Consider the following 1,153,433-nt stretch of genomic DNA (forward strand, 5'->3'; position numbering starts at 1 on the left):
TGCTTGAATAATGTAGCGTTGTCAGGTAGTATCGATTGTTACTGATGCTAGATAATAAAGGAAGTAATGATGGAATTCTGCTTGGATACTTACTGAAGAAATTAGTTTTCGACCCTTACCGCAATTCACAGCTAAGTTCCGCTTCGTAAACTACCACACTAGAATCCAGAAATGTAATTATTGTGACTACCACAGTAAACGTTCAAATTTGGCAACAACGCAATATGGCGTTCTGCGCAAGTTTCTTCTCAAAATCTATTTCCTTATATGTAAATTAATATTTAAATAAAATGTGAAACATAACACGAAAAACGGTCAAACAATATATCTATTTCATAATAAGATCGTTACTTTAAAGTACTTTATAGATACAAATAAACATTTCACGAAACTGAGCACTTCAAGTAAGATCTAACAGCAAGTGCCATCTTGTGTGTTCATTATAAAACGAATCAAATATTTTATTTTATTTGTTATCTTTTTCGATATCAGAAAACACAAACAAATGAACCAGTGTCTTGTGTTGTAGCTGAAACATTATTCTATCTCATAATACGATATTTATAATATGTAACGTTTCATTGCACAGTAATTAAGAGAATGAGCCAAAATATGTGTTGACTTCCGGATGGTGATCCACCTTAATACGGCTCTTGTCTTAATAAACAGCAACGCCCGTTCATCTTCAAACCAAGGCAGGCAGGTAGCGAACGTTAACGGAGAGGCGGCTCTTAACTATTAGAAATTAACATCACTCAAGACAGAAATTTTCTCTCTTATAATATGGATTACTCTACTTATAGCGTTAAGAAGACAAATCTTTTAACAAATACAAAATACACATTTGTGTGAAAATTCAGAGTATATTTCTGTAAAATCGCACTGGATGATACTTCAATCTAAAATGTCCTTATACAACTCTCATAAAGAAGTTTAAAAGAAACCTCAGTGTGTTTGTTCTGAAATAAAACTTCAAAATGTAATTTAATATAAACATTTATTTAATACGTAAATACACAAACGACGAAAAAGAAAAAGATAAATACATGAATCTTAAAACTAAAAACGAATGTCTGGAATTGGAATAGTTAACTAAGAAACTCCCTAAATTCTTTAAATAATAAAATTCTTAAACCCTCCAAAGACAATAACACCCATGTTTTTATGTACATTTTTTGAACAATAATTTTATACATTTTTTTCTTTTTCTTCTTTGAAAACATCACATCACATTTCTTTGTATTTGTTCTCGACAAGTTATCACGAATCTTAACAGATATGTGAACTCCTTAGTTTTACATATCATCCGATTCATAACCAGGTGATGTGGGTGAATAAGTAGGTGAAGTTGGTGAGTAACTGGATACACCTGGAGAATATGTAGGGCTTGTGGGGCTGTATTTGGGAGATGTAGGCGTATACGTAGGAGACGTAGGACTGTATTTTGTACTTGTAGGTGAATACTGAGGGCTACTAGGTGAGTACTGAGGACTGCTAGGACTGTATGTAGGAGAAGTGGGACTATACTTCGGAGAGGTTGGTGAATATCTTGGTGAAGAAGGTGAATGCTGAGGACTGCTTGGGGAGTAAGATGGTGAAGTTGGTGAGTAAGTCGGGGATGTTGGAGAATATTTAGGTGACGTTGGTGTGTACTGTGGTGACCCAGAATACGATGGTGACGTAGGCGAATAACTTGGGCTTGTCGGACTGTATTTGGGACTGCTTGGGGAATAACTGGGACTGGCTGGTGAATACTGTGGTGAACTTGGTGAATATGACGGACTGGTTGGTGAATAACTTGGCGACGCCGGCGTGTAGTTGGGAGAGCTTGGTGAGTAGCTTGGAGAAGTAGGAGAATAGCTAGGACTTGTAGGCGAATAGCTTGGACTAGTTGGAGAGTAACTAGGACTTGTTGGAGAATAACTTGGACTTGTTGGTGAATAGCTAGGACTTGTTGGTGAATAACTTGGGCTCGTCGGCGAGTAGCTAGGACTTGTCGGGGAATAGCTAGGACTCGTAGGTGAGTAACTTGGACTCGTTGGAGAATAGCTAGGACTTGTAGGTGAGTAGCTTGGACTTGTCGGCGAATAACTTGGGCTCGTCGGTGAGTAGCTAGGACTTGTTGGTGAATAACTTGGACTCGTCGGTGAATAACTTGGGCTTGTCGGCGAATAATTAGGACTCGTTGGCGAGTAGCTAGGACTAGTTGGTGAATAGTTTGGACTGGCAGGTGTCATGCTCGGACTTGTTGGAGCATATGCTGGACTTGATGGCGAGTAACTCGGTGACATTCCTGGCGCAGGACTTGGAATGTAAGGACTCATCGCTGGTCCTGGTGACGTAGGACTGCCTGGCTGTGGTGACCATGCTGGAGAGTATCCTGGCGAAAGGCCACTGGCGTCACTTGATCCTGATGGTGAAAATCCTGGACCTCCTGGAGTCATGCCACTACCTAACCCTATAATAATAAAATTTAGTATAAATTTGCTATCGCAAATAAACTCTAAAAGTGACAATCAAAATGTATTTAGTTTATGTACTATAGGTAATGAAGTCCGATATGCTCTGGGAAGGAAATTACAAATTAAAAAAAAAAAAAAAAAAAAAAAATCTTAACTGGCGATGTTGCAAGAAAGAAATTATTTCCAATAGGATACGCGAAACAAATTAGCTTTTCATAAATTAGAAATGAATGGTGATGGGTCTGTATCAAATTGCTTTCCTGTTGAATCACTATCAACAATTTATTGCGATTAACAACCAATATTTAAAAGGGTTACCGAATTAATTAACTAGCTAAATGATTAATACGATTATCGTTTTTAGACATGTGTCATGTTTAATACTTCATTTGAGTCTCCATTAGCCTAAGCAGTCATAGCACTCTTTCGGACCTTCTAGTTTGCATTTACGTATCTGCACAGGTCAAATACACACATTATTGTTTAAGGTATACGAAAGTATACTACTACTAATACGACACCTGGTCTTCTATCTATTCATATTACAGGGTCGCTAAGGAAACAGTAAATTCACTCAAAGGCGGTATTATGTGTAAGCTAAAACTATAGTTGGAGGTCCCACCCTTTTTGGAAGCTCCGTAACTGGATGTACAGTCTTGTTCAGAAAATCTTGGCTACCCATCTTACTTTAAGAAGTCATACTTTGGTTACAATACGTAGTAAATTCTGATACATTAGTTCTAAATAAAGATCTTAATCGGTCTTAGAAAATCAACACTTGTTTGATAATATTCTAAATGTGGGTTAGAGTACAGGCTTTTTTTTTTTAAAAAAAAAAAACAAGATTGTACATTTCCGAAGATGATAAAAAGAAAACACAACTGCGGCAACAGTGTTCTGTGTTGTGTAGGCTCCCATGATGTAAGTAATGAGGGAGCTAGTCTGCTCTATAAAATATCAATAGTTTGATTAGGTAAAAATACACATTTTATTGTACGTAAATATCTTTTGCCACCTCTTAGGTCCATAAATTACCATATGGTGTATATTTATCCGAAAACAGCGACAACTTGTCATCGACAAACGACAGCTGGACATATAAAGGGCCCCACTATCTTCAATAGCCCAGGGCTTCATCAAACCTAAATTCAGCTCTGTATCCACTAGATATTTATGAAGAAGTTACTAATATACCAGGCGTAACAGAAGTTCGAAGCCATAGATAATTTTCGTTGTGAATCAAGATACGAAAAACAGTGACAGGAGAAAATTTCAAAGGAATATGTGGTTTTAAATGTGAAACAGTGGATTTTTTTTTTTTTTTTTTTAACTGCACCAGCCACTGGTAATAGTTCCTCGGATCCATTCCCCAACATTCTGTATTGTGAGTGTGATAAGGGCGCAAGAGAACAGACTTCTGAACTGGAAACGTTGCTTTTTAATTTAACATAGAGCGCATTCCCAGTGTGGAGCCCAAATGGCTTTGAAAACCACCTCCAACAATTATCCTCTTTCCATTTCTTCGTATCTTTTACTTATAACGGAGATGACCCATGACCCCGGTCTTCTGTTACACCCAGACCCCGGTGCAGGTATATAGGGTTGCCAGATTGAATTGAACGCAAACCCGGACACGGCATTCGTGAAAATGGGGACACAAATTTAAAAATGAAAATGTATTTCTTTGTTGAATGTTATTACCATCATTGCTTCTAAAAGCGCAGGCTAAACAAGCATTCAATAGGACAAAAGGACTGCTAACATCAACGAATGTGTCTGTGGACGTTTGGAAACGATTTATTAAGACTCTGGTATGGAGCGTGGTGCTTTACGGATCAGAGACCTGGACATTGAGAAAAGGTGAAATATCCAAGGTGGAAGCATTTGAAATGTTGAGTTGGTGCATATCATGGATCGAAAGGAAAAGGAATGAAGACGTACTAAATGAAGCTAATGAAGGACGACAGATCATGAAGATAAAAGAAAAAAGAAGAAACAGCATGCCTGGCCATCTTATTCAGCAGTCCGATTGGAGGCAAAGCAAGAAGGAAAACCAGGAAGAGGAAGACCAAGAATAGAATAGCTAGACGCAGTTACAAAGAGACCTTGTCAAAGTATAAACCAGCTCTCCCAAGGAAGAGAAGTTTTAAAACTTCCATGTTGCCCACCAATCTATGGTTGAGAAGAGAAAGATGATTTCTAACACGAAACCACTATAACTTGCTATTAACTCTATTATTACTACTGACCAAACGTATAGTGTACTACACTAACACAAAACATTACTGATTATAAACGTTTACTATTCTTTTTATTTTTAAGATCTTCGAAATTGAAGAAGATTGCTGTTTTCAACAGATTTGTGGAAATCCTGGAAAGTAATTTTCAAGCTTCGGCTAACAGAAACTCTGTTGGCATTCTGCTTCTATCATCTGATCATAACGCTCGGAACTCAAAACAATTCTTCGACTATGAATTACGTGACTTATATAGACACAATATGCTGCATTATTTTGACCAAGTTTAGTGAATCTGCTTTCTCTTGAAACGTTCTCCGTAACTTATAACAATTATTACTATCTTTCCTATCAAGTGTTGAACACATTTAAAAACTGATTCATTTCAGAAATTAGTTCCACTCCCGTGGAAACGAAGTGTAAGTTTCATCCCGAACAATGTCAAATCGTTAAAGAATGTGCTGCCACGCGATAAGTGCAACAATAAAAAGAATTTAAACCAACTTATTGTTACAATAAGAATATGAATCTTGTAAACACTGAACACGATAACAATAACGAAATATAACATACATTGTATCGTAATTCCGGCATAAGTAATTAATTGTGGGTAACTTAATATTTAGACTCGTCGATTAATATTTAGTCCATTGGTCCGTAAACTGTATTATGTACTTCAGGCCCGGGCATTCCGAGCAGTGCCAGGAAATCTGGTGACCCTAGGCACATATACGAGGGTCTCATATTATTTATTTTTAACGTTATTGACATAGTAACATTTTTTTAACGAATGGATCAATATATGTCGTGATTCTTTAACACAGGGAAAACATCAGAACATATCTTTAACACAGGGAGAACATATGTTTTGGAAGCTATCGAAAACCATATTCCAACTGGGTCACAGCTTTAACTAACTGATACAGAAAAGAGTTGAGTTGAGTTGATTTTGAGTTTAACGTCCCGTTCAGCAGCGAGGCTACATGAGACGTGGACCTACTGATTAACGTGGAATCCGAACCACATGAGCTCCCACCGGGAATCGAACCCGGGCCTCCCACGCCAAAGGCGCGTACGCTAACCGCTTAGCCACGCAGGAGCTCTGGTACAGAAAAGATACGGAGCAGATGTCTACTTCTTATTCCTAGAGATATGCGACCAAAAGTATCACACATTCGGTATATAACGTGAACAGCAAATGTAAAAACTAGTGTTATCCACAGATTTTTCAGGAAACTAAAATCTGCAATGTAAACAAGTATTTAGCGAATACTGAGTTTCATAATAGTTTTTTCGACCTATTTGGGAATAGGAGTACATATAAGCTTTCAGTAATTCCCGCGTATTTGCTGATAGAGAACTGAAAGACCTATGAAATCTCCTGTTTTCAATTTTGGATAAGGTAAGTTTTGCACTCAATAAAATCAACCGTTAGAAGTACACTTGACCACATGCCTTTCGACAACACATTATTGTAACGTATATATGTATTCTAAAATCCAAAGATATACTTTCTTTTTCCAATCATTTCTTTCAGAAATTAGTGTCCACTGAGCAAAAGAACGATACACAAAAAAGAATAATAGAATCTCATAAAAACTAAGTCAGATAAGTGATATGTTAATGAACTCAACACATTTTACACTCTGCTAAGGTTCTATGTAAAACATGTAATGTGAAAGATCTTTTGTACCTGGTGACCAGACGCTGCCATAAGCAGGCGTTGATCCTTGTGCCCATGGGGTCATCTGTGGACTCATGCTAGATGGAGTGCCAGCGCTTCCAAAGAACATGCCTGCGCCCATCATACCAGCACCAATATTCATCGGGATTTCAATGCCGTGCTTACATTTCTCAGCATCCAGTAATAAATCGAAACAACCTGAAAAGTACGAACATAAGACATTGAAATATATCTCAATTAATTTAGTACATATCTAATTAGTATCTATCATTGTATTTAAAACCTTAGATTCTTCATTATTTGTTTCAAAATGAGAATATCAATCAATAAAAAACACACTTTATTTTCATATTTATGACAATTTGGTACTTATCTTCGAGCCTCTGTTGAATTCAATATAAATTTTTTCTTACTTTTAACAACACGATCAAGTTTAATTGCAAAAAACCTACTTCTGGACTTTCAAAAATTTGATTTCGGGGATGGGAATCACACTAGTTTTATGCAAATGGATTGTTAGGGGACTCTACACTAATATTAAGGATTAGCACTAAAAGTTAGTAATATATTTCATTATCTCTATTACCCAACATTTATTTGGCAAAACAGAAAGCATATAAGGTTTATTCTTTTATTGACAAACGCATACCTCAGAATTATATTTCATTCAACCAATGACAATATAAAAATAAATCAACTATGTTACACATGAAATTTTATTTCCTACTGTAAAGTTTTGAAAAATCTTAACAGTACTTGACTGAATATAAGAGATTAGCTTTTATCTTGAAATAAGTGTGATTTCGTCCATTATAAACTGTACGACATGGTGGTTCAAAAACTGAGTTTTCTCATAGAACTACTAGCACATTTGCAATTGTCTTAAAATTAGTCTACAAATTCATTTCATCGAAAGAAATAAAGCAATACTTTCAATACTCCGTATTTTATATAGATATTCAAATTTTTGCTTTTCTAAAATATTTCTCCACTGAAACTACTCAACAGCTTAATCTATTTAATACTGATAATTCTATTACCTGTTCCCATTCGAGCTAACTGTCCCATAATAATGTTTTCAGACACTCCTCTCATGGGATCTACTTCAGCATGAGATGCAGCATCCATCAACACGTCCACAGTTTCTTCGAAGGAGCATCTGTAACAAATATACATGGTTACTACCAACAAATGTAATTTACTCACTATAATTCGAGAAATACTGGGAATATGGAAGATATGATTTTTGCTTTACGTCTTTATGCAAGAACAAGGTTATGAAGAACTGGATCTATTATTAAAGTGGAACTTGAATCACTACTCGAATTTGTATCCGAGCGAAGCGACCTCTCTAATCGTGAGGAACTTTTCATTTCTATACTGTATACAAAAACAAAAATGACCATGACACTCAATTCTAAAAATAATGCCTTAGTTGAAATAATAAAATAAGGCTAGTTCACTTAGATAATTACTTTTGCTATGTTCCCTTATTAAAACTAGAAAAAAAACATATTAACAAGAATATACACGATTTATTTTCTAATACTAAATTTGTTTAAAAGACATGTAATTTAAAAGCAACAGTTACGCTGTCATAAGTTACAACAGCCGTATCGGATGTTCCAAATACTTGACAGTTATACAGGAACTACGATATAGCATATCGCTGTTTTCTATGCCAGGACCGTGAATACAACATTCATGATGAAGTTACAGGGATAGAAACTCTTTTTTGGTTACTTCAGCTTGCTATCCAGTCATGGGTAGAACAGTGTGAAGTTTCTCAAAACTTAATAACTATGAACACCATTAAGAACTGGGATAAAATTTTATGTGGAAAAAAGAGTTCTTGAGAGAAAACATGTAGTACGCACGATATTAGTTCAGAAACAAAGGATCTACAGAAACAGTGCCTCCAAGGACTCAAATAACAGTTCATAATGCTACCTAGCAGGCTTTGACTACATTCACATTCGTTTGTAATTCGTATAAAATCTTAATGAAATTAAAACTCAACATTTCTATGTATATATTCAGCAAAATGAAATAAATAAAATTCCTAAACGTCGTTAACGAAAATCTGTGAAACAAAGATTTATAAAATTGAAAGTAAAAAATCTTCGGCTAGATCGGTCTCCGGCTTACAATGCCTATGAGCTAACCACTATGCTACCCAATCCGCTTCCTGACTGGCCGAAGATTTTCCCACTTGAGGTTTGTACTCAGTCCGAATGCATAGATTCAGATGAAAAGCAAGCACTTTGTGTCTTTTTATATACAGGGGTCTGTTACCTGTTACAATTACCTTCCTATATTGAACAATTGTGTGACTTCGTTCTTTTTAAAAAATGTAATCTAACTCTAAATTCTCTATCAGGGATCGAACACAGGACCACGCAAACCGAAAAGACGCATGTTAGCTACTCGGCCACGAAGAGGCACATTTTTGACAAGGAACCTGTGCGTGTTCTGTTATTAAAGCTAATAAAATATACAAACTAGAACATATAAACGATTTCTTCTTTAAAAACGACGAAAGAATCATAGTTCTTGTCTTACGTGTTAGAGTCTTACGACTTAATTTAATGGATCATATAAAAATTAAATACAGTGCCATTTTTTTTTTTTTAAATGATCTCACCGCATATTACTGCCTTAAATAATTATTATGTCACTGAATTAGGGAATCTATTTCGACACGATGTAATAGCCTTATCAAGAGAATATTTTCAAGTCTACAAGTCATTTGCACAATTATCATAATTCTTTACAAGAATTCCCAAAATGACCAAGTGGTAAAATCAACCTACCTCATAAGAGCTCCAGTATCCTGCCTGTTGATACCGTGACGTGTGATAGCCATAAGATGGCCCTTTGCAGTCATTACGTCACACAACAAGGCCAAATGTCGGTAGTTCACGTACAAACCGTAGAAACTCAACACAGCGTTCATTTCCTTTTCCACAGATTTTCGCACAGCCTCAATTCCCAGTACCTGGAGAAGAACGAAGAATCAATACATGTTCCAACATTTACATAAACAATTGTTTTCGACTCGTTACTGCCAAAGCAATAAGCTTGGAGTCTCTAAATACAACAATGAAAATCGGAAATACTGGTTAAGAATTCTGATTTCTCAATATTTTATGAAACGAAAATCAACAGGGCACATCTTCAGATTACCAGGAGTATTACTTTCTTCTGAATTAATGAAAATGAATGACATGAAATCTTTGAGTTTTATATCTCACGATTATGCCGGCTAAGTTAAATGAGACTGTGATGATGAGAAATGAATGAAATGGTGGAATGAACAAAGTGGGAGGAAACGGAAGAATCCCGAGAAAAACCCACGCAGATGGTGTTTCTTCACCATAAAGTTCATTTGGAGCGAGCTGGGATCGAACCAAGGGTTCATTGCACCAGAGGTGAACGCTCTACCACTGAGCCATCGCGGCCCCATCTGAATTACTGAATAAAAAAGGAAATTATATTACTCTTTTAAAGGACTATTCACAATTTTACGCTACAGAAGTCACAAACCTTAACTTACAAAGGAAATTACTACCTTCCTATCTTTAATTTGTCTGCAGCTACGTGTTACATTAAATATTAGAAGTATTTGAAATATCTTTAAAAAGAATTTGCAAAATAATGAATCTCACACTAAAAAACACTAATTTCTTCATTATTTTGAGATGCTGTATGCGCCTTACGCTTACTACTAAAACTTACCGAGAAAATTTCGCAAATGTCGTTGGAGAATGTTCGCACAGGATCAACATCTCTTTCACTAAGTACTTTCATTAAACTGGTACCGTCAGTTTCCAACAACCATTCAGCAATGGACTTGAATTCTCCTGTTTCTGTTATCACAATCCTCTTCTTCGAGTCAGTTTGAGGTAAATGCATATACACTTTGCTGATAGCTTCAATACCCTAAAAAGGAGAAAAAACAACAATTAATATCCAATAAACTATTTTTTAAAAAGTTCCAAAGTAACTACATGGACAAATCTTCCTCACACAAAGAGGAAGTTTAGTATAAGCTGACTAAATACTAGGCACTCAGTATAAGATAAAACGAATAAGTATCAGGCATTATCTCTGTATCTTGATAATTTAGAATTTATATGATATCGATCCTGTTTGGAATCTTTCTGAACAACATTTCTCCTAGTTACATTTCATTTCTAATATAATTATCTCCGAGATATTCCTGAAAATTTTTCAGAAGATAATGTTTCCTTCAAATTTTCTAGGAATATCTCGATAATTAGGAAGCAAATGCAACTAGGAGAAATATTACTGTTACATTACATAAATTTTAACAAGGGTGAGCGCTCGCTATTTATTTATGTGATACGAATACCACAGCGCCCGTCGGCAAATATTAGCATAAGGTGTATTCTTAATTGCATTACTAAAATCTTTGTTTTACGTTCCACGGTTATGCCGGCTAGGCTAAAGCACACGGTGAGAATGAATGAAATGGTGAAATGAAGAAAATGGGAGAAGACGGGAGAACTCTGAGAAAATCCACGAGCATGACGTCTGTGCACCACAAAGCTCACTTAGCGCGAGTTGGGATAGATTCCAAGGACCTCATGCAGGTCTACCACTGAGCCACCGCGATCCCCTATTTACATTACTAAATTACACTAATGAACAATATCTAAGAATAAACTTGTAGACTTAACAGCATCTTATGTTATTAAGAGTGCTTTAGATTTTATTCCTTTTCGGTTTACGTTCAAAGAAACTTCCATGAGTCCAAATTCACCCAAATCAACAGAGGCATTAATATATTTTTGTTTTCTACAATTAATGAAGAAAGATAGATTATAGATTTAGCTGGGCGCTAAAGCAGACTATCGCTGTATTTGTAGTTTAATCCAATGGTTCTCAAATTATTATTTTTTATATCTCACTATTCTACCCTTAAGGCTAGAGACGATAATGAAGTGAAGGGTGAAAGGACAATTCGTAACAACTATGCTTCGATAGGGATTCAAACCCGCAACTGAAATCTTACTGTCGGTCGGCAATACCTTAAACTATGTCAGCTGGCACGAAAACTAAAAGAGAAGTGTGAAAGATGACAATTCAATTTCCAGAATGCCCATGATGGCAGTGGATCACACAGACATTTCCATGTGTTCTGATATGTTCGATCATGAATTCGTCTGGAATGCAGAACAGCTGACAGCTTTCGCGGAGTAGCAAAGGAGTGTATTCGGTGCACTGTTGGCGTAAAAAGAGTAACAGAAATTTGGAGTATCGTTGTGTTTGAATGTTCCTAGTCCAGAAATTCATTCCATTCCGCAATTTGATCAACCTCATTGCCCTGGGAGCACACTACAAGCTCTAGAAGCGTTTCTGCCAGTAGCACAATATTTTAGTACATTCCCGGCGGGAGCTCATATGGTTCGGATTCCACGTTAATCAGTAGGTCCACGTCTCACATAGCCTCGCTGATGAAAGGGACGCTAAACTAAAATCAACTCAATATTTTAGTACAGAGTGTCATTTCACAAGGAAACTACTTTGAACGTGACAGAAGAAAACGAAAGAAAGACAGAAAAGTATTTTTACAGCCCGTTACAGATTTTACTCTCACAGCTCGTGCACTACCACCGCCTCACGAATTAAGTACTTAACTGAGAAACCATCTTACCTGTAAAGTCATGTCAGAAAGCATGTTCGCTTCAATGCATCGCAAGAACATATCGTCTTCCATTTTATCCACTTGTTCCTCTTCGTCTTGGAACTTGCTATCATCGCTGTTCATGATTCGAATTCGTAGCACCAACTTCTCCGCGTTATCATCATTAAATATACAGTTGAGATCATCACCAAAGCCAGCGTTGATTTTTTCTGCGATATGTTCCATAGTTAACTTCTTATCTAGAAAATACAGAAAGAATATGAACTGGTATTAACATTTTATACTCAATCAGATTTAAAGTAATTTTTAAAGTGACTGAACAATTAAGAAGTTTACTTTTAAAATGAACTAAAATCTTAAGATTAATATCCTATAATCATAATCTACCGGCTCAACACGATGAGTAAAGGAATTTTATTTCCTTAAAAAGTTCTGTTAAAAACTCTCTACTTTTATACAGAAATACGTAACTTAGATTTTTAGAGCACAATCTTGTTATTTACTTAGTGTGACTGAGGGAGGTGGGAAGAAAATTAAGATTGGATTAATCAAAAATTAAATATGGATCCTTGGATTTCGGAAGTACAAGCGAACATACGTATTTTAAATACTATCGTTCAACTCATTATAAGCAAAATGCAATACACTTCATTCTCACAACGTGAACTTAACATTCTGTCCTCTTTATTGAAAAGACAATACAACAAATTATTCACATCACAAACAGAATAGCATTTAAATTATGCTATAATCACTATTTGCTAAATCTACGATGAACACAAAAACAAAACTTACCTGTCATTCTCTTACGATCCAATTCGATACGTAGAAGCCAAGGGGATATACGTGAAGGATCAAAATCAGGCATTTCGTAATACACATTTACGAATTCTTGATCCTCTGATATCACAGTATTCTGTGGGTCAGGGTCGTAATAAATGGCTGTGTTTGCAGTCACCTGTGGATAAAACATAAAAAAGAACCATTACTCGTTTTTACAGACAATGCCACAATTAACTTTGACGCTAAATAGAAATGGCAGTTTTAATTTAAGGTCCCATGTTTCTACTGAATAGAAATGTTAAAGGAGTGAGATAAGAAATATATCCAAAATATGACGAAAGAATTGGCAGAATGACAAGAGTTTTAAAAAAAAGACCGACCACCATGCTATACTCGCGATCCAGAACTCATATTACTGGTACTAAACCAGGGAACTTTACACGAAAAGTGTGCGCATTCTACTACTGAGTCACTGTGCTATCGTTTAAGCTAGATAGGGGAACAAATACTATATGAATATAAAGCAAATATAACCGATGAAATAAACAATTTGGCGAGTGGGCATATTTTGTACTTAAAGAAATTTTAATAATCACCTCTATCGTTTAAAAGAAATTATATTTTCAACTCTGTTGAGTGACTTTCTTTCATATTTCCCGACTGGACATTTCAAAGATAAGATAGCTTCCTCCTCTCATTTAGTCGGGGAGCACCTTCATGGCGAAGCGGTCAACGTATGCCCCGACGGAAGCTCATGTGGTTTGCATTCAAGTTATGTCCACGTCTCGTATAGCCTCGCTACTGAACGGAATGTTAAACTCAAAATCAACACAACTCAACTCACTTAATCGGAAACCCTCTTCTTGTTTATCCTAACTACTGTAAACTGTATCTCTCCTTGTAATGAGGGACTGTTTATTGTCATTCTTGTTTCTGCCGGTAACTAGCTATTAAACTTACATCAGCGATGATCAAATGGCGGTCTGCAAATATGTTTCATCCGGCTCACGAATAAAAATGAAAACGTGCGTGATTTGTTCCTTTTTATGAACTCCCTGTGTAACATCATAATATATCTGAATCAAGACTTCACTTTTAACTCTGGAAATACTTTGTTTAACCTTTTGGTTACCAAGCCCGAACAGATGGAGAACCGACAATGACATAGATCGTTGGCCAGGGATTGAACCAGGGACCCCATGCACCAGAGGTAAGCGCCCTGCCCCCCGATGGGGAGGTGGTGGTAAGAGTGAGCATGAAGTATTCAGGATCCACGAAGGGACACGCCAGGTAAATAAGATTGGAAACCACTATCTATTCATTATAACGAATTTTATGTCTTACTTGTTAGTTGTGACTGAACTTTTTAATTCTTAAAATAGAAAGCTTATTTAAATATTCACTAAATTTAGAATAAGATGCATTCAAGTACCTATCGCGTAAAATAACTATCACGTACCTTTCTAAGAGTCGTGTGTTCCAACCTACACAGAACATTTTTGGCTTTCTCCGCATCTCTTGCTGCTACTCCTGTCAAGAACACTGTGAGAGAAGGCGCCTTGGGCCGTTTACTGATGTTGATAATTTCCTGTAACAAACACAAAACAATCACAAATCACATATATTAAAATAATCTTACACGAGAAATCATCTTCTTAAGATCAAACTCTCAAGTAATTCGGGATTAAAAATAAAAAACGGCATCAGTATAGCCTTTACAATGAAAAGTAAGTAATGCAACGGAATTCAAATGAGATTAACTAACTTCACTACACTTTATTGAAAATTTAGACGCACTTACATTCAGTGAACATATTGCTACGGTTGCAAATAAATAAATAAATAAAAATAAAAATAAAAAATCTATGCGAATGTTGTACAGATTTACAGAAATTCAAAACTTAATTCCTCCTGTAGTGAAATTCTGTTCGCCTGGCTTGTCCTACACATCTTTCCACGTAAGATCCTGTTCGCAACTTCTTTTCATTCACTGTTCCGTCATAGAATTAGTTACGTACGTCAAGTAATGAAACTATTATGAGACCAGGCAATATAGCTTCGTACACTACTCGTCGCAAAAAAACTGATATTTTGTTTCTATATAAAATAGCAAATGAATTATTAAAATGTCGATCTCTACTTCCCACAATTTCAGAGTATCCATTCCTACAACACAAAATACGAATCCACTCTATGTTCCGAAACCTAGACTCGCAATAGCCTAAAGGTCACTCATGTAAAGGTTTCCAATGATTTAAATGGACTTTCCAACAACCTTAGTTATCTTTACCTCTGAAAGAAGTTTCCGAACAGCATTATGCAAAATAAAGTTGTAAATATTGTTATGTAAATATTTGTTAATATTTTTCTTGATATTCTGTTATTTTTAGCATTACTGTTGTTACATATTTCTTGTTGATTTTTCTTTTCTGTTACATATTTCGGTGCAAAATGCCCAACGTGCTGTATCTGAACTACACATATATATATAAATAAAGTGATTAAAGTATAATTCCTTCCCTAAGTATAATGAAAAACTTGTCTAATATTTCACCTGCGGCTGCTAGAATTTAGGACAAGGCCCAATAGATGTGAAAACGTTTTCATCCCATTGAAGTAAAATTAGAAAAAGACATATATTTCTGAAAGTGGATGACGAATGAGTGAGTGGTAGTAGAATGCGTAACATCGTTTTTATTTCGAGATCGTTGATTTAAATCTTCCTTAATAAATCCTAAATAAAATTTTAGATTACAGTTTATCAGGTTTAATTTAAATTTTCCTGATCGTACTTAGTTTGAATACAGTGCTGTCCATTTGGTCAAATTACAGAAACATACCACAAAGATCCACTTTTGAAAGGCACATTTAATAATATATGAACAAATAAATTAATTAATAAAAAAAGTAAACTTAGGATACTAACTTACGGCAGCCTTTGGAAATTTTATCCTTTATAAGATTTTTTGACTTTTTCGTCTATACTTTAATATTGAGGGTGGCACAAAAATCTACACACTTAAAAAATGTCATGGAAAGAACCTACGCATACAAACAAACGTAAATTTTCTAAGATGTAAAAAAGAAAAACAGTTGTTTCGTATGTTAATTAGTATCTGTTTACATGATGTTAACCAGAAACAAAGTATAATTTTTCGGTTGGAAACTTGTTCTAAATTAATGTATCTGCTTACGTTTAATCCACCACTACATACGGCTGTATGTAATTTGCGAGTCTAATTTGAATGGAACTGTTACAGATGCACTATGTTCTGCGCAACATCCAGTCAAAATGATTTTGCATGATCACAATTACAAAGTGTATATTTCTTGTCTGTTTTATGGGTTATTGGAAGTGTAAGGTGACTTCTGCGTGACTCTGCATTTGCATCTACTTATTCTTACCTTCAACCTTGGCACACCAAGGGTTACGTTCTTTGATGATACACCAGCAAAATGGAAAGTGTTCAATGTCATCTGGGTGGCTGGTTCACCAAGTGACTGAGCAGCAAGGGCACCCACCATTTCACCAGGCTGGCACTACAACAAAAAAACAAGAATATAAGTAGTTTGTACAATATATACTACAGAAATTCATCTGTGGCTATTAATAATTTTAGTTTCAATGCTTATACAGTTAAACTCTGTCAACGATCTGGTTCCCTGACACAATAAGAAGTCATTGTACAGTCTGCAGCAAAAAATCTGCAACATGAGCGCGTAAGTTTATCGTGAAACTACGCCTAAGAGCGCAGGGAATCAACATAATGTCTAAGTGGCACGAATCACGCCATGAGAAACCTCAGCGTCCTTCCCTGCACACTTATTTTGGAACAAAAGACTTCGTCGTTTTACAATAAACTTACATGCTCATGTTGCAGGTCTTTTGCTGCGGACTGTACCTTACATAAGAGAAAAATTAGGAAGATATATATAAACTGTTTTGAAAATTGGTTTCTTGAAAGTTTTCAAAAACCTACTTCGTTTTTTTTCTAAAAACAGAAAAACAGTTTTTTGTACCCACCACTACTATTAATTGACAGTGAAAGTGAATATTTACGCAGCTGCAATTATCCAAATTTCATGTTGATTCAGAGCTAGTACAACAATACATGTTGATTCAAAGCAAGTAGAACAACACTGATGGAATAGAACCAAATAATCTGGCCGCTGGACTGGCGTATATAAAGCGTCAGTTCTTCAGTAACAAAGAATTATTAAACTGCTGGTGTCGCTGAAAGCGGCATTGGTAAGGAACCGATTATTCAAGGGATTGAGCTTTGTGTCCCACCAGTACAGAGGCCATTTTTTTCTGTACTCAGTTCCTGTACATGTGATATCTTTAACCTTAAATTTCAATCTATCCGTCCACTATAGCGCTTTAATTTTCAGTTTAACACATTCTTTTCAACCAAAAAAGAAAGAAGGTGGCCATTCACTTCGCGTTCTACTGGCTTAGTGACCTCGTTCCACTTTTGAGCAATACCCAAGAGAAGCTCATTACGAGGAACAGAAATACTTACAAACAATTCCTTACACCAAGCTACACAAGAGTGTTCAAAATACGAGACACATTCCGAATATAAGTTTCGTCCCATTTTTTCACAGGGAAGCTGTACTACGATGTGAAAAAATACATTACCGCAACAAAAACCAATCTTTCCTGAAGTCGTGACGGAAGGAGTGAGTGCAGAGGAACAATAATGAATGCTCAGAGTGGTGGTGAAGGACAGTGAAGCAACAGACCGGTGTGCCCGAGTTCAGTCAAGTGCAAACCAATATGACAGAAAGAAATGTGCTACAAACTTAAGTCACATATGGAAATCCGTGCTGTTGTGCGCTATGAATGGGCGCGTGGATTGGTGTTTCAGATATTCATCGATGCCTACAGATCATCTATAGAATCAACGAACGTTGGTAATCAATGCTCAATTAAGGAAGGCAGAGTACGCCACCTCCACGGCTGCAACAAACATCGACAGAAAACAGCAAATCTTATTAGTCAACAGGCGCGAGCTCAAGCTTACATATTGGAAAGTGTCGGCAAAATGGGTCCCGAGACCTCACCCTGATCACAAGACTGATTGTATAAAGCTTGATATATATATATATATAACACTTTCGGAATATCCTTCGTAATATGAATCATAATGCACTTAGCTTAGAAGCTAGAATAATTTTTAACTGTTATTTATATTTTTAAATGGAAAATGCAGCTGGAACTAAATAGAAAGATAGAAGCATGTGATATTTACTTAAATCTTACCTGTGCTTGTTGGAAACGGGATTCGATTTCACCAATCAACCATTCGAACGCTTCTGCTGATAATCTGGAATCATCTGAAACGGCTTTTGTACATAACGTGGCACGAACCAAGCACTGGAACAACAGCGTAGCGTTCTCATTTGCTTGCTTACTTAAATGATCATCTCCAGCCACGATGACACATTTTCGAAGCAAATCTTTCACACCTAGGGATTGAAAGGAAGGAAAGAAATTTAATATAAGTTATATACAGTATTGATTAAAAATTACTTTCTAGTAATACTGTGAATAGAGATGCATAAAAGCATTGGGAGGGAGGGAGAAAGTATATGGAGACTTTTCTTATCAAACATCGGCTGAGGTATTTGTAAGTTCTAGCTTCGAGCTGGTGATTTTAAACTGACTGACTGATTGATCGCAAAGTTAAGCTATACAACCGAACTTAATACTACCCACGCTATTACTTCCTAAAAGTTAAACAAATTATTTTCCAGAAAAACACTAAAACCACATATCTGTTTTGGTACAAAAGTATGCTTTCATTAACCACAGCTTTCGGAAACACTTTATTTGAAGAACTACAGTTTGGTTTGCCGAATTTAAGATACGCACCGTCATTTTAGCCGTTGTTAGTTTAAAAAATTACATTAAATGAAATGTTTGAGTTTAACGTCCCACCACTATGCCCGTCAGGCTAAGGGAGACTATGATTAAGGCAAGTGAATGATAATGGAAGAATTAGTGGAAGAAAATTGTGGGAGGAAAGGGAAACCCACGGACATGATGTCCACCATACTTGGCCGGGGATCGAACCAGGGATTCCCCACACACCAGAGGTAAGTTGGTAGAACGGTAGTAATTATACATAGGAATACTGAAAAGAGTCTGTTATTCTTTATTATGTTATAATTACACAATTCAGTGCCCACTTCAGAGCCTATCCGCTCTATATTTCTGACACTAATTAATATTAAACTTCAGAACTCAAATGGTTCATCGCAACCATCATCTATCATTAAGCTTTCCTTATGATTACTGCTATCAAATCCAGCTGCTTCGTGGTTAGGCGCTTAGCATACGCGCCTTTGGCGTGGGAGACCCGGTTCAATTCCTGGCGAGAGCTCATGTAGTTCGGATTTCACATTAATAAATAGGTCCACGTCTTATATAGCCTTGCTGCTGAACGGGATGTTAAACTCAAAATCAACTCAGCTCAATTGTTACCAAATCCGCCAGTCTGCTTTGTGTTATCATCTTACCTTCTGAGAATACTATTGTTACTATTAATACTTACAACAATAATCCATCTAGTCCACTTAAACCCATTAACATATTTATGTTAAATTATTGATTGCAAATAATTGCCTTTTCATCATTACTGTCAAAGGATGAGAACAGTGGGCATTCGGACAAAGGGAATTGTGTCAATGACAAATTGTACGGAAAAATGAAGTACGAACGAGGAATAAAAGCAAAAAATAGAAACCACACACAAAAAAAGTGAAAAAATTTACAACACAAACTGGTTACGACAGTTATATAACAGAAGTGTGACACATGTTGTGAATAATAATACTAATGATAAATAAATAACATTAATTTTAGAAAATCATATTATTTGATGGTGTTAAAAACTGTTTTTATGTCGAATTCAAGACCTTAGTGACAGACTGAAATGAACGGAGCCTCTTTACATTTGCGGCACGTGAATTGTCGAGTCGGTAATGGCAGAAATGGTCTTATAGTAAAAACAACATGTTCAAATATAAATAATCTATATTCAACTTATTTTTACAGAAACTATTTGCTCACCAACAGAAGACTATTACAGGCAACTTATATACTAGACTACGATATATCACACAAAATATCAATTACCTTGTATCACTCGCAGCGGGCTAAGATCTGTAGGTGCTCTTTTGTTGATATGGAAGATCTTCTGAACATTCCATATCATTCTCTGAAGGTTGCATGGCAATACAACACTTGTTTCGCCAGTTGGGAAGATCTGCAAAGGATTTTGAATTGTTACTACAGTTTTATTATTTCAATTTTCAGTACATAAGAAACGGAGGCAAATTCCAACTCAAATAACAAACAGTGCACAATTATGACTGGCTACTTTCTTCCATGCGTTCTCTTCAACATCAGTTACATTATTGACAGGTACACTTAGAGACAATGCTGCAAAACAAAATTCGAAACTTTTTCCCAATCATGCCCGTATCATCTTCAGAAATAATAAATAAATTGATTTTCTTGTAAAGCTATTTTCAAGCTATTGGAATTAGCATTATTCAGAGCGGGGAGAAAATATATTACATGAAATCTGATTCATTATGGTAACTATTTCCCTCACATCTGTTAATGCAACAACACATATTCTCTATATTAATTCAAGAAGAAATGATAAGTAATTCGGCTATAGCGTATATCACAATTAATTCACACTTCTAAATCTCCCAGAGTTCAAAGTTGCTGCACAACTCTCCAAGTTCTTGACAATGTCACCAATACCGTGTATGGCAAAATCTTTTCTTGATTGAACTATTTGTCATCATTAGCTTGGAACACACAAAACGTTTCCAGTACGTCTTTTTATATTTCTTTCTGCAAAGCATCTGTTTCTGTAATTTGAAATTATGCTTACACAAGAAAGAAAAAAAAAATATACTTAATCTCAATTTCTAAAGGCAAGTTATAGAAGACCCGAATTTCAAGAAAATATTAACTCTATTTAAAAGCAGTATTTAAACAAGTACCAGTACAACGTGTACACCACGTGAGAAGGTTTGGTTTGTATGGTGTGATACTTTCTTAATATTCGAACCAGATTTCTATCATTTCCGGTTTTAGTAGTAGAGAAACTAGAGTGGAGACGGAATATATTTTTGAGACGCTTAATCGATTGCACGAAACCGCTTATCGCTATCTATTACTGCTTTTGGTCTACAGTCATTTCTACCACTTCTGCAGTTTGAATATACCCGTCCAACAACGAAAACAATTCTTAACTTGCAACCCTCTGCATCCTGGCTTAAATGGATGGATGATCCACCAATTGCTATTGAGATTTTTTTGTCTCTTGGACGAACATACACGGTAAATATATAAAGAAATTTAGGTACACCGAACGTCTTAATACAAAACCGATTCTTTCACTTATGTACGATTTCTAAGTCTGTGAGGATTTAACATGGATACAAAGAATCTTATAATAAATAAAATTTCACAAAAGTAAACAGTGTACCTGTCTTAGTGCTTCCCTATCCTTAACTAACTGTTCCCATTCTTTCTCCAGTTCAGATATCACATCACCACTGCCCATCAGTTCTCGTAAAATGTCTTCTGTAAATACACGCCGAAGATACCTAAAAGTACAATTACATAAGTAATTAAGCTTTCCTTCATTTAAAAAGCACACTAGTTACTTCATACATTTTTTTTTTTATGTAACAGGAAAAAGGGGCTACAAGAATTTCGACTTAACAAGTATTGTATTATACAGTGTGTTAAAAAATATGTAACAATTTAAAGAACAGATTCCTCACAACAAAATAAGACCTGCTCAAAAGTGGATAGTTTCGGTGTTAGAGGGTGCCGAAAACGTTAAACAAGTGAGCTTTAAAAGTTTATAGCTTCACTACTATGGGACCTATCGTAGGTTGGGTCAAGACTTCACTGAGGAACTGGTATACGAACTATCCAAATATCCATGTTTGAGAACACTCCGGTACTTGCACACAAATTTTTAGAAAGGTAGGTGGACAGTGATTAAGTACTCCCAAACAGCCTCTCTAAAAATGATTGTGCAAGTACCAGAAGTTCTGAAAGACGGACAGTTTACATACTAGATCCTCAGTGATGTCTTGACCCAACTACGATCGGTCCTATGGCAGTGGAACTATGAACCTTTAAAGTTCATTTGTTTCACGTCTTGGGCACCCTATAACTAGGAAACTATGCATTTCCAACCAAAGGACGATATGAACTTTTTTTTTCTTACTTTGATGAGGAATCTATTCCCAAAATAATGTGATAAAATTTGTAACACCCTGTATAGGATGGATCAAACAAACACCCTTGCAACTTTTCATCTGGTTTAAAAATTATACGAAGCAAACCCCGGCAGAGAAACTAATCGACATACTCTGCAATACCATCAGTTTAACGGTGTTGCCAACCCAATATATAGTTGCATTTCTATACAATATAGAATTTTAAACTACACAAATGGCTTGTACAAATAGAATTTACCGGTGTTGACTTACCTTTCATTTGTTGGATCAAACTTGAACTTCTTCTCGAACACTCTGTTTGAAAGTTTAAGCGTGGGTAAGCTCTGGAATTCTACAGTTTCTCCGCACAAACCGTCCTCTCCGTACCTCAACTGAATCAATTGTCCTACTGAGTTTCTCACTGTACCGTCGTAATTTACCATTACAGATTCCATAGCTTTGATCAAACGTCTCTGAATATATCCTGTAACATCAACAATCAGCGATTAATAATAATAATAATAATAATAATAATAGCTTTCTGTGGTTTTAATACCGTTACATCAACTACATTCTTTCCTTCCCTCTTTTTCCTTACACTTTTTTTATACATACTTTTTAGCAGTCAGCTAAGAACTGAAGTACCGGTTACAAAGCATATTTAATACTTTGAAGCTTAATTAAAATTTCTAATGTTCTACATCTTAACACGAAAATAATAGACTGATCGTGAGGAACACTCGACTGCTACGTGAGATATCCGAATGCATTGATTTGTAAAAAATATAACAAGTTACTAATGCACTTAATACACTAAACTGTTTCAGTACATTTGTCACCTTCGTCAGTAGCTATGGAACACTTTTATTTAATTTAATTTTATTATTATTGTTCCACTTTTCAGAATATCACTTTGCACTTTTTTCGTGTGTCCAATTAAAAAATGATGTGCTTTAAAAAATCTTGTCAGTTTAAATCCCTTTAACTGAAACAAATTCTTCTCTTGAATGATATACAACTCTAAACACTTTACATTTGGATACAATAATGATTATATTCTTTTATAAATTACATGAATATGCATTAAATCATATCCCTAAATAAGCACCACATGCATCAATTACTTCAACAGATACCTTCGTCTTAGCTCAGAAATCTTTCGATCAGTTTTTGCGGAAGCTTTCTACTCTTCCCTATCCTAAGACAGACTTTTCATTTCGATGTACTTTTTCTTCCTTACACAGACACCATCTGGCACATTTTCTTAAGATTAACCAACACTCAACTGTACTGTACCAAGGGAATCCTACAAGGGTTAATATATTCTTAGTATAATTTACTGCTAATTTTAGTTTCTTGTATGGAAATACGACTAACTTGAATAAAATGAATATATATACATTTTTAGTCCAATCCTTTCATTATTGCCTAGCTGCCAAAGCCAACATGATTGGTTGCCGATACTATACTAGGAATACAAGAATTCTTTTAGGATTCCTAAGGCGCATTATAGCTGGGCGTAAATTACGCATTAATTAGTTTATATTAAGTAATAATCCTACCTGTTAGGCTTCTAAATCACCACTGAAAAAAATGTAACAGGTGATACTTTTACTTGCCGCTCGCAGTATCACTAATTTAAATAAATCTATTTTAACAGAAAATGACACAATACTAAAGAATAAAGGTTTGAGACATTATTTGTTTCTTATAATTTACGTCTCTCTCTCTCTGATGTCATCATCAAGGAACTTAGAAAGGATCAGGTCAGGAAATTTTGGGAGCTACACGAAAATTTTTGGAACAATAAGATTAGAAAAAAAATCATTCTAATCATAAGGAAATAATGGTATTGAGAACAATATAAATCAACACATAGCACTAATTCAATACTTGCCTGTTTCTGCAGTTTTCACAGCAGTATCGATAAGACCTTCTCGACCTCCCATAGCGTGAAAGAAAAATTCTGAGGGTGTCAAGCCGGCCAAATATGAGTTCTCTACGAAACCTCTGGACTCAGGACCGTAGTCATCTTTGATAAAATGGGGGAGTGTCCTCTTTCGGAAACCAAATGGAATTCGTTTTCCTTCTACGTTCTGTTGACCTACGCAGGCAATAACCTAGCGGAAGGATACAATATACATTAATACCAAACGAAATAAATAGACACTTACTACACAAATAAATATTTATCACAGAGAAAGACATAAGACGTTAGTAAAAATACAAAAGCTACGTTAAAATGAGTTTAGTTTCACATTTGAGGTAAGTGCTCTACCACTGAGCCACCGTGCCGTTCTCCTCTTCCAGTTTCAATAGATAGATATCGCGAAAATTGGAATCTATCCTTGGGGCGCTGAATAAATACCAAAAATATTGCTCACTCTTTCTTATCAGTTTTGTTCTTTGGAAATCGCAATTTTAAAAGTGGAATTAAATTAAGAACTACTCACAAAGCAACTAACTCACAACAGCAAAAATCGTAACTGAAATGAAATTAATTATTTGAGTTTTACGCTCCACAGTTACGCCAACTAGGTTAAAAAAGACGGTGATGATGAGAAATGAATGCAACGGTAGAATGAATAAAATGGGAGGAAACTGGAGAACCACGATCCCCCCCCCCCCCACAGTTGTTTGTCCACTGTAAAGTCCACTTGGCGCGAATTGGGATCGAACCAGGAACCTCAAACGCCAGAGATGAACGCTCTACCACTGAGCCACCGCGGTCCAAAAATAGCAATTCTACCACCATAACATAAGCGAGGACCCACTCTGTGCTCCAATTCTTGTATACAAGAACTAGTACACTACGCGAGATGTTATCTCGCAGCGATAAAAATTCCAATTTTCACCGATGTCACTGCTCTCAAAGCTTCCCCACTGTACCTGATTTATTCACTGTGAAATCAATAACAGCTAAAAGCAACGTAATTATGCCATACCTCTTAAATTCATACTACCCGCCTGCTTAGAAATTCCGAATTACCTGTTTCACTCTAATACGTCGAAAATTTGCCCTCCATCCCCCCTGCCCCCCCCCAAAAAAAAACTGAATTTATTTTAAACTAATATTATGATTTAAAAAATACTATTTTTGTCTGACTCCTTGAAAATCATAATTTCCTAACCCAGTTGTTCCCAGCCTCTTTTAACTAGCAATATGCTGTACTGAACGTCCATATCGCAACATATTTATATGATCTTTTTTATTAGTACTCAAACTACAATAAAGTAAGACTATAAATTTTTATAAAGTAGTGACTACGTAATAGAGTCTTTTTTCCGCCGCTGGAGGCGTTAAATGATACATTCTGCCTCAAAGCTGATTCTAACTAGTTACAAAATGCTTCATGACTTTTAAATTCTAAAATTTCCCGTTACACCGATTGGGAATCGCTTTCCTAGTGATTAAAACAATTTATTGAAATTTAATTGATAAACATGTACACAATGTATTGAATATCCATTTGAAATGTACAGTTTAAAAAACTTCCTTAACGTTATTCCTATAGAATATTGACAAACTAGTCTAACGATTGATTCAGTATTTATTAACCCAACTTATTGCTAATTGTCTTCCCTCATATGACTTTTTCTTTTGTTACACAATACAAGCCGAGTAGAAATTAATTACCTGAGAAATATTGATGTTGGAACCTTTAGAACCTGACACCACCATAGCCTTTAAGTTATTGTACTCTGTTAAGGATTTCTTGGCAGAACCTCCAGTTTTGTCTCGAGCATCGTTCAAGATGCGGTTTACCTGTAACACAAGAATATAATTTTAAGTACTTTATACACCTTATTACCACTGATAAAATATGTTTTCCTTGTCCCACACAATGCATAAATTACTAAAAAGGTACTCTAGGGATAAATAATACTAATAATAATAATAAAATAGAGTGTATCCCCACGGAAATCGAATGGGGGTATACGGTTTGTTGCTTGATTTGGATACAAAACCTATGCGCGCTACCGCCTCGGTTATGCTCTCATCCACTCAAAAGCCTATAACAAATATTTAACTCTTCTCCAAAACACGAAAGAAAATAACATCTTTAGGTGAATTAATGGAGGTTGTATCACCTTCCTGATTTTTATCTCGCTGATTCTCTATCAAATATTTCAGGCATCACGAAGTAAGCAAAAGGGCACATTTTGAAATACACTTAACTGCTTTCGAAATAGTACAGATAATAATTACACTATGGCACTATTGTCCGTCTAGAGTGGTATTACTGAATTTTGAAAATTGACAGTACTTCATAGAACATTTCACACACCTTATGCGTTTCACAGCAATATATCGAAAGAGGGACTTGACTAAAGTTCAAGGTCCCTTGCTTAGCCGCAAGACTATATGAGGCGCGGTTGAACAGTTTTATGCATATTCTGATTCACCACGGGAACCCTTAAGCACAACAGGCATAGTACTAATCTATTCAGGAACCACTTATATTACATCGAATAACTTACAACTCACAACAATGCCTTTGTTCCAGATCTTTACACATGAAATAAAATAACCACCATTCTGGCTAACATTTACAGTTACGAACTAAAAATTACACAACGCAAACTGAAGTTTACCGTTCCTTTTTAGTATCGAACCTAAATGAGACGGGGCCTACATTTACAATGGGATCCGAACTACATAATTTAGGTTTGTATTAGGGACAAGCAAGCCCATCTGGAATCGAAACCGGAACCACGCGCACAAAGAGCAAATACCCTAACCACTTTGCCACGAACGGGCACATTCGACTAGTTCTAACGTCTAATAAATATCTTTTGAATAAATATTTATTACTATTAACTTTACCGGTCATGTTATGACAATTTGCGAATAGTCATATTACGCTAAGAGAAACTATATTTCACACACTGTACATTTATATACGTTGCAGTCTATACTGTAAAACCAGGGTTCCAAATCGAGAATCTGCTCAAAAAGTGATCAACCTACGTCTGACACTGTGCTCTGTGTGAAAAATGATTAATATCGAAAACTTACCTGGTTCTCGAAAGTCTGCCTCAATGTGTTACCAGGCGTAGGTTCAAGCTCCATGTTATGAGCTTTCTGAATAACTTCTATCACGTCTTCTTTGGCTTTCTTAATGGCTCTCTGGATTTCTGTGTACGTCTGAGGATCGGCAATGGTGTCACCAATACCGATGGAGTGACCTGGTTCAACAAGAGGATTGTTACTCACAATGCGGATAACACACAATAAACATTACTTTTTGAGTACTGCAATGAAGTATATGCAACTAGAAGTTTAAAGAATGTTATATATAATGCATTACCTACCAAAAAATAGTAAAACCAATTACAACACTTAAGAAGTATATTGTTAGTGCTTCAACAGATAGGGAGAATTTTCCCCTTTCTAATCTGATGGGACATTTCGGAGAAAGCTCAGTGTATACTTTCAGTGTTGCGATTATATCGCGACTATTTTCTGGTGTATGTTCCGTACTTACGTCTGAGAGATCTAACACATGTTATATTATTCTGCATACTTATATGTAAAAATATCTAACGTAAATAATACACATATTATAATATTTCTTTCAAGTATATCATGCAAACAACATGTATATTGGTATCATATCATAATGAATCGTTATCTAAGGAGGTACACTTCAATCAATTTTGATAATAGCAAAGTTGACAGTGTAAAATACTTCCTTACTTTAAATTATTCCAGTGGAGTATTGTGCAAAGATAACACAGACTCGAACTGGTTTCCTGGCGAAACTTAAAACCTATGTTACTTGTTTTCAAGATACCGTCCTGTAAGTTATGCGATTAATATTGAGGACACCAGTCACAACAACTTCTCTGTTTAAGATATGAACGTTTTCCAAATATACTAACAGCCATATCAGCATGCTTTAATGACATGGCAATGGAATCTAGCAACACCATATCATTAGTTACAAAAACAGAAAAAATTGTGATTACCTTCCAGAAGCAGCCAGTTGTTTACTACCGTCTGGATATTACCATAGAAGCGACCACACACTTCGTGTCCCAATTCCAACATACAAATATGTAGCAAGGAGCCTGCAGAAGAACCTAGCGTCTTCTTACATAAGATGCCCATAATAAGTTCTCCATGCTCTACCATAACCTACAACAAATGTACATATAAACTTTAATATTCAACCTGATTACACTGTTAAGTACAAAATGTTAAAAGTTCTCATCTACGAAGCTATTTTTCAATCATATTCATTTTATTCCACTGAGCATTCCAACCACTTGGCATTCCAAAAATTCAGTTTCAAATTTTTAATTCTCAGTAGCAAATTATTTATTTAGTCTTTGGTACAATTCCAGCATTTGCCTGGTTTGAATGAGGAGAACTACGGAAAAACCTTGCTGAGGATGGCTTGCCGGAGAAATCTGTTACACGTTTTCGACCTCGTGTCCCCACTGGGAATGAACCCGGGACAGCTTGCACCAAGGCAAAAGCGTTAGCGACTACGCTACGCAGGGTCACTAAAAAAATGTCTGTAATACTTTTATTTGTAATCCTAATTTTCTTACTTCAAGAGTAAAGCTTCAGGGATAAGCCAGAAACTAATCATGTACACGCAATGAGTGAAATGCGACTGATTGGACCGGACTTGCACCTGGGACCTCCGGCATACCGTGCCGATGCATTAACTACGCCACCCTGTCCCAGCCATTTACTTTCTCATTTACGAAATCGGTGTTCTAATCTCGGAATCTGTGGGTTTGTGCCACAGACCCTTGCTGTGATTGGAAAATCCTGTGTCCATATACCAAGCACCTTATGACGGTTGTGATTTCATATTATATATATATATATATATATATATATATATATATATATATATATATATATATATATATATATATATATATAAGGAGGAAACAACTATTTATTTTACACAGCAAATCCTCACTTTTTTTATTCTTTGCGTTAGAATTTGGTGTGTAAAATAAAAAATCGGCTGTTTTCTTCTTCCATTAATATATAATCATGTACAGTTCTTGTCGGGAATCAGAGCAAGATGGAAGTAAAATGAAACTTAAATAATACAGTATATACAAATACAGCAAACTGTTCCGGATACATATGAACAAATCTGATGCGTCCCTGCAATTGCGGACGTAAGATGTAGTTAAAGGAAGCACGTTGCTTTTATTCAGTTATCGTTTCATCTACCAGGTCCAAGAGGGTGCGCCCGCTGAAACAGAATCGCAATGGAAAAGAGTATTCCAGATAAAATTCAATCAAACAAGATTTTGAAACAATGTCTAGACAACAGTTTACCCGTCGTTAAAACACGAGCTTCGCCTCGCCACGTTATGGTAGAATCCACTTTCGGGAAGAAACTTCTGACAATAGTTACGTACCTTTGTGTCACCAGGAGAAATCCACTTGTAAGGTCCATCATCTTCGTCGTCAGGATGAGTGGAATGGGTACGAGTTACGTTCACATTACCAGGTATAATAAGAGAGAACACTTGTTTTCCTGTAAAGAAAATTAACAATTACTCATAATCCTTATTGATAGTTTTTTTGTTTATTACATACACTTACGGTACAAGTAATTTGTTCGATTTACGGCATAAGTATATTATTATTTAAATTATTTCATATCCACAAAGTAAAAGAAAAACAGAAATAAATGATCGGTGGAATGCTAGGGATTCGAATCCTGATCTTCTGCTTGGCGGGCGGATATTCTATCAATTAAGCTACAAGTAATATGAATAATTTTTCTATGCTTCGAGAAAATCATACTTATGGATTCCAATATGTGAATTAACTTGAATCTTTATGGATCTTCTCAGGGCTCGGAGGGTTAGCAATGATTAATAGAACGTAAGAACAGCCCAATCTGAATTCACCTTTCAACATCGCAACACAAAGATAACGTATTTTCCATCATTTCAGTACTTGTTATTCTTCTGACCCCATTCTTAAATGTACTCCACTGCCCAGCTTTCTATGTGGACAAGATTCTTAACCCTCTTTCGATTTGCACAAGTATCACCCAAATTCCCATCTATCCCATTAGAATACAACTCTTCATATCAATATATTTAACTACACGCCGCACATCCTCAAAAGACTTCCATCAAACTCACTCATGTTCCTCAGAAAGAAATGAGATGATAGTTCTGTTACTATCGTATCCACGGGGCGCATCCATGGTCTTGGCCGTTTGTAATACCCTACCTAATACACCTAGTTTTATTTTCAATTATTTTCTATAGTTTTTTCGTAAACCCTTTCCTTATTGTACTCTTCCTTATTTTAGTTTTCTTTTCCACTATCTATCCTATGATATCAACTCTATTATATTATTATTATGTACATAAATTGCATTTTTTTTTTAATCTTTCCCACTTTCAACCTACCAACATCCTCATATGTCGCATTTGAAGGTGATGACCATCTGGACCTTCACAGCCACATCTCTTATTTAATTTTCTTTTCTTTTCTGCCTATTTGAATAAGCGTTTCGCCAAGAAACCTATAAAATACCTCTTTTAGGTGAGTATGATTGTTTCTACTATATATACTGGAGAACTGTGGAATACGTGGTAAAGCAAGGGACTGGTTTGGTTCGTACTTAAAAAATCGTAGGCAGGTCGTAGAAATAACGCATAAGAATAATAACATTGTAGAAAGCTATTTATCAGATGAATTATGTATAAAACACGAAATTCCACACGGATCTATTCTAGGGCCATTGCTCTTTCTTTTATATATTAATGATTTTGAAAAAAGCATATCTTCGGCAGATGTTACCCTTTTCGCTGACGATACCACTGCTAGTGAGTAGAAAAAATGAAAAATTATTGGAACTGAATGCTAGGCAAACACTAAATGAAGTATCTCTTTGGGTGAAGAACAATAATCTTTTTGTTAATGTTGAAAAATCCATTGCTATAAATTTTCATAACAAATGCAGTAAACCAATATACCCTAACCTATATCTGAACCAAAATAAAATTAACTATACAACACACTGTTCGTTTTTAGGTCTTACTATAGATCATAACCTGACATGGGAATTTCATATAGTCAGTTATTAATAAATTAAATAAAATATGTTATGCACTAAGGATTATTAGATAGAAGGTAAATTTAAAATTAGCTAAAACCTTGTACCATTCGTGTTTTAACTCTATCTTGCAATATGGTATCATGTTCTGGGGAAATTCAAGTCAGAGATTTAATGTTTTCAGAATTCAAAAGAAAGCCATAAGAATACTTTGTGATAAGAAGCCGAATTTTTCTTGTAGACATTTGTTTAAGGAGGTCAATATATTTCCACTGGATAGTTTATATTTGAATCGTCTCTTTTTGTATTTGAAAGAACACTCATCGGCATTCGTAACAAATAAGGATGTACATAATCATAATACGCGAAATAAGAATGATTTTCATTTGTGTAATCACCGGTCAGCAATGTATCAAAAAAGTGTAAGTTATGGTGGTGTTAAGTTGTACAACATGTTGCTTATTGATATAAAGTATGAAGAAAATATGAAAAGGTTCAGACAAAAGTTAAAATCATTTCTATTAGAAAATTCTTGTTATACGATTGAGGAGTACGTAAATATCATGACAAGGTAATATTACCTTATTTTACTCATGTAAATTTTTCGTACATTTCGTACATTACTTGAGGACATTCCTCGTACTTCTAAGTTCATACAAAAGAAAATAAATACAAATACAAATATAATACTAAACTGTACCAAATCTAAAGTACTACTCAAATCTTCAAGTCTTTTTTAATTTACGATGACTTGCATATTTTTAACAAATATCATAAATAGTGAACATAGAAACAATGCTGTACAAAATTGCCAAGACACTTTTGCTATCTATGTTCTTCCAAAATTTTCAACAAACTAACCCATACTATATTACCACGGTAGCGAGTGAAAGATAATTTAACCTTGCTGCTCACGGTCACAAGTTCAATTTCAGGTTATCTGTGAACAGTTACTGTATTCACTCGATTGTAAGCCGGAAATTTTTTTCTTGGTTCATAAAATGCTCTCAACTTAGAATCGGTATCATTAAGCACAGCCAGTAAAGTAGACGATACCCTTTATCGGCGTCCATTTATTATGTATCATGACCATTCACTAGCAAGTATCATCACCTTATTTAGCACCCAAAAAAAATCTTACAATACGCCTTTCTCTGTTTAAAGTTTAGAAGTGACTTACCTGTCCATAAGGGTTTTGGCTTTAATATACTTGGCTGTGGCATTTTTCCATCCCAAATAGGAAGATGCATCAATAAATTCATCATTTGTTCCTACAATAAAATAATATATATAAAATGACATTTCTGACTGATAACAACGTTACAAATTAATAAATTTATCAACCGATAACCAACAATATTTCCAGTTACAGACTGCGAAGAAGGTTTACATGGGGTCATTAATGTTCATCTGCAATAATAAGAACGAGGAAATATCTTGCCGAGGACCTATATTTAAAAGTGTTCAGCAAAAAATGCAGCATTAAAGCAAGTGCAAATACAATTTAACTACCGTATTTGACTACTACTTCAGTGTCCTATTTCAACACCAAGGAAATCATCATCTTATCGCATAATTATCTTGTAAAGGACAAAGAGACTTTGTTATTGTTCTTGATTTCAGTTTAGCGTCCCTTTCAGCAGCGAGGCTACATGAGACATGGTCCTATTGGTTAACGTGCAATCTGAGCCACATGAGCTCCTGCCGGTAATCGAACCCGGGTCTCCCATGCCAAAGGCGCGTACCCTAACCGCTTAGCCACGAAGGAGCTCATTAAGAATTTGTGTTAGTTTTCATTTTATAATATTAGTATAAGTACTGCCATTTGTTTATGTTATATGTACTACGAACATAGTGTATAAAAACAGCACTACGCGTGTAAATGTTCATATGCCAACATGATTTTCATTAAGGACTACAGCAAATATAATACGTTTTTCGTTACTTCGCATAAATGTCAAATATATCGGGTACAGCTTTGCTCATACCAAAAAAATAACTTACACAAATGCTCACAGTCAGTTACTAGACATTTATCTGATATGGTTAGGAGAATTTCAAATAATGTTCTCAAGTGATTTCCTCAGTGAGTTATTTTAACACCACTGTTCTTCAGTGCACAATCCTGGAATATCCTGATATCAACGTAGCAGACTACCGGATTCAAATTAAGCCTTTCAGATTGTGGACTAAAACAGCCAACCATTAGTTAACGTCAACTCACTCCTAGTTGTCTACCTACGTCTTTTAATTCTACGTCGAACAGAATAGTAGATCCTCAAAATACTAGCGTGTATAAATGGTATAAAAGCAAACACAACAGACAAAAAGTCAAAATCTTTAGGGTAATATAAACAGATTTCAATAAACATCCGACACACCAAAATCACTTCATCAATTGAAATCGGCATTCACGAGTACCTTCTCTGGTCAGTTTAAAAATATCAAAAGAATGAACGATAATTCTTTTAACAACGGTAATTCAATTTAACTTGATGCCACAATAAAATACGCACTTTCTCACGATGACTTTTTCTGTGGCTGAGATTACTAGTTACGAGCTAAATATTGAAAAATACTAAGAGAATGTTACAAGTGTATTAGTCACGTGCTATCTTAAATAAATAAATACATACATACATAACAAAAATGGCGCTACTTATCTCAGGTAATGATAAAACCAGGGTGGAAAAAAATCATGATTTTTTTTTATTTAAATCGATTTTTTTGATTTAAATCAAATCTTTCTTTTCGCGTAATCAAGTCACGAACTGAAGATAATACATTAGGAATTAATATTAAATGTTAATTATGCCATTTAAGTGAAAGTATTGGGCTTGAATTTTGAATTGATTGCCAGTCGTTAACTTATTTCAATCCCAAATAGATATGCAAGGGTTCGGGAAAAAACAGTCTTCTTTATTTTCTTTTTTTTTTGGGGGGGGGTCGGTTTTTTCTGCTTCGCTTGGGAAGTTTTGGGCTTTATTCCAAATTCTGCTTTAAATTGACGAAACAGGTTTTGTTACGCTTCTCTACAATACAAAAACTCATTTAAGTAATAGTGGATGAAGATAATAATACAAAACCTCGAAAATAAACATTAATTTCGAAAACATATTTCAAACAATTTTAATTCTTAACACATTTTATTATGAATCCCAAAAAATTAATTTATGTATATAATAAGTTTCAGTTAAGTTTTAACTTTCAGATGCATTATAAGCAATATTTTTTATTGTGAATTAAAAATACAAAAACAAGGAAAAACTGTTACATGACATACAGAATTTATTGTACTATGTGTGTGAATTCAAACAAATAATACATCGGGAAGATAATAATATATTTACTGAACAAACGCACAAAACAAATGTAAGTTTCGACGCCGTAGCCTTCTCAAAAATAACATGTTCTTCTCTTTGTTCATTACGTATACCCAGTGGCTCAAGTGGTATAAAGTTGGCTTCGCATTCGGGAGGTCATGGGTTTGATTCCCGTTGCCGACCATCCTGACGGGTTTTTGTGTTTCCCTCAGTCCTACCAGGCAAATGCCGGGATGGTACCTACTAAAACAGGCCCTGGCCGATACCTTCCCAAATTCTTTCCATGTTGTTGTTAGATATCCAGTATAAAATAGCCTTTGAGCTGCATCAGGTGATTGTTAAATAAATATCATTTCCTTGTCAATCTGTTATAGCCTATAAGTTTATTATGTCTGACTTCCGTGACTTTCATAAACATTCGTACTAAAGTAACAATGAAAAAAAATATTGTTTTATTACAATTCAACGCATTACTTTAAAAGACTGAAAAAATGCCATCTTTGTATGGGACGCTCAAAAATCACCTAATTTGTTAATGCACATCTTGCTTCCGCCTTTGCTACCTCTACAGAAACTTCTTTGAAATGGAACAGAAATGCTAAAAATATATTTCTATTCATTTATTACGTACGTAATAATCTGTTACCACCTATCAGGTGCTTCGGTAAAGTCCCAAATTCTGTACTGCACAGACTGTTTCTTAAGCTTGTTTAGAGTCAGGAAAGTACTGAATTTTCTGTTTATGGATCATATGCGTAATATCGTTCATCTGAGCGTTTGGTTTTCAAGGCTCTGGAATATATAACCAGCATCACGGTTTACCCAGTCCTAAAGGTTTCTGAATTTTTAACAGGAATTCAACATGTCATTACGGAACTTTCCCTTAAAAAAAGGGGGGAAAAAAAGAAAGAAAAAAAAACCTACGGAATACATTTAAGTGAAGCACAACAAACGTGAGTGAGTAGTTAGTTTTTCCGCTGCTATTGGGAAATCCGGGATTCAGTCCCGCATTCGACCATTCCGACAAAAGTTCTTAATTCCATCTGTGAATGTAGAGATAGTGCGTGTACTGTGATTCCTGGTTGATTTCATTTCTTATGTTTTAAATTGTTGTTATTACTAATTACCAGCAATGACGGATTTGCGAAAGGGGTTAGGGTGGGGGGGTCTTTCGGACTGAAGCCTGTTCTCCGAAATTACGGAATTTCTAAAACAAACGAAATTTTAGTTATGTCTTTACTCATAAACTTCAAGTTCCCTGAAATGGAAATCACGCATTTTTAAGAAAAAACTAACCATTAATAAGAAAAAAAAAAAAAAAAAAAACCCTCTCAAAACACTTTTCTAAATCCGTACTGATTATTTGTATAAAATGGTATTCAAGGTTGCATCCGGAAGATTGTTGCTACATCATTACACAGCTACAGTATAACAGAAATGTGGAAGAATGCTCTGATGGATATATTGAAAAACATAAGTTTAAGTATGTGCTAGAAACTAGAGTACTAAACTCTAAGAAATGAAACACGAATAACTAAAAATGAAATGATCTAACGAAGAAAAAAATGTCGATAACTCAGAAGTTAAAATAAAGTTATATAGCCTCTAAAATTGCTCTTAAATACTACGTTTAATTCATAATGTTTAATTCATAAAACATGTGCTCCATCCATCATGATGGTGAATTCTAGAGGGAAATATGGCACATTTAGGTCATGAAATCTTGTTTAACTATAGAGTATACTATAAGAAAGCTATTTAAATAGAAAAATCATGAAAATGAAAAAAAGCCAAAATTTCCATTTTTTCCCTAAAAAGCCGGCTATTTTGCATCTCTAATCCTAAACAATGTTTCTTAAGCACTAAGGAAAAGTACGGCGACGCTTATCAACATTATACTTTTTTTTTCCCACAAAAGTTGCTCATATTTAACAGGAGCATACCTTTAAAAAAAACTAGCTTGCGGCACGAAATACGTATAACAAATTTCGCCTAAAGTTATAGAATCTAAAAAAGATTTAAGTTTTGGAGAGGGAATCGAACCCCTTTATTATAAATACACCCCTATTATCTGGGAACAAACAAAAAGACGCGCACACAAAAGAATTTTCGTCTTAAATATCCATGGTGATTTTCTCGTTGGAATAAACGATTTAGAAACCTTATGTTACGAAGATATGAAAGCAGAATTCCTCCGTTACCCGTTCAAAACGGGATTTTCCCTTATCACCCTCTGCATGAAATACTCGTTTTCATACTGTGCTGTACATACATTTGCATCTTATTGTATTATGATTATCTCCCATAATTGAAATAACACACCAGAGGCTCGATTTTACTTATTTTCACTTTAAATTAATTTATTTCGGAATTTGATTTAAATCAAGGATTTTTATTTAAAAAATCAAGTGATTTAAATCTCGATTTAAATCGTGATTTAAATCAGACTGATTTAAATCAATCCACCCTGGATAAAACAACTCGTGCATCAATCCAGTTATTAATGCAGGACTTGCGTTTCGACACACGATTTCATGTGTCCGATTACCGCCATCTACTAAATTTTGTTTTTCCCCTTTTCAAAATTAGAATAACAATGCTATAACGTACTGACGCCAACTATTCTCCCAAAGTAACTTAAATAAATGTGTAACTGTTGCTACAATTACTTCTTTCAATTTCCTCAATGTAAAGCTAGGCTGCCAGCTGCAAGAATCTTGTATCTGCCATTAAAAAAATTCTTGCAACCCTACAATATTTCTCCATGTAAACATAGTCTTGAAAGGGACATGCAACAATTTTTTCATCTTGCAAAGAGTCAAACCATGTGCAACTGGGTCGTCTTGCTTGTTACCTGCTATCGCCTTCCCAAGAAAGAAAGGAAAAAAAAGTTTTGCTGCTTCCGAAACGACTGATTCTTTTGGAAGAGGAAGGGAAGAGCGCCAAAATACAAGTTTTTAATGAGGAGGTTCACTATTTGTCCACTAGAGTGCAGTGCTGCATGGGTGGAGATATCTTTCTTGCTTTTAGAAAGTTGTAATGTGTAAATAGTAAAGAGAAAGATGGGGTTGAAAGATATTTTAATGCAGCTACAAGGATCTTGCAGCATGGCAACCTAGTTTTAAAATCCATTCTGATTATAAATCTTGATATTACGTAAGATATAATAACATCGATAGTCAAAATGTTTAATACGCCTAATTATATTAACAATTTTAACAATTAGCAACAGTACACCAAGTACTTACTTTCTCCAAAAATACATCTCTTTTGGTCATTTTCCTAACAGCAGTCAGAGTATCCTGCACAATACCCATAACGGGTTTGTTGGACTGGGGGGTAATAATTTGTCTAGGCGTTACGTGAATGTTCTCTACTTCAGCTCTCGTTTCCATAGACTGTGGCACATGAAGGTTCATCTCGTCACCGTCGAAATCGGCGTTGTAAGGCGATGTTACACTAGAATATTAAAAGTATGCTTTATATTAATATTCATACAAATAAACTCAGCAAAGAACTATGGCAGAATAAATATATATTACTAAACTATATTACAAAATGTTCCAAGTATCAGTTTTAGTTAAGTTGTGTAAATATGTAAGAAAAGCTTGTTGTCTTGTGTTGCATTGATTTATTGGTCTGACCAATATATTTTGGCCGCCATCCTGTGGACATTGGTGCCTCAGCTTATTTTTGCAGGTAACTGTGTTTTCGTACATGCTTTCTGTTTCCATCTTCTTTCAATTATGTGTCTAAAATTGTGAGAAAACGTTTAGAATTATTGGATAACAATCACTACAAGAAGAAGGGATAAAGTAACAGCCACTTTATTTTTGTAGTGATGGTTACACAGTAATTCTAAGTGTTTTCTCAATTTATGGTATACAATTAAAAGATTAAAAAAAAAAAAAAAATACCTAGAAAAATAAGCTAAAGTCCCGATGATATTCTCAAGATGATGAACAAAATATATTGGACAGATAAATAAATAATGAAACACAAGATAAGTTTTTATTTTACTATAAACTGTGTTATACTTAAATAATAATAAAAAGAAAATATTCAATCGTACTGACTTATTTACTATTTTGCTTACTTTCATAATTCACACGAACCCAAAATACCACATAGTACACATGTTTACGACAGGACATAATATGCATTTAACAAATATTCATAGCTAATATTCATACAAAAACTCGCATTTTCTGTTCACGACAGTTCTAAAACAAGATTTTGTGCTTTGTAGAGAAAAGATGCACATAATATTTATGTACATGTGAGATGATATAAAATGGAATGTGTTTAAAATATAATGAAACATATCATGATCACCGGAGGCCGATCCTTTCACCATCAGAAAATAAACACACAAGCAAATCAAAGGACAGAATTACAAATAACGCCTTATTCTTTCTCCTTTTTCATAAAATTATTTACCTCAAATTCATCCTAAACGTTGACCATGGCAGAACCTTGACACGATGACCCATCATGGACATTTTGTGCAACGTAGGTTGTCGATTGAAAATAACCAAATCGCCGTCTCGAATATGTCTTTCTACTTTGTAGCCGCACTGCAAGTGGAGATCTGAAGGCTTTGGGTGGAAACGCAAGTCAATACGTTCCCCATTGTCACGGACAATGTACTTTGCACCTGGATACTGTGAATTGCCTCTTCGAACAAGATCTTGCATCCTGTATAAAAAAATTCACATATTAATTAGTTTGAAGTATCAACTTTCACTGTCTAATGCAATGTAGATCGCTCCTATCAAGTCTTTGTAAAAGACTTTAACACAAGTAATATAGATGCCCTTCCATTTCTCTATGTCTTAAATAAACCCTAAGCTCAGTTATAAAAACATTATGCTAGTTTATCTAGAAGCGCACCATTACAAGCATAAAGGGAAGTACTGTATTCAACACCATATTTTCATTTTAACATTCCAGAATTATGCCGTTTAGGCCAAGGAAGACGATTATTGCAAGTGAGTAATGATGTACAACTGCTGGAATGAGAATGTCGAAGGAAACAGGAGTGCCCGAGAAAATCCATTGACATAATGTCCACCACAAACACTTGGCCAAGGATCGACGGAGGGATCACATGCACCAGAAGTAAGCACTCTACCACTGAGCAAAGTGCCCTCCCAGGGTGTCTACTAAAATTCCAAAATTAAATTTCGTGACCTTTTCTTTACCAAATCATAAGATTTCCTAACATTTTCAAGAGCGAATTTGGGTGCGAATTTTCATCCATGCGATAGAAACGTACTTTGGTTGCGATTTGTACCGTCTAAAGCCGGCCATAGACAATTTTGGTGGTGAATTTTGACGTTTTATAGAACAAAATTTTCCAATCTGTACTTACATTTGCACAGTTAAAAAAAAAAAAAAAAAAAAAAAAAAAAAAAAAAAAAAAAAAAAAAAAATCGTGACCCAAAAGCTAAATTTCGTGACTTTCACGACCGTTTTCTGATTTCGTGACCGATAGACACCCTGCCACCCTCCTCTCCCAACACTACTACATTTGATACACTTGATTGAACGTACTACACTTCAAGTTCAAGCGACAGTTATTCTTTCTTGTAACGACGGATGATACAGGTCATCTGACCTGCAGATAAATTATCAAAAGCTTTCTTGAACTTTTAGCTTAATGTTCCACAGTAATACTCTTTACACTAATGACGGGTAGTGATGGTAAGATTATGAAAGAATGGTGGAACGATAATGTAGGAGAATCTCGAGAAAATCAGACACGATACTGTTCACCACAAACTCTCAGTCTGGGATTGAAGTTGCGACCCTTCGCACCAGAGACGAGCGCTTTACCACTAAGCCACCGTGACCCTCGAACTTTACTTGATCTCCTGTAACTGTACATATTATGGAGTAACTGATTTTTTTCTGTACGACGATCATTGATTTGCACTTTATCCCTTCAAGTTCTTCAATTTAATTTTCAAACTCTAGAATTCCAAGATTTGTACACGTTTGGCACCCTCAAAGCTAACGATCTGACGAGCTAATATTTTGGAGGATTATTAACAAGTTTATCTGTCATAATCAGCAGCAATTCTTGCAACTGTTGAAAAAAATGAACAGTACGTTATCTTACAAATCTTATTTATTTATTGTTATTCGTCTCAATGATTTCTATAATAACCTTTATTCCTCCGCCTATGTAATTCTTTTGGAACTAAACACGCCAATTTTCTTAACTCGAAAGATTAAGCAGTGTTACTTTAAAGAAAGTTTTGACTTGAAGTAATATTTCGATCAATGGATATCCCTATAAAATTTTTCTGTGTACGGGAATGGAAACACCAGATTCGGAATCTAAAACTCTGCCAAATAATGTTTCACAAGATAAAGCTGAAGTCTAAAATTAATAAATAAATAATATTACTCGAGAAATATTTAATCTGATTTTGTAGGACTTTTCACTGAGAAATAAATAAAGCTGATTTTTCCAGGTCTGTAAAGTCAGTTTGGAAAAAATACGTAATTTTTTATTAAGTGCTAGGGGTCGGATTCACCTACCGATTAGTTTGGCTCATAAGTGAGTAGTCATGGCTGGCGCTTAAGGGTCTTCACTACAGCGAAATTAAACTACCGCTAATTTTAGTTTTTCTGTAATATCTTCAAAACAAATAAAAATATTGGAAAAGCAGAAACGTAGTGAACTAGACAACACGATTTTGCATGTGATACCTTTATCATAATTCACCTATTTGTTTTTGGTATGCCGCTATTTACAGAACCCTCAAAAAATGCTAAATCTATCTACAGTTGCAAATCGAAAGCAGATAGATAAGTTGTAATAACGGTACCACATGCAAAATCATATTGTCTATTTCACTACGTTTATGCTTTTCGAATATTTTTATTTGTTTTGAAATTATTACAGAAAAACACTAAAATTAGCCGTAGTTTAATTTCGCTGTAGTGAAGACCCTTAAGCAATTATTGATATGTTTGCTCTTATTTATGCTCAACACATATTACTTTCTAAAATTTAATTAATTACAAAATGAATGGTTGTTCGAGTTCCAGTCCAGTCACTTTGCGTTAGAATTCGCACTATAAAGGATTTGGTGTGTAAAATAATAAATCGCTGTTTCCTTCTTTCATTAGTATATACTATTAAGTAATTTAAATAAAACTTGATACCGACAGTGGAACTCCTCAGGGAAAAGCATCTTTTAAGGTTCTTACATGCTGATACAAAAGTTATCCCTGATTACACGGAAATCTTTTAACTTTCATAACGTAGGGAACTTTGTTGCAAAGCTACAAACATGAAAAGTAGAAAAGTACAGCTAACATTATTATTATTTTCCAATTAAAAAAAAAAAAAAAAAAAAAAAATCAAAACTTGTACTTACTTGTCAATGTTGAAAGGTGTAACAATTTCTGGAAATGTTAAATTCTGTGCAACGGAACGAGGGACTCCTACTTGGTCGATTCGAAGGTTTGGATCCGGTGTGATTACAGTTCGAGCAGAGAAGTCGACTCGTTTACCCATCAAGTTACCTCGGATTCTTCCTTCCTTACCCTTCAATCGACCTTTAATTGCTTTGATTGGTTTACCTGACTTCTGCATAGCTCTGAAGAAAAAAAAATACCAATGAATTACTGCATTATTTTCTGAAATAGAATAATTCAAATATTGATATAAAAATTCAAATATAAAATGCACAGAATAACAATGAGCTAACAACTTCATGCCTTATTACTTTAACACACTGGTACAGAGACCTACATAAATCTTCAAGGGCACTGCAATCCTTCCGAAAGTCCGAGATCAGGGAATCCTAAAATTCCAAACAAGACATGCAATACATTAACGTCTGCACCTTTATGCTCAAACTAAACTAAATTCCTGGCGCAAGAGGCCTTAGGGACCAGGATCTAACAGCTCTTGTGGAACTCTCGCCTTCGCGACGTTGTGTGGGCAAACCATCGGCTTCACTCGCCATTAATAGTGGTTTTCTAGATCAAAGTTCACTACTTCAAATGAAAATGAAATGTTTAAGTTTGACGCCTCACAGTTATACCGATTCATTACAAGTAGCTCCTCAATTGTCCTCACGACGCTGGAAGGACGACGCAATGCCAACATCATCTGATAATTACGATCTTTCCTCTGATTACACTCGGCACAACTTGACTTCACTGATCTCATAAAAAGCGGTCTTTCAATGAGGTAAGAGTCATGGCATCTTAACGAATATTCTATGTAACAGCTAGGGCCCAGAAGTTGAGGAAAATCCTCTTTTTTAGGAGTGCCCGAAGACGAGACTTGATATATATATATATATATTATTTTTTCATTTTCGGTCATTGTAGGCCAGAAAATGGTGGATTTTATTTGTCCTTTTTTGCCTTTTTCGGCGTTTTTTTTTTTTTTTAATTGGTCTTTTTAAAAGCTTTTCATAGGTCTTAAGTCTTTTTTTTTTTTTGCACTTCATTTTTCGGCAATGAATTTACTGGCCATTACTTCGAATCACCACCACCTCTTAAAACGTCCTTTCTTTAGTAAAGAAAATTCAAAAGATAAGACATTCTTCAACGACTGGAATGATAAGACCAGATCTGCAACAATCACAAGTCAGAGAAGGAGGCGTAACAATGTCCTGCAGCAAGGGTAGGGGGGTGAAGGTGGGAAGTAGTCTTATTTTAGTTTGTACTTCACTTTGTGGAAGGACAGAATATTAACCTACCAGAAGCTTGTATTTCTTGAGCCCTATATTAATTAAATATGTAATTCTAATTAAATTGGGTCTTATTTTTACGTCCTTTTTTTCCAGTTTTTAGATCTTTTAGATATTTTTAGGTCAATTTATAGGTCCTTTTTAGGCAATTTTTAGGTCTTCAGCTTCCCAGCCCTAGTAATAACAGAATGAAAATTCTACCTGAACAGTGTAATTCCTGTTTAAAAAACAAACTAGGAAACTAAAATAAAGAAACATGTCAGGAGAAAATAAAGGAAAATGGACGCCAAATATATCAATGGAGCTGTTTAAGAACTACCAAAACACTTAAGTGATCCCATACATTTGACCAAAGTAAACACATTACTAAACATGGAAGATCCACAATTGAATTTAGAAGGCAACCTAGCTATGCAATTGGATCTAATAATTTAGAAATTCGAACTCCAATTAACGAAATTTACGTAAATATAATTACACACCGAGATATCCGTGAAAAAGACATTTAATCACTAACTCTAGTTTTATATATTTTCCTTTACAAATTAAAGTATGGTATTAAGGTTGGTGTAAAGGGACAAGTTTTGCCAATAAATGTCACTACAGTCTTCGTGTCTCTCTTATGTATTTTTTAATTTTCACGAAAATTTACAATTTGTTTTACAAATTTCAACCTAGAGACTTGAAATTTTTGGAGAAAGAACTTGATAACCTATCGAAGGCAACCATCCGTGCCGATTTCTTATTTAGAATTTTCTTCATTGTCGAAAGAGTTATATTGTTAAAGGTTTGGATCTCTCTTTCAACAAACAAGCCATTTCAACAATGAAGAAAATTCTAAATAAAAAATCGGCACGGATTGTTGCCTTCGATAGGTTATGAAGTTCCTTCTCGAAAAAATTGAAATCTCTAGTTTGAAATTTGTAAGAGAAATCGTAAATTTTCGTGAAAGATAAAAAATACATGAGAGAGATACAAAGACTGTATTCACATCTATCGGCAAAACTTGTCCCTTTAAACTAACCTTAATGCAGGCCAGCGGAACTAAAGATGAAAGTTATCCTGTGCAAACACGTTACTTATTAAAATGTACAGTTCTTCTAGTTATATTTGCACTGTCGGAGTCCCATAAAAACAACATATTTATAATTCAAGTTAACAAGACGAAACAGGATAGAACAAAAGAAGAATCACCTTGAAGAAACAAGCAGGACTTCAGCTAATGAAATTACTACTGAAGCAATTTCATTCTAATATAACGAGACGTGTGATTTCCAAGCACTGGTAAAACTGAAGCCAAGTAATCCAAATAATACAACACCAAGATGGATAACGTAACCCTGCTGCAAACAATACAATACCACTTCCAAACCCAATCAAAGCTCGGACTCAAGCACTGTACCCTATAAACCTCTTTTAAAGTTATTTGTACAACCTATTGCAGCCCAAGTTAGAAGTTAAATAAAGAAATGGACAAAACGCCAAAACAACAAATTCCTAATATTTTGCTAAAAGCTGAATATCTATATAGGTATACTTACTTCGGCATTCCTGGCATATCATTATCAACCAGTGTAGCTACGTGGAACTGCAACATTTTTATATTTTCTGCGATGACGTGGGCTGCAGCACCAGCCTGTTCATTCCTTGTAAGCTCGTTGTTAGCTTTTATAATATCCGCCAGTTTGTGGGTCAAGTCGTCCTGTTGAAATAATAATACGATCCATTATAATTTCCGTAGATTATACGTTGAATCCCATATCAAAAGGGATTAACTACATTTTTGACGAAACTGAGATAGAGAAAAATTTGTATTGAGAACTGAAAGTTTTATCATGTCAGAATGCACTCGTTACAGTTTATTCCAGCTCCTGGCAAACTAAAGAAGTTACAGATTTGGTTCATTCTGACATGGTAAAACTTTCAGTTGACGACATCTACAAAATAACTTCGGATTGTTGTCATACTTCAGCATAAACCAACTTGATGATTGATTACAAATGGATATTCTGTGAATTATTATGTAGTTCTATGTACTCTGCAAGGATTAAAGCCAGAGGAATACCCCCATATTCTTCCTTTATCTATGCCAATGATAGCAAAGCTTAAGATTTTAAAAAAATTATAATTCTTGTATTAGTAAAAATAAAATTGTACCTGATTCCTGGCTGATCCATACATCACAACAGCCGGTCTTACAGGCAACGGAGGAACCGGCAACACTGTAACGATCATCCAATCAGGACGAGCGTATTTTGGATCCATTCCGAGGATGAAACATTCTTCGTCTGGAATTTAAAAAAAAAAAAGTTTAGATTAAAAAAAACGGAATGAAATAAAAACTGACATGAATTAATCATATCCTATCAAAACATGCAATAATTAATACGCTATAGCTCTCTCCAAACAAGATGCAAAATTTTCCAAGTTCTTTGTTAGCCACCGCCTCAGGAAGATCAAGTTCAATGATTGGTTAACTACAGTTCAAGGTCACTTTACAGCCCAAGGATAAGTAACCCATCGGGATTCAAACCCGGGACCATGTGCCTTTGCTACTTGGTCGCGAAGGGGCCCAACGATCAAGTTAATGAACAAATTATACAGGGTGCGGCACGTAAAACCGGCCCGTCGTAATATTCTGGTATATTGTGTTTTTGGCAACACTTAAATAATCTACCTTCCTACCAAGCGATGGCGTGTCGAGGTCGGGTCGACTTACGTGACCCGCAGCAGTCACGTGCAGCCGCAGCCAGTGAAACTTGCCGAAACCAGTTGAGAAAAAGGGGACTGAAGTTAAAACCGTACCAAATAAGTGTTGTGCAAGAACTGAAGGAGCCTGACCTGCAGAAGAGGGTGCATTTCTGTTCATGGCTGTTGAGCAATGTTGCCAGTGGTTTCTTGGATCCACTAATGCTCATCATGAGTGACGAGGCGTGGTTCCACCTGTCTGGGTACGTAAATTCCCAAAACAACCGGTATTGGTCGACAGAAAATCCACACGCAATCCACCAGGTACCCTTGCATGATGAGAAGATTGGTGTTTGGTGTGCCATTTCCGCCACACGCGTTATTGGGCCCATATTCTTTGAGACGACAGTGAACAGTGACGTGTATGGGAATCCTGGAGGAGTTTTATCCACACATTACCGAAGAGGAGCGTCAGTTATGTTACTTTCAGCAGGGCGGTGCAACATGCCACACATCAGCTGCATCATTGTCCCTTGTGCATGAGATGTTTACACCAGAGAGGACAATCAGCAAAGGCTTGTGGCCTCCTCGGTCACCAGACTTGTCCACGTGTGACTTTTACTTATGGGGACTGTTAAAGGGAAGAGTATACGAAACAAATCCACACACAATTGAAGAACTCAAGACCAGGATCCAGGATGTCACCAATAGCATTACAACACAAGAACTGACAAGGGTATATATGAATCTCCTCAATCGTGCTCACATGTGTGTTGAAGTGGGCGGAGGACACTTCCAGCACCTGCTGTGAAGGTGAGTAGTCATATTCAATACATTACATTTCATTTTGTGTGTTCACTTTACGGGCCGGTTTTACGTGCCGCACCCTGTATATATAAAACAGATTCCTCAGATCAAAATAAGAAAAAAAAGTTCATATGGACCTGTGCTCAATAGTGGAGAGTTTCGGAGTTATAGGGTGCCGAAAACGTGAAACAAGTGAACTTAGAAGTTCATAGCTCCACTACTAGGGGAGCTATCGTATCGGGTGAAGACATCACTGAAGAACTGGTATGTGAACTATCCAAATGTCCATGTTTAAGAATGCTCCAGTACTTGCACACCAATTTTTAGAGGTAGGCGGAGCGTGATCAAGCAATCCTAAACAGCCTCTCTAAAAATGATTGAGGAAGTACCGGAGGTTCTGAAAGATGAATATTTGGATAGTCCACATACTAGTTCCTCAGTGATGTCTTGACCCGACTACGATTGGTCCAATAGTAGTGGAGCTATGGAACTTTAAAAGCACGCTTATTTCACATTTTCGACACCCTATAACTCCGAAATTATCTACTTTTGAGCACAGGTCTATATGAATTTTCTTTTCGTATTTTGACTTGAGGAATATATTTCCAAAATACTGAGACACATTTATGTAACACCCTGTACATATACTCAACACGAGTTGTGAATGAGAACACACTAGGTTACAAAAATCTTACTTTTCGATTCTCAAATAACAAATTTTGAAGAGCAATGGCAGAACCTGATACAAATACTGTAATTTTCAAAACTCTGCAATAATGATAATTTAATATTATTACAATCTACGACAGACACTGTTCTAGAAGGTTTCCTAATTTTCTATTCAATTATAACGTCACAATTTGGTACATTCTATCTTAAAAATGAAATGAAATCTTTGAGTTTAACCCATGCTTATGCCGGTTAGGCTCAAGGAGACGGTGATGAGTAATGAATGAAATGGTGGAATGAAGAAAGTGGGAGAACCACGAGGAAAACCACGCACACGGTGTTTGTCCACCACAAAGTTCACTTGGCGGGGGCTGGGATCAAACCCGGGACCCCAAGCACCAGAGGTGAACGCTCTGCCACTGAGCCATCGTGGCCCCACATTCTATCTTAGAATAAAGTGTGAAACAACTGTTCATTAATATGAACAGTAAGCAAAACTTTTCATTATGTTAAAACCTTAAAAGAATCCTTTTATATATATCGATAGATAAATATAGATATTAAAGTACAGAATTTTTACTTACTGTTAACAAATATGCATCTCATTGTATCAAGTAGTAGTTCCATTATTATCAATTCACTGACTATATAACATGGATACATTCTTTCAGCACACGACGAAACAAAAAATTATACTATGTCATCAGATAATACGAAGCCATCAAAAATACTTTTCTAATTTTTTCTTTCTTACCCCCTTCCCACAAAAAAATACAACTGATTGACCCTCTTAAATAAGAATTTCGGCAATGTATATGAACGTATTTGTCTTTGAAAACTGTACTGAAATCGATGCGAGACTATCAAAAGCTGTCACTAAAAACGGTAGACAGTTTAGCTGATAAATGTACAATAACGTAACGTAATTTTCAATGAATGGAAAATTATTCATTTCTTGAATAATACATCCATACAAATACAAGCTCCCCTTAAGACTTTCAGACTCGAGAATCGGATCTTGGTTTATCAGAGTCTATTAAAAATTGCACACTTCCTGTAACATGCGTTTTCTTCCTCCCTAGTCAACCACTACTACAGAAATATTTTCTATTTTTCCTTTAAAAGTAATCTAAAAATATCGCATTTCCTGGTTATTATTTATAACATTTCCATGCCTTTATACAGTTAATAAACAACCATACAATCTCATCGAATAACCATCATCATCAGCAACGCTGCTCCAACCACTTCTTCATGTTAGCTTAAAACTGTTCAGGGATTAGGGATTAGATTTCACGCCTTCGGCATCTATGACCATGTTAGCCCGTTACGTATGAAAATTGATGTCCTCCGGCGATCACACTATTCGAGAAAAGGGAAGGAAGCGGCCTGGGAGCTGTAAGTTAGGTACCATCCCGACATTTTCCAAGTGTGAAGGAGGAAAATTTCACTCAAAATGGCTGGCCTGAAAAAGCTTTTATACTTTCTCGACCGAATGCCCCACCGGGAATCGAATCGGGGACAGCTCGCACCAAAGGCGAGAGCATTAGCGACTACGCCAAAGAATGTTCAAGTTCATATTACAATATACACAATTGCAACGGAAGTTTCTTCAACATCATTGCTAAAGACGGAAGTTATTTGTTCAAACCATACTGTTATTTATAAAATTTCGACGCTTACTAGGCAATATTTTGATTATTACTGAATTATCTGTCCATTCATGTCTTTAACCAAGTTTATAGTTAACTATACCTGAAATATGTTTGAAAATTTCCCAAACTCTCTCAGCACTCAGACTTATTTTCTTCTCTTGTGAGTCTTCGTTAACGTGCTTCCATTCTGCTGTTAAATCCAAACCCGCTCGTCTGATGCTCGGCTGGTAACGTCCACAACCACCGTGTCCTGACCTTTTAGCCTATAAAACAAAAAGGCATGTTTCAAACCATTACATACAACACTACAAGTAGTTTAGAAGTAGGCATTTATATTGTAATATCCCACGTGATGTGGTAATCTAACATTTCCACACGCCAGTGTTTACAAACACCACCACTTGCTTTGGCAAGAAGATTTTACACCCGATGAATCTCCAATCATTTGCAGACGACGGTTTTTAGTCCCTCCCACGGAGCAGTAGCACCACCGCCACCCAAGGAACGCTATAAATTGGATGAATCACGGCAATTCTGTACCAGTTTTCTTGTGACCCTCCTACTGTTTGCCACGGAACATTAGGAGTAACCTAACCCCAGGCCTCTAGTCTGCTACGGGACTACACCTATCCTATCTCCTGGCTTACCCTGCTACGGGGCTCTGTCTGGGAATCCTAACTACAGCCGCTTAAACTGCTACGGGGATCTGTTGGCCAGTTAACCCTCCTCTGCTTGCTACGGAGCATTAGGTCCCTAACTCCTCTCTGCTTAGTCTGCTACGGGGCTCTGTAGAGATCCTGTCTGCGACCTTACGGTCAAAGACTACCTTTAACTAACCTTGTATACTAGAGAGATTTGTACAGTATTTTGTAAAAATACTTTTATAGTGAAACTTTCATAATAAAAGCCGGTAGTGGGAGTCGATTCCGGACACACTTTTTATTAACGCTCTACCTACCTACATGGGACAAAGTTTTACAATATAGTTAGTGCGTTGAATTGGAGTTTACCATCCTTTACACCACCGAGGCTAAAAGTGGCGTACACCTGCACAGTTTAATGAGGGGTTCCAAGTCACAAGAGCCCCCATTGGGAATCAGTATTTATATCTACTTATAAAGTGTAAGGAACATGCATTTATATTACGAACATTCCTTTCTGCGTTCCACGGAGGTGCACTACATATTTACGTCTTGCTTGAGGGCTGAACATATATTAATTTAATCAAAGGGTTTTTAATAAATGTAATTGCTTTAGTTGTGTAGCACTGTGTTATTAAATGAGGTACATACATCAATACTAATATACATGAAAATTAGAAAACACAATCCATTAGGAAAGAATGTCTGAAGGAGAGATTAGTTACTTAAAAAGAATAAAGAGCAAAACAAGAACAATTACTGAGAAGAGGAAGTGACTATTGTAATTAGAGGAAACTACATACCTGTGAAGATGGATCATCTGGGTTTTCCTTCTGAACATCCATCTCGTCACCTCCCTCGCAAATGTTCTTTCCTTTACACAAATCGTAGACGAAAGCAAAACGTTTCCTCGGCTGACCTTTTGATTTCATTACAATCTCTTTGATTTTAGGATTATTCTAAAACAAACACAATGAAATTACTTTACAAGCGTGTAAGTACAAAATATTTACACAGTATGTACAAATATTTCTTGACAGAACACTTGTAACAAAACAAATATCTTTCATTATGTCTATCACTGAATTTTCTTTTGAAACTGAAAAAAGGACACTAAGGATTTTACAGTACCATTACTCATTTTACATGTTGATAGGATAAAATTAAGCTCGTAATAAGACTGCATAAACTGAACAATAAAGATTAAATGACATATTATCTACGATTTGGAAAATAGTGATATTAATGTATTTGCTCTTGACACTGGGTATAATTTTGTGCTCAACATGAAATAAGTCAGTAAAATGTGGCCATTAACTTTACTTACCGGGCTGACTAAAAGTTTCGAACAATAAAAACACACACATCGGAGGATCTTAATTGTCTTCGTGATGAATCCAATGTGATAAACCGGTTTCGCTAAATCAATATGTCCGAAGTGTCCGGGACATTCAGTCATGTTACCTAAAAATAGTAAGACATGAATAGTGTTAAAAGGGCAATTTTAATTATTGATATCTTTTAACGTTATGGTTTAAAAAAAAAAATCACGCTTTTTACAAGCTCTGAAAACTCATGCACAAATGAAGTTGCTATCTTAAGACTCTTCACTACTTGTGTCTTACCAACCTGCTCAATTTATTAATGGTACTAACTAAAACCGCACATAGTCACTTGGACGGTCAGATCTCTTGGTACAGCACTGTGTCTCAGTCGCTTATACGTGATTCTTAAACAGTTTCTAGATGCCAGACCAATAATTTTTTTCAGAATCATGGTATTTAATAAAATAAGGATTCACTCTTGAAGAAGCCCATAAGAGTTAAATAAAACCTTGGTTAATAGCAATGGATGACCAAACATACATACAAACTATCAAAATTGCTACTTTGGGAGCTACTAAATAAACTTTATATGACACCTTTACGTTAATCGAGAACAAAGGAATACTTATAAAAACAGGCCACCCTTCTCTCCAACGAGGAGATGTAACATTAGAACTTCCAGAAAAGCTTCATCATATTGTTTCAGCCAATTTTAAAGAAAATGAGACTAACTCCCAAAAATATTCTAAACAAAATAAACACAATTACTTTAACGTGATATTTAAATTTTATAAAAAGACCTCATTGGAAGAATGTTAATATTCATATGCAAATATTTAAACTTTATAATTATTTGGAGGAGGTGATACTACAGCTGTCCATGCTAACTCTGTAGCTTCCATTTCTTTGTTCGCTTTTGTTAGACGTTGCAAAATATATTTATCATACAAAACATTAAAACGTACAAGAAACGCAACACAAATATTTGAATTGACTGCTTCAGACTTGGTTCATTTGCATCATTGAACTACCATGTTAAAATTATCGATTTATCTCATGAAATAAGCAAAACAAACAAACAAAAAAAATCTAAGCAACATTTCAATTATCCCTGATTTCAGGTTAAGTATATTGTTCTCAGGTATAACTGTCCCATCCCATTACGAAGACCAATATCAAAAGCATAAAAAGGCATGATTCTGACTATTGCAACCTTGAATGTATAATTAATCGCGAACTGGAAGAGAAAAGACCCTACAAGTTTTCGAAAACATAGTTAAGAAGAGATACCGGTAGGGCAAAAGACATCTGGACGAACGAGAGAGCAGAGATGAAGCGTCACAAAAATACATTTCATCTCCACCCTAACTAAAACCGGAACTGGAAGAAATACACTACAAGTTCCGGTTTCAATACTGATCTACCCTCGGCAAAAATGATCACTGTGAGAAGCATTTTTTTTTTTTTTTTTTGAAGCGATTAAGCGTTCCAAGTGTTGATATCAATTCCTCTCTTAGTCCTCTGTTCATACCGGAAGTATCAGAAATCGATTACTTCCGGTCTTCACGATGAGTGCTATAAAGTAAAAACGGCAATAGATAGCGGAAAGAAATTTTATGCAGTCAAACGTCTCACAAGTAAATTCTATTTTCAATCTAATATCTCTACTAAAACCAGAACTGGCAGGAATAACTTCCGGTTTTAATACCAATTGACTAATTCCAATCGCGTGACACTGCTACTTTAGTTCATGGCTCAATTAATGGCCATTATTGGTTTCTTCTCACACTAAGGTCACCTGTACGGCAATTCTACACAGCAATTCAAGAGAGTACATCGCTGTTTGTCTGTTGGCAACCAGTATTCCCAATCAATGAAGGAAGAAAAAATAATCGGGACGATTACCATATTCACATGTACATAAACAGATCCAAAAAAAATGCTAGTTACCTGCACATGTCTGACAACGAGACATTCTGTCCATAACTCCCTGTCGAGGATCCATGAGACCTCCAAGTTTCGGCCGTCCGCCTTCCATAGTCTCTGGAAAGCGGATTCCGCCCTCCGTAACTGACATCCGACGCTGAAAAGAAAGAACAAAAAAAAAAAAAAAAGTATTATAAATGAACTGTAATTGTACCATACGAGAATATGCTTAACATCATGTTCACTTTATACTGGATACATACAATGCTCTAATTAAAGAAAAATTTCTAGTGGTTACGTTCTAATTCTGTGTCCTTTAGGCTAAAGGAGATAATTAAAGAGGCGATTATGAAATAAGCTGTGGAAGTAGAATGTGGGAGGAAAAGGGAAAACCCCGATAAAAATCAACGGATACATGCTGTCCAAATCACCAACTTCTTGAGGCTGAAAACTGACATCTCGAACCACAGAGCCATCTTGTTCCCTGGAATGTTCGAAAACTCAGGGATATCCCCTTCTACTCAAGTCATGTGATTTGACACATATTTTGAAAAGAATATCGGAGTTAATTTGTACTGAAAGCTTCCGTTCAATGAAAATTTTCGAGTATACTTATTGGAAAAATCTCATGGAATATTTCAACATAAACTATGGGTATTATTTAGTTTATCCCCCAAATCATTTGGTAGTGACTTTGACTCACTTGGTTGTGATTACGAATCGTTATTTGTAACTGTGATGAGTACACAGTGTGGGCGAAAGGCATAAAAACTACACTGCATAAAAAACATGAATTAACTTGTGCTCGGTGGCCACTGAAAAGCACGAATGTTATCTAATCAAGTCAGGACAGGAGCGCAGCAGGGAGCCCGAATGGCAGCTGGGGATCTGTAGGGAGCAAGCGTGTCGGTGATGGTGGGTAAATGTATAAACTAGTTGTTTACAACAGGGTTTGCCCAAGTGGGCCCAGCCCGAAAAAACCCGCCGGGTTATTTCCGTTTGGACCCACCTGAAAAAACCCACTTTAAAACCCACCTGGAAAACTAAGGTGACCACATTGAAAGTGACTTTTATCAGATTTTGGACTTCCCTTGGGCGAATTAGATGCTTTCATACAACATTCAATGTTAGACCTATATAAAGTTCTGAATGCACTGAATGAATAAAAAAGCTTAACTTAGCTTGAGATAATTATAACAACAAATTAATGTATGGATTGTGTTTATAGCCTATTTGAAGTAAAATACGCAATTTTATATTTTAGAAAATACTTTCCGGGAATAGTGTGCTCGGCGACGCCGTGGGACGTTATCCCTCATACATTTGACGAGTTTAAGGCCATAGGTGCCTGTACCACCAGTAAATATGTAAAGGCATTAGTAGAGCTAATAGTATTATTTCATACATTAGATGGCAACACAAGTAATCTTCAGTAAAATTTGGCTTCCCAACAACAACAGTTTAGTTCAGTCATCAGTTGCTACTCTTCAAGTAAGCATTCTAAAGAATCAACACCAGCAACAGCGTAAAAATTATTGTCAAATTTAAGAAGCTTAACGCACGGAGTTCCGAAAACTATGTAACCCTACTACTTCAGTGCTGAATTTAAACTTCCGTACTAGTGGAAGTGTCGATGTACAGTAAAGAAAGTTGCATTTTCGGGGAAAACCTGTCATGGAAAAAGTGCTCGGGAAATTAACGCAATTGAACGCACATAGTATCGGAAGTGAACTTCAACAATAAAATCATTTATTTAACGATGGAAAATATTTGCCATATAAGATATTTAGAAACGTTTATTTTATAATACATGAATTATATGTTAGTTTTAAATTAATATATTTGGTATTCATACTGTATTCGGCGAACGTTACTGAGTCTCCTGGAATGATTTGATCTACATTTGTTCATTTGCCCGCCTGTACGACACACATATTACAGGGTACTACTTTCGGTCTTTTAAGTTTAAATTTTCAGGGTACAAGCACGACATACACTAAATTTCCTGCATAGATTTTGGCGGCATACCAACTTAAAATTTTAAAATGGCGGCATTTTCTTTTGAAAATAGCGGGTATCCACGCTACAAAGCGAGATTTTCGGTTTTTGAACCGTTTATTAAAAACATATTTTCAGCGTACACTCACGAGACACTAAATTAGCTGTATATGTATTTTGGCGGCGATCCAACGTAAAATTTCATAATGGCGGCCTTTTTCAACTAGCGTGTATCCACGCTACAGGGTGCAATTTTCGGACTCTTAAGTTGAAATTTTGAGGATAGAAGCAAGAAACATTCTAAATTTGCTGTATAGATTTTGTTGCCGATTCAATATCAAATTTCAAAATGGCGGCAATCTTTTCAAAAAAGTATTGAACAGAAAATTGTTGCAAGTTGCGATAATGACAATCTTAAAATATAAAACACATTTTAAAACTTTTACCCCAAAGGCATGGAAATATTTCGAAAAAAGCCAATTATACCCATGGGCCCAGATGAGTTGGGTTTTTCAAAAATACCCGGGTTTTTTCAAACCCTCGTTTACAACGGCTAAGTATAAGTCATAGTACCGTCTCCAGAGCCGTCGATGGATTACGGAGATACTAAATGCCATCCTAAACTATTTTCAATTCAATCTTGCAAATCACAATTTTGCAGTTTATTACTACCCATACTATGTTTCCTATTGTTTTCGAATCTAATGCTTATTAAATTCATTTTATACACGATTTCGAATTACGAAATCACAACAAAAGAACAAATGCGTTTCGTGTCCGTTGTTTCGCAACTTATTGTATAGACTGTGGAGAAAAAAAAAAAAAAAAAAAAAAAAAAAAAAAAAAAAAAAAAAAAAAAACTTTAAAACATAAAACTCTGCTTGAAACCATCAATTAACTTGGAACTATGTTAGTCAATATAAAAGCTACTTCAAGGACAAAAACTCTTTAAACGGAGTATATGAGATATGTTTCTGCATAGACACTTACCTAGGTATGTGGGTATGACAAAGATATGATAACGTTATGCATAGATTATTCATTACTCTGTGGCTACAGCTACAGCTGTAAATGTTAATTCGTACGTAGATAGGACTAATTTTCTAGTTTTGATTCTAAACAAACAAATTCCTTTCAAAGCTACCATACTTCCTTGCACTTGGTCTGTGCGAGGGACCGTAATATGCCAATACCGTACATTTTGCATTTTTGACAGCTGATCAAAATCGAAATACAGGTCAAAAACTTCTTTCTACACATGTATCAAACATTTTACAAATTCCTTTTATAATCCCATTACTGTACCCACTACGAAACAACTATGAAGAAGTAATTCCTTCTGTATAGAACACTGAGAGCCATTACATAACATACATGCTGTATTTTTTTTTTCCTTTCATAAAATCGTCTCTTAATTTTCATAAAATTCTTATTATATTAGTAGCATTTTTTATGGTAATACTTGGACGAGGGGATTTGTTTCGTAACTGAGTAAACATTTTCGCAGTGGGAGAGAAAGAGAGAGCAGCTGAATATCATGAGAGATGTAGGGCGCCGAAAGTTTAATGAAGTGCATGTAAGTTTCGCAGTGCATACAATGTACAAGACTCCATTTAAGCGAGCTTATAAGATAGTAACCTTACAGTTTTTCTTATTTTCACCGTATTACTTTAATTCAGATTATCCACCTAGAGCATACGTGATATTTATATATTGGTATTTCATAATGACATAATAGCTTTTTCCTATTAACTTTAGTCCTCATGTTGTTCAACTGCATTACTTCTTTCCTTGTCATCCTTGTAGTAAGTTTTGGTGCAGAATATGGAGATACTATTTCGAAAATTTATAGATAAAACCTATAAATTCACAAAGAAAATGTAACACCTAAGCAACTCAATTATTAGCGAATATGGTAGAAATAGTCCAATCAATGCCTGGAACTGCAGCAATACTGTAGAACTACCACAATTACACTGTCTCTGTTGTGTAATGTACCGTACAGGAAATCATACACAATATGAACACTCTCCCAAAGTAGTTTTGGGCCATATTATTGTAAAGAGCGCTCCCCTCAGTACCTTCGCTGTCCTAACGCTCTTGCAAATTGCCTGCTTCCGTTTGCAATGAATTTCCTAAGTTACTTCGCAACAGTGACATCAGGGCCCTAACCACCAGTGCTACCCTCCTCCCGAAATGTTAATAAATATTTCCTCCAGCAAGCACGCCTAATAAAATAGAACATCGCCAATAGCTTAGTGGTTTTTATTGCTCTTACGAGTTTATTGTGCATATAACACAATGTGTATACAGTTCAATGTAATACGGTTATTGCCTTTAAGCTCCGCTCTTGTTAACCTGCGCGTGAGAGATCAAAAATGACAAATAGTTAAAGGCACGGGAAAGCTTAAGATGTTGGCATACACGAAAAACTTAAGTCATTTTATGGTTGCCCCACATTCTCAATATGTACGATATATTTAACCGGAAAGTTGTCCATGTTATTTATTTATTATTATTATTATTTTAGCATGAGAAGTTCTCCCTTCTTTTGTTATGAATGTTCCATGTTCCACCACGATGAGGAGCTCGAAGTGCGGTTCAAAGGAATTTGACGAAGTGTACACTTTATTTTTAGACTTTGAGCGTGCATGCTCAACGTGTGCACTTCGTACTTTTGGACACGGCCAAAATAAACTACAGAGAAGGTCGAGCAGCAAGTACGGATAAAACAAATGGAAATTAACCGCCCAAAGTCGTATGGCTACGCTTTTTCATGCCTCCGCTGAATTACGAAATAAATCCTCCCGTACAACCAACATATTAAAAGAACTAGTTTCTAGTGTAGATTAAGAATATGGGGAGACTTTACTTACAAGTACAATATACCCATTTTAAAAGGAAGTACAATATATAATTAACCTATTTATGCATAGGAGAAAGTCATTTGCAGTTAAATACTTAAAAAACACCAAAAACCATGGTTCATGGTTATTCAACTATAATGGGGAGGCAACATGTAGTGATACGCAACATTGGCTGGTATGAGCTTTTCTCACGATTAAGCTTAATCAATCGCCCTACCCAGTGGACCAGGGGCTTTTGGTGAATCGGATCCCGCGGTCCAAAGGAGGAATAAATAAATAAAAAAAAAAAAAAAAAAAAAAAAAAAAAAAAAATGCAAGCATTGAGGTGGTTCGGATTTCATCTTCAACTGTACTTCATGACTCATATAGCTTTTTATGCTGAAAGCTATACTGTACTTCAACACTCATGAACAGTCGCTTTAATGGTACGTAACTTGCAGCTGCAGCTACTTTAAGTTTGTGAGTATACTACCTGTACGAAGAAACAGCGCAGGAGCCAAAAATACAAGTCTAGAAGACACTACAACTTAATTACTGAAAGAATCGTAATTTTCGAAATATCCCAGCTGGCGGCCCTCAATTTGAACTGAACTCAACCTTGCCCAAACAAAAGAAGATACAAGGCATGTGAATATAGTTTCCACAGCATAAAGAATATGTCCTAACTACATAAATTTGCGACAAGGTTCTAGAACACAGGTCCCCCTTCCCATTTAGCTGTAATAAGGACAGAAAACAACGTGCCCTGCGAGGCTCTAACCCGCCTTCACTCGCTTACGCTTGCTCGGCAATACAATTTGAATTAAATATTAAACGTTGGTATAGAAATGAACCAGGGGGGATCTGTGTTCTAGAACCTTCCCTAAATTTGCTCCTTTAACAGTATACTTTATGCAGCTTAAGTGGAATACCACCCACTAAACACTATTTATGATAAATCTCTCTCCTAAAGTAATGGAAAGTTGGTCATAAAATGATTCTTTTTTAATCTACTAGGAGCTGGTTCTTCCCACGGTAGGGTACAAGTAATGACAAAAGGGCATAATTGGATTTGGGGTGGGGGCAGAATTTTCTGGTTAAGATTCGTACTTTCTTGATATGCTTTCTGTACTTTTTGTTGGTCCAGGTTTGCTTAATTAAGTACTGGCCTCTCAAATCCGAAGCTATCCCTGCCAAAAGATTTCCACTCGCCCGTGAGTACGTAAGCTTTCATACGAACGTGCAAGGATCATTCTTACACTTCATAAATCCAAGATATACATTAGCATTTATCAAACGGAAACTTTAAGAATATGGTAATAGTTAAGAACAGCTACTTCTCATCTCCCGTGCACGAGGATACATCTTACTGTTGCGCTACCTACAGAAATGATTCTATATCATGTATAAGTGGTAATAGAACACACAACAAACCCAGATCATGTTGTATTCACACTCCAACATGGAGTGAGAATACAGAGTGATCTGCGTTTCATATGAGTTCTATTACCATTTGTACACCAAATAGAATCATTATTCTACGTAGTGCAACAGTAAGAAGTATCCACGTGCACAGAACATGCGATATAAGTTTTCAAATCCCCCCCCCCCCACAGGCGTACCCCCACACACATAATCATACACTAAGTACAAGGGCACATTATTATTCCCATACGATATAAAAAGCAGATATTCCTAGAAAAAACACCCTAAGTACAAGGGCAAGAATTCACTCTATTACCTACTTTTTAACATCCTAGATAGTCAATGAATAATTCCTGAAAGTATGACGTTCCTCGTCCTTCCCTAAACGGGAAGTACGGCTCCTTAACTATAACCAAGAATATGATTGCAATACAACACAAAAACAGTCCAGAGAAATATTATGCATACAAATTTTGCACTGAACTACAAAGCTGTTATCTCCAATAAGAAAATCGGAATATAAACAATATGTTTGTGTGTAGAGACGCACAATTATTGAAACGTGTTCGAAATAGCTACTACTACAGAGTTACAAGCATATAGAATATATACTTAAAAAAACAAACAAATATATGTAGATAAAAACATTTCATTCTATCAAAATGGATTCTTCCAACCTGCTTCCCTTGAAAGCGTCCGGACTCGGTTATAACACTGTAATATATTAATTTATTCACATTTTGGCATACACACACACACTTATATATTAACTTACAATTTCATCTGGACTCAATATTCCGAACTGCACACGTTTAACAGTTCGCAAAGGCGCCTTAGAATCATTGCACAACGCCATCTTGGCGTTTCTGCTCTGATCTTGTTCTCCTTGGGTTCACGTTAACTTATACACTGTCCAACTTCAATACTTTAATGTGATTGGTTACTCACTATCAACCATCCTCTCCACGAATTCCAAAAGATTGCGCAATACTACAAACTGGATTGTAATAAAACACAATATTGTCACTGTTGGGATAAGTTACATGTTATTAAATATAAAAACGTTCTCTTAATAGTAAATTATATATCACTTCCTCAAATTACAACACAGAGGCCACTATGGTCACACTATCGTACGTCAAATTGTTCTGTTTCCTCATTGGCATAAAATTTCCAGTGTTGCCAAACACCTCTGAAGAAAATAGGCAAGATGGCATTCAGAAATAAGCTTTATTACGCAAAAAATTGCTAGATTTTGTACTGCTAACCTATAACCCACATTGTAGAATTCAAACCTCTTTTTGTGCGTAGGATTATGAGTTATAGTAAAAGGGCATCTCCACCGAATGCATTGTTGACTCCCTACTTTCTTGACCGGTGAGTACCAAGGTCGATATGGGTATGTAGAGAACCTCTAAGCTCCATGGGCGCCCGAAGAGTAGGGCAGGTGGGACCCGGGCCCCACTGGCTCACGAAAATATATACGTAATATAGAAAACCATGTATATTAAATACCAGAAATGCCAGACATAGTATAGCAACCATGGAAATGGGCTCCGGGACGCAGACAAGGTTGGACGACGACTAGCCTGGACACTTAATTTTGGTCGCTCCCGACAAGGTTGGACGACGACAAGCTTGGACACTTCTCAATTTAGACTCTTGCGCCAGACTCGAACGAATTCCTGAGGTGTCCAAGCTTGTCGTGGTCGATCCGGCAAGCCTGGACACATCTCATTTTGGGTCGTTGACGACAAGGTTGGACGACGACAAGCCTGGACACATTCCTGGAGTGTCCAAGCTTGTCGTGGTCGATCCCGACAAGCCTGGACACATCTCATTTTGGGTCGCTGACGACAAGGTTGGCCAACGACAAGCCTGGACACATTCCTGAAGGTGTCCAGGCTTGTCGGGATTGACCCCGAGATGCTTTGACATATCTCATTTTGGGTCGCTGACGACAAGGTTGGCCAACGACAAGCTTGGACACAAAAAGTGTCCAGGCTTGTCGTTGTCCAACCTCGTCGTCGTTCAACCTTGGCGTGGTCCCTGGGCCCCAACCTAGAAAATTCTCTTCGGGCGCCCCTGCTAAGTTCTGTAGACCACGAATACGTTGGTCTTGATGTCCCAAAGTGAGATGTGTTCGAACAGGAGTTGAATAACCTATCAACGATCCCGATAATGTTGTAGTCACTTCTTCAGTCACCGTGCGCAACTGGACAGGCTTTCGGTGGAGATCTTTGGGTCTATACTCATCTCCTGTTTTGCCGCATACTACCCATATCACAGAGATTCGGCAAGAACCTTACAAGAAATGACGAGAACTGGCTCAGAAGTACGGGTTGTTTAATTGTGGGAGCGCTTATCTTCGGTAACTGACGAGCCTCTCGGGCATTGTGGGTGAAGACATATTAGGCCGCGCCTCCATTGCTTCCCAATGCGATTACGAATGCGAATGCGAATTTCCCAGCACGTGCAAATAAATTGGAGTGCCTCGACTAGTTCCAACCTGCGAATTGCGAAAACCGATGAAAAGATGCGAATGCGAACGATCCCAACATGCTAGGATTGTTCGTCCGAATTCGTGCGAATGGAAAATCGTCTGCAGAGAAATTGAGCGCTACGTGAGAGAAGAAGGTTTGTTTCGCGTGAAAGCAGACGACGTTGCGAGGTGCGGAGATAAAAATAAAAATAAAAATGAAAATAGATGTTGATGCTTTAATAAATTGTGTTTTTGATAAAGTTCCATTGCGGATCCAAGCTCACCCAGATTACCACAAACGACACGTCGTGAACAAATTATGGGCAGATGTAAGTAAAGCACTTGGAGTGGAAGATATGTATAATTTTCTTTGTTTCCTCTTTAAAATATGAAGATTTAATTAATACACGAACCGCAACTTTTTATTCAATTTATATTTCCTCTTTGTTCCTCAAATAATGATTTTACGAATACATGTATTCATTGACTAATATGTTTGAAATAGCAAAAATGGGGTTTTTACTCATGGAATTTTTTTTTAGAAAGTTGGTTGATTTTGCAATCTCTAATTTTTTTAGTTAATGTATTTTAAGTGAAAATAGCGGTTACCACAGAAGCATAATAATAACAGGAGAAACAATCACTCTATTTTGCACACAAAAAATTAATAGATATTATTATTATTATTATTATTATTATTATTATTATTATTATTATTATTATTATTATTATTATTATTATTATTATTATTATTATTGCTCTGAAAACTTTAACATATGAATTTTCATGCAAAAATATTTCACATTGAAGGTTTGAAAGAGACATTGCAACTTGATTCGCATTCAAAAAACTTCGGCTGTAGTAGAGGCACATGAATTCGCAGTTCGCATTCGCATTCGCGTTCGCAGTCGCATTCGGATGGAATGGAGGCGCGGCCTTAGTTTCCGTATATACAAACCCTGGTGTCACATTTGAACATTTGAAGACAATCTAGCATAATTGACGTCCGGTCGTTTAGAGGGGCTGATTGTGACACTGATCACTACCTGGTAGTAGCGATAATACGGGAGAGATTATCGTTGAATAAAGGTAATATTCAATGTCCGAAAACGGAGAGATTTAATTTAAAGAAATTAGAAGAGAGCCAGGTAAGAGAGGAATACCAGATTGAAGTTTCGAATAGATTCGCGGTTTTAGAAGACTCGGAGTGCACTAGTGTTGAGGATACTTGGATTGAAATTAGAGATAGCATTAAAAGCTCAGCAATAGAAAAATTGGGACACGCGGAAATACGTAGGAACAAACCATGGTTCGACCAAGAATGCATTAAACTAGCAGAGAAGAGAAAACAGGCAAAATTACGGTGGCTACAAAATCCGAATGAAACAACTACACAAAATTTCGCAGATATCAGGCGGGAAACTTCCAAAACTTTTAGAACAAAGAAACGGGATTTTTTGAAAGCTAAAATTAAGGAACTTGAAGATAATAGTAAAAATAAAAATATTCGGGACATGTATAAGGGGATCAGCGAATTTAAGAAAGGCTATCAACCTCGTGCTTATATATTAAAGAAATCTGACGGAACAGTTCTCACCGATACGGATAGCCTCTTAAATAGATGGAAGGATTTCTTTGACGATTTGCTTAACACGCAACCAAAAACTAATGTGCGTGGAGAAAAGGAGATACACACCGCAGAACCGTATATTCCAGAACCCAATCGAATAGAAGTGGAAGCCGCTATAAAGAAATTGAAGAAACACAAATCTCCGGGTGTAGATGAAATTCCGGCTGAGTTAATTTTAGCTGGAGGCGAAAAATTGTGGAACAAGATGCACAAACTCATTCTCCTTATCTGGAACAAGGAAGAATTGCCACAAGAGTGGAAAGAATCAATCATTGTTCCAATTCACAAGAAAGGCGACAAAACTGACTGTAATAATTATCGAGGCATTTCTCTTCTGTCAACATCCTATAAAATCCTTTCAAATATTCTGTTAGCAAGATTGACCCCATACGCAGATGAAATTATTGGAGATTATCAGTGCGGATTTAGACGAAATCGATCAACTATCGACCAAATATTTACCATTCGCCAAATACTCGAAAAGAAGTGGGAATACAATACCCCGGTACATCAACTATTTATTGATTTTAGAAAGGCTTACAACTCGGTTAGGAGAGAAACATTATACAACGTTCTTACAGAACTTGGAATACCGAGAAAGCTAATTAGATTAATTAAGATATGTTTAAGTAAATCCCAAAGTAAAGTCCGGGTAGGAAAATTTTTGTCCACGAGCTTCCACGTCGAAAATGGCCTGAAACAAGGAGATGCGTTGTCGCCATTATTATTTAACTTTGTGCTGGAATACGCCATAAGGAAAATCAAAGATAGCAACCAGGGCCTAGAGTTGAACGGCATTCACCAGGTTATGGCATATGCTGATGATGTAAATTTAATAGGGGATGATAGGAGAACAGTAGAAATAAATGCAGAGATCTTACTAAACGCTTGCAGGGACATGGGTTTAGAAGTAAATGCAGAGAAAACTAAATACATGGAAGTGCGTCGGGACCGTAATACGGCAAATTGTGGAGGCGTTAAAATATTAAATAATGCTTTTGATAAAGTGGATACTTTCAAATATTTAGGATCAATATTAACAGACGAAAATCATATTCACGAAGAAATTAAATGTCGACTAAAAGCAGGGAATTCGTGTTACTATTCCGTTCAAAATCTCTTGTCGTCGCGAATTCTGTCGAGGAATTTGAAGCTTAAAATATATAAAACGATAATCATGCCTGTTGTTCTGTATGGTTGTGAAACATGGTCGCTTACTCTGAGGGAAGAACATAGACTGAAAGTATTTGAGAACAGGATCCTGAGAAGAATATTCGGACCCAAGAGGAACGAGAATGGGGAATGGCGGAAGCTTCATAACGAGGAACTACATAGTTTATACGGTTTACCCAACATTGTTAGGGTCGTCAAGTCTAGGAGGCTTAGGTGGGCAGGTCATGTAGCTAGAATGGAAGAAAGTAGAAACGCTTTCAAAGTCTTGACTGGTAGACCCATAGGAAAACGACCATTAGGAAGACCTAGGCGCAGATGGGAGGACAATATTAAGAGGGATCTCGCAGAGATAGGAATACAAAGTAGAAACTGGATGCAATTAGCTAAGGATAGAAGTCAGTGGAGCGCTTTTGTGAACGCGGCACTGAACCTCCGGGTTCCATAGGCCATAGAGTTAGTTAGTTAGTTAGTTGGTGTCACATTTGAAGTTGTTCCATGGACTATTTCGACCCATGCGTCAGTTGAGCTTGATTTCGGTTCAGTCGGAATCCATTCTTGGGCTTAGTTGTGATATCCAGCATGCCCGTAGCTAGGTATGCATGCCCGTAGCATAAAGTGAGCCGGTATGAGCTGGTTATGCATCCGAAAGTTTGAAAATGGCCGGAATGTCGTACCGGTCAAAATAACTTATCTAAATTGTAATTTACCAGCAGAAAAAAAAAAACAGATTTTGCACATAGAAATAAGTACTACGTTAGCATTGACTCCACAAATACGTTTGTACAGTCCGCAGCAAAAAACTCTGCAACATGAGCATGTAAGTTTATTGTGAAACAACGAAGTCTTTTGCTCCAAAATAAGTGTGCAGGGGAGGACGCCGAAGTTTTTTCCTGGCGTGATTCGTGTCACTTAGACGTTATGTTGATTCAATGCGCTGTTAGGCGTAGTTTCACAATAAATTTACATACTAAGTTGCAGCATTATGGCTGCGGACTGTACTATCAAAGATTTTGTAGCTGGTGCTTCGAAAGTAAATATCAGCTCTCTATCACCCTATTCAATAGCAGAATTTGTGCTCTTGATTTGTTTTCAACATTTGTAAAAGTAATTCCACCTAGCCTCAAAAACTTCTAACTACCGTACCGGTACCGCCCGCTTAAAATGTTTAACCTGGATCCTCCCATGGCGTTGACACACACAAACCAAGTTCAACTGACGCATGGGTCGAAATAGCTGAGAGAGATAAGCAATACCGGTATTTGGTTGTTTTGATCTCTGCCACTGGAACAACTTCAAATGCGAGATCGGAGTTTGCACATCCGGAAACTAGTTTGTCTTCCCGTTGTTCCCATATCCACAATGCCCGAGGGGCCCGTCAGTCACCGGAGATACGAACCCCCACAAGTAAACAATCCGTGCTTTTGTGCTGATGCTTATCACTTCTTGTGAGGATCCTGCTGGATCTCTGTGGTTTAATAAGTAATGTGCGGCATAGAATCACGCAGCAGAGTCAGAGATGAGGATAGATCCAAAGATATCCACCAGAAGCTTCTCGTGGCGTATGGTGACCGTAGAAGTGACTACAACACTATCGAGACCGTCGGTCGGTTTCTCGACTCCTGTTCGAACACACATCAGTTTGCGACATGGAAACCAACGTATTCGTGACAAACAGAGCCTAGTGATTCTCTACATACACATACACCGGTCAAAAAAGTAGGGCGTCACTGGAGATGCCCTTTGAAATGTTGCATTTAATACGCTGTAATAGTGAACATGTGAAGAATGAGGCAGGGTGTAATAGTGAATAATCTGTGAAGAACGTGGAAGAGTGTAATAGTGAATAATCTGTGGAGAATGTTGTTTAGCAATTAGTCTGTGAAGAGTGGGGGAGTACCAAGGATGTTATAATATAGAAGTACGTTTTTAAGTAATGCTCCTGGAAGTAAGTTTTTTCCGCGCGCTACTCTAGCCAGCTGTTTTAAGTGCTATCCTAGCCAGTTGTTTTGAGTTGGTCATAAAATTTATATCATGAAGTACAAGGGGAACAAAACGAGCCCTGCGGGGTTTCTAACCCGTTATTATTACTACTATTACTTATCTGCACAAAAGTAAGTAAATCACTTTTTTAAGTATTATTTTCATATTATTTTAATTTAAAAAGTGTTATAAAATTATATAAAAAAAAAAAACTTTCCTCGGGCCGGGTTTTAACTCACGCCAAAAGAAAGTTTCGTTAGTAGCATATAGCGCTAGCCTACTCGGCCACAAAGACCGACAGCAGCATTCGTTTGATGTCTGCTATTTGAATGCAATGTGGCAAGAAATGGATAACGCCAACCAATCAGAACTGTGTTTTTCGTTCCTACTTCCGGGAGCATTACTCTCCTGAGCCAGTCCTATTATTTAGCAGCATGGGGATAATAATTAGTAAAGTACATTTGAAGTTTGTGTGTATGTACCCGTATCCGTAAATAAAGAGTACTTAGTTTGGAAGTAGTTATTTTCATAGTAAATGCTATAGCTGTATAGCATACGCTGAAGACTTAAATCAACATATAGGATTTTAAATTACAATAAAATCCATCGACAACTCATCTGACTTGTGAAAGTCAACAGCCATATTATCAGTTGAATTGAAATAAATCATCATAGATGACGTCTCAGCTAGATGAGGCTCTCGAACTGGATGCACCATCGTTGGATTGTGGATTGGTTGTGTTTGCGTAGACTCCCATTGTCCCAATTTTTAGTAGTTTTTCTTTCGGCAGGTCATAGTCCTTACAAACACTTCTAATTTCTCCGTACATCTTCATAATACTCATGATTGCACTGAGAGTTTTCACGCCAATTAGATATTAAGATATCCTTTTTGCGTCTTTTAATAAACAAAAACAATCTCTGTGTCTTGAAGAACCGAACAGTTTACTAAATTTGTATTAGAAAACTTTCATTCTTGCAATGAAATGCGAAAATTAAAATAGTTTTAAAAAGTAGAAAACAGGGCCATTACGGGAGCGACATTAAAACTCTTTGAGAGTCGATAAGTAGTTGTAAATCTGTTTGTGGGAGAGAGAAAAAAATGAAAAACAAGTGTTTGTTGAGTAATAAAACACCCTGGGCTTTATGCAGAGTTGTTTTGACGTATTATTAGCGTCATACTAAAGGCCTGGCTACTGCAGGAAACATATGTTAATCGAACTCTTTAGTATGGCACTAATAACGCGTCAAAACGACTCTGCATAAGGCCCTCTATGTCTAGAGAAAGCAATTAATACAATAATGTGACAAATAGGCTAACTTTTAAAAATTGCATTTTATTTTCAAAGAAAAAGTATGTTTAGAACTAATTTATCGGCTAATAAAAAAAAACCAAAAAGGGCAAAGGAGTTTCGTAAAATAAAGTAGATTTAAGGCTATTAGCATTTTGTACATTTGTATGGCTAAATGCCTCTCCAAATAAGCTAGATTTAGCCAAAAATATACTAAATTGGCATCACTGAAAATTTCCTTCAATTTCAGAGTTGCTCAGACGTGTTCATTGCACAAATAATAACATTTTCATAAATTAACCAGCACAAATGACTGAATGAAATTAAGCAAGGGAAGACTGAAGTGATACATGTATACAACAGGAAATTTGAATTTTGCAGAAATTCCTCCTAACCCTTAAAAAGCGATAGTTGTGAAACGCTCAACCATATGTTTCCTTATTTTTAATGAAGCGATTGTGTATCAAATTTTACACAGATAGAGATTTCCACTTTTTAAATTATAATTTAAAAGAAAAGCGCGTGAAGTAAATAAATATATATTTCTTTCTTTTATATACATTCAATATTAACAAAATTAATGAACTTTAAGAAGCCCTTTAAACTAAACTCACTGAAAATGACCTCGCGCTGCGTATCTGTGGATATCACGTATGTGGTACCGAAGAGCCAATTGAAAAAAAAATATCTTGAATACAGCAAATAGAGGGAGTAGGATTTTTTAAATATGAGGCCATATTGTAAAAATACACGTATAATAATTTGTTTTCTACCACCTACGCTAAAGTAAGGTCACTTTTGTCGTAATATAGTATCTATGCACCCACGGGTGAATTAGGTGAGATTAACAGAGTACACTATGTTCTCCTAATTTTACAATTACAGAGACAGGCTTAAATTTGGTTACTACACTAGTTATTGAATTAGTTTTTCAGTACCACAGCTAAATTATATTGAGTTCCACTATAAGTTCTTATTTCATTAAATACAATTTAAATAATGAACATAATTACTATTAGTGTATATCAATTGACATTATGCATTGAAATGAGGCTAATTGACGAATCAAACAAAAAATATTTTTTCTTTACGTATTATTAAATTCGAGATTCAAAAAGATAACATCTTTCAGTTTTATGGTCCACGATTATATTATGCAAGCTAAGAGTGTTCTTGTCCACCGCAAGGCTTACTTGGAACGACCTGAGATCAAACTAGGAACCCCACACACCAGAACTGAATGTTCAACCACTGAGTCACCACTGAGACCGATAATCAAATAATAATTTATAGGACCTTATGCAGAGTCGTTCTGACTCGTCCTTACTGTCATACTAAAGAGTTTGACTAACATATGTTTCCTGCAGTAGTCAGACCTTTAGTATGACGCTAATCTCACTTATCCTGCATAAAGCGGATATGGTCTAACTTGAATTTGAGGTTGTCTTTGAACAAGCTCGACACATACGTAGCTACTTAAATAACGAAGTCAAATTATTTTATTGTGCCACAGTTATGCCCTTTAGGCTAAAGAAGATGGATGATTATTAAAGTGAATAATGGTGAAATTATTTTTTCTGCTGTCCCGTCGGGAATCGATCCCGATACTAGCGCACCAAAGGCACACTTGCTAGCCATTAGAGCAGCGGTGAGAACTAATCTCTTCGTCTTTGATTTCAGTTCAGTTTAGTTCATTTCCTCTCATTTTGAGAGACTCTTGGTGTAGGTAAGGAATTCAATACACCCGTCTTAATACTCTGCGCAATTTCTCCTTTCCTTTAAACTCCGCAGAAATCAGTATTGCGATGAATGCATTTTCAAAAACCATTCCTTCCTAACTACATAGATATCAGTTGTATCCTATAAAGAATCAATTACGTAGTTTCGTACATTATTTAAGCTGGGGAAAGGCAGACGTCGCTGCAGGTACTCCTATGACATGGACCAATAAAATTGCGTTTAAACAATCGGACGATATTTCTTGTAAAGCCCTTGTTGTACTTACTATTTAAAATGCACTTGTATATTATTATTATTAATAATAATAATAAAGTTTAATGATCTATTTAAATTGGGCCGCCATTTTAGTGCCTGGTAGGTATATCCCTAAAAATGTTAAAAACGAAATTTTACTTGATTTAAAAATTAAAACTTATCATTCTTTGGCAACAGCAATCTGACTTATCATAAATTTGTCAAAATTATGATTCATAAGATGTCTTTTAAGTTCGTTTTTGAACACTTGAGACCCCTATTGCTTTTACCAATTAAAACAAACGATTAAAAATACTAGTAATACCAATAACTTTGAAAAAATAGTAGCTGGGACGTTTTCTCCAAACTATTAGTCTTGTAATACTAATTACTTTTTTTTCTAAATCAAATATTATGCAATTGTATATTCTATGATATGATGACAAATTAGAGTGGACATTGTCAGGGACTACATTAAACTAATTTATTAAACTTTTGTACGTGATTGTACTTTTAGTTTATTACTCTTCAAATAACATACAAAGAACAGTGGAAGCAAACTTTAGAGATTTCAAAACCCAATTGTGATTAACCTATGAATTGTTTTTCTCTAAAAACTGCTTAATTCAATCTTTGAATTTGTTTACACGTACCACCAGTGGTCGAAGTGACACGGTATGCGGTGGTATGCCATACCACCTCTGGTTTTTCTGTAATAAGGACATACCGTCTCTGGTTTTTCAGTAATAAGGATATACCGTCTCTGGTTTTTCAGTGATCAAGACAATATTTAAATAGCCGATGTGTTGAGTCAAAATCATAATAAAACATACCGCCTCTACTTTTATTTCCACTTCGAACACTGCGTACCATGGTCAGCTACCTTACATAACTCGTCATGTAAGTTCATACATTAACAAATACGATGAGAGAAGTATATTCGTAGGTACACATATTTACTATTTCACCACAAAAACATGATCTCAGATCTAGTCGAGAAATAAAACGACTTACTTTTCTTTGCTCGTAGAAGTTGCGACTCAAAATTCAGGAAAAATAGGCAAAACATCTTATCTAACCTGGAAGCAGACCTGATTAATCTACAACACTTGTATTATCCAGATATCTGTGCTTTTACATCTTAAGTGTAAGGTATGTACTCACTTCATATTTGAAAACTACAGGGGAAAAAGGAGGCAAAACATCTTATCTAACATGGAAGCAGACCTGATTAATCTACAACACTTGTATTATCCAGACATCTATGCTTTTACATCTTAAGTGTAAGGTATGTACTCACTTCATATTTGAAAACTACAGGGGAAAAAGGAGGCAAAACATCTTATCTAACATGGAAGCAGACCTGATTAATCTACAACACTTGTATTATCCAGATATCTGTGCTTTTACATCGTAAGTGTAAGGTATGTACTCACTTCATATTTGAAAACTACAGGGGAAAAAGGAGGCAAAACATCTTATCTAACATGGAAGCAGACCTGATTAATCTACAACACTTGTATTATCCAGACATCTATGCTTTTACATCTTAAGTGTAAGGTATGTACTCACTTCATATTTGAAAACTACAGGGGAAAAAGGAGGCAAAACATCTTATCTAACATGGAAGCAGACCTGATTAATCTACAACACTTGTATTATCCAGATATCTGTGCTTTTACATCGTAAGTGTAAGGTATGTACTCACTTCATATTTGAAAACTACAGGGGAAAAAGGAGGCAAAACATCTTATCTAACATGGAAGCAGACCTGATTAATCTACAACACTTGTATTATCCAGATATCTGTGCTTTTACATCGTAAGTGTAAGGTATGTACTCACTTCATATTTGAAAACTACAGGGGAAAAAGGAGGCAAAACATCTTATCTAACATGGAAGCAGACCTGATTAATATACAACACTTGTATTATCCAGATATCTGTGCTTTTACATCGTAAGTGTAAGGTATGTACTCACTTCATATTTGAAAACTACAGGGGAAAAAGGAGGCAAAACATCTTATCTAACATGGAAGCAGACCTGATTAATCTACAACACTTGTATTATCCAGACATCTATGCTTTTACATCTTAAGTGTAAGGTATGTACTCACTTCATATTTGAAAACTACAGGGGAAAAAGGAGGCAAAACATCTTATCTAACATGGAAGCAGACCTGATTAATCTACAACACTTGTATTATCCAGATATCTGTGCTTTTACATCGTAAGTGTAAGGTATGTACTCACTTCATATTTGAAAACTACAGGGGAAAAAGGAGGCAAAACATCTTATCTAACATGGAAGCAGACCTGATTAATCTACAACACTTGTATTATCCAGATATCTGTGCTTTTACATCGTAAGTGTAAGGTATGTACTCACTTCATATTTGAAAACTACAGGGGAAAAAGGAGGCAAAACATCTTATCTAACATGGAAGCAGACCTGATTAATCTACAACACTTGTATTATCCAGACATCTGTGCTTTTACATCGTAAGTGTAAGGTATGTACTCACTTCATATTTGAAAACTACAGGGGAGAAAGAAGGCAAAACAGTTTTTTAAAAATATAATTTTACACCACTGCCCTTTTTTCCACTGACTTACTTACTTACTTTCCTGTACGTAAACTATTTAGCATTAAATTCCTTATTGACTAAAATCCTTCTTTCTGTGGGATTTAGTCCATGCAAACTACACCTTTCAGGCTACATCATGCTGCTGTTAACTCATTTTCGACCATCTCTTGACGTATTTCCTTTTTCCCTGTGGCCTTCATTTGTAAATGTCTTTATGATACAGTGCTTGGCAAGTTTCAACAGACACCTTATAAACATAAATCACACGAATTAAAAATTAGTACCCCAAAACTATTCTTTCATTTCACCATAAACAGAATGTTCATGAATATTGGTGTAAGAATTATCGATGTTTAGATTTCTAAGAAAAACGTTGGTTCTTGCTACGATTACGATACCTTTTCTGTTCTATGTTAATCATATCCTATCCTGTCCTGTTCTATGTTCCTATACCCTGTTCTATGTTAATCATAGATAACCTATAGTATTGTGGTATTCTTGCCTGGCTATGCAACACCCGTCGCTTTTTCTTACTGACATCAGTGTTTGTGCTGGTACTTGGTTTGCTAAGTGACTTTGTTATGTTGAAATAATAAAATATTCAACACAAATGTATGAACAATAACTTTTACCATACACGACATACACCCCCCCACACACGCTTCCTTCCTTCCAGAATCCTTTCTTCCTTCCCTTTCCCCGGATTGTGTGCTCGTCGAAGGACGTCATCCCTCAAAACGTGAAGGGCTAAATGGCCTTAGATGTCGAAAGCCCAGAAATCTAAATCCTAAATCCTACACACACGTTCGACTGAAACGAGAAGTTGAACCAAATGGATGGCTTCTCATTCATTATCACAAAATGAACTATTTGTATGCATTTCCACACGGATACCGCGGATGGACAGAAAGGGGCGTCATCAGTAACATGCAAGAAGGAGGAAAGAAGGTAAAAACAATTTACAGTAATATGAGCATTTTGTGTTGGCTAGACGAATCTGATCTCCCAGAGCAGTTGTTAAAAGAGCAACCTGAGACTGCGATTTTAGGATAAACGAAATAAAGAAAGAAGTTAAGAATTGATAAGCGTGTTGAAAAGAAACGTTGCACACTAATTTGCTTTTCTCCAACAATGAATATGGGGACTACACATAAAAGGAACTGACTATAAAGAATAACATTCCTATTTGCAAATAAAGTTCGTAAACTGGCTTAAGACAAAGATTAGAAATGATTCAGCAATTGATTCCGGCATTGTCTGGTCATTTAATTTAAAAAGGAACAGTCATTGAAGTACCTCAGCCTCCGGGGTTTTGATCCCTGTCTTCTGAACGACAGTCTGACATTGCCAATTCAGCAAGATCATTGACAGTCTTTTGTTTACTTTTTGAAGTACTCGTATTCTGATAATACTAAAAAGTGAAACACGTAGTGAATGGTAAGTCGCTGCGATGCGTAAGCTGAAGTGAATGTCTACAAAATAAACGTAGCAATACTACAGCCCTCTCACTCGCGAGCAGCATTTAAAGGGAACTTGGAGCGTCGCCTTCAAATGCCAAGAAGTTTGTCATGCCATTTAGGTTCGCAATATATATTATTTTACCAAAAAGTCTTCTTTCATACTAATGCACTTTACCCATCTATGATGTAAAGCCACTATGCCGCCTTAAAAAAAAGTCTCTGACTGAGCCGTGAGCCATTCCTCTACAGCTTCAATAACAGCTGCATTTGAGTGAAATTTCTTCCCCTTGAGGTGCTCCTTCAACTTTGGGAACAAATCAAAGTCACTAGGGGCGAGATCGGGTGTGTAGGGAGGATGTTCCAACATATCAAAACCAGCAGCATGAATTGCGGCACCAGTAAGATGACTTTTGTGGACCAGAGCATTATCTTGGTGGAACAGCTGCAACACCCCGCGCCGTTTTTCCTTGATTGCTCCGCGTAACTTAGGGATTAGAGCTGCATAATAGGATCCCGTGGTAGTGTGTCCAACCTCCAGGTAGTCAATAAGGAGCACACCCTTTGCATTCCAAAAAATTGTGGCCATAACCTTGCGTGCTGATGCTTGCACCTTGAACTTGCGTGGAGGAGGCGAACTGCTGTGCCGCCAGTCCAGGCTCTGTCGTTTGGACTCGGGATCATAGTGGTGGAGGCACGTCTCATCCACTGTCACAAATCGATCACAGAACTGTTTCGGGTCTGGCCCCATAACCTCCAAACCAGCCCTTGAACATCGAACTCTGTCTTTCTGATGTTCACGAGATAATATTTTGGGTACCCATCGCGCTGACACCTTCTGAATCCCAAGTGTTCATGCACAATGGTTTCCACTGAGCCTACAGAGATACGCATGATGTCTGTTAACTGTTGCACCGTGATTCGTCTGTCTCTATAATCATATCATGCACAGTATCAATGTTGTCTGGAGTGCATGCTGTTGTTGGAGGATCAGCACCAGGGGCCTGTTGACAACTTTCCCTGCCGCAACAGAAGTCGCGGCACCAGTTCTTTACCACCTGGTAGGAAGGAGCCCCATCACCCAACACACTGATCATGTACTCATGAATCTCCTTTGGGCTTAACCCCTTTTTCTGGAGGTACTTGATGACAGCTCATTGTTCGGTTTTCTCAATTTTTCAAGCTAGGTGTCATCTCTCACACCTGAAACGACAAAAAAGAATATTATGGTTCTGAGATTTAGCATATAGGCATCTAAGACATTAGGCTACAATATCCCCCATCAGCCATCCCAGCTCAAGTATTTTAAATATCCCGTGGACAATAATTACTAAACCTTCCTCGTATATATATATATATATATATATATATATACAATCTTAAATATCTTTAAGAAAACTTTCTAAGGCAGTAGGAGTGTATTTCTTGCTAGAGTTTTTAAATAGCTCATGATTGTAAGTATGCTTCTTACCCCTATTCTCCGTAAAAGAGTATAACACGAAAAAGAATATGAAAAATATGAAAACTGTGTCTTCGGCCTCATTCCGCAATGGTTAACTTAAACGCAACATGGAGTATACGTTTCCCACATGACAAACTGATTTGCGATATGATTTCAGTAACGCAGGTGTTTTTTATTTATTATTATTTTTTTTTTTTACTGTTACCTTCAAAAACATTCACGCCAGAACCTGGCAATATTGTTGTCGTGTTGATAGAAAGCAAGATGGATGAAGTTCTGCTGATGTGAACAGTTACAATATATTTTTTATATATTTTTTTATGTTAATGGCTGTGAAGAGTAATTATTCTTAGTGTGATCTGAAGGAAAAATTTGTTAAAGTGAGTGTGAAATGGTATAAAAGGTCTAGTAGTTTAAAGTATTTATGTCAAAATGGTGAGTGTTGAGCGAATTATCTTTTTGAAAAATAATGATTATAATTCCGGGGATAGGCCTAGCTAGAAATATGTGCCAATATCTTTATTGTTATGTAGTCAAATTAGCAAAGACATGATGTAGGGGTACGTGTCGGTTGCAGGCAATTGTGACGTATGTTCTTTGTAAACCTATAAATAGGTGAAATCGTTGCATCATGGGATGTATATAGTAGTTGCCTTTACAACACGCTATTCCTTTGTTAGTACTTCGGTTTTCAGGTGGGGCTAACTGAACTACATAAATTGTATTCTAACCTTGTGCACTTGTATTCTTACTTTGGCATTTATTCCAAAGTTAGGCGTCCGCTTTCGCCACGTTTTTTCGCTGTCATCTCCTTTCCACATTTTCTGCAATTTGTTATTAGGCTCATTAATCCGTGCTCTTCACAAACTTTTAAAAGATTTTGCTCGTTATCAACGTATCGGTTCACAAATGTTAAAACTGTTAGTTCATTGCCCTTGTACAATCTGCGGCAAAAAACCTGCAACATGAGCATATAAGTTTATTGCGAAATGACGAAGTCTTTTGCTCCAAAATAAGAATGCACGGGAGGAGGCTGAGGTTTATCCTGACGTGATTCGTTCCACTTAGACGTTATGTTCATTCCCTGTGCTGTTAGGCGTAGTTTCACAATAAACTTACATCCTCATGTTGCAGGTTTTTTGCCGCGGATTGTACATTCGCCATGTTGATAACATAAATGCTCGTTACTTTCCCACAATGCAACTGTTTGGTTACCTTCCGCCAAGTAGTTCCCTCCGCTCGTCGCATAGTCCCATGTTTATAACCGCTTATATATAACATAAACAGATATTTCGAGACCCTTATATATTATCAAGTACACAACGATCAAATCATCCATATATTTCCTGTAAATTGTAAAAATTTTGCTGGAAACGGACGCCCAACTTTGGAACTTTTCACCGTTATTTTGTTTTCTAAATCGTGCACGCTTAGTTTTGGCACAGCACTTGAAATAATAGTCGAAAAATCATAATTCTTTCACTAATTTCCTTATTATTTCCTAAGTGATTTGCGCTGGGCAACATGAAAATATCTCACTTGGCATAGATAAAGTTCAAGGGGGTCATCAAAAGTATGTAATTGTTGAAAATTTACAATTCTTTAACGATTTTTTTTTTTTAAATACGGCGTCCAAAATTTGTATAGCATAAAAGTCACAGTGCAAAAAAACAAACCAGTCGTATTAAGTGGCTAGTAAAAGGTACGAATGTTATCCAAGCGAGTCAAGGACGGTCAAAAGTGGTAGGCCCACGTGATATCGCGGGGATGCCACCAAAGGGAGCAGACGCATCAGCGACGGTGGGTATATCTGTATGCGAGGGTAGTGAAAACCGTAGGGTTTTGACAATGATACGAGTTTCAGTAGCACTTGTCATGGCCTCGTAGGAATAGCGCTTCATTTATGAACATAAAATACAGCTTTCGTACACTGTGCAGAAATGCACTGCCGGTGGAAAGTACCTAATATAGTCATCTTTCATTTATTTTATCCGCCGTAAAGCACGTGTAATGATTTTACACTGGTAACGTACACTTATAAACCTACAATACAGCTGTATTTCTTTGTATGTAATTCTTTCACGTGCAGAAATTTGTTCTTTATAAATATGTCTTTTCATGCAAAGTATTGAAGTAGTTGAACCATAGAGTATAATATAGAAGGATTCCAATCGACCTGGAAAGTCTAGAAAACCTAGAAATGTCACAGTGTTCACCTTACTCGTTAAAAGTCCAGGAATCTCACGAAAACTTAAAAAAAAAATTGATTTGATTCGATTTGACTTTAGCTTAGCGTCCCTTTCAGCATCGAGGCTATATGAGACGTGGACCTACAGTTTTAACGTGGAATCCGAACCACATGAGCGTCCACCGGGAATCGAACTCGGATCTCCCACTCCAAAACTTAAAAAATTGGTGAATTTTAAGCACAGGGTTTTCTCCTGTTTCCCTTTATGCCTTTGACTATTGATTGGGAATATTTTATGAAGTAGTTTGTTTTGCAGAACTTCTCTGCCTATACATATACTATATAAGTACACGCATAGTTGGTTTTTGGAATTTCGAGTAAAATAAAAAAGTAAACTAAAATAAAATTTTTGCACGTAAAATCAAAGAAATAACAAAAGACTTCATTTATTTAAATGAATTATCTAAAGAAAACTTCATTTATCTAAAATTATAATGAATTAAAACATTTATTATTACTTTATGTGTAAAACAACAGACCTACATATGACTAGTGTGGTTAAGTAAATAATGGACTGTTCAAAGAATGAAATTCAGTAAGACGTGGTTTAACTGGACAAACAATCCGAACCCTTCTGAAGGAAGGGTTGAATTTTCGTCCATGGACACCACATTGCTGTTAGGAATTACAGACTGTGATCGCCAGTTTAAGTATGAGATAATGATGCGTGCTTGGTATGAAGATTGGGCCGATCTTTTCGGCAATATCCTGGGGGCAAATGAAGCTTATTTCAGGTTGGGGAGAGGAAGTGTTTGTTGTACATAACAAACTCTTGATGAAATGGAAAGAATCAGCCAAGTTCTTGAAAACATACCTCTGGTACCCGCTCACTGAAGGTTAAACGCTCCGCCATTGATACTTGCATTAACATTAACGAGTTAGTCGCACCCTACAGTAAATTCTACCATTGAAGGGAACAAAACTATTTCTGTTCATTGAAATTGTTTAAGGATTTAGGAGTAAATAATTTTCAATAGAGAATGAATTACCACCCACCATATATAATAAGACCTTGTTAAGAAAGACGTCTGATCCCCGTAATATGTCTCAGTAATAGATTGATTTCTTGAAATATTTAAAGAATTCGTTACTGAGACATATCATGGGTGGGTTAATACTATTATTTAAAAAGAATACTATTTTGTGAATTTCCAGATGCAGTTCATGCTTCTGTTTAGTCGTCAGGGTAAGCTTCGCCTTCAAAAATGGTACGTTGCCCATCCAGATAAATTGAAAAAGAAGATAACGCGGGAGTTGATAACGACCATTCTGGCAAGGAAACCAAAAATGTGTAGTTTTTTGGAATGGAAAGATGTTAAAGTTGTATATAAGAGGTAAGACAACTCGTTAATAATTTTTTATTTCAGAGTTGTAGTAGTTGTAGAGTTGAGGTAAGTTTCTTAAAAGATTGTGGAAATTTCGTGTATAATCCCAAATATTTTGTATAAGTGTAATCTGAAACTTCAAGGGTAACATAAATAAATAAAATAAATGTTTGCATTCAGTTGGGTGATGTTCTGTGAAGGTTAGAATTTAGAAAAATAAATAAATTGTACATTGCAGGACAAAGTTATAGAGGTGGTTAAGCAGACTAAAGTATTTTTGTAATATAAGGTATGACCCTTTCAAGCCATAATGCAGAAACTCCGAGAAACTGAAACATTATTACTGGCAAAAGATCCTCATGGGAGGTAATGGGTGTCTTACAGAAGACCCTTCTTTGATTTTTCTATAGGAAGATACCATTACTCCATAAGCGGATAAGCAGAGTAACCAAGCAACAGATGTACACTCATGTCCAAAATTATTGTCGCATGTCTATAAATATGTTGTAGGAATATAATTTGATAACGAATTCGCCCGGTATTTCTTATAATGTTAGTATGTGTATAATCGGCAAAGACATGTATGTGGCAAATTTCATGTCAAAAGAGCAGTAAATAAGAACAATAAAACGAAAATAAAACTTTCTTGTCCATTTAGCAACATTTTGATTTACTCATTTTAATTTTCGTATTTATAATTCTTTCCCTATGAAATTTACCACAAATATACATTTCCCGACTATTCACATAGTATCAATATTAAAAGTACCCCGCAAAATCATTATCATATTATATTCTTACAAGAAGAAAATTATAGATATGCGACAATCATTTTGGACATGAGTGTACCTCGACTAATCCTTCCCACCCAAAGTTGTATCCAAATATTACTAACTTAATAGTAATACTGACATTATGACAATATATTTATCCAGCGAAATGTTTCGTGTTTACGAGGCAAACAAATGAAGATATTTTCACAATGAATATAGTTTTTATAGATTTCCAAGCTATACGAATTCAATACTCAAACTTGAAGTAGTGCATGTATACATAGAGCGGCAATTTGAAATCGAGACTGGAGCTGTAGAAGAAAAAGAAAGTGAACATAGAGAGTGTCTTACCTTGGATCATTCAAAGTACGATCCTCCTACATCCATACATCATTGCGCCCTGGTCGTTACTGTATAGAAGGATTGCTGGAAATCCGTTTGTAGTATGCTGTTGAATGCTCTTGTCATAGTCCTTTTGATGGCCGTTACATCATCAAAGTACGAACATTTTGAGTGCAGACTTGAGTTTAGAATATACAAAATAATCGCACTTAGCCAGATCTGGTGAGTAGAGCGGGTGAGACAACACGTAGATCCAATTTTGGGATGAAAAGTCTTGTACAGTCACTGCTTTGTGACTTAAGTCGTTGTCGTGGAACAGACTCCACTGAAACATCACCCCCACACTCGGGCCTCATGCGTGTAACACGGAGTAACCGCTTCAATATCTCAAGGTAAAATGAGGCATTAACTGTCTATCTTGTAGGCACAAATTCTGTATGTATAATATCCTTACTGTCGTAAAAAAATCAATGAGCAAAAACATGATTTTGGATTTTGACTGGCGCAGTTGTTTGCTTGTTAGGAGACTTGTAGTTTACACTCTGACAATTTGTCCACAGGTCATATTGAAAATTCAGTCTCTCAACCCCAGCAACGGTATGCAGGAGAAAGTTAGGATCTCTATTGGAAGTAGCAGAGCTCCTCCGTGGCTAAGCGGTTAGCGTAAGCGCCTTTGGCGTGGGAGGCCCGGGTTCGATTCCCGGCGGGAGCTCATGTGGTTCGGATTCCACGTTAATCAGTAGGTCCACGTCTCATATAGCCTCGCTGCTGAACGGGACGTTAAACTCAAAATCAACTCAACTCTATTGGAAGTAGCAGTCAGTTCTTTGCAGTGATCAAGCCTGTCCCTTTGTTGGTCATTTGTTAAGGGTCTTCACTACAGCGAAATTAAATTACCGCTAATTTTAGAGGTTTTCTGTAATATCTTCAAAACAAACAAAAATTTTCGAAAAATAGAAACGTAGTGAACTAGACAATACGATTTTACATGTGATACCTTTACCACAATTCACCTATCTGCGTTTGGTATGCCGCTATTTACAAAACCCGCAAAAAATGCTAAATCTATCTACAGTTGCAAATCGAAAGTAGATAGATGAGTTGTGATAACGGTATCAGATGAAAAATCGCATTGTCTAGTTCACTACGTTTCTCCTTTTCGAATATTTTTATTTCTTTTGAATATATTGCAGAAAACCTCTAAAATTAGCGGTAGCTTAATTTCGCTGTAGTGAAGACCCTTAAGGAATGGGGGACGGAACAGGCACAGACTTTCCTTCTGTTGAAATCGTGGATGATTATTTCCCAAACAGTTTCTTTACGTGCAACTCTTCAGCTAGGGTTGACAGTGTCGCATTTCAGTCTTTCGTGATAGTGTCCTCACTTTCACCACCATTCCTGTATTCTCACTGTCTTTGCAGTACCCAGATGTTCGTTTCTTTAATTGACCTCTCATCCATTCATCCCTGAAACGCCTGCGCGATGCAAATACACGCCTACGGGATATATATATATATATATATATAAAAGTACACATGTGTTGTAACATTTGGTAAGTTTCTGTGGTACTCTTATCCAAATGCGCACGAAATTTGATATTCGCACTTTGTTCCATGTTCAACTCACGATCCAACTGGCAACAACTGACTACACTCACCACGCCTACATACGTAACTGACAGTTAAGATCAATGCACGTGGTATCAGTTACTCATGGAACATCTGTCTTTTGTTTGCATCACAGTTGACTTACACAGCTGCGCCACATATTCAGAAGAAAATCAGTCGATTTCAAATTGCCACACTGTGTAAGTACTGGTTACAATGGAGTAATGAGATCAAAGATAGAGCCTGTTCCTCGGATGTTGAATCTATATCAAAAAGCCATTATTTGTTATCCCTTATTGTTTCTTCTTTGGCAATTGTCAGCGACGATTTGATGCGGCAGATGACAATCCTACTTTAAAATCAAACAACAAACACACACGAACAAGCTTCTTCGATACTTCCGACACTAGACGAGCTTTGACTGTGTATGTGCGTAACGTGCCTATATGACTGAAGGTCAATCGTCAGACTAACTCCGGATCACTTGGCAGGCACGTGCGTCATTTCGTTTCCTCTCATGATTAATGAAATGTCAAAAGCAGCAAGAAGTTTTTTGGGTTGCCTTGTAACTTTGTATCTAATCATAGACTTAATTCAGGCTTTTAAAGCATCCATTTTTGCGTCCCTACACTTTAGAGATGACGTGGCATAACACCTGCTAGTTCCTTTGGTGTGGTCTATAAACACCACCTAGACGAGAGTGGTTTATAATTTCCGTTTGTGTTTAATTTGTCAAGTAAATCATTCAGTACCTATTCATAGACATAGAAGTCTTTTAGGGCGTCTATTTTATTGCTTCTCTGACGAGGAACTGATAGCTGCCTCTAAAGGGCTAAGCACAATCGTATGTAAAGCAGTTGCAATTAATTTTTGTGTGTTTTTATGGAACACTGTGGTTAGGAAGGACGAGACGGCTTCGGTTCCTCTTCCAGCTTTTTAAGAGCTAAATAACAGAACCATGTCACAGATCCCACCTGTCGATACTTACTAACTGAAAAGAGGTGACATGATATGATGGTAGTAGCTTTTGATAGATGAACGTATGATGTATCAAATTATGTGACAAAATAATATGCACAGATTTATTTCATAGATATATTTTTCACTTATTTGTTGCAGATATGCGAGCTTGTATTTTTGTTGTGCAATTGAACAAGACGATAATGAACTTTTAACGCTGGAAATTATTCACCGCTATGTAGAACTTCTGGATAAATACTTTGGAAGTGTAAGTATTTTCATATGTTTGTATCGATCTTTTTATATTTATTAATAGAGACTCGAATCTGTTATTTGATTTTCTATTTATTGGGAGGTTTGGTATTGTTTGTAGCAACTTGTGTTTAAAAGAAGTTTCTAAATTTAGCTAAATGGGAAATTAATATCCTTTCTTCTTCTTTTTTTTTTGGTTAGTTTTTCTTTACCATGTTATGAATGGAAGTTGAGCGTCTTTATGTTAACGGCTTAGGGACTGCGGCATTTTTCTTTCAATTGCAAAATTTTTAAGGAAAAAGAAAGGGAAGAAAAGTGACTACACTTCAGACAATTATTAACGCGTTCAGGGATCCCTACAATCATTTTACTTACAGGTAGCTGTAATTCCTAAAAACAAGTTGAGTTTCCAAGCTTTCAACTTTTTCCTAGAGCCTTTGTCGCGGAGATTAAAACAGGAGAAATAATAATAGATAAATTAAGGACATGGACTCACGAGAGTCGAGCAGTACGAGAAAACACCTTGTCGAAGCTTTTGCAGGGTGTCTGTTGGTCACGAAAGTCACGAAATCAGGAAACGGTCATGAAAGTCGAGAAAAAGGCACGAAATTTAGCTTTTATGTAACGATTTTTTTATCTGTATAAATATAAGTACAAACTGGAAAATTTTGTTATATAAAACGTCAAAATTCACCGCCAAAAATGTCTATGGGCGGCTATAGACGCTACCAAATCGCAAGCAAAGCATGCTTCTATCGCATCCATGAAAATTCGGCCTAATTTGCACCCAAATTCGCTCTTGAGAATGTTACAAAATATTATGGTTTTTTAAAGGAAAGGTCACGAAATTTCATTTTGAGATTTTAGTAGACACCCTGTTTTGATTACTGATCAAATGCTGACCAAGGCTTCACGAGAAATCCGAAAGCTTGGAAGTGCAAGTTGCTTTCCAGAATTGCAGTTACCTGAAAGTAAAATGATAGCTAGCAGAGTATTTAAAGAAATAATATGACACATATTCGGTTAAACTAACTCACTCTATGGAACCCGGATCCTCAATGCCGCGTTCTTAAGAAGGCTCTCCATTGACTTCTGTCCTTAGCCAACTTGATCCAGTTTGTACTTTGTACTCCTGTTTCTACCAGATCCATCTTAATATTATCCTTTCATCTGCGCCTAGGTCTTCCTAATGGTCGTTTTCCGATTGGATTTCTAGTTAAAACTTTGAAAGCGTTTCTACTTTCTTCCATTCTGGTTACATGACGTGCCTACCTCAGCTTCCTAGACTTCATGACCCTAGCAGTGGTCGGTAAACTGTACAAATTGTGCCACATATTCGTATGGTATTGAATAATAAGTTTTCAAAAGTAGGTTGTGTATTACATTCAAAACTTTATGATAGTATGTTGCAGTTGCTTAACAAATTCCAAGTAATTAAGCGGTAACACAGGATCTTAGTTTGTACGCCAAACTGTCGCTCGTGCTTTAGGACATTAGTCTACACAATATATCAATTCTCTGGAATCAGGAGCCGTGGTGACTCAGTTGTAGAGCGTTCACCTCTGGTGCTTGGGGTCCCGGGTTCGATCCCAGCTCCCGCCAAGTGAACTTTGTGGTGGACAAACACAGTGTGCGTGGGTTTTCTCGAGTTACTCCCGTTTCCTCCCACTTTCTTCATTCCACCATTTCATTCATCACTCATCATCACCGTCTCCTTTAGCCTAACCGGCATAACCGTGGGACGTAACATTCAAAGATTTTTTCAGTTGTAGAGCGTTCACCTCTGGTGTATGGAGTCCTTGGTTCAATCTCAGCTCGCGGCAAGTGAGCTTTGTGTTGGACAAACACTATGTGCGTGGGTTTTCTCGGTGTTCTGCAGTTACCACCCACTTTCTTTATTCCACTATTTCCATTATTTCTCATCGTCATTTCCGTTAACCTAACCGGCATAACCGTGGAACGTGAAACTTAAAGATTTTATTTCATTTCATTTCTCTCTGGAATCATCTTCAAAGTGCAGGCGTGATTTAAGCCGTAATTACTTTTTTATTATTTTTATTCAATAGAAAAATCGGCACCGAGTATTCCATAGTCCACTCTTGGCAATTCTAATCGACATTTGTGTATTTTTGTGCAAGCAGAGTTTTTGCATTAACCTCCGTAACTATTCTTGGTGCCCACCCCTTAGTTGCGTGAAACCTGTTCACGAGTTTGTAAAATTGTAGAATAAATATGACTTAAACCTTGTGTACTAATTGAGTTATTTTATGTTTGAAATCCTGTATCTGTTTTGTTTGAAGGGAAGAAGAGAATTAAACTTAGTGCAATATTAAAATACAAAATTAAAACAACAATGCCAATGTTAAAATCAAATAGAGTAAGACTGGTTTAATATACGAACAGAGGAGTGAGTGGGCAAGTGTAAATATTTGCACAAAGGGGTTTTCAAACATAAAAATGACACGATTAACATTTTTAGCGCTCAGAATGCTCAAGGAGGTAAATTATTTTTATTGTATAATTTTGCAAGCCCACAAACAGGTTGAAGCAACTGACAGTGGTAGATATTAGGGCAACAGGTTTGAAATGAAATGAAATATTTGAGTTTTACGTCCCACGGTTATGCCGGTTAGGCTAAAGGAGACGTGATGATGAGTGATGAATGAAATGGTGGAATGAAGAAAGTGGGAGGAAACGGGAGAACCCCGGGAAAACCCACGCACACGGGGTTTGTCCACCACAAAGTTCACTTGGCGAGGGCTGGGATCGAACCCGGGACCCCAAGCACCAGAGGTGAACGCTCTACCACTGAGCTACCGCGGGCCCCGGCATCAGGTTTGTTTGCACAGAAACACAGAAGTTTGAATAGAATTGACAGCAGTGCCCAGGAATACTTGGTGCCGATTTTCCTATTTAAAGGTTTTTGAAGTGATATAATAATGTAATCAAAAAATAGATTCCGGCTTGTATTATGCCTACGCTTGAAGATGATTCCGGAGAGAATTGAATGTCCTAAACACGAACAGCAGTTGGTGATACAGGTAAGATTTTGAATTGTGAACTATGTATCCAAGAACACAATTCAGTAACCAATTGAGCAGTAAGTTTAAAAGTATATAATCTTGTAAGTCAATGTTTATAACAACAGTCTTACAAGTGTTCTTCAGTGGTTAGCACATTTGTCGTTACAAAAAGTGTAGTGTAATGTGTTTACAGTGGTAAGGAAGAAAGTTCACTGAAAAGAATAGTTATTCGAGTACAAAGGATATGCAGTAGTAAGAGTTAATCATCATTGTTCGACTGGGCACACTTAAAAAGTGCAAGATGACATTCTGAGAAGTGACAGGTGGTTACCTTGAGCTACCGATGAAGACGACAATGACTGCCGAAACGGTTCACTAAAATTATAGTGTAATTTAGTCTCAATTATTATTTTATTTATTTACAAAACTATAACATTATTGATCGTAGTATGGCTAACGATTGCTCGGGTTGAAGAGTATGTAACATTGTTTCGTTTGGTATGCAAAAAGCAACTCTGTCGTTGAACAATGAAGACAGAGGTTTAAAATTAAGAATATTTTATACTAGGATAGTGGTCCCTTCGTGCAATTCCCATAGATCAGATGTGAGTATTAGACAATTTTATACTGAAAGTGCAGTATACATTTCGCCACATAACGACACAAGTTTCAGTTTTTTGATATTTCAGATATTTGAGAATATCGTTCAAACTGTTGTATATCTGTACGAAAAAGAGTTCTTTTTTAAAGCAACGTGTACTATGATGTGGAATTAGTATAAGTGGCCGCGAGAGGATTAATTGTAACGTGTGAGCGTACATTTAGATGAGCATGAATTAAATTATAAAAACAAACGAGTAAAAAAGAAGGAAAGCCTTCGTTAAAAACGCGAATAAAAAATGACCATGTCTTCTCTCTACCTTGTGTTCTTGAACACTAACATAGTTGCGGCATATTTGAGTTGGAATAAATAAGAGATTATAGGGGACAAGATAGTTAGATTTCTCATTACAATAAACTATTATTTTTGGAATTACTCCCTGCTTATCGATTTTTAAATGCATTTTTCTGATTTACTGAAGTTAATATCCTGATACATTTATTGAATATTTTTCTTCACAGAGAACAAGGGGGCATAAACCAGCAACGGAATAATAATATATTTTTATTAATTGGAAGTTACAGACTTATAGTCCATTTACAATTCTAAGTACAGTACGTAAACAATAAAACAATCATACATACAATATTATTAAGTAGAGAAAAAAGAATACATACAATAGCAGCAAACAAACATATTACATAAAACACAACTAAAATTACAATCAAATAATAAAAAAGAGAACAAATCAAAAGGCATGCACAGACAGTGATGAAATGTGATTATGAAAAAAAAAATAGATTATGATAAGTGATAAGTCGTAAATTTTCTTTGGATAGAAAAAAAAGTCAGGTGTAAAATAAATAAATAAATAAATGACATGCAAGTAGTTGTTTGCATTTCACAGACATTTATATATAGGCGCATCATTAAAATTTGGGTTGTATTTGAAAATTTTAAAGTTTCTTCTAGCCATGTTAGAAACACCAAGACTATCGGTCTCAATCAGTGGTAACTTACCAAATAAAATATTATGAAGCAGTTTAATGTCAAATAAAGTTCTTCTTTCAGATAATTTTAATAGGCCAAGATGATACCTAATAATAAAGATGATACAGAAACCACAAGCTCTAGAAAGAATACAGTTTTCACTGATCGATTGAAAATTTTGTGAAGATTGTTCAGTTCTAATTGAATGTTTACAAAATGGCCATTATTTCTGTATTACATTTTTTAGGGGTACACGGCAAGTGTTGAAATTTTTTTAAAAAGTATAGCATCGTATCCTACGAGTTACACATTCCAATACCACACACACGTGTACGGGGTTAGTATATCTCTCCGGCGTTTGTTTTCACGAAGAATAACCATTTCTCCAGTCTAAGACGAATCTTTATTGTTTAGAGTGTTTTGCCCAATGAACACCATATATCACTGACATAATTAATTGTGTGTGTGTAATGTGTTTGGTTATTACGTACTGTATACAAGAAGAAAAAACACTGATCGTATATAAATTAGAAACTCCAACCGGCAGTAGGCGTAAATCTTGCAAACGGTGCGAGCTATTGAAAAAGTAATCGAAAAAAAAAAAAAACTTTGACACCCCTTGTCGATTTTTTTTTGGGGGGGGGTTCCGGGTTCGATTCCAGCCCCCGCCAAGTGAACTTTGTGGCGGACAAACACCGTATGCGTGGGTTTTCTCGGAATTATCCCGTTTCCTCCCACTTTCTTCATTCCACCATTTTATTCATTTCTCATCTTCACCGTCTCCTTTAGCCTAACCGGCATAAGCGTGGGACGTAAAACTTAAAGATTTCATTTTCCCTTGTCGATTTTTATCAAGACGTCCTTCACTTGTGTCTGTAAAGGGACATGTACAGATGTGAGGAATGACAAGGAGATCCATGCTCATATGTGAATGATGCGCTGTATAGAGAGTGGAGGTTCAGCTAGTAGAATATATATGGTGCATTTAAACGACGGATTATTATTATATTCTGTCGAAAACTTACGAGATTTGACTCTTGGGAATGTAGACGGTAATTTACATCGAGAATATTAAATAAGAAAATCACTGCCAAAGTAAATCTCTAGAAGGTATCTAGAACGCCTGCTTTTATTTTATTTTTAACGGAGTATTTACTCGTTTCAGTCACAATTGTGATAGACATAAATTTCAAGGTCAGAACAACTTAATGTAATGCATCGTTTTATTTCAGGTTTGTGAACTTGACATTATCTTCAATTTTGAGAAGGCGTACTTTATTCTTGATGAGCTGTTGTTGGGAGGTGAAATCCAAGAAACTAGCAAGAAGAACGTCCTGAAAGCCATAGCAGCTCAGGATTTGTTACAAGAGGTTAGTTACGGGGAAAGCAGCCTTGAACTCTGATATGTTTCTACGCTTGCTAGATAGTTTTTATTTTGGATTGTGTTTGCTTAGTTTTTTATACATAAGCATTTGTTGAATGTTATGCACGTAGCTAATTCCTCAACAATTGGTCTCATTTACATTCATAAGTTCCATTTCAATAGTTCCAGTTAGAGTATTATTATTGCAAACGACGAGAATGCAAATTGGACGTTCCTATTTATGTCTGGAAATGTTCTCGTATAATGTGAGTGTCTAGTCCAAAAATAGCAATGAGGGTAGAAGAATTAAGGGTTTATAGTTCACTTGTTATTTTGTTAATCGTTCCGGAAAATGGTGATGCACCTAGAGTGTGGGTTAAAGATCTCGTGGTTGTCCTAAGAAAGAAGTCTTTCATTTGATGAGGTTTTATAAGCTGTGAATGTTATTTTTTATACTATGACAGCAAAACACTTGTTTTCCCCTGACACATGTTTTATTTTTATTATATATTTGTTATTGCTTGTTATGTGTGCTTGAAAAGCCTAAATCAGTGGTTTTCAACCTTCGTGAAGTCGCGGCCTAGTATATGTGACATAATTAAGTCATCTTTACCTTAGAGAACGCGTGTCTAATTACACAGTACTGTGGGCATTGTTAGTTGGATTGTGATAATGGATTTTTTTTTTATCTTGAACATTGATAAATCCAATAGTAATCAAGGTTATTAAAGTGAAACGGCTTTGAACTTCAGTTAGCGGAGTTGTATACATTCGTTTATTTTATTTTTCGTTTTTGTTCCAACTTCTATGATGTATCTTAGTATTATGTGGAAACGAAATTACGTAAATTGTTTACACCTTCAATGTGTTACGTCGGGGGGCGCGGTGGCTCAGTGGTAGAGCGTTCACCTCTGGTGCTTGGGGTCCCGGGTTCGATCCCAGCCCCCGCCAAGTGAACTTTGTGGTGGACAAACACCGCGCTCGTGGGTTTTCTCGGGGTTCTCCGTTTCCTCCCACTTTCTTCATTCCACCATTTCACTCATCTCTCATCATCACCGTCTCCTTTAGCCTAACCGGCATAACCGTGGGACGTAAAACTTAAAGATTTCATTTCATTTCAATGTGTTACGTCAGAAAAATTCTGTTTCATAGGTTAGGGAATTACGTCTACAAAGTGAGTACCAGAGTCATCTGATTAATTGAAACCTTAGAATAAGAAGAAACAAAATAATTGATGGTGCTATGGCTCAAGCATCAGTTCACGACCGGAAGTTGTTAATTATATTCCTTTACAAACTAAACTTTAAAATAATAATATTCATATTTCAATATTCCACTAGAATAATCAATATTAATCAGTTAATACTGAAAACTGAGTAAGTACCGAGTAAAACTTCGTGTTGCTAAAGTTTAGCGTCCAAAATTTTCATTTGCTATACTGTTGCGTACCATATTGGTAGAAGAGAAACTTACAGGGGATATCATCGCAATCTAAACTTTTGTTTGTTTGTTTGTTTGTTTGTTTAAGAGATAGCTAGATCTATGAGATATAAAAGTAAAGGAATTGAACTGGTTATTGTAGGCAAAATATCGTGTAATTCAAAAATGTTAAGCAGGCTTAGATACGCAAAATATTCTCAGGTGGGGGAACCACTAAAAATAGCATCCATACTGTTAAATTATTTGTTCGATGACAATATAAAGGTAGATTCTGATTTTTTTTTTCAATCATATTCAGCGTGACATAAATTAATAAAATAAAATTGTACTAGCCTTACGATTCCGTGAATTTTGGTTCAATAAAATTTTGTATCACGTTATTGGCGCACTTAGCAGAACCTCCATCTCCAATCCAAAATGACTTTTCAAAGCAGTTGGAAACATACTTCCAAAAACTAAAGAATTTCACAACACGACGCACGAGAAGAAACGAAAACATCATGCATGTACTGAAAATAGGAATTTGTTCCATTATTCTAAATGATCTTCCAAATTTCTGAGGAAGTTTGCGGAATAGCAAATGTAAATTTTGGTGTGTTAAAGCTTATCAGTATTGAGAATTATCAGGTAAGTTATCAGTTTTTTTTTAGTGTATTTGTCCCCTGCGTAGTTCCCAAACAATTGATGTAAAGTTTGAAGTTTCGTACGATTTATTTCAAAACTTGAAGGATCTGACTTACTAATAGTCTCATTTTTGTCATTAATCAATTAAAAATATTTGTTCAAGTTTATTGAAATCCATGGCAGTATTTCAAGAACGATAATTCGCTTTGTCAGGCTGAAGTTCACATCAATATTTTTTTTTTTTTCGTATAGCTTAAAACAAAAGTTACTGTATAGACTATTTATAGAGAATAACAAATGCATAGACTTGAAGAAAAATAAAATTTAGTGATGTTCACCCAAAAGAAAAATATCAGTATAGTTTGTAATTTTTGTACTTTTCTAATAGTGATTAGATATACTGTTAGGCATGGGTGCACCAATACTTCAAAATAAGAAAATTTGAAGTATAGGTGTACTGGTACATTGTAAAGTGAATGTAATGCTAGCATAATAAAAAATTACAAACTGTAATAATACTGCTCTTTTGAGTGAACATCATTAAAAATCTCCCTCATGGATATATGTATGATTAGCCTACTCTCCGTGGTGAGGAAGACTTGGATGGGATTCCTGGTAGCAGGACATGGTTCTGAGAGACACACTAAACTCCCATTACTTTTAGTATCGTTCTGTTTTGATAAATCAGCGCAGTTTGTTGTTTTCTGCAGTTGCTAATACAGTGGTTTCTTTACATCAGTGAGTAAGGAAAAATTGGCGTACACCTGTTGGTTTGAGAAAGAGAATTAACTCAAACTTGAAATACTGCCTCAGATTTCAACGTTGGAATACTCTAATATGCAAAGAAGTTCTAAATTAGTGTAACCTGATCAGGGTGTCTATCGGTCACGAATGTCACGAAAAAGTCACGAAATCAGAAAACGGTTATGAAAGTCACGAAAAAGTAACGAAATTTAGCTTTTGGGTCATGATTTTTTAAAATTGTACAAATGTAATAACAGATTGGAAAATGTCGTTCTATAAAACGTCAAAATTCACCACCAAAAATGTCAGTAGTCGGCTTTAGACGCTACCAAGTCGCAAGCAAAGTACGTTTCTATCGCATGGATGAAAATTCGACCTAATTCGCACCAAAATTTGCTCTCGAAAATGTTAGGAAATTTTGATTTGGTGAAAAAAGGTCACGAAAAAGTCACGAAATTTCATTTTGGAATTTTAGTAGACACCCTGCTGATGTTCCACACGTCTATACGAAAGTAAATGTTAGTAGTGTTTTAAAACTTCTTAATTTATTAGGAAATATCTTTCGATTCATTGTTGTCAGTTTTCCGGCTGACCGCTTTGTAACTATTTGTTCTTAACACATACCAGCTTTTGATTGATACTTCCAACCCATCAAATAAAATGGTTTGTAACACAGTCAACAGTGAACCATAAGTATTTTAAGTACGGTGAAGTTAATGGCTCAGTATTTTAACATAAATATTGAAATATATATATATATATATATATTTGCCCGTAAGATTATTTTCTGAAATTACCTTAAACTGCATGTGGAACAAATGTTACTATCGCACATAAAAGTAAGAGACGATTACTAGTGAAATACAAAACGGTGGCGCTTTAATTGAAAACATAAATACATCTTGCTGCTGGACTTGCAGACAAAAAACTACCCAGTTTTTGTTAGGTGGTTGCTCAAGCAATTGATCAACTAGCAACATAGTTTTTCTATGTTTTGGCACTGACTTTCGCAAATCTCTCTTGACCAACTATAGGTTGGTAATTTGTAGAAGCAATCTAACACTAGATATTCCATTTGAGGAAACTTTAACATTTGTTATATGTGAGCAGTTATTTAAATTATTTGATGCTGCACTTAGGCATCAGTAGAGATACAGCAAAGATGGTATGGCACTCAGTTGGTAGAGCAGCTGCTATGCGAGCGATGCTTTCTGAGACTTAAGTGTGTCATAAAATAATTTAACTGATCGGGCAAATGGTTTCGTTTAATGAATTTGAATATAAAATCAACAGGCAAACTGAACGTTTAGAGAGAATTATCTCTTAACAGATGTAAGAGTTGGTGTGGGTTTGAATTTATGAGTGTCCCTGTTCGGGCACCATTTATGCATCAGTGCTGGTTATCTACTTCCTGTTTTGTAGGTTTTAGGATTTCTACTGTTCTCGACGAGCTTATTATACATTACTTTCTCACTCGTTTATTTATTATAGTTCCCTGTAGACTCCTTTATCGTACTGTGTCAAGCGAATTTAGATGTATAATTAAAAGTTTTCGCTATCGACCATCCTGATGGATTTTTCTCGCTTCCATTAGGTAAATGGTGACGTCGATGGAGACTGTTCAATTTTCATTCATAAATTACCTTTCATCGTCCAAATGTTGTTTCCAGCATATAATAGCTGCACCTAGAACTTTGCTAACAAATAAATTTGCTTTTTATGAGAAACTGAGTAGAAATCTTAAATTTAAAGATATTTGTTTTCCTGTTTCGTAGAGATGCGTTTGGATGTTGTAAAAGGAAACTGATACCGAGAATGTCTATTGTAGGTGCCAAGAATTCTGTAGTGCTTAACTATCTTTTTTACGATTACAGCGCGTGAAATTTTCTGTTCGGCATATGACTAAATTGAGGAAAATATGCCTATTTGAAGTATTGACTGACAGTTAAAATTCTAGTCAGAAGCAGATATTTGCGTAATGTACGCGATAAGTAACCCCATTACTGTATGGATAACTAGTAATTGTGTGAAGACCTAATTCTAGGCCGCGTCCACAGAGTTGAAAATTACTGATTTAATTTCTTATTTATTTTTATATTATACTTCACAAATAGATCTGCGAATGCTTAATGCATGCTTAAATTTCAGTCAGCAGTTTTCGCATGCTTAAAATATTGCTATTTAATTTTTAAAAGGTACAAAGAATAATTTTCAGTTCTCACAATGCACACTTATGTATATTGTTGAGGGTCAAAACGCTTTCATTTGTCTGTGACAAATGTTACAGCTTAAAAATCATACGCTTTGTTGTACAAAATTGATCATAAGTACTTTGTTTTTTGTTAAAATTACATTTAACAATGGCCAGATTTGTTATTTAAGGATTTGGAAGCTATGTAAATACTTATCTCAATATTCGTGTTAAATTTGTTATAGCAATGAATGTAGAATCTCAAGTGTGCCAGTGGTGTACAGGAATTGTTATATTCGTTTTAAAATCAGTATTATAGATGGTTTGTATCAATCGTGGGAATAAACATCTCTGTGGATTGTAACATTGTGCATAATAATACCTATATTCCTCAATATTTAGTGTTAATATCCAAAGAAAATTACTGTGACGGTGCAGACCATACAGTTTCTCAATACAGGATATGTGAAGTGTGGGAGAAAAGCTTTGGAAGGTGATTCCTAACACCATATGGGGAAGAGTAGAAGAAAAGTCCAACAAAAATAGTTCTATTTAGGAGTAGAAATGTCTGACAATTGACTTATCCTCAGGACTAGATCTGACGAGATTTTGTTGGAAAATTTGAGATTTAATTTGCGATTTTGTGTGCTTCATTCTTCTGGCGATCGACGTGAAAAGCCGCAATTAATTCAGTTCAGTTCCAGTGAGCTACCGCCTCGATTCGTTATATGGTTTAGTTCCTTCGTGGCTAAGCGGTTAGCATTCGCGCCTTTGGCGTGGGAGAGCCGGGTTCGATTCCCGGCAGGAGCTCATGTTCTTCGGATTCCACGTTAATTAGTAGGTCTCGTCTCGTATAGCCTCGCTGCTGAAAGGGACGTTGAACTCAATATCAACTTAACTCGTCTTATGGTTCAGATTTTCTAAACTATGCGACCTGTCGACTTCCCTATTTAGGGCCAAGGTATATTTTGTCAGTGTGATTTTAAAAATGAATCATAGCACCACAAAGAATTCATCGAAACCGTGTCTGTTTGGACAGTGACAAGCAAAAATCTCATGTTAGTAGCGTTTTTGAAGTCGTGGTGGATTTAAAAGCGTCATGTATTATTAATGAAGAATCGCATCAGCATGAGATAGTTTGTAAAATATTCCTGAATCCTTAAAGGGCCAAATGTAAAATGCATTTCATCTTGGACCAGGTAAGGAGGTTGAAATTTGTCCAATGGAAATGGCGACCCTGATGGAGATTTTTTTAAAAGGATTAATTTTATTTCAATTAAGGAATCGTCATTTTCCTGTCTGGTTTACCTGATTTATTTTTGAGGAACACGAGAACACCGTAATGTAGTGGTTAAAGCGTTGGACTCATGTCCGCGTGATTACGGGTTCGATTCGCGGTCGGTGCTTTCCAATTTTCGGCGTCGTGAGGCAAGGTGGGGAGTTACGTGTAAACAAGACGTGACGGCCGCTAGGTTGGCTGCAGTTGAGCCGATCGCTAGCGGATTGCGCTGGAGCAGGCTTAGGCTCACAAATGGGGTGTTACGGCAAGGTAGTTTGGTTCTTCTTTTTCAGGAAGATAACATGCAAGTTTGTTGCATAAATTGCATATAAATATCTTCTTTTGTTTTAGAAGCTACGTAACACATTTAAAAATGACACTAGCATTGTTGGCAATTATTAAAAGCAATAATCGGAAAAATACTCTCTAAAATTTAAGATAATTCGTTGGACCATTGGATGGTTACTTTGTATCTACCAGCTGATTTTTTTTCTCATTCAGTAAGAAAAACATTTGCCATGAAAAACATAAATTTTTCACGCCACCTTTATTACACAAATGAAAAGCTGTGGGATAAGACGTCACATATATTCAAGGTTAAAAAAAAAAAAAAAATCAGAAGTGTGGCCAGTTCATAACCTCTCTATCTCTCTCTAGGAATAAGCTTCATATTTTCACCCAAGGTAAAAAGAAATCACCTCCGAAAGTTCGTCTTCTTTAATTGCAATCAATCCTGTATCTATAAGTAAGATATTACAAATATTAAAGACCGTTACAGTTGTTATTGTTTGTATCTACCATGTGTTACTAAATAACAGCGAAATATTCAGAGCCGGAGTTTCTGGTTACGAAAGCAAAGCCTTACGGAACGTGGTATAGAAGTACCTACGTTTCAAGGTTATTCCTATGCGTAAACATTGTAAATATTAGCATAGCTGTGCAGCTCAGTGTGATATATCATACAGAAAGTCATTTCTCTTCTATTCAAAACCTTTCTTGAATCGTGACTTTTTTTAAATAGCATAAGATATATACCAGCCATTATCCTCATCAATTAAAAATTATTAGCATTCCATCGTCAAGTCAAGAGTGGTAATCTTGCAGTTGAAAGGACAAAGGCGGGCGGAAATCAAATTAGTAAGAATCGTTTACGTTATATGTCTCCGCTTAAGCTTTATAAATTTAAGTCACAGTGTTGAAAGTGTATATATATATATATATATATATATATATATATATATATATATATATATATATATATATATATATATATATATATATATGTGTGTGTGTGTGTGTGTGTGTGCAAGATCATTACATATCTTGAGCGTTGTGTATTAAGTTAAATTATGGTCTTGGGGGTTTTAACTTCATTTGTTACATGGAAGCACGATATTTGGAGAGAAATCTGTTTCAAGTTGTGTTTGTTTTTATTCGCATGGTGTGACGAAAACGATACCTTCACTATTGCAATCAGACAGGATGATCCGCTTAACAATATAACTGTCTGGATTGTTGATAACTTTTCACAGAGAAATTTTCTTTTACAGGAATCAAACTCAGATGTTTTTTTTTTTTTTTCTAATTTATTTATTTATTTATTTATTTATTTACTCGAGGGATTTGTGTATTAAACGACGTGCATTTGAAGGCGGCGCTCCAAGTTCCCTTTAAATGCTGCTGGCAAATGAGAAGCCAGCGGTATTGCCACGTTTATTTTCTACACATCCACGTCTATCTTCTGCCACCTGATCGCGCTATAGTTCGTCTGTTTAGCCATAGCCACACCTCTTAGCACTCGGCAACATCGCGTTAGAGTGTGCGTTTTATTCGTTTAGCTGAAATGCCTAGATGTTTGTCTCAGGCTTTAATTCTGGTACCTGGATTATTTCCTTGAACACCTCTAAAATAAAGTTTGTGCTGGAAATATCTCTTCTTGTCAAATGAAAACAAATGGCTTTCTTTTTATAACAAGTTTATATGTTAAGAATATATCGTCGGCGTTCAGGCAGAAATCACTAACTCTAAAAACATACGAATGGAGTTAGGTACACTCATGTCCAAAATTATTGTCGCATGTCTATAAATATGTTGTAGGAATATAATTTGATTACGAATTCGCCCGGTATTTCTTATAATATTAGTGTGTGTATAATCGGCAAAGACATGTATGTGGAAAATTTCATGTCAAAAGAGCAGTAAATAAGAACAATAAAACGAAAATAAAACTTTCTTGTCCATTTAGCAGCATTTTGTTTTACTCATTCTAATTTTCGTATTTATAATTCTTTTCCTATGAAATTTACCACAAATATACATTTCCCGATTATACACACAGTATCTGTATTAAAATTACCCTGCAAAATCATTATCAAATTATATCCTTACAAGAAGACAGTTATAGATATGCGACAATCATTTTGGACATGAGTGTACTTCCAGTACGAGGACGATATACAAGGTTAAATATACGATGTTCTGATACATATTATGAGGCTAAATATAGCAGATGGCATTGTTATGTTAAGAATAATCACACTTAGCATGACAATTTCACCTGCTATATCTAGCCTAACAATGTTAGAACGTCGTGTATTTCACGTTTTGTATCGTCATCGTACTGGAAGAAGTACCTAACTCCATTCGTATGTTTTTGGTGTGACTTCTGCCTGAACGCCGACTATATATTTTATAGTAAATGTTACTTCCACAACGCTTGGCGATGCTAAAATATGAATTAATTGATATTTATGTTTGCTAGTTGCACGTGCATTCCTTTTATGTTATAATAATTTAGCTATTGGGAAACGGTATTTTTAACGAATTGCATCTTTTTTGTAATGCTGGCAGTGTGTGGCACTCTCATTAATCCAGTTATAATTTAAACTTACCGGCTGCATTTTGGGAATACTTGCTAATGTGTGAACTTCTTGTTAAAGGACGAAGACCGGTTTCATATCACTACAATTGAGTGTACAATTGACCTCGTGTATAATACGAGCTACTTCACCGAATCAGGTACAAGTAAGATCAAAGCATCTCTCAAGGCAAACTGTTTTCGATTTGTGAATAATTATGCTTAAGATTGTACAGTACTTGAGACATTTTTCATTTTTTTTAAAGGCATATCTTAACTTTTTGCTCTGACGGTAACGTACATGTACATGATATTTCAAGTTTAACATAATTACTCTGGAAGGTTCAAAGTGTCTGATTTTTACATCTATATTCCTTGAACTTGACTAGGAAGCTTACGTGCAGGCGCTATCGCGATCGACGAAGCGAAGCTTAGTGAGGAGAGAAGTATTGTAATAAGTCATCATTCTGCTTTAGTGATGTGCCAATCATCAGTTAGAGCACGCATTACCAGTCATGTATATTTTAGCAACTGTTTTCACCAATAAGTACTTTAAAATTGATGTGTCCAAGATTTAACACACACTTTCTCCTTCAAAGAGGACCATATTTTGTAATCAAAAGAACCCAAGTCTGAACTTAGCTAGTGCTATTCTTCTGGTGTAATGAACGCAATGTTGTTGAGACGAAACCATCCTTGAGTCGTCTTCCCTTGTGAACCTTGTATGCTGTGGGCTTAACTAGCTTTTTGAGAATGTCGTTTTGCTTTACTTTAGCCCTGCTTTTGACATCTTTTTGGTAAAAATAAACTTGAGCGGGACCCAAGTAAGACATCCGTAGACAAACCATAGTAAACGCCGGGTGATGGCCTCACTGTACTGGAGAAATACTGGTCATATGCTGCGTAACTGGTCGTAGCTTACGCTTCATTATTCTGATTGCTTTATTCAGCTGTGAACAATTTCTCGTTCGAGAACAAAATTCGTTAATGCTTGTCCACGTACTCCAGGAATGACTTTGATTAGTCATGTCTCATTGTAACGTGGCGTTGATTGAGAAGATGGGCTCTTTTTCTTTCGTAGGCACACAGTCCTAGATCTTCATTGATCAGTGTATAGCGACGAGTCTGCTTTCAGACAAGATTACGGTCAGTTCGGACCTTTATTATTTTATGGAGCATGGTCTCTCAATGAGATATGTGGCCCTGCGTAGCGTAGTCGCTAATGCTCTCGCCTTCGGTGCGAGCAGTCCCGGGTTGAATTGCCGGTGGGGGTACTCGGTAAAAAAAAAAAAAAAATTCAGGCCAGACTCTCAATGAAATTTTCCTCATTCTCACCAGGCAAATACCGGGATGGTACCTAACATACAAGTCCTAGGCTGTTTTCTTCCTTCCCTTTCCCTGGATAGTGTGCACGCCGACGGACGTCATCCCTCAAACATGACGGGCTAAATGACCATAGATGCCGAAAGCCCAGAAATCTAAAAAATCCAAAATTCCTAAATGTGAGATCTATCACTTAGAGACGATATGTATTATTAATCGTGATATACGTACTTCTGAGTAATGTCCAGCTTTTCAATAACTTAAAGATTGTAGTTGGATGATTTCTGTATTTGTGTGATGCCAAAACTGCAATACGATCTTTTTTCTTTCTTCGCTGTATCTTGAATCTGCAACATACATAGAAAAACAATGGTGCAAGAGCATGGAACATTGGGCTTTTCCAACAGCAGTACCTAATTTTTTTGTTGTTTCCGTATCATGGATCCCTAGGCAGAGACTTGAAACAGAGTTTCAGGTTATGTATATGAGAATCTGGTACACTTTGTCAGTTACTTTAACCTGCTATACCAATCTGGATTTTATATATTTTTGACAGTCCGAATTGAATACCTTCATTTTCCAGTTCAGTACTTACAATATTTTAAAAGATCATATGTCGCGAACAACAATGTCGAATTCAACCGAAATATGGAAGAAATAATAGTAAATAAAAGATATAGGTAAGATTGATTATTATTTAAAAAAAAAAAAAAAAAAAAAGTAACTTATTCCGTTTACTGGAGCAGTATTGTGCTTACCAAACCGAAATGACGGTTTGTATAGCGATTCCGAAATATAGTGTAGTAGCGGTTAGCGCTTTTATCTTCTTCTTATTGTACAATTGGAACAGAAGAGAATGACTCATATGATGAACATGCCAGTAAGTACGTTCTCTTTCTTAATATTTCTTCTAAATCTGTGGTTTTTGAGAACCATGCATTTTATTTTATTTTTTGTACTAGAACAATATTGAATTAGGTGGAAGCATACCTGATTAATACAACTTTGCTTGACTGTTGGTGATTTGTTATTTTTGTGCTTGATAGATCAGCATGGTTGGTACTAAACTTAACTTAAGAGACCTTATTTTATTTTCTAAACTTATAACTTACACAAGAGTTGTTTGTAGTAAGCCGTTATATAGAGTATTGGCATAAAGAATTAGCACTCATCTCTTTACGGAATCAGATAGAGGTAAGTTTTTTTCATTTATCGTGTAATGGAACGAATATCAATTGTAGTTTTTTTTATAGTTTCAAGTTAAGAAGTTTCCGTATCTGAAAAAAAGGTAACTAATAAATTTACTTATTCGTTGCTCTACAAATTTTGACGCCTACAAAATGACCAACAAAATTTACATTCCTATCTCGTATTCCTGTTACCTACCAATTGTACGAATAGAAGTTTCAATTAGTACCTTTTCTGTCATGATACCTAAAATGTCAGAGAATGATCTTTTCTTCCATTTAGAATAGGAGACTGACTTAACTTATTTTTGGGGACGCGGTGGCTCAGTGGTAGAGCGTTCACCTCTGGTCCATGGGGTCCTTGGTTCGATCCCAGGTCACGCTGTGGTGGACGAACACCGAGTGCGTGTATTTTCTCGGGGTTCTCCCGTTTCCTCCCACTTTCTTCATTCCACTAATTCATTCATTTCTCATAATCTTAGTCTCCTTTAGCGTAGCCGGCATAGTCGTGAGACGTTAAACTTAAAGATTTTATTTCATTTTTTAACTTACTTTTAATTCAATAAAGAACTATTGAAGACTACTAAGTGAACTGATGGGATATAATGAATAGTGGAATACTAACCTGAAACTCCACTTAAAGCAACCGTATTATTGATTTAACCATATATCGTTTCGCTGACTTTTTATCATCCGTACGTGACTGTTTAGGAAATTTGGTATTGGCTCGTGGACTCATATGATGGTATACAGTGGTCGAAGTGAGACGGTATGCGGTGGTATGCCATACCGCCTCTGGTTTCTCAGTAATGAGGACATACCGTCTCTGGTTTTTCAGTGATCAAGACAATATTTAAATAACAGGTATGTTGAGTCTAAATCGTAATAAAACATACCGCCACCGCCTTTGCTTTTTTTTCCACTTCGAACATTGATGGTATATTTTCAACATTTAGAAAAAAAAAAAAAAAACACACACACACACACACTAGTATACATCGTTAACAGTAAACAACACAACTGTGATTGTAGTACTGCAATAAACATTTGAAGGGTTGGCGAACTTCAGCACCACACAATGCATGGCCTCCTGTTAATGTCCTTGCTAAAATAATACATGGATGAAGAACCAACTTTTATACCCACAAATCGAAATACAGGTAAGAATGTATGCGGGAATTAATGTAAAAATCCCGTAACAGTCAGGTATCGATGGTCATAACAAGCAATCATCGAAGCGTATACGATTAAATTAATAAAATGGAGTTCAAGATTAGTATTTCATTATGTTTATTGTAGGTGGTTATGCCTTAACGTATTTCCCATGCTTTATATAACCTTAGATTTGCTATAGTCGAAAAGTGCAAAACTACCGACATAATATACTTAAAGTATTCACCGAAATACTGTTCTGAGAAAAACAATTAGATTACTAGTTTTTGTCTGGTGAGAGCTTAACTTTTGTTTACAAAACATGGGAGAGAATGTTATCCCATATGTCTTGGGTTATGAAAGTGAAATAGTGTGATGTGATGGATTCATATTAATAAAATACCCTTGTTATTTCTTACGATGTATATTCAATACTGATCCCAATTAGGAATTATGTATTATTTTTAATAAATTACGGAAATAACTTATATCAGATTACACTAATTACTCAATGGGCGCGAACCTAACGATATACAGAGTGAAAAATGCGCGACTGTACCAAGATTCGAACTCGGGTCTCCGGCTTACCGTGCCAATGCTGCAGGCACGGGGTTGTTAAAAGCACAACGGTAGTTACAGTACAGTTCTTGTAGTGTAAGTGGCTATTTTTTGGGATCAGGAATGGAAGAATGTATAGCTGTTCAAGGAGCGGACTGGGCTGCATGGTCCGGGTTCGATTCCTGGTGGGGGCACTCGGTCGAAAAAGTGTAAAAAGCTTTTTCAGGTCAGCCATTCTGAATGAGGTGTTCCTGGGTTTTCCTCATTTATATCAGGTAAATGCTGGGGTGGTACCTAACATATTAATCCCAGGCTGCTTTCTTCCTTCCCTTTCCCCGGATAGTATGCTCGCTGAGGGACGTCATCCCTCAAACGTGACGGACTAACATGGCTAAAGCAGCCGAACGCCCAGAAATCTCAATCCTAAATCCTGGTCTGGATAGTAGTTTACGTATCGGCATAGTAAACCGGAATCCGGTTTCGAATGTTGATCCGGCAGTGCATTTTTTCACCCTTTGTATGTCATAGGAATAAAGTAGTTTGCGAGTAGGCTCGATTTTTGTTGGGAATACATATGGTTCAGATCCCACTTTAAGATGTAGGTCCAGTTCCATTATAGCCTCGATGCTGAAAAACGATCCAAACATCAAACAAATCTGTACTAATTTATCTTTGGCGGGTGGTTGCAAGTGTGATTGCCATCTTGGCATTACTGTCTTGTGCACCTGCATGTTACTTTCGTTTGCGATCATTGTTCTAAACAAGCCAAGTTTAAATGTTTCGAATTTTGCTCAGATTTTCACTTAAGCGTTCTTTGTATTTGCAATGCCGTCTATTTTATAAATGTTCTGAGGGGGATGCAGGTATTACACATCGTCATACTTTCGTTCTGCAACAAACCGACCTGCGAAACTAGCTACATGATTATTTTACTGAGCGTTTTATCGGAAAACAAGTTGTAGTCGTACTTATTTAGAAAACTTTTGATATTATTTAAAAAGTGGTGTTTTTTTTTTTCTGTCGTTCACGAGTGTTCCAGAACGGTTTCACTCGCTTATTCTTATGCCTTTCTCAAGAGGCAGTGTCACTCTCACGAAGATCGAATCATTTTATGGAAACAACTTGCTCTTTAGGTACAAAGATCATAAGATTGAAAATTGAACAATAACTTGTTGATACACTTACAGGTAGGGGGCCGCGGTAGCTCAGTGGTAGAGCTTTCACCTCTGGTGCTTGGGGTCCCGGGTTCAAACCATGCTCCCGCCAAGTGAACTTTGTTGTGGACAAACACCGTGTGCGTGGGTTTTCTCGGGGTTCTCCCGTTTCCTTCCACTTTCTTCATTCCACCATTTCATTCATCTCTCATCATCACCGTCTCCTTTAGCCTAACCGACATAACCATGGGACGTAAAACTCAAAAATTTCATTTCATTTCACACTTACAGGTAATATGTGTGTCACCGTTAGTGAATACAAACATTAGGGCCTGTACAAGACACAATTCAATAATCTTTTCCAGCACAATAAAAGTGTTAACGAACAACACATTTAGGGCCATAAAAATAGTTTTCTTTCCTTTGCCATTTAGAAGAGAATGTTGTAAATTGTGCAGCTGGATAAAAAGAGGTAAATTTGAAGTTGAGAAGGGCATATTATATACACAAACTGAGTAAAAACAGCTTTATTATACAGGGTGATTAAAAAAAAGTCACATAATTCTACATGTGAAAATAAACCGAAAAAGTCCTATGAATATTTGTCCGATTTTCGATCGTTACGAAATTGGAGCGGGTTGAAAACTACACACATCCATGAATTGATTATGAAGACAAGTATAGGGTTGCCAGACGTCCCGGTTTTCCGGGACAGGGACGCCTTTTTGTCCCGGTTTTCGTTCTTCAGTTTGAAATAATTCAACCTGCCAGAACTAGTATGTCTCACCTGAAAATAGAAGACTTTCGGAAGATTTGTATAGCCAATTGATTTTACTAAACACACAACAATGAGTTTGAAAATAACATCCTTTCTTTCGTCCTATGGGTTGTTTGCCTTCCAGAGGGAAAAAAAGAGGGTTTTAAAAAAAATATTCAAGAGGAAGCATATGTCATGTAAATAATTTCTTGAATGTCACTTTCAATTGAAAAGAATGTCTTTTTCAACGGTCATTAACTACTAGTTACTTTATACTTCAATCGGCAGCGCAGAACTGCTTCATTATTGGAACTTCAATCAACAGTGAAGTTGTTGCTCTCAGTCGCTGGATGTTAATCGCATTTATACTGCCTATTTCGTCCTGTCTGTCATCTTCTTAGGCACAATTTCTTCTGAGAACTGAGTTGTTTTTAATATATATTTTCCCTTGTGTGGATAAATATTTCTAAAGATGCTGTGCACGCTTTCAATAATTTTAGATTTATATTTTTTTCCTTTATCTGATAAAATTTTCAGTAATTTTCAAGCTAAAATTTCGTGACAACTTGCTCTAGCACAAGAAGTAGCAGTTAAACACATAAAGGAATGTGTCTTGTTTAGTTTTGATACTGGATTTCGTTTTCTGCCAAACTTTTGGAGAGCGTGCGTAACTCTTTCAAGAGATTTAGTTTTTGTTTATCATTCTCAATTTAGCGTAAATGTATTTTTCTTTCTAAATGCTAAATGTGTATTTCTTTTAGGATAGTATTTCTGATTTAGGTGATGACGCAACAAAAAAATATTTCCTCAGTCATAAATGGGAGGGAGTCGTAATTTGGCGCAATATTTAGGAGCTGTTAAACACACAAGTGGAATTCGGAATAAGGGACGCTAGGCAGCTCTCCTTATGTTACCTTTTCACATTCTTTATACATCATTGTGGGGCTTCATTTGTGTTAAGTGTATGTAGAATGAACTGGAAAATTGTGAGTACTAATCTGGAAAAGACAGGTAATTAATAGATTCTGACCAAATGAGTAGGAACCCTGAACTTATATATAGCCTGAGATTGGTGCCCCGGTTTTTCGTTTACAAAATCTGGCAACCCTAGACAAGTATAAATATTACGTACCGAATTGCAGTGTAGGAGCTGTGTTGGACAGAATAATGGTGGGACAGATGATTGATCCATCCTACAAGAGCTGTGGGGGTTCTCCAACAGGTGGCAGTACTGTGACGTCGCACCGAGGCAACAGCTGCAAGCGTACCCAGTGTGCAATCGTGGGTTGGATCAGTGAGCAGTCGTGAGGCTGTGTATATCGTGCTGGAGTATTGCACCGATTCACTGTACCAGACAAGTATTCCAGTATCTGAATAACACATTTTCTCAATGATGGGTTGACCATGGCGGAACCATTAATTGCCCCCCTCCCCCAGACCTTGTCCATCAACTTATTTAAATTGACTCTGTTTTTAATCATTAAACATAGTTGACCAATCAACGGAAGCTTGGTAGTTGTACAGATCAACCAATCAAAAGACGCAGAACCAAAGGCTGACTGCCCTATATGTGAATGGAATGTTATAATTGTCTTCATATTAATCCTGATGGCAGGAATCATGTTTAATTTGAAAACACTAGACGTTATGTCATGATTCTGCTGCTCAATTACCCGAGAGTAGGATAGAGTTTTGCCAAATACCAATTGATTTTCAGTACTAACCTTTGAAACCTTAGAAATCCTTGAATAAATAACAAACATGCAGAATTTTCACTTGAATTTTTGGCGCATTGTCAAGACAATTGTAGAAAGTAACAGTAAAAAGGGGAAAAATGATCCTCGTGTTTTGTATATTTCGTCTGTTAACCTTATCTTAATTGCTTTTTTATTTTTGTAAGTTGTCTTCACAACGCTTTGAAAATTAAGGGAAAATCAACATGTAGTTAATATTCTTAAAAACATTGGCGTTTCCCATGGTTAATGCTAAATTTCTTTTCAACATCGAAAAATTACCAGACCTTAGAAATTACTTTCTCTAATCCAGTGAACAGAAGAAATGTTTCTCATTGTATAATAATAGATCGCAAAATGGACACAGACTAAATCATGTTTATAATGACCGTACGTCAGGGGCGGCGATTGAGGTGGGTGGGTGAAGAGGTGCAGTTGCCACCCACATTTTTGAAGAGACCCCCTAATGTACATAGTTTCATTTAGAAATGTAAACTTTTTGTATGTATTATTGGTTTATAGCAAAAAATGTGTCCAGTAATATATGCCGTTACGTGAGTACGTATTGGTTATTTGTCTTCCTGCGGAGTTACGAAAGCTACAGGAATTGTGTTTTAATTGCTACGGAAAGTGGCCCCAAAATTAACCTATTGGAGCGCAACAATTTCAGCGTACTTTCATTTCTTCTTACAAGGGCTCGATATGTTAGCCGCTTTGAAACTAATTGAGAGAAAATTTCACACACACACTCACACAAAAGTCTTTTACAAGTTATTCTTTAATTGCACAAAACTCGACAGTTCCTAAAATGTATTCTTTCTAATAGTAAGGAATATTGATTAAAAAGAGAGTAATAAGAAACAATTTCTACTTTTTCCGTTGTGTTTTGCCTACAGCATTTATGATATTCCGCAGTTACAAAAAAATCGTGGTGAAATCAAAAATGTTATTATTATTATTATTATTATTATTATTATTATTATTATTATTATTATTATTTTGTACTAGCAGACACAACAATGTTATCCCTTTTCCTTCACTTTTCTTTCTTTGAACAGAAAATAAAAAAATATATATTGTCGATACAGTTTAGGCCCATTTTGGATTCTATTTTAACTGACAAAGATAGTATCCTATTATACAACCTTTCGTCAAAGTGTTAGAAACAACCAGGAAAACTAACATTGATGTACAGATATTCAGATCATGTCTTGCTCCCCCCAAAACACACACTTTTAACGTCCAATTGCTGCCACTGCCGTACATCATAGGAAAAGTTTAAAAAGTAGTGTATACTGGTAAGTATTTGTTTAGTATGTATAAACAGGTAAATAGTTATCAAAAGATAAAACCAGCTGAACTACTGAGTAGATTCATTCTCAGTATGGCTTTCCTCATGAAACAAAATTGCACTTTTTGAACTTTTTCAAATTTAATATTTCTTTTTAAAGTAAGTTTCTAAGTTTCTCGTATTATCAGGTGTGCTCTAAAAGTACGAAGGAAAGTCAAGAAGTAAAGGGACTTCCGCAATATCTCGTACTAGGGTTTGGTAACACTGGTAGTATCCAGCGCTGAATTAGTGTCATCTGCAACACTTCTATGCAACGTGTCACTCCTATTCCCACGTTAATCGTTGGAGTGTAACAGACCGTTAAATATGGCAGCTCCATTGTCGATCTGCACCAAGGAGGAAATGAGGGTAGTGATTCGCTTTTTGTTTGCGGAAGGTGTTAAACCTGCGGAAATTATTCGTCGAATGCAAGCGCAGTATGGTGACAGCTCTTTATCACGAAGCAAGATTTACGAATGGATAGAGCGTTTCAAACAGGAAAGAACTTCTTTATGTGACGAGGAAAGATCGGGCAGGCCATCGACGTCAACGAGTGAAGACAATGTGAAAGTCGTTGAGGGTATGGTGATGGATAACAGACGAATCACAGTGGACGAAATCGTCAATACTTTACATACTGCGCGTCAGTATTTTCAGATATTGTCCTCAGTCGTTGATGTCGATGGCCTGCCCGGTCTTTCCTCCTCACATAAAGTTGTTCTCTGTTTGAAACGCTCTATCCATTCCTTCATTTTGCTTCGCGATAAACAGCTGTCTCCATCTTCACTTGCAGTCGACGAATAATTTCCACAGGTTTCCGCAAACAAAAAGCAAATCACTGTCCTCATTTACTCCTTGGTGCAGATCGACACAGAAGCTACCATGTTTAACAGTCTGCTACACTCAACGACTGACGCGAGAATAAGAGTGACACGTTACATAGACGTGTTGCAGAAGATACTAATTCAGCGCTGGATACTATCAGTGTTACCAAACCCTAGTGCGAGAAATTCCAAGTCCCTTTACTTTTTGATTTTTCCTCGTACTTACATAGTTCATTAAATTACAAATGGCTACAAAAATTTCTTGTTATAACATATTTTACATTGCTATAGAGCTGATATTTGTATTTATAGCCACAGTGTTAATAATAAGCCTTGTGTTAGATACGTATAATTAAGTTTGAAATATATGCTTTCAGAAAATATTTAACATTTCTAACAGTATGTTCTGCAAGAATTAGCATGTGTAGGATGCTTTTACAAATTCTCCGCTTAAAAAAATATTGTTTGAGAGAGAGAGAGAGAGATGTCAGTAAATTGAAATCGTACTGCTGAAGGTAAGACCTTTTTTAATGTTGGGATACAGGGAGTATTGAAGTTTTCATCGTTATAGAATATTTGCACAGACTGAATGGTGTGTGGGTAAGAACACAGGTAATTCAGCTATATAAGCCAATTGCGGTAACTTTTCTTTTTGCTCACGATGTTGTTGCTAGTAACAGCGAGAGACAGCAGACACGATGGCAGTAAATCTCGAAATCGACTGTGCTAACAGTGTAACGCGATAGTGATAATCTGTTGTTCGTGCTGTTAGTGTAACAGTAGAGAAAGAATATAATAAATATGTAAATACGTGACGGAATCCTCAATTGAAGCTAATACGAGGGTTGTACCAAAAGTAAGGTTCCTATATTTTTTACCAATAGAAAAAGAATTGTTTATTGTTATTAATTTATACATCGTTCAAAAGCTTACACTGTTCTCTATTTTTCAACATAGTCTCCATTTTTTCATGTTCGCTTGGCAGCCGTCAGAGATGGAAGTGTTGATCGCCGCTCCCGCCAAGTGTGAGGTTCGAGCAGTAATTCGGTTTCTCCACGCAAGGAAGTTACCGCCCGTAGAGATTCATCGGCAACTGACTGAGGTTTATGGGGAAGAGTACATGTCCGTGTAGCACATCCGCAAATGGTACAGGGCTTTTGCTGAGGGTCGCACCGAAGTTCACGATGAAGAACGAAGTGGAAGACCACCGGTGTCGGATGCGATTGTCCAGAAGATCAACAGTGAGCTGCTCAAAGATCGGAGGATCACTGTCCGTGAACTTGTCCTTTCCTCTTCCCCAAGCTAAAGGAACACTTAGGTGGCAAACGCTTCAAGAGTGACGATGAAGTCCGAACAGATGTCACACGCTTTCTCAATAGATTGGCGAGAAACTTCTTCGACTTAAGAACACAAAAGCTGGAGCACCGTCTTCAAAAGTATGTGGAAAAAAATGGAGACTATGTTGAAAAATAGACAACAGTGTAAGCTTTCGAACGATGCATAAATTAATAATAATAAACAATTTTTTCTATTGGTAAAAAAAATATGGGAACCTTACTTTTGGTACAACCCTCGTATATTTCAACTTCTCAGCTTAAGACATAATCTGTAGTGGGGAGATAATTCTATGTTAAAACAAAAGAACGATGAAATAAGAAAATAAGGACATAATAAAGAAGACCGTCACTAAATATAGGGGCAAATAATGGAAATATGTATATTATTATTTACAAAGAAAACCATATCTATTTTTCAAAATTCTATTCTAAGAATTTGAAAGTCTATTTTATTTTACACAATGGGAAAGATCGTGTTTAGAGGCAGAAATTTTGGTAGGAGAATCAGTGGCTTTTTATTTTTAAAAAATAAAAATAAAAAAAGGCACCCGTATTGATCGTGATTAATTAATTGGGTTTAGTCCATTCTTTCACCAAAATTTCTGCGTTCTGATAATATGGATTCTTCTCGTAAGAACAAGAGAATTTGAAAATATATGAGACACTCACCACTCACCCAACATGGAGCAATTAAAATTCTCTCCGAAGATTTAAATAAAAAAAATCTATGACAACTTTCGTAAAATATACAATTTGGTCGAATATGGTCTATTTTTTTTTCTGGAAATTCTAACCATCTCAATTGATTGCATATGAAATGGGCTAATAATCAGGGTATCTATCGGTCACGAATGTCACGAAAAACTCACAAAATCAGAAAACGGTCATAAAAGACACAAAATTTAGTTTTTTTAACTGTGGAAATTGGAAGTACAGATTGGAAAATTTTGTTCTATAAAACATCAGAATTCAACAAGAAAAATGCCTATGGTCGGCTTTAGACGCTATCAAATCGCAACCAAAGTACGTTTCTATAGCATGGATGAAAATTCGGCCTAATTCGCACCCAAATTCGCTCTTGAAAATGTTAGGAAATTTTCTGATTTGGTAAAGAAAAGGTCATGAAAAAGTCACGAAATTTCATTGTGGAATTTTAGTAGATATCCTGATAATGAATGAGCACGTTCTTCCCAATTCTATATATTTTTCTGAATATATTTATTAAACACTCAGATTTTTATAGAACACTGTGTGTGTTTCGTCGGAGATTAGAGTTCTACTCGTCTAGTTTGTGGTTGAAATTAGTGAGAGGGAGAATCGCACGCTTCAATAATGCTCACTAGTTAATTGATACCGATGACTTTCTTACGTATTCACACTATACACCACAACCTTGCTTTAAAAAGAAATCAGTATTATCTTTTATTATTTTTAAATTAATGAAATCACGTTTCTGACTTGTTTTTGGAACAAGTTTATCATATATAATGTAAATACGAAAGGAAAGAGACATCGACATCGTATTAGTTATTTTCAAGCAGTTCTGAATCTGTAAATAAGTACATGTAAGATTTTTTTTTGAGGGGGGGGGGATAAGTATACTGCCGAATATATGTTTAACATTATTTGTCAACTTTTCTTTTGTTTGAAGTGCAATTTGTAAAACATTTAACATTTACAGTGAATGGTTAATGTAGGAAGCATTAATGGGAATTAGAAATTTCAAGATTGGAGGGCAGATCATTAACAGGATAAGATATGCAGATGATACGAGTATTATATCTAGAACCGAAGAAGGACTACAGGAGATGATTGACAAAATAGCTGACACTGGGAAACTATATGGAATGGAAATCAACATCGAAAAACCGAAAGTCATGAGAATATCCCGTGGAAATGCGCCCTTATGGGTCAGAGTAGAACAAATAATACTTGAAAAGGTTGACCATTTCAAATATCTGGGAAATATTTTGACGAAAGACGCGTACTGCACCAAAGAGATCAGGTCGTAAATTGCCATAGCCAAAGAAGCATTGAACAAGAAAAGGTCACTCTTAACTAGCAATCTTAATATTGGACTAAGGAAGAAATTGGTCAAGTGCTATATTTGGAGCATTGGACTTGGACATTACGGAAGTTAGAGGAGAAATATTTAGAGCTTCGAAATGTGGTGTTGGAGGAAGATGGAGAAGATAAAATGGACAGAAAGAGTAACAAACGAAGACGTTTTAAAACGGATAGGAGAGAAGAGGACGCTTCTAGCTACTATCCTTCGTAGAAAAGACAATTGGATTGGACATCTTGCGAAGAAATTGTCCTCTTCATACCTCATAGAAATGATGGAAGGAAAGCGAGGAATAGGAAGAAGAACACAAATGATCCATGATTTGAAAAATAGAAGAAAATATTGGGAGTTAAAAGAGGAAGCTGAAAATGGAGAAAGTTGGAAGAAACATTTCCAGGTCCAAACTGAAAATTAAGAAGAAAAGAAATAAGTAAAAGAAGAAAAAACCTCACTAGTCCCAGGACCTGCCAAAAGGCAGAATACTTAATAGGCCAGTCGAATTAGGATTCTCGTATATGGTGCTCGTGGACACAATTGGTAATGATTTTTTTCTTTTCACAAGATTGTTGTAATAGTAGTCCTAATCAACATACTAAAAGTCCTGATTGATCCGCTTTGTGCTAACTCCGCCATCTTGGAAAATGGCGGACGAACACACATCTTCATTCGGTTTTCGGCTAATTTCTCGAAAACGTCAATTTTAGAAAGAAAATAAACTAGACCAATTTGAAAGAGCAGAAAATTTCCTATTTGATAGAGCTTTTACGTTTCTGCCAAAAGCATTCTATCACCATTCACACGGCATTTTTCATTAGGTGATGTGTGGTGAGCACATCGGCACCCCTCGAGATATATTTGATTTCTTACTTGCTCGTAAGTAATGAAACTTTCTCTTCACAGTATCGTTGTAATTGTGGTGCTAATCAACATACTAAAGGTCCTAAAGGCCTTGTGCTAACTCCGCCATCTTGGAAAATGGCAGATGATCACAAATCTTCATTCGGTTTTCGGCTAATTTCTCGATAACGTCAATTTTAGAAAGAAAATGAACTAGACCAATTTGATCAAGCTCTACTTTTCCATCAGAAATAAGTATATAAAGCAGTGTTTCTTTGAGAAAAAATGTTCCGGGGGCACACACACTATTCGGAGGGGCACTGCTGGTACTATTCTGTTCATTATTATATTACAGACGTATTATTTTGGTCTTCTCCGGGAGGGGGAGAAAGGGGCATTGCCCCCCAAAAAACATATCTGGAAGAAACACTGTATGCAAGTAATAATATTTTCATGGAATTTACGCTGGATTTTTGTTGAAACACGTTGATTGACATTGATCCAAGCTGCTGAAACAAGTATAGCTCAATGGTTATCAATAAACTCTCTCAGTGAAATAATATTTTACCTGAGAGCTTCGCAAAAGACGTTAAAAAATCAGGACAGAATGATCAATGTAAAAGGATACTGCAGTATGAAAAATAGACTTCTTTGGGGAATCTTTACCATTTTATTTTGAGAAGTTTCTAAAGCTGTTTCAGGAAGAAGAGCCATTAATTTCTATACTTCTATATTCCACTCCAAAACTATAGTGCGCCACAGATGACAAGTTCGACGGAAAATATGCGAACTAAAACCAGTGTTGCAAATTTATGAACTCTAGTAGTTACTGTTATAAGAACTATATTGTGCTATTAATGCAGAAAGAAAAAAATGTTCAATTTTGTTGTTCATGTTATTCCCTTCCACTTGATTGTCGAGTCGTACTCGAGAAATATATCCTTTTACTTTTCGGTTGAACGATCTGCAGGCCCATATGTCATATGAGGAGTATAAATAGAGCAAGTTACGAACAAAATTAATTCCTTGTCTATTTAAAATCTCTTGATATATTAATGACTTTTTTCTTAAAAATTTCGCTTAGTATGTTTGAAAAAGATTTGATTCGTAACTCAGTTGCTAGAGAGGGAACTGAGCGAGCGTTGGGGACGTAAGGCAGTTTAACTTAGAAGTAGAAAACATAAGCTCCCACTGGAAATCGAACCCAGGCCTCATAAAAAATGTGAAAAGACAGAACCATATAACTATAGTGGAGTATGTTACTTCTCTGAAAGAATTATTTCAGTTACCGCATCTCTCGTATGTGGAGTTCCTAGTTCGATTCAAACTCGCACCAAGTCCGTTTTGTGTAGAACGCACACAAAACACCATATGCGGGGTTTTCTCATGGTTCTTCTGCTTCCTCCCGCTTTCTTTATTTGATCATTCTCTTAATTTTTATCAATGTTTTCCTTAGTCTCGGATCATAACCGTGGAACGTTAAACAAAAAAAATAATAAAAAAACTGATGCAGCTAAATAGATATAAAATAACCTATTTATTATAATGATTTTTTCTGAGTAGAGTAATATATTATTTTCAGCCTTATGTCAGGAGGGGCACGGTGGATCAGTGGTAGAGTGTTTACCTCTGAATCATGGAGTCCCTTTTGCGATCCCCGGCCAAGTAAGTTTGTGATGGACAACACCGTGTCCGTGGCTTTTGTCGGAGTACTTTCGTTTCCTCCCAGATTCTCATTGCACCAATTCTTCTATCGTTATTCACTTGCCTAAACCACCGTTTCCTATATATATATGTATTAGCATTCTTGGTTCTTTATCTGATGATCCCATGCTCAAGTCCGTTTATCATGTCTGAGGTTTTCTTCAAGCTTCTTTAGACGAATGAAACGTTTCAGTAAGTAGTGACCAACTTCGTTCCACATCGTTTTATGCTGTTGATTGTTGTTTTTTTCCAGTATAAATGACAGTCTCAGAATGTATCAGGAACTTGATTAAGTATATAAACATTCGTGTTCGATATAAGCTCAATGTATGCAAAAAAGATATGAGGTGTTATGGTCAACTCAACAAAAATTTACTTTGGTGAAAGCGCATTTTAAAATGTCTTCATAAGAGCATACTCAAAAAAATGTTCATCTAGATTATATATGTAAATAAGAAGTTTTGTTAAAATACCGGTCAATGCTTAAATGTAGTATGAAATTCATCGTAAACTTAGCAGCTACGCCAGCATCATTCTATATTAGAGTAGTGGAATGTTCTTAGTTATTGCAACGCTCTTCTTCAAGACGACAAAGTTTCAACCAATAGGGGTTGTAACATTACACACCCCGAGAGCGACTGTCAACAGAGCTGAGTTGCCATAGTTACACATCTGCCACCGAGAAGAAATCCCACTCATGTGCTTCATTTCTTAAGATTCGCGCGGGCTGAAAGCAAGTTTACCTCGAAGAGGCGAGATTTACAGTACATTTCGCTCTTCTCAATAGATGAAAAGAAAATAAAAAAATGGGGAGAGAGGCGGAGAAAAGTACTCCGTAATCATAAATACGCTTTCGCCAAGAATATTAATTTAAACTTTTTACATAATCATTTGAACATAATGCCTTATAATGATATACAAAGGAACACGCAATTTTAACAAACGACATTTTTTTATCATTGAGAAATGAAAAATAAAATCTGGCGACAAACTCACTTGATATACAGTAGATATTAATCATCGTCTTTTCCATCATGGAGAGCTAATATAATCATCATCATCATCACCATAGCTGCTGTCACTGTTTCCTAATAGTGTGACACGTTTGTTGACAATTTTTAAAAATTCCTCGCGTTGTCCAAGCCTTTTGTATTAAGTCCCATTCATGTTTCATTACATTATTCCAGAATAAATTGTCAACTTTGTCTATTGCATCATAACAAAGTTTTTCGACATTCTTTAGTGCAAAATTAGTGTTCTTTCGTGTTACATAACGCTTTAAATGTAGCCTTATCATATCAATTGCATCGATATGGCAATTTTAAGTAGGATTGTTAGTAGTGTTGCGCCAGGCCCACAACTAGAGGGGGGGCTAAGGAACCTTCCCCCCAAACTTTTCGTGACCCCCTAGACCTTAACACCAAATGCTATTATTAATACAAAAACACAATTAAGCTATGTGTAAGAGAATTTTTAATGACTTGGCCCCCTAATATATTCATGTCCCCCAAACCTCTGAGGCTGGTTGGGGGCCTGTGTTGCGCACGAGACGAGTGCATTTTCAAATTAGAGAGGAGACGAGAAACATACAAGTAATGATCCTTGTATCGTTATCAAGACGAGACATCTTTCAAATCTAATGGGAAACTAGTTTACCCGCGAAGGGATACTTGTAATTAGGATCTAGTAGCAGAAAAAATTATTTTTTAAAAATATTTTAAACTTCTTATTTTGATAGACATTTTTATTTCTATACTTTGTTATCAAACACAGCAAAGAATATTAAACAAATAAAGATTAGTTAAAAAAACATTTGGAATAAAAGGAGGAGAAACTGGTGAGAAACTGCAAATTGAAACACCAGAAGCAAAAAAAAAAAAAAAAAAAAAAATACAACTTACAACTGTAAGCTATTGGCAGCGATAATGAAAAACTTATTGGAAATCGGAAATTAATTATGAGGATTACAGGCAAGAGGATGTGATAAAAGGGGTAGTGATATAAAATGATATGAGAAAGCCCAGTTTATTGTGTCGTTAGTAAGTCTTTCGTAGTATTTTATCTTCAGTGATTATTGTGTTAAGGAATCAAAGTGCACGAGAATTTAAATTCATTATTATAATAAAAGAATAGCAGAATATATACCTAAACGTGCCGGTATATATACTTAACATGCAAAAAGCTCATACAGATCTTAAATACTAACACAGGCATGTAATTTGCAAACAGTTTTACAAAACAAACTGAAATTAAATTTTGTATCCACTACAAACACAATATCAAATGATCCTGAGTGAACATAATCTTTCGCCCTTCTAATTTTTGGCGTTTGGGTAAAAGGAAGAGCGAAGGTTGGAGAGGGAGGGTAGGGTGAGAACATGGCAACACCGGCTTGTCAGAGAGAAAGTGGGGAGTATTCAGAGTGCCTAACTGACCCTAGCGCCACGTAGAAATTGATGTTCAGACATAACGTCATTTGTGTCGTACTATATCATTGACCAATCCGGGTCTTCAAAAACAATTGTTGTCGTAACTTAAATGAAACATTGCCTTCCACAGCCATTACTTCACTGACACGACACAAGGGGGCAAATTTCAATTTTTTTTTCTAGTACTTAGTTTTAGAAAGACAAAATAATGATAAAGTATCCTTAGATGAGGAAGCAGCTTATTACGTGCCTTCAGAAAGAAAAGAAGGTGGAATTGGTAACTTCTAGTTAAACATAACAATGAATATTACGCAAATTACAATTACAAAACTACCTTAGACTTGCCAAAAAAGAATCGAAGTAAATGTATGTAGAAAGGATGTATATTAATGATCATAGTTATTCCAAATTTCTAAGCAGAAAATTTACTTTTCCTACTTTTTTTTTTTTAATATCATTAAAAGTCGCTTGAATCTCTGTCATATTCTCGTATTTCATTTATAAGTAGAATTTGATGGGAGATTACGCGTAAATATCTAGTGAGAGCAGACAGTATTATAGGTTTTCCTTTTGAGGTAATCTATGTAGACTATAGCATTTGTCCCTCAGCATTGTTTTTCAGTTGGCTACGACAGCAAGAAAATGTTTCTCGTTTCATTCATGTTCGGTTTGTTCGACGAATCGTTTGCATTTCGTTGATTTGGTAATAATAATAATAAGAAGAAGAAGAAAAATAAATTAAAAAAAAAAAAAGATTTCGAGGGGTGCCGGTGCGGCTGATTGAAAACTCTCTATTTTTTTTCTTAGTTTGTCTAGCATAAGCGCGAGAGCAAAGGTTTTAAACCAAATACATTTCAGCTCATATATTGCTCTATTCTTAAATTCAAAAACTCCATAGCAGAACATGCCGCGATCTGCGATGTGATCGCAGAAAACTTGCCGCGCCTGTGCAGAAAAATTGAAAAAAAAAAAAAAAAAAAACAGAAAAGTATAAAAACATGCCTGCTATGTGTAGATGTCTTATATGCACGGGAGACTCGCATAAATATAGTTTGAACTGTTTTTTTACGTCTTGTAAAGCGTATTTTTAACCATCACAAGGGGTTCGTCTGCAGAGTTCCTGCAGAAAATTTTCGACTTACAAAAGCTCATCGCAGAAAGACAAAGTTCTGCCATCAGATTCAAAAATCTGTGAAAGACCCAGCGCATCTTAATCATTAACTCAGAACCGTACCAAAGTGTAATACTAACTTCAGCGACAATTTTTAAATTAAAACAAAATCTGACCAAAGCAAACATTATTGTTATTGCTACAGTTTTCGGCAATACACAGATGATTACAAACTAAGGTTACAAGGTCGATATTTCTGGAGTTTCGCCTGTTATAGAGGAACGTACTAGTTGTAGGCACTAGTTGTAGGTAAACGCAAACGGCTACTCGTTCATAAAACAGATCTCGCGAAGAATTCCGCTCGGTTATTCGATTTCTGTGGGCGAAACATGTAACCGGGGCTGAAGTTCACCGGCATCGAGAGCGTTATCTTCCTTCACGTTAACGCGCGCCCGCATACAGCTTGGAAGACCTTCACGCTGTTGAAGCAATTTCGCTGGAACATCATCGACCACCCTCCCTACAGCCTAGACTTCGCTTCAAGCGTCTTTCATATGTTCCCGCACTTGAAGGAGCATCTAGGAGACCGTTAGGAGATGAAACAGTTCGTGACAACGTGGCTGAACACGCAAGGACAGGATTTTTACCAGGAGGAAATCTTCAAATTCATCCCACAAGGCGACAAGTGCCTCAACCGATATGGAGACCATGTCGAAAAATGCCCTAATGTATGTACTATCTGTCGGCTGTAGTGATTTTATGAAATAATATATACACGTTTTACTACAGGCCTTGTAACCTTACTTTCTGATCAACCCTCGTATAATTTCCTTAATCAGATACACATTTTCTGAAACTAACACAGAATAATACTAATAAGGTTTTGTGGTGGTCAGATGCTATTTCTGTTTAATTTGTACGTAGTTTCGAAGCTTGCATTCGACAGTATTTGCTTGAGAACCATACATTCCCTAATTCTTGTGATTAGGCATAAAATAAGTAAATTTATTTAGCATCACCACACACAAAAGGAGCCGGAAGAATGAATGAAATCCTGATGAGGGACACCTTACAGCATTGTATTTTCATAGCCCTCTTGAAAATAATAATAATAAGAAGAAGATGTGTATATTCCCTGAAGATAAGATTAAAGATGGTATATAATTTTAACTTGCATTTTTTGTATATAACACAGCTATGAACTTAATAATAGCACCTGTGAATTTATTTGTAGGCACATTATTTGGTTTAAAGCAACATGTAAAATTGATTTATTTCCATGTAGCACCGAGAGGATTAAATAAGGGGTGATAAGGCATGATACGTCTTTGTTGCATAGTCGCTATATTTGCCATCAAGTTCATACTTTCAGATTAGGAACATAATTGTTATGCACATTTTATATATATATATATATTCCATATTAGAAATGCATGGATTCGTAATATTTCTCTTGCAATTGCTTTGATATATGTATGTGGAGTGGATTCTTTTTTTAAAATGATAAATGTGATTTCTTTATATTTAGTATCTGGCTTGGAATATAAGATTTTTCAGTGCTTGTCTTGCTCTTGTAAATATTTTCAATGAGTAATGTTCTGCACAGAGTGAAGTAAAAGTAACTAACCAGTGTGCGATATTTAGGAAAATGGTAAGCAAGAAAGAAAAATTAAAAGTGTGTCCGTATATCGTGATTGGTTGCATGTTCTAACTTTTTCTGGCTAGTTTACACCTGGTGTTCCGAGAGGAAACCACATACTTCGCACACGTTCCTCATATCAAAGCAAGAGAAAAATTTATTTTGCACTTTGCTATGAAATGCGTAGTTTCAGATGTGCAGGCACTCTTATGCAGTGTAGTGATTAGACGCCACGTTGGTTACATTGCGTCCATCATCAAACTGACCAATCTAGCGTCAGCTCCGAAACTAGACACTTCTCAGTAAAGTCCAGCATTAAACTTTCCTCTTGTCTCAATGTAAAGAACAAGTTGGCTGTATTTGTTCATGTTGGCAGTGGAGCCAATCTGCCGTCATTATCACTAATTGCCTAAAAGTGCCTGTATCTCTGAAACAAAACACTTCTCAGGAAAGTAAATTAAACGTTTCTCTTGTTTTGATGTGAGGAATATATGTGCGAAGTTTGTCTTTTTTTTTCGGAACACCCTGTATGTTGGTAGTTGCCATCTGGAATTATGGGTTGAGAATATCTAAAAAGGAAGAATGTTATGTGATTTAATTTTGCAGAGAAACATATTGGTGCTGCTGTTTACAGACACCTCATATTACATTTCTAAATCAAAAATTTTACAGCCAAATTTTAAGCTAACCAGAGTGATACCAAAATTAAAGATACATTAAAATGATGTACAGAAAACGTGAAGGGAATTATCGTAAAAGTTTTTCATTTCCCTAACTGACGAATCAATTATCCTTCATTTTAATATTAACCGAAAGGAGACAGAGAAATACCAAACAAATATAATTTGAGAGACGAATTTTTAAACAATGTATCGGGTGATTCAAAATGTTCATGTCGAATTTCAGTATGTCACTCGTAGGAAAAGAAAGAAGAAGAAGAAAAAAAACAGTAAGCATCGATCAAGTGGTACTTTGTTTAGAAGGATATGGTTTATTGGCAAGTCTAAGAATGTATAATAGGAACGAATGAATGTTGTAATGGTGATTAAACAAAAATAGAAGGAGAAAGTGATAACTATAGAATGAATTTATATCAAAATATTCGTTAACAATTGTTCAGATTTTAAATTAAACGAAAGGACAGGCTTCGTTGTAGAATTGAACTTAAAATGAAAGGAGAAAGACAAAATGTGCACATAAGACACCTTCTGAAGGGGGCGCGGTGGCTCAGTGGAAGAGCGTTCACCTCCGGTGCTTGGGGTCCCTGGTTCGATCCCAGCTCGCGCCGTGTGGACTTTGTGGTGGACAAACACCGTGCTCGTGGGTTTTCTCGGGGTTCTCCCGTTTCCTCCCACTTTCTTCATTCCACCATTTCACTCATCTCTCATCATCACCGTCTCCTTTAGCCTAACCGGCATAACCGTGGGACGTAAAACAAAGATTTCATTTCATAAGACACCTTCTGCTCGTAGAAACTCTTAGGCTCTTCACTAAGAATAAACCTAACGTACTAACACATTTCTTCTCTGATAGCACTCTAGTTATTGCATATATGAGGATTCTGTCAAACGTTCTTAGAATGGACATCCTAAAAAAACACATTTCAGTGTCATTTGATGACTTCTATTCGGGACAAAATGCTGCTTTTGTTGAACGGTACCTGAGGTAGTGCCAGTTGCAGCACTTTTGTGGTGAAACCTTCGATGATTTCAAAGCGACTTTAGACGGCAGTAGATGTAACAAATGTGTGTGACAGACGTTTGGAAATCATCTTAGAACGCAACAGTTTATCACTGGATTCGAGACTTTTGCAACTGTAGACTAGGTTCGTCTGATGAATCCAAAAGTAAACAGCCTGCAACAGTAGTGATTCCCAAAAATGCAGCTGTAGAGAAAGTAATCCGAAAAAATTCTAGATTAAGCTACCACAAGTTAGGGGAGGAAAATGTCCTGTGGAGTTCATGCAGCATAGGTGTGATGGCAGAAAATTAAAACAAGTCTAGCAAGGTCTCAGGTGACCAAAAGTGAATACATCACTTTGATCGTCAAAACCAACGCTAATCGATATCCTGGGTTCGTGAAAGAATTCCCAGACCGTAAAAGGTCGCACGTTTATGTAATATAGTTTATCTTTTGGGGGTTGGGTGTCAAGATCAAGTTTGAGGTAAGTAGTTCCTGTTGATATAAAAAGGACAGTGACTGAAGATTGGTATACAACGGTTTGCCTTCCCGGGCTTTTCGAGGAAATATGCAAAGGGCGATCAGAGGCACTGCTTTGTGAACGGCCTTCACGTATGCATCTCTTCCAAGAGGGCGACGAATGACGTGGCTGAGTATGAACCAATGGACTTCGTCAGATTTACTCTGTACGTTGTGGAAGTAGATTCATGACAACGGTAGCTTACAGAACTGCTCAAACAGCTACTTTCTTAGCTGGAAACAAAGTGCAATTAGTGCAACATAGCCAGACTTCATACCGTGGGACTACTTTCAGTTTCTAAGACTTAAGAAAGTATTTAAGGTAGTTAAGATCGTTGGTAATGAGAAATCGAGAATATCTTTCGGTGCAAAAATCGAGAATATCTTCGAGGATTGGAAAGAATGCATTGTTCAGAAACTTGTTTGTGAAGATTAAGAGAGGAAGGTTAACTGGTTTATACTAATAAAAAATTAAAAAAAAAAAAAAAATCCAATGACCCTGTTTTTACTCGTTATAACATCCAGCTGGGATATCTTCGGTTCATATAATGCAATTAATCAAGACAATTATACAAAATAATAATAAATATGTATGAACAAAATATGTAGGAACATTAAAGCTTGTAGGAGTGTCCATCCCACACCCAAGGGCTTGTGCGCAGCCTCCCCAAATATTCCTTTCTCCCTCTGCCCCTTCCCACTTTGATTGTAGCATTCACTTAAAAAAAAAAAAAAAAAAATGTCCTCCACCAAATATTCTCATGCGCACTAAAATTCGCATATGGGCACCCCTGAAAGCATACATCGGCTTCAGCAGTGGTTCGGGTCCCATTTCAAGCAAAACTCTTAGGTCCTACGACTATGCCGACAAGCTAAAGGAGACAGTGATGATGTGAAATGAAGAAAGTGGGAGGAAACGGGAAAACTTCGAGAAAACCCACGCACACGCTGCTTGTGCACCACAAAGTTTATTTCGCGCGAGCTGAAATGGAATTCTACTTCAAGCAGCAGGTCATATTCAACTGCAGTCAATAAATCAATAGCTTGGCTTCGTTACCTCTGCGTTTTTTTTTTTTTTTTCCTGTCACCTAAAGCTTAAAGATCAACGTTCTTGTAAGAAAGAAGGTATAGATCTTTATCGTCATCTTCCACTTTTTCAATTACGAAAGTACTTTAGCCTCAATCCGTCGAATTATTTGAATGAGTTTTACGGATACGATTTGCTTTGATATTTTAGCCGCAGCTATTAACATTACGGCAAACATCATTTTTTTTTTTTCTCGAACAACGTTGATTACAATTTTCTGTGTCCCATTTATTGTCACTTTCCGTAAATTTCCACAAATATTTCGAATCACGTTGTTCATTGATTATCTAGAAACTAAAGGTTTAAAAAGAACCATGTATACAGTAGAATTACTTAAAAAAATAAATATATGTTAGTTTGGTATGTTAGAACGTCAAACGTATGTTAAGAAATTCTAACATAGATTCAATACTTCGTTGATTCATTGAAAAATCATTTACGACAAGTGGGGATGCATCCATCTGTTGTATACGGACACACTTTATGGTTTCTGAGCATCGTTTTTATAAATATCGCACTTTACTTTTGGTCTCACTCTGGTTATTCAAAATTAGATTCTAATATCCGTCAAACACCTTGAGGATACTTTAAAAGTAACAACAGCAATGGAAGTGTAGGAAATTTATGCTACATCGCATGAGTTCTTTCCGGTTTCAACCCGAAATCCAAGATGATGATGAATATTTCATGGAAAGGGAACATGCATCAATGTACGATATCTGGTCATACTTTCTACTTTGAATGGAAGCGCACACACGACTGGTTGCTTACTGTTACCTCGCGCTGTTGGCAGTGTTCTCAGTGATGCAATCTGCAGCCTTAACAGCTAGGGAGTAAATAAGTACAAGAAACCTTTTTCTCTGCTTTTCGAAGGATGAAGCCGTCGAAGGTGCTCTAAGGGAAATAGGTCTTCTGTAGATGTCTTCCAGATTCCATTCCATCACTGCACACGAAATGTTTTCTGTGGAAGAACAATAATCGAAGGACAAACGCACGAATTGAGACACAAGTGTGTGATGTGACTGTGTGACTGGCTGTGTGTTAAGACATGAGTACTACAGCAATGGTCTATAGGTATCATTGCACATAGAAAATTAAAATAAAATTGAAAAACAAACATCTCTTCCCAGTATTTTCTACTGCAATAAAACACATTTTAGTCAGAAAAAGTCTTTCAAGTGAAATCTGTGGTGTTTTGAGTATGAATGAACTATTTTGCACAAAATATATACCATTTCAAAAGTTCACCTATTTGTTATAAATTATAGAGTTTAGAGCTTAGTAAAGTTATTATTATTTATTCATTCATAGGTACTTCACAAGGAATAAATTGACTTAAAGAAGGTAGCAACTATCAAAAATTCTTCCTATCTAGACTCTATGGACGTTATCGTGGTTTAAGTTTTAAATTACTTGTGTAATAGAAGTGGCTGACTTAACATTTATGGATATTCTACGGCAGATATTGCTTAATTATGAACATAACGAGTGAACCAAACGTTATATAAAGGTTTCCTTTCATAACTGAAGTTTTGCATGAAGTATTCATAATCAGTCAAGAAATATGTAATTCAGATTTTCATATGTAAATCTTGTACTGTCAACATGAAAAGTGCATACCTTTTTCTTTCCTCATGTTTTCATGTTAATGACTTCGAAAAAGTCCCCAGTTTGAGTGTAGCTTTCAGCAACTTCCAGAAAATAAAAACCTTGTCAAAGAAAATTTTTCCATAGTTAGGGAAGGTGTTGATAAAAGAGAATGAAAATATTGATTTTTGCAGGCAGCTGTACTAATCGGTGGCGTGGAACTTGTCGAATTGAGTGAAACCTTTCTGTTTTCACAAACAATCCTTTGTGAAAATACACAAGTTCAAATTTCGATAGATATTCCCTTTCCACATGGTTCAAATTCTGTCTTTCTAGGTTTAAAAAAAAAAAAAAAAAAAAAAAAATCTGTTAGTATAACCTAATCTAATACATTTGATTGCGAGTTTTATATTTCCTCTATAATTAAAAAGACTTTACTGATTGGTGGTTTAAAATTTAATGGTGACGTCAGCAGTGAGGCTATTTGACCCCGTCACGGATCGATAAACTACCGATAAATTCATAATGGAACGAAAAACATTCAAAGTGTGAAAGTAAAAAAAAACAAAACGTCGTCTTCTTTCTCACCTCAACCATAGGTTGGTGGGCAACGTGGAAATTTTAAAACTTTTCTCTCCCGTGGGAGAACTGTTTTATAGTTTAATAAGGTCTCTTCTTCGTAACTGCATCTAGATATTCTATCCTTGGTCTTCCTCTTCCTGGTGGTGGACAAACACCGTGTGCGTGGGTTTTCTCGGGGTTCTCCCGTTTCCTCTCACTTTCTTCATTCCACCATTTCATTCATTACTCATCATTACCGTCTCCTTTAGCCTAACCGGCATAACTGTGGGACGTAAAACTCAAAGATTTCATTTTTTCTTCCTCTTCCTGGTTTTCTTTCTGCCTTTCCCTCTATCAATACGTTGATCCAATCGGAGTGCCGAATAAGATGGCCAGGCATGCTTTTTCTTCTTTTTCCTATTATTTTAATGATCTGTAGTCTTTCGTCTTTCGTCATGATCTGTCATGATCTGCGCCAACACCACAATTTCAAATGGCTCCAGCTTGGATATTTCGGCTTTTCTCAATGTCCATGTCTCTGATCCGTAAAGCGCCACGCTCCTTACCAGTCTTAATAAATCATTACGAACATCCAACAACACATTTCGTGATGTTAGTAGTCCTCTTTTCGTATTGAATGCTTATTGTATGAACGTACAAATTCTAATTTGTTATCACTGAGATTACTTTAAAAGCCGTTCTCATTAATATCCCTCCTTCCCCTGACTTTTATATGTTTTTTTTCTTTCTTCAGAATATTGAATAATTCAGAGAAAAATGCTAAATTTTCCGTACGTAATTTTGTAGAGTACGTAAAAACTGCTGTTGAGTATGAGAATAAAATACACCGTACTTTATTTTTTTAAAAAATGCAGAGAAAGTTGAAAATTGTTCTTGGAAACTTTAAAGAAAAAATGGAAATACTACCTTGATCAAAAAGTTCCCGGAATTAACTCACAAAATTAAAAATACAAGTTTATTCCTGAAAATTGATGTTGTTCCCTTCGAAGTAATTCCCATCGACTTCAACGCACTTTTAACAGCGCTTGATTCAGTTCTCAAAACATTTGTGGTATTCGATTTTCGGTATGCCCATCAGAGCCGTCTTCGATTTTTCTATTATCTCCTCTCGGCTGCGAAAACGCGTTCCCCGTAATGGTCTCTTGAGTTGTTCAAATAGGAAAAGGTCGCACGGAGCTAAATCCGGTGAATTTTGGAGGCTGCGGTACATTTTTGGTGAGAAACTCGCGGATAATGATAGCATTCTGCGATGCTGCGTTATCATGGTACAAAATTCACAAGTTGTTTGTCCAGAAATCTTTTTTTTAGGCGAATTGCTTCACAGAAACGCCTTATAACGCTCAAATAATACTGCTTGCTGGCTGTCTGACTATATTGCAGAAATGCATTATGTAGAACGCCATTGTAATTCATGAAAACCGTAAGCATCACCTTTTTCGACTGAAAACGACATGGTTTTTACGGTCTTGGTTCATTGGGTGCTCGCCACTTGTAAACCACTGTTGTTTCAGAGCATCATTACCGAAACTCTTTTCTAATATTTCCAAGGTTTTTGCACCGTTGAATCCGTTTTTAACGCACACACTGTTATTGCAAAATTAACTCCATTGCAAAAATCGAAACATGCACCCAATGCGTCACTTTCATAAATGGCGATCTAGGATGTTCAAATTGGGAGGAAATATCGCTGACAGTTGACCCTAACCTTAACCCACAGAAAACGAAAAAGTCAAATGAGGTGACTGAGAGCGCCACACGGTGGTGATTCCGGGAAGTTTTTGATCAAGGTTGTATTGAGGGCATACTTAACTACTTAAGAGCATTGGTTGGGCAATATCTTGAAAAATCAAATTTAACCCTTCACAGAAAATAGAGGAAACCTAATGACGCTCTTTAAAAACGTACACTATAAGAACTTTCGCTAATCGGTTCATCAGAGAAGATGTTGGAAGAATAGAAAAGCTTTTCTGTTATTATTCTTCCTTTCCTTCCGAAACAAAGCATCGCTATTGTAAGTGGATACAGATCAAAATAGATACTTACAGAAAGTAGAGGCATTTAGCTTTCAAGCTTCCAAAATCCAATCATTGGAGTGAAGACAGGAACCTTTCTCTCTTGGGTCAGCAATCTTTCGATTAACTCGATACAACTTTCCATACATTTCTTCTTCTTCTTCTTCTTCTTTTTAAAAAAAAATCCATTCTCCACTCTATCGAAGCTTAAACCTAAGTATCTGTATATAGCAGCTCCGTAGTATGTTTATACTCTACATATTTGACCCAGAGAATTACAAATCAACCATATTAGTTTGGAATTTATGAAATCGAAATTTACCTAAAAGACTGAAATGTGACTGACAAACCATAATTGTACTGTTAAATCAGCCATTAAAAGTATTTCGTTCATTTTGCAACGTCACTGTTTTCGTTCTGCTTTTGTTTTCCATGTCCTTTTCACTCGGAAGTTGACTTTTGAAATGGTTATTTGTTAGTATACTGCATGCTGTAATTAATGCTCAGCTTTAATGTAAGGCACTCTTTTTAATTTTATTTTGTACGAATTTAGTTGTTTTCACTGTGTGAAAATATGTCTTTGATATCAAAGGTATCCTAATGTTTTACAGTTCGGTAAGCTAATCAGTATATCAGTGTTTTTTCCTTTCTATCTTTAGAAGACAGTAACTATATGTATTTTATTGAGAAGAAAAAAAGAACGTATGGTAGCTTATTTCGTCACATGCTAATTTCTTGCAAAGAACAGTTAGAAATGTTAGTGAGAGCAGTGGTTAAACCAACGGTGACCCATGACCGTGGTGATTTTACTATGGGTGAATCAAATGATTTTATTTTTTCAGAAAATAGTATCTGATTTTAAGACAGCAATTATTGATTTTTTTTTTTAATTTTTTTTTAATTTCCAGTGCATTGGTATAATCAGTAGTAAAAATGTGTGCATATACAGTCTGGAAATAAATAACATTCAGGAAGTAATTCCTCACATAAAATAATAATAATAATAATAAAGTTCTAATAAACATAGGTCAAGGCACGCCTCCCTTTAGGTTATTAATCGCCAAAAAATACGAAACCCATTACGAAAACCGTACAAAATCTCTGTATATAAAATGAATGTGACTATATTTGTGACTTCACAACTCTTGAACCACCCGAAGAATCTCGATCAAATTTTCAGCATAGATGAGGTTAGGGCCTGGAATGGTTTTTATCATTTTAATTTGACGATGCAACGTAGTAGAAGAAGGGAAGGAGGATATATGTATAATTTAAAGTGACTAGCTTTGTGACTTAGTAACTCTTGAACCACGAGACCGATTTCGATCAAATTTTCAGTATAGATGAGGTTCGGGCCTGCGATGTTTTCTATAGTTTCACTTTGACGATACAACTTAGAAGAGGGGAAGGAGATATTTAAAAACGATCGTAAATAGCCAATACTAGTGTCGAATCCGTAGTTTTCGGGCTTGCTGAGACGAACAGTGACACTTCCGATGCCGCTTAAATCCAAATTCAGCCCTTTATGTCCAAAATGAAACGTATCCTCCCCGTGCGAAGAACGGGTATTCTGTTAGTGATCTAAAACGCCCCAGTTTGAAAATTATAAAACTTATAGCAAGTATTTCGTGGAAATAAACAGGAACTAGTATGCACTCTTTGCAAATATCCATGTTTTAGAATTCTCCGGATCAGGCGTAACGAACTGTATAAAGTAATTGAGGTACGAGAATACACTACTGACAAGTAAAGGTCACGTTTGGGTGAATTGAGTTGCTGCCCGAGACATATGTGATAGTGTAGTACTAAGTGTGCTCACTATGTCAGGGGAGTTTCAGGTGCAAAGCTCAAAGGGTTTAGGAGATAAAGCCACTAGAACATTACATGGAAGTACCTGTTATAGTCTACTTCTGTACATGATCTTATGATCACTGATGACATTCCAGCTACCAATGTCTTCAATACGGATCAAAGTCGCTTCGAGAAGCAATTCCATTCATACTGGACGTTGAGGGAGAAAGAATTAGTGAATATCAGAACAACAGTGGGATATGTGAGTGCAACATCTCATTCCTATATGATAATACCGGTTGTGTCCATGGAAGGAGAAATTCTGCGTCACATGTATGATCTGATGGTTGAGCGAAACGGTAGGTTCCCTGCAGTAAAGCCAGCCGATCCGGCTAATATAATCTTAATCTAATTTGCTGGTAAAATAGTGAACATGAAAAAGCAGATTTTATTCGGACGTCATGTGGAAAAGCGTTCCAGGTGATAGGAAGAAAGTCGTCCTGTTACTTGATTCATAGTCTGCAAACAAAGACGACAGTCTTTCGTCACAGTGTATGCCAGAAGGCTTTGCGTTGATCAAACGGCTGATACCTGGTAGATGTAGTGGCATGATTCAGTCTCTGGATGTTCACTTCTTCCGTCCATACCAAAGCACTTGTTTTCGCTTCATCACCGATACAGCAGTAACAGGAAGTGACGTGAATATTTAGCATCGTAACAGGTTCATACAACTTCAATCTTTCACAATTTTTACCAGTTCAGTACTCCTCATCCTCGCAACATAGTTCGATTCGTTTTCTATAAGGCTGGATACTTGAATGAGGAGCCTGAAAGTTGGATCGTTCCTTACGATTACGGCTTTGATGGAATTCTCAACGACAAATGTTTCAAGTGCGACTTGATTGCGTTTGTCAAGTGTGCTCACTGTGAGCAGAATACTTGTGCGAGGGATGCACTATTTTTTGAACTGTATATTAATTGTAGTAATTGGTAACTTTTCTATGCATAACAAAACCACTTCCGATTTGCAAAACAAACTATTTTCTCTTGTGTTTCATCACTTAAATATGCTGGATACACGAACATAAATTAGGTTAAAGGAGATAATAGATATAAGAATTCTTTCGTACGTTGTGAACTATGTATTACCTCTATAATAACGTAACTTCGTGTGAGCTTCTAGTAGCTGTATCTCCTAATCCTTTGAGCTTTGCACCTAAAACTTTCCTTACATATTGAGCACATTTAGTACTACGCCATTACGTGTGTCTCGGGCAGCAACTCGATTCACCCAAACGTGACATTGACCTGTGACTACTTGTTGCGTGACTTCCAGAGATCACTGAAACACTGATATTTACATGGAGCGCATATTAGTTCCTGTGTAATTCCATGAACTGTTTGCAATATATTCTATAGTTTTCAAGCTGGGACGTTTTATAAGATGATTTTCGTCGGTTAATAATTCTGAAAGACTACTTTTTCGACCCATGTTTTATTATTAGAACTTTTTTTTTTCACTTGATATAAAGAATCAACTCCCGGAGTCTGATTGTGTTATTTTTTTTCCTGTACTGTATATGAACAATAAACTAAACATTTCATTAGATAGGAAGACGAAAGAGTACGTAGAAATGAAATAACACATAATATAGAAATAGCTTTGAAGTGTCTAGCTAGGCACCATATTGGAATCAATTCCAGTATAGCGCACAAGTGGACGGTTCAGGGCTACTTGTCTGATTTCATAATTTATAATTTTACTTCTCTTTATTTATATAATTTCTCTTTTGATGTACAGGGTGTTCCAAATAATACCAGACACTTCGGGAAATAAGTTCTCACATGAAAACATATATATATATTATTCGTTGCAGCTTTGGAAAATTCAAAATTGCTAATAAAACTCCAAATGATCAAAGCAGTATATATATATATTAAGATTTTTATCTATCTATCTATATATCTATATATCTGTGTTACAGTTTCGGCTCTTTAACATAGCCTTCCTCGACTTATTATCTGTATGTGAGTTGAGAAACCCATTGTCTGTATTGAGTTGAAACCTATTCAACTCAGTCCTATATCAGGGTGTTTATCGGTCACGAAAGTCATGAAAAAGTCAGGAAATCAGAAAACGGTCATGAAAGTCAAGAAATTTGGCTTTTGGGTCACGCATTTTCTTATCTGTACAAATATAAGAACAGACTGGAAAATTTTGTTCTATAAAATGTCAAAATTCACCACCAAAAATGTCTTTATGATGGGATTTAGACGCTACTGATTCGCAAGCAAAATATTCTATCGCATGCATGAAAATTCGGCGTAATTTGCACCCGAATTCGCTCTTGAGAATGTTAGGGAATGTTATGGTTTGGTAAAGAAAAGGTCACGAAAAAGTCACGAAATTTCATTTTGGAATTTTAGTAGACACCCTGTATATGATCGGCCCTTTTCAGGAACAAAAAAACACATTCAACAAAGCCATTTCTCGTGGCCATAACAATAGGCAATCAGGAGCCAGCATCCCTCAGCCAATCAGAAGTCAGATTTCCCTCAGCCAATCAGAAGTCAGATTTCCCTCAGCCAATCAGAAGTCAGATTTCCCTCAGCCAATCAGAAGTCAGATTTCCCTCAGCCAATCAGAAGTCAGATTTCCCTCAGCCAATCAGAAGTCAGGATTTCCCTCAGCCAACAACGAGCTCCCATTCATAGCTCCGCCGCTAATAGTCGCCATAGATATATATATGCCCATATCTCCGGTCTCTTCAGTACAATCTCTGAAGATGAATGCAATGTCTACATTCGAAATGTTGGATGTTAATACCTTCACTTGGCTGATAGCTCGAGAAGACTTCCTAGAATCACGTTACCAGGAAAAATTCAATTCTTTCTTCACAGCAAAAGATATTAAACAAAATTTTAAACAATCATTTAAAAAATAATAGAGTAAGATAAATGAAACAGCAGCAGCAGAGCTTTGCTTTGTTTTTTTTTTTTTTTTTTTTTTTTTTCATAAATCAACAACAGAGAAATTATTTTGTCGACAAATGGATTAGTTTCGGTTAGGTTCCTTTGCTGTTCTTTCCGAAGATGTATTTGTGTGTGTATAAGACTTAAACAGATATACCACTGTAAGCAATAAGCAGCAATAATCAATAAGCTTAATACGTGATCATCAAGTAAGGTTACAAATCCTGCAGTGAAACATGTATATATTATTTCATACAACCAATACAGGCAACAGATAGAACACACATTAAGGTATTTTTCGACAAGTCTCCATATCGGTTGAGGCACTTGTCGCCTTGTGGGATGTGTTTGAAGATTCCCTTTTGGTAAAAATCCTGTCCTTGCGTATTGAAGCCACGTTGTTACGAAGTGTTTCACCTCCTTGTCTGAAGCGAAGCGATGGCCTCCTAGGTGCTCTTGCAAGTGCAGGAACAGGTGAAAGTCGCTTGGAGCGAGGTCCGGGCTGTAGGAAGGGTGGTCGATGATGCCCACGCGAGCTATATTCAAATCTGTTGATGTCGTGCTGGGTCGGCCACTACGCTCGTCGTCGGTGACGTTTTCTCTACCAGCCGCGAATTCGACACCACTCTGCGACATGCTGACGAGGCATTACAGTCTCTCCGTAAACTTGTACCAGCTGCCCGTGAATTTCAGCCGTGGTTATATGTTTCGCCCGCAGAAATCGAATAACTGAGCGGACTACTTCGCGAGACCAGTTTTCCAAACGAGTCGCCATTTGTGTTCACTTACAGTTAGCGTCGTAGGTGGCTGAAACCGCATAGTTGCCAACTCCATGTGTTAAAATTACCGCACACTCCTCGATACTGTATAACAGACGAAAATCCAGAAATATAGACCTTGTAACCTTGGTTTCTGATCCTCTCTCGTACAAACCGGAAATTACTTCCGGAAGTCGCTAGCAAGATGTGATAAAAGGGTAGTCATAGTATGAAATAGATTAAGAAAACCTGCACTAGAGCAATGAAGAAAGGAGATAGGGAGACATTTAAGATTAGATAAACTCTTCTAAATTAACTGTCATATTATACATTGTTTATAGGCACTCCCCCCGACGTTTGTTACTTTGTTAGGCATTTGAAAACAAGCAAGTTCTCTTTCAGATACACCAATCATTTGATTCACTATTTCAGCGTCCGGTCCATGTAATTTATTTAATTCAAAGAAATAAAGTGTTTGTGTGTGTATTCATAATATGCGTGTGTAGTGAATTTGTTTTGTAAAACCATATTAGTGATGTTAATTTTATTTATCTCAACTACATCCGAAAAGTAAACTGTCGCATGACATCACAACTTAATTGTTTCCTACTTAGTAGAAAAAAAAAAAATGTATATTTTTATTTCTATTAAAATCTAAAGTAGCGTTTTGAGAAAGAAAGAAAGAAAAAAAAAGTTTTGCAACACTTGGTAAATGATTAATTTTCAGATAATAGTTACACACGTAAAGGATGTACCATACGTCAATGTTATGGTCCAAACTTTTAAGTTTATTTATTTCAGTGTGTATATCTTTACATTATCCCATTTGCGTTATGTTACAAACAACAAGCAATCCTTGCCTTATCATGTAATTAAAAGAACCTTTCTAAACTTCATTGAGTGACTGCCAACTATTAAAAATCTTTGAGTTTTACGTCCCACGGTTATGCCGATTAGAGTAAAGGAGACGGTGATGGTGAGAAATGAATGAAGAAAGTGGGAGGAAACGGAAGAACTCCGAGAAAACACACGCACACGGTGTTTGTCCACCACAAAATTCACTTGGTGCGAGCTGGGATCGAACCAGGGACCCCACGCACCAGAGGTTGCCAAATATTAATAGCAGCTTTACAGATAACTAAACATTTGAATTCCATATGCTGCTAATATTGTTCAACAAACACACACAAACAAACAACTTACCCAATAATTCTTACTCTCTTTTTCTTCCAACAGCGAGTTTGACGAAAATGACGTAAATTTACTGTCAGATGTTTCATATAATGCAATACGTAAAAAAATTCTTTACAAAGCTTATAGGGCCTTATGCAGAGTTGTTTTGACGCGTGATTACTAAAGAGTTCGACTAATCTATGTTTCCTACAGTAGCCAGGCCTTTAGTATGACGCTAATCATATGTCAGAACGATTCTGCATAAGGCGGATAGAGTTTAAGAAAATGGTCTTGAAAAAGCTGTTCGAACTGTTATATTGTTTTATATACATCTGATTTCAGTTGGCTACCCACTTAACTATAGCAAAGCAAAGTTCTTTATATTAGAGAATTTGTCAACTTACTGGACAGCGTTAGCTCGTAAATTTCAAATATTTTAGATATTTATAGAAACTAATACACATTTTATAAATATATATATATTATTAAAGTAATAAATGTAGCACTTGATTTAATTGCATCTATAAGAATTTTGCAAACACAGCTCCCTCGTGGCTTTATGATTAACTGCTTCCCGGTTTAATCGAAGTATTAGGTCCCTTCTGGTCTAATTAGTGAGAAGGATTCGTCCCAAAAAAGACCATTTTCTTTAATTCGGTACTTACCCCTAAGAGGAACATGTGCATACTCACTCTCTCTTTCTGAAAATCGTTAATGTTTGTGGAGATATGTGACGCCATAAAACCACGCTCTTGCCATCCCGAGTTAACTCGTCCTAAATGGAAAATATACACACATAGAAGTATGCATTATCACCAAGAAGGCGCTATTTATTTTAAATAGATACAAGGAATCACAAATAAAAGGATTATAGTTTGTCAAAATTGTTTGTGAAGATACGTGACGTCATAAAATAATGTTCTGACTAACCCGAGTTAACTCGTACCAATAACGTAATAGCTGAACAGTAACATTTATGATTGTATATTTTGCATATTTGGACCCCAATTGTGTGAGGTGCAAGGTATACTATTTGTAGAAAAATCAACTATAATGTTGAGTTCTATACTGTAGTAATCGTGGCTGTTGATCGTATACAGCAGAAATTAAGTTTTCTAGTTGACACCTATATGGCGGTCATTGTGTAGTACACACAAAAGCAAGGGGTAACACAAAGTGCTACGTTACAGACTGGACACCAGAAGCGAGATTCACGTCGATTTTTTTTTCCTTTGTTGTACACGAAGTATCTCGCAATAAATCACGAAAGAACGATCGAGGAAACAAGGTTCGAATTTACTTGTGCTGGTCTAAATTGAAACAAATACGGAAAACTTAATAGCTCGGGTTGGTCCGTCAGGACCTGGTTACTTTGGATAAAGTAGACCGGGAAGTGGTTAACATACGCATCATCGAAGCAGGAGATCCGGGTTTTGGTTCCCGGCGCAAGCTCATGTGGTTCAGACTCCACGTTAAGCTGTAGGTTCACCACTCAGGTAACCGCGCTAACTGAAAGAGACGATAGACTCAAATCTGATAAAGAATTTTGTAAACATGCTTTTTTATTTACTGCGTCTAATATGTAATGTACCATTAACTGTACTGTTTCGATTTGGCGTGAGGTCTTCCTCAGCAGATGAGGCAACTCAATGTAATCCATCTTACTTCTCAGAATTTATTCTTGGACTATTTTGATAATATGAAAATGTAAATTTCCTTTCACTCACATTCTCTTCCTTTAAAATTGTTATTGCTGTAATTTTGTACTAGTTTGTAGAAATTTTCACTTCTCATAGGCACTCTGTGGAGATGCTATTATAATATTAAATCAACGTTAAAGGTCAATTACTTTAATGAGCTCTCACTTCTTTAACTTGCTGTAGTTATTCAAAGCATAAAACATAAACAAAATCTAATTTGCACTACCCAAACAGTACAGCTACTAATACATTAAATGTTACAGTACGTTTACAAATTATTATAAACGTGCGTCAGTTCATAACCTTAAATAAATAATCGTCGGTAAGAATTTTTCTGAACTCTTCCAACCACATCTTCAGTGCCTTTTTCAAGAAAGAAAGAAAGAAAGAAAATATTCAGTAACGGACTTTTTAAGTTCGTTAAAAAAATATTAAAGCAGCTTAGAACCCTTGCATCAATGAGTAATGCAATCTTCATTTGAGTAACTTAGCTGTTGCAAAGTTCCACAGAATAAGGACTGAAACAGTTCAGGAATACTTTTGTAGACGCTGTTAAATCAAGCAAATGTTACAGTTGCCACTTTTAAAATACATTTAAATGTTTTAGTTTTTCAGTAAGCACTGTTTTATAGTATTTCTTCTGTCAACATTGCAGAATAAACACACAGTGTTCTGTTGTAACTTTATGATTGGTTGTTCGAGTGAGACAGCTTACTGACTCTTACGGGAAGAAGGCTGAATTGTGCGACCAGACATCAGAGCTGCCAACCAGTACAAAATGTATTGTAGTCACTAAAACACCACCTAATTTTCGGCCTTCTGTAATCTAGGGATGTACTACTTTTTCACCGATACCCGATACCGATACTGAAGAGGTTGATACTGATACCGATTGGATAGATCGAGATTATCCCGTAGCAAAAGAAACCCAAGGAATATTGTCGTAATGTGCATAAGATTTCGTGTGACAAAATCCCTCTCAGGACACTTGATAATTTTCTTCAATGGTCTTTTCTCTGATGCCCAGCCTACAATCAAATTGACTACCTGTGTCCTAGATGCCGAACGTGAGACTGACCACTTTATCCTATTCCGTAGATCGAGAATATGTGAAGCAGCTCCACATTGCCCATGCGCCGCTAGTATTTTCTAATAAGTAGGAAAAAATAATGACAAAGTGAGCGTCGTGTCGGTTTCTTTTATAGCATTTTCTTCAGATCGAAACCTCTGTCTCGGTTGGGACTCAAATGACGGGTCTGCTATCCTGACTGTGAGGACCTTTGGCTTTTCTTCACCACTATTTTGGCATGGAGGGACTAAAAATATCAGTTGAGTACAAGTAGTGCAAATCAAAGGCGTACACATGCATAAAGAAATTGATTGTACAGTTGATAATGATTTAAATCAACTTTAAGTCTAAAAGAAATCGATTAAATATAAATGTCACTGTTAATATTAAACAAATTGAAAATTGTTCGGAAAATGTATTGGTAAATATCGGTGTCCATTTGCCGATACTAATACTGATACTCTCAAAAGTGGCCGATATCACCGATACCAGTATATCGGCACATCCGTACTATAATGTTCGGTAAATTGACGTAAAGAACACACTGTACGTATTAATGAAGTTCCAGGCACATTTCCTCTTATACTGCAGATATTAAGGATAAACGAAGGAGAAGGAAGTCGGCCAAAATCCATATGTGCTTGCTTAGCCTTTCCCGCTGGTCTAGTGGCTAGCGCTTGCGCATTTAATGCAATGGTCCCAAGTTCGATTCCCAATGGGAAAGTACAAAACGTTAATTTCACAATCATTCTCTTTCAGAAATCAACCGTCACCTTTAGTCTAAAGGGCATAATCATAGGATGTTAAAAAAAAAAAAAAAAAAATCGTTTCCCGTATATATCTTAAACTATCCTTGCTTTCGTGTGAGATTTATTTCCTGTATGTGTAAGTCGTCTTTGAGAGAACAAAAACTATGCTTAAAATACTATTTTTATGTGAAAATTGCAGTAATATGCCAAGTGTTACAGAGTTTATTTTTTTCTTCTTTCTTGTAATACTTCTGTAAACTTACGTTAAAATATTGTTAGCGAAAGCATAAAAGATATTTTATTATGTTGCTTTAATAGTTTATAGAATTCTGTTATCAGTTATGTTAGAGAGTATATATATATAAGTAATAGATTTTTATTCTTGTGAGAGGGTTTTATATGTTCGTTTATGGGTTTTATTTAGAATTGTTATATTGTTCATTAGTTATTGCCATTTTATTATACTTAGTTTATTAAAAATGCCATTTTAGTTGTGTATAATATTTGCTATAGTTATTTTGCATTAATATCTTTCTTTTTGCCATGACACAAAACAAACAAAAAAATATGAACGGAAGTAGAGGAATTTCTGTTGATACTACTGCATTTTACTTAACATTGTTCCAGATAAATTAATACACTACTCTCACATGAGCATATTTTTTGGATGTTGTCAAAATGAGGTATGCTGTATGGCAGTATGTGTATATCCTTGTACCAGTATTTGAGAATTGTGGCTAACTTCTAAGCACATTACAATTGAATGCTTGAAAGTTATGATAATTACTATGCAGGAATTGAGGTGGAGCTAGAATTTTGGATATTTTATATATTCGCTTCGAAATAACACACTTCTATAATCCCTTGAATAAAAGACTTTTCCATGATTTTTACTGATAGAAGCTGTGAAGAACATATTCGAAAGAAAAAATGACTTACCTTGTGCCTCGGTGTTTGTCACTTTAATTGTATATTTCTTTCCTCGCTGAGAACATAGTCAGCACCAATTTTCATTAGAACAACAAAAGACATATTGTAGAACTCCGCACAAGTTATTAATGAGCACAATAGTTTTTGCATAAAAAACGAGTGGGCTGTTAAATATACAGGGACAGCAATCAAAGTCAATCAAAAACTAAAATTGAGCCCACGGAATACTCAAACTAAAACTACAATAGGAGATGGAAAAGTAAAGCTCCGATGACGTAGGAATAAAACTAGTGCTGTCGACGTTCTCAGTGAAGAAAGAAGTATATAATTAAAGTAACTAACACGGAAGTACAAGGTAAGTCACTTTTCTTCTGATTTTTTGTTATGTTTTTGTTCGTGGCGAACTTTTGTATCTGCTCCGTAAAGTGTTAGTTTGTTTTCAAGTGACACAATCATTTTAGAGAGGTTGTTTAGGATTACTTGATCACTCTCCACCTACCTCTCTAAAAATCGGTGTGCAAGTACTGGATCATTCTTAACCCTTATCCGGGCAAGATAATTTTGTAACGTAAACGGGCAACCGGGGCCTGTGAGGCCCAGTATATATTTTAAGTGCAGAACACTCAAAATTCAATGTCTGTTGCCGCATACTGTTCCGACTAAAGGTTACAATAGTCACGTGTTCAATATATAATTATGTGACAATTTGATCTAATATTTGAAAGGAATTTCACTAAAGTTATAGGGGCCTCCTAGGCCCCGGTTGCCCGGTTACGTCAGGAAAAGATTTTCAAATTAAAAAAAAAAAAAAAAAAAAAAAAAAAAAAAAAAAAAAAAATTAGCTTTACCAACTCGATATGTTCATGATTTTAACTTCGACGAAAGATAGAAGAATTCAGTATTTTATGTCTTCGAAATAGGTATGGTTATTGAGAAATTTTAGAAAAATGAAGCTACTGGGCCTGGGAGGCCCCGGTTGCCCGGATAAGGGTTAAACATGGATATTTGGATAGTTCACATACCAGTTCCTCAGTGATATCTGTCCGACTACGATAGGACCCATAGTAGTGGAGTTATGAACTTCTAAAGTTCACTTGTTTCACGTTTCTGGCATTCTGTAACTCCGAAACTACCCACTTTTGAGCACAGGTCCTTTATTATTATTATTATTATTATTATTATTATTATTATTATTATTATTATTATTATTATTATTATTATTATTATTATTATTATTATTAGGAATCTGTTTCCAAAATCTTGTGACACGTTTTTGTAACACCTTCTATTGTCTTACAATTATAAGTATTGAGTGTACGTACCTGTGGGATCAGGGAAGAAATATAATAATATCTTAACTTTTGCTACGTTAAGAAATATCTTCCGTATTTCAAGTTCTATATAGGTTAATGACTGCCAAAAAAATACATGTGAATTCCACTAGAATATTGATTGTCGACTTGTCTTATGTCTTTGAGTCCTGATGGTGATTCTTGTGTATTACTGGTGTATTTTTTCTCTATTGTGTACAAATGGAGTATTTTAATTTAGTTTATTGGTGCTTTTGTACAAGTTCATAATTGAAAACAGGAAGAATACCTTTGAAATTGTTTTAGAAGTAGGCGTATTCAGTGTACTAGTAAGAAGCTAAAAGTGTATGTAGTGAAGTTCAGTAATGTTATTGCATTAACTGGTATAAACAAGGCATCTTCATGTATTCTTCGCAGTGTTTTAATAAGTACATTATTTAGAAATACGTATTTGTATATATACATATTGTAGTAAAATTAAATTTTTAATTAGCACTCCAACTTGATTTTCTTTCCCGGGAGTTACTGAATCTTGTTTCATTGAATTTATTTTTCATATACTCTTAACGCGGAGTGTAGCATTTTTCCTGTCTATCCTTCGTAGATATTTCCTGAATGTTGTGTGTACGAGGCGCATCCAGAAATTAAGTTACCTTCGCGTCCCATAGCTAGAAAACTGTATGTTGCGCGTAGCGATTGCGTGCACGTGAGAGACTAAGGTCCTAGCATGGCGCATATGCCCGTGGAATTTCCCTAGCGCTTTCAGTAGCGTCGTGGCAGTGGTTGAAGATGGACGTTCCTATTCCAGCTCCCGCCACGTGTGAAGTGCGAGCAGTGATAAAGTTTTTGAATGCACAGGGCATAGCACCAATCGAAATCCATCGTTAGCTGTGCCAGGTCCATGGGCCTAAGGGCATGAGCAAGGAGTTCCTGCAGATTTTCCGCTCCTTATTGCACTCCATTGTCACAGAGCACCTGTTGTTTAAGAAGTTGTGTACCAGGTGGGTGCCGAAGCAACTGACTTCAGAACACAAAGCAAGGTGCATGGGGTCAGCATTAACATTTTTGCAACGATACAGTTGACGATGGATTTTAATCGGCGCTATGGCCTGTGCATTCAAAAACTTTATTACTGCTTGTACTTCACACGCGGCGGGAGCTGGAATAGGAACGTCCAAATTAACCACTGCCACGACGCTGCTGAGAGCACTAGGGGAATTCCGCTGGCGCATGCGCCATGGTGGGACATTACTCTCTCACGTGCACTCAATTGCTTCGCGCAACATACAGTTGCATGGCTATGGGACGCTTGGGGAAAGTTATTTTCTGGATGCGCCACGTAGTAAGGACCTAGTTGTCGGTTGTTACTTGTATTTCTGTTGAATTGATTGAGAAGCAAAGAAAGGAAATATGTGTGATTTGTTTACCTTATTAAGGTGATGATGATGCCCGCGCGTTTTACTGTGGATAATATTTGTATTTCTTCTGTACATTTCATGTGGAATTCGTCTGAACTACAAACACGTCATAAGTGTATCTGAGTAAACTATCCCCCACTCTTTTTACTTCCCTTCTAGATCAGATATCAAAAAAACGCTGAAACACATGTTTAGTTATTTAAAATGAAAAGCCCAAATACCAAATTTCATATCTCTAATTTATTAAAACCCAAACGGTCCGCCTTGGACCCTCTAACTCGGTTTTTATCGTCATAAATTTTTAAAACAGCAATATTTATATTAAGGTGAATATACATGGATCGTTTCCCTAAGCTGTAAATATATATATATATTTTTTATGAGAAATTTGTAAATTATTCATACGTATGTAGATGGGTTCTTCGTGAGGCATTTATCTCATCGTGCAACGATTTGTCCAAACCCTTTGTTAAAAAAAAAATCTGTCTGTCTGGCTCTCTCCTTACATTTCGCTTCACTTCTCCGTCTGTTTCGAAACGTTCATCTTGCAATGCAGACTTTTAACACCGGAAAAATATGAAAGTAACTCGGCGCTAAATTGAGGCTGTATGAAGAGTGGGGACGCCGTTCCCACCCTAATTCTTCAGTTTTGTGTCTTTATTGCTAAGTGGGGCTGAACGTTATCGTCAAGAAGAAGAGACCCTGTCGCTTGTGTTGAGTTGCGTTTCCCTAAAGAAGAGTTCAGGTTCGACATAAGTGACTGGTGATGAAGAAGTGAAGCAGAATGTGAGGAGAGTGCTAAATAGCCGGAGGCCTTATTTTTTGCAAAGGGTTTGGACAAATTACTGCAGCGGTGAGACAAATGCTTGAATCTCAATTAGGATTATGTGGAAAGGTGAGGAAGAACCTACCTACACATGTATGTTTAGTTTACAAATATATTTTAAAAAATATTTTTTTCACAGCTTAGGGAACGACCACGTACATTGCATATTCAGAACATTACAAGCGATTCCTAAATACAGACATCTGATTATAATAGTTGCAATCCTTTTGTCGCCTTGGGCATCAGTTTCCAAGTGCGTCCCGAATCGTACCTTACGCCACAAAACCTATGTACTGTCCAATTTTCAAGTTTCTGGTTTAAGTGGTTTGGTTTAGGTGTTGATCAATCAGGATTTGGTTATTTTAAGTATAGAAATATTTGTAGCAGACCCTTGATAGAAGTTCTTTAAGGTTAGTGTAAAGGGACAAGTTTTGCCGATAGATGTCACTACAGCCTTCGTATCTCTCCCGTGTATTTTTTACCTTTCACGAAAATTTACAATTTTTTTTACAAATTTGAACCTAGAGGCTTCAAATTCTTAGAGAAGGAACTTCGTAACCTATTAAAGGGAACAATCCGTGCCGATATTTCATTTAGAATTTTCTTCATTATTGAAACAGTTCGATTGTTAGAGGTTTGGATATCCATTTCAACAATCAAGTCATTTCAACAATGAAGAAAATTCTAAATAAAATATCGGCACGGATTATTGCCTTCGATAAATTATGAAGTTCCTTTTCTAAAAATTTGAAGTCTGTAGGTTGAACTTTGTAAGAGAAATCGTGAATTTTCGTGAAAGATAAAAAACACATGGGAGAGATACGAAGATTGTAGTGCCATCTATCGGCAAAACTTATCCTTTTAAACCAACCTTAAACAAATGTTCCTATAAAGTAAACGTTATTCAAATAAAAGTATTAGGTTGGTGTAAATGAAATGTCTGAAAGAAACAAATAGTAAAGTAGTAATGATGGAGCGAATTGGAAGTTTGACTTCGAAATAAAAAAAAAAAAATAAATATATGCACATGTTAAAAAAAAGTATTGATTTCCAGTATAGTTTTTTTTTCTAAAATAATATTTTCAATGGTGATATTTTCTTTCTTTCTTTTGTAGTATACTGTGTAGACCTGTCCTTTGATCCTGTTCAACCTAAATCCTTTCCTGCCCTTTCCTTGAGATCTACGATTCGACTTAAGGTAAGAATATTAAATAGCAAATATTGTTACTTGTGTGATGCGTCGTGGAGCTACATTCACAACAATGCTTCACAAATTTAATTGTTTCCTGTATACAGTAGGATTTGTTTCTCTGCATCTGGATTACTTCCTGAATGCTATTCCTATTGTTTATGAAAAAAAAAGTATTATTTCATTACTCGAAGTCTAAATCAAGTGGATTAATATGCCTTTCACTTTTTTTCAGAATTGATAAACTACCATTCTTACATATTAAAGTCTTCTGTATACAGTTTATCAATTCTCACAAGAGGAAAGGCGTATTAATTCACTTATTTTAGACTTTGAGTGCTGGAGTAATACTTTTCCCCATAAACAAGAGAAATAACATAAATACAGAGTCAGCCAGAAAAATGTATATACTCCAATATACTGTATCAGGATACTAGTATTTGTTGGGTGAAGAAACACGCTACAGCATACTTAAATTTCAGAACAGTTGTCAGCGCCAGTATCCTGATACATGATGACAAAGTGTGTACATTTTTTCTGACGGACTCTGTATATAGCGGTTCAAAAAGTAATCCAAACAAACAATCCTGCTGGATGAAGCAAGCAGTGATGTTTGTAAAATATTGCACTGAAATACAACCGTACGACACTCCACTCCGGTAACAATGTTTGATCTTTTATATAAATTAGTGCCTTAAAATGCGTACGTTTATGTATTAAGGTAAGAATATTTATTTAGGAAGAGAAGTTGACATATTTTCGACATAAATAAAATTCTGATAAGAATTCAATTACTTACCTAGATTGCGTCGCGAAGAACATTAAACTTTACATATGAGAAAATAAACGTTACATATGAGAAGATTAATTAAACGTTACATACGAGAAGATAAACGTTACACATGAGAAGATTAATTAAACGTTACATATGAGAAGATTAATTAAACGTTACATATGAGATTAATTAAACGTTACATACGAGATTAATTAAACGTTACATATGAGAAGATTAATTAAACGTTACATGTAAGTGACCAAACCCTTTGAAAAATCATAGTTGCAAAAGTTGTCGAAACAGTAACGTTTACATTTTTCCGCGACGTAAGCTATTTATGTATTTAAATACTTATATTTTTGTTATAAGAATATTCATATGATAATATAGTTAGCAAATTGTCCTATGGATACCGCTTAGTTAGCAATTTGTTCTATGCGTACCGCTTATTTATGGGTTACTATGCAGTATGCTTCTTCTTTGGAAGGTAGAAACTATTCGATCACGGTTTTCAGTTTAGAATCCCGTTCAGTAGCGAAGCAAAATGAAATATAAACATACAGCTCAACGTGGAATCCGAACCACATGAGCTCCCACCGGGAATCGAACACCAAAGGCGCGCACACTAACCGTTTAGTCACGAAGGAGCTTTTGTGAATATTAAGGTGAGTCATTTGTATTCCTGCCAAAATTTGAAAATGCAACCGAAATTTAAAAGGGCAACGAAAATTTGAACATGAAAATCATTACAGACAATGAAATGGCCAAAATTTGGGTGGACCAGTGTATCCCTGCCAAAGTTTGGAAGGGGTGCAACCGACTCGATAACTAAAATTTTAACACATAAAGTATTATAAACTATAAAAGTGCAAAAAACAATTGGTGGACCACATGTACGTGGCTAAAATTTGGGAATAATGTAATCGAAATTTGAATGGAAAGGCTAAAATTTGAACATATGAGGCATTTTGGGTAGTAAGTGTGATTTCAACAACGGATCATTCTTTTCTATATATCCAAATAACAATAATGATGATGATAATTGATAAAGGAACATTTTGTTGAGTTCGACCTTATGAAGGAAATTTGTTTTTTTCTTCCCAGAACAATTTTTTGTTTAGTTTGCCGGTGTTATCTGGAATACTTCACGTAAACCATTACGTACAACAAAATTCTCAATATCTGAGGTGAGGCATATGTACTCGTCAAATCTTGGGAGGAATGAAGTAAGAACCAATTGAACAATTGAAATGGGAGTGAAACAGCGAAACTTTACACACACAAAACATTACGGACAACAAAATTGCCAAAATTTACATGTACAATTTTTAAAGTTAGGAGGGAGCTAAATGTCATTTTTAAAAATTTATTTATTTATTTTTTTATTTAAAGAACCAGCTGTTCAGCTTGGGTGAAACAGCGGAATTTTAGTCACAGCACATAGAAGGAAACAATTTTAGAGGGGTCACTTCTGTGGCCAAACATGTACCCTTGCCAAAAAAATAAGAAGGCGCCAGTTATGTACTTCTAGGGGACGGCTTTAGGCATACATGCCTGGAAGGGCACAAGGTGGTCCAATAGCGATACAGAATGTATCCTTATCAAAAATTGCAAAATTTGGGGCTACTTGAGGTCAAGTAGGCCCGAGAGACTTCTGTCAGATAAAGAAGGCAATTGTGGCACCCATCTGAAGGTTCACGGACTTCCCAGTAGTTGTTTTAGCATTGTTTTCAAGATCCAGATGATAGGTTAAGAGTTGGTTTAATCAGCAATGAAAAATAGAATGAAATTCTGAAGTCCGACTTGATTACGTCTTTCGTGTAAAATGAGTAAAGGGGGCTCAAACTACTACTAGCTCTTACATGGTTGCCAGTGATTACTGAAAACTTTTAGAAGGTAGGAAATAGAAACAGTGGTCTCCAATAGGAAGCACCGAAGAAAACTTAATTAAGATCTGATGATTTCAGGGAAAGATATAAACTTTATTATTATTATTATTATTATTCAAATAAGTTAAATTCACTGTCTTGCCTCTGACGAATTTTAACCTTAAAATATAGGTAAGTCATAGATCTCAAAGAAAACACGTTTGATAGAAACCAGAGATTTTGTACGAAATTTATGCTGGAATTATGCAAACTTGCTTTATTGATGAATTTTATCCATTTTACCTCTTTCAACCAGAAGCAATGGAATTGAGTAGGGAACTCTAAAGAAAATACAGCCCATATTGCATCAAAATTAATAATTTTTACCAAAACCATACTGGAAAATTGTTTCGTTACCACATCATATATGTCGAGTGGTTAAGGTTACAAACGGTTGGAAGTAAAATAGTAGAAAGTAAAAGTGAAAATGTTGAGATCATATCGAATGGAGGGCTCTTTTTCCTCGCAGTCTCCTATCATGGGACCCTGGCGCTCACCTGAAAATTTTAAATTATATATAATTTAATATATCATTAAAAAGATCATGAAAATGCAAACAACTTCTGTAGGAAATAGTTTTTCGTGTGGGGCCAGTTTAAGAAATGAAACACCATTTAACTGTGGTTCCCTTTGCTCTCGTGAAAATAATTCGAATTCAGTTGTATATACCACTACCATGCTTGTATTTGTTTTTACGAAGCTCCTGTTTCTTCCCACTGCTTCGTCATTTGCCCACGAGGAATATATACAAGGTCATCGAAAAAGAATGCCTGGATTTTGATCAGTTACTATGAGAAAAAGCGTTAAAGGTACTTCAATGGTTTTAGCCTTAAAATGTGTACTTTTTTTTTTAAACATAGTAAATTTCAATGTGTTCCGTTTGTTACTCTGCATAGTCTAATCTGTAGTCAATTTCGGTCCACATGTGTTGAAGCATATCAGGAGAACAGTGAAGATGGCGGCAGAAATGCAGTGCTGAAGTTGTACCAAGTCGCGATTTTTTTCTATCTACACAATGTTTTTGAAAATATACCCCCAGAAAAAGAAATTCAAAGTGGTAAGATCTGGACTCCTGGGAGGCCATGCAATGGAAGCTTCTCTGGACAATGGGAGATGGCTGGCGCGCCGCGTGGCCTTGACGACAGCGCAGTTAGTCTGGGCATACACACAGGTCTCGTTTGCGCATTCTGGCAGATATTAAATGAAACTCACGCTAACCAGTTAGCACACAGTGAAAGAATCACTCACTTAACATAAAAGGTTTCAATGTTATATATATTTTTTAATCCCGGCATTCTTTTTCAATGACCCGGTATATAAATGTTCGAGTCAAGCGCTGCTAAGAGGAGAAATTCGTTAACTACTATAGAAGTAGGCTGCTGATGGTTATTAAGTGACTGCAGCCATTTGTGGAAACATGAGAAGATAGAAATAATGCTGGTATAAATGAGCTTTTCGATGTTAAGGAATATGTGTCCACACTGCCGTATGTTCAATGTTATTGGTTGTGGTTGCAATGCTTATGCAACTGTGAACGTAAATCACTCTCTCTCAACTTTTTTTGTATGAATTTTTGATAGATGCACTAATACAGTGAAACCTCTCTAAAGCGGACAGCCGTGGGGAATCAATAATTGTCCGCTATAGAGAGGTGTCCGCCTTAGAGAGGTTTTGATATTTTCTTACGTAAATTAGTAAAGAAGGTAATATGCAATTAGTAACAATATTTTTTGGATGAATCATGTATTCATGAATATTACCAAAATGTTACTGTACCTGTGTTGTCCTCTGCTGTTCAATACTCTATGTTCGAGGCACAAGATGGAAATAAGATGTTATAGTTCTCTGCACTTAACACTTACGTTTTCAGTATGTCGCTTTAATTTGTGGGTTAATTGCATTCCAGTAGTGTTTTTTTGTGACAAGTTCGGCAAAAACTAATGAACTAGTCTTTGCTTGGTTAGAGATTCCAGTAGGACAGTAGAATAATGTGTTATTCCAAAGGGCGCGGCGGGCAACTGTCAATCACTTTTGTGTCTAAAACAGCTTGGGTGGGAGTGGAAAGCAAGCAAAGGACATGCGAGTGTTGTTAAACAGAGACTCTTCGTCTGGATTGCTGAGTAGACAGTTGAGGAGACAAAATGTCACAATGCTTTCTTGGTGACACATGTATGAATTACTAAAAATTTATTTTTACAATACTTTTCAACTTATTTATAGAGAAAGTGTCCATAATACGGAGGTAAATAATATCTATAAAGGACAGAAAAGACTGTCCGTGTCCGTACTAGAGAGTGTCCGCTTTAGAGAGGTTTGCCAATATATTTTATCCTATTACAGTGTTTGGGGATTACAAAATATGTCCGTTACAGGAGGTGTCCGCTTTATAGAGGTGTCCGTTAGTAGAGGTTTCACTGTATTATCTTGAAAAGAAGAACAAAGTTTTATACTTCTCATGTTTTAACATTTCAGAATCATTTTTTGAGGTTAGAAAATACGCAACCTAATGCAGCAGCCGGGCTTGCGAACTAAATTTATTTATATTGTGTGTGTGTGTTACGTCCCACGTTGTGCGCCAAGGCTGAGAGAGACTGTAATGATGAACTGGATCATAGTGGTGGAATGACGAATATGGGAGGAAACGGAATACGGGGAAAACCTATGCACACGGTGTTTGTCCACCACAAAACCCACTTGGCGGGAACTGGGATCAAACCATGAACCCATGCGCCAGAGGTGAGCAATTTATTGCTAAGCCACCGCGTATAAACACAGAATAATGGAGGCCGGGTTATGAAATTGTGCAGAGTATTTTTATATTGTCATGTGATTTTTAATTTCTTGAACTCGTATTGAATTAGCCATGATCTTCAGTTACTCTGTATTAGTAATGTATAGCTACTATGTAATGTCCGGTACTCAAAAAGCTAACGGACAGTCTCAAATTTTGTGAACGTGATTTGCAATAGCTTGATGAAGCAGGGTGTCTACTGATACTGGAAATACTGGAATTTAATTTTGATACTGGAAATATACTGTAAGTTTGATGCACGTACTGGAAAAATCATGAAACTGGTAATTTGTCAGCAATACTTTTTTGTAATTGTTTTAATAGTCTTAGAAACAATTTTGTATACATCTTGTAATTAGACATTTAAAGCAATTGGTGGAGTGGAGAGCTGTGAGGGGAGTTGGGAAGCACTTTAAAAAATGTTTTAAAAAATCATATTTCAAACAAATCAAGGCTAAGTAAATTTATTAAAAATAAAATATTCTTTTGATGGTAAAACAATTACAAACCTGAAATCATCAAGAGTGTGATGATTCCTTAAAAAAACTTTTTTAAAAAAACGTATTAAGTACTGGAATTTTGCTGATAGTTATACTGATTATACTGGAATTTTGAAAATGAAACTCAATAGACATCCTGGGAAGCAAACGTAATAATTCCTTTGAAATCAATAACAGTAACTTCCTCATGTGGTAGTTTTTAAAACCTTCCAGATAAGCATACGAATAGCAATGTAGTACTAGCAATACTGCACTGCTTGCTTTCCTTAAAATTCCCCATGCAAAACTAAATCGATGTGAACTTCACGTAAACACGTTTTGGTGTAAGTCATATGGATTGCATGTATCAAGTATTTGGTGGTAAAAACTTGTGACTGAACGTAAAGGATGCGTCATCATCATGCTACACAAATGGACGTTACGAAGGTAAGATATAATCAGATTGGATCGTAGTTATGTAAGGAGCAGAACTATTTGCTTTGTCATAGTTAGGTGCAGTAAAGATAGTCATATGCTGCTAAAGCAGTGCTTCTCGTTTTTATTACAATTGCTTGAGGTTTGTTTAACAATCAATATATTTCAATTTGAAAATCATTACTATTCTCAGAATGGTGGTTTAGCCATGGACAACACACTATCCCCGATATTGTCCAACACTGTTTTAAATCAGATTGAATCTTCTATTTTACAGCAGGATACATTTAAGTATATTAGATATTACCGTTACGTCGATGACATATTGCTACTTGCACGTGCTGAAAATACACTTTAATAAATATTTGAACAATTCAACCATCAGCAGCCTAGGCTGAAGTTCACCCTCGAAAGTGAATCTGATAACTGTCTTCCATTTTTAGACTTACTGATTACCCGATTACACAATAGATTTATAACAAAAGTATATCGAAAACCTACTGTGGGCATTACTTACATACATCAACAGTCAGCTCATGTACAAGACCAATATTTGGAAGAATTTCTTTCGCAGGGCATTATTAATTTGTGATTGTTTAAATGATCTTAAGGACGAAAGAGTTTTTATATCAAATAGGACAAAAAAGACTGGTATAAATTGCGCACCTTATAAAAGTGGTTTAATCAGACACACAGATCGGTGCAAGCCACTAAAATGGGTATTCCCAAAGAAGCAAAAACATGGATAGGAATTCCTTACTTTCCATAATTATCGACAAAAATTCAACGTATTCTTGCAAACCATAACATATCGTCGTTGCAATGCCAAAACCGCGAATGTGCTAACTTTGACTTTAAGTTATAAGCATTTTAATATTCAAGTTACCACGACAAATCAGTATATAGACTTAGGAGTTGACGATAGCTTCTAATATACTCATGTTTCACAAATGGCACTTTGGTATTGGAATCTCTGTGCCCCAAATAACATGAAACTGCACTTAGGTGAAAATGGCAAAATTTGCACATTCGCGGTTTTGGCATTGAACCAACGATATCTGCTTCCAGTATCACCCCAAAAAGTTTAAAAAAACATCTTACCGGATTTAAAAGCTATTTTGTTGATCCACTATTCCTTATATATAGGTCAAACGAAACGCAATATTAATACTCGAATTAAAGAACATATTAGACAATAAAAAAGGCACAAGGAGAGAGTATGTCGGGATTGGCGCTTCACTGAAAACAACATTCACACAATATAAAGCAGGATAATGTAATAGGTTTAGCAAAAACAAAAACAACGGGAGATCAAAGAATCATTCTTTATTCACAAATATAAACTAGTTTTAAATATGTATTTTGGCAACATTGATACAATCTGGCTACATACCTTTGATGTATATTTTGGATCTGGCAATAGTGACGTAACATAGATATCGTGCTTGCTTCAACTCAGCTCATTTTTTCGCACTGTGCTCTGCTCGTGGTATTTTAGCATCCTTCACGCTATATTCATCTATTCTGTGGTATGTTCTTATATTTCCAAACCCTTTTCCTCTCATTCGTATTTATCCTTCGTTACCTAACCAGTAAAGAAGGAACTAGCTTGTTCTGTTACGTGTGGAGAGTGCTTAGTTTCCTCATGGGAAAATTTATTGGTAAGTAACCAATTTTTTTGTTAAAGAGGTAAGAAATTGACATTCAGTATTTGCTTACCTGGCAAGAAGCAGCTTAACATTTTCTGAAGACGACTTAAAAATTAGCAAATCTTTACAGGGGGCGCGAATTGCAAAAAGAACAACTAACATTTATTTTGCTGTTTTTTAAGTTAAGATTGTATCTTGTTCGGTTGGAATAAGAAACTAACTTTATCAGTGATGGGACATAGCTTAATGTTACACCTTTTATAAATCCATCTCATTCTCCAGAACTTCAAGTACAATTTTATATATATTTAAAAGTATTTACGTATAATTAAATTATTCTAGCGCGGTAGCTGTTACTTTAGGCATATTTAGTCTGAAAAGGCAGTATACTAAGTAAACTCAGCCTTAACCCTCGCACTACCTAGGTTTTGTTTGTTTTTGTTGTTGTTGTTTCGCGGACTACCAAGGAGGGGGAAGGGGTAATTTTGTTCGCACCTGTTAAGATTAAATATATCTCGCAAAAGAAACAAATTAGGAACCTTAAAAAAATCTACAGTTACTGGAATGAACAGTACACGGAATACAACTATTTATAATCCTGCCATCTAGGAGTGATACTTCTAAATGTCAGTCATATGTCCTACCAACGGGAATAAGGGTTACATTCTGCCCACCAACTTAAAATAGCAAATTTATGAAACACACTAACGTAAAATTTATGAAACACACTAACGTAAGATTTCTGAAACACACTAACGTAAGATTTCTGAAACACACTAACGTAAAATTTATGAAACACACTAACGTAAGATTTCTGAAACACACTAACGTAAAATTTATGAAACACACTAACGTAAAACTTATGAAACACATTACGTAAAATTTCTGAAACACACTAACGTAAAATTTATGAAACACACTAACGTAAAATTTATGAAACACACTAACGTAAGATTTCTGAAACACACTAACGTGAAACTCTCAAAATCAACAGTATACGGAATATGACTAACTGCCAAATTCAGACAAGGCGGGATACAGCTATTTATTGTGCTGCCATCTAGGAGTGACACTTCTAAATGTCAGTCATATCCCATGTTAGCGGGGTGAGGTGTACGCTGTGCGCACCAACTTAAAGTAGCAAATTTTATGAGACACACTAACGTTCAGTTTGAACCACCGTTTATACCCTTTAGCTAAACGTGTTGAACAATAATATATTTTCTTACAAGTTTAAAGAAACAATTAGAAGAGTAACTAAAGAAAATTATATATATATATATATATATATACTGTGGTGGGCACAAAGTACTCCCCGTTGGTAGTCCGAGAGTTAATTTTAATAACAGAACAGTTTGTTTTAACTCGTTTCATTGTTGTAATGACTCTGAGATATGTATGAGGATTTACTTTCTTCTCATTCTAGGAAGAGACGCCGCAAGGTTTCTTTGAAGATCATGGGCTTGGTTAGTGTGGAATTTATAAAAGAAATGTACGAGCTGGTGTTGTAAATCTGAAATAACTAAAATGAAGACAGGAAGAGCCTTTATTTACCATTCCATACTCATCGTATTCGTAGTGTAAATTGTTGAGTGTTCAGCTTTATTTTGATACTGAAAATGGAAATTTAACTCCGGGTTCAAAATAATTAAAATGAAACTTAATTGTAAGATAATTCTAGGGAATTATTTATGTACGTACGGAGGAGGTCATAGCACGTTACGAAATATCGTACGAAAAAACAAAAAAAAAAAAAAAAAAAAGCCAATGAAATTTATTTTTCAAATGGGCTATCTTTGTCTTCCAGCTGTCGTATTCGTGCTATGACCTTAATTAAATATCATGATTAAAGGTTATTTATTGCTAAGTATTAGTAAAATGCAAGCTGGCTTTTTCTTCAACTAAGATACCATTTAGTGCCGGTGGCGCGCTTGCTTGGTTTCATTAGCGCACCTCTGTTCAATTCTTATTCGAACTTCAGGATTAAAATCCAAACATCGTTTCAGTTTCTTTTGTACCAAGTAAATAAGCGTGGATACATTAATAGATAAGTTATGTGCATTTAATTCAAGTTAGCGTAGACTACAGTCGCCATTTTTGGTAACCATTTTAGGTACACCTAGTCATAAGAGAATAGGAGAATAGTTTCGAACGAATAAACAATTTTGGTATGAATTCAGTCTGTTAACTTAGGAAAAAGTGAGAATGTTCTCATTTTAGCTAAGATTTAGTCCTCACATTTCTTAAATTGGTTCCCTGTAAACGGGTCGTAAAAAAAAGATTGAAAAATTACAAGAAGGTCATGGTATTGCTATTGTAATGGATAGAAGAACTTCTAAAATGGCGGCAGTAGTTTGAACTTCATTACTTTCAAACCTGTAAAATTGTCAGGAACGCCGAAACCAAATATTCTATAGTAAAAGATATGAAAAATCACTTTCCCTAACACACAGCTAGCGTAGAGGATTAACTGCTTGCATTTTACTAAGGCAGTGATTTTCTGATTTCTGCTTTCTTAATGTTCTTTCTATTTAAGACTTTTTCTATTTCCTGTTCTTGATATCTTTGGTTGTGAATCAAAAAGTATTGTTAAAAAAAAAAAAAATCTTTTGCATTTGTCGTGTATCGAAAGATCACATTTTTCTTATTTACATTGTAATTGTGATGTTAGTTCAGTGTAGTTAATGCAAATATTAAGACAATGATTTCTTAATACAATGAAAAGTTATATTTTTGAAAGTATTTTATTTGTAGCTTTTTCTGCTACGTAATAGTATTAGAGGATTCAGAAACTTGATCTTTCTCTACCTATTCAATGAAGCGAAAATTAGAGATTTAATAAATAAAGTAATATTTTTCATGAATAGAGTTTTGTGAAATCCCATTCTGATATATTTTTGCAAAGGAAAATTACGGTCTTTTTATGTCCCACCTTATTTTGTGTGTGTGTGTGTTTAGCTTTCATACGTAATGTTAAAAAAAAAGATTCATTTCTAAATTTTGGTCTGTGCAACCGGCAACAGAAGCGTTATTCTTTGCTGAGAATTTAGACCAGTAACGCTTTTGTCTGTGGAATTTATTTAAAACTGTTCTGAAAAAAGATTTTGTTTGCTGGCTTTATCGTTGTTTGGTTGTAAGAGAGGATACTGGCTATATTACAAAGCAAAAGTGAGCGACATTTCCCCCCCTCGAAAAGCTAGTGATTTTCTGCTGAGCGATATATATCAAAATAATTTTATTTAGTATTAAAAATTATGATTATTTTATATCGAGGTATTATAACTATGTATGTATTTACAAATTTCCAACTTCAGGTCATTTTGTATTAACATAAAAATAAAAATACGAGGGTAAGCCAAAAATTATCCGCAATTTTGACATAACTCTTTTTACATTGTTCACACTGGCCTTTGTCCTCGATTATTTTATTGTTATGCTGTTGTGCTCATGCTATGAAACTTTGATCGTAACTCCTCCATTTGTCTTCGTTTTGTTGCAGATAGATCATGGCCGTTCCATTAGAAGTTTGCACCAAAGAGGAACAAAGAGCAGTGATCCGATTTTTGTGGTCGAAAGGTGTATCAGGAACCATGACTAATTTTCAGACGATATGCCACTTCAGCAACAGTCACTCGTCTGTTTAACAGAAACATGTCATTACACGCTCAATGTTGACATCATTTGTGGCCATAGATGGTCATGTGGCTCCTTTCTCGTGCGTAACAATTGATCGAACATTTTTGAATTTTTCAATCCATTCGTAGACACTCCGTTGCGGCAAGACACTGTTCCCGTATTCTGTCGAAAGTCTTTGATGGATTGCGGTCCGTGATACACCTTCCAACCACAAAAACCGGATCACTGCTCGTTCGTTGTTCCTCTTTGATGCTAACTTCTAATGGAGGGCCATGATCTATCTGCAACAAAAGGAAGACAAACGGACGAATTAGATCAAACTTTCATAGCATGACCACAACAGCATAACAATAAAACACACGAGGACAGAAATCAATAGGAATAATGTAAGAAGAGTTTTGTCAAAATTGCGGACAATTTTTGACTTACCCTCGTATTTATGTTATTAAGAATAAGTAGGATAAATCAACAAATTACAGTGGTACACTCATGTCCAAAATTATTGTCGCATGTTTATAATGAAATGAAAATGTCTTTATTGAAACGGGCAAGGTTCAGCTCTACCACCTAACCCTTGTCAAAAGAATATAATATTAAACATTACACATCAAAAGGAACGGAAAAAACTAAACAAAATACAAGTAAAATCGTTGATGTAGGGATATTATTTGATAACGAATTCGCCCGGTATTTCTTATAATGTTAGTATGTGTAAAGTCGGCAAAGACATGTATGTGGCAAATTTCATGTCGAAAGAGCAGTAAATAAGAGCAATAAAATGAAAATAAACTTTTCTTGTCCAATTAGCAACATTTTCTTTTACTCATTCTAATTTTCGTATTTATAATTCTTTTCCTATGAAATTTACCACAAATATACATTTTCCGATTATATACACAGTATCAGTATTAAAAGTACCCTGCGAAATTATCAGATTATACTCTTACAAGAAGACAGTTATAGATATGCGACAATCATTTTGGACATGAGTGTACTTTATGTTTCCAAAACATGTGTAATTTTATCATTACTGGATCATAGATATGGGTAGCACTGTCGCAGTCATAAGACAGAAGTTGAATTTCTGAGCATCTAATAGGTTAACACATTCACATTTGATGTGCATGACTTCGACTTCGAATTTCAACTTAGTCTCTGATAACTATTGATAAGTACCGGTGAACATTATACTTTTGAATTTAAAAAAAAAAAAAAAAAAGTCACGATACAATTTGCCCTGAATTACTCAGTATTAAAACAGTATTTAATATGCACTACTTACTAAGTATGATTCGTTTATTTAGTAACTATACAGATTTAATTACTGAGATATATTTATTGACATAAAACTGTTCTATGGTGACAATCAAATGTATTATAGGGGTTATTTAAATGTGTAAATAAGTTATCAGTAGGCGACTTTGGTCCTGTTAATACTTGAATATTTTATATCTTCCGAATGTTCATGAACAAAATAATTGTTCTTGCATTTTCGAATAAACAAAATAATGTTCCAAAGATTTTAGTAGCACTATTAATGAGAGTTTATAACATAAATATTTTTGTTTGCTTTGTTGAGCTGTTAACTACACTGTTGTATGATTAAGTAACAAGTTACAGCAGATCTAAGGGAAATAACTAATTTTCTGTGGATCTAATATACCCAACAATGTTTGCGAGGTGATTCCTGACACCAAAATAAGACAAAACAGTATAGACCAACCAGGGTACACAAATGTTTCCTTTCGGAGCTATAAGCTGCCGAAAACATGAAAAAAAAAATGAACTTTAAAGATCCATAGGTCCAAAACTATGGGACTTAACGTAATCGGTTCAATACTTCACGTAGGAACTAATATGTGCACTATGCACACATATATCTTTCAGAATCCTAAGGTACTCACCCTACAATTTTTATAAAGGAAGTTTGACTACGGACATATAATTTAAAGTACTCCCAACTACCTCTATAAAAATTGTTGCGGAAGTACGTCAGGATTCTAAAACATGTATTTCTGGATAGCGCACATATTAGTTGCTAAGTGAAGTTTCGACTAAACTACGTTAGGTCCCATAGTTTTGGAGCTTATAGACCTTTATAGTTCATTATTTTCATATTTTCGGCAACCTATAACTCCGAGAAAAAGCATTTGTGCACCCAGGTTGGTCTATTCTTTTTGTCTTATCTTGGTATCAGGAATCACCTCGCAAACGTTGTCGGTGTTGTTTTGAAACACCCTGTTATGTTCTTTGCAATGTGTTGAAAGTTGTAGCATAATTTAGCTCTTAATGGATTGTTGAACTGCAATTAATATATGAAATGATTATATCTGGAAAATAAGTTTTGTGTGCAATTTCATGTAATATTGCTAATAAGTCATGTTAACATTATGTGTAGTAATATCAGAAAGGGATTTCACAGTATATAATCCTCAGGTAAAAGTTATAATCACTATTAATTATATTTTCAAGACGAGTTCGCTAGTGTTTAAAATAGATAATTATCAAATGAATTAGTGATTTGATCTGGTTTAAAATTTATCCTTTGGTTTAAAATATCGAATAGCCTGAATAAAATCAGGTTATTTGTTGATAATTCTCCTGAACTATTGCTTTTATATATTTGCGCATGCTTAAATAATAATATTGCGTTATGTACTTAAATCAGTTATATTGCATTATGCGTTGATTTTTTTCTGTGTGTGGTTTGTTTTAAAATATACACGTTATAATGCACTTTTACAAATTATGGAAAGAATCAAAATGATAAGAAACTTAGTGTGTTTCACAGTTGTTAGTTACGTTGGAATTATAGCATTAGTTAATAGATAGATAGATATTTTTTCAATCTCATACAAGAATAGTATGGAGAAATGGTTCCCAATCATTGTGTCGCAGCACATTGACGTGTCTCGAAATTTTAGAATTTAAAAATCACGAAGCATTTAATTATTAGTTAAAATAAATTTCTAAGGCAGACTATATCTGTCAATGCCTCCAGGGTTAGCAACAATACCCAGTAATACATAGAATCACTTCTTCATAGAAATTTATAGACTTACGCCACTATAATTTATATTATTGTTAATAAAAAAAATCAAGTGTGTGGCGATGTAATTGGCGATCATTAAAGTGTATCGTTAGTCAAGAAAGGTTGGGAACCACTGGTAGTATTTGTACACATATCAATTGTATCAGGACAGTGATTCCATCTGAAATTAATCTGAAAGTGTTCTAAGTACATTCCATTTTTCTTGTTTAACTCTCACTTTTATTGTTTCGTAAATAGTAAAATTTAGACTTTGGAAGAAAGGATACATTGAGGAACTTAAGTACATCGAATCCATTTGTCGGAAGAGCTTTCAAGAATTCAGCTCACTTAATTACTACTCAAATGTCTAGTGTGAAATGAATTCCCACTGAAATATATGTTATAGTGTGATAATGAATTGCATATACTCTACTCGTTGTTGTTAATAATGTGCAGCACCTGTTTTGCTCGACCTTAATATACTCTGAAATCTTTAGCAGGCACGTTGGGTTATAATGTACCCCACTGTTAGTCTTGGCAATGTGACAACACTGTTTAGGATTTCGACTGCCACTCCATGTATTTGTTCACTGTCCCTTAGACAAATAAGCTGATGCAGTCGAATGTGTTTCGTTCGCATTTGAGTGGAAAATATTTTTTGTTTATTTCAAGTGGTTGCGAATTGGAAACATAGTGACATTACACGAAAATTGTCATTGAATCGAATGGTACAAGGAATTCAGTGTAGGTGGCATTACGAAATTGATGAATATCATTTAAAAATTAATATTTAAGTAATGTGATATGTTATAATAATGTTAAAATGCTATTGTAGCAGCACTATACTTATACATAAAATATGTATATGTATGTATGTGTGTTTCATCATATTTTCGCATAAAAAGGAGTGACCAGATCTAGTTCTGTACGAAGCCCTTTTCTTGACTTTCGGCGGTGAGAGGGGGTCAGATTTTGAAGGTTGAAAAGGTATGTATGCTTGTCGCGGTTTCTAATGCCTTGCATATATGTAACCCTCATTACATCGTAGTTGTGCAGGTTTACATAATATCAAAGGATAGACACGGGGAATATACTGAAAAAATTCTCTCATTTAATCGATATTCTGAATTAAGACCCGACAACGACTGTATTTACAGCTAGTATATATGAAAGTAGGGACATTGTATGAAGTTTGCAACCCTGAGTTTAATATGAATTATCATGGTTTATGACTGCGACTGCAATAGTAGTTTATAAATGATTATGTGCATGTGATTGCTAACCTACATGTGTAGGGGTACGATATTCCCCACGCGCCTGCTTAAGGATTAATATATAAAATTCATTAGAACGGTTCTAGAACTGGGTTACGTTTATTAGGAGAAAGAAATTAAGTGTAATTTCGAGTAATTATCGGAGTTTTGGAGCAACCATCGATGTTGGTTAAATGACATAGAAAAACTTATTTCAAAAGCTTGTGCATGTATCTTTGTGAAATGCATATTTTTGCTTTGTATTCCCACGTTTAAATAGAATTCAACGTGGAATATGCAAAATCTGATTCAGTTAACTTCCAGACTGTTGAACATTTTTAAGGGTGAAAATACCAGTTTTCATTTTTGATATCCTTCAATTTGGAAAGTAATGGGAGGAAAAGTTAACATCCTAAAATTAAGAGATTGAAAATTCGAGTGTGATAGTCCTCGGCATAATAACAGACGCCAAAACCTTGTTTGTCGGTATGTAGAGATTACGAACGTGATTTAGTTTCTTTGCCACTAGTTTTTTTCTCCCCTATAATTAGTGTAAAACATTGTACTTAATTAACTTTTTTTTTCTCCATCAATTTGTGTATTTTTTATATTAAGAATATCAACTTATGCAAGAGAAGCATCATGTAAGCTTGTATAGCTGTTGTCAAATATTAAAGTGGTTGCTATTGAAATGTAACTTGTTTAAAATACTGAAACAATAAATAAATAAATGTAATTTCTTTATATTCAACGATCAATGCCAAGGAAAGTATTTGATGGAAATGAAACTCTGGAGAACAGTTTTCGATCTGATTTCGTAGTTGATATTAAAATTTAACTGTTGCCGATACGACAAAATTAACCTCCCTCATATTTAGGTGGAATTGTAAGTGCATATTTTGACGTGTTTCATGGCATAATTCAATACATAAAATTCTGATGTCTGCTAATTATTTATGTAAAAGAAAAATCACCGAATATAACCATACTTACTCATGGTTTATGGGTCTCGATTGTGTAATATCCGCGCTGAAATTATAAAAGAAAAGTATTTTTTATTCCTATCCGATATTAATTTAAACCTGCGCATAATACTGTGATTTTGAATTGATTGTGTTTCTCTTTTTCAATCGTAAAATGAATTCGGCAGCATTAAAAATTTTAGTAGTACTTAATACGGTGTTAAAATTGCGATACTTGTGTAATATTGATTTCTGATTTAACCCCTTGCGTACCAGGTGTCATTTTCCTATGTGCGTGCTGTAATACTAGGTTTTCATTTATTGTTAAAAGATCATCTAAATCCTTATATAAGGCATAGTTATTGTACACGCGCGAGGAGAGCATTCATATGTTGCTAAAAAAAATATTTGTATTGTAGAACATTTGGACTGAAAAGGGGAAATTTTGATGTTTTGAAGGGATTTTATGCCGCTTAAAGTTAGTAAGACTGATCGGAGATGAGTTTTTTTTTTTTTTTTTTTCGATCTAGAATTTACTAATTATTTATCATCAAAACAAATACATATGTCATTGGCTCCTGTAGGCGTGCCATCTACGGAGATAAAATTTTTGTTTTTGTCAGGTGCTGCCACCTAAGGATAAATAGTAGAACTAGCATCCTGTAAAAAAAAAAAAATCATCATCTCCAGATTTAATACGATCTTTAATAAAGGATATGTTTTTATGACATCCACATGCATGTCACAGGTATGCAAGAGGTTACGAGTTACATATCGGCAGATCAGAGTAAGACACAACTCACGAGCTATTTGTGTGGCATTCATCCAAAAGGTTGTTTTGTTCTAAATGTCGTGTTAAAGTTCTAGAGTGTTATTATTATCTCAGTTTATGATTCTGAGTATTAGAATTATCTAATACCTCAAAATATTCGAATTGTTATTCACTACAGGGAATATAATAAATAATAGGAAAGCATGAATTAGTAAAAATATATTCCATAATACTTTAGAATTAAAGTACAGTCATAATCTATAAAAGTAAGATTTGTCGGTTTTTGAAAGTTCTGTACGAGTCTGAAAAAAAAGTAATAATACACACAAGGTGTAAAGGAAGTAGGAAAATACATTTTGCGAGGAAAGCCCTAACATTTCCAGTAAATTGCTGGGCCGAAAATTGCTTTATTTAGGATCTATAGAGTGCTGAAATTGAGCGGCAACAAATTTCAATCAATCATGATTGCATATGATAAGGCGGTGATAAGAAATTCTCACAAGAACTGTTTTTGCTGTATCCAGAACCCTGTTCTAAAGCTTCGCGAAGAAATCACTTAGGACTAAAAGGATTTCCTTAAATTCTCTGAAGTATACGTGGGCTGTTTGATATCACTTCGCTCTATATTCAATTCCAATCGAGGTAAATGGTTTAAAATTAGTTGTCTCGCGTTTTCGGTGGCTTGAATCTTCTAAACAAAGCTTTTTTTCCGGCGAGTTTTACTGTTTTGCCCGGAGACATTTGAAGAAGGTTGTTGTTCCTTTATTTCCTTGTATACACTCACAGTATATATGTATGTTTCGTGTCAATACATAGGCTTAAAAAAATCTGAGACGACAAGTTTTAGTCCCTTATTGAGAACAGATATTTGGGAAGGTCAGAATACAAATATTCTCGAAGTGAGATTTTTGTACATGACTGTACAACAAAAAGAAAAATGTAAATAAAATATCAGTTGGACATAGAATATCAACCCAGTGAAGAAACATCCTTAGATTTTAATGTAATACCAAAAATAATTATGGTTCAGCTGAAATATTTTCAGGTTCCATTGCTGATGTTAATAGTATGCAAACAAGAATCCTTTCGTCATAGTGGAAATAAACACTTTATTCTGTGTGTTCGTTCTGTTCTCGAAATAGGAAATAACTAAACATATATATATTTTGATTACGTACTGTTGAACATATCAATTACGTAGAGGACAATCATTCTTTGATTCTAATATGAAATTATGTTTCTATTTAAAGTTCCATTTAGAGAGATGAAGCCTAGAGTAATTAATCACGTTTATTAGTGATTTGAGATGCGCCGAAGATTTTTTCTGTGGTCCATAGCTTGTGTCAAATTATCGAGCTTACGTACTAAACAATTAATGACGTAGGAAAAACACTGAGACTATTTCAAACAAGTTTGTTTTATATATTCCATGTAAATTCCACAGTGATAACTGTAATGAAGCAAATTAAACGTTTGGTGTTTCACTTGGGTGTGTTTTTGACTGACGTTTCAAAAGCACTAACTGTGTTTACAGAGTTGTTCTCTGATTTGGGAAATTGTTGTAGAATCATTGTGGTATTACTTTGTTATATTGTTATAATTTTATATGTTGCTATGTTTGTATCATCATCATCATCATAGGTATTCTGTCATTGGCAGGTTACTTGCCGCAACTGAGAAGCTTCCATGCTATACGGTCTTCTGCTAACCTCTTCGTCTTCACGTACGATTTCTCTGTTTTGATATCTTCTACTACATGTAGTCTTCTTCACCCCCTTCCTCTCTTTCCTGCCACCTACCCTCTAGGACGTCCCTCATGATACAATTCCTTCGTAGCCAATGTTTCAACCAGTTTCTCTTCTTCTTAATAATCTCTAAAATTGTTCTCTTCTCCCTCACCATTTCTAACACCCTCTCATTCGTTTTCCACTAGACCCAGATAATTGTTAATATGTAACAATCAAACATTGTCACACTTTACAGTTTAATTTCAAGTTTATAATAATAATAACAGTTTTATTATTATTATTACTTTCGTTCTCGTCATTTTTCGTAATTACTATAAGGGGACGCGGTGGCTGTGGTAGAGCGTTCACCTCCGGCGCTGGGGGTCCCTGGCTCGATCCCAGCTCGCGCCGTGTGGTGGACAAACACCGTGCTCGTAGGTTTTCTCGGGGTTCTCCCGTTTCCTCCCACTTTCTTCATTCCACCATTTCATTCATTTCTCATAATCACCGTCTCCTTTAGCCTAACCGGCATTACCGTGGGACGTAAAACTGAAAGATTTCATTTAATTATTATAATAAATTATTCAAAATTTCACTCAATTTCAAAACCTTCATCTCTATTCAATATGCTAACATGATTTTATTTGTATTGTTTCTCTTAAAACAAAATTTTGGAATATTTAATAACAGTATTTTTTTAATGAAGAGAACGAAAGCAGTAATAAAGGAAACGGTTAATATAAATTCGAATTAAACGGTAAACTGTAACAATAAAATTATACCAAATTAAATATACAATTCCTCAAAGTAGTACAACTGTTGGTGTGTTTCAAACATCAGTTAAAATACATGATACACGGATGAAATACCGAAAGTTTAACTTACGTAATTAAAGTTGAGTTTTGTTAGAGCCGTACTACAAAGTGCGGAACGCTTTCCGAGGAGCAGACGAGGGATAATTGGAGATTAGGAATTTAGAAGGTTGACTTGTGAGAAATTTCGATGTGAAACCTTGAGTACTTTGTAAACTGCCTTTGTGACAGACGTATTCCGCCGATGCAGTATTGATCACTTATATAATGGAATTATTTATATAGTATATTTAGTATTTCGGTGTAAGTCCTGTGTACGAAGAAACATGTACTGGAACAGAAAGACACTCCGTGTTGAGATGCGTTAGTTTCCAAATGTTCATTTTGTATATGAGAATCAGAACGTTCTGTATACACTAAGTTAAAATGAAATAGAGTAAGTGGAGAATAATATACTATCAGTGTTGTTACTTGATTTAGATTCCAGTAGTTTTATGCAATTTTATACTACAACGTTCAACATTAGCTTGTTGACATCAAAATATCAAAAGATCTTGCTTTTACTTGAAGTGACGTAATATTCATACTACGAACTAAGTAAACGAAGACTTGTTTAAAGTGAAAGTGTTTGAAAAGAAGTATTTACGCCCACATTTTTACATCACTAATATCTACAAGGGAAGAGCACTATTCGGACTAATTGTCTTGGGGGAAAAAGGGAACCTAATAGTTAGGGATCAGACTTTGAGGTTCACCCATTTGGTAGTAGAGTAGCAGGAAGAGATTAGTAACTAAATTTAGTTTGCACGTCATATTCAATTGTGGACTTTATCAATTGATTTTAAGAATTATTTAAAATGACCTGAATGATTTGCAAAGATATTAAGTTTAAATATGCTGCCCGTCATTAAAGGGTACGTGATTAAGAATTTGATTACTTCTAGAAATAAGTTCTTGCCAGTAATGAGCGGGTATGTGCTTTAATTATTTAGTAATCAAGAAAGACATTTTCAGCTCCTCTTTTGAGTAAATTGATTGCTTATCGGTATTTTTTGCGAAGGAGACATTTCACACACACACACACAATTAACAAGCTACATCAGCTCAAGTGTTAGCATGAATCATACATTTCTTTTATGAATGTGTTAGTAATTGGGAGAAGTCTTTACTTTGGACATTTCGTTCATTTTTTCGATTCTTCGATTCAGTGATCTGTTCTTTGGGTTCCGACGTTCCAGTTGCGCATCGATAAGAAAGAACGCTTTAAAAGGGTATAGTATACTAGGATAGGGTAACACAGAGCAAGATAGGGATAAATACGGTAGGGGTAGGAACGGATTAGCTTAAGGTTAGCGGAACCGAACCGAAAGATTGTGCGGAACCAAAAGAACAAATCACCGAATCGAAAAAATGAATGAAATGGCCAAGGTAAAGACTTGCCCTAATTTGATGCAGGCAAACAAGATATGTTTTCTTAGTGTTTCTTGTTTTTATAAATAAAAGCGGATGAAACCAATAGAGTGAAATGAAAGTGGGGTAGTACTATCACGTAATTTTTAACTCATGGGTGAGATTGAGAAAACTATGAGGTATCCGAGCTTGCGCCAAGTGAGCTCTGTGGTGAACAAACACGGTGCATGGGTTTTGCCAGGGTTCTCCCATTTCATTCATTTCTCATCATCGTCTCCTTTAGACTAGCTGGCATATCTGTGGGACGTAAAACTTAGAGTTCATTTCATTGCATATAGTTACCACATGAGCTGTGAATAATGTAAATTTATGTAACTTCTGTAAGGTACGCTTATAATTTTCTGACAGTTAACCATGTCCCATGGGTGATTCGTATTCAGAGGTATATGGACAGAGAAAAAAACATAATAATGGACTTCCTACCAACAGTTTGCATAATCCGTATTGTTTAAAAAATGGCGGTAGTGCTCATACTTAAAAATATTCACTTCTTTCAGCAGAAAATTAACTGTTAGTACCTTAAAAAGTGTTTCTTTGGAGAAGAGTTGCATTACTGAGTGCAGATTTACCTTAGGAGGACTTACCCGTTATAAATACAGTGTGCGAACATATGCCATAAAACAGTACGAATAACATGAACGAACTTGTGCTGGGAAGCCAGAAAATGCACGAATGCTATCTAACCGAGTCAGGACAGGATCGCAGCAAGTAGGCGCGGCAGCGATGGTGAGTATGCACATAAGCGAGGATTGTGCAAGAAACCTTATGTTGCATCAAAATACATGCTTTCTGTTTGACATAGCTTTACGACATTTCTATAGTTGTGTCGTTACGTTGCACAATGCCTTGAGCAACGTTTTGGAGTACACGTGGTACAGAGCATCATTCCGTATTACGTATTTCTATCTTATAAGACGTATTAAAGGTAAAATCCTCGTATATTTTCAATACTTACACTTTTTTCCCGTAAATTTTACAAACCTATGCATACCTAAGATAAGAATAGCTCCGAAAATCCAACTTAGATTAATTTTATATTTGTGAAACGCTCGCTGAAATTTAAATCAAATAAAGAGTCGTAAGCAAACAGATGTATTCTACGTGTATACAGATGTATTCTTGGAAATCGGAACGGTGAAGTGTGTGATCTTATATACCTCACTGTAGATTTAGGTTCACGTGACAGTACTTAAAGAAAGGTAAGATTTTATAATTAAGTAGTCTTTAAATGGTATTGCACATGTATGTGTATTGTGGTATTATTACTATGACGCTTTCAGTGTAGCGGTATTTACAATGAGAAAATATAAAAAAATATTGTGCCTTTTAGATGAAATGATGCAGTCAAACTTGCGTACGAAAAGTACCAACAGTAATATTATTGCCTTGTCTATGAATTACTATTGGGTTTACATTGCTTGTTACGTAAAGATGTTATTGTTTCGACAATTACATGAAGTTTCTTATCTGTATAGTATATATTATATATATGTAATAGAATTATATGCTGTTGTAAAATGTCAAATTCCGAAGCGTAATTGCAAGAGCTTGTTATATTTGTGAAATTACTCCTTTTGATTAAGAGAGAGAAATTACTGTTGAGTGATATACTAATACAGAATTGCCACAAAATCTTTGAAGTCATCTTCTGTCATGTTTCCTACCTTGTCTAATGTGGAAAACAATCAGATATCCAGTTTTAAAATACAGAGTGAGATTAACAGGTTGCCTACCAAAGCATTATCGTGCATTGCCCCCGAGGACTTTTTTTCTTTTTCTTTTTAACATCAGTTTCGTTTGACCCTACAATTGAAAAAAAAAAATGCAGACTTTGGTGAGATATGCATGTTGATGATGTAATTATGCCCGAGTACCATGTTCAGTACTCATAGAACCAACATAAAAATTTGCTCTTTTCCCATGAGTACCAAATTTAGTACTCGGGCATAAGTACGTCATCAACCTTCATATCCAGCCAAAGAATGAACCCCAAGGGTTGTCAAGGGGGGAATTTGTCCTTCCCGCCTGAAAATAAAAATACTGCTGATTTTATGCGATTTTCCCTTTCATGTGAGGATTCTGTACAATAGTGCTTACTTTACAGATTGTTGTCCCTCTGGATAAAATTTGCAGGTGCCTATAAACCAGAATTTGAATTCTGGCGAGTATTGAGTGCCAAATATGTCAAAATTCAGACTGGTTCAAATTCAAATGATAATAATAATAATAAAAGGCCAGCACCTCATTAGAAGTTAGTTTAGGTGGTCACGATGTTTAACGTTCAACAAGTACGTTTTTAGGTTGGTGATGATAACACACCAAATGATGTAATGAAGAAAATAGGAGGAAAGAAAAGAATTCCGAGAAAACTTACAGAGACGGTGTTTGCCCGCCACAAAACTCACTTTGCGCGAGGTGAGATCTATCGAGGGCTCAACGCATCAGAGGTGAGCTCTGTACACTGAGCCACCACAGTTTGGAATATTTCGTATAATAAAACAGCGGAACACGATAGAAAGTTTGATTGCTTTGCTCTGGACTGTTTTGTCATGCAGCTATGTTGTACACATATACATGTCTTACGAGGAATTTTTTTAGTCATATAGCCAGCCGATTCCCAAACACACCGAATGCTTTCCAACTCGTAATTTGCTTCGTCTTATGTTTCTTTTAAAAATTGCATTTTTCCAAGTAATTTACAAGTCACTCCTTCACCTCTCAACGTTACTATAAAGATAAGTGAGGTTAATATTGGACCCTAGCGTTATGAAGTTCCACACACATATATTAATATGCATCTACGAGTTGAAATATTGTCGAAGGAATTTGAACCCCAGAATCCACGTATTAACACGTTCCTACTCGCAAACTAATTACCTTGAACTTCAGTCGTACGTCATGTCATTAGTAAGTTCGGAATTTATGTCGTGAATGGCTAAAAATAACAGGCAAAACACAGGTGGAAAAAGGTATCTAAATAGGCATGCAAACAAGAACTAACGGCAGTGCATAGCAGGAAATTTGTAATAATGAGAATACCAAGAACGACTCAGTGGAGAAATATTTCATGTCTCAAGTTTGATCTATATAAACAGTCACCTTAGATATAACGTATAGGCAAACCTTATAATTTTCCTATAAGTATGTTAGATCAACAACCTTTATATTTTCAAATCCCCTTAAGTCCTAGAATGTGTGTGTAATGTACTATTTTTAAAAATCAAAATTAAACCCATATATATGTATCGCCATTTTCTTGACTTCGAGAGATTTGTGGCAACCCTGTAATATATTGTTCCTCTTGTTTCAAATTATCTGTATATTACATAATGATTTACATTTGCTGCAATTTGGATTTGCAGGTACGACATACAAGATTATAAATGTATTGATGCACTGTGAAATTGTCAAAGATGTTTATAAAACTTCTATGCCAACAGTTAACTTTCTTTCATTTGTGATTAAATGAACCTTATATTTCTTTATGAAAAGGTATTTTCCCTATTTCCTTCATTAATCATAGATTCTAGTATTCTTAGTTACGAAATCCATACTCCAATATTCGACATGTGCTGACTGTAAATAACTTCAAACGACAACCACAAAGAACACGTCGTTAACCATCGTCAAATAAAGAAGCTCGATAAAGTCAGGAACGTTTCAGGATGAAAGGACCTACAGCACCCCAGAAGCATCGATCTTCACCGATTAATCGTCACCTTACTCTTTTCTAGGACGCTAGCAGTAACCTCACTACTCTTTAAGACGCTTAGTCTTTGAATCTTAGCCCCTCTCTAAGGACAAAGAGACCTTACATACACTCCTTAGCCACAAGAGCCTTGGATCCTATCACCCTAGGACACTCGGTCTCTGGGTTCCTACAATCTTACCAACAAAACTACCAAAAACGACTTAGTATTTGAGACTGTAATTATTATTACTGTATATAGAGGAATTTTTATAATAAAAGGATGATTGGGAAAGCCCAAAAATTCCCATGTACCATTTTTTAAAGCTCTCCTTTAAAGAGAATTTTACAATATTTAAAAAGGGCTCAATTTGAGTTGCCAACGAAATTATTTGTTCCACCTAAAAACAAAGTAGATGGGTGTTCAATAAATACTGGTATTATTAATATTGTTGTTATGCTTAAGGTTTATTCTAATTGAGGTACACTGCGAGAGGTTTTGTATCTTAAACATAATCAGTTCCCTCCTATATTCCTGATAGAAGTTATACAACATTAATTAAACTTGGTAATTCTAGACGTGAATAAAAGATACAAGCCTCAAATGTATGAGATTTGATTTAATTATTTTTGATTAGTTATGTGGTATTCGTGACTTGGTTTATGTGTTGAGACATTCTTGGCAATTGACAAGAGTTCTTAAGCACATAGCTCCGTTTCTTATTCAAGATATTGTCCCAGGGCAGTCACTCGAGGCCCAATCTCAGCACAAGTCATTAATTTCGTTGGGATTCAGAGAGAAGTATGTTATTTAACGAAACAGTAACTCGTTTCCGAACTTTATATGATGTAGACTATGATGTTGGGAGTCTGAAGATAAAATGTGTTTCCAGTTTCCCAGTTACATCGAGACAGTCAACGATATAATGTATGGTAACACATTTCCTATCCCGGAAATATCGTGAGATTATAAACTATTTCTTTTGCTGAGGTTGTTACCCAAAGTGACGTAGAACCACAACATGACCCAGAAAATTGGGTTCATGCACAAGTCGGAATTTGGTTCAGACGAAGAAATCTGTCAACGCAAGATTTACATAATGAGGAAGTTCATTATGTAAGTCAAACTGTCTTCAGCACTTAAAACGAATTCGCAGACAAATTACATAATAATTAACATTTTATAATAGACTAGCAGCGTTCACCCCGCTTCGCTGCGGTCACCCCGGAACGCAATAAACTTTGTTACTTAGATAATTTTTACTTTTTCGCTTTCAAATTGCAGTAAATGTTAACATTATAGCGCCTGTCATTTATGTTAACCCGCCGAGTGACACGGTCATGCGGGTTGCATATAAATACGTTTATTTTTACCTATGATGAACTAATAACAAAGGATTTGTACGTATGGACACTTGAATGGTCAATTATCTCAAGACACTGGTAATTAAAAATTAAAGTGATATGATAAAAACCATCTAGGGTCCAAATCCTAATAACCCCCCAAAAATAAAAGAAATTGGTTCAGCCGTATTAGCGTGATGAGCTAACAAAGGATTTGTGCGTTCTCTTTTATAATATAGATTTTTGATCTGAGAGTATGTAAAGGAATCTTTTTCCTTGTTTTGTTCATCAAAAATTAAATTTGAAACCAAAGTACAACAGAAATACAAGTTTATAACTGGCTGGTTACAATATTACCAATCTCTTAACACAGATTATATATTGACATCTTTAGTTTGCTTTAAAGTAGTTTCCCAACAAGTTAGGCACTCGCTCCACCTCCACCTCCCTAGAAAACGCGCAGGGAATTATTTAACAGTCTGAAGTCGTCATCAAACGGACATTCTTGAAGATTTTTCATATTAGAACTCCCGCGAGGTATCATAGAGTCACCAAAACCTCTTCTGAGCCCCTAGTTGGTCAAAGAACTTTTGTTACGAAGAAATAGTAGTAATAATCATGGCATAACAATGCTTGAGGCAATCAGATTATCTTGAGAGCAGTGAATACACACGTATTTCTACCAACTATTATAGTTCGTTGACCACGTTGTTGTTACGATTCATCTAGTGATGTATAGTGTGCCGTGAATTGTCGTTGTTCAGTGTAAATGAAGGTTTTAAAAAATGTATTTATGCTTGTAATGGCATATTGTAAATAAGTGGTGGTAATGGCATATTGTAAATAAGTGGTGTTAACTGGATCACTTGCTTGTACCTATAGTGCGTCCAGTAAGAGAACGTCTCTGACAGCTCGCAGTGACCTTGCCACTACTCGCGTGTCAAGTTTTTTTTCGGTGCAACTGTAGTGGCAATTTAATTAATGGTATATGACAGAGTGATCGTGGTTGGTAACACTGGTATCAAAGTAGGGGCTGCAATGTCCCACCGCATGTGGTAAGAAACGTCAGAGACCATCTCTTGATGGCCGTGCTATAGCCTATGCTGCTTCTATCTGTCATCTGGTGGGAAAACTCTTAGGTTTTGAGATCATGCATGATAAGTAAGTGCTGAAGGTAAGTTGAGTTGCACACTGAAATTTGTGTTCTAACTTATAAAATGTAGCTTATTGAAGTTCATTGTTGAGAGGAAAGAATTACTTCATATAAGAAGACGCTACGTTGTTACAAAGAGAATGCGAAATTTGAACCTATCCTTTCTCTTCTTAAAGTACAGTATGACGTAAAACTATTAAGTGAAATTTGCGAAGAACCAAAATAATAGTGGTGTTGTGCATTTGCCCATTTAATACTTGAGTAGAGTAAGGCATAGTGTGTAGTGAAATTGTGCATAGGACAAAAGGCAAGTTAAATCCAAGTACAATAATTACCTTGACAAAAGAGAGCTTTCTAAATTTGATGCGGATCTCTCACTTCGCACCTTCTTACTTTACGGCGATCCTAGACCCCGCCATTCATTCTTTGACGTTTGCCTTCCGGGGTCGTACCTCAGGCACCAAGTCTCATCGCCCGTGACGATGATTTTCAGGATTCTGGGTCTGGACCCACATGTTGATGGAGATTTCAAGCCGAAGTGTGGAGCACGAGTCGGGAGCAAAGCTGGGGTTTACCTAAATCCTAGCTCATTACGAGGCGATCCGTCTTATGGCCAATTCCCACGTCCTCCATTATGATTCGAACTCTCACATGACGATTCTTTACTTTCTGTAGGTTGTTCAGGGTGCGTGCACTTGGAGGGTGGACAGTTCGGGGAGTCTTCCACGGTGTCCCGCCCTTCTCGAAAACGTATAAACCACTCATAAACACACTTTAAAGCGACAGCACGTTCTTCGTTAACTGTCATTTCATGTGGAAACGAAATAGTATATTCATTCCCTCCTCTATTTTTGGTTTCGACCGCGCGTACTACACCTTCACTCTATAACAGGGTGTCTACTAAAATTCCAAAATGAAATTTCGTGACCTTTTCTTTCCCAAACCATAAAATTTAGCAGAGAGAGAATTTCGGTGTGAATTAGGCCGAATTTTCATGCATGCGATAGAAGCGTAATTTGCTAGCGACTTGGTAGCGTCTAAAGCCGAATGAATACAGACATTTTGGGCGGTGAATTTTGACAATTCATAGAACAAAATTTTCCATTTTATACTTATATTTGTACAGATTAAAAAAAAAAAAAATCGTGACCCAAAAGCTAAATTTCGCGACCAATAGACACCCTGTATAATGTGCTGTTTACACACACTAAGCATACTCGTCAGTGGTGCACTCTTACGACCGTAAGCAATATGACGTCATTCATTGAACTTACTGGACAGGTTGTGTAATACTATCAACCACATTGTAATGTCTCACGTAAGTCGAGCTGGCATCAAAACATTTTCTAGAAAGGATATCACTATTTCTATCGGTTTTATTTCCTGTCCTTTAATTTATTGAAAGGAAAAGACGAATACCCTATATGAACTTTTAATTTTATTATTTCATCTGTTGTACAAAAAAAAAAAAAAAAAAAAAATCTCATTACAAAAACCGCCTGTACTACACTATTTATAGATATAAAAGTTTACGGAGGTCCAACGTTATCTAACGCAACTTTATGTACAAAGAGTATTAAAACAAGGTTCTGTATTACACACCTTAACTCCTTAGTCAACAAGGGAAGAGAACAACTAAACTTGGTGGACTTAAAAGGTATTTTCCAACATATTTAAATAAATTTAAGTTCTGGATTATATACACACTAAACACATATTGCAATTTAACACCATATGATTCAATTGCTGTAAAAAGTAGAATTACTCACTATATGAAATAAGAAATAAAAGAGCAAATTACAAATGAATGGTGGGATTACAATGGCGAAGATATATTCAAGACTACGAAGGTTAGGATATCCAAGGTTGCAGTGATTATGAAAAGAAAAGTAAGTTGTAGTGAAAGGAAAAAAAAAATGAAATGATAGCCTATCTTTCAGTTTTACGTCCCACGAATAAGCCAGTTAGGCTAAAGAAGACGATGATGATGTGAAATGAATGAAATGGTGAATTAAAGAAAGTGGGAGGAAACAGGAGGACCCCGAAAAAACCCACGCACAAAGTTCACTTAGCGCGAGTTGGGATTGAACCAGGGACCTCAAGCACCAGAGATAATAGTCAAATACCTAAATTAGATTATATGGGATTTGTATCTTCACTAGACCGTGAGGCCTTATGGGGCGTTTACACTTGGTCGATTTAGTCGCACGGCTAAATCGACTCGCTGCATTTGCGACTAAATCGAAGCAACTAGACCGAGTGAGATCGATGGATGTGTTCAATTGTTTCAACCAAAATTGAATGCTCCTTGTCCACTCGCTCTCCTCTGGTCGATTCGAAATCGACTGGCAATTTTAAAGATGTCCAAGCAAAAAGTAATTGGTACAATTTGCGGTGTTATAGCAGAAGAAAATAGAATCGACCACAGAATATAGAACGTCTTTCAATTCAGTTGCTAGTCGATTAGTCACTTTCGATCAACAAGCGATTAAGTTGAAGTCCTGTTTACACGGTCGATTAAGTTGAAAGTGACGTCAATTCAACTGAATCGAACGCAAATCGACTACAGTGCCCGAGAATTATCTTGGCAGTGACGTAGACACCGCTATTGCTCAAATGCAGTCCCACTGGTTAAAACAGACGCTTCGTTCAATTCAACGTCCAATCTCAGGAAAGAGAAAATGCGCGAACACAAATACCAACTTAACAGCAAGCAGTGTTCTCTACAACAGGAAAGCGAAAGCAAATGAACAGAAATGGGAGATTAATTTCTGACAAATATATTTGTAATCTTTGTGTAACGATAACTGGAGTTTGAGAAGACGTAAATGCTATATTTTTTGCTTTTCAATTTATATAACTTTCATGAAGAATATTATTATTTTATATTTGAATTTTATATTATAAGTATGTGAAAAATAATTTTAAATGATAGCCACTTAGTTTTTATCCTGTTCTAACAACACTCAGATTTCAACATGCTACAAACTTCCGTTCTGTTGAAGATAGACACAAACATGCAGTGGACGAAATGGAAAGGGAAGTTCAAAGTTTATTTTAAAGAAAGCCCCATGTTTTTACCTATCACAGTTCTTGAATTAGAGGATGATATGTGAACGTGTTTCTTGCACGCGGAAACAGAGCGTGGGGGTTGTGAATGTAGCTTCGAAAATTCTAATATTTACCGATAGGGCACAGGAACAGCGCTTCCAGGAAAAACACACACACACACACACACACAAAAAAAAAAAAAAGAAAAGAAAGAAAAGAAAAGAAACGAAATGAACTGGAAAGCGCGTGTTTTCTTTGTGTAGGGCTATACAGTGTGTAATGACTGGTAAGAGTTGTGAATCCTTTTGTTTTGTTCTCGTGTTTGAAATTTTGTGTATAAGAATGGGTGATAGTGCCATAAAGAAAGGCAAGCCGTTGCATAGTGATGCAAGAGACATTGTTTTTAATGTTTACATCTTTTTTGCATCAAACAACAATAAATCTGATAGTGTGCGTGAAACCTCCCGAGCAATATGTGTCAGTGAGAGATCCGTGTGGCGAATTGTGAAAGAGAAGGATAAAAGTCTAAATACAGGACAACCCGTCGTGACACCCGGTAAAGCAAGACCAAATACCCAGAAAAGGCAAACAAATTTAGATTCTTTCGACGAAGCAGTATTCGTAGAACAATTCACAATATGTATGCTGAAGGCATTGCCGTGGCCGTAAATAAATTATTGTATGAACTTAAGAAAAGCATTAACTTCAAGGGTTCTGAGTGGGCATTACGACAAATACTGCGCAAGTTGCGTTTTAGGTTTAAAACACATTCTATTGGCAACAGAAATCTCCTTCTTGAAAGAAGCGATATTGTCGTTTGGAAATATATACGCGAAGTGAGGAGGTTGCGCGTAAACGAACCTCAAAGACACTTTGTTTACTTAGATGAAAGTTTCGTTCATACGCATCATACTGTACCGAAAGTCTGGTTAGACTCGGAGGGCTGTGGAGGGTTACGAGTTCCGACTGGAAAAGGTCCTCGGTTCATTCTCGTCCATGCCGGTAGTGAAAACGGGTTTGTAGAAGGTGCAAAGCTGGTCTTTTCCTCTAAACCAAGTGCTGGAGATTATCATGGTGACATGAATGGTGATAAATTTTTTTCGAGGTTTCAAGAGCAACTCATTCCAAATTTACCAGAAAACTCAGTGATCATTCTTGACAATGCTCCATTTCACAACAAACAAATTGAAAAAGTTCCAACTTCCAATAGTAGAAAATCAGAAATGTTGTCCTGGTTATCGGCTCATAATGTACCCCATAATCCGGATTTCTTGAAAGCTGCTGAACTTTATGAATTGATAAAGAAAAACAAACCTCAACATGTAAAATATGTTATTGATGAAATTGCAACAAGCAAAGGACATAAAGTAATAAGACTACCGCCATACCATGCTGACCTTAACCCTATTGAATTAATATGGGCAAACGTGAAGAAATACATCGCTGTCAATAACAAAACTTTTACCAAACAAAGTGTAGAGAAGCTTTCAAACAAGTAACGAAAGAAGACTGGAGGAAGGCTGTTGAAAACTCGCGAAAATGGGAACAGTTTTACTGGGAAAAGGACTGTCTTATGGATGAACGGATTGACAATTTAATTGTGAGTGTTGGAAGCCATTCAGAATCCGATAGTTCTGTAACAGACAGTAATCCGGAAGACGGGCCTGGAATTTATAGCGACGATTCAGACGACCTCGGTTGCTCACCAATGATAGACTAAAGGTAAGAGTAAATTATTTCTACTTGTATTGTTGTGATTTATTGTGTACATTTTAAAATATTCTGATAATTGTTAGTAATATTATTTTTTTCTTTCTTTGTCATAACAATGCACATATATACTAGAATTATACAAATCAATTGTTATCTAAATTCTCCCATAGTTTGCTAACAGCATATTATTACACTGCAGTTTCGACGTGACGTACGAAGCGTTCAGTGAGCTTTCTAAGTACTATTTGTGAGTAGCGTAAGTTGGTAGCCTTGCAACTGAGAGCGCTGGCGTCACTGCCAAGATAATTCTCGGGCACTGTAAGTGTAAACGCCCCATTACAGCGATTGAACGTTTCACGAAACTGCGCTATTATATAATATGTTTACCACTAAACGGAAGAATCCAGCATCTAAAGTTCCTTCGAATAATAATAGTGAAAAAAAAAAAAAAAATGCGACGACCTAGGATCGAACCCAGCTTACCTTACAGATGCATTAACCAGTACGTTACCCAGTCCATCCCCTGAACAGCCATCAGTTCCCCGTGGCTAAGCAGCGTACGGGCACCCGGGTTCGATTCCCGGCGGCAGCTCGTGTAGTTCGGATTCCATGTTGAGGGTTGCAGGTGTTAGCCTCGCAGCTCAAACGGACGCTAAACTCAAAATCAAATCAAATTCCTGAACATACATTCTATCGGATCCAAGATAACACAAAACACGCCATGTTACAAAATCGGACATAGAAGTCAATGATGCCAAAGACATGGAAGAAACTTAGGTGAAGCATTGTCAGACTGCAAATTTATTGTTTGCTGAAGTAATCTCTTTCGTGCTGGCATACATATAGAATGCAGGTGTCTCCATATAACGACTATCTACTGTTTATATATATATATATATATATATATATATATATATATATATATATATATATATATATATATATATATATATATACACTGTTATGTGGCATCTGTGACCTTCTTCCATTCTATCATTTGAATCTGATGTCCAGCTTCTCATACCGCATGGATTGTACCATAACTTCTGTTGTGCGTGGACAAGCTCGGGGGCTATTACGGAATACTTCTGACGGCTGAATTGTGTATGATAAACTGACTCCTGTAGGAGACAATGATGATGACATGGATGATGATGGTGAAATGACGAAAGTGGGAGGAAACCACGAAAAACCACATCCACACAGTGCTTGTCTACCAGAAAGCACATTTAGTGCATCGAACCAAAGACCTCACGCGCCAGAGGTGAGCTCCACACACTACTACCCACATTTCCTCTACCGACGCCAATTCAATGATAATCCATTACCATTGAATTTGCATCTACAGAGGAATTGTTGGATATACGAGGGAATGCTGATAATTTTTGCCTCCATGCTTACAAAAATAAAACTACAAATCACAGAGTCAAGTATGTACTACCAAATGAAAGCTTACACAATCTTGTAGAGAATTGTGTACTCATTCTTCCACATAGTTGCCATTTACTGCAATATATTTGCGCCAACGATAAACAAGTCCTTTCATGCCGTCGGCGTAGAACTCAGATCATGTGATTGTAACGATGGCGAAGAGTAGTCTCAACTTCTGCACCACAGGTGTAGTGTGTGCCCTTCAAATGTACCTTTAATTCTGGAAACAAACAAAAACAAAAAAGAAGAAGAAGAAGAAAGAAAAGAAATCACTAGGCACGATCAGTGCTGTAGGGTGAATGGGGTGTTACAGTGAACTTCATGGTTTCAAATGCAGATTTAGTCATGTGGCTTGTGTGACACCTTGCATTGTCATGGTGTGAGAGGATATCCACTCCCTGTCGAACCCTGTTGACGACTCAAACTTTATATTTTTCCTGTTATGCAAGAATTCACAAGGAACAATACTTCGGCTATCCCAGAACACTGTCAGGAGCACCTTTTCTGCTGATGGCATTGTTTTGGTTTTTTTGGGTCTTGGAAAACCATTGTGGTGAAATTCCATGAATTGTCTGTTGTTTTTAGAGCCATAATGATGGACGTATGACTCATCATCTGTGAGAATTGTCTGCAGAAAAGCATAATCTTCAGCCTCGTACCGCTGCAGAAGTTGCTGACAAATGTGTAACCTCTTTTGTTTCATTTCTTCTGTTAACAGACGTTGCACTCAACGGGCACATACTTTGCGGTACCCGAAACATAGAATAGTGTGTACCACCTTTCACGTGAGATGCCAAGGGTATTGGACAGTTCCTGCTTTGTGATTCTGACGAATCAAGTCATCAATATTGTTTGTAATGATCATCTCTCACACTCACTGCTCTTCCTGTATGGCGTTCATCGTTCAATGATGAGGTGCCCGGATCTGAGTACTTGGTCTTTCGGGCCCAACGCCTCACCCTATTCACATCAACACATGCTGCACTATTCGACGATGAATGTCAATAGGAACACCCTCTGCTGTGAGAAACTGTATCAATGCCTACTGTTTTAACCGTATATCCAAACGTGCTGTCATGTTACACCTCAAGGTCAGAGCCCTGCAAACCCAGGCCCGAAGACTGCCCGGATGGATCTGTGTTCTGTGCCCGGCTCGGCCCGAATCTCGAGCCGGGCGGAGAACGGACCGGACCCTAAACGAGCCGGGCGTAACCGGCCTGAGATCAACCAAGTCTGATAAGTCAAGTCAATCCTTCAATATGCAATGGAAAATGAGAAATGTGTCGTCATAATATTGCAATCTCTACTTGTCCTTCTGGAAAGGGAAAATCGTGTGAAAGGTTACCCAAGGTTTGTTTTCTATATCCCTATTCTGTCTGTCTATGTGTTTTCTGTGCTTGCTCTGTCCAGCCATGTTTATTATACCTAGGTACAATAATACAGCTCATGGACGTAGAAGTCTTATACTACACTCACTAGTGCATTACGAGTAACAGAGAATATATGTAAAACTGCTACACCATATGTGATACTAATACACTACTGCTAATAGCATTATTACTATTACGATTACGAATGCTAGTGCTAATTCCACTATTGCTGCCACTGCTACTACTATTACTACTACCACTACTGCTACCACTCATTACTATACTAATACGACAGCGAATACCACTACTGCTATTACTAGTGATACGAAAACAAAGCAATGAAAATGAAATCTTTGAGTTTTACGTCCGACAGTTATGCCGGCTAGGCTAAAGAAGAAATGGTGAACGAATAAAGTGGGTGGAAACGGGAGAACGCCGAGAACCCCCCCTCCTACACGGTGTTTGTCCACCACAAAGTTCACTTGGCGAGAACTGGGATCGAACCAGGGACCCCATGCACCAGAGGTGAACGCTCAACCACTGAGCCACCGTTCCAGGAACTAATCGACCCTGGCGTCTTGGTGATTTATTTGATCATTATATTTTGTCATATTTGTAGCATCATACTATAAACAATACAGGAACATGTAACACCATTTGGTATTTCCTTGCTAATTGAACATTACTACAAATTGCGCTGATCTTATGAGCACGCCAGTTCACGGTTTTGGCCTCCGTGGTCTAATGGTAGCGTACCAAATTCTACTTAGTATATCAAGTACTTGACTTTATCATACGTTCTTTAGGTAACTACGGCTCAGGGCGTATGGATGATGATGGGATGAAAACAGTGGGAGGAAACGGGACCATCCCCGAAACTCCCACGCATACGGTGTTTGTCCACCAGAAAGCTCATATAGCACGAGCAGGGATTGATCCGACGACCTCTAGCACCAGATGTGAGTGCTTTTCCTAATGAACCACCGTTGTCCCTCGTAGATCAAGCACCGGATCACATTCTACGCAGACTGGCCATAATAACTAGTATTTCTCCTTTTTTTTCTGTACTTAGAAGGTAAATTCGGTACCACCAGACATGCCAACTATGACGCGAAGTCGTAGCAGTCGTAGTAGTATTACAGTACTTTGCAGTCTTAAATAAAGAGTCAGTTTCTCAAACACATGATTAGCATAGGCTAACATTAGTTTCCGATCCGTCTTTCAGTGTGTCCGGGCCGAACCGGGCACGCCCGGCTCGTGCAGGGCTCTGCTCAAGTCACAAACCACCAGTTACATTGCTGCCTTCATTCGACGATTTCTGAAGGTACCTGAAAAAATAAAAAAAATAGGGAGGCAAAAATTATCAGCATGCCCTCGTAAAATCGGTTATTTCCTCCATTGATTACGGAAACTACACTGAATAGCACAGTGTTCACGTCTGTAATCCAGGCGTTCGAAACTTTGGACTGTTAGAGGAAGCACCCGTTGTGCGTTGAGGTTCTCGAAGTATACTTTCCAGGAATTAATGCCAAATAAATTATTTGCCTTTGACATGGTCTCTATATGATTGAAATACATGGTTTCGGATGAAGATTAACAAAATACACTACTATATTTTAGCATTCACCAGATTGGTCCAAATGAACTATGGAACAACGGAGTATCTGGACCAACCATGAATGTTATAACAACTTGAAGGTAGTGAAAATTTCAGTATGATATTTTATAATTTATCAAAATCTTTCAATTTAATTACAATGGAAAAAAATGGTTCTCATAATGCAGAAAACATACAAATAAACAGAATAACAACGTTTCAAGTACAGAACTGAATACATACAATAATCACAAGAAATACAAAGCAATTTCTTAGCTATGGAAACTGTTTATGCCATCCAAATATGACAAATTGCTAGTTTCGAGGCAGACTACGTAATTCAACTGCTGTAACTCAAACACTGAACCGTCACGATACAACCGGATAGTACACGCACAAAATAAATAAACAATAATAAAACCCTGTATTTCAAATAAGAAAATTATCATTATGACTCCGATATTCAAGTAAGACATGTTCGGTGTTAGCTTGCACACAACTTTATAATAACGAAGTCAAATGTCCACCTATTTCGTCTCAATGAGTACATTTTTGGTCTACTACGGTAGACATGCCAAAATTTTTGCTTTATGAACTCGGTTATTTCCTTGGGTCGGTATTTCAGATTTCTAATTCTTAAAATACAGATTCGAACGGACTTGACCGGAACAGTCCAAATCCAGGTATGGAAACGTTTTACGTACGTTTTTTCACTTAAATTATACAAACTTAAAGAATAGACAATGCGCACTCTACATGCTTCTGAATCCACATTAATCGAAAGCAAGAAATCCACCGATAAAAACCGAGATAAAAATTCCAACACTTTCCCCTGACTAATACAACGAGTCACTTCGCTTTATGTTCAAGTTCGATAGAAACCGTATATTGATCAATTACTGTTAACGTAAATACTATAATTCACTGAGAGTCACTGGAAGAACTGCTACTTGAATCCGTGGACATAACTTCGACGTCTTCATTCTCCTTATTATGCCCTCGCGTGTCCATTGCTACTGTCCCTTGATTGGCCACCGACATATGGATTTCACCTGACGGATGCCACGAAAATGTTCCTTGCTGAGATGGAGGCTCTGAAAGCAAGAAAAACAACTGTTTATTTTATTTCTGATAATACATCGCTAGTTTACATTTTCAAGTTTCGAGAAGAAAGATCTAATATCAGAAAATTAAGTACAATCAACGTCCTTAAGTTTACCACAAAGAACATGCAAGTTCTATAATATGGCCATATCTTCATGATTTTACTCCGACAAATTAACCTTCGGATACTAGCGTGGGTGGTATTTATACCTTTTTCTCAGAAAAATACATGCCTGATCCCAAAGGTTTTAAACGCATATATATGGTTTGATTGAATTACCAATGATTCGTGATACTACAAGTGAAAATGCCGCCACGTGAGCACCCACAGTTTAACTGTTTCCTTTACTAGGATAAAGTTACCAAGCATCTTCGTTTTATGTAGAAAAAGAAGACGATACCTTACGTTTTGTCCTCACAATTTCCCGAAATTTGTCATGCAAAGCAAGTTTTATTTTATTTCATTATATATATATATATATATATATATATATATATATATATATATATATATATATATATATATATATTTAATTATAATTCAGTCTTAATTCACTGTGCGATAAGGAGGTACAAAGGGAATGTTTACGAGTGTATATAATTAAATTCGAGACACTGGCTCTCAACACGTCTGACTTTTTAAACTAGAGCACTCATTCTTTCTTCAAACAGCACCCCAATTTCTTTAGGTGCTGGGTGGACACCAGAAACCGAGAACTGAAGCAATCAAAGGCCCACTGGATTATATATTATGTTATAATTATCTCCGAAAATAATGTAAATAAAATTAAATACTTCAGGGGTGTAGGAAAGGGATATTCCATGATGATATTAAGTGGTTTAGCTACAAGCCTAATACAGTGGAAATAGTCTCCCTGGCATTCAGTGAAGAAAGAAAGAGAGAAAAACACAAAGGGGGTTGGGATCCCAACCAGTTTCTCTTCCTCTTTTTAACCTTTCCTTCCTTAAAGAACTCTTAGGAGGAGGAGGATGATAATGATAATAATAATAATAGAGTGAAATTCTTTCTTTCTTTGTTTCCACGCTTCGAGGCATTAACTGATACATATATTGATTCTTTCAAGAAGTTACTTCAAAACACACTGCAGCACTTTTCCATTTATAATCGTTCCCAGTTGTTATTTAACCAGCTTCCTCAGAGGTATATTAAAAAATTAAATTCTCAATATATATATATATATATATATATATTGAGGGGAAGTAAAAAAGTAAAGGGACTTTTTGCAATTTCTAGCACTAGGGTTTGGTAGCACTGCTAGTATCCAGCGCTGAATTAGTGGTATCTGCAATACTTCTATACAACTTGTCTAACTTATTCCCGCGTTAATCGTTGGAGTGTTGCAGACCGTTAAACATGGCAGCTCCATTGTCAATCTGCATCAAGGAGGAAATGAGGACAGTGAAGCGCAGTATGGTGACAGCTGTTTATATCGAAGCAAGATGTACGAATGAATAGAGCGTTTCAAACAGGGAAGAACTTCTTTATGTGACGAGGAAAGATCGGGCAGTCCATCGACCTCAATGACTGAGGAACTTGGGTACATCATCACGAACCGGTAAGTAAGGCTGCGAGCATGATTTGGAAACGCCCATCATCACCAGAAGTTAAGAAATTTAAATGTCAACCACCAGCTAGTCATTGAAGCGGTGCAAAATTGGTTACAGGTGCAACCGAAGACTTTTTCCCGACGGAACAAAAAAACTTGAAAAACGTTGGGAAAAGTACATTAAAATGCTAGGAGATTATGTAGAAAAATAATGTATGTTTTTGTTTTCTATCATTAGAATAAATGTACCTTTTCTCAAGTCCCTTTACTTCTTGACTTCCCCTCGTATATATATTGTGTGTAAAGTATTTAAGAATTCTTCAGAGAAAATATTTTCACTGAAGTGTTTAAAAAGTATAGACAGAAGTCATCTTCATACGAAGATATGTGAAGTAGTGAACAAAAAGCACGACATAAACGCATACTCTCACTCATAACGAAGGATTTTCATCTCAGCAACCTACTACTCACTGATGAAGCGGAATCTTGTTTTCCGCGTGGGTATTAACGATTGTAGAAGTGTCGGCTGACTTTATATGAACACAAACTCTCATACACATTGTAGGATCTATTTTGTTTTCTTTAATGAAATTTTGTATATTACGAGCAGCCCACTTATTTCCTACGTTGTTTCATTGTGAATCAATATAAAATAATGGAAGCCTGTTTACCTGCTCCTGGTGGATGACTTGGCCTGTGAAGTCCATCAAGGCTGCTCTGTTGTAAAAGCTGACCGTTTGGTAGATCACTCAGGCGTCCAAGGAAGCCCACACGCATTTCGATATCTACACAGAAAGCAAACAAAAGAAAGTGATTATTATTATTTTAATAGTGACAAAATACAGTTTAAAGTACTAGCGGGTGAGTAAATAAAAAGTTTCTGCACAACACGAAAAAATCAAATAAAAATAAGTTACTTTTATCTTTGTTTTTCAAACTCATTACCTGAAGATTGGCTTATCTCCCGTACAAGAATACACAATTACAAAATGGAAAAGGCAGCACCATCCTTAATTTGTCGAAGTTTTTCTCGGAGCCTTTACACTATGTTCTGGCTTACTTTGACATCTATTGGTTTGATCTCTTGCCAAATATGACCAATTGGCACTCAAATTTGGCTTTCAGCCACTCTCCTGCCCGTCACGTGTAAGGACCGGATTAGAGTTGCGGTCCATTCGTGCATTTTTCATTGTGTATTATTGATGACAAGTACTTGAAGAGAAAAATCTCCCCATATATAAACACCATATAAAATATATTTTGCAGTACACACCCATATCAAATCCATACCCCAGCGATACTTCACAGAGAGATATTCTCTCAACCCCCCAGTAATTCGAAACTGAGTATAGTGTTTTAATACTAGTCTACAAACACATGCACACAATTACCGCATGAATTGTGCATAACTAAATTTAGATAGCCCCTCTAACGAACACCTGTTATTTATGGACAAATGATCACGTCCCTTGGTGTTAGTTATTCACCCATTATTTTTCAGTAGTTCTACCGGCCAAAAGACGCATGCTCAATGGTGATGTTTGGTCACTACAGATTTTTGATCCATAATGCGTTATTTCTTAATTGAAATACATGCCAATGCTTTCACCTGTCCTCACCATAACACAGAAGTTATTCGCTGTATATATCCGATAATTTTCGATTCGATGCTGTCACCTGGTGTATCGTGCTAGAACTATGAGCTTGCTGATGGGTGCAGTGTTGTGTCTGACCCTCTAGGTGCGTGAGTGTTGATAATGAGTATTATTAAATGGCGCTGAAAATCAACCGGTACTAGGAGGCTACGTGATGAACCTTTTCCATACTAAATTTTCGTACGTAGGTATTGTGAAACAGTGACGAAAGAATAAGTTAACACTCAGAGTGACTACTGCGAAACTTATTGCGGCCTGTTAACACACAACAGGCTCCCTCTCCGAAACATTCACTAATGAAAACTCAGGAGAAGGGCTGCATGCAAAGGGACACCTGTAGTGCTAAGGGGAATCCGTCGATTGGCACGCCAAGAAAATCCCCCGACACAATGTGATATAAGCCACAGATTCCACCTCGCACCGTCAACTATGATCAAACCAATTCGCAAATGCCTCAGGTTGAAGTGTGTGCGGAAGGCCCGTGTAAACCACCTGCTACCGCGTCACATTGCCGAACTTAATACGAACTGCAGGAAAATATATGAAAAGTACCTGGCGGGTTCCAAATGGAAGAAAGTTCTCACAATGGATGAATCATATGTCTATCTCACTGCTGGTGGTCACATACCGTGACATTGAAGGGACGCAGCAACTTTGTTCTTCAGTGAAGGGAGTTTCTCTCGTGGCTTTACGGTTGTTGCGGGATGAGGATATAAGGGTAAATTCATTATACGCAACATGAACAAAAACTTGAAGGTGAATGCAAGATACACGAATCCATTCTGACACCTATCTAGCGGAGAGGCATCCCACAATCATATGGAATGGACGCGCGAACCAGGTGATGATCCATATGGACAAGATTTTGAGTCATACTGCCAGAACATCGCTACGCTTTTATCAGGAAATGGAACAGAAATGAATTCGTGTCATTCTGTTTGAAGACATTCCTGTGGAAAGCCCAGATGCCAGTCCAATGGATTCTTGCGCATTTGGACTGTTGAAACAACTTCTTCATCGCAGTTCGTACACCCTGGATGGTCAAGGGAAAGCTTGCAGGGAGGAGTGGGACAGAATTTCCCATGCCTGTCCTGCGTCATAACTTGCTGCGTCGGATATAAAGTGAACAACCTTCTATAGGAAAATTCAGTGCCCTCATCGGGTATCAAACTCTAAATCACGTGTATTACTCATCCAGTTCCATGGTTTCATGAAAGCAATTTAGAAATAAGATTACAAAAGTAAATGCTACCTATGAATAACTGATTTCATACCTGTAGGATATGGCCGCCTAGGATCTCCCTGTTGCCAGGTCAATGGTGCGCACACAGCATTCGAAGCGCTAATGCGATGCGCAAATTTAATTAGCTCCTCCGAGGATACAGGTCTCTTGTTAGCTCTTGCTATCGACTGCAACTTCTGTTTCGCTTGGTAGATAGCAGTGGCCTGAAAATAAATCAAACACATTCACTAGTGGTGCTGTGTGCGATAGAAGCGACATTTCAGTGTACGCAGGTTCAGATCTGGAGTTGAATCTACCTCCACACTTCCGACTGATTTGAATCCAAACAATAAAGATATGTAATTAATTAATTAATAGTAACTTTACGTGTGTTATTTGTACCAGTTGTTGCGCCCAAACCTTCGTCTCTCTCCACACTACATTTATCTTTAACTTTTACAAAGATATAATTGAAATGCAATGAAATATTTGAGTTTTACGACCCACGGTCATGCCGGCTAGGATAAAGGAGACTGTGAAGATGAGAAAATAATTAAAATGGTGGAACGAAGAAAGTGGGAGGAAACGGGAGAACCCGAGAAAACCCACGCACATGGTGTCTGTCTACCACAAAGCTCACCTGGCGCGAGGTGGGATCGAACCAAGGACCCCATGCACCAGAGGTGAACGCTCCACCATGAGCCATCGCGGCCCAAATAAAGATATAATTAAAATTCATCCCGTTTTTTAATATAAATAGTTTTCACTTTTTTTTTTTCAAAATAGTCCTTTTTCATATATATAAGGCGATCAGTCAAGCAGGACAGCGATTTAAAAAATAATCAATGAGCGTTATTCCATTCAATAAGCTTTGCGCACTTTCCAAAGTAAGAAGTAATATTAATGACCAATAACATTATTGTCTAAGTAGGAACGCAAAGTTTAAAATCAACCAATGAACGTTACTTACTATTTCAAATCTCTGCCTTATCACACAGTTTGTTGACGTCGCATTCCACATTTTTGATCTCGACTCATTCTGTCTTTTGATCGTACAAATGAAATCTTTGAGTTTAACGTCCGACGATTATGCTCGTTAGACTAACGGAGACGATGATTAAGGCAAGTGAATGATGATGGAAGAATTAATGGAATGAGAATGTAGGAGGAAAGAGAGTACTCAGAAAAAACTCTCAAACACAATGTTGTTCACCACAAACAAATTGGCCAGGGAGCCAACGCACCAGAGGTACGTGTTCTACCACTGAGCCATTTAGCCGCCCTATTGTCTTTTGTTCGTAAAGGAAAGTGTATAGTTAATCTTATCACAGCAAATGAATAACAAGAATTTTAGGGAAAAGAAAAAAAAAAAGGATCAAAAGATTGCGAACTTGGCCAATAATTAGTTTTTCAATCAGGGGCCAAAAAATTTTTGAATGGCCCTAAATCGAGTTTTTATATTTTCTATGAAATAAGCACATCATACTGAGTTAAGTGATAGTTTGGGTTTGGCTATACTATATGGAATCCTGCGGATATAAGACCTACAAGATTTTTTAATTGAAATATACTGGATCTTTTGATCCCCAAAAAAAGGACCGCTTTTCTTTAAAAGGGAAACGTGAAAAAAAAACTTCTGAAGTATAGTAAAGAGAAAAGGAAAAGAGAGAGCAAATAATTCAATAGAACAAAATTTCACTATAATTTCGGAGGTCCCCAAAATTTCGTCATACCGATATTTTACTGTTACTGTCATGTAGGACAATGTCTAGAGATGAATTTGCTAGTGTAACTCCAGTTTAGTCCACTTTCTGCTTTATTTCACTACATTCCGAACGTTCTGCTGACTTAAAGAAGAAAGAAAGAAAGGTGTCAATTACCAAAATTTGTTCGGCATCTTTGAGCTGCTGTTGCAACTGGCGAATGATTTGGTCTTGTCTTTCAACCTCTGCTTTCAGTGCTTCCATCTTCTGGTCTATCTTCGCTTGTTCTGCTGCCAGCTGGAATTCAAAAAGTAAAGAAGTGACAATTAACTAAGGAGAGAGATCTGTACACAAAATATTATGCATATCACAATCCTATTAATATCAGCGAATATACGAGGGACAATCAAAAACTTCCCGGAATGATGTAGTTTCGGTATTAACCCGAGAAAGCCCAGGGGATGCCTCAGAGGCACCCTGGTCCACTTTTAATGCAATCATTCTTAATAAATGTTTTGTTGCGTGTCCTGCCCTCTAGAATTCTTCTCTCTCTTTGAAATACACTCTCTGATTGCGTTTCCTAAGCATTTGTTTAACTTTACCTCAGAAAAATAGCGTTATTTTTTTATATTGACGTAAAGGCCCAAGGGGTGCCTCTGAGGCTCCTATTGAAATATGTACTTTTCTAATTATTTGATACCCTTCATTGTTTATTACCATTGACAAATGATTTCATAGCAAAGTAGTGACTAGCCTTGCCTATTAATGACGGAAAATAAAAATGGTCGCGGTGAGTTCAGGTAGATTGTATATGCAGCAGGGAGCCTCAGAGGCACCCCTTGGGTCTTTTAAGAGTAAAATTAGCACGGGCTTTCTTGGGTAAATGATCCAATCATAATGAATCTTGTACAGTGTAGTCCTTAGATTACCTAATTATGAATTTGACATGTGTAAACATGTCATAACAGTTAGTACATAAGTAGCGTAGATGAATCTAGGTAGTTAGAGCAATGTCGCAGTTTAAGCAACGCGCAAAAACAACAAATTCATGTGCAAACCTGGGAAATGTACTTTGATAGCCTTAAAAATAGCCTACAGTGACAGTGCTTTTAAGAAACAGCGCCGGTACCCGTTTCCCAACAGTAGAAAAGATCAAAACCTACGCGACGGCTAAACTTGGGAAGACACCAAAAAAGGACTTTCGTCCCGTCGTGTTTCCATCAATGGCAGAAACGGTGGAGTAAGTGTATGTGTTCCGAAGATTCCTACTTTGAAGGTGATCAAGTTTATGTATACTTACTTATATTGTGATAGAAAGAGCTTCAACAAAATTCCGAGAACTTTTTGGAGGTCACTGAAGCTAAAATTCACTCTTTATACAGGGTGTCTACTGATACTGGAAATATACTGGAATTTTGATCCACATGCTGGAAAAATCAAGAAACTGGTAATTTGTCAACAATACTTTTTTAAAAATTGTTTTAATAGTCTTAAAAACAATTTTGTATTCATTGAGATTCTAATTTTTTTTCAAAGCAAGAGTTATATTAATTTTGTAATTAGACATTTAAAGCAATGGGTGGAGTAGAGGGCTGTGATGGGAGTTGGGAAGCACTTTAAAAATGTTAAAAAAAATCATTCGTATTTCAAAAAAATCCAGAGAAACTACATTTATTAAAAATATTCTTTTGATGGTAAAACAATTACAAACCTGAAATCATCAAGAGTATTATTATTCCTAAAGAACTTTAAAAAAAATCATTATAATAGGTATTGGAATTTTACTGATAGTTATACTGTATATACTAAGATTTTGAAAATGAAATTCAATAGACACCCTGTTATAGAAATCAAGTAAATTATTTTTATATTTCAAAACGTTTTGTCATTTGACAGTCAGGCTGTTGCAGTGCTGCTTACGATACAAAAATAGTAAATCTTCACAAGGTGAGTTCTTGAGTATTAAATATGTACCTTAAAACTTTACTACAGTTATCTGTAGATGACGTTCCTTTATGATCAATGATACAAAGTAATTAGCATTCGCTTCAAAATACAATAATATATGTATGCTGTTTTATAACTTTACACAAAGGTGGATGATTTTTATTCTACATTTTTTAAATTGCCGGGCACGATATTTGGTATAAAGGGCCTTTACTTACATAGGATATAGAGATCATGAATTGTGGAAAATTTGCTATCATTATATGTAATATATATGATATGTATGTGGGACCTCTTGCTTCACAGAATACGAATACATTCATCCGCAAGAATACAATAAAAAGGACAGAGAGAGGAGGAAATGCGTTACCTTTAACGTGTCCTTCAGTTCTGTGTCTTTCAACACTAACAACTCCGTCAGCTGACACAAGTCCGTTGACGTCATCTTTTGATGTTTTGGTGCAACTGTAGTTTCAAGTAGTTCCCTGCAGAAAAAAGAAAAAAATATACAGTTATTTTCCATTAATTTCAAACTAATTCTCTTAGTAAGAGCAACTTTTCTCAATAGCACAGGAACATTAGTATTGTAGTATGATTTACCAATAATATATTGCAGCAGACAGATAATTTAAAATAAGTGTATTTTTAATGAACTAACAGAATGTACTAATAACATAACGCAGCTCTTATATTACGAGGGACATCCAATAAGTTATCTACCTAGATAGAAAGGAATACTGATAGAGTCACGTGGTCATCGTTGTTTTTCGATGTAGTTTCCATTGAGGTCTATGCACCGTCGCCACTTTGTGGGCAGCGAAGAAAGCCCAGAGAAAAAAAAATAGTCTTTGGTATTACTTACAAACCACCGGGAAACAGCCTGTTGGACCTCCTTGCTGGAGCTGGATGGATCCTGCTTCCTCTCAGGATTCCAATGGTTGAAAGAGGTTTCGTCGTCTGTCATCAGTTGAGCCAGGAATTTGTCCTGGTCCTTCTCAAACAAGTACACCAGAATTCGGAATTGCCAATCGTGACTTTTCCTGAATGTATCAGGCGTAACATACGCTATTCTTTCCTGAATAAAATGGGTTTTGTTTCATCCATCCAGCTTTCACCAGTTATCAATAATATACTTTACAATGGAAACGAGAAAATATTAAATATTACAATTTTTGGACCCTGTCATCCTGTAGAAATCCACCAAAAAAAAAAAAAAAAAAATAATAATAATAAATAAATAAATAAATAAATCAATCATTTAATTATGAAATAGTGAAGCAATTGTTTTTCCTCTGGGATACGGACGGACCCACTTCTTTGAATGGGGTATTATCACAGGTTCTAGAACACAGGTCGCCTTCCAGGTCCACCACTCATAAGCCAAGTTACGTGAATTACGACAAAGTAAACGTATTTCAAATCATTAACTACCGGTAATCAAAATACCACTTGTATAAAAAGATCGCTGAGTTTTACGTCCCACGGTTATGCCGGTTAGGCTAAAGGAGGCGGTGATGATGAGTAATGAATTAAATGGTGGAATGAAGAAAGTGGGAGGAAACGGGAGAACCCCGAGAAAACCCACGCACACGGTGTTTGTCCACCACAAAGTTCACTTGGCGGGGGCTGGGATCGAACCCGGGACCCCAAGCACCAGAGGTGAACGCTCTACCACTGAGCCACCGCGGCCCCTTGTATAAAAAGACCTCTTCCAATAATCTACATTATAAAATAACAGGGAAGAGGGGTCAGAGCCCCCACACATATATTATTTTAAAATATATATTATTACAAGAAATCCTTCAATGCCAGTGCAATTTTGGTTAATTTATAATTTCGAATAATTTATTTTGTTGACCCAACTTGCTCTAAAAAACAAAAGTAACCAGGAACCAATATTATCAGAAAATGCAGAACATATCCATTGCGAACAAATGAATCTCAAAGAACACCACACTATATACCACAAAAAAACTTTTTCCAAATCCATAAATCCCAAATATACATACAAACACAATAGTATCAAGAAATAGAACACTGAAAGAAACTATAAAATGTAGACACAACACACGAGGTGTACAGGAATATATTGCAATATATAAATACTTCGACAAATTCACACAATATAATCACATCTACCGCCAATGAACAATTCAACATCGACTCCGAACACGAAACTGAATGGAATTTCGATTAAAATAAGAAGCAAACTCAATTAAAATGTATGCACGTAAAATCAAAGAAATAACAAAAAAAAAAAAAACTTTATTTATCTAAAATTATAATTAATTAAAATATTATTATTACTTTATGTATACAACTATAGACTTACATATGACAAGTGTGATAAAATAAACAAACCTGCTAGTGGAATGTTCAAAGATTTAAGTTCAGTGTTGTTAGTCTCGGAAATAATATATTTCAACGATTAAAAAAAAAAAAAAAAAAAAAGAGTCCAAAAACTGAAAGAGAAGAACGCAAAAAAGAATAAGAAACGAAAAGGAACGTAAAATGTATGTCAGTAGTTTTATAAAGGGGGACCTGTGTTCTAGAACCTTCCTATCATCACGAACACCAACTCTTATCAAGAAGCAAAAGGCTTACCCTGCTAGAAATCAAATTAGGTGTTAACCAGCTGGCACTGGTTGTACCATAAAATAGCTTGTTTTTTAAAATTGCTTCAAATCATCTTCGTGAATGTAAATTGGTATATATCCAATCATCATCTCTCAACTCACTACGGGTTTTTCTTAAGCTTACTAAGTTCTCAAGCCCTAAAAATTTGTGCGACTACTGTTTTTTTTCTTCTTTCTTTGTAGAGAAAAATCTACATAAGCATTCAATTGATTTCCATACAAAATTAGAAAAGGAAAGCGGGCAGATTGAGATTAGCTCAGACTTACATATTACAATTATAAATATTATGTAATATGGCATAATTCGACTTCAGTCAAGTACACGTCAGCCACCAGTAGATTTTCAGGTTGTTCGAGATTTGCTTCTGAACATCGAAGCCTGACAGAGAAAATACAAGTAATTAACACACAGGGTTGGGCCTGAGTAACATACTTAAAATATGCTCGATAAGCGCATATAAGGTGTAAGAGTTTTTTTGTTGGGTACAAGACGAAATAGACCGTTATAATAATTATAATTTTATCGTTAAGATGAGTGAGTGCATATGAAATAAGGATTGTCCAGGATGAGGGCGTGATGGCTCAATGGTAGAGCGTTCACCTCCGGTGCTTGTGGTCCCTGGTTCGATCCCAGCTCGCGCCGTGTGGACTTTGTGGTGGACAAACACCGTGCTCGTGGGTTTTCTCGGGGTTCTCCCGTTTCCTCCCACTTTCTTCATTCCACCATTTATTCATCTCTCATCATCACCGTCTCCTTTAGCCTAACCGGCATAAACGTGGGACGTAAAACTTTAAGATTGTCCACGATATTGATCTCTACTGTGGGAGCATTTCTGCACAACGTAGGAAACAAGTATCTTATGTTTATAAGTAAACCGTTACTAGCGTCACACTATTCTAGGACTATACTACGTTGAATTGATATTCAGTTTAACGTCCCGTTCTGCAGCAGGGCTGCATGAGACGTAGACCTAAGAATCCGAACCACAGAGCTAATGTTAGTGAGTATATATCAAGTACTACTAATATCCTAATTTCTACCGGTGGAGTATTTCTGCACGATGTATGAAACCTGTTTACAAGTATAGAATCACTGTGAAACCATTACGAACGTTATAACGTCTGTCATTTTTATGCGAGATAATTTTTTTGATTCACTATCCTCGTTTATGCGCGTATATCCTCTGTTGGTAACGCATTACTCTGCTGCGCTCCTGCCCTGATTGATGACATAGCATTTTCGCTTTTATTCGCCACTTAGAAAAAAAAAATGCAATATTTTCGTTCATGTCAGGATACTCTTCACTGATGCTCCTGCTCCCACGCACGTGCCTTCTACGCGAGTTTCTTTTGGTACACTCTTGTTGTGATGCTGATAGCATTCTCGATTTTAGTGGTTACCTGGGGCAAGTTGATTTATCTTTGTAGAGCAGTTTGGGGTTAAGTTCTAAAGTTGGGCGTCCGTCTCCAGCAAAATTTTTAAAATTTACAGGAAAGATATGGATAATTTGATCGTGTGTGCTTGAATATATATATATATATAAGGGTCTCGAAAAATCTCTTTATTTGTTATATATAAACGGTTATAAACATGGGACTATACGGCGAGCGGAGGGAACTACTTGGCGCAAGGCAACCGAACAGTTGCAATGTGAAAAAGTAACGAGTATTTATGTTATCAAAATAGCGAATGTACATGGCAGTGAAGTAACTGTTTTAACATTTGTGAAGCAATACGTTGATAACAAGCAAAATCTTTTAAAAGTTTGTGAAGAGCACGGATTAATGAACCTAATAACGTGTTAAATTCCAAAGTTGGGCGTCCGTTTCCAGCGAAATTTTTAAAATTTACAGGAAATATATGGATAATTTGATCGTTTGTGTGCTTGATAATATATAAGTCTCGAAAAATCTGTTTATTTGTTATATATAAGCGGTTATAAACATGGGACTATATGGCGAGCGGAGGGAACTACTTGGCGCAAGATAACCGAACAGTTGCATAGTGGGAAAGAAACGAGCATTTATGTTACCAATATGGCGAATGTACAAGGGCAATGAACTAGCAGTTTTAACATTTGTGAAGGAATACATTGATAACGAGCAAAATCTTTTAAAATTTGTGAAGAGCACGCATTAATGAACCTAATAACAAATTGTAGAAAGTGTGGAAAGGAGATAACAGTGAAAAAACATGACGAAAGCGGACGCCCAACTTCGGAATAAATGCTGTAGTTTGTCTGGCGTACGTTAGGACGCGTATTTATACCCATTAAGGAAAGGACATCCGTTTGCAGGCATATAATCAATCTGTACACAATAATTTGGGCATACGTCAAGGTAATGACAGTCAAGAACATCTTAAGGAAATATTTGAAAAAATTACATGTAAAAGAAAAAGTTCCCTTTAATCTGACGGGCTATTCTGCACCTTTACCCTCTTGGAGATTTTATGATCACGCTTGCATTGTTATTTCTACAATGTAATTAAACCGCTTGCATTTAGTGAAGTGATAATTTCACCCTATTTTTTTTAATTATTTTTATACTGAGATATTCTCAACCCGCACCTTCATATTAAATAATATTGTTTACTCAATAACAGATAGCACATACTTTGTTATCAACTCAACGTCGTCAATTAAAGACAGTAATTTTTCCCGCGTACTGCAACTACTTGTAGCCATGCTTGCGTCAAACCTGGATCACACGATAAAATATCGACACACTAGCTGTCACTTCACAGATTATATATATTTTTCTTATTGTTCACTCAAATTTACACAACAACGAGAATTTTCTACGGTAAAGAGTTCGTACAAAATATATATCCAATACATTACAAATAAATATATTTATTATATTGTTCGCTGTCAATGTTGTAAATGTACATATGTTTCAGACAGTGTTGCTAAATGGTGACTTTCGAAATTCACTGACAGAAACCGATCAGTATGAAAATGTGTCCATTTACAGCTAAAGAATTTTAAAATGAAAGTACGAAAATATCATAAAATTTAATTACTCGGATAACACTATAATATTCATTATGTTATTCTCAAATCCCGTTCACCACTGGTGTCATTCCAATGTAAAATTCGCCTTTGACGCGGGAGACCCGGGTTCGATTCCCGGCGGGAGCTCATGTGGTTCGGATTCCACATTAATCAGTAGGTCCACGTCTCATATAGCCTCGCTGCTTAACGGGACGATAAAATCAACTCAACTCCAATGTAAAATTTGGGAGGGGGGAATCAAAGAAAGCTATTTAAATGGTACTACCTAGCCCAACCTGTTTATTAATTTCAGATTCCATTTGTTGCCTTTCTGTTTACCTTCACGGACCCCTAAGAAATATCATGAACTCGATTACAATCGTTTCACAACCTGAATATTATATTCCAGGTAAATATTATTTATATGATATTCTCTCATTAGTAAATAGGGCCTATATTATATTAGAATAAAATATTGAATATTTTGTACTTCAAAATATTGTGGGATATGCGTCCCCCCGCCACAGACTCACGTGCCGTTCAACCATATTTTGCTGTCAAGAATTTATAACTCGTGTTGCTTAAATAATTATCTAGAAACAAGGGCGCCCATCAGGGGGGCGAAGGTGGGGCGACGACCACCTAGAGGAAATTGTACTCCGGAATATCGAAAACCCTATAGAATTTATAGAATAGTTACAGCAAAATTTGAAACTATTTGAAATGTTGCTTTTTCTTGCCCCCCTTGGAAACCACAACATGGGCGCCCTTGTCTAGAAATACCAATTACATTGTAATCGTTGTAGATGAAAAATGTGAGAATTTCAGAAAACAAATACTCTAACATTGGGCCTATAATAAAATAATAACAAATATAAAACTGTACTACAAAAAGTAAATGTTCCATGCAATGAAACCATGGACCACATTCCGTAACTCTTTGTGAAAGCAACGAAAAATCTTCGTTTTAACTTGCTATTATAAACAAAGCACTTGTAATTAATTTTTACAAGTTTCGCGTTGCTATATATTTCATAATTTGTGTCAAAGCTAAACTAACTCTATGGCCTATGGAACCCGGAGGTTCAATGTCGCGTACACGAAAATTCTCTATTGATTTTCTATCCTTAGCCAACTGGACCCAGTTTCAACCTTTTATTCCTATTTCTGCGAGTGTCCTCCCATCTACGTCTAGGTCTTCCTAATAGTCATTTTTCGATTATTCTTCCAGTTAGGACTTTTGAAAGCGTTCCTACTTTCTTCCATCCTAGCTACACAAGGACGCCGATCACGGGGGGCCCGGGCCCCCCAAAGCTCATGTGGGCCCCCTATTGTGTTTATGAGTATACAATATTTGGCATAATTTGAGTGCAATTTGTCTTAAAATCTTCATATATATATATATATATATATATATATATATATACCTTCTGCATCAAAATGCCCTCCCCCCAAATTCACAGAGAAATCGGCGCCCTTGTAGCTACATGACCTGCCCACCTAAGCCAGACTTGATAGGCCTTATGCAGAAACTATCCGACGCGTGATTAGTGCCATACTAAAGCGTTCGATTAGCATACGTATGTTTCCTGTCATAAGGATACAGTATTTACTATTACACTATTTGGATAAGGAATTAGATTTCTGGCCGTGTTAGCCCGTCACACAGATAAGTGAAGTCCCTCCACGATCACACTGCCCGGAGAATTGGAGAGAAAGAAAGGAAGAAGCGGACTAGCACTATTATGTTAGGTACAACCTCGGCATTTGTCTGATGTGAATGAGGAAACCCCCCAGGAAAAATCTCACTCAGGATGGTTGGTCTAAAGAAGCTAATGCACCTTTTCGACCAAGTGTCTCCACCAGGAATCGAACCCGGGACTGCTCACCCCAAAGGAGAGAGCATTAAAGACTACGCAACGCAGAGTCGCTTTATTAAACTTTCATTGGAATGTGGATGTGTGTATTCAAATGCTTTCAATAGACCTATTCTTCGCATGAGAAGAATGGGCATTTCAGGTAATAATAATAATAATAATAATAATAATAATAATAATAATAATAATAATAATAATAATAATAATAATCTCTTCTTGTTCACCTCAACCATAGGTTAATGGGCAACATGGAAATTTTGAAACTTTTCTCTCCTTTAGGAGAGCTGTTTTATGCTTTGATAAGGTCTCTTCTTCGTAACTGCATCTAGATATTCTATCCTTGGTCTTCCTCTTCTACCTTTCCCTCTATCAGCACGTTGATCCAATCGGAGCGCCGAATAAGACGGCCAATCATGTTCCTTCGTCTTCATGATCTGTCGTCTTTCATTACCTTCTTTTAGTACGTCTTCATTCATTTTCCTTTCGATTAATAATATGCGCCAACACCACATTTCAAATGCTTCCAGCTTGGATATTTCAGCTTTTCTCAATGTCCACGTCTCTGATCCGTGAATCGCCACGCTCCATACCAGGGTCTTAATAAATCGTTTTCAAACATTCAGCAACACATTTCTTGATGTTAGCAGTCCTCTTTTCCTATAGAATGATTGAACATGCGCTATTCTTGTACTAACGTCTTTTTCACTTCTTCCGTCCGAGGATATTAGACTTCCTAAATAGGGGAACGTCTTAACGTCTTCGATTTTTCTCTTCATCTAGCCATACTTTTCCCTCTTCCTGTTCTGTTCGTGCGCACTTTATCACTTTATCACTTTGTTTTTTTCTTATTTATCAGTCATTTATATTTATTTCCAGTAAAAGTTCTAAATACCATTGTAATGTTTTTTTACCATCTATATTCTTAATGTAATTATAGTTCTTACTAGTAGTAAAATAATTATTTAGGGTTTGTAGAGCATTTAAATTAATACCCCTTTGTAGTCTGTTTCAGTCAGTAGTTTACGCCTCCCTTGCTCGCCCTTCACGCTATCCAGTTCCGGAACCATTGCGCAATAGCAAATGTGACATAACCGTTGGTGACTGTGACGGGCTACAAAATTATATACTTCTATGTCAGCAGACGGTTATTAAAAAATACACTGAAAAATATTTTCCACCGTTTGAAGGTGGTTTCTTACGGTTAGTAAGAACAGTCCCTAACTTTTCACATCTATCATAACCAAGGATGTTAAAAAATAAAGCATCTGCTTATACAACAAAATTGTGAATCCATACGTCACAGATTCACCATTCCCAGTCTGCCCAATAGATCGCAATGTTTTGAGGTAACATTCATGGCGGAAACAAGGGTAGCCAATCAGACGTGCCGATGCTCGATTGTTGTTCAGCTTCATTGAGTTAATAGGATGAAGATTCATATGGGCAGATCCTATATTTTATAACATCCTTGATTATAACCAAATTTAAGATAAAAAAGAAGATGAAAAGATGGCATATCTCAGTTTAACGTCCGAAGATTATACTCTTTAGGGTAATTGATACGAATGATTAGAGCAACTGAATGATGATGGAAGAATCGATGGAATGAGAATGTGAAAGGAAACAGCAGTACTCCGAGAAAACTCATGAACCAGATGATATCCAACTTACTTGGCCGGAGAACGAATCAAGAAGGTCCAAGCACCAGAAATAAGGGCTCAATAACTGAACCACCGTTCAACAAACAAATTTAGCTAACCTAACATCATCTTGAAGGCAGCTTCCAAGAAGAAATATCTATTTTAAATAATATATATACTTATGATTGTTACCGCTTAACACTTGCTATCTATCCTAGACTTCGTTTGCTATTTTGGTTTTTCGGTATTCGAAAAATATCTAAGGTCAGTATTTAAATCTTAACACTAAACACTTCTATCAACTGTCTCATTATCACCGTCTCTCTTAGCCTCGTTGCATAATTGTCGGACGTTAAACTAAAAAATTGTTTGAAGAAATATTTTAAAGAACATTTTGTATCAAATAAGATTTACATTTATGTTTAATTGTAAATAATAAATCTGTATTTTAGTGGAAATGCCCATTCACCAAAGTTTTGAATGATTTAAAGCATAGGTAGACCCATTGAGAGCAGACAACCCTACTCGCCCAGCGGCACAGGCACAAGTGCTGCAAAAGTCCTGGTCTGTTCGTAAATAAAACTAAAGTACCGGTAAGTATAAGTAGCGGTGATTTCTGTTCCTACTCCGCATGAGTGTGTCCTGGGTCCAATCCTGATCCTATAAAATTCCCTTTCGAATGCGTTCACCTTGCCACTGAACTGCGGTGTTCTATTTCGGAATGTATTTTATGGGTTGCTCAACAGATTTCTACGCAGTGCGTTAATAGTAGGAGGTGGAAGAGGAAAAAGAAGAAGAAGGAAAAGGGAAAGGAATGTAAGTAGAAGGCATCAATAAAAGACTTATGTAAGGTATTGCTCAAAATTATTTTTATAAAGAATGATTTCAAGACTAATTTCCATAGGAGTTCTTATTACAGCGAATGTGGTAAAATTTGCTATATTATAGTCATTTAGAAGTATAATATGTGAATTTACATTTTTGTGTCACGGGACATTATCCCGTAAAAGAAATTTATTCATATTCGGACGGACTGAAATTTCATAGTAGCTATCTTACTTTGACATGGCAATAACGAATCTGTTTGTTTCATTGCTTTTATATTGTTTATAACAGTACAACTGAAACATACAGTGTAAGCAAATAAAGTAGTTCATGAGGTCAGCGAATTTTATTCACAGCTGTTCAATATGTTGTTAAATATATATACTGATTCTACGTTACAAGCATATATAATCATTTAGAATGTTTTAGAAAAATAGGTTCGGAGCAGGTGTAATTTTGGCGCACCACATTTTGGAAGATTTCAGGTGAGATTGAATACTTTGCATGAGAAGATATATTCATAAGGAACATATTTCTGCAGGCGACAAAATTGTATACAAAGCATTACAAGTGTAGGGCTACTAGTATAAAATTATTACAAGTGCTTTGTGGTGGATAAAATAATTCAGCGCATATGAAAGATGACACTATTAGATGCTATTTTCTGGTGGCGGTGCATTTCTGCACAGCGTACAGAAGCTGTATTTTATAAGTGAAACGTTAGTAGTGTAAAACCATGACAAGTGCTATTGAAACTCGCATATTTGCCAAAAGCCACTTCTTTTTTACTGTCATCACTGACGCGCATGCTCCGTTCGGACGCACCCCCGTGCAGGCCCACCAGCTTCGCCCTACCCCGACTCTGTTAGATAGCATTCGTGGGCAAGGTTCTAGAACTCAGGTCCCCCTTTTCATTTAGCTGTAAGAAAGAATAAAAGCAACGTGCCCTGCGGGGCTCTAACCCACCTTCACTCGCTAAGGCTCGCTCGGCAGTACTGTGAATTAAATATTAAATTTTCGTACAGAACAGCTACTAATCTATATAGAGGGACCTGTGTTCTAGAACGTTCCCGCATTTAGTGGCCACCTAGCACAGGTTGGTTTGTGCTTTTGGACTAGTTTTTATGCCGTACATCTGGAAACCATATTTACGCGCAATTCGAAAAGGAATTGGGCATTTGTGCCGTATCGCCGGACCACTTTCAAAACTGAAAAAAAAGCACCAAAAATGTATTGCATACGGTAATATTTTGTTGGATTACATTAAGTTACTTAGATTACGTTACATTAGGCGTGCAGTATTACTTTAATACGTATCCACAGTATAAGTATTAGTAGTAGGAGGGGCAGGAGTAAGAATAGTAATAGTAGTAGTAGGAACGGGTTAGAAGCAGGGTTTGCCCGAGTGGGCCCAGCCCGGAAAAACCCACCGGTTTTTTTCGGGTTGGACCCACCGGAAAAAAACCCGCCTTAAAACCCAACTGGGTTTTTGAGCTTTTTGTTAGTATATTGTTCGTACAACTAAGGTAATTACATTGAAAGTGATTTTTTATCAGATTTTGGACTTTCCTGGGCGAATTAGATGCTTTCACATTAAGGTATACAACAACATAATACTTTTTTTTTTCTTTTAACTTCTGAATGTACTGGATGAATTAAAAAAAAAAACTTAGCTTGAGGTAATTATAGAACAAATTAATGTATAGATTATGCTTATAGCCTGTTTGAAGTAAGATATGCAATTTTATATTTTAGAAAATACTTTCCGTGAAAAGTGTGCTCGCTGACTCGGCGACGCCGAGGGACGTTATCCCTCGTCGGGTTTAAGGCCATAGGTGCCGGTATTACCAGTAAATATGTAGTGCATTAGTAAAACTACTTGTATTATTGTTTTATTACCTTTGATGGTAACACAAGTATTCTTCAGTAAAATTTGGTTTTCCAACAACAACAGTTTAGTTCAGTTATTTGTTGCTACTCTTCAAATAAGCATTCTGCATAATCAACACCAGCAATAGCGTAAAAATTCTTGTCAAATTTAAGAAGCTTAATGCTAGGACTTCCGAAGATTACGTAACTCTTACTGTTTCAAATGCTGAATTGAAACTTCCTTACTAGTGGAAGTTTCGATGTACACCAAGATAAAGCTGCATTTTCGAGAAAAAAAAAAAAAAAAAAAAGTCGCGAAAGAAGTGCTCGAGAAATTCCCGCAATTCAACGCACAAAGCGTCGCAACTGAATAGTTCAACAATAACACTATTTATTTTATGCTGGAAGATACTTCATTTAAGACATTTTGAAACATTTACTTTATAAATTATGAATTATGTCTGTGGTAATTATTTTAAATTAATTTTCTGGAGAGAGCCGTCTTGCAACAAATGCTCGGGAAATTCTCGTAATTGAACGCACAAGGTATCAGAAGTGAACTCCAACCAGTGGTGGGGGTTGGACGTTAAAAGTGGGGGGGGCAAGACATGATCTGAATACTTGATATCAATGTTAGTTTTCCTGGTTGCTTGTAACACTTTGTTGGACGAAACGTTGTATAACTAATAGGATACTGTCTTTTTCAGTTAAAATATCGTATATCTTGTTTCATATTTATTAAGTAAATTGACAAGAGCAACGCAAGTAGATACTAGCCCTTTGTACTCTTAAACAACGAAGGTGTAAGAAGAGATTTGATTCCTTGCTCATGAACATCTTAAAATTCTGTCTGGAAAATTGTGTGATCAGATTAGGGGCCTATTTAATAAATTTGCAAAACAAATAAACAGAAAGGATAATATTAATCAAATAATCATAGTAATGAATAGTGAGGTTTGTTTTGCAAAAGTTATATTGAAACTGGAAATTAATGAACAACTTATATTTTTAATTCCATGCATGCTGTTATATGTGTTATTACTCTTAGAATGACAGTGAATACTACAAGCATATGCTACGAAATTTAAAGAAATACTTTTGCAGCTTCACGAAACATTCGCTGCCGTTAAGTACAGTTTTCACTTTCTTGGAATATATCAAAACTAAGCAATACTTAGTCACTCCACATTTCAGTTATACAAAATAATCCTAAAACCTAGAATTATGCTGAATTTACTAAATTTAATTGTATATACAAAACTGTATATGTACACCCCTAAACTCGTATATTACACTGCAAAATTAACATTCCTTACTGAGCTCCTTCGTGGCTAAGTGGTTAGCGTACACGCCTTTGACGTGGGAGACCCGGGCTCGATCCCGGGGAGCTCACGGGGTTCGGACTCCACGTTGATCAAGTCCACGTCTCATATAACTTCGCTGCTGAAAAGGATGTTAAACTAAAAAAAATCAAATCAAAATATTCCTTATTATTAGAAAGAAGAAAATACATTTTAGGAACTGTCGATTTTTGTGCAATTAAAGAATAACTTGTGAAGGACTTCTTTTCTTGCAAAATGTTATCTCAATTAGTTCCAGAGCGGCTGACTAACATATCGAGCCCTTGCAAGAAGAAATGAAAGTACGCTCGAATTGTGGCTCTCCAATAGGTTAATTTTTGGGCCATTTTTAGTGGCAGTTCAGACGCAATTCCTGTAGGTTTCTTAATTCCACGGGAAGACAACCAATACGTAATCATGGAACGACAAATATTTTATAGCACCATTTTTATTCTATGCACCAATAATACATACAAAACTTTATATTTCCAAATGAAACTATATACATTAATGGGTAATTTCAAAAAAGTGAGGGGCAACTGCCCCCTCTGCCCCCCCCCCCGAATCGCCGCCCATGACTCCAACAATAAAACTATTTATTTTATACTGGCAAATATTTATGTCGTATAAGACATTTTGAAACATTTGTTTTATAAAACACGAATTATATATCTTTGTTTTAAATTAATATATTTTGTGTTCATATTTGGCGAATGCCACTGAGACTCCTGGGATGATTCGATCTACATTTGTTCTTTCATCTGTCTGTACCACACATACTACAGGGTATCACTTTTGGTCTTTTAAGTTTAAATTTTCAGGGTACAAGCACGAGACACACTAAATTTCCTGTATAGATTTTGGCGGCATACCAACGTAAAATTTCAAAATGGCGGCCATTCTTTTTTCAAAATAGCGGATATCCGCGCTACAAAGGGCATTTTTTGATCTTTTAAGTTGACATGCTCAGAGTGGAAGCACCAGACATTCTAAATTAGTTGTATATACTTTGGCAGCGATCCAACGTAAAATTTCAAAATGGCCTTTTTTTTCAAAACTGCAGTGAATAGAAAATTGTTGTGACAAGTTGTGACAATGATAATCTTGAAATATAAATCACATTTTAACACTTTTACCCCCAAAACATTGAAATATTTCGAAAAACCCAATTAAACCCGAAAAACCCACATGGGCCCAGGTGGGTTGGGCTTTTTTTAAAAAAAAGAATGGGCTTTTTCAAACCCTGGTTAGAAGCCCGGCAGGGGTTGGTTGGGTTCTGCTTTCGACATGAAATGGGCAAATTAAAGACTTGCCATTTTTTTTCTGAAAATTTTACAATTTTTGGATCCGTAAAGTAAAATAAGTGTGCCTCTCCGCGAAATAGCCCATCCGCCTCCACATACAGTGCTAACAACATCAAAAACAGTCAACAAATACAACCACTTTCTTAACTTTTACTATTCCCCTTCCCTGTCTTGTACTCATTCTTCTTCACAAACTTAAATAAATTCTCCAGTTGACCCAAAAATTCATCCGGCGGTATGGCACTTAACCTAAGAATTTTAATTTTTCAACAATTATCTCTGGTGGCCCCCTTGAATATTATCTATGCCAAGTGAGATATTTTCATGTCTCCTAGCGCAAATCTTTTAGGAAACAATAAGAAGTAAATTAGTGAAAGAATCACAATATTTCAACAACTATTTCCCGTGGTGCGCCAAAACTACACGTGCACTATAGGTTCAACTTTACAATGCCGCTCCACTTGGTATCCTTAGGAGAACACGAGATTTACGCTCAATTAATTTTAACAAAAGAGTCCAAACTTCCTGACCGTATCTTATCCTGCTATAGTGTATCCTCCTAAACACCGATCCTACTTATCGACAAGCTGTATTGTCAAGTTTACCGAAAATAATCTAGACCGCGGACCAGTAGATATACGTGGAACAGATTTAGGGGTCTGTGGCATTATTTACCTTCTATAATTTATAAAAGATGTTAATGTTACGGGTTCTCTGTATGTCCTATGGTTATAACGTGAATAATTATTTGAAACTTAATTAATATTTTATGTATCTGTCAAGTACTATAGCTCCAATATAGATAAAAAAAAATAAATAATAAATAAATAAATTAAAATATGGGGTTTGTAACTTTCATATAAATAAAAATGGTGCCCGTAGCTGTAAAGTAATAGTGCATATTATGAGTAGTCCGTTGAATTATCAAATAATTTTTCTTTCACTCTTCTTAAATGACTCCCTTAAACGCTCTGGACTGTTATTACCCTGGCTTGTAGTGATAACGTGCTATCCTGTTATGTGCAATTATTTTATTACAAAATTTACTCGTAGTGCCGTAGAAATTGTTTCTTAAGTTTCATTAATGGGTGCACGTTCACTTTATGAGAACCTCGTCATACGGATATAAACACGTGTCCGGATGTATGCCTTAAAGACGACGGTGCAGAAGACAAACGAAATTGTGTTAGGTGGCCACTAAGAGCGAGAATGCCATCTAACCAAGTCAGAGCCAGGGCGAAATCAGAACGGACTTCTACGGGGAGTTCTAATACTGCTACTTAGAGCAGCTTTTAAGAGCTCCAAACCAGAGTGGATTGATTTAAATCACGATTTTAATCCAGATATAAATCACTTGATTTTTTTTAAATAAAAATCGTCGATTTAAATCAAATTCCGAAATAAATTAATTTAAAGGGAAGATAAGAAATCCCGTTTCTGTTCTATTATTTCGATTATGGAAGATGATAATACAATGAGACTCAAATGTATGTAAGCGCAGTATGAAAATAAATATCATGCAGAGGATGATAGGGAAAATCCCGTTTTGAACTGGTAACGGGTGAATCCTACTTTCTTCTCTTCGTAACATACGGTATTACATCGTTAACTATTCCAACGGGGAAATCACCATGGACAATTAAGACGAAAATTCTTTTGTGTCCACGTCTATTTCTTTGTTTCCCGGTAATAGTGGCGTATTTAGAGGGGTCCGATCCCCTCTCCGAAACAAAATAAAAATAAAACTTTGGTCGAAATTTATGTACTAAATACATAAAAGTTCCTCGGAATCGTAATACGGCAAATTTTGGATGCGTTAAAATATCAAATATTACTTTTGATAAAGTGAATACTTTAAAATATCTAGGGTAAATATTAACAGACGAAAACTATATTTACGAAGGAAATAAATGTCAACTGAAAGCAGGGAATTAGTGTTATTGTTCAGTTCAAAATCTCTCGTCGTCGCGAATTCTGTCGAGGAATTTGAAGCTTAAAATACATAAAACGGTAATCATGTCTGTTGTTCTGAATGGTTCCGAAGTATGGTCGTTTACTGTGAGGGAAGAGCATAGAGTGAAAGTATTTGAGAATAAGATCCTGAGACGAATATTTGGACCCAAAAGAAATGGAATGGGGAATGGCGGAAACTTCATAACAATGAACTACATAATTTATATGGTTTACCAAACATTGTTGGGGTCATCTAGTCTAGGAGACTCAGGTGGGCAGGTCATGTAGCCAGGATGGAAGAAAGTAGGAACAATTTCAAAGTCTTAAGTGGAAAACCAATGGAAAAAGACCATTAGGAAGAACTAGACACAGATGGGAGGACAATATTAAGATGGATTTCGCAGAAATACAAAGTAGAAACTAGATCCAGTTGGCTAAGGATAGAAGTCAATGGAGAGCTTTTGTGAATGTTGCATTGAACCACCGGGTTCCATAGGCCATAGAGTTAGTTACTTATTTTTAGGCGAAGTTTATGTACTTTATATGTATTTCGTGCCGCTAGCTAGTTCCGAGTTTTTAAAAATATGTCCCTGCTAAATATCAGTAACTTTAGTGAAAAGAAAAGTGTCATGTTGATAAATGTTGCTGTACTTTTTTTTTAATGCTTAAGGAACATTGTTTGGGATTGAAATAGGTTAGCAATTAGGAATTAATTCAAAATTCAACCTCAATACTTTCACTTAAATGGCATAATTGACATTTAATACTAATTCCTAAAGTTTCTTCTTCAGTTCGCGGCTTATATTATACGAGGAGAAAGATTTGATTTCAATAAACGATTTAAATAAACAAAAATGATTTTTTAAAAAAATACTATTTTTTTTCCACCCTGCTCCAAACTGTGGGATGGGTTTTATTGGTATGTAAAATAAGAAAGTTTCCTCTTCTGTAAAGAGGGGAAACGATCGTGTCCCCGTGGATCTGCTCCTGGTCAGGGCAGGAGCGCGACAGTGAGGTCCATAGGGAGCAGGCACGTCATCGATGGAGATTTTACGCTTAAACGAGGGTGGAGGAAAAAAAAAAAAGATTTCTGCTGTAAAAACTATAAGCAAGAATGCTATCTGAGCGACTAGCACAGTAAGGATGCATCCATCTGGAGCAGGCTGTTAGTGAATGGACGGTATACGCATAAACGAGGATAATGTGAAAAGCGCTTGTAACTCTATACTTATATACATAATATACATATTTCGTACATCGTGCTGAAATACTCCGCAGTGGAAGTTAATTTGTTACACAGTAATCTTTGATATGCATTCATTCATTCTAACTCCAGTATAGCCCTTGCAATTGTTTCACACCTCGTCGAAAAATTTCGTCGCAGCTGAAAAACTCACATCGAAGAAGAGGCGAGTGAAAACTTGAAATATTTGTGTTATTATCAGGGCTCAAAATCTCGGACGCCAGGTCGTTATGTTGATTATAGAAGGCGAGTTTGGCGTCGAACTAATGTAAGCCAAAACATGTATGCTTTGGTATCAAATTGGTTTTCAGAACTGGCGTCTAGATCAAAAGAAAATTTTTCGAGTTTGTTTATAGTTCTTGAAAAGGACTCGAAGATTTTGAAATGTGAGTGTGGAGAAGAATGGAGATAATTAGCTGGATCGAACGGAAAACGAATGAGAGGGTCTTAGAAGTGGTGGGAGAGAAAAGAACATTTTTTGCTATTATTAAGAAGGGGAAGAGGAACTGTTTGGAACATTAGCTAAGAAGAAACTGTATCATGAGGGATATGCTCAGGGTATGGTGGCAGGAAAGAGAGAGAGGGGCAAAGAAGACTACAACTAATAAACGATATAAAAACAGAAAAATCGTACGTGGAGATGAAGTTAGCGGATGAACATGTAGCTTGGAAGCCTCTCAATTGCAGCAAGTGACCTACCAATAATGGCAAGATACGTATGATGATGATGTTTATAGCTCATTGTTTATAGATACTTTTAACTCATTAGATAAGGTTTTGTTTACTATAGTGTAAATATAATTTTTAGTTGCAGTTCTGTCATACATTTACTTACAATTTCCTGTTTTCCTTTTACTTTAAAAGAGATTTTAATGGGAAACATTCTAATGGATGATACTGCTAAAGAGGTGAAAGAGCCTGAAGTGAAGTTAGAAACTACAAACGTGTATTCGTGTAAAGTGGATTCTCAGGATTTTTCCAAAGTGAATATGGATTCTGTCAAAGGTAAGGAATCTAAACTATAATAAGAATCTAATGTTTTTATGTTATATGTAATATGCTGTTATGTAAATTAATAAAATCACGTACCTTAGCGTCTTGGTTTCCTACTTAATCTCGATTCTTTTTATGTCATACTGACATCTTTTTCTAGACGTTCATCTTGAATTACTTGTTGAGTTGCTGAAATCTTACATTTTTGATCTTGTGTATTCATCTTCCATCTGGAATATTATGTCTTAACATTCCATAAATATAAACATATAACGAGATGGATTGGCATGAACTTTTAAATCAACCCTCGTATTTCCTCAACTCCAATTCCTAGAAACGAAACGCAACCAGCTAACATTTGGAGGAGAACAATGCTCAGGAATTTGTCCCCCAAAAGGTGCCTCACTTTTCCAGACAGCCCTGCTTCTCCCGTCAGTCCAAACAAGGTAAAATATTTGCTACCCTTGTGCTGAACGCCCACGCAGCAAAACTCATGCGATGACAGATTTTACGTGACAATGTAAAATTTAGTTGTAATCAGTAATTTCATGATTTATTGAACTTATCAGTGCCTTTATAGTGATTTCAATTAACCTATGGGTTATTCATTCTACATCATTTGTGAAATAAAGAAGCAATAACTTAATGTTTTCTACGAACTATATTTTAGTTTGCTAGTGTATTCTTGCGCTGTTAACTGGCAACGATGTGACGCGCGAAGAAGTGAGAAGAGCGTGGACATCGGCTAAGCAAATTGGACGTATTCAACATACGCTCTCAAAATAAGTTTAATTTTAAAACTTTAGAACTAATGTGGATAGTAATTAAGGTCTTATATATGCACCTAGAGATCTGGGAACAGTGATATGTGTATAAATGATGTTTCGATAGGGAGAAGAGAACATGTCTATGTGATAATAAGAGTCATTCTTACGTATTTCTCTCGCCAATGTAACGAACTCATAGAAGAATCCTACTGTACATCAAGGAATGGGACGTTAAACTCATCGCTATCCAGCAATGGAAGTCAACTACTCAACAGTGCACTAGTGAATTTTTAGCATCGTAACCGTCAATCGCGAACATCGTGCGCGTTAAAAACGTCGTCCCGAAATCTTTTAGAAGGGCCAGTTTACCTTTGAGTGAAGTATTATTCATAATTTACAAATATTAGTATTGTTTTAAATCATATGTAATTCGTGTAGTGAAAGTGAATATCAATACAATGTTGGCCTACAATTCTTGATATTTTTCCTGAAAGTGAAAATAATGATAACAAGGTGTGTTTAATAAGTTATGCTTTCCTTTTACCGGTTGAAATGTGTACGAGTTGAAGCGTACGTCACAAGGTAAGGTATTTAAAAGCAGTGGAGTGCAAACATATACTTTCGTCTCCCACTACTCGTCTGGTGTTAATCACGCATGGCTGTCCCACCTTGTATTCTTTTACAGGTATTGGCCAGTATATCTTGGAGCTGACGCAACAGCGACGGTGGGTATACGGCAAATGTCTCTAGTTGGTATAACGCCCGAATCCTAGGACCGTGGGAGTGGGATTATTTGTTTAATTGCCAGTTCCTTATTGAATTTATTAGTCTTTTATAAATGAATGATGTTTTAAAGAAGACTCCAAAAGAGATCCAAGGTTCGGATCCCGATGACATTATAAGCTGGTCTTCTCGAGCTGGCACAAGCAAGTATCGAATCCGCTTCCCATTATAGATGGCGCTCCGAACAGGGATAGAACCCAGTACCATTATAAACAAAGTTTTCAAGCATTACAGGCAGGCCCGTATTTACGTAAGTGCTATTCTGTGTTCGAGCATAAAGGCATAATTTTGGTTTTTTTTTTTTTAAGATTCACAATAAATTAATATTGTAAACTAGCAACCCGCAGAGTCCTGCGCGAGCGCGATAAAATATGTTAATGTGTTTAATTCGCTCTAGTATAATGAATTTAGCAAAAGAACTGTGTGAGCTACTATGACATGGGTTCACGTTACTCTGGGACGTTCGGGTTAAACACATACCTTGGGCAGAACACCACACCATAATCAATATTAAGAGAATTAGGCCATTTAAAATTAAGTTGTAACTTTCGTAACTTGTAATACCTAAACTGCTACTCAACCTAGGCTGGTATGTTTTCGAAATCACGGCTTGTTTCCTTGTTTGAGACTCAAGTTGGGGGGGCATCATTTAAAGCACATTATATAAATACGGGCCTCACTACAGGAGTAGACTATAAAGAATATTAATTAATGTTAAAATACTTAATATAGGAAGTTTTTTTTATGAGGAAAAATTTATAATTGTTTTCAAAATTATAATGAGAGATTGTGCATTTTGTAATAATAAATTAATTTCATACCAGTATACATATATTTGTGCGTAGTGGTTAACCTAACTTGTAAACTATTTAAATCATCATTATGCATAGTATTGTAGAAATGGACGTCACTATAGAGGTTAAAGCTATCTAAATTTTTTGTTTCAGTAAACCCTTCAGTGCAGTTCTAAGCAGTCCTTTCACGTACACTTTACTGCACTCTTCAATATGTTTGCTATACCATATTCAATCACTTTGTCATAGTGTAGTATTAATTTTTCAACACCTTTATTGCACTCGGTTGTTAAGTGCATGGCTATTCGATGCGTTCAAAACTCGTTTTTATGGCTCATGGGTACGCTTTGAACATACTGACCATGTATTTAAGTGTGGATCACAATACGCTGTAAACGCGATAGCAATAAAAAACGTGCAGAATACGTCGGCTCGAGCGTATTTCGTGCGTTTCGGAACAATAGAGTGCCTGCTGTTTCGGAACCATAAAAGATCCCCAAAAGAAGGGAAAGAAGGAAAAACGTGTTGCCAGGAAAGGGGATTTTAGCAAGAAACAGCTGCTTGGAAGATGCTTTTTGCAGAGTATTGGAACTTTGCTATTATAAAGTATGTGCGTGTATAACAAAAAGAAAATTCACAAAAATACAAGGAAATTCCGAAAAATTAGCTAATCACAGAAAAATCTGTGTAAATCTAATAGAATTATTTCTCGTGATTGGCATGAATGAGAATAAGAGTGTGGCAGTAAGGCCTGGAAACCCTGACTGGCTCGCAGGATGATTTATAACTCTGGCGAAAGTAAAATTACCGAATAGCCAACTAGGTCACGTTCGCTGCGGGGGGTAACGCATCTGAAACACATCCTCGAATAGCCATACACTAGGCTTCCAGTGTATTACAGTATCTGTGAAATTCACCAGCAATGGAAAAGTACTCTCCGAAAAGAAGGAATGTTCTGCTGTAGTATTTAGCATTCTCCACCTACCAACTCTCAGTTTGAGCTAAGTAGCTAGGCGATGCAGCTGTGAACATGAACGTTATCGCGTTGTAAGGTCGAAATACATGACTCACGAAATTGAGAATCCTTCCAACTGTGAGGCGCAGAGTGTGATAAGGTTTTCTGTTTCCACTTGTCCTGGAAGTTGAAAGACTCTCAGTCTCACTTCTGGCGAGCTTAAAGATACTTTGAATACATCGCCGGCAACAGAGTACAGTGACGTTACAAAACACTGGTATTACGGTATAATGAGTGTTTGAATGAGACTGGCGGATATGTTGTTAAAAAGTGGAGTAAAGTGTATGGTTTGTGAAGGGGGGGGGGGATACTGTGGCTCAGAAATGCTCCGTGAGCTACCTCATAGCGCTTCCTCTGGTGCATGGGGTCCCTGGTTCGATCCCCGGTCAACGTGTGGACAACATCGTGTCCGGTTTTCCCGGGTACTCCCGTTCCCTCCCACTTTCTAATTTCACCAATTATTCCATCATCAGTCACTTGACTTAATCATCGACCCGCTTAGCCTAACGGGCATAATCTTGGGACGTTAACCTGAAAGATTTCATATGTGTATGCTTTCTGAACCATAAAACTTGGAACACATCATTTGTCGCGTGTATTTCATATCAACGTCTGTCTTAGCCCTCCCCGCTTGTCTATTGGCTAGTGCGCGTGCTTTTGGTACGCGTGGTTCTGGGTTCGATTTCTGGTGAGAGCACAAAAAAAATGAATTTCACTTTCATTACTCATCCGTCTCGTGTGTCCTGGATTAATGTACGCAGCTTTGGCGTGGAAGGCCCGTTTCGATTCCCGGCGGGAGTTCATGTGGTTCGGATTCCACGTTAATCAGTAGGTCCACGTTTCATATAGCCTCGCTGCTGAAGGGGACGTTAAATTTTAATTTAATTTCATCAAAGTCTTCTTTTCTTGATGATCGTCGCATTCTCCTTCCATCTTCTTCGAACCTACTCGGCTATCTTGTTTCTAACGGCTTTCGAACGTAAAGTAAGAATCCGCGTGAAGAATTCTCAAGTCTAAAGTAAATAAACGAGATCAACTCGTAACAGTGAAACATTACATCAATGTTTTAGTGTTTTCTGAAGGTACTGTCTCCTATATCAGTTGTCTTACGTAGTTGAGCTTTTTGTGTGTCTATAAATTATGTCATTATTTTTCAATATTCTGTATTGTGTACTTCAAATTGAGATGTCTATTGTGTGATTAAATTTTATTGATGTATTTTCAGATATTTACACAATCTTGCATAAATTTATTTATTTATTTCGGTAAAACAACAGGTAAATGCCTAATTACAGTTTTCCATCATTGTATGGTGATATACTTTAAAATATGTATATGTATATACAATAACATTAATATGATAACAAAACATATGTTTTATACGTTAAAATACACATAGCACGATATACAGTTAATTTATTGAGACTAAAATTCTGTCTATAACTAAAAATGTCTTTCTCTGGGTGCCCTTGTGACACCTTATTATACAATAAACACATTTTTCTGACAGGCGATACATCCAATGCATTAGTCCTTTGCGCTGAGAGATGGAATATGCCATTATGAGGTCTCGTTGCTCTATATGAGACGTGAAGTTTGATTTCTAACAAATATTCTCAATCTATTGCACTATGAATTATTTTATGAAAGGAAGATAAAATGAAATGAGCTCTACTTTCAAGTGATTGTAATGAATATTTGTTTCGAAGGTCTTTGTACTTCTGAAATTTCGGATATATCACTATTTATATGTCAAAAAGCGTTCAATTTTACTTTCAATGTTTTTGATTTTGTTTATCTATTTTTTACTATTAGAACCCCATATTATCGCTGTATATTCCACCTTAGGCCTTACACAGGCACTGTGTAGTGTTTTGAGGACCTTATTGTTAGAAAAATCACTTCCTAATCTCATCAAAAAGCAAAGATAAATTACCATTTACCTTACATCAGAACCATCTTGTATCTAGTGTGTGTATCTGACGCGTAAACGTTTACAGTTATCGGGCTTTCACCAAAGAGGCGTGAGATCACGAGATTTTTTTTTTCTTGCCAAGTTATAATTTGGCTTTATACTTCATATTTTGCATATAAGCGTTACACGGCTCAAAAACAGTTTACTGTAGTCAATACATAACATATGAACAGCTGCCAAATCTTAAGACATTCATTTCTTTCTCTTAGACAAAGATAAAAATATAAGTGCCGCATGAGATAGTAGAGTATACGTCATAACACTTATCTTACTATAGTACTAATTACTGATGAACGAACACGTTCCTTATTAGGAACATACGCGTAAAGAAAAATTCTACTACTTATACGTACTTATATTTTTATTTAGCCATATAATAATAATAATAACAACAATAATTATCATTATTATTATTATTATTATTACTACTACTACTACTACTACTACTGCTACAGTGAGTGTTTTTCGCTGACTTGAGCCGCTCCTACGTCTACCTTACTGATGAACACGTGATTAGCGCGTTGCGTTGCCCTGTCTCTAATAGACATATCACGAGCTTTCTGTTGAGTGACCATCACGTCTTCTATTCACATAACTCTCCAGTTTGCCTCACGACACTGATTTAACTTCAAAAATTGGGGGTGCACCGTCTGGAAATCGAACCCAGGACCACATGAACGTCAGTTCAATGCTCTAACGCCACTAGACTACAGAACACCACTTTTAACAATATCTACAATATTCATTTTTGGTTTTCTCTATGTTACTTTTATTTTAGGTTGTATTCTCTCTGTGTGGACAATTTTTTCGTACTATTTACGTATTTTTTTAAAACTTAGTATCGTGTTTTTTTATAGTGTATATGAAGAATATATGGATTTTTTAAAATTGTCTGTATTGTTTGTATATTATTAATGTATTTCAAAAGCAGTGTATGCAAGTATAAAGTGTTTGGAGAAGGCTACCAAACCATAGCTTCGCTGCCTAAAAGAAGGCATCAATAAACTAAATAAATATTTTTTTTATTTCCAGTCAAAACTAGACATGCTTTGCCATCTCCTGTTCGTACCCAGGGAGATGGAATGGAAACTACGGAAGAGAAGAACGAACCTTGGTCGCCAGTGCTTGATCGAAAGGGAAGCCAGAAAACGCTTGGAGAGACGTTACTGTACAAACCACAAGATTCGAAGAGTTATAGCGCTCCTCCACCAGTGATTACGGGTAAAATTATCAACTTAGTGCCAAAAAATGTGAGTCATCCAAAAAAGGATAAAGTTGTATTGGGAAGTCTTAAAGGAAAAGAACCAAAGTTTGTTCCTTACGAGCCGTACAAGGCGGCCGTCAACCCTATCATTCCATTAGAAAAGAAAAGTAATAAATGTAAGGAGAGAAAGAGTTCTTCCAAATCGGATGTCCCTCCAACTATCTTGGTGCAGCATCACGCACTCACTCACTCTTCAGTAGGAACTAAGAAGGAGGTTGGTTCGTCAGTAGCGGCAGTCTCTCCCAGTGACAAAGAAGATGAAGTCGCATGTAGTTGTGGATGGGAAAAGGAACGGAAATCTCTAGATGATGAAATCAAGCAGCTTAAGGAGGAAAACGGACAGCTGGAAAGTCAGCTCAAATTCCAAGCTCAGGTAAGAAAGCTAGGTCTATCAGAAATGTCAGGTCGTGGGATTCATGCTGTTATTTATACAGGGTCCGTTCTGAAAGTATTCGAACTGTCCGCAGCACGCAGCCAGAATCAGTCGAGGGTATAAGTAAGTGGCGCCAGGTGGCAGTGGGGATCTTAACCTTCAAATCAAGGCCTCGCTCAGTTGTCTATGAGCGGTAAATGGAGCTCATCACAAAACAGTGCTTGAGCGTCTTCGATAGAGGATCTAGCGCGTCCGTTCTGACATCGCCGACGGATCGCTACTTCACGACAACAACACCCCGGCTCATACATCGCTGTTAGTGAGTGAGTTTCTGGCCAAGGTACGCGTGGCAACGCTGCCTCATTTACCTTACAGCCCGGACTTGGCACCGGTCGACTTCTTGTTTTCCAAAGTAAAAAGAGTGCTCGTCAATTCAAGAGGTTGAAGCCGCCACGACCGCAGCATTAAAGAGGGTGTCAGTCAAGGATTTCCAGGACTGCTAGAAACAATGGAAAAGCTACTATACTCGCTGTATAGATGCTCAAGGTGCCTACATTGAAGAATATTGATAGCAGTTGCAATGGCTATCAATAAATTATTTGCAAATAAGTAAGTTCGTATACTTCCAGAGGGGACCCTGTACTAGTGATGGCCAAATGGTAGGTTGCGAGCCGAATGAAAAATAGTAGGATCTGTTTTTCTTTTTAAACTCTTAACATAACAAGGGAAAATAACTTTTCATTATAATATACCTGAATCAAGATTTTTAACTGTGAAAAATACTTTCTTCTAACTTTTTGGTTATCAAGCTTATTTTGTAAGGTAAGACCGTTGCTATTATTATTGTTATTATTATTAAGTATTCCATCGGTTGACAGGTCCTGGAACTAAATAGGGGAATTTTCCCCCTTACATTAGGGTCTTGAAATGTTTATTCCACATTTCACGATCTTCAGTTTTTTAAACACACAAACTATTTGCTGAGGAAAACAATATATTCACATTTAAAAAGTACATACGTGTGACGAAAATAATGTAAAGTTCGTGATTACAAATGAATAAAGATTATAATTTTCATTAGTTCAGATCAATGTGAAACCTTTACACTTGAATTTCCGGTTTTATCTTTAGTAAATTTTCTCCTTTTAGTACGAAGAGCGAGTGCTTCTGCCAGCTTATCTATATAAAATTGCTTGGACGAATGACAAGACTTGTTAAACAAAACCATACCTCCCCCACCTTCACCTAAAGAAAAGAAAGTACTTGATAGGGAAATTATTACAAGATACAGAAGAACAATGCCTTCTTTTCATTCCTGTCACTCATTAAGCTCAAATGAGTCCTTACTTTGCTTTGCTTTTATTTCCCAAAATTCAACAACAACAAACTGCCGAAAATAAATGGTAAATATCGTAATGATCAGAATATTTATGGTTAGCCGTACCACTTTCAATGTGGAAATGAAATCTAGTTTAACGTCTCACAACTATGCCCTGTAGGCTAAAGGATAGTGAATGAAAGTGGTGTGAAAGAATTAGTAGAATGAGGATCCCAAGAAAACCCACAAACCCGGTTGACCTGGGACCCCTTGCATTAGAGCTGAGAGCTCTACCTCTGAGCCATGGTGTTCTCAGAAGAATAGGGAGAAGACCTGTAATAAACTCATTTGTGCATTACTTTTGGTGTACCCTGTTCAGACAATTTAATTTCTTTTTATTTTAAAAGGCTGCTATATTTAAACAAACAGTGTATCTAAGCGTTGTGCATTCTCGCACGGAATAGCAACATCCAGCCGACGAAGCAGCCAGCGGCCTTGGCAACCAACGGCAGCCAATCACAGTCCTACCTGTGCTTACGTCACTCTGGTAGGTGGGACTCGCGTGAACCGCGAGAACAAGAGAGAAATTGAGTGATGTAACTTGCATTGGGCGCCAGAACCGGAACCATGATAGCAAGCATTTCACACTCACTGCAATAAAGATTTGGCAAGAAACATAAAATTCAATATATGTGTTTATAATTTTATATATGTAGAACTTCGATACATGTTATTGTTAAAATATTACCTTGTACCTCTATATTAAATATAACTCCCAAATTTGGGTCATTGACGTTACTGTGACCTACAGTTAGTCGTCACATGTGCTTTCATTTTGTTGTGCATGGTGCCATATGTTGACATAATCGAATTCTTGGAGTGTCTAGTTGATTTTCAGGTTAAATGGTACTGAAGTTATATCCTATTTGAAGTGTAATGTTGTTATTTGAATTTTCGCCTATGCGTAGTCAGCGGGGAAAGAAGCTATTGCTTTTGTGATAACTTGTTTCGTCGTTAACGCTCGGGTGAAAAATTCGATTAATGACTATCTATTGTAATGTTTGCTCTACTTGGATTACCATCCTATGGAGTAAACATCACAGACTGACAATTGACTAGAGCGTAGATCGTCTTTTTACAGTTTATAAATAACCATAAGAGTTGTTTCTATTTTTTCGCAAGGTAAATGGCGAACTGAAGAACTTGCTGGTAGCAGCAGTTGGGGAGGATCTAGAGACGAGAGTACATATTTTGACGGAGGATAAATTGCAGTTGGCAAGGGCTCTTCTCAATTCTGCTCAACGGCTGTCAACCCACCAAGAACAGACAGAATGGCTGGCTGGGCAGTGTGAAGTATGGAGAAGCAAATTTCTTGCAAGCAGGTATACATTGTTACAATAAGTATAAATTATTGAATTATGTGAAAAATAGCTCCTGTAATGGTGTTTTTATGTTATATCGGGTTCAATTATCAGTAATTTGTTGTTGATTCAACGTCATATTAACAGTTTCTCAAACTTTTTCGGTGAGGGCTAGTTTTTTTATTAGTCATAATGTTTGTATGGACCCAGCTACTGTTGCCCCATCCAAAACCAAACTTATTTTTTAATGTCTTGAGCATATATGACTATACTTATATTTTTAAGTAACCTATTATATAAAATTAAAAAGAGACTATGTTTGTGACTTCGAACCTCTTGAACCACCCGACCATTCTCGATCAAATTTTCAACATAGATGAGGTTCGGGTCTGGGGTGGTTTGTATCATTTAACTTTGACAGTGGAACATAGGGGAGGAGGAGGAAGGGGAGTTATATATAAAAACCAATATACATAAAAATGAAAATCACTTGGTTTGTGACTTAACTCTTAAACCACGTCTGGGATGGTTTGTATCATTTAACTTTGACGGTGGAACATAGGGGAGGAGGGCGAAGGGGAGTTATATATAAAAACCAATATACATAAAAATGAAAATCACTTGGTTTGTGACTTTGAACCACCAGACTGATCTCTATCAAATTTTCAACATAGATGAGGTTCGCGTCTGAGATGGCTTGTATCACCTAACTTTGACGGTGCAACTTAGGAGAGGGGAAAGGGAGGATGGAGATATATAAAAATAAATAAAATTTAATAACTCTAGAACTACCCGACCGATCTCGATCAAATTTGCAACATAGAGATGGGAGGGGAAAGACATTTAAAAGTGATCGAAAATGACTGATATTAGTGTCTAATCCATAGTTTTCGGGGTCGTTCTAATGAACAATGACAATTCCGATGCCGTTTAAATCCAAATTCAGCCCCGCAACTTGGGGAAGGGGGAGATATATATATATATATATATATAAATGATCGAAAATGACCGATATTAGTGTCGAATCCATAGTTTTTCGGAGGTGAGATAAAGAGTTGTCCATTTAAAGTTTCATTTTCAATCCAGCGAAGCGGATAATCAACGCTAGTAGTAAATAAAATCAGTTTAATTTTACATGGTAATAATGTTAGAAAATAAATATTAACTTTTTAAAAAATAATTGAGCTCATTATTATTATTTTATATTAATAAATCTATACAAGGTGTTCATGAGCTTAATGTGATAAAGTTAGGTAGTGGTTCCTTGAAAGAAACAGCCGAAAATGCGAAACATCACGTTTTAAAAACTGGCTTGAACATTATCAGGCTTTCCGGAATCTGTATAACTGATAGTATAAAGTAAGTTGTGGCACGGGGATGTACTGTTAAGTACCAATTGAGTACTCGTTGCGTGGTTATCAAAGGATTGTGAAACATAGGATATTTAGATAGAGCGCATACTAATTCCTTAACTCCTTGAACCGCTTACGACGAGAGGTCTCAATTTTCTTCTTCAAGTCAGGGCGTTTTAAAACGTGATGTTCGGCATTTTCGTCGGTTTATATATCTGAGAGAGGAGGTGTTTTTCTAGCCACCGATGTTTATCAAAACTTTTGGCGTGTTTCCAACTTCAGGTGTCTCCATTAAATTGATACGTATCTGTATATCGGGAGACTTATTTGTAATAGTTGTTAATCATGTTTCATTACGAGCGTGTAAGTAGCATTTAAAGCTTGAATTTATAGTGTTTTATTTGAGTATCCAAAGTATTAAAGTGAATTCTACTTCCACTTTCTTTTATTTTGACGGATTTACTAGGTAACATACCTTTTGCATTAGTTAATAATCTTTATAGTATCAAGATTGTAAACAGCTGGGGAAGTGAATTGATATTTATGTTAGATATTGTATTGCGTATTGAATAAGTCTCAACCACCTGGTAGCAAGCTTTGACAGGTATACCACAAAAACTTCAGCTCTGTAGCTCAATTCCTTCAAGGCAGGCTCAGTCTTCATCAGTAACTTCTCGTAGTCTCTGTTAGTTTTCATTACACAGAAGTAATACATTAAGTCAAACAGGCAGAACAAATTGTAAAAATATACGAGGAAAGTCAAAAAGTTAAGGGACGTTTGGGAAAAGGTACATTTATTCTAATGATAGAAAACTGAAACATACGTTATTATTCAACATGTCTATATAATCTCCCTGCAGGTCAATGCACTTTTCCCAACATTTCACATGTTTTTTGATTCCATCGGAAAGAAAATTTTTCGGTTGCACCTGTAACCAATTTTCCACCACATCAATGACTTCTACACACACTTTCCGAAAGTTTAACCTGTTGTGTAGGATGGAATACGCTGAACCATGACTGATAGGTAAAGTATTGGCGATTTCGTCCAGTGTGATTTCTTATGTTTTCTATCACCATACCCTTAACGATTGCAAATAGTCCTCAGTCGTTGACGTCGATGGCCTGCCCGATCTTTCCACGTCACATAAAGAAGTTCTTCCCTGTTTGAAACGCTCTATCCATTCGTAGATTTTGCTTCGCGGTAAACAGCTGTCACCATACTGCGCTTCACTGTCCTCATTTCCTCCTCCTTGCAGATCGACGATGGAGCTGCCATATTTAACGGTCTGTTACACTCCAACGATTAACGCGGGAATAAGAGTGACACGTTGCATAAAAGTGTTGCAGACGACACTAATTCAGCGCTGGATACTAGCAGTGTTACCAAACCCTAGTGCGAGAAATTGCCCAAGTCCTTTTACTTTTTGATTTCTTCTCGTACAAATAATTTCATTCAGAGAGTTGTTAGTGTGTTCTGTCTGTACTAGTTTATTTGTGTATTGTGTTTCCATTGATTATGTCCTTTTGAAGTTTGCCATTTTGTATTTAAAAAAAAAAAAATCTCGTTTTTAGTTTGATGGTAGAAGAATTAGCTCGCTGGAAGGCAGCTCTATCGCAAAGGACAACTGATCTTCAGGAATCGATGAAACGATTGTTAGAGGAACGATCCAAAGTTCGGGAAACGCTATTGCAAAGTTATAGGTGAGTGTTGGTTACACATTTTATTTCGTATTTCCACTTCTGTTTTGTTTTTATGTCGAGAATTCTTGTTCTTACAGGCTTTCATCTCTACTTTGGAGCCTTGACCATTTTTAAAAATAGAAACAACAAAAAATAAAAATAAACTAAACTCCACGGAGCAATAAACATGGATATTTAGACATAATGGATTTTAACAACTTAAAGAAATAAACTGACAAATAATTACAAATATTCACCTGGATTAATCTTGGTATAATATACTAAGAGTGAAGAAGTGCCTGATTGGACCGAGATTCGAACCCGGGACTTCCGGCATACTGTGCCGATGCGTTGAGCATAACACCACCCAGTCCGCTTCTTAGAACAACCACTCACTCTCTAGGTCGGTGCTGTCCATTCGGACCACGTGGGTTGTATCACAGACCACTGGTGTGGTTGGTCAATCTTGTGTCCATATACCGAGCACCTTATGACGGTTGTGATTTCATATATACGAATGGAAGGAGGAAACAACCGATTTTTTTTACACTCCAGAATCCTCTATAGGTGCTATAACACACAAAGATTGAAAGAGTCCCTGACTAGACCGGGACTCGAGTGATCCGAAATGAGAGCACCGACCTTGAGTGTAAGATAGTGAGTGGCTGTTCCGGAAAACGAACTGGGTAGCGTAGTGGTAAACGCATCGGCACGGTATGCTAGAGGTCCCGGTTCGAGTCCCGGCCCAATCAGGGATTTTTTTTTACTCTGTGTTATAGAGTTCGCACCTATAGACGAATCTGATGTGGAAAATATCTGTTGTTTCTGTATCATTTAGTAATGGGAGAAATATTTAATTGGATACCCCATCTTCCTCAGCTGCTCTTGAAAACATCAGCAGCAAATTTATCACATCACATGGCATCCATTTTTGAGGTACAGAAGTATCAAAACAAAAACATTTGTTTTATTACAACAACTTGCATCTCAACGATGGATGCCATGTGATGTGTTATATTTGCTGTTGATGTTTTAAGTAGAAGGCGCAGAGGAAAATACGAATTCTCGTTGAAAATTTCGGCAATTAGTATGTGACAGACATATATCAGAATTAGTCCTAATGAACATAATAGATATTAACTTGCGTACAATTTCTCTCAGATTTGAATATTCCGTAGTTGTGGACCAAGGATGCTCTAGATATGTTTTACCCCACTTTTAAAAGCTTGTCCTGGTAACATTTTTTTAACGATCTTTGAAATATCTGTATTTTTTATTTTATTTGATAACAGTGGATTACCCCCTTAATTTGCAAGTATTTTTTCGTCTTATCTTTTATTTAGTGCGTTCAGTATTTAATGAACTGTTAACTATAGTGTTTCGGTGTTCCCTGATCCCTTCCTCAGCAGATCTGGATAAGTCACGTGGTCTCGCCAAGAAGTCCGCTCAGTTATTCGATTTCTGTGGGCGAAACATGTAACCGCGGCTGAAATTCACTGGTAGAGGTTTACAGAGAGACTGTAATGTCTCGTCAGAATGTCGCAGAATGGTGTCGAAAGTTCTAGTGGTGACTAGTAGAGAAAATGTCACCCAACGAGGAGCGCAGTGACCGACGCAGCACGGCATCAACAGATTTGAACACAACTCGCCTGTAAGAGCTGATTCAGGACAAGAGAAGAATCGCCTTTTTTCCTGTTCCCGTACTTGAAGGACCACCTAGAAGGCCATTGCTTCGCTTCAGGCGAAGAGGTGAAATACTTCATGACAACGTGGCTGAACTAATCACGCAAGGATAGAATTTTTACCAGGAGGGGATCTTCAAACTCATTCCACAATGTCACCAGTGCCTCAAACTGATATGGAGACTGTCCAAAAATAATCTAATGTATGTATTATTTGTTGGCTGTATTGGTTGTATGAAATAATGTATACATGTTTCACTGCAGGCTTTGTAACCTTATTTTCCGAGCACTTCTCGTAATATGATCATATAAATTCATTGCACTAGACTCCTCTTCTTTTGACAGTCTTATTGCTGTATCGCTGATGAATTTACGCACAGGATTTTTATGAAAACTTAACAGTTTTGTGCTACTGTATGTGCTGTTTTATAAGATTATAACTAGGGCTCGGAAGTTGAAGACCTAAAAATCGCCTAAAAAGGACCTATAAAAAGACCTAAAAATATCTTTTTAAAAAAGGACTTAAAAAGTGGACAAAAGGACGTAAAAATAAGACCCAATTTAGTTAGAATTAAATGTGTAATGGATATAATGTTCAAGAAATACAAGCTTCTGGTGGGGTTAACGGTCTGTCCTTCTTCCACAAACTGAAATACAAACTAAAATAAGAAAACTTTCCCACCCTCACTCCCTCTTGCAGGAGGACATTGTAACGCCTCCTTATCTGACTTGTAATTGTTGCAGATCTGGTCTTATCAGTCCACTCGTGGAAGAATGTCTTATCTTTTGAATTTTCTTATTAAAGAAAAGATGTTGAAGAGGAGTTGGTGATTCGAGTTAATGACCAGTAAATTTATTGTCGAGAGACCTATGAAAAGCTTAAAAAAGACCAATAAACAAAAAGAACGAGAAAGGCAAAAAAGGACAAATAAAATCCGCCATTTTCTGGCCTACAATGACCCAAAATGAACATATATTATGTTAAGCCTCGTCTTCGGCCACTCGTAAAAAAGAGGATTTTCCCTCAACTTCAGGGCCTTAATTATAACATTTCACAAACTTAGTAATGAGCAAGATTATCACAAGATTATGTCTTCACAAAAATCTTGTGCATTAATTTTTTGCAGCAACAAAACTTTCAAAAGAAGAGGATATTGGTCCAAGGAATTTATATTAAATAGTGTAAGATAATATTATAAGAACTGAGATGAATTACACGTGAGTTACCCTGCGAAGAAGAGTACAATTAATAGCACATTAAATATTAGATGCAGAAATTAAATAAGTATGTGTACAAATTATTGCAAACATGCGTCAATTCATACACGCTTAAATAATTGTTTATTGTATTGTTCTGTTGCAGGAAACTGAAAATCCTCCGCGACAATTTTGATCCAGCATCTGGTCACAATGTAAGGAAGTGTGATCTTCCTTCCTCGAATCTTATAGATCTGGCAGCAGCGAATTTGAAGCTGAGCGAAGCGTTGTCACTTCATTTGTTAGGCTCAAGGAGTGATCTACAAAACAAACAAGTTGACATTACTGGATTAGACATGCAGACATGTGCTGAAAAGATGGCGGAACAAGTGAGACTTTTTTTTTTCTATTACTGCTTACGTTAGACGTAATTTTTTCTATATATATATAAAAAAAAGTTCAACGTCCCATGATTATGCACAGAGGCTACAGGAGACGATGATCATTAATGAACGGAATGGTGGGAGAAAAGGAAAAACTCTGAGAAAACACACGCACACAGTATTTATCCACTACAAGGCCAACTGGCGCGAGTTGGGATCTAATTAGAGACCCCATAGACTTGAGATATCGACAGAAGTAATAGCATATAGGATGTTAAGGTTTTCGTGTTTGCGTAATACGCTTGTATATTAATTATAGTAAAATTACAGTACTTTATCTTAACCTTCAAACGACCATTGACGCAACTACTGCTTCCAGACTTTAAACCTTAATAGCTCAGCTCATAATGTAGCTAGGAAGATAATTTCCGTATCAATGTGTTTCGGAAGAATGAAGCTTTCCGCCGATATGCATGTTATGTATGTGGGGCTACCACGGCGAAGTTTTTTCATCAGGACTATTTAGGGGCTATTCACCCCTTTGGAAGTACACTCATAAAAATTGATATGTGAAGCAATGAAGTAGTCCACTACATAGTAATACCCTGTACGTGTACTTGTTGCTTATACGGGGGTAGAGGGGAGACTTTGTGTCTTAGCTTTTTAACGTAAATTACATGTAGTTCCAGGGCGGTTCCATATAGGACTTCTTCTAAGAATATGCCGAGAATTGCACAAATATTACCTCGTTGGAATCAATGTTCCATAATCTTTCCAACAATGCATCAATCATGACTCTGTGATAATTAAGAGGGTTATCACGACCGCAGTCCTTCGGAAATAATATACAATGCGTTTTTGTAGGAATTTCGTTCTGAATTTTTATCTCGCTTTGTATTGCAATAATTGCTACTATTTTTAAAAGTATTATTGTCACAAGTGTGTTGCCTACACATTAACATCATTTTGCCAGCGTAGGATGATTGGAAAGGTTGCCAGGTTCCGCCAAATTCTATTTTTTTTTTCAATTTTTTTTAGGACTTCTTGTTTCTTCTTCTTCTTCTACGAATAGAGCGGGAATTGCACAAACGTTATCTCGTTAAAATTTGTGTTCCATAAGCTTTCCAACGATGTATCAATAATTAGGGAAGGCCACCAGGGCTTCCAAAGTAAGAGTCTACGATTCATTTCGATGTCTTATCTGCTGACATTATCTTCCGGACCACAATAAGTTGAAGTTACTAGACGAGTTGCTTGATTTTTACATTTAGTTTTCTCTTAAATCACCAAATTAATAAACTTGACTTCATAAAAATTGAAAACTTCCAGAACTATTCATTAATTGAAATTCATTAATAGAAAAAAAAAACTGAGAAAAAGGTACTTAACTGATGTGCAAACTTATTAGAGAGTATTATTCTTCAAAACAATTTTCATGATAGATCAGAATTGCCAATTACTGTTTCTGTTGAATTTTAGAGAAGGATGAAAATTTGCTGAAAAATTCTTAGAACACCAATATGAAAGATTTTTCTATTGAAATGAGTGCTTCCGGAACTAAATTTATGATAAGTAAGTTGTTTTGGTGTTTCTAACGTAAGCTTAATAACATAATCTCAATTTTTATCAAGTGAGCCACCATCCTGATTAAGTTCAGACTCTTTAGTTCTAATAAAGTAAGATTCAGAAGTAAATTTTTCGATGTGCGAAGTAGTTTTGTACAGCAATTGTACGTTTTTAGTAGTGTGCTTTAATGTGGATAAATGTTTTATTAGACATGATACTGCGAGATCGTAGCCCTGTGATTCTTTCAAACGTTACTTATTTCTACTTGCAATATTCCATTTTGTCATTCCAATGTAAATTTTAAGGCATTGACAAGAGACTAAAAAGAATCCTGCAAAACTTTGATTCCACCAGTAGCGTAGCGTGATATTCAGGAAAGGGAATGCCAAAGTCAGTCATTTATGACACAGTACTACTGCAATCAGCAAAACACAAAGCTCTAGAGAGGGAAAGTACAGGGATATAAAGTCCGTTATTCTAAACACTAAATAAAATGAATCTTAAGTCATCTTTAGGTTCCTTTAATTAGTTTTTAAGACATACTTTCTCTCTTATTCTTCTGGCTAGGACCTTAAGTAAAACAAATGTTCAGTAGTTCTAAAATTAGTTTTGCTGCATGTCATAAAAGAAAGGTTGATTCGGAGTTTAGCGCCCCGTTCAACACTGAGGCTATTTGAGACGTGGACCTTCAGCTTAACGTGGGATTCAAACAAAATAAGCTCCCACCTGTAATCGATCTCGGGTCTCTCGTGTTCCTGGTTTGATCCCCGGTCAAGTAAGCTTGTGGTGGACAACATCACGTCTATGGGTTTTCTTGGGGTTCTCCCGTTTCCTCCCACTTTCTTATTCCACTAATTTTTCCGTCATCATTCACTTGCTTTAATCAGTGTCTCTTTTAGACAAAAGGACATAATCGTGGAACGTTAAACTGAAAGATTTTAATTTCATTTTTCGTGTCTGCCATAGGAAAGGTGCATGTTCTAACCATGTAAGCACGAGAGACTTCATGAATCCATATACATGCGATCAATAGTGTACTCAAAAGGGCTTTCCAGATTTTAACCTCCCCTCCCGAACAAGATGTTGTGAAAAGATAGAATTTTAAAGATATGCATTTGGGAGCCCCTTTGATGAAATTCTGCATACGCTACAGCGTGTGATAAGGCTGATGAAGAGAAGATGATGGTTTCGAATTGCAGCAAAGCATTGGGAGGTAGTATAATTCAAATTACATATTCTCTTAAGTACATTACACAAATTGTCTTGTAATCTATTACAACTAATACCATACTAGGATAAGAAAGAAATATTTAATTTATTTATTTCTTTAACGCAGTGGCGTATTTACGATTTTCTTTCGGGGAGGGCTTTGCCTGAAAATGTGAAAATTCTGCAAGATATTTCATATACTTTACTATAGTAAGTAAGATTTCGGAGGGGGGGCTTAAGCCCGGAAGCTCCCCCTAAATACGCCACTGCTTTAACGCCTCATGGTTATACCCTTTAGGCTAAAGGAGACGGATGGTTAATGACTATGAAATGATTAGAGAATACAGTACTCTCTCGATTATCCGAGCTAATGTGGACCGGATCTAACTCGGATAAGCAAAAACTCGGTTGATATGGGTGGATACATAGAAACTTCTCTACATCATTTATTATTGTTGTTTATTGATTATTTCTCTTTATTAGATGATTCATTATTATTGTATTTATTATTTTTATTGGACGTACAGTACATATAATTATACATACATACACAAGGAATAAAATACTGTTGAGCATACAAATAAACCCTGTGTTTTTTAAGAGAAGTCTTTGATAGTCTTCTGTTTCATTAAGCTGTTTCGGTTTTGGCCACTGTATTGCACAAACGTAGCAATATCATAATGTTAGCTGGTGTCGGTGTCTTGTCGTCTTGGTATTCGATCTAAAACAGTGCCTTCTCAAACTCAAGACGTGCAACAATTAAAAGTCGCTAGCTTAATTGTCAGGGGGAGTTATCATCTTTACGCCAGCTTTATGTTAGCTTTGTTGCTGAAAGAAAAGCCTGTAAACTGCTTATCATTGTAACCGGATTAGTTTTTAAATTTTTTTTGTTTGTTTGGATTAAGCTCGGATAACACGGAACTTCGGTTAATCGGGATTTCATTGCAATAATGTGAGAGGAAACGACAGAACATGTTAAAAAAAAAAAAAAAAAAAAAACTGTGTACAAATTCACATGGCCTGGAGTCGAACAAGGGACCCTTGCACCAGTGGTGAGCGTTAACCTAGAAAGGTCTCTTGTATTTTGTACACAATAACGCATAACAAGATCAAATATCATATTATGCTTTTTTTATGGGAGCTTGAATTGATATAAAACAAGGTAGTCCTGAATTTCAGATTTGATATTTTTCATTGTACAAACTTTGCTTGTAATAGACTTAAATCTGGTTTAAACTACTCGCTGAGGAAAACAAGAAGTTTATTGTAAAATAATATTAACATGTAAAAGTTTCACCAACTATCCACTTGCCTTCATAGACAGTATGAATACACACCGGTAGTGACAGATTTAATATAAAAGACGGCGAAAAGATCCCTGATTCCTGATTGATCACCATAGGATACTAGAGCCAATTCCCTTCCATGACAAACCAAAATATAATACAGAAACAAAAATTCGCTAATTTTCTCTTTCCCCTGTTGACATATCATATCATTCATAACTTATAACTAGGCCTAATCTAAATTACAAAACAACCATTATGAACAACTTCCTGAATATGAGTAACATATAAACAATAAATAATTTAATTTACAAAAATAAATCTGTACTATTAACTTATTTAATGTTTAAGGCTCTTTAAGAACTTATTCTACTATTCATCTATTTTATGTCCTGAATTCCAGTTCATAACTCTGTCGCCTTCTGTTTCAATAAATCTTGCATCTTTCCGTTTCTTGAATAACCTTCTCACCTCTTGGCCCAGCAGTTCCACTTCAATCAATTGAATATCCCGTGTCTCTTATGTGCTTGTATACTGTATCATCTTTGTATTGTTTTATTCGCTCTTTCCCGTTTTCCCAATAGTACATATCGCACTTACTACACTGGATCCTATATATATATAACTTCTTTCTCCATCATTCCCTCCTCCTCACTACACCAATGAATTTCCGAGAAAATTGTGCATGAATGTGATGTATCGCTTGCACCTATTCCCATTTAGAAACCGAAAATTTAATCCAATATGGCGGATCGAAGATGGTCGCTGGGGTGGGTAACATGTGTCAGAGAAGCATTACTTTATCTAATTTGTTTTACATATGCCCACATTCATGTCCGCTTACATATAAAGAAACTAAAAGTAATTTTGTGTCCGAGCGTTACTGTAGTGGATTATTGAATTCCGGGTATATGAAGGGCCATAAATATGCAAATTGGCGGTATGGGCCGCTAAAATTAGTACAGTACACATTGTGCTATGGAGAATTTTGCATTCGAATCAAATTTACACAAATTCCAAGGGTACACTTCGCGAATATACCTTGTGAGAGATCATGGAAGCCCTCTATCCCCTCCTTTGCTTTTCTTCTCTCACTATTCGTCTGCCTAATTCTTTTCTCCGTGTTACTAATGAAGTATTCGACGAAAATAACATTTTTTTTTTGAATCTGGGTTTTAATAACCCTGTCACATCACCAGTCTGGCGTCATGCTCACTCGACCTGATACATCATTCTTTCGACATCACCTTCACAATACCAGTCTAACATCACATTCACTCGATCGCGCACTCACAACATCCTTTCAACATGACGCTTACATCATCATTTCGACTTCACGCTCTGTAGATCTCACGTGAGCATGAGTTTCGAATTCATGAGCGCTAACCTCATGAGTTTCGAGAATTTTTGTTTCTGGCTACGTTTCCATTTCAGCACACAAAGGTTAATAACATTAAATGTAAGTTGGTCCTGAAAATTACTCAGTCGAACAGAAGTGTGGGACTAGAAAAACATAAGAATTGAAGGTTACTATCATAAGTATCTGTTCTGCTTGTTTTTACAGCTTCTGATGAACCACAACAATTTGCTCTCAGGACTACCGGACATCGCGTGCAGCGCTGTGATGGGAGCAGCTGTAGCGGTTGGTGGTCAACTCTTCATGCATTCAACTGGAGCGCCGCCTGTTTCGTGCTGTGCGCATTGCAGTGGTGAGATGAAGCTTCTGTAGAGGATGGCGAAATATTAATACTATTTTTTGTATAATACTGTTTTGTATTATGTACAGAGTGTACATATGTAATATTGAAAGTTAAATACAGGAATATATTAAGGAAAGAAGCTAGGTAAGGAAATAAATGTAGACAAACAAACAAGCAAACAAAAGGGAATTAATAGGTACTCTTGAATTAGGAAACAATGTACTATACTAATTGGAAGTTAACAAATGAAGGACAGTAGAAAACTGTAGAGGAGAAATAGGTATTTCGTACCTATTTTCATAGTACACCCTCCCCCCATGGCAAAGGCAAATGTGAATTCCGCGTGGCTTTGATTCGCGGTATCACAAACATAGAAGATAGAACCCCAAGTAATGGTTCGAATTCCACTTTTTTCCCTTCAACGACCAAATTTCCTTCATGAACTGAAGTGTTAAAGATACTTTCGTACTTCTCTTCGGGTCTTAACTGCAAGCTTTACTAAATCAAATAGTGTAGAAACTGTTTATGGTGTATGATTACAACAGTCCATTGCATTATGAATAAAAATTACGTGTGCATAGAACCTAGTGATACATTGAAATGTATTTAGTAGTTAATACTATAAATCGTTAAACAGTTAAATAGTATGTCCCGGATCATGTAACCTCTGTACTTAAAAGGGGCAGGGCTTTTGACACCATAGTAAGCAATCAATTTTGTACGTAGGATGAAAGATACGTTATTTTTATTTTTTATTATTTTTGTTTTTAAGAAAATGCAAAACAAGATAGTATTTGATTTTTTAAAAGGCACTTTTGGAAAAAAAATTGAAAATTTTCATATTTGTATCACCTAAATAAAGTAGATGGATATCAACTTGAAAATTTTAATAATAATAATAATTCACCGAACTCTCTTTAATTCGAAGTGTAAGGGGACACGAAAACTATTCGAATTATTAAAAAAAAAAAAAAAAAAAAAAAAGTGTACTTTTAAGTGAAATCAGGGGAACAAACAGCAGTGGGTTTTACTTTTAAGGCACCATGTCATTTCCTTGATCCAATACTGCAAACACCAGTCAGTCACACATAAACAAACACGTACATGGAAAACACATTTAGAAATACCACATACACTGAATTAATTACTGTATACATGACTAACCATCTTAATTGTCTGTTCTGTTCTCACTTGAAGAAATTGGTGTTTTTAGTTTGCTTCGATTTGTTTGCGTTCATACAACATACAAAATCTTCAGTTTCAGTTTTTACGTGAAATACGTCACTATTAGTAATGCTTACTTGACATTCAATATATATATATATATATATATTAATTTGCGGGAGCCGCGGTAGTTCAATGGTAGAGCGTTCACCTCTGGTGCATGGGGTCCTTCGTCCAATCCCAGCTCGTGCCAAGTGAATTTTGTGGTGGACAAGCACCGTGTGCGTGAGTTTTCATGGGGTTCTCCCGTTTCCTTCCTCTTTATTCATTCCACCATTGCATTCATTTCTCATCACCGTCTCTTTTAACCTAGCCGGCATAATCGTGGGACGTAAAACTAAAAAGATTTTTTTTTCCATTTCGATCCCAGTCTTTGTTAGTTTGTAGGAGATATCTTGTCTGTGGATTCTCTCGGGATCTGCCTTTCCTCCCACATTCTCATTCCACAAATTCTTGCATAATCATTGGCTTCCGTTAATCATGTGACTCCTTTAGCGTACAGGTTATAATCGTGGAACGGAAAACTAAAAATTTCAATAATTCCTTTCCTTCTTGATCTTGACCTACTGATCTTCCAATCAGAGCTTGCAGTCCATCATTGTTTTCGAATGTATTTGGTCAAACCTTATACGTTCAAAGTGATTTTCAGGTGATTTGTACTTATACATTCTTTCCATTATGTACCTTAGTTTGTTTTCAAAATCCTTGTAATTATTATTTATTGGCCAAGATAATAAATGCCTGAAACGTCAGTCTCAGAACTGAAAGGGTCTATCTGGTTGCAGTAATGTGAACAGACTTTGCAAGAGATGGCTGAAATGTAGATTCTATATTCAAAAGCAAATTGTCCTAGAATAGATGGAACATAGTCAAAAAATGCACGAAACATTAACATTAATGTCAGTGGGAAATCAATGAAAAACATAATTCTTCCACTTATCTCAAAAACCAAAAGAGGGAGAAGGCTGAAATTCAGCGTAAATATAGAAGAAACTATGTACATTCTATATTCCAAAAGCAAATGATCCTAAAATCGATAGAACGTAGTCAAAAAGCACGAAACATTAACATTAATGTCAGTGGGAAATCAATGAAAAACATAAATCCTCCACTTATCTTGAAAACCAAAAGAGGGAGAAGGCTGAAATTCAACTTAAATATAGAACGGACAATGTAGATTCTACATTCAAAGAGGAAATTGTCCTAAAAATGGATGGGACATAGTAAAAAAAGGCCACGAAATATGAACATTAAAGTCAATGGTAAATCAGTGAAACAAATGAAGTCCACATATCTCAAAAATTACAATAAGGAGATGGCTAATTGAAAGCTTATTACAAAGACATAATGAAGAGCTTAAAAACGATGTATAGCACGTAAGGTAAATATGGATAGAACATTGTCAAAAGTCAAGTTGTCTGAGTAACATCAATAATAATGATAAAGTACATGCATCTTCTGAGAATTACCCAGGGCGCCCCACGCGGAGGTTACGTGCTTGAAATATCTCACATCTGGATTTGGAATCTCCAGACTTGATTTAGCACGAAACGTGACTTTTAACGTGATCACGTGACAGTCTGGTCCTTATGGCAAACCGGATAGCCCCTTTCGTGCCGCCGCCAGGAATTGAACTTCGAACTACCATTTTTCGGTGGGAGGTCTTGTGTTTCGGATCCTGCATTAAGCTATAAGCCCACGTCTTATATAGCCTCGCTGTTAAAGGATACGTTAAATTTACTACTCAAGCAACCGATCCGGATTACCACGCACAACAGTGGTTAACCTAATAAACATTTTCTGCTCGGGAACGGAATTGTTGTTGAAGTCAATGTCTCACAGTCTGTATTGCGACAATTGTAATATAGGTTAATACTAATTTATACAATAGGATGTTAATAAGAATTCTCATACGTGAAAACATGGGAAACGAACAAAATCTGAGCGGTTTCAGGACACACCTTACCTCTTTTTGAACGCATCTAAAGAAAATATCAGGGCTCATAGCGAGTCAAAAAACGAAAAGTTACTTTTTTTTTCAAGTTGGTCACTAGAAGCTACTTTTTTTCAAATTTGTCATTAAAAGTTACTTTTTTGGGAGGTAAAGTGACTTTTTCGTGTGATTTATGTTTTGCATTGGCAGTTTTCTAAGAAAAATATAAAAATAAAAGAAAAAAGGCAGAAACTTGTTACTCATTACTCTTCTGAAAACTTCAGTATTTGCTGCCACATGTGAAACAGTCAGCTTTGTTCTCACTTCAGCTTTTATTCTTTCTAAAGCACAGTGGATGGTTGGTGGATGCTTAAGCTCTCATGGTGGGGTTGAGAACCCTTCTGTGTCTATTCTTTCTTCTGTTATAATAGACTTTGTTTTCTCTCGTAATAGCTAACGCTCCGCTCAACGTTGTGTGTGTGTTTGTGTGGTTCACCATGTTCTTCTTGTGTTATGCTGCTTGTATGTTCTTCTTAAGAGTAGGTGATGAATTTGAATATTTCATGACTTTGAGAACTCTCAATGCTAAGTTAAATATAATGTTTGGGATGGAGAAATTCGGAAATAGGCCAGAACTGGTTCCACTTACTCAGAAGTTTCTTACATCTGCTACTTCTACTTACCGTAACTACAAAGCATACTTAGAAAACCTAAGAAAGGAGGAAGCTCAAAAAGAAGAAGTTAAAAAAGAAAAGATGAAACAAAACAGCAAACGAAGAGAGAGGTGATGGAGAAATTGACAAAGGAAAAAAGGAGCATGATGAGATTTTGGTCACTTTTTCGTGTGCTTTTGGTCACTTTTTCGTGTACTTTTGGCCACTTTTCAACTATTTACAAGAGACTAGACCACTATGAGCCCTGAAATATATATTCCTATATAAAAGACACTCTAGAGGTCATGGGATAAACTTGTAGTTCGATAGTAACATTTCCTTCTCTTCGTAATGAAAAGTCCTTCACGTAAAATCACAAATCTCAAACGCCCAATTGACGATCTTGAACGAACATTCAATTAATGGTCTTGAACTGCGAATCACTCAACAAACTTACGATGATCTAATATATGTCGATATTATTAAGTATCCTGCCTGTTGGCATGAATCTTCTGGGACTAATGAGATACTGTTTTTAGCTTTGCGCCTGGAAACATTTCTTCCACGCTTCTCGATCTTCAGCTTCCTCTTTTAATTCCAAATATTTTCTTCTATTTTCCAAATCAACGATCAGTTGTGTTCTTCCTATTCCTCGCTTTCCTTCCATCTTTCCTTCTGTGGCGGTATGAAGAAGACAATTTCTTTGCAAGATTTGTCTGATCCAGTTGGCCCTCCTACGCAGGATGCTCACTAAAAGCGTCCTCTTATCTCTTATCCGTTTTAAAACATCTTCGTTTGTTACCCTCTCTGTCTATTTTACCTTCTCCATCTTTCTCTAACACCACATGTCGAAGCTCTAAATATTTCTTCTCTAACTTGGAGTTTCTAATTCATGTATGATCAGTGTTTTCTTTCTTCTTGCATGCAGTATGTAATAAGCAAATACATTACATACACAATTAATTATAATTGTCACTGATATATGGTGTTTATTGGGCAAAACACTCCAAACAATGAAGATTCATCTTAGACTGGAGAAATGCTTATCCTTCAATTTTCATTATAATTTGGCCATGGAAAAAAAAACGCCTGAGAGACACGCAACCCATGTATACAACTGTGTGGTGTTGGAATATATAACTCGGAGGATATGATGCTTTAAAATTTCAATACTTCCAGTGTCGTCCTAAAAATGCAATAAGGAAATAACGGCTATGTTTTTTAAATATTCAATTAGAACTGGACAATTTACACAAAATTTGAAATCGACCAGCGGAAACGGCATGTTTCTAGCTCTTGTGGTTTTCAAGATCTCATTGTAGAAAGGATTGGAGACAAACATATAAACTTTTCTTTGGAGACAAACATATAAACCTAGCATTTTAATATATAGATTGTGATGTACCTTTGTTGTTTTCTTTCCCTTCAGTTGTTTGTTTGTCTATTTGAAATGAGTGTATTTACATTCAACTACTTAATTCCCACTAGAAATAATAATTAGAAAAGAGGCTGTGTATTTTTTAGAGGATTTTGATGTCGCGTTAAGATATAACACTACTTAGATTCCATTCTTCCAACGATGTAGACGGATTTGAAGACGTGCGAGATGACGAGAAAATGTGATATAAAGTAAGTAATTAATTACATATTGTGAGTTTGTTCGAAGTAAAGTACATTCAAGGTAAGAAGGTTTGAGTTGTGAATTGCTTAGTGAAATGCATGAGGTTAAAAGGTATTATTTTCTTGTAATAGTTATTGTATAATAGAAAGGAAAGCAATATTTATCGAATATACATAATGTATTATACTATATGTTTTAGAATAGTTTGGGCTTCCTGTTTTATTTATTATTTTATTGCAAATACCAACACTCAATTTTTTATTTCTCGTGTGCAAATATGCCTTCCTTTACCTGTCCAGCCCTTTGCTACATCGAAATATGTATTTTTAATTGTTTAATCACTTGTACAGTGTTCGTAAAGCCTTTTTTTTGTTACATTTGGATGCACCGCGGTAATCACGTGATTGATTTACATAGAATAATATTTAGAATGTGAGGGATCACGATGGGTCAGTTGTGTAGCTCTCACCTCTGCTGCTAGGGGCCCTGGCTCGATCCAAAGCCATTCGAGTTTATGGTGAACAACATCGTGTCCGTGAGTTTTCTCGGGATTTTCCCGTTTCTTCCCACATTCACATTCCACCATTTATTTTTCAGTCATTTACTTTCATTAATTATCCGTGTCCTTTAGCCTACACCTTTCGTTTCATTCCATTTTAGTGTCCACTTTATCCCAAACATACATTAACGTAAAGACAGTACTTAACGTTTCCAAGTCGGTTTCAGAATATTAGGAACACCAAGCTTGGTCCAACAGAAACTCAATATTTCAGTTGTAAAACGGTGCGTATGCAAATAGTGTTCCTTTGTCGAAAAAAAGAAATATAGTGAAGTAATTAGTAGATGCGCTGCCAAACATTACAACACGTATATTCCAGTATTAAATATATGGGAGAGTTTTTCGGTCATCGTTTCTCAACATCGCAGTCAATCAAAGATAATATTGGCGACAGTTATTAGCATACCAAGTCAATAAAATTCGCTGGGGGGAGGTCAAAACAGATTACATAACTGGAAACTTTAAAAAATATATATATAAAATTCGAATGCCCCTCTAATCGAAGGCTCCGCGTGACCCCGCATAGCGTAATCGCTATTCGATTCCCGATGGGGACAGTGGTTCAAAAAGTGTGAAAAGCTTTCGCAGGCCAGCCATCCTGAATGAGGTTTTCCTGGATTTTCCTCACTCATACCAGGCAATTGCCAGGATATTACCAAACAATCGTTCCAGGTCGCGTCCTTCTTTTTTCATTCTTCCTCTCAATTTCTTTGGGCAATGTGGTCATCCAGAGACGTCATCGCTCATACGTGACGGGCTAACATGGCCATAGATATAAAAAATCCAGAAATCTAATTCCTACTTCTGCTTGAAGACCCCACAAAGCTGAATTTGCTGGTGAAGCTACTACGATCGACGGACATTTGTCTTTATTTCGAAGATTCTCAAGTAATCGAATGGTTAGCAAGAGAGCTTTCTCTGTGCGTGGTCTCGTGTGTTTGTTCCAGTGGAAGCATGTGACTCGGTTAGAGGGACTGGAAGTTAGCATCCAGGCTCTTTCAGCCATAAACCTGCAGTTTAAGGTGGAATCCAAACCACCGTAATACGTTCAAATTTTTCAAAGCTCTCTCATCAGGAGTCGAAACCAGTACTCCACGAGCCAGTGGCACTCTAGCCACTAGACCAGCAGGGTAAGAATGTCGTGCCTCGAATCACATATTAAAGTCCTGGTGCAAGCCAAGTATAGCCAAAGATTCAACTCTAAAAACAAATTTTGTTATCTTGTTTCTAGCATGTACTTGAGTGGTGCAATTTGACAACTTTTACTTAAATACCTTCCGTAGTGTTTTTATGAGTTGAAACCTACTGTTCTTTTCTTCACCTGACAACGATCATAAAGTTCAAATGCATCCATTTATTGTATATTGTAAATCTTATTATTTCGTATGGTATTTTTTTCATTTATTTCATATATGCGTTCAAGCACTGATCAAGTTTTAAGTAGTAAAAGTTAGAGTTATTATTGATTTACACTCGAACACGAGAGCCGGGCTCTAATCTTGTATGCTCTCATGTGTTCAGTTTGATTGTTTGAGTATTGTAAAATTAGGAAAGCATATAAGGTAAATTTCAACCATATTTATTTACATTATAATTTAATGAGAGAAGCATTATAAACGAATTATCTTCCAGGAAAGTAAGATTGTTTTCAAATTCGTGTTGATAGATTATGAATCAAATGTATTCCAACAATTGGACTGGCTCAAAATATATACCGGTATATGTACTGTTTAAAACGGGAAAGTTGTATTCAAATATTTATATAAAGAATTTATCATTGGTGCTGGATTCGTGTAAACTTGAATGACTGAACTTGTAAACTGAAATGTTACTCAGTAAACACTTATACATCTTGAAGGATTTGTACGACAAATATGTGTTACACAAATGGCCTTTGATCAGAGCAGAATTATACTTAACTATGTTCTGTCAACTCTGTACTTCCTGAATTGTTTTATAGATGGTCTTTTATATATCGTTAAATTTCATAAATATATATTTTTATATGCAGTTATATTAGTTTTATTCCTATATGACAATGCCTTTGAAAGTGGCAGAAATACATATAAACATTAGAAAAACTATTTCCTTGATTATTCCCGTAAGTGTACTACAGCAGAGGTATGAACAGTTGAGAATTTAAAGTAGACACAGGCAGGGCCGGCCCTAAACAGTTTGCCGCCCCCCTTTCTCCAGAAAGAACAAATCTTGAAAACTACGATTTTAAGTATGTTACCCCATCATGAACAACGAGGGGAAGGGAGAAGCACTCGGACTCAGAAAGGCCTAAACACTACAAATACAATCTCGTTGTATCTGTTTTTTCTTTAAATAATAATCTATTATATTAGTGAAAAATAAACCAAACACGCCTGCAAAGGGAAGAGGGTAATCCTTTTTATAGAATTCAATTTCGAGCTTCAATCTCAATATATCAGTTTGTAAATCCAGTGTAATTAGCTCTTTTATTTTTATTTCTTGATGTTCCTTCTACATCTTTAATTTTTATTAAAATTACTTGTTTCAACCTTCAATGGTAAGGAACTTGCTTGTAACGAAGGCAAGACTAGTTTTCATATCGAAACTGTGATAAGTAATTAATGAAAGAGCGTTCGTTACTGTTCGAGAATTGAGTTCTTGTATTTGACAACAATCAAGCAATTCATGCTGGGATTCGTCTGACAATTTGCTTTAGCACTGTCCACATGACCTTAAACTAATGCGACCTAAACATGATTTATAAATGTAGTATTCAAATAGATCAGCTTAGTAAATTCAACTACCATAATCATGAAATCTGTTTCCAATAAGAAATATTTATTTTAAAATACATAGTTATGCCAGATTTTGCCGCCACGTACAAATGCACGTGTTGCATATATGGTAGAGCCGGCCCTGGATGTAGATTAAATAAATTGTAGATTATTCAATTTAATTAAAGATTATAATTTTTGAAAGGAGAAACGTCTCAATATATGAGTAACGCTGTTTTCTAATAGATAATAGTCGCCGCTCTACTAAGTTGGCTGCCTGCTTTTACCGTACATACTCGAATCTAAGACGCATTGTTCTGCGAAAATTTCAGGTATAAAATGGGGAGTGCGTCTTGGAATCGCATACAAAACCGCTCCAGCAATGGGGTTGACTAGAGTGTGTGCAAACAGTATGCCTGTGACGTCACACTTGTGAGATAGTACCTTTGTTTTCTTTTTAATCTTGACATTTAAATGTTTAGTTTGAACAAATAAACACGTATGATTTAATTTGTGCTGTCAAATTCTGAGTTTCTTCATTGAATATCTAGGATGCATCTTAGAATTGAATACAAGAAATTAGCAGAAGTTTAGAAATGGGGGTGTGTCTTAGATTCGAGTGTATACGTTATTTGAAAATGAATAATATGTTGACCATGAATTTGCTTTCACGTTTATTATTAGGACAATGACCATATTAAATGTAAATAGCGCTGTAACTACTTACAGCAAATCTACAATGTCATGCACAGTATCATTTACTAATTACTAGCTGAAATACCCATTCTTCGCATAGGGTCTGTATTTGGAAGTCAACGCCTATTGGAGTATCACCATTCATCTCAGCGACTGCGGAAACTATGGATTTGACACTTATATCGGTCATTTTGGATTATTTTTTACATGTCTCGGTAACCCTCCCCCCTTCACTGGAGACCCCCGACCCGCATACAATGGTAGCTGAATTTGCAAGTTAGCGCTAATGGAAGTACTATCATTGATCTCAGGGGCCGCGTAAATTATGAATTCGTCATTAATATCGGTCATTTTCTACTATTTTTACGGTAAACGTCTCCCTGAGACCCCCCTGTTTCCAATTTTGAAGAAAACACTTCGTCTTGGACTAGGGCCTGGACCAAGGGACCCGTGACCAAAATTTAGTAACTCTCGGTCCACTCGTCTGGTCCCCACACCGCACACAGACAAACTAACTTTATTTTATTTAGATTAGAAGAAGCTATTATACATGAATACAATATAAACTACATACAGTTGTTACCGTTTACCTCTAGGACAGTCCCATATTTGATAAGTTTTACCGCCAACCGACATGAAACATACTACCATTAACAGGTCGTAATCATATTTAGATATGAGCATTAATATTTATGTAACCACAAGTTAGTTGGTGGGTGAACTAAAAGAAAATTTGAATATAAAGAATTAGAACTTTTAATTGAGCACGATCTTAACCTATACCTTACAGCGAGCTAATAGTTGGGACGGATCAACTAGTTCTAATATCCTATATTGATTACTATATATACATAATGTTGAACACAGATACAAGTTGTCTAATATAGATGCATGAAAATGTTTTCTCCTGTGAGAATTGTCTTTCCTGGTAGAGTGATTCATCTTGGAGAGCGGATTTAATGCAAAGGTGTTGATTGTGTTTTGAAGACAGTTTTAGTGAAAACCTTTTTGAAATCAGTTCAGTGATAACAGTACTACAAGTGAAAAACAGAAATAACGGTTGGTGTTGTTTATAATTTCGAGATCTTCCAACAATGAGTGCTAGTTCAACGGAAACTTTCCAGTTATTCTTCAAATTCGAATAAATACAAGTTGAATAGTCACCAATTCATTGAAGAAATTTAAAATGGAACCTTGAAATCTGCCAAATTCCATAAACAGACTATGAGTTCTTTATCCTTTAACTCAATTTCGAAATATATCTATTCAGCAAAGATTTCAACAATGAATACCATTTAAGTAAACGCATATTATTAGCCAAAATAATATGGACAAGTTTGATAAAAGTGACCGGATGCTTGCCATAACCCAGTCAAATGTTTAAATTGTGGAGGCAATCATAGAGCAGATTATAACCAATGCGTAGAACGCATAAGACAAGCTAAAATCATGGAATTAATGGCTAAAGAAAAAATATCTTTTAACGAAGCTAGTACAATAATAAAACGACCTCCAGCTTTAGAAAATACATCTCTTTTTGAAACACTTACAGATACAACAGCAAAAACATCTCTGTCACCATTCCCTCCTAGAGTAAAACAGTTTACTTACTCGGAGGCTATTTCAAATAAATTCACTTCACCTATTGAATCCCAGCACGGAGAAACATTCGGTAGCCCGCCAGGGAAAAAAAAAAGAAAAAAACATCATTAAAAAGTACGAGCGATAACAACTCCAGAAAAATGGTTCAATTTAACATTGCTACTGAACTAAACATTAAAGATCAACCACTACGACATCTAAAACTTTTCTTCAGAATTCCTTTAGTGTGAAGAAGGACAGTAACAAATCTCTGTGGGTTCAAGAGAAGAAGCATCGGTTTCTAAAAGGAAAATACCTTTCAAAACATCTTCACAACATTTCCTTTTGAATAACTTTCTTCCTCAAGGAAAAGGTTTTCCTAATAGAACCAAAACCTATCATTCAACATCCAGTATACCTAAAGATACGGACCTAGCGGAGCCTATTTTCGAAATAGATAGTAAAACTGACCTAGTTAGAAAATCTCAAAACAAAATGCTTAAATTAAGAGAAATTATCCAACGACATTTGACTAATTCACAGCCAGATTCTAATGAAACCGAAGCACAACTGAAAGTTAATACAATTAAGGCGGATTTTCATGCCCGCGTTAGAACGGAAGCATCACATGTAGCGTATTCATCGTAAATTATTTTCGTTTTCATACATCCGTGCGTGTATTGCGCCAAATTACTACTCGCTAACTAATGCGCATGCGTAAAATAGAAAGTTTGCGACTTTAGTTTGTGATAATGGATTCCCGAAGGACAGCTATCGTTTTAGCTGGAATATATTATATTTCAAAACGCCGCCGTCAGAAGTATGTTAGGAAAATGTGGTGGGTTCACCCCATTTTCCAGCTTCGACGAGAATACGGAATATACAGGAACCTTTTCTTTGAATTAAAATCCGATCCGGATAAATTTTATAAAACAAATAAAAATATTTATAAATCATACTAAAGCATGTTTCAAATTACATTGCTTTTATTTTATATAGGGATTGATAATTTGTACATACCAGTTATTGTATGAACTATCTATTGTTCCCGGTAATACAACTAATTAATTACACAAATATAAAAGTACTAACCATCGATACCAATATTTTCAGCAATTTGATGGCATGTTTTTGTCCTTAATACTGAATCCTTGTATTTCGGATACTTAAGGTTGTCCAAATTTTGTTTTTTCTTACTTGTTCTACGAGCAGTTCTTCAAACGTTGTTCTTACCTCCGCCATGTTAGTCAGTGAATACAATAGTGTACGCGCGCTACTTCCGTCAGAATTGAACAAATTTCTACTCTGACGCGAGTGTAGCGCGCCATCTCCGATGCGTGATTTCATTGGCTGTTTAGCTCAGTCGCTCGCAACTCACGGAGGTAAAGGACACATGAAAATCCGCCTTAATTCAAGAAATATACTCAATCTTAGAATAATAAAAAAAATTTAAAGTAAAAATTAATCACAGCTTTATTAAGATAAACTTGAATGGATAACATAATTAATAGAAAATTGGTAATTTTACAATGGAATGCACAAAGTATATACGGGAAACTTTATCATTTAAAATCATTAATCAACATATATACCCCAGATATAGTTTTGTTACAGGAAACATGGTGTAAACCTAATATTCCACTAGGAACTAAGGGTTTTACTTGTATTAACCAGTTCAGACATGATTCACATGGAGGAATTGCTACATGTATAAAATCAAATCTACAATTTAAAACTTTTAAGGTTCAGTTAGCTGATCATCATGAGCATATCCAATACATTGGAATTCAAATTTATAATATAAAGTTAATAAACATTTATATTCCACCCAAAACAAAAGTTAACAACTTATTTTGGAAATCTTTATTACAAAACCAACAAGAATTTGATTACATTTGTGGCGATCTAAATGTATCGCATACCATATGGGGATCAAATAGAACAGACTCAGAAGGACGCAGATTTCTTAAGATTCTTACAGAATCTCTATGCACTTTTATAAATAACGGGGCTCCAATTAGAGTCCAGAATAACTCATTCAGTGTTCCAGACCTAACTCTAACCAAAAGAGATCATTACGTCGAAACAGAATGGTCTACATACTTTCATACGTGTAACAGTGATCATTATCCTATTATGTTCAAAACCCACATAATAAAACAGATACCGGACAATTCTCATAATTGCAAGGCACCGTTTGAATGTAAACTTTAGCATGTGACAAAGGAAATTAATTGGGCAGCATTTAGTAGTATAATTCAAGAAAACATTGAAAATTTAACCAGAGAACAAGACTTGTTTAAATTAATTAAAATAGCTGCCTCCAGATTATCAGAGAGACAAAAACAGGAGCGGACCAAAACTAAAAATTCCAAACAGAATACATACAACAAACCAATATGGTGGAACGTAGAATGTCAAAAAAGTGTCAACAAATGTATACTCGCCTTCAAACAATTCATAACTGTAAAATCTCCTGATAATTTTATCAACTATCAACAAAAGAAAGCCCTAACTAAAACCACAATCAATCATACAAAAAGACAATACTGGCAAAATTTCTGTAATTCCTTATCAGATCACACATCAACATATAGAATATGGAACTTTTGGAAGAAATTTAGAAATTATCATACTAACAATGCAAACCCGATTACAATTAATGACTTCACTTGGATTGAAACCTTCCATTGCAAACTAACACCATGTTCAGTCAACAACGACAGAATGCTACTAAGCACTTATTTATTTAACAACCCAAATCCTCAATTAGACAAAGACTTTACAATAAAAGAACTGGAAATAGTTCTCAACAATATACATAAAAACCCATCTCCAGGTATTGACGGCATTGGATTTAAACATTATAGAAATCTTCCACCAGAAGATCTCCAGATCTTGTTAAAGTACTATAATAATATTTGGAACTCTGGTATTATATAGCATCAACATGGAAGAAAATCTTAGTGACTTCATTACCAAAAATTAAACAACAGAATGATACTTCAAACAACTTTTGTCCCATAGCGCTACTAAATTGCTCTATGAAAATATTTGAAAACCTTTTACTAAATCGTCTCATGTGGTTTATAGAACATTTTCAAATTCTTCCTCCTAACACAACCGGCTTCAGGAAAAATTCTTCAACTCAAGACGCTTTGTCTTTACTGTTAACAGATGTTTACAAATCTTTTTATTTAAGGCGTTCATTACTAGCAATATCCCTTGACATTAAAGGCGCATATGATAATGTTATATTAGATATTCTCATCAAAAAAATGTATGAACTAAAAATATCAGGAAAAATGATAAGAATTATACACAACTCCTTAATTAATAGGAAACTGTACATTAAATGGAATAATTCATATTCCCTTCCTAGGGAAACTTCACTGGGTTTATTGCAAGGAAGTAAATTAAGTCCTATTCTTTTTAACATATACATTTCGGATTTAATGAAATTAGATTTACATCCATGCCAATTGATAGGCTTTGCAGATGATGTCTTGATAAGCATGTAAACCAACAATATCGAAAGCAGTCTTCCTATATTAGAAAGGAATTTAGACAAAATAAACAATTGGATGAATCAGAACGGATTAGAACTTAATGAAAGAAAAACTAAATTCATCATCTTTAATAGAAAGAGAAATAACATAAATATTTACAATATAACAATGTTTACAATATAACATAAATATGAAAAACAACAAGATCAATCCTGTGAGTGAAATGAAATATTTAGGAATGTATCTTGACAGAAAATTAACATGTAGAAAACACATTCAATACTTAACGTCTAAATTTATAAAATATCAGAATCTACTCAGTTGCCTTGCATCAACAAAATGGAGCATTAATCCTATATCACTTGTTACAATACTTAAACAAGGTTTTATATCGAAGGTATTTTACGGCATCATATTTATGTATTACATCCAGTCACATATCTACAAACTGGAAAAAATGTTTTATTCGCTAGCAAGATTAATTTTTTCACAACCGGCATTCTGCCCAAAAAGAGGTTTACTATCAGAAATTGGTTGTAATCCAAGTCACATAATTATTTTGAAATATGCCCACAAATACATTTTAAATGTTCTTGGAAAATCCAATTCTCCAATCTCAAATAAACTGCAACAAATAGACTTAATACTGCAGAAAAGAAATATTCCTTATTCAAAAAAACAGCCCATGGTTCATTCAAGCATATCTGAACTTAAAAAAAAATATCAATTCACATATTCAGAAAGTTCCCATGTTAAGCTGTTATGTCTGGAATTATAAAGTAAATACTACGAAGATTAACCCAGTAATACCGAATACGTATAAAAAAATTATCACGAAGATCTCAAACAATCAATTTACCAGAATATTTGGAAAGACATCATTCAAACCTTTGACGAAGATTCTATATTTATATATACTGATGCTTCAAAATTCCCAAATTCAAAAGTCGGAGCAGCAATATTTATTCCCAAAAAATCTAAAACTATTAAATACAGACTACCACAATACACATCTATATTTGAAGGAGAAGCTTTTGCGATACCTCAAGCTCTACTATACATAAAAAGAAATAAAATACTAAAGACAGTAATATATTCTGACTCTTTAATTGTACTAATGTCTCTCAACTCAACACACTGGAATAAAAAGTCTACCTGGATCATATTAAATATCAAATACCTTTATGCAATTATATCAAAAAATAAATATCGAATATCATTTGTATTCAGTAAAGCACATGTAAACTTAGATCCAAATTCAACAATCATTGAACTAGCAGCTACAAGTGCATGTCAAAAAGGCCAAAATATAAATATCAAACTAGCACCACAAAATTTCAAACATATTGTCAACTTATACTGTGCTTGTGCCTAGTATGCAGGGATGTAAAATATAAATAACACAGTATCGGTTGCTTCTACCTACTATCTGAAGCAGGTAGGAATATCTTAAACTCCTTCTATCTCCACCAACCTACAGCGTAGGATTTTTATAGAAAGACATGCGAAAGGTGATTCAATTAAAACTGAAACTGTTTACCTTTAGAGTACTCATTTATTCAGTTATCTATTATAGTAGAGTTTTAATAGGATGTTGTGATGTGTAATATTAAGTAAAATTGTTAACTCACATTTCATAGAACTGTTTAGTGAATTGGTCAACGTTAGAATATCAGAGTTGGATTATTACATACCTCGATGAACGGGGTTCGAACTTCAGGCTTCGAAGTTCGTCTTCTGACTTCCTCACAGTGGATGGATGTCCACTGGAACGTAGTTAACAGCTGATTCCCAATAGTGGCTCTATCGAGAATAATACTTGGAGACTAGCGCTTCTACGGATCTCCAGAACTAACCATGGAGACTGATCCTAGAATGTCTCTCCGGTGACTGATCCTTCCAGACTGATCACCAACAACTGATCCCAATTCAGCCAAACATTAGCTTTTTTATCATCGTGTCCACGATGACGAATTTGTTATTTCTTGATTACAAATTCTGAAGTTTTCCATCTCTGAGCCGAAATTGTGCTGAAACACAATTTCTGCATTTTCTTTCATTGACCAAATTCTCTAGACAGCTTATGTCTGCGAAATTCACACTTTTACCTAATTTTGATATTGTGTCTATGTTTACATAAATTTCTACAACGTTTTACATTTATTTGTTTCGTATTTGTTTTTGTTATTCTTATGACACTGCAGACTCGTGTCTATTCCTTGAAGAAAACAACAAGCATCAGCAATGTGTAATACGATGATATAACATGTCTGCAACCTAATTACAACAATTTAAAATAATAAACAAACATTTTACTATTTCCTTCTGAAACCAATTAATGAGATTGAATAAATTTAAATCTTAAAATCTTCCATAATTTCGGCGTACCGTGACAATATAATATCAGAGTATGAAAAAGCAGAAATCAAACAATGGAGATCTAAGAACTCTTCACTATCTGAAAAACTTTATTGGGAAACTTATGGAAATAAAACGACAAGCTTCTCTAAAAATTTATCTTCCTGGAATAGACGAGAAGTGATAATATTTTATCGCATATTATTTAACACTGCACTAACTCCGTCCAAGTTATTTCAAATAAAAAGAAAGGACACTTACCATTGTTGGTGCGATAAAGAGTATCGGCACTCTGAATCACTTAATATTTGAATGCGAACTATTTAAATCACATCGAAATAATGTACTTCAACAACTGAATTCCTTTTTGGGATATGGGCCTCTCTCGTACGAATGTATTTTGGCATCTAATAACTGGAAAGGAATAAAAGCAATTATACAATATATAGCTTTCACCCTAATCCAAAGCAGAAATACAGGCTATAGCTCAGATGTACCAAATAGTGTATCATGCTCTCACTGCAACAGACATTTTTTCAGCCAGAGAGGTTTAGCTATTCACAAAGGCAGATGCCATCATAAACTTTCGAATAACACACTATCATCCAGTAAAATAGTTCTTGATGGCACAGATTTCAATTCTGAAGACTCTATATCTCACTTTTGTGTTGTACTCGCTCATCTTAAAGCCAACATTCCAGTTCTTCGCCGAGTTCCTCGAGGAGCTAGATTGGCCGTAGCAGAATCTCTTCAAGACGTCATACAAAAGGTAATGAGAATTAACAATCTTGAGTCTTGGACAGAGCTTCTCCTATACCTATATGCAGTACTCTGTATTCCACCACATTCCGAAAAAGTCACCAATCTCACATCGTGGGTAAAGCACAGAGTCAGGACTTGGTCAGAATCGCATAGGGATGCTCTATCAGCACCCTTTATGCATACATACAAACCTCGTCAATCATCAACATCCAACTCATTTAATATCAAGACCATCGAACAGAAATTGGCAGAGGGATGCATACGAGGAGCAATGAGATTATTATCTTCCGAAGAAATTTTAACTACTCCGGATAAATTAGTGCTGGAATCCCTTAGAGAAAAACATCCTGCTCACTCTCATTCATTGATCTTTCCTAAGCCTCCCGAGACATTCTTTACTCTTACTAAAGTATCAGCATTAGAATTTACCAAAGCTCTTAAAAAGATCTTATTATGATTCAAGATTCCGAGACGAAAGATCGCTTAATCAACTCAATCTGCGAATTATTAAATCTGGTAATTTCAGGAAAATTACCAGCCGTAATAAATCCGATTTTTTCGGTGCTTCACTCATTGCGCTCAAGAAGAAAAGTGGTGGCATTCGACCAGTAGCAGTGGGGAATGTGTGGAGGCGACTCACAGCTGAAATTATATGCTCCAGAATGAGAGAATCATTAATTGATATATTATCCCCACACCAGCTAGAAGTCTGCGTGCCTTACGGAGCTGAAATTGCAGTCCATGCTGCACGAATGTATCATTCCTCTCAACATCCTCAACCTAAAGCTCTACTTAAAATAGATTTCAAAAACGCTTTCAACGAAATTAACCGAGATGCTATCTTCAGTTAAAAGCCACTTCCCTTCTTTCATTCCATATATATACCAGAACTATTCACCTTTTTATAGGAGATAATATTATCTTTTCACAACGTGGAGTTCAACAGGGAGATCCACTAGGTCCTGCTCTATTTGCATTAACTCTTCACCCTATAATTAGAGATATTAACACTGAGCTCAACATTTGGTATTTAGATGATGGCACTATAGCTGGAGAAACTGAGTCAGTATTACATACTTTAGATCATATACGCACACAAGCAACATCGATCGGATTGTCTCTCAATTACTCGAAATGCGAAATCGGCTTTCTAGGAGTAACAAATCCTAAAACTCAAAATCTATATGATAGATTCAACAAGGCGGCGCCTGGAATTAAATTATTAACATCTTCTAACGCCGAACTGCTAGGAGCGGTTCTTACACCAGACACAAGGAGCAAGATATTACTGGAAAAGATTTCATCTTTAGATCATCTACTTTCACGCCTTTCCAAACTCTGCACATTCAGCATTTTATCTCCTCAGAGCATCTTTCTCGATCCCAAGATTGTTGTATTTTCTACGTTGCTCCTCCTCCTGGAGGGACGATAATCTACTTGAGAAATTCGACTATGCTCTTAAAACAGGATTGGAGAATATTCTTAATTGTACCCTCAGTGATGAAGCATGGCTACAAGCATCACTACCAGTCAGAAATGGAGGTCTTGGAATACGTCGCGCCACAAATTTAGCTATCCCGTCTTTTCTGGCCTCTTTCTATAGTTCAAGACAATTGATTGGAACCCTCCTTCAGAGAGAAGATGAAGTCACTAACCCGGATGTGCAGGACTGCATAGCCAGATGGTCAAATTTAGTTGGGTCAGACCCCCCGGCTCCCGAAAGTCGAAATAATCAGTCGTTCTGGGACGAGCCTATCGTGAATTACCGTTTGGATTCATTATTGCAGACTTCTAATAATATCGAAGATAAGGCCAGATTACTTGCTGTCATGTCCTCTGAAAACGGAGCATGGCTTCAGGCTCTACCTTCACCTTCTCTCGGCCTACACCTAGACAACCAAAGCTTCCGAGTGTCCGTCGCCCTTCGACTAGGAGCAAATATATGCGAACAACACCACTGCCCAAGCTGCAACGCTCTCGTAGATAAAAGAGGTTTACACGGTCTGTCATGCAAAAGCAGTGCCGGCAGACATTCACGCCATTCGAATGTGAATTACATTATTTTGAGAGCCTCAACATCCGCAGGGGTGCCAGCAGTGAGAGAACCATTCAGACGAATGGTATGACCTTAGTGCCCTGGAAGCAAGGAAAGTCGTTGATTTGGGATTTCACTTGCTCAGACATTATGCACCCTCCAATCTACAATTTTCATCGACCAAGGCAGGACTTATCGCTGCACGAAGAGCAAAAGAAAAAAGAAATAAATACGTTAATCTCCTAGATAAGTATTGGTTTATTGCAATAGCAATTGAATCTAGTGGATCCTGGGATCAAGAGGGCGCAAAATTTATTAACGAAATTGGCAAGCGTATATCCATTAAATCAGGAGACACTCGAGCTAAATTTTCTAATTCAACACATTAGCATGGCCATTCAACGAGGGAACGTAGCCGCTATTATGGGCACGTTACCCACTAGTAAAGAACTAGAAGACATTTTTCTTTTCTAATTTTTAACGTCGCATTGAGTACACTAAGAGCATTGGAATTTGGAAATAAAGTTAGAGAGATCTAGAATACATTTGAACTCCAAATCTTTTGGGAGTTAATTGTTACATTACTAACATTATTGAACAATTCTAACCTACATATATTATTTAAAAATTGTAACGTATATTAACCATGTTAACAAATGTTGAATATATATATATATATAAAGCTTTTCTTTTAATTATTGCATGTTCAGAATTAGGTATTCAATTGGGTTTCATTTCATCCCCACTATTATCGATAACTTCACACACTTATAACGTGGATACCATCAGATCTAGTATTTTATTATTTAAGAAGTAATTACCACATAAGAGATCGGAGGATGATAGCTTAGATTATTAGACAAAACTAGAGCAGTGTTGGGTAAGTTACTTGTAATAATGTAACGCGTTACTTGCCCCAAAAAAGTAACTTTTACTTTACTTCGAAAGTAACGCGTTACTTTTAGGTCCCAAACTTTAAAAATCTGAAAAAAATATGACTTCAATTTTCCGTACTACTATTACTACCGCTATTATTATTATTATTATTATTATTATTATTATTATTATTATTATTATTATTATTATTATTATTATTATTATTATTATTATTATACGTTTTGAATCGCTTATGTAAATGCAAGGACAAATTTTTACTTGATATATGAACATTTTCGTATAATGTAACATTGATAAAATCCCATACCGGTACTGCGTTACTCGTAGGGATGGACACGAGCGAGTTTTCTTTGAAACTCGATACGACTTGAAACAGACATCTTTGAGCTCGACCCGAGAACTCTACTCGAATTGGGGTCGAGTTTCGAGTCGAGTCGAGCCAAATCCGGTGTGTAGTACATTCTTCAAGTACATTACATAGACAGTATAATTATTATCAATGACACTACTACAACTTTTATTATTATTATTATTATTATTATTATTATTATTATTATTATTATTATTATTATTATTATTATTATTATTATTACAATACTGTATATAAAAATGAAAGACAGGCGGTTAGTATTTGAATACTAAAAAGTAGTTGATTGCCAACCTCGGTAGTCGTGAAGTCTAGGAGTCAAGGACATTGTTCACGAGCTTCTGAATTTGGGTTGAGGGTCTACGTTGAGTATTCGGGCTCGAGCCAAACACTGTTAAAAGTTATAGGGCACTGGCCAAATATCTTCAAAACTGCTTGGCCCGGGTTTAGAATTGTCAACGACTCGAGCAGCTCGGCTTACAGCTCATTCACGTTCGACCCGAACCGGGAAGTGAGCCGAGCCAACAGCTCACCCAACCGACTCGGCTAGAGCAAGAGCCCTCGGATCAGTTGAGCCGAACCGAGCAGATGCCTCATCCCTACCAAGCCAGCTCGAGCCGATGGTTCACAACAAGTGAGCCGGCTCGAGCCATCTTCTCACTTGAGCCGAGCCAAGCTGAGCTTCTTATAAAAAATCTCTTGTGGTCTCGATATCGAGACGAGACGAGATGCGAGCAGTGTCCCATCTCGTGAGCAACATTAAAAGTATTCCATATTACTGTTTAGCTTACATTTCTCATGGCTTTCGTTTTCCAGTGTAATCAGGCCATGATATCAAGACGGGTTAAAATGAACGAGCCATTTGTCAAACTCGACTGGACTCGAAACTCGACGCGAAAAACTGTATCGGCTCGGAACTAGACTCGAGGATATTACCTTTGACTTGTCTCGAAACTCGACTTGAATTCGAGTCGAGTCGAGTTTTTGCTTGACTCATGCTCATCCCTATGCGTTACAAAAAATGTTTGCTTATTATTATTCTGCTAAACTAATTATATAATAATAACGATGTTGATATGTAAAATTAAAAATACAGAATATAGAGAAACATTACACCACAACTAATAAAATGAGAACACATGAACTGGAAGTGAACCAAAACTTGCCAGTAACTCTAAAATCGATACATGCTTTTTAAAGCTAGTTTCAAACTCTATAAACAACGGGACTCTAGGATAAGCAAACTGATCTGAAAGAACTCCAATATTACATACTATTAGCAAACTATCTTCTAGTAATAAAGTAGGCCTGCTCATCAGAACACAGTTTATTCATATTAACCCCTTACTGTAAATCGTTAATTATGGCACCCTAGTTGTTGATAAATATTTTCCTCCGGGGCACTTCAGACACTTTGCCTTTAAATTCTGTCCACCATCATCCTCAGCTCTTAAGAAAAAAGTATTCTTTCAAATGTTCGAACGGTAAAATATTTTCGTTCTCTATCTTTATAAAAGCAACACCAATCAAAGTAAAATAGACTACCGGTATCATTGCACTCCTAGTTCACTCACTGAATGCATTGATTTGGAGTTGTCAAAATCTACGACAAAATCTTCCAGGTGCTTGCAATCAGTACACGTGATTTCCCTAAGTCTGTCCTCATCTTCCAAAAACAACAAGTGGCACTACGAACTTATCTGTTTCTCTGCGTGTCGGTGACTGTCGGTCACTGACATACGTAGTTCATGCTCGATTGTTTCATTCCGAGAAATTCACTTGCAGGAAAGAAATATTTGTTTCCGAATATATATGAAAAAATGAACTTTAACCGTCCAGAGCTCCAAAACTATGGGACCTATCGCAGTCGGGTCAGAACCTCACTTAGGAACTAGTATGTGCTCTATCGAAATATCCATGTTTCAAAGTCTTGCGATACTTCCGCAACAATTTTTATAGGTAGTTGGTGAGTACTTAAAATTATATGCCCATAGACAAACTTCCTCTATAAAAATTGCTGTGTGAGTACCACAAGATTCTGGAACATGGACTTTTGGATAGGCCACATATTAGTTCCTAAGTGAAGTCTTGACCCGACTACGGTAGGTCCCATAGTTCTGGAGCTATTTATCTTTAAAGTTCATTTTTCCATGTTTTCGGCAGCCTATAACTCCGAAAGGAAGCATTTGTGCACCCAAATTGGTCTATACTTTTTGTCTTAACTTGGTGTCAGGAATCACCTCCCAAACGTTGTCGGTATTGTTTTGAAACACTCTATATAAGCAAAAGAAATGAACACCTTACATACTAACAACCGTTCATGTATTGTTAAAAAAAACTACTTCAGATTATTTAGCCTTTCAAGTTATGAGTTATAAAATCACGCACCCTGATTATTCAAACTCCATTTGGAAATAATTATTATATAAATATAAAGCTAGAAATAGGGAAATATCAACCAACTTTATACTACAGTAAGGAACGCTGCGTCATTTGTGTTAGGCTAGTTTTAGACGGAAGCATTTATTGTAGCATTTCTCGTAGCAAAAATCGTATCATCGATATCCTACCGTGTAACGTAGCAAATGCTATAGCATTTCCCATGCCATGGCATATCCTATGGCATTTCTTGTCGATTGAACCTGCTCTATTTCGTAGCATTTTCCCCAGCATTTCTGGTCCGATTGCAGTGCCGTGGCGTGTTAAAAAGAAGAGAAAGATTTTGTGTCAAATATCCATGCTCTTTGTTTTATGTGGGAAATTGAATTGTAATAAAGAAAAATGAGTTGGAGTAGGGATGCTCTTTTTCCACATACTTCTTTGTGATTTTCGTTTTTTAATATGACCGGCGAGAACTGTTGTTACAATTACTATAGCTTTAGCTACCTCACGCTTAATTTCGGAACCATAATTGCGCTCTTCTCCAGTGATTTGTTTGCTACGTCACCACAGATGCTTATCAAAATGCTACCGTTATAAGCACTATATACTTTTGATTCCATAAAATATTATATGAATTTTTTGGCAGCACATCTGCTACGAGAAATGCTGCGATAAATGCTTCCGTCTAAAACTAGCCTAACACACACATAAAATACTCTAGTTGTTGTGACTTTTCTTGTACCATGATATAACGCTACCGATGCTAAGAGATGGCGTTAGTATCAACGTCTTTCAGATTAAAGGAAAATACAAGGAATGACAACCTACTCTGCAATCGGGAATGGATTAGCCAATGAAGAATGCTGAAACAGAGACGATCAGCGAACCAGCATGTTCGATATTAATTTAAGATACCCTGAATATCAGGCACGTAGCCAAGGAAGGGGGGGTCCGGACCCCACCCTTCGAGATCAGAAATGAAAAAAATAAGGAAGGATAAAACAAAATGAAATGACAAAAAGAAGGATCAGCGTTAAAAACTAAAAAGAAAACTACAGGAAGCTTTTGCTTACTCTTTCTTATGAGGAGATTTGTATTACTTGCAATATGGTGGCGAGGTAAGCGAGGTATTCTGGAAAAGTCAGGGAATTTGAAATTTCAAGAAAAGTTATGGAATTCTCAGAATTCCTGCCACTAGTCAGGGAGATTTCAAGCTTTCGAAAGCATAAGTGCCGTTGTGTAACAGCTTGGACAATTTTAATCATAACTTTTCGTTATCGCATCCTTGCAGTATCAAACATGTTATTTCAAGGACAATTTTCTGTTGCTCCTTTAACCTGTCATTTGGAACCGACAGTAGTTGACGGAATAATAAAAACAAAAACAAAAATATGTTGAAGGAAAGTTCTGTTAGCATTTGATTCAACAGAGAAAGGAACGCATACCGGTATATTGTAAAACTAGTTGAATATACACATGCTTCGCACAGGGGCTGTATTTGGAAGTCAACGCCTGTGGGAGTATCACCATTGATCTCAACGACCACGAAAACTATGGATTTGATACTAATATCGGTCATTTTGGGCTATTTTTTACATGTCTCGGTATCCATCCCCCGCTGACTCCCGGCCCGCATGCTTGCAAGTCATCGCTAATGGAAGTGTCACCATTGATTTCAGCGACCAAGAAAACTATGGACTTGACACTGATATCGGTCATTTTGTATTACTTTTATATGTCTTGGTATCTCACCCCCCTTCCGGTGACCCCCGGCCCGTAGCCGAATAGCGTGAATTTGGAAGTTAATGCGAGTGGAGTTTCACCAATGATTTAGGGGACCGCGAAAATATGAATTCGACACCAATAGCTCAAGTGGTGGAGTGTTGGCTTTGCATTCGGGAGGCCGTCTGTTCGAATCTCGCTGCCTACCATCCTGACTGAGTTTTTCCAGGGTTTCCCTCAGTCCTATCAGGCAAATGCCGGAATGACACCAACTAAACAGGCCCTGGCCGATACCTTCCCAAATCCTTTCCATTGTTAATGTTGTCGGATATCCAATGTAAAATGGCCTCTGAGCTGTATCTGGTGATTGTTAAATAAATAAATATCGGTCATTTTCTACTACTTTTACATGTCCCGGTAAACGCCCCCCTGAGACCCCCTGGTTCGAATTTCGACAAAAACGCTTTGTCTTGATCTGAGCCTGGGCCAAGGTACCCCTGACCAAAATTTGGTAACTCTCGGTCCACTCGTCTGGTCCCCAGGCCGCACACACACAGACAAACAGACAAACACACAAACAAACTCTTTATTTTATTTATATTAGAAGATAGTTTACAAGACAGTATTCAGTATGTACTTTTTATAATAATTGAGGTCATAACGAAAGGAAAATTGTTATATTTGAATAAACAGGAGAAGGACGTAAATATTGCAAAATCTTTTTCAATACTTTTTTTATTATTATTATTTTGCTCGAAATTTCTTCATAATTTGTTATTAAAATACTTGCCAACATATCCTCATTTTATTGTCCTAACAAACCAATATATGTTGATAGTAAAGTAGTTTAGATTGATCGAGCTCCTGGGCCTTCAGAATTTCATGTCACTCCCCCCCCCCCCCCCGTTACGAAATCCTGGCTGAACAAACCAATATATGTTCCAGTAAAATAGTTTAGAGTGATCGAGCCCCTTTTGTGATGACCACAGTATTTCATGTCACGGACCCCCCCTCACGAAATCCTGGCTACGTGCCTGCTGAATATGACTTATGGAATATGTCCATTTATGCTGCTTTTGCCAGCTGTAACTTCATCTGGTGACAATAGATGTAACTACTTGATAAAAACTCGTAAAGCAACTGCTTATGTTTCAAAGCAATCTAAAATGTTGCCACATAGTAAATTTTCAGTTCTCTGTATCGGCTGAAGGAGACGACGGAGGGCATTTCATCATATAGCATTTTCGTTTTATTTTCAGCTGTAGAATAGTGTGTGTGGTCCGTGGGCGCCATTTTTAGAACACCTGATATATATATATATATATATATAAGAGAGAGAGAGAGAGAGAGAGAGAGAATTTATCCACATTCTCCTTTCTCGTGAAAGATAACAGTTTTCAAGCATAAATATTTCAGATTAAAGCTTTGAAACTAGAGGTACATGAGCTTCTGTTCTTATTCGCGATCCCATTCGACTCCACTGGTTGCTCGGAGCCGCATTCCGTTCCACTCTTTACACAATTTTGCGAACTGGAACTTATAACAAAGTGTGAAAAGGCAAATTTTAAGTGCTAAATAGGTTATCACAAACTGAAAAGCAAATTTTGATTTGGTTTGACGCACATCCGTACGGAACGAGATCCATGTTTAAGGGGGATCCATGTTTAATGCCGACTCGAATATTATTTGGCAACTCTGATTGCTTATTGCTGTCTGCTTAGCTGTCTGCCATCTGGTTTTTGTTGTTGTTTGCAAATTTGTAACTGTGTATACTTTATAGCTGCATTTTGTGAAGAGTGCTGTATGTTAAACATCGCAATTTAACAAATAGCGAGAAGCGTTTCAAGAGGAAGATACGATTTCTAAGGTGTACTGTGAATCCATGTATATATATCCGTACCGTACTTCTATTTATAAGTAAAGATTGTCATTTGCAGATTGTAGATAATTTGTCAGGAAACGTAGCAGTGTATACTGACAGTAAGCAGTTCATAATACAAAATTCGTAGTGTTTAACTATTGCAAGTTGTTTCCTATGTTTTTATAACAAAGTATAACATTTATTGCCGAAACTCCTAATTTACACAAGCAATGACATCCATGCGTGTGGAGCAAATTGACAAATTCTGCTTTTGGGAGTCCCATGCTTTTTTTTTTTTTTTAATTGATACTTTTTTGCTAAATATAGCCTAATTTTAATTTGGTTAGGTATTTCTCGGGAATTCTAACTTTACACTACCTTCACGGTTTTTTATAGATCGGTTCTCCCGTTTCCTCTCACTTTTTGTGATTCCACCATTTCATTCATTTCCGAATAGCACCGTCTCCTTTAGCCTAACCGACATAAAAGTGGGACGTAAAACTTGAAGATTTCATTTCATTTTCACTATTTTTATAACGACCTATTCTCAATCTGGACCTTTTTTCTAAGATATTTAGCTCTGTATCCTTACCTGAGACAATGAACGGAAAATACTTTAATTTCTCACTTGTCAATTTAGAGCCATGAAATTAATTCTGTAACAAGAATAATAACGGGTATCCGTTCTTTAGATCGTAGTTGTAAAGCTATCTGTACTGTAAGAAAAGTTTTGCTTATCTTGGCGTGCAGACATTCCGTTTCCCTTGATGAGTTCTGCTGCCGTTACTTACAGTAATCAATAATTTTAATAACATCACACCATCTCAGTCGAAGAAACTTTGCCATTTATTAAACACTTAATGTTAGAAATACCCACTGTTTCTGGTAAAGAGATCGTTATTATTATGAATGAAGCACGCTGTACATATACACGGTTTCTATTGCTGAGCACTGAATAAAATTCTGTTAATCATTAATATGCTGTACATATACCGGTACACGGTTTCTATTGCTGAGCACTGAATTTTACCTGTATTGGCTTCGCTAAATTAAACTTGAACCACTATGGAACATCTATACGATGGTGACAAAATATAATTAGTCACTTCTTAGCCATTTTCTGGTTTTTAGATCCAGTAAGTTAGTTGGTCACATTGAGATTTGTACGCTGGCAAAAGTTGATAATGGTTTAATCAAAAGTTTCCTACTTGGCAGTCTATATATATATATTTCGGTGTTACGGGTGAACTGAAGGTATTTTTAATCTAATTAAAAATCTTTTAATTTGTTTTTCTGCAAAATTGTACTACGTGAATGTATATATATGATGTTTTATTATCCTCGCATAGATATAGCATAATATCTTTTCGTAAGTAAGCTTCCAGGCAATTGATAACAGTTAGCCACAAAATGAAACACTTTTTGTTAAATGTTAACTTAGGATATTTTCAATTTGCATCGATACTGTTTATGGTACAAAATCGATATTCTGAGTATTCATATTAGTTTTAGTTACATCTACGTCATAGTCCGTAAATAAGAAATAACATGGGTATTATTTGCTGTACACGAGAATGTTGTATATCCTTTAAATCTGATTATTTTATTCAGTGGTAGAGCGTTTATCTCTGATGTGTGGGGGTCCTTGGTTCGATCCGAGCTCCCGCCAAGTGAGCTCTGTGTTGGACAAATACTGTGTGCATGGGATTTCTCGAGGTTCTCCCGTTTCCTCCCACTTTGGCAATTCCACCACTTCACTCATTTCTTATCATCACCACCTTCCTTAGCCTCGGCGCATAATCGTGGGACGTAAAACTTAAGACTTTTAAAGCTGATTATTTCATCTTTATCCTTTTTGACTTCCAACCTTTGCTGTACATAAATGTAGGAAGTCTTATTGTACGGCTTTGTTCGTCTGTCTGTCTGTTGACAGTTACCACAGAACAAACAGTCATCAGAGATACCCGAAAAACAGATTTTTGCGTCGTTTCAGCGTCCCCAAAATAGGTTCCATCCCCATTAACGGTCTATTCAAGCCAAAAATGGTAGAAATAAGCCGTTTCCGGTTTCAGCGTTGATCGCCATGGAACAAAAACGGTAATAGATAGCGACAAGCTGTTTTCTGAAATGGATTCAGTTTCTCATGAAAACCTTCCATAACCACCTGTAATACTCTATCTAAACCGGAAGGGCTTGCAATTTAGTAGTACTTCCGGTTTCAGTATTGATTTATATAGTACAAAAATGATAAGAGATATCGGAAAGCGATTTTCTTAAATCGATTCAGCGTGCCAAGAATAGGTTCCATCTCTTACGTTAACCTAGGGTGACCAGACGTGCTGATTTTCGCAGTACAGTACTGTTTTTCAGGAAACTGGCCTGCGTGTTACGAAGACGCCTAGAAAATCGAGAAGTATCCATCTTTTTTAAAAATTTCTGGGTTAACTTATGTGTAATATTTGATGTTTCGTTTTTTATTCACAACATTTTGAATCACGGCAATCTTTTTCTGAATAATGAACTGCTGGTTTTTTTAACACTTCTCAGAAGATTAGGGCAGGAGAACAATCGACAGTCCATTGTTTTTACTGAGAAGGGCTTGTTGAGATATCGGTAATGTAGAAAAGGTTTCTTTTTCAAATTACGACAGTGATGTTAACCAAGTTACAAGTTATGGGTTCCCTAGATGCTAGAAATTCCGTCGTGCCGGTCTAGATTTTCTCTCGTCCCTTAAAATAGTACCACGCAGTGGCGTATTTAGGGGGTGGCTTCCGGGCTTAAGCCCCACCCGAAATCTTACTTAGTATAGTAAAGTAAATGAAATATCTTGCAGAATGTTCACATTTCCGGGGAAAGCACCCCCCCCCCGAAAGTTAGCAAAGCCCCTCCCGAAACAAAATCGTAAATACGCCACTGGTACCACGGTCCGAAAATCGATAAAAAGTAAAGTGTTTAGCCCAACACGAAGTTTCAGTGTACGTTCATAATAATAAACCACTTTGTCATTCATCATAGCATTTGGAGTTTTGTTGAATTCCTTCAATACTTTTGTTCAGTACTTTTCTTATTAACAAAAATGAATAGACTTACGTTAAAATGTTAGCGTTAAATGAAATAAGAATATGCGTATTGCCGACACAGTAAACTATCATATAGTATTATATTTGTGTCCTACTTTTCGCTCGTCAGAATCTGGTCACCCTACGTTAACCCGCTCTTTAAACCGAATATGGTAGAAATTTTTCCGATTCTAACCTTTTATGGAACAGAAACAGTAGCAGATGGCGACAAGCTGCTTTTGCAAGTGATTTAGCGTCTTAAGAAAACATTCCATCTTCTCCTGTGACATTCTAATAAGACCGAAAGTTGTAGAAATTTACTACTTTACAGGTTGAATCTCTCAATATGCCTCTGTTGCAGCTGAAAGTTATAAACTTCTTTTAATATTGAATTCACATGGTTTCACAAATGTGGAACGAAACCCACTTGGTAGTGCTCTCTCATTCACGGATAGAGTTACATTTACGAGTATAAATACGAATTTTATGTTTTATGGCTAGGTTTAAATACAATTTCTCGAAAGGATTAAGGAAAGTATAGAACTTCTATTCAACAATAGTGTTTTTACCTCTTTATTCAATGTACATTTGTAGGAGTAATGGAATAGTATTATTTTTTTTTATTTTTTTTTTACTTTTAAAGAGCTGCTTTAAGATATTTTCTTACTGAAAGAAACACTAACAGTTAAAACGTAATTAAATTTGAATGCATGTACTCAGATGAGAATGCTACAATCCCACAAAAAAAGTGACATTACCAATTTTCCAGCTTTTTTTACTAATTTGGTTTTTAACTTTGGAAACTCATATTAGAAAGAAGTTATTTAAGGGAATTAGATGGCAACACTGAATCCTAAATTTCCCTCAATAACTTACCTTCCAAAGACACCACTGCCACACGTTGCATACCGTTGAGAAGGCCATTCCATCACCTGCCAAATTCGCTATTCGAATAGCTACAGAGCGACTAATAAGCAACATAGGTCAAAAGTAGTTCACAACCTGTAACTCTCAAACCGTTGAGAATAGAACTCATGTTTATATGATTTTTTTTTTTTTTTTTTTTTGCTTAGCATCACCGATACTACTATTTTCCAAAGTGTTGCCCTTCCCCCCTGAAACACCCTGTGTATTTATAGTATTCATCTGTTTGTATTCCTTACTACAGAATAAACTTTCCAATATTTCGGTTACATACACGGGTAAGCTTTGAGGATTAATGAGGTTTAATACATGTTATATATTCAGATCTTTACATGGTTATTGTTTTAGTGTCAGTGGACATTTCAGATTTCATATATGTAATTTAAAATATTACAAAAATTTCGTATTTCTAATTGAGGGGACGAAACACTGTAGAAAAATAGTGTGATGTTCAGTCAACAGATGCATCAGATACCAGACTGACCAGTGATTTTTATCAATTCGGCAAAAGCACAGTTTCACTTTGAAAAGCGTAAGAATTTGTTGTAGTAGAACTGAAAATTTGAGAATGTGATATTGGTTTAGAGAGAGGCATTAATCCCCTTGTATGGCTGACAGTTGGACATATATGTGACAAATTCAGACTCCATGGAACAAACAGTGTGTGATACACACAAAGGAGAGACCTTGAACAATTACAAGTGGTGAGTCCTCAACTGTGTTGCTGCAACAGTTCGTAAACTTTATGATAATGATATATTTTATTAGGAACAAGAGGGTGCCCCCTGTAGTAGTGTGGGCACCGTACAGTTCACGAATTGTTTCAGCACCGCAGTCGAAGACTTATCACTTGTAGCTGTCCGTGGTCGCCCCGATCAGCTTTTGTGTACATCTCACACTGTTTGTTCCATGCAGTTCGAATTGATCACGTATACAATCAATTGTTAGATGCAAAGGGAAATTAGTATTATAGTCACATCTCGATTGTATCTCAATCAAAAACCACATTCTTAGTACCACTTATATAAATTCTTACAGTCTTCAGAATTTAACCATGTTTTCGCCACGTTGATATGAATCACCAGGGGCGCTAGCTCTGGTATCTGGTGCCATCTACTGAGCAAACACCACACTACTTTTCTACTGTATTTAGTCCTCCAGGTGAAAATTGATTTTTGTTTGTTTTTTACGTGTTTTAAACTGTGCATATTTTTCTAGCATATTATATTTGCGATACTTGCTAGCAAATCACTCTGAAGCAACAATTTCTGAGACGGTGGATATTTTGGTGACGTAAAGTTCCCTTCACTAACTTAGTTACCAAGCTTCTGCGGTAAACTTCCGTGTATAGTGTATATTATCTAAGATCCCATAAGTTGTTGAATACTTAAAGACGCATTAAATACCATGAGATTTATTTCCATAACTCCTGTGTATATTAGGTATATTCATACTTCATTATTGCATATGTGTTTAAGAAAAATAGTACAAATTTTTAAGAAAATGGGGCGATGGAATGTTTTGGGTTGCATTTTATTCGAATGTCGATGTGCGTGTCAATTGTACTTTTTCCAGTCGCAATGAATGCATCATGAACTAAGCACTGAATGGGCTGGCATGATTTTGTAACTCCATGTGTTAATGTGTTGTGTATGTTTTCCGATAGATGTCTCTACCAGTCCCCTTCATGTTAGGTGTTCAGCGATATAACAAGAGAGCATATCTCAGGTGAGTACTTTGCCAATATTTGCTTTTCATCAAATTACAAACATATCTGTCGGAATCATGGTTTCGCGTATAAAGGCCTTCGGGTACTAGGAAAAGTTATTTTTGTAAAGTTTTATTTTTATTTTAGTATTGTAGTAAGCAATAACAAGTAGTATATGCTGGAGTGTGGAAGAACATACGTGTTGAAATAATATTAAGTTTGTACCTTTCGTAAGAGAAAATTTTACTTCCCGTATAATTTAAGGTTACCATATTTCTCCAAGCCGGGATATTTTAGTGGGAGGTTAATCTTCTAAATTGAGACACTTTGTAGAAATTAATCTTCTAAATTGGGACACTTTGGTGGGAGGAAAATCTTCTAAATTGGGACATTTTGGTGGGAGGAAAATCTTCTAAATTGAGACACTTTGGTAGGAATTAATCTTCTAAATTGGGACAATTTGGTAGGAATTAATCCTCTAAATTAGGTCACTTTGGTGCAAACTAGTCTTCTAAATTGGAACACTTTGGTGGGAATTAATCTTATAAATTGCGACACTTTGGTAGGAATTGACCTTCTAAATTGGGGCACTTTGATGGAGATTAATCTTTTAAATTGGAACACTTTGGTGGGAGGAAAATCTAAATTGGGACACTTTGGTGGGAATTGTCTTCTAAATTGAGACACTTTGGTAGAAATTAATCTTCTAAATTAAGACACTTTGGTAGGAATTAATCCTCTAAATTAGGACACTTTAGTGCGAACTAGTCTTCTAAATTGCGACGCTTTGGTAGGAATTGACCTTCTAAATTGGGACACTTTGATGGAGATTAATCTTTTAAATTGGAACACTTTGGTGGGAGGAAAATCTAAATTGGGACACTTTGGTAGAAATTAATCTTCTAAATTGGGACACTTTAGTGGGAGGAAAATCTTTTAAATTAGAACACTTTGGTAGGACTTAATCTTCTAAATTAAGACACTTTGGTAGGAATTAATCCTCTAAATTAGGACACTTTGGTGCGAACTAGTCTTCTAAATTGGGACACTTTGATGGAGATTAATCTTTTAAATTAGAACACTTTGGTGGGAGGAAAATCTAAATTGGGACACTTTGGTGGGAATTATCTTCTAATTTGGGACATTTTGGTGAAAGGAAAATCTTTAAACTCGGGCACTTCTGTGAGAGGTAAATCTTCTAAACCGGAACTATTGGTGGGAGTTTTACGTTTACTCATTTCATTGATAGAGAGCACCTAGCCAGTACAAAAGACATTCTTTTTCCACTCCTGTTTGATGTATCAGTAATGATGGTAAGAAAAGTAATACGTATTAATATGAACTCAATGGTCTGATGTGGCACTCTACTAATATTCAAGCGTACTATAGATTAAGATTACATATTCTATTCCAAAAGTAATATTTTAACATACTGCAATAAGGATAGGACATGCAGAAAGAGGTGAGAGCCCTTCCAGCTGGTCCAATGGCTAGCACGTTTGCCTTTGGCGCATGCGATCCTGAGTTCGAATCCTGGTGGGAAAACACAAAAGAATTAATTTCACAATACTCACTTTCATTAATTATGCAACTCCTTTAGACTGAAGAATATAACCATTGGATGTCAAACTAAAAAATTCAAGAGCTGAAAACACTTCCGCGACTAAAAACCGGGACAAAATCTTAACCAGCAGGATACTAGGACAAGATGCTTCAAACTAAGGCGGTTCCGATTATAACGGAACGTGTGGTGACCCTACATATATTAGAGTGTTAGTTTTGCGGCGTTGTGTTTAATAAATGAATCTTTTTTTTGTGTGTGTGTGTGTGTGTGATTATGGCGGAAGAGAGAAAGTAAGTTGCGAAAAAAAAAAAAAACGTGATTTATCGTATGGACAAGGAAGGCATAAGCTCCTAACAACGTCCTTTTACACTGAAAATATATCAAATATACCGCATTTGTTGTCTGCAAATGCACGGTGAACGGTCAAAATAATCGTTCATTTACTTTGAAACTGTATTTTGTAAGGGAAAGAGGGGCGACTTCCACAAACCTGGGTGCAGAGAGTTTGGTGTTACTACTCGAACACTTAAAATGTGATTTCCATGTGTTGAGATTATATAACTATTGTTGAGTTTTCCCCTACTTTCTGGAATGTCTCGTATGATTCCACTACACAGACTATATGACCAAATAAGCTGATGTCCAACTTAGTAGTTTAACTTTTTGTGCGTCTCTCCTCATAAAACACCAAGGTTATTAGGGGCAGGATCTCGAACCACGATCGGAACTTGAATCAGACCATAACAAAAGATCAATTCTCACAGTACAGAATTCCCCACCATACTATCTCGCCTCCAGAAAAGCTTGATTACAGAACCTCGCCAATGGACCCGTCTCTCAGCATAACATATATTTTATTGTGTGTGTTTAAAGTTCTCTCGAACGAAAGATGCAAGCTTAATATATATTTTCGTTTATGCGCAGGAAAGTTTATGAAATAATAAATAAACGATTTATCATATTTGCTTCCTAATCTTTTTTGACTAGCAAAGGTGCTGTAGGGAAAAGTAAAACGATTCACAACGCATAACATATAAATGATGTCACCTTCGGTGTGTTGTCTCTTGTTTCTGCTTTTTTTTTTTTTTTTTTTACTTTTTTATTACTACTAAGAAAAAGTTAATCGAAAGTGAAGGAAAATCAATAATTCTCAAGTGAAAATTTTCGTTAATAGTAGTTCGAACAATCTGCCATGATTCCGAGAGAGAAATCATCTTTTGCGCAGAATATGTTGAATATAGACCATATAGCAATCACTAATCCTTCCCGTTGCTTCTGATACTAAGTAATAATACTATTTGCAGAAAAAGACTTCTTCACTTGCTGTGAATATTCTCAACTTTTAAAAACGTTCTGAGATTTCAGAGTAGTCAATAGAGAGAGACCTGTAAAACTGTTTAATATACCAATTTTTTTCTTGGAAATTCAGATCTAAACCAATAAAATAATTCCCGAGAAGAGTTCATAAGTTTTCCGTTGCTTTTCAGCAACAATGGATGTGGGATAATTGTTCCTTGATTCACTAACCATCAGCAAACGATCTTTAATATCTGTTTGACGGTTTTACTGTTAATCAGTAGTTGGTTTAGTTTCTGTCAAACTAATATAGTTTGTCTCAAAAAGGGGAAAGATAGATGAATAGTTAGACATGCCTGTATTTACCTATTTCAAACTAAAATAGTTTGAACACTACCTAAAGGTCATTCCATATCAATTCAACACAGTGACTTAGCCTCACTATCTCATATTTTAATGAAATTTGGTACATTGATGCCCTAAATCCCCAAATTAGCATGTTCAATGAATTTTGAAATTGGAATTGCAGCAGTCCTAATTGAGCTAGAGAGCTGGTTGAGGTGTCATTTTACAGCGTTTTTCATACCCTTTCCTATGGTATATAACATCAATAGGCTAATACAAAATTTGTTTTTTCAAAATGAAAATCAAAATTTTTCGAAAAGTACATATTTTAAACTTTTGAATTTAATTCCATGAATAGATAGTATTGTTGTAAAGCACCTGACAAAATATGAATTTTGGGATGGTAATGGGTTCGTTCTTAAAATAATTCAAAACCAACATTTGACTAATAGTTGAGTCTATAGTAAAACTTTTCAATGAGTAGTAGTATCATTTGAAGTTTGTAAAAGCCACATTTGTTCGGCATACATCACTTTCAAGGAGAGCATAACGTCTTCCATCGGGAGTTACAGGATTCACTTTTGTCAGAACGTCCACTACTAACATCCACAGAACATCAGCATTTCTTGGATATAAGAATGATGAAGATGGCCCAAGCGGATGAAGTTATTTTTACTTCATCAAGTTCTCCATTTTTCTGTAAAACACAGCCAAGCCACAAGTTTCCTTCATAGTGAGCGGTGACATAGCCTGATATGTTTTCTAATTGAAGTTTATTTTGGAGATTTTGACACTTCCTTTTCCCAACCCTGTAAACCATCTGAAAATTTTAATACAGTTTGCCCTCATATTGAATTTGAACCCCCTCAAAAGCTGTGGATCCCCCGAAATAAATTCCTGTGTACATCCCTGATAATCAGTGTGCTAAAATGGCGTTTATACAAACAATGAATGCTGGAATTTTAGAATTAAAATTTAGTATGAGATATAATTCAAGAAGATTAAAAAAAGTCCAATTGGTAATGTACAGATGTAGTCGATGAAGTTTGCCTACTTTTTATCAATATATTTAAACGAAGTTACAAACATTGATAACTATGAAACAGACACTCAAGCTAGCAGATAGAATTTGTTTCGCTAGCAAAGGCGGCTTCAGAATTTTAATTTTGAGTAAGTTTGTTTATTTTATTTTATTTTTTTAAAGTGTAAAAATGTATAGGATTTGTTCCTTGGCAGTAAATATGTATTTATTATCTTTTAGACTATATTTTTCAAAATTTTTAGGTAGACCCCGGCCTACCCTCCAAAGCTGTTTTAGTTCGTTTGGTTTGTGTAGGCTTAACGTCCTTACGTAACAGCGAGGTTATGAAGGATTGGACATATTACTTAAAGTGGCATCTCATCCACCACTCGGTTTCCAGCTGAGAGAAATTTCGTGGCTCATCGGGACCCCTTAGTTACAAAGCGAAAATTAGATTCAACTAACACAGATGATTCGGGATATGTGAAAACGTCACTATGAAATTCATACGATTTGTGGCATCTTTTTTGTTTACACCATTTTTTTTTTTAAAACTGGTTTAAACCAGCCAACCTTGCTTTTGTACCAGTGCTAGATGTAAACTTTTTACAAACCACGTTTATTTTCAGTACCATTTTTGTGAAACTTGTGTTAGTATTATTTTATTGACTTCTGTAGAACTGAAGTTCAAAAGTGTGAGTACCATAACTTAGCTTTAAGTTAAAGTTTTTAGAGTATGAGCTAATAAGTATTGTCAGCAGATACAAGTCTATATGATATGTTTTAGAGCCATTACTCTACTCTCCATTTTTATTCCCACAAATAAAACAAAAAACATTGCATACTTGTATTTTTCAGCTACATACAGGGTATTAATGAAAACTCTACCTAGGTAGTGTTAGTTTTGAATTTTGTTAACAATGAACCCATTATTATCTCAGATTCATATTTTGCCAGGTGCTTTACAACAGTACATCATTTCAAAATTTTAAAATATGTACTTTTTGAAAAAAAAAAGAATTGAAGTAAAATTTTGATTTTGATTTTGAAAAAATAATTCTGTATTAGCATATATGATGTTGTACATCACAGGAAGGGGCATGAAAAATGCTGCAAAAGGACACCTCAGCAAGCTCTCTAACTCAATTAGGAGAGCCGCAATTCCAATTTCAAAATACAATGAACATACTATTTTGGGCAATTTTTTGAAACTTTACATAGCCTTATCTACAATACCGGTTGACATATAAACATGAAATTTTGTATTTTTCTTAGTCTGTATGAATGGTACCCCTGTGCAAACTTTCATCACAATCTGAGATGGTAAAGTAAATTTTGTCTTCAAATTGTGTTGATTTGACCTGGAGCGGCTCCTAAAATAATGGGAAAAAATAATAAAAAGGGAACGCATTTGCACTGGAATCGAACAGAAGTTTTCCAGCTTTTAACAAGAGAATCGAGTTGTCACGGTTTGGGAGATGTTTTGGGTACGCAACTCAGAGGTACGATAGACCTTTGCGTAAAAATAGAACCTTTTAATGCATGTACTTACTAGTGGTACTACTAGTAGGTGGTTTTGGGTAAAACAAAATTTGAAGGGAGAGGAAGGGGGGAAGGAAAACCGGACTCTTGTTCTCTTCAATGATCTCAGTGCTCCCAAGAATCATCACCTAAATTACGTCACTGAGGTCAAGAAAGCAATGTGGTTCCCTCTGGTCTCGAAGTCGATACTTCCGGCTCTCTTCTGCAGTCGGTGGACATAGTGGAGCTCCTGTGATCCACCAATAACTGATTCTTCTTTTCCAACCAAAAACAAAAGGAGATAATGGATTCGAAGTAGGGTCCAGTAACAGCTGTCTGACAGGCTCCAGCGGAAGTGAACAAAGACGACAGCATATTGCCAGGTATATTTTAATTAACTACTAGTTATATAAATAATAAAATAGTTATTTACGTGGAATGCGTTGTTTCTTTATAATCTGTTGCGATATTTTATTCTTTCAACTTCCTGAGAACTTCATGTAGATTATCTTAGAATATCACTGAACTACATATTTTTACATTCTTTTACATTTACATTCTTGGCTGGTGCATCTTTCTATGTCATTGAATTAGTATCTGTAAAGGAAGTGGTGTGATAGAAAATTAGTTATTTCCCTCCATTTAGCAATATAGTACGTAATTCAGCCATCAGAGGTTTTTATATAGACACTGGAAAGTCGAAGCACAATAGTTGTGGTGCAGTCCATATGATCGGAATGATTGAACATCGAGTTCAAGAACAATAGAATGTACGGCTGTTCGTAGAGCGCTCTGCGTAGCCTAAAGGTTAAGAACTTAATACATCAACACGGTAAGCTGACGACCGAGTTTCGATCGCGGTCCAGTCCTGATTTTTTAACTCTATGTATGTTTAATTGCTTAATTTTAAATAAAATATCCGGTTGCAACATATTCAGTGTATAAAAAACTAAACTCTTTTCGCAGCTGCCTTTGTTGACAAAAACCCATCAGCCGGCTTGTAGCACTCATGCCTTTGGGGTGATGTGTGGTCAGCACATCGGCTCCCCTCGCCGTTAATGTTGGCTTTCTAGACCAGAGTTCGCTGCTTCTTTATTTCAAGTAGCTCACCAATTGTCCTCACGACGCTCGGTAAACGCCGCAAAGCTAAAACCATCTAGAGACTATGAACGGTTACTCATCTTTCGTCTGATCAGACTCAGAGAAGTGATATTCCATCAGAGCTAAGACATAGACACACTAAATAGATACAGGATGTACAGAAACAAAAAGGAAATGTTGGGACGGACTTATGAAGGGAGATTCTTTACACGAAAACTCATTATAACTCAAAATGAGGGAGAATCGTCACATTATTTGTCCATACCTTTCGGTTTTTGAGTCACTCACGGTTTTCTTCAAGTCATTGACAGGATTTGTATTTTACCGATCTGTTTTAATATTATTTAATGGAGAATTTTCCCAGCAAGATTTAGAAGAAAATCAAATAGTATTTTTTCGCCTTCAATATATATATATTTATTTTCAGAGTGTTCGGGAGCAAGAAACAAACTTTGAGAAATTATTTCTCATGCGGAGACATGAAAAAAAATTATAGACCGACACGAGTGCACGAGTGAGTCATTTTGAATTTATAGCTCACCAAAAATTTGTCAGAATAATACAATAAAGGGTATCAACTTGTGAACAAAAAGTCGAATTAAAGTTCGGTAAAAAAAAACATATTGGTTATTTTGAATCTAAATTCTGTTACTAATGTAGCAGTGGATATGGGATAAGAATGGCTACAGGGTAAGCTTCAAAGGGTGGAAAAATGATAGATCAGGAACTGGAAAATAGGTACATTTCACATCCACTGGTACTTCAATAAAATGTAGGCACAAATTAACTATTACGTTATTTTATCCGACATTTGATTCTCCTTTTATGACCCTTTTTAAATATCGTTTCCACCAATTTTTGGTGGACTATAAGTGCAAAATGATGCTTTTGGTGTATCTGTGTTAGTCTATATATTTTTTTTAATTTTATTTATTTGTGGAGTCATGTCTCGAACTTTTATGGTGGTCTTTTCAAACGCCCTATATATATATATATATATATATATATATATATATATATATATATATATATATATATATATATAGCAATATGTATCTCTTTTTGAAATTTTGTTGCTATATGGTCAAATGAAATATTCCTATTAATGCTCTTAGTACCATAAACAGTTCTAAAAATCTCATTTCTATTTTCATAAGTCGCATTTTTTGGAAAAAGAAATATCAGTAGAAGACAAGTTTTTTGTCCTATTTTCTTAAATAGTAGTTACAATGTTCGATTTCTTTTTTTAAAAAATACGACAGTTTTCTAGGTGAAAATACAGTAAAGTGTACAGTAGACCGAAAACGAACATACATAACTCAACTCTGCGATTGCATGTTATTTTGGTTCACTGTACATAATTTTTGGCTGTTACTACATTGACAAAATTTCAACACATTTAGGTGTCAGGAAGTTGAACTAAAGCAACAGAAATGAAATGACCACTGGAAATGCTGCACTTACGAGAATTAACAAATCATCATGGACATTGCTTTATTTTTATTAATATATATATTTTAGTAATTTAAATGTGAATTCCTAATCTGGTGATGATGATAAAAATTCACAAGCACTTAGATTCTTGGGGGGCACGGTAATTCGATGGTAGACATGGTTTCCTACTAATGATTGACAGAATTAGCCGAATTGGAGATTTCTTCACTATATCATTTTTTTTTTTAACAGCGAAACTTCACCATTGTCAGCCAAGAAGGAGAAAGCTAGAATTGCTTGGTACTTTACGTAAGGGAAACTGTTCTTTTTTAAATACCAGGTGTCTCAAAAGTCCCCATGACATAGAGTAACTCTGTTATTATCAGAGTTACAACAAAATGTAAGAGGGGAAACCGTCTTCAAATATGATGTTGTCAATCTAAAGCAGCGTTTCCCAACCTTTTTCAATTTGCGGCACACTATAGGTGTAACTTGAATTCTCGCGGCACACCCATATTATATATATATATATATATATATATATATATATATATATATATTATTTGTAAATATAAAGTACCGTGGTATTTTTATGTGATTACTGATCTCCTTACAGAGAAGAAAGCTCGATCACTGATTTTTGCCTGTCGTAAATTATTATGCTTATTTTTCATTCTAATTTTAAAATAGAAAACAATTGCAACGAAATATAGGACTCAGGTTTTTAAAAATACACTTTCTCTTTCGAAAACTGTATCTAACCTTTAACTAAAAGGGAAGATCACTAAACAACGAATAAATAAACAAATCTCCTATACTTTTAAAACACAAATGTAAGTAATTTGTATGCATATTTGCTTTGTTGAATTTATTGAATGATATGTTAAAATTTCAAGTTACGAAATAGTCTGCAACAATAAAGAAGCAATAATGGTCATGACAATGATAAATACGTTTTCCAACATTAAAAATGTTCAGAAAAGTAACACAATATGAAACTTAAAATTGTAGATTTATAGTAGGGGTTCATAGTAGTGTGAATTACAAATATACATTTTCCCCTATGTCTTGCAATTTAATTCCTATAGAATTAATAATTTGTTTCGATTTCCTCGCGGCACACCAGCGACGCATTCGCGGCACACCAGTGTGCCGCGGCACACCGGTTGGGAAACGCTGATCTAAAGTGAAGTTTTTTTTTTTTTTTTTTAATCGAGCGAGGCGTTTGGGCTGTACACTCTTTATGTGGCCAATGTTAAATGAAAATGCAACGTTGCCATTTACTGCGATGTGGATAAATTTTGTAAGAGTATCGTGAACGGGGGTATGTTTGAATTGGGGGCTGGCCATCGATACGTTAGTGTAAAGGACAATAACTTCATTCACTTATGTTGTGGGTCAAGGTAAATGGCAATATTGCATTTTCATTTAACATTGGGGGTATAAAGAATGTACACCCCAAACAACTCGTCCGATTAAAAAAAAAAAGAAAATCCTTCACTTTAGAGTAAAAACATCATATTTGGAGACGGTTTACCCTTTTACATTTTGTTTTGACTCTGATAGTAACATAATTACGCTATGTCAGGGAACTTTTGAGGCACCCTGTATATTTAAGTAAATTCCGGAACACTTTTGTCATGATTTGTTCCAGGTAGGAATATTTTTTTCAATACATCTTGTATAGAGCATTTCATGTCGAGAATAAGCAACCCGATTGAAATTGACTGTTGAAAAGACCTTAAAAAAAATAATCACAATTTCTTAATTAAATGTGTTGTTCAGTTTTGTCATTGTAGTAACCAAACTATTACATGTAAATCATTAGTTCGTTAGCAAAGTGTCCCAGAGATTTGGTGTTTTTGTGTTTCTGTTTTAATTTCGTGTTAGTGTGAACTAGTTGTTAAACGTGACTAACATAATGCTATTGGCAAATTGTTCGTGTTAGCTTTGCTTTGTGTGGTTGCCATAAGAAAAAAAAAAAAAAGAAAAAAAAGTTCTGTGTTTAACTTCAAAACTTTACTCATAAATTTGCTTTCTGTACGAAATATACTTTGGGTAACTGAAGAAGTAAGGACGATATTCTGCTTTATTATGCATGCATTTATATACAGGCTGTTTCAAAAGTCCCTTACCACCCTTTTAAAATCTGTACGAATGTATTAATATTAAACTTGATGTAGGAAATATACAATAGGGCTAGGGGCACATCTTTTGGATGATGGTTTGCGGAAGGCCACTATCTTGAATTTCAATTTTTTATTTCAAGCGATAGGTGGGTCATGTGATACATGACCTTAGGCTAGAATTTGCTCGGTTGTCCATTCTGAAATCAAATTTCATGTATCTTTTGGTGGTAAGTTATGGACAACGACAGTTGATGTTTACCTGTTACACAATGTGTTCCACATGTGACACAGAGTGACATTGTGGATGACGCTGATTGAAATCTGGTCCTACTGCACGGACAGTTCTCCCACCCCACAGTTTGACGATTTGGATGCGTTCCTCAGTTGTTAACGGCATGGTTCACCACCTGCAGAAAGAGGAATGATCAACAAATAAAGAGGAATAACTTCTCACCAAATAAAGATACATGAAATCTGATTTCAGATTTGACATCCTGAGCAAATTCTAGCCTAAAGTCATGTTGCACACGACCCACCTATCGCTTGAAATAAAAAATTGAAATTCAAGATGGTGGCCTTCCGCAAACCATCATCCAAAAGATGTGCCCCTAGCCTTATTGTATATTTCTTACATCAAGTTCAATATAAATACATCCGTATGGATTTTAAAAGGGGTGGTAAAGGACTTTTGAAACACCCTGTATATATAAACGAAATAATAGATATTAGTGAAAAATGAAAGGAAAAATAAAAATAAGAAAATATAAGATACAATACTACTAAAAGTAATGATTAATAAATTTGAAGGGTATGGAGTGTTGGCGGCGACTATAACCTTAAACGGTAGTTTTGTGTATTATTTGTTTACTTTCCTACACTTTTTTCTGCTTTATAGAAAAAAAAATCAGTTTTAGTTTCTAAGTGTCTTTATTTAGCGTCCTTTGTGTGTTTTTCTTCGTAACTATCATGTAAGTACCGTACATATTTCGAATATATACAGCGTGATTCAAAGTGATGTACCCAATTTTGTACGTCAATATTTTCTGAACTATACCTCGTGAGCTACACAAGATTTGAAAGAGGTCCTAAATTTCGGAATACCACCGGAGCTCCTTTGTGGCTAAGCGGTTAGCGTACGCGCCTTTGGCGTAGAAGACCTGGGTTCGATTCCCAGCGGGAGCTCATGTGGTTCGGATTCCACGTTAATCAGTAGGTCCCGTCTCATTTAGCCTCGCTGCTGAAAGGGATGTTAAACTCCAAAACAACAACTTGAAATACCACCACTACAGTACTTGGGTAATCAACAGATGTATTTCGAAATACCACCGCTAGAGTATTTGGGTAATCAACATATGTATGTGCTTTATCGCGAACATAAGCGTATAGATCGTTCCCTTTTGCAAAGAACTCGGTTATTGGGGTAACACATCTTGAGATGCTGTAAGTCTGGCTTCTTTCTTAAGTGAGTGAGGATTCAGAAGACAACAAACCTGACTGAAAAAGCATTAGGTCTTCATTCCCAGTAAGAATATGCATCGTTGAGGTAGAAATTCATTCAGAAAATGTTGAGTTCTCAGTGTCACTGGTGTGAAACTCATCGTTGGAAAATGAAGACTGAATTTGCATGCATTTGTGAAAGGAACCAGTTTTGCAGGACGGCGAGATACGTTAATCCAATAATCCTGCTTTTAACAGGAAAACACAGTTCATACACCTTTCTTTATGATAAAGCACATAGTAGGCCTTTTGCTCTCAATTGACACTGTTATACAAAATTAGGTCAATTATTTTGAATAATCGAACTACAGAAACCATCTGGCACATTTTTTGTAACTAAATGATATAAATAGCTTTATAGTGAGAATCATATAAGAGGCTTAAAAAAAAAAAAAAAAAAAAAAAAAAAAGATTCTGCAGTTTCGGATTTATCAAACATCTAGGAATTTTCAGTTATAGCATCAAGGGGATCAAATTAACTAGGAGAACTACGTCGTATGTTGAGACGAACGTACTACATAAAAAAAAAAAAAGCTAAATTTATGAAGGCAACTTGAACAGAAATTGGAACCGTATTATTTAGTTATTTATTGAGCAAATTCCCAGATACAGCATAACTTTGCCGTTTTACACAGGGAAATGTTAACAAACAGGAAAAAATAAACAAAAAGGGTCAACAAATAGTGCAAAAGTAATATTATTTTGCCAAAACTCGTTTCATTACTCTTTCAGACACCGAGTAGCTCGAAAAAATGTCCACATCAGTTGTTAAATGATTATAACAGTTTGGTATTTTTTTGAAAAAGAGACCTCTGTATAATTGCCAACCTAGGGCAGGCAAGATGGAATAGGTGGGTATTCCAGGTTATCGGGGAGGAACACGTAGTTTGTGAAGTAATGTTTCTGATCTTGAGTTTCCATTAACTATTTTATGAAGAAATTTCAGGTCAGAGTTATTTCTGCGTACTCCCGGAATTTGTATATTAAGATATCGCAGCAGTTGCTCCTTAAGTTAATATTGTGAGTGGGGGAACACGAAAATGTACTATAGCAATAAAGGAATTGAAAAATCATTAATGATTTAATCTAAACATTTAATTTGTATCAAATTTGAATTTAATCTTCAATTCTCACATTGCGTCTCTTCATGGGCAGTTGGCCATGCGTGTGTAAAATCTATATAGGTTATTCTCTATAAAATGATGGGTAGTTGATATTATTTTGATATTTTCGGTGCAGGTCACTTAAGGTTGTATGTTAGTTGGTCAGCTATTTTTCATTGTGGTGTCTGTTTGAAATACAGTTAGTTATGGACTAATCAGTATGCGAGTTCTGTGATTTCCTTGTTCTTCGTAAATTGAGTGGACATATGAAAACAAGCGGGCTTCGTATTATATCTGAGATAAGTACATCGGTGTTATAAGATGTTATATATAAAATTGGAGGAAAGGAAACCCAAAGCGCCATAACAAACAACTACTATCTGGAAAATGGTATATGAAACAAAGTGAATTATGCTTTATCAGATGGGGAGGGGACCAAGTGGAAAGAAAAAAATAAGTGCAGAGTAGGAACTATGTGAGCGCCCACTTGATTATCATTGGAGTTTACGTGACTAAGTCCGGAGAAATGTTGACTTTTTGTGGACAGCAGCCAATGGTTTTTGTGAGGATAACATTACGTACAAATGGTTATAGTGGGGATAAAATTACGTACAAATGGTTAATGTAAGATTACAAAATATTTACACAGTTTAAGAAAAAAAAAATTCTTCCAGCTGAACATGAAACATTGACTTAATAAAAGATTGACCACTTACCAATGAATCCTTCCAAGGGAAGCCTAAATATTTTTCATATGTTTCAGAACGCCACACTGATTCCTTCTTCAGTGGCAAGGTAACGAAGATAAAAACGGATAGGAGGTAAAAGGTGTAAAACAAGGGGTACATACCACTAAATAAATATAACGTAAAGAATGGATCCTGAAATGTCACGAGCAGAGCAAAGCGCAAAAGCGTGAACTGAATCGAAAGAAGCGCGGTTTCTATGTTATATCACTATTGCCTGATTCAAAATATGCATTAAAGGTAGGTAACCAAATTCTATCAATGTTGCCAGTGTCCAGATTCAAAGCAGGTTTGTATTTATGAATGATTCTTTAATCTCCTGTTGTTTCTTTGTTTTTACTGAACCTGTTACATTAACCAGTTTTATATTATGTGTATGTTATTTTAAATGAAATGCCAATCCCGACCTGCCATCTCCTTGTGCCTTTTTTTTATTGTCTAATATGTTCTTTAATTCGAGTGTTAATATTGCGTTTCGTTTGGCCAATGTATGACAAGTCACATTCGCATTCAATGCTGTAAATGCCCGACTTATTAAAGAACATATTAGACGATTAAAGGAGGCACAAGAAGAGGGCATGTCAGGATTGGCACTTCATTTAAAATAACATACACATAATATAAAACAAGTTAATGTAATAGGTTCAGCACAAAAAAACAACAGGAGATTTAAGAATCATTCTTTATTGATAAATACAAACCTGCTTTGAATCTGGACACTGGCAATATTGATAGAATTTGCTTACCTACCTTTGATGCATATTTTGACGATGCTATAGTGACGTAACATAGACACGGCGCTTCCTTCGATTCAGCTCAGTCCTTTTGCGCTTTGCTCTGCTCGTGACATTTCAGGATCCATTCTTTACGTGATGTTTATTTAGTGGTATGTACCTCTTGTTTTACACCTTTTACCTCCTATCCGTTTTTATCCTTGTTACCTGGCCACTGAAGAAGGAACCAGCGTGGCGTTTCGAAACGTATGAAAAATATTTAGGCTTCCCAAGGGAGGATACATTGGTAAGTAGCAATTTTTTTGTTCATTTGAATCATCCTTTCATGTGCCCATATTATTTTAATGAAACCGTGACGTTTAATATATTTGCTTAAGCTTGACTAGACTACAGGATGCAGAAGAGCAAGGCATCTTGTGAGGCTATTGATAAGATTGGTTTCTAAGCGGCTTACATTATAAAAGATTATGGGTACTTACATGATATGTAGAACACACACATTGAAAGGACCAAATAGAAATTGCGCTTTCAGTCACTAATGACCCGCACTGTGTGTAGAGAAAAGAGAAGGAGAGAAAAAAAAAATGAAAAAGAGGCGTCAGGTCGTTTTTCACTGTCAATCATTTCGATTGTCAGAATGGGCGTGCTAAAGCGGTGTTGTTTCAAAGACCACCAGAATATTGCTTTTAAGGGGAAACACGTCAAGCTATCTGTTAGCTGCAATCAAAAGTTAAATAAAACGATTTGTAGGAATGTGTGAAACAGATATAATTCTTTAATCGAACTGGATCCAGAATTTTATCCAAAAATCTTCATAAGGTTTAAACACTTTTGAAATATATGTGTATAGCGATTGAAATATTTTTGGATTTGTGCGAACGATATTGAAACAAATAATATCGATTTTTTTAATACGTGAGTAATCTTTTTTTTTTTTTAATTATTTGGAGTAAGGCTTTATTTTTTCTTAAGCATTCTTATTTTAACCCATAAATAAACAGAAACGAAGGTAAAAATAAAATATTTTATGAATTCGATCATTAGATTTTATGAATTCGTTCATTATATTTTTAATTCGTCCATTATATATTATGAATTCGTTCATTGTATTTTATGAATTCGTTCATTGTATTTTATGAATTCGTTCGTTATATTTTATGAATTCGTTGAAATATCATGAAATTCGGCTGCAAAATAACTCTATGAAAGCGCAACGTTACTTGTGTACTACCTACGACATACATTAATCTATAACTAATTCCAACTTTATAATTAAGAAAAATCCTTGTTGAAGTTTACATAAACAGCGAATTTTAACTTTGTTCGTATGACTCATTTTATTGTTTCATATTTCAATGGAATTTGATTTCCCAAAATCTTATGTTGTCAGTTATAAACAAATTAACCGTACACCACTCATTCTTGGGTTTATAACTCATCTAGGATTGTATTAAATTTGTATTTATACCGTACATGTTAAAAAAAAAAAAAATGTTAATGAAGAATTAAACTATGTACATTTCTCCTTTTAAGTAACCACATTTTTTCCTTGGGAGATCTTGAATAATATACTAATTTTATATTTTGTGCCTTCATCTTTCTTCCTTTCTTCTTCACTATCTCTTTGTCTGTATTTGTTACTTTGTGCATACGGCATGCATTTCTCTTCTTTGTTTCAATTCTATGTAGAGTTTTTGTATACGAGGTAGCTTCAAAAAGTCAATAATTGCTTAAGATCCGTAAATCAGTGTACTATTTGAAACAGTATTCGTATGACAGGGATGTAATGCCCTTCTAAATTATCCTTAGGGGCACAGTGTAATAAGTTGAAACCTGAGTTACCGTTTTATCCTTATATAGGGTGGGGCAAATAAAAATGGCCCGGACGAGTGGATCCGATTGGACATGAATGTATGCATGGAACCACACTACGGGTACGCACACCACCGGTTCAGATCTTAATGCGGGCTTTGTCAGTGTGAGTGGAGCACTGCATAGGTGAAGATGATATTCACAGTGCAGCAGAGGGTGTTCGTTGTGGAAAGCTACGTTAAAACGAATTCGTGGAAAGAGTGTGGTCAGTTGTTTGCTCATGAATTTCATAGTGTCAAAGTGCCGGCAAAGAGTGTAATGCAACGATTAGTCTGAAAATGGCGTCAGACAGGATCTGCTTTGAACAAGGCAAAAATAAAATCCAGAGACGTGTCCGAACATCTGAAATTGTGGTCATTTTCATTCATGAGGTCATTCAAGAGATGAATGGAGGTAATTTACAACATCTGCTATAAGCATGTTAGCGAACTATTTCCTTTCCTTTGCTGTGTTTCTTTGTACCCTGGAACTCGGTTCTCCGGGACACTTTTATTTGCCCCACCCTGTAGAATCAGGATATTTCTATTAATTTTAACTGTGCTTATCTTTAAACCTAATCAGGTTTCACAAACTTCATGATCAATATATGAGAGATGTTCTTTCCTCATAACTTCGCATCTTTCTTGTCTAAGCGTGCAGATAGTGTGAGTAGTAAACATGATAAGGTCACTATGCAGAGGAGGTCAGTGAGTAGCATACGAATATCAGTTTTATATTTTTCTTATGAAATCCTTATCAGAGATAAAAACGTGGCTTGAGAAATGGTGACAAAACAAATGGAAATTTATGTCAGCATAATTTTCATCAGTTTGTCGACAAACCAGCTAAAGTAGATCCAGAAAAAATATTTTGAGATACGTTCCTTTTTTGTACATTGTTCTATAAAATAAATGTATCTCGGTGGGGGCACTCGGTCGAAAAAGTGTAAAAACAGCATTTTTAGACCAGCCATCCTGAATGAGGTTTTCCTCATTCACACCAGGCAAATGCCAGTGTGGTACCTAACTTATAGGTCCCAGGCCGCTTCCCTCCTTCCCTTTCCCCGGATAGTATGCTCGCCGAGGGATGTCAACCCTCTTTCGTGACGGGCGTAAATGGCCATCGATGCCGAGAGTCCAGAAATCTAAATCCTAAAATGAATGCATTTCTTAAACTTTTTGAAACTATTACCCATGAGTATTTCTGCATGTAGTATGTTTATATATGTGCTAATTTTGCATGATCGTGCTTCATGTGTTCCTGTGCATGCCACTTTTGTTTAGTTTCAGTTTACAAATAATTGTATATCTCTGAGTTGCCAGTCTATTCGTGTTAGTTCATGGTATCATGCTTAATGTCCCACTATTTTGCACCCTAAGTTTGCACTCTTAAAATATTCTTTAATAGTGCAACTATATTTTATTTCGACTGTCCATTCTATCATTCCTTCTAGGGTAGATCTTTTTCATCATCTTTTCATGTTCATGCACTAGATAAGATCATACTGAATCTTTACCTTTATAGCGTATTTATTCTAAATCAAGCCTAAACTGGCATACTTAAATCAAAATTTAAAAGCACAATAAATAAAATAAACTTTTACCTTTTGTAACATACAGGTACTGAGAAACTTGGATGATTTTAAAATGTAATTGTTCTATTGGCTAGAGCTCATAGGAAACCGACCAAATGGGAAGAAAAACTGATCGATTGCTGAAGGTGGTAAATGCTTATTATTTGTGTAATCAATGAGAGTGTATTAGAGTTATTAGAAGTTATGTAGATATGCGTTAGTTTTATGGAGTCTTTAGAAGCGCACTAACTAGAGCCTGTCTATCTCATCTGTGCCCTCGGAAAATATTCGAAATATACTTCGACCTCACCTTCGCCACACTCTGACGGAGGAAACCCTCCCTTTGCTTACAGAAAAGAAGTGAATGACCTCCACTGTGTTGCTAATTTGTCATTCAATCGTTTGGTCTTGACAAGTGAAGATCGTAGGCTACTTAGAATGACTAACAAGATAGTACACAGCTAAGTCTGTGAAATAATTCATTGTGGCAACGCTTCCGAATCCAACAATTGAAAGATATCGGCCGCAGCGACTTGTCCCTCCTCTTTCGAGGGAGGTACAGGAAAACACACATCGATCGTATCGCCAGAAGGGGTACAGTTGAAATAGAAACGCTCTAGGAATGCTCCCAAAGTTAAACCTTGAATCTGGGGATAATCTACATATTTTCTGAAAGCTTGTCGAGCAAGTTCCAAAACAGGTTTCAATTCCTTGTCTGGAAGTGACCCCATCCCTTCAGGGTTGGAAATATATAGAACAACTTGACCTGGTCAAAGTGATCTGCATAACTAGTAGATTAAGAATATAATATGCACTACCCAATTATATCCTATATCAAGGTAATAAACCCCAAAAATGATTATTTCACTATAAATATCCTATATCGTGTGACAGTATGAGTTACGTGGCCTTCATGCCTTAAAAGCAAGGGCCAAATTCTGGCATCACCATCTTGCCAGGACCGTGACGTGTGAGTTACATGACTCTCATACATAGCCAGAAACTAAAGTTAAGCTCCGGCAACGCCCAGCCGGAACCTTCTTCTCTCTTATTACCCGGGGCTTGACATGGCTAGAGGACTTAAAGCCTGAAGGGTGACCAAACGGGTTTATATAGCTACAAAGAAAGAGCTGTTTGAATGGAGTAAATGAGCTCAAATTACCACAATGACTAGTTTTCACTAATTAGTAATTCAAAATCTGTTGAATGCTTTTGTATCGTGTGAACTATCAAACAACTCGTCCATATGAGGAGTTGACGAATATATCATGAACGTACTTATCTGACAACGTATATAGGTGAAATCGTGGGAAATATATAGAATTTGAAATACGTATACCGAATTTATCACATCTAGCCATAACAATGAGTCACATTAGTTGTGATACCAAATGACTTACTGTTGACTAGATATTATGGATATGCTTTTCTCAACTTTATAGGTCCACTAATATAGAATATTTATAGTGAAATAATAATGTTTTTTGGTTTTGTTCATTACTATAGGATATAATTAAGTAGTGCATATTATATTCTTAATCTACTAGTCATGCGAAGCACTTTAATATATAGGACATATAGATCAAGTTGTTCCATATATTTCCAACCCTCAAGCAGTGAGGTCACTTCCGGGCAAGGAATTGAAACTTGTTTCGGAACTTCTCGACAAACCCTTTCAGGAAATGCATAGGTTATGCCCAGATTCAAGGTTCAACCTTGAAGTCAGTAAGATACCCTTCGCGTATTTTAATATGTAAAGCAAGTTTTGTGTACATTCGCCAGGATTAGAAACCTTACGATAACCAACCTTGTTCTCACTTATTATTTTAAAATTTGATGTTCAGAGTCGAGATGGCATGAGGTTAAAGAGAAATGAGGCTGATAATTGTGACTAGGAAAGACGAAGCAGAGAGTGGCAATTTTCGTGTCAAGAGAGTTTTCTGAAGCCTAACTCTTATACCTGTGATTAATATGTAGGTTGGAAAGTTTATAACCGTGAACGATCTCTAAATTAGAGATACTTATTTGAGAGGCAGGATTGGATTAATCCATCTGAGAGGCAGGTCTGTATTAACTTATTTGGAGGCCCGGGGCTAGAAAAAATACGTGGCCTCTGCTGACTTGGCCTAATACATTTCTGTGAAAGTACGGTAGGAAAGTTAAGGGATTCCATATTTGTGGTCATATTTTATTTTGTGATGATGATTGAATCTTCATGATTCTTTTTAGATAGCCAGTTGAGATTTTCATCAGAATGGAAGCCCCTGCCCACCTTTGAGCTCGGGGCTATAGCTTCCCTAAGCTGTCCTTAATCCGGCCCTGCTGAGAGGATTAAGCGCCGTTTTCGGTTTGGTCATGGCTTCCAGATAACGATGATCACAATGCCCATTATTGACCGTCGACAGCTTCTTCACATTTTCGGATGAGAATCATAGATGTCACAGTTCATTTTAACATGTCCCTTATACTGGGTGTTTACTGAAATTACTGGAGATTAATATCGACACTGAAGATACTGAGAAATATATTTAAAATTATTGTATAATACTGGAGAAATGTACCGGTAATAATTCCTTTTGAGACTACTTTCCAAGATGGCAGCTTCATCATCTGGATGCAGATAGCGATTCTGCTAATTGGCCAACTACTGAAAAACTAACTATTTCGAGAAAAAAAATAGATAGTATTTATAATACAAGGTGTGTTTATAATATAGCAATGTCTTATAAAAAACTTGTACGAAGATAGTTTCATTTCCCAGCGGATTGTATATTATAATGCTGGTTCTGCCCATCTAGATAATAATATGTGAATATTTCCAGAACAATGGGCTGTCAGAAACTCATCAGAAAGAACTGTCCTCTACTTAACAGTGTTTTCTGTACTAAATGTAATAGAAATATAAGGAAAAAGTCCAAATGTACGTAATACGATGAACCAGGTGAGAGAGAGATTAGCTTAAGAGGAAGGGTTGAGTGGAAGTCAAAACAAGAAAATAAGCGAGTGTAGCTTACGACAGGTATTCTCTAAGAAAGAACGTTAAGAAAACACTTTTATTTTTTTTATTTATGCTTCTTTTGATTTTGACCTACTAGTTTTTATGCATTCTTTCTATTAGAATATTGAAAAAACTTTGCTTTTTCAACATGTTTTACAGGCAGTTAAATATCACAGCATACAGTCGTATGTCTCTCTCTCTCTCTCTTTTCAGTTGCTCGTAGAAATTTTTCTAGCAGGACACTGGAAATATCCAACTGAACTCAAGTAGATACTCTGTTATATGATCAGTGAGGTCATTGAGGCGCATTCAGAAAGTAAGTTTCCCACGCGTCCCATAGCTAGGAAACCGTATGTTGCGCGAAGCAACTGCGTGCACGTGAGAGAGTAAAATCCTAACAAGTCGCGTGAGCCAGTAGAACTTCCCTATGCTCTCTCTAGCGTCGTGACAGTGGTTGAAGATGGGCGTCCCTATTCCAGCTCCCGCCTCTCCGTCATTCTGAAAATGCTGACCTGACAGGAATCTCTTGAGGTGTAAGAACAGATGGTAATTGCTCGGAGCGAGGTCCGGGCTATACGGTGGACGATCCAAAATGTCCCAGCCAAACTGCTGCAGGAGACCTGTTGTTTGGCGGGCATTATCTGCTTGCTCATGACGTTAGGCCCATAGACCTAACACAGCTGACGATGCATTCTAATCGTCGCTATGCCTTGTGCATTCAAAAACTTTATCAGTACTCGCACTTCACATGCGGCGGGAGCTGGAATAGGAACGTCCATCTCAACCACTGCCACGACGCTACTAAGAGCACTAGGGAAGTTCCGGTGGCGCATGCTCCTTGCTGGGACCTTACTTTCTCACGTGCACGCAGTCACTTCGCGCAACACGGTTTCCTAGCTATGGGACGCGTGGGAAACTTACTTGTTGGATACGCCTCGTATATACGTAGATTTTACGCCATATTCTGAATCGATATGGCTTTTTACCTAAAGGTAATTAATTGAACATTTAAATTTCACTCGTTTCGCTAAGTGATTTGTTATTAACTTTTAGTTGTTTTGGATCAATATTTTTAAACGACTTCAATAATAATGAAAGTAGCGTAAGGAAATTAGAACTACACTTGCCATAGTTTCAAATACATTCTATTAGTGTCGATGCAGAGCTCAATATGGTGCACCATGCTTGGAAATTTCCGGTCAACATGCTTCCAATTTATAAAGAGTATTTAATTTCAGAACGGCGATGCTTCGTGAATTGTTTCGATCAACTCGACTTTTCATGTAGCTCCAAAAGCAGAAATGGTGTACAAGTTTGAGAATTGTAAAAGCCAAAGTCCCTTCGAAACGAATTTGTTATAAAAACTACTTTATTTTACCCGTGCTGGTTTGACAAATGTAACTTCTCGCTTAGTCTTGCTAAGAATATCCCATGAATAATACCTCGTTCAATTGTTTCAGAAAAGTGTGAAATATTTACATGTTATCAAGTATATAGGTATTGCCTCATGTAGATGATGTAAGTGATGAGATATCTCCGTTTGTGTAGTGGCTAGCGCGTGCGTCTTTGGTTCACGGGGTCTTGGGTTCGATTTCAGTTGGGAGTAACATTATTATTTAATTTTAATAACTGTATGTTAAAACTATTTTGTTTATTACAAACTAAATAACACTGTTATTTAAAAAGTAGTTCACAGGATTCCAAAAGAACATGATATATAATCAAATGCAGTTAAGTTCGTTCCTCTAGTCGCTGTCTGAACTTAGATTTTGGGGAAAATATTATTCCGGCAACAATAAAAATTCTTAAGGTTCATATTTTCTGTTGTAGAATAACATTATCTATGATTGTGGTAAGTTGCATTTCATTATGTCCTTTCACTTATGAAATACAAGCAAAATAAAAATTGTATTATTTTTTAGTATGTCAGTCTCTTCAACTCTTAAGATGTTAAGTGTTTAACTTAGCAAAAAATTAACATGCAAAAGACATTTATTCATAACCGTTTTAAGATGATCATCCAGGTGCGTTGTTTTGCATTGTTTTGATAAATTTTATGTTCTACTAAACTATTACTTCGCTGAAGACATTTTTAATGGCCTATGCTTAAAAATACTCACGAAAGGTGAATAAGACTTTTAGTTAACGTAATCTAATTGTAGTGTATTTGACGTAATTACCGTAAATGCACTTATGTCTAATTGTAAGGCATGTGTTTTTCTTAAACTGCCAACTCTGAAATTCTCTTCCTAAACATCTGCATATTTTAAAAAAATATTATTAAAGTATTGGAATTTAGAAGACTTGCCTTTTCTTTTTTTTTATATTAAATAAATAATGCACTTGTTTTTAATTTATGGCTCTTATAAAAATAATTTGGTATGCTGGATAATTTATTATTCGTATATTATAATGTTTTATAGCATGTCCGTTGCATTTAGATAAAATGCCAATTTACTTTCATTCACAGCACCTCTCTATCTCTCTTTCTCTCCACTCTTTCTAGTTATATTAATTTGAGTTTCTTCGTTAATGAGAAGAACCGTCGGAGGTGTTTAACAATTACTGTTTCAGCACAAAAAGTTTTTTAAAAATAGGTGGCAAACTTTCAGAAATAGATTCCAAACATGTAGATAAAAGAGAAATGTGTGGCAACACGGGTCCGAGAATCGGAACGAAGCAGAAGTTGATCCAGCTCGCAGCAATGTTACCACAAGTCACATGTCAAGGCTTTTTCGATGCATGTACGAGGGCAAATCAAAAATTATCTACAATGTAGCCATAATTTTTCTTACATTGTTGATACTGACCTGTGTCCTCGATTATTTTATTGTTATGCTGTTGTGATCATGCTTGGAAAGTTTGATCTAATTCGTCCCTTTGTCTTCCTTTTGTTGCAGGTAGATCATGGCCACTCCATTAGAAGTTTACACCAAAAGAGGAGCAACGAGCAGTGATCCGGTTTTTTGTAGTCGGAAGGTATATCAGGGGCCGCAATCCATGAGAGACTTTCGGCACAATACGGGAACAGTGTCTTGCCGCATCGGAGTGTCTACGAATGGATTGAAAAATTCATAAATAGTCTCACAAGTGTTATGCACGAAGGAGCCGGACAGCCATCTATGACCACAATTTTTACAATCCATTCGTATAGACTCCGTTGCGGTAAAGCACTGTTCCCGTATTGTGCCGACAGTTTCTGTTGGATTGCGGCCCCCTGATACACTTTCCGACAAAAAAAAAAAAAAAAAAAAAAAAAAAAAAAAAAAAACGGATCACTTCCTGTTGTTCCTCTTTGGTGTTAAGTTCTAATGGAGCGACCATGATTTATCTGGAACAAAAAGAGGGACTAGGATTAATCTTCTATAACATGACCACAACAGCATAACAATAAAGCAAACAAGGACACAGGTCAGGATGAACAATGTAAGAAAAGTTACAGCTACATTGAGGATAATTTTTGACTAACCCTCGTATTTGGCATTTTTCTTAAAGGTGTAAAACAGGATGACCGGTGGTTGATAACATTAACACCAAAAAAGGGACTGCATTTTCCCTCTGCACTTGGTAAGAAACTTCAGAAAGTATCTTCTGGTGGGTTCTCTATAGTATGGATTAAGAGCTTCGGACCGTAAAATTTCATTGTGTGTTTCGGGTCTACGAAGTTTTTTAAAGAAAGAAAAGAACTGACACGATAGTTCAATTCAAACAACAAATATGTTACTGCAGCTGTGTCGATGGAAGTTTCATGGGACATATTAAAGGTGTAAGTTACTATTACGATTCTTGCGGAAAGTTGGAAGCTGAATTGAAATACGTGTTTAGTTTTTGTGTATCAGGAATAGTTTAAGAGTAGTCGGACTTTTTAAGTTATTTGAACATTTCCATATAATTCTACATATTGTGTTAATAGAAGAATTGGAGGGAAGCTCCTTTTTACACGACTTCAGCGTTCGTTTGTCCAAATACTCCTCCCAGATTGCCTGAACTTTTCTTAATTAAGTTTGACATAGTGATTCCAGAGCGCGCGCTGAGTGTGGTCCCGATTGGACATACCATTCAGGAATAATCACCGAAAAACGGGATGCCCGTAGACTTAACATTGGAAAAGCATTTGGCGGGTGAATTCTCATTGTAAACAATGAAAAATAGCATTTATAGCATTAGAAATAGGACAAAGCTTTTTTTTTTTCCTTTTGTTTTCTTCGAGGACATTTTCTCAAAGCCAGTATGAATTTGGCAATCAGCGAAAAACAACTATTTGCATGTCGTGTTCATTCATGAAGAACTTCCATGCCAAAACTAATTTAGCAGAAAAAAAAAAATAATCAGCCCTCCTAATTGCCGTATTATATGTTTAGAGTCTGTAGGCTAAGAGCTTCACAATCAGTTCTGACACATTTAAAAACGATAGTTTGGGCATGCATAGGATGTTTTTAAAAAAAACGTCTTGTCGATTTCTCGAAAGTAAAGTTGATGTTGCAAACATGTTTTACTAAAATCATATTATGCATTTCTGAAATTAAATGTTCCTAGACCTATATTAACGTATCTTATTTTGTATCTACATGTTAGGAATCCATTTCTCAGCTTTCGATATATATTGTTTTGAAGTTGCCTTACATAGTTACAGGTTTTATTTAAGTATATCTCTGGCGGCTTATAAATACGTATTGGAAAAACTAATTCCATATAAGCCCGTATTTCTTATTTTTTTTAAAAAAAAGCGCCGTCAGAAAATCTTTTATTAGTTAACTATATATTTCGGACTCTATAATTGATTTTTATTCTTTTTTTTTTCCACTGAATTTAATATCTATTAGTTTCGTTAATATATTTTTGAATATTACCTCACTGGTCCTTTCTCTATATATTCAGTACAGGTAATTAGTATATTTGCAACCAAGTGTTCCTACATTTAAATTACACTTTCATTAGTTACAGTAGTATTTCATAATGTGTCTAATGGAATTCAAAATTACATAATCTTTTAAAACTGGAAGAATAAATATTAGAATTCTCCTGGTTCTTTTAATTGTAAAGCGAATAGTCCTATATAAATATGATTCAATTAATCTTATAATAATAAAAGTAAACTGAGTAATACAGTCATTATTGGAATAGTAATCATAAACGTATGTTTAATATGTTAACGTGTTGTTTGATTTTCCATTTTTATGTTGTTGTAAAGTCCTAATGCCTATATTTACACAAGGTTTTGCAATTAAGTATCTTTAAGTAACTTCTTTTGCACTAATTTACTATACCATCTTTTGTCGGGAGGGGTGGGGGTATTTCTACTAATAGTGCAACTCAGTATTACCAACTCTAACTAAGGAGTTTCGCCTAGTGATTTGCGTTCGGTGAATACAAATATTACTAATAAAGAAAGTGTTTGGATTCGAACAAACATATGTGTATGAGACTTTATTTATAGAACCATTACGCAGCCCTGAATGTGCTGATGGGGTACCATTTTTCTGCAAGACTCTATAAACATTCAATAAATGTCAAGTGTAGTGATCATTAGAAGCTGAATACAATACAAGTGACAGATGTGAGTACTATCCTCGATAAATACTTTATCATTAAATTGCATTCTGTTTTTTATAATCAGCTATCTGCGGAAGTATATAAAGCAATGGCAAAACGCTGTTTACGATATTGGAAATCTGTGGGTAATTTCGAAAGTGTCTTCGATGTGGCTTGGCGTTCAGCACTGCTACTAAAGAGTGTACAATTAATGGAATGTGACTAACGTATTTTACTTAACTGTGCGTTTTGTACTTTTTCATATTGGTTTGAGCACTATATTGACAGCTCTTGCATTTATAGTTAAGAAATCTGCACTGCATTCAGCTAGTAATAACCGCTACAGTGCCATCTGGTGAACATTTGCAAAGTCTTATGACTCATCAGCACATTCAAAGAGACGCAATGATCCTATAAATAAAGTTTCATACAGATATGTTGATTCGAACGTGAAATACTTTTCTTCTGAGATTATATTGTCTTCTAAAAGTCCATATCCATAAACTATGAAATTAAATTAACGGAAAAAGTAACTTTTAGATATGTTTGAATGTTAACGAGTATATTTCACGTAGCAATGTGAACACTGTAGTCACCATGATGTTGGGACGAAAGCAGAGCTTGAAGGGAGAGCCAGTCCTAGCCGACTATGGACCAGAGGAGTCGCTCAATGAAAGCGCTGACATAGAATGGGTTAATAAGGTAAGTTAGAATTGTTTTAGCCTTTTCACGATCAATGGTGGTCGTTAATAAAATTGAAGCCAAGTTTGACGGAGCTCTATGCGTTTCCTTATAGTAATAGGGTAGTGGATTAACTTGTCAGAAACATGGATTTCCCCTCACAATTACTGTTTTGACTCAATCGACAGTGACACGTGTTCCAAGAGTAATGAGTTAGCTTTTGTCAGGTGTGCACACTGTGAGCAAACTTTCTGAGTTTCTCATGCTCTGTTTCTCGATTTGCACATCGATTGTTCTCTGTAAATGCTTCCAATGTACCTTCAATAACAATCCTTCAATTTAAACCAACTTCAGTCTTGTTGTCTGTTTGAATGCTATTGTTCCCTTGGTTCTTGTCCTTTATAGACTATATGATTTCTGCGTAGTATATTACGTAAGGTTAGCAGAAAGAGAGATCAAGGAAATGTCTAAACGTTATATATATATATATATATATGGATTTACAGGCCCAGAACTCCCGAACCGATTGCTAACAGACGCTGTGAATCCATACGCCTCGTAATTAGCACTGGCTCTTTCAGGATATGTATCGCATTTCGCCATTCCGGATTGAAAAGAGCGAAGTGTTACCCGTCAAATCGACATCTTATGGAAGAGAAAACCTTTATCATGCAAAGGACTTCAAAGTAATGCCAGATGTGATCTAATGGAGGAAAACCGCGTAATAGTAGCCGATCAAGGAAAAAGTTCCTGTTTGAACGAAGTGGCGGAAACCAGATGCAACAAGTCCTGAAAATATTCAAAAGGAAATGACCACATCGCAAGTACTGCAAATGGCGGAAGAAGAGGTGCAGGTGGAAAAAGAATGGACCAGAGTATCGGTAGCACTCAGTGAAACAGCAAGAAAAGTTGTAGGAGAAACAAGTGAAAGAGGCCTCATTGACAAAGAAGCGTAATGGTGGAATAAAGACGTACAAGTAATTGTGAAAGAGATGCAAAAAAAATGTAGAACTCTAGCAATCAACAAGACCTGAAGGTTTACATGGATGCAAAGAAGAACGCCAAGAGGGGAGTTATTGTAGCAAATGGGAAAATTTATGAAGAGTTGTACAACAATCTGAAATATATATATATTAGAAGCTTTCGAAGGTAAGAAAGGTATTTCGCCTGTGCGTTAATCAAGGATGAAAATAACGATGTTCTGACAAGTGAAGAGGAGATGAAGAGATGGAAGGAAGATTTCAGGTACTTGTTATTGAAGAAAAACCGAAGGTAACTTGGGAAAATCTAGCTGTGAATCAGGGATTTGTTCGGCCTGTTGCTATAGTAGAGGTGGAAAATGCAATGAAAAAGATGAAAAGTGGTAAAGCTCCAGAACCGGATAATATCCCTATCGAAGCACTTAAAATTTTAGGTAAAGAAGAAATGCGGTGGTTTACTCGACTTTTTAATGGGATATTGTCAACAAGATATATACCAAAGAAATGGAGAAGCTGCTACGTTGTACTGGTTTTTAATAAGAAAGGATATGTGCAAGAATATGGCAACTACAAGGTAATAAAAATTAAGAGTCATGTAATGAAGCTCTGGGAAAGAGTGATAGAAGCAAGTTTGAGGGAAGAGACCGAAATAACAGAGGCCCAATTTTGTTTCATGTCAGAGCGATCTATATATATAAAAGAGAACGCACAAATCCTTTGTGAACTCATCACGCTAATACGGCTGAACCAATTTCTTTCATTTTTGGGGGGTTGTTAGGATTTGGACCCTAGATGGTTTTTATCATATCACTTTAATTTTTAATTACCAGTGTCTTGAGATAATTGACCATTCAAGTGTCCATACGTACAAATCCTTTGTTATTAGTTCATCATAGGTAAAAATAAACGTATTTATATGCAACCCGCATGACCATGTGACTCGGCGGGTTAACATAAATGACAGGCGCTATAATGTTAACATTTACTGCAATTTGAAAGCGAAAAAGTAAAAATTATCTAAGTAACAAAGTTTATTGCGTTCCGGGGTGACCGCAGCGAAGCGGGGCGGGTTAACATAAATGACAGGCGATATAATGTTAACATTTACTGCAATCTTCTATGGTTTTTATCATATCACTTGAAAGCGAAAAAGTAAAAATTATCTAAGTAACAACGTTTATTGCGTTCCGGGGTGACCGCAGCGAAGCGGGGTGAACGCTGCTAGTTGATAATAAATGTGTTATTTGGACGTAGGATGCTAATAGAAAAGTACAGAGAATACCAGAAGGACTTTCATATGGTATTCATCGAATCGTATGGTATTCAAGAGAAAGCGTATGATAGATGCCATGGGATCTTATTTGATGAGTACTGAAGAAAAAGTATGTTCCAAACACATACATTTGTATAGCCCAAGATATGTATGATGGATGTAGGACAGGAGTATGGAATAGCAGGAAAGTTCATAGTGAAAGTGCGACTTCATCAGGGATCTAGTCTTAGACCATACTTTTTTACAGTTAAGATGGACGAGCTTACAAAGGCTATCCAAGATTTAGCACCTTGGAATATGCTATTTGTAGACGACATCGTGCTGATAGTGAAACCAAGGCTGAACTGCAGATTATATACCTCGGGAGGAGCATTGGAGTTCTAGTTTTACTATAACAAAGCCAGAATATGTACAGTGCCCATTCAGCAAAAGTGTAATTGAAGGTACAGGAATGTGACTCGAGAAAGAAAAGCTGGTAATGACGGTGAAATTCAAGTACCTAGGTCAATAGCACAAGAAAATGCAGGAATAGAATAAGATATAAACAACAGAATTAGCAGCGATTGGAGAAAATGGAGAGAATCGGGAGGGTTGGTTTAAAGGGACAAGGGACTAGTCGGCGATACATGTCATTATAGTCTTCGTATCTCTCTCATGTATTTTTTACCTTTCACGAAAATTAACGATTTCTCTTACAAGTTTCAACCTACAGACTTCAAATTTTTAGAGAAGAAACTTCATATCCTATTGAAGGCAACAATCTGTGCCGATTTTTTTATTTAGAATTTTCTTCATTGTTGAGATGGATATCCAAACCTTTAACAATGGAACTGTTTCAACAATTAAGAACATTCTAAATAAAAAATCGGCACAGATTGTTCCCTTCGATAGGTTGTGAAGTTCCTTCTCTAAAAATTTGAAATCTCCAGGTTGAAATTTGTAAGAGAAATTGTAAATTTTCGTTAAAGGTAAAAAAAAAATAAATGAGCGAGGTAGAAGACCGTAGTGACATCTATCGACAAAGCTTGTCCCTTTACACCAACCTTAAAGAAAAAGTTTACAAAACAGTAGTAAAACCTGCCACATTATACGGAGAGGAATGTTGGACGACAAAGAAGAGAGAGGAACAGAAGATGCGTATTGCAGAGATGAAGATGCTGTGGTGAATGTGTAGAGTGACGGAAGGAAAAAATTAAGCATGACGTAATCCTGATAAAAGTAAAAATGAAACCAGTAGTAGAAAATGTGCAAGGAAGTAGGCTGAGATAATTTGGGCATGTAAGAAGATCTTTGGAATACGTAGCTCACCGAGTGGATGGCATAGGACTGAACTGGAAACGAGCGGGAGTCCGACCAAAGAAGAAATGGGAAGATTGTGTGAAAAACTATATGAAATGTGGTGTCACAGTAGATATGACACAAGATAGAAACAGGTGGATCTGAAAAGCCGGTCCAACTAATTGGAAAAAAGGTTTAGAGAAAGAAGAAGCTGTGCAAATTAGATTAATGTAGAACTTTGCTACGCAAAACTTTAACAAAAATACTGATATATGGGTCGTTAAACTAAAAGAGGAAAATTCATTTCATATATAATTATATGTATCTCCTAACTATTATGTTCATAAAAATGTATTATAATTATTTGCAGGGAGTATGGTAAAAGTGATCTTAACATGTAAATGGTTTTACAGTGACAGTTATTCTAATTCATAAGCTGTTCCAAATGTACTAATAATCAGAAAGACTTAAAGAATTGTCTTCCAGTCCACTGAAAGTATAATATTTTCAGAGCACAAATGAAGATAATATAATTTTCCAAAACATTGTTTTCTTCCCTTTCTGGGAAATATCTTTCTTTTAGCATTTTATTCATTATAGATATATTGCCATAAAGATTTAAAGTCAAATTTTCAAAGCTATAGTCATTGAGATAATTTTGATGGTATTTTAGCTAGTGTATTTAATTTTCAGCTATGGGTTCGACGGTTTATGAGATTCTGTGCTCTTCTGAGCTTAGTATCTGTGAGTCTAAACACTCCAAAGACCTTCGAAAGATATCCAAGTCTACAGTACGTAACTTTCTGCTGTGATCTTGTAATTACGTTTCTCTTCACTGCGGAAATGATTGCCAAAATGCATATTCGTGGCATTCTGAAGGTGAGTTCATAGAAGTGTATATCTTCTTGTAAGTATTCAGTTTTATAGTAAACTATATATGCTGTAGATTACTTGATTAAATATATATAAAGGGTGTTTCAAAACAACACCGACAACCTTTGGGAGGTGATTCCTGGCACCAAGATAAGACAAAAAATGTAGACCACCTGGGTGCATAAATGGTTCCTTTGAAGTTACATGCGCTATCCAAAAATACATGTTTCAGAACCCTAAGGTATTCACGCAACAATTTTTATAGAGGGAGTTTGCCTACGGGCATATAATTTAACTTGTACTTACAAACTACCTCCATAAAAATTGCTTCGTGAGTACCTTAGGATTCTGAAACATGTATTTTTGGATAGGTCACGTATTAGTTTCTAAGTGAAGTCTTGACCCGACTACGGTAGGTCTCATAGTTTTGCAGCTATGGACCTTTGAAGTTCATTTTTTCATATTTTCGGCAGCCTATAACTCCAAAAGAAAGCATTTGTGTACCCACGTTGATCTATACTTTTTGTTTTACCTTGGTGTCAGGAATCACCTCCCAAACGTTGTCGATGTTATTTTGAAACTCCCTATATATATAATAAAATTATATATGATCCTGACTTCGAAAAAATGATCGTGGAAACCAGTAGGTTATATATATATATATTCTACAATTGAAATGTAGTTTGATTTCAGTACCCACTTCTTAGTTAATATGTACACCGTATTTCAAAAAGAATGACCTGATTTGGGACGGTAATAATTACAACATGGAATGTGCCCTCAAGGAAATGAGTGTTATTTGAATAGGTGTGCCCTAAGGTTTCAGAAAATCGCAGTTAGATGTCAGTCAATGCGTCTTCTCAGTCTGGAGTTAGTCAAAAGTAAGATGGCGTCCGCACAACAGAAGGCGTTTTATGTGCTGTAGTTTGCAGAGACTGACTGAGTCAGTGATTTCGGCCCAGCGTGCTTTTCGTCGGCGTTTTGGCATTGATCAGCCTGCACCCAAAAACATTCGTCGTTGTTATCGTGAGTTTAAAGAGAGAGGATGCGCTGCCGCCATAACTGCTGTAAATGCAGACACATTGTGTTAAGTTTATGACGAATTTAGCTATCGTCTAGATGTTATTCGTGATGCTGGTGGTGGACACTTAGAGTGTTTGTAATAGCATAGCTAAAACTTGAAGATTTTGTGAGTATTTTGCAATTTATCCCATTTTTGTAGTATGTCCTTATCATTACATATGGACTTTTAAAATCAGTTCATTCTTTTTGAAACACTCTGTATATACAGAATTTCATCAATGGGGCTTCAAGCTCCCACGTTCAGATCGTTTTAGATCATGTACGATTTTTGTATACGTATCTTTATATGGTAAAAGTGTTTTCTTGTGTTGAAAATTTGGGGTTAAAATCCTGAACCTTTCCTTTGCGTACGCCACTGGTAGAAGCAAATGATAGACAAAGAAACTGTTTGTGGTAAAAGGAAACTTGTGAATTGGGTAACAAGAACCCAGATAATGTTCTAATTTCTTTTACTTCCCTCGCTTGTTTTACTTTCCTCAGTTCTCTTATAACGATTAAGTTTACCGAATGAGTGTAGGCTAATGGTTATTAGTGTTTTTGCCTTGTACTCGCGGGGTTCCAGGTTCAAGCCCCACGACCGGCCATGTGACCTTTTCCCAAAGTTGTGTTAAGTTTTACTAAGTGAAAACCGTGAAGCTACTTCCCATTTTCTTGTTAATTATTAAAGATCCCAGAATAATTGGTCTTTCAAGCTATATCTGGATGTAGCTGTATAAAGATCTCTCTGTACAACCTTAACAGACTTTTCTCATGTTTAATTCATCTATGATATCCCGCCGGACGGATTCTCTGTCAAGTTTACTAGTTCAACCATACTGCGCGTACACTGAATCTTCGGTAACTTCTGATTACCTCGTGTACTTGGTTAATGTTTGTGACTGTGGCCTGTAAAAAAAAAAAAAAAAAAAAAAAAAAAAAAAAAAAAAAAAAAAAAAAAAAAAAAAAAAATCAACACATTTCCTCCCCCTCTGAGAAATGTTTATACCACTGAAGTTGTACTTTGGACATACAATTATTACCGTATGCGTCAGTCAACATTAGGAATGTTTCAGCTGGCTACTTTTTAAGTTTCACATCGAGGTTTTCACCAGCTATTCCTTTGTTCCAGGGGCGGATCCAGGGGAAGGGGGGCGATTGCCACCCCCAGAAGAGGAAACTTTTTTATTTTATATATAAATAAAATATATAGTTTATTTTTTGACGCTCTTAAAAGTAGCTCTAAGTAGCAGTATTACAACCCACCCGCTCCCCCAGAAGTCCGTCCTGGATCCGCCCCTGCTTTGTTCTACCTTCATTCTTTTTTCTTTCTTTCTTTCTTTCTTTCCTGGACAGCACGGTTACACGTGTTCACAGAATGACATCTCCCTCGGATCTGCCAGAGTGGGGCGAGTCCAAAGTTCATGCAGACAGAGAAGAGGGGTGCCCACTAACCAATGTATTGTAATTGCTTCCGTTTATGAAATATAAATTCGGGACGTTTCTCCTTGTGTCATACCTTGTATATAGAACCTACTAAATTTCTTGAATATTTGAATTAATTATAAAATTATACGGTTCTAGCTAGTTAGCACAATTTATCTACCAATATATGTCATATTGAAGTAACGGGGGTTTTTGTCTTGGAAATAGGTAAGGTAAGCCATTAAATTTGTAGGAAAGAAGCATTAGATTTTATTGGTAGACCTTTTCCTAGTTCTCCATTTCTCTGTTTCTTACAAAGTTTATTATATTTTTTGATAAGTAAAAAGAACATGTAGGTTTCCAGATTATACGATCAAAAATATATTATATGGAAGTTTCTGTTTCTTGATAATATGATTGTTGTTTCTATTCATAGGGTGAAGTTCCGTATTTGAAAGACCACTGGTGCCAATTTGATGCGAGTATGGTGTTCTTCCTGTGGGTGTCTGTTATTCTGCAAATGTTTGAAATGTTAAAGATGGTCGAAGAATCGTCTCCTCTGCCTATTATGAGAGCTCCCAGACCTTTGATAATGATTCGATTCATTCGAGTCTTCCTCAAGTTTTCTATGCCAAAATCTCGGATAAATCAAATCTTCAAGTAAGTAGACGGTGAATATTATGAAAGAACAATAATATATAGGGAGGTTACAAGGTCTATTCTGATAAATATACATCCATGGTTCCCCCCTTCCCCTCCGCCTTCAAAAAATAAATAAATGAAAATGAAAAATGAGTGCAGTCACCTGTATTCGTCCGCTTTAAAATAGTTTTCTTCTGCTTCCACATGTTGAATCCAGCGTTCTTTCCACTGCTAGAATCAGGCCCGGAACCCTTCCTCGGGAAATGTTGTTAGAATAGCCATCGCGTTGCGCTTGATTTCCTTTTTGCGTGGAAAAGCGCGTTCCTTTCAGTTGTCTGTTGATTTACGGAAACAGCCAATGATCATAGGGTAGGGAGCTTGATCAACCACCTGAATGTTGTGCTGAAGCACATTAGGTTGAATCACATCAGCTTCTTTAGAACTATGAGCTCCTCCGTGGCTAAGCGGTTAGCGTACGCGCCTTTGGCGTGGGAGACCCGGGTTCGATTCCCGGCGGGAGCTCATGTGGTTCGGATTCCACGTTAATCAGTAGGTCCACGTCTCATATAGCCTCGCTGCTGAAAGGGACGCTAAACTAAAATCAACTCAAAAAATTCTTTAGAACTATGCCGAGACCATACGACTTGTGAATCAAACATAAACATAGATGACTGATTAATTAAGATGGTTTTGAATTATGAATATTTGTATGATAAATACACTAAAGAAAACCTGTGCCTTGGCAACACTAAATGAAAAAACAAATTTTTTATAATGTTCATTAATGCTGAATTAATGGAAAAATAACTTCTTTTTACCTGTGTTGTCAGGTACCACCAGATGTTGTTAAAAAAGTGGAAAATAATCTAATCTTAAAGTCGTAGGTTAAAAATAATTGGAATTGTACGAAGGGTCAAAAGTGTTTTGTCGATGTACATATACATTGGTTAGAGGCGGTGCAACCACTTCGATGGGCAGTTGTTTTATAGTTGACATAAATATGTTCTAGCGAGGTCAATCAAGCTATTGTTTTGGGAGTAATTATATGTGTGTGTAAAGTGATAGACCGTGGTTGATATATATACAATTATATGCGAAGATATAACACTGTTCGTTCTAAATAAAGGTGGTAGTTACGTATTGAAAGAAGTCAGATTATTGTTGAACATATGTGGGCTTAAAAAAAAAAGGTTACTTGTATTCTGAAGTTACGTTGGATTTTATCTAACTATTCAATAAATAATAATTAAACATTTGAAACATAAACCAATATATAATTTTAAGCTCTACTCTTATACAAATGTAACCAAAACTTTATTTCTGATATTGCTACAATGAAATTTCTCTCACAGGTACTAACATTCTCGGGACTAGTAAAAAATTCTTGAATTTATGAGTAACTTTGATTGCTTTCTTTTCCAGACGGTCCAGCCAACAGATCTACAATGTAACACTATTCTTCCTGTTTTTTATGTCCTTGTATGGTTTACTTGGAGTACAGTTCTTTGGGGAACTAAAAAATCATTGTGTCCTGAATGACACGGACCCAGCTCATCCAGAGTAAGTATTATACGAATGTTCTTACAAAAGTTCTAAACCTAACTATGAGAGAATCAGCTTAGAGTTTAAGTTGAGTGCTACTTTTCAATAAAATCCCTTGAGAGTTCAAAGTATTGTGTCAATCGATGTTCAAATGCGTTTATGCCGCTGGTAAAGGTTTTCTCGAAGCCATCTAGAATATCTACGGCACGCATGACATTTTTGACAGTGTAAAACTGACACTTCTCAACTTCTTTTTAACATTTGACAACAGATAAAAGTCAGATGATGCCAAGTCGGGCGATTAAAGTGGGTGTAGGACCAATTTGAAGCGGCAATTATGAATTACTGCTATGGCGACGACTAACTTTGGCTGGGAACGTAGTTGTCATGGCATAGGACGCCTTTTGTCAGTTTCCCATGACGCCTCTGCCAGATATGATCGCACAATTCGTAAGAGGCCTGGGTAATAATCCCTAGTTACTTTTTGCCTCTTTGGAAGATAATATTTCATCTCCTCCTCCAAATTCACTCCCTCCCCCCAATTTCAGAAAAGTAACCATCACCTTTCCTGCTGAGGACACTGACCTGGCCTTCTTTAGATGTGAGCTTAACGAGTGTTCCCATGCATGGAGCTTTGTTTTGACTGATATTGGTAATGGTCGTTTGATGATGATGATGATGTTGGTTGACCGGTTTGACTGAGATGGTTCGATGTGTCGGTGGGTGGATATTTAATAACAGCTGTTATCTGCTATTATTAATCAAGTCAGAAGGAATGTGGACTTTTTCGCTGAATATTATTTCTTGAAATGTTGTGCCCTGTCATCTTTTGGTCGGGATTTAAAAGTTTGGACATTCAACTCGCTGATATTTTTCTCATTCTCAGATGCGGGCACGGTGGCTCAGTAGTAGAGCGTTTACCTCTGGTACGTGGAGTCTTTGGTTCCACTCTCGGCCAAGTAAGCTTGTGGTGAATAACATCGTGTCCCTGAGTTTTCTCGGGCTAGTCACGTTTCCTCCCACGTTTTCATTCCACCACTTGCTTTAATCATCCGTCTCCCTTAGCTTAAAGAGTATAATCGTGGGACGTTAAAGATGTCATTTCATTTTCATTCCCAGCTGCTGGTGATAATTCTGTGAGCGCTTGTAGTTGACAAGTCCACTGTCTCAGTAATCTGTCTAGAGGTTGGTTGATCGGTGATCATTTATGACAATTTATGAACTTGGTTCATGTTTCCTCGATTAATGCTTCGACAGGGTGTCTATCGGTCACGAAAGACATGAAAAAATCACGAAATCAGAAAACGTTCATAAAAGTCATGGAAAAGTCACGAAATTTAGCTTTTGGGTCACGAATTTTTTATCTGTACAAATATAAGTGCAGACCGGAAAATTTTGTTCTGTAAAACGTCAAACTTCACCACCAAAAATGTCTATGGTCGGCTTTAGACGCTACCAAATCGCAACCAAAGTACGCTTCTATCGCATATATGAAAATTAGACCTAATTCGTACTCAAATTTGCACTTGAGAATGTTATGAAATTTTATGGTTTGGTTAAGAAAAGGTCACGAAAAATTCACGAAATTTCATTTTAAAATTTCAGTAGACACCCTGTTCAACAGGCCTTTTTGGTCGAAGGTGGTCTTCAGTACCTGCTTTCTCCCTCCTAAATTGAACTGCCCATGTCTTCACTAGGCATAGGAAATAGCACTCTTGCCTAATGTAGTCAATATTTTGGCGTTGATATCTTGCGTCTTTAAACCCTTATGGAAATATCTAGTAACAGCTCTTGCGTCCAGTTTCTCCATTTAATCAAAAGTCGGTCACTCTGTTGTCTTTTTTATCTGCAAAAACACAGGAAAAGTAGATATTAACACCAAATTTGGTGTGACAACCTGTGAAGTTTCAGTACGTATGTACTGACGTGTCTCTTTATAATATTTCTTAATTAGGCTTAGGACTGTTTAACAATTCTCATATCTAAAGTTGTCTGTTGCAATCGAAACTAGAAAATTAGGAAATAAATAATAATTTTGGAACTCTAAAGAAAAATAAATATAATATTTAGTCAGTAAGTCTGGAGTTAATATATACGAAAGCAAAATTTGTCCGTTTTACTATATGGATTCGAAACTTGAGATCTAGAGTTAACTTATAAGAATAAACTGTCTTTGAAAACAATACATAAAGATTGAAAAATAGCCAACTGGACTAGGACTCGAACCCGGTATCTCCGGTATACCGTTACGATGCGATGACCACTACACCACCCAGTTCGTTTCCCGGAACAGCCACCCACTCTCACTTTCGAGGTCGGTGCGCTCATCTCGGATCACGTGGGTTGTACCACAAAGCTTGCTGTGATTGGACAATCCTGTGTCCATATGCCAAGCCCCTTATGACGGTTGTGATTTCGTATATACTAATGAAAGGAAGAAACAACCGTTTTTATACACACCAGAATTCTCCTTAGGTGCGAATTCTATATAACGCAAAAAGAGTGAACAAAGAACTGAGTAGACCGGGGCTGCGGCATACTGTGCCGATCCGTTAACCATTACCTATTCCGCTTCCCAGAAAAGCCACCTACTCTCTTATTGTCAAGGGTGGCTCAGTGGTTAACGCATCGGCATGGTATGCCGGAGGTCCTGGATTCGAGTCCCAGTCCAGTCTTTCACATTTTCACTCTGTGTGTTACAGAATTTGCACATATAGAAGATTTTGGTGTAAAATAAGCGGTTGTTTCCGACTTTCATTGGTACAGTCTGAAATTTTCCGAAAATATAGTCTTGAAGAAGTTAAATAATTTAAAATGAGACTCAAACGGTTTGGCTTTTTGTTTTGAGGTTAACTTCCCTTTGAGAAAGAGGAGTCTATATTCCACCTGAGCCTACACTGACGTGGGAGCTCCCATCAAGAGTCTAATCTCTGGGCTGAAGAGAGAAACAATCAAACGAATGGGAAAAGTTGCATAACGCAGAAGTTTTAATAGTGTACTTATCATCAAATATGGTGTGAATAATTAAATCGAAATGTGTAATACGCACAGGATACGTCACGAAAGTGTGAAATGCACGTAGAGGTGTAAATTGATAGTTGGAAAGCTTATGGGAGAGACATCGTAGGAGAGAACGAGAGAAAGATAAACTGAAATCAAAGGTAAGAATAATCTGCATTAAATTGTTTGGGTTTCTGTTCCCGCATGAACCTTTGAGTTACTTCAGCGACATTGTTATGTAAAGTTTCAGATTTATTAGCTATAGTTCAAAGAATATTGTAGCCCATACAACTGAAAATATAGAGGAAGTAGAAGAGATAGGAGGAGACTTCGTACTGAGATCCGAGTTTGAAAGACCATTACAAGAGCTGAAATATGGAAAAAGTCCCAGATGTAGACAATATACCACTAGAAAACTTACGAAGTGCAGCTTCAGAAGTTCAGGATAGAGTGTATAAATTCATTAACACATTTATGAAGAAGGAAAGATGCTTCCAGACTTAAAAAAAAAAATGCAGATAAGCACAATACCAGAAACAGCAAGTGGTGAAAAGTGTGAGGGTCAGAAAATGATAAGCTTGTTCCCATATGCTCCGAGAAGAAGTCCTGACAAAAATAATCTGCAAAAAGCTTAAAGCCAGTATGAAAGTATTGGCAGTTTGGTTTCAAAAATAATACCGAAACGCAGGAAGCAATACTTACATTAAGAGGGCTGACAAAAGAAATAATTTCCATGGGAAAAGCAGTAGTGAAATAGTAGATGTAAGGTAACAGAAATTTCTCGATTGGTGAAATAATAGATTGGAAGGTAACAAAAGTTCATCGATTTGGTGAAATAGTAGATAGACTAGATAGGGAGGTAACGTAAGTCCCTTGATTGGTGAAATAGATTGGAAAATAACTGAGTTCTCCTTTGGTAAAATAGTAGATTAGAAGCTAACTGAAATTCCTCGAGAAATTTACGAAATAGAGTATTATAAACTTTATATGATAGTATTTAGACGCTTCTCTTCCCCAAAGCCACTAAATCTCTCGAAGAAATTGGTCAACAATTCGTGAGCTTGTTAGGGTCATTATTTTCCTCTCCACGTAAAGCGTAGGTTAACAGATGTTTTATAAATTGCTTTTATAACCCACATTTTTAATACTCAGTTTTGAAATGTGCATACTGCTAAATATTTCTAGAGATGCACTGAAACACTACAGAAAACAGAAGATTTTAAAAGTGTGTATATTCTATAATTTATCATATTTATTGCAAAAAGTAAATACCATAAAATAATGCAGATAATGAAGTATATATATATCTAATAAAATTAAGCCATAAGGATATTATTTCAACGTTTCTTCGACTTTTTCGTATTAATTTATGCTGGTAACTTATTCACTTTCCTAAAATTCTTTTATCTGAAGATAATTTGAATGTCGCGCAGCATTCGATTAGTTAATTTTGATTATCTTGTTTCTGCTAAAATTTAGTTCCATATTTTTTTTAAAAAAAATCCTTTTCTGTTACAGGCGTATAACAATAAATAATCTTGCTATTCCGGATACTTTTTGTTCAGTTGATCCATATTCAGGATACCAGTGCCCTGTAGGAATGAAATGTATGAAACTCGAACTACCAAGATATAACATGGGATTTAATGGTTTCGATGAATTTGGTAAGTTTACTATTATTATTATCATAAAAACTGCTTAGTCTGACAATTTTATTGCCTCAGGTTTTCAAAAGTCAGAAACACGATGTTCCGGTTTCTTTTTCGATTCTCAGTGGATACGAGCATCGGAAGGCAGGATGGACATGTGTTCGTACTTCAAAAGTAGTGGTTACATGACCACAATATCAGTGTGTGATTGAGTTATTTTTGCAGCGTTTTTCCGCACAGTGTACCCCTACTCGACAAGCAATCTGTAACTTCAATAAAAAGTTCGAACAGACTGAGTCCGTAGCGGATTATTTTAGTAATATATATTATGTCAAAATGTGTTCTTCTGTGCTCAAAAGATGTAATCTGTGCTTTAAAAAAAAAAAAAAAAAAAAAAAAAAAAAAAAAAAAAAAAAAGGTAGACACATTGAATACTTGATTTACGTAACCTAAGTTAAGTCATGATTTCTTGTGCTCCTCAACCATAGCTTGGTAGGCAACATGAAAATATTAAAACTTTTCTCTCGCGTGGGAGAGCCGTTTTATACTTTGATAAGTTATCTTCTTCGTAACTGCATCTAGATATTCTATCCTTTGTCTTCCTCTTCCTGGTTTTCTTTCTGCCTTTCCTTGTATCAGCACGGCGATCCAATAGGAATGCCGAATAAGATGGCCAAACATTCTGTTTATTCTTTTTCCTATTATCTTCATGATCTGTCGTCTTCATTAGCTTCCTTTAGTATGTCTTCATTCCTTTTCCTTTCGGTCCAAGATATGCGCAGCATTCTGCGCCAACACCATATTTCAAATGCTTCCATCTTGGATATTTCAGTTTTTCTCAATGTCCATGTCTCTGATGCGTAAAGCGCCACGCTCCATACCAGGGCCTTAATAAATGTTTACGAACGTCCAACGACACATGTCTTTGTGTTAGCAGTCTTCTTTTCCTATTGAATGCTTGTTTAGCCTGTGCTATTCTGGAACTTACGTCTTTTTTTACTTCTTCCATTCGAGGATATTAGTGAAACGTCTTAAATGTTCGATTCTCGCTTTATCTAGCTATACGTTTGCCCCTTCCTGTCCTGCTCTTGTGCACTTTGTCAGTTTGGTTTTCTTCTTATTTATCTTCATTTTGCATGTTTTTTCCAGTTGGTCGTTGGAATAATTTCGTAGTGTCGTAGTTGATATGCACTCTTATCAAGTGTCTTACGACCGGAAGTAAGAAACTACATAATTAGACACCAATGAATACCAGTATAGACGTCAATGAATATAACATGAATAATTATTGAAATCCCAAATGTATGTGGAATATGTTTCTGGCATATTACTCTTAAGCTGCTCAAAGTATTCGTTGGAAATTCTATGGGAAAGGCCTTTGGAAGAGCCGAAAAGACGAGAGGATAACGTAAAGCAGTCTGTTAGGGAGATCATAAATCACAAACTTAGTTTGATTAAGTTAGGCACTCAATATGAAAGTCGTGTGAATATCACGTGGAAACACGCCCTTATGGATCAAAGTAGAACAAAGAGAGATTGAAGAGGTCGATCATTTCAAATATCTGGGAAGTATTTTGACAAGGGACGCTTACTGCACCAAAGAGATCAGGTCATGAATTGCCGTACTCAAAAACAATATGCAACAATAAAAGATCGCTCCTAACTAGCAGGCTTACATTCAATTAAGGAAAAAAGTTAATCAAGTGGTATATATATGGAGCGTGGGGATTGTATGCTTCGGAGACTCTACGGAAGTTAGAGGAGAAATATTGAGAAAGTTTCGAAATGTTGTATTGGAGGAAGATGGAGGAAATTAAATGGACGGAGAGAGTAACAAATGAAGATGTTTAAAAACGGATAGGAGAGAAGAGGATGCTTTTAACGAGGATCCTTCGTAGGAAGGCCAACTGCATTGTCCACATCTTGCGAAGAAATTGCATTCTTCATAGTGTCATAGAGGGTAAGATGGAAGGAAAAAGAGGAGTAGAAAGAACACAACTTATCAATTAGTTGAAAAATGAAAAAAAAATATTACATGTTAAAAGAGGAAGCTGAAGATCATGAAACGTGAAAGAAACATTTCCAGACCCTAATCTAAGAAGAGGATCTCCTGTTAGTCCCAGGACCTGCCAACAGACACAATACTTTACTTACTTACTTACTTACTTACTTACTTACTTACTTACTTACTTACTTACTTACTTACTTACTTACTTACTTACTTACTTACTTACTTACTTACTTACTTACTTACTTACTTACTTACTTACTTACTTACTTACTTACTTACTTACTTACTTACTTACTTACTTACTTACTTACTTACTTACTTACTTACTTACTTACTTACTTACTTACTTACTTACTTACTTACTTACTTACTTACTTACTTACTTACTTACTTACTTACTTACTTACTTACTTACTTACTTACTTACTTACTTACTTACTTACTTACTTACTTACTTACTTACTTACTTACTTACTTACTTACTTACTTACTTACTTACTTACTTACTTACTTACTAACTAACTAACTAACTAACTAACTAACTAACTAACTAACTAACTAACTAACTAACTAACTAACTACTACTACTACTACTACTACTACTACTACTACTACTACTACTACTACTACTACTAATAATAATAATAATAATAATAATAATAATAATAAGAACAAATTTCTGCCGCATTGAACCTGTAAGTTCCGTATCCATCGATTAAAATTAGTTAATACATTAAATAATAATATTTATTGAATTTCCTATTGTTAAGTACTTTTTAATGCTAGATTTCATTATTCTCTATTTTCAGCTACGAGTGTGTTTACAGTGTACCAAGCCGCATCACAAGAGGGTTGGGTGTTTATTATGTATCGAGCTATTGACAGTTTGCCTGGTTGGAGAGCTGCCTTCTACTTTAGTACGATGATCTTTTTCCTTGCCTGGCTGGTGAAAAACGTTTTCATTGCTGTCATTACGGAAACGTTCAATGAAATTCGAGTTCAATTCTATCAAATGTGGGGCGTTCGTGGTCATATAACAAGTCGTTCCACGTCACAGGTATGTAAGTTTATTCTTTTATGTAACTTTTTTACTTTTTTTTTAGCTTTGCAGAGATGTATAATGATCAGTTTAGTTCAGTCGAGCGGAAACTGTTTATTAATCTACTCTTGTCTTTATTAGTGCATTGAGTTTTCTCCTGCCAGACAAATCGAGCTACTTGTCAGCACTCAGGGAACACCAGCTGTGTTCTGCCCATCATCCTGCTTCTTAACAATTAGCCTTGCACTTAAACAGCAAGAAAGCAAGAAGAATTCTACTAACTCAAGCGGGTTCTCATCACGTGATGAAGTCTTTAGGAGCCAACTCAAGATGCTAATGCCAGGATCCTGAACTTAACAATTGTCAAACTTTCTAGTGACTAGTTAGACTAGAATAAGCAAAGTAATTGCTCGTTCTTACCTACTCATAATATATTTAATATTACCATGCAAAACTACTCAGGAAGCTATTACTAAACATAATTAATTGAAAAAAAACACTGCTTCCTTCTCTACCTGAGTTTGTATACAATAATATCGACAATTATAATTGTAACTCTTAATTTTGAAAATACATAGACAACCCCAATTTATGCTGATCCGGTTATTTCGCAAAACGGCGTTATTTGTAATTGTTTTCCACTTCCGCTTTTAGAGTGTCCATTATTTTTCATGTCGTAAAAACAGCTTAGAAAGTTCCTATCTTATGACCAAAAGTGTTGTCTTCTTCAGGATAGAGTTCGACGCATATCCTCCTTCCTTAACTACTATCGACGCAATAACATATATTTAGTTTCACACTTCCGCTTTAACTGAGCTCTTAAGTAGTTTGTTCGTGGAGACTAATTCACCCATAGTTTTGTTACATACCGGCAAAATTTATTCTTCAATAAGACATCGAACACTACGTGACTAGCTTTGGTGACAGTCAATGGCGCTGAAATCAGAGTCCGACGAAAGTCTTGTCTCACCTCACTGTTTTACCGATAATGATGAGTATGATGATGTGAGATAGGTAATGACACTATGGTTTAAAGTTATAATATCACAAACTCAATATTATTATTAGAGAGAAATATTAGCTCGGAGATTATTTTTAATTTGCGTTTAATTACGGTGTTTAAACAAGTGACTTTTGGGAATGAGATTTGTACTTGTGTGCCAAGTTGCCTTTAAAAAAGTAATTTGTCATCTTGATTACTTCACTTACAACTACTTCACCCTTACATAAGGATGAAAACTGGGGAGAGGCCAGAGCTTTCTCTGTTCTTCCTTTTCTTCTTTAGTTCAACTTTTCGTCATCAGGTGGTAGCATTATAGAAAAACAGAACACTACTGAAAAAACAATACATCCAAAGACTTTATAGAGCCGATAAAAATAACTGAGTACGAACTGTCATACACGAAATAAAATTTTGCTTAAAATTGGATCAGTTACTCCCTTTAGCAAGAAGAAAAGTATCGATAATGTTTTGTGTTGTTGAGTTAGAATAAATATGGATTAAAAAGTTTAGCAGGTTATGTGACATTTAGACACGTCATTAGTTCTCAACGGTACATGTACAAGTTCCAACTTACCGGTTTGCTATTCCCATCGTAGCTTCACGCGTCGTATCAGCCCTTCACATTTTGTCCGGAGAGAGGGTAGCCCAGCATTAAGCCCCCAATACCGGGCTCCCTGTTGGTCCACGGGCCCTTATTTATCATTCGGATCACCCTGTTATATCTGGTGGGATCCCTCATGCGCCACTTGAAGGACGAACCTAAGGTCCGTGTCCTCCACAAAAGGCGTGATTAGTGAAGAAACTAGACGAGAAGAGACTAGGAAGTAGATGGGAGGATAAAATGGATTCGGCACGAGAAAGAGGAAACCGGTAAGATATAAAGGAACAAGAGAAGTACAAGGACAGGAAATTCAGGAGAGTCATCAATAAACGAGTCGTTCGAACGAGAGTTCAAGAATTAATAAATGGAACGTCTTAGGATGATGATAGTGATAGATTTTGTATATGGATTTTAGAAATACGGGATACAGTGATTTTGATTGGATTGGCTTGGGACAGAACAGAATTCTCTTCCCACCGCCTTTTTTTAAAAATGAATCCTTTCTATTAAGATTTACTAATAGCTACTAGATATGATTGTAAATGATTCCAATATAAATTGGCCTAGCAGAGTGTATCCGAAAGCGTGTCAAGTAAATACTATGTATATACATTTGTAGCAATCATGTATTGTGTTGCTGAAAGCTACCATGATTTTTTTTAAAAAGAATTTAGTACAATTGAATCATCTTTCCTAAATGGCAAAATACATTTTGTGGTTGAACGGGACGTCGCCAAAACTTCAGAACGTACTCAAACAACAAAAAATGTGTCTTAAGAATCATTACGAAATCACCGAAATCACCAGTTGCAGGAAACTATGTGAATCATTGAATAGGACAGTTCCTTCTTTGTACATATTTGAACTTCTCAAAATTACTTGAGGTCATTTGAGTAATATTAAAAGAGATGGTGATACTCACAACTATCTTACGCGTGGTAAAGATAACTTACCTATTGTGTATCATAGAACACCTACATACGGAAAATCACATATCTATATGGGTGTAAAACTGGGTACCTAAAAAATAACTAATGAGAAATACTCATTAATATCTATAAGGTACCTGGGTACATAAAAAATACTCATGAAAAGAGCTTCTTTGTCAACTCAGTGCGTAAAATGCTATTAAATAACACATGTTATACAGTAGATGAATACCATAACAGCTCATTGTGAAACTTGGAAAAGTAATTAAATCCCTGTTGTATATATCAGATGGTAAATACAAATATACACATATATACAGTATTTAAAATAGTAATTAAGTCCAGATGTATATATTATTGATATATAGATTGTAGAACTGGTTTTAACCTATATATGTATTCACAAATTGTTAAAAGAAGAGCATTGTATTTGTTCTAAGTATTGTATCTATTTTATATACTGATGAGTTTTATACCATTTTGTATAAACATACATGTAATATGGTCTACAGAATGATTAATAAATTTAATTTAATCTAATCAACTCTTTTGTGTGCGTGTTTCAGACACTGACAGGTGACGATTCTGGATGGAAACTTGTGACTGTGGATGAGAATAAACACGGAGGTCTTGCTCCAAAATTCTGCCACCAAATTCTTCGGTCTGCATCCTTTCGACTGCTCGTAATGGCAGTTATTCTTGCTAATGGAGTAGTAACAGCGACCATGCATTTTAAACATGATGGAAGACCTCGTGAAGTCTTCTCTGAAAAATATTATTATATTGAGGTATGTATTTAAATATATTAGTATTAACTCAAATGTAGTGTGTTTCTTATTTGTCTGTAAGTATGTTGTGGGAAATAGTAAATGTAAGCATAGTAATACTTACTAGGAATTTTTCTCTAATTTGGCCACTTGGTTAAATGATTTTCCCCATCTTCAGTGAAATCAAAAGTAGTAACTCTATCCATCACGACTCTGGAACTCACTAAAGGAATAGTTAACACTTCTGACCAGAGTATATTGTAATATCCCATGTGATGTTGAAAACAAACAATTTTACATGTCAATGTTTACAAACACCACCACGTGGTTCTGTTTACAAACACCACCACGTGGTTCGGCAAGAAGACTTCACACCAGATGGATCTACAATCACTTGCAGACTACGGCTTTTAGCCCCTCCCACGGAGCAGAAGACGGCATCGAAGCAGCAGCGTCACCGCCACCCAAGAAACCCTATAAATTAGATGGACAAAGGCAATTCAGTATCAGTTTTCTGGTGACCCTCCTACTGTCTGCTTCGGGACTTTAGGAGTAACCTAACCCCTAGGCCTCTAGTCTGCTTCGGGACTACGCCTATCCTTCCTCCTGGCTTAGCCTGCTTCGGAGCTCTAACTGGGAATCCCAACCTCAGCCGCTTAGCCTGCTTTGGGGCTCTGTTGGCCAACTAACCCACCCACTGCTTGCTTCGGAGCTTTGGGCACCTAATTCCACTCCGCTTAGCCTGCTTCGGGGCTCTGTTGGAGATCCTGTCTGCGACCTTACGGTCAAAGACCACCTATAATTAACCTTTGATATTAGAGAGATTAATTTGTACAGTATTTTGTGAAAATACTTTTATAGTGGAGAAGTTTTATAATAAAATTGGTAGTGAGAGATCGATTCCGGACGCTCTTTTTATTAATGCTCTACCTATAGCTATATGGGACAAAGTTTTACAATATAAATTTATTTATTAAAACTGAACTACAGTGTAACGGTTTCGACAACTTAGCGTTATCTTCATCAAACACTAACTTTATCCATATAACTCTATCCGTGAGTTATTCTCTGATGAAGATAACGTTAAGTTGTCGAAACCTTTACACTGTATTTTAGTTTTAATAAAATAAGTGTATATGCTCTTGTCTGAAGTTAATTATTCCTGAAATCAGAAGTTTCTGTATTTTCAGTATTTTCCCATTTGTTATTCCACCAACTCATCCATGATCATTTACTTCCATCCATTATCTTGTAGGAAACGAAATACAGTATTGAATCATGATTGCAATATTGTGTGTAATATACTTCACAAATTGTTACAGCTCATGGCGTATGGAAGAACACCCGATGGATTCTTTTTGGTTTTAAATGGCTTGTAAATGGAATATGAACAACGTGCCTTCAATCGGTGTACATATTATGAATGTACGAGATGATTTAGAAAGTAATGCCTCCAAGGTGATACCTTTATTTGTGTTTAACAGATAGCACCGATACAGGTATCATTGGAAAGTTTGCAATGTCAGCTACAAATGGTGGCATCATATTTCAACAGAGTTCTTATTACGGACAACACACTTGCGCCAACACGAAACAAGGTTTTTCATGCCGTTGGCGAAGACTTGTAGTGGCTCTTGGCGACATCATTTCGCCGAACTGCTGCTTCCATCTCCTCGTCACAACTGTAGCGTTGGGCCCTAAGTTTGAGGAAGAGCTAAAAGTCGCAGGGCGCAAGATCCGAACTATAGGCAGCATGAGGCAGAATGTCAACAACACTTTGCCAGCAGATTGGAGAACTTTGAATTTTTTTGGTGGAGGAGAGGACGTGTGACGGTACTCCATTGACTGGCGCTTCGTTTCTGGGTCATATTGGTGTGTCCACGATTCGTCGCCGGCGATGAATGTTCCTGGGTGCACAACCTTCCGTACTCAGAAATTCAATTCGAGCCCACTGTTTCAACCGGATGCCATGTATTGTTCTACTACTCTGGAACGAGAAGAGATAGGAAAGTGAAACAAGTGACATTCTATAGTTTAAACCTCAGTGCATTAACGATAAACAGTTCAGAATATTTGCAGCACTATTAGCCAAGTAGTGGGCTTGGAGGCATTACTTTCTGAATTACCCACGTATTTAATATTTAAATTGTAAGCGCGTTATCTCAGTTTTGTCTTAGATTTCTGATCTATTCTTTCCCTTTGATTGCAGATTGCTTTTACTATCTTTCTGGATATGGAAGCGTTATTCAAGATCTGGTGTTTGGGCTTCCGAGGATATTTTAAACACTCCATACATAAATTTGAATTGCTACTTGCTGTCGGAACAACGTTACACATTTTACCTCAGCTTTATCTTTCTGGATTTACCTATTTCCAGGTTGGTATTACTAGACGCTTGCTACGCTGCTACCAGGGATGTTCAACAATTATTGTCTGACACAGAATATTGTCATTTTTTCACATAGGCCCCGCTCACTGTAATGCACTTCCCCCACCTATATTCTAGAGCACGAATACCAGTTCAGAACTCATAGCGAGTCACTTTATTTTAACTAAAAATTACTTTTTTTTTTCAAGTTGGTCACTAAAAGTTACTTTTTTTTTTATATATACAAAATTGTGACTAAAAGTTACTTTTTTGAGAGGTAAAGTGACTTTTTTCGTGTGATTTATGTTTTGGATTGGCTAAGAATAATATAAAAATAAATGGAAAAATTCAGAAACTTGTTACTCATTACTCGTCTGAAAATTTCAGTACTTGCTGCCACATGTGAAATAGTCAGCTTTATTCTCACTTCAGCTTTTATTCTTTCTAAAGCACAGTGGATGGTTGGTGGATGCTTAAGCTCTCAAGGTGGGGTTGAGAACCCTTCTGTGTCTATTCTTTCTTCTATCATAATAGTCTTTTAGTTTTCTTTCGTAATAGTTAACGCTCCGCTCAACGTTGTGTGTGTATGTGTTTGTGTGGTTCATCATGTTCGTCTTGTGTTATGCTTCTTGCATGTTCTTCTTAAGAGTAGGTGATGAATTTGAATATTTCATGGCTTTGAGAACTCTCAATGCTAAGTTAAATATAATGTCTGGGATGAAGAAATTCAGAAATAGGCCAAAACTGGTTCAACTCACTCAGAAGCTTCTTACATCTGCTAAGTCTGCTTACCGTAACTACAAAGCATACTTATTAAACCTAAGAAAGGAAAAATGATATGAAGTCTTTGAGTTTTACGTCCCACAGTTATGCCGGTTAGACTAAAGGAGACGGTGATTATGAGAAATGAATGAAATGGTTGAATGAAGAAAGTGGGAGGAAACGGGAGAACCCCGAGAAAACCCACGAGCACGGTGTTTGTCCACCACAAAGTCCATATGGCGCGAGCTGCCTAAGAAAGGAGGAAGCTGAAAAAGAAGAAGTAAAGAAGAAAAGATGAAACAAAACAACAAACAAAGAGAGGTGATGGAGAAATTGACAAAGGAAAAAAGGGGCATGATGAGATTTTGATCACTTTTTGGTCACTTTTTTCGTGTACTTTTGATCACTTTTCAAGTATTTGTAAAAGACCAGACCACTATGAGCCCTGCCAGTTTGAAAAAAAGACTTAATGGCTGTTAGAGGACATTTTTCGACAACCTGCATAACATGCTTATCGTTGGCAAACTTTGTCCCTCGCAGAGGTTCCTTAAGGTTGGGGAACAAGTAAAAGTTACTTGGGGCAAGACCTAGAGATTAGGGAGGATGCTGAAGTATTTCAAACCCGGCAACACTAACTGTGACTACGCTAAGGTGACTTGTAAGAGTAGGAGTATTGTCCTGCACCATCAGCACTTTCCTATGTAACATCCCTCTGTGTGTCTCTTTGATTGCCTCCCTAACTTTTGGAATCAATTGTGAATAATAGTCACCTGTAATTGTCTTTTGATCCTGGAGGTAATCAATGAACGGAACTCCCTTACTATCCCAAAAACTGTGGCCATAAACTTACCACCTGATGGCATTGTCTTGAATTTCTTGGGGGACGGAGAATCATGGTGCCGCCACTGCATACTGTTGCTTGGACTCTAGATCGTAATGATGTACCCAGGTTTCATCTACGATTACACATCTAGTACGAAAGTTACTCGGGTGTCTTTTTAAACAATGCCAAATTTGTCTGTGAACAACGAACTCGTTCACGCTTTTGATCAATGGTTAGCATTCGTGGTACCCATCGGACTGATACCTTGTGCACCTACAAGTGCTGGTGTAAAGTTGTGTCTATTGAACCGAGTGAGAAGCTGGTAACCTCAGCTAACCTCCACACAGTAAGTTGTCTGCCAGCTATTATGAATCGTGAACACTGTTAATGTTTTTTGGTGTGGGCACTGTTACGGGTGGTCCTGCACTTGATGCATGGTCACAGCTCTCCTTGCCACACCGGAAGTCATGTGATCGGTTTTTGATGATTTGGTATGTAGAATCTTCTAGTACATTCATAATGTCTTCATGAATCTCCTTGGGTGTTAATCCCTTCCTCTGGAGGTACTTAATGACGGTTTTTTGTTCAGATTTGTCCATTTCCTTAATCGCCGCTCACCTTGACCTGAAAAACAAAGCAGAACATTAACATTATATACTCGACATGCCTGAAACTTTGTCTCCAAACATTCAAAGGATACATTATGGCTGCATGTGCAATTTCATCTATTTGGGATATTGCCTTCTATATATCAAGAACAATAATTACTGAACAATCCTCGTATAAATCTATCTTATATGCATGATTCAATAGGGTTAATATGTGAGAGTTGCAGGTTTTTCTCACTAAATCTCGTGTGCATAAATATACTTTCTACGTTACAAGGGCCATGTAACGAACACACACGTCGCACCCTTTCATTTTATAGGTTGTTATAAATATTTAACGCTAATTCAATAAGTAAGGTAAATTGTACTTCATTGCAAGTGTAAACCAGATAATGTTATTTTTCTATAGTATATGCGTAAAACACTATAACACTAGTCATCTATACTCGAAGCTCTCGCTCCCGGCAGGAGCTCATGTGGTTCGGATTTCACGTTAATCAGTAGGTCCATGTCTCATATAGCCTCGCTGCTGAAAGGACGTTAAACTCAAAATGAACTCGGAAGTTCTCGCTGCCAACGCCGCGTAGCTTGTGTAACTTCACCAACTAGTTTAGCATCGTTGACAGATATAGAAAGGGAGCAGTTTACCAAATGAAATGCACACACTGGAGATGATTAGGTAATTAAAAAAAAAAAAAAAAAAAAAAAAAAAAAAAAAAAAAAAAACTGGTGGCTGGTTTCTCGCTGACTGACAAGGCGGAGCAAAGAAACAGCTCCGGAAGTCCACAACAGGTTGCCACAAGCGACGAGCAAGACAAGATATACAGAAAAAAGAGGTAAACAATCTTCATATTCACGTGGCACTCTCGGATGCGATGTCCCATAATAAACTGATGCAAAATCCAAATCATCACAATCGGAAGAAACTGAGGAGATTGTGGTGCCATAAGAATGAACAAAAAATAAGATTAAAGTCTCTCAAAGGACGGGAACGTCAGATAACTTTATGATATGTACCAAATTAAACTGAAAATTAACAATTTATTATTATTATTATTATTATTGTTTTTCAGGTTTTACGAATTGTTCGACTAATCAAAGCGTCACCTATGTTAGAAGACTTTGTTTACAAGATTTTTGGCCCAGGAAAGAAGCTCGGAAGTCTTATTATTTTCACCATGTGCCTCTTAATTATATCATCTAGTATTTCGATGCAGTTATTCTGTTTTATGGAAAACTTTACAAAATTCGAAAGCTTTCCAGAGGTAAGTGCTGCTGCGTACATTTAATGTGTACGGTCTGTTAAAATTTCATAGCCGGATCGTAGTTGTTGCAACGTTAAACTAAGGATTTAGTCAATACATTCTCGTATTGAATATTAATATTTCATATGGATAATAATCGTAGCAATGTTAGACTTAAGGGCCCATGGGGCTTGGTGGGAGAGCGCTCACTTCTGGTGTGTGAAGTTCTTGGTTCGTACCCAGCTCGCGGCACTGGGCTTTGTGGTGTACAAATACCGTGTGGGGAACTTTCTTGAGGCTTTCCCGTTTTCTTCCACATTCTTCATTCCACCATTTTGTTTATTATCGTGGGGGCACGGTAGCTCAGTGGTAGAGCGCTTACCGCTGGTGAAAGGGGTCTTTGGTTCGATATCCGACGAAGGAAATTCATGGTGGACAACATCGTGCCCGTGGATTTTCTCGGAGTACTCCCATTTCTTCCCACATTCTCATCCCCCTAACTTCTTCATCATCATTCACTTGCCTTACTCTTTGAGCCCCTCCGTGGCTAAGCGGTTAGCGTACGCGCCTTTGGCGTGGGAGACCCGGGTTCGATTCCCGGCGGGAGCTCATGTGGTTCGGATTCCACGTTAATCAGTAGGTCCACGTCTCATATAGCCTCGCTGCTGAACGGGACGTTAAACTCAGAATCAACTCAACACTTGCCTTACTCATCCGTCTCTCTTAGCTGAAAGGGTATAATCGTGACTGAAACTGAAAGATTTCCATTGTTAATCTTTCAGTTTTATTATTATTATTATTATTATTATTATTATTATTATTATTATTATTATTATTATTATTATTATTATTTTACAATAAACGTTTTGTTCTGCTCAGTGAGTAGTTTATATCAGATGAAATACTCTATTTCTATTTTATATATTTTACTTTTACGTCCCACGATAGAGACCTGCACGGGCCGAGTTTTAAGGCCCGAGCCCAGTCCAGCCCGAATGTACCTAGGCTCGACCTAGCCCGGGCCTGAAAAGTATTGTAGATTTTCGGCCCGAGCCTGGCCCGGCCGATAAGTTTTTTTAAAATTCTTGGTCCAAGCCCGGCCCGATAAGTTTTTTTTTTTAAATTCTTGGTCCAAGCCCGGCCCGATAAATTTTTTAAAAAATTAGCTCGAGGTCCAATCTTTCTCAAAATTTAGTATTAAACTTGACTTAAACCTCAGAAACATTTTCTAAACTCTGGTTCACAGCCTGACGCTTGCCTCCCGAATGGTACCATTGCCTCCTAGAACTTTGCCTGTCATCGAGAGAACAAAAACTCCATTTCCTGTAACAAATATCTAACTTAATTGACTTTTAGCATAAAGTGAAGATGGCAATATTGTTTAGCGACAGGCAAAACTTTCCCACCCCTTCTTGTCATATTTTGAGTTCAGTGAAGGTCAAGGTCAGAGCTCAATTTACCGCGCAATGCCTGCACTCCTCTATAGTGAAAGTGGAGCCGCTAATCAACACAAACTGTAAATAGCTATTGCATTCTTTGTAACATTTTTCACGGGCACACTTCTTCAACGTTTGGCTTTATTCCAATTATCGTCTAAAGAAGGTCAATAATTATTAAAGAATTGCAATTAATCGGCCCCAGCCCGGCCCGACCTGAAGAGAAATCAGTATCGGCCCGCCCAAGCCCGGCCCGTACAGGTCTCTATCCCACGATTATGCACCGAGACTAAGGAAGATAGTGATGATGATAATTTAAAAAAAAATGAAATACCGTATTTTACGGACTTAGAGACGCACTTTTTTCTTCGAAAAATTGCCTCCAAAATTCAGGTGCGTCTTATACTCGAAATTAATATAAAAATGTCCAGTGTTTGATTTAAAATTCGCGCCAGTCTTAAAAATGGCCATATATTCAGCGGGAAACCTATCTGTATCTGGCAACATTGGATTCAACTGGCAGCTGCAGTGCACCGATGTGACGAACATGAATTGCGAGGATTCACAAGCTTGCTAACATTGTCTCCCTCTCGCCCCGCTATCACAAAATTGCTTCAATCACCAAACAAATTGCTTAAAAATTAAGGTGCGTTTTATAATTCGTAAAATACGGTATTTCGCATTTTTCATCATCATCAACACTATCTTCTTTAGTCTCGGTGCATAAACGTGGGACGTAAAAGTAAAATATATAAAATAAAATAAAATAAATTTAGAACTTACTTGATATATCCTCGTATTTTCGTTATTTTTTATCTTTCTTATTGTAGGCTTTTATGTCTATGTTCCAAATCCTAACCCAGGAGGCTTGGGTAGAAGTGATGGATGAAACTATGCATAGAACTCCAGAAGCCATTGCCCCGATTGTTGCAGTCTATTTTATTTTGTATCATCTTTTTGTTACACTCGTAAGTATTAACTTCTTCGAGAAGTATTTAACATTGAATCTAACTTCAAGAAATACTTAACATTAAACCTTAAAAATGTCATAGTAGACCTTGTTTGATTGGATAATATAATTTGAAACAAATATCGTGTGCTCATTCTTATCCGAAAGAATTTATACTCAATTGGTAGTTTTTTTTATATTACAAAAATCTGTTGCGTTTCCAAAATTTTAGCAGCTCCCTCTGCAGCTAAGCGGTTAGCGTACGCGTCTTTGATGTGGGAGACCCGGGTTCAATTCCCGGCTGGAGCTTGTGGTTCGGATCTCACGTTAAGCTGTAGGTCCACGTCTCACATAATCTCGCTGCTGAACAGCTCGCTAAACTCAACAAAATCAAATAAAAAAAATCCAGGAATTTAGGGGAAACACACACACACACACACATATATATATATATATATATATATATATATATATATATATATATATATATATATAGTATATTTGTTTCGATTTCAAAGTCTACACAATAGTTGAAACTTTAAGTACCACTAATTTACAAAATGAAGACTATCAAGTTACATATGTTCATTATTCAGGTGTTGATAATCGAGTACAGTACTCTTGGGTCGTTTTCGGCAGCTAAATCGTTCGTGTTATTTCGCGCATATCTTTGATGAGGTAATACAATGTCAAAACTGTGTTGGTTGGCCCAAGCAGACAACAAGAACGTAAGACAAGAGTAAAGAAGTAGTTCCCACAGTGCTTTTTCAAGTTTATACTAATGTAGAAAGAAATTAGTAAACTTTTCTTTCTTGCGTCCACTTTCCAATTTTGACCGTAAGAAAAACATGATGAAATAAAGTTTACCACAATATAAACATTGCATAAAAAAGAAGAAAGTAATATTCATAAAAAAATCCCCTTTTATATTGTCTATATTGAGAAATTTGAAGAATCATTACATTGATCTATTTCGTTTGTTATATTCTCATTAAAAAATCAGACATTGATTTAACAGTATGAATTATTAATGTAACTCTTATTTACAGATAGTGCTAAGCTTGTTCGTAGCCGTAATTTTGGACAACTTGGAGTTAGATGAAGATATAAAGAAATTAAAACAACTGAAGTTCCGTGAGCAGAGCGCTGAAATCAAGGAAACTTTACCATTTCGCCTTCGAATATTTGAGAAATTCCCTGATAGTCCACAAATGACATGTTTACATAAAGTACCGTCGGATTTTAGTTTACCAAAGGTAAGGGTTGTATGGCAAATTTTCATTTATTTGTTTCTTTCATCCTCTTTGCCTAGATGATAGTACTTTTTTGAAGTTTCCTAATAATAATCGGTTAAGAGACAGTGTTTGCTTTACAATATGGGCTCTATTCCCAGATAAATATATCGTTATTTTCATTTAATAATTGTATTTTTTATTTATTTATTTATTTTTTTTCCTCAGACAGACAATATCTTTGTCTCAAGAATTTAAAAAAATAAGTCTGTGTATTATGTCAATAATTATTGTACACAACAAAATTTTATTTACTTTGAAAAAGTACGTTGTGTTTCATACTTGTGATTTCCCATGTTCGTTTAATTTGCATGTTGGATTGTCAATTTTCAACGAGAGCTCCTCCGTGGCTAAGCGGTTAGCGTACGCGCCTTTGGCGCGAGAGACCCGGGTTCAATTCCCGGCCGGAGCTCATGTGGTTCGGATTCCACGTTAATCAGTAGGTCCACGTCTCATATAGCCTCGCTGCTGAAAAGGGACGTTAAACTCAAAATCAACTCAACTCAATTTTCAACGAACTTAAAAAGTTCGTTACTGAATTCTCTGTCTGTCTGTTATTTGCGATTTTTAAAAAAATTGAACCCTGCATTTGATAGATCATTAAAAACTATCTGAAAAAGGGATTAAATTTTTCGCGTCACTCTTACCGTTCCCGAGATATTGGCCAAAAAATGGCCGATTTCCAGATATTTAAGGAGCCATATCTCGGGAACCGTAAGTCATAGAGAGATCATATTGGTGTTGGTCAATACCTAAAAGGAAGGTAAATATTTTGGTACCAAATAGTAACTGGTGGCCACTGATCAACTAGCTACTGTCCAACTGACCACTGCTCCTCAGATATTGGCCAAAAAAGTTCGAATTTCGGGAGATTTAAAAAGCCATATCTCGGAAATTGTAAGCCATAGAGAGATGATATTTTGCCAGTTTTTGCGAGAAACAGAAGAATGTACGGATAAAAAGATTTACTTTTACATCTAGGAACAATCACAGTTCTGATTTCCGCTCCATCTCTCCATTCTTTTTAAGTTCGTTCTGGAAATGCTCTTGAAGCATTCTCAACTGGTTGTTAACTTACTCCAATATTTTTCTAAACAGAAAATGAAAAATATAGGTTCAAATTGGATAATTCTTCAGTATACATATATGATATTTATGAAGGTCGCTGTAACTTAAGGAGAATAAATTTGTACAATCTTCTTCAAAACATCCTAGCTAACAATATCTTATCTGTAAGTGGAAGTAACTCAAGTAAGTATGAACCACTTTAGCTGTTTAAGATCTTTATTTTAAATGAATGAAAAAAAAAAAAAAAATGCTCTACTACATACGTGGTATGAATGCGGCCTTCTAAAAAGAGATGGATGTCCAGTTTCTTTTTCGAACAAGACTGTATATAACGTAGTGCTCACAAGTGCCCATCCTCCAAGGGCTAGGGCGCAACTTTTCAAAAATTTACCATTCTTCTCCAAATTTACCATTCTTCGTTAAATTTACCATTCTTCGCCAAATTTACCATTCTTCCCCAAATTTACCATTCTTCCCCAAATTTACCATTCTACCGCAAGTTTACCATTCTTCCCTAAACATCAATTTCCCCCAAATTTACCATTCTTCCCCAAATTTAACATTCTACCCCAAGTTTACCATTCTTCCCCAAACATCAATTTCCCCCAAATTTGCCATTCTTCCCCAAATTTAACATTCTACCCCAAGTTTACCATTCTTCCCCAAATTTATCATTCTTCCTCAAATTTACCATTCTTCCCCAAATTTAACATTCTACCCCAAGTTTACCATTCTTCCCCAAATTTATCATTCTTCCCCAAATTTAACATTCTACCCCAAGTTTACCATTCTTCCCCAAATTTATCATTCTTCCTCAAATTTACCATTCTTCCCCAAATTTAACATTCTACCCCAAGTTTACCATTCTTCCCCAAGTTTACCATTCTTCCCCAAATTTATCATTCTTCCCCAAATTTACCATTCTACCCCAAGTTTACCATTCTTCCCCAAACATCAATTTCCCCCAAATTTACCATTCTTCCCCAAATTTAACATTCTACCCCAAGTTTACCATTCTTCCCCAAATTTATCATTCTTCCTCAAATTTACCATTCTTCCCCAAGTTTACCATTCTTCCCTAAATTTACCATTCTTCAAATTTACCATTCTTCTCTAAATTTACCGGTCTCTAGTTTGATTGTACCATTTTGAATGAAAACTTATGTCCCCGCTGTGGGCACCGCTGTAGTGCTGTATTATTGTTTCAGAAAACGTAACATATTTATCTTCCATTTACCTCTTATCCAAATTGATCAATATCCATTTCCCACTCACCTTTAATAACATTATGAAAATACTGTTAGGAAGTCATCAAAAATTTGACAATTTAGCATTTGAGACAAGGACAAACTAGTTAAGTAACAGATATGAATCATATTTCCTTAAGCGTGGATATAATCTGATACACTGTTTCGTACTGATCATTTTTTGTTCCCTATCATTTCAGGTGAGAGAAAGTTTTATGCGCCAGTTCGTGTATGATCAGACTGAAGATGATGAAACAGAAGGCGTTAAAAAGATCAACGAAGTCTTTGATAGTAAAATTGTTTATAGGAAAAAGAAACCAGTGAAGATTATTAACTCTACACCGAAACTCAGGAATATGAGTGTAGATCTAAGAAAAGCCACGATCAGTTACATTATAAAGTAAGTGTGATAAATAATGGGTTTGACTTTTACTATTAATAACATTATTTAGCTCATTGCTATTACAAAAGAATAGTTTTTGTAATGGGATATTATATGTTGTCCAAATCTTAATTTTTGTCTGTTTTGCAGTTTGTTCGGAAAACGAAATGAAGATTACACGAATTTTCTTATTATTAATTTGTTAACTTATTATTAATTTGTTAACTTATTAATGAAGTTATCGGTTCAGTTAAAGACATTTTGCACTGTAAACATTATGAACAAAGAACAAGATTATTTAGAAAGTTGGCAAAGTCAGAAAAATATCCACGTTTAATTTGTAATAAGGACTAGCTGAACCTACGTTCTCTACATAGCGCATCATTCATATATGAGCATGAATCTCCTTGTCATTGCTCACAACATGTGTACGTGTCTCTTTACAGACACAAGTGAAAAATGTCTTGATAAAACTTGGCAAAGGGTACCATAAAGGACAGATTTTTTTCGATAATTTTTTTCAATATCTCGCACCGTTTGCAAGATTTGAGCCTACTTGCGGTTGGAGTTTCGAATTCATGTATAATCAGGGTTTTCTTTCTTCTTGCATGCAGTATGTAATAAGCAAATACATTACACACAGAATTAATTATAATGCCAGCGATATGTGATGTTTTTAATGGAAAAATACTCCAAACAAAAAAGATTCATCTTAGACTGGAGAAATGGTTATACTTCGTTTTTCATTATCAGTTGGCCACGCTAAAAACGCCGGAGAGATATACTAACTCCATATACAAATGTGTGGTATTTGAATGTATAACTCGTAGGATATGATGCTTTGCTTTTTCAAAATTTCAACACTTCTAGTGTACCCCTAAAAGATGTAATAAAGAAATTACGGCCATTCTTTTTTAAATATTCAATTAGAACTGAACAATCTACAAAAATGTTATTGCAATCGATCAATGAAAATTTCATCTTTCTAGCACTTGTGGTTTTCGAGATCTCCTTGTCGAAAGGATTGCCACAAACATATAAACTTTTCTTGACCACAAGCATATAAATCTAACATTTTAATATATAGATAGTTGACCTTAGGATTCGAACTCCGAACTTCCAGATTTCGAACACTAATTAGTCGTCTACACTCATCGTTACTTCTTTAGTACACTTTAAAGTCTTAACCGTAGTAAGTAAACAAGAATAAACCCTATTTGTTACTGTATTTTGCGCTATTGGAGATTGTGAAACAAATTTAAAACGAAGAAAAATGAAATGAAGTGAAATCTTTCAGTTTAACGTCCCATGATTATGCTCGTTAGGCTAAGAGAGACGATGTGATTAATGCAAGTGAATGATGATGGAATGAGAATGCAGGAGGAAACGGGAGTAACCCGAAAAAATCCACTGGCAGGGTGTTGTCCACTGCAACTTACTTGGCCGGGGACCGAACCAGATACCCCACGCACGCTCTACCACTGATCCACCGTGTCCCCCTAAAAATTACAAGCGAATAGCGTTAGTTCCTACACAATTGCCAGAACTGAAAATGATTGTTTTCCCCAGCATGTACAGTACCCTTACTAATACAATATATTCTTCTACGCATAGTACTGTAAATCAGATTTACATAATAATAAAACCGACAGGAAAATGTTAGCATATATTGAGGAATCAAGAGCCTTTGGTTTTATTACTTTGTTCATGTTTTAAAGGAAATATTTATGCACCAATAGTTATTTTAATATAACTTACCTTCATATTGAATTTCTTAAAAACTTCACACTTCCATCCATTCACATAAGATTGGACTTTTGTGATATACATATTTGTAATTGAGTTTTTATTTATTTATTTATTTATATATTTATTTTAGTGACTCCAATAACCAACGTCTTCTTCTTGGAGACTCAGCAATGATTCCTGTCCCAGGAAAAGGAACGATCAAGCCACAAGGAACCATCAGCAGCGCCAAACAGTTAAGATTGGATCAAAAGAAGTAAGTAAACATTAAACTTCCCATAATTTTACGCAGTGGTATTAATTAGAGAAAAGTAAAAGCTGATTGAGAGGAATAACGGAGAGGTCAGCAGCGTGATTGTTTGTCCCCGACACAATCAACACCAACTACTCCAAGAAAAAGATGAAAATAAATATAGCAGAATATTATGAACAATAGAAAAAAGTAAAAATTAATTAAACTTATTGTGCGTAGTAATTTTTTCATTGTGTCCTCCAATATTTCGTTCTCTATAACATCTGAGGACCTTTTCAAGGAATGTATTTCCTACGAAAAAAAAAAAAAAAAACTTTCAAACTGCTCCTGATTTTACGTTCCTTTTTGTTATTCTTAGTACAAATGAATAAAAAGCTGCTATTTAATCCGTAATATATTAACTGTGCCAAATTTCAGAAACAGTAAAGAGAGCCGAATCCAAAGTTTTATGAAGAGAGGTGCAGCAATAATGACCAGCACATTTGAATTAAATCTAAATTTTTAAACGCCTTTAGGTATCTGTGGTGTGAATGAGGATTTTCCCTGCAAATGCGCAATGTCTAGTTTGGGAATCGAACCCACGACTTTCCGAATGCAAACCCAACGCTTCACCAACTGAAACATAACCGCTTTATATCGGTATAATTTTCAGTATATAATTAGCTTGCTGTTTTTAGGTCAGGATTTTCTTTAATCATGGGCACTTGGAATATGATGGATATTTATTTGTATCGTACAGAATCCTTATGAAAATGTTGCTATTTTCATTGCTAGCTGCTCATTTTAGATAGTGTATATTTACAACGAAGGAGGGGGGGGGGTCACGTCCCCGGGGTACCACCCTAAAACCGGCCCTGACAGTAAACACTTTCCTGTCCCCTTCTAACACAAAACAGGCTTGTTCTCTTTTAAATAATCTAAATAATACAAGTAACTAACTCTTATTTTTCATTAAGTAAATAAACACTTTGATATATTAGAATTATTTTTATGATTTTAACATTAATGTTATGAGCAGGGCCCGGATCTTGTTGACAAGTCAACTTTTTTCTGTTACGCATAGGACAAGGCAAGTTCAAATAAAAACGTTATCCATCAACTCTAGGTTCTAAAAATATAGTTTTTTAGGGTCAACTTTTGGTCACTTTTTGCTGTTTTGAAATTTCAGGTCATTTTTTAATATTTTAAAGCAACTGTTAGGTCACTTATGGTCTTTTTATTCTTTTTTTTTTCTACATAAGGAAATCTTTAAATGAACACGGTTTATGGATGTGGAAAAGACGAAGTTGAATAATCTATTTTCTTACTTCCTGACTATTGGAATGGAAAAACTGCATTCTTAACAAGCTAATGAAAACTAAACTAGCTGGTTAACGAAAGGCGGGGGTTGGTAGGTGGCCAAACAGATAGTTTTGGGTTATTGACCACAAGGGATGTGATCACGTGAATAACTAAAAATGCATTAGAAGGCGTACAAGGGTTTTAAACAGGTTTTTATCTATTATTTTCATGTAGTCTAAACTTGCTAAGTTTTATTTTTTAAGTGTGCTTCCTAAAACTCGGGAGTGAATTGACGCTTTCAATACTTACAATGCCGTACAATGGACTGATCAATAGAAATAAATGATCAATGGACTGCAACTAACTGAAACAAAACTTTTTGAATATGAGTGAGAAATGTTAATTAAAAATCCAATAGATATTAAAAATGTCAATGTTTAATGAAATAAAAGTTTGAGAAAACGTAAGTTTTAAGGTCAATTTTTGTGATTTTTAGGGTCATTTTACAGGAATTTCAGTGTCATTTTATAGGTCACTTTTTAAATTTTTTTAGGTCAACAAGATCCGGGCCCTGGTTATGAGTTAGGGTTTTGGATGGATAAGGGCACAAGAGATGCAATGGCCCATAAAGAGTAATCAGTGAAAGACTTATGGACAAAGGCAAGAAAGTACATGTAGTTTATATTGATCTAGAAATGACTTTCGACCAAATAAACTAGTAAGAGCTAATGAAGATTGTAAAGAAAGATGTAGTAGAATAGAAGTAGGAGAATTCGTAAGAAACGTACATATAAACCAACAAGTAAGAATTAAAACAAAGAAGAAAACAAGACAGAATAAATTAACAAAAAAATTGGCTACTTATCAATGAATCCTCCCTTGAAAAATTTAAAGATTTTGACGTTTCGGAACTCTCAGCTGGTTTCTTCCTCAGTGGCAAGGTAAAAAGGATTAAAACGGAAAGGAGATAAAAGGAGTAAAACCAGGAATACATACCACTATATAAAAGTAACGTACAGAAAAGATCATGAGATGAACAGAGCAGAGTGAAAAAAAGAATGAACTGAATAAAAAAAAACGCGGTGTCTATGTTAGGCCACTATTGCCAGATCCAAAGTATGCATCAAAGGTAGGTATCCAAGTTCGATCAACGTTGCAGTATCAAGGTTCAATGCAGGTTTGTATTTATGAATAAAGAACGATTCTTTAATTTCCCGTTGTTTTTTGATTTTGCTAAACCTATTACCTTAACCTGTTTTATATTATGTGAATGTTGTTTTAGATGAAGCGCTAAACCCGACATGCCTTCATCTTGTGACTTTTTTGATTGTCTAACATGTTCCTTCACACGCGTGTTAATTCAGTTCATTCTTTTTTCGCTCTGCTCTGTTCATCTCATGATCTTTTTTTGTACGTTACTTTTATATAGTGGTATGTATTCCTGGTTTTACTCCTTTTATCTCCTTTCCGTTTTAATCTTTTTTACCTTCCCACTGAGGAAGGAACCAGCTGAGAGTTCCGAAACGTCAAAATCTTTAAATTTTTCGAGGGAGTAGCCAATTCTTTGTTAATTTTGAATATCCCCCCCCCCCATGCGCCCATGTAAGTATAAGACAGAGTAAAGTTGGAAGGGAAGATCGATAGGGATGTTGCATTGTCCAACGTTATTTAATATCTATCTAGAAGAGGTTATTTAATATCTATCTATAAAGAAGAAGCTATATAAGGAAGAGATGGTGAAGAAGAGTCTGTATAAAGAAGAAATGGTGAAGAAAAACCTATATAAAAAGAGGTAGTGAAGAAGAGTCTATATAGGGAAGAGGTGTGAAGAATAGTATATAGGAAAGAGATGGTGAAGAAAAGTCTACATAGAAAAGAGGTGGTGAAGAAGAGTCTATATAGAAAAGAGATGGTGAAGAAGAGTCTGTATAAAGAAGAAATGGTGAAGAAAAGCCTATATAAAAAGAGGTAGTGAAGAAGAGTCTATATAGGGAAGAGGTGTGAAGAAGAGTATATAGGAAAGAGATGGTGAAGAAAAGTCTACATAGAAAAGAGGTGGTGAAGAAGAGTCTATATAGAAAAGAGATGGTGAAGAAGAGTCTGTATAAAGAAGAAATGGTGAAGAAAAGCCTATATAAAAAGAGGTAGTGAAGAAGAGTCTATATAGGGAAGAGGTGTGAAGAAGAGTATATAGGAAAGAGATGATGAAGAAAAGTCTACATAGAAAAGAGGTGGTGAAGAAGAGTCTATATAGAAAAGAGATGGTAAAGAAGAGTCTATATAAAGAAGAAATTGTGAAGAAAAGTCTATATATAGTAGAGATAATAATGAAGAGTCTAGTAGATGTGAAGGGGCGGTTGTGGGTTCTTTTTCGTACCAATTCTGCCACGTTCAGTATTTTTCAATAATATATTTTTTTTTCAGTAACATTACCTATGACAGCAGAGCACGTGACTAATCAGATACCCATGGTCTATATCCCGGGTCATAGAAAAGGGTGGTTCTACACCACTTTTTGGTGCGAATTTTCCCATGCTTCTGATCGGCTGACGTTAGACGAGGTGTGGCTGGAAATGTGAAAGATTGCAAAAGACGTTTACGGGAAACATTTCTCTCAAGAGACTGTATTGATCGCATACTGAAGGAGGTCATAGGTAAATAGATGAGTTCTGGGGCACAAATTTTGTAACTCTTGCTGATTGAAAGAACAGGTTCGAAGATCAGGTGACTTTCGAACTGTTCTTCTTGTCTCTGTCTCTCTGCTTTAGCCTTCCTACCCTAACTACCAATGTCAAATTCAAGTCACAGCCTCAATCAAAGTCAAATCATTGTTCAGACGTGTTCAATTCTTTCAGATATTCCGCGTGAATGGTAAAATTCATATATAGTGTCCTCTAGATTAAAGAGAATGTGATTTTAGTTATTGTTATTGTCCTTGCATGCCCTTATTGATGAAAGACGTTCTGTTTATTTTATTTTATTTTATTTATTTATTTATTATTAATTTCCGAAAGTTTGATGTTTTATCATATTTAAAGATGTTTTGCTTTTATTATACCTAGGTATATTATACTTTTTATTTTAGGTCAGTTCGTCGAAGCGTTAGGAGTGGTTCGATCAAACTTAAACAAACCTACGAACATTTGATGGAAAACGGTGACATTGGAGCTATGAATAGAGTTAGTTCATCACGTAGGCCTCAGGATTTAGATATCAAGTTGCTCCAAGCAAAAAGACAGCAAGCGGAGATGCGAAGGTAAGTAAACGTTACTTTTTAATGCAAAAAATTGCTGTTCGTTACTTCGTGTTATTACACTAAAAAGTAACAAACAACGTATTATTGCACTAAGTTCCTAGCACATAAGAACAACAGATGGCAGCAATGGTACGCATGTAAATATTGTCAGACAATTCATAGGCTTACAAAACTATTTTCGTGACTGATTACAGAAAATATCGTACGTTATTCATTACTCGCTATAAATGCCAAATATACTGCGTAAATCTTTGCTTATACCAAACAATAAAAGCCAATGCAAATTCTCACTGCTAGTTACCAGTTATTTGTGATATGATCGGAAGGCGATGTCCTTGATGTTGAAATAACATACAAGTAACACGCTATATTGATAGTCATTTTGTGTTGTTTTAACACCTCATTTTTTGCTGTGGAAGTTCATCGTAATTTCACACTGTGAAAAGAAACTCACTTGTGATATAAATATGGATAGTTATGTTAAGTTGGTACTGTATTAATGTTAATTTACTGTTTAATGTTACTTATAGAAACCAGAGAGAAGAAGACCTGAGGGAAAATCACCCGTTCTTTGACACGCCTTTGTTTGCTGTTCCACGAGAAAGTAGGTTTAGAAAAATCTGTCAGTTGATTGTGTATGCAAGATACGATGCTAGATTAAAAGATCCGTTAACAGGAAAAGAAAGGAAGGTTCAATACAAAAGACTTCAGTAAGTATTTCAAGATTTTGTTGCTTTACTTATTTTTACTGTCACATCCAAAAGCTGATTTATTCGATAATTTTCTTCTTGCAGTATGGGGGCGTATTTTACTATAATTGTCTGTGGTGCAAAAGAGAAGTCATCACTTAGCTTCAGTCTGACGGACTCGAGTTTTGAACACGCTAGTAAATTATACTGCATAATTGACCTTAAAACATCTAAAAAATGATGAAGCAGACCTGCAAAGTAATTGCTAAAAGGTTTCTGGGTAGTGGAGTGGTTACTGGGGAAAAGGGGACTCAACTCTGATGCATGGGACACCTGGTTCGTTCTCGGGCCATGTGAGTTTGTGGTGCACAGCATTGTAACCATGGGCTTTCTTCGGGTTATTCCGTTTCCTTCCACATTACCATTTCACAGTTCTTTCATAATAATTTACTTTCGTTAATATCCGTTTTCTTTAGCCTAAAGGACAAAAGCCTGTGACGTTAAATTAAAGATTTGTTCTTCATATTGCAAGTATTACTATTATTATTTGATATTTAGCTTAATGGTAGAGATACATCCTGGTGAGAGATACGATTGGATTCCTTATCCAGTCCAGGGATCGTATTTTCTTATTGTGTATGTTAGTACAATGATTGATAGAGGCGTGTTATGACTTACGCGTTTTCTATAGCAAGTTTTCTTTCTTTCTTTCTTTCTTTATTTATTTACTTATTTATGGAAGCGGTGACTCGCTGGTATAGTGTTCACCTCTGGTGCATAAGATTCTCCATTGATACCAGTTCTTGCCAAATGAAGCTTGTAGTAGACAAACACCGTGTGCGTAGGTTTTCTAGTTCTCTCATTTTCTCCCACTTCCTTCATTCCATCATTATCGTCGATCTCATCATCATCGTCTATCCTAGCCTTGGTGCATAATCGTAGGATGTTAAACTCTCTCTCTCTCTCTCTCTCTCTCTCTCTCTCTATATATATATATATATATATATATATAATTAACATGAGCTCTTTACCGGTCCAAGTTGTGACATATGGTGACATTGCAATTGTGTTTTTGGTATTTCGAACTTAAAAATGTAAATTTTAATAATGAATGTCAAATATTCACAAATATCTTCATCTCAGTGACGGACTGGGGCCCCTGTTGGAAGAACAGTTTAGGGCCCCACGGTAGGAGTCGTATGCGTTCCACAAAATATGATATCGTCTCTTTCTTAGAGTTTTGTCTCTGTGTCCCAAAAAAGTTTACCGGAACGATAAAATGTCCCGTGTTTTGTTTATGGAATACAAAGTACAGAGTCAATAGTTGTTAACATAATAGCTCATTGTTCCTCCAACAAAGTCATTTAATTTCTAGTACTTTCAAGTGACCGACAGACAATACAGATAATAATAGCAACATAACCGAAATTTTCATTTTACGTTAAAAAATCCTTAAATGTATATTTACATATGTAATATGCAAAATGTGTAATTATCCTAGCCCTTCTGATAACATAAAATCAGTTACTGTAATGTAGAGAAGAGCCCCCATTCTGTTTGCTCTATTGTAAATTCAAACTATAATGATCAACGTAATTGAACGAAAAATGACGGATGTGCTATGTTTTCTAAATGCTATTTCTGGTGTACATCGCAGTAACATTCTGGAAGGAGCCCGTAAGGTATTTGGGGCCCTTCTGGACGTAGTGAGATCTACAGTTAACTTTCTGATGTCTGTGGGAATACTCAGTGACGTGCATCTGAGGTATGCCCGAATTTCGTGATTCCTTTTGTTATGTTGTAGGTACTTACATAAGGATTAAAGATTTATATATATATATATATATATATATATATAAACGAAGTTGAGAATGGGGCCCTGGCCATTCCGAAACTGCTTCAGCTCTACTTTCATTTGTATCATTTTTCCCCCTTGTACAAAAGTATCAAAAGGATGAATGCTGCTGGTCTGTATCATCGGTAGGTGCACTTTAAATTCATTCCAGAAACAATTGAAAAAAAAAATGTAATAGGATGCCTTGTGATTCTTTCAGCAACTTCTTGGGCCTAGTGACGTACTTGGATTGGGTTATGATCTGTGTGACTACTCTCTCCTGCATCTCTATGATGTTTGAAACGCCCTTTTATAGAGTGATGGAAACACCCGCTCTGCAAATAGCTGAATATGGTTTTGTTATATTTATGAGTCTTGAACTGGCGCTTAAAATTTTGGCTGATGGCCTGTTCTTCACGCCCAAAGCTTATATCAAGGATGTTGCTGCCGTCCTAGATGTGTTTATTTACGTGGTAAGAACTTTGTTTTACGTAAACATACTGTACTATTATATGTAAAATTTTAAGTAAGTTTGATATTGTAATTGCTTATAGAACATAAGGAACAAATTATACAGGGTGTCCGAGAAGTCCTTCCCTGATTACAGAAATTGATAACTCAGGCTAGAAATAAGATAGAAATATGAAACTGGTGTTGAATTGTTTACAAACTATAAAAGTTTTTGTCTGTGTTAGGTTTGTTCTGTTTTACCAAGTCTCAATTTTTTTTTTTTTTTTTTTTTTTTTTTTTTTTTTTTTTTTTTTTTTGGTTTAGGTTTGTAGTACGTAAGAAGCCCAAGAAGCCATGCCAACCAACCAGGAGAAGGCACAGTGTGTCCTGTGGTACCATGAGACACGATCACCAACCACGGTGCAGAGACAGTTCCAGACAACATTTGGGAGGACTCCACCTGATGTCAAGAGCATTAAAGCCTGGTATGAGAAGTTCAAGAACACAGGGTCGGTTGCTGACCTTCCGAGGTCTGGTCGACCAAGAACCTCAGCAGACACAGTGGAGGCTGTGCGGCAGTCTTTTCTGAGAAGTCCTAAGAAATCGGTGCGCAGGGCCTCACGTGAATTACAGATGCCAAAAAGCTCTATCCATGACATTTTACACAAACGTTTATTGTTTCGTGCTTACAAGGTGCAACTCGTTCAGGCCTTGTTGCCCGACGACGGTACACGTCGATATGACTTAAGATGTGCTACGTGCTACCAAGGGTGCTCATGTGGAAGTGTACTGATGTGACCAAAACTTTTATAGTTTGTAAACAATTCAACACCAGTTTCATATTTCCATCTTATTTCTAGCCTGAGTTATCAATTTCTGTAATCAGGGAAGGACTTCTCGGACACCCTGTAGCATAATAAAGAATTTTGCTGACCTCTAATATTTTTAAACAGATCAATATTGTTTCATAGGTCTTCAATATTTCAGATATCTTTAGCGAGTACCAATCCTGATATCAAAAAGGAGGCTTGAAACGTACTATGCAATAAGTTTGTCATATGCTAGACTTGATCTGTGTTAAAGAGTATTGTTGTGTCCTCTATAAAAATCTTTCTTTCAAGTCTTTAAGTAACTCCAGATCTTTGTATTTTTGTTTTAAACTTTACGAACTGGAGTCTTTGAAACAAAATACTGCAGAATCAGAGTTGGAATGCTACGAGAGCCGTTCGGAAAGTAACCTCAGATTGGTTTAAAAAAAAAAAAAAGAAACAGCAAAGTAAAGAAGAAGAATTTATTATATACATCTGAAAACTACTTCGTTGCTCTATTTTTGAACATAGTTTCCACAAACATTCAAGCATTTATCATATCTGCACTAGCTTAAATATTTCATCAGCATAAAAATCTCCCGCCTGTGCCTTGAGCCAGCCTGTGACCGGAACCTAACTTCTATCACTACGTCATATAACACAGTCCTGGAAATTTGTGGAAATTCATCGGAAACCTCCGAGATTGTGAAACGTCGATTTTCAAGAACTTTTCCATCAATTTTCTTAACGAATTCATCAGTGACCACTGATGGCCTGCCATTCCTCTCTTCGTCATGAATGTTTGTTCCATTTTTAAATGAACGAATCCATTCAAGAACAACTCCTTCACTCATCACACTTGATCCATACACGGCACAAAGTTCCCGATGAATAGCTGCTGTCGAATATTGTTTTCACGTAAGAAAATGTGTAACAGCTTGCAACTCGCAACTTGGCGGGGTTTCCTAGAAAACAAAATTATCGATTTTTGCCTTTGAAATTATTGTTTATTACAAAAAATTATCGTATAATCGTTATGGGCGTGATACTTGTAGAAACAAGCATAATACTACTAATAATAGCAATAATAGACAATATACTTATCTAGTAATCTTCAGTTTCGAGCTCCAGATCGGCGTCACTGTCCTTCCATTTCTTTAATTCTTATTAACACTACTCTGAACAACAATATTTCCACCGTCTCTTAACGTAATTGAATTTAAAGAATAGATGCAAGGTTGCCATTTGCCAATTCTCAAATCGTTATTGATTTATTTTAATGGGAATGGCTATTTAAAATCTCAGTGTGTGTGTATTTTACAATTATTTAATTCACATTTAGGACGGAGGAGCCCCCCCCCCAAAAAAAAACGGACTTTCCTTCTAAAAAAATAATTTATTACATTTTTTAAAAAAAATCTTTCAGTCTCCTTGAAAGTACTCTCCATTAAATGCGATTCATTTCTCCCATCTACTTTCCCACTGTTTGAAGCACCTCTGTAACTCTGGAACTTTTATATCGTCCAATGCGCTCTGCGAATTTCTTTTTACAGCCTCTACACCATCAAAACATTTTCCTTTTAGATTTTGTTTAATTCTCGGAAAATGTCATCATGTTGGTCGAAAAGTTTGGATCACTTTCAATCTGATTTTTTAAGTCCTGGCTCAAATTCAGACGATTGATTTGATCCTGTGTGAGCAGGCGAGAAACAAACTTAGCGGCAGGGGCGTCATTTAGGAAGGGCAGGAGGGGGAAATTGCCCCCCCCCCCCAAGAGTTTGAGTAATATATATACTTTAATCGATTGACTACTAATATACTAGTACAAAACGTAAAAGTCTTCTTATATCGGTGGTACTCTTACCCCCCTCAAGCAAAGTCTGAAATGACGCCCCTGCTTAGCGGCAACATGTCTCATTTGCAAAACCTCACACTGGCACGAGCTCCAACTCACTCCTGCCTGTTTTGAAATATCATCGATCATGCAACGACGATCCTCGCTGATTTTGGGGCAGATTTGTTCAATGTTTTCGTCGTTTCGAAATGATGAAGAGCAGCCAAAACGAGCATGATCTTCAACACTCATCTCACCACACTTAAAGCGCCCAAACCACTCAAAAAATTGTGTGCCGTTCATAGTATCCTTCTTGAAAGCCTGTTGAAGCATTTGGTAAGTTTTCGTTTCCGATTTTTCAAGTAGGAAGCAAACACACTTCGTGTTCCTTTGAATCTGCCTGAACGATTTCGCAGGCGGCAAACGAGAACAGTTTAGAAAAACAATAATACGATCAAACGTTAACCTCCTACGCAGACGCCGCTTGGCCAACTGATCTGGGAAGGTCTTTACTAGACCTACCTAGCACGAGAACTCTCTACTACGCCTAGGAACGGCAGCGCTCTTTCAATCCGGTTTCTTTTGAGTACCCCCTCGTACAATGTATTTGCATATTCAAAAGCTGCAAAAAAAAAAAAAAAAAAAAAAAAAGTGTGTGTTCTAAAATTATCGTATATTCATCTATTATCGCAAAGGCATTATTGTATATAGCATTAAGACTTTAATTATTGTATATCACGATAAATTATCGTATGGTTGGCAAGCCTGATTGCAGCATACATTTTGAGACGCTACAAAAGTGGAACTAGTGATCAGACAACCTTCACTCTACCACGGCTGGATGCAGACTGATCTACCGCGCACGTCTGGTCAAAAATGGTAGCGTTGTCTTCACTACTTTACGCACGGTAACCAATCGGAGGTTACTTTCCGAACGCACCTCATAAATAAAATGTCAAAATAAAAAGATAAAAGTTATCTGTTAAGTATTTTGTCTGTTTTCGTAATTTTCGTGTGTTAATAGAAACGTGTTATTCTCACTCTGCATATTCATATAAAAGAATAAAGATTCGTTACAATATAGCGTTATATATTTATGTCAATATATGCGTTTTCTCATTTGTAGGTTAGCCTGGTGTTCCTTTGCTGGATGCCGAAGAACGTTACACCAAATTCTGGGGCACAACTACTTATGATTCTACGTTGTGTTAGACCGCTTCGAATATTTACTTTAGTTCCACATATGAGAAAAGTGGTTTATGAATTGTGTAGAGGCTTCAAAGAAATATTGCTGGTAAATATATATGTATTCTGTGCTTGGTTATGTTAATTCTGCCCATAAATTTTTGTGTTCTATTTCGTTTTGAAACTCCGGATACATAGTAACTTCGATTATTTATTTTTAATTTTATTATCATCTGATACGGAATTTAACACATACTAATGCAACTGATATAGTGAGAATATTTGCGTTTTGTAGTTTTAAGTATTGTCATTCACAGCAAAAATTTCAACTAAATTTATGTCATGTTAATAGAATTCAATATAGCAGTACATACGGGTGTAAGGTACATAGGAAGTACAAATAATTACAGTAGAACTCCTCTAATTCGTCATCTTTGGGACTGGGGTATGGTCGGAACGCAAAATATCGGATTATCAGAAAACATAGAAAACTACAGATTTACAGTAAAATAAACAATTTTAGAACTCAAAAAATGACTGTAAATTTCTCTACAATACAAACAAACGAACAATAAGCAGTGAAAGCTACACAGTACAATACAGAAAACATGCACAACGAGGGGGCGGACGAGAGGGGTTCTACTGTATATTGAAGAATATTTGTATAGTCGAGACTTCTATTGGTCCCCAACCGGCTTCCTCTGTACTCAAGCAGAAAATTTACCCTAACCGCCCTCATAAATAACACTCCAAATAAGCCATAAACGGCACGTGTTCGGTGTCGAAGTAATACGTAGTTGCCATCGCTAAACTTTTATTATCGATGGATACATTATATAATAATAATAATAATAATAATAATAATAATAATAATAATAATAATAATAATAATAATAATAATAATAAAACACAACAATCATTAAAGGAATTCAGTATAATAATATGGACAGGGGCGGTCAAAGACGGATTTCTGGGAGTGGCAAAGAAAGATTGTATTTTTTTCTCATCGGGCTTTTGCGGCACTGCCTTGCAGGGGGAGGGAAGGACAGGGGCGAACCACTTAAAATGTTTGGTTCGTACAAGCATTATTTTATGGAAGTTACATAATAATAGCAGTGTGCTATATTTAAGAGTAATATAAGCACATATCATGAAACTAATGATTGATTTCTTTTTTCTCTTCATTACAACATATCCAAATTGAATTCAAATTAAATGAAATATTTTAGTTTAACGTCCCACAATTATCCCCCTTCAAGCTAAAGGAGACGGAAGGAGGAGGATGCAATGAAAACAAAAGTAACGAAAAAAACTAGATAAATCTGTCTTTCTGCGAAGATTACTAAAGAATCAGTAAGCAAGAGGGTGAAAATTGCAACATCGCTTTCTTTTTCAGCAGGTCAACTGGCAGGCCACCCTGAACTGGAAGGACATGTTGAATTATCCCTCCCATGTAACAAAGAAACACGCGGTTTCCTTCAATGGTGTTCCGCTTCCTTTGTAGCCGCCTGGGGACGGTTTGAGCGATTTTACTATAAAAGAAGGGATAGGATGATTGGACACATTATGAGAATGAAAGAATTACCTTATTGGCTATGGAGGGAAAGGCAGAAATTTAACCCAGGATAGGGAGGGTGGGAAAGTGCACCACGTCAGTCGAACTATTTCATCCAGAGAAGAAGATAGAAGGTTACACTTATCTCGAAGTTGGGCGTTAATTCGAGCGTCTTTGGAGTTTTACAATATTTTGAAATGCAGTAGGGTCCGGATTTTCATGTGCTAAAAAAAACTTTAAAATATTTAATTTTTATGTGCTAAAAATTAAAAATATTTAACAAAAAGTAACAAGGAAAAGTATGGAAAAACACCCAACATAAGAAAAATGAAGACTGGTACTCAAAAATAGCTCTTATTCATCAGATGTCGAAATTCCATGGGCATTGCAGTGAATAACTAACGTCTTTTCCAAATTGTACATTGTGAAGCTGTGCTTGTTGTCACGGAATAATGCGTTATATTGAGAAAAGGAACATTCTACATCACACGATATTAACTTCGCTTATTTGAAAAGTGGCACATCACGAATATTCACACCATCAATTTCACTTGTGTTTTGGCATTGCAATACTTTAGATATTTTACGTAGGGTTTTATAGTTAATGTTTATCTCAAACAAATCCTTAATTTTTTTCATACAACTTCAGCTTTCGAAGCAGAAAGAACATTCAACTTTCTTTCAATGCACTGTGCTTCCTGCCTGTACTTCTTTAACCGAAGTACTTAATAAATCTACTGTAGTTTCAAGTTTCTTTGTAGAGTGAGTCTAGAAACCGAAATTGGCAGATATGAAAGCCAGGTCACTCTCACTTACTAAATTTTGAACAATTTCAATGGATGAAGCATTGTCTGGATTAAGTTTATTTCAGGGATGCAAATAAGCAACAAAATTTTACTAGCCCAAGAAAAAAGCTACCAACCCACATCCACAATAAAAATTATGTACTTACCTTCCGTATGATATTAAATACTCGCCCGCACCGATGAACCAATTGCCCCGGGCGAGCGGGCGGTTATTTGTATCCCTGGTTTAGTTACTACAAATACAAATGTTTCAAAATTCTCCATATAACATAGAACTGTATTAAGCCAGGTACCCCACTGCGTTATTACGGGTGTTGGAGGAAATGAAAGATCCGGATATTTTCCTTGAAATGTTCAATTCTAGTTGGCGATTTTACGAATTTTCTTCCCGTTTGACACTAACTTGATCATTTCAGTACAAAGCGCTTCTTTAGAAGCTCTTTGTTCGGCACAAGTTACCCCAGCATTAATAAGCAGAATTTATGACTACGCTGTTTCTGCATGTGGGAAATTGCTTATAAATACGATGGATAGATTTATGTAGCCTATTCTTTTCCCGATGTTAATTTCATTCGAGAGAAAGAAAAAAAACAGTACGTTGTGAAATTTAGAATAAAATAACGGAAAATTACTAAAAAAAATATGTATTTATTGCCAAAATGTCGAAAATATTTATTTACATAACTTTTTTCAGAAAATATGTATTTTTATGTGAAATAAAATTTGTAATTTACACTTGCAGACTCTTAATTGGGATAATAAACTTTGTGTTGGGCTTGTACGTGTTTGAAAAAAATTGTTTTTACAAATCCGGGCCTTATAAATACGTCACAAAAAAAGTGTCATTTTTCCCCTAAAGACTAAGTAGTTTGAAAAGGACATTAAAAGTACAAAATTTAGATTTGTATGAAGTATACTTTATTTTTTATTACAGTCTATAGTAGTTGGCAATCAATCAATCAATCAAATAGAAAATCAATTAAAGCGTCAAAAACTTAATAATGACGTAAAGTATATTTGTATTTCAGGTATCCATCTTGTTGATTGTACTGATGTTTGTTTTCGCAAGTTACGGAGTTCAGTTGTTTGGAGGAAAGCTCGCCCGATGTAATGACCCAACAATTACCAATCGTGATGAATGTGTTGGCGTTTTCATGAGAAAGGTTTTCGTTACCAAAATGAAACTGGAACCAGGAGAAAATGAAACATTTCCATCCATGCTTGTGCCCAGAGTTTGGTAATTATTTTCGCCCTTATTTTGTTTGTTTTCTACATTTCGTATCGTTAGCTTTCGACGTAGTTTATAATTTATCTTACTGCATTTTAATGGCATAGCACAAAGATAATGAAATTTCACTGTATGGAGTAATACATGTAGACTCTTTGTCACAAAAATTCTACGGTTAAGTTTTAAAAGTATTTATTTGTGATACTCAAACAAAAAATGAATGCTATTAGTTATCTATTGTGTGTTCTGAATGGGAATGACCTTGGAAGTATTTCCATGTAAATTCACTAAGTAGCGTGCTTCTGTTAAGCAACCTATTTTTCGACTTGCTGGCACATTTAGTTGAAACGTCCCATACTTTGATATTAGTCCAGGAAGATCTGCCGAACCATAATATCCCTGCTGTGCCATATCCCTCAATTTCAGCCGATCTGTCGACATCTGTTTTGTCTTCGCATGTGAAAATGACGTTAAAAGGAAAGCGTCATGGAGATATTGCACGAATCCAAATGACTGTGACAGATGTGCTAAAAGCGCGTTGTGGGTGAGCATTCCTATATTTGCTTCCAAAAGAACTTTAGAAATGGTGGCAGCTGTACATAGATAGCAAAGGGAAGTGCTTTGACAAGACTTAGGCCATTGGTTGATTGAGTAAATTATTTTTTACAAGCTCAGGTCTGGAACTTGCTTGTGTAAGAGTGGTACAAATCATTCTTCTCAAATAAGCACGTAATTGCATAATCTAAATACGTAAACAAAACGTGTACGCGTTATTCTGCAAATTTTCCACCCCCTTAAAATATTCTTGAAATTCGTGCTAACCTGTATTAAGCTTGTACTTTAAGTGGTTTTCGATTTCCTCGACAAGTGTATGAGTTGACTCTTAGGATGTACGTTTCAACTTTGGAAGCAACCAGAAGTTTCAGGTGTAAAGTCTGTTTCCTTCTTCTTTCTTTCTTCTATGATACACGTCCCACTCATATTCTCTTAGGTGTCCCGGGTTCGATCCCAGCCCCCGCCAAGTGAACTTTGTGGTGGACAAACACCGTGTGCGTGGGTTTTTTCGGGGTTCTCCCGTTTCCTCCCACTTTCTTCATTCCACCATTTCATTCATTACTCATCATCACCGTCTCCTTTAGTCTAACCGGCCTAACCGTGGGACGTAAAACTCAAAGATTTCATCTCATATTCTCTTAGGCTAAAGGAAACAACTTACAGATGAAAGTGAATTATTATGATAGAATTAGAGGAATGATAATCTAGGAGAAGCACGAGAAAACTGACAAATACTATGTTATAAATCACCATTTCACATGATCTAGGATCGGACCAGAGATGATGAGCACCTTACCACTGAGCCACCGTGTCCTTTCTGCCACTATAGATCTCAGACTAGCAAATACCCATGTACTTGGTAGCGTGTAAGTTTATTTTTGTGCTGAAGGGCGATTCCCTCCTCCAGTGAAATGTAAACTTGTTGTAGTGGACAATATCGTATAAACGTTTCATGTCTTTTTTTTTCTTCTTTTCTCGATCCAGATTTTTTTTTCATCTTGACTACATTGCATTTATCATTTCCTTTGTTTAACCTTCAAAGTACATGCACAGAACTTAAAATACTTTTTTTTGTTCCATTCCACGACATCATATGGATATCTTGGTAGTATAAGCAAGGTGCAAGTTGTTACACATGTATAAAGAATCACGGCTAAAAATCAATTTTCTTTAATAGTAACTGTCTTTGTTCTGAAAATCTTTTGCTAACAGTTTGAAGAAATTGAGATTTTCTGTAGTGCTGTGCCGTGTATGTGGGGAGGGAACGAGCGGGGCGCCGAAGCAAGAGGGCGCAAAATTCGGAAGGAAAAGGAAAGAAAAAAAGAGGAAGAATTACTTGGAATATTATTAATATGTACTTAAATCCTGTTCCTACTTTAGGAATTGGTCCTCAATGTTAGGAAAATGCATATATATAAAATGGAAGGGGAAAAAAGTAATAAAATGTGCTCAAAATCAAGGAAAAGCAGGGTTTATTTTAAAAATTTTCATACACTTCGCGCCAACCATGGTGGCGTTTCGCGGTTGGTCTGTCGATCCCACTCATATGTAAGGGGGCGCTGTCGTATACTCTCGCTCCTGGCGCTGATTTTTCACGGTACGGCACTGTTTTGGTGAAAACATCTCATCTATTTAAATTTTCTAATAAATTCAGGGTGTCTACTGACCTGGAAAACCTTGAAAACCTGGAATTAGCCTGGAATTTACTTTTGGACCTGGAAAACCTGGAAATAGCCTGGAATTAAATGAGGAACCTGGAAGTTTTAAAATTGTTTTTAAAATATTGTTTTTGGAATTGGTATGGAATAAGTATATTTTTGTAAAATGCAAGAAAGCTATATACCACAGCATAAATTAAAAGCCAATAATAACTTATTCAGTGGAGACGTAGTTGAGAAAGACAGACAGACGTGAGCAGAGTGCGGGCAGTGAATGTTTTTGGAAAGTAGGTTGAGGGTACAAGAAGAGACTGAATAAGATTTTATTTGTTTGGCATGGTTATTGTGAATAACAGTAACTACAAAAAGAGCTAAATTAGTCCCCGAGATGAGAGTAAGGTAATTGAAAAAGTTAAATTTCATGATCTATTAAGTTTGTGTCTTACACTGAGGGGATCTGGCATACAAGCCAGAAGCTTTCTCTGTAGTTGCTGCTTATTTGCATAGTATGAATCAAGCTTATTTGCTGCTTTCTGAAGACATTGGTTTACATGTTTCTGTAGCAAGAGTAGTAGACAGGTCTGGAACAACATTCCACTTATACTCCTGTGCCGAAGCTTTTTAACAGGAGTCCAAGCCCGCGGATGTCGCAGTGAACACCACTCCCGGTGGCCGAAAGGTGTATCACCGGAAAAAAGTAAAATTGCCCACATCTTAACGGAATCACTTTTTGTATTTAGGTTAACATTTTACTAGTCTTGCAATAAATCCTGTTATACACGAACAATTAACATTTTATATTTCAGCCATTAAAATAGGGAAAAATAAAACTAAATTCCAGGACTCGTGGAAAGGCCAGTGGAAATGAGTTATTAGGTACAACGATCCATTTAAAGCAGTTTGTAAACTCTGCAGAACTGATTTTGACATTTCAAATATGGGAGCTGGATCATTGAAATCTCATGAAAAAGGAAAGAAACATCAAATAGCTGTTAAAGCTCTTAATACAGAATGTTCTATCGTAAAGTTCTCAATCAATGTTAACAAGGAGCCTTCCTGTACAAAATATTCTGCAGCGTCTTCCAGTTCAGTGACTGGCACATCATCTACTCCAGTTGTTCAGGAAAAAAATGAAAGCTCAGCTAAAACTAGTGGTGTAATAAAGAGTTATCTTATCAAAGATCAAGTAACGAAAGCAGAAATAATCTGGACATTACACAAACTTACAAGTTATGCATCGGCCAGAAGCCAAGCGAGTGCAATGGATTTGTTCCCTTTAATGTTTCCTGAGTGTGGAGTCGCTAAAAAATATGCAGTTACACAAAGACAAAATTGGTTATGTCATCACTTTTGGATTGGGTCCATATTTCCAACAGACGTTACTTCGTGAACTACAAAATTGTGAATGTTTTGCAGTATCGTTCGATGAAAGCCTAAACACTATCTCACAGAAAAATCAAATGGACTTAGTAGTTCGTTTCTGGCACAGTGACGAAAATAGTTTTAACACGTTATTTAACATCAATATTCCTCGGATATGCTGCTGCCCAGGATTTGTAGTGCATTTATAAATACTTTCAAGGACAAGGGTGTCGGTTTTTGTAAGTTACTTCAGGTTTCTCTTGATGGCCCCAACGTTAATTTGAAATTTCTGAGTGATTTGAAGGCCTATCTGAGTAAAGAAAATGGTGAAGGTCCACAGCTTTTGGAGACAGGAACGTGTTCTTTAATATTGTTAATGGGGTTTTAAGACTGCACATACCAAAGCTGGTTGGAATGTGACAGAATTTTTTGAGAGCATTGTACTATTTATTCAAGGACTTCCCTTCAAGAAGAGCAGACTTCATGGTAGCATCTGGAACAGCAGTTTTCCCTCTTAAATTTTGTTCTATTAGGTGGGTGGAGAATTCTAAAGTTATGAACCGTGCCATAACTATGATTCCTGCCTTAAAAGTTTATGTTGATGCAGGGAAAACAAAACCTCCTGAAACATCAAACTCCTCTAAAGTAAAAGCGCACATCTCTGATGTACTGCTGCCTGCTAGATTAGGGTTCCTCCAGTCCGTATCTGTAGAATTAGAATTCCTCACTAAGTACCAGACAGACAGTTCATTACTACCGTTTCTATGGAATGACCTAAACAGGTTAATTCGTAGTTTGTTAAGCCGCTTCGTAAAAGATGATGTCTTAAAAGTAGCTAAAACTTAAAAAAAAAAAAAAAAAAAAAAAAAAAAAAAAAAAAAAAAAAAAACTGACCTCAATAGATGTTTTTGATAAGGACATCTTAAAACCACTTAATCTAGTTGATGTTGGATTTTCTGCGATTGCATCGCTTAAAGGAGTGAAGGATGTTGATATATTGAACTTTAAGAAAGAATGCAGAAAATTCTTACAAGAACTGTGTAAAAAACATGCTAAAATGTCCTTTAAAATACAGTGTAGCAAGAGCCGCAAATTGCTTGTCTCCAGAAACTATGACCAACGCTGAAACCCTTCGTGAATCACGTATCACACTCGCCCTGAAGACATTTGTCGAGAAGGAGCAAATAACACCTGTAAATCCCGATATGGTGAATTTGGAATATTTAAAATTTTGTTCAGACCAAGACACAGCACGAAAACTGTCAAATTTCAGTTACAAAAATGACAGATTAGACTTTTTTCTCCATGATCTGTTAAGTAAAGAAGGTGTATCCAATGTGTTTAAAACATTCATGCATAAGATATGTGTACCTTTCCATAGCAACGCAGCAGTGGAAAGGAGTTTCTCCATTAACAAAGAGTGCATTGTTGAAAATCTCCAAGAGGAGTGCTTGATTGCCCAGAGAAGTGTGTTGGTTGCTGTGCGTGTTGCTGGTGACACACATAATATGAATATCACAAAGAATATGATCCAGTATGTGAGGAATGCATCAAGCAGAAGAAATGAATATCTGAAAGACCGCGGTGAAAAAGAAGACAGAACAGCTCGAGAAAAGAAAGATATTAAGAAGAAAATAAAAGAGTTGGAATTAAAGAAGAAAAGAATACTGACACCGAAGCAGAAGTAGATGCATTGGAAGAACAGGCGAAAGAGTTAAAAGGGATGTCGAACTCTAGAAGTTGAATGTCAAAAACTTTTCACTGTGAAAGTTGTTTTGTATATTTGGTCATATAATGTGCGTGGTTCCATAACATTTTCAGTTTTTTAAACTGTCATGTTACAATATATTTTTAAATAAAATATAACCGATGGCCAGTCCCCATCCAAGAAGAATGTGCAGTATCGTTTAACAATATGGACTACTTTGCGTTAAGAAATTGTATTATATATGATCATTTTCCTCTTACTTCTAAACTAATATTAGTTTGACAAAAATGGCGGGAAAATAGCTTACTCACCGCTAAGTCCTACCAGTACTTAGCATAAAATACCACAAGAGTACTTTAAAGGGGAGTGCTTGTAGTAAAATACTCCTGTGGTATTTTATCCCATAAATTAGCAGTGAGTAAGCTATTTTCCCGCCATTTTTGTCATTGTTCATCAACACTCACGTGCTACTACTATAATATTAATTTATTTGAAGTAATGTTTTTGACAGAAATTTACTATTATACAGGGTGAACCTTAACTAAACCGATAAACTTCGGGAGGTGATTCCCAAGCCCGAAACAGGAAAAAAAAATCCTCTAACTTTTCTCCACAGTACATAGTTTTGGAGCTGTAAGGTGCCGAAAGTGTGGAAAAATGAACTTCTGAGGCCTATATTTCCAAACCTATCCAACGTAGAGAGTGCAACTTAATATCTCTTTAGGGAAGTCTTATCTGTTCTGAACATATGATTTCATTTGTGAGATTTTAAGCAGCACTCTCTACTTTGGATAATTTTGGAAATATAGGCGTCGGAAGTTCATTTTTCCACACTTTCGGCACCTTTTAGCTCGGAAACTATGCGCCCTGGAGAAGAGTTAAAGAGGATTTTTTTTCTTGTTTGGGTGCCAAGAATCATTTCTCGAAGTTTGTCAGTTTAATTAAGGATCACCCCTGTATAGTATTCCTACATTAGAATATTTAAAGCTACTGCACATTTTTCTCAACCGGCCTTCTGGTAGGGGATATTTTAATTAAACATTTTCTTGTGTAAAATGTTTTGAGACCCAACATTTCACTCAGTTTTTTCTTTTCATCTTGTCACTTAAAGAAACTATCCCTTGCGATATGCGTTCTCTAATTATAACCAGTTTTTGTTAAGAACTATATAAATTTGCAGTAACTTATACATGTTACAATAAATGTCAGTCTACTGAATAGACCTGGAAAAAAAGGAAAAATAAACCTTGAAAACCTTGATAAAACCTGGAATTTGAAAATGAACATTTAGTAGACACCCTGAAATTGGTAATAGATTAATCAATCTCAGCTGTTGAGAGTGCCTTCTTTGTTAAAAATAAATAAAGAAAGAATAGATTAAGGTAAAATTAAATTTAATTACACTGTAAATGTATTCTTCTTGTGGAATTTCTCATGATGTTCGGTATAGGATGAATGAGAAGTCACACACCATGAGATAAAGATGCGGGAAGTCAGTAATAGGTGAAAGAGGTTGTTCAAAATTGCGGCGTCCTTCTCCGCTGATCTAGTGGCTAGCGCGCGCACCAAGTTCCGGATTTGATTCCCGGCGAGAAAGTATTGAACTCATTACAGTGTTTTGAATTTCACTTTAAACTATAGGCCCAGTCTCATATAGTCTTGTTACTAAACAAAGAACGTTAACACAAACAAATTTGTGGTCTCCCACACTTTTCTGATTTGTAACTTCATGAATTCGAAGAAATGAAACTCTCCTTGCCTTGTATAATTTCATTTCGAAAGGGAGTAATTCTTTCCGAAAATTTTGAGGCACAACATGGATAACCTGACGTCTGATAACCTGAGTAGCTATTCAAAGGCACCTCGCCGTTCGGTGTCTTTCTTAGAAAACTATATTTTTAGAAACTAGTTCAAAACTTAATGAAACAATGTAGTCCAATGGTGTGTTTCTTCTTTCTTGTCCTATACAACCATGTATTGACCTCATGTTTTCCTCTCAGGGCAAATCCTCGGCGTTTCAACTTTGATAATATTGGTGATGCCATGTTGGCACTCTTTGAGGTTCTTTCGTTTAAAGGCTGGTTAGACGTACGAGATGTTTTAATCAAAAGATCAGGACCAGTAAGTGCCTGTGAAGCATGTTGTGGAATTATGGTGTGCCCATTCTTTCTTTCTTTCTCTTTCGCTCTTGTATCTTGGTGTCAGCATTATGGAAAGCGCCAAAGCTTTAATTGTTTATTATTTTCATTATTTTAAGTTTTTATTTCTCGCCGCCTCTGAATGTAGGAAATGATGTTTCGTATATTACTTGTTTCTTGCCTTTTCAAAATTGTTTATACAGTCGGTCCATGATACCGCGTTACTAACTTTTGATCAATAATACTCTTCTAAACTTAATAATGCCTAGATAATTCATCAAATGACTTAACATGCTCAAAAAAAAAAAAAAAAAAAAAAAATCCATTTCTGTACAGTCAGCGACAAAAATTCTTTCCGTTTGGTAAAATTTATTTTGAGAATTACAGTGATATAGCTGGAACGTACAACGGTGGTATGGCTGGAATGTACAACGGTAGTATGGCTGGAATGTACAACGGTAGTATGTCTGGAATATACAACGGTAGTATGGCTGGAATGTACAACGGTAGTATGGCTGGAACGTACAACGGTGGTATGGCTGGAATGTACAACGGTAGTATGGCTGGAATGTACAACGGTAGTATGGCTGGAATGTACAACGATAGTATGGCTGGAATGTACAACGGTAGTATGGCTGGAATGTACAACGGTGGTATGACTGGAACGTACAACGGTGGTATGGCTGGAACGTACAACGGTGGTATGGCTGGAATGTACAACGGTAGTATGGCTGGAATGTACAACGGTGGTATGACTGGAACGTACAACGGTGGTATGGCTGGAATGTACAACGGTAGTATGGCTGGAACGTACAACGGTGGTATGGCTGGAACATACAGCAAATTACATTATTTTTAATTTACTGAGAACTGTACTCAAATTGTCCTTCCATTCTGAAGTCATTTACAAACATTTCATGAAACGGAAAGAACTTTGTCGCTGACTGTACCTCTGAACTCTTTAATGGATGAAACAAAATGACATTGTTTCAACGTAATTACTGTCGTAAATGGCAACTGTAGCGGACGTTTCATGCGATACGCTTTATCCTGGACCAATTGTATACAATAACCTCCTGTTAGGTTTAATTCGTAAACATGTATGACTTAATTTTTTAATGCTGAATATTTATTTTTCTTATGAGATACCCTTAGCTTAGATGTTAGTGTTGTTATATTTTTTCTTCAGTGGTAATTAAATTAAACCAAATATTTGTTTCAGCTATAATGATGAATTTAAAAACGTAGTAAAGATTAACTACGCTTTTGTTTTATATCCTTCTGTTAGTATTGTGAATGCTATAGTTAACACAGTACATTAGTGATTATTGACGGAAGTTGTACTGACCAAAAACACCCAGAATAGACTTCTGTTGAGAACGTTTCATCTAGCAACGTTAGTTTTCTGAAAACATTCGTGCTGAGGATGGCAATCGTCTTTTGCCGAAATATTCACCTTAGCAATATATTCTAGGTGTTTTTGGTAAGTATATCTTCATCAGTGTTTTAATATGCATCCTATGTAATTAGTGATTAGTATTTAACGTATAAAGTTATGATTTGTTGAAATTAAGCTGGTTGTGTAATTGTCAGTTTCGATAATCGTGTTTTTAAATGAATGAATGTTGTAGTGTGTCCCACAGCTACAGTAAAGGCTAACGAATAAGTAGGACCATTATGTCTGGGAACAGAACTCAGTGAAAGTTACGAGGTGAAAATACTCAATAGAAGTTATGAGATCTATCATAAGTAAGACATGTTTATCGTGTAGGAAATACGTACATGGTTTTTGAAATTCTAGTTAGGAATCCGATTGGGTACTAGAAACTTAATAGACCAAGAAAAAGATAGGAGCTTAATGCAAAAGATAGCCTTAGGGAAGTAGATAACAAGAAACCTTACTGAATAGAAGAAGTTAAATTATCATAGCATAAATACAGGGTTTTCATAAAGTCTGGACGGATTTAATTTGCTTATAATTTTCATAAAAATGCTCATAATGAAATCAAATAAAGTGCAAACGGTAGCGGAAGGATTAAATTTTTAGTTGGCAACACTGTTAGATAAGCGGCAACTCTGAACACGTTGAGAGAGGGAGAGGGAGGGCAAGGGTCAGTTTCTTACCAAATTCCATCCATTGTTGTTTCAATGTTGACTGTTAAAGGTAAGTTGTAAGCTGTATTGGTGTGTGTGTCTTTTAAAGAAATAAATAAATGAAAAACTCCTCTGAGAAGACTATTTTTTTTTTACCGTATCAAAGATGGCGTCGGTGAAAGAGAAAGCGCAATGTGTTCTGTGGTACGCAGAGCTAAAATCACCAATTCTGGTGTGTCGAAAGTTCACCAAAGAGTTCAAAAAGCCGGCACCGAATGAGAGTATAATCCGATAGTGGCATGCTAAGTTCTTGGAGACAGGAAGCGTCCTGGACCGTCCTCGAAGTGGGAGGCCGCCAACATCGCCTGCAACAGTGAGCAGGGTAAGGGAAAGCATCATCAACAGCCCACAGAAGTCGATTCCTAGACCGTCCATGGAACTCGGAATTCCACAGACAACCGTGTTTAAGATAGCCAAGAAGACGATCAAGGCCAAAGGTTACAAAATCAAGATAGTCCAGGATCTGCATGATGAAGATTTGGACATCCGGTTCAACTTCTGTGACGCCATGCTCAAGCAGTTGGAACATGGCGACGTTCTCCTTTCAGCCATCATGTTCTCAGATGAGGCAACCTTCCATGTCTCCGGGAAGGTTAACCGACACAACTGTCGCGTTTGGGGCACGGAAAACCCAAAGGAATTTGAGACACATGAGAGAGATAGCCCTAAAGTGAACGTTTGGTGCGCTGTGTTCTATGATCATCTGATTGGACCGTTCTTTTTTGAAGAGGAGACCGTGAATGGAGATTCGTACCTGGTTATGTTGCAGAAATACCTCATTCCGGAACTGGAGGCACGTGGAATCCAGAACGACATCGTGTTCCAACAGGACGGGGCACCCCCTCACTATGTAATCAAGGTGAGACAGTTCCTTGACGAGAAATTCCGTAACCGATGGATTGGCCGCGGTGGCCCGACCGCTAGGCCGCCAAGATCACCCGACCTTACCCCCTGCGACTTCTGGCTTTTTAGGTCATGTGAAAACGGAAGTTTATGCAAAGAAGCCAAGTGGTTTGGAGAACTTAAAGGACAAAATCAGGGCGTCTGTGGCTGGCATTTCGGATCAAACACGGCGGAACGCTGTGAGTGGATTCCAGTGCCGCCTACGCGAATGTGTGGACGTAAATGGCGCCCAGTTGGAGGTGTGGCGGTGAATGAACTGAGCTGGTGCAGATTACAGGTAAAAATTTAATCCTTCCGCTACCGTTTGCACTTTCTTTGATTTCAATATGAGCATTTTTATGTAAATTATAAGCGAATTAAATCCGTCCACACTTTATGAAAACCCTGTATGATCTATTGGATTGCTATTGCATGAGTAGGGTCTATTGGATTGTCAGGACTTGAGTAGGATGTATTAGATTATCTTGTCATAAAGGGGACCTACTGGATTGTCATGGCATGAATAGGGTCAAGACATTGATGAATTCCTCGTTCCGGAGGGATAATGCTTTTTGTCTCTTAAAACGTAGAGTTAGATACAGCATAAGAAATCCGAGGGTTCATCGCCACAGAAGTTTAACTTGAGCATTGAGTCCTATCATGTGCCTAGCCAATCTAGTTTGGATTGTTACCGATCACAAAATCCTGCTTTGCATTATCGCTTCTCATTTTGTTTGAGGTCTCTTTACTCATGCAAAGTATACTCCTCCAAAGATGAAACATTTTTTCGACGCGGCATTCGTACGCTGCCCGAAAGATGGGAGAAAGTAGTGGCCATCGATGGACAATACTTTGAATAATGCCTGGGTAAGCAATTTTTTTCATTAAAGCGTCATATTTTGGGGAAAAAACGGCGGAAGCAAACTTGTACACCTTGTATTAACTGAATAATTCTTCCATTGATCTGAAATGTCTCTTGAGTGAGACGAAAGTTGAAGAAGGAGTTCATATTTATTGTTTATGTAGGCTTATTCAATAAAAGCTACTTAGTATTTATTGTTAAAAAGCACAATTATAAATTAGTAAAAGAAAAAATAATGTTTAATATAAAAGATCCTACTTGAGCTGATACTTTGACCACAAAAGTGAAGGCTATATGTCAGGAAGCGACCTGATAAGCGTAGTATTTAAAGTACTGACGCTGTAAGCAGGGGACCCGGCTTCAATTCTGAGTCCAATCGTGCATATTACATTCTTTGAATTTCATTGAATTTTCATCTATAGAGGACATGGTGTGAAAAAAATTTTCTTTCGTTGTTTAGACTACCATACCGTAGCCAGTTACAAACTCAGAGACGGTATTGACCTGTTATTGACGGCTTGGGATAGCAATTGTGTTAAAATTAGGGATAGGCAAAACCGGTTTTTATAAAAAACCGAAACCCGAAAAACCGACATTTCGGTTTTCTCCAAAACCGGTTGGTTTTTTACCGAAACCGGTTTCGGTTTTCTCTAAAACCGGTTCGGTTTTCACCGAAACTGGTTTCGGTGAAAACTTTTCGAAAACACATAAAACTATTTCTGTGGAAATGAATTCGGTTTCCGGAGAACAACGAAACATCATTCTGGGCAGAAATAGAACAAATTTTGAAAAAAAAAAAGACCGAAATCGGTTTTGAAGAAAACCGAAACCGGTTTTGGAGAAAACCGATAACCGGTTTCGGAGAAAACCGAACCGGTTTTGAAGAAAACCGAAAAACCGGTTTTTGTGCCCACCAGTAGTTAAAATATTATCCAGGACCTGCGAAAATACTAGTATCGTTCTAACACGGTCGGGTGGCCATTTGGGCGATATTATCTTTCATGCCGAGCAGACATATGCTATTGGTTAGCGCTGTTGCTTCGTAGTCTGAAGTCCCAAGTTCAAAACCAGTACCCGGTCCTTCTCGCTAATTTTTTTTTTCAGAATTTTTTTTTTATTTCAGTTCACAGGAAAATGCCGGGTGGTACCTTAAAATCCAAAACTAAGCCTTGGTCAACATCCTTCCACTTCCTTGCCTATTATTGTTAATTACTGATGATTCCATTGTAAATTAACCTAATAGACTGAATGGGAACTGTTTCCCATTGTTTTTAGTTGCTAACGATTCCAGAGCAAATTATCCTTACAAACAGTATCCTTTCCCATTGTTGTTAATTGCCAATGATTCCAGTGTAAATTAATTAGCCTTACAGGCTATTTCCTTTCCCCTTGCTGTTAATTGTTAATGATCCCAGTGTAAATTAGCCATACAAGCTGTTTCCTTTCCCATTGCTGTTAATTGCTAATGATTCCAGTGCAAATTAGCCTGACAGGCTGTATCTTTTCCCATTGCTGTTAATTGCTAATGATTCCAGTGCAAATTAGCCTGACAGGCTGTATCTTTTCCCATTGCTGTTAATTGCTAATAATTCCAGTGTGAATTAGTCTCGTAGACTTTATTTGAAAGTTTGACGAATAAATAAAACAAATACACAATTAAAATGGGTTGTAAAAAGTCGTTTATCTTTTGTTAACTCTAAGAGTATTTTTATTAGCAACTATCATCCGATAACTTTTATTAAAATGCATTATTTATATTAACAGTTCTATTTTGTTTTAAAGGTTCATGCTATTTACATTCACATCTACATCTTCTTGGGATGTATGATTGGGCTGACGTTATTTGTTGGTGTTGTGATCGCAAATTATTCTGAAAACAGAGGAACGGCCCTGCTCACAGTCGATCAGCGGAGATGGTATGTTTAAAGATTAGTGTACATAGAAAAATGGGATTAATTTTATTTAAAAAGTTTTCATCTTAGTTCTGAATATATACATAGGCAATCTTTTAGTTACGGAGAACTTGACTTCCGCATTTATAAATGGTCTTACAAATGCGCACTTGAAGAAAATCATATGATCTAAGCAGTTCAAAAGTAAAATGATTAACGTAGTTTTATTATTATTATTATTATTATTATTTCTAATTTGAAGCATCATTATTAGTAATCATTTTACAAGGATTGGTCAAATGAAGAAGAGATGGTGAAAGTCTTTGACAATCATACACATAGTAAGCCGTCTTCGCCCTTACTGTTTTTCTTTCTTTCTTTCTTTCTTTCTTTCTTAAATTCAATATTAGTGGAGCTATGTTATGTAAGTGATTGGCTGTTAATAATACAGGGTGTCCGAGAAGTCCTTCCCTGATTACAGAAATTGATAACTCAGGCTAGAAATAAGATAGAAATATGAAATTGGTGTTGAATTGTTTACAAACTATAAAAGTTTTGGTCACATCAGTACACTTCCACATGAGCACCCTTGGTAGCACGTACCACATCTAGGCGATATTCAATTTCCATCCACACATTAGCCAACATCACTGGAGGGATCGATGCAACGACTGTGGTTATTCGTTGCTGCAGGGTTTCAAGATCTGGTACACGTGTTCGGTAGACCTCATCCTTGACATAACTCCATAAAAAGAAGTCTAATGAGGTTATGTCAGGAGAGCGTGGAGGCCAAGCTGTTGGTCCATCACGACCAATCCATCGCCCAGGAAATGTCCTACCGAGATAGGCACGGACGTCCAAACCCCAATGAGGTGGTGCACCGTCTTGCTGAAAAACGACATGCTGTAAAATGTCATGGATAGAGCTTTTTGGCATCTGTAATTCACGTGAGGCCCTGCGCACCGATTTCTTAGGACTTCTCAGAAAAGACTGCCGCACAGCCTCCACCGTGTCTGCTGAGGTTCTTGGTCGACCAGACCTCGGAAGGTCAGCAACCGACCCTGTGTTCTTGAACTTCTCATACCAGGCTTTAATGCTCTTGACATCAGGTGGAGTCCTCCCAAATGTTGTCTGGAACTGTCTCTGCACCGTGGTTGGTGATCGTGTCTCATGGTACCACAGGACACACTGTGCCTTCTCCTAGTTGGTTGGCATGGCTTCTTGGGCTTCTTACTTACGTACTACAAACCTAAACAAAACAAAAAAAAAAATGAGACTTGGTAAAACAGAACAAACCTAACACAGACAAAAACTTTTATAGTTTGTAAACAATTCAACACCAGTTTCATATTTCTATCTTATTTCTAGCCTGAGTTATCAATTTCTGTAATCAGGGAAGGACTTCTCGGACACCCTGTAGAAGTAATATTATTAACAGGTGAAAATAAAATGTGCTAAAAATTGTAGTTTTACGGAGCTTTTCAGTTTTCCCTTGAGCAATCCTTGTACGTTTATGATTTTAAAATTTGAATGCATTTATTTTATGTAAAAATTTCCTTCAATTTTAGGTGTGACCTAAAGAAGAGATTGAAGATAGCTCAACCGCTGCATTTGCCACCCCGTCCAGATGGAAAGAAATTCAGAGCTTTTATTTATGATATCACTCAGAATATTTATTTTAAAAGATTCATTGCTTGTATGGTGCTTGTAAACAGCAGCTTACTATGCGTATCTGTAAGTATATGAACATTTAATTGTCTTCTAATAAGGAAAATGTCTATGTTATTATTCACTTAATAATAACAGTTATATTGCCATGTATCTGTATATTTACACAGTGATTTAATAATAAAATGATATTATGTATGTCTGTGTATTTAGACAATGATATGATTTCAGCAACTCTTTTGTTCCCTTTGTCTGTCATAACGTACAGTCTTGTTAAAAAAAAAGCTAGTGAGAGACCCGGGTTCGATTCCCGGTTGGAGCACATGTGATACAGGTCCTATGTTAAACCCGAACTAGAATTTTATCATTTCACTTTCAATAAAAAGCATATCCTAAGAGTGTGCGCGTGGGAGATCAAAATTTCATCCAAAATGGAGTATCTCACGAGCCCTTCAATGAGGCCTGTATTTATATATTGTGCGCCCCTGTACTCTAAATAATTTGCCGCCCCCGCACAAAATCATCCCCTCCCCTTTCCTCACCGAAAACTACCAATATTAGGGTTGAATTCACAGTTTTTGAGGTCACTGAGATAAATAGTGAAAGTTTTAATCCCATTCAACTTCAAGGTCATACTTCACTCTCCAGGGAGTGGGTAATCGAAAACGACATATAATAATGTTGAATTCATAGTTTTAGAGTTCACTGAGTTTAATAGTATCAGTTTTCATTATGTTCGAGTTCATCCTCACCCCTTGGGGTGGAAGAAGATGACTTTTTAAAAATAATCAGATAAGCTAGCTAATTAGTAACTACTGTAAATGGAGCAAATTAAACATATTAACATATTTTCTTGGGACTCTGCGGGTTGCTAGTTTTTAAGCATTACTTTATTGTGAATTATTAAAAAAAATCCAAAATTTTGTCGCCCCCAAATCTTGGTAAATAAACTCCTTGTTAAAAATAAGCGAGTACGTGCCCCAGTGTTTTCAGAATTCCTGTTTTAAGGGAGGAGGCAATTTCTATAATAGTTTTCCCTACATTAAAATTGACATTGTCTTTTGCCTTTGACTGCATTTACCAGAAAACGACTGGCCCGTTTGAAATTAATTTTGGAACATTGCAAGGAGCTGGGTTATTATTATGTCACTTTGATGATACACAAAGAGTGAAAAAATGCATAACTGGACCAGGACTCGAACCCGGAATTTTCGGCGTACCGTGCCCATGCGTTAACTACTACGCTATCCAGTCCCATCCCAGAACAACCATACACTCTCTCACTCTTGAAGTCGACGTTCTTTCACTCAGACCACATGCTTTGTACCATAACTTCCTCTTGTACTTGGACAGTGCACAGGGTATCTATTTATCACGAAATCAGAAAACGGTCATGAAAGTCAAAAAATTTAGCTTTTAGAATTTTTTTTTTATCCGTACAAATATAAGTAGAGACTGGAAAATTTTGTTCTATAAAACGTCAAAAATCACTACCAAAAATGTCTATGGTCGGCTTTAAACGATACCAAATCGCAAGCAAAGCACACTTCTATCGCAGGCATGAAAATTCGGCCTAATTCGCACCCAAATTCCTCTGGAGATTGACCTTCATCTGGCATCATTGAGCAGTACCGATGTAATCGCATTGCATCGCCGAAACCACCTATGCTTCTAACCACTTTATTCAATTATAAGAAGACATAAAGTCTTATCGCTCCAGGAAACGGTCTTTGAAAGTAGAGATAAGATAAAGATAAGTGCTAAAGAATATAGGTACTTTATTAGTTTTTCAATGGTACGAACTTTTATGGTTCGGTAAAGAAAAGGTCACGAAATTTCATTTTGAAATTTTAGTAGACACCCTGGTCCAGTGTCCATATTCAGAACAACTCTGACGATTGTATTATTGTTATATTACTGAATGCAGGAATGAGGGCAGACTGGGTAGCATAGTGGTCAACCAAAGTGGTAAAAGAGGTGTCCCAAGCCTCAGGGAGCCAAAAGAAATATTCCACAGAGCTCTAGGCAAGCTAAGTGGAAGAGGTTTAAGAATTCTCAGTGCTCCAGGCACGGAAAGAGCGGTTGGTATCCCGCAGAGCTTCAGGCAAGCTAAGAGAGGGAATTTGACCAAACGAAACTGATGTCGGTGAAGGCCTTACGTGATGTTTTATACCCTCTTCTGGACAGTGGTGGTGCAAGTGTTACTCTTCTGTCACATGATCTGACGAGGACTAGAATGTCTGTTGTCTGCTTGCTTGTAGTAGTTCTTGTAAGAGTACGTGATTTTATTTATAAATAAGAAACACGTGTTGGTGTTCATAAATACAAACCACGTGTCGGATAGTTAATCGAGTTTATTTTTGTTCAATGACATAAAACAAGTAAAACTCTCAGATTGTAATTTAATTACGTATCTATGTTTCTTGTTAAGCCATATATGTAATTTAATAATAATATTTCATTTCCTCTTCTAGTGGCGAGAAGGAGAATCCCACACAGACCCTTTAGCAACAGTCAGCACAATTCTAACGCTTGTGTTTGTAGTGGAAGTTGTGATGAAAAATATAGCATTTACTCCAAGAGGTTATTGGCAGTCTAGGCGGAATCGATACGATCTCTTTGTTACAGTATTTGGTGTGGTGTGGATTGTGATCAACTCTACTCTACGAGTAAGCATACATTTTTATATATCATCCTTAGTATACATAGTAGGCAGATGTCAAAGTGCATTAGAATCGTCAAATAAAAATTCTGTATAAAATTGTTAACTTGATTTGATACGATGTAACAAATTTGATTAATGCATTCAAAATGTTTTTGAGTAAATTCAGTCAAAAACTTTGATATTAAAAAAAAAAAAAAAAAAAAAAAAAAAAAAAAAAAAAACGAAAACTCGATTCAGAAGCCGTTCGAGAATTTTGTGGCCCCTGATCAAAAGATCCAATATATTTCAATCAAAAATTTTCCTGTGAGCCTTATATCTGGAGAAGTATATATAGTGTAGCCAAACCCAAACTATCACCTTTTGTTTATTCCGTAAAAAATGCGAAAACTCGATTTAGGGGCCGTTCAAAAATTTTATGGCTCCTAATCCAAAATTTAATTATTGGCGAAGATCCCAATCTTTTGATACTTTTTTTTTTTTTGATCATTCCTAAAATTCTTGATTTAACTCGCTTTTAAAAACAGACATTTAAGGTATTAATTTTATCGTGTTGATAAGTGGTTAAGTAATTTAATTCTTACCAAATTAAAAGCTTTCGTTGACTAGCTAAATCTGACAAATTTTATTTGAATGTTTATGTATTGCCTAGTATAATAAGCGTATATAAATGTTAACATTTTTCCGGTTTTCGTAATTTGTATTAGCTATGTAGTCTGTTAGTCATACAAAGAAAATCAATAAGTTGTTAGAAAACTTGAAGAATGTGAAGAATATGGGATGAAAATAAATGTTACAAAGAGACAAAAGCCATGGTGATTGGAACGAAGCGATCAGTGTCAAATATAGAAATAGGAGCGGAGAAAATAGAATATGTGACTAGTTTTGTTAGTGGTAACATGAAGTGCGAACGTGAAACGAAAAAAGGATAGGAATGGCGAAAGAAGCCTTTAGGAGGAAGAAAATAGTATTTTGGGAGTCGTTGAATAAAGAGTTGAGAAAAAGACTCATAAAATGTTCGTGTGTAGTACTGTTCTATATGTGATAGAAGCGTTGACATTATATAAAAGCTATCAAAAAGCACTAAAAATAAACAGTGAAATGCAGTTTAGTTTCGGGTTCATACGAATAGATCCAAGTTTCATTCTTTGTAGCAATGTAGTACAGCAAATTTGACTTACCTTGGTTGAATTTTTGTAGCATTTCTTTACACCAATTGACACGAGCTTGTTTCTGGCCTTCGGTCAAGTTGTGTGAGATCTAGCAGCGTGAAAGTTTCCGTACGCTCTGGTGATCATGCATAATCGTATATAATGCTTTCGTGTCAATGTTGAAGGATACCTGAATCCCACGGTATGTCACATGCTGATTTCTCTCAATCGTTTCACGCAGAAGTCAACATTACTGGTAATAACAGATGTAGCTGGAGGACCTTCATGGAATCCATCATTAAAGAATGTGCAACCACGCTGGAATTTGGAAAATCAATTATACACAGTCATATTCGATAGTGTTCATTCCGCAAAAGCCAAATTAAGTTGCTCGATGCATTGTTTTGGTGTTAAACTGGATTTCAAATTTTAAAAAGTGAATGCTCGTTCTCACGCAAAACTACTTTTTCAAACTGCTGTGAAAAATAAACGAATCGCCTAAAACAAACAAACAAAGATAATTTAAACATAAAAAGGTATATTCTTCGAATTTTATAATAGCGTAACACTAGAATCACTGTGAGTAGTAGTTTGCAGAAACTTTTCCAGCAGCTCTCTTAAGTGAAGCAAATTTGGTGCAGTCAATCAGTAAAATCATAGCGCACTCAATAAGTGGCCAGTTTAATTAATCTTTTCAAGAGTCAAAATGTGTATCTGGTCTGAGGACGGACTGAGTAGTGATTAGCGTATCAGCACGGTAAGCCGGAAAACCGGATTTGATTCTTTGCCCTGCGAAATTTTCTTGCTGTTTAAATTCTACCATGAGAGCAGTATATGTCACGTAAAATGTTTTCATTTTCTTCTTCGTTATTTCAGAATGATCTGTCGTATTCATTTGGCTTTATGGTGGTTATACTGCGGTTCTTTACAATCACTGGGAAACACGCAACTCTAAAGATGTTGATGCTTACAGTTGGAGTATCAGTTTATAAAAGTTTCTTCATTATTTTTGGAATGTTTTTGTTGGTGTTTTTCTATGCCTTAGCTGGTACTTTGCTCTTTGGAACCGTCAAATATGGAGAAGCGATTGGAAGGTAAGATTACGAACATAACATTAAATTTATTGCAATACAAATTAGATTATACAGTGAATACATTGTTTAGTCTCGCTCTTTCTTATGTTCAACAGGCGACACACGATAATTTGGAGTTAAGTAACTGATACTAGGGCGTAAAGGGAATGTGGAATTCTACGTTAGAGTCTATAACCGGAAAACAGTTAGATCATCTTTGTTACGCTAAAACAATCTATGAAGTACAGGCGGTGAAATGAGATTTGAGTTTAGTGTCTCTTTCAGCAGCGAGGCTATAGCTTAACGTGGGATCCGAAGTACATGGGCTCCCGCCGGGAATAGAACACGAGTCTCCCACGCCACAGGCGCGTACGCTAATCCATAGTCTTGAGGGAGCTTAATTTATGAAATATAGGCCAATATAACTTTTGTGTAACTTCTGATGAGACGGCAAAATCATTCTTCGTAATTCTGGATATGGTACACAAATTCATCAGAAGACATAAAGGTCATATTTCCTGGTCGTTGAGGATCAAACTGGATATATATTAAACTGAATAGAAAGAAGCAACAGAAGCTTAAGAGAAACATAGTTGATAGTTATAGATGGAAAAAATTAAATGAAATCTTTGAGCTTTACGTCCCACACTTATGCCGGCTAGGCTAAAGAAGACAGTGATGATGAGAAATGAATAAAATGGTGGAATGAAGAAGGTGGGAGAAAACGGGAGAACCCCGAAGAAACCCACGCACACGATGTGTATCCACCACAAAGTTCACTTGGCGCGATCTGGGATCGAACCAGGAACCCCAAGCCCCGGAGGTGAACGCTCTACCACTAAGCCACCGTGGCCCCCTAGTTATATAGATGGATTATCACACTGAAAACACTCTTAGTAGGCTGTAAGTCTGAGCTGAAGTTTTTTAGTCAAATTCTTATGCATGAGAAATTCAATTTAAAGAGCTATTTTAAAATATCTGCGTCTAAAGAATAATCAGTTTAGAATCGTGGTTACACCACACTCTTCAAAATTAATTTTGCAATATTAGATCTAACCCGTTCAAACCGATCCCATCTGTAATAAGATATTTATAAATGTCAAGTATGAGAATGAGTTACTTGAATTCAGATTTACGAGTAAACATCAGAATGAGAATAAGTTACTTGTATGCAGATTTTAGAGTATATATCAGGTATGAGAATCAGTTACTTGAATACAGATTTACGAGTAGATATCAGGTATGAGAATAAGTTACTTGTATACAAATTTTAGAGTATATATCAGGTATGAGAATGAGTTACTTGAATGCAGATTTACGAGTAGATATCAGGTATGAGAATGAGTTACTTGAATGCAGATTTACGAGTAGATATCAGGTATGAGAATAAGTTACTTGTATACAAATTTTAGAGTATATATCAGGTATGAGAATGAGTTACTTGAATGCAGATTTACGAGTAGATATCAGGTATAAGAATGAGTTACTTGAATGCAGATTTACGAGTAGATATCAGGTATGAGAATAAGTTACTTGTATACAAATTTTAGAGTATATATCAGGTATGAGAATGAGTTACTTGAATGCAGATTTACGAGTAGATATCAGGTATAAGAATGAGTTACTTGAATGCAGATTTACGAGTAGATATCAGGTATGAGAATAAGTTACTTGTATGCAGATTTTAGATTAGATATCAGGTATAAGAATGAGTTACTTGAATACAGATTTACGAGTAGATATCAGGTATGAGAATAAGTTACTTGTATACAAATTTTAGAGTATATATCAGGTATGAGAATGAGTTACTTGAATGCGGACTTACGAGTATATATCAGGTATGAGAATGAGTTACTTGAATGCAGATTTAGATATCTGTTGACGATAAGCTTTACCATCTGACATACCTCTACTGATATCTTCAATATTAAATTATTTTATTTTACAACAATCTATACATATTGACGTACTAATCTATATAAAAGAACGAATATTGTTACCTGTTCAGTGCGTCAAGGTTTAATAAGATAATAATATCTGTTGATGCATCACACAGTTAACAATATTCGCTCTTCTATATTTTATGTTATGTAATTACTTTTACTTTTACTGTAGTAATTACTTTACACAACAGGGTGTCTACTGGTCATGAAAGTCATGAAAGTCATGAAAAAGTCATATATTTTGCTTAGTGGTCACGAAAGCCATGAAAAAGTCCTTTATTTACCCAACTGGTCATGAAAATCTGAAATCTCAGAGTATATTTTTATACTTCACACTTTTATACCTCATACTGCATGTACTGAAACAGTTGTATCAGGTCAGTAATTGTGAGAATTTCCCCCACAAGTTAGTGCTGGCTAACTGCTACTTTACTGTCTTCCTAGCTGCTCCCCATTTCATCTTCTAGTCTCTGTAATATAGTAACAACTTTTTACTATCCAACTTTCTGATCTGCTATTTCTTTACTTCTAAGAAATGTAAATTGTGTATTTTTGGGCCTTTAGACTTATGCAAATAATATTATTCGTTTGAGTTTGCAGATTTTAAATTTGATGATCTATTTTTTTAAAACGAATTTCTTTTATAATTTGTTTTGATTTTGGGCAGTTCTCTGAGTGCTTAATTTCAGACAAACTTCTGCTAGATGGATAATTATACTCAGAATTAAAACTTCAAATACAGTATAGAGTGATTCACTGGTAAGGGCAGGCCCGTATTTAGGTAAGTGCTATTCCGTGCTCGACCACAAGGAGGCAGAATTTTAGATTCTTTCTTTAAGATTCAGAATAAGTGATATTTAAGACTAGCAACCCGCATAGTTCCGATGCACCACTGATGGTAGGGGTTTATTATTACTAATGGTAAATTTTTATCGCCATAGTCATGAAAATTTGAACAAAAAAGTCATGAAAAGTCATGAAAAAGTCATGAATTTACTTTCTGGTATTCCAGTAGACACCCTGCACAAGTAATTTATGGTTGGTAATTTACTAGGTAGATTTACTCGTCCAGGTGACACTGTAGTCTAATGGTTAGAGCTTTGGACTCATGTCCACGCGGTTCGATTCCCGGCTGATGCTTCCCAATTTTCAGCGTCCACCCAGCGTCGTGAGGCAAACTGGGTCTAGAAAGCTCTTGATACGCCGGTTATTGACAGGGCGACGTAGCGCGCTGACTACGTGCTCGTTGTTACGTTGGACGTAGTTCAGACAGTCGCTTTACAGATGGCGCTGGAGCGGCTCAGGCCCTCAAAATGGACTGTTACGCCAAGTGGCTTTGGTCCACATTGGTTTCAGTTTGCTTTATATTTGTAGTTTAGAATTTATTCATTATTTGTTTTCCATTTCTGGGAGAAAGTTTTTAAGTGTTTAATTTTTTTTTAAAATTTACAGCTAAATTGTAATTTAATTAACAGGTAATTTATTTTGGCTGTATCAATCCAATTGTAAGTTAGATGGGCGCAGTAAAAGAAAAAAAAAATTGTTATTCATAAATGAATATATTTGTATGTAAAGTCAGCGACAAAAGTTTTTTTTTCTGTTTAATAAAATTAGTTTCCTAAATAACTTCAGAAAATTTGAGTAAATTAAAAAAAAATGTAATCTTCAGTATGTTCCAGCCTTACAACTTGGTGAAACTGTGTACGTTCCGCCGTTATTCCCAAAATAAATTTTACTAAATGCAAAGAACTTTTGTTCCTGACTATACCTATATAATTTAGAAGAATAGCGTGTTGACAATTTTGTAATCTCTTGTAGTCTCTCAGCATTTAAGTAATGTAAAGTGCTATTATGTACGTATTTGCACTAGGTTCTCAAACTTTTCCACTGGCGTACCACCAACAGCGGCTCGCGTACCACTAATGAAACGTGTACCACAGGTTGAGAAACCCTGTACTAGCCTAGATATGCAACGTTGATTTAATTTTTGACAGAGTCGGCACAAACAGTAGATTCTGGACGATAGTTACGACCAAACCCTCATGGATTGCGAGTAAACCCAGCGTGGAAGAAATACAAGATCAGATGTGTGTAGAAGTCAACCCTAGATCCTAAGCATACTAAATAGAATCCTTAGTACACACAGATGTTGTTGGTAACCTAATGTAGTCTAGAAGTGCTACTCCATCTGGTTGCAAATAACTTCAGTCAAGGCCGATAGACACGCACTATAACATAAATAAACCGGTAATATAATCGTCCATTCAGTTTGTACATGAAAACAACAATAATGTTGATTTACAGGGTTACCTCTAAATTTAGGGGCAATATCTCCACCAAACAAACCTAAAGATTTGTTAAAAAAATATAAAATATATGGTGCGTTCAATGAGTCCCGAGAATACCTCGAAACAAAATACTTTGCAATTCGAGAAAAATTTAATACTACTATATTTTTCTACATGTATCCTTTCCCGCATCACACACTCGCGAGACCGGTCGTAGACGCTTTTTAACACCCTAGAAAAGTCATCCACTGATATGCCTTAGAAATTCATCCATTGGGATGCCCAGGAAATTCATCCACTGGAATGCCCTAGGAAAGCCATCTAATGGAATGCCCTAGGAAAGTCATCTACTGGAATGTCCTAGGAAAGCCATCTACTGAAATGTTCTAGGAAAGTTATCCATTGGAATGTCCTGGGAAAGCCATCTACTGGAATGCTGTAGGACAGACATCCAATGGAATGCCCTAGGAAAGTCATCTACTGGAATATCCTGGGAAAGCTATCTACTGAAATGCTCTAGGAAAGCCATCCAATGGAATTCCCTAAGAAAGTCATCTACTAGAATGCTGTTCACCACACCACCGCCGTCACATTCGTGTTTTTCTGTTCGTTGTCAGTGTTGAGAGAATGGAGCAACGTACTGCAATCAACCTATAGTAAATGCTGTAAAACCGCGTCTGAAACGTACAGAATGACGCAGAACGCGTATGGATATCATTATCTTCGTAGAACCAAAATGCGCCAACCTACACCAGTTTTCTTGTGCTTCAGTTTTGCCCAAAAGAAAACTCAGAACCCTTGAACACCCTCGTATTCACCTGATTTGGCCCCAGTGTACTAAATGCTTTATCCTAAGCTCAAATCTGCCTCCAAAAGAGACATTTTGAGGATGTTGCATCAATTCAGGTGAAGGTGATGCTGAACAGCATTCCATTGGATGAGTTTTCTAGGGCGTTGCAGAGCTTTAGACCGGTCCCGCGAGTGTGACGCGGAAAGAAGGGATGTATGTAGGAAATTAACTTGTTATATATTTATATTATCACGTTATATATATTGCATCGTTAACTATTTTATGTCGAGTCATCCCGGAATTTATTGAAAACACTCTGTAGATAGCAATAGAGCGCTGGAGTACTAGAGTTAGATGTTAAGCTTCCAACCCTCGTAAAGGGAGATGGATTATTGTTCGTTGGTAGAACATTTTACTCAACAAGGCTTGTAAATTTAATAATAATAATAATAATAATAATAATAATAATAATAATGATAAGAAGAATAGCAGCTAGAATTAAGTTAATGTAAAAGATTTCTGAGTAAAGGAACTGAGAGGTAAAGAATCTTTATACATCTGTCTTATGGCTAATGAGAGTTCAACTTCCCATCTTCGGCGATTCTGCCTCTTTTGGCCATTCGACGAATTGTCCCCTTTTCTATTTTCAAAGAGTTTTTATTAATTTCTGCTTCCTGGTCTCGTGGTCAACGCTCCTTGAACTCATGAACCTGAACTCGCCGCATGTATCAGGCCTTAACGTCAGTACAAATGAGGATCCCAAATGAGGTTAAAATTGATTGGTAAAGGATTATCTGCTGCTTAAATGTCACTTATTAACAGAAATAATACGTGCGAAGCTTTGAGGAAGCGTAATTTTGTGAATACAGCTGTGTTTTGTCGAAGCAGGAAGAAACTAGTTAACGGTGTAACGTTTTGCAGTTGACAAACGTCCGTGGAGAAATCTAGGTATCCAATCAGGATTCCACCAACACGAACAACTTCAAATGTCCAGCAATAAAGGTTTCTCAGGATTCCTTCCCGTGGTTCGAATCAGGCCTAGGATCTAGACTGGGCTAAAGGAGGCATCCATTCACAATAAGGAATGCACACAAAGTTGTTAACATGTTCTGCCATATTATTGCAGTAATAAAGTATATAGATTACCTTGTGAAAAAGTAAGATTTGATATACTGCAACCATTCGTTGATGATGCAACTCTCACTTCTCGTACATGTGCATAAGAGTCTTTTAGTATGCATTGTATAAATTTGTGGCCTTAATTTCGTCTACTTACAATGGATTATAAATGTCAAGGTTTTTTTTTTCTACACATACAAAAAGTTAATTAGTAATTAAAAGTATAGGTGAACAAATTATGATCATACTTCAGATATATCGTTGCAATTTAGTCTGCACCTTCTTTCAGTCTTTCACTCAAGTAAACTCATCCGAACATATTCTTTTTTAGGCGAGCTAATTTTGAATCCCCTGTCACTGGAGTGGCGATGCTGTTTCGGATAGTAACTGGCGAAGACTGGAACAAAATAATGCATGATTGTATGGTTCAGCCACCATTTTGTACGCCGGCGGATAATTATTGGGAAACAGACTGTGGCAATTTTACAGCGTCTTTAATTTATTTCTGCTCTTTTTACGTCATCATAACGTATATTGTTCTTAATTTATTAGTAGGTAAGTTTGTTTTATACTAAAAATTTATATTGTACTAAAATGTAAGCTATGGGATTCTTAAGGAAGAAAAGTAACATATATTTTGTTAGTCTATGGTGCCATGGTACTTGTCCAGAAGTACATATTATCATATCTCGTTCGAGTTTGGCACTTACAGGGTTTGTTCGTAAAGTAATGACACTGGCCGCTGCGCAGCGCGCTCCCGGGGGGGGGGGGGAGTTTGTAGATTGAGGTCTCAGCTAAATAACTCACCGGAAGGCAGTCGCGTCCGAGCTCTGACGTAGTGAGGCTCATACGTCGCGCAAAAGCTGTTTGTAAGGTTTTATCGCGGCAGAAAACGTGAAAGATTGAGTGTTCGCGTGAGTAGCAATATGCGATTAAATTTTGCTTTCATCTCGGCAAAACCACTTCCAAAACGCTTGCCTTGGTCAAGGAGGCTTACAAAAACGACGCCCTGTCAAGGACCTAGGTTTTTCGGTTGTTCACTGAGTTCAAGAACGGACGGGAGACCGTTGAAGATATGGAACGATCTGGACCAGTGTGACCATCCAGCAAAAATATTTCGTACTAACCTATTCAGAAAAAAAGTACTAGATCTGGGGAAAATGTACTACAATTTTATCTCCTCCCGTTTCACTCTATTTATGACATTTTAGAATATTAATATCTTATTAGAAGGTTTTCGGCAGCTCCCCCTCCAGTGTGGATGAGGGAGGGACCCCCACATTCTTGAAAGAACCCCTAACTTTTAATTTTTTACAGTCAAAATTCGATACAAATCGTCCAAACCATTTACACCCTCTGAATTTTGACTTTACATTCCCAGACTAAAAATCATGGCGGATTTCCTCCTTAATTGTCGTATTAGAACTCACTTTAAAACCACTAAAGTAACACAAGTATGACAAATATGGAGGATGTCGGGAGAAAACAAGAAATATCATAAAATGAGCTGATTGAGAAAAATTGAGTTTTAATTCCTTAATAGCCTCCTGTTTAAACGGATCACCAAATATGTAGTATTGTCTACTGTGGTCATTTATTAATTGGAAGAGGCGACCGGACGGCACCAATGCTCCACATCCGCCCTTGTAAATATCATTGTCGAAAAAAACAGGCAGAAAAGAAGTTACCAGCAACATTGAAATTTTCGTACATTGCCAAATTTTCATGAGATTTGTTTTTCTCTCCCAAATGTATTTATGAGAAAAGAAGAGGAAGAGAAAGGTACTAGATTTGTTGGTGAACGTACTAGAACACTAAAATATTGTAAAAGGTACTAGATCTACTACGAAAGTACTAGCGGTGGTCACACTGATCTGGACGCCCTTCAATGAGTAGTTTGGACAAAAATCTGGACTCCGACCGTCATTTGAGTGTAAGATTAATCGCCGAAGACCTCAACATGTACAAAACTACAGCCCACACCGCCTTCGTTATGACCGCCTACTGGGTCTGGATACGGGTTGTAACCTTGCCGCAGCCTCCGTACAGCCCCGATGTAGATACACCAGACTTTTTATGTTCCCAAAGCTCAAGAGAAGTCTGAAAGGTCACCGTTTCAACGATGTTGCCGCCATCCAAGGGCAGTCACAGAGTCTCTAAAAGAGGTTACTGCAGCTGACTTCCATGCAGCCTTCGCAACATGGGAATCGCATTGGCAGCGGTGTGTCGACGCCCAAGGAGGCTGTTTTGAAGAATTTTAACGATATGTACCGATCGGATCGATAAATTCTTTTAGTAACATTGATTGAGTGGCTGTTCTGGGAAGCGGACTGGGTAACGTAGTGGTTAACGCATCGGCATTGTATGCCGGAGGTACCGGATTTGAGTCCCGCTCCAGTCAGTCATTTTTTCACTCTTTGTGCGTTATTGAATTCACATCCATAGAGGATATGGTGTGTTTAAAAAAAACGGTTGTTTCCTCTTTCATTAATATCTATATAATATTACACTCGTTAACTTGACTTGGCTATCTTTATTACCTTGGCGCGTATCTATGTTCACCTTATTTTTGAACAAACAAAAAATTTCCATAAGCTGTATATTATTTTGAAATATAGAAACTATGTGGGACATTTGTCTTAACTAAATAATATGACTAACCTTACAGTGTCGCGTATTTATTCGAGTAAGAATATTTTCGAAAGCCCCTGCTGCTTTTATCCCCAGTCGCTCCAAGCACTAAAATCGATGAATACACTATATTCACATGTTTATGGATCCTTAATTAATGTTAAATAAAATGGAAATTGTGATATGTTGACCAACATATATTCCTATTACTAGTGTCCCCGTGTGGCGTACTCGCTCTCTCGCCTTCGGTGCGAGCGGTCCCGGGTTCGATTCCCGGTGGGGGCACTCGGCTGTAACATGCTTGGCTTCTAGTGAATTCTATAAATTCAACGGAGGCCAGCACCGGATTATTAATAGATATCGTGGGAAGTATAATACTAATTTTAAAGCAACAATTTTATTAACATGAAAAAATATTTGCTTTTTATACACGTTAAACAAGTAGTGAAAATGTAACGAAGAACAACAAGTAATATAAATATGCAATATCGAAATAGTAGTTTAAATAAGGTATCCTTTATATAATCTAAACCATAAATTTCGTGAAGACTCAAGACTAATAACAAGTTTAATAATTTTGAATGTGAGCACAAATGATCAGTTTGCATATGGCCTCGTGGCAGGTTAAATTTAGAAGGTTAATATAGACCAAAATATATATTTCCATGAGACCTTAATATGCCGGGATGATACCTAAATACTTCCTTTTCCATTTACATTTAATCTAAAAGAAATTTAAGAATTACATTTTATATATTATATCCGTGACTAGAAGTATATTATTTCATGACTATACTCCTTACCTGCGAAATCCAAAGTGAGGCAAATTCGTAACGGCCCGGCTTAGTTCCCGACCTGGTACCGAAATTGCCCACCAGATGGTAGCTCACTTCAGACATAGGCCTGTCAATTAAAGACTATCTCTCCCTCTATGTAGTTTTCATCCTTTGCGCTCTTACAAATATTCTTATACAATATACATACAAAATACATTTATTGGGACTATTACGTTACACGGCCGAAAAAGTGTGAAATGCTTTTTCAGGCCAGCCACCCTGAATGAGGTTTTCCTCATTCACACCAGACAAATGCTGGGATGGTACCTAACTTATAGGTTCCAGGCCGCTTCCTTTCTTCTCTTTCCTCGGATAGTGTGCTTGCTGAGGGACGTCATCCCTCAAACGTGACAGGCTAAATGGCCATAGATGCCGAAAGCCCAGAAATCGAAATCCTAAATCCCAATCCAAACCCTATTAAAACCTAATAACCGAAACACAGCTTGTAGTTTATACACTATTAAACCGTTATTTCACAGAATAAAACCCACATAGATCTTAACCACTTTATAACCCTATAACCAGTGTAGCCAATTGGTCCACTATCAATTTGTGGTGCATGGGGTCCTGGGTTCGATCCCAGCTCGCGCCAAGTGAGCTTTGTGGTGGGCAAACACCGTGTGCATGGGTTTTCTCGGGGTTCTCCCTTTTCCTCCCATTATCTTCATTCCACCATTTAATTCATGTCTCATCGTCATCGTCTCATATAGCCTAGCCGGCATAACCGTGGGACGTAAAACTTAAATATTTCATCTCGTTTTTTGGTTCACTATCACAACCCCATGTTGAGGCCTAGAAATATATGAATTTAGTATATTCATCGTGTTCGTAATTGGAGTGATTGAAGATAAAAGCAGCAGCGGCTTCCGAAAATATTTTCGCTGGAACGAACCATTGACACAGTAAGGGTAGTCATAGCATTGATATATTACTTACTATTCTATAAATTGGGCATCTTCACATCTTGGAACTTGGTTGCATGTGTCCGCAGGATTACATAACAAACAACTATTGCAGACTATTTCCAAGAAATTCATAAACTGTCATGATTGATTAGTTCCGTTCACATTTTCAGTATTTAGTAATGTTGCATTGTTCTTATTAGGTTAGGAGTTGGTAAGCGCACTAAAGGACTTTTTTTTTTTTTTTTTTTTTTTTGCATAATTTTCACTCGAAAAGAAAACAATTACAGAAGCATTATATCTTGCAGCACACGCTCATATGAACACATCCCACAACGAAACTTTTGTTTCTTTACAGAGAGCTTCCCTCCTCATTCCCTTGGCGCCTCTCTCTTTGTATGTGTTATTCCGAAGCATTTATTGTTATTCATAAGCAGCATTATCTTAACATTATCTAGGATTTTCCTTTCACCGCAACGGGTATTCAGTTCGTGATGAGTCCAAGACCTGTTCATAATGGTGTAATCGCCCTGAGTTCGAGTCACTGTTCGGGCAGACATTTATTTGTAACCACCCGGAGTTCTGGTCGCTGTTCGTGGTTCGTGGTCCTACCAATAAGTATTTTCCTGAGACTGGAACTTACCTGGACAGGACGATGAAGGACCTCTCCAAGAAGAGTTACAAACTGTTCCCAAATCGCTCATCGGTCTCAATAATGAGATGAGCATTAGGCGCCGAGAGGTTCGGGTGTCTCGTCTCGAAAACCTCACGGACGATCAGACGGTCATCCAGACCATAACGCACACAAACATCACCCATACAAGCAACGAAAACACACTGGATTAAATGACACTATACTTATTTATTAGAACACTATCATAAATATAAAAAAAATAAAATAGCGAAGAGGAATGAACACAACACTGAACACTGAATATGTAAAATAATTTTCGTCACTGAAATCACACTTTGACTTTTCAGTGCGCGATAGCCCTTTAAATGTGTAAGATTATAATTCGGATTTCACTTTAAATGCTCCTCTCACACCATTGACACACTTGGGGAGTTAGCACTTGGGAAAAGTTGTCTGGATCGTCCCACGATGAATCCAGTGGCTGCGCTAACAATCTCGCAGCGTAAAGATGAATCTTCAGCAAATTAAACAAGAAATTCTCCAAAGTAGAATGCTGATGTTGGAGGGCGCGTGTATAACATTTTAAACGCAAAAGGTCTGCGGACCTGGGACTTCACTAGTTGGGGCTAGCCGTAAGAAAACGTCCTTCACCGGCTAAATAGCTTGTGCCCCTTAACAAAAAGTCAGACTTGAAGCTCGACGCGAGATGCGTGGTTACGGCTTCCAGACCTGGAGTCAAACTCTCTGAGCATCAAAACTCAAGGTACGGGTTGCAATGATCAACTAAAAGTGTTGGCAGTTCATTTCAAAAATCACTCAGTTAACTCACCTGTATGCACATACAAACAGAATATAGAAAACAATTTATGTTAATTTTAGTCAACTGCCCATAATGCACTAGACACGACAATAACTTTGGCGTGAGAAAGTACAGATAACGAGTACGAAACAACGCAGTTGGTGCCACTTCGGTTGCTGAACATCTGGTCAGCCCGTATTTCTCTAATCTATTATAATGTTTCCATAAGCGATTAAAGAAAGCACTTAATTCAGTTCCCAATAACTATAGAATACATACTGTGTATATAATGAGTCAGGGAGAAACACTGAAATGGTTCGTCACTAACTGAAATGTTCTCATTAAAAGCAATGTTTTAAATATATATATGAGAAAACGATGAGAGACTTCTTTGTCCAATTGTGTGGGAAAGAAGCAATTCCCACCGAAGAAAGAACTTATATGCGTTGCAGAATAAAGTATAAATCGAAAATAATGATCACTGTCTTTACGAAATATACAGTGTGTCCGCAAAAGATCCTTCTATAACCTGGTAGCGGTTATAATGGCACATATATCAAGAACGCTAATTATAAGCTAAATGTACATTTATAATCAATCTATTTACTGTATACTGCGTAGAGTCACCAAATGAGCTGAGGATAATTTAAATTTGTATATCCTCTCCGTAAAGGACACCTCATTTATGGACAAATGATCATGTCTCATTAAGTCTGTTATTCAGAGGTCCCATTGTGTATGTACTTTTACAGGGTGTCTATCGGTCACGAATGTTACGAAAAAGTCACGAAATCAGAAAACGGTCATGAAAGTCACGAAATTTAGCTTTTGGGTCACGATTTTTTTTTTAACTGTACAATTGTACGTACAGATTGGAAAATGTTCTATAAAACGTCAAAATTCACCACCAAAGATGTCTATGGTCGGGTTTAGACGCTACCAAATCGCAAGCAAGGTAAGTTTCTATCGCATGGATGAAAATTCGGCCTAATTCGCACCGAAATTCGCTCTTGAAAATGTTAAGAAATTTTATGATTTGGTAAAGAAAAGGTCACGAAAAAGTCACGAAATTTCATTTTGGAATTTTAGTAGACACCCTGTTTTATTTTTACTGTGATTATTTAATCTTATTACTTCAAACCCATTTTCTTTTACTGTTTCATTTGTTTTAATTTTTTATCTTGATGATAGGGGTTAGATGTTGTAACACCTTTGCTGAATCTCGCCCACTTAAATAAAAATGTGCGAATTTGGATTTGGAATGTATTGTTTATAGTTTGTTTCGTATGAAAGTGCATCAGAAATACAAATTATGTGTAGAAATGGTAGTATGAAGTAGTAATGTATGTCTAAGAAAAAAATGTCTGTTCTTTGTAGCTATCATCATGGAAAATTTCTCATTATTCTATTCGAATGAAGAGGATGCCTTACTCTCGTATGCAGACATAAGAAACTTCCAGAATACATGGAACGTTGTGGATAGTCATCAGCGTGGTGTGATACCTGTCAAAAGGGTGAGTTACTTTCTGAAAATGTTAATTGAATTTGGATATCCGATACAATAAGTAAGCAGTTAATAAAAGTGAGGAACTGTATCTCTGAAATGTAAAATTAAATATCCAACATTTATTTGTTTTCGTTTTTAGTGAAAAATGGTAAATGAAAACGAACATGGGTGTAGCCATCTATGGGGAGACATTTCAGATCAGTCTACCTATAAAATCGACACATTCTTCTTTCACAACTAATTAGTGGATCTGAATGTTCAGAATTGCCAATAAGGACTGTTAAATGTAGTACGAATGTTCAGTATTAACTATAATGACACTTTGAGATCAAACACTACATTATACAGTTGAACCCTATATTATACAGGTGAACGAGATGTGTGGTTAGAGCAGCGTTTCCCAACCTTTTGTAACTTGCGGTACACTACGGGTGTTACTTGGATTCTCGCGGCACACTTATAGGTATCATCATTTGTAAATATAAAACACAGTGGCATTTTTCTGTGATTATTGATCTCCTTCTCACAGAGAAGAAAGCTTAATCATTGATTTCCCCCCGTGGTAAATCATTATGCTTATTTTTCATTCTAATTTTAAAACAGAAAACATTTTCAATGAAATATTGGACTCAGGTTTTTAAAAATACGTTTTCTTTTTAAAAACTGTATCCAACTTTTTACTAAGAAGGAAGATCACTAAATAGCGAACGAACAAACAAATCTCTTTTACTTTTAAAACACAAATAGGTAATTTGTCGAAAGGATTGCATAATATTTTTAATTTTCAAGTTACGAAATAGTCTGCAACAATAAAGAAGCAATAATGGTCATAACAATGAAAACAAATACGTCTACTTTTTTCAACATTAGAAATGTACAGAACAGTAACCCGGTATGAAACTTAGAATTGTAGATTCATAGTAGAGGTTCATAGTAATGTGAAATACAAATATACATTTTTCCCTACGTTTTGAAATTTGATTGCTATAAAATTAATAATTTTATTTCGATTCCTCGCGGCACACCAGCGTCCCATTCACGGCACACTGGTTGGGAAACGCTGGGTTAGAGCAAGATGGAGCAACATGCCATACGTCCAATGACACTATAGCATTTCTGCATGAGATTTTTGATGACCGCTTGATTTCAACAGGTCTTTTTCCACCAAGATCACTGGGTTTGACCTCACCCGATTTTTTCCTGTTTTGTTATTTGAAGGGGAAAGTCAACGAAAATAATCCTCCTGATTTAGATACACTGAAATCGAACATCACTCAGTGCATTACTGCAATTGATATGCCTATGCTGCATCGCGTAGCACGAAACATGTGTCGTCGCATACGTCTATGCATGCTGCAGGAAGGGAGCCACCTTCAGCATCTCTTGTGATGTGCTTACATCCACCCAGATATCCTCCGAGAGAGATCACCTGAGTAACTTGTTAGCTGATTACTGTGTGTGTGTTATTTAGTACTTGTGTTAACGTTATTATTTTGCTAACAGCACTTTATGTAGTTCATTTCTTTGCCACTCCCCAGCGCCATCTCTTGTGTCGTGTATAGCCAGGACTCTAGCAAATCAGTTTACACAGAAATATTTACCTTCTCGTGATAACTACGGCTTTTTTAAGTGCAAACTCGCATCGCTTGGGACTGTACCACAAGTAAGCAATACGTTAAGTACTGTATTATTAAAATTAAAAGCTTGGAAGACAATGGCTACACCGCTCACATCTAGCGTAGAACGTAATTGATTCGATCTCGTGAAGTGAATCTTTTTGGTAGGCAACCTTGTGTCCTTAGATTTTATGCGAGTCCTTTCATTTCCAAACTCATCTAAATAGTAACTGTAGACTTTGCTTTACACTACTTAATAATTTTTTGGTTTCATTTCAGGTAAATTTTATTCTCCGTCTTCTTAAAGGAAGACTTGAGGTAGATCCACAGAAAGATAGACTGCTATACAAACACATGTGTTACGAGCTGGAAAGACTTCATAATGGAGAGGATGTTACTTTTCATGATGTATTGAAGTAAGAGTTTTTTTTATAATTCCATATTTCATATTTGGTCTTATGATAGTGTACGCATAACAGAATTCAGAAAGATCATGTTCCTTGAAATTACAGTAAAACCTGTCAAGTTGGCCACCTGCTCATCTTGGTCTGGTTCGTCTTGAATCTGCATTTTTCCATAAGACATACATTACTTGAGTTGGCTTATAATTTGGCTACCTGTCTATCTTGGAAGTGTTTATCCTATGATGATAATGATAAATTTACCTGCGTATCTTGGCCACGCAAAATACCGTTTTGTTATTTTTCTTAATTCTTTCATATTCCCGTATGAGAGGCAGATGTTCTGTATTTCTGACTAAAGACAAAGAAGCATGGATTCCCACGATTTGTTTTTGGAAATCAATGGCCAGAATACTACCTTGATAAACGGGTGGTGAAGGAAGATGTGAATAAGGAAAAGCACATACAGAAATTCAGAAAATGGTTGTACACTGTTTTGGTAAAACCATTAGCCATATGGGCTTCTTTCATCAGTGGGGAGCTTAAGTAATTCCGGAAAATTCTCAAGGTTAAAACTAACCATCTCAATTGTCAACTATTGGCACCTGACGGCTTGTCGAAAAGTAGCGGAGATTTCGAGATATGAATTCCCTTAAGATTTTCTCAAAACATGTTTTACTCCGAGGGAAACACTTGTAGCTCGTTAACAAGAGGTAGTTAACTACAAAATTAGAATGTGCCAAAAAGAATAAAAGAAATACGTCTAGAATGAACCACCATGAATAAATTTGTAATTCAGTGTACAAGACTAGTTTTCAGGAAGAGAAAGGTATGTACATATATTAAATATATTGTAGTAATTTTCTCTAGTACTTTATATTGTTATGATTACTCTATATACAATAATTAAAAGTAGCTGTCGTTCCATTGCTTATTAAAATTTTACAATCAAGTATTACTAGAAATCCTATTCTAAAAATACACGAATCACACTTATTTTCTTTAAGTTGGCCACTTTTCAATGGAACCAATGGTGGCCAACATAAACAGGTTTCACTGTAGTTTATTTTAAAGCAGTGATGGGCAAACTACGCCCTACTGAAAGCTTGTATCCGATCTGCGACATGATTCCTAATCTTTCGAACGAAAGGATGAGTAGTTTTCTTCGAAAGAGTTGCATTAGAAACAGACTGACTTATGAGAAATTCCAGTCATTAATATGACTTATCATTACAACCATTGTTACTTTTCATCAGTCATTATTGATGGCCCGCCTAAAGTTTTTGTTTGGCCCCCTCCTAAAAAAGTTTGCATATCACTGTTTTATAGGAAGAACGAATAAGCTCTCTTATTTTTGATGGTACAATGCACTTTTTTTATAAATAGGAACTTGAATGATATGTTTTCGTTCATATTTTTATTTTTAAAGGAGCTTGAATGTTTCTTGTTCGTTTTTTGAAGTAACTTGGATAAAATGTTTTCATTCACGTTCTGAAGGAGCTTGATTAAAATGTTTTAGTACATTTTCTTAAGTTCTTTTGTTGAAGTTGAGCTTCCTTTTTAGCGTCTAAGTTATTTGAGACATGGATCTACAGTTTAAAATGGAATCTGAACCTTGGTAATGCGTTCAAGTGTATAAAAGTTCTCTCACCGGTAATCGAACCATGGACCACGCAATAGCCAATAGACCAGCGGGAAGGGCTTCAATTTCTAGCGCACATCAATAAGATGTTTTCGTTCGTTTGGCTGTTGTTTTTCAGTACGTATGTAACTAAATTCATGACTTAAATTTTGATGGTTTCAAACTCCTATTAGAGAATTTGAGACATTGTGACAGTAAAATTTTGGTAAGAAATGCGATATTGTTTCTGCTTATAGCTGAGCTGTGACACAGAAAAATACGACAGAGCTACACTAGTCCTAGGAATCTCAAAGGGGATCTTCAAACTCACTAGATAGTTTTTGTTAACCTACCTCCCTTCCCCTGGGATTACCTGAAACCATTTTATTTGAAGAGCATAACAAATTTAGGTAGCAGCCTATTGTCTGGCCAGAACATGAAAGGTGATTTTATCTCCCATGTTTCCGAATTAAATTATGTGTGTATTTTGTCACCGTGGCCACCGAAGCAACAGTTTTTGATTATTGGTGGGAACTGTGTCTTCTTTTATAAGTCATAGTTATTAACAAAGAATACTATAGGTTTCTGTAAAGAAAAAATAAATAAATATTATGTGTTTTATGTACGAGAGCTCATGTACGATTATATGCAAACAAAATATAAAATAACTCTTTTACCTTTAATTGTATAAAAATATTACTGACAAGATAACATCTTTTACTAATAATGACTTTTCACAATAGATAGAGAGGTGAAAAAAGTGAGAAATTAAATTTTTACATGCTAACACGCAGAAGCATGGGAAATTTGATGTGTGTATGTATGCGTGCTGGATACCAGAAAATTATCTTATAACGATAATGTCAAATTATCAAGCATAATTTGTCGTCTGGCGAAAAGTGCTTCATAAAATGTATAAACTGAAACAGAAGAGTGATTTGTGGTGTTTATTATTATCGTAATATTTCGTTTCTAGGTCAATCGATGACAGTTTACTTTCTTAATGAGATAAAACTTGAAGTTCAGCAATGAATTTTACTTTAATAAAATAGAAACTCAGGATTAAATTAGTGTAATAAAATAAATTCTACTAACTCCACATACGAATTAGAAATATATATATATATATATAAACGATCTAAAAAATATATGGTGCCGAAACCCGGAATGTTCAAAAATTTGTTAACTCAAAAGATATATTTGTCCTCATACCACGCGTTGAGTTTCATTGACTCTACTAATAATTACGGGTCGAAGATTTACAGTAATAATTGTATTGTACTTGTCATTGTAACTTCTTAATTTGTGTATAAAGCGAATCCACATGTAGCTGTACATCACCAATAACATTGTTCGTTCGCTGGATATTTTTCTGAAAAGAGTTTGAAGCATATCCAACTTTATATAGGTTTACATTGAGTAATACTGACGCATATTCATCTAGTTAATGGCCTATCGATTGAAATATACTAGGAAAGTAATCTTTTAACGAATTCTGCACTGTATGAATTAGATTTGGATCTCATTTACTGTGGATAACCCATATGTAAAAATGAAGAGTTGATCTATAGACCGTAAATCTCAATTTACAGCAAGTGCCCTGCTAGCTGTTTGAAGATTGCTTATGATGATAATGGTATTTACACACACACACACACACACAAAAAAAAATGAGAATGCTCCAAGAGTATTGCCAGAACGAACTTTAAAAAAATGGAGAGGGAAGGATAACTATGTTCCTAGATGTAAAATTAAATATTTTTATCCGCTCCTTCTCGTTCTCGCAAAAACTAGCAAAATATCATCTCTCTATGACTTACAGTTCTCGAGATATGGCTGCTTAAATATCTAGAAATTCGAACTTTTTTTGGCCAATATCTGGGGAACGATGGCCAGTTGGGCAGTAAACAGTTTATGAGTGGCCACCGATTACTATTTGATACCAAAATGTTCACCATCCTCTTAGGTATTGATCAACATCAGTACTTCTCTGTGTGACTTACGGTTCCCGAGATTTGGCTCCTTAGATCTCTGAAATCGGAACTATGTTTTGGCCAATATCACGGGAACGGTAAGTCATAGAGATGATATTCGTGTTAATCAACACCTAAGAGGATGGGAAACATTTTGGTACCGATATTAATTGATGGCTACTATCCAGCTGGCAATTGGTCAAATCAGTGGCCAGTTGGACAGTGACCACCGGTTACTATTTGGTACCAAAATATTTACCACCCTCTTAGGTATTGATCAACATCAATATCATCTCTCTACAACTTATGGTTCCCGAGCTAAGGCTCCTTAAATATCTAGAAATTGGCCATTTTTTAGCCAATATCACGGGAACGATAAGTCATAGTGAGATGATATTGGTGTTAATCAATACTTAAGGAGATGGTAAACATTTTGGTACCAATATTAATTGATGGCCACCACTGGCCAAATGGCCATTGACCAAACCAAGGTCAGTTAGACAGTGGCCACCGCTTACTATTTGGTACCAAAATATTTACCATCGTTTTGGAAAATAATCAACACCAATATGATCTCTTTGTGACCTACAGTTCCCGAGATATGGCTCCTTAAATCTCTGGAAATCGGCCATTTTTTGGTCAACATCTCGGGAACAATAAGAGTGACGCGAAAAGTTGAAGAATCACAAATAACAGACAGACAGACACACAGACATAGAGAATTCAGTAACGAACTTTTTAAATTCGTTGAATATGTAATGAGTAGGGATGCGCTATTTCTGGTCTACTGTACAAATTTCGCTAATGAAGTGAAATAATTTCTTGAAGTGTTAAAAGGGAAGATTCTCATTTGTTAAGTATTTTGGCTTTTTAAGGTCTTGATTAAGTTCGAAGTAAATATGTTGTTGTATTCATGTCCTGGTAAGATTACGCACGTGAGACTTATAATATTAATACGTCTGTACGTCCTTTCGTTAATCCAAATCTCTTGAAAAAATCGAATTTTTGCATTATTTTATCGCAGTAGGTATCTAGAACCAATATATCGACCGAGTTTGTTAATGAACTGAATCCGTTAACACATTAACGGCTAACGATGACTTAAGCTTATCCGTTACTCCACACGATAACTTGAAAGAAAGCTATTTTTTAAATTTAATTTTGCAATAGATAGGGAAGCAATCATCTCGGCCCAGTTCGTTAATGGAATCAATCCGTTAATGGATAAGAATATCTTAGTTCACACGATAACTCTTGAACGAAAGCAAATTTTTGAATAATGTTTTTTTCTGCAATAGCTAGTTAGAGCGATTACCAATAACGACTTACTTAATGGAGTCAATCCGTTAACATCTTAACGGGTAACTGTGACTATAACGTCCATCCGTCACTTTGATCGATAAGTCTTAAACGTAGGCGAGTATTTGATTTGTGTTTTTTGTAGTAGATAGCTAGTGATTATGTCAGTCTAATTCGTTAATGGAGTCAATCCGTTAACATCTTAACGGGTAACGGTGACTATGAAAACAATCTGGTACTTTACATGATAACTCTTAACGTATGCGATTTTTTTTTATTTTTTTGCAGTAAATAGCTAGAGTGATTATGTCGGTCTGATTCGTTAATGGAGTCAATCCGTTAACATCTTAACGGGTAACGGTGACTATAAAGACCATCTGATACTTTACATGATAACTCTTAAACGTAGCCAATTTTTGATTTTTTTTTTTTTTTTTTTTTTTGCAGTAGATAGCTAGGGTAATTATGTCGGTAAAATTTGTTAGTGGAGTCAATCCGTTAACATCTTAACGGGTAACGGTGACTATAACGACCATCTGATACTTTACATGATAACTCAAACCTAGGCAGATTTTTGAATTGTTTTCTTGCAATAGATAGCAAGAGCAATTATCTCGTCTGCCCCCGTTAATGGAGTCAATCCGTTAATATATTAACGGGTAACTGATTATAACGTTCATCCGTTACTTTGATCGATAACTCTTAAACGTTGGCAGATTTTCGAATTATGTTTTTGCAATAGATAGCTATAACAATTATCTCGACTGAGTCCGTTAACAGAGTCAGTCCGTTAACATCTTAACGGGTAACGGTGACAATTACGTCCATCCGTTACTTTGATCGATAACTCAAGCTTAGGCGAGTTTTTGATTTCATTTTTTCTCAATACATAGCTAGAGTGATTATGTCGGTCTAATTTGTTAATGGAGTCAATTCGTTAATATCTTAATGCTTAACGGTGACTATATTGTCCATCCGATACTTTACATGATAACTCTTAAATGTAGGCGGATTTTTTATTTCTGTTTTTTTACAATAGATAGCGAGAGCGACTGTTTCGACCGAGTCCGTTAATAGAGTCAGTCCGTTAACATCTTAACGGGTAACAGTGAGTACCGTTCATCCGTTGCTTTGATCGATAAGTCTTAAAGGTAGGCGAGTTTTTTATTTCTGTTTTTCGCAATAGATAGATAGAGTGATTATGTGGGTCTAATTCGTTAATGTAGTCAATGCATTTTAACATCTTAACGGGTAACGGTGACAGTAACGTCCATCCGTTACTTTGATCGATAACTCTTAAACGTAAGCAAATTTTTTAATTGTTTTTGCAATAGATAGCTAGAATGATTATGTTGGTCTGATTCGTTAAGAGTCAATCCGTTAACATCTTAAGGAATAACGCTGACTATAACGACCTAAGTGATACTTTACATGATCGCTCTTAAACGTAGGCAGATTTTTTATTTCTGTTTTTTGCAATAGATAGCTAGAGCAATTATCAGTAACAGCTTCCTTAATGGAGTCAATCCGTCCACATTTTAATGCGTAACAATGACTGTGCTGGTAGCTATCCATATCCCATCTTATACCATTGGAACCAAGATGGTAGAAGTTACACGACTTTCCGTTAGATGACAGCAAACATCCTCTAACAGTTGACATCTACCGGAAGAAATTAAAACTTCTAGTACGTGATCCTTTTTACTATCTATAGAGTAACTGATAACGGTGACATTGATCATTTTTTACTATGGAAACAAAGGTAGTAGAAGTTATATCTTGCCGTTAGATTTCAGCAGACATCCTCCAGCGGTTAATATCTCTCGAACGAAATTCTAGTGCGTGATTGTTTGTACTGTCTACAGAGTTTATTTTGTAATTTTCTTTTTCAGTATGTTGTCCTATAGATCGGTAGACATCCGTAAAGCCTTGCAGTTGGAAGAGCTTTTGGCACGAGAAGAATTCGAATACATTATTGAGGAAGAAGTGGCGAAGCAAACTATTAGGACTTGGCTCGAAGGCTGTCTAAAAAGAATTAGAGCTGTAAGTAGATCAAATTTGTACTTTTTGAAGATTTTTGAAGGTTTAAGAAAATAAATAACATTGTGTATTTCTAGTTGTGTTGAAAACAATTCAGCTGAATTGTAATCTATATATTAAAATGCTAGGTTTATATATTTGTCTCCAAAGAAAAGTTTATGCTTGTCTACAATCCTTTCGAGAATGAGATCTCGAAAACCTTTCACTGCTCAATTCCAAATTTTGTGTAGATTGTCCAGATTTAATTGAATATTTAAAAAAAAACATGGCCGTCATTTCTTTATTACATTTTTTTAGGGGTGCACTAAAAGTGTTGAAATTTAGAAAAAGTAAAGCATCATATCCTACGAGTTATACATTTCAACATTACATATTTGCATACAGGGGTTGCATATCTTGTTTCATGGCCAAATGATGAAAAACGAAGAATAACCATTTCTCCAGTCTAAGATGAATCTTTATTTGGAGTGTTTTGTCCAATGAACACGATATATCACTGACATTATGATTAATTGTGTATGCAATGCATTTGCTTATTTCATACTGCACGCAAGAAGAAAGAAAACACTGATCATACATGAATTAGAGAAACTCCAATCGGAAATAGGCTCAAATCTTGCAAATGGTGCGAAATATTGAAAAAATAGTCGAAAAAATCTCCCCTTTGTGGTAATCCTTGCTGCTTGTCTTTCACTTGTGTCTGTAAAGGAACATGTACAGATGTTGTGAGGATTAACAAGGAGATTTACGCTCATATGTGGATGATGCGCCGGGTAGAGAGCGCAGGTTCAGCTAGTGTAATAATAAAATCTGTGCCTGAATAGCGTAACTCCAGTTTTGCTTCAGCGATATTTTCTGTAGCTAAAGTCTTGCTAACTTCTTCGTGGACATTCTTGAAAGGCGCGTCTGACTACTACTATATTCCGTCCTGCTTTATGTATTCTGAAGTTGAATATGTTGATTTTCTGGGTAAGTAACAGCATTGCAATTAGGCTATTTGTCGCCCGTGGCAAGGCCTCCCTTCCCCCCAGACCAAACAAACCAAAACACTCGTTGACTACACCTGATATTGGCATCACAGAGTAATTTTCCTATTCCATTTTTTCTTCAAATGGTAAAGCTTAATTTCAAAATTGCAATACATAATTCAATATTTATTACAAGATAAAACAGCAAACTATCTAGTATTTGATTGCCAATTAATCTGAGAGTAGCATGCTTGACATATTCTTATAGTCTTAATATAATAACTGCAAATCACAGTGTTTCTTGGAATTATATCGGGATGTGTATATGTGTAGAATGAATTAACAGTCTGTTGCTTTAGAATAGAATATTTAATTATGACAAACAGTCAAGCTGTTGTCTCGAGTATTATACTTGGACATTTTGCAAATTCCTTATATCGATATAAGTTAAATGAAAACACGAAAAGCCGGAACTAAAATTTCACTTTGTGGATTCTTTTGGCTGTAAAGTTTTTTACAATGTGCTCAAAAGATAGCTTTAAAGCTAACTTATGTTCTATGGATATGATTCTAAGGTTGGTGAGTCGTTGTTGTCCTGTTAAGTTTCTGAGGTAATTTTTTATGATGTTTAGTTTACTAAAACTCCTTTCCTTGCCTTAGAGTGAAAATAAATATTTGCCCAGTTTTGCGTCCCCCCATCCGGCGCCCGGGGCACAAGCCCCCTTTGCCTCCCTTAGGTACATCACTGGTAAGTAACAGTGCTAATATACTTGGGTAACTAGAAGAATCAAAAGATTTGAGAGGTAATATAATTATTTGGTAACACTAATTTTTTACAGTGAGTAACTGCCATGTTTTCTTGCGCCATGTGATCCAGATAATTCAAACCAAAAAGACTTAAAACAGGTTGCAATAAATAAATAAATAAATAAATAAAAACTTTCGAAGAAGCTGTCTCAAACAGTTAGTAGTGTTAAGATACTGTGTCTAGCACAAGAAAAGATGTGATTTGAATAATAATAATAATAATAATAATAATAATAATAATAATAATAATAATAATAATAATAATAATAATAATAATAAGTTTTGAACATGTGATATATATATTGAACTGAAATTCTGTGAAAACGACAAACATTATTTATTTGAAATCATGGACAGTGAATTTTCTTTATCAGATCGATGTTAAAATTATATTTTAAATTTCCATTTATTTCAGCACAAATTACAGTTCATTTACATGTTCAAACATGAAGTATAGTGATTACTCCATCAGATATAAATCCTAAATAGAGCAAACATTATATTACGCAGCCATTATTCGTATGTTCGCTCGAGTGTTGACGATGAAACAAGTTATCACTCTCGTAATAGCTTTCACAGGCAACAACACATAAGCCAGATACAAATAGTAGCCTCTTAACAATTGGATACAGATACTTTCAGCATCTCTGGGAAATTAATTAAGACTGAAAAATAATATGCAAAATGAAATTACATATATCAAAGGTTGGTAAACCATGTGCACCTCAAAAGGACTACAACAGGCAACTCTAAGAAATCGCAACCCCAGACACCTGTTGGAAAATCGATGGATGCTTTCCTGTTTGAAAGGAACACTAGAAAGTGGAAGAAAGAAAAAGAACACTACACCAGTTCTAATGGCTGAATAGAATCCTTTAAGGCTAGAGATATGAAATTTGGAATTTTCTTTTAAAATAATTAAACACCTGTTTGATCTAGAACGATGGAAACAAAATAGAGGGTTGGTTGTCTAAGATGCGCTGTACGAGGCGTTCGAATTTCTTGTAATACTTCGAGCTAACAGAAATTTCGTATGAAAGGTGCAGATGAAAGAACACTCTAGTATAACACGTTTGGGCCTTGCTAGTGTGCCTACATTTCTGTAAGATGAGTTTCATTGCCTTGAACTCCTTTAAATCAAAACAATAAACTGCTTCCAAATTTTGTTACCTGACAATACGAGGGAGGATCAGAAACTAACGTTATAAGGCCGATATATTTCTGGAGTTTCGTCTGTTATAGAGGAATGAGAAGTGTACGGTAATTGTAATACATGGAGTTGGCAACTCTGTAGAGTTTTAGCCACCCGCCACCTAAGGCACTAGTTGTAGGTAAACACAAATGGCGATTCGTTTGAAAAACTGGTCTCGCGAAGAAGTCCACTCAGTTATTGGGCGAAACATGTAACCACGGCTGAAATTCAGTAGAAGTTTGGTAGATGTTTACGGAGAGACTCCAGTCTGTCGCTGAATGGTGTCGAAAGTTTGCGGCTGGTAGAGAAAACTTCACTAACAAGGAACGCAGTGGCCAACCATCATGCTGTTGAAGCAGTTTCGCTGGGACATCATCGACCACCCTCTCTATAGCCCGGAGCTCGCTCCAAGCGACTTTCACCTGTCCCCGCACTTGAAGGAGGATCTAGGAGACCGTCGCTTTGCTTCAGACGAGGAGGTGAAAACACTTCGTGACAACGTGGCTGAACACGCAAGGACAGGATTTTTATCAGGAGGAAATCTTCAAACACATCCCACGATGCGAGAAGTGCTTCAATCGATATGGAGAATATGTCGAAATATAGCCTAATCTATAGCCTATGTACCTGTGTACCTATAGCCTATGTACTATCCGTGTGAAATAATATATACACTTTTCATTGCAGGCTTTGTAACCTTACTTTCTGATCACCCTCGTATTTATTCATTAAAAGAAAAAAATGCTTAAGAATTTATTCATAAATACAAACCGAAAACTGTACAGTAAATCTTTAAAATGTTGATTTTTACTATGTATTTGTATGAAGACTTATAAAAAATATATTGGCATCTAAATCGCAATTTCAGTGAGTTCTGTTTTCCTTGTCAGCGTTATCTCTCGTCTCTGGACTTTTGGTGAGCTGGTTGTTGTGTTGGTGGAGAGAGTACTGCCACTGTTGGTAGTTCGTAAAGAGATGGAAGGTACACTGTCGTTCGACGGTAAATGATCAGGCATCAGTTTCTCCATGTATTGACTCAAATGGTGATCGATTTGGCGGAGACATGCGTCTATCATAATCGGATTCGCAGGGAGATCTAACAGTGGCGAGTCACTGCTTTGGATCGTATCATAAATACTGTCAATTCCGTGTGTAAAATTCTTGAGGATTCCTTCATAGAGCGCGAGCGATTCTTTGGCAATGGTCATTTCTAATGCACTTTTTGCTATCCTATTTTTCAAAGTCTTCATACACTCTTGTTCTTTCTGTATTTTTTTTATGTTCGCCTTTTTAACAGTGTCAATGATAAGTTTAATTTTGTGGATTTGCTTGCGTAAATATGCAGCTTCAGATTTTATCACTTGGCTATGAGCAAGAAGAGAAAAAATGGACGCGTTCGAGCATTGTATTACCTTATCTTGTCGTGGATAAATCATATTGTTGTCACCACAGTTCCTCGTGCCGTCGATGATCATGTTTGATTGGTCACCGGTACTCGCTTCGATCATCTTTGATGTTCCTTTGAGGACAACCTCTTGCTGGTGATTGGTGAGCAAATCAAAATTTTGATGTTCTTTGGCGGCAGTTAGACAATCCTCTTCATCAAAATGCTTCTCCGTTTGCTGAGTAATTTCAATGCTGTTGCTTTCTTTGAGTGTAGCGTTTGAGTCACTTGTGCCAATGTTACTTTTATTTAATTGGTTATTTGTAGGAAGATGTTCAACAAATTTATCAATGTCCATAATTTTCTGGAGGATTTCTTGATGAAATTGTGTGAATTTTGTGTTTTTATCGAGATAAGAATCAATAGTTGCCGTTAATGTTTCGTTGGCCTTCAGAATTTCCGTGAATTTCTCGTTTTGTAAAGACATAACTTTTTGTACATTTTGTAATCTGTGTGAAATCTCCAAGCTAGTATTTTGCGTGATATTTGATGTTTTCTTCTCAACATCCTCCCTGAATAATATAAAGTCCTTTTCAGCACACTCAATGATATGCTTAATATTAACAAGCTTTGCTTTCATAGCTTCAATTTCTTTCTTGTATTTTTTGTGCGTGTCCATGAGTAGTACCGCTTCCATCCGTAATTCTGCGTTCTTCCTTTTATGAGCTTGAGCCTTAGCTGCTTTCAGTTCTAAAGCAATTTTATTCTTCTCCTGTATCAGTAGGTCAATCATTTGGTGCTGTTTCTCCACGAGATGGTAGGTTTCTTGCATAGTACGAGAGGACTCTTTGCTTGAAGGCCTCATCACAGCTTTTGAAGATTTCATGTTGAACTGGTTTCCCTTATCTCGGAGCACGTTATACTTATAAATACATGTGTAGCAAGCTAATTTGGTTTTATTTCGGAACTCTGGTTTCTTTTGGAAAATTTGAAGCAACCGAACCCACCAAAACCTTTTGACAAAAGAAGTAAATTATTTTCTATAGTTTCAATTGCTTTATTGTTAATTTATTTGTGAAGAAAAGCAACAATATCAACAATACAATTCGTTAAGATGAACTGATGCATTTTTTTATCAGATTATTAAAAAGATAAGTAGAACATTTATTCCGTTAATTGAACGTTTAAGAGGTTTCCTGTACAGCTTTGACCACTTATTCTGCGGCTGACACTGGGAAACTATATGGAGTGAAAATCAACATCGAAAAATTGAAAGTCATGAAAATTTATCCCGTGGGAACGCACCCTTACGGGCTAGAGTAGAACAAACGAACTTAAAAAGGTCGATCACTTCAAGTATATGTGAAGTATTTTGACGAGAGGTGCTTACTATACCAAAGAGATCAGGCCAAGAATTGCCGTAGCCAAAGAAACACTCAACAAGCAAATATCACTGTTAACGAGCAGACTTAATATTGAACTAAGGAAGAGGTTGGTCAATTGCTATATGTGGAGCATTGGACTTTATGGTTCAGAGACTTCGACATTAAGGAAATTAGAGAGGAAATATTTAGAAAGCTTCGAAATGTGGTGTTGGAGGAAGATAGAGAAGATAAAATGAACACAGAGAGTAACAAATGAAGATGTTTTGAAACGGATAGGAGAGAAGAGAATGCTTCTAGCCAGCATCCCTTCGTAGGAAGGCCAATTGAATTGGACACATCTTACAAAGAAATTGTTTTCTTCACAGCGCCATAGAAGGAAAGATGGAAGGAAAGCGAGGAATAGGAAGAAGAAGAACACAACTGATCGATGATTTGAGAAATAGAAGAAAATATTGAGAGTTAAAAGAGGAAGCTGAAGATCGAGAAACGTGGAAGAAACATTTCCAGGCCTAGAAATTGTTTTCTTCACAGCGCCATAGAAGGAAAGATGGAAGGAAAGCGAGGAATAGGAAGAAGAAGAACACAACTGATCGATGATTTGAAAAAGAAAAGAAAATATTGGGAGTTAAAAGAGGAAGCTGAAGATCGAGAAACATGGAAGAAACATTTCCAGGCCTAGAAATTGTTTTCTTCACAGCGCCATAGAAGGAAAGATGGAAGGAAAGCGAGGAATAGGAAGAAGAAGAACACAACTGATCGATGATTTGAGAAATAGAAGAAAATATTGAGAGTTAAAAGAGGAAGCTGAAGATCGAGAAACGTGGAAGAAACATTTCCAGGCCTAGAAATTGTTTTCTTCACAGCGCCATAGAAGGAAAGATGGAAGGAAAGCGAGGAATAGGAAGAAGAAGAACACAACTGATCGATGATTTGAGAAATAGAAGAAAATATTGAGAGTTAAAAGAGAAAGCTGAAGATCGAGAAACGTGGAAGAAACATTTCCAGGCCTAGAAATTGTTTTCTTCACAGCGCCATAGAAGGAAAGATGGAAGGAAAGCGAGGAATAGGAAGAAGAAGAACACAACTGATCGATGATTTGAAAAAGAAAAGAAAATATTGGGAGTTAAAAGAGGAAGCTGAAGATCGAGAAACATGGAAGAAACATTTCCAGGCCTAGAAATTGTTTTCTTCACAGCGCCATAGAAGGAAAGATGGAAGGAAAGCGAGGAATAGGAAGAAGAAGAACACAACTGATCGATGATTTGAGAAATAGAAGAAAATATTGAGAGTTAAAAGAGAAAGCTGAAGATCGAGAAACGTGGAAGAAACATTTCCAGGCCTAGAAATTGTTTTCTTCACAGCGCCATAGAAGGAAAGATGGAAGGAAAGCGAGGAATAGGAAGAAGAAGAACACAACTGATCGATGATTTGAAAAAGAAAAGAAAATATTGGGAGTTAAAAGAGGAAGCTGAAGATCGAGAAACATGGAAGAAACATTTCCAGGCCTAGAAATTGTTTTCTTCACAGCGCCATAGAAGGAAAGATGGAAGGAAAGCGAGGAATAGGAAGAAGAAGAACACACCTGATCGATTTGAGAAATAGAAGAAAATATTGGGAGTTAAAAGAGGAAGCTGAAGATCGAGAAACGTGGAAGAAACATTTCCAGGCCTAGAAATTGTTTTCTTCACAGCGCCATAGAAGGAAAGATGGAAGGAAAGCGAGGAATAGGAAGAAGAAGAACACAACTGATCGATGATTTGAAAAAGAAAAGAAAATATTGGGAGTTAAAAGAGGAAGCTGAAGATCGAGAAACATGGAAGAAACATTTCCAGGCCTAGAAATTGTTTTCTTCACAGCGCCATAGAAGGAAAGATGGAAGGAAAGCGAGGAATAGGAAGAAGAAGAACACAACTGATCGATGATTTGAAAAAGAAAAGAAAATATTGGGAGTTAAAAGAGGAAGCTGAAGATCGAGAAACATGGAAGAAACATTTCCAGGCCTAGAAATTGTTTTCTTCACAGCGCCATAGAAGGAAAGATGGAAGGAAAGCGAGGAATAGGAAGAAGAAGAACACACCTGATCGATTTGAGAAATAGAAGAAAATATTGGGAGTTAAAAGAGGAAGCTGAAGATCGAGAAACGTGGAAGAAACATTTCCAGGCCTAGAAATTGTTTTCTTCACAGCGCCATAGAAGGAAAGATGGAAGGAAAGCGAGGAATAGGAAGAAGAAGAACACAACTGATCGATGATTTGAGAAATAGAAGAAAATATTGAGAGTTAAAAGAGAAAGCTGAAGATCGAGAAACGTGGATAAAACATTTCCAGGTCCAAACCTAAAATTTAGAAACAAAAAAAAAAAAATCATTAGTCCTAGAACCTGCCAAGAAGCAGAATACTTAACAATAATAATAAAAATTCTGCAGCCTTGTTTACCTTATTAAGTTACTCGCATAAAGGTGGAATCAATGTTTGACAGTTGATTCCTAGACTGCTTGATCGATTTTTGATGGCTTTTTGCTACATATATGGACCATTGCCTAACAAGATTTTATGATGTTACTTTGATTAAAATATAATATCCTAAGGGAGAGGGAGGCTCATAATATATGCGAAAAACATAATATCTCACGAGTTCGTTAGGTTAGGAAGATCAAACTCGATGTATAAATTACTCATTAAAAATAAGGAAATATATGTCCCGACGTTTTTAATAATTTTAGTTTTAAGTGTGTGGAAGAGGGGGAATATCTTCTACAATCTATGTATATAAAATATATTTATTTTGTTTATTTATTTGTCATCAACACAATAGGCATAAGCCCAATTATAGTGTTAGTGTATTACAAAATAAATGTACAATAGTTTTCTTAAACATAGAGTTCAAATTACATATGTCAATTTCTTTGTGTTCGATACAGGCCCGTATCCAGGGTGTCTAGGGGGCCGAGCCCCCCCTAAATTTTTGCTGGCCCACCTAAAATTTCTCGGTAGGCTTGCAAATGAACTATAATATGGGGATGAACTCTAATATGGTTGGATCAGGCCTCCCCCCTAACTTCAGCCCCCCTTTACATTATTCGGCTGGCTACTGGCTTGGTTCCATACATATTTTGTTATAAGAACAACATATTCTCCAGATTGCCAACATAATAATACGTTGGTCTTTTTTGCAATAGAACAGGGCAGAGTTGTCAGCACGAGTTTTAAGTGTCGGTACATGAAAATGTAGTGCCGATATCAGAGCCATACATTTAAACTCATTTTATATTATTCTGTGGAGAAAAATCAGATTTATCACATTTCGCCTTTGTTCAAGTGTAGGGATACCGAAGTTCTCTATTAATGTAAAATAGTTTTCGTAAGATGAGTAAATTTCAGTTCTCTTGTACGCCAACTATTTGATAAATTTAGATTGGACATTTTCCAATTGGTGTCAGTATTGCTGTTGTGATGGGTTCAGATCGCAGGTGTATATTCCAGTTTTTATCGGACATAGGAATAATACATTTTTGTGAGTGTGGTAATCTTATTAAATTCTTTTCCAGTTCTAATAATGAACCCCAACATCTTGAGAAATTCATTAACTGTTTTCTATATGGTTATTAAATGTCAGTTTCGTATCAAATGTCATTCCAAGATCTTTGACTGAATTTAATTTAGTAAAATCTGATTTATTGAATAATTAAACTTTATTTGATTTTTGTTTCTAGTAAACAATAAAATGTTACATTTGTTTTAACATAACTCTGAAACGCCTGGAGGAATTTTAACCAAACTTGGTACATGTATGAACTACAAGCTGGAAAAAGTAACGATGGAAGTAAAACATTCCTAGTATTTACTTAATGGTTTTCGGGGTCGTTGGAATGAAAAGTGACACTCCATATGCCATTTAAGACCATGAATAAATAACCCCAGTGGGGTAAGACATCTAAGGATGGAGATGTGAAGAGATGATATATATAAAAATAATCGAAATCTATCAATATTACCGTGAAATCCGTATTTTTCGTCGCTCAAAAGAGCATTGACACTCTCGATAACATTTAAATCCAAGTTCAGCCCCATTGTCATAAGGGCTGACAAGAAGTGAATATAAACTGTCAAAATTACTGAGATTAGTGTTTTCATGGGATCATTGAAGTGACTTGTGGAACGTAGTTAGTATGCCTTCAACCTGGCTTTTTGTCATATCTACGGGGAAGGATGTTTCAAAATTTTAATCCGAAACGGGAATATCTTATGAATGATTATCATTGCACTTTAATTAAAATAGATATCCAAATAATAAAATGATATAATCATATTTTCTATAAACATAATGTCCCCGTGCGAGGAACAGCCATTTTGTGTAAACACTTTATAAACGCATTTTATACTTTTGATGCAAGATTTGTAAAACTGAAAACCATCTCTGCATAAACTGGCTGTTTATGTATAGATTTTTTCCCGACAATTTCATTATGAAACAACTGCACAGGGTTCTTATAAATCTGGAAATCAGGGAAACGCTGGAAAAGTCAGGGGAGAGGAAATCATATGAAAAAGTCAGGGGAAAGGAAATCATATGAAAAAGTCAGGGGAAAGGAAATCATATGAAAAAGTCAGGGGAAAGGAAACCATATGAAAAAGTCAGGGGAAAGGAAATCATATGAAAAAGTCAAGGGAAAGGAAATCATATGAAAAAGTCAAGGGAAAGGAAATCATATGAAAAAGTCAGGGGAAAGGAAATCATATGAAAAAGTCAGGGGAAAGGAAATCATATGAAAAAGTCAGGGGAAAGGAAATCATATGAAAAAGTCAGGGGAAAGGAAATCATATGAAAAAGTCAGGGGAGAGGAAATCATATGAAAAAGTCAGGAAAGAGGAAATCATATGAAAAAGTCAGGGGAAAGGAAATCATATGAAAAAGGCAAGGGAAAGGAAATCATATGAAAAAGTCAGGGGAAAGGAAATCATATAAAAAAGTCAAGGGAAAGGAAATCATATGAAAAAGTCAGGGGAAAGGAAATCATATGAAAAAGTCAGGGGAAAGGAAATCATATGAAAAAGTCAGGGGAGAGGAAATCATATGAAAAAGTCAGGGGAAAGGAAACCATATGAAAAAGTTAGGGGAAAGGAAATCATATGAAAAAGTCAAGGGAAAGGAAATCATATGAAAAAGTCAGGGGAAAGGAAATCATATGAAAAAGTCAGAGGAAAGGAAATCATATGAAAAAGTCAGGGGAGAGGAAATCATATGAAAAAGTCAGGGGAAAGGAAACCATATGAAAAAGTCAGGGGAAAGGAAATCATATGAAAAAATCAGGGGAGAGGAAATCATATGAAAAAGTCAGGGGAAAGGAAACCATATGAAAAAGTCAGGGGAAAGGAAATCATATGAAAGTCAGGGGAGAGGAAATCATATGAAAAAGTCAGGGGAAAGGAAACCATATGAAAAAGTCAGGGGAGAGGAAATCATATGAAAGTCAGGGGAGAGGAAATCATGAAGAAGTCAGGGGAAAGGAAATCATATGAAAGTCAGGGGAGAGGAAATCATATGAAAAAGTCAGGGGAAAGGAAACCATATGAAAAAGTCAGGGGAAAGGAAACCATATGAAAAAGTCAGGGGAGAGGAAATCATATGAAAGTCAGGGGAGAGGAAATCATGAAGAAGTCAGGGGAAAGGAAATCATATGAAAGTCAGGGGAGAGGAAATCATATGAAAAAGTCAGGGGAAAGGAAATCATATGAAAAAGTTAGGAGAAAAGGTTCAATAAATACAGACTAAAGTATTACATGTCTAGTTCTGATATTCTTGATTAGGCTTGGAATTTATATAACAATCCTCGTATCTATAAACACTATATATATACAGGATAAGTATCAAGGACAAAATTTCAACTTTATTTTGTCCCTTTTTCTTTTGGCATACATGTATTTGATTATCCAAATTCTTACGTGATACAAAAATCACCAAAATAAAACTTCAACATTGATTCAGAGATAAGCATAAAAGATGGACCTGGAAAAATGTTTGCGTTTAATGTCCCACATTTATGGCTGGTAGGCTCAGGGAGATTAAAGCAAGTGAATGAGGATGGAAGAATTCGTCGAATGAGAAAGTGGGAGGAAAGAGGAGTATCCCGAGGAAACCCAGAAGCACGATGTTGTCTGTCACAAACTTCCTTGGCCGAACCAGGGATCCCACGCACCAGAGGTAAGCGCTCTACCACTGAGCCACCGTGCCCCCCGATATGGACCTGGAAATCGAGTGTGTTCGTACAATGTAATGTAGCTGAAGATCCATCAAATAGCGAGTCTAGCAAGATTTCTAGCAATATAGTTTTTCTTTAGTATAGTGTATTATATAAGTGCATCTACAATAAGAAAAACAAGTGTTAGTATGTTACAGGGGCGAACCCAGGACGGTCTTCTGGGGTGGGGGGCGGTGGTTTGTAATACTGCTACTTAGAACTACTTTTAAGAGCTCCAAACTCTGAGATGGGTTTTATTTGTATATATATAAAATAAGAGTTTCCTCTTCTGCGGGGGGGGGGGGGGCGATCGGACAGCCCTTATTCGCAATTTTGGACAGCCCTAGCTCTGAAACTATGCACTTTCCCCTACAGGTCTTTATGAACTTTTCTGTTATTTTGGTGTAAGGAATCACCTCTTACAGTTTGTCGGTAAAGTTCATTAATATATATATATATATATATATATATATATATATATATATATATATATATATATATATATATATATGAAAATGATTATGTGACTTCGCACCGCTTGAACCACTGGACCAATCTCGATCAAATTTTCAACATAGATGAGATTTGAGCCTGGGAGTGTTTTTATCATTTCACTTTGACAGTGCAACTCATGGGAGACAGAAGGGTTAGATATGTAAAAATGGCCGATATTAGTGTCGATTCTAGTTTTCGGGGTCGCTGAGATGAACAGTGACTTTTCCGATGCCATTTAAATCAAATGTCAGCCCGCAACTTGGGGGAAGGGAAGGGGAGGTGTATATACGAGGGAGGATCAAATGAAAACCTTAAAAGTGCAATAAATATTAGAATGTAACAATGAAAAGGAAATCGTACCTCTTATTTTTCAACGTAGTCCCCTTGACGTTCAATGCAAGTATTCCACCGTTTCGGAAGTGCATGGATACCTCGGTGGAAGAATTCTTTTGATTGAGATTGTAGCCACTCGTGCACCACATTTTTCACCTCTTCATCACTATTGAAATGTTTGCCGCCCATCGCTTCTTTGAGTGGTCCAAACAAATGAAAGTCACTGGAAGTAAGGTCTGGCGAATAGGGTGGATGAATGAGACACTCAAATTTGATGTCATCGATAGTCTTAACGGTTAAACGGGCAGTATGCCGTCGGGCTTTGTCATGCTGTAGGAGTACTCCTGAGCACAAAAGTCCTCTCCGTTTACGCCTGATTGCAGGGCGAAGTTGATTTTTCAGCATGTTTGAATACGAGGCACTGATTACTGTCACTCCTTTTTCCATGTACTGTTCCAAAATTATTCCATTAGAATCTCAGAAGAGAGCGAGCATGATCTTTCCAGGTAATGGTTGATTGCGGAATTTTTTTTTTTTTTTGGTGTCGGCGAAGAGCTATGCCACCATTCCTTGCTTGCTTTCTGGTTGATGATAGTGAACCCAGGTCTCATCTCCTGTAACAATCCTGTCCAGAAATGCATCACTCTCGGTGCTGAAACGACGCAAAAGTTCTTCACAGGCGTCGACGCGATGATCTTTCAATTCACCAGTCAATTGACGTGGAACCCATCTTGCTGATACCTTATTGAAATTCAGAACATTATGCACAATGTATTGAGCTGAACCAAAGCTAACCTTCATTATTGTTGCGATTTCTTTCAGGATAATACGCCTGTTGTCCTTTACAAGCTGTTCCACTAGCGCAATGTTGTCGTCGGTCACTACGCGGTGAGCCTGTCCCGGTCGAGAAGCATCCTCCACAGATGTTAAGCGACTTTTAAACTTCCTACACCACTCGTATACTTGCTGCAGGGGCAAACACGAATCACCATACTTTGCTGCCATCCTGCGATGAATTTCAATTGGTATCACACCTTCACTACTCAGAAACCGGATCACCGAACGCTGTTCTAATGCGGTGCATGCGGAGAGTGGGGCGGTCATCTTGAAACTGCACCTGTGCTGGCGCTTGTTTGACTAGACTCTTCTGCCACCTACTGAAGAAAGAGAATACTGTTAGAAACAATATTGCCAACTTTCAAAGCAATAGCACAACATTTGGAATTTATAATAAACTTTTAAGGTTTTCATTTTATCCTCCCTCGTATAAAAATGATCGAAAGTGACCAATATTAGTATCGAATCCATAGTCTTCGGGGTCACTGAGACGAACAGTGATACTTCCGATGCCGTGTAAATCTAAATTCAGCCCACAATAGTAATGTTTAATTTTTACTGTCATTTTTACCAAATACCGTACATGACATAAGGAGTTGTGCATTTAAAGTTTTTATTTGAACCCAGCGAAGCTAGTAATAAATATGTCAATCCTTTACTCTGTGTGATATCGCCATACTTCTGCAAAAATATCATTTGGAGAACTGTAAAATAATAATAATGAAAATCACTCAATCTGTCATTATTTCTAGTTTTCAAAAAAAAAAAAATTACTGTATTTTGGCTCATATTTCATATCGTCATATCCAATCACATTTATGTATGATTTATGAATACAATAGCTTACATTTGGAGTATCATGCAGTAATTCATTTTGATGTTTTATTTGCAGAAACAACAAAATAGTTTGCTTGCTGGCTTACGAGCAACAAATGAGGCCGCTGTTCAAGATTCGCAAGAAGATAAAGCAAAGGATACCGCAGCTGACCGTGATGCAGAGGAAGTAAAGGTAATATTGAGATACAGTTCAAATAGAAAGAAGGAGTTGATTGAGTTGATTTTGAGTCTAACGTCCCTTTCAGCAGCGAGGCTATATGAGACGGGACCTACTGATTAACGTGGAATCCGAACCACATGAGCTCCCACCGGGAATCGAACCCGAGTCTCCCACGCCAAAGGCAAATAGAAAGGAGTTCTGCAGGGCAGTTCAAAATGAACAATAGAAAAAGCAGGATTACCTATGACTGCTGTAAGGGGTTTATTGTGGAAATATAAGGCAGCTCAGTGGTAGAACGTTCACCTCTGGTGCATGGGGTCCTTGGTTTGAACCCACCTCGCACCAAGTGAGCTTTAAGGTAGACAAACATCGTGTGTATGGTTTTTCTCGGGGTTTTCCCGTTTCCTCCCATTGTATTCATTTCTCATCATCACCGTCTCCTTTAGCCTAGCCGGTATAAGCGTGGGACGTAAAACTTAAAAGATTTAATTTAATTTCAGATATAAGGCAATTCAAAATGAATGGTACAAAAAGAAGAGTTACTTATGACTGTTGTAGCGAATTTACGTGGAAATAGAGCAGTTCAAAATGAGTGGTACAAACAGAAAAGTTCTCCGTGACTGCTGTATTGATTTTATTGTGGAAATGCCGATATAACGTGAAAACTAAACTCTCCAATTGTTTTTTTTCCGGACACTTATATTCAAGCACAAAAGTTCGATTGTATTGCCCCTTAATGTGAGCGTTAGTTCGTTGGGGGCCAATGGAAAGTGAATAATAAATAAATAAAGTCCTTTTTGTAACGCGGCAAACACCCTTTTTTAAACGATAAGCAAGCATTTGCCACACCTGTGTTTACTTGTGATTTTTCCCTTGCACAAATAACCTGTTGCATCAAACTGTTTTTACTATCGCCTTGGTGAAAGGAGGTCACACAAGCTTGTTTACATCTCTTGTTCACGTTAGTCTTAAATTAGTTTCCCAATCATCTCCCTCACCTGGAAGTATATACATGCTTGGCCAACCTTTTCTTGAGCTTGGGAAGGACTCAAGTAGGAAGGTTGGTAACAACGTGTTTGGTCGCGTCCGAACTATCCAAAAAAAATAAGTATTAGCAGAAAATGTCGATTTTACTTTTTTTTTTTTTTTTTAAACCTGAATGCAAAGTTTGTCGCGAGGGATAGTTCACTACACAAGCATAATTGTAATTATGTACGTTCCGCGACCTATTCTCGCGTATATGTTCAAAACTAAAAACAACAACAAACAAAATTCGAGGAAAGCAACAAAATAGAAACTCCGGAACTGAGTTATAGACTGTTCATATTTGACAAGAAGCAACAGTAATAATCTTACATGCACTGGACACTACATCATAAATTCTGATATTAAAGTACACCTGAGCTGAAATGGACAATAAGCATTAAACGTGAATATCACAAAGTAACATTCTCAATCAGTGGTATCAAATACACAACAACATCAAAAATAGTACTTTAAATTACAACTTTTCCTTGTGAAATTTCCTATCTAGCTAAACAACATCGGTAAAAGTGAAATTATTCGCAGAAGATAATTATATGCATGCAGTTTGGTTCGATGGTGGCCTCGTATTCGTAAGCTTACGTTATTTTTTTTTTTTTTTTAATTCGACGTTCGCAGTTACTGGAAGGCGAAGTATTCCAGTATAAGTCACAATTCAAAAACTACGATCACTTTCATATTATTCTGTTAATAAGTTCCTGAATCAGGCAGATTTGGTATAATGCTCGCAAGAATCACCTGTTGATTGCTCCTATCACATCAATTTTCACTACTTACAATATGGTATCCCCAAAGGCGGCGTGCTGACTTCGTTGTCCCTTTTGGGTCTGCGGAGTTTGAACTAGATGAAGTTCTTGGTTTTCAAGTCCCTTTTGATTAATACTGTGCCTATTACTTTCGAATGACACTTACACACGTTAAATTTCCTTGTACATACCAACTAAGTCTCGATGCTTCTTTAAATGTTGAATTTCACTGACCAAACATCTTCATAAATCGGGTTACATCCTCCACCCTTCTAATCCTTCGTCCCGATTGCTTGGCGCACTTCTGGATTACACAAAGCATGTGAGCAGAGTACACTTAGGACGTAACATAGTTTCTGATTGGTCAGTCATTGAAAAGTTGTCCAATCACCACTCACTTTAGAAAATCACCGGAAGTACGAAATGATCTAGTAGTTTCTAGAACATTCTCGAAGCTACACAACCGGAAGTTCCAATGTCTTTGAAACAAAGAATCCCTGCTCTACACACACACATTCACAAGAAAAGTGAGTTTGTGGCGTCGAAAAGAAATCATGTCCTGAACGAGTATGCGCATAGTTGCCAACCATTAACCTTTGTCACTAAAAGTCAGTTATTAATTTAATAAAATATATGCATTAATTTTTCTTGCTTCGATGGTCGATAGCATTTTCACCCACCTTAAGATCTTCTTGTGCGTTGCTTATTTTCCAAATCTTGTCTGGGAATGTTTCTAAACGGTTACCGATAAAATTTTAGAATTTAGAGGACAAAGTAAGCATTCTCTGGCACTGATTCTGCCATTTTGCACACCAGCGCCCCTCGTTGGCAATTTCGGAAATGGCAAATTCTTCAGTGTTGCCAAATGGAACTTGGAAAGTTATCTTTCGTGTTATATCGTTATTTTGATAATAAATTCATTACAGTAGTCACAGGGAATTTTTCTTTTCATACAAGTCATTTTGAATTGCCCTGCATTAACACCTCGTAAAAAAAAGAAAAGAAAAATGGTTCTAAACTTGAGAAAATCTGGAAAAATTTTCGTTAATTTTCCCGCTTCTCTTACAATAAAGTGGCATAAATTTTATGCATGAAAAGCAGTTCAAAGGCCCTTGTATACCTGGCTACGAGAAATATGTAGAATTTGTGATCATATTGGGACTTCTGTCATGAAAATCGCAAAAATACAGGGTGGCCCAAAAGTAGGTATACACTTCTGCATTGATAAAGTACAGATTCTAGTTTATGGGTTTATTTGTTTCGGCTCTTCCGAGCTTAAGATGCAAATAAAAAAAATTAAGAACAAATAATAAAGAAAGTAAGTCTATCTGATGGATAACAATAAGAAATTATATAAAATGCAGTACGATACAGTATACCTACTTTTGAGCCACCATGTATATAAATATCCCATTATTGTACACTGTTTACCCCTTTTCCTTCTATAAATTAAAAAAAAAAAGTTCCGCTTTCTCATTTTTCATCGCCTTGAAGTTATTTAAAAATAGCTGACGAGGCACGGTGGCTCAGCAGTAGTGCGTTTACCTCTGGTGCGTGGGGTCGCTGGTTCGATCCTCAGCCAAGTATGTTTGTGGTGGACAACATTGTGTCCGTGGGTTTTGTCGGGATACTTCCATTTCCTCACATATTCTCATTCCACCAATTGTTCCATCATTCACTTGCTTTAGTCGTCGTCTCCCTTAGCCTAAAGGGCATAATCTTCTCCCTTAGCCTAAAGGGCATAATCGTCTCCCTTAGTCTAAAGGGTATAATCGTCTCCTTTAGCCTAAAGGATATAATCGTCTCCCTTAGCCTAAAGAGTATAATCGTCTCCTTTAGCCTAAAGGGCATAATTGTCTCCCTTAGCCTAAAGGGTATAATCGTCTCCCTTAGCTCAAAGGGCATAATCGTCTCCCTTAGCCTAAAGGGTATAATCGTCTCCCTTAGTCTAAAGGGTATAATCATCTCCCTTAGCCTATAGGGTATAATCGTCTCCCTTAGCCTAAATGACATAATCGTCTCCCTTAGCCTAAAGGGCATAATCGTCTCCTTTAGCCTAAAGGGTATAATCGTCTCCTTTAGCCTAAAGGGCATAATCGTCTCCCTTAGCCTAAAGAGTATAATCGTCTCCTTTAGCCTAAAGGGCATAATTGTCTCCCTTAGCCTAAAGGGTATAATCGTCTCCCTTAGCTCAAAGGGCATAATCGTCTCCCTTAGCCTAAAGGGTATAATCGTCTCCCTTAGTCTAAAGGGTATAATCATCTCCCTTAGCCTAAAGGGTATAATCGTCTCCCTTAGCCTAAATGACATAATCGTCTCCCTTAGCCTAAAGGGCATAATCGTCTCCCTTAGCCTAAAGGGTATAATCGTCTCCCTTAGTCCAAAGGGCATAATCGTCTCCCTTAGCCTAAAGGGTATAATCATCTCCCTTAGCCTAAAGAGTATAATCGTCTCCCTTAGCCTAAAGGGTATAATCGCCTCCCTTAGCCTAAAGGGTATAATCGTCTCCTTTAGCCTAAAGGGCATAATCGTCTCCCTTAGCCTAAAGAGTATAATCGTCTCCTTTAGCCTAAAGGGCATAATTGTCTCCCTTAGCCTAAAGGGTATAATCGTCTCCCTTAGCTCAAAGGGCATAATCGTCTCCCTTAGCCTAAAGGGTATAATCATCTCCCTTAGCCTAAAGGGTATAATCGTCTCCCTTAGCCTAAATGACATAATCGTCTCCCTTAGCCTAAAGGGTATAATTGTCACCCTTAGCCTAAAGGGTATAATCGTCTCCCTTAGCCTAAATGGCAATCGTCTCCCTTAGCCTAAAGGGTATAATCGTGGGACGTTAAACTGAAATATTTTATTTTCATTTTAAAAATAACCGATCGTTACACGAAACATCCTTAAATTTGTATAACAGTGTAAGTATAGCTTTCAAGCCCTTTTATGTACAGCAGCGGAGACATTTTTGAGTGTGTAACAAGTATGAAATAAACTGCCCACCCAGACTTCCGACCAGTAAGTATTGTGGGAACAATTATGTGGTTTTATTTAATAGGACTTTGTAGATGCTATCTATCTAATTTTCTACAACCGTATTACTGCAGTGATTTCAGTCTTGGAGAGATTTTGGATCAGCGTGTAACATCTATATATTAGCCCAAAGTTCGTTATATTAGAATTTCTCGAACTTATTAAAACGTAGTTTATTCACTAAATGTTTCAATGATAACACACAAAATAGAATACATTTAAACTTATGTATTTTCCGAGGATTTTCTGCATTTATGTTTTTATTTTTCACAAAATTCCTTCTTTGTAATTGAGAATGCATCCACTATTAATGGTTTCTTTACGTATTATATCAGAACTGTCCAGAAAAACATGTTTATACATGTCTGGCCACAAAACTTAACAAGTTAAATGTTCAGATCTGTCCATAAATAAAAATGATACCATATGATACGGACTGTTGTCCATATTAACATACACATATTTATAAATGTTATCGTTATAAGCACTGTTTTCAACCTTAATAGCAATAGTCACAACTCACCAAACATTCCCTTAAGTTCAGTTAAACAATTACGTCCAAATTCTCGTAGCTCTTTAGTTCTTCAGTGCTTAATTCTCACAAAACTCAAACGACAATAAAATACGAATGTACTCGACTTGTCAGTATTATTTCACCACTACGCACAATTGCTCAACCTACGACAGAAGTCATAGCCATAGATTCCCTTTCTACCAGAAACATAAACAACATTTAATCAAGCCAACCCTCTTATATTCAACTCCCTACAGGTACCGTTAATTCCAAACAAGCGAAAAGAAGTTGTGTGTTGATTTTTCGGAAATGTCTCATATGAAATATGTTGTTAAACAATTCCACATATAAAATAGAAATTTGTAGGGCATTCATAATAACTTGTTTCATTACATATTCTTTTTGTCTTATTTTTTGTAGGAAGTGGAAGGAGCTCGTCATCGGAAGAAGGGTGTTGTAATCCCCCATTCGGACAGTGGCGAAAGTGCTCCAGGTCGAAAATATCTTGCGCCAACACTATCAGATCCTGCTGCACGAGTGGATAAAGAAAGAGCGGGAGTGAAGAAAAGGAACAGCCGAACACAAGGTTAGTGAAAGAGTATTTTTGTCTTAATTAGTTATCTTATTTTCAGTCTCTCTCTGAAGGTTTTCAAAATCAAAGCTTTGACAGAAACATTCGAACTAAACGGTGAACTGAAACATGACACAAAGAAACCAAGATACGTATTATTCATGAATATAATGCGAGATACGAGGCATGCATAAAAAAGAGTGAGGCTTCCATAGTGTATTAGCTGAGTCGTAGGGAAATGAATGACAGCAATTTCTGGTGAGCATTAATTTCTCCAATGATGAACCTTAAGTCTTGTTGTGAGCCACAGAATTTATAATATGTACCATCCATGGCTGCGGTTTAACAAAGGAACTTTCACCTTTAATATGTAGCAAAGAAGTACTTCTAAGTATGTCTTAATTTTAAAAATGGCCAAACTGCCTCGATATGACCTGCAATGTTCTTTGGTGGCTTGGAAACTCCCGATGCAAACTTACATTATACCTCATGATAGAGCAATAACACTTTTCAGCATCACCTGCACTGTACACATGAAGAATGCAACGTCCTACTTTGAATTACGAGTGCAACATCTACTATTCCTTAAAATTACTTTAGCTTCTTGTAAGCAATTAAAAACCGTAATAAGCATTTCTTACACTCTTCTGAGTCTTGAGCGCAACAATAACTTAACGTTTAAAAATATGCACTAAATAAATAAATCACTTCAATAAATTGAGTATATTACGAAATTGACTGCTTCTTATTTCTCTGTGTGAAATTAGAAAACATAGTATTAAAGAAATCGTGATTAAAAACGAAATATGCACTTTCTCCAAATCATTTGAAAGTTGAGCTAAACAAAGTTCAGCTTATCAACACTTGATGTATTAATAATGTAATTGAGGAATGTCTCTGAAAACAAAATTAAAGTCGTGACGCTGATTAGGTTGTTATCCTGTGTGCGATGAAAAAAACTAGGCATCATAATTCGAAAAGGGTTCAAGATATGCACTGTTCCTTAAGACAAAGTAAGCTCAAAGATTAGGATTAGGAATTAGATTCCTGACTTTCGACATCTATGGCCATGTTAGCCCATTACTAGGATTTGGATTAGGAATTAGATTTCTGGGCTTTCGGCATCTATGGCCATGTTAGCCCATTACTAGGATTAGGATTAGGAATTAGATTTCTGGGCTTTCAGCATCTATGGTCATGTTAGCTCGTCACTAGGATTAGAATTAGGAATTTGATTTCTGGGCTTTCGGCATCAATGGCCATGTTAGCTCGTCACTAGGATTAGAATTAGGAATTTGATTTCTGGGCTTTCGGCATCTATGGCCATGTTAGCTCGTCACTAGGATCAGGATTAGGAATTTGATTTCTGGGCTTTCGGCATCGATGGCCATGTTAGCTTGTCACTAGGATTAGAATTAGGAATTTGATTTCTGGGCTTTCGGCATCTATGGCCATGTTAGCTCGTCACTAGGATTAGAATTAGGAATTTGATTTCTGGGCTTTCGGCATCGATGGCCATGTTAGCTCGTCACTAGGATTAGGATTAGAGATTTCTGGGCTTTCGGCATTTATGGCCATGTTAGCTCGTCACTAGGATTAGGATTAGAAATTAGATTTCTGGGCTTTCGGCATCTATGGCCATGTTAGCTCGTCACTAGGATTAGAATTAGGAATTTGATTTCTGGGCTTTCGGCATCTATGGCCATATTAGCCCGTCACTAGGATTAGGATTAGGAATTTGATTTCTGGGCTTTCGGCATCTATGGCCATATTAGCCCGTCACTAGGATTAGGATTAGGAATTAGATTTCTGGGCTTTCGGCATCTATGGCCATGTTAGCTCGTCACTAGGATTAGAAATTAGATTTCTGGGCTTTCGGCATCTATGGCCATGTTAGCTCGTCACTAGGATTAGAATTAGGAATTTGATTTCTAGGCTTTCGGCATCTATGGCCATGTTAGCTCGTCACTAGGATTAGGATTAGAAATTAGATTTCTGGGCTTTCGGCATCTATGGCCATGTTAGCTCGTCACTAGGATTAGAATTAGGAATTAGATTTCTGGGCTTTCGGCATCTATGGCCATGTTAGGTCGTCACGTATGAGAGAAGACGTCCCTCTGCGATCACTCTGCCCAGGAATTGGAGAGGAAGAAAGGAAATAGCCTGGGACCATTACTGTATGTTAGGTACCACCCCGGAATTTGCCTGGTGTGAATGAGGAAAACCTCATTTAGGATGGCTGGCCTAAAAATACTTTTATACTTTTTCATCTGAGTGTTTCCACCAGAAATCGAACCCGGGACTGCTCGCACCAAAGTCACAAAGTAGGTCAAGTGTGTTGGAAGGATGTATTTATTAAAACCCAAACACTTTTTATCGATAGTCGTTTATCCTATCATGATTATCTTATCCTCAAAATCTTCTGTGTTGTTGGTTGTATCTAGTATAGCTAGATTTAATCCAGGAAAACTAACATACTTACTGAACAGACTTGGAGATAGTAAGAGCTGCTATTGTAAGTAAAAATATCTAGTATCAACCATTTAATCCAAAGTCTTAATATTTTATAAATCATGGATTTAGTCCTTCACACAGACAATACATTTATTGTAAACATATTAAACGCTCGCATGACAATACTAATTAAACGTTTTGAGCTCCAAGGCTTAGAAATTCAACCGCATCATATATGATTCCAAATTGTATTATTAACAACTCCTTGCCTATAATGTATAAACGAAACACACGATAAAGTGATTAGCCTACTATTACGCTTGTAGGTACCAATCAAGCAAACATTATTACGTTGAACCTCCAGTAAAGTGTTGGTACATACTGTAGTGGTAGTTGGTGAGAAAATATTTCATACACGTAGTGATTAAAGCTATAGGGCACATATACATAAGCGTGACTTACTTTGTGCCTCAGTTTTATTTCTTTAATTGGATATTTCCATCCACGCGGAAATTATCTTTAGGAACAGTTTTTTTTTTCTTTCTTTTTTTTCCTGGTGTGTCAGTAGATCCTTTCTTTTACATCACCAATTGAGATTTTAGTTTTCCAATAAAATATAATTTTATACAGAGTATTCCATAGCTTGATTTCGGTTATTCATTTTCATCTATTGATTGTCACTGTAATTTTAACAGTCCACTTGCTGTTTTATGACGGAGCTACTTGTTCGAGATTAACCTTTTATTTGGAATTCCACAGGTGTCTTTTAATTGTGGTGCTCTTAATGTAGTCACTAAAATTCACGTTTTATGACTTGTAAACACTATATTCCAGTAAGTGGATTTATAGTTAAAAATTAATTTTGTAGCATCATATATGAAATAAAAAGAGAGGAACGCTTAATTTGAATAAAATAAATCTTAAGTACATTAACCTATACATATTCGAAACTAAGTATAGAGTTTACCCATACAAGTTGTAATTCACAAAACGTATGCGTAGTGTTCGAATCTGCTTAGTAAAGTATAGCGTTTATAACAGTAACAAAAAGTGAATTTTAGTGACAACTAGAAGAAGGGTATGCATATCTAGCAATCTGATACGTAAATGTTATAATGAATTGTCTATTTTAGTAATATTAGTAAAGAAAAAAATATTTTTTTATTTGTTTATTACTAGGTTCAAAGAATAACCTACCTCATGTAACGGAAGGTGCGGAGCCAAGTCCCTTCCTGAGAGACATTACAGCCAAAGCCGTGATGCCAAAAGTATCAAATGTGTTACTGGAAGTGAAGGATTGGTGGCATGAACAGCTCGGTTACGACAGTGGCACAAGCGAAGAAGATTAGTTTAAAATGTATAAATACAATACACGTTTCTTAAGTTTTTTTTTTATCAATCAATGAGTGAAGTATTTAAGAAGTTCAATTCTGTTTATTCATGTCTGGCACAGATCGTATTTGGTTTCTCTTTTTTCTTTTACAGGGTGTCTATCGGTCACGAAAGTCATGAAATCAGAAAACGGTCATGAAAGTCAAGGAAAAATCACGAAATTTAGCTTTTAGGTCACGATTTTTTCATCTGTGCAAATATAAGCATAGACTGAAAAATTATGTTTTATAAAACGTCAAAATTCACCACCAAAAATGTCTATGGTCGGTTTTAGACACTACCAAATCGCAAGCAAAGCACGCTTCTATCACATGCATGAAAGGGGGCCGCGGTGGCTCAGTGGTAGAGCGTTCACCTCTGGTGCTTGGGGTCCCGGGTTCGATCCCAGCCCCCGCCAAGTGAACTTTGTGGTGGACAAACACCGTGCTCGTGGGTTTTCTCGGGGTTCTCCCGTTTCCTCCCACTTTCTTCATTCCACCATTTTCATTCATCTCTCATCCTCACCGTCTCCTTTAGCTTAACCGGCATAACCGTGGGACGTAAAACTTAAAGATTTCATTTTTTTCATTTCACATGCATGAAAATTCAGTCCAATTCGCACCGAAATTTGCTCTTGAAAATGTTACTAAATGTTATGGTTTGGTAAAGAAAAGGTCACGAAAAAGTCACGAAATTTCATTTTGGAAATTTAGTAGACACCCTGTTTTAAGTTGATGCTTAAAACGCTTATGTTCGTCTGAACTATATATGAGGCCTCTAGAATAGGAACGATTATGAGCCAGTTCTTTGTTTTAAGATAAATCCACTTAAAAGTTTTGCAAGTTTCTCTTGCACAAAACTTGAGCAGCACATGAATGATTCTGTACAGCTTGTATTCGAACTAAAATAATTTCACTCATTGGTTGATTTGCAATTTAGTGTCCCGTTCAACATTGAGGCTATATGTCACCTATAGTTTAGCGTGGAGAATGGGAACATAAGTCCCCACCGGAAATTGAACCTTGCTGTTTCTCTGTCTACAGTGACACGTAGGTTTCTAAGGGTTTGTCTTCCTTTCGTGTGTATCAGAGCGAGGTTTAATTTATGAAGTACTGTGAATCAAATTTGTGTATAAAATTATTTATCTTTTTCTGTTTATAGAAATTATTTCTTCAATATTTGCTCTCAGTTCGATAGCCTTGTTCACAAAGTAAGGATTTGTTCTCCTTTTCCGTTTTAATCACATTATTCATTTAGATTGTGGATTTTTGACACGGTCAAATTGTCATTGCGTATCATGTAGTCTTGGAATCCTGTGAACTACTTTTTAAGTACTAGTTGCGTTTAGTTCGTAATACACAAAATAATTTTAACATACAGTTATTATAATTAAATGATAATGTTATTTAAAAGGTAGTTCACAGAATATTAAAGCAACATTATATGTAATCAAATGCAGTTGAGTTCGTCCCTCTAGTCGCTGCCGTAACTTAAATTTTGAGGGAATTGTTATTCTGGCAACACTAATTTCTGTGGATGGCAATACCGAAAATTCTTGAGCTTCATATTTTCTGTTGTAGAATAACACTATTTATGATTGTGGTAAGTTACATTTCATTATCTCCTTTCACTTATGAAAAACAAGCAAAAGCAAAATTGTCAATTTTGTATTAATTTTAGCATGTCAGGTTTTTAACTTGTAGAACTCGATTTATTTAAAAATTTATTTATTTGGTGGGAAGAGGGACAGAACCCGTTTCATTGTCACTGTGTCTGTGATGCTTCAAAGCGTTTCGCGTTCTACACTGCTTTCAAGCGTCACTCAACGTTCGGTTGAACTGACACTTAAAAACGAGTAACAGTGAATGGCTATTGTTCCAATTGCTTGTGTAGTCTTTATTTCAAAAGATAACAAAATCAAATAGTGCCTGTTAGAAATCTTTCAACATTTGTGGTACTGAACATGTTGACGAAGTTTTGTATAATTTGTGATGAGAATTTATTAAAACAAATTGACTAAACGTTTGTTCTGTTTATAACTTAGAAAATATTATTGCTGTTTGTGCATTCGTACGTAAAGAACTTTATTCTTAAAAGTGTTTATATGTGAATGTTGAGAAGCCAAAACTGTTTTGCGTTAGATTTGAGTTCTAAATATTAGAATATGCAGTTGTTAAAGATTTGTGTATATAATAAGTATTTTATGGATGCTTTATGAGGAAAATGCATTTATTATAATAAATATGAATATATGGGAAGATTTATTAACCAAAAGAATATTTTTGTAACAATTCTGGTTGTGTATTGTGTAAATGTTTTGAAAAAAATAAAGATTTTGTAATAATAAAAGGAATTAAATAAATTACCTTAACAATTAATAGTGTTACGAAATACCAGAAATTCTTCGGAAGTTGTTCATTTTAAGAATAAGATTTGACAGGTGGAAAACACGCTTGCTACCATTCGTAGAAAAGATGCGCCAACTCAGGGACAGACCACAGAATGAATAACAATGTTGTTTTTTTCTGTTTTTTTTTTCGTTCAGTTAATCGTCCCACGATTGTAGTCTTTAGGCTAAAAGAGACGGATGATTATACCTGTTAGGCTAAAGGAGACAGATGATTATACCTGTTAGGCTAAAGGAGACGGACGATTATACCTATTAGGCTAAAGGAGACGGACTATTATACCTGGTAGGCTAAAGGAGACGGATGATTATACCTGTCAGGCTAAAGGGGACAGACGATTATACTTGTTAGGCTAAAGGAGACGGATGATTATACCTGTTAGGCTAAAGGAGACGGACGATTATACCTCTTAGGCTAAAGGGGACAGACGATTATACCTGTTAGGCTAATGGAGACGGATGATTATACCTGTTAGGCTAAAGGGGACAGACGATTATACCTGTTAGGCTAAAGGAGACGGATGATTATACCTGTTAGGCTAAAGGGGACAGACGATTATACCTGTTAGGCTAAAGGAGACGGATGATTATACCTGTTAGGCTAAAGGAGACGGACGATTATACCTGTTAGGCTAAAGGAGACGGATGATTATACCTGTTAGGCTAAATGAGACGGACGATTATACCTGTTAGGCTAAAGGAGACGGATGATTATACCTGTTAGGCTAAAGGAGACGGACGATTATTCCTGTTAGAAAGGGGACAGACGATTATACCTGTTAGGCTAAAGGAGACGGATGATTATACCTGTTAGGCTAAAGGAGACGGATGATTATACCTGTTAGGCTAAAGGAGACGGATGATTATACCTGTTAGGCTAAAGGAGACGGATGATTATACCTGTTAGGCTAAAGGAGACGGATGATTATACCTGTTAGGCTAAATGAGACGGACGATTATACCTGTTAGGCTAAAGGAGACGGATGATTATACCTGTTAGGCTAAAGGAGACGGATGATTATACCTGTTAGGCTAAAGGAGACGGATGATTATACCTGTTAGGCTAAAGGAGACGGATGATTATACCTGTTAGGCTAAAGGAGACGGATGATTATACCTGTTAGGCTAAATGAGACGGACGATTATACCTGTTAGGCTAAAGGAGACGGATGATTATACCTGTTAGGCTAAAGGAGACGGATGATTATACCTGTTAGGCTAAAGGAGACGGATGATTATACCTGTTAGGCTAAAGGAGACGGACGATTATACCTGTTAGGCTAAAGGAGACGGATGATTATACCTGTTAGGCTAAATGAGACGGACGATTATACCTGTTAGAAAGGGGACAGACGATTATACCTGTTAGGCTAAAGGAGACGGATGATTATACCTGTTAGGCTAAAGGAGACGGACGATTATACCTGTTAGGCTAAAGGAGACGGATGATTATACCTGTTAGGCTAAATGAGACGGACGATTATACCTGTTAGGCTAAAGGAGACGGATGATTATACCTGTTAGGCTAAAGGAGACGGATGATTATACCTGTTAGGCTAAAGGAGACGGATGATTATACCTGTTAGGCTAAAGGAGACGGATGATTATACCTGTTAGGCTAAAGGAGACGGATGATTATACCTGTTAGGCTAAAGGAGACGGATGATTATACCTGTTAGGCTAAATGAGACGGACGATTATACCTGTTAGGCTAAAGGAGACGGATGATTATACCTGTTAGGCTAAAGGAGACGGATGATTATACCTGTTAGGCTAAAGGAGACGGATGATTATACCTGTTAGGCTAAAAGAGACGGATGATTATACCTGTTAGGCTAAAGGAGACGGATGATTATACCTGTTAGGCTAAAGGAGACGGATGATTATACCTGTTAGGCTAAAGGAGACGGATGATTATACCTGTTAGGCTAAAGGAGACGGACGATTATACCTGTTAGGCTAAAGGAGACGGATGATTATACCTGTTAGGCTAAAGGAGACGGACGATTATACCTGTTAGGCTAAAGGAGACGGATGATTATACCTGTTAGGCTAAAGGAGACGGATGATTATACCTGTTAGGCTAAATGAGACGGACGATTATACCTGTTAGGCTAAAGGAGACGGATGATTATACCTGTTAGGCTAAATGAGACGGACGATTATACCTGTTAGGCTAAAGGAGACGGATGATTATACCTGTTAGGCTAAAGGAGACGGATGATTATACCTGTTAGGCTAAAGGAGACGGATGATTATACCTGTTAGGCTAAAGGAGACGGATGATTATACCTGTTAGGCTAAAGGAGACGGATGATTATACCTGTTAGGCTAAATGAGACGGACGATTATACCTGTTAGGCTAAAGGAGACGGATGATTATACCTGTTAGGCTAAAGGAGACGGATGATTATACCTGTTAGGCTAAATGAGACGGACGATTATACCTGTTAGGCTAAAGGAGACGGATGATTATACCTGTTAGGCTAAAGGAGACGGATGATTATACCTGTTAGGCTAAAGGAGACGGATGATTATACCTGTTAGGCTAAAGGAGACGGACGATTATACCTGTTAGGCTAAAGGAGACGGATGATTATACCTGTTAGGCTAAAGGAGACGGACGATTATTCCTGTTAGAAAGGGGACAGACGATTATACCTGTTAGGCTAAAGGAGACGGATGATTATACCTGTTAGGCTAAAGGAGACGGATGATTATACCTGTTAGGCTAAAGGAGACGGATGATTATACCTGTTAGGCTAAAGGAGACGGATGATTATACCTGTTAGGCTAAAGGAGACGGATGATTATACCTGTTAGGCTAAATGAGACGGACGATTATACCTGTTAGGCTAAAGGAGACGGATGATTATACCTGTTAGGCTAAAGGAGACGGATGATTATACCTGTTAGGCTAAAGGAGACGGATGATTATACCTGTTAGGCTAAAGGAGACGGATGATTATACCTGTTAGGCTAAATGAGACGGACGATTATACCTGTTAGGCTAAAGGAGACGGATGATTATACCTGTTAGGCTAAAGGAGACGGACGATTATACCTGTTAGGCTAAAGGAGACGGATGATTATACCTGTTAGGCTAAATGAGACGGACGATTATACCTGTTAGGCTAAAGGAGACGGATGATTATACCTGTTAGGCTAAATGAGACGGACGATTATACCTGTTAGGCTAAAGGAGACGGATGATTATACCTGTTAGGCTAAAGGGGACAGACGATTATACCTGTTAGGCTAAAGGAGACGGATGATTATACCTGTTAGGCTAAAGGAGACGGACGATTATACCTGTTAGGCTAAAGGAGACGGATGATTATACCTGTTAGGCTAAATGAGACGGACGATTATACCTGTTAGGCTAAAGGAGACGGATGATTATACCTGTTAGGCTAAAGGGGACAGACGATTATACCTGTTAGGCTAAAGGAGACGGATGATTATACCTGTTAGGCTAAAGGAGACGGACGATTATACCTGTTAGGCTAAAGGAGACGGATGATTATACCTGTTAGGCTAAATGAGACGGACGATTATACCTGTTAGGCTAAAGGAGACGGATGATTATACATGTTAGGCTAAAGGAGACGGACGATTATACCTGTTAGGCTAAATGAGACGGACGATTATACCTGTTAGGCTAAAGGACACGGATGATTATACGTGTTAGGCTAAAGGAGACGGATGATTAAGGTAAGTGAATGATTATAGAAGAATTGGTGGAATGAGAAAGTGGGAGGAAATGGGAGTACCTGGAGAAAATCCTTGGACACGATGTTATCAACCACAAACTAACTTCCCCGAGGATCGAACCAGGGACCCCATGCACCAGGAAGGTAAGTGCTTTACCACTGGGCCACCGTGCCTCCAACAATGATCTTGTAAGAACAGATCATTCTGGATTATGATTTGGTAAATGATAGATTAGTCTGGATCAAATTGCAAAATGGCAGATTCCTCACTAATTTCCTCTTGGCCTGTGCATTTTACTTGGTTCTCTTCATCAGCCATATCGTGGAGCCAAGCAAATCATTAATACAATACAAACCGTCCACAGAGAATCGATTTCAAAACAATGTATGAGAGATTAATTCTAGAGTTCCATTGGTTTTCTCCCATTATCACTCATAAGTCCTTAAGAGATACTGTGATGCCATCAGCAGTTTGCTCGATGTGAAATACCTCTATCAGCTATTGTCTGATACGAGGGTCACTCCAAAAGTTTTCCAAATCAAGAGAACCACCCTTTTTACGTCCTATGAACCACCCTTTTTACATGTGTTCAAAGTAATTCCCTACGGCAGCAACACACTTGTTTAATCTCTCTCCGGCGCCACTGTTACCTTGGAATGCTGTTGAATATCTCCATGATTAGCCCTTCAATTTCGTCTTCTGTATGAAAACGACGTCCCCACAAGAGCTTTCTAAGGTTAAAAAAGAGCTAGAAGTCTCACATAACGAAATCATGAGAACAAGAGGAAGGGGGGGGGGGGGCATGCAGAAGTGTTTTAACATGATGAGCCTGGAGATACTCGACTATTTGCATTGCAGTGTACGAGGAGACATTGTCTTGGTGGAAGAGTAAACCTTGGATTTTCAAGGAATCAAGAACTTGGGGTAAACAGACTGTTGTGTGCCAGTGTGCTGTAACCGTTTTCTGTTCTTGTAACCTAATAGCTGCGACGAGACCAGTGCTTCGAAAGAACACAGCGTACATACCAATACTTTCTTCATCGCTTGTTGTGTTTTTACAGTAGTTGGCGTCGTGTCATCTTCATGGATCCATACATGACTTTCGTGACGAGTGGGGCAGTCATAAAATGGGATATAGGTTCATCATATGTCATAATTTTGGAAATCAGCTGGTGTCCACCTTGGTTTAACATATCCAGGATTACACAAGTAATTTTAACCCACTCTGCTTTCTGGAAGTCAGACAATTTATGAGGTACCCACCGAGAAACTACCTTTTTCAGTTTGAGATGCTCGTGTGAAATTGTGTGCATTGACGAAGGTCCAATGCCAAGTGCCGCCTCTATCATCACATAGGTACACCTTGGATCTGTAGAGACCACGTCTTGCACAGCAGCCACTAAATCCAGCGTTGTTGAACACGGAGATCTTCCTTCACGGTCTACATCTTGCAAAGACCTCCGATACCTTTGAAAGTCCTTGTACCATATAAATACTATTGTATATGATGGGGTGGTATCCCCAAACTCTGACTTCAATCTTTGGTGACAGTCTTTCTCATTTAGGCCAACGCGAAAATCATAGTAAATCATGGCTCGAAATGCTTCGCGTGAGTGCCCCATTCCAACCACCCTTGTCCACACTCATAGATTGGACAATGCAGTACTGTATGTTTTCAATACTCCAGACGTCTCAGTTGTAACGATAAAAAAATCATTGCTTTATCTAATAACAGACAAATTCTGACCAAAGCATATATTAACTAATAAATAATAGCGTTACAGTTTCGGCAAATTAACTTTGCCTTCATCAGACACATTATGCTTTATCTCTTTTAGTACTTGCGTGTTGCAAAATATATGGAGAGACCCTCGTATTTGAGTTTGCACTGAAGGAAACTGCGTTGAAGAACTTTGATCAAATCTGTTCCGTTCCTATTGAAATACTTTCCAAAGACCGTTAAGTGTGCACGGCAGTTGATATCCCAAAGCTTGTTTCAATAACGCACACTCGCAAAAATCCATGGGGAAGGCATCAAATTTCAAAAGAATGATTGTACTTTTCATCCCATAATGACCATTAATGTGCATATAGCAAATGGAAAAACAATAATTCAGCGATGACGATTGTTACGTTTTTTTTTTTTAATTTTTATTTTTTATTAAGAGCGGAGAAAAATATATTAGAAAATTGTACTTCTTTCCCTCCATATAAAATGCGAGTTATTACATAAACAAAACATATGGGCCTCCATATTGAACTTTCTCGCTTCAGTTTCTTAAACTAAATCACGTTATGTTGCTGCTGTTACTGAAACATGGATTTGTGAAATACGAGGTGGTATCAAAAAGTTCGTGCAATCACCTAGAAGAAATATACTCTGGAGAACTCTCGACACCATGATGGTATTAATCCTTCTCTACGTAGTTACTGTGCCTAGCGACACATTTTTACCAGCGGTTCTTCACTTTCCGTAAGCTTGTTTTGTAAAAGTGTGCAGTTTGGCTTTGAAACCACAATTTAATCTCAGAAATGAAATCATCTCTACTGTCAAAATGGCGTCCTCTAGAAGCTTCATTTCTGGGAAGAAAGAAGTCATTTTGTGCCAGGTCCCGTAAGTAGGGCAATATTTCATATGCTAATCCACTGCGTTCATCATGGATGCATGGACGGAATGAACTGGTGCATTGTCTGCCAAGAGCAACACCCCTCTTTTGTGACCGATCCCCGATATTCCTTCTTCAGTTCCTCTCGTAACTAAATCAGAAGATGGGAATAATAGGTACTAATAGTAGTTTACCCCTGTGGTAAGCAATCTGTCATGATGACCCCTTCACAATCCCAGAAAACGGAAAACATCACCATGGTGGCAGACTTTTGCATTCGTGCCTTTTTAGGGGCGAGTGAGGAGGGGTGTTTTCATTGTTTGCTTTTTTTCTTTGTTTCTGGGTCACAAAGATAAACCCAACTTTCATCCATTGTCACTACTCTGCTTAAAACGTCCTCTATCATCAACCTCCTCTTTGATGCAACATTTCTCGTGCAGTGTCCTCGCGATTTCTCTTCTGAAAAGGTGTGAGTAGTCGTAGCATCCACCGTGCTGACACTTTCTGAAGATGCAGATGGTTGTGAATGATATTCAATAGTCAGCTGGTTGTGAATGATATTATTCAACAGTCAGCTGGTTGTGAATGATATTCAACAGTCAGCTGGTTGTGAATGATATTATTCAACAGTCAGCTGGTTGTGAATGATATTCAACAGTCAGCTGGTTGTGAATGATATTATTCAACAGTCAGCTGATTGTGAATGATATTATTCAACAGTCAGCTGGTTGTGAATGATATTCAACAGTCAGCTGGTTGTGAATGATATTCAACAGTTAGCTGGTTGTGAATGATGAACTCAACTTTCTTCGTCAAGGTGGCATTATCAGCGAAAGATGATCTTCCAGATCTAGAGGCGTCGCAACGGTCATGTGTCCAGTTTCAGATTGCCGTTTCCACTTGGATACCATCTCATAGGATGGGTTTCCATTCCCATAGACTTCTTTCATGTCTTCGTGAATCTGCTTCACTGGTTTTCCCTAAAGATGGAAGAATTTAATGACACTTCGTGCCTCAAGCTTGTCAATTATCGCACCTTCAGTGATTTACCTGAAAAAAAGTAGTTATTTTAAATAGTCCAGAATTTCTATGGTTAACTATAAAATGCATGTCCATGGGAGGGTTCGTAGTTCGTCACTTTCTAGGTGATTGCATGAACCTTTTGATATCTTCTCGTTCGAACAAAATTAGTGTTCAGAAAACTTAAAAAAAAAAAAAAACGCTCTAAAGAAATTACTATTTTTATGATTTTTTTCATGACGAATGACTTATCCCGTACTGTTGAGTTATTAATGTAATATTTATTTGAGAAATAGAAACAAAATCGCCTGAATCGTTTTTGACAAAGTCGTCCGGAAAGAAACTCACCTCAAGAGTAAACTATCCCTTATTGTTTTTTTTTTTTTTTTTTTTTTTTTTCAGGAAAAATGAGTTAACGCCATAATGTCAGGTTATTACTGAAACATTAATGTACGAAATAGGAATAAAATCGCTAAGAGTAAACTATCCTTTGTAATTTTTTTCAGTATCAATGCATCATGCAGTATTGTCAGGTTATTAGAAAACATTTATTTATGAATTATGAACAAGATCCATTGAACTGTGTTTCAGATAATCATCCAGAAAGATTCACTCTTAAGAGTAAACCACCCTTTTCAATTTTTTCCCAGATAAATTGCTTATACCATAGTAGAGATGTTAATGAAATATTGATATATAAAATATAAATGAACTCGTCAGAGCCTTAAAGAGTAAATCGTAACATTTTATTTTCACCCTTCCGTAAACTACACTTATTTTCGGTTGGGAGAAAATCCGGAAACCCCCTTGGAGAATTTTATGAAAACCTTTGGTTTAAAATGTGATCAACGGTATGGCCTTAGTCATATCCAAAATGATTATCGCATATCTACAGCTGTCTTGTTGTGGGAATATAATTTGATAATGATTTTGTAGGGTAGTTTTAATACGGGAAATGTGTATAATCGGGAAATATATATTTGTGGTAAATTTCATAGGAAAAGAATTATACATATGAAATTTAGAATGAGTAAAACAAAATGCTGCTAAATGGACAAGAAAGTTTTATTTTTTCGTTATATTATTCTTATTTACTGCTCTTTTGACACGAAATTTACTACATACGTTGTCTTTGCCGATTATTCACATATTAACGTTATAAGGAATACCGGGCGAAGTTATCAAATTATATTCCTACAACAACATATTTATAGACATGGGACAATCATTTTGGACATGACTGTACATACTTGGCATGAACGAACGGATGCACATTTAAAAATCGGTTTTCCGGTTTTTAGGGGCTATGGAATATCGAATTCGACGTTTCTTCTCCACGATCTCCCAGGTTCTTCTCTCCCATCGTTGCCTTAAAGCAAAATGGTGAACATGGTTCGTAATAGTTACTTGTTTTCTGTATCCACTTTCAGTCAATTTTAGTAATGGTGTTTTCTCTATTCGTCCTGCTATATGTATATAAGCCTAGAAGCCATTCTATTCAACGTATAAGGACCAATCTTTAATCTATGTTTTATAATTTGAGTTGAGTTGATTTTGGGTTTAACGTCCCGTTCAGCAGCGAGGCTATATGAGACGTGGACCTACTGATTAACGTGGAATCCGAACCACATGAGCTCCCGCCGGGAATCGAACCGGGATGTTTTATAATTTTTCAGGGGCGGAAGGTGGAGTGATTACATTTTGTTCCTACCCTAAAAAATAAGTGTGTTTTACAGGAATTGGAAATCAAAATTGACGTTTTCTCGAAAACACCTTCAATAATTTTGTTTATACATCAGATATTCATATTAACACTCTAACATGGTATATTAAATTTCTCTGAAAAAAAAAAAAAAAACGATGAATAATCCACTCTTCGGGAGAGTTTTTTAAAAGCAATTTTCTCACAAGCGACCCAGGCGATTTCGTTCGTATTAGGAAAACTAATATTTTACTAACCATATAATCTAGGAATTTATCAATATTACCACGTTCATTGAGGATAACCAAATAAAACAAAATTTACTACGAAATTTTCACTCTTTCTCTTAAAGGAGAACTTGAAATATTCCGTTTGTTTTTATATGCCCTCTGTATTTGAGCACAAGACTGAAAACACCAGCATCCAGCAGTAAAAGGATAATTAGAATCTGTTCTGTTTACCACAAAGAAAAACGACCCCATGCCGTAAACGTCGCCGACACCTAGTGGCCCACTTGCGGGTAAATGTCGATCGTCGATATAGCGACGCGTCTAAGAATTGCCGCTAGTGTCCTACTGGCGGCAGGGTTTCGTCGAGTCGAAACAGATATCTCGAGTCGGGGTGTTGAAGTTACCACTGCGTAGCAGCGAGGACTTCGTTTTCGTCCGCGCTCCTTCGATTCGTCCCGGGGAATCGCGAAGGAACCAACACGTACTATCGCCAGTCATGTGCATGCGGTTATTATTATACATTATTTTTTCTAACGAATTGTTCCTAAAGTGAGCTCCAGTGATCAAGAATAACCTCTGCTTCAACATCTTGAAGTGAAAAATCTTGAGATAAGTGCGATTATGTGTGAATTTAGATGGCAACTGTCGTCGAACATTAGAAAGTGAGTATGGGAGAACAATGAAATAAAGTAAATAGACACACGTCATTTTGGTATGAAATTAAATGGCGAACGCATTTTATCTTATCCAAAACAGTTATCGTCTAATATACACGGTTAAAGGAGCGCTCTGATTGACGAAATTAAAAATCTCAACGATTTATCCCTTTACAAACGGCGCTTCCTTCATCACCTCCGTCGGAAGAACACCCGCCTAGTAATCATAAGGTTGCTGGTTCGAGCCCCCTCTGGGGTACTTCTTTGGTATTTTTTTAAAGTTTTTTTTTAGACTCACCTTAATGTAAACAAATCACACATATAGGCGATTTTAACATATTTTGGGGGAGTAATTTTGAGGTTCATTGGCGTTTTGCCGCGTCTCTGCCGCTAGTGGTATAATTTTCAAAACGGAAGAAGGGCCACCACGGAAGGCGTCGCAGCGGGGCCGCCAATTTTTGGCGAGATATCGCTAGTTGCCCATCGGTGGTCCACCGACGCTTATGGCATGGGGGAGTAACGATCACCACGAGTTGTGAGAAGATGTCGAAGAGCAGCAAATTCTTTACCCAACCGAAGTAGATGCTAGGTTTACCAATAACAAAGCTTTCTCTTCAACAGGATGTCTACCGGTCAAGAAAGTCAATAAGTTAGACACGTGGTCTCAGTGATGAACAGCTGAATTGCTGCAAGGTCTTGAACTTCGAAGTTGTTCATTTCAAAGATTAATGTAAGAAGTTTCTTGTTACACTGTCCACAAAGCTGTCACAAAAAGAGTTCTCAAAATACAAAATTGTACATGGTGTTTCATGCCTCTCACCAGAAGTGGAAGAATCTTTGAGAACTGCTTGTGGTACTCAGCTCTTGAGGAATTTATATCCATAAAGTTTATAACGCCATTATCAGTAGATTATGTCAAACGAAACTATCTCCGTGTTTGTGAATCATCAGTAAAAGAGTCCTTAAAGTTTTTCATCATTAACTTAGATTTGATGACTTGTTAATGGGCATCGAGAAGAAAGACATTCTATCGAATAAAGACACGATAATTTTTTTTTTTTATCCCACCCTTACGTTGTTCCGTGAAAACGCTGCTGTTGAACGATGATTCTCAGTAAACAGAGAACGTTTGATAGAAAATATGTCTAAAGACATTTTAATTGCTCAAAGGTCGTGTATGCGGCTGTTTGATCAGCTTGTAATCGTCCAAAGCTAAATGTAGTGAAAGGCTATGATACAGGCAGTTAGGAATCCATCATTAAAACGAAGGTAATCACAAAAATACCTTAAAAGTTGGGAAATAAAATGGAAAAATAAAACAGTATACGACCTAAAAGGTCTTAGAAAGAAAACGACATTAATAATTGAAACTACTGAAAGCAATGAAATTATTGACTAAATGATGATATGACATTGAAGAAACAATTTTAAAAGTTAAGTATTTGCAATGAGCTAAAATTTATGTATATGTGAAGTTTTGTAAAAATATTGAAGTAATGTAACTATTCCCCATTCAGTGGGAAGTATTAGTTTTTACATTTTTGATAAAGAATAACTTCATGTTTCATTTTATACTGCCTTTTGTTAAGGGTTTTCTACACACACACACACACACACACACACACACATATATATATATATATATATATATATATATATATATATATATATATATATATATATATATATATATAGGGTGAATGCGCCTATTCTCGTCATACCCCCAATGGTCGTCATGACCAAATTAATTCCTTCATAAGATGGCGTAAGTCATGGTTATACGAATACAAGGTGGCTAATCTCTAACGTCTATGGCTTTAGTTTTTAGCCCGCCTTGCGTTAACACCGAGTCAGGCGTCTTTTGTTTTCTGTTTTCAGTTGAAGTGCAAAGGCTGTTGTTTTGCGTGCTAATTGCAGTTTTTGGAAAATTAAAAAACTTGTTGCTGCTGGTTGAAAAACAGCAGAGGACGGCGCAGTTGAAGCTCTAAAAGGTAAGATAATTATTTATTTTTATCAACCTAAGTCTCTGTTAAATGTTTGCCATGCATTTGTCTTTGAAATTCATATTTGAACAAAAAACAGTGGGGTGACGACTATAGGTTTAAGAAAATTTGTGATCTTCCTTACTTCGTCAGATATGCCGAAGACTGGGTATTTTAACGAACATATTAATAGAAGCTTCAAAATCATTTTACATTTTTTGTTGGGGTGAAAGGTATCAGCTACAAAATTTTGGCGCCAATATCTTGTATCCTTCCAAAGGGCGTCATAGGGGTGACGAACACTGGTTGAGTGGGTGACGACTACAGAGTAATTAGGAATAATTTATTTCTTTTGGATAATTTTGCCTTCTTTCCTCTCCGGGGTGACTAAACTATAGAAGTTTCATATCTGTGACTGATTTTCAAATGTATAAATTTAAAATTGTCTTATAACGAGATAATATTTTAAGAAAAGCAAATTAACTGTTTCATTTTGCCATGTTTTCATTAGTACCAGAATTTTGAATTTAACTCCCGTTTTATTTAAAGATCTTACCTCGCTTATTTATGAGCTATTGGCAGGTGGTGAAACGTCTTAGAACCTGACTTTTTCTTACCTACGATATTAATATTCTTTTTTCTATATTTTCAGGTGCTGTAACTATGAACGAAAATACCAAAAGACGGAAGATTTTACAATATTCTGAAGATGCGATGCACAAAGCCATTTCTGAAGTATGGTCAAAGTCTATAAGTATCAAGAAGGCTGCTGCAATTTTTGGTGTTCCTCGAATGGCGTTATCAGATAAAGTTAGTGGAAAAGTGCCTGAACAAAGAAAAATGGGACCAAAAACTGTACTCTCACCACAAGAAGAGGACATTGTTGTTAAATGGTTGGTAGATCTTGCAAAGAAACGATTTCCAAGGAAAAAGCACGATCTCCTGGATACCGTGCAGAAGCTTAATCCAAATCGAACAGTGACCAAAGCAGATTTTGCACCAATTCTAGTAGACGTTGTAAAAACCAAAGCCACATCGGAGACGGTAAAGAATAGCTTTCGGGTGTGTGGACTTGCCCCTTTAAATGTAGATGCAGTTGATTATTCGAAATGTTTGGATCACCACACACGGGGAGAAACTATCGAACATCAAAGCACTATCTCAAAGAAGTATAGTATCGAAGAATATCACACGGCTCTTAATGTTTTACAGAATGAAATCGGTCATGATACAGTTGTTAAATTTAACGACGTCTTGGGAGGAAAATCTACTATTGACCCTGAAGACCAAAAGCTCTACAATATCTGGGAATCAATTAAGAAGAAAGCAGAAATAAGCGATCATCTGCTCAAAGATTCTGTGTCTGCGAGTGTGGGAAGTGAGCCAATATTAACTAAACCGTCGCAAACTCCCGTGAAGGAAGGCAGTTCTAATGGAGATTCTCTTGTCAAATCACAAGTTGCTGTTCCTTCTCCGTTTAAGAAACATCTCTGGTGGCCAAGAGAGGTGGAACGCAAGAAAACCAGAAGATCAACTCAGAATTCCCATCAGCTATTTCGTCTGGTGAATGGAAGCAATTCTATGAGAAAAAGGAAGCTGAGAAAAGAGAAAAATCTCTCTCTCAAGAAGCAAGAAAACGAAAAAGACTCGAAGCTGAAACAAGAAAGAGAACAACAATTACAAAGCCACGCAATGAATCTCAGTTATGTGCCAAGTGTAATGAGTTAGTAATACTTACTGATAACCCTACATGTATCAAATGCAACAAAATCTTTCACGCTAATTGTATTAGCAAATCACACAAAGAATTTTTCCCAGGTGTGGATGATTCTGATTCAGATGTGGAATTCATGTGGGAAAATTGTTTCGATGTGCGTGATAGTGATGATGATATTGACCATCTTTTACATGCTAGCCACTCATCTTAAGCGTTAATACTTGCATAAGCTTGAACTATAAGAATTTGTAAGAGTGACGAACACTGGAAGTTTAAGGTGACGACTTTGAGAATTTTTGTGACGACTATAGGCATTTTTCGCATGTTTGGATTGTTTTAATTGTAAACTTCGTTCTATGTGTTTTATATCAAAGGTAATGATCCTGTATCACACAATAAGCAACAAATATTAGAACCTATGTACAATTTAAGCATTCACCTGTATCTGTTAAAAGTTATGAAGTAAAAGGCAAAGTTGCAATCAAAAAGTGACGACTATTGGCACATTCACCCTATATATATATATATATATATATATATATATATATATATATATATATATATATATATATATATATATATATATATATATATATATATATATATGAGTGTGTGTGTGAATATATAAAGATAACCAAGAAAGTTATACTACTTTTTGTGGAGATCTGTGTTCAATTGGTCCTCACACCGTGAGTTGAACGTGAATGGAGATAAGGCGAAGGTCAGTTGTTGGTGTCGGTATATACAACATACTACCTAGTTGTGGCAGTTCAGTTACATCAGTTACACCATGAACTTGCGTAAGGAGAGAGTGAATATGGGACTTCCATAGAGCGTCATAAGGGCGTGTATGCTGTACGAGTTCAAAAGTTCAAACTGGGGTTAAACGCCGCTGCAGCGGGGCGGAAGATGTACCAGGCCTTTTGCGAGGGTGTCGTAACTACGCGGAGAGTGCAGCGGTAGTTTAACAAGTTTAACGACGGTGATGAAACAATCGAAGACGCGCCACGTGCCGGAAGAACAACATGTGTACAAAATGAAGATCTTGAGGCAGCAATTGAGGTGAACAGTGGCCAGACCTATGAGGAACTGGAACTACAATTTAGTGTAAGTGGAAAAACCATTCGGCAACACCTCCATCAACTTGGGAAGCACTACAAGTTGGGTTGATGGATCCTACATGATTTGATTCCGGGCCAGAAGGCAACTCGAGCAGGCACCTGTATTTCTTTGCTGCCTCGTCTGAGGAAGGAGCTATTTCTCGACAGGGTGCTGACATGTGATGAGAAGTGGGTCCTGTATGAAGCTCCACGGCGCCGTCATCGTTGTTTAGCATCCCATGAACCGGTGCCAAAACAACCTAAACCAGCACTGCACCAGAAGAAGGTCCTCCTGTGTGATTGGTGGACTGCTCGCGGCATTGTGCATCGGAAACTGCTACCAGCTGATCACAGCATCAATGAAACTGTGTATTGTCAGCAGTTGAGCCGTGTTCACGAAAAACTCAAAGCTCTAGAGCCAGCACTTATAGATCGCAAAGGGGTCCTCCTCTTACAGGACAACTCTAAGCCCTACGAGACTAGGATTACCCGAGACACCATTCCACGCCTTGGATGGGAAACACTATTGTATCCACCATACTCTTCGGACATTGCACTGTCCGATTATCACCTGTTCCATTCCTTGAACACTCACCTTAGAGGACACCAGTTCAAATCCCTAGTAGAGGTGCAAAATGCACTTGATATCTTGTTCGCTTCACTGTCCAAATCCCTAGTAGAGCAATATTAGAGTTGAATTCATAGTTTCTGGGGTCGCTCAGATGAATAGTGACAGTTTTAATCCAATTCAACTTCAAGGTCATACTTCACTTTCCAGGGAGTGGATATTTTAAAAGTAATCGAAAACGACAGATAGTGTTGAATTCATAGTTTTCGAGGTCGCATAGTTTCACGGTATCAGTTTTCATGATGTTCAAGTTCATCCTCACCCTTGGGGTGGGAGTTCGAGAGGATGACATTTAAAAATAATCAGATAAGCTAGCTAATTAGTAACTACTGTAATTAGAGCGAATTAAACACATTAACATATTTTCTCGCGTTTGCGTGGGACTGCGTGCTGCTAGTTTTAAATATTACTTTATTGTGAATCTTAAACAAAATTCCAAAATTTTGCCGCCCCCTAAATTCTGTCGCCCTGTGCTCGAGCATAAAATAGCACTTACCTAAATACTGGCCTGTATATTCCTATTATAGCACTTGGATGTTGAAAGTAGACACGAAAACAAGCAAAATTTATTACACCGAAGTCGAAAGCGGTGTTCTTTCTAAGTTATAAGCGCGGAAAATTGCAGAAAATTGAACTTTGAGCATTAATAGGGGAAACATTAATAGTGTTGGAAGAAGTAGTATGGTGAATTTCAGAGACAACTACTTGTACATTTCGGGAAATGCTTCATTCAAAATGTTTCGAGGCTTAGGTTTACCGTCAGGAGCGATTCAAAAGGAAAAAAAAATCACAAACAATAGTCTTACCGAGCGAAGTAGCTCAAGTGGTAGACTGCTGGCTTCGCATTCAGGAGGTCGTGGGTTCGATTCCCGCTGCCGACCATTCTGACTGGGTTTTTTCCAGGATTTTCCCCAGCCCTACCAGGCAAATGCCGGAATGGTAGCTACTAGACAGGCCCTGGCCAATACCTTCCCAAATCTTTTCCAGTATAAAATCGCCCCTGAGCTATATCTGGTGATTGTTAAACAAATGAAATAAAATAAAATAAATACACATCCTGGAGAGAAAAGGTAAAATAGACAAAGATGAAGCCAAAAATAACGTTCTCCCCCTTAAACTCTTTCCTAAAAGAAATAAAAGTTGTAAACTAAAAAGAAAAAAAATGGTATCTTTACCACATTTTTAATTTAAATTTGCATTTTTATTTATATTTTCTTAAAAGCAGAAGGCAAGTAAGAAAACCCGCACACTTTTCTAGGTAAATTATAATTTCCGTGATATTGAAAGGATATTGAAAGGTGTTTTATCACTGCTTCATACATTGAGCACACTGTCAGAAAAAAGTATTTGAAAAGGATATTGTATGGACTTATAGGCTGGTGTACAATTCCAGTATTAACTTAATCTGTCAACGGTCAAGAATGTGTAAAAAGCCTATGCAGATCAGCTATCTTAAGAGAGGGTTTTCTTCATTCGCACTAGGCAAATGTCGGAATGGTACCTAACTTATAGGCCCCAAGTAGTCTCCTTTCCAATTTTTAACGAAGGACGTTGTCCCTGCATCTTCGTCATCAACCGGAAGATGCCATAACAATCTTTATAATGTGAAATAAAGAAATAAATATACTTATGTCTTTCTCTAAAGTAGTAGCCGGCAAATTTACATCTTTGGATTTTTCTTCGCTAGTTCTCGATGTCTTTGCTTCTACGTTTTCGTCAATAGAATTTACACAACTATTGTCTCCTTTCCTTTTTAACCAATTTTCTAACACCTTGGACATCTTGCAAATTGCAAAACAACTCTTAATTCATCAAGAGACAAAGAAATTTAAACACTGCTAAGCAAATATTTTCGAAGTGATGGCTGTACTGAAATGATAAAAAATTGCTGTGACATTCTCATGCGCTACAAGTCTTTCCCGACTTTCATTTTCTATCCCCTCCTGTTAAGAATTTTTTTTCAAATATTCTTTATCTGAACGAAAACGAAATAACGATAGGTTTACTTGTTTTGTTATTTTTCTGGAGGTCAACGATTCCTCGGTGCAAATACATTCCTTACTTTCCTCTTAACCCTTGAATTAAATTAAAGACCAAAATTTTTCGGAACCATCTTCCGCGATTAGAAAGGAACTAGTTCGATCCCATATTGCCTCGATAAAATTGTATCTAATCAGCAGACTTTGGATTTGGATCAAAGAGGGTGTAGAAACTGTGGTCATTACTGTGTCGAAACAGGACAACTTCAATGTCACCACATGAAATATGAATGTAGGCTCTACTCCTCACCACTCGACTCTATCTCTCAATGATCATACCAGGAGAAGGCAGACTTTGGTAAGTGAACTTCGGGGCCATTTTTGCGAGGAGGTAGTACACATTTAAAGAGTTAATATTACAAACTGGGAGAGCACAATGGGCAAAAATAAGGGAGAAAACCCTGTCTTCAAAAGTTTTCTACTCGCGACATATACTGTTCGACGTGCAAGTTTATCAAGTGACGGCGTGGCAAAGTGAGTAAAGTGTGCCTCATATGCAAAGGGTCCCGGGTTCGATTCCCGTTCGAGTTAACCGTTGTTTTGTTTTTTGCTTCAACTAATAAAGTAACCATTTGTAACTATAAATAAAATATAAATTCACCATATGTTTATAATGAATAAAACAATAGAAATTTTAAAGTCACTTGTAAAATCTTTCAATGTTCCATGTTAACTAGCAAGAAAATTTAATCTATTCCGTAAATATACTGATATCACGAGTTGTATTATGGTTACGACAGTCAACGGCACCGATTTCTCTGTAAATTTGGGGCGGCCGTTCATAAAAAAATACATACAAGAATATATGTAACAATAAAAAATACATATGAAAATACATATTCATAAAAATGCATGGAGCCCACATGAGCTTGGGGGGACGGGCCCCCCGGCCCCCATGATCGGCGCCTTTGACGACAGTCGTTGTGTAATAAATGTTCTTGACGCTTCGTGTCTACATCTGTTGACAGTGTGCGATTTACAAAGGAGTTGAGGGGGGAAATCTCCTTTGCTAATACTGGATGTTGCTATAACCAAAGCAGATTTCCCCTCATTCCCCTTGTAATTCTCACACTGTCAACAGATGTAGACACGAAGCTTCAAGAACATTTTTTACACGACTGCAGTAACAATAATATTTACGAAAGAGATTAAATTTTGTTCTTAGTTAACATGGAACATCAAAAGAAGTTACAAGTGATTGAAAATTTCTATTGTTTTATTCATTGTAAACATATGGTGAATTAATATTTTAGTTGTAGTTACAAATGCCTACTTTATTGTTTGAAGCAAAAAACAAGAAAAAAAGGTTTGACTCGAACGAGAATCGAACCTGGAACCCTTTGCACTTGAGTCCCTGATTCTTCTCCCTCTGCCACGCCATCACTTGATAAGTTTGCGCGTCGTACGATATATGCGTCGAGTAGAAAAATTTAAGAAGTTTTTTCTCCGTCATTTTTGCCCATTGCGCTCTCTCAGTTTGTAATATTAACCCTTTAAAGGTGCACTACCACCTCGCAAAAAATGGCCCTTAAGTTCACTTACCAAAGTGTGCCTTCTCCTTGGTAAAGTTTCCAAGAAAGGCATTTGGAAACAGCTTGGTTGTATTTTATTATAATAGCAGAGGTCAGCTTTCAGAAGGTAGGAACAGCGCGCGTGACACCTTGAGGAAAATACACTGCGGATTGAGTGCTGTTTTCCATTATGGAAGGGATTCTCGGTCGATTCTCACCCCCTGGAAACGTAAAAATTTTAAAAGAATTTAGACATCATTCGCGGCAACAGTCTGAAGACCGGCTGTTAAGTGGATTTTTTTTATTTTGAAATACAGTACATGAAAACCAGTTGTTATTTGTTCCAATGAAGTGAATGTACTATGGTCGAACGTAGCGTATACTCGCGTACTTCCTAAATTTTAGGTGCCTATACGATAGCTTCCAAAAATTAGAGGTAGGTATACGCCGTATAGCCGAGTATACCCTCCATTACATCCCTATATATATATATATGTATATATATATATATATATATATATATATATATATATATATATATATATATATATATATATTTGGTCTAGGAATTAATTCGTGCGGGTGGACAAGAGATGGCGCAACGAACGGAGCGTCCCACAGTTCCGTGTATCCACACATGTGTTGCAAACCCCTGTCATCGCGTATCGTTCGTAGTATAGGGCAGTGGATTAAAGCGTCAACAACACCAGTTTGTAGTTAAGTGAACATGGCGCAATTTGTGCCTGATAAAGTGTTTTTGCGGGGTGTCCTGCTGCATTACTTTAACATGCAGAAAAGTGCGACTGAAAGTCATCGTATTTTGGTGGAAGTGTATGGTGACCATGCTCTAGCTGAGCGAACGTGTCAGAAGTGGTTTGTACGGTTTAGAAGTGGTGATTTCGGCTTGACAGACCAAGAGCGAGCTGGACAGCCAAAAAAATTTCAAGACGAAGAATTGACAGCATTGCTCGAGCAGGATTCGTGTCAAACGCAGGAACAACTTGCAGCAGCATTAGGCGTTGATCAAACAACAGTCTCCAAACGCTTGAAAGCCATGGGAATGATTCAAAAGATGTCACATTGGGTTCCACATGAATTGAAAGACAGAGACGTTGAAAGACGAAAAACCATTTGCGAATTGCTGCTTCAACGACAGAGCAGAAAGGGGTTTCTGCATCGAATTATTACGGGTGATGAGAAGTGGATCCATTACGAGAACCCTAAACGAAAAAAGGCCTGGGTAAAACCAGGTGAACCAGGTCCATCACAACCAAAACGAGATATTCACTGTGCAAAGGTTATGCTGTGCATATGGTGGGATATGAAAGGTGTGGTGTACTATGAGCTGCTGCAACCGGGTGAAACTATGAATGGAGAATGTTATCGACGACAATTAATGCGTTTGAAGCAAGCTCTGGCCAGAACACGACCAGAATGGGAGAACAGACATGATAAACTTATTGTTCAACATGATAACGCTCGCCCACATGTCGCAAAACCGGTCAAAACCTATTTAGAAAATGTCGGATGGGAAGTTTTACCCCATCCGCCATATTCACCAGACGTTGCTCCTTCGGACTACTACTAGTTCGATTGCATGAACAACGATTTGATTGGACAGCGGTTTACTTCTTCAGAAGATATCGAAACATGGGTCTCTGACTGGATCGCTTCCAAGGATGAGGACTTCTTTCGCCACGGAATCCGTACATTCCCTGACAGATGGGCGAAAGTGGTGGCTAACGATGGACAATATTTTTCTTAAGGTATTTATGTATTTTGTGTTTGTACTACAGCTTCAATGTGTGCGTACCAACCGCACGAATTAATTCCTAGACCAAATATATATATATATATATATATATATATATATATATATATATATATATATATATATATATACGTGCAGCTTTGGCAAACATAATGTTATGTCACATTTTCTAACTTTCGAGTAAGCTGGGGAAGAAGTTGAGCATTCCCATGCAATGCAATGCAATGATGCATACCAAACAAGATTTTCCTAAGATCTGCAGGTACATTTCCAAAATTAAACTACATACATGCTCTTCTGTAGTTCGATCACAACCCATTCTAACTAGTAACTCAATTTGACCGGAAGTTGCGCTTATCATTATGTCCGCCCAAGACCGTCATATTATATAGATAGATATGAATCTTAATGGCTAATTTCCAATTTTTCTAAGCAGAGGTTGATTAAAAAACAAAGGTTAAAAAAAGACAAGACTTTTTTGTTTTATTATTTTGGTAGACAAGCTGCTCAATCTCTTCTGTCCCAAGATAGGAGGAAGTAGTTCTGGTAGTCGTGTAGTGGACACGTCAGCAGATGATCGAACATCAGATTGTATTCAACATATTTTGTTGTGATCACTAGTCTAACTTCCCTAATATCCGATTTCAAAGACGTTAAAAACTGGAATTACGAGATGTTTTAATACTGTTTTGGATCTGTCTTACTCTCCAAAATACAGAAGGCTGTTTCAGCCTTACAGACACGTGCCGTAGGGCGTAAAACCCCGTTTCCACCAGCGATCATGTTCGATGTGAGCCCCGTTGGTGAACGATTACACGACATCGTAGTTTCCACTGAAGGAGACCTCTATTGAGCACTGCCTGATCCAATTTCGCCCACTCCTCCTTGCACACTTTCCAAAGGCCACCAAGTGTGGTCGGACGACGCTTATTGATGTTCCGTCTGAGGAGGCCGAAAGCACAGAGGTCCATAGGGGATGCATCTGGTGACTTGACGGGGATGTCTCGAAATGGGATAGCCTTTACACCTGTCTCCTGTTCCATACGTGTCATGTAGGCCACCGTTCGTTTGGCAGTATCGCTGCTGGCCTTGACCTGGTGGATGAACACACTGTCAGTGTCATTGGCATACAAAGCCAGGGCATGTTGGCGATAGATGGGTTCTAGTACATGCTCGATATAATACGCTGCATTCACCTTGACATTTGATGACACCCGGTGTATCGGAAGTTTTCCTTTTGCATAGAAACTTGTCACTACCATAAATCCTTTTGGAAACTCTCCTTGCAGGAGCGAACCCACTTTGCATGATCGGTTCCATCACTGCGGCGGTAGTAAATTGCACGCATCTGCTGGGATCCTGTCAAATAGAACCATGCTTCATCTAAGGTGATCACATAACGCCATTTGTTACCTGCCAGGTAACCTTCATATAGCCTTTTGCATGCCACCCGCCGTTCTGCGATGTGCGTTGGCTTCAGAACATAGACACGCCGCTTGTGTGCACTTCTGAGTCCCAAACTGTCGCGTATGATTCGGTGTACAGTTGCAGTTGACCGTCCAACACGCCTCGCTATGTCATTTTGGGTAGGTGGATTCTCCTGGGTCTCAAACCGGCGGGCCTTGGCAATGACGTCTTGACTGCGTTGTGGAGCCGGTTGCTTCTTTTGCCCCTTTTGACGACGCATGGCAATGGTTTGCTCTGGGTTTGCATTGCGATGGATGGCTGCATTAATTCCCTTATCAGACAATGTGAAACCTTTCTTCTTGCACTGTGTTCTTATTCGGCTATAGCTGTAGTCTATATCAGAAAGTGCTACGATGTAGCCCTCCCAAAAAGGGTCGATTTTCGGCGGCATTCAGCTCACACACGTCTCTCCTCTGTACGGCTTGTACACAAGTGTCTGGCTACTCCGTACGTCACGTTGTTGACGCGAAACTAGCGCCTCTGGTGGCGACTGCAAATTGCTACTATAACGATGAAACAGCCTTCTGTAGAATAGATGAGATAGACTGGATCTGGTTATTTGATTTGTGAGTTTTACGTTCCTTTCAGCACCGAGATTATACAGCAGTTGGAAAAAAAATCTAAAACGTTTGCAAAAGTGTGAAAATCATACCTAGTATGGTGTGGGTCCTCCTTTTGCGTCCAAAACAGCTTGGATCCGAAGTGGAATGGACGTATACAGCTCCTGAATCATAGTGTGTGGAATTTTGTACCAATGTTTTTCCAAAACATGCTCCAGTTCCTTAAGGGATGCTGGCGGAGGGTAATGAGACCAAACATACCTTTCTAACTCAGACCACAATGGCTCAATGATGTTCAGATCTGATGATTGTGGGACCCAGGGGAGATGTGATAGCTCCTGGTCATGCTCCTCAAACCATGATTTCATCGTTTTTGCAGCGTGACAGGGTACCAAATCATCTTGGTAGATGCCATCACCATCAGGGAACAATATTTGGGCCAAGAGTAGAACCTGATCCCCCAAAATGGCCTCATACGCCTTAGCATTCATCATTCCATGCAGGGCTATGATGGGACCTGCAGAAAATCATATCACTGCCCATACTGTAACAGGACCACCCCCATACTTTACAGTTGGAAGCAGACAGTCTGTATCATAGGCCTGCGACGGTGTTCTCCATACGTAAACACGACCGGTTGTTGGAAACAAGGTGGTCGATTTATCGGACCACATTACGTGTTTCCACTGCTCATGAGTACACGCCTTGTGGTCCTTGCACCACTGGATACGCCTCTTCGCACTTACTGCTGTGACCAGGGGTTTGGCAGTAGCGGCCCTGCCATGAATTTTCATTTTATGAAGTTCCTGTCGCACAGTTTTCGATGAAACCAGGTTCTGTAGGCCGGAATTCAGTTCAGATGTAATTTTCATTGCAGTGGTCTTCTTTTTAGCTGCTACAATCCGTTTTAATGCCCTCCGGTTCCTATCTGACAGGATTGTCTTTCGACCACTGTTGTGCTTTGCAGACGTCGTTTGCCCATGAATTGTGTATGCCCTCGTGACATTGGACACAGTGCCTTTCGATACCCCCACAACGTTCGGCACTGAAGCTCCAAATAGACGAGCACCAACGATCATACCTCTTTTGTAAGTCTTCAGGTTGCCCATTATACCGCACCACTTTCACACCACAGGTGAACTGGTTACTGCTGAGGGAAGAGGAAGATCCACAGGACACATTGAAAACAACAAACGATCGGCAACCGCAACACGTGTTGTACAGTGGAGGGCCAAACTTACATGTCCTGTATGAAGTGTTTTTAGATTTTTTTTGTCTATCTCCTGTATGTTATGGAGCTAAAGCTTGACGTGGAACCTCATGAGCTTTTCTCACTGGGAATCCCAAATTCCAAAGGTGCGTACAAACCAAATAACCATGAAGATGATAGTAAAATAGAGCGAAATGAAGTAACCGAGAAACTAGATTAGAATTTGTGATTGTAAGCTTAAGTTGATTGTGTGCCGTGGTAAACAGCATTCCTTTCCATCCATTTGATTATTCAAAAAAAAAAATCACGAATATAAATATCGAAAACTAGGTACTGTTTTCAGTTTTGATATACTAATGAAGAATTTAGTCAATTATGAAAATTAAATTGTTACAAACCACTAATGAGTATATCGGTGATATTCTGTGTGAATAGTCATATGCGGTCATATATTGGTCCAAAATTCCATTCGTAATTTTGATTTTAATTACGTTAAACAGGAAAGAAATAATGGAACGGTACTTACAGGGATGCAAACTACTTTTGAGGTCAAAATTACTGACTCTAAATCTGAAAATACTGACCAAATATTGAAAAACACTAACCATATATATAGTGGCCCAAAAGTAGGTATACACCCCTGCATTCATCAAGCCTAACAATCTAGCTTATAGGTTTATTTGCTTCGGCTGTTCCGAGCTTAATATATAAGTAAAAAGACATTAAGAACAAATAATAATGAAACTAAGTCTAACTGATGGATAACAATAAGAATTATATAAAAAGCAATGAGTTATCAGTACGGGACTGTATACCTACTTTTGGGCCACCCTGTATATTAAATTGGTCACCCTACTCTGCATTGAACAGCTATAAGCATATGTTTAACAAATCTTGCCATATATGATATAATATCTCTCTAAATTCAAGCAATGAAAAATACCAAGATCGTCTTTGTAAAACTGTCTAAGCGAAACCAAGTACATAGAAAACTGAATCCCAGTAAACTCATTTTCGTAAGATGAAAAAATAATTACAGCTGCTCAGGCCGTCTCCCCCTTGCCTCCTTTTACTCATATAAACTTAAGAACCTTATGATGATGTTCACTACTTTTTGGATTTTTTTTCTTGAAAAAGGTAGTAATTAATGAAGACTTTCGTTTTTGTACGCTTTTCTGAATTTTATCAGCCTTTTGTATCTTTTCATCAGCTTGTTTCTTCCTCTTTTGTGTACTTGTGCTACATCGGCTCCAACAAGATCCTTGTTCTTAATGGTTTCTCTCAACCGTTGATTTGCTTCCTTCATCATTGGGGGCATACACAAAAACATTTAAATTACTTTTAACCCGTCAATGCCCAGTATCATCTACAGGTGACACTAATTTAAAGCAGTCTTCCTCTTCACCAATTGTCCACCAGAGGGTCCTAGTGAATACAGTAGCACCAGCTACTTACCTTTGTATATTGCATCACCACACCAAAAAGTTTCGAAGTCGACGTATTATACAAGGAAGAAGACGCCTTTAAAATAGTGCCACCTGTAGGAGACAGTGGGCGTAAATGGATCAAAATTTGAAAATTTTTGTTTAACTTCCAGAGCCTAAAATACTGACTTCATCAAAAACACTGACTTTTACTGACCAGTTTGCATTCCTGTACTTAGAGAAGGAAAAGGGATGGTATATTGGGAGTAACGATACAAAATTCTCAAATTTACGCAGGATAGAACAGCATTCTAATGTCTTCTTTTAGAGTCAAGGTCAACACTACTAAACTTCCACTGCATTTTACGAAGCACGTTCAGAAAGTAGTTTGCCTAGGATGGCAAAGAAAGACGACTTGAAACATTTATTGCCACATATCACACACGTGACGTTACGATCTAGTGGTCTACTTCCCACATTTATTACGCTGGGCAAATGTGCTGCGGCCGTTCGGCCTAAGTTCTGGATCAGCTTCGCTAGATGTATTCGGCATCTGGTTCCTCAATCTTGGATGTATATCCATGTGCACGTAGTGCACTCAAAGTGTGACCCTTAACCTTGACTCGCGTTAGCGATGTAACCCCTATTCTCTTGGGGAGTGGGATACGCCCACTACACAGCCACATCAAAGTCCTGAATGCCTTCCAGTTAACAGCTGGTGGAAGCGGTTCTGCTAGCGAGTCAGGCATGGTGCAAGAACGTTTAGGCAAGCTCATCTGTCCTCCATGCTTGCCGATACTCAGATTCCTGGGATAAGTTCACATGTCCTACCAAATCCCAAGGTATAATCACAGCCTAGGACTCCAAAACAATCCGGAAGCCCCAGGCATGCTTGAGGGGGCCTGTCATTCCCGGCCCTACTTACCTCTACATGTACAACGGCTACCGGCTTTCCGCATAGAGGTACCGCGTACATGTCGAAATACTCCATTATCTCATCCCAAATCCAATGATACATGTTAAATCAGCATTTGAGTTTGATGGCAGCCGTTATCCTGCCGAGATTCCTCCCTTCTACTGGAATCAGAAACCGTTATCGAGATACCTGGGATATGCACTTTTCTCCAGTCACCGTTCAGTCCCCATACAGACAAAAATCTTACACTTGTCATACCATGAGATGAATTTTGTATTCCGATGTTGTAGAAGTAAGCCGCATCCTAATGCAAATAGTGTAAGACAGCCATCTGCAACTGTTCATCGCTATCAAAACTGATGTGGTGTGGGATGCTTAGTGCCAGAGTTGTGTTGATCAACGATAATGCTCGCCCGCACAAACCTACCATGTGACAATTGATCTGCAGCCGTTCCACTGGGACATGTCCATCCACAGTATAACCCAAATCTTGCTTCAAGTGATTTTTCTTTACACCTCAAGAAATTCCTGTCTGGTAAGCATTTTGATAGCGATGATCAATTGCAGATGGCTGTTATATACTTGTTCTCTCCCAGGTGGTTGACGTTTACGACATCGTAATACGAAAGTTGATCCCACGGTATGACAAATGTTTGAATTCCGGTGGTGAATATGTAGAAAAGTAGTGCCATCTTATGTTCTAGCTATGGCAATAAAGGTTTCGAGATCACTAATCATCTTTGCGTTTTCCGGCCTAGAAAAACTTACTTTCTAGACGTGCTTTGAATTTAACATTAGATTGAAATCTTGAGACAGAAATTTTATACAGACTTAACTTTTGACGTACACTTATTAACCTTTTCTACAGAGTTTGTTCGGAAAGTAATGAGACCGGGTCGAGTAAAAAGAATTTATTGACTCGATCGGTACACATCGTTAAAATTCTTCAAAATAGTTTCCTTGGACGTCGATACACCGCTGCCAACGCGATTCTCACGCTACAAAGGCTTCCTGGAAGTCAGCTACCGTAACTTCTTTCAGAGAGACTATGACAGCCTGTTGGATGGCGGGAATATCGTCGAAACGGTGACCTTTTAGGCTCCTCTTTCGCTTTGGAAACACAAAAAAAAGTCTGGTGGGATTACATCGGGGCTGCACGGTGGCTGCGGCAAGGTTACAACCCCTATCCGCGGCAGGCAGGCAGTCACAACGAAGGTGGTGTGGGCTGGAGCGTTGTCGTGGTGGAGCTTCCAGCGATTGGCAATCTCCGGTCATTTCCGTTTGACGGCTCTGTGCAGGCGCGCAAGAATTTCTTTGTAGAAACCTGCGTTGCCGTTCGTCTGCCGTGTAAAAACTTAAAAACAGCTTTTTTTTTTGCCTTTTGCCACGTGTGATCCTCACTGCGTCAGAGCTCGGACACGACTGCCGCCCGGTGCGTTGCTTAGCTTAAACCTCCCACCACAAATACCCCGCCCTGGGAGCACGCTGCTGGCGACTGGAGCGTCGCGGGCGGCCAGTCTCACTACAGACAAACCCTGTAGATTGGGGCCTACAAAAAAACTGAGTCATTACTATGAACTCGTCCTGTAAGCGTTTTTAGCCAAGTAGGAAATATTCCTTCAATTTTCGTGCACTAAGATTTCACAATACTACACTGGGAATTTCTTGGATCGCACAATTTAGGAAAAAAAAAACAAGTTTCATGAACACAAATATATTTTTCTAAGCAGAAAATTTTTGTTATAAAAAATGCTTTAACAATGATTTGATGACACACTAGTCCGTACAAAAGTATATGTTACAAAAAAACTCAAGCACAAAGATAATCTTAAAATGATTAAAGAACCTTAAGATTGAAAAAAAGTTTACAAAAAAAAAAAAACGGAATATATCGAAAAGTCAGACACATATTACACTTATTTTCTCTTTGAGATAAAAACAATAGTGTTCTTTACCAACCATTAGATAAAAAGTTTTGAGGAGTGCATTTAGAATTCATGGTGTTCTTAGCTGTATAAGGAACGTGATTACAATCTGACTAGATTTTTTAAATATATATATATATAAATTCCTCTGGTCAACAATACCAGAATGGTTTCTCCTTTGGTAACTTCTGCTCTAAAGACTAACATCGGGATGCATTGGTACAAATTCAGAGACAAAGCACAATTAATAAAAGAATAAAATACGCTGCTCGCAGACTTACACCTCCTTTGTACCAATTCATGCATGTTGCTGCGCAATTCATTACTTTGAAGAAATTTGCTGCACCTTTTTTTTTCTTAAATATAATCTCCTTTGGTATATATATATTAAACATGCAATAAAAATAGTAAAAATAATCATCATCCTTTCTCTATATATATATTTGTAAAAAATAAATTTGAGTCGATTATTTGCTTTTAGCAGCAGTTAAGGAAAAATCCTTTGTGAAATAAATACGATAGCTAAAAAACAGCAGTCATGAAAAACGTAAGTTCTGAAGAACTAAGAATATTGCCTTTTCTGTCCAACAGATCGTTATGTGAAAATCTGTTCATTTTATATATTTATATATACACATATCTACAAAGAAATTAACACTGTTTGTTCAATATTAACAGAAAAAATGGTAAGTAAGAGGACGAATAGGTCTTTCAGTCCATTTCGTTTTAGAAAGATTATACAATTCGACAAGTCTTTCCCACTGTACAACGTATTGCATACTTGAAAAAAAAAGTCTATTTAAGAGGCCTAATTACTGCAAAATTAAAATACCGCTAATTTTACAGTAATTATGTGATATCTTCAAATAGATAAAAAGATAATCGAACTGTGGAATAAGAGCGCCCTAGACAATATTATTTTGTATGAGGTACCGTTATCACAAGTCACCTAGTAGCTTTCCGTTTGCAGCCATTTAGAAACGCGAAAATAAATGCCATTTTCTAAATAGCTGGAAATCGAGAGCAGATAAGTGAGTCGTGATAACAGTATCTCATGTAAAATAATATTGTGTAGCGATCTCTTGTTCCACTTTTCGATTATCTTTTATCTATTTGAAGATATCACATAATTTCTGTAAAATTGACAGTATTTTAATTTCGCCGTGATGGGGCCTTTTAAGACAATTGCATTGATAACGAAGATGTCTCAGTATTTTGTATAAAAAAATAATCATAGTAGAGGGGGGGGGAATCAGATAGCAGCTGTTTAGTACTCACAAAATAATACTATAAATTTTCCGGTGTTACATGGGCGACCATATATTTTACTAGAAACAGAAACACGGTGTTTTTAAGATACTGTTTATTGCGGATTTATCTGTCAGCTACTCGATCAAAATTCCAAGCACAACTATAAATTTTTCTCCGATGAATCAGTCGCAGAACACTCAAACCTCCGGTCTGTCGAGTCCCTGGTTCGATTCCAGTTCGTGCCAAACGGGCTTTATGGTGGACAAATACCCACGTGCATCGGGTTTTCTCGGATTCTCTCTTAGCCTCGTTCGATGTCAAATTCAGCAAGTAAACCGAACAGGATACTTGTTTGTGCATCGGGGACGTAACCCACGGACTCGGGTTTAAACTTGCGGTTCAGTTGTACATTTTCCCCACTCAATATATTATTATTATTATTATTATTATTATTATTATTATTATTATTATTATTATTATTATTATTATTATTATTAAATTCGCACTTATAGAGGAACTGGTATGATATAAAACTAGTTACTTCCTCCATTATCATATATAAGATTGCGTAATTTGAATCATAAGCAATGAATGAATTTTAAATTTATTTTTATTTACTGATTCAAGTCACTGAGTATAAGCTAAGAAATCTAAAACACAAAAAATTGGCTTTAAAAAAGCTGCATGCACTTCATTTTTTAAAAAAACTTTGCTTACTCTTATTATATAGAACTAATTATTTTGTATCACAACAGCTATCATTTCCAAATTAATATGATATTGATTTCCGCTACTTTGTATACTGTCAAATCTGCTGTGACATCTTCGTCGGCTTACTTGTATGTGAATAACCTTCCAAAAACAAATATAAGGCTGCAAACACCCTCGTCCTGATTAAAATTATTCCTATAACTTATTCTTTCAAGATTTGAATCGAAAGACAATAGGAGTTTTCCCAATAGATCCATTGCTGGCGAATATCTACATACCATCTTTGAAATAGAATATGTTAATACTTCTTACAAAATAATCACTCATTAAGAAATGTCTACTACAAAGACAAATACATCGTAAATTGGACACGAGTACGCTACCTGTACATTTCATTTGCTTTATTGAGCACTTTATTCTAATAACCAACTATCTTCTGTAACTTAATATCATACAAAAAGAATATGACCCTTATTCTTCTACAAATACACGAGATTACTTTGTACAGCAATTAAGATATAGACTACAGCCACCATTTTATATTATCACGTTTATATATTACATTCAATGATGTTCAATAGAGTTTGTTTTGAATCAACTCTTTGGACGTACTAGTTAATGAGTTTTTCTTGTTGGGAAAATCAAGTCCGTCAGAAGGAGAAAAAAATTATATAAGTGAACCAATCAAATGGTATCTCAACTGCAAACAGAAATGCAGAAACGAAAGATTAATTATAAAAAAAATTGTCCTATATTAATATTGGAGTTACTTTAGAATGCGTCGTAATATTGAATTACCAAAGCGTTTCAATGTATGCCAATGTTACTTCAATATTAATGCTTAATAATTATGCGTCAACTTATTCAGGATGGACAAGTAAACCATTTTATACATTATGTATTTATGTAGCAATTTTATTTACTGTTAGTGGGTAAATTCAGTTCTTAAAAAAAAAAACTGTTCTCGTATTCTTCGATTTTCTCATCAGTTAAGAGTCTTCATCCCGGCGAAATTAAAATACCGCTAATTTTACAGTAATTATGTGATATCTTCAAATAGATAAAACATAATCGAAATGTGGAAGAAGAGCGCCCTAGACTATACTATTTTACATGAGAAACCGTTATCACGACTCCCTTATCTGCTTTCGATTTCGAGCGATTTTGAAAATCGGCATTTATTTTCGCGTTTCTAAACAGCTGAAAACGGAAAGCCGCTAGGTGACTTGTGATAACGGTACCTCACGCAAAATAATATTGTTTAGAGCGCTCTTGTTCCATATTTCAATTATATTTTATCTATTTGAAGATATCACATAATTACTGTAAAATGAGCGGTATTTTAATTTCCCCGGGATGAAGACTCTTAAGGAACTTTCGTGTCTAATTCTCGAAAACAGTACTAGAAATTAAAATGAGTTTTTTGACATTAATTCCCTTGAAGTAACATCATTTGATATTATGCCTTTTTTATTTTTTCACTTCCTCATCACGACGTTACTGTATCCGGTAGAAAGTCACGGGATATACAGAAAAGTTAATTTACAGGTTCAAGAAATGGAGAAATCACTTATATTACGCTCAGAAATGTCCAATACACTTTGGAAAACAATTATGACAAGGATTTGCATTACTTCGAATTTGCTTCATTTATTTATTTATTGCCCATATAGATCAATCAGGAGACGAAATATCCACATAAAATATATATATAGAACTCGAAATAAATAACACTGAATTTTTTTCTGATATTTCGATTACCTAAATTTTACCTAAGTGTTCTCTCTTTTTTTAGCAAACAGCTCGTACAAAATAAGATGGAAAATTAAAATAAATTTGCTACAACCAAACGATGATGACACTTGCACATACAACTCTAGTATAAAAATCTTTTGGTCTTTGCGTAGCTTAACAACCGCACAACACTTTGGTTTGATGGAACGGAAAACAATTCTCTCTCTCCAACGAAGAAAACCTCTATATCTGACTCATTCATTCAGAATTCAATCACAACGCAGTAACAAATATATTTTCATCACCTTCGTATTTCTTATAGCAGCCAAATAATTAGTATCTTCCTTGGTTATCCTTCTTAATAGGACAAGGCTGCTTCAGCTTCTAGTTGAATTACGTAACCAGGTAAATATTAATAAAATAAGATTCTGATGTGTACCACTCTTTAGTATCGTAAATGAAATCACTTACTAAAACAATGAAGAGTGTAAACTCATGCATTTAGTAAGTGTACTTATTGTAGACTGACGCCCTAACTTTAGTTACGACCTGATGGTACACATCAGAATCTTACATTATTAATGTCATTTTTTCCTTCATATAATTGCATAAAAGCTTTGTCTTCAGAAGAAGGATAACCAAAGAGTTACCCGAAATATATGGAAGCTACTAATTGCATGGATATTATAAGATGCATGAAGGGGAGTAAAGTTGATTTACGTTCTATCAGTAATTATAATGGTAACACTTCTGGTCGTGACTGTACATTCAGATCAGAATTAGGATCTAACACTGAAGTCCATGTACAGGGTGACCACAAAGTCCCGTTGTCCCTTGATAAATGCTAATGTAAGGTTGTCCATAGTTTGAGATGACTAATACTTCCAATTACTGATGATGAGTGTGCAATTTACACGAATTCTCGTGCACGCAATGTGTTTTTTGGTTCAAGGACAGAGTTGGAACAGAATCCCCCGCACGTGACGATATGAGGAGAAGTGGAGAATAGACGCGTGTTTGGTGTGAATCACCAGCAATACTCGAACATGTTGCAGGAGTGGTACGTTCCTCTCTTGGAGGAGCACAAAATCAAAGAGACATGTTGGTTTGAACATGATGCGGCACCTGCCCATTATGCCCTCACCGTACGCGAATATCTTACCGAAGTCTTTCCTGGGCGTTGAATTGGACGTGGTAGTCCGGATCTGTCCGCACCATCTGCATGGCCACCACGAAGCCCAGACCTCACACCACCAGTGATAATGCGCTATGGGGGTTCATAAAGGGCATCGTTGCACAAAACCGTTACGATACCACTGCCGAACTGATAGAAGCTGTGAAACAAGCTTTCACTTAAGTTACACCTGCAATGATCCGCAAAATGTCGCACAGAACCTGGCGGCGTTATTATCCTTTGTCATGAGAATAACGGTCGACAGACTAATCCTTTGGACACTTAATGTTTAATATCTCAATGAAACTTCTCGAAAGCATTGTTGTTCATGTCATTCAGTTCTTTCCCTGTAATTATTTACGTACGTTTAGTGGTTTATGTTACTTATTTTCAAGGGTAGCGGGACTTTGTGGCCACCCTGTATAAATCAAAATTAGATAGTGTCAACTCATTTGTCTTTCTGAGTTTTCAACTCCCATTCTTTCGTGCGAATAACATCACTTCCACTTAAAGTATACAATATTTTACACGTGATTTTTTCAAGGACAATTCATTTCGAACGAAAGAAAACATCATTCATGTAAGGAATTATGAAAGTATGCTGCCTGCTATATTTAATTCTAAGCAAAGTGACTAACGCAATGAAACTAAACAATTTCTTCGCTTGACATTTAATCGCTGCAGTAGATCAACGGTTGTAGTCTATATCTTTAAATTTTCACCCAAGAGATTCACGTTCGTAAAGAATGCACGAAAGAAAAATATACATAAATTAGATTCACGGGTCGAAAAGGTAACTTTTTGATTCATTTTTTATTTTTATTAAAAAAAAAAAGTAAACTGGTAATACCTGTGAGGTAGCCTTATTAAAATTTGGCTGTAAATTTCTTGTATTGTACAATATACAATCCCCCTTTATATTCAAAAGACCCAAGGGGAAGAGAATTATTTTTATTACATTTATAATCTATACTCTTTTATATATATTTATATATAACCATCTTGATTGATATCTTGTCATGTGATGCATGTCTTACAAATAACACATTTCATGAACGGATATTGTCATGGCGTTTACCCTCTCGATTCTCTCTTTTTCTTCTACATTAGAGCGCACTTCCGCTGACGGCGCTTTTGAGGCTCTGGTCGCAGCACTGCACGGACAGCTTCATCAAATACCTAATCATTCAAACACAAACAGATAATAAGGCTTCTAAAAACATATCCTTAAGCACATAACCCATAAAAAAAAAAAAAAAAAAAAAAAAAAAAAAAAAAAATGCAACACAGTCATTTAAAAAAAACGACTACTTCATATACACTCGTAACTAGCGCTTTGTTTCTTCTAATGGTATGCTGAGAGCTTTATAAAAAAAAAAAATCTCTACCAATTTGTTATTTTTAAATTTATTAACCTTTATTTTACGGCTTGTCAGTACACTGCCAGAATAGTAAATCCGTTCTTTTCCGCGTGGCACTGTACTGACACAGGCGAAAGGTCTACTTTGATCCGCGAGCACACCGGTTGAGAACCAACGTTTTTGGTTCCTTTCACTATGGACTATCTCTTCATACAATAAGGCACATCAATTAAAAAAAAAAAAATGTGTGCGCTCGCGGGTCAAAGTAAACATTTCGCCTGTGTCAGTACAGTGCCACGCGGGAAAGAACGGATTTACTATTCTGGCAGTGTACTGACAGTCGTAAAATAAAGGTTAAACTAGCGTTGATTACTCGTTTCGCTGGGCTGCAATAAAAAAAACTTTAAATACTTAACTCCTTATGTCGTGTGTTTGGTAAAAATCAAATATTACTATTGTGAGCTGAGTTTGGGTTTAAACGGCTTGGGAAGTGTCATTCCATCTCAGCAACCCCGAAAACTATAGATTCGACACTAATATCGGTCATTTTCGATCATTTTTATTTATCTTCCCCTCCTCCAAGCTGCGGGGATGAATTTGGACTTAAACAGCATCGGAAGTATCATTGTTTATCTCAGCGACTCCGAAAACTATAGATTCGACACTAATATCGGTCATTTTCGGTTATTTTAAAATATCTCCTCCCTTCCCCTCCCTAAGTTGCACCGTCAAAGTGAAATGATAAAACGACTCCCAGACCCGAACCTCATCTATGTTGAAAATTTGATCGAGATAGGTCGGGTGGTTCAAGAAGAGGTGCGAAGTCACAAACAGTCACTTTCTTTTTTTTATATTAATCTTTAAATTTAAAGTGACTTTGAAGGAGCGATAACTACCAACAGGTAGCAGCACAAATCCCTAAATCTTTCCAATGTAGGGTGCGATAATATTCACAACTATAACATTAACTTCCAAGAGATCAAATATGCAAACTTTGTCGAAAAACAAATTGATTGAATAATTAGAAAATAATCCGTACACTTTTAGTAGTTTTATTATTGGAATTTTATACAGGCCAAAAATACTCAGTGGTTTTGGGTAAAACACAAATTAGAAACCCCTCCTCCCAAAATATACTCCAAAACTTGAATTGAAATGATAGCCTTAAAAGTTATTATAATTACTTTCTTTAATCTTGTTCCTCAGTACACGCCTAGTTTCAAAATTGGTTTAAAATATGTATTTATCAAGAGCAGATCTTCACAATATGATTAAATATACCAAAAGTACGTGCCATATTTTTTCTAAAATTCACATTTTTTTCTCATTTCATACCAGTTTGCTTGGCTTTACGTGACCAAGCACGACACACCAAATAATGTTTCCATTTGGCTCATGACCGACAAAATTGCACCAGCGTCAAACCGGTTCACTGCTGACAAAAGTGTGCCAGCATCAAACCACCCCGATGGCAGAACTTTCTTTGACTTTCTGCGATAAGCTTTTCTAAGTCAAAGATTTTCTGCAGAAATTCCAAAATAAAAAATCATGATGATACTATCATGTTTTTATTATAGCGTTACATGAAGTATGGTATCCCTAGTTTGAGTTACAACCTGTGAAGTCACATCTTTTCAAAGACGTTTGCTAAAAGAAGCAGATTTAAAATATTTATGACACGATACACCGTATTTTGTGATGAGAGCAGCTTTAAGGAATTTTCTTGTTTCTTTAGGACAATGTATGTAACCTGGTCTGTCGTTCCAATATCATCACTAAGTCCATCCATTGCTGCTGGCCTTTTCTCCATCACATTAGTAACCATTGAACCCCAGCTTTCACATATAGCCTCAGACAATGGTATACTCAAACAAATCATCATTAGCTTTACTGCAACAGAGTATTTGTCTCGGAAATCTGTTAGACATCTACACATAGCAGGCATGTTTTTATACTTTTTTTTACCTGGCATTTTTTCTGCTGCATAGGCGCGGCAAATTTTCTGCGATCACATCGCAGATCGCGGCATGTTTTGTTATGAGGCAAACCGCAGACTGAAATCCTTATACTACTTCTTAAAAATGTATTAATATTATGAAGAGACCTACATTTCGAGCGTTGGCTATACTTCACTACAATCGGTTGATGTAAATTTTAGCGTCCCGTTCAGCAAGGAGGCTATATGACACGTACACCTACAGCTTAACGTGGGATCCAAACCATGTGGTTCCACCGAGAACAGAACCCAGTCCCCAGCGTTAAGCGTGTACGCTAAACTATCCAGCTACGAAAGAGTTATCAGGAAGAAAAAATAGCTTTTTCCTGGGATCCTATGCTACCAGATCAAGAAAACTACGATCTACAAGAAAGCTACACACGTTTTGCAATTGTGGCGAATAATTTCCACGTAGAAGGATTGCGAATAGTAAGTGCATACTCTCGTACTGAAATGCTGGAATATACTTTCTATTTGCCAAAGTCAGTGCGATTTAGATTTGAATCCTATAATTACTTCTCTAACAAAGAAAGCAGTGAATTCAATTATCAATAAGAATCACTTTATCCAGGTCTGCAGACAAGATGAAGCTACGGTAAACCACCTTATAAATTTTCTCGTCCTCTATAAGATATGTTGAATGTCCGAACGACACAATAACCCTTCTTTCTCTTACATAAAACTACTACCTACAGGCCTCTAATTCTATTGCATGAGATACCATGAGTTTACAAACACATGTATGCATGGAATATAAATTAATATATTTACTCATTTCCTGTCCGTATCCATGTTAGCAGAACTATATTCACCTAACTCGTATAATTTCCAAATTAATTGTCTAACAGGGTTCTAATTTTTTCCTGGAAGTTTGGTCAAAACTATATATGTAAAAACATCAACAGAAATCTTCTATCATAAGTCGAAGTGTGTTCACCTGATTTGGTATCATGACGATTAAGAAAGGTGTGACATTTCCTTGGATTTACTCTTGTGAACCGTACTATTAGATTGATGCAAAATTCCGTAACGTTTTAAGTATACGTTTGTTAAGTTTGTTTAGCGTCTTATTTATGAAATTCAGATAAAAACTTGATCAAGTCAAACAAGCAGCTAATCAACAATTAATCTCCGTCATTGCCAATAACGTCCTCCCAACGTTGGGGTAGTTTTTTGGATTCCCCGTCTGTAGAAATCTGTTGGTTTTGAGTTTAAGAAGTCTTCAATCCACGTTTGGAGAGCAGTTTCATCTTCAAAGTTGTGTCCTTGAATATGATTGGAAATGGAACAACTGTTGCTTGGTCACATTCAATCACACTAGCCAATTCTCTGGTTGTCTGGCGTGGATTTTCGCGAATCAAATGTATAAACGTTCGGATGGTCTTCCTGTGCGTCTTCTATGCAAATCAAACTGATTCGCTATAAAAAGGGAAAATCATTTTCTTGTTGTGCTTTCACCGACGGCATTAGTTCCGTACACTTCATGGATGTTCCTAGTCGCATTTGCTGCGCTTGAACCTCGGTTACACTCGTACAGCAGAATATGTCGAAAACGTTCTTTTTTTCTCGATCTGACTCTCCAACTTCAACAGCAAACAAATAACAATCGTTTGTAAGAATCTCGCTGACAACTCATATTCGACAAGATAACATTCCAAAGTAAACAGTGATAATGTAAAAACGATAAACAAATGAACAACAATGCATTGTTGCCAGGTCAAATCATAACGCTACGGAATTATGCCTCAACCCAATACATTAGGACCAAGACTCTCAATTTAATCTGGACAAAGGTAGTTTAAGGAGTCAAATTAGTGAAACGTCTTATCTAGTTCAATGTAATGAAAATGGAAACTGTTATTTTGATAAATATGACAGCCTCCTTATATTAAACGCATTTTATAATTGATGTCATTTCAGAAGCGGACAGGCTTACAAAGCTATTAAATTTTAATGTTGAGTGCTGAATTTATATATATATATATATATATATATATATATATATATATATATATATATATATATATATATATATATATATATATATATATATATATATCAGAAGAGTTCAGTTCGGTTTATCGTTCGTTTCAGCAGCGAGGCTATGAGACGTGGAACTACAGTTTAATGTGGAATCTGCAGCACACGAGCTCCCACCAGGAATCGAACCCGGATCTCACGCCAAAGGCGCGTACGTAGCAGAAAAGAAACCAATATAGAATAAGTATCACCTCAAGAAATAATCCTAAAGTAATACCATACTCATCAATGTTGACAACAATAAGGTCAATAAAGTATCACAACACAGGTTTACTCAGGTGAACAAACTGATTTTTAATCGAAAATATTGCGTTGAAATGCATACCGTAACGTATTATTTAAAAAAGCCTTACCTGTTTCAATCCTCGTTGTGTGAGAGCTGAACATTCCATATACTTGACAGCCCTGATCTTGTTCGCTAGCTTTTGTCCCTGTTCACGTTTGATTGGCGAGAGGCCTTGTTCTGCTAGTAAACCCAACGTTTCTTTGTCGTCTCGGAGATCTATTTTGGTTCCTACACAACAAAAAACACCACTCTCATTAATCCAATAAATTCGGACAGATTTTTAAAATCAGATTAAAGACACAGATCTCAAAGTATGCTCCTTATTGCCCCGAGACTGAGATATAATTTCAATATTCTGCAGAGAGCTTCATAATATGGGGGGGGGGGGGGGGATATACGTGAAGTATATCCTTTCTCGTATGTGTGTACCGGTAATCCGATTCTCAATATATTTCTTCATTACAGCATTCCAGTTTCCAGTTTTTCATACACAGTGTATGTTGGCTCCCATCGGTTTCAGGGTTTGCCCAAGTGGGCTCCGCCCGAAAATAACGTTTTTTTTTTAGGGGTTGGACCCACCTTAAAACCCACCTGGGTTTTTGAGCTTTTTGTTAGTATATTATTGGTACGACTAAGGTGATGATATTGAAAGTAATTTTTACCAGATTTTGGACTTTCCTTGGGCGAATTAGATGCTGTCACGTTAAGGTATACAACATCATTCAACGTTAGACCTTTTTAAAGTTCTGAATCCACTGAATAAATAAAAAGGCTTACCTTAGCTTGAGATAATTATAGAACAAATTAATGTATGATTACGTCTATAGCCTATTTGAAGTAAAATATGCAATTTTACATTTTAAAAAAAATTAAAACAAAATGCAATAATAAAATTTGAGAACATAGTGACCTAGAACGTAGAAATTGGTATGAAATATGGTAAGGTTTTCCAGTCCATACAAATGTCACTGAAGATGAAAAAATTGAAAAACTAAAACGTGAAAGGTATTTTCTAATTTAGTTTGAAATGATTTTCTAATCTACAGTCAGTAATTGCACAAATGTGAAAGGATCACCACTCCGTAGAATCTCCCTTACTTCCTGATACTAAATGATTTTCCACAGTACCTAAGTTTAGTGTTGCACAATGTGAGAGACTCACCACTATGTATCTCCTTTACTTCCTCATCTTAAAAATCCATATACCTTAAGCAATTACCCAGCTTTTCCACCCCAAGCCTGTTTCTAATCTTATGCCATATCAATCCAAATGTCGACAATATTCTTTCAATTGATGCTGAAGGGGTTCAGAATTTATATTTCTGGGCTTTCGGCATCTAAGGCCATTTAGCCCTTCACGATTTGAGGGATGACGTCCCTCGGCGAGCACACTATCCGGGGAAAGGGAAGGAAGAAAGGATTGGGGAAGGAAGGAAGCGGCCTGGGACCTATAAGTTAGGTACCACCCGGCATTTGCCTGGTGGGAATGAGGAAAACCCAGGAAAACCTCATTCAGGGTGGCTGGCCTGAAAAAGCGCGTTATACTTTTTCGACCGAGTGACCCCACCGGGAATCGAACCCGGGACAGCTCACACCGAACGCGAGTGTGGTAGCGACTACGCTACGCGGAGCCACTCAATTGACGCCGAAGTTGCAGGAGCAGACTGAAGATGAGAAAAGAAGTCACAAAATCCCGGAGGTAATTTAGAACCTTTCTCTGCTTTCGCTTCCATTAATTTCCATCATTTTGCAGTACAAAACTGGTTGTTGATTGTCTCCTGCATCACTGACGGGGCAAAGTATCCTTTGTGTTTCACTTTAAAGGCTAACACTCGCGGAAGTTATTCAGGATAGCCAATTTTCTGCTTGGCTCTCCTGTTCACTAATAAGGCGACAACCCATGTATTTAGGATCCATTGAATTCGCCAGCACGTGAAACGGTTGTATGGCTTGATCAAATATTTCTTTTAAAAAAAACTGTAAAATGTCATTACTAAGTGGTTGTAGCGTAGGCTATTTTAGTTGTTAAATTTTATCACGGTACGATATTTTTCTGATTTTTTACGATACTTTTCTCAGATTTTCTGATGGTAGGATACTTTCAGGTTTTCAGATTCAAATATCAACTTCCTCTGTTGAAGCACAACAGCTTATTAAGCTCTTCTCTGATTTAATATTTATGTTTCCTCATCTTTGCGGGGGCTGTAGCAATTTCATTCAATATCCGAAATTTTTAAACATGCATTATATTAGCGTTCCCTCTTCCCACGGAAATTAAGAAGCCTAATTACTGTTACCTTTATGTAATGAGCAATTCTTTGCTATGTCCCCTGTATCATGCTTTTCAAAGCTTTGTACAATTAACATTGTTAAATCTTCTCAAACATACTGATATATTCTGTGACCATTGACAAACTAAATTTGATGTACATATATTTTGGCAGCGATCCAATGTAAAATTTCAAAAGGGTTACCATTTTTCAAAATAGCAGGTATCCACGCTACAGGGTGCAGTTTTCGGACTTTTAAGTTGAAATTTTGAGGGTAGAAGCACGAGACATTCAAAATTTGCTATATACATTTTCTCGGAGATCCAATGTAAAATTACACAATGGCGGCCATTTTTCTCAAGACTGTGAATAGAAATTTGTTGCAAATTGTGACAATCTTGAAATATCAATCACATTTTAACACTTTTACCCGAAAGACATTGAAATATTTCGAAGAAAAAAAAATTAAACCCGAAAAATCCCATATGTGCCAGGTGTTATTTTTTTTAAACGGGGTTTTTCAAACTGATCGGTTTCTTTGAAAAGTGGTCAACTTACGAAAAATAAATGTAAATTTTGACGCAATGAATGATTATGGTTTAAATTAGGCATGAGCAGCGAGACTATTTTCCTCATTACGGTAAGGTCATGCCGAAACATCCTCTACATTAAAAATTCAAAATAACAAGTTCTCAAAAATTAAAAGTACTATAAAATAACACACTAACATAGAAAATAAACTAAAAAAATTAAACTAGAGGTCGGAAAAAAGAAGTAGAAGAACAAAATATAAATACACATTCGACTCTCTCTTAACCACACTCTTCCAAGAAATAAGTCACTTTCGTTACCAGAGGCGATTGGTGGTCCGCAATAATAATAATAATAAAAACCAGACACACAATAGCAGAATATAGTATTGTACTTCACTCAGACCTGTAGTCGCTTCAGTTTCGTGTTTTTCTTCTCAACACACATACACCGGAAGTAAGTGTGTGGTTTTTATTATAGTCTAGTGTGTTTTACTCAATACTCACCCATTTCGTTCTACTGAGTGTCACTGGAGCACCTTATGGTTGAAACTTCTGATTTCTGTTACGTTATATTTATTGAATTATAATCCTGTAGGCCTTTGGAGATTTAAGCAATTTAGGGGCTACGAAAGGGTGATTTTCGTTTTAACCGACTCTTTCATTGATTGAGCAGACCCCGTCCCATGATGGTCGGTTAACAGGAAGTCTCTATTGTATACATAAGAATATAACACAAAATAATACCAATAATAGTAACACATAACACGAAAGAACTAATGAGAAAAAAGAAAAAAAAAAACAGAGCATCTTAGCTATTCCAATTTCATGAACAAAAGAAAGAATGTGGTTATTAAAGACCACATTACATTCCAAAATCTGACAGACTTTCAGATTTTCCTAAACATTCTCCGAGGTATGAATATTCTACACATTACAAAAGAGTGCATACTCAGTTGAACGAGCGAGTTCTCACAATATGAACGGTTAGCGCCATGCGCTAAGTAAGGTTAGGATTTAGGTTTTAGATTTCTAGTCTTCCAGGATCTATGGCCATGTTAGCCGGTCGCGTTTGAGGGATGACGTCCCTCGGCGATCACACTATTCAAAGAAAGGGAAGGAAGGAAGCAGCCTGGGACCTATATGTTAGGTACCATCCCGGCATTTGCCTGGTGTCAATGAGGAAACCCGGAAAACCTCATTAAGATGACTGGCTTGAAAAAGCTTTTTACACTTTTTCGACCGAGTGCTCCCACTGGGAATCGAACCGGGACCGCTTGCACCGAAGGCGAGTGTGTTAGCGAGTATGTTACGCGGGGATACTGCACTAAATAAGGAGAGTCAGATGAGTGTGTCCGATACGAAAGCGAGTCAGGATCACTTCACCTTCGGGACTAGTACGTGATGTCTGTCAATTAACAGGCCCAAAAGAGGTTACACTAAGTGAAACTTATCATCTGCTTGGTTTCAATCTTCTTGCCAGTGAAAGTGCAACCCTAGCCAACGCGGCATTCTTGGCTGCTGTTAGATACGAAATACTGTGGCACATTCTTTTCTCACTTCCACCTATGACAGTAGATCCAGATAAGATCATCAGTTCCAGGAAATACTAGAACATCCTCATTATCTCATCTCTCTTGGTAACGAAACACAAACGCACATTTGGAAACAGCTGATAATGTGTTGACCAACAAGCAGAGGACGAAAAAAAAAAAAGTACTGTCATTTTTATTGCAAGGTCCCCCCTTCCCTGAAAAGAATTCGAATATGTAACGAAAACAAAGGACACGCGGAAGCTTAATAAATCCATCTGGATACAATACAGAACATGAATGGGAAGCTTTAGCAGCAGATCTTTTCATACGATCGCCGACAATTGAGATAAAAGCAGCAAACAGTACCACCGCTGGTCATCCACTTCTGCTTCACTAACTGAACAATCCCGCCTAGCTGTTGCTATTAAGCAAGTAGCCAAGTGCCATCACGAAGAAATAACTCCTGCAAAGCCAGAAACCATTTCATGACTTAACACAATGACCAAACAGACAACAGACAATCTTCAATGACACATTACCATAAAACATGTTGACCACGGAAAGTATTTTTCATACAATTTTCGATTTTATAAGAACCCAATCACTCAATGCATAAGTACAGGGTGTTTCGAAACAACAACGACAACGTCTGGGAGCTGATTCCTGACACCAAGATAAGACGAAAAGTATAGACCAACCTGGGTGCACAAATGCTTCCTTTCGAAGTTATAGGCTGCCGACAGCATGAAAAATGAACTTTAAAGGTTTATAGCTCTAAAACTATGGAACCTACCGTAGTCTGGTCAAGACTTCACTTAGGAAATAATATGTGCACTATCCACAAGTATATGTTTCAGAATTTTAAGGTGCTCACGCTACAATTTTTATCGAGGGAGTTTGACCACGGGCATATAATTTGAAGTACTCCCAACTACTTCTACGAAAGTATCGAAGGATTCTGAAACATCAATTTTTGGATAGTGCACATATTAGTTTTTAAGTGAAGTCTTGACCCGAGTACGGTAGGTTCCATAGTTTTAGAGCTATGAACCTTTAAAGTTAATTTTTTCATGTCTTCGGCAACCTATAACTCCGAAAGGAAGCATTTGTGCACCCAAGTTAGTCTAATACTTTTTATCTTATCTTGGTGTCAGGAATCACCTCCCAAACGTTATCGGTGTTGTTTTGAAACCCTTGCATATCAGATTTTTGTATATTAATTTTAAAATTATAGTGATTTTTATTATGAACCAATTTTTAGAACATTCATTTTACTTTTTGTAATGGACTTGAAGTGCATTTCGTTTCATTTCTGCGTTTTCTTTCATTTTACATTACAATGGACTCTCACGTTCGAACCTCATCCGTGGGAACAGTAGAGATAACGTACTTTCACACTGCTTATACGTCATGATAATGCTCCAGCCAATGAGAGTATATTTGCAGACGAAATGAATAAAAATTTGTATGAATTGACGGCTCCGACGTTACAATTTACGCCTGCGTTCTAAATCCGTGGGCGGAGTTTCGTGAGAGAAGCGGGAAAAGGTATACTTTATTCTGCAAGATGAAGGAACAGTAAATAGAAATGCGTTGTGCTAGTTGTTAAATTCTTTTTTTTTTTTTTTTTTTTTTTTTCATTCATTAATTTTTCTAACCTTTTTGTTAACCTATAACAAATTAAGTATGTAGCTGTAATAAACATCTCAAATACAATTAACGGAACTGACGATGCATTGGATTCAATGATTTCCTCGTTTGTTAAGTGCATAGTCCGCCTAGTAGAAGTTTCTTTACACTACGCACTTTATAATAAAATCGAATTGCTGAAGTATATTGCTTTCAATATAACTCCTAATATAGTGGATTATTGCGGTTGTTTGTGGTGAGGTTGGAACAAAACTTCGTTTTGTTTGATTCGCATCACAATTTGCATTGTAACACAGCATTCGTGTACGGATAACTTTGTATGCATTCAGGTTGTTATTGGCGAAGCTGTCAATGCATGGGCGCTGCACGGATTCCAAGATCGATTCCCGAGCTTGATTATTACGTTGGTATCCTTTGCCACCCGCAGGTAACGATAATAAGATCTGGACAGAGGAGAGTCAACTCTAAGAAGACATTCAATCTTCTTTAAAAAGCTAATGCGCTCTCACAAATTATGAATTGAGATTGACATATAAATAAATTAAATCCATTAGTTTAACGTGCCACGATTATGCTCTGTATTGGAGACGGGATGATTTATGAAAGTGAATGATTATACAGAACTGGTAGAATGAGAATGTAGGAAGAAACGGGAAACAAATAAATAAATAAACTTCAGACACAGTGTTATCTACCACAAGCTCACATGTCCTAGGGTCAAACCAGTGACCCCTTACATCAGGGCTGAGTGTTCTACGACTGAGCCACTGTGCCCCTTAATAAAATACCAACATTGTAGACATCTGTTAAATAGGCTTGACCTGGACAACAGACATATCTTAGTTACGTGTACAGTACACTCCTGAGTATCCGGCTCGCGACCACCCGGTCTAATTTTCTTTTATCGTAATTAAATGAGGAAGGCAAGGCGTTGCACTGGTAACATTGCCACGACATTGGAAGCGGGCGTCTGTTACGATCCTCCTTTGTGTCATGTGCAAAATTCAAGTTGTGACAGGAAAAGAGCAGCGTTCTGCTCCTTGTTCATTGTTTCGTCAGTGTGTAACGGACCTCAATACAGTACGCTTGCCCCTGTTCCTGATTATAACTGTACAGTACTGTATTCGTAAATTGTTTTTGGGGTATGCTGTAAGATTTGAAAATGGGTAATAAACGAAAAAAAAAAAAAAAAAAAAACTTGTAGTTACTATGGAGGAAGAATTACGCAAAGAAATGAGTTCATAGAACTCCGGCCTATCCGGCTTTTTTGTTATCCGACCTGCCCTTTCGCTACATTAGGCCGAATACTTGGGATTCTACTGTTTATAGTATTTCTGGGAAATCAATCTGGAATTAAATCTTTACACAACTTACAGTCGTTACTGACATATTATCACCAGAGACTTGCTAGACACCACAAGAACATAGATATATTCTCTCTCTTGAGACTTACCTACTAATATCATAGGCGCATCCGGACAATGGTGTTTGATTTCGGGATACCATTTAGACGTCACGTTTTCAAACGACGAAGGACTGATCACACTAAAACAAATTAGGAAGACATCTGTCTGGAAAGGACAAAGGACGATAAGTTAACACAAACAACATTGTTACAACTGAACAGAGCGATTTTCCACAAAATGTTACACACAAATAAAGAATGTTTTCTTAGAAGAGAGATAACATACAGTACCTTTCGCTCTATTCATAACATCATGCCAGATTAACGCCACGTTATTATGTCCTATAGCCTAAGAAAACGGATGATAAATTTAAGTCAATGATGAAAGTACTGGTAGCACAAAGGCACAATCCCGAGAAAATTCAGGGACACAATTCTGTCCTCAGACCTAGATCTTTCACATCAGAAATGAGTACTAATTACAATCCTCCTCAATTTCGACAAAACAGCGACTCGAAAATTATCTAAATAATATATTGCTAAGAGAAGAAACTATTTAGAGAATTATGGCACTGAATCTTTAAAAAAAACTTCATCAACGTCTTACACGAAATCAACATAATTAAGGTCATGGTGATTAAAACTTGAAAATTAAAAGTTCTTTAATTTTTGGATAATGTCGAAATATCAAAGTTTTTGTATCTTATTTGTAACTTACTTATATGAATGTGGGCGACCGCCGTGGAAATGGCGAAAGATCCGCTGAGAACTTCAGTAATGAGCTCACAGTGAGTTGATCTTACCAGTGACACTAAAAAGGGAACTTTGTCCTCATTACCTACTATGTAACTACTAGAACTACATTAAAGTCCCTTGGTGGTATAGGCCTTACCAGCTAGCTTATGGCGCTCATGCCTTTAGGATGATGTGTGCTCAGCTCATTGTCTTTCCTACCATCAATTCTGGCTTTCTAGATCGGTGTTCGCTACTCCTTTCTTTCAAGTAGCTTCTCAATTGTTCTCACGACACTGAGTGGACGCCGCAATTCCAACATTATCTGATGAATATAAATGGTCTCCATCTTTCGTCTGACCAGACTCAACACTGCTTGACTTCGCGGATCTCATGAGAAGTGGTATTTCAGTGGAGCCAGGTCGTTGGCGTATTTTATAGCTACTGCTTGAAGAAAATTTTACCTCCCACTACTACTAGAAGTATATCTGCGCCCACCACTTTAATTTCAAACATGAGTAATTCAAATGACGCGCGTAAAAGCGGACATAGGTTTCTACCCAACGCTTCTGACTGACGAGATATAAAGCTCTTTAGGCCTCCCTAATTTTACACTAGACAGCAGTTACATGGGAATGGCTGAGAGATTACTTCCCAGTGTTTCGATGACACTATATTAATTTATTCAAGCCAGTACGGGTGAAGGGATGATGATATAAAGATATGATGTGCACTGATGAATATCAGTAGTATGAGGGAATTGTTCTACGCCTATTCTGATTATCAATCGACTGAGTTTCAATAAAAAGAAATTTAAGTAAGCACAGGTAGTAGCGGGTTCTATGATGGGTGGTGGTAGGGTCTAATGTTTTAAGGTACCTATTATAGTAGAGGTTGGAATCAACCCACTGGAGGCACCATCATCTCAAACTGCAACCAGACATGGTGAGGCTTTTAATTTGCACTAAAACTTCAACTCGGCTCGTGTTTCACATGAAATTGCATTTGACAAATTTAATTGTGATACTTTCACATTTCAAAACTGGTCGGAAGTGTTATTTTACATATATATATATATATATTACTCTTTCGTTAAAGCTTTTCCTCTGCACTCAAAATTACATTTAACATGTAAAAATGCAATATTATCTTAAGGTTGGTTTAAAGGGACAAGTTTCGTCGATAGATGTCACTACAGTCTTCATATTTCTCTCATGTATTTTTTTTACCTTTCACGAAAATTCACGATTTCTCTTACAAATTTCGATCTAAAGACCTCAAATTTTTAGAGAAGAAACTTCATAACCTATCGAAGGCAACAATCCGTTTCGATTTTTTTATTTAGAATTTTCTTCATTGTTTAAAGAGTATATTGTTAAAGCTTTGGATATTCAGTTTCAACAATTAAGCCACTTCAATAATGAAGAAAATACTAAATAAAAAATCGTAACGGATTGTTGCCTTCGATAGGTTATGACATTTCTTCTCGAAAAATTTGAAGTCGGTAGTCTGAAATTTGTAAGAGAAAAAATGAAATCTTTAAGTTTTACGTCCCACGGTTATGCCGGTTAGGCTAAAGGAGACGGTGATAATGAGAGATGAGTGAAAATGGTGGAATGAAGAAAGTGGGAGGAAACGGGAGAACCCCGAGAAAACCCACGAGCACGGTGTTTGTTCACCACAAAGTTCACTTGGCGGGGACTGGGATCGAACCCGGGACCCTAAGCACCAGAGGTGAACGCTCTACCACTGAGCCACCGCGCCCCCAAAATTTGTAAGAGAAATCGTGAAAGTTGAAAAATACAGGAGGGAGATACGAAGACTGTAATGACACCTATCAGCAAAACCTGTCCCTTTAAACCAACCTTAATAAGAGGATATACCACGGTATACTTCTGGACGAAGTTAAAGACCTTCCCCTATTGACTCTCTCAGTCCTCGGGGGCAAGGTGAGCTGCCATCCTTCTTAGTGTTGTTCTGTTCACACAGACACTGTCACATAGTATGTTTTATCACGAAAACCTGACCTAAATCTAGCATTTTTTTTAATTAAAATAAAAAAAAATATATATATATATATATATAGAAGAGAGGAACTAAGGCAAAACTGGTTTTCATCAAGCAAGAGTCATTAATCTCTACCACAGCCGCAAAATGTGCGAGCTGAGCTGTGTGTAGTAAGCTCGCTGAGAGGTTATCTGAACTCGCTGAGAGGAAGTTGAATTGTGGATCAGGCTTTCACAATTCCTCTTGTTAGAACCATACAGCTAACACAGAAATTTCTCTGATCTTATTTTTGCAACACAAAAGAAAACTTGACGTAAAAGTAACACTTACTTGTGGATAAGAGAGAGGTCGTAACCTATCATAGTCTTCTTGGCCTGCCGTATCCCATAAGCCTAAACTGACAGGAATTCCATCAACAACCATTGGCGCAGAATAATTATCGAAACTATAAATAAAAAAAATTAAAAAAAAAAAAAAAAAATAGACATTAAATTTCTTATCTCATTACACTGTCTATCGCAAATGAATCTTACCTGACTAAATCATACACCAGGATATATATATTCTACCTCACTATCATCTACACACAGATTTATCTTACCCCATTATATTGTCTATATAAAGATGTATCTTACCTCACTCACTACATCATCTATACACAGATGTATTCTTACCTAGAGACGGACAAAAGCCGGTTTTTAATAGGCTGAGGGAATGATATCTGGAAATAATGCTCAGAACGATACCTCCCTAATCACTGCCTTTCAGGGTTGGCAAAAACCATGGTTTTTATTTTAAAAAAACAAAAAACCCGTTTTTTTTTGTTTAAACCAGGTTTTTTTGGTTTAAACCAGGTTTTTATGGTTTAAATAATTTGCTCTATATATTCATATTATATATGGACAGAAGTAAGTTTGTTTCGCCTTGATGTTATTATGCAACAACCGGGTTATGCTGGAAGGGGTCACATAAGCTTAAAGCGGAATAAAAACCGCTTCTCAAGTTACATCCGAGAGAAATTGTCCTCCATTTGAACTCGGAACCAGGACTAATTGGCCACAAATGCGATACGTCTGCCGACTCACTCACGAAGGAATCCTGATAAAAATACGTTGTACTGATCTTTACATGCTTTTTAATATAACTGTCAAGAGTCATTTTAGAAGGACAAAAAGATAAACAGTTGCACAAGTGAAACCATTACACAGAATTACATATGAACAATTTCAAAGTACTACGGAAGTACAGAAGAACTAATTTTGTTCAAGTTAGTTAACAACGACTTTTATTGGTCCAAATTAAAGAAATACACCGACTTAATCTGCATATCAATAAGAAAAGTGAATAAAGATACTAATTATTTGAGTCCACTTTGGCTCAGACTCATTTACACATAAATAGATACCAAAGATACTTATTTCACTAAATGCCTCTCGTGAGGTCTGTATGACCCCCCCCCCCCCACACACACACACAAAGTACGGCATTTTCGATGTATTTTATCAATAGTAAACATTGAAACGAAACTATATTTAGAATTTTTCTTCGATTGCAATTACATAATAATAACTACAAAAAATCACAAAATAAACATTTATAAACTTTTTTTTTTTTAAAAAAAGTTGCTTTTGTAGTATAATCTTTTTGAGTAATGAATGGGGAATTTAGGTCTGAATATAATACGAATAATATACGGGAGTGAAACGTGATAACCCACAAATGTGTGTTCATCAAGATTTTACAAACACTTACACTTTTGCGATTTTTTTTTTTTTTTTTTTAACCACCTTGGTTTAAACCAGCCAACCCTGCTGCCTTTACCCTCCAAGGGTAGAATTCCACTGTCATACATAGAAAATAAAAGTTTTTAATACACTTTGCGTTCATTTACTTTATTTTCCCTTATATTTCCTTTACTATGATGAAAACTTCTTCTGAGGAAGAAATTCATTGAAGAAAATAGTGTTACTGAATCACATGCTTGTCTAGTTTATCCGTGTACGTGATGGATCTTTCTTCTATGCGACTGCAAAAATCCTTAGACATTTACTTTCAAACTATTATAAAAATATATATACACGTTTGCTTATTTACAGGGCTATGTATACAAATATTTTAATCGTCACTAACTGAAATACAGTGAGTCGTCCTTTATACTACGATGAGTTTTTTTAAGTTTTACATCCCATGGTTAAGCCGACTAGGCTAAAGGAGATGATGATGATGAGAAATGACTGAAAATGGTGGAATGAAGAAAGTAAGAGGAAACGGGAGAACCCACGTACAAGGTATTTGTCCATCACAAACCTCACTGGGATCGAACCAAGGACCCCATGCACCAAAGGTGAACGCTCTACCACTGAGCCACCGCGACTCTTCAATGGACAGAATATATTCAACGAATCCCTCAAAAGAGATTTCCAGCATAGAAAAATGTGAAATACACGGGGAAATAGATAAACGCAAGGCATGTAAAAAAGATTTTATAAGATATACATTTGGATAAAATCAAAATGAAACCTTAACACAGTCATTAACATTCTAACTACTAAATGAATAAATGCTATGAATATGTGTAATGATCACATAAGTATCAAGCACTGCACTTTATTTTTCAACATCTGCTTCACATAAGTCAGCCATCCTAAATCAGAATCCGAAAAGTTACAACTGACAGCGTCGCTATGAGCATTATATACCACGTTCCACAATTAAACAAATTACTATATACAGTAGCTGAATCTGCGCTCTCTACACAGACGTATCATTCACATATGAGCATGAATCTCCTTGTCATTCCTCAACATCTGTACATGTCCCTTTACACAGACACAAGTGAAAGACACATTGATAAAATCGGCAAGGGGTACTATAAAGGGGAGATTTTTTCAATATCACGCACCGTTTGCTAGATTTGAGATTACTTCCGGTTGTAGTTTCTAATTCATGTACTATCAGTATTTTCTTTCTTCCTGCATGCAGTATGTAATAAATACATTACACACACACACACAGTTAATTATAATGTTAGTTATATATAGTGTCCATTGGGCAAAATACTGCAAACAATAAAGATTCATCTCAGACTGGAGAAATTATTATCCTTCGATTTTTATTATCATTTGGCCATGCAACAAACGCCTGAGATATACAGCCTTTGTATATATAAATGTGTGGTGTTGGAATGTATAACTCGTAGGATATGATGCTTTACTTTTTTAAATTCCAACACTTCCTGTGTACCCCTAAAAAATGTAATAAAGAAATAAAGGTCTTTTTTTAAAAAAAATATTCTAGACTAGAATTAAACAATCTACACAAAATTTGCAATCGATCAGTGAAAACAGCATCTTTCTAGAGCCTATGGTTCCCGAGAACTCACTGTCAAAAGGATTGCAAACATACAAACCTAGCATTTTAATGCATACAGAATAGAGAAGTGAAGAATAAGAATACTTACACAGTTGGAACATATTCCCCAGGAAAACTATCCGTTGTGTACGAAATTAACATACAAGTTTTCCCAACTGTTCCGTCTCCTACCACAACACACTTAATAGGTCTTCCTGAAGACATTTTTGCCTAATTTCAATTGAGTAACGATACACCTGCAAATATACAAGAAAAGACTATTTAGTTGACTATTTTCTTTAATAACACTTAGTTTACTACAGGAAGTACTTTGTACAGATGCCAACGTTTGACGGAGGCTACCAGTAATACTTACGGTCGCGACAGTAACGTATTCCCGAGATTGGACGGAAGGGGATTTAACCCTATGTCACACCACATAAAAAGGCACGTTACTCAATTTTGCACAAGAAACAAAATGTTTAAAAATACAACATAATACAGAAACCTTAGGTCAGGGTCGAAAAGTGCCGGACTGATGTTAGAATTCGCAATTTTTGGCTGCCACAGAGAGAGAGAGAGAGAGAGAGAGAGAGAGAGAGAGAGAGAGAGAGAGAGAGAGAGGGGGGGACATACACAGTGGTGTGCAAACCTTATGAGATAAAGTAACAAAATATTGCGTAGGCAGAGAAAATAACTGAAAGTCCGGCAGTGTGTTGCCAAATGTCTCCTACACGTGCACCTGGAGCAAGATATTACACAGGGTGATGTCACCGTGACCGTAGCGCCGAATTGGTCTGCTCCCCCAACATGAAGCAGTTGAACTAAAGAGAGGAGACAGTGTATGTCAGTCACAGCTGTTAAGATGTAGTGCGGTGATGTTACATACAACACTGCCCGAAGGCATTTGGATGACTTCAAACGGGATAAACTGGACAAAGGACAGAGTGTGACGAGTGTCACCCAGGGGTTTGGTACTGCACACAGCATTGTTTCATGTACATAGAGCACGCTCCGAACCACATGCAATGCTGTATGAATGAGAGGTGGGGGTTGATTAAGTAGAGCAGCGGATGACCGCTACATTGTGCAAAAGCAAGAAGGGACTGATTGCAAACAGCACGAGTGGGTCAGGAAGCAATTATATGGATGTGTCAAAAAACAAGATCTATTTGAAGCGTTCAAAATCGTAATTAAAATAGAGCAGGAAAAGTTTCGAGAAAATTAAAACACCAACAAACGCGTCCCGAAACAAATATAAAATGATAGATATCACAGCATATAGAAGAAGGTAAAATGGAACACTAATTAAAACAATGACAGGTTAATCACCTTTGCCTTGGTTGTTCCTCGAGAAATGTACTTGGATTTGGGTTTCCGCCCTGAATAGTAAGGATAAAACTGCAGAATGTACTAAAAAGACCATGAAGAAACGTTATGACCAAACAACAACACAGTAAAGCGAATTAAATAACAATAAAACACAAAGAACTACAATAATTAAAACTAGTAATGAGGTAATAAAAATATGGATAAAGACACCCATACTCAAAGCCAATTGAAATGAACGCAAGACTTGGATGTGCTGTAAAATCCTCATGAGTCGAGGAATAAAATATAGTCATCACAAAGTAGTACATCTCAGAAAGAGGCAAGACTATCACCCATCCAGTACTGCTAAACGTCAACAAACTTCACTCCGCCGTCAAAAGATCCGAGGAAAACCAAAACCAGATCCAAGAATCATTGCAGGTCAAAATAATTTTAAAAAAATGGAAATTCGGCTCATAAACCAAATCAAAGTCCATAAAATCTTTGCCAAGTCACAATAATAGGTCAATTCGGCTTCATTCGAGACATCGTATGTACAATAACATCATTTCGTTCGGGAGATTAGTGATCTAAGCGATCACCCACAGCAGGGATTTTACAGGAAGGTAATGTTCCCCCCCCCAATCTGGAGGACTATTGGCTATTACAGTTCCGAAGAAATGGGTGATAGGGCCGCCAAACTTCCGATACCGGATTCTAAAAAAGGTAGAAGTTTTGTTACTAATAATAACAAGGTGGTTGTATGTTAGAAAGAATATAGTATCAATTAATATTTAAGGGGTAATAGTAATTTCGGCTCACCTTGTAATAAAATCTTTAAGTCCCATGACTATGCTCAGTAGGCTAAGGGAAACTAAGATTAAGGCAAGTGAATGATAATGGAAAAATTGATGGAATGAGAAAGTGGGAGAAACAGGAGTACCCTGGGAAAACACACGGACAAGATGTTGTCCACCATGAACTTACTTAACCGAGGATTGAACCAGGTATCTCACGCACTCTACTACGGCCCCTGTTAGTATTTGCAGGGTTGGCAAAAACCATGGTTTTTATTGAAAAAAAAAGAACAACAAAAAACCCGGATTTTTTTGTTTAAACCCGGGTTTTTTGGTTTAAATAATTTGCTATATGTATTTATATCACGTATGGACAGAAATAAGCTTATTTCGTCTTGGTATTAGTATGCAACAACTGGGTTGTGCTGGAAGGGGTCACATAAGCTTAAAACGGAATCCAAACCGCTTCTCGGCCTACATCCAAGAGAATTTGTCCTCCATTTGAACTCGAAACCGGAACTAAATGGCCACAAATGCGATACGTCTGCCAACTCACTCACGAAGGACTCCTGGTAAAAATACGTTGACTGATCTTTACATATTTGTTAATATAATCGTCAAGTCATTAGTACAGAAGGACAAAAAGATAAACAATTGCACAAGTGGATCCATTATACAGAATTACATATGGATTGCACAAGTGGATCCATTATACAGAATTACATATGGACAATTTCAAAGTACTACAGAGTACAGAGGAATTAATTTAGTTCAAGTCAGTTCACTACGACTTTTATTAGTCCAAGTTAAAGAAATATAACGACTTACTTTGCATATCAGTAAGAAAAGTGAATAAAGATACGAATTATTTGAGTCCACTTTGGCTCTGACCTATTTATACATAAACAGTTACCAAAGATTCTTGCAATTTCAATAATTGCCTCTCGTGGAGTTTGTATGACCCCCTCCCCAAAAAGTACGGCATATCGATGTATTTTATCAATAGTAAACATTATTAAAACGAAACAATGTTTATAATTTTCCTTTGGTTGCATAACAATAATAATAAACTATAAAAAATCACAAAAGAAACATCAATAAAGTTACATTTTTAAAAAGTTGCTTTAGTAATATAATCTCTTTGACTAAAGAATGAGGAATTTAGGTCTGAATATAGTACGAATAATATATGGAAGTGAAACGTGATAACCCACAAATCTGTGTTCATCAAGATTTTACGAGTAGTTACACTTTTACGCAGGGTTGGCTGGTTTAAACCAAAAAACAAAATGTTCGTAAAAGTGTAAGTGTTTGTAAAATCATGAACACACATTTGTGGGTTATCACGTTTCACTCCCGTATATTATTCGTATTATATTCAGACCTACATTCCCCATTCATTACTCAAAAAATTATACTACAAAAGCAACTTTTTTTATATAAGTTTATAAATGTTTATTTTGTGATTTTTTTTGTAGTTGTTATTATTGTTATGTAATTGCAATCAAAGAAAAATTCTAAATATTGTTTCGTTTCAATGTTTACTATTGATAAAATACATCGAAATGCCGTACTTTTTGTCTGTGTGTGGGGGAGGGGGGTCATACAGACCCCACGAGAGGCATTTAGTGAAATAAGTATCTTTGGTATCTATTTATGTATAAATGAGTCTGAGCCAAAGTGGACTCAAATAATTCGTATCTTTATTCACTTGTCTTATTGATATGCAGATTAAGTCGGCGTATTTCGAGCTCCCTCATGGCTAAGCGGTTAGCGTACGCGCCTTTGCCGCGGGAGACCCGGGTTCGATTCCCGGCGGGAGTTCATGTGTTTCGGATTCCACGTTAATCAGTAGGTCCACGTCTCATATAGCCTCGCTGCTGAAAGGGACGCTAAATTAAAATCAACTCAACTAAGTCGGCGTATTTCTTTAATTTGGACCAATAAAAGTCGTTGTTAACTAACTTGAACTAAATTAGTTCTTCTGTACTCCGTAGTACTTTGAAATTGTTCATATGTAATTCTGTGTAATGGTTTCACTTGTGCAACTGTTTATCTTTTTGTCCTTCTGAAATGACTCTTGACAGTTATATTAAGAAGCATGTAAAGATCAGTACAACGTATTTTTATCAGGATTCCTTCGTGAGTGAGTCGGCAGACGTATCGCATTTGTGGCCAATTAGTCCTGGTTCCGAGTTCAAATGGAGAACAATTTCTCTCGGATGTAACTCGAGAAGCGGTTTTTATTCCGCTTTAAGCTTATGTGACCCCTTCCAGCATAACTCGGTTGTTGCATAATAACATCAAGACGAAACAAACTTATTTCTGTCCATATATATATGATATGATATAGAGCAAATTATTTAAACTATAAAAATCTGGTTTAAACCAAAAAAAACCCATTTTTTTTTGTTTTTTAAATCAAAACCATGGTTTTTGCCAACCCTGCTTTTACGGACATTTTTCGTTTTTTGGTTTAAACCAGCCAACCCTGAGTATTTGTATTACTAGTAAGTCCCTAGGCGTGTGTGGATTACAAGGAAGCTTCCAATTGCTAAATACAGATCTTAAATGCTGTTGTTTTCAACTACATGTGTGAATTTACAGAAAAAAATCATGTTCTAAAAAAGGCATTGATAGAAATTACTAATTTGAACAATGAAATAGTGATATATTAGTTATATTACGGAATGAAATCCCTCAAAGTGGGACAATTATTACAAAAATTTGTGCTTAGTTCGCGAACGGGATTTTTTCTTCCCTTCAATTCTGAATATTTTCCTGTAGGCATACAATAAACGCATTACTATTTCACTACTCTCATAGCTTATTTCAAATTTTGATTAATTTATGCACCTGTACTAAAAAAAAAATAAAATAAAATAAAAAATCTGTTTTACGTCCAAGGGTTATGCCGGCTACGTTAAAGACACTGTAATGATGAGAAATGAATGAAATGGTGGAATGACGAAAGTGGGAGGAAACGGAAAAACTGAGAAAACCCACGCACATGATGTTTGTTCACCACAAAATCCGCTTGGCGCCAGCTGGGATTGAATCAGAGACTCCACGCACCAGAGGTGAACGCTCTACCACTGAGCCACCGTGGAAAGCCCCCTTAGTTATGGAAGGTCAGCATTTATCTAAGACAGTAGTTCCCAACCACTGTGTCGCATAATCCACTAGGGTGTGTCGCGAGTTTTTGAGCTATGAACCTTTGAAGTTCATTTTTTCATGTTTTCAGCAGCCGAAAGGAAGCATTTGTGCACCCAGATTGGTCTATACTTTTTGTCTTATCTTGGTGTCAGGAATCACCTCCCAAACTTTATCGGTGTTGTTTTGAAACGCCCTGTATATGTTACCTAGTATCAAGTAGTAGGCTATTATATCGTGATTCAGTACCGATTTCTTGTACGAAAACATTGAAGTAACTACACTTCTTACGAAACATTGTACAGTAATTTAAATAGTCAATCAGCTTTGAATTCACCTGGCGGAGGCCAATCCATAGTAAGGTACAATATGAGTTTCGTTTATGCACACTCCTGCTGATCTCGTGGGAAAACCGCATACATATCACTGTCAATTCTGAATACTGTATTCTTGCAAGTTATGAGTAAAAAATATCATAAATTCAAAGGAAGCTTTGGCGTTTATAATCCATAATACAGCATGTTATTAACAGAATGTCAATCATTAAAAATTGTATTTAATATTCACTGGAAACTCAGTATTTTAATAATTTTCTGAATGTCATTCCAATTCTTTAGTGCTACACCTACCGAAAATAATCTTAATTTATACGAAACTTCAAAAACGGTACATTCTTTTACATATAAACAATTGTCATTAAGACATCTTTATCATTACATGTCCTCTATTAAAGAATATAAATCAAAAACAATTTTTTACATACTTTCTCACAAAATCCTTTATTCAAATTCGCGATCGAGTACGGTACAATTAACCGACTTTACAGTGTAAAACGTACCCAAAATAATAACATAAAATGTAATTAAACCAATAAAAGTATTTAAGTAAAAAATATTAAATTACCCATGTTTGTACTTTACCTCTAAAATAATACTTTCGATATCAAAAAGAATCTAATCAATAAGTCACAACAAAATCTCGAGCACACCGTCATGCAGCCATGTCTAGTGTACGAAGTCGCATTTGCGAAAAGCGAAATGCACGCACACAGTGTGATAGAATTGTGCTATTTCCCCAACAACCGAAAAATCACTAGAGCTTCCTCATAAACGGGTTTTTCAACATTTAACTATTTTACATGGCTAAACATCGAAAAATGTTGCCAAACAGGATGTAGAGTCTACGCAGTTTAACATTTGATTCATATATTCTACTTGGCAGAAATGAAACTATATAAAATAGCTATCTGAATTTTAATTGGACTTCTGTTATGCATATTATATAACCTCAAATTGCATTTGTTCTTAATAAACCCAAAATTGAAATAAAAGTACATTAATCTAAGAATGCCAAAGCACTTTATATACGACTTTCCTTCAGCTATCATAACTTTTCCAGAGCGGAAGCTGTTCTTTGTGGTCAAATTTGTTAAAAATCTTACTTATCAAAACTTCTTATTTCTTTCGTTTGAATGCATATCAGTAGAGATAGGATTGCCATCAAATTCTAAATGCACAGTGCAAATTCCCAGACATAAGTTTTACATTGTGTCGCTACATTACGAATCACAAATTTCAAGATTTAAATATCAGGATATTACATAAACATTTACAATACAGTTATAATCATGTACTTACTTCGTGCGGAAATATCAGAATTAAATAATAAATCAATATTCAAGAAAAGTGAGTGACAGAGACAGTATTATTCCTATGAATTAAATATTGATGAATAATAAAAACGAAATTATTTAAATATTGCACAAATTAGGTTATTTTATGTTTTTTGAAGGACATAGAGTCATTTGGAGTTTCGAACAATTTTAAGGGCACCAATGATTTAAAACAGCGACTGTTCCGACTGAACCTGTAGTTCAGGGAGTCCTACACTTGAGAGAGGGAGAGTTTTTTGTAACAACCTTGAGAAAAAATCACCATACAGTGTTAGGGTCATTGGGCCTTATGCAAAGTCGTTTTGACGTATGATTAGAGTCATAATAAAAGCATGACTATATACTATCCATCAAATTTATCACTACATGATTCAGTATAATATTTCACTGCTAAACTGATAGAATATCACTCTTATCAAGCTGAGAAGAAACCTTTAAATGAATTCACAATTAAAGCCGTGATTTCCATAACCACACAAGACCATCTCGATATCTGTTCAGCTGGACATCTGTGGTTGTGGAAGTCACGTCTTCAATTTTTTTTTTTTTTTTCGTAATACAAATAAGATCGTATTCAGAGTCATTCTGACGCGTGACTAGGGCCGTACTAAAGTTCGACTGACATTGTTCCTTATGCAGAGTCGTTCTGAGGCGATATTAGTAGGTCTACCATACCAAGGGCACCCATTAGGAGGGGGCAAGGTGGGCGCTCGTCCCCTTGAAAAAATTCTACTTCAGAATATCGAAAACTCAATTGAATTTTTAGAATAGTTACAGCAAAATTTAAAAATATATTTAAATGTCTCTTATACTTCTTCCCCTTGGAAACCACAACATGGGCGCCTTTGTACCATACGAAAGAGTTCGACTAACATATGTTTTCTGCAGTAGTCAGGTATTTAGTATGATGTTAATTACATGCAAAAATAACTAAATATGGCCCATAATGTGTGAAGATTGCGTTTGTCAGTAATACTGTACGTGATATAAAAAACTAATTGCTGATTCGTGTTTTGCTTTCAAAAATACATTAGAAAAAAAAAAAACATATTTTTAAGCAAAAGACACATTTTGAATTGTACAGTGTTATCGGATATGAAAAGCAAATTTTGCTTTGTTTTAATGCAAACTTGTACGTAATTAGTTTTTGAATTAGGCTTCGGAAAATTTGAGGGATATAGTATACGTAAGACCGCATCAGTTCCAGAAGGAGCTGGACGCTCATACTTTTAGGGATTATTTCAAGGTTTGCGTAGCATTGACGCACACATTATAGAATCAGGCCCCATGATTCAAGAAAATGCGGATAACGTATGTCATTTTTCATCATTGATTATAGGCATTTTAAATATGGCAGCGCTCAGAGATAGTGGTGATTTAAACTGGCGCAAAAATATAATTACACAATTACAGAATAGAAATAAAGCCCAGACTCATTGTTTTCAGGAATTGATAACATTTCGTAAGTAAAAATCTCCAAAAAATATAATTTGTAACTGTATTGTAAATAATATATTTTTATGTATACAAAGAAGCATACCGTCGTCTGTACAGATGTGTAAACTGGTACAGATCATGATGTTATTACATTAATTTCCCCAAATGAATTGAAAAAAACACCGACATAAGCGTTCTTTCTCAGACCATTGAAGTTTTCTCTAGAATGAGTCTAAAAGAAATATTGGTACTAGTAGTGAAATGAGGTGACAATATGTTAGCTTTCTCTTAAAAAGCAGGTTACTGTATGCTTGAGGCAGAATTGTAGAGAAATTCTCGTTGTTAATAGATTTTCTGGGTTAGCTTTACAAAGCGCGGTCTAGGTAGTATCATTCTAGAGTCATGAATAATTACACTATGAGGGGAAACCGTATTAACGACTTTTTAAAGAAAGATCCTGGTAGCTATGTGCCCATCTTCGCTAACGCGCCTGCTTTCTACGAACGCAGCTCGTCGTGGGCCTTCCTGCTTCACCTTGCCCATACTCAGATTAGATTCTTTACTAGCTTTAATCGACACCTAGCATAGGGTTTTTCTCAGAATTGTGCCGAATATCCATTTGGACCGATATTTAGTTTCTCCCCCAATCTTGCACATATAAGATCTCCAGCGTTACTTTACAAAATATAGCTCAGCGAGCGAAAAGGGTTAGACGCCCCTCAAGGCTCGTTTTCTACCCGAGCACAATTCTATATCACAATTTAGATAAAAACAAGGTAGTCGGTTCTGGAGTCATGAAACGAGTTGCGGGAAGTACTAAATATCATTCTCCATTTGTAAAAATAGGGTACAACAACTTTTTTTTTTTTTTTTTTTTTTTTTTTTTTATAACAAAACCTTTTAATCTAGTCCTATCTTTCCTGTCTATGTAAGGATGCTGAGTTTACTGTATAATGTAGATCCGTACCTTAGTTCACTAAGGGCGGTTGTCAAAAAATTAAATTTTTAGAACCAAAAAACGAATGCAAAGGGTGAAGTTTTTAACGAACACTCACCTTTTTACAACAGCAACAACTCTAAAAATAGCCGGCTTAGCGCTGTGACAACTAGATACACAGGTTGGCCATCTGTACTTAATAAATATAATGTAAAAAAAAATAAGTAAATAAATAAAACAAAAAGTAAAAGCGCCAGAAATAAACACTTAGTGAACTAAGGTGCGGAAATTTAATCCCGTCATCTTACAGAATCCGTATAAGGTACTGTTTAAGTAAATTTAGTAAAACCCAGAAAGTGTCTATACAAAGATAACAGTTATTTCTTCATTGGAACCATGAAAAGTCACTCCGGTATTATTTAGTTTCTGCCCCAAATCACTTGGTAGTGACTTAAGTTTACAACGGCTCATTATAAGTCACAGTACCGGCTTCGGAGCCGTCAATAAATTTGGGGGATATGCTAAATGCCATCCAGTCATTCTTTCTCCCAGTAAAGAGATATCGGCTTCGCTTTGTAGCTAACAGCCATCAGTTAAATGGTAGAAGTAAGCGAAGTTTATAAATAACAAATATAGCTAAACCTGTTTGAGAAAGACATTTCATCACTGTTTTAGTACCGGGAACTACTGGTTTTACGCCCGTGATTATGCTCTGATGCTAAGCGATACGGTGATGACAATAAATGGAATGGTAAGATGAAGAAAGTGAATGGAAACAGGAGAACCCACGCACACGTTATTTGTCCACAACAAAACCCACTTGGCGTGAACTGGGAACGATCCAGAGACCTCACGCAACAATTGGTCCCTCTATCGCTGAGCCACCGCGACCCTTGTTTGAGTCATGGTTTACTTACGTTGACGCATACTAATTATAAGGAAGCCATGACAAGTTTTTACTTTGACTAGGACAGTGACTGCAAGAAATTCATTTTCCAGAAGCAGTTTAGGAAATATTTCCCAAGAATAATTCAGTTCATCAGAGCAGTCCAAGAAACAGACACCCTGTTACTCAGACTACTCCGGAGAACAGAAACATCCTTGGCAACTGCTTCCCAAACTTCTACAGAAACCGGTTGAGATAAATCAGTTCTTAAACAACTGTAATTCAAAGTTCTGCAAAATGTGCATTTAAAAACCACCATATATTAACCTAACATAATTTAAATGCTGTGAAATTTAAATGAGGTTCGAGGCTGCGCTGGTTTTAGGCCATTCACTTTGATGGTAGAACTGAGGGTTTGGGGGAGAGGGAGGTGGTATAAAAAGTAAATAAAACTTAATAACTCTTGAACCACTCGACCGATCTTGATCAAATTTTCAAGATACATGAGGTTTGGATCTGGAAACATTTTTGTAATTTCACTTGAACGGTAGATCCTAGAGGAGGGGGACGTATAAATAACTAATAACTTTTAAACCACCCAACCAGTCTCGATCAAATTTTCAACATATATGAGGGTCGGGCCTGTTTTTTATCGTTTCACTTTGACAAGCCAACGTAGGGGAGGGGGAAAAATAACTACCTTTGCGACTTCATCACTCTTGAACCAGCCGACTGATCTCAATCAATTTTTCAACATACATGATTTTAGGGGCAGGGATTAATTTAGGCTATTCACTTTGACGATGCAACGTAGAGGAGGGGGAGAGAAATTTAAAAATGATCGAAAATGACTAATATTAGTGTCGAATCCATAGTTTTAGGAGTAGCTGAGATTAACAGTGACAATTCTGATGCCGTGTGCGGTATGCCGCATCATGGAGGAGGGGGAGTGAAAATGACCAATATTAGTGTCTAATCCATAGTTTACGAGATCATTCAGATGAACAGTGACATTTCCGATCCAGTTTAAATCCAAAATCAGCCTCGCCATTTGGGGGAGGGGGAGAAAGACATATATAAAAATGATCAAAATTGGCCATTATCAGTGTCGAATTTATAGTTTCCTGGGTCGCTTAGATGAACAATGATACTTTCAATCCCGTTTATATTCAAATTCAAACCCGCAACTTGGGGAGGGGGAGGAAGAGATATTTAAAAATCATCGAAAATGACCGATATTAGTGCCGAATCCATTTTCTGGGGTCTCTGAGGTGAACGGTGACACTTCTGATGCCATGGCCCGCAACATGTGGAGGGGAATATATATAAATGATCAAAACTGACCGATATTAGTGTTGAATTTATAGTTCTTGCGGTCGCCGAGATGAACAGTGACACTTCTGATGCTGTTTAAATCCATTTTCAGCCCGACACTTGGGGGATGAGAAGGGGTGACATACATTAAAATGATCGAAAATGAGCGATATCAGTGTGCATTTAAATTATTTATTTCAACCCAGCGAAGCGGCTAATATATGCTAGTTCTCAGATAAAATTTCAAAAAGAAAAAAAAAGTACAGTATAGAAAACTTATTTTCGAAAGTATCGTTCCACAAATCCTTCCTTCAAAGTATCTATGAAAATATATTTCGTAATTTTTAAAAGATGCACAAATGCAAAATCAATCAAGAATACAAACATCAATTAAAAAATAAAAAAATACCGCTAATGATATAGACCAAAAAATTGAAAATATCCCATCCCAAGTGATAAACCACCAGCAAATTTACGACGCCACAAATACCTTGAAAAATGTGACATAAGGTTTTGTGAATGAGTTACCACTAAATTTCGTTTTACAATTCCTGTAATAACAAACCAGAAAAACCAATAAACGTCCACTTTTGCCATACGACGGAAATAGCTTCGATCTTCGACCACACCCGTCATAACGGAGCTCCTTCGTGGCTAAGCGGTTAGCGTGCGGGCCTTTGGCGTGGGAGAGCCGAGTTCGATTCCTGGCGGGAGCTCATGTTCGGATTCCACGTAAATTAGTAGGTCCACGTCTCATGTAACCTCGCTGCTGAACGGGACGTTAAAATCAACTATCAACTCAACACAACCATCACAAGTTTTCTCTAACTCAATCGAACCACACAATGCCGCAAAGTGATAACAATTAATGTCCGACTTTAGTACAAACTTATTTTAAAAAGACGAATTCAAACTCTTAGCATCAAATCCATTAAACGGTTTTTCAATCTCATTTACTAACTCTAAAGTTGCCATCAAACAGAAATTGAAGTATGCGCTTAGACGAATTTGACAACCAGCGCACTACCATATGACTGTATATTAAGGACAGACACCTACTGGAAAAAATAGGAACTCTTGCCAACTTATCTCGCAATAGATATTACACCGAAGCCACAAACCGTTCCAGCAAGTGATTGAAGGTATAAGAACCGGTTACAGTTACTGTCCTAGTCAAAGTAAAATCTTATCGACAGCCATCAGTTAAATGGTAAAAGTAGGCCAGATTTTTGAATAACAAACAGGTAAACAACTTGAGAGAAATTTTATTACTACTAGTTTTACGTGGGCCCGCGATTGTGCTCTGACGCTAAGTGCAACTGTAATTATAATAAATGGAATGGAGAAATGAAGAGAAAGAGGGAACGGGAGAACCCACGGAAACGTTGTTTGTCCACCACAAAACCCACGTGGCGCGAGGTGGGAACAACCTATGGACTTCACGCGACAGAATTGAGCGCTCTACCACTGAGCCACCACAACCTGTGCTTGAGTCAGGGTTTAGTTACGTTGACGCATACTAATTGTAAGAAAGTCATTACTAAGACTGTATAAAATAGCGTTATGTTGTTTTATGACACTTTTGTCGCAAAAACTGAGAAAATAGTATACTTCGTATTGTAGTATCACGCGAAGTTAACACTATAACCAGTCAGATATCGTTATCCCTTCCTTAGCATTTGTGCTTCGACAGCAAAAAACAGGTACTCATATTCAACTGTCTGTATAATATCGTTAAACGAATCTAAACAAAGTAATTAATAAGTATATTAGGTAATAAACAGTGTTCAGTTATTTATACAATCTTAACCCTTGTCCGGGCAAGATGTTTTTGTAACGTAGACAGTCAACTGGGGCCTTGCCAACTCTGTTAGCCTTACCAACTCGATATGTTCATGACTTTAACTTCGACTAAAGATAGAAGAATTCAGAATTTTATGTCATCGAAATATTTATAGTTATTGAGAAATTCGAAAGAAAAAAAAATATATGAAGCTACTGGGCCTGGGAGGCCAAGCTTGCCCGGATAAGGGTTAAAAGCGGGCTGAACAAACTTCCGTTTCCTTAAATGATGGACTAAAAGAAATAGGATACATTGGGAACCCTAAAAGAAAGCGTACACAATGTTTCATGAAAATTGAGTAATTCTTATTAACATATTTGAAAAGAAACAGACATCTCACCCTAATAACCCTATGTTAATTTTAACATAAACGGTTTCAAGATTTGTGTGCCCCTTTTTCAGTGACAGGTATTCCACAACGTTGTTAAATTTTTAACATGATTTTTTTCATTATTGAAAATCCGTAACTCGAATAAAAGAAAGAACTTCATCATTACGTTCCATGCTTATAAATTGTGTAGAACAAACTGATGAAATATTTTTGTTGAAAAACCGTTACCAGGTACAGAAGTGTCTAAAGTGTTGTTTAGTATCCTGAAAATACTGTACGCATCAATCAGAAAATTATTTTTAGGAAAGTTATTGTTAATATTCTATGAGGTAAGTTCACCTCATAAAAGTTCAGGACTAAATGCACCTTATTTTAATCCCAAATAATAGGCGTAAGCCACTGTATTCCATATAAATTGACTTTTTTTTTTTTTAAATAGAAGGACGAAGAACGAGCTGGAGAATGGTATTTATTTCCTTGATATTGACGAATTTCAACTTCTAGCAGTGACCTAATTTAGAAACCGAAGGAAAAAAATATACTCCACATTGCAGCAGATCGAATGCGTTTCTTGTACAGAACTTACCGTGAAACTTATTTCATATATTTGGCGAGAAGAGACCATTACCATTCATTCTTGACAGATTCCAACCCTAACCAGTACCGATTGTGGGAAGGCCCCAAGGAACATACACCATATTGTATCAATATCGAATTATTTTTACGGAAGTTATTTTTATTTTATTTTTTTTAAATCGGGAAGGGAAATATGCCACTCACTGCGGGTAAGGTTCATTCATCATTTTTGTCAAATTATAAGCGCAGACAGTAGGAATTGCGGGAACTTTAAAATATAACACATATTCTATCAAAATCGAATAATTTTACGAAACTTCGTGTACGTTTTTTTTTCTTTCTTAACTCTTTTAAATACTTGCTTTTTTTTTTAAAGATAGACTTTCAGTCAAGCAGGTACAGGATCATCTCTATTTATCCTAGGATCATAGGTCGTACCTTATTGTCTTCAAAATAAAACAGCCTTCCAAATGGTACCATTTACATGTCTCTATCATGTATCTGAGGCGGGAAAATTGCGAAAAGAAAAAGGATTTTTTTGATAAAAATATCCCCCCTTTTTTTACCATTTTACCCCTCTGACCCCCCTGTTTTAACGCAGAGATGTGAAACAATTCTGAAAAATATTAAAGGTTGCACTGAGTGTGTGTGCAAAATTTCAGTCTTCTAGATGCAAAAGTAAGCCCGCCAAAATAAAATAATAAAGATTTGTTTAAGTTAGACGTCATCACACGCTATGTCTCGACACAGAAAGGCGTGAAACAATACGTAACATGCTCAACAATACCTCGACGCTTGAAGAAACAAAACAAGACAAAAAAGAAGAAAAAACTAAAAGCGACGTAAAAAGCTTTATTAGTACTTTTTAATCGAATAATGAAGACATTATCCTATCGTTGAAAATGACACGATTAAAAATTAAAACGGTTAAAAGAAATTGGGACAAGGGATGCACCCACTCGTTCTTGCCTGATTTGAACCCGAAACAGGAAAGATGATTGGGGAGATTCGAAGAAAATATACGCCGTATTGCATCAAAGTCGAATAATGTTGGTGGAAATTATCGGAGAATTGTTTTCTTACCGTATTATTTAAATAAGGAAATTTCGAAGTGAGGGAATCTCACTCCTGTTAGTAAATTGTGATCTTGGATACATAGTTCACGACTTAAAATCTTACCTTGTACCCCTAACTGCGGCTTGTGCTATTCTACACAATATTCCAGTCCCTCTGGATTCATCCTCAAATACTAGCCGGATAGTATACTAGCATCCTCAAATACGAGGCGTGATACTAGCCGGAATCTATTTGTTTTTATTACATTATTATATCGCTCCGAAAGTGGCAAATGGAAAAATCGGCACCGAATATTCCGCTGTACAGTTCTATCAATTGTATTCCATACTTCTGAGCTTTCGTGCAAACAAATCTGTTGCCTTAATTTCTGTAACTATTTCATAATGTCGACCGCTGTTAGTTGCTTAAACCCGTTTACGGGGTTGCAAAATCATATAATAGTGCCAATTCAGCTATGTTTAAAAACACTTTGTGCAGTATTCACACTCGAGCACTCACTACTTTGTGTCTATAATTAACCAGTCTTCTTACAAGGAACCCCTTGAGTGCGAAGTCACAAGTGCAATCTCTAGTAAGGTTCATTTGAAAGTGTAGTGTGATCAATATGACAGGAAAAATATTAGCTGCTAATGACTCACCATGTACATCAGGAGGGCGACAGAAAATACGTGTCCGGGAAGTACAGAGATCAACCTTCTATGGAATGTATGTGTTGCACCTCACAAAATGGACATCATCGACACTCAGGAATGTTCAAAACAAACCATTAACTTGCACCATGGACACCGAATGAAAAATGACGCGCCACAGTGATTACAAACGTTCGCACCATCAAGATCGAAGGCAAACTCCTTGGGAATTACAAACCGTTCAGGGCGTTCAGGTAGGTATCCACTCTTAAAGAATGCATATAGAATCGTATTGGAGTAACGAGTGTCAACAAATTCCATCAGTTCTCATTTCCCCGTTATAACAATACGATTCTATATGCGTTCTTTAAGAGTGGATACCTAGCTGAATGCCCTGAACGATTTTTAAGTCCCTAGGAGTTCGCCTTCGATCTTGATGGTTTGAACGTTTGTGATCACTGAGGCACGTCATTTTTTAATTCGATGTTCATGATGCAAGTTTGTTTTCAACATTTCGTGAATGTCGACGATTCATTTTGTGAGGTGTAATGCATACATCCCATAGAAGGTTGATCTCTGCACCTCCCGCACACGTATTTTCTGTTCACACTACAGTTTCAAATGAACCTTACTAGAGATTGAACTTGTGACCTCGCACTCAAGGGGTTCCTTGTTAGTTTTCTTTAACATTGATACTTTTTTTTTAAAATTTTTAATAGTTGCACTAATTGTAGTTCCATTTCCCTTTTCTTCCATAAAAAGTCCTTCCAAACCACAGCCTCTGTAGTGGCTATAAAGATAAATCTTGCTCCATCAATGTTGGTATTCTTCTGTGTGAAAAAACACTATGATCGTTACCTGTTCAAAAATCCTATGTGCATTATTTACATTTAAAACCAGCTGAGAATGCTCGAAGAGCATTGCCAGAACGAACTTAAAAGGAATTAATTTTTTCGAAATTTATATGAAATGGTCAATATATTAATAATTGTAGAACCAATAACTGTTATTGGTATTGAATTAATATTTCTATTGATTCCTTCGACCATCCATAAAAATTCCATCACTTCTGTTAGATAGCTTTTGATGTTCTATTGAATGGAGGGCTGAAAATTGAATCATCAACATCGTCCCTCTATGACTTACGGTTCCCGAGATATGGCTTTTTTTTTTTTTTTTTTTTTTCCCTCAATGTCTCGAGAACGATAAGATTAACGCGAAAAATTCCATCACTTCTTTCAAATATTTTTGATGCTCCATCGAATGGAGGACTCAAAATTAAAAAGTTCGCAAATAACATACACACACACACAGAGAAATTGAGAATCCAGTAACGAACTTCTTAAATTCGTTGTAAATAATGATGTTAACAAAATAAAATATGTTTCTATTTAGTTGTAATTAACTATTTATGACATTGTTCCACTAGTGAACCAGGCTCCCACTATCCAAGTTTAATTCAAGTCTTTCTTGTTCTGATGAAGATAGGTTCAACAACATTCTTATCAATGTTGTTTGAGCGAGAATGTAAGATTTCAAATCTGTCTACTTCATTGTCTATTGTTGAAGACGTCTGGACAGTCCTGATGTTGGGGACTCATCACTTCTCGCATTCCTTATTGTATTTCCTAATCCTCCTTTTGATATTCCTTTTGGTCATACCTATGAAGTCTTTCTCGCAGGTGCAAAAGGTTGTAAATCCCTGCAGAAGACAGTTGATCTTAATAATAATTTTTGTACTCGTATCAAAATAAGGACAAATCATTTAAGAACACACTGGCTGTGAACCATTCATGCATATTCATATTATATTTTTGATTTCATTAAATCACTTACATCCATGTTTGTAATGAATGAGTAAAGTTCTTCTAGATGGTTTAAGACATGTGGAAACGTTACCATGAAGCTCACATGATTTGTGGTATTTTTGCTTTAAATTTATTTCGTTGGTTTAAATAAGGAAAGAAATGCTGTTCTGCTATTAGGTCTGTTGACTGTTATCACCTTGAATTCTTCTTCTTCTCGCGTATCTAACACACTGGCTACCATAAATACATTTGGGGGCACGGTGACTCAGTGGTAGAGCGCTTACCTCTGGTGCTTGGGGTCCCTGATTCGATCCCCGGCCAAGAAAGTTTATGATGGACAACATCATGTCCGTGAGTTTTCTCGGGGTACTCCCGTTTCCTGTCACATTCTGATTCCATCAATTCTTCCATCATCATTCATTTGCCTTAATCATCCGTCTCCCTTTGCTGAAAGAATCGTGGGACGTTAAACTGAAAGAGTTCATTTTTTCTTCTTAAATACACTTGCGCCAAAACGTTCGCACACCCACAGTTCATTCTTTTTTTAAACTCTCAGAGATCTCCATTTTACATCTTCGTCTGCTCGCAGAGGTACACGGTATCTCAGTTGTAGAGTGGTTACCTCTGATGTGGGATCCCATGTTTGATCCCCAACCAAGTATGCAGTGGACAATACCGTGTTTGTAGATTTACCCGGGATACTCCCCTTTCCTCACACATTCATCATTCATTTTAATTATCCACTCTCCGAGGCAAACGGGCATAATCATGGGACGTTAAACTGAAAGGTCTCCCATTTCATTTCTCGTCTGCCCACACGACTAACAACGGTGAGGATCTGCACACGCATTCTTAGTGTTATTACTTCATACATCTTACGTGTTGCAAACTTACAGGTGTTCCCATTGTTTTGGTAATCATCTGTATGCCGAAGCCACATACCTCACATTTACAAAGCAGAAAATTAAAGACACATGATCTGAAATAATTTGCGTGACATCTAGTTTTGTGGCCGCGAGGATTACGTCCGTACGGGCTGGCACGTTAGCAATAATGAGAATTCACGTAAAATGTGTTAACACTGCCAACGTCATATGCGAGAAAACGTACAAAGTGTGGGGAGAAAATAATACATTTTACACAAAACCTTATTTCGTTTGTACTTTGCTGATAACTGCTATTTGTCAGGGTGGAACTTTCCATATTACTTTTAAGCCATGATTTACGATTACATTTTTTTTTTTCCCACATGGGTAAAAGTTAAATCAGTCATGTAAAAATAGTCCAAAATACATTTTGTGCCATGGAGGAATGGTTCAACAAGTAACCATTTTCCTTCTTTGCAGAAATATATAGAGAAAATCGTTCAATTTTGAAACAGGTCTGAACTGTGGGAATACTTTTTTACAAGCTCCTTCGAACTATCATTGGTTGATATAGTATATTTTGTCTAACACTCACAGTGTAAATTTCTAGGCTACAATCTTGTTTTTCTGCTGAACAACTTTTACATTTGTTGTTAGAATTGTGATTAATATTTGTTTCCTGTTTGTTTAATTTTAGATAATAGATTGTTCGAGAGTTCTAATGCCTTAAGGGCAGAGAATTTGCAGCTGACAATCCAAAATGAAAAGCTGAAGCAGGAGAATGTGGAACTGCAGTGCAAAGGGGGATCATCCGATGGGAAACCCAACGAAATGATTCAGGTTTGTTTGATACAGAGTGAGCTAGACTTTATGTAAAAGGGGAGATGTCAATTTATGTGATACAGAGTTAGCTAGATCTTATGCAAGAGGGGGTATGTCAGTTTGTGTGATACAGAGTGAGGTAGACTTTATATAAAAATGGAGATGTCAGTTTATGTGATATAGAATGAGCTAGATCTTATGCAAAAGGGGAGAGTCAGTTTGTGAGATACAGAGTGAGATAGATTTTATGCAAGAGAGGGGATGTCAGTTTATGTGATACAGATTGAGCTAAACCTTGTGCAAGAGGGTAAATATCAGTTTGTGTGATACAGAATGAGCTATGTTCTATAAGGGGAGAGATGACAGTTTGTATGATACGGTGTGAGCTAGACCTTACGCAAGATGGGAAATGTCAGATCTATGCTACGTGAACACTCCACGTCAATAAGAAATTACTACAAGCTTGAACGGTATCTGGGTTCGTTGCCTCACTGGCTTTTGCACGATATTAGAGCTCTACGGTAATCCCGAAATAAATGGTTCTTGATTTATAATATCAACACATATATTGCTCAGAACTCCGAGACTTAATTTATCAATGCGAGTATGAAACGTCCTCGTGATTAAGTAGTTACAAGAGACCCGTATCAATACTCCGGTGGAAGAGCTATGTAGAAATAAGTTTACTATAAAAGATTGCAACCATTGGGCCTGATTAACAGTGCTAGCTACGATATCTTTTATTGTTCGTCTCTTAGTCTGTCTTTTCCCGCTTACGGGGGGTCGACGACATTTTAGATTATTCGCTTTCAACTAGCTGGGTTCCGAACGTCATCCTTTGTTATCCTGTTTTTCTTCTACTTCTGTCTTCTCCATTCTCTTGCCGAGCTGTCAGAACAATTCAAAATTAGTTTTTTTTTTTTATTTTTTATTTTCGGGAATAGAAAAGAAAAGTCTCACGGAGCTAGACCTGGCAAATGCGGAGGGTAGGGAACGATAGCCTACACGTGAGAGCTCAAATATCCAGATCATGCGTGAGCAGGCGAGGAACAAACTTAGCGGCAACGCTTCTCGTTTGCAAATCCGCTGGCACGAGCTCCAACTCACTCCTGTCTGTTCTGAAATTTCGTTGATCGTGATTAATGTTTTCGTCGTTTTGACATGATGAAGAGCGCCCAGAACGAACATGATCTTTGATCTCATCATGTTTAAACCGCTCAGACCACTCGAAAACTTTGTGCGTTCATAGCATCCTTCTTGAAAGCCTGTTAAAGCATTTGATAAGCTTCCGTTACAAGCAAGAAGCAAATTTTGTAACATAGTTTTTGTTCATTTATTTATTTATTCATTTATTTAACAATCACCAGATACAGCTCAGAGGCCATTTTACACTGGATATCCAACAACAACAGTAACAATGGAAATGATTTGGGAAGGTATCGGCCAGGGCCTGTTTAGTAGGTATCATCCCGGCATTTGCCTGGTGGGACTGAGGGAAACCCTGGAAAACCTCAGTCAGGATGGTCGGCAGCGGGATTCGAACCCGCGACCTCCCGGTTAAATCTCTCATAACGATTTCATAGATGGCAAACGAGAATAGTTGAGAACTTTGTGTCCCTTTAACTTAGGGTGACCAGCAAGGATCTTATAAAATAGAGGATCTGCCTATATGTATCTTCATCCTATTAAATTAATGAAGTCAAAAAACAACCGAGCATCGGCAAGTCTGATTGGCTACTCCCGTTTTCGTCACCGTCTCATTGGCTACTTTCGTCTCCGCCATGATTGTTGGCTCAAAACATTGCGATCTTATTGGACGGAGTGGGCAGAGTAGGGGTGATGAAACTGTGACGTATGGCTTCAAGTTTTTGTTGTAAGGGCAGATCCTCTATTTTATAAGATCCTTGGTGATCAGACTGTGACAAGCGAAAAGTAGTACACAAATATAATAGTATATGATAGTTTACTATGTCGGCAATACGCGTGGTCTTATTTTATTTAACGTTAACCTTAAGTTAATCATTTGTTTTTGTTAAAAAGAAAAGTACTTACTAAACAAAATTATTAAAACAATCAAACAACTCAAAATGCTTTGATGACTGACGAAGTGGTTTATGTTTATGAACGTAGAGTGAAACTTCGTGTAGGGCTATAATTTTAAGGACTGAGATAAAATTTAGACTGTCACGACGGAGCTTCTACTTAACTTGGTTAGCATCACTCTCATAAGTTGAAAAAGAAACCTTTCCTACCTTACCGATATATCAATAAGCAGTTCTCAGTAAAAACAATGATTTGTTGATTGTTCTCCTTCCCTAGTCTTTTGAGGAGTGTTAAAAAACACAGCGGTTCATCATTCAGGAAAAGAGTGCTTGTGATACAAAATGATGTGAATAAAGAATGAAACATTAAAATATTGTAAATAAGTTAACTTCAGGATATTTTAAGAAAGAAGGACAGTGCTTAATTTTCTAGGCGTCTTCCAACACGCAGGATAACTTTTTGAAAAACAGTATTGTTCTGCGAAAATTAGTACGTCTGGTCACCCTATTTAAATCTGTCATAACGATTTCGTAGACGGGAAACGAGAATAGCTGAGAAAAACAACACTACAATTGAACATCAACCTCCTACGCAAACGCCGCTTGGGCAACTGATTTGAGAAGGTCTCTACTAGATCTACCTACCAGAAAAACTCTCTACTGTGCCTAGGAACGGCCGCGTAGGTTTTTTTGGGTCCCCACTCGTATATGAATACTATACCTGTGCCAAATTTAATGAAAATCTGAGAGATGGGTTAAATTTTTTTCTTAAGATTACGTTGATTTAACATGGAATTAGTCATGACTCTTTGATAGTTCAATAAGTAACACGGAAGTATTTTATAAAATATGTGATAGGTCAGTACTAATAATTGTATTTTTTTATTTCGTGATTTGTAGGCTTTGGAACAAAAATTATTCCATTTACAAGAAGAATTAACTGAGTTGCACCGGCGAAAGGGAGAAAACGCTCAGCAGTTGGTAGATCTCAATCACCAGCTGCAGGAAAAGGAAAAGAAACTAGTTGTTAAAGAAGCGAAGTAAGTTTCAGATTTTTAAAATATATTTAACCCTTTTAGGGCATATGGTATATATATATCAGGGATGCAAATAGCCACTCGTCCACTCGCTCGGGGCGAGTGGTTCATCGGTGCGGGCGAGCTTTTAAACAGTAAAGACTATAAAAGTCACGATTGTTATGTGGAATGTAGGCTAGTAGCATTTTTCTTGGGCTAGTAAAATTTTGTTGCTTATTTGCATCCCTGATATATATATATATATATTATCTTTAATATAAATAAAATAAAGAGTTTGTTTGTCTGTCTGTCTGTGTGTGGCCTGGGGACCAGGCGAGTGGACCGAGAGTTACCAAATTTTGGTCAGGGGTACCTTAGTCCAGGCCCCAGATCAAAACGAAACCTTTTTTTTCAAATTTCGAACCAGGGGGGTCTCAAGGGGGGGTTACTGGAACCGGCTTGGGAACCAGACAAATTGACCGAGAGTTACCAAATTTTAGTCACGAATACCTTGCTCCAGGCTCCAGACCAGAGATAACGTTTTTGTCAAAATTCGAACAAGGGGTCTCAGGGGAGCGTGTACCGGGACATGTAAAAGTAGTAGAAAATGATCGATATTAGTGTTGAATTCATAGTTTTCGCGGTCGCTGAAATCAATGGTGAAACTCTGATTGCATTAACTTCTAAATTCACGCTATTCGGCTCCGGACCGGGCTCACCGGGGGAAGGGGGGCATACCGAGACGTATAAAAGTAATCAAAAATGATCGATATTAGTGTCAAATCCATAGTTTTCGCGGTCGCTGAGACCAATGGTGACACTTCCTTTAGCGATGACTTGCAAATTCAGCTACAATTGTATGTGGGCCGGGGGTCGGCGGGGGGAATACCAAGACATGGAAAAAATAGCCCAAAATAACCGATATTAGTATCAAATCCATAGTTTTCGCGGTCGCTGAGATCAGTGGTGATACTCCCACAAGCATTGACTTCCAAATACAGCCCCCGTGCAAAGCATGGGTATATTCAACTAGTGTATATATATATATATATATATATATATATATATATATATATATATTCACCATGGGATAGACCTTTGGAATTTGCTTTATAAATCACTAGTAAAGCTTTTCACACTGGGTTTTTTGCCTTCATTCAAGCGTGGAAGCATCAAAGAACACGTTTCATGGGCATTTTGCAGTCACGCCCGCGATGCCTGGGGACAGTGACGTCACAAACTTTGACTAAAGAAAGAAAAAGGGTAAATTTTAGAATTTTATTCAAAAAATTCTTGACACATCCCTATTTATCCTAGGATCATGGTCCCCCCTCATTTTGTTCGGAATGAAGCAGTATTTCCAACTGTACCTCTCGTGTGTCCTTATTATGTAACTGAGGCGTGAAAATCCTGCCCAAAGTGGGAAAATGGATTATTTCAGAAAATTTCCTTTTAGGATTTTTTTTTCTCCTCAGGTACATGATATCGACATGGGAGTGGTACCGTTAGAAAGGATGCTTCATTCTGAAGAGAACGAGGTACGATTCATGGTCCTACGATGAATAGCCTTGATGCTAAAACTAATTGGATAAAAATTGACTGAAAATATATTATTTAAAAATGGTTAAGGAAAGTTAGTAAATTGACTAGAGCATCAAAAATATTTCTCCTAGAATCATTCTTCGTACCTCATTCTCTTCACAATAAAGCAAACTTTTATTTTATTATTTTTTTGTACAATTCGCATGTCCGTGTCATGTACAGTACCTGAGGAGGGAAATTCGCGACAAACGGGAATTTTATTTTTTAAAATTCCCTTTTTCTAGCTTTGGGCGGAATTTCTCATCTCAGGTAAGTTGGAAACACTGTTGGAAAACAGCTGGAAAAATTTAATGGTACAGTTGGAAACACTGCTTCATTCCGAACAATATGAGGGTCGCATTATGATTCGGGAGTAGATAGTCTTGATGCAATAGCTGATTGAGTGAAAGTTTACAAATTACCTCAAAAAACACATGTCCTAAAAGGGTTAATAGAAATTAAAATTCAATATCATGTTCTGCATTTATCAGCTTACTTTTTCAAATTTGTAAAATAATATGGACTCGAACTTCGAGTTAGGGCCATTGTGGCTCAGTGGTAGACCGTTCGCCTCTGGTGCGTGGGAGTCCCTAGTTCGATCCCAGCACGCGCTAACTGGACTTTATGCTGGACAAATACCGTGTGCGTGAGTTTTCTTGGGATTCTCCCGTTTCTTCCCACTTTATTCATTCCACCGTTTCATTCATTTCTCACCATCACCCTCTCCTTTAGCTCACACGACATAACTGTGGGACGCAAAACTCAAAAGATTTCGAACCTTGACTTCCTGTTTGTCAATACATATTTCATAAATACCAGCACATATTTGAATAGTAACCTTATCATGTGTTGTGAGTAATTTTATCCTGTAATAAATAAATATATAAAATAAAAAATCCACAGAGAAAGTTTACAATTGGGATTGAAATACCCGTATTAGTTCATAAGGGAATGTGTACTCTTGGAGAGGATTTGTGTAAATTTATTTTCTGAAAAACGACCCAGGCAATTTTATTGTGTTTCATAAATAAGTATTCTATGAATAGTTCTACATAGTGGTGCTATTCAGCCGGTTCGCTAAAACCGGTTGTTAAAATATTTCGAGTTCGCAGAACCGTTTGTTATATTCAGATATAATAGTAAGTTTTACCCAGTTATACCCTAGGAATAAGTAAAATTTAGTTAAACTATCTTTGTTCTTAGAAATTCTTAGACCTACAGGGTTAAACATATGATCTCTTAGAACAAGGTATAAGCGTTTATTTCTTAATCTGAAATGCCCAGATATCAAGAATGAGAACTGGGATCACATGAGTGTAGTGATGAGGGTTATTTATATTTGAAACACATACATACCATGATAAACAATTGTCGGTTCATTGCTGGATGAAGGTCTTTCCAATATTTTTTGACAGCCATCTATCGTGGATAAATCGTTTGCAAAATATTCAGAGTACTACCTAATTTCGCCATACCACTTTGTATTAGGGTGCTCTGTAGATCTCTATTTGTCACTTATAGTATATAGTAAAATATTTGTTTTTGTCTCTCTCTCATATATATCTACAGAACTAGTTGTTAAAAAATTAGAATAACACCACCGCTTATACACTAAGGCTAAGATATTTCTCATAAGAAATCCACATGGAAGAGTTTACTCTTGAGGATGGGTTCTTTATGAACAAGTTTCTCGAAAACTCTCCAGACGATTTTCTTCATATTGCAATCAGTAAATATTTTATTAGCAAATTCTAAAGTGTGGCATAACCCATTTTTGATTAAAAAAATCACCAGGGTCTTGGGGGCGATTTTTTTTTTCGGACTAAGTTGAGGGAAGACGCCTATTATAATTTTGTTCATACTTTGTAAATAAATGTTTCAGTAATCCTACTGCACGACGTGATTTAATTTAAAATGTGGAAGTGAGACACTTTTATGCATTTGGCTAATGTTCGATGATCAGGCTGCCTCTTCTTTACTTTTTAGCTGGGAATGAAATAGGGTTGGTAACGTAACGAGAAGGATTAAGCTCAAAGATAAATATAAAAAGTATGAGTAAAAAAGCTTAGTACTCAAGGCAGAGAATACTTTCAGAAAACACGATTCCCATAATCAGCTTAGTTCGAAAAATTAAAACGTGAAAAAGAAAAATGGATAAATGAAAATAGGTTAAAACATGAATACAAAATATGAAGTGAAAGAACTTCTTTTCAAACAAAAGTTAACATATGTTCACCCCTTAGTGATCACTGTTCACTGATTTAGTGTTTCTTTCCAACCGTCGGAAATACGTGATAAAAACATCACTCCAAATTGTATGCATGTCTCCTCTGTTCAAAATTAGCTTGCAAGGTGTCGGTAAGCGGTGCGCTCGATATTATACTGCTACTGCACAGCAGTCTACATTACCATTCGAGAAACAAAAGATGGCGTTTCTGGACCATTCCTATTTTTAGAGAATTATTTCCTATAAGCTTTCATTGCTTTTACTCGGTTTTTTCTTTCTTTTTTCACTGTGAACAAGGCTCTGTAGAGAGAGGAGAAATTTTGGAAGTGAAATAGCATTCAGAAATTAAAATTTAAAGTATACTAGCAGACACAGTTAAGATACTTTTTTCCTTCAATTTGAAAGTCCTGAAAACTCTCCCCCCTGTTCTTGGAGACATTTGTTAGAGATTTATGACTCCCGTTACATGAAAATCAACGTTGCCATATGTCTCTGTTGTCCCTTTCTTTTATCTTCCATTCATTGCTTTTTTTAAAAATGCTGAATTTTGTTCAGTTTGTGATAGGTTACGGAAGTACGGCAACATTAAAGAGAATGTCAGCGCACGTGCTGCCTAAGATCAGCCCTGGGTTGTGTGTGTGTGTGTGTGTGTGGGGGGGGGATGGGCAGTGGTTGGGGCAAGAAATCTCTAAGTTTGTCTCCAACAGTAAGGATTATAATTACCGTGGAATCAGCAGTTTAAAAATTCAGACACAGACGTGTGTATTCCAAAGGTGGTAAATTTAGCGTTTGTGTATAATTCTTTAATCACTCCATTTTTGTCATTAATTGTGTGTGTGTCCACTCTTTAATAAATTGTTTCTAAAAACTTTTTTTTTTTTTTTTTTGTGGAGTGTAATATTTAATTCTCTTATTTTATATATATAGTAAGCTTGACCTTTTTTTCGTTTTTAATATTGCAGGCTTGCAGAGGCAACCTCCAAAATTGTTAGCTTAACCTCGGATATCCAGAGCCATCTGGCGAAGATTAAAGAGCTGGAGAGTGTCAACCAAATGTTGAAAGATGAACATCAAGCTTTGCAGTTAGCATTTGCTTCATTAGAAATAAAACTTAGACAAACTCAGGTAAAGTTCCAATTTTTGTGGTTCGAATCTAAGACGCCCTTTAACTACCAAAATTTCAGGTATGAAACGGGGGTTGCGTCGTGGAATCGCATACAAAACCGCTCCAGCAATTGGGTTGACTAAAGTGTGTACTATCGCTCATTTCCCTGAACGCATACAGCATGCCTGTAATGTCACACTTGTAAGAAAATACCTTTGTTCTCTTTTTAAACTTGACATTTAAATGTTTAGTTTCAACAAATAAACCCGTATGATTTAATTTGTACTGTCAAATTCTGAGTTTCTTCATTGAATATCAAGGATGCGTCTTAGATTCGCGTATATACGGTAATCATATTTTGTGTTGTTTATGATGTATTAACATTTGGACTGATGTAAAGGGCGAATTAAAAAAAAAAATCAACCCTTTGGCGTAAAAGAGTATGATTACTCATTTCCTTTCATGCAACCTGTATCCTTTTCAAAGTATTGACCGACTACTTGGTCTGGTAGCTCAACACATCCCTTCAGAGTGAAAATTGTCGGAACATATCCCAATTTAAGAGTAAATTGAGAAATAATGTTTGTAGGTGTATAGGGCTTTTCGATTACTCCTGAAATAATTTATTGCGTCGTGATTCGTAAAAACAATGTTGGTTATGTTGCGACTTTTGAAATTAAGAGAGAGTACTTTGCAATATAATAATATAATGCTACTTCTAACCGAAGAAGGAATATACAGTAATCCTTATATGTGATTTAATATTAATTCAGAGCTACGTAATGAATCTTGAAAATTACTACTGCTAGTGCGTATAAACATGTTTGCGGCTTTCGCATCTTTGATATCCACTGCAGTATTTTTTCAGTTGATCCAACACTTCCATCCACCGCCTTAACAGTCTGCGACACTGGCATACATCGATTATTATTATTATTATTAAGTATTCTGCCTTTTGGCAGTCCTGGGACTAATGAGTTTTTTTTTTTTTTTTTTTTTTTTTTTCTTGATGTTAATTTTGGACCTGGAAATGTTTCCTCCATGTTCCTTGATTTTTCAGCGTCTTCTTTTAACTCCCAATATTTTCTTCTATTTTTCAAGTCATCGATCAATTATGTTCTTCTTCTCCCTACTCTTCGCTTTCCTTCCATCTTTCCCTCTATGGCGGTATGAAGAAGACAATTTCCAATGTGTGCAATCCAGTTGGCCTTTCTACGAAGCATGGTGGCTAGAAGCATTCTCTTCTCTCCTATCTGTTTTAAAATGTCTTCGTTTATTACTCTTTCTGTCCATTTTATCTTCTCCGTCTTCCTCAAACACCACATTTCGAAGCTCTCTAAATATTTCTTCTTTAAATTCCGTAATGTCGATTTTTCATGACATATTGCTCTACTTTCGTACACATTTCCGTGGTAGTCACATTCACACTGCACCCAGGCCTTGAGCCATCTTCCAGAAATTCTCTTTCCCGACGAAACATGGCATCACATCTTTTCACTGTGGCATATATATGAAATATGCGTTATTGTCATAGATTTTAATCATGCGTTCATGAATATTAACATATGCCAACTTATTGGACCGAAATCCGGACATTGACATACACAATTTTATCCACACATAGCTCAATGTATTAATAACCATGTTAGCATGGGGGCAATTTAAAGAGTTTTCTCATAACAAACTTAACCATTTAATTTTAGGTAGAGCAATTAATTTGTTAAGATGGATGGTTTTGATTGTAGAAATAAAAGTGGAGATATCAGATCAGAATAATTACCCAAAACTGGTGCTGTGACCTTACGTCAAAATCTATAACAACTGTCATATTGAATTTTGAAGTTAGGTTATGAATTAAACGAATTTGGTGACAAAGTCGAATAATAAAAGTGTATTATGAAATTGTAACCAGCATGTACTCACCCCGATTTTGAGAGGTTGATCCTTCTGTCTGATGGTCACTTCAAAACTCTCTCGAGTTCACTACTCTTTTTGTCCACCTACCTTTTCTTCCTAGTTTTTGGTAGCGTCATTTCTTCCGGTTACAATTACATTTTTAGAATTACTTTATAACATGAAGTAGAAAGTGTTTGTTATTGCCTTGACACATTGCTACATAACATAAGTTATATTTCCTATTAAAAGAATGTGTTATCTAGACATAGTTTTGAATTGTTTACGAGAGTTCCTTAATTTCTTTACACGTGTGAACGACCTAACAGCACCAGACTGGGAATTGAGTTTTATTTGCATTTAATATATGAAGGTTTACAAAATATTAATGTCAAAAATTAATAAAATATTATTTGGCCTTTACCAAAATGCTTTAGTCATATTACAATATTGTATGGTACTATAGCTTTTTTTTGTGTGAAAAACTCTATCGCTGAACATGTTTGATATTATCTACTTTCATAGATATCTTTGAGTAGAACCTTTCTGTTTCAAGTGTGCCCCCGGAAAATATGTGAAACATACTTTAGCCCCACCTCCGCCGTGCTCTCACGGAGGAAACCTTCCTTTAGCTTTGGGCAAAGGAGTGAATGACCTCAGCTGTGTTGCCAATTGTCATTCAGTCGTTTGGTCCTGGCTACTGAAGATCGTAATGGGTAACAAGACAGTGGACAGCGAAGCCCGTGGTAAAATTCGGAATATAACCGTGGTAACCCCGTAAGAATCCAGCTATTGAAGGACCTTCGCCAAAGCAACTGGTCCGTCCTCTTTCGAGGGAGATACGGGAAAACACACATCGATTACAGCAGGGCACACTTGAAATAGAAAACTTCTATCAGTGTTGCATACTTGACTAGAACCGAACGATAAATGGCCTTATGCTTTGGTTTTTATGCTAAGAAAGAACGATGAAATCGTTTCACCGAGTTTCATTATCCCACGATCGTTGCGCCACCTTTACGCTTAGAATATAATGAACATCCTATGTAATAGAGCAGTGGTTCGTGATTATTAAGTACGGTACGACAATGATTATTCATAAGAAACACCAAGTGGGAAAGCAACTGAATCTGAGGCTTTTTTCCACCTTTCTAATTTGTAGTTGTAAGAAATTCTTGTGTAACTAATGCAGTATATACCTTAAATAGATCACGTTTGCATTAAACGACACACTTGTAACTGTAATATCCTTTTTAAATATTTGTTTATAACAAAATTCGCGATTTAATGGACTTCCAATTTTAAGGACACTTTTTTCGCCCCAATCAGTCCATTAAATGGAGGGTTTACTGTATTGTGAAAGGTCCCTCATTGTGAACATTTCTTTACCCACCCATTTTTTTCTTTCTTTTTAAACACCCAACTACTTTCGTCAAGACCTCATTTTCGAAAACCACTGAACTTGACGTTCTCACCTTTGGTTTGAGAGTTTTGAGTTCAGCCCCCAGCGGAAGTACTTGTGATTCGTACATTCACACTTTAAATAACTTCGGCACTAAAGTGGGACGGAACTAAAACTCCAAACAAATCATGCAACCTTTAACTGGTGTTCTTTCACGCAGATTTGCAATCAAAATTCATATCTGAAAGAGTTCTAGTGCATGCAATACGGATAGAATGCTAAAAACATTATATTGTCAACCCCCCCCCCCCCTGCGTGTGCCTTTATTAGCAAGTGCGCAGCTCAAAGACGCAGGGAGATTGTCCTCCGAACATTTTCTATAATGTCCGGGAAAATTCAGTTACTAATTCTAAGAAAGCAAACACGTTCGAAGTTTCATTAAAAGTCATTGTATTTTCATTCAAAGATTGTGGTATTAAAGTGTATTGTGTTGTGTAGAGAATGAACAAACGTTACCAGATCACAACCTACGGAGTCTGACTATTTTCTCTATTTGATAACGATAAACGAATAGCAAACACATATCTTCAGGTTGATGTTGATGTCGGTTCTCAGGAAGCTAAGGTGCAGCAGAGCTAACTCCAACCACTGGTAATAATGCTACCAAGACGCTCAAATGTAGAATGGTTGTAGAACTTAAATTGTAGACTAGTTCGTCATAGCTTGTGAATATCCTCACAGTAAATCTCGATGAATTGTAAAACTTAAAATGAATGAACTGAGAGTCTCTTCTCCGTCGAATGATCGTCTAAGACCTATCTCTGTCGAATGATCACCATCTCATCTTGGTAGAGTATTTATTTCCAACCTGTCAATTTCCAAACTGCCACCTTGATTCACGTTGCTCCACGTGTTTGCTATCTCATTGCCGAAATTCACATTTCTGCAATGATAATCAAATAGACAAAATCTCCAGACGTCTATCTCCGTAATCTGACAATTTTGTCACATCCTAAAATTTGTGTCGATGTTAACAATTGACAAATAACAACATAAACATTACAACGACTCTTACAATATTCCTGACACTGCATTACTTCTTTGTTATTCTTTGTAATCAAAACATTGCACATTTACACGTCTGTATTTACAACTGACATAACCAAAACAATACTTGGATAACATAATTTTGAAATCTATTTTCTTAACCTAATTCTGCGTTGTTGTAATTTCTTGACTTTTAATTTTATCTTTTAATTTTGTCTTTTAATTTTCTCACATTTATTTTATCTTTATTTGATCCAATTATTAAAATTTTAAAATAAAAATCCATTTAACTTTACTTCCTCAACAATATGGTTTCTATGATATAATATTGCTATTTCGTTGTGTGTGAAATAATGTTTCTCTTTGCCTTTTTTCTCCAGGATGAAAACAGGGAATTGGTTGAACGTCTGATGAGGATAAAAGCGAAAGATGCAGACAAGATGAATGAAGAGAATGAGAACTTTGTGAGGTAAGTTAATTGTATGATATAACATTTAATTTTATTTTTAAAATAAAAACCGAAAGCATGAAAATGCAAAGGTTTTTCAGGAGCCATGTTAAGATAGGCAACCATACATCCTTTAGCGTGATTGTGGTTGCACAACAGCACAGGGGTGGTACTGCATAGTTTCGGAACACTGATGGTACATTATTCTAACTTTTGTTTGTAACATTATAAACAAATGAGCTTCTTGTGTGAACTCGTTTAAGATTTTTATTTTAAGTTTTATAATTTTTAATTAGAAATGACAACTTCGTAAAATAATCAGAACTCATTTGCAGTAGTGATCTTAATCTCGCGAATTGATGAAGTATTACTATGCTGGTAATCTTTACTGAGTTGTTTAAAGAAAATAATCGTACCTTACATCCCGAATTTGAGAACCACAACAACATACTGCTTCAGACCGTCTCTGGACTCCTCCTCAATGCATTTTCTATTGCTGCTCAGCTCACTAAAAAGGTACAGTGCGCCCTTTACATAAGGCGCCCTTGCGTATATACATAAAAAATAAAAGGATTTATTTATTCTTCTATATACCACAGTTCTGTACAATAAATACATAGAGTTACTGTTGGTAAAGAACCCGTGAAGGGTACAGTGCACTCTTTACATAAGGGACCTTTGCGAATCCACATAAAAGATAAACGGTTTTATTTATTCTTCAATATACCAGAATTCTGTACAATAAATACATAGAGTTACTGTTGGTAAAGAACCCGTGAAGGGTATAGTGCGTCCTTTACATAAGGCACCCTTGCGAATTCACATAAAAGATAAACGGTTTTATTTATTCTTCTATATACCACAACTCAGTACTATAAATATATAGAGTTACTGTTGGGTCATTCCACGTCAGTCCAATCAATTCTTTTAACCCACTATCTCAGATTTGGATGAAATTTGGTAGTTAGAACTTTTCATGCTGATTGCAAGTATGTCAATTTTATTGCAATAGCACCAGCGGTTCAGAAATTATTGCATTTCAAAAATGAGAAGGAAATCCATTTTTAACAGTCGCGACATATTTCTTCCATTTTGTAAGAACACTAAAAAATTCATATTTCGATTCCTATTAACGCTAGAAAGTCATTTGAAAGGTAACATTTTGAGGAAAAAAAAAAAAGACTTGAACGCCAGTTTGTAAGCTTCAAACCTTTATTTCTCAAAATCCCCATCATGGATTTCAATGAATTTTGTTTTGTTTGAAAGCTTATTACATCTATTTTCACATATACAAAAATTGTGATGAGTGATCCAAGCACTGAGAAGATATCCCAGTTAGTGTTGCCAACTGCGAAATAAACTTTTTCCAATAACTTATATACAATTTAAACTATCCCCCCCCCCAAAAAAAAAATGGTTTAAGTACTTTTCAGTACCCTAGAAATACGCCTGTGAGCATTACCACTCCTTCCAAGCAACCCAGTTGTCAGAGTTGTCAACCAGTTTCAAGACGCACATGGTTGATGTTTATAAATGAGCACGTGTTGATTGTTTATAACAGACCCATGTGCAAGATATTACAATATGCATCCAGTAGGTTTCATAGGTAAATTTAATGATGTATGTTCGTTAACAATCTGTTTTAAATAATGTTTTCTGTTGTCTGTAGGAGGAAGCAGGCGATATTGCAGAAGGAGTTGGAAGAGGCTGCAAAAGAAACGAAACCTTTGTCTCCAGATAGACTCTCGAAGGAAGGGATGATGACGTATCTTACGACTGTGCTGCCAACAAAGGCCATCATCAAATTTGTAAGTAAACAAACTTTGTTCTTCACAGTAGTCAAACCTTGGAAAACTGATTAGAAATAAAACACAAAGTAAGATAGAGAGATGAATCGTAATTCTTAAAAAAAAACTCTGTCCATCATTAGGTGGAAGGTAGAAAAAAATTAAGAATACATGGGTGAAAATTAGTTAAGGTGTATCAAACAAGGATATGAAGGAATAGCTTAAAACATTAAATGTAATTTGATAACAGTTTAACACACTGTGACGCTATGCCTAGGGTGCATGCCAAGCGGACTTTGAACATAGCAGTCAAGACCTGTTAAGCTGGACTCAATTAGTTTAAAATTTTTACGTGTACTTCCATATTTGTATTAATTTGCTTAAATGTATCTGGTCTGTTTTTATCCTTTTTACTTTCGTTATAATGATGAACATTGGGCTGTGTCTGAAGTACGAGGTGCAATTTTGAAGTAAGTGCCGTTTCCAGATTTCAACGCCGGCGCTGCGTTTGTGAGTGTGAACACGCACAGTGAGCAGCAGGCAAGCCAGATGCAGCTGTGAGAAGAGTCACAGTGTATTCGTGTAAGAGTGTGTGAAAATGGTCAAGACTCATTGTCAACTATGTAAGGTGTACGAGACAAGTGCGATGAGTGCGGTAATGTGTAAATGTATGTGCAGAGTGAGGAGGTGAGTCAGGAAGTTCAGTTAAGGTCGTGATAATTTGCAAGATGAGCCGCGTAGTAATTACGGATGATTTGGCGCGCGGTCGATGAAGATGTTCGCGAGGATAGACGATTCACTGCAACGTTGCTTTCTCACCATTTTCTACAATATTCAAACGTCAGTTCTTCAGAAAATAGTGGTAGAGCACATATAAGTTTGGAAACTGTTTGCGCGATGGGTGCCAAAAGGTCTTTCTACTGATCATAAAGACAGATGATCCGGCAGTGCCTTTTCTCATACGATGTGCTAAGGAAAGTGATAAGTTTTTAACGCATATTGTTATAGATGATAAGACATGAGTGTTATACACCACTCCTGAATCAAAGTTGCAATCCATGAAGTAGAGGCACTCAACATCCTCAGTAAAATAATAATTCAAGTGTGCTTACAGGGGGGCACGGTGGCTCAGTGGTAGAGCGTTCACCTCCGGTGCTTGGGGTCCCTGGTTCGATCCCAGCTCGCGCCGTGTGGACTTTGTGGTGGACAAACACCGTGCTCGTGGGTTTTCTCGGGGTTCTCCCGTTTCCTCCCACTTCTTCATTCCACCATTTCATTCATTTCTCATTATCACCGTCTCCTTTAGCCTAACCGGCATAAACGTGGGACATAAAACTAAAGATTTCATTTCATTTTTCAAGTGTGCTTACAAGATCGTGTGCATTGTTTTCTGGGACACAAGGGGTTTTGTACCTTGCTTCTTTAGTTCTCGCTCAGAAATGAAACAACCAACAAAGACACATACTATGCACCGCTACGCAAACTAAAGTGTACAATGCAGTACAAAGAGGGGTGGAATTGTCTTGGTTTATCACAATACAAGGACACATATAGCTAAACAAACCCAAGACCTCATTATGTCACTTGGTTGGAAAAAAAAAAAAATAACCAAACCATCTACAGTCCTGACGTAACACCAAACGATTTTCACGTATTTTTTCATGTAAAGAAATTCCTTTGGAAAACATGAAGATGGTAAGTGAAAGAAATAGTGCAGATTCAGCTCTCTTAACAGCCGGCACCCTTCGATGACGAAGGGATACAAAAAATAGTTACCTGGTACGACGTATGTCTCAATAATGGCGAAAAGTATGTGGAAAAGTAGTTTAATGTTGTGCAACTGTTTATTTTTTAAACAATATCGGTTCTTAATTTAAAAACGCGTCTCGTAAGTTAACAGTAATTTTATTTGCTTTATTCTGAAAACCAGGTAATGATAACATTATTTTTTATTCCATATCCTTATTATGAAAGGGAAATATCTCTGTTTGCGAGCAGCGCTTATTTCTAATATTAACAGTCGCCACTCCGCTACATTCGCTGCCTACCTCCCGTTATTTGAAGACGGATAGTGATTATGTGAATATGGACGTGCTTTGCTGTTTCTTATTAAGATAGAGGCTGTATTAAATGTTAATAACGTTGGAATAATTTATATACCGTAAATACGCGCGTAATTTTCGCCCTCGCATAATTTTCGCATCCCAATTTTGAAGGGCATTTTCTGTATATTTTATTTTCCTCGCGTAATTTGCGCACGCGGAAACTTTTTGTGAAACAGCATTTTTCCAGGAATCAATTACGGTAGCTAATGAACAATTGGCAATGCAGTAAAGCCATTGTTGTAAGGTAAGAAACCACACGACTTCTTAATCAATTTTTTTAATGTTATTTTTCTACAAATTTAGAATTAGTTGTTTGTTGTCAATTCTTGCTACAAAGAAAATGTGTACCGGTATTTTCGTGTTATTTTGACTGGGGAAAAAATTAGATGATGTTCACTGATGTGGTTATTTTTTTCCCCGCATAATTTACGCAGCCTTGTTTCAAAACAACTTTTTTCGTCTAAAAAGTGCGAAAATTACGCGAGTAAATACGGTAAGACTCACAAGTATTTATTTTATGTCGTGCACAATATAAATTAATACAGAAGCAATATGAACACAGTATAAAAACTACAGATAGTTGTTACTGTTTACCATTAGAACAGAGTAATATTGAAGAAGCATTACCGCCAACACACAAGAGGCATACTACCATTAACAGGCCGTATTCATATTTAGATTTTAGCATTAATGTTTATGTAACCGCATGTTGGTTTGTGGGCAAACTTTAATAATAATAATAATAATAATAATAATAATAATAATAATAATAATAATAATAATAATAATAATAATGATAATGATAATGTAAACAGTTACAATTTTCGATTAAGCAGGATTTTAATCTATGGCGTACAGTGAGCTTAAAACTTTGGAGGCAACAATTAATTTAAACAAAGTTATGTTGTCACGTTAATTTTTTCAACTACATCACATAACGGAAATTTAAAAACAGAACTATTTAGGAACTATTTCACATGCAGTAATTACCAAAAGGCTCTGATGAACGAGAGAATGACAAAAAGAGATGGTTTCCTGCAATTAGTTCGTCATTTATTTGTTTATTTATTTATTTATTTATATATTTATTTATTTATTTACTATTATTATTATTGTCAATTCATAGTGGTTTTGATTATTTATACTTAGTGCGTATGATTTTTTTTTTCAAATAATTGTATACACAGTACGCAAAGTTTCCTTAGTTGAAATATTTACTGTTAGTAGATTATTTCTTCAAATTGCCAGCTGGCGGGAAATCGAAGTTCCTGTCTGCTAGATTCAGCTAACTTCCTTTCTTTAACCCCAGACTCATATATAATTTCAGACATTTTGTTAGAAGTGTTCGGAGTGTTAATTATATTTCCTGGGATTGTTGTCATTGAAATGACCCATATCGGGTAGAAGGAAGGACATTCTCTAGTCCACAATGATTCGTACAAAGAGGTGACGTATACTCTTAAAATTGATTCCTATTACGCTGATCCCAATGAAAAATCAGGAGTCTTCAACATGTAAAGTACAGTTGTCTGAACGATTATGTAGGCTAACAAAAGGAAATTTAAAAATAAGCGTCAAGGAACATCTCAGAGATGCTAAAGCAGAATACATGAGTTCAGGCCTTTCCAGACATTTGAAAATGAAATGAAATCTTTCAGTTTTACGTCCCACGGTTATGCCGGTTAGGCTAAAGGAGACGGTGATTATGAGAAATGAATGAAATGGTGGAATGAAGAAAGTGGGAGGAAACGGGAGAACCCCTTGAAAACCCACGAGCACGATGTTTGTCCGCCACAAAGTCCACACGGCGCAAGCTGGGATCGAACCAGGGACCCCAAGCACCGGAGATAAATGCTCTACCACTGGGCCACCGCGCCCCCCTTCCAGACGTTAGAAAAAGAGAGACAACTCAATATTGTTGATTCAGAAATTTTATGTTAAACCAAGAATGAAGTAGAACAACTTGTTTTTGAAAATTATTTTCTTAAAAATATGCATAACTTAATAGATAAGACATTGCTTAAGCAAGGAATGGAATGCAATAATTAAACAGTACACACAGCATCAAAAAAAAAAATAAAAAAAATAAAAAATCAAATGACCTAGCAATCTTTCCTACGTGAATAAAAGAATGAATAAATCGAGTCTGCCGTTTCCCCAGATGCTGCACCATTATTTGAAAAGTAACTGACAGCTAAGACGACACGTTTTTTGTATAGCTTTACCTCTGTGAGTCCGTTCCTTTTTATTTTTCCTTCCTGTTTTTATCTTCCGTAAACAAGGCTCTAAAGGTGAGCGGAAGGTTAGGAAGTACAAAATATTTTCAGAAATGAGAATTACAAATAAGTAAACTGATTGTTAAAATTACTGAGTGTGTTAGCATATTGTCTGTAGTTATAATATGTATAGTTGTGCTTCGTACATAGAACATGGGAACGGGTCTGAAAATATCCCGTAAGACATATCCGAGTCCGCAGTACGGCCTAAGGCAAAAAGCTTCGTACATTTCTTGCATGAGAAACCTCTGTGATGAACAACAAGATCTGTTATGATTTTATGTATTTTACAGTTGCAATTTGCGGAAATTTCAGTTTTTTTTAAATATCTCTATCTATCTCTCTATCTCTCTCTCTCTCTCTCTCTCTCTCTCTCTCTCGCAGTGTGGATGATTTTGTTTGTTTTTCTACTATCATCAAATGATAGGATCAATGCATTTGTATCATGTCTGTCATTAGCTTTTCTGACATTTTTAAAACTTGTTATACAATGTTTTGCGATCTCAGTCTGGACTCTGTGGAATTGATTAAAATTATTGCAGAAACTGTTTACTTTCGTTTTGCATGGATGTGGTCCATAAGCAATTGGTACTGCTATGTTAGACTTTGGTTAGATTAGCGTAGTAGTTACTTGACTAGAGCAGTAGTTTCAATAAGTCAGTTAGTTGGTACTATCAGTTGTTAAACTCTGGTTTGACTAGCATAGTACCTACTTGACTAAGGCAGTCACTAGTTTCCATAAATTAGTCAGTATTATCAGTTAATACTGTGGTTTTACTAGCATAGTAGCTACTTGACTAAAACAGTAGTTCCCATAAGTCAGTTGGCATTATCAGTTATTGAACTCTGGTTTGATTAGCATAGTAGTTACTTGATTAGACAGGGTGTCTATCTGTCACGAAAGTCATGAAAAAGTCACGAAATCAAAAAACGGTCACGAAAGTCAAGAAAAAGTCACGAAATTTAGCTTTTGGGTCGCGATTTTTTTTTATCTGTACAAACATAAGTATAGACTGGAAAATTTTGTTCTATAAAACGTCAAAATTCACCACCAAAAATGTCTGTGGTCGGCTTTAGACGGTACCAAATCACAAGCAAAGTAGCGCTTCTATCACATACATGAAAATTCGGCCCAATTCGCAACCAAATTCGCTCTAAAGAATATTCCTAAATTTTATGGCTTGGGAAAGCAAAGGTCACGAAAAAGTCATGAAATTTCATTTTGGAATTTTAGTAGACACGCTGTTAGAGCAATTGTTCCCATAAGTCAGTTGGTGCTATCAGTCATAGACTCTGGTTTGACTGGCATATCGCTACTTGACTAGAGCAATAGTTCACATAAGTCCATTGACACTACCAGTTATTAAACTGGTTTGACTAGCATAGTAGCTACTTGACTAGAACAGTTCCATAAGTCAGTTGATACTAGCAGTTATTAGACTTTAGTTTGACTAGCTACTTGAGCTGTTCTAGTTTGACTAACTGCTTAACTAGAGCAGTAGTTTTCATAATTCAGTTGGCACTATCACTGATGAGACAATCGTGTGAGGTGAAGTTGTAGTTTATATGAGCCATGCTTGCTGTTAGTACTAGGCAATTGATGTTACTTGAGAATCAACGAGTAGAAAAGTATCTGCAAAACTGTGTTTTTATAGTGTAAAAAATATGATGGAAACCTTATCATAATTATAGGTATATTGTTGAATTGTTTGTAGATAGTGTTCCAGACATTATATCACCATTTCGCAAAGGTATTAGGAAACAATAAAACATTCGTAATGGAACATTTAAAGAGACGAACTCTACGTTTGAAAACCATACTCTAATAATTTCTGACAGAAGTTAGTGTAGCAAAGATGTGAACCGAACTTTGCATCCAACAGAATGGAAGCCAGATGACTTATGTAGGCATATCTTTAATATACTAGACCACTAGCCTTTAAAAAGAACATGTTATCTGTACCACTTTTTGGTGTATATTTCATCTCTATATTAAAAAGGAAGTTTTGCTAACTAAGTTACCGGCACTCTGTATTATAAGATTCGATGGGAAACTCTGTACCATAGACTGACCCTTATTTATATATTTTACGCTCATGGGGCCGAGAATTTTTTGTATTCTCCTCCCCCTTATTTGTCCGTTTTCGGTTACGTGTAAGCAAAGTAACACACATACACAAAACTAACAGAAAAAAGACGAAACATTAGTGTGTCTAGGATTGAGCCACCAGTATATGGCTGGAAAAAATGAAATGAAATCTTTGAGTTTTACGTCCCACGGTTATGCCGGTTAGGCTAAAGGAGACGGTGATGATGAGAGATGAGTGAAATGGTGGAATGAAGAAAGTGGGAGGAAACGGGAGAACCCCGAGAAAACCCACGAGCACGGTGTTTGTCCACCACAAAGTTCACTTGGCGGGGGCTGGGATCGAACCCGGGACCCCAAGCACCAGAGGTGAACGCTCTACCACTGAGCCACCGCGCCCCCCAGTATATGGCTGGAGTGCACAACCAAACGCACAAATAAACTGGAGATTAGTAAGCAATAGCCTCAGTTCCTAGTACCAGTACCTCGGTCGCTCTGTAGTACTAACGTTGTTTTCAGTGTGCATTTTCCTTAAATTTCTCTCCAATGGACAGCTTTTTTCCGCACACCACACTTCAATCTTGATATTTTTTAATATGCCGCCCTGACCCCGAACTCCTGTGGCTCATGCGTAAACATGGGCTTGACTTATAAGCAGGGTTGTTTTGTTTAAAACAAATGATTAAAACTTGTTTTAAACAATTAATTTTGTTTAAAACAAATTTTGTATGCGTTGTAAACATTTTGTTTTAAATACGTGTATTTTTTAAGATTTGTTTGAACATATTTTTCTTTTTATTTTATTTTATTTTTGTAAAAAAACTCTGCAAGACAAAGAAAATTGTCAAAAGTGCTCCCCATTCAGAAGACTATTTTCTTCCCATGTAAATGTTTTGATTTCTCGTGGCTACAGTAATGTAGTGATCTACAATTTATGTCTTTTTTCCCCCTTATTTTTAACGTATATTGTATTGTTTAAATGCTTCTCAGTTAACTTGCGATAAAGTGTCCTAGTCGAAGGTTGGACTACTTGTAGAACAGATATTTAAAATAAATAAAATAATTGTAATTGAAACAAATTTTGTGTTGTATTCAGGAAACAAACAAAAGTTCACTTGCTAAATTGCGGTACTGAAATTAAAGTATTACATGCATTCGTTGATACAGTACATGTTGGTTCTCATTCTCCGTACCACTTCGAATCGTTTAACATGAGTTTTACGGGAAGAAAAAAGGACATCATTTGGAGCAAATTTATTAAAGTAACTCAAACTCCATCAGATAAGAAAGAGACCATACGAACTGGTTGCAAAACGTGTAAGAAAGAAATGGTTGGTTTAGTTCAAAGAATGAAGAATCATTATGAAAACTGCAATGCTGTGTGAAAAAACTGGAAACCCAAACAAATGGTAAAAGTGTTGATCCGAAAATTGCTTCTGAGGATTCTAACGTTAATGATGTGGTTGAGATGCAACTGGAAACTTCAGGCAAGAATTCATTTTGTATCAACAATATATTTTTCATTATATTATGAAAATTTTATTTCATTCCTCTTCCCCACCTCAGTTCTAAATTTTCTTAAAAACTTTACACTTTGGCATAGCTTGTATGAAGGTACCAGGTGAGAAAGCGCAAGGTATGGTAGTCACCCGCGTAACTAACCATTAAAGCGTGATACTTGTTGTAACATCAGTGCCGAACGTCAGTGTCTGGGACAATTTGATGTCAATTTGTTCGTCTGTCTGTATGTATGCACCATGCTACAGGGCGCAATTTTCGGTCTTTTAACATTACAGGGCGTAATTTTCGGTCTTTAATTAAATTTTGAGGGTAGAGGCACGAGACGTCGGAATTTGCTGTATAGATTTTGACCGATCCGACGTAAAATTTCAAAATTAGTGGTTCGGATCCCACTTAAAACAAAAAGCCCTGTCTCATATAGCCTTGCTACTGATGCAAGACTGTATTCAATCAAACTAAACAAACTAATTTTATACGTTTCGAACAAACTTGGGTTGTACGATAAATTTGGCTCCAACTCAGTTTTTATAAAATATTTTTAGATATGGGGCGTTCAGAGCACAAGGGATCCAAGTCCATTTTCAGAAAGGTTCACTTTTGCTCAGCAAATGTAGTATCTTCGTAGCCAAGGGTACGAAATAAATGAAACAAAAACCACTTGAAAGGTTGTGGACTAGAGTTTCATAGGACAACAGCTAGACAAGGGCGTTGATGGAATGGGAGAGTAGGGCTAATTTCCCCTCCTTGCTCATAAATTTAAGATATTATCATTATATTGTGTACACTGCAGCGTGGGAATGATTAAAAAGTCAACTCCGAATGCCATAGTCAATGATGCATAATTACGTTAAATAAATGCAAGGTGTGCCCAAAGGAATACACTGACGGAAAACGACATATTTTCACAACCACGAATCCGAAATGAAAGAAAGAAAAAACTACATGACAAGATGCAATCGAGAATTTTATATAATTGCCGCTAGAGAGGGGCGTTCGTTTAGAGGACGTCCGCCCCTTACTCTGAATTTCAGATTTTGGGGGCAGTAATGCAGATTTAGAAACCTTTTGCTGCACAAAGTCCAACATAAAAAATTTGAAGTCCTTACTCCGAATAAATACGGATTTTGATCAGTTATAATCCATCTCCATTGACCGTAAGGAGCTATAGGCCTATACTGCTCTCTTATGTATTTTTTGGCCCAAGGATTCCAAAGGTGGCTCTACTTTCGAGTTTCAGGCCTGCTTAAAATTCTGGAAATTGGGCCTAAGCAACTTTCCAGTATCAATCATCTGTTGTTCTCCGTATTTATTCTGTGTAAGGACTTCAAGCTTGTTCTGTTGGACTTTGTTTGTCAAAAGATTTCTAAAACTGCCTTACTGCTCTCAAAATCTGAAACCCAGAGTGGGGATGGAGGTGAATGTCGTCCTGTCCCACTGACGCTCCTGTCTACTGATTGTTAGAGGCACGAGTTTTTCGCAATGCGCGATAAAACTAAATGCGTCAGAATTAAGTAATTTTCAGTTTATTGACGTTTAATGATATTTTATGTGCATTTTCATTGGTTTCCGTTGCGCGATAAAACGCGAAATTGTCAGCTTTGCGCGAAATTTCTAATAATACGCGATATAACGCGAAATTTTAAAGATAAGTTTTCATTAATTTAGAAACGACAGTTTTCCGCTGACAGAACGGTAGAACGTGGCATGAATGGTGCATTTTGGGTGATTTGGACACAGCTATAGAGAACATGTTGCGCATTAGCTTTCTCCATCGCATCTGGATGGGGAGGAGCCGTTTTAATTTGCTAGCCAGAAAGCTCCTTCATGGGGAAAAAAATGGCAGTAATGTGCGATGAGACCACTGACCTCTGTCTTTGAAGTTTGGGCCCGTACATTGGACAAGGCTCCTGGTCAGGGAAGTCAGGGAAAATAGTGCAGTTCAGGGAAAGTCAGGGAAATTTTATAAAATATATTTTTTCTAACAGCAATTGTATACCAATTTCAGCTTAGCCAACCATTAATGATCACAGCTTGGAACGTTGCTCAGATTTTTATGGGTGATGAGTGCAATGTACGTATGAGCAATTGATTATAGTTGTCTCTATAGAATAATGTTCTCATATATAAATATTCACCATGTCAACGTCATCCGACACTCATGAAAGTTAGGGAATGTCCTGCCAAAGGTCAGAGAAAAGTCAGGTAAATAGATTTTTCCAGATTAGTAGGAACCCTGTTGGACAAAGAGTGTTTTTTTGCTTACTGTTACTTTTCTTTGTGCAGTTAATGCAACTACATGTTCTCAAGTGCTAGTAGACACACTTCACCGCTACAGCATTGAATATGAAAATATTCTTAGTTTTATCTTGGACAGTGTACGTTATATGTATAAGTGCTTCGACACGTTGTCTGTGATAATTGGCACGCATATGGTTCATGTGCAGTACAATGTTGGTTACACAAAGTGAGCTTGATTGGAGATATCTGGCAAAACACTTGAAAGAACTTAATAATTCTGAGTGCAAAGTTAAAAATGCATTTTTGAATGCAAGGATACTCAAAAGCAAATAATAGAGTTTTCTTAAAGAGAAGTATACTAATCTTGAACCCAAGTTGTTTCCCGAGCCTTGTCTGAGTAGGTGAAATAGTTGGTTCCATACTGTTGCGTATTTAGACAAATACCTAGAACCACTAAATCAATTCCTTTCAAAATGCGACGATCTAAATTCTCAAGCTAAAACGCTCAAAAGTTATTTGAAAGACAAGATTCTAATTTTGAATTGTTCGTGATAATTGTGGTAACCTTGTCGATCTTATAACTTGCACTGAGACCGACAAATCTCCTACAGCACATCTGTTGAGTAGTCATCTTGACAGACTCAGTACTCAATTGGATGGTTTTCTGCAGGGCCTCTGGTGAAAAAAGTAAAGCACACACACACACGTTTGTTACCAAGTGAAAAGAGGGTTAGTGTTGAATGCGACTTTAAAAAAGTGCAGAAAGATCATTCTTGAAGTTCAAAGAAAAGACTCCCAAACTACAGAAATATTTGATGCTTTGGGAAAGCTGTTTGATCCTTCTGTAATTGCATGCAGTAGTGAACCAGACATTGTTAAGAAAGTTTTTTAAAGCTTTGCCTTCTTTTAAAAAATGCAAGCATCTGATTATGAAGTACCGTATTTGGAGTTTTACAAAGTGGTCTATGAACTCTTGACAAGTGATTCGTCTGGAAAGTGCAGTGTATAGTGAATGTTTTGAATGGGCAAAAGTTCCGAAGTGATGATTGTTTGAAGTTTGTTGTAAATGCACGTACATATGTGTGACTTCCAACAAGCAATGTTAATTGTGAGAGGTTTTCTTCCAAGTATGCTTATGTTTAATGTTTAAATGTAACTTTTGCCTATGTGTTTTCAGAAGATAGAAAACTTTCCTACTCATAGTAAGTTTACTGATTTTCCTTCAGTTTGGTAATATATATATATATATATTAACAAATTTACAGTAAATTTATAAGAAAGTATGATATTTTTATTGATGAAAATGTAATTTTACACCATTTCATATTAGTAATTTTACTTTATAGGTGTAAATTGATTTACATAGAGGAGTGGCAAACAGATTCCAACGTTTTTTGTAAATTTGCCTATGCAATTTTTTATAGTGTATAAAGCTATCCCACTCCCTTTCGCATGGTTTTAGTTACATTTGTTTTGGAGACTGCAAAGATATTACGGTTTAAAATACAATTCATTTGCTGAGCAAAACTGAACTTTATTGAAAATGGATTTGGATCCATTGTGCGCTGAACGCCCCAAATACTACCTTTCTTCAATAAATTATTGACTCAAAAAACAACCAATTACATAGGCTTGCAGAAAATATTCTAAAGTTAGCACAACATTAAGTGCGCTTCAAACATTACTTTTCGAAAATTTATTATTTTAAAATAGTTTTATTAGCATCAGTGTTCTGAAATAGTAATCAAATTTTGCAACAAAAATCTCACCCGCCTCCACGAAATGCGAACTTAGCCCCTAAAGGCATAACTAGAAGACTTTCAGAAGCGGTAACTCCAAAATGACATGCTTTAGGGCTAAAATAACCGCACAACCGTATTTCTGCTAAAATTTTACCCTTGAAATAAGTAACATGAATCCCTTTTCATTTAAAATTTTGAATACCAATCAAAGATGTCCGCCATGATGCTTGATAGCATCATCTGATGTGTCAGACCACTTCGAAGTTTCATCATTCTCCCGTAACCCGTTCTCAGTACACAAGGGTGGTGAGGACTTTTGTTTTGTCATGTATATTGATAGATTGTGTGAAATCTCCATAGTAGGTAGATTATAAAATTTACCTAAAAAGTATATTACAACCAAGAAAGTACTTACGAGAGTCACTGGGAAGAAAGTGTAATAAAAGGGAGTCGTGATGTGAAATAAGTTGAGAATTACTAATCTATACTGAAATATTCTGTAGCCAATGGTCGAAGTGAGACGGTATGCGGTGGTATGCCATACCGCCTCTCGTTTTTCAGTGATGAAGGCGGTTTTTCAATGACTAAAACATGCCATCACTGAAGAGTAGACGCTAAATACCTTCAATAATCCATTTTTATACAGAGTAATTGACGAATAGCTTTGCACTTTAAAATGTTTTACTTCTTATCCAGAAATAATTCCCAAATTGACAGCACCAACATTTTTGTTTTCTTTTTCCTACCTTTTGTTTTTAAAATGAGATGTCTTCAAAGAAGTTCATCTAGTTTATATTTTGATGTGTCACATTGGATTGTTGCTTTCGTTTGTATGTGTGTGTAATTGTGTTCTTGCCTTAATGCATATAAATGCCGTGTTTTGAGCGTGGGCGAATTTAGAGGTTGTCTGATGTGGTGGCGGAACTTCCGGGAGTTTAGAATACTCCACAGTAGAGTGGGGGGGGGGGGAGGAAGATATCCCGCAGGAAATTATTAATATCCTCATTCGGTTTATGAGCATTTTCGTGTAGAAGTCTTTATAATGTAGCATAAGGGAATATTTTTTATTTTTTCAGAAAGTTGTTGGTGGGGATCACAGTTTCTCCATATCCCCCCCCCCTTACTACGGAAAAGCTCTCCAATGGTTTTCAGTCATTATGTAAATACAAATGCAGTCAATCTTTTAGGCAACATACTGTAACTGCATTTCAACATTTAGATAGCCGGTATGTCGAGTCAAAATCTTAATAAAACATACCGCTTCTGCTTTTTTCTCACTTCGAACACTGTTCTGCACCCAACACAATGTAGTCTTAACGAGAATAAAATAAATGAAAAGATCGGTTGTAAGAGCAAAAAAGTTTTAATAAATACGTTATTACACGATTTTGAAAAATGTTTAAAATCATGTTTTAAACTGTTCAAAATGTTTAAAACATGCACTTTTTTGTGTGTTTTAAAACATGTTTAAACCATTTTGAACACCTTTTTCATATTTTAAAAACATGTTTTGTTCTTTAAAAAAAAAAAAAAAAAAAATCCAACCTTGCTTCTAAGGTACCATATTGGCCGCTCTGTAATGTACTTTTATGATTTCAATATTTTCCATGTTTGATATTTGATCGTTTTCGCTAGGACAAGTAATATATATTGGTTTTGATTCTTGCAGGACGCTCACGAGGGTGAGGTTAACGCTGTCAAGTGGAGTCCTGTTGGAAGATTATTAGCAACAGGAGGTGCAGACCGGAAAGTTAAGCTCTGGGATATATCAAAAGGTATTCTTTTTTATATTTTATTTACTGTTGGAAAGTTTATTTAGTGTTTTAATTATCAATGTGATTCTCTAACGTAGCCAGTGCTTATAAATGAGTGTATTATATAAATAACTACTAATATCAGTGCACTTATTTATGTTACTTTGTAAAAAGGAATTATATCGTGCATACCAATTGGTTAATTACCTTCTTATGGATAAAGACAAGTCAAATCTGACAAAGAACCCCTTGAGTGCGAGGTCGGAAGTGCAATCTCTAGTAAGGCTCATTTGAAAGTGTAATGTAAACAATGGTGAGAGGAAAGATATTAGCTGCTAATGCATACAGAATCATGTTGATATAACTGGGGGATGAGAACTGATGGAATGTGATGGCACCCGTTACACCAATATGATTCTATATCCTTTTTTTTAAAAGTGGATACTTAGCTGAACGCCCTGAACGGTTTGTAACTCCCAAGAAGTTCGCCTTCGATCTTGATGGTGCGAATATTTGTGATTACTGTGGCGCGTCATTTTTCATTCGTTCTTCATGGTGCAAGTTAATGGTTTGTTTTGAACATTCCGTAAATGTCGATGATGTCCACTTTGTGAAGTGTGTTACATATATCCCATAGAAGGTTGATCTCTGCACCTCCCGGACACGTATTTTCTGTCTTCCTCCTGATGCACATGGTGAGTCATTAGCAGTTAATATTTTTCCTGTCATCATTGTTCACACTACTCTTTCAAATGAGCCTTACTAGAGATTGCACTTCCGACCTCGCACTCAAGGGGCTCCTTGTGAAACTAAACTGTTTCAAGATTTTTTTTTTTTTTTGAAGACGTATTAAGCTACCAGTTTTTTTTTTTTAACTTGTTGATAAAGGAGTTTTGTTTACTGAAAACACTTTTATACAGCGTGTTTATAAATTAATGGTGCGCTTTTAAAAGTTAATAATAAATCTATTTATTACCTTACGCGGGTAAAAGCTACATCATAAGCAGCGGCAACTGTCCAAGTTTCTCATGCGCTGCGTGATGTTTGCTTGTCATGCTGGTTAGTTTGTTGTTCTTACTGAAGGACCGCAGCGTCAGTTTCCGAGATTTCATCGTTACAGGAAAAGGCTTTCTGTATGCTCCATTTTGAGGTGTCGAGATCTGTGGTTACGTGTGCAGGGTGAGTTACGTGCATAGTATTTCTTTCTTTGCTGACACTTTGTGTTCAATTTTAGGAACCAACACCTTTTTTTTAGAGAAACATTTTATTGTCCTAGCTAGTTCTGGTTTTAATTTTGTAAAGTACAGTTCACGGCTCGAGACGAGACTTAAAACAGGGTTCCTACTTGTCAGGGAAAACTGAGGGAAAATGGTGCAGGTTAGGGGAAACTCAGGGGAAAAGACTGGAAATCAGAGAAGTTTTATAAAATATATTTTTATAACATTAATTGGACACCAATTTCAGCTTAGCTAACTGTTAATGATCACAGTATGGAACGTTCCTCAGATTTTTATGGATGGTAAGTGGAATGTACATATGAACAATTGATTACACTGCTCGACAAAATGGAACTTTTTGAAAGCTGTTTTTGATTTGACACCTGACTTTATATAATTTGAGGTAGCTAATTACGAAAATGAAATTAGTTTTCTCCCATCAGGTCAGGTTTTTTCACAAATCGGAAAACATTATTGCGTAAATTGTGCTATTTACACAGTAACGCTGCTAATATAGAGTAACACTATGACTATATATTTCTAACAAAGGAACATTATTTTGCGTCAGAATTAATCTGAACATCAATATTCTAAATAATTAAGGTCGTCAGTGACGTAACTAGGGGGGAAATGGGGCTTGTGCCCCGGGCGCCGGATTGGGAGGGCCTAAATTGAGTAAATATTTGGGGGTGCGTTTTGGTTTGGTTGGTCAGGAGGGCGCTAAGGCGCGTTCTTGCCCCAGATGACAACTAGCGTATTTACGTCGCTGAAGGTCATTGATAAACAACTTACCTCATTTTTTGTCTTTGTTTTTTCACTTGGAAGCTCCGGAAACTAGACTTCCTTTTGTGAGTAGTTAGTGAATCTTCATGTACCAACGTTCCAACAGTAATCCGCCAACATTGTTGTTTTCCATCGTCCCTGATAGTGGAATTCAATTCCTTTGATGTCCTGGTGAAATCTTTCATAATGTTCTTCACTTTAATCACCGAAGTTAAAAGGAAAGCTGTCTAAATGTGAATACAGAAAATAAATCTTAAGACTCATTTTGTACCCTAATCTTTTAAACTTCTGGAGCATATTAGACACAATGTACTTGTAATTTTCTTATCTGTTGTTCCCGAGAAAATTATGACACACGTCCCTGAATGCATTTCATGCTTCCTTTTCAACACTTGTCATACAATGTTCAAAGTCTGACTGATCTGAGACTTTCTGATCTGAGGACCGATGAATATTCCTTCTTTTAACTTAGCACTTGAAAGTTCTGGGAATTTTGTCACTGGAAGCACTGCCCATCTTTACTCAGACCTTTGACAAATTGTTTCATTAGGCGCAGTTTAATATGCAAGGTGGTAATATGACTTTTGAAGGGTCTACGAGGCAGATGTTTTTCACATTTTTACTTGCTATATTGCGGCTCCCCTTGATAGTCCAATCAATTTGAGTCCAGTGTTTATTGCGTTCTCTGCTGTTCCATTCGAAAAATGTGGCGTGGATATTTGGTGTACCCTTACTGCTGTCCAAGAAGCATACATGTCACCTTCAGATCGCCGCACAACAACCACTGATGATCCTCCTATTTAATTTTTTTTCAAAACATTTCCATATTTTCGTAAATCTCCTTTAAATGTACAGAATGAATAATGGGTATACAGAGGGTTGTTGGTTGCTGTTGTGAAGAAGCAGACCGTTCAAACTTCTCTTGTTGGAATCAATGAAAAGCCTCCATAGTTCTCGCAATCACAGCTTACACAGCGCTGTTATTGCGTTCCCAACGTGTTACCGTTGTGATAGCATTCAGTGCTACCAGATACAGTACATATTTTTTCAATGTTAGCAGAATAAGTAACTACACGTCTTTTATTACAAATTCAAAGATAATCAGAAGGCTATGGCATCGAAAGTATCTTTTTATATTTGTAATTATAATCAATACTTCTTCCGAAATATACATTTATACGGTTATTTTCCTCTCTCCCTCCCCTCTATTTTAAGAAAACTGTACGTGATAGGGCAAAACCAACTACATTTTTGGATTTCTCAGGTCAAAAACATTATTAATAGTTTCCAAACAGCAAAATCATTGTAGAGCAGTGTTATTATTTGTCTCTATGGAGTAAATAAAATCATATATAAATATTCACCGTTATTTATTCCTTATTTATATGTAACGTCATCCGACACCTGTCATGAAAGTCAGGGAGCTTCCTGCCGAAGGTCAGGGAGAAGTTAGGGAAATAGATTTCTCTAGATCAGTAGGAACTCTGTAAAAGATCGAAGCTTTAGTTGCTCTTCAGATAGACATTCAAGCGAAACATGGCTCAGTATTTTAAATTACCGAAGTCAAGCAGGTCTGGGTACCAGGCCTAACCCAGACAATCCATTGGAGCTTCAATTGCTGTGTTATGTAGATACTCCAAGAAATAAGAAGAGATCGAAATTTTCTCAGGAGGGAGCCTCAATTCCCAAAAGGAGCAAAGTTGCGGTGACCGATCTAACTCTGAAAGACACTGTGAACAGCAAAAGAGAGAAGATCATAGTTTTATAAAAGCTCTTTCGGGCCCCTCTAATTCTCAGTGGAATACAGAGGACTTCATAGATCTTTTCACCGATGAAGAAAGCTTGGAACTTGAGTCTTAGCCAAGGACGCCAGGGATGGGATTAAACCTACCTATTGTGAAAGCAGAGACATCGAGTGTCAAGCGGAAATAAATCTGTGACAAGTGCGACTTGAGTGGATACTGAAGTTTTTTACAGTGATTTTTTCACTTTTAATTATTCTAGAAAAAAGAAATAAGAAAAGTGTTTTCGATGAGAACTGTACGAGACTTTAGACTTTCGGGTTGCCATAAGTCCCAGAGAGAATTATTCATTCCAGAACTTTTTTTTTTTTTTTAGTGTGTTGTAAATAATTTGTGTAGTGAATGTGTTAAAGTGATTTTTTTCCTCAATGTGATCGAGGAAAAGACTGATCTAGACTTTAACCTTTTGGGCAACCATAAGTCCTAAAAGGAATAATTAAATTTATTCTTTTTTTTTCTTTATTCAGTGAAATTAGTGTGTTTAGTGTTTATTCATAAAAGTGATTTTTTTCCTTAATGTGTTCGGGAGAAAAAGACTGAAAGAGACAATAAACTCTGTGAAATGAAGTGTTGAAAACAAATTATTTTGCCTTTTTTTTTTTTTTTTTTATTAAGGCCCCGGTATATGCAATAAGCATTTTTCATGTTCATTGCTATTTCTTTTTAATTATATGTATACATATAAATATAGGTAAATATTCATATTATTCTTATAATAATGTTGTTGTAATTATGTATTTCAATTCCGTATCAGCGCTGAGAAATTAAAGGTAATTTATAAAGGTAACCAAGAAAGTTCTGTCGCTTTTGTGAAGGTCTGTGTTCAGTTAGCCCTTACACCGTGAGTTGATGCGAATGGAAATAAAGCGAAGGTTATGTGTTGGTGTGGGTATATCCAACATACTACCTGGTTGTGGCAATTCAGTTACACCGTGAACTTGCGTAAGGACAGAGTGAACATGGGACCTCCACAGAGCGTCATAAGGGCGTGTATGCTGTACAAGTTCAAACTAGGGTCAAACGCCGCTGCAGCGGGGCGAAAGATATGCCAGGTCTTTGATGAGGATGTCGTGACTATGTGGACAGTGCAGCGGTGGTTTAGCAAGTTTAAGGACGGTGACGAGACACTCAAAGACGCACCACATGTTGGAAGACAAACACATGTACAAACTGAAGATCTTCAGGCACCAATTGAGGTAAAAATGGCCAGACATGTGAGGAACTAGGACTACAATTCAGTGTGAATGGAGAAACCATTTGGTAGCACCTCCATCAACTTGGGAAGCACTACAAATCGGGTCGATGGGTCCCACATGATTTGACTCCGGGCCACAAGGCAACGCGAGCAGACAACTGTGTTTCTTTGCTGTCTTGTCTAAGGAAGGTTTCTGGACAGGGTGTTGACATGTGATGAGAAATGGGTCCTGTACGAAGCTCTACGGCGCCGCCGTCATTGGTTAGCATCCCATGAACCGGTTCCAAAACAACCGAAACCTACACCGCACAAGAAGGTCCTACTGTATGTTTGGTGGACTGCTCGCGACATCGTGTATCGGGAACTGCTATCAGCTGGTCAGAGCATCAGTGCAACTGTGTACTGTCAACAGTTGAGCCGTGTTCAAGGAAAACTCAAAACTCTGGAGCCAGCACTTCTGAATCGCAAAGGGGTTCTGTAACAGGACAACGCTAAGCCCCACGTGGCTAGGATATCCCGGGACACCATTCTCCGCCTTGGATGGGAAACACTATTGCATCCGCCATACTGCCCGGACATTTCACCGTCCGATTATCACCTGTTCCATTCCTTGGACAATCACCTTAGAGGACACCAGTTTAAAACTCCAATAGAAGTGCAAAGTACACTTGATACCTTCTTCGCTTCATGGCCCACCAAGTTCTACCGCGATGGAATCCATGGCCTTCCAGAACGTTGGCAGAAGGTCGCCGATACTGATGGGGACTATTTTTGATCTTCCAGGTACGTCTTATGGGTCATATTGATGTTTGAAAGTGATGGATGAAACAGCGACAGAACTTTTGTGGTTACCTTTATATTATTAATTTATTCTCAATAATAATTGTTATGCTCATTTTGTGTATATTGTTATATGGATATGTATAAATGTGCATTAATTAGATATTTATCTTTATAGCTTTTAGAAAAAAAAAAAAAATCATATTAGTCGAGAACTTCACTTTTCTAGACGCTAGCTAGCTTAGTTAGATACATTGGCAGCACGGAATGACAATTGCTTTCCCGTAGCGGAGAGGAGGGTTTGGACAGATCTGTATAAAAGAGATAACATGAGAGCCCTCAAAAATTCAGTTAGAATTCAGTTCAAATGAGAACAAGGCAGGGACAGAATCAAAGGAGGTTCTGTTTGTCGAAAGAGGCAAGCGAGCTTCTTCTGTAATGAAACTAAGGCTAAAGCAGTTGAGCTCTGTGCTTCGTTTTTTTTTTTTTTTTTTTTTTTCGGACTGTGTTCTGGGTTATGAGACAAGGTTAACAGCCTGCAGTAATGGCTGCGGAATAGGTTCTCAAGAAATTAAGCTTTGTTTAATAGGCATACAGTAAAGGATAAGAAATTTCTGTATGTATGGTCCCAGTTCCTCACATGTCTGGCCATTGTTCGCTTCAGTTGCTGCCTGAAGATCTTCACTTTGTATATGTGTTAGTCTTCCGACACATGGTGCGTCTTCGAGCGTTTCGTCACCGTCCTTAAACTTGTTAAACCACCGCTGCAATGTCCGCGTAGTCACAACACCCTCACCAAAAGCCTGGCATATCTTCCACTCCGCTGCAGCGGCGTTTGACCCTAGTTTGAACTCGTACAGCATACACGCTCTTATGATGCTCTGTGGAGGTCCCATGTTCGCTCTGTCCTTACGCAAGTTCACGGTGTAATTGAATTGCCACAACCAGGTAGTATGTAGGATATACTCACACCAACAACTGACCTTCGCCTTATCTTCACTCACATTCAACTCACTATGTGAGGGCCAATTGAACACAGGTCTCTACTAAAAGCGACAGAACTTTCTTGTTTACCTTTATAATTACACTTACAATAAAATGAAGCTGTGTTTCAAAATACCGGACATATTTCTAATAATTTCATACCATAACTTTTTTGTGAATGAATAAGGCGTCCTACTAAAAATTTTAAAAAAAAGTAAAAGTCCGCACAAAGTTAAAAAAAAAAAAAAAAGGATCGAGTAATGAATCAGGTAAATTCTGATGAAGCTTCTAGTTTCTCAGTGGATGGACATATGAGGTTCAATATAAAAACGAGACAGCCTATATCCTGCATCTGCTGTTAGCGTCACTGATTAGGAGACTCTCTGCCCTGATTGGCTGATTAGGTCGTTGGTTAGTATACCTTTGGGTCGTTGGTAAATTAGGTAACCAAATGTCAAGTCCATTGGTTAAGTCCATTGCCTCTACCTTTCCAAAAACCTGTCCTAACTTTCCTCTAGAACTGCGAAACACTTCTTTAACTTCGTAGCAACCTTCTAACAGTAGAACTTCTATCAAAATTCACCTAGCTGATTTAAGTTCTCGTCGCAGTGTTTCCAGGAAAGCTAGAACTTGTATTTTGAGACTGTGTGTATTTGTGAAACATAGTATTTGTACAAGTGCTTCGTGACATGGTCATTTCAGGAGATTGAATGTCGTGTTACTTCAGATCTCGAATTCAAGAGGAAATGATATAGATAGATTGTTTAAAAGAAAGAATATTATATCTAAAATATCCAAACGCGTAATGTGTAGTGAGTAGCTTGTATGTAGCAATTTGAAGAAGTGTACATTTTTGAGTTTCATACAGCAAAAAATGGAACTGTGCTTTAAAAGTCCAGACATATTTCTAACGTTAATAATTGCATTAAGAATTATATCGCCATAACTTTTCTGTTCTGAATAAATAACGCGTTTTATCTTCTGATTCGCAGGAATAAAATGTATAACTGTTATTGATAGCGAAATAAAGGAATTGTGTGAAGTGATTGTTTCTGCTTATCAGTGCCCTTTAGAAGCCAATAGTGAATGTGAAGATAAACTATTCTCCGTACTGTTTTGGATGAGGAAATTCCACCAAGTTCTGCAGTGCAAGAATTATTTTACTACGAAGATAACTCACTACTTAGGAGGAGTAGTGTGTGGTAGTGAGTTAGTAAATAATATTGTTTGTAGTATAATTCTGCGTATGTTTAAATTAAAACAGCATCTAGATAATCAGTGTGTAATTTCTAAAACTACACGAACAGACTTTTCGTATTTTTCGCTAATACGTTTCCGTACAAGGGAGTATCAAGACTTAATTAATAAAATGGTCATATTAGCTATCTTCATTAATATTCAGAATGTAAGACACTTTATAATTTAGAGTGTATACTTTGTTTTACCATACTTTAGTACCTGTAACATTTGTCTAATTATATTTTTCGATATTTAATTTTGTAAAGAAATAAGTTATTGATGTTGTGACAGTATTCTTTTAAATTACCAGTAATACTCGTATAGACTATTTATGTTGATGATGATGATGTTTTTATACATATTTCTAATTAAGAATCGTTTAAGGATTGACAGTACAGAAGCTTTTGTAACTGGAAAATTTATGCAATGCAAAGAAAAGACAGTGTTGTTGTTGTTATAGTGTTTTTCTGTAACGCAAATGACTTATATCAATAAATACGTTAGAAAAACATAAAGTTTCGGTTTATTATATTTATTAATTACAAGGATATTTGTTTTAGTGTGAAGGTATTCTATATAATTTACACTTTATTTGGTTATTATACAGTCGCGGCTGTTTGGTTGTTAATAATTACTTACACCTTAGGAAGGGCGCTCCCACGTGGGGGGTCCAGTGGGTCCGGACCCTCCTTCCCAAAACTTCGTAATTCGGTATATATTTATACACTTTCTTAATAAGTGTATAATTGTCTAGCAGAAAAAATGAAATCTTTAAGTTTTACGTCCCACGGTTATGCCGGTTAGGCTAAAGGAGACGGTGATGATGAGAGAGGAGTGAAATGGTGGAATGAAGAAAGTGGGAGGAAACGGGAGAACCCCGAGAAAACCCACGAGCACGGTGTTTGTCCACCACAAAGTCCACACGGCGTGAGCTGCGATCGAACCAGGGACTCCAAGCACCGGAGGTGAACGCTCTACCACTGAGCCACCGCGCCCCCAATTGTCTAGCAGGGAAATGATTGATGTAGCCTAAAGATTTATGTTCTTTTACTGTATCTCTACCGTTCATTTTCTTATATATTTATATATATATATAAATCTAGTTGTATAATTTTTTCTGAAAATATAGGTGGAAGTGTTTTACAATTACTTCTCGTCCTTTTTGCTGCAGAGTAGTACCCGTTAAATACTACATAGACGTACTGGCTTATAATATTGGACCCCCCTCCCTCAAACTTTGGACCTCTCCCAACAAAAACTTCTGAGTACTCGCCTGCACCTCAGTGGATATTTGCACTTTTTCAGTGCAGTCTTCTCTAAGTTCTGTTCACTTGCTACAGCTGTGGCAACTTCTCCAGGCCTTCTAGAGCGGAGTATGATGTACACGTCAGGACAGTTGCTTGCAGGTCTTCAAAGTTAGCGAAGAAATGTCCACGCAGAGGTTTCTTCAAAGCTCCGTACGGGTGGTAATTAGAAGAGGCTAAGTTGCAACTAGAGGAGTAATCAAAAGGAAAAATGAAATGAAATCTATGAGTTTAAAGTCCCATTGTTACATTATATAGGCTAAAGAAGACGGTGATGAGAAATTAATGAAATAGTGAAAAAAGTGAGAATTAATGAAATAGTGAATGGAATGAAGAAAGTGAGAGGAAACGGGAGAACCCCGAGAAAATCCACGCACGCGATGTTTGTACACCACAAAGCCCACTTGGCGAGAGAAGAGATGGAACTAGGTACCAGAGGTGAACGTTCTACAACTGAGTCACCGCAACCTACAAGAGTAATCGAAAGGATAACCCACCTTCACTTCCGAGAATATAATGCACTTGTCTTGAATAAGCCACTCCACTCGCAAGATATTGACTGGCATTGTCGCTGTCACTTTTCTTCAGACTTGTAATTAACTCATAAAATCGTTAGTGAATTAAATGAATCAGTTAAAAATCGTTAATTTTAAATTTAAATCAAATTCTTCAAGAGTTAATTTTTAATTTTTATGATATTTTAATTTTACTTTTTATTAACTACCAGTTATGTTTAAAAGCAGTAAATTTTCATAATAGTAGACTAATTTTTCCATTCCTGAACTTTATTCATTAAATTTTACATTAAAGTTCGCAACTCAAGACATTTCTCATTACATAGTAGTGGAAATTCTCATTTTCATTTTTAATTTTACTCAATTAATTTTGAAGTTAATTTTCACCGTTACTTTTTCTGACAGTTTTTTTTTTTTTTTTTTTAATGTTAATCTGTCAACATTTTTATGAATTTTTCGAACTATGCGTCCCTTTCGAAAATGATTCTCTTTTCCGTTTTGGCCTTGCTAGCCAAACATCTAGCTGTGAACATCGTTGCATAATGTTATGTGCTCTTTACACACCCCACCATTCCCTGTGAACCTCAGCAATTTAGTTGTAAAATTTTCTTTCACAGAAACTAAATCGCCCAGCGCTGTCCTTACTTATTGCTCCATGCTGTTCATTCATGTAATGGCGACCTAGGAAGAATTGCACACTGGTTAAAAGGCATTACCTTCTCTGTCCTGTTCTGATACCTGATAACGTACTCTTTACTGCTTCTTAGTCACTGTTATGCCATGGATTCCTGGGATGAAAGAAGTGTAAACCAATAGGAAACGCCCCACGTATTAGTAGACTTGTGCAGATTGTGAACTCTCCAGTAGATGAATGTATCCCAAAGTGGTAGCTCAGTGAGACCGTACAGAAATAAATAATTCATAATTCATTTGCAAATATTCAAAGACTAGAAATTGTCCCCACATGTTATAGGGACACTATTTTACTCTCTACACGTCTTCCATTTTGAATTTAAACAAGTGAATGGCCGATTCGTGTTTTCTGAAGCAAAAAATCTCCACAGACTAAACTTCATGCCTTAGTTTGCAACGCTTCAAAAGAAACAGGTAATACGAAGTGACGTATAATTAAACATTAATATTTGGCTTACGTAGAACGCATCGTAATATTAAATTACCGAACAGTTTCAATATCTTCACCTATCTTCTTCAGCGGTTAATCAAAACCTGTCGGTAATTTCTATTATGACTAATCCTAAGGTAAGTCCAATATTAACAGGTAATACTGCGGCTTTGATATTCTGTTCAGCATGAAGACTCTCTATGCCAAAATTTCATGGCTTTATGTTCAACAGTTGAAAAACAACATGCATTATTAGTAAAATTTCCAATTCAGTAGTGAGATTTTTAACAGCTTATTGTTCCTTCTATGACATTCATCAGTTGCTTGGAGTGAAAATGTGATGGTAAATAGTGTGTATTAATGGTGAAATAATATGCTTTCCTGTGCTGAGAAAATTGTCCAAATTGGTTTGAGCAATTTCGAAGTTAACTCAGAACCTCTCTCTTAATAATACAACATATTATCAGAGTATTCATAAAGAATGGTGATATTTCGTAAGTGAATAAAACAGAAGTTTGCTAAATGAAAGACTAAGGAAACGTATTTTTCGATTTCGGCAATTCACGGTGGAGACACTCATTCGAAAAGGTGTAACAGATTTGTCAGGCCAGTCATTCTGAACGAGGTTTTCAGTCTGGGTTTCCCTCATTTGCATCTGGCAAATTCCTGGATTGTACCTAACATACAGGTCCCAGACCGCTTCCTTCCCTGGGTAGTGTCCTTGTCGAGGAACGTTCTCGCACGTGACAAGCTTAAGGCCATAAATGTCAATAATGTTCACGGAAGAAAGCTGTTAAATCATTGAATAAATCAGAATAGGATAGTTTGGCAATAAAGAAATCATTCAGGGATAAGTTGGTTTGTCTTGGTGCGGCATTGGCGATTAGGAAATGCGTCGGGTAGGGAAGAAAACAACTTGTTGCAGGAACGGTGAGGCAAGGTAGAAGAAAAATGTATCAACTAGGAGAGATGTTATGGGAAAATGAACCTCTTTCCTATACTCATGATAGAAATAATTGTTGTAAAACAAGTGGAATATGTTAATCTTCGTAATAGCAAAAGATAAGCACTGAAACAGTGGTATTCAGAATTCCTCAACTCAAGATCAAGATCAAATTAATTTTCTTTGCTTCCTGTTTTCAACATATTTTCTAGTGGATCATCAATAAATTCACCATCGATGAATGAAACTAATGAATATTTAAAAGTAATAATATAATATAAATAATATTATGTTTATTACGAATCAAATTTGATTTTGTGAGAAGAAACAAACCCATCAAATATTGCCCACACGTTGGAAGAAAGGACTGATTCTATACTATTGCTCGCGTTTAAGATTTTTTTTAAAAAAAAGACCAATCGATAGGTGGATGGGTTTAAATCCTCTTGCGTAGCTTTCGAAAACATAGACTCTGTTGTAAAGTAGAAAGTGGTGCTGTACTGTAATCACGCCACATGTTAAAATAAAACCTCGTTTTGTTATTATGACACTAACTGGACGACAGACAGTACACAGTAGGGTTAACAAGATACAAAATTATGATCACCTTTAATTAACCCCTCAAGCCGGGAATGAAATACCCATCAGTTGCTGCGGAAGGCGGTAATTTTAAATCACGAAAACATCAATTTTCGCATGATGTCGTAAAATTAATTATAATTTCATGAAATAAGAACGAAAACCAACAGACGGCAGCACATTGATGTCTACTCTTGAGTAACAAGCGTTTTCATTCATGTGAAAAGACAACAAATGGCAAAATATGTATTATTTTGTCACTACTATACGGGACGTATATGTATACGTTGAATCGGCTTGAGCTGTTAAAACTTACTTTTGTTTAACTATAAGATTTACAAGGATTCGATAGGTCATATCGAACTGAACAAAATGTCATGCTTGAGGATAAATTCTACGTACTAATGGAAGGAGGAAGCAACCGGATTTTTAACACACCAAATCCTCTGTAGGTGCGAATTCAATCATACATAAAGAGAGAAAAAGTAAATGATTCAACACCGGGACCGAGACTCGAACCCGGATCTCTGGCATACCGTGCGGATGCGTTAACCAATACATTACCCAGTCCACTTGCTAGATCCGGGTTCGAGTCCTAGTCCAGTTATCCACTTTTTCTCTCTTTATGTATGATTGAGAAAAAGTAAATGATTCAACACCGGGACCGAGACTCGAACCCGGTCTCTGGCATACCGTGCGGATGCGTTAACCAATACATTACCCAGTCCACTTGCTAGATCCGGGTTCGAGTCCTAGTCCAGTTATCCACTTTTTCTCTCTTTATGTATGATTGAATTCGCACCTACAGAGGATTTGGTGTGTTAAAAATCCGGTTGTTTCCTGCTTTCATCATTAATATATAATGATAATACACCGTCCGAGGTTTCTGAATATGGACACTAGATTGTGCAAGCACAACAACTAGGTTGTGTTACAAGCCATGTGGTTTAAGTGAAAGAAGAATGTATGGCTGTTCTGGGAAGCGGACTGGGTAGCGTAGTGGTTAAGAGTTTTCATCCCGGCGAAATTAAAATACCGCTAATTTTACAGTAATTATGTGATATCTTCAAATAGATAAAAGATAATTGAAATGTGGAACAAGAGCACCATAGACAATATTATTTTGCGTGAGGTACCGTTATCACAAGTCACCTAGTGGCTTTCCGCTTTCAGCTGTTTAGAAACGCGAAAATAAATGCCGATTTTCAAAATGGCTCCAAATCGAAAGCAGATAAGTGAGTCGTGATAACGGTATCTCATGTAAAATAATATTGTCTAGGGCGCTCTTGTTCCACATTTCGATTATCTTTTATCTATTTGAAGATATCACATAATTACTGTAAAATTAGAGGTATTTTAATTTCGCCGGGATGAAGACTCTTAATGCGTCGGCACGGTACGCCGAAAGATCGCGGGTTCAAGTCCTAGTCCCATTTTTTCACTTTTTATGTAACTGGAATGTAGTCTTCGAGAAAATAGAATTTTTGTGGCTCTAAAAGTATCTCGTTTGTTATCAATAACAAGTTATAGCTTTTGTTGTTCTGGGACAGATTCTTTGGTTATGTACTTTTAACCAGCAGATTATATCTATTGTTTATTTTGTTGTGATGACGCACACCCCTAACAGTGACACGTACTACTGGTAACGCATAGAAAAATAAACAGTCGTGACTGGTGCATTTGCAACACAATAAGTAAAAATAGTCACCTTCAGCTCACTTACTCTAAATACAAATATGAGATTGAGAGAAGTCAAATGGCATGAACTTGAGGGCAATGGTATTTATTGAGGCTCAAATCATTAAGTTTAATGCCCCACTATTATGCCCTTTAGGCTAAGGGAGACGGATAATTAAAGCAAGTTTAGTTGAGTTGATTTTAGTTTAGCGTCCCTTTCAGCAGCAAGGCTATATGAGACGTGGACCTACTGATTAACGTGGAATCCGAACCACATGAGCTCCTGCTGGGAATCGAACCCGGGTCTCCCAAGTTAAAACAAGTGAATATTGGTGGAAGGAGAATATGGGAGGAAACGGGAGTACCCCAAGAAAACCAACGGACACTATGTTGTCTACCATAAACGTACTTGACCGGGGTTCAAACCAGGGATCCCGCATACCAGAGATAAACGCTATACTACCGAGACACCATGTCTTCATTTACGGCTCAGTACTATAGCTGTATACAATTAATGCTATGAATTAGAATTTATACTCAAAAACAGACATTCATACCTACATACACGTACATGTAATGGAATATATACAGAATTAAAGGTAAATCACAAATTCATACAGAATACAGACATGCACTGAAATTCAGATACAGAAAACGTACCGGTATATATATAGACCAAATGTTTCGATTTCTTATAAGCTTCCGTGTATATATTTATTTAAAGAAAGTAATTGACACATTTTTGATGTTATATAAAAAGTGGCAGTATCAATCTACCTTCTTTTATTGTGTCTGTAAGAAATTTCCTGAATGGTTTCCTACTTATACTGTACCCTTTTTCGGGGCCGCGGTGGCTTAGTGGTAGAGCGTTAATCTCTTGTGCATGGGTCCCTGGTTCGATCCCAGCTCGCGCCAAGTGAACTTTGTGACGGATAAACACCGTGTGCGCGGACTTTCTCGGGGTTCTGCCACTTTTTTCATTCCACCATTTCATTCATTTCTCATCATCACCGTCTACTGTAGCCTAGCCGGCATAACCGTGGGACGTAAAACTGAAAGATTTCATTTTATTTTTTGTATCCTTTCTCAACAGATAAAGTCACTTGCGTAAAGATCGAATCACGTTATGAAGACATTTTACTCTTTGTGAAAATGTTCTAAAATTGAAAATTGAACAATTGACCTATTGAGAATTTTGTTTTTATAGGAAAAAACTTATTGGAGAGATTGCTTTGTGAGAAACGGGTCATTTTATAAATGTAAAAACACGAACTGTGTGTGCTTCTCACTTGGACAATATTTCTTTTTTTCTTGAAGGTAGTTTTTACACAATATTTTACTACTGCCGTACGTTAAATTCCCTCAAGGAAGGGGAGAGGGGTTTCAAGCGCACAGTTGCATCTCCCTTTCGGACAAGCGAGATTGTCAAATATATAGTAAATATTTATTTTTACATAATATATTACTCACGGGAGGGAAATTCAACCCCGAAATTCACCATTGCGTACACCACTGCATTATACACTTATAGAAAATTAGTAATTGACAGCTTTAGAAACTACTGTATACACTAAAAGTCCACTCCAATTTTCGTTTTCCATTAACAACTGTGTGTTTATACATTTGAACTTCTGATTATGTAATCGTTATTTTACTGTTTTGTTACCAGGTCAAGCTGAATACTGAAAACAAGTTAGTGTTCGTCAAATACGCGGAATTACTATTTTTTTCCCCTTTATTTTGTAAAGATATTATATGTAAAACTATCTTCCAACTGAGGGACACACATATTGATGTGTGTTTTTAGAAGATTTACAAGATCTTCTTATATAATTAATGGCAAAAGGGCTTTCTTGATCCTCTTCCTTGTTATTAGTTTTTGAGTTGTCATTATTAGTCGAACTATAGAGAAGTTCTCAGCTGTTTAGCAATACTTGTGCTGTAAATCCAGCTAAAATTGGCCTCAAATTTATGAAACATGCAATTTCTCACGGGCGTCTGTGGTGGGGAGGCGAGGGGGACGCGTCTCCCCAATATTTTGAAGTACAAAATATTCAATATTTTATTCTAATTTTATTTATTTATTAACGACAGAATAACATATAAATAATAATAATTATATTTATTTGGAATATAATATTCGGGGTGTGAAACGATTATAACAGAGTTCTTGATATACCTTAGGGGGTCCGTAAAGGTAGGCAGAGAGGTAACAAATGGAATCGAACATAATAAGCAAATTGGGCTACTTAGTACCATTTAAATAACTTTCTTTGATGTCCCCCAAATTTTACATGCCAGAGACACCAGTGCAATTTCGCATATTGATTTTTCAATCGCCAGAATTGAAGACTTCATAAAAAATAAACTTTTAGTGCGTTCTGAGATTTTATACATAATTTAACACGTTGCTGTTCATTGTGTTTATCATTCATAAGCAATGAAGAACAAGGAGTAACAGGCAAGCCCGAAACCAGCCACAGAGGTTTGGGGGGGGCAAGAATATGTTAAGGGGGGGTAAGTCGTCAACAGTTCTCTTACGAATATCTAAATTGTGCTTTTTGTATTAATAATAGCATTTTGTATTGAGGTGTGGAGGGGCCACGAAAAGTTTAGAGAGAACGGCCCCCCTAGCCCCCCTCCGGTTGTGGGCTGGTAACAGGTAAATTGGGTAAGGTTAGGATTAACAGAAAACACTAGACATATGGAGGATTAAAAGTAAATCGCTAGTGAGTTGTTGTAGCGATGCAAGTTAATGTGTTGGTTTAATAATAATAATAATAATACGTTTAAGGTATGCATTTCAACGCTTCTATTTTCTATTAAAAGTCAAAGTTTATTTATCTGACTGGTGCGTTGTAGCTTTTGAAAAAGATACAATATTTCATTGACTTCGACGAGCATGTTATTATTCCTGGATTATTTCTGGAATAGCTACTTAGGCTATTTCACGTTTATTTTTCCTATGATAAGCAGAAAAAAATACATTCAGCACTTAAAGCCAAAAGAAGAAAGATTTGTAAGCCTTAGAGTTTTAGAAATAAGACTACTTAACTACAGAACACTCTGTATGTAATATGGCTTCCATATCTTTTTTTTTTTTTTAATTAACAATGTTTTCATATTTATTGACGTTGAATTAGGTTAAGATTCATTAATTTGACTGCTACTGAAATTTTAGTGCAATATTGACAAGTATAGAATTTTTCTGCTTATTGTAATTAATAGAGACCGGATGTTTAGGCACTAAAAACCTGGAAAATAGGCAGGCAAATAGGCACTAAAATTTTTAAAATTAGGCAGTGAAATAGGCACTAAAATGTACTTCGAAATAATGAAGATAAATACTCAATACCATTAAAAAATAGATTCAAGTCATAGATAATGTTCAAAGAATATAGAAACATACTTGTTTGTTAATATCTTCTTTTATTGTATATATAAAAATGAAGCTTGTTATGCATTCCATATACAGTATACTGGGTGAACCTGAAAGATATTCACATACTTCGGGAGGTGATTCATGACATTCAAGAGGACTTTTTGTCTTCTTTTCATGTCACGAATCATCTCTCGAAGTATGTGCACATCTTTCAGTTCCGTTCCAATTGTCAGGATTCGATTGTAGATTCCAAGTTGGCACCCCTGTCATTCGTACACGACGCGGAATTCGACAACATGCAACAGGACTTTTTGTCTTCTTTTCATGTCACAAATCACCTCCCGAAGTATGTGCACATCTTTGAAGTTCACTCTATATATATATTGTAACGTACCACGTGCTTATGTTTACAAACACCTAATATACGTATATATGTGTGTGTGTTATTTATGTTATATAAATTACATATTTTTCCAATGACGGCTTATTTTGAAGAAAATGCATAGAATAGGCAACATTAGGCACTAAAGCAATTATTTAGGCAGTAAAGGTCGAAATAGGTAAAATAGGCAAAATAAATTTAGCTTAAATCGAAACTACAACCCCCCATATAAACTTTAAAACGTTATTTTTGATCATATCTTTAATATTAAAGAATAGGCATTTTGCTTAACATCCGGTCTCTAGTAATTAATAATGTAGTCCCATTGCTTATCTGTCGACTTTTATTCGTATTTAATTTTGAGTCAGTGGTCCTTATGAAGTAGCATTCATAAACTTGTCTTTCTGTAGGTGAGGAAGATTTATGCAAATGTACAGATTAATACAGACGGAAAACATTCTTCCTCCTTCTTGATGTTCAGATTCCAAATACAAGATTCCGGTATTCCATTTCTCCGTCCATTTCGCTGGAAATCTTCAGTTGGATTCTAGTTGTCCTTCTTCACATAAAAATAATAAAGTATTTGGACTTTTAATCCTCTCTTGTTCATACGCACACACTGAAAAGATCTTGTGACGAGGTATGTGACACAATACCTGTCTATGGGAAACCCTAGAGATGTAGGTATTATACTCGCAGATCTCCCGTATATGTAATGTAATTATGATTTCGTGCTTCAGGCAGTCGTTTATACATAGTTGTTTTTAAGATCCAGTTAAGTTTGCACGATTAAATGGAGATTCAAATCGCTAGAAAATACGTTACGACTATCTTTAAATCTTTAACTACATATACGGTCCTGGGTTCAATTCCCGGTGGGGGTACCCAGTCGAAAAAATGTTAAAAGCTTTTTCAGACCAACAATCCTGAATGAGGGTTTTCTTCATGCACACCAGGCAAATGCCGGGGTGGTACCTAACGTATAGGTCCCAGGTCGTTTCCTTTCTTCCCTTTCTCCGGATTGTGTGTTCACCGAGGGACGTCATCCCTCAAACGTAACGGGCTAGCCCAAATCCTGTTATTACATATATATAAGAAATTATCTCTTCGTCTCCTTGGCTTCCCTGGACTGCAGCCCATTCACATCTTCTAATTGAAGTAATATAATGTGATAATATAAATTAATCCTTCTCTCTACATAGACATTCTTGCAGTTCCAAGATTTAAGAAAACGAAAATTCTTTCCATTCCGTTAGTACGTACTATATGGGAGATTTGATCGACAGGGTGGGGTGGGGTCTTCTGTACGTCAAATGGTTTTGATCTAGCATCGTGATGTAGCTTGATAAGGTACTTGAGTTAGGAAGTAATGCACACCGTTCGAAAAAACGACAAATCACCTGATTCCATTGTTTTTTACTACCTTTGATAATGTCGACCGTGTGAATCTGCTTAATAACTAAGAGAGTTATTTTCGCCAATGTGCTGACCACGAATCACCAACCCAAAAGCCATCTCTGGCCTATGTCAAAAATACTAGATTTTTTTTTTTTTTTTTTTTTTTTTTTTTTTTTTTTACAAAATATCGTGAAGTAGAAATGCTAGGAATAATAGTGGAAGTGATTTCTACATGCTAATGCTCATACCTGTAATTTGTCATGATTTTATGATATATATATATATATATATATATATATATATATATATATATATATATATATATAATTGTAAAATATTTCATCTTAGAAAGTTTTACGCTAGTATTACAAGACTAATACTTTTGAGAAATAGGTCCGAGGTCGACCATAACTACAGGGCATTGTTTGTATGTGAAGGTCAAATCACAATATATAAACTATGAAGCTTTCGACCATATGAAGATCATTATCAAATCAAAGAAATCCGAACAGGAAGAAAAGAGAAAATGCGTCTTCTCTGAAGCTGTCATATTTTAACACTCTATGGTGAATCACTCTATGTGATTTCCGGAACTCCGATCAAGCTAAGTGGAGTGAATTTGGTATCCCAGTGCTCCACGCAAGCAGATGGGGATTAAAAAGCCACAAAACTCCACTCAAGCTGGGCGGCTGAAGTTAGGAGTTCCACAGAGTTCCGAGTAAAGTAGGCAGGAAAGAAGGCCTAGAGCTCCGAGCAAGCTAAAGGCTTTAGCTTAGGTTCCTCTCAAAGCTCCAGGAAAGCTAAGAGCGTGGAGTTTGTCCAACCAAAGACAGATGCCAGTCGCTGAGATCCTCGTAGTTTTACAACTGCTGCAGTGTAGCGGTGGCGCTGGTGGTCATTCTTTGTCACATGACTAGTGGTGTCTCTGGTATTCATGTCGTCTGCGACTGTAGTAGTTCGTAGTAGGACGCACATTTTATTGTTTGTAAATATAAGCACGTGTTGGTTGTTTGTAAACAGATCCATGTGCGGTATATTACAATACACATTGTACGAGTTCAGCCGAAGTCATGCGATGTGAATCAAACGTTGCTGAGTGGTAGACCTGAAACCTGCTGTGCAAGCTTGGGAAATATTATGGTGTGCAGACCTTTTGGTATCAGAGTTATGGCTCATCAACATTGAGGTTATTGAAAAGTTCCACAATAAAATTCTCTGTGTGATGGATGGAACTCTTCCAATCTTGACCAAACTTGAAATTGTCGTAGATCTTGGCGAGTTTAATTTAAGTGTTAAAAATTAGTTTTCTGCCCTTTGGTTCCTGATTTATGGATCATCAAAGCTAGAGTTTGAGCTTAGTCAAATTCTCGAAGAAGAAATCTCTAATTACTACGAGGGAGGGTCAGAAACTAAGATTACAAGGCCGATATTTCTGGAGTTTCGTCTGTTATAGAGAAATGAGGAGTGTGCGGTAATTTTAATACATGGAGTTGGCAACTGTGCAGAGTTTCAGTCATCCGCCACCTACGGCGCTAGTTGTATGTAAACACAAATGGCGACTCGTTTGGAAAACTGGTCTTGCGAAGAAGTCCGCTCAGTTATTCGGTTTATGTGGGGCAAAACATGTAACAGCGGTTGAAATTGACCAACAGTTTACGGAGAGACTGTAATGTCTCGTCAGCATATCACCGGGGGCGTCATCTTCCTTCACGATAATGCGCACCCTCATACAGCCCAGAAGATCACCATGCTGTTGAAAGCAGTTTCACTGGAACATCATCGACCATCCTCCCTATAGCCCGGACCTCTCTCCAAGCAACTTTCACCTGGTTCCGCACTTGAACGAGCACCTAGGAGGCAGTCATTTCGCTTCAGATGAGGAAATGAAACACTTCGTGACAACGTGACTGAACACGCAAGGACCGAACATTTACCAGGAGGGAATCTTCAAACTTATCCTACGATGCGACAAGTGCGTCAACCGATAAGGAGATTTGTCGAAAAATAACCTAATGTATGTACTATCTGTTCGCCGCATTGGTTGTATGAAATTATATACACTTTCACTGGAGGCTTTGCAACTTTATTTTCTGATCATTCCTCGTATTTGTAATAAAAATAGGTAAGCAAACTATTTAAATGTAAACTTGACACACGATGAAAGGTTGATTAGCTTTGTTGTAAATAGCTTTATCTATTTATAATAGAGTTTTTAAATCATTGACGGACCAACTTTTTCCTCAATAGGGAAATTTACTAGTTCAGACAATAACTTCTTGGTACGGCCTCGTGGTTGGAGGTTTGTCCTTTTCGTTTCACCACTTTATTAAGAAATATAAATTAAAAAGAGTTTACCTCCCAAAATTTTGATTGCCAGTTTCCTTGTGGATTTTAGGTTCCTACGAAAGTAAAGGAATGCTTGTGGGGAGTAATGCGGGTGTGATGTCTGTGGACTTCGATGCAATGGGGACTATGATCCTAGGAGCATCCAATGACTTCGCTAGCCGCGTCTGGACTGTGGAGGATCAACGCGTTAGGGTAAGTCTGTTTACATTTTTTTTTCTGCATGCGGTTGGAGTTCTTTTAAGGGAACATTATTAACTTTGATACGGCATAGGTGTGAGCACGGGAAGATGGGATGTGGTTGAAGAGAGAGGGAATAGTAATTAGATACTAGCGGATTACGAACTCTCCGCTATCTCGGCTGCAGTATATTCATATACATGGGTTGAAAAAAAAAATCTAAAACGTTCACAAAAGTGTGAAAATCATACCTAGTATGGCGTGGGGCCTCCTTTTACGTCCAAAACAGCTTGGGTACGACGTGGAATGGTCATATACAGCTCCTGAATCGTGGTGTGTGGAATTTTGTACCATTGTTCCTCCAAAACATGCTCCAGTTCCTTAAGGGATGCTGGTGGAGGGTAATGAGACCGAACATGCCTTTCTAACTCAGACCACAATGGCTCAATGATGTTTAGATCTGGTGATTGTGGGACCCAGGGGAGGTGTGATAGCTCCTGGTTATGCTCCTCAAACCATGATTTCACCGTTTTTGCAGCGTGACAGGGTGCCAAATCATGTTAGTAGATGCCATCACCATCAGGGAACAATATTTGGGCCATGGGTAGAACCTGGTCCCCCAAAATGGCCTCATACGCTTTAGCATTCATCATTCCATGCAGGGCTATGATGGGACCTGCGGAAAACCACGATGTCACTGCCCATACTGTAAAAGAACCATCCCCATGCTTTACAGTTGGAAGCAGACAGTCTGTATCATAGGCCTACGACGTTGTTCTCCATACATAAACACGACCGGTTGTTGGAAACAAGGTGAAGGTCGATTCATCGAACCACATTACGTGTTTCCACTGCTCATGTCTCCACGCCTTGTGGTCCTTGCACCACTGGATACGCCTCTTCGCATTTACTGCTGTGACCAGGGGTTTGGCGATAGCGGCCCTGCCATGAATTTTCATTTTATGAAGTTCCCGTCGCACTGTTTTCGATGAAACCGGGTTCTGTAGGCCGGAATTGAGTTCAGACGTAATTTTCATTGCAGTTGTCTTCTTTTTAGCTGCTGCAATTCGTTTTAATGCCCTCCGGTCCCTATCTGACAGGATTGTCTTTCGACCACTGTTGTGCTTTACAGACTTTGTTTGCCCATGAATTGTGTATGCCCTCGTGACATTGGACACAGTGCCTTTCGATACCCCCCACAATGTTCGCCACTGTTGTCACTGGAGCTCCAACCAGACGGGCACCAACGATCATGCCTCTTTGGGAGTCTGTCAGGTCGCCCATTTTACCGCACCACTTTCACACCACGACACTCACAGGTGAACTGGTTACTGCTGAGGGAAGAAGAAGGTCCACATGATACATTGAAAACAAAAAACGATCGACAACCGCAACACGCGTTGTACAGTAGAGGGCCAAACTTACGTGTCCTATATGAAGTGTTTTTAGATTTTTTTTTTTTTTTTTTTGTCTAATCCCTGTACCTGCTAAAGCAGTTGGGGACAGTCAATGATAGTTTGTGGAAGTCCATAATATGACTATTCTTCGATCAGCCTATACGAGTACTTATGGAAGCCTTAGAGTGAGGTGCAACCATCATCATCGTTTTATTGTTGACGAGATCGAAAGCAAGAGGTATAGTCTCGTAACGAGGAGAGGTATCCTTCTTCACGATAACGCTAGACCCTACGTAGCCAACAGTACAGATATACAAAGTATGATCAAACAGTACAGTGACTGTAGTCGCACAGTGCCATCTATTGATGTGTACATTTCAACTAGTAACCGCGGTAGCCTAAACCTTTGGCACAGTCAGTGTCGAGTTTGAACGAGTTGTGACATGTTAGTTGGCTTCCAGAAGCAGAAGAGTGGGATCGTGTTAAAAATATCTGTCGCGCGCCAACATTAAGTTTTATTCTAAGCTGCAAGAAAGTGCCAAAGAAGCTCACAAAATGTGAAAATCAGTGAATGGCGGTGAAGCGGTGGCATTGAAGACTGTTTATAAGTTGTATGAGCAATTCAAAAGCGGCGAGGATTCGATTGAAAACGAGCAACAATCGAGAGGTCCTTCGACGTCAGAAATAGATGAAAAACGTGCAAAAAGTGACACAAATGGTTTATTCAAACAGGCGAACGACTTTTCGAGAGTTTTGCGAAGAACTAAACATCTCGTATGGGTCCGTGGAAAACATTTTAACCGCCTATTAAATGGAAAATGGCTACTTTCTTCACCGCGAGAAGCGCCGTGCCACACATTACTTTTGATCCGCGGGTTTTCGGCTGAAAAAAATGTTCCTGTCTGTCCACATTCGCTGTGTTCTCCAGATATAGCACCATGCGCGACGTCTGGTTCTTCCCCAAAATTAAAACTGTGCTTAAAGGAAAACCTTTTGACGCCAAACCTGAGATTGAGAGGGCCACGACAGAGCAGCTGAACGCTCTTCCAAAACAAGCTTTCCAGCCATGGATTCAACGTTGGGATAAGTGCATTGCTAGCCAAGGACAGTATTTTGAAGGAGATTAAATCAAATTCCACGTAAGCTTGTTACTTTGTTTCTAATAAAATTATTCACACCGTATTTTTTGATCATACCTCGTACATCCATCCAACCTGCAAGGTGGTTCGAAACTACTGCTACGTGTTTCATTGCACATGTTTAATCACATTATAAAGTTGAGGATTCAGATATGAATGTACTACTGGTCAGGGAAATCAGGGAAGTCAGGGAAAATGATACAGGGCGGGGAAACTCAGGGAAAAAAGACTGGAAATCAGTGAAAGTCAGGGAAACTTCATAAAATATATCTTTTGCTAACATTAATTGTACACCAATTTCAGCTTAGCCGACCATTATAATACCTATTTGGTAAGGTAAGTGGAATGTACACTCATGTCCAAAATTATTGTCGCATGTCTATAAATATGTTGTTTTAGGAATATAATTTGATAACGAAATCGCCCGGTATTTCTTATAATGTTTGTATGTGTATAATCGGCAAAGACATGTATATGGCAAATTTTATGTCAAAAGAGCAGTAAATAATAATAATAAAACGAAAATAAAACTTTCCTCTCCATTTAGCAAGATTTTGTTTTATTTATCAAATTATATTCTTACAAGAAGACAGTTATAGATAAGCGACAATCATTTTGGACATGAGGGTACATATGAGGAATTGATTACTATTTGTCTCTATAGTATAAATGTTCCCATATATAAATATTCACCGTTATTTATTCCTTATGGTGATTTTTTAAAACTCATGGATTTCATTTAGGTCTAGAATTTCTAACAGAAGTCCGATTTTCGTGCGGTTTGTGGCAAATGATCAAGGAAAAATGGGAGATTTGTGGGACCATTTTTACTGGTTTAAATTCATCCGGGATATTATCGGTCACGCCTCAAGAAAAAACGCAAATATTCGCTAGTGTACCATACAATTGGAATCAAGTGCGGTGCAGTGTGAAGATTTTAGTTTTCTTCGTACATGGAAATCTCGCCAAGGTCAATAAGAATACGAAATAGGAAACTGGGCCGTTGTATTGGGAATTGCGCTGTACAATTCTGTGCTACTGTGTGAGTATAATCAGGACACAGTGAGAATAGTGTACTTTTTTCTGGAGCAACATGAGTTTATCGTTAAAAGTGTTTGGTAAATTGAACCTGTTGTTGCTTCGCGAAGGTCATTTAGAAACAAATTTGCCTCACGCTCTGCCACAAATAGTAACATAATATATCTATGGTCGCTAGTGAATAAATTGGAAGAAACAGGATCGCTTCTGAGTGAGACAGGGAAGCATCGGACCCTGTAGGCAGCTCTCGTGGAAAATGCCATTTATAGACTCCTTAGGTCGCCCAAGAAATATCTCCGTTGTTTGTCGCAAGAAATGTGCTGTAGCTATTCAACATGGGATTTTTGGGTGTTACCGCTAACACTCTCACTAACATTTAATTTGTATTCTGCAATTTCTCTTCAAAAATCCAAAACTTCATTCCAATTGCAAGGTACACTGGCGAATATTTGCTGTTTTTCTTGAGGCGTGGCCGATATTACCCCGGATGAATATAAACTAGTAAACATAGTCCCATAAATCTCCCATCCTTACTTGATCATTTGCCATAAACCACATGAAAATCGGACCTCAGTTAGAAATTCTAGACCCAAATGAAATCCGTGATTTTTTAAAGAATCACTCTGTCTATCAACATCATCCAACACCTGTCATGAAAGTTAGGGAATTTCCTGCTAAAGATCAGGGAAAGTCAGAGAAATAGATTTCTCCAGATAGTAGGAAGCCTGGATTGCCATTGGAAAGGTAATATTTCGAAGTAGCAATATACAACAATACTGCTATATCGAGTCACTTAAATCTCTCAATCTGTCCGCCGTTTGCAACACAGCATGGTCGATAATGCTTTGAAAATTCACGCATTACCTTATGATACATGGACACTAGAATATCACGAATTTCTTCCGGAACTGTTGTTTTCAGCATGTCGATATCTCGCGGTTTCTGTGCGTCAACATTCTTCAAATGACCTTATAAGCAGTCTTCTCTCCCAGTCTCACAAACCGTGCCATACCTTTCTTTTGTTCCACGAGTTTTTGGCCGGAAAAAGTGTTCCTGTCTGTCCACATCCGCCTTACTCACCAGATTTAGTATCATGCGACTTCTGGCTCTTCCCAAAATCTATTCTTGTATCCAACTGCCAATGTTACGACTGTAAGTTGCTGCTCCATGTTCAGCGTTATTTTGGCTAGTGACATCAACTGAGGCTTACCGCAAATGTCAAATAAAGTTTAAAGGTTCATCAGGGTGTCTATGAATCACGAAAGTCTAACGAATGTCACGAAAAAGTCACGAAATCAAAAAATGGCCACGAAAAAGTCACGAAATCAGAAAACGGTCACGAAAGTCACGAAAAAGTCACGAAATCAGAAAACGGTCACGAAAGTCACGAAAAAGTCACGAAGTCAGAAAACGGTCACGAAAGTCACGAAATCAGAAAACGGTCACGAAAAAGTCACGAAATTAGAAAACGGTCATGAAAGTCAAGAAAAAGTCACGAAATTTAGCTTTTAGCTCACGAATTTTTTTTTATCTGTACAAATATAAGTACAACCTGGAAAATTTTGTTCTATAAAACGTCAAAATTTGTAACACGATTGGTTCGTGTTGGGTTCGGTTCCAGTTCGGGGCAGCCGTTCTTATGGCCTGCAGGGTCTAATTCTTGTTCGAGCTAACCATTTTTGTGACTGGAAGAGTCTGATGCTTACCTGATCCCATTCGGGATAACCAATTTTTATAACTCCGCTGGAAACAACTCCTGTTCAATACGGCTTACCTGTGGTGGATTTTAGTAATTGGCATGAAGAAGACATTCGTAATAAAAATGATAATACTACAATAGAGAGTGCGCAAACCTCCAAGTTGGATCGCGAACCAAATACTGTTTCATTGAGGTTGCAACTACGAGCGCCCACCGTCATTGCCACGCCTGCTGGCGATAGCGGAATGAGTACAAGTTACTAGACGAAAACATCCACCATTTTTGGGTAGTGATTGTGCAGAAATGCTGTAAAGGTAATTGTACATAAAGAAATTGATTGTATGTAAATTTTATTCAGTTAACACAGGTTATGTATAGTACTTACGTTAATGACATTACAACATTTTGTTAGTGATTTTTACTTAACATGTACCAACACACCATAAGCCCAAAACTTTATAAATGTGTAATTTATGCGAAGAAATTATTATATATTTTTATTTTACTCTTTCTTTCTTTAAGGAAGATGACGCACTACGAATGCCAGCTAAATTTTATATTACGCAATGCACTAGTATTAAACACACGCCATTTCGGTATCACACTTAACCACACTATAATTTGATGGATTTTGGGGGGGGGGGAATCATGTAGTCATTCTTACGAAGAAGATTTCTCTATGCTTCTTGTTGCTCGTTGGACAGTCATTATTTAGCTTCCGTGGAAGTTATTACTTTTCAATTCCAAGTGGAATTCACCCTTTTACTTGTGGAGGTTCCTTAATCATGCCTCGTTGCTTACATGATTTCACACATTAAACGTTGTCTTGGTATACGAACATAGATTTTGTATTAATCTTATATTTATATACCTGCGCAGATTTAGCTTATTCTTTTCATTATCAAACTTATTAAATCTTGAAGGATTGCGAGGAAAAACTTTGATATTCTTCTCGGGCGTCACTGTAGTAGGACCAATCAATCGCCATAACCACCTAAAGTACCTTTCGCGGCTTTTTTGCCTCAGCGTCAGTATGTTTACGCTGAGCATGCCAGAAAAGATTTTATAAATATTCATAATAAATATCCTTCATCAGAAATACAAATATCAAAGGGCGTTAAATAAGTTCACCATTAAAACAAAATAATTAAAGTGTTAAAAACAGTAAAAGTATTTTACGATGGCATTTGAATTCAAGGGACTATTTTTTAGATTGTCATAACCACTTTGCACCTCCTTTGTTCGGTGGACAGGAAGCACGAGTCATCACTCACAGGGTTGCCAACTTTTACAAAGATAAAACTAAAACACAGTTTGCGTCGACGAACAGTACATGAAGCCTCATTCCAATTCAGCCAACAGTAACTGGGAAATTTTAAAATGGAATGGGAGTGAGGGGGGCTACACACTCACAAATTCATCACCAAAAATATATATGATCTGCTTTAGACGCTACCAAATCACAAGCAAAGCACACTTCTATCGCATGCATAAAAATTCGACCTAATTTGCACCCAAATTTGCTCTTGAGAATGCTACGCAGTTTTATGATTTGCTAAAGAAAAGGTCACGAAAAAGTCAAAAAATTTCATTTTGGAATTTTAGTAGACACCCTGTTAATGTACCATCCGCCATTTCCTTCTGCATCACACAGCAAGACATAATTTAATTTAAACTTGTAATTCGTATTTCTGACTCACCCTATACTCAGCAACGTTTTATCGGGATGCAATTTCTATGTGTGAAGGGAACTGAAGTAACGATTTAAAAAGATCCATTTTTGGTCGAATCAAGAAGTGTAAGAAAGAGTGTAGCAGTGATTTAACTACATCACTAACTGATCCATAACGATTGTTTCGGAGGAGCGAATCGGATCTTGGATAATGAGCATAGTCTCAAGGTACGGAATGTAATTATTACATCAAAACAGAATAAAGTAGTGCAGTATATAAAAGTGCGAATATTATAACGTATATGGTGAATCAAGGGTTATTATTTTCTTTTTGTAGTGCGAGGGTGATTCAGAAAGTAATGCCTCCAAGCCCACTCACTACTTGGCCAATAGTATTGCAAACATTCTGAACTGTTTATCATTAATGCATTGATATTTAAAGTATAGAATGCCACTTGTTTTACCTTCGTATCTCTTCTCATTCCATGGCATTCAGTGGTAACGTCCGGTTGGAACAACGGACTGTCATTGAATTTCTTACTGCGGAAGGTTGTGCGCCCAGGAACCAGGGCCGGATTAAGGGGGGTCTTAGGGGGCTGTAGGTGGACAGGGGCCTCCACTCTGATCAAAATTTCAACTGGCTATCTAAAAAGAATCACGAAGATACAACCATCATCATAAAATAAAATATGACCAAAAATATGAAACATATTCCCTTAACTTTCCTGCTATATTTTCTCAGAAATGTTTTAGGGGAAGTCAGCAGGGACCAGGGGCGGATCCAGAGGGGGCGATCGCCCCCCAGAAGAAGAAACTTTCTTATTTTATGTATATAAATAAAACCCATCCCAAAGTTTGAAGCCCTTAAAAGTAGCAGTATGACAATAGGGTGCAGCGTTTTACCAGTTTTTTCTCAGAACGAAATGTAATACCTAGCAAAAGTGGCCAATTCACATGGACATTTCAGGTATAGATTTTTTTTCAAGTCAGATAATATCTTCTGTGAGAACTATTGCCTCAAAGTTTCAAAATTTACCTGAAAATTGCAAAAAATACCAGTTGTTCATTAATTTTAGTCATGTTAAAATAAACATATTTTTGGTTAAATACATGCCAGATGCTATGAAAACTGACATTCAATTATAAAAATGCCAGTTATATGTACTTTGGGGGAATAGGGGTGTCTCCTCTGGGGCCAGAAAAGGGAGCATATTCAGTACAGTTAAGCGGTTGTGCAGTTCCTCGCTCACCTGGCAATATAGCCTGGCCAAGTGACCTAGAGCCAATTTTACTATCCGTTCTACTGCCACCGCGTGGCAAGGATGGACGGTGAAGGACCATTCAGGCACAGTGTTGTCAGGAAGTGAAAGTTTGACCATGAGCTGTTTGTTTGGTACCGTCCATAGAACTTACTGGTAGTACAGTTATTGAAACATCACTGCTTTCCCAAATGGTCATTGCAGTGTAATCGTTTGCCTCAAAATTCAGTCTGGGAATGATGTTATATCTAATGGAGTTATGGAGATTCTCTGCTTCGTGTTCTCGAGCACTAAGAATCTTATGTAATGCATCTTGTCGGACAGCAAGTCGACCATCAGTCATCATGGCGAGAAGAAATTTTCTGGGAGTGCAAAGAATGCATTCGTCTGGATGGATGAACGGATTACAGCCTGGTATTTCCTTGGTAAGTATCTAGACCTATGAATGGTCTCAAAGACGTGAGAGGACCATCAGCTATGGAAGACTATGTTCTGATACGGTATTGCATAACCACAAAGATTCCAACCAGTGTTAGTGTATGTTCCATCACACCCAAGAACCTCAAATTTATCAAAGCCAACTCTGAGTTGGTTCATGATGTATTCGAAAATAGCTGTGGTCTCGTCATGTGCAGAGCCAGAGGATGGTGTCACGTGACCAACGTATTGAGAGGTAGGTTCAGCCGCAAGTGAGAAGTGCTCTTCTCTAACGATGCCTGTGTGTATTTTAGTGTCATCCCTTCGATCATCAAAGTATAGGCTTTTAATGGGATCATCATTTCTAGAACTTTCTTTTAAATTTCGAGCAAGTTTAAGTTTCGCATGCCTTATTTTGTTCCTGTATACAGTTAAAGCAGATGCTATGTCGCTAGATTTTTGAGAAGTTATGATTCCAGTCTTTGAAGCTGCCTGAAGCACAGTTGTTATATGTGCCGCAGCCCTCTCGCTTACATTGTATCTCTGAGCAATCATAACATTTTCAGTCAAATCTATGAAAATCATTCCGAAAGTAATGTCTCCTTTTTCATGGAAACTAATGGAGATACATAACTAACAACAGCATAGCTAAACAGAGCAATAGTTCAGTTACAGACTCATTTTTTCACATAGTTCCCACCATTTGTTATGCACTTTTGCCAACGATGAACCAAAGCCTGCATGTCGCGCTTGTAAAAATCGGCTTTCCATGGACTTTCTTTTGGATTCCGGCTCGTAGTGATAACACCACGTATCATCTCCAGTGACGATGCTATCCAAAAAATTGTCATGTTCATCTTCATATTGGTCCAGCAAGTCCCAAAGGAAAAGGCAAGGACGAAAAAAGTTGTAGAAACGCTTAATTGTACTGAATTTACTCTCTTTTCCGGCCCCAGAGAAGGCACCCCTCCCCCTCCCAAGCGCATATAACTGGCATTTTGAGACAGGAATGTCAGTTTTCATAGCATTTGGCATGTATAAACCCAAAAATATGTTTACTTTAACATAACTGTACAAAAATGAACAATTTTGGTATTTTTTGCAATTTTCAGTGGAATTTTGAAACTTTGATGCAATAGTTCTCACAGAAGATATTATTTGATTAAAAAAAAAATCTATACCTGAAACGTCCATGTGGATTGACCACTTTTGCCAGGTATTACATTTCGTTCCGAAGAAAAAGTGGCAAAACGACCCACCCTAGTATGACAACCCCCCCCCCAGAAGTCGGTCTTGGATCCGCCCCTGGCAGGGACCACATATTTTTTCTAGCCCCGGGCCTCCTGATAAGTTAATCCAGCCCTGCCAGGAACATTCATCGCCGGCGATGAGTCGTGAATACACCATTACGACCCGGAAACGATGCGTCAGTCGATGGAATACCATCACTAACTTATATCTTTTCCTCCACAAAAAAAAAAGGAAAGTAGCGTCATCTGCTGACAAAGTGTTATTGACATTCTGCCTCATCCTGCCTATAGTCCGGATCTTGCTCCCTTCGACTTTTGGCTCTTCCCCAAACTTAAAGATCACCTTAAGGCTCAACGCTGCAATTGTTACGCAGAGGTGGAAGCAACAATTCGGCAATGGTGTCGCCAGCAGCCACCACAATTCTTCGCCGATGCCATGAAAAATTTTGTTTCATGTTGACGCAAGTGTGTTGCCCGTAATGGGAACTATGTTGAAAGTCATTTATATTAATCAGTTAACCTCGCTGCAGACAGAGACGTAATTACAAATCAATTAACCCCAAAACTTCAGATTGTGTAAAGATTGCAATTTTTATTGTTATCAGGGTGAAAGACATTGCACATCTTATTTTTCGGGCCCCGCAGCATAATCTTATTTTCTCTTTTGTGACACGAGATCAAAATATGAATACTTCAAAGAGTTTGGGCCATCTCGCTCTTCTTCCTACAGTTCTTCATCCACAGAATGAATCCTACAACACATAATCCTTTGAGGCTAAAACAGTAAACATTAAGAACAAAAATATCCACGATTCAAATGAAATGGCTATATTAATCGCCAAATGTTTTGGTTAGGCTCTATCAAGGATTGTGTCGTACATACTGGATCCACCTGGAATAGATAGATAGGCCTATAGCTCCTCTGCCCTCTCTCTGAATTTGACACTGGTGAACTTTCCTTTTTTCTGCTGACCTAGATTCCGAATAACATCTATTACGTTCGGATTCAATATTGAATCCCCATAGTTTTGAAGCAACAAGATCTATTACTTCCGGATTCAATATTGAATCCCCATAATTTTGAAGCAGTAAGATCTATTACTTTGGTTGCAATACTGAATCGCCACAGTTTTGAAGCAACGAAATCTATTACTTCCGGTTGCAAATAGAATCGCCAGTTTTGAAGCAACAGTGCCTATTACTTCCAGATTCAATATTGAATCCCTATAGTTTTGAAGCAGTAATTTTGAATCAATAATATCTATTATTTCTGGATTCAATATTTAATCCCCATACTTTTGAAGTAATAAAATCTGTTACTTCCGGATTCAACATTGAATTCCCATAGTTTTGAAGCAACAAGACCTATTACTTCCAGATTCAATGTTGAATATCCATAGTTTTGAAGCAATAAAATCTATTAGTTCCGGTTGCAATATCGAATATCCATAATTTTGAAGCAATAATATCTATTACTTCCGGTTTGAATATTGAATCCCCATACTTTTAAAGCAATAAGATCTATTACTTCCGGTTTGAATATTGAATTACCATAGGTTTGAAGTTAATCGTGCTTTCAAAATGTGAAACAAAATGAAGCTTATTTGAAATTACTTGCGAAGGACTTTAGTTTAGTAGAAATTACCTTCAGTTTTCAGAAATTACATTAGAAGATAATAAGAAAAAGAAAATATCTATTCATATTTAATAAGCAGAGTTTATTATGTTATTAGAACTGTGTTCTAGGAAGAGAAAAAAATTCTTGCTGCGAATGGAGGTTCTACATATTGTATTTCACGCTACGCAAATGCAAGTATTGCGGATGGCTGTAGAAGATGGCCGATTCCAGGAATTGTAGGGCAAAAACCGCAGCTGCTGTGCTCTTTAACAAGTTGTTCCATTGTTCTTGTGGGCTGTGGACTGGACCTCAAAGAGAGTTGTTATACTAACTCAATACTTGTTGTTATTATTACGAAAAATAAAAGAAGGACGTATTGTTTAATACAACGCGACGGAAAAGGCAATAATAACGATGTAATGAACATAGAAAAAAAAATGTCTGTGGAAGATGCTTGACAGTTTGTTATAAACGAACTGAGCAGTGTAGCTTTAGGTTAAGTTTTTACTTCCTATTAAGATTTTTTGAGAGTGGGGTGAGAGGAGGAATTTTGCCAGGTGAATACGCAAGTTATCTTAATCGATCTGGGTGGCAAGATGGGTACTACGTGTACCTGTTCCAGGTTTCAAGTTCAGGTTAATTTCAGGCTCTAAAGGCATATGGAGTCACGGTAGGTCATTGCTGGAGCACAAAATGAATTTCGGACGCGCCTTTTATTCACTCTTGGTTCGAATAATTCTATTAATATTATTAGCATTTAACGAAAAAGTTTGAATATTTAAAATAAATATTTCTTGTTGGAAACAAGAGTCCGTGATGATGGTAGTTAAATACCTGGCCTTCTATTTTAATACGACATTCATAAATCATGTTTAGGTCGCATTAGTTTAAGACTACTTAGACAGTGCTAAAGCAAAAGATCAAACAAATCCCAGATGAATTGTTTAATTATTGTCAAATACAAGAACTCAATTCTCGAACAGTAGTGAATACCTGATCCATTTAGTTAGTTATCACAGTTTTGATATAAAAACTAGTCTTCTCTTTGTTACAAACAAGTTTCCTATCATTGAAGGTGGAAGTAGGGCTATTTAAAAAAAAAAAAAAAATTAACAGATGTAAAAGAAAACTCAAGAAATAAAGATAAAAGAGCTAGTTGCACTGGAATTGCAAACTAACATATTGAGATTGGTGATCGATATTGAATTTTATAAGAAAGGATTACCATATTTCCTCTGCATGTTTGTTTGCTTTATCGTTCACTAACATAATAGATTATTATTTAAAGAAGAAGCAGACATAACGAGATTGTGTTTGTAGTGTTTAAGCATTTTTGAGTGCGAGTGCGTTTTCCCTCCCCTCCGTTGTTCATGATGGGATAGCATACCGGTACTTAAAATCGTAGATTTATCCTTTCTAGAGAAAGGGGGAGGCGACAAATTGCCTAGGACAGGCTCTCCATACGTAACGTTGGTTGCTTACAAGACAGGCATTCTTAAAAACAGCTAGAAGCTTGCATATATCTTGGCATATATTTTTAACCCCCTCACACAAATCTACCCTCTAAACCGAAAATCGAGAGAAAAGGCTTCGTACGGGATTAGATCTGGTGAGAATGTATCTGTGTGATTCTAGGTGAAATCTTTCTATGCAAAATGCTCACGATAGACAGATATACATTATTTTATTACTATTGAAGATTATAAACACGTTTCTATTGTAAAAAAAAAAAAAAAAGGAAGGTATTCTTAATACATTCTGGTAACAATGAATTCTTAATACTCCTCGGCAACGTCCCTGTATATTGTTTATGAACTTTGAACATAAGGTAATATAACCAATAAATACAAGTAGAGAGGTACAGTCTATTAAATTGTAGCCGTGTGGATGGCGTCTCTCTCACCCCGTGAGATCTTCATTATAGAAAATTGATTTTACGAGCTTCATCAGCAAAGAGATAACAGTTAAGTTAAAGTGCGTAAATGTCGCCATTAAAGTATCCTAACAGCTGTTCGTGGTACATTATAATTTCCAAGTCTTAAACCATGGATTCTTCTTTTTCTTCTTTCTGTTAATTTTGTTTTTAATACTCATTTTTTTTAATAATGGAAAAGAAGCTTCGTTGATTACAAAATCGTGCGTTAATGGATTCTTGCTCATTATTAGCGCTGTTGGTGGCACCCTTAATGTTTAATGTTCTATATATATGCATATATAATTTTCAGTGAGGACAGAGGTTGTGGATCATCATTTCCGAAAGGTGGAAGAACAAAAGGACGCTTGCTTAACCTATTCCAAGGGAGACCATTGAGATTAACACCTGTTTAAGTAAGTTGTGTTCTACAGGATACCGAGTGGCCGCGTGTAACGTAGGCGTTAACGCTCTCGCCTTTGGTGCAAGCGGTTCCTGGTTCGATTCCCGGGGGGACACCAGGCCCGTATCCATGGGGTGGACAAGAGGGGGCCGGCCCCCCTAAATTTTGGCTGGCCCCCATAAAATTTCACGGTAGGCTTGCAAATGAACTATAATATGGTGATGAAGTATAATATGATTGGGTCAGGCCCCCCTAACTTCTACCGCCCCCCCTAAATTTTTGGGCTGGCTACGGGCCTGGGGGACACTCGGTCGAAAATATGCTGGCTTTTTCAGGCCAGCTATACTGATTAAGGTTTTCCTGGGTATTACTCATTCACACTAAGCAAATGCCAGGAGTATCCGACATAATGGTACCAGGCTCCTTCCTTCCTTCCCCATTCCTTTCTTTTTCCCCAATTCCCTGGGTAGTGTAATTGCCGATTGGCATCATTTCTCATACATGATGGGCTAACATGGCTAGTTACCGAAAGCCCAGAAATCTAATTGCTAAATCTAATCAACAAGACACCTTCCGAGGTTATCATTTCGCATAGGCTATAACAGGCCCGTAGCCAGCCCAAAAATGTAGGGGGGCGGTAGAAGTTAAGGGGGATCGACCCAAACATATTATAGTTCATCACCATATTATAGTTCATTTGGAAGCCTACCGTGAAAATTTTAGGGGGCCAGTGAAAATTTAGGGGGGCCCGGCCCACCCTAGCCCCCCGTGGATACGTGCCTGGGCTATAATTATACAAAATTGTCTACGGTGACTTCCAACTTAAGTAAGTCATGATCAGTGCCGCATTTCCCATTAGGCCAACTAGGCTCGTGCCTAAGGGCGCTTTCAAAAACAACTTTGAAGCAATATTAGATAACTTTTCTGAAACCAAGCAATGTCGAAAAATGTAAACAACTTGAAAGTATAAACGAAAATAAAGTCTTTTACGATGTATGCACAATATTTATACTATTTCATAAACAATCTTTTTTTTTTTTTTTCGGAAAGCTACTAGGTGACTCGTGATAATGGTACCTCATGCAAAATAATATTGTCTAGCGCACTCTTGTTCCACATTTCGATTATTTTTTATCTATTTGAAGCTATCACATAATTACTGTAAAATTAGCGGTATTTTAATTTTGGAGTGATTAAAATCTCTCCAGCCTCTTAAGCCACGAATGGCCAAGCTGTCGATCGCAAAATTTTTAAGCAAAAAAGCAATATTACCTGAAAAGAAATCTTACGCAGGGCTGTCGCGTGGGCGAGGCGAATGGGGCAATTGCACCGGGCGCCGCGACCAAAGAGGGCGCCGGGACGACAAATCAAGAAAATTCAAGGAATTTAGATTGTTAGTAAATGATTTTTTTAAAAAATAATGTTATTTGAAATATTTTAATAATGATCAGGCTACGGAGAAGAAAAATTTATTTATTTATTTCATAAGGACAACACAACTGGCTTAATGCCCAGTTGTAGTGTCGTGTACATAATTATCTAACATACACTATTATACATACATTATTTTACATACACAAATATACGTCATTTAATTATGCAGAAGTTATTGCCTGACAATTGTTTTGAACTTGTTTTCGGAAATACTAAATACATTTACTATGTGAAATTTAATCATTTCGTTGTATAAAGCACACATTCTCCACAGAGGAGACTTGTGTGCTTGCTTTTCTACAATAGATGTCCCAGTGTTTGCTGTTCTAGTCACCTGTTAGGATACATAATAATATTTCTGAAACTAATTCTGGACAATCAGTTTAATAATTTATGTAAGAACAACAGATCAAACACTTATCTCCTTTTGTCTGATGTTTGAAAACTAAAATTCGTTACTAAGTCTTCTAGGGGACATACTTTGGGTAGAAATCGGTTTTCTTGTTTGCAAGTATTTTTAAGAATTTAAACTGTATATTTTGTATTGCATCAAAGTATTTAGTGACATTTGGCGTCCAAACAGTACAATAATATTTTAATTTTGACCTCACATATGAAAAATATAACCTTATAAATGCTGATTCTTTGTAGAAATCCTGCCGTATCCTATAAATTAAACCTAAGTTTCTATATGCACTACTCGTTATCGCGTCAACGCGTTGAGCAAAGGTTAATTTGCTATCAAATATAACTCCTAGATCTTTGATAGTATTGGGGTAGACAAGGAAGTGCCACTTATTGTATAGGTAAAGTTAATTGGATTTTCTTTCCTCGTGAAAGATACAGATTTTACATTTGGACACATTCAGAACTAATTTATTCTTATCACACCATATTTTAACTCTCGATAGATTCTGTTGAAGTTTCACGGAGTTATCAATTGAACTTACTTTGGAGTATAATTTGAAATCATTGGCAAAAAGAAGAACTTAAAAACATTTAATATATGGAGGAATATAATTTAATTTTCCTAATGAAACCCTTCCCTGTAGTTCGAGAAGTACATTCCTCTAAGTTAAGCTAAAATTTCAATTATAATTGATATTGAAACAAATGTTTATGTATTGAAGTTTCTGAAAATTATACTATTGAAATGGGAGGATTTCGTTTATGAGTGGCAGTGTGTTTGAAATCGATCCTAATTGTTTACGGTCCAGTTTCTTTTAGGATTGCTCTGGTTACACGAATTCGTGACTACGAAGTGCAACCGCCGGTTAAACACTTGTTGCCACTGGAGGCAGAGGCCTTTAACACACAGTTCGTGACAAGACTGACAAACTTCTGGGTGAGGCAAGAAAGAAAAAAAAAGGGCTAAATAATAAAACAAAATGCTTTACACTAGGCATCCGTGCCTCCAGTAATATGTCATTAGGAAATTTGCGTTTTTAAATTTTGAAATGTTTGTTATTTTTTTTAATAAATGAAATTATATCTTTAAGTTTTACGTCCCACACTTATACCGGCTAGGCTAAATGAATGAAATAGCGGAATGAAGAAAGTGGGAGGAATCGGGAGAACCCCGAGAAAACCCACGCATATAGTGTTTGCCTACCACAAAGTTCACTTGGCGCGAGCTGGGATCGAACCAAGAATCCCATGCACCAGAGATGAATGCTCTGCCACTGAGCCACCGCGGCCCATATTGTGATTAAATTCTAAAATTATTAAGGCATGACAAATAAAAAAAAAAAATCAAAGATAACAGGGCCCATAAGGGAATCATACACGATCAGTTTAACTGAAGGAAAACCTGACTGTGGCGTCAGAACTGAAGGAAAAACTGCAAACTTAAAGGAGCAGTTCGAGTTAAAAACAAGTTTGGTGCAATAGAAAGAGAAACAAAAAATAAGAGACCCGTATTTTTTTATATCTTGATAGGCCGTCTCGTTCAGTTTCTACAGGCATTTGTTTCTGATGAATCGTAAATGGTGACGTCATGTGTGGGATACGCGAGAAACTCAATGTGAGTCAGCAACCATTACCTTGTACGCAGCTGATAAACCTTTAATAGTGCATTGGATTTAATAGATTGTGTTTTGGATTTGTTAGCAGTCTTGCTCTGTGTTGAATTCTTGAGGGAAGTTTTTGTTAGTTGTTTTTTCTATAGCATTAGTATAAAAAAGAGTAGAGAAAGAGCAGTAATTACGTTTGTTGTGCGAAACAGTGTTTCTTCCAGACATGTTTTTAGGGTGGCACTGTCTCCCGGAGCTCTGAGAGATTCCCCCGGAGGAGACCAAAATAATACGTCTAAAATGTAATAAATATAATAGTACTGTGTAAAAATAATGTGCCTCTCCGAATACTAAGTGTCCCCCCCTGGATTTTTTTCCTGAAAGAAACACTAGTGTGAAGTAGAAAACACGTGTTAGTACAGCGCGTGCTGTGACTGTGAAGTGAAGTAGAAATGCCTAACACCTGCTGTGTTTTCGGTTGTAATTCTTGTGCAATTGAAGCTGAGGACGTAAAGTATCTTTTCTTACGTTTCTAAGTTGTGAGAAATCACCAGATCGATATAAATTATGACCCAAGAAAATCAATGGGAAAAAAACGTACCAAATAAAATCACTCGTGTTCCAAACATCTTGAAGAGCCTGCCTTCGAGAAGTCAAGTTTACTGAAAGAAAAGTTAATGCCAGTGGCGGATCTAGGCTGGGGCCTAGGCTCCCCAGTTTTTGAGTGACAAAATTGATTTAAGCTATTATTTAGATATTTTTGAAAGTTTTTAGTAAACATGATATACATATCATAGTCTGGGTTCTGACTCCCCCCCTGAGTTTTTACCGTCTAGATCCACTTCTGGCTAATGCCAGGAGAATTATTTACACGCAAACTGAGAAAGAATGCTGTTCCAAGTATATTATTGAAAGGTTTAAAATCCGAGCCATCGAACAAGCACCGATCTATGTCCAGTTACCAATGTATATACAAATATCGTACAAGACGCAATTGATGGTTGTAGTCAAGGCGAGGCATTAGAGGGTAATAGAGACGATGTCACTCATGATTCTGAAGATACTGCTTTAGAAATAAGCTATACAATGTGAATTAGGGAGTGAAATATACCGGCTTGTAGAAGGAATCAGTGACGATGACTGTTCCTCAAGACATTGATCCATCGTTTAATTTCTCTGTATCATGTAACAATGATGATGAAACGGGTGATGAGAGTTGTTCCGCGGACAACTATGAGAATAAAAGAAATTTAACCGGCGAAGTGTTTTTCGTATTCTGGCAAACTTTACAGATGTTATTTCATTTTTGCCTCATATGTTACGCTCCTGTACATACCTTGAAGCACAAAATTATAGGGTCAGCGTTAAAAATTGCAACAAAACGTGAAAATGAACATACTTATGTTTGGGAATCGGAAGAATGATTAAAGAAAAGGTACTTAGATGTTGCAGCAATCTCGTCCGCCATCTATTTACATATTGGTTTCGATTTTTTTTTTTTTTTGAAACGCTGAACTCATGCTTTATAGGATACGTTTTATAATATTATAAAAACGTTTGTACAGCCCACCATCAGATAGCATTTTCTACATGCAGATGATATTTGTAAATCTTTGCAATCAGTTCTGGAAAAGGAAACCGCACTTGGAACGTGCCACCGCACCTCTCACAAACGAAATGCTTGGCACTGTGTAGTATGTAAGCCTGCTCTCGCTCCTTGCCCACCTATGACGTCATCACAAAATCTTTCTTCCTCTGTTACTCGCTAACGACTGAACGTATCGCGATCAAACAAACACCATTCCTTTTAGAATTTTCAACTCTACAAATGGAAATAAATTGTAAAAAACGCATTTCTAAGTCGAACTGCTCCTTTAAGGAATTCATTAAGTTCAGTCAGTTTTTCATGCGGTTATTTGGACTGAAGAACAGTTATTTTGAACTGAATAAACGTACCGTCTTATTCTACGATAACTGTGCTATTAACTGAAGGAAACACACAATTGTCTCATTTCAGGTCCTGTCATTATGACAGGTAGTAAAAGTGAGGCATTGTTGGCTTTTGTTGAAGCCTACTGTGCTCATCCGGAACTTTGGGACATGCAGCATGTGCATTATGCTAATAGGTTTAAAAGACAGGAGGTATATGATATGTTACTTACAAAATTAAAACAGATGGAACCTTAGGCGACATGCGATACTGTTATTAAAATAGTAAACAACCTACGGTCGGCATTTTGGAAGGAGCTGCGGAAAGTGAACGAAGCTAATAAACCGGGGGACTGGAGGTGAGAAAGTGTACGTTCCAAGGCTTTGGTATTTCCAGAAACTTAGAAGTACACTCCACAGAACATCTGATGAAACTGAAGCAACTGAACTGAACGAACTGAAGGACTGAACCCGATTATCTGACAGTACTCCGCTCACTATCAGTTCAGTTCATCGGTTAAATCAGTTTCTAGCTCAGTTGAGCTGATAAGCTGATAAGCTAGTGTGTGGGCCCTAAGACATAGAGTAATCGATAAACTTTACGAGCTGAACAAAATTATATATATACGTATATGTGTGTGCGTAAATGTTCATGCGTAGTTTTCGACAAAAAACTATTTGTAAAACTAAAAAGTGATCTGTGATGATGATGAAACTGATATCGAAGTAGTAGCAAAGTTTAACCACTTCTGGTTTTGGTAGTATGTTGCGGACGGTGTTCTTAAGAAAATTTCCCTCGACTGACACAAAATTTTCCCTTTTCTTTTCAACTTTTCCCTAATTTGAGGAGTGTCCAATTCCTATAACAGAAGTTATGTGATAGGATTTATTTAAATATAAAGGAAGTACCAACTACATTTGTTTTGTTCATTTGCTTTTTGCTTTTATTATTTTTACTTTTTCCTTCACCTTTTTTTTTTTTTTTAAGAAAAAGCTTAGTCAACAATGACTGAAAATTATTCTACTTTAAACAGTTACTATTGCTATTATATTGTTTATTACTGAAGAACAAAGAAAAATTTAAGCATTTGTAATGGTCAAGCGCAAGAATTTCCGTTTTTTTACGTTTTATCGAAGAAAATTCCCTTTTCCATATTTGTTAAATTTACCTACGAAATTTCCCTGGATTAGTGAAATTTCCCTCAAATTACGAACACTGGTTGCGGGTTGTAATGATATGCTTTCTTGAGACACTGGATCGATTGCAGATAACCATTTGTCGCTCTCTATTAACATTTTTGTTCTATGGCAGTAGATGTTGAAATTGAAAACGGTTAATTTGAACCACTTCCGGTTTGAATAAGAATTACAGAGTTAATGAAGAAGATAGAATGGGACAAGGAATTGATTACAGAAAACCGCATCGTGATATCTCTTTACCGATTTTGCTCTGTGTAAATCAGTATTGAAACCGGAAGTAATATTTAATTTGAACTACGTCCGGTTTTAGTAGAGTGTTTGAGATAGTCATGGCACGTTACCTTGAGACGCTGAATCGTAAAAAAAAACAAAAAAAAACAGTTTCTCGCTATCTGTTATCGTTTTCGTTCTATGGCTAGAAACCGGAAATGACATTGAAACCGGAAATGACTAGTTTAAACCACTTGCGGTTTGAAGAGAGAGTTAGCAGAGGAGATGAAAATTATTCTTGCGACGATCAATTGATAGGTGACTCGTGATAACGGTACCTTATGCAAAATAATATTCTCAAGGGCGCTCTTGTTCCACATTTCGATTATCTTTTATCTATTTGAAGATATCACATAATTACTTTAAAATTAGCGGTATTTTAATTTTGCTGTGATTAGACCTCTTAAGCTGAAAAATCTCTATGAAAAAAAAAAAAAAACCTTGTCCGTTCTCTATTTAGAATGTATAATAATAATAATGGAGGATATTAAGAAGTTTACCTTTTTCTAGGAAAAATATAACCGCATAAGCATGACAAGACTCTCTTGGAGCTTAATGTTATTTATTTTGCACGTCCATTATGGACATGAACGCAAACGTTAAATTACAAGTTATTTGAGGCTTCCATATTATGTTAACACCCTTCACTTTGGCTGGCTTTACCTCGTTCTTGTTTGAAGAGAGAGAAGAAAGGTTGTTTTAGTGACTAAATCATGATTAAGATAAAATAAAAAGGCTCGGTTTTTCAGCATCTACAATCATCTATAGGCTACAGAACTGCTTTCGCTTTTGCTGCTCAGTAATTTACGCCTGTTCACTTTTTACGTTGATATTGGAATTTTTGTTAAAATGATAGTCTTTTATCTGCCATATGTTAGGCGAGTGAGGTAATCGCTGCTTCAAAGAACAAAGAAGGGTTCACATGTGGTTTAAAATAAGAGGGTGGTTACGTATCTATAGTTACTCTTGAAAACGTTCACCGATTACTTACAAGTAGACCTCACCACTTCGCCGTTGCATTAGCAAAAGGAAACAACTACTGCCCTAATATAGGGTTGAATATAAGACACTGACAAAAATTTTAGCTGCTAATGAGCACTAGAAATATGGGAAATCGAAATAGAAACATGAAATTTGGTAAAACCAAATACAATATAATTTGATAGTTGCAAGACCAATATTTTTTCGAAATAGATGGAGGAACAATAGTTATGACTTCAACTATGTAAATCGAGTTAGGAGGGATGTTTTTATTGCATTCCAGATCATGGACGCCATCTTGAAATCCGCCATATTGGATCCACGTCAACTTTTTCAAATAGAAAGAGGGCCATGTGAGGTATCAAACAACAATGATTTTTTCCACCCAATCTCATACACTAATTAGTTTATCCATATCTAGAACGGTTTACAACTTACAGTTCTTTGAATGTTGAAAAATTCGTTGTTTGTAGCAGATAGCAGATAACTGCAGTGACAATGGACATAGCTCCAGAGATAGCATTCTTACTGGACAAAATTACGGCAATGCAAGAAATGCAAGTCCTCAGCATTCATAAAATGGTCAAAACAGAATTATGCAGAGCACCATGAGCACCTAATAAAAAATGAAGCGTCACAAATATCGCAAAAGTTAATGCCAGGAATATTGAAAGCGTGCTTCTTCGACACTTCGAACCATTCGATCGGCTCACCAATATATACTGATTTACAAAATGCTTATTGAATCATTCCCGCGAAGCGAGGAGACTGAAATTGATTGTACACAAGGGAATGCAGAGTGACAATAGTATCTCTGGAATGCAGTTTTGAATGGAAATGTTCATCCTTTATTGCACAATCACAAATGGTACGCCTATGTTTTGTATTATCTAAAAAAATACAATCAAAGGTTCAAATATGCCGGTGGTACCTTTTGGAATTTGTCGCACTTTCACTGATTTCCCAGGTGGAGCTATTATACTTCGCACCTCTTCATTATTAAATAATTCTCAGCTATCCAGGATAAGTGAATTCCTGCTCCGTGTATTCGGCCAATAGCAATTCACATACCATTCTCGCAATTCAGGTAATCCCATTTTACCAGATGTTGATGCCAGATGTATTGCCAAGTCTCTGCACTAACCTATGAAATCCAGTCTGCAATGTTACAGACACTATTCCGTTCTTTTCCTGGAGAACAAAACTGCATGCCAGAGATACTATTGTCACTCTGCATTCCCTTTGTGTACAATCAATTTCAGTCTCCTCGCTTCGCGGGAATGATTCAATAAGCATTTTGTAAATCAGTATATATTGGTGAGCCGATCGAATGGTTCCAAGTGTCAAAGAAGCACGCTTTCAATATTCCCGGCATTAACTTTTGCGATATTAGTGACTTTCATTTTTTATTAGGTGCTCATGGTGCTCTGCATAATTCTGTTTTGACCATTTTATGAATGCTGAGGACTTGCATTTCTTGCATTGCCGTAATTTTGTCCAGTAAGAATGCTATCTCTGGAGCTATGTCCATTGTCACTGCAATTATCTGTTATCTGCTACAAACAACGAATTTTTCAACATTCAAAGAACTGTAAGTTGTGAACCGCTCTAGATATGGATAAACTAATTAGTGTATGAGATTGGGTGGAAAAAATCATTGTTGTTTGATACCTCACACAGCCCTCTTTCCATTTGAAAAAGTTGACGTGGATCCAATATGGCGGATTTCAAGATGGCGTCCATGATCTGGAATGCCACAAAAACATCCCTCCTAACTCGATTTACATAGCTGAAGTCATAACTATTGTTCCTCCATCTATTTCGAAAAAATATCGGTCTTGCAACTATCAAATTATATTGTACTTGGCTTTCCCACATTCATGTTTCTATTTCGTTTTTTCCATATTTCTAGTGCTCATTAGCAGCTAAAATTTTTGTCAGTGTCTTATATTCAACCCTATATTAGGGCAGTAGTTGTTTCCTTTTGCTAACGCAACGGCGAAGTGGTGAGGTCTACTTGTTAGTGTCTTTATTTACAGGAAACATTTTAATGCAAGTAGCTTTTAGTGGACTTTATATGCATTTCTGGTTTTTGCATTCTTTCCTTTCCGTTTTGTTTCGCAGTATAGAGGTTCAGCCTAAAAGATATAGATTAAACGCTTCATAAAACGAAAACTCATCATCATCATCATCATAGGTATTCTGCCATTATTGACAGTTCACTTAAGGCACTGAGAACCTTCCATGCTCCACGGTCTTCTGCTAACCTCTTGTCTTCACGTGCTATTTTTCCGTTTTGATATCATCCATTAATTGCAGTATCCTTCGCCCACTTCCTCTCTTTTGTGCCACCATACCCTCTAGCACGTCCCTCATGGTACAGTTACTTCTAAACCAATGTCCCAACAACTTTCTCGTCCTTTTTTCAATTATATATAAAATTGTTCTTTTCTCCCCTACCATTTCTAATACCCTCTCATTCATTTTCTGCTTGACCCAACTAATTCTGTCTATTCTTTTCCACACCCACATTTCGAAAGCTTCAAGTCGTTTTTCATCATTTTTGCATAATGTCCATGTTTCTGATCCATACAGTACAATCACGCGAAGCATTTTATGAGTCTTTTTCTCAACGCTTTATTCAAAATTCCACAAAATAGTATTTTCTTCCTCCTAAAGGCTTCTTTCGCCATTTCTATCCTTGCTTTTCGTTCACGTTTGCATTTCATATTATCATAAATAATACTATCTGAGTATCAAAAAGTAGTCACCTGTTCTATTTTCTCCTCTTCAACTTCTATAGTTGACACCGACCGCTTCTTTCCAATCACCATGGCTTTTTCTTTCTAACATTTATTTTCATCTTATATTCTTCACAGCCCTACCTCAAGTTTTCTAACATCTTATTGATTTTCTTTCCAGATTCCGCAACAAGTGTCATACCATCTGCAAACTGTATACACCTAATCATTCTACCTGCTTTGGAAATCTCATCTTCATTATGTAGTCTCTTTGTCATTACCTCTTTAGCTAGATAGGCGAGATAGCATCCCTGTCAAGCTCCTCTTCCAGTTGCACTCTCCTCTGTCATTTCCTCCCCTATTCTAACATTTACTTGTTGGTTCATATATAAGTTTCTTATGAGTCTTCGATCTTTTTATTCCAACCCAACCTTCTTTAGAACTTCCAACAACTAAGTATATTTATTACCTCTTCTAGATAGATATTAAATAATGTAGGCGAGAGACAGGATCCCTGTCGAACTCTCCTTCCAATTGCACTCTCCTCTGTCATTTCCTCCCCTATTCTGACATTTATTTGTTGGTTCATATATAAGTTTCTTATGAGTCTTCGATCTTTCTATTCCAACCCAACCTTCTTTAGAACTTCCAACAACTAAGTATATTTATTACCTCTTCTAGATAGATATTAAATAATGTAGGCGAGAGACAGGATCCCTGTCGAACTCTCCTTCCAATTGCACTCTCCTCTATCATTTCCTCCTTTATTCTGACATTTATTTGTTGGTTCATATATAAGTTTCTTATGAGTCTTCGATCTTTCTATTCCAACCCAACCTTCTTTAGAACTTCCAACAACTAAGTATATTTATTACCTCTTCTAGATAGATATTAAATAATGTAGGCGAGAGACAGGATCCCTGTCGAACTCCTCTTCCAATTGCATTCTCCTCTGTCATTTCCTCTCCTTTTCTCACATTTACTTGTTGGTTCATATATAAGTTTCTTATGAGTCTTCGATCTTTCTATTCCAACCCAACCTTCTTTAGAACTTCCAACAACTAAGTATATTTATTACCTCTTCTAGATAGATATTAAATAATGTAGGCGAGAGACAGGATCCCTGTCGAACTCTCCTTCCAATTGCACTCTCCTCTATCATTTCCTCCTTTATTCTGACATTTATTTGTTGGTTCATATATAAGTTTCTTATGAGTCTTCGATCTTTCTATTCCAACCCAACCTTCTTTAGAACTTCCAACAACTAAGTATATTTATTACCTCTTCTAGATAGATATTAAATAATGTAGGCGAGAGACAGGATCCCTGTCGAACTCTCCTTCCAATTGCACTCTCCTCTGTCATTTCCTCTCCTATTCTAACATTTACTTGTTGGTTCATATATAAGTTTCTTACGAGTCTTCGATCTTTCTATTCCAACCCAACCTTCTTTAGAACTTCCAACAACTAAGTATATTTATTACCTCTTCTAGATAGATATTAAATAATGTAGGCGAGAGACAGGATCCCTGTCGAACTCCCTTTCCAATTTCACTCTCCTCTGTCATTTCCTCCTCTATTTTAACACCTACTTGTTGGTTTACATATAAGTTTCTTACGAGTCTTCCATCTTTCCATTCCAACCCAACATTATTACATTCCAGCATTATTCTTGTGTTCTTATTGCTATATAAGCCTATCACCATTTGCTATTGCTACATTCAATGCAATTTACAACGTAGTTAGGACATGTAATGGCTCAATATCAATGGGAAAGAGTAACAACTATTACATATATATGACATTACAAGATCTACCGTATTAATCATTACTACGAGGAGCAACAATATTTGAAATTTTGAAAGTTTGAGAGTACAAAATATGTGGTTTCACGCGATCAGCAAGTTGCCAGTTTATTCGACGGTTCATCCAGAAGTCAGTAGTCAACAAATTGCTGTTGTATCGCGGATTTGTGTAATCGATATTAATTGAATTGTTTGAATTTGGCTAAAATATACAATTGTGTGAAAATTTGTTTCAAAATCATTTACAATAAAAATATTTACATTATGGCTGTTCATATTCCCGTCATAACGTTGTGATCACTATCTTCCTATTGCATCGACCGCGAGTTTGCTTTGCTTTAATCTTGAAATGTTAAAATCAGTGGTCGAAGTGAGACGGTATGCCGTGGTATGCCATACCGCCTCTGGTTTTTCAGAGATCAAGACATACCTCCTCTGTTTTTCAGTGATCAAGACATACCGTCACTGGAAAGTAAATGCTAAATCCATTTTTATACAAGGTAAGTGACGAATAGCTTTGTACGTAGAAAGATTTTATTTCTTATGTAGAAATAATTTCTAAGTTGACAACACAGACATTTTTGTTATCTTTGTTTCTTTCTTATATATGTGTCTGTCTTCTTGCCATGCTTATAAATGCCATGTTTTGAGCATGGGCGGGTTTAGGAGTTGTCTGCTGTGGGGGCAGACCTTCCGGGGTTTGAAGTACCCCACAGTCGAGGGGGGGGGTTCTGGAAGATTTCCTGCAGGAAATTGTTAATATCTGCATTCAGTTTTTCGACTATTTTTGTTCATAACTCTCTATAATACAACATAAGGGGATATTTTAAAAAATAATTTTTAGAGAGTTGTTGGCGGAGGATGACGCTCCAAGTCTCTAACTATAGAGAAGCTGTCCAGTAGTTTTCAGTCATTACGTAAATAGAAGTGCAATCTTTCAGGCAATGTACCTTCAATGTACACATTTCAATATTTATATAGCCGGTATGTCGAGTCAAAATCGTAATAAAACATACCGTCTCTGTTTTCTTTCCACTTCGAAGAAAGGTTAAAATCTTTCAATTTTTCACCTAATGGGAGAGGGAGGAGTGGGAGACTACTACTGGATCTCAAGTTCAGGTTATAGCGTGGGGAACAGAAGTACTTGTCATCGGAGTACTCTTTGTTGCTTATACTTACAGAAGCAGAATATCCTTTCTTCGCACGGTGAGAATACGTTTCATTCATAAACGGTTGAATTTGGATTTAACCGGCAGCGGAAGTGACACTATTTATCTCAGCGACCCTAAAAACTATGTATTGGGTACTAATATCGGTCATTTTCGATCATTTTTATATATCACCCCCTCCCCCCAAATTGCGGGGCTGGATTTGGCTTTAAACGGCATCGGAAGTGTTACTGTTCTTTTCAGCCACCCTAAAAACTATGGATTCGACAGTAGTATCGGTCATTTTCGACCTTTTTATATATATATATATATATAACTCTCCCCGTCTTCCAAATTGTGAGGCTTAATTTGGATTTAAACGGCTTCGGAAATGTCACTGTTCATCTCAGCGTTCCAAAAAACTATGGAGTCAATACTAATATCGGTCAGTTTCGTTCATTTTTAAATCTGTCTCCCTCCTCGAAGTTGTATCGTGAAAATGAAGTGATAATATCCATATCAGGCTCAAACCTTATCTATGTTGAAAATTTGATCGAGATCGGATGGGTGGTTCACGAGTTATGGAGTCACAAACATAGTCACTATATATATATATATATATATATATATATATATATATATATATATATATATATATAGAGAGAGAGAGAGAGAGAGAGAGAGAGAGAGAGAGAGAGAAAGAGAAAGAGAGGGGAGAAAATTATCTTACCTATGAAATTTACTAATGTCCGTGCGAATAAAAATTGTTACTTTACCAATATTAGTAATCACAAAAAATGATCCCACATCCAACAATGTGATAAATACACGCACTTGCTATTTTAAATTGCCACATTTTGTACTACACAAAAGATAAACTAGTAAAATTTTGCCATTACTAATTTTTTTAAAAAGTGTTTTACGAACTGTAGAAATATGCTGCAAATTTTGACAAATAATCTTAACGGTTTTATTACAGACTAAAAGTGAACAATGTTGTTCATAGCTGCAAGTAAAAAGTGCTTCAAGGTAAGCAGCTCAAAGCGAGCAAAGAAGAGAATTACTCGTCGGCGGTTGCAGTATTTGTTATTCAAGTGATGTCCTATCCGGTTGAGTTTATTTCCTCTTTAGTAATTTTTTTCTCTCTCTTAAAGTTGCAGTCATATATTCTTGGAAATGCTTTTGGTCGGAAGCCACTGAGTGTATTTCCTCGTATTTCATAGGTCCCCTCGATCAATATATGCAAGTGGCCATTGTACTTAAAGAGTTAAAACAAACAAACAAACAGATTGCAAATTACAATATAGAACAATGAAGATATAAAGAATCAAATCGAGTTTTTCATGCTCTCAGTATTTTGTTGGTACGTGTTGCTGAAGAACTTAAAATACACATGTACAAAAGTACTTGTAAAAATAACCAAGGAGTACTGGTTGATTTACAAACAGGAAGAAAGGGATAAAGGAGCTTATTAAGAGTCTTCATCCCGGCGAAATTAAAATACCGCTCATTTTACAGTAATTATGTGATATCTTCAAATAGATAAAAGATAATTGAAATATGGAACAAGAGCGCTTTAGACAATATAATTTTGCGTGAGATACCGTTATCACAAGTTACCTAGTAGCTTTCCGTTTTCAGCTGTTTAGAAACGCGAAAATAAATGCCGAATTTCAAAATGGCTCGAAATCGAAAGCAGATAAGTGAGTCGTGATAACGGTTTCTCATGTAAAATAATATTGTCTAGGGCGCTCTTGTTCCACATTTCGATTATCTTTTATCTATTTGAAGATATCACATAATTACTGTAAAATTAGCGGTATTTTAATTTCGCCGGGATGAAGACTCTTAACTTAATCGCTAGAAGTAAATAAGAGTGTCATTTAACACTTCTCATAACAATACGAAGCGATATCGAAAAGTAACGAACACTTATTATTTTTTTTTAAAAGAGGAAATTGACTTACCAAAAACTCCTTTATGTACAGAGTGCGTGAAAAAAATGTATACACATTTTGAACCGTCATAGAAAATTTATTTTCCGTTCTACAAGGTTCAGTTGCTGGAAATGGAAAGCTTAAAGTCCAATTTGAAACATAAGTGCACTTTCTGACGTAAATGTAATTACTGTTCAAAATGGCGGCCTTCAGCATCAATATATTTCTCAGTAAGAGTTACTACTGATTCCGTGCATCATATTAACGTGTCCAATGGGATTTCTGCGCACGATTTCTTGAATCTCATTCCAAAGTGTGTCTTTAAGTTACATGATTTACGTTTGTACACCTCATTTTTTGAACCGCATCAACATTCTCAAACTTCCAGTACCACTTAATTACCTGCTTCTGCGCTTCAAATCTCAAACGTACGTTCAACATCTTGCAGTTACTTCCTTGCCACTAACTGGGCTGAGTAGCTAGAGCGACAATTCTGCTGTCACCTGTTGAAGAAAGATAACATTACTTTCTCCTAGAAATTGAATCTTGTAGCAGTTCAAAATGTGTATACATTTTTTCTCACGCACCCGGTATTTACTCTTGGAAATGAATGAGAATACTACCACATTATCCCCCCCAGGGGGTCGAAGGAGGAGAATAAACACAATTATGGTTGTTCCTGAGATAAAATATTCTGAATGTAAAATAATTCCCCATTCGGATCTTCGGGGGGAGGGGGGATTTCTTCGGAGAGTATCATCAAAGGAGAAAATAATAACTTTCATTCCAGCGTAGGAACTTTATGACGTACTGCTAAACTTAAAAATTTATAAAGGGGCACGGTGACTCAGTGGTAACGTTCTTATCTCTAATGCTTGAAGTCCCGGGTTCAATCCCCAGCCAAGTAAATTTGTGCTGGACAGCATGAGTTTTTTCCGAGTACTTCAGTTTCCTTCCACGTTCTTGTTCCACCGATTCTTCCATCATCAATCATGCACTTGCCTTAATCATCCGTTTCCCTTCGCCTAAACGGCATAACCGTAAGACGTTAAACTGAAAGACTTCATGCAGTGTTCGAAGTGGAAAAAAAAAGCAGAGGCGGGCGGTATGCTTTATTACGATTTTCACTTGATATACCGGCTATCTAAATGTTGAAATGCAGTGAGGATATGTTGCCTAAAAGAATGCAAAGATTGCATTTCTATTTATATAATAACTTAAAATCATTGGAGAGCTTCTCTGTAATAACGGGGGGGATATGGAGAGACTTTGATCCCCTGTCAACAACTTTCTGAAAAGAAAGTCTTATGTTGTATTATAGAGAATTATACACGAAAATGCTCAAAAAGCCAATTAGGATATTAACAATTTCCTGCGGGAAAACTTAGGTCTCTCCCCAAATGTCGCGTATTCCAAACCCCCAAAAATTCCGCCCCCAAGCAAACAACCCCTAAATCCGCCCATGCTCAAAACACGGCATTTATATGCATTAAGGCAAGATCACACACACACACACAGTCACTCACTCTCACTCTCTTTCTCTCTCTCTCTCTCTCTCTCTCTCTCTCGCTCACTCACTCTCTCACGCATACCTAACAAAGAAACAATTCAACATGGCACATCAAAATATAAACTAGATGAACTTGTTTGATGACACCTTATTTTAAAAACAAAAGGTAGGAAAAAGATAACTAAAATGTTGGTGTTGTCAACTTAGAAATTATTTCTGCATAAGAAATAAAATCCTTTTACGTGCGAAGCTATTCATCAATTAGTGTGTATAAAAATGGATTTATTAAACGTATTTAGCATCTACTTTCCAGTGACGGTGTTTTAATCATTGAAAAACCAGAGACGGTATGCCTTCATCACTGAAAAACCAGAGGCGGTAGGCATACCACCGCATACCGTCTCACTTCGACCACTGACTTCATGACTTCAAGACTTGAAAATTTATAAGTGGAAATGCTTAAACGTAAAGTTAACGTAAGTGAGTTTGAGTGAAGTACGATGGTCAGTAAAAAGGGAAATAGTGTCGGGAAATTACACACTATTCTATTCAGGTAGCGTTAGGGCGAAGAAAGGTGTTACGATAGCAATGGAAAGCAAAATACCAAACAGTGTAACCAAAGTGGGATGACACACTGAACGTTTGATATTTGTAAAGTTTAAGTGCAAAAACCAGTGAATATTGTAATAATACAGGTGTATATGTCAACACTAGAAGTTAACCACTTCTTGTTAAACGTTTATCACTATAGATCTATCTCAAATAGGATAATAGACTGCGAGAAGGTATTTTCCTGCCATCGATTAAACTTACCAAGAATACATCCCGTCTCCATCCTTAACGCAGTACTGAAACCGGAAATGCTAGAAATCTACTATCACTTCCGGCTTCATTATTCAAAGAAAATATCACGCCATACAAGCCAAACATCTTGACGTGGTGTACATGTGACACTATTACTTTTAAAATTTTAGAAAATGTATCAAATAAGCCAGAAAGTATCTACAAACTGCTATTAAATAAATCAATAATCAGAGCCCGGATGCTGTTGACCTAAAATTTTCTAAAAAGTGACCTATTTATTTATTTATTTATTTAACAATCACCAGATACAGCTCAGAGGCCATTTTACACTGGATATCCAACAACAACAACAACAACAATGGAAAGGATTTGGGAAGGTATCGGCCAGGGCCTGTTTTAGTAGGTACCATCCCGGCATTTGCCTGGTAGGACTGAGGGAAACCCTGGAAAACCTCAGTCAGGATGGTCGGCAGCGGGATTCGAACCCACGACCTCCCGAATGCGAAGCCAACACTCTACCACTTGAGCTACTTCGCTCGGTAAAATGACACTAAAATTCCTGTAAAATGACCCTAAAAATCACCAAAATTGACCTTAAAACTTGCGTTTTCTTAAACGTTTATTTCGTTAAACATTGACATTTTTAATATCCATTGGATTTTTAGTTAACATTTCTCACTCATGTTCAAAAAGTATTGTTTCACTTAGTTGCAGTCCATTGATCATTTATTTCTATTGATCAGTCCATTGTACGGCATTGTAAGTATTGAAAGCGTCAGTTCACTCCCGAGTTGAAGCTAGGAAGCACTCTTAAACAATAAAAGTTCGCAAGTGTAGACTACATGAAAATAATAGATAGAAACATGTTTAAAATCCTTGTACGCCTTCTAATCCATTTTTAGTTATTCACGTGATCACATCCTTTGTGGTCAACAACCCAAAACTATCTGTTTGGCCACCTACCAACCCCCACCTTTCGTTAACCAGCTACAATTTAGTTTTAATTAGCTTGTTAAGAATGCAGTTTTTCCACCCCAATAGTCAGGAAGCAAGAAAAGAGATTATTCAACTTCGTCTTTTCCACATTCGTAAACCGTGTTCATTTAAAGATTTCCTTATGTAGAAGAAAAAGAATAAAAAGACCATAAGTGACCTAAAAGTTACCAAAAGTTGACCCTAAATAACTATTTTTCGAACTTAGAGTTGATGGATAACGTTTTTATTTGAACTTGCCTTGTCCAGAAAAAAGTTGACTTGTCAACAAGATCCGGGCTCTGTTAATAATAATATCCAAACCTTTTCTTACCGACCAAAATTTTCTTGCGCAGTTCATGACCATTTTTGGGCACTCAAATTTATAGACTATAGAAAGATCCTGAAAATAAATATTAGTTTATACGATAACGTTTTGTAGCAAGTTTGTAGTGAGTTAGCAAATTTCTTTTATTCCTACATACCTTCAATTGTAAATGAGTAATTTCTTTTATTCCTGTATACCTACATTTATAAGTCAAGAAATTTCTTTTATTCCTACATACCTTCAATTGTAAATGAGTAATTCCTTTTATTCCTGTATACCTACATTTATAAGTTAGGAAATTTCTTTTATTCATACATACCTTCAATTGTAAATGAGTAATTTCTTTTATTCCTGTATACCTACATTTATAAGTTAGGAAATTTCTTTTATTCCTACATACCTTCAATTGTAAATGAGTAATTTCTTTTATTCCTGTATACCTACATTTATAATATGTTAGGTAATTTCTTTTATTCCTACATACCTTCAATTGTAAATGAGTAATTTCTTTTATTCCTGTATACCTACATTTATAAGTTAGGAAATTTCTTTTATTCCTACATACCTTCAATTGTAAATGATTAATTTCTTTTATTCCTGTATACCTACATTTATAAGTTAGGAAATTTCTTTTATTCCTACATACCTTCAATTGTAAATGAGTAATTTCTTTTATTCCTGTATACCTACATTTATAAGTTAGGAAATTTCTTTTATTCCTACATACCTTCAATTGTAAATGAGTAATTTCTTTTATTCCTGTATACCTACATTTATAAGTTAGGAAATTTCTTTTATTCCTACATACCTTCAATTGTAAATGAGTAATTTCTTTTATTCCTGTATACCTACATTTATAAGTTAGGTAATTTCTTTTATTCCTACATACCTTCAATTGTAAATGATTAATTTCTTTTATTCCTGTATACCTACATTTATAAGTTAGGAAATTTCTTTTATTCCTGCATATCTTCAATTGTAAATGAGTAATTTCTTTTATTCCTGTATACCTACATTTATAAGTTAGGAAATTTCTTTTATTCCTACATACCTTCAATTGTAAATGAGTAATTTCTTTTATTCCTGTATACCTACATTTATAAGTTAGGAAATTTCTTTTATTCCTACATACCTTCAATTGTAAATAAGTAATTTCTTTTATTCCTGTATACCTACATTTATAAGTTAGGAAATTTCTTTTATTCCTACATATCTTCAATTGTAAATGAGTAATTTCTTTTATTCCTGTATACCTACATTTATAAGTTAGGAAATTTCTTTTATTCCTACATACCTTCAATTGTAAATGATTAATTTCTTTTATTCCTGTATACCTACATTTATAAGTTAGGTAATTTCTTTTATTCCTACATACCTTCAATTGTAAATGAGTAATTTCTTTTATTCCTGTATACCTACATTTATAAGTTAGGAAATTTCTTTTATTCCTACATACCTTCAATTGTAAATGAGTAATTTCTTTTATTCCTGTATACCTACATTTATAAGTTAGGAAATTTCTTTTATTCCTACATACCTTCAATTGTAAATGAGTAATTTCTTTTATTCCTGTATACCTACATTTATAAGTTAGGAAATTTCTTTTATTCCTACATACCTTCAATTGTAAATGATTAATTTCTTTTATTCCTGTATACCTACATTTATAAGTTAGGAAATTTCTTTTATTCCTACATACCTTCAATTGTAAATGAGTAATTTCTTTTATTCCTGTATACCTACATTTATAAGTTAGGAAATTTCTTTTATTCCTACATACCTTCAATTGTAAATGAGTAATTTCTTTATGAGTTAGTAAATTCCCTTTATTCCTCTGTAACTACATTTATAAGTTAGCAAATTTAGTACATTTCTTTTTATCCCTAAATTCCTATCTGTATGAGTTAGTATTTTTTTTTATTCCCACACATATATGGGTAAAATAGCAAATTTTTCTTCCCACGTACATGGATAAGGTTGTAAATTTCTTTTGTTCCTACACAAACACAATTTGTAGAAGATACTGTTTTAAAATACTGTTTCTTTTGAACTCGAACTGGAGAAAAAAATCTTTAACATAGAGAAAGAAGATAGTTAATTAAAAGAAATAGCCATAAAATTAGCCGTAGTTGACCTTGCTGATAACTTCAGCCCACGTGTGTTAGATCGTTAATGACAACCATAATGCTTTATCGCTAAGTATAATTGCAGAATAATATAAATGTAAATAACATTTACGTGGTACATTTTGTGCTTTTCACCCTCCCTCCTCGGTAAATAGCTCTTAATTTGTGTGTTGTCCTTTGATCAACGTGTTTATGCAGCGGAAAAATACAACAATGCTATTATGGTGGAAGGCGACCTTGGTACTGATATTTTTACAAATCAGATGAGCTTATCTTTAGCAGTGAGCATCCGAAAAACCAGACACTGGAAATCCTGTTGTCTATATAACCATTGCTCTATGTAGAATAAAGCAACTGTTTCGTATTGTGTTATAAGCTAGAAGAAAGAATTCTTGGTGTTAACTAGATGGTGAATAAGTGAAGTTTCTTTGTTTAGACGTTGGTGAATTTTGTAGTGTTTCTGGATCCGGTTGTAACGAATATAACGACGTTTCCTCTTAGTATGTGCTGTTTCTCTCAAGCAAATTATGCAAATGTTATCATCGTAGGAGCTTCATCCGTACTGATCACAAATCAACTCTAGTTTTCTTACATTTTAAAAGTGATTATTTTTCATTGTAATCATAAGTTCTGTCTATGTGAGAATATCTCGGCGTCTTTTTTGTCTAGACCAGGCGTTTACCCAGAAATTTTTGTTGAAAGGGGTCCAATATTACAAGCCACTACTTCTATATAGTATTGAATAGGCATTATTCTGCACACGAAAAGACGATAAGTAATTGTAAAATACTTCCACCTATATTTCCAGAAGAAATAATAGAACTAGATTGTTTTTATAAGAGAAAGAGTACAGATGAAGTGTAAGATCAAATTTTCATGCTACATCAATCATTTCCCTGTTAAACAAGTATAGTTTTTTTTCAGAAAGTGTACAAATGTATGTTGAATTAGAAAGTTCGCGGGTCTGGACCTAGTGGACTCCTGTGGGTGCACCGCCCGTGTAGACAATAGATACCCCAAAGAATTTGGGTGAGATTCTCAAGGCGAGGAAATTACGATATGAAGATACTGTCGTGTTTAGATTTAAATTTATTTTGTACAATATTCAGCAATATACATTTTAAGTTTTAAAAAAATCTGACGCAAATTCATCAGGGTGGGTCATAAGCAGGAATTTATTTCGGGAGGGTTCTAAAGCGTTTCGGGGGAGTCCAAATACAATTTGAGGCTAAATTATATGAAAATTTCTAAAATTGGCCCTAAAAGTAGACTACATTAGAAAAAAAGTCGGGATTTCGGGGGGGGGCGGACCCCCAGGACCCCCCTGCGTACGCCCCTGGTATTGACTTAATTATCTTTAAACGTTCATAAATGTTCTTCATTGTAGTAGCACAATCACTTTATCTATTTGTAATTTTTATACAAAGAATCATGCAACACTACGAAGTGTTTGAGATCTTAAAATCAGAATAAATTAGTGATGCTCACTAGATTCGTGAAATTTCATTTATTGTTTCGAATTTAAAATTGTACTTCGTATCTTGTTCTCAAGACAATTAATTTTTCGTCTCGTGGTTAATACTAATCTCAAAGCATGTCGTAGCAAAGCTATTCGGTCCACTAGGTTTGTGGAATCTAGAGATAGAGTAGGATGTTAGGTTCCCTCTCCATAGGCTATGAGCAGTAGCGTACCCAGGAATTTATTTCGGAGAGGGTCCAAACTAAATATGAAGGTATTTTATATTAAAATTCCTAAAATTGTCCTTAAAATTAGGCTAAATTTACACAGAAGTTTAAATTTCGGGAGGGGGGTATGGACCCCCAGGACCCACCCCCTGTGTACGTCCCTGGTCATAAGTTCGTAGTGCTTCAGGGAGATTTGCATCAAATTTTGTTTTACATAGTTTTTTTTTCCTTTTCCAACACTCCAGTGGGGGGCACTTGGTTGAAAAAGTGTAAAAGCTTTCTCAGGCTAGTCATCCTGAGTGAGGTTTCCCTCATTCACACCAGAGAAATGCTGGCATGGTACCTAGCATACAGGTCCCAGGCCACTTTCTTCCTTCCCCAATCCTTTCTTCCTTCCCTTTCCTCGAATAGTGTGATCGCCGAGGGACGTCATCACTCATACGTGACGAGCTAAATAGGTTTAGATGCCGAACGTCCAGAAATCGAATTTCTAATCTTAATCCTTTTCCAACACTGCTCCGCCGATGATATCTTTCTGTGATACCTGCTACATCGATGATAACTGGCCGTTCAGTCCTTGACTTGAAGTGGCACATCTGGTATGAAAACGTGGCTGAAATCAAAAATCATATTATGCTGAATTCGTGCCCAATAAGACCAGACCTAACACCGGTTAACTTTCTTAGCAAGGAAAGAATACATTTATAACCCCGTTAACTTCGGGAACGGAGAAATACGTACAAATGATCGAAAATGACCGATATTAGTGTCGAATCCATAGTTTTCAGGTTGCTGAGACGAACAGTGACAGTTCCTATGCAGTTTAAATCCAAATTCACCCCTTTATGTCCAAAATGAAACGTATTCTCCTCGTGCGAAGAACGGGTATTCTGCTGGTCTTCAATATTTGGGTTTAATTGCAATCCGTACCTGGGCTTATTCGCAACCCGGAAACTATCACAAACAAACTTTACTTTATTTGCTCAAATTCTCCAGCTACTGACAACCATAGGACATATACAATTCTGTCAATAGAGTATATACCTAGTTCATCCAATATTTTCCGCCCAACATATACCAAACCATAAATGGATGGTTTAGTGTATGTAATGTGTGTAAGAATATTCATAATTCGTACAATGTGCAAATGAAAAGTCAAATACCTCGATAGATATTGTTGACGGAATCCAGATGCTGCAGAATTTATGTCGTCTGAGTGCTTTGGGAAAAACCTGAAAATAATCCTGTTCTCGTATCTGAAGCGTGACTGTAGTTCTAAAATCAACTTAATTTGCATGGAGTGCTCATGACTTCTCTTCATTGGAATTTCATTTTCTCTCTCGCGGCCGTCTTCAAGGACGAATGAAGCTGTAACTTGTTTCATTGAGCATGGAAGGAAATCATACATTTCTCATAGCTACGGCTATTTCTGCATCTTTGCTCAAGATAGCTTCTAACTTGGGGTTACATACATTCGATTACTTACGACGACTTTGGATTATAAGAACTTGGAGCCGAGGAGGACTTTTCAGTTTCGTAGTCCGAATTCCTTTCTTTTTGTTTCATTTTGACGCCACGGGATGTCAATTAGATGTCCATATAATATCCAGTAAGTTCATTTACAGTAGTTTACAAAGCTGCTTGGGGCATGTAATGCAAGCCAAATGAATTTCCAAGCAAAGATCATTAGTTTGTATACAATGTACAGAGTGGTCCAATGATGTTTCAAAGACTGTGGTAAAGAAACTAACAACATAATTTGAACATAAATACATTACTCTCGTACCTTTCCTTACAAGAATGATAATCTCTGTTCTCCATGGTATGGTCCACCAATGCACAACCAAAATTGATGCATGCCTGGAGAAGAATAGTAACATCCAAATTGATACATGCCTGGAGACGAAGAGCAACCATCCAAATCGATACATGCCTGGAGAAGAAGAGCAACCTTCCAAATCGATACATGCCTGGAGTCGAAGAGCAACCATCCAAATCGATACATGCCTGGAGAAGAAGAGCAACCTTCCAAATCGATACATGCCTGGAGACGAAGAGCAACCATCCAAATCGATACATGCCTGGAGACGAAGAGCAACCATCCAAATCGATACATGCCTGGAGACGAAGAGCAACCATCCAAATCGATACATGCCTGGAGACGAAGAGCAACCATCCAAATCGATACATGCCTGGAGAAGAAGAACAACCATCCAAATCGATACATGCCTGGAGACGAAGAGCAATCATCCAAATCGATACATGCCTGGAGACGAAGAGCAACCATCCAAATCGATACATGCCTGGAGAAGAAGAGCAACCTTCCAAATCGATACATGCCTGGAGACGAAGAGCAACCATCCAAATCGATACATGCCTGGAGACGAAGAGCAACCATCCAAATCGATGCATGCCTGGAGACGAAGAGCAACCATCCAAATCGATACATGCCTGGAGACGAAGAGCAACGCTGTCACAAGCAGCTTCACAGAACCATATTGGTATCCTGTGGAACTCTTCTGTGGTAGCTTCCTGTAGTTCGGCCAAATTGCGTATGTGATGTTGATACACTTTGTTCTTTAAAACATCCCATAAGAAAAAGTCAGATAGTGTTAAATCGGGAGATCGAACAACGATTCTAAGTCCAGCGTTATTCCGACTCTCAGGCTACACAGTGTTGCCATATCGAAACTTTTTTGTCCAGAATTCCAAATACTGTTGTTTACTTATTCGACTTGTCTTTCACATATTTAATCTCTTAGATATCACTCACATATATTATTTATTTTTATTTTTATTTATTTAACATTCACCAGATACAGCTCAGAGGTCATTTTATACTGGATATCTAATAACAACAATAACAATGGAAAGGATTTGGCAAGGTACTATTCCCGGCATTTGCCTGCTAGTACTGAAGAAAACCCTGGAAAACCGCAGTCAGGATAGCCCGCAGCGGGAATAGAACCCACGACCTCCCAAATGCAAAGCCAACACTCTACCACTTGAGCCACTTCGCTCGGTAAATAATAATAATCCTAATTCATTTAACAACTTAATAACTAGGCTATGATAATGCCCTGCATAACCACAATAGCGGACCAGTAAAATTTTAGTTCCTCCCAGATGACATTCCAGCACAACTATCAGCTCCTATATAGAGAGAGCCCATCAGTTGCACTCGAAATTCTTGCCAGATGGCATAAGCATAGATGACAAAGAATAATACGGTAATCGAAAAAGCTTTTTCGGTGCAAAACAACATACTCAAAATATTTATTCAAATATTATTAAACCAGTAACTAATAACCCTTGGATTATATGTTACAACAATCACAGACATTGAGGACCACAGTTTGAGAAACACTGTCGTATAATATATTATTTTTCTTAAAGTAACCACTCTTAGTTGGGAGTTTCTTGTGGAACCAAAGAACAAAGCCATTGATAGGAATAGTTATATATATTCCTATCAATGGCTCGTAACGTTCTTGGTTCCACAAGAAACTCCCAACTAAGAGTGGTTACTTTAAATAGCTATCTTGTTCTAACATCATCACGCCATGCCTGGTAATATGACATAACTCTAGGGTTGGATTTAGCGGGGGTGCATCGGTGTACGTGCACCCTTTCCCTTCATTGTAAATATAAACTATGTAAAATGAAATGAAATGAAATGAAATCTTTAAGTTTTGCGTCCAACGGTTATGCCGGTTAGGCTAAAGGAGACGGTGATGATGAGAGATGAATGAAATGGTGGAATGAAGAAAGTGGGAGGAAACGGGAGAACCCCCGGAAAACCCTCAAGCACGGTGTTTGTCCACCACAAAGTCCGCACGGCGCGATCTGAGATCGAACCAGGGACCCCCAAGCCCCGGAGGTGAACGCTCTACCACTGAACCACCGCGCCCCCTATGTAAAATGAGAAGCAAGTGGAAATAGCAACACTTTTATAAGGATTCTGTACGATACAATTATTCATCATATTCCAAGTGTCCGTGATTAAAGAAATTCCTGAACTAAAGCACCAAGTTAATTATATACTGAAACTTATTACCCATACAAAATGGCCATGGCTCATTTGGTAAAGCGTTGCCTTTGAATTTGGAAAGTCGTGGGTTCGATTCCTCAGATCAGACAATGTGTATTTCTGGGACAATTCTTCACTCACACCACAGATGCTCTAAAGGCATTTTTAAAAACAAATAAGATTGAATTTAAATATTCTAGTAATTATCTATCTATCTGTCTCTCTCTCTCTCTCTCTCTCTCTCTCTCTCTCTATCTATCTATCTATCTATCTATCTATCTATCTATATATATATATATATATATATATATATATATATATATATATATATATATATATATATATATACAGGGTGGGCCATTTTAATTAATCCACGGAAATATCTGAAAAATGATAAAACATAGAAGAAATGTTTCAAGTACACGTTATATATTGCTAAGGGGGAAAACCAATTCCGCCAAAAGTACCCCTCCCCGCCTCCCGTAAATGGGGGTAACGGGGGGTAACTTTGAAATGTCAAATGGGAACATAGGTCGAGTAATACCTCGTTCGAAAGGTATTGGAAAACTAAGTAACGCTGTACCAAAAGATGTTCCATATTGTGCACCGGTTTCAAAATGGCCGCCATAATATGGTTCGGAAACTCCAGTACCCGTAGTGTGAAAACCATGGAAGGTAAATGAATGGAACAAAATTGAAATACGTAAATATCATAGGGCATATCGAACGGTGTGGTCCCTGTGATTACAGTGGCCTCCCTAAAGGGGTCTTGGGGGCTAACTTCAAAATTTCAAATAGTAACATGAGTCGAGTGGTACCTCGTTCGATAAATCTTGCAAAATCTAACATATTGCAGGAGAAAACGATTGATGTGAAATGGCAGTGTTCTCAAAAGGCCGCCGAAACATAGTATCCGTGTTAGAGAAAAGGTTTAGTACTCGTAATATGAAAGCGATTGGAGATAAGTCAACAAAAGAAAAACTGGAGTAGCTAACTGACGTAAGGCACATCGAGAGGTGTTGTCGGGGTGACTCCAAGGGCCAACTGAAAGGTATCCGGGCCCAACTTGAAAATTTCAAATAGCAGCTTGAAGCGAGTAACATCACGTTACATAGACAAATTAATATCAAACAGCTTCTGTAAGAAAATTTTCGACATGAGACACCGTTTTCAAAATGATCGCAAAGACATGGTGACTGAGTCTAAGAAAACGTCTAGTGCCCATAGTATGAATACGGTTAGACATAAATGAAAATAACGAAAATTAAATAGGAAAACCACGGAGGCGTTCCAAGGCTCGAGAATAATACAACAGAGATAAAAATATTAGAGTAAAATTGCCATAATGTATAGAGAGAAATCCAAGTCCTGCAAAATAAATTCTCCCTGCGCTCTGTATGTGAGTGGGGTGGAAAGTAAAGTGAAAGTTCAAACAAGAACTCTACTTTAATTCGTAAATTAAGGCTAACCTTACAAATAGGTATGGTGTGGTTAAAACATTTGTTTGTAAGGATGACGCTGTAGTGACTAAAAAAAGAGAAACTTTTATGCAATGCGTGCTGGTTATTCAGAAAGCATTTCGTGGATATACGTACACACCGTTTCGTCCCTCAAGCTCACAATATGACATGAATGCTAATAGTTAATCAAAATGTAACTGTGGCCATCCGCGTTAACTTAGTGCACCAATTCTCTATGCATGAAGTCTCCCTTCCAAACAGCATTGGGTAGGTCAAGCGTACGCCCGAACCATTGTCCGGTCGGACATTGAAATTTTGAAGTTAGCCCACAAGATCCCTTGAGGGAGGCCACTGGGATCACAGGGATTACATCATTCGATATGCCCTATGATATTTACGTATTTCAATTTTGTTCCATTCATTTACCTTCCATGGTTTTCATACTACGGGTACTGGATTTCCGAACAATATCATGGCGGCCATTTTGAAACTGGTGCACAATATGAAACCTCTTTTGGTACAGTGTTACTTAGTTTTCCAAGACCTTTCGAACGAGGTATTACTCGACCCATGTTCCCATTTGACATTTCAAAGTTACCCCCCGTTACCCCCATTTACGGGAGGCGGGGAGGGGTACTTTTGGCGGAATTGGTTTTCCCCCTTAGCAATATATAACGTGTACTTGAAACATTTCTTCTATGTTTTATCATTTTTCAGATATTTCCGTGGATTAATTAAAATGGCCCACCCTGTATATATATATATATATATATTAAAGTGATCGAATATATTTTATGTATCTGTGCTAAGTTCGTTGATTCCTAGTTGTACCCGTCCAGCGTATTTGTCCATCTTCCGGCAGAGAGTGGGAATTTGCTCTGAAATAAGATTGTTATTGATGTCGCTGTCAAACCTTCCAAAGGAGAGCGAATGACTTCAATCAACGGAAGCAAGAGAAAGAAATGGTTCTGCTTCTTCCCAGGGGTAACGAACCTTTCACAGCTTTCGGCAGCCTCTGTTGTTTGTATCAAAGACTTTGTGAATTCGATTCTATGGAGATCATCCTTTTTGGAGGTTGGAGGCACGCACCAGATAATTCCTTCTGGATGTCGTGACCAACTTGGACACACGAATACTGGATGGCCACCAGCAGATGCTACTACCACAAACAGAGCGTCCTGTCCTCGTGGTCAACGCCCCCAACCCACGAGAGGTGTTGTACTTGCGTTTTTTTTTTCCCTCTCGCTTTGTAAGTGAAGTCAGATTCGATTGATTGCTAAATGAAAAACTTTTTTTTTTTATCTTTCTTGTAAAGAAATGCAAGTGTTAACCTCCATCGTATTGTACATTGGATGGCTGAAGAAATTAGAGTCACATCCTTTTGTGGCTTCGCAACATTGGAAAATCAGAAACCAAAAAATAACTATTACATGTCGTGCTTCTCGTCTCCGAAACCTATCCCGGTAGTAATTAAGCTCCAGATGGCATTAAAATAACTCTGATTCAGATTTACAATTAACGATGCTGCTGATTGGAATATTTCCTAGTTTTTTTTGGTGGTATAATCAGTTAACTTACGACGCTAGACTAGCATGTCATTTATATGTTAGAAATGAAATGAAATGAAATTTTTAATTTTAATGTCCCACAATTAGTCTAGAGGAGACGATGCCCTTTAGATTAAGGAAGACGATGCCCTTTAGGCTAAGGGAGGCGATGCCCTTTAGGCCAAGTGAGACGATGCCATTTAGGCTAACGGAGACGATGCCCTTTACGCTAAGGGAGGCGATGCCCTTTACGCTAAGGAAGGCGATGCCCTTTAGGCTAAGGGAGGAGATGCCCTTTAGACTAAGGGAGACGATGCCCTTTAGGCCAAGTGAGACAATGCCCTCTAGGCTAAGGGAGACGATGCCCTTTAGGCTAAGGGAGACGATGCTCTTTACGCTAAGGGAGGCGATGCCCTTTACGCTAAGGGAGGCGATGCCCTTTAGGCTAAGGGAAGAGATGCCCTTTAGGCTAAGGAAGACGATGCTCTTTAGGCTAAGGGAGGGGATGCCCTTTACGCTAAGGAAGGCGATGTCCTTTACGCTAAGGGAGGCGATGCCCTTTAGGCTAAGGGAGACGATGTCCTTTAGGCTAAAGGAGGCGATGCCCTTTAGGCCAAGTGAGACGATGCCCTTTAGGCTAAGGGAGGCGATGCCCTTTAGGCCAAGTGAGACGATGCCCTTTAGGCTAAGGGGGACGATGTCCTTTAGGCTAAGGGAGACAATGCCCTTTAGGCTAAGGGAGGCGATGCCCTTTAGGCTAAGGAAGACGATGATTAAAGCAAGTGAATAATGATGATGGAAGAATTGGTGGAATAAGAAAGTGGGAGGAAACGGGAGTACCCCGAGAAAACACACGGACACAAATGTTGTCCACCACAAACTCACTTGGTCGGGGATCGAATGAAGGACCTCACGCACCAGAGTTAAGCGCTCTACCACTGAGTCACTATGTCCCCTTGAAGATAAGAAAATAACTATAAACACAAGAGAATGGAGCGCGATTGAAGACTCCGTTCATTTGCATTCTGAGTGAGATTCGATGTTTACATTGAAATAGATTTCGACAGACAGACATAAGCATATGGCTCCCTAAAACGGTTCTTTGCATCAATGATGATACCAACTTCACTGTTTAGTGTCTTAAAAGTATAGAAATCGAAACTTCGATTTAGGGATGTTTTGCTAGTTTCTGGTAGTCGAGTTCATTGTGCGCCAATATATCTGTCTTTATATTAAATAAAATTGAAAGAAACTATGTTTGTGACTTAATTAATAACTCTTGAACTACCCGACCGATCTCGACCAAATTTTCAACATAGATGAAATTCGGGTCTGAAATAGTTTTTATCATTTCATTTCGACGGTAAGGTTTAGGGGAGGGGAGATTTGTAAAAATGCTCGAAAATTACCGATATTAGCGCCGAATCCATAGTTTTCGGGGTCGCTGAGATGAATAGTGACACTTCCGATGCCACTTAAATTCGAATTGACCCTGCAACTTGGGAGACGGGAGGGGAGATGTGGGGGAAATGGGATATATATTCTTACGCTTGTGCATTCGGTAGGAATGCTTTCGTCGTTGTTTTGATCGAAAATGACCGATATCAGAGAGTGCTTCTAGTAAAATGTGACTGACTAACATAACATATTACTAATTTTTATTAGTTTAACCCAGCGAAGCTGATGATTAACGCTAGTTACAATTAATAAAACTCGGAAGGAACACCACACCCAAAGTTTAATTAGTTAATCTACTGGGTTCTTTGGAAAATTCAGAGTTCGTTTTCTATTTCCTCCTGAATGATTGTCTGAAATCACACTGTGGCTCACACATTGAGAAATCCTGGAATATGCTATCTTTAGGTTATGTTTAATCTCCCTACTCCCTACATGTTAAAAAATCGACATAAGTTGAGCTCATTTAAAACTCTGAATTTCTGTAATCGCTGCATTCGATCTACAGAGCAGATGCGTACATGACATTTGGAGAGAATGATATTCACATTTTCAGGTATCACGTGGAAGATTGCAAACTCTTTTGTGTTGTCACTGTTCATTAAGAGGTTTAATGCAGCAGCGATCTTCAGACAGAGATGGACAGAGAGTCTTTAAGATCCCGCCAGACGACTTTTGTCTTTAATGGAGATGGTTGGAAGGTACACTGACCTCCGAAAGGGAGTGAGTGTTGATTGATCACTAATAGATAACGCTACGAACAAGAACGAACTGATTAATCGATCAGGAATCACTTTTGCAATGCTTTAAAAGATAACTTTCGATTGAAATTGAAATTACAAGATGGATAATTAATAAGTTTCTCTTTGTGTCAGCTGACGTATGTTTTTATTATAAGAAATAAGCTACCTGCTTGGTTTGATTGCATTGATTGTGTTACTAGTTAACTAAAAATAATTAATACCTTTAATTTGTCTGATGTAACAGTGGCCGTGGTGGCTCAGTGGTAGAGTGTTCGCCTCTGGTGTTTGGGGTCCCTGGTTCGATCCCAGCTCGTGCCAAGTGAACTTTGTGGTGAACAAACACCATTTGCAAGGGTTTTCTCGGGGTTTTCCCGTTTCCTCCTACTTTTCATTTCACCATTTGCATCCATTTCTCACCAGCCTCCTTTAGCCTAACCAGCATAATCATGGGGCGTAAAACTCAAAGATTTCAGTTTCATTTTCTCTGATGTAACAGACCAAGAGGGTCTATGGCCATCCAGATGACTTCTAGGTTGTACAAGGATAGTCAGTGCGTCGGCTTTCTCCAACGTTATTTCGTTATTCTTAAAAATGAAATGAAATCTTTCAGTTTAACGTCCCACGATTGTGTTCTTCAGGCTAAAAAGATGGGTAATTAAGGCGCGTGAATGATGGTGGAATAAAAATGTGGGAGGAAGTTAGAATACTCGAAAAAACCCATGGACACGGTGTTATCCATCAGAAATTTACTTGGGTGGGGATCGAACCAGAGATCCCATACACCAGAAGTGAGCGCTTTACCACTGAGACACTAACGCATGGAAGTAAATATTTCTTTAAGAAAGTCATTAGTCAGTGGTTTTGATTCATTGCAGTTTATCGTACTTGTTAAACGTACATTAAATAAAAAGTAAAAAATATCAGGACAGCAGTTTCATTTCAGATTTTGCTAGAGGGAGTAAGATTCTTTACTCATATATAAGAGTTTTACGCTTTTTTTATTAGTATATTACAATACAACTAATTAAAACCTATGTATTTATCAAATTCAAAATATCTGAAATCAGAAATTGGTGAAACAAATGGTTGGTGTACCCCCGAGATATTGGCCACAAATGTTTGGATTTCGGGAGAGTTAAGCAGCCGTATCTCGGAAATAGGGATGCGCACGAGACGAGTCGAGACAGTATTTTCCTGACAAAATTCGAGTCAAGACACGGCTCTTTCAATAGAGAAATATATATTTTTCGAGTCGAGACATCACTTTTACAGCACATTTTCGAGACGAGACAGTCACAGATCTTGTCTCGTTTAACCGTAAGTCATGGAGAGATATTTTGCGATTTTTTTTCAATTTTGAGCCCTCCATTTTGAGCATGTGTCTTCGTAAAACAACATATCATAGAACGTTTCAACAGAATTCTTAAACAAAACACGTGGAAAAAATGTAGTACTCAAGGAAATAATAAATGGATAGCTATATTACAAGAGTTGTTTAATGAATATAATAATAAAGTGCATAGAACAATTTGTATAAAGTCTGTAGAAAATAATAAGAAAAATTAATTCTTTTTAAGTTCGTTCTGGCAATGCCCTCAACTGGTTTATTTATTACATTTATATAATAGGGTAACTTCGTGTGTTTTTATGCACTTGAAAAGTTCCATTAGCATGGGCGCCCGAAGGGGAGGGCAGGGTGGGGCCCGGGCCCCTCTCTGGCACACGAAAATGTATCCGTAATATAACAAACCACGTATAATGCCAGACATAATAGAGCAACTATGGAGATGGGCTCCCCTCTAGAAAATTTTCTTCGGGCGCCCCTGTCCATTAGGTATAATATCATCTAATGCATGACATGGTTGATGTCGTAGAACTACGTGTATTCCCTTAACTTTTCTAGTGCACTTTCACAGAAATATATTAGGCCGTCAGCAGGGGCCCACAATTTTTTTCTAGCTCCGGGCCTCTAGATGGGTTAATCCGGCCTTGCGTAGCATATGTAATGTTCTCCATATGAGACGGTAATATATTGACAGTGGTATATGTGATGCTGTAGCTAAATACATTTTAGAAAAAAAAAAAGTTTTATTTTTGAGCAGTACAGACGGGAATGCATATAAGTTTTATAGAGGAATTCCTTCCGCTTCTGAAGTGCAATAATCCTGGTAATGCAATAACAAGGAAAGTACATTCTTGTTATTTCTAAGAATCACAAAAACTGTGCATTCCGTGTGTAAATAATACCGGGTAATTAACTCCAGTGCAGAAAAAGGTTCGACTGAGTAAAAATACTGCGTCAGTGGAGACTTAAAGAGGAGAAAAACCACGCATCTACTGACAAAAAAGTACCAATTTGAGGGGGGTCCATGAGCCCCTCTCCCTTACTGGTTGCATGAGAGAGACTCCTCTTCATATAAGTGACTCATGTCAAGGTCGCTGCCTTCAGTAATTATCTCAGCTATAATTACTGAGATCTTCAAGATCAACTTGTTTTGGGCGAAAGAAAATAACCGGATTGAACCCAGCCAGGGTTGCCAGTGTAATTGAGGTATCTTGTCACGATGTGTCAGAATAACAAATGTATATATTTTTTTTTCTTTTTCAGTAGCCAAAGAGTTTATTGCACTATTGGTTGCTTTTTTAAGTGCGATGTAATGAGGAGGGAGAGAAGAAGATATTGGAATGGCACTTGAGGTGGATGGATTGGGTATATTACGTACTCACTGACCGGTTATACATTTTCCTCAAAGGTGAGGCTGTAATTCAATCTTGTGAAATTGATACGGGAGCTTAAAGACAGCAGCAAATAGCGAAAAATAAGTGGAAGTTGTTATAAAGCAAGTTTTTCCAAGCAAAACTGCAAAATCTCTTTGCAAAGAAAGCAAAAGACATGTGTTTCTAATTATCACCCGAACTTGTTGGTAGTAGTTGCAGTGTAGTGACTTTTATACGGCATATGCAAAGTTCATAAATTAGGAATATGCAGTTGAAATGCAGAGTGACAAAGACAATATACAAAATTCATAAAGACCATAATTCTAGTGATGATTCTATGTATTGTAGAAGCTAGTGTTAGTTGTTTCCAATTATTATTGGAAATTTTAATCGATTATATCGTTTACCAGTGTCATTATCGAAGTTGCTCAAGTGGTAAAGCGTTTGCTTCACATTCAGGAGGTCGTGGGTTCGATTCTCGCTATCATCCTGACGGGTTTTCCAGTGTTTACCTTAGTCCTACCAGGCAGATGCTGGAATGCTTACTAAACAGGTCCTGGACGATACCTTCCCAAATCCTTTCTGTTATTATTGTTGTTAGATATCCAATATAAAATAGCCTCTGAGCTGTGTGTGGTGATTGTCAAATAAATAAAAACAGCAATTTTCACGGAACGTACATACGTATATATATTTTAAATCGGGGAGGGGTGATATCACTAGCTCATTATTGACTGATTTCAACTCCAACCACTAGGGATTGTAGAAAACCGTTAAAAGAATATATACACACCGTATTATGTCAAAATGGTGCATTTTTTACGAAAGCTTTAATGGAGTATATTTATAAACCGTGGAGGGTGAGACGAAATATTAAATTCACTTCCGTAACGCAAACAAAAATATATTCCGCGAAATTTTCGCTAATTTCTTCTATTTTGTGAGCCAGGGAAATTGGTAACTGGCCAGAGATGGAGTGAGTCATGGGTCAAATGGGTCAATAATTTCTGAGTGGGTTGTGGATCAACAGGACGTGACACACTGCGGACCCATCACCCATCGTGATCCACTTTGACCCACTGACTCACTACGACGACCCACCAACCCACTCTGCTTAGTGCATTCTAGACAGCATCTTCTAAACACTGGTGAATTTGTCTACGTTTTACTTTCAAGGCCCCCATTTCTCTTCCTTTTCCATTTGTTTCTATTTGCTTATCTCAGATGAGTATATTTAAGTGAAGAGAAAGGCACAGGCACTTTTGGATATTGATATTTGGAATTGCAATAATAGCAACAGGACTTACGAGACACAGCATATGCATTTTTAGAGGAGCTGACTACTGGAAAAAATATATTTTCGAATCACCTCTAATATAGCAATTATTATACAGTACAACCCCTCAAATCCGAACTAATTGGGGCTGAAGCCTGTTCGGATTTCGGGGTGTTCGGATTACCCGGGAAATAATATTACGTACATATTTCGTCACTGAATTGGCGGTAAAACAACGACTGAGGTTAGACAGGGTAGCCCAGTGGCCGAAAGGGCAATGACCTTGACTGGCGGGTGTACACTCATGTCCAAAATGATTGTCGCATATCTATAACTGTCTTCTTGTAAGAATATAATTAGATAATGATCTTGAATAAGCATTAAGTCTAAAAATGTTAAAACCTTAAAAAAAAAAAAATAAATTTGTTTGATTAAATATATATTTTTTTCATTTTCATGCTGTAGTTATTTCTTTTTCTCCTGAGAACGTGTTCGGATTTGCCGGGTTTTCGGATTTCCGGGGTTCGGATTTGAGGGGTTGTACTGTACATACAAAAAATGAGTGCAACTGTGATCACCACGGCTAAATGACAAAACCAAATGAAATTAGTTTTGGTATATAGTTAGGCCCCAATCCCAATTGGGGTGTTATCATATCATTTACATTATAATTCGTATCCTACTGGGGAGTGGGGGGTCCAAATTTTTGGCGAAAAATTTAGTTTCTCAGGAGCCGTTTAACTTAGGGAGCTGAAATTCAGTATATTAACTCTCTATTAAAAATAAACGGAACATGTCTTATCATTTTTTAAAAATTCTTTTTTATGGAGGGTACTTTGTATTTATGGGAAATTGATAGTGGGTTGATATCTAAAAATAATCGAAAACGATTGATATTAGTTGAGAAACAATTATAAATTGAAAAACAAAACCTACAGTGCTTTGCATTGTATATCCACTGCTTTCTGTTCTAATAATAATTGCTAAAGGTTATGTTTATTATATGGAGCGTTCAGAGCACAGGGCAATCAAGCCATAAAGTTGGGAGAAAAATAGACATAAAATTTGTTCTGTAAGCATAATTTAGGAAATTTTAAGTTTGTACGGTATGCTTAATTATATGAAAAATCTTTCGAAGTTTAAGAATTTACTCCCTTTTAGGCACTTACCCGTGACCCAGGCACGTAGCCAAGGGGGGGGTCCGGGGGGTCCGGACCCCCCCCCCCCTTCGAGACCAGAAATGAAAAAAATAAGGAAGGATAAAACGAAATGAAATGAGAAAAAGAAGAATCGGCGTTAAAAATTAAAAAGAAAACTACAGGAAGCTTTTGCTTACTCTTTCTTACTTGCAATACATGGTGGCGAGGTGAGTGGGTTATCCGGGAAGAGTCAGGGAATTTGAAATTGCTGTAAGTTACGCAATTCTTAGAATTTCTGCTACTAGTCAGGGAGATTTCAAGCTTCTGAAAGCATAATGCCGCTTGTGTAACAGCGTGGACAATTTTGATCATAATTTTTCGTCATCGCATCCTTGCAGTATCAAACATGTTATTTCAAAAAACAATTTTCTACTACTCCTTTAACCTGTCATTTGGAACATACAGAAGTTAAAGGAATAACAAAAACAGAAAATTATGTGAAAAGAAAGATCTGTTAACAGTTCATTCAACAGAGAAAGGAACGCAGATGTTGTAAAATATTTTACAATACATTATTGAGTTTGTACACTCATGTCCAAAATTAATGTCGCATGTCTATAAATATGTTGTTATAGGAATAAAATTTGATAACGAATTCGCCCGGTATTTCTTATAATGTTAATATGTGTATAATCGACACGGACATGTAAGTGGCAAATTTTAACAAAAGAGCAGTAAATAAGAACAATAAAATAAAAATAAAACTTTCTTGTGCATTTAGCAACATTTCGTTTTACTCACTCTAATTTTCGTATTTATAACTCTTTTCCTGTGAAATTTACTACAAATAGGGTCTATACAATTCCCGATTACACACATGGTATCAGTATTGAAAGTACCCTGCAAAATCATTATCAAATTATATTCTTACAAAAAGACAGTCATAGACATGCGACAATCATTTTGGACATGAGTGTACTTTTTATAATACAGTACAACTCCTCAAATCCGAATCCCGGAAATCCGAAAACCCGGCAAATCCGAACACGTTCTCAGGAGAAAAAAATAACTACAGCTGGAAACTGAAAAAAATAAATAAAATAGATCTAATCACACAAATTTAGTTTTTTTAAAAAGGTTTTAACATTTTTAGACTTAATACTTATTCTAAATCATTATCTAATTATATTCTTACAAGAAGACCGTTATAGATATGCGACAATCATTTTGGACATGAGTGTACACCCGCCAGTCAAGGTCACTGCCCTTTCGACCACTGGGCCACCCTGTCTAACCTCATTCGTTGTTTTACCGCCAATTCAGTGACGAAATAAGTACGTAATATTATTTCCCGGGTAATCCGAACCCCCCGAAATCCGAACAGGCTTCAGCCCCAATTAGTTCGGATTTGAGGGGTTGTACTGTAGTGAATATGTACTTTTTATAATAGTTGAGGTTATAATGAAAGGGAACTTGTTATATTTGAGTGAACAGAGGAAGAATGTAAATATTGTAAAATTATTTTGAATATTTTTTTTTAAATTTTACTCGAGATTTCTTCGTAGTTTGTTATTAAAATACTTACCAACAATTCCTCCAAACCAACATACGTGGATAGTAAAGTAGTTTAGCTTGATTGTGCCATCAGTGTTTCATGTCACGTCCCCCCCCCGATACGAAATCATGACTAAACGAACCAGTATATGTTCCAGTAAAATAGTTTAGAATGATCAAGCCCTTGGTGTGAAGACCACAGTATTTTATGTCACGGACCCCCCCTTCACGAAATCCTGGCTACGTGCCTGCGTGACCGATTTCAACTTCAACCAATAGAAATGCTCTGGATATCCTAAAGAAATCATATACAGTGTTCTCTGAAAATAGGTGATTTTTACGTAGTTTATTGTGGAAAATTGTTTTGTATGTATATGTGGGAACTTGCAACGTATAATAAACTTCCAGTCCCTTACTCTTGATGGATTACAACCCCCAAACAGTGGGTTATTTCGAAAAGTTTATAAGGGAGGTACACTCATGTCCAAAATTATTGTCACATGTCTATAAATATGTTGTTGTAGAAATATAATTTGATAACGAATTCGCCCGGTATTTTTCGTCATCTTAGTATGTGTATAATCGGCAAAGACATATATGTTGCAAATTTCATGTCGAAAGAGCAGTAAATAAGAACAATAAAACGAAAATAAACCTTTCTTATTCATTTTGCAACGTTTTGTTTTACTCATTCTAATTTTCGTATTTATAATTCTTTTCCTATCAAATTTACCACAAATATACATTTCCCGATTATACACATAGTATCAGTATTAAAGTACCCTGCAAAATCATTATGGAACTATATTCTTACAAGAAGATAGTTATAGATATGCGAAAATAATTTTGGACATGAGTGTACATATCAAGTTTCATTAAAATTAGAAATTTTTAGGATAGTTATGATAAAATTAACAGATGGACAAACACTAAAATGCCAGTTGAGTCGAATGGTAGAAGTTCGTTACGCTTGCTTTAATGCTGGCACAGAGTGCGTCTAAAAAATCCGAAGCATTTTGCTTATATTTTATTCTGAAGGCAACACATTTCCTCCTCTCAGTTCGACAGAAAACTTATTTTTGAGTTTTTTCCAGAAGGTTTTTGTGTGCAATGACGATACTGATGTGCTATCCATGCCATCACACAACTATAGTTTTCATGAAGCGTGCATTGGCTTGTCAGTGTACGTATACAGAGCAGAGATGGTCATCCTCCCTCATTTTGCCCTCATGAGGGCCGCCCTCACCCTCATTTTAGTAGTTGAGGGTGAGGGCGTTGGAGGGTGAGGGCGATAAAGTAATTGATGGTAAGTGTGAGGGAGGATGAGGGGAGGCCGTCAATGGAGGGTGTGTGAGGGAGGGTGAGTGTGGGAAAGGGTGAGTGTGGGGGCGTCAATGGAGGGTGAGGGTGAGGGAGGGTGATGGGAGGGCGTCAATGGAGGGTGATGTGTGAGGGAGGGTGAGGGGAGGGCGTCAATGGAGGGTGAGTGTGATGGAGGGTGAGGGGCGTCAATTGAGGGTGAGGGAGGGTTAGGAAAAATGACCATCTCTGATACAGAGTGCGGAAAGAGTCCCGAAACGGTCCAATATCTCGCGAAATATACAGATCAGCCAAAGAAACAAGAACACATTTTAAATACTTTTGAAAAAGCTATCCAATGATATCAAACACAACCCCTATCCCCACTCCTTTCGGGTTTGCGGGTGGTAACTTTAAAAATTTAAATGGGAACACCCATTTTTATTGCACATTTGGACTCTCCAGAAAAAGGGACAGTTATTTGACCCAGAATTGAAAACAGTGCCATCACGGATGGCGTTTGAATCAACACACACAAAAACGGGATACCGAAACGTTATGAAAATGTGAATTGTCAGTCCCGTAATCTGTGACCACACGGTTAGCGTACTGGACACAATTAGAGTGAGCAACACATTTGATTCAGCTAGGTATTGATTTTTGGAGAACGTATTTATTTTCGGGGTTGGGGAAAAATCTTTTAAAAGGGCCTAACTCTTCTCACCAAAATGAATGAGTGTAATATTTTCTAGTGCGAGAAAGCGAATAAATTAGGTCATCGCCGAAAATATATCTTAGGCATATGCATAAAAATTACACCAAATAGTAGCTTCGAATCAATCATTGAAAAAAAAAAAAAAAAGAACAAGGGAAGAAAGAAATAATTGTGGTGGAAAATTATTAGTAGTTGTGACGTGTGCACTCTATTTATAGACTATGTTGCAAACTGGATTCCTTATTATTTTTTTTTATTGCGAAGTATTTTCTTGAGGTAATTTCTTTTAATTCTTTCTGGAGTCAATAAAATATAGATGATCATGCAAAAGAAGAATTATTTTTTCAAAAATAAATATATTACCCACTAGCAGCGCTTCTTCGCTTTTTTTTTTATTTCGGAATTTCTCAAATATTCAGTTTTTGTTGATGCCTTTAAGCGTCATGTTTTATTTTATTTTCTTTTTGTCTACTTCTTTTAACTTCGTATGTCGTATGTTCTTTTCCGTTTTTGTGTATGTGGGGGGAAAGGGGTGTTTCTTCCATGATTTCAAGGTTTTTGCAACAACAGCTCCTCAATTTTAGCCATCAGTAATTGAATAATGTTACATGGCTTTAATAAATAAAGAGAAAGTACTTTTGTAGTAAACTTCAATCGACGAAAAAATTAAATGTCGACTAAAAGCAAGGAATTCGCGTTATTGTTTAGTTCAAAATCTCTTGTTGTCGCGAATTCTGTCGAGGAATTTGAAGCTTAAAATATATAAAATGATAATCATGCCTGTTGTTCTGTATGGTTGCGAAACATAGTCGCTTACTCTGAAAGAAGAACGTAGACTGAAAAGTATTTGAAAAGAAGATCCTGAGACGTGTATTCGAACCCAAGAGGAACAGAAATGGGGGATGGTGGAAACATCGTAACGAAGAACTACATAATTTATACCGTTCACCAAACATTGTTAGGGTCATCAAATCAAAAAGGCTCAGATGGACATGTCATGTAGCCAGGATCGAAGAGAGTAGGAACGTTTTCAAAGTTCTACCTGGAAGACAAATCGGAAAACGACCATTAGGAAAACCTAAGCGCAGATGAGAGGACAATATTAATATGGATCTCGCAGAAATGGGAATACAAAGTAGAAACTGGATCTAGTTGGCTAAAGATAAAAGTCAATGGAGAGCTTTTGTGAACACAATATTGATCCTCCGGGTTCCATAGGTCATAGAGTTAGTTATTGGTTAGTAGTAGACTTCAAGCCTGGCCTACTGGTGCGGTGTGTAATCATACAATGTGAAAGGTGAAATAATGTGGTTTAAAACAGCGTTTAGTGTGAGGACTGATCTTTCATGTTGGTCTGTACTTTTCACTCGCCAACTACATCAGATTGAAGCTTCGGTCGAATTTGTCGCTAATAATAGGACCTGTCTTTCCTACGATTAGGAATTGGATTTCTGGGCTTTCGGCACCTATGGCCATGTTAGCCCGTCACAAACATGAGGAATGACGTTCCTCGGCTCTCACACTTTACCCTGAGAATTAGAGAGAAAGAAACGAATGGGAAAGGAAGGAATCAGCCTGGGAATATTGTGTTAGGTACTATCCCGATATTTGCCTGGTGTGAATGAGGAAAACCCAAGAAAATTTTCACTCAGCATGTCTGGTCTGAAAAAGCTGTTACTCCTTTTCGACGGAGTGTCTCTGCCGGGAATTGAACCCGAGACCGTTCGCGAGTGGCAGTAGTTCGATAACAGAACTTCGAAACCACTGCCACTGACAAGCATTGGCATCGATTGCTGTACAACTTTCGGGAATTGGGCACTCAGTTTTGTCAGATATCACCTAAAAAGTTATCAGTGAGGATTTTAATAGAAATGCATAGGCTTAAGCAAACTTTAAGGGGTTGGAAGCAACTTTGGCTTCCCCAGGATTGGTGCCCATCCTGATGAGTTCTAGATGAATCCGGAATCTGATTCTTCATCAGTTTCTGTTTTGCTCATTTCTGATTGAATCGGTCCCTGGTTCGATCCCACATTACACAGTGATTTCGCAGTAAACATTATCGTGTCCATGGGTTTTATCGCCATTCTTCCGTCTCCTTTCACATTCTCATTCCACTAATTCTTTAGTAATAATTCTAACTAACTAACTCTGTAGGCTATGGATTCCGATCATGTGGTTCGGATTCCACGTTAATCAGTAGGTCCACGTCTTAAATAGCCTCGCTGCTGAAAGGGACGCTAAACTGAAATTCAAGTCAACTATGGATTCCGAAGTTTCAATGCCACACTGTTAAAGGTTCCTCATTGGCTTCTGTCCTTAGATAGCTAGATCCAGTTTCCCATTTCTGTTAAATTCATCTTAATCTGTATGTGCGTAGGTCTACCTAATGGTCTTTTTCTGATTTGACTTCCAGTTAAAACTTTGAAAGCCTTTTTACTTTCTCCTATTCTGGCTTCATGATCTGCCTATCTTAGTCTTCTAGACTTGATGTTCCTAATATTTAGTAAATGGCATAAATTATATGAACTTTCTCGTCATGAAGTTTCCGGCATTCCCTATTCCCGTCCTCTTGGGTCCAAATATTCGTCTCCCTCAGATATTTTGCATTCTGTGCTTTCCCCAAGTTATATTTATATTATTCATCTATCTGCTTTATAGTCTCAAAGGCATAATCATGGAACGTTAAAGATCTTTGTTTACTGAAGCGTGGTCCACTAATATAACTTTCTTAAAGGCGACATAGTGTGGTGTTGAACGCCCTATACCAGTGTTCGAAGTAAAAAAAAAAAAAAAAAAAAAAAAAAAAAACGACGGTATGTCCTCATTACTGAAAAACCAGAGGGGGTATGGCATACCACCGCATACCGTCTCACTTCGACTACTGTCCTATATCTACTGTGCGGATTGAGAGAGTTGATCATGCATGTTGATCTAACTGCACGGAGTTCTGAGCCCTGCGTTCACAGTAGACTCCGTCTTTCATAACCTCGGTACTTGTTGCAAACAGTGGCATACGCAACGGAGGTTCAGAGTTTTATCACGCTCTTGAATAAAATATAATGAGATATGTATACAAATACTTAAAATGACCTCGAACCCCCGTGAGGAAATTCTGTGTACGCCACTGTTTGCAAATATAATAAACAAATAAATAAGTAAATAAGCATGCCAAAGCTAAAATTCATCTTCGTTTTTTTTTTTTCTTCTATTAAGATTGTTAAGGTCCATTTTCTGCACGGATGCTTTGGTGTGAACGTACATTGTAACGTCAGGGTTCCTACTGGTCAAGGAAGTCAGGAAAAAGTAAGGGAAAATGGTGCAGGTCAGGGAGTTCAAGGGAAAAGACTGGAAACCGGGGAAAGTCAGGGAAATTTTGTAAAGTATATTGAGTTGAGTTTAACGTCCCTTTCAGCAGCGAAGCTATATGAGACGGGATCTACTGATTAACGTGGAATCCGAACTCATGAACTCCCGCCGGGAATCGAACCCGGGTCTCCCACGCCAAAGGCTGTGTAAAATATATATTATTTAACATTAATTGTGTACCAGTTTCAGCTTAGTCAACCATTATAATGGACGTTGTTCAGATTTTTATGGGTGGTAAGTGGAATATACGTATGAGCAATTGACCGCTATATGTTCCTTATTTATATATCGTCATCCGACACTTGTCATGAAAGTCAGGGAATTTCCTGCCAAAGGTCAGGGAAAGTCAGGGAAAAGTCAGGTAAATAAATTTCTCCAGATGAGTAGAAAACCTGAACGTAAGATCGAACCACTAACAGTTATAATTGGAATCGGACGCGAACCATCTATGATAAAAGAGAGAATCCTAGTCACTAAAACACGAGAAAACCCACGAAAAATCATTTTAGGTTATATTAGTGACGCTAAGTAGCTGGATCAATCGATACATTCAAATCCTTCCATCTATCTGAACAAGTGCTTCAGTTTCCAGAGGGTCTATGTACCCTAACTGGCCGGCCATAACCCTCCATAAGACTGTAGCACCAGGAAGAGGAAGTTTTCATATCCAAATTATTTGAGTTAAATTTTATGGTTCCTGAAACACATAATCTTGTGAAGATTCAGCCAGTGCTGGCAACACTGTAAAAATTGAAATTTAAAGATGGGAAGAGGAGATATAAAAATAAAGGCATTTCTGAGGAAAGAGTCTTTTAAAAGCTTACAATTTGTTGCATATTTGGAGCTCGATTAGAGAACATGTGAAACATGCTGTTAGGAATTTGTGTTAAGACGTAAAGGACTTTGCCCTTCCTTCCTGAGATTAAAAAAAGAATCTCTTGGTTTCATTACTCGTGGTGAGGTGATGTGGTCTCATATTCTGACCTCCATTGACTCCCATTCCAATATTTCTTGCATCATGAGCCAATTTGCTCAAGACCATCCTCGTTTGTTTATTTTTTCCCTTTCTATATCTGTTATGTGTGGTTGCTCTTCCACTTTTCCTTTTTTCTCATCTGTAAATTTATTGCGAATAGTCTCCCCTTATACCATATTATTGATGATACAGTATCGAGTGGGTATAATGAACTATTGTTACAGATGTGAACACACCGTACAATTAAAGAGGAGGAAAAGAATAGAGGCTGCAGTATATTGACTGGGAAAGATTCTTCTCATCTCTCACACCGGAAGAAACATAATTATAATCGTGCATTGTTGAAAGGGAGAACACAAGGGGGGATCCAAAGATCTGGTTCTCCTACCAATGAATTAATACGTTTGTTAATTTAATTTTGTTGCCCTATTCGGAGCTTATTATTATTGTAATTGCCAACGCATTGGTTTACAGGTTCCCGTAATATTACCGAATTAAAGCAGTGTTGGACTGTCACTTTCCGTACTTAGATATTCGACTGCTGAGAAAAATCAGCTAGTAATTCCAATCAGCAGGGGCGACGATTCGGGGGGCAAGAGGGGGCAGTTGCCTCCCACTTTTTTTTGAAATGACCCCGTAATGTATATAGTTTCATTTGCAAATGTAAAGTTTTTGTATGTATTACTGGTTCATAGAAAAAATGGTGCCATATAATATTTGTTGTTGCGTGAGTACGTATTGGTTGTTTGTCTTCCCGTAGAATTAAGAAAGCTACAGGAACAGATCATTCCTTACTCCCCACTTTTAACGTCCAATCGCCCCCACTGCCAATCAGATATGTCCAGACTCTCGAGCCATCATTACCCATGATTGATTTTCATATTGTAAACAACACGACGTAGCTTTAACTTCCCATTGTAACAAAATAAGCCACATATCTTCCTCGTAGTTATATACGTAGTTAGCGTGCGCGTTTTCGGCGCGGTAGGCCCTGGTTCGATACCCGATGAGGACTCATGTAGTTCGGATCCTATGTTAACCTGTAGGTCCACGACTCATACAACCTCACTGCTGAAAGGAACGCTAAACTCTAAATCTTACCGAAAATCTAACCACAACCATGAGAGCGAAGGGAAACTTTCGGTGCACTGATGATCAAAATTACTTCCTCCTTTTGTATCGACTCCTCTGTACATAATTCTTGCACTTTTCCACAATTCGGTCATATATATATATATATATATATATATATATATATATATATATATATATATATATATATATATATATATATATATATATATATATATATATATATATATATATATATAGGGTGTTTCAGATAAAACGTCCAGTGCTTATAAATCAAAAACGGCTGGGAATAAAAAAGATGAAACAAAAACTGAGATAGGAAAATGTCATAGGGCACATCACATGGTGTTGTGGTGACCCCCAGGGCCCTCCTTCAAGGGGTCCAGGGGCCAACTTCAAATTTTCAAATGGAAACATGTATTGAATCATACCTCATTCGATAGTCCCTGAAAAACGAAACAACTTTTGTAGGAAACAATTTTCGATTTGGGCCACCGTTTTCAAAATGGCCACAAAACGTAGGTCCTGTATCAAACAAAAAGTCCAGTGCTTATAAATCAAAAACGGCTGAGAACAAAAACATGAAACAAAAACGAAGATAGGAAAGGGTTATAGGGAACATCACATGGACCCACAGAACCTCTTTTTCGACCATTTTGAAAACGGTGGCCGAAATCAAAATTGTTTCCTACAAAAATTGTTTCATTTTTCAAAGACTACCAAATGAGGTATGATTCAATACATGTTCGTATTTGAAAATTTGAAGTTGGCCCCTGGGCTCCTTGAAGGAGGGCCCCTGGGGTCACCACAACAACACAATGTGTTGTACCCTATGACAGTTTCCTATCTTAGTTTCTGTTTCATCTTTTTATTCTCAGCCGTTTCAGATTTATAAGCACTGGACGTTTCATCTGATGCAGGACCCACTTTTTGCGGCCATTTTGAAAACGGTGGCCCACATCGAAAATTGTTTCCTACAAAAGTTGTTTTGTTTTTCAAGGACTACCGAATAAGGTACGATTCAATACATGTTCTTATTTTAAAATTTGAAGTTATCCCCTGGGACCCCTTCAACGAGGGCCCTAGGGGTCACCACAACAACATCATGTGATGTACCCTATGACATTTTCCTATCTCAGTTTTTGTTTCATCTTTTTATTCTGAGCCGTTTTTGATTTATAAGCACTGGACGTTTTATCTGATACAGGACCCACTTTTTGGGGCCATTTTGCAAACGGTGGCCCAAATCGAAAATTGTTTCCTACAAAACTTGTTTCGTTTTCCAAGGACTACCGAATGAGGTATGATTCAATACATGTTTTTATTTGAAAATTTGAAGTTAACCCCTGGGCCTCCTTGAAGAAGGGTCCTGAGGGTCACCACAACAACACCATGAGATGTGCTCTATGACATTTTCCTATCTCAGTTTCTGTTTCATCTTTTTATTCTGAGCCGTTTTTGATTTATAAGCACTGGACGTTTTATCTGATACAGGACCCACTTTTTGGGGCCATTTTGCAAACGGTGGCCCACATCGAAAATTGTTTCCTACAAAAGTTGTTTCGTTTTTCAAGGACTATCGAATGAGGTATAATTCAGTAAATGTTCACATTTGAAAATTTGAATTTGGCCCCTGTGCCCCCTGAAGGATTGTCCTGAGGGTCACAACACCCTCAAACTGCCCTAAAAGTGTTCAAAATGTAACTGAAATTAGGATGTGTTCAACGAGTATCCAAAAATGTCCTGAAGTGTTCTATTAGTGAACGAAATATGTCCAGAATGCAACTTTACAATGACTAATAGGAGTTGCCCCAAGAGTGTTCAAAATGTAGAACATTGAAAGTGTTCAACAAGTACCCAAAAATGTCCTGAAGTGTTGTATCAGTGAACAAAATATGTCTAGAATGCATCCTAACTGTTTAATAGAAACTGCCCTAAAAGTGTTCAAAATGTACCTGAATTTAGAGTACTTTGTTTTATCTTGTCACGCGGGTGGATGGATCTGTCTGGAACGTTTTTGCCACGCCACGGTTAAGTTGTGAGTTATAATACGCTAGGAAACAGCCAAACGACACACCACTCACGAATCACTGTAACACACTTGTTCACGTGTGGCAACTAAGCACTTGAACCACCCGCCAAATAGCAATGACCTCATTTGATGGGATGGCTGACAACTAACGTCACCTACACGACAAAACCAATAAGACGTCTATTGGATTAAAACTTTCACATGAGTGCTAGCACAAACACTTTAAAGGCCAACTAAGAACACTGGCGGGAAGTGTGCCAAGATAAAACAAACTAGGATGTGTTCAAAAGTATCCAAAAATGACCTGAAGTGTTCTATTAGTGAACAAAATATGTCTGAAATGTATTCTAACAGTGGTTAATAGAAACTGCCCTAAGAGTGTTCAAAATGTACCTGAACTTCTGATGTGTCTAATGAATGTACGGACATAAACAACTTTCAGATTTGTAAAGTGTCCTAGTATTATACCTAGGTACACAGAATGAAAAGATGCACGACTGGACAAGGAATCGAACACAATATCTTTGGAATAACGTGCTTATGTGTTAAGAGTCTGATATACTAGAAGTAATACAAAACTTTTTTCTTTTGCTTTTTTATTCATGAGTGAAAGGAGATAATGAAATGCAACTTACCATAATCATAGATAATGTTATTTTACAACAGAAAATATGAACCTGAAGAATTTTCAGTGTTGCCAGAATAACAATTCCCCCATAATCTAAGTTAAGGAAAGGAACGAATTCAACTGCATTTGACTACGTATCATGTTGTTTTGGAATCTTACGTTCTTTTTAAATAACATTATTATTTAATGTTTATAACTGTATGTTAAAACTATTTTGTTTATCACAAACTAAATACAATTATTATTTAAATGTAGTTCACAGGATACCAAAACAACGTGATGCATAATCAAATGCAGCTGAGTCTCTGCCTTAACTTATATTTTGGGAGAAATCTTATTCTGGCAACACTGTAATCTACGGATGGCAACACTGAAAATTCTTCAGGTTTATATTTTCTGTTGTAAAATAACATTATCTATGATTGTGATAAGATGCATTTCATTATTTCCTTTTACTGCTGAAAAACAAGCAAAAGAAAAATGATAAATTTTGCATTATTTTTAGTATGTCAGATTCAGAGTATGTCACTACGCTTCTTAGTTCACTTCCAGAACAATCATACTTTCTCTAACTTGAAGTAGGCACGAAATGCCGAAGATCCTAGGGTCGAGTCACGGTCCAGTCATACACTTCTTCATTCCCTGTATAACATTAAATTCGCACATATAGAGAAGTCGATGTGTTAAAAATCTGTTGTTTCCTCCATTCGCTAATACGGGCCGCGGTGGCTGAGTGGTAGAGCGTTTATCTCTGGTGCTTGGGATCCGGGTTCAAACCCTGCTCCCGCCAAGTGAACTTTGTGGTGGACAAACACCGTGTGCGTGGGTTTCCTCGGGGTTCTCCAGTTTCCTCCCACTTTCTTCATTCCACCATTTCATTCATTTCTCAATCACCGTCTCCTTTAGCCTAACCGGCATAATCGTGGGACGTAAAACTCAAAAATTTCATTTTTTCCATTCGCTAATATCCTAATACTGCTTAAAAGTCCTTTCTGTGCACGTATACTTATTGGAAACATCAGAAACCTAGGTTTGTTTTGAATATATGTAAGACAGTTCCTATTAATGGCTGTTAGGAGGCATTCTAGACATTTTTTGTTTACTGATAAAAGATTTTAGGACATTTTTGGATATGTTAAATAATGACCAAAGTCGTTTCTTAAACATATAAAAATCATGTTGAAACATGTATTTTTTATTGCAGTATATGAATTCAGTAGATAATCTACTATTCGGCCTATTTCCAAGACAGAAAAGAAAGAAAACACTTCACAATAAAATGAATAATTTTTTGAACGATTTACTTGATTTGCAATGTCTGCATAAAAACACGATTTTGCAAAGGAAAAGGAGCTATCTATCAAAGACTTTTTCAAACACTAAGAACTAAGTTTTGACTTTTAGGCCTATCCTTTTCATATTTATCTAATCATTTATCAAATAGTTATATAGTTTATTTAAGAACTAGACTTACATACGTTAATATTTTATTTTAAGATTGTATAGATATACAAGGTCTGTCCGGAATGTAATGTCACTATTGTGCTACCAAAATGTGTTGAACCGTGGCAAAAATGCAAACTAACGCTCACACCCTCACACACCCACGCGTTGAGCCAATAAGGGTTCAGCTGTTGCTAAGCGAGAGAAAGCGAGTGGAATTCCTTCAGCCGATAGCAGCGCTTGCAACGGAAGACTAGGGATCAAGTCAATGTGGCAAATTTATAGTATAACATTTATTTACATAATTGTAAGAATAATAATATGAGTCGATACATCTTTGTCATCTGAATTTCCAATTTGCGAAGGCATCCTGGAACACCTGTTGAGGAAGTGTGTTTATAACAATTTCACAAGCCGCTTCTGCGTTGTTAATTGTTTTGCTTCACAGGGGGTTTCAAACGGGGGGAAAAAAATCTGCGGGAGTTGTAGACTTGCCAAGTTTCACACAAAACTTCATCGCCTATCTTTATTCCAGTGACCGCTGCATTGCCACTTCTACAAGAGACGAAACAGATGTTTACGAAATCGCTCCTCCATTACCTCCAAGAGCTCGAAAACAATTGCGCACAATTGATCCCGGTGGATAGAGTGCGGTGAAACGTACAGTCGCTTCACAATACCATGTGTGACATTACTTTCTGTACAGACTTTTTACATTGTACATTTTGTGTGTCCTGTAATTAACTTAAACATTATAAAACTTATCTTAAAGTGTATGCAATATTTTTATTTTGGATTTCGCACAGGTTTGGACAAGTATTTAATTTTTTTTTAAAGTGTACAATACAGTACATAACAAATATGTATTTAAAGTACTGTCCTGTACTAAGAAGTCACAAAATGCCACATTAAACCGGATTATCGAAAGCCTACTGTAATGTTTCTAGGTACTCCGTTCAACGTGCAGCATCTGGCTAACCTCAACTCTTTACGGTCTGCTTATTATTTATTATCGGAACATAAGAAGAGCACACGTCGTAGTTTCATCATGCATTATATCGTTTATATCTCTGACGTTAACTTTACGATGATTACGAAACTATAATTGTAGATGTCACGTAGTAGTTAATATGTACGTTTCAGATGCCGGTTAATTTACGAGAATTCAACCGCAGTTCGATACACTTTTCAGAACCAGTGTCCATGCGTTAGGTGCGAGAGACAGGACATAAACTAAGGAAAACCACAAGTGGATACGTTGATTTAACTAACATGGAGCGCAATGTGTTATTTATTTAAGGGTATACTTTCGTTGTGATATTTCATCAAATAGACGTGGCTTTCTTCGTGTGAAAGAGGTTGTTAATAAAAGATCCGTTTCTCTTGCATCAACTCTTTCCCTTAGTTCTAATTAGTTATTGGATTCGGGAGCCGCGGTGGCTCAGTGATAGAGCGTTCACCTCTGGTGCATGGGGTCTTTGGTTCGATCCTAGCTCGCACAAAAGTTAGCTTTGTGGTGGACAAACACCGTGTGCGTGGGTTTTCTGAGGGTTCTCCCGTTTTTTCCACTTTATTCATTCCACTATTTCATTCATTTCTCATCATCACCGTCACATTTAGCCTAGCCGGTATAATCGTGTGACGTAAAACTAACAGATTCCATTCCATTATCATTTTCAGTTATTGGATTTAGCCTTCTTAGTCTTGCAAAGTACGAGGTGTGACGAAAAAAAGACCGAACGTTTCCTGTTTTCACTTCATCGCTCATTATCCTACTAACTTTCAACCACTAGCTCCTTTAAAGTACCACCTCTACTGTGAACACGCTGTTTTCCATCATTTGTTACAATTTTGGAATACCTGCTGGAAATGTCGTCGGATTTTCCTGAATTTTCTCTGAGGACTGGAAACGGCATCTTTTCAAAGTGATTTTAAAGCGGGGGTAATAGAAAAATCTCAAGAAAGCTTTCGAGTCAGTAAACGCTTACAGATATAAGTAAACAAGATAGCAGAAACGTACAAGATAAAAATAACCACATTAATGTATACATTATGTGGTAATTGTCTAGGAAAACTAGATCATCCAACAGTTTTATTCCCAAACTAGCTGAAACACCCATTCTTCGCATGGGGGTTGCATTTGGAAGTCAACGCCTGTGGGAGTATCACCATTGATCTCAGCGACCCGAAAACTATGAATTCCACACCAATATCGGTCATTTTCTACTACTTTTACATGCCCAGGTAAACGATCCCCCCTTCCCCCTGTTTCGAACTTTGAAAAAAAAAAAAGCTTCGTGTTGGTCTGGGACTTAGACCAAGGTACCTGTGACCAACATTTTGATGCCTCTCGGTCCACTCGTCTGGTCCCCAGGGCACACAGACAAACAAACTCTTCATTTTATTTAGATTAGAAGAAGAGAAGCCTTTTTGCGGACACTATACGAACTGTTGCGGATTGTGAACTTGCAAGGGCGCCGATTTCTCTGTAAATTTGGGGGGGGGCAATCAAATGCAGAAGGTATATATATATGAGGATTTTAAGACAAATTGCATTAAAAATATGCCAAATATTGTCTATTCATAAATACAATAGGGGGCCGACATGAGCTTCGGGGAAGGGGGGGCTCCCGGCCCCCCAGGATCGGCGCCCTTGGGAACTTCCTATGAGAAAAACTGATATCCGAATTGTTGTGAGTAGATTTGTGAACAAACAAGATCGAGTTGTACCCCATGGAAAGACAATGTTCCAGGTCTAGAAGCATTTGCTTGCAGAAATGGTCTCTATACCAAGCTTGCCACTAACATGAAGTCAAAGCGCATCAGTTGGAACAGAACTAATCAAGGAATTATTTAACAACATCCAAGGTTCGCTGGAAATGTTACGTTATTAAAACAAGGGAACGTTGAAAGCTTTACATGCAGGTTTGTAGAACATCTTCTTTCCTACTGTATGTATTGCTTTCTTCATGAATTCCTTCAGCCATTGCTTCTAGGTCGCCATCTGTAACGAAAAAACGGGAAAACTTCATAAGTTCTAAATTTCGTCGCCTGAACGAAAATAAGAGTATCAGGGGGGGGGGGAGAAATTAGGCAAAGACACAAATTAAACATATCTTCAATATCTTCGTTCACACTGCTCTTGGACACCTGTCACGCATGCAGTATAACTACAATATATGTCAAGTGTAACGTAAAACACTGCAATGGAATACCTAATACATATTTCGATTAGTATTTGCCTTATTAAAGTTATAAATGGGAGAACTCTCCTGAGGAGGGAAAAATATAAAGTGCAAAGTCTCTCGTGGTAGCACCTTCCCACAGTGGGGCTTCTCATATAAAACTGAAATAACTCAGCGGCGAATGACGCGCCGGTAGAGACCTGCACGGGCCGAATTGTAGCCCGAATGTACCTAGGCCCGGCCCAGCCCAGGTCCGAAAAGTTTTGGAGATTTTCGGTTCGAGCCCGGCCCGGCCCGATAAGTTTTTTAAAATTCTTGGCCCAAGCCCGGCCCGGACCCGATACATTTTAAAAGTTTCTGGCCCGACCCCGGCCCGATAAATTTTTTAAAACATTACCTCGAGCCCCAATCTTTCTCAAAATGTAGTATTAAACTTGATCTAACCCTCAAAAACATTTTCTGAGCTCTGGTTTACAACCTGACGCTTGCCTCCCGAATGGTACCATTGCCTCCTAGAACTTTGCCTGTCATCGAGAGAACAAAAACTCCATTTCCTGTAACAAAAATCTAACTTAATTGATTTTTAGCATAAAGTGAAGATGGCAATATAGTTTAGCGACAGGCAAAACATTCCCACCCCTTCTTGTCATATTTTGGGTTCGGTGAAGGTCAAGGTCAGAGCTCAATTTACCGCGCAATGCCTGTAATCCTCTATAGTGAAAGTGGAGCTGACCTATCGCCTTCTTTGTAACATTTTTCATGGTCACACTTCTTCGACGTTTGGTTTTATTTCAATTATTGTTTAACGAAAGTCAATAATTATTTTAAGAATTGCAATTAATCGGCCCCAGCCCGGTCCGACTGAAGAGAAATGAATGTCGGCCCACCCAAGCCCGGCCGGGCCCAAAGAAATAAGAGTCGGCCCGCCCAAACCCGCCCGTGCATGTCTCTACGCGCCGGCCTTTCTTGCCACATCTACCACACACACCGAGAAAGCTTGCGGGGCGAAATTAGGCAGGGAGACGAAACACGGACCTATTATCTTACCTGTTCTTGTATACATAAGTTCGAACCCATGTTTTTAGAGTTTTTGTTAGCTTCTTAACCTATTCCAGCATTGTTCCGCTTTATCATTTGCTGTAGATGTCATACTGTTAATTATTTCACAGGCTAATATTGTGGAAGTGATGTGAACTGTAATAACTAATAATAGTAGAGTGAACGTCCTTATGAAAGGACATTTCTTCCCATATATATATAGTAAACGAATAACACCCTTATTTGCATGGCGGAAGTATCTAGAATTTATTTAAATAAATCAGTGGCTCGTAAAATGTGCGACTATAAACAATTTTGTCCAAAGGCGTAAAAAAGCAGTCATTTTTTATGTAGATAAAGACTTAATAATTGGCAGAGAGCGTAACAATGAGTTATACTTTGAGTTACCAGCGTAGCGTATGAGCACGCACAAATAAATAATAAGAGGATTTGAGTAGGTGACAACATAAGGCTCTTCCCATATTAAAGCTGCATGTACACGTAGCAAACACGCACAATTTACACGGAAATTTAGCACGCACAACGATTGATGGAAGTATGGAGAAACTTGGCCAATATACATGATAAAACAAAATAGAAATTAAGCACAGCCTGTGTGTAGAGATTAAATAATGCTTTTATGACAATGTCGATGTGTAACAGTTTCGCCAAATACCTACTGGTAAACCTTTGGCTTCATCAGAGATATTATCTGTGATTATAATGTCTCATGAAGCCAAAGGTTTCGGTATTTGGCGAAACAGTTACACATCGACATTGTCATAAAAGCATTATTTAATCTTTGCTCAGAGGCTGTATGTTATTTCTATTTTGAATTAGTAAAACAATGCTACATGAATGATAACAAAGTAGATTAGTAAACCTAAATTAATCAAAGCTGAAATTGATATTAGGTACGTAAGACAATTAAGTTGGTTTACTAAAGCTCCGTGTTGTAAAAATATTGAAGCGAAGAGTCACTAAATGGGAGATGAAATCACTCCGATTTTGGGTAAAAAAAAGTCACCAAAAACTGGAATCATAATAGTTCGAGTCAATTAACATTATATAATAGGCTGCTTCCACTATACGATTTTTTAAAAAATGGATATAAGTTAAATACGCAAAGATTATTTAAAAAGCTAACACTCATTGCACTTTAACTGATGATTCTAAGTGTTACTCCGTTTACCATCTGGGGGGCGCGGTGGCTCAGTGGTAGAGCGTTCACCTCCGGTGCCCTGGTTCGATCTCAGCTCGCGCCGTGTGGACTTTGTGGTGGACAAACACCGTGCTCGTGGGTCTTCTCGGGGTTCTCCCGTTTCCTCCCACTTTCTTCATTCCACCATTTCACTCATCTCTCATCATCACCGTCTCCTTTAGCCTCACCGGCATAACCGTGGGACGTAAAACTTTAAGATTTCTTTTCATTTTTCCGTTTACCATCTGTGATGCTGTTTTACTTGTGTCTTGTAATGGATGCGTGGATTCTTTGCAAACTAGAGATTGAATGTTGGAATTGAGGCGTTCTAGGTAGAAAGAGAGAACTCAAAAAAGATTTGTTCTAAAAGAAAATGGACTTTAAACTTCATGAACGAGAACTGAACAAAATGTTCCTATATCAGTTATCATTATTGTGAGGACTTTTTTACAGTGCGATGGAGAAGCTTACAAATACAGTTTAGAATAATCTGTTTTCGGCCGAAATCTTGCTGCTAAGTAAAAACCAAAGCAGCACTGCAAGAGAAATTAAGAGTCTTCATCCCGGCGAAATTAAAATACCGCTAATTTTACAGTAATTATGTGATATCTTCAAGTAGATAAAAGATAATTGAAATATGGAACAAGAGCGCCCTAGACAATATTATTTTGCGTGCGGTACAGTTATCACGAGTCACCTAGTTGCTTTCCGTGTGCAGCTATTTAGAAACGCGAAAATAAATGCCGATTTTCTAAATGACTGGAAATCGAAAGCAGATAAGTGAGTTGTGATAACGGTTTCTCATGTAAAATAATATTGACTAAAGCGTTTTTCACAGTCCTTTGCACCTTTCAAAAACAAACCGCGTAACTCAATTTGTATCACTCCGCGCACGAGTATTCAGTGATTGGTGCAGGAGAAAATGCTTCGTCAGTTTCCCGCAATATTTCTGCTTCTGCACGTGCATGTAATCCTTCACTGGTAACCTTCCTGCCTGCATGACCATCATCAACTATAGCGCGCGCTCTGCGTATTTGTCAGTGGTTGTAGCTGTTTTCTTGTTAAATTTAATATTTTTGTGTATGATGTCAATCCACATGTAGAGATGTGCTTTTAATTGAAACTAAAATGTTCTTAGTGTGATTTAAAAATACAATAATTGCTACCTAGGTTGAACAAGTGGAATTTCTTGGGGACTATTTTCTTATGGAAGAATAATGGTCATTTGGCTCATTGTCAGTGTTGCTCACTTCTGATTATATTTCGTTTTTTTTTTTTTTTTTTAAATCGTAGTCAGACTGTCAAGTCAGTTTCAGAGAACTGGGCTGCAAATGTTCATTATGTTACCCAAAAGAAAAGCTGAGCCCTTGTACTAAATTTCTATTTAATATATCAAATGCATTATACTTCGGATAATTGGATATAAAAAGTTGTAGGCCTATTATTTTAAAGATAAGTAAGAAAGAAAGATAAAAGCTATTTCACCGATTCGAAGTAGCGTGACGTCTGATGTTAATTCTGTGTTATAATCAGGGGTAAAAGTGGATCTGAAAAGGTACTGGGACGGTAGCAAGCGGCATGACGTCACGCCGTTACCTCCGCTAATCCTACCCCATTTTAATTTTTTAGGAACTGGAGGACGCCGTACATATTTTTCCGAGGTCGGGGATGGCGTTCTCCCGCGTTCCCTCACACTTTTACCCCTGGTTATAATTTTGCATATAGATTAAAAGAAACGATCGGGTTTAAATGAACATTTAAGAGTCGCAAGAATGATTGTCCGTTCTCAGGAGTAACAAAATATCTGAAAAAATCTTAAAGGGATACTAAAATTGTAATCTATTCAATAAATGAACTCTTTCGCTTTTTTTTTTTTTAATGAACAATTATTTGATCCACAGGTTCTCTTGCCTCTACTTGAGAGTTACGTAGTGATCCGAAACAGTCTTGAAATGGACAGGAGTAAAGAGCATATGTTTTAGTAGATCTGCTAGTCAAGCTAATAAACATAGTAAGACAACAGAGACTAGAGAACATAGTAAGATCCAATAGCTCTGATTCTAATTTTCCATGTTATCCCTTAACGCTATGGGCAGGCTAAATAAAATTTAGTAGTGATAGATTGAATATTTTGAACCATTAATGCGAACTCCCTGATATACAAAAGACGAGGATTTATGGTCAACCACGATTAGCCATGATTTGCAGTTACAGGGAAAATTTAAGAGATTGTTCAGCCCGGCTTCCAGGCATGGACATCCGCAGGACTTTTTCAAGGGGGTAAAATACCGATTCAAGGGGGGTACAAAAGATCGACACACAAACTCAGTCGCGAATACACAATATTTTGATACACGAGGGCACATAATACATCAAGTAAAACAACAGTTATTTACACGCGTATGCTTTTTAACTACAGTAAATAATCTATAATACCAGATACTATTGTATTTAATATGAATATACTAAGTGTTACAACATTTAAGTAAGCAAATTATTATGTCTTGACATGCACTTCCAAAAACATTTTAAAACCCAGGGAGGCAACATCCCCTTTCCCCCTTTCCCACTGCGGGCAGCCATGCTTCCTAGAGTTCTGTGTCTATATTTATATGCTACTTCAAAGATTCAGGAGAGAGAAAATGCATCTTGGTAATCTATCAAAAGTCCATGCCATTTCATTTTCAATCTCCCGCTCTTCAGTTTGTTTCTTAATTTCTTAGCTCGAGATTTTCTATAAACTTTTTAGTCTGTTAGTTGGCAACATTTACACACTGCCGTCTGCATTGTTTACAAGGGCTGCAAAGCTTCGTGAAAAAGCGAGTAGGGCGCTCTTGTTCCATATTTCGATTATCTTTTATCTATTTGAAGATATCACATAATTAATGTAAAATTAACGGTAGTTTAATTTCGCCGGGATGAAGACTCTTAAGATACCTGGAGAGGAGCACTGGAGAGCAAAGAGCTTAGAATTAATAAAACAAAGACAGAATATATACATTGTCCTTTCAATAAAAGTGTAGTCGAAAGTACGAGAGAATACGACTTCAGGAAGATGAGGTGGTAATGACGAGGGAGATCAATACTACAGAGAAATGCAAGAATAGAATAAGACGTAAACAGCAGAATTAAACCCTGTGACAAACATCTTGGCATTTCAGCTAAACGAATAAAACGCAGGCTCTGACGCGACGTTGCTAAGTGGAAAAGGGGTGTGGCTATGGCTAAGCAGGCAAAACTACAGCGCGATCAGGTGACAGGGAATAGACGTGGATGTGTGCAAAATAAACGTGGCAATACCGCTGGCCTCACATTTGCTAGCAGCATTTAAAGGAAACTTGGAGCGCCGCCTTCAAATGCCAAGATGTTTGTCACGCCGTTTAACTACGGTTGGACAAAATGGAGAGAAATTGCAAGAGTATTATGTAACTGTAGGGTACCAATACGCCTTAAACAAAAGTTTATGAAACGGTAGAGAAACCTGACATGTTATACGGAGCGGAATGTTGGATGACGAAGAAGAAAGAAGAACAAGGTATTTCTCGGTAATGGAGGCTACAGCACTGAATGGAAGCCAGATATAGGCCGACCGAAGAAGAGTGCGCAGATCGTATTAAGAACGATATGTTGCAGTGTGGTGTCACAGTAGACATGACAAAAGATAGAAACAGGAAGGGCAGCGATCCGAAAAGGCGATCCCAACTAACTGAATAAAAGGCTTAGAACCTTTCACCTATTTCCTATCACAACCCTGCTTTTATCACATTCTCTTGCCAGCGACCGCCTTATTATCTGGTTTGTAATAAGCTTGTGTGGGATTTTTAATATACCTGTTGCTGAGATGTCACAATATCCATTTACTTCTATAATACTGTAGTAGAATCCATTTCTTGTATATAGTGGATAAAGTAACTTTCCTAAAACCAAATTTGGTCAGTTCATCCATATTACTGAATCCGATCCGTCATACTGTTTCAAAATGGAGGCCGTTTGAAAATTTTAAAACTTCTTAACTCCCTTAATTTTGAGTCATATGATAAAAAAAATGAAGTGATCTCTAATTTCGGTTTAAAAAAACTTGGACATTTGTTTAAAACGTAGTTGAATATTTTAAATAACTTGATAATGCGCGTCATAAAAAGATTGAACCGGACATTGCCGTACTAGTGAAATCCCAGCATGCTAAGGTATCTCATTAGCTTTCAATTTTAATTGTATTTCCATATGCAGGTTTTGTTGCAATTGTATTTTTCTGATACTTCAATATGCAGTTCTCATTGGTTTCATATCATACCTCCTTCATTTACGGTAAATTGATTTTTAAACAACTGTGCACCTGTTGAAAATGTTTAGTAGACCTATTTTTTGTTGTTAACAGTATGTATAAAAATAAAAATATATCTGTGAGAACAAAATTCAAAATAATATTTAAAAATATTTTCAGGTGTTAGGGTGTAGTTATATCTTCCGCTTATCTTTGCGACCTCCAGGTTAAGAAACCCTGTCTTAGAAAGAGACATAAAGAACATTTTTCAGGAGGATAAAAATTGCGAGCTACTATTGGCAATAAACCACATACATTTTATCACCACATAAATTCGTTTTTCAAAACTTTTTTTTTTTCGAAAACTGTGCATGGGATTTTACCCTCAAGCATGTCATAATGTTCAGCTCCACGTAATCTATCAATTGATGAATGCATTAATTTTTGGACATTGTTTTAGTTAATCAGAAGTTAATTTGAAGAGTTAATGATCATGTTAAGCTGTATTTAATTAACAAATCTATATGGACCTTATGCAGAGTCGTTTTGAAGTGCGATTAGTGCCATACTAGAGTTCGACTAACGTAAGTCTCCTGCAGTAGTCAGTGGTTTAGTATGACGCTAATCATACGTCGTAACGACTCTGCATAACGGAGTATAAGATTAGTATTATCTTGTTAGTGTCACTCTAAAGAGTTGGATGAGGTATGTTGCGGTATTAGTGTTAATTTAATAGAGAGTGTGATTTCCTGCAGCGTCAATTTTTAGATTAAAAAAAAAAAAAAAAAACACAACCTGCTTCTCTCGAAAATTGCACATGACTATCTTTTATACTTACACAACATCATTTTGTTAAGCTTAATTATCTCTATGGAGATCGGTAATTCTCTCATTTTTGCACATTTCCCTCATTAAACACTGTATACAGCTGAAACTGTGTGGATATGCTCATTACGGATGGGCGGAACCGGTTCCTGGTGGAACTGGTTTTCGGCTCTGTATGGGTATTCTCATTAGGGATGGCCGGAACTGGTTCCTGGTGGAAGTGGTTTTCGACTCTGAGCGGATCTGGTTATAGAAGATCCGGTTCCGGAACCAGGTTTTCGGATCCAGGTCTGGAACCGGTTCCGCCAGGAGCGGAACTTCGTGGCCATTCCTGATTTTTATCACTGCCTTTCCAAATATTCATGTTGTTAGATTTTTTCCTTTTGTTGATTCGTCTGGTTTACTGACAGTCAGAGAAGTGAACTATGGACCGTAGAGCACGCCTCGTTTTTGGTGTTGGTCCAACTGTCATGAGTCATTAGGGAGCTACTCGAATGAAAAAAGTAGCAAATCCTGGTATCGGGAACCATAAATTATGTTGATGAGAATCGATGTGCTGGATAGACTAACCCTTGCTCGATAGACTAACCCGCAGCGCTGTTGAAATTAGCGGATTCGTATAGTTCTCAGAATACAAAATAATAATCTGTCCTTGTATTACACTGCTAAAATGAAACTATTGAGTTTGCTCATAAGTTCTGGTATTTTTAAAATTAACTTTCTACAAAAATAAAGAAGAAATGAACATTAAATCAATTAATAATGTATTCTCCGTTGTTGTTTACAACTTCTTCATAACATTCAACAAGCTATTGAATTCCTCAACGATACGAATCACCTGGCTTCGACTCGAAGAAATCGTCCAGCTAAGTCTTCAATTCCACGCCATTCCCACTTCATATTGACGTAAGGCACCATTTTTCGGTAGAGGAATCGTTGCATGTGTCCATGAGTTGACCGATGATGTGTAAGCAAACTGGCAGAGATTTGTCTCGTTGATGTTTGTTGTCATTCAAAGCATGCGGAACACATACACTCAACTTCGAACTTTTCCCATCGAGTGAAGGTGACGCTGTATGGTACTGTAGGAGCATTGCATTACCTTGGCCAGTCCCTACGTCATTTGGCGTGGATCGTCGTGAATAAGGTGATTCTGTCACTGCTCATTCACTGGTGCCGTTGGCTTTTTAAATCTGGGGGGGGGGGGGGGTCGGATGAATCAAAATCAAAATCCACTTTCCGACAAAAGTTATATACACAAAGTAGTTTAATTTCTTTAAATATATTTGACTTAAACCTGGGGGACGCTTCCCCCGACCCCCCGCTAACGACGCCCGTGGCTCATCGAACTGAACACAGCATCTGGTGCGATGCATGTCTTTGAGGGCGAAATAGCCGTCTTTGAATCGCTTAAACCAATTTTGAGCCGTCCTAAGGTGCCATCGTTTCTTCGTCATATACTTCAAAAATCTCTCGAGCAGCTTCTATGGCTTTGGCACCTCTTACGCAAGAAGTAAATGGTGTCGAAAATGCTCTTTTTATCGACTTGGTACTCCATTTTAATGATCTGAAAAGAACAAAAAATATATCAGCATAAAAAAACAAACTAAACACACTATTTTGTAGAGCACATAATTCTTTAGTATAAAACGCATTGCAAAACATTTTATTTTTCACGCAAAATTTTCACTTAAAAAACACGCGAGTACTTATGAGCCTACAAAATAAGTAATTTCTACTCTCGACAAACTATAAAACCTTAAAGATTTCTAATTTCAAATATTCATTGATCTTACTAAAATTTTTCAGTGGGTCATGGAAGGTGAAGAGAGAGGCATTGTTGAGCCGTTAAAAAAGTTCAAACATCATTGTTTTACGTGGCTCAACTACGTTTTTCTAGTTAGAGTTTCTTATTCTTAATTTAACTACAATTTCTAACTGTTCCTTCTTCTATATACCGGAACCGGTTGGGTAATGCTGTCAGTCAGCTCTTGTGGAGCCGAAATAGTGTGGTGCGGAGTGACCTTTGCTATGAGGTTTGATCTTAAACTACGGTCTCAGCATCAGCCAATTGCATCGGATTCCAACTCCAGTCGTTGTTCTGATCCCACGTTAAGAGTCTTCATCCCGGCGAAATTAAAACCGTTACCGTGAGATACCGTTATGACAAGTCACCTAGCGGCTTTCCGTTTTCAGCTGTTTAGAAACGCGAAAATAAATGCCGATTTTCAAAATGGCTCGAAATCGAAAGCAGATAAGTGAGTCATGATAACGGTTTCTCATGTAAAATAATATTGTCTAGGGCGCTCTTGTTCCACATTTCGATTATCTTTTATCTATTTGAAGATATCACATAATTACTCTAAAATTAGCGGTATTTTAATTTCGCCGGGATGAAGACTCTTAATAGCAGATCCCGTCCTCCACATGAAGGACGCAAGCTTCTTTTTTCATAAATTATTCTTCTGATTAGACAGAAAAAGGGGTCATCAAATCTAGGAGGCTCAGGTGGGCAGATCGTATAGACAGAATGGAAGAAAGTACGAACGCTTTCAAAGTTTTAACTGGAAGTCCAACCTAGGAGCAGATGGGAAGACAAAATTAAGGCGGATCTGGCAGAAAAAGGAATACAAAGTAGAAACACGTGTTGCAAGATAGCCCCCCCCCCCCCTTCCCGACTATAGAAAATTGAAACAATGACTAGGTCATTCGTTTGTACTACGTTTGTACCGAAAATATTTTCGTTTGTACTATTTTCCTTATAGGGTTACTTGAGAGGTCAACTGGGGTGGTATCTTGTCGCCAAGATAGCCCACCCCCGTATCACAGCACAAAAAAAAATTGAAATACACCATTCGAAAGCAAATCGTTTGTACCGTAAAAAGTTTTGTTTGTACCCTGATAGTTTTCGAGAAAGAGGGGATGATATTTGGGGGGGGATATCTTGGCGCCAAATCGTTTGTACCGTTTGTACCGGAAAAGTTTTGTTTGTACCCTGATAGCCCCCCAAATGTCATCCCTTCTTTCTCGAAAACTATCAGGATACAAACAAAACTTTTTTCGGTACAAACGGTACAAATGATTTGCTTTCGAATGGTGTATTTCAATTTTTTGTGCTGTGATACGGAAGGGGGCTATGTTGGCGCCAAGATAGCCCCTCCCCCAGTTGACCTCTCAAGTAACCCTATAAGGAAAATGGTTCAAACGAAAATATGTTCGGTACAAACGGTACAAACTTAGTATAAACGAATGACCTAGACATTGTTTGAGTTTTCTAAAGTCGGGGGGCTATCTTGGCGTACATGTAGAAACTGGGTCCAGTTGGCTAAGGATAGAAGTCAATGGAGAGCTTTTGCGAACGCGGCATTGAACCTATGAGTTCCATAGGCCATAAAGTTAGTTAGTTACTTAATCAGAAAAAAGTTACTAAGTTAATTCGTAAATTTATCAACAACAAATCAGATCAAAGACACACTTGTGGAAGGTCAAAAGTACATTGACAAAAGATTCTCCATATGACCACTTGTTGTAGAATGCCATTAAAAGTTAAGGTAGCCCGTGATAATGCCTAGCTCTGCTGGAAGTCTTTCCAGGTGGCCATCCGTTCCCTTTGGAAAGCTCCTTAAAATGCAGGATGTGTTAGCTAACGATGAGCAGTAATTTGCATGTATGCATATAAATGGATCACAAAACACTGTGCTTTTCGATGCGAAATTAAAAAGGATTCGCGGTAGCGTTTTGTTTCGCGACTACAAATACGTATAATTGGGGATGATCACTCTATCGTGTTTGAGGTAAACAAATCACTGGTTCTTTCGGTTAAATAAGAGGTAATTACGCTAAACAGCCGGATGATTTCACTGACACTGCTTCTCTTAGTCTTGCGTTATATATTGCTTTCTTTTTCTCTCTCTAATTCAATGTGGTATTGAACTTCCGGTGAGAATTCGAGTGTTTTATTCCACAATGTCGTGAGTTGAGATATACCTAGAAGCAGTGGCGTACGCACAATTTTATCAAGGGTGTTCAAACACTCAATCTCATATCCTTTTAGGGCAGGCATGATATTTGTATATACGAGGGTGATTCACGAAGTAATTCCTCCAAGATGAAATTGAAGTATTTTGTGTTTGACAGATAACACCGATACAGGTATCAGTGAAGAGCTTACAATGTTAGCTACAAATGGTGGCGTCATTTTTCAACATAGTCCCCATTACGGGTATCACACTTGCGCCAACACGAAACAAGGTTCTTTCATGGCGTCGGCGAAGAATTCTGGTGACTGCTGGCGATACCATTGCCGAACTTCTAAGCCTATTTCCACCTCCGCATCACAACTGTAGCTTTGGCCCTCAACGTGATCTTTAAGAGTCTTCATCCCGGCGAAATTAAAATACCGCTAATTTTACAGTAATTATGTGATATCTTCAAATAGATAAAAGATAATTGAAATGTGGAACAAGAGCGCCCTAGACAATATTATTTTACATGAGATACCGTTATCACGACTCACTTATCTGCTTTCGATTTCGAGCCATTTTGAAAATCGGCATTTATTTTCGCGTTTCTAAACAGCTGAAAACGGAAAGCGACTAGGTGACTTATGATAACGGTACCTCACGCAAAATAATATTGTTTAGGGCGCTCTTGTTCCACATTTCAATTATCTTTTATCTATTTGAAGATATCACATAATTACTGTAAAATTAGCGATATTTTAATTTCGTCGGGATGATGCCTCTTAAGTTTGAGGATGAACTAAAAGTCGCAGGGCGCAAGATCCGGACTATAAGCAGGATGAGGCAGAATATCAACAACACTTTGCCAGTAGATGGGATAACTTTGAATTTTTGGGGCGAAGGAGAGAACGTGTGGTGGTACTGCATCAACTGCCGATGCTTCATTTCCGGGTCGTAATGGTGTATCCACGACTCGTCGCCGGCGATGAATGTTCCTGGGCGCACAATCTTCCGTAGTGAGAAATTCAATGACAGCCCGCTGTTTTCGGCACTGCTTACAAGGTTGATGGACCGTAAACGTTTATTGAAAATTACTTTTACATGATCTTCCCTTCCTTCCAGGCCTCGTCACTGGTCTAGTGGCTACAGACCAATCCTTTGGTGCACGTGGTTCCGAGTTTGATTCCCCGTGGACGAGGATTAAACGCATTACGTGCTAAACATAATTTTTATACATACACAGAGTGAATTATTTATTTTTCGACACTCTTTGGAGGCACGGTGCCTCAGTGGTAGAGTGCTTACCTGTAGTACGTGGGGTCCCTGTTTCGACCCCCGGCCAGGTATGTTGTGGACAACATCGTGTTCTTGAGTTTTCTCAGTGCTCCCGTTTCCTTCCACTTTCTCATTCCACGAATTATTCCGTCGTCATTCACTTGTCTTACTCATCCGTCTTCTTTAGCCAAAAGAGCATAATCGTAGGACGTTAAACTGAAATATTTCATTTCATTTTGAAACACTTTTGTATCTTTTAAACTAATTGATATGAAGTTTGACGTTGCTTCACATACCATGCAAAGTCTACAAGATAAATAGTGTTGCGAACTTAGCATGAAGTCAGTTTTACGTCCCACGATTATGTCGGCAAGGCTAAAAGAGACGGTGATAATAAGAAGTAAATGAAGTGGTGGAATGAATAAAGTGTGAGGAAACTGGAGAACCCTGATAAAATCCACGCACTCGGTGTTTGTCCACTACAAGGTCTACTTGGTGATAGCTGAGATCGAACCAAGGATACCATGCACCAGATGTGAACGCTCTGTCACTGAGCCACCGCGGCCTTAAAAGAAATGGCACTATTTCATATTATTATTTCAAATTTGCATGTTTAACGAAACCTTATAATGTTATATTGACTGTGTAATGTTACAAACTAACAATCCTCTACTATCACAAACAGCTGTAAATATTCAAATTTTCGAGACCTCTACAATTGTAATAACGCCAGTGAGACAGATGTGTCAGTGCACATTGGAAGTACTTTGGTGTTGATATGACATCTTTCTAACAGGTAGAAATAAAGTTTGATCGGATTTCAAATTTGACTTTTTTTCAAAATGTTCTATTTCTTTAAAGTGCTTTGGTAAGTATTACATTCAATTATAAAGTTGATTTTCAATAAACATAAAGACCATTGTGCCGTTTACAGCAATTTGATGTCTCAATCGTGTAAAACGTTTTGGAGAAAGGAAAACGTGAGTTAAATTTACTACTCTGCTTTCTGTTTCGCTTTGTTTCAATTGAAACGAGGTTGTAGTAGTAAATTTGTATCATTTGCAATTGCAATACATAAATAAAATCGGAGTGGAGTCTGTCTTCGAAGTACTGAAATATCCGTAGAGTCTATCCATGCAGTCCTGAATCCAACCGTGGAATCTATCCGTGCAGTACTGAATCCAACTATGGAATCTATCCATGCAGTACTGAATCCAACTATGGAATCTATCCGTGCAGTCCTAAATCCAACCGTGGAATCTATCCATGCAGTACTGAATCCAACTATGGAATCTATCCGTGCAGTCCTGAATCCAACCGTGGAATCTATCCATGCAGTACTGAATCCAACCGTGGAATCTATCCATGCAGTACTGAATCCAACTATGGAATCTATCCATGCAGTACTGAATCCAACTATGGAATCTATCCGTGCAGTCCTGAATCCAACCGTGGAATCTATCCATGCAGTACTGAATCCAACTATGGAATCTATCCATGCAGTACTGAATCCAACCGTGGAATCTATCCATGCAGTACTGAATCCAACCGTGGAATGTATCCATACAGTACTGGATCCAACCGTAGAATCTATCCATGCAGTACTGAATCCAACCGTGGAATATATCCATGCAATACTGAATCCAACTATGGAATCCATCGATGGAGTACTGAATCCAACTATGGAATCCATCGATGGAGTACTGAATCCAACCGTGGAATGTATCCATGCAATACTGAATCCAACCGTGGAATGTATCCATGCAATACTCAATCCAACCGTGGAATGTATCCATGCAATACTGAATCCAACCGTGGAATGTATCCATGAAGTACTGAATCCAACCATGGAATCTATCGATGGGTTACTGAATCCAATCGTGGAATCTATCCATGCAGTACTGAATCCAACCGTGGAATCTATCGATGGAGTACTGAATCCAACCGTGGCATCTATCCGTGTCGTCCTGAATCTCTCTGTACTGAGTATACATTATAACTGTTTCTCTACATTGTTATCATTTTACTATTATGGCGATCAGTGCTAAAATGGGAAATCTTAGACTCTCATTAATTTCGGTTTAAGTAGGGGGATAAAGTTCAAGGTGAAACTGAATCCACATGAATAAAAGGTACGGGCTACCGCACTAAACTTTGTTGCTCCAATTCTTTAAACCAAATGGTGGTGTGCTGCAGTTATTAATGAAATATTTTCTTATGAAATACGAATCAAATTTTAAGGCATTTTCGGACGTCAATTAAATTAAAAACTCATCCCCAATAGTAAAGCACTCCTTCCCTAATAGTAAATTTTTCCACAAGAAATAACTTATGCTACATGTTAGAGTTTTTAATTAAATATTTGTGTATAAGATAATAATAAAATCGCTGTGGGTATTTTCTAAAATTGTAAAAAAAAAAAGAAAGAAAGAAAAAAAGAGTAAACTATTCCTTGTAGATATTTTAATTGTGAGAAAATCATTATTTTTTCACCCTTAAGTAAATTACCCTGCATATTTAGGAGTACGAAGAAAACTTGAAGCCCCCTCTTAATTATCACATGAAAATCGATTGAGATACGGTACGTTGAACGTTATATATACACTATACAATCTTGTGCTACAAATAGAGACATGAAAAATACCACAAATATAATTGGGATAAATTTTAGTTCTTAGTTGATTTTGTTTACATTTTTCCAAATTAATAATTTATTTCGTTATTCTGGAGTATTTCTGGACTAATAAGTAAAAGAAAAAGTAATCGATGATGATTTGCATTTTTACTTTCTGGGAAGGCCCACATTTACTTATCTAATGTGTTTCCTTTTAACAACAAGGTTTCAAGCGCTGATTTCTGACACCTTTATCATAAGTAAGGTTATGCCTTTCTTTTGAAGATGTTGCTCCGCCAAGCTGCCAATAATGCTAATATTCAAGGCTATTTCACGCTTTAATAATGTAAAGCGGAAGATGTTTTAGGAATGTTTGGCCTCTTGCAGATAATCAAGTGATAATATCATCCAATATTCAGTGTTGCCAAATGCATATCGTTTCTATTGTTTGCCAGAAAATTCACTGTTAAAAAGATGTATCTAGAAACCAGTTTTTTTAAAATTGACTGATACTCACTTAGAATTAAATGTAAAGCAAATTGCAATTTCACAGAGTATTGTCTTTACTTAGTTCCATACGAATAATGTGAAATTCGATTGAGTTTCAATGTACAGTTATACAGCCTGCGTCATACATCTCTTACTCCTATATTCTGCCAGTGGTATTTGCCATTCATCAAGACTCAAACAAACTAATTAACAATGGTGCATTCTTGTTTTAAGTCTACGCTCTCATCCCTTTGGAGACCTCCATAAACGGCTTGAAACTAATATAAAATTGGTGGTTCTTTCAGAATTTCAAAAGCGAGATTATACGTATATATAGGTACCTAGTAGGGATGGCCACAAAGTTCCGGTTCCAGCGGAACCGGGGAGATCCGGTTTTCAGAACCGGTTCCAGACCTGGATCCGAAATCCCGGTTTCAGAACCGGTTCCGGAACCGGTTTCAGACCCGGGTCCGAAAACCCGGTTCCAGAACCGGATCTTGGGAACCGGATCCAAACCTGGATCTGAAGAACCAGTTCCAGACCTGGATCCGAAAAACCGCTTCCGGAACCGGATCTTCTAGAACCGGATTCGTTCAGACCCGAAAACCGGTTGCATCAGGAACCGGTTCTGGCCATCCCTAGTACCTAGTACAAATCGCTCAGGTAAAGGGTGAAATCAGTTTTCTGAAAAGCATCAATACTCGTTTGCTTTGAATAGCGTTCAACGTCATAATCTCTGTCCAAGTTGTCCTCTAGTATTTCCTGAGTGGTGTGCCTAGCAAAACAAAAATACTTTTGTTTGACATTGTCGGACACTGTGCTTGAACTTGCTTCATAAAGTTCATGTACCAACGGGATTAAACACCCTTGAAAAAGAAATTGTCTGCAGTCTATTTTCTGTTTCCCTATTTGAGCATGACCGGTGATGGCTCCACTATGATTTGGGGAACCTTCATATGGTTATGTGCTGTGTGTGGAGCCAATGACGACTCCTAGGCAGGGGCGGATCAAGGATGGACTTCTGGGGGCGGCGGTGGGTTGTAATACTGGTACTTAGAGCTACTTTTAAGAGCATCAAACTCGGGGATGGGTTTTATTTATATATAAAATAAAAAAAGTTTCCTCTTTTGGGGAGCGATCGCCCCGATTCCCCCTGGATCCCCCCCTTCTCCTAGCTACTGGCAAGTAATTGCTGATCATGTACACTCATTCATATCGGTCATGTTTCCAGCTTGGAATTAATTTTTCAGCGGGACAACACTTCTTGTAACAAGACTAACCGTTGTGCTTCAGTGGTTCTGCGAGCACAGTGGTGAATTTCAGTTCTGCAATGGCCCCGAAACTCACCCGGTCATAGCTCAATTAATCACCTTTGAGATGTTATTAGACGTCAGATTCAAACCCGTCACTCCTTCCGCGGAATTTCAGGATTTAAGTTATTTGTGGGTGCACATGTGGTGCGCCGTTGCTCCAGCCATCTACTGAGCTCTCATTGCTACCATGCTAAATAGCATTGCTTTTGTCCTGTGAGCCAAGCCAGATCTTTGGTACATTTTATAATGTTTTGGCTGGTGACTGTATAATCGTCTTGGATTGTGACCATTTGGGTAACTCAAAATCTTTCTGTACGTGTGGCCACGTATTCAATCCTCGGCACTGATACTTTCTTTGGATGCAAGCATGCTTTTGGGATTCTTCTTTAAGAAATGTGTTCCGCTTCGTATAGCCTTGGTAGTAAAAACGGAAAAACTTCAAGTAAAACCAGAAGAACAAGAAGGCAGAAAGACAACGACGGATGGAAGCCCCATGTCGTTCATCCTCTCATAGATAATCGATTTCTGTTGTTTATCTTGTTATTCACAAACTTTTTATCCGTTTATTTTGTCCGTTTTGCCATAGAGAAATATTGTGGACTTAGAAATTAGAAGTAAAAATCAAAATTTTAATTCTGTCGAAATTTGTATGTTTATTTCACGCATATAGATTTGTTAGTTTTTTATATACTTGTTAAATTATCCAGACAAGCTGGAAAAAAATAGTGTTATGCTTACATAAGTAAATTATGTTGTCTCCATTGTGTAAATAAACTTGTGTATTTAGCAAATTGTAACAAACTGTAAAAACGTCCTAGTTACATTATGCTGAAAAACTTATTTCTTTCAAACTGACATTTTCATGCACATGTCAAGGATTTATATTTGAGACACCACAGACTAGTATAGTCACCCGTAACTATTATTGAGTTACTGAAAGATGGCTTCTGACAGATAGCTGCACATGTTGTAAACAAAACGAGATGGGGGATTGTTCGCCAATCACAGCAGTATTTTTTCACGCTGTTTCTAGGCAACGAAGGTCACTCCATTTTAATCATTCCATTTTGCCCATCTGTATACATACATTTTAATCGTTCCATTTTGCCCAATCTGCATGCATAGAAATTTTAATCGTTCCATTTTGACCATCCTGTATAAATAGAAATTTTAATCGTTCCCTTTTGCTCATCCTGTATACATCAAAATTTTAATCGTTCCATTTTGCCCACTTTGTACACACAGAAATTTTAATCGACCTATTTCCCTTTCCTGTATAAATAGATATTTTAATCGTTCCATTTTGCCTATCCTCTATAGATAGAAATTTTAATCGGCCCATTTCCCTATCCTGTATAAATAGAAATTTTAATCGTTCCATTGTGCCGATCCACTATACACAGAAATTTTAATCGTTACATTTTGCCCCATTCTGTATAAATATAAAATTTAATTGTTCTATGTTGTCACCAACTTCCGGTTAAAGAGAGAAGTTATTTTCATTCTGTTTTATATTATTTCATACGTTCTAAGACGGTAGTTGACACAATAAGTGATCTAATTGCATTCGCTTTAAACCTACAAGTTCTTGAATAAGTTTTTAGTTTTGTTTTTTGACTAAGATTTTAGCGTTTCTTCCAGCAGCGAGGCTCTTTAAGACGTGAATCTATAGCTTAACGTTAAATTCGAACCACATAAGCTCCCACTGAAAAAAAATGAAATGAAATTTTTGAGTTTTACGTCCCACGGTTATGCCGGTTATGCTAAAGGAGACGGTGATGATGAGTAATGAATGAAATGGTGGAATGAAGAAAGTGGGAGGAAACGGGAGAACCCCGAGAAAACCCACGCACACGGTGTTTGTCCACCACAAAGTTCACTTGGCGGGAGCAGGGTTTGAACCCGAGACCCCTAGCACCAGAGGTGAACGCTCTACCACTGAGCCACCGCGGCCCCCTAAGCTCCCACTGAAAATCGAACCTAGGATTTCCACGTCTTCCATACGTACGATAAGGATATAGCTATGGAGAGCTCTTTTGAGTTTTGTATCGTTATGCAGCACCGTGCACAGAGAAAAATCGGTTATCCAGACAGCAGTATATTGTATAAATATACAGAATCCTTATGTTTGCTACGGAAATCAGTACGAAGCATACGTTATCCATATGCTGCAAAATTTTCCCACTTAGATGTTACATTATGTCGTTGCAAGATGTATGACATCTAACAGACTTCCGTATATTACTACATATACGTATGTTACGTACGTTGCGGGCGTGGTGGCTCAGTGGTAGAGCGTTCACCTCCGGTGCTTGGGGTCCCTAGGTCGATCCCAGCTCGCGCCTGTGGACTTTGTGGTGGACAAAGCCCGTGCTCTTGCGTTTTCTCGGGGTTCTGCCGTTTCCTCCCACTTTCTTCATTCCACCATTTCATTCATTTCTCATTATCACCGTCTCCTTTAGCCTAACAGGCATAACTGTGGGACGTAAAACTTAAAGATTTAATTTAATTTCATGTTACATACGTTAGCTATATGTTACATAAGTCCATCTGTACGTGACATCCTGACCGCCTATATTCAGTTCTTTCGTTCGTACGGAAAATACGTATAAAATATACTTTTTCAGTTATACTTTTGCTGTACGTTAAGTCCAAAAACTACCGGATTTACACATGCAACCTACGCTTTTACGTACGCCCGTTTTTTTTTCTCAGCGTGGTTACGAACCACCACCCAGAATTGAAGCCGGTACAGTTGGAGGATGCACAAAGACCATAATGCAAAATCCATCCTCACAATATAAGCCGCTTCTCACCACATTATTTCTTCTTCAAGAGACCCGGAGTACGGTATCACTAACTGCATGTTACTAAGCTTCCTGCTCTTGTAGATAAGTTACTAATTTTTTGTTTTCTAAATTTTAGACATTGGATTTAAGTTATTTTATTGTTTGAAAAACCACTTTTGAAAGCGACGTGGATGGCAACACTGCGTGTATATTGTGCAGTTTCAATAGTTGCTGACGCATCGTGTGCTGTTTCTAAATGAACCTATCGCATCCAGTGCCTGCAGGAAGGGGCATCTTGTATTGATAAATTCTGAATTTTCACCAGTCACTTAACCAAACGGTGCATTGATGTCTTTATATGTAGAGAAATTCAGAAATGTTTTTGGAGAGGAGGAAAAGAATAAGTTCTAAAAATATTTCTTATTTTGTTTTTGCATTCTTCCTTTGGCGTTTTGGATTACGGAAAAGTCAAACAATGGCCATTGTTATTCCTAAGAAGTGGTTGGTAGCTGTTTTTTTTCTTCTCTTGCATTTTCTATCGATTTGGTCTTCATAGGAACTATTTATGTTTCCGTCTTCGATTTTTGTTCATCTACTGCAATTGTGTTTTCATTTTGAGACATAAAGGTTCTCTCAAGGCAGAGTTTCTCCCACGCGTACTATCAGCGCCTTTCGAGTTCTTCAATAGTGACCTCGCAGTTGATGCAGGCCTGTATCTCAGAGTTTCTCAACCTCAAGATCGCGATAGGGTTTCATGGGGGCCGCGAAGATAAGCGGAAGAGAAATTAAATGAAATCTTTAACTTTTACGTCCTACAGTTATGCCAGCGAGGCTAAAGGAGACGGTGGTAATGAGAAATGAATGAAATGGTGGAATGAAGGTGGGAGGAAACGGAAGAATCCTGAGAACACACACGCCCACGGTGTTTGTCCACCTCAAAGCTCACTTGGCACGAGCTATGATCGAACCAAGGACCCCATGCACCAGAGGTGAACGCTCTACCACTGAGTCATCGCGGTCCCCAAGCGGAAGAGATAAATATAATTACAATGAAATACCAGTAAATATTTTTAAATATTATTTTGAATTTTGTTCTGGTAGGCATATTTTTATTTTTATATATACTGTAAGAACAACAAAAAATAGGTCCACTAAATATTTTCAACAGGTGTAGAGTTGTTTAAAACTAAATTTAAATGAAAGAAGTACGATATGAAACTAATGAAAAGTGGATATTGAAATACCAGGAAAAAAATACAAAATGTAACTAAACCTGCATTTTGAAATACAATTAAAATTGAAAACTAACGATATACCTAAGCATGGTGAGATTTCACTAGTGTGGCAATGTCGGGTTCAATCTTCGTGACACACATTATCAAGTCATTTAAAATACTCAATAACTTTTAACAAGTGTCCAAGTTTTTTTAAAAACTAAAATTAGAAATCACTTTATTTTTTTTATCATATGACCCAAAATTAAGGGAGTTATGAAGTTTTAAAATTTTTCAAAGGACCTCGATTTTGAAACAGTATGACGGATAGGATTCGATATTTGTGATATGAATGAACTGACCATTTTGGTTTAAATCCATTCGCTTTTAGGGAAGTAACAGTATCCACTATATACAAAAAAAAATGCATTATACTATAATAGAAATAGATAAATATCGTCAGGGGTAAAAGTGGATCTGAAAAAAATAGGGGACGGTAGGTAGCAGCATGACGTCACGCAGTCCCCCTGCCTATCTTTACCCATTGCAAATTTTTTAGGAACTGGGGGACGCCGTACATATTTTTTGGAGGTGAGGGGACGGCATACCCCCGCGTTCCCCGCACTTTTACCCCCTGAATATCGTGAGATCTCCGCAATAGGTATATTAAAAATCCCACACAGTCTTATTACAAACCAGATATTATAAGGAGGTCGCTGGCAAGATGATGTGATAAAATGGGGGTCGTGATATAAATTCGGTTGAGGACCACTGCTCTAGCAAAATGCTGAACAGGGGGGGGGGATAGGCCCTTTTTGCTTGACTATTAGGTAGATACGTAGGATATCTATGAGACGTCTAGCTTAACGTGAGATCTGAATCACATGAGCTTGAGCTGAGTTTACCATTAGGAGATCACACAGTGAGGTCGATATTTCATGTTTTCCTACTTATTTTGGTATACATACATCACAAATAGTGTTCCTCGAGAGAGAGAAAACTGCATTGTTAAATTCGATACAAGATGCTAAACGTGAGAATTCTCTTCTTGTTTTCGAGATAAGATAAGAAATTCCATGAATGTCTTGGGCAACAGTAGTTCATGCAAGCCTTAAATCTCAAATACTGCTTTAGTATTACGATTCACAATATGAAAACTATAAGCTGATAGAGTGATTGTAGATATGATACCAATAAAGGTGTATTTATTAACGTTTAAAGATACGAAAGTTATTTCGAGCTTCTTCGTGCCTAAGCGGTTAGCATACGCGCCGGGTTCGATTCCAGGCGGGAGCTCATGTTGTTCGGATTCCACGTTAATCAATAGACCCACGTCTCATATAGCCTCGCTGCTAATAGGGACATCAAAACTGAAAATCAACTCAGCGGAAGTTATTTCACAATATAGGCCTGCCCTAATTATAAATTACGTTTAAATGTAGCACTTGCAATTTAATACACGATAATCGTGATCTATTTTCTATATAATTTAATAATTTAAGTACGTAGTAGATTCCGAATATTTATTCGCAACATTCATAAATATACTTGATCCTCACCAGATAGAAAACACATAATCAAGTTGATTACGCTGTACTAGACAAAATACACTAGATTGATGTTCGATCGTTTAGATAAATATTAAAATCAGTTTCGTGCCGTGAACGACTTCTATGATCGTTTGGGTATGGACATTAAGACACCTGGATAATATCTATTTTTGTATAAATAATTAATGGTAATTATTCAACAGTTGATAAACACCGTGTGCGTGGGTTTTCTCGGGGTTCTCCCGTTTCCTCCCACTTTCTCGTCTCCTCTAGCCTAGTGGGCATAGCCGTGGGACATAAAACTTAAAGGATTTCAATTCATTTCATTTTATTCAAAAGTTATCTCCATGTATCATTTGAATTTACTATTACTAAGTGCAAAATTCTATCAAATCTTCTTCCAAAAGTCAAATCATACATTTACGAAACGAGATGAGACAGGATTTTACAAAACTTATGAGACGAGAAAACCTTGTCTTGTCTCATGGATAACACTAACTGAAAAATAGTGTCCCAGCGCTGATTTCACATTTCGGTTCTCTAGTCTTTGTTTATCTGGTAAAACTTCTTGTTAACAGTGAATCTCACCATTATTATCAACATACTTGCCAAACCCTTCACTTCTTTAAATTATTTTCAACATATTATTCTCAGGGCAGTCCAGTACTTACTCAAAACGTCTTCCACCGTAACACCGTATTGTGATCACTGATCACTTTACCCATCTCGGATGATGAGGCTTCAAGCATATCTTGTACAGAAAGTTGTTCGCTTTATACCCGATTATTTTTGACAGGTACTCACCTTAAGAGATCGGCGCCAGCATCACCGATCAAGTTCTATTGTACCCCCAGCATTATGGATTATTACGGTATCACAATTTCCATTGCAGCAAAAACCGCGCCGAGGGATTTTCTTGGCACAATAATCGATGGATCCCCCTTAGCACTACGGGTGTCATTTTGTTTGCAGCCCTTCTTCTGGTGATTTTCTTGGCTGACTGTTTAGCAAGGGGAGCCTGTTGTGTGTAACAGGTCACAATATCTTTCGCAATCGTCGTCCTGACTTTTAACCCATTTTCCCGACACTGTTTCACAATGCGTACGTACGAAAACTTAGCATGGAAAAGGGTCATTACACTACCCTCTCAATACTGGTTGATTTTCGGCGCTATTTGAAAACAATTACTACCAGCACTGATGCATCTATAAGATCAAACGCAACACTGCTTCCACCAGTAACCCCATAGTTCCAGTATGATACACTAGGTAGCAGCACTGAATCGAAAGTGGTCGGATATATAGCGAACAACCTTCTGTGCTTCAGTTCCTCAATCTTACTTCATACTTTGATTTCTAACTTATGTTACACATTGAACCCTCAACCTTACTTCAAACAATGATCCTTTACCTTGTAACTAATCAGTCAGCTTTATATACAGCTTTAAGCTCACATCTTGATCCTCAGCTTGTCTCAGAGTATGATCCTCAACCTTATCTTACCTCACATGTTGATCCCTCTACTTTAAGCTCACGTCTTAGTCACTCAGCTTGTCTAGTATGATCCCTCTACCTTACCTCACATTTTAATCCCTTCACTTTAAGCTCACATTTTGATCAGTTAACTTGTCTCAGAGTATGATCCCTCAACCTTACTTTACCTCTCATGTTGATCCCTCCACTTTAAGCTCACATCTTGATCACTCAGCTTGTCTCAGAGTATGATCCTTCAACCTTATTTTATCTCACATGTTTATCCCTCCACTTCAAGCTCACATCTTGATCACCTAGCTTGTCCCAGAGCTTGTCCCTTAACCTTACCTTACCTTACATTTTGATCCCTTGCCATAACCTCTGTACAACATAATCCCTTAATACTGAGCGTTACTGGATTTGAGGTTTTACTACATATCATAGATTTGACTCTGAAACCACAACGCCACGTGAATAAGTTTCAACCTCATATGCTGTGATCCTCAGTGATGAACTTGAAACTTGGTTTTTGACGACGTTGACGTTAAAGCTAAATGAGGTTGGATTCGGATGTCATGAGGTCGCCCAAAGGTTAACTGCTTCTAAGAAAGGGCGAGCGACAAACTTAGTCACAAATAAAACATTGACTTATTGTAAAGCATGATAAAAAAAAAAAAACATTAAAAAGATGTACAAAGACCGAACTCGTTTCTTCTATTTCATTTTCTGATCCTTTTTTCCCTTTATTAATTAAACTTGTTCGTAAATCAAGCATGGGACATGGCAATTTTGTTTAACTTTTCTGTGCAATGTGAATTACAGTGGAAGGGAATTTCAAGACTCTAGACCACCAACTAACTTTTGAAGACAAGATCCACTTGATATGAAGTTAGTAATTGCCAAATAAGTGAAAAGACTTCTTGTCCACAAGAGTAAAGGACGTGAATACAGCAGGATTGTTGATTACAAGGATCTACTAACACCCACTGGGGTGTTCTTTAAGAAGTTGTGTTTTAGATGTAAATGAATCCGGATGTCTTGTCACTTCTATGTAAAGACAGTAGCTTATGTGAGTTTCCAAAAAGCTTCCAAAGTCACTTTTTGTTGTTGTTTGAAGTGGTTGTCACTTGTTATGTTCTTTGGAAATAATAATAATAAAAAAAAATCTGGCCTCTTCTGTTGATGTGATTGACGTTGATTTTTCTGTTCGTGAACAACCTCCGGAAGGGTTTGGAGGTGTTCCCGTGTAAGTAGCTAATAATTTTGATGGCGCATCAAGACAGAAGCTGGAAAAGATGACTACAAGCAACTCTTCTAAGCTGTCAAGTGGAGGTGGTTGGACTGGGGGAGGGGGAGGAAGGGGGCTTATTATGCAGCCAGCCTTTAGAAGAGATCCTGCATTTTCTCTTAGGTACATCATTATCTTTTGATTGACTTATTGGTATTCAATGCACACGGTTCATTATGGTAATAATCAGCTGGGGCTGTCTAATTTAAGATTTTAACTCGAATCACCTTTCTGATATTACAAAGAACCTCAACATATATGCCTTTCCTACATTTATTATTATTATTATTATTATTACAAAAGAATCTTCACACGTACTATGCCTTTTTATATGATCATATTTTCTTTTTTAAAAAATATATTTACAAATATCCTTTTGTAACCAACCATTAACATCTTCAGTATTCCAAACATTTCTTCGTGATACAAGTTTGAATGTGACGTTTACAACACACATTGACTGTAAAGTACCCATAAAAAGCGATTATTCAGGCAAGAACTTGAGATTATTATTCAAATATTCCAGTAACTATTACTTATGTAATTATAGTAAAATGATTAAGCTGTCCAATTAAAAATGTTTTTATGAAGTAGGACAAACATAATCATTTTTTTCTAAATGAGTAGCGTGTTTACCTGCTTAAAGTGGCTTCGTAACTAAAAATAGCTACCTTCATTAACATAAATCTTTTCCAGTCACCGAAACCATTTTTTGGATAATTGTTTGTAATATGGAAGAATTACTGAAGGGCTCTCACATGGCTTAGTGATCAGCGTAACATCATTTTATACGGGAGTCCCATGTTTGATCCCTGGTGAAAGACCATGTACTCTAGCGTTCACAGAGGCCGCAGTGACTCAGTGGTAGAACGTTCACCTCTGATGCATGGGGTCCCGGGCTCAAACCCTGCTCTCTCCAAGTAAACTTTGTGGTGGACAAACACCGTGTGCGTGGGTTTCCTCGGGGTTCTCCCGTTTCCTCCCACTTTCTTAATTCCACCATTTCATTCATTACTCATCATCACCGTCTCCTTTAGCCTAACCGGCAAAACCGTGGGACGTAAAACTCAAAAAATTCATTTCATTTTTCCAGCGTTCACATTAAGCTGTAGGTGCACGTCTTATACAGCTTCGATAACAGCTTCCATACTGAAAAGAGACACATACACAAGTATTTAAAAAAAATACATTCAAGACTTGAATATGCACATCTTTAAACATTTTATAACATCTTACCCTGATATAAAGTGAAACATTGGATTATTTCTACATGGGTCGTTCAATATTTAAGTTTCCTTAAGCTGTAAAATATTTATTTTTTTAAGATAGACTATACATACATGTGTAGGTGAGTCCGTCCTCACCTCTCCATATAATCCCCGTTGAGATACAGGCATTTGTCTCATCGTTGTATCAATTTGTCCAAACCCTTTGCAAAAAATTAGAGCTCTGGCTATTTAGCACTCTCCTCACATTTGGCTTCACAAGAAGAAGAGACAAAATCGCTTATATTGAATTGCTTTTCCCTAAAGAAGAGTTCAGGTTTGACTTCGATATAAGTATGATCTCTAGGGGTATATACATCGGAACAAACACATGAAGAGGCATTCAAAAATCATGTAACATGTGCGTTCAAATCTCGATTTATAAACAAATATATATTTTTTCATACTTTCTCGGTATCGTCGAAAGTTTAAAAGAAATTAAAATCGGGAAAAGTAAACATACAATTCTTTCAGTATTGACTCCATTTATTTGTGAGGAATGCGTCAACACCCCAGAAAATATATAGAAAGGTCAGGACAAATACAGCAACACTAATTTTTAGCGATCGCCATGACTCATGAAGCTCTACACAAATTATAGAACTGCTTTACTTCACGTATGATTCATCGGAAGAATTCGGTACTTTCCGTGGATTTTCCTTCCGAACACACACTTGAGAAAAAGTGAAACATCACAAATACACCAACAGTGTTGCCAAACTTATAAGACATGGCAAAAAAGCAACGAAAAACCAACACTTAAAGATCTATAACACGAACACTTAACAATTATTCGTATTAAACGATAACAATTGAATAATAATAGCAAAAATATAAAACAGCAACAAAACGAAACCTAGTGGCATTCCGGCAACACCACACCCTCAGGATATGCTATCCTTATAGCGCGAGAGACGATACTGTCGGAATTTCATGGATGGGGTTGATGATCGTGACACACCCTCGGGTTCTGTTAGGTGCTGAAATAGTGTTGTAAATAGAAAAAAAAACCGTTCGTATTTTTTCAGAAATGTACGTTTTTTTAGAAAAAAAACATTGCCTCTCGTTTTTTTTCTAAATTTCGTTTTTTTTCAAATAGTCATTTGTAATGTATCTTACGTCATTTAAGTCTGAAGTATTTTTATGTAGGTGTAATTACCATAAAATGCAACATAAATTAAATACTAGGTACTGATACGGTACAAATATTTTACAATTTATATGAGTAGCGTACCTACTAATAATCCGGGTTTCTGTAGTGTTTCACCAATATCAACCAAGAAATAAAAGTATAAATGAAAATTTGTTTTTTTCGTGAAAGTATAAAATGTATGTATGTATCACGAACAGTATAAAATGCAAATAACTTGTCTAAAGGTAAAAACTAATACTAATTGAACCACTGATTGGAAAAAGGGAATAAGTACAATTTTTTGCGATTTTAACCTGAGATAGCAGATGTGTTCCTTTAAGATAGTTGCATCGTTGAGTAGAAAATTGGAATGTTTGGGCAACTCTATATGACCAATGTAGAAAGCAAAATCTCTTGCTGATTAGAAAAAGGGAATAACTACGTTTCTTATTTCCTTCTTACAGTCACTACAGGACACGACCACAACTGTGAGACTGTGTAAGTAGACAACCACCAGAGCCCTCTGCTTTCGTTACGATCCTTCGCCTTCTTTTTGCATTGCACAATCTATGGAGAACTTTTTGCTCCAATCAGTTACAGATTTACATGTTTTCAGTGATACAAGTGGTGGTCAAAACTGCAATCATTCAATGACATGAATGCTTTTCAGCCTGACCGTATCATAACGGTTCCCACTATACACCAATTTTTGCCTGTCAGAGGTCACAGTTTTTACCATGTGACCGAAATTTTCCTGTAATCAAACCAGAACTCAAACGACACAATCGCATTTATTTACCAGCACAGTATAACCACATGATTACGAATGCAACAAATACTGATCCTCCATTTCAGGTTTACGAAGTTGTCAATGAAGAAAACTTAGATTTTAAACATTGGTGGTAACCGCTTTAGAAATCTTCAGGTAGCATTGTGGACAAAACAGTGAAATTCCAAGTAAGTAAATAGAGACACTGTTTACAAAGCAGAATCTCCAGGTTATGTCCAAGCTCATAAGTTTATCAATGGACTAAGAACTGATATTTTTCGATTACTCAAAAGTAATGTCACAAACGTTGCACTGCCAACGTCAAAGGCATACGATTGGCAAATCTCGATCAATCAGAAAAAGATCAACGATTCTTCACAAATCATCAAATACATACTTGACCAATACAAACAGTTTTATAGGATGATTTGTTCATGGAAAACCACTGATCAAGAAACTGTAGAAGAAGAAGATGCAGACGGATAGGACCCTATGTAAACCCATTCTACTGTGACAACGTATTTTGCTACGTATTTTGTTCAGTTGTCTATTGTATTACTTTTCTTGCTATACGAATAACATGTGCTGTACAGAAAAACGAACGGTGACAATAAAAGTGTTAGAAGCCTAGTATGCGTGATAGTTCGAATACATATATCCAAGATTAACATACAACATTGCATTCAACATGTACATTTTCATAGCTTTCCATCAAACTGCACATTACATACCCTACACACAATTACGATTGCACCCAACTTTAATTGATTGGAAAAAGGGAATATTTTTTCCATTTTTAAGCTTTTCTAACCAACTCCAGGGCTGCAATACAAGATTCTTCTTGTTGTCTTAGTGTTTGTTAGTTGTTTTGCTACAAGTAATCAATTATACACTTTTTGCAACAAATACAAACAACGCCTCTAGAAGGTTTTTTAGCGTTATTGAAAACTTAGGTCTGATGCACTTATTCCCTTTTTCCAATCAGTGATTCAATTTGCCTATTAATATTTTTCTGAATATCATATATAAACAATTTGTCGACTAGATATATGATATACATTGCCGGCTCTACCATATGTGCAACACGCGCATTTGCACGGGGCTGCAATATCTACAGGGTGTCTACTAACATTCCAAAATGAAATTTCGTGACTTTTTCGTGACCTTTTCTTTACCAAATCATAAAACTTCGTAACACTTTCAAGAGCGAATTTGGGTGCGAATTAGGCCGAATTTTCATCCATGCGATAGAAGCGTGGTTTGCTTGCGATATGATAGCGTCTAAGGTCGACCATAAACATTTCTGTTGTTGAATTTTGACGTTTTATAGAACAAAATTTTCCAGTCTGTATTTACATTTGTACAGATAAAAAAAAAATCGTGACCCAAAAGCTAAATTTCGTGACTTATTCGTGACTTTCGTGACCGATAGACACCCTGTACCTATCATAAGTATTTTATTTAAAATTAATATTTCTTGTTGGAAACAGACTTCATGATCATGGTAGTTAAAGTTACTAAGCTGGCCTTCTATTTGAATACTACATTCATAAATTTTGTTTAGGTCGCATTAGTTTGTCACATGGTCAGAGCTGTTGTCAAATACAAGAATTCAATTCTCAAACGCCTCTCCCCTTTGGCTAGTTATCAGAGTTATGATATGAAAACTTCTCTTGTCTTTGTCGCAAATAAGATCGTTATCATTGAAGGTGGAAACAACTTGTTTTTTTAAAAACAAAAAAAGAAAAAGAAAATAAAGATGTAGAAGGAAAATCAAGAAATAAAGATAAAAGAGCTAGTTGCACTATAATTGGAAACTGATATGTTGAGATTGAAACTCGATATTGAACTCTATAAAAAGGATTACCATCTTTCAAATGTATTTGCTTTATCTTTCACTAACATAATAGATTAATATTTAAAGAAAGAAACAGACGCAACAAGATTGTATTTGTAGTAAGTATTTAAGCCTTTCTGAGTGCAAGTGTAGTTTCCTTCCCTTTCGTTATTCATGCTGAAGTAGCATACTTAAAATCGTGACTTTTAAGATATGTTCTTTCTGGAGAAAGAGGGACGCGGCAAATTACGTCATTGCACGGGCGACAAATTGCCTAGGGTCGGCCCTGATGATATGTATAGTCATGTCCAAAATGATTGTCGCATACCTGTAACTGTCTTCTTGTAAGAATATAATCTGATAATGATTTTGCAGGGTACTTTTAATACTGATGCTATGTGTATAATCGGAAAATGTATATTTGTGGTAAATTTCAAAGGAAAAGAATTATAAATACGAAAATGAGAAAGAGTAAAAGAAAATGTTGCTAAATGGAGAAGAAAGTTTTATTTTCGTTTTATTGTTCTTATTTACTGCTGTTTTGACATGAAATTTGCCACATACATGTCTTTGCCGATTATACACATACTAACATTATAAGAAATACCAGGCGGATTCGTTATCAAATTATATTCCTACAACAACATATTTATAGACATGCGACAATAATTTTGGACATGAGTGTGGACATGAGTACAAGACACGAATATAGAATGACATAATTTGAAGTAATACACGGTGTTTCCAAATGAATATTAGGGTTTTGAAACTTTGTAGTATCTATTACAATTAACTTACAATTATAAGTATTATCAAATGAAAGAGCAACCCAAAAAGTTTTGTACACACGCATGTCATGCATTGTTTCCTCTGTCGGCCGTTAGAAAGAGCAAGTAGCAAAGATGGAGACTAGAAAGCAGAAAGCTTTTTGTGTTTTAATTTTGCAAAGATTGAATCTGTAGTTACAGTGCAACCGTCTGTGTGAATTGGATGTTTTGTGCCATATGGCGAAAGTTTATGGGCCTTTCTCACCTATCGACTCAATATGTACCGTGTGACGAATGAAGCTCACATCGAACACTTGAAGCAAAAACTAATTGAGGTGTTCTTTTATTTGATGAATTGTTTATAATTGTATGTAAAATGTAATAAGTACTACGAAGACTTAAATCCCAGATATTTATTTTGAAACACCCTGCATTTCTCAGCAACAGTATTGGAACTAAGGTGTAAGAAGGAGAGAACATTTTCCTTATAAAGTGATTGTTTACAACAACGATATTATTATTAGTCAAGACTATAATTACAACAACAACACGAGTTACTAGTAAAAAAAAAAAAAAAAAAAAAAAAAAAAAGTAATCAAATGTACAATAACCCTTTCGGACCAGGTGGCCAAAGTGACACATACGGGTGTGTCACTTTTTTAATCCGCTCCTGTATGGACGCTAATTAAGATATCGGGATTTTTTTTGCCAAATATGGTTGGAGCATAGTTTATCATTTTAGTTTATTTTTCTTCTGTGTGTCGAATTTCCTTCTCAGATTTCACCCCAGTCAAAAATTCGAGAATTTTCGAATTTTCTTTATTACTTTTCCACTGTAGCTTCATTCGTTGTAAAGAGACCTCCTTAAGACTTGTCAGGTAGATACGTTGCATGGATACCTAATTGTTGACATCAATTGGATGGGCCTGCGCGCAGTGTTGCCAACTACGGAAATTAAAATCTCCTTAAATTTGGTCAAAACATTCGAAATTTTTCTTATAAATCCGTACCTATACGTCCGAGTGCAAGTCAACCTACGCCAGTCAAACATTTGTCCTTGCTGAACAAACTCTGGTACATATCGTTACAGTGGGGTAATTAGGTACGCACGTAAAATTCGGATTTAGGTTCTAACTCTTGATCTTCCCCTACTTTTTTATTTATCGAAATATATTTTTCGTAATTAGAATCTTTGTTTCTTAAACATCACCATGATACTTGTAGAATATATTAGTAATGTACCAGTGTTTATTTTAAGATAGTTTTCGTCTGTCTGGTAGCAGTGTTGCCAGCTACGGAAAATTAATTCCAGATTTTAGGGGAAAATTTTGGGAAAATTACGTGTTTTGTCTATTATATCCCCCTTGTTGGCTACATCGGAACAAACGTACCAGTATCTTAAAGTCTTGTTTTTGCCCTTCACAACGCACTATAGAAAGTTTTAATAGGATAATTAGGGGAAGTACAGTTGAGGTTTACAGAAGAGCTTGTTCTCTAAGTGGAAAGATAACTGTGATTTTTTTAGGTAGAATGAAATATTTTTTAATGACCTGCTTTCTTTATTAGATATCGTCACAATACTTGAAGGATATATTATAGGGATACCAAAGCTTATTTTAAAATAATTTATGTGTGTCTGCTAGCACTATTGCCAGCTACAGAAAATTTTAATTTTCGATTTTAGGGGGAAGTTTTGGAAAAATTCCCTTTTTGTCTCTATTATTTCCCTCTTGTTGACTACATTCGAACAAACGTACCACTGTCTGAAAACCTCGTCCTAAGCCTACACAGCGCACCAAAAAAGTTTCGATAGAATAATTAGGGGAAATACAGTTGAGGCTTATAATAAACCATGTTCTGTAAATGGTAAGAAAATGGTGAATTTCTGGGGTAGAATGCGATTTGTTTTTTAAATTTCATGTTTACTTTGTTAGATATCGCCATGATACTTGTAGGATATATTATTGGGGTACCAAGGTTTACTTTCAGATAGTTTACGTCTGTTTGATAGCAGTGTTTCCAGCCAAAACAATTAATTCCCGAATTTAGGTGAAAAATTAGGCAAATTCCCCTTTTCCCCTCTATTATTTCCCTGTTGCTCGCTACGTTGGAACAAATGTACCACTACCTGAAAGCCTTTTCTTTGTCCTACAGAACGCACCATAAAAAGTTTCAATAGGATAATTAGAGAAGCTGTAGCCCCGGCATATCTGTTGATTTTTGCTTCTGAGGCGTAAAAAGTGTCTAAATTTCATATGTATGGAAACAGAGAATTTTTTCTTTCTCTCTTTGAATGGGAGCCAGCGACTTCAAGTTTTCACTGTAGCTTGCCAACGCACCAAAGACTTTTTTTAGGTGACTTGGGCCCATATGGTAACAGTGGTGCTAGTTACAAAAAATATTGAAATTCGTTAGGGATTTTTTTGTAAATTTTCACCCCTATATTTCCCTCAGTAATTACACACCCGCTGGCAACACTGCAATGTAACTTACACCAAAAATAGCTACATTCATTTTCTAAAAAGCAAGGTCTTAACCATATCAATCGGGTAAATGGTTATTGAGCAATAAGTCACTAACTGACAATGTAGGAAAACGCCAAAAATGACCTGGGTCCGAAAGGAATAATCACACAATTTTGCTCGTATATGTACAAGGAAACAAACGATTTGTAAGTTACGAGAGCATCGACTCATGTTCTATTGATTTTTTCAATAATTTTCAACATAAATCAATAAATAATAGTTGCCAGAAAAAAAACAGACATTTGAAAAAAAACATGAAAAAGAACGATGTTTTTTATTGAAAAAAAACTTCACAGAAAAAAAAACCGTTTTTTTACAACACTATGCTGAAATATGTAGATCTAAGTCAAGCATCACGACTCTGTGCGATCATTATAGCGGTTCTTAAATACACATTAATGTGATTTTGAACAATATCGCCATTTAGTGTTGCAAACTAAAGGAAACATTAAGAAATTCAAGTAGATGAAAGTAGAGAAACAAAAATGTTGATTTTGAGTTTAACGCCCCTTTCAGCAGCGAAGCTATATGAGACTAGACGTACTGATTAAGGTGGAATCCGAACCACATGAGCTTCCGCCGGGAATCAAATCCGGATCTCGCATGCCAAAAGGCGCGTACGCCAACCGCTTAGCCACGAAGAAGCTCGAGAAACAAAAAGTGCACAGTGCACTCCTATAAGGGAAGAAAAGAGAATGCTGCGACCTCAAATCCGCCACACACACTGTTTAATTAGATTTATGAATAAACATGAAAACTTGAAAGTCACATTTAAACAGGAAAAAGTAGAGCTAACTTTCTCTGGGCTTCGTGTGCTGGGAGTCGTTTCTTATCAGATCTTTCTTTAATACTGTTCACGTCATGAAAATCATGTTAGCGTAGATTGCGTTATTCCAACATGTGCTCGTAGATAAGTGCGATAAAATTCAAGTTTCCGTAAATGCTCAAATGAGTTCATCAGAGGGAAACCTGTCGGCAAGGAAGTCTAAGGATAGATCGAATTTTGATAGATTGACCGTCAAATCAAGTTTTTTTTTTCAGGGAGTGGAAATGAATTAGTATTATTACTAATTATAATGGATCGGAGATCAACCTCCGGAGAACATCTGTTTTTCAATTAAAAAATAACTTCAAAAAGTAAACACATTGCACGCATTTGAAGGTACTTTACTGCAACATTTTATACTATAGGTAGAACTAATGCACAATGTATACCCTTCAAAGGATTTATCGAAAAGGGCGCGCACACGTGAAGTTCACCGAGTCACCCCTCAAAACTTCGTAAAGTTTTGCTTGTGCAGGTGTAGGTAGAGCAAATTACAGCTCGAAATCGTTTTCCCACTACCTGTTTTTTTTAATTACAAAATCCTCCATAACAGTATATTACAAAAATATTACTATAATGTACGTTCTCTAATACTGGGTTAAGAAAGGTGAGCCAAAGCCCGAGAGCCTAGGACAGGATCGCCACAGAGCTCCGAAGCAAGCTAGGTGACTGAGATTAGGAGGCCCAACAGAGCTCCGAGCAAGCTAAGAAGGCAGAGAGAAAGCCTAGAGTGTCGGGCTAATTAGAGGCTTTGGGTTAGGAATCGTTTTCCCACTACCTGTTTTTTTTATTACAAAATCCTCCATAAACAGTATATTACAAAAATCTTACTATAATGTAAATTTTCTAATACTGGGTTAAGAGAAGTGAGCCAAAGCCCGAGCAGCCTAGGACAGAATCGCCACAGAGCTCTGAAGCAAGCTAGGTGACTGAGGTTAGGAGGCCCAACAGAGCTCCGAGCAAGCTAAGAGGGCAGAGAGAAAGCCTAGAGTTCCGGGCTAATTAGAGGCTTTGGGTTAGGAATCGTTTTCCCACTACCTGTTTTTTTATTACAAAATCCTCCATAAACAGTATATTACAAAAATATTACTATAATGTACGTTCTCTAATACTGGGATAAGAGAAGTGAGCCAAAGCCCGAGCAGCCTATGACAGAATCGCCACAGAGCTCTGAAGCAAGCTAGGTGATTGAGATTAGGAGGCCCAACAGAGCTCCGAGCAAGCTAAGAGGGCAGAGAGAAATCCTAGAGTTCCGGGCTAATTAGAGGCTTTGGGTTAGGAATCGTTTTCCCACTACCTGTTTTTTTTATTACAAAATCCTCCATAAACAGTATATTACAAAAATCTTACTATAATGTAAATTTTCTAATACTGGGTTAAGAGAAGTGAGCCAAAGCCCGAGCAGCCTAGGACAGAATCGCCACAGAGCTCTGAAGCAAGCTAGGTGACTGAGGTTAGGAGGCCCAACAGAGCTCCGAGCAAGCTAAGAGAGCAGAGAGAAAGCCTAAAGTTCCGGGCTAATTAGAGGCTTTGGGTTAGGAATCGTTTTCCCACTACCTGTTTTTTTATTACAAAATCCTCCATAAACAGTATATTACAAAAATATTACTATAATGTACGTTCTCTAATGCTGGGTAAAGAGAGGTGAGCCAAAGCCCGAGCAGCCTAGGACAGGATCGCCACAGAGCTCCGAAGCAAGCTAGATGACTGAGGTTAGGAGGCCCAACAGAGCTCCGAGCAAGCTAAGAGGGCAGAGAGAAAGCCTAGAGTTCCGGGCTAATTAGAGGCTTTGGGTTAGGAATCGTTTTCCCACTACCTGTTTTTTTATTACAAAATCCTCCATAAACAGTATATTACAAAAATATTACTATAATGTACGTTCTCTAATACTGGGATAAGAGAAGTGAGCCAAAGCCCGAGCAGCCTATGACAGAATCGCCACAGAGCTCTGAAGCAAGCTAGGTGATTGAGATTAGGAGGCCCAACAGAGCTCCGAGCAAGCTAAGAGGGCAGAGAGAAATCCTAGAGTTCCGGGCTAATTAGAGGCTTTGGGTTAGGAATCGTTTTCCCACTACCTGTTTTTTTTATTACAAAATCCTCCATAAACAGTATATTACAAAAATATTACTATAATGTACGTTCTCTAATACTGGGTTAAGAGAGATGAGCCAAAGCCCGAGCAGCCTAGGACAGGATCGCCACAGAGCTCCGAAGCAAGCTAGATGACTGAGGTTAGGAGGCCCAACACAGCTCCGAGCAAGCTAAGAGGGCAGAGAGAAAGCCTAGAGTTCCGGGCTAATTAGAAGCTTTGGGTTAGGAATCGTTTTCCCACTACCTGTTTTCTTTATTACAAAATCCTCCATAAACAGTATATTCAAAAATCTTACTATAATGTACGTTCTCTAATACTGGGTAAATACCGAAGCCCGAGCAGCCTAGGACAGGATTGCCACAGAGCTCTGAAGCAAGCTAGGTGACTGAGATTAGGATTCCCAACAGAGCTCCGAGCAAGCTAAGAAAGCAAAGAGAAAGCCTCGAGTTTCGGGCTAATTAGAGGCTTTGGGTTAGGAATCGTTTTCCCACTACCTGTTTTTTTAATTACAAAATCCTCCATAAACAGTATATTACAAAAATATTACTATAATGTACGTTCTCTAATACTGGGTTAAGAGAGATGAGCCAAAGCCCGAGCAGCCTAGGACAGGATCGCCACAGAGCTCCGAAGCAAGCTAGATGACTGAGGTTAGGAGGCCCAACAGAGCTCCGAGCAAGCTAAGAGGGCAGAGAGAAAGCCTAGAGTTCCGGGCTAATTAGAAGCTTTGGGTTAGGAATCGTTTTCCCACTACCTGTTTTCTTTATTACAAAATCCTCCATAAACAGTATATTCAAAAATCTTACTATAATGTACGTTCTCTAATACTGGGTAAAGACCGAAGCCCGAGCAGCCTAGGACAGGATTGCCACAGAGCTCTGAAGCAAGCTAGATGACTGAGGTTAGGAGGCCCAACAGAGCTCCGAGCAAGCTAAGAAAGCAAAGAGAAAGCCTCGAGTTTCGGGCTAATTAGAGGCTTTGGGTTAGGAATCGTTTTCCCACTACCTGTTTTCTTTATTACAAAAGCCTCCATAAACAGTATATTACAAAAATATTACTATAATGTACGTTCTCTAATACTGGGTAAAGACCGAAGCCCGAGCAGCCTAGGACAGGATTGCCACAGAGCTCCGAAGCAAGCTAGATGACTGAGGTTAGGAGGCCCAACAGAGCTCCAAGCAAGCTAAGATGGCAGATGGAAAGCCCAGAGTTTCAGGCTAATTAGAGGCCTTGGGTTAGGTATCTCCTAGAGCTCCTTGCACGCTAGAGGAGGGGTGACCAGTCGCAGACTGATGCCTCTCGGTTATGTAGGTGCTCCAAGTGAGGCAGTAGCGCTGTTGTTCCAACGTCGTCACATGGCCAGTGGTATCGTTGCTGTCCTTGTCGTCTGCAGCCATAGTGGTCGATAGTAAGACGCACCTGGTCGATATAAGCACATGTTGGGTGTTTATAAATGCGGGATATTCCATTATACTTTGTGCTTTGTCTTTACTAGAACGCGTTTTCTGGGGTCCACCTTGTCTAGACCCCTCCAATTTTTCGACTTTGGATACCCCAACAAAACTCTCTTTGAGTGCCTGCCTGTGAATTAGTGTACTAATTTGGTGTAGTAACACTTGTGATGTCTTTTTAACCTACTTGAAAAAAAAGGAGCTTCTTAGTTTGACCTGTATATGTTTGTATGTATGTATGGCTGTACGCGATTATCTCGGGAAACGTTGGTCATATTTCGATGTGGTTTATCTAATTGGATAAGCTACTCCCAAGGAAGGTTTATACATATAAAAAAAATTAAAAAGTAACAATTAATCAATTTATTAATTTTTTTAAAAAATCAAATACTTCCTATAACGCCTGAGAGAACATATCATAAAATATGCTGCAACCAAACATTTAACAAAGTAATGTGGGTTGCATACATCCAAGGAATAAGAACATTTTTCAGTCAACTTTCTCCGATCCGAATGATTTAACAGTCGGTTTAGATCATTAGCGATGTCATGACTATTTACATACCGCTCGTGCTCAACTTTTCTCAGAACATCATCTACATTTTCTGTGATTGGTCGCCACTGTGAGAAGAATCATGGAGATCGAAATTTCCATAACAAAAGCGACTATTTTACTGACTTTTGTGTCTAGTTTACTGTCTAGTTACACGCATCCTACTAAAAACAAACCTATAGGAAGTCACGATGGCCATTGGTAGAGGCTTACATCTGGTTTGTAAAGTTGAACGCTTGATGTCAAACTATGTTAAGTTCGTGACCGATAACATTGAGAGAGAGATTCAAATATGAGGACAGACAGGGATACATTCACATATGCAAGCTTATAGTTGGAGGAACAAATGATGGAACGTCATCCGTACTCTGAGAAAAAATAATTCTTTGAAGGATAATAAGACCTGCAAACATCACACCGACCGTTGTCGAATTGAAGTGGAAAACTTTTTTTTTAAGCATCAGATAATTACACAGTGAAAGATCTTAATATATGAAGAGTTTAAATAATCACATCTATCGGAGATATATTTCGAAACAAGAACCTTTCGATTATGAAGCCACAACATCGATCATTCACTAACGGAGAAGGTTACTTTGTACATTATGTTTTTCTTGTATATCTCGAGAATTCCAACATTTTCTATGCGTGAAAATTGGAACTATACTTTTATTGTGTCTATTTTTCCTGTTTGAATTGCCGAAGTGGTCCACAGCCTACTAACAACGAAGCTATAGGGAGCCACAATGGTCTATTGGTAGAACCATTTATCTGGATTTAAGAGTCGGAGGTTTGATTCCACGCCATGTGAGTTCGTGACACATGACATTGATAGAGACAGAAGAGGGAGAAAGATTCAGGATTAATGTAAATGTGGTTTAAATGTTGTTATATCACAGCCTTCGCGGTCTTCTTCTTGACGCGAAAGGTTTCTGATAATTTCCAGCTGAAATTAAGAAAAAATACAGGGTATAAACTTTGTACATCAATTTACAAATGAACTTAAGTAAAATTTTTGAGTTTAACTTCCCACGATTATGCCTTTTAAGCTAAGGGAGACGATGATTAAAGCAATTTAATGATGATGGAAGAATTAATGGAATGAGAAGGTGGGAGGAAACGGGAATATCCCGAGAAAACCCACCATACGATGTTGTCCGCCACAAACTTACTTGCTGAGGGATCGAACCAGGAACCCCACGCAGCAGAGGTAAGCCCTTTACCACTGAGTCACCATGCTCCCACATAAATTTACAAAACAAGATGGAACACAAAAAGAGCTTTTCAAGAATGGAAACAAGACGAGATTTCTACTAAAATCTACGAAATCGTGAAACACTTCATAGTAACATGGAAAAGAATTTCGGAATATAAGTAGTTGTGAAAAAAGTTCGATGGTATATATATAAACAGCGGTGGATCCGGGATCTGATCAAGGGAGGGGCTAAACCATAGTTTGCAGCTTTATCTAATGTAAAGCAGGATTGAAGACCATTTTATCCAGTGTATACCTGAGCGTCAAGGGGGAAGCTATAGCCCCTATAGCCTCCCTTTGATCCGCGCCTACATATACATATATATATATATATATATATATATATATATATATATATATATATATATATATATATATATATATATATATATATATATATATATATAATCTACTTTTTTTTCTATTTCTCTTCTCCATGATTGTAAAGAGTGGAACGATTACATCTTGTGAGATTAAATCGTGCTTTTAATTATTGGCAACACTGCAAGAATGGAGTTGAGATCGTCACCCAACAGAAGAAAATGCCAATTCATGTTCGCTTGTCATACACACGAACACATGAAGGCAATACCTGTGTATTACAATAGGTAGAGGAGAACCATGAAACCAGGTTGACATCTTGGACGAAAACAGCGTGGGACTCTTCTGTACAAATACAAAAGGGTCTGCTATGCTACGTGAAGCGAATTTCATCTCTCTTTTATTTTATTTTTTTAAATCATTTACGTATAACAAGAAGGAACTATTGTTATTTCATTACGATTACCGTTACAGACACTCACGCCCTCTGTTGTTTTTGTGTCTGATCATTTTTGACCTGCAAAATTCAGTTCTTGTCTGACCATATCAGTTCTGTTAGATTCTCAAATCAGATCTCACACGTCCTCATGTGCTTTTAATCTATTTCTTTAAGTGTAATATCTAGAACACTGTGCTTTGCTGGGAGATAATCGTTAAGTGATAAACCTACTGTCAATAAGAGTCTGGGAAATTTTTCAAATGAAATCTTTGAGTTTTACGTTTCACGATTATGCCCTTGAGGCTAACGAAGACGATGATTAAGGTTGGTGTAAAGGAACAAGTTTTGCCGATAGGTGTTACAGTCTTCGTATATCTCTCATCTATTTTTTACCTTTCACAAAAATTCACGATTTCTCTTATAAAATTTCAACTTACGGACTTCAAACTTTGAGAGAAGGAACTTCATAACTAGAGACCGGATATTTAGACACTAAAAACCTGGAAAATAGGCAGGCAAATAGGCACTTAAAATGTAGAAAATAGGCAGTAAAATAGGCACTTAAAATGTAAAAAATAGGCAGTAAAATAGGCACTAAAATGAAACTCGAAATAATGAAGATAAATAGTGAATACGATTAAAAAATAGATTCAAATCACAGATAATGTTCAATGAATATAGAAACATACCTGTTTGTTAATGCCCTCTTTTACTTTGCCGTATATAATTGTAATGTACCACGTGTTTCTGTTTCTGTTTACAAACAACTCATATATATATATATATATATATATATATATATATATATATATATATATATATATATATATATATATATATATATATATATGTGTGTGTGTGTGTGTGTGTTATTGATATTATATAAGTTATAGGCTATATCTTCCTAATGAAGGCTTATTTTGAAGAAAATGCATAGAATAGGCAACATTAGGCAGTAAAACAATTATTTAGGCAGTAACGGACAATATAGGCAAAAATAGGCAAAATAAAATGGGCTTAAATCGTAACTATAACCCCGCATATAAACTTTAAAACGTTATTTTTGATCATATTTTTAATATTAAAGAATAGGCATTTTGCCTAACATCCGGTCTCTATTCATAACCCATCGAAGGCAACAATCCGTGTCAATTTTTTTATTTGTAGTTTTCTTCATTGTTGAAATAGCTTGATTGTTGAAATTAATATCCTAACCTTTAACAGTGGAACTGTTTCAACAATGAAGAAAATTATAAATAAAAAATTGGCACGAATTGTTGCCTTCGATAGATTATGAAGTTTCTCCTCTAGACATTTGAAGTCTCTAGGTTGAAATTTGTAAGAGAAATTGTAAATTTTCGTGAAATTAAAAAAAAAAAATACACGAGTGAGATATGAAGACCGTAGTGACATCTATCGGCAAAACTTGTCTCTTTACACCAACCTTAAAGCAGGTTATCGATGTTGGAAGAATTGGTGAAATGAGAAAGTGCTCTGGGGGAAACGAGTACTCCGAGAAAACTCATGGGCACGATGTTGTCCACCACAACTTACTTGACCGGGGATCAAACTAGGGACCCATACACCAGAAGTGAACACACTATCACTGAGCCACCGTATCCTCCTAGTAAGAATTTCGCATCTGAACTGAAGACGTTGATGACGAGATCTTAACTGATACGTTTGTCTCGACTCGTCTCGAATTTTACAAAGTGTGTCTCGACTTGAATCTCAACTTGAATTCGAGTCGAGATTCGAGACATGTCTCGACTAGTGCGCATCTCTAATACTGACATAATCTGGCCCTCCCGCTCGCCTGACCTCACTTCGCTTATTTTCTTTGGGGTTATCTGAAGGACAGAATGTGTGAACAAACCACAAACAATACAACATCTCAAGGACAATATTCGTGCAGAAATATGTGCACTCGTTCCAGAAGTGTCCCTGTCATGAATCGTGTGCTACACAGGGTCCGTGTCTGTGAGGCTTGTGATGCGGACACCTACCTCGGGTTATATTCCACACATAAGTGTCAACAATCTCCCATCCTTAATCTTTAAGTCGGAGAAATACCAATGGAACTAATGATAAATAAATAAATAAAAAAAGTTATTCAGTTATAATACCTTCGTAAACTTTTGGCTTACCCTGTATTTATATTGTGCTTATTGGACACCCGGTACTCTTATTTCTTCTGTGCGCCGTTAAATTTAATGAAGTCTTTAAAAATGTATTTCTGTATATATGTGTCTGTATATATATTGATGTGTATATCGGTACTAGATGTTGGACACGCCTTTAAAAGATTCTGTTTTCGTGACCTTTCCTTTGTTCTTTATTCCTATGATCACGTGCTTCACACACGGGTGTATGTATGTTGCATTGTTTTCTGCAACATATTGTTGCTATATCTTCATCTTGTGAATGTTTCACCTCATTAAAAGAGACATTTCATTATCTGCTGGGTGCAGCGTATGTTACAATGGGTTAAAATGTTTGTGTTTTTCACAAACGAAGTGTTCTATTATGTAAAAATTAGATTTTTATGTTCATTTTTTAAAATCCTTCGTCTTGCATCATCTCCAAGTTAGGTCCGTTATATTTCATGTTTAAAAGAGATCTGTCATTTCACAGACAGAGGACAGAGTGTGCCATAAGTCACTTCACATTAATACCTTTGAAATAAATTGTTTCATCAAGGTTTGAAACCTAATGTTTTTATCATTCTTTGGAGGTTTCTTCTTGGAATGCCATATTCATCGCATGCTTTCCGAGGAGTTTTGCCTACAAGACGAAAAATAAATAAGATTTTATCGTCCCGTCTTGTAAAATTTGTAGAAGTATTAGCTAGTCTCGATTCCCGAAAAACTTTTCTGGTGTTGTATCATTTTCTAATTTTATGTATAGTCCGCAGCAAAAAAAAAAAATAATAATAATAAAATAAAATATAATAAAATAAATAAAAATAAAAATAAAAAAATAAAAAAAATAAAAAATAAAAAAATAACATGAGCATGTAAGTTTATTGTGAAATGACGAAGTCTTTTGCTCCAAAATAAGTGTACAGGGGAGGACGCCGAGGTTTCTCCTGGCGTGATTCGTGCCACTTAGACGTTATGTTGATTCCCTGCTCTGTTAGACGCAGTTTCACAATAAACTTAGATGCTCATGTTGTAGTTTTTTTTTTTCTGCGGACTGTTCGAAATGTATGCCTTGATTTTTCTTAATCCCATTTACAAGTTACCACTTCTTGCTGGTCACGGTAAGTCCACGAAGGGTGTAATACAAACATTTGGTAAATTTTATTATTGAAAATATATTGTGTAATGCCTTACGTGTATTTAAAGATTGATAAACGCTCTACATTGCGTTTCGTATAATAATTTCGCCAATTTATAGTTTTTTTTTATAGAGGGGCATGGTAGTTCAGTGGTAGAGCGCTTACCTCGTTGCGTAGGGTTTCCTGGTTCGATCAAGTAAGTTTGTGGTGGAAATATCGTATCCGTGGGTTTTCTCGGCGTACTCTTATTTCTCCCACACTTGTCTTAATCATCCGTCTCCCTTAGCCTAAAGAGCATAATCGTGGGACGTTAAACTGAAATATTTTTTATACTATGAATCATACAACACTAAAGTGTTTGAGCTATAATGCTTAGGTGAACTTGTATTCCCTACAAGACTCGAGAAATTTCTCGTCTGGAATATAAAATGATACTTTTCACCTCCCGGGAAACACAATTTCCGAACTGATTCGGTCGGACATTGCACAAAACATTTCACTACAGAAGCGATCTGTATTTATTTATTCATTTATTATTAGAAACCGATTAAGCGCTCTAAGAATATGTACCATCTTTTCTGTCAATCCTCTGGGGCCGCGGTGGTTCAGTGGTAGAGCGTTCACCTCTGGTGCATGGGGTCCCGGGTTCAAACCCTGCTCCCGCCAGGTGAACTTTGTCGTGGACAAACACCGTGTGCGTGGGTTTTCTCGGGGTTCTCCCGTTTCCTCCCACTTTCTTCATTCCACCATTTCATTCATTTCTCATAATCACCGTCTCTTTTAGCCTAACCGGCATAACCGTGGGACGTAAAACTCAAAGATTTCATTTCAAGATTTCTGTCAACCCTCTATTGCAACTAGAAGTAGCAGAAATCAATCATTTTCCGTTTCCACTTTTATCGCTATAGAGTAAAAACAATAATAAATAGCGAGAATTCAATTTAGCGTCCCCAGGTTACGTACCATCTCCACTGTAATCTCTATACTGAAACTTCACTTTCAATATTAATTAAGAAATTATCACACCATAAAAAAATAAACTTCTCCATGTAAACTTGACACTGCTACTAGTTCTTACTTGGAAATCAGAATCAAACGACGTGTAATATCTACATATTAATATCCTAAGTTTATATATATATATATATATATATATATATATATATATATATATATATATATATATATACAGTGAAACCTCTCAACAGCGGACACCAATGGGACATGAAGTTTTGTCCGTTACTGAGAGGTGTCCGTTATAGAGAGGTTACAGAAATTTAATTTCTCACAAGAGTAATTGTATGCAGTAATATGCAGTAAATACATTATGTATGGGCGTAAATACGTAATATTCAATATGAAAATAGTCTTATTTAGTACATTTTGAATTACTGGAAGGGATGAAGGAGAAATTCATTTCTATTAAATCATATCCTATTATTGCTGGGCAATGTTTAACGAAAAAGGCATGCTTTTTCCTCTACAACGGTAATAAAACTCACTAGCAAGTGTCCTCTAAAAATTCTCAGTACGATTGCAGAAGAAACATGTGTGTGTGTGTGTTTGTGTACTGGCGCGGCGTCTTCGTTGACAGAATGGATGAAAAGGCAAGCTATTGGGGGTGCATATTTACTGACCCAGGCCCAATCACAAAGAATATCCTTTTAGAGAAAATAAAAAAGGAAGCCGGGAAAACTCCAACCCAGACTTGTTCCAGTATCATGAGTAAAAGAAAAATGTTTCTTTTCCAAAAAAGTAAGAGAGGTAGCATTGCTCGTTGAAAATGTTATTGTAAAACAAACAATGTTTGTTTCGTTATCTATGAAATTATCGGTAAAGATGCAAGGTCCAGACGAAAATGATTAAATTTGTTAGGGAAGGGAAGATCTTTCGCATAGAATTCCTGGCCTTACGACTAACCCTGCATGGGCGTTATTGCTTATTGAATATTTTCTAGGATTTCCGCCAGAAAGCAGTTTATTGCGGAAAAAAATTCAAGTTCAGCTGTTCTGTTTGATGGTTCACCAGGTCTGGACTCATGAGAAATACACTCATAAGGAAAAAAAAAACTTTTCTGTATACTGTAAAATATCGCAGAACCGAGAAAAATTCTTGTCCGCTATGAAGAGGTTATTCAAATGTTTTTGGGGAAAAGGACTGTCCGCGTCCGTATCTGAGAGTGTCCGTAAATGGGAGGGCTTTGTTCCGTAAGAGAATATATATTTTTGCCGGGACAAAAAAATCTGTCCGTATCATAGAGGTGTCCGTTATTGAGAGGTGTCCGTTAAGGGAGGTTACACTGTATATATATATATATATATATATATATATATATATATATATATATATATATATATATATATATATATATATATATATATATATAATATATGTGTGTGTGTGTGTGTGTGTGTGGTCAAGAAACATTTATATGTTTGTGTCCAAACTTTCGATAGTGAGTTCTCGGGAACCATAGATTCGGATCGTTTTCACTGATCGATTGCAAATATTGTGTAGATTACTCAGTTTTATTTGAATATGTTTTTTAAAAAGCCGTTATTTCTCCACTCCACTTTTTAGGGATGCCCAGAAAGTATCCATCTATTAAAATGCTACAACAGCAATGAAAACACCTGAACTCCAACCTATAACTTTGGATTTCAAACCTTTGGTTTACGGTTATTTGTGATTTCACGTTTAACCAAGACAAATATTTTAAAGTATGTGTACTTTAAATAAACTATTTAAATACATCTTTTTTATATATAAAGTTTATGTTTTAAAATTATTGTTCAAAGCCTTTGTATTTTAATAAGCCTTCTCCAAAATCAATGCAAATGAATTGTGCTGTCATCTTTGGAGTTCTTGTAAACTATATGTTTGTGGCCAATCCTTTCGACAATGAGATCTCGGAAACTACAGGCTCTAGAAAGATGACGTTTTGACTGATCGATTGTAAATTTTTCATAAATTGTCCAGCTCTAATTGAATATTTAAAAAAAACATGACCATTATTTCTTTATTACATATTTACAGGTCCACTAGAAGTGTTGAAAAAAAAGCACCATATCCTATGCATTATGCATTCCAACACCACATAGTTGTATATAGGGGTTGTATATGTCTCAGGCGTTTGTTTCATGGATAAATAATATTGAAAAAGGAAGGATAACAATTTTTCCAGTCTAAGATGATTCTTTATTGTTTGGAGTGTTTTACCCCTATGAACACCATATATAACTGACATTATAATTAATTGTGTATGTAATGTATTGGTTTATTACATACTACATGCAAGAAGAAGGAAAACACTGATCATACCTAAATTAGAAACTCGAACCGAAAGTAGATTCAAATCTTGCAAACGGTACGAGATATTGAAAAAAATAATCGAAAAAACCTCCCCTTTATAGATCCTTTGCAGATTTTTTTTTATCACGTCTTTAACTTTTGTCTGTAAATGGATATGTACAGATGTTGTGAGGAATGACAAGGAGATTCATGCTCATGTGTGAATAATTCGCTGTGTAGAGAGCGCAGGTTCAGCTAGTCTATATATTAAAGTGCTTTGTGTATAAGTTTATAGACAGTTCTTTTCGACAATGAGATCTCGAAAATCACAAATGCTAGAAACGTGCCGTTTTCGGTGGTCGATTACAAATTTTGAGTAGATTTGCCAGATCTCATTCAAGTTAAAAAAAAAGAAAGTCTTTATTTTTCAATTCCACATTTTAGGCGTCGTTTTGACCCTATTAGTTTAATATTGCCACTAGGACGTTAAGGTTGATACCCTTGTGAAAGGCAACCAGTAGAGGAGCTACGTATAGTGGTTGATGGACATTTCAGGCGCTTTGCTTTAATCTGAATGACAAAACTTATTACAAGCTGGCAACTTCGAAGGTTTGTGGACCCACAATGAGGCGTGCGCGGATATGGAATTAAAAGGAAATATATTTGCATTTAGTATCATCTATCAGTTATCGAAGTTTTCACAAACTCCCCCCAACATTCTATATATTAAAATACTACATTTATAAGTTTGTATATGGCAATTCACTTCCTTTGAGAGTCTTTCTGTCCTTTACTTGTCTCCGTAAACGGACGTGCATAGATATAGTGAAAACTGGGAAGGAGACTCACGCTCATATTAGAACTGTGCGCTCTGTAAATAGCACAGGTTCAGCTAGTGTAATTAAATTCATGTTGACGTTCAAATTTTGTCACAGTAAATTGTGGTGATAAAGTTTTAAATTTTCCTCTTTAAAAATTTCCACTTTTCTAGCGTATCCATATCACGCGCCTGGCATTGTAACCTTTGGCAAAAACCGTTTATAGCATATTTTGTTCTATAAACAGTTAGTAAATGCAAGAATTAATTGCAAATTGAGTTGTAATGGTTGAAAGTAAGAATGTATTTCCAGAACGAAGTTGTTAAGTATGAAACTTCTCGTAATTTCATGTTTTAATTTGAGTAATTAATATTGTGAGCATTGTATATTGACACATTCGTAATCTACCTGCACGTTCCTTGTACGTAGATTATATATAGATATTTTACAATGCATTAATACTAATGGAAATTACAATCTTTCGTGCAGTTATTTCAATGTGATGGCAATTTTTATAGAAGTTGCGATGTGAATCCAGATAATATATAAATAATAGAATGTTATGATACTGTTAGAGTAATTAAAATTAAAATGGTATAAATATTTTTCTAAAATTTACCACCAAGGGAAGGGAGATGATTATATACGTATTTCTCACGAAAAGTGTTTAAGAAAAAAATGTTCATATCCGCTACATTATATAATGTTACTATCTCACAGTTTTAAGAAGAGGAAGGAACATAATCCATTACATTTTATTACTGCATGTGCAATTGTGTATCACGTTACTTCTTTCCATATTCATATACTAGCTTCCGTTATTCCCATAACTTTGTGGATCCGTTTTCTTGATGTTCAAGCAGGAAGCTACAACTATCGTTTCCGTATGTCTAATGAATAAGTTAAGTAGCTTATTTTAATCGTGGACTGGTCTTCTGGAAATAACACAACAATGTTATGTATATGTTTATATATAACTAGTTTATGAGTTGCCTTGTTTATGATGCAATTTCACATAATTTGAATGTCCATTTTTTTTTTCTTTCTCTTTGTAGGTAAGTCTGTCCACATACGAAGCACATGTGACTTCATGCATTGACAAAAAACGAGGTAATTACGATTTACTAAGAGAGAAACCGGAATAAATTAAGATCCGTTATTTCTTGTGTCTGGTCTTTTACGGGAATGTACTGGCAATGTATATGACATTGGAGTATATGTACAGGTCATGTCAAATGACAAACAAGCTACTTTGAACGTAGTTAAGTTTACAAGTTTTGTCTCATGTTGAGAAGGATATTATCTTTTCAGCTGCTTACAAGAAAACATCTAGTTCTTATCCGAGTACATAGTTGGTAAGGATGGCGAAAGATCTGGTTGTTTCTTAACTTGTGCTACTGGGATCAATGAAGATATCTGTTTGTGTTAGGAGCTTGTGTTATGGAGAGAATAACAGTTAACGCTGCCGAACTTCATTAATATTCTAAAAGTGCATTTTTGTTAATAGGCATGCTTCAGATAAGAATTAACTGTTAGATCGTTCGATATAATTAGAGGTCTATATATATATGTTTGTTTATATAAACACTTTATGCGTGTGATGGAATGTGTGTGTGTGCATTGAAGTGCTGGTTCCGAAGTTTTAAGAATTGTACCGTTCTGTCTGTGGGAATGATGAAAAAGCAGTGCAACAAATTCTTGTTTCCAAATTCCATTATACGTGAAGAAATGTAACCTACTAATATTAGTGATGTGATAGAGTGCAAGACCCATTGACTGTGGCTGTGTTGGACAGTATTAAAGAGAGAGGGTTTAAAAAAACGTTCGTGAACAATGAAGAAATGGTAAATTTAATCTACTAAAAATAACGCAAATCTAGATCGGGCGCGTACGCAGAAATTTTTATTGGGAGGGGTCCAAGCTTCAGTGAGAGGGCAATATTACAAGCTGCTGCGTCTACATAGTGTTGAACAGGTATTATTTTGTACGAAAAGACGGTAAATTACTATAAGTACTTCCAGCTATATTTTCAGGGGGAAAATGATGGAACTAGATTGTTTTTTTAAGAGAAAAAGTACAGATGAAGTGTAAGATCATTTTTTTAAATGATAAATCAGTCATTTCCCTGTTAAGCAAGTATAGTTTTATTGAGAAAGTACACTGAGAAAAAAAACATATGTGGCGTACATAAAAACGTATGTTACATATGTAAATGCTGTAGTTTTTGGACTTAACGGACAGCAGACGTATAACTGAAAACGCATGTTTTATAATACTTTCTGTATAAGTGTTCCATTTATACGTACTTTCCGTATGAAACAATGTAGGCGGTGAGGATCTCACATACAAATGGACGTATATAACATATAGCTGACAAAGGTAAGATAAGTATATGTGTACGATATACGGAAGACTTAGATATCAGACATCTTGCAACGGCATGATGTAACATCTAAGGGCAGTGCGTATGTAGCATATGGATAACGTATGCTCCGTACTGATTTCTTTAGTAAGCAAGAGGATTACCGTATATTTGTACAATATACTGCTGTCCGGAGAACTTATTTTTCTCAGCGTATGCAAATGTATGTTAAGTTAGGAAATTGGGGAGTCTTGATCAGGTTGACCCCTCCCCGTGGATGTGTTCCAGATTAAAATGTATAAGGAGTAGACAGGCGTCTTAAATATCTTTAGTGTTTACTTGTCACCTGCGTGCAGCAAGAAAAACAGTATTACCAATTATCGAACTTTATACATAAAAATTATAAATGGCCTTCCTCACTAACTTGTTCCGTTTGCCGCATACAATTATTTCATTGTATACAAATCACTTAGAAAAAGGACGTCACTGGAGGAAAGAAAGTAGTATTTAGGAAATTCAGGACTGCTGTTAGTGCCATGCTCCTTGGTACATACATTCCCTTGTTTGAGCAATTTTCCCTACTTGTCAGCGAATATCCTGCGGATAATAAAATCTCTCAAGATGAGTGGATACATTCTCCCATGTAAGATACAAGTGAATGGATAAAGTTATACAATGCATAATTTCACTATTGTAATCTTCAGCAGATAATAAGATGGAGCCGTCTCAAAATGGGTAAAACACTTCAGTTGCATATGTAGTGTTCGGTGTAGAAATAATTATTGATCACACTCATATGTTACAGATGTTCGCAGCTAATTCAAAATTCTGTTTTTAACAGACATAGTTTGATTGAACATGTATAATTTCAAGATGAGAAGGATGCGAGCTTTGAATCAGTTTGAAATTTTCACCTTCGGTGAGATTATGTTCAACTTGGTGATGAGTAGTAGCGCATCGGTTTCCGGGCGCCATTATTTCTGGGTTTCTTGAGCGGAGTTCGCTATCTCTTAATTCAGATAGCTCCACAATTGCCTCAAGATGCTGGGTCAATGTGAGAAAATTTTAGTGCTCCCACCAAGATTAGAACTAAGAACCATGCACATCGCACGCTATATCATGGCTAAACCGGAGTTAATAGTAATAATAATCATAATAATGTGCAAAATCCCCTTTTGTGCTCTCCATTTGCACCCACAAATGGTAAATTTTGATGGTAAGTAAGAAGAGTTGAAAACATTAAGAATGCAGTATACCCTTTATAACTAATCTGCTAAAATCGTGTGTAGGGTTAAGAATAGAGCTTTGTTTTTAATCGTGTCTGTGTAAAGCTTGTTTTTCATGACAAATTGTCTATATAAAAGAGACGTAACATATCATATAACATAGTCAGAAATGGAACATACTATGCGAAAGAAACATCAATTTCGGTTATCACTGTACTAAAGAGAGAAAGACTTGAGATGAGTCAACCCCCTTCCTACGCCATTTATACTGATTAATCATTAACTTTAAAGTAATTATTTTATTAGTCTAATGTACTATTGCATAGTTGTCTGAGAGTGATGTTATTCCTTCTTCGATTTCTCAGTTTTTATTTTCGAGCGACGATAGAAGAAAATAAGTGAAAAAATCGAATTCGAGGTTTCAGCGCATTTACACATTTCATAGCCTCTACAAACAGATTTTTTCGATGTATGTCTGTTCGTCTCGGTGTAAAGATGTTCACTCTCCTAGAGGCCATACCGGTCAACGTATCGAGTCAAAATATAAAACTTATGTTTTTTATAAGATTCTTTAAGATAGAGACCTGCACGGGCCGAATGTTTCGGCCCGAGCCCAATCCAGCCCGAATGTACGTAGGCCCGGCCTAACCCGGGCCCGAAAAGTTTTGGAGATTTTCGGCCCGAGCCCGGCCCGGCCCGATAAGTTTTTTAAAATTCTTGACCCAAGCCCGGCCCGGGTCCGATAAAGTTTAAAAGTTTCATTTTGTAACATTTTTCACGGGTCACACTTCTTCAACGTTTGCCTTTATTCTAATTATCGTTTAACGAAAGCCAATAATTATTTAAAGAATTACAATTAATCGGCCCTAGCCCGGCCCGACCTGAAGAGAAATCAGTGTCGGCCCGCCCAAGCCCGGCCCGGCCCAAAGAAATAACAGAGTCGGCCCGCGGGCCGGGCCGGTCTTCCAGCCTCGGGCCGACCGTGGCCCGTGCAGGTCTCTACCCTAAGGGGCCTTTTCTTGAATCTTATTCCTACTTCTAAAAATAAAGGTAGTTTCTGGCGAGTGAAAATTAAAATTTGTGATTTTCTCTAAAATAGCTTTAACGATTTCGTTCATATTCCATAAACCAATGTTCCAGTCATTTTTCTAGGAAAAGTGCAGAAGAGGTAGTTTAGAAGTGGGGGGGGGGGAGTTTTCCAGACTGTTTTCCCAGAAGTCAGGAACTATATGCTAGGGTTGCCATATTTTAAAATTAGAAAAGCGGAGGATTCTAAACCATAAGTACTGATATCAACTTGTGTATAACAAATACTGACCTGGAATTCTTCGGACCATTTTTTAAAGTGATTTCTTTCTTAAGGGACACGTTCAATGTACTTTTCGAATGAAACTATAATAAAGCAAATTTAGTTTTTGCCTTTAATGTATTTTTAAAGTTCAACAAATGTTAGTCTCTAATTGTAAAGTAAGTATAACAGTAAGATATCTGTAATTGTAAGGCAAGTTTCTCTCCCTCCAAAAAAGCGATATATGGCAGATGTTCATACGGTTTTCTCTCTAAGAAACAAAAATAATTTATATGAAGTAGTGAAGTCATAATCCAAGTATGTTTGTCACAACATCCACAAATAAATATTCATTCGTATACAACCTTCAGTACATTACATTAAAAACACATGAAGTACACAAAGAACACCACTATGCATTATAGCAAATCTCTTATTAGTAAATGACTCTGCACACGCGCACTGAGTGAATAGCTCACAGCCTGAGCCTGAGCGCGAGTCCAAATTTAATTCAATCGCGATTGATATCAACACAGAGATGTAGCGGTTTACGTTGAATATAACAACACTTTATCAACAAAGTCGTCTTAGATATTTCTCCAATCCAAAAAAGCGGATGGTTTTTCGTGATTAAAGAGATGATTAAGCTGGGACGAATATAGGACCCGAAAATTGGGTGGTACCCGCTGAAATCGGGTAATATGTCAACGCTATCCTATGCAGAAGAAGCATTCTACATCTTGTTTTTTTATTATTCAAAAATTATTTTTGACACTAATCGTGACTACCAAACTGGACAGGGACACAAGCACAGAAACTTCGAGGACAGTGGAAATGTCCATGCTCTTCAAAGGATCTTGCAATCAGTTTCACCTCACGGTCGTCAGCCCAACTCTTCAGATCACTCGACTACGCCATACTGAAGTGTTCTTCTTTTAATTGGTTTTAGGATTTAGATTTCTGGGATTTCGGCATCTAAGGCCATTTAGCCCGTCACGATTTGAGGGATGACGTCCTTCGGCGAGCACACTATCCGGGGAAAGGAAATGAAGGAAGCGGCCTGTGACCTATAAGTTAGGTACCACCCCGGCATTTACCTGGTGTGAATGAGGAAAACCTCTTCAGGACCTTTTTCATGCTGACCTGAAAAAGCTTTTTACACTTTTTCGACCGAGTGCTCCCACCGGGAATCGAACCCGGAACCGCTCGCACCGAAGACGAGAGCGATAGCGACTATGCTACGCGGGGCCCTCACGATATCTACTGGACCAACTCCGAGAATACCACTGGGAATTGAACCCGTATGACACTCATTAATGGTTCGACTGTGCGTACGTGTAACAATATACGTAACTATGAAATAATATTCATATATGGAAAAGTTAGAAAAGAGATGTCCTAATAGTTTGTATTATATCCTGCACGATATACTCCCAACATACAAGGGACAGATTACTTTTGAGATTGGTATATCTATCCAATTTCATGCACGTCCATTAAATTAGTTTATTATTGTTATTACGCCTGACATAGGTAGTAATTATTGGAGCATCTCTCAGAGAATGCTCATTAGATTTTTTTTTCTTCCTTCGGGCATTTGGTAATTTTTCTTCGTTGTTTATTTGCTTTTAATCTGTTGGATAGTACACTCATCATCTTTCAACTTATTTGGGAATTGCTGATTGTATCTTTCGATCTCTTTTCCACGTTCGCTTCAATTCTCCTCCCACTCTCTCGCTCATGAAACGGTGCCTCGTTACGTGAGCCATTTTAATTACTTACACCAACGTTTATGTTAGGCAGCCATTTCTTGACAGATGAAGCTGAGTCTTTTTCTGCCAGATTTCAATTCTGATTTTAGAGACCTGCACGTTCACATGAACACAATAGTTTGCTCTGCAATTATACAGAATGTTCCGTGTTTCGCTCAACCAAAATCGCATCCTCACTTCCTGTTAGCTCCGCCAGTATTGAAGTTTATACGAGAGTAAGTCAATAAGTATATGCATTCCTACTCTGTAGTTTAGCTGAACGGCTTGCTGTGCTTGCAAGCCGATAGATGGCATCATTGTCTTCGCTTGTGGCAGGTTTACACTGTTATCACTTCAGTTCTTTTGCGCTGTTGCGAAGTAAACACTTCTCCATATATATACCTAAACTCTTCATATAACTATATTCTTCATATAACTTCATATAACTATATAACTCTTCATATAACTTCATATAACTATAACTAAACATTCACTAAACTCTTGAATCGAATAAAATGGATTCGTTATTAACCAATCATATATAGAGATGTATAGAGCTGCGGTGGCTAAATGGTAGCGTTCATCTCTGGCGCATAGGGTCCTTGGTTGAATCCCAGCTCGCGCCAAGTGAGGTTTGTAGTGGACAAATATCGTGGGCGTGAGTTTTCCCGGAGTTCTACCGTTTCTTCCCATTTTCTTCATTCCACCATTTCACTCATTCCTCATCATCACTCTCTTCTTTAGTCTAGCCGGGATAACAGTGGGACGTAAATCTTAAAGATTTCATTTCATTTCATAGATTACATTAACTGCCCTTAAACTTGACAACTGTTTTTCCTGTTGACATGGGTTACGTCACTCTACAAGAATGTTTCTCAACTTTTATCAACATGAGTCCCAGTTTGAAAAATGTTAAACTTCAGGAGACCCGAAAGTACCAGTATAAAGGATATGTATATCCTACTCCAGAAAATAAAAATAATCAAAACATTTTTGTATTCGGGAAATGGTCCAGCTCATCTCCAACATATTTGGTAAACCGGTGAGGCTGGGTTGGAGAGCAATTAAGCCTCAATCGTAATTCTGACAATCCTGTTGATTTTGGTGCAATATGTCCGTAATTTGACTCCGGGTGGGAATGGATTGAACTCACTACAGCGATTCAGATTGTCTCGTGTACAACCTCACTGCTAACGACGGACGTAAATATGAATCAATCGCATGTATTTTTAAAGGGCTAATGTGCTTCATTCCTGTACGTGTGGTCCTGGATTACATACTTGGTGCGGGTGCTGGCCTCCGGTGCAATTGCGAAAAGTTTTCTCTTTATTTAACCTCGATTTTGAATTAAAATTATTCATATCAGTCAATTTATGTTGGTAATTCTGCCATGGGGTATCCTGTATGGCAGTGATTCTCAACCTAGTTCCTATTAGGGAGGGCCAGAACCGGTTCCTGGTAAAACCGGTTTTCGGGTCTGAACGGATCCGGTTCTAGAAGATCCGGTTCCTTTTCAGATCCACGTCTGGAACCCGTTTTTCGGATCCAGGTCTGGAACCGGTTTTGGAACCGTGTTTTCAGATCCAGGTTTGGAACCGGTTCCTAAGATCCGGTTCTGAAACCGGGTTTTCGCATCCAGGTCCGGAACCGGTTCTGGAAATCGGATCTCCGAGAACCGGTTTCTCGCGGAACCGGATCCGCCGAAACCGGATCTTTGTGGCCATCCCTAGTTCCTATCACGACCCCCATTTTATCACATCCTCTTTCCATCGACCCCTTATAATTTCTGGTTTGTAATAAGCTTGTTGTGGAACTTTTAATATACGTATTGCTGAGATGTCACGATATCCATCTGTTTCTATAACAGTAGAATCCATTTCTTGTATATAGTGGATACAGTAACTTCTCTAAAAATGAATGGATTAAAACCAAATTTGGTCAGTTTATTCATATTACAAATATCGAATCCGATCCTTCATACTGTTTCAAAATTGAGGCCGTTTGAAAATTTAAAACTTCATAACTCCCTTAATTTTGCGTCATATGATAAAAAAATAAAATTATTTCTAATTTTGATTTTTTAAAGAAATTAAGTTGTTTAAAAAGTTATTGAATATTTTAAATGACTTGATAATGTGCGTCACGAAGATTGAACCGGACATTGCCGCACTAGTGAAATCACACCATGCTTAGGTGTCTCATTAGCTTTCAGTTTTAATTGTATTTCAATATGCAGGTTTTGTTGTATTTGTATTTTTCTGATATTTCAATATCCAGTTCTCATTAGTCTCATGTCGTTCCTCTTTCATTTAAATTGATTTTTAAATAACTATGCACCTGTTGAAAATGTTTAGTAGACCTATTTTTTGTTGTTCTTAACAGTATGTATAAAAATAAAAATATGTCTGCGAGAACAAAATTCAAAATATTTAAAAACATTTTCCGGTATTTCATTGTAATTATATTTATCTCTTCCGCTTATCTTCGCGACCCATATGTAAACCTTTCGCGACCCCTTTAGGTATCACGCCCCCAGCTTGAGAAACCCTGCTCTATGGGCACCGTTTTGTATTCAACCTGTATATATCTTGCATTCTTCTTTATATTTCTGGGTTAAATAATTTAAAAGAGACGAAGATCAGGTAAACTGTCTTCACTTCTTCTTAAAGAGCTAGTTTTGAATGTGTCCTTTCGTTTTCCCCTTTTGAATAAAAAAAAAAAAAGAAAAACAAAAAGAAAGTGAAGATCTAACTGTTATGTGACTTTCCTATATATGAGGACTTAGTGGCCAACTGAAGCGTGTGCTATACTTTTGAGCTCCCTTCTAGAAGTAGCTGCATATGTGAAGAAAGAATGAAATCTCAAAATAGTTGCTTTGAGTATTATTGTTTATTCAGGAAGCTGTTGATAAGACTGATGAGTTTTCAACATGGAAATCATGTTTCATCTTGTTTTCAAGGACCACTTTTAGTCCTGGTGAAGTGTTTGTCAATGAAACGTGACAGTGGTTTGGAGTTTTCCAAGCCACTTACACTGTTTTGAAAACAAGGAATTTTCTGTATATTTTGTGTAGAAGGCCAGTGTTCATTGTATAATTAGCCAAAGCCTTTTGCTTCCGTCTCCACAGACAGTTATGCAAGCTGTGTAAATAGCGTTAAAGAGAAAAAGGGTATTGATGCAGCTACACAATACGATTGTTTATTTAAAGGTTTGATTGTTTTTTAATGACGATTTAGAAGCACAGCAACATTTTTTCTGTTTATTATGTGTACAAGTATGTGGTTGAGATTTAACTTGTTTTCTTCTAGAGAAGTGCGTTAGAAGTTAAATCTGAGTGAGGCTCTCTTATTCTTTTCAAAATGCAGCGCCGTAACTTATGGGGGCAGGCAACTGCCCCCCCCCCCTCAGGAAAGCTCCCCACCGTTCGACGGGGCCCCACTTTAATACAAAATTTTCTTATTCCGTATACGATACAAACATGAAATTATAAATGATGCATCAAACATGTTCACTACATTACATAAACAAAACAGCACATAAAAGGTAAATAAAACAAAAAAATGGGTCGTGGACCCATTTCAGTAAAAAAAAAAAATGTCTACTATTAGGGGCATTAGAAATAATATTTATTCGTATGACTTTGAGATTTGTCAATATTATCTCCTTAATTAATTTGTCATGTATGGAACAGGCCCAGGGGCGTAACTAACGACCCCGCAAACCTTGCCGTGCGGAAGGGCCCACAAGCTCCGGGGCCCACAAAGAATAAGAGAAAGCTCCGGGGGCCCACAAAGAGTAAGAGAAAGATGGAAAGAAGGGACCCAAGAATTAGAACAACAACTTTTTCTAGGCGGCCCAAATATTAATGCTTGCCCCTCCCCCAGAAAAATCTAAGTTACGGCGCTGTCAATATACCACCATTATTTCTTGAATATCTTTAATTTCGAACATGCCTGCAGGCATGTGCTCTCAAAGTTTATTTTCAAGAATTTCGAATTATTTATTATTATTATTATTATTATTATTATTATTATTATTATTATTATTATTATTATTATTATTATTATTATTATTATTATTATTATTATTACTATTAAGGATTTAAGTATTTTGCCTGTTGACAGGTCCTGGGACTATGAGGATTTTTTCAATTTTAAATTTGAACCTGGAAATGTCTCTTCCACGTTTCTCGATCTTCAGCTTTCTTTTTTAACTCCCAATATTTTCTTTTCTTTTTCAAATCATCGATCAGTAGTGTTCTTCTTCCTATTCCTCGTTTTCCTTCCATCTTTCCTTCTATGGCGATACGAAGAAGACAATTTTTTCGCAAGGTGTGTCCAATCCAGTAGGTCTTCCTAGAAAGGATGGTGGCTAGAAGCGTCCTCTTCTTTCCTATCTGTTTTAAAACCTTCGTTTGCTTCTCTCTCTCTCTGTCCATTTTATCTTCTCCATTTTCCTCCAACACCACATTTCGAAGCTCTCTAACTTCCTTAATGTCCAAGTCTCTGAACTATAAAGACAGTGCTTCGTATATATCACTTGACCAACTTCTTCCTTAATATTGAGCCTACTAGTTAAGAGCAATCTTTTCTTGTTGAATGCTCCTTTGGCTGTGACAATTTTGACCTGATATCTTTGGTGCAGTAAGCGTCTCTCGCCAAAATACTTCCCAGATATTTGAACTACTGATAATTATAATTGTATAAATGTGTAAAATTTATTGCAGCAAAAACTATGATCGTTTCTTGGGTCATAATCCTTAGAGAGCTGATACGCAAAGAAATTATTAAATTTAGAATGTACTAGCTGCATCTATCCTCTTCACTAGCTAAAAATAAAGGGTAAGTAGAGGCTTAAGTAATTTGTTCATTTGCCGGCTCTTTAATGTTTGTGTTTGTGCTTGTGTTGTTCACTATAAAAGAAAACCTAACAGGAAATTAGTCACTTGAAAGAGACTCTACACTATGATATAAGAAGTGGTATTAGGCACGTATAGTCTCTTCTTGTCTTGAGCTCCTCCGTAGCTAAGCGGTTAGCGTACGCGTCTTTGGCGTGGGAGATCGGGTTCGATTCCGGCGGGAGCTCAGGTGGTTCGGATTCCACGTTAATCAGTAGGTCCACGTCTCATATAGCCTCGCTGCTGAACAGGACGTTAAACTCAAAATCAACTCAACTCAACTCTCTTCTTGTCTTCGTTTCCTCACCCAGTTCCAACAAAAAAGACACAGCCTGAGGTCGATGGCATGTTCCTGTAATCCATCTTCTTTTTAGACGAGATAATATTGTGAGAATGGTCCAATGGGGTACCCAGGGGAGGTCCTCCACCGGGTCAGGACCTTTCCCCCCAAAATAACTCTAAGTCAGCATACATTTTGTACACATTCTCAATAACAGTATACTTGTTTAACAGAGAAATGATTGATGTAGGATAAAAATTTAATCTTACACTTTATCCGTACTCTTTCTCTTATAGGGACCGCGGTGGCTCAGTGGTAGAGCGTTCATCTCTGGTGCAGGCAGTCCTTGGTTCGATCCCAGCTTTCTGCAAGTAAGCTTTGTGGTGGACAAAGACCGTGTGCGTGGGTTTTCTCGGGGTTCTCCCGTTTTCTCACACTTTCTTCATTCCAGCATTTCATTCATTTCTGATCGTCATCGTCTGCTTTAGCCTAGCCGGCATAACCGTGAAACCTTAAGATTTCGTCTCAATTCATTTTTTCTTTCTCTTATATAACAATCTAGCTCTATCATTTTTTCTGAAAAATAGGTGAAATATTTTACAATTACTTATTGTCTTTTCGTGTAGAAAGTAATACCTACTTACTACCTACAATACTACATGCTTAGTTTGACTTGTAATATTGGACTCCCCCTCCCAGAAAACTTGAACTCCTACTAACCAGAATTTCTTTGTGCACGCCTGGAATGGTTCATACTGTGAGGGTTGATGGTTTGTGTACCCGTCAGTTGCAGTAGACTCAAATCTCAGTCCTCCCGTTTCCTCCCACTTTCTTCATTCCACCACTTCATTCATCTCTCATCATCACCGTCTCCTTTAGCCTAACCGGCATAACCATGGGACGTAAAACTCAAAAATTTCATTTCATTTTTCAAATCTCAGTCATGGTTTGGAGCCTACGTTAGCAATGTGTAGTGTTGTACAAGGTGATTTTCTTTTTTAAACTCACGCATTTCATTTGGGTCTAGAATTTCTAACTGAAGTCCGATTTTCATGCGGTTTGTGACAAATAATCAAGGAAGGATGGGAGATTTATAGAACTATGTTTACTGGTTTAAATTCATCCGGAGTAATATCGACCACGTCTTAAGAAAAACAGCAGATATTCGTCAGTGTACCTTACAATTGGAATGATGTGCTCTGCGGTGTGGAGGTTTGAGTTTCCTTCATTACATGGCAAGTTTACCAAGGACAAAAAGAAACAGGAAATTGGTCCGTTGTATTGGGAATTGTGTTGTGCAGTTCTGTGCTATTACAGTATGTGAGTGTGATCAGGACACAGTGAGAATAGTGTACTCTTTGGAGCAACGTGGGTTTATCATTAAACGTTTTTGGAAAACGGAATATGTTGTTGCTACGCAAAGGGCATTCAGAAACAAATTGCTTCACGTTCTGCCCCAGACGGGAACATAATATGGTCGTTAGTGCAGGGGCGGATCCAGGACCGACTTCTGGGGGGGGGGCGGTGGGTTGTCATACTGCTACTTTTAAGGGCTCCAAACTTTAGGATGGGTTTTATTTATATGTGTAAAATAAAAAAGTTTCCTCTTCTGGGGGGGAAGGGGCAATCGCCCCGATCGCCCCCCTGGATCCGCCCCTGCGTTAGTGAATAAATTGGAAGAAACAGGATCGGTTCTAAGTGAGAGAAGGAGGCATTGAATCTCGAAGGCAGGTGTTATGGAAGATGACAGTTATTTACTTGTTAGGTCGCCCAGGAAATCTTTCCGTCGTTTGTCGCAAGAAATCGACTATAGTTATTCAACATGTGATGTATGGGTGTTACCACGAACACTTAATTTGTTTTCTCACTAACACTTAATCTGTATTCTGCAATTTCGCTTCAAAAATATAAAAAAAACTCATTCTAATTGTAAGGTACCCTGGCGAATATTTGCTGTTTGTGTTGAGGCGTGGCCGATATTACACCGGATTAATTTAAACCAGTAAACATAGTCCCATAAATCTCCCATCCTTCCTTGATCATTTGCCACAAACCGCATGAAAATCGGACTTGAGTTAGAAATTCTAGACCCAAATGAAATCTGTGAGTTTTAAAAAAATCACCCTGCATAAGGACGCAGACACAACTCAAAATTCAGAAAAAGGATTTAAAAGAAAAGTACTTCAAATAGCAACAATGAAAACTTCAATTGCTCCAGCTCAGAAACTCACATGCCAGTTCCCATTACACTGTAAAAAATGAGGTGTTGAAACAACACAAAATGACTACCACGTTAGCGTGTTACTTGTGTGTTAATTCAGCACCAAGCACATCGCCTTCCGAGCATATCAGAAATAACTCGTTACTACCTGAGAGGATTTGCATTGGTATTTATCGTTTAATATAAGCAAACATTTGCGAAATATATTTGGCACTTACGCCAAACAACAAATAACGTTCTGTGTTTTCTGTAATCAGTCACAATAATATTGTTGTAAACCTGTGAATCGTCTGACAACAGTTCTGCCATCTTCTGTTCATACACGTTAAGACACAAGAATAACAGATAAAGAAAATAGATGGAAGCACTGCTACCTGTGTAACTGTTGTCAGATGATTCACAGGTTTACAACAATATTATTGTGACCCATTATCGAAAACATAGAATGTTATTAGTTACTTGGCATAAATGCGAAATATATTTCGCAAAGCTTTGCTCATACCAAACAATAAAAAACAATGTAAATACTCACAGCCAGTAACGAGGTATTTCTGATATACTCTGAAGACGATGTGGTTGGTGTTGAACTCACACACAAGTAACACGCTAAAGTGGTAGTCATTTTGTGTTGTTTCAACACCTCGTGTTTTGCTGTGTGCAATATAATTGGCTCTTCGTAGTTATCTCAAGTGATGGTGATTGGACCACCAACTTAAGATGATAAAAAGTTATATGTAGCCCAAGGTGTGTATCACACCAAAAATTAGCGACACATTTAAGCTGTTTGTATGTAAATGAAATGAAATCTTTTAGTTTAACGTCCCACGATTATACCCTTTAGGCTAAGTGAGATAATGATTATAGGAAGTGAATGATGGTGGAAGAATTAGTGGAATGAGAAAGTGGGAGGAAAGGGAGTCCCCCCAAGAAAATACATGGACACGATGTTGTCCACTACAAATTTGGCTGCGGATCGAACCACGGACCGCACACACCAAAGGTGAGCACTCTACCATTGAGCCACTATCCCCTCCTAGCTGTTTATATGTGATGGTATCACACGCTTCTGGTTAGTACATAGTTTTAAAACAATCTGTCCAGGCCCTCTAGTCATGTCGTCGGTAACAAACGCTCCAATTTCGTCATAAGATTTGAGAATCCTATGTCATTTAAGATGCGTGGTAGCATCATAGTCGGGAGGTAACGGCAATAATCATCCAATACCGTAGAACTCTTTTTACGACTCTTCACGTGTACCAAATGTGGCCCAAAAAGTCGGCACTCTGGAGACCTTCTCGAGAAAATTTTTGGATTAGCGCTAATTTAAAGTAGCTCTAATCGCCAATAGATGGCAACATGTTTGAATTTTTTTTTCAATTAATTGGTACGAGGCACGAATTCACCTCTGAATATACAGGGCATCCCATCAGAAAAAGGCCATATTTTGAGGAACGATAGTATGGGTCATGACAAGCAAAAAAGTCCATATAACCATAGATCCATTCCGCTTCGTTTTAGAGATATCGATATATCGACGAAAAGACCACTGTATTTCATGCACATTGCTTTGAATGCGTATACCTAAGCAACTAACGAAGATATCAGAGTCATTCAAAAGTAGGTTGGTAGCACACATAAATAGCCGTTAGATATGTACCGGTATCACATTCGTTACACTCACAAATCCCGGAGTATACAGTATCCCGGACAAAATCTCGGAATCAAAATATTTCGACATTTTTATCCTTAAATTTGGGTATCGAACCCTAATATTTTAGAATGTAATGAGGAAAACAGACTAATTTCACCATCCAATGTATGCTATAATACGTAGCACGTAAATAACCAAAATTGTGTTGTAATATGACTAATATCGTAGGAGGTACAGCATAAAAGTGAATGAATGAAATACCAAACTTCGAACCGTTGCGTCATTTGAAAATGTTATGCATCAAAGGAAACGAAGGGCTGTAAAATAAATAGAATTAGATATCAAGCGTATTGACGCAATATTATTCAATGTGCAATGTTATGAAACTGTCATGCATCAATAACAACGCAATATGTTCTCATACGTACGTAGTTTCTCTTGGTTGCCGAGAGATGACAGTGCTAAGAACTCTAATTGCATGCTACACAGTGTTCGAAGTGAGAAAAAAGCATAGGCGGTATGTTTTATTATGATTTTGGCTCAACATACGGACTATTTAAATATTGTCTTGATCACTGAAAAACCAGAGACGGTATGTCCTCATTACTGAGAAACCAGAGGCGGTATGGCATACCACCGCATACCGTCTCACTTCGACCACTGATGCCTATAAGGTAAGTATTATAGAAAACAGGTAAGTAATTTATTACATATAAATAACATAAAAGAAGTCAGACCCAGTGAAACCTGGATAAGTGGGATCACAAGGGACTTCCAAATTAATCCTACTTATAGAAGTATCTCATTTATCGACTTTATAGTTAATAGGTTACAAAAGCCTATGTCTCACATATAGAAGCAGTTGAAGGATATAATTCCCAGCAATAGAGGTTTTCAGTTGCCCAAGTCCCACTTATCCAAATTTGACCAGATGCCTCCAGTTGGCAAAACATCTTGATAAATAAAATAGTAACCTTATCTCCATTACAGCTGCGCATAATGTAATGCAAAACAACCTTATAAATTATGTCATAAACTATGGGTCAGTGGTAGAGCTTTCACCTGTGGCTGTGGGGTTCCTTGTTCGATCCCAGCTCGTACCAAATGAACTTTCAGCAGCGAGGTTTATATGAGACGTGGACCTACTGATTAACGTGGAATCCGAACCACATGAGCTCTCGCCAGAAATCGAACCTGGCTCTCCCACGCCAAAGGCGCGTACACTAACCGCTTAGCCACGGATGAGCTCCCAAGTGAACTTTGTGGTGGACAAACATTGTATGCATGGATTTTCTCGGGGTTCTCCTGTTTTCTTTCGCTTTATTCATTCCACCATTCCATTTATTTCCTATGATCGTCTCTTTTAGCCTAGCCGATATAACCGTGGGACATAAAACTTAGAGATTTCATTTCATTTCGTTTCTGATTATGTATTCAGATTCTGTTTTCATTTTGCGTCTGTTCGTGATATAAAACGAATATTAGACATACGAGGAATGATCCAAAAGTAATGCGCCGTGTGAACTTTGTGGTGCACAAACACCGTGCTCGTGGGTTTTCTCAGAGTTCTCCCGTTTCCTCCCACTTTATTCATTCCACCATTTCATTCATTTCTCAAAATCACCGTCTCCTTTAGCCTAGCCGGCATAAACGTGAGACGTAAAACTGAAAGATTTCATTTAATTTTCCCCCCCAAAAGCAATGGTTATAGTTTAAAATTGTATTTATTTCTCAACATAGTCTCCTAACAAGTCAATACATTTAGTTATTTTTTTTGAAAACCTTAATACCCTTAGAAATTTTTTTCTCGACCCTCCCAAAATACTTCTTCAGCAGCTACTACCTTGCTGTTATCTTTGACTTTTCTAAACTCTCAGCTTTTCTTTGAGCCAGGCAAAGAGGTGAAAGCCACTGAGGGCTAGATCTGGAGAGTAGGTCGGGTATTCGAGCAGTTAAAAGCCTCGACAAAGGTTTCTCAAGCAAAGGTACTTGCTAATAGCTCTCACTTCACTTTTCTCCATTTTCGTGTCATGTCATCACTTTGACTGCTCGTATTCAAATGAATATGTCTTCCAGAAATGAAGACTTATATGTATCCCTCTCGAAATCTTCTCTCGTACAAGATAAAGACTCACTCTCTTGTTTTCTTTAAAAGTTTTCATTCTTAGTCAATAAACACAGGGATGGACTAAGGGCCGGGCGACTGCCCGGGGCGCCACAGTCAAGGGGCGCCTAAAATAGCCTTAAAGTGTAAATGTTATAACGTGTTTTCCACTGACTTTTTTTTTTTTTTTTTTGGTTTATATTCTTGTAAAGTAGCGTCAATTACATCATCTTTTTTCCATTCCACCATGGAAGAAGGCACTTTCATAATACTAGGGGGATTTATCGACAAATGGAGACATGGCATGTAGAAGAAAGAGTGGAGGGGAAGTTGGTATTGTTTATAGCGGGTCATGTTCTTTGTGAACTTTTCCCAGGCAATGAATGTTATTGGATTTTATATATGCTACTCTTCCAGAATAACTCTTCATGTTATTCATATGACAAAACAATTTACATTATAGCAGTAATAATATCATCATTAGTAGTATTCAATAAATGCTGTTGAATATTGCTTTTGTTTATACATATACAGTAGGTACATAAATAATAATAGTAGTAAACACAATGTAATGGGTAACATGTATACTTTTAACTATTAAATATACCTATATCATGTATTTGAGTATTACTTCTTCTTTTGAAAAATGGGTTTAAAATATTAAAATTACTGTAATAAAATGTAAAATATAAGCTAGGACTAGGAGAGGCGCCAAAAAGTCACTTTGCATGGATGAACATTTTACCTTGGTCCGCCCCTGAATAAACATGTTATAGCCAATCAAACTTTCTGGAAGCCTAGCTTAATTAAATCCATAGTTTATACAGTCTAAGCTAACGGAAATTGGCGCCTAGCAACACTGCTTACGTAGTGCGACAACGTGAATCTATCAGCTTCGAAAGATTTGAATTTTTAAGACTATTATTACATTTAATTACTCTTCCAACATGTATTTCTCGCAGCTCAGTTAGTGATTGCCATGAAGACGAAACCGTTGCTTGTTTCCCATGAATCTTCACAGCCATTGTCTTCATCGAACGAGATAACAAGTCACCAAACATGCCTACACGGGAATAAATATACGTCACTACATCAGTATTCTTTCGCTACAGGAACCAAAATATTTTGAAAAATTTCCCTTCGCTCATCCCCATTCGCTGGCAAGACGTGACCAGCGTAGTTTCTGAGTGACCTAGTTAGCAGAATATAATGGATTTAGATATTTTTGTGGAAATAGATTGGGAAATTAAGATATTTTAGAATGATGTTGATGTAATATGGTTAAATCTGTGAAGAATGTGTTTAAACGACACAAACAAGGATATGATTGGAGGAAAATTCATATGTTGACTGTATGCGTTGCGTAATTTGAACGTCTTTTGTGAGCACCATGTTTACGAAGCAAACTATGGGTCTACTTATATATAAACACTTTAGATGTGGCTGAAAAATTCAAAATTTTGTACCCTACGCTAACTGAACCTAGAAGTATGTATGAAGATCAGGGGTGAAAGTGGAGGGACGCCGTCCCTCCACCTCCAAAAGTATGTAAAGCGTACTCCCAGTTCCTAAAAGATTACAGTGAACAAAGATAGGCAGGGGGACAGGGCCGCTATCTACCGTCCCCCTATCTTTTCAGATCCACTTTTACTTCTGATGAAGATCATACAGTTGGTTATCAGATCACTATAGTGAAGAAAAGGACTATTTGGGAGAAGAGTAACTGTGTCGTCCAGTTGTATTTCTGAAATGAAATTTTGTACTATGAAAGGAATGTGACATGGAAGTTCAAATGAAACATCCGATTTGATCCGTCAGGGATAGTTTACGAGTAATTCAAGCATTCATGTACTACATATATTCATATACATGCCAAACATAGTATATGGTGACAAAAGGGAATTTGGAAAGTAAGACCTTGCAACATTGACAGCTTTCATTTTTCAGAGGTTGGCAAAACTTGCCCGACTAGGTTTTGTTGTTGCAATGTGATGTTGGGAGTAGTTTGTGAGTTAAACTGAGCGTGTGAATCTGGTATTTTATCAGGCGTTAGAACTACTTACTGTATGTAAACTGAATGCTGTGGATTCATTTTGTTTGTATTTAAGTGAAGAAAAAAAAAAAAACTTCGCACTCGTGGTTGTAAGTACGCAGCTAACAACTTCTGTTATGTTTGTGGCGAGTTCACCTTCGTGAGGAACAGGAAGAAAATCACACCCATCATCAAGAGAGCATATAAGCAGTACTTTGGCGTCGGAGCTGGTGATTTTGATAAGAAGTGGTCACCTAATATGTGTTGTGCTACATGTTATTGTAAATTAATTAAGTGGTGGCAAGGAAAAAATGTTTCATTATTTGCTGTACCGATGGTTTGGAGGGAACCAAGGGACCATTTGACAGACTGTTATTTCTGCTTAACCAAAATTTAGGGATTCACGAACAGCAAATCAAAGAAACATATTGTTTATCCGGATCTGCCGTCAGCAAGACGACCTGTGGCACATTCTGAAGCTTTACCAGTTCCTTCAAGGCCCACAGATATAGAAGAGATGAGTGATAGTGAAGAAAGTAGCACTACAGAACTTACATCTTCTCCGGAAAAAAAAAAGGGATCCCCCGTATCAAGGCACGAGTACGCCCACGCCACGTGTATTACAGCAGGATGACTTAAATTTAGTGCGAGACTTAGGACTCAGTAAACAGAAAGCAGAATTGTTAGACTCCAGGTTACAGGAATATAACCTTCTCCACGAAACAACCAACATAACCTTCAGGAACAGAGAACGTGCTTTTGTGTCTTATTTTGCCAGTGATAGTTCCGTGACATTCTGCAATGATGTTCATAGATTAACGACAGCCTTACACATAACATACGAACCTGGTGAATGGAGATTATTTTTGGATGCTTCGAAGAATAGCTTAAAAGGTGTATTGCTACATATCGGAAATAAACTGCCTTCAATCCCAGTTGCATATGCCATTTTTACCAAAGAGAGTTAGGAAATTTTCAGAAAGGTATTGACCTTAATTAAATACAGTGAACGTAAGTGGAAGTTGTGTTGTGACTTCAAGGTAATAGCATTATTATTAGGGATGCAACAAGGTTACACGAAGTATGCATGCTTTTTGTGTGAATGGGATAGTCGGGAAAGAACTTCCCACTATGTGAAAAAGAAGTAGCCTAAACGCAATTGGACAGTTGGTGGAAAGAATGTGCAACGGGACAGTCTTGTAGATCCTAGAAATGTTCTTGTTCCACCCCTACATATAAAACTTGGACTTATTAAACAGCTTGTGAAGGCAACGGATCCCAATGGGCCACCTTTTGTATATCTTGCTACAAATTTCCTCTACTGTCAACTGCAAAAATAAGAGAGGGCGTGTTTGTAGGTCCGCAGATACGAGACTGCAGAAAGATAGAGGTTTTGAGGCATGTCTCACAGAGAAAGAAAAGCGCGCATGGATGAGTTTTACGAAAGTAACCTAAAACTTCCTTGGGAGAAGACGGGACCCTAAATACGAGGAGATGGTGGATGAAATGCTTGCAGCTTATCGGGATTTAGGGTGCAAAATGTCCTTGAAGGTGCATATCATGGACTCACATCTGGATTACTTCCCCAGTAATTGCTGTGACATTTCCGATGAACACGGAAAAAGATTTCATAAAGATATATCCACCATTGAAAAACGCTATGAAGGGAAGTGAATGCCCACCATGCTGGCAGACTATTGCTGGTGTATCATTAGAGACAACAGAGACACTCAGTACAATAGAAAAAAGTAAACCATTGTGTATAGTCGACAGCTGTTTCGCATACCTACAATTCTATGTAATATATAGTGTCAATAATATATAGTAATGCTTTACAAACACAAACATTATGTGCTGATTACTCCAAAACTATCCCTGATGCAGAAAAACTAAAATCAGATCAGAATTCAGGAGTGAAAATCCTTTCAGAATCACTACTTTGGTATCCAGAAATAGAACTTGTTAATTTTTTTTGTAGAACAGTGAAATTTGCCACGCCTGCACAGAAAAATTACCAGAGGAGAAAACAAAATAGCCAACAGCAAAGTACAAAATCATGCCTGCTATGTGTAGATGTCTTAAATAGACGGAATACTCGCATAAATATAGTTTGAACTGTTTTTTTTTTTTTTATGTCGCGTAAAGCGTACTTTTTTTAAAAAAAAAGAATCACAAGTGTTCCTTCTGCAGAATTTTTTTTTCAGAATTCCTGCAGAAAACTTTTTACTTATAAAAGCTCATTGCAGAAAGACAAATAAAGTTCTGCCATCGAGGTTTTCTGAGATTTTCTGTAAATGGACAAGATCCGTATTGGGCCTGGACGAGTCAGTTCTTCATAAATTCTTTTAGTAAGTATTCTGGAGCTATCAGCGAGCCGACGTATCGAATGCAGACTTTGCATTCATCTTCAGGGAATGTGAAGATGAATGCAATGTCTGCATTCGATACGTTGGGTGTCAATATCTTCATCTGACTTATAGACCGAGAACACTTACTAAAATCACGTGGCGATGGAAGATTCAATTCTTTCTTGCAAATCATGTTAATCACTCAGTGCAAGCACGTAGCCAGGTTTTCGTGAAGGAGGGGTTCCGTAACATGAAATACTGTGATCATTACACCAGGGGATCTATCATCCTCAACTTTTAAACTGAAACATATATTGGTTCGTTTAGCCAGGATTTCGGGGGGGAAGGGAGCGTGACATGAAATTCTGAAGGCCTAGGAGCTCAATTAATCTAAACTACTTTACTATCAACATATATTGGTTTGTTAGGACAATAAAATGAGGATATGTTGGTAAGTATTTTAATAACAAACTATGAAGAAATCTCGAGTAATAAAAAATAAAAAAAAAAAGTATTGAAAATGATTTTACAATATTTACGTTCCTTTCTTTGCTTATTCAAATATAACAATTTTCCTTTCATTATGATCACAACTATGATGAAAAGTACATATTCACTATTATAAAAAGTACATACTCAATAATGTCTTGTAAAATATTTTATAATATCTGCGTTCCTTTTTCTGTTGAATCAAAATGCTAATAGAACTCCTTTTCCATAATTTTTTGTTTTTATTATTCCGTCAACTACTGTCGGTTCCAAATGACAGGTTAAAGGAGCAGTAGAAAATTGGTTTTGAAATAACATGTTTGATTCTGCAAGTATGCGATGACGAAAAATTATGATAAAAAATGTCCACGCTATTACTCAACGGCACTATGCTTTCGGAAGCTTGAAATCTCCCTGACTAGTAGCAGAAATTCTGAGAATTCTGTAACTTTCCTAGAAATTTCAAATTCCCTTACTTTTCCAGGATATCTCGCTCACCTCACCACCATGTTTTGCAAATAATACAAATCTCCTCATAAGAAAGAGTAACCAAAAGCTTCCTGTAGTTTTATTTTTTTTTTTATTTTTAACGTTGATCCTTCTTTTACTCATTTCATTTTGTTTCATCCTTCCTTATTTTTTCATTTCTGGTTTCGAAGGGGTCCGCCCCCCCTTGGCTACGTGCCTGGTCAGTAGTAAAATGAAATGAAATGAAATCATTCAGTTTTACGTTCCACGATTATGCCGACTAGGATAAAGGAAACGGTGATGATAAGACATGAATGCATTGGTAGAATGAATGAAGTAGGAGGAAACGGGAGAACCCACGAACACGGTCTTTGTCCACGACAAAGGCCACTTGGCGCGAGCTGGGATCAAACCAGGGACCCCAGGCAATCCAAGTGAACAATCTACCACTGAGCCATCGTGACCTGCAGTCACTCAGTGGTACAGCACTCACCACTGATCCGAGAGGTCCTTGGTTCGATCCCAGTACCAGGGAGTTTGGAATGAACAATGTCTTATCCGTGGAATATTAAGGGTTCTTCCTTTCTTCAGCACACTATCATTCTGTGAGTTACTTTATAACCATTCACTTTCGTGAATAACCCATCTTAAGAAATATACATAGGACATAAAAATAGAAATTTCATTTTTCCTTTCATTCATGAATTATCTTCTATACAGTAGTTTTGAATCGTTCATATTTTTAGAATCCTGTATGATTTATTAGACTATGTAGACACACAAAAATGGACAATCAACAAACTGGTCCTCAAGACGAAAGTATAACATAATCAAGTAACAGTGGTCACTACAAATAAAGTAAAATGTTATTTTTGTTGTTTAAATGTTAACTTTATTCAGTAAAAAACATTGTAAATCATCGTGAGATTTGAGGAGGAAATAAATGGTTATGTTAGTTTTGATACCACGCGTGTTAGTAGCAATAAAGAAAACACCAACAGCTTAATCATCCACTAACTCCTTCCGCATAACAATTTTTATCTTCCAAAGGAATGAATACTTTTTTACTGCTACAAGACAATGGCATGTTTTTCAGTTGTCCATTTATAAAGATCTCAGTGTTTTTTTATTATTACTATTATTATTATTTATCTTAATGTAGAGAAGAAACAAAAACTCAATTTCGTATCTAAAACAACACCCAGTCAAGATGTTTTGTGCAATGCTATTTGTTGCTTTTGCAGTTTTGCACAGGTAGTTTGGACCAAAAGACTCTTTTTTGTGTGTGTGGCTCTTCTTCTCTACGACCTCCAGAAGCATTATCCAATCAGATCCGTTCCGCTCAAAGACAACAGCAGTCCATCTGCCTCCATTTATCTTGTGAATTAACCATCTAAAGGGTGGTCTGACGGGAAATAATTTTCATTCAATTTTCCCCTGTTGTTTTACTACCTTTAACGCATTTGGCCCTCCGACCTACACCACTCGGTTATTTCCATTACTTCCGACTAGGTACAACTCTTTTTTGCTTTCTTTTCAATTACTTTTCCTTTTCATTTTACAGAGACAGGAATTTCACAAACCCATAATCACTGACAGCGTTGCAGTCCCAAACTTCTTCAACAATGACATGCAGTTTTGTCTTAAGTCTTTTTCCTTCAATTGGAGATTAAGTAGGTTTGACCGTCAATGGAGTATGCGAAACTATCCGAATGATATTTAGTTATAAGCTAGCAGACCGCTAGTTCCTCGCACGGGGAGAGTAGGTGTCATTTTCAACATAAAGGGCATCAAAACTGTCACCAATCAACTTAGGAACCCCAAAAACTACGAGTGCGATACCAATATCGATCATTTCCAATTATTTTTACACGTCACAGTCCCCCCCCCTTAGGAGTACTAGTGGCGGCTGAATTTGAATCTAAATGGCTTCGAAATTGTCAGTGTTCATGTCAGCAACCCCTAAAACTATGGATTCGGCACTGATATCGGTCATTTTCGACCAGTTTTAAATATCTCCCTCTTCCCCAAGTTGCGGGGCTGAATTTGGATTTAAACGGCATCGAAGGTGTCACTCTTCATCTCAGCGACTCCGAAAACTATGGATTTGGTACTAATTTCGGTCATTTTCGACCAGTTTTAAATATCTCCCTCTTCCCCAAGTTGCGGGGCTGAATTTGGATTTAAACGGCATCGAAGGTGTCACTCTTCATCTCAGCGACTCCGAAAACTATGGATTCGGTACTAATTTCGGTCATTTTCGACCAGTTTTAAATATCTCCCTCTTCCCCAAGTTGCGGGGCTGAATTTGGATTTAAACGGCATCGAAGGTGTCACTCTTCATCTCAGCGACTCCGAAAACTATGGATTCGGTACTAATTTCGGTCATTTTCGACCAGTTTTAAATATCTCCCTCTTCCCCAAGTTGCGGGGCTGAATTTGGATTTAAACGGCATCGAAGGTGTCACTCTTCATCTCAGCGACTCCGAAAACTATGGATTCGGTACTAATTTCGGTCATTTTCGACCAGTTTTAAATATCTCCCTCTTCCCCAAGTTGCGGGGCTGAATTTGGATTTAAACGGCATCGAAGGTGTCACTCTTCATCTCAGCGACTCCGAAAACTATGGATTCGGTACTAATTTCGGTCATTTTCGACCAGTTTTAAATATCTCCCTCTTCCCCAAGTTGCGGGGCTGAATTTGGATTTAAACGGCATCGAAGGTGTCACTCTTCATCTCAGCGACTCCGAAAACTATGGATTCGGTACTAACTTCGGTTATTTTCGATCATTTTTAAATATTTTCCCCCTCTTCTAAGTTGCACCCCCAAAGTGAAATGATAAAAACCATCCCAGGCCCAAACCTTATCTAAGTTGAAAATTTGATTGAGATTGGTCGAATAGTTCAAAAGAGTTATGAAGTTACAAATATGGTCACTTTCATTTATGGGCTCTATTATATTGATTTTGCAGATCTATATTTAGATTTAGATTTAAAAGTTTATCAGGTTGTATCTGTATGAATTTGGTTGAACTTAGAATATACGTCGGTTATTTAAAATCTGTTGGTAACAGAGCGGTGTCAAAAATACAGAAAACTGTAGAATTTTTGACTTATCTCCATATAAAAGAAAAAGTCCTGATTGGCTGACTGATCGACAGCTAGGTGAAACGACTTCAGAAACTAGAAACTTGAAATTTGAATAGTACGTAGGATTTGTGATGTAAGGTACCACTAAGCACCCCTAAGGTACCCCTAAAATAGATGCTTTCTTGCACCTGAAGACAATAAATTTACCCCTCCATAATAGTTGTTAGGCAAAGTATAACCATCTCCAAGAAACGAATTAGTCGAATTCTAGCCCAATCGGTTCCTCGCACTCGAAAATTGCCGATTTGTCATCATTTCGTGGAAGTGGCTAGGGAATCATAAAAACAACACAACTTCAAATTTTCACATACTTTTATCTACCATTACGTTATTTGTCGGTTCTTTAGAAGTCAATACACGGAGGCTACCACTATCCTGAGATTTGAAGGAAGACATCCGTCTAGGCCTTATTCAAATGGGCTTGCTCGTATGTAAAAGCATACGTCACAGCAATGTTCCCAATTAACCCAGCTGATAAGTCACAACACGTGCTTACGCTGGAAACGCCGACACAGAAAAACAGGAAGAACAAAATGAGGTGCGGAGTCTGGAACTCACGCTCAACAGGTCTGTAATTGAGCGCAACCACAAATGAGAGCAAGCTCTATTAAATATCAGTTCTTTAGTGAGCTCGAGCCGCAGCGAAGTTACTGAGCACAAACTTATATGGAGTTAGTGAGCGTGAACCTGATTGAGGGTAGTGAGCTAAATCTCCATTGGAAGTAGTGAGAGCGAGACCCAACGAGGTTAATGAGACGAAACTGAACAGCACGAGTTGAAATTAGAATGAGATAGATTGCATGTATTTCATTGAGAAAAATGAGTCTGGGGCCAAAAAAAAGTATATCTCGGTGAGCGTAATAAGCCTGAGACCGAAAAGCATATCTCATTGAGGGTAATAAGCCTAAGTCGGAGACCGAGTAAGCGTGTATCCCATTGAGGGTAACAAGCCTGAGACTGAAAAATTATATCTCATTGAGGGTAATAAGCCGAAGACTGAGACCGAGTAAGCGTGTATCCCATTGAGAGTAATAAGCCTGAGACCTAAAAGCATATCTCATTGAGGGTAATAAGCCTAAGCGTGAGACCGAGTAAGCGTGTATCCCATTGAGGGTAATAAGCCTAAGACCGAAAAGTATATATCATTGAGGGTGTTAAGCCGAAGCTTGAGACCGAGTAAGCGTGTATCTCATTGAGGGTAATAAGCCTGAGACAGAAAATTATATCTCATTGAGGGTGATAAGCCTGAGACCAAGTAAGCATGTATCCCATTGAGGGTAATAAGCCTAAGACCGAAAAGTATATCTCATTGAGGGTGATAAGCCGAAGCTTGAGACCGAGTAAGCGTGTATCCCATTGAGGGTAACAAGCCTAAGACCAAAAAGTATATCTCATTGAGGGTAACAAGCCTAAGCCTGAGACAGAGTAAGCGTGTCTCCCATTGAGGGTAATAAGCCTAAGACTGAGAAGCATATCTTTGAGGGTAATAAGTCTAAGTCTGAGACCAAGTAAGCGTGTATCCCGTTAACTAATAATGAACCTGAAAACAAGTAAGCATGTATTGCATTGAAAGTAATGAACTGAGACCGAGCAAGCGTATATCCCATTGAGAATAATGAGCCTGAGAATAATGAAGTGTGTATACCATTGAAGTTAATGATCCTGAGAGCGACTAAGGGCGTAACCCATTGAGGATGATGAGCCTAAGATTGACTTAGCGTGTATCCCATTTAGGGCAATGAGCGCAAGATCGAAGAAGCGTGTAGCCCATTAAGGGTAATGAGCCTTAGACCATGTAAGCGTGTATCCTATAGAAAATAATGAGCCTGAGAATAATGAAGTGTGTATACCACTGAAGTTAATGATCCTGAGAGCGACTAAGGGCGTAACCCATTGAGGATGATGAGCCTAAGATTGACTTAGCGTGTATCCCATTGAGGGCAATGAGCGCAAGATCGAAGAAGCGTGTAGCCCATTGAGGGTAATGAGCCTTAGACAAAGTAAGCGTGTATCCTGTAGAAAATAATGAGCCTGAAAATGATGAAGCATGTATACCATTGAAGTTAATGATCCTGAGAGCGACTAAGGCGTAACCCATTGAGGATGATGAGCCTAAGATCGACTTAGCGTGTATCCCATTGAGGGCAATGAACGCAAGATCGAAGAAGCGTGTAGCCCATTGAGGGTAATTAGCCTTAGACAAAGTAAGCGTGTATCCTATAGAAAATAATGAGCCTGAGAATAATGAAGTGTGTATACCACTGAAGTTAATGATCCTGAGAGCGACTAAGGGCGTAACCCATTGAGGATGATGAGCCTAAGATTGACTTAGCGTGTATCCCATTGAGGGCAATGAGCGCAAGATCGAAGAAGCGTGTAGCCCATTGAGGGTAATGAGCCTTAGACAAAGTAAGCGTGTATCCTATAGAAAATAATGAGCCTGAAAATGATGAAGCATGTATACCATTGAAGTTAATGATCCTGAGAGCGACTAAGGGCGTAACCCATTGAGGATGATGAGCCTAAGATTGACTTAGCGTGTATCCCATTGAGGGCAATGAGCGCAGGATCGAAGAAGCGTGTAGCCCATTGAGGGTAATGAGCCTTAGACAAAGTAAGCGTGTATCCTGTAGAAAATAATGAGCCTGAGAATGATGAAGCATGTATACCATTGAAGTTAATGATCCTGAGAGCGACTAAGGGCGTAACCCATTGAGGATGATGAGCCTAAGATTGACTTAGCGTGTATCCCATTGAGGGCAATGAGCGCAAGATCGAAGAAGCGTGTAGCCCATTGAGGGTAATGAGCCTTAGACCAAGTAAGCGTGTATCCTATAGAAAATAATGAGCCTGAGAATAATGAAGTGTGTATACCACTGAAGTTAATGATCCTGAGAGCGACTAAGGGCGTAACCCATTGAGGATGATGAGCCTAAGATTGACTTAGCGTGTATCCCATTGAGGGCAATGAGCGCAAGATCGAAGAAGCGTGTAGCCCATTAAGGGTAATGAGCCTTAGACCAAGTAAGCGTGTATCCTATAGAAAATAATGAGCCTGAGAATAATGAAGTGTGTATACCACTGAAGTTAATGATCCTGAGAGCGACTAAGGGCGTAACCCATTGAGGATGATGAGCCTAAGATTGACTTAGCGTGTATCCCATTGAGGGCAATGAGCGCAAGATCGAAGAAGCGTGTAGCCCATTGAGGGTAATGAGCCTTAGACAAAGTAAGCGTGTATCCTGTAGAAAATAATGAGTAGAGACCGGATGTTTAGGCACTAAAAACCTGGAAAATAGGCAGGCAAATAGGCACTAAAAATTTAAAAAATAGGCAGTAAAATAGGCATTAAAATGTAACTCGAAATAATGAAGATAAATACTCAATATAATTAAAAACTAGATTCAAGTCATTGATAATGTTCAAAGAATATAGAAACATACTTCTTTGTTAATATCTTCTTTTATTGTATATATAAAAACGAAGCTTGTTATGCATTCCATATATACTGGGAGAACCGGAAAGATGTGCACATATGTCAAGAGGTGATTCATAACATCAAAAGAAGACAAAAAGTCCTTTTGCATGTTGTCGAATTCCACGTCGTGTCGGAGTGACAAGGGGGCGAACTTGGAATCCAAAATCAAAACCTGACAATTGGAACGAGACATAAAGGTGTGCATACACTTCGGGAGGTGATTCGTGACATTCAAGAGGACTTTTTGTCTTCTTTTCATGTCACGAATCACCTCTCGAAGTATGCGCACATCTTTCAGTTTCGTTCCAATTGTCAGGATTCGATTTTCGATTCTAAGTGGGCACTCTGTCACTTGTACATGACACGGAATATGAAAAAAAATACAAGAGGACTGTTTGTCTTCTTTTGATATCACTAATCACTTCCCGAAGTATGTGCACATCTTTGAAGTTCTCTCTCTCTCTCTCTCTCTATATATATATATATATATATATATATATATATATATATATATATATTGCCACGTATCACGTGCTTGTGTTCACAAACACCTAATATACACATATATGTGTGTATTATTTATGTTATATAGATCACATTTTTTCCAATGAAGGCTTAATTTGAAGAAAATGCATAGAATAGGCAACATTAGGCACTAAAGCAATTATTTAGGCAGTAAAGGTCGAAATAGGCAAAATAGGCAAAATAAAATTGGCTTACATTGAAACTATAACCCCCTATACAAACTTTAAAACGTTATTTTTGATCATATCTTTAATATTAAAGAATAGGCATTTTGCCTAACATCCGGTCTCTAATAATGAGTCTGAAAATGATGAAGCATGTATACCATTGAAGTTAATGATCCTGAGAGCGACTAAGCGCGTAACCCATTGAGGATGATGAGCCTAAGATTGACTTAGCGTGTATCCCATTGAGGGCAATGAGCGCAAGATCGAAGAAGCGTGTAGCCCATTGAGGGTAATGAGCCTTAGACAAAGTAAGCGTGTATCCTGTAGAAAATAATGAGCCTGAGAATGATGAAGCATGTATACCATTGAAGTTAATGTTCCTGAGAGCGACTAAGCGCGTAACCCATTGAGGATGATGAGCCTAAGATTGACTTAGCGTGTATCCCATTGAGGGCAATGAGCGCAAGATCGAAGAAGCGTGTAGCCCATTAAGGGTAATGAGCCTTAGACCAAGTAAGCGTGTATCCTATAGAAAATAATGAGCCTGAGAATAATGAAGTGTGTATACCACTGAAGTTAATGATCCTGAGAGCGACTAAGGGCGTAACCCATTGAGGATGATGAGCCTAAGATTGACTTAGCGTGTATCCCATTGAGGGCAATGAGCGCAAGATCGAAGAAGCGTGTAGCCCATTGAGGGTAATGAGCCTTAGACAAAGTAAGCGTGTATCCTGTAGAAAATAATGAGCCTGAGAATGATGAAGCATGTATACCATTGAAGTTAATGATCCTGAGAGCGACTAAGCGCGTAACCCATTGAGGATGATGAGCCTAAGATTGACTTAGCGTGTATCCCATTGAGGGCAATGAGCGCAAGATCGAAGAAGCGTGTAGCCCATTGAGGGTAATGAGCCTTAGACAAAGTAAGCGTGTATCCTGTAGAAAATAATGAGCCTGAGAATGATGAAGCATGTATACCATTGAAGTTAATGATCCTGAGAGCGACTAAGCGCATAACCCATTGAGGATGATGAGCCTAAGATTGACTTAGCGTGTATCCCATTGAGGATGATGAGCGCAAGATCGAAGAAGCGTGTAGCCCATTGAGGGTAATGAGCCTTAGACAAAGTAAGCGTGTATCCTATAGAAAATAATGAGCCTGAGAATGATGAAGCATGTATACCATTGAAGTTAATGATCCTGAGAGCGACTAAGGCGTAACCCATTGAGGATGATGAGCCTAAGATTGACTTAGCGTGTATCCCATTGAGGGCAATGAACGCAAGATCGAAGAAGCGTGTAGCCCATTGAGGGTAATGAGCCTTAGACAAAGTAAGCGTGTATCCTGTAGAAAATAATGAGCCTGAGAATGATGAAGCATGTATACCATTGAAGTTAATGATCCTGAGAGCGACTAAGGCGTAACCCATTGAGGATGATGAGCCTAAGATCGACTTAGCGTGTATCCCATTTAGGGCAATGAGCGCGAGACCGAAGAAGCGTGTATCCTATTACGGGTTATGAGTCCGAGACCGAGTAAGCGTATTTCCCATTGAGAGCGTTGAACTCGAGACCAAAGAAGTGCGACTTCCATTGTGGATTGCGAGCTCGACGAAGCGTAGGCGAGAAAGTCTAGTACAAAGTTGTTACCTCTGGTATACGAGTAGTGAATGTACAAAACAATCGATCTCGTCCCTGATAGACTGGTTTGCCTTCCGCTACTGATTTTGGTGTGTTAGCTTTTTAAGTCTGCTTGTGTGGTTTACTGAGAACCAAACAATGACTTCCCTTTATTACGTTAGTATAGATACACATTAAAGGATATTTTACATCTGATCATTAACGGGAAACTGACCATGGTCTATACTCAAAGCTTCCATAACTCAGAATTCACATAGTGCGATTGAGGGGAAGAACCTGAAAAAAAAAATGTCAGTATGACCGACGACAGGATTCAAACCCGGTACGTCTCGATTGCGAAAATAATCATTCAACCACGGTCGAGTTTTTATTCCTTCATAAAAAAAAAGAATCAAAGTACTGCACGTGACCGCTGTGAATTCAACTTCTTGGACAGATTTATTGAAAAAGCTGAAGAGAAACGAAGGGGAGGGAAATATATAGTGAAAAAATCTCTCTCTCTGCAGTGCAATGTGAGAATTGCTGTTGAGATGGTGCGTCATGGGAACAAGAGAGAATGTGACAGATCGCATTCACGACTGACAGACTCTGTTGCAACAGACAAAAGGTTTCTTCTCAGTCCTAAGAACAGGCGGAAAGCCCAGGAAGTGCTGGGTGTTTGTGAACGAAGACGTGTTTTGACCTCAGAGAACGATTTCTATCTAATGCACTACCAATTCAATGACTCAAGTCGATCTTCTGAGATGAGATACTTTGGGAAAAGTGCAAAGAAATAAAGCTTCAATAATGTCGTTGCGTGTGAACAATCAAGAACAAAAAAAGATCAAAATAATAATCTAGTTTCATTATGAAGTACTGTACAGTCATGTGGCATCGTCAGCACTATTTTTTTTTTTTTTTTTTTTTTTTGCATAGTTCTCAAAATTAGTGCTGCATCATTAAAAGTAGGTAAAACTATTTTCGCGAAAACAGCTCTACCGAGTTTTATATAATAGAGCACTAATTTTGGAAACTATGCCAATAAATTTGTGCTGACGATATCGCATGTAAAGAAAATTGGTGCTGTTAGCAGAAAGTTAAAAAATATACGAAAAATGTCGAATGGCGGCATCATCAAAGAAAACACCAAATCCCGTACTTTTATATTCAGATAAATGGCACTAATTTTCTTTGTATCCGGTATTGTTAGCACTAATGTAGCACTATTTTATTTACATACGCAGTTTCCAAAATTAGTGCTCCATTATCACGTGAAGGCAACCCTACCCACAAAGCGGGATACGGACAAAATCTCGCGGCCGAAACATCGCCGCCCAAAATCTCGCCGGCCAAAACCTCGCGTGGCCAAAACCTCGCCGCCCAAAATCTCGCGTGGCCAAAACCTTGCCGCCCAAAACCTCGCGGGACAAAATTTCGCTGGACCAAAAACTCGCCGCCCAAAACCTCGCGTGGCCAAAACCTCGCCGCGAATGAAACTTTTTTTAAAAAACTTACCCAATGAGTTTCTTAATATGCAATTTCACATTACAAATAATAATAATAATAATAATAATAATAATAATAATAATAATAATAATAATAATAATAATAATAATAATAATAATAATAATAATAATAAGATGATGATACAAAACATCGTGTGCGTGGGCTTTCTCGGGTTATTCCCGTTTCCTCCCACTTTCTTTATTCGATCATTTTCTTCATCCTGGTCATCTACGTCTCCTTTAACCTACAGGACATAATCAAGGGACGTCGTAAAAACTCATATATTATTTCATACTTTCATAAATATTATTAGATTTTCGTTAAAATTTTAAGTATGTATCATTTGAAGGTTGGCACAGTTCTCACAGCTTTGATTAAAATCAGTCAGGATAAACGATGAATTTAGCCTCCAACTAAGGGCGAATTAATCCTCCTTTTCCCCGATTAAAAAAAATCAAATATACAGTAATTTTCATTTATATAAATAGTATTACATATTGACGCAATATGGCGCTTCTTTTTAGTTGTTTTCAATAACTGGGGACTCGAGGTCGGTTGAACCTGAGAGAGTATGGTGCTGGAAGACGAGGTTTTGTCAAGGCGAGGTTTTGGCCAGGCGAGATTTTGGCCCGCAACGTTTTGGGCGGCGAGGTTTTGGCCAGGCGGGATTTTATCCAGGCGAGATTTTGTCCCGCGAGGTTGTCGCCGCGAAGTTCTGGCCGCGAGGTTTTGTACCCAAACCCCACAAAGCATGTGAGATACTAGCTTCATGCTAAGAGCACTTGTTTTCTTTATATGCGGTGCCGTCATTAATTTTTGGCGTGTGTGTGATAATTATTGTTCATATGGGTGGTGCCGTCTTCATGGAGGTCAATGTCACATCTCACATAGTCAACCTTCTGCTGCCAAAACTTTGCCAAATGATCTCAGCCACTTTGCACTAATCTGTCTTAAAACACTGATGGCCAATATAGTGTGCACCCTGGATAGAGACCTGCACGGGCCGGGCTTGGGCGGGCCGACTCTGTTATTTCTTTGGGCCGGGCCGGGCTGGCCGACACTGATTTCTCTTCAGGTCGGGTCGGGCTGGGGCCGATCAATTGCAATTCTTTAATAATTATTGACTTTCGTTAAACGATAATTGGAATAAAGCCAAACGTTGAAGAAGTATGTCCGTGAGAAATGTTACAAAGAATGCAATAGCTATTTACAGTTTCTGTTGTTTAGCGGCTCCACTTTCACTATAGAGGATTGCAGGCATTATGCGGTAAATTGAGCTCTGACCTTGACCTTCACTGAACCCAAAATATGACAAGAAGGGGTGGGAATGTTTTGCCTGTCGCTAAACAATATTGCCATCTTCACTTTATGCTAAAAATCAATTAAGTTAGATTTTTGTTACAGGGAATGCAGTTTTTGTTCTCTCTATGACAGGCAAAGTTCTTGCAGGCAATGGTACCATTCGCAAGGCAAGTGTCAGGTTGTGAACCAAAGTTTAGAAAATGTTTCTGAGGGTTAGGTCAAATTTAGTACTAAATTTTGAGAAAGATCGGGCTCCAGCTATTTTTTTTAAATTATCGGGCCGGGGTCGGGCCAAAAACTTTTAAAATTTATCGGGCCCGAGTCGGGCTTGGGCCAAGAATTTTGAAAAACTTATTGGGCCGGGCCGGGCTTGGGCCGAAAATGTCCATTTCGGGCTGGATTGGGCTCGGGCCGAAATATTCGGCCCGTGCAGGTCTCTAACCCTGGACCACGACAAAATAAGAACCATACTAGTATACCCGAAACAGATATCCTTCGGTCCGAAAGAAACAAACTAATTTGGATGACGGAGATTTGTATTCGTACAAGTACAGCTAGAGAATAAATAGGCAAATTTCAACAAGATTGGTTAAAATACCTAACTTTGCTCTTCGTTCACAGATGTCTTACGAAACTCTTCCAGTGCGTAGGTAAGTACAGTATAACGGGTTTTACTTTTCTGCATTTAACGAAAGATTGATTTCGTCACCACTGGCGTATTTACGATTTTGTTTCGGGTAGGGGGACTTTGCCTGAAAATATAAAAATTCTGCAAAATATTTCATATACTTTAGTATAGTAAGTAAGATTTCGGGGGTGCTTAAGCCCGGAAGCCCTCTAAATACGCCACTGTATATAGGCATATATATATATATATATATATATATATATATATATATATATATATATATATATATATATATATATATATATATATATAATTATTAAGTACTAGCAAACCTGCATGTCCTGCGCAAGCGCAGGACACTGTTGTTCTTTGAGTGATTGAATTTTTATATACACCGTATTAATCTCCCCTTCCCACCCCTAGGTTGTACCGTCAAAGTGAAAATATTAAAAATCTTGCCAGGCTCGAACGTCATCTATGTTGAAAATATGATCGAGATAGGTGAGGCGGTTCAAGGGTTATTAAGTTGTATTTATTTTTATATATCTCTCCTCTCCCCTCCTCCTACCTTAAGTTTTACCATCGAAGGAATATGATAAAAAAAAAACACCCCAGGTTCGAACCTCATTTAGTATGTTGCTAATTTGATTAAGATAGGTTTCGTGTTTAGCGTGATGAAGTCACAAAGACAGTCACTTTTATTATTTTTTTTTACATATGTCCCCCCTTCCCCTCCTCTACATTGTGCCGTAAAAGTAAAAAGAGGAAAACATCCCAGGTCCGAACCTTATCTACGTTGAAAGTTTGATCGAGATGGTCGAGTGGTTCAAGAGTTATTTTGTTCATTTTCATATATTTACCCTCCTCCCCGAAGTTCTACCATCAAAATGAAACAATAAAAAAAAAAAAAAAAAAAAAAAAAAACTTCCCAGGTTCGAACTTCATCTATGTTGAAAGTTTGATTGAGGTCGATCGGATGGTTCAAGAGTTATTAACTCACGAACTCACTTTTATTTTTATATTTCTGGATGTTTGTATATCTTCCCCTCCTCCCCATCCCCTACGTTATTTCGTCAAAGTGAAATAGTAAAATCAATCCCAGGCACGAACGTCATCTATGTTGAAAATTTGATCGAGATTGGTCGTTTGGTTCAAGAGTTATTAAGTTATATTTTATATATCTCTCCTCTCCCCTTCTCCTAAGCTGAGTTCTACCGTCAAAGAAATATGATAAAAATCACTCCAGGTCCGAACCTCATCTATGTTGATAATTTGATTAAGATCGGTTCGGTGGTTTACGCGTGATGAAGTCAGAAAGACAGTCACTTATATATATATATATATATATATATATATATATATATATATATATATATATATATATATATATATATATATATATATATATATGTATATATATATATATATATATATATATATATATATATATATATATATATATATATATATTCCTCCCTTCCCCTCCCCTACATTGTGCCGTCAAAGTAAAATGATGAAAACATCCCAGGTCCGAACCTTATCTACGTTGAAAGTTTAATCGAGATCGATCAGGTGTTCAAGAGTTATTAACTCACGAACAGGGACACTTTTATTTTTATATTTATTGATTTGATATTTTTATATCTCCCCATCCCCTACGTTATTCCGTCTAAAGGAAATGGCAAAATCCATCCCAGGTACGAATCTCATCTATGTTGAAAATTTGCTCGAGATTGGTCGTTTGGTTCAAGAGTTGTTAAGTTTTTTATAAGTTTTTTTATAATTCTCCTCCTCCCTCTCCCCTAAGTTCTACCGTCAAAGTGAATAGCTAAAAACACCCCCAGGCTAGAACCAGAAGTGCATCTACGTCAAAAATTTGGTCGAGATCGGTCGGGTGGTTCAAGAGATTAAAAGTCACAAACATAGTCACTTTCAATTTGGATCTGAAGTTTTTTATTCACAGACAGCTATTAATATATAGATTCTGCCTCTTGGCAGGTCCTAGGACTAATGAGGTTTTTTAAATTATTTTAGATTTGGGCCTCTCACGTTTCTTGATCTTCAGCTTCCTCTTTTAACTCTCAGTATTTTCTTCTGTTTTTCAAAGCATCGATCAGTTGTGTTCTATAGGGTGAACCACGAATAGATTCCATCTCCTCACTTAACCATTTATTCAAGCCGGAAATTGTAAAAATTAATCACTTCCGGTTTCATCGTTGACCGCCATAGAACAACTATTGTCTAGTAGCGACAAGAGTTTTTATTTTGGATTACATTGAATCTCAAGAATAGATTCCGTCTACTCCTGTCTCTCTGCTAAAACCGGAAGTGGTAGAAGTCCATTACCACTTCCTCAAGCCGGAAGTAGTAGAAATGAACAATCTGGTTTTTATGTTGATCGTCGTAGAGTAAAATCGTAATAGATACGAGACGCGGTTTTGTGCAGTCGATTAAGTGTCCTAAAAATAGATCCCACTTTCATTCTGATTTCTCTACTAAAACAGGAAGTGGCAACATTGAGTACTTCCGGTTTTAGTATTAATTTTCAAAGAACAAAAACAGCCAGATATAACAACAATTGACTTTTTCGTATTGCTTCAGCGTCCTAAGAATAAATTCCTTCTCTGACTTATCCTTCTATCGTTGTTGGAAGTTATATATTTCCAGTTTCAATATGGAATGTGCATAGTTTGGAAGTCTGCCGTAATTTGGGATTGTAAAATAAAATTCATTTGTTTCTTTTATTTGCCAGTAATCGAATATTCACATTTTGAATTCGAACAATTATTTGATTTGAAGATTCTGGTGTTCGAATAGTGGATTATTCCAATTTGATTATCAGTAATCTAATCAAAAGAACATACCTGTTAGAAAGTCTCCTATGTCGTAGGCAATGCATATTATATATAAAAAATACCAATGAGAGACACCATAGTCTAAACGGTTTGAGCGTTATACTTACGTCCGCGTGGTCCCGGGTTTGATTCCCAATTTTCCATCCAGCGTCGTCAGGCAAACTGGGGAATCACATGAAAATAAGACGCGGCGACCACTAGGTCTGATGAGCCTGTTAGAGACAGGGCGTCGCAAGGGCGCTGACCACTTCCTCGCCACTAGACTCGACGTAGTTCAGTCAGTCGCTAGCAGATGGCGCTGGGGCAGCCTTAGGTCCACAAAATGGGCTGTTACGCCAAGTAATTTCTGGTTTAATTTTCCCAATAATTAGTGTAACGTTACGGTGGTTCAGTGGGAGAGCGTTCATCTCTGGTGCATGGGGTCCCTGGTTCGATCCCAGCTCGCTCCAAGTGGTGGACAAACACCGTGTGCATGAGTTTTCTCGAGGTTCTCCCACTTCATTCATTCCACCATTTCATTCGAATCTCATCATCACCGTCTCCTTTAGCCCACGCGGCATAATTGTGGGACGTAAAACTCTATAAAGATTTCATTTTCATTCACTGTAACCAGTGGTGTAGGAAAGGGGGGCCCAGAGGGGCCGCCCCTTAAAGAGGTCCGACAATGTACTTTGGTACTTTTATGTTTGTAATTTTTATATATTTTTATGTTTATATATTTTTGTTTGTAATTTTTATATATGTACCTATAACATCACTTCCCCCCCCCCCAAACACACATCCTGGCTACGCTACTGACTGTAATATCCCATTCTTATTTCATTTAGGCTAATCGAGATGGGTGATTAATGAAAGTGAATTATTGTGAAATTATTTCTGCACCTGCTAGCCTTTAAACCACCGTGGAGGGCTCAGTCACATTGATTGCAGTAACTGTACTAGGAGTGGAATCGCAACATTGATATTGTTGTACCCTAGAGCCGTAGCCAGAACACTAAGGCAAGGAGGCAGAGATAATTTGGAGGGCTCACTTCAAGCTCACTTTTGTCAAATATAAGAATAGCAGGGGAGAAAATAGAACAGGTAACAACTTTTCGATACCTGGGTACTATTATTAGTGATGATATGAAGTGTGAACGTGAAATAAAAGCAAGGATAGGAATGGCGAAAGAAGGCTTGGAAGCCTTGAATAAAGAGTTGAAAAAAACACTCATAAAATGCTTCGTCTGGAGTATTGTACTATATGGATCAGAAACATGGACATTACGCAGAAATGATGAAAAACGACTGGAAGCTTCCGAACTGTGGGTGTGGAGAAGAATGGAATAGAATTGCTTAGTCGAGAAGAAAACGAACGAGAGAGTATTACAAATGATGGTGAGGACAAAATTTTAGATATTATTAAGAAGAGGAAGAGAAACTAGTTGGGAGCTTCTTCGTTTCTAAGCGGTTAGCGTACGCGCCTTTGGCGTGGGAGACCCGGGTTCAGTTCCCAGCGGGAACTAATGTGGTTCGGATTCCGCGTTAATCAGTAGGTCCACATCTCATATAGCCTCGCTGTTGAAAGGAACGTTAAACTCAAAATGAACTCAACTCAGAAACTGGTTGGGAGGTTGACTAAGAAGGAACTGTATCATGAGGGATGTGTTGTAGAGTATGGTGGCAGAGAAGAGAGGGAGAGGGCGAAGCAGGCTACAATTAATGGATGGTATTAGTACGTGAAAATGAAGAGGTTGACGGAAGACCGTGGAGCATGAAGATTTCTAAGTTGTGGCAAGTGACCAGCCATTAATGGCAGGATACCCATGATGATGATGATGATGATGATGCTAATTACATTCGTGCATACCGCGTAATATACAAACAACTACAAAAAATTTCAAGGGGATGAAGGTGGTAGCAAGGAGGCTTAAGCGCCATGGCTATCCTGTAGTTACAGGTTTGTTGTACCCAGGACCGGATTAACCAATCTGGAGCCCCAGGGCTAGATAAAACATGTGGCCTCTGCTGACTTCACCTAATACATTTCTATGAAAGTACAATAAGAAAGTTAAGGGAATATGTTTCATATTTTTGATCATATTTTATTTTATGATGATAATTGTAGTTTTATGATTCCTTTTTGACAGCCAGTGGAGATTTTGATCAGAGTAGAGGCCTCCTGTCCATCTGGAGGCCCGGAGCTATAGCCTTCCTATGTCCCCCATTAATCCGGCCCTGGTTGTACCCTCTGATACAGTAAAAGCTCCTGTCTGGCAGTCTGAAGAATAGCGATTTTTTTTTAAAAGGTGAGAAACTCGTTCTTGATCTTGTAGAAAAGAATAGAAGTCCAAGTATGGAATCGCCGCCACAGAAGCAGAGTGAGAATTGAAAACGTTAAGAAACAAAAAAATGATGCAATGTCACTGTTCATTTGGCAAATAACCGTTCCTCGAATTTTCCCACTCCAAATGGCAAATGATTCAGGAATGAAGGAAACGCCGGATCAGGAAGGCTTTTTCTGTTGTTGAGGCTGCAGGCGAATCTCTTCCATTCCATTAGCTGTTGGAGGGAAAAACTGCTGAACGTGGCCTACGATTCTAATTGGTCATGGGAGTTGCTTAGCGGCCCATTGCATTCGTCATGGGACGACCTTCACCTGCGGTCACTGCAAACACCCGTCACATAACAATCATACAGTACGCGTACGTACGTACATTCTCCTTTGTTGCTCTTTTTAGCATATTATTTTCATAATCTGCAAATCATTTAGACACTGTCACTGAGGCAAAACGCATGAAATTGATGAGACAGAAGTCCTGAATCATTTCCAATATAAGAGACCTTTTTTTAATTGATATTACCAATGACACGAGGCACAGTAGGCACGGTAGAAGGGAACAAAGTTTTATTATTATTATTATTATTATTATTATTATTATTATTATTATTATTATTATTATTATTATTATTATTATTATTATTATTATAAATGTTGAGGCTGCAGGCAATCAAAAGATTAAAGCCCAGAACAGCTGTTGGGCCCGATGGAATACCTCTATATATTATAAAGGGGTGTATAGATGCATTTACGTATCCACTATGGATTGCATTCAACCTCTCTCTGGAAACATGTGTTTTTCCAGATAAATGGAAGTCATCTATAGTTTGCCCAATACCAAAGACCAATAATAAAAATGAAATAAATAACTACCGGCCCATATCAATTTTATCTACTTTTGCAAAGATATTTCAACAAATTTTATACAGACGGATAATCCAGCACATACAAACAGTAATATCATCATGTCAACATGGTTTTATTCCACACAAATCAAGAACAACTAATCTTGCAATTATCACAGATTTGATAGCAAACTCGTTAGATGTTGGATGTCAGGTGGATGTAATATATATAGATTTTGAAAAGGCGTTTGACAGAGTCAATCACAAAGTATTATCACATAAGCTAAACAACTATAATTTCTCTCCTCCCTTGATCAAGTTCTTCTCATCATGTTTAAGCAATCGTAAACAAAACCTCATCTACAAAGAGTATAAATTAACTGACTATACTGCGTACTCTGGAATTCCACAAGGCTCCAACCTAGGTCCGTTATTGTTTCTTTTATTCATTAACATAAATAAATGTAGTTTTCTATTGTTTACTAGAAACAAACATCAAATAGAGTTTAATTATTCCTTTAATCAGATCGTATTAAACAGATTATATTCAGTGAAAGATCTCGGGGTTACGTTTGATACGAAACAAACATTTAATGATCATATAGTGAACATAGTTAACGAATCTCTTAAAATGTTAGGATTCATAATTAGAACAAGAAACGGGAACACTATTACCACACTAACAAAAATGCAATACTCTTATGTCCTATCAAAACTGGAATATGCTGCTGTGATCTGGGACCCATCGCAACAAGAATACCGAAACCAACTCGAAAAAGTCCAATCCAAATTTATCAAATACTGAACATACAAGAGTACTGGAATCTATCCATCTTACGAAAACTGTCTTACATTAATAGACACTTCTGTATCCCTACACTAGAACAAAAGAGAAATGTGGTAGATCTGATCTTTCTTCGTAAAATAGTACAAAATGAGTTTAATTGTACAGATCTGATATCGACACTAAATTTTCGTATCCCGACACTTAAAACTCGTGTTGAAAATTCTGGCCTGTTCTATTGCAAAAAGGCAAGGACCAACGTATTATTGAAGTCACCAATCTGAATAATATGCTCTTCTTATAACAAATTATGTATCGAACACAACGAAATTGATATCTGTAATATGAACTATAAAATGTTCAAGAAAATTATTGTAAGTTTATTGTGTAATGCACCAACACTATAATTCGGCTTTGCCTGATGTGTTGTTGTTCACAAATAAATAAATAAATAAAAATAGTTATTATTATTATTATTATTATTATTATTATTATTATTATTATTATTATTATTATTATTATTTGTTCTGAAAGCCTCCGTCCAAGCAAAATATTGGACAAAACTATTTACCCTACTGTTTCTCGTAAATAATTTCGTTTCCGAACCACCATAGTTATTCTTACGTCTCAGTATTATTTTAGAATAATTTTGTATACTCCATTTGCACTTCATATCAAGTTAAATTTTGTTCATGACGGAAAGTGAACAATTTCCACATACAATATTTATATGGTTTCCGTGAGGGGGCACGTTGGGTCACTGGTAGAGTTATTACTTCTGGTGAGTGGTGTCCCTAGTTCGATCCCCATCCAAGTTAGTTTGTAGTAGACAACATCGTGTCCTTGGGTTTTCTAAGGGTACTCCCACATTTTCATTCCATCAATTATTCCATAATTATTCACTTGTCTTAATCATCCGTCTTCCTTAGCTTAAAGGGCTTAATTATGGGACGTTAAACTGTAAGATTTCATTTCCTTTCCATGTGATTTTCGTGTGGCATTTATATACAATGGAGAAATTAAGTTGTAAAATATCTTTTTAAAGACAAGCTTATCGTTAGAAAAATAAAGTAAATCGACAAAACAGTATAATGTACAGGCAAGGGCGCCGATTTCTCTGTAACTTGGGGGGGGGGATTCATAAAATATATATAACAATACATACAACAATAAAAATACATATAACAATGAAAATACATATAAAAATATGTATTGATAAAAATACATGGGAGCCCACATGAGCTTTGGGGCGCCTTGACCCCCCAGGATGGGTGCCCTTATGTACAGGCAGTGGAGAGAGAGAGAGAAAGGACCCGAAGATATTGCTTAGAAACTGGCAAGATATACAGTACATAGCTACCGTATGTTGCTTTTGTCTGCTTTATTAACTAATGGACCATGAGTCTCGTTTATTTTAAATCAAAAGCAGAAGTATTTTAAGGTTTAAAGGAAATGCTCTTGGGAAACATTTCAGCATTTTCCTCTGATTATAATATATTAAGAAATAGAAGATTATATTCAAATCAGAATTCGATTATTGTTTGAGTGCCTCCAGAGTCATGTTATTCACGAATCTATCCAAAATATATGATATGACAGTAAGCATTTGAGTTAAACATGTAAGCCTAGGGAATTGTAAGTATTGAAGAAAAAAACCTCATACCCTCCAAAATATGAAGAATGCCACATACCCTTAAACGTTATTGGTTAATTTGAGGAGCAGAATTCTACAAGCGAAATTCTACTGAGCCGTTTTGTTAAATTGTACTACTAATAATAAAAAGAAGAGATCGTTAGGGAAAAAAAAAACACTATGTTTGAAAAGTGCCCCGAGCTAGAAATCACCATGATTTGCAACAGGTTAGTTTAAAAGCCTGGGGCACACGCGTGTATGGTATAGTTGTGTGGATGTGTGTAGCAAATGATGCTAATGTGTGATCTTGACATCCGCCTCCTCACACAAATGTTTCCTTTAATATGTTTCATGTTTTGTTGGGTAAACACGAAAGCATCTTTTTTTGTATTTATTTATTTAGCAATGTGAAGTTATGTATGTCTTCTTTTATAACATTGATCGCGGAGGAATTGTCTTTCATCTTTTGTTAATCGGCGAGAGATGTATGTACAAGGAATTCATTATGATATCTGCAGAGGAATTTAATTGCCTCTGAATTTTAGGATTGCCGCCGGCTAAGATAGCAACAGCCATTAACATATCCTTTTAACATGGGATCCATTTCCTGTCAAAGTCTTTTTTGATTTTTGCATATAAACAAAGGCTTGAGAGCGTGTATTGGAATACAACAGAACAATTTCCGTTCATCCTCTGGCGCAACTCATCTCAAGGTTGTTCAGTGGTACTATTTTTTTCCTCCTTACTGATGGTGGGAAATATATGAAGGTTGGGTAGAACATAGATGAGCACTTTCTCCACACCTCACTGAACTTCAATCTCGTCATAGGTCAATGGTAGAGCATTCCTTCTGGTGCATGCGGTCCTTGGTTCGATCCCAGATCGCGCCACGTGAGCTTTGTGATGGATAAACACCATGTGCGTGGGTTTTCTCGGGGTTCTCCCGTTTCCTCTCACTTTCTTCAATCCACAATTTCATTCATTTCTCATCATCACTGTTTCCTTTAGCCTGGCCGGTATATCGTGGGACGTAAAACTTAAAGATTTCATTTCATTTTTTCAATCTCGTCATAAACTTGCCCTAAGCTTTACTTCCCCCTCATACAAGACTCCTTAGTTCCCCTCAGTCTTACTTTCCCATAATTCACCGCCCCTCACCCTCTTAGTCCCTCACTAATTCTCAGCTTCACTCGTCCTCACACCCATGACCTCATCACTCCTCAACTTCGCTAATCCTCACTCCTATCAACCTCATTCGCCCTTACCCTTATGGCCATTCGTTGCCCGCAACATCACACTTGACTCTCACAGGCCTCTTTACACCTCAACCTCACCGAGTGGAGGCACTCGGTCGAAACAGTGTAAAACGCTTTTTCAAGTCAGCGACCCTGAATAGGGTTTTCCTCATTCACACCAGGCAAATGCCGGGGTGGTACCAAACTTATATGTCCCAGGCCGCTTTCTTCCTTTACCCCGGATAGTGTGCTTGCCGAAAAGTCATCCCTCAAACGTGACAGTCTAAGTGGCCTTAGATGCTGAAAGCCCAGAAATCTAAATCCTAAATCCTCAACCTCAACCTCAACCTCCTCAAACTCACGGATGCTCATCACCCTTCAACCTCACGCATTGACTCTGAGGGGTAACCTCATGAGGGTGCCTACTTATGGTGTAGAACTGCCAAGGACTTTAGCACAGGAATAATAATAATAATAATAATAATAATAATAATAATAATAATAATAATAATAATAATAATAATAATAATAATAACCTTCCAGACCTAGAGAGAAAAGCCAAACTTCATGAGATGACTGCTGATACCAAATGTAAAATTAGAAACGTGTTGTGATGGGTTTAAAGTATCACTGTTAACCAGTAGATGGCTGCACGTTCACTCTGCCTTTCTTATGAACAGTATTTTGTATGTGGAGACAATGTTCAAAATAATTTGATCCCTTTCAAGAGATTAATATTCAAACTTTGCCCCAAAACTTAATTCGTGCAGTTTTTTGTTTGGTTTGGTTTCTTTTCTTTGTTGAGAAAGTTTTATTATTGGAAATCTCTTCCTGAAGAATATAATGAACGAAACGAAATAATTAAAAAAAAAACTGCATGGATTATTCTCTTCGCTTCCCTTTCGAAGCCAGGCATCCTGAGTGAGTTTTTTTCTTGGGTTTTCTTCATTTACAGTATACAAATGTCGGGATGGTACCTAATATATGTCCCAGGCCTCTCCTTCTTTCCCACATAGTGTGCTGGCCGAGGGACACCATCTCTCATTCATGACGGTCTTAAGACATAGATGCCGGTAATGCCCAGAATTGTACATAAATAAATAATAAAATGTACCGGTGTGAAATTGATGTGTCTCCAAACCTGATATAATTTAGTACCTAGAAACTCTTCGTGCTTTGTATAGGACGGTGATAATGAGAGATGAGTGAAGTGGTGGAATGAAGAAAGTGGGAGGAAACGGGAGAACCCCGAGAAAACCCACGAGCACGGTGTTTGTCCACCACAAAGTCCACACGGCACGAGCTGGGATCGAACCAGGGACCCCAAGCACCGGATGTGAACGCTCTACCACTGAGCCACCGCGTCCCCCATGCTTTGTATAGGGAATTCTGTCGGTCAACCTGTTTTCCAATGTTTGTAATTCTAAATTCGCCAATGGAATTCAACCACAACTTGTATCTTTGTAACTTATTTTACAATGAACTGGGCCATCATAATAGTGTTAATTACTCTAATATACGTAGAATTCTTATGTACTTGTTTGTAGTTGGAAGTTGAGAGAGACTTGAAATGTTGCTTAATTGATGGTATGTGGCCGCACGGTGGCTCAGTGGTAGAGCGTTCACCTCTGGTGCTTGGGGTCCCAGGTTCGATCCCAGCCCCCGCCAAGTGAACTTTGTGGTGGACAAACACCGTGCTCGTGGGTTTTCTCGGGGTACTCCCGTTTCCTCCCACTTTCTTCATTCCACCATTTCACTCATCTCTCATTATCACCGTCTCCTTTAGCCTAACCGGCATAACCGTGGGACGTAAAACTTACAGATTTCATTTCATTTCATTTAAAATACCCTGTTATTCGTTTTGTGTATATGAGATTTGTTCATTATACAATTTCAGATTAGTAACTTGTTTTGACCTCCCCTCTCCAGAGAACACGTTGGGTCAGTGGTAGAGCGCATACCTCTGGTGCGTGGGGTCCTTGATTCCATCCTTGGTCAAGTAAGTTTGTGGTGGACAACATCGTGTCCGTGGGTTTTCTCGGTGTACTCTCGTTTCCTCCCACATTCTAATGCCACTAATTCTTCCATCTTATTCATCCGTCTCCCTTAGATTAAAGGGTATAATCGTGGAACATTTAATTGAAATATTTCCTCCCCCCTCTACAGTGTTAAAATATAGGTAATGTTCAAAATGTTAAACAAAAAATAGATATGAAAACGATTTAAACGGCTCGAATTGTACAATACACAATATCTTTACAGATAATGAGCTTAGACTGGGATTTTGAATGCAGAGTAGCAAAAATGTCACTGAAACAACACCAAAACCGATTGTTATTATATCATTATCGGAATTATCAAATCTTTATGTGCACTACGTCTTTGTTGAAATCAAGATATGTTGTTGTTTTGGTCAAGCCCCTTTGCAGGAGGGCCAGCTGTTTCTCCAGAAAGGCCTCCGAGGAGAGAAAGTCCCGTAAAACCGACTGGGCTACCATATAGGTAAATCAGTTCAAAGGGATCTGTTATTATATTAATGGCAATAAGGGGGTGCTTATTGTGCTTCACGGTTTAACTGTTTCATCTTTAAAATAACTCACTGATTGGGGCAGGGACTGCAAATACCTTCTGCACCAGAGCTTCAAGGACATTAGTTACGGCATTGAGCATTTATACTTTTCAGATTCGGTTTTGATTTTTTTAATAATAAATAAATAAATAAAAGGAAGGTAAAAGTGGATAAAAGTACAATATACAAGTAAATACAATTTCCTGTCAGTAACCTTAAGTTAATGAATAATTCATTGGACAGGTGGTGGGAACGTTTTTTCTGCATTATTTTTGTTTTGTGGTTACCATGCACATGATGCAAGGCTCCTACTTTAATAAGCACTTGAAATATTTCGGTTTTATGTACATAATTCTTCAGTTTTTTTCAAAGAATCTAGTTGTCTGTTTGGTTAGCTACACTGACGTCTTTTCTTAAGTACAAAAGAACAAGTCTATTACCATGCAGTCATATTTTCTGTTGTTGGTTCTTGAATTAATGCCTGTCAAAGAAACCTCGAGCGAGCGATACAAAATTTATTTTTGGTTTTGCATGAGGCTTGAGTCTAATCCTTAAATGTGTTTAACACAGTTTCTTCTTTGCATACACATACAATATTATTAACGTTTAACGAGGAAATAAACGTGTCCAAAATTCTACAGCATTATTAGCGTTTAACAAGGGAAAATGAGTTTAAAATTCTACAGCATTATTAGTGTTTAACGAGGGAAAATAAGTCCAAAATTCTACAGCATTATTAGCATTTAATGGGAGAATGTGTCCAAAATTCTACAACGTTATTAACGTTTAACAGGAAAAAATGTGTCCAAAATTCTACAGCATTATTAGCGTTTAACGAGAGAAAATGAGTCCAAAATTCTACAGCATTATTAGTGTTTAACGAGGGGAAATGAGTCCAAAATTCTACAGCATTATTAGTGTTTAACGAGGAAAAGTGAGTCCAAAATTCTACAGCATTATTAGCGTTTAACGAGAGAAAATGAGTCCAAAATTCTACAGCATTATTAGCGTTTAACGAGAGAAAATGAGTCCAAAATTCTACAGCATTATTAGCGTTTAATGGAGAAAATGTGTCCAAGATTCTACAGCATTTCTAACGTTTAACGGGGAAATATGTATCCAAAATTCTACAGCATTATTAGCGCTTAACAGGGAAAAATATGTCCAACATTCTGCAGCATTATTAGCGTTGACGGGAAAATGTGTCCAAAATTTTACTGGATTATTAACGTTTAACGGAGAAAAATATGTCCAAAATTCTACGTTATTAACGTTTAACGAGGAAAATAAGTCCAAAATTCTAAAGCATTAGACTTTTGGAAATTTCATGACGGCCTTCGGGTGAGGTCCAGAAAATTGACCTATTACCCTTCTCCGCCCATTACATGGTAGTGAAACAGATATTTTTTCCGAAATCCGATGTTGCCAACAAATTCGAACTCCATGACAGCTCTCAGCTAAAATAGGAGGGGGTGAGTAAAAGCTGATCTCCGTTACTTGAGTAAGGAATGGAATGTTTTAAATGTTTTGGCGAAGAAAAAAGTAGCCTGGAAGCTGCGAGTCCATCGTGTTGCTTTGTTATTTGACACTTCAACAGAATATCTTTCTTCTTCCGTTAAGAAAGAGCGAACCACGTGCAGGCCAGTTGGTCAATGTTTGTTCATCTCCCTGTTCTCTATATAGAAAGAATGAAATAAACAAAGGCAAGAAATACATTTTGGACTGTGCATTTTTTTAAAAGATAAACATGAATGCATCTATTGAAAAAAAGCACGAGGAAGATTTTAATCTATATAAAAGTATCTTCAATTCTAGTCGAATAATAATATCTGAAATGCATGATGAAGAAGTAACTTTCTCATTTACATAATAGATAAGGCAACAAGATATCAAAAATTTACGAATAGTGTATTTCAATTATATTTTACATTTTATTAAATTACAGTATTTTAAGTATGTTTTTATTATTATTATTATTATTATATTTTTAAGAAATAGTGAAGTAACGTCTGGCCTTTCTAAACATTTCTGCTTTCATAAACTTAACATTAATGTTGTGAAAGTCAAAATCAGTCAGTCAATAAATAAATTGAATGCTGTTAGGAAGACGAATATTTTACAGGATTTTAAAGATCAGGACCGTACTGGCCAGGCGGAGACCGGGAAATTTCCCGGTGGTATTAGCGGAACAACTATTCTTATCTATTATATTATTATTATTGCTGAGAGGTATTTACGTATTTAATAGAGATCTAGGTATAGTTTGAATGAATTTTAACATTATAATGAGAAATGAGGAAAAAATTTGGAAAGGATGCTGACAAATAATAAGTAAAAGGTAGTATCTCACAATTCGTTTGAGAAGAAAACGAAAATCGTGGACAAATCTGTCAAGATTTCTCGTTGCATAATTCTGTAAAATTTCCAATTATAATGTGAAATTTAGCACCAGGAAATGTTGTTTTACTATTATAGTTAATTTAACATGCTTTGTTTCGGATTGATTTCCGATCAAACACAGAATTTTCAGTTTTTAATCTACACCTTTAGATAATTGAATTAAGAAAGAGGGAACCTTGGCCTAGAACAACAATAAAGAAAGCAATGTGATAACCACACATGACACAACTTGCCTTCGTTGTAACATTAAATTATTATTTTTATTACCGCTAATCATAAAATTATTTATTAACTGGCTGAAGAACCGGCGTTCACGGGAAGAGTAGATTTATGGAGAATATTTGAAATGTGAATCATATTTGAACCCTTTTTTCGCATTTAGAACAGGTATTTAAATGAAAATTAAATTATAAAAGGTTAGGCGACCCAAGTGCTATTTTCAAAAAGTGATTTTAAACTGTTTAACAGATTTTGACATATTCTATATTTGAACCCTTTCCCCCTAGGATACGTCTTTAATGAAAGTGACATGAAAGAAATCCGACTCCAGTCAACTTTTACCTACATTGCAAAATCCATTTGAAACAATCTATCCGTTTTTCTCATGATGATGACAAATAACATTATTTTGAGCGTGGAGGACAAATACCTCTTAGGATACTCATTATAATGAAAGAGACCTGGAAAGTCCAGTTTGAGCCAAGTGCTAATGTTCCAAAATTCTTTCCAAACGGTTCAGCAGTTTTCTCGTGATGATGAGAAGATAGTCTCGATTGTCTTCTTTACAAAATTTTCTTTTTACTTTCGAGTGACGATAGGAAATAAGAAAGTATAGCAATCATGAAAAAAAAATCTAGATTTAAACGGATTTGTACGTTGGATGATCCCTACATGTCTCAAAACGGAGTTCTGTTCGTCCCAGTGAAAATATCGATTATTTTTATAAAATTCTACACCAAAGCATAGGTCGTCCTAATTAATTTTCTTGCATTATATGCGATGTGGTCGTGTACTTAAAAATCTTTTATTTCTATTTTTTTTTACTAGCATTAACACAAAATAGAGCATGTACCTTTCGTTGGCGAGGGGGAGAAAAGAGCAAAGTGGAATCCCAAACCCACGGCAAGGGGGAAAGAGAAAGAGAGGAAAGTGACCTTTTAAACCCACATGTGTAAGTCATAAATCAGAGTATAACAGAAACTAAAACTATGGCAACGTTGGTGGATACACATTTACTTACAATGTCACTAGTAAGGGGATACGAGTGTTCGGGCATTGCCGAAACCACCCACAGAGAGCTTTCTTGTTTCTGCCACGACTTTATTAGCGTTTAGAAAAAATGTGTCCAAAGTTCTACAGGATTATTAGCGTTTAATGGGGAAAAATGTGTCCAAAATTCTACAGCATTTCTAACGTTTAACGGGGAAATGTGTATCCAAAATTCTACAGCATTATTAGTGTTTAACGGGGAAAAATATATCCAACATTCTGCAGCATTATTAGCTTTGACGGGAAAATGTGTCCAAAATTTTACTGGATTATTAGCGTTTAACGGAGTCCAAAATTCTACGTTATTAACGTTTAACGGGGAAAATGTGTTTAAAATTCTATAGCATTATTAGCGTTTAATGGGGGAAAATTGTGTCCAAAGGTGAGAATCCGTGAGATAAATACCAAGCGATAGATATTGTTGAGCTCAATAAAATATGACTAGTGTAATTCCTCATGTATGATTTTCAAGGAAAAAGCATGTTTAAAGGTTTTTTTAAAAAAAAAAAAAAGAAAACGTTTAACTCCAACAATTATACTCCGAGATTAAGGAAGATGATAATGAAAATAACGAACAAAAATGTTAGAATAAAAAACTTGAGGAAATAGGAGAACCCCTGAAAATCCATACAGACGGTGTTTGTTCAAAGCGAAGTTTGCGCGAGCTGAGATCGAACGAGGGATCCTATGCCATAATGAAAGTTTGATATACTATTAACTACACCAGTTATTAAGATCAAACGAATGTCAAAGTATATTCGCACCAAGCTTTCTATTTTGTCTCTAACGAGATGACGGTGTACAGTCTGGTTAATGAATTTCGCCCCAAATTATTACACTTTATTTATTTATTTATTTATTTATTTTACATTTTTGCTTAATTATAATATTGTGCAAAGATAAAACATACGTGGGTTAATAGATCATTGACTTGAACAAAGTGGCATGCTTAAAGGTAATTTTTCTTGCATGGTTTGTTTGAGAAAATTCAGAAATACTAATTTTCATGTTGTTAAATAGTACGTCGTTTATTGCCAATCTGATATATTTGATAGTTTTTTTTTTCTGTTGGAAAATGCTATTTATTTATTTATGCACTGTGTATGAAAATATTCAATCTCAAGTTCCAGTTTACATCTATTTATTTTTATCTCTTCTAGAAGTGACACACATACTCCTAACAGTAACAAATATACTCGTAATAGTGACAAACGTAGTCCTAACAGTGACAAACATATTTGTAATAGTGGCATAGTCCTAACAGTGACAAACATACTCGAATAGTGATAAACATAGTCCTAACAGTGACAAACATACTTGTAATAGTGACATAGTTCTAAGAGTGACAAAGCATATCCTAACAGTGACAAACATACTCCTTACATTAAGAGCCTGCCATACTAAAAATAGTACAGAATTTACCATTTTTCTTTTGCTTGTTTATTTATAAGAGAAAGGCGATAATGAATGCAACTTACCATAATCATAGACAATGTTATTCTACAACAGTAAATATCAAACTGAAGAATTTTCAGTGTTGCAATCCACAGAAATGACAATGTTGCCAGAATAATATTTCCCTCAAAATCTAAGTTAAGACAGCGACTAGAGGAACGAACTCAACAACTGCATTTGATTACGTATCATGTTGTCTTGGAATCCTGTGAATTACTTTTTTTTAAAGAAAAAAAATAGTTGTATTTAGTTTGAAATAAACAAAATAGTTTTAACATACAGTTATTAAAATTAAATAATAATGTTATTTAAAAACTAGTTCACAGGATTCTAAAACAACGTGGTACGTAATCAAATGCAGTTGAGTTCGTTCCTCTAGTCGCTGCCTTAACGTAGATTTTAGGGGAAATGTTATTCTGGCAACATTGTCATTTCTGTGGATGGCAACACTGAAAATTCTTGAGGTTCATATTTTCTGTTGTAGAATAACATTATCTATGATTGTGGTTAGTTGCATTTCATTATCTCCTTTCACTTATGAATAAACAAGCAAAAGAAAAATGGTACATTTTGTATTATTTTTAGTATGTCAGGCTCTTAACTTCATACTCGTAACAGAGACGTAAGTATAGTGACATAATACTCGTAACTCAGTTGAGTTGAGTTTTGAGTTTAACGTCCCTTTCAACAGCGAGGCTATATGAGACGGGACCTACTGATTAACGTGGAATCCGAACCAAATGAGCTCCCGCCGGGAATCGAACTCGGGTCTCCCACGCCAAAGGCGTGTACGCTAATCGCTTAACCACGAAGGAGCTCATATATTCGTAACTGTGACACATATACTGCTAACAGTGTGTGTAAGCTGAGGGTACCCGAGTGACAGCAAGCCCAGGCTCTAAGAAGTTAATCAGGAGAAACCTCATTGAGGACAACCAAACCTCATTGAAACCAAAGGTAGCGTGATCCTCAATGAGAGTAATGAGAGCAAACCTCGTTGATGATAGTAAGGCTGACCCCACGTGACAAGCAGCAAGCCGTAAATCCAAAACATCTATCTATGTAGAAGTACATGAAATTTTTGTGTGGGTATGATTTTATTATTTTTTTTTTCGACAAAATGGGTGCTTTCAGATATTTAAGATCAACATTAACGGACCAAACCCGTATTCACGTAGAACTAAATGTCGATTGAAAGGAGGAATTCATGTTATTATTCAATCCAAACCCTTTTGTCGTCGAGAATTCTGTCCAAAAATTTGAAACTTACAATATACAAAATGATAATCTTCCTGTTGTGCTGTATGGTTACGAAACATGGTCGCTAACTCTAAGAGAAGAACAGAGACTGAAAGTGTTTGGAAATAAAATCCTGAGACGAATATTCGGACCGAAGAGGAACGGGAATGGGGAAACTTCGTAACGAAGAACTGCATAATTTATACCGTTTACCAAACATTGTTAGAGTCATCAAATCTAGGAAGCTCAGCTGGGCAGTTAAGTAGCCAGAATCGAAGAAAGTAGGAACACTTTCAAAGATTTGACTGGAAGACCACTCGCAAACGATCATTAGGAAGACCTAAGTGCAAATATTAAGATGGATCTCGCATAGGTATACAAAGTAAAAACTGGATCCAGTTGGCAAAGGATAGAAGTCAGTGGAGAGCTTTTGTGAACGCGACATTCAAGCTCCGGGTTCCATAGGCCATACAATTAGTTAGTTAGTTTACTATGGTTTTATTTTGTGTCATTTACTGTAGCAACTTTACATCTAACATGAATTACTCTTTTAGATTGATTGTGAGGTTAACGTCCCTTTCAGCAGCGAGGATATATGAGACGAGATCTACTGATTAACGTGGAATTCGAACCAGATGAACTCCCGCCGGGAGTTGAGCCCGGTTCTTCCACGCTAGTATTTTAGACTATTGTGTGTTGATTGTTCCTTCAATTGAGAAATTGTCCCTTTAATTCTAACTAACCGTACTGGTATGCACGAGACGAGACAAGAAATTAGATTGTCTCGTCTCCTTTTCATGACTGCGTATCTTGAAACGTTGATAAGTGCTCCTCATTATGTTCGTACAATTACTTTACCAATTTATCACTTTTATACTTTCAATTTTAGATGAAAGTAGCGATTGCGGTCCAAGACTTGGGCGAACTACTGTTGCCCACGAAAACTCGAGAAATGTCTCGTGAGGGGCGGATGTAGCTCGGGGCCACGGGGCCAACACTCCTCCCCAGTTTCTTGAGCTACAGAAGTAATTAAAACTATTATTTATATATTTTGGAAAATTTATAGTAAACGTTGCTTTTTACTTTTTATTGGAAATTTTTTGAAACATTAGATATACATTTCTTCTGTTCTGCAATGTGTAAAATAATACTTGAGGTCCACAATGTCAACGTCCAATCCAGCCATGATATCCATATCACGAGAGAGTTAAATTGAAAACTTCTGCAGGGCTCATGAAAAATTGTTAGGGAAGAACATAGATTGAAAGTATTTGAGAACAAGATCCTGAGACAAATATTCGGACCCAAGAGGAACGGGAATGGCGAATGGCGGAAACTTCATAACGAGGAACTACATAATTTATATGGTTTACCCAATATTGTGAGAGTCGTCAAGTCTAGGAGGCTTAGGTGGGCAGGTCATGTAGCTATAATGGAAGAAAGTAGAAACGCTTTCAAAGTCTTGACTGGAAGACCAATCGGAAAACGACCATTAGGAAGACCTAGGCGCAGATGGGAAGACAATATTAAGATGGGTCTCGCAGAGATTGGAATACAAAGTAGAAACTGGATCCAATTAGCTAAGGATAAAAGTCAGTGGAGAGCTTTTGTGAACGCGGCATTGAACCTCCGGGTTCCATAGGTCATAGAATTAGTTAGTTTTTTTTTTTTTAAGTTAATTCTGACTCCCCACCCTCCGCAGTTTTTACCTAGATATGCCACTGTGCCTCGTCTCGGGTCTCGAACATGTGTAGAATTGTTATGTTTCTGGTCTCCTCCCGAATTTGAACATGTAATTCTCGTCTCGTTTGCAAGAAGAGAATCGAGATGGGCAACACTAATTCTCACCTTGTTTCGTATTATAGACGAGTTTCTTTTCCTTAGAAGTATTGCAGTGGGTATAGGTTTCAGTAGAGTAAAGAGTAAAGAATGAGTGGGTAGAAGGATATCGAATAACCATTGGTTGTGGTTCGCATAGACATCGCGTCATTTGATTTGATAGGTCACGCGTAGCACTACACAGAAATTTCTGTCTGTTGTTCTGGTGTATCTGTCCAAACTAATTATACTGGAGGAACGAAAGCAGGTTGTCGACTACAGGGATCAGGCATTATTGACATGCACTGGCGGCCTATTGTCTTTTTTTTAAAGAGAAGCAGATCGTGACCTTGGAGATCTCGAGGACATCGCCAACTTCTTCTTCTTCTTGTACTTTGTTGGACGCAGGAGTTCAATCGATAGAAGAACAATGGAGTCAATAGCATTGTTTCACTCCTGGACCACTATCATTGTTGAAATGACCATCATAACTCATTGGTAGAACACGCAAGCGGGTTACATGGAACCAATAAAAATCTTACGTCATCCTTTTTCATAAGAATAAAAATTAAAGATACAATGAGTCTGGCGGCTTCGAAAGTTCATCATAACTAACTAACTGACTCTATGGCTTATGGAACCCGAAGGTTCAATGCCGCCTTAACTAAAGCTCTCTACTGACTTCTATTCTTAGCCAACTGGATACCCTTTCTAATTTGTACTCCTATTTCTGCGAGATCCATCTTAATATTGTCCACCCATCTGCGCCTAATCTTCCTTCCGATTAGACTTCCAGTTAAAACTCTGAAAACGTTCCTACTTTCTTCCATTTTGGCTACATGATCTGCCCACCTGAGCCTCCTAGACTTGATGACTGTAAAAATGTTTGGTAAACGGCATTGGAAGTGCCACTATTCATTTTCAGTAACCCCGCAAACTACGGATTCAACGTTAATATCAGTCATTTTCGATCATTATTAAATATCTCCCTCCTCCCCTAAGTTGCACCGTCAAAGTCAGATGATAAAAAGCATCCCAGGCCCAAAAACTCATTTATGTTGAAAATTTGATGAAGATCGGTCGGATGGTTCAAGAGTTATTAAGTCACAAACAGTTACTTTCATTGTTATTTATATAGATAAATGAGTCAGTGTTGAAGATCTTTCTCTCAACCCTTAACGAGTGCCTTCTTTGACCGAGTGGCTGATAATTGTGGTCCTGGATTGGATCTACAGCGCATTGTGGGCTATTTGTCTCAGGTGCAATGTTTGAGGGTGAGGAATTTAGGGAAATTTCATAAATAAATTAAGCAAAAAAAAAAAAAAAAAAAAAGGGGGGGATTTTCGATAAAACGTGAAAATCCAGGAAAATTTTCGCATTGACTGATTGACTAATATGAACGCTTAAATTTTCTCTTTGCTCTTCAAGAAATGAACCGATACAATAACAAGAGTATGTGTGTTTTTGCACCCGTTGTTGGCTGTGTGTATTTGTGTGTACTTTTTGTTGAAAACAATGAAGGAAAAAGTAAAACATACAAATAAAGCAAAAAGCAAAATGAATAAAACAATTGTGGTTGACACTTCCTGTAATATGCCTAAATTAGTGTTATCACATAATTTTTGTCATAGGAATTGGATACTCAACAAACCAGGGAAAATTTGATAAGAAAAGGGAAAGTTTTGTGTCAGTCGAGGGAAATTTTCCTAAGGAAACCTACGAACTTTGAGTAGTAGTTTGTACCCAACTTTAAACAATATTTTCTGTATCATACAGCCTCGGTACTGAAAAAAGACGGTTAACTTAAAACATTTCATTTTTCTTTACATGTGAAGAATATGGGATGAAAGTAATTGTTAGAAAGACAAAAGCCATGGTGATTGGAACGAAGAGGTGGATGTCAAATATAGAAGTAGGAGGGGAGAAAGTAAGACAGGTAACTAGTTTTCGATACCTGGGTAGTGTTATTAGTGATGAAGTGTGAACGTGAAATAAAAGCAAGGATAGGAATGGTGAAAAAAGCCTTTAGGAGAAAGAAGATGTTATTTTGTGAGACCTTGAATAAAGAGTTGAGAAAAATACTCATAAAATGCTTCATATGAAGTATTGTACTGTATGGATCAGAAACATGGACATTAAGCAAAAGTGATGAGAAACGATTGGAAGCTTTCGAAATGTGGGTGTGGAGAAGAATGGAAAGAATTAACTGGGTCGAGCGGAAAACAAATGAAAGAGTGTTAGAATTGGTAGAAAAGAAAACGAACAATTTTAGATATTATTAAGAAAAGGGAGAGGCACTGGTTCTGACGTAGGCTAAGAAGAAACTGTATCTTAAGGGACATGCTAGAGGGTATGGTGACAGGAAAAAGATGGAGGGGACGAAGGAGACTACAATTAATGGATGACATCAAAACAGGAAAATCGTACGTGAAAACGAAAAAGTTAGCGAAAGACCGTGGAGCATGGAAGCTTCTCAGTTGCGGCAAGTGACTTACCAATAATGGCACAGTACCTATGATGGTGATGATGATGATTTCTTTACAAAAGTATAAAATGTGTAGCTTTTTTAATTCAAGAGCGGCCAAAATGGTAGGAATAAGTTTAATTTTGGGTGTGATTGCGAGCAAGAGACGAAAGTAATGTGCTATGTGTGTATCTGTACTCACACATCGTAACAAGAAAGAAAGAAGAAAGGAATGAAATCAAATAAACTACGTAGAAGAAGGCTTTATGAACGTGTGAAATTAGTAACACGTGTAAATTTATCCGTTGAGGTCGTTATTCACAAGTTACACAAGGGCGTTGATGGCTTCTGCCTTCTGGTGTTTTCCACTGCTCAACGTTATGAGTTCACCCATCCAATCACGCAGATCAGGCGCCTGGAGCGATATAGTAGTAGTTGGTGATAACAGCAATAAATATCAACGATATTTTCCAGTTTACATCTTAATATCACTTTGTTGTTTTAAGTAAATAAATAAAACTTCTCGCTTGAAGGAAGGGAGAGACAAATTGCCTAAACAAGTCGCTTCAAGCAATATTCCTTTTATATTAAAGATATAATTTTCGATGTGCGATTTTATTTTGTGAAGTGTTTATGCGTGTTCAACGAGAAGAGTCCGGGGGTCATGAAAGGTTTATATCTTGAAGAAAACACGAAACCCAATAAACTAACACAGGTGAAGTAGCTATAAAATTTAGCTTTTGTTAAAAGTTCCGCGATAAGATGCTATTCTTCAGTCAATTTGATTTGAAGCAAAGATTAAGATTATCCTCGTACCCTTTTTAGGATGCATTATGATTCATTAGTTACATTTTGTGCTATATTAGCTGTTTAAAATCGCGCCCTGCAACCTTTATCCTTAAACTAGGTTTTCTTCCACCTTTGTTCAAGCAACATCTGTGTATCTCTTTTTAAGTAGTTATCCTGTTTTGCTGAAGGGTTTTGCATGTGTAGAAGTACTTGAACATTCTAGAATATGCATTCAACTATTCCTACAAGGTTTTCAATTAATCTACATATCTATCTGTATATAAATAAAAATGGAAGTGACTATGTTTGTCACTTAATAACTCTTGAAGCATCCAACTAATCTCAATCAAATTTTCAACATAGATGAGGTTTGGTCCTGGGATGTTTTTTTCATCATCTCACTTTGACGGTGCATCTTAGGGGAGGGGAAGATACATAAAAATAATCGAAAATTACCGATATTAGCGTCGAATCCATAGTTTTCGGTGTCGCTGAGATGAACAGTGACGCTTCTGATGCCATTTAAATCTAAATTCAGCCTCGCAACTTGGACGAGATGTATAAAAAAGATCGAAAATGACCGATATTAGTGTTGAATCCATAGTTGTCGGAATCGCTGAGGTGATCAGTAATATTTCCGATTCCGATTAAATTTAAATTCAGCCCCGCAACTTGGAGGAGCGGAAGATATGTAAAAATCGAAAATGACCGATATTAGTGTTGAATACGTAGTTTTCGGGGTCACGGACATGAACAGTGACATTTCCGATGCCGTTTAAATCCAAATTTAGCCCACAATAGTAATATTTAACTTTTATTTATATACATTACTTATTATTTTCTGATTTTTTCATTATATTTTCTTTGTGTCTATTAGGGATGGGTACGAGTCCAGTCGAGTTTGACAAATGGCTCGCTCGTTTAGGTCATTTTAACTCGTTTTGAAATCACTGCCTGATTAAACTGGAAAGCAAAAGCCATGAGAAATGTAAGCAGTAATGTGAAATATTTTTAATGTTGCTCACGGGATGGGACACTGCTCCATCTCGTCTCGTCTCGATTAAGAAGACGACAATGAATTTTTGTAACGCAACGGCGCCAAATGTCGTGAGCACCAATATAAGTATGTACCGTAGTTCTTACCATCAAAGTTGAGACCTGCACGGTCGAAGTTTTGAGCCCAAGCAGAAGCCCAACTCGGGTAGTGATGTAACCGGCACAGCTCGGTTCAACTTAGCGAACAGCTCGAGCCGGCTTGATCGAGATGAGGCACCGACTCGCCTCAGGTAAGCTGTCGGCTCGAGCCGGCTTGGTTGGGGTGAGCCATCAGCTTGGTTATTTTCCGCTCGAGTCGGTTGTGTTGGGTGATCTGTTGGTTCGGCTCAATAGTGAATGAACTGAGCCGAGCCGCTCGAGTCATTGAAAACCGTAAACCCGGGCCAAGCAGTTTTGAACATATTTGGACGGCGCCCTGTAACTTTTAACAATTTTTGGCTCGAGCCTGGATACTTGCACCTCTGGACCTCAAGCCCAGATCCTCGTGAACGATGTCCTTGCCTCCTAGATTTCACAACTACCGAGATCAGCAGTCAACTAATTTTTAGTATTCAGATACAAAACGCCTATCTTTTATGTTTATAGACAGTGTTGTTATAATAATAATAATAATAATAATAATAATAATAATAATAATAATAATAATAATAATAATAATAATAATAATAATAATAATAAAGTTGTTGTAGTAGTAGTATGTAACATTGATAATAATTATATTGTCTATGTAGGATACTTGAAGAAAGTACTTGAATCTACACACAACATTTCTCTCGTTTTGGCTTGACTCGACTCGAAACTCGAGTTAAATTCGGGTCGAGTTTCGAATCGAGTTGGAGAAAATTTTTCGAGCTGAGTTCTCGAGTCGAGCTCAAAGATGACTGTTTCGAATAGAGTCGAGTTTCAATGAAAACTCGCTCGTGACCATCTCTAGTTCTTTGGATTTAAATTCTTACTTTAACCCAGCGAAACGGGTACTTGACACTAGTTATATGATAAACGTTATTTTATATTACTCTTATAGAAGACAGTTATTGTTGTAGTAGTAGTCGTTGTCTTTGGTTCTGTTCGTGGATTGATCTCAATTGTAGCGTCCTGTTCAACACCTAGGCTATAAAAGACGAAGATCTAGAGCTTAATCTGAACCACGAACCATGAGCTCCCACTAGAAATGGAATGCCGATCTCCGCGCCGATGGCGTGTACGCTAACCATAGTAGTACTGGGAGTGCAGTAATAGTAGAGTGAAATGAAATGAAATCTTTGAGTTCAACGTACCGCGATTATGCATGTTAGGCTGAGAGACAGAGATGATTAAGAAGAATTGGTGGAATGAGAAAGTGGGAGGAAACGGGAGTACCCCGAGAAAACTCACGAGCACGTTGTTGTCCACCACAGCTTACTTGACCGGGAATCGAACCACGGACCCTACCCACCAGAGGTAAGCGCTCTACCAATAAGCCACCAGCCCCCCTGTAGCAGTAATAAAAATATATAATTTTCTAGTTTTACGCCTAATGGATATGCCCTTTAGATTAAAGAAGACAAATAATAATAATAATAATAATAATAATAATAATAATAATAATAATAATAATAATAATAATAATAATAATAATAATAATGAGTAGATTCGTTAATTTGTGGCGTTTGGAATCAGTGGATATATATCTTGTTTGAGGATTCAATTACTCAGACAATGGTTCACTGATGTATTCCCCCATATTATTCATAATCTGTTCGTAATCTTCAGTCGATTGTTGGATGCATAGTAGTCATCAGTGAAATTTTATATTAGCTCATAATTTTCGAAAGATGTGCCATGAAGTTCATTCATCAGGCTCGGGAAAGATTGTAATCTGTAGGACCAAGATATGGGGAATACGCCGGATAAGAAATAATCCCCGATTAAAAATGCTTAATGTGTATGGTTGTCATGTCTGTAACACGTGGTCTAGCGTTGTGCGTATGGATTATGATGCCATTACGTTTATTCGGCTTTTTATCTTGAAGTGCTTGATGAACAGTTGGTATTGATCCCAGTACACAGCAGCAGTGATGGTACAATTATGGGTAGGAGTTCGCTGCAAAAAATTTAATCCATGTCTCACCAGAAGCACAACATTGGAATGTAAATCCGTTTTGGGACGTTTTCTGTTTGGACTGACCCATTCCTTCCTCTCCCGGTAACTGTATATGAGGCAAAGGGTTGATGGCGACAGGGTAAGCGGAGAAGCATATATGGCAACACGCTGGAACTTGTTGTCTGTGCTGAGTGAGTGAGGCATCCACGAACCGAGTTTTTAAGCCTTTGTCCTAGAGGAAAGAAATACAAAGCTTTGACCACCTACCTGAAAGTGTAACCAATGTGTCAGAATTTGCTAGAATCGTCTGCTCGAATACCGGTAATGCCGATGTTTCTAAGACCAAGTACGCCTATTCATAATTGTATGTTCTAAGATGCATTGGTTATTCTAGCGCTGTACTCTTTTGCTCCGAATATCTGATTCCTATTAAAAAGTAAACTTTCATCCATATTAAAGATTTTCACTGAAGTTCAACAAACAACATAACAAAAAGTATATAGCATAACAATTTTGAATAATTCTAATTACATTGAATCTAAAATTATTATTAAGGGACGCTCATGTTCATGCTTAGTATTGTCACTCGCTTGTTGTTCAGAAAGTTATCTGCGATTGCAGTAATTAAAACGAAGAGTAATTTTGTTTCATATTATGATAAATTTCGGCTTCCTATACACATACAGTACATATATTCACTATTATTCGTTAAATCAGACATTTCAGCTTACACATTTATGTTTTTCAACAACATTACGTATATTGAGAATATTAATATGCAATTTATACTTACCTTTACATGATATTCTTTTCTCTTCATACTAGCTTCTACTCGCCCATCAATGATCCCAGTGTTCCTATCGTAGTTAAGCATATTTACATGATTTTCTTTATACGCTACTTCTGTTTTCTGGGGGGGGGGGGTTCGCGTTGGCTCAGTGGTAGAGGGTTCATCTCTGGTGCTTGGGGTCCCGGGTTCGATCCCAGCCCCGCCAAGTGAACTTTGTGGTGGACAAACACCGTGTGCGTGGGTTTTCTCGGGAGTTCTCCCGTTTCCTCCCGCTTTCTTCATTCCATCATTTCATTCATTACTCATCATCACCGTCTCCTTTAGCCTAACCGGCATAACCATGGGACGTAAAACTCAAAGATTTCATTTTATTTTTTTCTCCTTTCTTCATTATTTTAAGTTCGTCTTTCACAAGGCTCACGAGTGCAACATACGACGCCATTGAAACTGCCTTAGCAACCACCCTAACAACAGTTTGTTTGTAACCAATATGGCTGCGCCCAGTAAAATTCGTAGCAGACGACTTTAGCAGCGTATAAGTTGAAGGTGTTGCACAACAGTTACCTATCCACTGTCCATCTCCTCGGGTGCTTTGACGTGGACCACGATCGATCAAGTCATAGGTTGTTCAAATTGTCCTGACCATAGTGGAATTAGCGACCAGGACGTGGAGCATCCTCAGAAACGTGTCAACTCAAACCATTTTCTGGTGTTCCTTTCAGTAACAGCATCCTCTTCATACACTGCACAGATATAGCTTGATACCTATGCTGCACTAAGGCCTTTGTAGAATTCCCGTACAGAAAAACATGTCGGAGATAATTCGTTTTTTTTTAAAACTTGACACTCTTACTTCAGACTGTCAGCAAAACTACAAATAGTGCTACACATTACTGATAATGTAGCTAAGGGCGGATCCAAGGGGGGGCTACGGGGCTATAGCCCCCCCTTGACGCTCAAGTTTACACTGGATAAAATGGGCTTCAATTCTGCTTTACATTGGATAAAACAGCAAATTATGGTTTAGCCCCTCCCTTGATCATATCCTGGATCCGCCACTGAATGTAGCTACAATTGGATCTATTCTACAGCATTGTCACATCACTGACGTCTGAAAAAAAAAGGCAGAAAAAATGAAATGAAATCTTTAAGTTTTACGTCCCACGGTTATTCCGGCTAGGCTAAAGGAGACGGTGACGATGAGAAATGAATGAAATGGGGAAATGAATAAAGTGGGTGGAAACGGGAGAACCCCGGGAAAAACCCCACACGGTGTTTGTCCACCATAAAGTTCACGTGGCGCGAGCTGTCATCGAACTAAGAATCCCATGCACCAGAGATGAACCCTCTACCACTGAGCCACCTCGGTCCTTTGAATGACAAAGTTTAATTAATCAACTCAATAATAATAATAATAAAAATAATAATAATAATAATAATAATAATAATAATAATAATAATAATAATAATAATAATAATAATAATAATAATAATAATAAGTGGTTAGAATTGTACAGTACTTCTATTTTTCCTTAATCAAGAAATATTATACCGGCTTGCTGAAAATTACAAGTTAGTTCTTTATGGTTCGTGTGTCAAGTTTAATTCTAAATGCTCGTACTTCATGTTGCACAGATGTGTACGCTACATTTATCACTGGATTAAAAAGGTGTTTGAAATTTATAGTTGGGTGGATCTGAGTTGACAGAGATAATTCTACAAAATTTAAAATTGTAATATAATAAAGAAAGACTCAATTATTTATTTACTTTTTAATTTATTTTTCCAGAGACCTATCAATTTTAGCTGGTAATATAGCTAAAAAGGGAAAAGGATGAATGTATGTAATAAAAAGCGAAGCTAAAAGTGAAATTTATTCCGGAACATGATAACTAGAGATAAAGTTGCTTCAAGTATACTATTTACTAGTCATTATGAACAGGATATGAAGTATCGCGTGCCACTTAGCGTCCAATATAACTTTTTACATATTATTTTTCTTAAAACCACTTGCGATTTGGTTTTTTTAATGCTTTTTTGTAGCAAATCTCGATCGACATGTATTTTGTTTTCAAAGAACTTGCTCCTAATTATCAGCGGAAATCGAATCTCATTGCTGCAGCATCGGTTCTACGCCACAGTAAGTATTTGGCTTCGGGGAAGGAAGGTTTCGTTGTTCGGATCTCGACCTTGTGATGGGTTTTAGACGTTGTTTTGTTCTGAGAGGGGGGGAAGGGAAGGGAAGGGAGATCGTTGACACCTATGGCTTTCCGGTAGCAGTAATCAAGAATTGTTTGATTATGGTTCTTAAGCCAATTTCTCAAACTTCAATTTATATTATATAAATGAACAGTTGGTGTAATAAGTGAAAGTTTCCAACACAAACAGTGCGATGGTAATGACCGTAAATTATGATTGCGTTATTATTAATTTGTAGAAAAATACGAGGTGTGTTCAAAATATATCGAACCTTTAATTGACAAAAATACATTTATTGATTTGGAAACACTTCTGAAACGCAGTTTTTGAAATGGTGAGCAACCGTGCCTCGCATCCGCATGATATCTTCTCTTGACTCAAATCGGGTCCCTTTTAGTGGCATTTTCAGCTTGGGGAATAACCAAAAGTCACATGGAGCCATGTCAGGTGAGTAGGGAGCCGGACGACACACAGGAATGTTGTGTTTGGTGATGAAATCCTAAATCAAATTTCGCCGACACTCTCATCATGCCTAAATTCTCGTCGGACGCTTTCTGCGGATGGGAAAAATTCACGACTGTGAATGAGTGTCCCCTCTATTTCTACAATGAAAGGTGTGTGTGTGTGTGTGTGTGTGTGTGTGTTTGTTGCGGTTCGCTTGAGGATGGCGACAGGCGCAGAAAAAGCTTATGTTGTGGTTGAGTTTCATTTGCATCAACGTGTCCGTACAATGCAACAACATCTCTGAACGAAGTTCAACGAAGATCCACCATCTGCCAAGTCCATTGGCACACACACAAAATCGCATGGAGTTAGATCCGGAGAGCGTGCAGGCCATGACAAGAATTGTTGATCATCATCCCCAGCACGACCGTTTCTCAAGTCACTGTGGACCGATCACTTGATTTCCTCTTACAGAGACATCCTGAAGCTGTAAATTGTGCATACCGTCGGCGAATGGACTTGGCAGTTGGTGGATCTTAGTTGAACTTCGTTCCGAAGTGTCGTTGCACTGTTAGAACATACTGATGTGAGTGAAACTCGAAGATGACATAAGCTTTCTCTGGCGTGGGAGGCCCGGTTCGATTCCCGGTGGTAGCTCATATGGTTCGAATTCCATGTTAATCAGTAGGTCCCGTCTCATATAGCCTCGCTGCTGAAAGGGACGTTAAACTCAAAATCAGCTCAACTCATAAACTTTCTCTGTGCCTGTCGCTATCTTCAGTAAATGCTCACTTCTGCGTTCTAGTGGCAGAAACCAAAAGCGAAACCCCAACACATTTTTTAAAAATGTTTTTCAATGCTTCTGCAAAGTTCTGTGACAATATGTCCAATAATAAAGCTACACTGAATTTATGAAACCAGATCAATGATTTGTAATAACCCTGTGCATATATGCCAGGATGTATGTAAGGCAGAAATGCACATGAGGCGAGACTGAAGACTGTCTCCCCTTATCTTGAGTAGCTGCTCTCTCACCTCTTGTCGTGAACCGAAAACTTGGGACGAGATGAGACGAGATACGATACATGTCTCGTATTATGCACATCCCTAATCAGGATCAGTCGAGCTCGCGCGGGCACAGTTTACACCTTCAATCTAACACGCGCGGGCTCTGGCTATATCTTCAATCTGGCACGTGCAGGCTTTGGCTATATCTTCAGTCTGGCACGTGCGATCTCTGGCTATAAATTCAATCTGACACGCATGGGCTCAGGCTATATCTTCAATCTGGCACGCGCAGTCTCAGGTTATATCTTCAATCTGGGACTTGCAGGCTCAGACTATATTCTAAATGAGGCTGTGTAGGCTTAGGCTCTGTCGTCAATGAGACTTGCGCTCACATGTCTGAATGAAACTCACGTTATCTGAGATTCGCACATGCTGGTGCTTGCGCTAACTAAACTTATTCAATATCGTGCTCACTTGGACTTGGAACTGCGATTCGATCATCAACTTATAGGACTTGCATTCACGCAGATTCATTCTCAGTTATTGATCTGACCTGATAAGCCCAAGAGCCCAACTCGCGAATTTTGAAAATCTCTGCTGTGAGGTGAATTAAGAAAAATTTAGAAATAAATAAATAAAAAGTAGGAAGAACATTCATGATATGAGCAATAAATCCTTGTGACCGCTACGCAGAAATCTAAAGACGTTAGTGTTTATGGGGAGCGTAAAAGTGCGGAAATCGTCAATAGTGTGCTTAGAAAATAAACCTTTCCCTAAGGATTCTTTGGAGAAATAGGGATAAAAAGTTCCAGGATACCTCACCACTAGTACGAAGCAGGAGCGCACCCACAGGAGGGGGCCACCGGGTTCGGACCCCCCCCTAAACTTCCCAACTCGACATACATTTGTACATTTTCTTAATAAAACTATATTTGTTTAGCAGAGAAATAATTGATGTAGAGCTCCTCCGTGGCTAAGCGGTTAGCGTACACGCCTTTGGCGTGGGAGACCTGGGTTCGATTCCCGGGGGAGCTCATGTGGTTCGAATTCCATGTTAATCAGTAGGTACCGTCTTCTATAGCCTCACTGCTGAAAGGGACGTTAAACGCAACTCAACTCAACTCAATTGATGTAGCATGAAAATTTGGATTTTCCAGTTCATCTGTACTCTTTCTCTTATGAAAACAATCTAGTTTTATCTTTTTTTTTTCTGAAAATATAGGTGGAAATATTTCACAATTACTTATTGTCTTTTGAGTATATAATAACAGCCGTTCAGTACTACATAGACGTAGTGGCTTATAGTATTGGATTCCTCCCTAAAGGTTGGAATCCCCGAATAAATATTTTTGGGTGCGCGCCTAGTACGAAGAGTCGCTGGGGGTACGGTGGCTCAGTGGTCGAGCGCTTACCTTAGCTAGTGCGTGAAGTCCCTGGTTCGATCCCTGGCTAAGTAACATCGTGTTCGTGGGTTTTCTCGGGGTACCCAGTTTCCTCCCACATTCTAATTCCAACAATTGTCAATCACCATTTACTTCCCTTAAGAGGCCTCATCCCGGCGAAATTAAAATACCGCTAATTTTACAGTAATTACGTGATATCTTCAAATAGATAAAAGATAACTGAAATGGGAAACAAGAGCGCCCTAGACAATATTATTTTGCGTGAGGTACCGTTATCACAAGTCACCTAGTGGTTTTTTCGTTTTCAGCCGTTTAGAAACGCGAAAATAAATGCCGATTTTCAAAATGGCTCGAAATCGAAAGCAGATAAGAGAGTCGTGATAACGGTATCTCATGTAAAATGATATTGTCTAGGGCGCGCTCTTGTTCCACATTTCAATTATCTTTTATCTATTTGAAGATATCACATAATTACTGTAAAATTAGCGGTATTTTAATTTCGCCGGGATAAGGCCTCTTAATCATCCGTTTCCCTTAGCCTAGCAAGCATAATCGTTAGGCGTTAAACTGGAAGATGTACGAAGGGTCCATGATTCATTTACAGACCATGTGAATTCGTGATGGCCGACATTGTACGTCGTAAAAAGAACTTTAGTTTAACGTCCCTCGACTATGTCCTTTAGGCTAAGGAAGACGGATGATTAACGAAAGTGAATGACTACGAAAGAATTGTTGGGATGACAATACAAGAGGAAACCGGAGAACCTCCAGAAAAAAAAAAAAAACACAAATATGATGCCTAGCAGAAACTCAGATGTTCTAAGCCTAGAATCGAACCATGAACCCCTCGCATCAGAAGTGAGCTGTCTGTGTCGGAGATGTGTGGTCAGGTCATTAACTTGCTTTCTAGAACACAATTCGCTAACACTATTGCCTCTGTCATTATGCAGGGAATCGAACCCTGGATTGCGCTTTACCACAGACAATCGTATTATCCATTCGCTTACACATGTGTAGAGTTAACATCTGTCAAAATCAGAGATGGTCATCCTCCCTCATTTTGCCCTCATGAGGGCAGCCCTCACCCTCACCTCACCTTCATTTTAGTAGTTGAGGGTGAGGGCGATAAAGTAATTGAGGGTGAGTGTGAGGGAGTGTGAGGACGTCAATGGAGGGTGAGTGTGAGGGAGGTTGAGGGGAGGGCGTGAATGGAGGGTGAGGGGCGTCAATTGAGGGCGAGGGCGAGGGTGAGGGAGGGTTAGGAAAAATGACCATCTACGTTGCACATTCGTTGTTGATCTTCATCGCAAAGCCACATATTTTATGTCCGTTGGGCCTCAATTTGTTATTGATTGATTTAATGTCGTGAAAGGAAGTGTTGGGCTTATATTATCTGTTGTTCTGGATGGAAGATTAGCTGTTTCCTGAGAAGGTTGCAGCAACGCGTGAGAACGCTCTGATAGCTTGTAATGACAACAGTTGCAACATGTAAATGAAATTACTCACTGTAGAGAAAAAAACTAGTCACATGTGGTCTTGTGTCTTTGACATACGCTAGTTGGTGTGTGTGTTGGAACAAGTTCCTTATGTTGTTGCTATTTACATAAATAAATAAATAAAGCAAGAAATAAAAATAAGAGATTGTGGTCTTAGGATCGTAAAAAACACATACAAGAGATGTGTTATTAATGATGTTATTAAAATGTTACCTTGACCATTACGAAGGCAAAGTGATTCGCAACGGAGGAACAGATGCGTTTATTGTATTTATAGATAGAAGTGGTCACACCCAGCATTTCTGCGCGCGTATACGTTTGCAATGTGTCGCTTGACAGCTTATTATGATTCGTCGAGGCTGACAAACCCTGGAGAAACTGGTTTCCACATATGAATGGTTTTGAAAGTGATATACATTGCATGCGCTGACGTTTTTTTTTTCTTCCTTTCTTTTCCAATGTATTTTTCTTAGGAATTGTAAAATGTCATTTGAGAAAATGTGGTGCAGAAAATGCAGTCACACTATCGTGAACGCATGTGCATTTGTTTGCATGGGAATTTTCTGCAATGTCATGCGATAATTTGGACAATTATCCTTATTTTTAGGAAGAAGTTAATCTGCAGCGCGTGGAATTTTGTCTTTGAAGCGAGAAGGAAAGCGGTCTGTTGTGAAGTAATTATGAAACTTATTACGTTTCGTTTGTTATTTTCAAATTTCTTTATTATTTTTTATTAAAACAAAGGAAAAATGACATGCAATGATTCTTCCCGATACCAATCTCTCTGGAGTGATTGTGAAGACATTCAACCGGCAGCAACAGTGGTCAGTTCCATTTAGCGGAAGTGTGGTAAGCTAGTAGGATCCAAAAGCTTCCGGTTACGGTTATACAGTCTTGCCTTCTTCCGACAAAGGTTAGGGACTTTTTGGCTACTTCAAGCTTCTGTTAACTGTTCCACATGCAAGGAGATAACACAAATATGTATATAAAAGTTCTTCGAAGAGTAACGGTCAAGTTAAACTGGCTGGCTACGAGAAACGCATTCGGCGGAACAGCGCCACATATCATATTAGTCATTGCATCTCATCTGATTTATAAGTACACAGTAAAAAATGGTAGTGTTAATTCAACACAATTTTAACACAAGGCTGTGGTTCCAGCGTGTTAGTTCAACACATACCCCGCGGTGTTGGCGTTTAACACAGGATGTGTGTTACGTCTTTAACACACAACCGGTGTTGAGTCGTACCGTAAGCGTAAATGAACCACAAAATTACTCCCTCAAAATATGTTAAGGGGGCGCGGTGGCTCAGTGGTAGAGCGTTCACCTCTGGTGCTTGGGGTCCCGAGTTCGATCCCAGCCCCCGCCAAGTGAACTTTGTGGTAGACAAACACCGTGCTCGTGGGTTTTCTCGGGGTTCTCCCGTTTCCTCCCACTTTATTCATTCCACCATTTCACTCATCTCTCATTATCACCATGGAGCCTAACCGGCATAACCGTGGGACGTAAAACTCAGATTTCATTTTCATTTCATTTCAAAATATGTTAAATCGCCTATATGCGAAATGTGTTTACATTATGCTGAGTCTAAAAAAACGCTTTAAACAAGTATAATATATATATATATATATATATATATATATATATATATATATATATATATATATATATATATATATATACTCCAGTGGCGGCTGGAGGGCCCGAACCACCAACCTTTCGATTACTAGCCGCGTGCTCTTCCGACTTGGCCACGGAAGTGATGAAGAAAGCATCGCTTGTAAAGGGATAAATTGTTGAGGTCTTTTGAATTTGTCTAATCAGAGTGCTCTTTTAAGCCGCGTATATTCGACGATAACCGTTTGGGATAAGATAAAATCTGCTCGTCATGTAATTTTATAACAAAATGTCGACTGTCTATTTACTTTATTTTATAGTTCTTCCATATTCACTTTCAAATGATCGGCGTACACAATCGCTTAGAAAAAGAAGCAATAAATGCAACAAATGTGGGAGATGAAATTTTGCGTATGTATATCTGGATTTGTTTAAGTATTTCTTTCTACTGTGTTTGTCCGTAGCTTCAATTCATAAGTCTTTATAATTAGATGCCGAACATATTTGGCAATCACGCTGAAAGCAATACCGAAGATTCTACACTTTTGTTAATTTAACACACAGGTTGTGTGTCATTTCAACTACCGGCATTTGACACACAACTCCAAATGGAGAGTGAGTTGTTCTAACCACTTGTTTGTTATATTTTAACACAATCGTGTTAACACATAGGTATGTCGTTGAAATAACACAATGATATTTTTTACAGGGTACTAGATTGGTTTTGAATAACGCGAGTTTAATTTACACGTTATTTTTTCCGTGTTTTCTGTGTTTAGATTCTCGGTTTGACCCACGATAAAGACACTATTCCTGAATAAAACCTCAAGTAATTTTTAAATAAATTTGGTTTCAATAACGCAATATTGTCTCAATTAATGTTAACCCTTTATTTGGCAGCGTTGCTCTCAAGCAACATTGCATTCTATTGCGTTTTCCGCACGAATTATAACTTCAGAGATCATTTAATTGGCGTTATTGCTTTCATACAATGTTCATATACACGATTTACAGGTCTCTTCTTTAGATAGTTCTAATCTTCGTCAACAACGGACAGTCAGATTTAGTATTGTCGAAGCTTTATCTCCTACGTTCCGCGAAAGTTCTTTTTTTATTTTTTTTTATTTGTGGTTTCTTGCTCTGTAGGAAAATATTTCAACAAAACTGCTGCTAATTACCGATAGTATTCTTATTATATTAGACCATAATAGGGCAATGCTGCTCAGTAGCTACACATAAGACATGTTTCATAACAATGTTGCTCTGAAATACATAAACATCCTGTATTTTCTAACCAAAGTACAAAAATACTTTAAAAATTACGAGATAATGTTCAGGAAGACATGGTTCAACCATAAAAGCAAACTAATTATTTTAATAATAATGCTATCAATGCTTGCCAATTAAAGGGTTTAAACCGGAAGTTTTAGTTCAGACATGATAGTGGAGATGGGGACGTTTAATCGATTCCAGAAAACAACTCTCTCTATTTTTACTGTTTTTACTCTATAGCGATCAACCTTAAAACCGGAAATAGTTGATTTCTGCCACTTCCGATAGTGATGAGCAAATGCAAGACCAAGAACAAGACACGGGTAGTCTTGGTCTTGCATTCCTAGTCTTGTTCTTGGTCTTGCACTGGAATCCTTGGTCTTGGTCTTGGTCTTGCACTCCCAGTCTTGGTCTTGGTCTTGCACTAGAATCCTTGATCTTGGTCTTGATCTTGCTTGCAAGAGTCTTCCAAGCCTTGCTTTTAAGAAATCTTATGCTTTTCATAGGTAAATTTTACTCTGGATATTAGGGTTAATAAATTCTACAATAGTAACGGAAATTCAAGTATGTTTCTAAATGTAATATAGTTTACCTTTGTGTAAGTATGATGATAATGTACAACATAGGCGATGACCTTTATTTTTTTTTCAGTGTGTGCGCACGCTTCACTACTTATAAGATAAATCATAACGTTTCATAATTTTTTTTATATTTTTTTAAAGATCCAATACTCCACTGGTTCCCAAAGGCGGGAGGCTACCCCTGAGACACATGAAAGAAAATCAAAACGGCACAGATTACTAAAATACCATGGATTGCAAAATTATTGTTACAATCTAAAGGCGTCAGACTTCTTTTCTTTTCAACCACGATTAGCTAATCACTGTATTGAACAAACTTCCAATTAAATATTGAGATTTTGTTTTACTGATTCCAATATGTACTCTATGGAGCAGAAACATGGACATTACGCAAAAACAATCGAAAAGAAAATTGAAGGCTTTCGGAACGTGGACATGGAGAAAAAAAGAAGAGAATTAGCTGGGTTGAACGGAAAACGAATGAGGTGTAAGAAATAGTAGCAGTAGGGTAGAAAAGAAGAATTTTAGATGTAATTAAGAGGAGAAAGAGGAACTGAATGGGACTTTGACTGAGGAGGAACTCTATTATGAGGGACGTGCTAGAGGGTATGGTGGAAGGAAAGAGATGGAGGGGACGAAGGGGACTGATGTTGAAGGAAGATATTAAAACAGAAAATTGCTGCGTCAAGACGAAGAGACTAGGTGAGGACCACCGTACATCGAAGCTTCTCAATTGTAGCAAATGACCTGCCAATAATGGCGGAATAGCTATGATGATGAGGAGGATGATATGTTTAGCAATGTTGACTTAAAAAGAGAGAGAAAAAATTAAAATAATAATGATTATAATCAAACCTCTTAATATTTTAGAATAACTTGAGTGAAAACTGAAAACGACTCAACTTTCTATGTCTTTTGTGTAAACTCAATTTTTATAAATACTTTTGACCTATTAGAAATACAAAATAACGGCATCAAACAGTATTTGAAATAACTGTACAAAATCACTCTCATTTGTGAATATGGATTATTTATTGTTGTATAATGTTACATCGCTGAATCCTCGATGTGCCGTATACCTAAGAAGGCTAAAAGTTATATTAATAAACCATTATTCAACGTATAAGCATCGGACCATGAAATCAAGCTTGCGGTCACATGCACTAAGTTTCTGTCAATCCCATGAAAATGTTATTTCGATATTAATTTTATGAGCGCACCTTAAAAATTTCCAACGAATGCTTGAGCCTCGGAGCCAACAGCCAAAGCCATAACCATGTAGTCGGCACCTATGGTGTACGGAATTACCGATGTTGAATACTACATGTCTCTTTAGTTTTTGAAATGAAATGAAATATCTAGTTTAACATCCCACGATTATGCAACGAGGCTAAGGGAGACGGTGTGATGAGAAATGAATGAAATGATAGACTGAAGAAAGTATGAGAAAAACAGGAAAACTCCGAGAAAAGCCACGCAGACGGTGTTTGTCCACCAAAATAGCTCACATGGCGCAAGCTGGGATCTAACTAGGGACACCATGCGCCACAGGTGAACGCTCTGTCACTGAACCGGTACTTGTGCAAGACTCTTGCGCAAGAGTCGTGGTCCTGGTCTTGGTCTTGGTCCTGCATCGAAATTTATGGTCTTGGTCTTGGTCTTCCATCGAAATTTATGGTCTTGATCTTGGTCTTGCATCGAAATTTCTTCTTGATCTTGCATCGAAATTTATGGTCTTGGTCTTGGTCTTGCAAGCAAGACTCTTGCGCTCATCACTAACTTCCTGTTTGAATAGAGAGTTAAATGAGAAGACTGTATCTACTCTTAAGCAGTAAATCGATTCAACTATGTTGATTTTCGCTCTGTCTTATCATTTTTATTGTAAGTATGTCATTGTTGAAACCGGAAGTTGTAGTTGATTTCTACTACTTCCGGTTTGAATATCACCGAATTCGATTCCTACCTTTCAACCCTGTACATCTACATCCTGGCCAAAATTGATGGTGATCCTGACCAAGTAGTTCGTGATATTTTGTGTCTGCCGGTGGGACAGATATACTAAATATATAAAGGAGTTTTTAGCGGGAGTAAAAGTGTGGGGGAAACGCGAAAGAACGCCGTTCTCCCACTTCCAGAAAATATCTGTGGCGTCCCCCACTTTCTAAAAAAATACAGTGGGCAAAGATAGGCATGGGGGACGTTATGCGTCCTCTACCTTTTCAGATTACTTTTACCCCTGGTTTCAGGTAAACCAAACTCTTTAAAGACAAAAATTTACGAACAACTTTCTCAAAACATAAGAGAACAATGGGAAATCAAAAAGTGAAGAAATGCTAGCAATAATGCCAGTTACCGGAGTGATCTACAAGATGTGGGAAAAGGCGTTTGATATACAGTGACGTAACTATGGAGGTAAACGAGGCGTGTGCCTCGGGCGCTGGATTGGAAGGGTGCAAAATTGGGCAAATATTTGGGGGAGCGTTTTGGTTTGGTTGGTCAGGGGGCCGCTACGGCGAGTTCTTGCCCCAAGTGACAACAAGCGTTGTTGCGTCGCTGTTGATAACGTAATTGTCACGATAATTTGTAACGTAATTACCACCATTATTCAAACACATGTGGAATTAGAACTTTTAATAATCTTGAAAGCCAATACCAAGGGCACCCATCAGGGGGGCAAGGTGGGGCGCTCGCCTCCCCCCTTTAGAGGAAATTGTGCTTCGGAAGATCGAAAACCCAATAGATATTTTAGAATAGTTACCGCAAAATTTGAGACTATTTGAAATGTCGCTTATACTTGCCCCCCCTTGGAAACCACAACATGGACGCCCTTGGCCAATACGGATATTATTACTGTGAGATTATAATAACAGTAGTTATGAGCAGATCGGAAATGAGAGATATAAATCAGTCTGATATTACGTATCGATTCTGATGGTCGAAGGTTAACAGCATATCTTCATTATAAAATGAAATAACCTGTACAGGGAAATAATTAGATTCTATTAATGTAGGATCAAGAGAAACACATGTACGTATCTCTTTTATTTACATTTGTTTTGCTTCAGTCACAACAATATTTCCTGCAAGAAGAAGAAGAATTGAACAGGTAGTTATTTTATAACACTCTTTTAAGATACAATAAAGGAGTACCAAAAGGCTTCCCACTGGCTACAGGCAGAAAAGTTCTCATTACATTGTGGACGGTAATAGCTGCTCGTATTGCATTTAGTTTAAATGGGAAACACGTAGGATAAACGGTCCATTGCATAGTTATCTGCAGTTAGACAACTTAATAAATAAAGTGATCGTTGGTTGTAGCTGTCGACCAAGTGGACCAGCTCTTCCAAAAAATTTTCTATTTGTCTTGTAATAAGAAACTTTTTGTTTTATTCGATAATGTGAGTATAGATTGTAAGCATTTTGTTTCCTGTAAATCAACTGACCTTATAGGCGTGCAAAAAATGCAATTAAAGAATTAGAACGTGAAATAGTTTCAGGTAAATTTTATGATTCCACGTACAGTGTTAACATATCTGTTTATTGGTGCTGACTACATAGTATTTCAAATTGTTATTAATATCGTCAATTACCCACTTTACTGGGTTAAAATAAGGAAAATTAGTAATATATTCTCTTAGTTAGTCACTTTTTACTATTACTAGAGCTCTCTCTGATTTCGGTCAGTTTCGATCAGTTTTTATATATATCCTGGCGGATCCAGGATATGATCAAGGGAGTGGCTAAACCATATTTTGCCGTTTTATCCAGTGTAGAGCAGGATTGAAGCCCATTTTATCCAGTGTATACATGAGCGTCAAGGGGCGGGGCTATAGCCCCCTTGGATCCGCCACTATATATATCCCTCCCCCAAGTTGCGGGGATGAATTTGGATTTAAATAGCATTGGAAGTATCACTGTTCATCTCAGCGACTCCGAAAAGTTTGAATTCGACACTAATATCGATCATTTTAAACATCTGTCCCTCTTCTAAGTTGTACCGTCAAGGTGAAATGATAAAAAGCAACCAGGGCCGAACCTCATCAATGTTGAAAATTTGATCGAGATCAGTCGGGTGGTTCAAAAGTTATTAAGTCTTAAACATAGTCACTTTCATTTTTATATATATATTATAGATTACTCTGCGCTTATAATTAACATATCAAGTGTCTATACATTGAAATAATGCACAAAGAGAGTTATCAGACATACTTTTTTTTTTTTTTTTACCTGGACAGTCTTCTTTTTCGGCCCTTAAAGATTGCCCGGGCTGACCTTTAAGAAAATAACGAAATGTCTTCTTTTTCTTGGGGGGGAGGGGAGGAGTAGGCAACTGCGTCAACTTCCGAGGTTCGTAATATACACGGCTATATAGGCTAACTAGATAGCCACGAAGGCAGCAGATTTTAGGGGCGGTGGCAACCGCAATTTGTACCAAACAATTTCTAGCTAACTTTGTATTGCTAGCTTTTGACGTAAGGCACACCGGTAAATAAATAAATAAATAAATAAATAAATAAATAAATATATATATATATATATTGTAACACTGGGGTTCCTGTATTGGAAGCCAAGTTTTGTAGTGATAATGTTATTGTCTCGGGCGTTAAGTTTTGCAACGATTGAAAATAACTAATAATTAAAGGAAAATTTCTGCTCGGGCTGCCAAATAGAATTACTGCGTGATATTACGAATAAGCAGATCTTACGTATTCGGGCGACGAGGAATATGAAACGTATTGTTTTCGGAATTCGATTCCTTATCTCTAATTTGCATATTTAATCTGCACTAGAATGAATAATTAAGGCACTCACGGATGAGCCTAATATGCATCAGAAAAATGAATACCTGACCTTGTACTTGAAAAGTGAATGGTATTGATGAGTGGCAACTCATCTGCCTATTACACAAATAACATTAAAAAAAAATGAATGAGAGTTTGGAGAATTGAAGTTGACTCTACGGGGCTCGAACTTCAGTTCTCCAAGGTAAAAATACAGTTTTGCTAAGATGGTTTGGAATTAAAAAAAAATGATATATATACAACGAAAGATGACCTAATGTCTAATCGATCCTGTTTTCCCCATAACGGTGTCTCCAAGGCGCTAGGAAAACAGGTGCGTAGTTAATAGTTAAGTGATTTAAACATGCGGAGCAAAAATCTCACAAGCTGCAAAGCTGAAAGAAAGATTTTTCGCTAATGGCTTGTTCAGTTGGCTACACTGACTATCACTCTGTCACCGAAGTGTGTGGAGATAGCAAAAATAGTTAAAAAGCAACAAACGAGGAAAGTTTAATTTAAAGTTTTTTTTTTTTAAAAAAATGAGTTAATTTAGATAAAAATTTCTGATGGTCAATGTAACCGTGCTTCAACTTTTTCTGTTCTTCTAGGTATGCTAATAACGGTTAAAGAAATAGGCATATCTTTGAAATGATAACCACATAACTGCTTTGGTTCTAACGTCAAATAGACTTTTAATAAATTTAACGAGAAATAAGGTGATATCTACAAAAATCAACAAGAAAGTTAATTTGGATTTACAAAAAAAATGAATTAATTGACTTTACGGAAAATGAATCAGACTTTTGACTGTTTTGACCAAATAATATGATTTCTCTTAACACATTCTTCACTGTACAACGTAATATTCAAATTATTCAATCTTGACTGTAAAATTTAGCAACAATCTATTTCTACTCAACTAAACTGACAATATTCGATTCTTTATAATTACCATGACGTAGTTATACAAACAAAAATTTCTATTAAACTGAATATTAATTAGCAAAATGATTTATTGTTTTCCTCCCAGACATAACCGACTATTAAGTAATTCGCCCACAGTTACTACCTCTTTTTATTAATAAAAGAAATGGAAATAAGTTTAAGAATCGGATTGCGGAATGAAAGAATTAATGGTTTAGGTTGCTTGCAAGACTTACTGGAGAAATAGTTTAGAAGCGATAGTATGCTTTTGAGAAAATTTAGTGCACTGTTTCTAATGAACTCTAATGAATTTTCAATATTAAAAGATTTGCATAAACAAAACATAGCTTTGTACACATACTATATCAGTTGGTAAATAATACAATTCACAATAAAAATCGTTACACAACACTAACTACACAAATATTTCATATTCAAGTACACTACACAGAAATATATATATATATAGTACTACCATTATTATAGTTTGGCCAATTGATCAAAATAATTATATTGTCGACACTCTCTGATTTTCTCACTGATTCCTTATTTTGCGAATACACGTTTCTCCATAGCTATGGACCCTATCTGCGTTCGTTGCTCAGATAGGTACCTCCGAAGGAATTTACTCGAGTATCTTAAGTTGTTTTCCTTATTTATGAGACTCTAACGATATTACGAGATAAGAGTATTTACACTTATTTGTCTGAAACTTACTCAACATAGCACGTCTTTGGAAGCTTTATATTGATTGTTTCTTTTAAGAATGAGTATAATAAAAATTGACAAGTTACAATAAAATCATATTAAGCCTGTTTACCGCTCTGACACATATTTCCCTAACACAACCTATACAAATGTTAAAATTTGAAAAACTAGACTTTGACGCTAAATCATAGTTTACTCAAAACAGAAATTACATTACATTCACACATCTTAAACGCGATTTATGTTTAAAAGAGAAATAATTCATACTTGATATAAATAAATACTGGATTGCATATAAATGATTATAATGACGACTTCAAGGATCTAAATATTGACACATTACGATTACAAATAAATGCATGATTGAAGATCAAATCAATGTATACAAATTTCACTAGTAAAATAATCAAAAATTTTATGGTACTTATTCAAGAATGAAATTAACAGTTCCTATATCAGTGAATTAATTTTGGAAATGCAACCAAGGCATTAGGCTATTTGTTTACTTCTTTTAAAAAGAAAGAAAAAAATGCTCTAAATGTTTACGGACAGTTCCGTATGAATAAACAATGTCCCGAAGTTTCTAGGAAAAGGTGAGTATGGAGATCACGAATCACGGAAATATTGGCCATAGTCCTTCTTCAATAAAGAAAATAACAGAATACTTTGTCCTACCTTAATAAGTCTTTCCGCTTATATTTCCACACTTCAGAAGAAAACTGCACTGTACTTAACTGACCGTCACAATGCTTCCTAATGTCCCTTCTCAGACCCCGCTGTCCTCTGGATTCAACTCCCGGAGAAGAGGTCCTCGTTTGTCTGAAGCGTCTGGGTCTTCCTGTGGCAAGGCATCTGTCTCGAGTATCGGGGATCGAACCCGTGTCTCCGTCCTTCATCTCCATGTTGTTGAAATGCAACGATGCGTCACTTATCAAATCCATCTGCACTTAAATTTCACTCGCACAGTTTATATATATATCCGCCATACATCGCACTACTTTTCCTGTCTTTGCACTTTATGCGGGAAATCAACGTATATAGAATCACAGACTCACTTCAACATCACCATTTATGTAGCGTTACCGTAAGATGATAAGAATTATGTCTATCTGTCGATGTTTTAAATATTTGTATAAATAATCTTGTAACGACGAAGTTGCTGTGGATAACGCGTGGTTTAAGTAACTGGCTGCTAACGGGTGTCTAGCTAGCCATTTTTCTGAAATTTAAACACTTAAATATATATATATATATGTACATATGAGTTGACGTACGCTTATGAATCGCGTGTTGGTGATGTTTTCACGATGAAGTGTCGACTTAGAGTAACCTCTCTTCCGTGTGGGCGTTCTCCCAGCTTTCTTTATTTTTTTAAAAAAAATAGACGCTTCATTCTTCTCTTTGTGAATTTTGAATTTCGGATTCTGATTCGCCGCTTTAAGTTCGTGACACCATTTCCCAAAAATCGGTTGATAATTTGGCTTGGGTCTCTAGCGTCTCTTCTGGGCTAGTACGTGATGTTAAAGAGTTTCAGAAGCACTTGCGAAGATTGTAGATAAAAAATTTTGGTTCCTGTGTGTCTGTGACGTGATATTTGCGATATGGAGGTACTTTGGTAGTGCGACAGTATGGCTGGAGTAACAATAGCAAATTCCATTACCGTTTACTGGCGAGGTAGAAAAATGGGTGGTCTATTAGTGCGGTTACCGTCTTATGTTTTTTTTTCTGAAAAGCAGAGAAACTTCTTTACCTGGGACAAATGAAAGAGGTTCGCTTGGCTGCTAAATGAAACAAAATAAAATTTTCCTTGACTTTTTTAAAATAAATTGAATTTACATATAAAGATGTTTTAATTTGAATATATGAACAATTAATTAAGTGTGTGAGCGTAATTGTCACAATACCCCCCTCCCAAGATGTAGCAAGTGCTGCAACAGAGTGAAGCACGGCTGCATCTAAGGAGAAGTAACATTTGATAAATATAAAAGTTCAAATTCTGACAGAAAGTACAAATACATGAAAGTCCTAACCCTAATCTATGTTGAAGAAGAAAATTTAAATATTCACAAAAAATCCGAACCCTAATATTAAAATTTCGTGCACGCTGAGAGAGAGATAATCTCAATGTCATGTTTGAAGATTACTTCTGGCTACTGGATGCTCCGGGTGAGAGTCTCTCATTCATGCGTTGGATCCATTCTTCCTTTCTCTCTTCTGAGCATTTCCACGTCTTGAGATTCTCCAAATGTTGTGGGACCAATTCTTTTCCTGTACTACAGTCAATAATGGCGAAGGTATTAGCTCCAACCTTCTTCTTCACATAATACGGACCCTGGTAAAGATCGAAAAACTTCCGCACGGTCTGGTCTGCAGCAGCACTTAACCTGTGCGCTTTCAGGAACACTAAGTCCCCAGGTGTTACCACCGGACCTTTAATGGTGAGTTTTTCATTTCTTCGCCTTTTCAAGGTGATGTTCCTACGGGATGCATAGAACAGCTTGTCCTCCCAGGTCTCTCGTTCTTCCCTCGGAATACCAAAATGCTCCAAGATGGGATTTCTTCGCACTGCTCCTAGAAATAATTCCGCTGGAGTATAAGAGAGGGATTCTGTCACCGCATGATTTACGAGGATGACAATGCTTGGTAGATGTTCTGCCCAAGAAGTGTGATTTTTGGCACAGAATACTCTGAATAGTCGGTGAAGTTCAGCGTGTGTTCTCTCCACCAGGTTCGACTTCGGATGGTATGGAGGTGCGTACAAGACCTTGATGTTGTGTCTCTCCATTTCTTCCTTCCATCTTGAGCAGGTAAATTGTGGTCCTTGGTCACTCAATATGGCATTTGGTACCCCAATGATGGGTAGAACGTAACGGCTGAGATACTTGAGGACTAGGTTAGCCGAACTGTTCCTCAAGGGAATGGCTACGAGATACCTCGTGCATCCATCCATCACGGTGAGGATATACTTTTCTCCCGTGGGTGTTCGTGTCATTGGTCCTACAAGATCGACATAGTAAATATCTCTGGGTCGCTCTGCGTGGTAAGAGGTTACTGTTCGCTGAGGGGGATGTCTGTCCACTTTGGATCGAGCACACACTTCACAATCGGCTATCCATTTCTTCAAGTCTCGCCTCATTCCTTTCCAGAAGTAAGATTGGCTCAGGGCCTTCCACGACTTGTAAAAGCCAAAGTGTCCGCCGTTGTCATGGATGTCTTGGAGTGCCTTGTCTTGAAGTGTCTTCGGAAGACAGATTGTCAGCATCTCTGGAGCATGAAAGTTCTTGAGGCATAGAACTTGGTCAGCTAAGCAATAGCTTTGACTCCAATTCCGATTCCTGGTGCTCCCATCCGTAGTATCGCCTTTTATTAGGAAGTCAATTATATCCTGCCACTGAGGATCCTCTCTCTGCTGTCTCGCAAGCTCTTCTTTGGTGACTGCAAGTACCAAGGTCTGCTGCTTCACAGTATTCACGCTGAAAGTGTTTGCAGGGCCTTCCTCGTAATAGCGTGACAAGGAGTCTGCAACTGTGTTATCCTTGCCTTTGCAGTACTCTACATCAAAAGCGTAATCCTGCAGCTGTACACTCCAGCGGGTCAACCTACTGTTCCAGTTCTTGCTGCGGTGCAGCCATTGCAGGTTTTTGTGATCAGTGATCACAGTGAAGCGCCGACCAAGGAGGTAGATGCGAAATTTCTGTATGCACCAAAGAATGGCAAGACATTCCAGCTCATTGATGGCGTAATTCTTCTCTGCTCCTCTTAAACTTCGGCTGGCGTATTGGATCACTCGCCTTTCATCCCCTTGTTTCTGGTACAAACAGCCTCCCAGGCCTGACAAACATGCATCACACTGCACGTAAAAGGGTTCCTGGAAGTTGGGATGGTACAGCATCACATCCTCCGCGATAGCCCTCTTTAAGTCTTCGAAACTTTTCTGGTGTGCTTGAGTCCACTTCCATCTTCGACTCTTTTGCAGCAACTCAAAGAGAGGTTGCGCCACTTGCGAGAAGTTTGGTATGTATGAGCGGTGATATCCTAAGATGCCAAGAAATCTTCTCACTTGTTTTATTGTGCGAGGCGGCTCCAGGTCCAATATGACTTCTACTTTCGATTTATCTTTTACAATACCGGTTGGTGAAATCACGTGTCCCAAAAATTTAACTTCTTTTAATCCGAACTCCGACTTTTTCAATTTCAGCGTCATTCCTGCTTTGCTGATAAGTGCCAAAACGGTGTCGATGTGCTGCAGGTGTTCCTCCATCGATCTAGAAAAGATTAGGAGGTCGTCCACATAACAAATGGTGAAGTCCTGAACCTCATCCCCTAATACCAAGTTCATCGCATTCGTAAAGGATTGAGTCCCATTGCAAAGTCCAAATGGCATGACTTGAAATTCATACAATTTGTTTTCAAATGGGAAGGCGGTATAGGGTTTCGAGCGTTCAGTCAGTTCTAGCTGCCAGAAAGAACAGTTCATATCTATTCTTGCAAAATGCTTCACACCGTGGAATCTCTGCAGTATCTCCTGAATTTCCAGAGGTCGTGTCTGTAACACCTTGGTATGCCTATTTAGGGATCTAAAGTCAACACATAGACGTAGAGTTTTATCACTTTTAGGTACAACCAGCAGTGGATTCAAATGACAGGATTTTGAAGGCCTAATAATGTCCCATTCAAGCATTTGCTTAAGTTGCGTACGCACTTCATCTCTGTGTGCTAATGCAACCGGATATATCTTGGAAACTATGGCCTCCTCTGTTTCAACAACAATATCATGTTGATACACCCTACAGCGTCCTGGACGATCAGAAAATACTGAGCAGTGATTACGAAGGATATCTTGAAGTTGTTGTGCCTCAATGTGCGAGGGTAAGTTGGCTGCACGCACTTTTTCTTCAATCTCTTGCATTAATTCGTCTTTGGTTACATTTGAAATTTGAAGATCTTTCTCTACGCAAAGTTCCTCTTCCATTCTTGACATAGGTAGGAATTTGCGGATTATGTTGGCGGGTTCTGCATCCGCTCGCAGCTCACAGCGATTGAAATCTAGCTCGGCGCGTACACGGTACAGAAAGTCCACGCCCAGGAGAATGGGTGCGTTGAGTCGTTTAACTACCAATACTTCCAACGCAATCTCCATCTCCGAGAGCTCAATCGGTATTACTGCACGACCGATTGCTCTGGATTGACACCTCCCCGTGAAATCCACTAATCTGATCTCCTGTGCTTGTCGCAATGTCGGGTTGCGAACATCTGCCGATATCTTTTTCCAAGTAGACTCCGTAATCAACGTAGCTTCACTGCCCGTATCCAGAATTGCCTCGAAGGTATGTTGGTTTATAACGACTTCTATCCTGGGTGTTTGATATCGTTGTGTTTCATCTTCCTCTTGTTCATTCTCATTATCATCAGAGGTAAGCCAAGTGGCAGAGACATGCACATTCATCTTCTGAGGCTCAGTATTCTTTTGTGTTTGCTCTACAACGTTTCTTTGATTAGTCTCTGTGCAACATCTGCCTTCTGCATTAATTCTTATCTTCACTGCTGTTTCATTTCCTTCCACATCGGTGTCAACTACTTTATTGGGTTCCTTTCTAGCAGACTGAGACTGACCGTCAACCCGAACCCTGGACCGTTGGCGGTCAAGTTCTAGTTTTCCTGCTGCTGCTCTGCCTGCAGGACCAGTGGGTTGGTAGCATTGATGCTGTCTGGTGTACTGCTACCTCTCCCTCGTGACCCACGATTGTTTCCTCTCGTGTGACCTCTTCGCTCCGAGCTGTTCCCTCGATGCGTGGTCACTTGTCGGACTTGTCTCTCTTCAGTTCTTGGCCTGTCTCCTCTGTTTCTTTGATTGCGGCGGAAACGGCGCTGCGCGTGACCTCTTGTCGGTGCTCCTGTACTTCTCTCGCTGCCGGAACTGTCTTCATCTGTCCTCTGTGATGGCTGGTGAGTGTTGCGCAATCGATTGTCCTCTCTTCGATAAGGATGGTTCCGTTGTCTTCTATTTCCGGAGTCCCTATATACGGTTTCCTCCGTTGACTGCCTACGCACATGCTGTACTCTCCGTTGGCCTGTCGTACCCCTGTTATTCCTTTGGGCATTTCGGTCTCTCTGGAAACTCTCTATCCTGTCCAGCTCTTCGCTGTCCCAGAGGATCATTGACAGTTGCTCCGTGTCCTCCAGCTGAACTCCGATGAGCTGCCTTTGGATACGTAACGGTAACATGTTCTTCACGTTTGAGAGAACTTCCGCTTCTGACATAGAAGGACTTAGTTCCCGGAACGCCTTGACTTGCTCCCAAAAGAATTCACGCAGGGACTTAAGTGAATCAGCCCTATAGCGTGTGTTTCTGAGGCGAGTGAGCTTTCGCTGAATAATGGCTTCGCTTTGGAAATTCCTCAGAAAGGCACGACGGAAGTCTTCAAAAGTTCTGAACTGTTGGATGTGATTGTCTATCCACATCTTTCCTGCTCCACGTAGGATACGTGGAATTATGTGGAGAAGTTCTTCCTGCGCTATTCCGTATAGCCTGCAGTCATCCAACAACCGCTCAAGGAAGGTTGATGGCAGTCCCACATCCGTATCCGGGTCAAACGATGGCAATTCATCTATTTTAGGAGCTCGAAGAAAACTTCTGCAGCTAACGTGAGAGTCCACAGATCTTCCACTCTCCTGATTCCCTTGACTGAGGTCTTCTAAAATTGGATTTGAAACCGGAGGCGTTGGAGTCCTTCGAGGGGGTTCTGAGAAGGCGGGTTGAGGTATGTTTCTTACTGCTTCCCCAACTCTCCTTTCTACCAACTCGGACATCTTCTCCGTTAGGGATGCTGTCAGTTGGTCCACCGTCTGCTGAATAGCTCCTGCTTTCTCCCGTTCGACCTCTTGGATTTGCCGGAGTTCCTCAATCCTGGTGCTCTGATTAGTGAGGCTCTCTATTAGCTCCTCTTGTCGTACAGTCATGGAATGTTCAATATTCTCCATCCTTGTCTGCAGCTCTATCCTTTGTGCTTGGGTCTGCGTCTCCAAGTCCATCCGCATGCGCTGCATATCTTCTAGGACCTGTTCCTGCCTTTCCTCCATTTGCCTGACCATCCTCTCTTCCATTTGGCCAGCTTGTGCCGTGAGACGTTCTTCTGTCTCCTGCAACTGCCTGTGCTGCCGCTCTCTCTGTTCCTCCAGACTTTGGGAGATGGTGCGCTTGAAGTCCTCCAGCGCTTCCTTGTTCGACTTCTCGTGTTCGTCCAGCCTCCTGGCTTGCTCCTGTAGTTTCCTCGAGAGGTCTTCTGCCAAATGGTCTTGTTTTTCCATGAGCTTGTCAAGTTTTTTATCTTGTTCTTCTCTGAATTCTTCGTTTTTCTTGTTCTGTTCTTCTATATTCTTCCTCTGTTCTTCTATATTCTTCCTCTGTTCTTCTCTAAATTCTTCGTTTTTCTTCCTCTGTTCTTCTCTAAATTCTTCGTTTTTCTTGTTTTCTTCTTTTTGTTGTCTCATGAACTCATGTAACGCTGATAGAAGAGATTCCTGAAAATCGCCATTAGTGCTGTTCGGCCTGTGATGCTGTTGAATGTTGTCTCTACTTCCTTGAGTGACATCATTTTCCATAACTGGACTTGTATTCCTCTGGTCACCACATTCAGGACAATTTCGAGCCTCATCCGTGGGATCCAAATCCTGTTCCCATAGGTCACGTCCACACGTGCGACAACGTTGTGCTTCTTCCATGGCAGACATTCTGTTTCTTGGTCGTTGCCTCAAGGTAGATGGCCTCAACTGTGGCATCTGCAAGTAGACTTAAATAACTGGATTGTCAGAATGATTCTTATTAAAATTTGTCTAAAATTAATTCTAATTATCTGACCTATGCTGTCAATCACTCTAAATTTCGTACTCTAAGTTCACCTTAATACGCAAAAATATTACTATTTCATCAATGTAGCATGCCAAGCTACTTTATCACCACACGTTTTCCACAACAACTTAGTTCATTCTTTTTTTTTTTTTTTGTTCACATGTATATTCATGTGCATATACAAATAGTGTATTAATTAACAGATAAAATATCTAAAACACAATAATATTTAAGTAATAAAATGCACGTGTAAATAAAAGTATTAAATCTAACCTATTCTAAACATATATATATATATGACTATATAATTATATTAATACTAATGTTATTCACTAGAAACAAACTTAGCTAAATTTATGCATCAATATGCCAAAAATTTGCATGTTCACTTATATTAATCGCTTACCTGGTGCATTACCTTTTTGTTTTCTTCTTTCCTTCTTTTCTTCTTTTTTTTTAACAAAGAAAATGGTGTATCTCTTTTCTCTTCCAATCACACAAACCAACAAACAAACATGAGGTAAGAACAATTATTATTATTATTATTATTATTATTATTATTATTATTATTATTATTTACGCATGTGCTGAAATGAAATAAAATTGGTTGCGAGGGGGAGTAGAACGCTTAATCGTTCCCTACGGGTAATCTCGAAATAATGATTCTTTGAATACAAAGTTACCTAATTTCCTATCACGCTTCCCATTCTTAATTTTAGTATTACGTAATAGACTTGATTACTGTTTTCGTTCGCTGTTCGAAATTTACTATGTATGCTTCTCCAAACTAAATTTCCTACTTTTTTTTTTTTAACGCTTACTACGCTTTTCGGTCCTGAAATAAAATTAACTACGCATTCGGGTCCCTGTTCGGGAAGCCATTTCTTGTAACACTGGGGTTCCTGTATTGGAAGCCAAGTTTTGTAGTGATAATGTTATTGTCTCGGGCGTTAAGTTTTGCAACGATTGAAAATAACTAATAATTAAAGGAAAATTTCTGCTCGGGCTGCCAAATAGAATTACTGCGTGATATTACGAATAAGCAGATCTTACGTATTCGGGCGACGAGGAATATGAAACGTATTGTTTTCGGAATTCGATTCCTTATCTCTAATTTGCATATTTAATCTGCACTAGAATGAATAATTAAGGCACTCACGGATGAGCCTAATATGCATCAGAAAAATGAATACCTGACCTTGTACTTGAAAAGTGAATGGTATTGATGAGTGGCAACTCATCTGCCTATTACACAAATAACATTAAAAAAAAATGAATGAGAGTTTGGAGAATTGAAGTTGACTCCACGGGGCTCGAACTTCAGTTCTCCAAGGTAAAAATACAGTTTTGCTAAGATGGTTTGGAATTAAAAAAAAATGATATATATACAACGAAAGATGACCTAATGTCTAATCGATCCTGTTTTCCCCATAACGGTGTCTCCAAGGCGCTAGGAAAACAGGTGCGTAGTTAATAGTTAAGTGATTTAAACATGCGGAGCAAAAATCTCACAAGCTGCAAAGCTGAAAGAAAGATTTTTCGCTAATGGCTTGTTCAGTTGGCTACACTGACTATCACTCTGTCACCGAAGTGTGTGGAGATAGCAAAAATAGTTAAAAAGCAACAAACGAGGAAAGTTTAATTTAAAGTTTTTTTTTTTTTTTTTTAAAATGAGTTAATTTAGATAAAAATTTCTGATGGTCAATGTAACCGTGCTTCAACTTTTTCTGTTCTTCTAGGTATGCTAATAACGGTTAAAGAAATAGGCATATCTTTGAAATGATAACCACATAACTGCTTTGGTTCTAACGTCAAATAGACTTTTAATAAATTTAACGAGAAATAAGGTGATATCTACAAAAATCAACAAGAAAGTTAATTTGGATTTACAAAAAAAATGAATTAATTGACTTTACGGAAAATGAATCAGACTTTTGACTGTTTTGACCAAATAATATGATTTCTCTTAACACATTCTTCACTGTACAACGTAATATTCAAATTATTCAATCTTGACTGTAAAATTTAGCAACAATCTATTTCTACTCAACTAAACTGACAATATTCGATTCTTTATAATTACCATGACGTAGTTATACAAACAAAAATTTCTATTAAACTGAATATTAATTAGCAAAATGATTTATTGTTTTCCTCCCAGACATAACCGACTATTAAGTAATTCGCCCACAGTTACTACCTCTTTTTATTAATAAAAGAAATGTAAATAAGTTTAAGAATCGGATTGCGGAATGAAAGAATTAATGGTTTAGGTTGCTTGCAAGACTTACTGGAGAAATAGTTTAGAAGCGATAGTATGCTTTTGAGAAAATTTAGTGCACTGTTTCTAATGAACTCTAATGAATTTTCAATATTAAAAGATTTGCATAAACAAAACATAGCTTTGTACACATACTATATCAGTTGGTAAATAATACAATTCACAATAAAAATCGTTACACAACACTAACTACACAAATATTTCATATTCAAGTACACTACACAGAAATATATATATATATAGTACTACCATTATTATAGTTTGGCCAATTGATCAAAATAATTATATTGTCGACACTCTCTGATTTTCTCACTGATTCCTTATTTTGCGAATACACGTTTCTCCATAGCTATGGACCCTATCTGCGTTCGTTGCTCAGATAGGTACCTCCGAAGGAATTTACTCGAGTATCTTAAGTTGTTTTCCTTATTTATGAGACTCTAACGATATTACGAGATAAGAGTATTTACACTTATTTGTCTGAAACTTACTCAACATAGCACGTCTTTGGAAGCTTTATATTGATTGTTTCTTTTAAGAATGAGTATAATAAAAATTGACAAGTTACAATAAAATCATATTAAGCCTGTTTACCGCTCTGACACATATTTCCCTAACACAACCTATACAAATGTTAAAATTTGAAAAACTAGACTTTGACGCTAAATCATAGTTTACTCAAAACAGAAATTACATTACATTCACACATCTTAAACGCGATTTATGTTTAAAAGAGAAATAATTCATACTTGATATAAATAAATACTGGATTGCATATAAATGATTATAATGACGACTTCAAGGATCTAAATATTGACACATTACGATTACAAATAAATGCATGATTGAAGATCAAATCAATGTATACAAATTTCACTAGTAAAATAATCAAAAATTTTATGGTACTTATTCAAGAATGAAATTAACAGTTCCTATATCAGTGAATTAATTTTGGAAATGCAACCAAGGCATTAGGCTATTTGTTTACTTCTTTTAAAAAGAAAGAAAAAAATGCTCTAAATGTTTACGGACAGTTCCGTATGAATAAACAATGTCCCGAAGTTTCTAGGAAAAGGTGAGTATGGAGATCACGAATCACGGAAATATTGGCCATAGTCCTTCTTCAATAAAGAAAATAACAGAATACTTTGTCCTACCTTAATAAGTCTTTCCGCTTATATTTCCACACTTCAGAAGAAAACTGCACTGTACTTAACTGACCGTCACAATGCTTCCTAATGTCCCTTCTCAGACCCCGCTGTCCTCTGGATTCAACTCCCGGAGAAGAGGTCCTCGTTTGTCTGAAGCGTCTGGGTCTTCCTGTGGCAAGGCATCTGTCTCGAGTATCGGGGATCGAACCCGTGTCTCCGTCCTTCATCTCCATGTTGTTGAAATGCAACGATGCGTCACTTATCAAATCCATCTGCACTTAAATTTCACTCGCACAGTTTATATATATATCCGCCATACATCGCACTACTTTTCCTGTCTTTGCACTTTATGCGGGAAATCAACGTATATAGAATCACAGACTCACTTCAACATCACCATTTATGTAGCGTTACCGTAAGATGATAAGAATTATGTCTATCTGTCGATGTTTTAAATATTTGTATAAATAATCTTGTAACGACGAAGTTGCTGTGGATAACGCGTGGTTTAAGTAACTGGCTGCTAACGGGTGTCTAGCTAGCCATTTTTCTGAAATTTAAACACTTAAATATATATATATATATATATGTACATATGAGTTGACGTACGCTTATGAATCGCGTGTTGGTGATGTTTTCACGATGAAGTGTCGACTTAGAGTAACCTCTCTTCCGTGTGGGCGTTCTCCCAGCTTTCTTTATTTTTTTAAAAAAAATAGACGCTTCATTCTTCTCTTTGTGAATTTTGAATTTCGGATTCTGATTCGCCGCTTTAAGTTCGTGACACCATTTCCCAAAAATCGGTTGATAATTTGGCTTGGGTCTCTAGCGTCTCTTCTGGGCTAGTACGTGATGTTAAAGAGTTTCAGAAGCACTTGCGAAGATTGTAGATAAAAAATTTTGGTTCCTGTGTGTCTGTGACGTGATATTTGCGATATGGAGGTACTTTGGTAGTGCGACAGTATGGCTGGAGTAACAATAGCAAATTCCATTACCGTTTACTGGCGAGGTAGAAAAATGGGTGGTCTATTAGTGCGGTTACCGTCTTATGTTTTTTTTTTCTGAAAAGCAGAGAAACTTCTTTACCTGGGACAAATGAAAGAGGTTCGCTTGGCTGCTAAATGAAACAAAATAAAATTTTCCTTGACTTTTTTAAAATAAATTGAATTTACATATAAAGATGTTTTAATTTGAATATATGAACAATTAATTAAGTGTGTGAGCGTAATTGTCACAATATATATATATATATATATATATATATATATATATATATATATATATATATATATATATATATATATATATATATATATATATATATATGTGTGTGTGTGTGTGTTTTAATTAAAAGCTAAGGAGAAAATTACCTAATGAGGTAATTCATGAACGCAACAATTAAGCAGACATTACATAACATTATGTTCCTTAGTTTTAACATGAACCTTTACTACATCATCATAAATATTCATTCAGCCAATATTGGTAGGTCACGTGTCGCAACTGAGAAGCATCTATACTCTACGGTCTTCCGCTAACCTCTTTGTCTTCACGTATGGTTTTTCGTCTTTAATCGTCCATTAATTGTAGTCTCCTTCGCCCTCTCCCTCTCTTTCCTGCCATCATACCTTCTAGGACGTCCCTTATGACAGAGTTCCTTCTTATCCAATGTTCCAACCAGTTTCTCCTCCTTTTCTCAATAATATCTAAAAATGGTTTTTTTTTCTTCTCCACCTTTTCTAGCACCCTCTCATTCGTTTTCCGCTCGACGCAGCTAATTCTCCCCATTCTTCTCCATATCCACATTTTGAAAGCTTCCCGTCGTTTCTAATCATTTTTGCGTCTGTGTTTTTGTCCCAAACAGTACAATACTTCACACGAAGCATTTATGAGTCTTTTTTTTTTTCAACCCTTTATTCAAGGTCCCAAGGCTTCTTTCGCCATTCCTATCCTTGCTTTTATTTCACGTTCACACTTCATATCTTGGCTTATAATACTACCCAGGTATCGAAAACTAGTCACCTGTTCTATTTTCTCCCTTCCTACTTCTATATTTGACACCGACCACTTCGTTCCAATCACCGAGGCTTTTGTCCTTCTAACATTTATTTTCATCCTTCATTCTTCACAGTCCGTCCTCAATTTTCTAATATCATATTGATTTTCTTTCTCAATTCTGCAGCAAATGCCACACCGTCTGCAAACCTTATACATCTAATCATTATACCTTCTACTGAAATGTTGTCTTTATTTTGTAGGCTCTTATTCACTATCTCTTCTAGATATTTATTAAATATAGTTGGCGAGAGACAGCATCCCTGTCGAATTCCCCTTCTAGTTGCACTCTCCTCTATCATTTCCTCCTATTCTAACTGTTACTTGTTGGTTCATATATAAATTTCTTATAATTCTTCGATCTTTCCGTTCCAATTCAATTTTTTAGAACTTCCAACAACTTCAATTCTCGCGGTCAAAACATATAAAATATAAATTTATACCGATGAGACTTCCCTTAAGACCCACATGTGAAAAATTATTAATATCCATGAAATATTGGAAATTCGTATATTTGAAGTAGTTACTGAAAACTATAATGCGATAAAACTTTGCTGTAGCTAAATCCCGCTCTCCCTCAATGCTTTCTTCGCGAAGGCGCTTGTAGTCTCATGGTGTCTTATAATTTAAACGAAAGTTCAGAATTCAGATGTGATTTTTTTAGCATTATCATATACAGCGTATCCCAAAAGTCCGGTAATTTTTCTTAATTTATTACACAGAAACTACAAATGATATAGTTGTCAAGTATATGTCATATGAAAGAGTATCTCAAATGTTTTTTTTTTTTTCAAACAATGCTCGTAGTTCCCACTTTCATCGCAGTTGGCGTTGGCGTGTTGTAAAGATGGCAGACTTCTGGTGCAGATGTGCAACGGAAGTTTAGGACTAGATACAAGAAAGAGGCACCAAGCAAGAAGTCTATTTGTGCCCCACCCCATTATGATCACGACCTTTCGTGAATTGCTGAACAATGAGTTACCTGAACGCTGGATAGGCTAAACGGAGGAAAATGATCAGTGTTTCGACACGTGGCCTCCAAGATCCCCGAATCTAACTCCCTGTGACTTCTTCTTATGGGGATACATAAAAGATAGTGTGTATGTGCCACCATTACTAGAAAATGTAGAAGAACTCAAGCAGAAGTTGCTACCAGTGTCTCTCAGGATATGCTCCAACGAGTATGGCAAGAATTTGATTACCTTCTAGGCCTATGTCGTGTTACACGTGGTTCCCATATCGACGCATTGTGAACTCATACATTTAAAAAAAATATTTGAGATACTCTTTCATATAACATACACGACAGCTATATCACTTGTAGTTCTTGTGTAATCAATTAAGAAAAGTGTTACCAGACTTTTGTGTAGATTCCGAAGTGTTGCAACACTGACCACAAATCCACCTGAAGAAGTACCGCAAACAGAACAAATCAGAAAATTATGGCAGAATCTTTCGTATTCTGAAGAGGTGGTTGTTGAATAGTTCAAGAAATTAAATCGTTCTGATGTGCTTATAACAAGAATAACATTTCTCTAAATGACTGAATAACTATAGTAAACAGATGGGATTCTAATTTTGTGTCAGCGTGTTTCTTGACTCCATACAGCGTGCCTAATTCATCTACAAATATACATTTCTCTCGTTTGCCTTTTTGGGTATAGTTTTTTTTGTGCAACTGCCTCCTTTTTTTAATCTTGAAAGAAATGTTGGTTGAATGCGTTAACGGTACATATTTATAACTGCTTCATATCATTGTTAACAGCAAAGCCTTCTAATACTTTTGTCTGTCAGAATTTTTTTTTCCTTTACACACATACTCCTCTCCAACAAACTGGTCTCGCTTCAATCTTGTAGCAGAAATTTTTATTTTAAAACTTTTAATTTTAAATTGATCATGGTTCATTAGTTCCGAGCACATAGCGATTATTAAGACCGTTAATGCACTGTCCAGTTTTTCATTCAGGCTATTAAATTTGGAACAAATAATTTAAAATGTTCTTTCTCTAAGATTTTCTTTTTATTTCACTTTATTTTGTAAAAAAAAAAAAAAAATGTATTCTTAATGTGTACTGTTCACAAAGTTAAACGTAGCTTCAACTACTATCTACTATTATTACTCGGCCATGACCTATGAAATTTTCTCCTCCGGAATCGCTCTAATATTCAGGGGAAAATAATCTTATATTAGGAATTTCGAGGACAATTGTTACGTATAATCGACGACAGCAGACGATACTGTAACTAAATAATTTTGTTTGTTTTGGGATAATATTAATTGATACTATAAACTGAACCTACGCTCTCTATACAGCGCATCGTTCACATATGAGCATGAATCATCTCATTCCTCACAACATCTGTGCATATTCCTTTACAGACACAAGTGAAAGATGTCTTCATAAAAATTGGCAAGAGGTACTATAAATGGGAGATTGTTTTTATTAGTTTTTCAATATTTCATACCCTTTGCAAGATTTGAGCGTACTTCCGGTTGGAGTTTCTAATTCATGTATGATCAGTGTTTTGTTTCTTCTTGCAATCAGTATCTAATAAGCAAATACATTACACACACAGTTAGTTATAATGTCAATGATGTATGGTGTTCATTGGGCAAAACATTCTAAACAATAACGATTCATCTTAAGACTGGAAAAATGGTTATCCTTCGTTTTTCATTATCATTTGGCCATGAAACAAACGCCTAAGAGATTTGCAACCCTGTATACAATTATGTTGTGTTGGAATGTATAACTCATAGGATATGATGCTTTACTTCAGAGCTATGATTTCTTTCTTTTTCTTTTTTCCTTTTTTTTTTTTTTTTTTTTTTTGTTCAGTGAGACACAAATACGTCCATTTCAATATTTTTATGCATTTATCACCTCAAAATAAAAATAAAAACTTTTTTTAAAAAATAGTTTTCTTTACCTAGAATTTACACTAGTTGATTCTGCTGAAGATGAAATGCTATTGAGGAAGAAAACATGCCGTTAAGGAAACGAGGATGTTATTGGGAAAGAGACGATGCTAGCAAGCCGCGGTGGCTGAGATAAAACGTTCATCTCTGATACATAAATTCCTGGTTTGATCTCAACCCTTCCCAATTAGGTTTTCTCAACAGTTCTCCAGTTATTGGGGGCGATACTGGGACGAGGCAAACCTGTCTCCAAAGCTTGCTTGGACCCCCTAGAATCTGAATATATGTTCTTGGGCCCCTGCTTGGAAATCTGCAAACGAAACACTAATACCTGAACTCCTCAAAATTATATAGAAATCGGTATTAGTATCTCGAGTTTCCTCCGACATTCTTCACCCCATCATTTCACTCGTTATTATCATTCTTCCTATCCTTGAAGCATAATAATAGTGAGTTAAACTCAAAAAAGATGCTATTGAGAAAAAGGAGACATTATTGAAAAAGAGTTGAGTTGATTTTGAGTTTGATATCCCTTTTCAGTAGCGAGGCTATATGAGACGTAGACCTACTGATTAAGGTGGAATTCGAACCAGATGAGCTCCTGCTGGGAATACTATTCAAAAAGAATAGATCATATCAAGGAAGAGGAGATGCTATTCAGAAAGAAAAAAGATGTGGAGGAAGAAGAATTACTATTAGGAAAGGAGGCGCTGTCAAGAAATTAGACTATTAAGAAAGTGAAGATGATTTCAAGAAAGAGATTATAGTATTTACAAAGAATATGCGTATGTGTTATAGTAGGGAAGATGATATTGAGAGAAGATAATGTAAAGTGAAAATTCTATGACAAAAAAAAAAAAAAAAAAGAGAGAGAGAGAGAGAGAGAGAGAGAGAGAAGGTGTTGTCAAGGTAGAAAGGGTGCTGTTGAAAATGAAAAGATACTGACAAGGTAAAGAAGACGGAGAGAGAGAAAGGGGAGATAGAGAAAAGAGAATAAGGAAGTGTGTGTTTTCATATGCAAACAGTAGCACGTGATCCTACGAGTAATTCAGATGGTGAAAGTATCACTTGGAATGAATTTAAGTACGTCATTAATCATCTCGGCCATCATATTGTCTAACGAATTTTAAAATGTTTAACAACACAAAAGGGGCTGACATGCGAGAGATGCCCTCATATTCTATTGGATGGCGAAATATACTGTGAATATTAGGATTCATATTTGATAGCAATAATACAACAACATAGAAAGGTACTTTTTTACCGATAATACGAATCGTGAGCGTACTCAGACACGTTTAAGAAGCGTTATCACTGCGAAAGTGAAATACCGCTAATTTTATTGTAATTATGTGATATCTTCAAATAAATAAAAGATAATCGAAAAGTAGAACAAGAGCTCGCTAGACAATATTATTTTGCATGAGGTACCGTTATCACGAGTCACTTATCTTTCCGTTTACAGATATTTAGAAACGCGAAATTAAGTGCTGATTTTCTAAATAGTTGGAAATTGGAAGCAGATAAGTGTGATAACGATATCTCATGTAAAACAATATTGTCTATCAAGCTCTTGTTCCACTTTTCGATTACCTTTTGTCTATTTGAAGATATCACATAATTACTGTAAAATTAGCGGTATTTTAATTTTGCCGTGATGGGGCCTCTTACGAATTTATTTCTGCCATTTTATGGTGTGCAATTTTCTCGTGTTTTTTTTTCTTTCTCCCTCCGTGTGTAAATGTGTATGACCAGTCAACAACATTTAAAAAGAGTCGTTTTTAACAAACTTGTTGTAAAGAAGTGTTAGTTAGTGTCTTACACTTAAGTATCTAAACTATTTGTAATGACTAGTTTTACTTTTAAAACCCTTGCGATGGATCAAAGGTTAGTATCCAACTCCTATAATCGCCTCTGTAATTGAAGAAAGTGGTAATTGTTTTTCTACTTGCTTTTAGTAGCAATGAACTACTTTAGTTACAGCGTGACGAGTTGAAACCCTTTTATGGCTTTCGAATCGCTTTTCTTCATTTTCTAAGAAATGGTTGCTGCTGGTTCTAGTTACATGTTTTGGATTAGGACTATTAGTTCGGATCGTTCACACACTCGTTAAACGTAATGGTTTATGTTTTACAAGTATTTAAAAAAAAATACATTCAAGACTTGAACATGCACGTCTTCCAACATTTTTATAATATCCTTTCCTGATATAAAGTAAAACATTGGATTATTTATATCGAGTACAAAGAATAAATCGGGAAGATCTTGGGAAGTTTCACTCATATTTTGTTAAAAGAAAACAATGCGGATTTACCGTGAACTTCCGCTGATATAATCTATGCAAAGTGAGTTTAACATTGATCGATTTGAAGATGAAAGTTTATGTTCTTTATAGAATCGGGGACTGTTGTAATTGAGTGCATATTCGAAGTATGGAATTTGTAGTTGAAGGTTTGTATTCCTTACGAAAAATGGGAAACGAACCTTCTGGATTCGCTAGTGATCCAATCACGATCAAAATTACCATGGCTATGGACCTCGGTGTATTTGGTAAATATTATAGTTTGCGAGCTTTCGGTTCCAGAGTTATCCTCCTTCAAACTTGAATTTTAACTTACTGACATCAAGAAATTTCACTAAAACTTGCCTGTTAAATGCATCAATCTTTACTAAAGTTCATATGATTGTAAATCTTGATGAGATATTATGGCATACAGATTTTAGTTCCTGGGTTATTGGTGGTCAAAGTTAGGTTTGGACTCAGTGAGCCCAATAAATTTTACTCAAACGCGAAAGATGGAAGATTCTTCACCAAACTTGGCATGGCGCTTCACCTTAACAAGCTTAGTTACTATATTTTTAAGATTATGGTGTGCGCTGCCCTTCGATTCCTGAGTTCTTGACCATCAAATTTGGTTTGGACTTAAGAAAGGGATACTGAATAAGATATACTATCCACGGAAACCACCTGATCTTGATTAAATTAGTATGGTGGTAGACCTCATGCTGAGAATGTGTGTAAATTAGTATGGTGTAGAGGCTATTGGGCTTCGGAATAATTGGCCATTTCAGTTTGACTTCGACTAAAGCCTGAACAATGCAGCTCACCTGATCGTGAGTGAATATGGTATGATGGTAGACTTTTACGAGCTGAGTATGCATGTGAGTTCAGTATATGATATTATGAGTCCTTTGTTTCCCATGCTATTGGTCATCAAAATTGTAAAACATAAAAACAGTGATGATTTTTAGGATGGTCCGGGGGATCCCCTCCGGGATATATTTCCGATCGTGCTCAAGGTGGGTTACCAATCTTTTCACAGTATTTCTTTCACTTGTGTAGGAAAGTCTCCCCTGCGGGGAAAGTTCATTATCGCCATTGCACCTAAGCTTCGTAGTTTGCGATAAGTGATCTGACAATTGGCAGTGACACAGTGACCTGCGAGAATACGATGCTGATGTTGATAGCGATGTGAAATAATTGATTCTTCATGCTTTGTGACATTTATTCGAATATAAATTAAAAATACTCTTCCATATTTTGGAAAACGATGTGCTAAAACGTAACATTTTTCTTCCGTTCTGAAGTTAGGAACCACTGCTCCAAGGCCCATGAATCAAAGTACAATGGAATTGGCGTGAGTCAGAACTATATGTACCGTATCTCATTAATAATGGACACGAGTGTTCCGTTGGGCGTTTCTCCAGCAACAGCTGACCACCAACCTTGTTTGACCGAGGTATCTCCTACGCATTGGAAGCGAGCTGCACCCGTAAAAGAAGCTCTACTCTATAGAGAGAGGAAAAAGAAGACAACACCTCTGAACTTAGTATACAACTCAAGATGACTTGGAAGAAGGCAATTCATCTACGTAACTGAACCGCTATGAAAGAGGTCAGCAGCGTGCATAAGTGGCTCCCTGCTGATCGATAAATATTGACGGGTTAGTGAGAGAAAGATACGAGCTCTCCTCTCCATCCTGAGAATAACTAGTTAAGAAGGGTAGATATGCAATCTGTTGGCGATATTCTGTATGCCACAAGGACACAGCAACTTCTGTCGTGGCCGGCAAAGGAAACTGGATCTCTAATCTACAAGTATCACCATTACTAAGTATAGGGCCTATATGTACTTGACTGGTGTGTATATATACTTCACGAGATCGATAAAGAATGCGGAGCATGATTAAATGTCTTCAAGTAAGCTATATAAAGATGTGAATATACATGATACCTTGCGTAATGCGTTGTCTATTATTACACTATATATAGAAGTAGTCCTGGCTGGCCGACTGACTGATAAATGCTTAGCCCAGATTACTTGAAATAGAAACTTGAAATTTAGACAATACATAGAATTTGTGACGTAAGATATCACTAAGGAACGATTTTTGAAATTTCGACGTGAAAGAGGAAGGGCGTAATATGATTTACAATCGGGTCCGTGTTTTTTTAAACGTACTTCCTTTCCTTCCACATTCTCATTTTACCAATTCTTCCATCTTCATTCACTTGCTTTAATCATCCGTCTCTCTCAGCCTAAAAGGCATAATCGTGGGACGTTAAACTGAAAGATTTCATTTCATTTTGTCACAGATTATTAGAAAAAGATAGCACAAATTGCTTCCCTATCATGCTGGATGATCTGCATGCTCCCAGGTTTTGGCTAGCCTAGGTGATTGTCAGGCAGAATGTGAGGTTTATTAATATGTGTTTTTCCATACAGGTATCTTAATTGTCTCCCTTAACGTTAGGAGGATTTATAGATATGGGCCATAATAATGGATTTCCCTTGTACGTCTTTTCCCTCCACTTTATTTATAATCGTCTCCTTTCCTGTAGGTTTCGAAAAGGAGTGAATCTGTTAACTATAACGTATTAATTAGTGTTAATTCTTGAGACCACTAACACTGTAAAAATGAAATGAAATCTGTAAGTTTCCCGTTTCAATATTATACACCGAGGATTACGAAACGGTGATGACGAATGGTAATAAAGAAAGTGGAAGGAAATGGGCAAGGGCGCCCATGTTGTGGTTTCAAGGAGGGACAAGTATAAGCGATATTTCAAATGTAGTCTCAAATTTTGCTGTAACTATTCTAAAAATCTATTGTTTTTTTTTATCTTTCCAAGTACAATTTCCTCTCTAGAGGGGGCGAGCGCCCCACCTTGCCCCCCTGATGGGCGCTCTTGGAAATGGGAGATCGCCACGCAAAGTATTTGCCCATCAGATTAGCACGAGCCGGCGTCGAACCGGGGCCCTATGCACCACAGATGAGTCCTGTGCTGCTGAGCTACAACAGCCTTCTACAACAATGCAAACTCTATGTGAAATCTGAACTAATCCTGTGACAGGTGTTCGAGTATGATGCTAAAACAAAAGAATTTAAGTTAGTAAATGGCCAATATAAGTTCAATGATTAAATACTGTATTTGTACGTGTTTTGTTCATCGCGATACATGGTCAACTCAAGTCATATATAAACGATTGTCTGAGTTGGGAGACGCATATTCAGTTAAAACAATGTATCAATAAAGGTATTCAAGTACAAAGGACGTTCAAATAGTTTTGCACAGATAGATATAATATTGTTATTAATTGCAATGTGTCGATTAAATTTTTGGTGAATACACTCTGATCCTTTGGCTTCCAAATGATAATAACTGTTGTTTCCTATTGTTCACAAGTAAACCACAGACATTGCAGTAAACATCAGAACCCGACAACAATCAGTAATGGAATTCCCATTCAAAACCGGTGATGAGTTGGCCACGTAAATTCACAGGAAGTTCTTTATGCTTTTGCTGGTTTATGGGAATCACACATTGGACCGTACCAGTATCCAACATTCATTGCAGCGGTTTAAAAAAGCTACACCTTCCAAATTAGACCAGAAAATTATGGAATTATGACCTTCTTTTTCTGGGATCAGTGCGGTGGGATTTTCATAGTCTTCTTGGAATATGACTCCATAATTAGCAAGGAGCGTTATTGTTTGTCACTATATAAGGGACGAGTGCCCTCCAGACCAAGAGAGCTGGAAATGCAAGGTAAGGTCATTAGATTCCATTATGACAACACCAAGCCTCACACAGCCGTGATGACACAGCAGAAAATCATAAAAATGAGATGGGAAGTCATACTCATACTCAGCCTCGCTATAATCCGGACTTGGCCCCTTCGGATTTCTTTCTGTTTAGTCATCTGAAGACTCACCTGCTAGGAAAACCAGTAACTAGGGCAGCATTTCTTGTACGCAACAATGGTGTAAAAGTCAGCCCGCTGAATTTTACCGAAGTGCATTCACGGCATGGAAAGAACGTTGGATGAGATACGTCACAGCAGATTGAGGCTACATTGAGTGACATGGTCGTATAGCCAAAGGATCAAAGTATGTGTATGTAAAATTTCATGATCATATTGCAACTAATAACAATATTATAACCATCTGTGCAAAACTTATTGAACTCCCTTGTAGTTAGAAAAACAGAGAATAAAACCTCTCCTGTAAACATCTTGAAGTTTGATTTAATCCAAACCTTAGTATTTCATGCTTCATAAAGTACAATCTAAGTTTTAAATAGGATATTATGTGTATCATCTGAGGAATCGCAAAAGGAACACATTTTTCATTCACTTTTCTTTCAAAAATTGAAGAAGTTCCTACGTCGTTACACGAGAAAGGAAATGAACGATTTCTTTCTGAATATTAGTTATTTGCGTGTGAGTAAAAGTTTGGTTAATTTGTTGTGTGTGTATGGTCAGCAGTTAAGAAGAGGCGAGATCTCTGACGTCATTAAAGACAAAAACAGAAAGCCAAATAATGTATTATGTTGCTTTGTGGATTAGCCGCTGGTCATTGTAGCACCTTGTGAGATGCTAATTCAAAGAGATCAACGTAACTGTGGTGTACAGGTAGGGCAGCAGGGTGACCCAGAGGTCAGACAGAGTCATCGCATCGTGGCTAATGGTTCGAGTGATCCACCAACCTACAGGTAATGAAGTAAGGGGACACAACACAACGGAGAATTCCTCTGACCTATGACCTTACGCAATCCCACGCTGACATCTCGAGAGAGATGGAGGAAGCTCCCCCTTGGTGAGATCTTGAGCAAAGGAACAAACTTTAAGCTTCTGAAAGAGTTTGTGTTGACCGTTTGCTGTTAAATGCCATTGTAATGGTGGCCTTCGCGACCTGTATAGAAAAACAACAATCAAAGATAATAGTCAACTCGAGATGGTTGTAATTAGAAAACCAAGAGGCAAGGAAGGAGCGAAATCGTGAAATAACGGAATCAGTATCTTAATTGCAATAATGGGCTTAAAAAAAAAAAAAAAAAAAAAAAAAAAACTAAATGCTTGCTTGAATGCATTAGAAGCACGAGATTTACAACGAATCGTTTGGTAATATTCAGTAATGACCTACTGATCGCCAGTGTTCTTTGTTTGTGCCTTTTCGTAGTAAATGTTCCCCACGAGAAGAGAAATCTCTTGAATCTCGTGAGAAGCACTAGTTCACCAAAGTCTTAGACCTGAAACAGTGCTTTAGTGCTACGTGGGCTATGGAACGAAGAGATTCAATTTCGCGTTCACAAAAGCTCTTCATTGACTTCTGTCCTTATCCAACTAAATCCAGTTTGTACTTCGTATTCCTATTTCTGCAAGATCCATCTTAATATTGTTATCCTATCTGCGCCTAGGTCTTCCTAATGGTCATTTTCCGATTGGACTAACTAACTAACTTTATGGCCTATGGAACCGGGAGATTCAATGCCGCGTTCACAAAAGCTTTCCACTGACTTCTATCCTTAGCCAACTGGATCCAGTTTCTACTTTGTATTCCTATCTCTGCGAGATCTATCTCAATATTGTACTCCCATCTGCTCCTATGCCTTCCTAATGGTCGTTTTCCGGTTGGTTTTCCGGTTAAGATTTTGAAAGCGTTCCTACTTTCTTCCATCCTAGCTACATGACCTGCCCACCTGTGCTTCCTAGATTTGATGACTCTAATAATGTATGATAAACTGTATAAATTCTACAGTATCTCGTTATGAGGTTCCCGCCAGTCGCAAATTTCCGTTTCTCTTGGGTCTGAATATTCGTCTCAGATCTTACTCTCAAATACTTTCAGTCTGCGTTTTTCCCTGCGTTTCTCATCCATACAGCAGAACATGCATGAAAATATTTTTATATCCATTAAGTTTCAAATTCCTTGACAGATCTCTCTCGTGGCTGAGCGGTTAGCGCACGCGCCTTTCGCATGAAAGACTAGTGTTCAGTTCCCGGTGAGAGCTCATGTGATTCAGATCCCTCTTTAAATTGTGGATCCACGTTTCATACAGCCTCGCTACTCAAAGGAAGGCTAGACTGGAAATCAAATCAAATTCCTCGACAGAATTCGCGACAACAATAGATTTTGAACTGAAGATTAACACGAATTCTCTACTTTTAGTCGACTTTTAATTTTTTTTTCGTAAATATAGTTTTGGTCTCTTAATATTAATTCTAGATTCATAGTCTATAAAAACTATAAATTGATAAAATAATTAATAAAAAGAAAACGAAGAGCATTTGTCAACGTTTAAAATTTCACACCCTTTCGTGGACCTCTCGTTACGCAAAGAAACATAATAATTTCTAGATGAATTTAAGAATAAAATTAGAATATAAATTTTTTAAATGAATTTACAAAACAACACGAGATAAAACTTTTATTTCAAAAATTGAGATGAATAAGAATTCTTCGAGAATCGAGCCGAGATCAGGCTTTTACAAAATTTACGAGAACGAGACAAGGAAACCTTATCTGTCGTTTGGTGCGCAACATTATTTGTAATGAAGTAGCTAACGTGCGCTCTTTCTTTGCGCGTGATATTGGGTTCGATTCACTGTGATCTCTGTGTATGTGTTTGCTTTGGACATTAATCCAAGTAGTTCTGATCTGACTTTAAACAATAGGCCCTTTCGTATTTAAAATTGCTCCTGAAAACGGTGCAGAGACTAGTTTTAGTTTCTAACATTTTTTTTTTGTTTAGAAAAAACTGTTTTTGATTAGTAGAATGCGATTTTTTTCATTTCCTTGTATGAATTCCGGAAATTACGCCCTTAAAAGGTGAAGGTGATGGTACATTGCAGTTTCATTATTGTTGAATATAAATGCACCGAATTTGAAATAGGAGAGATTTTCGCTGCAGGTAGTATCGTCCACGAAACATGACAAGACAAGGAACAATTGTGAACTCTTCTGTTATCCCGCACGCGCTTTTCACTCCTGTCCTACATCCATCATATGAGTTTTACAGATGTGTGTTCGGAATTGTACAGTTGTGTGTACACTTCGTCTTCAGTTCCCACCAAATAAGATCCTACGACACTCTTATCATACGCTTGAAGGCACGATGGTTCAATGGTAGAGTGCTTACCTTTGGTGCGTGGGGTTCTTGGTTCGATCCCCGGCCAAGTAACTTTATAATAGACAATATCGTGTCCATTGGTTTTCTCGGGCTACTCCGGTTTCCTCCCACTTTCTTATTCCACCAATTGTTCCATCATCATTCACTTGCTTTAATCATCGTCTCCCTTAGCCTAAAGGTCATAATCGTGGGACGTTAATTTGAAACATTTCATTTCATTTTCATTTTTCTATCATCCGCTTTCTCTAGGTCGATGAAAACCATATACAGGTCCTTCTGGTATTCTCTGTACTTTTCCATTAGCATTCTAAGCAGGCCCGTATCCAGGGCGGTCTAGGGGGCCGGGCCCCCCTAAAATTTTCACGGTAAGCTTGCAAAAGAACTATAATATGCTGATAAACTATAATATGGTTGGATCGGGCCCCCGTAACTTCAGCCACGCCCCCCTACATTTTTGAGCTGGCTACCAGCCTGATTCTAAGTGCAAATATTGCATCAGTTGTCGATCGTCCTGGCATAAAACCAAATTGGTTCTCTGTTATTTCGGTCCCTTCCCTCAATTTTACTTCAATCACTCTCTCTCAGAGCTTCTTTCTATGCCTGATATTTTTTTAAATTAGTTTTCTTAACTAGGTCGAAAATTACACCTGAACTTTTATACTGACATACGAGGGAGGACCCAAAAGAAACCGGACTTTTGTTCCAAACAAATAACTTAGTTTAAAAAAAAATACAAAATACTTTCATTTTCCTTCAAAGCAATCTCTATTAGATGCGATGCAATTCTACATTCTTTCTCATTGTTTGAAGCATCTCTGGAACTCTTCAACTTTGATATCGTCCAGTGCCCTCTGCTAAGCTCTGTTTTACACTCTCCACAGCATCAAAACGCCTCCCTTTTAGATTTTGTTCATTCTCGGGAGTAGAAAAGAAAAGTCTCACGGGGCTAGGCCTGGCAAATACGGAAGGTAGAGAACGATAGTCTACTCGTGAGAGCCCAAATATCCAGATCCTGAGTGAGCTGGCGAGGAACAAACTTAGTGGCAACGCGTCTCTTTTGCAAATCCGCTGGCACGAGCTCCAACTCACTCCTATCTGTTCTGAAATTTCGTTGATCGTAATGTTTTCGTCGTTTTGAGGTGATGAAGAGCGCCCAGAACGAGCATGATCTTCAACATTGATTTCATCATGTTCTAACCACTCAGATCACTCGAAATATTATGTCCGCTCATAGCATCCGTCTTGAAAGCCTGTTAAAGCATTTGGTAAGTTTCCGTTACAAGGAAGAAGCAGTTTTTTAAACAGGGTTTTTGTTCCTTTAAATCTCTCATAACGATTTCGCAGACGGCAAACGAGAACAGTTGAGAAAAACAACACTACAATCAAACATCAATCCCTACGCAGGCGCAATGTAGACAACTGATTTGAAAATAAGGATGTTATAAATAGAGGATCTGCCCATATGTATCTTCATCCTATTAAATCGATGAACCCAAAAAAAAAAAAAAAAAAAAAAAAAAAAAAAAAAAAAAAAAAAAAAAACCGAGCATCGGCATGTCTGATTGGCTACTCTCGTTTCTGCCATCGTCTGATTGGCTACTTTCGTTTCCGCCATGATTGTTGGCTCAAAACATTGTGATCCTATTGGGCGGAGTGGGCAGAGTAGGGGTGGCGAAACTGTGACGTATGTCTTCAAAATTTTGTTGTAAGGGCAGATCCTCTATTTTATAAGATCCTTGTTTAAAAAGGTCTCTAGTAGACCCACCTAGCGGAAGAACTCTGTACTACTCCTAGGAACGACCGCGCACATTCAATCAGTTTTTTTTTGGGGGGGGGGTCCTCCCTCGTATATCATTTTGTTTAGTTCGATCAGATCTACCGCTTGGTATATTTTTTTGTTTATTTGTTTGATTAAACACCAATAATATTGTGGAATTAGCATTATATGTGAGTCCACTTACTTCAATACCATTCCTATCGAATGAGTTGATTTATAACTTAGTCCTCAGTAAATGTACGTAGTTAACAACGGCGTTTGTTGTATGAGTGCGTTGCTTGGTTAAAGTGTTACAAGAAGATCAGAAGGTGTTTATTCATAGCATAATCTAAATTAATCACTGTGATTGTTAAAGTAAAACTGTTATATCATTTTCAAAATTTCAACTTGTTACATGAGAACAAGACAATCTCCTGACAATCTGTTATTAGTGTAAAAGACTCAGATGTGTTGTCTATCATAAAGTGCGAAAGGAGTGCGGATTTAACAGAGGAAAAAGGTCGATGGAAGATATTTCTCATAAATCTCTTTTGATCCGAGAAAGGATTGTCTGACGTCCGCCGCAACTTTTAAAAAAAGACTGAATTCGTTCCCACAATACGCCCATCTCATTATGCGTTATAGCCAACGAATAAAAAAAGATCCTTACACACCTCACGCAATGAAACCATAAATGTAAAGATTAAATGTTTTTAAAGCAAATGTTGTGCTCATGTTTAGCTGACTAGGAAGTGAATTAATTTTCCCTCTGCAACGTAGTATTATCAAAAGTATGGTCCACGATCTGGTCGTGGTTGATATATGTGTTTCAACTGAAACAAATATACCCTTAAATATAATTATAAGCTTAGTAATACTCCTGTAAGCAGACCTAATACAGTTAAAGATCTACGTGTTACATTTGACTCGAAATTAACATTCATTAAACACATCGAAAATGTTACTGACAATGCTTTTAAATTATTAGGATTCATAATTAGAAGTAGTAAGGACTTCAGAAATATTGCAACACTCTTGTAAATGTATTATTCATATAGTAGTAATCGCATGACTTGGCCTAACTTTGGACTTTGACCCCGACCTTTGTGACGTCATAGGTCAAAGGTCAATGACCTTGGCCCGGGGTCAATGACCTAGGGGTACCTAGGACCACCCCCTCTAAATTTTGGCAGGGGTACTTTGGCCCACCCCCTAAATTTTGGCAGGGGTACATAGGACCACCCCCCTTAAATTTTGGAAATTGCCAAATCTAAAAATTGGGTGTGGTAGCCTAGGACCATAGTATGTACCTCTATCAGTATTGGGTGTCTATGTCGTTCCCTTTCATGGGTAAAAAATTGCCAAAAATTGAATTTTCGGAGGTTTTTGACCTAATTTATCTCCTTGGATGAGGTGTTTTTACCCTATATGGCTATATGGGCGTATACAGGGGTCCATTACCTTTCATAAGACATGGGTATATTAATGCACCCCTTGAAAAATTTGGGAGGAGTACCTTGGCCCACCCCTTAAATTTTGGAAATTGCCCAATTTAAACATTGGGTATTATAGTACAGGACCCTAATATGTATCATGATAAATTTGGGTGGTCCACCTCGTCCCCTTTTAGGGGTACAAAATTGCCAAAAATATAAACGTAAGCAATACGTTATACCACTTGTTTGGTTTTCGGCCTAATTTATCTCCTTGGATGAGGTCCTATTACCTTATATAGTTATAAGGGCGTATACAGGGGTCCATTCCCTTTCATAAGACATAGGTATATTAATGCACCCCTTGAAAAATTTGGGAGGGGTACCTTGGCCCACCCCTTAAATTTTGGAAATTGCCAAATCTAAAAATTGGGTGTGGTAGCCTAGGACCATAGTATGTACCTCTATCAGTATTGGGGGTCTATGTCGTTCCCTTTCATGTGTAAAAAAATTGCCAAAAAATTCAAATTTCGGGGTTTTTTGACCTAATTTATCCCCTTTGATGAAGTGTTATTACCCTATATGGTTATATGGGCGTATACAGGGGTCCATTAGCTTTCATAACATATGGGTATATTAATGCACCCCTTGAAAAATTTGGGAGGGGTACCTTGGCCCACCCCTTAAGTTTTGGAAATTGCCCAATTTAAACATTTGGTATTATAGTATAGGACGCTAATATGGATCACTATAAATTTGGGTGGTCCACCTCGTTCCCTTTTAGGGGTACAAAATTGCCAAAATATAAACGTAAGCAATACGTTATACCACGTGTTTTGTTTCGACCTAAGTTATCCCTTTGATGAGGTGTTATTACCCTATATGGTTATATGGGCGTATACAGGGGTCCATTACCTTTCATAAGACATGGGTATATTAATGCACCCCTTTAAAAATTTGGGAGGGGTACCTTGGCCCACCCCTTCATTTTTAGAAATTGCCCAATTTAAACATTTGGTATTATAGTATAGGACGCTAATATGGATCACTATAAATTTGGGTGGTCCACCTCGTTCCCTTTTAGGGGTACAAAATTGCCAAATTTTAGTACAACCACGTGTTTGGTTTTTAACCTAATTTATCTCCTTGGATGAGGTCCTATTACCTTATATGGTTATATGGTCATGTATAGGTGTTCATTCCCTATCATAAGACATAGGTACATTGGTGCACCCCTTTAAATTTTTAGGAGGGGGTACCCTGGCCCACCCCTTCAATTTCAGAAATTCTCCAATTTAAGCATTTGGTATTATAGTACAGGACCTCATTATGTATCATGATAAATTTGGATGGTCCATCTCGTTCCCTTTCATGGGTACGAAATTGCCAAATTTAGTTACAACCACGTGTTTGGTTTTTGATTTAATTTATTCCCTTGGATGAGGTCCTATTACCTTATATGGTTATATGGTCATGTATAGGGGTCCATTTCCTATCATAAGACATAGGTACATTTTTGCACGCCTTTAAATTTTTTGGGAGAGGTACCTTCGCCCACCCCTTTAATTTTGGAAATTGTTCAATTTAAACATTTGGTATTACAGTATAGGACCCTAATATGGATCACTATAAATTTGGGTGGTCCACCTCGTTCCCTTTTTAGGGGTACAAAATTGCCAAAATATAAACGTAAGCAATACGTTGTACCACGTGTTTGGTTTTTGACCTAATTTATCTCCTTGGATGAGGTCCTATTACCTTATATGGTTATATTGTAATGTATAGGTGTTCATTTCCTATCATAAGACATAGGTACATTGGTGCATCCCTTTCAATTTTAGGAGAGGTACGTACCTTGGCCCGCCCCTTAAATTTTGGAATTTTTTTGATTTAAGCATTCGGTATTATAGTACAGGACCTTAATATGTATCATGATAAATTTGGATGGTCCACATCGTCCACTTTCATGGGTACGAAATTGCCAAAATATAAACGTAAGCAATACGTTGTACCACGTGTTTGACATTTTGACCCAATTTATCTCTTGGATGAGGTCCTATTACCTTATATGTTTATATGGTTATGTATAGGGGTCTGTTCCCTATCATAAGACATAGGTACATTTGTGCACCCCTTTAAAATTTATTAGGGGTACCTTGGCCCATCCCTTAAATTTTAGAAATTGCTCATTTTATATATTTGGTATTATAGTACTGGACCCTAACATGTATTATGATAAATTTGGGTGGTTTACCTCGTTTCTCTTTCATGGGTACATGTTATATGGGTATGTACAGAGGTTTATTACCTTTATATGTTTATGTTCCCTTTTAAATTTGGGGAATTATCAAATAACAAAATTCGGTAAACCTTTTTCTAGGACCCATTGTAGATGTTGGTGTTCCTCTTATGGCCAAATATTCAAAATTTAAAGGTTATTGGCCGGCTTTATTATTGAATAAGTACAGGATTTATTACTTTTTCATAACACACAGGTGTATTTGTGTACCAATCTTAAATTTTGGGAGGGGTACATTTCTTATTGTCATATCAATAATTGGTAATGGTTCTTAAAATTGGATAGTATCTCATTCATTGGGTAAATCATTGTGAAATATGAGTTTGATCACGTAATCAGTTATTGACCTATGATGAAATTAGGAGTCCAGGACATTGGAACATTGAAACTTTGTAGGATAATTTGAGAATTGCGTTATTGGTTTTGGTTATTCCCGCCAAATATAAACGTAAGCAATACGATGTACCACGTGATTGACCTTGATGAGGTAGTGTACAGGGATACATAGCTAACCTTATTGATTCTTATGACTCATAGTCTTAAGGGAATACATGCTACAACACTGACAAAGTTATTGTTGATGCAATTTGATTGGTTGATCACTATCTTTCGTGCAATCTGATTGGTTGATCACTATCTTTCGTTCAATCTGATTGGTTGATGATTTTCAAATCTTTGCTGTATTCAGTTTTAAGTTTTGTTTAACATTTAAAAATCTTGGTTTCGTTCAACATTTTGCACTCACTGATAAATATGATCAAAACCGTTTATTTGTTAATCGAATAGTTAAAAACCGGATAAAGTTTGACGGTTAACCGTGAAACGTAAAATTTTTTTAGTTTGAAATTTTTTTGCTTGAAATTTTTTGTTTGAAAATTTTTTCGTTTCCAAATTTTTTTGTTTCAAAATTTTGTTTGAGATTTTTTCGTTTGAAATTTTTGTTTGAAATTTGTTTCAAAATTTTTTGTTTGAAAATTTTTGTTCGAAAATTTTGTTGCAAAATTTTTGTTTTGAAATTTTTCGTTTCCAAATTTTTTTTGTTTAAAATTTTTGTTTCAAAATTTTTTTTGTTTTAAAATTTTTTGTTTAAAATTTTTCGTTTCCAAATTTTTTGTTTTGAAATTTTTTGTTTCAAAATTTTGTTTGAAATTTTTTTCGCTTCAAAATTTTGTTTGAATTTGTTTCGTTTGAAATTTTTTGTTTGAATTTTTTTCGTTTCAAAATTTTGTTTCAAAGATTTTTGTTTGAAAGTTTGTGCACTCATTAGTAAAGAACCGGAACTGTTAGAACTAAAACCTCTGGCAACATTGTGGTGCAATAGTACACGTCAGAACATAGGGTTGTACTTGAAATGAAAAAAACACAATTCATTGAAATGGATCATTTTATTACACTCCACATACATCCATACCAGATAGTGGTTCTGGATATTGTCGATACAATGTATTTTGAACTTCTTGCACTAGTTTGTCTTTAGCATATAATTTTAATTCCAGTTGAAGTCTTTTAAGGTCTATTGCAATATCAATTGGTGGAATCTCAATGCCCATTTGATCACAAATAAACTGTTTATCAATGCAGGTATGCACCCACGAACGATGTTGACAACCATCACAATATCTAGATACATGTTGTACAATATGCATAACACATTTTTCAAAATAGTACTTTTTCAGGAATATACTAGTTTTGTTGCACACTTCCACTGCATGTTTCACACACTGAAATACGCTGATGAATTTGTTCCATTCCGTTTGTGTTAGATACACCATGTTGCGAGGGACATGGAATGTACTCTTTTTACGTAACAGCACCATCTTCTCTTCGAGGACTGTACGCATCACCACTTCATGATTTGAGCCTAATGATTTGACTATGGTCACATTTAGCTCATCATGAAAATAATCGTTCATTTGGTCGATTCGTGAACATAATATTTGCCATTCTTCACAGGTCAGTTGTACACCAAATTGTTCGAACAAAAATTTTCAAACAAAAAATTTTGAAACAAATTTCAAACAAAAATTTCAAACGAAAAAATCTCAAACAAAATTTTGAAACAAAAAAATTTGGAAACGAAAAAATTTTCAAACAAAAAATTTCAAGCAAAAAAATTTCAAACTAAAAAAATTTTACGTTTCACGGTTAACCGTCAAACTTTATCCGGTTTTTAACTATTCGATTAACAAATAAACGGTTTTGATCATATTTATCAGTGAGTGCAAAATGTTGAACGAAACTAAGATTTTTAAATGTTAAACAAAACTTAAAACTGAATACAGCAAAGATTTGAAAATCATCAACCAATCAGATTGCACGAAAGATAGTGATCAACCAATCAGATTGCACGAAAGATAGTGATCAACCAATCAAATTGCATCAACAATAACTTTGTCAGTGTTGTAGCATGTATTCCCTTAAGACTATGAGTCATAAGAATCAATAAGGTTAGCTATGTATCCCTGTACACTACCTCATCAAGGTCAATCACGTGGTACATCGTATTGCTTACGTTTATATTTGGCGGGAATAACCAAAACCAATAACGCAATTCTCAAATTATCCTACAAAGTTTCAATGTTCCAATGTCCTGGACTCCTAATTCCATCATAGGTCAATAACTGATTACGTGATCATACTCATATTTCACAATGATTTACCCAATGAATGAGATACTATCCAATTTTAAGAACCATTACCAATTATTGATATGACAATAAGAAATGTACCCCTCCCAAAATTTAAGATTGGTACACAAATACACATGTGTGTTATGAAAAAGTAATAAATCCTGTACTTATTCAATAATAAAGCCGGTCAATAACCTTTAAATTTTGAATATTTGGCCATAAGAGGAACACCAACATCTACAATGGGTCCTAGAAAAAGGTTTACCGAATTTTGTTATTTGATAATTCCCCAAATTTAAAAGGGAACATAAACATATAAAGGTAATAAACCTCTGTACATACCCATATAACATGTACCCATGAAAGAGAAACGAGGTAAACCACCCAAATTTATCATAATACATGTTAGGGTCCAGTACTATAATACCAAATATATAAAATGAGCAATTTCTAAAATTTAAGGGATGGGCCAAGGTACCCCTAGTAAATTTTAAAGGGGTGCACAAATGTACCTATGTCTTATGATAGGGAATAGACCCCTATACATAACCATATAAACATATAAGGTAATAGGACCTCATCCAAGAGATAAATTGGGTCAAAATGTCAAACACGTGGTACAACGTATTGCTTACGTTTATATTTTGGCAATTTCGTACCCATGAAAGTGGACGATGTGGACCATCCAAATTTATCACGATACATATTAAGGTCCTGTACTATAATACCGAATGCTTAAATCAAAAAAATTCCAAAATTTAAGGGGCGGGCCAAGGTACGTACCTCTCCTAAAATTGAAAGGGATGCACCAATGTACCTATGTCTTATGATAGGAAATGAACACCTATACATTACAATATAACCATATAAGGTAATAGGACCTCATCCAAGGAGATAAATTAGGTCAAAAACCAAACACGTGGTACAACGTATTGCTTACGTTTATATTTTGGCAATTTTGTACCCCTAAAAAGGGAACGAGGTGGACCACCCAAATTTATAGTGATCCATATTAGGGTCCTATACTGTAATACCAAATGTTTAAATTGAACAATTTCCAAAATTAAAGGGGTGGGCGAAGGTACCTCTCCCAAAAAATTTAAAGGCGTGCAAAAATGTACCTATGTCTTATGATAGGAAATGGACCCCTATACATGACCATATAACCATATAAGGTAATAGGACCTCATCCAAGGGAATAAATTAAATCAAAAACCAAACACGTGGTTGTACCTAAATTTGGCAATTTCGTACCCATGAAAGGGAACGAGATGGACCATCCAAATTTATCATGATACATAATGAGGTCCTGTACTATAATACCAAATGCTTAAATTGGAGAATTTCTGAAATTGAAGGGGTGGGCCAGGGTACCCCCTCCTAAAAATTTAAAGGGTTGCACCAATGTACCTATGTCTTATGATAGGGAATGAACACCTATACATGACCATATAACCATATAAGGTAATAGGACCTCATCCAAGGAGATAAATTAGGTTAAAAACCAAACACGTGGTTGTACTAAAATTTGGCAATTTTGTACCCCTAAAAGGGAACGAGGTGGACCACCCAAATTTATAGTGATCCATATTAGCGTCCTATACTATAATACCAAATGTTTAAATTGGGCAATTTCTAAAAATGAAGGGGTGGGCCAAGGTACCCCTCCCAAATTTTTAAAGGGGTGCATTAATATACCCATGTCTTATGAAAGGTAATGGACCCCTGTATACGCCCATATAACCATATAGGGTAATAACACCTCATCAAAGGGATAACTTAGGTCGAAACAAAACACGTGGTATAACGTATTGCTTACGTTTATATTTTGGCAATTTTGTACCCCTAAAAGGGAACGAGGTGGACCACCCAAATTTATAGTGATCCATATTAGCGTCCTATACTATAATACCAAATGTTTAAATTGGGCAATTTCCAAAACTTAAGGGGTGGGCCAAGGTACCCCTCCCAATTTTTTCAAGGGGTGCATTAATATACCCATATGTTATGAAAGCTAATGGACCCCTGTATACGCCCATATAACCATATAGGGTAATAACACTTCATCAAAGGGGATAAATTAGGTCAAAAAACCCCGAAATTTGAATTTTTTGGCATTTTTTTTACACATGAAAGGGAACGACATAGACCCCCAATACTGATAGAGGTACATACTATGGTCCTAGGCTACCACACCCAATTTTTAGATTTGGCAATTTCCAAAATTTAAGGGGGGGGTGGTCCTATGTACCCCTGCCAAAATTTAGGGGGTGGGCCAAAGTACCCCTGCCAAAATTTAGAGGGGGTGGTCCTAGGTACCCCTAGGTCATTGACCTTTGACCTATGACGTCACAAAGGTCGGGGTCAAAGTCCAAAGTTAGGCCAAGTCATGCGATTACTACTCATATGTACACTCCAGGTTGGAATATGCTGTTGGGATTTGGAACCCTTCCAAACAAAGTGTCGCCAACAACTTGAAAGAGTTCAATCATATCTTCTCAGGTAGGCCTATTTGGTATTCAAAATAACTGGAATTCATCTTTCACTTGAAAACTACAGTACACTTGTAGAAACTTTTAATATTTACTCATTAAAATAAAGACGTAATGTTGTCGATCTGGTATTCCTCCAAAATAATAGTTCAAAATGAATTCGATTGTTCAAACTTTATTTGAACTTTCCATGTTCTTTCAGTCAGAACTAGAATCAACAATACAGTACATTTCTCTTGTATTGGATAAAAGTTTAGGACCAACTTAATGCTGAAGTCACCAATCTGAAGAATATGTTCCTTCTATAACAAATTATGTCAAAAAAATAATGAAATTAATACATGTACAATGCCCTGTAAGACACTGAAAAAAACTGTTTTGAAAATGAATTGTTATATTTCATCACACTAATTTGGCACCTGTCTGTTATGTTGATAAATAAATAAATAAATCTAAACTTAACCTATTCTATAAGAAATGACACTCTCAATTACTATCTATACTCGTTCTAAGTCCCGCTGGATAAGTAATAAATTCAGTGGATTTCGCTTCTAGTCTCATGTATCAATCTAAAAAAAAAAAAAAAAAAGGCTGTTTATAGCTTCGACATCAAGAGTAAGTTAGCAAAAAAAAGTTCCTTGCATACACAAATTCACTACACTATTAAAAAAAGTTCCTTACATACACAAATTCACTACACTATTAAAAAAGTTCCTTACATACACAAATTCACTACACTATTAAAAAAGTTCCTTACATACACAAATTCACTACACTATTAAAAAAAGTTCCTTGCATACACAAATTCAATACACTATTAAAAAGTTCCTTGCATACACAAATTCACTACACTATTAAAAAAAGTTGCTTGCTTACACAAATTCACTACACTATTAAAAAAGTTCCTTGCGTACACAAATTCACTACACTATTAAAAAACTTCCTTGCATACAGAAATTCACTACGCTATTAGAAAAAAGTTCCTTGCATTCACAAATTCACTTCACTACATTAAACACTTTATTCTCCTAAATGTTCAATATAATACTATTAAACTCAAATATAAATCTAGTTTTGTGTTCAAGGATTCATTTATATATATATATATATATATATATATATATATATATATATATATATATATCAGGGATGGGAAAAGAATCTCTCTGCCTGTTCCAGAACCGATTCTCAATCCGTTCAGAAACGGAGAACCTATGATAAAGTTAAGAGCGGTTCCAAAACCGGACTCATTATTTTCTTGAATTTAAGAACCGCTCTCAGAACCGGTTCTATTGTTTTGTTAACTTTAAGAAACCGCTTCCAGAATCGGTTCCATTGGTTTCAGAACTTTTAAGAACCGCTCCCAGAACCGGTTCAACATTTAAGAAACGCTCTCAAAACCGGTTCTGCGTTTTGACATGGTTCAGGAACCGGTTCAAGAATCTGTTTGGTTTATTACGAAGTGGTTGTGGAACTGGTTCTGGAATATGAAGAAATAACCAGAACCGATTCTGAGATGTCAAGAAACTACAGAGACCAGTTCTTATGTTAGTCTTTTATGTAAGATAAAAGTAGGCCCGGTTTTTAAATGTAAGAAAATCTAGAACCGGTTCTGATGCTCTTTCTGAAAGGTAAAAAAAAAAAAAAAAAAAGTTTTTGGTCCAGATCTGAAAAGCGAAACGAAAGACCGATTCTGAGACAGTCGGTACCAGTCAGTGGATACCAAATGAGAACAAGTAAGATACCTGGGATGTCTCATGGACATCTTATTTACGTCGTGACGTCGATAGGATATCCACGGGACGTCACCAGGATATTCTCTGCTGTTAGAGCGACATATTTAAGAAATAATGAAAATGCAACGGAAAACATTTGAATAAGTGTGTTTCATATAACTGCAGTAGTTTTGATTTCATTATATATATATATATATATATATATATATATATATATATATATAGCCGGGGCGGATCCAGGGGGGGCGATCGCCCCCCCAGAAGAGGAAACTCTTATTTTTTATATATAAATAAAACCCATCCCAAAGTTTGAAGCCCTTAAAGGTAGCAGTATGACAACCAACCGCCCCCCCCCCCAGAAGTCAGTCCTGGATCCGCCCCTGTAATATAGTCGAGAAGCCAAACCCATCAAAAGGCGAAAGTAGTGAGAGTAAGTAAATAATGCAACGCGTCGACCAAATAAGCTTCAATCATGGAGGATTACCCAGTGTTTCTGTTATTTTTATTGACGGTGAAAGGTATTTGTTTCATGTACAACCAAACAGATTGATCAATTGACCGCACATCTTTTTCAAACATGCATGTCATTAGATGTAATGAGAGTTACTGCTACCTTGCGTTGCTTTTTCAACCAGACATTGTTTCCTCTGTAGGCATTGATGAATTGATTTATTTTATTTATTCCATTATTTAGTTTCTTAGTTATTTCCTCAGTCGACTATGTAACTCCAGTTATAGAAGGCATACAGTTTACGTTTACATACAAATAGACCCTAAATAAATGAGATATTTGTGTGCAATAGGATAATATAATGGTTGTAATTAAAATTCATACATTAGTTAACTATATATTATGATATAAACGGGAGTATCCCGAGAAAACCCACGGACACGATATTGTACACTATAAAGTTATGGTCAGGGATCGAACCAGGGACCCCACGCACCAGAGGTAAGCGCTACATCACTGAACATGTCTTTTAATTAACTGTCTACATATAATACATGTTAAGTATGTGACAACATTGGATGTGTTGTAAAGCATGCATCATTAAGTGTTGACAAGGGATCAGTAAATGTTGAAAAGAACCAACGATCAAGCGACGTTGATGAAGAAATCCATCTGATCGTCACAAAAAAATAATTTAGTTGAGTGCATAAGGAAGACACCTGTGTTATGCGTTGGGAACCCGTTATTGAAATGAAGATATACGTATGTAGCCGGAATTTCTTTTGGTAGCTCTCAAACGTATTTTGAACCTGACATCCATCTATCTCCTGTTTTTTTTTTTTTTCTTTCTTTCGTCCCTGCTTCAAATATTGACCAGAGAATAAGATTGTTTTACTGTTTCCTCAAAAAAAGAAGTGAAGAGACATGTGGCACCTAACTGTCGTGATCACTTTTTACTTTTTTTCTTTCATCTCTGATTCCATGAAATTTAGACTACGACCTCTGAGGTGGACATTCCAACCTAATGACGGGGCAGTCTTCCTTATATCATTACAAAAGTACGAAGAGATCCAAGATAAGGGAGCCACTTCATCTCTTCATCAGCTTCAATTACAGTGTTTACTGTAGTAATGGCCACCATATGTCCATCTGAAATTTACAGAACTTGCTGGCGGTTTTATTATTATTATTATTATTATTATTACTATTACTATTATATGAACTGTCTGTCTACCGAAATAAAAGCTCTGCTCTTTTTCTTAAATGACCATGTACTTCGTTTTTGTTACTAAAATCATCTTTTTAAGGTTAGCTTTTTTATAAATAGAATATTAACATACGTGAAAAAAGTTTTAAAAAATACGTAGTGCATTAGCCCACGATTTCGAGAACGTCCAGAAGTTAAAAAAAAAAAAAAAAACGTTAGTGCGAATGGGCAAGAAGCTGCTTTGGACCAGAGGACTTGTACAAAACTTTTCTAAGTTTTGTTTCTATAAGTTTAAGTTTTATAGAATTCTTTTATCTTTTATTGTTCCTGTGTGTTCTATTGATTTATACGCTTCCGGGGGTCACTGTGACTCAGTAGTAAAGCGCTAATCTCTGCTGCGTGGAGTCTCTGATTCGATCCTCGTCTAAGTAAATATGTGGTGGACAAGATCGTGTCCGTGAATTTTTTCGGACTCCTCCCACATTATCACTCCACAAATCCTTTCATCATCATTCACTTGTCGTAATCAACCGTATCCCTTACCCTAAAGGGCACAAATGGCGCCATGTAGCGTACTCGCTACTGCCCTCGCCTTCTCTACGAGCGGTCCTGGGTTCGGTTCCCGGTGGGGCCACTCGGTCAAAAAAGTGTGAAAAGCTTTTTATGGCCAGCCATCCTAAATGAGGTTTTCCTGGATTTTCCTCATTCACACCAGACAAATGCTGGGGTGGTACCTAACATAGGTACCAGGCGCTTCCTTTCTTCCCCAATTCTTTCTTCCTTCCCCGGACAATGTGCTCGCCGAGGGACGTCATCCCTCAAAACGTGAAGGGCTAAATGGCCTTAGATGTCGAAAGCCCAGAAATCTAAATCCTAAATCCTAAAGGACACAATCGTGAGAAGAGTTAAGCTGAGAATTTTCATTTCATTTATAGACTTTCAAACCATGCTAAAATGGAAGTGTGTGACTTTCTTGAACCAGTATGACAGTTCGTAGGTATCAGAGCAAGATGGTAAGAGATAAAGATGTCTTTTCTCTATGTCCCTCTTTTTTTTTTTAATGAATTCAGCTTGCCAACAATAGAACTACTTTCCGTTCTTATCTCTCTACTAGCTCAAATGTTTCTTCTTCGCATAGGGAATATAGGTGATCGGAAACATCTGAACAATATTCCCATTACTCAAACAACAAACGTCGATTTCATTCCGTGGGCAGTAATTACAGGAGTTGCCCCCATTACTCTCCTTTTAAAGCGGAATTTTCGAAAACTCCCAAACACCTGTCTACTTATTGATATATTTGACTAATCATATACTTAAAAAGTCATCGGAAGTATCACGAATCAGGTTAGCAATCCTGAAAATTATGATTCAAAAGTAATCTAAGTTATTTTGGACATTTTTCATTCCTCCTCACCCTCTCTGTGTATGAGGGCTGACTTGAAGTTAAAATGGCATCCAACTGTCAGCTTTTATCTTAGTGATCCCGAAAACTACAGATTTGCTCTCATATCGATTGGTTTAGATTATTTTTACATGTCATCTTCTTCCTACTCATCTCTAAAGGTGTCTTACACCCGTACAATTGCTGTCCAAACTGTAAATCATATGTGTACCAAGTTTGATTAGGACTGCTTTGGGTCCATAGCTATGTTAAAATACACACACACATCTCTCTCTCTCTCTCTCTCTCTCTCTCTTTCTGTCTCGATATATATATATATATTTTGTGACGCTAAATTCAAAAATATAATTACTTTGGTCTTTATTTTAAAATTAAAAAAAAAAAACTATTTAAATTAATATACGTTTTACAAAACAATTTTCTCTTTTAGCTTGTCACAAGCTAACAAAAAAAAAAAAAAAACCTCAAAGGTAACTATAATTACTTTTACTGCGCAAAATTCATAAAATATTTATTTATTAAAAGTTATGCTTAATTACTAACAAAATAAACCATCACAATTTTAACAACGTAACCCCGCATTTGCAAAAATTTTAATTAATAGTTAAAAATCTATTAATAAAATCATAAATAAATGTAAATAAGTCTAAAAATCGTCACTATATATATATATATATATATATAACCATGTTGGTCCCGGCGTCCTCCACAGGGGACATAAAATATAACCATATTATTCTTTCTTTACAACTTTAAAATCAGACTGGCAACATTGAAAACTATTTACATTTATGATGTACGTTCGTGTAATGTACGACTCCTCACTATAGACTTCCTTTTATTCGCAGTCTAGTCATGCTACTTTACCCAAAGTTACTGATATTGCATCTCTAGCATCTACAGACGATCACATGATCAAACTAGAGCTCCTTCGTGGCTAAGCGGTTAGCGTACGCGCCTTTGGCGTGGGAGACCTGGGTTCCATTCCCGGCGGGAGCTTATGTGGCTCGGATTCCACGTTAATCAGTAGGTCCACGTCTCATATAGCCTCGCTGCTAAACGGGACGTTAAACTCAAAATCAACTCAACTCAACTCAACACATGATCAAACTAGATTTGTCTCAGGGATTTTATCATTTGTGCTTACATCCAGCCACCCGTCAGTACTTCTAAATACGTTTAGCGGGACGATATTTCCGCTTTACCAGAATTCCCATGGGCTGGTCCCTCATCCCTCTCTTTATGCGAATAGCGCTTCAAATTTTTGGACAGTTTTCCTCGTTATTTTAATGTAGATTTTACTGTAATTCCATTTATAAGTTTTAAAAAATCTGTTTGTTACCTTACTAAACAGTATGTTTCCTTTTTGAAAAAAAAATATTAACACATTTTCTTTTTCGTTTTTTAAAGCAAACCGAAGAATGTATGCATTTCGAAAAAACATATATATTAGAGCTACTATGCATCCCTGACAACATCAAAGTATCGCGGGTTGCATATATCATACAGTTTTCCCACTATTTCTACAAACAAGACAGATTTTATTAAATAAAATTATCTTTTAGGTGTTGAGTTGTTATTATTATTATTATTATTATTATTATTATTATTATTATTATTATTATTATTATTATTATTATTATTATTATTATTATTATTATTATTTTAAGTATTCTTCAATATTAACAGACGAAAATCATATTCACGAAGAAATTAAATGTCGACTAAAAGCAGGGAATTCGTGTTACTATTCGGTTCAAAATCTCTTGTCGTCGCGAATTCTGTCGAGGAATTTGAAGCTTAAAATATATAAAACGATAATCATGCCTGTTGTTCTGTATGGTTGCGAAACATGGTCGCTTACTCTGAGGGAAGAACATAGACTGAAAGTATTTGAGAACAGGATCCTGAGAAGAATATTCGGACCCAAGAGGAACGAGAATGGGGAATGGCGGAAGCTTCATAACGAGGAACTACATAGTTTATACGGTTTACCCAACATTGTTAGGGTCGTCAAGTCTAGGAGGCTTAGGTGGGCAGGTCATGTAGCTAGAATGGAAGAAAGTAGAAACGCTTTCAAAGTCTTGACTGGTAGACCCATAGGAAAACGACCATTAGGAAGACCTAGGCGCAGATGGGAGGATAATATTAAGATGGATCTCGCAGAGATAGGAATACAAAGTAGAAACTGGATCCAATTAGCTAAGGATAGAAGTCAGTGGAGAGCTTTTGTGAACGCGGCACTGAACCTCCGGGTTCCATAGGCCATAGAGTTAGTTAGTTAGTTAGTTAGTTATTCTCTCTTTTGGCAGGTTCTCGGACTAGTGAGTTTTTTTCTTTTTAGGTTTAGGCCTGAAAACGTTTCTCCATCTCCAGCTTCCTCTTTTAACTCCCAATATTTTCTTCTATTTTTCAGTTATGTTTTCTTCTTCCTATTCTTTCCTTTCCTTCCACCTTTCTTTCTATGGCGGTATGAAGAAGACAATTTCTTCGCAAGATGTGTCCAATCCAATTGGCCTTCCAAAGAAGGATGACAGCTAAAAGCGTCTTTTTCTCTCCTATCCGTTGTAAAATATCTTCGTTTGTTACCCTCTCTGTTCATTTTATCTTCTTCATCTTTTTCCAACACCACATTTCGAAGCTCTCTAAATATTTCTTCTCTAACTTCCTTAATATCCATGTTTCTCATAGTTTGTTAAACTTTGTCTTCAACGAGATTGGTGAGAGTTCCGTAGCAGATCTTAAAGAGTGGAACTATGGTTACAGTTCTTTGTGTTTTGTCTTTAATTTTAATTCCTAGATCAGTGTATTTTTTCCTTTATTTTCTGTGTATTTCATTTGCAGGTTTTTGTCCGATGATATTAAAATATCTATTACAACGGTTAATTTTTCTTCTTGTTTACTAACACAATATCTGCTCTATTTTCGTGCTTAGTTTTATCTATGATTATTGATCTCTTCTAGTATCGTATGAGCCTTTCCCGCTTGTACAGTGGCGATTCTCGGAGGAAGAGGAGCTCCTCAGTGGGTAAGCAGTTAGCGTACGCGTCTTTGGTGTGGGAGACCCGGGTTCGATTCCCGGCGGGAGCTCATGTGGTTCGGATTCCACGTTAATCAGTAGGTCCCGTCTCATATAGCCTCGGTGCTGAAGTGGACGTTAAGCTCAAAATCAACTCAACTCAACTCTCGGAGGAAGAGCAGAAAAAAATTCACAATTCACTTTCACGCGTTCCGTTTCCTTTAGGCTAAATTTTACCGTTGTACGTTAAACTAACATAATAATAGTTTTTAGTATAGTTTGAACGTTTTGTTTTCTTTGACAGGATGGGGATTATATAGTCTTGTAATATGGTAGTTTTTCTTCTCAGTTCACGTTGGGTTGGCGTGATTTGGTACAATTTGCTAGTTATTGTATCTTTCTGTATATTAAGTTGATGCTTGTGATTTACCTTCTTCCAGGATATGTTCTGTAGTTTCATGTTTGTGTGATATCTTCTGCACTTGTCTGCTTAACCATTGGATCTTTTAGGATATTTGGGTTTAGGATTAGGAATTAGACTTCTTGGCTTTCGACATCTACGGCTATGTTAACCCATTACGTATAAGGGATGACGTCCCCCGGAAAGGAAAGGAAAGGAAAGGAAGAAAGGATTGGGGAAGCGTCCTGGGACATATATGTTAGGTACTATCCCGACATTTGCCTGGCGTGAATGAGGAAAACCTTGTTCTGGATGGCTGCCCTGAAAAAGCGTTTACTCTTTTTTGACCGAGTGTCCCCCCGGGAATCAATTCTGGGACTGCTGGCTTATGCTGTGCTTAAGTACTTTAGTTTTTATAGTAGAACGAATATGTCAGAGAAAAGTATGTAAGAAATGGTTTCTGATGTGGATTCAGTTCCCCAGTATAGATCCCATCTTACGTTTAACCTTTTATTCAAACTCTATGTGGTAGAAATATATCATTTTTGATTTTAAAATTTATCACACGTGCAATTACATATAAGCTTTAAACTAACCTGTTTCCTGAATGATTTTTTTTTAAAGTTTTACTTTATAGGGTGGGCATTCAATAGTTTCTTTTTAAATTCTTTTGAACGGAACTTTAACAAATATACGTTATGGAATGGAAATATATACTGTACTTATATACGAATTTCAAAATACGATAATATTTGCTTATCTTTTCAGTTAGATGGCTAATCACATATCTAACTGTTCCGGAGCGATCTTGGGTTACGGCACGCCACGAGATGTAGAATCCAGTGTGTATTGACAAGGAATCGAAATGAACGTGTCGTCCGGACACCCGAATCAAACCTACTCCATTCGATAAACCTAACAAAGATATTTTCATGTTTAAAAAGTTAGATGCGATGGAGGACGGAACAAGTTTCTGGGGCCCATTAACCCTGTTAGAATAAAGAAAATCGTAGACTCGCAATGAAATAGCTATTTCATCAACACTTTTCATGGGAAAGTTATGGTTTATAGTTCATTCTCTTTAGCATGAAATAAGCTTTCCAGAGATGCTATGTATTGAGGCCCATAACGTACTTGAACAGGGAAAATTGGCAGAATGTCGGAAAATATCCTTCCGATCAACTTTGGACCCCTCTGGAGTAGCCCTGGATAAGCACAGAATCCAAATGTACCTCAAAACATACTATAGAGGATAAGAAATGTGAATACCAAGTTTTGTATTGATAGACAGAATAGGTATGAAGGAAAAGTGTGTATTGATATTGCACCTAATTTTTTGTGCTTGAACATATTTTTGTTATGTTTATCGAATGGAATAGGTTTGATTTGGATGTTCGGATGACACGTTCATGTCTATTCCTTGTGAGCTAAGGGTGGTGGTGCATATTCAAAGGTAGAAATGCAACCATCCGACCGGAGGCATTTAAGAACTGCCATGGGAGAATTTTGAGGCACGAATTCGAAATGTTACTACAAACGTCTCGAAGGAATTCCGAAAGTAGACCGTGGATCACGTCCTCATTCGTTGATGGAAACTAGTGAATGCCGTCGGTATCTACATTGAATTGTGAGCTAATAGCCATGTAATCCTATTCCGTTATAAATACAAAAGTTTCGTCGACATTGCTTGAATGTTTAAGAAGAAAAATCTACTGCATATTTCCAAAACCTAGTTATTTCTCACGCATATTGATTTCCAAACTGGAGAATTGCTTGTTCTATCATTAGAGTTCATTTGATTTTGAGTTTAACGTCCCTTTCAGCAACGAGGCTATATGAGACGTGGACCTACTGATTAACGTGGAATCCGAACCACATGAGTTCCGGCCGGGAATGGAACCCAGGTTTCCCACGCCAAAGACGCTTACGCAAACCGCTTAGACACGAATGAGCTCGGATCATTAGATTACGAACAACGACAATCAGCAAGATATTATTTTACTTAAATAGTGTTTTGTGTGTACGAAGGCAATTAAAAAAAAACTCGATTTGCGCATGTGCGAGAAATAACAGGGAAGAGCGACATTAGTCTTGTGGTACTGTGTGCAATAGTTCAGTACAGGGGCGGATCCAAAGGGGGCGATCGCCTCCCTCCAGAAAAGGAAACTTTCTTATTTTATATATAAAGAAAACCCATCCCAGAGTTTGAAGCTCTTAAAAGTAGCTCTAAGTAGCAGTATTACAACCCACCGCCTCTCCCCCAGAAGTGCGTCCTGGATCCGCCCCTGGTTCAGTACACAGTAAGCAGTGAAAGAAAAAAGTTGTGTTGCACTTCACTCGTCTGCTATAACAATTGAAAAAGAACGTTCCAATAGAAAAATCCACCAAATGTAAAGGTGCGTACGTTAATGCGATTTCTGAGTGTGCAAACTGTGTAGGTTTACGGACCAAACGTGATTAGTGAAGGTGTCATACGTGAATGGTGTGGCATGTTTAAAGATGGACGAAGTGACGTGCACGATGCGGCAAGAAGTTGGGCGCCCGTCTGTCGTCAGCAATGAACTCGTGCAGGAAGTTGACAAAACTGTCCGTGAAGTCTGTCGGTGCACGATATATGAACTTTCTGTTCTATCTTCAGGCATAAGAAACAGTGGCGTATTTAAGGGGGAACTTCCGAGCTTAAGCCCCCGAAATTGTATTTACTATATTAAAGTAAATGAAATATCTTGCAGAATTTTCTCATTTCCAGGAACAAAATTAGCCAAGCCACCCTCAAAACAAAATTGTAAATATGTCACTGGTGGATTGCGTCGTATCACTTCGACGATAAAAACGCGCTTCAGCATGCTGTTACCGGGCGTAGGGATGCGCACGAGACGAGTCGAGACAGGATTTTCCTGACAAAATTCGAGTCGAGACACGGCTCTTCCAATAGAAAAATATACATTTTTCGAGTCGAGACATCACTTTTACAGCACATTTTCGAGACGAGATAGCCAGAAATCTTGTCTCGTGCGCATCCCTAACCGGGCGGTTTCATTCCCAAGCGGGAGATTTTGTGCAGAAGGAATTTCAAACCTTGTAAAACGTTATGACAAGTACTTCAATTTGAGTTGTGAATATGTTGAAAAGTAATGTAATGTGGTAGTTTTCCAATGTGTATAATAAAAGTTCTGTATCTGCAAGTGTATGTCATCGATAACCAAACTGCTTGTTTTTCACATTGTCCTCGTATTTAAATATGCTTTATTCTCTTTCGTCTTTTACTAAATTTACCCTTTTCCTTACTCTGTAACTTCTGATGATGCCTAATGTCGTTGGGTGAAATGCTGAGTAAAATTAATTAAACAATGCCTTTTCCAATATTTTGGAACAGAGTGACTTTTGAATAAAGCCCTGACATTAAAATTTCGATTGTCTAAATAATAAGTATTGGGAGTGAAGTTCATAAGAAAGGCAGGTGTGCGCAATTTCGCCACGCTGAACTTTGAACGATCAGTATAAAATCCTGAACATTGATGTGGTAAATATAGTAGTTGGACTCAGTAGTTTAATATATGTGGCATCTGTGATATTTTCTTTCCTGAGGGCAACAACTATTGCGTTTCAAAAGCACAAAACGAAAACAAAAATGTTGCAAGTAGAGAAATTGCTTGGTAGAGTATAGGCAATTTAGCCAATCGTGTTATTTACTTAATGTAAGAAAATTAAGCTTGTTGGAATGCTATTTTATAATATAGACAGTTTCTGCTTATAAACTTGACAGTTTTCAGACAGTGTTATAAATGAATTGATAGAAGTAATTATTTCAGCTTATTTGTAGTCAGTGTGAACGTATTAATTGTTACGTTACAAAGCATGTGATCATTTTGTGTTTACTCTTTACAATAAGAATATGATATCTAAACCATTGCAGTGCCTTCTGAAAGTAAAAATTAGTATTGGTAAAAGAAAACATAGGGATCAAATACCGAGCGAAATAGCTCATCAATAAAGCGTTCGCTTCGCATTCGGGAGGTCGTGGGTTCAATTCCCCCTTCCGACCATCCTGACTGGGGTTTTCCAGGGTTTCCCTCAGTCCTACCAGGCAAATACTGGGTTGTTACCTACTAAACAGGCCTTGGTCGATACTTCCCCAAATCCTTTCCATTGTTACTGTTGTTGATTTTAGATATCCAGTATAAAATGGCCTCTGACCTGTATCTGGTGATTGTTAAATAAATGAATAAATAACTTGAACCAATTGTTCAGGAGAAAAAAATGTTAAAGTTTATATAATTGTTGAAACGGAGAAAACTCACTTTGAATTTTTTAAAAATCTCAAATCCTGTATTATTGAAGCATTTCTTCTGTACAAAGCTACGAACCGTCAGTGATTTTTTTTCTATCTCTGGTTATTACATAATACTTCAAATATACAGGTTCAAATTGTTCTAAAACCCTGATACCTCAGTTTCTACCAAGAAAAAATCATGATAGAATTCTCACGGTCTACTAGAGACTGTGATTGTCAAAAATATTGATTTCGAAAACCAAAATGAAAAGAAGAAATATAATGAAACACATCAGAGCTTTCATTCTCATTATCTTGATTTTTGGTATGATGAAATTGCATACAGTAGATTTTGTTACTACTATGGACTAAAAGTGATTGGTGAAAGGTTTATAGAAAAAGGGGAAGAGATACTTATGGTATTTGTTGATCTAGAAAAGGCTTTTGACCACGTGAATTCGGAATTATTGTTGAGAGTTCTAAAGAAGGTTGGGTTGGAATAGAAAGATCGAAGACTCATAAGAAACTTATATATGAACCAACAAATAAATGTCAGAATAAAGGAGGAAATGATAGAGGAGAGTGCAATTGGAAGGGGAGTTCCACAGAGATCCTGTCTCTCGCCTACACTATTTAATATCTATCTAGAAGAGATAATAAATATACTTAGTTGTTGGAAGTTCTAAAGAAGGTTGGGTTGGAATGGAAAGATCGAAGACTCATAAGAAACTTCTATATGAACCAACAAGTAAATGTTAAAATAGGGAAGGAAATGACAGAGGAGAGTACAATTGAAAGGGAAGTTCGATAGGGATGCTGTCTCTCGCCTACATTATTTAATATCTATCTAGAAGAGATAATAAATATACTTAGTTGTTGGAAGTTCTAAAGAAGGTTGGGTTGGAATGGAAAGATCGAAGACTCATAAGAAACTTCTATATGAACCAACAAGTAAATGTTAAAATAGGGAAGGAAATGACAGAGGAGAGTACAATTGAAAGGGAAGTTCGATAGGGATGCTGTCTCTCGCCTACATTATTTAATATCTATCTAGAAGAGATAATAAATATACTTAGTTGTTGGAAGTTCTAAAGAAGGTTGGGTTGGAATGGAAAGATCGAAGACTCATAAGAAACTTCTATATGAACCAACAAGTAAATGTTAAAATAGGGAAGGAAATGACAGAGGAGAGTACAATTGAAAGGGAAGTTCGATAGGGATGCTGTCTCTCGCCTACATTATTTAATATCTATCTAGAAGAGATAATAAATATACTTAGTTGTTGGAAGTTCTAAAGAAGGTTGGGTTGGAATGGAAAGATCGAAGACTCATAAGAAACTTCTATATGAACCAACAAGTAAATGTTAAAATAGGGAAGGAAATGACAGAGGAGAGTACAATTGAAAGGGAAGTTCGATAGGGATGCTGTCTCTCGCCTACATTATTTAATATCTATCTAGAAGAGATAATAAATATACTTAGTTGTTGGAAGTTCTAAAGAAGGTTGGGTTGGAATGGAAAGATCGAAGACTCATAAGAAACTTCTATATGAACCAACAAGTAAATGTTAAAATAGGGAAGGAAATGACAGAGGAGAGTACAATTGAAAGGGAAGTTCGATAGGGATGCTGTCTCTCGCCTACATTATTTAATATCTATCTAGAAGAGATAATAAATATACTTAGTTGTTGGAAGTTCTAAAGAAGGTTGGGTTGGAATGGAAAGATCGAAGACTCATAAGAAACTTCTATATGAACCAACAAGTAAATGTTAAAATAGGGAAGGAAATGACAGAGGAGAGTACAATTGAAAGGGAAGTTCGATAGGGATGCTGTCTCTCGCCTACATTATTTAATATCTATCTAGAAGAGATAATAAATATACTTAGTTGTTGGAAGTTCTAAAGAAGGTTGGGTTGGAATGGAAAGATCGAAGACTCATAAGAAACTTCTATATGAACCAACAAGTAAATGTTAAAATAGGGAAGGAAATGACAGAGGAGAGTACAATTGAAAGGGAAGTTCGATAGGGATGCTGTCTCTCGCCTACATTATTTAATATCTATCTAGAAGAGATAATAAATATACTTAGTTGTTGGAAGTTCTAAAGAAGGTTGGGTTGGAATGGAAAGATCGAAGACTCATAAGAAACTTCTATATGAACCAACAAGTAAATGTTAAAATAGGGAAGGAAATGACAGAGGAGAGTACAATTGAAAGGGAAGTTCGATAGGGATGCTGTCTCTCGCCTACATTATTTAATATCTATCTAGAAGAGATAATAAATATACTTAGTTGTTGGAAGTTCTAAAGAAGGTTGGGTTGGAATGGAAAGATCGAAGACTCATAAGAAACTTCTATATGAACCAACAAGTAAATGTTAGAATAGGGGAGGAAATGACAGAGGAGAGTGCAATTGGAAGGAGAGTTCGACGCGGATGTTGTCTCTTGCCAACAATATTTAATATTTATCTAGAAGATATAGTGATAAAGACCCTACAAATGAAGACGTCATTTTGGTAGGAGGTAGAATGATTAGATGTATACGGTTTGGAAACGATATGGCGCTTGTTGCGGAATCTGGAAAGAAAATCAGTAAGATATTAGAAAACTTGAGGAGCAGCTGTGAAGAATATGTGATGAAAATAAATGTTAGAAAGATGAAAGCCCATGGTGATTAGAACGAAGAGGTCGGTGTCAAATATAGAAGTTGGAGGGAAGAAAATGCAACAGGTGAGTAGTTTCAAACACTGGCTAGTATTGTCAGTAATGATATGAAATGTAAACGTGAAATAAAAGCAAGGATAGGAATGGCAAAAGCTTTTAGGAGGAAGGAAATACTATTTTGTGGGGCCTTGGAAGACTCATAAAATGCTTCGTGTGGAGTATTGTGCTGTATGAGTCAGAAACATGGATATTACGCAAAAGCAATGAAAAACGACTGGAAGCTTTGAAAATGTGGGTGTGGAAAAGAATAAAGAGAATTAGGTAGGTCGAGCGGGAAACGAATGAGAGGGTGTTAGAAATTGTGGGGGGAAAGAACAATTTTAGATATTATTAAGAAGAAGAAGAGAAACTATTAAGGACATTGGCTAAGAAGGAATTGTATCATGAGGGACATCCTAGAGAGTGAAAGAGAGGGAGGAGTGAAGGAGACTACAATTAGTGGACGATATCAAAACAGAGAAATCGAACGTGAAGATGAAGAGATTAACGGAAGACCATGGAGCATGGAAACTTCTCAGTTGCGGCAAAGACCTGCCAATAATTGCAGAATACCTATGATGATAATGATGGAGTGAAGACACTAGAATCAAATGCAAACCTATATGTTTGTTTGCAGTATTATGTGCAGAAGGTTTTATATTTTGACTTTGAGTTACTTACCTTACCAGATGAACTTAAAACATGCCACAATTGGATGAATTTGCAACTCACAATGTTAGATTAGCGTCACAATAAACACATAGAAGACTACCTTTCATTCTTGCTTCCAGTTTCTCCTGGTCAATCGCATCAAGCAAGGTGCAATGACTGCAATATTGCATATATTAAATGACACAGAAGAGGGTAATGATAAGGGATGTTCATTTAGGAATAAGAACAGTTTATTTATATAAAAACAGCTCATTTATTATTATTAATATTTAGCTTCATTGTATGTACACTGGAAGACTTGAAGTAAACAAGACTTTTCTTAGGCACTGGTAATAAAGTAACATTTACTGCCGTCTATACATCCACAGCGTTTATAAAGTAAGTTAAATGGTGGCAGTCGAAACATAAACATGAAATATTAACCCACAAACCACCAAAATCAGGATTTTTTTATTTAAAAAAATGCGAACTAGATGGTTGATTTCTCTTTTTTATATATATAATGTAAACCACGGTTAGCATTTTTTTATTAAAAAATAAAAAAGTACCGATTTTGGTTTTTTTACACCCTTATTTGTAAGAAGCATGAAATTACAGACGTTCAGTTAAAAAATAATGAGGAGGAAATTGTAAAAATGTATTTTCGCTGGTAAATACACACACATACATACAAACACACACGTATTCTACCATTAACTACAATAGTTAATCCATTGATATTACAGGAAAACAAAAAAACAACTAGTAATGATTTCAAAACACGATGGCATCATTAAAAAAACAAATGCATCAATACACAAAATTGACAACACTTTTTTTCTATTTAAAAAAAGAAAACTTTTGGGACGATATTATGGCTCTGTAAAACGCACAATGGTTAAGCGTGATAATAATAATAATAATAATAGTGAAAACATTAACTTATTTAAAATAATAGTCCATATAGAAAAAAAGGCTAACCATCGCAAAGCTATATATCGTCCAGTTGTATTTTAAATATTCTGCAGTATAATTAATAAATTTATTAATACAAACGTAAATAAATCATTTAAAAATCTAAATTTATTTACGAAACATAAATAAATATTTTTCTAATAAATTTATTTACAAGACGTAAATAAATTATTCTTAAAATAAATTTATTTATAAAACGTAAATAAATTACATTTTTAAAGTAAATTTATTTACGAAATGTAAATAAATTACATTTTTAAAGTAAATTTATTTACGAAACGTAAATAAATTATATTTTTAAAGTAAATTTATTTACGAAACGTAAATAAATTATTTTTTAAAAAGTAAATTTATTTACGAAACGTAAATAAATTAATTTTTTAAAAGTAAATTTATTTACGAAACGTATATAAATTATTTTAAAAATAAATTTAGTTACGACAGGTAAATAACTCAGTTTCTTTTTTCGTTCATGTATTATATTTCTGTTACGGTCTTCCCCTATTAATTAGCACCATGGTTTTTCATGTAATCTTCCCATAAGTAATGTCCTTTGCTTTTTTTTACCACCACCAAAAACACCTTAATCCACTGAACTATTTGCTACAACCCAGCGTCAGCGGATTCAACAACATTTTTTTTTATATATATATCTATATATACACATTCACACTCATTCACGTACAGAACTAATACACATACTCAATAGTATTATTACTATTATTGCTGTCCCCAAAAATAGGACAAAACATTTCTCGTTGACTTTGTGGATTCATATATATTTTTCTTATATATATCACTGTCAAAATAATATGACCCCAGAAACAAACATTCACATATTCTCATTCACTCATTGCACTGGGATTGAAGGGAGGGGGGACGAAGCAGTAATTTTATAACGTATAAAATTAGAAAATAAATATCACACACACTTACACGTATTCACGCATTGCACATCTTCGTACATTCATACTGTGATAGTAACTGGCTGTTTTATGCCTTTACATACACTGTTGACACTCTATTATTAGGTTAAGAGTGTTGGATTGTACATTTACATATTAGTCGAATTTTTGTAATGCTTGACTTATTATCTCTGAGGACTTGGTCCTTCTTATGCTTTTCAACATGCGCTCCTTTTCTTATATAGTTTTGCTTACGAAGATTCTCAAGGGAATTATACATTTATTGGTAAACAATTCATCGAGAACTCTCCGTAGCAAAACAACCGTGACTTAATTTCTGAATTGGTAGAAAATATGGTAATAACATACTCGCACCTAAGTATTTTCTGTTTCAGAGGTAATGAACAAACCAGAGAACCGAAAAATATTAATGAACTAGGAAATAGCATCGCTGCTTCTGACATTTCAGTTCTTTTTTAAACGAACACTGATTGACTTAAAAGAGAGCATTACTAATTCTGTCAGTAAACTTTCCCGTTTTGTAAATTTTGTACAAATAACCTAACTGTTCTTTCTAAGCAGTTTTATAGTTAACTCATGAGTACTTATTTTCCGGCTCTCTGTACGAGTCCATTAGCAGTAAGGCGCTCTCTTAACTACTTTCCCCGTATAAATGAGGCATTTAAACTGTATAAAATGAAAATGACTCAAAATCGTCTAGCGTATCCTGTGTCGTACAATTTGCTGAGGCTGCTGGTGCTGACATTTGCGAGTGCCTCAGTTTCCTTGACTTTTCTTCTTCGTTGCCAGAGGAAGGTCCATCCAGCGATGATTACAAGTTGAGCAACGAGGAACATTGTGCAGGCAATGACAAGACCCAGGAAGTTAATACATAATCCAGATCGTTCCTCATGGAGGAATACAGTGCTTGTACTATTATCTACATTGTAATGATTTTTGTTGCGTTGGTCGTGCGTTCGCTTGTTGTCCTTCTCAAATCCAAATTTGTCCGAAATATGAATTGATTGAACGACCAACAACTCTTCCCCTTCAGTATGCCTTCGAGGTCTGGAAACGCCTTGGCCAGCTGATCGCTTTCTTCGACCGTAAGAAGCGATTGTCCTGAGCTCGCCAGTGACTTCTTCAAGGTCACACATGACGGGTTCGCAAGTGGGCATGCAAGGAGTTACCAAGGCTCTAAACTGGACAATTTCGGATGAGGGGAACTTGAAAGCATCAAAGTTAGACAAAAGGATTTTGCCGCTTTCCGTGGACTTAAGAAGTGGTCCCATAATAAAGTGATCGGTAGGACAACCATCTGAATCAACCAGAAGGATTTCGTTGCTGTCAATTCCGTCCATGGCAACAAGGTCTCTGACGAAGATTTCGTAAGGGCTGTTTCTGTCGATGATTTCAAAACGAAGAGTGAGAGGATCTCCTACTTCAGCTGAAGGAAGGTCTTGACCCTTTCTGTCGGTGATCTTCATGGCTACATTGGGAGAGTCAACAGTGATTTCTTCAGAAAGCGCTGGCTGTATGTCTCCACGAACTTGAAGATCGATTTCATTAGACACACTCTTGTTTGTGAGATCATACTGACATGTTACTGCAAGACCGAGATCAGCACTGGTGACAATCATGTCATGATGCTGAATGACGACATCGTTGTAATATTTACCGAGTCCATGCCGCTTAATGTTGCACTCGACATCATTGTAGGACATTCTGAGTTCAAATTCCAAGCTGTTGTCGATGTCTTCCACACAAGAGTTGGGACTTCCCTTGGCGTAGATCTTTCCATTGAAGAGCTTGCTTGTCTTGATCTTGGCCACCATATCTCCAGATCGACAGTCAATGGTAACATTGTAACAGGAGCTGAGTTCGTAGGTGGATGCTTCGGGTACATCGAGGTAGGGCTCTTGGATGTGCGACAGCGTTGCTCGTGAGTGATGACTCAATCTGCAGACGAGGTCACCTGTGTCACCATAATCGAAGGAGTGGCAACGGTAGGGGGAGTTGAGGCAGAGTTCCTTGCATTCCTCCAGAGAACCGACGTCTTGGTAAACAGAGTCAACGGTCTTCAAGATACGGCCTTGCAGACGCTTGAACTCGCACAGTTTCACAGGGTCTTCAATGCAGTTGTTTTCCAGGTATTCCATATTCTCGGCTTCCTGGAATTGGTGGTTCCCAGCAATTGTGTGTCGATCCATATCTGATAATTGACATTCTCCAGTACCGTTATTATAGTTTGCAGATCTGAAAAGATAAGAGATAATTTCTATAAATATCAAATTGAACGTTAATTGTAAATACATATATTCATTTCACTCAAAAGTAACAAGATTATTCGTGTAATACTATAACAATTCCTATGTTAACCAATATATCCAGTAGCGTGACTGACATAATACATACAATTTTCATGTAATTGTTGATAGTTCCTATAGGATATATAATGAGTAATTCAAATATAAATTATCTTATCTTATATCCGGATAATTAAAAATTCTATCAAACAGTTTCGATGTATGCTGACATCTTTCTCAATGACTTGTATTCGCTCCTAAGCTGGTGATACTGTTGAGATATTCTAGCCGTACTGTGATCAAGTTATCTTCTTGAAAATGAAAATACGTTCCAAAGTTCCTAGACTTTTGATTATTTGAAGATTGATAAATGTAGTTCTAGTCTATAAATGTACCCATATGTCTAGTTTAGTAGGGAATAGAAGTCAACGATAAAAATGTCAGTGTACATCGAAACCATTTGACATATATATATATATATATATATATATATATATATATATATATATATATATATATATATATATATATATATATATATATATATATATTAATTCTTTGGATTCAAATTAAGAATTTTTATATTTGAACTTCTCATATAAGTAATGTGAGTAAACTATAGTAGTGTGTATATATAAAATGTGGTTAGTAGGAAATTAGTTCTTTGTGGTTGTGTATCCAGTTGGTTTCATCATGTAAATAATTGATTATCAGCTGTTTCTCCTTTAATTCTTAAAATAATCAGTAAAAAACTATCAGATGTTACAAATAAAATATACACAGTTAATAAAAGGAGAATATGAAATCATTACAATTATTTTTAAAAAAGAGATAATGCAAACGTACAAAGGACAATAAGATGACAGCCTTTTTATCTTAACATTGACATGTTCAGTCTCGTTGATTGATTGATTGATTGGTTTTATGATTAAAAAAGACAGTAATCTTAAGAAGGATTGCAAACTGCAACATTGACTTAATTAGGTCTACTTCTAATATTGGTCTTAATTTATCTTTCAGTGGTTATTCCTGGGTCAGTCGGGAGTTTGATTAAATATACCTTATAAATTGGTATTTAACTTCTTTTTTAATACCAAGAATAAATGAGACGAGCTCGTCTTCTTAAGAGGCCCCATCACGGCGAAATTAAAATACCGCTAATTTTACAGTAATTATGTGATATCTTCAAATAGATAAAATATAATCGAAAAGTGGAACAAGAGCTCGCTAGACAATATTAATTTACATGAGATATCGTTATCACGACTCACTTATCTGCTTTCGATTTCCAGCTATTTAGAAAATCGGCATTTATTTTGGCGTTTATAAATGGCTGCTAACTGAAAGCTACTAGGTGACTCGTGATAACGGTACGTCATGGAAAATAATATTGTCTAGGGCGATTTTGTTCCACATTTCGATTATCTTTTATCTATTTGAAGATATCACATAATTACTGTAAAATTAGCTTTATTTTAATTTCGCAGTGATTAGGACTCTTAAAGTAGAATCTAAGCCATTGTTCGGCAAGTACTTCATTAGAAATCGACTCCATGTCTACGCTCACAGCAAACACACACATGTGAACCACTTGGCGGAAATATTATGTTCATAAGAGAAGAATTATCGTAATGTACTAGAAGGCGATACCGGCACACTGGAATGCGAGAAAATTACTGGTGTTTGTATCTGTCTTCAAGGGAATGTTGTTTAGAGATAAATAATTACATTGTTCTTGGTGTTACAACATAACTGGCTTCTCTATGAAAATTGTCTTTAACACAATGCATGAAGAAAGTAATAATTGTCTAGGAATAGTTATTGTTTGCTAGTTACTCCGCCACTCTGTAGTGTAATTATCAGAAATGATTAATTGTAAAAGAAAACTAATTTATTTATAGTTTAAAGAAAGAGATACCGCGCTCTTTAAATTCTCCGAATAATGCTTTTTTTTTTTTTTATCTCTTTTCCATGACACATAATGTATATATTTGTAGGTCTATACACGTTTCGTCTATGAATTCTCTCTCTCCCTCGCTTCCTGCATCACCTTAAGAGCTTTCGCTGGTGCTATTTTCGTCGCCGTGAAGAATAAGCTCCTTCCATACGAGATGAAATGAGATCCGCCCAGATTCTTTTTAGTAATGTGTGGAGAAGATACAGTAAACGGCCCGGCAGATCCCTGTGGGCACTTCCAGAGCCTTGTTAACCAACATGTCACGTACTTACGTTCATTGTGCTTCATATACTTCCTGCCCCGTTTATTTATGTTTTTTTTTTATATAACTTCATGCTTAATAATTAGGTGTGCTGCTTCGTCTTATGGCGTTTTTGCTGTTATTATTAGAATATATATATATATATATATATATATATATATATATATATATATATATATATATATATATATATATATATGTGTGTGTGTGTGTGTGTGTGTGCGCTCTGGCAAACGTTCTTCTTTTTTTCTGTATATCGTTTTTGCAGGGTTGCCACATTTGTTTAAAAATTAGGGAGAACTTGAAATTATTTAATTTGGTATTAGCAAATACCCTTCGCGTGTTACTGACAACAATATTTGTGTTGTTCTTTCTGCACCTTTCGTATATTGCATAATTCATCTGAACTCGAAGTTTCGCACGAAATTCGAATGCCACAATGGGTGTCTTAGTGAACCATCCCAGGAATCTCTTCTGTTCTAGGTCAAACATAGGGAAGGGGGAGAAAAAAAATTCTGTCCACCGGACTCCAGGGTATATAGATTCCATGTATTTTGTTATACATAATCCAAATTTCAAACCCTAGGACGACTGATCGTGTCAATTTTAATAGAAGTAATATAGAACAAAAATACATGGAACAAAGGTGTTATTAAGCGTTAATTCGAGGTGAAGCGATTGATTAGCTGTTTTACATACAGTGTGTACATGTAATAAAGATTTATTTTTTAAAAAAGATTAATGGAAAATTGTTTTTTTCTGCATTAGGGGAGCTTACTAGAAGCTTTATCAAACCTCTTTTTAAACTATTTTCTCAAATTGCTAACTACAGAAAGAAAAGTGTCATTAACACAAACACCAAAAAGTACCCCTCATGTTGTAGGATGGGCGTCATGAAGAACGTTTCCATTGTTAGCACCTGGGAGGAGAACGTGTGAAAGACATTCGCCGTTTTTTTCTGTAATGAAGTGCTATCGTTCGTGACAAGACATGAGAATTCAATAAATTCAATCAATGCATCTTATCAAGGTAGAAATTATGTGGTGTTAACAAATCTCCTTTTTCTCAGCCACCAGCGCCTCCCAATTGAAATAAATGAAGCTTGGAAAATCGACCGCCTATCTCGTATCTTCTGACTTTGCAAAAGTAATTGACCGGTAAATAAGCGATGAATGAGACGACATTTTTCTCTCAAAAACATTAGATGGGAGCCCGCTTCTTCCCCCTCCTCTCCAAAGGAATTAGCTCCTTTTTCTATGTCTTTTATACACTTATACTCTTACTTTGTTTCTTTGTGTCTTGCAGATTGGAAGAATGACGAAAAAAAAAATCGTGTAGATAATTTCATTTTGTCCTCACGTGGATGTGTAAGCGCCCCGTAATTAGCGAAAGGGCAAGGAACACTATGAAAAGTTGTTGGCATCCTCTCTGCGAAAATTAAGTACAGTTGATTATTACCTGTAACGTGTAAAAATGGCTAACAAAACATGATTAGCAATTGCTCTTTCTTTCTCTGGTTTTCGGGTGATACATTGTGTATTTTTAGTTCTTCACGAGTTTTAATGCCAGCATCCTCAAGGGCTTTCATACTGACCCAGAGGAGTCTGGCAATAGTAAACCCATGGAAGCGATCGTCAGTTAAGTGATTGACTGACTCTATGGCTTATGAAACCCAGAGGTTCAATGCCGCCACTAAACTCTCCACTGACTTCTATCCTTAGCCAACTGGATCCAGTTTCTACTCTGGATTCCTTTTTCTGCGAGATCCATCTTAATATTGCCTTCCCATCTACGCCTAGGTCTTCCTAATAGACGTTTTCCGATTGGACTTCCAGTTAAGGCTTTGAAAGCGTCTCTACTTTCTTCCATTCTGGCTACACGACCTACTCACCTGAGCTTCCTAGACTTGATTACCTTAACAATGTTTGGTGAACCATATACATTATGTAGTTCCTCATTACGAAGTTTCCGCCATTCCGCATTCCCGTTCCTCTTGGGTCCGAATATTCGTCTCAGGATCTTGTTCTCAAATACTTTTAGTCTACGTTCGTCCCTCAGAGTAAGTGACCATGTTTCGCAACCATACAGAACAACAGGCATGATTATCGTTTTGTATATTTTAAGCTTCAAATTCCTTGACTGAATTGGTGACTAGAAAAGATACCAAAAATACACGTGTAAACCATAGAGAATAATTTTGAACTGTCGTCATGAAAGCTTAAAACAAACGAATAATGTTTAACGAATTCTGTTATCCTGTGTTATTTGGAAGAGGTAATAGGGATACTGCTATTTAAGTATATTTCCTACGCTCGTTCCCATTTTTTGAGGCTAAAAGTATTTGAAAATAAAATCCTGATACCAATATTCAGACCTAAGGAGGACGGGAACAGGGAATAATGGAAGCTTCGTAACGAGAAACTGCATAATTTATACCGTTTTCCTAATATTGTTAGTACCATGAAGTCTAGGAGACGTATATGGACAGGTCATGTAACCAGAATAGGAGAAAGTAGGAACATTTTCAAACTTTTTAACTGGAAGGTCAGTCTGGAAGACCTAGACGTAGATGGGAGAAGTATATTAAGTTCAATCTTGCAGAAACAGAAATATAAAATAGAAACTTAATCCAGTTGGCCAAGGCATTCCTATATATAACATTATTCACCACAAACACATTGCTTAAGGTCAAACCAGGAACTTTTAGCGCCAGATGTGAGCGCTCTTCCACTAAGCGCCGAGTTTCTTTTGGAAATTAAATGCAATTTTTCAGTTTTACGTCTGACGGTTTTGGCATGTAGGATAAGTTGGTGATTTATGAGAGTGAATGATTCTGAGATATTTGGTGAAATGAGAATGTAGAAGGAAAAATATTTGAGTTTTACGTCCCACGTTTTTCCCGTTTGGCTAAACGAGACGGTGATAATGAGAGATGAGTGAAATGGTGGAATGAAGAAAGTGGGAGGAAACGGGAGAACCCCGAGAAAACCCACGAGCACGGTGTTTGTCCACCACAAAGTTCACATGGCGGGGGCTGGGATCGAAGCCGGGACCCCAAGCACCAGAGCTGAACGCTCTACCACTGAGCCACCGCGCCCTCCTGAGAATGTAGAAGGAAACGGAAGAACTAGGGTTACCAACCGTCCGGCGTCCGGTAATTTTTCCTCGTACTAGTCCTATTCTCTGCTCTTTTTCAGATTATTTTGCAGTGACGAAAGGAATCATTTGTCGATGAACATGGTTGAAACAGAGGTTATAATTTGCTTTCGATATCGACCTGTCGTGCGTGGAATTTGCTGAAGAGTTGAAGGCAGGAAAATTTTACTGAACTTATCAAAACTGCTAAAGATCAACAGAAGTACGTTTTCAAGAGCGCAGCTAGCACTGCGTCATTCTCAGCTACTACTGCATGCAGATCCAGTAAAAGTATGTATGTATTATGAGACATTACAAGCCCCACTAAGGCTGGTAATTTATTTTCCAAGTATATTTTGTGCGTGCCATAATTATATTGTCAATTATATTTGCTTTCCTGTTTCAAATGTATTATTATAATTATTATTATTATTGATGGTAGACTACATAAATTACATGTGTCGACTCAGCCAAAACTGGAATAAATAGTTTAATAAATGTTTCAAAAGTGAGTAAAGTTATTAAATTCGAACTCCGAATCGCCCAATTTGATATGAAGTAATCACTTTCAGGTTCTTTACATTTTTGACGAGTGATGATCTCACAATCTTTAAGAGTATACGTACTTTAGGAAGGTGTCCGGTATTTCCATTTTCAAAAATTGGCAACCATACGAAGAAATCGAAATCTTTAGTTTTACGTCCCACGGTTATGCCGGCTAGGCTAAAACAGACGGGAGGATGAGAAAATGAGTGAAATGGTGGAATGAAGAAAGTGGTAGAAAGCGGGAGGACTCTGAGAAAACCACGCATACGGTGTTTGTTCAGCACAAAGCTCACTTGGCGCGAGCTGGGATTGAACCAAGGACCCCATGCACCAGAGGTGAACGCTCTACCACTGAGCCACCGCGGCCTCAACCCTAGGAAGAACCCACAGACACAATGTTATACACCATAAATTCACACGAGCTGGAGATCGTTTCGTACCAGAAAACTTTCGCATCAGAGGTGAGTGCGCTCTACCACTGAACTACCATATCCTCGCCAAGCCTTTATTCTTCCATTTTTTTTCTTTAAATATAGTTGATTCTCATATATCCATGCAAAGAAGGAAGTCGGAAGTATTTATTCTTCTAGCCTTTGATAAATTACATGTCCAGTTGGTTATCTAATTTTTTGTAGATATAATTTGTTGAAATCGATTTCGAGAATCCTTATTAGGTGGATTTCTTTCTTGGAGCCGTTTCTCTTTCTTAGCTCCGTGTCTTCAGGGGATTCTCCTTTTATGTAATGTTGATAGAATGTAAAAGAGATACAAAAACCTTTGTTGGAAGGCAAGTTTTTTTTTATTCCCTTCGCCTGTTCCTAACTTGTTGAGAATGTTATGGTAGCACGTCTCAGAATGTCATGCATTGTTGACAGTGTTCTAACAACAATGTGAATTTTGGAGGATTTGCCTTGCAGCAGTTACTGGAACGCAACAACAAGAGGAGAAGAGTTTAGGAAGGACAGAGACTCTCTCGTGCCTTTTGCCAGCTACTCAACTGTAACCGTGTAAAAGAAGAAGAAGGTTAATTTTCTAACAGGATATACATTTCCAATTTTAGTTTGTGTATGTTTATTTTTTATATACCCGTTTCTTGAATCTTTATTTTTTCCAAAACACCAGCCATTACACTATAATAGTGATAGTCATTATCTGGCATGCCGTATCTTTATTGTACGCAAATACCTTTGTTGGACATTCAGTAGCTAAACCCTGTTCGGCCTAAGCTTTAAACTGCGATAAACAAAGCCACGTGAAATTAAATCGCGCTGATTTGCTGTTGGCCTACCAACGTTTGTACTCCTCCGCAAAATAGTTCATATGATTTGATTATTACTTTTACTATGAAGCTCCATATAAAACTGCTACATTATTATAAATGACAAAAGTATATTACGGATTATCTAATAATACTGCAATCAAGTGTGGTTAATGAAACAATAGAAATAAACAGTAAGCATGCGCAGTAATTATGGCGCCAATTCAACTGTGGACGCGTGTTCTGCTCTCAAGCCTGAAAGACGGCTGGCATGAATCCCGGTTCCGCGAGTGTTTTGAAACACCAACAAGGTAAACCTGTACTCACTAAGCAACAATTATTTACCAGTGAAACTGAAATATATATTTTTTCATCTTTTGAGTTTTTTCTTTCTTTTCTGCTGCTGCTGTAAGTATCTGGACAATACGAGACAATATTGTCAAAATGCACGTGTATAGTTTGCTCCTCCCCGTGAGGAGTGGGAGTGATACATGACTAATCAATCGTATTTGTGACAAGTGGAAGGATACAAATATTTTGTTTACCGGAGTTTAGAGCTTACGCTGAACAGGGAATAGTTCCGATTCGACTCCTCCCCAAATGCACAGTCCAATACAGTAACATGCATTCACAACTAGTTAGTTTTTTCAACTTTTGATAATGGAAATACCGGACACCCTAGTGAACGTACGAATACTCTTAAGATTGTGACATCATCACTCGTCAAATATGTGAATAACCTGAAAATGGTTATTCACATAAAATTGAGCGATTCGGAGTTTGAATTTAATAACTTATTTAAAAAAAAAAAACATTTATTAAACTTAATTATTATTGTTTTGGTTGAGGGATATGTAATTTTTGTAGTCTACCATTAATAATACATCGTATTTAAAACCGGAAAGCAAATATAATTGGCAATATAATTATAACATGCACAAAATGTACTTGAAAAATAAGTCTTACCAGCTTCACTGGGACTGGTAATATCTCATAATGCTTGCACACTTTTGCTGGATCTGGATGCATTATTTAATTGAAAGATGTAACTGGCGATAAAACAGTGCTAGCTGTGCTCTTAAAAATGTACTTTTGTTGATCTTTAGCAGTTTTGATAAGTTCAGTAAATTTTCCTGCCTTTAACTCCTCAGCAAATTCAGCGCACGGCACGTCGATATCAAAGCGAATTATGAGCTCTGCTCAGGGGCGGATATATATAAATAAAACCCATACCAGAGTTTGGAGCTCTTAAAAGTAGCAGTATTACAACCCACCGCAACCCCCTCCCCAGAAATCGGTGCTGGATCCATCCCTGGCTCTGCTTTGACCACGTTCATCGACAAACCATTCCTTTCGTCACTCTAAAGATTCTTCATAACACTGAATACGCGTTCGACATAACAGTTACTTGAAGGTGACTGTAAGAGGAAAAATTTACTGGGAAAATTTAACGTCCGGTTTTGATGTCGTACCAGACACCCGGACAAGGCGGTCAAAAACCGAACTATCTGGTAAAATATCGGACGGTTGGCTACCTTACAACTAGTAGATTTCCCTATTAAAAAAAAAAAAAAAAAAAAAAACAAGAAGCTGTGTCACGTGTACATTACGTGAAAATGTTTTGTGGAGTATGATGTTTTCTCAAGAATTAATATTGAAACCCGTAGATTTCTACCATTTTCGGTTTTAACAGAAATATTAAGAGCTTAGATGAAAATATTTTTGGGAGACTTAATTGATTGCAGAAAACCGCTTCTTGCTATCTATTACCGTTTTTGTTTCATAGTGAAAACCGGAAATATAAATTTCTACCACTTCCGGTGGATGACTTACATCCATCAACAATTCGATTCTTAACTTTTCATCCTCAACACCGTGGCCAACATTGATTTTGAAATGAAATGAAATTTTTGGGTTTTACGTCCCACGGTTATGCCGGTTAGGCTAAAGAAGACGGTGATGATGAGAGATAAATGACATGGTGGAATGAAGAAAGTGGGAGGAAACGAGAGAACCCCGAGAAAACCCACTCACACGGTGTTTGTCCACCACATAGTTCACTTGGCGGGAGCAGGGTTTGAACCTGGGACCCCAAGCACCAGAGGTGAACGCAGTTCACCTGCCACCGCGGCCCCCCAAAATTGATTTTGATCCATCAAGTAGTTATTGAGATATGTTGTGTCCCTGACGGACGGACAGGCGGTAAGTAAGCCAAACTCCTTAACAAATTAATGCTGCAAATAAAGAAAGATAATCTTTGTCACCCCTTCCACTTCCTATGCCTTTCGAGCACTGATCGTGTCCTAAAACCTTCGGCAATTTTTATGCTATTATTTTATTGACTTTCGTTACACAACAGTTGCAGCTACCCTTCAAAATGCAACAAAACCTAACAACCTAACCCAATCTATCTACAGAAGAACAATGGGAATGCTACCTTTTCCTGAAACGCGGAAAGTATTAAGGTCTGATGAGTACCGGTATATGTGAATCCAATGGTATGCGAGAAAGAGATGGAAAGTAAGCAAAAACAAAACATAAGAAAGAGGGGAAAAAATGGACTTGCAACGTGTTTGCGTTCGTTACGTTTGGTGGCGGCGTAATTGAACCTTGACGCTTTGGTGGAGATGTCACGATTCATTGTATTGCTTCAGCGCTCTGGAGGAGGATCTGCCCTTTCATGCAGAAGCAGCGTTGCCATCCGGTTACATAATTAATGGGTTATACAACAATTTGTGTCTTTAATATATGATGATTCTTCGACTATAATTATTATCATAATTGTTACGTACGCACTTTCACGTCACTCGCCACAAATTAATATACATCCATACCCTAAGATCATCAGCAGATCTCTGTATCTTGACATCCGTGGTCATTTAGTCCATTAATGGTAGTTTCTTCCCAGGGGTACCCATACCCGCCAAATTTACCATTCTCTCCCAAATTTAACATTTCCCTCTGAAATTTACGATTCTATTCCCAAATTTAACATTTCCCTCTCAAACTTACCATTCTCTACCTAAATCTAACATTTCGCCTCAAATTTGTTATTCTCTCTCAAATTTAACATTTACTTCTCAAATTTATCATTCTCATCAAAATTGAACATTTCCTCTAAAATTTACCAATCTCTCCTCAAATTTAACGTTTTCCTCTCAAACTTACCATTCTGGCCCCGCCCCAAATGTACCTGCATCCCTCAAATTTACCATTCTCCCCTGCAATCTAACATTTTCCCATCAAATTTATCATTCTCCCTAAAATTTTCCATTCTCTCTTCAGATTTAACATTTCTACTCAAATTTACCATTCTCTCCTCAAATTTAACATTTTCTCTCAAATTTACTATTGTCTCCCGATATTTACCATTCTCTCCTCAAATTTAACATTTTCCTCTCGAATTTACCATTCTCCCCCTCAAATTTATCATTTTCATCTAAAATTTATTATTCTGGGCCCCTCTTCAAATATACTTTTTTTTTACAAATTTACCATTGTCTGCTTTCATTGCACCATTTTCAATGAAAGATTATCTACCCAAATATTCTCATAGGCGCAGCCTGTACCCAAAAACCAGCCTGTGACTACTCATGCTTCCTCCTCTCCCTCTCTTATCTTCCGTTGTTACTTCTATAACGTGTAGGGCTCGCATACGTCCCGATTTAGCCGGGACAATCCCAGAATTACGTAATCTGTCCCTAAGAAATTGTTTTTAACTCCCAAATGTTCCGATTTCCCTGCAGAATATAAATAAATATAATTTAATGTAAAAAGTCTCATCTTTAGCCCAAACAGCATAACCATGGGCTTGCAATTAAACAGTTATATTCTTTTCACTTAATGGGCTTGCAATTAAACAGTTATTTTCTTTTCACTTAAAGTTCTCTCGCTTAAAGTACACTTCCGCAGATCTGAAGATTAAGAGAAGTAGAAGTCTCTATCGCTGATTCATTGTACCGCGAAATTAATAAATTTAGTTTGAACAAGTATATGATTATTTCGGATGGATGTGGTGGAAACCCTGTTGTTCAGGAGCTGCCACACGACTCTCAGAGTATATAGTTGCAGATCAAATGTTTCGCCTTCGTGTCCCGTGTCGAACGAACGATATACCGAGAACCGCTAGTAAAATATTAAACCTTTTCTAAGCCAACGGTTTCCTATTAAGCGATTGCACAGGCTTTTCAATGGGAACGGCTTTTTTGGCGTAGCCTTGCGTGAAATGTTAAAATCATTTCGGAGATGATGGTAGTCTTTTCACGAATTATTTGTTGAACAGCCTCATCAATTTCAAGCCTCTCTCGTCCGAGAGCCTTGATCAGTCATATCGTGCTCCCACCATTAGTTTTCACTTCCGTTGATTTAAAGCTTAAATATAAGTCCTTCAACATTCCGTGGGTTGCAATTTTCGTGGTAGCTGCTGAGAAAGTTGTATCGAAATTTATTTGTTTCGACGTCATTCAGATGTTGAACTGTTTCCTTAAATTTATAGCATAAAAGAAACAGCTGTTATTGCAGCTAAACATTTAGTGTTTCATTGGATATATATGACCAAGCTGTGAATCACTCTTGTTTATTTCTTTGTTTGTTGAATTTTAGCATCCATTTTCAGTGTTTGATTGGAAAGCTGTGACCAAGCTGTAAATCACTCTTGTTTATTTCTTTGTTGAATTTTAGCATCCATTTTTAGTGTTTGATTGGATATCTGTGACCAAGCTCTGAATCACTCTTGTTTATTTCTTTGTTTGTTGAATTTTAGCATCCATTTTCAGTGTTTGATTGGATATCTGTGATCAAGCTGTGAATCACTCTTGTTTATTTCTTTGTTGAATTTTAGCATCCATTTTCAGTGTTTGATTGGATATCTGTGACCAAGCTGTGAATCACTCTTGTTTATGTCTTTGTTTGTTGAATTTTAGCATCCACTTTCAGTGCTTGATTGGATATCTGTGACCAAGGTGTGAATCACTCTTGTTTATTTCTTTGTTTGTTGAATTTTAGCATCCATTTTCAGTGCTTGATTGGATATCTGTGACCAAGCTCTGAATCACTCTTGTTTATTTCTTTGTTTGCTGAATTTTAGCATCCATTTTCAGTGCTTGATTGGATATCTGTGACCAAGCTCTGAATCACACTTGTTTATTTCTTTGTTTGTTGAATTTTAGCATCCATTTTCAGTGTTTGATTGGATATCTGTTACCAAGCTGTGAATCACTCTTTTTTATTTCTTTGTTTGTTGAATTTTAGCATCCATTTTCAGTGTTTGATTGGATATCTGTGATCAAGCTCTGAATCACACTTGTTTATTTCTTTGTTTGTTGAATTTTAGCATCCATTTTCAGTGTTTGATTGGATATCTGTGACCAAGCTCTGAATCACTCTTGTTTATTTCTTTGTTTGCTGAATTTTAGCATCCATTTTCAGTGCTTGATTGGATATCTGTGACCAAGCTCTGAATCACACTTGTTTATTTCTTTGTTTGTTGAATTTTAGCATCCATTTTCAGTGTTTGATTGGATATCTGTTACCAAGCTGTGAATCACTCTTTTTTATTTCTTTGTTTGTTGAATTTTAGCATCCATTTTCAGTGTTTGATTGGATATCTGTGATCAAGCTCTGAATCACTCTTGTTTATTTCTTTGTTTGCTGAATTTTAGCATCCATTTTCAGTGCTTGATTGGATATCTGTGACCAAGCTCTGAATCACACTTGTTTATTTCTTTGTTTGCTGAATTTTAGCATCCATTTTCAGTGCTTGATTGGATATCTGTGACCAAGCTCTGAATCACACTTGTTTATTTCTTTGTTTGTTGAATTTTAGCATCCATTTTCAGTGCTTGATTGGATATCTGTGACCAAGCTCTGAATCACTCTTGTTTATTTCTTTGTTTGCTGAATTTTAGCATCCATTTTCAGTGCTTGATTGGATATCTGTGACCAAGCTCTGAATCACACTTGTTTATTTCTTTGTTTGCTGAATTTTAGCATCCATTTTCAGTGCTTGATTGGATATCTGTGACCAAGCTCTGAATCACACTTGTTTATTTCTTTGTTTGCTGAATTTTAGCATCCATTTTCAGTGCTTGATTGGATATCTGTGACCAAGCTCTGAATCACACTTGTTTATTTCTTTGTTTGCTGAATTTTAGCATCCATTTTCAGTGCTTGATTGGATATCTGTGACCAAGCTCTGAATCACTCTTGTTTATTTCTTTGTTTGCTGAATTTTAGCATCCATTTTCAGTGCTTGATTGGATATCTGTGACCAAGCTCTGAATCACACTTGTTTATTTCTTTGTTTGTTGAATTTTAGCATCCATTTTCAGTGTTTGATTGGATATCTGTTACCAAGCTGTGAATCACTCTTTTTTATTTCTTTGTTTGTTGAATTTTAGCATCCATTTTCAGTGTTTGATTGGATATCTGTGATCAAGCTCTGAATCACACTTGTTTATTTCTTTGTTTGTTGAATTTTAGCATCCATTTTCAGTGTTTGATTGGATATCTGTGACCAAGCTCTGAATCACTCTTGTTTATTTCTTTGTTTGCTGAATTTTAGCATCCATTTTCAGTGCTTGATTGGATATCTGTGACCAAGCTCTGAATCACACTTGTTTATTTCTTTGTTTGTTGAATTTTAGCATCCATTTTCAGTGTTTGATTGGATATCTGTTACCAAGCTGTGAATCACTCTTTTTTATTTCTTTGTTTGTTGAATTTTAGCATCCATTTTCAGTGTTTGATTGGATATCTGTTACCAAGCTGTGAATCACACTTGTTTATTTCTTTGTTTGTTGAATTTTAGCATCCATTTTCAGTGTTTGATTGGATATCTGTGACCAAGCTCTGAATCACTCTTGTTTATTTCTTTGTTTGCTGAATTTTAGCATCCATTTTCAGTGCTTGATTGGATATCTGTGACCAAGCTCTGAATCACACTTGTTTATTTCTTTGTTTGTTGAATTTTAGCATCCATTTTCAGTGTTTGATTGGATATCTGTTACCAAGCTGTGAATCACTCTTTTTTATTTCTTTGTTTGTTGAATTTTAGCATCCATTTTCAGTGTTTGATTGGATATCTGTGATCAAGCTCTGAATCACTCTTGTTTATTTCTTTGTTTGCTGAATTTTAGCATCCATTTTCAGTGCTTGATTGGATATCTGTGACCAAGCTCTGAATCACACTTGTTTATTTCTTTGTTTGTTGAATTTTAGCATCCATTTTCAGTGTTTGATTGGATATCTGTTACCAAGCTGTGAATCACTCTTTTTTATTTCTTTGTTTGTTGAATTTTAGCATCCATTTTCAGTGTTTGATTGGATATCTGTGATCAAGCTGTGAATCACTCTTGTTTGTTTGTTGAACTTTAGCATCCATTTTCACCACCGTGGCTACATGAGACGTGTACCTACAGTTCAAGTTAGAATCCGAACCATCGTAATGCTTTCAAATATCCCTACCAGCAATCGAATTCGGGGAACGCATGCACCGAAGGCGCTTTCGCTAGCCATTAGACCAGTAGGGAGGGCATGAATCATTATTGGGGACATTGTTAATCAAACCCGGTTTCTTTAGTACTGTTTTAAAATATAGTCGCTGCTGGGGATTTGGTATGTATTTTAAGCTTACGTTAAGGCTTTTGTAATGGCACAGAGTGGTAGAAAGTAGGTTCCTATTAAAAAATTATGTGCAACGTTTGTAAATACGGTATTAATGAATTTTCATTAAACGAAAAAAAAAAAAGTGTTTTAATTCTTGGGGTATGTTTATACCGAAATTTTACTATTCCGTTTTCTTCCTTGAACGGGACGAAAATAGCAAAACAAATAGATTGATTTCAATGAAACCTGGTGATAACGCATGCTGAATCTTTATATCTGCTTGCGTTTAAAAAAGAAAAAAAAGTGTTTTTTGCAGTGGACAGCGCGCTGATTGGCTACTCACGCATAGCAGTTTTGCTTGCTCAGTGACGTTTAAAACAAAGTTGCAGGTGCTTTCTTTACTACAGTGTGAAATTAGGTATATAAAGTCTTAATTAAATTAAGTAAATACGCGTTCACCATTTTTGAAAATTGTGCTTCTCAAGGGACAATGTGTACGATATTGAACTTTTCTGTTTTATGTTCATTAAACTTTATTTTTACCTTTAAGATGCAAACAACAGATACTTCTGCTGGTTACTGTATTCGTATATTTGTATGGAAAATTGTGTGGCATTTGATGTTCCTATAACGAGAAAGATCCAAGAAACTGGTGAAATGAAAACATCAAAACTCCAGTTTATTTCAAAGAAAAATACTTCCGCACAAAAAACAAGAAACTAGCGAAATCAAAACATCAAAACTCCAGTTCATTTCAAAGAAAAATACTTCCGCATAAAAACCAATGGTCTAAGAAAAGAAAATGATGCAAATGCTTCACAATCTTAATAATACTGCAATGCAATTCTGTATTAGTTATTAAGTACACGTAGAATAATATGGCTAAAACATTAGTATCTGTGCTAATAGCAGGACTTACGTTTTGCTGCCTGATGCCGCTGACTTTTATTCTAACGGGCAAGATGACTTGTTGAACTACCCTAGTCTACCGTAGCTGTTGATATATTATTTATCTTAGGTTCAGATTATTCTTTCTGGCTATGTTTCGTTTGCGATCAGCTTTGGCTTGTTAAACTTGTGCGTGACTTGTGAAAATTTAAGTGACAACAATACCATGGACAGCCGTGAAGATTCTTTCCTATTGCAACAATTGTGATGGGTTTTGCTGCTCCGATGAGCGATTCGAAAAGCCACTATCAGATGCTGCAGCCAACGTGTCAATGTGTCTATCTGCTGAGGTATGAAAGGGAAAGGGATATCCTTCGCTTCTCTTTTTCTTCAATGGCTAATGATTCTTCGAAACGTGACGATCAAATGTTTTGTCCTTTTGCTTTCATGGCCAGGGTTACAGTCTTTTACATGTAGCACCAGAAGTTGCTAATCAAACGTTTGTGAATAACACAATTATATTTTCTTAGAATGGTTTGTCAAAGAAATTGCTGATAGAAACGTTATTGTGAATGTAATGCTGGTGGTCAGAAACTCTGGATACGAAGTTTACTGTTGGAAAATCTTGTGTTCACGTTCATAGGTTGAAATCTATAGAGCAGAGTGACTAATGCGTCTGTTGTGAGTTGTTTTCAGTATTTTTTCTAGCTAAATGATAAGCATTTTTATCTTTGGCGCGATACTAGTCATCAGTCCTGTCCGCTAATGTTTTTAAGTGTAAAAAAGGTAATTTATCTTTGGCCTATTCCTCTTTAGTCTACAGAAAAGATTCCTTTCTCTTTAGCCTATTCCTGTTTCGCCTACACACCTGTGAATAATTTCTATCATTATCTCGATCTCATCTTAGATGCAAGGAAAACAGAAATTCCTGTTTGCCCTACGCACCTGCTGGCAATTTGTGTTTCTATCGTATCTTAGATGGAAATGGAACAGGAATTCCAGTTTTTCGCTTACACATCTGTTGGCAATTTATATAATTTAGAGCCTACTGTGTTTCACCTTACTAGATCCAGGCGACAGATGAATGCATGTTCAGCCTTTTCTTTTTCGCCTACACACCTGTTGGCTGTTTATATTTTTATCTTATCTTAGATGCAGGCGCAAAAAGAATTGATATTTTTCGCTTACAAATCTGTTGGCAATTCATATAGTTTATGGCGTACTCTATTTAATTTTGATAGATCGAGGGGAAACATAAATTCATATTGGCCTTTTCTTTTTCGCCTACACACTTGTTGGCAATTAATATCAAAAACTCTTATCTAATTTTAGGCCCTGCTGAAACAGGCATTCCCGTTTGGCCTATTGTTGCTTTGCCTACACACCTGCTAGCAATTTATACAATTTATTCTATTTTATCGTAGATGTAAGCAAAACAGGAATATAAACAACAAGAAATAGAAGCAAATTTATAAAAGAATATCTCGATCTTTATTTAAAGCCACCGTACAACATTGGCCTAGAAGAACTGATGGAAAACTTTGGAAAACTCGCGATGAGAATTATAGGCTGCAGGATTCGAGCTCAGGACCTCTCGATTGCGAACTACGTTATCTATATGCTCGCTTGTATTATTTAAAAAGACCAGAAACGTAAACGAATTGACTCAGAATAAAGTGAGGATGAATTGATTCTAGAGAATAATTTATGCCCGTATGTTAAGTCATTATGGCAAAGACTTAATTTGCTTTGAAATACCTTCACGACCGCACCACCTTTTCATATGAATATTAAGCTCTCCGAACCCATTAAAACGGTGTGACTAATTTCCTGTTAATAAAGACGTTGTATACGAAATTCCGATCCTTGTAATAATATATCAGATAAGTTTGGCTTAAAAGAAGCAAACTACGTGAAGGATGTTGAACTTTTTAAGACGCCGTTATATACAAGGTGTTAATTCCGGGAAATAGATGACGCAGGCTTATTTGTTGTTAATTGCTTATAGCGTTCAACCTTTTGTCGGAACTTGATTAATTTTATATATATATATATATATATATATATATATATATATATATATATATATAATATAATATAATATAAAGTTTGCCCACAGACGGGATGCATGGTAGCACAGACAATTCGGATGCAGGACGTCTGGTTGGAGAGTAATGTGCAGTTTTCAAAGTATTTAATAAAATTGTAGTATACATGGCATTCGTATGAAACTAACTATACTTGTAAAATATACAGGATGTCTCAAAATAACACCGACAACGTTTGGGAGATGATTCCTGACACCAAAATAAGACAAAATATAGACCCACTTGAATGCACAAATGCTTCCTTTCGGAGTTACAGTCTGCCAAAAACATGAAAAAAAAAAAAAAAAAAGGATTTTAAAGGTGCATTGCTCCAAAGCTATGGGACCTATCGCAGTAAGGTCAAGGCCTCACTTAGTAAGTAGCATTTGCCCTATCCAAATATCTAAGTTTCAGAATCTTTAGGGAATTCCACAACAATCGAATCGAATTTGTTAGGAATCGAATTTGTCGATCCAACCATCAAAAGTGGTACAAATCAGACATTTCCAATTTTGACGTTATGGAGCAAAATCAGTAACAAATAGCGAAAAGCGATTTTCTGCGACAAATTTAAGCGTCCCAGAAATATAGTCCATCTCCACTATAATCCTTCTATTAAAACGGAAGTGGTAGAAATCTACAGCTTCCGGTTTCAATATTAATTGAGAAAATATTATGTAGAATAATATAAAGTATTTGGAACCAATGTAACGCTGTCGAAACCAGCGCATTCATCTAAAACTTTCTCTGATGGAAACAATGAAGTCATTCCGAGTATCTCATGTTACAATAGGAATTATGGTCATAGGTGCACAAGCGTAATTGAATTGCCATCATTTTCGCTTTGGAATTTATAGGTGTCATGCATTTATTTGAATCTTGTCATTTTCCATTGTCACTCTTTTCCCATAGTTTCTCTCAGTCAGTATTACATAGATGCTTGGATGGTTATAGTTAAATGTATTCCTCCGAACAATGCTCTAACAATGAATTAGTTAGTGTCGAATACCAAAATCCTACATGTGAATTGATACCTATCTCTACAGGTTATGAGGAAAATTTTATGTTTTAACTCCCAACATTTTGTGTGTCCGTGTGATCCGAACAATATGAGTTCCCACCTGGAAACGAATCGGGTCTTGCGCATCGGACGTGCGAACATTAACAATATAGTCATTTTCTCCATTTGTATAATTTACTATGAACAGCTATTTATTTCTTAATTGATGATGGATTAGTTAGTATAAGAAACAGTAGATTAAATAATAATTTATTTATCGATGACAAGAGACCTCCGAAACGCGTGTCCTTCCCATACTTAGGAAGTCTGAAAATTTACTTGTATCATTGTTGAATTGAGTATGACCTTACTAAAGTAGTTTGAAAGTCTGACAATCTACTTGCGTTACTGTTAAAGTGAATATGACCTTACATAAGTAATCTGGAAGTCTAAAAATCTACTTGTATAACTGTTAAAGTGAACATAACCTTACTTAAGTAATGAAATGAAATTAAATCTTCGAGTTTTGCGTCCCATGGTTATGCCGGCTAAGCTAAAGGAGACGGTGATGATGGGAAATGAAATGGTGGAATGAAGAAAGTGGGAGGAAACGGGAGAACCCCGAGCAAACCTACGCACACGGTGTTTATCCACCTCAAAGTTCACTTAGCGCGAGCTGGGATCGGACCAGGGACCCCATGCACCAGAGGTGAACGCTCTACCACTAAGCCACCCGACCCTCTTACTCAAGTAGTTAAGAAGTCAAAATTCTACTTGTGTCATTGTTAAAGTATGACGTTACTTAAATAGTTTGGAAGTCTGAAAATGTATTTGTACCACTTTTAAAGTGAGTATGACCTTACTTAAGTATTTTCGAAGTCTGAAATCTACTTGTAACACTGTTAAAGTGAGTATGATCTTACTTGAGTAATTCGGAAGTCTGAAAATCTACTTGTATTATGTTATATTGAGTATGACTTTATTTAAGTAATTAAGTCTGAAAATCTAATTGTATCACTGTTATAGTGAGTGTGATCATTATATTTTTCTTCTTGTATAGTTCATTATGAATAACTAGTTTTTTCGTTAATTAATGATGGATTAGTATAAGAAACAAATGTTTCAAATATTAATTTATTATATCGATGACAAGATGACACGGAAACACGTGTTCACTCCATATTTTTTTCCTTTCTCCCTGTCTCTGCCAGCCTAGAATATCGGTATCTAAAGATGATCTGAGAATCTGGTTAAAGAACGGTCCCCGGCTGCTGTTTACGTAATTCAGTTACGCGTTTTGAATGAGGAAATGAAATATGAAGACATTACGTGATGGAGATGTTCCGTTGTGTTCCCACTGTTTAATCATATTCTTCTCACGCCGTTATTATGTGGTATCAGCGGCAGAAAATGTAGTTCAGGTCGATTGGTCCGAAATAATCTGTGTATGCTTGGGTGGCGGAGCTTTCATGATATCCTTCTGATAAGATAAGAATCACTCAAATGATTGGTCACGTTCTACTGTGGGCTGATGGACAAAAAGGACAGTGTTTGTAATGTGTCTCTTGGAGGAGGGGAGGGGAGTGGGTTTTGTTGTAATGTTACAGCGCTGCCTGCAGCAAAAGTTTTGTTGTTTTCCGAAACCTTTGCCCATTAGTTTTGTCTTCCGGGACAAGACTCATCGGTATTCATCTCTCATGGTGGTTTCCTTGTAACTCCAGTTAGAAAAGTGAACTTTGTGGTGATGGAGACCGAGAACTGGATATGATAATGGCTCTTCTCACTTACTTTCTTATTTATATTAACAAGAAACGTAATTTCTGTCCATTCACCGTTCTTGTAACAAATACAACACTAAAATGTTTGGTTTGTTAAGTACTTGGGTTAAAAAAAAAAAAAAAAAAAAAGAGTACGACGAACAAAATTTGGTCAACTATTCCATTATGTTAGGACTCTCCCATAGTATCGTGACTAATGTATTCGCTTTCAACGCTTGTGACTGTTAAGTTCATACCTTGTTGCGAATATTATATTTCCGATAAATACTCATAACCAAAATGCATGATCGAAAAACTCGAGTAATATATGAATGTAGCTTTTTTTTTTTCGTGACTGTATGGGAGTTCCGGGTAATATCGCCCATGAGACGAAACGTTAAGGTTTTCTCGTCTGGTAAATCTGGTTTCAGTTCTAGAAGAATTCTTTATCATCTCGTCTCGAATTTCGAAAAACTTTTCTCATCCTGTTTTGTAAACTTAGGTACAAAATTTATATCCTGTTTTTTTCTTAATTTCATTTATCACGAGAAGTCCATGAAGGGTGTGATATAACAGCATTTAAACCTCATTTATTTGTGGATGTAGTGTGTAATGACTTACGTATCTTTAAACGTTACTTAATGCTCTTGTGTTATTAATTTATATGTTCCTAATATTATCTTGAATTTAAAATTGTACTTTTTGTTTCGATTCTCGTCTCGTCAAGAATTGAGACGAGACATGATAAATGTCTCGTCCCATGAGCTATACTAGGTCTGTGTTTGTTTACCAGTGGAAGTTCATGTATATAATTTGGCTCCTGTGTTATGTGTGGGTCCACGTCTTGAATAGCCTAGGTGCTAGAAGATATGTTAAGCTCCAGTTATGTTCACTCAACAAATCTAAGCCAATTAGTCTAGCATATTTTTAAATATATTTTTGTTTGGTACATTTACGTTTTCTTTGTATTAATATAGCACTTTAATATGACTTTTGCACTTACATTTAAAAGCTTACGTTCATATGGTTATGAATCTCAGAGCAATGATAAATTCAACAGTACAACAAGGCAAAACATTTGTGGTATTTGGCTGCTTTTCAAACAGGTTTGTTTATTAATCAAAACTTTGTTTATATATATATATATCCTGTCTGTCCGGGTGTCCGTCCGTCCGGGAGAAAATATGCTTGATGGATCACCATCAATTTTGGCCACGATAAAAGATCAGTAGTTAAGTATCGAGCTCATTGATACAGATGGTATCCAGTCCGAAAGTGGTAAAGATGAACAATTTCCGGTTTTAATAGAACAAAGGCGGAAATAGCGAGAAGCGGTGTCTTGCAATTGATTTAGGGTCCCAAGAATATATTTTATTTCTATCCTTAACTCTCTACTAAAATCAAAAGCAATAGAAATCCAGAAGAACCTTCTGGTGTCAATATTGATCTACTTAAAGCAGAAACGATAAAAGATAGCGAGAGAATATTGTAAAACCGATTTAGCATTCTAAAAATATGTACCAGCTTCTCTCTTAACACTACTCAAACCGGATGTGGCAAAAATCAACCACTTCCGGTTTTAACGTTGAACGCTATAGACTAAAAATGGTAATAGATAGCGAAAAGCGGCTTTACTGCAATCAATTAAGTATCCCGAGAATATGTTCCATAACCACTCTAAAATCTCCCTATTAGAACCGCAAGTGGTAGAAATCTAATACTGCTTTCGGTTTCAATATTAATTGGGAAAAATTCCACGGCATAAAAACCAAATTCTTTTGTATACCATACATGTGATACTGCTTCGTGCTTTTCGCGTGGGAGATCCGGGTTCGATTCCCAGTGGGAGCTCATGTGGTTCGGATTACACGTTAATCAGTAGGTCAACGTGTCATATAGCCTCGCTGCTGAATGGGGCGTTAAACTTAAAATCAACTCAACGTATTTTTTTACTCCTCTTGTGTCCATTCTATGAACTTAATTGTAGAGGAGGGCACGGGGAGCATGGGGAGCGCCCCCTAAATTTTTACTGCCGCCCTAGAATTTTCACGATGGGCTTGCAAATGACCTATAATATGGTAATGAACTACAGTTTAATATGGTTGGATCGCCCCCCCCCCTCCCCTACATTTTTGGGTCTGAGAGAAGGTTAAACATTTTGTTTATATATAATCTAATTGTAAGTGAATATTAACTGGCCATTCGGAAATTATTTTTTATCGAGAAAATGATAGTAATAAGTTTGCAAGATGTTTTTTTGAAGCATTCTTCAATGAGTCTGAACAACTTCCATCATCCTTCCTTGTACAGCCAACTATTCTGGATCCTTATACTGCATAGTTTTGGATCATATCCAAAAGACATTCTTGCAAATATGTTTTTTTATTTGTATAATTCATGCTCTTTTATAATGAAAACAAATTGTATATGTCTCTCTGATTTGTGTTCTCTGCATGGTATGTATTATATTTATATCATTTTGTTATGTTAGACAATACAAATCATGAAAGGTGTTTAAAATATCATGGAAAAAGACTTCATTTTCTACGTTGTACGTGGTAAGCATCTGTAAGCAGCGTTGGAAGAGATTCGACTTTTAAAAGTCAATCAGTATGTACTTCACGATAAAACGCGTTAGATTATATTCGTTTATTTACAAAAGACTAGGTCATTTACACCGAAAACATCAACAAAGACGTGGGAAGGAACTCCTTCAAGAAGATCTTACATACATGTATATACATGTACATAGATGTTCATAAGATTAGCGAACGTGGTTGAGTGATTAACAAAAACTGAAATGAAATGTTTTACGTACCACGGATATGCCGGCTAGGCTAAAAGAAGTGGTGATGAGAAATGAATGAAATGATGGAATGAAGAAAATGGGCGAAAACGGAGAAAACCCGTGCGCACGGTGTTTGTCCACCATAAAGTTTACGTGGCGCGAGCTGGGATCGAACCAAGGACCCCATGCACCAGAGGTGAACTCTCCATCACTGAGCCATCGCGGCCCGTTGAGTAATCAATGAATCTATAGTTTAACGTCCTTCGTTTATGTCCTGTAGGCTAATGGAGATGTATGGTTATTAGAAGTGAATACTTGTGAAATAATTTGTGGAATGAGAATGTGGAAGGAAGCGGGAGAATCCCGAGAAAATCCACAGAAATGGTGTTGTCCACCACAAACTCACATGACCTGAGATTGAACCAGGTATCGCTCGTCCTAAAAAAAAAAAAGTAAACGCTCTACGATTGAGTCACCGTGTCCTGTGGTTTCACTTCCTCCGTACTGTCCCGATTTAGTGCCCTCAGTTTTGCATTTATTTTTGAGTTTGAGGTTTTAGCGTTTCGCGTTCTTATACAATACCGTGGTTATGATGGACAGGTTTTGTTAAGTTTTGTTCCAAGCTGCAAAAAAAAAGTGCCAAAGAATCTCACAAAATGTCAAAATCAGTGTATGGCGATGAAGCAGTGGTATTAAAGACTGTTTATAAGTGGTATGAGTGATTCAATAGCAACAAGGAGTCGGTTGAAAACGAGCAATGATCTAGACGTCTTCCGACGTCAAAACAGGCAAATGACTATTCTAGAGCTTTCCGCAGAACTAAACATCTCGTATAGGGCCGTGGAAAACATTTTAACCGCCGATTAAATGGAAAATGGTTTCCTTCACCGCGAGAAGCGCCGTGTCACAATTTACTTTCGATCCGCGGGTTTTCCGCTAAAAAACAAAATTCCTGTCTGTCCACATTCGCTGTGCTCTCCAGATATAGCACCATGCGACTTATGGTTCTTCGCAAAAATTAAAACTGTGCTTAAAGGAAAACGTTTTGACGCCTAAGATTGAGAGGGCCACGACAGATAAGCTGAACGCTCTTCCAAAACAAGCCTTCCAGTCATGGATTCAACGTTGGGATAAGTGCATTGCTAGCCAAGGACAGTGTTTTGAAGGAGATTAAATCAAATTCCATGAAAGCTTATTGCTTTGTTTCTAATAAAATTCCATGTAAGCTTATTGCTTTGTTTCTAATAAAATTCCATGTAAGCTTATTGCTTTGTGTCTAATGAAATTCCATGTAAGCTTATTGCTTTGTGTCTAATGAAATTCCATGTAAGCTTATTGCTTTGTTTCTAATAAAATTCCATGTAAGCTTATTGCTTTGTGTCTAATAAAATTCCATGTAAGCTTATTGCTTTGTGTCTAATGAAATTCCATGTAAGCTTATTGCTTTGTTTCTAATAAAATTCCATGTAAGCTTATTGCTTTGTGTCTAATGAAATTCCATGTAAGCTTATTGCTTTGTTTCTAATAAAATTCCATGTAAGCTTATTGCTTTGTGTCTAATGAAATTCCATGTAAGCTTATTGCTTTGTTTCTAATAAAATTCCATGTTAGCTTATTGCTTTGTGTCTAATAAAATTCCATGTTAGCTTATTGCTTTGTGTCTAATAAAATTCCATGTAAGCTTATTGCTTTGTGTCTAATAAAATTCCATGTAAGCTTATTGCTTTGTTTCTAATAAAATTCCATGTAAGCTTATTGCTTTGTTTCTAATAAAATTCCATGTAAGCTTATTGCTTTGTTTCTAATAAAATTCCATGTAAGCGTATTGCTTTGTTTCTAATAAAATTCCATGTAAGCTTATTGCTTTGTGTCTAATGAAATTCCATGTAAGCTTATTGCTTTGTTTCTAATAAAATTCCATGTAAGCTTATTGCTTTGTTTCTAATAAAATTCCATGTAAGCTTATTGCTTTGTTTCTAATAAAATTCTATGTAAGCTTATTGCTTTGTTTCTAATAAAATTCCATGTAAGCTTATTGCTTTGTTTCTAATAAAATTCTATGTAAGCTTATTGCTTTGTTTCTAATAAAATTCCATGTTAGCTTATTGCTTTGTTTTCACACCGTATTTTTTGATCATACCTTGTATTTGGAGTTCTTTCGTTTCTAAATTACTTTTATTTGTTTTCTTTTCGTAAGGAACCTGGCAACTGTTGTGGAAAATACTTTCCCTGATGGCAACATCTGCCACGTTAACAATTTCCGCTATTTCCTTTCTTTCGTTCTCTTTTATTTATGCGTACATATATTTTAGTGTCATTGACATAGATAGGCCGAGCTGAGCTTAGATTGGAATTGTTTTTGTTGTCCTTACAATGCAGTGACACGTCATTGATAACTTTAACAAGTATTGCGATTTTCCGATCACTTTTATTTGTTCTTAATTGCTGAAAGCCAGTAACACTGGTTTCTTTTATTTTCTCACATGAGGAATTGCTAACACTTACTGTTCGTAATTGAATTTCAATTAAGAATCTGCCCGTTAAAGTGATCGGGAAGAACTGTACATAACATTTTTTTTTTCTAAAAGAAAGTAAATAGTTGAAATGTGTTTTCGTTTAATGGGATGAAAAGCACGTATTTTCTTTCGAGGTGGTCCATTATCAAAGCTTCATAAAATTACTTAAATGGCTAATAGAAGATCAAAGAAGTCAATAAAATTCCACTTTATTGTGTTTCGACTATTGAACATTGGTTGCCACGATTCTGTCTCACACTTAGTGGTCAGAGTTTTGCCATGAAAACTGTAATTGGGCCGCGGTGGCTCAGTGGTAGAGAGTTCAGTTCTGGTGCATAGGGTCCCTGGCTGGATCAGATCCCGCGCCGTAAACTTTGTGGTGGACAAGCAACATTGTATCGATAACATTGTATCTATGTTGTGTGGTGTGTATCGATAACGCTCTTCCTTCGGTGCGAGCAGTCACGGGTTCGATTCCCGGTAGCGGCACTCGTTCGAAAAAGTGTCAAAAACTTTTTCATGCCAGCCATCTTGAATGAGGCTTTCCTGGGTTTTCCTCATTCCACAGGCAAGTGAAAGGGGTCATACACTCATGTCCAAAATTATTGTCGCATGTCTATAAATATGTTGTTGTAGAAATGATAATTTGATAACGAATTCGCCCGGTATAATCAGAAAAGACATGTATGTGGAAAATTTCATGTCAAACGAGCAGTAAATAAGAACAATAAAACGAAAATAAAACTTTTTTGTCCATTTAGCAACATTTTGTTTTACTCATTCTAATTTTTCTATTTATAATTCTTTTCCTATGAAATTTACCACAAATATACATTTCCCGATTATACACATAGTATCAGTATTAAAAGTACCCTGCAAAATCATTATCAAAAGATATTCTTACAAGAAGACAGTTATAGATATGCGACAATCATTTTGGACATGAGTATACCTAACATATAGGTCCTGTCTTCCTTTTTTTCCCCGGATAGTATGATCACCAAGAATCACCTCTCGTACGTGATGGCAAAGGCGCCGATCCTGGGGGGCCGGGGTCCCGGGCCCCCAAAGCTTATGTGGGCCCCTATTGTTTTTATGAATATTCAATATTTGGTATAATTTGAATGCAAATTGTCTTAAAATCCTCATATATATACCTTCTGCATCTGAATGAGCCCCCCAAATTTACAGAGAAATCGGCGCCCTTGCGTGATGGGCTAACATGACATGCCCAGAAATCTAATTCGTAGGCCAATCCCTGATCCGTACTGTGATAACCTAATTGAAACCTAATATTCTCTATAACTCTACCTGTTCCTGTTTCAATACAGAGATGGAGGCCCAGACAAAACGTAGCCTTCGGACGCTGAATTCATATATATAAATCTCGTTATCTCTGACTATTTTTGCTCTAATTGCTTTCGACAGATGGACAAATGCCGCCGTTCTCAAAGAGTTCCAACTTTTATGCATAGCATAGTTTAGAAGAATACTAAGTTATTAGCTGCATCTCGTAAGTTAAAATCAGAAATTGTCTTTGTCTGTCTTTTTTTCAACAGCTTTTGGCAATAAAATGTGAAAATTTTGAAATTTTTGCTGGTAAAAACAATCAAAAGTAGTTCTTGTGACGGATACTAAGTTGTATAGTTCGTTTCTTGAACCAAAGTGCAGTTCCTGTATAAAGAATTCCGCTTTCTACGTGCGGTGGCTCGTGCCATAAATAAACCATCGTCCCTGGGATCTTACGGAAAACGCCCCGATAGATAAATGGCCAATCAGAACTTTCATTTCAAACAATTACAGTCGCTTCTCAACTCCACGTCACAATTCCAAATGTGTCCTTTAAGTTAGTGCTCGATTCCCTGTTGCAAGACCAGCTTCCTTGTTCTTACATTGCCTAATATCTGTTTCATATTAGCCATAGTATTGGGACGAAAGTGACATCTGTTTCATATTAGCCATAGTAGTGAGAAGAAAGAGCAGACATAGTGGGTGTTTAGACGTTGCAACCCTGTAGATGCGGTCAAAAGAGGGATGGAGGAAGAATGGATGCTGTTGTAAAAATCATCATGGAAACTTCAAAGACATTTGCCGAAGTGCACTTCTGTCAAGTAAACGTACTATAACTGTGGTTACCCTCAGCGCCACCTAGCCTGTAAAAGCAGAACACATGGCTCTTCGCTCAAAATCTTTCCCACTTAGTAGATTTTTTTAGTGAATAACTAAAAGGCAAAGAAAATCATCAAAAATGTAGAAAGTAAACCAGTTAGTTATCTACTAAACACTGTTATGAGAACTAATAATTATTTTCAAGACCTTTCGTAGTGTATAAACTTGAATGTGTAACAGTTATTCCAACTTCAGCTATTTTTGGACAGTTAGTTACATATTTGAACTAAGTTCGTCAGAATGTATATATGATTATTTAACTACTTAAGATATAAATCTCCCAAATAAATGTTCAATAAGAGCACACAAAATAAAATAAATTTAAACTTGTGTATTTTACGATGGCTATTTCATACAGAGGCGGATCCAGGGGGAGGAGCAATCCGGGCGATCGCCCCCCCCCCAGAAGAAGAAACTTTCTTATTTTATATATATAAATAAAACTCCATCCCAAAGTTTGGAGCCCTTAAAAGTAGCAGTGTGACAACTCACCGCCCCCCCCCCAGAAGTCGGTCTTGGATCCGCCCCTGATTTCACATTTACCTTATATTTCTTCCTTTTAAATTGAAGATACATGCATTTTTCAATAACGTCTCTTTGCATTATATCTTAATTGCCTAGAAATATGTCTATCCACCCAAACTAACTACGTAAATGTACAGATCTGGCCATAAAAGAAAATATCTTCCGTACCAGACCATTGTCCACGGATTATCGTTACAAGTGCCCAACAGTTGTGACGTCAGGAACTGTGCTCCAAAGTTTTGATCGAAAACATTTGGGAATGGTTATTAGTAGCAGTTTGTAGATACACTAAGTGACTCCTGTTTACATTTTCTTAAATATTTTTCGGTGTCTTTATTCAATAAAATTCAAAGAGAGTGTGTGCGAATTATAATTGTAATTGTAGAGTGTGTGTGTGAGTTTAGCGACGAAAGAACCTTAAAGTTGAAAAACTAATGTACGGCCTGGTCTGTCTGGACTGAGAAAAGAGACATATATGAAATACAAACAGTGGTCATCGTGCTGTAGTTATGTCGGGGTGAACCATGCGTACCAAAGAGGAAAGAAGGAAAAAGTCAGAATCTTTCAAGAAAAAAAAAAAATCTGTGTTTGAAAGTAATTCTGTCTCTGTTGATGAAGGTTATTTTTTTTATTTTTATTTTTATTTGTTACTTCCGCATCGTTCCCCATGAAAACAGCAACCATCAAAAGGGTTGAGTTGAGTTTTATGTTGTGTTGTGTTGTGTTTGGTTGTGAAGCGGAGCGTGGTCCAAAGGAAAATGACAAGCAATACTACTGCATGGATGTTTATTTTTTTATTTTCTTTCTTTTTTTTGTCACATACAGAATATGCAGTACGCAACAGGTGGTCGTAACAACAGCGGTTTTTGAAGGGCTGTTCTGAAATACCAAAAGAAACAACGCAAAGAAATTTCAATGACAGATGCTGGTGAATTTGCTTCACGACTTTTTTTTTTTTTTTTAATCTTTCTTCGCGAAACATGAAGAAAAGTAAACACAGTTTTCTTCCCAGTCACTATTTTCTTCCAATGAATTTTAGGGAGTTCTCGTTGGTCAGGAAAATGATTTGGAATGACGCGTACCTACTCATTAGGTTTTCCGAATGCATTCATCCAATTTTCAACGTAACTTTATGCAAATATGAACGCGAAAGATGCAGAGACGAACGTAAACATTGACAATTCCGTTATTTTGTTGCTCCACTCTATTCTTTAAAAATAAAATTGTCGGAACGTTGCATCTGCAATTCTTTGTTATGTGCAACGAACTTTTTTGTTTCTTTCTTCGCCAAGGTGTTAGTTTAAGTTTATGGCTGATTGTTGTGAATACTATACAAACAAAAAAAATTGAAACATTCTGGGAAAACAGGAAGAATACCTGTTCGGTGAACCCTACAAGTATTGGAGTCAATTCAACGTGGTTACCCTTTCCATTCTGTCTGCTTCCGTAGATATTTCGAATCACGAAACCCAAGTTTGGTTCGCGCATTCGGTCATTCAAATTGTAACCCTTTAAAGTTTTTGTTGTTTGTTTGTTTGATGAAGTTTAGCATCTCTTTTCAGGCTATAAAGGGTGTTTCAAAACAACTCCGACAATTTTTGGGAGGTGATTCCTGACATCAAGATAAGACAAAGTATAGAGCAACCTGGGTGCAGAAATGCTTCCTTTCGGAGTTTGACTGCCGAAAACATGAAAAAAAAAAAAAATTAAACGTCCGTAGTTCCTATGCTATGGGGCCTACCGTAGTCGGGTCAAGACTCACTTAGGAACTAATATGTGCCCTATCCAAATGTTCATGTTTCAGAATCGTGCGGTACTCCTGCAACAATTTTTATAGAGGTACTTAGTGAGTACTTCAAATTAAATGCTGTAGCCGAACTCCCTCTATGAAAATTGTTGCCTGAGTACCGCAGGATTCTAAAACATATATTTTCTGTGGGTTGCATCTTAAATGGTATACACTCTGAATTTCACAGTGTATTTTTTGTTCAGTAACCAAGATGTAAAATCCATAATAGAAAATAAAGAAGACATTTAAAAACAAGCAAAGGCTTCTAACCGGAAATATCGATACAGAACAGAAGAAAATGGGTGATGAACGCATGTGGAATGTTTGGTATGAGGCATGAATTCTAGAAGAACAAGAAAAATGAAAAATGTAAGGCTTTAAAATGTGGAGGTATAGAAACATGTTTAAAATTAGATTAAGTAGATAAGATATCTAATGCAAGAGTGTTTGAAATGGTAAGTGAAGAATGAAGTGTACTGGAGAATATTTCGACGAATAGACAAAGGATAATTGAAAACATTATAAGACATGGAGGAATCACGCTGCTAACTATAGGGAGAATGACAGAAGGGAAAATGCCTACAGGAAGGCCACGATGAAATAAACAGAGCCAATGTTATACAAGGGTGTAGGGAAGTTTGTGAATGATGGTAATTTAGAGTTTTAGTGTCCCGTTCAGGACTGATGCTACTTAAGAAATGGACCTACGGCTTAACATGGGATCCGTACCACATGAGCTCCCAGTGGGAGTCGAACCTGGGTCTCCCACACCACAAGCGTGTCCGTTAAGCCTATAGTCACGAGGGAGTTCCAGATGTAGAGAGGAAAATGAAATCTTCCAGTTTTACGTCCCATGGTTAGGCCGTGTAGTTTGAAGGAGACGGTGATGATGAGAAATTAAGAAAATGGTGGAATGAAGAAAGTGGGAGGAAACGGGAGAACCCTGAGAAAACCGACGCACACGATGTTTGTCCACTGTAAAGCCTGAAAAATCTGCACGTTAATTAAGCTCGGAATCCTCGCATCCAACTCAGGACTTCTTGCTTTAGTGGAAGGGCTGTACTAGTGAGCCACTATACCTCCTTTCCTCCAGAATTCGTATCTAACAGCTGAAAACGGTTAAATTCCATGAAACAACCGATAAGCTTTAGCTATGTACATTTTGTATGGATAAATCTTATCTCAACACCACGAAGCCAGATGTAAACAATAAATAAAAGCTAACATCATTCCTTCCGTTTCCATTTAACATAATTAAGTATGAGTGGACAAGTAGAGATGGGAGATCACACAATGTGTTGAGGTCAACGCTGTCTAAAATTGAGTTTTAAGTACAGTGGGAACAGGAGATCCCGTATGATCTACAGAGAGACAAAACGGATATAAAAGCGCTGTACTTCCTGCTCAGCGTCTTGTAATTCCCACACATGGCTGATAGTCTACGAATGCTGTGAAATTCCCTGCTCTTTGTAATCACTCTTCAAGAGCTGGGAATCGGTTCTTTGCCCTGAGCTTTTAACTTGGAACAATACCTTGATTATCTAAGACTCAAGCAAGGACTGACGTGAGAATTGCAGAAGGACGTGTAAACACCCACATGCACTACAATGAGGAAGATTAAAAAGGATACGTGTTACCAAATAATTGCGAAACGAATCAAAAGGTGAAAATGGACATTTCGCCATTACTTGGCCACGTTGTTTCGTCCAGAGAGAGAGAGAGAGAGAGAGAGAGAGAGAGAGAAAAGGAGAATTAGGGTTTTCAACATTGACCGACCTTTGAGGAAGGACGAAACAAACATGATGTTCTTTCTGATCGAAGTGAAAAAAAAATATATATATATATAACGAAAACCTTACAACGATTTCAACAGTTTGGAAGCTAGACGTCGAGAGAGATTTCGACGAATGCGGATTAGTCTTATTTGAAGAAGCGCCGAAGCCAAGGTTCTTAATAAAAATAAAGATGAAATTAATATGTGTTATGTAAAACATTACCTTCATCAGACACATTACATAGTCACACAAAAAATATAAATAAAAATAAAATAAAATAAATAACAGTTCTGTGCGTCGAATCCCAGAGTATGGGTTCGATGTGTTTTGTTACACAGAATCCAAATTTCGAATTCCTAAGACAACTGATCATGTCAATTTTGTTTTATGGGCGGAAAATGAGTGTCCTCCCTATCCAAAATCGCTCAAATTTTTTGCCCATAAAATAATTGATACGGTCAGTCGTCATAGGGTTTCGAAATTTGAGTTTTGTGTAACAACTAGGGATTGCCAGAACCGGTTCCTGGTGGAACCGGTTTTCGGGTCTCAACGGATCTGGTTCTAGAAGATCCGGTTCCGGAACCGGTTTTTCGGATCCAGATCTGGGACGGTTCCTAAGATACAGTTCTGGAACCGGGTTTTCGGATCCAGGTCTGGAACCGGTTCCTAAGATCCGGTTCTGGAACCGGTTCCTAAGATCCGGTTCTGGAACCGGGTTTTCGGATCCAGGTTCGGAACCGGTTCTACAAACCGAATCTGCGAGAACCGGTTCCACGCAACTTTGTGGCCATCCCTAGTAACAACATACATCGAATCCATTACGCTGGTGTCCAGTGCACAGAACTTTTATTTATTTATTTATTTATTTATTTTTGTGTGTGGCTATGTTATCGTTTCGTTCACAAAGATGTCTCTCGTGTTTGGTTGATTGGTCGGTGACACTTTAGCGTTCCTTTCAATGTCAAGGCTATATAAAATGCGAACCGTTGAGACCGACCGTTGACCAGAGAAAGACCAACCATGCCGAGACACAGCGAGGCAGGAGAGCACATTGACCACGTGTCTCAGTCGAACATTGGAGAGGCATTTGCCTAGCACGTCCTTGAGTGAATATGTGAAATATGTAGTGCGAGGCTTCGTTGCGTTGCTCATAGTATTAAACCTCGGCTCTGCTTCCCATCTTGTGGTCAATATACGGCCACCCTAACATGGAATCCGAATCACATGATCTCCTATCGCGAATCAAACCCGGGTCTCCTTAGCCGAAGACACGCTAACCATGTAGCCACGAGACAGCTCATAAAGGCAATAATAGTTGCCCAAACTCTTAGGGGGGCCGCGATGGCTCAGTGGTAGAGCGTTCACCTCTGGTGCATGGGGTCCTGGGTTCAAACCCTGCTCCCGCCAAGTGAACTTTGTGGTGGACAAACACCGTGTGCGTGGGTTTTCTCGGGGTTCTCCCGTTTCCTCCCACTTCCTTCATTCCACCATTTCATTCATCACTCATCATCACCGTCTCCTTTAGCCTAACCGGCATAACCATGGGACGTAAAACTCAGAAATTTCATTTCATTTTTCCAAACTCTTAACACAGATAATGAATAACTAGCAAAATATCCGTTCTTCGCACGGGGAGAATACATTTCATTTTGGACATAAAGGGCTGAATTTGGATTTAAACGACATCAGAAATATCATTATTCGTCTCAGCGACCCCGAAAACTATGGATCGAACACTAATACCGGTCATTTTCCATCATTTTTATATCTCTCCCACTCTCCCAAGTTGCGGGTCTGAATTTGGATTTAATCCGGTCATTTTTTATCATTTGTATATATATGCTGTTTAAATCCAAGTTACGTAACTGAATTTTGATTTAAACGGCTTCGGAAGTGTCACTGTTCATCTCAGCGACACCAAAAACTATGGGTTTGACACAAATATCGGTCATTTTCCATCATTTTTAAATATCTTCCCTCCTTCAAGTAGCACCGTCAAAGTGACATGACAAAAAACATCCCAGATCTGAACCTCATCTATGTTGAAAATTTGATCGAGATTGGTCGAGTTGTTTAAGAGGTATGAAGTCACAAATATAGTCACTATCAAATATATATAATTTAAGCAAAATGGGTATTCTTTCTGTAGAGATGAACCTTGTAATGTATTGTTACTCAATTCTTAATTGCTGAAATGCGGACGCAATTCGATTTACCTATCTCGTTGTATACAAGCGTTAAATTTTCGACACAAGAATTGAGAAATTTTATCTTTTAATTTCGTTTGCTTTTAAAATAGTATGAAAATTAATTAGAGCAAAGTGCTTACACACCATGATGTTCACTGTGCCTATTCATATTTTTCAGTAGAACTAACTTTTTGGACAATTCTTTCTTTGATTACAAATAAGCAAACATCATTATTTACCTGTGGTAAGTCTAAAATTGAATTAACAATGCACTGAAGCTTAGAAAATGTGGCGGACATGTCTGCATAAATGTTGACATATCCCATTTTAAAACTTAGTTTGGGGGTGGTTTTTGCTTCAATTTAAGCAACATTTATTTCAGTCTATATTTGCCTGTGTTATTATTAAAATGTCAAATATTTGCCTATCCGTAAGAGGCCTCATCCCGCCGAAATTAAAATACCTAACGTGAGATACCGTTATCATGACTCACTTATCTGCTTTCGATTTCGAACCATTTTGAAAATCGGCATTTATTTTCGCGTTTCTAAACGGCTGAAAATGGAAAGCCACTAGGTGACTTGTGATAATGGTACCTTACGCAAAATAATATTGTCTAGAGCGCTCTTGTTCCATATTACAATTATCTTTTATCTGTTTGAAGATATCACATAATTACTGTAAAATTAGCGGTATTTTAATTTCACCGGGATGAGGCCTCTTAACGTTTCTTTAAAATTTCCAAAATAGCCAAACATTTTGATTAATTCTTAAAACTTAAAATTTTTGTTTAACTATGATATTGTTTGACGATAAGATATTGATCAGTTGATAGCTCATATCGAGTTGAACATAGCCGGAGAATAAAAAAAAAATAGAGGGAGGAAAGAATAATAAATTTGAGGAAGAATGATAAACTTGCTGAAGAGGGATAAATTTGGAGAAGAATTATAAATTTAGGTGAGTAAATGCCTAACTTCTCGTGAGAGGAAAAACACTTGTACAGCGTTTAAAAATGTGTAGTTTGTTGTCAGTTTCATGCAGTTGATAGTTTCTGTTCTTCTGGAATACATCAATTTTATTTATTCCATATAAAAATTGTACTCTGATAAGTAACATATTGTATCTATTGTTTAATAGCGTAGTTGCTAACATTCTCATCTTTGGTGCGAGCAGTCCCGGGTACTATTCCCGATGGTGCCACTTGGTCGAAAAAGTGTAAAAGCTTTCACTTAAGCCAGCCATTCTGAATGAGGTTTTCCTGGGTTTTCTTTATTCACACCACGCAAATGCTGGGATGGGACCTAATATACAGGTCCCAGGACGCTTCCTTCCCTTTCCTCGGATAGTGTAATCGCCGAGGTACGTCATATACTTGACGGGCTAACATGGCCATAGATGTCGAAAGCCAAAAAATTAATTCCTAATCCTAAACCTAGTAACAGTCTAACATGGCCATAGATGCCGAAAGCCCAGAAATCTAATTCTTAATTCTTAATCCTTAATCCTAGTGACAGTCTAACATGGCCATAGATGCCGAAAGCCCAGAAATCTAATTCTTGATCCTTAATCCTAGTGACAGTCTAACATGGCCATAGATGCCGAAAGCCCAGAAATCTAATTCTTAATCCTTAATCCTAGTGACAGTCTAACATGGCCATAGATGCCGAAAGCCCAGAAATCTAATTCCTAATCCTAATCCTAGAGACTGGCTAACATGGCCATAGATGCCGAAAGCCCAGAAATCTAATTCCTAATCCTTAATCCTAGTGACAGTCTAACATGGCCATAGATGCCGAAAGCCCAGAAATCTAATTCCTAATCCTAATCCTAGAGACTGGCTAACATGGCCATAGATGCCGAAAGCCCAGAAATCTAATTCCTAATCCTTAATCCTAGTGACAGTCTAACATGGCCATAGATGCCGAAAGCCCAGAAATCTAATTCTAATCCTAAACCTAATCTATTGTTAGATTTCTCCAAACAGTGACACACATACTACTCTTAAAATAAACCAGTCTACAGCTATCCTATAGAGGACGTACCATATAAAATTGGGAAAATATATTGTTTTAGTTGTCGACTTCTCGATATACCGTCGTCATTTGATTCATTACCGCTATGTAAATATATCAAATTACAAACACTGGTTCATTTGGAGACTCAACAATGGCATTGACCCTTGGAGACGTTCAGAGTTGTGTAACTGGTAAAATTCATTTGCCTAATTGCAGTTGTGACGAAAGGAGTGCCTCGAACAAAAAGCCTTTTCCGAGTGAATCACAGGGTTTTTTTGTTGATGTTGCATTGCGAGAAAGAAAATCACGATTTTTGATGTTCGTGAATGCGCAGTAATATTGTAGTAGCATTGTGGAAGACATGATTATTTTTTTATTGTCATTTTCCTCTGAACGAACAAGAATTTTCTGTTACTTTTGTTTTTAAACACTTGTTCTTATTCATTATTTAGCTTTCTTGATTTTTTTTTAAATGCCTAATTCAATTTCCGGATTTCCATTATAGAATCGAGTTATAGAAGTTTTCTTTGGCTCATTACTTGTTTATTTCCCTGGGTAAATTATGCAGACATACTGGAATATGCATCCCTGTGTAAGAGATGGACATATTTCCATTTTAATATGTTTAAGTATCTATGTTATCTACATATTCAATTCAGGCAGGTAATTTAGGGGTTTATGGGAAGGAAACGCCCCCTGAGTTTGGGAAACATATATGTTTTAATCAGTAATGTACGTATGTCCATGGAGTCTTGTCCGTCCTCCGTCTTCCCAAAACAGAAGACTTGACAAGCACAACCCATCCCAAAGCACAAGCAAAGTACCTCTAACCCTGAAATGACGTTGCTTGTTCAGTTTTACATATTACATTTCCGTGCATACATGAAAGTTGAAGACACTACCTCTGCAAAATATTGATAAATGGTCAATAGTCTGTCAACAGGGGTGCCCAAAGGTGGGTTTTAGGACGAAGGTTGCATCCTGGGGGTATTGGGAGGGGGACAGGTTTTCATTGAAAATGGTGCATTGAAACTAGAGAATGGTAAATTAAAAGGGGAAAGATATATTTGATAGAAGAATGATAAATTTCGGGAAAGAATGATATTTTTCTACATGGAAGGAAGAATGATAAATTAGGGAAAAGAATGATATATTTGGGGAAGAATAATAAATATGGGGGAAGAGTGATTTACTTGGAGAAGGATAATAAATTTGGGGAAGAACATTTAAAGAAGAATGATAAATTTGGGGGAAGAATGATACATTTGGATAAAAATGATAAATTTGAGGGAAGAATGATTAATTTGGAAGATGTGCGCCCCTGTCAATTGCGTTTCTCTAGCAGGCTCCATCGACATTGTTTCTTATTTCTCTTAACAATGTCGCCGAGACTTCTTACCTACCTAGTACGCTTTAGTACTATACCATGCTGCATAGCCACAACATTATTGTATAATACTAAAGCATTCTAGGGAGCTACGAAATCCCGGCGCAGCCAAACATATTGACAGAAATAAATTTCTTAGTCTCACCACCAGGGGAATGGCATGAAAGAATATGGACACCGAACAAAGCATTTTTTAAAAAAATCCTTTATGAAATTCTTAAAAAGAAGTGTACTAAATGATTTTTTCACGAAAATTTGGATACTGTGTTCTTGAAAAAATGCTTCCATTTTGCCAGGGACACTGAATCCGGTAGTAAGCAAGTGATTTGAGAGGGGCAAGGGCAATTGTCCTGCTGAATTTGAGATATAATTATGTATTTTAATCAATAGTATAGCAGCACACTAATGAAAAAAGGGGAAACTTAAACCTGAATTGATGCTACAGTCTGTGAGTAGGGTGCAGAGTTGTATAAATTAGATACAGCTTCAAAAACACAATTTTGCACTAGAAGCAGAAATGATAAAGGTTCGCGCGTAATTTTTGGAAGGAAATAGTATTTTGGAAGTTTATACTTACGTTTTACAAGTTTTATTCCAGGTTGTGCCTTATGAGATTGTAGATTAATCCTAGAATTTCTGTATTTGAGAGGCGAACTCCTTCGTCACTATAAGGTTAGCAGTAGACCTGGGTTCGTTTTGCAGCGGAAGCTCATGTGATTCGGATCCTGCGTTAAGCTGTAAGTTCACGTCTCATATAATCCTAGTGATGAAAGTGATGGTAAAGCCAATTTAAACAACCAACTGTTCGGTTCCCGGTGGGGGGCGCTCGGTCGAAAAAGTGTAAAAAGCTTTTTTCATGCCAGCCATCCTGAATGAGGCTTTCCTGGGTTTTCCTCATTCAAACCAGGCAAATGCCGAGGTGGTACCTAACTTATAGGTCCCAGGCCGCTTACTTCCTTCTCCAATCCTTTCTTCCTTTCCTTTCCCTGGATAGTGTGCTCGCCGAGAGACGTCATCCGTCATGCGTGACGGACCAACATGGCCATAGCTGCCGAGAGCCCAGAAATCTAATTCCTCATCTTAATCCTAGTGACGGGCTAACATGGCCATATATGCCGAAAGCTCAGAAATCTAATTCCTAATCCTAATCCTAGTGACGGGCTAACATGGCCATAGATGCCGAAAGCTCAGAAATCTAATTCCTAATCCTAATCCTAGTGACGGGCTAACATGGCCATAGATGCCGAAAGCTCAGAAATCTAATTCCTAATCCTAATCCTAGTGACGGGCTAACATGACCATAGATGCCGAAAGCTCAGAAATCTAATTCCTAATCCTAGTGACGGGCCAACATGGCCATAGTTGCGGAGAGCCTAGAAATCTAAATCCTAAATCCCAAACAACCAACTATTTGTATGGCTGATTCGAATTTGAGATACCCCAAGTACGGACGAGAAGTTTAAGGTAACCTTGTTAAATAGGGAAAATTCTCCAGTATTCTCATCTAGAAGATTCAATTAATATAATATTGAATGAAATTCACGTTAAGAATCCAAGTTCATCAGAAATAAAGAGTTAATAAACTTTAGTATCTATTTAAATTACCGTATTCTTCGAGTGCTTCCGCACTTTGCATATCATTTCTGGGAACAGTGTCTCAGGATGTAACGTGGAAGGAAACTACAAATTAATATTAATTCAAAATGTATAATATATTGTCTTGCAGCATAAATAATAGTGATGTTGCGTTCAGTGTGAGTATTATAAATCAAGTAGAAATTTCTTCACAGTTTAAGCTGTCATGGCATAATTACAAGAACATCTTGCTCACGCTTAGATCATTAGAAAGAGCTATAATCATAAGAATTGTAATACATTATTCAGTGCTAGCCATTATATGTAGATTTCAAAACTCACATATTTCTTGCTTTACCAAACCTTTAAATATTATATTGTTTTCTGTATACGCAACCTGTATACTATCATCAAACGTTATAACTTTACGTGCAGTTTTAACATTTTTAGCCTATTTGGTAATAATCATAAATTTCTTTAGACACATCTGTTGGGATACAAATAACCGAACTCATTACTCATAGAAAGAAGCGCAAGTATTTTCTTCCAGTAAAGATATAGTGTTAAGGGCTACAATTTGCCAATTATTAATATTCCTTTTACGTGATTTTTAGAAACCAAATATGCTCCGAGCAAAATATTCTTAAATTAATATTAGGAGTCACGATGGCAAAGTGCTAGAGTGTCCATCTCTGGTGCAAGAAGATCCTGGTGCGGTCTCAGGTTGTGCGAGTTTGTGGTGGACATCGCATGCATGAGTTTTGTTGAGTTCTCTCGTTTCCTACGACATTCTCATTCCACAAATTCCGTTTCGTTAATCTTCCGTTTGCTTTAGTCTAAAGAGTAATCGTTCCAAGTTAAATTTGATTTAACTGCATCTCATTCATTTGCTTCAAAAACGAAGAAATATTGCATCTCAATTCGCGTCAAAAACGTAGAAATATTGCATCTCAATTTACGTCAGAAACTAAGAGATATTGCATCTCATTCGCATCAAAAACGAAGAAATATTGCATCTCAATTCACGTCAAAAATGAAAAAAAAAAAAATGCATTTCAATTTACGTCAAAATCTAGGAGATATTGCGTCTCATTCGTATCATAAAGGAAAAAATATTGCATCTCAATTCTCGTCAAAAACAAAGAAAAATTGCGTCTCAATTTGCGTCAGAAACGAAGAGATATTGCATCTCATTCGCATCAGAAACAAAGAAATATTGTATTTCAATTCGCGTCAAAAACGAAGAAATATTGGATCTCTATTTTCGTCCAAAAAAGAAGAAGAAGAAGAGGCATTGCATCGTAATCTGTGTCAAAAACGAAGATATATTACATCTTAATTTGCACCGAAAATAAAGAGAAATTGCTTTTAATTTGCATCAGAAACGAAGAAATATTCCTTCCCAATTCGTGTTGGAAACGAAGGGATATTGTATCTCAGACTGCGTCAAAAACGAAGAAATATTGCATTTCAATTTGCGTCAAAAACGAAGAAACATCTCAATTTACGTCAAAACGGAGAGAGATTGCTTCTCAATTTTTGCATCAAAAACAGAAGTATCTGAATTCGTGCTAAAAACGAAGAGATAGTGCTTCTTAACTTATGAAAACACTTAAAATGGCGAATGAATGTGTAACCGAAATCGAAAATGATACTTTGTATGTAGAACATCTTGTGGATAATAATGATGAAAACCGTGGGATGAATTTATTGGTGAAGGAGCATAGTTATTTCCTGTCAATGTAGATTGTGTGTTTCTTCAAGAAATTGGGCCTTTAATTGCTACGATGTGGTTTGTGAAGCAGAAGCAGTTATTTATTTTTCCCATTAGAGACTAGAAGTACATAAGAGTATAATAATAATTTTCTATTTTTATGTGCTGGTCGTGTGTTGTGTGGCCGAATGACAACCTGAGAAAAGAATTTGTGAACGGTATTCCTTTCATTTTGTTCGTTTTCGATGTTTGTTACTTTGCCTCCCGTTATATGACATTATTTTCATGCTCATCGTTAGAAACCAGTTTTTCCCATCAGAAAATATGGAGCAACATTAGTTTTACTCGTGCATTTCATCATTTCCTTACCTTTTGATAAATAACTGAGTGCAGGGTGATGGGAATCATGTTGCTCTCTTGTCCTGTTGGATATGTGACCGAGTTTTTAGTTGCTTATTGATTATTTGTTTGAAGAACTATGAGAAGGGCTACGGGCGGCCAGATTGTGTATGTTCAATCAGATGGTATGTAGTCAGAGTATCGGGTTGAGGTCTAGCATTCATAATATATAGGGTGGGCCAAAAGTCACGAAGAGATTATAACTGTGAATAACTTTTTCATTTATCATTAGTTTCCATTGGCATTTCGCAGATTTAAAGAATAAGAATGGAAGACTGTGTACACTTATGTGTGTAATATAATCTCAGGTAGGTGTCCGCTATTATAAGCCTCACAGATAGGGGCCCTGTGTAGCACATGATTCACGAGAGGGGTGAACACTTGTTGTCCAGGTGTTCGTATTTCTACACGGATATTGTCCTTGAGGCTATCTGAAGGACAAAATATATGTGAACAAACTACAAACAATACAGCTGCTTTAAGATAATTTTCGTGCAGAGTTGACCCCTGTCATGAATCAATCATGTGGCACACAGGGCCCTTTTCTATAAGGCTCAAAATGGGGGACATCTACCTGAGATTATGTTCCACATATAATTGTAAACAATCTCCCATCCTTGGTCTTTAAGTCTGTGACATATCAATGGAAACTAATGATAAATAAAAAAAAAAGTTATTCACGGTTATAACCCGTTCGTGACTTCTGACCCACCCTGTATTAGGATTGGGGAAAATTCCGAATATCACTGTGAATACAACTATAAACATAAATACACAGAATTTGGTACAGCAACACATTGTAACTTCTCTTTCCACTGAGTTTATATAAAAATGAAATAACAAATAATGATTAATATTGTAACCAGCGAGAGGGGCCATGGTGTCTCAATAGCAGAGCGCTTATCTCTGGTTCTAGGGGTCCCTGGCTCGATCGCAGCTCAAATGAGTTTATTGTGGACAAAATTGTGCCTGTGTTTTTTTTGGGTTCTTTCGTTTCCTCCCACGTTTTCATGCCACAAATTATTTTATAATTATTCACTTTCATAATTCATGCGGCTCTTTCAGCCTAATGGGCAGGATCATAGGATTTTTTTTTTTTGTATGTGTATGTGGGAGAGGGTTAATTAAAGTATCACAATAAGCTTCTACTATCTTAACTCGATAACGTCCAATAATAATAAATTTTAGCGTACACGTCTTAGGGGACAAGAGACCCGAGTTCGATTAGAAGCTCACGTAATTCAGATCTCGCATTATGCTGTAAATCCGCGTCTCATATGGCCACAGTGCTCAAAGGGATGCTAAATTCCAATCTGACCAGCCAATAACGTACTTGAACTATGCCAATATAACTTGTAAGGAACTACACTCTATGTATGTGCTTGCAAGTGCTTGCACTAGAGTTGCTACAAGATTACGTAGTGAGTATTTCAGAAATGAGGTAAAAGAACCATTTGGTTGTAATAATGTTACTGAACTTGTTTTTTTTCTTTTTGCTTGTAAAGAAGATGTTTAATTTTTTTTAAGTAAAAAGTAATTTTTACCTCGAAGGGACAGGTTAGTAGGAAAAAACAAAAGTTTAAAAATCTCGAAGTTGTACTAAAAATTTCTCGTCTCGATGGTTAATACAGAGCTTCCAGTACATTTCGTATCTAAAGAGGAGGAAGATTGGGGGGGGGAGGTGATGCAGGGAGGGGAGATTTGTTAGTGATCAGTTTTTGCAGTGCACGTCGTGACTCAGTTGGAAGGAAGTTTTAATGGAAACAATTAATTTCGAGTTGCGGCCTCCGAAAAGACCGAGCGACAAGTGATTTTTGTGAGCTACTCGCAGTCATAGTTCTTTCGGGAAGAAAGAAAGAGAAGCAAAGAAAAAGAAAAAAAAACACAAATTAGCTCCTGTACGCTTAATGATCTTAAGTTACATTGTAGAATCGTCTTCCTTTCTCAGGCTTAAAAAAACTTCAACTCTCACACATATACAAAAACAGTACGTATACCATAAAATATATATATACACAATATATGTGCACAGTTTTATATGTATGTGTACAGGTTGCTTTGAAAAAAAAAAAAAAGTTGTGGAAGGACTTTTGAACACGAAGCGAATATTTTACAGTGTCTTGAAGAGTCTCTTTCAGTTCATTGCACTTTCCAGAATTATACCCATAGCATTCTTCATCCAGCCAATGTATCGTGTGATGATGTGTATTTAATGAATGTCTTATTTTTAATACCTACTTTTCTTGCCTCTGTCGCTGGGTAAACTACCGCGGTTTCTTTACCACTTATTGCAGTATTTATTACAATAAAATAGAGGGCTTTCTCGTAGCTGGTATAGTTAGTATAAGAACTTTTGGGGGCGGGAGACCTGGGTTTGATTCTTGGTGAAAGATCATATCACGGATTAGATCCCACGTTCAGTTGTAAGCCCGATTCTCATATTAAGGTTGCTTATGGAACAGAAACATCTATATTTCGCAAAAAAGATGAAAAACGACTGGAAGCCTTCCAAATATAGGTGTGGAGAAGAATGGAGTGAATTAGCTGGGTCAAGCGCTAAACGACTGAAAGGATGTTAAAAATGGTGGGGGAGAAAAAAAGAATTTTAGATATTATTAAGAAGAGGAATAGAAACTGGATGGGACATTGGCTAAGATGGAAGTGCTAGGATGAGGGATGTGCTAGAGGAAGACGGTGAAGGGAACTACAATTAATGGACGATATCAAAACAGAAAAGTCGTACGCGAAGATGAAGAGGTTAGCGGAAGAAGACCGCGGAGCATGGAAGGTTCTCAGTTGCGACAGGTGACCTGCCAATAAGGGCAGAATACCTATGATGATGACGGGTCAAGTGCTGATTTTGTCTCGTCTCAAAAAGTGTCGAGAAAGTGGTCGTGAAAAGTATATCAGTTTGTGTTGGAAAAACTCCGTCTCGCCACGAAAAGGCTTATCCGGTTTTTCATAAGGATCAGACTGTGTCACGTGATCAGGTCAAGTCACGTTACATGCCAAATCGTGTCCAGATATTCCTAATTCAGATGTGAAATATTTCAAGCACGTAACCTGCACATGGGGCACCCTGGGTAATTCGAAGAAGATACAGATATTTTATCATTATTATTGATTTTACTCAAATAACTTGAATTTTGACAATGTTCTAACCATATTTACCATCCAGTTTTTGAGATATGTAGATGACTGCTAGAATCGAGACGAGACAAGAAAAACTTTTCTAGAATTGAGACGAGACGAGAAGAATTCCTAAAATTGAGACGAGACTTCTACCAAATTTACGTGATGAGACGAAAAAACCTTTTTTTTTTATATTGTCTCGTCTCGCACAGGTGAGCAACACTAAATTGAAGTGAAATATTATCACGCCTTTTTTTCTTTCTTTCTATAAGAGATTATCCAAAACTTGTTACGTTTTCTGTGTTGTATAATTCTTACATGGAAGTGGTTTCTGTTTTCTCGGAATGTAAGTGCAATCGCTATGATGGATGAGACAGAACGGAATTTTAAAATTCCTTTGAGAGAATGAAAACCAGGGATCGTTTTCAAAAGACTCTGTTATCTGATCGTACATTCTAACGTACGTACATCAATCTTAACAACAGTATGAACAAGTGCAACAACATGCGATTATGTGCATAAAAGAAAAGATAGTTCCGGAAGTAACATTGGAGATGGTGACCTGACAATAACCTTTGGCCTTGCTGCTAGAGTACAAAGATAAACTCGCCCGGCACGACGGAAAGTTACAACCATCAGTGTGATAGTTTTGTTTGCAGGTGATGGAACATTAACCTTTAGTCATAGTCATTTAAAAATAAAAATGATTTTCATCATTAAGTAAAACAACTTATTTTTATCATCTTTGTATTGTCTATAAGGCATGCAAATATTCTATCGACACAGTGGTGATTATCACCCGTATCCAAACAAATACCATTCTCTCCTCCTCCCCCTCCCCCAAAAATCTGTCTATACTCGGTTACACCTTGCGCCTCAATTTTCTTCTTTTAAACAAAAGAGAATACATTCTTTACTATTATAATCAAAAGTAGAAGGCCGGGATGGCTCAATGTTAGAGTGTTCACCTCTGGTGGATGTGGTCCTTGGTTGGATTCCAGCTCGCGCCAAATAAGCTTTGGACAATCGCCGCGTGCGTGGGTTTTCTCGGGGTTCTCTCGTTTCCTTCCACTTTCTTTATTCCACCATTTCATTCATTTCTCATCTTCACCGTCTCCTTTAGCCTACCCGGCATAATCGTGGGACGTAAAACTTAAAAAAATTCATTTCTTTTACAATCAGGAGCGCACATACCGGGGGTGGTCCACCGGGTTCGGACGACCCCAATCTTTGTAACTCGACAAACATTTCTACACTTCCTTAAGTAAACTGTGGCTGCTCTAAGAGTGAAATATTTGATATACTCTAAAAATTTGATCTTACACTACATCTGTACTCTTTCTTTTGTTATAAAAACAATTTAGTTTTATTATATTTGCTGAGAATATAGGTGGTAATTTAAAATTACTTATCGTTATATAAAGTGTAGAATAATTCCAATTCAATACTACTTAGACAGTAGACCCCCATCCAATCTTCGGACACTTCAACACAAATTTCTGGGTGTGTGCCTGATTACAATTTATTATTTCAAGATGTTATTGATAGTAATATAAGTATTTCTTCAGAGTTAGCGTTCTTAAAGAAACGTGATTATGGTGTAATTAAACTAAAAGAGACTCAAGTCTTAGACCTCAGTGTGCCATTTCCAATGAAAAATTGTGTCTATAATCCGCCGTAAAAAGAAAGAAAAATCATGTGTGCAACCTGGACCCTAAAACCCGCCTGTTCTACATGTACTTTATTCTGACTTATGTTGTACTTTGTAATGTTTTAGGATTGATGAAAACAATAATAAAATATATGGATTCCCGGGAGCTCGTTCCATGTTAAGCTGTAGTATACGTCTCGTGGAGCCTCGCCGCTGAAACGGACGCTAAACTCAATTAAAATTAAAAAAAAAAATCTAAAGGAGGCAAGTAGTTAATAAAAGTGAAGTAGTTAGGATGAGAATGTGTGAGGAAACCGGAAAAGCCCGTGAAAATCCATCACATATTTACGGGGAGTTAGACAAAACCAGGAAATCCCTTCCACTGGAGAAAGCATTGCAAACGAGACGAGACAGGGCACTTCGAATTGAAATCTATATACGGTACTTCTGAGGCGAGACAGCACTTTCACGACAACTTTTTGAGACAAGAGAGCCCAAAATCTTGTCTCGTAGAGACATTAACCATAGGATAGTACTCTACCACTCAGGGGCGGGCTTTAGGGCGCAGGTTGTCGCTATGAGATTATTTGGGAGGATATAAAATTTCATGAAAAATGGTACTATCAAACTGGAAAATAGTGAATTTGGGGCCGGAAAATTAAATTTGGGAGGTTGCACCGAAGCCCTTGGCGGTGGGCCACCCCTAACTAACTACTCTATGACCTATGGAACCCCGAAGTTCAATGCCGCGTTCACAAAACCTCTCGATTGACTTCTGTCCTTAGCTAATTGGATCCAGTTTCTATTTTGTATTCCTATTTCTACGAGATCCATCTTAATATTGTCCTCCCATCTGTGCTTGGGTCTTCCGATTAGACTTCCAGTTAAAACTTTGAAGCGTTCTTTTTTTTTTTTTTTTTTTTCATTCTGGCTAGATGACCTGCCCGCCTGAGCCTCTAAAGTCACCCCTGCTAACACTAAACTACAATGACCTTCGTACTACAAAACCGTTTCCAGAAATCTTTACGTCAGTTTATTAGTTCTGCCTCATACCATAGACTTTGTGCATTTCTTAGTGACAAATTGGGTAATTATTTGGGCGTGTGTGTGAGATAGGTCGTGAAGGAATTTTGTCCCTGTATGCAGTTTAGTATTTATATAGTAGTCAGTCTGTAGGGGAATGACAGGTAACACGGGTTGAAGTCCGCTGCAGCGCGTAAATTACTAAACAAATAATAAAAAAAAAATCATGCCTGCATTCATGTATAAGAAAAGGCTTAATGTTACAGTAGAAGAATATCTGCAGTTTTGTACAACTTATTTTGGCCTAGAGTGAGGAATTTTTACATCTACAGTTAATAATATGTTTTGTAGCCATTAGTTTAATAACTGGTTATTTTTACTATTTCAGGTAAGTAAGCAAGAAGACCTGTTGGAATCGCCGTCAGTTACCATACTGTTGGCTGCCTCACTTTTTCTCGGTTGCCGGGAGCGCTACAGTAAGTACCATGTATGTGTATTTATACGTCATGATGAGTCACTTCTTTTACAGAAGTAAGAAGAAGAAAGAAAAAGACGCCAATAATAATCCAAGCTTTTGTTAGTAATTAGAATGCAATCATTGAAAGTAGCGTGACAGTGTTCTCCCTAATAAAGCAGTACCAATATTTATTTGTTCGGTCATTGGTTTTGTGTGCAGGGCTTGATTTCAAAAGTTTTTAATAGTTTATAAAGGTAGATATAAAGCTCATTTTCATTTATTTTTTCTTGCTATTATCGCCCTTAGTGGCTTTAATAACCCTCCTGAGGCACTCAAGAGAAAAATAAAAAAAGAATAAAATTTAAATTATTATTTGATGTAATTTCTATTCAATGTCAAGAAATTTATGCAAGAAATGTCAAGATGTATTTATACAATGAAGGATTGGGATTAAGAATTAGATTTCTTGACTTTTCGGCATTTATGGCCATGTTAGCCCGTCACTACGATTAAGATTAAGAATTAGATTTTTGGGATTTCGGCATCTATGGCCATGTTACCCCGTCACTACGACTGATATTAGGAATTAGATTTCTGGGTTTTCGGCATCTGTGGCCATGTTAGCCCGTCACTACGACTGATATTAGGAATTAGATTTCTGGGCTTTTGGCATCTATGGCCATGTTAGCCCGTCACTAGGATTAGGATTAGGAATTAGATTTCTGGGCTTTCGGCATCTATGGCCATGTTACCCCGTCACTACGACTGATATTAGAAATTAGATTTCTGGGCTTTTGGCATCTATGGCCATGTTAGCCCGTCACTACGACTGATATTAGAAATTAGATTTCTGGGCTTTCGGCATCTATGGCCATGTTACCCCGTCACTACGACTGATATTAGAAATTAGATTTCTGGGCTTTTGGCATCTATGGCCATATTACCCCGTCACTACGACTGATATTAGGAATTAGATTTCTGGGTTTTCGGCATCTATGGCTATGTTAGCCCGTCACTAGGATTAGGATTAGGAATTAGATTTCTGGGCTTTCGACGTCTAGGGCCATGTTAGCCCGTTATGTATGAGGGTTGGTATCCCTCGGCGATCACACTATTCGAGGAAAGGGAAGAAAGGAAGGATGCGGCTAGGACCTGTATGTTAAGTATCATCCTCGCATTTGCCTGGTGTGAATGAGAAAAGCCTTACTCAGAATGGCTGGCCTAAAAGAGCTTTTACACTTTTTTGACCTATTGTCCCCACCGGGAATCGAACCCAGACCGCTCGCATCAAAGACGAGAGCGTTAATGTCTATGCTACGCGGGGCCACTATTTATGGAATGAAAAGGATACTTATATTTATAGTAAGAAAATGAGCATAAATTAATGAAATTTCTGGTTTTGCGTCCCATGATTATGCCTTTTACGATAAAGGAAACGGATGATTAATGAAAGGAAATAATTATGAAAATGTTCAAATGATAATGTGGAAGAAAACGAGAGAACCTCTAGAAAACTCATGGAGACTATTTTCACAGCAAAATGACGTTGCTTGGAATCGAACTAGGAGCCCCACGGTTATGCCCGTTAGTTAAAAGTAGACGTAACGTATGATAAATGAAAGTGAGTGAGTGTTGATTAATTCGTGGAATGATGATGTTGGAGTAAAACGGGAGAGAGCTGTGAGAAACTCACGTATCCATCAAAAACTTACATGGTTCTGGATCGAACCAGAGGAACCCACCGCACCAGAACTTTACAACCGTTAAAATTCCAGGATAGAGATATTACAAATATCGACATATAGTCGCTACGCTTTCGCCCTCTGTGCGAGCGATCCCGGGTTCGATTCCTGGTGGGGGCATTCGGTCAAAAAAGTGTGAAAAGCTATTTCAGGCCAGCCATCCTGAATGAGATTTTCCTGGGTTATCTTCATTCACACCAGGCAAATGCCGGGGTGGTACCTAACTTATAGGTCCCAGGCCGCTTTCTTCCTTCCTCAATCTTTTCTTCCTTCCCTTTCACCGGTAGTGTGCTCGCCGAGAGACATCATCACTCCTACGCGACAGGATAAATGGCCATAGATGCCGAAAGCCCAGAATATATAAAATCTTAAATCCTACGAATATCGATGTAAAATTGTCTTTTTTCTCTTTAAATCCTTTCTCAAGGTAGAAAAATAAAAACAAATTTTAAAAATCCTGCTCTATATGACAATGAATATATATTATGCATTGCGATATTAAAGCTAATGTCTGTCTAAATATTTTCTTTGAAACGTATTTTATAAATTAAGATATGCTGTGGGAGATCGCATCCAATTGGTTACGACGACTGTAAACAAATTAGATGTTTATACATCATAATGAGCCTTACATAACAACGTTAAGTAGATGCTAGCTCTGGCATTGTGATTGCCATTTCTCAGCAGTTGATGTGAAACTCACACAGAGGGTAATTACCCTTCCCCAACCAAGCTGATTGGCTTCTTTTTGGAAGTGGTATTAATACAAAGAAAAAAAAGCAACAAGAAAGACTGCCAAACCGGTTCGTCTTTGGTAAAAGAAGTTATAATAAAAAACCAAGTTCCAAAAGATGCTTTTCCCGCCTCCGAATACTGGTGGTCGATGCTGTCAACATACAAATATGATAAGGTAATTCCAGTTACAAAAAAGGAATAATTGACCAAAAATTTTACCACATTTCTTCTAGTTCTCTTTTTATTATTATTATTATTATTATTTTGAATTCTTGTCGGAGAGAGAACGAAAAAAGTTGTTTGCAGACAGTCGATACAAATTGCTTAATTTCACAAGACACAATTTGGAAAAATAAATCTGTTTTCAATCCTTTTTTAGTGTAACGTCCTATGATTATTCATTGAGGCTAAGGGAGGTGATGATGGTGATGGGGCGGAATGACAAAAGTAGAAGGAAGCAGGAAAACTAAAAAAAAAAAAAAAAAACATACGTACAGCTCACAGATGACAAGAAGAACCCTAAAACAGGGGGGAGCGGGGAAAGGTCAAAGACATGGTCAAGTCCATTTTCGGTTTTTGAGATGTGGTCTATACTTAGATGTCGTCTGCTACTCCGGGTAGTTATCTGTGTGGTATTCCGTGGTGTCATTTGAAACCCCCGCGCGAAAAGTGGGCGAGCCCATACCTACGTCACACTACTTCTGCCAGGGTTTTTCTCATCATCTGTGAGCTGTACATCGTATTTGTTTAGAAAAAGATGGGTTCCCCTTAGTTTAACGTTCCATGGTTATGTCCTCCAAAGATAGAAATATTGTGATCGTCAGATGTCATTAAGCTGAAAAAGTACGTCATTAAGGGGGAAAAATGATTCCCGCGCAGAGCAGCATTTGTATTTGTATATTTGTACCCAAATAATGAATTCATTAATGTATTTGCCCATAATGTATTAACTTGCAAGAAAATACAAATTGCGACAAAAGTGGTTTGTTTTTGTTGTAAACAACTCTATGAGCTCTAAACTTAATAACCCTATTACTAAGAACCACTTCATAAAGTTAGTTTGCAAAACAATTATCCAAATTTGTAATGTATGTAATTTGAATAATGTACTAATTGGAGTTAAAACGTATGGACTGATTATTTGAGGGAAATAGCAAAAGAAAAACGGTTGCCTTGAGCGGGGACCAAACTCAGGACCTCTGACTTCGCAGTCCAGTACGCTAACCGTATGGCCACAGAGTGTAGGACTGGTAATTCACATTTTCATAATGTTTTGGTACCCCCTACTTTTTTATGTGTCGATTCACGCACCATCGGTGAAGGCACTGTTTTCAGTTCTGGATCTAATCACTGTCCCTTTTTCTGGAAAATCCAAATGTGCAATAAGAAATGGGGGTTCTCATTTAAAATTTTAAAGTTATCCCCTATACCACTGAAAGGAGTGGGGATAGGGGGTTGCGTTTGGTATCATTGGATGTCTTTTCCAAGACTATTTAACACGTGTTTTGTTTGTTTTACTGATATGTATATTTCGTTAGATATTGGGCCGTTTCGGGACTTCTTTCGCACTCTGTATAAAGGAATTGTTAGTAAAGCTTAGCTCACGAATCTCTGCCGCGATTGACGCCAACGAAGAATTTTCTCCAAGACAGATACTATTGCAGTAACTTGAGTATAGCTTAGCTCACGAATCTCTGGCCGCGATTGATGCCAACGAAGAATTTCCTCCAAGACAGATACTATTGAAATAAGTATAATACTTAAGCTACTTCAATAGTATCTGTCTTGGAGGAAATTCATCGTTGGCGTCAATCGCGGCAAAGATTTGTGAGCTAAGCTTATAAACCAAGCTCCCTGTGACTCACCCGCATATTTTTTTTAATTACTATAATATTTCTTTAGTGCTAAATATATAGCGAAATTCAGCACTAAATAAAAAAAGAAATTCTAGTTATTTTTCAGGGTAAGCTGGTCTCGTTCTGAATTATTATTATCTTTTTGTTTAATTTTCTTTTTTATGATAAATTATATACGTGAAAATATGTTACTACTAGTGATGTTTTACAGTTCCGGTAGTTTTCAGTTTCAAAGACTATGTCAAATATAATGAGAAGATAATGCCATAATTAGCTTTCTTTTCCAGGATTTAGTTGTTGTGGCTGTCTCTTTTAATACCAATTAATGTGTCTAAACAAGAACCATGTGACGCAACAAGAGAACGAACGTCATCTTCTTTGTTTCATTTTTTTTCTTAAGGAGATTGAGAAGTTCATTAACATTTGGTGTAAATTATTTATAATTAAAAATAAAGAAAATAGGCATTTAAAAGAAGAAAATCGATATGTTTTTCTACATTCTTTTAAATAATGTTAAAGCTTTTACTAATTAAGCTCAATTTCATCATGTAGCTGACAGCAAAAAGCGTTGTGCAAAGAAACAAAAGAAAAAAAAAGATTTCGCTTCCTGAAAGCATTATAAGAAATCAAGATAGGTTGGACTGGGTAATTATGCAATTAAGAAATAATGGCATTATGAAATCTGTCGCTTAAGGAAATTGAAAGTTCATCACCGCTAAAATGAAACCTTTCTACTGGTTTCTGTTCTGTAACAAACGAAGCTACTGTTGATTGACAATATTCAACACTCTCTAAGAGCGTGAGTACTCTGTCCGCTCATCCGGCCGGGAGACATAAGAAAATATTAGCCATAGAAAATATTCCGGTTGAACTCCTTAATCGAGTCAATACCTTAATATATTCATCGATAATGGTAGCTATCCATATCGTGTTTATAATACGTATATGACAGTCCCTAGCTTCTATGCAACCTCCACATTAACAAAGAAATGGTGGTTGCCTATAACAAAAGAATATGTAGCTTCTCTTGTTGCAATTATTTCGTCGGCCATTATTCGCTAACAAAGTCAATCCGTTAACATCCTCATGAGTAACGGTGGTTATCCCTATAGTATTTGCAATATATATCCTTCCCTAGCTTCTATGCAACCTGCACATTAGCAAAGTAATGTTGGTTACCTATAATAAAAGGATATCTAGCTTTTCCTACTGCAATTATCTCACCATTATTTATTAATGGAGTCAATCCATTAACATTATCACTGGTAACGGTGGCTATCCATATCATGTTAAAAATATATAACATTCCCTAGATTCTATGCAACCTGCACATTACCAAAGAAATATTGGTTGCCTATAATAAAGGATATATAGCTTTTCTTACTGCAATTATCTCGGCCAATATTCGTTAACAGAGTCAATCCGTTAACATCTTTACGAGTAATGGAGGCTATTCATATCGTATTTAAAATATATAACATTCCCTAGTTTCTATGCAACCTGCACATTACCAAATAAATGTTGGTTGCCTATAATAAAAGGATATATAGCTTTTCCTATTGCAATTATCTCGACCATTATTCATTAATAGAGTGAATCCGTTAACATCTTCACGAGTAACGGTGGCTATTCATATCCCATTTTATATATAGATACAAAGGTATACAATTGTAAGTGGTAGAAGTTACAAATGTCACCGTTAGATGCCAGTAAACATTTTCGAGCGTTTGATATCTACCGGACAAAATTGAAACTTGTAGAAATAAAAAAAATAAATATACTTCCATGTTTTCTTTACTGTCTTTTAGCGAAATTAATGCATTTATGTAATGTATATGTTGATGTTTGCTTTCTGCTGAAGCTGACACCCCCTTTCCTCCTACCGGTGACACATGCTTATGAGATTTTCGCACGCATTACTTATAAAGAAGCAAATTTGGCCACAGACGGAAGTACCTTAGGGCTATAGTTAGCGTATGTACTGTAATTAAAAATAAAGAACCAGTTCGTTACTGCGATTATTGTGGAAGACTCAAATATAAAAATTATTGGTCTCGTGCCGTTGTTCCACTGGTCGAAAGCTACAATGTATAATTAAGCGGTGCACTTCCTTGTGGTAAATTTTTGATGACCACTTGTGTAGAGGAGAGCACTTAAGTACAGCCGAATGGGCGTTTACCCAAAATAATTGAGTGTGGCTGTCTAGCGGCTACTTATATCCGGTGCTTGGTGTTAGCTTGTGTTATGTGTATGCACGTACTGCTTCGCATATGTAATGCCATGTGGAGAGAAAGAAGCTAATATAAGTAAAAGTACCGTAGTGTTTCAACAAAGAAAAAGAGATCCTTAAAGTAGCATGTGCATGAGGATGACTTTTATGATATTTTTTTTTGACACGTGGGCACTGTTATACAAATTGCTTGCAAAATATGCATTTCCTGCTTCGACAGGAAACTGTTGACAAGATTGTTATAAGTAACAGATATGTCAGCATTATATTTATTACTTATTTATTTATGAAATCATAATCAATGAAGTTATTCAAGCAAAACATCGCGGGACAAAATGTCGCGTGAACACACCAGCACAAAACGTCTCCGTAACAATTTATTCAGTGGAGAACATTCAATTAGGAATATTTCTTTTAAAAAATTGGCGAGGAAATTTGTCCCGATTTCTGGAATAATTCGGTGTCATGCTGTGAAGTTGATTACAATGATACATATGCACCATATTAGGGGACTTCCTAGTCCAGTGCAGTGGTTCTCAACCTTTTTTGACTGACGACACACTTTATTGAACGTAGGACATCGCGAAACACCTGTTTGATATTATTATTATTATTATTATTATTATTATTATTATTATTATTATTATTATTATTATTATTATTATTAATGAAACCAATTAGCTTTTATAATAACTCTATATACACTGAGCATTATTGCTACCACTGGAAGGGTTGACTGGTACAGTCTGTCTCAATTTTTACTAAGTATTATTAAATTCTTCATGATTTTTAAATTCTGTAATTCCACGACACATCTTAGTGGACGCGTCGCGACACGTCCGTTGAGAACCACTAGTCTAGTAGTTACAGCGTTGTATTTACGTCCTTGCGGTCCCAGGCTCGATTCCGGGCTGGTGTATCCCGATTTTCAACGTCCACCCAGGCGTCGTGAAGCAAACTGGGGAAAAACGTGAATGAAAGATGGGACGACTACCAGATCTAGAAAGCTCCTGATGCAGTTGTTAGAGATAAAGCGATGCAAAGCGCTGACCATGTGTCCGTTGTTAAATTGGATGTAGTTCAATTGGTCGCTAACATATGATGTTCGAGCGGCTGAAGAACGCAAAGGGCTGTCACACTAGTGGCTGTTTTATTATTCGCCATATAGCATTAAAGTGACATTTTTTTTTTTTACGAAACTTATCATGAAACTTTCCTTTAAAAAAAAAACAGTTGGAGATGGAATTATTTCATTTTTCCATTCTTCACGAATTTCAGGAGGGGAAACTGTGGCTCAGTGGTAGAGCGCTTACCTCTATTGTGTGGGGTCCCTGGTTCGATCCCTGGTTAAGTAAATTTGTGGTGGACAACTTTGTGTCCATGGGTTTTCTCTGAGTACTCCCGTTTCCTCCCACTTTCTCACGCTACTAATTCTTCCATCATAATTCATTTGCCTTAAACATCGTCTCCCTTAACCTAAAGGTCATAATTGTGAGATGTTAAACTGAAATATTTCATTTGATTTCATTTAGGAATTTCAGGTCATTAAGAGAAGCCTGGTGGCATAACTGAAAGAAAATATTCGCCATATTGAATCAGCATCGAGTAATGTTGTCAGAAAAGTTATTGTATTGCGAGCCCCAGTGAGCCCTAATTACAAAATGTCCTTCTCTACTGGGTGCAAAGTCATTTCTGGCGTTCGGATAAGTGTAGTTCGTTCCACGACACTGTTTGTGGTAAGTGAGTAAGGGAATTCTATCTAATAAGTTCGTTAATTTAATTAACCAAGTCATCAATGGAAACGGAAGGAGATTCAAAGAGAAGATACAGTTATCTGGTTCATCTTTAATAAAAAGATGCTGTGCTCAGTTAATGATTGATGTTGGCTACTTAGTAAAGAATTGTTTACCATGAGTTTACGTTTCGAATCTCTAATTGTGAGTGTAATGCAGTATCATTTTGATAGGCCATAATTTAAAAATAAGAAAAAAAAATTGAATGTATTTAGTATGAAGCGTGAAGGTAATTAAGACAAAAGAGCACCCTCTGGTCCTTCTGAATGATCCTTTATGTATACATATATAGTGACCTTAACGCATTGACATACGTGGATAATTACTAATGCAATTAAGAACTGATGTCGCAGCAGGAAACTGAATTAAATTACTTAATTAAAAGCGACATGTTTTCACGTAGGCATTTTGTTTAACTTCCTCGTTTAGGATCCATTTCTTGCTGTACTGACAGGTTCACAATACAAGAAACTTTTTTTTTTTTGTGTGTGTATGTGTATGTTTGTAAATGTGTAAGAACCTTTCATATGCTGTACGTGCTTGAGCGTTGTTGGCCGGTCAACTGTGGAAGATTGGTCAAATAGACGACATATTTCAAAGCCAGGAACCAATTAGTCGCGGACGTCCTGTGTTTGTTGAGCTAGTTAATTTTTGTGGTGTCCACATGTTTCTTGTAATACTTATAAATAAAAGGTGCTCCCTTTTCTTTTTTCAGTACCGTTTTTAGTTATGTGTTGTCGGTTTTTCTTTTTACATAACGGTTTATTAACTTAACATAATCTGTGCCATTAGAGAGACGTTTGGGTGTCTCTTTTCAGTTTAAATATGTTTCTAAAGTGGAGCCCTTCTGTGCCACTCCCACAATTTTTCCTATTAGTCATTTGCACAAGAATACTAAAATATCACCACAAAGTGGTGCCAGTTAACGTTATAAGCATTTCATACTTTTTCTTCTTTTAAAGCTTCCAAACTGAGTTATCCTATGCATAAGTATCAGTTTCGTAGAACTGATGTCCATCAGTGGACAGTTATCAGACTAATAACACGCTAAAAAAATATCGACAAGCAGTTTTTAAAAATCAATTCAGTGTTCTAAAAATAGATTACGTTTCCTCCTGCAATTTTCTATTTAAACTAGAAGTGGTTGAGATTAACCATTCCACCTTTCAACGTTGATCGACATAGACGAAAAACGGTAAGAGATACGAATAGCATTTTTTAAAATCAATTCAGGATCTGAAAGAAAGATACCGGCTTTATTTACATCTCTCTCTCTCTACTAAAACCGAAAGTGGTAGAAATAAACTACTTCCGCTTTTAATATTGACTAGAGAGCAAAAAAAAAAAAAAAAAAGAAATCGACAAGTGATCCTTTGGAGTCAATTCGGTATTCTAGCAATAGGTTTCAGCTACTAAATTAATCCTCTATTGAAACCGGAAGTGGTACAAATTATTTCCGGTTTCAGCGTTGATCATCATAGCGAGAAAACGATAAGATATAGCGACGAGAGGTCTTCTGGAGTCGATTCTACGTCTCCAAGAATAGGTTCCATTCCGTCCGTTAACCCTCTATGAAAACAGAAAGTAGTATTTACAATTTCAACGTTGATAGCCATAGTGGTTCAGTGGTATAGCGCTTATCTCAGGTGCGTGGGGTTGCTCATTCGATCTCCGGTTAAGTAAGGTTGTGGTGGACAACATTGTGTTCGTGGGTTTTCTCGAGGTACTTCCGTTCCCTCCCACTTGCTCATTCCACCAATTCTTTCATTATCGTTCACTTAACCTTAGTCATCCGTATCCCTTGGCCTAAAGGGCATAAACGTGGTACGTTAAACTGAAATATTTAATTTCATTTCATTGTAGCTCCAGGTCCCACTTTAAAGTGCAAGTCACGTCCTCTATAACACGATTTGTTGATAAAAAATATAAATATGAACGAATCGTCGTCGTGTTTAGCCGTAAGGATAGGGCGATGATCTTATTCAAATAAATAAACAAACATATTGTGCTGATTTTAGAAGCTGACTTGAACTTGGCAGTATTTGTTTGTACTCCATTCTTCGTAAGTTATATACCGTTAATCCATAATTTAAAAAAAAAATCTATTTGGTGGATCTTTATTAGTTTTTATCGAAATCACTCCACATATAACGAGAAATAACCAAGAGGCGGCGACGCTCAGCGGTAGATTTAGGATTTAGGAATTAAATTTCTTGGCTCTCAGGATCTATGGCCATGGTAGTGTGTAGGGATGGCCAGTATCAGTTCCTAGTGGAACCGGTTTTCGGGTCTGAACGGATCCGGTTCCGGAACCGGTTTTTCGGATGCAGGTCTGGAACCGGTTTTTCAGATCCAGGTCTAGAACCGGTTCTGAAAACCGGATCTCCAAAAACCGCTGGAACCGAAACTTTGTAACCATCCCTACGCTAAACCCGAGCTGCTGGCAGGCTGTGAACAGTGTGCTAGATGAAATGGTAGAAGCGACAGGCAGGCGGCCATGAGGCGGCCGCAAGTCTCATTTGGTTAAATAAACTGGGTAACTGGCAAACTCATTGACTAAACAGGGAAACTGGTAAATTCATTTGGCTAAACACCCATTGGTGGACTAAAATTTTTTTTCAGGGGGTCACAAGCGGGTCTGGCGGGGAGGGCACACGAGCGTGGTCCCCTTTCCAGTATTTTGAAGGTGAACTTTGTGCCTCCTTTACGGGTCTTTGTGGGCTTTCGGATCCAGGTCTGGAACCGGTTCCTAAGATCCGGTTCTGGAACCAGGTTTTCGGATCCAGGTCCGGAACCGGTTCTGAAAACCAGATCTCCGAGAACCGGTTCCGCCGGAACCGGAACTATGTGGCCATCCCTAGTAGTGCGTCATCTATGAGGGATCACAATATCCGAGGAAAAGGAAGGAAGCAGCCAGGGACCTATACCTGTATGTTAGGTACCATCCCTGCATTTGTCTGGTGTGAATGAGGAAACCCAGAAGAACCTCACTGAAGATGGCTGGCCTGAAAAAAGCTTTTACAGTTTTTCGACCGAGCGTTCGCATTAGGTATCGAACCCGGGATCTCTCGCACCAAGGACAAAAGCGTTGCGACTAAGGTACGCGGGCCACAGGCTCAGTGGTAAAGTGTGTACTTCTGGTACGTGCAGTTCATAGTTTAATCTCAGCTCGCGCCAAGTGGGCTTTGTAGTGGACAAACACTGTGTACGTGTATTTTCTCGAAGTTTTCCCGTTTCCTTGCACTTTTCGTCATTCCCACTTCATTCATCATCATTATCACAGTCTCTGTGAAATAAAATAAATAAAAAGAACCCCAAACACAAAATTGTTTGCTTCCTTCTTAGCTTCGTAACTCGGAAACGATAGAGATTAAAGAAATTTCCACACAAATGGGCTTTGTAGTTTGACGATTCGATTTGACCATTATCTCCTCAAAAATTCAATGTCACACGAAGAGAAACTTTTTGTGTAAGTTAAATGAAGCATGGAGTTATAAGTGCTATGTGAATGAAACACAAAGAATTACTTTATTCGCGTGACGCAGTTACGAAACCTTTTTTTTTTTTTTAAGTTTTTCTTTGTTTCTTTAAAACAAGATTTTCTTTTAAAGTACTTTGTGCACTTCTGAGTGATAAGGCGTAGACTAATACTTGCTCTGGATGTAAAAACGCAGAGGATTTATTGACTTTGAATAGGCCAGAATTATTATCATTTTATGATGATGCTATTAAGCGTAATGTGTGATTGTACGTACATTTTTTTTTAAATCTTGTGCACTCGTTAAACGATCTCATTTGTAGAATTCCTGCTGGGAAGCTGGAATTATGCTCTCATTTGCAGCTCAATAGGACCCCCTTCTATGCGTGCTAATGGCAATGAAAATTACTCTTGGAATTGCACACTGCATCAAATGCCATAGCAAGCGTCCGTTTCATTAAGTTGCTCAAAGGAGATAGATACGCCAGGTGAATACCATTCTTGACTGCTTCAATCTGTCACATCGTAGCAGATTAATATTAGTCAGGAGTCATAGTATTAATTTAATACCTTCGACGTTAAGAACAATGATAAGTAGAATAGCTTTCGGTGTTAGAATCAGAATACATCACTTGTAATCGCATAACGATTCTTTCAGACGGAAACACACGTGGGTGATGTCTGGGGTTACTTACGAGACGAGAAATAAAAGTTTTCTCGTCTTGTAAATTCTTGTTTTGTCTCGATTCTCGAACCGGGGCCGCGGTGGATTAAGGGCAGAGCGTTCACCTGTGGTGCATGAGGTCCTTGAAATGAAATGAAATCTTTGCTTCCCATGTTTTTGCTGGCTAGGCTAAAGGAGACGGTGATCATGAGTAATGCATGAAAATGGTGGAATGAAGAATGTGGGAGGAAACGGGAGAACCCCGAGGAAACCCACGCACCCATGGTGTTTGTCCACCACAAAGTTCACTTGGCGGGGGCTCGAACCAAACCCGGAACCCCAAGCACCAGAGGTGAACGCTTTACCACTGAGCCACCACCGTTCCCTTGGGTTCCTTGGTTGAATCCCAGACAATGTGAGTGGGTGGTAATGTCCGTAGGTTTTGTCGTAGCTCTTCCGTTTCCTCTCACAATGTTGTTTCACCGACTCTGTGAACGAGTAAGGATGGGACATAAAACTGATAGATTTCATTTCATTTTGTCCTGAGTGGAACTTGATGAAACCATTGCTTGCTTGAACATCTCAAATCGTGGAATCATATTGGATACAACAATCCTCATTTTCTGTTGATGATTATCTTTTTTTGAAGCTTGCTTTTATCAGTAAAACTATAATTGAGTTCGGAAACAACACGTAATAATGCTACTCGAAAAAATCTTTCTTCTCGAAAACATTTTCGGGAACACGATAGCCTCTATAGCTCTGATTGACGTTCTTTTTAAGTTTTTGCATTGCAAATAATGGCTCCGCAGTAACTTATCTTTGGTGTGCAGTAGTGTACAGAGATTTTCATCAAGGAGAGAGGTATTCAAGCTTTGAAATTCGTATCTTTTCAGGATTTTTGTGTATATTAATTTAGTAACTATATAATTTTCATAACACCTTTTGAAGGAGGAGGTTAATCCCATATCCCTTCGTCGTACACCACTGTTCTGGTGTAGTGTGATTGGTTTGATTTTAGGTCTTAAAACTCGAACAGGGTTTTGGAACGATTCTAACGATTTGGGAAAATCTTGTTTTGCAACTGGAACAGGGTTTTGGAATGGATTATTCTAAGATAAGATAACTTGTCTTGGAACTGAAACAGGGTTTTGGAACGGATTATTCTAAAGTGAAAAACTTGTCTTGGAACTGGAACAGGGTTTTGGAACGGATTATTCTAATAGGAAAACATTGTCTTGAAACTCGAACAGAGTTCTGGAAAGCATTAAATTCGTATTCCAAGGTATCCTGTATAATAGTATTTATAAATCAACGAGAGGCCAAGGAATTAGAAGCATTTAGTAAGGAGAACAACAGGTTGAAACAATAAGTTGAGGTAGATCATGTGCCCTAAGTGAATATAGAGCGTTAATTTCACGCAACAAGCGCTTGACATATTAATATAATTGTCAACATGTCTTTTTTTTCCTTACAGCATATTGTTATTAAATACCGCAAGAACTTGTATGAACAAAGTGTTAACGTTATATCTACAAAGACATTTTTTTTTTATAAATGCTTCTGTTTGTTGTAACTTGTTTTCTCATGATTTCATACATTTTGTTATTCTACTGAAAAGTAACGGGTAACGCGTTTCCGTTGTTTATTGTAACAAAGAATAAAAATGCGTAATTACCATTGGATTCCAGTTTTTGTGCTGCAGAGGACAATTTGTCTAATGCTTTAAACTGAGTGTAAATTAGGTAATTATTATGTTTTTCCAGCCCATCTATCTTCTTTATGTGTATATTAACTCTAATAATAAGGATACGAAATTCTTTCTTTGAAAATAATACGGAGAGATTATGTTTCTCAGTCTATTAGCAATTTCACGTTGATGTCAAATTATTGTCTTTCATGGAGTCATTTCCTGTTTGTATATATGCACAGTCGACCACTAAAGTGCATACTCAATCTTATTCACATATTTCTGTTAGTAACGTCGGAATAAGTGAACTGATTTCAGTTCAATTTTCTTCGAAATTCATATTATGGATGCGTTAAAATATCAAATAATACTCTCGATAAAGTGGGTGCTTTCCAATATCTAGGATAATATTAACAGTCTAAAACCATATTCACGAAGAAATTAAATGTCGACGAAAAGCAGGGAATTCCTGTTATTATTCAGTTCAAAATATTTTGTCGTTGCGAATCCTATCGAGGAATTTAAAGCTTCAAATATATAAAACGATAATCATGCCTGTTGTGCTATAAGGTTCTGAAACATGATCGCTTACTCTGAGGGAAGAACGTAAACTGAAAGTATTTGAGAATAAGATTCTGAGACGAATATTCGGACCCAAAAGAAACGGGAATGGCGGAAACTTTATTACGAGTAACTACATAATTTTTATGGTTTACCAAACATTGTTAGGGTCATCAAATCTAGGAGGCTCAGGTGGGCAGGTCATGTAACCAGAATGGAAGAAACTAGAAACGTCAATGTCTTAACTGGAAGACCAACCGGAAAACGATCATTAGGAAGGTCTTGGCACAGATGGGAGGATAGTATTAAGATGGATCTCGCAGAAATAAAAATACGAAGTAGAAACTGGATCCAGTTGGCTAAGGATAGAAGTCAGTGGAGAGCTTTTGTGAATGCGGAATTGAATTTCCAGGTTTTCCTTGAAATGAATGGATATGCGCGGTGGGTCAGTGCTAATGCGTTCACCTCTAGTGCTTGGGGTTCCTAATTCGATTCTACCTCGAGCCAAGTGTGTTTCGTGGTGGACATACATCGTGTGGATGGGTTTTCTCGGGGTTCTCCCACTTTCTTTATTCCTCTATTTTATTTATTACCATCTCCTTTCCGTTGCGTAATCGTAGGACGTAAAACTGAAAATTTTTCTTTGAAATCAAAATTTAAGTTTGCATGTTAAATGTGCAAAATTGAAGTGATTAAGTTTAAAGATAAAATGAGATATTCAAAGGATAGAACAAATCTTACGTTGTTACACGTGTTCATACTAGAAAAAGTATTTCTTGATGTATCGTTCAAGTAACTTTTCCAACTATAAGCATGAGAAGCATGTAATATTTCACTAAAGAATTAGTAATTTATAACTGAATCAATCTTCAATTCTTCTTCCTTCGATTTCTGTTCCCGTATGTTTTTTTCAGTAATATTACTTAACGTCTTGAAATGAGCGATTGTCTTGTCCTCAGTGTGAAATTTTTCACTGATACTTTTGCTTCCTTCCACAATCCATTAAGTACGCCTTAATTTCTTCTTATATTCCTCCCAAAAGAGAATACCTGCTTTTACACTTAGAATATGAGGTTTCCCCCCTTTCTAAACTAGTTATGGACTTTACTTGAATCTGAAATCGTGTTATTACTAATTAACAACTTGTACTTTTTAATTTCTACACTACACACGTGTATCGCATTCGGAAGCAAAAGGTAAGCGCTAACTGTTATTCTTGAAAATTTAAACAAGAAGTAAGGTAAATGTTTGTTAGTGGTGTAAAGAGATTCTTAACTTCCAAACGCAGAATAATTTATGTCATTTGAATATTCATCCTGTTTTTATGTTGTTTTTTTTTCTGTTTGAATTAATATTATTGTATATTTCTCCGGTTCAAGAATTTTGAACACATACATGATTCAACGATGTGAAAATGTGATGTAACAATTGTTTTATTATAACTTCCTAGTTGTTTTATATCTTTCTTTAGAAGTTTCATCGGAAGTGTTTATCGTATAATGAAATGATCAAAAATTGAGAAATCTGGATCCATTATCAAAAGTTTTTCAGTTGAACGTTCCACAGTTTTACCATGTAGGCCAGTGTTTCCCAACCTTTTTCAACTTGTGGCACACTACGGGTGTTACTTGGATTCTCGTGGCACACTTATAGATATTATTATTTGCAAATATAAAATACAGTTGTATTTTTTTCTGTGATTATTGATCTCCTCACAGAGAAGAAAGCTCTTTCACTGGTTTTTCAACGTGGTAAATCATTATGCTTATTTTTCATTCTAATTTAAAAATAGGAAACAATTGCAATGAAATATTGGACTCAGGTTTTTAAAAATACGCTTTCTTTTAGAAACTGGATCCAACCTTTTACTAAGAAGGAAGTTCATTAAATAACGAACGAACAAACAAATCTCTTTTACTTTTAAAACACAAATGTAGGTAATTTGTCGAAAGGATTGAATGATATTTTAAATTTTCAAGTTACGAAATAGTTTCCAACAATAAAGAAGCAATAATGGTCATAACAATGATAACAAATACTTTTCTCAACATTAGAAATTTACAGAACAGTAACACGGTATGAAACTTAAAATTGTAGAGTCATGGTAGAGGTTCATAGTAATGTGAAGTACAAATATACATTTTTCCTTACGTTTTGCAATTTGATTGCTATAGAATTAATAATTTTGTTTCGATTCCTCGCGACACATCAGCGGCCCATTCACGGCACACCGGTTGGGAAACGATGTAGGATAATGGAGACGGATGATTAATGAAAAAATGTAATGAAAAGTTTTAATTTAATGTCCCACATTATGCCTGTTAGACTAAAGGAGGAAAAGAAGCTAATGAATGATGATGGAAGAATTTGTGGAATGAGAAAGTGGGAGGAAACGGGAGTACCCCCCGAGAAAGCTCACAGGCATGATGTTGTCCACCACAAACTTACTTGGCCGGGATCGAACTAGGGACTCCACGTATCAAAGGCTCTACCACTGAGCCATCAAGCACCCAAAACGCACCGTTCTCTTGTAATGCAGTTAGAAGTAGCTAATATTCTAATGAAAGTTTCTCTAATGTGGACGTGTTTCTCATGATAGGGTTCATGACTTTATTTCATCAGTGAGCATCAATGAGAACAAGAGACAGCTGAATAAATAATGTTCTGGTGTGATATAATATCTTAACCGATGTTTTACACAGGGTTTCTAAGCAACAACAACAACATTTGAGAGGTGATTCTTGACACCAAGATAAGACAAGAAGTATAGAATAACTTGGGCGCGGAAATCCGTCATTTTGGAGTTATAGGCTGCGAAAAACATGAAAAAATGAACTTTAAAGGTCCATAGCTTCTATACTATGGGGCCTACCGTAGTCGGGACAACACCACTTAGAAACCAGTATGTGCCCTATCCAAATATCCATGTTTCAGCATCCTCGTCTGCGGGCATATAAATTGAAGTCCTCACAAACTACCTCTATAAAAATTGTTGCAGGAGTACCGCAGGATTCTGAAATATGGATATTTTGATAGTGCACATACTAGTTCCTAAATGAAGTCTTGACCTGACTACGGTAGGTCTCATAGTTTTGAAGCTATGGACCTTTTAAGTTCATTTTTAAAAATGTTTTCGTCAGCCTATAACTCGAAAATAACGGATTTCTGCACCCAAGTTAGTCTATATTTCTTGTCTTATCTTGGTGTCAGGAATCACCTCCCAAATGTTGTCTGTGTTGTTTTGAATCACCCTGTATAGTAATATCGTGCCATATTTATATAAAACAGACTATAGAATAACATAAATGGACAGTTTTGTATCCTTCATTTACCTACCTACATGAAAAAAATTATAGTGTACTTTTCTAATTGTGAGTTATTCCTCTGAATTAGCGTTTTGCTCGAAACACCGACTGCATCTTTTATTATGTCGTATTTTCTACAACTCATTGCAATAATGACAATTGCTAAAAGTTATGTTAATATCAGGAATCGTTTAGAGTAAATTTTAATGAAAATTCATTTTTTTGCCCGAAGGAGGAGAAATTTTAATCAACAAATATCTTTATGTTGATCTCACTTTAAATTAGGTTCGGCGCACACGTTAATGATTTGTGTGTACCGTCAAAGCAATTTGTTCTGTATAAGTTATATTGGATTCTAAGAGTTTGTTAAGCGAACAGAAGAGCAGGTGTTTGGAGAAGAACGCTTTAAAGAAAGATAGAATATAATGGAAGATGTTTTTTAGTGACTTAGAAAATGTATTATATCTCACCTGCATGGGAATTCCCTTTCTCCGAGGCATAACTCCAAGCAATCCTGGCGAGATGCTGTTTGGTGGCGTTTTCTCGTATGGCCTTGCAGTTGATATCCTTCCACGCGGTCGAAGCACCAGGCTCTCTCACAAGGTTTTACGCCGAGACAGCTCTTCTGGGCGTAGATCGTAAACACTGGGAACTGGGATTTCGTTAGGGCACCTGCAAAATATAAGTAAAACAGTAAATAAAAGTACTGCTGCTGTCTTAAATGTTACTGTCATTTGTACCTTAATGTATCTTAATTAACCCTTTTAAGTTGTTAGTGCCTATTTTTAGGTACTAGGCTAGTGTTTTCATTATTCGATTAAACAATTACCAATAAAGCTTTTTATATTGGTTTTTCAAGTCTAGAGGCATTGTAGAACACGTTACGTATGGTTTCACGCCTTTCTGCGTCGAGACATTGTATGATGATGACGTAACTTGAGACAGAGAATTTTTAAGGCCTATTTTTATTATTTTTGGCGGACTTACTTTTTTGCACTTAGAAGACTGAAAATTTGCAAATACATTTAGTGTACCCCTTAGTATTCTTCAGATTTTTCAGATCTCTGCATTAAAACGGGTTCCAGAGGGGCAAAAAGCAAAAGAAGGTTCTTTCTAAAAAAAATGCTTTTATCGCGATTTTCCTGCCTCAGATACATGGTGAAGACATGTGAATGGTATCGTTTAAGATTCTGTTCTGTTCTGAAGAAGCCCTAGGGTAAATAGGGATGTCTCTGAAAATTTTTTATGTTACATTCGTGTCTTTTTGAGTAATCTGGGACATTGTGGAGCTCATTGGTAAATATTTTCCCGCCCTTACTATTCAAGATAGAAACTTGAAATTTTGTATACACATTTAGTACACCTCTTACTATTTTTAGTTAATTTTGAAATCTGTGAGTTATCACAGGGGAGGGGGTCCAGAGGGGCTCAAATTTGAAAAAAAAAAACAGAAAATTTCCGATTTATCTCAAAATTTCCCGCATCAGGGACATGATAGGGAAATGTGAATGTACCGTTTGAAAGACTGTTCTGTTCTAAAGAAAATGAGGTACAAACCATGATCCTAGGATAAGTAGAGATGATGCTGTAGCTACTTGACTGAAAGTGTATTTAATTTATCTTAGAAAAACAAAAAATTAAAAGGGTTAAGCAATAATTCTTGTTACAGTGTAGGCGGCGGAAGTTAATTTTTATGTGTATGATTAAGCCCATCAGCTAGAGGTAAGTGTTTGGAAGCTTTGATAGGAAGTCTACTGACATTCCTAATAGTTAAACGTTTCCTATTTGTCTATTCAAGTTTAGCAGACAGAAACTAAGTTTCAGTTGGCCGAGATTCATTGGCCTGTATTTTTAATACATTAAACACTACTAAGTGTGTCTTAATCTGTGGAGTTTAGAAGCATTTTAAACGCCTGGCTATTCAGTTTAAAATCGTATTCTTGTCTGTAGATAAGAAATAATATTCCACATTTTGTGGTTCAGTACGTTCTGTTGCTTTCAAACAGAGGAAGCGATGATAGTAATACGTAATGAGGCTTTTAAATGAAGTGTGTAATTGAATTTGCTGAATTATTTCTCGGTTCGATTTTTGTTTGTTGTAAATTCTACAATTTTGTTAGCGTTTAACGAAAAAAAATGTCCAAAGATGAGAACTAGAGAAAACGATAAGTCGCATTCAGCTAAAATAAAATAAAATAAAATAATAATAATAATAATGTTTAAATTCGAGGAAATACGGAAAAGCTTTTTTTGTTGTTGTAAAGTTGATGCTACAGTGTAACACCACCATTTATTAAGAGTAAACTAATATATACTAATCACGCTTTTCATCATGGTAGTTCAGCTGGTCGCTAATAGATGACGTTGGAGCGGCGCAGGCCCATAAGGGCCGTCATGCCATTGGTTAGTACTCCAAAACAGCCTCTCTAAAAATGATTGTGCAAGTACCGGAGGTTCTGAAAGATGGATAATTTGAATAGTTCACATACCAGTTCCTCAGTGATATCTTAACTCGACTACGATAGGTCCCATAGTAGTGGAGCTATGGACTTCTAAAGTTCACTTGTTTCACGTTTCTGGCATTCTATAACTCCGAAACTATCCACTTTTGAGCACAGGTCCATATGAACTTTTGTTTCTTATTTTGATATGAGGAATTTGTTCTCAAAATATTGCGGCACTTTTTGTAACACCCTATATATGAAACATATATATGCTGTCAGGTAGAAGATTGTGCCTATCATTTGATTTGCTTTATAGTGACATAGTCTTAAAATAGCGAGACGTATAATCCTAATATTGATGCACATACAAGTTGTAAATAAATAAATAAATAAATAAGACCAATATCAAAGATTCTCAAGGTAAATTGCATCTATTGAGCCACATGAGAAAGTTCCGCTACTCTAAGCACCGTACTGCAAGTATGCAGAGGTGAATCATGGTAGTGGGAGATCGGTTTCAAAAAACATACACTGAACACTGATCCAAACAGCAAACTGCAATCAATAACAGGTGTTGTTGCACCGATAAAGCATATTGTGTTGACAGTTGGTTGAATGACGGCCGATAATATATATGTGTGCGGAAGGGAGGAAATTGCTTTCCAATGATGGATGTGGCAGGTTTCCTTATCAGCAACCGGTTTCCCACTTCGTTCTTGTAATGGTTGATGTTTAGCGAATTAGGGGAACGGGTTTTACACATAGATGGTTGGATGCGATATACTCTACAAGCAGACGCGTTATAGAAAAACAAAAGTGAGAAAAGAATGACTTTATTTTGGTGTTGTGCAACAGAGTCATTTATTCCTTCAGTATATCTAGAGTCTTCCCGTTTTGTAGATTTATTGTTATCTAAGATGTCAACATAATTAGATTAAGTTGAAATTTCATATTGTTTACCACCTTTCCGACAGCATTTTACAATGGAAGAGTGAGAGCAGTAAAAGCAAGGATGGTATAAAATACAGGATCTGCCTATACAACAAAATCTTGAAGCCGTACGCCACAGTCTCGCCACACCAAATGTACCCAGTCCGCCCAATTAGATCGCAATGTTTTCAGCCAACATTCGTGGCGGAAACGAAAATAGTCAATCAGACGATGGCTGAAACGAAAGTAGCCAATCAGACGTGCCGATACTTGTTTCTTTTTGGCTTCATTTAGTTAATAGGATCAACATACATTTGGGGCAGATCTTCTGTTTTATAACATCCTAGAGTAAAAGCGAAATTAACATTGTCAAAAATGCTGGGAACCGAAATGAGTCTGTTCTAAGTGATAGTGTAACCCATTTGTTGTATGGAACTATGCAAAACCAAGTAAGATTTTACTTAGATTAACCGAATGCGGAGTTCGATGTGAGGACCTCACGTGTAAGAAGGTTGTTCATGCTACAAGTATACAACGTTCACTAACATCTGTCACATGTGATATTGTTTAACGGCAAAAAATGAAACAAAATCTTATTCACGGTTACATTATATTGCTATTCTGAAATCCGAGTATTTGGTATACGTTTGTAAAATAATAAGAATACTGAGATCTTAGATAATGTTTAGGGACTTTAATTCTGTTTCGGCGCATTGTGGTATTTTTATTAACCGTATTCTTGCTTTTATTCCTATCACCGAAGTTGTTTAGTAGTTCGTTGTTATTTACTTTATTATTATTATTATTATTATTATTATTATTATTATTATTATTATTATTATTATTATTATTATTCGCTATTTTCTAAAGAACGTTTAAATTGGTGGCTCTCTTATATTTTAATTTTTACACTACACTGATTTCTTATACGTTTGTCTTAGGGATGGCCAATTCCGGAATTTTTAATTTCGTGAATGCGGAAAATAAAATCGGAAAAATTCCAGAATTTGCAAACAATTCCGATTTCGGAAAAATTCCGGAATTTTTCCAAATTTTGGATTTTTCTGTATTCCGGAATTTTCAAAATTGCGGATTTTTCTGTATTCCGGAATTTTTCTGAAATCCGGAAAGTGAAGTTTCCGATTCTGGAAACTACATTTTCCGGAAAATTTTGGCTATCCCTAGTATGTCTCTGTTGTCAGTTATTTGTATTTTTATGTTTATTCTTAGTTTTAAAGACATTTTGTTTGCCAAAAGCTCCTTACTCTGTTTGTCCATATTTCCGTCCGGGAGATACAAAATCTCCAGAGCTACTTAATGCATCACCATTAATTCTGTTCAGGATATTGATAATGGAAATTTAGGAATCGAGTCCATTGATAGAGATTATCCATTCAGACGATCCCAATCTGTAGGTATTCAACAATTGGTTCTCCGTGCATTCCTATTAGAGTAATAATGGATAGACTATCCTGTTTGATAGACAACCCTCCATTACTGTTGAGATTAGCGGGTTAGTATAACGGCCAGGATACAATATATTAATCTGTCCCTGGAATACAACGTTAAAACGAAACTCAGTGGCTTTCTATTCAACAAATCAAAAGACTTGACGATTTTATATTTCCAAATATCTATTCACATTAAAGCATACTTCATTTAATTTGTGGTAGAATGCTATATTTAGCGTATGGCTATTCGAGAATGCGTTTCCAATACTTACTTCCGCACCGAACGCGACCTAGGTGGCTACTCGGTAATTTTACTTTCGTCAGAGTTATAAATCGTACTGTGAGCCAGCCAAGGTTTCCAGGTCTTTTTATTGCCAGATCCAGGTCTATAATAGCAGGGTTCCAATACTCTGCAGAAAGTATCTTCCAAGCATCTGTTTTTTGCTAAAATTCGCTCGCCTGGCAACACGTCTGTTCTTTTTTCCCCTTCCTTTAGACATCTTTTAAACATCAGGCGATCTATTGTTCCGAAACGCACCAAATACGCTCTAGCCGACGTTTTCTGCGCGTTTTTATTGCTTTCGCGTTTGCAGCGCATCGTGATTAGTCATCCACATTTAAATACATGGTCAGCGTATTCAAAGCGTACGCATGAGCAATAAAAACGCTTTGCAAACGCTTCAAATAGCCGCCTACTTCAGCCTAGGCTTGGTAAAATTTAGCTTATTAAGGAGTTTAATTTATATATTAAAAAAAAAACTTTTACCTGGGTACACTGTAACACTGCTACGTGTTAGGCTGACAGTCCTTTTATAAGCACCGAGTTTAATTTATGACTTGAGAAAAAACACATACCCTTGCTGCTGAAGTCAGTGGCGGCGGTTGGACGTTAAAACTGGGGGGGCAAGACATGATCTGAATATTTGATATCAATGTTAGTTTTCCTGGTTGCTTGTAACACTTTGTTTGACGAAAGGTTGTATAACTAATAGGATACTATATTTTTCAGTTAAAATACCGTATATCGTATTTCATATTTTATTAAGTAAATTGACAAGAGAAATGCAAGTAGACACTAGCCCTTTGCACTCTTAAACAACGAAGGTGTAAGAAGAGATTTGATTCCTTGCTCATGAATATCTGTCTGGAAAATTGTGTGATCAGATTAGGGACATATTTAATAAAAAATTTGCAAAACAAATAAACAGAAAGGATAATATTAATCAAATAATCATAGTAATGAATAATGATGCTTGTTTTGCAAAAGTTATATTGAAACTGGAAATTAATGAATAACTTATATTTTTAATTCCACGCATGCTATTATATGTATTATTACTCTTAGAATGACAGTGAATACTACAAGCATATGCTACGACATTTAAAGAAATACTTTTACAGCTTCCCGAAACATGTTCACTGCCATTAAGTACAGTTTTCACTCTCTTGGAATATATATCAAACTCAGCAATACTTAGTCACTCCACATTTCAGTTATACAAAATAATCCTAAAACCTAGAATTATGCTAAATTTAATAAATTTAATTGTATATGCAAAACTGTATATGTACACCCATAAACTCCTATATTACCCTGCAAAATTAATATTCCTTACTGAGCTCCTTCGTGGCTAAGCGATTAGCGTACACGCCTTTGACGTGGGAGACCCGGCCTCGATTCCCCGGGTGGAGCTCAGGTGGTTCGGACCGCACGTTGATCATTAAGTCCACGTCTCATATAACTTCGCTGCTGAACAGGAAGTTTAATTTTAAAAAATCAAATCAAAATATTCCTTATTATTAGAAAGAACAAAATATATTTTAGGAACTGTTGATTTTTGTGCAATTAAAGAATAACTTGTGAAGGACTTCTTTTCTTGCGAAATGTTATCTCAATTAGTTTCAGAGCGGCTGACTAACATATCGAGCCCTTGCAAGAAGAACCTAAAGTACGCTCGAATTGTGGCGCTCCAATAGGTTAATTTTTGGGCCATTTTTAGTGGCAGTTCAAACGCAATTCCTGTAGCTTTCTTAATTCCACGGGAAGACAACCAATACGTATTCATGGAACGACAAATATTTTATGGCACCATTTTTATTCTATGAACCAATAATACGTACAAAACTTTATATTTCCAAATGAAACTATATACATTAATGGGCAATTTCAAAAAAGTGGGGGGGCAACTGCCCCCCTTTGCCCCCCCTAATCGCCGCCCATGGCTGAAGTCCCCATTATACCCCTAATCAAAGACCAATCAGTAAATTGATGAATTCTAGTCGACTAAGGAGTACAGCGAGAAAAATGTGTGAACCAGTCGCGTAACCGCTGTCTTTTTACACACAGTATGTGAGAGATTGTAGCTTTATCCTAAAGAGTAGTCCACCAAACAAACATATTTATATTGTGTGTGGAATAACTTCAAGGCTCATTCTTGTATGTTGCTAAGATTTAGGAATTAGATTTGTCGGTTCTCGGCATCTAAGACCATTTAGCCCGTCACATCTGAGGGATGACGTCCCTCGGCGAGCACACTGCCCGGGGAGAGGGAAGGAAGGAAGCGGCCTGGGACCTATAAGTTAGGTACCACCCCGGCATTTACCTGGTGTGAATGAGGGAAAACCCGGGAAATCCTCATTCAGGGTGGCTGGCCGGAAAAAGCATTTTACACTTGTGCCTTCACCGGGAAGCGGTAGCGACTACGCTACGTGGGGCACCTTCGATGTTGCTCTATCTATTTAAATGCTAGGAAAGTTTGTCTCCAAAGAAAAGTTTATATATATATATATCCAATCATTTCGACAATGACATCTCGGAAACCACAAGTGCTAGAAACGTGCCGTATTCGATGGTTGATTCCAAATTTTGTGTAGATTGTCCAGTTCTAAGTGAATATTTAAAAAAAAATAGCCATTACTTCTTTATTATATTTTTAGACGTACACTGGAAGTGTTCAAATTTTAAAAAAGTAAAGTAGCATATCCTCCAAATTATACATTCCAACACCACACGATTGTATACAGGAGTTGCATATCTCTCCGGCGTTTGTTTCGTGGCAAAATGATAATGAAAAACGAAGGACAATCATTTCTTCAGACTAAGATGGATCTTTATTTTTTGTGTGTTTTGCACAATGAACACCATATATCGCTGACACTACAATTAATTGTGTGTGTAATGCATTTGCTTATTACATACTGCATGTAAGAAGAAAGAAAACATTGATGATACATGAATTAGAAACTCCAAGTGGAAGTAGGCTCAAATCTTGCAAACAGTGCGAGATATTGAAAAAAAATAATGAAGAAGTCTCCCCATTATGATACCCCTTGCCGAATTTTATCAAGACGTCTTTCACTTGTGTCTGTAAAGGGACATGTACAGATGTTGTGATGAATGACAAGGAAATTCGTGCTTATATGTGAATGATGTGCTGTGTAGAGAGCGCAGGTTCAGGTAGTTATTATTTAGGAGTCAGTTCTCACGCTTAAAATCGTTGGATACTGATGGATAGATCAAAGATCTCCGAGTTTAATACATTTAATTTTTCACTCAGAAAGATGCTGGGTCCATTTGACACTTCCCATTGAAGTACAACTACGATATATTCATGTTGAGGTATATGATTAATAATACCGATAATAATAACATTATGCTTTGTCTCAGAAGACTTATTAGATATAATTAATATCTTATTCATGGCTAGAAAATGACTAAAAGAGACAGTAGATGCTTAATATTAACGTTAAACGGGAGACGTTTAACAAAATTGAATAATTAAAATTAATAAGCATCGTGACGCGACGAACAATAGAGGATGACATTTCAGTAACCTGAAGCGAGAAAATATAATGAACATTATTGGTAGATAGTTAAGCGTCCATTAAATTTGCTTTTCCGCCTTAACAATCATTGAACAGTGGAAGCTGTTTAATTTAGTTAGATTCATTCTTTCTGCTGATCATCATAAGCTTTGTCTATGGGTTTCCGTTTGGGATCCTCCCACGACTTCTTGTATTCAAGCAACCGCGAAAACCATTCTGCCTCCTCCGCCCCGTGGAACCTGTTAAGTGTCATTTCGGACGTGACTAGAATGCTATAATTTCCTTCCACCCACTATAATATTTAATAGAGTAAATTTTTCTGTTCTGTAAACGACAAGTGATTGAAATTCCAAAGTGTTTTGCTTTTGTTTACATAGAAGGTTTCCTTTTCTTTTTTTTATAGTCGATATATATATTTGTAGGGGGGTATTTTCAAAAGTCCGACGTCATACACTGAAACTTCGCACCACGGGTAATAAGCCGTTCATGGCATGTTTAGTTTTACATTCAACTATTATGTTATTGAGTTAAGTTGATTTTGAGTTTAACGTCCCTTCAGCAGCGAGGCTATATGAGACGTGGACCTACTGATTAACGTGGAATCCGAACCACATGAGCTCCCGCACTATTGTGTTGCGTAGAGTAAAGGAGAAAGTGAATGATTATGAAGAAATTGATGGAGTAAAAATGTGGGAGAATACTGGACTCTCCCGATAAACTCAGAAACACAGTATTGTTTACCACAAATTCACAGGACCTGGAGTTAAACGAAGATTCCTCGCGTTCTACCACTTTTTCTTAAAAAAAAAAAAAAAAAAAAAAAAGCTTTCTCGTATTTTCTTAGGACGCACGGTGGCTCAGTGGTAGAGCGCTTACCTCTGGTGCGTGGGGTCCCTAGTTCGATCCTCGTCCTAATAACTGTGGTGGACAATATCGTGTCTGGGATTTCTCTGGGTACTCCCGTTTTCTCCTGCATTCTCATTTCACCAATTCTTCCATCATTGTTCCCTTGCCATAATCATCCGTCTTCCTTAGCCTAAGGGATATAATCGTGGGACGTTAAACTGAAAAATTTGTAACAGTTTAAAGAGACGCAAGTCATTACAATATATACTCTAATAACAAATCCTAACAAAGGCAGAGGGGAGTAAGTATTTTTTTTTTTTTTTGACAATGAGGTAGTGCCAGATTTGAAACGCGAGTTCTGATATCTCTTATTCTTAGAAAGCTTGTAGTTGTATTATGAATACTTTATCAAATAGCAACAATTAAATTGGATATAAGTCCGAAGGCACTTAAAGGCAAAAAGAAGTAAGTCATTGTTTTCTTTCTTTCCTGAAAGTTTAATAAAAATGACTTACTCCCCTCTGCCTTTAAGGTCCGGAAATATAGTCTGAATGTTGTTATATCACACCCTTCGTTGACCTCTTGTCACGCGAAAGGAGTGTGATCACTTCTGGTTAAGATTTAAATTAAATACTGTCTTCACTATACTCATCCCAACTTTGGTTAATAATCTTAAAAACAACGAAAACTATTTTTAAGAAATGTAGAAAATGAACCGGGTAGTATAATCAAAATGTTATTACATGAACTAATGATTGTTTTCGAAACCTTTCGTGTAATGATCTCAATGATTATGACGTCACAATCTGCACACCCAAATCTCTGATCTAGAAGAAAAAATTGGGAAACCGCTATTAGTTTATTTAATAGCGTTTTCGAGACACTCCTGGTCATTAAATTTATTTAATAGCATTTTGTAAATACTATCTGGCTTAATAAGTTTATTTAATACCGTTTTATAGATACTACTTCACTATGTAATAGCGTTTCATAGATACTATCTGGGTCACTAAGTTTATTTAATAGAGTTTCGTGGATACTATATGGATCAGTAAGTTTATTTAATAGCGTTTAGTTGATACTTCTTGGCTCACTGTTTATTTAATAGCGTTTTGTATATACTATCTGGCTCAGTAAGTTTACTTAATACCGCTTTATAAATATTACTTCGCTCACTAAGTTTATTTAATACCGTTTCATAGATACTATCTGGCTCACTAAGTTTATTTAATAGCGTTTCGTAGATACTATCTGGCTCACTAAGTTTATTTAATAGCGTTTCGTAGATGCTATCTGGCTCACTAAGTTTATTTAATAGAATTTTGTAGGAACTATGTGGCTCACAAGTCAGTAAGTTTATTTAATAATGTTTTGTAGATACTTCTTGGCTCACGAAGTTTATTTAATAGTGTTTTGTAAAGACTACCTGACTCACTTTGTACATTTCTTTATATTATTAATTCTTTTTAAGTTATTCACAATTTTATGAAAAAATAAAGTCTGAACATAAATACTTCAGTTCTATGTTAAAGCTGGTATTTTAACAAGAATTTAACAAGTGTTTAACACGTAAAAGAAGCAAATATAGAATTTCAAAAGCAAAAGAAAATTAAAGTTCTCTTTTAACTACCAATCCACTTTTTTCTATTGCATATAAAGATTTGTCGTTCTAGTGATTTAAACGAAAGGATGCCACACTAAAACCTGGATACCTATATTTCCTGCAACACCTGTTTTGTGTGTCATAAATTGTTGAAATTACTTCTCAAGTCACAAAAGCTTCAACGTCCTCTGGAGCCATAAAAATGGGTCCTTGGCATTAGTTGATTGACCCTTTGATAGGACCATAAAAATTACTCTTCAAGCAATTACTGTGTTTATCCTTCGAACACTGAGTGCTTAATTGAGCTATTCATTTGAATCTGTTTACGATTTGCAACATTCAACAGGAGTTATAAATCCTATACGTTTAACACAGATGATTATACAACTTCTTTTTTAAATATATTTTTTTTAAAATTATCTTTTATTCTACAAGTTATTCTACAAATTTCCACAAAATTTTCGTTTAAGTTGATTAGTGGTAACAAGTTTGACAGGTTTTCTTCTTGCTTTTCCAGATGTTTTTAGCTTTTTTTTTATTTTAACATTTTCTTTATTCGTTTGTGTGTGTCAAATGTTATACAGTAGACAGTATGATTGCAGTTGTTTTTGATGTTAATTTAAAGATTTTTTTTTTAAATGTTAAACATTTGCTTTGTTAAGGTTCAGCCATACTTGCAGAGAAGAGTATTTTAAAAAAATGTTATGAATTTTCTTTTTCTTTTTTTTTTTTTGATAACATTAAAAGGAAAAACAGACTTCAAAATTCTACAATAAAAATATAAATATTCAACGTTTTGTCAGACGATAACATCATTAATAAGTTTTTTTGTCCTTATTTGACTCTGAAAAAAAAGCCACAGAGATAGTTTAAATCGTGTGCGGTCTTGTAACATGTACGTATAATTTATCAATTGAAAACCAAATCTTAGTTATTTACGCGAGTCATAGTGAGCCTAATCTCAATTGAGGGTAATGTGTCATAGTGAGCCTGAGTTCAATTTAGAGTAGCGAGTCCTAGGGAACCTGAGCCCAATTGAGGTTAACGAGTCATAATGAGCCTGAGCCCAATTGAGGGTAGCGAGTCCTAGGGAACCTGAGCCCAATTGAGGGTAACGAGTCATAATGAGCCTGAGCCCAATTGAGGGTAACGAGTCATAATGAGCCTGAGCCCAATTGAGAGTAGCTATTCATAGGGAAGCTGAGATCAATTGTGGGTAGCGAGTCATGGTGAACTTTTTTAAAACTTGAGCCCAATTGAAGGTAGCGAGTCATAGTGAACCTGAGTGCAAATGCGGATAGCGAATCGTAGTGAGCCTGAGCCCAATTGAGGGTAGCGAGTCATAGTGAGTCTGAGCTACACTGAAAGGAGTGAGTCCGAACGCGATCCCAATTGAGGAAGTGGGCCCCGAGTGCGAGCGTAGTTGAGGAATTAACCTGAACACGAGCCCAACTGATGTTAGCAAGCTGGAACTTGACCAGTTGTTCTTTCAGAAAAAAATGTTCCGGGGGCACACGTAGCATTCCGGGGGGTACTGCTGGTACTATTTTATTATTATAGTATAGACGTATTATTTTGGTCTCGTCCGGGGGCACTCTGAGAGCTCCGGGGGGGCAGTGCCCCCCAAAAAAAAACATGTCTGGAAGAAACACTGAACTCAACTGAGTGCAAACCCCATTTTGAGGATAGTGCTCGAGGACAGTTGAAATAAATGAGTCCGAGCTCAAAGGAGGTTAGTGAACTTGAGGGTACGAGCCCCATTGAACGACGAGAGCCCGAGCCTAAACAACGTTAATGCAAAATTGTTGTGAGTCTTTGTTCGAGAAACCCTTCTCGTTGTCATCTTCAAACGTTCGGTAAAAATCCGTTTGTTTTGATTTAACCTCTACTTCACATCCAGTCTGTTAGCTTGTCGCAATACATACACTCACCTTTGTGTGTACATTTAAGAGATAGTTCTAACATCATTAGTATGTTTTTTCCGTAAGTGCTGCAGGTAATTCATGATAGTTATATTTACCTTTGGTTCTAATTTACTCCTTCTCAATTGATGTCAAATATGAAAGGGAACCTAAGATCGTTCCGCACTTGAGTAATATATGCGCTCTCATCATTGAACCGTTTATTATTATTATTCAGTTTTTCTATCGTATAAGAAGACATTCTTATATAAAGATTTTATATACGTTAAAAAATAAAGGCGTTCTGATTAAGAAACGTCTTTTGATGTTTCCGCTTGGAGGGAACAGGTGGAGCTGTAGGCATCTTGTTTGTTCAGTGGATTGACTTTAGACTAGACTCATTTCCGAGTTAACCTTGTTCTTTTACAGTAAGAGTTAAAAGGAAATTAAATGGTGGGAGAAAAAAAAAAGAGCTTGTAAAGTCCAAAATGTCCAGTACTACTGATGCTACATTATATGCACATCACATCGTAAGGAGTTTGGGGGAAAGTTGCCAAGAAATGTCCTCCACGAATGCTTTTATTTGCTGAAACTTTTCTCCCTCTTTTTATCTCTTTCTAAAGAGCGGTCATCAATCAACTCAACGAGATACAATTTGTTCTGATTTATAATTAGTATTAAAACGTCGTTGCCAACCGTAAAATAATAAAAATAGTTTTGGTCATCGTTTCTCAAAGGTTATCCGCGTACCACAAATGGTCTTCGAGGTATACTCTTGTGGTCCCTTAGATTCAGGGGCGGACCAAGGACCGGGCAACTCGGGCGACTGCCCGGGGCGCTACAGTCAGGGGGTGTCATGCCAAAACGAGCCTCAAAAAGTAAATTTTATAATGTGCTTTCTAGTGACTTTTTTTGGTTTATATTTTTGTAAAGTAGCGTCATGTACATCATGTTTTGTCATTCCACCATATGGAAGAAGAGAGTTTCATAGTACTAAGGGGACCTTTTTCTTTAGCTTTTCTTAAGTTTTATTGTGCTATTAATTATCATGCCTGAGGCCAAAGGTTGCAAAAATTGATAAATAATTTGTGTAAATTATTCTAGATTTTAAGGTACTGTTTTTATGGAAGAAAAAGATACGGACGTTTCCTTGTAACATTCCCTAAATTGACTTTGTGGTTTACTTATTAACCTTGCGAAAGTTAGAGGATTTCTAGTGCTTGATATTAAAGCTGTTACTAAGCTTTAGTCTTGTAAGAGTATTCAGCTTTTGTACAAATTCATGAGATACGTTTTATGAATGCTATGGACTTCAAATACTAGGACCTAAAAGGGTTGTTTATATTGCTGTTCGTAAAACACATTCATCATATGTGAAATGTATTTATTGTAGGGATGCGCACGAGACAAGATTTGAGGCTGTCTCGTCTCGAAAATGTGCTGTAAAAGCGATGTCTCGACTCGAATTTTCTCAGGAGAATTCTGTCTCGACTCGAACTCGTGCGCATCCCTAATTTATTGGCATTTCACGTTAGAATAGATTGCTAAATAGTCAGATATATAGTAGACTGACTCCTGATATTCTTCATATGACAAAACAATTTACAACCTAGCAGTAACCGTGTCACCATTGTAGTTTTTAATAAATGTTGTTCGATATTATTTTTGTTTATACATATCGGTACATAATAAACGCATTCGGGAGGTCGCGGGTTTGATTCCCGCTGCCGACCGTCCTGACTGAGCATCGTCGAGGAATAGTGGCGGAATAACTGTCCCATTTACTTAACGGAGAAATGTGCCTATTTTAAATCTTTTTGTCTTTACGCTTATTATTTAGTTTATTATTTTGCTACAAGAGAGCAGTGGTTGCAGAAATCTGTTTGCGCCACCTTGCGACTGAATCATGAACTTGGTCCAGAACGTAACTTTCATTAGAGTCTTTGATTCTGTAAACAAAATCCAAAAACTTATTTCAAATCGTTTTCCAGTTTTTTTTCTTGGATCAAAATATCCATTATACTTCAGGCAAAAATTTTCTTGTACGCCTTGTATCTGGAGAACTACATATGGCATAGCCAAACCCAAACTATCACTTCACTCAGTATAATGTGCTTATTCCGTAATAAATGCGAAAACTCGATTTAAGGGTCGTTCAAAAATTTTGTGGCCCCTGATCCAAAAATGCATCAAAAGATCCAATATATTTCAATAAGAAACTTTTTTGTACGCCCTATATCTGGAAAACTACATACAGTGTAGCCAAACCCAAAGTATCACTTCATTCAGTATGATGTACTTATTCTGTTAAAAAAAATATATATTTAGGGGCCGTTCAATAATTTTGTGGCCCCTGTTCCAAAAACTAATTATATGCCAAGATCGCAATATTTTTTATGCATTTTTTGATCATTCCTAAAATTCTTATTTTCGTTTGTATTTTCGTTCGAATAAAGACAATAAACTGTCATAATCCATATTTAATGCAAAGTTCGTCACTACATGGTGTGAGCATTAAAAATCGTCGATATGTTTCACATTAAATTTCTAGATGGCAACTGTGATTGATATTTGTATTCTCTGCATACATGCTCTGATCCTCATATGTATAGTTCCAGTGAATCACACACTTGTTCACATGTTATGATCTGGTTTTTCAAATCGACTGACCAAGAGTCAACCAAACTGAAGTACTTCATGTAACATTGGATGCCCGATGAAAGACTGTGATAGCAGAACCTCGTGTTTTATACTAATTAACATGGATGGAGTGAACTCAGAATCGTAAATAGTGTAATGTCATTGCACTGATTAGTGATCTATATATACTTCCGCAGGCATCGACCTTGACTTAACACATCCATTAACATCCACGCTAAGACGATTTTTTTTTTATGCGTAAGAAAAGTAGGAGGATTTGGTCAAGGAATACAGCCCATTAGCTTTGGCAAAAATGACTGCAAGAGAGGCCGTTGAAAAATTGATAGAGCCATCAATCACTTTCCAACTGGAGTGGAAGTAAAATTTTATTTTTATCGAATATTAATTATATATGGGAGTGCTTTAAGTGGAATCTTAGAGAGTGCACGGAGCAAAAAACTTGAACATTATGAAAGAAGTTTGGTTGAATGAGGTAGCGTTAGATTGAAAAAGCTGAAGGGAGATGAACAAACTGAAGATCATTAATTAAAAAAAAAGGAGAGAGAGAAAAAATGAATTGGTTAGAACTGTATTTTAGAAGAAATTATGTTGTTATAAATATATTAGAAAGTGTGGTAGAAGGTAAAAGAGGGATAAGAAAATGAAATCTTAAAGTTTCACGCCTCATATTTATGCCGGCTAGACTAAAGGAGACGGTGATGATGAAAAATGAATGGGATTATGGAATGAAGGAAATTGGGAGGAAACGGGAGAGCCCTGAGAAAACCCACTTATACCGTGTTTGTCCACCACAAAGCTCACTGGTGCGAGCTGGGATCGAAACAAGGACCCTACGGACCAGAGGTGAACGCTCTATCACTGAGCCACCGCGGCTCGTAAGTGAGTTACTGTACAAGAAATTAGTTATATGTATATAAATCTGATACAAGAATTTTGCCTTTATTTATGATAAAATAACGGTTAAACTTCAAATTCACGCACATGTTTACTGAACTTTTGATTTGCAATAAACAATTATAGATTTTCCAATTTTTGGGTTGTCGCTCAACACATTTTCATACACAGAGAACGTTATTTCTGTCTGGCAAGTTGTTTGAGGGCAATGTCTCCATGATGAAATGTACTTGCCGAGAAAACAGGAAATTCTTGATTCATTGTTTCATGAAGCACTTGATCTACATTTTATATAAATTCTAAACTCAAATGTTCTTGCGACAACTGGCTCTGACTTTCGCATAACTGGGCCGCGGTGGCTCAGTGGTAGAGCGTTCACCTCTGGTATATGGGGTTCTTGGTTCAGTTCCAGCTCGCGCCAAGTGAGCTTTGTAGTGGACAAACACCGTGTGCGTGGGTTTTTCCGGGATTCTCCCGTTTCCTCCTACTTTCTTCATTCCTCATCATCACCGTCTCGTTTATCCTCGCCGGCATAACCGTGAAACGTAAAACTTAAAAGATTTCATTTCATTTTCACGTATATGCATGACGAGGTCGCAGCATAATTAACATTTGCGCGGGAATGGTCAAACTGGAAGGACTGTGATACTGTATTCTTGATATGATCCTCTTTTTCTTTTTCCTTTTTTAAAAGTTTTTTTGCGGCTTCCTTGAATCCTTTAAAAGAATAGTAATACTGTTTTAAAATAATAGCTTTTATGAAGTGAAATATTTCATTGGTTCATCTTGACTGTTCTCTGTGTGCATATATATACATACACATAGAATAAACTAAGATAGCGGTGCTTTAGACCCGATGTCCATTTCAGTTGAACTAAGCGTCATTTATTATAGTGTCACGTACTTTCTCATTGGTAATGCACATAATGTTATTGCATCGTACATCTTTGTTTATGAGGAGTCTCCGGTGACCGTTAAAGACGGAAACAGCCAATGATTGAAATCGTGGCTTGTTAGCAGCGGAGGAGGGAAAGGCTTTCCATAAGTCGTGAAAATAGTGAACACCATTATGTATTTGTGTTTATTTATGTAATTGCTGTTTTTGTTTACACGATACTCTTCTTCCGTATGTGTATTTGGGAGTGGAACTGTACAAAATGCGAGAACCATCTGATTTTGTGGCTGACGCTTGATACAACTTCTAACTGCATGTTACGGCAGCGGAAAAAAAAACTTTTCTAACTGTTGAGCATGTTAACTTATGTCATTAGGAGTGTCAAATCCTGATCACATCGACTACCAGAGGTGTCTCAACTCACGAATTCGGAACTCAAACTAGGCAGTCGGTTTCTCCGATAAATCATTCACCTCTGGAGCAGGTTCGCGATTCAGTTGCGTAGAAAACAAATAGAAAACGACGAGGAGTTTGGTAGAAAGTCATTTAGCTTCATTTTAAGTTGTGTTCCACGGAGAGATAAGTATTTAGCACCTTGAACATTATACTAAGCTGCTAATCTCAACAACACTGCGGATACTCTATTGAACAAGGATGAAGACACAATTATTCCCATAGAAATGCATCGTCATTATCATCATCATCAAAGGTATTCTGCTATTATTGGCAGGTCACTCGCCGCAACTGAGAAACTTCCTTGCTATACGGTCTTCCGCTAACCTCTTCATCTTCACGTACGATTTCTCTGTTTGGATATCATCCATTAATTGTAGTCTCCTTCGCCCGTTCCCTCTCCTTCCTGCCACCATATCCTCTAGCACGGCCCTTATGATACAATTCCTTCTTAGACAATGTCCCAACCAGTTTCTGTTTTTCTTCTTAATAATATCTAAAATTGTTCTTTTCTCCCCTACCATTTCTAACACCTTCTCATTCGTTTTCCGCTCGACCCAGCTAAGTCTTTCCATTCTTCTCCACACCCACATTTCGAAAGCTTACAGTCGTTTTTCATTGCTTTTGCGTAATATCCATGTTTCTGACTCATACAGCACAATACTCAACAAGAAGCATTTTATGAGTTTTCCAAAGCCCACAAAATAGTATTTCCTTCCTTCTAAAGGCTTCTTTCACCATTCCTACCCTTGCTTTTATTTCATGTTCACATTTCATATAATTACCAATAAAACTACCCAGGTATCGAAAACCAGTTACCTGTTCTATTTTCTTCTCTCCTACTTCTATATTTGACACCCACCGCTTCGTTCCAGTCACCATGGCTTTTGTGTTTCTACCATTTATTTTCACCCCATATTCTTCACAGCCCTTCCTCAAGTTTTTTTTTTTTTTAACATTTTATTGATTTTCTCTTCAGATTCTGCAACAAGCGCCATATCATCTGCAAACCGTATATACATAATCATTGTACCTCCCACTGAAATGCCGTCTTGATTTTGTAGGCCCTTTTTCCTTGTTCATAGGAATAGATGGGAAACCAATTTTTGATTGTACACATCTTGGGATCAACTGGATGAATCACGTCCATTAGTGAGCTCTGTTCCCAACTTTTGATCATTGATCCTTGATCCTGGCCAAAATTCATGGACACCCATTAAGAAGTTCTTGAGATTTTGTCTCTCCTGTACGGATACACGGACAGGATAAATAGGATATAAGAACCAGTTGATAAAAAAAAAAAGTATAATTCTGGAGTACGCTATATTAGCTGTTGGCTCAAACTAAAGAGGCTTGTACGCCTTTAAAATAATAATAATAATAATAATAATAATAATAATAATAATAATAATAATAATAATAATAATAATAATAATTCAAATATTTAGTGTTATCGGGCATCATCTTATTAAATTACTAGGTTTATCTGTTTTCTTTGTAACCCCTTTAGCTCCCTCGTGGCTAAGCGGTTAGCGTACGCGCCTTTGGCCTGGGAGACCCGGGTTCGATTCCCGGCGGGAGCTCACGTTCAGATTCCTCGTTAATCAGTAGATCCACGTCCCGTGTAGCCTCGATCCTGAAAAAGACGCTAAACTAAAATCAACTCAACTCAACTCGTTTTATCCCTTTGTTGTGTGGCCGAACATAGAAATATTTCTTGTGTCATGTACCCACCAAGAAGAACAAACGAAAATTCTTTAAGTGTTAAAAACATTTTAAAATAGTGAAATGACTGACAATGAACGAAAACCAATAGGCAACTAAATAAAACCTAACCCCGCATTCTAACACCCAACCTTTGAATAAATAACTATTAAAGTGTGTGTGTTTTTTTTAATAACTAGACAAAAGGTAAAAACAAAGATAAACTTTCAAATAAAAAAGGTGTTTGGGAGCAGCGGGATTATTTCTCTTTCATTGCGCCTTTTAACATTTCGTCACTTCACTCCAAAGCGATCAAGGATTAGACGTTTTGTAGAGCATGAAACTGGAGACAATAGTGTAAGTCATTTTCCCCATTTCTCCGATATCTGAGCCGTGGATTGGGTAGCGAAATCGGTATCCCGTGACGGGATAATATATTCACTTCTATCCACTGTACTATTTGTTAATTTTGTAACTGCAACCATCAATAAATCAAATTTCATTTAAATTAAATTTGTTATTTAACAACCAAAGTCAACAGGCTAAAACTTTATATATACCCCCCCCAAAAAAAATCGATCAATTTTTAAAGATCGAAACACTTGGATGCTTCATAAATATAGGATCGGACAGACATGAAAATATTTCTTGAATGCTTCATAATTATACATTAGCATCGGTGAGAATGTGCTAGCATCAGTCAGATATAGAAATATTCTTTGAATGTTTTTTGGATCAAAAGGTCCAATATATTTCAATCAAATTTTTTTTGTACGACTTCTGGAGAACTGTACATACAGCGTAGCTAAACCCAAACTATCACTTAACTCAGTATGATGTGCTTATTCCGTAGAAAATACGAAAACTCGATTTAGGGCCATTCAAAAATTTTGTGACCTCTGATCAAAATGCTAATTATTGGTCAAGGTCGCAATCATTTGATCCATTTGTGTGTGTGTGTGTGTGTGTGTGTGTGTGTGTGTGTGTGTGTGTGTGTGTGATCATTCCTAAAATGCTTGGTACAATTAGTCAGACATAGACGTATTTGTTGAATGCTTCATAAATGTATGCTAGGATCAACCGGCTATTGTTTCATACATATGTCTTAGCATTAGCCATTATCCAGAGATAGAAATATTTCTTCAATGTTTGGTGTTAGGATCAGTCGGACATGTAGATATTTGTTGAATACTTCATAAATATGTTATCATCAGTCGGACATAATGCTTTATATTTGTACTAAGATCTGCTGAACATTAAAATATTTCTTGAATGTTTCTTCAACGTGCTTGGATTACTAGGACACAAAAATATTTCTCGAATGCTTCATAAATGTGTGTTAGGGTCAGCCGGACATATTTCTTCATTGTTGTTAAGATCAGCCAGAGAAATATTTTTGAATGTTTCTTGTGTGTGCTAAAATTACTACGATATGTTCTTGAGTTGGTTTTGAGTTTAACGTCCTTTTCAGCAGCGAGGCTATATGAGATTGGACCTACTGATTAACGTGGGGTCCGAACCACATGAGCTTCTACCGGGAATCAAACCCGAGTCTCCTACGCCAAAGGCGCGTACGCTAACCGCTTAGCCACGAAGGAGCTCTGCGATATATTGTTCTAAGAATTAGGAAAAATCTTCTTAAAGGTGTTCCTGAAATATATTTTATAGATACGTGGATGAGAGAATTCTACTGCTTTGCCACGTTTAATGGACACAAATTTAAGTTTAAAAAATTGAAGATAGAATTTAATTTGCATTGATCATTAATATCGTATGCTCTGATTATCTGCACTGGTTACATCAAAAGTTCATTCTCAAATGACGATGATGATGGTTAGTTATTTTTAAGAGCGTGCTCTTGAATTGCATTGTCTACAAGATTATTCAATTCGTCAATTATAACGTTCATTTTAAACTGTCCCTTTTTATCGTCACACAATGGAGTTAGCAAATGCAAGCAAAAACATAATGCTTTGCTTCGTTTTGTGCGGAGCAAAATAATGCTCGCTTACTGAACCATGGCCGAGAAACAGCGCTGCGTCATGTTGAGAAGGTAACTGTTTTCCGTTGAACACTGAACAGGTGTTAAGTGTGTTGCTTGGTTCATTCTATTACTCAGGAGCTGTGGGCACCCTCTTCACTTCATCCAAATACATAACTGTGTCGTCGCTGACTGAATACAAAACTTAATACTGTTACTCCCTCCCTCGTTTTTTTTTTCGTTCATTTATTTATTTCCGTGTTGATCCTTAAAAAGGTTTCTGTATGTAGGTGAGTGACTGCTCTCCGATGGTGCATTATCAAATGACTAATAAAGTCACTTTGCTATGTTTATATAACTGAGCTTAATTATCACCTTAAACCCGAAGCCTTTCATTACTTTTTTTTTTTTTTTAATGAATAACTTTTCTTGCTGTATTGTAAAGCAAATATTCACACGCACCGCCTGATTATGTTTGGATATTGTTTCTGTGCCTCCAATCTGTCAGGGCTGTTGTAATGGATGGGTAGTTCGTGCAGAAAACCGCTACCACATTTTTCGCTACTTGGCTTCATTTAGCTTTCCTTGGCTTGGGTTGGACTGATGCCTTGCAGGGATTGTCCATCCAAATACAGTTACCTTAAGAAGGACGTGTTAGGTGGGCCTTGCATATCAAAAACAACTACAGCTTCATTTAAATGAGATGAGACTTAGAACATTGCAGTCAAGACACGAGCTTCGTGATGGAAAACGGTTTGCACAGGGTAAATATTTCTGAGCCATCATCACGAAGTTTCTAGTGCATGGGTGTTGAGTGATCCGCCGCTGCTAACAGTAACATTTATATAATAAATGCATATTTAGTACCACAATAAGAAGCTCTATTACAGTGTGGCTCAGTCCCCCTCCCCATTTGAAACGTCTTGCATATATTATATGTTTAAATAAAAACATTCTTATAGCGTATTTCGTTGCAAAGAAAAAAAGTTCCGACTTGATTTTGAGACAGAATACGGTAGAGAATCTATATTCAGAATGTCGGTTATTATTGCTAAGCAATTTGTATTCCAGTCCATCATTTGATGTGTACAGAGAATAGTATAAGACTAGGAGAGTCGTTAAAAAATACAATACTGTTAAAACCGTAATAGCCGTGGAAACAATGGGAAGTGATGTAAATTTGCATTAATTGACAGCTGTGTATTTGTTTTCCGTTGCTTGATGATACCAATCTGCTATTGAAAGCTATGCTTTCTTAATAATTATGTTCATTGCTCCTTTTGGTATGGCTGTGGTTTTGTGTTATAATATTTGAGAGCGGCATATGAAGATGCAGAAGGAAGGCAAAAGGGTAGATAAGAATACAATAGAACAAAGATAACCGCCTTGAATTTGTTTAAAATAGAAGTGAAGGTAAGAATACGCGAATGTGTTTTGTGTTCTTTATACACGAACGCAAGTGAACACAAAGCAAGACAAAGCAAAACACAAAGCGTAGAACATGTGTTGAACTCGTAGATGCTCGTACACTGTTGGAATAAAGATAATTTGCCTAGATTTATTGATTTAATCTGAATAGTAGTGTCATTCAACTGGTTCACACCACTGTCAGTGGTGCTATTCAGCCGGTTCGCTAAAACCGGTTGTTAAAATATTTCGAGTTTGCAGAACCGTTTGTTATATTCAGACATAATAGTAAGTTTTACCCAGTTATACCCTGGGAATAAGTAAAATTTAGTTTAACTATCTTTGTTCTTAGAAATTCTTACAGCTGTATGGTTAAACATACGATCTCTCAGAATAAGTTATAAGCGTTTATTTCTTAATTTCAAATGCTCAGATATCAAGAATAAGAACTGGGATCATATGAGTGTAGTGGTGAGGGTTGTTTATATCTAAAAACACATGCATACCGTTATCAACAATTGTGGATCCATTTCTTGATTAAGGACTTTCCAATTTTTTTTCGAAAAGCATCTATCTTGGGTAATTCTTTTCCAATATATTCGCTACCTAATTTCGTCCCACCACCTTGTATTAGAATGCTGTGTAGGGCCCTACTTGTTACGTACGGTATTCAGTAAAAGATTGTATGATTTGTTTCCTAACGAAGTTATATCTACCTGTCCATCTACTATCTCGCTCTCTGAATATATATAACCGGTTGTTAAAAAATTAGAATAACAGCACGATTATTGTCCATCCTGCTTATCATCTTCCCTTTTCTTGGTCTCCTCAGAGTCCGTTTCCAAGAAGCTTCAAAGCATACTTTCTTGCTGGAGACGGCACCGGTTGTGTGGTGCTCTACTCCATTCCTCTTTGAAGGCGAAATACTGTAAGGATCCATCTTAAATGATGACGTTCATAACCTCCAGCTATCTCGGATTCAAACGTTGATATCACGGTAACAGTAGATTCTGTTCTTGATAACCTCGTTATTGCGTAAAAATGGATGGGTAGAAACCTAGACTCTAAGGGAGAAAAAAAGCGGATAAGGGAAGCCTTCGAAATATGATGCTATAAAAGAACGGTAAAATTTTGATGAGTAGATAAAGTATCGGATGAAATTGTGTTGAAAATTGTAGGAGCAGAAGAGGAACATACTGAGTGAGATTTCTGAAAGAGGCAATAGATTATGGTAAGAAGACGAAAATACTCAGAGGAAGGCCGAGGTTAAATATAGGACTAGAACCTTTTTATTTCAAGTGTGCTCTCGGAAAATATGTGAAGCATTCTTCGGCCCCACCCCCGCCAACTTCTTATGGAGGAAGCCCTCACTTTGCTTAAGGGAAAGAAGTTAATAATCTCGACTGTGTTGCCAATTTGTCATTGAGTCGTTTCGTTTCGACGAGTGAAGATCGTAGTCTACTTAGAATGACTAATAAGACAGTGCACAGGGAAGTGCGTGAAATAACTAATTGTAGGCAACGCTCTGGATCCAACAATTGAAAGATCTCGGTTATAGCAACTTCTCTCTCCTCTTTCAAGGGAGGTAGGGAGAAACACACATCGGCAGGAGCGCCAGCAAGGACACACTTGAAACATAAACGCTCTAGATAATACAAGATGTAGGGGGTAAGAAACTATAAGTCTGGCTCAGAATAGGGAAATATGCAAGGCTGGGCCGAACTAACCGAGAAAATTACTGACCCAGGAAGAAATTTTGAGTGTTACAGGTATGTAGGGGAACGTGGGGCATAATGGGGAAGCTAAGATATTTGCTTTTCTAAATTGGTAGCCAATATCTCAATTGCAGTAATTTTTTTGTGGTAGACACATTGAACATTTCTTGTAATATTTCAACCAGCAAATCCTTTCAAAAATATTGTTTTGGACCTTTTTGCTTAGCTTATTCCAAAAATGGCTCTTATCCCCATTATGCCCCCTACGTGGGGCATAATGGAACATTGGATTTCAGTCAACCCCATTATGCCCCTACCCCATACTGCCCCGTACAGTATTACATCTATAATATCCAGCTCTAATATAGACTTATCATTATAAAACAACAATATATGATTACTATTATACAATACAACTTGAATTTTATGAAATATTTATTAGACTCAATAATCACATATAACAAAAGATGAGTACTTTTTAAAAAAATGCTGATAATTACTTCAAAAAGCATAAGGTAATTCTGAATTAGGCACTATTAAGAAAAAGAAAAAAAAATGTGATCATTAGGAATTGTACTACAAAGTTTATGCAGATTACATCGAATTATTGTCACTTAAATCTTAATATTTCCTGACATCAAATCAACATAAACAGATTTTGAAGTTGAGTATGAAAAACTTAAACAAAACTGCGTATTCGAACCTTATATATAAATTCAGACGAGGAAATAAAAGATGGATAACCCCATCGCGCGAGCGCCTAATGTAGATTCTGGTTTAAGAAGTGTTATTTCAGGGTGACGCTTAATAAATCCTCTTAACCAGTCAATTCCAACCTTTTTTCTTCTTTATTGAAGGGGAATTGTTGAATTTTGTTTCTTTCTGCCAATTAAAACGCTAATTCTCTCAGTTCATTACCAGTTAGACCAAAAAGTCGCCTTTCCATTTTCACTAAATAATCTACTAACTCGTACTCCTGTTCATAGGTAAACACAGGCTTGAAATATCCCACTTGTTTCTGGAAAGATCCAAGGTTTTCTCGTTCCTTGTTACAAAGCCGCTCCAGCATAGTCTGGGAAACGTTGAACTGTCGGGGAACTTTATAATATCCCATTTCACCACGTATTACACTCTCGATGGCCTCCTTCATCTTTTCTTCCTCCCAAGTTTCCATCGTTCATTTCCTTTTATATGTGTGATGACAGCAAACAAGACCTTATGCAATCCCAGTATTAACAAGAAATGTTTCAAGCTTGGTAGTGAACTACACAATCCATACTCTTACGGGGCATAATGGGGTAATGGGGCAAAATGGGGTGGTTACAATACCGTTTTGCCCCACCCCGTTTTGCCCCAGATGAGCTGTAGTGTTAAATCAACGAGTATCTCTGTTATAACCTACAATCCGTAAACCTCAAAAATACACAACAAACACAGAAGAAATATTCTTTCAACATATCAATAGTTTAAAAGTGTGCAATAAATAACTTGCCTTATCTTGACAAAAGAAAAATCCCAATGGTTATATGCCACAGCACGAAAACAAAGAACTGACACATAGCACTGTTCCTTTTCGACTGATAAGAACGCTACTCAAGCGTGACAGCCCTTCGTCCTTGAGAAACTTGTTTAGATACTTATCGCTAGATTACAGTAAATTACAGTTCGAAAAATACCGATACCCCGTTATGCCCCCATACCCCGTTATGCCCCACGTTCCCCTAACAGAGGTCATTATAGGGTTAAAGAAAAATGCATTTGAAAAAAGTAAAGAATAGAAACCACCTGTGCTAAGTATGCAATGTGATTTTTTATCATCTTCTTCCTGTACACTTGGGTCTTATAATGTAATGTAATGTATAGCAATAAATTATCAATTACTTCTCAGGAGATTTTATCTTAGAATGTCCCGGGGATAAAACTATGTCAGAATCAAGGCTGGGGGAGAAGGTTCGGCTGGATTTACAACTTTCTGCACTTGCAATGATTCCCAGCTACTGACTACCTGTTCTCATGTATGTACGTACTCGTACAACAACCATGTTGTCGGACGAGACAAGCATGAACCTTGTCGCACTGGCTTACAAACCTGTTGCGAAATTACCGGGCTATCCAACTACACAGAGATGCTATTTTTGTTCTGTTTTTTCTGGTTAATAGTGTTCTAAGACCAGTGCAGTCATCGTTTCTTGTTTTTAGTTCTGAGAACTGCGATTCTTCTTCATCCCCTCCTTCCCCCTCCCCGTAGCGCATCCTCTAAATCTAATCTCACAGCGTGCGTCGAAATTATGGGAAAAACGCTGTGAGATGAACACCCGATCGCGTGAAGCAATTTAGAAGTTTTTTTCTTATATATATATATATAACAAGAAGAAACATTTTATGTAATGATGGTGTTAGATCGACTTTTCATTTGATAGGTTAACACGAAAGCGGTGAGAAATACTTTTTTAAGACTTTTTTTTTTCTTGAACGGCGAGGGAGGTGGTTCTAGTCTGTAGAGTATATTCTAGAAAATTATTCAATTATAACAGATGTTGCGGAAGGAAGATGTGATCAATACATCGGAAGGATTTCCAGCAGAAAATAATAAACTCTTAGCATAATAATAATAATAATAATAATAATAATAATAATAATAATAATAATAATAATAATAATAATAATAATAATAACTCTATGGCCTATGGAACCCGGAGGTTCAATGCCGCGTTCACAAAAGCTCTCCACTGACTTCTATCCTTAGCTAACTGCATCCAGTTTCTACTTTGTATTCCTATCTCTGCGAGATCCATCTTAATATTGTTCTCCCATCTGCGCCTAGGTCTTCCTAATGGTCGTTTTCCGATTGGTCTTCCAGTCAAGACATGACCCGCCCGCTTAAGCCTCCTAGACTAGACCCTAACAATGTTGGGTAAACCATATAACTTATGTAATTCCTCGTTATGAAGTTTCCGCCATTCCCCATTCCCGTTCCTCTTAGGTCCGAATATTCGTCTCAGGATCTTGTTCTCAAATACTTTCAGTCTACGTTCTTCCCTCAGAGTAAGTGACCATGTTTCGCAACCATACAGAACAACAGGAATGATTATCGTTTTGTATATTTTAAGCTTCAAATTCCTCGACAGAATTCGCGACGACAAGAGATTTTGAACCGAATAATAACACGAATTCCCTGCTTTTAGTCGGCATTTAATTTCTTCGTGAATATGATTTTCGTCTGTTAATATTGATCCTAGATATCTGAAACTATCCACTTTATCAAAAGTATTATTTAATATTTTAACGCATTCATAATTGGCCGTATTACGGTCCCGACGTACTTCCATGTATTTACTTTTCTCTGCATTTACTTCTAAACCCTTGCTCCTGCAAGCGTTTAGTAAGATCTCTGCATTTCTTTCTATTGTTCTCCTATCATCCCCTATTAAATTTACATCATCAGCATATGCCATAACCTGGTGAATACCGTTCAACTCTAGGCCCTGGTTGCTATCTTTGATTATAATAATAGGTTAAGTTCCAAAGTTGGGCGTCCGTTTCCATGATTTTTTTTAAAAATTTACAGGAAAGATATGGATAATTTAATCGTTTGTGTGCTTGATAATATATAAGGGTCTCGAAAAATCTGTTTATTTGTTATATATAAGCGGTTATAAACATGGGACTATACGGCGAGCAGAGGGAACTACTTGGCGCAAGCTAACAGAACATCTGCATTGTGGGAAAGTAACGAGCATTTATGTTATCAAATGCGAATGTACAAGGGCAATGAAATAACAATTTTAACATTTGTGAAGCAATACGTTGATAACGAGCAAAATCTTTTAAAAGTTTGTGAAGAGCACGGATTAATGAACCTAATAACAAATTGCGGAAAATGTGGAAAAGAGATAACGAAAAAACGTGGCGAAAGCGGACGCCCAACTTCGGAATAAATGCCATAATAATAATAATAATAATAATAATAATAATAATAATAATAATAATAATAATAATAATAATAATAATAATAATAATAATAATAATAATAATAATAATAATAATAATAATATATTATTATTATTATTATTATTATTATTATTATTATTATTATTATTATTATTATTATTATTATTGATAATAATAATTTTTAAAACTTAAAATGTTACCTACAATACAAGAATCCATTTATCGATGATGCTATGTACTGTAGGAGCATTTTTTAAATTGAATTTGTCATGCCCTTAACGTTCATCAATTTCACTATGGGTCATTAAAATCAAAGAATTTTTAGGAAATTTTCATCGCGTGTTTGTGTTTATTTCATCAGGAGTAGAGTGTAAATTAACTCCCTCAGCACTAACTAATTTCAGCTTAAAGCAATAGGGATTGTGGAGAAACGCCCATATGCATCATATTCTGTCAGAATTGAATGATATTTACGAAAGCTCTCGTGGAACATAATTCCTAAATCAGTGGGGGGAAAGAGGAGAAGACGGGAAGGGAGTTAATTCACTCCCTTAATTTTGACTGATTTTGAAGTCAGCAGTGCGAATATCATTGGGAAGCTTCAGATAAATATATGCCATATTTTACCAAAATCAAATGTTTTATTGATAGAAGTTATTGTGGAACATTTTTTAAAAAATTAATTAAAAAATAAAGCCATCCCTTTGCTTTCACTTATTTTAGCTTCGTGCAGTGCGGGTCAAATTGAGAAGCCTCAAAGGAAATATATAGTATATATGTCTTAAAAATGAAAATAGTATGTATCCTGAACATTATGTTAACCCGCTAATCTGAACAGTGCAGCGGGTAGTCGATCAAGCAGAGATGATAACCATATTACTTTCCCTAGGAATGAATGGTAAACTGGTTTTTGATTGTCCATGTCTTTGAACCAACTGAATGGATCACGTCTATCAACAAACTCGATTCCTAACATGTGAGCCTTGGACATTACCCAAAAATTATGAAAAAAGGACTGGAAGCTTTCGAAATGTGGTCGTGGAGAAGAATGGACAGAATTAGCTGAGTCGAGCGGAATATGAATGAAAGAGTGTTAGAAATGGTAAGGAGAAAAGAACATTTTAGATATTGTTAAGAAGAGGAAGATAAAGTGGTTGAAACATTGGTTAAGAAGGAATTGTGTCATGAGATACGTGCTAGAAAGTATGGTGACAGGAAAGAGAGGGAGGAGGTAAAGGAGACTACAATTAATGGACGATATCTAAAAAGAAAAACCATACGTGAAGACCAGGCCCGCAACGAGCTACAGAAGTTTGGGGGGGGGCATGAATATGTTAGGAGGGTACCAAGTCATTAAACATTCTCTTGCCAATAGTTAAATTGTGTTTTTCGTATTAATAATAGCATATTGTGTTAAGGTCTGGAGAGACCACGAAAAGTTTAGGGGGGCCTGGTGAAGACAAAGAGGTTAGCTGAAGACCGTGGAACATGGAAGCTTCTCAGCTGCGGCAAGTGACCGGCCAATAATGACAGAATACCTGCGATGATGATGATGATTTTCTAGTTAAATGATGATCCATCAAGAAGTTGTTGAGATTTTGCCTCCCTGCCTTAAACCAAACTCAGAAATTAAAGTGTTTGTCGCAGTTTCTTTTACATAAATATATTTGGTTAAGGAAGAGAATGGACTTACCCGGATAAACGTCTGCGTTAGTGCTGAACAGAACGCAAAGCCCTGTCTCATAGTTGATGGCTTGACAGGTGTCGTTTTCTTGACACGTTTCCAGGCAGTCCGTGAGCATCAGTGTTCCCGGGAGGGAGTCCATCATATCTGTAGGCGCTGAGTACACGTAGCCTGTGACGATCTCAAATCCGATCATCTCAGGGTCACATTCGTCGGTGGTAACTTCCTGAGCATTGCTTGCTGAGATGGCTACACTGAACATAAACACAATGGCCACTAGTGCGAAGTGTGCTATCCGGACAGACGGGATCATTGTGACTGGTGTCCGTCCGATCTTCTAGTCACCTGTAATTACAAAAACAAAACATCTTAATCTTAGTATGTTTTATCCTGAAATATGAAACTACAAAATTTGGTAACTTAATATAAATAAAAAAAAGTGCGAGTAATAATGTAATAATGTATAGTATAGCGCAGTGGCTAGTGGCCTTGTCAGTAAGCTGCCTACCTATTCATCCTCTCTCCTAAAATGTTCACTACAAACGCCGATACTGGGAGAACCCGTTCCCCAAGTTTGTATTTGTATTGAAATCCTAATTGATCTTTTGTTAGATATACCTAGCAACGAAACTCATATACCTAAAGGGAGGCACGCTGACTCAGTGGTAGGGCGCGTACCTCTGGTGCGTGAGGTCCCTGGCTCGATCGGGGTATTATAGTTTCCTTCCACATTATCATTCCATCGTCAAATCTAAGAGGCTCAGGTGGGCAGGTTATGTAGCCAGAATGGAAGGAAAGGAATTAGGAACACTTTCAAAGTTTTAACTGGAAACGCAATCGGAAAGGATCCTTAGGAAGACCTAGGCGCAGATGGGAGAATAATATTAAGATGGATCTCGCAGAAATATGAATACAAAGTAGAAACCGGATCCAATTGGCTAAGGATAGAAGTCAGTTGAGAGCTTTTGTAAATGCGGCATTGAACCTCCGGGTTCCATAAACCAGTAAGTTAGTTAGTTATTTAGAGGGAGATATCACATTTTCCCTTCCTTATTTCATATATATATATATATATATATATATATATATATATATATATATATATATATATATATATATATATACATGAATGGTTATATAAATGAATGAGGTAGAGAATACTAGACGGGGACGTGAATGAAAGAACCAATTATTTCGTAGTTTCCCTGAGAGTGCGATGTTCTCTTTGCTTAGCTGCACCGCTACGCCAACCTGTTTCATGTTTTGGCGTTTCATTGTTAACATCGAATCGCGAAAATCGTTATACTGTATAACGAACTCTGCGATTGCATTTTATTGGAGCAGTTGCGTCACGAAAAGTCTGATCTTCCTCTTCTGATTTATCATAATGGTTATGAGAGATGTTCACTGTTTCTTCCACGTGCATTTGCTTTTGCTCTTTCTCCCTTGTGCTGTGGGAATTTTCCCTCTACGATAAAGTTAATCTTTTGTTTATTTCGCATTATGAATTTTTCTTCTTGGCACCAAGTGCCATAAAGATCAGGAAGTTATAAGAATATGGAAGTTATTTATTCTCCTTCTGAGATGGTTATTATCTAACATGGTATCATATGTATAATGTAGTTTGACAGTAATAAATGCCCGTTAGGTAGTACATATATTGCAATTGCACCGTTGGTGAGTTCTGTGTATAACCTTGTTCGAAAATATCTCGCCATGCACTTCTCTTTGGAAAGCCATTTACCCAGTGATGTACACAGAATTCCATCATTGGCGATTTTTATACTGTAGGATTAGGATTAGGAATTAGATTTCTGGGCTTTCGTCATCTATGCCGTTAGCTCGTCACTAAGATTAGGATTAGGAATTAGATTTCTGGGCTTTCGGCATCTATGGCCATGTTAGTCCGTCACTAGGATTAGGATTAGGAATTAGGTTTGTGGGCTTTCGGCATCTATGGCCGTGTTAGCCCGTCATATCGATATTACATTAGGTAAAAAGAAAAAAATCAAAGTTTAGTCATAATAAAGAGCTTACTAAGGGTATATTTTAATATCATTTTCACTTTAGCAAATGGCATTGTTCGCATAGAAATTTCAGGTTCAATACTACAAGCCACTACATTTGTGTAACATTCAACGGGTGTTATTCTACACCCAAATAGACAATAATTAATTGTAACAGATGAAGGTAAGATCAGATATTCATGTTACATTAATCATTTCTATGTTAAACAAGTTATAGTTTTATTGAAAAGATGTACAAGTGTATGTTGAGTCAGGAAGTTTTCGAGGGAAGTCCGAACCAGGCCCGTAGCCAGCCCAAAAACGTAGGAGGGGGCAGGCTGATGTTAGGGGGGCCCGATCCAACCATACGATAGTTCATCACCATATTATAGTTCTTTTGCAAGCCTACTGTAAAACTTTCAGGGGGCCAGCAAAAATTTAAGGGGGGCCCGGCCTCCTAGACTCCCTGGAAACGGGCCTGGTCCGAACTCTATGGACCTCACGTAGCAGGGCCCATATTCTCGCGCATATAATTTTGTTCAGCGTAACAAGTTCTATCGTCGAATATGTCTCATCATTGGACATTTTATTTCATTAAGTATTAATAATGGGTCTATTGTAGAATTTGGCCGATTCTTATCACATATCATTCGGCACCACTAGTTTGAATCTGATCTGTCGCTCTCCTTTATCTTGAGATCAGCACTCAAGATCAAGGTTTCTCAACTTGGGGTTCGCGAGAGGATTTCATAGAGTTCGCGAAGATAAGTGGAAGAGAGAAATATAAATAGAACCTAATACGGAAAAATATTTTTAAATATTATTTTGAATTTTGTTCTGACACGCATATTTTTAGTTTTATACATATTGTTAAGAACAAAAAAAATATATATATATATATATATATATATATATATATATATATATATATATATATATATATATATATATATAAACATTTGCAACAGGTGCAGAGTGTTTAAAAATAAATTTAAATGAAAGAGGTGCCATATGAAACTAATAAGAATTGCATATGGAAATATCAGAAAAATAGAAATGCAACAAAACTTGCATATTGAAATAACAATTAAAATTGAAATGTAATGAGATACGTATGTGTGTGAGCGAATAGTCTTTTTTTCCAGCAAGCTGGCCACGATGAATGTTGATGTTGGGTGGGACTTTATTTGTTTCCTAAATTTTAAATATAAATAAATTGCTTTTAACAGGTTTTGGTGATACTGAACACGTACACAAAAATGTACCAAATTCATAACAATATAATGTAACTCAAAGTTGCGGCCTCTCGAAAATTAAAATACTCAATAATGTTTTAAATAACTGTCCCAGTTTTTTTTTTTTTTTTAACCAGAATTAGAAATCACTTTATTTTTTTTAACATACGACCCACACTTAAGGGAGTTATGAAGTGTTAAAATTTTCAAACGGCCTCCATTTTGAAACAATATGACGGATCGGATTCCATATTTGTAATATGAGTAAACTGACCAAATTGGTTTTAATCCGTTCGCTTTTAGAGAAGTTACTGTATCCACTATATACAAGAAATGGATTCTACTATTATAGAAATAGATAGATATCGTGAGATCTCCGCAACAGCTATATTAAAAATCCCACACAAGCTTATTACAAATCAGAAATTATAAGAGGGTCGCTGGCAAGAGGATGTGATAAAATGGGGTTCGTGATAGGAATTAAGTTGAAAACCGCTGCTCTAGGTTATGATAAAGTATTACACAGTATAACGAGTTTGTACCTTGGACATTCGAGATACAGTTTGTTAAGGGGATTATGGTTAGCATCTAGGTAATGTAACATTGTTATCTAGGTTACACAATTCCAAAAATGCTGCAACAACTTTTTGTCTTCATTTCTTTCTAATTTATTTTGTCAACTTTTGTTTGGTTGTCGTGCTGTATCTGTCAGTTCATTTTTGGACAATCTCGGAAAAGAAAACTATAGTTTGTTTGATCATGTCACATTGGTTCAGCAATCATAAGCAGAGCAAAATATTTCAGTGAAGTGCTTATTTTCTTTTTTTTTAAAAAAAAACGGTAAGTGTTCGTTTTAAATACAATCACGATAGAAAAGGAAAAAAAATGATGGTTCATCATCGTTTGTGTGTTTAAATAAGTGTTGTGTCACTGAAATCAGTTTAGCAAAAATTCTGGAACATCTCGAAATTTAGTAAAAATGGATGCGCTTGAGAGCTCGTGAAATTGACAGGCCAATCTTTCAAAGGAGGTCAGCGCTTATCAAATATCTTATGCTATTCTTGTAACGGAATTCAAGCTTATTGTTCTAATAATTTTAACCTTTCATAAAAAAAAAAGAACGTTAATTTAAATCTAACTTACAAATTAAACGTTCATGTTTACCAAACAATCAAAATATTGTGAGTTCACAGGTATGAATCGTACACAGACAGGAAGTTGTAGGACTAAGACACGTAAATCAGAAACATAGTGTAATTTAATATTTCAGCCGTAATCAGCCCATTACTAGGTGACTTCCCCATTTTTAATAGAAATTTTTGTGTTTATTTCTCTCTCCTTGTAGCTCCTGTGGAGAATTTGGTCATCTCTTGGTCGATTTATATATATACTATTGGCATACACACACAAACATTATAATTACTAACATTATGTAGGGGAATAAAAAAAAAAAGGTGTAGAAAAACATCGTATATACAATGGCTTGTGTTTAAAATCCAAATTTCCGAACCATACAATGCAATACTCCATATATAGCATTTGACCAACTTCTTCCTTAGTGTAATATTAAGGCTGCTAGTTAAGAGTGATCTTTTCTTGTTGAATGCTTCTTTGGCTATGGCTATTCTTGACCTGATCTCTTTGTTGCAGTAAGCGTCTTTCGTCAAAATACTTTCCAGATACTTGAAATGATCGACCTCTTCAAGTTCTCTTTATTCTACTCTAACCCACGGGATATTCTCATGACTTTCGATTTTTCGATGTTGATTTTCATTCCATGTAGTTTCCATTGTCAATTACTTTGTCAATCATCTGTAGTCCTTCTTCGGTTCTAGCACAAAGCTCCAAGGGAGACGAAAAAGGGTAAATCGTGCGTATATTAAAATTGTAAGAATTGCAATTTTTTTTGCAACCCAAGGTGTTTCTTACATTCAGTGGAAGAAGGATTTCCTCGAGTCTTCTTCCCAGACGTCTACGTTTTTAGTTCTTTTTTTCTGCCATCGCCTAAAGATCATTCCACCTATAAGCTTCCACTCTTTTTTTTTCTTCTTTTTTTTTTTTTTTTTTTTTTTTTTTTTTTTTTTTTTTTGAAAAAAGGGAGTTTTGTTGACGGCCGCACAGCATAGTGTATGCTTCTCGTGGAAGCACTGCACCAACAGCTTTCCTTGAGGAGGTACCACAGAACGACAAAAAGAAAAAGATAATACTGGATTGAAAAAGAGAAGAGAATTTGTAATGCTTCAGTTACCGTCAATAATTAGTACCTTGATATGCTCTTAAAAGGGGGGGGGACACAAGAAGTGTCTCCATCTGTTGGGGCTCCATGTGGAGCTTTTTGCTTTGTGGCGGCCTCTTAAACCAGCACAGTTCATGCAAAAGATGGTCTTTCCTTCAGTGCAACAGCTCGTCAATCTTCTACGAGGAAAGTCAATGGGGCTTTTCTTTCTGAAAGAAGACTTTTTTTCAGTACTTCTAAGAGCTACACACGCTTCAACAAAATTTCATTAGTGATTTAAAAATAAAAATAAAAATAAATGGCATGGTGAAGGTGGTAACAAACTAAAGTGTCGGAAGACGTTTCGTTAACATCTGACATGCTTCTTCAGATTACAAAACACAAAAGGAAGACTCAAGTCTCAACATGTTCAACATTTGCGACGTTCTTTTCCATCTACTTCTGAACCTTTTCAGGTGATATATATATATATATATTTAAAAATATAATATTTTTTCTATCTAGTAAATGATGAGTCATGTGAGATTCAGATGACGTCTGAATTTCTATTTGAATTAAGTTCTCTTTATATATGTAATTTTCGAAATTTCTTCGTAGGATTAGGGGTTCCTATGCAATCAATTGATTTTATTCTTCCACCTACCAATTCTGTTGCAAACATTTTCATGAAAATAAAAGCTCCCTATGCAGCGAATTTTGATTTCCTTTTTGCAATTGCCGACACCCCTGCAAAGCATCTCTGTGGTAGTAAGTGTTTTCTGTGCAGTCAGTTACGATCTTTTTCCAACTGCCGATTCTCTTGTGGTGTTCCTTAATGGAATATGTGCTCCCTGTGCAAGAATGAATTTCCTTTTTCCAACTGCAAAGCATGTCTATGGTAATAAGTGATCTCCAGTTGATCCAATGTTTACCCAGTTGATCTCCACTTTCCAACTGCCGATTCTGTTATGGTGTTCCTTAATGGAAATATGTGCTCCCTATGCAACGAATTGATTTCGTTTTTTAAACTGCCGATCCCCTGCAAAGCATGTCTATGGTAATAAGTGTTTCCTGTTTACCCAGTTATCTCCACCTTCCAACTGCCGATTCTGTTATGATGTTCCTTAATGGAAATATGTGCTCCCTATGCAACGAATTGATTTCCTTTTTTTTAAAACTGCCGATCCCCTTGCAAAGCATGTCTCAGTTGGTCTCGTCCTTCCAATTGCCGATTCTCTTGTGCTTCCTTAATGGAAGTGTGTGATCCTTATTCACGCAACTGATTTCCTTTTTACAATTGCCAATTCCCCTGCAAAACATATCTACGGTAATGAGTTTCCTACATAACCAGTTGATCTCCTCCTTCCAACTGCCGATTTTCTTGTCGTGTTCCTTAATTGAAATATGTGCTCCCTATGCAACGAATTGATTTCCAATTTTACGTCCCACGTTTTTGTGTTCTTTGGAGTAAAGAAGATGGATGATTAATGAGAGTGATTTGTTATAAAATAGTTAGTGAAATGATAATGTGGGAGAAAACGGGAGAACCACGAGAAGACCAACGTGTACCGCAAACTCTCATGTCTGAGAATTGAACCATTTACTTTTCGCACTAGAGATGAGCGCTCTATCTCTGAGACATTGGCCAAGAATAAGAGGATGTTAACCTCAACTTAAATAAATAAAAATTCTTCGCTCGCATGGTACAGTAAGTACTGTAGTGGCCCAGGCGTAGCGTAGTCGCTAAGGCTCTCACATTCGGTGTGAGCGGTCCCGGGTTTGATTCTCGGTGGGGGCACTCGGTCGAAAAAGTGTAAAAAGTTTTTTTGAGGCCAGTTATCCTGAATGACGGTTATTTTCATTCACACTAGGCAAATGTCGGGATCGTACCTAACTTTTAGGTCCCAGGCCCCTTCCTTCTTTCCCCAATCCTTTCTTCCTTCCCTTCCCCTGGATAGTGTGTTCGCCGATGGACATCATCCCTCATACCTGACGGGCTAAGTGGCCCTAGATGCCGAAAGCCCAGAAATCTAAATTCTAAATCCTAAATGCCTGTATATGGGTTAGTTGTATCATGTTTAAGTTTTGGCATTATGTTAGTTATGAAATGAGTAACAAGAATTAAAGATTGTCAGAAAAGTATGTTTTTGTTATTTCCTTTTTAACGTATAAAGTATTTCAGGTCAAATTAAGATAAAATTAAACTTGTCATTATTCGTTTTAAGTATAGTCTTTTTTCCATTAAATTTCTTTCGTGACTTTTTCCTTTTCTTTTTTTATCATTTGGGCTTCGTTAAGAACATTAGCTGTAAATAGAATCATCGCGGCATGTACAAGAAGCGTGTAACTGGTTCATTATATACATTTCGAAACGAAGAGGTCCTGTGAAAATGTTGAACTGAAACGAAGACTCGAATGTTTGTCGTCGATTTATTGTCTCATTATGAGAAGAAACGTACTGCAAAGTCCAGTTATTCGGCGTCTGTATGCACGCCATCTTCCAACAACTTATCAAGTCAAAGGCGATGAGAATGAAAAAAAAAAATCTTTACTTGTACATTGCAGTGGAGGAACTTGTTACCAGAGGAGAAGGCTGTTCGAACATAAATAATAATAATAATAATAAGGATAAGAAACACGAGATGTTGCCAGTGAAAACAAAAGCTCTCTGTAACTGTTTCGCTTTGGGAAAGATCAAAACGACATATTGTACGATACAGAAATCACATTTTTTAACGTCTGAATATAGGGTAGAGTGTATAAAAGTTACAAGTTTATTTTCTTGCGTCTATAAAGGAAAACAATATTATTGTTTGGTGTGAATAACTGTCTATAAATGTAGGGAGTTCATTACGAAGTTACGTAGATTATAAAATCATTAAATATATTATTATTATTATTATTATTATTATTATTATTATTATTATTATTATTATTATTATTATTATTATTATTATTATTATTATTTTGTGCTACACTGGAATAAAAATTCAATAGCTGATTCTTTCGTTCCTGGACTGGTAAATTCGTTTTATCACTTCCGGGTTTGGTGGCTGTGGATCACTGTTCCTCCCCCTCCTCCAAATGGATTTATACTCTCTCTTGATTTTCATAATCAGCAATAAAGCAACAAAGGGTTACGTTTTCCTAACCTGAGCGAAAATATACATAAATCACTTGGTTTTTCAAAACTTAATTTGCATTATATACATACTATATATAAGTAAAAGAAAGTGTGCGTCTCTTATCAAATTTTCTCACAGAAGGGGGTGTCTAGAGGTAGGAAAGCTTGTGCACAGATACATTTTCACCAAATCTAATCTCATACAAAGCCGGTTTAGGATTTTCGAGTTTAACGGGGGGATGTGGGGATTATACTTATTGCAAAAATTATTAATAAAACAACGTATAATGTTCAGTAAACAATAGTGACTGTGAGATAGGCAACCCAACCATTTTCTCTATCGTTCAGGTTGCATACCATTCATATATTTGAATATATATATATATATATATATATATATATATATATATATATATATATATATATATATATATATATATATATATATATATATATATATATATATAAGGGGGTCATCCAGAAAATCAAGACCATTTAGTCATTTAGTTATACAAAATGAAAGACATAATATTAGGAAAAACAATTATGTTGCATGCCTGAAGCCTCCCTAACTTTTCTACATAACTACCTTCATTTCAACATTTGTCGTATCTGTTGGCGAGATTCAGAAATCCCATGCCTCTTCTGCCGCTAGTTCATTAAGCTAAGTTGTCACTGCATTCTCAAACTTTTCACTACTTCCAGAATGTTTACCGCCCAGAAACTCTTTCAAGGTAGGGAGATGGAGATCGCTAGGAGCAAACTCCGGACTATAGGGTGGACGATCAAAAAATTTTCATCTGAAGTGATCCAGCAATTTTTGACTTGTAGCAGATGTGTGAGGGCGGGCATTGTCGTGAAGAAGTATAATTCCTCCAAAAAGCATACGTCGCCTCCTGTTTTGAATGACTCCCCCGTAGCTTTCATAGAGTCTCACAATAACGCTTTTAGATTTATCGTAATGGTCTTCTGTTTGAATGCAGTGACCACCTGTCATAATGAACTCTCAGTAAAAGAGTATAACATAGGAATGACTGAAGCATGTGAACAGATGCGACAAATGTTTAAATAAAGGTGGTGATTATGTATAGAAATAAGGGAAGCTTCAGATATGTAACAGAACTGTTTTTCCAATAAATATTGTTTTTTGTTTATTTTGTATAGCTAAACCTTTATTTACTGGATGACCGTATATATATGTTAAATAATAAATAGCAAGGAACTCTTAAATGGATTTGAAGAAAAATCAGTGAATGAAACCATGAAAATTCCAGTTTATTTTAGAAAAAAAAAAGCAGGAAAATAATACCTCATATAAATCATTGGGCTAAAAGGCAAGGATGGAGCAGGTATTCAAACACATTAAAATAATTATTTTTAAGTTCTATTATCCAGCGCAAAGATCTCCGAGTCTGGCAGTTATGTACTGTATATACAATGCACGTCTACAAAATAAATATACTGGGGCCCTCGTGGGCAGAGGGAATTTGTTATTGCTATGCTGGTCACACTGCCGTGTAGCATACTTCCTACCCTTACCAGTGAGCCCAATCACTAGTGAGTACTACCAAAACTGGGGGCACAATAACGTCTCCCGTGAAAGATGTCAATGAAATCTGCCGTTAACTGCGAAATTCGCAGCGTTATCCGTTATTTCGTTGTGAAAGGAAAATCTTCGTCTGAACTTTCTAATGAGATCAAATCAGTTTATGGCGAAGGAATTATGAATCGTACGAGTGTGTTTAAATGATATCGTGAATTTAAAAATGGTCGTACTGATGTGCACGATGAGCAAAGGAATAGAATACCGTCGATTTTGACTGATTCGCGCATTCGTCTGACCTGGCGCCTTCAGACTATCACCTGTTCATCTCCCTGAAGATGCACATGGGTGAATAAAAACTTTGAGCTGACGAGGAAGTGAAGGTGGATGGGGAAGAGGTGGCGGCAGTCTTCTTTGATCAAGGCATAAAAAAATTTATGCCTCGTTTCAATAAGTGCATCGAGAGTGATGGCGACTACGGGGGAAAAAAGTTCACACACATACTGATGTAACCATGTAAAAGCTTTGTTTTAAATACATTTTTTGAAACTTACAAAAATCTAGTACACATAATTTTTGGACGTGCCTTGTAGATTGTAAGAACAGACCTAGAACTGTCTATTTTGTAATTCAATTACGTTCTACAAATATTGTGAATAAGTTTGTTTTGTAATTTTATTCATTTTTGCTTGATTAAATCTCAGGAAGACGCCTTAATACACAATAAAAGTAATTAAATATTGCTGCACAATACTCCTTTTCATTGATGCCCTTTTCCTCCAGCTGAAGCATTTCGTAATCTTGTGACCCCTGCGTGACCATGCCCCGGAAGCAGAGGAGCTGAATGTTTTAACATACTTTGAGGAAGGCGCAATATAGCCACAACAATTTATTGCTGAAACAATTACTTGCATGTCCCGTAAGCAAACTGACCGGTTGTGGCACGCCTTCTTTTCGGTTTGCAGTTCCAGTTCTTCGAATCATCGATTCTTCGTTCGTTCAATTTGTATTCAAAGTTATTACAGATGGTGCTGGTCATCTGAAGAGTTACCGACTGGTTCTTTTTTTTTTTTTTTCACCTTGTAGCATACATGTTGCGTTAACAATATGCGTCATGCGGAACGTTATGCGTTAGTCTGTAATTGCGTTGAGTACCGTGTCATATTATTAGCTGTAAATTAGTACTATTTTTTTTATTATGTTGTGTGATACTCGTACTTTCTTTAAACAGGTGTTTCATGTGGAATTTCGATTTCTGTCAGTGAAGAAAATTAAAACACACACATGTATATGCTATGTTGAATGTTATCAACATTCTAGTGTCGCAGGTAGTAATGAATTGGAAAGGACATAATACAGTTAATACTAAATAATTATTTCTAGTTTATTCTTTGGACGCACGGTGCCTCATGGTTCAGTGGATTACATCTGGGGCGTGGGGTGCCTGTTTCAATCGCCACTCAAGCAAGGTTATGATGGACAACATCCTTTCCGTGGGTTTTCTCGAACTGCTTCTGTTTATTCCCATATTTTCACTCCGCCAATTCTTTTATCATCATTCACTTCTCTTAAGAGGCCTTAACCCGGCGAAATTAACACTACGCTGGTAACGTTGGGCCTGTGAGACCCAAGCCTTTACAAAAAATAATATAACTTTAGTTGACAACACTCGAACTGCTACATCCTCCCCCAACCTTCCGCTCCTAAGTTGTAGTTTAATCATACGTAGCCTGTTTTAGTTTTCACTTGGTCATTGTTGTGTGCCGCGTGCCTTTTCATAGAGTGGGCCAAACAGACCCAACGTTACCAGTGATGTTATTTTTACTAGCACGATTAAATAGTATTAAGTAGCGATTTTAGAGGAGAAAACTTTATATTTCCGTGTGTTGATTTGCATGTTTTTTAAGCACTTGTATAGTTTTTTAATATATATATATATATATATATATATATATATATATATATATATATATATATATATATATATATTCAAGTGAAGCATGGCCGAAAGCTATGAAGCATATGTTCAAAGAATAAGGGACATGTTAGAGCAAGAACTAAGTGATATAGCTTGCAAAGAAGATGATGAAGATTGTGATCCTGACTTTTGTTTGCCTAGTGATCATTATACTAGTGATGAAGGAGGAAACACTGATGGAAGTTCTGATTTTGAAGAAACTGTGCATAAATATTTTGTAGGTAGAGACAAGGACACGAAATGGAGGAAGAAAAAAGGAAATGTGAATATTCGTTCTCGTTCTAGTAACATCGTGACTGCTCGTATACCAATGTCTAAAGAATTGTCTAAAGAATTGATACAGAGCCAGTTGATGCAGAGAGCACAAAAAAAAAAAAAAAAAAAAAAAACGCAATCCTACTGATCTTCGAAAATCAGCTGCAAGATTATGTGGATTAACCCTTGAAGAGCATGCTTCTATGCAATTGAAACGAGGACGTTGCTACATGTGTAAAGACAGCAAAACCAGGTATTTTGCCAAAATTGTGGCAGGGCCGGCGCTAGAAGTTTTGCCGCCCTGGGCGGTACTTTCACATGACGCCCCTTTATATTTTTTTTCACAAATTTTGCCGCCCCTGTGTTATTTTTTTTTGAAATTTTGCCGCCCTGGGCAGTAACACGGCTCGACCCCCCCTCGCGCCGGCCCTGAATTGTGGTAAGTGGATTTGCCTGGGTCACGCAAGAATGTTGTGTGGTGAATGTTCAGATCATTACATGTAAAGATGCCAATAACAGTGGCTGCAATTTTTCATAAATTCGATGGAAATTAGTGCAAAGAAAAATTGAAAGAAAGTTAAAAGACATATTTTCCTTCAGTTTCAAGTAATATCGTCATTACCTAACACTTTTCATTTATTGTATCATGTCTGGAATATTGTTTTACGTATTGAATAATGCGTCTAAACCAAACCTAACTAAATAATAGCTGAATGAAAAATGTTCCTTAAATACTTTCATAACAATAAAAGACATATATTAATTTTGAATTTGGCATTCAAAATAAATTACTGTACTCTTTCGTTTAATGTAACTAAAGATAACTTCGTCAATGTAAGCTCGAAGTAATAAAATATTCTTCTTTAATTAATTTCAGTGCGTAAAAACTTGAATGGGTCCCGTAGACCCAACGTTACCATTTATGAAAGTTTCCTGAACGTTACCACTGTAGTGTTAAAATACCGCTAATTTTACAGTAATTATGTGATATCTTAAAATAGATAAAAGACAATTGAAAACTGGAACAAGAGCTCCCTAGACAATATTACTTTACATGAGATAGGGTTATCACGAGGCTTTTGTGAATATTTCTGAACAAGTGCTTTTTTTTTTTTTTTTTTTTTTTTAATACAGGATGAGGTTGTTTGCTTTACCCAAACCCCCAAGCTGGAGGACTACTTCTAGTCGGCTGTCCGCGACTGCTTATTCAGTATATTCGCAGCTAATCTCTATATTTAGAGGCCTTCTCCTCGATCCGCAACCTGAGGACGCGCCATGTTAAGATGGATCTCGCAGAGGTTGGAATACAAAGTAGAAACTGGATGCAGTTAGCTAAGGATAGAACTCAATGGAGAGCTTTTGTGAACGCGGCATTGAACCTCCGGGTTCCATAGGCCATAGAGTTAGTTTGTTACGGTTATCACGACTACTTTCGATTTCTCGCCATTTAGAAAATCGGCATTTATTTTCGCGTTTATAAATGGCTGCAAACGAAAAGTTACTGGATGATTTGCGATAATGGTTCTTCATGCAAAGTAATATTGTCTAGCGCGCCCTTGTTCCTTATTTACATTATATTTTATCTGTTTAAAGATATCATATAACTACAGTAAAATTAGCGGTATTTTAATTTCGCAGTGATTAGGTCTCTTAATCAACCGTATTCCTAGGCCTCAAGGGCGTAATCGTGAGACGTTAAACTGAAAGAGTTGATTCCATTTTCTAGTTTATTCTTGCTAATAGGAATCGTCAAAAACTTTTTGTCTTATTTTCGTCCACGTAGTCCCGATTATAATATTATATGTGAATGAATTGACGGTTGCTTATCTATTTTTTGATTATTTTGTACACTAATCTCCCGTTTTATCGAATAAAATGGGGGGGGGAGGCATATCGATCTGGTACTCCAATTGTCTGATGAAGTTATGAATGTATGAATCTAAGCCTGTATAGTGACTAATATTCACAATTGCTTTAGGAAAGAAAAATAATACCGTACTGTACTTCTAATCAACTACACTGCCCAATCTGACAGTCGAAAATACTTGTACACTGTACATAGATACACTCTAATATAATAAACGAATCAGTAGGTTCACGTCTCATATAGCCTCGCTGCTGAAAGGGACGCCAAACTAAAATCAAATCAATCAATCAATATTTTTTAAAAGCACGGTGGCTCAGTGGTAGAGCAGTTACCTTTGGTGCGTGGGGTCCCTGCTTCAGTCCCCTACTAAATAAGTTCATGGTGGACAACATGGTGTCCGTGGGTTTTTCGGAGTGCTCCCACATTTTCATTCCTCCAAATTGTTCCATTATTCAATTGAGTTAATCATCCGTCTCTCTTCTTGTCTTGTTTTCGGGACGAGACGAGAAATTTGACAAGTTCACCCAAATTTTAAATCTTAAACACTCTTTTAGTGTTACCTGATTTATAGTAAAATATCATAAATTGATAAAAAGGATTGTGCGAACACAATGAAGAGCATTTATCAACGCTTAAAGATGCTCAAACCATTACATAATATACTTCAATAATAAAGATGGTTTAAATATTGTTATACCCTTTGTGAATCTCAGGGGCGCGATGGCTCAGTGGTAGAGCGTTCACCTCCGGTGCTTGGGGTCTCTGGTTCGATCCCAGCTCGCGCCGTGTGGACTTTGTGGTGGACAAACACCGTGTTCGTGGGTTTTCTCGGGGTTCTCCTGTTTCCTCCCACGTTCTTCATTCCACCATTTCACTCACCTTTCTCCATCACCATCTCCTTTAGCCTAACCGGCATAACCGTGAGACGTAAAACTTAAAGATTTCATTTTTTCCTTTGTGAACCTCTAGTGACCCGGGAGGATTCTGATAACTTTTAAATGAAATTAAGAAACAAAATCAGGGCATAGATTTTGTACATGAATTTTACGAGAGAAATTTCAAGAGGAACGAGTAGAAGTTTCTGAGAATCGAAATGAGACGTGACGAGAATTCTACAATATTTACAGAACGAGACGAGAGCTCATTTGTCATATTGCCTCGTGAGCAGCAAGGGCGCTAATTTCTCTGTAAATTGGGGGGGGGGGGGTGTGCTTTCAGATGCAGACGGCAATTATATAAGGATTTTAAGACAAGTTACATTCAAATTATGCCAAATATTGGATATTCACAAATACAATGAGGGGGTCCACATGAGCTTTGGGGGGCCGTCCCCCCAGGATCGGCGCCCTTGGTGAGCAGCACTATTAATGAGGTTCGAATTTGCTTGTGCTTAGGCTCGCGCTCATTCGGACGTAGACTCTGTTCGCTGTCCTCTCACAGAACCTGTATTCACATGGGCTCGCGCATTTTTTAAATTGCACTTCAGGATGTAGAAGCCCGAGAATCGAACTTGTGAGTTTGAAAACCTCTGTCCTGTACTATTCTGTCTTTCTTTTTCTTTTTTCTTTCCTTTTTTCTAATTTCTATTGTACGCTTTTCTGATTATTTTGTAGGAAAATTCCTTTCTTCGTCTTACATTTAATCCACTTTTTAACCTTGACCGATCCATTTGTTATTCTTCCGGAGTTGGAGGGGTCACCTTTTCCGTTTTCTGTGCGTATACCATCAGGTTTATTGACAGGATGATGTCAGGATCTAGGCTTGTCGCTTTAACGGGTGTGTCCTGAGTACCTGAGAGTTCTAACCGGTCCTTCCACCTGTGGAACGAACGCTTTACGCATATTTAGAAGTTTAGGCCAAAACGAACATTCATTTCTCACACGTCGCGTCTCTTGCTTAAAGATGAAATTAATTTGGTTGCTGCATTTATCGCTGAAGTTACAGCCACTCTTCTGGTTCTATATGTAATATAGTATATGATTAATAGTTGGACGTGTTTGTATACTTCTTGAATGAACATTTTTGTCTTGGGGGAGCAGCGGGGACAAGGAGAAACGCGAAAGGTTACCTGATTGTGTTGCAAGGACGTATATACAAATCGTATGTTGCACAAATAAATTGCACATGTTTTTCTAGTAAGTGAAAGGGTCAATGTGCTTTACTCGGTCGACTGATGTAATTTATGGTGTCGTCCAAACACGTATGAAGCCTGCTTCAAACGATTAAAACACCTTAATACACTTCAGTACCAACTGCTTCATTTCGTATATTACGAGGAAATTTTCGAGATTTCAATGATTTGATCGATAGATTTTCTCGCAGAAATAGAAATACAAAGTAGAAGCTGAACCAAATGGGCAAGAATAAAAGTCAGTGGAAAGCTTTTGTAAACGCAGTGCGGTCGAACCTTCAGGTTCCATAGGCCATAGAGTTAGCTAGTTAGGTTGATAGATTTTTATTTACGTTTTTTTCTCAGTAGGAAGGCTATAAAGAACTAACCCTACCGTTTAAAGTTGATATTATTATTTCGCGAATTCAGTATGTTGCGTCCGCTGCGCACTCCAGCTAACGTGTTTTGAAAGAGGTATCCGGATCTCTTGGACTATTAATCTTATTTTAATCGTCAGTAACGGACTATTAATCTTAATCCTCAGTAATGGACTATTAGTCTTATCTTAATCCTCAGTAACGGACTATTAATCTTATCTTAATCCTCAGTAACGGACTATTAATCTTATCTTAATCCTTAGTAACGGACTATTAATCTTATCTTAATCCTCAGTAATGGACTATTAATCTTTTCTTAATCCTCAGTAATGGACTATTAATCTTATCTTAATGCTCAGTAATGGACTATTAATTTTATCTTAATCCCCAGTAATGGACTATTAATCTTATCTTAATCCTCAGTAATGGACTATTAATCTTATCTTAATCCCCAGTAACGGACTATTAATCTTATCTTAATCCTCAGTAACGGACTATTAATCTTATCTTAATCCTGAGTAATGGACTATTAATCTTATATCCGGATAATATTCGGTGAGGGCCGACTGATTATAAAATTTGGCATTTTGTAACGTTTTTATTCGCCCATTTGTTTTCTTTCTTTGTTTCTGCAGTACAGTGCTTACCTATTACACAAAGTTTTTTTTTCTTTAACCAGTAAAATTAGAGATTTAGAAATGTTTTTACTATAAATAACTAACTAGCTCTATGGCCTATGAAACCCGGAGGTTCAATGGCGTGTTCACAAAAGCTCTCCATTGACTTTTGTCCGTAGCCAACTGGATCCAGTTTTTACTTTGTATTCCTATTTCTGCAGAGCCATCTTAATATTGTCCTCCCATCTGCGCCTAAGTCGTCCTAATGGTCATTTCCCGATTGGATTTTCAGTTAAAATTTTGCAAGGGTTCCTACTTTCTTCCATTTTGCACATATGACGTGCCCAATTGAGCCTTCTAGACTTGATAACACTAATAATTTTATGTTCTTACTATTGACATGAGAAATTAATATGTATGGATTTTTTTTTTTTTAATAATAATGCTAAGTGTCGACATCCACGTGCGAGTTGAAAGTTGCACACACTTTTCGTTGCATCTGAAATGGCAATATCCTCGTTGGCATGTCGACATTGCGTGTGGCTTATAGGCGGTCTTTTTCTGTCCACATTTACTTCAGTTTATTTATATATATATGTAGACACTCTCACATACACACAGATAGAAGAATAAGTCTTTCCACAAAACAAATCTATTTCCTTGAAAAACTATTAGTTTGAACAAGAATACAGTTTATTAATTTTCGTTACTTTTTGTAATTTTTTAAATGTTTAGCTGCTTGCCAAATAAATAACCAAAATGCTTATATTCGAATGTGTTCAAGTCGTGCAAAAGAGCTGACGGAAAAACGCGACAAACGATGTTGTTTTACACAACTATTGCAAGAGTAGTTCATTGCCTTAACAAGCACTGCGTGGTTGGAGAGCAGAACAAACAAACTACTTGGGAAATTACTTTCAAGCAGAAAGAAGTTCCCTTCTTTCTGGAAATTCAAAATGGACGTTTATTTCCAACTATAATAGTAGCCAAGAATAATGTTCATGGTTATAGAAGTTTTTTTAAAAAAAAAAAAAAAAACTCTCTCTCTATGACTAATATATTTTTTTTTTAAATCTCATTTCTTGTGTAGTAGTGGGAAAATAACATTTAAAACAGTCTGGATACTTAAGAGGCCCCATCACGGCGAAATTAAAATACCGCTAATTTTACACTAATTATGTGGTATCTTCAAATGGATAAAAGATATTTGAAAAGTGTAAACAAGAGCTCCCTAGACAATAGTATTTTACATGAGATATCGTTATCGCGACTCACTTATCTCATTTCGATTTCCAGCAATCTAGAAAATCGGCTTTTGTTTTCACGTTTTTAAATGGTTTCAAACGGAAAGCTACTAGGTGACTCGTGGTAACGGTATCTTATGTAAAATAATATTGCCTAACGAATTCTTGTTCCACATTTCGATTATCTTTTATCTATCACATAATTACTGTAAAATTAGATGTATTTTAACTTCGCAGTGACAAGGTCTTTTAAGTTGTAAAATTAAGCTGCTCAATTATTATTTTTTCTTTCGAGCGCTAATAGCAGTGGCGAATCTAGACGGTAAAAGCTGGATATATATATAATAGCTTAAATTAATTTTATCACTCATAAAACTGGGGGCCTAGGCCCCCCAGCCCCACACTAGATCCTCCACTGGAAGAAAACATGATAATCGTGAACAAAATGAATCAAATTCGATATTTCAAGAGATTCATACATTTTGTAGCTCCTACTTTGAAAAATTATATTTTAGTGGACTCTTTCTTAACCGACCTCTCTTTAACCGCTGATCTCCCAAGAAATAATTTCTTTTCGTTATCAACCATGCTCTGTTTATGTTCTCCACAAAAATAATAGAATGCAATACTGTCACTTCGTTGAATGTTGTAGATTTTATCGTATTTTTTCTTCAATTTTGTGTTTTTCTTCAATCAATAGAAATACCCTGTATGTAAATGTGTGATTTTTGTGAAAGTCTAGTGTCTCTTATTCAATTACAGAATATTTTGTTAAAACTCAGTACAACTGAAGGAGTTTGTAATTGAAATATTTGATTTCCATAAGTTATATTTGTTTAATTTTAATATATTTAAATGAAAATGATTATCTTTGTGATTTAATAACTCTTGAACCACCCGACCGATCTCAATCAAATTTTCAGGGCCACGGTGGCTCAGTGGTAGAGCGTTCACCTCTGGAGCTTGGGGCACGGGTTCGATCCCAGCCCCGCCACGTGAACTTTGTGGTGTACAAACACCGTGTGCGTGGGTTCCTTCGCACTTTCTTCATTCCACCATTTCATCCATTTGTCATCATCACCGTCTCCTTTAGCCTATCAAATACTTCATTTCATTTCAATCAAATTTTCAACTTAGATGAGGTTTGGGCGTAGGGTGGTTTTCATTATTTCGCTTTGACGGTGTAACTTAGGGGTGTGGACAGATATATAAAAATAAATAAAAATGAAAATAACTGTCTTTGTGACTTAATAACTCTTGAACCACCAGACCGATCTCAATCAAATTTTCAGCTTAGATGAGGTTCGGGCTTGGGATGGCTTTCATCATTTCAGTTTGACGGTGCGACTTAGGAGAAGAGAAGAAGGAAATATTTAGAAATGATCAAAAATAACCAATATTAGTGTCGAACCCATAGTTTTTGGAGTCGATGAAATGAACAGTGACTCTTCCGGTGCCGTTTAAATCCAAATTCAGCTTGTAACTTGAGGAGGGGTATATATATATATATATATATATATATATATATATATATATATATATATATATATATATATATATATATATATATATATATATATATATATATATATGAAAGTGACTGACTAAAGGAACGTATTACTAATTATTCTTATTCTAACCCAGCGATAGCGGGTAATTGACACTAGCACTATATAAGCCCTTTTAACTTTATAAAGATGCTATAGAATTTACGGACTGTGAAATGGTTATTTCGTTTTAATCGATTTTTTTGTTATCCAACCAAGATCCTTTTTACCGTAGTGGTTGGTTAACAGTGAGTCTGGTGTATTTATGCTTGAATCTTGACTTTAAAATCATTTTGAATTTGGGAAATATTGGAGTTTATAGTTTAATCTTTTGAAAAGGTTCGTAACCTGTTCAGTTGATAATTGAACAGCTCAGAGGAAGAACATGATAATCGTTACCTTCATCGAAATTGAGTTATTGGGTGAAATGGATTGGGATTGGGTCACAGAATAGTATGTAGGTATCTAAATTTATTATTATTATTATTATTATTATTATTATTATTATTATTATTATTATTATTATTATAGTAACTGTTGTAGTAGATTATATATTGATGTGATGTTGAGCTCCTCCGTGGCTAAGCGGTTAGCGTACGCGCCTTTGGCGTGGGAGACCCGGGTTCGATTCCCGGCGGGAGCTCATGTGGTTCGGATTCCACGTTAATCAGTAGGTCCACGTCTCATATAGCCTCGCTGCTGAACGGGACGTTAAACTCAAAATCAACTCAACTCATTATATATTGATGTTTTATAAAGTACTGCATTTTTACGTAACAGCTGTTTATTGCACTCAAAATAAAGATATCATTATTATTATATCTTATTCATTATGTAACAATATATCATGCATATATTTCATTATGTGAAACTGGAAAGTAAGATAAATGACATTAGAAATTTAAAAAAAATACTACTATTTTGTCTAACTTAATTGGATGTTTTAATAGCTATAACTGTATTGCAGTATAAATGTCTAATTAAGATTGTTGAACGTTTTCTGGAAATAATTTCACCTGAAAGTCTTCATTTGTTTCTGTTTTCTATAATGTTTTTTTCTCACTTACTAATTTCGTTTTGTTTTCTAATGTATAATTGCCTTAGTTAACTGAATGTTTCCTTAGATCAAATATGTCAAACAGGTGAATAAATGCCTTGTTATAACGTGTTGCCCTAATGTGGTATCTACTGGAACCGGTTTTCGGCTCTGAATAGATTCGGTTCTAGAAGATCCGGTTCCGGAACAGGTTTTTCGCGTCCAGGTCTGGAATCAGGTTTCCGGATCTAGGTGTAAATCCGGTTCCGGAACTGGGTTTTCGGATCCAGGTCTCGAACCGGTCCTGAAAACCGGATCTCCAAGAACCGGAACTTTGTGGCCATCCCTACGCTAAACCCGAGCTGCTGGCAGACTGAACAGTGTGCTAGATGAAATGGTGGAAGCGACAGGCAAGCGCCCAGGCGGCGGCCGCTTGTTTCATTTGGCTAAAGAAACTGGGCAACTGGCAAAATCATTGGCTAAACAGGCAAACTGATCAACTTATTTAGCTAAACACCCACTGGTGGACCAAAATTTTTGTGGCACAAGTGGATCTGGGAGGGGAGGGCATAAGCGTGTTGAAGGTGAACTTCGTGCCTCCTTTACGGGTCTTTGGGGGCTTTCGGATCCAGGTCTAGAACCGGTTCCTTAGATCCGGCTCTGGGACCGGGTTTTCGGATCCAGTTCCGAAACCGGTTCCTAAGATCCGGTTCTGGAACAGAGTTTTTGGATTCAGGTATAGAACCTGTTCATAAGATCCGCTAGTAAACATATCTTAGAATGCATATGAACATTAGGCGGGGATAGAATCAGAAACGCAAGATCCATTTGCCCTTTTAATTTCCGTCTCTTAAAGGGTTTTCGAAAAATGAAATGAAATCTTTCAGCATAACGTTCCATGATTATGCTCTTTAGGCTAAGGGAAACGAAGATTAAGGCAAGTGAATAATAATGGAAGAATTGTCGGAATGAGAAAGTGGGAGGAAACGGAAGTACGCCGAGAAAACTCACGGACACGATGCTGTCCATCACAAACTCACATGGTGTGGGATTGACGCAAAAGCTCCTAGCACGTGAGAGGACCGCACTAACACTGAGCCACCATACTTCTATACGCAAGTATGATGTGTAACAAGTAAGTTTACCTTGAAAGGGTGAGAAAGTATAGTTACGCAAGAACTCACGAGAAGAACCTATTTTATTGTATTATACGGATACTATATAAAATATCCAAGTGCTGTACGTAGATTTTTTTTTTTATACTTGACGTTTCCGAAATTTTGGGACAAACTAAAAAATGTTGCCGTGCAAATGTCTTCGTACGAACTGTTTTGTTTGTGTGAATTGTTTCTTTCCATATTTTTTGCCGTTTGCATATGCAGAAACTCCGTGAGAAACGGGCCAGCAAGACTTTTCAGACAATAACAACAACAGATAAAGGTCATGAACTTCTATAACTTTGTAACTCTCTCTCTCTCTCTCTTTTGCTATAGCACCGAATTTTCATCCTCTGAAACGTTGTTATGTTGCTGAAACGTGACGTCTAAAGTTTGTTATGTTTGCTCCTTGTCGATCGTGTTTTGTTTTTCGTACCTACCAATTTTGTGCACAGACTTCTTTTGTAGTGTATGATATTTACATGAGAGCAGACACTTGCATGAAGGAACCAAAGAATAAAAAAGCATAAAGATTAACGGTAGATTTTTCCATCGTCTCACCATGGAAGTTGTGGCCTCTCTCTATTATCTTTTGAGTGAATAACTCGGACGGTCAGTCAGCCAAAGAACGCATCGGTTGGTTTGGTACTGCTATCCGATAAAAGTGTAATGGTTACATATGCTACATGAATATGTAATGCGTGTAAACGTGTCCATCATATTGGCGTGAAAGTATTTACCTTTGATTGGATTGTAAACAATTTGGAAACTTAATCGTTCATTACTGGCCCTGTTTTTGTACAGGTTTATGGTGATAAATTATTTTGCTCTGTAGTATTTATCACTCCCGACACTCCACATAAAAAAAAAAGCAAAAATTAAAGAACTTTAGAATAATGTTAGTGTTAAAGGAAAAATAACTAAAGAGGAGACATATTCTCATTGAAATAACCAATATTGGTATCTGAAAATGTGTGTTGTGATGCGAACACCGGTCGTTTGTCAGGGGCGTCCTTTGGAAAGGGCAAGGGTCATCCAAAGAAAAACGCGAAACTCTTGCTTTAGTATGCTCGCGAAGTACTTTAACATGAGTTTCATATCAAGGTCATCATCATCATAGGTACACAGAGAAAAATTCGTTCTCCGGACAGCGGTATATTGTACAATATGCGGTATCCTCTTGCTTACTATAGAGATAAGCACGGAGCATACGTTATCCGTATGCTACATAGGCACTGCCCTTAGATGTTATATCATGCCGTTGCAGAATGTCTGACATCTAACAGTTTTCCGTATATCACATGCATATCTTATGTTACCTACGTCAGCTATATGTTATATACGTCCATTTGTATGTGAGATCCTGACCGCCTACATTTTTTCATACAGAAAGTACTTATAAATGGAACACTTATACAGAAAATATTATAAAACATGCGTTTTCAGTTATACATCTGCTGTACGTTAAGTCCAAAAACTACATGAATTACGCATGTAACCTATCTTTTTAAGTACGCCACCTACAATTTTTTTTCTCAGTGTATTCTGCCTTATTGGCAGGTGACTTGTCGCAACTGAAAAAGTTTCCATGCTCCACGGTCTTCCGCTAACCTCTTCGTCTTTACGTACGACTTTTCTATTTTGATATCGTTCATTAATTGTAGTCTCCTTCGCCCCCTCCCTCTCTTTCCTGCCACCATACTCTCTAGCACGTCCTTCATGATACAATTCATTTTTAGTCAATGTTCCAAGCAGTTTCCCATTCTCTTCTCAATAAAATCTAAAAATTTTTCTTTTCTCCTCCACCATTTCTAACACCCTCGCATTCGTTCTCCACTCGAGCAGCAAATTCTCTCCATTCTTCTCCACACCCACATTTCAAAAACTTCCAGTCGTTTTTCATAATTTTTGCGTAATGTCCATGTTTCTGCCTTCTACAATACAATACAATACTCTACACGAAGCATTTTATACGTCTTTTTCTCAACACTTTATTCAAAGTCCCACAAAATAGTATTTTCTTCCTCCTAAAGGCTTCTTTCGCCATTCCTATCTTTGCTTTTATTTCACGTTCGCACTTCTTATCATCACTAATATGTGACGAAAAAAGTTTTTTCTCGATATTGTCGAAACTGTGCATGATGATCCACACTACTCAGGTCATTTTCTTCAGGTGAATGAGATCTATATTTATTGTATATCTTTCATCTTTGAATAACTTACTTTCCATTAAACGCTCTGAATATTGTATAAATTTATTTCATTTTGTAACGTAAATGTTAGTTAAAGATGCTTCACAAAGACCTAAGTGGAGAATTCTGTTATATGTGAAGTTAGTCCGGCTTCTGTGTAAACATATTTCATTGAACATTTCCTCTATTAATTACCATACTACAGTATGTGCCTTTTTTCCCTTTTGTTTGCTCTTTTTCCCGTTGTGTACACAGAATTTGCGTGTTTTACATGTGTAATCGCATGTGTGTTGAATTTGAGAAAGCATTGTGGGAGTACCGTAATCCAATGAGAACTCCACTGTACAGTGTATATAGAACATTTAATAGGGAAGCGAGTACCGTTTTATTGGAGCACCGGGTGAGTCGTGACAGTAGATCAGCTACCTTTCTTTGCGTTCACATTGCGTAATACCTGTTGTGGAGCACAGGCGTGACATCAGTTATTATTGAAAAGGAAGAGAGGGAAAATGTACAGTCGTCGTGCAGAAACTGGACATTCGAAGAGTATCTCTTTTTGCACCTTTTTGGCGTGTTAATTTGCAATTAGTATGTACATAAAGACTCGGTTTGTTACTATTAGCAAAGTACAAACAATAATAAATGCAATCTGTTAGTTTATTAGCGGAATTTGCTAGATGCACAGTATTTAAAGCGAAATTTGCTACATGTATAGTACCTAACAGCTGAATTTGGTACATGCACAGTACCTAACAGCGGAATTTGTTTTATGTACCGTATTTAACAGCGGAATTTGCTACATGTACAGTACATAGCAGCTGCATTTGCTACATGTACAATACCTGATAGGGAATTCGCTACATGTGCAGTACTTGACAACGGAATTTGCTACATGTACAGTACACAACAACGGAACTTCCTACATGCACAGTACCTAACAGCGGAATTTGCTACATGTACAGTACCTAACAGCTGAATTTGGTACATGCACAGTACCTAACAGCGGAATTTGTTTTATGTACCGTATTTAGCAGCAGAATTTGCTACATGTACAGTACATAGCAGCTGCATTTGCTACATGTACAATACTTGACAGGGGAATTCGCTACATTGCAGTACTTGACAACGGAATTTGCTACATGTACAGTACACAACAACGGAATTTCCTACATGCACAGTACCTAACAGCGGAATTTGCTACATGTACAGTACCTAACAGCTGAATTTGCTACACGTACCGTACTTGACAGCAGAATTTACATACAGTACTTAAATAAATAACAATTTCTTCCAGTAAAATAAAAGTTAAATTATTATTGGGAACAAACGACATAATTTTTTAGCGCCACAAAAGTTCAGTTTCTTTTCCCCTTTTTCTCGAAACCCACTTCTGGGAGTCTACCCACAAACATACTACAATACCAGCAAAAGTTTAAGATCACATCAAATTTAAGTGAATCTCTGTTTGCGGAGTCTTGAAACATTCGTATGACCAATTATCGCTCATTGGATTAGCAACAACGAGCACTACGCTTCCTTTGAGTGATAATATGAACACACAAGGGCTTATACGGGGTATCATAAACACTTTTTAAAAATAGCTGTAGCTACTTTTCGCTTTTTAAACGTTAATACATCAACAACCTAGAAAGAACTACAGAACATCTATAACTTGTTATTCTTTCAAATTTCTGTCACTCCATTGTCCCCCCCCCCCCCCCACTGTGTACATCTTGCAAATAAAACCAAAATACTGTCTCATATTCCAGACCTTTGTTTAATTTATGCAATATCTATTACAAAATGCCTTTTTTTCTGTCCATTTTTAAAAAATATAATTAGACATACAATCTGCAGTATATCTCAGACCGCAATCCAACTATCGTCAAATTTTGCGCTTTAAACAAGGGTAACTATGATACATGCGAAATTAATGCGCCAAATTGAAGGTCCGTAGTAGACACTTGTAATATATACTGACAATATAAACATACGAGCAAGCTTACTCGTACATAGTCATATTTCATATTAAAGGATTGTATTACAAAATATATTTTTTAAAAAAAGAAGTATTTATTCTGATTAAGATCTACTGAAGTGAAAAAAAAATGCTATACCTAGGCATATGTGTAGTGGGATGTGTTAACATTTTCATCCCAATACATAAAATAAAATGAAATCTTCCAGTTTTACTCCCACGATTTTGCCGACAGGGCTAAAGGAAACGGTGATAATGAAACATGAATGCAATAGTGAAATGAGTAAAGTGAAGGAAACAGGAGAGCCCCGATAAAACCCACAAACACGATGTTATCCATTACAAAACCCACTTGGCGCGAGCTGGGATAGAACCAGGGACCCCACCACCAAAGGTAAACGCTCTATGCATCCCGGTACATTTTAGTGCATGTTTCTTAACTTTGTGTACGATAAGGATCGTTTTTTTTAAAAAAAAAAATATTATTAATTTATGAAGTAGAACAAAATGTATTTTATCGTAGCATTACTAATAGAAGAAGGAAGGTATTTCTTAAAAGGAAGTCAGCGCCAAGATCTATATACTTAAGCTACCATCACGGAATTCGCATGGTGAAGTGAGGAATTTGTTTAAGAGTTATTGACGTGAGAAATCTCGTTTTATAACCATTAGTTGTAGCGTTCACCTCTGGTGCTTGGGGTTCCGGGTTCAAACCCTGCTCCCGCCAAGTGAACTTTGTGGTGGACAAACACCGTGTGCGTGGGTTTTCTCGAGGTTCTCCCGTTTCCTCCCACTTTCTTCATTCCCCTATTTCACTCATCTCTCATCATCACCGTCTCCTTTAGCCTAACCGACATAACCGTGGGACGTAAAACTCAAAATTTCATTTCATTTCAACTGTTAGTTGTAAAATTATATGTACGAAAAGCATGGACGAGTAATTTTGGAATCACAATTTTCTTTATGTCTCTCAAAATTCTTAGTATTCTCCGCGTAATTTTCTAAAGTTGAGAAACATTAAGAAAGAAAAAGTTTAACATGAAAATGTACACTTCCACCAGCAAGAAAAAAAAATATGACAGAAAATAATAGAATTGCCTCATAGAGAAGATAATGATATGGTTCTTACAATTGTCAGTTCTTCCTTTCATGATTTGCTTTACCTGATTTGTGTTAGTAACTGAGATGATGATACGACTTGATAACAAGCAAGGGAAAGTAGCAACAGTGTCAGTAAGGACAAGTGGGTAGCACATCGCATTCTTTTTTCTTCATAACCAGCAGTTTTCGCATTCTTTCCTTGATTACGAGAACGTGAGGTAATACTTCCCACACGATCGCACTTGCTGTTGCCTCTAAAAGCGATGTTCTTTTCTGTTTCTCACAGATCTCCTCTTGCAACTGTTCGATCTTCACTCGTGCTAACAAAAGCATCTGGCTTTTTATTGGTTTCATTTTTTTTTTCTTCGGATCTGTTACTGGCAATACAAATGAAATGATTTGATTTAAGTTTAGCGCCCCTTATGTGTTGTGTGAGACATGGACCTGTAGCTTAATGTGGAATCCGAACTACATGAGCTCGTACCAGGAATCGAACCGGGGTCTCCCGCACCAAAAACGCGTACGCTAACCGTTTGGCCATGAGGGTGCTCAGAAATGAAATGTAATTTAGTTTTATGTCCCACCAAGACAGGGCCGTGCCGTGGGGGGGCGAGCGGAGCGACGGCCCCGGGCGCCGAAGTAAGGGGCGAAAAATTCGGGAGAAAAAAGGAAAAAGAAAGGAAAAATTGCTTGGAATATATGTATGGGGGCGCCGTCGTATACTCTCGCCCCGGGCGCTGATTTTCCACGGCACGGGCCTGCACCAAGATTATGCACAAAGATTAAAGGACACGGTAATGACGACAATGAAGGAAATAGTGGAATGAAGAAAGTGGGATGAAAAACGGGAAAACCCCAAAGAAGCCCACGCACACGGTGTTTGTTCACTCAAAACCCATTTGACGTGAGCTGGGGTCGAACCTAGAACCACACGCAGCAAAAGTGAGCACTTTACCACCCTAATCTGCAGTAGAGTTAAATAAAATTAGGTATTCCAATAAGGTAATCATGAGGGCCACGGTGGCTCAGTGGTAAATTGCTTATCTCAGGTGCTTGAGGCCCCTGGTTCGTTCCCTGACCAAGTAAGTTTGTGATGGATAACATCATGTTAATAGATTTTCTCGTTTCCTCACACTTTCTCATTCCACTAATTCTTCCATCATCATTCACTTGCTTTATTCATTGTCTTCCTTGGCCTAAAAAGGACGTTAAACTGAAAGATTTCATGTTATTTCATTCTCATAAGGTAGTCTATATTGTAATAATTTTGATAGAGTCAATAATGGTCCGAGATTTATCCCTTCACCAATTTTATTATAAAATTTGATAAATACAAAACGTCTTTGATTACAAAGAGAATAATGCTGTTTCCTCGTTAATGTCCAAGTAGAGGAGTATAGGTGTTTTGCACGGTGCCCCTTCTCTCAAAGCAGTCTCCAAGGCACCTGCCGGTTCGGTGAGTTTGGAAGGATAGCCCCCTCAGCTCAAGGCAGCTTCGTAAGGCTTTGTTGTTGAGAGGATCCCTAGTCCAGTGCGACCTCGGGAAGGATGGGTGTCCCCTAGTCCAGTGCGACCTCAGGGCGGTGTAGGTGATTTGATCAGTTGGACGACTGATGCTGGATCCCTCGGTGTTCCTCCTTTTATTTGTCCTCCTCGGGTCCTTTCGTGAGGTCCGTCTGCTTTCGGCGTTCCTCGGTGTCCTTCCGCGTTGGCTTGCTGTCTGCTATGTTGTTTATAAATAATAACACGTGTTGAGTTGACACGTGCGTCTGTTGTAATGTGGGGATCCTTGCAATATTTTCAATTGGTCAGCCATGGTGACGTAGTAAATAAGATGTCTACCTACCAAGTGAGCGGCCCGGTGAGGGCAGGGAATTTTTCTCGTTCTACCGTTCCCTCTCAGGCTCTATAGCTGATGAAGCTTGGACAGTTAAGATAACCAGAATGTGACCCTGACTATATCACCTTCTGTGTGGCAGAAGTCTAATATGTGTTGACTCTTACAATCTTAGGTATTTAGAATTATCTCCTGTAGTTCAGTTAAATTAAATAAATAAATAAATTTAATTTTTCAATCGATTCTGAATGGGACGTAACTGTTAAAGTTTCCTGCTGGCTTCCAAGATGATTTATTGTCATCTGTTTGAACTAAATGCATTCATATATTCAAAAGATATCCAGTATGTCTTGCAACTACTTTCTATGCCCATAGTCAAGAATCGCTCCATATCCAAAGATATGTGTTATAAAACTAATGGGCCTTGTTTCACGCACTTTCTACGTTGCAGAGGCGTGATAAATCTCAAGAGACAATATAGAATAGAATTAATTTGAATCAACAATCAAAGAATAATTCTTTACTCAAATTTGAGATAGTGAGTGTTGAAACTTTGTCCAAAAACAAATTGAATCAGTAATCAGAGAATATTGCAGGGACATGGCTTAGAACTAAATGCAGTGAAAACTAAATACATAGAAGTTCGTCGGGATCGTAATACGGTAAATTGTAGATACGTTAAAATATCAAACAATACTTTTGATAAAGTGGATACTTTTGATAAATATTTAGGATCAATATTAACAGACGAAAACCATATTCACGAAGAAATGTCGGCTAAAAGCAGGGAATTCGTGTTATTATTCGGTTCAAAATCTCTTGTTGTAGCGAATTCTGTCGAGGAATTTGAAGCTTAAAATATGTAAAATGATAATCATGCCTGTTGTTCTGTATGGTTGCGATACATGTTCGCTTACTCTGAGGGAAGAACGTGGACTGAATGTATTTGAGAACAAGATCCTGAGATGAATATTCGCCCAAGAGGAACGGGAATGGGAAATGGCGGAAACTTGACAACGAGGAATTGCATAATTTATATCGGTTATCAAACAATGTTAGGGTCATCACGTCTAGAAGGCTCAGGTGGGCAGGTCATGTTGCCAGAATGGAAGAAAGTAGAAGCGCTTTCAAAGTCCTAACTGGAAGTCCAATCAGAAAACGATCATTGGGAAGACCTAAGCGCAGATGGGAGGACAATGTTAAGATGGATCTCGTAGAAACAGGAATACAAAGTAGAAACTGGATCCAGTTGGTTAAGGATAGAAGTCAGTGGAGAGATTTTGTGAACTGGCATTGAAGGCCATAGAGTTAGTTTAATCAGAGAATATTCCTTCAGTCAAATTCAAAAATTGGATGTTGAAACTCTGTTCCAAATCTCCTGAATCTACTTCGTATAACATAGGAATCTATATATGTAGCCTATATCTGCCATATTTTGCATCTTTTTTTTTTTTTTTCGATGACATAGTTCGTAATGCTTACCAAATACTACATGATTGTGACCAAAGGTATGAATGTACGAGATGTATGCATGAGAGACAGCATAGCGTACACACGTCGTCATAATTCTTAGGTAACTGTTCCCTATCAGCATAAATATGTGCCGCATTCATATAAGGAATGCACAGGGGAGACAAGTTTTGTTGCTGGTCGCCCGTGAATAATTCCAGAAGACATTGAGAAAAGGAAGCGAAGGGAGCAGTGAATGTGTATATGTAGAAGTACCGTTGCTCCTTCGTGACTCCGAGAGACCCGATAGCTTCTGGCTGCATGCCCAGACAGTGGGAGCTGTTTGACCGACTATTAGTCATTCCCCGTCTTTTATTTTAAATGCAAAGGATTTAGGATTAGTTTAATTGGGAACCATCCACACACCTTCGTGGGCTTTTGTCTCCCCTTTTATGTACTGGAAGAAAGACATAGGTGGTGGAAAGACTCGTAGACGTGTTGATATTGGGCGTTGTTTCTTACCAGGTTACTGAGTCACTCGAACATAAACCATAACAATCACAAGATTTTCAAATGTTGGTGTTAATTACCGCTCTATTATTCTATAGTTTGGAAAATGAATGAATTAGCACTTTTCACTTCATAGTGCTAAGTACAAAGGAAGTGCATATCCACCCAGGGGCTTAATCAGAATTTTTCTTAAAGGAGGTACGGGTTTCAGTAGGAAATAATAACAACAATAATGATAATAAAAATAGTCAACAAAACTGAAATATTATGGAAATATTAATGTAATGATAATGTGAATGCAAACAGATGAATTCTGAAAAACGCGAACACGATGTTCCTCACCACTAATCATTTGAATTAGTTAATTTTGACCCTTACTGCACCAAAGAAATCAGGTCAGGAATCGCCATAGCTAAAGAAGCATTCAACAAGAAAAGATCACTCTTAACTAGCAGGGTTAATATTAGACTGAGGAAGAAAATGGGTCAAGTGCTATATATGGATTATTGGACTTTATGGTTCAGAAACTTGGACATTACGGAAGTTAGAGAAGAAATATTTAGAGAGCTTGGAAATGTGGTCTTGGAGGAAGATGGAGAAGATAAAATGGACAGAAATAGTAATAAACGAAGATGTTAAAAAACAGATAGGAGAGAAGAGGACACTTCTATTCAACATCCTTCGTAGGAAGGCCAATTGAATTGGAAACATCTTGCGAAGAAATTGTCACACCGCCATAGAAGGAAAGATGGAAGGGAAGCGGGGAATAGGAAGAAGAAGAACACAGCTGATCGATGATTTGAGAAATAGAAGAAAATATTGGGAATTAAATCGGAATCTGAAAATCGAGAAACGCGGAAGAAGCATTTCCAGGTCCAAATCTAAAATTAAAAAAAAAAATCATCCTTAGTCCCAGGACCTGCCGAAGGACAGAATACTTAATAATAATGAGTTCAAACGTTCGTTGTCGCAGAAAAAGTTGTTGTTCTCTGCTTGTTCCCAGTTCAAAATTTCGAAAATTTGAGACTTTGTATAAAACAAATTAAATCAATAATCAAGATATAATATTTCAAGAAGATTTTAGAGATGGGTGTTGAAATGTCTCTCAAGATCAAATTCAATCAGCGCTCAAAAGGTAATCTTTCCACTTTTGTTTGTTTGTTTCACTCATTGTTGCAAGGAAGAATGTACATTGATAGTAAAATTAAGAGCACTCGCAACAATCTTTTTTTTTTTTTTTTTTTTTACTCACTGTAATTTTTTATATAATACTAGCAAAATACCCGTTATTCGCACGGGGAGAATGCGTTTCATTTTGGATATAAAGGGTTGAATTTGGATTTAAACAGCATTGTAAGTGTAACTGTTCATCTCAGCGACCCCGAAAACTATGGATTCGACACTAATATCGGTCATTTTCAATCATTTGTACATATCTACCCCTTCCTCTCCCCCAAGATGCGGGGCTGAATTTCGATTTAAGCAGCATCAGAAGTGTCACTGTTCATCCCAGTGACTCCGAAAACTGATTTCGGCACTAATATTGGCCGTTTTCGATCATTTTTAAATATCTCACCCCTCCCCTACGTTGTATTGTCAAAGTGCAATGATAGAAACCATCCCAGGTCCGAACCTCATCTATGTTGAAAATTTGGTCGAAATCGGTCGGATGGTTCAAGAGGTACAAAGTCACAAACAATTGCTTTCATTTTTATGTACGTATATACACACTAGATTAACAATAATGATTATGAAATAGTAATTAACACTCTTTCAATGGGTTAGTAACTTCTAGTGTTCACTGAACTTTGGATGTATCATAACCTCTTGACTGAAAAAAAAAATAATAATGGTCTTCTCCCTATACAATAATTTCGATTTTCTCTGATGGATTTTTTTGGGGGGGAGGAGGAGAATATGTGGTTCTTACAAAAAGGAATACGAACGAGGTTCTCAAAGTCTTTCTACCGTTGATGTACAACTTTATTATGATCAATCAGTAGACATTGATTATTTTTAACACCATAGTTATATAGACATACCTCCATAGACACATCAATTAATGGACACTGAACCCGAAATAAAATAGTAGAAAATTAGTGGTGTAAGTAAGTGATGTTGAAAAGAGTGTTGCTCTTATGTCCATTCCCTAGTTAGGATTGAATCCAAGCAAAGGTCGTAGGGTTTTTGCCTTCTAAATTTACAGGTGCACACATGCCGGTCACGATTTTCCACTCGTTTGCCCTTGAACTCTTTAGGGGGAAACCTTGTCTTCTGGCTTAATTCCCTTACGCGTCAATACTTTCACATAGCCAACCAACATAGTATCCTCTCTCTTATTATACACATTTAGCCCTTTGGTACTGATTGTACGATAATACTGAAAAATTCTTCTCTCTATGACAGCCACGAATCTTCGATTAACCGTCTTTTTTGTGGTTGAGAATTATGATTTTAAAGCATTGGTTTCCTTCTAATTAGCACCAGTTAACCTGCCAAAGGTCTAGCTTCTTGTGGTCATCTTACGAAGTCAGAATAACTCATATCAGAGGAATATACGAGGGTGATTCAGAAAAAGGAAGAAAGAAGCACTCCTATATGTAGAACAAGAATTTTAGGTATGATCCAAAACAATTGGATCAAAATATTGCAATGTTAGCCAATAATTAGTTTTTGGATTAGGGGTGCACAAAATTTCTGAACGGCCCCTAAATCGAATTTTCGTATTTTCTGCGGAATAAGCACATCATTCTAAGTTAAGTGATAGTTTGAGTTTGGCTATACTATATATAGTTCTCCAGATATAAAGCATACAAGAAAGTTTTCGATTGAAATATTTTTGGTACTTTCTACTTTGCTGGTCTTGATCATTTCTCCTCTCTACTCTTCTGGTCCTCGAATTTCGACTTCTATATTCCATAAGCAGATATAGCTATATACGGAGTAAGTGATCTGAATTGAAATTTCTAGTTTTACGACCCACAATTATGTCCTTTAGGCTAAGGGAGGTGGATGACTGAGGAAAGGGGATGATTATGGAAGATAACTCCTATTAAGAGTTGCGTACTAGACAGGAACTGAGATTGTCTTGTTTCGATGATGTCGTGGAAGTGATGCTTTGTCTGGGAAAGAGTATCTGTTTCTATCGGAAGAGGTCTGTCGTCTCGTCTCTTTTTGTGGGTAACCTACTCGTAATTTTGCAAGTTAATCTGGCTGCAGGTTGTTATGCGGAGACCTAAGAAGGCGACTTTCCCATACGCATGGTGCCGGTTCGATTGTGCGATAGTACCCTACAAATTCGCACCCCATATTAAACTGTAAATTACGTATTGTGTAGTCTCTAAACTACAAATAGATAACAAATAAATTCAAGACGTGTTGCCACCTTCACACACACACACACACACCATGGAAAACTAATGAAATGGAGGAGGCACGGTGACTCAGTGGTAGAGCGTTCACCTCCGGTGCTTGGGGTCCCTGGTTCGATCCCAGCTCGCGCCGTGTGGACTTTGTGGTGGACAAACACCGTGCTCGTGGGTTTTCTCGGGGTTCTCCCGTTTCCTCCTACTTTCTTCATTCCACCATTTCATTCATTTCTCATCATCACCGTCTCCTTTAGCCTACACGACATAACGTGGGACGTAAAACTGAAATATTTCATTTCCATTTTTAATGAAATGGAATGAAGACTTTCAGTTTAACGTCCCACTGTTATACGCGTTTGGCTAAGGGAGACGATGATTAAAGCCAGTGAATGATGAGTGAAGAATTGGTGGAATGATGGTGTGGGAGGAAACGAGCACCCTGAGCAAACCCATGGACACAATGTTGTCCACCGCAAACCTAATTGGCTGGGGGGGGGGGAGCTAATGAAATGTTGCAAATTCCACAAAATGCATTTTTCTCCCTCAAAATTTCTCTAAAGGAAATACATGAAAACATAATTATTTTGTTTTCACTGTTTTTTGATGTACTGAACTTCTTTCTGTATTTTTGTAGCAAGAAGACATGATTTTGTGTCGGTCAATCGGTCTTCCACAACTCGTGGTTGTAAATCGTGAGCTGCTCGTCACTCAAAGAAATGTAATGCTTCTGGCAAAAGAAGATGTGTTTAACAATCTTTCCTTTTGCTCTCGCATGTGTGTGTATGCCGTCCGTACAGTAAGTTTGACCCTGTAGAAATATATATACACACACATACATACACACTTTATTTTTTGAATAGCAATACTGTCTGTAGTAGCGGAGTGGTTGAGTTACGTTTCCGTAACGGTTTTACGTAAAGCCATCGCCAAGAGAACAAACGAAACGCATTGCACAAAATGAAAAGACTTTTTTATTACCCCGCCGCCAGACTTGATTCCCGTAAGAAAACAAGTAAAACGCGAAAATATCCGCTGCGTCACTCGGTTAATACCAAAGACAATTGCTCGATGCTGCAGTGAGAATGTTTTACTATATAGTTATTCGTTTTGCCTATATATAAAAGGCGAAAATGTACAGTACCGTATCTCGATGCTGTGGACAATGAATGCCACACACAAAAGGCACTTCAATATTTGCTCTTGTTTTCGACGAGTCACGAATTAAAGACAGCTGAAGAATTTCTTTCCTTTCACAAAGTTGAGGGTTGTTCTCTTTAACAATGGTGTATTAATGTTTCAATCTTTTCTTGTTTTTTTTTTTTCATCTTTATGAGATTCGTTGTTGCAGCATCACTATGGACCATCTTGACCCTTCATTGTTATTAGAAAGTATGCCCCTTTTTATTACTTTGTTAAATGTTACTATTTTTTATAGACAAGATAGCGGTTCTGCTATTTAATCAATATTTTCTTTTTAATTTTCTTATATAAATATAAATACTTGACACTAGTGACACATTTATCCGGATCTTTGCAAAATATACAGTAAAATGTGTCCAACTAAGACACGTTAAAGAACTACCTAAATCGGGTTGTTGAATCCACTATCCCCAAACCATATTACCGAGCGAAGTAGCTCAAGTGGTAGAGCGTTGGCTTTGCATTCGGGAGGTCGCGGGTTCGATTCCCGCTGCCGACCATTCTGACTGAGGTTTCCCAGCTTTTCCCTCAGTTCTACCATGCAAATGCCGGGATGGTACCTACTAAACAGTGGGAAGGGGACAAAATGTCCTTACCTCTTCTAATACTAGTGTTACTGATAATAATGTTATCTTCAAAACTCAAACTAACAAAGTTAAATATTTTTAAAATTACTAACTTTCCTGGGGCTTCAAGACGTAACAATCGTTTGTTTTTATTATTATTAAAAATTATCTGAGGGAATCTGACCTATGCAGAAATAATATTCTCAAGGTTGACGTTTTCCCTTACAGTTTTGTTTGTGTTCAGTGTGAAATTCTTCATCCACCTGTTCTAGAGATGTTGAAAGTGGTTAGCTAATAAAAGCTTTTATTTTCGTTTATCCTCTCCTCGAGGGCGCGAGCGAGACGTCTGCACTTCCCTCTCCGTATTTTCACTTTTTCTCCGTTTTGTTGACTTCCCTGTGAAGATAGAATGTTTGCCTTTTGTCTGAGCATATTTTCTGGTAAAAATTTCCGTGTTGTAAAAAAATCACTAGTCAGTCAGACAGACTGAAGATCTTTGTAGCCAGGTACCTGGTCCCCTGAAGGGTCATTCTTACATTAAAGAACAGTTGAATGAGTGGAAGGTAGCTATTTGAACCCTGTAGTCAATGATTTTCGTATCCCTCTGGTGCCGTGGATAAGGGTGAAATGGAAAGTGGTTGCAGCGATCCCTTAGGCTGGTTTCTTTTAGGGAGAAAATCTTGAGTGAAAAGACAGGTGCTTCGTTTTGTAACACGAGAAAGTTTGATGACCTTTCAAGAAGATCTGGTTTTGCAAACAGCCTTAATGCTTAGTTTGGATTTAATTTGCATCTGTTTATATGCACTGTAAATTAGTTTGCTTACAGATGCATTGGTTTGGGATACTAATGTACACCATGTCCTGCCTTCTTTAGTAAACTTTAACAATGTGAAATTCGATCATTCATGGTATCGAATAGAATTACCGACAGGTTTGACTTCTTCAAAAAAATTTTTCTTGAGTATTTGTAACGTATACAGGGTGTTTCAAAACAACACCGACAACGTTTGGGAGGTGATTCCTGACACCAAGATAAGACAAAAAGTATACCTAAGTGCACAAATGCTTCCTTTCGCTATTATAGGCTGCCGAAAACATGAAAAAAAAAAAACCTTTAAAGGTCCATAGGTCCAAAACTATGAGGCCTACCGTAGTCGGGTCAAGACTTCACTTAGGAACTAATATATGCCATATCCAAAAATACATGTTTCAGAATCCCGCGGTACTCACGCAACAATTTTTATAAACGGAGTTTGACTAAGGGCATATAATTTGAAGTACTCACTAACTACTTCTGTAAAAGCTGTTGGAGAAGTACCGCAGGATTCTGAAACATGGATATTTTGATAGGGCACATACTAGTTCTTGACCCGACTAGGGTAGGCCCCAAAGCATAGGAGCTACGGACGTTTAAAGTTCATTTTTTCATGTTTTCGGTAGCCTATAACTTCGAAAGGAAGCATTTTTGCACCCAGGTTGGTCTATACTTTTTTTTGTCTTATCTTGGCGTCAGGCATCACGTCTCAAACGTTGTCGGTGTTGTTTTGAAACACCCTGTATAAGTAAAATATATTCCATATTTATAAATAGAGGGGCACGGTGGCTTAGTGGTAGAGCGCTCACCTGTGGTACCTGAGGTCCCTGGTTTGATCCTCGGTGATGGACAGCGTCGTGTCCGTGAGTTTTCTCGGGTTACTCCCGTTTCCTTCCACTTTCTCATTACACCAATTCTTCCATCATCATTCAATTGGTTTAATCATAGTCTCCCTTAGTTTAAAGGGCATAATCTTGTGGGACGTTAAACTTAAAGATTTTACCATATTCATAAAATTCAAAGAACATATATTCAGCTAGTCCAAAGAAACAAACTTCCATTAGACAATCTTGCCTTGGACTTCAAATTGATTCAACAGACACAATACTTTCATTCGTTCATTGGGCGTATCTGGTGTTAAGACGGAATTAATGCAACGATTTGAACCTTGAGTGAATGTCTCGTGGTAGAACTAAAAGAGGATAGGCTTATGCGCATTCCTCCCCCCCCCCCCCCCGCAAACACACCCTTCGCATGACGTCATGTTTAACACACAGGTGTTTTCTGTACATAGTTTTAGTGTTTTCCGTTGTACGCAAACATTTCTCGTTTGTATATACCATATTAAGATTAGCGTGATAGTTATTTTCTGTCTAGAAATTAAAAAACTACGAATATGATATTCTGTTATTGTAGTCTGGGATACCGTAATGTAATGGTAAGAGCGTTGGATTCACGTCCACGTGGTTCCGGGTTCTATTTTTGGCTGGTGCTTTCTAATTTTCGTGAGGCAAACTGGAGAGTCACGTGAATGAAAGGCGTGACGACTACTAGGTCTAGAAAACTCCTGTTAGATAGGACGACGCAGCGCGCTGACACATGTTTGTCGGTATGCAGGATGTAGTTCAGCCTGTAGCTAATAGATGGCGTTGGAGCGTCTCAGGCCCACAAAAGGGCTGTTACCTCAAGTGGTTAGTCTCACTCCTTAAGTTGTTCATGTGATTTATGTTTTATTTGGTTGGTGTATTGATTCCATTTGAGTTAAATGTCCCTTTCAACAGCGAGGGTATAGGAGATGCGGTTTTACTGCTTAACGTGGGATCCAAGCTACATGAGTTCCTACCGGGAATCGAAACTAGGCTCTCCCACGCCAAAGGCACGTGATTTATTTAAAACGTTGAGCTAATGTTAATAGCAGATACATCGAAGGAAGTAGAAAGTGACATTCTGTTTTCTTCCTGAAGCATTGGTGTAGTCATTATAATATATATTTTAGCCTATAAACAGTGACAACACCAGAGGGGACAAAGGGGCGAGGAGCCTGCTGACGCCTATGTTCCCTCCCCATGACAGGTATTATAATCTAGGTAAAGTAATATAAAATTATCTTTCTCGGTGTAAAAAAAAAGAAAAAGAAAAGAAAAGAAAAAAATAGCTGGTCCCTCAAAATTTCTTACCCAGCACTTGCACCAAAAAAATTAAAGCTGAGATCGTCACTGCTTGCAAAGACTAGAACCCTTTTAGCTCTACCATGCAAATTCAACACAGAATTGAAATAGGTTACGGGAAATTAAATGCAGTATTATGCGTTTAATGTTCTGTGAAATATGAACTTTCTTACATTCTTAGTGTCATGAAGAAATTTTCCAGGTGAACCTCCATACCTGTTTATGAAAGAAGAAATCTTCACTGAACAACCCCGTAGGCCAAATTACTTAAGCTAGAAACTTGAAATTTGGACAGTACATAGGTTTAGTGACATCAGGTATCACTAAGAAGGGAGAAAGTTTTGGAAATTCGATCTGGAAGGGAGGAAGGAGAAATAGGGAGTATTAATTATTATAATTACATGTGCATATCTCGGAATCCTTTAAAGTTTGAGACCTGACGTTTGGAATTTAAAATTTTCATTTTAAATGATTATACAGCTTTTTTTTTTTTAAATATTGTCCTAGGAAGGAAGAAAAGTAATAGGAAGAAAAAGGGGTGGGTAAAATTATTATAACATTCCCATATTTTAGAATCCTTTAACGTTAGAGAGACACGAAATTTGATATTTGGATTTTTCATTTAAATTAATTAAACAGATCTGCCAGAGTCAGAAGGGAAGAAAAATGAGTGGAGGTGTTTCACAAAGTTTTCCATCCAAGGCGTTCGAATTTCATACGAGACATCGAGCTCCGATAAATTCAGCGTAAAATGTTAAGGAAAAAAGAATGCTCGCAGTAACATATGTATATGTATTTGTATGTATAGTGAGGTGTAGTATTTGCTAATTTTCAATATTTTTCTCTTGTAACTGAAGGGTCAAGGGGAAAAAGAGGGAATGTCACAAAACTGCATTTTCGAGAAAACGGCGTTTTAATATTGAAAACCGCGTAATACAGAATAGGGTTAGTTACATCTTTTACCCCTTTCTACATGGACATTTTTACATCTACGCGTGCATGGTATATACAGTCAAAGAACCAAAAGTCACCCAAAGATAGGACAAAGCACCCAAAAATGCTCATATATGGACGTTTCTTGTTTTTTCTCCTTACCCTTCAACTTAGATTGCTTGCAAGAGTGAATAATCTTAGTTTGTGGTAGCGCTGTACTAAAAACGCAAATTCAACAGCCTTAATGAAGACAAATATTAATTTTGCGGATAGGGTTAGGAATTACATTTCAGGGCTTTCGGCATCTACAGCCATGTTAGTCGGTCACATATGAGAGATGACGTCCCTCGGCGAGCTCACTATCCGAGAAAAGGGAACGAAGGAAGCGGCCTGGGTCCTATATATTAGGTACATTCCCGGTATTTGCCTGGTGTGAATGAGGAACACCCTGAAAAACAAATCTCCTTCAAGATGGCTGGCCTCAAAAAGCTTTCAATTTTTCCACTGAGTGTTTCCCCACCGAGAATCGAACCCGGGACCGCTTGCATCAAAGACAAGAGCGTTAGCGACTACGCTATACGGGACCACATTTTGCGAAAAGAAGATTTTTTTTTTGTTTTTTGAAAAAAAATACCGTTATTTTCTTCCTAAATAAAAAGGATTCGGTATAGCTTGGAAGCGACCCTGTGGAAACGCAGTATATATATATATATATATTATGTGTGTGTGCCTGAATGGATTTTTTAGTTAAAAATGAAAAAGAAAAAATAAAAGCAGGTAAAACAAATAAGAGCTGGCAAGGTTTTTCTAAGAGGTAACTTTTTATTATTATTGTTGTTAGTTTATTGATTGACGAATTGTCCACTATGCACAATAATAATAAATCTGACTCCTTGTATAAATTTAAAAAAATATATGTACAATGATTATATATAAGATCGGTGGTCCGGAAATAGAAAATGAAATTGGGGGTCAGAATAGCCTTGGGGTGTGACAGTTGAAGGCCGATCCTCTCCTCACTTGATTTGTAGGTTTCCTTACCTTTCACGACCTCATCTGCTGTTTGTTGTAAATGCAGGTCGTTCACATTTCCTTCCGTCCACGTATATTCAATCTTAATATCTTACAATAGGAATCTACAACATTTTTTTCTAATACCCGATTTATCTTCCCCATCGTTTCTTATAATGGAGCACCTTCATATCTGCAATACGTTGTGTGCGCGTCATACTTTTTGATGATTGTAAAATGGCTGTTGTGGTTTTGTAGGCAACGAAAATAGCCGATAATTTGTGAGCTCTACGATCAACTTTTATGAAGATCACTTAGGAATTTCTTGAGGTAGTCCTGCTGAGAAAGATCGTAATAAAGTCATCAGAGCTAAATTAGATTATATTGCACTTTTTCTTGTATAGGAAGAACCTTTATATATACGTATATAGTGATAATTCTTCAGCGTTACAGTTACATTGAATGTTGCCATTCAACGAGAATTTGGTATATCCAGGGGCGGCAATTAGAGGACAGGAGGGGGCAGTTGCCCCTACTTTTATGAAGTTGCCCCTTAATACATATTGTTTCATTTGGAAATGTAAAGTTTTGTATATATTACTGGTTCATAGGAAAAAAATGGTACCATATAATTGCCGTTGCGAGAGTACGTACTGGTTATTGTGTCTTCCCGTGGAGTTAAGAAAGTTACAGGAATTGTGTTTTAATTGCAATTTAAAGCAATTAATATTGCAATTGCGTATTTTTTTTAAAATGTCGTAGCATATGCTTGTAGTATTTACTGTCTTTCGTTTTCCAAAAGTAATAACACACATTTAATGGCATGTGTGGAAATAAAAATATAAGTTGTCCATTAATTCCCAGTTTCAATATAACTTTTGCAAAACAAGCCTCATTATTCATTACTGGTGTAAAAGTATTGGTGTAAAAGAGATATTAAACTGCAAGCCTGGAAACTTTTTTTTTTTTTTAAGTAATAGTGCTGACTCATTCTGACAGTGTGTAAGCCCTCCTCTCTTATCTAATGGTGGAGGGTTCAGTGGCTCAGTGGTAAAGCGCTTACCCCTGGTACGTGAAGTTTCTGATTCGATCTTTGGCCGAGTAAGTTTGTAGTGCACAACATCGTGGTCTATGAGTTTTCTCGGGATACTTCCGTTTCCTCCCACTTTCTCATTCCACCAATTCTTTCATTATCCTTCACTTGCCTTAATCATCCTTTCCCCTTAGCCTAAAGGACGTAATCATGTGACGTTAAACTGAAAGATTTCATTTCTGATCTGATAGGTAACGCTTATGCCCGGGTTTGATTCCCTATTGTAGCACCAAATGTACTACAATAGGTCTCATCCTATATATATAGCCTCGGTGCGGACAAAGGAGTTAAATACAAATCTATCTATCATTCAGACAAGAACTATTGCTCTGCACGGTTTCACACTGCGAATACAATACCACTGACAATGAATCTCTGAAACAAGAAGACAGAAATCATATGGAGTTCATATAAGTAATGTGAGACCAATTCATAATACATGTTAGGACTGTTGGCTATACGTGTACAAACGAGACAAGAGTAATATTTGGGTGGAAGAGGGTGGCCCTCACCAACAAACCGATACTAATGCATATTTAATAGCCCATTGTTTTGAAATGCCAGGAAGCTCATGGACAGAGCGCCTGACCGCAGAGTTACCCAAAGCGTTTGTGTTTTGTTTTTTGGAGTCGACTAATTTGCGTCAACTAAGTTCCGTTGCAATTTGTCGAGCGAAAGCTGAACTTGATGATAATGATGTATATTACATTGTTCCCTCCTTCGTCTCGACTATTATTAACTGTAATATTGAATAACTGTTTATTGGAACTATTAAGGATGGCTGTTTGTTTGGTGCCGGAAAGAGTCCTTTCTTTTTACTTGTATTCATTTCTTAGATAGATTGTCAAGAACTCTTTCAACTGTTTTCTCTTTCCACCAGAGTGTTTTGTTGATTCCTTTATTTTACTGAATGTACCGTTTGTTCTTTCTTTTCTCCTAAATGTTTGATGATTTTTTTCTAGTTAGTGGCAGAGGTGTCTAGATCCTCCTAGAAGATATATTTTCGCACTAAAGTCTGATCCCTTCAAGGACTGTCCTTCAGCATTCATATAAAATTTCTGTTAAAATATGTTTTCAACTGCCATTTAAGGAAATTTACAGCAAAAACTGTGCATTCTGCATTTAGATTAAGTTCTATTAAAATTTGTTCTCAACTGCCATTTTAGAATGTTTACAACATATTCTGTCCGTTCAGTATTTATATAAAGTTTCAATTAAAATATGTTTTCAACTGCCATTTTAGGATGTTTACAACATAAACTGTCCGTTCTGCATTTATATAAAGTTTCAATTAAAATATGTTTTCAACTACTATTTAAGGAAATTTACAACAAAAACTGTCCGTTCTGCGTTTATGTAAAATTTCTGTTAAAATATGTTCTCAACTGCCATTTGCTACAATTGGCAAGCACTGTCAAAGATGCTTCTTATACTATTAACATATACGATTAACATATTTATTTGATGGAGAAGTGTGAACAATGAATTGATTTGGTGTGTCCGGTTCCCAGATGTGCCTTCCACCTTAGTCACTCTACGGCACCCTCTTATGTTTGGGCATTTCGCTAGATCAGCCGTGGAAATGCGAGAAACCACACTTTCGTTCCAAGTCTTATGAGATTTCGATGAACAATATCATATCTGGCAGCATTCTCAGGTTTGTCACGTTTCCGTCCACTTCGTCATTGATATCAAGTAGCATCACGCTGAATACAGAAATATATGTGCATTATCTCTAAGACAAGCTAGTGTTTACGAAATAGATTTAAAGCTTTGTGTACTATGCGCAGATCAACATACATAAGAGTGTTAAGTACGCAACTTTGGCGTGGGAGATCCGGGGTTCGATTCCCAGCGGGAGCTCAACTGTTTCGCTTTCTGCGTTAATCAGTAGTTCAACTGGTTCATATAGCCTCGCTGCTGAAGGGGACGTTAAACTCAAAATTAACTCAACTCAATAAGAGTAGTAACAGTAGGAGCTCTAAAGGTGGGACTCCTGGAACCCACATGGTAGTTTTTGTTAAAAAAATAAATAAATTCTAACAAAATGTTATCAGCTAGTTGATTTTTTAAAGTTATTTGTTAGTTACGGTTTCGTAGACAGTTTGCCATAGTGATATAGAAAGAAAATAAGGTAGTGGACCCGGGGATTAACTGAAACAATTTTATTTGAAAAGTATAACAAATTTGATTTAAGTACCAGTCTCTTGTCTGGCCAGAATATGAAAGGTAATTTTCTCTCTCATTTTTCCGAGTTAAATTATGTTTGTGTTTTGCCACAAAGGCCACTGAAACAACAGTTTTGGATTGGTGGCGGCAACTGTGCCTGTTTTTATGAGAAATAGTAGTTAACAAAAGAATACTGCAGATTTCTGTAGAGAAAAGGAAATAAATAAATCTTACTTTAACATATACATATACATAACATAACATATATATATCGATGGTTGAGCGCCAAAAGGGCGTAACTGTCGAATTTTCATATTTTGTGTTAATGCTATGAGGACATGTATAATGGATTGAATTTTCTCGTGCCAAGACGCCTTAATGAAAATCTCTAACCTTGGAACGTTATTCGAAAAAGATATAAAGGTATAACTGAGTTACTAGCATTTGCTTCTGTGCCAGAGAGGCACATATCACTTAAGCCTCTAAACTAATAAAATTGCAGTTACGCCTTTTTGGCGCTCAATATATATATATATATATATATATATATATATATATATATATATAGATAGATAGATAGATAGATAGATAGATAGATAGATAGATACACTTATGGGATAATACAGTTTAAAATAACTTATTTACCTATAGTAAGTGGATTCGAGGAGCCTCCCTCCTTGAGATGACCTGTTACCTAAAGTAGCTAGAGGTTCATAAAGAAAATAAGCGTAACGCCTGATTGTATGCAGCCCACAACATAATGATGCTTGTTTGGTTGCCTATAGGGTATAACTAGACCTGCATACAACTTATGTGTAAGTTGCTTTATGATAACGTCGTATCTTTAATACAAAAGTGAGGCAACTGAATAGTTATCACCTGTTTAGGAGAGCGAGTTGAAGATTGGAACTACTGCAGGTTATCATGGGGAGACAAGTGGCACAATTGCTTAATGGGAACAGGACGTGTGCCTTGGCCTGCATTTTTTTTTTTTTTTTATATATATACAGAAAACTCTCCTACGCTTTAGGACAATTTCAACGTTATATGTCAATAAGGACCATTTATTAATTTGTATCCCTTTTATATTAAAACCATACGTTTACACTACTTTTACATTAAGGACCATGTGTATTTCGCAATCGTATTTTGAAATGTAGCCAAGATATTGTATAGTTAATAAAATTTTAAGTTAATAGGGAAAATATTAGTCGTAATATTAGTAGGAGAGAAAACAAGGTTCATAGTATTAATATAAATCAGAACAAAAGGAAATACTATTTATTGCTTGTATATTTTAACATATAACGGCTAGTATGTGAAATAGCCTTTACGTTTTGTAAGTAGTAGAGGTTCAGACAGGTAGTCCAAACAGATTACGAAATCGTTGAATAAAAGTTTTGTGAAAATTAGTAACGCTGTCTGTAAGCCTAATAGGTTTGCTCAGTTTGTTTATAGTTATCCCATAGGGCCAGAGGTGCCCAAGAAAATTTTCTAGGGGAGCCATCTCCATGGTTGCTCTATTACGTCTGGCATTTAATATGCGTGGTTTGATACATTACGTACACATTTTCGTGGGCCAGGGGGGACTGGGGCGCCCATGCCTAGGGCCCCTCATCGGTGAAACTGACGCACGCAGTAAAGCAATTCTGTTTTGTGTTATAACAATTACATTAATGTGAAAACCCTAAATTATAATAGCAAATTCTATCATTTAAAAAAAATCTTTCACTTCCTTTTGTAAATTCCACAAATTCACTGTTATACTTGTTGCCTGACCTCATACATGCCTATGATACACGTAGTCCTGGGTTTGATTTCGGTTGAGGACGGGTTCAATATTCATATTCCATCATATGTGTGCATTGGTACATATCATATGCGACACAAACTTTCAGCAGCCCGTCCTGAAACGAATACTCGGAACCAAGAAGAACGGGAATGGCGAAAACTTCATAACGAGGAACTACATAATTTATACCGTTTACTAAACATTATTAGGGTTATCGAATCTGGGAGAATCAGGTGGGCAGGTCATGGAGCCTGAATGGAAGAAGTAGGAACGCTTTCGAAGTTTTAACTGCATGTCTAGTGGGAAAACAACCATTAGTTAGGTCTAGGCGTAGATAGGAGGACAATATTAATATGGATCTCGGAGAAATAGGAATACAAAGTAGAAACTGGATCCAGTTGACAAGGGATAGAGGTGAGTGGTGAGATTTTGTGAACGCGGCATTGAACTACCAGGTTCCACAGGCCAATAGAGTTAGTTAGTTAGTGGTCCTCTCCTTTTATGTGATCCTTCACGTCTCCAAGTTGCGAATCACTGCTCTCGAGAATATGCCATAAAGTTCCCTCAAAATTACATTACTGTTGCGAAATTCCTTTATTATCTACTAATTGATTATTGCTGCAAGAGATTTTTCCGTGCTTTTAAAACAATAAAAATGCAGATTCTTTATTTTATTACGGTATATGTATGATTAAACGTTCAAAGGGAGAAAACGTGTACAGCCGTAGGTTGTGAAGAAAACTTAACTTGCTGTTTCTGTGTTTTTACATATATATATATACACAAACTTATCCTCCTACGATGTGAAGAAGAAGGTTATAGACATGACCTAAGACACGCACTGGACGCACGCACAAACATTTTTCAACTCTCACGCACGTGCTTCAAGCCTTACGAGAGATACGCATCGACAGAGAAGAAAGAAAATAAAGAACGTGTGGAGATTGATGGAAGAACTTCTTCAAAAAATCATGCGGAAGGCGACAGATTTTTTGTTTATTTCTGTATTCTGCTCGTGTGTGCGTTAATGTGCATATGGGTGTCAGAGAGACTGATAAATCAGGTGTTGAGAAACGATCCAATCTTTCGTCCACCTCCATTTTACCCAGTTCTTTTCCGTTTTTTCTTTTCTTTTCCCCCAGTCTCCAACAAGTACAGTTACAAAAGTAGTCGAGATAAATACCTTTGGCCATGGTTCAAGTTCGTAAGTCGTTTAAGCAATGCGTAAAAGGTAAACATCCCACGAGTTCGAGTGTCGAGTGTCCTACGCGATTTCCCGCTAACACACTGAATACATACATACATATTCAACGGGGTACCGTTAGTGGATTCCTGGGATTATGTAAGTGATGACGTTCAAATATGCACGTATATATATGTCGATTGCGTATTCATTGAATGTTCTAATACGGCGTCGCAATTATAATACAAGTAGCAAATGGCTCTTGCCATGAACTTGAAGTTTGTCAACCGAATTACACACGGTGAATGAAGGCAAGAAATGCCAGAGGACAATCGTCACAAGTTTTTTTACAAGCTACCGTTAATTAACTACTACCATGCATATTACGTTTTAAGTATGTGTCTGTTTGTGTCAAATTTGCCGGCTCATAAATATACATAGGATTCGGTAAAGCGAAATTCTTATTCAGAAGCCTGTGGTCAGACCTGATTAAATATTTACTTTTTAAAAGCTAGAAAAGGGTCAGTTTTTAACATGGACTGGAACAATTTTCTTTTGAGATAAGAGTAACACTAACATATCACTTTCTATAAAATGTTACTACAATAGAGATATTTATATTTAATATAACTATTAGATAATAGATATCCTGAGACGAATATTCGGACCCAAGAGTAACGGGAATGGGGAATGGCGGAAACTTCATAACGAGGAACTACATAATTTATATGGTTCACCCAACATTGTTAGGGTCGTCAAGTCTAGGAGGCTTAGGTGGGCAGGTCATGTAGCTAGAATGGAAGAAAGTAGAAACGCTTTCAAAGTCTTGACTGGAAGATCAATCGGAAAACGACCATTAGGAAGACCTAGGCGCAGATGGGAGGACAATATTAAGATGGATCTCGCAGAGATTGGAATACAAAGTAGAAACTGGATGCAGTTAGCTAAGGATAGAAAGTCAGTTGAGGGCTTTTGTGAACGCGGCATTGAACCTCCGTTTTCCATAGGCCATAGAGTGAGTGAGTTAGTTATTAGATAATAGAGTAATTAATTCAGTATTGTACTTTCTTCAAATTAATTACTTTCTTCAAATTTGTCAAGGAATTTTGTTAAAATCATGTAAACATAAACTTAAAAGCTTTACAAATTTCAAACGAGATTCACGTAAAAGATTTAGAAAATTATTAGACTCCAATAAGAATTTACTTTAGCTTGGTTCCCGCTGGGTCCACTCGGTCGCAAAAGTGTAAAAAGCTTTTTCAGGCCAGCCATCCTGAATGAAAAATCTTGTGAGTTTTACGTCCCGCGGTTATGCCGGTTAGGCTAAAGGAGACGGTGATGATGAGTAATGAATGAAATGGTGGAATGATGAAAGTGGGAGGAAACGGGAGAACCCCGAGAAAACCCACGCACACAGTGTTTGTCCACCACAAATTCCACTTGGCGGGGGCTGGGATCGAACCCAGGACCCCAAGCACCAGAGGTGAACGCTCTACCACTGAGCCACCGAGCCACTGAGCCACTGATCCATCTCCTTTACCCTACAACGCATAAGCGTGGTGCGTAAAACTGAAAACATTCATCAAATTTTTAGAATAAGTATTCAAATATTTTTCTGGTATTCTTCAAATGTCCGCGTACTCGTTTTCAATTTTCGAAAAAAAAAAACTATTCCTTAATTAAATAGTTATTGCTTATCCGAATAATTACATTAACAATTATTTTAGTAACGATTTTATTAGTATAAGAAATATCCGAAGAATTCATAATTGGAATAGTGGATTATTCTAATTTTACAGCACTTCTTCGAGTTGTTACTCGAGAGCATCAGCTGCTCCCTTACAACGCGTCATCTCTCTAAATAATATCGGAGACCAGAGAAGGCAGGGGAAGACCATCTCTTATATAAATCTTTGTACATGGACTTTTTAGCCCTACCTTATTAAACTAAGTAACTAACTCTATGACCTATGGAACCCAGAGGTTCAATGCCGCATTCACAAAAGTTTTAAATCGACTTTTATCTTTAGCCAATTGGACCCAATTTCTACTTTGGATTCCTATTTCTACGAGGTTTATGTTAATATTGTCCTCCATCTGTGCCTAGATCCCTAATGATCGTTTTCCAATTAAATTTCCAGTTAGAACTTTGAAACCGTCCTTACTTTCTTCCATCCTTGCTATATGACCTATCTACCTGAGCCTCCTAGACTTGATGACCCTAACAGTGTTTGGTAACCGGTATAAACTATGCAGTTCCTCGTTATGAAGTTTCCGCCATTCCCCATTCCCGTTCCTCTTGGGTCCGAATATTCGTCTCAGGATCTTGTTCTCAAATACTGTCAATCTACGTTTATCCCTCAGAGTAAGCGACCATATTTCGCAACCATACAGAACAACAGGCATGGTTATAGTTTAATATATTTTAAGCTTTAAATTCCTCGACTGAATTCGCGACGACAAAATATTTTCAACTGAATAATAACACGAATTCCCTGCTTTTAATCGACACTTAATTTCTTCGTGAATATGGGTTTGGTTGGTTCATCAAATTCTAATGCCCTTTGTGCTATACTTATAATAGGGGAGAACACATGTAAGGACGAAAGTAGTTAAAAAAAAAAAAAAAAAAACATCATACAGGTATGGTTCCTATTCCTTTCGTTCATAGTTCAATCATATGGAAAAGGCGTAGGAAATAAATAAAATGAAATAACTGTTTATAGTTGGCCTCGAAGAAAAGAAATAAAATATACAAAATACATATGAATGTCAAAATGTAATCATCTTTTACCTTTGTGTGTATACGGAGAAGATACAAATGTTTTATGGTCAGTAAACGGTTTAAGCACACGGAATATATATATATTTTAAATTCTGTGGGAACAAACTCATGGCCTTGTTTCGAGTTCTTAAAATGTCACCAAATAATCTTCAGTTGTGCAATTTTTGTAGGTGTTGTCCTCTGCCTGCAGGGTAGAGCTTCGGCGGAATGGAAAATTCACAAAAGAATGGCTTGCAAATATATTATATGATTTTTGTCATACATGTAGATGGTAATGGATCACGTATATTCGTTTACGTGGGATATATATATATATATATATATATATATATATATATATATATATATATATATATATACACACAATAACTTTTCGGCCTAGCACATCAACTGATAAGTAAAACCTGCAAATTTTGTCCTGAAAAAGATAGAACATAGCTTCATGAAGATACACTGTTAAAAGTGGTTCAAAATCGAGAAAAAAGTCTTGTATTTGAGAATTTTCTTTTCTTATGTGTGTGCACTGAGTAACATTTCTTTCAAATTGAAAACCGGAAGTTTTCATTTCATTTTGTTTTGTTTTCATTTTGAAATTAAAAAAGAAAACAGTAATTAAGAATGCTCCAAGAGCATTGCCAGAGCGAACTTAAAAAGAACTGATTTTCTTATTAACTTCCACAGGCTTAATACCAATTGTTCTATGTACTTTATTATTATACTCATTAAACAATTCTTGTAATATATCTATCCATTTATAGTATAAAAGCCAGTTGAGAATGCTCCAAGAGCATTGCCAGAACGAACTTAAAAATAATTAATTTTTCTTATTAACTTCTACAGGCTTTATACTAATTGTTCTATGTACTTTATTATTATACTCATTAAATAATTCTTGTAATATATCTGTCTATTTATAATTTTCTTAAGAACTAAATTTTTAGACATGTTTTGTTTAAGAGTTCTGTTAAAACGTTCTATGATATGTTGTTTTACGAAGACACATACTCAAAATGAAGGGTTCAAAATTGAAAAATTCGAAAAATATCACCTTTCTATGACTTAGGGTTCCCGAGATATGGCTCCCTAAATCTCTAGAAAGCGGAACTTTTTCGGCCAATATCTGAGAAACGGTGGCCAGTTGGTTAGTGGCCACCGGTTGCTATTTGATAATAAGATGTTTACCATCATCTTAGATATTGATCAATACCAATATCATCCCTCTTATGAGTTACGGTTCCCGAGATATGGCTCCTTAAATCTCCCGAAATCGGAACTTTTTGGGCCAATATCTCGGGAACGATAAGAGTGACGGAAAATTTCCATTTTTTTTCAGGTAGTTTTTGATGCTCAATCGAATGGAGGGCTCGAAACTGAAAAATTCGTAAATAACAGACACATACACACACATACGTTAGAGAATTCAGTAACGAACTTCATCAGTAAGTTCGTTGAAAATCATAGCGTTCATTTTGCTCAAGAGGAATGAGATAAAAAACATTTTTAAAACGAGACGAGAAAAGCTTTTCGAGAATCGAGACGAGACGAGATTTCTTCGAAATTTACTAGACGAGACGAGAAAACCTTCTCTGTCATCTCCTGGAAGTATTACGCTTCAGATTTTAGTACAGAGAGAAATATAAATATGGAATCTGTTGTTGCATCACGGAATCTGTATGAACAAACCACTTCTCGCTATCTAATATTACCGTTAATGCTGCATACAAGTCAGTGATGAAGCCGGAAACGCTAGATACTGCTACTTCCGGTTTTAATAGAGAGGTAAAAGATGGAGATGGAATATATTCTTGGGACGCTGGATCCATTAAGGGAAAATATTCCTCATTATTCCTTACCGGAATATATGTCTGGGATGCTGGATCCATTAAGAGAAAACATTCCTCTTATTCCTTACCTGAATATGTCTTGAATGCTGGATGAATTAACAGAAAACATTCCTCGTTATTTCTTACCGAAATATATGTCTAGGGTACTGGATCCATTAAGAGAAAACATCCTTGTTATTTCTTACCGGAATATAAGTCTGGGATGCTGGATCCATTAATAGAGAACATTTCTCGTTATTCCTTACCGAAATATGTGTCTGGAATGCTGGATCCATTAAGAGAAAACATCCCTTGTTATTCCTTACCAGAATATATTTCTGGGACGCTGGATCCATTAAGGGAAAACATTCCTCGCTGTTCCTTATTCGAATATATTCCTGGAACGCTAGATCCATTAAGAGGAAGCATTCCTCGCTGTTCCTTACCGATTTTGCTATGATACCTGTCGAAATTTAAACAAAAAACAAATCTTATAAGTTTTACGTCCTACGGTTATGCCGGCTAGGCTAAAGGAGATGGTGATGGTGAGAAATGAATGCAATGGTAGAATGAAGAAAGTGGAAGAAAACGGGAGAACCCCGAGACAATCCACGCACACGGTGTTTGTCCACCACAAAGTTCACTTGACGCGAGCTGCGACCGAACCAAGGACCCCATGCACCAGAGGTGAACACTACCGCTGAGCGACCGCGGTTCACCTGTCGAAATAATGAAATGATATTTTACATTTTAATATCCCATGATTAGGAGTAAGGGAGACGGATGATTAAGGCAAGTGAATGGTGTGGAAGAATTGGTGAATGCGAATGTGGAAGGAAAGGGAGTACCCCGAGAAAACCCATGGACAAAATGTCCACCACAAACTTACTTGGTTGGGGAATGAATCAGGGACCGCACGCACCCCGATAGGCACTCCATCACTGAGCCACCGTGGTTCTCTGTGATTCCTATCGTAGGGAACGTACTGAAGACTCTTAAGGGATGACATCGCTATCTAAATGCCAATAAAAAAAATATGTTCTGGAAGTGAAGCGACCTCCTCATAATAGCACTACCATTACACTGATAGCACTAGCACTAACTATCTTATGACTATAATCGAACCCCATATCTTCTGATTAGAATCTTTAGTTTTTCTCTCTTTTTTGTTAAAAATAAACTAGAATAAAAGAGTATAAATATAAAAAATGTAACAAATTGCTTTATTAAAATTGAGAGTATTGAAAGGAGTTCCACAAGGATCTACATTGGATCTCTGCTTTTTTTTTCATTGTCGGAATTCTTCCTTCTTAAAATTAAAAGAAAGATCTGCCGCTAGCGAGTTCCTTTGATAAGTAAAATTGATCGGCAAGAAAGCGTAACAAAACACGAAGGAAAAATAAGAGTTACTTTTGACAGCATTGTTCACACATCATCAAAGATGATGATCAATATATATATATATATATATATATATATATATATATATATATATATATATATATATATATATATATATATATATATATATAATCAGTACGCGCGAAGCTCCAATGAAGGAAAAAGGCATTCCATCACGGCTAAGTTTGGTTTATTCAGTATCTCCCGCAAGGTCATGGAACGGTATTGAAAGTGCAATGGCTAGCTCCTCCTTTATTTCTCGTATGCTGACAGCTACTACTTTTAAACAACTACTATTAGTACTACTATTACTATTAAGTATGTACTACTGTTTACGTCAAACAAGATCATTTTCTATTTTTTTTTCCCTCGCTTATAAGCCTAGCATCACTTTTCTGTTTTTTACGGCGTCAGTTAACACATTGTTGGTCGGCTAAAAAAAAGAGAGAAAAGCAAAAAAAAAAAAAAGTTGTTTTTGTTTGCATCATTACATTCTCACATTAAGCGTTTGTTTGTTTTTCTAGTTGGTAATTTCTTTTATTGCCGTTCCATCAATTGTCTACTATGTACACAAGCAATACACATACATACGAATACCGCAAATACGACAGAAAGAATATAGTTATTGTTCAGAAATAACTCGAAGACTGATGACAGCAAAACCAACTGCCAAAGAGAGAGACCGTAATGTAAATCTTGTCAGGAAATGGCTGTATATGTATGTGTACGCACTCTTTTACAAATGAAGAAATATACCGTTGCGCCGCTCGGCTTGGCATGCAAGAATGAAATGTAAACACATTTTTAGGGTTTAAGAAAGGAAGGGAAGTGTGTAGCCGTGTTCTTCCCACTTTAATTTCTATACTCAAGTGTAAAACTTCCGTTTTTCCTTTGACGTCTTCTCATTGTTAAGCCCAGTTCGTCCTGTTATATCTTCACATGCCTTTGATCTGTTTTTTCTTTATATATATACACACACAGAGTATTCAAACATATCAAGTCTTCAGTCAACTTACTATATAAAGTATTAGGTAAGTATAAATATTAAAGCAATTTCAGAATTGATCAAAAAAAATTTTAAAAAATAGAAGAGCAAAAATACGCATCAGATGTCTCTCTCTCTTCCGGTCGGTCAATGATCCGTTCGTATTCTCACAGTCCGTTCCATATCTTCCTAGTGGACGCTTGATGTCAAAACCAATAGAAATGTTAACCAACTACAAATAATTATACCTGACCATCACTGAAGCAAAACCAATTTTAATTTTTTTTTTTTCAAAAACAAGAAAAAAAATCTTCCATAAAAGTGTGAATCTGTTAACTGAAGCGCACCAAAAGTTATTTGCAATTGTTGACCAAATAGACAGGAATTGTTGGCAGAACGTTATAACCTATTACGTGATCGAAATGAAATCCGTTTTCTTTCCACGTGCCAAGTAACTGTGAGTAAACAATTGATTTTGGAATAATAATAATAACAAAAAAGTGTAACAAAAATTCAGAAGAAACTACGGTATCTGCAAATCTTAACCTCTTTTGCATTGCATTAGGTTAAGTCAATAGTTGTATCTTTCAATTTTTGATTACGCATTTTTTTCTGTTCTATATAACATCGCTGACTCATTAAATCGTTTATCGTTACGTAGAAAGAAATACTAAAGTCTGTAATGACATCAGAAAATTATTTTATTAATACGTTCTTGTACCCAGTAATGATTTCATGGATGGCACGAGTGGGTCTCAACGGAGCCACGAAATTCTCTCCTGGGATCATATCTCTAGACATGATCAATGTGGCTATTGTGTATTTTCATTGTACAATATACTACTTTTCGCTTCTCATATATTGAAAATTCCCCCGGCGATAATTTTCTGAAATTCCAGCGCATATAACGTTCTATTATATCGTATATTATTCTATTTAGAGTTGATATTGTTCATTGGTGGTCCATAATAGTTAATATATATATTTTGTAATTTTATTTTTAGAATTGTTTTGGTATGTTTTTGGTAAATATAGGATATTTTATGGATGTATACTTAGAATCAGACCCGGATTTAAATTTGAACAGGCCCTAAGCTATTGAAGGTAACGGGGCCCTTTATATGTCGAGCTGTCCTTTGTCTATGACAAATTGTCTACACTGTAATGTTCCCATGTAACCAGTCCATGAAGGACATAGGCACCCTATGTGCAGAAATGAGCACACTACACTGAGAAAAAAAAATGTAGGTGGCGTACTTAAAAAGATAGGTTACATGCGTAATTCCTGTAGTTTTTGGACTTAACGTACAGCAGACGTATAACTGAAAACGCATGTTTTATAATACTTTCTGTATAAGTGTTCATCTATACGTACTTTCCGTATGAAATAATGTAGGCGGTCAGGATCTCACATACAAATCGACGTATATAACATATAGCTGACGAAGTTAACGTAAGTTTATGCATGTGATATACGGAAAACTGTTAGATGTCGGACATCCTGCAACGGCATGATGTAACATCTAAGGGCAATACCTATGTAGCATACGGAAACGTATGCTCCGTACTGATTTCTATAGTAAGCAAGAGGATTCCGTATATTTGTACAATATACCGCTGTCCGGAGAACGGATTTTTTTCTGTGTAGTTATAATTTTGGGAGCAGGCTAACAGGAGGGGCATCATGACTTGTAGAAAAATCTACACAACACAAAACATTGTTGATGTATGAAAGTTTTATAACTAGTTTTTCTTCACGTATTGGGAAAAGCGACTTTGTGCCCACCGTGTATAATTTTGTCCTTTTAGTGACCAAATAAAAATATACGTATATATTTCCGTAACATCGATAGAGTTCTCCAGAACCAAACTCTAAATAGTGTTCTTGAAATAGCCCTCCTAAACTTGTATATATTTAGGATAGGTATTTCCGAATGGTATCAGAACACACTGTTAATGATATATATATATATATATATATATATATATATATATATATATATATATATATATATATATATATATATATATATATATATATATATATATATATATATTCTTATTTGGTCACTGAAAAGATATAAATATGTTTTAAAAACTAGAATACTTTTCAAAAACTTCTGCAGTTAAGACTGACTTGCATTAACTATTGTGAACTTTTTTATTGCGTGTATTTCTTCTGAATAATTCACGGTAATGGGAAAGAAAATCTGCTTTATGTTAGTTTTCTTATTAGAATAAACTTTGGATGTGGTTACACATAGTTTTTTTTTTTAATTGCAAAAGGCATTGTGTGTATATATATTGTTATTATTATCTATCTTTACTGGAAATCTATTCAGAGGGTATTAGAGAAGAATACCCGATGAGTTAAACCAATTTCTTGGTTGTTTTGGGATCAATTTTTCCTTTCTTTAACATTTTAGCCTGTAAAGTGGTATCTCGAAGCCGTGAATTAGCCAGACAGTTGAAGTGTTAAGTTGAAAAACAAGTGTGACGTAGGTTGTACAAAGTCTTATGTTTGGCCCTGTGTGTGACGAATTTTTCGCTTTCCAAGTGACATGTTTTTAAGACGGTTGCAAATTTGACCATTCATTGTCTAATGCAGTGAGCATTGTAAAATGTATTGAGTTTACTTTGGGATCATGAAATTGCCTTCATGACTGAAATTTGTGTGACGCATGCGCAACGAAACGCTTTCAACAAAAATCAATCATCAGGCTTAAGTAGTTTACTTTGCCTATATATACGACGACGACCTTTCTTTTGCTTCCAATGGTCACTAAAAACATTACAATGCACGCATTAGAGTTTCCCTGTTATTGCATTCTTAGTGTGATGCTGTGAACGTGCGCATCTGATAGGCTTAAGTGAATCTGGAGTGTTTACTTTCAGACTATACCTAACTGGAAAGAGGCTTTGTTTACGATTAGCTTACCGAACTGACGTTACACTCACTGTCAGTAGCGAGTAAAAAAATTATTAGAAAGCGATTTTAATTGTTTTTTGAAGCCACCGGTATTAATCCTCGCACTACCTAGGTATTTTTTTTTTTTTTTTTTTTTTTTTTGTAACGTGAACTACCAAAGGAGGGTTCATTTTGTATCCTTCTGTTAAGAGTCTTCTTCCCGACGAAATTAAAATACCGCTAATTTTACAGTAATTATGTGATATCTTCAAATAGATAAAAGATAATTGAAATATGGAACAAGAGCGTCCTAGACAATATTATTTTGCGTGAGGTACCGTTATCACAAGTCACCTAGTGGCTTTCCGTTTTCAGCTGTTTAGAAACGCGAAAATAAATGCCGATTTTCAAAATGGCGCCGAAATCGAAAGCAGATAAGTGAGTCGTGATAACGGTTTCTCATGTAAAATAATATTGTCTAGGGCGCTCTTGTTCCACATTTCGATTATCTTCTATCTATTTGAAGATATCACATAATTACTGTAAAATTAGCGGTATTTTAATTTCGCGGGATGAAGACTCTTAAGATTAAATATATCTCACTAAAGAAACTAATTAGAAACTCTCCAAAATCTACAGTGACTGTAGTGAACAGTACATGAAATAAGACTAACAGCTATTTATTTATTTATTAAACAAATTCCCACATACTGCATAACTTTGCCATTTTACACAGGGACATGCTAACAAAAGAAAGGAAAAACAAGACAACAATAACAACAACATAGAGAAAAGAGTGTAAGAGTAAAACTATTCCGTCATCTAGAAGTGACACTTCTAAATGTCAGTCACATCTCCTACCAACGGGGGGAGGGGTACTTGGTGCCAGAGACACACTATAATTCAATTTGAACCCCCGAAAGGTATTCACTTTAGCTAAAAATGTTTAGCAAAAAATATATTATCTTACAATTTTAAGGAAACAACTAAAAGAGTAATTAGTGGGTAGGCCGGGTAGGCACGGGGCTACCCAAAAATTTTGAAAAATACATAAATGCTAAAAGATATAATAAAGAGTAAATATATTTTACATTATTTAAATTATTGGTAGATAATTATTTAACAAATAGCATCAACCACTACTGTAAAAGTAATAATCAATGTATCCGTAAGCGAGGGAGGGTCTACCCAAAATTAAAATCCTAAAGCCGTCCCTGCAGTGTACTCATGCATAAACGTATGCAAAAACTTACAGATTAAAAGAAGAGTCAGTAGAAATCCTGTTATGTGATCTACTTAGATAGCATAAGAAGCATATGTAATAACACAACATACCAACAATGCATTCTGATCATGAACGAGACAGTTGTTATATTTTGTTAAAGCTAGTATTAATGGACAGATGATAAGTCAAATGCAGAGACAATTAATCCTTCATTTATCTAAAGGAATATTCATCGCGAGGTTAAATATATATACATAAAACCAAGTGGAGTAAAGAGGACAAGGAAAAAAAAACAATGGACCAAAAAAAAATCCTTTAGAATGACAAGAATTTGGCACTTAAAGAGCCGGAGCAACGGTACGCGACTGCCGTCAAACAGATAACCTTACAATAACAACGGGGTTTCTGGGCTTATCGAACCATTGTAGTCGTGCTCGAGTCCACCAACTTAACAAATGGCGCTTTTCGTGGTCTCTGTGACCGATCTTGGATCGGCTACACGGAAATTTCTTTCATTTATATATATCTAGTTCCTTAAAAAAGAAAAAAAAAAGTTCAAGGAAAGGTACCTGTTGTATCTGGATTTTGTCTTGTACTACAGAGATATTAACAAAGTGATCCAGGTATAGAGGCGTCTAAGTCAGTATCTTAAAAAAGGAGGGAATCAACTATGGACGAGGAATTTTTTTTTTTCGTTTAGCTCTAATTTTGGTCTGTTTTGTCAGACACTAATTTAAAGAGAGTTTGTTAACGTGTATAGGAATTAAAAATGACGAAAGAGGTTAAATATTTTTTTGTTTACATTCTATATATGTAAACGTATTTATATATGTATGTTCCTGCTTAAATCTAGTACGCTATGAGTAATTTCAACCGAACTTTATACACAAATAAACTATAATATTTTTTAAAAAAAGACACTGTAGGGGTAAGACACACCTAACACTCAGAGGAGGAGAATGGGAAGGGGATGACGTGTAAAAATAATCGAAAACAGCATATGATTCTGGGGTCAGGAAAATGGCTAAACCGTTTGAATAGACTTTCGGAACATAATTAGTATCCGCCTAAAAAAATATCATATTAGTTTGACCCCTGCTTTATTAATATAATAGGGACATAAGTTTAGAAATAAATATTTTTAAAAAACTAAATACATGGAAGCTCACCGTCAACATAATACTACAAGGTCTGGGTGCGTTAAAGTATCAAATTATAGTTTCGATGAAATGGATACTTTCAAATATCCCGGAGAAATTAAATGTCGATTAAAAGCAGGGAATTCGTATTTTTATTCATTCAAAATCTTCTGTTGGGGGCCGCGGTGGCTCAGTGGTAGAGCGTTCACCTCTGGTGCTTGGGGTCCCGGGTTCGATCCCAGCCCCCGCGAAGTGAACTTTGTGGTGGACAAACACCGTGTGCGTGGGTTTTCTCGGGGTTCTCCCGTTTCCTCCCACTTTCTTCATTCCACCATTTCATTCATTACTCATCATCACCGTCTCCTTTAGCCTAACCGGCATAACCGTGGGACGTAAAACTAAAGATTTCATTTCATTTTTTTCAAAATCTTCTGTCGCCGCAAATTCTGTCGAGAAATTTGGAGCTTAAAATATATAAAACGATAATTATGCCTGTTGTTCTGTATGGTTGTGAAACATGGTTGCTTACTCTGAGTGAAGAACGTAGACAGAAAGTATTTGAGAATAAAATCCTAAGACGAATATTCGAACTCAAAAGAAAGGGGAATGGGGAAAAGCGAAAACTTCATAATGAGGAACTACATAATTTATATGGTTTACCAAACATTGTTAGGGTCATCAAGTCTAGGAGGCTCAGGTGGGCAGGTCATGTACCTAGAATGAAAGAAAGTAGGAACACTTTCAAAGTTTTAACTGGAAACCCAAACGGAAAACGTCCATTAGGAGTTGCTAGTCACAGATGGGAGGACAGTATTAAGATGGATCTTGCAGAAATACTAACACAAAATAGAAACTAGATCCAGTTGGCTAGGGGCAGAAGCAATGGAGAACTTTTGAGAACGCGGCATTGAACCTCCGGGTTCGATAAACCATAGAGTTAGTTAGTTGTGCTACCTGCCTTTGGAGAGAACAGTTAGACAAGATAATACAAACGCTGTTAGCTGCTGTAAGAGTCCGATTTCAACTCTGTTTTTAAACCTCGTGCTTACAAAAACTTACGAATAAATATATGACCAAAAATAAGGTCCTTATTAAGCAGTATTAGATATGAACTCAAAACTTAGGTATCTATACCAGGACAATCGGGCAAACCACTTCCAGAGATTAAATGAAACACTTTCAACTAAGGATAGATCTTTCGCAACAATTTCCAACGTTACAAGTATTTAGTTAACCTACAACTATTGACAATTAATGGCGATGACGAGGAAATGCAAACATATATGCAGCGTCCTAATCACCTCTTGAAATCGTGGTTGAATGGTACTTGATGCAATGGGTTTAATCCATGTAGACAAACACAGTGACGAGTGCAGTTTAAAAATATCAATATACCGCTATCGGAGTCACACTTCGTGATTTGCACAAATGTGTTCTCTGTATATTGCCGCTTTAAGAAGCGATTTTTCCTTGTTTAAAAGTTAATATGTGATTATGCATAGTCTCCAAGATGTCTTGTTGAATCCATTTACTGTATACTGGGTACAAGTAGTATTTGAATTTAAATTTGGGTCGATACATCATAGCGGTTCTTGTACCTATCGATGGAAGACGTTTGATTTTAGCAGTAGAAAGGGAGGGGGAGACAGTGACAGAGCGCTCACATCGGTAAGAAGGGGACGAACATGAGTTGGTGATAGACAACATCGTAACCGTAACTATACTCTGTTCAAAATAAGAAAGGAATTGACATTTAGAGAAAGATTGCTACCTTGTTGTTACATAATGAATTATCCCGCTGAAATGTCCTCCATAACTCTTTTTTTATTAGAGAGGGTAAAGTTATAGAGGACGCCTTAGCGGATACTCATGACGTGGTAACAGAGTAACACGTCTTACTCTATGTCAATTCGTTTCTTATTTTGAACGAAGTATAGTCCCGGATTCGATTCCCAGTGGAGACTCGGTCGAAAAGGTGCAAAAGCTTTTTCAGGCTAGCTATCCTGAGTAAGCTTTTTCCTGGGTTTTCCTCATTCGTATCCTAGGCAAATGCCGGGATAGTACCTAACATGCAGATCCGAAGTCGCTTCCGTCCTGCCCTTTCCTCGGATATTCTGCTCGCCAAGGGTCATCATCCCTCCGGCCTAACATGGCCATAGTTGCTGAAAGCCTAGAAATCCTAATTCGTAATTCATAAACCATAACTGTAAATAAATGATATGTGTAAGTGTAGAGTGCCAATATGTACAGTCCCAGCGAGATCATTTTGAGAGCTGCCACTGCTTTGACAGTTCCCAATAACAACGAAACTGTCTGAAAAGAAATATATATATATATATATATATATATATATATATATATATATATATATATATATATATATATATATATATATATATATATATATATATATATATATATATATATATTAAGCCTGAAACAAGTTTTGATAAACAAGTTTTGCGTTCCGTTTATTAAATTTCCCTGAAATTTCGATAAATCTAGGCCTCCAGACAATATTTTGTGTGGGCTCTCAAACTTTCTCAGCCTAATCTTTAAAAAAAAAAAAAATTGCATAAAAAAATCTTAAAAAATATTTTTCACGGGTCCCTCAAAGGGCGAATCCCCCGACGTTTGTTGTGTTGCCTTCCTTCCATATGTGGGACCCTGCTGCAGTATATGTGAGTGCTAGAATTCCTTGTTATGATTTACGTTTTATGTAATGTTGAAATCTGTAGTTTACATCCAATGTTTATGCCCTGTAGACTAGAGGAGATGGATGAACAATGAAATTTTGAAACAGTTGATAGGAAGAGAATACAGGAGAACCGCGAGAAAATCCACCACCATCACAAACTGATGTGGCTTTGGATCGAACCAGGGACCCTTCATACCAGAGCTGAGTTCTCTACCACTGAGCTCGTCCCCTTGTTTACTGTTAGTTATGGAGTAATGAATACGTGAGTTCGGCGTTTATATACATATATATATAAGAATGACCGAGAATGAAAGTAACAGTGAATCTCGAAATGATTTCTTTCGGATAAACACATTGGCATGGTAAGGTTAGTGTTATGATTCAGTTCAGAAAAATCTGCTGGGCGGTTTCTTTATTGTATAGTAATTGTATCTTTTCTTGGGATTCTTCCGTTATTGTCATTCCAACGGGTCCTCCATAATAATCATCTTACATTTAATCTATCATCCCCTTTAGGGTCATGTATAATCAGAGGTACTTAATACTCACTATATTGTTTTGTATTTTGTAAAAGACTATTACTCCCAAGTTTTTAAATAATTCAACTCCTTGTCTGGTTGTTTTTATTTATAACAAAATTAAAGGTTTAACTTATGGAATAAATTGAGAAGGTAAAACAGCTTTACTCATTATCGTTTTTGAATAGTGATATTACTATGATTATGAATATTGAACAACAATTTAATGTGAACAAAGCCTCTATTAGTTATTCCTTCCCTTGTTTATTTTGCTACTCGTTTATATATTTTGTTTGGCCTTTTACCTGTTGTATTTATTTTTGAATTTGTTTTTGTTTTTGACTTTTAATAATTTTACAAGCTCTTGCTTCCTGAAAAGTGAAAATTTCTTATTTTTGGGGGAAGTATTACGTAAACTTATTTTTACAGTAGTATACTACAAGTATGTAAATTGTTATATATATATATATATACCCGTCCCCCTAACCCAAGTTGCGGGGCTGAATTGGGATTTAAACGCCATTGGAAGTGCCACTGTTCATTTCAGCGACCTCGAAAACTATGGATTCGACAGAAATATCGGTCATTTTCCATCATTTTCATATACAGTGTATATATATATATATATATATATATATATATATATATATATATATATATATATATATATATATATATATATATATATATATATACCACTTCCCCTAAGTTGCACCGTCAAAGTGAAATGATAAAAATCATCCCAGGTCCGAACTTCGTGTATGTTGAAAATTTGATCGAGATCGGTTGGGTGGTTCAAGAGTTATTAAATTACCAACATATTCACTTCCATTTCTATATATATAGTCACTTCCATGCCTTTTGAAATATGGTTTGGAGCCTAGTTGATTTTTTAAAAAAAATATACTTAGTTATATTCATTTCGCTGACGTTTCGAATAAAAGCTAATCTATTCGTCATTGAAGCTGTTTATTAGTCAATTAATGCTGCTCAAACTACAGTAGAACCCCTCTAATCCGTCATCTTTGTGACTGGGGGTATGGCTGGAATGCAAAAGAGGTCGGATTATCAGAAAATACAGAAAAAATACGGATTTATGTATACAGTGAAATAAATAATCTCTGAACTCAAGAATTACTATTTTGTTCTCTATAGTAAAATCATTGCGAAAAAAAATTCACAAAAACTCATATTATTATTGTAAAGAGCAATGTATACTGTATGTACAGTATTTACTATGTAAGCCTATAGTAAAAAAATATTAAAAAATCACTTATAGATATGTGTTTCGGCTTGAGCACGATCAGTGAACCGGAGTGGCGGACCAGCCGAGCTCGGACGAAAGAGGTTCTACTGTAATTAAATTATTGAATAAAGGAACAGTTCACATTGACAAGGACATTTTTACAAAAGGTATTATGACATGGCAATTGCATGAAATAACGTTATGGTTCTTAATTTTTCATAACAGGTATTTGACATTAATCTTTCGGGATACCGTACACTTGATAAATTAACATCTGTATCATAACTTGTAATTTGTGGTTAACATTTATGTCATGATGTGTAATTTTTGTTTCCTTTCACACGCACGTTTTGTTAAATATTTTCCATTACGGAAGATGTAAGTAAATTCTGTAACTTGATTTGTATCCAGCATTAAATTTTCTTCATGTTGGTGTGTATACTGATACCATTGTATTTCTATGCATTTTTACGTAGACATTTCATGTATTATTTGTGCTATATCTAGTTAACCATAGTGTATATTGTCTTCTTTGCTAGTATCATAATGAAGAACTTAATGATGGCATTATTTCAGGATCACTTTCATTTCATTCAGTAACATGTTTCTCTTACAGCGTCAGTTTTTTATTAACAAAGTATTTTTTTTCTCGGATACTACTTACTTATATCATTTCGTGTGCCCCCGCGTAGCGTGGTCGCTCATGCACTCGCCTTTGGTGCGAGTGGTCCTGGGTTCGATTTTCGGTGGGGGCACTGGGTCGAAAAAGTGTAAAAAAGAGTTTTTTTTCGGGTTTTGCTTATTCACATTAGGCAAATGCCGGGGTGGTACCTGAATTATAGGTCCCAGCCGCTTCCTTCCCTTTCTCCGGATAGTGTGATCGCCGAGGAACATCATTCCTTATAAGTGACGGGCCGTAAATGGTCGTAGCTGCCGAAAGCCCAGAAATCTAAATCCTAAATCGTGTATCATTTCGTTTAGTCCAAAAAGATCTATTGATTTGTATATGTCTCATCTGTAAACATGGGGGCACGGTGGCTCAGTGGTAGAGCCCTTACCTCTGGTTCGATCCCCGGCCAAGTGACGGGCCGTAAATGGTCGTAGCTGCCGTAACCCCAGAAATCTAAATCCTAAATCGTGTATCATTTCGTTTAGTCCAAAAAGATCTATTGATTTGTATATGTCTCATCTGTAAACATGGGGGCACGGTGGCTCAGTGGTAGAGCCCTTACCTCTGGTTCGATCCCCGGCCAAGTAAATTTATGGTAGAAAACATCGTTTCCTTAGATTTTCTCGGGGTACTCCTGTTTCCTCCCACTTTCACATTCCACCAATTCTTCCATCATTCACTTGCCTTGATCAGCCGTCTCCATTAGCCTAAAGAGCATAATCGTGGGACGTTAAACCCGAAGATTTTAATCTGTAAACACATCTTTTTCCGTAAAAGCTAAGAGTATTTTGTTCAATTTGTATCTGGTATTATGATTCGTATTTGCAAAAATTTCATTATTTTACCTTATGAACTCTGCACATGGGGATGGGTTGTATGTGAGTGAACATCCGCCTTTTTTCATTTAACAATGGCGTCCGTCTCGTGACTGTTGAGTCATAATTCTTTTGGATGATATGATCTGGAGGAGTGGGAACGGGGAGCCATTGTTCCAGGGAAGGCTATACGTATATAGTTAGTTAAGCAGACAGGTGGATAAACTTTTGAACGTTACCTAGGCATTCCCTTAGTTCTTTTCAATACAAGAAAGGAAGCGAGATCAGCTAATATTTGCTTTCATGTGATTGAAGACGAAAGAGCAGGAAGTAAAATCCGTGATATGAATAATTCCACAAACTCAGAATTTAACGGTTGTGTTGGAACAGTAGCGAAGGCAGCAGGTGGAGAATTAATAAATAATTTACAATATTGTTTACATTTAACGAAAACAAACAAATGATCTTAGGAAAATTGTATGCGTGAGTGCAAATACTTATGCGGAATTTTCGAGAAAATGCGAGAAAGCGAATTAATTTTTAAACACAGAAGGACGCAACTCCTGCGTCAAGGCTTTAAACCTTAAAAGCTCAGCCTCTAATTAAACTATGGAGATAATTTTGGTATCAATGTATTTCGGAAGGATAATTAGGAGTGTCACCAGAGGTCAGGGCGCTCTATTATCTTAACAATATAGAGTATCAATAATAATAAAATACAGCATCAAGAACTAAAGTTTAATTAAGCTTATAGATTCTTTGAATAAGATAGAGCATCAAGAACTAAAGTTTAATTAAGCTCATAGATTCTTTTAACACTATAGAACATTAAGAACTAAAATTTAATTAAGCTCTTAGACTCTTAACAATATAGAGCATTAAGAACTAAAGAGCGTTAAGCTTATAGATTCTCTTAACAATATAGAGCATTAAGAACTAAAATTTAGTTAAGCTTATAGTTCTCTTAACAATATAGAACATCAAGAACTAAAGTTTAGTTAAGCTTATAGTTCTCTTAACAATGTAGAACATCAAAAACTAAAGTTTAATTAAGCTCATAGATTCTTTTAACAATATACAATATTAAGAACTAAAGTTTAATTAAGCTCATAGATTCTTTTAACAATATAGAACATCAAGAACTAAAATTTAATTAAGCTCATAAACTCTTTTAACAATATAGAGCATCAAGAACTAAAATTTAATTAAGCTCATAGGCTCTTTTAACAATATAGAGCATTAAGAACTAAAGTTTAGTTAAGCTTGTAGATTCTCTTAACAATATAGAGCATTAAGAACAAAAATTTAGTTAAGCTTATAGTTCTCTTAACAATATAGAACATCAAGTACTAAACTTTAATTAAGCTCATAGATTATCTTAAGAATATAAAGCACCAAGGACTAAAGTTTAGTTAAACTAAAATTAAAATAAAGCAAATATGTATTACATATGAAAATGCTATTCTTATCTTCCAAATCAATACCTAACTACCTTAATTCATATTTCCGCTAGTAAAAAGAATTAAATAGATAAATTCTTGTGTTATGTCAGCTGTCGTTTTCTTTTGTTCCTTTTGTGTAGAATTCTCCATTTTTTTCTTTTGTTGGGAAGAAGCGAGAATTGCGTCTAGCGTAATGTATGCGATAATAATGAGTGAGTAACAGTGTTTGCGATTGCAGTGAACTTGAAAGATATGGATCAACATAAACTGAGTGTGAGCAGAGCATGAGACATGTTTCCGGTGAAAGTTCTTCTGTCCTTGAACTTTCTTTTTCGCAGTGTTGTCTTCGGAAGTACAGGTGGTGGCTTCCCATCAAACAGTGTTACATTACGTCTTTGATAACTTTTCCTTTTAAGTATGCCTTTTGATGATGCAATGCTAAAATAACCCTCTGTCAACAATCCGTCATTTTCGTGCTAAAAATTCAGAGTGAATTATGTCGGAGGAATATGCAGTGTAATATGAAATTTGATTTTCTACCGAACATTTAATATTATCAACTGAAGATTTTACATTGAAAAATTTGTCTCTATATATGTTACATGTATATGCGATCACAATTTTATTTTTATGATGCAAATGCATTTTCCTTGTTTAAACATACACAAGTATATTTCCTTAGAATGTATTATGCCTACTCTATACATATATTTGGCCTGGTCCATTAGATTTTTTCAAGGATTTCATGTACTTTATAAATGTTATTGAAATGATTAGAGTTTTATCAAACTAATGCAATAAAAAGTAAATAAACAAAGTTGTTCTGTTGATGTTAATATATAGAATTCTTGGGAAGCTTTATATAATATGTAATATGGGATGGGATAAGGAACATATTTGCAGTGTTTTTCAGCCGAAAACTAAATTTATTCCTTTTCTTTGATTCGAACATACTCATACTGGCTGTGTCATTAATTTAAAAACCAATAGGTCGTAGTCAGGAAACCTGGTTCGATTGTGGTGAGTGGTGAGATGTGAATTTATTCCCTTAGTATGCTTTCATGCTAATGTAACTCAAAGGAAAATGCGCCGATTCTGGGAAGGGGGCCGAAAGTCCCCGCCCCCCAAAGCTCATCTGGGCCCTATCATTGTATTTATAAATTTACAATATTTAGCATAATTTGAATGCAATTTGTCTTAAAATCTTCATATATACTTTCTGTATCTGAATGCCTCCCCCCCCCCCCCAAATTTACAGAGAAATCGGCGCCCTGGCTCAGAGGTTCTCTCATCTTCTGTTAAATGGGTACCCATGGAGACCTGGGGGAATGGTAGCCAGAGTATAATGTTGATTACATTCCTGTATGCGTTAAAAAAAAAAAAAAAAAAACATAAAACCACATAAAACCTCATATATGTGTATGCAGCCTCTCCTTCAGTCCACCTTCAGGCCACAAGGAATTATCCTGACATATGAGTGGGCACTTTTACTTAAATAATTATTTTACTAAATATTAAAGATCAAGTATATAACATTTCTAATATTGAAAGTTAAGTTGAGTTCCAGTGTGTCAAATTTATTGCTAATGCGCTGTGTGGTAAGAAGAGAAGTTTGTGCCTTAAAACGAATACATTATGGATTTTAAAACTAGTTCAGAATGCTCTAAGAGCATTGCAAGGACAAAGTTAAAAAAAACTAATTTTTATTATTAACTTGTATACCAATTGTTCTATGTACTTTATTAGTATACTCATTAAACCCTTTTTAAAATTATCTATCCATTTATAATTTTCTTGAGTACTAAATTTTCACATGTTTTGTTTAAGAGTTATGGTAAAACGTTCTACGATATGCTGTTTTACGAAGACATGCTCAAAATGGAGAGATAAAAATTGAAAAATTCGCAAAATATCATCTCTCTATGACTTACAGTTCCCGAGATATGACTCCTTAAATCTTCCGAAATCGGAATATCTCGGAACAGTAAGTGTGACACGAAAAAGTTCCATCACTTTCTCAGATAATTTTTAATGGTCTGTCGAATGGGCGGCTCAAAATTGAAATATTTGCAAATAACAGACACACAGACACAGAATTCAATAACGAACTTTTTAAGTTCCTTGAAAATGCACTTCTTAATTTTATGATTTTGAAAAATGTCAAGAGAGCAGTTAGTTTGCGTGTTCATTATTATTTTCCCCTTAAGGCGGTTTCAGTTCCATGCGGAGTAGTTTATTAGATTGCAGGAGTAAAATATCGATTTTATACAAAATTGAATCGATTTAACTGTTCAAAGAATTCCTATGAACTTAATAAAGAATGATTTCCGTGTGCGAAAGCGAAAACTAAAATTTTGAGTTCAAGACAAAATTAGTTGATAATTACTTTATCATATGTGGTTATAAAAGATGGTTAAAAGTGATAAATTAGTAATTATTGTAGTTATTATTTACACACTATTTTCTTCCGTCGTGTAAGTAGTTTGTATCCAGTAACTACTGTTATTTTTTGTTATTTCCGGATAGACCTATGCATAAGTCACGTTGTATCATGTCATGTTATGCAGTCTTAACTAAGCGTAACAAACACATTCACACGTAGTTGTGGAAGTAGTAAAGTTCACTATGACAAAAATGTAATAAAACTTATCACAGTATACGTTTTGCTCTGACAAGTGTTCGGTTTTAAATTCAAGATTTTAACGAGCAACTGTCAATTTATATCTTTAAATACAGTTGAACTTGGGTGACAAGAACATCGGTTTCTGTGACACTCTGTATTGCGTCAAATATTCAACGGAAACAAGTATTTTTTTTCATAAAGCAAGTGTTTTACACTATGTTTAATACGATACCCACAAATACATCAAACTTGTATATAACGTATCTAGAACGATTCTGTAATATGGGCTTGATCAAGTGCTCAAATACTTAATAATTCCTACCTTCGATGTTGGGTACTGATATTACACATCTTGGTTACAACGATAATCTTTTATAACTACAGGTCCCTTTGGTGTGGTTATAGCCGAGTTCCACCGTAAATGTCGTAAGAATTCAATTACTCAAGTCGTAAGACCGAAGAACGCCTGATTGTTTGAATAGCTGTTTGGAATTTAACACTTTTTTTTTTCTCTCAGTACGGAGCCAATATGAGGACCTACAGTGTAATTTAAATTCGAATCACATTTATTTTGGATCAAGCCCGAAATTCTTCATACTTAATGGCCAGAATTCTAATTACTGTACTTACTCGAGTACAAACGCCCCTTTTTTTTTTTTTGGGAGGGGTCAAAAGATCCAATATATTTCAGATAGTGTACAGAATATTATATAAAATATTCTTGTAGGCCTTATATCTGGAGAACTATACATACAACGTAGCCAAACCCAAACTATCACTTAACTCAGTACGATGTGCTTATTCCGTAAAAAGAAAATACGAAAACTAAATTTAGGGGACCGTTCAATAATTTTGTGGTCCCTGGTCCAAAAACTAATTATTGGCCAAGATCGCAATCTTTTGCTACTTTTTTTTTTGGGGGGGGGGGATCATTCATAAAGTTCTTGGCCAAAATCATAATCTTTTGATCCATTTTTTTTTTATCATTCCTAAAATTCTTGTTCAAACTTTTTAGCCTAAAATTCTTGGGGGACACCTATATCGCATAGTTGCTGTTTAATTATTTTTTTCTTAAGCTTACTTTATTGTTGGTGTTTTTGTTTGTATTTTTTACGATAAATGTAAAATATCTTAATGGCATATGTAATGCAATGTTAATGGCTTATAATAACAATAACTTTACAACGTGAGAACCAGTACACAAAATTTACGGTTAATCAATAGCCACACTTATTGACTCTTTCGTATTTATTCATGGACATACGATGAACTTTATGTTGCACTGTTATAAAAATTAACCAATGCATTACTACCCTCGGTTACCGGTAATGTTTCTGTTTAATCTGATGAGTGATATAGAGGCACTACGTACGTCTTTCTGGGGTCGTACAAGGATTCTTATCCATACATCAAAGGGATTCTCAAAATATTACTGGTGCTTATATTCGAGTAAATACGGTATATGTCCATAAAAGATTTTAGTCGAAGAAAGGGTCGAAAATTAAGATTTGTCGTCAGTTCGAAAATTTTAACTGAATGCCAAAAATTGCCGATTTTTTTTTTATTCAGATAATATGGGAATGAGGGAAATCTAGTGCTCTTTGAACGACTATTTGAATACAATATTTGTTTTTCATTCTTCGTGATCATGACTGACCCAGAATGTTATACAAAATGCTTTGTAGAGCATTGAATAGAGCATTGATATTAGAATGGAAGCATCAAAGAATGAAAATATATTTGTTTTTTTTTTAGGAAAACCAAAAATGGATCAAAAGATTGCGTTCTTTGCCATAGTTTTTGGATCAGGGACCACCAAATTTTTGAATGGTCCCTAAATCGAAAAAAAAAATGAAATCTTTAAGTGTTATGTCCCACGGTTATGCCGGTTAGGCTAAAGGAGACGGTGATGATGAGAGATGAGTGAGATGGTGGAATGAAGAAAGTGGGAGGAAACGAGAGAACCCCGAGAAAAACGAGTTTTCGTATTTTCTACGGAATAAGCACATTATACTGAGTTAACTTATTGTTTGGGTTTGACTACACATTATGAAGTTCTCCAGATATAAGGCTTACAAGAAAAAATGATTGAAATATATTGGATCTTTTGATCCAAAAATCACTTTGTAGGGACAGTAAATAAATATGTAAATTAAGCTATTATGCCAGTCACAGAAGTGTATGAAGATAATTGATTATCACTAATGTATCAATAAATGGAGTATTATTACCTGTGAAGAAGCCGTACGCTTTGAAGATTAAATGTGCTCTGATTCTTTTCTCTTATATAACGTAATGCACTAGATTTTGCAAACATTTGACAGCACCATATTTGCTAATTTGGGAAGTAATGAAGAGTTCCGAAATGTGAATGAAATACGATCGTAAACCGTTTCAAATGAATCTCGAAATATGTTTATATCACGAAATATAGATATCACTTATGATTATAGAAAACTTCACATAAACCACTCTAGGAGAATCATAACAGAACATTACGATGTTAGTTTGCAGGAAGATCTAAACAGAGTAAATAAGAGGTGCAAACTCAATTTGTTAAACATAAATACAGGTAAATACAAAACCGTGTCCTTCACTAAGAAGCGGAACGTTTTTAAATTTCCATTAAAGATAGATAGCAAACAAATAAAGGAGGAACTATCAAAGATCTGGGCATTATATATGGTAGAAACTCTCGTTTGAGCATCATATAAATCAAATTGTAAATAACGCAAACAGGAATCTTGGATTTATTTTAAAAATGGGAAGGGAATTTAGTAAGTCGAATTCTACACTGAAATTATATTTTTTCATTTGTTAGATCAAAATTAGAATAGCCTCTTATGATATGGAACCCTCATACGAAGAAAGACTCTATTAGAGTTGAAAGAGTTCAAAATAAATTTCTACGGTTTCTGGTGCACAAAAGAAGAGACACCTTCTCCAGATATGATAATAGTAGTTCGCTTAATGAAAATTTTAACACAATATCTCTTAATCACAGAAGAATGTTAAATGACATGGTATTCTTGTACAAAATATTAAATAACAAATTAAATAGTAAGACTTTGGTCCCTACTTTTCATCTCAGGGTACCCAATGGAAAAACTGCGTGTGGGCAATAGACATTTCTTTCATTATAAAGAAATCTCGAACAAATGTAGTAAAACAGTCACGAACGTGAAGGATGGGTGCAGTGTACAACAAACTGAGTAAATATAAAAATGTTCTGGATATACATGGTATGAGTCAAGATAGATTTTGCAAATATATTACAGCTCTTCTGTATGTAACTCTGATATGAACACTGTAATTGCGTAGAATTTCCTGCTGTGTTCTTCTCAAATAAAATAAAAATAAATAAATATGATATATACACTGCAGATTGTGTTAGTGTATATTGCTTGATACAATAGTTAAAACTTACTTGAGTAGATTATTTTTTTTTCTTTTATCACACACTTGCTTGAAATATTGTATTATGATAGTCGTTTCGTTTTAAAAAAATGAAATAATTAATTTTATTGCAGTATTAAATTTGTTCCTTTCAAAATACACATCGAACGTATAGTTGATTCTAGTGGCACGTCAAAAAAGATGAGTTTTAAAAGCAAGGAATTTCGTAAATTCACATATTGTCAAATTCATACATACTAAATATATGCATAAACATATTTCATGTTGATACATTTTAGTGTATTTCTTGGTCTTATACAATTGAACGATGTCATTTGCAAAAGCAAGAAATTTGAGTTGAGTTGATTTTGAGTTTAACGCCCCTTTTAGCAGTGATGCTATATGAGAGGGACCTACGGTTTAACGTGGAATCCGAACCGCATGAGCTCAGCCAGGAATCGAACCCGGATTTCCCACACCAAGCAAGAAATTTCTTAGTTCAGAATAAAGTGTATCATGGCATAAATGGGTACTTCCAAACTTCGTGTTTTGACATGTAGTACAGAGTAAGAGTGTATGATAGAAACTTATTTTGACGATAAGTTCGATGATTGAGATTTGATGTAACAATTGGCTATTTCTTTGAGATTTCTGTAACTTATCCTGCACTTTGAGATTTGTGTGCACTAGTGCATAATTGGGAACGAATTCGAATAATTGTCGATTTTAACAGAAAATAAACTTCTGTTCTTAAATCGAATTTTAGTTTAAGCACATTTTATTTTCGTCAATTGTTAACGAAACTTAGGGTACCTGGATCGATTGCGACACGCACTGCCGTAGAGCACCAAGTTACATAAGGCTTACGCGAGTTTTACTCACTTCCGCATCATTTGTAAGGGAGAAAACAAATATATCACGTACCTCAAGAGTTGTTGCAGTAGACGAGATTGACCTTGGATTCGGTCTTCCACCGCTGTTGTAGATTCTCTTGTGTTACTGTGTTGATTTGAGATGAGTGTCTATTCCAATGCGATCACACCGCACAGCCGGCTTGGGTTGAGAGAGTTACTGAAGAAGGTATCACGTTCGATGGATTGTCCCAAGCAAAATACACTCTGAGCAAATCACTGGCCTTGGCCTTTACGATGCGAACACCTCAACAACTGATAGAGAAATGCTGAAAGCGAATACTACCAACTACTTTTCCTGGTTCCAGCATAAATGGACAAGGTGCCAGAGTGCGAGAACACAATGCAAGAACTGCTCAAGTGCCATTGGTTGGAGGAGTCGAATGCCGGTTGGCTAAGCCCGCATGGAGTTTTACTACCTTATACGAATGTTTTTTTCTTTCTTTCTTTTTCTTTCGGTGACGTAAGACTACGGTACTTCTCGGTTCACTGTATTCTGCAAGAATCTTGCTACAAATGTTTTTGTTTGTCCTTCAATATCTATCAAAGCCCTCTTTCTGTGTACTTTGTTTCCAAATATATATTCATAATTCTCCCTATTAACAATTATTGATAAACAAATTAACAAAAATCCTGTTGATATTCATTCATAGCAAAGTATGTGTGTTTGTTACGTGTTTCTTTCACGGAACTTGTCTCAAGTTCATTACCAAGGCCGCCAATCGCCACCACCGTGACGGCAACTTAAAGCTTATATTCCGTTGCAAATACAAAGTAAATTGAACCTTATGCTCTGGGTTGGTCGAGCTCAGTTCCTACTGGCAAATAGATGCGCTGAGGACTTGGAGGTCAGTTACCTGCCGATCTTTCGCTGGCAGTCGAGCGGCAGTGAGCACTCTTGTCAAGAAAGTTGCGTTTCCGGGGACGATTGCTTCGTCTCTCGGCGCTCAAAATAGCTCCAGTGTTTCGTTTCGTATTACGCGCACGGAATCATCAATCCATCATCGTACTTAGATCAGACGGATGGTGTTTGGTTTTCTCTCTCTCGCTTTCTCTCTTAGCATGGAAATATATTCATCTTTTGTTTTCTCTTGAAACGTTAAAGCGCTGTGGTGTTGTATGAATGTTGTGGTATTCCTTTGCTTCCGTAAGCTATTTTTGATATTTTAATGATATGTTTAGGTTATACCGATAAACGTGTTTGAGTACTTGTCTGTGACCAGCAATGTGAACCAATAATGTTTCTGCACTTTGATGTTCTTTGTAGCAGTAGGTTAGCGCTCATGGTCCTTGGTTTGACTTCCAGTGAGGGCACAAATTTTTCGATGTTCACATGGCCTCGAGAGGCATTAGGACGCTGCATATCTCGTTTATCTTAGATGTCTCGGTGTAATTATTCTCATTTTTTTAAAATGGGACCGATGGCTCAGTGGTAGAGCGTTTACCTCTGGTGCATGGGGTCCTTGGTTCGATCCCAGCTCCCGGTTTGTGGTGGACAAACAACGTGTGCGTGGGTTTCTCGGGGTTCTCCTGTTTCCTCCCATTTTCTTCATTCCACTATTTCATTCATTTCTCACAATCACCGTCTCCTTTAGCCTACCCACAATCGTGGGACGTAAAAGCTAACAATCATTTAAAACAATGAAAAAAATGAAAAGTAAAGAAATTATTGTTGTACATCCCACAATTATGCCCTTTACATAAAATGAGGTGAGTCATAATTGAAAGTGAATATGATTATAAGGGAATTAGTGGAATGAGAGTGTGGAAGGAAACGGGAAAACCTCGAGAAAATCCACGAATATGATGTTGTTTACAACGAATTGTTTTAAGTTCCACGTTATGCAGCTCTCTCAACTTACAGCTGTTGTTTTCCAAAGAATAGCCAGTGGTTTTTGAACTTAAGGCAACAATTTGGCAGTTGCTTTTAGAGTCCAGTGCTACTGCACACACACACACACACACATATATATATATATATATATATATATATATATATATATATATATATATATATATATATATATATATATATATACTGTACTAACTAACTAACTAACTAACTCTATGGCCTATGGAACCCGGAGGTTCAGTGCCGCGTTCACAAAAGCTCTCCACTGACTTCTATCCTTAGCTAATTGCATCCAGTTTCTACTTTGTATTCCTATCTCTGCGAGATCCATCTTAATATTGTCCTCCCATCTGCGCCTAGGTCTTCCTAATGGTCGTTTTCCTATGGGTCTACCAGTCAAGACTTTGAAAGCGTTTCTACTTTCTTCCATTCTAGCTACATGACCTGCCCACCTAAGCCTCCTAGACTTGACGACCCTAACAATGTTGGGTAAACCGTATAAACTATGTAGTTCCTCGTTATGAAGCTTCCGCCATTCCCCATTCTCGTTCCTCTTGGATCCGAATATTCTTCTCAGGATCCTGTTCTCAAATACTTTCAGTCTATGTTCTTCCCTCAAAGTAAGCGACCATGTTTCACAACCATACAGAACAACAGGCATGATTATCGTTTTATATATTTTAAGCTTCAAATTCCTCGACAGAATTCGCGACGACAAGAGATTTTGAACCGAATAGTAACACGAATTCCCTGCTTTTAGTCGACATTTAATTTCTTCGTGAATATGATTTTCGTCTGTTAATATTGATCCTAAATATTTGAAAGTATCCACTTTATCAAAAGCATTATTTAATATTTTAACGCCTCCACAATTTACCGTATTACGGTCCCGACGCACTTCCATGTATTTAGTTTTCTCATATATATACTGTACACGCAGAAAAATAACAATCCAGAAAAATAACATTGGGATCGAGATGAGTTGAGTTGATTTTTGAGTTGAGCGTCACTTTCAGCAGTGAGGCTATATGAGACGTGGACCTACAGCTTAACGTAGAATCCGAACCACATGAACTACCGCCGGGAATCGAACCGGGGTCTTCCACGTCAAAGGTACTTACGCAACCGTATAGCCACGAAGGAACTCAGCATTGAGATCGAGTTGACCATGTATCAGAAAGTACGCCTTCGGCCTGCATGATGACTCAGAGCATTCATCCCTGATACAAGAAGATCCTAGTTCGACCCCAGCCCAAGTGAGTTTGTGGTGAACAACATTCACTTTTGTTAATAATTCGTTTCCTTTAATCCTTGCGATCTTAAAGTAGAAAGTTCATTTCATTTCGATCTGCTATAATCTTTGGTAGATTGTAACACCGGGGAGTTTAGTTCCGTCAACTTAGTCGAGAATCAACATTTCTGTTTCGGCATTGAACTTTTGTATATCAAATGTGGATTCACAGTTCAGCGAGGATGCTTTCATCAACTTTTGGACCTTGGCCGTGAACAAAATTTCCTACAAGATTATCCTGCAACGTCGAATTTTGGTTTCGTTTTTTTTTTTCAGTTTGCTTCCTGCACACTAATAGAAAATATCGTGTTTCGAACTTAGTACTTCCTGTAGGGGTCCGAGACATTGGAAGGCCGACGTTATTTAGTAAGTTATTTTAATGTTCGTATATCATAATATATAATTGAAAGTCCGAGTGTTGACTTACGCGTAATGATAGAAATATTTTTAATTTCAAGACATTTCCGCATAGTTTTATCTTACACACAATCCCCTTGTTAAGACGGGGGCCGCGGTGGGTCAGTACTAGAGCGTTCACCTCTAGTGTATGAGGACCTTGGTTCGATCCCAGCTCGCGCAAGAACTTTGTGATGGACGAACACCGTGTGAGTGAGTTTTCTTGGGGTTCTCCCATTTCCTCCCACTTTCTTCATTCCATTAATTTCTCATTATTACCATCTCCTTTAGCCTAGTCGTTGGACGTAACACTTAAAGATTTCCCTTCGTGAAGCCCTCGTCCGGTTGGATCTACTAACTGATATCTAATAAACGTTCGTAGCTTTGGTTTTGTGTTGCTTAGCAACACGTTAGTTAAATGCGGCATTAAGCTAGCCTACGATTGTCGTAGTCTCGGGTTCGTTTCCCTGTAGCAAATATGCGGAATTTGGGTAGACATAGTTTTATGAGAGGAAATGAAACCTTTAAGTTTTTATGCCCCACTGTTATGCCGGCTAGGCTAAAGGAGACGGTGATGATCAGAAACGAATGCAATGGTGAAATGATCAAAGTGGGAGGAAACGGGAGAACTCCGAGAAAATGCACCCACACGGTGTTTGTCCACCACAAATTTAACTTGGCGCGAGCTGGGATCGAAGCAAGGAACCCATGCACCAGAGGCGAATGCTCTACCACTGAGCCACCGCGTCCGCGTAAGACATAGTTTTAGTCAAGGGTTGTTGATCTGCAAGATTTTCTGCGGTGTCTGGCAGTTTTCTTCTCTTTTTCGACCACATGAACATTTCTTTGTTCTATCTCGATGAAATATTTGTCTGTATCATATCTTTAAGTTATAAACTTAAAATATTTCACGCGACACAAATTAAGTTGTTGTTTCTATCTCGTCGCTAATATGGTTAGCGTAGGAGCCTTTTGTGCAGAAGACCCGAGTTCAATTCTCGGTATGATCTTAAATGGTTCGATCGATGTTAGGCTGTATGCCGACGTTGCACCAGAGGGAGAGCTGTACTAATGACCCTTCATGACCCTTCATGGAAAGTATTCTCAGCCTTTTAACTCAGAATAGAAGTCACTAAGATTGTGGAATGTATGGCGGTGTATGTAGTCTATGTGTATTAGATTTTATTACTTCGTTGCAGAAAATCTTGATTTGTGTATAAAGAACAATGATATTATCTATCTGGAACAAAAAGAATCAAATGAAGGGATATTAACAAGAGTTTGCTGGACGAAGCGTTTCAAGATTGAATATTACTATTACATTTTTATTATTATATGTTCGTTACTGGCAGCTATGTGTTGGGCAGTGCCAATTGCTAAGGGCTTCTTCTTTCTTGTTTGGTAAATATAAAAGAAAAACAGAAGCTTCGACTAATTTTGGTTGTGAGTAATTTACAAATCATTCATCTCATAAATTTGCACTGAGGTCTTTCACTACTTACATATTATAAATCGCATTTATGACTCATTATCAATTTCCATCATTCCGTAACCTATATAACAAGAAGTGCCAATTCACTGTACACATCTTCGGAGTTAATGAAACTATGAGAACTCAACAGAAGCGAGAGTTATCTTTTATAATGTGTTAAACCCATTTAATCCCACTGTTCCCAAATGGAAACAATTTATTTTTATCAATCTTTGTTAGTGTCTTATTTGTTGTGGATTTATTTCGTTTTTTACAATAAAGGCCTGCTACCAGTCCACATGGTAGGCCTACTACTAAAATCCTCAAAATATATTAAATGAGGTCAGAATCAATAAGTTTAGAAAAAAATTACGAAATTCTGAAACAAAAATAATTTGGGATTAAGGAGAGAAGCAACTTACGCCCAGCAACGGAGCCCATTTTTCTCAAGTTCTTGGATACGATCCTCCAAGATTTATCATTCTTCTTCCCCTCCCAGAAAAAGGAGTGCTGGATACTACGGTGGCGTATTTAAGGGGGGGGGCTTCCGGGATTAAGCTCCCTGAAATTTTATTTACAATTTTAAAGTAAATGAAATATCTTGTAGAATTTTTACATTTCCAGGAATAAAGTTAGCAAAGTCTCCCTCCCGAAACAAAATCGTAAATACGCCACTGAAGATACATGACTTGGTTGAGCAAGATAACGTGCTTTGTAGACTAAATTTTATTCAATTTAGCGTTTTTGAAAGCATTATTATGTTACAATTAAAGTTGTTCCATTTTTAATGAAAAATTGTGTCGCCCCAAATCATCTCATGGGTGCAACACGCGCCCTCAAGCCCATTCGATATGAGGATAAATTACATTCAAATCTGTAAAGTCACCGATAAAATTAGACACAATTTACAAAAAAAAAAAATCATAAAAAAATCATCCATCACCCAAAGATCCATCTCCTGCGTACGTCTCTGACTAGTACTAGTACTAGTACTACTATTGCAATGAATCAGTAACATCATTACAGCCAATTAATGATGTTTGTTGCGAAAAAAAAGTTAAACACATAATCATTCTTGAGATGAGTGGCATACTTGTAACATTTCTTTTAAGCTTTGTTACAATGTGGTAAGCCACTTTGGTATACCCCCTGTCCTAAATTTAAAATATTGAATATGCTAATTGGGATTTTTTCAAAATGAAATTAAATCTTTAACGTCCCACGATTATGCCCTTTAGGCTAAGGGAGACGATGAGTAAAGCAAGTGAATGATGATGGAAGAATTGGTGGAATAAGAATGTGGAAGGAAACGGGAGTACTCCGAGAAAACCCTCGGACACGATGTAGTCCACCACAAACTTACTTGACCGGAGATGGAACCACCATGAGAGTTAAGCGCTCTACCACTGGGCCACCACGCCCTCTGGGATTCTAAATATGTCATGATAATTTTATGTACTACTCAAAATTAAATTTTTTATTTTGTCCCATAATTTTGTCTTGTAAACTAAGAGAACCAAATGATCAATGTAAGCCAGAGTTTCTCAACCTGGGGGTTGCGAAGATAAGCGGAAGAGATAAATATAATTAGAATCTAATACCGGAAAATATTTTTAAATACTATCTTGAATTTTGTTTTGATATGCATATTTTTAACATACTAATAAGAACATATATATATATATAAATATATATATATCTTCTCAACACTTTACACAGTTGCAGAATTGTTTAAAACTCCATTTAAATGAAACAGGTACGATATGAAACTAATGAGAACTGCATATTCAAATACCAGAAAAATATAAATGCAACAAAACCTGCAGATTGAAATACAATTAAAATTGAAAGCTAATGAAATACCTGAGCATAGTGTGATTTCACTAAGTGCGGCCATGTCCGGTTCAATGTTCGTGACGCACATTATCAAGTCGTTGAAATGTTCAATAATTTTTTTAAAACAACTGTCCAATTTTTTAAAACAAAATTAGGAATCATATTACTTTTTTTTTAAAAAAATCATATAACCAAAATTAAGGGAGTTATTAAGTTTTAAAATTTTCAAACGGCCTCCATTTTGAAACAGTATGATGGATCGGATTCGATATTTGTAACATGAATGAACTGTCCTAATGTGGTTTCAATCCATTCGTTTTTAGGGAAGTTACTATATCCACTATATATAAGAAATAGCTTCTACTACTATAGAAATAGATGGATATCATGGGATCTCCTCAATAAGTATATTAAAAACCAGACACAAGCGTATTACTAACTAGAAATTATAAGGGGGTCCTTGGCAAGAGGATATGATAAAATAGGGGTAGTGATTGGAATTAGATTGAGAACTACTGATATAAGCTAATGAAAATGTAAGAATTTATAAATGCAAGCTAATGAAGATAAAATAATTGATAAATGTAAGCTAGCAATAATGGAAGAATTGATAAATACTACAAGCAAATGATGATGGAAGGACGAACAAATGCATGCTAATAATAATGAGAAAAAATTATAAATACAAGATTATGATAATAGAAAAATTGATAAATGGAAGATTAGTATAATGGGAGAAATAATAAATGCTAGTTAATGATTAATTAGAGGATCAATAAATGCAAGCTAATGATAAATGGAATAATCAGTGATTGTAAGATAGTGGTAATGGAAAGATTACTATAATGAGAATAGAGGAGAAACGAGAAAATCCCGAGAAAAATCACAGACACAGTGCTGTTTACCACAAGCCCACAGTTGTAGCACAAGTTCACTTAGCTTGGGTTTGAACTAGGAATTCTTTGCGCTCAAGATGAACTCTAGCACTAAGACATATCTCTCCAGTAAAAGAGAAAAATAAAATAACTTGTTTTATAGGCAAAAGTGTACCGTGTGATCGATTGTACGGCAATTTAATTTAATACATTTTAATTTTTGGGTGTGGACTGGACAGCCGTGCTGTAGAACTTGCATTAATTAGTAATCGAGTAGCATAATAATACTAGCAGTACATTAGATATTACACCTTGTGTTTTGCAATGTAATAAGGAGTTAAAAAAAAAACTGAAGCAATGGAGCTGTCAAGGAATGCATAGCCTTGAGGGCTAAGGGTTGCTACACCCCCTTCTTCTTTCCCAGCGTCCCACTGTGTTCCTAAAGACAGTAGCACAGGATGAAAGGGAGAATATGTATTTGTAGTGTACAATGCACCCAAGGCCGTTGCCTTGTTGTTTACCTTCAGGGGGTAAGAGTTCCGGACAACATTAAAGGGAAGAGTTATTTGTACGGAAAAATGACACGATCTTGTCAGCGACTGAGGTAATTTAGAGTTACAACAATGCATTATAATGACGAATATATACGTAATGATGTATCTCCAATACGGTAATCTTTTAAAAAAAATGTGACTAATATATTACACATATGAATTAATATCACTAATACATTTAAAAAAAATATTTTTTGTTTACTTCAATAATTAGCACGCCTGTTATTGGTACAATCCGCGGCAAAAAACCTGCAACATGAGCATATAAGTTTATTGTGAAATGACGAAGTCTTTTGCTCCAAAATAAGTGTTCACGGGAGGAGCCCGAGGTTTATCCTGGCGTGATTCTTTCCACTTAGACGTTATGTTCATTCCCTGTGCTGTTAGGCGTAGTTTCACAATAAATTTACATCCTCATGTTGCAGGTTTTTTTGCCGCGTATTGTACATGTTGTCCGTATTCGAAACTCTAAATAAATAGTGGGGGGCACGGTGGCTCAGTGGTAGAGCGCTTGCCTTTGGTACGAGGGGTCTCTGGTTCGATTTCCATCCAAATAAGTTCGTGGTGGACAACATCGTGTGCGTGGGTTTTTCGGGCTACTCCTTTTTTCTCTCACTTCCCATTCTACCAATTCTTCCATCATTATTCACTTGCCTAAATGGGGCCGCGCTGGCTCAGGGGTAGAACATTCACCTCTGGTGCATGGGGTCCTTGGTTAGATCTCAGTTCGTGCCAAGTGAGCTTTGTGGTGGACAAACACTGTGTATGTGGGTTTTCTCGGAGTTATCCCACTTACTTCATTCCACCACTTCCTTCATTTCTCATCATCATCGTCTCCTTTAGCCTAACCGGCATAACTAATGACATGTAAAACTTAAAGAATTAATTTCATTTTCACTAGATCCGTGCCTTTCTTGCTGATCTAGTGGTTAGCGCTCGTCTTTGCTGCACGAAGTCGAGAGTTCGATTCCTAGTGGAGAGTCTTGAAAATTTTGAAGGCATTGTAGTAGTTCTGATGTCACCTTAAACTGTAGGTTCTGTGTCATATAGCGTTGGTGCTGAAAAACGACGTTAAACTTCCTTCAATCAATTAATCAATGTAAACAAAAAATCGTAAAGCAGTTTTAATTAAAATCATGCAATCGAATATTAGCGCAAGTGGATTCGGATAAGCAATCCGGTAGTTCTTGAAAATTCTAGAGTTTAATTAATGTTATGAGATAGGCTAATTAATGGAGCTATTTGAATTAAGAAGCATTGGATTCTGCTCCAGAAAGACATATATTAAGGCTGTAATAGTAAGTAATCCAACTACAAGCCCATTCGGCGGCCGTAGCCTTTTGTGGTCTGCAGCAACATGGAACAATCGTTATTTTAATATCGTCTTCTTGATTTTGGATTTCGTTAGTTTAACAACGACGATTAACAGCACATTTGTCAGTAATTCTTTGTATTTTTTTAGTGTGTCACATAAAAAGTAAAAGCAAGAATTTCAGGAATGATCCAAAAAATGCATCGAAAGATTGCGATCTTAGCCAATAATTAGTTTTTGGATCAGGGACCACAAAATTTTTGAACGGCCCCTAAATCGAGTTTTCTTTTATTTTTTATTTGATTTTTATTTATTTATTTACGGAACAAGCACATCATACTGAATAAAGTAATAGCTTGGGTTTTGTTACACCATATATAGTTCTCCAGTTATAGGGTTGATGCCTACAAGAAATTTTTGATTGAAATATACTGGATTTTTCATATCAGGGGCCAGAAAATTTTTGAACGGCCCCTAAATCAAATTTTCGTGTATATTAACGAAATAGGCTCATCGTACTGAGTTAAGTGATAGTTAGGATTTGGCTACACTATGTAGTTCTCCAGATATAAGGCATACAATACAATTTTTGATTGAAATACATTGGATCTTCTGATCCAAAAATGAGTATACATACATTTTAATCAAAATAATTCACCAAACAAACAAACAAAAAAAGTAAATATATTTCTTAATTAAAATATAAAGTTCACCTAAGAAAAAAGAAAATAATTAAAAACATAATAAGCATGTTCTTAATCAAAACCTTACACTGTAAACAAAATGTTGGTAAATGTGTTTGTTTGTTAAAAATAAATCCAGTATTAGTTTTTCAACAGGACATTAACCTACCAACGTACAACAGAATAAATTAACACACTGAATAAATTCAACAAAACAATTATCGTAGTTAATATATATGATGAGAATCTACGTTATCAAAATCGACATTGTTTAATATGTATTTGATGTGGAAGCTAATTCTTTGCAATAATTTGTCTTCAACTGCTAATAGGGAAGTGCTTTCCTCATGTAATTATCGATGTTTCGTGTCCATAGATTGGAAAGAATTACTTTTTAATTGCAGAAAAACAAAAAGCAGAAACGTTCGTTTTGTCGTAGCAGGACATTATAATTAAAGTCTCTATTATCTTACGTATGTTACTTATTAGTTGGTCATTGTCTATTACCAGAATATCTTACAAGAATGCACTTTAGTCCTTGGTTGCAAATTAAATATTTATTATTATTTTAGACCTTCAAATTGTGCTATACATTCATACAGGAAGTCTTATAGAGCGGCCAATCCATCTGTGTCGATAGCTATCAGAGCAAAAACGGTAAGAGATAGACAACAAGAAATGTTTATATATATGAGGATATTTCCAAAAGTCTTTCCTGACACTGTAAATTCGCGTTACGAGTAATAAGCCTACTGAAGTATCGCACCACTGCTAATAAGGCCACTGAAATATCGTTCAACTGGTAATAAATCTACCGAAATATCGCGCCACTACTAATGAGACCACTGAAATATCGTTCAACTGGTAAAAAATCTACCAAAATATCGCGCCACTACTAATGAGACCACTGAAATATCGCGCCACTGGTAATAAACCCACTGATATATCATACCACTGGTAATAATCTCATTGAAATATCGCGCCCCTGGTAATAATCTCACTGAAATATCGCGACCCTGGTAACAAGCTCACTGAAATATCGTGCCACTGGTAGTAAGCCCACTGAAATATCACTCCACTGGTAGTAAGCCCACTGAAATATTGCACCACTAGTAATAAACCCACTGAAATATCGCTCCAGTGGTAGTAAGCTATTAAAATATCGCGCCACTGGTAATGATCTCACTGAAATATCATGCCACTGGTAATACGTTCACTGAAATATCGCTCCACTGGTAGTAAGCCCACTGAAATATTGCACTACTGGTAATAAACCCACTGAAATATCGCTCTAGTGGTAATAAACTCACTGAAATATTGCGCCACTGGTAATGAAACCACTGAAATAGTGCGCCACTGGTAATAATCCCACTGAAATATCGCATCGCTGGTAAAAAGCCCACAGAAATATCGTGCCACTGGTAATCAGCCTTTTGTGGCACACAGTGCCGTCTATGGAAGAAATAACCAGTTTCAATCAACAAATGCGTCAGTTTGTTGGAGGCAGTCATTTGAATCAGCCGCTGTTCATTGCGCTCGCATACTGCATGACAGTGCTCCGGTCCACATGATTATTGTTGCCAAAACTGCAGTGCTAAATCTGCATTGTATAGAGGAAGTACTGAATCTTCTCGAAGTTGCGTCGCAATTTTTCAGTGCAGCCTTGGCAACAACAGCCGTGTGACGTGGAGCATTGTCAGGCAGTATGCAAACTCAAGGGGCACCAAATAATTCAAATGATTGCTCCAACAAACAGAAGCAGCTAGGTAATTGAAACTGATCCACTATTTCTTCCGTAAATGGCACTATGCGTAAAGAACTTTTTATCACAAGTGGAGCGATATTTAGGTGCCAGGCCCAAAACTTTTGGAAATACCCTCGTATATATGAACTCAGCAACCCAAGAATGGGTGGAACCTCCGCCTTTCTTTCTCCAGTACAAAGAATCTGGTGGAAATCTATTTACGTATTATTCCTTGTAGGGATGGTGGCGAGACGAGACGAGACGAGACAAGACACCACAGTCTCATTTCGTATCTATCAACAAATCTTTGTCTTGATTTTGATCTTAATTTCGGTCTTGAGAGGCAGATTTTGATGTCATTTGGTTAGTCATTTCCGCACCGAGTGACTATCACCACAATGATTAGTTATCCACAATTGGTCAGGATACCAATTTTCATAAATATCTAGCTATCACGGTTCCCATATGTCCCTTGTAAGGACAAGAAATAGAATTGAGGAACTGGCAGGAAGGTGCTTGCAGACAATTGAACATGAAGGGCTTTCACTGTTGTAATGAATGCAGATTTGTTATTACCAGAATGTTGCAAGACTTACGACTCATCCTTGTTTACTGTGAGCGATGGGATGGATGTGTTGCCTACCTTGAAGACGAGCTTCTTACTTAATACCAGCCCGTGACTGCAAGGACTGATGTTAGTTGCTTTGTTCTGTGTTGTCCTTGCGATACTCAAAACCTTCGGCGAAGAGAATTGGTTACGCCCATTAAATACATTTATAAATATATTCGAACAGAATAAAAGATAATCAAGTGCATCAGATTTACAACGAATGACACTTTTTAACGCCACATACAGGGTAACCCAAAAGTAGGTACAATACCGTACAGTGCCATACTGATAAGCTCATTGCATTTTATATTATTTCTTTCCTTCAGGTAGACTTAGTTTCTTTATTATTTGTTCTTAACATGTTTTTACTTACATCTTAAGCTCGGAAGAGCTGAATCAAATAAACCCATAAACTAGAATGTTATACTTGATCAATTGATCAATGCAGGGGTATATACCTACTTTTGGGCCACCCTGTAGCTTGGCTTTTTTTTTTTTTTTTTTTTTTTTTGAATTTGTAGAAAAGTATGCATGGGAATTTAAACTCAAACATTTCACTTTGTTAGGCTCGATGAAGTGTATCGATTGCAGGTCCGTACCCAGAAATTTTTGTTGGGAGGGGTTCATAGTTGGAGAGGGAAGTCGAATACTTTCAAATCATTTCATCTATATAGTATAGAATCAATGCTATTCTACACTCGGAAAAAACGATAACCTAAATTCTTAACAAAAAATGGTACAACTAGATTGTTTTGATAAGGAAAGAAAGAGGACACATGAAGTGTAAAACCAAATCTTTAGACTGCATCAAACATTCAAGTTACGAAGTTTGGATGGGGAGGAGGTCCGGACAGTTTGGACCTCCGCGTGAGTACACGCCTGGTCGATTGTTTTGTTTTATGTTTTTACAGTGGTCTAGTAAACAAAAATTGAAGGCTAAAAGCTAACCATTATCTTCGGCTTTATATTATTAACCACATTGTGTGTTGTCGTCTTGCTGGTGTCATAATGAAAAGCTGGATCGGCGTTAACCTTAGTACGAATGTCATCTTAGAAGGTGGCGTCGTTGTCCGACATCAATTTTTATTTTTATAATAAAAAATTGTTTTCTCAAAAAAAAAAAATCACATTTGAACTTGGTTTTATGCTTACCCGTAGAAACATGGACATTACGGAAAAATGATGAAAAGCGACAGTAAATAGGCGGCTATTTGAAGCGTTCGCAAAGCGTTTTTATTGTTCATGCATATGCTTGGAATACACTGACTATGTATTTAAATGTGCATGGCTAATCACAATGCGCTACAAACGCGAAAGAAATATAAACGCTGAGAAAACGTCAGCTCGAACGTATTTGGTGCGTTTCGGAACAATAGACCGCCTGCTGTTTAAAAGAAGTCTAAAACAAGGGGGGAAAGGGGAAAGACGTGTTGCCAGGTAAGGGGATTTCAACAAGAAACAGCTGTTTGGAAGATGTTTTGTGCGGAGTATTGGAACTCTGCTGTTGGACCAGGCAAAAAAAAAAAAAAAAAGAAAACCTGGAAATTCTGACTGGCTCACAGTATAATTTATAACTCTGGCGAAAGTAAAATTGCCGAAGAGCCACCCACGTCGCGTTCGCTGCGGGTGGTAACGCATCAAAAATTCATTCTCGAATAGCCAAGGACTAAGATTTCGAAATGGTGTGAGTGGAGAAGAGTGGAGAGAATTGGCTGAGTCGGGCGGAAAACGAATGAGAGGGTGTTAGAAATGGTGGGGGAGAAAATAACATTTTTAGATATTATTAAGAAGAGAAAGAGAAACTGGTTGGGACAATATATGAAAAGAAACTGTATCGTGTGGAACGTGCTAGAAAATATGGTGGCAGGAAAGAGAGGAAGAAAGCGAATGAGACTACAATTAATGGATGTACGAAAACAGAAAAAATCGTGCACGAAGACGAAGATGTTAGCGGAAGACCATAGAGCATGGAAGCTTGTCAGTTGCGGCAAGTGTGACCTGCCAATAAGGGCGGAATACCTATGATGATGATGATGATTTTTTTCACAGTGATGTCTGTCGGTTGGCATCTTTGGACTTCCCCCCCCCCCGTCAATTGCTAATAATGTAATAAAAAATGTTCTTCGTTGTGAATTTATACTTTTTCTGCACAAAGCATGTTCCTTTCAAAAATGTATCATCGTATTGAGGATTATAATCAGTGAAGTTTTTAACAAAAAAAAAAATCGATTTTTATTTTAGCAAAATGTGAACGACCTGATATCACTGCGGCTAAAAATCATCTGTTGATGGAACGTGTTGTGCTAATTGTAATGAGTCATGAATCGTGACGTGTGGCGAGGAAGAAGCATTGAGGTGGTGCTGCAACAACTTGCAGGCCAAAGGGTTTGGCTTGCATGCCATTTTTTTTTTCACTCTCTTCTCCTTTGAATCACTGCAAGGGATTCGGTTCGTTTAATCTTACAGGGACGCTTTTTCCATAGCATTATCTACAGAGACGAGACTTAAAGGATTCGAGGTAAAATGAGTCTTTCACGAGCGTTCCACCTCGTCTCGATAATTTAAGACGAGATTGTCATTTGTCTCGTCTTGTACGTATCCCTAATTAGTTACGCACCACTTAAACAAACCTTAGATGTAAATCAGTGTCTGGTAATGCTTGTGTGGGAGTTTTGCTTGAAGTTGAATCCTAGCTTATTTGCCTAGCAGAGCAAAGCGGAGAACAAGGGTAGGGTGGCAAGTTTCTTTACTTTATGTGTCCGTAGTAAAGTAGATTTAGGGAGATTTAGGATTTAGATTTCTGGGCTTTCGGCATCTATATAGCCATTTAGCCCGTCACATTTGAGAGATGACGTCACTTGATCACACTATCCGGGGAAAGGGAAGGAAGGAAGCGGTCTGGGATCTGTCAGTGAGGTATCACCCTGGCATTTGTCTGGTGTGAATGGGGAAAACTCAAGAAAACCTCATTCAGGGTGACTGATCTGAAAAAAGCGTTTTACACTTTTTCGACCGAGTACCCCCACCGGGAATCGAATCCGGGGACCGCTCGCACTGAAGGCGAGAGCTTTGGTGAGTAATAAAGTAGAGTCACTGTAATTTGAGTTCGATCAGATCCTTCGCCTCGTCGCAAAATGAGATTTTACAGATTTTATGAAAGTACACTATAACTTTATGGACTGCAATATGGACTTTTACCTGTGGGATCACCTAAAGGCAATGGTATATGGCGAAAAGATTACGAATGTGGATCATTTGAAGCAGTTGATATAGGATGCATGTATACAAGTCACACTTTAGACATTGCTCCGTGTTCATACTGTTTGGAAGACAAGTTTACAAACATGCATAGCGAAACACAGCCAGTACGTTGAACACATTTTGTAAGAGAGAGTCTGAATTTCATATGATTATAGCTTCAAAGTTTTACAGATATTTTATATCCAATCATACCATTGAGTTTCTCTTAAAATTCTAGCCCTGTTTTCAATATCACATGACCTGCTTCGTATTTAAACTTTTCGAGCGAGATTCAAAATGGCGAACAGCAAGATGGCGCTAGTTCACCTGATACACACTTTAAAGGTTCCCCCTCGGCCAGACGTACCCCTAAAATTACCAATTCCGGCTATCTACATTCATATATAGATTTCATTTGTAATTTTTGATTCACCCTATATATATATATATATATATATATATATATATATATATATATATATATATATATATATATATACGAGTTCACAAAATGTACTAGAGCCCTCACGGGCAGAGGGAATTTGTTATTGCTATGTTTGTCACACTGTCACGTAGCTTAGCTCCTACCCCTTCCAGCGAACCCAATCACACGTCAGTACGACTAAAACTGTAATCACAGTAACGTATCCGGTGAAAGATGTCGATACAATTTGCCGCCAAGTGCGAGTTTCACAGCGTTATTCGTTATATCGTCGTGAAGGGAAAATCTTCGTCTGAAGTTTTTAACGAGATCAAAACAAATAACAAGGGCAATTCAGAACAAGAGGAGAGGACTGCTGACGAAGGAAGTCTGCTTTCTACATAACAATGCCAGACAGTATAGACCAATGCAAGAAAGCAACTTTTGGAGTCATTCGGATGAAATGTTTTGAACCATCTCTCGCATTCCTCTGACCTGGCACCTTCAGACTATCATCTGTTCACCTCCCTGATTATGCCATTGCTCGTTTGGTTATCTATTTTACTTAATACTTTAATTTGACAAGGGCAGCGCTGAAGGCGTCGTTTGTCATAATTTTTTCTAAGTTCTTTGATTGTCAAATATTGTGCGTAAACATTATTCTTCCCGTGCAGCGCCGGGTATTTCTGCCACTTTAAATGTTGTTCTGTCACATCAGTGTTGGGCATTAATCAACAAAAATCAATTGCAATTAATTAGTTGAACGTAATTGCTGTGGAAATTAACTGCAATTAAATTAATTGTCAATTATTCAATTGTAATTAAATGACTGAATTTGATTGCAGTTATCGGTACTTTCCACAGCAATTACTTACAGTTGGTTGATTTAATTGAAATTGATTCTCTTTTATTAATGGCCAACTGCAATTAACAATTGAGACCTCCCTTGTGGCTAAGCGGTTAGCGTACGTGCCTTTGGCGTGAGAGACTCGGGTTCAATACCTCGGGAGGTCATGTGGTTCGGATCTCACATTAAGCTGTAAGTCCACGTCTCCTATAGCATCGGTGCTGAAAGAGACGCTAAATTGCTATCAAATCAAATCAAAAGCAATTAACAATTGACCATTACTTACTTCAAATATTAGTTGCAATTAACAACTAAATTTACAGATTAATTTTTAATTGATAATTCAATTGAAATTTGCCAACAGTGTATCACCCATTCTTGTATCACACCTTTCGTAGACTTCTCATGACGGGGGAGGATTCTGATCATTTCTTGATAAAATTAAGAAGATTCAGGCGTAAATTTTGTACATATATTTACAAAACATAACAGTTTTGTTTTCGAGAGCCGACACGAAAAAATAATTCGTCGAGAATCGGACGAGACATCTACGTGGGCCATTCAGAAAGTAATGCCTCCAAACCCACTACATGGCCAATAGTATTCCAAACGTCCTTAATTGTTTGTTGTTAATGCACTGATATTTAAGCTACAGAATATCACTTGTTTCATTTTCCTATGTCTTCTCGCTCTAGAGTGATGGAGTAATCCATGGTAACCAGTGATGACATTCGGTTGAAACAGCGGGCTGTCATTGAATTTCAGACTGTGGAAGGTCGTGCGCCCAGGAACATTCATCGCCGGTTACGAGTCGCGAATACACCATTACGACCTGGAAACAAATCGTTAGTCTATGGAATACCGTCACACGTCCTCTCCTCCGCCAAAAAAATTCAAAGTTGTTCCATCTACTGGCAAAGAGTTACTGACATTCTGTTTCATCCTTCCTACAGTCCGGATTTTGCACCCTGTGACTTTTGGCTCTTCTCCAAACTTAACAAACTTAAGGATCACTTTAATGCCCAATGCAACAGTTATGATGCGGTGATGGAAGCAATAGTTCGAAATGGTGCCGCCAGCAGCCACCATAATTTTTCGCCGACAGCGTGAAAAATCTTGTTTCGCGTTGGCGTAAGTGTGTTGCCCGTAATGGAGACTATATTGAAAAATGATTTCATCTTTTGTTGACATTGTAAGCTTTCTACTGATACCTGTATCGGTGCTATCTGTCAAACACAAATAAAGGAATCACTTTGGAGGCATTACTTTCTGAATCGCCCTCGTACAAAATTTGAGTTCATATGCGACAGCTTTATTTCACGTCTCGCCTACTGGCGTAATTTTCTTTCCTGTAAATTTTCGTTGTAAATATTTTTATCAAGGTTGTTCACAGTATAACCCAGTTTTTGTTTCTCACCACTAGCACCTTTAATATATATATCAAGTTCTCTGCCTTGTATTTTCATTCCTTTCAGTAATAATATTTATCAATCACATTTTAATAGCCCAATTGCAATTGAATGATTTTTCTGGATTCTTCTACTTCTTCTGTATTATAATCATTATTATAATTTTTTGTATCAATGTAATATAGACTTCATTGAAGATTAATAATGTTTACATAAATGTTTCAGACTTGTTGAAAATATTTCCATTCCGTTGTTATAAATCAAAATAAATATTGTTTTATAACAAAAGAACAAAAGAAGCATTACAGTGTTGTTTGGACATTAAGATTCAGGTGTCTGTGGAGTGTCATATTATCTGTTGTGTCAATAGCATCAAAATGATCGATACGCCAAGACTTAAGAAAGAAAAGAAGTGTCTTAAAATAATGTTGTAAGAAAACACATTGATTGCTCTAGTTATGCGGAGAAAATGGACAGCTTTTACTGTTACAGAGTCATGGTTGATATTACAATTCTTAAGAAGTTGATTGCACAATGGGTAAGTTTACATTGGAACCTGTTACCTAGGTTACGGTTTCTTAACCTGGGGGTCGCGAAGATAAGCAGAAGAGATAAATATAAATAGAATCGAATACCGGAAAAAATATAAATATTATTTTGAATTTTGTTCTCATAGTTCTTCATTTTACTCCGACCTCACTCGCCCTCGCCCTCGCAGTGGCAGTTAGGCCTCGCCCTCATTCCACTAGGGATGGCCAGAAAGTTCCGGTTCCGGCGGAACCGGTTCCGTAAAGAACCGGTTCTCGGAGATCCGCTTTTCAGAACCGGTTCCGGACCTGGATCCGAAAACCCAGTTCCAGAACCGGATCTTAGGAACCGGTTTCAGACATGGATCCGAAAACCCGGTTCCAGAACCGGATCTTAAGAACCGGTTCCAGATCTGGATCTGAAAACCAGGTTCCAGAACCGGATCTTAGAAACCGGTTCCAGATCTGGATTTAAAAACCCGGTTCCAGAACCGGATCTTAGGAACAGGTTCCAGATCTGGATCTGAAAACCCGGTTCCAGAACCGGATCTTAGGAACCGGTTCCAGACCTGGATCCGAAAGCCCCCAAAGACCCGTAAAGGAGGCACAAAGTTTACTTTCAAAAAAATGCAAAGAGGACCATGCGCTTGTGCTTACCCCGCCCAGAGCCGCTTGTGTCCCCAGAAAAAATTTTTGGTCCACCAGTGGGTGTTTACTGTTTAGCCAATGAGTTTGCCAGTTACCCAGTTTATTTAGCCAAATGAGACAAGGTGCCGCCGCCTGGGCGCCTGCCTATCGCTTCCACCATTTCATCTAGCATACTGTTCACAGCCTGCCAGCAACTCGGGTTTAGCGTAGAGATGTTCACAAAGTTTCGGTTCCACGAGGAACCGGTTCTTTGAGATCTGGTTTTCAGAACCGGTTCCAGACCTGGATCCGAAGAACCGGTTCCACACCTGGATCTGAAAAACCGGTTCCGGAACCGGATCTTCTAGAACCGGATCTGTTCAGACTCGAAAACCGGTTCCACCAGGAACCAGTTCTGGCCATCCCTAATTCACACTCACCCTCTCGCACTTCTTCCGCGCTGTCGATGCTTGTCCTCACCTTGGCTCACCCTCGCCCTCGCGTCATTGTGGGCGTGGGAATTTGAGAGTGAGGGTGCCCTCGAGAGGACCACCCTCGCGAGGGTGAATATCTCTGGTTCTGATAGGCATATTTTTATTTTTATACATACTGTTAAGAATAAAAAAATAGGCCTACTAAACATTTTCAACAGGTCAGAGTTGTTTAAAAATCAATTTAAATGAAAGAGGTACGATATGAAACTAATGAGAACAGTTATTTAATCCGACTTCGTCAATGGAGTCAATCTGTCAATGGCTCAACGGGTAATGACGACTTTACGGTGACAAAGTATATTTCATGCATATAAACGAATTTTTGAATTATAGTTCTTGCAACAGATAGGTAGAGCGATTATCCAAACCGAGTTCGTTAATAGAATCAATCAGTTAACATAACGGATAACAGTGACTCCATCGCTGGCTATCTGTATCACATGCACGGGAATTTTTGAATTTTTTTCAATAGATTGCTAAATTCATTATCTCGGTCGAATTCGTCAATGCATACTTCGTGGCCCAGAAAAGTTGGTTACATTGCGGTTTCATATCATCTATGTTTTAGTGAAAGGTCAATTATAGAATATATGCCAGGCCTTTGGTGAGGGTTTTGTGACTCTGCGGACAGTGCAGCGGTGGTTTATCAAGTTTAAGGACAGTGATGAAACACTCAAAGACGCTGGAAGACCAACATATGTACAAAATGAAGATCTTCAGGCAGCAATTGAGGTGAACAGTGGCCAGACATGAGAAGAACTGGCATTAGAATTCAGTGTGAGTGGAGAAACCATTCGGCAGCACCTTCATCAACTTGGGAAGCACTTCAAGTTGGGTCGATGGGGCCCACAAGATTTGACTCCAAGCCAGAAGGCAACGCGAGCAAACACCTGTGTTTCTTTGCTGTCTCGTCTGAGGAAGGAGCCATTTCTGGACAGGGTGTTGACATGTGATGAGAACTAGGTCCTGTACGAAGCTCCTCGGCGCCATCATCATTGGTTAGCATCCCATGAACCGGTTCCAAAACAGGCCAAACCAGCACTGCACCAGAAGAAGGTCCTCCTTAGTGTTTGGTGGACTGCTCGCGGCATCGTGCATCGGGAACTACTACCAGCTGGTCAGAACATCAGTGCAGCTGTGTACTATCAGCAGTTGAGCCGTGCTGAAGAAAAACTCAAAACTCGGGAGCCAGCACTTCTATCAGGACAACGCTAAGCCCCACGTGGTTAGGATGACCCGGGACACCATTCAACGCCTCGAATGGGAAACACTATTGTATCCACCATACTTCCCAGATAGTGCACCATCCCATTATCACCTATTCCATTCTTTGGACAATCACCTTAGAAGACGCCAGTTCAAATTCCTAGTAGAAGTGAAAATGCACTTAATACTTCTTCGCTTCACGGCCCACCAAGTTCTATCGCGATCGAATATCCGTGACCTTCCAGAACGCTGACAGAAGGTTGTCAATGCTGATGGAGACTATTATTGATCTTCCAGGTACGTTTTAGGTGACATATCGATGTTCGAAAGTGGTGGGTGAAAAGAACTTTATTAATCTAGTAAGAGCAATAGGGTTCTCACGTGTACAAAGGTGAATGGTGAACACATATCTGAATTACGATTTGACAGGTTTATAATAAGATTAGCAATTGCGAAAAAATTAAAAAATCTTAATTTGTATTTTAAGTAGAATTTTGTTTTAGCATTTGTAGGGACATATTTCCTAACAGGTGCTAAAATGGCGGCCCTATATTAAATATCTAATATGCATAATTCATTACACATGTAATTATTTTTATCAGGAAATGTATCAGGACATTAAGTACGTACAGTATATCGTATCCTGAATTGTTTGTAGAAGTCTCGTCTCGTTTCGATTCTCCAAGAAAGCAAACCTTTGTTGTCTTGTTTCGTTTTGTAAATTTATGTGCAAAATTTGTGGCCTGATTTTGTCTTAATTTCATCTAAAAGTTACTAGAATCCTTCTGCGTCGTCGGAATTCAATCAACACTTGGAACAGTCTATTACAACTATCACAGTATTTGAAGAGTGACAAAATGAAACTCCGCGGTTGGGTTCCAATTTCCAAACATCGATCACCGCCTACACCTGAACGCAATAAAAATGGTGCCAAGAACATGAAAAGAAGTTCTCCTATGGTAGGAAACGCTTAGTATATCCCGACGTGTCCTTTTTCATTTTATTTGCAACAGGTCTCCACCATAAATCTACATGGGCTGAGATCAAACCAGTGCCCTCTGAGCTCTCTACCATTGAACCGCTTTGCCTCCTTTGTTTCTAAGTTGTGTTAAAGTATTGATGTTTAACAGTAAAACAGGTGGTTGGGACACCCGGCTAACCGAATACGGAAGTTTCCGGTGTGGAAAACTATGGGCGAGCCGAGCTAAGCAGAGCTTCTCTCTAACTGAGCTAGACACCAAATTTGGCTATCTTTGTTCCTTAGGCGATAGGCTACTTGCCTACTACAAGTTCAGTTCCGGCTATAGTTACCGAGAAATAAAGTACTACGTAGAACTTTAGGTGAGCCGAGCTCGACCACCATATATAAAGGTTATTATTTCTTAGGCGATGGGAAATTTGCCTACGAATTTTCGTTCAGATTTGGCCAGTAGCTACCGAGAAACAAAGTATGACATAGAACTCGAACTTAGCTGAGCCGGGCTCGCCCACCAATCTTAACGATCTTTATCTCTTAGACATAGCTATTTGCCCCGAAATTTGGTTTAAATCCGATCACCAGTTTTTGAGAAATAAGGTACCACATACACACATTCACCCGGAGTAAATTCGTAATCTCCCGTGTGTTTACACCGGGAGCTAATAAACTGAAAAAGAACTTGCAGACTGAATTTACGATAACAAACTTTCAACTAAGCATATTGCTATATCAGCAATTCGTTTAGGACGAAACATCAGTTAACGAGTTGCGTGGTCTTCCAAGTTGTCGTACCATTTTGTAGAGTCAGAGGCGTGGACGATAGTACTAGTGAAAGGAGTTTATTGTAAAGAGTATAGAAGCCTCTTCCATAAAGTTAATTCTTAGGTTTTCTGTGAGACATATACAGTACGCCATGCATTAGACGCCAAGTGACCATGACTGTCAAACGAAGAACGGAAAATGAATTGTGCTAAAGGAATTCTTCGTCATGACTCTTGACGGCAGAAGCAAAGAGAAGGCCATATTGTGTCTTTTCTCACGACCAGCGTTTCAGCTAAACGTTTTAAAACAAATCAATACCGCTACTTAGGTGGGGCACATCACATGTATATATGCTTTCTTTATGCTGATTATGTATATATGATCAGCGAAGAAAAATACTGTAAAATCTTTAGTTTAACGTCCTCTGTCAAAGGAAACGACTGATAATTGCAAATGATCTGTGAACGAGTAATTTGTCCAATGTTATTGAAGAAAAGAAACAAGTACACACCGACAGAACACGAATTTGTTCACCTCTAAGCTACAGAAAGTACATTATTGTAAATATTCTACCTTTGCACTACAGTTCTCCCCTTAAATGTCTGCTTTCACTTAAGGCACGGTGTTTCAGTGGCAGAGCGCTTGTCTCTGGTGCGTGAGGTTCCTGGTTCGGCCCCCACCCAAGTGAGTTTGTGGTGGACAACATCGTGTAGGTGGGTTTTCTCGTATACTCTTGTTTCCTCCCACATACTCGTCCCATCATCATTCACTTGCCTTAATCATCCGTCTCGCTTAGCCTGAAGGGGTAATTGTGAAACGTTAAACTGAAAGATTTAATTTAGTTTCTGCTTTCACTTAAGAATCATCTTCCTTTATACATCCGTTAATTGTAGTCCTCTTCTCCCACTTTTACCTTCTACTTTTTTATCGTTTCTCTAATATGATAGGCAGGGAGATATGAATGAAAAGGGCCCTATTCTTTGCGAGGTCACCTTATATGATGGTCTGCGCCAGCGGTCTCCAATGGGTGAATCGCGAAATTTTTAGAATTTCAAAATCATGAAGTATATAAGTAATACGATAAAATCAGTTTTGAGACAGGCCGATCGACGCCTTTAGCGGCAGCTGTATTACGTAGAGTTACTTCTTTATAGAAATTTATAGGCTTTACTAAAGTCAATTACCCGCTTCGCTGGGTTAGAATTAGAATTTAAATCGATAAAAAGAAATAAAATATAACGAAAAATCAGAAAATAATAAGTAATGTATGTACACTCCTGTCCAAAATGATTGTCACATATCTATAACTGTCTTGTTGTAAGAATATAATTTGATAATGATTTTGCAGGGTACTTTTAATACTGATACTATGTGTATAATCGGGAAATGTATATTTGTGGTAAATTTCATAGCAAAAGAATTATAAATACGAAAATTAGAATGAGTAACACAAAATGTTGCTAAATGGACAAGAGTTTTCTTTGTTTTATTGTTCTTATTTACTGCTCTTTTAACATGAAATTTGCCATATATATGTCTTTGCCAATTATACACATAGTAACATTATAAGAAATGCCGAGCGAATTCGTTATTAAATTATATTGCTACAACAACATTTTTATAGACATGCTACAATAATTTTGGACATGAGTGTACAGTAAATAAAAATTAAATATTACTATTGTGGGCTGAATTTGGATTTAAACGGCATCGAAAGTGTCAGTGTTAATCTCAGCGACACCAAAAACTAGGAATTCAACACTAAAGATATACCACATTGACTTGACACCTAGTTTTCCCTTCCAAGCGCTGCTGTCGTCTGATAGAATTCCACTTCCTTTCGCTAAACATCTCTCACTTAGCAACAACTGAATCCATATTGGCTTAACGCGTGGGTGTGTCGAAGGTGTGAGCTTTAGTTCGCATTTTTACCACGGCTCAAGACATTTTAACAGCACTATAACATCATTCATTTTCGATAATATATATATATATCCCTCTCCCTTAGGTTGCACCGTTAAAGTAATAATAATAATAATAATAATAATAATAATAATAATAATAATAATAATAATAATAATAATAATAATAATAATAATAATAATAATAAAGCATCCCAGACCCGGACCTCATCTATGTTCGAAATTTGATCGAGATCGGTCGAGTGGTTCGACAGTTATTAAGTTACAAACATAGTCGCTTCCATTTTTATTTATATAGATTAATAATAATTTTAAAAAACTTTACAAGTGTGTCTCGCGATGTCATAAGTACGCAGTAAATTGTATCGTCACTGATGAAAGGCTGGGAACCGCTGGTCTACGGAACTGCAAACTTTACCGTTGGTTCGCATGATGAAACGATGTAAGCATTAAGCTGCCGAAATAATACCAACCTTCCAATCTTCCATATTCGTCATCACGCGCAGGTCTGGTAGCTGCTCGTAAGGAGACCCACAAAAGGAATAAATATATTAATCTCGTTGATAAATATTGGTTTGTTCCAATTGCCATCAAGTCAAGAGGTACTTGGGGTTAAGAAGGAGCTAATTTTATTAATGAAATCGGTTATCGTATAACACTTATATCGGGGGATAAACGATCTACATCGTTCCTGATTCAACGGATCATTATCGCCGTAAAATGGGGGATCGTTTCAGCCAATTTGGGTACGTAACCCACCGGTAAAGAATTAGAGGAGATCTATCTCATATAAGGATCCCCATAATTATTCAGAACAATTTCTATTTTTTTAATTATTATATTATTATTTAGTGTAAATACATAGGACGTTAAATTTGAACAGACAATAAGAAATAAAATTCACTAATTATAAATTCGTTATCAAGCATTTTAAATCGTTGTATATCAATAATGTATTAATAACTGTAAATTTTAACAAAATTTTATAAAATATTTTTACTATGTTATTTGATTAATAGTGAAATATTTATTTACGTATACAAACTAAATCGTTAGATCCGTTTTCGAAAATATGTATTTAAAAAAAAAAAACTATCCTCCAATAAACAACCCTTCTTCGTTCTGGTAATTCGAAGAAAATTCGAAAAAGTTCCCTGGGGTAGGTAACAAGACCACCTGTTTTTAACGAGTGTATCCCTTTTATTTTTCAGAATGTCGGTAGGCAAGGAACTTCTGACCTTATGCCTACATTAATACGAGCTTCTGTCGTTCATAAATTTTTTGTTGCATATGGGCATAAACAGAAAACTCAAATCTTAATTTATGTTTTTCTTACGAGATGAAAAGTCAAGTTTCTTTGACTCGTCTCAATTTCCGGAAAATTTTTGTCGTTTCAGATCCATTTTTGTTCGCGTCTAATTTTGTAAAATTTATGTACACAATTTTATGTCCTGATTGTTTTCCTTGATTTCATCTTAATTGAACTTCATTGTGTTCGTCCAATCACTTGATCAGTTTATGGTTTTTATACTAAGAATCATTTAACAATAAAACAGAGTTTGAAAGCAAAGACTTGAGTGAACTCGTGATGTTTACGAGATTCGACAAATATCTTGTCTCGTCTTGGATTTGAACATCTACTTCTGTTCTCAATTCTCATCTGATTTTCGAGACGAGACGAGAGAAGTTTCTTGTCTCGTCTAATTTGTATCCAGCGTTAAATTGTAAGTTCAAGCTCCCTTGTAGCTAGAGGCACGAGTTTTTCGCAATGCGTGATAAAACGAAATGCGTCAGAATTAAGGAACTTTCAGTTTCTTGACGTTTTATGATATTCTATGTGTATTTTCATTGGTTTTCGTTGCGCGATAAAACGCGAAATTGGCAGTTTTGCGCGAAATTTCTGACAATACGCGATATAACGCGGAATTTTAAAACTTTGAAACCGCTAGTTTTCCGCTGACGGAACGGTAGAATGTGACACGAACTGTGCCTTTTTGGTGATTAGAACATGACTATAGGAAACATGCTAGCTAGCACCATCGCAACTGGATGAGGAGTTCCGAAGTGATGATTGGTTGAAGTTTGTTGTAAATGCACTTACATATGTGTGGCTTCTAACCAGGGACAGATCCAGGGGGGCCGATCGGGGCGATCGCTCCCTATTAGAGGAAACTTTTTCTTTTTTATGTATATAAGCAAAACTCATCCCAGAGTTTGGAAGTTTTAAAACTAGATTTAAGTGGCAGTATCACAACTCAGCGCCCCCCCCCCAGAAGTCCGTCCTAGATCCGCCCCTGCTTCTAACAAGCAATGCCAATTGTGAGAGATTTTTTTTTTCAAGTATGGATTGATGATAAGTGACAAACGTACAAAAATGGAGGAAAATGTGGAAACATGTAACATGCTTAAATGCAACTTGTGCTTATGTATTTTCAGAAAATAGCAAAACTTTCCTACTCATAGTAACTTTAGTTACTGATTTTCCTGAGTTTGATTTGAAAAAAATATAAATTTCTATAAATGAAATTGACATTGTCAAGTGAAATATTCAGTGTATTTCGTTTTTAGGTAATTAATGGTTTATTTCTGTAGTGATCTATGAATAAAAGAAACAATTGTAAAAGTGTCAGGAAAAGTGTAACTTCTTTTCCTCAAGAGCTACAAAAGGCGAAACTTTATTTGGAAAATGCGACAAAACGCGAAATATGAAAAACGAAACGCGAAATTTTCAAATTCTTAGTGCGAAAAACTCGTGCCCCTACTTGTAGCTAAGCGATTAGCGTACGTGCCTTTGACGTGGGAGACCCGGGATCGATTATCGGTGGGAACTCATCTGGTTCGAATTCTACGTTGAGCTGTAGGTCAGGGTCTTATATAGCCTCGCTGCTGGAAGGGACACTAAACTAAAAATAAAATCAAATAAAAACTAACTTCTCGTTTCCGATTTGATAAACCTTTGGTATTGAAGGAAGGAACGCTAAACTCATAACAAAACAATAAAATAACAAATCGTGTATATTGTAATTGTTAAACATAGTCATAAATGTTGACTTTTGATTGTAGTGATAACACTAGCATTATTATGCTTAGCAAACTATAATAAAAAGGATTGCGTAACGACAAAGAGAACGTTTACGTGTGCTAACAGCCTTGTAATGTTCACTTTCCACTGTGAGTAATTGTATTTGTGTTTTTCACGCTGTTCATGTGTCTGTCAGAGATAGGTGATAGGCTTTTTTCATGTAAGGCTGTTACAAAGGATCCCTCAGTGTTAAGGAGATGGCCGGGGCGTTTGAATACACACACACACATATATACACATACATTGAACGTATATAACTGTACATTTAAATACTTTTGAAGCCGTGTAAATCCCTGTCTGTCACTTTTTAAGAAATGATAAGTAGCCGAGCGCATTTGGGGAGTTTCTCATCCATATGAAGAACGGGAAAAACGGTTATCGTGGCAGTGAAAGAGTTGTCAGAGCTAGCACTCATTAATCGAGAAATCTTCGTGGGAAATACATGTAATGAAATCATTTAGTGTCCGAGTAGACGACTTGACTGCTAGGGGAAAAAACATTTTCTAATGCTTAACTTCGGGAGTGGATCTTCCTATTTCCTGAAATGAATATATTCACTCTTTGTGTAATGAAAAAGAAAAAACGTTGTATGACCCCAGTTGAAATATAAAGCTTTGATTCGTCGTACTTGGATTGGTTTCATCAAACAAGAGCGGAATGAGATGGAAAAACATCAAGATTGGTTCAAATCAGTGGTGCCATCTAACGGAATGAGGTGCCGCAACTAAATGTCAGAAACTGTGATAGGTCAAGAATTACTTTAGTTTAAATGAAATTAAATTCTTACATTCACGTAGAACGGTTATGCTCTGTGGATTAGAGTAGTGGTTCTCAACCTTTTTTGACTGAGGACACATTTTACTGAATGTCCAGACATCGCCAGACACTTGTTTGGTGGTATTATTATTATTATTAATACTACTACTACTACTACTACTACTACTACTACTACTACTAATAATAATAATAATAATAATAATAATAATAATAATAATAATAATAATAATAATAATAATAATAATAGTGAAACCAATTAGTTTTTATAATGAGTTTTGTATAGCACTAAGCATTATTGCTATCGCTGGAGGTATTGGCTGATACAGTCTGTCTCGATTTTAACTAATTATTATCTAATTCTTCATGATTTTTAAATTCCAAAATTTCACGACACACTTTAGGGAACTGCGTGACATACCAGTGTGTCGCGACACAACAGTTGAGAACCACGGGGTTAGAGGAGACGAATGAACAATGGAAAGGGAGTGATAATGGAAAGGTTGGTGGAATGAAAATATAGGAGGAAACCAGGGAATCTTTTAGAGAACCTATTGACACGATGTTGTCCACAATTGATTCACGTTCTAGGATCGAACCAGGAACCCTTGTACTGTAAAGAACGCTCTACTACTGAGGCACGGTGTCCCTTTTACAATTCTTTAGAGCGTCAATAGGAGAGAAAAGTTCAGTTGATTTTGAGTCTAACGCCTCTTTCACAGCGAGGCTATATGAGACGGTACCCTACTGGTTAATGTGGAATCCGAATCACATGACCTCCCGCCAGGAATCGAACCCGGGTCTTCCACGGCAAAGGTGCGTACGCTGACCACTTAACCACCAAGGAGCTCAATAGGAGAGAAGAATCGTGAAAAAAAAATCGATATTACAGCGAATTTACACGCTTCATGGCCGAGAAAATGGATTTTTTAGTGTTTGTCCGTAGGTTCACTCGCCTGGAGATGATACAGAGAAAAAACCGTATATGGCGTACGTAAAAACGTAGGTTACATGCGTAAATCCTGTTGTTTTTAAATTTAACGTATGACGATATATAACGTTCTGCAGGAAACGTATAACTGAAAATGTATGTTTTTAATACTTTACGTATAACTGTTCCATCTATATGTACTTTCCGCAGTGGTGCCCACCCCCCTCATGTCCATGACGCACCCCCCCCTCAATTGTCTATCCGTAGGTGTTCTTCCATGAAAAAAAATCTTTTCGATTAATTTTTACACACCCTCAAACATATTTATATAGATTTTTACCCACCCCCAAATATTTCAATGACGCAGTTTGCGTCATAGCCCCCTTTGTGGGCACCCCTGACTTTCCGTATGACTGTATGTAGGCGGTAAAGATCTCATATACAGGTGGACGTATATAAAACAGCTGATGTGTATAATATACGGAAGACTGTTAGATGTCAGACATCTTGCAGCAGCATGATGTAACATCCAAACGGGAAAAAAGGCTAGTACGTATTATCATATGAATAACATATGCTATGTACAGATTTCTGTAGTAAACATATGGATTCCGTATATTTATATAATATAGCGCTGTCAGGATAATAGATTTGTCCCACTACATGCTATTCAGTGTATTATGACCAAATTTTAAACTTAAGATTTTTAAAGATTCTGTAGATGAGTTTTTTGAATTTTTTCCTCCCCAAAACATAAAGGTAGTTCACTGGATGTGAATATAAAATTTTGTGATTTCTTCGAAGACGGTTCTAACGATTTTCATCATATTTCAGAAATAAGCGTTTCTTTAACAAGCCTAAAGTAGAGTATATATAGTTTTTTCTAGGAAAAGTTCAGAAGGGTCAGTTTACTTGTGGAGGTTAAGAAAATGACTCTACTCAGAAGTTATGTTCATGTTTCATAAATATATACACTTCATAAATAACATTATACTGAAGTTTCTTTAAGTGGTTTCTGTTTTTCTTAATCCACAAGGATTATTTTACTCTTAGGGAAGAGTTTTTCCCGAAGATTTTTCTAAATTAGTCGAAGTCATCAAACAACAAGCTAAAATTAAAATATTCAATATTTTAAGCTCAAAACTATTATCTGCAACATTGTAATAAAAATGGTAAAACTTAGTAACATTATTATGAAGTTAGTAACACTGGTAGACTTGTGGATGGAGAGAAAGAAAAGGTTGAATCAGTGGATTGATGATGTTTAAACAACAAATATAACGTTTCTTTTTCTGACCTTTCAAATGGCTTTATTCCTTTTCTCCACTGTGACTACTTATAGATGGTGGATGTTTCTTGTAGATGGCTGTTTGTTTCAGATAACTTCAAGGAGTTTTCATTAAAGATAAAATGGGATATTAAATGCACCGTCACTTTTTTTTGAATGTTAGTTAATAACAATGAAAAATATTAAATATGTATACGGAAAGTGAGCGGGGTATTATGTATAAAATGCTATTCAATCTAATAGGTCTATATATAAGACAAAGGGTTTGTTTGTTTGTGTCTCTGTCTGTCTGTATGCGGCTGGGGACCAGACGAGTGGACCGAAAGTAATCAAATTTGGGTCACGGATACGTTGGTTCAGACCCCAAACCAAGACGAAGTGATTTTTTCAAATTTCAATCCAGGGGGGGATCTCAGGAAGGTGTTTACCGGGACATGTAAAAGTAGTAGAAAATGACCGATATTAGTTGACTTAATCGTTTTCGCGGTTGCTGAGATCAATGGTGAAACGCCAATTGCATTAACTTCCAAATTCATCCCATTCGGCTACGAGTAGGGATACACACAAGACAAGATTTGTGGCTGTCTCGTCTCAAAAATGTACCGTAAAACTGATGTCTCGACTCGAAAAATGTATATTTTTCTATTTGAAGAGCCGTGTCTCGACTCGAATATTATCATCAAAATCCTGTCTCGACTCGTCTCCCGCGCATCCCTAGCTGCGAGCCGGAGGTCACCGGAGGATATACAGAAACGTCAAAATAATCCAAAATGATCGATATTGGTGTCAAATCCAATGCTTTTCCGGTCGCTGAGATGAATGATGACACTTCCACTGGCGTTGGTTTCCAAATACAGCCCCCATGCGAAGGTTGGGTACAGCTAGTAAACTAATAACATGGAAAATGAGCCAGATATTATGTATAAAATGCTATTAAATAAACTAATAGCATGGAAAGTGAGCCAGATATATATAAAATGCTATTAACCCGTTCGTGGGCGAATTTTTATACAAGGGAAGGGACTATATCTCCTCTATGCTTCCCAGCACACATTCAAAACAAACAAACAAAATCTTTTCTCGAGGACAATTCCCTTTTGCATACTGAAAAGACTTATGACTAATGGAAATATCGCTTCCCAGTACAGCAAATAAAAGCATACCTAAGCTCCCTTGGTGGGAAAAAAAAGTGTGCTTCCCATTGACCACAAAAGGGTTAAATAAACTAATAACATAGAAAGTGAACCAGATATTATGTATGCAATGCTATTAAATAAACAATAATATGGAAAGTGAGCCAGATATATACAAAATGCTATTAAATAAACTAATAACCGTATGCAAACGTTTTCTTATAGACTGATAATTTGGGTGCGAGTTTATGACGTCACAATTGTTGGATACCCAAATTTATACACTATGCGCAAAATCTAGAAAATTATTATCAATCTATATATATAAAAGAGAACGTACAATTCTTTGTCCGCTCATCACGCTAATACGGCTGAACCAATTTCTTTCATTTTTGGGGGGTTATTAGGATTTGGACCCTAGATGGTTTTTATCATATCACTTTAATTTTTAATTACCAGTGTCTTGAGATAATTGACCATTCAGGTGTCCACAAATCCTTTGTTAGTTCATCATAGGTAAAAATAAACGTATTTATATGCAACCCGCATGACCGTGTCACTCGGCGGGTTAACATAAATGACAGGCGATATACAGCGGAAAATAGCTTGAATCTTCTGTTTAAAATTTTTTAATTGATTTGCTTATTTTTACAGACACTTGTACAATATGCCAGCACCGGGATGACCGCAGCGAAGCGGGGCGGGTTAACATAAATGACAGGCGATATAATGTTAAGATTTACTGCAATCTTCTATGGTTTTTATCATATCACTTGAAAGCGAAAAAGTAAAAATTATCTAAGTAACAAAGTTTATTGCGTTCCGGGGTGACCGCAGCGAAGCGGGGTGAACGCTGCTAGTTAGTTCATATAATAATTTGAACGAGACAGGAAAGGAAGTTTTTAATTTGGGACGAGACGAGAAAGTTCACGAGTTTTAGATCTCAAACGCCGTTCTAGTGTTGCATGATTCATAGTATAAAAACTATAAATTGATTAAGGGATTGTACGAACACAATGAAGAATATTTATAAATATTTAAAATTTTGAAATCTTTGAGTTTAACGTCCCACTATTATGCCCTTTTGGGATAAAGAAGATGGATGATTAAGAGAAGTAAATGATGATGGTAGAATCGGTGGAATAATAATGTGGGAGGGAAACCACGGACATGACGTTCACTACAAACTAACTTCGCCGGGGATCGAAGGAGGAACCCCACGCACCAGAGGTAAGCGTTCTATCACTGACTTGTGAGCCACCATGACTCCCAACCCCATATACATTTTTAAACATACCCCAGTCATTACACATTATACTCCAACATTAAATGTGATTAAACGTTGTTACATCACTTCCTGTATGGACTTCTTATGATGCGGAAAAATTCTGATCGCTTCTAGATGAAATTAAGAAAAATATCAGGGGATATAGTTTTTTTTTTTTTAAACATACATAGACGAAAGGAGACGAGACGAATCCACTTTATTTTTTAATCTTGTCTCGTCTCATGCTTGACACTACTTGCAGAACCTTTTGGGCTAATTCCACAAACCTAACTGAAATCCATCGAACTAGACCATTCAGCTTTTGAACGTGATAGATGTTCTGAGTGAAACCAGTAGTTCTTTGTGAGTAAAACCTATTTTTTCTTTTATACTGTTCATCGAGATGTGTTGTTTATGCTTGTACAGTGGCTGTGTTGAGACAGGAGCGTGTGGGGGTTGACGCCACTTGTGGTATAATAGTGATTATTCTTGTCGTTACGCACCGGAGTGAAAATCCTTGATACTATCAAAGGAAGGCTCAGCTACTTCTATCCTCTTTACTATACAATTAAAATGTCTTTGTGGAGCAGCGAAGGTAAATAAACCAAAAACAGTGAATTGTATAAAGCTTCATGCCTTGCGGTATTCGTAATTTATCTGCCTTCAGACTAGCAAATAAAACTCACGTACAGGAGACAAGGATTTTCTTATCAATTAATATGCTGATAGTGTGCACGTGTTCACGCTAAGAAGTGGGAAGATTGTATTAAGGGTCTTCACTACAGCGAAATTAAACCACTGCTAATTTTAGAGTTTTTCTGTAATATCTTCAAAACAAATAAAAAATACTCGAAAAGCAGAAACGTAATGAACTAGATAATACGATTTTGCATGTGATACCCTTATCATAACTCATCTATCTGCTTTCGATTTGCAACTGTAGAAAGATTTAGCATTTTTTTGCGGGTTCTGTAAATAGCGGGATACCAAAAGCAGATAGGTGAATTGTGGTAAAGGTATCACATGCAAAATTGTATTGTCTCGTTCACTACGTTTCTGCTTTTCGAATATTTTAATTTGTTTTGAAGATATTACAGAAAAACTCTAAAATTAGCGGTAGTTTAATTTCGCTGTAGTGAAGACCCTTAAGAGGCCTCATCCCAGCGAAATTAAAATACCGCTAATTTTACAGTAATAATGTGATATCTTCAAATAGATAAAAGACAGTTGAAATGTGGAACAAGAGCGCCCTAGACAATATTATTTTGCGTGAGGTACCGTTATAAGAAGTCACCTAGTGGCTTTCCGCTTTCAGCCGTTTAGAAACGCAAAAATAAATGCCGAATTTCAAAGTGGATCGAAATCGAAAGCAGATAAGTGAGTCATGATAACAATATCTCACGTGAAATGATATTGTCTAGGGCGCTCTTATTCCACATTTCGATTATCTTTTATCTATTTGAAGATATCACATAATTACTATAAAATTAGCGGTATTTTAATTTCGCCGGGATGAGGCCTCTTAAGCACGATATGGTGCACTGTGGTGTCACAGTGGATATGGCACAAAATAGAAACAGGTGAAGGACAACGATCCGAAAAGCTGGCCCGAACTAACTGGGAAAAATAGGCTTACAAAAAGAAGTATGTACGAACGTAATTTAAATTAAAATATTTAAATTTAACGTCCCACGATTATGTTCTTTAGGCTAACGGAGACGATGATTAAGGCAAGTGAATGATGATGGAATAATTGGTGGAATGACAAAGTAGGAGGAAATGGGAGTACCCCGAGAAAACCCACGGACACGATGTTGTTCACCAAAACTTACTTGGTCAGGGATCGAATCAGGGATCCCATGCACCAGAGATCCGAACTTATTTCAAGTTGTACAATAGAACAAGTAGTATGAGCGTAAACAGTACGTGTTATCGTAAGGGAAAGATGAATAGCAGCAGTAAAACCTGATAGTTAACACGTATTCAATTTTTAAATGGAACAATCCGTAGTCTGGTGCAGTTGGTTCTCAACCAATGTGTCGCGACACACTGGTGTGTTACGCAGTCTCCTAAGGTGTGTCGCAAAATTTTAGAATTTAAAAATCACGAAGAAATTAATAATAACACTGCCCAACACGATTTTTACTTCCGGGAAAATAATAGGTGATTCTGAATGATTACGATGCGTAGAAAACGAAAATGATAACAATTTTTGTACATTACGTCACAATTTTTAGATATTGCATTAGTTATATTTAGCTCATACATGTAATTTATTGAATTGAAGAACGTAAAGTAAGCACAGTTAACCATCAAGAATTGAAGTTTAAAATACTTTGGCGTAAGAAGATTGTCTCTCTCAAAACGCTCTTATCTTGTTTTTCAAATATATAATTATCAGCAGTGTTGCCAACGACACTAACAATAATGTCACTAATCGTACTGCTGTGAAAAGTCGTTAGAAACCTTAATTGTAATGGAAATAATGCTAGTTAATTTGCTGTATGACATTTTAAAAGTACAATACCTAGTTTAACAATGATAAACGAAACAAATCTTGTCTCTAAAATATATTATCGAATCGCTAATAAAGCTAATAGATATTAGCGACAAATTGGCAACACTAATTGTAAGCCCTTTAGGTTATAAAAATTTCATTTATTTGGTCACTCACGCTGCAAATCACTATGTATTTTCGTTCATATAGCACATAGATGATTCAAAGAGAGAAAACCTATGCTCCATCATCTTATCACGTTCTCCTTGCCTTGCAAAGAAAGACAGAAAGATCCCTATGTAAGGTGTCAGAATTCAGAGTTGTTAACAAGATTTCTTCAACGCGTGGCGGTATGTTGTTGACATGATCTTTTCGCGCGTGTATTGTTTAAGTGTGTTTGAAGCATATTGTTTTACAAATCGAATGTTGTGTTTTGTATCAAGTGAGATATTAGTACAAAATGAAACTAGTTGGTTCACGCCGAACATGTACTAATCATCCGAATAATTTGTATGTGTGTAGTAGATTTACATCCAAACCACAAAGGAGGAAAATATATAAGATTGCAAAACTTCCTTATTCTTTGTACTTCGGTTGTCGAATTGGTGACCAGGACGAGCCATGGGCTCCTAATCAGTGCTGCATAACTTGTGCTTAAACATCTTATCTCCGTTAACCTCAAAGTTTTTCAATTCTTCTCAACGCCAATGTCATGTATGATTGCATGTATATAAATTTACATTAGTAAGCTTATTTAAAAGGGAGTTACATGATTTTATGTGTATTAAAAACTTATAGGCGTGACCATGTAACAATATGTATCGAAATGATTTTATCTACGTATAATACAATAGGACCTCGATTATCCGATACAGTTTCCGGGCTATCTCTCAGCCCCTATTTAGCCGATTTGTTTCAAATTTTGGGGAACATAGCTAGATAGCTCTAGACGCTTACCATACAAATTTGCTGTAAGTCGGTTGAATAAGGGCTGAGAAATATCTCGAAAACTGTGTTGGATACTCAAGGCTGTACTGTATACAATGCGAATAATAAATCTGTTCATATCTTTTGAACCTGACGTGAAAGGGCATCCTTATGGTAATTTTTGAAATCAGCGTGACCGTTTCCTTAAGAATCACCTAGTTTGATCGTGGAGGTATAAAAAAAGTTTTTATTTGTTGGGCAGTGTAATTAGTTAAAATCGGGACAGACTGTACCAGTTAACACCTCCAGCGATAGCAATAATGCTCAGTGCTATATAGAGTAGGGATGGCCAGAACCGGTTCCTGGTGGAACCAGTTTTCGGGTCTGAACGGATCCAGGTCTGGAACCGGTTTTTCGTATCCAGGTCTGGAACCGATTCTTCGGATGTAGGTCTGGAACCGGCTCCCAAGATCCGGTTCTGGAACCGGTTCCGGAACGGGTCTGAAAACCGGATCTCCAAGAACCGGTTCATCGCGGAACCGGTTTCGCTGGAACCGAAACTTTGTGACCATCCCTACGCTAAACCCGAGCTTCTGGCAGGCTGTGAACAGTGTGCTAGATGAAATGGTGGAACTGACAGGCAGGCGTCCAGGCAGCGGCCGCTTGTCTCATTTGACTAAATAAACTGGGTAACTGGCAAATTCATTGGATAAACAGGCAAACTGGCCAACTCATTTGGCTAAACGCCCACTGGTGGACCAAAATTTTTTTTCTGGGGGCACAAGCGGGTCTGGGCGGGGAGGACACAAGCGCATGGTCCTCTTTGTAGTGTTTTGAAGGTGAACTTTGTGCCACCTTTACGGGTCTTTTTGGGCTTTCGGATCCGGTTCTGGAACCAGGTTTTCAGATCCAGGTCTGAAACCGGTTCCTAAGATTCGGTTCTGGAACCGGGTTTTCCGATCCAGGTCTGAAACTGGTTCCTAAAATCTGATTCTGGAACCGGGTTTTCAAATTCAAGTCCGGAACTGGTTCCTAAAATCTGGTTCTGGAATTGGGTTTTCGGATCCAGGTCTGGAACCGGTTCCTAAGATCCGGTTCTGGAACCGGGTTTTCGGATCCAGGTCCGGAACCGGAACTTTGTGGGCCATCCCTAATATAGAGTCATTATAAAAACTAATTGGTTTCACCATATAATAGATATTATTATTATTATTATTTATAATAAAAATATCAAGTGTCTCGCGATGTCCTGGACATTCAGAGTAATGTGTGTCATCAGTGTAAAAAGGTTGAGAACCACTGATCTTGTGGTTGAATCTGCATGATCCCAGGTTCGATTCCCGGCCTGTGCACCCCAGTTTTCGGTGTCCATCTAGCGATGTGAGGCAAACTCAGGAGCTACGTGAATAAAAACGTAATGACCACGAGGTCCAGAAAGCTCAAGATAGGCCTGTTTAGAAGGAGCGCGATGCAACGTGCTAAGTACGTGTTTCGCCGCTATGCTCGACATAAATTCAGTCAGTCGCTAACAGACAACCACTGGCACCACAGTCCTTCACGGATCTAAGTCGCTCCAACACCATATTATACAGTACAAAAGTAAATAATAATTCCTTGCACTAAAAGAAAAACTATCAGTTGCTACTGACAACGAATGACTTTTTTCTTTTTTTTACTGCTAGAAGAGAGTATTATTTTCGATCTTCTCGAAAACCACACATGAGAATTTATCTTCATGTTATCTTGTTTACAATCATGTGGTCCATTGAGTGATATATGCGTTACATTTGGAGAATATATTAGTTAAACAAATTAAAAATTAAGAGATACTGATAATTTAAGGCTACATTGAGAAAAAAATGTAGGTGGCGTACTTAAAAAGATAGGTTACATGCGTAATTTCTGTAGTTTTTGAACTTAACGTACAGCAGACGTATAACTGAAAACGCATGTTTTATAATACTTTCTGTATAAGTGTTCCATCTATACGTACTTTCTGTATGAAACAATGTAGGCGGTCAGGATCTCACATACAAATCGACGTATATAACATATAGCTGACGAATGTAAGATAAGTATATGTGTACGATATACGGAAGACTTAGATATCAGACATCTTGCAACGGCATGATGTAACATCTAAGAGCAGTGCGTATGTAGCATATGGATAACATATGCTCCATACTGATTTCTGTAGTAAGCAAGAGGAAACCGTATATTTGTAGAATATACCACTGTCCGGAGAACGGATTTTTCTCTGTTTATGTTTTATTAAGCAAATTATATACTGCGGTCATTGTAGTGTCATTTAATGAAAGTATATTTCCGCATCAGTTTTACCTTAGTAAGTGGCATGGTTGTCATCAGTAGCGTACCCAGGAATTTATTTGGGGGGGTCCAAACTAAATATGAAGCTATTTTATATTAAAATTGCTAAAATTGCCCCTAAAATTAGGCTAAATTTTTAAAAAGTCGAAATTTCGGGGGGGTCCGGACCCCCGTGTCCCCCCCCCTCCGTACGTCCCTGGTTGTCATTCTCATTTTTTTGGACACTTACTTTCTGTTAAATGCTTACAGTATTGTAAAAACTTTTTTTTTTAACGGTATGATAGTGTTACTTGAAATTCAAACACAGCGTTGGTACATGGTGGCTCAGTGGTAGAGCGCTTACCTCTGGTGCTGGGGTGTCTAGTTCGACCCCGACCAAGTAAGTTTTGTGGTCATATCTGTCGGTTTTCTCGGGTTACTCGCATTTCCTTCCCCATTCTCATTGCATCAATTCTTCCATCATCATTCACTTGCTTTATTATCGTCTCCTTTAGCATAACGGCGTAATCGTGAGACGTTAAACTGAAAAAATCATTTTACTTACTGATTGTATTAAACATAAAAGTAATCCAATAAGAACATGCAACATTATTATTATTATTAAATATTGAAAATGTACACTGAACTAAACAATCATGGCTGTTTGTCCTGGAGAAAATCTGCAATAATTGTCTACTGTGCAATCGTGCGGACACTGGATTCTGATCGAAAATTTCTTGTAAGTCCTGGATCACTTGAAGAGATCAATTATAAAATTTAGTTTCAAATCTCAGAAGCCATTTTTTTCCTTTACTAAATACTCATGAATTGAGTGTAATTCCTGTTAGCTATTGAAGAGAGTACTAAAATGTTTGGAGTAAACTAGAATGTCCGTGTCAGTATTTCAGACGGTCCGTGAAAGGTCGAGTTCTTTTCCATAATATTATGTATATTTTTGCCTGCACACACAAAAAAAAAGTTTTTCCGTGTTATGGAGGTGTGTCCTATTCAGAAATATTCCTTAACGGAAATTTCACTGTATTAACGTATGCCAACTTATTGAATTGAAATCCGGACGTCGACATACACAATTTATATCCACACATAGGTCATGTAATAATAACCATGTTAGCATGGGGGCAATTTAAAATGCATTCTCTTAACCAAACTTAACCATTTAATTTTAGGTAGAGCGGTTCATGTGTTAAGATGGATAGTTTTGATTGCATAAATAAAACTAGAGATATCAGATCAGATAATTACCCAAAGCTGGTGCTGTAGCCTTATGACAAAATTAATAATAACTGTCAAATTAGAAGTTAATTTTGATGTGAATGAAATTGGTAATAAAGTCGAATAATAGAAGTGTGTTATCGCTTCGTAGCCAGCGTTTACTCACCAAGATTTTGATCGGTGAAGATTTCAGAGTTCGAACCAGCTTCTGTGATGGACACTTCAAAACTCTATCGAGTTCACTACTCTTTTTGTCCACCTACCTTTTCTTCCTAGTTTTTGGTAGCGTCATTTCTTCCGCTTACAATTACATTTTCAAGAATTTCCTCATGATTCGAAGTAAGAAGTGTTTGTTATTGACTTGACACATTGCTGCATAACATCAGTTATATTTCCTATTAAAAATAATATTTTTATCCACACATAGTTTTGAGTTGTTACGAGACTTCCTTAATTGCTGTACACATGTGAACGACCTAACAGCACCAGATTGATTGAATTTTTATTTCCATTTAAAATATGAAAATTTACAAAATGTTAATATTAAAATTAATAAAATATTATTTGTCCTTTACCAATTAACTTCAGTCATATTACAGTATTGTGAAACGTGGAATCTAATTACATTTCAAAAATTCGATTTTTTTTTTTCGGTTACAAAACTTTGTCTATGGTTATCGAGTCACGATTTTTTTTCTTAACCGAACTCATAACATTTTATTGAAATTATTCTTTTAATGTGAACTTGTATTGTTGATACAATTTTTTGTTTGTTGTTTCTACATTTTCCCACCACCAGCGCAGCGTGAAGAAATTTGCCTAATGGCGAGAGATCACGCAGAGATGTTTGGCTAATATAGATTTGAAATGGTACATTCCATTTGTTGTTTTCATCCATGAAAGAATGGCTCTGGAGAGAGAAACGTTATATGCACGACAATGAACAAAGACTAATGTACAGTGCAGTACATAGATATATATACAGTGGTCTTTTTATAGGCTTTTTGCATATTGGAAACGGTCTGTTCGGTGCTAACACCACCGCGTAACGGATGACAGAAATTACTGGATTTGATGGACGTACGGAAGTCGTAATAGTTGCGAGAAGACGACAGGAGCTCCTCAGAGCAATTTACAGTTTTTTTTCATCTCTTTCTTCTCTTCTTTCGAAGAGGATGTCTTGAGAAGAGGAGTCTTTTAATTCCGACACCAGCGTAACTGTTACTTTGCAATATACTGTTGGGTGCATCTGCCTTTCTTGTTTTTAGTCATAACCAACACAGATGATGTGGTGATTATTAGAGTCATTTGTTATATGTTTTTAACTGTTTCACGACTCCACTGTGCATCATTGGCTCCTACGCTTACAGAGTATTACGAACACACAAACATCTGTCTTCTCAAGTTTTCATGTAAAATATGTCTTGTGACGTCTCACTTTATATTTAACCGTCCAGATATTTAAAGCAAAATCATTTTTTACTATGGGAATTTAGTTCATCGTGAATACATATTTGTACTTTCGGATTTCTGAATAAAACAAAAATTTTACGAATAATAAAAAAATGCATCAAAAGATTGCGATAATTAGTTTTTGGATCAGAGGGCCACAAAATTTCTGAACGGCCCCTAAATCGAGTACTCGTATTTTTTGCGGAATAAGAATCTCATACTGAGTTAAATGATAGTTTGGACTTGGTTGCGCTATATGTAGTTCTCCAGATATAAGGCGTACAACAACATTTTTGATTCAGATATATTGAAATTTTTGAATCAAGGACCACAAAATTTTTGAGCGGCCTCTAAATCGAGTTTTCTGATTTTTTACGGAATAAGCACATCATGCTGAGTTAATTTTTAGTTTGGGTTTGGCTACACTATATGTAGTTCTCCAGGTATAAGGCCTACAAAAATATTTTTGCTGAAATATATTGGATCTTTTGATCCAAATATATATTTTCAAATATAATTCGATATAATGGGTTGTCAATTAAACGCAGTCTGTTCAGTGAGGAAGCTAAGATATACCTTATATTGTGATCCTAAATAATAATAAACAAATTGCGCCAGAAATCCTGAACTCTATTGAACCTCACATGCAGTAGTCTTAAAGTGCAAATGTCTACCTTAAAATGATCAACATTCAGAAATCCTGAAAATTATCTAGCTGCATAAATCCTAAAGGGCAGAGCAGAGCTCCTGGAAGTAATCTAACTGCACAATTCCTACAGGGCAAAGATCCTAAAAATCACCTAACTGCACAAATCATAAAATGTATTTACCTTTGATGTATGTGGTCCTTGGTTCGATCCCGGTTCATCGTCATCATCTCCTTTAACCTAGCTGACATAACCGTCAGACGTAAAAGTTAAAGATTTCATTTCGTTTTTTTTTTTTTTTTTTTCAGCAGGTAGTGCATTATGAGTGACTGTATCTTTCAATCTACATAATCGAAACAAGGGATTCTTTATTTGTACCATTCTGAAATGAACGACATCCATTGGTATTCATAGTATGTGCGTTGCTTTCGGTGCATCTTCTTTTGATTATTTCAGGCAAATCCTTTGGTTTCCTGACAAGTAGTTTCTACCACCAATAAATTTTCGAGTTTTTGTTTTCTGTTCAAATGGCACGTCGAGACCATTCCCTTGCAAAGACAAATGCCTGATGAGTAGGCAACCCATCATACTTTATTGTTTGCTGGGTTGCATGCTATACAGGGAAACAAATTTATTTCATTGGTCTACGTTTAAGTAATCTTAATGAATTAGAGAAGAGAATGCAGTCTTGAAGGCCATGTTTCGCAGTGGTAGAGTACCCTGCTGTGATATTGAAAGTCACTAGCACGTACCCAATCATAGCTCACCTGAGCGTGTGATGAACTTTGCGTCGGGCTTTTCTTGGGATTTTCCCAGTCCTTGTTTCTCTCCGTCATCACTGACTCCTATCAATTATTGCTTTTCTCTTTTAACCTATGCAACAAATGACCATTGATTCAAAGAAATTTCACATTGTTGAGAGAATAGCTTTAAGAGAGCTGTGAAACTTTGGTATATGCATAACAAACATTACGAATAATTGGTTATTTTATATAATTATCGGTTATTATCTTTTTTTTAAAAAAACCTCCCTTTTAGGGTTTTGAAAGCTGTATTCATATAAAAGAACAACAGAAGACGATCCTTTTTTATCAAACGGTGATCAGAACAATCTTGACATTAATTAGAGTTGTGACAGATACACATGAAGCTGAGACGTGTACTTTACAAGCTTTTATTCAACAGTTAAATAACAACTTGCTGTACTTTAAACTACATCATTACATTTAATACAAACTTAGCATAAGCAGGCAGACGCCCATCAAGCCAAAGTACCTGCTCTATTTTATATTCCCACAAATTCTTCAAACATCAATACAACAACTGGTCCCTGGTTCAATTCCAGTTCGCGCCAAGTAATCATTGTGGTGAACAAACACCTGTACGTGGGTTTTCTCGTTATTCTCCTGTTTTCTCCCACATTATTCATTCTACCGTTTCATGTATCCGTCTGCTACTAAATCTGGGCAGATTTTTTTCTGTTTTTAAACCTGTATAACACACTCTAATCATCCGTTAAGATTTCTGGCTAGCTAAAATTATGTTTCTAACAACAAGACAAAACATGTATAATCAACAACATACAGGGTTTTCATAAAGTCTGGACGGATTTAATTTGCTTATAATTTTCATAAAAATGCTCATAATGAAATCAAATAAAGTGCAAACGGTAGCGGAAGGATTAAATTTTTAGTTGGCAACACTGTTAGATAAGCGGCAACTCTGAACACGTTGAGAGAGGGAGAGGGAGGGCAAGGGTGGCCCGACCGCTTGGCCGCCAAGATCACCCGACCTTACCCCCTGCGACTTCTGACTTTGGGGTCATGTGAAAACGGAAGTTTATGCAAAGAAGCCAAGTGGTTTGGAGAACTTAAAGGACAAAATCAGGGCGTCTGTGGCTGGCATTTCGGATCAAACACGGATCAAACACGTTTCCAGCGCCGCCTACGCGAATGTGTGGACGTAAATGGCGCCCAGTTGGAGGTGTGGCGGTGAATGAACTGAGCTGGTGCAGATTACAGGTAAAAATTTAATCCCTCCGCTACCGTTTGCACTTTATTTGATTTCAATATGAGCATTTTTATGTAAATTATAAGCGAATTAAATCCGTCCATACTTTATGAAAAGCCTGTATTGTATCTCTGAAATACAAAGCATATTGTCCGACTATTGTAATAACTTGTATCTATACCAACAATTTTTAGCTTCGTTATTATTTTAGCGGTCACACTTACGAGCAAACAAATATGCATTTAGCTTTATATTATTATTATTATTATTATTATTATTATTATTATTATTATTATTATTATTATTATTATTATTAGCAAACCCGCACGTCCTGCGCAAACGCAGGACATATTGTTGTCTGAGTGATTGAATATCATACAAAATTTAAAATATTTATGGTTAACAAAGTAGTTTTAATAACACGTTAATAATATCTTTAATTAAGAATTTCTCGATAATTACTCGAATTTAAGACTTCATCAAATCTAAGACGTACCCCGATTTAGCTGGGTTAAATTAAAGGAAAATAGTAATATGTTTCGTTTTTACTATTACTAAAACGCTCTTTGATATTGGTCATTTTCGGTGATTTTTATATCTCTCTCTCGCCTCTCCATGTCGCGGGGCACGGCATGATAAAAATTATCCCAGGCCCGAATGTCATGTATGTTGAAAATTTGATCGAGATCGTTTGGGTGGTTCAATTCTATTTATTTTTATATATTAATCTCTCCTCCCCCTCCCCTAGACTCTGCCGTCAAAGTAAAAATATTTAAAAAAAAATTGCAGGTTTGAACCTCATCTATGTTTAAAATTAGATCGAGATCGGTCAGGTGGTTCAAGAGCTATTAAATTTTTATTTATTTTTAAATATCTCTCCCCTCTCCCTCCTACCCTAAGTTCTACCGTCAAAGGGATATGATATAAAACCACCCCAGGTCCGAACCTCATCTATGTTGATAATTTGATTAAGATCGGTTCAAGAGTTATTAACTTACGAACATGGTCACTTTTATTTTTATACTTATTGATATTTGTATAATAAGTGTAAAAATCCCCTCCTCCTCATCCCCTACGTTGTTACGAACTAAAAAAAAAAAATGGTAAAATCCTTTCAGGCACGAACGTCATCTATGTTGAAATCGAGATTGGTAGTTTGGTCTAAGAGATTAAGAGTCACAAACATAGTCAATTTCAATTTGGATCTGAAGTTTTTTGTTCACAGACACCGCTGTTAATATATAGATTAATAATAATAATAATAATATTATTATTATTATTATTATTATTATTATTATTATTATTATTATTATTATTATTATTATTGTTCGTAGTAGTAGTAATATTAAGTATTGTGCCTGTTGGCAGGCCCTGGGACTAATCAGAATGCTTCTTTTATTACTCTTTTAGGTTTGGATCTGTAAATGATTCTTCTACGTTTCTTGATCTTCAGCTTCCTTTTCTTTTATCTCCCAATATTTTTTTCTATTTTTTAAATCATCGATCAATTGTGTTTTATTCGTCCTATTCCTCGCTTTCCTTCCATCTTCCCTTCTACGGCGGTATCAAGAAGACATTTTTTTTTTTTTTACCCAGGATGTGTCCAATCCAATTCGCCTTCCTATGAAGGATGGTGGCTAGAAGCGTCCTCTTCTCTCCTATCCGTTTTTAAAACATTTTCTTTTGTTACTCTATCTGTCCATTTTATCTTGCTCCAACACTACATTTCGAAGCTCTCTAAATATTTTTTTTTTCTTATAATGTCCAAGTTTCAGAATCATCCAATACTGTATATATAACACTTGACCAACTTCTTCTAAGTCCAATATATAACATTTATATATTAACCCAAGTTCGTTATATTATAATTTCTGGAACTAATTAAACCGTAGTTTACTCACGAAATGTACAATGATAACACTCAAGATAAAATATATTTAAACTGATGTATTTTCCGAAGATTTTCTGCTTTTACCTTTTAATTTTTCATAAAATCACGTCTTTGTAATTGGGAATACATCCACTATTAATAGCTTCTTTACGTATTATATCAAAACTATCTAGAAAAACATGTTTATACATATGTGGCCACAAAACTTAACAAGTTAAATATTCAAGTCTGGCCATAAAGATAAATGGTATCATACGATTCGGACTGTGGTCCATATCAACATACGTATGCACATTTATAAATGTTATTGTTATAAATATTAAGCCTGCTAGTTGAATCTTTTCTTGTTGAATGCATATTCGGCTATGACAATTCATGACTTGATCTTATTGAACCTTAAATATGAGGCCAAAATCTTTCATAATATTGATTAGTGAATGTGAACTCCGTTTATTCTCCACATGACGTCATAACTAAGTTGAAGGATAATAAAGTAGATGCGGTGTATTTAGTTTCCATCAGTTTGTTGACAGACTAATGAATCGTCTGTTGCCAATTATCCAAAATACTAATTGTGCATTATGAAGATTAAAGATACCGTTTAAGGTTTTAGACACTTCTTAATTAATTGTAAGCACTAAAAGGTAAAATTGTCTTTTATCTTCATAAACTTTTTCTCAGTTTTAGGTCATTAGGTATTGAGACAAGGGAGGCAAAGTACGAGCTGAAGTTCACACATACTTAGCTTGGTCAGTGGGTCTCAAATCGATCTTTAAGTGTTTATCTGTTTGTGTCTTTTTAAAGTTAATTACGTTGAGAGGGCTCTTTGTTTCTTTCCATAATTTGTTACATTGTAGCATTCAAATAGTTTTGTAAAGTGACCATTTTGAAAAGATTCCAAGTTCAGTGTAGTAAATACATTATTGCAGACAAAAGGAAACGTAACAGTTGCAGCAACATTTGTGTAACTGATGCTCAGTGTTATTTTTTGACGGAAATGTGTTTTAGTAGGAAAAAAGAAAGAATACCTGCGTGACTTTTCTTAATTAACCAAAGTCAGACATTTAGTCAGACGTAAGCAATTAGAGCTAATTCACACTTTTATTGGTGCAAGCGTTACCTACAGAACATACATGGATGGTAGGTGGGGGACGTGGTTTTCCAGATTGAATAGAAGCAAAAATTACTATTTTCCGTTGATGTAACATTACGCGTTTCTGGGTGAAGATTTGCTTAGTATTAAAGAGCTGTTTTACTTGCTTTAAAAAGAGGGAAAGAAAACCAGTATTACCAGTCCAGGCTTTTGTTTTCGCTGGCATTAGTACAAATCTCTGATGCTCATTCATATCCTTTCGGTAGTTTAACACACAAAGTTTTTATATATATATATATATATATATATATATATATATATATATATATATATATATATATATGTGTGTGTGTGTGTGTGTGTGTGTGTGTTAGTTTTGAGTATGTTATTTTTGTACGGAGAACCCTTTGTTATAAGAAGACGTTTTATCAGTGAAAAAAGAAAGAAGAACTATAACAAAGGGTCGCGTACAAGGTCGTGTGATCGATTCCTGTTAATATAGAGTTCGTAGTGGACAAACACTTCTTATGTTTGATGGCTCTCCGTTCCGTACTGTTTCTTCGAGACGATGGCATAAAAGAAATGAGTTAGAAAATACTGGCTGAATCTCTTCCGTTCTTTTGGAGAAACTTTAAAATGTGTCGAGACGACTCGAATTGGAGTTTCCCTCGACCACAAAAAAATCTTCTTCTTCTTCTTCTTCTTCTTCTTCTTCTTTTTCTTCTTCTTCTTCTTCTTCTACTACTACTACTTCTACTTCTACTACTACTACTACTACTACTACTAATAATAATAATAATGAATATTTTATAATTTTATATATAAAAATATGAATAAATTTAGTACTGCTACTTAAACTATATAATTAAATTTATCTAGGAGAACCTTATATGATATTTTGTTTCTTATAGTACCAGTCCCTCATTGTTTTAAAATAGAGATATGTTAGGAGTTTCTGTTATGTACTTTGTATTTTTCGTGATAGAATTTGTAATATGGGGCTCAAACAACGTATGCGTACTCTACTTTGCTTTGCTTTGATTTGATTTTGAGATTAGCTTCCCTATCAGCAACGAGGGTATATGAATCGTGGACTTACAGCTTTACGTAGCATCCAAACCACTGACCTCCTGCCCGGAATCGAACCCGTCTCTAGTTTGCTTCGAACCAGGCTATTATACTACGTAGAAATAGCTACGGTATCATTTAAAATTTTGGAATAGCATACAATAAAAACCTAGCTGTGTATAGGCATTGAAAACCACTTCAGTAATATGATTATGAGCTGATAAATTATACATATTTTTTTCTCCTAAATCTTTACATGTGATAATTTATTTCTTTTTTTTACCACCAAGAGTATATAAATGACTAATTAACTATTGATATATAGAACTGAGATCAAAGCACTTGGAAGATCTTATTGAAAATTGTAAGTCATTAATATACAATAGAAAAATAAAATAATGAAGTCAAGTTTGATCCGTGAAGTACTCTCGAAGTATCTACATATTGCGATGATTCTGATTGTTTATATTGGATATAATGATTCCTTCCTGATAAGCACGGTTTAATTATGGGTCTAAAGACTTGATTGTCATTGTGTTTAGAACACAAGACGAGACAGTAAAGACCTGCGTTTTAATAAGGTAGCATACTGAAAATATAATAATAATAGTAATAAATGAAATGAAATAGTTTAATATCTCAGATTATGCCCGTTAGACTAAGATAAGCAGTGATTAAGAAGCCCCATCACACCGAAATTAAAATACCGCTAATTTTACAGTAATTCTGTAATGTCTTCAAATAGATAAAAGATAATCAAAAAGTGGAACAAGACCTCCCTAGACAATATTATTTTACATGAGATACCGTTATCACCACTCACTTATCTACTTTCGATTTCCAGCCAGTTAGGAACCCGGCATTTATTTTCGCGTTTTTACATGGCTGCAAACGGAAAGCTATTAGGTGACTCGTGATAACGGTACCTCATGCAAAATAATATTATCTAGGGCGCTCTTGTTCCACATTTCGATTATGTTACGTCTATTTGAAGATATCAAAGAATTACTGTAAAATTAGCGGTATTTAATTTCGCAGTGATAAGGCCTCTTAAGGCAAGTGAATGATTATGGAAGAATTGCTGAAATAACAGTATGGGAAGAAACTGGAGTACCCAGAGAAAATCCACGGATACGGTGTTATCCAGCACAAACTTAATGGCCGAGGATCAAACCAAATACCCCATTCACCATAGGTAAACGCTCTACGACTGAGCCACCGTGCCCCATAATAATAAAAACAATAATAATATATACGTTTGTATGTATAATATGCATGGTAAATTATCAATGCTTTCGATATTCTGAAATCAGGCTTTTGTTATGCTTTTGTGTGTAAGAATCAGGGAACCCCCATCAAACAACTTGATGACTACACCGCTGTATATATTATATATAATACTTGTACTAGCGTAGAGCCTTATGGAACACAAAATGATTACAGTATTCCCATCAATTATGTTGCCTATGGTTGCTGAAAACTCGAATGATTTATAGGTTTTTGCACTTAATAAATTTACTTTGTCAAAGAGAAGAAACCATGCAGATTTACTGATAGTGCAATGTACTTTAAAATTGTTTTTAATTAGCATGTAAAAAATCCTAGAAGAATAAACTACTTTTCTCAATTGAAATCATCTTAAGATAGCCGTGTGTATTTTACTTATTAACCACGAGTACAGAAATGATTGGACTTCCGTTTGACAGAGAAATTCTGTTAATTGTTGTCGTTTCTCAAGCAGATGATGATGATTGTGATAATCATATGCGTTACTTCTATCTGGGGATTTGTTGTCTTCAATATCCAAGAATTGATCGAAGATTTTGAAGGCTATACTAATTACATGCATTGTTCACCTTCTGTGAGATCAATGTGACTGTTGTTTTTTTCGTGAGATATGAAATGTTCGTGTGAAATAGGATGCTAATAAAACTGGAGGAAGGTGTTTACTTTAACGCGTGGCTGTCACGTTGTCGCCTTTTGACAAACATAGACGTAACTGAAGGTTAACGTACATTTGAGTTCTTTTTTTTTTTCGTACTTCGCTGCATCTTTCGAGGGAACATAAACGGACAACGGACATCTTTAAAAAAAAATGAGTTTTGTTTCATATTCCTAACTACGGTAGACTTTCAAACCAGGTGGTGAGGATCTAGTGTTGAAACCGGAAATGGTCATTCTTCCAGTCCATTTGCAGTAAATGGTCAATCTTCTACTTTATTTGCAGTAAATGGTCGATTTTCTACTTCATTTGCAGTAAATAGTCAATCTTCCACTCTATTTGCAGTAAACGGTCAATCTTCCACTCCATTTGCAGTAAACGGTCAATCTTCCACTCCATTTGCAGTAAATGGTCAATCTTCCACTCCATTTGCAGAAAATGGTCAATCTTCCACACCGTTTGCAGTAAATAGTCAATCTTCCACTCCATCTGCAGTAAATAGTCAATCTTCCACTCCATTTGCAGTAAATAGTCAATCTTCCACTCCATCTGCAGTAAATAGTCAATCTTCCACTCCATTTGCAGTAAATAGTCAATCTTCCACTCCATTTGTAGTAAATGGTCAATCTTCCACTCCATTTGCAGTAAATAGTCAATCTTCCACTCCATTTGCAGTAAATAGTCAATCTTCCACTCCATTTGTAGTAAATGGTCAATCTTCCACTCCATTTGCAGTAAATAGTCAATCTTCCACTCCATTTGCAGTAAATAGTCAATCTTCCACTCCATTTGCAGTAAATAGTCAATCTTCCACTCCATTTGCAGAAAATTGTCAATCTTCAACTCCAGTTGCAGTACAGGAATAATCGCTAAAATAAAATCATGTTATACATAAATTCATATAATAAGAAATAATTTCTCATCATCTCTCACAATTTTTTGCTCTATGAAAATTCAATACCGAAACTGAAAATTATACCCGGCTTGAACTCATGTCACGACGTCTTATAATCATGAAATTTTCCATAGTGACGCAGTCGGATGATAATACAATATTCAGATGTTTGCTTTATATATTTCTCTATATTTACATAAGTAATTATATAAATAAAAATGAAAGTAACTGTGTTTGGGACTTGGACCACCCAACTCATAAAACTTCCAACATAGATGATGTTTGGACTGAGGTGGTTTTTGTAATTTCACATTGACGGTGCAAGTTAGGGGAAGAATATATATATATATATATATATAAAATGACCGATATTAGTGCCGAATCCGTAGCTTTCGAGTTCACTGAGATGAACACTAATATTTCTGATGCCGGTTAAATCCAAATTCAGGCCTATCTTGTGTAAGGTGATATATATAGAGCCTATAAAATGATCGAATATGACCGATATTAGTGTCTAATCCATAGTTTTTGTGGTCGTTGAGATAAACAGTGACACTTTCGATGCCGTTTAAATACAAATTCAGACCTTTATGTCCAAAATAAAAGGTATTATCCCCGTGCGAAGAATGTGTATTCTGCTAGTACGCATACAAAATTAAAATAATTTTACTTAATATTATTTTTTTAAGTAGGTATAGTGGTATAGTATATGCTCAAGACATTAAAAAAAATGAACTTCCTTGTGACTATATGACTGACGTGCGCACTTTCGGCGCGCGAAACCAGGTTGAATTCCCGGTGGGAGCTCATGTACTTCGGAAGATGTCTCGGGTTCGATTCCCAGTGGAAGAGCACAAACAATTAATTTCACAATGATTCATTTTCATTAAAAGGCATAAACTGTGAACGTTAAACTAGAAAAGACAGTTCATTTAAGTTGGAGGTCAACATTTCATATGTGCATAGCTTTCGTGCTGAACAAGACGCTAAACTAATAATCAACGGACCAACCAAAATATTAGAAAAGAAAGATACATTTGGCTTATAAGGGACAAGAGTTATGTGGCCTGTAGAGCATTCTGACTAATAAAAGTGGTCCCCACTTGAAGAAAAGTTTGAGAAACACTGTTTTAGTGAATAAATATCAAGAACCAAATATTGTCAACTTATCTTATGCTCACTTTCCTGAACCAAATGGATCTTAACACAGTGAACTTAAAATGTGTTCCTTCTACATATAATTATGCGTGTGAATTAAATTTGTAAGCTTTCGGCGTCTATGGTCGTGTTGGCCTTTTGCGTATGAGGGATGAAATCCGTCGGTGATCATACCATCCAAGGAAAGGTAAGAAAGTAGGGATTGGGAAAGGAAGGAGCAGCATTGCCCGCGGCATTTGCATGCAGGACCGGATCCAGCATATTCTGACCTTGGGTGCACCAATAACTAGCAGTACAGTGAATTAAATTTGAATTTCTTTAATGTCTTTATGCATCTATGATGTGAATGAGGAATTAGCCTGGAAATGCTCAGTATCTGGTCTCGAGAATCGAACTCACGACTTTCCGAATGCAAAGGTAACGCTTTACCAACTGAGCCACAGTCGCTTTGTATTGGTATAATTTTCAGTAGATAATTTCAGTAGATTAGGAATTTCTTTAATAATGGACACTTGGAATATGATGGATACTTGTATGGTATATAATCCTCATGAAAGTGTTGCTATTTTCATTGCTAGCTGCTCATTTTAGAAAGTATGTATTTACAACAAAGAGGGGTGTACGTGCACCGTCTAAATCTGGCCCTGCTTGCACCGTGTGAATGAGAAAAACCCTGAAAAATCTCATTCAGGATGACTGTCCTAAAAAAAGCTTTTACACTTTTTTGACCTCATGTCCCCACCGAGGATCGAATCCTTAACATATAACATTGCCATAAGCCTTACTCTTTACTCATAAAAAACAATACTTTCATATAACTCCCAAGAAACTGTCTGGCAATTAATTGATTTGCATGATTTGCGTCAAAAGTATGTAATGCACAATAGAAGATGAGGAGAGCAAGTTTATTAATGTATCCACTGTTACATTTTAAAGAAACAAATTTAATAAATAAGAAAGATAAATAAATAAATAAATAAATCGAATCGTGATGGTCCGTTCAACTACCTAACGGACATAACATACTTCAGAAAGAGCTAACTGACTATGAACCACCAGAAATATGTATTAAAGACTCCGTTATCTTCCAGCGTTACTTTTTTCCTATTATGGATATTTTGATATCATATTCCATGACCTAACATCTGTTACGAAAGAATTTCGGTGAAGAAAGAAGAACATGCATAGCTTTTTAATATTCTAATTTGTATTAAATACCTAAAAAAAAACAACGATATTATCATATTCAATCGTATTTGTCTCTCTTTTTTTCCCTTTCCTTTTAAGTTTCATCTTGTGACAAATCCTACGATAAACTTCCTAATATGTCAACTTTGATCACTGGGACTTTATTTTATTTTATTTTTTACACTTGTGAGAAATATCCCATTTTATCAATTCTCAGCATAAAGATAGGAACAGAGCGTGATGTTCTTGGCATTTCTGATCTCTAACGCTGACATCTTTAACTAACTTCATTATGTCATATGGACATCTAGTACAACCATTAGATGTTCATGAATCGTTCATTGTAACTAAATGTTGTTCGGAATATTAATCGGCCATCACGCTCAGAAATTTTTCGTATTTGTACAATCGTCAGTAAGAGTACAGAGCATTAGAATAGATTAGATCAAAAGTGGTTTGTTTTGTTTTCACGGACACATTCACAATCCCCATTTCCGAAGAAGGCTGCATATGATAGTTCTGAACAGACTTAATTTTTGTAGTACTTTACAGTTATTACTTACATTAATAATGTACGAAAATGTATAAAATATTTTATTTGATATACTGTATGTAAGTGGGCCCCGCGTAGCGTAGTCACTAACACTCTTGTCTTTGATGCGAGCGGCCCTGGGTTCGATTCCCAGTGGAGATACTCGGTCGAAGAAGTGTAACAGATTATCAGCCCAGCCACTTTCACTGAAGTTTTTCCTGGGTTTTCCTCATTCACGTCATGCAAATGCCGGGATGGTACCTAATATATAGATCCAAGGCAGCTTCATTCCTTTCCTTTCTTCGGATAGTGTGATTGACGGAGGATGACATCTCTTATTTGTAACCGGCTAACATGGCCATAGATGCCAAAAGCCCAGAAATCTAATTTCTAATCATAATCCTAGTGAAGTGCTAATATGTCCATAGATGCCGAAAGCTAGAAATCTAATTCCTATCATAATCCTAGTGACGGGCTAACATGGCCATAGATGCCGAAAGCCAGAAATCTAATTTCTAATCATAATTCTAGTGACGGGTTAACATGGCCATAGATGCCAAAAGCCCAGAAATATAATTCCTAATCATAATCCTAGTGACGGGTTAACATGGGCATAGATGCCGAAAGCCAGAAATCTAATTCCTAATCATAATCCTAGTGACGGGTTAACATGGCCATAGATGCCGAAAGCCCAGAAATCTAATTTCTAATCCTAATCCTAGTGAAGTGCTAATATGTCCATAGATGCCGAAAGCCCAGAAATCTAATTCCTAATAATAATCCTAGTGACAGGCTAACATGGCCATAGATGCCGAAAGCCAGACATCTAATTTCTAATCATAATCCTAGTGACGGGTTAACATGGCCATAGATGCTGAAAGCCCAGAAATTTAATTTGTAGTCATAATCCTAGTGACGGGCTAACATGGTCATAGATGCCGAAAACACAGAAATCTAGTTCCTAATCATAATCCTAGTGACGGGGTAACCTGGTCATAGATGCCGAAACCCCAGAAATCTAATTCCTAATCATAATCCTAGTGACGGGCTAACATGGCCATAGATGCCGAAAGCCCAGAAATGTCAATCCTAAATCCTTGGTATATGAATTATATTTCTCGCGTATTTCCTATTCTTTATATAATTTCGTATGTTTCACTACAGGCTCACAAGGCCGAATGTTCCCATCCCTGGATTAGATATTCTGAACAATGACTTCACAATAAATAAACAAACTAATATGAGACAAGTTTCTGTGCCATTCAGAGAACGTAAAGTCATTCTAAATACTATGATGTAGAAAATAATATTGATTAGTGCAAAGAAAAATATCTGGTTTATGGAAAATATATTGAAAGTTACATTTCAATACTCCCCATTACAGTATGTGCTTAAATCATAGTGAAAGAAACAGCTCGATCCTAGTGCTATTCAGTCCCGCAACCAGAGGTGGGCTAGGAGGGGCCTGGAACCCCTAAACTTTTCGTGGGCCCTCCTGACCTCGATTTAAAAACACAATTTAGATATTTGTAAGAGAATTTTTAATTACTTACCCCCTTAACATATTCATGCCCCTCCCCCAAAGCTCTGTGGCTGGTTTCGGGCCTGGTGCTATTTCAGAAGTGCATTTCATAGGGTGTAGCTGTTATTTGTTGCAGAAAATTTGAAGTTCCTTCCTTCCTTAGGATACCTTTTTCACATTCAAAGGAAATTGATGGAAACCCAGGTCAACCCAAGTGCTGAAATTCATTTTAAACGTTCTGATGTTTCCTAAAGTCTGATATTTTATGAATGCAAAATGTGAAATTGAAATATTGAGAAATTTCTCCTAACACCCCTTAGAAGCTGCGACCACTTATTTCTAATAAGAAGTTTAAATACTTAAATTTATACACCTAATATGACAGGCTTGCAAGATACTCAATTTTTGACGTACATTTTTAATACTCCTTCTCCACTTAGGATACACATTTTAATGGAAGTAATGTTTTTTTTTTTTTTAAGAAAAAACGGCTTGATCCCTGTGGTAATTATGTTAAAAAGTTCATTTCAAACAATTTAAGCGTAATGATGAAACAGATATCTCGATTTCAATGTCAGGAAAACATTAAAGAAATTTTTCCCCTTGTTCTCCTTAAAAAGGGGAGTTTTGAAAACTTTGAAATTCCTATTTCATTATTTTTAGTTTACTGTGTACGTACGTACCAGATTTCAGACCTGAAACTTAAGCGATTCCTCATACTTGGCATTTTCTCAGTAAATAATGGAATATTTTTTTTTATATATTATAGAAACTTACCTTTTTTTCTTGATTAGCGGAAATTTTGAGAAGCTGAAAACGAAATAAAATGAATCCTTTAGTTTTACGTCATACATTTAGGCTAAAGGAGGTGCATAATTAAGGCAAGAATTTGTGGAATGAAAATGTGGGACGAAGCGGAAGTATCCCGAGAATACCCACGGACACGATGTGATCCACCACAAACTTACTTGACCGGGGATCGAACCAACGATCTTATACACCAGAGGTAAGCGCTTTACCACTGAGCCACCGTGCCTCCCTTGAGAAGCTGAAAGTATGTATTCAATTATTTTTAATAAAGCGTTCAAATGATGAATTTCATATCTCCAACTTAAGCAAATCCTTACATTTATAAGCGGAACCCCGTCACTCATCCCCCTGTCCTTTAGTGTTCTCAAGTGTACCTGTCTAAAACGTTTATCTTGTGCGTATGTAAAAAAAAAAAAAAAAAAAAAATGATAATAAGTAAAATTTTTGAATGAGCTGTTAGAAAATGAAGCAGTCGGTTTTACACTTATTACTATAACTTGCTTTATGATAAGAGTGTATTTTTCTAGTTCCTCTTTAAATAAATCATTTCTAATTTTGTTTTATTTTTGTTTTTTATTCCAGGTAAGTGTGACCTGAGGAACATATGTTATACGTAGCCACTTAATGTAAGTACCTTGGATTTATGTTTAAAGTGTATATTGTTTGTTTCTTCTTTCTTTATTGATATTTACCGTCTCTTTTCAGCACAAAGGCGATATGTAACGTGGCCTTACAGTATAAGGTGGAATCGAAGCCACAATAGTGTGTTCATTACTCTTACGCTTGTCGTCGAACCCAGGATCCCATGCATCCAAGGTGCACCCGCCAGCCAGTAGGTCAGCGGGAAGGGCTAAAGAGGGCGAGATTTTTGAAGTTTCAACTTATTTTGCCCAAACTAATGACTCACTCTTGCGGGCTTATTTAACCTTTAATATACCAAGTACACCGAGAAAATTTTGTTATCCGCACAGCTGTATATTGTACAAATATACGAAATCCTTACGTTTACTACGGAAATCTGTACGGAGCATACGTTTTCCATTTGTTACGTACGTACTGTTTTTTCTCACTTAAATGTTACATCATGCCGATGCAGGATGTCTGATATCTAATAGTCTTCGTATATTATATACGTCAGCTATATGTTACTACGTTCATCTGTATGTGAGATCCTGATCGCCCATATACAGTTCCGTTCTTTCATACAGAAAGTATGTATAGATGGAACGCTTATACGGGAAGTACGTATAAAACATACGTTTTCAGTTATGCGTTTGCTGCATATAATTGTACGTTAAGTCCAAAACAACAGGATTTACGCATGTAACCTACATACCACACATTTTCTCTCTGCAGTCGAACCCGGGAACCCATGCATCCAAGGTGCACCCGAAAGCCAGTAGAGCAGCGGGGAGGGCTAAAGAGCAGAGATGGAGTGGGTCAGTGGGTCGTGGGTCAAATTTTCATTGACCCACGCCAACTCTGCTGAAGAGGGCGAGAAGTTTTCAAGTTCGTTTCAGCGTATTGGTCCAAATTAATGACACAATCTTGCTTGCTTATTTAACCTTTAAGATACCAAGTAACTTGATGAAAATATTGTCATGTAAGACCTTAGATGTCAAGTAACTATATATGTATAATGATACCTTGGTTTAGATACAGTATTTTATATATTTCTTTTTGAAAGTCTAAGTTATTGGTCATATTTACTAATAAATACATCCCTCTTACTGTTTCTAGAATTTTCAGTTGAATAAACAAGTTTGTTTCAATATACGTGGTGGAGTGGAATGATGTCTTCCTTTCGTGCAAGTAAACAAATAAAAAAAAAAAACATATATCCAATCTTCAAATTAGTTAATTACCTGAGTGCTAGTTGCAAGGTTTGGAGTGAATGTGGTATGTCTATTAAATTTCACAACCATCCCTGCTTTTATGGGAGCGGGGAGGAGTTAAAACGTGCACCAGAAACAGAAAATCAGGAAACGTAAAAAAATAGAGTTTTTTAAGTTTCCATCCCCTCCGCATCGGGGTACGCGTGCTTCAATGGGCACAGATAATACCTTTTATAGATTAAAAAAATGAAATGAAATATCTAAGTTTTACGTCCCATGTTTATGCCGGCTAGGCCAAAGGAGGCGGTGATGATGAGAAATTAAAAACGGTAGAATGCAGAAAGTGGGAGAACCCCGAGAAAATCCACGCATACGGTGTTTCTCCACCACAAGACTCACTTAGCGCGAGCTGGGATCGAACCAAGGACCCCATGCACCAGAGGTGACACGCAGCCACCGCCTTTCCACCTTTTATATGTGTTTGATGTATTGTGCATATGATGCTTTTTGTTTCATATCTCTAGATGAATGAGAAAATTATCTACTTGCACTTGACAATAACTCGACGAATATTGCATTTCGTTCAAAAAGTCAAAAGACAATATTTAGACCCTTACATGATGGAACGAACTTGGACTATTAAAAGTTAATCAAATCACCTTGCAGAGCGAAGCAAGTTATTATTTTAACTGTGTTACAGAGAACTGATTGTAAAACTACATTAGAAGATCAGATCTATTGGGTTATCTTCATTTCTGTCCTTATGATTATTGAAATTACAGTTCCTTTTTGCGTATTTGGTAGTTTTTGTACAAGCCAGTATCATTATTATATCTATTGCCACAAACAGTGAATTGTGATTTTAAAAAACATACCGACAAATATATTTGCATTTTATTGAACTCTGGGAATTATTTAATAAAATTTTACGAAAGAACCAAGTACAGGAAATCAAAGAAAAATTTCCAATAAAAGAACATCTAAAAAAAAAAATATTTAGAATATATACAGGGTGTTTCAAAACAACACCGACAACGTTTGAGAGATGATTCATGACACCAAGGTAAGTAAAAAAGTATAGACCAACCTGTGTGCACAAATGCTGCCTTTCGGAGTTATACGCTGCCGAAAACTTGAAAAAATGAACTCTAAGATCCATAGCTCCAAAACTATGGGACGTTCCGTAGTCACGTCAAGACTTCACTTAGAAACTAATATGTGCGCAATACAAAAATACATGTTTCAGAATCCTAAGGTACTCACACAACTATTTTTATAGAGGGAGTTTGGCTATCGGCATTTAATTTGAAGTACTCACCAATTACCTCTATAAAAATTGTTGCGGAAGTATTGCAGGGTTTTGAAACTTGAATATTTGCTTAGGGTACATACTAGTTCCTAAGTGAAGTCTTGACCCGACTACGGTCGGTCCCATACTTTTGGAGCTATGGATCTTTAAAATTCATTGTTATGTTTTCGGCAGCCTATGTTTCCGAAAGAAAGCATTTGTGCACCCAGGATGGTCTATACTTCTTGTCTTATTTTGGTGTCAGGAATTACCACTCAAACGTTGTGAATGTTGTTTTGAAATGCCCTGTATATGTCTGCTTTAGAAGTTTAAAAAGAATCCAATCAATTAAGATGGGTTCTTCTATATAAAATACTGCGAGCTCAAAGAAACTAATTTTTTTCATTCGATTTATGAATCTTATCATTTCGATGTTGGTGGGGTGAGGGTGGGAACTGAAAGGGTGGGGAGGACTTCAAGCATATTAAGCCGTTCAATTTCACTTTAGAACTGAGAAGGTTGGTACAGTTAAGAAAAGCACGAAAGCAAAGTCTCTTTCATATTAAACATACATCCAAAAATGTTTTCAACCCTTCAGTGACGCGGGAATTTAAATCGCAGCTTGACCGCACGGACAAGAGGATATATAAATTGTGTACGTTTAAGTCACATTTCCAAAGCGCCCTCTTTAATTAGAAACAACTCCGACCCGAGTTCGTTATGTAAGTTAGAAGTTATGGTGTTTCAAACACTGCATTGCAAAAGTCACTACGACACTGTGATGTCGGAAGCATTTCTAGAAGGGAAGATGACTGCCACGTAGGTATTTCGACACTGATGGGTTAATGCAAAATAAACTAGTGATATATGTTCTGTTCAAGCGAATGAAAGATTAGTTGAAGAAAATAAATAAATAAATAAATAAATAAAAGATAGGGAGCAGTACAGTAAACTTTTTCTCTCCAATTTCTTAAATTAATTCATGTTACTGCCGTTATTATTGAAACATTTATTTATGAAATGAGGATGTGAAGTGTAAACGTCAAATAAGAGCAAGGATAGGAATGACGGAAGAAACCTTTAGGAGGAAGAAAATATTATTTTGTGGGACCTTCAATAAAGAGTTGAGGAAAAGACTCATAAAATGCTTCGTATGAAGTATTGTGCTGTGGGGGGTCAGAAGGATGGACACTATGCAAAAGCGTTGAAAAAGAACTGGGACTTTCGAAATGTGGGTGTGGAGAAGAATGAAGAGCATTAACTGGGTCTAGCGGAAAACAAATGAGAGGACGTTAGAAATGATTGGGGAGTGGCCGCGGTTGGCTTAGTGGTAGAGCGTTCACCTCTGGTGCTTGGGATCCTGGGTTCAATCTCAGCTCCCGCCAGGTGAACTTTGTGGTGGACAAACACCGTGTGCATGGGTTTTCTCGGGGTTCTCCCGTTTTCTACCATTTTCTTCATTCCACCATTTCATTCATTACTCATCGTCACCGTCTCCTTTAGCGTACCCAGCATAATCGTGGGACGTAAACATTAATTTAATTTTTATGATCGGGAAGAAGATATTATTAAGAAGAGGAGGAGAGACTGGTTGGGACGTTGGCTAAGAAATAATTGTATCATGAGGGATGTCCTAGAGGGCAGGGGCGTACGCAGGAGATGTGTCCTGGGGGTCCGGAACCCCCCGAAATCCTGACTTTTTTGTAAATGTAGTCTACTTTTAGGGGCAATTTTAGAAATTGTCATATAATTTAGCCTTAAATTGTATTTGCACCCCCCGTAAAACGCTTTAGACCCGTCCCGAAATAAATTCCTGCGTACGTCTCTGCTATAGGGTATGGTGGCAGGAAAGACAGGGAGAGGGCAAAGGCGAAGGAAACTACATTAATGGACGATATGAAAACACGGAAATCGTTCGTGAAGACGAAGAGGTTAGGGACCATGGAAGCTAACCACTTAGCCATGAAGGAGCTCCCTGTCCTTGTGTGTTCAGCCACGTTGTCACCAAGTGTGTCACCTCCTCGTTCGAAGCGAAGCGACGGCCTCCTCGCTGTCAATTCTGCCATCAGATGTCGTAACGTGATCCTTCTGTTGTCCTAAATCAGTTTCTCCACACGAGCTGTGTTCAAATCTGTTGATGCCGTGCTGGGTCGGTCACTGCGCTCCTCGTCGGTGACATTTTCTCTACCAGCCGCGAACTTTCGATACCATTCTGCGCTATGCTGACGAGGTATTGCAGTCTCTCCGTAAATTTTTACCAGCTGCCCGTGAATTTCACCCACAGTTATATGTTTCGCTCACAGAAATCGAATAATCGAGCGGACTTCTACGCAAGAGTAGTTTTCCAAATGAGTCATCATTGGTGCTTACATACAATTAATGCTGTAGGTGGCGGGTACCTAAAACTCTGCACAGTTGCCAATTCCATGTATTAAAATTACCGCACAGTCTTCATTCCTCTATAACAGACGAAACTCTAGAAATATCGGCCTTGTAACCTTGATTTCTGATCCTCCCTCGTATAACCACAACTAGGTGGTCTAAGATCAAACAAGGGACCCCTCACATTAGAGGTGAGCGCCTACCATTGAGCTACTCTCCTCCTTAAATCTCAGTGCAGCATGCATCAAGTTTTTATAAATGTTAGATAAAGTTTACAGAAGTCATCGCGGAACACATAAACAATTGCATGTTCACTTTATGTGATAGAAATCGCTTAGGATACTTCAATAACAAACCTGAAAAGAAAATGTGCACAAAGAAAGTGATCTGATTGTAAATTCTTAAATGCGTCTTTAAAGTACATATTGAATATGTTGTAGAGCAAGTTTGTATAATATCAGAAGCTGTTAATATAAATTTTAAATGTTCACTCCACCATAATACCTCATTACCATTTTCACATCATAGTTACGAGGTTGCCGCCACACATAAAAACGCAGTCAATCGTTACATTACAAAAGCGGTTATGATTTCCATTTCAGTGAGAGGCAGCCAGGTATTCATCTGGGCACATGTATTTGCTGATGTGTTTCTGGTAGTTAATTCAGATTGACAGGCTGATAAAACCATTCTTTGAGTTGTTCTCCTGATGAAGGCAAAGGATACGAGGAACAGCCAGATCGACTTCTGCATTCAAACACTTGAACCGAACACTTGTAAATTAGCTTTTATCACTTGCTGCACTTTGATGAATTTTCAACGTAAACATCTTGAAACGTGGTTGCATTTTAGATGGGATTTCTCGTTTAGATGAAAGTGAACGGCCTTGAAAGTTCGTCAGATAAGGAGTTTTCCATTCCATTCTCTTAGATTCGCCTCAAGAATTATAAATCAAAAGCCACTGGTTGTATATTTTGATTGTTCCATTTGTATTTATGTTCTTTGTTAGCTGAGAGGTTATACAGTATGTTTCAAAACAACACTGACAACGTTTGGAAATGATTCCTGACACGAAGAAAGTCAAAAAGGTTGTCGTCCCACGTGCGACACTCCTACTTGCGACAGGAACTGTTAACTGTCCTATGAGCGACCGATTCGATCTGTTAACTGCTCTATGAGTCACCGATTCGTTCATACCAAGATAATAGAAGAAGATAAGGTTCCCTCTTCTTTAATTTCTTTCGAGCTAGTGTGATTTAGAACCAAACAAAATATACTATGAAAAATTTACGTTCCTAGATTCTCATTTCTTCCAGCCGTTTCACAATTATAATGAGCATTAATTGTAACAATTAACAATTAAAAAAAAAAACCTTAATGAGATACCTACAGGAAAAACTTCAGTCCCTTCCCTTACTTTACATTTAGAAATAAACAACATGTGGACATAAACAATTTCTTAACAAACATCCTTAACAATTAATCAGATATAAAAATGAAACGAAAGTCCCACGGTTATGCCGATTAGGCTAAAGGAGACAATGATCATGAGAAATGAATGAAATGGTGGAATGAAGAAAGTGGAAGCAAACGGGAGAAACCCGAGCAAAAGCGTCATTTAGGGAGGGACAAGATGAGGCAATTGCCCCCCCCCCAAGAGTTTGAGGAATACATGTACTCCGTGAAAGTCTTATGTCGGTGGTGTTCTTGTCCCCTCTAACCGAAGTCTGAAATGACGCCCCTGAACCCGAGAAAACCCACGAGCATGGTGTTTGTTCACCACAAAGTGCACACGCCGGGAGCTGGAATCGAACCAGGGACCCCATGCACTAGAGATAAACGCTCTACAACTGAGCCACCGCGCCCACCTAATCAGATATAAACTTACAGTTCATTAGTCCTCCTTCTACTTTTTAAATTCTTCTGGCTTAATAATAAATTTCAGACGTAACTTTACCCATACAGTCATAAGTATAAAGCGTTCTATAATAAGCATTGCATGCAAGCATTAATAACTTTTAAGAATATTTTTCCGTAACTACCCCTCACACTTTATCCAGGCTTGGGACTGGCAACGTATTGGTCATAGCGTTGGCGTGTTTAAAGTTGCGGAAAGCAGGATTTGTCAGAATAAATAGTCTCTCTAATACACATACACATGAGCAACTGTCTCTGTCATGCTTAGGAACTTATACTCAGCAGTCCTCTGTCGAAAACACCTCTACATACACATATACCTATCCTATGCCACCTCCTTTCCTTGTCAAAATTATTAACTTATAGTAAGCAGTTTTTATCTAAAATATATCTTGAACATACTGTACACTGTACAGTCAACTGCGCTCCCTATCACACTTAGAAAACTACAGTAGGTAGTCTTTGTCAAAATTATATGATATATACACACAGTTGTCCCAGTCACACTCATTAACATATGCTGACCAGTTCTGTCAAAATTATCACATACACACGGACAAAATATTACTGGAGCTTTTGCACATACGCAAGTGACCGCAGACACTTCTTCACATCCAGTGTACGCTCGTATTCATCGAGAATGGAAGATATCCTATGGTCTAACAGTATATACGCCCTTTTCCTTCTTTTTCCCTCCAAATTCAGAACCCTTCTATCGTACAAAAGATCGTTTTGCTGAGCTTCGTTCTTCAGAGCAGTTATTAGATGTATGAGGCTCGGATGTGGTTTTCCTAGCAAAGCATTAAGCTTATGATTCCAGCCCTCCACTGCATTATTTGTTCTATGCCTCTTTCGATAACAGTTCCACATTTCAACGGTAATATGAGCATTCTCCAACCACGTATCAACAAAGTAGTCATAGAACTCCTGAAGCTTACCATTCATAGGGGAGCTTTCTTGAATAGAAAGCCAACCGTCATCAACATGTGCAGGTTGCAAATATGCCAAACCAGCACACATTCTTATGTGAAGTCTGACTTCGGCGTCTTCCTTGTACTCCCTTACCAATCCGATATCTTGCACTTTTCTCCAAATGCATTGATTAAAATGGTAATTACAACCATTGACATCCACTGCCGGAAATACTTCCCTCAAACTTGAAACAGCTCCAGCTTCGAAGTCCATTATCACGGATTTTGGTTTCCACAAGGGTATAGAAGTACACAAATGCTCAAACAATTTACTGTATGTTTCTTTCCTCCTATTGGGTAAAAGAGCATACACTACAGGGATGACATTGGTCTCCTGCAGCGTGCTACCTACATCTACATGAATCGTATAAATTTGTGAAAATAATTTGCAACAGCTTCTAAATGTTCCATCCATGAAAAACGTGGTTCCTATCGACATAGCCTCCCTTCCTCTCGTCGTCGCGAAAGCTAAAATTCTATTATCCCTGCCATGATCAAAGAGAAGGAAACTTGAACTGTAACTCATTTTAGTAACAGTTTCTGGAATATAAATATCCTATACGTTCTTTGGATCTCCTGTTAAACCTTGTGTAGTTTGTCTCAAGCGATAAAGGGTACTTTTAACTGAAGAGAACAATGGAAGTTCAGTAACAAAATCATATTCACGACGGATCATGGGACCCATTTCTTCACGATATATTGCTGACACAGACTGAGTATCATCTCGAGCACATTTTTTCATATTTGACACACTCTTTCGAACCTCAATTGCAGCAACATCCGTCTTACAAATGTGGCTTGATGCCCTTAACACTATACCATCTTTCTCTAAAATACGACCACCACATTTCTCCGTTTTTTCTTTTAGGCATAACCAATTAATTGAATTGTCCTGGTTTATCCGATGAATGCGGTACTGATGACCACTGTAAATGGCAGACGGTTTTCCCTTCACAGTCTGCACAATTTCGATTTCCGCCATTTCTATTTAAAAAAAAAAAAAAAAAAAAACTAGGTAAGAAGAAGGAAATAACAAATCTGCAAGTATTAATTATAAATATATATCAGTAGCAAGAATACTAATCACTAGCGCAAATCCTGGGGGTATGAGGGGGACATGTCCCCTCCAACCTTGGAACTTGGGGGACTATCCCCCCAATAATCAGATTTGAAATGTGTTTTTGGAGGTGAAGAAATGTGATGAATTGTATCCGATTGAAACAAGGAAAGTGAGATGAAATTGATGTCCTCCCAGAATAAGCCTCAAATCTGCCCGCCTCCTAATCCTCCATAGAATTATTTTCAGCTTCATAAATGTTTTGAACATCACTTTAGAAAAAAGTCTAATCCCCCCCCTCAATGTTGAAGACAGATTTGCGCCCCTGATACTAATTTGTAATGTTTAGAATCCACGCTTTAGTTGTAACATTATATATATAAATCTTTCTGCTAGCGGGTATGTTTCTCACTTCTTAAGTAATCCCTATGCAATTGAGAATGCACTGACCTATCGGTAAATATTTGTCCCAGAATAGGTCAACCTCGTATAGGTAGGCCTAGGAACCCTACTTGCGATTGTGATAGTTTATAGTTTGAAACCTGTTGGCCTATATATGGCTGCAAGAATGGAAAATAAACGATTTCACAAAAAGTTTAACCCTGAACAAATTCCGAAGACCCTGATTCTAATATTTGTGTTTGTTCTGTCAAAAAATATTTTCAAAAATTCTCTCTTCCTTGTTCTACGAGTCCACAATAAATTATTCTTAAAGGAATGTTATTTTGTTCAGTACCGAAACTTCAAAGGTCCCTGTAAAAAATCTCGCCCGCCCCCGCAAAAATTCTCCTCAGGGCTCCTTAGGTCTATAAACAATTCCTTATATTTCTTTCTAACACTGACATTCGATGTCTACCAATAAGTTACACAATGAATATACCTAGTACAAGTAACTAACAACACAACATTACATTGCAGTATTACCACTTCTCATAAAAAAAAAATAGCTCCACTTGAATTTAATACGTGAGAATGTTTTTATTACATTAACAATCTTTTATACGTTCTTCCTAATATTATACTTTTTAATTCATTTCTATAAGTACACTGACTATATCAAGGGAAAAACTAACTAAATAATTAGGGTAGCTCCACCTCTGTCTATGATTCTAATGTAATTAAAGATTGCATGTTAAAATGATACGGAACATACGTTAGCTTGGATATATTTGTGGCATAAGAAAGAAATCGAAAACAGGGTACTCACCACTTGAAGATATCAAAGAAATCTAAAAACACTTTATCCGAAGAAATTATTACACAAGTTCAAATCTCTCGCAGGATTCAACAGTTCACCCAGCTATAAGGGATTCTATCACATTGCTATACGACAAGCTTTTATGTATAAGTCAAAACAAGGGAGGAAGGCAAATTAAGCAATTAGTTTATGTTTTGGTAGCTTACAACAGGGAGGGAAGGTAATTTAAAGAGTTTGTTTACCTTTTGGATTGTTTAGAGTCAACTGCATTGTAATTGGTGGGCTTGGTTGGGAATAGCCAATCAGATAAAATTGATCTCAAAAGCTGTCTTTTATTGTTGAAATGTTTTACTCATTTTATTCGTAGAGTCTTAGGAAGTCTAAAAAGTAGATAATTGACGAAACTGTTACAGGTTTAAGCTTTCCAAAATAAAATATATTGATTTGCTTAGTGAGTAATTAGATTTGAATTAAATTAAATACAGAAAGCAGAGCTTTTGAAGAAAGGGGATATTACAATTGGATTTTCAATAATTAATTACATAGGAACATACTTTTCATGGAAATATCCCTGTTGTCTCCTCGTTATTTGATATACTTTATGTCAAATCTAACTCAAAATTAACGTAAGTTTTATTTGAACTCACAGTAAAGGGAAAATATATCTGACGAATAGTGTCACTGGCACGTAGATTTTTCATAGCAAAGTTGTTCGGACGCTAATAACGCCAGAGGCAAACATGTTTTACGAGAGGGAATCATATCATCTTCCACCATCTCAATGTCAATGAATCGGTCGCTCATAGGACAGATAACAGTTCCTGTCGCTAATAGAACTGTCGCTTCTGGGAGTAATTCGTCAAAAAGTATAGACAAACCAGAGTGCACAAATGCTTCCTTTCGGAGTTATAGGCTGCCAAAAACATGGAAAAATCAACTTTAAAGGTCCATAGCTCCAAAACTATGGGACCTACCGTAGCCGGGTCAAGACTTCACTTAGGAATTAATATGTGCTCTATCAAATAAATAAATAAATAAAATAAAAATAAAATACTTATTTCAGAATACTATTGTACTCACGCAACAATTTACAACTGGGATCCGAACCATATGAGCTCTCGCCGGAAATTGAATCCGCATCTCCCACGCCGAAGACGCGTACGCTAACCGCTTGGCCACGACGGTACTCAGTTTAATCTTCCATTTCCTGTTTTATGTAGAAACAAAACATCAGTTTTTTTTTGCGACAAGTAGTGTACGAAGCTATATTGGCTGGTCTCATAATAATTTCATTACTTGACGTACGTAACTCTCTGTATCGAACAGTGGCTAAAAAGAAGCTGCGAACAGTGTCTAACTTCAAAAGGTGTGTAGGACAAGCCACTGACCAAATAGGCAACCAATAGTTCACAACAGAAGAAATCAAATCTTGTGATAAGTAGCTAGTAATAAGTGAAAGTAAGCTTGACTTCAAATGTAATACCATAATGCGCTTGTACAGCGGTGGACACTTCTAAATGGTACACCTTAGCCGTAAATCTCCATATGGCTGTACCATTTAGAAGTGTCCACCGCTGTACAATTAGCGAAAAAAGTTCTTTGTTTGATAAAATTACTTTCGTAAGTAATTCCAGAATGTAAGGACACTATTAGTATAATTTTCAGTAAATTACAAAGAGTGTAATTTTCTGTGCGTTCCAGCCATACCACCACCGTTTGTAATTTTCTGTGCGTTCCAGCCATACCACCACCGTTATTCCCAAAATATATTTTACCAAACGGAAAGAACTTTTGTTACTGACTGTACATTCCGAAGAATTATATTGCCGATAGTGCAATCTTCATTAATACAAGTTTTCGTGAGAGAAGTGCATTTATTAGGATCTAACTCCAAATGCCAAATTTCATATCAATAAGCAAGTCGTGAGAGATCATTTTCGATTAACAGAAACTTGTGAACAGATTTCTGTGAAGAGTTTACAACCGTCACCAAACAGGAGAATGTTACTCAAGTGGTTTGAAGGTGATTGGAAAGGTCGTCCATGAAAAAGGCGAAACTGTTAATCTTGTGAAACTGCAGTTTGTTCTGAGAGGAAGGTGGAAGTATCACTAGAAATATGTATACATAGGATTATTGTGTATAAGAAAGATAATTTGTAATGAACTTTAGTAATGTGCAATGCACACTAAACCTGTTGACTAATTTGTGCAAAAGCAGTTAGTGATTTACAGAATCAAATACTTTGCTTATGTCTGGATATATTAAATGTAATTGGGTATTTTACTTAATGTTTAAATCATAGTGTGAGAAAGTAGAGTTGAGTTGCTTTTGGGTTTAATATCCCTTTCAGTAGCGAGGCTATATGAGACGGAACCTACTGATTAACGTAGAATCCGATCCACACGAGCTCTGCCTGGAATTGAACCCGGGTCTCCCACGCCAAAGGCGCGTACCGGTACGCTAACCACTTAGCCACGAAGGAGCTCCGTATTAAAAGACTGTAGAATACGACCTACAGTTCACAGTGGGATCATAAACACTGTAGTCTGTCCGAAATCCAGTGGCGGATCCAGCCCGGGGCCAGGGCTTCAGCCCCCCAGTTTTTCGGGTTACAAAAATATTTTAAGCTATTATATATTTTGAAAGTTTATAGGAATGACATGATATAGTGTACATACCATAGTCTGGGTTCCGACTGCCCCAGTTTTTATTTTCTAAATCCACCACTGCCGATTTCCCTGTGCAAAATGAACCCACTACCTCGTGGACTGAAGGCAAGCACTTTAGCCACTAGACTATAAGGAGAGGGAGCTTTCCATATTTTGAAGTAATGTTCAATCATAATAATTATGTCAGGAGGCACATTAGCTCAGTGGTAGAGCTCTCACTTCTGATGCAGAGAGCTTCTGCTTCGATCTCGGGCCACGTGAGTTTGTGGTGGACAGCATGGTGTCAGTAATTTTTAGGGCTTTTCGTTTCCTCCCACACTTTCATTGTATCAATTTTTCATGGTCATTCACTTTCATTAATCATTTGTTTGTTTCGTGTACAGGGCGTAACAACGAGAGGTAAATATTTAATTTCGTTTCAGTTTGATTGTAATTTGTATTACCAACTCAGTCAAAAGTAGTCTCGTCCCAGATGAATTTGCATAGTAGATAAACGTAAGACTGAACATGTTAATTAAAGTTATATTTGATTTACAGATATATCCAGATGTTTTATTTATATTTCCTCATAAATTTATTGACTCAATCTATGATTAGTTATTCTCTCAAAATTAACAAGTGATCTCGCTAGGTTTCATCGTTATCGTAGGTATTCTCCCATCACTTGCATTTAGTGTGAATTAAGAAGTTTCAATCAGCACGAGTTCCCGGTGAGAGAACATCGAACGCAATACAGTGGTTCAAATTCTACTTTAAATTGTAAGTATCGTCTTATATAGTATACCTGTAGATCCATCGAGTTTCAAGGGGATCTGAACCAGTATAATGCGTTCATACTCCTTCATCGGGAATTGAACCCGGGACTTGGTGCCCAAGGCTACACGCTCTAGCGACTAAACCAGAGTGATTTGAGAACTACCCTCTCCTGTACTAGGTGAACCAAGTGTTCGCTTTTTCTAGTCAACACTGTCCAAAGGTGTCCACTTTGACTTAACGTCACTCAATCTGACGTTCACATCTCCAGTTTGACATGATGCTTACTTGATCACTCATTCACATCTCCAGTCTGACATGATGCTTACTCGATCACTCATTCACATCTCCAGTCTGACATGATGCTTACTTGATCACTCATTCACATCTCCAGTCTGACATGATGCTTACTCGATCACTCATTCACATCTTCAGTCTGATATATCATAGTTTGAAATTCGCGCTCAGTCGACCTCATGTTGTTCCCTTTGATTAAGGTCAAATAAGCGCGAGTTTTGCACTCGTTAGCATCGATGTCATGAATTCGGGAACGTTTAGTTCTGTCTACAAATATTGTATCTGTATTTACAGATATTCGTCTCATGGGTATCTCCTAAATTATATTTGCCCTGCTTGACCATAACTCAATTTGCATTTTGAGACACAGACGGTAGAAAACCATCAAAATCGATGTATTAAATTCACGTAAGGCGTTTGTTCGAAATTGCTGGATAACACCTGGAAACTAAATACACGTTTAATATATAACAGTTCTTATAGCGGATGTCTGATTGATAACATGAGAAGACCAAATCCAATTAAACGTTAGCACGCAATCGAACGTATAATTATATAAACAAATATACATGTGGATTTATCAGGAAAGTGTGCACGTTTTTATCCTATTATTGATGTGAGAAACGTCCGTGACACGAGTTTCGTAGAGGAGTGGTTCTTCCTCTTTTCGTTTCTCTCAACCTTCTTTATTTTGTTTATATGATCACCTGCAAGGTGAGGGAAAAAATGTTCACACTTTTGACAGAGGAAAATGAAATGAAATCTGAAAGTTTTACGTCCCACGGTTGTGCCAAAGGAGATGGTGATGATGAGAGATGAGTGAAATAGTGGAATGATGAAAGTGGGAGGAAACGGGAGAACCCCGAGAAAATCCACGAGCACGGTGTTTGTCCACCACAAAGTCCACACGGCGCGAGCTGGGATCGAACCCAGGACCCCAAGCACCGGAGGTGAACGCTCTACCACTGAGCCACCGCGCCCCCTCTTTGACAGAGGATTTTGCTTCTGTAACTTTACAAGCAAATGCTCTGTTGGGCGGGGGAGGGGGCAGGAAAAGTATAGAAAAAAATTCTTTGTGGTGATGCAAAGTATGGCAAATCGACCGCCTGCGCACAATGGCTCAGTGGCAGAGAGCTTGTCTCTGGTGCATGGGGTCCCTTGTTCGGTCTCCGCCCAACTAAGTTTGTGGTGAACAATATCGTATTCGTGAGTTTTATAGCAGTACTTTTCCTCCCGTATTTTTATTTCACCAATTCTTCCATTATCATTCACTTGCCTTAATCATCTGCGTCCCTTAGTCTAATGGGCAAAATCATGGGACGTTAAACACAAAGATTTCGTTTCATTTTGTTTTCGACTGCTCTCTATAGATTGGCAGAAACATCATTCTAATCATGGCTAGAAAGAAAGTAGGGAACACTTTCCAAAATTTTAACTGTAAACCCAATCCGAAAAGGACCATTAGGGAGACCTAGGCGTAGATGAGAAGGTAATATTAAGATGGATCTCACAGAAAGAGGAATCCAATGTAGAAACTGGATTCAGTTGGCTAAAGATAGAAGTCAATGGAGAGCTTTGGTGAACGCGGCATTTGAACCTTTGTATGTCGCTAAGAGAAGATACAATATCGACTTACCATATATTGTATATCAGGCCCGTATCCAGGGGAGTCTAGGGGGCGCCCCCTAAATTTTTTCTGGCCCCCTCTAAAATTTTCACGGTAGGTTTGCAAATGAACTATAATATGGGATGAACTAATATTTTTGGATCGGAGCCCCCCTAACTTCCACCCGGCCCCCCCTACATTTTCGGGCTGGCTACGGGCCTGTTGTACATTAATATAAAATAAACAAGTTGTTTCCGCAAAACAAATAAAAACTATCAGTTATTAATTAACATTGAAGGAAATACGTTTTAGCGCCATAAAATTAGTTTTTTCTCGTTTTTCTAAAAAAATTACGCATGGAGACTTATGCTCACCTATACAATTTTCTTTAGGGCGATATAGTCTCATCTGTGTACTTTTTTCTTCATAATTGTTAATAATATGAATCTCCCACTGATGGTTGTGAAGGAGGTATCTTTGATCATTGCAGTTGACGAACAGAGGGAACGGCTAACGGTAGCCGTATGAAAGCTAACGTAAAGTTGCCCATGGTTCATATGCAAAGACAATACTGGTATTGTATAGCCTACGTGAAGTTCTCTTCCCTTGAGACCCAAGTGTGAATAAGACGCCGGAGTGCATCCCACGTTGCCAGCGCATAACAACATATCAAGTTCACTTTTATTGTTTAATTCTGTTTAATTTCAAACGGCATTGTTTCAACTATGCTTTTAACACAGCTCGGTATTGTTTCTTGGCTTGTTTTATATCATTTATCTTCCTAATGCCATTTCTCGTCGTTACACTTAGAGTACTTAGGTTTGTTTAACTAAGATGTAAAATATACTTTCATTTTCTTTTGTAGCATTGAAAACGGAAGGTTCATGGTTGCACTTTTCATATTTGTAGTAACTTTTAAAATAGTATTGCGAACGGGTGTAGCTTAATCCCTGGCGTATTCGTGATGACTTTTAAGATAGTATTGCGAGCGGGTGTAGCTTAATCCCTGGCGTATTCGTCATAACTTTTAACCTAGTATTGCGAGCGGGTGTAGCTTAATCTCTGACGTATTCGTGATAACTTTTAAAATAGTATTGCGAACGGGTGTAGCTTAATCTCTGACGTATTCGTGATAACTTTTAAAATAGTATTGCGAGCGGGTGTAGCTTAATCCCTGAGATATTCGTGATAACTTTTAAAATAGTATTGCGAGCGGGTGTAGCTTAGTCCCTGGCGTATTCGTGATAACTTTTAAAATAGTATTGCGAGCGGGTGTAGCTTAGTCCCTGGCGTATTCGTGATAACTTTTAAAATAGTATTGCGAGCGGGTGTAGCTTAATCTCTGACGTATTCATGATAACTTTTAAAATAGTATTGCCAGCGGGTGTAGCTTAATCCCTGGGATATTCGTGATAACTTTTAAAATAGTATTGCGAGCGGATGTAGCTAAGTCCCTGGCATTCTTGCTTTGTCTCGAACCACGTAGCCTGGTCATCGTTATCATAAAGAAAAAAGCGCATGGTAGGTTAGGTTAGAAATACGCTAAAATGCAAACTTGAAAACATTTATGAGTTGCGGGCTGCGTAAATATATGGGAAAAAAATATGTAGATATTCTTAATTCTTATTGTAAACCCAAGACACCTTGAGTTCTAATGATAATTGATAACAGGTAACATTCATGCTTCTAGTTGTCACTAACTGTGCTCCTTCGTATCTGACGCCAAGATATGGCAATAACGTGAAGGCAGTTTCCAGACGAAATCTTTATAATTCAGTTTAACGTCCCACGATTATGTCCTTTAGGCTAAGGCAGCGGTTCTCAAAGTGGGGTACGCGATCCCTGGGGGTCCGTGGGACATAGCCAGGGGATCCGCGACGTCTAAAACTTGAAATATGTTATAATAAAATGGAACTCACAGCTGTTATGCAAGAAGTATTCTTTTCAGTTATTAAAAAGAAAACAATTAGAAATTATATTTACGTTTGTAAATTTAAATGTTTTCCTGCTTTACTAAATTTCTGCCCTGTGAGTATGGAGAGTTGTCTAAAAATGCACTGGAACATTTGATGCCTTTCCCTGCAACTTACTTATGTGAACATACTTTTCTGCTCTTCGCAGTATTAGAGCCTGAAAGCGAAATCGTCTTAATGTAGAATCGGATCTAAGATTGATGGTGCCAAAACTTGTTCCGGATTTCAGTGAAATTATGGAAAAACAGAAAGAATTTCGTCCTTATATTAGTGACCCCCACATTTGAGAAATTTGTTTATCTAGTGAATTTCCTTTTTTTAAAGAAAGTACATTGATTTTCAGTTTTGAAAGTTACTGTATTTTTAATTGAAATTTTGTTCACTGGGAATCAATCATGTATCTTTAGAATAAATTACTTATTGCACTATTTTTCTTGTCAGTAGTAATTCTATTCAGTATAGTTTTTAATACCATGTGAAATTTCATATAGCATTGCAAAGAGGTCCGCGGATCACTTTCCGAATGCACAGGGGATCCACCTTATCGGAAAGTTTGAGAACCACTGGGCTAAGGGAAAAGGATGATGATGATGGTGATGATTGAAGAATTGGTGAAATGAGAATGTGGGAGGAAACGGGAGTACCTGAGAAAACCCACGGACACAGTGCTGTCCACGTCAAACCTACTTGACCGGGGATCGAACCACTGACCTTATGCTTCAGAGGTAAGTACTGTACCATTGAACCACCGTGCCTCCCAGTTTGGAAACTTATGGGAAATAACTAGTGTTTCAAAACTCAATTTAATGGCAAGTGTAACAACTCTTAGTGGCTAATCATTTCTTAATATTAGGTTGTCTCAAATGTATTGAGCCTTTGGAGGTCAAAATTTTTATTATTTGAAGATAAATTTTTATTATTTGAACTTTTTATTATAACAAGACTCTTATTATTTGAAAATAACATTTAAAACAATGTGTGTACCATTTTGTTCGATAACCTTCTGCCGTTTTTCCGCCAATACCATAAGATTATCGCTGTACAACTTCTGTTGTTCCTGGTTAAAAATAAAAGTGACGCGTGGGTTTCACAGACCTTTTGAAACCATCTTAACACCATTCAAGGAGTTCTTCACAAACGGAAACAAATGATAGTCTGATGTCAGTAGGTCCGGGCTATACGGTGGATGGATAAAATCCTCCCAGCCACGTTCTTAGAATTTCCGATGGGTCGTGAAAGATGTATGCGGTCTGGCATTGTCAGAATGGTATACGACATGCTTTCTGTTTTACCACTTCCGGCCGTTCATTTTGAATTAATAGGTGCATTCGCGCTAATTATTGCCAGTACTGATCCGAGTCTTTCTGCCTGGCGGCAGCAGCTTGTGATGCATATGCCCTTCCACTCACACCAAACTCACAGAATCATAACCTTGTGTGTGTGAGTGTGGGCTTTGCCACAGATTCTCCTTCCTTTGATCACGATTTTTTTTTCGCACATTATTGACGAAGGTTATCCACTTTACATCACTCGGGATCAACTATTTCAGAAATGGTTCCAGTTCGACACCTTTCAGTACAGTAATATGATCGAGATCATGTGACATCTAAACGTTAAGCTTCTTTTGAGTTGATTGAGTTGATTTTGAGTTTAGCGTTCCTTTCAGCAGTGAGGCTATATAAAACGGGACCTAGTACTTAATGTGGAACCCGAACCACATGAGCTCCCGCAGGGAATCGAACCCGGGTCTCCCACGCCAAAGGCGCGTACGCTAACCGCTTAGCCACAAAGAAGCTCTGTTAAACTTCTTTTTGTAGTCACCTTTCTCTAAATGGTTTAACACTTTTTGGTTATGGAGGTTTAGGTCGTTGGCCAAGTCGTGACTGGTTACATGCTGGTCTTCCTCGACTCTTATCAGAATATCATCCAGTTTTGTTGTGATGGGTCACCCATTGCGAGGAGCTCTTAGGCATCGGTATTTCCTGAACAGAAGCGACTTAACCGCCTTTTGATAATGTATCTTACCCATAAACAGCACAAGTTTCTTCACGGGTCTGCGCCGCATTTGCGCCTTTATTGAAATAAAATTATAAAATGTAGCGCAATTTGCCAATATATATCTTTCATCTTCACTATGCAATGCCTTACATGTAATTATAACAATTCCAACATTTTTTGGCATATCTACTAGCTTCTATAATGTGCTTGTAAAATAACGTTAGGTCTGACCCGCTGCATCTCATAAACCCTACGACTCGGGACACTAAGGCCATCTCGTGCGCAAAAAACTCAATAAATTTTAGACTACACGGTATTTATACGTTATTTGTTATGATATAATTTTATATTTATATTATTTTATAATTTTTATTCGTCTAATTTCTTATTACTCATTTCAATAATATACAGGGTGTTATAGAAATGTGTCATAATATTTTGGGAATAGATTCCTTACATCGAAGTAAGGAAAAAGGTAATATGGACCTGTGGTCGGAAGTGCATATAGGGTGCCGAAAACATGAAAAAAAAAAACTTTAAAGGTCCATAGTTCCACTATTATAGGACCGATTGTAATTGGGTCAAGAAATCACTGAGGAACTGGTATGTGAACTATCCAAATATGTATCTTTTAGAACCTCCAGTACTTGCACAATCATTTTTAGAGAGTCTGGTTGGGAGTACTTGATCACTCTCCACCTACCTCTGAAAAAAATTGTGTGCAAGTACTGGAGCATTCTTAAACATTGATATTTGGATGGTTCATGTACCAGTTCCTCAATGATATCTTGACCACACTACGATAGGTTCCATAGTAGTGGAGCTATGAACTTTTAAAGTTCACTTGTTTTAAGTTTTCGACACCCTATAACTCCGAAACTATCCACTTTTGAGCACAGGTCTATATTAACTTTTTTTCTTCTTATTTTGATGTGAGAAATCTGTCCTCAAAATATCGTAACACATTTCTGTAACACCCTGTATAATTTAATATTAAAATGTTCTAAGAATCCATTTATATATTTATTTTGGGCATTTTCTTCATTCACTTCCTTTCAACTCCTCTATAACTAAATTGTGCTTAATTATTAATAATTTATTTGATTAATAACGTACCATTTGCAACGTATCCAAAATGCCTGTATGCGGTTAGCTTATAATCTCAAACGATCAAATCATTTAACTCCATATTACAGAAAGCTGGGCCTTTTGAAACTTGCCGATAGACGTTATTTGCATCGACTAACTTCTCTTTAAGACTTTGCGCTTTCAACAACCTTCCTATTTATTTCAACGGTTGCAACCACTAAATGCTCACCACGACCACAATACAAGATCAGGTGTAAATAAACTCCTTTCTCCTTCCTCTACATTCGTCAAAATTCTACTCGAATGCGTTCTTTGCATCCATTATCCGTGCGTGGAATGACCTTCCATACAATAGAAGACAATCTCAGTTAATCAACCTATTTAAGAAGTCGATTGAGCAGATCCTCCATAAGTCTATCAAGGCTTACTAATACCTGAAAAAAATGCTGAATTTTATACTTTCTACCCTTTCTTTGTTTTATTCACTAAATGTGTGTGACTATATTATATGGATATTTGTAGTAATCTAAGTAATCTATGTGTGCATGTGATGTGATGCGTGTGTGTGTGTGTGTGATTGGGAGTGTTTTATATATTTTATACATATTATTATTATTATTATTATTATTATTATTATTATTATTATTATTATTATTATTATATTACTAATCATGATACTATTGTATTGCATGATAAAGTGGGAGACAAGTCATGATTAGCCTTAACTTCGCTATATAAAATAAGTCTAAATCAAATAAAATAAAATAAAATAATGCAATTTAATAATGAAACAATGACTACAGAAAATAATAGAGAACTTTTATTTAGTTTAGTGCTTTTCCCATGATTCTGAGCTCTCTTGCCTCGTTTATGATTCATTGAAATAATTTTGTGCTAATTTCATGTTTTATAAATAGTCATTTGACTACTGAAACCTAGTCATTAATTTGCGTGAGAACGCATATTAGCGGGAAAATATAAAAACAACGATATGTGTGGGATTTATGTTGACCTATCATTACACATCTTTGTATCATTTATCATACGTTTCCTTTCCAGTTCTCGAAAGATTAAAATCATGACAGGGCATTGGGCGGACTACCAAGTAGTCTAACCTTCTTATACTTGTTCTTTCGAAAACTGTTTAAGGAAGAAGGGCCGCGGTGGCTCAGTGGTAGAGCATTTACCTCTGGTGCATGGGGTCTTGGGTTCAAACGCTGCTCCCGCCAAGTGAACGAACACCGTGTGCGTGGGTTTCCTCGGGGTTCTCCCTTCCCTCCCAGTTTCTTCATTCCACCATTTCATTCATTTCTCATCATCACCGTCTCCTTTAGCCTAGCCGGCATAACTGTGGGACGTAAAGCTCAAAAATTTCATTTCATTTCATTTGTTTAAGGGAGAGAATAGTCTTGCTTCCAAATATTTAATATTGATCATAGCAATTCTGTTTTACGTTATAGGAACACGCTAGTACAGATTGTAAGATTGTAATGCTATTAGGATTACGCTAGTGGAGACTATAAAATGATAATGTTATTAGTATCACGCTAGAGAATCTTGAAAGATTGTAATGTTATTCGGATCACGCTAATGGACCTTATAAGATTGTAATATTAATAGGATCACGCTAGTGAAACGTATTGTAATGTTATTAGGATCACGCTAGTGAGGCTTATAAGATTGTAATTCTATTAGGATCACGCTAATGGGTCTTCTGAGATTGTAATGTAATTAGGGTTATGTGAATGAATATTATAAGATTGTAATGTAATTAGGATCACGCTAATGGGGATTATAAGATTGTAATGTTACTAGATTCATGATAGTGGGCCTTATAAGATTGTAATGTAATTAAGATCATGCTAGTGGGCCTTATAAGATCGTAATGTTATTAGGATCACGCTAGTGGGATTTCTAAGATTGTAATGTTATTAGGATCACGCTGGTGGACATTATAAGATTGTAATGGTACTACGTCCGTTACTCCACACTGTAAATCCTTAACAAAGCTACTTTTTGAAATCTGTTTAGATAGCTAGAAGTATCTGCACCAAATTTGTTAACGGAATTAATCCATTAACATCTGGACGGATAACGGTGAATTTCATGGTGGTTATCTATATCCCATTCATTCATAAATCAACGTTTTGAGTGATCCTTTGTACTGTCTTTAGCAGAGTTTATTTGTGGCTTATTTTACGCAACAAAGTTAACACGTTCAATCCTAAGCTGAACCAAGACTTGGATAACGTTCTTCACGCAAACAGACGAATACCAAGTCTAGCTCGGAATATTGTAGTAAATCCACCCAATAATACAAATAAATATTGTATTTATCTTTAAATGGAATGCGTGAAGATTTATTTGCCATATATTTTTCATGCCTACATATTTCTACTACCTGATACAGTAACTAACTCTATGGTGTATAGAACCCGGAGGTTCAATGCTGCGTTCACAAAAGCTTTCCATTGACTTCTGTCCTTAGCCAACTGGATCCAGTTTCCACTTGTATTCCTATTTCTGCGAGGTCCATTGTAATATTGTCTTTCCATCTGCGCCTAGGTCTTCCTAATGGTCGTTTTCGGATTGGTCTTCCAGTTAAGACTTAGAAAGCGTTTCTACTTTTTTCCATCCTAGTTACATGCCCTACCTACCTAAGCCTCCTAGATTTGATGACCCTTACAATGTTCGGTGAATGGTCTAAATTATATAGTTTCTCGTTAAGAAGTTTCCTTCATTCCCCATTTCCGTTCCTCTTGGGTCCGAATATTAGTCTTAGGATTTTATTCTCAAATATTTTCAATCTGCATTCTTCCCTCAGAGAAACTACCATGTTTCGCAACCATACAGTACTGCAGGCATAATTATCGTTTTACATATTTTAAGCTTTAAGTTCATGGACAGAATTCGCGACGACAAATAATAATCACACGAAATCCCTGTTAGGGGCCGCGGTAGCTCAGTGCTAGACCGTCCACCTCTGGTGCATCTGACCCTTGGTTCGATCCCAGCTTGCGCCAAGTAAACTTTGTGGACAGATACCGTGACGTGGGTTTTCTCGGGGTCCTCCCGTTTCCTTTCACTTTCTTCATTCTACTATTTGTTTCATTTCTTATCATTCCCGTCTCCTTTAGCGTAGCTGGCATAAATGTGGGACGTAAAACTGGAAGATTTTCATTGTGTATCCTTGATTAAAAAGAGATGATGCCATCTGGATTCAAATGAGAAAAAAGTTGTTGTGAATCACTTTCATAGTTATGATTCAAATAACTTGCTACTGATCATACTATACTGAGGCTTTATCTCTCTCTCTCTCTCTCTCTCTCTCTCTCTCTCTATATATATATATATATATATATATATATATATATATATATATTATCAATGGCGTATTTAGGGGGCTTACGGGCTTAAGCTCCCCCGAAATCTTACTTATTATAGTAAAGTATATGAAATATCTTGCAGAATTTTAACATTTTCAGGCATCTCCCCCGAAAGTTAGCAAAGCCTCCCCAAAAAACAAAATCGTAAATACGCCACTGATATATATATATATATATATATAGATATATATATATAAAACGAAGGAACAAACACGCTTATCCTGTAATTATACAAATTAGTACATTTTAGTATAGGCCTATGCTTAATTGCACAAGTTATTTATGTATTTCAATAGCTGAGGAATTTTCTTTTTACTTTCGGGTCCGTGAAAATTCATATCCTTCAAGGTAGGCCCCAGTCTTGAAAAGGTTCAAAAAACATTGCCGTAGTTCACAAGCTGGTCACTCTAAAATCGACTCTTGTTTTGAGATTCCTTTAGGTATCATTTAAAAAAAAAAAGTTTCTTTTTTTTTCTTTTTATCAGATCCATGCTGACAGAAATAATAAATGATATGACCTCTGCTCGTTCCACACATTTAATCCAACTGAATAATTAAGAGTTAAGTTGGCAACAGTGCCTCGTGAAGTTTCATGTAATAATTAAAAGTTGAATGCACTGAGAGAGCGATATTAGTTACGGAAATTTTGTCGAAATCGCTGCTTTTCATCCTATCTATTGGGGTTGAAATATTACATTGGCGGGAAATTATAATCGTAAATCAATTGGTGCCGATTGTCATCTTGTGTGTAATATAGCCAAGACTCGAAGAGTTGCCCCTTTTCTCCTCAGCCTGGCAGCATGGACCCAGGGCTATTGTGGGCAGTGACCCATCACGCACTCTGGAGTCATTTTCGTTTCTCCTCGTTCAAGTAGCTATGCGTGACGACCAACTCCTTCCCCCTTACCTTTCAGTCTCGTTTCTGTTGACGTTATCGTCGAATCTTTTCCCTCAAATCTTTCTATATTTTTATGTATTCCTTTTCCTTACTCAATTCCGTGAAAGGTTGTCTACCACTGACTGGGCGAAAGGATATCTTTATGTACTAAATACACTGACCTTATCTCTATAGAGAATGGAGTCTGCGAGGAATAGCCAGGACTTCCCACACATTTATAAATCGAGAAAAAGGCGGAGATGAGAAGTGTGAATGAAAATATAATGTAGCTTAGCTTAACATAATATAATTATGTCTTTTAAAATCAGTGCAAAGAATAATAAATTGAATTGAACTGAGGTATGCGCACGAGACAAGATTTGAGGCTGTCTCGACTCGAAAAATCTATATTTCACTATTGGAAGAACTGTCTCGACTCGAATTTTGTCACTGGGGCCGCGGTGGCTCAGTGGTAGAGCGTTCATCTCTGTTGCATGGGATTTTTGGTTCGATCCCAGCTCGCACCAAGTGAACTTTGTGGTGGACAATCACATTGTGCGTGGGTTTTCTCGGGGTTCTCCCGTTTCCTCCCACTTTCTTCATTCCACCATTTCATTCATTTGTCGTCATCGCCTCTTCCTTTAGCTTAGCCGGCATAACCGTAAGAGCTAAAACTTTAAAAAAAAAGCACACACACACATTTCGAATTTTGTCAGGAAAATTTTTGTCTCGTCTCGTCTCGTCTCGTTCGCATCCCTAGTTGAACTGGTGTTGCACACGAGACGAGGAACATGACATGTCTCGTCTCGTTTTCGAAACGAGACGAGACTGGAAATTACTTGAGACTCATGAGCATCACTAGTTCACCCCAGTCTTAGATCTCCGACATTATTTTAGCGTTACATGATTAATAGTAAAGATAAATAAATAAATAAATAAATTGGTAAAGTAGTTGTACGAACACAACGGAGAACATTTATCAACGTTTAAATGAAATAAAATGAAATATTTGAGTTTGACATCCCACCATTATGCCGCTTTGGCTATGGGAGACGATGATTAAACAAGTGAATAATGATGGGGGAAAATGGTGGAATGAGAAAGTGGGAGGAAGCTGAAGTACCCCCGAGAAAACCCACGAACACGATGTTGTTCACCAGAAACTTATTTGACCGGAGATTAAACCAAGGATCCCACGTAGCAGAGTTGAACATCAACGTTTAAAGATACGCAAGTCAACACAATCTACTTCAATGATAAATATGGTTTAAATAGTTTTTATATAACACACCATTCGAGGACTTCTCGTGAATCTAAAGGATTTTGATAGTTTGTAGATGAATTTAAGAAAAAATCAGAGCATAAATTGTGTATGTAAATGTACAAAATGAGGCAATAAAAGGTGTCCGAGACGAGAATTCGATAAAAAATTACCAACTGAGCCAAGAAAACCTTTTTTGTTATTTCGTTTATAACTAAAATTTACTGTGAAATAACTGGTGCAATAAAAAATAGAAAGAACTTCGAAAAAACCATAGATACGATATAGCAGTCCGAACAGGCTGGAATTGAATCAGGAACTCAGAGTCGTAACTTGTGGGGGGGGGGCAGGGTGGGCAACTGCCCCCCAGGGAAACTCTCTGCCGTTCTAGGGGGGCGGGGCATTTTAAGAAGAAATTTTCTTACTCCATACACGATACGAACATGAAATTATAAATGAAGTATCAAATAGATTCACTACATTACATAAACAAAACAGCGCACAAAGCAGCACAAATAAAACAAAAATGAGTCGTGGGCCCATTTCTTTAAAAAAATATCTACTATTAGGGGCCCTAGAAATAATATTTATTCGTATGGCTTTGAGATTTGTCAATATTGTCCCCTTAATTAATTTGTCATGTATTGATAGGGCCCAGGGGCATAACTAACGGCCCCTCAGACCTTGCCGTGCGGGGGGCCCATAAAAATAACAGAAAGTTGGAAAGAGGGGCCCAAGAATTAGAAAAATAACTTTTCTAGGGGCCTAAATATACGTATTAATGTTTTTCCCCCCCTCCCCCACAAAAATCTAAGTTACGGTGCTGCAGGAACTCTTCATACCAGAGGTGAATGAAATGAAATGAAATTTTCAATTTAACGTCCCTTGATTATGTTTTGTTGCCTAAGGCGAATTACACGTTAAAGATGGTAATTAGTAAGAGTTAGTGGAATGAGAATATGAGAGAACCCTGAGAAAATCCAGAGAGCTCCTTGCTAGTCATATAGTTAGCGTACACGTCTTTGGCGCGGTAGGGACAGTTTTGATCTCTGGTGAGAGCTGTGCGGTTTATATCCCACATTAAGCCGTAGGTCCACATCTCATGTAGCCTTGTTGCTAAAAGTGACGCTCAACTCTTCATCAACTGAGAAAATCCACCGACAGGAAGTTACGCACCAGAGGTTCACATGACTTGGGATCGAACGACAGACCTTGCACCAGAGGTAAATTTTCTCACAATTTTTCTGTCTTACTCGTACTTAGAAACTGAACGTACTTTTATCTGTCTTTCTCCTTGGTATGTATGGCTCATTGCACTCATCTAGAAGAACAAGACGTAAAATTGTAGCTATTTTGAGGCTCCTGAGACCACATTAGAAAAATGTTAGTTATTACTTTTTTTCCCCCTTTTTGCTTTATAGGGTTCAATGTTGATACTGGACGTGGGAGTGAACCTGTACTATTTCCAATTTTAGAGATAAGAGTGGTTATAGATAATACTTTCTGGAACTGAATCCATATCAAGCAATAGTTTCTCGCTATCTATTACCGTTTTGGCTCTATGAGAATCCATGTTAAACTCACAAATGGTAGATTTCTTCCAATTAGTTAGATTAGGTAGATTTCTTTGATTAGTTAGTACACTGAATCCATTTTAGGGATGGGGAAGGAACCTATTGTTGGTGCACTGAATCCATTTTAAGGATGAGATGAAACTTACTGTTGGTGAACCCAATCCATTTAAAGATGGAGATGGAACCTATTGTTAGTGTACGAAAACGCAGTTTAAGGATGAGATGGAGCCTACTGTTGAACTGAATCCATAAAAAATGAAATGAAATCTTTCAGTTTTACGTCCTACGGTTATGCCGACCAGGCTAAAGGAGACGGTAATGATGAGATATGATTGCAATGGAGAAAGTGGAAGGAAACGGGACAACCCCGAGAAAAAACCCATACACGGAGTTTGTCCACCACAAAGTGCACTTGGCGCAAGCTGCGATCGAACCAAGAACTCTTTGCACCAGAGGTGAACGCTCTACGACTGAGCCACCGCGACCCCTGAACTGAATCTGTTTTAAGGATGAAGGTGTAACCTATTTTTAGTGCACTGAACCCAGTTTAAGGATGAGATGGAACCTTTTGTTTGTGTACTGAATCCATTTTAAAGATGGAGAAGGAACGTATTATTTTTGAGGATGGAGATTTAACCCATTGTTAGTGCACTGAATCCATTTTAAAGATGAAGATTTAACCTATTGTTAGTGCACTGAATCCATTTTAAAGATGAAGATTTAACCTATTGTTAGTGCACTGAATCCATTTTAAAGATGAAGATTTAACCTATTGTTAGTGCACTGAATCCATTTTAAAGATGAAGATTTAACCTATTGTTAGTGCACTGAATCCATTTTAAAGATGAAGATTTAACCTATTGTTAGTGCACTGAATCCATTTTAAAGATGGAGATGGAACCTGTTGTTGCTGAACTGAATCCATTTTAAGGATGAGATGGAGCCTGCTGTTGGTAAACTGAATCCATTTTAGAAAACAGTGCATCTTTTATTAGTTTTGCTCTAATAGCTGTCAATACGAACAGACGGAGGTAATCCGTTCTATAAGACTGCCCTTACTTATTCACAAAAATGTTGTTGGTTTAGTGAAATTGGCGATTTGCATTCTGATGATGATGCAGTTTGTGAGAAGCAAAGTGCATTGATACAAGTCAATAGCTCTGGTTATGCTGCTTTTTTTTTTTTTTTAACGTTATGTGTATCAGTCACGTGTGCTCGTGTTCGCATTTAATATCCATTTGAACGATGGCTTTTCATACGATCTCGCGAAACGAAAACTTCCTCCTGTGTATGTTGATGAGAGTATCAAGGAAGTGAAACAAATAGGCTTTTTTGGGGTGATCCTTTAAGTACACACGACCATCAATGGAGAAGCTGTCTTGTCATTTGCTTCTGCCTCTGTAGCGCAATTAAGTCAGGCTTACTACGAAGTGGGGCCCCTTTGTTGTATTGATTAGAACAAGTGTGGCCAATACCAGCTGAGGCAACATACGGTTCTATCATTGTTAGACTTGCAAATTAAACAACAATGAACAGTGCACACGGAAGTACGCTTTCCGAGTACGTAAACAGCTCAAGTTCAAAATTATTGTCATTATGGGATTGATTCAAGAGCAATTGAGCCTTAGAAATTATTAGCAAAAGCTTATTAGCATGTATCCGCTGTTTTTTTCACTCACATCATTTTGTTGCTATTAAATCACGAAAACTGTTTCTTTTCGCTCCTTAGGACGCCGAATGGGAACAGAATCTTCACTTAATAACTGCTGTCACAACAGAGCTTTTTGTGGTTTCATTCTTATAATCAACACAGGATACCGTAGTTACTTTACATTTTTTTGTCTAACTTATAAGGAAAACTATGTAGGTTGCTTTATGTTTTGTTTTTCGTCCTGATCATTTGTCACTGAAGGTAATTGGAGTATGTTTTTGACTTATAAGCTAAGATAAAAGGATGTCAAGGTACTTTTAAAAAATATATTATGTGGCGTACCTTACGGATCGCGTTTGGGCTCCTTGTTTTTTTGTCCACATTGTTATGTTAAATACTTTATTCCTACATGAGATACAATCCTCTCAGTGGTATTAAAAGAAATATCTTATTTGGGGTTCCATAGGGATCTCACTTGGGGCCCCGAGCAGTCCCGGGTTCGATTCCCAGTGGAGACACTCGATCGAAAAACTGAGGCTAGTCATCCTTAGTGAGGTTTTCCTGGGTTATCCTCATTCACAGCAAGCAAAGACCGGGATGGTACCTAGCATGCAGATCTAGCGCTGCTTCTTTCCTTCCCTTTCCTTGGATAGGGTGATCACCGAGGGACATCATCCCTCATACGTAAAGGGTCAACATGACCATAGATGCCGAAACCGCAGTATCTACTTCCTAATTCCTAATTCTGCTATTCCTACGTTTTTTTTATTGTTAAATACTCTTCTCAAATATGTTGCTGTCCTGTCTGACATTTAAAGAAATATAACATCTGGAGTTCCTTAGGGATCTTGTTTGGGTCCCCTGATATTTCTTTGCTTTCCGCACATTAGCCATGCTATACTCAAATATGCTACTTTTTAATTGATTGGGATTTACGTCCTTGTCAGTGGCGAGGTTATTATATACTGCTAGATCTACAGTTTGATGTGGAATCTGAACCATTGTAATGTTGGATGCTTTCCAAACCCTTATAGACGCTCTTATCCGTAAGTTACAAATTCCGTATGAAGGTGGCAGCTGCATCCACATGTCCCTCTGTTTGATAGCAGCAACAGGACATGATGTTAATTAATGGAGAAGTTATATGCAGTTCGTCAACCAGCCCCGGTTGTATTGGTTGCTTGAGAATACAACAGAGAATATACTGCCCAATTATTCTTTTTTTAAAAAAGTACATACTTTATAAAGATATAGAGCCTTTACTATATATAAAAATGAAAATTAATGAATTCACACTGTATAGTAATTTATCTGATAAGACAGATCCCAGAAAAATACCCGGCAATGATCTTGAACGGGTCTGCACGCGGAGGTTTTTCGCCCTGCTAGGGTGTGGCCGACCTGTGTTCGAACTGCCAGGTAGTGCCGAGTTTTAGGAACTCTACTGTATATCTGAATACATTCGTGCAGTGGCGTATACATACCATAGAATTTTATCAGGGAGGATTCAAGCTTATTTCTTTCCAAGATTTTTGAATTACCTTATTGAAGAGAGGGTTTAAAACCCGAAACCCTCCTCTCCGTACACCATTGTATACGTGTATTTTTGTCAGTATGTGTATGTTTGTTTGTATTCACATGTCAACAATTTCTGTTGTGATACAAGTAGCATATTCTAGTGCAGTGGTTCTCAACCTAATTCCTATTATGATCCGCGTCTTGCCAACGATCCCCTTATAATTTCTGATTTGTAATAAGCTTGTGTGAGATTTTTAATATACCCATTGCGGAGATATCACGATATCCATCTGTCTCTCTAATAGTAAGAATCCATTTCTTGTATATAGTTGATACAGTAATTTCCCTAAAAGCGAATGGATTAAAACCAAGTTTGGTAAGTTTCATATTACAAATATCGATTCCCATCTGTCATACTGTTTCAAAGTGGAGGCCATTTGAAAATTTTAAAACCTCAGAACTCCCTTAATTTTGGGTCATATGATAAAACAAAATAAAGTGATTTCTTATTTGGTTAAAAACGCTTGGATAGTTGTTAATTTTTTTTTTTTTTTTTGAGTATTTTAAATGACTTGATAATGTGCGTCACGAACACTGAACCGGACATGGCCGCACTTAGTGAAATCACACTATGCTCAGGTATTTCATTAGCTTTCAATTTTAATTGTATTTCAATATGGAGGTTTTGTTGCATTTGTATTTTTCTGGTATTTCAATATGCAGTTCTCATTAGTTTCATATCGTACCTGTTTCATTTAAATTGATTTTTAAACAAGTCTGCCCCTGTTAAAAATGTTTAGTATACCTATTGTTGTTCTTAACAGTGTGTATAAAAATAAAAATAAACCTATTAGAATGCAATTCGAAATAATATTTAAAAAATATTTTTCGGTATTAGATTATAATTATATTTATCTCTTCCGCGTATCTTCGTGACCACCAGGTTGAGAAACCGTGCTCTAGTGTAATCATGATAAATTTGAGACAAAGCGTTGTTAGTCTGAACTCTGCCATGTAAATTAAATGAATAAGGTAGAGTGAGCTTTAAACCACCTCCCCAAAAATGTGCAAAATTTTCCATTCTTAGGAGATAAAAATTTTACTTTTAATAATTTGTGTCGTATTATGATTCACGTATGACATCCTTTATGTGTGTGTGTGTGTAGTTTGTAAAAAGTCTTGGTGTTCCTCTCAAGGGTCAAAGTAATGTCAACATCATGACGGTGAATTTGACTCTTCCTGTATGTTCTTTATCCTTCGCCATAATCTGCGAGTGCGATCGGCGGTGTTCACGTGTGCGACTTCGCAGCTCTGAAGTGATGATCAACGCGGGGTGGGTGCCTTTTGATTGGAGCCGCCTTCAAGTAATTCTGCGAACTTAGTGTGTCTTCTTTATAAATGTGACCTTCGTGTTTCACGCCTAGATGAGACACATATTGTTGTGTCTGTGGGACAGCGCTCCAAGGAGGCGCTCCGACAGATAAACCGAATATTTACATGGAGGACATTGGATGATGATAGGGCGGTCCCTCATGCCCCGTAACAAAACGGTTCAACCACGTAAACAGATTTTTTTTATGGCTATACTTCCTACAAACATTACGTGAGTTCAGTAAAATCTGCACATCGGCCTTTGATCTACGCAATCAGGTTCGCATCGCGTTGTTATCTGTGGTGGCTATCAGTGCGGGAGGGAGAAGATCTTCCTCTAAAAGTTTCATGGCCATTTTAAAACTGTTTGGTTAGGATTTTCATGCTGTATTTGTTCCAGAAAATTAGTGGAATAACATTATGAAGGAAGTGAAATCATGCTGCTAGAATAATACAGAGATCGATTGCGATAATGTTTTTATCTTTTAAAAGATGTGTTCGAGTTCAGAGTCACGTTATGCATTTATTTGTGTAGCTAAACTCTACATGTTATGGATTTAAAAAAAAAAAAGAAACTAAATGTATTAATGTTAGTGTTGCATGCGAGACAAGAACTTAATTTCTAAATTTGAGACGAGACAAGAATATTACAATTCTCGTCTCGTTTTCGATATGTTCTGGTTTCGTGGTGAAATCCTAGATCTCAAATTTAGGACACTGATTTACTGTTGCATGATTGATAGTGTGAACCGCTGTGGCTCAGTGATAGAGTGTTCTTCTCTAGAGCATAGAGACCTTGGTTCGATCCCATCTCGCGCCATGTGAGCTTTGTGGTGGGCAAACACCGTGTGCGTGGGTTTTGTTCTCGGGTTCTTCCGTTTCTTTCCACTTTCTTCATTCCACCATTTTCATTCATATCTCATCATCGCCATGTCGTTTAGTCTAGTCAGCATAAACCTGGGACGTAAAATTTAAAGATGTTCATTTCATTTTTTTTTTCTTTTATCCACTTTGGCTTTATCAGACACTATAGATTCACAGGTTGTGACAGGTTTAATATAAGAGACAGCGAAAAAAATCTTCTGATTCCCTGTATCAACAGGGAGAAGGGGAATTAGCGATCGTTGTTTCTGTTATATATTTGGATTTATGATGAAAGGAGATTGGGTGGAATAGCCTATAGTAACCAAGTAGGAATCAGAGAACTTTTTCGCTGTCTATTATATTAAATCTGTCCCTACCTGTGTATTCATAGTGTCCAATGAAGCCAAAGTGGATGGTTAACGAAATTGTTACATGTTAATATATATATTGGTTTGCTCAGCGAATACTTAAATCAGCTTTAAATCTTTCATGTGAAACCTCTCTTTAGGTATTCCTTATTATACACTCTCACTTTCATGTTCTTACAGCACTAAGAACTGACATATCTAGTACTATCAATAAATGTTACTTGCACAAAATTGTAGGAATCAATATCTCGATTAATAGTTAATGTGCTGACTAGACTAATATAAGGAAATTTACTATTATTCTATCACAAGCTCTTCATTCATTTAATATTCTGAATTTATAACAGACAATTTCGTGATTTCTTGATTTTACCATGCGACATTCAATGATGTATGGAAACTCAAGTTGGAAAGCTGTGATCTAGTACGTTAGCCAGTGAAGAGTAAGTTCTAGGTAAATGTCTATTGGTATTGCCAATGAAGAGTAAGTTTCATGAACATATCTATTGCTATTGCCGATGAAGAGTAAGTTTCAGATAAATATCTATTATTGTTGACAATGAAGATTAAGTTCCAGGTAAATATCTATTTATTATTGTCAATGAATAATAAGTTCTAGGTAAATATCTATTACTACTGCCAATGAAGAGTAAGTTTCACGTAAATATCTATTACAATTGCCAATGAAGAGTAAGCTTCAGGTTAATGTGTATTGCTACTGCCAATGAAGAGTAAGATTCAGATTAATACATATTACTATTGCCAATGAAGAGTAAGTTCCAGGTAAGTAACTATTACTACTGCCAATGAAGAGTTAAGTTCCAGATAAATATCTATTACTATTGTCAGTGAAGAGTGAAGAGTGAACATAGTCATGTTTAACAATAACCAAACGTCATTTCAAAAATGTCCAAATCGTGTTCAAATACTGATCTATTTTTAGTGTGTGTCTTTGTATAGTGATTGAAAATACCTGACTGATCTATTTTTAGTACGTTTCCTGTGGGTGTAAACTATCGGATTTCATAACCCATACGAATAATTCTTTACATCAGGGGTTTTTGAACTCTGAAGCGCGCCTCCCTGGGGAGGCGCCGAAGGTTGTCAGGGGAGGCGCAATGACTTTTCAAAAAAGATCCTACAAAAGAATATATTTATAATGCAACACACATACTAAAGTCTGCACCCTTCTTCTTTAATAATACATAGTGGACTATTCCATTGACTTTGCTGAATATTTAAATGTGTCGGTTTTTATTATTTAAATTCCCTCTCTGCTCATATTTTTCAATTTTCACATAAATACATAAATATCTTACTTATCACAATTAATAATTATTAACACCGGCTAATAACATTAAAACCGTGTAGTCAGTGTGTACAATGTAAATCACCTGTATTAATGATATATTTCCATCAGTGATTAGTGAATGAAACATAGTTTATCATGGTGATAGTCTTTCTTTTAGGAATACATGTATTTATGTTCTGACACATTTCATTTTTGACAAGGTAGGGCGTTCAGATTTTGGTGGTTGAGGGGAGCCTCAACTGCAAAAAGTTTGAAAACCCCTGCTTTACATAAAACCTCGTTCTTCGTCTTTGATACCAGTGAATCTGTTAATGCGACATAAAAAGCTTTGCTTCATGTATTATGTATTCTGAAGATAAGAGTCGCCGTTATAAGCTAATGACAAGGCATCGTGCCTATAATATAGTATGACGTACGCAGAGGGCAGTCAATAACGAAGGAATACCGTGACAAATAACCATGTGCCGCTCCCCCCATTTAAGTATCGTTCAAGCCATAATAATAGCCATAAGTGAGCTCATGTAATTTCGAAGAATGTCTTCCAAAGACTTATGATGATGTAGATAAAGCAATTTGCGTAGGAGGATACCTCATGCAATCGGAGTACATCTTCAACTTTAAATGTTTAATAATAGATTTGTGACCTACTTCACCTTTTCTGGAAGATACTAGTGCTCGTAAGTTACAAAATATCTGTACCAATTAACAAGTAGTTATTTAGGTAACGAATAAATGTTAATATGATTATTGGTTAGCAGTGCTATTATCATTGCAAACTATGAAATGCGTAAGTATAGGAAATCTTACAGATAAGGATGAGCACAAACGAGTTCAAGCGACTCGACTCGAAACATATTTTTGAGCTCGAATCGAGAACTCGGCTCGAAAGTCAATTCAGGTCGAGTTTCGAGTCGAGTCGAGCCAAAACGAACCAAATCCTGTGTGTAGTTTCAAAATACTCTCTTCAAATATCCTATATGGAAAATAGACCTATCATTATTATGAATGATATTACTACTACAACTTATTATTATTATTATTATTATTGTTATTATTATTATTACGTAAACATGAAACATAGGCGGTTTGTATCTGAATACAAAAAACTAGTTGACTGCCGATCTCGATCGTTGAGAAGTTTTCATGAGGTAAAGACATCGTCTACGAGGTTCTGGGTTTGAGTTCCGGAGGAGCAAGTATTCGGGCTCGAGCCAAAAAATAAATGTTAAAAGTTATAGAGCGCTGACCAAATATATTCAAAACTGCTCGGTCCTAGTTCAGAGCTGTTGAAGGCTCGAGCGGCTCGGTTCACAGCTCATTCATTATCGAGCCGAACCGAAACGTGAGCAGGACGATAGCTCATCTCAACCGAGCCGGCTCGAGCTGTTTGCTTAGTTGAACCGATTCGAGCCGGTTGACATCACTACTCGCGTTGCGCTTCTGCTTGGACTAAAAAAATTTGACTGTACAGGTGTCAGCCTTGATCGTAAGAACTACAGTATATACTGTACTTATACTGGTGCTCACGACATTTGAGGCTGTCCCGTTATGGTGACGAGACGAGATGCGAGTAGTGTTCTCTGTCGTGAGCAGCACTAAAAGTATTCCACATTATTGGTTACATTTCTCCCGGCTTTCGCTTTCCAGTCTAATCAGGGCATTATTCCAAAACGAGTTAAAACGAGCTGAACGAGCGAGACATTTATCAAACTCGACTCGGCTCGAAACTCGGCCTCAAAACAGTGACTCAACTCGAGAAAATTATGTTTGACTCGACTCGAAACTCGAGTCGAATTTTGGGCTGCGGTGGCTCCGTGGAAGAGCGTTCACCTCTGGTACATGGGGTCCCGGGTTCAAACCCTGCTCCCGCCAAGTGAACTTTGTGGTGGACAAACATCGTGTGCGTGAGTTTTTTCGGGGTTCTCCCGTTTCATCCCACTTTCTTCATTCCGTCATTTCATTCATTTCTTATCATTATCGTGTCTCCTTTAGCCTAGCCGGCATAACCGTAGGACGTAAAACTCAAAAATTTCATTTCATTTTTTTTCGAGTCGAGTTTAGCTCGACTCGTGCCCATCACTGGTTACCGAGCGGGCATGTCCTTCTGTCTGTTGACGGCGCAAGGTTTCATTAAGAAAATTTTCCTCGACTGACACAATATTTTCCCTTTTCTTATCAACTTTCCCCTAGTTCGTTGAGTGTTTAACTCATATGACAGAAATTATGTGACAAGATTAATTTAGCTACATTAAAGAAAGTGCTAATTACATTTGTTTTGTTTATGCTGCTTCTATTATTCTTACTTTTTGTTTGGCAAAAAAAAAAAAAAAAAAAAACCGCAAATATACTCAGTCCACAATTGGTGCAAATTATGCTACGGTACTTTGAACAGACACACACAGAAACTATTGCTATTGTATTGTTTATTTCTGAAAAAAAAAAATAGACATTTATATTGATCAGGCAGCGCCAGAATTTCCCTAGATTTTCACATTTTATCGAAAAAAAAAATCCCTTTTCCCCCTAAATTTGCCTACGAAATTTGGTCGAATTAAAACCTTGAATAATTAAGAATGGCTAAACTTAGTTGGACGATACGTATAACCATTATATCATATTATCTAGTTACTCTCAATTTAAAGAATTGAAGAGAAAGAAATTTTGTAAAAAGAAAAGTCACACGGAACAATAGTGTATCCCATGGCGTGACAATGTTGGGAGTCCATAAACGTATTTGGACCGAGAAATGGCCAGCAATCACGACAAATTACTCTGGTCTTTTTATACGAAAAGTGAAAACCGCAGGTGTTGCTTTTGTAGTGGGGGGGGACAACTCGCCTTGAACCTTGAGGAACAATGGAGCGACTAGTGTAGAACTCAGCGGGTTCTCCAATTAATTCTGCAGGTTTTCACGAGTTGCTGGCCACCCGTGAGCTATAGTCTTCTGCCTCCCCATTCCACCTTCTGGCACGGGCCAAATCCCTGTCAGAGATTGCAACACAAGAAAAATGAGGAGGAGCTCCGTTGCGCCTATCAAAATACGAATGGTATGCTGTGTTTCTTTTGATTACTTCAAATTAATAATAAAAATGGTCGATCTCTTTTTTTTTCATTTTTATTATTATTATTAATCACCGGCATTTTATTTCGATGAAGACTATCACGAAGTTGGATGCTTCTTTTGGAGAGATGAATGGTAGCGGAAGTACAAGGCGTGCGATCGGAATTTCTACCTCTGCAACACGACTCGTTCTGTGCTTATTAATTATGGTGGTCCAAACTGTCGCAGAACAGTTGGTTTAGCACGTCAGATTGAGATCCCGACAATGGCATTTCATCTTCTGGCGACAGGGGCTTCTAGAGTGGTTCTTTCGCGTGGTTGGCCTTCTTCTAATTGAAATAGGAAGAGACAAAACAGAATACCACAGAGATAATGTATCCTGGATGGAATGATATGTATGAACTTTACTACATACTCTTAGAGCTCAAGTTTGTAAATAATAATAATAATAATAATAATAATAATAATAATAATACAAATTTCATTAAGCTATACATAGTAATAGACAACGTCATAATAGATAATATTAATAGTACATATATCTGAGTGAATAATAAGCTATGTTCAAGTTAGAAACAAATCTATCAATCTAGATAAATAAAAATGGAACTGGCTATATTTGTGACTTAATAACTCTTGAACTATCCTACCAATCTCAATCAAATTTTCAACATAGATCAGGTTTGGTCCTCGGATGATTTTTATCATCTCACTTTGACGGTCCATCTTAGTGGGAGGGGGAGATACATAAAAATAATAGAAAATTACTGACATTGGCGTCGAATCCATAGTTTTCAATATCGCTGAGACGAACAGTGACACTTCCGATGCCATTTAAATCAAAATTCAGTGCCGCAAATTAGGGATAGGGGAGGTGTATTAAAATAATCGAAAATGACCGATATTAGTGCGGAATTCATAGTTTTCGTGGTCCTTGAGATGAATAGTGACTTTTCCGATATCGGTTAAATCCAAATTCAGCCCAGCAACTTGGGACAGGGATATATTATATATAAATGATCGAAAATGACAGATATTAGTGTCGAATCCATAGCTTCCGGTTTGATGAGTCGAACAGTGACACTTCCGATGCATTTTAAATCCAAATTTAGCCCATTATGTCCAAAACAAAACGTATTCTTCCCGTACGAAGAACAGGTATTCTGCTAATATTAAATAAATACGTCAGCTGTATGTGAAAGTTTAATTATTAAGAAGCCCCATCACTGCGAAATTAAAATACCGCTAATTTTACAGAAATTATATGATATCTTCAAATAGATAAAAGATAATCGAAATGTAGAACAAGAGCGCCCTAGACAATATCATTTTACATGAGATACCGTTATTACGACTCACCTACCTGCTTTCGATTTTCAGTCGTTTCGAAAATCGTCATTTATTTTCGCGTTTCTAAATGGCTGGAAACGGGAACTACTAGGTGACTCGTAATAACGGTACCACATGCAAAATAATATTGTCTAGGGTTTCACATTTCGATTATCTTTTATCTATTTGAAAATATCACATAATTACAGTAAAATTAGCGGTATTTTAATTTCGCAGTGATGGGGCCTCTTAAACAAATAAATACAAAAATATGTAATGAGAAAAGAGTCATGATGTATGGAATCAGTACCAAATATGGTAATTGGACTTAATCAAAATAACATGTGGGTGAGAGTAACAGTTCTTGACACTGCACCTAATATTTCAATGTTATCATCTTCTTTTGATCCACACTTGTCATTTTCCTAATTTATCCGTAAAAGTATTCTAACGTAATCTTCCATTGATTTCCTTTACCGAGTGACAGTGTGACAAACATGATTTCAACCAATGTCTTCTTGAATATGTGTGTATGCTGTCGTCTTGAATATTCGTCACACGTATTAAACTAATTCTTAAATTTTTAGTATCAATAGGTCATGCATAATTATTCTATAAGTCTCAGGTTTTATCTAATAATATCGGAAAGCTTTGTAGTGTTTCATTTGTGGGTGACGTATTCAATCTACTGTCACCTTTTGTGATGTGATCTTTAAGAGAAAACGATTCATAACATGGTTTAGAACAGTGGTGTTCAACAAATCTTTTTCGTGTACTCTCAGCGACACTTTTCCATCCAACTCAGACATAAGCTACCCTCAATTGAAATTATATCAAAATAAATTGATTAACTAAATAACCAAGTTTTACTAAAAAATAGGACAATCGTGCTGTAGAGTTAATAGAACTGTGTTACAGTGAATACGAAATAAATATTACATTATGAACTTAAATATTTCTGACCTGTTCATGACATAGCAGGACATGTGTTCCCTTCAATTATTCATACTCCCTAAGAAATCACCGCCTACTCCAGGTTGAATACCATTGATTAATAAGAACAACAATTTGTTGTTAATAGAAATAACGGATGCTTGAAAACACAAATTCAATTTCACTGGAGGTACTTAGAGTCCTCACACACTCGCCCCTACATAACGTTTTAGAACTTTTTCAATCGTCTTTTTTTTTTTCGCATCTCAAATAAATGGATTACGCGTAATGCATACACCGAGATTTTTTAGCGTCTTAATTTACTACTTGTACACAATACCGGCTCATGCCGTCGCTATTCGATCATTGACTGACATTGTGGAGGAGAGTCGTAGGGTATGTATGGTTAACATCGTGGAGAACGCGGTGGCTCAGTGGTAGAGCGTTCACCTCTGGTTCTAGGGGTCCCGGGTTCGATCCCAGCCCCCGCCAAGTGAACTTTGTGGTGGACAAACACCGTGTGCGTGGGTTTTCTCGGGGTTCTCCCGTTTCCTCCCACTTTCTTCATTCCACCATTTTCATCCATTACTCATCATCACCGTCTCCTTTAGCCTAACCGGCATAACCGTGGGAAGTGAAACTCAAAGATTATTTTTCATTTCATTTTTGACATCGTGGAGGAGAGTCGTAGGGTATGTATGGCTGAAATCATGGAGGAGAGTCAAAGGATATGTATGAATGACATGATAAAGGGGAGTCGTAGCGTATGTATGGCTGAAATCATGGAGGAGGGTCGTAGGGGATGTATGGTTGACGTCATGCAGGAGAGTCGTAGGGTATGTATGGTTGATACTTCAATCTCCAACAGGGCGGCTGTTCTCAGTACCTGAATTTCTAACTTTCCTGTTTCTGAAATCATTTGGGAGATCTAAGGAGCAAAAGAATACTAATGATCGTGGGGATATTGCGCGAGAATTATCTTGGTCGTCTTTGGAATATTGAATATTATCACGCATATGGAATCAGAATAAGTTCCGGGGACATCATTCCTTTACGTAATTAATCTCCAGATACCAAATAAAGATCGTACTTTTTATTGTGTTATTAGAACATACGTAGATTGTGTTTCTAATTGTACACTATTTTTTAAGGATTTTACTTTTTTTCTGTTTGTTAAAATTTGCGGCGGAAATTCCATACCTTAAAAGGAATTTGTCGTCAGTGAGTCATACAGACAAATATAAGTGCTTTAGTGCAGACAAGATAATTGTAACCGTCTCCCTGTATATTTGCTATAAAGTGCTGCTGTAAAAACGCTTCCAATTCGTGGTGACTTGTTTACTGCAATTTGTTCCTCCCATGTGTTTCTTCAGATAAGTTCGCCCGGGGAGATAGTTGGTTACTCATGTTTTGGGCGAGAGACGAAAAAAAAGCAGGACCTTTGCGGAGCGAGGTGAGAAATTGTAGCAATATTATCGACAGATTTGCGTTATTATTATTTTTTCTTAACTTAAAATGGCTCAACTGTGTCCTAAAATTTTCCAGCGTCATACAATAATGGAATTTTGCACAGCAAAATAAATCGCTTCACAACATAATATTTCGCTCCATAACATTATATATATATATATAGGGTATTTCAAAACAACACCGACAACGTTTGGGAGGTGATTCCTGCACAACCTGGGTGCAGAAATTCTTCCTTTCGGAGTTATACGCTGCCGAAAACATGGATGTCCATAGCTCCAAAAATATGGGACCTACCGTATTCGGGTCAAGATTTCACTTAGGAACTAATATGTGCGCCATCGAAAAATACGTGTTTCAGAATCCTAAGGTAAGCACGCAATAATTTTTATAGAGGGAGTTTGGCTACGGGCGTATAATTTGAAATACTGACAAACTACCTCGATAAAAATTGTTGCAGGATTGTGAAACTTGGATATTTAGATAGGGCACATACTAGTTCCTAAATGAAGCCTCGACCTGACTTCATGTCCGTATCGTATATCTGAACCGGAAAATTTGGGGAAAAGCCGGATTTTGTTTTGATAAATTCTGCCGTAACACTTTGCCCCTCGGGCACGGGCCTGGGTTCACGTAGGGATCTGATTTAAAACAAAATACGTTCTTATGTACATAATACGTGTGCAAAATTTCAATCTTGTATCTTGAAAACAAAGGGCAGAAGAAATTGTTGAAAATCTGAATTGAGCCGCTATACCTATATATACACACATGCATATACATATTATAAAAATTTACTGTGTCAATACCATTTGGCCTAGAGTCGTGGTTCAAACGCTATTTTCTTCAGTATAACGAGCTCTTTCCAACAGTACCACTCACATGTCAGTATCATACACATGAACTGGAAATTTTTCTGAAAATAATCACCCCCTCGAAACACCGTGCGCCCCTCGGGCACGGTCCCGATTTCATGTACTGATCTTTAAACAGTGAGAAATGCCCAAAGGCACATACAATTCATATGTTAAGTTTCAATCTGATATCTTGAAAATTTAAGGCATGTTTTTTTTTTTTTTAATTAGACTTAAGATTTTAAAAAAAATCATGCCCCTCCGCCCCACTTGGCGCCGAGAAGTTGAACATCCGTTTCCAAAACGCATCTAAGTTATTCTTCGGTCCACCATTGACTTGACCAGGACTTAAATACCTGTTATAGAACCTAAATAAGCGGTCAAAGGCGATACTACGCCATGGTATAAAAATATATTATAGGTCCTAAAAGGGGTTAATGCATCCAGATTTCTTGAAAATAGTTAGGCGCATTTTGGATATTTTTTTTAAAAAAAAAAAGCACAACTAGTTTTGCAACGTTTATTTAAAGCCATACGATAGGAAGTAAATGGAAAATTAATTAGATTTGACCCAAACATAATACTAAGTTAATGAAAACATGATAAGAACAAAAAAAAAAAAAAAATTAATTGTCTCTAGCAGAGTAAAACAACTGTGACTTAAGTACCGGTACCTCTAGGATAGATAGATAGGTGGGGAGCGAATCTGGAATTTCCTAATTACAAATATATAAGACTTCATCACAGCTAAGCAGAGATTTAATTTTGGATAAAGTTAATGAGGAATGTAGGCATGTTTACCTATAACTTAGTTTGGCAGCGATTTAATATATTTATCTTTTGGCGAGAATAATAGACTCGTTCCAGATCTTGCATCCCATTATAATTAAATAATTTGTGTATTCTAGAAGTCTGCGCGAGAACTACGCAGCTGTTAGTATTCGACTGTGAGTTTATGGTTACAATATTCGAATATTTCATTTTTTTAAATCACACGTTCGGATTTGTACGCCTTCGGCTAGTTTATAAAATTTGTCATATGAATTAATTTGGATAGATTGACGAGAATTAATGTAAATTCAGTGGCTCAGTGGTAGAGCGCGTAGTTGTGGTGCTTGCGAGTCTCTGGATCGATCATTCACCAAGTAAGTTTGTGGTGGACAGCATCGTATCCGTGGATTTTCTCGCGGCAATTCTGTTTCCTCCTACTTTATCATTTCACTAATCCTTTCATTGTCATTTACTTGCTTTAATCACCCGTCTTCTTAGCATAAAGTGCATGATCGCAGAAGACTTTAAACTAAAAGATTTTATTTCAAGATTACTCTCAAAATCTTGTGTGAAATCGTCAATGTGCTGTGGGGTCTGCTAAACCCCACTGTGTACTTTGTAAATCAAATTGGTATTTTCAGGTGTACAATGTATTGCGGAGCGTACGGTGATAAGCGTTTATCATTCTTGCTTCGGATCAAACTGTTACCAGACGAATACTGAGATGATACATTTAAATATAAGCCTTGGCCGACATTGTTCCGAAATTTCCTTCTCTAACTTCCTGTATTTTCCGCTGCAGAGTGACTTAATGGATGAATTTTTGAACCAGGGTCGCAGGTTTGATCCTCGGTTGATGCGAGTTTATGGTGGACAATATTGTATCCGTTTTCTCGGGGTTCCTCCATTTCCTCGCACTTCTCGTTCCACCGAGCACTTCATAATTATTCACTTCCATTAATCATCAGTCTCCTTTAGCCTAAAGGGCGTAATCGTGCGACATTAAACTAGAAACTTAATTTCATTAATGGATTTGGTTTACAAAAACTATCCGTGTGTTCGTCCGTCCGTTCCCCCGAGAAACAAAAACGGTTAATTCACAGATATTGTGTCGTTCCCATTCCGTGACGTAGTTCACGAAGTTTCTTTTCAGACTTTGACATTGAAAATTCATTGGGTTGTCTTTGTTAATTCACACATGACGTGCCCGGGCTGTGACGTTCCCTGTTCGTGCCGTGGTCCACAAAGTTTATTTTGAGGCTTTGACGTTGAAAATTCATTGTGTTCTTTTTTAATTCACACATAACGTGCCGTACCTGTGGGATTCCCATGCCGTGGTCCACAAAATTTCTTTTCAGACTTTGACATTGAAAATTAATGGGATTGTTTCTTTTAATTCTCACATGACGTGCCGTTTCCATATCGTGTCCCGATAGCCCGACGTGAAGAGAAACCGGTCGTAGCTCATCTGCCGCAATTCTTCGGCTTTCTTCGGAGCACACGAAGTGACACGAAGTTGACCAGAACCAAATGAAATGGCGTAGACAGCAATAGTGGCACGGCACACTATGTGTGAATTAACCGTAAATATCTGTCCATCCGTTCGGGAGAGAAAAAGTAAGTTAATAAATATTTATGGACCATCATTAATTTTGGCCACGATGTACAGGATCATAAGTTATTTATCGAGTTTTTAAATGGAGGTGATGTTCGAAATGGAAGTGATAGAAATTAACCATTTCCCGTTTCAACGTTGATTACTATAGTGCTATAACGGTAGTAGCTAAGGAGAAACGGTTTCCTGTAAACGACTAAGCGTCCGAAGAATATATTTCATCTCTGATACTAAAATTGCAAGTGATAGAAATGTATAGCATAACTTCCGATTTCAGTATTAATCTACATATAGCAAAAATGATACCTTTTTGCAATTGTCATGAACGAACTTGCAAAGGATATTCAAGAGTTAGCACGAGCTCCTTCGTGGCTAAGCGGTTAGCGTACGCGCCTTTGGCGTGGGAGACCCGGGTTCGATTCCCGGCGGGAGCTCATGTGGTTCGGATTCCACGTTAATCAGTAGGTCCACGTCTCATATAGCCTCGCTGCTGAACGGGACGCTAAACTAAAATCAACTCAACTCAACTCAAGAGTTAGCACCTTAAAATATGCTATTTGCGGATGGCATCCTGCTGGTAAGTGCGACCAAGACAGCAGTGCAAGAGAAATTAGGTAACAGTAGAGAAGCATTGAAGAGTAAAGGACTTAGAGAACTAAGACAGAATATTTAAGTTGTCCTTCAGGAAAAATATAATCTAGAATGGAAGAATTCAACTGGACGAAAAAGAACTGGTAATGACGAAGAAATTCCAGCTGGATTTTTGGATCAATTCTGCTGGAATAGAAGATGTAAACACCAGAATTAGCAGTGGTTGGTCGAAAGGGAAAGAAGTGGCAGAAGTACTGTGCGTCCGTAGGATATCAATACGCCTTAAAGGAAAAGTATACAATACAAAACAGTAGCGAGACTTGGCATATTATACGGAGTGGAATGTTGGATGACAAAGAAGGGAGAGGAACACAATACAAAACAGTAGCGAGACTTGCCATATTATACGGAGTGGAATGTTGGATGACAAAGAAGGGAGAGAAACACAATACAAAACAGTAGCGAGACTTGCCATATTATACGGAGTGGAATGTTGGATGACAAAGAAGAGAGAGGAACACAATACAAAACAGTAGCGAGACTTGCCATATTATACGGAGTGGAATGTTGGATGACAAAGAAGGGAGAGGAACACAATACAAAACAGTAGCGAGACTTGCCATATTATACGGAGTGGAATGTTGGATGACAAAGAAGAGAGAGGAACACAATACAAAACAGTAGCGAGACTTGCCATATTATACGGAGTGGAATGTTGGATGACAAAGAAGGGAGAGGAACACAATACAAAACAGTAGCGAGACTTGCCATATTATACGGAGTGGAATGTTGGATGACAAAGAAGAGAGAGGAACAGAAGTTAAATGATGCAATGGATGAGTGGAGTGACGTGGAACGATACAATTAACAATGAAGTGATCCGGAGAACAATAAAGGTGAGAGCAGTAGTAGAAAAACTGCAAGAAAGTAGACTCAAATGGTTGGTCGTGTACGAAGAAAAATATTTGGAATACGTAGCTCATTCAGTGGATGCTATAGAACTGAATGGGAGACGAGCCGAGACCTGCTAAACAAGAAATAGGAAGATTGTATGAAGAACGATATGGTGCATTGTGGTGTCACAGCGGATATGGTACAAGATAGAAACAACTGGAGGACAGAGATCCAAAGAGCCGACCCCAGCTAATTATGAGAAAGGCTTATAAGAAGAAGAACGAGGTAAGAGACAACAAAAAGCGGTTTTTGAAATTGATTTAGCAGTTTAAGAATAGGTAGCATCTTCTCTCGTCATTCTCTTTTCAAACCGGAAGTGGCAGAAATAAAGCCTCTGGTTTTAATATTGATCACTATAGAGTGAAACGGTAATAGATAGCGAGAAGCAGTTTTCTCCAGTCAATTAAGCGTGCAAAGAGCATATTCCATTCCATTCTAATCTCTACTGAATCCTGAAGCGTTCGGGTAGTGGTGGCTCAGTGGTAGAGTATTCACTTCTGGTGCATGGGGTACTAAACCCTGAAGTGTTACGGTCGCGGTGGCTCAATGGTAGAGCGTTCACTTCTGGTGCATGGGGTCCCTGGCTCGATCCCAGCTCGCGCCAAGTGAGCTTTGTGGTAGACAAACACCTGTGTATGGTTTTCTCGGGGTTCTTCCGTTTCCTTCCACTTTCTTCATTCTACCATTTTATTTATTTCTCATCATCATAGTCTCCTTTAACCACCCGGCATAAACATGGGAAAATTTCATTTCATTTCATTTTAAAATTTAATTTTAAAGTGGGAGAAATCTATTACAGTTTCCTGTTTCAATATTAATACAGAAAATGTCACTCTATACAAACCAAACTCCATCAGGTGGTGTATATGTGTTTCATTTTACTGCAGCTATTGCTATTTTTGTAGATGTTGTGAGTAAAATGTATATTTTCTTTCTTTCTTTCTTTTTTTTTTTTAAAGAGAGAAATGCTCTTGTAGAGATGTTGATAGGTGGTCATCATTCTTGGTTCGATGCTGACAAGTTTTCTACGGTTTGTCTTCAATGTCACTGGCGAGTAAAACAATGAAATGAAATCTTTGAGTTTTACGTCACACGATTATGCCGGCGAGACTAAAGGAGACGGTGATTATGAGAAATGAATGAAATGGTGGAATAAAGAAAGTGGGAGGAAACGGGAGAACCCCGAGAAAACCCACACACATGGTGTTTGTCCACCACAAAGTCCACACGGCGCGAGCTGGAATTAAACCAGGGACCCCAAGCACCGGAGTTGAACGCTCTACCACTGAGCCACCGCGCCCCGCCTAGCGAGTACAGTCAGAGACAAAATTTCTTTCCATGTGATGAAATTAGTTTCATAAATAATTTGAAAATGGAAGGACAATTTGAGTACAGTTTTCAGTAAATTAAAAAGACCGTAATTTTCTGTACGATCCGGCCATACTACCGTTATTCCCAAAATAAATTTTACAAAATGGAAAATACTTTTATCGCTGACTGTACATTTAAATATAGCTCCTGGACAAGTTCCTTCCGAAATTTCCTTCTCATTTCTTTTATTGGTAGTGTAGTTACTTAATGCTTGCACTTTCAACTTTCTTTGATAAACATGTTGTAGTGAAGAATTTCCCACCCTGCGAGGTCCATCCAACACGCGGGGAATATTAAGCAGCAGCCAAGGCAAGGACTCTTGCAAGGACGAACTTGAGTAACCCGGAGGACGTTCCACTTCCAGCGAAACATGCGGTTGTGTAGTAGCACTTATTATGATTTTGTTTTTGTTATTATTATTATTATTGTTGTTGTTGTTTTTACCTTTTGATTTATTCCTTCTTCTCTCTTCCCTCCTCGCCCTTCCACACCTCTTTTGTCCCCTGTTCCTCACGAAACAGCCGCCGTGTTCATTTCCTCACATTGGCTCGGATCCATCTCGTTATTCACAAATTGTAATGAGATTATGTATTTTTTCTTTCCCTTTTCTTCCTTTGAATACGCATGTATCAAACAGTAGTTATTTGTGTTAAGTGGATGTTTTTATTGTGTTGAATGGCTCCATATTTGGAAGCATTGTAACTCCCGAGTCCTGGTGTCACGTATTGAATTAGCTCTCGAGTTCTGTCACAACAAATGGCTTCTGGGCACCCTGTGATTATTATTGTTGATTAGTGTTGGGGCTTTCGAAATGCATTTGCCTTAGGAAATTCTTCCACTGTTGGAAGTGTTTCAGTTGCCTTTGAGATTCATGGAGGCATACACAGAAAACAAGGAATATGGAAGGGTATATTTCTATTCAGGTGTGGCCTTTGTTACTTGCGCCAGTAACTTAGTTTTCGCTTTCTGCTTCGAATCTTGTGAATGGCATTTATAACCCGTACTCTATCGCTGCAGAAATAAATATCTATCATTAGATAGTGCTACTAGATAAAGGGAAATTTCTCCTAATGTAGGGAAATTTGGGGTATTTCTAGGGGAAAAATGTTGAAATCTAGAAATATATGGTAGCACTCTTAACAGAAATTCGTAAGAAATTCTGAAGAAGAAAAATATCTTTTAATAGTTGTGGTTATCTGAAAGAAGTCCAGATTAATAAATGGTTCTCGTACGTATGTTTTGGGTAGATAAATGTAATTTGGTACACACATCGAAGGTGAATGTCTAAGGCAAGAGTTTCTCAACCTGGGGATCGTGAGAGGGTTTCATTGGGGTCACGAAGATAAGCGGAAGAAATAAATATAATTAGAATCCAATACCGGAAAATATTTTTAAATATTAGTTTGAATTTTGTTCTGATAGGCATATTTTTATTTTTATACATGCTGCAAAGAACAACAACAACAAAAAAGGTCTACTAAACATTTTCAACAGGTGCAGAATTGTTTAAAAATCAATTTAAATGAAAGAGGTATGATATTAAACTAATGAGAACTGCATATTGAAGTACCATAAAAATACAAATGCAACCAAAGCTGCATATTGAAATACAATTGAAAGCTAATGAGATACCTGAGCATGGTGTGATTTCACTAGTGCGGTGATGTCTGGTTCAGTCTTCGTGACGCACATTATCAAGTCATTTTCAACTGATAAGCGATTTCTTGTCTTTGTTTTAATGCTTTCCATGTAAGAAAAACCACTTTCGAACAAACACGATGTAGCAAATGGAATTATTGCGTTTTATACAACAGATACATCAGGATATTCTCTCCTCTTCAACCAGAATTTTCGTTATAGAAAACCAGTTGGAAAGACTTGGCGCACGATAATTCAGTTAGTTGGTCAAGAAGTTATGGGCTTAGATAAACTACTTTGATGGCCTCTTCAATAAAGGGGTTTAATAGCCATCTTAAACCAGCACTTTCATACTAGAGAATATATTACTGTTTTTGTATCCAGTATATACAAGAATGAGTTGAGTTGTTGATTTTGAGTTTAACGTCCCTTTTCAGCAGCGAGGCTATATGAGACGTGGACCTACTGATCAACGTGGAATCCGAACCACATGAGCTCCCTCTGGGAATCGAACCCGGGTCTCCCGCGCCAAAGGCACGTACGCTAACCGCTTAGCCACGGAGGAGCTAGTATATACAAGAAATTGATTCTACTACTATAGAAATATATAGATATCGTGAAATCTCCGCAATAATTATATTAAAAATCCCACATAAGCTTATTACAAACCATAAATTATAAGGCGGTTCGCTGGCAAATGGGTGTGATAAAATTGGGGTCGTGATAGGAATTAGCTTGAGAACCATTAGTCTAAAGCATTGGAACTTTACATTTGTGTTTATTAAGAAATACAACATAGTTAAGATAGTTAAACAAAGTAATTTTTTCAGTAAGTAATAATTTTGATATTCTGTTCGTGTGTTATTTTAATAGAATTAACGTTTGAAACGCACCTGATTGCACTTTTCATCAGGGTTGCGCTTACTAATGTACACCTCTGATCAAAATGGCAGTTTGATGCATTTGAAACGTTAGTTCTAACAAAGTGAAACATGGATAGAATATCAAATAACTTACCTTATTGAATTACAAATATCTCTGTGAAAATTGTGTGGAGTATCTAAGGTAATTCTTTGTTTACACTAACAAGGAAATCGCCAGGTTCAGTTACAGACCGAATTTTAGGGGCCTATTTTTCTTCTATCTTCTATTGGGAACAGTCGATAAATCTAAATATCTTACAAGTCTTGCTCTTTTGGGGAGGGGAGATCCTGGCAAATGACCCACGCCTTTGCCTTCGTTCTCCTGTCGCTACTCAGGCAAAGGGTATTTGAGGAGGACAAATCACTGAGATTATTCTTGGCCACTCTGTTCCAGTCAAGAAATATTCAAGTAAACTATTGTGAAGAAGAAACAGAATTTATAAACTTAGGAAATTGTGTGTCTCGTTGATGGAAATTTGAAAGTTACACATGACTTTGGCGTGAGAGACCCAAGTTCGATTTCCGGCGGGAGCTAATGTGGTATGGATCCCACGTTAAACCGTAGGTCTCCGTCTCATATAGCCTCGCTGCTAAAATGAACCTAAAACCCAAAATCAAATCAAACTGTTCGCGGTGGCTCAGTGGTAGAGCGTTTCCCTCCGGTGCTTGGGGTCTCTTGTTCGATCCCAGCTCGCGCCGTGTGGACTTTGTGGTGGACAAACACCGTGCTCGTGCGTTCTCCCGTTTCCTCCCACTTTCTTCATTTCACTCATTTCTCATCATCACCGTCTCCTTTAGCCTAAGCGGCATAACCGTAGGACGTAAAACTTAAAGATTTCATTTTCAAATAAAATTGTTGTTGGAAATTTGCCTCTGGAAATCTATAAATACTGCTGACAGGAGGTTGCAGTAGTTATCATCTCAAAGAAGTCAGTTGCTTTTAGCTAAGAAACTTCCATTAAGGTTCTTAGTTAACTTTTTCGTTTTAATCTCTCCTCTTTAGTTTAGCAGCAAGATTGTATCCTTTTGGTAAGATCTCCGATACGATTCCTGGTGGAAAAGCACTGGGCACATTAAAGTTTTTCATTCAGATCTCGCTTTAAATTGTAGGGATTATCCTGTACAGTCTTGCTGCTATTAAAAGACAAATCATACAGTTACTTGCAAACTCGTATGTTCTTTCCCAGAAAATTTAGTAATGAACGCCAATACAGGTAAAAAGTGCTGCGAAAGCTACATTTTAATGATTCATTGTGCTACCAATTTGTATTGAAGTAAAAACCGATCCGAATGGAACAACTTTTCATAAACATACGGAGGAAAAGCATCTTTCTTTTATTGTCAATAGAAAAGACATGATTTAAAACTGCATGTCCAAAGCACTTCTGCAGAAATATTGCGTTCACTTATCGTTACCTTCGAAACCATTTTGTGATTCGCATGTTGTCATTATCTTCACTGGAAAGAGTCAACAAATTACCTCGCCATTTACACGGATGTTTAAAAATATCACTTTTCATGGAAAAAGCCACAGGTTGCGTTGTGATCACGTCATACAAGTTAAATGACGCGGTGGCTCAGTGGTAGAGGGTTCACCTCTGGTGCATGAGGTCCTTGGTTTGACCCCAGCTCGCGCCAAGTGAACTTTGTGGTGGACAAAACCGTGTGCGTGGGTTTCCTCGGGGTTCTCCGTTTCCTCTCACTTTCTTCATTCCACCATTTCATTCATTTCTCATCATCACCATCTCCTTTAGTCTCGCCGGCATAACCGTGGGACGTAAAACTCGAAGATTTCCTTTCATTTAAAAGTTACTTCTCGGGCTGTGGGTAACGCTAAGCGTCGGTGGAGGTATGAGTTTGAAAGACGATCTCTTATAGAAGTACACACTTGACAGTTACATGGCTTTGTGATTAGTTTGAGATGTATGGTGCCATTTGTAATGTGCACGTAATTGCAATTACGTTGTGCATCTTCAGTAACTTTATAGGAGTAGGAGACTTGTGTTGTACTTTATTGTAGTAAGGTATAAACTTTTTATGTAATAGTAAGTTTGGCATTAGTACAATATACTTTATTTCGATAAGTTTTTTTTCGGAGCTTTTAGATGTGTATTGCAAAGGTAATGTTTACAAGTATTCACTGAGGAAAAAAAAAACGTGTGTAGCGTACATAAAAGCGTAGGTTACCTGCCTAAATCCTATAGTTTTTGGACTTAATGTACAGCCCTATGTAACATAGTATTGGTTACAATACTTTCCATATAAGAGTTCCGAATAAACATACTTTCCGTACTAAAGAAAGAACTGTATATAGGCAGTCAGAATCTCACATACAGATTAACGTATATAACATATAGCTGACATATATAACATGTGTATACATATGTAATATACGGAAGACAGTTAGATGCCATACATCCTGCAACGGTATGATGTAATATCTAAGCGAGAAAATATGTAGCATATTATAGTGTCGCCAAAATGTCTTGAGCCGTGGCAAAAATGCGAACTGAAACTCACACCCTCACACACCCACGCGTTTAGCCAATGAGGGTTCAGCATTTGCTAAGCGAGAGAGCGGATGATGAAAGGGAGTGGAACTCCTTCCTTCAGCCGATAACAGCGCTTGGAACGGAAGATTAAGTGTCAAGTCAATGTGGTATATCTTTAATAGCGTTTGCTCCGTGCAGATTTCCGTAGTAAGCGTAAGGATTCCAAGTATTTATACAAATACCGCTGTTCGGATAACGTATTTTTCTGAGTGTACGTCATTATTGTTTACTGGAAAACTGATTTTTCGTTCTGTGTAATTCGTCATTTCTCTCGCTTCTCCATATGTTTAAAGATTTAGCTTCTGTTTGTTATAAACAGTAAGTATTATGGAATTGTTCAGTGATGAACAATTTGACGTTTACCCTGTAAACAAAAGAGAGAAAATTCTGAAATGAAAGCGTTGCATGCAAATGAAATGCATATTTTCGACGTTGCTGATGATACGAAGCAGGTGCCTTCCTTCAATGGCTACTTTACAAGAGAACTCTTAACCAACGCCCATGCCAGAAGGGATTCACGTATTTTGGAAGACAACTTACTTTGTTCATTTCTGTTTTTTTTATTATTATTATTTTAATGTCATCCTAATGTACTGTCAGTTTTTTGGTAATAAGTTATTGAACAAATACCAAAAATGATTTTATGCAACTGATAATATGAAGTCGAGAAAATAAAATTTATTATTTTTACCATTTATTTCACCTCCCATAGTAACTTTGTGCAAGGGAATTACATATTCTTACAAAATAAATTGTCCCACGGAACGTCCCAGACTGATTCACAATGAACAACGGAACACCCTGCGATCATCTAATTTGCTCCCGGGACATCCATAGGACTTCCGCGGGATATCGAGTTGTCTGCTAATATTCTGGCAAACGGGACTTCAAAGGGATGTCCGCTGGTCAATCGTGGGATAATATGGTCCTAGGTATATCCGGCGTGGGATTTCCCTGGGATCTCCTGTTCCATCCAGGACGTCCCGTGGACATCCTACATGAAAGTCCTTTTAGGACGTCCTATGCAGTCTTCTCCATGAATTTCCTAAAAACTTGCACTAATAAGTGTCTTCAAAATCGGAAAAGGTTTTCCGTGAAAATGTTGAAAAAATCTGGCTGTACTCGAGTTCGTAGCTAGGAGATGACCAGGAGACTGGACTGATCTTCAAGTCCACCCTGAGACTTCGAGGTCTTCATTTACATAAATTAAAGTTGAGAAAAATAAGTTGGCAAGAAGAAATATGCAAGTTATTTCATTGCAAGCGAAGAAAAAATTTCCATTTGGTTGCGTAGCGAAATAGAGAACTTAATGTAAAATATTAGTATTTGCGACCCATTGTTTCTTCGAGTGTTTGTTTTGTATCCTTCTGTAACACTCAAGAGCTCCTTCGTGGCTAAGCTGTTAGCATACTCGTCTTTGGCGGTGGACACGGGTTCGATTCCTAGCAGGAGCTCATGTGGTTCGAATTCCACGTTAAGTTATAGCTCCATGTCTCATATAGCCTCGCTGCTGAAAGGGACGCTAAACTAAAATTAAATCCTTGTATAACAACAAATTATGAAGAATTAGACTTAGTATTTACTTGGTCATGTTTCGCACTACATGCTGAGTTACCACCTGTCCCGATTTCGGATAACGTGTCCCGCGTCCCGACGTGGCTCTGTCGAAAATCTAAAATACCCCGACTTTAATATTTATTGATGAAATTGATGTCGAATATTATTGGAATTTATTTCCCACATTATTATACAGAACTTTCAAAATAAGGGGGAACCTCACAACAGTGGCTGACAGATAGGCAGGTACGAAATATGTAGCCATACCTACCCTGTAAAAAATGAGGTGTTAAAACAACACAAAATGACTACCATTTTAGCGTGTTACTTGTGTTTTAATTCAGCACCAAGCACATCGCCTTCCGAGCATATCAGAAATAACTTGTTACTAGGGATGCACACGAGACGAGTCGAGACAGGATTTTCCTGACAAAATTCGAGTCGAGATACGGCTCTTCCAGTAGTAAAATATATATATATTTTTTTTCGTGTCGAGACATCACTTTTACAGCACATTTTCAAGACGAGACAGCCACAAATCTTGTCTCGTGCGCATCCCTACTTGTTACTACCTGAGAGAAGTTGCATTGGTATGTATCGTTTAATATGAGGAAAGCTTTGCGAGATATATTTGGCACTTATGCCAAGTAACGAATAATGTTCTATGTTTTCTGTAATCGGTCACAATAATATTGTTGCAAACCTGTGAATCGTCTGATAACAGTTACATAGGCAACAGTTTTGCCATCTTTTGTTCATACGTGTTAAAACACAAGAATAACAGATAAAGAAAATAGATGGCAGCACTGCTGTCTGTGTAACTGATGTCAGATGATTCTCAAGTTTACAATAATGTTATTGTGACCGATTACAGGAAACAGAATGTTAATAGTTACTTGCCACAAATGCGAAATATATTTCGCAAAGCTTTGCTCATACCCAACAATAAAAAACAGTGGAAATACGCAGAGCCAGTACCGAGGTATTTCTGATATGCTCTGAAGGTGATGTGCTTGGTGTTGAATTAACACACAAGCAACACGCTAAAGTGGTTGTCATTTTGTGTTGTTTCAACACCTCATTTTTTGCTGTGTAGGCTGCATATGTTCAAATTGGCCACATTTTTATTATACACTGTATAATATAGGGTCTAGCTTTCCTCTTATCAATTGGATAAATACACAAGGAAAATAAGTATGTGTCGTAGGTGAAAGCGGAGGTTACATGTAAATCTGATAGTTTTCGACTGTAGCATCCTGCAGCAGTAGCGTAGCCAGGATGTATGTTTGGGGGGGGCAAGTGGTGTTATAGGTACACTCATGTCCAAAATTATTGTCGCATGTCTATAAATATGTAGTTGTAGGAATATATTTTTATAACGAATTCGCCCGGTATTTCTTATAATGTTAGTATGTGTATAATCGGCTAAGACATGTATGTGGCAAATTTCATGTCAGAAGAGCAATAAATAAGAACAATAAAACGAAAATAAAACTTTTTTGTCCATTTAGCAACATTTTGTTTTACTCATTTTAATATCCGTATTTATAATTCTTTTCCTGTGAAATTCACCACAAATATACATTTCACGATTATACACATAATATCAGTATTAAAAGTACCCTGCAAAATCATTATCAAATTATATTCTTACAAGAAGGCAATTATAGATATGCGACAATCATTTTGGACATGAGTGTACATATAGAAAAATTACAAACAAAAAATATATAAACATAAAAATATATAAAAAATTACAAACATCAAAGTACCAAAGTACATTGTCGGACCTCTCTGGGGAGGGGGGCGGCCCCTCTGGTCCCCCTTTCCCTACGCCACTGTCCTGCAGCAAACGTATAACTGAAAACGTATGTTTTATAATACTTCCCGTATAAGTGTTCTATCTATACAGACTTTCCGCATGAAAAAAAGAACTGTCAATACGCGGTAAGGATTTCACATACAGAGGGATGTATGCAACATATACTTAACGCATGTAACGTACTTATTACGTATGTAATATACAGAAGATTCTTAGATGCCATACACTCTACAGCGACATGATGTAACATTTAAGCTGAGTAGGATATGGATAACATGCTCCGTACAGATTTCTGTAGTAAACATATGGTTTTCGTAGATTTGTGCAATATACCGTTGTCCGGATAACGGATTTTTCTCAGTGTGTGAAAAATGAAATGAAATCTTTCAGTTTAACGTCCCACGATTATGGTCTTTAAGCTAAGGGAGGCGATGATTAAAGCAAATGAAAGATAATGGAAATATTGGTGGATTGAGAAGTGGGAGCAAACGGGAGTATCCCGAGGAAACCCACGATGTTGTCCACCACATACGTACTTGATGGGGGAACGAACCAGGGACTCCACGTACCAGAGGTAAGCGCTTTACCATTGAGCCAACGTGTCTCTCTGGAAAAATGTGATTCGCTCTTCAAAGACTTGTAATCACAGTATAGAAGTGCTGCTAGTACATTTCTCCCCTCCCCAATTAGCTGTATATAATGCTCCTACATTTCACTTTGGAAAGGTGGCAACCCTCTGACCGGAGTTTGAATTCTGCGTAATTGGCGGGTTTGCAGACCATCATGCGAGATCAACGCTTCTAATATAAACAAAATGAAGAGTTTGTTTGTTGTCTGTGTGTCTGTCTGTTTGCGGCCTGGAGACTAGACGAGTGGACCGAGAATTACCAAATTTGGGTCACAGATACCTTGGTCCAGGCCCCAGGCAAAGACGAAGCGTTTTTTTTTTTTTTTTTTTAATTTCGAACCAGGGGAGTTTCAGGGGGAGTCGTTTACTGGGACATTTAAACGTAGTAGAGAATGACCGATATTAGTGTGAGATCAATGACGAATCTCCGATCGCATTAACTTCTAAATTCACCCATTCGACTGCGGGCCGAGGGTCTCCGGGGGAGGGGGAGATACCGAAACATGTAAAAATAATCAAAAATGACCGATATTAGTATCAAATCCAGGTTTTCATCGTCGCTGAGATGTCGCTGAGGTGACATTTCATTAGCAATAGTTTCAAATTCAGCTACCATTGTATGCGGGCCGGGGTTCACCTACGGGGGGAGGGGGGTTACCGAAACATGTAAAAATAATCCAAAACGACTTATATTAGTGTCAAATCTATAGTTTTCGCGGTCGCTGAGATGAATGGTGATACTCCCACAGGCGTTGGCTTCCAAATTCAGCCCCCATGCGAAGAATGGGTATTTCAACTAGTACTATATCGTGTTGATCCCTACCGCACTATTTCGCGTTAAAGACACTTGAATAATTGAATCACACCACCAGCTTCGGCCTATTGTTTCTTCGAAATAAGGTGAGAATTTATATAATTTTTCTGTTTTCTTATCTTGGACATTTCTGTCCTTACTGATCTGACAATGATTCTAGTATTTTATTTTCAGAAATTCAACGGAAGAACTTTCAGAAGCACTTGTAATCGCAATAAACTGTGGTAATTTTTCAATATATTTCAAAAGCTTTTGTTTTTTATGCGGTTCAATGACAAAAATTGTATTTCATAATAAGATTCATGTTCATTTCAGAGAGATTGAATCAGTGAGTTGTGGTTCAACCCACTGCGACCCAGCTTGACCCACTCTGACCTTCTGACTCACTTTAATCAGTGCATTGTAAACAACATGTAAACATGGGTGAATTTGTCTACGTTTTACTTACATTTTTCTTCCTTTTTCATTTGTCTTTGTTTACTTACCTGAAATGAATGTATCTAAGTGGAAAAGGAACTTCATGCACTTTTGGATATTGATATTTGTAATTGTAATAATAGCAATAGGACTTATTGTTAGGCTTTCGAAACATAGTCAAATTTTACTTTTTTTTTTTTTTTTTTTTTTTACATTGGCCTACCTTATTTTGATTTGAGACTCAAATTTCATTCTAATTTTCACTAAAAAGTATCTGTAATTCGATGAGGAATAATTATATATGATAATTAAATTGAAAATCATCGTAATATGGCCCATGGATAAACACTCTATCGTAAAGGTCAGATCCACTGGCATTGTAAGAGAGCGGTCTTTGAACGGTTGACCGTAGAAATTTAAACTCCGATTATAATCCACGCCCTCCTAATTAGTGGAGAGGAGGGCGTGTATCATGGGTCAGGGTTGATGACAATGGGTTTTGGTGGGTTAGAGTAGGTCACGGTGGGTCGTGGGTCAACGTTTCATTGACTACCGCCATATCTGGATGATTTCTTTCTATTGCTCTCTCTCTCTCTCTCTCTCTCTCCTTCCCTCCCTCCCTCCCTCCCCCTCTCTCTCTCTCTCTCGCTTTTCAGAGTTTAAGCTCTACGATTATGAAGCTAAGAGCTAGGTGCTGATGATGAGATGGATCTTAATGGTGGAATGAGAGAAGTGGGAGGAAAGGAAAAACTACGGAAAAATCTAAGCCTAAAGGAAGTGGATAATTAATGAAAATGAATGATTGTGAAATTATTTTTTATGCTCTCTCACCGGGAATCGAATCCAGAACCACTTGCACCAAATGCGCACACGCTAGCCAGTAGAACATCGTAAAGGACTAAGAGCTCATTTGAGTTAACTGTACATTCATATTTTGTAAGTACATCAATCCTGGTGCTGCGGTAGCTCAGTGGTAGAGCGTTCACATCTGGTGCGTGGGGACCCTGGTTCTATCTGAGCTGTCACCAACTGTATTTTATGGCGACACTATGTGCATAGATTTCCTCGGAGTTTTCCCGTTTCCTCCCACTTCCTTCATCCCCCCATTGTCACCCGTTTCATCATCACTGTCTTCCTTAGTCTCGGTTCATAAACGTAAGACGTTAAACTATAAAGAGAGAAAGAGAGAGAGACTGTGTGAAATAGAAAGAAACAAACATCAGTCTTATAATGAAATACATTTTTTCTCATTCAACTACGTACAAAGAAAATTATTAGAATACATTGAAGAATTAGCACAGTTTATTGTGGCTTTAAGAGGTTCTGAAAATTTTACCGTTGACTTTGTGAAAATAAGGAATTTACTAGAATTGTTGTTATAAAGAACAGAAACATCTATGTTACCAAAGCGGTAACTATATAAATTGGCACTTATTTTCAGTATTCCAAGTGTCTGAGGAGAATTACCCTAAGGAGCATAAGCAGGGGACATTAACCGTGCGTACATTAAGGGAATACGCGTAACACCGCAGATCAAGTGTGGGTTATAAGTGTCCGGTACATAAATCATTATTTTCTGTCCCAGAAAACGTAATATTCTCTATTTTGGGCCTTCAGTTGTCTTACTTTATGGTTAAGAGTCTTCATCCCGGCGATATTAAAATACCGCTAATTTTACAGTAATTATGTGATATCTTCAAACAGATAAAAGATAATTGAAATATGGAACAAGAGCGCCCTAGACAATATTATTTTGCGTGAGGTACCGTTATCACAAGTCACTTAGTGGCTTTCCGTTTTCAGCTGTTTAGAAACGCGAAAATAAATGCCGATTTTCAAAATGGCTCGAAATCGAAAGCAGATAAGTGAGTCGTGATAACGGTATCTCATGTAAAATAATATTGTCTAGGGCGCTCTTATTCCAGATTTCGATTATCTTTTATCTATTTGAAGATATCGTATAATTACTGTAAAATTAGCGGTATTTTAATTTCGCCGGGATGAAGAGAGAATAATATTTTCTGTGGCACAAAATAATGATTTACGTCATGGATATTTTTAACCCTTCTGGGTGTACGGTGTCACGCGTAACCCAAGATTTCATTTTTAATACCACCACTCTCCTTTTAGGCGTACGACGCTTTGCGTCAGCTGTACCAGTAGCGGCGCCTAGTGTAAGTATCTTCAACTTTAACTGGAAATAATTTCATGCACATTATAGTAACACATTACACTTTATGTAAACTCGAAAACTTTTTTTTTTTTTTTTTTTAGAAATTAAAAGTATTGATTGACAGAAAACAAAATATATATTATTTTTTGACACAAAACCTGAGTTATGACATGATACTAAAGAAGCATTCATAAAAATTTTTATCCTAATAAAAGTATGGACAATTTTTAATCCACTTTGGTGTACATAGGGTTAATCTTTAAAAAAATCAGTATTTGTAAATTACCCCTTCAAAATTAATCTTCGTCACCGCCTGTCGGCGGACCTTAGTGTATTGTAAATTGTTGTTCAGCTGGGAGACTGAACTAACCCAACTTACCGGCGTTGTTGTTTTAATAAATGATATACGTACTTGTTTCGAATATTTTATTTGCATCGTTTATATATATTGTTATCTTCACATAAACATGTATCTTCTTTTATATTGTTTGCACCAACAATGGCTTTTATGTGCAATAAACTCTGTCATTACAACGTGTGGCTCTTCTAATTGGTAACACGCCAGCCGAGGGATTTTATCACTCAACTTATTTTGGTCTGTGTGACTAATATAAAGTAGCGTCCAGTCTTGTTTTTATTTATTTTTTTAATAAACGTATTTACTTATGTGTGTGTTCGAGTCCTTTGTGTATGAAAGGGAGAGTGTATGTATGTGAGTCTTCCTTGCAGTCGCCGTCCACAAGAGACAACAATGATTTAGTTAAACGATCTTTGTTGTTCTGTTGTTGACAATAAAGAGAGAGAGAACAAACAGCTGCACTGAAGTATAACAACTTTTTCATTTGTTTTGTTCAGTTGTGAAAAAAAAAAAGATATTTAATGCCTCAGGTGTATACGTTGGGGACAGACTACGATAAAAAAAAAAAAAAAAAAACTGTAATGTTTATACTACACAACTCTTTACAATATGCACTGGGTTATTGGCTTCTGTTAATTACTAATTTCCTTTGCTTTTTTCTCTCTCTCTCTCTGCAAAATCTTTAATAATAATAATAATAATAATAATAATAATAATAATAATAATAATAATAATAATAATAATAATAATAATATGCGAGTCTTTCTTTCATCTTGGGACCAGTGTTCGTAGTTTAAGGGAAATTTCCCTAATCTAGGGAAAATTTCGTAAGTAAATTTAGCAAAAAGGGATTTTTTTTGTTAAAACGGTGAAAATCCACGGAAAGGTTTGCTCTGACTGATTGACCAAATATAAATGCTTAAATTTTGCTTTGGTTTTCACAAGTAAACCAACAATACAATACCAATAATTTGTATATATATATATAGTGTGTGTGTGAGTGTGTTTGTGTTCAAAGTTACATAATTTGCATCTATTGTAGGCTGCCTGTATTTGTGTATATTGTTTTGTAGAACAAAGTAAAGGAAAAAGTTTTTTAAAAAATACAAACAAAAAAGAAATGAATAAAACAAATGTGGTTGGCACTTACTTAATAGCTAAATTAATCTTATCATATAACTTCTTTCATAGGAACTGGACACTCGGCAAACTAGGGAAAATTTGATAAGGGAAAATTTTTGAGTAATTTGATTGAAATTTTCTTAAGGAAACCTACGAATACTGCTTGGGATACAGTGGCTTACTGGTAGAGTGCTTACTTCTGGTTCCTGTTTCAATCCCCGGCCAAGTAATTTTGCGATGGACAATATCGTATTCTTGGTTTTTTATCGTAGGTACTCCCGTTTCCTCTCACTTTCTCATTCCACCAATTCACTAGCCTTAATCACTGTCTCCTTTAGCCTAAAGGGCATAATCGTGGGACGTTAAACTGAAATTTCATTTTTATTTTTTATTTTTTTCATCAGATTTTCCCATAGAAAGAAGAATTGAGTTCTTACAGCTACCAAAATTTGTAGATAGATAGATCATCATCATATCTAATAGCGTACGAAACCATTTCTTTTTTCGATTCTCGCTTCGGAGTTTGTAGGGTGGCTGTCAAAATGTATACATGTTTCTGGCTGTTTCTAAGAACGCCTGAACTGTATACAACCAACACTACCTGTTGTTATGCGGGCTTGCATAACAGCAGAGCGTACATACCTGGACAATTGAATGGTTGTGAGAACATTTCTTTAAGGACATTTTCGTCCTCCCTTGTTATCCAGGTTCTGGATTAAGTCCTGGCAACAACGAGTACTTACAAAAATTTATGTTGTATATTTAGTATCCTGTATAAGTGACATTGTTTTTTTCTTGTATTGTTTATCGACATTGTGGGTCGCCTCAGACATAGAAATTTAAACCGACTCGAGATCTATACACGTATTCTTCGGCCCTGCAAACCTCCCTTTAACGGATACTAGCTGGGATGTCCCTTCTTCGCATGAAAACAATAGATTCATGGAAAATTCTTGAACCTTTCTTTCCCTTGGGGTACACATTTCAATGAAAACGTAGTTGGCACCTGAATTTGCACTTAAACGGTATGTTAGTCGTTTTCGATTACTTTTACCTAATATAACCCCCTTTCCACCACACCTCCCAAGCCTCATGCTGACTGAGAATGAAGGGGACTTAAACGGCATCAAAAGTGTCACCATTCATCTCAACAACTCCAAAAATTATCGGTCCACGTGGTCGATGAGGACTCTTGGTCGAAAAGGAGTAGAGGCCTTTTGAGGTCAGCCATCCTGAATGAGGTTTTATCTGGGTTTCCTCTCATCTACACCAGCCAAATGCCGAGATGGTACGTAACATACAGGTCCAGACCGCTTCCTTCCTTCCCACTTCCCCCGTGTAGTGTGATCGCCAAGGGATGCCATATCTCATACGTGAGAGGCGTAGATAGACCATAAATGTCCAGAAATGTGATTCTTAACCTAGCCTATCCTTCATATAGTATATACTAGGGATGAGCAAAACCGGTTTCTAGAAAAAAACGGTTCGGTTTTTTCCACCGAAATCGATTTCGGTTTTCTTCAAAAACCGGTTCGATTTCTCACCGAAACCGGTTTCGGTTTTCTTCAAAATTGGTTCGGTGAAAAACCTTTGGAAAACACATAAAACTATTTCTGTGGAAACGAATTCAGTTTCCGGAGAACAACGAAACACTATTCTGGTCAGAAATAGAACAAATTTTGAAAAAAAAAAACGGAACCGGTTTTGAAGAAAACCGAAACCGGATCCGGTGTAAAACCGAACCGCTTTTGGAGAAAACCGATAACAGGTTTCGGTGAAAATCGAACCGGTTTTGAAGAAAACCGAAACCGGTTTAGGTGAAAAACCGAACCGTTTTTTGAAAATTCTCAAAAACCGGTTTCGTTTTTTCTAAAAAACCGGAAAACCGGTTTTTGTGTCCACCACTAGTATATACCATGATACTGTTACGTGTTTAAAAACTGTTTGGCGTTTTCCTGTCTTCTTGGACAGCAGGGGTTGTTATATATATAGTATAATGTCAAAGGCATACGTAATATTCAATTTGTCTCTTTCTAGCCTCCTTTATTGTTAAATTAATACGATATAATCTGTAACCAAGCTGTACAAAAAAACATGCTTCCTTCCTCCTAATATATGCATAAAGTACATAGTTAAAGAAGTACAGACGTTCGTGACGAATCAGTACAACATAAGATGTAAAGCATCATTCGAACATACACAACAGATTCATCTTGTTAATTCACACGCACAGCACATACATTTGGAATGAGGGTTATAAATCATTCAACGTTGTGCAGTCGGTGAATAAAAATAAGATCTTTAAGAATAGAAATAAACTGCAAAATGACGTCCTGTTTTTCTTTTTTTTTCTTTTTCTTTTCTCTGTTTCTCATTTAACTTGTTCCTGATGGATACATTTTGTGGTGATTCTCGTTTTTCACGTAAAACGCTCTCACACTTGGAGAGTTTTCGTCCACTCTAATCAATGACAGCGTATGTAAGGAGGAAAATGCCGTGCAATCTGGGGGGGGGGGAGGCGTACATTGAGCATCTTTCACCACTGCTAATCTTGTTTTCAAAAGAAGTAGTCAAGGCACATTAGCGTCAACGCATAGGTTCACTGTGGCTGGAGCGAAATCAAGATTTTAAAAAAAGAAATAAATCGTCCAGGTTTTTGAACTTGAGTAATCCAAAGCACAGCAGGTGGATAACCACAAACGTATTTCTTTCAGCCTGGTCTTTCCCTCGAGCCAAGGACGTTCAATGACATTGAAAATTCAGAAGAAATAAAAAAAACGTATGTGTGAATGTGTATGTTAGTGTGCGTGTGTATGTTTCTGCATGCATGCTCAAAGTGATAAGATTGTACATTCCGTAATAATTAAGCGACTATTTCTTCTTTTCCCATCGTTCCTTGCGAGTTTTCACAATGGTTATTTAGTAGATAAATAGCCATCCACTCACGGTTTTGTGGTTGATCAAATCTCACCTACTAAGTCATTGTCAGAAATGGACTTTTTTGCGAAGGGGCTATTTGTACGCTCAGGGTGAGATCTTAAATGTTTTGTTGGACCTTGCTCTATATTCCCACACTAATTACAAAGTCTACATTGTACCCTTTATTTTAGTTATATGAAACATTTACTATTTGAGCTTCCTTGTGGTCCTATGGTAAGCGTACGCGTCTTAGCGCGGAATACTCGAGCTCGTTTTCCGGCGGAAGATTATTGTTATTATGTGGTTCTGATCTCATATCAAGCCATGTCTCATATCATGACCTTGAAAAAAAAGAGGAATCCTGAAATCAGGGTATTAGGAAATCAAACTGAAAGTTTTGCAAGTACTTGAAGATAGCAAGGGTGAATCTTTGTTTATCTAGAAACTGTGAGAATACCAAGGGCAAAGCAGGACAAAATGTAGTATGTATGTGTTGTGCAGACCTGTCCGTTGCAAGGGGAAAAGAATCGATTTTTCGGGTTTGCCCTTTTTCTTTCAAGGTCCTAATATGGTCTCTGTGCTGAAATAAACGCTAAACATCAATCCAACTACACTAATAACGTAGACTCACCGACTAGAAGTCTCCACGGGCTCGAGCCGAGCCTGCGGGTTTAACATCCTGGGTCTACAAAGCATAGATCACTTTGGGCTCGGGCCATACATTTTTAAATACACAACCATATTTCTCGAGCTTTTTCGGGCCCAACTTTGTAAATATACTGTACAATGATATTTACAGGGGCGGATCCAAGGGGTAACGATCGGGGCGATCGCCCTCCCCCCAGAAGAGGAAACTTTCTTTTATATATATAAATAAAACCCATCCCAAAGTTTGGAGCCCTTGAAAGTAGCAGTAAGACAACCCACCGCCCCCCTTCCCAGAAGTCGGTCCTGGATCCGCCCCTGGATATTTATCGGACCGTTCTTTCTGGAGAACTTTTAAAACACATCTAAATTTGTAACTTGAGAGCCCACACTAAAAATCTGATTATCATTGTGCAATTGAGAGTAAAACTAACTGTGTAGTGGAGAGAAAAACTAAAAGTAACAGAAATAAACATGCTTAGCTTATCTTTGAATGAAAGTTTGAGCAGCAAAGTGTGGATTTCATTCTTTTCCTTCACAGCAATCGACGATAACTGCTTTGAGGACTATCTAAGTCAGTCCAGTACACATCCGTCTGCATAAGAATTTACACACATTGACATTTTGTTTTAAAAATTTGAACTATTCATATTTCCATTTCACTAGAATTTATATAAGTCGTAGTCGGATCAAGACTTCACTTAGAAACTAGTATGAGCCCTATCCAAATATCCATGTTTCAGAATTCCGCGGTACTTCCGCAATAATTTTTATAGAGGTAGTTAGTGAGTACATGCCCGTAACCAAACTCCCTCTATAAAAATGTTGCGTGAGTACCTTAGGATTCTGAAACATATATTGTTGAATAGCACTCATATTAGTTCCTTGATCCGACTACAATAGGTCCCATAATTTCGGAGCTATGGACCTTGAAAGTTCATTTTTTCATGTTTTTGGCAGCCTATAACCCTGAAAGGAAGCATTTGTGCACCCAGATTGATCTATACATTTTGTCTTATCTTGGTGTGAGGAATCACCTCCCAAATGTTGTCAGTATTGTTTTAAAACACCCTGTTTATGTATAAATTATGCATATCTTGGCAATAGAAGCACAAAATAAAATATACCTGATTTGTTCATATTAGAAACGATTAACTAAGTAAATTAAATGTAGAGTACAGGATTGTTATTTCCCAGTAGCACATACCTATTGATCAAATGAAATGACTTAGAATGTAAATATCTAATTAAATCTAAATGTAAATATATAACAGAACCTTTCGCAACAGTACAAACATTGAGAAAGGTGAATATTCAAACTGTTCCTAAGTATTTATTCAAACATTGTTGTATATATCCACCAACGTTATTATTCACACGTGATTATCAAGGACAGTAAAGGCAGATGGCATGGATCGCAAATTACTATAACAGATGCTTCGTGAAAACTTGTTCTCGTAATTATGTGTTACAGTGTGCATCCAGGATTGAAAAAAAGAAAAAAAGTGTATAATTTTTGTGAGAGACACAGCAACTACTGCTTTTACTACCTCTGCACATTCTTTTGAGATCATTGCAGCATTTTTTTTTTTTTTGTACAATTTTGAGTAACAAATCATAAAAGTTAAAAATAACTAGAAATATTAGAAGATATTAAATAGAGGCACGAGTTTTTCGCAATGCGTGATAAAACGAAATGCGTCAGTATTAAGTAATTTTCAGTTTCTTGAAGTTTTATGATATTCTATGCGTTTTTTTTTATTGGTTTCCGTTGCGCGATAAAACGCGAAATTGGCAGCTTTGCGCGATAGAACGCGAAATTGGCATCTTTGCGCGATAAAACGCGAAATTGGCAAAATTTCTAACAATACGCGACATAACGCGAAATTTTAAAAATACGTTTTCATTGCTTTAAAAACGCTAGTTTTCTACTGATGGAACGGTAGAACGGGGCATGAACTGTGCATTTTAGGTGATTAGGACACGACTATAGGGAATATGTTGGCCGTTAAGCTATCACCATCACAGCCGGATGAGGAGTTCCAAAGTAATGATTGTTTGAAATTTGTTGTAAATGTACTTACGTATGTGTTGCTTCCAACAAGCAATGCCAATTGTGAGATTTTTTTCTTTTTTTCAAGTATGGACTGACGGTAAGTGACAAATGTACAACAATTAAGGAGGAAAATGTGGAAACATGTAACATGCTTATGTTTAATGCTTAAATGTAACTTGTGCCTATGTGTTTTTGGAGAACAGCAAAACTTTCCTACTCATAGTAACTTTAGCAGTGGTGCCCCCCCCCCTTATGTCCATGATGCACCCCGTCAATTGTCTATCCGTAGGTGTTCTTCCATGAAAAAAAATCTTTTCGATTAATTTTTACACCCCCTCATACATATTTATATAGATTTTTAGCCCCTCCAAATATTTCAATGACGCACTTTGCGTCATAGCCCCCCCTTATGGGCACCCCTGACTTTAGTTACTGACTTTCCTCAGTTTGATTTGAAAAAAAAAATGTTTCTATCAGTAAAATTGACATTGTCAAGTGAAATATTCAGTGTATTTCGATTTTAGGTAATTAATGGTTTATTTTTTATAGTAATCTATGAGTAAAAAGGAATAATTTTAAAAATGTTCGGAATTCTTTTCCACAAGATCTACAAAAGGGTGAAACTGTATTTGGAAAATGCGACAAAACGCGAAGTATGAAAAACGAAACGCGAAATTTTTAAATTCTTAGTGCGAAAAACTCGTGCCTCTCGTACAGTAGAAATCCGTTAATGCAGGGATGCAAATAGGCAACAAAATTTTACTAGGCCAAGAAGAAAGTTACTAGCCCATATCCCACAATAGAAATTGTCTACTTACCTTCGATATGATAGTAAATACTCGCCCGGACTGATGAACCACTCGCCCTGCATTAACAATTGTTCTCTTCCTTTTTTCCCCTATGAAAAGTGCTTTTAGAAATTTTGTTGATTAGCTAATTCGGAATCCAAGTTCTGTTGTTTCAATTATGTGGTCGTTCAGAAGCGTTTTCTCGTTCATCTTTTCTGTTTCTTCCTGTAAGGTTTCATTCTAGGAGCTGTTTAGGTGCGTCTTTCCGATCTTCTCTTATGAGCTACTAACAGGGGCGGATCCAGAACCGATTTGGTGAGGGGGGGCGGTGGGCTGTCATACTGCTACTTATAGCTACTTTTAACAGCTTCAAACTCTGGGATGGGTTTTATTTATATGTATAAAATAAAGTTTCCTCTTCTGCAGGGCCGATCGCCCCGATCGCCCCCCTGGATTGGCCATTGGCTACTAATGTATATTTTCTTCTGTAAAACGTATTATTATTATTATTATTATTATTATTATTATTATTATTATTATTATTATTATTATTATTATTATCTATATATTAAAATGCTACATTTATATGTTTTTGGTCAAGAGAAGTTTAGATGTTTCTGGCCAATCCTTTCGAGTCGACAGTGAGTTCTCGAGAACTATAGGCACTAGAAAGATGCCGTTTTCACTGATCCATTGCAAATTTTGTGTAGATTGTTTAATTCTAATTGAATATTTTTTTTTAAAAAAATGGCCGTTATTTCTTTATTGCATTTTAGTGGTACACTGGAAGTGTTGAGATTTTTTAAAAAATAAAGCATCATATCCTACGAGTTATACATTCCAACACCACATATTTGTATATAGGGTTTGTATATCTCTCAGGCGTTTGTTTCATGGCCAAATGATAATGAAAAACCGAGTTGAGTTGATTTTGAGTTTAACGTTTCGTTCAGCAGCAAGGCAGCGAGACGTGGACCTACTGATTAACGTGGACTCCGAACCACATGAGCTCCCGCCGGGAATCGAACCTGGGTTTCCCACGCCGTAGGCGTGTATGCTAACCGCTTAGCCACGAAGGAATTCCGATAATGAAAACCGAAGGCTATCAATTTCTCCAATCTAAGATGAATCTTTATTGTTTGGAATGCTTTGACCAACGAACACCATATATCAGTGACATAATTAATTGTGTGTGTAATGTATTTCGTTATTACAGACTGCATGCAAGAAGAACGAAAACACTGATCATACATGAATTAGAAACTCCAACCGGAAGTAGGCTGAAGTTTTGCAAACGGTGCGAGATATTGTCGAAAAAATCTCCCCTTTATGATACACTTTGCCAATTTTTTATCAAAACGTCTTTCACTTGTGTTTGTAAAGGGACATGTACAGATGTTGTGAGGAATGAGGAGATTCATGCTTATATGTGAATGATGCGCTGTGTACAGAGCGCAGGTTCAGCTAGTTATTACTATTATTGGTTGTTTTCGTTTACTTCCATTATATATTTTCTGTGCCCATTTGATATTTAATATATTCCACATATGTTCAATAGGTACAAGTATTAATTATTTTTTAATTATTATTAAATTGTGAATCGCAGTCAATGGCATTATGTTTTGAGAATAATGTCGTTCAAATGTTCTCGTCTACTTCTGTGAGTAGAGTGGAATACTCTCCACGTACTGGACAAAAAGTTCTCCCAACCAGTTTTGTAGAGAAATAATGCTGTGAACTGGGCTCTCAGACAGGTTGCGAATTACCGTTGGAGTGGGAAAATTCCCCCATCAATCTCAATTTGACCCCCCTCAAAGAAAGTAAAGCATCCCTACAGGAGATGCTTTTACCCTGAAGAGAAAAAGAAACATGTTTACTGATAAAAAGTGTGAGTTTATTTTCAAATTCCACTGCTTTTTATCCTTTTGTGTCATTTTAATCTATTCTTAAATGAAAGATGAAAAATGGTTCACTTTTGGCTTCTAATTTTATACCCACAACCAGTGGCGTATTTACGATTTTGTTACGGGGGGCTTTGCTAACTTTCGGAGGGGGACTTTGCCTGAAAATGAAAATTCTGCAGGGTATTTCATATACTTTACTGTAGTAAGTAAGATTTCCGGGGGGCTTAAGCCCGGAAGCCCCTCCCCCTAAATACGCCACTGCCCACCGCTATCATAGCATGTAGGCTACATTTTCCCCCTTGTTTTCACTGTCGTCCAGTTTAATTATTTAATAGCGCCTTAGCTGTAATTTATAATTATATAGATTTACTAACATATTACATTGTTCAGGTACAAGATACGAGGGTAATATCAAAAATAAAGTGTTCTATTTTTAGAAGTACAAAGAGACGTTTATTTTCAATTATGTTTACATCATTTTTAAAGTATGTTATACATTATTGTTATTTCAATCGATGGATTTCCGTAGGTGTTGTGGCAGTTTTTATATCCCCATATCATACCAGCACGCCGTCTGTGTTTGGGGAAGCTTTGAATCTCATCTTTCAGCTCTTCTTTGTTTGCTGGAGCACGTTCCAGCCAAATATTCTTTTAACTTAGGAAACACATGGTAGTTCTAGTTTGCTCATACTTCGTGACTGTGCCCTCTGAAATGGACGGTCTTTCGTTCCTTTCTTTACTACCAGCTGCAAATTCCCTATACTACTGTGTGCGCAAGGAAAAGTGGCTTCTGACAGTTGGGTAGAGCACGTGGAGTATTGGAGGCGCTGTTGCCATAGGCTCAGCAACAGAGACAGCAGCTCTGGCTATAAACTTAAGATGTTTAACAAGTCGTCTCAACTATCGGCAACAGCGCGGTCAGTGACCTTCGTTGCCCAGCAACAGCGTGAAAGAATACTGTTGTGATTGGCGAACAATTCTCCCTCTCGTTTTGTTTACAACATGTGCAGCTATGTGTCAGAGACCACCTTTCAGTAACTCGATAATACTTGTGGACGTTTTTGACATCCATGCACGACTCCGCATACATTCCCGTCAGTTGGTGATGAATTTTAATCGGTTTCACGCCCTTTTGCGTTCGAAAACTCAATAATCGTACGAACTTTGCACTAGGCGGTAGTGCCAAGTGCGAGCTCCATTACAAAAGGCTGCCAAGCCAAGACATGCTGGCTTGGTGCATGCTGGCTTGTTTGGGAAACAGCAAACACAAGAGAGTTGCCAACAACTGTGCGAACAGTTTCCCTATATCACCAGTGTCTTCTACTTTTGAAATTATCCTCGAACTCTCAATCCTTCGGAAAATTAGGTGCGGCTACCTCACACGATATGTTGGTAATTTAATTATTGTTGCTATGGTTATCGATTTAATGAATTTCCTGTCTATTACTTACTACATAATGATATTTGTGAATAGGGACAAAGGGCGTCGTGCGCCTTCAAACCCCCGTATCCTGTTGTGACACATTTTACACTCTCCAGCCGCAATATTACTAATCTGATTCCCACATTGGCTCAGACCACGCAATATCTGTGCGCTGGATTTTTTTCTATGGGTTTATCTTAACCCTTTCGTGGGCGATTTATTCTACAAGGGATGGGACGATACCTCCCCTATGCTCCCCAGCACACACTCAAAACAAACAAACAAAATCATTCTTCGAGTGCAATTCTCATTTCCATAGTGAAATGACTTATGACTAATGGGAATATTGCTTCCCAGTGCAGCAAATAAAAGCATACCTAGGCTCCTTTGGAGGGAAGTATGCTTCCCATTGACCACAAAAGGGTTAAGTCTCAGGTTTATTAGCCACAAACAATTCGTGAAGTGAAAGGGAGCATTGAACTAATCATTGTGAATTTACAGCGCAATTTGTGTACAAAAGTGCCTCAGAATCACTATAGTCCCGACTCTTTTTTTTTTTCCAACTGAAGCCGCAATACCATTTTTTTTTTAAATCAGTTATTTCATTTCACTTCTTTTAAAATAAAATTTATGGTGTTTATTGCTAACGCATGCTATTTAATGAATAAACTACAAATAACTGCCATGTGCACCTAACTTCCTGTCTTCCAGTTGCAAAGTTTGAGAAACAAGAATTTAGGAGTGATTAAAAAAAAAAAAAAAAAGTGGATCAAAAGATTGTGATCTTGGTCAGGAATTTGTTTTTGGATCAGTGGCCACAAAATTTTTGAATGGCCCCTAAATCCAATTTTCGTACTTTCTACGGAATAAGAGCATCATACTGAATTAAGTGATAGTTTAGGTTTGGCTGCACTATATGTCGTTCTCCAGATATAAGGCCTATAAGAAAATATTTGATTGAAATATATTGGATCAGGGCCCACAAAATTTTTGAACGGCCCTTTTTCGTATTTTTTTTTTTTTAGGGAATAAGCACATCATACTGAGCTAAGTGATAGCTTGGGTTTGGCTACACTTCTCCAGATACAAGAAAATTTTTGATTGAAATATATTGTATCTTTTCATCCATAAATATGCTCTGAGAATATTGTAGCCCTAGCCTTACTGTGATCACGATGGTTACAGTGATTTTTATTAATATGGATATGCAAATTGAAATTTAAGACTACGATGCCATTAAATCAAAATTTGATGTGTGTTTATTTTGGGGCGGAAAATGTGGAAGATGTGATTATATAATTTGTAATTCCGCCCATTTGAACTACTGGTTTCAGAGTGAGCGAAGGCACGTGTAAGTAAAATTCGTCGGCTGGTCGTGTGTTCGCTTGGAGCAACGCGTTCACCATTTATCACATCAACATGTCAGAGGCGAATGACTAGAATCAGGCTCTAATATTGCAGTCGTCAACTGCGAGAAACTATTATGGACTACAGTTAACGTATTTCAACATCATTTGTTGCTCGTACGGGAGGCGATGCCCACTGTGCACGAAGACGCAACACGGGTAGTAATTTTAACGGTTCCGGGAATTGACAATGCATCATGTTGAGTATGTGAAAGAAATTGTTTAATACGATGGGTTCCCTCCTTCTATTATGTGGGATGGATGGCATTCAACACTTCTACAATTGAAAGCACTGCAATTTCACGCTGAATTGTTAAATGAGGTAAAAAATATAAAGGAGACGAAATTATTAATTTCTGAACTAAACTAGGTTCATTGTTGTGAAAGACGTCTTGAATTTATTGGTAACAAAGATTGTTTTTGTGTGTTTGTTGTGCAATTGCATGAAGTTAATTGGATTAGTATTTTTAATATATATATATATATATATATATATATATATATATATATATATATATATATATATATAAAGGTGAAATAAAATGAAATTATTGAGTTTTACGTCCCACAATTATGGCGGCTAGGCTAAAGGAGACGGTGAAGAATAGAAATGAATGAAATGGTGGTATGAAGAAAGTGGGAGGAAACGGGAGAACCCTGAGCAAACCCCCACACACGGTGTTTGTCCTCCACGAAGTTCACTTGACGGGAGCAGGGTTTGAACCCGGTACCCTATACACCAGGGGTGAACGCTTTGCCACTGAGCCACCGCGGAGCATATATAAAAGGTATAACTCATTATTTAGACTTGTAAGTGTCTAACGATATATATTTAGATCGTTAACTTTAAAATTTCTAATAAAGTTAACAATTTTATAGTTAAGTTCCTAATGCGCGAAAGCAGGGACGTACGTAGGGGGTGGGTCCTGGGGGTTCGGACCCCCCTGAAATTTCGACTTTTTTGTAAATTTAGCCTAATTTTAGGAATTTTAATATAAAATACCTTCATATTGAGTTTGGACCTCTCCCGAAATAAATTCCTGCGTACGCTACTGCGCAAAAGGGATGGAAAAAGAATAAACTTTGAACAAAATGTAATCATTTAACAATCTTATAGGCTCAATGCTTGGAGTTTAGTGAATCAATCAAGTCTCAAACCAAATGTTATTGACACATTCTAACAATGCGGCTACGCTAATGTTGTTTTCTACGAGACGAGACGAGAAATAAAGTTTTCTGGTATCCTTTCATAAATGTTGAAGATGTTTGGAGATATAAACATCATATTACCTGTATAGTAATTTGCAAGCCTCATCCCTCTTTCTACCCACTTGTTTTCTTCCCTCTTAGGATAAATACACCTTGGCCGCCGCGATCTCCCGACATAACCCCTATGGATATCTTTCTATGAGGCTATGTCAAAGATAGAGTCTACGCCACACCTGTACGTGACATTCCTTCTCTGCGTCACAAAGTTGAAGAAGCCATCAACTTGATCACACCGGACATGCAACACAACACATGGCGGGAGATTGAATATCGCCTGGACATTCTGAGAACTACTATTGGGGTCCATATTGACGTGTATATATTGTAAGGATCTCCACGTCGCCGTACCATGCAATAGCCATACGTACTACACGTGTTGATAATAAACACAAACAAGCAGACGACGATCCCGAAGAGGAGTCGCTCACCATCGCCAACAGCCGGAAGGACGAGAATCAACGAAGGAAGCCGACAATACAGGATAAAACGGACCTGCACTCCTCGACCAACATCAATCTTTCCCGGATTGATCGAAACACCTAAAACCCCTCTCCCGACGCTTGGTCACCGAGAGGTACCCATCCTTAAAACCACGACGCTTCGTCATCGGGTTCCTTTCCTCTTTCTCAGGACGCACGGTCACCGAGAGAGAGATACCTAATCCACACCCCTCTCACGGCGCATTGTCACCGAGAGTACCTCACCTCAAAGCCCACGACACTTGGTCACCGAGCTCCTATCTTAATCTTACCTAAATATTAGAGAAATTACTTATTATAATTTGTGTACATAAGAAGACGTTTTATAATAAAAAGGTGAAGGGAAAGTCCAAATCCCAAGTTTTTATTGTTCTACCCAAGAAATTTTCTGGCACTAATAGTTTCGATGCAATTAATATTTGTAATCAGGCAGGTTTCATGTGGACACCCTGTATTTAAACGAAAAAAAGCTTGAAACATGTTTCAGTAACTTTAAATAAAACTTCCAAACATCATATTTTATGTTTCTAACGTTAAAGGATTTCCTATGGCCATTTTATGATAATTGTAACCCCATCCTTTTTTTCTCTGTACACTTCATTCCCTTCTAGGTCATACATCAAAAAATGCTGAAACACGTGTCGTAATCATTTTTCAAATTCCAAATTCCAAATTTTAGGTCTCTAAGAGATTCCGAAATAATGGACTCTCATTATAACAATTGTAACTTCCGGCCCATTTTCTACCCACCCTCTTTTCTTCTTTTCTGGATAAAGTATAAGAAAAACGCTGCAACAGATCATATTATTTTAAACTAGAAGTCCAAAAACAAACTTCGTATCTCTAACATTAAGAGATTTTGAGATATGGACATGTTACTATAATAATTGTGATTCTCATCCTCTATTTCTTTCTTACACAGTTCTCTCCCTTGTAGGATAAATATTAAAAAAAAAAAAAAACACCATCATATGTTTAAATATTTAAAATAAAAAGTCAAACTACCAATTTCGATGTCTCTCACCTTAAGAAGTTCCGAGATAAGGACATGTTGACATCTCATTCCTCCCTTTCCTCGTCGAATTCAAAACTCCTTCCTTAGTGGTACCTTAACACTATTCAGATCCTATGTACTATTCAAATTTAATTTTTTTTTTTTTTTTAGCTTAAGCGGTTTGGCTTAGGCGCTGAGAAGTTAGTCAATCAGGATTTCTTCTTTTCTATATAGAGATTTAAATCAAATTTATTGTTGGAGTTTATTGTGTATCTTTAAGCGTTGATAAATACTCTTCATTGTGTTCGTAACAATCACTTTATCAATTTATGCGAGGAGTGATCAGGGCCGGATTTAGTATTTTTGCGCCCCTAGGCCCAATAATTCTTCCCGCCCCCTAGTCTGGTTAAAGTTACTTTTCTAAAAACCTTTATTAAAAAATTATATCAGGCTTATATGTTAATTGCTTAAACACCACTTCACGATGCAGATAGTTTAACTTTACCAACAATTATTTGTTCCAATGAACTTTAAAATCAGACTGCTTTATTAGCCTGATTTTTTTAATCAATTCAAAAAATATGTTATGGCTATTTATTTTTATTTCTAGATATTTTTTAATTTTTTTCTCTCGGCCGTGCCCCCCCTGGGAGCTTGCGCCCATAGGCCTACCGGGCCTACCGGGCTTCTTGGGAAATTCGGCCCTGGGAGTGATCAGAAAGTAAGCTTACAAAGTTTATACAGTGAAACGTGTGTGTATTACTTTATACAACCACTACAACCAACAGCTATTTTTCGACATAGTTTCCATATCGGTTGAAGCACTACTCGTATCGTGGGAAGAGTTCGAAGATTTCTTCCTGGTAAAAATCCTCTCCTTGCGTATTCAGCAAATTGTTACGAAGTGTTTTACGTCCTCATCTATAGCGAAGCAACGGCCTCCTAGGTGCTTTCGAACGATATTCCCAATTTTGCCATCGGATGCCGTAACGTGATGCTCCTGTTGTCCTGAATCAACTCCTCCACGTGATCTGTGTTCAAATCTGTTGATGCCGTGCTGGATCCGCCACTGCGTTCCTCGTCGGTGACGTTGTCTCTACCAGTCGCAAACTTTCGACACCATTCTGTGACATGCTGATGAGACGTTACAGTCTCTCCTCTACAGTAAACCTCTACCAGCTGCTGGAGAATTTCAGCCGCTGTTAAATGTTTCGCCCATAGAAAAAGAATAACTGACTGGACTGATTTGCGAGACCAGTCTTCCGAAGGAGCTGTCATTATTTTTTTTATTTATTTGCAACTTGCGCCGTAGGTGGCGGGTGGCAGAAACTCCAAAGTTGCAAACTTCATGTATCACAGTTACTGCATACTTTTCATTCCTCTATAGCAGACGAAAATCCAGAACTATCTGCCTTGTAACTTTAGTTTCTGATCCTTCCTCGTAGTTTTTAAACTATGAATTATGTACCAATAAAACAGTTTCAAGATCTAAGACTTGGGTAACACTAATGTTGTTCAAGAGATTTTTAAATTTCATGTTATCTCGTCTCGAATTTGAAAATATACTTCTCGACTCGTTCTCGGGCGAGAATGGAACTAAGCCGAGAAATTTTTCGTGTTTTCGACAACACTTCGCACAAGAGAATTTAACCACCATTTGAGATCAAGTCTGCAGGAAAATGCAGAAATAGGAAGGTAGCCAAGAAAGTTTTGTCGCTTTTTCACCCACTACCATCGAACGTCGATATGTTACCTAAGACATACTTGGAAGATCAAAAATAGTTCCCATCAGTATTGACGACCTTCTACCACCGTTCTGAAAGACAATGCGTTCAATCACAGTAGAATTTGGTAGGCCGTAAAGCGAAGAAAATATCAAGTGCATTTTGCATCTTCACTAGGAATTTGATCTGGCGTCCTTTAAGGTGATTGTCCAATGAGTAGAACAGATGATAATCGGACGGTACGGTATCCGGGGAGTATGGTGGTTGCAATAGTGTTTCCAATCCAAGGCGTAGAATGGTGTCCCGGGTCATGCTAGCCACGTGTGACTTAGCGTTGTCCTGTAACAGGAGGACCTCTTTGCGATTCAGAAGTGCTGGCTCCAGAGTTTTGAGTTTTTCTTAAATACGGCTCAACTGCTGACAGAACACGGTTGCATTGATGCTCTGACCAGTTGGTATTAATTCCCGATGCACGATGACGCAAGCAGTCCACCAATACCGAGGACCTTCTTCTTGTGCAGTGCTTGTTCCGGCTGTTTTGGAACCGGTTCATGGGATGATAACCAATGATGGCGGCTCCGTGGAGCTTCGTACAGGATCCACTTCTCATCATATGTCAACACTGTCCAGAAATGTCTCTTTCCTCGGACGAGACAGCAAAGAAACACATATGTCTGCTTGCGTTGTCTTCTGGCCCGGAGTCAGATCGTGTGGCACCCAACTTATAGTGCTTCCCAAGTTGATGGAGGCCCCTCCGAATGATTCCTCCACTTACACTGAATTGTAGTCCCAGTTCCTCACATGTCTGTCCACTGTTCGTCTCAATTGCTGCCTGAAGATCATTTTGTACATGTGTTGGTCTTCCTGCACGTGGTGCGTCTTCGAGTGTTTCGTCACCGTTCTTAAACTTGCGCTGTCCGGATAGTCACGACACCCTCACAAAAGGCCTGGCTGCAGCAGCGTTTGACCCCAATTTGAACTCGTACAGCATACAGGCCTTTATGACGCTCTGTGGAGATCCTATGTTCACTCTGTCCTTACACAAGTTCACGGCGTAACTGAACTGGCACAACCAGGTAGTAGGTTGCATAAACCAGCATCAACAACTGACCTTCTCGTTATCTCCATTCAACTCGCGGTGTGAGGGCCAATAGAACACAGACTTCGACAAAAAGCGAGAGAACTTTCTTTCTTACCTTTATAGAGGAAGTTGTGAACATCAGAATTAGCAGCGAATGGACGAAATGAATAGAAGCGGCAGGAGTATTGTATGACCGTAGGGTACCAATTTGCCTTAAAGGAAAAGTTTACAAAACAGTAGTGAGACCTACCATATTATACGGAGCGGAATCTTGAGTGACGAAGAAGAAAGGGGAACAGAAATTGTATGTCGCGGAGATGAAGATGATGCAGTGAATGTGTGGAGTGACGGGAAAGGACAAAATTAAGAATGAAATTATCCGAAGAAGAGTAAAGATGAAACCAGTAGTGGAAAAACTGCAAGAAAGTAGACTGAAATGGTTTGGGTATGTAGGAAGACCTTTGAAATATGGGCACACTGAGTAGATGCTATAGAAGTGAGTTGTAAACGACCCGGAGACTAACCAAAGAAGAAGTGTTAAGGACGACATGGTGCAGTGGAGTGTTATAGCTGATATAACACAAGATATAAACAGGTGTAGGACAGCGATCCGAAAAGCAGACACCAGCTAACTGGGAAAAAGGCATAGAAGAAGAAGAAATTATAGCACGAGCTTGACTCTTGATGATAGCTTAAGTTCCTGTTTTGTCATTGAGGAGTCAGGCTTAATTGTCCCGCAAAATACTATTACATCATTATATTTCTTACTTTCAACGACACTGACAGAAAGAAAATAGGAGGGGGAAGTAATGGACATATATATACATATAAATTCGTATGTTGTGAAGCATGAATAACCTCGTGACCTGAATCATGAGATTCGCAAACTGCATGGCTAAAACTCTTCTTTTGGGTAATTAGGAAACACATAAAGAAAACGTATTATGTACAAATAAACTTCTGATGCCCGTTATTTGTTCTGTCGTAAAAGAAAACGGAAGATTACTTTTTTTAAAAAATGAAAATAAATAGAACAAATGTTTTAGGAAGAGATTCGGAGGAGGGGAGGTACGGGAAATTAACGATCATGTGGCTGGGAAAAAATGCCTTTGAACTTACGAATGCATGCGTTGGACAGATCCCGTTTTGCAAATCTTCCATTTCTTATCGTTTTCAAAACTGATGGGTTTGTTTTCAGTTAGCCCCACAACGCAGCGATTCATAATAAAAATACCATTTGTCGTTCTGTTCTGTCTCTGCAACAACCGTTACCTTCGACGACTTCAACGAGTGGGAAAAGCCATTAAATGTCACGCAGACAGGTCTTCCGTCTTTTTCCCCCGTCGACCTATGATCAGTCTTTGATTGGGCTCCCAGTGTGACAAATAACCATTGTTTTACTGTGGATTGGCGAAACAGACAGAAAAAAAAGCTGTGCAAAAACCAAAAGCTATGCACCACCTATTGTGTTACCGAGGTGTCGCGGTATTATAAATCAAGCAATGGAAAAGCTGTTGCTTTAAAGTCACGTGTGCGATGCCCAGCTGAGAATGTTTTCGGTTATTTATCTGCATACTTAAATGTTTCTTTTCGCTTACATGCAAAATCAATCGTCAAAAATGGTAACGCATTTTACTTGTTCGTTATTGTTTAACTGTATACGTACGTATTGATGATAAGCAGGAAAACCAGAATGTATTTTTTTCATATCATTGGCTGGCGTTTCCTCAGTCATATGTTACGATTCCAACTTTACTTCACCAATTTGACAGTGACTTGGAATACTTAACTGTTATCAATTTCTGCTAGAGGAACACTTTCTCGCTTTCCGTGTCCATGTAGTTTCTGCTTTCATCCATTATTCTCGTATGTGTCTGTCTCGTAAGACCTTCTTATCTCTTTGAATCCAAACCAGAATACACAAGGTGTATTCAAAAAGTATCGAACCTTATTTTTTCTCCGCGTAAAACAACAAAGCACGGGATACTTTCTTCATTGTGGGTGTAGAGGGGGACACTCGTGTGCACTTGTGAATTTTTTTCCCCGTCCTCAGAAAGCATTAGTTGCTGGCAATCGACCAACGAGCGAAGACATATACTGAGCGGTTATCGGATTTCAGTTATTTGTAAAATTACATAAAAACTTAAGAGACCTCATCCCGGCGAAATTAAAATACCGCTAATTTTACAGTAATTATGTGATATCTTCCAATAGATAAAAGATAATCGGAATGTGGGACAAGAGCGCCCTAGACAATATCATTTTACATGAGATAGTGATATCACGACTCACTTATCTGCTTTCGATTTCGAGCCATTTTGAAAATCGGCATTTATTTTCGCGTTTCTAAACGGCTGAAAACTTAAAAGCCCACTAGGTGACTTGTGATAACGGTACCTCACGCAAAATAATATTGTCTAGGGCGCTCTTGTTTCATATTTCAATTATCTTTTATCTATTGGAAGATATCACATAATTACTGTAAAATTAGCGGTATTTCAATTTCGCCAGGATGAGGCCTCTTAAGCAGCGAAATTGCATCAAATTTTCCCAAAAGCTTGGCGATAGCCAAGCTGAATCCATTCATTCCGATCGGTACATTAATTTTGAACGAGAATTTGAACATGAGGAGAGTGTCCGCGAAATTTTATTTAGGCTTTCATCACCAAACACAACATTTCTGTGTGTCGTCAGGCTCCCTACTGACCCGACATGGCTCCGTGTGACTTTTGGTTATTTCTCAAGGTAAAAATGCTACTAAAAGGGACCCGATTGAGTCAAGAGAAAACATCAAGCAGAATACGACGGCACGGTTGCTCACCATTCCAAAAACTGCGTTGCAGAAATATTTCCAACAATGGCGGGAGCGCTGGGGGAAGTGTGTACATTGCCAAGGAGACTACTTTGAAGGGAATTAGTGCTTCAGATTTCCAAATCAATTAATGTATTTTTTTTACCAACAAAAGGTTCTATACCTTTTGAACACAGCACTGTTTCTATCTGCCATTCTCTGTTGGCGTACTTGCTCATGTCTATTCCTGCTTCCTCGCAGCCTAAACCACGTCTTCTACCTTTCTTTGAAGCGAATTCATTCATTTCTTTTTTGCTGTATCTTTTCTGCACAGTTTCCCTAAGATTCATCTCTTCAGTCAGGGGTATAGTTACGGGGGGAAGTGGAATGGGGGCCGACCCCCTACCAGAGTTGGTTTTGCCTCTTCTGTGTTTATTAAACTTGTTTAGTAATTGCAGAGAATGAAGAATATTTTCATTCACATTGTACTAACTCTTGCTCAGGCTGTGCGAATTCGTCGTGGACAGCATCGTGTCAATGGAGTTTTCTTGAGATTTTCCCGTTACCTCCAACATTCTCATTCCACCAATTCTTGTACAATCATTCACTTACATTAATCATCTGTCTTCTTTAGATTCCGTTTCATTTTCTAGGATTTTTGGGCTTTTGGGAGCTATGGCCATATTAGCCCGTCGCGTATAAGGGATGACGTCCCTCGGCGATCACACTCTTCGAGGAAAGGGAAGAAAGCGGCCTGGGAGCTGTATGTTAGGTACCATCCCGACATTTGCCTGGTGTGAAGGAGGAAAACATCATTGAGGATGGATGGTCTGAAAAAGCTTTTACACCTTTTCGACCGAGTGTTTCTACCGGAAATCGAATCCAGGACTGTTCGCTCCAAAGGCGAGAGCGTTAACTACTACGCTTCGCGAAGTACTTTCATTTTCTGTTAAGCTTGACTATTGGTAGCCTATTTTATTGTACTCTGAGCTGAGAACAGGACAATATTTAATATTCTTGCCAAAAGGCCATTAAAAACGGTCGTTCCTTCAATTCAGTGAAGGCCGTTATAGAAAAATTGGAACAGTGAATAACCAATACTTAAGTAAAAGTGAAAAAGTAAAATATGTACCTAGGTATACAATTAATAAAATACAGTAGGACATCGATGACCCGAAGCTGAAATAAATTGATAAAAATTCGAGTTATCGAGTTGTCGAATAAACAAGGTTTGAGTTATCGAAGTGGTCACAACAAAAATTCGAGATACTGATCTTTCACATTCCTCATGACAAGTCACTATAAGTATAACTTCTATAACTCAAAGATTTATTCATTGATCTTTTATAGCTCGAAGTTTGAAAATTTCCTAAATTAAGAAGATGATTACTAAAAATCATATACTAGACATGAGTGAAACACAATTACAGTACACATTAGCAACAATGACAGTTAAATAAAAGCGTACACTGTAAAAAAACAAAAATGAGGTGTTGAAACAACACAAAATGACTACCACTTTGGCGTGTTACTTGTGTGTTAATTCAAGCAGCAAGCACATCGCCTTCTGAGCATATCAGAAGTAACTAGTTACTTCCTGGGAGAATTTGCATTGGTATCTATCGTTTAATATGAGCAAAGCATTGCGAAATATATTTAGCACTTGTGCCAGGTAACGAATAATGTTCTATGTTTCCTGTTATCGATCACAATAATATTGTTGTAAACCTGTGAGAATCCTCTGACAACAGTTACATAAGCAACAGTTCTGCCATCTTCTGTTCATACATGCTAAGACACAAGAATAATAAATAAAGAAAATAGATGGAAGCACTGCTATCTGTGTAACTGTTGTCAGATGATTCACAGGTTTACAACAGTATTATTGCGACTGATTACAGAAAACATAGAATGTTATTAGTGACTTACCATAAAGGCGAAATGTATTTCGCAAAGCTTTGCTCATACCAAACAGTAAAAAACGATGCAAATACTCACAGCCAATAACTAGGTATTTTTGATATGCTCTGAAGGCGATGTCTTGGTGTCGAATTGACACACAAGTAACACGTTAAAGTGGTAGTCATTTTGTGTTGTTTCAACACCTCATTTTTTGCTGTGTAGTAGCCCCGCGTAACGTAATCGCGAATGTTCTCGCCTTTGGTGCGAGCGGTCCCGGATTCGATTCCCGGTGAGGAAGCACGGTCGAAAAAGTATAAAAGCTTTTGTAGCCCAGCCATCCTGAGTGAGGTTTTCATGGATTTTCCTCATTCACACCAGGCAAACGCCAGGATGGTACCTAACATACTGGCCCCAGGCCACTTTCTTGCTTTCTTTTCCTTGGATAGTGTTATCCCAGAGGGACGTCATCCCTCAAACGTAACGAACTAACATGGACATAGGTGCCGAAAGCCCAGAAATCTAATTCCTAATTCCTAGCGTAAAAGCATAGAACTATAGCTTCCAGTTACTGAGGTCACACCAAGAGAAATTCGACTTATAGAGTTAAAATTTGACTCGTAGAGGTTCACAGATACGAAAGTTCAAGTTACTGAGGTTTTTAAATATGATTATGAAACCTTTAAAATTCGACTTATTGAGGTTGTAAGTTTTAAACATTGAGTTAACGTTTTAACGTTGAGTGTTGAGAGTTCAAGGAAATGTGAAAAAAAATTCGAGTTATCAAGGAATTCGGGTTATCGAAGTCTAACTTTATTATGATTAAAAACTATTTCAAGATTTTCCGCGCCCCCAAAACTTACCGCCCCGGAGCCATGGTACATGCAGGCCCTGGCTTAGAATTTATAATTCACTTATGATGATGTTGAATTGCTTTGCATTCCTTTCTTGATCTTGAAAAATGCTTACATTCTCTTACTCTGAGCATGAATAACTAGAAGAATCGAAATTCAGACCTGCTTTTTGTATAGCCAAGCATTCTTTGACTTCGCTTAGCTCCTGCCTTTGTTCAAAATGCAGAAAGGAGAGAGAGAGAGAGAGAAAGATTCTTCCAACACGAAAACAACCATTGTGATAGCAATGTCAGGTATCCTAACATCCATAATCATTAATTACAAGGTATCGAGAATAAACGATAGAGGCAGTATCTGTTTTATGTTCCCATTAACTGTGTTAGATGTCATAAAAGCGAGATATAATGTCGTGTCTTTGTTAACCGTAGCAGAAATTTTCGCACTCCTTAGATTTTGTTTTTAATGGTTTCTGTCAGAAGTCCTGCCCCCTCCCCCGCCTTTTCTTGTGTTGGTGGTCGATGGAAGTTGGTGAGTCGCGTTTCATGTGGCTGTAATAGCAACACGACTCTAGCCTACTTCATTCGTGAACAATAACGGCCAGTAGGAGGTATATTGTTTTCTTGGTTAATGCAATATAAATGCAGAAGAGTTTAACCCCCTTTATGTATAATTAGAAAGGTATAAAAATGTATTCGCGTAATTGGGAACAATAATGCATGCAACCTCTTTTGCAAGTTGTAACTTGCTCACGTGCTGCGACTGCTGTATTGATTACCACGAATCTGAGGTCAATATTGTTTCCATGGGTCAGTGCAATGTAAACATTTATGTAAGAGATGAGACAAGTATATTTAATTATTTCTTGGAAAAACGGATCTAAAGACGATCAGCATTTATTTAATTAACTTAAGAAAGCTTTGTCCAAAATTGATGCCAACAAGTATGATAATTAATTTGTATCCATGACATTCCTCAATCGTACTCAAGAAATGTTGTGGTTTCTTCTAGAGTTCCAAACCGTGCTATGGGTAACTATAGAAAATCTTATAGAAAGGCTGTATCCGTCTGGGCATCGAGAAATCTTATAGAAAGGCTGTATCCATCCGGGTGTCGAGAAATCTTAGGGAGAGACTGTATCCGTCCGGGTGTCGAGAAATCGTATCCATCCGGGTGTGGAGAAATCTTATAGAAAGGCTGTATCTGTCCGGGTGTCGAGAAATCTTAGGGAGAGACTGTATCCGTCTCAGAAAATCTTATAGAAAGGTTGTATCCGTCCGGGTGTCGAGAAATCGTATCCATCCGGGTGTCGAGAAATCTCGTGGAAATACTGTATCCATTCGTGTGTCGAGAAATCTTATAGAAATCTGTATCCGTCCGGGTGTCGAGAAATCTTATAGAAAGGCTGTATCCGTCCGAGTGTCGAGAAATCTTAGGGAGAGACTGTATCCGTCTCGAGAAATCTTATAGAAAGGCTGTATCCGTTCGGGTGTCGAGAAATCATATCCATCCGGGTGTCGAGAAATCTCATGGAAACACTGTATCCATTCGTGTATCGAGAAATCTTATGGAGAAGCTGTATCCGTTCGTATTTCGAAAAATCTTATAGAAAGACTGTATCCGTCCGGGTGTCGAGAAATCTTAGGGAAAGACTGTATCCGTCCGGGTGTCGAGAAATCTTAAAGAAAGGCTGTTTTCGACCGTGTGTCAACAGATATCAGAACATAAATGATAAAACATAGGATCATATGCTTTTATTGGTATGAAAGAAGCACCTAAGAATAGATTCCACCTCAGCTTACTAATTTCTCTACGTAAAACAGGCCATAGTAAAAACCTATACCAATTCCTGTTTCAGCTTTGCTCTCCTAGAGCAAAAACGGTAAGAGATACAGATTTTAAAAGAATTTAGTTCATCAATACTCCTTTATATATTTACCATGTCTGTGCATCCGAACGGAAGACAAACTCTATCGACATCATCATAATAGGTATTCTGCCATTATTGGCAGATCACTTGCCGTAACTGAGAAGCTTCCATGCTGCACGGGCTTCAACTAACCTTTCCGTCTTAGCTTACGAGTTTTCCGTTCTGTTTCGTTCTGTTGCTTATCTAATTTCCGAAAACTAAGCTGATCTTGTATTTCGAAAGCCCATTAAGGCACTTTCAGTAAATAATGATCATAAATGCATCACAAGTCTACGATTTTATGTACGTAGCTAACTGCAATGCGACACTGCTTGAATATATATATATATATATATATATATATATATATATATATATATATATATATATATATATATATACACGAGGTGTGTTCAAAATGTACCGCAGAAAGCGTCAGTCGCTGGCAGTGGGCCAACTGGTGAAGACGTGCAATGAGCAGTCGGGTTTTTGACAGTAAAACTTGAGCAGCGATAGTGCAAGTTTTGCCAAAAGCTTGACAATACCCAAACGGAAACCATTCACAAGATTCAACAGGCTTTCGGGGACGATGCTATGAGCACCTCACTCTAAGGAGTGGTATATCCGCTTCAAAGATGACCACATGAGTGGACAGTGAACCACATTCAGGTAGACCCTCAACAAGCCGGAATGACAATGTCATTGAGCAAGTACAGACTGTATTTTTGCAAGACCGGCGTATTAAAGTCCAAGAAATTGCGAACGATATAAGAGTAAGCATCGAATCGGTACATTGAAATTTGAACGAGAATTTGGGCATGAGTAGAATGTCCGCGAAATTTGTGCCGAAGCTGCTAACAATGGAGCAGAAGCAGTGGCAACTGGACATCGCACAGGGCATGCTGCTCAATGCGAACAATGACCCCCAATTTTCTGAACACCGTGGTCACAGGCGATCAAACATAGGTGTATGGATACGACCCGACTTGACTCAAGAGAAGACATCATGCGGAGTGCGACGTCATGGTTGGTCATCATTCCAAAAACTTCGTTCCAGAAGTGTTTTCAACAATGGTGGGAGCGCTGGGAAAAGTGTTTGCATTGCTAAGGGAAGAAGTATTTCTAACAATGGCGGAAGCGCTGGGAAAAGTGTTTGCATTGCTAAGGGAAGAAGTATTTCCAACAATGGAGGGAGCGCTGAGAGAAGTGTGCGCATTGCCAAGGGAAGAAGTATTTCCAACAATGGCGGGAGCGCTGGAAAAAGTGTGTGCATTACCAAAGAGACTACTTTGAAAGGGATTAGTATTTCGGATTTCCAACTCAATGAATGTATTTTTGCCAACCAAAGATTCAATACTTTTCGAACACACCTCGTAATTGAGGGGGCAGGGTTCCATTGTCCCAGATGACAACTCTAGAACCATGCAGCCTTTTTCAGTTCTTATTGGCAACAGAATTATATACGTCGAGGTCTTCGTTTGTATGAATAAAACATTCAGTTGATGCGACTTCATCAGTATAACAGACATAAATCGCCGTTTGGGAAATGAAAATAAATCTTTCATATAACTGTTTTTTTTTTTTTTTTTTTTTTTTTTTTTTAAAGTATGGTCTTCTACGATGAACATAGGTTACAGAGAGTTAATATAAATAAAATGTTTGTGGAAAGCGTATGTATTGTATTTGGCAACCAAGATTAACAGCTGGCTTTTAACCAAGTTGACGCTACACTGCCGCACCCTACACCTTTAAATTTATTTTATCCTTTGATGCTTGCGGTTTTCAGTGTTAAGAGAAGACAAAGCAAAATTCTAATTGTCATGTCATTAACTAATGGAGAATCGTTTGTATTTTGTTTGTGTGACTATCGTGGTATGGTGCTGATGGATTTTTATGCGTGTAGAAACGACTCCAAACGATATGGTGATTAGAAGAAAGAGTTTGCTCGTGAGGTTTGTTTGAGTACATTCTTCCTACTCAACCAAAGTTGGTGTATAACATGGGCAAACTAAGTTCACTAGTTCTTTTCTTTGCTTATACGAGGGTATTTCCGAAAATTTCTGGCTTGACTTTGGATTATCGCGTTACTTGTAATAAACTGTTCATGACATACAGTGCCATCTATGGAAGAAATAATGTGTAAATTTCAACCGTCTAGCTGCGTCAATTCGTTCAAGGCAGTCATTTAAATCAAGTCGAATTGATTCAAGCATCGCCATGTATGTAACCTCAACGCATGGCGAATGATTCAAATCACTATTTCCAACAGACTGACTCGGGCACCTAAACGAAAGTATTGCCAATAATATTTTGACTCACTAGGGAGGGTCGCAGGATGTCACTCTGACTTCATATCGATACTGTGCTCGGTCAATTCATTTTTTTCATATGAGACAATTACGCAAGAGAAGACATCCTCGATCGCAAGCGTGTTTGAAATATGACCGTTAAAATTTCAAAATTGAACAGATCTAGCGAAAAGTTTGAAGTAACTATTTTTTTTTAGATAGATGCTTCATTTTTGGTATCGGGGTTTTTCTTGGGTGACCAACACAGTGAGGTAAAAACGTAAGCATTTCGTAAGATAGGGTCACTTTATTGGGGAGGAGATGAAGGATAATGGGGCCTTACAACTTGCAAATTGCGTCTTGTTTAGAACACTGGCTCGATAGCCTTATAAAATGTATTTGTCACCAGAACCGTAACTAGAAGTCACAGCACCCAGAGCGAAGTAGAATTCGCCGCATCCTACATTCACCTTATCATTTTTATTTATTTATTTATTTTTATTTTTTACATACAAGGGAAGCAGTTTGTTTATTATGCTACACCAAATTTTTATCTTGACCACTGCAACAACCAAAAGCGATCATCATAATTATTCTTTTGCCAATAAGAGTTGTTTTCAAGAGGCTTATTTTGGACTCTCTGTTAAACTTGACCAAAACTACCTTTGGTTGTATACAGCTTTACTTGGAGAACAATTATAGAAACTATTTACAACGTTTCGCACTATCGATAAGAAATGAAATTTCCATACATTAAAAATAGTTTTTTTTTTTTAAAATCGAAATACGTGACAGCTTTAATTTCCAGTAGTAATTGTAAACTTTTGTTATAATTTTAACCTGTATGTTACCACACAAATAGCCCTTTAATTTCGATTCTTTTACGGTAAAAAATATTTTGTGAAATGTAACGGAAATTCAGAAGGAGCCTTATGGGCGAGTTTCTCAATATTGACCAATGGAGGTGAATAATATGTTTAATGTTTGTATTTAAAATCCAAAGTATATTTTGGCTACTGCGTATTTTTGAAATGATAGTAATTACTTGATTTCTTAATGAATTGAGATCTTTATCTGAATGGTTTGTGGACAAAACATTGGTTTTCTTGTTCTTTATTTTCAACTTTTTTAGACCGGTATCAGTTGCGTTATAGTTCAAGTTGTTTTGTACCCGCTTCTAAAAAAATATAACTCAGGATTAGGAGGCAAATGTCCTATATACGGGAGTTTATTTTAGAGAATTTCATTGAACAGTCCTTCCCTTTGTGAAATGGCAACACGTAACACTCATGCTCTAACCGGGATACAAACCAGCTATAGACAAGTCTTGTGATCCCAAGTCTGAAACCTTGGACCGCTCAGCCATGTCAATCGGCACTACAGGAAAGTGTGTGTACTCATTACAATTGAGTTCATTAAAATCCAGAGTTGATTGTACTTGTGTGTGGTAAGTGTTTGTATAGAATGTAGGATATGATTCCGAGGTTGTTTAATAATCCTTGGTAATTGTAAATAACTTCATTTATAATGATGCTTTTGGCCGTGCAATTGAAGTGATAAACTGGTTCATGCGCTGGGTACTGAGCACCTTTCTCATATCTTTGCAATCAATTATTTTCTTTAGTATGTGTGTGTGTTTATTTGTGCACTCAAACAATCCAATGCAATACGTGTTTCGATTGAGCAAGCTTCTTCCGACGGGTAATTAGAACCAATTGCATCTAGATCGAACAAGCTTGAAAGAGGAAGAAGAGGAGAGGGGTTACATATGGGTATAATTATAGAGGATAAGGTTTGTTAATTGTGTGTTTTGCTCGTTAACATGAGTGTTTTATCTGACGCTTGTCCACGCCCAAAAAAAGTCTCGGTTGACTTGACGCTGCTATCAGCTCCTTATTTCGTTTGCATTAAATGTACAAAATACGCACCACTTGTTCTAATCTTGTAATAAAATGGTCTGTAGTTAGCGCGTAACCCTTCTCACCTTGCTCTCCATATGGTTGTAGTAAATGAATTCCCAACTCGAGCCGTGTTCAACATTTTGATTACTCACATTCCTTGTTAAGGATGCTGTTCGATGCCTGCTTCGTAGTACGATGACTTCACGACGGATAAAAACAATATATCATGCGCTGTATGAGATTCAATATGGCTCTTTCCGTTTCTTCCTGGTTGTTTAATTGGGTATCATATTTAACAACGGCCAACTATCACACAATAACGGAGCTTGGTTGTCATGTGTTTTGTTTTGCGTTGCATTGCCTTCTTGTATCTTCCGAGTTCATTATATTAACGAACTCCTCCGCATTCTGTTAAATAACCCCAAAAATTCGTCAATCAAGATTGAAAGCTTACAACACATATGTTAATATTTCCTTAATGGTAACTTTAAGGCTGAAGAAACTAAAGGAGGTGCATAGGTCCAGTGGCAAGGCGCTTACCCATGGTGCAAAGGGTCCTTGTTTGGATTTAGGATTTAGATTTCTGGGCTTTCGGCATCTATGGCCATGATAGCCCGTCACTAGGATTAGGATTAGGAATTACATTTCTGGTCTTTCGACATCTATGGCCATGTTAGCCCGTCTTTAGGATTAGGAATTAGATTTCTGGGCTTTCGGCATCTATGGCCATGTTAGACTGTCTCTAGGATTAGGAATTTGATTTCTGGGCTTTCAGTATCTATGGCCATGTTAGCCCATCACTAGGATTAAGATTAGGAATTAGATTTCTGGTCTTTCGGCATCTATGGCCATGTTAGACCGTCTCTAGGATTAGGATTAGGAATTAGATTTCTGGTCTTTCGGCATCTATGGCCATGTTAGACCGTCTCTAGGATTAGGATTAGGAATTAGATTTCTGGGCTTTCGGCATCTATGGCCATATTAGCCCGTCATGTATAAGGGATTACGTCTCTCGGCGATCACACAATCCGAGGAAAGGGAAGGAAGAAAGCGACCTGGGGCCAGTATGTTAGGTATCATCCCGGCATTTCCCTGGTGTGAATGACGAAAACCTCAGGATAGCCTCACTCACGTTGAAAATGCTTTCACATTTTTTCGACTAAGTGCCCCACCAGGAATTGAACCGGGACCGCTGGCTCCTTGTTCGATCCTAGTGATGTAAGCTTGTGGTGAACAATATTTCCTCGTTTGATTTTCTCAGGGATTTTCCCATTTACTCCCAACTACAAGAATACTTCGATTATCGCGATTCGTGATTTGCCGCAGTTTGTAATTGTATACCAAAATTTCCAACCATTACGCTCCAAATTTTTAATTATCGCGCTCGGGAGATGTGGCCCCACTACATATGAAACTAGAATTACATTTAGTTGGAGTCTTCATCTTCCAGAGACAGGGTTGTGAAAACCCCAGTTAAAAAAAAAAAACGCCCAGTGGGTTTTATTGGGTAATATTGGGTTTTATTAAATTTTGTACGTATATTTAAAGCCATATTCCTACTTAAAATACCATTTAAGTATGTTCTACTATACACATATAACTATGAAATTTCCTTGTGGTACCGCGGTAGTTCACGTCTGGCGCGGGTTCCTTGTTCGTAGGCCGGTAGCCAGCCCAAAAATGTAGGGGAAGCTGAAGTTAGGGGGGGCGATCCAACCATATTATAGTACATCACCATAGTATAGTTCATTTGCAAGCCTATCGTGAAAATTTTTAGGGGAAGCGGCAAAAATTTAGGGGGGCCCGGTTTCCCCTAAAACCCCCTTGGATACGGGCCTGCTTGTTCGATCCCAGCTTCCGCCAAGTGCATTTTGCGGTGGACAAACGTAGAGTGCATGGGTTTTTTCGGGGTTCTCCCGTTTCCTACCCTTTCTTCACGCCACTATTATTATCCATATCACAGTCTTCCTTAGCCCTGGTGCACAATCATGAGACATTGGACTAAACTTAGAAATAACAAAAAAGAAAGAAAAATAATAGACAAGGAATCAGTGAAATCTCATACGCGTTTCGTGGGACACACTTTGCACCACTGACACTCGCTTATATTTTGATTTCTAGAAAAAAAAGTAGTACACAATTTTCTAGAGTAACAAAGAGATGTATAATTTTATCTAATACAGAATAGCGATAACCTCTCTTACAATTATGGTTCAAATCCATGAGCCAGTCGTCCGGAGTTACGCTCAAAACTGGCCAGGCAAATACTGGGATAGTACCTCAAGTTCAGGAGCCGGAGATAAAAAAATGACTTTATTGAAGGGATATTCTGTTTCTAAAAGAAATAAAAAGTTTTTTTAAAAAGAAAAAAGAAATGTTGGGAATGGGGATTTTTTTTTTTCATTTTTAGTTGTCAATTTGGTTTCTTACAATAGATTTTACGATTAAAGGGGTTTGGTAATATACAATAATTGTACTGTGCTTGACATACTCCATCAGATACGCAAGAAGAATTAGAGAGTTCTACAATCTGATTACCGTTAGTGTTGAGAAGATAAAGGTGTATCTTTAGTAATTTTCTTTTTCAAGTGAAGCGTTCTCGATTTGTAATTAACTGACACATGGAGAAAGACATTTTATCTGTTTAACTAACGAAATGTTTGATTCTGTACTAGCTAAAGTACCCGTTCTTTGCACACAGGTCCACTTACTTTTAATGGGAAGTTTTGATACTCTGTTCTGGCGCTAAATACATATTTCAGGCCAATTTTGAAACTAGACGAACACTAAGAAGTACAATTGAATCAAGTAATTAAGATTGTTATTTCAATCCAAGTTTTCAAGTATATTTATTGAGGTCGTCTTTTTTGGGTTTTATTGTGTTTTTTATGTGGGTTTTACCCAAAAAATGGGGAATTTTGGGCTGGGAGAAATTCCAACAACTCTGTCCAGATAGCAATCTTGCAGCACTTCGTTTATATCCGACACTGCTTGATTACTACTGACAATCCGTGGGAAAAATCCCATACTGTCGGATTTTTTGACTGAGTTTTCAAATTGGGATAAAGGGAATTTTATTAAAAATTGGTAGAATTTATGGGATTTTTCATATATCTATTCCACTGACGCAAACAACATTGTCTATGGGCGAAAGACAAATAATTCTTCAATGAATGTAAAATTAATGCTAATTGTCAAATTTTGTTAATATGGAATGTATCTTAAGCGTGGTTGTCACGTTACATGAATCTTGTAGCTGTCATAAAAAAAAAAAAAAAAAAAAAAAAAAAAAAAACTTGCAATCCCTACTATATTTCTCCATGTAAACATAATCTTGAAAGGGGCATACGTTTTTTTCCCTCTTGCAGACTCAGAACATTGTATTGTTAATATGCCCGTCCGCCAATCCCTACTTAACACTATAACTCTTGAATGAAAGCATTTTTAAAAATATTTCTGCAATCTTGTCTCGTTTCGAAAATGTTTGAAAGTGATGTCTTGTCTCGAAAAGTGAATTTGTTCCTATTGAAAGAGCCTTAACTCTTCCTGTGTCTCGTCATGGATAATTCCGTCTCGTGTAATGAAGATCTTAATGAACATCTTAACAGTTCTCTTACCAGAAATCTGTATTTAATATACAGTATTTATTCCATGGATTTTAATTAGAAATCTGCATTTGATAGAACAAATAGTATTTATTCCATGGATTTTAACAGAAATCTGCCTTTGACAGAACATACAGTATTTATTTCATCGATTTTAATCAGAAATCTACATTTGACAGAACATACATAATTTATTCCATCGATTTTAATCAGAAATCTGTATTTGATAGAGCATACAGTATTTATTCCATCAATTTAAATCATGAATCTGCCATTGACAGAACATACAGTATTTACTCCATCGATTTTAATCAGAAATCTGTATTCGATAGAACAAATAGTATTTATTCCATGGATTTTAACAGAAATCTGCCTTTGACAGAACATACAGTATTTATTCCATCGATTTTAATCAGAAATTTACATTTGACAGAACATGCAGTATGCATTCCATCGATTTGAATCAGAAATCTGTATTTGATATAACATACAGTATTTATTCCATCGATTTTAATCAGAAATCTGTATTTGATAGAACAAACTATATTTATTTCATCAATTTCACAATTTATGTCTGCATGGATTTTATTGCATTTTATTTAGCGCAGTTGACTTACAGTTGGAATAGGTTGCCTTTAATATTAGATTAATCCCTTAAGTGGGTAAACGAGCTTAAGACGCTGTAAGATATGTACAATTTTACTTTAACCCGTCTAATACGCAAGTTATTTTTGTGCCACTTCTGCAACTGAAAGTTTCCGTCTAAAGGCGCAAGTTACTTTTGTGCCACTCTTACGAATGAAAGTTTGCGTTTAAAGACGCAAGTTATTTTCATGTCATTCCTGCGAATGAAAGTTCCCATCTAAAGGTGCAAGTTATTTTTGTGCCACTCCTGCGAATGAAAGTTCCTGTCTAAAGGTGCAAGTTATTTTTGTGCCACTCCTGCGAATGAAAGTTCCCATCTAAAGATGAAGTGTGCGAGTTCCCATGCATTTCTTAAGCATTGGAAATATTGTTGAACTGTTTTCAATTTTTTCCCTGGCGTCTTTACCATATGATCTGGCAATTTGTATTCCAAATAAAATGACGTTGAAAAAGGAAAATTGATTTTTTTTTTTTTGGGTGTGTGTGAGAAAAGTGTTCATTTTGCTGTTCGACTCGTACTACGTAATTACACACTTAAGGAGTTAATATACCTATATTATAGGATTGACAACAGTGCAAAGCAGGTATTTTCAGTTATTATGTTCGAGACTACTGTATTTCTGAAATTATATTTGTTATAAAACGTACGTGTTTTATATATCTTTTATATCATTCTCTTCCGATGCGGATGCATAGATCTTTTATATCTACTCATAGAGGCAAAAGACGAGTGTGCGAGCTCCATTTTTTTTTTCAAAAGAAGCTAAAAGACTTGGGTATTTAGGTGTGATATAATTCTCAAATAGATTTTTTTCCAAACCTGTACTCCGTTATGCCATTATTGAAGTAATTTCCGGTCAAAGGTCAGAGTCGTAGTAACCTAGAATTTTGTCGTGCTTCGAAAATTGTCCACAACCTGCTCTGCGTGTTGGTAGACAATTTTCTCTTGACGGTTTCTTTAATTTTTTTATTATTTATTTAAACCTTTGTCTTCCTGTTTGTTGATATCATTTGTCAGTTTTTCTTCCTGGATTTGTTTTGATTACTTGTAAACATTTGAAATTATTACGGTTCCCGTCTGAGTATTTTACTTCAGCTTCCTTCAGCTGAGTATTGAAAGACTATGGCTCCAGATGCATTTGTTGACCTGTTGCAGAATTTGCTAAAAAATCGTGACATTATCTCCTCAGGAAACTTTAGTATTAATGTTAGAATGATGTTGATCTCGAGTCAACCTTTGACCCTTTTGCCTTTGGTCGTTCAATCTTTTCCCTCTGTTGGTGATTGAGGAAAAAGGAAAGGAAACTTTTTTGTCTGGAGATGGACGATTGCATTGAGAAGGATTGTCTGTGCTGGACAGATGTCTGTTTATGTATGTATATGTCAAGATATACGCAAAGAATGTACGAGTCGAATATTGATACCACGAGGGTCAGGTCGTCACGATTCATTGCCCACCGTGATCTTAAGCTTTTCTCGTTCTTCCGTATGCATCGGGTTCTTAAATGGATTCTTTGCCATTGTAGATTTTTTTTTTTTTTTTGTATCTTCTAGTCTCAACTGAATGTGCAATTAAGCTGTGGGAGTTTCTTAGATACACGGATTCTGTCTACACTTAAATGTTGGAAGTAGCATCATAACTCAGGTAGATTTATCTGCTTTTGGGACCATGCGATGCTCGTGTAAATCTCACTTAGAATGTCCCAATGTACTATTGTTTCTTACACTAATAGTCCAATATTACAATCTCAAAAGTCGCACGTAAACGTAATACCGAACTGTGCTTATCTTACTTACATATTCTAATAACTTTATTTGAGATTGCCCATACTATATTTGTTACTTCAATACTCTAATATAATCTCATTAAAATCACTGCGCCATGTGAACTTTGTGGTGGACAAACACCGTGTTCATGGATTTTCTCGGGGTTCTCCCGTTTCCTCCCACTTTCTTCATTCCACCATTTCACTCATCTCTCATCATCACCGTCTCCTTTAGCCTAACCGGCATAGCCGTGGGACGTAAAACTAAAGATTTCATTTCATTTCATTAACATCACTTAATATAGTTTTTTAATTCTCACTCGAATAATCTAACACAATTTTAATAAATTCACCCTATCTCACTTCAATAGTTTAATGTCATTATCATTATCACGGGTTTTCTGCTACTATCGGTAGGTCACTTGCCGCAACTGAGAACCTTCCATGCTTCCCCATCGTCTGCACATACGATTTTTCTCTTTTAATATCGTCCATTAATTAGTCTCCTTAGCCCCCCATCTCTTCGCTGCCACCATACCCTCTAGCACGTCCCTTATGACACATTTTCTTCTTATTCAGTGTCCTGATCAATTTCTCTTCCTCTTCACAATAATATCTAAAAACTTTTCTCCCCCGCCATTTCTAACACACTCTCATTTATTTTCCCCTTGACCCAGGTAATTCTCTCCGTTCTCTTCCACACTCACATTTCTAAACCTTCCAGTCGTTTTTTCATCATTTTTGCGTAATGTCCATGTTTATGAGCCTTTTATGAGTCTCAACTATTCAAAGTCCTACAAAATAGTACCGTATTTTTTCCCTCCTAAAGTATTCTTTCGCCATTCCTATTCTTACTTTTATTTCAGTTCACACTTCATATCATTACTAATAATCTACCCAGGTATCGAAAACTAGTCACCTGTTCTATTTTGTCCCCTCCTACTTCTATATTTTGACTAACTGCTTCGTTGCAGTCACCATGGCATCTGTCCTTCTAACATTTATTTTCATCCCATATTCCTCACATGTCTAATATAATTTCCTTTAAAATCACTTAAAAAAATATTTTCTCACTTTAAATCTTATAGAATACCATTCATACTCATCCTATAACTTACTTTAATAGCCCAATACAATTATATTTAAAATTACCTAAAATACTTTTTTTTTCAGTCTGATATAATTTCGTTGAAACACACCCATTCTTATTTCAATATAATTCCATTTAAAATTTCTTAGTAAGACTATCCATGCCTTTGGATTGATTATTTTAACAAAAGAAACACTGACCAAAGCTTAAAACACACTTTTTTCTTTTTCTTTTTTCTCTCTTTGACCCAAAAGGAAAAAAAGAAAAAAGTGTGTTTTAAGCTTTGGTCAGTGTTTCTTTTGTTAAAATTTCTTATTTTACTTTTGGGTCAATCCATGCCAAGTGATCGAGAGAAAAGAAAAATTGCCGCTCCACCTTTTCAAAAAAAAAAAAAAAAAAAAAAATCTAATTTTCTCATGAATGTTTATATTATATCAAGATACTTCAAAACCACAATCATTAAATACGTTTTAAAACATCTCGTAGCGACGCAGCTTTTGTCGCCATTTTGCGTTTTTTCGATTTCAGGCGTTTACGTTGTTTTGAATATCTCAGCATGTATTTGTCCTAGCAAATTGAAAATTGCTGGGCGTGTCCAACTTACGCAGAGCTGAAACTTTGTCCTCTTAACATTTTTGCCTAAAACCACTTGAAAGGGGTAAAATCAGGACCTACAGTAAGCAATATTTTTGGACATTGAAGACATGTTTGGGAAGAGGAAGCAACTGACGTAGAGGTCTGAATTTGTGTGTGCATGTAGTTCGGGATCATACGTTTATAGTAAAAAAAAAAAAAAAAATTGCAGACCTGTAGCTGCTGCTACCAAATGCCTGAAAAACTATCGTAAAGTTGGGGAATTATGCCAATTTGGCATATTTCACTGTCCAGTATCTCCAATGGGCCTGCATAAAAAAATCTGAAATTTTGGGAATAGTTACTCCTTTAGTATGTCATAGTGGTTGTTTTTTTTTTTTTTTTTTTTTTTTTTTGAGCAGAAGGGAGTCAAAGTATTAAGGAATGACGTCATACTCTAGGAGGTGTTTTGTTCACAAATTCAACTGGAAATTCTTTGTTGTGAAGTAAAACAAAGTAGGATGAATGGCTAGTCCAGTCAAGACTCGCAAGCTCCGTTGCCAAGCATGCATTTTGACTTTTCTCGCCTTCTGCTGATAGTGGTATTCTTCACCAGTGCTGCTGTAGGTGATAAGACAGTGAGTCATAACTAGAGGAAAGATAGGAGCTTAAGAGCCTTGACTGGACTAGCCATTCATCCGACTTTGTTTTACTTCACAACAAAAAATTTCCAGTTGAATTTGTGAACAAAATACCTCCTACAATATGACGTCATTCCTTAATACTTTGATCCCTCTTCTGCTCAAAAACAGAACACGCGCTTTGTTGTGTGTTATGATATACTAAAGGAGTAACTATTCCCAAAATTTCAGATTTTTTAAAATCCAGATCCATTGGAGATATTGGACAGTGAAATATGCCAAATTGATATAATTTCCCAACTTTACGATAGTTTTTCAGGCATTTGGTAGTAGCTACAGGTCTGCATTTTTTTTTACTATAAACGTATAATCCCGGACTACATGCAGACACAAATTCAGACTTCTACGTCAGTTGCTTCCTCTTCCCAAACATATCTTCAATGCTCAAAAATATTGCTACTGCAGGCCATGATTTCACCCCTTTCAAATGGTTTTACGCAAAAATGTTAAGAGAACAAAGTTTTAGCTCTGCACAAGTTGAACACGCCCAGCAATTTTCAATTTGCTAGGACAAATACATGCTGACATATTCAAAACAACGTAAACATCTGAAATCGAGAAAACGCAAAATGGCGGCAGAAGCTGCTTCGCTACAGTATGTTTTAAAAAAATAATTGTGGTTTTGAAGTACCCTGATATAGTATAAACATTCATGAAAAAATTAGATTTTTTTGGAGATGGTCGAGCGGCACATGCTTGATCACTTAATATGGATTGACTCTTTTTTCTTACTCCAAGTATGATATAGTTTAATTTAAAAGCATTCGAAGCACACAGGTACAGTATCTTAGTAGGTACAGCACACAGCATCTCCGTTGAGTAGTCTAACACAGGTATAATCCCAGTTAAAAGCATTTTACAGTTGTTAATTCTCACTTCAACAGTTTGACACAATCCTATTTAAAATCTCTCAAAATAGGCGTGTATCTTATTTCAATAATAATAATGATAATAATAATAAAACACTTAAACTGCTTTTAATATTCACTGCAGCATTCTGATATAATTCCATTCCGGATTCTGCGTTAATCTGTAAGTCCATGTCTCATATAACATCAGTACTGAACTCGTGTCCGGGTGAAAGAGGACCTTTTGTAACGCCACACTTTAAGAAAAAAAATGACCTGTCCGGGTACAAGATGACGTCAGATAACGCTACGTTTATATTACTTTTAAGAAAAGAAGTGTTCGGGTGAAAGAAGATGTCTGGTAACGCTATGTGTATATTACTTTTAAGAAAACAGGATGTGTCCGGATAAAAGAGAATGTCTGGTAACTCTATGCCTAGATATTTTTTAAGAAAACAGGAAGTGTTGGAGTGCAAAGAGGATGTCCGGTAACGCTATGCTTATATTACTTTTACGAAAACAAGAAGTGCTCGGGTAGAAAAGGGTGTCTAGTAACGCTAGGCTTCTATTACTTAAAAGAAAATGACTTATTCGGGTAAAAGAGGGTGTCTGGTAACGCTGTGCTTATATTACTTTTATGAAAAACGCGAATGTTCGGGTGAAAGAGGATGTGTGGTAACGCTAGACTTCTATTACTTAAAACAATGACTTATTCGGGTAAAAGAGGGTGTCTGGTAACGCTGTGCTTATATTACTTTTATGAAAAACGCGAATGTTCGGGTGAAAGAGGATGTGTGGTAACGCTAGACTTCTATTACTTAAAACAATGACTTATTCGGGTAAAAGAGGGTGTCTGGTAACGCTGTGCTTATATTACTTTTATGAAAAACATGAATGTTCGGGTGAAAGAGGATGTGTGGTAACGCTAGACTTCTATTACTTAAAACAATGACTTATTCGGGTAAAAGAGGGTGTCTGGTAACGCTGTGCTTATATTACTTTTATGAAAAACGCGAATGTTCGGGTGAAAGAGGATGTGTGGTAACGCTAGACTTCTATTACTTAAAACAATGACTTATTCGGGTAAAAGAGGGTGTCTGGTAACGCTGTGCTTATATTACTTTTATGAAAAACGCGAATGTTCGGGTGAAAGAGGATGTGTGGTAACGCTAGACTTCTATTACTTAAAACAATGACTTATTCGGGTAAAAGAGGGTGTCTGGTAACGCTGTGCTTATATTACTTTTATGAAAAACATGAATGTTCGGGTGAAAGAGGATGTCTGGTAACGCTAGACTTCTATTACTTAAAACAATGACTTATTCGGGTAAAAGAGGGTGTCTGGTAACGCTGTGCTTATATTACTTTTATGAAAAACGCGAATGTTCGGGTGAAAGAGGATGTGTGGTAACGCTAGACTTCTATTACTTAAAACAATGACTTATTCGGGTAAAAGAGGGTGTCTGGTAACGCTGTGCTTATATTACTTTTATGAAAAACGCGAATGTTCGGGTGAAAGAGGATGTGTGGTAACGCTAGACTTCTATTACCTAAAACAATGACTTATTCGGGTAAAAGAGGGTGTCTGGTAACGCTGTGCTTATATTACTTTTATGAAAAACATGAATGTTCGGGTGAAAGAGGATGTCTGGTAACGCTAGACTTCTATTACTTAAAACAATGACTTATTCGGGTAAAAGAGGGTGTCTGGTAACGCTGTGCTTATATTACTTTTATGAAAAACGCGAATGTTCGGGTGAAAGAGGATGTGTGGTAACGCTAGACTTCTATTACTTAAAACAATGACTTATTCGGGTAAAAGAGGGTGTCTGGTAACGCTGTGCTTATATTACTTTTATGAAAAACGCGAATGTTCGGGTGAAAGAGGATGTGTGGTAACGCTAGACTTCTATTACTTAAAACAATGACTTATTCGGGTAAAAGAGGGTGTCTGGTAACGCTGTGCTTATATTACTTTTATGAAAAACGCGAATGTTCGGGTGAAAGAGGATGTGTGGTAACGCTAGACTTCTATTACTTAAAACAATGACTTATTCGGGTAAAAGAGGGTGTCTGGTAACGCTGTGCTTATATTACTTTTATGAAAAACATGAATGTTCGGGTGAAAGAGGATGTCTGGTAACGCTAGACTTCTATTACTTAAAACAATGACTTATTCGGGTAAAAGAGGGTGTCTGGTAACGCTGTGCTTATATTACTTTTAAGAAAAACGCGAATGTTCGGGTGAAAGAGGATGTGTGGTAACGCTATGCTTATATTGCTTTTAAGAAAACAGGAAGTTCCCCGGTAAAAGAGGGTATGTGGTAACGCGATGCTTATATTACTTTTAAGAAGACAGGGAGTGCCCAAATAAAAGAGGGTGTCTGGTAACGCGATGCTTATATTACTTACAAACAAGAGAACATAGTCGGGTAATACAGGACGTAGGACGACATATGGTAACACTGCTTGATATGGTGACCTATTGTTCCCCTTTTACTTGAATTTTCCTTTTTCACTTTGGTATAATGATATACAGTGAAGTCCCTAAAACTCGGTACTCGATAACCCATCAGTACAGATACTGAGCCACACACTGGCAGGACAACAATAGGAAAACAACAGGACACAACATATTTCTTTTTAAAGCCAGTTTTTGCAAAGTCGGCTAGTTAAGGTGGATCACTAGGTGTTCTCGGTGCTATGCTAAACGCTGCGTGAATAGTGCGGCGTTGCCAGATAGTGTCGAGTGTTTACTGGTGCCAGATAATAAAGGAAGTGGTCATGGAATTCTTCTTGGATACTTACTGGAAAAATTAGTTTTCGACCCTTACCACAATTCACAGCTAAGTTCCGCTTCTTGAACTACAACACTAGAATCCAGGAATTTTCTTATTGTGACTACCACAGTAAACGTACAAATTTGGTGACAACGCATTATGGCGTTCTGCGCAAGTTTCTTCCCAAAGTCTATTTCCTTAAATGGAAACTAATATTTAAATAAAATGTGAAACATAATACGAAAAACGGTGAAACAATATACCTATTTCGTAATAAGATCGTTACTTTAAAATACTTTACACGTTCAAATAAACATTTCATAAAATTGAGCACTTCTAGTAAGATCTAACAGCAAGTGCCATCTTGTGGGCTCATTGTAAAACGAATCAAATATTTTCTTCTATTTTTTACCTTTTACTTATAACAGAAGACACAGCCAAATGAATCAGTGTCTTGTTCATTGTAGCTCAAACGTAACTTTATCTTATAATACAATATTAATAATATTTAATGTTTCATTGCGCACGGGTGGTGATCCACCTTAATTTTCATTATAGACATCTTTATGCCTTCTAAAGTATGTTTCTGAGGTCTGTCTTATCAGGTAATTTACTTAACAGTGTGTATTCATTAATTTTCATTTTCATGTATAGTAAAGGTCTATGCCAGCGTTTCCCAACCGGTGTGCCGCGGCACACTGGTGTGCCGCGAATGGGCCGCTGGTGTGCCGCGAGAAAATTGAAACAAATTATTAATTCTATACGAACCAAATTGCAAGACAGGGGAAAATGTATATTTATATTTCACATTACTATGAACCTCTACTATAAATCTACAATTTTAAATTTCATACTGTGTTACTTTTCTGTACATTTTTAATGTTGAAAAACGTATTTATCATTGTCATGACCATTATTACTTCTTTATTGTTGCAGACTATTTCGTAACTTGAAATTTTAACATATCATTCAATAAATTGAACAAAGCAAGCATGCATACAAATTACCTACATTTGTGTTTTAAAAGTATAGGAGATTTGTTTATTTGTTCGTTATTTAGTGATCTTCCCTTTTAGTTAGAGGTTAGATACAGTTTTCGAAAGAGAAAGTGGATTTTTAAAAACCCGAGTCCTATATTTCACTGCTATTGTTTTCTATTTTAAAATTAGAATGAAAAATAAGTATAATGATTTAGCACGGGGGAAAATCAGTGGTCGAGCTTTCTTCTCTGTAAGAAGGAAATTAGTAATCACATTAAAATACCACGGTAATTATACATACATACATATACATATATATATATATATATATATATATATATATATATATATATATATAGATAGATAGATAGATAGATAGATAGATATATGGGTGTGCCGCGAGAATTCAAGTTACACCTGTAGTGTGCCGCAAGTTGGAAAAGGTTGGGAAACGCTGGTCTATGCTTTCATAAAATACGTACTTTTCCTTTGTTTAAGACTCTTCATCCCGGCGAAATTAAAATACCGCTAATTTTACAGTAATTATGTGATATCTTCAAATAGATAAAAGATAATCGAAATGTGGAACAAGAGCGCCCTAGACAATATTATTTTACATGAGAAACCGTTATCACGACTCACTTATCTGCTTTCGATTTCGAGCCATTTTGAAAATCGGCATTTATTTTCGCGTTTCTAAACAGCTGAAAACGGAAAAACCACAAGGTGACTTGTGATAGCGGTACCTCACGCAAAATAATATTGTCTAGGGCGCTCTTGTTCCATATTTCAATTATATTTTATCTATTTGAAGATATCACATAATTACTGTAAAATTAGCGGTATTTTAATTTCGCCGGGATGAAGACTCTTAAGGGTATTTAGGCAGTTTATTCTCTGTTGTATTTTCAAGCAACCAATACATACAAATACAATACTGTATTTTCTGTGGAGACACTCATACGTATTCTTTTTTACCCCATACCCGATAATTCGGCTACCCTTCGGTCCACATTACACCGAGTTATCGAGATTCTACTGTATTATGCAAATAGAAAGGCCAACATGGTAACATTTGTGTACAAATATGTAAGTTTGTAATCCAATTGTAAATACATTGGGAAGGAGTAACTAAAGTATTTTGACATTGAATTCTGTTTAATTATTAAACATAATATTAAAACATTTTAATTAACAGAATTAAGGCTTTAGTCTACCTTGAATCACATTAGGAAGATTTAGTACCTGATAAGAATTTTATAAGACTGTGGGGATACAAAAAGAATCTTCTTTTTTATGGTAGTCTCTTTTTTTTGAGCGCGTTCGTTACAAATTAAAAACTTAATTCAAGACATATTCTTTTTTTCCGTATAAAAAATGAGTGTGTGTAATTGAAATAATTATCACCCGTTGTGGTTCTATTGTTTTGTCCATAATAGGAAGTGGCGAGCGGAAGTAATCCAATGCTCATGAATAATGGAAAAGGCTGCTGATGGTTTTATCAACAAGAGAACTGCTCAATGCTGTAAAAATGTTCCGTAAAAAACACACAAAACGCGCCCGCTCATTCATTGTTAACGCTGCGTCGGTCTTTTGGATGATCAGAGTTGCCAAATTAGGCATCTTATGACTAAATCTAAACTTTTTGATATATTGATAAGATCGTAACAGTGGTGAGGCCAGAAGGGTGGCAAAGGGCTGGAGTCCCCCTGATCACTCTCCCAAATACATTATATTATAATGTAGGTCAAGGAATATAAAACTTTTTTTTCAGTATAGAAAAGAATACTGCACACCAAAATTTGTGCACTTGCATTTACTCCCCCAAGAAATTAAAGCTGGCGTCATCACTGGCTAATAAAAATGTAGTTTAGCTATTACACTATACACTATAAATTAAAATCGTGATGAATTAAAAGCTTTAATTGTTTACATATACAACATTTATTATTATTATTATTATTATTATTTGCCCACGAACATCCCAAAATCAAGGACATGGTTATACATAACATTTCTGCATGTATTGAGTTCTATTAGCATGACTGTTAGTATCAGGAATTTGCATGGCGCACCGAAACGTTTACAAGCTATTATAAGGAATTGTCTTTGCGCCCCTTTGTCTGTATGCAACCGATATTACAAATCTCTTAAGCTAGATTGTATAATATTGCAGGATATCTTGGGGCACAGGGTAACTGGTTTCTCCTTTATAATTAGGATTTTGACCAATTCTGCGTCTATAATTGTCCAGTACACTGTTAAATAACAGGTCACATCTATTGATGTGTGATTTCTCCTAACGGGGTCACCCATACTCCTCACGGTGACACCCTAATTCTAACGGTGACACCCATAATCCTAACATACATACTCCTAACATTTACACAGATACTCCTAACAGTGACATATGTACTCCTAACAGTGACACAAATACTCCTAACAGTTACACATATACTAACAGTGACATAGATACTCCTAACAGTGACATATGTACTCCTAACAGTGACACCGATACTCCTAACAGTTACACAAAACTCCTAACAGTGACACAGATACTCCTAACAGTGGCACACATACTCTTAACAGTTACACAGATACTTATAACGGTGACACATAGTCCTAACTGTAACTCGTGTATTACTTGTAAATACACTAAAGTAAGGAAATATATAGCTTACATTATTGTTAAATTCTGCTAACTATTAAATTTAGCTATCATTTGAGGTAACTAGCCACTTTTTTTCAGATTTCGTGCTTCAGTTAGCTACTTTCTGAATTCACCTGTTGGCAACAATGTGGATGAAGCTTTAATTACGTGAGATTGGCCATTCACACGAGACCTCATATTCATTATAATGGAAACTTTTTTAAAAAAAAAATCTCATCATTTTATATTAAAAAGAATATAATATATACTGTGGTCGTGTAATGAAAGTGTCCAATGTTTGATATCTGGTGACTCTTGCCTATTCATCATCAACCGAACCGTTACTTTATTATAATAGTCTTGTGATTGACGAACATGACTCATTGTGTTTCTAAATTCCTGGCCTTATCAGTGTTTTCATTACTAAAACAAATGCGACTGAACTTGCCTTCTTAGAAACAACGGTTACTCTTACATATATGAGATAGAAGTGTAATGTTGCGACAGACAGTCTAGAGTGATCAAGATCTGCTTTTTTTTCCTTTTCTTTTCTTTTTTCTTTTTTTTTTCTTTTTCGATCAAAAGAACCAGTATATTTCAATCAAAAATTTTCTTGTAGATCTATATCTGGAGAACTACATATAGTGTAGCCAAACTCAAACTATCACTTAACTCGGTATGATATGCCTTTTTCGAAGAAAGTACGAAAACTCGATTTAGGGGCTGTTCAAAAATTGTGGCGCCCCTGATCCAAAATCCGATATATTTCAATCAAAAATTTTCTTCTAGGCCTTATATCTGGAGAACTACATATAGTTAGCCAAACCCAAATTTTCAGTTAACTCACTATGATGTACTTATTCCGTAGAAAATACGAAAACTCGATTTAGGGGCTGTTCAAAACTTGTGGCGCCTCTGATCCAAAATCCGATATATTTCAATCAAAAATTTTCTTCTAGGCCTTATATCTGGAGAACTACATATAGTTAGCCAAACCCAAATTTTCAGTTAACTCACTATGATGTGCTTATTCCGTAGAAAATACGAAAACTCGATTTAGGGGCTGTTCAAAACTTGTGGCGCCTCTGATCCAAAATCCGATATATTTCAATCAAAAATTTTCTTCTAGACCTTATATCTGGAAAACTACATATAGTTAGCCAAACCCAAATTTTCAGTTAACTCACTATGATGTGCTTATTCCGTAGAAAATACGAAAAATCGATTTAGGGGCCGTTAAAAAAATTGTGGCCCCTGATTCAAAAACTTATTATTGGCCAATATTGCAATCTGTTGATCCATTTCCTTGATTAGTCCTAAAATTCGTGTTTCTTTGGATAACTAGATCAGGGCTGGATTAAGGGGGAAACTTATGGGGGCTGGAAACCTGGGCCTCAATTCTGATCGAAGTCTCAACTGGCTATCTAAATCTAAACTGGTTTTCTTGGAGTTGTCCCGTTTCCTCGCACTTTTTCATTTTACCATTTCGTTCATTTCTCATCATCACCGTCTCCTTTAGCTTAGCCGGCATAACCATGGAACGTAAAACTTAAAGATTTCATTTTTTTTTTCATTAGGCGAAGTCAGCAAAAGCTACATATTTTTTCTGGCTAGATGGATTAATCCGAACCTGACTAGGATATATTGCCAAGGGGGGGGGGGAATGGATGCTTACATCTAAGAATTGGAAGATTCTTGGAATTGGAATTGCTTACACTTTCAACCACTCCAATTTCAGCTTGTTGTCCAATTGTATTCTAGGGGGGAACAATCTTCTAGGGCGGCCATCATAGTTACACATATACTCTTTCTACTAGAAATTAAGCAATTAATAAATGTTTAAAATTCTCATGTTTTATCGTCATGTGAATGTAGTTATAAGAGCATGTTCTTTAAACAAGTAACAGTGTTACGTGTACATTGATTGGTATTGTGCAGGGGCACATCCACGGGGAAGAGTCTACCGAGTGCAGACTCGACTAACATTTGTAGACCTTTTTTTTTAAACAAAATAATATGTGGTTAACAGAGAAATGATTGATGTAGGCTAAATATTTGATTTTGCGACGCATCGTACTCCTTTCTTTCCTTATAAAATGGTCTAGTTCTATCATTTCTTTTTCTAAAATTACAGGTGGCAAAATTAACAATTACCTATCCTCTTTTTTAAGGGTGCTGAATAAGACAGATTCAATATTACATGGGCGTGTTGGACTCCCCAAAAGACATACTTTAGACTCCTCTCAGCAAACATTTCTGGGTGCGGTGAATTTTTCTTAACTTAATATAGAAATCGGAAGTGGTTAGTAGGCCATCTCTGGTTTTAGTACCGAGATAAGAGTTGAGGCAAAATATATTCTTGGGACACTTATTTGATTTCAGAAAACCACTTCTCGCTATCTATTAGATACTGCAATTGATGTATGATAATATAAAACAGAAAACCGTACGTGAAGGGTGAAAGCTTCTCAGTTGCAGTAAGTGACCTGCCAATAATGGCAGAATACCTATAATCAGTGGCGTAGGGAAGGGGGCCCCAGAGGGCCCCCCAAAGAGGTCCGACAATGTACTTTGGTACTTTGATGTTTGTAATTTTTATATATTTTTATGTTTTTTTAACATTTTTTTGTTTGTAATTTTTCTATATGTATCTATAACAGCACTTGCCCCCCCCCCAAATACAATCCTGGCTACGCTACTGCCTGTAATGATGATGATGATAGACCGACGAACACATGAATACATGGGGTAACAAGAATTTTAGGAACCAAAAAAAATGTCAAAAGATTGCGATCTTCGCCGATAATTAGATTCTGGATCAGAAGCCATAAAATTTTTGAACGGACCCTAAATCGAGTTTTCATATTTTCTACGGAATAACACACATCATACTGAGTTAAGTGATAATTTGAGTTTGGCTACACTGTATGTAGTTCTTTAGATATAAGACGTACAAGATTTTTTAAAATTGAAATATATTGTTAGTTTTTGGATCAGGGGCCACAAAATTTTTGAACGGCCCCTAAATCGAGATTTTTTTTTTTTTTTACGGAATGAGCATATCATAGTGCCAGATATAAAGCCTACAAGAAAATTTTTGATTGAAATATATTGGATCGTTTCAGGGGCGGATCCAGGAGGAGGGCGATCGGGGGTACGCGATCGCCCCCCCAGAAGGGGAAACTTTATTTATATGTATATAAATAAAACCCACCCCCCCAGAAGTCAGTCCTGGATCCACCCCTGAATCGTTTGATCCAGAAAGCAGGTTTGGTCAATTGAACTCCTTAGTAAACCTTCTCCTGAATGCTAATGGTAAAAGAGTTCAGCTTTCGTAAGGTCCTCTCTGAGCCTCACGATTCATCACCTCGTAATACTTTTGTGGTAAACGTATTTCATATAGCGTATAGAATTGTTCAATTTGGCACAAAGCCCTATGAATGACTGCGCCTTGTGTATCGTGGTGACCCATTAAGACGTTACTGTTAATGCCTTCCGTTAGATGGATGTGTTTGTGGCTTATAAATTAAGTCGTACGTATTAGAGAAGCTGTCGTTCTAGGCCAATCGTATTTTTCATTGGCAGAAAAGCGTTTATTGATTAGGATCTGAACGCCAACTACCTGAATGTCAACAGCACTTTTCTCACTTCTGTTAACCCGCCCTTGCAATTGAGTGAAAAATGGCCTTGCATTTGTTTCTCCATGTTCACCTTTTTTTATTTCTTTTCTCCTTCCGGCTTTGGTGATGTATCAGCGCCATAAACAACACCTCTATCTGTTGACTTTATCTGTATGTCCTGGGAGGACACTTGCTTCCAATTCAGTGTAACAGAATTTCATTACGAATGTGTTAGGCTTGTAAATTATGTTTTTTGTTTTGCTTTTGTTTGTGAAGTTTAGTGTCACTCTTCAGCACCGAGGGTATATAAGGCGTGGGCCTACAGTTTAAGGTGGAAACCGAACCACAGTGTTGCGTTCAAATTTTAGTGTTGTCTGAACGGGAGTCGAATTCCAGACTTCGTCACTAGATCAGCAGGGAAGGGTATGTAAGTTAGGATGACGTTTCGTTTTGAAATAAAGATTTAACCAGTTGAGAATTCTCCAACAGCATTGCCAGAACGAACTTTAAAAGAATTAATTTTTCTTATTAACTTCTAGAGGCTTTATACTAATTGTTCTATGCACTTTATTATTATACTCATTAAACAATTCTTGTAATATATTAATACATTTATAATTTCCTTGAGTACTAAATTTTTTTCCACATGTTTTGTTTAAAAGTTATGTTAAAACGTTCTACGATATGCTGTTTTACGAAGACACATGCTCAAAATGGACAGATCAAAATTGAAAAATTCGCAAAATATCATCTCTCTGTGACGGTTCCGGAGATTAACTTCATAAATCTCACGAAATTGTAACTTTTTTGGGCCAATATCTCGGGAACGGTAAGAGTGATGTGAAAAATTCCATAACTTCTTTGAGATAGTTTTTAGTGCTCTATGAAATGGAGGGCTCAAAATTGAAAAATTGGCAAATAACAGACACACACAGACATAGAGAATTCAGTAACGAACGGACTGATCTATGTCCATTTTACACTGAAACAATGTAACGAAATATATATAAGGAAGAACGACAATAACAAATAAAAACATATGACGGGCTAAAAGGCCATAGATGCAGACAGCCCACAAATCTAATTCCTAATCTTAATCCTAAACATTGTTAGGGTCATCAAGTCTAGGAGGCTCAGGTGGTCAGGTCATGTAAGTAGGAGCATTCAAAGTTTTAACTGTAAATCCAATCGGAAAATGACCATTAGGAAGACCTAGACGCAAATGGGAGGACAATATTAAGATGGATCTCGCAGAAGTAGGAATACAAAGTGGAAATTGGATCCAGTTGGTTAAGGGCCTAACTTACTAAACATAATGCAAAATTTACAATTTTTCTTTTGCTTGTTTTTCATAAGTGAAAGGAGATAATGAAATGCAACTTAGCACAATCTTAGATAATGTTATTCTACAACAGAAAATATGAAGCTCAAGAATTTTCAGTGCTGCCAGTATAACATATCCCCCAAAATCTAAAAGGCAGCGACTAGAGGAACGAACTCAACTGCATTTGATTACGTATCATGTTGTTTTGGCATCCTCTGAACTACTTTCTAAATAATAATTGTATTTAGTTTGTAACAAACAAAATAGTTTTAACGTACAGTTATCAAAATTAAATAATAATGTCATTTAAAAAGTAGTTCAGAGGATACCAAAAAAACATGATATATAATCAAATGCAATTGAGTTCGTTCCTTTAGTCGCTGCTTTAACTTAGATTTTAGAGGAAATATTATTCTGGCAACACTGTAATTTCTATGGATGACAACACTGAAAATTCTTGAGGTTCATATTTTGTGTTGTAGAATAAGATTATCTATGATTGTGGTAAGTTGCATTTCATTATCTCCTTTCACTTATGAAAAACAAGCAAAAGAAAAATGATAAATTTTGTATTATTTTTAGTGAATCAGGCTCTTAAGGACGGAAGTCATGGAGAGCTTTTGCGAACGTTACATTAAACCTCCGGGTTCCATAGGCCATAGAGTTAGATAATTAGTCATCATCATCATCATAGGTATTCTGCCTTTATTGGCAGGTCACTTGCCGCAGCTGAGAAGCTTCCATGCTCCACGGTCCTCCGCTAACTTCTTCGTCTTCGCGTATGATCTTTCTGTTTTTATATCATCCATTAATTGTAGTCTCCTTCGCCCCCTCCCTCTCTTTCCCGACACCATATCCTCTAGGACGTCCCTCATGATACAATCTCTTCTTAGGCAATGTCCCAACCAGTTTCTCTTCCTCTTCCTAATAATATCTAAAAGTGTTCTTTTTTCACCCACCATTTCTAACACACTCTCATTCGTTTTGCGCTCGACCCAACTAATTCTTTCCATTCTTCTCCACACCCACATTTCGAAGGCTTCCAGTCGATTTTCATCACTTTTACGTAATGTCCACGTTTCCGCCCCATACAGTACAACACTCCACACGAAGCATTTTATGAGTCTTTTTCTCAACTCTTTCTTCAAGTTCCCACAAAACAGACGTTTCTTCTTCTTAAAGGCTTCTTTCGCCATTCCTATCCTTGCTTTTATTTCACGTTCGCAATTCATGTTATTACTAAGTATACTACCCAGATATCGAAAACTATCCACTTGTTCTACTTTCTCCCTTCCTACTTTTATATTTGACACAGACCCCTTCGTTCCAATCACCATGGCTTTTGTCTTTCTAACATTTATTTTCATCCCATATTCTTCAAAGCCCCTTCTCATTTTTTCTAACATTTTATTGATTTTCTTTTCAGATTCTGCAACATGCGCCATATCATCTGCAAATCTTATGCATCTAATCATTCTACCTCCTACCGAAATACCATCATCATCATGTAAACTCTTTTTCACTATCTCTTCTAGATAGACATTAAATAGTGTTGGCGAGAGGCAGCATCCTTGTCGAACTCCCCTTCCAATCCCACTCTCTTCCGTCAGTTCTTCCCCTATCCTAACACTTACTTGTTGGTTCATGTATAAGTTTCTTATAAGTCTTCTATCTTTCCATTCTAACCCTATCTTCCTTAGAACTCCCAACAAGAATTCCCAATTCACGCGGTCAAAAGCCTTTTCTAGATCAATAAATATAACACACACCTCTTTCCCTTTTTCTATAAATCTTTCACCGATCGCCCTTAATAATCCAATAATCGCATCTCTTGTGCCCTTGCCTCTTCTGAACCCGAACTTCTATCTATGGAATTTCGGAGAAAACAAGGGTTTATTATGATGGCAGTAGAAAATAAGAATGGGAAGGTAGTCAGCGAGAGAAATGAGGTCATAGGAAGGTGGAAAGAATACATTGAAGACTTATATGAGAGTAGGGATAGACCGTGTAGCCTAAATGTTGAAGTAGAAAATGAAGTAGGCGAGGATGATAAAGGATTTAATATTCTTAGGGATGAGTTTGAAAAGGCTATATCCGAGATTAGGAATGGGAAGGCAACCGGAATAGATAACATACCAATCGAATTCATTAAAAATATAGGAGACAAGGGAAAGAAAGAATTGTTCCGACTATGCAACGAAATATATGAAACAGGAGAATGGCCAAAAGACTTTCTGAAAACGATCATGATACCGATGGCTAAGAAATCGAACCCAAAGAGATGTGAGGATTATAGAACTATTAGTCTCATATCTCATGCAGCTAAAATTCTGCTCTGAATACTGAACAGAAGGTTATATGAAAGAACAAATAAAGAAGTTGAGGAGGAGATAATTAGTTAGCTTACGAAAAAAAAAACATATTCTGTAAATTTGATGGTAATTATTCTATTTTCATAAACATAGTGGTAGGTCTACAGTTCAGCGTGGAAACTTACTACTACTACTTTCACTGGAAACTGAACCTGGATCATCCAGGTCAAAAGCGAGAAGTTAACTAATTATTCAGGAGTGAGATCTAATTAACCATAGGCAGTATATAACATATTTGCCTTGTTGATCGTTGTATTTCGTGAATCATGTGATACGGGGTCATTTATATAGAATGTAATATACTCTGGGTGCTTTTAGTATCACTTATACTGATATTTCGCAGGTGTGTATGTGATATCACTCTCACTTCCTTACACATGCATGCGTAATAACCAAAGCAGCTCTAAGCATTATGAATTCACACATTCAAAAACAAGCAAGATGCCATGTTCGAGGCGAAGATGTGAGATACAAAGGCTAATGGCTGTTTTGAACTGTGACTCATGCGATGATTGAAAAATGTTATAAGCAATAAAGTCATAAAACGCCATTGGCTTCACGTGTAGGCTTAGGCGATACACTGCCATTGGATTGGCTTTGGTGATAAGGTGTGTGTTCAGCTATGAAAGAGGTAGCAGCTATCAGAATTGGACACCAATCCACTCCCGGCGAACATTGTTTTTAGATTAATTTGATACTGGCGTTGTATTTACATTATGACCAATAATTGTATAAGTTGTTTCTGAACTGTGTTCAGTAATTCTATCTTCTAAATCTTATACGCCATGATTTGTTTTCACCCAATGTCAATAAACTCTGTTAATATTGCGTGTGCTGTGACTCCAGACGCGTTTCGATGGGATTGCATTTCTTTACATTTATTGTTTATCTGTTTATAAACGTAATACGATTAGCTCTAATGACTCTCGGTTTTTTTTTTTCGATTGACGATAGGACAGAAGAAAGTATGGTAATAGTGAAAAAAATTGAATTCAAGATTTCAGTCGATTTGCACGTTTCATGCTCCCAATAGTCGCAAAAATGACATTTGGATGTCGCTCCGTTCGTTCGTCCCACTGTAACACGTTCACTCGCCAAGAAGCCATACCGTTCAACGTATCCATACCAAATTTTTAATTTTAGGTTTTTATAAGATTCTCTAGCGAGGGTCGAATGTTTCATCCTACATCCCAAAATAAAGATAGTTTAGCGAAAGTTGCAAATGAAAAATTGCTGTTTTCTCGATAACGGCTCTAACGATTTTGTTTATATTTCATACATCAATTTTCATTAACAACCTTGTACTGTGGTATAAGTCATGTCTCTTGAAAGAAGCCAGATGGGGTAGGTTACTCTTGGGAAAAGATTTTTTTCGGACGATTTTCTCAGAAACGACTCAGGTGATTTTATTAATATTTCATTACTAATCTGATAACATGACATACTCATTTGACCTGACAAAATCCATAAGAGATTGTTTATTCTTGGGGATGTGCTCTTTTTGGGCGATTTTTTAAAAATAAAAATGACAGGCGACTTTGCTCATATTTCATAAATAAAGGTTTCATTAATCTCACAATGCCAAATCTTAATTAATTCTCTATTCAAATCGGCAGTTTAAATTAGCAGTTTCCGATTTAAGCGTTTATCGCCATAGAAAGAAAATGGAAACAGATAGCAGTTTTTTTTTTTTTTTTTTTTTTTGGTAAATGATTCAGCGTCTCAAGACAACAAGTAATGATAATCCACAACACTCTACCGAAACCAGGAGTGCTTTAAATTTACTCTTCCGGTTTCAACGTTTATCGCCATAAAAAGTGCTAACAGATTCAGTGTCTCAAGGCAATATATGACTAACTACAACACTCTACCAAAACTGGAAGTAGTTCAAATTTACTATTACTTCCGGTTTCAATAACGTTTTCAACGTTTCCGTCTTTATTAACCTTCTATTCAAACTTGAAGTGATTCAAATTTGCCATTTCCGGCTTCAACGTTTATCGCCATACAACGAAAACCGTAGCAGCAAGAAGCGGTTTTTTGCAAATGATTCATCGTCTCAAGGCAACATGACTAAACACAACACTCTACCAAAACCGGAAGTGGTTCACATTTACTATTACTTCCGATTTCAATGCCGGTTTCAACATTTATCACCATAGAACAAAAACGGTAACAGATAGCGATAAGCTGTCTTTTGTAAACGATTTAACGTTTCAACACAACATATCATGACTATCTACAATACTCTACCGAAACCGAAAGTGGTTCAAATTTACTATTACTTCTGGTTTCAATACTGATTGGAATAGAGCAAAAACGGTAAATCCTATCAAGTTCCGACTTTTTGCAATAGATTCAGTGTCTCAAAAATAAGTTCTATTTCCTCCCTTAACCTTTTAATCAAATCGAAAGTGGTTGAAGGAAACGATTTTCGGTTTCAACCTCCATTGCCATAAACAAAAAGCAAGGGATAGCGAGTAATGGCTCTTTGATATGGATTCATCGTCCGAGGAATAGGTTATATCTTTGATCTTGTTACTCTATTGCAATCAGTATTTACATCAGTTGAATTCGTGTAGTTTGGAAGTCTTAGTTTCACACTTGAAACAGGGTAAAAGTGGATCTGAAAAGATAGGGAGACGCATGACCATGCCGTATCCCCAGTGCCTATTTTTACTCATTGTATTTTTAGGAAGTGAAGGAACGCCATAGATATTTTTTTGGAAGTGGAGGAACGCTGTCCTCACACGTTCCCCCAACATTTACCCTGCTGTGAAACGATACTTTTTTTTTTTTAAATGTACACAACTTTCTAGTTCACTTTTCCTAAAGTAAATTAGAGCTGCGGCGACAATGGATATGACGTATCACGCTATAAATTTGATTGCGTAGAAAATGTTTGGACCATTCATACGTTTTGAGGAAGAAAATGAATTAAAATCCAATCTGGAACCATGCAGAGTGTAACCAGTAGCATTCCCATCTCTGTGGGAACCGTATAAGTATCGACGTGAGCTTTGGAATTTTTTAAAGGTTCTTGGGGCGGGGGAGGAGGGAGTATATGATCGTCACGCTTAGAGAAAACAATATCAAAGCAGGACGTTCACTCTTACGACATCGAATATCTTCTTTTTATTTTTTATTTTTAGCGTGTTTCTGTTGTTTGCCTTCGTCTTGGCAGGAATTTTACAACCTAATTGCAGCAACCGACCAAAACAACGAACTGAAACACGATCCACTTGTTTTCCCTGCAGCAAGAAATATGGCTGAGTAAAAATTATAAAACAATAGATAACAACGTTTATTTATTAGCATTATTTTTTTTTATATATCGTGTGATACAGAAATTAAGCATGATATAGTATTTTCAGCGAACATGGAATCCTTTGATGAGACTGTTGCAATCAAATTCATTTCTTTTGAAGATTTCCTTTCTATGAACATTTTACAATGACTTTAAAAAGTTTTCTTAAATTTAAGTTATTATTAAATTTTAAGCCAAGTCCTTATGTCTCTAATACTTGCCTACTAAAAAAGATTAGAAAAACTCTTTTTTTAAATTAAATGTTATATCAACAGACTTCGAAGAAAAAAAGAAAATAATTGTAGATAATTCCAAAAAGGAGAAAATATAGTTTTTATATTGCTAAAAAGGATAAAATAATTTTTGAAATTACTAAAAAGAAGGATAAAATAATGTTAAAAGCGCTAAAAAGGATAAAATAATTTTAGAAAGCACTAAAAAGGGGGAAACAAATTTTGAAAGCACTAAAATAGATAAAATAATTTCTAAGAAGCACTAAAAAGGAAAAATAGCACTAAAAAGAATAAGATAATTTCTGAAAGTACTTAAAAGGAAAAAATGAAGTGGCTAAAAGGATAAAATAATTTTAAAATGCACTAAAACGGAGAAAATAATTTTTGAAATCGCTAAAAAATAAACTAATTTTAGAAAGAAAAATAATTTTAGAAAACAACTATAGGTGATTAAATAATTTTAGAAAGCACTGAAAAGTATAGAATATTTTTTGAAATTACTAAAAAGACTAAAATAATTTCAGAAAATACTAAAAATGATTAAATAATTTTAGAAAGCACTTAAAAGGATAAAATAATTTTTGAAATCGTTAAAATGGATTAACTATTGTTTTAAAAAACGCTAGAAAGGAAAAATAATTTTAAAAAAGTACTAAAAAGAATTAAATAATTTAAGGAAGCACTAAAAAGGATAAAATAATTTAAGAAAACATTAAAAATAAAATAATTTTGGAAAACACTAAAAAAGGGAGGAAATAATGTTAGAAACACTAAGGAAAAGATAAAATAATTTTAGAGAACACTAGAAAGGATAAAATAATTGTAGAAATCACTGAAAAGGAGATTTTTCGCAAGAGAAGTGTACGGTTAATGGAAAATGAATTCAAAGATATGATATTTATGTGACCTGTAGCACAGGGGAAATGGTTGGGTTGCCGAACTAGTGGGCAATACGGTTCACTGTACATATGCCTTAAATTTTGACCCCTAATATCCTCTTGAGCCGAAATTTGAAAGAAAGCTGCTTCGGACGCGATAAAATTTGGTGAAGAGCAATCTTTGTACATTTCGTGACTCCTTTCTATATGAAAATATGATCTCTCTCTCTCTCTCTCTCTCAGGTACACTACACACACGCCTTTTCTCTGTCTCTTTCTTTCTCTTTCCACTTTCTCTCTCTCTCACACACACACTCTCTCTCTAGAGCTCCTCCGTGCCTAAGCGGTTAGCGTACATGCCTTTGGCGTGGGAGACCTGGGTTCGATTCCCAGCGGGAGCTCATATGGTTCGGATTCCACGTTAATCAGTAGGTCCACGTCTCATATAGCCTTGCTGCTGAACGGGACGTTAAACTCAATATCCAACTCAACTCAACACACTCTCTCTCTCTCTCTGTTCCTTTCTCTCTCTCTCTCTCTCTTACACACACACACACACACACTATCTCTCTCACACACACACACATGTAAATTCTTTTATATATTATTAAGACTTGGTGGAATAATAATGTGGAAGGAATCGGGAGAACCCGAGAAACCCACGGACGTTTCCAGCACAAACTCAATTCATGTAGCCTCGAATCGAAACAGAGACTCCTTGCTCAAGGATTAAATACTTTACCACTGAATGCCTGCACCCGCAGCCGTAATCTTCTTACCCTAATGACAGGTGTCTGTCTCAGTGGTATGAGCCCATTATCGTCACTTCTTTCATAGTTATTCACTTACATTTCCCTTAGCTTAAAGCATAGGCTCTTATACTTTTCGGACAACCGCTTTCTTTGTGAGACTTTTTCTTCCTTTCTTTTTTTAACTATTACAACATGCTTCTTCGTCGTGAATTCTGTTGAGGAATTTGAAGCTTAAAATAGTCTATATAAAATGATTATCATACCTGTTTGTTTTGTATGGTTGCGAAACGTGGTTGTCGAGGGAAGAACGTAAACTAAAAGTATTTGAGAACAAGATCCTGAGACGAATATTCGAACCCAAAAAGAACGAAAATGGAGAATGGCGGAAACTTCATAACGAGGAACTACATAATTTATATGGTTTACCCAACATTGTTAGGGTCGTCAAGTCTACGAGGCTTAGGTGCGCAGGTCATGTAGCTAGAATGGAAGAAAGTAGAAACGCTTTCAAAGTCTTGACTGGAAGACCAATCGGGAAACGACCATTAGGAAGACCTAGGCGCAGATGGGAGGACAATATTGAGATGGATCGCGCAGAGATAGGAATACAAAGTAGAAACTGGATCCAGTTGCCTAAGGATAGAAGTCAGTGGAGAGCTTTTGTGAACGCGACATTGAGCCTCCGGATTCATTAAGCATAGTTAGTTACATTGTTATTATTTATCATTAGTTTCTTTTTTATAAGTAGATAACCTACTCGTAGATTGCTTTAACGCCCCCTGTTGCGTCTTAACCCGCTACCGGGCGCCTAAAAGGCGTCGAGGTCACTAGTGGCCTGTACCAGGTACTTTTGGAACCTATGGCTTAATGACCACTACCGAAAACTTTTATTTTTTACCTTGTTTTTTCAAGATATTTTATTTTTCGCTGGAACTAATTGCATATTTTAGGACCCATGCACACTTTTGTTTCTCGTAAAAGGTTTCTTTTGGCATTTATACAAGAAATAGCATTTAAAAACCTTCAGAAATGAGAACCATACAAGATCTTCCTTTTTATGAACGAAAAGAAAATGTTAAGAAGCAAATGAATGGAATGAGCCTGCCTTACAAAAAATGCCTTGGCTTTGTTCATTATGTTGTTTAGACTTGCTTTTTTTTCTTTAAAAGAAAAAAACGCGAATTCCATTTGGTCGCTAAATAAATTCCTTTTGTGTTGTCTATTGTCTCCATCTGTTGTCGAGGTCTTTTGGTCAACAGGTAAAGGTCAGGGGCCACCCATTTCTTATGTTGTCTGAGTGACCCTGTCTGATGCACTCGTGATCTTCCCACATTGTTTGGTCTCCTTTTGTTATCCAATCGACAGATATCTGCGTTGTCACGCTTTTGTCATTCTGTGCATTCTGCGACAGTTACAAGCATTCAGCGATCCCGCCTAGCTTTTTGGATAAGTCGTGCACCAAAGTCAGTTTGACTCAATTAAGCATGTCGTTTAATGAACGAGTTGCATTCCCTTACATTCTAGAGGAAATGTACGTTTTTCGTCTGTATATTTGGCATTTCTGAAAACCTTTTGATATTATCAAGACGTTTGTTGCAGAAATAAGTGATATACGAAATAAAAGCAACAAGTGCATGACATAAAAATTGTAGTCTGCTGTGAAATAAATCTTGTCGTTTATTTGTCTAAATGCATAAGACAACAACAAAACGCAGACGATACTAATGCTGTAATGCGATTAGAAGCGATCTTTTTTCTTTTTTTAGATTTCCGAACAGTGCCGTAACTTGGAACTTTTCCTGAAGGGACAAGCATTAATATTTTTGGACCTCCTAGAAAAATATAAAATATGAAATTTGGACTCCTAGAATTTAAAACCATAGTAAACATTCTTATTAATTCTAGGGTACCCAGTTGATGTTTCATTGACGTAGGGTTCAGACTCATTCTTGCTTCATCTTATGCAAGTATGTTTTGTTGAAATGAAGGGGCAACAACAGCATCTTAAATTATTTACAGTTTGTTTGGCTCCCGTCAAAGAGGCTTTGTAGTGGACAAACAACGTGTGTGTGGGTTTGCTTGGGATTCTCCCGTTTCATTCCACTTTCATAATTCCAATATTATCATCCATCTCATCATCATCGTCTTCCTTAGCCTCGGTGGATAATGGTGGAACGTAGAAAAAGGTCCTTTCGAAAAGGTATGAAGGCCTATTCGGTACTTCAGAAGTTAAATTCAGGGGCACAATATTTGACAAACCTGAAATCTTTAGTAAATTGAGGGGATAATATGTAACAGCTTAAAGCTTTACTCAATTGAGTGAACAATATTTGACACAACTTAAAGCCTTAATAAATTAAGGTTACAACATTTGACACAACTTAAAGCCTTTATAAATTGAGGGGACAATATTTCACACAACTTAGAGCCTTAATAAATTGAGGAGACAGTATTTGACACAACTTAGGGCCTCAATAAATTGAAGAGACAATATTTGACACAACTTAGAGCCTTAATAAATTGAAGGGACAGTATTTGACACAACTTAGAGCCTTAATAAATTGAAGGGACAGTGTTTGACACAACTTAGAGCCTTAATAAATTGAAGAGACAATATTTGACACAACTTAGGGCCTTAATAAATTGAGAGGACAGTATTTGACACAACTTAGGGCCTCAATAAATTGAAGAGACAATATTTGACACAACTTAGAGCCTTAATAAATTGAAGGGACAATATTTGACACAACTTAGAGCCTTAATAAATTGAAGGGACAATATTTGACACGACTTAGAGCCTTAATAAATTGAAGGGACAATATTTGACACAACTTAGAGCCTTAATAAATTGAGGGGACAGTATTTGACACAACTTAAAGCCTTAATAAATTGAAGGGACAATATTTAACACAACTTAGAGCCTTAATAAATTGAAGGGACAATATTTGACACAACGTAGAGCCTTAATAAATTGAAGGGACAATATTTGACACAACTTAGAGCCTTAATAAATTGAGGGGACAATATTTGACACAACTTAGAGCCTTAATAAATTGAGGGGACAATATTTGACACAACGTAGAGCCTTAATAAATTGAGGGGACAATATTTGACACAACTTATAGCCTTAATAAATTGAGAGGACAGTATTTGACACAACTTAAAGCCTTGATAAATTGAGGGAGCAATATGTGACAGAACGTAGAGCCTTAATAAATTAAGGGGATAATATTTGACAAAACTTATTGTCTGGAAGCGTTGTGTTGAAATGGTACAGTTTGTAATTGAATGCCGAATCTTTATTGTAGAATTGTGCATATAAAGACAGGCTCCATTAAAAAGAATACATAAATATTTGTGACGAAATACCCTGATATGAAGCCTCCAACAACTAGTATACTTCAAGATCTGTACAAGAAATGGAGGACTACAGGACGCGTTATAAATGTAATGGAGAATAAGCGTCCGACAGCACAGACTTCGGTGATAATAAACAGAATTAGCAGTGACATATTGAGAATCCCCAAGAAATCGATAAGGAGATTATCTCAACAGGTTGGTTAGTTGGTGTATCCCCAACAGGATGCCATCATGTGCTAAAAGAGTTCCATTTCTACATTTACATAAGAAGTGATATAAAATGTGTCTTGCGTGAAAGGCAGATAAATAGTGAATTGTACCGGTTTTATATGGGACAACCTGTACATTAGTATTGTGATTTTAGAGTAATTGAAGGGAGCGCAGTGGCTGAGTGGTAGAGCGTTCACCTTCGGTGTTTGGGGTCCCTGGTTCGATCCCGGCTCGCGCCGTGTGGACTTTGTGGTGGACAAACACCGTGCTCGTAGGTTTTCTCGGATTCTCCCGTTTTCTCCCACTTTCTTCATTCCACCATTTCATTCATTTTTCATCATCACCGTCTCTTTTAGCCTAACCGGCATAACGTGGGACGTAAAACTCAAAGATTTCATTTCATTTCATTTAGAGTAATTGGGTGAATACTCTTCCACCGGTTAACCTAAACACAAAAATTCTTGCATTTGTTATTGCATATTGTGGTCCTTGAATGGCTGGTATGATTCGACCATTCATAAGCACACAAGAATTGAAGAAATACGAATTTACCCATAAGAAGAAGAAAAGAAAAAAAAAGAGAACGGACTCGAAGAAGACATAAAAGTAACTTTCGGAAGACTCCAATCGGCAACAACTAAATTCGAAAGAACGCATACACCCCACTTACGTTAATGCTGTTTATACTAGTCACTGTTATGTTGAACAGTGTCACTGCTCAAAAATTATAATTGCATAAGAAACTGAAAAGAAAAGAGTGCTTAAAATTGCATTTTAAAAAAGAAGAAAAATTGATAGGGTAATTGAATGATATTGCTTTATTAACGAAATTTTTTAGAGAAAGTGCAATTACGAGGACAGTTTGTAGGGGCAGAATGAAAGAAAAATAGGATTAAAATTTAAAGCAGTGGATGATTTTATTGAGATTGAGAGCTAAAGATGTTACAAATATTAGAAAAGTGATCCCCTTGTACTTAATGGTTTTCGTATCTTAGTCCGATATCTTCTTTTCATACCACAAAAAAATCTTTTTTACTGCATTTTCTCTAAAATGTTCTTAATCAAGCAATGACACTTGAATTATCTCATTAAAGAATAAGAATTATTTTCAAAAAGTTTTTTCCGGTTATTTTTAGAGTCTTTGTCCAATATTTTTAATTACATTGTGAAAGGCAATAGTCTTTTCCCTCTTACTGTGAAGAGAAAAATGGTCAAACCTTTTGATGTGAAATCTACAGAGCGCCTATTCGTCTGCAACCATCGACTCACATGTGAATGTTGAGTTGTATAAGCACCAGGCGGTCGATATTTGTTTCTAAGTGATAAATTTGATTTTTTAATGAAACGATAGGCTAGAGTGAAACTTACATGAAAATATTATATTGTAGTGGTGTTCACACATCTGTACAAGGTTTCAGAGCTCTAGATAATATGGAAGTGTCTTGACATTTAAGGTGCAAGATTTGATTCAAACAAACGGAAAATTTACTTAATAAAAAGTATTGTAAAAGAGCATTGTAACTAAGGTCCAAGTTTAAATATTCAATTCTTAGGAAGTGTGGTATATCGGAAAAATAAAATATTAAAGACAAATCTCAGGTTAAGAAATGGATGTGAATGGCCCAGCGGTATAACTGCTGGCTCACCTCTAACGCGAGGAAGTCTCTGGTTTGATCCCTGGCCATACGTAGTGGTGAATCTAGCCCGGGGCCGAGGAACCTAGGCTCTCCCCCAGTTTTTCGAGTTACAAAAATAATTTAAGCTATTATTAATATATTTTTGAAAGTTTATATTAAACTCATTGTATATTTATCATAGTCTGGGTTCTGGCTGCGTCGCCCCCAGGTTTTACTTCTAGATCCGCCATTGACCATACAAATTTGTGGTTTGTTTGGTGTTTTTCTTCCAGGCATACTTTTAAGGAGCTAAGAAAAATGTGCTCTTTCCAGTATAACAAAATTGTGCTCCAGTGCACAGTGGCGGTTCTAGGCCGGGGGGCTAGGCCCCCTTAGTTTTTGGAGTGACAAAATAATTTAAGCTGTTATTTATATATTTTTGAAAGTTTATACTAAACTCATGATACACCTGTCATATTCGGGGTTCTGGTGCCCCCCCCCAGATACATATTTCCTTCTAGACCCGCCTCTGCCTGTGCGTCCCCTCACATTTCGATTTTGCTCCCTTACCCAGGACAAAATTTTCTGGAAGAAATCCTGGTGGTGGGCAACAGGGCCATGCCGTGAGGGGGCGAGCGGGACGACGGCCCCGGGCGCCGAAGTAAGGGGGGCGAAAAAATCGGGAGAGAAAAGGAGAAAAAGATAGGAAAAAATACTTGGAATGTATGTATGGGGGCGCCGCCGTATACTCTCGTCCTGGGCGCTGATTTTCCATGGCACGGCACTGGTGGGCAACATGGATTTTCTCGGTGTTTTCCCATTTCCTCCAACTTTTTCATTGCACCAATTCTTCCTTCGTCATATCGGTTTCCTTTAGCCCACGGATGCAAATAAGCAACGAAATTTTACTCGCCCAAGGAATAAGCTACTAGCCCACATTCTACAATAGAAATCATTTACTTGCCTTCGTTATGATATTAAATACTCGCCCGCACCGACGAACCACTCGCCCCGGGGGAGTGGTTATTTGCATCCCTGCTTTAACCTAAAGGGCATAAGTGTGTGGGACGTAAAACTACAAAATGAAATGAAGTGAAATCTCCGCGCTACGTTCCACGTTTATGTCCTTTGCGCTAAGGGAGATCATGATTATGGCAAGTGAATGATGATGGAAGAATTCGTGGAATAAGAATGTTGGAGGAAAGTGGGAGTATCCACCCCCAAAAGCCAACTGACGCGATGTTGTCCACCACAAACTTACTTGGCCGGGGTTCGAACCAGGGATCCCAGGCACCAGAAGTAAGCGCTCTACCACTGAGCCAGCTTGTCCCCACGTAAAACTTCATTTCGTCACGTCCTCTAAATTTAGGTACAATTGACAACTAATTTACCGAGCGAAGTAGCTCAAGTGGTAGAGCGTTGGCTTCGCATTCGGGAGGTCGCGGGTTCGAATCCCGCTGCCGACCATCCTGACTGGGGTTTTCCTCAGTTCAACCAGGCAAATGCCGGGGGTGGTACCGGTACCTACTTAACACGCCCTGGCCGACACCTTCCCAAATCCTTTCCATTGTTATTGTTGTTGTTCTTGTTAGATATCCAGTATAAAATGGCCTCTGAGCTGTATCTGGTGGTTGTTAAATAAAGATAGCCTATTCTTATGAGTTACAGTAGATCACAAAATGAAGAAAGGAAAAAAAAGTAACATAAAATCCATATTTTTTTTGTTGTTGTTCTTAGAACTTGCTGCTCCGTTATCATGTCACCAGGTCTGTTGTTGTTTGAGTCAGCGTCTCCTGTCCTTTGTTTCAAATCACAGAAATACCTGGGTGTCATCTGTCACCTTGTTGACCTTTCTGCTTCTTTCGATCTCCATGAACCGTTGGAAAGTCATCATAACAAGCAGTTACATGGTTTGAGCTCTTTGGAATAATCATAACTTATTTCCTGTCAAACACAAGATCATTTCACCAACGGATACCTAAACATTAGATGATTGCCGTCCAAACCGTGTCTGGAGGACTTGATGTTCTTTCCTCAATAAACTTGAGTATATATATACAATATATAACTACAATATATTCGCTATTTTTCCACGTGTAGTTTATGCATGATTTGATTTGGAGACGCTGTCCATATAAATCTAAAATAGCGGAAATGGCGGTCTCGGGGTCAGTGCGGTAGTTGGCCAATGTTATGACCGCCGTGGTATATGTCTAATGCGTATTCACCATTCATATACTGTGTATTGGTTGAGGAATTTGTGTTGTTGTTGTGTTCAGTAGTGTAACGGGATTTTATGTGGGTTTGGTCTGTGTCTTAAGGTTACTTGACAATGTCCAGTGCTGAGCAGGAGGCTCTGTGATGGACTTTTTTTTTTTTAACTCGATGGACGTCGTACTTGTATTACTGACCTTTCGCCTGCCTGCCTGCCTACCTGGCTATGCAAAGCCACAGATCCATTGTGTTCTTTGGCAGGATGCTCAAGACCTAATATTTTCCAGAGATAATGAAGAATATTTTCTTCTTCTTTTTTTTTTATGGTTGTTCTCTTGAGATGTGCTGTCGTGTTATTACCGTAGTATGTAGGTCATCCTAATGAGTAAAGGAAATGAGTTCATTATCTCTGTGTAAACTGTTATTTTTCAAAAAAATAAAACAAAAAATGTTCATTTCACTTATTTGGTAACTCTGTTAGATATGATGATGTAACCAATAATAATTAGCCGGTATTTTTGAGAAGTATTTTTTATTCGTGGACATGAATATATTTACCGTCGCATTGTGCATACGTGCTCTTTAAAGAAGCATAAGATTTAAATAAGGTTTCGTAACGGTATACATATAACAAAAATATGTTTAAAACTATTGTTTGTGCAGAGATGAGATGCATTTTTCGGGTGAAAAACATTTTTTTTCTTTCTTGAAGATTTGAACTCAGGGGAGGGGACACGATGGCTTAGTGGTAGAGTGCTTACTTCTAGTGCGGGGGGCCTTGGTTTGATTCCCAGCCAAGTAACGTTGTGGGGGACAACATCGTATGTGAGGGTTTTCTCGGGTTCTCCCGTTTCCTCCCACATTGTTATTCCATCAATAGTTCCCTCGTCATTCACTTGTCTTAATCATCCGAGCCTAAAGTGTATAATCATGGGACGTTAAAACGTAAAGATTTCATTTAATTTTTTTTTTTGAACTCAAACACACGTCACTTTCAATAAAATTAAGAAAGATCATTCGTGCTTTTATCGAATTGAAATGCGTTATTGATACATTAGCAACATGTTTCCAATATGTTATAAGTTACATTTTATGAAGGGAAAAATAAAATGTATCAAGTGGTAGAGATGCAAAAAAGCCGGCTTTTTTGAATCGATGGTTTTTTTCACATAAAAAGCCGGCTTTTTTGGGAAAAAAACGAGAATTTTGGAAATTTTGGCTTTTTTCAACTTCATGATTTTTCTATCTAACTAGCTTTCTTATAGTATATTCTATAGTTAGATAAGAATTCCATGACCTGAATGTGATATTTCGCTCTGAAATTCACCATCAAGATGGATGGAGCACATGTTTTACGAATTAAAGCTAACATGAAGAATGTAGTATTTGAGGGTAATTTTAGAGGCTATTTAACTTTATTTTAACTTTTGAGTTATCGACATCTTTTTTCTTCTCTAGTTTGTCATCCGTGTTTCATTTCTAAGAGCTTTTAGTACTCTAGCTTCTAGCGCAAAAGTTAAACTTGCCCGTTTTTCTATTTATCCGTCAAAGCGTACGTTTTTCAATATATCCGTCAAACCGTACTTCCACATTTCTGTTATACTGTAGCTGTGAAGTGATTTAGCAATAATTTTCCGGACACAACCTTGAATACCAATTTATACAAATAATCAGTAGCGGATTTAGAAAAGTACTTTAGGGGGTTTTTTTCTGATTGTTTCGTTTCCTAAAAAGTCCTAATTTTATTTGGGAAGTGCTTGAAGTTTATGAGTACAGGCATAACTAATGTTTCGTTTCGTTTATATGTTTAGCAATAATCTTCCGGATACAACTTTAAAAATCATTTTATACTGAGAATCAGTGGCGGATTTAGAAAAGTATTTTGGGAAGGGTTTCTTACTAATGTTTAGTTTTTTTAAACATTCGTAATTTTTATTTGACGGGAGCTTAAAGTTTATGAGTAAAGGCATAAATAATAGATATTTCGTTTGTTGCAGACATTCCGTAACTTTGGGGAACGGGCTTCAGTCCGAAAGACCGCCCCCCTAACCTTCGCAAAACCGTCACTGCTGGTAATTAGTAATAATAACGATTTAAAAACAATAAAAAAGGAAGTCGTCCAACTCACAGTACACGCACTATTTCTACATTCACAGATGGAATGAAGAAAAGCTTTGTCAGAATGGTCGAATGCTGGTTGAATCCCGGACTTCCCGATAGAAGCGCAAAAGCTAATCACTCAGTCATGTTTGTTGTGCAGTTGTATTTAGCTTAACTTAAATATATTCCGTAGTTTTTTTTTGGGGGGGGAGTTCCGTAATGATATGTTGAATCCCTCTTGTTAAAAATTCAGAAAACTTGAGGATTGGGTAAACTGTGATGGTGGTTCTATAAAACTTAACTGTAGAATTTCAAGAATATACAGAACCAAAAGCTCTAGATGTGCAGCCTTTAAGTGTATCATATAAATCTAAGTATTTCTCTTATGTTTTATTTTAATTTTATTTTGTTTCAAAAAGAGGGTATGGAATATTTTGAAGTAAAAATACTACATACTATTTTGCTAGTTATTTGTGTATTCTTTAAAAAGAAGTGTTTACTTTTAGGGCTTGCTGATTTACACCAACTTTTTTTTTTTTTAATAAGTGGTTTAAACCACAAAAATAAAAAGAATGAAAAATGCGAATCGTGTGAACTTCATGGTAACGTTTCCAGATATCAAACTACCTGCAATAGTTTTATTTCCCTTTCACCTTTTAATCAAGGTGTCCCATGTTCAATTCTCGGTCGAACCACAATCCTTCTTTCATGCGTAACCCAAGTAGAGGTTCGGATGTCAGTTTAAGCGAAAGTCTTCTCCTTGATAACCTCGGTATTTCGTAAGGATGTTAAGCCTAAATATACGAAACAAACCAAATTGTATATTTCTACGTGCCTAAATGCGTGTTGTTTTATAAAGAAGCCAATATTGCTTAAATATATTGATAGAAATTGGCAAAATTTATCGATTGCCTACGTAGCTTCCAACATTAGCTTGGATTGGACTTTCAATGATATCTACGTACCGGTACTAAATTTGTAATTTAATACCTCAGTTTTAGCGTACTGATTATGGTACGTTGACCTTTAAATTTTACATGCAAAGCAATAACAGGATTTTCCCGTTTTTGTCTTACATTTCAAGTAATGACGGGATTTTCCCAATGGCTAGGGCGGGAGATTCTCAACTTAAGAAATTTACTGACCGCACTTCTTTAAGCTTATGGGAGTTCTTCCGGCATAACCCCGCTGTTGCATAATAACATCAAGCGAAACAAACTTAGGCTATTTCTGTGAATATGTAATATAAATACATAAAGCAAAAAATCTAAGTCAAAAAAGCCTGGTTTAAACCAAAAAAGCCTGGTTTAAACATCCTCCAAAAAACGGGTTTTTGGCATTTTCAAAAACAACCACGGTTCTTGCCAACTCTGCTTACTTTTGTATATAGGAGGTTAAAAAATTCTTATTATATACATTGGTTAATCCTGTGGAATTCATAATGTAAATATGTTGAAGAAAAATTGTTTGAAATATTTCTTCGAAATTCATAGTTTATTTTCGATGTTTTATATTATTATCAGCATCAACCACTAATTAAATGATTTTTTGTGTTATAGAGAAACGATACAAAGTCTGTTTTATCAATTTAAAGCAGTCTTTTGAAAAAAGCCCAAAATTTCCGAAGCAAAAAAGCAAAGCAGAAAAAACCGAGTTTTTTTCCAAAAAAGCCGGTTTTTTTCCGAGCCCTTGCATCTCTATCAAGTGGACACTTTCAGATTTTAAATACATACATTAATGTGTCTACTTCTTTTAGATTGACACGTTTTGTTACATCCCTTCTGAATGGTCATTGTCGCCTGCTGTTGGTTAGAGAGTAAGGGTAAAATGAGACGAGCCTACAGTGCGTTTCGACCGACAAATAGTGGTCTCAATCCCATCTAGGTTTCAGTCGACAATTATTGGTGTCAGTTTCATCTGATTTTCAGTCGACAAGTAGTGGTTTCAATTTCGTCTGAGTTGCAATCGACAATTAGTGGTAATCTCGTCTTGAGTAGAAAATCTTTGTCCCGGTGTCATCTCGATCAAGATATGATTGACTCTATCTCGGTCTCGGTGAGCAAATCTGGATTTCGTGAGCTCCTTCGTGGCTATGGGATAGCATATGAGCCTTTAGCGAGGAAGATCCGGATTGGATTCCCAGTTGGAGCTCATGTCTTCGGATTCCACGTTGAGCCTTATGTCCGCAAGGAAAGTAAAAGTCTGACTCAGAATAGGAACGTATGGAAACCTACATCTAAAGCATCAATTGATACGAAATGTAAGGAAGACGAACTACAAGGAAAATAAGAGTCTGATTCAGGATACGAACGTGGAATCTTTACCTAAAGAATCAATTATAGCGAAATATGAAGAAGAACTACAAGGGAAGTAAAACTCAGAACAAGAACGTATGAAAACTTGCATCGAACGAATCAAGAAATTGGTAACTCAGGAAAGTATTCTAATATAGCTACAGAATTTTTGCGAAGTTTATTGAATCCTTTGTTCAGTACAGTTATCACTAGTACAAGAAATTGATTTCAATAATAATAATAATAATAATAATAATAATAATAATAATAATAATAATAATAATAATAATAATAATAATAATAATAATAAATTGAAAAATGTTCCTCTGGTAATTTTCATTCCGGTCCAGCATTAAATAAATAAAGACCAGAGATATAACTTCCCTGAAGGAATCAATTTCAAAATGCGTGCGAACTGACTTTGCTTAACAATCGTTGCATGCGAATTGAAAGTAATAAGGCAAAATGTATATAGAAAAGGTATTGATAGCATTTTCATGTAACTTTCTAAATGTAATTGCATACTTCAGGAAGAAAAAAAATCTTTTATAATTGAATCATCACATTGATAACTTTATTTTATTATAGTCAAGTGCGATGGAGGAGGGGATATTGTGAAAATTCTTCTTCATTTAATAATACATTTATCGATTGTTCATGTCGTTAATATTTAACTCACTGTAATCTATTTCAATACCTTTAACCCAATATGTTGTAAAGGCAAGATAATTGGTGGGGAAGGGCAAATTCTGTACGAAATGGTCTTGCATGGTGATCTGTGCACTTGTCAGTTGCGATAAACTAAATCCCGACGTACAGTTGGATCCCATGTAAATCGGTCATTTTAGTTGTTCAGTTAATTCAGAGTTTAACTTCCATTCTGTGTCGAAGCTATGTAAGATATGGAACTATATCTTAATCGTGAAATCAGTAGAGTCTGTCTTTCATAAGGTTGTAAAGCGAAATTAACAAAGCAATCCGTTCATACTAAGACATTATTTCTTAACCTATAGTATGCAAACCACTGGTAGGTGATACGCGCTTTTTCTGTAAAGTTGTGCGAAAATATTACTTTGCTTAGAAGGGCCGCGGTGGCTCAGTGGTAGAGCGTTCACCTCTGGTGCTTGGGGTCCCGGGTTCGATCCCAGCCCCCACCAAGTGAACTTTGTGGTGGACAAACACCGTGTGCGTGGGTTTTCTCGGGGTTCTTCCGTTTCCTCCCACATTCTTCATTTCACCATTTTCATTCATTACTCATCATCACCGTCTCCTTTAGCCTCACTGGCATAACCGTGGGACGTAAAACTCAAAGATTTCATTTTCATTTCATTACTTTGCTTATATATATATATATCCGAACTGAAGTCCAAGCAATTTCTCCGTTAAATGCGTTCCGTTCCGTTCCGTTCCGTGGATTTAACATATTTCTGATTGGCAAAGGCAAATACATATCCAATGACCTCAGATAAAGCTATAAAATTTCCATTGGTCTTGTCTGTTACTTATTTTGGTGAATGTGATTTTTCAAGTACTGGAATAGATTGAATAATGAACCCGATTTAAGATTAAAATTAAATAAACTGAAACCAGACACTAAGAAACAGTATCTACCTGAACAAGCACAACCTCCAAGCTGAAGAAATATTATGAAATCTGTAATGTTTCTTTTTAACATTTGTTACTTATCCTAACTGTAAGTTTATTTCAGAACTGAATTAGCTTAATCAGAAATGGGCATACATTTAACGTTATTTTATTTTTTAAACTGATATATTTTAATAAAAAACATTAAACAGACTCAGAGAATAGTTGATTTTTCAGTATATATATCTGCATTAATAAAGAAAAAACTATAATTTAATTACTTAGTTACAAAATTCGGTACCAAATCGGAGCCCTCGTCAATAGTAGGGTATTCTTCATAACCTCGGTCCTTGCATAAGAAAAGCAAAATAAATTTTCGAATCAAAGTGAAATGAAAAAAATGAAATCTTTGAGTTTTACGTCCCACGATTATGTCGGTTAGGCTAAAGGAGACAGTGATTATGAGAAATGAATGAAATGGTGGAATGAAGAAAGTGGGAGGAAACGGGAGAACCCCGAGAAAACCCACGCACACGGTGTTTGTCCACCAGAAAGTTCACTTGGCGGGGGCTGGGATCGAACCCGGAACCCTAAGCACCAGAGGTGAACGCTCTACCACTGAGCCACCGCGGCCCCTAATTTTCGAATCATTTTTCATTAATAGTTCTCGTAAGTATCGTAAACAAGTTATATTTTTAATATCTCTCTCTTACTTCTATAGGCGATAGAAACGCTTTGTTTCAGTTAGCATTAATTTGGCTTTTTTTTTTTTTTTTTTTTTTTTAAAAAAAAAGACTTTCATTCTCCAATAGAAAGGGCGAACCATAGTTAATTACAACTTCTATATAGCCAATCATGTTTACTGTTATTCGGTGTTCTTCACAGGTTTTCATGATGTTTTCTAACCTCTCATTCATATTCTGTTCAGATTCAGCAGCAAGAGTCATATCATATGTAATATTTCTATTATTTACCAAAGTAATGTTGTCCCTATGTAGACCTTTCTTCATTATAGATTGATTGTTAAAAGATTTGTAGATAAGACCGAGGCCTAATAATAATTTTAGGGAAAAAAATAAAGAGCTTCGAGACGATTTCCAAAAGTTTTCGTCCTGACATTCAAATATCGCGCCACTGATGATAAGCTTACTGAAGTATTACGCCACTGGTAATAACTAGGGATGGGCAAAACCGGTTTTTATAAAAACCGAAAACCGGTTTTCTCCAAAACCGGTTCGGTTTTCACCGAAACTGGTTCGGTGAAAAATTTTCGAAAACACACAAAACTATTTCTGTGGAAATGGATTCGGTTTCCGGAGAACAACGAAACACCATTCTGGTCAAAATAGAACAAATTTTGTAAAAAAAAAAAAAAAAAAAAAAAAAAAAAAAAAAAAACCGAAATCGGATCAGGTGAAAAATCGAACCGGATTTGGAGAAAACCGATAACAAGTTTCGGAGAAAACCGAACCGGTTTTGGAGAAAACCGAAACCGGTTTCGGTGAGAAAGCGAAAAACCGTTTTTTGTGCCCACCTCACTAAAATATCGTTCCACTGGTAATAAGCCTACTGAAATATCACGCCAGTGCACTGGTAAAAAGCCGTTCATAACATTTAGTGCCATTTATGGAAGAAATAATGTATCAATTTCAATTGAGTAGTGCGTCAGTTCGTTAGAGGCAATCATTTAAATCAGACACTGTGGTTAAGCTCGCATCCTGCGTGACAGTGCTCCAGCCCACGCAGTTGTTTTTGCCAAGACTGTAGTGAGAAAAATTGTGGCTTCAAGGAGATTCTGTAAAATTTACAGCTCAGATTTAGCACCAACCAGTTTAGCCTGAGCAAGAACAACAGCGTGAATCGGAAAGATTTAGAAATACCCTCTACGTTTTTACTGGCAAAGATTTGTAGACCTGAATGTTATAGCAGTCTAACCAACATCCACATATCTAAGTCCACAACGTAAATAAAAGGGAAATTGCAAAGAAAATATCAACAGTGCAGCATACAAATTAAAATCGTTGCATTAGCTTTGTAAAATAATTTCTGATTAAAATAATTTACAGAAGAGAATGGAAAAGTTTAAGCGTGCGTTTCTCACTTTCAAATTACTATTATTATTGGTTTTACTGCATTGTACTCTGATCCACAACTGTGAATTGCTCTTGGGATATTACCAATTACTATTGAAACTTCTGAATATTTTTTTCCTGCTTGTAACATTTGTTTTCTTTATTCTTGCAGGTGAGTACTTTTCATAAGGTTTGAGGTCTGGGGAACATTTTGGCTGAACATTAACTTTGAAGTAGCAAGGGTGTTCCAAAACTCACCAGTCTGCAGTGTATACTTTGGTAAGTACGTACATACATTTTCTTCTTGGATTGTTAGAATAAGGAAAAATATAGTTCGATCGTGATAACTTGATCGCTAGCAGAATTTAAAATTAAAATAAGGTAAAATCTGTTACAGAAAGTAAAGAGGATCCACCCAGAGTTTCAAATTCGTCCGGTAGATGTCAACCATTGGAGAATGTTTGTCGCAATCTAATGGCGCGATGCGTAACCTATATCTATCTATAGTTGCACATCTTTGTATCAATAGGAGAATATGGGATATGGATAACCACCGTTACCTGTGATGATGGTAACGGGTTGACTGTTAACGAATAACAGCCGAGATAACTGCAATAAGAAAAGCTATATATCCTTTTATTATAGGCAACCGACATTTCTTTGCTAATGTGCAGGTTGCATAGAAGCTAGGGAATTTTGTATATTTTAAACACAATAAGGATATTCACCGTTATTCATGAAGATGATAACGGATTGACTTTAACTGTTAATGGCTAAGATAACTGCAATAAGAAAAGCTATATATCCTTTTATTATAGGCAACCAACATTTCTTTGCTAATGTGCAAATTGCATAGAAGCTAGGAAATATGATACTCGTATTTTAAACACGATATATATATTGCCATTGTTAACACCACCGTCACCCGTAAAGAAGTTAACGGTTTGACTGCATGAGGACCGAGATAATTTCTCTAGGTATCTGTTGCGATAAGACAAATTTTAAAAAATGGCTTTCATTTACGTAAATCACATTATACGTAAGGAACTCAGGCGAAGTAGTCGCTCTAGCTAACTATGACAAAAAGAACAGAGTTCAAAAGTTTGCTTCCGTTCCAAGAGTTACTATGCGAGGTAACGGACAAACGTAAATCACTTTTACCTTTAAGATGTTAAAGGATCCACTCTCATTAACGCAATGACCCGACATAATTGCTGTAGCTATCTGTTGCAAAAGACACAATTCCAAAATTCGCTTTTTTTCAGGAGTTAGCGTGTGAAATTCCGGATAAACATTATGTACTAACATTACAATCTTGCAAATCCGACTTCTAATAATAGGCCTATAACAAATCATTAGTCTAATGAACAAGAAATTAGATAGAGCTTATTTATTGTACATAAACTATATATATATATATATAAATGCAATATTGCTTTAGTATGCTTATTTTGACGGAACATGAAAAGCAAAACTTTCTGGCAATACAGCCAGCGAAAGAATATGGTCAGTCAATCAGTGTACGTTTGATGATGATAATCAAATGATTAAAAAAAAAAAAAACTAGTACTTCAAATTAATCATTTGTTGAGTGGGGCACGGTGGCTCAATGGTAAAGAGTGTGCCTCTGGTGCTTAGTGTCTGTGGGTTTTCTTGGGCTACTTCGGTTTCCTCCCACATCTCATTCCACCAATTTTACCATCATCTTTCCCTTGCCTTAATCATCGTCTCGCTTAGCCTAACGCGCATGATCATGGGACGTTAAACTGAAAGTTTTCGTTTTTGAAGAGGAAGAAAAGGGGGAAAGATTGATTGTCAAGAAATTAATCTATATATATAAAAGAGAACGTACAAATCCTTTGTCCGCTCATCACGCTAATACGGCTGAACCAATTTCGTTTATTTTTGGGGGGTTATTAGGATTTGGACCCTAGATGGTTTTTATCATATCACTTTAATTTTCAATTACCAGTGTCTTGAGATAATTGACCATTCAGGTGTCCATACGTACAAATCCTTTGTTATTAGTTCATCATAGGTAAAAATAAACGTATTTATATGCAACCTGCATGACCGTGTGACTCGGCGGGTTAACATAAATGACAGGCGCTATAATGTTAACATTTACTGCAATTTGAAAGCGAAAAAGTAAAAATTATCTAAGTAACAAAGTTTATTGCGTTCCGGGGTGACCGCAGCGAAGCGGGGCGGGTTAACATAAATGACAGGCGATATAATGTTAACATTTACTGCAATCTTCTATGGTTTTTATCATATCACTTGAAAGCGAAAAAGTAAAAATTATCTAAGTAACAAAGTTTATTGCGTTCCGGGGTGACCGCAGCGAAGCGGGGTGAACGCTGCTAGTATGTAACAAAAATGAAGTTCTGGTCGACGCAATTCATTAATGTTGTCAAGGGTATTGAATAAATAACAAAATTATTTTGAAAAATGAATTCCATTGTTATTGAAGTTCTGCTAGTGTAAAAAGTGACGAAGCAAGATGTTATACAGAAGTAATAGAAGATATTATACAGAAGTGGCAACACCGCAGCTCTCTCATTTGCTAACAGTGTTTAAAGGGAGCTCGAAGTTCTGTCTTCAATAGTCATAAACGCTGGCCCTTAGCATAGTTAACACCAAACGTCACTTGGTGAAGTTCAGAGAGTGAGTAATAAAAAGAAAGGATCACATCAGTGACGCAACTAAGGGGCAAACGGGGCTGCGCCGGATTGGGAGGGCGCAAAATTGGGCAAATATTTGGGGGAGTGTTTTGATTTTGTAGGTCAGAGTTCCCTAAGGCGAGTTCTTGCCCCGGGTGACAACTAACGTATTTCTGTCGCTGGGTAACATAGTGTGTTTTTTATATGTCAATAGTTGCACTTATTAGTAAACAAAGTGGTAGAACATCCCATTAATCCCATCCCATTGAATATACCATTAATCATTGTTAATCGGCATTAATAACTCAACCACCATATGGTTCATTAATTTTGTAAAAGTGTCATTCACCTACTACTGCCGGTAATGTATTCCAGTTCCGCGAAGTATTCAACGTAGACAGGGAGAGACCTGCTCTGTTGAGATTTCACAACACATTAGGACCACAAACAACCCGAATGACTACCGAACTGAAATCTTAATTTTGAAGAAAAGATTACCATAAGAGAAAAGGACCATTGATGCGCCAATAATTTTCAAGCAGACACTAATCAAATTGTCATTTGGAAACCTCAAACGGATTGCTAGGATGGAGGGATATACTTAGAAAGTTTCTTTTTTTCTTAATCTAAAAGCATTGTGGGAAATTCTAAGTGTCAGATGAACAGATTCCTGCACACAGCTTCTTTAGTATACCAGAAGAATACACGTGACTTGCCTCAGGTGAGGTTATATATATATATATATACCGGTATATATTGAAAGACACACTGCAGGCTTTACGCGCAATTACAGTGTCGTAAACTCATTTTTACACGCGTATGTATTTCTTTTCCTTTTGCATCTCTTTGCTCCATCAAATAGAGAAATATTAGGATTATATTTTACAATGTTGTTAAATGAAACATATCTCCACAGTGGCGGAACTAAAGGAGGACCTCAGGGGTCAGACTTGCCTAATCAAAACTTTTGCCACCTTGCGCAGTAGTGGTCATGTTGCTACTAATTAAAATATTGAAGAATGCAGTATGGTTTGATAATGTGCTATCAAACGTTCAAAACTATGTTTTTAAGTACACTGCCAACTATGTTAATCCCAAAAGTATCAACCTGTGAGATGAGCGTTAGAAAAAAAAATATGCGTCCGTAGTAGAATGTTCGTTATAAAGGTATATATATATCTTTTCTGTGAGAAAATGTTTCCACTTTGTTTAAATGAAGCAAAGAGAACGATCTATCGGATTTTACATTACCTGAAAACCCTTGAAAAACCTCAATTAATTCCGAAAACTACCGTGCAGCATATTCTCTAAATCTTGGTGGGAACGAGAAGTTGAGGTAAATTCTTTTTTATCGTTCTTGATTGAATAAAAACCTAAGCGATGGGTATGAACGCGAAACATCAGAAAAACGTATACCATATTCAACCAAATTCTATCTATATCGTGCAACGTTTTTTTTTTTTTTTTTTTTTTTTCAAATTAAAGTGTGGGGATAAACCCATCTGATTATTCATCGCTGATAATGTAGTAGGGATCATAGTGGAACCTCAAGAGAAATATCCGCCACGCTACTTAAATGTAAGTTGTTGCTGAATATACAAACTGAGGAAGGGATTTAAATTTACCCTTTCGTTTTTACCTGACTTAACCCCAGGTGTACGGTAGGGATCATTGGAAAGCCTCAAAGAAAACGTACGCCATATCGCATAAAATTTCGTGTAATTTTGGTGAAAGATATGGCGGAATATTTATTACTAATATTAAATAAGGAAGCTTGGGAACCTTATTCTCTATTACTCTTGTTGTTCACGATTTCATCCGCAACCACGTCGGATGATTGTAATGCCCTGATAGACTTTTTAAAATCAAAATTGAATTGTTTGTACCTAGTTTATACTGGAAAATTGTTGTGTATGTAAATGTATCAACTTGCAAAGTAAAGTGAATTATACATACCGGTACTCCCTTTTTCTGTTTTGGGATGGATTGTATTCCCAAACAATTGGGGTTGTTTCGAAGGGTTAAATGAAGCCACTTAGCAAGTTGGTATAAGTATTGCTAAGTTATCGTGAAACAGATAGACAGACAGACGAATAGGCTGTTCAGAATTCGAGACCAAGGGAATGAATGTTTAGTTATAAAAGTTGAGAGAAAAAGAGAAACAAAATTGGTGCGGTACGCTTAAGTTCATGGAAAAGCTAACACTGTTTTCTTCTTTACATTATAAGAATTATTTACAATATCAGGACGTGAATCATTTAAACTCTCAAAAGAACTTCAAATAGAAACCTTAAAGATGAAATATGCCCAAAATGACTAAAAGTGGACTTGATTTTTTTTTTTTTTACATTATAAAAGTTATTTACAATATTTGAACATGAATATTTAAGCTCTGAAAAGAACCTAAGATAGAAACCTTAAGAGTCCTTATCACTGCGAAATTAAAATACCGCTAATTTTACAATAATTATGTGATATCTTCAAATAGATAAAAGATAATCGAAAAGTGGATCAAGACCTCCCTAGACGATGTTATTATGCATGAGGTACCATTATCAAGAGTCACCTAGTAGCTTTCCGTATGTAGTTATTTAGAAACGCGAAAATAAATGCCGATTTTCTAAATGGCTGGAAATTGAAAGCCGATAAATGAGTCTTGATATAACGGTATCTCACGCAAAATAATATTGTCTAGGGAGGTCTTGTTCCATTTTTCGATTATCTTTTATCTATTTGAAGATATCACATAATTACTGTAAAATTAGCGGTATTTTAATTTCGCAGTGATGAGGCCTCTTAAAGATGAAATATGTCCAAAATAACCAAAGGTCGACTTTTTTTTTTTTTTTTTTTTTTTTTTTTTACATTATACAAGTTATTTACAATATTTGGACGTGAATCTTTTAAGTTCTGAAAGAAACTTAAGACAGAGAAATATACCCAGAATGACGAAACTGGAGCTGATTCGCTTGTGCACTGAACCCGCCAGATGTTGAGTAAATCCAATGGTGTAAGCTCACTTGAATGGTGGTAATGATTTTGTCAGGTTAGAATTACAAAAGCAAAACTTCTATGGATACATGATGGTAGTTCCCGTACTTTCCTTTCCTTCCATGTTGGTTAAGCTTCAACAACCTTCACATATCCTTGCCACTGGCTGCACTTTTTTTTTCCTTTTTGTTCTGAAAAACAAAAGAAAAGGAAACCTAACACCTGCTGTATCGTGGTTTGTATCGTCATCCGCAAAAAAAAGTTCGCATATACTGTAACTTCCACATTTTCATTAATAACTCAGTTTTCTTAATATATTATCGCTTCTTTGTGCTTTCCTTAACAAAGCAGTGTAGTAATGAATAATTATTTATGATTTTTGTGAAAAAATAAAGCAAAATAAGAAAATTATAAGCAAAAAACTGTGATTGTTATGAAACTTTAGTCTGTCAGATAATTACGCGAAGAATATCCCGAGGGAAATTCACTCCATACAGTGCACAGGTATTAGGAGCACTCACAAATACGTAACATTGAAGGAACAGAAAATAATGTATTTTTGAGATGAACATACAATTCACACTTCACGTGAAGTTCCAATATGGGAAATCAATCAATATCTTCAGTTGAAATTACTGAAAAAAAACAGAAAATGGCTATTTAAAACTCCAAGTGTAAACCTGCGCTTGGAGCGAGTCTATTTCTAATATCAGAACGCGTTATTTTGTAACATGCCTGCGTGGCCAAGCGGGTTTAGCAATGCTGTTGAAATCCTAGAACCGAAGGGTGGCAGTTCGAGCCTAAGTGCGGAACGCTTTTTTTTTCAATATAGTGAAATATTTTTTTAAAATATAAATGTCTAGTTTGAAGTGCCTAAAAACACAAGACCAAATGAACAATCACTTTTCAAAGCTCAGTCACATTTATTCACTATGTTCATCAATTAGGCTATATACGAAGACACTAAAATGTGGAACGTTAACGATCCTTATTAACGTTAATACCACATCCGTTATAATGAGAACAGATTTGTGATCTGAATACCAACCTTAAACCATACGTCAAAAATGAAAATTATTCATGTTCTTGATACCTATTGCAACACTCAGTTGTAATATAGAGTGAGAGTGCGAAAGAGAGATAAAATACTGTATACAGGGTGCGGAAAAATTCCCGGAACGGTCCAATATCTCGCGAAGTATAAATATCAGCAAAACAAAAATAACACATGTTAAATAGTTTTAAAGAAGCTATCCAATGATAGAAAACACAATCACCTATCCCTACCTCCTTGGGGACTTTAAAATTTTAAATGGGAACCCCTATTTCTTATTTCATATGTGGATTCTCCAGAAAAAGTGATAGTGATTTGATCAAAAATTGAAAAGAGTGTGTGCGAAGATGAAGTTACATGGAATACAATATCGATAATTGTTTTGCAAAGTAGCTTTATGAAGTAGTTCTTAGTAGTAGGGTTATTTACAACAAAAATAAGCCATTTTTGTCACCATTTGTATTTTCTTGCAAATTAATAAATATGGACAAATGCATTATTTTATGGAAGTTAAAATGTATGAATTCGTTATGTGGGTAAAAAAATCACATAAAAATTTTACTCTGCGTGGGAAGCGAACTCACGACCTTTCATGCCACAGTCCCGTACGCTAACCGCATGGCCCAGAGCTCGACACTGAGAGGCCACATTTTCATAAAGATTTGCCGCCTCCATTTTTTATGTGTCGATTCAAGTGCTATCCGTGAAGGCACTGTTTTCAATTTTGGGTCAAATCACTGTTACTTATTCTGAAGAATCCAAATGTGCAACAAAATATGGGGATTTCCATTTAAAATTTTAAAGTTACCCCCCGTGTGGGAATGGAGGGTTGCGTTTGGTATCATTGGATAGATTTTTCAAAACTGTTTAACACTTGTTATTTTTGTTTTGCTGATCTGTATATTTCGCGAGATATTGGACCGTTCCGGGACTTTCCCCGCACCCTGTATAAGCTTGTATTGTTAATTAAAACAGTTAGTATAAATCATAATCTGGATTTTTATAAAGTAAATGAAACAATCATATAGAAAATTTATACAGTTTAAAATTGAATTAAATTGCAATTCCAGAATCTGTAACATTATACATTTCTTATTTATTTACATCGAATGTTAACTTATTGTATAGTTTATAGCATGAGTATCAGCTGATATGTAACACAAAATTATCTATAAATTGAATTTAAATAGGAAATGATATAGTTGCTATAAGAACAAGTTTATGAAAATGAACTGTATAATAATGGTTGTATTTGAAACAGAGTTTGCGTATTGGAGTAAATATTTACACCGCCAGCTTTGCAATACTGTGCGGTTTAAATTGTCAATCCCATCAATTTTACTTATTTCGCTTGAATGTTTATGGAATTTAGTATAGCATTATGAAACATTCAACAACTGATCTAGTAGTGAAATATATTTAATAAAATTACCGCACATTACGATAGATTCCGAGATCGCTCCCAGCTTTGCGAGCACTTGATAATATTTTATTATTATATCAGATAAAATATTATGTGGAAGAGCTAAATTAAATTAGAAAATGAAATGAAATATTTAACATCCCACTATTACGCCCTTTAGGCTGGAAGGTTCTAGATTGCTGGTCCTCACATAGAGGAGAATTTGGATTAGTAACCAGTTTGGTTCTTTTCTTTATCAAATCTCAATACACAATTCATATAGTAATGTCGAGCAAGCGATAGCGAGTGAAGGCAGGTTAACAAGATTCATTGCTTTCTTCATCACCACTCAATTGGTATACGGACCAATGTTCTAGAATCCTGCTATTTTAGGCTAAGGGAGAAGATAATTAAAGTAAGAAAAATGATATAAGAATTGGTGGAATGAGAAAGTGGAAGGAAAAGGAAATGCTTTGAGAAAAGTCACGGACATAATGTTGTCCACCACAAGCTTACTTGGACGGAATAAAACCAGAGACCGCATGCAACAAAGGTAAGCGCTCTACCAGTGAACCATCGCGCCCCATAAATTAAATAAGAAAGATAAGTAGTAGGCATTTTATAATTGAATATTGTATGTAAGAAACTTATTGTCCATAAAGATTCTTTCTCTTCAAGCTTTTGTAATTGATGTTGCAAATTGTCCGATGCTTTGCAATGCGGGTCAAAGGAATAAATGCATTTTTTCGGGATAGTATCGTCTGCCCCTTTCTGCTATTGGTGGTATAAAAGTAGTGTTGAGTTGATTTTTAGTTTATTGTTCCTTTTGTTATGTGAATATAGACTAGACCAAAATTTTTTACTGGTGTTCATTTCAGGATCACTCTGTAGCATGTTTTTAGTGGAGGAATGTTACGTGAATATAGATTACACCAAGTCACAAATATTTTGACAAAGATATACATTTTTATTACACAAATAGTTTCTGCTTTTCCTTTTACTGCAAATGTTTGTTTCTAATAGTGATTTTTATTCTTATTGTATCCGTGAATACACATTCAAGACTTTTTTTTAAAAAATAAGTTGTTTAATAAGGCACTGAAAAGTGTTGGATTTTGTAACACTCTAACACTTAAAAACATAATACTGAGTGATCCTGAAATGGATACCAATAATTAATTTTGGTCTAGTCTATATTCACGTAACACTTTCAACAGCGAGGCTATATGAAACGTGGGCTTACTAATTAACGTGGAATAAAAATAAAAGTCTAGTGGCTAGCGCGAGTGTTTTTGGTTCTTGTAGTCTCGGGTTCGAACCCCGGTAAGGGTCGATTCAGGTTAAATTTTCAGGGGAGTTTATGGGAAAAACGTTAAAAAATATAATTGCAAAAGTCTGATGCCAGTGTTTTGTAAGCTATTGACAAAATAATAGAAAGACAGGAAAGAAATTCTCTTGAGAACTGAAAGTAAACAATGTTTTCGCATTTATGCTTAATTTGCTACTAGCGTGACACATTAAATTGAATATAATATAAATATTAGACACAAAATTCGCTACTTCACGGTTGATAACATGGTAAATGCTAGGTATTGTTAAACATTAAACGTAACACCTCAATTTTATATACACGCTCTTTTCTATTCTCAGCCATTTCTGACTTCTACCCTTTTCACGAGTTGCACGTTGAATGAGCACCCCTTTTAGTTGAAGCTATTAAACGACATGCGCAGTTGGTTACTCCAAGAGCTAGTAAGATCGTAGTTTTTATTTGCTAAGAGGCAGAAAACACGTTATTTCGATATATGTTGTTTGACTACAAGGGAGCACTTCACAACTGATTACTGAGTGATAAGATCTGTGGTATTCTGTTCAACTTTCCTTTAGGCAATTTTAAACGTAATAGACAATATTTGTCTGACCTTGTCAGTGCCTGAGGCAGAAGACAAAATCAATGAAAATGTTTTCAACATAACATTTTCGATTTATGTTTATCTCCTATCCATTTTTGTTACGATTGCTTCCTTTAGAAATATCAGCTCTCTTTTTTTTGGCCCGTATAAAGAAATGCTATTGCGGTTTTCCAACGTTCAATATTTTTGGCAAAATTAACACTTTCAAATAAAGCTAAACAAACATATGTTTCACATACAAAACAATATGTAAAGTTCTACTTTCCAGTTAGGCAACATTCCTTCAAAAAATTGCAACTATAGTTTGCATCTCATGTAATAGGGTAAATGTGCCAGTAGTCGACCATTTAAGGAGATTTTCAACTTTGTTAAAGTATAAAAAAATAATTTTTTACTAATAACTTTTACTGCATATGTCATTAGAAAGAACAGTGTTTAAATTTTACGTTTGTGTAGCTCGCATAGGAAATCTTTTATAAATAATTACACAGGAAAAAGAAAATACCAGAAACCCTGAAAAAAACAGTAGTCGGCCTATGAAAACCAAAGATCAGCCATTACTTTAACCAGTACTCAGCCACACTATAGAATTGACTTTTTTAATGGAATTTTAGAGATCAATTCCTCAGTAGCAAATTAAGGGACAAATATATTGCACTCAGAGTTCCTACAAAGAAAAACTACGTGGAGAACAGGCCCGCAACTAGAGGGAGCTAGGGGGCCTGGCCCTCCTAAACTTTTCGTGGCCCCTCCAGACCTCAACACAAAAAACACAATTTAGATATGTGTAAGAGATTTTTAATGACTTGCCCCCCCTAACATATCTATGCCCCCCAAACCTCTGTGGCTAGAAGCAGGCCTGGTGAAAAATATATTGCGATACAGGAAAAAAGACTTCTTGTATGATATTTACCATAAACTAAGAAAAATGTGCCTCGGCCTAGACTAGCCTATTTAAAACTAATATATAGGCCTATTTATATTTACATTTATATTTACATTGATATTTATATTTAGCTATGACATTAACCCTTTAATATGAAGTTCATTAAGCACATTCAGGACACATAAGCACTTGTTTAGCAGGTTCCTCGTACGATAATTCACTGAGGCACGTGCATTTTAAGTGGTACCGGTGATCACAAAAGTGACACCCAATATATTTAAGTGTATCGTTCTCAATATCACTTATGAATTCTTCTTCAGGCCTTAGACGGCATTTCAACAACTTCTTGCGTCTCGTCTTTTTAACTACTAGTGCTACTTGGCTTGACAGTCCTATTCTTTTTGTTTGACTTGAAATTTTTCCTTTCTTTTGTATTCTCTCCCTTTTTCATTTTAGACATTCCTCTTCTAGTTTTCTTTTCTTTTCATTCTTTACCATCTGATAATTTCTCCATGCTTGGGAGGATACTGCACTTTGAACTTTTTCTCTGGGCACATGTTTGGTAGTTTTGTTTTTGATTGGAGCTAGCCAGAAAAGGTGCTAATCAAAGCCAGATGATATGGAAGTATTTTACGAAGGTTTTCTTTGAATTTCTTCTGAGATCATATGGAGTTATTTCTGGCTCTACTGACTGTAGAAACAGAAGCAGACCTTTCACCTTGCGTCACTTCAGTACAAGATGCCATAACGGATATGTTGTTTTCCTGGTTTGAGTCAGACGTAACGTCTATTTCTGATATCGAAGATATATTTGTAGGCTCTAGACGGCCAATTGCTAAAATTTGGTATGTTCCAGGACTAAGATATCGAGCATTTCACTAGCAAGTATCTACTAATAGCAGATCGATCCTCTTCGGACAGAACAATAGCCTTATATGTGTTTATTAGTGTAGAATAAGAAGACTCTTTGGATAGAGTATCCTCAACGCACCTGATTGCAAAAACATCTGACACTGAATCTATTCCAGTAGATGTCTTTGGACTGGTTGAAAGAAACGCTAAATCACGCGTTCTTAAACTGTTAGACATATTTTCCTCACGCTCACAGTGAGTTAGAATATTTATTTAATATTTATGATTATTCTGTATTCTTTCGGCAATCAGGCAACTCTAGGAACAGAGCAGATAAGAACAGATAATAATAATAATAATAATAATAATAATAATAATAATAATAATAATAATAATAATAATAATAATAATAATAATAATAATAATAATAATAGTTGAAGAGCAATTGCAGCCTTGGAATTAAAAAGTGCAGAAACGCGACAGTAATTTAAAAAAATAAATCAATTAGATATGGATAACCCTTACTTCCTCATAGCTACCTTAGATTAAAAGACTAAGCTATGATCAGGGTCAAGGGCGTCGATCCTGCTAGGGCCGGGGCGCCCGGGCCCCCAAAGCTTATGTAGGGCGTATGCTTAGGGTAAAATAAATACTCATTACCTGTCCTTTTTAAATTTTAGAGAAATAATTCAGACCAGCCATAAATCCTTAACCTTTTTTCCCTCAGTTCTAGAAAAATACAAGAATTGAAATGGTTACAATACCAGACTGATATTAAAGTACGGGACAAAAATAAACGACCAACATCGTCATAAGTTTTAATGGAATTTTCGATCGTTTAATTTTGTCCCGTACTTTATAACTGTATTATACTTGTATGATGCAATTAGTGACATCATAACAGTTACTTTTTCATTAAATCTTTAGAAAAGTCATCTACGTATTAGTT

General features: G+C 36.8%; 12 protein-coding genes across 27 annotated transcripts in view; 6 read left to right on the forward strand and 6 right to left on the reverse strand.

The window, feature by feature from the left end:
- Positions 1–980: 980 nt before the first annotated feature.
- Positions 981–60,347, reverse strand: Polr2A (RNA polymerase II subunit RpII215). Its single transcript, XM_081756849.1, has 29 exons — positions 59,962–60,347; positions 52,942–53,074; positions 50,994–51,130; positions 50,470–50,625; positions 49,126–49,288; positions 45,364–45,494; positions 44,748–44,908; positions 41,878–42,099; positions 38,924–39,181; positions 37,732–37,942; positions 32,341–32,431; positions 29,500–29,618; positions 28,075–28,243; positions 27,122–27,291; positions 25,739–25,867; positions 23,999–24,221; positions 22,375–22,585; positions 21,354–21,474; positions 19,982–20,111; positions 18,104–18,309; positions 16,243–16,377; positions 14,297–14,425; positions 12,850–13,012; positions 12,064–12,293; positions 10,122–10,325; positions 9,197–9,381; positions 7,424–7,542; positions 6,393–6,581; positions 981–2,458 (listed from the first exon to the last, which is right to left on the reverse strand). The coding sequence occupies exons 1-29, from the start codon at positions 60,040–60,042 to the stop codon at positions 1,296–1,298; spliced, it is 5,739 nt and encodes a 1,912-aa protein (XP_081612975.1). The 5' UTR covers positions 60,043–60,347; the 3' UTR covers positions 981–1,295.
- A 15,097-nt stretch (positions 60,348–75,444) lies between these two features.
- Positions 75,445–167,494, forward strand: AP-1sigma (AP-1 complex subunit sigma-2). Of its 4 annotated transcripts, XR_014131301.1 has the most exons (6): positions 75,452–75,658; positions 78,627–78,805; positions 82,638–82,746; positions 88,577–88,714; positions 142,262–142,344; positions 151,819–167,494. XR_014131301.1 is itself a non-coding variant. In XM_081756852.1 (5 exons), exons 2-5 carry the CDS (start codon positions 78,627–78,629, stop codon positions 151,861–151,863), a joined length of 471 nt encoding a protein of 156 aa, XP_081612978.1. In that variant the 5' UTR covers positions 75,445–75,603; the 3' UTR covers positions 151,864–167,108. The 4 variants fall into 4 exon arrangements, 3 of the variants coding, with proteins under 3 accessions (XP_081612978.1, XP_081612976.1, XP_081612977.1); XM_081756852.1 differs by lacking the exon at positions 142,262–142,344 and having other exon boundaries at positions 75,445–75,603; positions 151,819–167,108; XM_081756850.1 differs by lacking the exon at positions 142,262–142,344 and having other exon boundaries at positions 75,454–75,658; positions 151,819–167,108.
- Positions 167,495–173,929: 6,435 nt separating this feature from the next.
- LOC145683228 (uncharacterized) lies at positions 173,930–174,790 on the forward strand. The gene has a single exon (XM_081754596.1). The coding sequence runs from the start codon at positions 173,930–173,932 to the stop codon at positions 174,788–174,790; it is 861 nt and encodes a 286-aa protein (XP_081610722.1).
- A 4,723-nt stretch (positions 174,791–179,513) lies between these two features.
- Positions 179,514–194,142, reverse strand: MED4 (mediator complex subunit 4). The gene is made up of 6 exons (XM_081756853.1): positions 193,854–194,142; positions 188,972–189,086; positions 186,832–186,951; positions 185,004–185,175; positions 182,746–182,859; positions 179,514–180,496 (listed from the first exon to the last, which is right to left on the reverse strand). The coding sequence occupies exons 1-6, from the start codon at positions 193,922–193,924 to the stop codon at positions 180,324–180,326; spliced, it is 765 nt and encodes a 254-aa protein (XP_081612979.1). The 5' UTR covers positions 193,925–194,142; the 3' UTR covers positions 179,514–180,323.
- Positions 194,143–198,440: 4,298 nt separating this feature from the next.
- LOC145684452 (golgin-45) lies at positions 198,441–236,985 on the forward strand. 4 transcript variants are annotated; one of them, XM_081756857.1, is made up of 8 exons: positions 198,441–198,566; positions 207,149–207,289; positions 213,644–214,248; positions 216,749–216,948; positions 219,855–219,983; positions 223,008–223,230; positions 228,850–228,994; positions 236,608–236,985. In XM_081756857.1, the coding sequence occupies exons 2-8, from the start codon at positions 207,157–207,159 to the stop codon at positions 236,613–236,615; spliced, it is 1,443 nt and encodes a 480-aa protein (XP_081612983.1). In that variant the 5' UTR covers positions 198,441–198,566; positions 207,149–207,156; the 3' UTR covers positions 236,616–236,985. The 4 variants fall into 4 exon arrangements, with proteins under 4 accessions (XP_081612983.1, XP_081612980.1, XP_081612981.1 ...); XM_081756854.1 differs by having other exon boundaries at positions 198,442–198,566; positions 228,850–236,985; XM_081756855.1 differs by having other exon boundaries at positions 198,560–198,601; positions 228,850–236,985.
- Positions 236,986–255,740: 18,755 nt separating this feature from the next.
- Positions 255,741–406,773, forward strand: na (sodium leak channel non-selective protein na). Of its 5 annotated transcripts, none has more exons than XM_081756858.1 (32): positions 255,741–255,904; positions 261,548–261,609; positions 288,610–288,736; positions 292,940–293,125; positions 296,040–296,263; positions 297,668–297,805; positions 302,306–302,451; positions 305,257–305,504; positions 308,586–308,807; positions 310,996–311,163; positions 314,421–314,612; positions 316,858–316,995; positions 318,026–318,232; positions 320,784–320,983; positions 322,845–322,967; positions 327,331–327,501; positions 328,032–328,211; positions 330,245–330,497; positions 334,244–334,411; positions 337,692–337,900; positions 345,175–345,295; positions 350,993–351,126; positions 352,671–352,836; positions 355,245–355,439; positions 357,460–357,677; positions 364,128–364,351; positions 370,976–371,112; positions 373,001–373,137; positions 379,908–380,058; positions 394,587–394,703; positions 400,437–400,602; positions 404,221–406,773. In XM_081756858.1, exons 2-32 carry the CDS (start codon positions 261,548–261,550, stop codon positions 404,388–404,390), a joined length of 5,298 nt encoding a protein of 1,765 aa, XP_081612984.1. In that variant the 5' UTR covers positions 255,741–255,904; the 3' UTR covers positions 404,391–406,773. The 5 variants fall into 5 exon arrangements, with proteins under 5 accessions (XP_081612984.1, XP_081612989.1, XP_081612986.1 ...); XM_081756859.1 differs by lacking the exon at positions 255,741–255,904 and adding an exon at positions 255,965–256,017; XM_081756863.1 differs by lacking the exon at positions 261,548–261,609 and having other exon boundaries at positions 255,741–256,017.
- A 4,815-nt stretch (positions 406,774–411,588) lies between these two features.
- Positions 411,589–412,125, reverse strand: LOC145683229 (histone-lysine N-methyltransferase SETMAR-like). The gene has a single exon (XM_081754597.1). The coding sequence runs from the start codon at positions 412,123–412,125 to the stop codon at positions 411,589–411,591; it is 537 nt and encodes a 178-aa protein (XP_081610723.1).
- A 22,645-nt stretch (positions 412,126–434,770) lies between these two features.
- Mtl (Rac family small GTPase Mtl) lies at positions 434,771–465,363 on the reverse strand. The gene is made up of 6 exons (XM_081756864.1): positions 465,212–465,363; positions 459,140–459,287; positions 456,010–456,124; positions 452,989–453,106; positions 445,618–445,778; positions 434,771–441,046 (listed from the first exon to the last, which is right to left on the reverse strand). Exons 2-6 carry the CDS (start codon positions 459,253–459,255, stop codon positions 440,969–440,971), a joined length of 588 nt encoding a protein of 195 aa, XP_081612990.1. The 5' UTR covers positions 459,256–459,287; positions 465,212–465,363; the 3' UTR covers positions 434,771–440,968.
- Positions 465,364–467,272: 1,909 nt separating this feature from the next.
- On the forward strand, positions 467,273–827,385 carry Atg16 (Autophagy-related 16). 4 transcript variants are annotated; one of them, XM_081756867.1, is made up of 9 exons: positions 467,273–467,425; positions 478,365–478,507; positions 481,432–481,571; positions 486,318–486,480; positions 491,183–491,271; positions 492,920–493,058; positions 506,675–506,780; positions 528,458–528,600; positions 827,224–827,385. In XM_081756867.1, the coding sequence occupies exons 1-9, from the start codon at positions 467,314–467,316 to the stop codon at positions 827,368–827,370; spliced, it is 1,182 nt and encodes a 393-aa protein (XP_081612993.1). In that variant the 5' UTR covers positions 467,273–467,313; the 3' UTR covers positions 827,371–827,385. The 4 variants fall into 4 exon arrangements, with proteins under 4 accessions (XP_081612993.1, XP_081612994.1, XP_081612995.1 ...); XM_081756868.1 differs by lacking the exon at positions 827,224–827,385 and adding an exon at positions 644,901–645,005; XM_081756869.1 differs by lacking the exon at positions 827,224–827,385 and adding an exon at positions 577,116–577,133.
- Positions 776,759–950,260, reverse strand: LOC145684456 (uncharacterized). The gene is made up of 4 exons (XM_081756865.1): positions 949,965–950,260; positions 875,701–876,036; positions 845,817–846,018; positions 776,759–779,640 (listed from the first exon to the last, which is right to left on the reverse strand). The coding sequence occupies exons 2-4, from the start codon at positions 876,002–876,004 to the stop codon at positions 778,092–778,094; spliced, it is 2,055 nt and encodes a 684-aa protein (XP_081612991.1). The 5' UTR covers positions 876,005–876,036; positions 949,965–950,260; the 3' UTR covers positions 776,759–778,091.
- Positions 950,261–1,014,642: 64,382 nt separating this feature from the next.
- On the reverse strand, positions 1,014,643–1,015,575 carry LOC145683230 (uncharacterized). Its single transcript, XM_081754599.1, has one exon. It carries the CDS (start codon positions 1,015,573–1,015,575, stop codon positions 1,014,643–1,014,645), a length of 933 nt encoding a protein of 310 aa, XP_081610725.1.
- Positions 1,015,576–1,096,494: 80,919 nt separating this feature from the next.
- The window catches only part of LOC145684458 (autophagy-related protein 16-1-like), a 483,875-nt gene continuing 426,936 nt past the window's right edge, over positions 1,096,495–1,153,433 (forward strand). The window contains exons 1-2 of one of the 3 annotated variants that reach the window (XM_081756871.1): positions 1,096,679–1,096,695; positions 1,140,896–1,141,002. The gene's annotated coding sequence lies outside the window, so the exon portion shown is untranslated. Of the gene's footprint in view, positions 1,096,696–1,140,895; positions 1,141,003–1,153,433 lie in introns of those variants that run through there. The other 2 variants (XM_081756872.1, XM_081756873.1) reach the window with 2 other exon arrangements.

Source organism: Thermobia domestica, chromosome 4 (assembly GCF_964235325.1).
Source record: "Thermobia domestica chromosome 4, izTheDome1.hap1.1, whole genome shotgun sequence".
NCBI classification, from domain to species: domain Eukaryota; kingdom Metazoa; phylum Arthropoda; class Insecta; order Zygentoma; family Lepismatidae; genus Thermobia; species Thermobia domestica.

Coding starts and splice junctions, on each gene's coding strand:
- Polr2A (XM_081756849.1), bottom strand. CDS start 60,042: ATGGCGTTGTGCAATGATTCTAAGGCGCCTTTGCGAACTGTTAAACGT. Junction 42,100..44,747: donor GATATGCCAGGAATGCCGAA/GTAAGTATACCT, acceptor TTTTTTCTTCAG/AGCTATGCAGAAGTCAGGTA. Junction 12,294..12,849: donor GGATCGTAAGAGAATGACAG/GTAAGTTTTGTT, acceptor TGTATTTTCTAG/ATAAGAAGTTAACTATGGAA.
- LOC145684456 (XM_081756865.1), bottom strand. CDS start 876,004: ATGATCCCGTCTGTCCGGATAGCACACTTCGCACTAGTGGCCATTGTG. Junction 846,019..875,700: donor TAACGCAGACGTTTATCCGG/GTAAGTCCATTC, acceptor TATATTTTGCAG/GTGCCCTAACGAAATCCCAG. Junction 779,641..845,816: donor GAAAGGGAATTCCCATGCAG/GTGAGATATAAT, acceptor TTATCTTTTCAG/ATCTGCAAACTATAATAACG.
- LOC145683228 (XM_081754596.1), top strand. CDS start 173,930: ATGTATGCTGAAGGCATTGCCGTGGCCGTAAATAAATTATTGTATGAA.
- Mtl (XM_081756864.1), bottom strand. CDS start 459,255: ATGTCTTCAGGAAGACCTATTAAGTGTGTTGTGGTAGGAGACGGAACA. Junction 456,125..459,139: donor GGGGAATATGTTCCAACTGT/GTAAGTATTCTT, acceptor TTTTATTTATAG/TTTCGATAATTATTCTGCGC. Junction 453,107..456,009: donor GACCTCTCTCTTATCCACAA/GTAAGTGTTACT, acceptor TGTCCTTTCCAG/ACAGATGTCTTCCTAATTTG.
- AP-1sigma (XM_081756850.1), top strand. Junction 82,747..88,576: donor TGGATAAATACTTTGGAAGT/GTAAGTATTTTC, acceptor GTTTTATTTCAG/GTTTGTGAACTTGACATTAT. Junction 88,715..151,818: donor CTCAGGATTTGTTACAAGAG/GTTAGTTACGGG, acceptor TTCTCATTCTAG/GAAGAGACGCCGCAAGGTTT.
- MED4 (XM_081756853.1), bottom strand. CDS start 193,924: ATGGCTACAAGTAGTTGCAGTACGCGGGAAAAATTACTGTCTTTAATT. Junction 189,087..193,853: donor GACGTTGAGTTGATAACAAA/GTATGTGCTATC, acceptor TTTTTTCTGCAG/GGAACTACTTGAAACTACAG. Junction 185,176..186,831: donor AAGATGCCGAACAAATTTTG/GTAATTGACACC, acceptor ATTTATTTTCAG/GCCACTGCTATCTACCAAGC.
- na (XM_081756858.1), top strand. CDS start 261,548: ATGTCTCTACCAGTCCCCTTCATGTTAGGTGTTCAGCGATATAACAAG. Junction 297,806..302,305: donor ACGGACCCAGCTCATCCAGA/GTAAGTATTATA, acceptor TTTCTGTTACAG/GCGTATAACAATAAATAATC. Junction 337,901..345,174: donor ATGCTTGTGCCCAGAGTTTG/GTAATTATTTTC, acceptor TTTTCCTCTCAG/GGCAAATCCTCGGCGTTTCA.
- Atg16 (XM_081756866.1), top strand. CDS start 467,314: ATGGCAGCGCTCAGAGATAGTGGTGATTTAAACTGGCGCAAAAATATA. Junction 478,508..481,431: donor AACCCAACGAAATGATTCAG/GTTTGTTTGATA, acceptor CGTGATTTGTAG/GCTTTGGAACAAAAATTATT. Junction 491,272..492,919: donor GAGAATGAGAACTTTGTGAG/GTAAGTTAATTG, acceptor TGTTGTCTGTAG/GAGGAAGCAGGCGATATTGC.
- LOC145683230 (XM_081754599.1), bottom strand. CDS start 1,015,575: ATGAGTTACAGTTCAAGTTTCCTTCTCTTTGATCATGGCAGGGATAAT.
- LOC145684452 (XM_081756854.1), top strand. CDS start 207,157: ATGGGAAACATTCTAATGGATGATACTGCTAAAGAGGTGAAAGAGCCT. Junction 207,290..213,643: donor GAATATGGATTCTGTCAAAG/GTAAGGAATCTA, acceptor TTTTATTTCCAG/TCAAAACTAGACATGCTTTG. Junction 214,249..216,748: donor AGCTCAAATTCCAAGCTCAG/GTAAGAAAGCTA, acceptor TTTTTTCGCAAG/GTAAATGGCGAACTGAAGAA.
- LOC145683229 (XM_081754597.1), bottom strand. CDS start 412,125: ATGATTTACTATGATTTTCGCGTTGGCCTAAATGAGAAAGACTGTCAC.